The sequence below is a fragment of the Felis catus genome, chromosome C1 (genome assembly GCF_018350175.1).
Source record: "Felis catus isolate Fca126 chromosome C1, F.catus_Fca126_mat1.0, whole genome shotgun sequence".
Classification (NCBI taxonomy): domain Eukaryota; kingdom Metazoa; phylum Chordata; class Mammalia; order Carnivora; family Felidae; genus Felis; species Felis catus.
Window position 1 is genome coordinate 129,340,406 of NC_058375.1, and position 1,153,433 is coordinate 130,493,838.

At 37.5% G+C, this 1,153,433-nt stretch overlaps 3 protein-coding genes, 4 long non-coding RNA genes, 1 other non-coding gene and 3 pseudogenes across 13 annotated transcripts; 5 read left to right on the forward strand and 6 right to left on the reverse strand.

The window, feature by feature from the left end:
• The first annotated feature begins 43,524 nt into the window (after window positions 1–43,524).
• Window positions 43,525–89,747, forward strand: HNMT (histamine N-methyltransferase). Of its 2 annotated transcripts, XM_006935262.4 has the most exons (7): window positions 43,525–43,663; window positions 43,855–44,000; window positions 57,100–57,152; window positions 77,840–77,947; window positions 78,990–79,120; window positions 81,563–81,656; window positions 89,037–89,747. In XM_006935262.4, the coding sequence occupies exons 2-7, from the start codon at window positions 43,864–43,866 to the stop codon at window positions 89,390–89,392; spliced, it is 879 nt and encodes a 292-aa protein (XP_006935324.1). In that variant the 5' UTR covers window positions 43,525–43,663; window positions 43,855–43,863; the 3' UTR covers window positions 89,393–89,747. The 2 variants fall into 2 exon arrangements, with proteins under 2 accessions (XP_006935324.1, XP_003990787.1); XM_003990738.5 differs by lacking the exon at window positions 43,525–43,663 and having other exon boundaries at window positions 43,768–44,000.
• Window positions 89,748–171,860: 82,113 nt separating this feature from the next.
• Window positions 171,861–172,592, forward strand: LOC109503042 (annotated as a pseudogene).
• A 2,592-nt stretch (window positions 172,593–175,184) lies between these two features.
• Window positions 175,185–563,666, reverse strand: LOC111561846. 3 transcript variants are annotated; one of them, XR_006583156.1, is made up of 9 exons: window positions 562,570–563,666; window positions 482,769–482,860; window positions 476,504–476,617; window positions 474,320–474,435; window positions 473,222–473,299; window positions 462,320–462,495; window positions 333,366–333,555; window positions 177,681–177,923; window positions 175,185–177,527 (listed from the first exon to the last, which is right to left on the reverse strand). It is a non-coding gene; the product is annotated as an uncharacterized LOC111561846 (long non-coding RNA). The 3 variants fall into 3 exon arrangements; XR_002744788.2 differs by lacking the exon at window positions 175,185–177,527 and having other exon boundaries at window positions 177,539–177,923; XR_006583157.1 differs by lacking the exons at window positions 175,185–177,527; window positions 177,681–177,923; window positions 333,366–333,555 and adding exons at window positions 438,716–438,768; window positions 439,842–440,057.
• LOC111562027 lies at window positions 407,081–407,187 on the forward strand. Its single transcript, XR_002745088.2, has one exon. It is a non-coding gene; the product is annotated as a U6 spliceosomal RNA (small nuclear RNA).
• LOC123379132 lies at window positions 427,966–436,798 on the reverse strand (annotated as a pseudogene).
• On the forward strand, window positions 559,533–642,673 carry SPOPL (speckle type BTB/POZ protein like). Of its 3 annotated transcripts, XM_023259293.2 has the most exons (12): window positions 563,859–564,029; window positions 566,387–566,467; window positions 614,089–614,225; window positions 614,417–614,538; window positions 615,034–615,185; window positions 617,224–617,351; window positions 622,767–622,944; window positions 623,025–623,080; window positions 624,442–624,564; window positions 634,570–634,712; window positions 634,802–634,855; window positions 638,321–642,673. In XM_023259293.2, exons 3-12 carry the CDS (start codon window positions 614,148–614,150, stop codon window positions 638,463–638,465), a joined length of 1,179 nt encoding a protein of 392 aa, XP_023115061.1. In that variant the 5' UTR covers window positions 563,859–564,029; window positions 566,387–566,467; window positions 614,089–614,147; the 3' UTR covers window positions 638,466–642,673. The 3 variants fall into 3 exon arrangements, with proteins under 3 accessions (XP_023115064.1, XP_023115061.1, XP_023115062.1); XM_023259296.2 differs by lacking the exons at window positions 563,859–564,029; window positions 566,387–566,467 and adding an exon at window positions 559,533–559,807; XM_023259294.2 differs by lacking the exon at window positions 566,387–566,467.
• Window positions 642,674–706,159: 63,486 nt separating this feature from the next.
• Window positions 706,160–706,653, reverse strand: LOC101095117 (annotated as a pseudogene).
• A 30,702-nt stretch (window positions 706,654–737,355) lies between these two features.
• NXPH2 (neurexophilin 2) lies at window positions 737,356–851,070 on the reverse strand. The gene is made up of 2 exons (XM_023259297.2): window positions 850,918–851,070; window positions 737,356–739,875 (listed from the first exon to the last, which is right to left on the reverse strand). Exons 1-2 carry the CDS (start codon window positions 850,966–850,968, stop codon window positions 739,132–739,134), a joined length of 795 nt encoding a protein of 264 aa, XP_023115065.1. The 5' UTR covers window positions 850,969–851,070; the 3' UTR covers window positions 737,356–739,131.
• A 16,888-nt stretch (window positions 851,071–867,958) lies between these two features.
• Window positions 867,959–878,601, forward strand: LOC123379133. The gene is made up of 3 exons (XR_006583158.1): window positions 867,959–868,140; window positions 874,243–874,376; window positions 878,002–878,601. It is a non-coding gene; the product is annotated as an uncharacterized LOC123379133 (long non-coding RNA).
• Window positions 878,602–884,402: 5,801 nt separating this feature from the next.
• LOC123379134 lies at window positions 884,403–927,006 on the reverse strand. Its single transcript, XR_006583159.1, has 3 exons — window positions 926,617–927,006; window positions 926,188–926,319; window positions 884,403–886,250 (listed from the first exon to the last, which is right to left on the reverse strand). It is a non-coding gene; the product is annotated as an uncharacterized LOC123379134 (long non-coding RNA).
• A 22,083-nt stretch (window positions 927,007–949,089) lies between these two features.
• Window positions 949,090–954,661, reverse strand: LOC111561972. Its single transcript, XR_002745045.2, has 2 exons — window positions 954,586–954,661; window positions 949,090–949,589 (listed from the first exon to the last, which is right to left on the reverse strand). It is a non-coding gene; the product is annotated as an uncharacterized LOC111561972 (long non-coding RNA).
• Window positions 954,662–1,153,433: the final 198,772 nt, after the last annotated feature.

The window sequence follows — 1,153,433 nt, forward strand, 5'->3', positions numbered from 1 at the left end:
TAAAGCTTGTGCAAACCAGGGAGCCCTGTGACAAAAGGCACACATGTGCAAACTCCTTTCTTTTCTTCCTTCCTTGCAGTCTTGCTCATTTGTTTCCCTTCCTTTCTTATCTATCTTTTTTTCCCCTTTATTTATTCCTATTTCCTTCTACCCAAATACAACCCCTAACTCTTTCCCACATTATCAATATGTGCCAACAAAATGGCACGTACAGGTCTTAAAGAAGATACAGATGACTAAGAGGGAGCACTTGCCCTTGAAAAGCCCACAGCTGAGTCAGAGAGACAGACATGTAAATAAAGAATTAGCCTGCCTGATGAGTACCATAATTATGTATCCAATATAATTAGCATGATAAAGAAAACTGAGCAACTAATTTTCCTAGGAGGAATCAGGGCAGCTCTACAGAGAAGACCGTACTTGTGACATGTCTGGAAGGTCATTCATTCAGTGTGTGGGAGAGAGTAATTGGGGCCCATAGGCAGATGGGCCCTAGGCTCCAGCTGCATCAGACACAGGCTTCAGCCTGGAGGGCAAGTGATGTCATTTCTGCCTTCATTCTGTCTCACCTGCTTAACAGAGATGGTAGTAATCAAGTTGTAATACAGTGGCTTTTACTTGTATCTGCATACATCACTGCTAGCAGGGAGGGAAAAAAAGTGGTTCCCAAAACAATGCATTTAGTTTCTGTTAGTTTCCTTATTTTGTGAAAATAATCTCAGAATTTTTATTTTCTCTTAGAGGAAGTATAATATTTAAATATACAAAACAAAATTACTCCATTATTTTTGACATTTGTAAATATTTCTTCATAAATTGGGCCAAATACCCCATTTTATATATACTACTCTTCACTCTGGCAATCCTCAAAGGTCAATGCACAGCCAATAGAAATAAATCTTGGTGCTTCAGAGCTAAGATTTGAGTATTTGTACCATAGCATAGCATAACCTATCCAGATTAATATAATCAGGTTACTTCTAACTTGAAGGCAAGTTACTGATCATGCTGGCCAAGAAAGAACAAGCATGATAAGGCTCATACCAGGTAGATGTGTAGCTATAAACATCATTAGAATTATCTAATCAAAACCACCAGACTATTTGCTGTCGGAAATGAAGCCTCTAAGGCATATCAGGTGTATGTGTGTATGCATGTGTTTTCCTCTAAGTAACTGAAAGCAAGTTTAGATATTTCACAGGAAGCTTAGATATTATTTTCATTATTTATTCTACTGTATAAAATGTTATTTAACCATCTTGCCTTCAAGTTAGAAGTAACCTGGAAGTACCTGGAAGGAAGTATGGTATACATATTTCTTTGGGGGGCATGCCTACAGACCAGGGCCTTGTCTGGATGGGTGGAGCGTGGGGTTTCCTGGGAAGGCAAATGGCACAGTTGTACTTGTGGGGTGCACCTCCAGTGTGTAGGGGAGAGTGAGTGCAGGTCCAGATAAAGGGGTAGGGAGAGGATGGGTTGGGATGTATTGGTCATCAGGGGAAGTTCAGAGAATAGCAGAATAGGGCCTGAGATCCTGACCACGTTTTTCAGTGGTAGGATGATTTCTAGGGACCTCAAATGTTCTACTGGGGTCAACAGAGAATCCTGGGATGAGAAACACCTGGGCTGCTCAGACACTAAAGGTCCCTCAACCCAGACTTCTCTGTAAGGAGTCTGGCTCACACAACCTGTTACACAAACTCTGGTACTTGTAGATGCCTCTCCCTCCCCCTAGCCAGGTATGGTAGAAACAGCAGGGTATGCAGGGCAGGGACCCACCAAGGCCAGAAACGAGAGTGACTTGCTCACCGCAGACTGCAAGTCTATAGCCGTCTAGGTCCCTGAAGGCCCCAAGGCAGCAAGGGTTTCTAGATGGAAACCTGGGGCTGCATTCCCATCACTGCCAAGGTCCAAGGCTACAGCAACCCTCAGGGCCAGTTGGTCCTCCTACAAGCTGTGAGTTGTCTACAATTTGTCCCAGGAGACCATTGCTGCCTCTTCCTGGAGGCTTTCTACTGAACAGCAGCCTCAGGGCATTACACTCTTTTTCTGAAGGTAAAGCCATCCAGATGTCTTCATAGATTGGGCATAGGAGTGAGAGAAACAGAGGCACAAAGGATGATGCTGAGGTTTTTAGGTTGAGCAAGTAGAAGCAGGATAGGACTAGGGTGAGGTGAGTGAAGGGCTGAGGGCACTAATTTTTTTTTTTTAATTTTTTAGATGTTTATTCAGTTTTGAAAGACAAAGAGACAGAGCATGAGTGGGGGAGGAGCAGAGCGAGAGGGAGACACAGAATCAGAAGCAGGTTCCAAGCTCTGAGCCATCAGTGCGGAGCCCCATGTGGGACTCGAACTCAGAAACTGTGGGATCATGACCTGAGCCAAATTCAGGTACTTAACCGACTGAGCCACCCAGGTGCCCCTTGAGGGCACCAAATTTAAGGAGACACTCATTGTCAGGGTCATTCAAAGGCAGGGTTAGCACTTGCGTGATACTCTAAATGTCTTAAATTTTATGCCCAAGCAACTCACTTGCTTCACCCTAGCCCCCGTACTGAATAGAAACATAAACTGAGTTGGGGTAGGCTGTGCAGAAGCAGGTTTGGTGAGGCGGGGATGAATATTGGAAGTCTGGTTCTAGACATGCTGAGTTTGAGAAAGCTACTGAATATCCAAGAAGAAAAAAAGAAGTGGTCAGCTGGAACCCTGATTCTGCATCTCAGGGAAGAATTCTAGAGTAAAGTTATACATTAGGGGGATATCACAAGACTAGATAAACTCATGAAGTCAGTGAGGATGGGTGGATGGATAGATAGATAGATAGATAGATAGATAGATAGATAGATAGAAGAGGTTTAAGGGCTGAGCCAGGATTTTTTTTTTTTTTTTTTTTTTTTTTTGGTCAGAATGGAGAGGAACCAGAAAAGGACCTTGAAAAGGATCCCAGGAGAGAAGAAAAACTAGGATTGTGGAGTCCGGGAGGACAAGAGAAAATGCTTCAAGGGGCAGGAAGTAATCAGTTGTATCACGTATCAGTACATGTATCATGTATCAGTAATCAGCTGCTGTATCCATTCTAGATTAGGATTGAGATTGGAACATTGGCATCCACTGCATCAGAGGTCATTGAAGTTGACTAAAAAGGGTTTTGGTGGAGACATGGGAACAAAAGTTTAAATAGAGTGCACTGAACGGGAAGAAGGAGAGGGAGAGGGGAAGGGCATTCAGCAAACATAAACAACTCTTTCAAGGAAAGGGAGAGGGAGAAGCTGAAGAGGGAGAGAGAAGCTGCAAGGGGAATAAAGGTCCAGAATTTAGGACTCTCCCAGTTTCTCAACCTTGCATCCCAACCTCTCATCTTTGGATTTAGCAACGGGTCCTCTGAGTTCCTGATTTTTCGCCAGGCAGGGATTTGAAATAACAACTATTCTGATGGGTGAGAAAAGTTCTAGAAGAGATTTTTTTCTACCGAGACACATGTCAAAGGAAATGGCAACACGTGGCAGTTCAACTAGGATCAGCAAGTTTTCCTCTGAATTTGTTGATTTGGAAATCATTTGTCTGGCTCTGCAACTGAATCATCATTTGCTCTACCAGTTTTTCTAAACTCTCACATGCTGATGCTGGTTCAGAATAATACATTTCACTCTGTCAACTTTTGCTTACCACTGAGGATCTAAAAGTGTGTTCAGAGGTAATTTGAACAGACTCTTTCAAGATAGTGCATCTTTTAGTAGATCCACAGCACAGTAAATATAACCTGATAATCATGCCAAACATTTCTTTGCTTTGTAAAATTGAATTGGCAGCTTTGCATAATAAAGGGCTAAAATTATGAACCACATAAGATTTGCCTGAAACTTGATTGTTCAGGCTCAAAATTCTCTGCTGAATACTCTTATGCTTGCTTTTGTATTTATCCATTTTCATGTGACTGCTTACAGCATACATTTTATTTTTTATCTATTTTCCTAAAAATAAATTTTAATAAATATGCCAAAGCCACTCCAATAGAATCCATCATATCACATGTACTATATAGATACATATTTTACCATCACAATTGACATACCAACATTTATGAACTTGGTTCTTTGCAGATGCATTAGAAGTATCCCTTTATACAATGTAATATTTTGCTATCTTTTGTTCCTTTATCCCTTGCTATGCTTTACAAAGTGTTTATAAAAAAAGGTGCTGTTTTGGATGCAAAATGGGTAATCATCAGGAAAAAGTCATAAGGAAAGCAAAAGTAGAGTGAGGATCATGGGACATTTCTATCTCTGTCTAGGGTGTGGCTAAATTTAGTCCCATGGAAACTCTTGAGAAATAATCCAGCAAGAGTGAGATCATGGAGTGTTAGCTTTCCCAAAGTAGAAATTATAAACAGAATTATAAAATTGCCACTTACAAATTTAATCCTCTATCTTCTAATTGAAATTAGGGATTAAGAAAGGACCAAGAGGGACTTCTGAATTAATCTAAGCTGTTTTCATAGTGCAGATGAGAAAACTGAGCAGTGCTATTCTGCAAGTCCCCCTAATGTGGTCTAGAAAATATTGGAATCTAGGTTTCTGTTATTGTTCCAGATATCCATCTATTACAACATACCTTTATGAAGAAACTAGTATGAACAAAGGATCATTCAAACCTCATGTGGAGCATACAAGCTTGTGGAAAATACTCCACAAAATCCATAGTCTATTATCAAAGGATGAGATAGAAATTTCAATATCTAAAATATAAGATTCAATTTATTAAAAGCCATGAGGATGTTATAAAGGTTTAAGAAAAAAAGACAAAATGGAGTTTGGGCAAACAAGTGCAAGTTTCTCAAAGGAATAGCACTTAATTTGTGATGTGAAGGTGAGATTTCAATAAAGAGAGATGGGGAAGAGGACGGTGAGCCTGGCAGAGGGGTGTCATTAGCAAGGACAGGAAAGTACACAGTAATGAAGAAGAGAAAGTCATCTAACATGACTGGATTATAACTTACATTCACATTTGTCTGTCATGCTACTTCCTGCCTATCAGGTATGGCCATATTTTCAATGAGCTTTATTATCAGATGGAGTAGTCTTATCTTAAATAGTAACTCAGCAGTCCCTAAGCAGAAAATAACTTGATCACCATTCTCTGGATTTTGAGAACAAAATCAAGTTGTACATCCTTTACCAAAGTTTGTAAGGCATTTTTATAGGAAAGAGGAAAAGACAACTGATGTCCCCTAACCACTTGTGTTGGTCATTTGTTTTGTTTGCTTTCAAAGATCTCCCTACCCTTCTCCTGCTCTGCTGTGAATTGCAGAGTCTCACCTTCACAAACCAAATTCCCCAGTCTCCCTTTGCCAAATGGTCACTAGGTAGATTCAACTAATGGGGGGAAGAGCGCTGGAATCAAAGGATGGAAGGAAAGGAAAAGTCGTCTTCTTACTGAGAAGAAGTATTGTCAGTTTCTTCTATTCTGTGCTGAAGGCAGTAGCTCCATAGTAGTCACATCTCCTCTCTGGCTTCAGCTCTGGTAGTGCTCGCTCTGCCATGGTTCCAGTCTGGCAGATTCCACATTTTCTGGGCAGCTCCTTCTCCATGGTTTCAGGTCCTGCTGGGAATCTAGTAGTGCCAAAGCATTCCTTTGGGCCCCAATTTGGGCATGGCAGAGACTTCCTACTGATGCCAACCTGTGGATGCTTCACTCCTCCTTGTTTGCCTTTTCAACTCTTCTAACACAGAAAATTAAAGATGTATATTACTGGGATGTTAAAAAAAAGTGAAACTGTCTTCAGCCTCAAACAAACTCATCATGGATCCATCTCTTTCTCCTCATCTCCAGACTCTTCCGTGTTCTCTCTGCATTGTTTTCATTGTCAGGCCAGTATGTATTATATAAGTATTATATATATAAAATAATATAATATAAATGGACTACGTAGCCAGGAAGATGATTGTTGGTTGGAATAAATCTACATGCTTGAAGTTCATAATCCAAATGAAAAAGAGGCTCTCTTTTCCAGAAACCCTGTATTAAATCCCAAGGTTTATTCTGATTGATTTACTGGAGTTCAGGAGAATGTAATTCTCTGATTGGTCATGGTCATGTGTATTACACATGGTCGTGGTATTACAGGCTTAATCATAATGAGTCTCATCAATTTATTGAGGGTGAAGTAGTGGTTACTTACTCAAAACAAGAGACACTGTCCAGGGACCCTGGACAAACAACAAGCATCTAATATTGGGAGGTGCTGAAAATTTTCCACTTGCCCCTCCACATCTACTCTTCATCACTTTTTTTCTTCTCTTCAACATTTTCTGACCAGAGTTTGTGTCAAGGAACCTGACTTCTTTGACCTCTATTCCCTGTCCTCTTTTGTCTTCTGACTTTTTGCTGAATACAGCCAATGGAGCACACTGCCAGGTGATTGATGAGAAGGCAGAAGGAAAGAGCCTTAGGAACATATATTCCACCTCTCCACCATGCCAGGCAGTGACTTGGCAATGGAAGCATCGCTCACTAATGGTTCTTTGCTGTGCAGTCTTTTCTATTTACAAGTTTCCCTAGTAAGATCTGCCTTCTCCCCTGCCTTCACAGGCCTGAGGAATAATAGCTTTTACCACTGTTAGTCCCTGGGTGCCTCACTACTCCTGGTGGGTTCCTTTAACTCTGTCCACACCCTAAATGAATTCATCTTTAAAGTCTCTTCAATTGCTCTTTAAAAAAAAAAAAGCTTTATTTTCTTAGAGCAGATTTAGATTTACAGAAAAATAAAGAGGATCGCACAGAGATTTCCCATACACCCCCTGCTCCCACACATACATAGCCTTCCACATTATCAACATCCCCTCCAGAATGGTGCATTTGTTATAATTGATAGGCCTGCACTGATACATCATCATCACCCCAAATCTACAGTTTACATTAGGGTTCACTTTTGGTGTCATATAGTCCATGGGTTTGGACAAATGTATAATTTCATAGCCATCATTATGGTATTATACAGAGTTTTTTCACTGCCCTAAAATCCTATGTCCCCTCCCTATTCATCCCTCCCTCCACTCCCCACCTCTGGCAAGTGCTGTTTTCTTTTTTTTAACTATCTTCACAGTTTTGCTTTTTCCAGAATGTCATATAGTTGGAATCATACAATATATAGCCTATTTATACTGGCCTTTTTCACTTGCATTCAACTTCCCTCCATGTCTTTTCACAGCTTGATAGCTCATTTATTTTAAACACTGAATAATATTCCATTGTCTGTACCACAGTTGATTTATCCATTCACCTACTAACAGACATCTAGTCACTTTCAAGTTTTAGCAATTATGAATAAGCTACTGTAAATATCCATGTGCAGGTTTTTGGGTAGACATGCATTTTTCAACTTTTTGGGTAAATACCAAGGAATGTGGTTGCTGAATTACATGGTTTTGTAAGAAAGCACCAAACGGTCTTCCAAAGTGGCCATACCATTTTGCATTTCTGTTAGCAATGATGAGTTTGCTCCACACCCTCACCAGCATTTGGTGTTGTCAGCGTTCCAGGTTTTGGACATTCTAATAGGTAGGTAGTGGTATCTCACTGTTGTTTTAATTTGCATTTCCCTGATAACATATGATGTGGAACATCTTTTCATGTGCTTATTTATGATCTGTATATCTTCTCCAGCAAAGTATCTGTTAAGCCCATTGTTAATTCAGGCTGTTTGTTTTCTTATTGTTCATTCTTAAGCAGTTACTCTCTTTAGTGTGCTGTCCCCATCAGGACCTGGAACTTGCTGGTAAAATGATTATTTTTACTTTGTAGCTTACCAAGCCAAACCTTCAGCATTTTCAGAAACTTCCTGAAGATCATATAGCTATGTGGGTCTGGGATTGAATTTAATGCTCGGGTTTGTCTGCCTTCAAAGTTTGGATTCTGAAGTGACAATTTCTCTCCTGGAAGATACACTAACCCTATAGGCATATTCCATTGTCATTGGCCTTGTCATCTGATGACTATATACTACCAAATATGATGGACCAAGCGACAGAGATTTTGGCTCCTACAGTCAAAATGGCTTCTATGTTAAAGAGCAAAGGGGAATAAAACAGAGAATCCAGTCCCATCCAACCCTCACATTGGTGGATAAATCCAGTTTTTTTATTGATAATGCACATACTCAATTTCTCATAGTCTGTGAGAAAATGGGCCCTTCATTAGTACACCCAATGAGTAAGCTTTGCCATTATAATCTTCACCCCTCTCCTTGTATCTTTCTTAGAGTGAATACATGAGAGAGTAAATTCTTGGTCTATTTCTTTAGAAATATGTAGTTTGGCATGGAGGAAAATAGGGGGAAAATAGTGGTCTAATGGAAACTTGAATAAACTTTAGTCATCTGAGGAAGGTCAGCAACAGGGACAGGATTTATGAGAGGCACCCTCTGTGGTCTTCAGCTATAATTGTAAACAGATTTTTTAAGTGGCCTAATTACTGTTGATTCTTTACCACAAAACTTGCTTTAACACCACATTCATGGAAGTATAATTCATCAATGTAAGTACATAACAGCTTGTTGTTTAGGGCTCACAGGTACAAAAATGTAGTATCTGAAAGGCACAAAAAAACAAATGTGTAATGGTAAACAAATAAGACCTGACCCAGAGTGCTAAAGTTTATTTCCTTCTCACTTCATTTCCATGATATTTCCTTACCAATACGATGTCCAAAAATACATCATGAAACTAAGAAGCCTAAGAAGTTAAATGAAAAATAATAGCTGGAATAAAGTGCAATTAAAGGCATAGGCAGGAAAGACAAATCCTCTGATGCATCTGAGATTTGACATATTGGAATCCAATTCAACAAAGCAAGAAGGAAAATTAGACCAGCGAAGTCCTGCTGAGAGAGAAAGCTCTCTGTGCTTCAGTGTCCTTTTATGTGGAGAATCATACAAGGTCCAAGGTCCAATATGCAAGGGAAATGAGCACTGTGGTTTATGGGAAGAATCCAACACAACAAGGCATTTGCATGCACTGACTTTGAAGGGCCAAGGAAAACGGTGGCATTGTTTAATGATACGATAACAAAAATGAAAGAAATTGTACAAAACTATTAAAATCTTGTTTCTTACATATTGGCATGGCCCCAAACTGGGGATATTTCTCTCCAAATGTACAGATTCACAAAGGGTGTAATTTATTTTGAGGAAAGCTTAGAGCCGAGAAGAATAAACAAAGACTCTTTGTGGTCAGAGTCTGCTCTGAGAGGAGATCCTTGTTTCCTGTGGTTGTGGGAAGACATATTGTGGCTCTGGGAAGACACATGGGTACAACAGCAATGACCTCCTTGCATTTTCTTCTACAAAATTCCAATTGCCCCAGAACTTTCCCTATTGATGAAAATGGAAGACCTTTGTAGAGTGAAACATTCCCCATGACTTGTGTTTATTTTTCTTACTATAAAGTTGTATTCTCTTTTGTAGCCTATGAGAAGCTTAAGAGCAGAAACAGCGTCTACTCATCCTTTCTTATTTGTTAGCTCCATGCCTGGACAAATAGCAGGTATTTAATAAAGTCAGTTCTGTTGACCTAATTTTTCAATTTTGGTATTTTTTTTCTCTCTAGGAAAAAGACTTACACACACACACACACACACACACACAAACCAGTGGGTGCAAATAAATAAATAAATAAAATAATAATAATAATAATAATAATATCATTAAAGCATAGTTAACTTACACTAAAAGTAAAAAGTAAGATATGAAAAAAGCTCAAAGATCAAAATATATAGAAGCTACAGAAAAACATAGACCCACAAAGCATATTTCATGTCTTCATGTCTTAATCTTTTCTTCTCTAACATGAGGAATGAGGAAGGGTTTCTATTGGCTGATGCTTTCTGTTGGCTGCTGATGGCTACATTATCTTTTCTAATAAGAAACTCAGTAATTAGCCATAAATGTTCTTGTCCCTAACAGACCTTAAGCATTATTAATCAAATAGAAATTAAACAGTAAGGAGGTGTAGTGAGTTGAATAGTGCCCCACCCCCTGCCAAAATTCACGTGTACCCTGATGCACATCACTTGACCTTATTTGAAAATAAAAGTAAAAAGAATCTTGAGATAAAATCATCCTAGATTTGGAGTGGGCCCTAAAATCCAATGACTGATTTCCTTATAAGAAGAGAGAAGGGCACAGAGAAACAGAACAGAAGGCCGTGTGGAGACAGAGGCAGAGATTGGAGTTAGGCTGTCATGAGCTAAGAAACACAAGGAACCACCAGAAACTGGAAAAGGCAAGGGAAGATTCTCCCCTACAGCCTCCCAAGGGAGAGTGGCCCTGCCAGCTCCTTTGTGTTCTTTTTATTTTGGACTTCTGACCACAAGTGTGAGAGAAGAAAATTCTGTTGTTTTATGCCACCTAAAGTCTGCAGTACTTTGTTACAGTTGCCTGAGGAAACTGACACAGGAGTTTTATACTTGGCATTGATTTAAGTAGGAAGGCAGATTCCACAGACAGTTTGGTAAATTCTGCATATTAACACCGTATTGAAAATAAGCTCTCTAAGTGGGAAATCAGCACTCCCAACAAAAGCAAATATCACATTCCAACTGTGTTTATGGTAGTTGAGTCTATGCCTCTTATTCCAAGAGATCCCTTTAAAAACTACTGTAGATGATGGATAACGCTTTGCCTCTTTTATAGGCAGATTTTATAGACACTATATAAATGTTAATTTAATAATTAATAAAAACTATGTTGAACCAATTCCTAAAAATCTGTATTATTAGTCACCTCCTTTAGGTCCTTAATAAAATAATGATATGTATTCACAGCCCTCAGTTTTATAGGATTTCATCTTGATACCTCATTATTTTATCAAACTACAGGTTGAGGAAGACACATTCTGCAGCTTTCCTTTAGGAGACAAGTTTTGAATCTACCTTTCCAGAAAGGTATTTCAAGGTTTCTGTCTCTAGAATTACTCCTTGCTATTATCCAGGGATAAAAACCATCAGCTACATTAACTGAGGCCCTGGGACAAAAGCTTGGGTCACTACTGGAAGGTATGTAGGCTCTTAAACTTCATTTTACAGACATTGTTTATTATTAATGTAATCATTTACACAGAAGGAAAATGAAGATGAAGGAAGTTAAGTGAATTGCTTAGGGTCACACAGATAGTAAGTAAATGGCAGAATCAGGAATTGAACCCAGTGTTTCTAAAATGTCTAGTTCCAGGGCTGTGTACCATATAGCTTCCTTAAAAATGTGCTTAAACCTGTTTGCTTGATTACTCCCCTCCCTGAGTTCAGGAAGGGTGAACACCATGTTCCTCTTGAAAACAAAACAATTACTGAGTACCTATTTTTTGCCAGGCACTGTGAGAGTAAACCGTGGCTTATAATCCAGGCTCCGATAGTATACAGGCTGACTAAAATTTAATAACTCTTTAACTCATTTATATAGTCTAATGGAATAACAGGAGGTAACTTTTCTAAGTTTCTGCTCTTATGTTTGAGAAGTAGTTTGGTCCCGGGAGATGGGAGGGAGTGGAAAGGATGTGGCACAGCTTTTATAACTCTTCTCAAAGTCAGACTTAATGGGCTTACCTTTTTAGAGCAGACCCTGTAAGTGACTTATGCTTCCAAGCTCCCTCATTTTAGTCATCTTTCAGTAGGAAAACAAACCCATGATGCAATAAAATATGACTAAGTAAATAACCTAAAATTCTGCAGTGAAACCCCAAACACTGGCGGTGGGAAGCCATGATTAGCAATACATTTTTATCTGCCATTTTCTTTTACTAATCTTTAAAACTGTAGTAAAATACACATAAAATTTGCCATCTTAACCACTTCTAAGTGTACCATTCACAGGTGTTAAGTGTATTCACATTATTGTGCAATGAATCTCCAAAACCTTTTAACCTTCAAACATGAAACTTTACATCCATGGAATGCCTCCTCCTTTTCCCCCATCCCACAGCCCTTGGCAACCACCAAGGGCTTCTTTCTGTTCCTATGAATTCGACTACTTTAAGCTACCTCAAATGAGTGGAATTATGTACTTTGTCTTTTTCTGACTGGTTTATCATTTAGCATAATGTCTTCAAGTTTCGTCCGTGCTGTAGCATGTGTCATTCCATTTCTTCTAATGGCTGAGTAATATTCCATTGTATACAAATTCCACATTTTATTTATCTAGCCATTCATGGATGGACACTTGGGTTGCTTCTACCTCTTGACTTCACTGCTATGAACATGAGTATATACTCTGCCTACTATTGTTCTTTCTTTTTTTCTTTTTTTGTCTACTATTTTTCACCACAGTTTAAGCACTTCTTTTTTTTAAGGTTCTAAATTAATAGAACGTGTTGTATTTGGAATTTAAATCAGTGTTTTATTCTTAATGCAGCAACAAAAACAAACTATTTCTTCTTCATAGTTCAGAAAGTGCCATTGCATGATTTATGTCTATGTAAAAATACTTCCTGCCCAAGAAATTTCCCATCATCCTCCCCAACTGCCACCAATATCTTTTCATTTTTTCTTCAGATTTTTCAACTCTTTAGAAGTGTTGGATAAAATTTCAGAGTTTAAAAGTTCAGAGCTGCTTTGAATGGAGTTGTGAGCTGGGCAGTATCAATTTCCCAGGAAGGGAAAGAAGAGCTCATGGAGCATGCACACTTCCAAATCTGTATGGCCCAGAGATTAATGTTCTGGATTTTTCTGATATGCTTCTTGATGGTGAAAATGCTAAATGTGTCTCATAGGGTCATTACTCATTTCTAAATTAACCAGCTTCATTATGTCTTGGGAATCAAAATTTCTGATTGAGTCTACCCTCTGCTGTTGTTGAATTATGATAACTTTAGAATGACTGCTCCTCTTTGGGATGATTTAATGATCTAATTCTCACTGTGGTAGTGGAGGCTTTAGACTGGGAATACTGCATACCTATGTTGTGTCTTACTCTTGTAGACAATAAGAAGATAAAATTAATGTTCAGAAAATTTGGTCTTTCAAAAGACATGACTGTCAGCTATAGCTAATCATACAAACTGATTCTTCTTTTTTTTTTTTTCTTTATATTGAAAGGAAAATACAAAAAGTGTTTCTAGTTAGGTGCTATTGTTTTTGAGACAAAAGATCTATGCTTTAGAAACTGGAGATGATATTGCACTAAGACCAGAGTTACCTGATGGGATGAGCAAATTGTCATGAAAATAAAATGTTTCACTTTTTTTATTTTATTACAACTGTACCACAACTAAGAAATCTTGATTTTTGGAAATAATAAGTTCCTGTTGCTCATAAACACACATACACATATCTTATGCATAAACTATATATATATATATATATATGTATATATCTTATGCATAAACTATATGTATATAGTATATACATATACATATGTATACATATACATATATACATATACATATACATATAGTTTATGCATAAGATATATACATATATTCATTTTACAGATGAGCAAACTGAAGCCCAGGCAGTTTATGGGACTTACCCAAAGCCACACAGTCTATTAACATCAGTAGTGGAATAACTTAAACTCTTGTTTCTCAGGCTATTTTAACTCATACTTCCTTTTGATAAACATAAAAGTTTTGTGAAGTTGCAAGGAGTTTTTGGGAGATAAACCTTCTCCACTTCCCCATCTTTCAGCCCCTGTAAAATAACTCATATGCTTAGAAGATAGTTTATTATGTACATTTCTACACACTGATTAGGTTAAGCTTTTATTTTTCTGAGGTCAAAAAATATATATATTTTTAAATTCATATATTTTCCTCTGAGCCTCCTTCCATTACTTTCCAAACACCAGTTGGGAACCATTTATTTTTAATTAGAAATTTCTCTGACTACATTTAAAACATGATATTTATGTATTAATATTGAGATGATGGCTCCAACTTGTACAGACCACCTCTGAAGAATGTTACAAACGTGTGAACTATATAAGTATCCCAGCTGCACTTTTTGTTTCCTCATTCATATCTGTCCCTCATCCAGTCTTGTGCTGGAAGTCTCTTCGGACTAAGACAAGTTAACATTAGGCCTTTATGTCAGTGTTCAGAAGTCTGTTGTTTAATTTCACCTATTTTTGAATTTCCCCATCTTCCTCCTATTATTGATTTCTAGTTTTATACCATTATGGTTAGAAAAGACACTTGATATGATCTTGATCTGCTCAAATTTGGTTAAGACTAGTTTTGTGAACTATCATATGAATCTAATCCCGGAGAATGTTCAGTGTGGTGTGAGAAGAATGTGTATTCTGCCATTGTTGAATAGAATGTTCTGTACATGTCCATTAGGTCCATTTGGTCTACAGTGTTATTCAAGAACACTATTTCCTAATTTATTTTCTGTGTGGATGATCTATCCATTGTTGAAACTGTGATATTAAAGTCCTTTACTATTATTGTACTGCTGTCTATGTCTCCCTTCAGTTCTGCTAGCATTTGGTTTATATATTCCGGTGCTTCAATGTTGGGTGCATATTATATTAACTACTGTTATATCCTCTTAATTAATTAACCCCTTTATCAGTATACAGTGATCTTCTTTGTCTCTTGACTCCATGATTTCAAATTATGTCACAAAACTATAATAATCAAAACAGTATGACCCTGGCATAAAAATATATCAAAATATACACATAGGCCAATGGAACAGACTAGAGAGCCCAGAAATAAACCCTCCTATATATATGGTCAACTAATATTTGAAAAGGGTATCAAAAATACACAGTGAGGAAAGGAATGTCTTCAATAAATAGTATTGAGACAACTGGATATATACATGCAAATGAATGAAATGGGATTCTTATACTAAAAAAAAAAAAAAAAAAACTCAAAATTGATTAAAGACTTAAATGCAAGACCCGAGACTGTAAAACCCCTGTAATAAAACAGAGAAAAAGTTCCTTGATATTGGTCTTGGCAATGATTTTTTTTGGTTATGATACCAATAGTACAGGCAACAAAAACAAAAGTAAACATATGGGACTACATTAAACAAAAGCTTATGTGAAGCAAAGAAGACAACAAAATGAAAAAGTCAGCTTATGGAATGGTAGAAAATACATGCAAGCCATCTACTTGATAAAGTGTTAATATTTTGTTTTTCAAAGAAGGCAAATAGCCAAGTAAAAGAAAAAGTGATTAACATCACTAATTATCAGAGAAATAAAAATCAAAACCACAAAGAGATATAATCTCACACCTATTAGGATGGCTATTATCAAAAAGATAAGAGATAACAAATATTGGTAAGGGTGTGGAGGAAAAAAGAACCCTTGTGAACTACTGGTGGGAATGTAAATTCATACAGACATTATGGAAAACGGTACGGAGGGCCTCAAAAAAATAAAAATAGAACTACCATATGATCCAACAATCCCACCTCTGGGTATATACCCAAAGGAAATAAAATCAGTATCTCAAAGAGACATCTGTATTCCATGTCCACTGCAATATTACTCACAGTAGCCAAGATATAGAGAAACAAGCTGACTTTCTGTCAACTACTGAATGAGTAAAGAAAAGGTACGTGTACGCACATACACACACATATATATACACAACAGAATGTTATTCAGCCTTAAAAAGGAAGGAAATCCAGCCATTTGTGACAACCTGGATGAAACTGGAGGAGATTATGCTAAGTGAAATAAGCCAGATATGGAAAGACAAATACTGTACAATCTCATTTATATGTGGGATCTAAAAATGTCATATTCATGGAATCAGAGAATAGAATGGTAGGGGTTAGGGGGTGAAAATGGGGAGATGTTGACTTAAGGATACAAGGTTTCAGTTATAAAATGAAAGCTTTTGAGGATTTAATGTAGAGCATAGTGACCATAGTTAATAATACTGTGATGTACACTTGAAATTTGCTAAGAGAGTAGATCTTAAGTGATCTCACCAACCAAAAAAAAAAAAACAAAAAACAGAAAACAAAAAACCAATAGTAACTGTGAGGTGATAGATGTGTTAATTGTGGCGATCATTTCACAATGTGTGTATAATATTTAACCATCATGTTGTACACTGTAAACAAAACAAAACAAAAATAAATATTATGCTTTGCTTTTTTTAAAAGCTTTTCTTATTCTTTTTAATAATCTGTGGAGCTGACCCCAAGGGACGTTTTGCACTGAGGTAAAGCTTACATAAATTCCAGACTATGCATTTTGAGAAATGGGATATCAGAAACTTGATTAGCTCTGCTTGGTCTTTGCATCAGAAAAGTAAACACTCGCTGTTGTTGAGAGATAAAGCCTGAAATCTCAGTGGCTTAACACATTGGTTTCATTTTGTAAAACCAACCCACAGCAGGTGTGGAGATGAGAGTGGAATCTATGTTTGTATTTGTCAGCTTGGGCTACCATAACAAACACCACAGATTGGGTGGCATCAACAACAGAAATTTATTTGCCCAAAGTTCTGGAGGCGGGAAGCCCATGATCAAGGTGCCCACAGGTTGGTTTCTGGTGGCAGTCTCTCTCTGCTCTGTAAAAGATGGACTTCCTGCTGCCTCCTCACATGGCCTTTTCTCTGTGCATGCTCAAAAGAGAAAGAGTGCAAGTAAGCTCTGGTGTCCTTTCCTCTTCTTATAAGGACACCAAGCCTATCAAGTTCATTTAACTTTAATTATCTCCTTAAAGGCCCTATTTCCAAATATAGACACATTGGACAAAATATGTCAAAATATGTATTTTCAGAGAAGGACAATAATTGAGTCCATAACCATGGTACACACAGTCTTTCAGACATCTAGGCTAAATGAAGATTCACTGTCTTCAGCATGGACCTTCCAAGGTCTCCCTGAGTGTCAACATTCAGCAGCAACAAGGAAAGAGAAAGAGTACTGGCACAAGAGGGTAAGGGGGATACTCATCATTTCTACAGAGGTCTGACTGGTGATGCAATCATATGTCACCTAACTGCAAGAGGGATTTGGAAATGTCTAGAGTGTGGCCAGTGTAAAATAAATGGGTTTGGAGAATAGCTCTCCAATCTGTACCATAGCCCTTGATGCTCCTAGACATGGTAAAAAAAAAAAAAAAAAAAAAAAAAAAGTACCTTTTCTGAGCTCTTCCAGAATGTTCTCTAGCTCATGTTAATTTCAAATTCTTCCCCAAATTCTCCTACTTGCTTTCACCTATGGAGCTATACATAACTCCATAATTGCATGAATAATGCATTCATATACGGAAGAGAGAGTATAAGGCCACATTCAGCTTATGTTTTAGATATAAAGAATGAAGGAATAGCCAGTGTGGATCAGTTTGAGAACGTTTGTGCGGTGAATGGGAAGAGCTTCAACCACTTTAAATCTGAGAAGTCTTGAAGCCCTCACACTGCACATGCAGAGTCATGTGATTTGTGTGCAGTATCTCTGTGCGTACAAGAAAAGAGAAGAAGTCCTGTATGTATTTCATGTTTTCTATAATGGTAAGAATGGATAGCAAGAGAAGTACGATAAAACCCTAGAAAAAGAAGCAATCCAAAGCACAGACGTTTCCTTTCACTTCCTCTACTATCTTTCCAAGAAATCCCATGTAAACCTTAAGCACACTTCAAAACCATGGTTTAGACAGGTTTATCTCCCAAGCACTAAAACCCTATACCATTCCCCCATGCTACTGCACTGGGGTCCTTTTAGGGCACTATTCTCAGCATAAGATATTGAGTAGGTCAAGTGTGTAGGGAACCTCCCAGGGCCACTATGATGAGGTGAGAATCCCGGTCTCCTGGACAAGAAAGCAAGCCAGTCTTAATGTGGAAGCAGGATGGGCTGGGTGGGGCATTCATTCCTTGGTGAGAAATTCCTAAGAACACGTTTCTCCCTTTTAATTAATTCTCCTAGTAGAATTAAACTCAGTACTTTTTTGCTCTTTGTAAAGGTACAAATGAAGGTCCAATGTTTTTAAAGTAATCTGGGTTTAATAAACTAAAAATTAATTTTTTTAATTTCTTGAAAACAGTAAAATTTCATTGCCCTTCTTTTTTCTTTTTTCCACACACTCCTCCTTACTGTACTTTCAAAGTAAGCCTTTTTCATTACTCTGAAGTGCTTTTGTCTTTAGGTTGTCAGTAAAAACAAGCTGGCCTCTTTGACTCAGTTCATTGAGATATGAGTGCACTGAAACGCGTCCAATGGGCCATTGCCAAAGTTGCTGTTTTACAATTTATATCTGAGCCAGAAGAGTCCAAGGAGAATTCCACTTGTGTAGGTTGCATAAGAGCTGGCAAACAAAGCTGAACTGGATAAGAGTTTAAAGAAAATAAGACAAGCATAATATGCGATCGAGGCCACAGATACTGTAGTACAGAGAGTGAGATCGTGACAAGGTGAAAAGAGGCTGCAAATTTATTAAGTGGTTCAATCCTTCCTGAGAGCTCTCTGCCATATCTCCTTCCCACAGGTGCAGATTTTGCCTTTATTTTTATAAAGATTAGAGCAAGAAAGAAGCTGCTTTGAAAACAGGAGGAAAAGCCAGTTTCAGAGCACTGGTTTTAGTATAATCTATGGTACCGGTTATGGAATATGCATCATCTTATTCTCACGTCGTGCCATGTATATAGTAGAAGCTTAAAAATGTCTACTGCATTGAATTGTTAAGCTCTGTTCCCTTCTAAGTAAACCAATACCACATGCTGCTTGCTACCTCTTGAGTAATCAATATTTTTGTGGTTTCTTCATTTCAAAAAAGCTCAAACATTAACTCATTTGTGGGGGTACTGCCTACACTCATCTGGTTATGCCACAGTAAACTTCAGAACTTCTAGAAGGCAACTGTTCTTCCTTTATGTCTCCCCGCAGGTCCCAATAAGAGTCCCCAAAGACAAAAGTCACATGGAATCCCCACCATTTATTATAGTTATTTTCCTTCAAGTAGAAAGCATCAGATGTTTCTATATTCAGAAAAAAAAAAGAAAGAAAGAAAAGAAAATCATGAGTCATCATGAGAAGACCATGGATTTTGGATTCAGACCAATCTATATTCCATTCTACACTCACTCGTAGCTATGAAACTATGGATAAGTAGCATGATCTTTCCTAGTCTGTTTTATCATCTGAACAATAGTGATTCTTACTTAAAGGAATGTTCTAGGAATTCAGTGAGAAAACACATGTACAGTAGGGTTGCAAATGTACTCCTAGTTAAACACAGGTGAAGAAATGTAGCTTCCTGGTGTTCTGTAGTTGGTCTACTCTTTGTAAATTCACACTCCAGTTGATAGTGAAGGCAATCATGTGATCTTTGTCTGATCCAGGAACTGAAAGTTATTTCAGTCATAGAATCTGTTCTAGATGCTGCTCAGACTTTTAGATTCCCCTTTCCCTAATCTTCCCTGAGAAGTCACCGGGCATATAAGGGGGTTTACTCTGTCCTTTTGGTGGAGGGAACGGGGGGCAGGCTTAGTTCAGGCAGGGTCCCCTATGCTTTCCGTTGCTTGCTATGGACAGATTGGCCTACCTTCCCCAATACTGGCAATTGCTGGGCTGTGACTAGTTCTCTCTATTTTTTTTATACATTTTTTAAGTTTATTTATTTATTTTAAGAGATGGAGAGAGAATGAGAACATGAGTGGAGGAGGGGCAGAGAGAGAGGGAGACAGAAAATCCTAAGGAGGATCTGCACTGTTAGTGCAGAGTCTGATGCCGGGTTTGAACCCATGAATCATGAGATCATGACCTGAGCCAAAATCAAGAGTCCAATGCTCAACTGATGGAGCCACTCAGGTGCCCCTCCCTATTCTTTTTGGAATGAAACATTGGCACCCACCGCTGGAGTCCATGGCTCCAGGCATTCAAGTGCTCCCCAATTCTATTATCACTTTGTCCTGTTCACTGTGACCCTGTCTTTGCAAAGTTGCTCTACTCCTTTCTCAACACTTCCTCCCCATCTAGGGCACATGGGGACTTCTGGATTCTTGTCATACCAAATGCAGACAAAGAGGAACCAGGCCCATATCTCAGGCTCGCGCATCTGAATCTACCCTGCAGTATCCCCCAGCCCCACAGAATTTCTTCAGTGCCACACGGGGTCTGGCTTTGGCTGAAGTACAAGCCATTTTCGGGGTCTGCAGCCTCCCCAACAGTCTGTCCTGGAAAATAAGCTATTCCTTTGATATTTACATGCTGTCTCACACTCATTTCTATGTTCCTAAAAGACTTCTGCATTTGATGTATAGGATTCTTAGGTGGGAAATTAGAAGTAAGAGCCTTTTTGCTTTACTGCTATATTTTTTCTTCTCCTTCTAGGATCCCTTAAGGCAAGAAGGGGTGAGCTTTTTCCTTTTTTTTTTTTTTTTTTTACTTTTCCTTTCTGAAAAGAACTTGTCCTGTATCATTTTCTCCTCATTCCTAATTTTCTTTAAGACTCCAGTGTCATGTTCAGTCCAAATGGTGGGAGGGGGTGCAAGAAATCAGTCCACCTACAAGAGAAACTAAGTAGGAAAGGATCTCCAAAGCCTTAAAATTGTTACAGATAAAAAACACTTGGGGCAAAGCCTGGAATCTTCTTGAATTCACAATAGGTAAATAATCCATACTATATGGTCATTTCTGTGCATAATTTAAGTTATTATGCTTTGGATTGGTGAATCCTAAACACCAGACTCGATAATACCACTCTACCATCTCTGGGCATCTTTATGATGGTTGCACCACAATCCTAAGTAACTAATCCTAGTATTAACCAGCAGCTACTCTTAGGAAAGTTCTCCAGAAATTCACTTGGATTCCAAACACCTAATGCCAAAGACAAAGTGTGTGCTTCTCTCATCCTGTTTATTTGTGGATGGTTTTCAGTGATTAGGAAAAGAACCAAACTGTAAATGCAGCTTGTCAACCCCAACAATGTGGCTTTTCAACTTTTGGCTGATCAAAACATGAAAAGGTAACAATTTGACTACTTTTTGTATAAATATAAGTGCATATTTTCACAGCTTTGCTTCCAGACTTAAGCTCCTCCAGCTGATTATTAATTGCCAGGAAATGTCTGCCCAGTCTATCACAGGGTCTTAATTAAGCAAATTCATAGAAATTATAAGGGGGCGGAGGCCCATGGAATTCAGCAGGTGTAATGAATTCTAAAGAAGCAGTAGTTAGAGATTTCCCAGGGTGTGCTAATAATACACACAAGTTGGAGGACAATAGAATTAAGAATTCTTTTTTCTCCTTTCTACCAATCTCCTCCCTTTTTAAAAGATACTAACTACTCAATCTTTAACCCTCAATTCAGTGCCTCTTCTTTCCAGGGAATTTCTTAGTCTCCCTTTTCTGCACTCGATTAGGCTGCATTAAGTGACCCTTCTCCGCACTCCGACTGGTAAACAGCATTGCTATTGTTCTAACCACACTCTGCTTTATCTGTTACATGTTTGTCTCCCCACAAAAGTCTGTGGTTTTGCCTGGTCCATGCCTTATTCATCAAAATACCTCCTGAATGATATCAAATGTCCAGTCCACAGCTAACTCTCAAAACTTGTGTTGGTTAAATAGAACGTACAAAAATCACCATTTTGAGCTATCCAGAGCACTTTAGAGAGCAAGAGAGCAGAAGGAGTTATTTATTTTTACATTTTAAATATTATGCTTATGAGTGGAGCCCACAGTGAGCAAACCTTTAGTTAATTTACTACGTATTTTTGCCAAGCTGGGAGAGAAAACATTTTTGGATCATATTCCCTGTGAGCTGCTGTGTTTTCCATAATTCATTCCTCCGAGGGCTTTACCAGGGGGCGGGGGCAGGGAGGGGCCCACCGGTAAACAGCAGATGCCCAGCAGGCCCAAGGCATGTCTGACACACGGATGATGAAGGGGAAGGGAGAACGGGAGCAGCAGCTCCTGGGATGACATATTTAGGAGCCTGAGGAGGTGTATTGCTTTAAAATTACTGATCATAAGAAATAGTCCCTGCAAATTGTGTGTGGTATGTGCCCTTCTGTCCACACTAATTCAGGTGGTAAGCACAGGGAAACAGAATTCTTCTTGTTGAAGCTCATAGAAATGTCAAGAGTGAAAAGGATAGGGCCGTTAGAATTCCTTTGCAATCTGAAGTTCTCGCTTGAAGATGAGACAGGAGGAAGGAGCTAAGAGTGAACAGAGGGGCAACACGCAGGAATAATATGTGGTTCAATACTTGCTTAAAGTAAGGGGGATGAAATATTCCCTACCTTAGAAAAAGTCAAGTGATCACTTTTCTGAGGTCGTGCCCTTCCCAGAAGAGAGACTTCTGGGCAGTAGATGAGCACTTTCTCCAAGAAACTGAGGGTTTGACTTTCTTAATCCTGCAAAAGAAGAAAAGTAAAATGAAATCACTGATGTTTAAAGACAGAAAGGGGAGTCAGCAGTCACTGACTGCAGAACTGTTCATTACAATGACGTTCCTGGATTACATCCTACGGAAAGGCACTGGCCCTGTTCAAGGAGGACCCATTTGGTTAATAATTATTGAATTTCCATTCACTTTGGAATTCAAAACAGCAAAGTGTAATAGCCACACATTATGAGCAAGGTAGTTAGGGGGTACAAGAAGCAAGAGACATTCTCTGTCCCAAATGACTTTAAGGGCTTGTTGTGAAGATTGTATAAATACATATAAGTGACCAAACAACAGAATATATGCTTGGCATAGAGTGGGCAACAGGTTAATACTGGCATGGATTTCTGTTGAGTGATGAAGTTTGTGGTCTATGTACTAGATACTACTAGATTTTAAGTACATAATATTATCCCAGCTATGCTCATCCCAGACAAATAGTGAGGCCTGGGCTTGGCAATGCCCCCTCCTCAGGCCTGCACACTGAGCCCCTGTGTTTGCTCTTCTCAGGGACTGCTGCCCTTTGGTCTCCTGGGGCTTTTTTCAGGCCCGACCCCCTCACTCTGCCCTTCTCTGCTAGCCTGTGTGACTGTGAAAGTACATACTAATATACATGAGGAGAATATGGGATGATTTTTGTATTTAGATTTTGTATTTAGACAAGAGATGGATTAGCTCTAACACAGAAGATGCTGCACTTGGAGTCAGAGGTGCAAAGTGTGACCCACGTCTGTCTCTTACGAGCATGTCCCCTTGGGTAGCTCACTGACATACCCAGCCCAAATATCCTCATCTTCACAGGGATCCCAACTGTAGAGAAGGTCACAGTGTGGGCCCACCAGGAATGGAAAGTATTGAGTTCATTAAATGCCTGGAAATACACATGTTCCTGGAAGTCCTTCATGGGTGAGTATAAGAAAAAGTAAGTAAAACATAGGTTATAGCCAATTTTTTAACCTCATTTATGAGTCCTGTGAAAACTGGGAAAATTCAGACCACATATAACAGAAAAGTATGTCATTTTCCTTATAAGGTTTTATGAGAGTCGGCCACCAACCACAGTATCCAAAAGTGTCTAATTGCACTGCCCAAACATTTCTTGAAGCTGCTACTTTGCAACTGAAATTATTTAGTAAAAAAAAAGGGGGGGAGCACCTGGGTGGCTCAGTCGGTTAAGCGTCGGACTTTGGCTCAGGTCATGAACTCGTGGTTTGTGAGTTCAAGCCCCGCATCAGGCTCTGTGCTGACACCTTGGAGCCTGTTTCGGATTCTGTGTCTCCCTCTGTCTCTGCCCCTCCCCTGCTCATGCTCTATCTCTCTCTCCCTCTCAAAAATAAGTAAAATATTAAAAAAAAATAATAAAAAAATGTTGATAGTAAAACTAGAAGGCTTAGGTCAGAGGCAAGTAATTCAGGGGTTGTATTCTTGTTTTTTTTTTAATTTTTTTTAAGTTTTATTTATTTATTTTGAGAGAGAGAGAGAGAGAGAGAGAGAGAGAGAGAGAGAGAGAATGAGCAGAGGAGGGACAGACAGAGGAGAGAGAGAATCTCAAGCAGGCTCCACACTGTCAGTGCAGAGCCTGATGTGGGTCTTGAACTCACAAACTGTTAGATCATGACCTGAGCTGAAATCAAGAATCGGGCACTTAACCAACTGAGCCACCCAGGTGCCCCGGGGGGTTGTATTCTTAATACGAAGGCAAAAGTCACACATTCTGTATTTCCTCTGGGGTCACTCCAGCTGCCAGCTTTCAGTACCTTGAGCCACTGACTCCAGCTCATTGATCTCCATGTCCTCCACAACAGCTAATAAAGTGGCTTATTGCACCAGAAGTTCAATATAGATGTGCCAAATAAAAGATGAATAAAATTATAATTAGAAGTTCATGACGGCAAGGAGCCGCAACGCTAATGCAGGCGATACTGTGTTTACCGAGGAATTGTTGAGGAGCCCACCATTGGGAAATGCTATGCTCATGGGGTACACCGTTAATTAATGAACAGCCAAGTGCTGAGTTCAGGAACGAGAAGAGACAATTATAGCTCTGCTGCTGCCGAAGCAGCTCTTTCACTGACGTGTAAGCCCTGCATAAAGCCTTGGAAATTTCCATGTTAATAAAAACAACCCTGGAGAATCACAGGAGACAGGGGAATCTGCTTTTTATCCCTGACAGTGTGGTTGTCTCCTAAAATGAGGTTTTGCCAGCCTAATGCAAAATTCCGGTTGCAGGTTTCGTTTACATTTGCAGGCCACCTCTTAGTGCTCTGTAAAAGAAATCAGAGAGAGGTTGTGGATATTAAACTCCTACCAGGCCTCCTCTCATGCTGAGTATAATTAGATTTTAGTCTGAGGTCAGAGGGAAATGGGTAATTGGGGCAAATTGCTATCAAGCCAGGCACTTTCTCATATGACTTAGATTCTGAACTCAAATGAACTTGACCTGTCTTGCACAGTCCTGCCTCTGCTGGGTCTCTCCTGTCACTCCTGGCATCTTCCTCATTACTAACGGCCCTCTGCACACAGCAGGCCTCTTTGGGATCTCTCAGTCATTATTTATGTTCTTGATAGACCCTCTTACTCTCTCCCCCTTAGATCTCTGGCTAAAGATTCCCGTTTTCAGTAGTCGCAATACTTTGCAACTCTAAGAGAAACGCCCTTACTTAATAGTTCTTTGTGGATTGGCAAGAACTGGACCCCAGCAGGATAGTTTTTCTGGTTGACATCAAGGATTCAGTCAGAGCCGAGCCGGGTAATTGAAAGCATTTTTGTTTAAAAATTGTGCATGGAGAGTTCAATTGAGATAACTATGATTCATCCATGTGCTGAAAACAGTCACCTAAGTGCATTTGAAACCTGAAGGGGGAAAAGAAGATACAGTATGCAACCCTCTTTGTCTCTATACAATGTCAAAGATTCTCAGGAGGTTTGGTGTCCTTGTCGATACCCTTTTCCAGGGGCTAATGGTGAGTTTGAGGGAGGACAGCCAGAGCTAACTCAGTGACACTCTGCAGTCCTGGGACTCCAAGCCAATAAGAAGCCAGGACTGGTCCACATGCAGTATGGAGAGGTGACTGGGTGTTCTAGCAAAGCAGAGGACATATCCTGTAGGAAGAGGGAACCACTCCTGGGAACCAGGGATTAGGGACAAGGACAACAAGACCAGAGTAAATGTCCTAAACTAAAGCAACCAAGCAAGAGGACTTAATAATCAATACAATGTTGTCTTTTTTAGTTTCTATTACTGCTGTAACAAATTACTACAAATTTAGGGGCTTAAAACAATATGCATTTATTATCTCACAGTTCTGGAGGCCAGAAGTACAAAATGCATCTCGCTGGGCTAAAAATCAAAGTGTTGGCGGGTTGCCTTCCTTTCTGGAGGATCTAGGGTGGCATCCACGCTCTTGCCTTTTCCAGCTTCTAGAAGCTTCTTTGACTCGCCCTTCAATCAAATGTTTCTCATGATGTCGTTTCTTTGGTTCTGCCTCTTCTGCTTCCTTCTCCCACTGTTTTGAAATATTCTGGACATCCTGTGTTGCCTTACTTCCAGAACACTGACTAGCAGTCAGAAGCTATACCCCATGGCAACAGTGAAGTCCTCTCTAGAGAGATGGAAAAGTCCCAGAAAATCTGTCTACATGTTGTCAGTAAAGGAAGGCTCGGTGAAAAAGCCAAACTTGGTAGCAAACTCTACCTATGCACCCCAAGCGAAACCCAAAGAAACTCAGTATTAGGAGCTCAGTATCCATGGGTGTTACAAACATGCAGACATTCATATAAACTGTTTTCATTCCCTAACCCTCAGAGAACCTGGTGTCTAGATCCATCACACTCTTACTCATTTCCTCCCAGAGTTATCCTCCTGAGATGTGAGAAAGCGGCATTATGTATTCTAGCAGCTGTCAACCAATAGAATATCCAGAATACATAACTGAAACGTAAAGTGTCTGATCTGAAGGCCAAAGTATGGTGACACTCACATGCACTTAAACAGATATAATACACATTATTTTAACAGGAGTAAAATGAGGAGTTGGTGAGAACACAGGAAAACGGAATGCAGAGTGGTGACACAGAGGAAAGAAACACTGTATCTCTCAGGGAGAGTTTTAGAAGCCTTCCCAGAAGGAGGAAACTTTGAACAAGGAGTTTCTGAAAGAAACATGTAGATAGTATGGTTGAATTCCCAAGTAGAAAGAGGCATCAAGTAAGGTATCAGGAAATCGTAAAATCATCTGTTGTTCTCAGGAAATAAAAAGAAGTTATGAGCGATGGAATGTTGGCCCTGAGAAGAAATATTTCTTCACTCTCAGAATCAAGATGCACAGCAGCTATGCGCCTAGACCATGATGTTGTTTCAGCAAAATACAGTTGTTTACTTACTCCTTAAAATGTTTTAGGCTGTCCATTTTCATTGTCTTCCTCACTGTCTGCCCACCTACTGCCCACCTCACTGTCTGCCCAACTACTTTGGTTCCTGTATGTCTTCCATTACTCAGTAATTCAGTAGAGATACGAGGCTTACTGAATCAAAAGGAAACAGGAATGATGTAAACATATGTGATGGGAGCTGCAGTTTTAATCCATATCTACTGCTATCAGAAATCTTGGTGGATTTCAGCTTTGGCTGTGAGTTTTGTAAGAAATCATTAAAATGTAGATATTTATAGCTAGATGACTAGATAGATAGATAGATAGATAGATAGATAGATAGATATGTTATAACATTGAACAAGGTTACATGGCTCTTAACCCTTGCACTCCAAAAACTTAGATCTCAGGTACACCATGTCAGCGTTCCTTTTATTCTGCTTCAGCCCTGCGGAAATCAAGAATCAAGTTTCTCGCTTCAGTGGAAACAGGTCACAAGCCACCAGGTGGCAGTGGTTGTTAAAAGTGGTTACAAATCAAGAATATTCTGTACTCACTGCACCTCTTTTCATTCTGGTCATATGTGAAGAACTTTTACATGTTCTAAAGGTTCATCTAAAACACCATCCAGACATTCTTTTCTATGGGCAAGGCCATTCTCTTGTTTTCCTAAGTTTGGAATTTTAAATTATATTATACCCTTCTAATTCCTTAATAGTTATTATCCATTAATCTTTACTTCTTGAGAAAACACTTTTTATTTTATAAAGCATCTCAAATACTCCCAATGGATTCTTTTTTTTTTTTTTAGTGTTTATTATTTTTGAAAGAGAGTTGGGGAGGGGACAGAGAGAGAGAGGAAGACAGAGAATCTGAAGCAAACTCCTCGCTGAGAGTGGAAAGCCCAATGGGGGGCTCAAACTCACGAACCCTAGGTTTAAGACCTGAGATGAAGTCAGACGCTCAATCGACTGAGCCACTCGGGCACCCCCTCACAACAGCTTCTTAACTACTGAGCAGAATCCAAGCATTTCAGGCTAATAATCAGGACTCGAACAATCCATGCCAATCTACTTTTTATATGACCATGGAATCATATGGTATAGTGTTTAGAAGATGCTTAATAGAATTTGTCCTTTGATTGATATTTGTATATAATGATAAATACACAAGTTTATACAAATGAAAATATAAGAGATATTGTCCTTCAACCATTTTAATTACTGCTGGCTCTCTGCAAATAATGTACCCAAAGCAAGAAGTCATTCAAAGAATACAAGCCACTGAAGTATAAATATTATTTCAGATTTCATTATCACCTCAAAGTTTAACCACAGACCCATGCTAGAAAACTGTACATCCCCCTGTGATAAGAACTAGCCCTTTCTTCCATCAGATAAACTAGTTCAGTTCATTCATATCAGGAAACAAGCTTAACAACTGATTTAAGATTTCATGGACAGTATTGGTAATAATAATTTCATCTTGCATGCCCAGAGTGATTTATAAGTACATAAGATGATTTTATTTATTATACCACTTGAATTTATTATATCATTTGAGATATCACATGTGGTTGACAGAAAAGTATTAGTTGTTCTATCTTACAGAAAAGGGAATTTAATTTTAGTGGAAATAATGTATTTGCCTTGTCCTTGTCCTGGTGACAAGGACAAGAAGTGGCAGAAATACAACTTACACTGGGTCTCTAGACCCCTGGTTACAAATATGAACTGAATGGACTTGGAATTCTGGAGGAGAAGCAGGCAGTCACTCTGGCTCACTTTACTACTAGAATTTCCCACCCACGTCTGGAAGAACAGCTCTGTCTTGGTATCTAGGGGAAATCCAGAAAAATTAATGGAATTTGATACACTAAAGAACTTCTCTGCCACCCAAATGTAATTTCTAAACTTTTTTTTCTTTCAGAAACACTTTTTCATAAGAAAATGTTAAATTGAGCTGCTCTGGTTGAAGGGGACAAAGACCCCAGGAAACTGCAAGTCTGGCTTACTCTGTTGCTCCTGAGATACTTGCAGAACCAGAAGATTCTAAGAAATAGAGAGAGAGAGAGAAAAACAAAAACAAAAAAACACTTGCAGTATTCAGGGTCTTTCTTTACAAGCAGCACAAACTGGGTCTAGTTAATGTGGGGGAAAAAGACATTACTTTAATACTCTTGAGGACTTTGCTGGTCTCACAGGGAGGCCTGGGAAGACAGACCAGAACCATGTCTGAGACGATGCACTGGGGTTGACGTGGTGAGGTGGCTGCAGCTGCCCCAGAGACATACTACAGTAGACCTGATTTGACTGCTGCCCCAAAGTCATTCTTGGTGTCACAGCCACTGCCAGCAAAGACAAGTCTCGGTGACTCTTGCATCCTGGGGTCTCCAGTTCCCATTCAGAGTCCAGGACTGTGTCTGATTGAAGGCCCTGATGGCTTGGTCCTAGCTTCGAGGGAAGCTGGTGAACCTGGGGGTGGGGGGAGGGGAAGGGGGGCAAGTCCTGAACACAGAGGGCGTCACATGTTGGGTGGCTGAAACAAGTGACCAATGCATATTATACGTCTGGTTCACGTTTGTCATTCTCAAACCCAGCCATCCAGATTAATCACCTGGAGAGCTTCAAGGATGAATTAAGTGACAAAATACCACAGAGACCAATTGGATCTGAATCCCTAGCAGCGAGGCCCAGGCATCCATACATTTATATCAGTCTCTACTGGGGAATCTAATACACGGTGAACATTGAAAACCACTGGTTGTGCTGGTCTCTAAAGTAGTTCCAGCTCTGTTTTTAGGATTTGATTACAAGCCCAGTGCTCTTTCCACAATGTTTTGCACATTTTACTTTTAGGAAACTGAGTATCTCACACCAAAATAAAGCAGACCCCAGGAATAATCATCCTAAATCTTTTGCCTTCCAGCCTGTCCAAGTTTCACAAGAGAAAACCTTTTATCCCTGTTCTTAAGGCAGAAGGAGTGACTTTACATTGTCCCAATGCTACTCTTGGGGGGCTGCCCATGTACCCAGAATTAACTGACATGAAGTCCATTCTTCCTACTGACCAAAATGAGGAATGAAAGAGAGACAGGAAAAGTTTTTCTCTGACTTACAAAGGAAAGGAAGCACAGCTCTTCTGAAATATAGTGATGGACACTCCCTTGCAATCCAGTCCATCTATTAGTTTAACTTATTATCATGTTCCAGGAACCGTGAGAGGCATTGGGGATCCAATCATGGCTCAAACACATGCTTCCTTGCCCCCGTGGCATGTCAGCCTAATGAGGGAGAGTTTTACAAACACTTTGAAGGAAAAGATCTAAGTTCTATCAGAGAGTAATAGGCTGTAGGAGGCCAGGGAGGGGACTGGATTATGGGGGGCGAGGACCATCCCTCTGATGAAATGACTCCGGTGCTTCTTGATGAGTTACTAGGACCAGGTCAGGTCTCGAATGGAGCCACCAACACTCTTCTACGTTTTTTCTCAAGTCAAAGACAATTTCTTTTTCTCCATTTAAAGAAGAGATCAGACAACCAGATGGGCATTTGCTCAACTGGTTTGCTATTTATACTCTGAAACATATTGAGAAATACTGAATCCACTACAGAAGGCAAAACATACAACATTTGGCAAAACCAGTCTCTTGAGGAAATTTCTCAGGAAGTGCTGGGGCCCATCTTTCTTGAACTATATCTGGTTAATAGGACCAGATTTGTGCTTTCCTAGACAGCTCTCTCCAACCATTTGTGAAACAAGGCACAGAATAAATAAAGATATTTATCTCTAGTTTACCACCTCCTGCCTCATAAGAGAAAGCCTGTCTTACGTGTTCATCCTTGAATTGGTCAAATTTCTCTCCTTCAGCACATGGGAGATGAGATCTCAGGTACTATTTCCTGTGTTTCGATTTTCAGTTTGATGATGCCTACTCTGGAGGTGGTCTTTCACTTAAACAACACTGTCCCACTGGAGCTACCTATTTCTGTGGCTTTTCTACACCCAGTTGAAAGGGTAAGAGTGAGCCCATCAACCCGGAATTAGCTGCAGTGCCATCCCTAAAAGACAAGCCCAAAGTGGAGATCATTGATTCACTTCCTACCCATGTCCTTTGGGCAGGAGACCTCAAGGACCTCAAGGATTTCACTGGGTGTGACACTGCTATCAGGAGCTCTGGACAGCAGGGGCTACCTGTGGTTGGTTGTAGCCAGACACCAGTGCTTAGAACCAGGAATCCCAGCTCAAGTACAAGCTTTTTCATGTACTAGCCTTGTGACCATGGACAATTCATTTTTCTGGGCCACAGTTTTCTCATCTATAAAATGGAGGCAATGACTCCACCTACATTAGCAAGGTGTCAGAATATTAAAGGAGCCAGTTTCAGATTATCATAAGCCATGACACACTTTACAAATAGAAGGCAGGGTTATCATGATAGCCTTCTATTTATTTCTTCCCTATTCCCCACCCTTTGGTTTTGCAATTTGCCCCCGTCAGACCAACCTGTCTAGATGCCCTGTCCCTGCCAACGTTCTATAAATCTTTTCCCAGAAGCACATTTTCTCCACTATCAGATTGCTCTTGCCCAGGTCTGAATTCTTTTCATCATCATTAATTTGAGGACTTGGTCCGCAAAGGTTTTGTTTTGTTTTGAAAAGAAGAGAAATCAGGAAATCATAGCAAACCCTGGGAAAGAGGTGAAACTAAGGAGAGGTCGAAGGGAAGAGTCTTTGAAATAGTAATTAGGGAGGCAAAGAAGTACTGGGTAAATGTCAAGTCGACTGGTGCACACATGTAACATAAAACCAAACTGATGCACTTTTAAAAAATGTCAAAGTTGACCATGTTTGCTTGTTTGTTTAATTTTTAATTTACAAAGAGTAAAATCCCTCTTCCTGGCATACAGTTCCAAGGGTTTTGACACATGCACTACCATGGCACCCAGAGTACAGAGTTCATCACTCCAAAAGGAGTCTCTCTTGCTTCTCCTTTACAGTCTGCTCCTCCCCTGACCTTTAACCCCTGTCAACCACTGAGCCAGCTCTATGTTGCTACTAGAATTTTAAAACGGGAAATGAAAATCTCCCATCTGGTCGGTAAATGTAGTTTCCTTCCTATCTCAGCATCGCCCTTGGTCTGGAGTTTTGTTGTACTGTAGCTCATAGTAATAAAGTTCAAAGAAGAGCTATTGTTTTCTAAGCATCCCTATCATTGTTTTGGCAAATGCTCTCCTGTCTGGGTGCCAGAGAAAGGTCCTGGGGGTGGGGATATATTGTGTTTGCAAAAATGAACACGATCTCATAGAAAGGCCATTTTCAGCACAGAAATTGCAACCCTGGTATAAAATTAGAATTGCTTCTCAAGGAGAAACAGCCTTTATTAAAGTAAGTACAAATTCTTTCTGGAGAATCCCAGGTTTGATATAACTTTTAATTAAGTTTCTCAAAAGCTGGAGCTCATTTATTCTTCCCTCTGTCTGCCACCTAGCAGCAGTATGCAGGGCCCCGTATTCACTGAGACCTTGCTTTGAATTCTAATTCCAATTTGAGTTTTCATATATAATTTTGGCTCATTCCATGAGATTTCTAAAATCATTTGTTTGAATATCATCAATATCTCCCTCCACTTTCACTATGGAAATCTCTCTGGATTTGGCTATTAAGGAGTTTGAGCTATCTGTTCTCAATACTGGATTGCCATGAGTGTTTTAGAGCCAAATTAAACAAAATGAATTCCCTAAACAAATTAAATTCCAATATGCATTCATTTCTTATCCCAACTAGAGATAAAAAGGTGATAAAATGAACTTTAGAAAAATGATTCTAACAGCAATATTATGAAGAACAGGTGAGCTTTTTGTTGTTTATCTGAGGAGTGAAAGGGCCAAATACTGCAAATACTGTGAAGTTTTAACCAACTTTGAAATTCCAAAGAGAGCTTTCTTTGGCATCCAAAGTTAAAAGCAGACTATGTAATACACAGCAGGCATGTGTGGGAGGCAAAACTCACTCTGCCTTTTTTTTTTTTTTTTTGGTGGCATGACATTCCAGAGGCAAGAGAGCTCACATACGTATTCAGAATTCCCAAAAGCAAATTTTCAAAACTTAACAAGTCAATGCCACATACCTTCACCATCCTTGACCCAATCTGCATTTCATTTCTGCTAGAACTGGATCAATGGAAGTATTTATTTGCACTAGGCAAATAGAGAAGTTTTGTAGGCACTTTGTACATATCATGCCTCCTTCTTTAACCCTGTGTTTATTGGCTGCAAGTTTCACTTGACTGCACAAAATGGATTCACAATTGATAACTCTGAAATGTAAGGGCAATTGTGTTTATGGAAGACCATCTTCTAGCTACTGAAACTGGCTGACACCCCCTGTATAATGTCTGATTATAGAACATGCTGGGAAAGGAGCTTATTCTTCAGGTCCTATAGGTATCCATGAAAACTCTTAGAGGCCTAAATAGGAAATAATAAAACAAACATTGACACATGTGCTTTTTGTTTTTAATTAGCCATACTGATAAACAGATCTTAATTATTTCACTGCCTGAGAGCATATGGGTAATTAGAATGATTTCCTTCTGTTTTCCAAAGAGTGCATTCTGATGGTATAATCTGTGCTTAAAAATGGAAAATAGCTTTGGATTTAGAGAAGGGGTGGTACCATAGAATCAGAGAATGAGGTATACAGAGTGCCAAATTTCTGAGAAGAGGCATCCTGCTTCCAACCGGAAATACTAGCCACATCTCTGAATACCAGGTTTAAACTCAAGTATCCTTAGAATTTTAGAACTGGAAGTGAGATGATGGGATCTAGTTCTTCACATCTGAAGAAACTGAACTCCCACTGACTTAAGTACTTACCCAAAGTCACACAGGGAGCTAGGGAGTAGAACTGAAGAAGAACCAGGGCATCACACACTACTCCACTTAGTAACTTCCTCCGACTGTCTGAGACAGGGACCTCCTGACTTTGCCCGTGGCTAACTCTGCAACTTTCAGAGGCTAGAGGAGTCCCAGGTGCCCACTGATGGTTCTTCCTCATGAATTTAATGAACTTCGATGAATTCCGAAGAGATAATTTCCCAGCAAATACCTTCCTCATAAACAAAGCCAATCTTCCTGATGTCCTAAGGGAGTTAATGATCATAGTCAATCATCTCCACTCTTTAAGATTTCATTAATACCAGCCTTCTTTTGACCCTATAGCTATCATATTAACTATAATAATATCATATAATATGCAACATGCAATAATATAATAGCTATAATAATATCATAATACAGTGAAAATACCTTTATTTTCACTATTTTACTGTGATTACCTGGCATTCATTGAGCATTTAATATGTTCTAGGTGTTTTGCTTTACACTTTTATACTTTTTTAATTTAATTCTCACAACAAATCAGCATAGTAAGCACTTGTGCTGGTCACTAGCTGCTATCAGGTCCACTTTTGGTCCTTCTCCTGCTCTGTTCAGTATTACAGGGGGCTGAATCTTGCAAGTTACATCACTCATGCTTTCTTGCCAACTTAGTTTTCACTCAGCTTCAGTAAAGAGGGACACTGGCAAAGATGAGAGCATAAGAAGAGGGAAGATGCTGGGTATTTCTGTCCATTTCCTTTGGTTTCAGGCAGCATCTCCAAGAGTAGCTGTGTCTCGTCCATTGTTCTAGCTCTTACTGGGTAGCCCAGGCTCCAGAGCTTTGGTAACATATGTCCTCCCTTTATTCCTCCAGCCCTACAGGTGGTGGGAGCTTCCTGATAGGTTGCCTCAACATCTCTGTTTGCCTTTTCAGCTCTTTCAAGACCTTTTAAATTGGTTGACAGTATTAAAAATTCCCTCTGAACCACCTCACAAGAATTCTGCAATTTGGACTGAAACCTGGCTAATAGAGTATTATTGTCCTCATCCTATAAATGAAGAAACTGAAGGTTAGAGAAATCTGTCTCACTCCAGAGAGATTACTATGGATTAAATACTATGCCGGACATTTTATACACATTATTCCATTTAATCCTCACAAAAATATTATGAGGTAATATTATTATTCCTATTTCACAGATTAAAAAAATGAGGCTCAAGGAACATAAATTACCTATCCAATTTCATACTAGTTGGTGGCAGACCCAGGAGTAATCCTGAGATCAGTTTCTAGATCATAGTAAGAGAATAACCAATTAATTAAGGGATGCTGGAATAGGGTACCACTTCTTCCAGAATTTGAGTGGTCAAACTCTTTAGCAAGGTCATGCTAGAAAGTTGAAAAAGGAGGCCTTTGTCACATTGCCATAGCTCAGCTGTTTTACCAGAGGGCTCAGGGCCACCCAGCAGCTTTGTAAATAATCACAGGGCTAAAAGCATCTGTGTACTGCTGTTTAACAATCTGCCCTCCAGGAAAAATTAAAAAGTCCTGATTCATAGTGTTTGCCCATCTCCATAGTGTAAATATTCTCACCACAGCTGATTTCAAGCTATTGATATGATATCCACCAGCTCCCAGAATTCCTGAAACTCCACCATACTACTGGCTAAAGGTCTAAAAGGCACATGATTGGGGTGCCTGGGTGGCTCAGTCAGTTAACTGTCCGACTTTGGCTCAGGTCCTGAACTTGCAGTTTATGAGTTTGAGCCCTGCGTTGGGTTCCATACAGACAGCTCAGAGTCTGGAGACTGCTTTGCATTCTGTGTCTCCCTCTCTCTCTGCCCCTCCCCCACTCATGCTGTCTGTCTCTCTGTCTCTCTCTCTCAAAAATAAACAAAGATTTTCAAAAAAAGGCGCATGGTTAGTTTTTGTTGACCTGATTATATTAAATAAATACACTTTTAGATTAAGGATTTAAAAACTGTAAGTTGATGAATTTCTGTTTTTCAAAAGACATCATCAAAAAATGAACAGCATGCCACAACGTGGAAGATATTACATATGTGTATGTATAATATGTATATAATGTGTACATATGTATACATACTCACACGTATATGACAGGACTCATCTAGAATATATAAAGAAATCTTATATAAATCAATAAGAAAAGAAGCAAACAATACAGGCTTTTAAAATGGACAAAAGACTTTAACAGACTCCTCACGAAAGACTACACCTTTTTATGGCCCACAAGAATTTAAAAAAACACTCAAAGTCACTAATCAGTTGAAAATGAAAATTGAAACTACAAAGACATACTGCCATATACGCCCAGAAGGGATGAAACAAAAGTGATTGGCAGTATCAAGAATTGATGAGGATGTGGCACCTAATATCTTTATATTTTGCTAGTGATTGTGGACATTTGCAGATCTTGTTTGCAATATCTTCTAAAGCTAGATATTTGTTTATCCTATGACATAATTTCACTCATGGCAACAAAAACGAGTGCGGCAAAAGACATGTATAAGAATGTTTCCATCAGGTTTATTTATAATAGCCCCAAAGAGAAATGGCCCAAGTGTCCATTAGGAGAAAAATAGATAAAAAATAATACATTATAATAATATTCAACAATAAAAAGAATTAACTGCTGATGCCCCACCCCTCCAAAATTATGGGAATATCTCAAGAATATTATGAAGAGAAAAGAAGCCAGACACAAAATTATACATTCTGTATGCCCCTTTTATAGGAAGTTAAGAACAGGAAAAAGTAATCTATGGGGATAAAAATCAGAATGGTTGTTATCTGAAGGGGGGGGGCTGTATTATTAATTGCAGACATAAATTAGTCTTCTAGGGTGTATCACATATAAATCTTCCTCAAGCTGTACACTTGAGATTTGTGTACTTTATTATATATAAATTGTGCTTTGATTCTTTTTAAGTAATATCCGAGCCTCATAGGCATGTGCATCCTTTTAGTCTCTGGATCATGTACAAGCAAGGCTTCTCAGATGGGAGAATGTTTTAACCCATCATATACTTGAACAAATGCCTCTGTACCAAATCCCAGAGTAGTCTGTTTACCATTAACACTCTCTTTATAAAAATTTTCTTACATGAACCCTTAACCTTCACAGATCCCTAATTCAACACTAGACTTATAGTCACTGAGACAGTAACTGAGATGATCTGTATAATGGACTCAGGCAAAGGTTGTTTGATGAATTGCATTCTTTTATGTTTGTTTTGTTTTCATAATTTCCCAGTTCCTGACAATATATCAGGTTCTAAATATTTACCGTCTTCTATCTTTGGAAGGGGATCTAGACCTTTCCAGGTTACTTTAAATTTTTGGATTATTAAATAGGAACTAAGTTCTCTGTTTCTTTTTTGTCTTGTCTCATTACTTACTTCTACCCTTAAACATTTCTTAAGTTTCTAGAATATCATTGGTTACTCTTCTATATTTTTTATTTTCTGTCTACTCATCCACCCTCTTACCTCCCAAGTAATTATTCCCCAAATATTTATTCTGCATTATTTCATTTGGTTTGTCTTCTCTCTTATTGGGTATTTTGGACCTTTTTAATTTTTCTGTTCTAAGTTAATTAAAACAAAAGCATAAACTCCAGGCTAAAAAAGAGCAATTGAAACAACTATGCCATTAAAAACAAGACATAATGGCATTATTACCAGTTGTGTGAGTTTAAGAAACTTCCATTGATAAAATGTGGCCAGGGATATTTCACATAAAGTCAAGGGGCTGCTTACCCAGAGATTATCTTCAGGTTATCATTTATGATTCATTGATAGTCTTTGTATACGGTGGCTCTGCTAGCCATGAATACATCTAACTTTAGTTTCATAAGCCCAAAGTAATTTATCTTTTTTAAAGATGAAGACTAATCAGAACTTCAAGGAACCTTAAAGGTTATCTAGTCTACCTTCTTTCCCCATATTTATATATAGTAGGGGTGGTAGGGGATGGGGGAGGAAGTTTAAAGCAGTTACATCATTTACCTGATGTTATTTACCTAGTAAGAGGCTAAGCTTGTATATAGTGCTCAAGTTTCTCGCTTCTTAGCTTGTTTCTACACTTACGAGAAACTTAGCTAAATGTCCTGTTAAAAGTAGGATTCTGATATCTATCATCTGTGCCTGATGTTACCAATCAAATTGAGCTCTAATATTTTATGTACTATGATTTCAAACCTCCCTTCAAGACCACAGTTGGGTTAAACTGCTTGTTAAATTTCAAGTAAACTAGCACATCAAATAAGCCAACCAATTTGTATAAAATACCTTCCTCCTCCATGTTTGTCAAGAGAAAATGAAGTGGGACTCTTGTAACTATTTGATTAAGATAATTTAATAATATTGTCATTATCATTTACATATATGTTATGCTATGGGGCATATAGCTAAGGATAAGAATAAGGCCAATAAAAACAGTGTTCAAAAGACTACAGACCAGAGTGGAGACTGCTGAAGAATGTTACATACCATAAAATGGGTCCTTGGGATTTTGCTATCGTTTATTCCTCTTTTGTTCATTTGTTTGTTTTTTGGCATAGCACATTCAAAGCAATAAGAATAAAGGGAAATTTAAAAAAAAGCAGAATCATACCCATATATAGAGAATAAATTGATGATTGCCAGAAGGGAGCGGGGTGGAGGTTGAAAAAAGTGGGTGAAGGGGAGGGGAGATACAGGCTTCCAGTTATGGCAAGAGTAAGTCACGGGAATAAAATGCACATTGTTAAGAATATAGTCAATAATACTGTAATAGTGATATATCAGGACAGACGGCAGCTACACTTGTGGTGAACACAGCGTAATGTATAAACTTTTCAATTCACTATGTTGTACACCTAAAACTAATGAGACATTGCGTGTCAACTATACTCAAATAAAAAATAAAAAATAAATTAAAAAAAAAAGAATAGGGGTGCCTGGTAGTTCAGTCAATTGAGTGTCTGACTCTTGATTTCTCTTCAGGTCATGATCTCATGGTTCGTGAGTTTGAGTCCTGACTCAGGCTCTATGCTGACGGTGCAGAGACTGCTCGGGATTCTCTCTTTCTTTTTCTGCCCCTTCCTCACATTCTCTCTCTCTCTCTCTCTCTCTCTCTCTCTCTCTCTCTCTCTCTCAAAATAAACAAATAAATTTTGTTTGTTAAGAATAAACAAGAGAAACCCTTTCCTTTATGACCTAGCATGGACATTATTATATTAATAGGTGATAGGAAGAATACAGAATCGCTCCACTTTTTGTTGGTTCCAGAGTTTTCTAATATGGAAAATAATCTTCATGTTGATAAGGTACAGAGTGGTAAGAAGTAGTATGATATAATTTTTAAAAATAGTCCATGGAGTTAAACAACATGAATTTTAATCCAGATTCTTCTCTCATGAGATATATGATCTTGTACAATGTATTTGTTCTGAGTCTTGCTTGATGATATCAATAGTTCCATTCCCAGAGGATTAGGAGTATAATGAGATAATGTGTGAAAGGTACTTTGACACAGAAACAGCTTATAGAGGACAGAATAGAGGACAGAAACCCCAATAGGTAAGAGAACATCTCAACCCCTCCTTAATAGAGGACAGAAACCCCAATAGGTAAGAGAACATCTAAGAATTCTAATTAAGACAATCTTTCACAGCCTAGAAGAATCATATTGGAATATACCAAAATAATTTATAAGAGCAATGATGTTATTGCCAGGAAACTTTGAGAAGTCATGGCAAATGACAGATGTGTCAGACAGTTGCTCCCATTTTCAAAAAAGAGGGGGAAAGAGGGCTCTTAAAATTTAGTTAATTCCTACCAGCCAGCTAAATGTTTAATCCCCAGGGACATTCCAGATGCATTTTGGATTATGAAACAGATATTCTATTTGCAATTTTATTTTTTTAATGTTTATTCACTTTTGAGAAAGAGAGAGAGAGAGAGAGAGACTGTGTGTGTGTGTGTGTGTGTGTGTGTGTGTGTGGGTGGGTGTGTGTGTGTATGAGTGGGGGAGGGGCAGAAAGAGAGGAGGACAGAGGATCCAAGCAGGCTCTGAGCTGTCAGCACAGAGCCCAACATGGGGCTCAAACTCCGTGAGATCATGACTTGAGCAGAAGTCGGAAGCTCAACTGACTGAGCCACCCAGGCGCCCCTCTATTTGCAATTTTAAAAGGAAGTTGTGATTGCTAAAACCAGCATTCAGTTAAGTGCAAGTCATGCTGAAAGCAACAAGATTTCCCTTTTTTGAAGAGGCTGAAAGATTAATCAGAGAAATGCCAAAATGCCATAGACATGGTGTATCTGCATTTTAACAGGGCATGTGGCAAAGGTTTTATAAACCTTTCTTATGTTAATGTGAATTATGACTGTCCAGAGGAATCTGTTGAACTCGGGGCTTTTTTTGTTTTTGGGTTTTTTTTTTTTTGGAAAGCAGTAGTAACATCTGAAAAAACTCGGATTGGACAGAACATGGTTGGGAAATATTAGCCTAATCTGTACTGCTTAGGCAACTTTTGGGAGACTGTGTTTATTTCCAAACACCATTTTTTTAAAAAAAATATTTATTTATTGGGGGGGGAGGGGCAGAGACAGAGAAAGAGGATTTAAAGAAGGATCTGTGCTGACAGCCCGGTGCAGAGCTTGAACTCACGAACCCTGAGACCATGACAGAAGTCAAATGCTTAACCTCTTAACTAACTGAGCCCCCCCACAACACCAATTTTTTAAAGAAAACCTGACAAATTCGTTTGTCCAAAGGCGGAAACTAGCATAATGGATTATATAAAGCTATACTGGAAAGGAATGATTAGTAACTGTTACGGACCAAGTATTTGTGTAACCATCAAATCACATGTTGAAAGCTTAAGCCCCAATGTTATAGTATTAGGAGGTGGGGGTCTTTGAAAAGTGATTAGTTCATGAGTGTAGGGCCCTCATGAGTAGGATTAGTGCTCTTAGAAAAGAGATTCCAGGGAGCTTTCTTGTCCCTTTTAACATGTGAAAAGGCAGTGAGAAGATGACTATGCAAAGAAATGGGTCCTCCCCAGACACCCAATCTGCCAGCACCTTGATCTTGGCCTTCCCAGGCTGTAGAATTCTGAGAAACAAATGCTCCTTGTTTAAGCCACTTAGTGTATGGCATTTTTGTGATAGCAGCCCAAATGGACGAAGAATTATGGAACTACGAAACAGACACCTTTGAGAGTAGGGCTATCCTATGAGCTGATTTCAAATTTTTCAATAAGTGTTATATGGGGAAGAAACTAGAATCCTTCCATTCAGTTTAAGCAGTACCCTGTATAAGTTACAGGGAGGCAGATTTGGGCTGAACATAGTTTGTGAGAGCACTGGTTAGGGATTTGAAATATTAGAATTACATTCCCAGTCCTGCCCCTTCCTTGCTAAGCATGCTTGAGCAAAGGACCCAACCTCTCAGAATCTCAGTTTTCTCATCTGTAAGATAGGCAAGCCCACAGAGGTGCTTCAAAGTGAAAAATCCTCTACTAAGTTAGAAAAGATCCATATAATTCCTGGCACATAATAAGAACTCGATAAATGGAATCATAGTTGTATATTAACAGAGTCCCCCAATAATGTAAAGGATGAAGAGTATCTGACGGTAGAGAGTAGCTCAATAGTGAAAATGATAAAGTACAATTTTAGTCATTTAAAATAACTGAAAGCCTACTGTGGGCAGCACACATCATGGAGAGTTGTGATTCAATTCCTGTCTCTATTAGCTAGCAATCACATAGGGACTAGCAGGGGGGACGAGGCAAGTATGTTAGTAAACCCTAACATAAGGACAAATGCCATCAAAGTTGTAAGAGGCTGAAAGTTAAGAGCACAAGGGCTAATAATCCTTTTGGGGGGAATATGGAAGGCTTAATGGAAGTGGTAGCCTATGAAGAGTAGGAATATTTTCAGTGGGTGGGGTAAGAGGAGGAACTGAAGGAGGGGCCGTTATGTGCAGAGGGGTAGGAAGGAAAGCACAGGGATACATCCAGAGAAGCAGCAGAGTTGGAAGGGACACACTGGCAAGTCCAAAGGAAAATGAAACAGAAGTCTGGATGATTTGGGGCAGGGGGAGAGGGTGGTGGGCAAAGAGTGAGTCTTGGACTTAACTTGGGGTATGGTGGAGAGACAGTACACATTTTGCAGGGAGAGGAGTGACTTTATCATTACTGTGCTTTAAAAAACTGAATTTGGCAGTGGCAATAAAATTGGGGAGGATCTGTGCGACTCCTAAGGCACGAAGGCCAGGAAGAAAATAGCAGAGTAGGTCAACAACAACAGCAACCAGAATCTCAAGTAGGACAGAGGCCCTGAGAACGGGGAGGAAATCCTTAATGAAACATAAATGAAGGGCTGACTGTTGGAGAAAATTTGACAAGGGACGCAGGTGATGGTCTCAGGTGAAGAATGAGTTTTAATTAAAAGCAGGTTTTAGTAGGCACTTTTGAAGTTAAGGTCAATGACATTTCTTCACAGCTGAATACACCCTTACTAAATATTTGTTTAGTAGATGAATATGTAAATGAATGATTTGGATTGAGTGCTTAAGAAAAGAGCAGAGGTGGTAATGAAGAACCAGAAGCTTGTGAGAGTCAGTTTGAGGAAGACAGGGCTGGTTGGATAGACATGGCAGTTGAGTAGCGTATATTTGTATGTGTGTAGCCCTAGGAGCTAAGTTAGCGCCTGGTGGTCAAATCCAGCCCAGCAACTTGTTTTTGTGCAGCCCATGAGCTAAGAATAACTTACATCTTTCCATGACTGGAAAAAATCCAAAGAAGAGTAATATTTCATGACATGTGAAAATGACATGAAACTCAATTTCAGTGTTTTTGTTTGTTTGTTTTGTTTCTCATCCAGAAGGGACCAGCTTGCATTTTATGGGAGCAGTAACAATGTGCTAAGCATAAGGTACTTGTTATCCACATAATTCTCACTAAAACCCTATCAGATTTTACTTCATTGTTCCCAGTTTACTGATGAGCAAACAAACTTGTCTTTCAGCCAAGGACACATAGTTACACACTACACCCACATGAATCTGCTTTTCCGGGTTTCCCATTTTCTCCTAGGATAAAAGCACAGTTCTAAGAGTAGTGGGACCATGAGTGCTTAATAAAAAGGGTTTGTTGAATGCTTGAAGGGCAGTTTTGGAGCTGAATCAGAGCAGAGGAATGGCTTAGGCAGATACATTTCTAAGAGAGGCATATGAATTCACTCATTAATTCTTACAACTCTTCCATGAGTTGGATACTATTATTAACATCCTGTGCTGGAGAAGGAGTGGTCTTCTTCAACACCACTTCCCAAGTAAAAGCTCTGGCACATGAACACTCTAACACTGTGGGTCTCTGATAGGTGACACCACTAGGCTGCCAGAGGTTCATCCAACCCTAAGTATCTAAAATCTCATGTTCAGAAGAATTTAGGGAATGATTTTTAGGGACTTGGCTTTTACCCCTTCTCCTGCATTTTGTGCCCTAAGACTACTCTCATTCCCCTGATTCTTCCCCATACTCCAGCAGGCTTCTCACACCTTCCAATTAATAGTTTCCGGGTCCCTCCAGGATGGTTTCTGCTAAGGAGACTTCCTGAATCACAACAAACCAGCATTTGAAGAAACGCAGTGGAGGAGTGTAAAAAGTTCATCTTCTGAGAAGGGGGAAGGCAAGAAATTCCCCTGTAGAAAGCATGGAGGCGGACATCCATCTTCTGTCAAAGATTTCAGCAGGGGTGTATTTCTGAAAGTGGTTTGTAGCCTTGTAACTGGCTGTTTACCCTGTGTTTGTCGCCTTTGGCCCTTAAAGCAGCCACTGTCCCACTTGGAATTCACTCCTGGCAAAGGCTGACAAAACAGGAAGTGATTAGAATGGGATCAGTTTTTACGACTTTCTGAACTTCAGACGTTTAAAAACAAGTTATAACAGTGGATTTATTGCTTTGCTTTACCACCTCCGTTTCTTATAAAGGAACACTGCAGGGGTTAAAGTATCAGCTCAAAGTCCTGCACAAATAACTGACGTAAGAATGTGATTTACACCAGCCTTCGTTGCATGTTAAAACTCAAAGCAGGCTTTTCTGGCATGGTGGGGGGGGGGGGGGGGAGTGGTGTGAGAAGTGGGGATAGGAATTGGTGGGGGTGAGTAGAGAGAAAAGGAACTGGGAAGAGGAGGGGAAGTTAAAGCTTCCCCTCCTTCTCTGCCTTCCATCAGAAACCAAACATGGCATCTTCCATGAGGAGCCTGTTTTCTGACCACAGCAGATACGTTGAATCTTTCCGGAGGTTTCTCAGCAGTTCCACGGAACACCAGTGCATGCAGGAATTCATGGACCAGAAGCTGCCAGGCATAATAGCAAGGTAACAAAAAAAGGACGTTTTTGTCAGAGCCAAGCCTCGGGCTCTTTCTATGCGGTGATAGATGGGTCTAGCCCAGCCCTGCAGGCTGGGCGAGGGGATAAGAAGGAGCTACTGATAGCAGCTGCCGCCTGGCGCTCCTCGCCCCCCTGGCGCCCCTTCTCCTGCGGCGCTTTAGTTAGACGCTCGCTTTCAACGTTCACAGGCTCTGATTTGTGCAGTGTTTCCAGCCGCGCCGAGATAAGCGTTAACCATTTGAAGGCACACATCCATATGTTCATTTGGGAGAAGATACAGATCTTTGAGCTCAGATTTTTCAGCCCTCCTCCAGATTTTATGTGTCTCAAAAAAACCCCAAACGGAGAGTCTAGTATTCTTTTCGTTAGAATCAAATATAAATAATTACCAACTCCTGTTTGCCCCTGAGGATTGATTGCTTCTCAGTTCTCCTAATGTCCATTTAAATTCACTTCTGTACTCATTATTATAGTTATCACTCCAAAAAAAAATGTCTTTTCCTTTCAACTTAATATTAGCAATGTGGTTCTTTAAAAAAAAAAAGCATTTTTCCATTATCAGTGAAACTCACTAGCTCCTATCCTTCTTGCAGACTTCTTTTTTTGGTGATTAATGTGTTCAATTTGTGCCAGAGCTGATAAGCATTACGAGAGTAAAAGATTCCACATGCTAAAGATAATCAAATCACCTATCTGGAGGTGGATTGCTGTAACTTACTCTGCTTCAGGAAATAATGATAGAAAACTGGGAAGAAATGACTGACTGTGGATCCAATTTACAACAGCAACAGAAACTGATATTTTATCTTTTGCTGGATTTCTCTATTGTAGGCCTGACATTCTTTCACCAGGACAGTACCTCTGCCTGATCAGAGCAGGCATTGCTGGATGTGTAGGGGATTCCATTCCCCTATTTTTCTTTTTACTGTTAAATTTTTTTTTAATGTTTATTTATTTTTAAGAGAGAGAGAGACAGCCTGACAGAGTGTGAGTGGGGGAGGGGCAGAGAGCGAAGGGAACACAGAATCCGAAGCAGTGTCCAAGCTCCAAGCTGTCAGCACAGACAGTCATGGGGCTCAAACTCATGAACCTCAAGATCATGACCTAAGCTGAAATAGGATGCTTAGCCCACTGAGTCACCCAGGCGGCCCTCCCTTTCTGTTTTTTTGTGGTTCAGTTTTTACTTTTTTTTTACGTTTATTTATTTATTTTGAGAGAGGGAGAGAGTGCATGCTCAAGTAAGCAGGGGAGGGGCAGAGAGTGAGGGAGAGAACCCCATGCAGGCTTTGCACTGTCACTGCGGAGCCCAACACCTGGCTCAAACTCACAAACTGTGAGATCATGACCTGAGCCGAAACCAAGAGTCAGACTCTTAACCTACTGAGTCACCCAGGTGCCCCATGGTTCAGTTTTTAAATGTTTTTTTTTTTTAATTTTTTTTTCAACATTTATTTATTTTGGGGACAGAGAGAGACAGAGCATGAACGGGGGAGGGGCAGAGAAAGAGGGAGACACAGAATCGGAGACAGGCTCCAGGCTCTGAGCCATCAGCCCAGAGCCCGACGCGGGGCTCGAACTCACGGACTGTGAGATCGTGACCTGGCTGAAGTCGGACGCTTAACCGACTGCGCCACCCAGGCGCCCCTTAAATGTTTTTTTAATAGAGTATTATATAATTTATTACTAATTAATAAGTAATAGATAATGATGCCAAAATCAAAGCATACAGTACATTCAGATAACTTCTTCTCTAGGAACTAATAATTTACTTTTTTGGGTCTTTTTGCTCATTTATAAAATTAAAGGTAATGACTTAATTTCCGAATTCTTTTGTAGTACTAAAGGTCTGTGTTCATGTCTGTACTTTATCCAGATCCTTGGTTTTGTTCGGTCATCAGTGGCTTGAATAGGTACCATGGATGGTTATAACATAATGAATGATGACCCCTATCTTCACAGGGTATACAATCTAGTTGGAAATCTTGAATATAGAATTTCTGACAGACTGTAGAACTTTCAAAGGCATAATTAAATTTGCATTGCAGTGGTAAAAATACTGAAAATATTGCAGAGGTAAAAATTCCTAGCCCTACTCACTCCCATCTGATTCCCACTCTCCAGAAGCAACCACCTTCAACACTTTGAAATATTTCAGTTGTTTCTTATGAAATTTTCTTTCCTAATTCTAAATATCATGTTATTCTTGTCTTTCTTAATTTTACTGCATTAAAATAGCTAAATACGCACATTTCCTCCCCTATCATGTCAGTATATTTATTTTTTTAATTTAAAAAAAAATTTTAATGTTTATTTATTTCTGAGACAGAGAGAGACAGAGCATGAGTGGGGGAGGGACAGAGAGAGAGGGAGACACAGAATCCGAAGCAGGCTCCAGTCTCTGAGCTGTTAGCACAGAGCCTGACGCAGGGCTCGAACTCACAGACCGTGAGATCATGACCTGAGCCGAAGTCGGTCGCTCAACTGACTGAGCCACCTAGGCACCCCTCATGTCAGTATATTTATGTCAAAATTTTTGGTTAAATAATTTGAATGTTTATATCATTTTGCCTATGTACATATTATTCATAATTGAATGATGAGTTATACTACAATCACATTTCCTTTCAGGTATTTTTTTGTTTTTCCTAGAGATAACTATTGTTTTTATTTTAGTTTCTTTTCTTAGTTTTCCATATATCTACTGATGTGAAAATGTTGGGGTTTGGGAAGGAACAGATAAGAAAGAATTCTTGAGACGTCTTTGGTGCAAAAGGTGTTTTTAAAATTTTTAATTATTTAATTTTTCATATTTACTTATTTTGAGAGAGAGAAAGAGGGGTGGGGAGGGGCAGAGAGAGGCGAGAGAGACTCCAGAGCAGGTTCCATGCTGTCAGTGCAAAGTCCTACACAGGGCTTGATCTCACAAACCATGAGATCATGACCTGAGCCAAAATCAAGAGTCAGACACTTAACTGACAGAACCACTCAGGTGCCCCAAAGAAGGTGGTTTTATTAAAGCACAGGGACAGGACCCATGGGCAGAAAGAGCTGTACAGGGGTTATGAGGAGTGGCTGATTATATACTTTTGAATTGGAAAGGGGTTAGAGATAGCATTACGTGTCTAAAAATTTGGAAGCAATGTTTCCAGGACCTTGAGGAACTAGCTTTTGTTAGGAAAAGGTCATTTACTACTATTTAGTTAAACCTTAGTCAAGAGACCCTTCAGATGTATATCAAAGGACCATCTGCTTGGAGGATGATTGCTAACATATATCTGGAGAGAGTAGAGAGAAAGGAAGCTTCCAAAGGAATTTTTATATATTAAAGGAGACTTCTAGAATCCTGAAGTTCAGGCTAATGTGAAGCCAAGGCTGCCTTTTGCCCTTAGCAAAATATTAACATCGAGGTAGCTAAGCTCCTTGAGGAAGGTCACTCTGTCTCAAGGACATGTCAATGGGCTGTGAGTTGTAAAGGAAATTTAATTTTTTTCTTTTGTTTCATTCTCCACATCACTATCACTACTTATACCCCAAGCAGAAGTATTAATCCTCTCAATACAGTCCAGCAGATCAAGACATCTGTTAACTTTTCCCCATGGGAACGTCTATTCTGGAGCTCTGTTCATTTTTTCAGTCTGTGGTGATTTGCTCTCCGTCTGCTATACAATTATTAAGATAATTTATTTCACCTTCTAGATATTCTCTTCCCTTCTCTGCAATATTGGATTCCCTAATTCTAGATCTCATGCCATTCTTTTCTTGATTTCTTTTGGATTGGAAACAATCCCCTATCTGTAGGTGAAGCATGGGGTGGGGAGAATTCCAGTATAGCTGTAAATAATAAAGTTTTTTGTTGTTGCTATATGTAATGCATTTAGAGCCTTGACTCTAAAGTCAAGTAGTAAGTAGTAAGTGGTAAGTTTTCAATAATTATTAATCATTACAATATATGAAATGGGATAATAATAGTGTCTAACTCATAGAAGAGTTGTGAAGTTTCCGAGTGAAATCACTTAGCTGTGCCTGGAATAATAATAATTGCTAATATGTGTTGAGTGCTTGTCATGTACAGACATATTTCTAAGAGATTTACATGAATTAAATAATATAATACAACTCCTCCTTAAGCCAGCTACTATTATTACAGTCCTACATAGTAGATGGTATTATTATCCTATTTCATAGGTAATAAAGATGCAGAGAAATTAGACAATTTGCTCAAGGTAACATATTAGTAAGCTGGGATTTTGACCTTGGTGCTCTGCTTCATAGCTTCCCTGTGGTATCTACAATATAAAGCAGTTTTAAGAATTAACCAAGAGCATAGATAGAGATGGGTGTATCAGCACTATGATTATGAATGGGAAGATAATTAGAACTAAGAAAGGCAACTCATTCATATGTGCTCTTGACTCTATCCTTTCCAGTTTTCTTAAAAACCTTGCTTCAATCTCTGTTTTTGTCATACTACTCTGTGTAGGCTCTTTCACTTCAGGGGGAAGAAAAATCTAAAGTGCAAAGAAACAAGCACTACTCTTTCAGTTCCTGCTTCCTTTTCCCATTCTTACTCTTTCGTCCTATGTCAACAATCTCTAGCTTCTTCCTCTTTATTTAGTTTGCTTTTAATCTCACTGCCATCAGACTTGTGCCCTCAACCTTCTTTTAAAACTATTATCAAAGATATTCATATTGCCAAATTCATTGGAGATGATTCCTCCTTTATTTTTTGGTAGTACACTCGGCTACTGTTGACACTACCTATGGCTTTCTCAGAGTTTCTCTAATTCTATCCTCTATGAGCTTTATTGTTTTCCTCTTTGTCCCCTTTGTGGGTTCCCCATAATGCAGTGACTTTTAAAAGTTGACATTGCATATCATCCCACTGATCATCTAATTCTTTGTAATATGCTTGGGTGATAAAATCTAGTCTCCTAGTTTTGACCATTAGCTTTATGATGCTAATTCTCCAGAATACATCATCGACCCTGATCTCTCTCCCACTCAGCTTAAATCTTGCATATCCAAATGTCTGTAGATACATATTTATTAAAAACATTCTTGAGGGATTTTATCAAGAAAGGATGCTGTATTTCGTCAAAGGCTTTTTCTGCATCTATTGAGAGGATCATATGGTTTTTATCCTTTCTTTTATTAATGTGATGTATCACGTTGATTTATTTGTGGATATTGAACCAGCCCTATAGCCCAGGAATAAATCCCACTCGATTGTGGTGAATAATTCTTTTAATGTATTGTTGGATTCAGTTTGCTAGTAGCTCGTTGAGAATTTTTGCGTCCATGTTCACCACGGAAATTGGTGTGTAGTTCTCCTTTTTAGTGGGATCTTTGTTTGGTTTTGGAATCAAGGTAATGCTGGCCTCATAGAACGAGTTTGGAAATTTTCCTTCCATTTCAATTTTTTGGAACAGTTTCAAAAGAATAGGTGTTAACTCTTCTTTAAATGTTTGGTAGAATTCTCCTGGAAAGCCACTCAGCCCTGGACTCAAGAAAGTAGGGAAAGAAACACCTCATGATAATAAAGGCCATATACAAGACCCACAGCTAATATTATCCTCAATGGGGAAAAACTGAGAGCTTTCCCCCTAAGGTCAGGAACACAACAGGGATGTCCACTCTCACAATTGTTGTTCCATATAGTGATGCAAGTCCTAGCCTCAGCAATCAGACAACAAAAAGAAATAAAAGGCATTCAAATCAGCAAGGAAGAAGTTAAATTTTCACTCTTTGTAGACGATATTATACTCTACATGGAAAACCCAAAAGACTCCACCAAAAAACTTCTAGAACTGATAAATGAATCCAACAAAGTCACAGGATATAAAATCAATGTACTGAAATCTGTGGGCATTTCTATACACCAATAATGAAGCAGGAGAAAGAGAAATGAAGGAATCAATGTAATTTACAATTGCACCAAATACCACAAAAAACCTAGGAATAAACTTAAGCAAAGAGGTAAAAGATCTATACGTTAAAAACTACAGAAAGTTGGGGCGCCTGGGTGGCGCAGTCGGTTAAGCGTCCGACTTCTGCCAGGTCACGATCTCGCGGTCCGGGAGTTCGAGCCCCGCGTCGGGCTCTGGGCTGATGGCTCAGAGCCTGGAGCCTGTTTCCGATTCTGTGTCTCCCTCTCTCTCTGCCCCTCCCCTGTTCATGCTCTGTCTCTCTCTGTCCCAAAAATAAATAAACGTTGAAAAAAAAAATTAAAAAAAAAAAAACTACAGAAAGCTTATGAAAGAAATTATAGAAGACACAAAGAAATGGAAAAACAATCCATGCTCATGGATTTGAAGAACAAACATTTTTAAAATGTTGATACTGCCCAAAGCAATCTACATAACCAATGCAATCCCTATCAAAATAATACCAGCATTCTTCACAGAGCTAAAACAAACAATTTTAAAATTTGTATGGAACCAGAAAAGACCCCAAATAGACAAAGTAGTGTTAAAAAAAGAAAAAGAAAGCTGGAGGCATCAGAATTCCAGGCTTCAAGCTGTATTACAAAGCTGTAATCATGAAGACAGTATGGTACTGGCACAAAAACAGATACATAGGTCAATGGAACAGAACAGAAAACCCAGAAATGGACTCACAAACGCATGGAAAACTAATCTTTGACAAAGCAGGAGAGTATCCAATGGGAAAAAGACAGTGTCTTCAGCAAGTGGTGTTAGGAAAACTGGACAGCAACATGCAGAATGAACCAGGGTACTTCCTTACACTATACACAAAAATAAACTCAAAATGGTTGAAAAACCTAAATGTAAGACAGGAAACCATCAAAATCCTAGAGGAGAAAACAAGCAACAATCTCTTTGACCTCGGCCACAGCAACTTCTGAGTATACCTGTCTGCAGAGGGAAGGGAAACAAAAGCAAAAATGAACTATTAAGATCTCATCAAGATAAAAAAGCTTCTGCACAGCAAAGGAAACAATCAACAAAACTAAAAAGCAACTAACTGAATGGGAGAAGGTATTTGCAAATGACATGTTGGGTAAAGGGTTAGTATCAGAAAATCTATAAAGAATTTATCAAAATCAACACCCAAAAAACAAATCATCTAGTGAAGAAATGGGCAAAAGACAGGAACAGATACTTTTTGAAAGAAGACATCCAGATGGCTAACAGACACATGAAAAGATGCTCAACATGATTCATCATCAGGGAAATACAAATCAAAACCACAATGAAATGCCACCTCACACCTATCAGAATGGCTAAAATTAACAACTCAGGAAACAACAGATGTTGGCAAAGATTCAGAGAAAGGAGAACACTTTTGCAGTGCTGGTGGGAATGCAGATTGGTGCAGCCACTCTGGAAAACAGTATGGAGGTTCCTCCAAAGAGGAACTACCCTATGACCCAGCAATTGCACTACTATTTATCCAAAGGGTGCAGGTGTGCTGCTTCAAAGGGGCACATGCACCCCAATGTTTATAGAAGCACTATTAATAATAGCCAAATTATGGAAAGAGCCCAGATGTCCATCGACCAACAAATGGATAAAGAAGATGTGGTGTATATATATATACAATGGAATATTAGCAATATAAAAGAATGAAATCTTGCCATTTGTAACAACATGGATGGAACTAGAGTGTATTATGCGAAGCAAAATAAGCCAAAGGAAGATAAATATCATATGATTTCACTCATATGCGGAATTTTTTAAATTTTTTTACTCATATGCAGAATTTAAGAAACAAAAGAGATGAACATATGGGAAGGGAAGGAAATATAAGATAAAAACAGAGGGAAGCACACCACAAGAGACTCTTAAATAAAGAGAACAAACTGAAGGTTGCTGGAGGGGTGTGAGGGAGGGATGGGCTAAACGGGTGATGGACATTAAGGTGGGCACTTTTTGGGATGAGCCCTGGGTTTTATACATAAGTGATGAATCACTAAATTCTACTCCTGAAATCATTTAAATGAAATCTTGGATTTAAATAAAATTAAAATGATTTTTTAATCATTTAAAATGCAAATGGATTGGATTTAATCCAAGTGCTGCAAGTATTTTATTCTTTTTAATGCGGTTGTAAATGGGATTGCTTTCTTGAGTTTTCTTTCTGCTAGTTTGTTGTTAGTGTACAGAGAGGGTATAGATTTCTGCAGTTCATTTTGTATCCTAAAATTTTACTGAACTTATACTTTTAATAGTCTTTTAGTGGAGTCTTTAGGGTTTTCTATATATAGTGTCGTGTCCTCTGTAAATAGTGGCAGTTTAACTTTTTCCTTACCAACTTAAATGCCTTTATTTCTTTTTCTTGTCTGATTGATTGCTGTGCCTAGGACTTCAGTATTGTGTTGAATAACAGTTGTAAGAGTGGAAATCTTTGTCTTATTGCCGACATTAGAGGGGAAGCTTTCAGCTTTTCACGAGAGTATGATGTTAACTGTGGGTTTTTCCTATTTGGCCTTTATCATGTTATGGTATGTTCCCTTTAAGCCCACTTTGTTGAAAATTTTTATCATGAATAAATGTTTAATTTTGTCAAATGTCTTTTTTTTGCATCTAATGAGATGATAATATGATTTTTATCCTTCATTTTGTTAATGTGGTATATCATGTTGATTGATTAGCAGATATTGAATCATCCCCATATCCCAGAATAAATCCTACTTGATTGTGGTGAATGATCCTTTTAATGTATTGTTGAATTCAGTTTGTTAATATTTTGCTGAGAATTTATGAATCTATTTTGGATCTTGGCCATTTTGTTTTGTCTTCTTTTGTTTTTGTAGTGTCTTTGTCTGATTTTTATTTTGGTATTAGGGTAATGCTGGTTCCGTAGCATGAATTTGGAAGCATTCCTTTCTCTTCCCTTTTTTGGAATAATTTGAGAAGTATAGGTATTAGCTCTTTAAATGTTTGGCAGAATTCCCCAGTGAATCCTTCTGGTCCTGGACTTTTGTTTGTTGGAAGTTTTTTGATTACTGGTTCAGTTTTGTTGACAGTAATCTGCCTGTTCAGATTTTCTATTTCTTCCTGATTCAGTCTTAGAATCTTCTATTTCTTGGTGTATGATTTGTTGGTATATAATTTTTCATAGTAGTCTCTTATAATCTTTTGTATTTCTATGGTGTCAGTTGTAACTTCTCATTCATTTCTGATTTTATTTGAGTCCTCGCTCCTTTTTTCTTAATGAATCTGGCTAAAGTTTTATGAATTCTGTTTATCTTTTCAAAGAATCAGCTCTTGGTTTCACTGATCTGTCCTATTGTTTTTTAAGTGTTTAATTTATTTATTTCATCTCTGATCTTTATCATTTCCTTCCTTCTACTAATTTTGAATTTTGTTTATTCTTTTCCAAGTTCTTTTAGGTGTAAGATTAGATTGTTTGAGATTTTTCTTGTTTCTTAAGTAGACAAGTAGCACTATAAACTTCTTAGAATTGCATTTTCTGCATCCCAAACACTTTGCACTGTCGAGTTTCCATTTTTATTGTTTTCAGATATTTTTTTTATTTCCTCTTTGATTTCTTAGTTGATCCATAGGGTTTTTTAGTAGCATACTGCTTAGCCTCCATGGTTTTTTTCCCCATTTTTTTCTTGTAATTGATTTCTAGTTTCATATGGCTATGATAAGAAAAGATGTTTGGTACGATTTCAGTTATCTTAAGTGTATTGATACAAGTTTTGTGGCCTACGATGTGCACTTGAAAAAAAAGGGTATTCTGCTGTTTTTGAATGGAATGTTCTGTATATATCTGTTAAGTCCATCTGATCTAATGTGTCGTTCCAAGCCATTGTTTGCTGATTAATTTTCTGCCAGGATGATCTATTCATTGATGTAAAGGTGTTGTAAAGTTCCCTATTATTATTGTATTACTGTTAATTCTTTATGTCTGATAATATTTGCTTTATATATTTAGGTGTTTCTATGTTGGGTGAATAAATATATATAGTTGTTAATTGTTTTTGTAGTTCTTTTTCTCTTGCTCTATTGCCATGTGATTTGATGACTTTCCTTAGTGTAAAGCTTGGATTCCTTTTTCTTTATTTTTTGTGTATTTATTACAAATTTTTGGTTTATGGTTACTATGAGACTCATATATAACATCTTATGTATATATCAGTTCATATTAAGTTTATGGTTGCTTAAGTTCAAACATATTCTAAAAGAAAAACATTTTTACACCCCCTCCACATTTTATGTATATGATGTCATATTGTATATCTCTTTATTCTGTGTAATCCTTAACTAATTTTTGTAGATATGATTTATATATATATATTATATATATATATATAATTTATTTCACTACTTTTGTGTTTCATACTTCATTTTAGCTTTATTTGCTTTTACCAGTGATTTTTTTTTCCTTTCATAATTTTCTTACTTCTAGTTATGGCTTTTTATTTTCCTTGTAAAGAAGTCCCTTTAACATTTCTTGTGTGTCTGGTTTAGTGGTAATAGACTCCTTTAATTTCGGTTTGTCTGGGAAATTCTATATCTCTTATTCAATTTTGAATGTTAACCTTGCAGCTAGAATATTCTTGGTTGTAGGTTTTTTCCTTCTGGCCTGGAAAGTTTCTGGTGAAAAATCAGCTGATAGCCTTATGAGATTTCCCTTTTACACAACTGTTTTCTTTTCTCTTGCTGCTTTTAATATTTTCATCTTATCTTTAATTTTTTTATATTGTAATTATTATGTATCTTGAGATAGACCTCCTCCGCTACATCTTGTTTGGGGCTCTCTGTGACTCCTGGAGCTGTTTCCTCCCACAGGTTGGGGAAATTTTCAGTAATTATTTATTCAATTAAGTTTTCTGCCTCTTCTTTTCCTTCTGGAACTCCTGTAATATGAATGTTGGTACACTTGATGTGCAGAGGACCCTTAACTTCTCCTCATTTTTTAAAAAATTATTTTTTCTTTTTGCTGTTCAGCATTGGGGCTTTTCACTATCCTGATTTCCAGATTGATCTGTTCTTCTGCATCCTCTAATGTGCTGTTGATTCCCTCAAGTATATTTTTCATTTCAGTTACTGTGTTTTCAAACTCTTATTGGTTCTTTTTTACATTTTCTGTCTCTTCACTGAGGTTCTCATGGAGTTCATCCACTCTTCTTCCAAATCTAGTGAGCATCATTATAAACATTACTCACATTTCTTCATCAGGTAGTTTGTTTAGTTCTTTTTCTGATGTTTTGTCTTCTTCTTTTGTTTGGAATATATTCCTGTGTCTTCTAATTTTACCTGATTCTCTGTGTTTATTTCCACACATTAGGTAGACCAGCTATATCTCATAGTTTTGAAAGTAGTGGCCTTGTGTAGGAGGCATCCTGAGGGAGCCAGTAGTGCAATGCCCCCATTCACTAAGGGTACTCTAGGGGTATCCCCTCTGTGGGATACATATGTATTCCTGTTGTGACTAGGCTGAAACTACTATGGGCACACTGATGGGTGGAAATAGCCCATAGCCTGGCTGGCTGGGAGACCAAGCTATAGCTTCTGTGGGCTCACTGGTCAGTGGTATGAGCTCCCAACACAGCCCGCCGAGAGGCCCAGCCACAATTACTGCAGTCATACTGGCAGGTGAGGCTGCCCCCAGTATCCTTGGCACAGAAGTCACTTTGGAGGAGAACTGATATCAGCTGGGGTTGTCTTCTGGGTGTGGTGGGGTATGAGCCGCTTTGTAGGGGTATCTGATGGGGCAGGTCTGGGGGGGCATGCCGGGCAGTGCAAGCAGTAGTTGGAGAGTGTCATCATTGGCCCCTACCAATATCCAGCAAGCTAGGCTGAAGAAGGGCAAGAAAAATGATGCCTTCCAGCATTTCCACTCCTGGAGAAAGCTTCTAAAGGTCCCTGCTCCTCCAACACAAATCCTAAAATTAGTCAAGAAACTTCCTTCCTATATGGTTCAGGCACTTTTCAAATTTCAGTCTCTGTACTGGGTCTCTGATTGAGTGATATTAGGAGCAGAGTCTTGGAGAGCCTGGGTGGTTCAGTCGGTTAAGCGTCCAACTTTTACTCAGGTCATGATCTCAAAGTTTGTGAGTTTGAGCCCTGCATCAGGCTCTGTGCTGACAGCTCGGATTCTGGCGCCTGCTTTGGATTCTTTGTCTCCCTCTCTCTCTGCCCCTCCCCACTCACAGTGTCTCTCTCAAAAATAAATAAACATAAAAAAAAAAGAGCAGAGTCTCAGTTTCCTATAGCCCTCCTGGCTCTCCTGGAGTTGAGTCCTACTGATTTGCAAAGCAAGATGCTATGACAGCTTGTCTCTTTGATATAGGTTCCATGACAGGGGATGCCTCAGGTGGGGCTTGATCTCCTCACTCTTCAGGAAGGATCTCCATGCCTTTGATGTCCTTCCAGCCTGTAGTTGCCATGCTAGGGTGTTGGTTCCCTAACACATCTCTGCCCCTCCTACCCTTCTCCGAAGGGCTTCTTCTTTAAGTCTTTAGCTGTAGAAAATATGTTTTGCTAGTTCTCAGGTTGTTTTCAGGGTGAGTTGTATTATATGTCATTGTGACCTCAGTGTGTCTGTGGGAGGAGATGAGCTTGGGGTCTTCCTACTCTGCCATCTTTCCCTTCTCTTAATATTGGGCTTTATTATCTCACATTTCAACTTTAAAGCAAAGTAGTGTCTTATTCATTTTTATATCCTCAATGCTAAATATAGACACATAATAAATGTTTAATAAACATTTTTCCATTGAAAAGTTAGCAAGGAAGAAGGAAGGCAGATATACAGTATGAATCTCCTTAGCCTTTTTCCCATCTATAACGAATGGCTTATTAGATCACTAGACTCAAAGGCCCACTTTTTCTGTTCTTACTCTCCAAGCAATTTCTAAACAAATGGTGTTTCCTATTTCTGAGATGTTTATAGTAATGTTTCTAAAAGTCTTCCAATCAAGATCATTAATGAGTGGGACATATTTTCTAAAGATTTCTAAAGACACTAGCGTAATCACTGACGTGAGTGTGACCTTTCATGTTGGCCTAGTTTTTGTTCACTATAAATTTTTCTCTTCCACTAGAGTTGATAATCAGATTTTACAAGGCACATGGCAATCTTTTTCTTAAACTATATAATTTTTTTTTCAGGATTGGAGATACAAAATCAGAAATTAAGATTCTAAGCATTGGCGGAGGTGCAGGTATGAATAACACATTTTTAAAATTTGTATTTCACCCCAAACATCATGCTTTTTGATGGCATATTGTTCATTCTTTAAGAAAACTATTTTTCTTTGCTCCTGGAAGAGATTAGCTTATTAAAACTAGTAAGAGCAGGATCACTTCAACTAAGATTAAGGCCCCCATCGTTTTATAACACTTAGGACTTAAGCCTCCATTAGTATCCAGAATATGGATAAGATATGGCTTTTTCATTCTTTTTTATAAGTGGAAAACCACATAGGATGGCTTTGAGGATAACTTTTGTGCAAAATGATCTAACTGTTCACAGTAAAGGGAAATTTCATTAGACATTCCTTAAGCTTGTGCCACTTAAGTGAGGTTCATGGACCGCTTGCAGCTTTGCAAACTTACTGGACCAGGAGGAGGTAAGAATGCACTGGAATGAAAATCAGTGCACAGCTCCCTTCATTGAGAAAGTATCACTATGGGGGAAGATATGTTTAATGACATAGTTAACTTATACTGTTGTGACCCAACTCTGAGTTGCACTGGCTAAAACTATTTCCTTCCTCTGATTCAGTTTCAAAACTGCCCTGCAAACATTCAGCACACTCCCAAACCCACTTTTATAAGCACCTCATGGTCTCTCTACTCTTTGATCTGTGCTTTCATCCTAGGAGAAAATGGGAAATCCGGAAAAGCAGATTGATGTGGGTGTGGTATGAAACGTTGTGCCCTTGGCTGATACATAACTTCTGTATAATCATCAGTAAAATGGAAACAATGAATTATATCGTATAAGGTTGTAGTGAGAATTATATAGATAACATTTATATCATGGTTAGCACATTGTTACTACACCTGTAAGGTACAGGCTGGTCCTTCAAAAATAAAACAAAACATTTCACGTGCAGACTTCGCCTCATATCAAACTCCTGAGTAGCATTTGTTTTATTTTTAACTTGCTAGTCATCTGGAGATCTGATTTAATATATCAATATATAAAATAGAGTTACATATATTATTCACATATTTATATCTTTCTTTATTTTCTTTTGACTGAGCAATGGCTTAGTATTGGTTACTTCTTGGTAACAAGTCAACAGTACACTACAACTTTTTATATAGTGCCAAGTGTTAATCTCTTTAGTTTCTTAAGTACTCTAGTGACACATGAATGAGTGAAATTGTGGCCCATGTTTACACAAAGATAACCAGGAGCCCTCTAGTGGAATAGAATTACTAGTTTTATGTAATCATTTCTTCATTTTTTTCATAAAATATACTGTGTGTGATATAATGTAATGAGGGCTAACTCTTAAAATAATTTTTCTTTATTATCATCTTTCACCAAGAAAATAAAAACCAACAAGGACAAATAATGAAAGATATTATCATGAATGATATTATAGAGACTGTTTAAGCTAAAGTACCCTCTCGTTGCCTACTGATATTCTAAGTCCTAAGGATTATAAAAGGGAATTCGTTTCACCAAGACAGTCCTTTCCAGTGAGTTTTACATATTAGTTTCAGGCATCCAACAGTCACTGAAACTATCGTTTGGTAGTGTCACTTGTGCTTGGACAAGAAGTGAAGCCCCACAAGGAAAAGTAATTAAAAACAATCTCTATCATGGCCAAGTTAATTGACCTTTTAATATAAAGTTAATTGAATTTCTAATGTAAATTTATCCAGATGCTTATAAGCTATCTAGAGAAAGGAACATTTGGCCCGCACAGTGATTCCTTACATAAAGGTGCACATAGGAGCTAATATAGAGAACTTACCAAAACAAAGGTAGCAACACTTGGAGTTTTTCTGACTGAGCACTAACACTGTATTAGTAACAGGCTCTGCCTTGGATAGAATATGGGTGCCTTTTAAGGTTATTCTTCCTAAGAAGCTGATCAGAAATAGAAGAACTCCAAGGGAAATTCAAATTATAGATAACTTAGTTTTCTCTGCTCCAGTAAATAAGCTACGTGAAATTAAAATTGATTTATTTAAAATTCCTAGGTCTACATGTTCCTGGCATGAAAGAAGCAGTGTGTTGTAGGGAAAGGACCCGGTTAAGTAAGTTTGAGTGCTCACATAGAACAGGGAGATGCTCATCTGATAACCTGTCATTGCCTAACTGCAAGCACTGTGCAGAAGAACAATGGATCACTTTACAATGAGATACCTTCTGTCTTTGCCTTAGAGAAATGGTCTCCCCACATGTTCTGCAATCTATAGCATGCCTGAGAGTTTTGCATTGTCCTGTGGCTTCAATATCCTTTCAAGTCAGTCACTGAATTCCAATCCATGGCAAACAAGATCATTGGCCCTATCTAGTACTTGTGCTCAACAATGTATCTTTTTTTTTTTTTTTTAGTTTATTTATTTTGAGAGAGAAAGAGAGAGAGAGAGAGAGAGAGAGAGAGAGAGAGAGAGTAGGGGAGGGGCAGGGAGAGAGAGAGAATCCCAGACAGGATCCACAGTATCAGCGCTGTTAGTGCAGAGCCCCATGTGGGGCTCGAGCTCATGAATCATGAGATCATGGCCTGAGCTGAAGCCAGATGCTTAACTGACTAAGCCACCTAGGGGCTTAGTAACATCCCATAATGTATGTTACAAGGTTCTACTTCGTTTTTAGCTTAGGGACCTCTCTGGTTTCAGTGTTTAAGTGTTCTCTTCCTGGTTGTCCAGATACCTGCAGATCATTTTCTGTATATCTTTGGTGCAAATATTTCCTCTGCATTCATAATGGTGCTACCACTTCTTCCCATCACAACAGAAAAACAAATCAAAAGCAAACAAACTAAAAACCTCTCTAAATGAAATTGATGCTTTTATATCACTTAAGGCTCATGTTCTTTGACAGCCTATCTTTATTTTCAGAAACATGAGCAGGGGGTACATATGCACCCTTTCTGTCTTCTGCCTCTCTTCTGTAGAGGTTGGTGATTGTGTAGAGAGAGATTCCATAGTTTAAGAGAATGTAACATTTTTGAAAAAGGTGTTTGGTTATTCATTTCAGAAGCTGAGAAATTATTAGGGCTCTGAGCACTTCGAAAGAGAGGAAATTCATGGCAAACTTTTTAATGCCTTTTTTAATCTTCCACATCAATTAAATACAATTGATAAATTGCACTGCTAGCCATAGATTATGTATTTAATATTAGGAAAATGTATGAAATACGTATGTGAACCCAAAAATAAAGAGAGAAAATCTGGAGAAAAACATCATGAAAGGAAATACAGACCATGTAGCTTTTACAGAGCCCAAATGGGAAGTATAAAGTTGTGTTGTGTACATTGCATGAGTTTGTGCTTTAATGAAACACGAGGTATCTGGAATTGCTTTATTCAAGGTCTTGAAGTACTCACACTATGTTCACTTCAGCAGTTGTTTTTAGATATTGAGAACAACTGCACTGTATTCTAAATCTCGTAGAATTTTTGGTTCATCCTCAATATTGACAGTTCTTGAAATTAACCACCCAATGGAGCTTCATTATTATTTGTTTTTTAATGAATATTGTGTCTTTATGTTACATAGTACATGGAGAAAAAGAAGCCCATATTCTTTTTTGGTAAAGGAGAATGTTAGTTATTTATAGTGCATGCATTTATTCCTGGAAAAATGTTCCAAAAGGCAGTAATGGGCAATGTATTCTCCTTGCCCTGGGCTCTGCTTAAAGGAGAATCTGTGTTCAGTTCCTATGTTCAAACACCAGAAAGTGTTATAAGGATTAGACAAAATGATAACTCAAATAACCTAATTTTACCTAGCTTTCTACTTCTATTTTTATTAACCTTTGTGTACTAACTCAATTGCCATAACATGTATAATAGTATATATGTTAATAGATAATTTTCAATCAAGGTAAAACTCACATATGAAATACAGGTAGTATGAATGCTCCCATAACATTTTTTTTGGTAATAATTTTGATGACATATATTGAGAGCAGTTAAGTAGTTTTATTTTTCTGCCACATACAGACATTGGCATTCCTACAGAGGTTAAAAAAGAGAAAAGTTTGGAGACCATCAACATCTAATTTTAAAGATATTGAAACCTGAGAAGCACCAAGGCAGAACAAAATCCAAGTCTCTTGACTTTAGTCCAGTTCAGCAAATTATATTAAACAGATATAAAAGTTAATTATTGACTTGAAAAAGGAGATATTAGGTACTTAGTAATAACCAGCTATTTGAAAGTTTAATCTTTTCAGATTATGGATTTTGCCTCTGTTCATAAGTGACATGTTAAGGTGACACAGAAGTTTAATTTTTTAAGCTAGTTGGATAGAAGTGAAACAAATATAATTAGGGCAGGAACTAAACAATCCAGTGTGTCAGGTTAGAAGCCAGGAGGTGGCAAGAAGCAAAGATTAATGTTTTCCGGTGATTCAGAGTAAGCCAACAGTCTGTATTAGCAAATTGGGAATAACTGGGGAAATGCAGAGAATCAGGGATTTTTTTTTTCTTGGCCCAGAGATTAATTTTTTTAATTTGCATATTCCCATCTTCATATATTTCCTGTTGATCAAACTACAGAATATTTGCTGCTAAAGAACCAATGATTGTAAGAGAGAAAGATTTCTTGATTCAATATGAGAATTTAGTAATGATCAAACCTGTCCAGAAATGAAAGCACACATCTTGAGAGATAAGGTATTATCTGTGACTCTAGGCAGCAGCCTAGGCCAGAAAGTTACTTTTCAAACATACTGTGGAAAGGACTTAAGCACTGATTTCTTGGATGGTGGGGCCATTAAAGGTGCTTTTGGTCCAGAAAATCTATGGTTTCATGAGTAACCTTCTAGAAAAAAGGTAGGCATTTCTCCAGAGTGGAATGGCTAACACTGTGTTTGGCTATATTAAGGAGGTGGAATTTAACTGTGACTTGTAGATACCTAGACAATTTTTAATCTGTATTCTTATTGCTTATAACTTGAAATGAGTAAGTACTATTTTACTAATATGCAGCATGCTAGCAGTTAACTCGATAGAAGGATAGAGACTCTACTGATTGACTAGAGAATTTAGGACTGTCTACTTTGTGTAATCATAGTTTGGGGCCTCAGATATAAAGGCATTTTTAAAGGCATCCATAACTATATCATTCAAAAATAAACTTTTCTCCATATATAATTTAAACAAGATAATTAACCCCATTGTATTGTATTTAAAACTTTCAGTGAACATAGAAGTATTGTTAACAACAGATACATTACCAATTTGAGAGACGCAAACTAATGCTACAACATTGGAACCATTGGCGTTAAAGCCAGAGTGAACAAGAGTGTTTTGACTAATTCAATAAGGCTTGAAACAGGAAAACAGGATAATGAGCAGAGTGAAGACAAAACTACCATTATTTGCAGATTAAATGACTGTATACTCAGAAAAGCAAATAAACACAGTTGGACAGCCTTAGAATTAAGAATTCAGTAATGCCTTGATACAGGTAAAATAGATAAAAAGAAGTATGGCAGATCCACATTCTTTTTTGTTAACACATGAATGTTTTCATTCACAGTTTGGAGTATCTACAATGTACTTGGAAGTCCTTAGCATGTGCTTATCTGTAATTTCCCTGAAGAAAAAATTTGTATCTTGCCAGTCCTTTTATGACACTTTAGGACAATCTCTTAATTAGTGAATAGGCTTCCACTTGACATTTACTATTGAATAAAACTTTGTGATTTAATATACACCCTCATGCAACCCTGGTGCAGGGGGTCTGTTATCATCTTCATTTTATAGATGGTAAGCCTAAAAATATAGAGAGACTGGGATTAATGCACAGGGTCTTCTGTAGCTTTGTCTCTATTAGCGATAACAGTCTGATAGAAATGATGAAAAAATGTTGGATTAGTTAGCTAATAATTATATTTAATACAAAAATAAGCAACCTATCTGGAGAAAAGTTCAAATTTTTTACTGAGAACAGTTTGAGAAGATTTAAAGAGCCAACATGTAATACCAACGAGATGATAGGGATATGGAAGCTTTCATGTACAAAAGGTAAAAACATGAAATGAAATGAAATTTTCCTGAAAGAAATGTGACATTATGTATCAAGAAGAGCTCTGATGTTCATCTAAAACACACAGGCCTGGTCATGCTGGTGGTGAAAATATTGACATACTTAATAAATAGCCACTCCCCTGCTGTCCTAACACACCCTAGCTGCTGCTTCAGCCCCTCCTCATGGACTCCTGGACATCCCTGCACCCATTCTGTACCCCTGCCCCCTTACCCCCCCATCTCCAAGTGCTCCAGCAATTATATTGGTCTTATCCAATGAGAGGGCCTCTAAGAATGTGCCACAGGTCATCAGTCTGCATCCTTTCTCAGCATCTGGCACCTTTGTCCTTAAGGTTTTTTTTGTTTTGTATTTTTATTTTTAATACCACCAAAGATAAAGGGTCTCATTCTAACCATTAATTCTGGTCCTTGGAATTAAACTGAAAAAATTAAGATTTTTTTCACAAAAATCATGGTTTATTGTCAGGTTCTTCATAATAGTGAAAAATTTAAAACTAACTATATAGTAACTATATGTAAAAATGTATTTACATATATAAATGTTTTATATATTTCCACAAATAAATGTATGCAGTTATATAAATTTATATTGTATTTATATTATAATATCAAAGATAATAATTAAATCAATCATTCCACATACCCATTTTAGAGGATATAGTGTTGCTGCCACAAATAATTACTAATTTAAACAAATTTTTGATATATTAGTGGTTTAACCCTCAAGTAAGAAAATCAAAATAACTCATATGCATAATAATCTCACCTGGGTAGAATAAAGAAAATTGTTTGTTTAAAAGTGAAAAAAAAAAAAGGAAGAACTTACAAGGAAATAAACCAAAATGTTAACTTTTGTTTTCTCTGGTAGTGAGACATTTATTTTATTTTCTATTTTATACCTTTGTCTATTTCTCAAGTTTTCTACAGTAGTTGTTTATAGCTAGGTGCAGGAAAAAATAAACCTAGTTAAAACTATAATCTTATAGTTGATGAGACATGATGGTAAAGAGTAGACTGACTTCTGATAGCAACTTTAGCTATGTGGCTCATGTCCAAAGCACTGCTCCCACACATATGTTTTCAGGACAGTTTTCCTTTGGCCATTTTTTACCCACTGGCGATAGCATTATACCTGTATAAATATCTGAAGAACTATCTCATCTGTGTTGTAGGTTAGCAGAGATTTTCTTCAGAGTACACAGATTCTATCATGCCTACTCGAAGTGCATGTTAGCCACGATGATGAGGTAAAGATGGACAAAAAAGAAGGTGGCTGTCCACTGTCCAATCTTCCTTAAGATTCTTGATAATACTGATTATTTCTTGCTTTTTATTCCATGAGGACAGCAGGTCCTCAGTCTCTACTCATAAAGGGTATAAATCACTGATAATTTTCCTCAACATTTGTGTTCTAACAATCATTAATGTTGCAGGCTCTTATGAGAGCTTATGAAAGTTATTTGAGAGAAGAAGAATGAGAAAGCATGCATGCGTGCCAATATCAATGAAATCACACCATCTACCTGATTATCTTGGACTGTCTTTGCCAGTCCAAGTACTTTCATCTTATAAATCCTGTCTTTGGGCTTGAGGAAGGTAGGAGAGAGTTGGCACTTCATTAAGAGTAACTCAGTATAACTTTTAAACATGATAATATTCTATAGATAGAACTTGCTACTTTCTATGTATGTGCTAAAGTAGCAGTCAAATATCTATATGTTTAAAATTTAAAAATTAAAAGGCAACATTCAGTCTTTTATGTGAGCTGTCTATTAAATATCTCTACACTTCAATGTTCAACACCCTTTGGGAAATTTTCTCTACGTTTGTATTTCATGCAACATTTTGGTAGCATGGCTTTTCTTAGGCTTCCTGCAATTGCAAAGCATCCAGGCAGTTTTGTTCCTGGGCTAACAGCCAGAAGACACATGAAAGCAATGGCAATGCCCTTTTGACTCAGAATTTATGTTTATAATCCCCTTCCTGAGACCCTATGGCTATTTTAATATTCTACTCTCATATTTCCATACTGACAGAATTGTCTCAGTGGTGAATACTCAATACTTACCCAGGAAAGAGAGAAAGAGAGATTGAGAGAGAAGGGGAGAGAGATGAGGTGATCTTGTCAACAATCTTCTATCTTTCCCATTGCTGCTCAAAATCAGATTGTTCTTGCTCTGGTTGCAAACCCATAGCTGAAATTATTTTTCATCACTAAGCACAGAGTTATCTGGGCAATTTTTCTCCCTACAAACAATTTTATTTGTGCTCGATATTCTGGTAGAGAGAAAAGGAAGATAATAATCTTAATGCAACATATAATAGAATAAAATTTTTCCTACTGATAATCTAAAGAATTCACACGTATTTCGATATGAGAAATGAAGCAATAATAGACGGAAATCAAATGGCAAGAGATATCTCCACAGTTATTAATACTCCATTTTCTTGATCTGCAGATTTTCTCATTTGGGGAAGACCCAGGGTTCTCAAGCTGGGATTTGTGTTTCATTTGATGTAGGCCAAGATAGAAGAAAAAAGCAGACAATATGAATATGTGATGTGCACTCTTCCAAGTTGTCATTTTATTATGGGGCTGCCCATTTAGAAGACAAATCTTCATTCCCTCATTCCCAGCCTCCTTCAACTTTCTCTTAAGTGTCACTTTTTCCATGAAGCCTACTTGACCATGCAGTTGAAAATCACAAACTCCCCACTATGGCTTCCCCTCCTTCCTATTTGCCTTGGTTTTCGCCATGGGGCTTATCACTATCCGCAACAGTTGAATGTTTTCATCTGCATTATTCATTACTATATACCCATTGATTAGAACCTGGCAGTTAGTAGATGCTCAAAAATATTTGTTGAATTAATGTATAATAGTTTCAATTTATTGAACAATTACTATATAATTATGAACTGAAGTAAATTACCTCCATATAGTGCCTTCAACCTTTACAATGACCCAGTAGCATAAACCACATTATCCCTAATTTACAGATATGTACTTTAAAGGGCAGAGATATTAATACATTTGTATAAAGTAATTCTGGTAAATACTAAATTTGAGCCCAGTTTTGTCTGTCCATAACCTCTAACTTTTCTTTTCATTTTGTTTCCATTGTTAATCAGCTGACCTTGGGTTTAGAGCAAAAATACAACATTCCTCTGCTATCTCAATATATCATAGAAGTTTAGGGTGAGAAAAGATGTCTAGAAGATGAGATTCCCTCCTTTCCTTGTTTTTGAGCTTTTTATAAGTTCCACTGTCATAGGTGTCAAATATATATCCCTCTAAATATAGGCATGATGAATTTAAAATATGGCTCATGTGAAATCAAGATATTTGACTGTAAAATTAAGTAAAGCATTTAACATAGCCCAAAAGGAACCATGAGAAGTTATTTTATACTTATGGCTGATTTGAGGGACAGGGCGGTACAAAGGAAAGAGATTTGCAAGGAGGGGGATTTTAAGAAATGACTTTTCACTTAACTTTGTAAATCAAAATCAGCATGTTTTGTTTGACAAAAAATAACACAGGAAGGAGAGAGAGAGAAGAGGGCAGAAAATTTATGTGAAGATATAATAGTTGAAAACTTCTGTAACCTGGGGAAGGATATTCAGATCTAAAGCACAGAGAACTCCCATCAAAATCAAGAAAGGCAGATCCAATACCAAGATATATTGTAATTAAACTGGCAAAATATAGTGATAAGGAAAAAGTTTTTTTAAAAGTAGAAAGACAAAAGAAGACAATAACATGCAAGGGAAAACCTATAAAGCTAGCAGGAGATTTTGCAGCAGAAAGTTTCTTAGCCAGAAGGGAGTGGCATGATATATTCACAGTGCTGAATGGGAAAAATCTGCAGTCAAGAATACTCTATCCAGCAAGGCTATCATTCTGAATACAGGAGAGATAAAGAGTCTCCCAAACAAACAAAAGCTAAAGGAGTTCATGACCACTAAACCACATTGCAAGAAATATAAAAAGACTCTTTGAATAGAAAGAGGATACCAAAAGTAACCATATAGAGCTAGGAAACACAAAAGCAGTAATAATCAATATTTCTATAAAAGTCAGTCGATGAAGTCACAAAATGAAAGGATGTAAAATATGGCAACATATACCTCAAACATGGGGAGGAGAAAAGTAAAGAATGGGTTCAAACTTAAATGGTTATCAACTTAATATAGACTGCTATATGCAGAAAAGGCTATATACAAACCTAATGGTAACCATATGTTAAAAACCACTAATAAATATCTAAAAAATAAAGAGAAAGAAATCCAAATATATCACTAAAGAAAATCATCAAATCATGAAAGAGAGAAAGACAAAAGTTCAGAGAAACTACACAGAAACAATCACAAAGCAAATAATAAAATGACAATACATATCTATCAGTAATTATTTTGAATGTAAATGGACTAAATGCTCCAGTAAAAATACTTAGGATGACAAAATGTATAAAATTCCAAGACCCATCGATATGCTGCCTATAAGAAACTAGTTTCAGACCTAAAGACACATGCAGACTGAAAGTGAGGGGAGGAAGAAACATGGATGTCAAAAGAAAGCTAGAGTAGCAATACTTATATTGGACAAAACAGCCTTTTTAAAAATGTTTATTTATTTTTGAGAGAGACACAGAGTGCAAGTAGGGGAGGGGAAGAGAGAGAGGGAGACACAGAATCCGAGGCAGGATCTAGGTTCTGAGCTGTCAGCACAGAGCCTGACATGGGGCTCGAACGCATAAACTGCAAGATCATGACCTGAGCCAGAGTCACATGCTTAACCAACTGAGCCACCCAGCCACCCCCAAAACAGACTTTAAAACAAAGACTCTAACAAGAGATGAAGGACACTATATAATAATAAAGGGGAAAATCTAAGAAGAAGATATAACAAATTGTAAATCTTTATGCACCCAACATAGTAGAACCCACATATATAACTGTTTTATATAACAGTTAATAACAAATATAAAGGGACTAATTGATAATAATACAAGAATAGTAGGGGACTTTAACACCCCACTGACATCAATGCACAGATCATCTAAACAGAAAATCGACAAGGAAACAATGACTTTTAATGACACACTGGAACAAATGGATTTAACAGAGATATTCAGAACATTCCATCCTAGAACAGCAGAATACACATTCTTTTCAAGGGCACATGAAACATTCTCCAGAATAAATCACATAAAAGGCCAAAAAACAAGCCTCAAAAATTCAAGAAGATCGAAATCACATTCTGCATCTTTTCTGATTAACACACTATAAAACTAGAAGTGAACCGAAAGAAAAAATCTGGAAAGACCACAAATACATGGAGGTTAAATAACATGCTACCAAACAATAAATGGATCAACCAGAAAATAAAAGAAGAAATAAAAATGTACAGGGAAACAAATGAAAATGAAAACATAACAGTTCAAAACCTTTGGGATGCAGCAAAAGCAGTTCTAAGAAGGAAGTTTATGGCCATACAAGCTGACCTCAAGAAGCAAGAAAAATCTCAAATAAATAACCTAACCTTACACCTAAAGGTGCAAGAAAAAGAACAACAGACAAAACCTAAGAACAACAGAAGGAAGGAAATAATAAAGATTAGAGCAGAAATAAATTATATAGAAACTAAAACCACAACAGAATGTACCAATGAAACCAGGAGCTGGTTCTTTGAAAAACCTCAATAAAATTGATAACCCCCTAGCCAGACTTAGGAAGCAAAAAAGAGAATGACACATATATATAAAATCACAAGTAAGAGAAGAGAAATAACAACCAACACCCAGAAATACAAACAATTAGAAAAGAATATTATGAAAAACTATATGCCAACAAAATGGACAACCTAGAAGAAATGGATAAATTCCTAGAAACATATAAACTACTAAAACCTCCCCAAAAAAGAAGTAGAAAATTTGTAATAACCAGCAAAGAAATTGAATCAGTAATAAAAAAACTACCAATAAACAAAAGTCCAGGCCCAGATGGCTTCACAGACAAATTATAGCAAACATTTAAAGAAGAGCTAATACCTAGTCTTCTCAAGCTATTCCAAAACAATAAAAATAAAAAAAGCAAAGAAAACTTTCTAATTCATTCTATGAGACAAGCACTACCCTGACACCAAAACCAGATAAAGACACCACTAAAAAGGAGAACTACAGGCCAAATGTCACTGATGAACATAGATGCAAAAACCTCAACAAAATGCTGGCAAACAGAATCCAACAATACCATAAAAAAAAAAAATCAACACAATCAGGTGAAATTTATTCCCAGGATGCAAGGGTGGTTCAACATTCACAAATCAATCAGTGTGATGCATCAATCAAGAGAAATAATAAAAACCATAAAAACCATATGATCATTTCAATACTTGCAGAAAAAGCATTTGGCAAACTACAACATCCATCCATGATAAAAATCCTCAACAAAGTAGGCTTAGAGGGAACAGACCTCAACATAATAAAGGGCATATATGAAAAACCCACAGCTAATATCATGCTCAATGGGGAAAAACTGAGAGCTTTTCCCGCTAAGGTCAGGAACAAGACAAGGATGTCCACTTTCACCACTTTTATTCAACATAGTACTGGAAGTCCTAGCCACAGCCACCAGACAACAAAGAAACCTTAAAGGCATCCAAATCAATAAGGGAGAAGTCAAACTTTCACTATTTGCAGATGACATGATACTTTGTACAGCAAACCCTAAAGATTTCACCAAAAATATAGCTAGAACTGATAAATGAATTCAGTAAATTCATAGATACAAAATCAATGTACAGAAATTGCATTTCTATATGCTAATAATGAAACAGCAGAAAGAGAAATTAAGAAAACAATACCACTTACAATTGCACCCAAAATAATAAAATATCTAGGAATAAACCTAACCAAAGAGGTGAAAAACCTTTACTCCAAAAAATATAAAACACTGATGAAAGAAATTGAAGACAACACAAAGAAATAGAAAGACATTCCATGCTGATGGATTGGAGGCAACAATCTACACATTTACAAAGCAATCTACACATTTAATGCAATCCCTATCAAAATACCAAAAGCATTTTTCAAACAATTAGAAAAAAACTCTAAAATTTAGATGGAACCACAAAAGACCCCAAATAGCCAAGGCAATCTTGAGAAAGAAAAGCAAAACTGGAGGCATCACAACTCTGGACCTCAAGTTATATGACAAAGTGTAGTGATCAAAACAGTACAATACTGGCACACAGTGCCACAAAATAGACACATAAATCGATAGAACAGAACAGAGGAGGCAAGAATGTACAATAGGGAAAAGAGTGTCTTAGGTAAATGGTGCTGGGAAACCTGGACTACATGCAAAAGATGAGCCCCTTATTACACCTACATAAAATTAAACTCAAATGGATTAAAGGTCTAAATGTGACACTTGAAATCCTAAAACTCCTAGAACAAAACATTGGCAATAATCTCTTTGACATTGGTCTTAGAAATATTTTTCTGGATCTGTATCCTCAGGCAAGGGAAACAAAAGTAAAAACAAACTATTGTGACTACACCAAAACAAAATCTTTTGCATGGTGATGGAAACGAAAAACCAAAAAAGCAACCTACTGAATGGGAGAAGAGATTTCCAAATCCTATATCCGATGAGGGGCTGATATCCAAAATATATAAAGAACTTTTACAACTCAACACCAAAACAAACAAACAAACAAACAAACAAACAAACAAATTCAATTAAAAATGAGCAGAGGATCTGAATAGACATTACTCCAAAGAAGACACATAGATGACTAACAAACACATGCAAATATATTCAACATCACTAATCATCAAGTTAATGAAATTCAAGACCACAATGAGATATCACTTCACAGTAGTCAGAATAGAGCGTATCAAAAAGACCAGAGGTGGCTCAGTCGGTTAAGGTCTGACTTTGGCTCAGGTCATGGTCTCGCAATTCGTGGTTTTGAGTACTGTGTCAGGCTCTGTGCTGACAGCTCAGAGCCTGGATCCTGCTTCAGATTCTGTGTCTCCCTCTCTCTTTGTCCCTCCCCTGCTTGCACTCTGTCTGCCTCTCTCTCTAAAATAAATAAACATTAAAAAAAAAGACAAGAAATAACAAGTGTGGGCAAGGATGTGGAGAAGAAAATGCACCTGGGTGGGAATGCAAATTGGTGCAGCCACTGTGGGGAACATTATGGAAGTTCCTCAAAAAATTAAAAATAGAAGTATACATACAATCCAATAATTCCACTTCTGAGGATTTACCCAAAGAAAACAAAAGCATTAACTTGGAAAGATATATGCACCCCTATGTTCATTGCAGCATTATTTACAATAGCCAAGATATGGAAGCAACCTAAGTGTCCATCAATTGATGAATGGATACAGAAGATGTGGCGCACACACACACACACACACACACACACACACACACACACACACACACACATATTACTCAGCCATAAAGAAGAATGAAATCTAGCCATTTTGCAACAACATGGATAGACCTAGAGGGTATTATGCCAAGTGAAGCGAGTCAGTCAGCAAAAGACAAATACTACATGATTTCACTTATAAATGAAATATAAAAAACAAAACAACCATCGGGTGCCTGGGTGGCTCAGTCGGTTAAGCGTCCAACTTCAGCACAGGTCATGATCTTGCAGTTCGTGAGTTCAAGCCCTGCATTGGGCTCTGTGCTGACAGCTGAGAGCCTGGGGCCTGCTTCGGATTCTGTCTCCCTGTCTCTCTGCCCCTTCCCCGCTAGTGCTCGCTCTCTCTCTCTCTCTCTCTCTTTCCCCCATCTAAAAAATAAATAAACATTACCAAAAAGAATTTTAAAAATAACAAAACAAACAACCAAATGAAGTAGAAACAGACTCATATATACAGAGAACAAATTGGTGGTTGCCAGAGGGGAGAGGGTTGGGGGTATGGACAAAATGGGAAAAGGTGAGTGGGAGATACAGGCTTCCAATTCTGGAATGAATAAGTCACAAGAATAAAAGGTAAAAAGGGTAATAATGAAAAATAACCTATTATTCCATCACCCTGAAATAACCAATGATTGTAAATTGGTGTGTATGTTTCCAAACACTGTATATTGAAATGAAATACTCTGTAACATTTTGACATGTTTGGATTTTACCAATTTTGCTAAAATTTCACATATTAACCAACTGAGAAAATCAGTTACATCAGAATAACATGCACAGACTCCAAAGAAGGATGGTATGTTGAAATAGAGTTGTTTAATCATTATAATTTTTCCATTTGTCGCAGGAAACTGCAGATTTTCTTCCAAAACTTTAAGGGGAAACACATAATAAGGCTTTAGTTAACCCAAACAATTGTTGGCATTTATTTATCTAAAGGTTAGGATATTAAAAATAGTCTACTGGGGCACCTAGGTAGCTCAGTCGGTTGAGTGTCTGACTTTGGCTCAGGTCATGATCTCACGGTTTGTGGGTTCAAGTCCTGCATCAGGCTAATGTTGTCAGTGCAGAGCCTACTTCAGATGCTCTGTTCCCTGCTCTCTCTGCCTGTCCCCTACTTGCACTCTCTCTCTCTCTCTCTCGAAAATAAATAAACATTAAAAAAATAAGTAGCCTACTATTGTCAGAACTATAATCAAGCAATGCCTAATGAGAGATCATATGTAAAAGGAAACTGACTTTGAGATAGACATGCATGCCTTCTTCCCCTTAAATGCTGTGTTTTGGAACTCAAAGTTAAGATTCCCAGGAGGCTTTTCAATGCACAATACAAATAGGCTACTGGCTTCCACATTTCTTTTGTTTACCCCTGAATTTGCTGACAATTTCTGAATTATTTGATTGATTCGTTTCTAGTTTACTTTTGGCACATTAGTTTGGCTTGTGTGCTCTCTAAAAGCATTTATAGGGTGCTTAATGCCTGATACTGGAACACATTCATAATGTTACAGCTCCTACTCAGGAGGACTCAGTTAAGAAAGAACAAATGGTCTCCTTCTCTCTCTCTCTCTCTCTCTCTCTCTCTCTCTCTCTCTCTCTCTCTCTCTCTTTTTGCTTTTGTTTGTTTGTTTGTTTGTTTGTTTGTTTGAATCTCTTTACTGCTGGCTCATGATACCATAGGGTCTGATAATCCCTCACATGCTTTTCAGTGGTTGATGATCAAACCTGCTCAGTTGTTCAATCTAGCATTTTAGAGTCCTTGATACTTTTTAACAAACTCATTGGAATCAAGCCTTTGCTAGTGAATAAAATAAGTGAAGTAAAGCAATAATTTATATCAGGGCACACAAGGTTTTATCTTTGTTGGCAACTCTAGTCAAATGATGGGTGGTTTCTGTCTGAAGGATTTTGATGCTATCCCAGACTCTGTGGGAAAGACCACCAAGGTAATTGGTCATGTGTAGAAGAGTGCAAGACACATAGGAGTTACATGATATAAGGAAGTGAAGGGAGAGGATTCCTGGCAGAGAAGCAAACATGGGCAAAAGACTAAAGGCATGGAAGAGCATGGTGTATATGGAGGGCAGAGAGAAGGGTAAAAATGCAAGAAATTCAAAGTTCCTAGAGCTAAAAGTTTCAAAATATGAGCTGTGAGAGATGAGAATAAGGAATCAGGCAGGGTGGTCCATGCTCAGTTAAGGAGCTTGGACTTTATCCAGTTGATTAGTCCTTAGGTTTTAAGCAGGGAAATGATGGGTTTGCTTAGCATAGAGTTTTGGATAATTGTTGTAGTGATGGCTTTGAAGGAACATAAAGTTCAGCAAAGATAGGGTGGATTTTTAGGGTATTTTTTGCAGTATTCCAAGACAGATAATTTTGGCCTGAACAAGGATTGCTAATAGGAGTAAAAAAAAAAAAATAAAGAAACATTTGGCAGGAAAATTTACACATGGCTAGGGAAGGATGAAGCAAAGAGCAAAGCTTGAAAGACTCGATGGATAGTGAACAGCACTGGTGATTTGTTAAAAACATAAAGAATTGCTAAATGTTTAGGCTAGACTATAGGACATAATACTGTAGGTCATCTGTTACTCACTTTTTGTTGAAGATGTTCATATAAATCATTTTTTAAAATGCATGTCTTGGGGCGCCTGGGTGGCGCAGTCGGTTAAGCGTCCGACTTCAGCCAGGTCACGATCTCGCGGTCTGTGAGTTCAAGCCCCGCATCAGGCTCTGGGCTGATGGCTCAGAGCCTGGAGCCTGTTTCCGATTCTGTGTCTCCCTCTCTCTCTGCCCCTCCCCCGTTCATGCTCTGTCTCTCTGTCCCAAAAATAAATAAACGTTGAAAAAAAAATTTTTTTTAAATGTATGTCTCCTATTTCTGAGAGATACCAGAAAGCAAACTATGTAGGGTATGAGATCAAGGAATATTTTATATTTTGGGTGATCTCTACATCTATCTATCTATCTATCTATCTATCTATCTATCTATCTTTTGCAATAAGAAAAAAGAGTCCATTATAAATAATAAACATAGCACAGAAAGTAAGTGTCCCCATATCACCATAAGCATGATGGTATTACTTACTGTCAAACTCAGGATGCTTTTATTAATGAGAGTTGTAGTGAGTAAAGAATTAAAATTATTATGATTTTTAAAAATATTTATTGATATTTTTATTATAAAACTTCTTTATAAAATAGTTATGTATAAAATACTATAAGTATAATGAAATACTAAGAATACTATAACTATAAAATAGTTATTTAAAAAACTATTTACAAAAATAAAACTCTAACAATATTTGTTTAAAAATAATAATTAAAAAAATCTTAGAATAAGAAACAAAACCAGATGGAACACCAGCACAATAAGCATAAAATGGAACTGTCCCTGGCAAACGAGAAGTCTGGTTGCTCAACTTATGAAGTCAGAAATGGACTTTATGTGCTAATTCCTGATGTAATAGTTTCATTATCTCCTTTTGTTGTTCATTCATTTCTGCTAGGGATCCAGCAGTGAATGCACAAATGTTCATGGGCTCACATTCTAGAGGCTGTCATGTAAACCCATGCTTTCCATGTTTCAGTTGTAATTCTAGCATTGTCTCTTCCATCACTGCCCTAAAAAGAGACACTGGCTGGCTCTGACTGTAGTAGAACATTCTGCTGGTTGGGAAAGTAACAATATAGGAATATACCGTGGATATATGCTGGATACATTCTGACACTTGGGCAGATCCAAAATGTTGGGGTCCATCTTAGGAGAAGCAGCTCATCAAGGCCCAAGAGGAAATTACTGCAACCTTCTGAGTTTCAAGGGATCCTCAGAATTGATGAATCCTCAGAATTTTTTTGTTTAAAATATATGGCTAGTTTGATAGAGGCAAGAATAGAATTTTGGGCCTCTGATTCTTTGGGGCAAGGTGGAATCTGTTTCTCATTAGTCCACAGCTTTTTGCTCTAGTTATTATTATTTTTTATCATTCAAAAATAGTTACTGGAAAGAAGGGAAAAAATTTCTTAAGCCCTTTTAGTATTTGGTGTCCTCCTATTTCTTAGTATGAAGTAGAAGAACTAACACTTCAGAGTCAGAAAAGTGTGCCTTAACTTTAAGGCATATTAATATCCCCTGTGTGTCAAATTACTCAAATCACCTTATGTGGTTGGGAATAATATTGTGGAGTGATGACATTGTGTGCAGGATTAAGTGAGATGATCCAAGTAAATTGCCTAGCACAGTGTTTGACAAATAGTAGGTGGCCAGTAAGTGGGAGCTAGAAGAATTACTAAGGAAAGTATAAAAGGCTTCATGTTGGTGAGGCCAGAAAACTGTCACATAGGCTCCTTTATCCTCCATTTCAGCTTCCTTCCCGTTCCTTCCCCTCCCGACCCGCACCAGCTCCTACTACCAGTACTTGGGGCTTTCATGATACGGTTAAACTATCCTCTTTTCCTGGTCTAGCATCTTTTGTTCTTGATTTATCTTTCTCATTTCCCTCCTTCCAGATTTCCTAGTCTTATAACTTATGCTTTTGCTGCTGCCTGCTATATCTAACCTTGTAAAGGTTCTGTTAATGTCATTTATGCCAAAATGTTAAAGACTAACATCATTTTCATATGCTAGTCTTGCCAGCACATAGGTCTACTTTAGTAAAGGTCAACATCATAACCTTAGAGAACAAATGCAGAACATAAGTTGGAGGTATCAGCAATAGGGACAGAGGAGATATTTTCAAAGAGAGGAATGACACTCAAAGATAACAATAAAACTAACGAACAGCTAACATTTATTGGGTGTCTATTTTGCACTGAGTTTTTATATGCATTGCCTCACTGAACTCTCACAACTAATAAATTCTGTACTATTATCATTGCTATTTTTCTGATGAGGAAAATGCAGCTTGAAAGGGTAAAGCAAATTGATGAAAGTTATATACACCTAGTAAGTAGAGAAGACAGGTTTGGAATTCAAGTCCATCAAACATCACTATCTCTCTCATGCAATCACTTACAAGCTACATTTTCATGAAGACAGATAGCTCTGTGCTCTTCCTATCATTTGCTAGAGCCTAGTGCAGTGCTTGACACATAATAAACAGTAATTGTTGGTGCATGAATTAATGAATAGGTATCTATTCTATCATAGCCTCCTCTTTATTTACCTCACTAGAATCACCTTTTGCTTGGAGGCTCTCCCTTGTCCAATATTCCAAAACTCTGAGCTTCCAGTAGTCCATGTACACCATTCTGTTTCCTGATTTCATATCTCTAACTTGCTGTCCTATCCACCTGCAATTCTTCCTTTCCCCAGAGGTCTCTCAGTTAACTTCCACCGAGCCTGTAACACAGAGCTCAGGAGTGGTCTACTTCCATAAATCTTTCCATTTCTCTGACCTCTCCTCCTATCCTCTTCCTCACTGTCTCCTTTCCTCTTGCCACGATGGCCCAACTTGACAGGGTTCCTTCCGTGTCTGTGTCTTCCACTAGACCATGGTGTATTTGAAGGTAGATGTCTGGCATATTTCTGTATCATTTTTTTGCACCTAACATATTTTTCTTCTGACACTTCTCTAAAGTTTATTTATTTGTTTTGAGATGGGTGAGGGATAGAGAGAGGGAGAGAGAGAATCTCAAGTAGGCCCTATGGTGTCAGCACAGAGCCAGATGCGGAGCTCAAACTCATAAACCATGAGATAATACCTAAGCTAAAACCAAGAGTCAGACACTGAGCCACCCAGGTGCCCCTCTTCTGACATATTTTATATGGTTCTGGCTTAGCCAAGTGTATCAATTCTAAGGTGCTTTTTTTCATATTTTAACATCTTTGAAATTGGGATACATCTTTCAGTTGATGGAATCTTAAAATTATAATTGACAGTGTTTTTTTCTGACTTAGTAGAAAAAGAAGAGTTGATTGAGTCCTACAATCAATGGCAGCTTTGAGTTAACATAATGCAGTACTAGATAATAAATAAAGGTTATACGAATGAAGGAATGAATAGCAATCATAGCCCTCCTCAAATCATATTATTATTCCTACTTACAACCTAGCACCACAGACAGTGTGGCAGGGCCACAGTTGAGCATCGTTCTTTACTTATGCTGAACTTTCCTAGTACAAGTAAGACAGGCAATAAACTACCTCAAATTATTCCTAAGCATTTCTTTCTGGAATTACATGATTTGTTCCATATGCTTGCCTTTTAGGTGAAATTGATCTTCAAATTCTTTCCAAAGTGCAGGCTCAATATCCAGGAATTCATATCAACAATGAAGTTGTTGAGCCAAGTGGTGAGCAAATTGCCAAGTACAAAGGTACCTGTAACCCATGGTGTTGTATGTCAAATCCTATCCCAAATGGCTTATCATTCCAAATATGTCCCCTCAATCATTAACAACATAATTGCTGTGATATATTCTTTGTAAGCTTACTGGGAAAAGAACATATTTAATTTTTTTTCTTGACAGACATGACTAACACCTCAGAAATATGAACAGTGAATAATTAGACTTCCTTTTTTACCGACTTTTCATCTATTCCCTGGTTATCAGCTATTATCGTTGATGTTTTTTCTTAGAGACGGAGTCATTAATTCATTAATAAATATTTAAACAGAATCCTTGCTCTTAAAGAACTTGTGTTTAATGGATTATAACAGGAGTCAGCAAACTTCTCTGAAAAAACACACAGTCAACATCTTAGACATAGAAGGCCACATGATCTCTGTCACCACCAATCAACTCTACTAATCAACTCTGCACAAAGGCAGCCATAGATGATACTGATAAACTGAGTATTCATATGTTCCAATAAAACTTTATTTATAAACATTAAAATTTGAATTTTATATCATTTTCACATATCATGAAGTATTATTCTTCCTTTGATTTTATTCAGCCATTTTAAAGTGTAACGACATGAGATATAAAAGAGAGGCATAAAGTCAGGAAGTACAGTAGTATATATATTTTAGCTTGTAGTCCATTTAGAAATAGGTGGTGGACCAGATATAGTCCATGGACCATTGTCTGCTGACTCCTGGGTTACAGAATCATATCACTTGTTTTCCATTGATAAAATTCACCAGTTGATTCCTCATCAACACAGAGATAATGTAACCTATGTCTGATAAGTGTTCTCATTATTTCTTACTGACTCTTTCTTTCATCTCTAATTTCATTTAACACTAGAAAAAAAATCAGTATGAACTCTGGTCTTCCAGAGCTACATAAAAAAGAAAAATGTGCTTTATATCTGTTATGTATATAACATTGATTGCATTAAAATTCGAAATGGAAATGGATTCTGCATTTGCAATTAAAATTGATGGTGTGCCCCCTCTTCCCTGTATTTTAGAGCTTGTAGCCAAGACATCAAACCTTGAGAACATAAAGTTTGTTTGGCATAAGGAGACATCATCTGAATATCAAAACAGAATCACAGAGAAAAAAGAAATTCAGAAGTGGGACTTTATTCATATGATTCAGGTAAGAAATATTTATTGTTGTATATTCTCAGAAAGGAGATTTTTCAGAAATATGTATGAAGAGTGCCTAATATTATACCTTTAGGAAGAAAAATGAAAATCTGATTTCTGATTTTACAAGTGAACATTATCTGTCCAAAATGAGGATAAAAATGTTTATAATACTAAGAGATTCACTCTAACACTCAAAAAGCTAGTTTTTTATACTTGAAATACTTTATAGTTTTTTTTTCAATGTTGGTTTAATTAACTTTGTAGGATTGAAAGTTCATAGGTAGGTTTGAGGACAGTAGAGTGTAACATATCCTAGCATAGTTCTTCAGTAGTTCTAATGGTCTGGATGGGACTCTGATGTCCCAGAGTTTTTCTGAATCCTCTTGCTTTTGTCTTATGTTGGTGACCTGGCTAATGTGCATGTAACTGAAGGGGCATGTTAGATGATTTGTCATGTCAATAAAGTTTACTAATACAGTCAGCCATTCAGTAGGAATTTATTTCCATAATCCAGCACTGATAGCGTATTTCTAAGAAATACACTAGAGTATGTCTTGGAAAGGACATGACTATTCATTATATGGTATGGGGACACAATTACGAGAATCACTGATATTTCTGGATAGCATATGGGTGTATAATCTTTGGGTGTTGACTACCATTAGAAAATGTGTGTACTTTAGAAATACCAGTATTAACAGCAAGAGACTTCTTTCTTTCTATAGTCCATAAGTTCAGTCATCCCAAGGGAATAAACTTATAAGAAACCCAAGGAAGAAATGACTCTAACATTGGCATATCCAAGCAGTCCTACACCTCTGCTCTCCTAGCTGACAAAATCTTTTACCTATAAGGGAGCACGTAAATTGTCCAGCAAGCGTATAATGTTTCTCTATCAGACTTACTTTCCTATTTCCTCATATATCTATTTTATACCTCCTTCTCTCTCCTTACACTTCCTGTAACCCCTCCCTCATGATTCATTCCTAACTGATGACCTTACTTCATACTGTATAGTGAAAAGTGAAATCATTAGATGGAAAGTCATCTTTTACCCTCCAAATTTGCAAACATAGCTGCTCCTGTACCTACCATCTTTTTCTTTCATCTTATTATAAAAGTGTCTTTTTATCAAAAGCCAATCTCTCCACTTGTGCTCTGGATTCAGTTCTTTACCTGTTATAAAATGTTACAGCTTTATAGATCATTCTCCCATTTCTCTCAAAATTTGCACATGTCTTCTTTCTTAGAGCAATTCTGCTTGCTCTGCATTACTATACTATTCTATTTCTCTATCTTCTTCTCTGTCTACTCTGCATTTTATGGGTTATATTTTTGTCTCTTCATTGCTCCCTATAGTCTTAACACTCTCATGACATTCTTTCAACTTAATACTAACAGTTAACTTCAGAGATCTTAGTGTCTATTAGATCAAATTTCAAAGAATCTGTTATGGGCCACCTCCTCTTTTTTAGCCAGGTCACATCATAGACTGTTAGGCATCTTATGGATTAGATTATGTATCTGGGTATCTCTCCCCCTGTGAACAGCATGGAATGACATGAGACTAAATATGGCCCCGAAGCAGCATTGGCCACGTGCAGGTCCATTTTATCTCATTCATTCACGTGAGAGGGACACAGTTTAAGTTGTATTTGCTTTACGCAGTAAATTCTGTCATGGGAATCTACATAATGTATTGAATTCTTGTCCAAGAGAGATGGAGATGAGATATAAGAAGTAAGTGTCTGTGGGAGTAGACTCCCAGGATGCAAGCTCTGGGGAAAATTTTCCACCATCAGTGTATTCCAAGCTCTACCTGTATTGAATAAAAAGGCCTCTCCCTGTGCTTCACCAGATATATTCTAGAGTTATTTAAAAGTGGTGGGTTGACCCCTAGCACCTTGTGACCAAGCATATAACCTCATGCTTTATTCAGTCCATTTTCCTAGAGAATCTGTCAACATCAGAGCCTGCCATATTTTCTGTGATTTTAAAAAAGCATTTGTGAGCATATGGTGAAGCTAGTGCAAAGGGCTTAATTTTGAAGCAACGTTCCATGAAATGGGGTCTGTTTTTATGGTGCCAGCACTATCTTCTCCCATAAGAACTATAATTCACAAAATATAGAGTACGCATAGAATCAATGCCCCCATGTGGAGAGGAGACTAAGTATCTCCAGCTATAAATGTCTGTGTTATTGAAGCCAGAAAGAGTAAATTTAAAACAACTTGGATGTAATTGAGCAAATAGCATAGTTTTCCCTTTTCCCTAATATTTTATCACATTATTACTCTCTTTTTCCATATAACCTCTTTAATATTTAAAGTGTTTTGTTGAGTAAAAATCTACTCAATTTGAAAATCAAACTTTCTAGTGAATATCTAGCCCAAGTAACAAAGACATTGATATAGAAAAGTGTCTAATTTTTCTTTTCCTTCATTTCTAGATGCTGTATTATGTAAAAGATATCCCAGCTACCCTGAAATTCTTCCATAGTCTCTTAGCTACCAATGCTAAGATTCTCATTATTCTTGTGTCAGGTAAATTTTTTACATTCATCCTGAATTTTTAAACAGCAAAAGTGCATATGTGCTTGGATATATGTATTTGAAGGCAGCTGCTATATTTTGTCTTTATTATGAAATTCTTGACTTGGCTTCTGATCATAGTCAATTAATACAGTATTCAGAAAGTCCTTCACGATGGTTCTCAATATAGGGAGTTTAATGGAATTAAATGTCTATTTACACCTTTCTCTTGGGGAAAATTTGTCTTTATTGTCTCTATATAAATTCTTCTTTATATAACATGGAGCAAATAGCACTAATAGGAATTTTTTTAATGAGACCGAAAATAGTAAATATTTCTGTTTACCTCCTTTTTATTTCTTGAATATCTCTTTTCCTTCTATGGTGTTTATTAATACATAAATACAGGCTTAAATATTTGGGATGCTTTCATATTTGATTAATTTGCATTTCTAGAGCTATTGCCAATATTGTTCATGATAGATTTTCTCAAATAACCAAAAATTGTTCACTTATTTTGTGTTATTATTTTCCAAAGAAGGCATTTGATCATGTCATGTTGCTCCCACTATATAATAAGTACCACACAGAAAATGTAAGCAAACATGTTAATAAATGAAACACTGACACTGTCGAGTTCATTATTTCACTACTTATTTCATTCAGCATTCTTTGTGGATTGTGCACACAGTGGGAGTCAGGTTGATTCTACATATACAAGAGTCTTTATCTTCCTAAACTTATATCAGACCCCATACTCAAAACCATAACTCACAAAATTCATCTACTCTTAAATATGAGGAATGACTTTAAAGATGGCAAGCTTGCCTGTTGCTTGTAATCCTAGGCTTGAACTCATGTGGCAGTTTTGCAAATGAGAGCTCCGCCATACAATCTCTTCCCCAAAGGAACATTTTGATAAACTATTTTTATCTCTGGTTGGTTAAAAATACCCATTTATGTGGGAGAGTTCTATCTTCCCATTTAGAAGGGCTTATGTAAACCGGATACTTCCTACTAACCTCTCTCCAAATTAAGACACTTGGATAAAGCCTTTATAGTACATTTAGGAAATGTAAAAATTAGTTGTCACCATTGAGGGCAGTCTATTCTTGATAATCTGTGTCAATAATGAAGAGAAAGTGTTACAGACAGAAACAGCAATTTATCCAGAAGTCATGTATGTTTGATTTTAGGATATATTTCATATCAATAGCATATCCACTCTTATTTATATTTTGTTTACTCTTAAATATTTTCAGAAGTGAAGTATTTTAACGTCAGAAAGCAGTTTTCTATGAGTCTATTTCTACCAATAGGAAAAAAACAGACTAAGGTTTAGAAAGTGGCATGAGTAGTCTACAAGCAACTGAGAATTGACTAAGTGCCCTTACAAATACAGTATTCTGCTCACTATCTCATGAACATATTAATACAATCCATGGCTTGTTGGCATCAAGAAATATGCAAACCAAAACAGCCACAGTGAAATGTATGACGACACATGCAGCAAGAATGCTGAGGCACTTCCTAGCTATGTGAACTTGGTCTGTTAGCCTTCGTTTATTCCAGGGCTATTTCTGGATAATCATACCTACATTACATTGCATCTATGTATATATGTGGTTCATATGTACTATGTGTATGTACATTAATGGGGAAAAAATGAAAGACAGGGAGTAAAGACTCAACTATCAGTGAGCTTTTTCTTAAAAAAGTATCTTGAATCAAAAGTTACTCAGTCTGTGTAGTTTGATTTTACTAAGTTTGTATTTTACTACCTTTGTCTTTATGCAGTAAACAACTCTTCATTACTGTACCAAGCATGGGAGACAGGTATCCCAAAGAAGAAAAAATTGTTCACAGATACTGTTCCTAAACATAAGAATGTAACAAATAACAAATGTCCAACTATTAAAGGGACTCTAAAGACCCCTACCTCTATCACATACACTTTTTTTTCTTTTTTCTTTTTTTGTGGCTAGCAGCTAGGTTTGCGAATGCTCAATGGGTCATATGAGGTGACTGAGCAACTTACCCCCTCATCCCTGTATAAAAACCATTGCTCTAAACTGCCCTTCTCAGTCCAAACTATGATTCTTGAAGCCCCACTCTCCATATTTGCCTTATGAAAACATTCATTAAATTTGAATATTTCCCTAAAACTTGGAACACACGCACATCAAAATGGTTCACATTAAGTTCTGTTCTTACCTAGCTTCTTGCAGTCACTTTCTAAGTAGACTTTGCTTCATAATTACCTGGAAGTGAAAAAGCCTGTTTGCGTATTATCTTTGTTTCAGGGCAGTACTATAGCTGCCCATAGTACATCCATAGCTACACTTCAATGCAGAAAATTGATTGCTCATTATAGACAGATTCAGACAAGCCTGGAACTAGTCACTAAATTAAATTTCTAAGAATACTCATCTAGATAATATCTAGGCAGATAATGGTATGTCTGGATTATTATCTTGCTCCAAAGGGTTATCTTAAATATGCTACATAACTAAGGCTTTTTCCTGTCTATTTCAGTCAGACAACTGACCTGTTACTAAATTGACAATGTATTTCTCTGAATAGACTGAATTACTGTTTTCTGAGTACCATAGACACCCACCTTTGCAATTTATTAGATCATAAGATAATGAAATATGGTGTCAGTTTCTAGATTTAATTATACAGAGACCTAGGATGGCTATATGCACCATGTGTACCAAGGTATTATGTGCGTTCAGCCATATTCAAAACAGTACATAGCCTGTGTTCTCAGTTCCTTGTTGGCTGCACAGTATAGCTGTTGTGTAGATTTGGTTCATGCAGCTTGTATTGAGTTCTTACAGTCAGTCACTGGTAGGCTATGAAGGATGCAGATGACTATCACTTTTTTTCTGCCTTTGAATGGCTTCTAACTAATGGAGGATTGAGACATGGAAATACTTGGAGCAGTATGCTAAGTGTGTTATCAGAGACATATGGGGAGTTTCAGGAGAGCTCCTTGAGAGCAGGAGTTCTGTCTCTTTGGCACCTAGAAGACAGACACTCAATAAATATCTGAATTGAACTGAATAAATTATTTTTTTAATGTTTTTATTTTTATTTTTTGAGACAGAGAGAGACAGAGCATGAGCAGGGGAGGGGCAGAGAGAAAGGGAGACACAGAATCCGAAGCAGGCTCCAGCCCCTGAGCTGTCAGCACAGAGCCTGATGCGGGGCTCGAACTCACAGACTGTGAGATCATGACCTGAGCTGAAGTTGGACGCTTAACCGACTGAGCCACCCAGGCGCCCCCTGAATAAATTATTTAATAACAATTTATTAGAGCTGCCTTATAATATTCTAAACTACTAGTTCTGAATGTCTTTCTACAAAAGAGAGTATGTTTTAGCTAAAACCTACTACATGACGGACATGGAATCAGAGGATATATTAAGTTCTGGAGATCTAAACATATGTTTAATAAACAGGAATAAAAGACTCAACAAAAAAGCTACACATACACACATACTCGCACACATACTACAGTGTATGCTGAAACAGGCAGACAAAAGTGATGAAGGGTAGGCAAGTGAAACTCATTAGGAAAAGAAAGAGAAATTGATATCGTAATTAAATGACAGAGTTTACTGGTCACCCTGTTAGAATACATGTTGCTTGAGGGAAGAGAGGCTTTCCTCTGTGTTCCTTAAGTAGCCCAGCTCAATAAATATTCATTTAATTATAACAAGCAGAAGTTCCTGGTTATACAAAGATAAAATATTTGATTTGGGTATGAAAAGGAAGAGAAATAAGGACAAAGTGGATTTTTAAAGTGAGTATCTCACACTAAAATGATATCGGGGGCACTTGGGTGGCTCAGTCAGTTGAGCATCTGACTTCAGCTCAGGTCATGGTCTCACAGCTCAAAGGCTCCTGCGTTCGGGGCCCCCAAAGGGCTCTGTGCTGACAGCTCAGAGCCTGGAGCCTGCTTCAGATTCTGTGTCCCTTTCTTGCTCTGCCCCTCCCCCACTCACACATGCACTCTCTCTCTCTCTCTTTCTCAAGAATAAATAATCGTTCAAAAAAAATTTTTAATGATATCAGTAGCACAGTTTTCTTCAAATATAGTAGCCAGGCATTAGTTGAGAGAGTTGCTAATTAAAATGCAACTTTTCTGGTTAAGGAGTATTAGCCAGAAGGAGACAGTTTTGGGTTTTGTTTGTTTGTTGTCCTTCCCTCTCCATACCTGACTAAGGAAGGAGGCAAATCATGGTATGTTATTTTTAATACAATGGGGAAAAAAGAATCTCATTTATATCATGTTGGAGACAAAAGTAACACCATATGTTGTGCCCACCAAGAGCCATTATGATAACTCATCAGTTAGAAACTGTATAATTGCTCAGCTCAGAAATGGCACCAACTCACACAACACTGACACCAGCAAATTTTCTGCAATCAGTATTTGGATTGTTTTGGGTTTTTTTTCCTCTGGCAGGTTAAAAATAAAAAATAATGATAATAGAGCCTCTCCTCAACCACTGAAATATTTACTTTCTTGTGAAGTCTTATTGGTAGGCAAATTCTTATTTGGGCAGATGATCACTCTCTTTGGAATGAAAGAATTTTTAATACATAATTGTGACCCTAATTTTTTCCCCACTGGACTGAGGTTTCTTTTTTTTTTCCTGCTTAATTCCAGTTGTACCTTGTAGAGAATACCCTGCAATTATTGCTCCCTCTTCTGAAGTATTAGTAGAATGTCAACTATCTAGACTATTTAAATTTTACCATTTCCTGCCTTGGATAGTCTCTTTTGTTGAAGTCAGTTAGGAGACTTTAGACTAGTCCATTGATGAAGGCCAGGGGTCTTTGAGCATCCAATAATTTTATGCAGAATATGCATATATATTGTTTGTGTACTTTTCTGGAGAGTTAACCATTTCATTAGACCACAAAAGAGGTTTGGGAACCAAAATACCTTAAGCCTTTGAAATCGTCACTAATAATCCTGGAAGCTCACAGAAAATATAGGCTTTCCCTTACATTGCTTTGGCCAGGTCCAACTTAATTTCCTAACACTTCAGCGATGTTTATTTATGTTATGTTATGTTATGTTATGTTATGTTATGTTATGTTATGTTATGTTATGTGCCTGTCATGGTTCTCAGTATCTTTACTTATTCTTGCCCCAATTCTATAAATAAATTCTATTATTATCCCTATTTTGCAGATAATAAAACTGAGGCAAAGTTTCATAAAGCTACTCAGAGGAAGAGCCAGGCTTCATATTTAGGCAGTTGGGCTTTAGAGACCTTCTTAATTACTATACACTGTATCAACTGTGTATATAACATCTCATTATTACATACATGTATTAGAGGCTCCATAAATAGATGCTCATTTGTGTTAATTTATTAGTAGTATAGATTTCCAAAGAGCAAGCTTGCTTTTTTCAAGATTACAACCAGTGAAAATACATTATCAAACTAATTCCATATAATATTCATTTATTTTGTAAGTACTTATTACTCATCTGCCACGTGCTTAATGTTGTGCAGCAATTCACTTCAATTATCTCATTTAATAACTGTAGTTCCATGTGAAGTAAGTATGGTTATCCCCACTTTACAGATGAGAAAACTAAGGTTCTGAGAGACTAAATAATGAATCTCATCTTATTCATGAAGTGTCAAAAGTACATTCCAACCTGTGTTTCTCTTTCAGAGGCTGCATCTTTTATCTTCTACACTGGGCTGGGTTTTCAATTAAACATAATAGACATTGCTAAAACATCTTCTAAAGCTGGCAACAAAATTTCTAAGAATCAGCCTCATTTTTCGCAGTCCAAGGCAGCATCTTAGAAGTGGAGACATGAGAGGCTACCTCATCTTCCTTTTGCGAAAATCATGATTGTATTTATTGTGCTCTTTCTTTTTATTTCAGTTATTAACCTTAGATCCTCTCCTCTGAATGCAAGACTCACATAAACAACTGCCTTCCTCCAATCACCAATGGAATATCCAATAGAGATATCAATAGATATCTCAAATTTACATTTCCAAAACCAGACCCTGATGATACATTTTAGACTGCTCCTACTTCAATCTTCCCATTTCCAACAATGACAGTTCTCTCTTTTCAGGTGCTTGGGTCAAAATCATTGGGGTCATCACTGACTGTTTTCACTCACACCCAGTATCCAAATTGTTGGCAAATCTCACTGGATCTAGGAGCATAATAATAAAAAAAAATCGAACCACTTCTCATCGCCTCCAACTTACTATCATCTGTCACCCAGATTATTGCCATAGCCTCCTTACTGTTCTCCCAGTTTCTGCCCATATTCCCCCTATAATCTATTCTCATGTGTGTGACCAAGTGAACTTATTAAAATGTAAATCAGGTTAAGTCACTCTAATGTTGTGTTGTCCAATATGAAAGCCACATTTGGCTATTGAAATTGGTATTTAAGTGAGCTGCAATGCAATAAAACTTAAAAATCACATCCTTGATCACACTAGCTGCAGTTCAAATGCTCCTTAGCCACAGATGGTTGGTGGCTACCATACTGGACAACACAGATATAGAACATGTTCATCAATACAGAAAGTTCTATCAAACAGCACTACAATGGCTTCACATCTCGCCCACATGATTTGGCACCTTATCTACTCCCCCGACCACTCATCCAACCTGTCTCCTTCTACTCTCCCCCTTGCTCACTCAATTCCAATCTCACTGGTTCCCTGACTAGTGTTTAACATGCCAAGCATGCTCCTGTCTCACGTCCTTTGTAGTTGCTCTTCTCTCTACCTAAAGTAGAGAGATTATTCCCTCTGATATCTACATGGTTTGTTGTCATGGGGTGCCTGGGTGGCTCAGTCGGTTAAGCATCCAACTTTGGCTTAGGTCATGATCTCACAGTTCATGAGTTCAAGCCCCGCATCAGGCTCTGTGCTGACAGGTCAGAGCCTGGAACCTGCTTTGATTCTGTGTCTCCCTCTCTCTCTGCCCCTTCTTGCTCATGCTGTGTCTCTTTCTCTCTCAAAAATAAACATTTAAAAAAATAATACATGGTTAGTTGTCATGTCTCTGCCCAAATGTCACATTATTACAGAGACTTTCTGTGACCACCTATATAAAACAGCAATCCCTCCAACTCTTTGACCTTCCTTATTCCTTGCTCTAATTTGTTTTTTATTAGCACTTAGCAGCATCTGATATGTGATTTATTTACTTGTGTATTTAACTTTCTTTCTCCCTGCTGTGTACTCCTTAAATTAAGCTACCCAAAGGAAAGAATATTTCTTTATTTGACTGATTTATTCTAAACATCTACTATACTGCCTGCTAAAGTAGGTAAATGAAAATAAGAATAAATGAAAGCATGAACTTTGTTCTGTCACACAGGAACCAGTGGCTGGGACAAGCTGTGGAAAAAGTACCGATCCCGCTTACCCCAATATGACCTCTGCCAATATGTTACATCGTCTGACCTCTCTCAGATGCTGGACAAATTGGGGATTAAGTATGAATGTTATGACCTTCTGTCCACCATGGACATATCTGATTGTTTTATTGATGGCAATGAAAATGGTGACCTGCTTTGGGATTTTTTGACAGAAACCTGCAACTTTAATACAACAGCACCACCTGATCTCAAAGCAGAAATTATGAAAGATCTGCAAGAGTCTGAATTCAGTATAAAGAAAGAGGGAAAGGTTCTTTTTAATAACAGTCTGAGTTTCATAGTGGTTGAAGCATAAATATCAATTATGAAACTGTATTCAAAAAGTTGTATTTCGAATAATGTTGATCACTTATTTCTATATTAAAATTACAAACACATCTTCTAATATAAATAGACAATTTTGTCTTATATATAAAACTTAGAGAGTTCCAACAAATTCTCGGATTTCCATGAAGAATCATATATGATACTGTTGGTCTTACCCCATTCCTTCTCCAGGTCAAGAGGCCACATTCAGGCTAAATATAGGATAAGCTGGAAAAATGAGCCAACTAAGTTTCACTGGCCTATTGACCAGAAAATTCTTTCCATTTGTTGATTGTACTGGAATTTACCAAAATTTTAATAAAACATGTGCTGTGGATTCTTTATATACTAAGAAAGTATATATTTATTGATATATAAGAAAAAGTATATGTTTATTGATTTTTCCTCTTTTGTGAAGAATTGTCTGTGCACATTCCTCTAGTAGTTTCTATCTTGTTGTTATTGATTACTAAAAGTTAGCACCTTAGGATATTACAAAATTAATTCTTTTTCATGTGTTCTGTTTCCTTCCATTTTGTTTTCTCTTTTATCTTTATTGTTTACCTTTTTATCTTTGATTTTATAGTGTTTTGTTTTTTGAAAAGCTGAAGTTTTTCTTTTATTCAGTCAGCTTTCAGAGTTTTTTCCTTTCTTATTTTCTGGGTTTCTGGCACGTTTTAAAAGGCCTTCTTAAACCAAGCTTTTGGAATATTAACATATTTAATTACAAAAAATTACAATTTCACTTTTTTTTCTAAAAACAAATCTTTGTGTAGGAAGCTGGGAAGATTGCAGAATAGAAGGACCCTAAGCTCCTGTCATCCCATGGATACAACTAGGTAACATTCACATTAGCATAAATAACCCAGAAAATGACCCAAAAACTGGTAGAACAAACACCACAACTAAAGGTAGAGATGAACCCATATCAAGGAGAGTAGGAAGGGTGAATGCAGTGGAGAGCTCAAAGGTCCCTGGCTGTCTGAAGTTTGGAGGGAATCAGGAACACAGAGAAAGGTAAGAAATACACTGTCACACTGGGGAACCTGCATGGGAAAGGTGAATCCTCATAACATTTGGCTTTGAAAGAAAGAGGGGCCAAATTTCATGAGTGCTTATAAGCAGAAGGACTTAAAGCCTGGAATTTTAAAAATTAACAAGCTCTGCTCTGGGAGAGCCCAGTGAGCTATAGGAAACTGAGTTCTCACCCCTAAAAATATAGCACAACAAATAGCCCATGGAAATACAGCATTGAAGCAGCAGTTTGAAATGCACCTGGCCTATGGGAGGGAGAGTTATTTACTGATCACAGAGCATGTCCCAGAGAAACAGATTTCCCTGGGAAACTCCTCCAGAAACAAAGAAGCTGGCAGGCACTATTTCCTCCCCCATGCCTCAGCATAAACACTTGGCCACCTTCAGAAACTAGCAGAGTTCACACTCCTTCCCTAACTTGCTTACACCAAGCACCTCTCCATATGTCAGCAGATCCGCCCTTCCCAGTCACTTGCATGCACTGCATGCCCTTCCCTAGAAGACTGGCATAAACCTTGCTAACACCGAGTCTCCCAATCTGCATGTTTTATGGGGGCTTGTTCCTGGCAGTGGGTCATCTCTGCACAAACCTTGTCCACATGCGCTTTGCAGAGCAGCACTGGCCAGTCCTGTACTGGCCAGCTGCTGTACGTACCCTACGGAAGATGACCAGCACCAACTTATTAAAAGTGTATGCCCTGCCCACTACTTTAAAGAGCAGGAGATGTATCTGACTTTCCCAACACAAAGAAAAAGACAGAGAGACAAACTGAAGAGACAGAGAACATGTCCCAAGTGAAAAGAACAGAACAAAACCACAGTAAGAGACCTAAGCAAAATGGATGTAAGTAATATGCCTGATAGAGAAGTCAAAGTAATGATCATAAAGATAGTCACTGTACCATCCTATGTCCTTATAAGTGAAGGACATCGGTGAGACCTTTAACAAAGAGATAAAAAAGAACTAATCAGAGATGAAGAACACAATAAATGAAATTAAAAATACACCAGATGAAATAAATATCAGGCTAGAGGAAACAGAGGAACAAATTAATGACAATGAAGACAGTAATGGAAAAGAATCAAGCTGAGCAGATGAAAGAAAACAAACATATAAAATCAGACGACTTAGAGAAATCAATGACTCCATCAAGCATAATAACATTTGCATTACAGGGATCCTTGAAGAAGAGACAGAAAAGAAGGCAGAAAATTTATTTGAGGAACAAATAGCTGAAAACTTCCTGAATCTGGGGAAGAAATAGAAATCCAGATCCAGGAGATATGGAGATTCTCCAACAAAATCAATCCAAGGAGGTCCACACAAAGACACATAGTAATTAAAATGGGAAAAAGAAGTAATAAGGAAAATATTTTTAAAGCAGCAACAGAGGACATTTACTTACAAGGGAAACCACATAAGGCTATCAGTGGATTTTTCAGCAGAAACTTTGTAGGCCAGAAAGGAGTGGCATATATGCAAAGTGCTGAATGGGAAAATTTTACAGCCAAGAATATTCTATCGAGCAAGGCTAGCATTCAGAAAAGAAGGAGGAATAAAGAATTTCTCAGATAAAAACTAAAATATGACCACTAAAGCAGCCCTACAGGAAATGTTTTTTTTTAATTTTTTCAATGTTTTTATTTATTTTTGAGACAGAGCATGAACGGGGGAGGGGCAGAGAGAGAGGGAGACACAGAATCGGAAACAGGCTCCAGGCTCTGAGCCATCAGCCCAGAGCCTGACGCGGGGCTCGAACTCACGGACTGTGAGATCGTGACCTGGCTGAAGTCGGACGCTTAACCGACTGCGCCACCCAGGCGCCCCCCTACAGGAAATGTTAAAAGGGACTCTATGTACAAAGGAAAGACCATAAGAGTATGAAAAGTAGGAAACACAAAGCAGTAAAAAATATATTTGTAAAACCTAGTCAAAGGATTCACAAGATAAAAGGATGCAAAATGTGATACTATATAACAAAAGTACTAGGGAGAAAGGAATTAAGAATAGGTTTAAGTGACCATCAATTTAATACAGACTGCTATATACAGATGTTATGTACAAACCTAATGGTAACCACAAATCAAAAACCACTAATACATATGCAAAGAATAAAGAGAAAGAAATCCAAGTGTCTCACTAAAGAAAGCCAGAAAACTGTGACAGAGAGCAAGAGAAGGATCAGACGATAAAAAAACTACAAACACAAAACAAGTGACAAATTGGCAATAAATGCATATATATAAATAATTATTTTGAATGTAAATGTAGTGAATGCTCCAGTCGAAAGATTCAGGGTGAAAGAGTGGATAAAGAAAACAAGATCAATTTATATGTTGCCTACAGGAGACTAATTTCAGACCTAAAGACACCTATGGATTGAAAATGAGGGATGAAGAAACATTTATCATGCAAATGGATGTCAAAAGAAAATCAGGGTAGCAATACTTATATTGGACAAAATAGACTTTAAAAAGAGACTGTAACAAGAGACAAAGGACACTTTATAATAATATTAAAGGGAACAATCTAACAAAAAGATATAACCATTGTAAATATTTATGCCCCCAAGATGAAGGTACCCAAATACATAAAACAGTTAATAACAAACATAAAAGAAGCAATTAATAGTAATACAAATATAGAAAAGGACTTTATCAATCCTTAACAACACTTTAACAATCCTCCTTAATCAATGATGGACAAATCATCTAAACAGAAAAACAACAAGGAAACAGTGGCTTTGAATGATACAGTGAAATATATGTATTTAACAGATATATTCAGAATGTTCCATATGAGGAGGCCATAAAGCAAGCCTCAACACACTGAAGAAGATCAAAGTCATACTATGCAACCTTTCTGACCATGACCCCACGAAACTGGGATTCGACCACAAGAAAAAATCTGGGAAGACCACAAATACATGGAGGTTAAATAACGTGCTACTAAACAATGAATAGGTAAACCAGGAAATTGAAAAAAGAAAAAGTTCATGGAAACAAATGAAAATGAAAACATAACAGTCCAAAACCTTTGGGATGCAGCAAAAGCAGATCGAAGAGAGGAGTTTACAGCAATACAGGTCCACCTCAAGGAACAAGAAAAATCTCAAATAAAAAACCTAACCTTACATCTAAAGGAGCTAGGAAAATAACAACATATAAAACTCAAACTCAGCAGATGGAAGGGAATAACAAATATTACAGCAGAAATAAAGAATATAGTAACTAAAACAAAACAAAATGAAAAAAAAAACAAAACCAACAACAACAACAACAACACCAACAACAACAACAAACCCTAATAGAACAGATCAAAGAAGCCAGGAGCTGAATCTTTGAAAAGATCAAAAAAATTGATAAATTTCTGGCCAGACTCATCAAAAAAAGAGTTTGGGGGGGGAACCAAATAAACAAAATCACAAATGAAATGGGAGAAGTAACAACTAATACCACAGAAACACAAACAATTGTAAGAGAATATTATGAAAAATTATGTGCCAACAGATTGGACAACCTAGAAGAAAGGGATGAGTTCCTAGAAATATATAACCTACCAAAACTGAGGCAAAAAGAAATAGAAAATTTGAACAGACAGATTACCAGCAATTAAATGGAATCAGTAATCAAAAAACTCCAACAAACAAAAGTCCACCCAAGATCAGATGGCTTCACAGGCAAATTCTACCAAACATTTAAAGATGCATTAATATCAATTGTTCTCATGCTATTCCAAAAAATAGAAGAAAGAAAACTTTGAAATTCATTTTATGTAGCCAGTATCACCCTGATACCAAAATCAGATAAAGACACCACAAAAAAGAGAAGTATAAGTCAATATCTCTGATGAACATAGATGAAAAAACCCTCAACAACATACTAGCAAACAGAATCCAACAATACATTAAAAAAAACATTCAACCCAATCAAGTGAGATTTATTCCCAGGATACAAGCATGGCTCAATACTCACACAATCAATGTGATACATCACATCAATCAGAGAAACGATAAAAACCATATGATCATTTCAATAGATGCAGAATTAACAAACTGCAACATCCATCCATGATAAAAATCCTCAACAAAGTAGGCTAGAGGGAACAGACTTCAACATAATAAAGGTCATATATGAAAAACCCACAGCTAACATCGTGCTCAATGGGGAAAAACTGAGATCTTTTCCCTTAAGTTCAGGAATAAGACAAGAATGCCCGTCCATTCTCACCATTTTTATTCAACATAGTACTGGAAGTCCTAGCAACAGCAATCAGACAACAAAAAGAAAAGAATTCAACTTGGTAAGGAAGAACTTTCACTATTTTCAGATGACATGATAATTTGTAAAGAAAACCATAAAGCCTCAATAAAAAAAACTATTAACTAGAAGTGATAAATGAATTCAGTGAACTCACAGGTTACAAAATCAATGTACAGAAATCTGTTGCACTTCTATACATTAATAATGAAGCAGCAGAAAGAGAAATTAAGAAAAAATCCTATTTACAAACATACTAAAAACAATAAAATATTTGGGAATAAACCTAACCAAAGATGTGAAAGACCTGTACTCTGAAAACTATAAAACACTGATGAAAGAAACTGAAGATGACACAAAGAAATAGAAAGACATTCCATGCACATGAGCTGGAAGAACAGATACTGTTAAAATCTCTGTACCATTGAAAGAAATCTTCAGATGTAATGCAATCCCCATCCAAATATCAATAGCATTTTTCAAAGAACTAGAACAAACAATTCTAAAATTGTATGGAGCTAGAAAGGACCATAAATACCCAAAGCAATCTCAAAAAAGAAAAAAAAAATCAGAAGTATCACAATTCCAGACTTCACATTACATTACAAAACTGTAGTAATCAAAACAGTATAGTACTATCACAAAAAACAGACACATAGACAAATGTTACAGAACTGACAAACCAGAAATCAACCCATAATTATATGGTCAATTAATCTTCAACAAAGGTGGCAAGAATATGCAATGGAAGAAAGACAGCCTCTTCAACAAATGGTGTTGGGAAATGTGGACAGCAACATACAAAAGAATGAAACTTGACCACTTTATTACACCATACATAAAAATAAACTCAAACTGGATTAAGGACCTAAATGTGAGACCTGAAACCACAAAAATCCTAAAAGAGAGAACAGGTAGTAATTTATCTGACATCAGCCATAGCAACATTTTTCAAGATATGTCTCCTGAGGCAAGAAAAATAAAAGCACAAATAAACTATTGGGATTACATCAAAATAAAAAGCATCTGAACAGCAAAACTGGTTGGAAACAACCAACAAGACTAAAATATACCCTACTGAATGGGAGAAGATATTTGCAAATGACATATCTGGTAAAGGGATAGTATCCAAAATATATAAAGAATGTATACAAGTCCACACCAAGAAAACAAAAACAAAAACAAAACAAACAAAATCCAATTAAAAAATGACCAGAAGACATGAACAGATATTTCTCCAAAGAAGACTTACAGATGGCTAACAGACACATGAAAAGATGCTCAACATCAATCATCATCAGGGAAATGCAACTCAAAACTACAATGAGATATCGCTTCACACACACATTTAGAGAAAAAGGAATCTCGGTTGCACTGTTGGTGGGGATGCAAACTAGTGTAGCTACTGTGTAAGACAGTATAGAGGTTCCCCCAAAACTTAAAAATAGAACTAACCTGAAATCTAGTAATTGCACTATAGGGTATTTACCCCCAGATACAAAAACACTAATCCAAAGAGATACATGTACCCCTACTTTTATAGCATTATTTGCAATAGCTAAGATATGGAAGTAGCTCAAGTTTCATTAATTGATGAATGGGTAAAGTAGAGGTGGTGTGTGTGTGTGTGTGTGTGTGTGTGTGTGTGTATAACACACAATGGAATATTACCTAGCCATCAAAAATAATGAAATCTTGCCATTTGCAACAACATGGATGGATCCAGAGATTATCATGCTAAGTAAAATAAGTCAGTCATAGAAAGACAAATACCATACGATTTCACTCATATGTGGAATTTAAGAAACAAAACAAATGAACAAAGAAAAAAAAAGTAAGAGAGAGACAAACCAAGAAACAAACTCTTAACTATAGAAAACACACCGATGGTTGCCAGAGGGGAGGTGGATGGGGTGGGTGAAATAGGTTAAGGGGATTAAGAGTATATTTATCATGATGAGCACTGAGTAATGTATAGAATTGCTGAATCACTATATTGTACACCTGAAACTAATATTACACTGTTTGTTAACTAACTTGAATTTAAATAAAAAAAATTAATTAAAAAAAGGAATTTACATAAGTATAAAATGAGAGTGAAAATGAGAACAAGCTTTTTACCCTCAAAAAGATAGGTAGCTATAGCAGCATGATTTACTTGGGGAAAAAGAAAAAACTCTGCCGACTTAAAATGCACCTTGTATTATTTATTAAATTTCCAGAAAAACTTGAATCTATTTCAATACTCTAGAGTCTCTTACATTCCTCTAGTATCTCCTCTGAGACCAAGAGCCATCCTTTGACAGTAAGATTTCAGGGGATTTTTGGAAACTTATTTAATGTTTTAAATTTTATCTTTAATGGTAAACATCCATCATTCTTATATAAAAAGCATGTCTCTTTAAATAAGTAAATAATTCAGTAATTTATAAGAAATCAAGATATATTTAAAGTAAGAGAATAATACTAGTCTATTAGATATAGAACAAAAGTTAGGTTTTACCGAAGGGCTCATTACCCTCATTCTTCCAGCAATGAAGCCTTCAACATAGTGTGGTATTCACTCTTTCATATTACAGAGCCGCCACTTAATGCTGCATGATAGTCAGTTAAAAGAGTTAATATCCCTCCCTAATATACTGAAGTGCATAGCCTTTTTTTGCTAACAAAAGACCAACCTTTGTTGTTCATTATAAGTAAAACTGACTTGCCCTGTCCTTTTTTCTTGGACAACTTCATCAATGTTTTCTGAATTATCAGTGACAACAAATGAAACGACAGTTATCCAATCAGGTTTCTCATATGAACCCTGAACCATTAATCATACTGATATGTACTACTGACAAAGGAAGTCTGTGAAGCAGGCATAATTGATGGATATGGGCCATGACGACCTTGAACAATTTCCCCAAAAGGAGAGAAATCAAGACTCTACTGAGCAAATTATGGCCTTCTCTGAAAATCACACATGCAAAACAAAACAAGAATAGAATTAACATCCTACTTATAGACAGAGAAGAATAGCACTCCTGTAGATGGATATTTATTAAAATGCATCTCATCTCTCACCCCTATAAACAGGCCTTGCTATAAATAAATAAATAAATAAATTAATTAATTAATTAATTAATTAATTAATTTTCACTTGCTTAAATTTATTAATGTCATGGAAATATTTGAGCCTTAAAAACATAATCCTCATTACTACCTACCATATAGTGGTGCAAATTTATTTAGGTACAAGGGGTGAAATTTTTGGCTTCTGCCTAAGCTGCATGATACTACAAGGATTTAAGGGCAGTCATATATTAACTTCTCAAGTGTGTTCTTGTGGTTCAGAAAAAAGTCTGCAACATGAATTAGGAATATTGTTTTTTACAAAATTATACATTTCCCAGTGGTTAATATGGTGCCATGCATATGGATACTAAATAACAGGTATTTAGTGAGTTCTTTCTTTCTCAAGCATCCATCTTGTACCTATGTGTTTATATTCTTTTTCTTTGACCTATGTGTTTATATTGTTACTGTAAGCATAACTCAAGAACCCATTAAAAGTGTTTGTCGCTCTTAGCATAAACCTTAATTTATTTAAACTAGTTCTGACACATTTTTATTTTGTTGTTAGGGAGTATTGCCAAAATCCAGAGAAAACATTAAGTGGGGCACAGTATTACAGGGCCTTGGTAGTTGCTTATTATAGAAATTGGCAACTTTCTTAGTAAAAAAATTCTGCCAGTCTGGGGAAAAAAAAAGTAATAATTTCTGGTGTATATCCATAAAAACAGATAAAAACGTCACACGGAATACTACATCTTCAGTCAGTGAAACTGCACAGACTTAAATGTATATTTAATGTATTTGAAGTGTTTGCTTAATAAGGATAGCTTACACAGAATATTTTGTCATTTTACATGCATATTTACATGTGTTTAGCCCATCAGAATGTTATTTCTAAGAAAACAAGGACCTCTTGCTAAGCCCCACAGGGGAATTAATGCATAAAATATAGTCTTGATAGATGGAGAGGCAGAACCAGACTTCTGTGTAAATCCTGGTTCTGTTAGTTAGTCACTAAGTGATCTCAGGTAACTTACTTTCTCTCGATTCTCATACTTTTTCACCTTCAAAATGAAGATAATCATAGTTTCTACCTCAGAGGATGGTCATGAGGATTCCAGGAGTTAAGCTACATAAATATGCTCATAAAGTGGCAGACTCAGGTAATTTCAAAAATATTAGCAGTGATTATTATTAATTGCTCATAAAAATTCAATATAAAATGCACAGAAGATAAAAAAAATGAGAAAATTATGACTGAGGCTAGAGAACTAGTACCTAGAGAAGACAACCTAATTCTTGACCTTGACTAGAGCTGAGCTGGTACTTCATGAAGTCTACAGTGCCATCAGGGCTGGACCACTCTAGCCCCACTTTGGGATGTCTGCCTGTCTGATGCTGTAAGTACCTGTGCTTTGTACCTGTGTAAGTACCTGTGCTTCCATCTGAAGTGGTCCCATCTCAACCCTGTCTGGGTATACCAATGGGTGGACAGCTGACACAAAAAGGCAACTCACCAGTTGGCCAGAAATTGATTGGAGTGGTTTCTCTTAAAAAATATGAAATTGATCCTCTAACAATTCTTCTCTTAACAATTTTTGAAATTATAAATTTGAGATTTATTATGTCACTCACTCATGAAATATACATTCAACCAATATTTTTTTGTGTAAGGCATTGTTTTAAGCAAGAGGAGTACTGCAGTGAAGAAAAGAAAGTGCCCAATGCCACTAGCTTGATTTCTAGTGGGACGGCAGACAGAAAAATAGATACATGTCAGATAGGGATAGGCACTATTAAGAAAATAAAAGTCAATAAGGAGAAAAGACTGCCAGAAAGTACAATATTAGCTGGAGTGGTCAGGGAAGGTCTCCTTAAGGGGGTGAGATTTGAACAGAAGTTTAAATGAAGTGCAAGGGCCAGCCACACAAAGAGCTGGAAGAAGAGCATTTCAGAAAGAAGGACATGTGAGTACAAAGGCCCTGATGTGGGAATGATCTTGACATATTCAAAGGACTGTCAGGAGGGTAGATGGCTTTCTGTAGTAGCTGAGATGAAAGGTCTTGAGACAGAGTCAATCCAGAGTAGCCACTGTGGGTCATGTGGGCGTCACAGGCCCTCATAGGATGTTGGTTAGAAAGACAGGAATGGGGCACACACAGGAAATGAGAGATGCCAGGAAGGTAAAATCACATGCCATTTGAACAGGAAATGAGCTTTGTCTCAAGTAATGTTCCTTGCCATTTCCAATCCCTGTCCATGTCTTTCCTGAAAACAAATACCCTTTCCCTCATAGTATCTTGGTGGGTGTCTGCTTCTTGCTGCCCAGATGTCCTAGACAGAACAGCATATAACATCTCATGTGATTCTCACTTAATTGGAAAGATTGGTGAATATTATCCCATTTTGAAGATGAGAAGGCTGAGATACTAATAAGTTAATTTAGCCCACTTCTCAAAGCAAGTTTGTAGCAGGGGGTAAGCTAGACTCTATACCTTCTAACTTCACACTATGTGTCTATACTGTGGACAAATTAAGTTAATGATGCTCTTTTATCTTAGATGCAGTTTGTCATAAAAGGTAAGACTTCATGGAACTAAATTGCCTCTGCTCCCAAATGTCCATCTGAAAATTGAAGGGGATCTTATTGCAGAAAGGAAGAAGCATCAGAGATTCAGAGGGTAGTACAAAAAATAATAACCTCCTTGAATGGCAAAACAGCACTCTTTCTAAACACTATGCTTCACTAATAAATTTGTTTTAATCAAGTCCCAAACACCTGGGTTCTCCCAACCATTTGCCTTGATTTTTGCCTTCATTTCTCTACCTCTATTCCTACCAGGTCCCAGGCATCACCAATTTCATGTTTAAATTATCCGTCACCCATATCCTAGCTCCCCTATGATTCATACACCATACAATACACATCCATAGTACACAATCAACTAATGCAGGGTAGTTAAAGCTACGGGTTGTGTAATCCATTTCTCAATGTGATATACACCGTGAAGAGGCAACTGCAGTAAAGGGGTAAGGGTTGATTTAAGAGGCTCCGTGGGCTACGACAGTCACAATTTCCAAATGTGCCAAAAATTCATTAGGGCTCCATGTCAGATTGCTGTAATCTCTACAGCAATGGATTAATAAATACAGTGATGCGTTGTTCTGGAGGCTGCAATGACACATTGTGGATATTCTGTATAAGCAGTGTCTTACCATGATCATATTCTTCTCTTGAAGAATTATCTGTTTTCTGATTCATCTTAATGATACTTGAAGGACTTTGCAAACAACCTGCCTAGGGTAGAAAATGTTGAAATAAATCATAGGGGCCATCAACTACAGTCCAAGCTTGGCGAGTTCTCCAAAGATATTTGATACAGAAGATGCAGGAAAATGTCAGTACCTCTATTTATGTCCTACAGCGAACTAATTTCATGCTAATTTCATTTCTATACTGTGATTCCTCTTTCTACAAGTGTTGATAGATGGATTTCATGAGTTAATTCTCTAGTTTCCGATGCAGGCAGACTGGACATAAATCCCAGGGTTTTGTAGAAGAGACGGTTGTTCCATGCTACTTATTATCAGCACAAGCACATTGCAGCCTTGGCTTATTTATCAAGATATTGCTACCATTCTGCACGCTGTCCAAGAGGCTTAATCTACTCCACGATAGCTTTCAATGGGAGGTGCTTTACAGTCTTTGTGGTTTGTTTATTATTATTTTTATTAGGTTTTATATTTCTCTAGGTCTGATTGGGAGATTTTGGACTTCTTTCTCATTTTATAAAAAAAATCCCCAGAAAGTGAGACAAGGAAATTAGCCAGGGCTTTCTGCTTCAGAAGAAACCTCAGGAGATGGATTTGTTTGGGCAAGGTTGGCAACCCATGGGTTTCCCATCTGTGTGTCCTAGGAATGGTGGAGTAAACATTGGCTCCCAGGCTTAGCTGCTTCCCTGTGTTTTCTTTGGTCTAATTTATAGATTTCCAACTTGAAAAAGGGTTGATCATGCAGAAAGGATTTGTGCTAAATAAAGCAGACCTTAAAGAGTTTTAAGGACTCCATATTAATAATAGTTAATATTTATTGAGGGGTTACTATGTATTAGACACGGTGTTACATTATTTAATCTAATCCTTCTAACAACTTGATGAGTTAGTTACTATTTTTATCACAATTTCACAAAGGAAGCTGAGGTGTAAATTGCTTGTATCACTTCCCCCACATTCTCACAGCTGGTGGGACCAGAATTCCAAGCCACATAGATGAACCCCAGAGAGCATGTTCTTAACCACCACATCCTAGTTGTTCTTAATGTTGATCCTTGTGGATTCTCTGTTCCTGTCTCTCTTAACCCTCCAAACTTCATGATAGGAATTAACTCCTAGCTTCTAAATGTTCACTATATTTCCTGGGGACTGTTCTCACTTGGTATAAAGTGAGTATAAAGGGACTCTTGGTATAAAGTGAGTATAAAGGGACTCTGGTATAAAGACAGCACTTGTTGGACTTAGCCAACTTTGATGCTACCATGTATTACCTTCACAAGGCAAGTCCTATATAACTGTGGCCTGCCCTCTGGGGCAGGGGAGGACAATCCCAGTGAATTGATCTAGTATTCTGGTCTTGTGTAACATGTTATCAGTTCTTGAGTATCCATCACAAAAGAGACTTAGTAATGGCAAATGATAAGGCCTATGTAACTCCAGCTGAGTGGAGAATTGCAAGGTAATGTGGCAGAGACTATTTCCTAATAGCAGTCCTCCCCTTCTTCTCTGGTAACATAATGCCTAATTTTTAATGAGGTACATGGCTCCCCAGATGAAGACTGTATCTCCTACCCTCCCTGTGAGCTACATATAGTCATACGACTAAATTCTAGCCAATGGGATGTGAGAAGAAGTAACAGTTTGTGGATTATGCTGACAAAGTAAGAGGTATGTTCTCCTCTTCTGCTTCTCCTCCTTCTGGATGACTGGAATGTGGATATGATAATGAGCTATCTAGACTGTTCAGAAAGAGCAGCAATGCCATAGGGAATTGAGAGCAACAGGTAGAAGGAGCTGAATCTTGATGGAGTTACCATAACAGGGTGTACTGTTTATCCTCACACTATTACATGAGATAGGAACAATATTTGACCTTTCGTGTACAATGTTAACTTATTTGGAGTAAGTTAACACCCTAACTACCACAAATAGGTTAATCTAACCAAAGTCTTTCCCATGTTTCTCAGAATCATTTTTCTAATCTGTAAAGCAGACCAAGAAGAAAATAAGACAAAAAAAATTGAAAAATACAACACAGGGTATATTTTTGAGGAAAAAACATTTTCCCCCAAATAGGCCAAAAAATTAAGGTGAGAAGTGTACCTATTTTATCAATCACCTGGATTCTAGATGTTTAATCAGCACAATGTCAAATCTCACCTACTAGATGATTTAGTCATTCATCATGGTATTTTAGTTCTGTTTCAACAAGTTACAGAGATGTGAACATCAACAAAATCTGTAAACTATACCCATGCATTGCTTTTAAAATTTCAGTTGGCAGAAGAATCATCTGGGAGGCTTGTTGGATATGCAAATTTATTGGTCCTATCCTAGATATGAACCACATGTGAGTACCAGAAATCTATTATTTTATGAATCAACCAGGTGATTCTCTGGCTTACTAGAGCCTCAAAACCTACAAGATCTGGAAACTTGTAAGGAATATTAATAATAATGATGATGGTAATAATTATAGAAATATTAAATCATTCACTGACATATCTAGAACACTATTTCTCTAAATGCTGCAAATAAAAATAATATCTAAAATGAATTATGCACTCACTATGTGTCACACACTATGCAAATTTTTGACATTATTTAATTTTCAAAATCAAAAGGCATTCTTTACTAATTATTCTCATTTTTTAGGTGAAAACTCTGATATTTGATAGGTTTAGATAGACTTGCACACAGTCCAAGCTAAGAAGTGGCAAAGCTAGGTCTCTTCTCCAGAAGCCAAGAACTTAACTCTTGAACATGAAGGCCACTCATCATTCTTAGCACAGTCATGGGTCAGAGAGAAAAAACAGTTCAAACTTTATTCAAGTAAGGACAGTAGCGAGTGCAAATGTATTCATTACATGTGTACCTGCCATTTGCAAGATATCATAGAGGACCTAGGGAAAAATGATTTCATGGATTAAAAGAAAAGGAAGAACATTAAAAATATGTTTTCTGAATTTAAGGACCAAGCTTTTTGAAATTCATCTTTTTAAAAACATCTTAGCTTTTACACACACATGCACATCTTATAGATGTAAAACGTTTTCGGTAGGTTCCCAAGACTCTGCCTGCTCTATGTTCATAATTTTATTTTTTTAATTTTTAATGCCTACTATTTGTTTTTATTTATTGTTAACAGTCAGAAAGAGACAGAAGGCACAAGAGGGAGGAGAGGCAGAGAGAGAGAGGGAGACACAGAATTTGAAGCAGGCTCCAGGCTCCAAGCTTTCAGCACAGAGCCCACTGTGGGGCTGGAACCCACAAACCTGTGAGATCATGACCTGAGCTGAAGTCAGATGCTTAATTGACTGAGCCACCTAGGCACCCCTCTACATTCGTAATTTTAAACTCATTATCATGTAACTCAAAATCTTTTGGTGAATTGTTTCATTTTTTATTGTTTAATTTTATTGAATTATTTTTGGTCTATACTTGACTAAACTGTAGTTCACATTTTTTAATTTTGTCTGTTTCTGTCAAGGTTTATATGTATGTAGACTGTATATGTATGTGTCTGTGTGTTTATCCCACACACATGTGCAAACATAAATCATTTATATATGTAGTTCCACACTTATTATCACAACTGTCAATCTCCCTAGTGAGAGGAATCATGATGTGGATTATAAATTCATGTTAGCTTAACATGAATACTTGTGGGTTTTCTTAATTTAAAATAATACTTACATAAGAAAGACACCAGCATATATCAAATCTTAACTGGGTCCTTCATTACAGCAGGAAGTTAAACAAAGAAATTAACATACAAAATGTTACATTTAACTCAAAGACATCAATATATCTCATATTTTTGTTTTATAGCAAGAATTTTTACCCAACAGTACTACTCAGGAGAGAAAATAGTCTCCATTTTTAATAAAAATAAAAATGCTAAAATTAAATAGATTAATATCTAATTTTATACTTTCATTTATATTATGTGGCAAAATTATCTTGAATATTTGTTATGGATGAAGTGGCTTTCTACCAAATTGGGCCTTTTCATAGCAGAAAATGTTAACATAAATTGTAGCATAAATCATTGCCTTGTAGAATACCAGAAGGCGCATATAAAAACCCATATCTTTACTGCACATATTTCCCATTAACCATAATCTATTAGTAATTGAAGTTCATTACAAATTCTTGTAGACTTTATTGCTATCATGCTGCATGACATACCGAACCTGGCTTGCATAACAAGAAGTCCTTGCTGGGAAATATCCTATTAACAATGACAGTGCATTTGTCATTGTGATAATAAACCCAAGAGCTGCCTGTAGACTATAAATTATCAAGGCGCCATTTGTGCTGCCCTGGCTTGAAGGTTTGTCAGTGCTTCCATTTTAAACCCCTGATTTTCAGTGAGTTGTAACTCAACTATCAGAATCTGCAGTGAGCTGCAACTTTGCGTCCAAGGACTCAGCTCAAGACTCTGTTTTGGAACGATTTTTAAATATGATTTACATTTTCCAATCAAAAAGAATAGAGATCTGCTGGCTTGTGCACGATAGTATTGAAGGGAACTGTAAGACATAATCATTTCCCACGAAGAACAATATGTTTAAGTCTGGCCCAGACACAGATGAATATTTAAAATCAGAGTTTTTAGCAGTCCCAGTTTTGTGCCCTAAAAAGACGTTATTTAATTTTTAGGAGGGTAACAAGTAAACTGAAATGTCAGGTTTTCAGGATAACCATATATGTCAATTGACTGGTCCTTTCATGCAATATCCCCCACTACTACCCTCTTCAGATCAGTAATTTGATAAATAAAAGAATTTCCATAGAGCAGTGAGAAAACATTGAGAAGGGAGAAGAGCATTGGAGAAGGAAAAGTAATATTGAAATAAATAGCCACAACTATGTAAATGGATGTGCCTTTGGCTTGGAAACAAGCTTTACGAGTCCATGCCATTTCTCAGCCAAGGAGCTGGAAGACAGCAGGATCAGAAAGGCCTTTCTGCATTACAGGGTGACTGCACAACCTTTCTTGCCTCAAAATGGGGTTTTAGATCATTAAAGTTACCTGAAAAATCTTTCCAGTTCCCAAATTAAGCATTTCCATGGATATAATCACAGTACTCAAGGCCCTCAAGGGCTGGGGTTACTGCAGAGAGGGAGCCATTGACAGGGGCTGACTTTGTTCGGACACCTGTGCACAGGACTGGATGCTAGGTACAATGGAAAAGTTGTGGTGAATGAGAAGACAGACTAGCTCTCATAGCAGTTACAGACAGCTAAAAGAGACTGGTAAGAAAATAAACATTATATAGGATAAAGAAAGACATAAGTAAAAAATCAAAGAGTAGAAATCACTTGACGAAACATAAAACAGTTAATCCTTACTAGATGATTAAAGATTTCTTGGACAGGACACATTTGAGCAAGATCTTCAAGAGTGCCATCCTTTTTTTTTTTTTTCCATTTTCTTTCAAGGCTCCTCCCCCACCCCCACCCCCACTGTCCAGTGCAATATCCTTTTTTGTAATACATCACAACATGAGGGGGATAATAGACTCCTATTTCAGGAATGACCATTGGCTTGCAGTGGGGTAGACTAATTTATACTTGCCCAACTTCTAATAATGACAAATACAAATCACAGCCAAAACATATCAATTGCTTAGAGACAGAGGCAGCAGCAAAAGCATAGCCAGAAGGAATAAATCTGCTTTCTATTTAAGGAAAACTAATACTTAGGTCTTTCTAGCCTTCTTCCCATGGGACTCTAGGCATTAAGTTTTACTCAGTCATTAAGAGGGGAAAAAGCAGAGCAAACGGGCTTCTCTTATTAAATTTATTCTCAAATATCTTTTAAAGAAACATTGAAAAGTTCAGGTGATATCAGTGTAATCTGTTGCACAGCAAGTATACTGGGAGGGATGAGATGCAAAATCCTCAATCTACGTTCCAGACACTATGCTAAGTGATGTATGTATTTTACCTCAGTTCTGCAAATTATGAAGTATATTTTAATATTTCCATTTTACAGAAGGAGAAACTGATACTTAGGCAGTGGTACAATGGGAGATCAGATTCAGGTCTGATGGTATAGGCTGTGCCACACTCTACCCTTGACACACGACTATTGTCTTTGAGTTAATCTCAAGTAATAAACTAGAACTTTGAGTGAGCCACTTCCCACTCTCTAAAATTTAGTTCATATTACTCATTAAATATGCTTCAATATTTTTCTTTCTTTATTTTTGGCCCAAGTAATTTGATTGATGTTCTTCAGTCATATATCATTTAGCTTTACTTTTATTCTCAAGAGCTATTCCAAAATACAGTCATGTCATATTTAACTAAAGTTTTTAAAAATGTCATTTACTTACAAATATTATTGGTTCCATCAAGACTGCACAATATTCTCTTTGACTTATAATTCAAAATACTCCTGGTCTCTACGACAATGGAGCACATAGAGCTTGCACATTTTGCACACACCTAGATAAAAGCTCTACCACCTTAACTTCAAATTCCACAATGTTCTCAGAATCTTTTCTTTCTCTGTTAGCATCTTTGCCATTTGGTGATGGATATCTGTTCCTTCACTTGCTTTCTTTTCAAACTTCATCCCAGTACTCTAATAAATCACACATTTTTTTCCTAGCAAGTTTTATGTCCTTTTATAATGGTGAACATGACTTGCATAGTACACAGAGTACTGAAATATTCTGAACAAATGGAGTAGGGTCATTTTGATTCCAAATATTTGCCCAGGCAATAGTTTACCATTTGGAACCAACCTGAAAACCAATGAAAGCATGACGAGCCATCTGCTCATTCTTTCTTTCTCAGTCTCAAAAATTTAAAACAATTATTTCCATTTCCATAGCACCTTTCTTCCAAAAAGTTTGGCTATTGCTATACATATTTCACTTATCAACCCAAGCTTTTCACTAAAGTAAAAATAGATAATCCAGGAGAACATAAAAACTTACTATGTATCTTATCCAGTGATAGCCCTCAAGGCTTCTCTTCATGGGGAACCACACAGTACAAGGGTATCAAGTGTCTTACTACAGGGATAAAGCCTATGACTTCAGTAAGTAATGATTTCCTCTCCCTGCCCTGACCGAGTTCCCATGTCTTCATGAACTAAAGATGGTTTGAATTCAGAATAGTAAATACAATTATTAGAATAACAGGAATGTTAGACATAAAAGAGAATTCTTCTCATTGTTGAGCACTGGGGAAGAAACACACATGTCCAACTCTATAGCAAATATGTGGGGTAACACAAAAAAAAATCCACTTAAATTTGGAGATATGAAAATACAGGGCATCTGGGTCTTCTGTCCTAAGTCAAGCCCAGGGAGAGCAAACCTCTTGGAGAAATCTTTATGCAGTCACAGGTAGCTACTGCAAAGTAAAACTATCACTTTAGTATAGCATGGCTATGCCTGTAAGGGCAAAGAGAAAAACAAAGGTCACCACACCTCAAGGTGTATTCTCATAGACCTATGAGTGGAATGAGCAAACATTTTCAAGATCCCTATCCACCTGCCCACTACCACACAAATGGGTGTGTAAAAGCCAAAAGATGGCCACTAGTCCTCATCAGATCTCATGTTTATGACAAGGAGATGTAATCACAGAGGGCAGCTTTGGGCAAGGGGATTAGAAGCCAGTGAGAGCACAGCAGATGTCAGTGATCACACTGCATTGCTGACAGAGACTGTGCCACCATATTTGATCACCTTCTGTCATGTTACAGATTAAATGTAAGCACTGACCTTCCCCTGAATGAAGATGAATTTCTCTCTACCCTAGACTTACAGTGTTGACACTGGAGAGAAGAATGGGTAGAGAAAAAGTATGAATTTGAGCTTTTACTTGAAAGGACAAAGTGAACCATTATTTATCTGAATTTACCTAAAAGTGAATGGATTATACTCTCCACCATTAGGTGGGAATGAGGTTGAAAGCAACAAAGAGTAAGTCCAATTGATGAAAAAGTACAATAAAAATTTACTTTTGTGGATTTCAAGATATGTATCAATCATTCATGTAAGGTTCAAAATCTATGTCAGTCAGTTTCTTCCTCTTCCCACCCTTGAAATCTATATTACCAATAGCAGGGCATGACACATTGCCTGTAGCATGACAGAGGAAGGAGCATCCCATAATAGTAAGTCAGGGTTGATTTAACATTCTAACAACTCCTTCTTCCCACTTCCATTCAGTTTTTTCTTAATCTGTAGTTATCTCACCATCCTGACCCAAACTCTGGTTTTCACCCAATTTCCATACATTATCTCAAGTATAGTGCATCATAGCACATGGAAGATTATCTCTTAAACACAATCCAGTTCATATGTATTCAAGTCTGTGCACCTTGCCCCATGAGAAGAAATTAGTCCTTCCATAATTAAGCAAAACTATAGGTCAATAGTTTTAAAAAGCTAGTTTCAACAAAAGAAATCCATGTTAAGAAGTCCCAAATCTCCATCATTGTAAATATCATATAGAATCCTTCATTGTCTATACTCTCCATATACTTATCACCATGGAATCCTTTTCTGATCACATCTTCCAACTGTATGTAGCCAGTTCCTAAAACTCTTCGGGTATGACTTATAGAACTGCTGGTCCCATATAATGAAAGACATCTTATGTTGTAGTCCCTGACTCTTTCTTGAGAATGCCACTTCCCCAATAGCCCTTTAATAAAAGCTGTTGGTCCCTCTGTATTCTCAGACACTGGGCTTGCAGGAGGGAGAGGTGTCCTCTTACCTCTTCACTGCTCCTTCCTTCTCCATGAAAACACTCAGTTTTGAACCTCAAGTGATCAGGTGCTTCTACATACCAGTCCTCTTCGTTATAGTTATCAACTCATACTTTGAAGATTTTTGATCCTGGTTCATTGCCATTTTCTTTTATACCACTATTGATTCTTGCTGATTTCAATGTCTTTCCAATCTAATATGATCCTGATATCCTGGCTTCTCAGTCCCTAACCTCCCCGCTTCCTATGATCTTCTCTTTCTGTGATTATACCATAGATTTTGTTATTACCTGAATTACATCCCCCCCCATATTCTCTATTTCCAGCATCCTACTCTTTGACCACCACCTGCCATTTTCCCTTCCATGATCTTCTCTCTAACCTCCCTTTAGACCTGTCAGGACCTAAAATTCATCCATGATATTTTACTTTTTCTGACCCATCTTGGATTCACTCCCCTTCTTATCCAGCCTTAATTCTGTAACCAATAATTGTAATCCCTCCTTTGCATTTATTAATGACTTATGTGTCCTTCTGTAGCTTCATCATAGGCTAAAACACATCCCTACTTAAATCCAACTCTGTCAACTCTATGCCTGCAACTGTGTAACTGAACTGGACAAAAGAAAAACCTTAAAACCATGATAAAGGCCCTCAATTGAAATTCATGACCACTAATCTCAAGTGGGGTCTTAACACTAACTGGAAATTGAATTTCCACATCTATGTCTCTTCTACTCTTCTAGTGGACTACTTCATACTTGAAACCTCCAATACCTCTTCCCCCAGACTCCTTTCCTAGTTGATGATTTGATTCCTACTCCTCAGCTTCATACTTGACTGAGAAAATAAAAGCAACCAGAAGAGAACTTTACAAACTCCTACCACAACTACTCACCTACCTCCATCTGTGCCCATACACTCTGCCTTCTCTCCTGGTACTATGGATGCACTGTCCATGTTCTTAACTAACTTGTGCCCTAGGCACCAACTCCTCCAGTCTGATCAAAGACTACATAGCAGCAATTATCCCTTTTTTCCCTGAACCGTGATTTTTTCTTCTCTACTACATCTTCCTTGTCAACACAATAACTAACTGTTTATTCTTCTACCTAAAAAAATTTCTTCCTAACTACCTCTACTTCCTTCTCTAGCTACCATTTATTTCTGTCTTTCCCTTTACAGAAACTCTCCAGGTATTTTCTACTATATACCTCTCCTCTTATTTTCTAATCTGTCCTTCCCTGCCATGTCATTTCATTCTCCCTTGAGCCCACTCTGTGTTGTATCCACTGATACTACTCCTTTCAGCATCACCAGTGACCTCCAGATGGCTAGATCCAATGGTAAGTCCCTAGTCCTCACTGTATTCTATCCATTAGTAGCATTTGGCACATTCTATCTTCAAACATATCCTTCACTTGCCTTGCACCTCATTTGCCACTACTTCTAAGTCTCTTCCTATGGTTAGTTTTAGTGCCAACTTAATCAGGCTGAAAGATGCACAGATAAATGGTAAAAAATCATTTCTAAGAGTGTCTGTCAGGGTGTTAGCTTCCATAATTGGGGGTGCCAGCCCCTTATAATAAATCCCTTTCAATGTACCTTGTATCTGTATATAAATCCTATTGGTTGTTTTTCTCTGGAGAACCCTAATACAGCTTCTTTTTGATCTCCTCCTCATCTCCCTGACCTCATAATTTTGGAGTGATGAGGACTCGATCTTCAGCCTTTTATTTTCCTATCTATGTTTATTCTCATTTCCTTGGGGCCTTAAATTTAATTTAAGTACTCTTGATATGCTGACGACTCTGAAATTTCTCTCTGAATTCTAGATTTACAGATGCAACTGCCTGTGTGGCATCTCTTCTTTAATGTGCAATAGGCTTATCATATTTAATATATCTAAATATTAAGCTCCTAATCTCCCCAAACTCAACCCAACCTCCCCCATCTCATTTTTGCTCCGTTCGATTAATAAAAATGCTGTCCTTCCACAGGCTCTGATCAGAAACCTTGAATTCCTCCTTGAGTCTCTCCTATTACTCCCACCTCATCCAAATATGATGCTGTAAGTCCTTTCCCTCTCTCTGCCCATATACTCTTTACTCACAAGATCCATGACTATTTCTTTTACCTCCTCAGGTCTTTACTTAAATAACATTCTATGTGAGGCCCTCCTTGACCTTCCTATTTAAAATTCTAACCCTCTACTCCCAAAACTTACTATTTATTTCCCTGCATTATTTTACTCTATAAAATATATTACATTTTTTACTTATTACTTATATATTTTGTTTATGGTCTACCTCCTCTGTCCCTCACCTCTATATTATACACTCCATAAAGACAGAGTATTTTTTTTGTTCACTTACTGCTCTATCCCCAGTACCTAAAATAGCATGGAACATGGTAGTCATTCACTAATAGTAATAGAATGACTGAACAAAACAGCTATCCTTAATGCTTTACTGGACGAACACTGTCACCCTATCATCCTTTCAAGTAAGTATTTTGAATTTTGCACCCCCACCAGCTATCCTGAGTATCAGAAGTTTTCTTATGCACTGCCTTAGTGGCAGGAGTCTATTACTTCCCTGCTGAGTACAAAGGAATTTTCAGAGGAAAAGCCCAGAACTGTATTCTTGTATGAAAGAAAGCTGTGGTTTTGATGGGTTAAGGTCTGAGTGTGATTGTTGTATGGTAGTTTGGTGAGTACGAACCTCCTTTCTTCCTGCAACATAGCATTTACAAGCCAGCAACATCTTATTTTTAATCTGAATCATTTCCCACAACATATACATTCCTCATAGCATAATCTTTGTTCTGCATACCATATTCATGAATTTATGCTTGATTCTACCTCACCACAACCACCTTTTCTAAAATCAGCCTTTATCAGTCAGGGCCCAACCAGAAAAGCAGAAACCACTCCAAGTATGTAAAACAAACACAGAGAATTGGTTCCAAAGCTATACAGGGGACAGGGAACATGCTATAAAGCTATTTGGTACAGAGGAAGCAACCCAGAGATGATCAAGAACAGGAGACCCCTATAATCACAAGTTTGAAGGGACAAGAGAAGAGTGTTGTCACTGGAGCCCTGGGAAGGGGGTGACCCAGTGTGAGCTGGAGCCAAGATGGGTCATTGCAAAGTTTGCTGGAGACACAGAGGAGAAGCAGCTGATATTGGAAATCCTACCACAGGCAGAGAAATGGCAGCTTCTCCCTTCTTCCCACCAATGTCCGGTCTTCCATCAGTGCCTTCCCGTCCAAACCCAACCATAAGTGTGTGCCTGCAGAATAGGAGTTGAAAACACAGCCTATGGGGATTAGTCAACCTTCCCCCATCAAGGCCTCCCCACCCTTCGTGCTGCAGAGCAGAGCAAGGAAAAAGCAGAGAAACAAATCTGAGGCTCCATGAACCTCCAGCTCCATGAACAGCCACACAAGATGGGATTTTGCTCATTCCAAGCTATCAGAATTTGGGGAAGTTAATTTCTCCAAAAGATCTGAAGATGCATATGGGGGCCTTCAGGATACGAACTACAGCCAAGCTTGCTTATGTTTAACAGGCTGGAAAGAGGTGGGGGGTTTTTATTATAGGGGGAGCTGTCAGGGGCATAGTGCGCAGGAAGAGTGAGAAGGGAAGAGTCTCCCATGTTCTAAGGCTGTTTCAGGTCCCACAGAGGCAATCTCCTATGTCTCTAAGGGGAACATGAAATGAGAAAGAGGTCTGGTCTAGAACATGGACACCAGTTTCCCATCCCATCCCAGGGTTCATAGCTGTTTGCAAACTTTTTTCCCATGACCAGGGCTCTGATTTTCATGAATCCATAAACCCTCAAAAGGGCATAGTTCTAAAAGATTTTATTTTAAAGGCTATAATTACATTAAGTCCCAGATTAGTACACATAACAAAGGATACTCTTTACAAGAAGTTAGGTAACAGAAAGGAAGTGCATACCAAGCAGAATCACGTGATTTTCTGGAGGAAACTATTTACATTTTTAAAATTTAAATACGAACAATAGAATGTATGTCTATGCCATTGAATGCCATTGAACAATAGAATGTATGTCTATGCCTACCAGTAACAGATTATTGCACAGCTACTTTCCATTTGGTTAAGAGTCAATGTTGATGAAGCAAAGCTTTTGATGTTTGACAACAGAACACATGCCCGACCCAGGAGACGTCATGAATCAGGGGCAAGAAGATGAGCGCTGGGGGAGAGAAACCAGACCCAATTCATATCCCAGTTTTTCCTTTTACTATTTGGATATCCTTGGGGAAGCTGTCTAATCAAAGTATATTTCTTCATCAGTAATAATGATTATAATTTATATTTACTGAATGTTTCCTATTTGCCAAGTACCTAAGTACTTTATATGCATTAACTAATTTAGTCCCCAGAAACCTATTATTGGCTTCACTTTACAGAAATAGAGAGAGGCTAAATAATTGCACAAGCTCACAGAGCTAAAAAGGAGCAGAACTAAGGTGGTTTTTTTATGTTGTATACCACAAAAGGTGTCCCACCTAAGGGTTTGCCATTCTGATTATAGTCATGGTAGATTTGTGTATTGATAGGGCAATTTTCCGGAAGATGGCAGTACAGTGTTTTATCCTAACAAAATCAGTACATTATGACAGTTTTGACAGATGGAAGTAAAGCATTTTTTTTAAAAAGTGCACCTTTTTCAAGCCTGCACAAATTTGCCATATGGGCAGCCAGCAAAGGCATTGAGTAGAACCAGGATACAGATCTGGGCAGTCGGACTCCAGGGAAATGCTAGAAGTATGTTAGAAAGATGTGTGACTTCAAGTTAAATTGTGAAAACAAAATAAGGTACCATATGTAAAGCATAAACATTTGTTGTTGCCACATATTTTTCAGGGAAGAAGAAACTATCTCTGTACTAATGCAGAATTATAGTGCTCCTTTATTTCTAGATATTTTACCAGAACTCACAGAACTTAATTTTTATGGCCTGGGCACTCCATTTGTTATGGAAGAGTGGTGATTTCCTACCCTTATTTCAGATCTTGCTTGCCCCCCCCTAAAAAAGGCCTAACATTCACTTATGTTGATAATAAACTTGACAGTCTCCACAGATGTCTCTTGAAATAACGTTCCCCTCATTCCTCTTTGAAATAATTCTCCCCTCATTCCTCTTTTTCTTTCCAATAGTTCTGGAGAAACTTGGGGAAAAAGTTCAGAGCTGGGCTTTGTCCTTGTCTTACGTGTGTTGTGTTTAAGTTATTAAACTGTCCACATACTTTTTCCTCTTGACCTTTTCCAAAGCATCCAATCACATCACTTTCACCTGCACTGACCTGGCAAAATCATTACTAACACATAAGGAGCCCCTCAGGGAAGCTAGATGTCTTCTCATTAGGTGGCTGACCTTCCAGAGTAGAATCCTCAGTTCTTCTGGACAGACACCCTTCCTTTCATTTCCTTTGCAAAACTTAATTGTTCACTATAACCATGCAAATACACACTAGTTTGCTTAATTAGTTGGAGAAATAAAATGTGTTGACAAAGTGGTGATGACAGGAGGTTCACTAATTGTACTACATAAAACATCCTGGTAGGGTGGCCTGCTAATACATCCTAATGATAGTGACAATTCTTATAATAAGTAGGATGTCTTGATCACCCAATAACAGAAAATTCTCCAGGTATTTCTCTTTTTTCTGCCTCATGTGAAGTCAGAGCTATTACTGAGGCTCTCTGAAGTTCCAGGGGGAGGCGGAGTAGGTGAAGCAAGACAATGTTGGTAAGACCAATACCTGTCTGGTGAGAGCCAGGGCTCTTACCTTTTAGAACTATGCAGGCCATATTATGTTGAATAGCTCTTCTGGGGAGAGCAAGTGGGGTGATGAGTGACTTGGAAATAATTTACCAAGAACTGAAATAGAAAAAAAAAAAGTACTAGACAGTTTAAATACTACATTTTAAACAAAAGACCCATGGGGTAACAGTGGGAATTTGTAAATCCCTGATAGTGACTGGTTTCTTAGACGCTTCAAATTCTAAATAAAGGTTATAATCTACATATCAGTCCCCTAATCTTTTCTCTGTATGCTACATATTTTTTCTTTTGTGTCCCTCATGCTGAAAGTTAAGTTGGAAACAAATGTTATAGATAAAGGAACTAAACAACTAAAAAAATGTATATACATAGCAAAGATTAATTTCCTCTGCTAATACTTACTAAGCACAGATTATGGGCCAGGAATTGGGCTAAGAGCTAGGAATTCATCAAAGAACCAGATGGACAAGATCCCAGCTTTCATTGTGTATATTCTAGTGAGGGTTACAGAAAAAAAGCAGGAAAAAAATAACAGGGTATTAAATGGGGCTCTCACCATCTGGGAGTTTTAACTGAGTTCCTAAGACTAAGAACAGTAGGTGTAATATACTCCAAATTCTAAATTGAAGTGTTAGATCTTTGAGGTTGCCTATGTAAGAGGATTGGTTGGATAGAATTGGTTCCACCATATATTGCCAAAACTCACCTCCTGGCTATAAAGAGCAACAAAGAATAGAGGCCTGAAATTAACCAGTGATGGACAGGGTGTTGTTAGCAAGCAGCTCAGGGTATAAGGGAGCAGATTATTTCATCCTCAGAAAGTTTAATCCTCATAAAGCAGAAGTCTGGGAGACATAGGGTCTGGTATCTTACTAGTCATGGCTGAAAGCCTCCAGCTAACTTTGAGTAACATCTGGTAGCAGGTTTCACTGGAAAGTATTTTCTATGATCTAAATGTGTCTACCTCTTCAAATTCATATGTTAAAACCTAATCCACAATGTGATGGTATTTGGAGGTAGAGATCTTGCGAGGTGATTAGGTCATGAGGGTAGAGGCCTCATGAATGGTATTAATGCCCTTATAAAAGAGCTCCCAGAGAGCTCCCTTGCCCCTTCCATCATGTGAGATAACACTGAGTAGGTGGCCATCAATAAGGAAGAGGGCTCTAGCCAGACACCAAATCGGCCAGCACCATCATCTTGGGACTTCTCAGCTTCCAAATCTGTGAAAAAGAAATATTTGGTGCTTATAAGCCATCCAATTTATGATATTTTTGTTATAGCAGCCTGAATGGACTGAGACCATCCTGTATACCCTCATTTTGGCAATACAAAGCTGAATTGTTGTCCCTGCTCCAGATATAGCCTCTGCAAAAGGGATCCGTGTATCATGTTATCTCAAAAGGAGACTGCTCAAAGGATTGAGGCTACCCTAAAATGGTTGTTTGGGGGAGGAAGCCACAAGAATCCAGGAGTGTAATCAACCAGTATCAAAAGTATTAACTGTGTGAGAAAACTGCAGATGGGGAATCTGCAACTTGAGAAAGAATCAGTAGTTAGGCCTACAACACAGAAGGCCTGATGCCAGGTTACAATGATTCAAGTGAATTAAGTCTTTTTATATCTCTCCTAGCTCTGCCCTTGTTCCAGTTCTGAAGACTCAGGGAGCCTACACAGTTGGGTGGGAAGAGGAAGGAAATGCAAGGTAAGGGGAATAGTAAAGAAGCTGATGTCCCCCTCTTTGTCCAATGCAGTCTTCCCAGCCTGAGGCAGGCCCAATCTGGGAGAGCTAAAAAGCTTTCAACAGTATAAGTCAAAGAAACTAAAGTGTAGATGCTTCACTGGATTGGAATTTTAATATTTGACAGGAATAGAAGAAGCTATGGGATTATCCATTGTGGAGGATAATGAGTCAAGGGATCAAGGTTAATAGAAAGTTGTTTTCTGCTTATATATACCAAATCCGGCTCATTCAATAGTCAGGATTTTAGAGAACAAATAACTTTGCAGATTGTGATCAGTGCTGTCAATGAGCTAAGCAGGTCAGGAGAGGCCTCTCTCAGGAAGTGTCTTTGAATCTGAGGCCTGAGTGATGAGAAGGAGCCAACCAAACAAAGAGATCTGGAAGAGCATTCTCACTAGAGAAAACAATGAGAATGAAGGCCATGAGGCAGAAGCTTTAATAATCCAGGCATGGACCAAAGGACAGCATCAAAAACATCAGAGAGAAGAGGCTTGATAGTGTTGGCACTGGAGGCAGAAGCCTAATTCTGAAGTGCCTTTTAGATCTTGGTTTTGAGTTTGAAATTAATAATAAAGGCAATAAGAAACTATTAAAGGATTTGAAGGTGATCATGTTGGTATTCAAGGAACAACAACAAAGAAAGAAAACAACTCTGGTTTCTGTGAGGACAATGTATGCTGTTGGGTCAAGTTTGACATAGGGGCACCTGTTGGAAGCATTTTACCAGTTTAGTTACCACATGATGGGACCTTGGCCTAGGTATAAGTGGAGTTGAAGTGATGTGGAGAGATTTCAAATATAAGCTGTAGGAAGAACTTAGGCCACACATTGAGGGGGTCAACTAATCTTTAGTGGCTGTTATTGGTGCCCTGCGATTACCTACTTTATTGATAGATACAGCCATTCCCCAGCTGCCATGAGTGTTAGCCACTAATTGCTCACAGCTACCATCTTCTCCAGAGAATTTTCACAAGTTAAACAGTAGCTGTAGTACTCAGAAAATTATGTCCTCTAACCTCCCATTCGTGGGGATCCAGAAACCTGCCATGTACTTATAAAAAGCCAGCCTCCTTGCCTCAAGATGAAAACAAGTTAGTGCACAATTTGCACTCCAGAGCTTCCCTGTGGGACTGTGCTGAAGCTACTCTCACTGAGCTCTTTTACCCAGCCCTCCCTTGTTTTCCTCCCCTTTTCCTGAGGGCACTCACTGAATAAGTCACTGGACTATCACTAAATCAATACCAATATAATAAATCACCCGAGAATCCCTGTCTGAGGCTCTTCTTCTAGGGAACCAACTTGAGGGAGGATTTAATTTGGAACATGTTACTTTTGATATGAATTTGAGGCATCCCAGTAGTAATGCTAAGTGGGCAGGTTGATACATGACTCAACCTTGGAGAGATGGAGTATTTGGACATCAGTAGCATATGAATGGTATTAACAGCCAGAGCAACAGATGAAATCTCCCAACAGGTATAATTATATAAGAGAGTCTAGGATTGCGCCCTGAGATCAACAACATTTAGAGGCAGAAAATGAAGATCCTGCAAAGAGAAAACATGATATCTTGGAATCTGAAGAAACCGTAACTTTATAATAGGGTTCTAATAGGGTTCAACAATATAATATAATGGAAAGTATCAGACTCCCTAGTGACCACTGACTGTCTCCTTTGCTATACAACATGGAGAATATTCAAGAAATGTGATTTTCTGTTACAGAATCTTTTAATCATTGGTACCTGCAAACTGATGCTTTTAGAGTCTTCATAATGCTAGGTAAGGTTATTTCATGTTAACTGCACAATTAACTCATGTCATCAATGAAGCTTTTTTCATTTGAATTAAGTCCCAAGTCCCTATAAAATTAGAATTTTCCTCATTTGCTGAAGTCTTCCAATTACTTTCTAAGTTGAATTAGTAGTGCACTAAACTTTTATTTCCAGAGAAATGAGTTCAAGTAGAGGTCATCCATGCAAATGAGTTGAGTGATCTCAAACTAGCATTTTAGTGTGTCAGGAAGTTTTATCTATATTGGCATATTTTTAAAGGCAAATGAAAGATAAAAATATGGATTTTGTGTATTTATTTAAAGACAGATTTTTGAAAGTGACAGTATTTTCATCTAAATCTTCAGCACCCATTAAGTAACTTATCAGCACCCATTAAGTAACTTATTAAGTAACTTATCAGTGACAGTATTTTCATCTAAATCTTCAGCACCCATTAAGTAACTTATCAGGGAGCAAAGTTTATGGCAGGTCAGAGAATCACAAAATGAAGAGACAACAAGCCAAAGAGGTAGGTCTAGTAACAAAGATGCTCTGAGTTAAAGATGTCATGGACAGTTAATCTATAAATAATTAAATTTTATACTAAGTTATAAGGAAATGAATTCTTATAAAAAAGCTCAAAGCTCTCAATTCTCATTTAATCTTTACTGCAATACTTTGAGCTAAGTGGTGTTTTCTTCAACTTAATGATGGCCCAAATAATCAAAAAAGCTAAGCAACTTGTTTAAGGAAGCAAAGCTACTAAATGGTATATTAAGACTCCAATCTAGGTCCCTCTGATTCCAAGGCTCATACTTCTCACATACCAAGATCAATCATGATCAATACATGTTCCAAGTTTCTTCAGTGTTGCAACAGAAACGAAATCCAGAGATAACATTCAGTGGAAAAGTGAATTCTACATGCCTAGTCTTTGACTCTCTCCCCATGGGAACACCTCCCAGCAAGTCATGATTCACTGGTCCTTGTACTTCTTTTTGTCCCTATAATGTAAAGATGGACTCTTTTTTGTCTAAGCATGGTTTACTGAGACATATATTTTTCCAAGGAATTCACAAAAGGTGCTGGGGATGTGGGTAGGGAATGATACCAAGTGAAGGCATATAACTTTATTTATGTCTATTTGTATTCCTCTTTTGCAAAGGGTTGAAACAGATCTGGACAAAGGGGAATGGAATTCTGACCTCCAAAGCTTTATACCCAGAGATATAACAGATTGCCTGAAAAGCAGGGAATTATGTTTAAATATTAAATTGCAGAAAAGGAAAACAGGACTCTTTGAGAGTAGGGAGGCTGGATATTTGCATGAGCTTCCCCACCAATACTGAAATTGTTGGAATTAGTAAGTGTGGAAAAAAAGTGTCCATTGATACCAGAACCTTATTACCAATATCTGGTCTGGTAAGCACTGAAGAGCTACAATCCTTGGAAGCTTGGGTTATCTAACTGAGGACCCAGCTGTGGATAACACAGGTGATGCACTCTTCTTCTGCCTTGTTCCAATACAGGAATACTTGCTTCTTTTCACTACAGAGGGGCAATGATGAGGACCCCTAGACCTAGGGTGCAGGGAAAAACAGATGACATTCTCCAATACTAGAACACTCACAAATGCTAGATGCAGTAGTGGTTTTCCCAAGGAACTAAAGTGGAGGCCAACATTTATGAGGTTCAGTTGCTACCTGCCTGGGACTATTCCTATTAATATTAGTCTTAAGGGGCATCTGATTTCCTGTTTAACTAGCAGGTCTTCAAAATGTATAAGACTGATTCACTGTGTTAGTCAACTCACTGCCATGTCCCCATTCCTACTTGGGGATTTACAGAAATATTTGAGTCAGGATGGTTCTAGGAAGACTGTGCTCACTGCAGATAAGCGGGGGGAAAGTTCAGAGCTAGTCAGACGCGGAAATTAACATTAAAACAATCATATCTGTACTCAGAAAAAAGATTATTTTACATGGGGTTATAATCAATGTCTAGTAATAGTCCCTTCACCCAAGCTTATTACAAACTAGGACAATCTTGCCTAAATTCATTCTCTACTATTTTCCTGACCAACTTCTCATTATTATCTCAGTGAATCCACTAACTTCTGTGCTTCCATTCAAGTGATGGTTTCCTTAAAGTTTTTGCCTTATCATCCCATGCTACTAAAGGAGTTTATCTTCTAAAGCTAACTCACTATAATTTCAAAATATATCAGTGCACTGGGCTGAATGGTGGTCCCCACAAAGATAACACTTTACAGCAGGAGGAGACAAAGAGAAGAAGGCCATAGGAAGGCAAAGATTGGACTTAAGCGGACACTAGCTAAGGAACACACGGAGCCAGTAGAAATTGGAAAAGGAAAGGAAAGATTATTTTCTAGAGCCTTCAGAGAAGCCAGGAAAGCCAAGTGTTGTCAAAATCTTGATTTTAGACTTCTTGCCTCCAGAACTGTGAGACGACAAATTCTTACTGTTGAAAGCCACCAAATTCATGGTAATTTGTCACAGTGGCCACAGGAAATAAATAAAACTGGTAGCAACATTGAAACTATATAATAACTATAACACAAATGTAAAATATGGAATACAGACTCTGAGAGTCTGGTTATTGAACAAGAGGTAATGTTACTGAACATCTGCTAACATTTTGGAAGCATTTTGTGCCCAGAACTATCCACAATTTCTCTGTAATGTCAAACTTACAGAACCATATAAGGTGGGAAAGACCATCCTGATTTTACAGTTGGTGCAACTGGGGTCAAAGAGGTTAAAATTTTTTCCCAAAGACCAGTGCAAGAAAGTAAGAGAGTAAGGGTTTGTGTCCAAGTCTGTCTAACTACAAAACCTGTGCTCTAATATATCATTCAGCCTGTTCCACATGGGAATCATTGATTTTAGGCCATCTCAAAATTACAGTAAGCTGGTTGTATAGCTGCAGGTAGTCTAACACAAACACTAACCACCAGAGACTTAGTGTCATTAAAGGTACTATAATTTTCATCTTTCGGTTTTAAAATATTTCTTTGGGGAATCTTCATTCTCTTCCTAGAAAAAGGCTACAAATGAAGTATTGGTGAGTCAGAGTTACATCCTCCTTCGCTTAATGTCTTCTGCAAGATTTTTAGAAAGCTAAAAATTACTCATGAGACTGACAGGTCACTCCTAAGTAATTATCAAAAATTCGACAAAAATTATATTTGTTGAATATAAACTATGAGTATAGTAGGGTTAGAGTAAATTTGGCAAAGTCTGACATTTTGAAAAATTTGGGGGAGGATTCCAAAAGTTTCCATGCCTCTCATGGTCAGAAGAAGGTTATATCTGCATGAGAAATTATGCCCCAAAAAACCTCTTAGAATAACTTTAAGAAAAAGAAAATCATATTGTAACCATCCTCTAGAAGTTATTCTTAAATTGCTAATACACTCCTGGTTCTTTCCTTGGACAAAGTGAACAAACTGCTGAGATTGTGAACATTTGTTATTGTCATAGCAGAAGGTAAACTATTTTCATAAATATGCAAATATCTCCTACTGGGCTTCTATAATATTTCCAGCAACTCTGCTGCAGCGTATGTCTATTTCAAATCTGATGATATTAAAAAAGAGGAGAAAGTGCAGAGCGTGCAGCTTGGAAATATTTCTGCCCAGGAAAGCTAGCAATTAGAGCAGGGGATAGGCGAGCAGCCTGGGATAATGAACAGTACCAAGACAACCTGCTTAATTTGATCTTCCTCCAAGCCTGAGGTCGTTGTAAAGGAATGGGCTTTGTTTCTGTCAGGGAATATAGTGAAACAAGGGTGATGTCTTTATGATCTCACTGCTTATGTACTCAGAGGTTTGTATTCTAGAGAAGAAAAGTAATACTTAATCTAAGACAAGAGCCCCTTATCACACTCTGTTTGTCTGTTTGCTTGTTGCAGTTTTGGGGACTTTCTCTTCGCCATTCTGTGAGCTTAGGGAAGTCAGGGAACCCTGAGAACAGAGCCTCAGAATGTCCACGTTCCCTGCCATGCTGTTGAAGCAAAGGAGGCTCTCCTTAAGTGTGGATTAAGTGAATGAGTGAATGAATAAGAGGCAAAGATAGACATAATAATAAGAATAAAGGTTTTGGAATCAAACAAGGCTAGGATTAAGTCCTTGCTCCACAAGCTACTTGATCCCAGAAAGGTTCATAACATGTCTGAGCCTCAATTTTCTCATCTGAAACTCACCAAGCACTGGGCCTGGCTTATATTAGGCATTTAATTCATGGTAGCTGTTATTAAGTTCTCACGATGGTAAGCTCCATAGCTGACCTTGGGAGAGTAGGCCTAGCAAGGGATTTGTATTTTTCACAGAAAAGGTATTTTGAGCCCCCATGGTATGACAGATGCTATGCCTGGCTGTTGAGATACAGATGAAACACTAGGGTTTCTACTTTTACCACATAGTGGAGACATATATCCTTAAAATGTAAATAATAAGTATAAAATGTATTATCTATTATTATAAAAATGTTACTGTTGGTATTAAAATATGATAAATGTTTTAATAGCCATGCACAAGGATAAGTGGGAACACAGAAAAAATGTCAGAGAAGACAGGAAGACAGGGCAACAGGGGTACTTTCATGGGGGGGTAGTTAAACTTATTAGTGATACCTGAAATTACATAATAATAATAGGAATTTTTGGAAATGGACTGATTTGAAGGTCACAGAGTATTTCAGGGATAATAGCTAATCATTGCCATGACACAAAAGCAATTATCAGTGTTCCTAGAAGGGCTGTAAAAATCTCCTTGACCCCAAATCTTTTCCCAACAGACGGTTCCCTTTCTTTTGAACACTGCCCTGTCCCCTGCAAATATCCCTGGAAAGGTAGAACACTAAGTGTCTGAGGCTGCAGTGTGCATGGGTAGTTCAGAAAGAGTTTCCCGTGGAAGAGACCTGACCCTCCAGGCAAGGCTACATAAGCATACAGCAAGGCAAGCTAAGTTCCGTAACACATTCCAATTTTCCATAAATTTGTTTATAATAGGCCTACTGAATTTACAACATTTAGAGTAATACATGTTTAAGGGGAATATTCATAGCTTCCTACAGCATTTCCAGTCTCAAAAGTTTTGGGTCTGGAGCTCTTTTAAAAGAGCTGCTGCCTTTTCTCTTTTACAGCCACATGTGGATTTGCAGGAGAGCTGGGGCAGGAGCTGGGACTTCCCAAGGCACATCTCTGTTACTTTGCACTCCCTAAACCCAACTGCCCCTTCTGATTCTGTAAATATTCAAAAGTCTCTTTTTTATGTACAGATTTGTGAATAGCTCACCCTAAAACAGCTTCAGGGGTTATAGAAAACCTGAGCGTAAACATTAGTGGCAAAGTATCTTAACATGATGTGAATTGGGTAGGTGCTTATTAACATAGCATGTCACCAATCCTTATCTGAATTGTATCTCCTGGGGTCCTAAAGGGTCCCTGAAAATGTTTTCAGGTGCTGCCATATGTCTTCAGGAACGAGTAGATCTCTAGGCTCCTCATCTCCATTTCAAGCAAAATGACTTGCACTTGCCTGTATCTATATTGAACTTTTAGCCAAATTTTGTTTAAAGAAACTGTTTCTGCCACTTCAAAAATTTGAGAACCTTGATCTAGAGAAGTGGTTCTCAAATGAGCAAGTATCCAAGTTACCTGAAGGGACTTTTTAATACACAGATTGCTCTGGCAATCAAAATTGCCCAATTTCTGATTCAGTAGCTGTGGAATGGGGCTGGAGGATATGCATTTCTAACAAGTTACAGATGACACTGACACTGCTGATCTGCTAATCGCACTTAAAGAATGAATGGTCTAGAGAGACAAAACTGGCTTGGGATGAAGGGACCCTAGGTTCCAAGCTTAGATATGTTACTAACTGGTAGTAAACATTTGAGAAATCATTCTCCCTCTCTGGGCTTCAGGTTCTAAAATCGGTAGGGATGGGGGGGGGTATACTTTTTCAGATGCTAGTGATAGAAAAACTCAGATTGGTTTACTAGCATAATGGAATTTAGTGGTTTGTGAACCTGGAAAGCCCACGTATAGTGTTTGACTTTATACATTGCTGGACACAGATTCTCAAACAATGTTGTCAGGATTCTGTGCCTCTCCATGTCTGGGTCTGTCTTCATTCTCAGACAGGCTCTCCCTCATGAAGAGAACCCTCATGAAGAGAAGCAATGCCAGACATATATTCTACTAACTTAGCATCCTTAGTATCTTTCTCAATAGTTTGGGCCAAAAGTATGAGGGCTGATGCTCATTTCTTGGAATAAGCCAATTTGGGGCTCTGTTGACCAGACCAAGGACATGTGCAAATTCATGGAATTAAAGGATAGGATAGACACAGCTCAGGCCACAGGAAAGGAAAGAAGGGGAGAGCTGATTTCATGAAGTTACACCTAGATGTTACAACCAGAAGAGCCAGTAATGGTGAGACAGTCAAGATAACTAAGGGGTGAGTAAATCAGATTGATCTTTCTCAACATCTTTTTTTAACCTATAGACCAGCAACCAAGAACACTTTGTAAAACTTTCTTTGAAGGGTTTTATTCTTTGAAAGTCATTGCAAGTTTTTTTTTTCCTATTTTGTAATATAAAATTATGTTGACTAGTTTATGTGCTTTTCAAGTATCACTCCCTCTTACACGGTTTAATTCCCTAGATGGGATCAGGTTAGGTGTTGCCAGTGAGGGAGTGGAGGTTTGGGAGTTAGCCATACCTGAGTTGAATACCAGCAATACCACTGACTACCTTTTCCTTCCCATCTCTGTGGATATCAATACCTATCTCCTAGGGTGATGGTGGGCACCAAATTAGGTGATGTCTGCAAAGTACCTGCCCCACTCAAGAGACTCAAAAGATAACTATTTTTATTATTACTGCTAAACTTAATGGAGGCTTTTTCGTCAAAATGGTCTAGATACCAGCTAGAAGCTTGGGGCTATTTTAGTCTACGGTCAAACAGACACAGACAGACAATTAAAGTAATCAATTTGCCAGACTCAGGTTTGGCTTTTTTTTTTTCCCCCAACTCTCAGCAAGTCCTGACACCTTTTTAATAACGTTTCTGGAGCATTTCTGGGAGTTTATAAAATAAGGTAGAAAGTAGCCTGGATGAGATGAGCACAAAAAGTGGAAAACAAAGAGAACCTGGAATCAGTGGGAAACTTCATTTTCTTTAATTAGCATATTTAAGTGAAGTTTAGAAGCTGCTCCTTCCCTGAAACACTGCATTTTATTAAAAGCTGTTTAGAGCTCATAACCATTCTGCTGATTTTCTCAAAACACGTTCTCCTTATAGGCCGGTGCTAAACTGTGCATATGAAATGAGCTCAGCTTAATGTTGTGTTAAAAGAATTTGGTCTCCAGAGCTGTCTCTCTTCTTAATAATATGTAATCATACTCCATCTATTTAGTTTTCATTTAACTTGCCCCATGCAGGCAATGAATCCAGTTTAATTAAATGTGCCTTTAAATAGTTGAACGGCACTCATTTGCACCTAGCAAGCCTCCCTTTCATCCTATTAAGACCCCCCTCAAGATATAAAACCCAATAAAGAAACCATGTAAGACGTGTGTCTGATAATGCAAAGGAAGTCTGACATTTCCTCTGTACTTTAGTGAAACTTGCAGTAGCTTTTAGGCACATTGTCACAGCTGAATGGAGCCAGTGTGGGGCCTCTTGGGATGTGGGGTGGTTATTTGGATCAATCGTCAGACACAGAACATTTGGAAATGAGCTAGTGATTCTCTATGTTGGAATCAGCCATGCCCAAAGCGAGGCCCACTGAGACACCAGATAGCCTCCTTTGGCGACTCTCAGAGAGTTTTTGAAGAGGGCATGGCTCTTGCATTTGGCCATATTCCCCAGGGAAAATGGGTGGGTGAGGCTGCAGTTTCTCCAATTAAAAGATTTGGTAAAAGGGCAGGGCAGTTTGTTCTCAAAATTGAGAGAGTTGAGTTAGTGGTATTTTCCAGTCAAGAATACATAATATTAGAGAATTGTTAAAGGACCATTCTAAACAGAGTCCCTCAGTTAAAGAATGAAATCAGTTTGAGAGGATACCAGAAGATGGTGGCGTAGGAGGACGCTGGGCTCACCGCGCATCCTGCTGATCATTTAGATTCCACCTACACCTGCCTAACTAACCCAGAAAACCACCAGAAGACTAGCAGAACGAAGTCTCCAGAGCCAAGCACAGAGGAGAGGCCCACGGAAGAGGGTAGGAAGGGCGGCGAGGCAGTGCACGCTACACGGACTGGCGGGAGGGACCTGGGGTGGAGGGGCGGCCCACTGGCCAAGCAGAGCCCCCGAGTCTGGCTGGCAAAAGCGGAGGGGCCGTACGGAGTGTGTTCCAAGAGCAAGCGGGACTTAGCATCTGGGAGGTCATGAGTTAACAGCTCTGCTCAGAAAGCGGGAAGGCTGGAGGACAAAGGGAGGGAGAGTTGCTGAAGCCCCCGGATGACAGAGCTCAGTTTGGCGGGGAACAAAGGCGCTCACCAGCGCCATCTCCCTCGCCCATCCCCCAGCCAAAATCCCAAAGGGAACCAGTCCCTGCCAGGGAACTTGCTTGCTCCGCGCAAACACCCAACGCTGTGCTTCTGCCGAGTCAACCCTCCGGCAGTAGGTCTGACTCCCTCCCGCTGCCACAGGGCCCCTCCTGAAGTGGATCACCTAAGGAGAAGTGAGCTAAGCCTGCCCCTCCTGCCCCCGTGCAGCTTGCCTACCCAACCCAGCTAATACGCCAGATCCCCAGCACCACAAGCCTGGCAGTGTGCAAGTAGCCCAGACAGGCCACGCCAACCCACAGTGAATCCTGCCCCTAGGAGAGGGGAAGAGAAGGCACACACCAGTCTGACTGTGGCCCCAGCGGTGGGCTGGGGGCAGACATCAGGTCTGACTGCAGCTCCGCCCACCAACTCCAGTTATACACCACAACACAGGGGAAGTGCCCTGCAGGTCCGCACCACTCTAGGGACTATCCAAAATGACCAAACGGAAGAATTCCCCTCAGAAGAATCTCCAGGAAATGACAACAGCCAATGAACTGATCAAAAAGGATTTAAATAAAATAACAGAAAGTGAATTTAGAATAATAGTCATAAAATTAATCGCTGGGCTGGAAAACAGTATACAGGACAGCAGAGAATCTCTTGCTACAGAGATCAAGGGACTAAGGAACAGTCACGAGGAGCTGAAAAGCGCTTTTAACGAAATGCAAAATAAAATGTAAACGATGACGGCTCGGATTGAAGAGGCAGAGGAGAGAATAGGTGAACTAGAAGATAAAGTTATGGAAAAAGAGGAGGCTGAGAAAAAGAGAGATAAAAAAATCCAGGAGTATGAGGGGAAAATTAGAGATCTAAGTGATACACTAAAAAGAAATAATATACGCATAATTGGTATCCCAGAGGAGGAAGAGAGAGGGAAAGGTGCTGAAGGGGTACTTGAAGAAATTATAGCTGAGAACTTCCCTGAACTGGGGAAGGAAAAAGGCATTGAAATCCAAGAGGCACAGAGAACTCCCTTCAGACGTAACTTGAATCGATCTTCTGCACGACATATCATAGTCAAACTGGCAAAATACAAGGATAAAGAGAAAATTCTGAAAGCAGCAAGGGATAAACGTGCCCTAACTTATGAAGGGAGACCTATAAGACTCGTGACTGATCTCTCTTTTGAAACTTGGCAGGCCAGAAAGGATTGGCACGAGATCTTCAATGTGCTGAACAGAAAAAAATATGCAGCCAAGAATCCTTTATCCAGCAAGTCTGTCATTTAGAATAGAAGGAGAGATAAAGGTCTTCCCAAACAAACAACTACTGAAGGAATTTGTCACCACTAAACCAGCCCTACAAGAGATCCAAAGGGGGATCCTGTGAGACAAAGTAACAGAGACATCGCTACAAGCATAAAACATACAGACATCACAATGACTCTAAACCCGTATCTTTCTATAATAACACTGAATGTAAATGGATTAAATGCACCAACCAAAAGACATAGGGTATCAGAATGGATAAAAAAAACCCAAGACCCATCTATTTGCTGTCTACAAGAGACTCATTTTAGACCTGAGGACACCTTTAGATTGAGAGTGAGGGGATGGAGAACTATTTATCATGCTACTGGAAGCCAAAAGAAAGCTGGAGTAGCCATACTTATATCAGACAAACTAGACTTTAAATTAAAAGCTGTAACAAGAGATGAAGAAGGGCATTACATAATAATTACAGGGTCTATCGATCAGGAAGAGCTAACAATTATAAATGTCTATGCACGAAATACTGGAGCCCCCAAATATATAAAACAATTACAAACATAAGCAACCTTATTGATAAGAATGTGGTAATTGCAGAGGACTTTAACACTCCACTTACAGAAATGGATAGATCATCTAGACACATGGTCAATAAAGAAACAAGGGCCCTGAATGACACATTGGATCAGATGGACTTAACAGATATATTTAGAACTCTGCATCCCAAAGCAACAGAATATACTTCCTTCTCGAGTGCACATGGAACATTCTCCAAGATAGATCATATACTGGGTCACAAAACAGCCCTTCATAAGTATAAAAGAATTGAAATTATACCATGCATACTTTCAGACCACAATGCTATGAAGCTTGAAATCAACCACAGAAAAAAGTCTGGAAAACCTCCAAAAGCATGGAGGTTAAAGAACACCCTACTAAAGAATGAGTGGGTCAACCAGGCAATTAGAGAAGAAATTAAAAAATATATGGAAACAAACGAAAATGAAAATACAACAATCCAAACGCTTTGGGACGCAGCGAAGGCAGTCCTGAGAGGAAAATACATCGCAATCCAGGCCTATCTCAAGAAACAAGAAAAATCCCAAATACAAAATCTAACAGCACACCTAAAGGAAATTGAAGCAGAACAGCAAAGGCAGCCTAAACCCAGCAGAAGAAGAGAAATAATAAAGATCAGAGCAGAAATAAACAATATAGAATCTAAAAAACTGTAGAGCAGATCAACGAAACCAAGAGTTGGTTTTTTGAAAAAATAAACAAAATTGACAAACCTCTAGCCAGGCTTCTCAAAAAGAAAAGGGAGATGACCCAAATAGATAAGATCATGAATGAAAATGGAATTATTACAACCAATCCCTCAGAGATACAAACAATTATCAGGGAATACTATGAAAAATTATATGCCAACAAATTGGACAACCTGGAAGAAATGGACAAATTCCTAAACACCCACACTCTTCCAAAACTCAATCAGGAGGAAATAGAAAGCTTGAACAGACCCATAACCAGCAAAGAAATTGAATCGGTTATCAAAAATCTCCCAACAAATAAGAGTCCAGGACCAGATGGCTTCCCAGGGGAGTTCTACCAGACGTTTAAAGCAGAGATAATACCTATCCTTCTCAAGCTATTCCAAGAAATAGGGAAGGAAATAAGAAATAAGGGAAGGAAAACTTCCAGACTCATTCTATGGAGCCAGTATTACTTTGATTCCTAAACCAGACAGAGACCCAGTAAAAAAAGAGAACTACAGGCCAATATCCCTGATGAATATGGATGCAAAAATTCTTAATAAGATACTAGCAAACCGAATTCAACAGCATATAAAAAGAATTATTTACCATGATCAAGTGGGATTCATTCCTGGGATGCAGGGCTGGTTCAACATTCGCAAATCAATCAACGTGATACATCACATTAATAAAAGAAAAGATAAGAACCATATGATCCTGTCAATCGATGCAGAAAAGGCCTTTGACAAAATCCAGCACCATTTCTTAATAAAAACCCTTGAGAAAGTCGGGATAGAAGGAACATACTTAAACATCATAAAAGCCATTTATGAAAAGCCCACAGCTAACATCATCCTCAATGGGGAAAAACTGAGAGCTTTTTCCCTGAGATCAGGAACACGACAAGGATGCCCACTCTCACCGCTTTTGTTTAACATAGTGCTGGAAGTTCTAGCATCAGCAATCAGACAACAAAAGGAAATCAAAGGCATCCAAATTGGCAAAGATGAAGTCAAGCTTTCGCTTTTTGAAGATGACATGATACTATACATGGAAAATCCGATAGACTCCACCAAAAGTCTGCTAGAACTGATACAGGAATTCAGCAAAGTTGCAGGATACAAAATCAATGTACAGAAATCAGTTGCATTCTTATACACTAACAATGAAGCAACAGAAAGGCAAATAAAGAAACTGATCCCATTCATAATTGCACCAAGAAGCAAAAAATACCTAGGAATAAATCTAACCAAAGATGTAAAAGATCTGTATGCTGAAAACTATAAAAAGCTTATGAAGGAAATTGAAGAAGATATAAAGAAATGGAAAGACATTCCCTGCTCATGGATTGGAAGAATAAATATTGTCAAAATGTCAATACTACCCAAAGCTATCTACACATTCAATGCAATCCCAATCAAAATTGCACCAGCATTCTTCTCAAAACTAGAACAAGCAATTCTAAAATTCATATGGAACCACAAAAGGCCCCGAATAGCCAAAGGTATTTTGAAGAAGAAGACCAAAGCAGGAGGCATCACAATCCCAGACTTTAGCCTCTACTACAAAGCTGTCATCATCAAGACAGCATGGTATTGGCACAAAAACAGACACATAGACCAATGGAATAGAATAGAAACCCCAGAACTAGACCCACAAACGTATGGCCAACTCATCTTTGACAAAGCAGGAAAGAACATCCAATGGAAAAAAGACAGTCTCTTTAACAAATGGTGCTGGGAGAACTGGACAGCAACATGCAGAAGGTTGAAACTAGACCACTTTCTCACACCATTCACAAAAATAAACTCAAAATGGATAAAGGACCTGAATGTGAGACAGGAAACCATCAAAACCCTAGAGGAGAAAGCAGGAAAAGACCTCTCTGACCTCAGCCGTAGCAATCTCTTACTCGACACATCCCCAAAGGCAAGGGAATTAAAAGCAAAAATGAATTACTGGGACCTTATGAAGATTAAAAGCTTCTGCACAGCAAAGGAAACAACCAACAAAACTAAAAGGCAACCAACGGAATGGGAAAAGATATTCGCAAATGACATATAGGACAAAGGGCTAGTATCCAAAATCTATAAAGAGCTCACCAAACTCCACACCTGAAAAACAAGTAACCCAGTGAAGAAATGGGCAGAAAACATGAATAGACACTTCTCTAAAGAAGACATCCGGAGGGCCAACAGGCACATGAAAAGATGCTCAACGTCGCTTCTCATCAGGGAAATACAAATCAAAACCACACTCAGATATCACCCCAAGCCTGTCAGAGTGGCCAAAATGAACAAATCAGGAGACTATAGATGCTGGAGAGGATGTGGAGAAACGGGAACCCTCTTGCACTGTTGGTGGGAATGCACACTGGTGCAGCCACTCTGGAAAACAGTGTGGAGGTTCCTCAGAAAATTAAAAATAGACCTACCCTATGACCCAGCAATAGCACTGCTACGAATTTACCCAAGGGATACAAGAGTACTGATGCATAGGGGCACTTGTACCCCAATGTTTATAGCAGCACTCTCAACAATAGCCAAAATATGGAAAGAGCCTAAATGTCCATCAACTGATGAATGGATAAAGAAATTGTGGTTTATATACACAATGGAGTACTACGTGGCAATGAGAAAGAATGAAATATGGCCCTTTGTAGTAACATGGACGGAACTGGAGAGTGTGATGCTAAGTGAAATAAGCCATACAGAGAAGACAGATACCATATGTTTTCACTCTTATGTGGATCCTGAGAAACTTAACAGAAACCCATGGGGGAGGGGAAGGAAAAAAAAAAAGAGGTTAGAGTGGGAGAGAGCCAAAGCATAAGAGACTGTTAAAAACTGAGAACAAACTGAGGGTGGATGGGGGGTGGGAGGGAGGGGAGGTTGGGTGATGGGTATTGAGGAGGGCACCTTTTGGGATGAGCACTGGGTGTTGTATGGAAACCAATTTGACAATAAATTTCATATATTGAAAAAAAAAGGAATGGAATCAGTTCAACCTAATGCTTCATTATTCCTGCATTTAACACATTCAGTGATTGCCAATTGCTATCCCCTGTTACTGACCAGGGACACAACAACAAACAAAACAAAGTCCTTATTGTTTTCAAAGTTAACATTCTAGTTGAGGGACGAAGAAAATAAACCAAAACAAGGAAACAAGAACAAATAAATATATGGTGTCAGGTGGTGAGAAGACAGAAAATAAATCATGTTAAAGAGCAGTGAGATTAAAGGGGTGGGGAGTTGCAAGGCAGTGTGAACACTGTGTCAGAGAAGACCTCTTTTATTAGACACTATTTTGTAGGATCAGATTTGACACACTCTTGTGAGCTAAGTCCAGTGCTGAGGCTTTCACATAGGACATTGGAAACCCGGCTAAAAGTCATAATGATGCTCCATTGATTGACTTAATCAGGTTGATTGGGTGGGCACCCCTTTCTTTATTTGTAGTCTTCCTCAACAATGCAAAGGAATGCAAAAGAGGGAGGACCTCCCCCAATTATTCTCCCCAGCATTTATAAGTGCCATATAATATTGTTCTCAATGAGTTCTAGCACGCATAAGCCTTGCCTGCCTAGTGAGAAGATAAAATCCTTAATGGGCCGGGGGTGGCTCAGTCTTTTAGTTATTTATTTACCACCCAGCAGACATGTCTTTGTAATGCAGGGTAACACAAACTTCTAAAGTGTACTATGATTTTTTTTCATTTAAATTTTCATACTTTATGCTTTTCAAAAAAATGGCATGTGTATGATCCCAACAACCCTGTACTGTAGAGAAGCTCTACAATGTCTAGATATGTGGTCCTGGGCAAATTCATTCATTCACTCACTAAAAACTATCACTAAATCACTCTAACTTCAAGAAACTGTCAGACTAATAGCACAGAGGCCAGTGCAAGTTGTAAAGTGGCAAAAATGAGCTTCTTCTCTTTGGAAATACTTTCAGCCAGAGAGGACTGAGTAAGGCGCACTCAATGGTTATACATGTTCTGGTGACTTGTGTGTGTACAAAGTCATTTATCCTTCTCTGCAGTCTGCCGCCACTGCCAAATTCCTTCTCCTTGTTAGTCAAGAGCATCTTCTTTAGGAAAACTCACGTGGAACAGAACATAAATCGTAGGAAAATCTGTTCTCCCAAAAACAGTTGCATTTTGTACATCTCAGATCAAAGATCATAAGGCAAGAAAGATGAAATTTTGTTCATCGCTGGGAGAGGTAGACTAATGTATACATTCTACCCAGAGTTGCCCATTCCAGTAATTGCAAGAGGGCAAGCACTACCCCTCACTCTTTCCACTCTGGACAGTGGAGTGCCAACAAGACAACACCCACTAAATAGGATGGGAAACACTCATCATAAGAGCTACACATTCTCTACTTCAGTTGCCAGCTACTCATGGGCTCATACTGGAACTCTATTGAATGTGTAACATTTTGACTTAGACTGAGCAGTAGGGAAACATGAAAAAAGAAGTAAAGAGTGAACTTTTTTTCCTTGCATTCACAGACTGAAAGATCATCTCAGTTCTGAATTTGGAATGACTGATGTGGCAATCAGGGGAGAGAATAAACACCTCATAGTAGGATCTTTGGATTGTTCTTGGAGTTAAAGGGTAAACTGGAAAGAGGAGAATAGTTTTTGGATATATCTGCACGATTGGTATGGAGACCATGTACGCTTTCTTGGAATCCGGTTCTAGAAACTGAGTTCTACAGATTTTGAACTTACTATCTGTAGTGCACATAGTTGTCTAAAATTGAGTCTCAGAGAAAGAAGGAGTGATAAGGAAATAGAAACAATTAAATAAACTAAAGTGCAATTTTGACCCAAGGACCTTAAGAAGACCAATAGGTTACTCAAATATTCCTTACTCTCAATAAAGAAATGAAATGAGAGAAGGTAGGTGATTACTGGTCTTATCACCTCATGAAAACCTCATTAAGATGTATTTTAATAGACCATAAACTTAATATAAAATAGTACTATATGAAAGGTATTTTTAAGTCAAAATAAATAAAAAAAGGTCGAAGATCACTGATAAAATAATGGAGTAGATTAATAAGAATGTAACATTCAGATCACATTCTTGGACTAAGCATTTTCTTAGATATTTCTCACTTATACTAGTGATTCTGGAGCAGTAGCAATGGATTTAGTATCCTAGGGTTCAAATTCTGACTCCAACACTTCATATGTGACTTTGGACAAGTTACTTAATCTACATTTCACCATATGTAAAATGGGAATAATGAGAACAGTGATCTCAGAGAGTCACCATGTTGATTACATATATAATATGGATTAAGTGCTTGGCACATGTCTGGCACAGAGTAAGTGCTTAACAAATAGTTTAAGTAAGTTAGTATAAGTGAAAGAAAGTGAACCTTAGTCATTGAGGTGATGTGTGAGTAGGATATAAACCAGGACAGAAGGTTATAGGGCCATATATGAATACAAATGGCCAAGGTGAAGTAAGGACTCTACAATATATGACACTCTCATTCAGAATAGCAATGAAAATGTGAGATTCCTTGCTTAAAAAGCAGAAACAGTTTCATTAAAAGTACTAAAATATGATTTTTTTACCTGTCTTCCATGTATGTCTTTTGCTCAAGTATATGCTCCATTGTACCATAGCACTTCATTTATAAAACACACAAAGATTAAATTACTAACTTTTAAGACAGCAACATAAAACATTAAACCAAGAGTGGGGTTCTTCTGAGGCCCTGCCCTCACTGTTCCATAGTAATCACTAAATTGTTGGAAATGGGGATCATTAAAAAGAATTAGGGCTTTTCAAATATAATTGGAAAGTGAGTCTCAGGCATTTTTTTTTCCTGGAAAGACCATCTGGGGTATGTTTTTGGGGGGTAAGGTGTTTTTAGTTGAATATAGCTGGATTATCAACCCATCTCACTTATTGTGCTATGGAAAGCCTACTTACACATAGAAGTATCTAGAGAAAACTGCATACTAAGTTATTTAGTATATTTTGCCCAAAATACAACCTTAAAACTAGATCTAGGTTCTCAAGAAGCACCCCAGGTCTAAGCTGTGCCCCCAAAATTAGATTAATAGAATGAACTCATAGGATATGCTTGCCTAAGCCATATGGAGCCCCGATTGCTAATTTGGGAACTTTATTAAATAATGGATTAGGATTCATGGGGCGCCTGGGTGGCTCAGTCAGTTGTGCGTCCGACTTCCACTCAGTTCATGATTTCACAGTTCATGGGTTTGAGCCCCGCATCAGGCTCTGTGCTGACAGCTTGGAGCCTGGAGCTTGCTTCCGATTCTGTGTCTCCCTCGCTTTCTGTCTCTCCCCCATTCACACTCTTTCTCTCAAAAAGAAATAAACATTGAAAATTTTTATAAATAAATAAATAATTCAAAGGGAATGCTTCAGGGAATGGCTAGTGAAAGTTTCGTCAAATGAGACAATTAATACTGCACAGAGTTATCTATTGGGTCTCAGTGGGATTGCCACAGTTATGCCACTGCCCAACTCATAATCAGTAGGGCAAAGAAAAGAGGTCTACATAGACTAAATGGCCAAGAACAGATGAACAGCAACCTAATACTATAGTAATTAGGAACAAAGCCAATGCAGGCCCCACAGATGGCCAATGTTAAAGAGAGGCAAAGACAAGTGTTGGATTCTGAAAAATGGACTGATTGGAACAGGTTAGTTATCAGCATGTATTTTTATTTCTCACTTTTTAAATTTTTTAATGTTTCTTTTTTGAAAGAGAGAGAGAGAGAGAGAAAGCATAAGCAGGGGAGGGGCAGAGAGAGGGAGACACAGAATCCGAAGCAGGCTCCAGGCTCCAAGCTTTCAGCACAGAGTCCGACATGGAGCTCAAACTCATGAACCCGTGAGATCATGACTTGAGCCGAAGTCAGATGCATAACCAACTGAACCACCCAGGCGCCCCATCAGCATGTATTTTTAAACTAGGATTGGGGAAGAAAGTAATAAAAACAAGTTTAGCCCCATAACTCAATTTACTTAGAGATGTGATAAAATATTTGCAAAGTCCTCTTTCTCTTTTCATATAATAATTAACATTAGAATTTGTTGTTTTCTAACGAGGCTGTTAAGATTTGCAAAGTAATCATTTTGAAAAGTAGAGTTAGAAAGAAAGTCTGCCTAACGCTTAAAGGAAAAGCAAAGGATGCTGTCTTTGAGTAGATCCTTAGATGGTTTTTGATCAAGGCAAGGTGGTACCAGAAGAGACAGAATTCCAGTCTCACTTCTGCTGTTTACTCTGTGTGACCTTTGTTAGGTTTCACTTCCTCACTGGCCTTCAGGATATTTCTCTGTCAAATTGAATGACTAGACAATTTCCAAGTTTCTTCCAGGTCAAACATTTAGTGATTTTTCCCTCAAAAGGACCCTGTGAGACAGTGGAAGAATAAATAACCACTAGAACTTATTCCAAAGTGAGACTGTTATCTGTAAACATGTGAAATTACCTATGCTTATATTTTATATTGCTATGTATTTCCCCATTGTCGCTTTAGTCTTCCCCATGTCCTTTCCATATATATTGGCATGTGTGGCCAATTTCCATAACAATAAAAACATAATTACAGTTTTAAATATTGTAATCATCATATAAGTTTGATGACACCCTTTATTTCTTCAAATTAAAATAAAACCAGATCAACCCCCAGAGGAAGTTGAGAAGACAGCTGGCCATCCTAATCCGGTTGGATTTCCATGTCCAAAGAAAGAGAGGCTGGCTTTCTAATCAGTCTGTTGTACCTTCTGTACCCACAGTTTTTTACTACCAAAAGGTGTCACTGAAGAATTTTGCTGATGATGTCCAGCACTGCATGCTTTCATTGGGCCAGCTTCCATCAATGATCTTTCAAAGGAAGAAGAGATTAAAAGTAACTCCACTTTTTGGTGCTGAATTCAACTCAAATGTACCCTAGTTGGTTCCTGACATCAGCTCTCTTAGCCCACTGTCATCCTTCTCTGAAGGATCAGGAACGTTTTCTTTTTTTCTCTGTGAAACAGAGGATTATTCCACCTTTCTTCTGGACCATGAGGCCTTACTTGACAGCCCTTCTCAAGGGTAGTTATGTGTATTGCCTTAGGGAACCCATACACCTAAGAGATTTGCAATATAGTTTCAGAAACCCCTTATCAAAATAAATAAGTTACATGAGGACAAATTATTAAAATCCTTTATCCTCTATGCCTAATTAACAAAAATAATAATAAATGGGTAATATTTTCTGAGTATTTACTTGATAGTGTTGTTTTTTCTCATTCTTGGGAAGAAAACTTAACCAAGGTGTCTTATCTATGACATTTCAGAACCAAGGTTTGAAGGCATTTTTCATGTCAAGACCCGAATTTATACCTGGAGGCACAAATAGAATGATATATTTGAGCAAGGCCCACAGTGTCTAGTATGGTTACGGCATCCGGTGAGGGAAAGAATGTGATAAGAGATAAAGAGACAATTTAGTTCGTATTTCAGAAGGATTTGATGATCAGACAATATCTGACATTATCCTATTTGAAGAAGAGAACCACAACACTGTACTTTGGAGGAGAGAACTTTACCATGGCACACCGTTTTGAAATATCAAGACATATGGGTGCCCCAGGTAAGCTGATAACTCGATGTACTTTCAAAATAATTTTCTTTTAATATATACTCAACACTTAAAGGAGAGGCAGATCACTATGTGAGGAACATTGAATAAAGGGAACCCATAGTGGAATTGCTTGGCCTTGCATGTACCTTTTTGAGTTCTGGCTCCAAGCTTGCATGTAAAATAAAAAAAGAAAGAGAAAACATTTTCATCAATTTGAAAAAGAAAGAAAAAGCCTTATATTTATGGGCATCGATCATTATTCAATCAAGTCTTTAAAGGCTTTCATTCTTCCTCCAAGGCTCTGAATAGCATCCTGAGCATTTGTCATATTTCCTGGCTCCCTAAGACTTTTCTAATACTACCCTAAGGGAGAAGCTAGAGAACTAGCTTTGTCAGCTTCTCGCAGCTGGAATTTGGCTATGCTACCTGGGCTCCACCAACTGGATGCACCTTTGCAAAACTGTGATAGAAAGTTAATAGTGGTAAAAGCAAGGACTGCACAGAATCCACTTTTCTGCTGTTTTTGCTGTTGTGTTGCAAAGATTGACGTCAAGCATTAGGGGTCTATGGTGGTTGTAGAAAATGCAGAGCTGCCTGCTGGTGCAGAAGAGGCATCAGTACAGGCAGCAACAATGAATGCAGAAGCAATGAGGTCCTGATGCAAAATGGTGATGGTGCAAATCATTTTATCTACTCTGCAGTAGACTTAACTATAGTTTTCTCACAGACCAGAATTTCGGTGTGGTTTTGGAGCACTGCCCTGAGAGCTTAGTATCCAGCTTGCTTTCAATGATTTTGTGATCTGCTAAATATCTTTTTAATAAATTCCTTTTCTGCTTAATCATCCTGAGCTAGCTTCTGCTGCTTGGAACTACGATTCTCATCTGGTATACTATATCCTTTCCTTTCAGATAAACTCAATTTTCTCTACTTTGCTGCATATCCAGTGATGTTTTCAATCCTCAGCTGATGGTTTGGCAGCTCATATGGATGGATGCCTCAGGCAGCTGTTGCGCCAACCTGCTATTGGATCTGGGAACTGCATATTAGAATGAGAAACTCCAGGAGGGCATCCAGGGAGTGGTGAGAGAACATAGATCACTGTGTGGCAGAAAAATGGAGAAGACCACTAACATGAAGGTTTAACTCTGAAGTTGAAAAATATTACCCTCTAACTCACAGTTTGTCTTGGGCTAGCCTTGAGTACAGCTGTAGGAACATTTAAATTGTCAGCTGCTCTCAACTTCGAGTTCCCATAGCACATAGTACTCGTTTTTATTATAACACATCACATGCTGTACTACAATTATCAGTTCACTTGTCGTCTCTATCACTGAAATTAAGCCAGAACCATGATGTCACTCTGTGTGCACACTAGTACCGACTGTTGGACTTCATGGGAGACCCAGTAAAAAGCATCTCCTCATTCCCACTCCTCAAATTATGTACACATTGATATGTGAGATAAGGGAGCAACAGCAAACACTAACAAAGCATTTGCCTAAGCACTTTCCATGAACTCTTTCAATCTGTAACAATCTTATAAAAAAGTACAGGCATTCTCCCATTTTACACCTAGGGAAACAGAAATAGAAAGGTTAAGTAGTTTGACAAAGATCATCTAGCTTATAAATAGAAGTCTTTCTCGTGTCTACAACAAGGCAGAGAGAAGTAAAAAATATCAACTTTTTCAATTACAGAGGTGATAGAGATTGTGATTTAAGTGAAAAGCAACAGTAGGTTTCATAATACTGCTCCTTAATCTTGAATAGTCTGAGAAAACTGTAGGCCTCCCCAAGCAAAATCTCAGACACTAAGCTTATCTCATGGCCAAGAGCAGAGAATATACATTTCTGAAGGCACAGAGAGCCCAAAAACAGGGGAAATAAGGGACTGAGCATCCCAGTTCCTCTCCCTGTCTCATTAATCTGGTCACTTACTCCATCTGCCTTTGAGAGGAATAAGTAAGATGGGAGGGGAGAAGCCAAGAGGTTATACTAATGTTGCTTCTTTTGTAAACATGAACCAGAATAAAGGATGCTTTCCAAATAACATTCCCAAGACCTTGGTTCTCTTAACCCATTTGGCTTACCCTTAAATATATGGTCAAAATTGGTATGGATATCTCCTTGGGGGAGGAGATTGGTAGCCCATTAAGGTGGTCTTCATAAAGCTCTCCCCCATACCAATCACTGGAAGACCCTCTTGAGGTTGCTGATGACAGTATAGATGTTTCTTCACTGAAATAGGTCATTAACTAAACTAATTCCAAGGCCACTGTAGATAACTGAAATCTGTCTGCCTATTTCCCCCAATCCTGCATTCTGTTCAAGCACATTGCCTAATATAAGTAACCAGGAAGGGGCGCCTGGGTGGCTCAGTCGGTTGAGAGTCCTACTTCGGCTCAGGTCATAATCTCGCAGTCTGTGAGTTTGAGCCCCGCATCAGGCTCTGTGCTGACAGCCCTGGGCCTGGAGCCTGCTTCGGAATCTGTGTCTCCCTCTCTCTCTGCCCTCCCCTGCTCATGGCTCTGTCTCTCTCTCTGTCAAAAATAAATAAACATTAGAAAAAAATTAAAAAATGTATATAAGTAACCAGAAAACTTTAAATTAACCTAATAATAAAAATTCCAATACCTGAATATGAACCCCCTTCCAGAATCAAATTCCTTGTGAGAAAATAAAGTCCATGGATTCGATTTCCTTGAATATTCAAGTTCAAATACATCAAAATTCAAAGTAATTACATAAGTGATGGTGATAAAGGAGTGTGCTTGTTGTGATTAGTGCCAGGTGCTGTGTGGATGTGTTAAATCACTATATTTGTACACCTGAAACAGTATTACACTGTATGTTAACTAACTGTAATTAAATAAAAACTTTTAAAAATAAAATAAATACTCTTTAAACAGGAAAAAAAGTCCAAAATCAGATATTCTTGAACATGGGTATGAAAATCCCAATGAAAGTGAAGTCTTTGTTGTATTCTGTTCTAGCTGAAGATGTTTTTTCAATGCCTGAATAGAGTTTGGTTCTTTTAGATGCTATAGCCTGTGCTGCCCATCACTAGAATACAGTTCCTTTAGACCACAAGAACTGACTTAGTTCCACATCAAGTCTGTCATGTACCTCATTTAAAGAGTCCAAAGATTAGTACATAAGAGATTATTCTGGTACTGCTACAAACCTAGCAATGCACAAATGAAGGCAATTCTCAGTCTTCAAGTCCTCATCCAAGGCAAAGAAATCCAGAACTAAGGACTGCCAAAGAATACAGAAAAGATTCAATGATATTTGAAAGAAGTGATTATATGGGGGAAAATGTGGTGTCAGCTCCAAAGGATATCAGTTAGGATCAGCCTGTTAAGGAAGTCCATCACCTTGTTCATTTGAAAGGTCTTTTTTTAAACAAGGGTTAATTTATGCACCATACCTGATTTAGGGAACTCGATGTACAGAAAGTGCCATTTAATATACTGTCTTCTGGAGTTTAGACATTCGCAATGTAGCAGTACAAACATCGTGTCTTTTTCAAGGTATCACTCTTTCCCATTTAGTGTATTCAGGTCTTTTGCAAGGTATCACTCTTTCCCATTCAGTGTATTTAAACCTTCCTAATTTCCATTTCTCCTTGATCCCTGTGTCTGTGGTATCCTGGTCCTCTATTGGGTACAGCTCTTTCTAGAAGCAACTTTCAACACTCTCATGGTGTCAGGCATTCTTCCCTATGCCTCCATGTCTGCTAACAAAGCCCCTTGCTGTGGCAGTGCTTAGGCCTATGAAAGCTGCCTCCTAGAGAAAGTTTCTCCCTCTCTTTACCTGGATGTTAGTGTGACCAACACTGAGAACTGAAGCTGTCTCGACTGCTTCCAAAACTTGTGCATGGGGGCCCTGTGTGGACCCAAATCTCTAGCATGTGCTGTTCAAATACAATACAATACAGAAATATCTTAGTAGTTAACTAATGGGGAGCCAATATGAATCCAATTTGTGTGGTTTTCAGGGGGCTGGAGGTAGTGATACAGAATGTGTGAGGCAATTGGGACTGGCAGCACTATCTTTTCTACTAGAGATACCTGGGTCAGAGGAAAGTCAGTCATGAGCTAGGACTAGAAAAAACTGGGCCTCTTACCATGAGGCTGGGAGGCAGAAGTCTGACTGAATGAGTATTACAGTTTCACAAGGAGGAAACTAAAGACCCTTCCATAGGTCGGGCAAGTTATAGAGTCCCTTCCACAGGTCTGGCCTGCACTAGGCCTGACACAACCACAAAGACAGAGAAGCAGGTGCTGTTCTTTCTTTAGGTCTTGTGGATAAGGGGGAATTGACTGTCTTAATTCTTGACTCCCCCATTTTCTGTTGTTTGGATGTTTTCACGGGTCTCACTTTTACCAAAAGGTATAATCTTCATTAAAGTCCATATTTCTTCCAAAACAAAGTCAGAGCACAGATTCAAGATCTGTTTTAGCAGGAGAAAAGAAAAAAGGGAATCTTCTGTAGAGAAGCTTTCCACTGTCCTCAGGAATACAGAGTTCCCTCCATATTCCTGAACATGGAATGGAATTTGGGGGAACAAATACAGTGCAACCTAACATTTTACTATTAGAATCTTACCAGTGCTCTGTATGCAGATCTCAGACATGTTCAGATTTAGAAGTGGCAAATGTTCTTTCCACTAATGCCTAAAATGGCCTTTCAATACCAGCCAAGCTGAACTTGAGTAATTTAAGCCATGCAGCCCACATCTAAGTCCAAACTTTTGGGCAAAGGACCTTGACAGAACTGGTTACATAATTTGTGAGGTCAAGTGCAAAATGGAAATGCAGGGCTTTGTTCCAAACTTAGTAAGAATTTCAACAAGATGATATCAATGCATGAAACCTAGTATGGGCCCATCAAGTAGCAGAGCTCTGTGTGACTGCACTGGTTGTATACTCATGATCCCAGCCCTATACTATGGTGGCCCATATGCGGTTTGTAGACCTAGCACCCCTTTGCCTGACTCCAGCCAACTTTATTATTAATGAACTCAATAGAAAACTTCACATAGGTGTGAGGCAAATTGGGTTTCACAATACTGAGTCTTCATAAGACTGACAGTTCTAGTCACAAATATCAAGGGGAAACTACAGACTGGCCCCCATTAAAATAGAACCTTTGTTGTTAAGCTTAACACATGACCAAGAGCTGACCAGATAGATTCCAAAGAGAAGGAAAAGATTAAGGGACTGAGTTCTTTGAAGCTCTTTAGTGAGGTAGGTCACTGTCCCCCTGGGAAGATATAAGTGTATAGGGGTGGAAAGATACCAAGTGATTTCTTAAATGTTTATTTATTTTTGAGAGACAGAGAGAGGGGAGAGAGAGAGAGCATGAGAGGGGCCAAGAGAGAGAGGGAGACAGAATCTGAAGTAGGCTCCAGGCTCTGAGCTGTCATCACAGAGCCTGACGCGAGGCTTGAACCCACGAACCGTAAGATCATGACCTGAGCCAAAGTTGACGCCCAACTGAAAGAGCCACCCAGGCGCCCTGTGATTTCTCTTCTTACAGAAACCTGAAACTAGGGAAGGAAAAATCTCACCCTAGCTCCTAAGATCCCTAGACGGCTACCACAATGTTTGGCATGCTGTAGATATTTAATAAATATTGTTTAAAGAAGGGATGTCCCATGACTCAGAAACATGTAACTTGGCTTACAACAGAATCCCAGGAACACCTCTTTATTCTCCACCAATCCATTTTATCTCCACCAGCAGCATAGCATTAGATGACAACATGATTCCTTGCATATGTTATGAATTCCTTTCTCTCATCATTGTGTGGATTTTCCATTCTTGGCTTCCTAGACAGCAGCTTCTTCTAATCCCTGTTCTCAGTCAATGTGCAAGACAATGTGCTGGACAGGAAATGAAGAAGACTCAGTGTGAGTCTAGGCTTTGACTCTGGTTTGCCCAGGAATTCAGGACAACCAACTAACCTCTTAGCTTTAATTTTCTACTACAGAGTAAGGGAGTTGATTCACAAGCATAGCTTTCCATATTCACATTTCCCAGCAATTTGTGTGTCTAAAGCCCAGGATCTCCAAGGAAAAAAGAGGAACTTCTTACTTTAGATAAAAAATATATGTTTACAGCATTCTGTATTAGATTGAATATTTAAAATAGATCATCAGAGATCTATTTAAAATCCTACTAAAAGTATTTGCTATTAGGTAAAGGAGACAGAGGATTTACTATAATAATACATAACAAGATAATTCCTCATATTCCAAAAGATCCTAGATAAATCATCACTAGTAATATTTTCAATACATAGCATATCACACTTAACAAATGTTGAACAAAAATTAGTTCTTGGTAATTGTTACAAAATCCCACCAATCCCCATAGACAACTTTGTGTCCCAACAGCAGCCATTCATACTACTGGAGGAGAGCCAGTGCATCAAGTGGTGATGGCTCTACTATCCTACTGTCCTGAGTAGTAGAAATGTGATGGAGAGAGGACCACTCTCACAGTGCTATTAGGAGTTTTCCCATGAGGTCAAGGCTGACTCAGGGCAAAATTGTGAAACAGGTCAAGTTTTTTTCTTTGGAACTCTTCTCATGTCCCATGAACAATTCTTCTTGGCCACTTCCCTGGTGGCAGTGCTTCCTTCAAGATCAATAAGCGTAAGATAGTACTGTCACTAGTATATCATGGCACATTCCAGTATGTGATTTACAACAAGGGATGGAAAGGTAAGTGGATAAAGTTCTTTGGGCTTTATATTTTGTACGTCTGGATAATTTTGCTGCTTGTTACTCTGTAAAATCTGGATAGCAGAAAGCAGACGGCCTACCTCTTAGATTCAAATGAAAAAGGAAATGATGTAACAGGTTATTATGTCCATTAGTGGTATGACAGAAGACATTTGGGTATGACAGAAGAATATGGGCTCCCTCAAGAGGGAGAAGCATAGTCCACAAGCTTAACTGCAGACAAATCTCTTTTATGTCTCCTCCTCCTAAATCAGAGTAGATCTTAAATATGTACTCTGACATTTTAAAAATTAAAGGCAAAATAACTCACTCATACCAAGCTAAGAAATTAATGTGGGTAATATTTGATTATTAATGCCATTTTGAGTAGAAAATAAAAGAACTTTGCTAAAAGCCTTTCTGTCTAAAGTTTCTCTTGAATTTTCTTTATTTTCCTCATTGTCTTATAAAAAGAACCAATTAATTTGGAGTCTAAGAAGGAGTTGGGACTCTCCCATAATACCTGGACAACAATGCTCCAAAAACAGATACAGACTATTTCTCCCTGGGATGGTTTTATTATTGAAATTTCCACCTACAGTGGTTCCTCTTCCCTGTAACAGGCCCTATTTTTTACCACAAAATAGGCCAAAGATTTCAGTAACCTTAATACGAAGCTTGTTAGACTTAATTACATTTATCATGTTCTTTTACATCAGATTATGGAAGCAAAGCTACATCGCAGTAGCCAGACCCAAGGATTCAGGCAAATGTCTGTAACGTCTCTACAATTCATCTTTCCCTGCCACTAAGTACTCTATACTGCCCATCTGGTTAGATTGTAGTTCCTCTACTTTTTGTTCCACATCTCAATTTGGACACTAAGCTAATTTTTAGTGTGTCTTAACTTTTTTTTTTTTTTGAAGTAATTCCAGTTCTTATAAGTGTACACTCTCTTTCCTCCTCCTTTCAAAATATTTTTCAGGCATCGTTTTCTACTTCCTTCCACCTTAGGATAAGATTACTCCTCACCTACTCCAGTGTTCAAGGCAATGGGCAGCTATGTATTTAAATTAATCTCATTTAATTTATGCAATCCCATGCAAAGCAATGAGGCAGAAGTGCTAAAGTCTGGTATGTTTGGAAGGCTAGGACTTCCACTGTGTCTTTTTCACCCTGGACCCTATGCCACTGTTCCTCCTGAGGTGTCCAGCATACTCATTCAGGCTTTCTGCTTTCTCTACTCAATGACAGAGACCTAATAACATTGAGCACACTGACATGGTGGTGGCCTAATGTAGCCTTTCTATCAGGAATCTTAGCTTCAATAGAAAAAGATTTAGGAAGAACTGAGAGTTATGCTTAATTAAAAAGGCATACATCACTAGTCTTTAGAACAAAGTAGATGGAAGGTCACTGAGGAAGGCAACTTCTTATTTCCTCTACTTACCAAATTAAATCTGCTTGATTATTGATCTACCTAATGGTCACTTGGGCTCCATTTGCAAGGAAGCATTCAAAAAACTAGTAGAGCGTATAGAATAAGTAGAAGTTTTGAAGAATACATTTGCCAGCCTTCTTATTTTACTTCAAGCCTTTCCCATTTCCCAGCCTTTTAAAATAGAAACTCCAGAGTAAATTACAACACAGAATTAAACAGCCTCAAGCAGAAGCACAGGCAGCTGAAATTTGGAAAGAGTGGTAAAACAGTATAAAGTAGTGACAAAATCCAAAGATAAGAAATGGTTTGGAAGGTGTACTGTATTGTTGTGTTTTATTTAGAGATTCAAGAAAATTTCTCTTTGACAATCTCTCTTTTTTCCCCCTTCCTTTTCTTTTCTTTCCCTTGCTTCCTCCTCCTTCCTTCCTTCCTTCCTTCCTTCCTTCCTTCCTTCCTTCCTTCCTTCCTTCCTTCCTTCCTTCCTTCCTTCTTTACCCCTCCCTCCCTTCTATTCCCCATTCTCCCTCCTGCTCTCTTTCTCTTAGCAAAAGAGTAATGCAGCGCTGGGCTCAGAATTTGTTGGATCTTGAGTCCTAGTGATCTTGATCAGCTAGATGTATTGGCAACTTTAGCACTGCAAGAGTGAAAGTTCTTTGTCTCTGTTTCTTGCTGCCTGCATAGACTGTGTTCTAGAGATGGAAAGACCACTGTCAGGTTGGATGACTCACTGAAATAAATCTGATGTGCTCCATGCAAGCAGAAACTGATCTCCAAGTAACAACACCAAACTTCAGGCCAGAAGTTAGGAAGGAGAAGCACAAATGAGATAATGAGTAAATACCTATCAAGATAAAATGGACAATAGTGTAAGCTACATACATAGCTATATGGCTTCTGGGTGTTGAAAATAGGCCTAGGAAACATTCATGTAAATTTTAACAAAGGAATGATGAAGAATGTCTTAAAAGACTATTGTCTAACTCTGTTATTCTATTCCATCATTTGGGCAACTGTCCTGGTACAAGCCTCTACCATATTTCCATGGGCCTAGCTACTTTAACAGTGTCCCCAACTCCCATGAGCCTACCTTCCTGTCCATGTTGTCACCAGGATGTCTGTAAAACACAAATCCAGTTGTGACACTCTGCTGTTTAATCTCTCCAATGGCTGGTTATCACATACAGGATTAAACTCAAACTCCTTAGGAAGGACTTGGCCTACATGTATCCAATATCAAGGTTCTATCAATATACTCATCCTTCCATATGCATATTCTGTTATCTTAAACCTGTAGGTCTTTTCTTTAACTTTTAAATTTTAAACCAAAGACTTATAGAAAAGTTGAAAAAATAGTAAATTCTTTCCATATATTCCTTACTCCCTCTAACGTGTTACATAAAAACAGTCCATTTATCAAGTAATTCACATTGAGATAACATTATTAACTAAATTAGATGAACTCATTCAAATTTTGTGAGTTTTTCACTAACATTTTTTGCTATTCCAAATCATATTTAGGATCCCACCTTGCATTGAGTAATTGCTTCTTAGTCTCCTGCAGTCTGTAACAGTTCCTCAGTCTTTCCTTATCTTTCATGACCTTGTCCATTTTAAAGAGTATGGACCAGTTGTTTTGCTGAATGTCCTTCAGTTTTGGTTTGCCTGATGTGTTCTCATGTTTGGACTGAAGTTATGTGGTTTTGGTAAGAACAACACAGAAATGTTGTGTTCTTATCAGTGCATCATATCATGGGGTTCACAATGTTGATATGTCCTACTATTGGTGATATTGACCTCTATCTATCAGAAGATGGTTTCTGCAGGACTGTTTTTTTCCTGTAAAATTTCTATCATTGCCTTTGTAGTTAATATATATCTTGGCAGACATACTTTGAGACTATGTAAATCTTGTTTGTTCTAAAGCTTTTACCCACTAATTTTAGCATCCAACAGTGAATCTTGTCTACATCAATTATTACTGATGCGTGATCTCATTCTCATTTTTTTCCCCTTTGCCTTAAATATCTATCACCACTTTTTCCTCATGGTCAATTTGTACTCATCCTGCACATCTCAGTTCCAGATTGTTTCATTGTTTCTCTTCTGTGAAACCTTTCCAGACCGCCCCAGGCAGATGAAGAATTCCCTTCGCCTCACTTCCTTAGCAGCCCACACATAGCTACATAATACACATCACTATGTTTGTTGGCTGTTTTTCTTTTCCTGTGAATCACCCCACATGAACTTCTTGGGGGTAACTACACTGTCTCAGCATTTTTTCTGCCATTTTTTTCTGCAGTGTTGGGTCTATAATAGACGTTCAATATGTTTGGAGAATAAATGAATGAATGAATACATCTGTTGTATTCTTTCCAAAATTCATTTCCAGGCTGAATAATTTAGAATTTTTATTGTTACAGTTAAAGAATAGTGCTCATTTCTAAATACATAATTCTGATTTTCTGCCAAAATTTTACCCCTTTGAGAAATTTACTTCATCATGTTCCTGGCAGAATCCTTACTTAATCCTTGAAAAACAAAACTAAAATCCTGCTTGCTGCTTTTTTTTTTCCTACCTCCCCTTGTCACGCGATGGCCTATCTTTTCCTCTTCTACTGTGATTCAGTTTGTAAGTATATTTTTTCAGGGGCAGAAGAGAAGAAACTGCTCTTTTATTCTTTTTGCTAAGCTGCTAGGTGTTTCCTACTCTGATCCTGATGCATAAGCTTCCTTAATCCTTGGTGATACTTTTCCTCCTGTGTGTTTGCTTTATTCTGTAAATTCAAAGGAGGTTTTCTAAAACTGCCTTTATTTCCATGAAGAAGCAAAACAAACAATGGAAATTGACTTTTTGGCTAACAGTTCTCATTATTATTATTACATAATCAGTGATTTGAATCATTAATGTAGGAAACCAGGCATGCATGTGGATGAATAGCTTGCCTGGCTACATTCCCATAGACATGTCAACAGTAACTAACATAATTGTAGATGCTAAAAGGAACTTGTCCTCCATTATCATTATCAGCAGCAGCAGCATCTTGTCATTGAAACCTGTACCACATTGTGCAGTCTGCACAGAACCATACGTATTGTTCTTAATCAGTAACATCGCTCTTTTGAACCCTCTTATCACTTAGAACGAACCCTTATAATACCTCATTTTGGTAGTTATGTTAGACTGCATTGTAGCCATCTGGAGTTGTTATCTCATCCTTCTCAATCCACTGTCTCCCTACCCACACTAGACCAGGAATTCTTTAAAGTCTGAAACTGAGGTTCATACCCTCTTTATCATTAGTGCCTACTGCTATGCTGAGCGCATAATAGGAGCTCAGAAGTATTTATGGAATTCAACTGCTTTTCTTCCATCTAAAACAGAAAACAAAGAAACAGAGAAGTTGAGGAAGGGTGTGTAGGAATGAACAATTATAGCATCAGAACTTTTTTTTCATTGATACAATGTTATTGATGAGCACATGTTAAATAGAACAAGGTTTCTAGAAGTTCTGAGAAGTTAGAGAAAGAAATCAACAATTGACATTTTAACAAAAAACATGGACTACAGAATCAGACCTGAAAATACAAAAGATTCATTTGGATTTAATTTATGTAACACTTTTCTAATGGTGGGTGATATTCAACCAAAGAAACAGTCTAAATGTCATTCTCTTTACCTCCAGAGCAGTATTAATTTTAAGAATCTACCTCCTCTTAATTCTCATTGACAATGTCTTAGTTCTGATCCTCTTTTTTTTTTATCAAGATAATTGCACTACCTTCAAATGATTCTCCTGCTTCCAGTTTTTTCTCCCTTCAATTCTTAAGAGATGGCTCCCATTGATCATAAGACCAAGTTCTAGTTCTTTATCATGGCATATGAGATGCTTCAATTTTGGCTATCAATCTATTTTATTAGACTTTTCTCTTACCATCCTCCTTATGCAAAGCTATATTCTAGCCACATAAAACTTCACAAATCTCCAGGAAGGAGTATAACATGTTTTTTTTTTTTTAGCTTTTTACACATTTCCTAATGCTGTTTCTACAAACAAAAATTCCTATCATTTTCATCTGATCCTCCCAAGACCCAAGTGAAAAAAAAAAAAACAACTACACACACACACACGCACCCCTCAGTGATATATTCCCTAAATTTACAAAGCAGAATTAATCTCTCCATCATTTGCCATAAAAGTTGGTCTGTACCTTTTTATAGCATTTCTCATATTGTTTAGAATTCTTTGCCTGTAAAAATTATATTCCCTAAAGCTAACAGTTATTCATCTCTGCATCACCAACACCTAGAAAGAGATTTTAGTAGGCTGTGCTGATATAACAAATTCTGAAATATCTGTGGTCTATCATAATGAGAGTTTAATGTTCACTCATGACAGACCAATATGACAGGGAGAGGAGAGGAGTTTTTGTTCCACATAGTTACTCAGGGATCAAGGCTCTTTATATCTTATGATACCACCATCTTCAACGTGTGAAGTTCAAGTGTGCCACAGAAACATTAAGTAGAAGATCGCATGTGGGAGATTTTTATGGATGAGACCTAGAAGTATCATACAAAACATTAAATCAAATTCCATTGCTGTAACTTGTTCACTGACCCAAACTAATTTCAAAGGGCCTGAGAAATGTAGTTTATCTGTGCGCCCAGAAAAAAAGAAAAGAAACGTGGATGTTAGAGAGCACAGCATTCTCTGTCAACATGTGCAGTAAATAGGTGCAGAATAAGTACAATGAAAGAACTGTTTCTAATCTGAAGCCATTGTGATGGATTCAAAGGGACAAAGAAAATCATTTTTGAACAAGAAAGTCCTGGTTTCAGACTATAGCAATTCAAGCCATTTACTAACTCTGTAGTCATGGCAAATATTTAAAGCTCTCTAAGCTTTAAGTTCCTCATCCATAAGTGAAGTTAATACAGAGATTAATTGAGGTAATACATGAAAAGCATCTGGCACATTTGAAAAGCTATTTAATAATTATCTATATTTCATTCAAATCATTTTTTTTTTGCCTTAGAATCTGCATTGTGCTAGTACAAAGTGCTAAGTATCAAGACTAAGAAAATCTCTTAAAAATATTCCTTACCTTTAGGGAATTTACAGACCAGTTGTTGGGGCATAATAATAGATAAGAAAATATACCATTTAAAATACATTGTGATAGGTAGGCTTTTCACAACAGAGGCTATCAAAATATCCAGTAAACAAATAAAAAAGTACACACATCATTAGTTACCAGAAAAATGTAACTTAGAACCACAATAAGTTCCTATGACATACTCACCAGAATGAGTAAAATTAAAAAGATGAGCAATACTAAGTGTTGGCAAGTATATGGAACAACTGTAAACTTCTTACGTAGCCAGGAGAGTGTAAATTGATCCCATCACATAGAAAAAAAGTTTTACAGTACAGTACTAAATATTAAGAAACACATATCCCATGATCTACCAATCTCACTCCAGACATCTGCCCACAGGAATGTGTGTTTATGTCCATCATGCCAGACAGGAGTGTCCACAGCATTTTTACTCATAAAAACCCTACTGAAAAGAAACCAAATTTTCTGGGAAATGTTCTGGTGAAAGGAAGTGTCCTATACCTTGATATAGATACAGATTACACAGTACATGCATTTGTCAGGACTGTTAGAACTCACACCTAAGATCTGTACATTTCAAAGTATATAAATTATGCCTTAATAATAACAATTACAATAATGATAAAGTAACGAAGTATAAAGCAGATGCTTCCAAATCAGTTACAAGAGTCTCTTATACCTCAGTTTTGGTTGTTTAGAGGATGGCTCCTATCTTACGATATGCAATAGTCCCTCGTGCATCCAAAGAAATTTTATTAATAGCACATTATCTCAATAATTGTTTCAACATTGTTAAAGTCATTATTATTGAAAAGCCATCCCCAGTTTTATCTTCTAGATAATCTAGTTCTTTAACGGCCCCCTGGAACCACTATTGTGAGTTCTGCATACTACCTAGACTATATTTTAAGGCAGACCACCTAAACATACCATCCATTTTGGGTAAGAACCCAGACCACCATCTTGAATTACATATATATTAATCTTCTTCATAAAAAAGGTACTCTTTCTCACGTTAGTAGTAAAAAGAAAGAAAAAAGAAAAAGAAAAAAAAAACACCAAGTAGAAAATATTTTGTTGCAAATCTGGCTTAAAATAAGAGGTAATGAATTTCCTCAACGTCCTCTAAAGTAGTATCTTTTGAAAACTACATTCTATTCCCTAATTATACGGTAAAATATGAATATAGAAATATTTCAAAATATAATAACATAGAAAGGCAAAATTATCACCCAAACTCCTAATCCCAAAAATAACTACTTTAATCTTCTGCTAATAGGTAGACAGATAGATACACAGATATTCTTTTTAATGCTATTTAGATTAAAAAGTTAGAAGATAAAGAATAAGTATCAGCAAAAAAACATAAAATTTACTCACAATGCCATCACTCAAATGAGGTAGGCATCATAGACTTGACACCACAGAAGAATTGCTTGTTTCCTTGGCTGTCCATGTCTTAGGAACAGAAGAATATGTCTGGAGAATAGAAGAATGGAATGTGAAGGATTTTCCCATCTGGCTCCGTCTGCAATGGAGAATTTTACTTTTATTTTGGCATTATATTAGTTTCTAATTTTAGTTCCTTTTTTCTGAGTTTTCTTCTTTTACCATTTCTATATTTCTTTTTTTAAAGCAATCTTTTTCTTTTTTTAATTTTCTTTTTTTGAATGTTTATTTATTTTTGGGACAGAGAGAGACAGAGCATGAACGGGGGAGGGGCAGAGAGAGAGGGAGACACAGAATCGGAAACAGGCTCCAGGCTCTGAGCCATCAGCCCAGAGCCTGACGCAGGGCTCGAACTCACGGACCGCGAGATCGTGACCTGGCTGAAGTCGGACGCTTAACCGACTGCGCCACCCAGGCGCCCTGCCATTTCTATATTTCTTGTTCTCATATATTTGCAAGCATATTTTAGTGAGAACTGGGAGAGGCTATCAGGGAAATTGTTTAAGTCAGAAATCTAACAGCTACAGGATGAGGAATCCCAATGAATTAGATACCAAGTAATATCTACTATCAAACATCATAAGGGTGTCTGTAGCCTGGGTTATTAAGGAAGCTAGAGAGGATATCTGGAAGGTAAAGCCAATGTAAAAAGACTTCTAAAGGCAAGGAAAAATATGGAGAAAATTGCCCTATTGTATTACACAAAGCAGATTGTGCTTTTGGCCTCCTCACAGATTCCTGAATGAGGAAAGAAAATAGATTTGGCATACCCACACAGTCTTATTGGAATTAATCTTCCTTTCTACTTAGTGACATTTGTTTCAGATCATTAGCAACTAAGAAGGCAGTGTGTAAGCTGGCAGGATAATTGAAGTAGAGATTCTTGGTTTACTGTTTCCCACTAAACACCAAGGTCCAAATACTCAGGGATTCTTAAATAGAGGAAAAAGAAGTAACCTATGGTAAAAATAATGTGAACTTCATCTCAAAAATATAATTTTATTTGATACAGAAAAAATTATTTCATTTCCAAGAGAGGAGGTTGTTTTTTTGCTTGTTTTTTAATTGAGGTAAAATTGTTATATAACATTGTATTAATTTCAGGCATGTGACATAATCATTTGATATTTGTATACACTAAAAGTGACAATCACAGTATGTCTAGTTACCATCTATCACCATAAAATTGACCTCCTTAACCCTTTTTCACACCCCCATCCTGCTTCCCCTTTGATAACCACCAATCTGTTCTCTGATTCTGAGTTTTTTGTTTGTTCGTTTGTTTTTTTTAATTCCATATATAAATGAAATCATGATCTCTCTCTCTCTCTCTCTCTCTCTTTTTGCTTAGCACAATACCCTCAAATTCACATCGTTCAAATGACAAGATTTCTTTTTTATGGCTGAGTAGTGTTCCATTGTTTATATACTGCACTTCATCAATTCATCCACTGATGAACACTAGAAATTGATCCATTTCTTCAAAATTATCCAGTTTGTTGGCATATAATTGTTCATAGTAGTCTCTTATGATCCTTTATATTTCTGTGGTATTAGTTGTAACTTCTCTTTCATTTCTAGCTTTATTTATTTGAGCCTTCTCTTTTTTTCTTGGTGAGTCCAGCTAACAATTGTTAATTCTGTTTGATAAAAAGAAAGATATACAGGCATACCACTAAAGAAAGACACCAAACCAAAAAGAAATAGAGCAGGAGAAGAAAGGAACAGAGAAGAGATTAAAAAAAAAGTCAGAAAACAATTAACAAAATGCAATAGGTGCATATTAAATATAATATGAACTAAATATAAATATAAATTTACAAAAAGATTCATCTATATGATTATAAGAGATTCATTTCAGATCTAAAGACACACAGAGGTTGATTGCTGCCAAATATGCCATTTTTAATAGAATTATAAATGGTGCTTTTCTTGGAGAAGAGAATCAAATATGGAATTCTAACCCTCTCAATATTCTGAAGGATCCCTGCAACATCTTGTGAAATCTGACATAGCTCATAGAAAACAGAAAAATTTTTAGGATTTCTGATAAGAAATAAAACAATGTGGGAATAGACATCTTCACATTTAAGGAAATAAGACTACCTTGCCATAGAGAACTGGAGAGAGTTCCCTCTCTCATATAAATCTAGTCTAACCCTGGTTAAATCGACTTCTCTGCCTACTACACATCTGTTTCCTAGTAATTGAGCACTTGAACATGGATGGAGAAGAAAACACAGAACTGAACTATTAGCATTACTTCACTTTTAGGACAATTAATCTGAAATTGTCCCATTGTCAGGCTATCCTCACAATACCAGCTGACATTTCACAATGCCAAGCTCTTTTAATTCACCAAACAATCCTATGATGTAAGTACTATTATTATCCCAACTTTACAGATCAGAAAACAGAAGCACTTAGTTGTTAGGTAAGTAAGGACACAGTTATAATTGATACAGCCAAGACTGCATTCCAAACAGTCTGGCTGAAGGATCTATGCAGATAACCATTATACTATATTGCCTCTGTCATCTTACCACATTTCCTAGTGAATGTGTTTTCCACTGTTAGAGACCATTATTTACAGATGCTCTCCTAAAATCTATAAAAATTACTCCCCTTTCTTCATTCCTAATTGATGACTATGTTTTTTATTTCCCCAAGAAAATAAAGTATTCAGAAGACAATTCCCTCATCTTTCCATCACCAAATCTCCCAGGTTTTATAATCAGTATCTATATACTCAAGTTTCTGATACAGCCAGTGAAATATGCTTACTCAAATAGGGCTGCTAAAACTAGTCTGTCTAAAAGGGAACTGACTTTAATCCCCTCCTGCCTGCTTAGGAATTTGGTTCTTAAATTTCATTTACTCTACTATGGTGTCATTCCTACTGACTTACATGGTGGAAGCCCATTAAATATTTCAATTGCTTTCCTAAATTTTCTAGTCATTAGGCAGGCCATGTGATTACTTCTGACCAAGTAAATGTACAACCATCTTGCACTAAGAGAGCGAAAAACCCCATGTACACTTTTCTAGTCTTACTCATCTGCTGTAGCAGTTGAACGGTTTGCATATTTAAGATCATGCACATATAAGACAATGGAACCTCAGTCAGACTGTGACCTCAAGGAACTTTGGGTAAGAGAGCTTCCAGCCTACCTTCCCTGAAATCTATAGGATGGGTGAAACATAAGCCTTTGTTGTAGTAAACCACTGGAATTTGGGGCCTAATTTGTTACTGCAGCATAACTTAGCCTATCCTGACTAATAGAGCATACAAATACATTATAAAAAAAATATATCTTAACCCTACATTCTATTCCAGCTAGTGTCAATTTATTCTGCTTTCTTTACAGAAAAATCACTGAATGTATTATCTACATTCAGTCTCCACTTCCTTGCTTAAAAAAAAAATCTATAATCAGCCTTTTTTTCCTCTTTATAATGTCACAAACATCTTTATCTCACTAAATCCATCAGTCGGTTCAATGTCCTTATTATTCAATCATTATCAAGCTTTGAAATACTCCCTTCACTTTATTCTCAGTGAAATTTGTTTATTTCACAGATGACTTCTCTTCAGTTTTATTTGCCAGTTTCTTTTCCTCTACTCTTTCCTGAATATTGTCCTGCCCCCCAATCTTGGTCTTTGGCCCTACTCTCTCTCTACCTCCTTCAGTGACCTTACAATTTTGTGCTTTTATAAAGCATCTATATGCTGATGACACCCAACTTGTATTCCCCATCCAGACCTTTCCCTGATGCTAGACTCACCCCTAACTGAATATTAACAGTAATAGTTTAGAGGTATCTAAAACATAACATGTTCTAGTCAAAACTTTTTATTTCCACCTCAATCCCCCAAACATCTGTTTCTTCACTATTTCCCTCATTGCATTCACTTATTTGCTAAACTCAATCATGGCCTGTGCATGGGTGAAGTTTGTGCTCTGCCAAAATTCTAGATGGCTCCATTCTTCCCATTATTCTTTCTCCAATCTCAACTTTATCCACGTCTAATATATCAGAAAGCTCTTTTGGGTTTTACTCTCAAAATATATCCACGTCTCATTATTTCTGCTCACTTATTCAAACATCACACACTTCTAAGATACCATCTCCTTTGTGGCCTTTAGAAATTGACTCACAACTGGTCTCCTTGCTTCTACTCTCACCACGCTACAATTTATTCTCTACACAGTCACCAGGGAGCTCTTTAAAACTACATATCACATTATGTCACTTCCTTTACAATACTGTTCTGCTTTTCATCACATTTAGAATAACAGCCCAGCTGCTTACCAAGGATTCCCCTGGCCTATACAACATGGCCTCTGCTACCCTCTAGCCTTACCTCCTGCTTTGCTCCTTCTGACCCTCTTCACTTCAGCTACACTGACCTCCTTGAGGTTTGTAAAACACTCTAAGCTAGTTTTTGCTTCAAAACATTTACACCTGCTATTCCCATCCTACGTTATCACCTCTCTATTGAACAGTTTGTTAGAACTTCACACTACTTTTTCCTACGTATCTTCAGATCTCTGCCTAAATATCCCTTCCTCAGAAAAGCCTACCCTGACATCCACTCTAGAACAGCCTTTAAATTTCCTACACTCTCCCTCCTTTAATTTCTTGGTAACATCTACCACACTATAAAAGCATATTCTTGTACCTACTTGTGTATTTAACTCTTGTTTCTGTCTTCCCTACTGTAACTTAAGTGTGGGGTATTTACCTTGTTTGTCCCTGGATTTCCAGCACTCAGAATAGAGCCAGGCATCTAGTGGATGTTCTATGCATTGCTATTGTATTGGCAAATGAATTAATAAGTCACACATGTCTAATTTTGCATATGGTTCTTTTGGAATTTTATCATTTTTCTTTAAATTTTAATTCCCAAAGAAAGGGAAGGATTCACTGAGGCAGAAAATCTCTCTGACATAGAGAATATCAGGAATGATCCCTAGCTGAACAAAGGCCAATTCTACAAATAGCTGACAAATTGGCTGAGTTTTGGTCAATTCATTTTTTAAAGTCACTTCCTGAATGTGTAGGTTTTTGCAGGTACTGGATCAGCCATGCAGTCGATCCAATTCAGCCTCAGAAGTGGGAAATAGATTGAATGTTTTTAAACCTATATTTTTACTCTCTCAACAGGGGGAGTCTACACTTTGGACAATTTCCAACACAGAAACCATAAGTTTATGAAAATCTCTGTAGTGTTAACCTTGTTGCATCCACTTTCCCGCTGCATGATTTCCTCTTCACATTCAAGTACTTAGAAAGCACTTGCCCTTGTTACAAGAAAAACTAATGTTGGAATCTCTTCTAATCTTCATGTTTCCTGAATTCCTATTAACAGAAGGGAAAGAGACCAACAATCTCATGTGTGGTTATTCCAAACACAGCCTCATCTTCATCTTCACATTTGAGCACTAAGTTTAAGAGCGAAACTCATTACAGAATAGAGAAAAGGGGCACATTTTAGCAGTTAAGCTTCAGGACAACTTGATCCGACCTAAATGCTTTGTAATCTCTCTTTAAACAAAAGCTTTAGCTTCTGTAATCCTCCTCTTTATCTATTCCTATGATGCCTCCTGAGGTTGAAGCTGCTGCTCATGTCATTTTTATAAACAGCCTAGATCTCTGCCCACAAATTGTTTTCCAAGGGTGATGGCAGTGGTGTCAACTTAGCTCAAGTGTCATGAGTCATGTTTCCCTCCCCTTGGAGACACCTGCCCAAGCAGAGCCTGAACATCCTTTGCTTGTATTCTCACTGCACAGGCGTCCTGTTACTGAGCATCCAGGCAGCCAAGGGCCCTGGCTCATTAAAGTGTGGCTGAGAGACTACTGTGTCTGTCTGTACCTTCTGTTCTTGAAATTCCAAGAAAAGCCTTCCATTTGTCCTGTAAATATGCACTTTGCTTCACTGTGCCACACTGTACCCCAGGCTCCACCCGAAGTCTGGTGTCTTTGATAGGGTCCTTTGGTGCCTGTGAAATTCTCTTTCCTTTCCTAAAGGGAAACATCAAGGAAGCTCAGGCTCCATGACTCCAGACTGATGCCCTAAGGAAGAAACAGTCTAGCCAGGATTGAAATGGCTCATGCTGGCCCAGTCACTGTGAACAGGCATCTTTTTTTTTTTTTCCAACCATCGTTAATACATGCTGATGAATGTCGGCATATAGAGACAGTGAAAAACTACAAGTCAAATAAAAGCCAAAAAGTAAAAATAATTTTACAAACATCACTATGCAGAAACATCACAGAGAGCAACCAACTTCTGCTTTACCTATTATAACAGAGCCATGTGACCGCATGTACACACACACACACACACACACACACACACACAAAGACTCTGCAAGGAAGCAGCTGTACTTTTGTTTTCTTACAAACCAATGCTCTAGCTATTTGTGAAAGACAGACAATCTCTAGATAAATCGTCATAGGATAAAGACCTATTTTGACTTTATCTTTGACCTAGAACTCTGGGATCAGACACACTGATAAGAAAGTTGCTATCATTGGGAATCAAGAGAACTAGATTGTCAACAAGTGGCCTACCTTAATGAAAGGAGTGTGAACTTTAGCATTAAAGAGACCTGGCTTTAAATCCTTCAGATTCCATTTACTAGCTGTGCAGCTATGAGCAAGTACCTTAAGCATTCTGAGCCTCAGTTTCTTCATATGCACAAAGTTTCTTAGAAGGATGATGTATATGAAGTGGCTAGAACAAAGTAAGACCTCAGGGCTTTATAGGTAGTTTCTACTAGGGGCCAACTCTTACTCATATTGGACAAGACACACCACCTCTTTGGGCCCCAGTTTTTATCCTCAAAAAATCAATTCTAGGGCACAATAATGGAAGGAAGACTGATAATGTAAAGATTCAGGATTTTCTTGATAAAACTTGATGAGTCTCCTTCTCCCTGGTGTTTCTGGATGGTAGATGGGCAGAAGTTCTGTCTGGACATATACACAGGTGTTAATAAAATAGGATGTGATGATGGTAAGTCCTTAGGGAAGGAAGTATAAAATTTCCACTCTCATCTTGACTTTGTGCTCACTAGCTCTCTCTCTCCCTTCCACTTTCCCATTCTCTTTCTCTCCCTCTCTCAAATGCAGAATGGAGAATCTGCTGTCTCAGTCTTACATTTCATGAGATTATTAATATGAACATCCTTATAAAATGATATATAAACACTAAGTTATTATTGCTAACTATTTAAACATTATTAGAGTGTCTCCAGTTTTCCTTGGATATAAATTATGTTCAACCCTAGACTGTCCTAGAAAATAGTAATTGAAAAGAAGCTAATGTCCTTTTGATATTATACACAGAAAACCCGATAGACTCCTAGAGTCTGCTAGAACTGATACATGAATTCAGCAAAGTCGCGGGATATAAAATAAATGTACAAAAATCAGTTGCATTCTTATACACTAATAATGAAGCAACAGAAAGACAAATAAAGAAACTGATCCCATTTACAATTGCACCAAGAATCATAAAATCCCTAGGAATAAACCTTACCAAAGATGTAAAAGATCTGTATGCTGAAAACTACAGAAAGCTTCTGAAGGAAATTGAAGAAGATACAAAGAAATGGAAAAACATTCTGTGCTCATGGATTGGAAGAATAAATATTATTAAAATGTCAATACTTCCCAAAGTAATCTACACATTCAATGCACTCCCAATCAAAATTGCACCAGCCTTCTTCTAGAAGCTAGAACAAGCAATCCTAAAATTTGTATGGAACCACAAAAGACCCCGAATAGCCAAAGTAATATTGAAGAAGACCAAAGCGGGAGGCATCACAATCCCAGACTTTAGCCTCTACTACAAAGCTGTCATCATCAAGACAGGATAGTATTGGCACAAAAACAGACACATAGACCATGGAATAGAATAGAGACTCCAGAATTGGACCCACAAAAGTATGTCCCACTAATCTCTGTCAAAGCAGGAAAGACTATCCAATGGAAAAAAGACAGTCTCTTTAACAAATGGTGCTGGCAGAACTGGACAGCAACATGCAGAAGGTTGAAACTAGACCACTTTCTTACACCATTCACAAAAATAAACTCAAAATGGATAAAGGACCTGAATGTGAGGCTGGAAACCATCAAAACCCTAGAGGAGAAAGCAGGAAAAAAACCTCTCTGACCTCAGCCGCAGCAATTTCTTACTTGACACATCTCCAAAGGCAAGGGAATTAAAAGCAAAAATGGACTATTGGGACCTCAAAAGATAAAAAGTTTATGCACTACAAAGGAAACAATCAACAAAACTAAAAGGCAACCAACGGAATGGGAAAAGATATTTGCAAATGACATATAGGACAAAGGGTTAGTATCCAAAATCTATAAAGAACTCACCAAACTCCACACCTGAAAAACAAATAATCCAGTGAAGAAATGGGCAGAAAACATGAATAGACACTTCTCTAAAGAAGACCTCCAGATGGCCAACAGGCACATGAAAAGATGCTCAACGTCACTCCTCATCAGGGAAATACAAATCAAAACCACACTGAGGTATCACCTCACTCCAGTCAGAGTGGCTAAAATGAACAAATCAGGAGACTATAGATGCTGGCGAGGATGTGGAGAAATGGGAACCCTCTTGCACTTTTGATGGGAATGCAAACTGCTGCAGCCGCTCTGGAAAATAGTGTGGAGGTTCTTCAAAAAATTAAAAATAGATCTACCCTATGACCCAGCAATAGCACTGCTAGGAATTTACCCAAGGGATACAGGAGTGCTGATGCATAGGGGCACTTGCACCCCAATGTTTATAGCAGCACTTTCAACAATAGCCAAACTATGGAAAGAGCCTAAATGTTCATCAATTGATGAATGGATAAGGAAATTGTGGTTTATATACACAATGGAGTACTACGTGGCAATGAGAAAGAATGAAATATGGCCTTTTGTAGCAACGTGGATGGAACTGGAGAGTGTTATGCTAAGTGAAATAAGTCATACAGAGAAAGACAGATACCATACGTTTTCACTCTTATGTGGATCCTGAGAAACTTAACAGAAGACCATGCGGGAGGGAAGGAAAAAAAACGTTAGAGAGGGAGGGAGCCAAACCATAAGAGACTCTTAAAAACTGAGAAAAAACTGAAGGTTGATGAGGGGTGGGAGGGAGGGGAAAGTGGGTGATGGGTGTTGAGGAGGGCACCTGTTGGGATTAGCACTGGGTGTTGTATGGAAACCAATTTGACAATAAATTTCTTATTAAAAAAATAAAAATAAAAGAACAGACTGAATATTAAAAAAAAATAAAGCTTCTATGAACATTGAAGTACAAAAAAAAAAGCTAATGCCCTTAAAGTTCCTTATATAAAGAATACTGGGTGAAGGTACCATATCATCTTGTATTTGGTGAGTTTCCTAAGTCTTCTTTCCATACCCTATATTTGATTTGTATTAGACAATTTCATTTGTAATCCAGGACTGCCACTAGTCTTCCTACAAAAGAAAGTAATGCAGCTGGACTCAGTTTCATCATTTTTTAAATGTATGCATATACAAGGACTCTCTTGATCGTTTATTTAAAAGGTAGGTAACAGAATTTAAATGGGATTAATCAGCACATAGCTATACATACACATACTGTTTTGAGTTGAGTAGCTGGCATTTTTCACTTGCTTTTTTCAGGTGATCAATCTATCCTTAAATAGCTTTCAAAAGACATGAACTGGTCTGGCTCAAACACTGGAGTTTTCTTTTCTTCTTGTATTGATTATAGTAACTATAATAACAAGCCAATATCCACAGGGTAAAACAAATCTCTCTCATACTGGTGAACAACTGGTAAATTACACTGACCTATTTTTCTTTAATGATGTAAACTATGTTCAATCATTAAAAATGTTCTCAGATTGCCTGATTACCACTTGTTTTTCAGCTTGACAGGGCACTAGTGAGACAAAGTGGTAATTCCACACACCAAACCTTTTGTAAATGAATTACTGAAAGACAGAACCTCCAACCTCAGAACAAATGCTACAGATAAGATGGAGTCTTACCACTCATCTGGTCCCTACTTGGCTCATCTTTAGCATCATTTTGATTTGTACTTCTAAATAGGTAAAATAGTTTTCTGTTGCTTTGTAACAAATTATCACAAACATGGGAGCTTAAAACCACACACGTATTTTATAATCTCGCGGTTTTAGTGGGTCAGAAGTTTGAGCACCTCTTAAATGGGTCTCCTGTTTAGGGTCTCGCAAGGTTGCAACTGGTGTCTGCTGCATTGAGTTCTCATCTGAAGGCTTGAAATTATCCATATCCAAACCTACTGCCATTGTTGGCACAATTTACCTTCCTTGTCATTGCAAGGCTTAGGGCTCTGGCTTTTTACTGGTTGGATATTGGGGCTGCCCTCAGTTCTTAGAACCTGCCTCTAGTTCCTCACCATGTAGACTTTCCCCAATGGCTGCTAACTTCATGTTAGTAGGACGAGTCTCTAGAGCAGGTTTGGTACCAAAGTAGTCTTAAATAACAATGTAATCATAGGAGTGATATCCTTTACTTTTGCTGTATCCTATTAGTAAGAATCAAGTCACAAGTCCCACCCACATTCAAGGTAAGGGAATTATAAAAGAGCATGAAGACAAGGAGGCAGGAGGCATTGTGTGTGTATATGTGTGTGTGGGGGGCAGGGGGGTGGGGTGGGTATGGCTCATCTTAGAATCTGTCCAATGATAGCTACAAAAGGCAAAATATTGGGAAGGGAATAAAGGAGCATTCAGGGCCACCAGCACTCTTCAAGAAGGTAAAGTTCAAGACAGATATGGAGATGATAATGTGACCAGCCCAGGAAGACTAACATTTGGCACATTTCCAAATTCATATTTTAAAAATATTTGCTCTAGGGGAGGTGGGTTGGGGGATGGGTGAAATAGATAAAGGGGATTAAGAGTGTACTTATTGTGATGAACATGGAGTAATGCATAGAAATATTGAATCATTATATTCTACACCTGAAACTAATATAACACTGTGTTAATTACACTTTAATAAAAACTAATTAAAAATATAAAAATATTTACTCCATGTTTACATAAAGAAGAAATGAAGGGCTATGAAGGAGGGAAGAGAAAAAAGTCAAACTTGACTGAGGACAGCAGTCAAGTTTGAAAACTCACTCAGTAAAATAAATCCTTGCATTTAACTGCCATCACTTCCTTTAGAAGGTAGTCTACTTACCATCTGCTGTTATCCAGTTATGCTGTCCACAGCCTCACCATTCCAACCTAAAGTATCCTATAACATTATTCCTTTTGGCTACAAGTAATACTCATCCTAAGACCAATTTTGGCAAATTCAATTTTCTCTCTCTCCATTCCTGAGGATACAGCAAAGTCTAACAGATCAACTCCAAAGTAAAAGACTGTATTTTTATGTTTTTATGCTTACACGGAGCATTTTTAAATTTTTTTAAAATTTTAATGTTTATTTATTTTTGAGAGAGAGACAGAGCCTGAGAAGGGGAGGGGCAGAGAGAGGGAGACACAGAACCTGGAGGAGGCTCCAGACTCTGAGCTGTCAGCACAGAGCTCAGTGAGGGACTCGAACCCACAAACTGCGAGATCATGACCTAAGCTGAAGTCAGACCCTTAACCAACTGAGCCACCCAGGCACCCCTACACGTCAGCATTGTTAAACTTGGCAATGCAAAGAATTAGGATGGGTAACAGTCTTTACTGTTATTAGGTCTTGTCAAACACTAACTGGAATAACTTCTAACTTATAGGTTTATCTTTCTCACTGCCCAATTTAGGTTTCTGGAAACTTTACTCTGTTAGAATTCAGGTTTGGATAATTTATTATCCTACAGAGAAATTAGCATGGGGTGTTAACATTGTAAATGAAACTACAGGACTTCTTATAAATATTCTCCTATTCTTTGAAATAAGACAATATAGATGGAAAAACAAAGAGAATACCATTTATGATCTAGATAACCTAAATTAGAAAAAAAGGAAGGAAGGAAGGAAGGAAGGAAGGAAGGAAGGAAGGAAGGAAGGAAGGAAGGAAGGAAGGAAGGAAGGAACAAAAAAGAAATATACAGTTAATTTCCACTTACAATCACTTCCTCTCAGGATTTTCTTTGGAAATTCCCACATAGACCAGCAGAACTCCTGAGGTAAGTCTCCAAAGGAAAGGGAGCCTCCCAGTTGTCTACATGCCTGGCCTTTAGAAGCACTGAACTGTGATCCAGGTTCAGTGCTCATTCAATTATTTCAGTGCTTTCTCTCCTTTAGAAGACCCATGAAGGGGGGTGGGGGGGGGCAGAAATCTCTTGGCCAAAACTTTATCTTCTTTTTTTTCCCCCCTGAATCCTTAGTTTCCCTTATTTCCAGATACACCAAAAGAAGTACCTCAAACTCACTGGAACCAAAATATTCACTGTTCCCAAAAAGCTAATCAAGGAAACCTTCATGACTACATTAGAACTTGAAGTAAGAGTATTTGTGGTAGAATAATTCCTGTTCACATACCATAGACCTACCTTGCATCTGTGCAACAGGAGGCATTAGCTTAGGTCAGGCCATCTCTTTACAGCCCAAAGTGGGGCCATACTCAAGTATGACTATTTGTTCTCCACTAGTCTCTTGACAAGCTGTCAGTCTTACTCCTCTCCATGTATCAAAATCTGGCCAAGCTTTTAGGGTTCATCTTCAGTCCCTAAGACTTCTTTCTGTTTCAGTGGTCTCAACCTGGGCTGCATGATAGAATTTCCTAAAAGATTTAAATGCAAAAAAAAAAAAAAATCCAATGACCAGATCCCAAGTATGCTTACTTAGCTGGTCTAAAATGGAGCATGAACACTTTTTTTTTTAATGTTTATTTACTTTTGAGAGAGAGAGAGAGTGTGTGTGAGCGGGGAGGACCAGAAGGAGAGGGAGACACCGAATCCAAAGTAGGCTTCAGGCTCTGAGCTGTCAGCACAGAGCCCGATGTGGGGCTTGAACTCACAAACCATGAGATCATGAGCTGAGCTGAAGTCAGGTGCTCAACCGACAGAGCCACCCAGGTGCCTTGAGCATGAACACATTTAAAGAGGTCCTTAGGTGATTGTAATGTGCAGCAAGATTTGAGGACGACTTTCACATTTAATTCCATTCAGCTCAATTATCATGTTTCCTTTGGTAGTTTAGTTATATCTTCCATATTTCCATGTGTAAATGTCTCAGAGTTAAAAACCCTCTTGTTACTCTAATTGTGGATCCTCCTTTGCTCATCCAAGTCAAGAAGGCCTTTTTACTTTTAAAATATAAAACTGACTTTGCTGGTCTTGAGCTTGTATATAAGGAGAGAAAGTGTCACTTTGGGGCATGGGGCCGAGAACATCCTTTATTGTTTAACAGTCACTGTGTACAAAGAGTATCAGAGCCTTACTTCCTGGCAGAAGAGGAGTTAACTATGTGATGGGATTTGAGGGATTCTTGGCAGAGCATTTGATTTAAATATGTTTTACTCTTGGTGACACATTAATATAACTTCTGTTATTAGAGATTCATTTATTTGGATTAAGCTTTCACCTCTTTAGGAACTTTTCATTAGTCATAAATAATCCTAGAAGGATTCATTAAGACCTTTGTGTGAAATAGTTCGCTAGGTCACTGTTGCTTGCAACAAGAGGAGGCATACACAATTACCACTTGTAATAGACTTTGTCTCCTTCTCTAGTCTGCACTCTCCATGAAGGCAAAGCTATGCCTGTGTTAACTATTATATCCCCAGAACCTAGCTCAGTATTATGAACAAAGCAGGTTTATGGTAAATACCTTCTTGTTTTGTAAATACCTTTTTTTTAAACACTTATTTATTTTTGAGAAAGAGAGAGACAGAGTGTGAGCATGGGAGGGACGGAGAGTGGGAGACACAGATTCTGAAGGAGGCTCCAGGCTCTTAGCTGTTAGCACAGAGACCAATGTGGGGCTCAAACCCACATATGGTGAGATCATGACGTGAGCCAAAGTCGAATGGTTAACCGACTGAGCCACCCAGGCATCTTGATAGTAAATACCTTTTAAATGAATGAATGATGAATAAAAGAATGAATGAACACACTTGAACAAACTGATGGACACAAGTAGTTATGAATCCTAAAAGAACAGAAAGAGAAGAAAAAAATAGAATTCTTGGAGGCAAAACATTACCATGTCACAGTTTTCCTGGCAGTTTGAGGCTTTGCACAACCTTTTCTCATAAAGTATACTAAAGACAACTCCCTAATAGTTCCATTTTGAGGCTGTTGGCTTTTTTGCTGGGATTTTCCATCTTTCTTCTTCAATAATATTAATAAGAAGAACAATCAGAGCTACCATTTATTGAGCTTTTACTAAGAACCAGACATTATTACTAATTACTTAGGTGTTTTTACCAATCCTCTCAATAACTCTGTGAGGAGGGTATTTTCATTACCAATTTATAAATGAGAAAACCTAAGATTAGAGAGGATATGTAAGTTCTGACAATCAAATGGCAGATGTGGGATTTGAGCCATAATCTGTCTGATGCCATGTGGTTTCATTGGATCCTAATGCTCCCCTTTTCATTTGCTTCCCCCCACTCCAACATATACTCTTTCTCCTTCTTTCTCTTTCAGCAGTCACATATACATCTTGGGCATGAGGATGCAGTTTACCCTGTCTAAATGTATGGTGGCCTGGAGATGTTTGTTAGGAGGCTACAGGCAATATTCCACTAATAGAAATCAACACAAATTCTGGAATTGAACATGAAATGTACACAGTTTCTTGGCTGCCAATATGCAGAGGAAAATATGGTGAGGTTTTAATGTATTTTGTTCCTCAAGGAAACAAAGTTTTCCTGCTTATTAAGCTTGCAGATTGCCTACACTGAAAGGGGACATATATGATCTAAAAGTAAACATCCTCAGCCCCTACTTCACATCAAATGCAAAAGAATCATATGACGGTCCTTACAGAGAACTCTGATAAAAGAATCATAATACCAGAGTGTAATTTATTTTATTTTTTATTTGAGAGAGAGAGAGAGAGAGAGAGAGAGTGTGTGTGTGTATGTGTGTGTGCACGCATGTGTGCTAGCAGGGGAGAGGGGCATAGGGAGAGAGAGAGAATCCCAAGCAGGCTCCTATCTCAGCACAGAGCCTCACATGGGGCTTGATCCCACAACCCTGGAATCATGACCTGAGCTTAAATCAAGAGTTGGATGCTCAACCAACTGAGCCACATAGGCACACTATCCCCCCAAGTATAATTTAGTAACTCTAATTTAGATGGTATCATGCACATAAGAGTGGTCTCATATAGTAACACTTGCTGAGAAAAGGAAAAAGTGTAAGTAGGCCTCTGTGACCAAAGGTTGCTTGAAAGCTAATGGAAAAAGTAGAGTATGAGGGTCCAATATTTTTTAATGCTTATTTATTTATTGAGAGAGAAAGAGAGAGAATCCTAAGCAGATTCCACACTGTCAGCACAGACCCCAAGATGGGACTCGATCTCAAGAACTGAGAGATCATGACCTGAGCTGAAATCAAGAGTCAGACAGTTAACTATCTGAGCCAAACAGGCACCCTAAGAATCTAATATTTAGAAGAAAATATAGAGTACACACATTTAAATATGACAGTATCTCACTATTACTCTGTACAAATTGTATGTCTTAAAAAAGAGCTGTCTCTCATATAAAGATTATATTCTCTATTCAGCAACTGGAGGATTAGTATCCTGGAGACCTAATTCTGTATATTTATTAAAGTTTTGCAAACCATATAAGTACTTGCTGAAGTAACATGCTCTTATGGAATAAACAAATTTTAACCAACATTTTTACATAGATGGAAAGACAAGGCCCCTCCTCATGGATTGAGAATGGCAAAATCTAGTCTGGAAATTTTTCAGAAGTAATACACTCACACAAACACACACACACACACTCTCTCTCTCTCTCTCTCTCTCTCTCTCTCTCTATATATATATATATATATATATATATATATATATATATATATGCACATAGACAGATAGATAGATAGATAGATAGATGTGCATATATGAGAGCTTAAATTTAGACAACGATGTAGACAAACCCCAGGAAGAGATACATAGGGCTAAAAAAGGAACAGTCACTGAGACTATTGGATTTTCTGTGTGGACTCCTAGAGAGAGCATCAGAGAGACAAGATTACTGCATTTTTGGTGTGGAAAGTTGGCAGAAAGAGGATGTTTCAAGGAAAAAATCATCATGCAGATTGATTTCACCATGGGCCAAAGCATCTCCCACTGAGTGAGGATGAGGCAGGGACCTGTATTACTTATTCAAATGTAACATGAAAGTGTATATATCATAAAAGTTCCAGGAAGTCAGATATGAGAGAGGAAAAGAATGTAAATGGCCTTAGGAAGAGATGGGAGAAAGGAGGATTAAAGAAGATGAGCTTTAGATGGCAAAAGAAGACAAAGAGATGAATGGAAGATACAAAAACAATACAATAGATTGAAGCTAACGTTTCCTGAAAAAAGCAGAAAGGACAGTCAGGCCTCAATGGATACAAGGGGAAGAATGAGAAGGACTTCAAATGCCACTGCTAGTCTGAAGATGAAAGAGGCCACGTGAGAGGTTGCCAGTGGTCTCCAAGAACAGAGAGTGCCCAGCAAGAAAGAGAGACCTCAGTTCCACAACTTCAAGAAAGTGAATTCTATTAATGACCTGAATGGGTTTGGGAGTGGACCCTTCCCCCAACAAGAGCCCAGCTCAGCCTTGATTTTGGCTTTATGATATCCTGGGCACAGAACCAAATAAAGCCCACCCAAACTTCTGACCTATAGAACTGTGTGCTAATAAAAGAAAGTTGTTTTAAGTAGCTTAGTTAATAGTAATTTTTTATGCAGCAGGTAGCTAATCAACACAGCAGCTGTGACAGTCACTAATGTGGCTTTCCTGATAATCTGATTTTTCTGTCCTCCAGAATGACACTGAAGATTCTTCTCTACTCCAGGACCAAATCCTAAATGTCTGTGGTCAGGACGGGCCATTTGACCAATGGTTAGTTGGTTAGTTAGTTAGTTGAAGTAGCATGTGTCACTTCAGGAATATCATATTTAATTAGTTGTGCTAGTTACTGTATGGCTCCCATCTTTATGCCACAGGGTTCTTGGAAGCTTGTGATGAAGTGAAGCCTCCACTAGCCTGGATCCTTGCTTGAGCAATGAGCAGAGATCCACTGCTAACCCTAGTTACACACTTAGTGAGAACACAAAGTAAATTTTTGTTGTGATAAACTCCTGAGTTTTGGGAGCTTTGTTGTTGTTACTTTAGCATAACCTGGTTAGTTTGTTTGTTTTTTTTTTCTAATTCAAAAACTTAAAATATTTCTGGGAAGGTAGAGGACAGATTTTAAAGAGAGAAGTAAGTCTAAGTGGGTGCCACTGAATGATGAACTGATGGAGTTAGCCATGTGCAGACCTGAAGAGAGAAATATTCCAGAAAAACAGAAAACAGAAAGTACAAAAAAACCTAAGAAGTGGATAAGTAGGAGAAACATCAAGGACAGTGTGTCTAGAGTATAACAACCAAAAATCAAAAAGTAGGCAGGGGTCAAGTCACATAGGGTGACAGACCATGGTAAGGGATTTGTTGCAACTCCATCTGCATGGGGCATGTTTCAAGCAGCAGAGGACATCAGTCAAGACAGATAGGTTATGCCATAGTAACAAAAAAGAAAATTTCAGTGGCTTAAAAGCATACAGACATCCCTCATGATTTCAATGTGTGTTTAACAAGGGTTGGCTGGAGATTCTGCTCTCTATGGTGACCATCCTTGTCCTCACTCCAGGACCCAAGCTGATGAAGTCACCACTGTGTAGAACATCCCAGTCTCTGTGGCAGTGGGAAGAGAATATCTGGGGGTCTCGAAACAGCAATTAAATGCTCCAGCTTAGTAATGCAGGTGTCACTTTTGCTTACAACTTATTGGCCAGAACTAGCCACATAAACCCACCCATCCACAAGAAGGTGGGTAAACACAATCCCACCAGGTGTCCAGAGGGGCATGGGGACAATGTGGTCAGTAGGTAGTACTAATGAATATGACAGGAGAGACTTGATAGGATTTATATTTGTAAAGTATCACCTTGTCTATTATGTGGAGAATATATCATGGAAGCAAGAGCAGAAGCAAGAATATCGCTTTAGAGACTATTTTAGTTACCCATGAAAAACGTGCTAATGGTGTCTGGTGCACAAGCTGGAACCACAGGTTGAGGTGAGGCGGCTGGTGCAGAGAAGTGGGACCGTCCTGCACTGCCTCCCTGAAACTGGGCCACCGCGTAGGTTGGTCTGAGGGCTCTCAGCGGATGGCCAGTGGACTTCTACCCAGCCTGCACCACGAGCATGGAGGTGTGCATGAGCAAAGATGGGGACCCAGGGCAGCCTGGTTAAGAGGTACAGCCACATGTTCAAGTTCTTGTGGGTGGGCGACAGCAACGTGGGCCAGGGCGAGATCCAGGAGCGCGTGCAGCAAGATGCAGCCTAAGCCCCTTAAGCCTAGAGCAACCGGATCGACTACAAGACAACTACCAACCTGCCGGGCGGCCAGCGGGTCAAGCTGGAGTTCTCCAATACGTTGGGCGGAGGCAGGTTCTGCACGGTGTTCAGGTCTTACTCCAGGGGCTCGCAGAGGATCCTCCTAGTGTGTGACATCACCAACAGCTGGTCCTTGGACAGCTCGGATGGGCGTATCAAGGGGATCAAGGAGCCAGCCCGCCGGGGTCTCCTGGATCCTGGCAGGGAATGGAGCCTCCAGGTAGCAAGTCGCCAAGGAGCAGGAGCGCACCTGCAGGGAGAACGGCCCAACCTTTTTCAAGTTAGGTCAGCTGTGCAACTTCAGCTTCTTCAGGTCCTCAGCTGAGCTGTCCCACGTCGTGCTCATGCAGCATGGCGTGAAGATCTGTTCAGGCCACTGTTTCCTGCACCGCGTGTGCCTCACAGTCAAACTCCTGCTGCCAGTCACCTCAAGTCTTTACTAATTGGCAATTGCATGCATGAAACACCGGCGCTGTTACTCACTAGCGGGTGGGGTAGAAATGGCGGCTGCAAGAGCAACAGCCTCCAGAGGCCCGTCCATCTGTCTCAGAAATGCTTGAGGAACAAACGCAAGATCCAATGGTGCAGGCCGGGGCCGCCAGGTCCAGATGCACTCCGGCAGGGCTTGCCCTTGGCGAACGCTCCGCTCCTGACCCGGCACTGGGTGCAGGGAATGCTATGGCTCCTCTTTCTGGGAAGCGTGGGGAAGCAGCTAGTATGCTTGGCGGTCTCAGCCAGAAGGAGCCTTGCAGAGGGTTTCGAGACTCCTGCTGCGGGAGGTCTAGGCATAACAAGCCCAGGACTCTGTGGTGCAGCTGAGAAACGGCCGGGAGGCGGTCCCTAGTAACCCTGGAGGCTCGGCCCACCTTTCTTATTTTACATAAACGAGACGTTTTACCCTTTTTTTATACTTTAAAATCGTGGGCAGGATCCTCAGTATAGCTAAGCGGTGAGCCCACGTCACTTGTGGGAGGACCTAGAGACATAGGTCCTAGAGACGGAGAGGAAGGGGATTTGAGGCAAACACAAAGACGGGAAGGAATCTGCTGTCAAATTTTGAATCTTTCTTTGAATACACATATACTTCACATGGGGGTGTGAGGGCTGCGCAGGGGCCCTTGGGGACCCACGGGATAAGTGAACCCTTTGCAAGCTCTGGGCAGTAAGTACTACCCCAGCTACCTGCACCAGCAGGTATGAGCACCGTAAGTTTCTGTTTTCTCATTTAGTTTTGTTTTTTAAATTGGTGTCTCATTTTAAGGTAGAGCCAACACAACTCTGGGGATGGATTGAGAAAAAGAAGTTTCAAGGGTGATTTCTGAGCTTTGGCCTGAACATCTGTGTCAATGAAGCTGTTTATTGGTAGAATGTCAATGGTAAGGGCTGGACTAGAGATGGTAGGGAGAATCAAGATGCTTGCTTTTTTGGATATGTTAATTCTCAATGCCTAGGTTTACCAGACTGAAGCCCAGGGGAAGGCTGAAGAGTCATCACCTTAGAGGTGATATGTATATGTGAGAAATCACCATGAGACCATCTAAGAAGTGACCTTTAAGAGAAGATAGGAGAACAGAGGACTGATACCTTGGACAATGTGGGTAGGAAGTGTGTTTTATTATTATTATTATTTTGAATATTGGAGACTAACAATGCATTTGTGTTGTGATGGGAAATGAGTGATTCAGGAAAGATGTGGAGTACCTGAAAGAGCAAATTCCCTAAGAGGGAAAGAAGAATTAGGACACAATAAATGCAAACTCACTTTGAAAACTGTAACATGCTAATTCAGGAAAGTTCTATTAGTAGGAGTAAACTATGCCCTCCAGAAAGAAAAACTCAGTGTGATAAACTCTGAGGAAGAAAACAAAGAAATGTACTAAAAAATTCTGAGAGATGACTTCAAACAACCCTACACTTTCTACAACTTGGGGCACAACATCAACATGCTCTAATTTAGATTGTGAAATCCAGCTGATTTAGTGACCCTAAAATTACACCAAAAGAATGCAATGCCAACTTCATTGCTAATGTCCTTGTAAGATTCTCCTGCCTGGTTCAAATTAAAAACTCTCCCAAGATTTCCTTCAGTTACAAAACAAAGAAATATGCTCTAATCAACATGCATAATTATGCATATTACAGTGTGAAGATGATCAACTTGTCTCTTGGAAATTTATGGTAAACGCGATGTAATTGTGCTCTCATAGGGTTTCAACACAGCCTCTCTGGTTCCTGGGCTATTTCTCTCTGCCACATAGCCACAGTTCTATATAAAGGGGAATATACTCACCCCCATTTTTCTCCCTACCCTACTGCCCTATGATGTCAGCTTTTCCTACCTCTGGAAATGTAATTATTCAAATATCAATAATGCCCAGTGTATTAGCCTGGTAAGCCTTCCATAAGCAAATATCACACAGACTGGGTGTCTCAAACAACATAAATGTATTTCTCACAATGCTGGAGACTGGAAATTCAAGTTCCAGGTGTGGGCAGGATTGGTTTCTCCTGAGGTCTCTCTCTCCCGGCTTGTGTCTCAGCTGCCTTCTCTCTGTGTCCTCAAACGGCCTTTCCTCCGTGCAGGTGCAATCCTGGTATCTTTCTCTTTTCACAAGGGCATCAGTCCTATTTGTTTTGCAACTCCTCCTTATGAAGCTATTTAACCTTAACTACCTCTTTAAAGACACTGTCTCCAAATATAGTCACATTAGGGGTAAGAGCTTCCAAATATGAATACAATTCATTTCATTGCATTGAAACTATGTTCCTAATAAATTCAATGCCAATTCTAGCTTTACTTGAATAATGTGGTTTATTTAATACTTTTTACAACTCTCTCCTTATAAAAATTCTTTTTAGTCCCCCTCAACTTTCCATGACACTACCCTTTCTTTTTAAAATTTTTTTTATGTCTTTATTTTATTTTGAAAGAGACAGAGTGTGAACCGGGGGGAGGGGCAGAGAGAGGAGACAGAATCTGAAGCAGGCTCCAGGTTCTGAGCTGTCAGCACAGAGCCTGACGTGGGGGCTCGAACTCACAGACTGTGAGATCATGACCTGAGCTGAAGTCAACGCTTAACCAACTGAGCCACCCAGGCACCCCAACATTACCCTTTCTTGATTGTGCTTTTTCATTGGCTATTTCCACTGTTTCCATTCAATGTTGTTAATCTCTAGGCTCGATCCTGAGCCCTCTTCTTAAAATGATTTCACTAAGGGGTATTAATCATGCCATAGTACAAACACAATCTGCTTATTACTGATACACGCTTTTATAATTCTAGCCCAAACAACCTCTCGAGTCTCAGAGTCATGTGTATTCACTTTCTATTGAGCATCCTGGAATCTACTGAACATCTCCGACTAGGACACACACAAGGGCTCAAAAAATAGTTGGCTTTCAATACATATTTTTTTGAGTTCTTTCAATACACTTATTAATTCTTTCATTCAAAAATAGTCATTGATTTACCTACTAAATAGCACATACTCTTTTAGGTACTTGGAATACATCCATGAACAGATCAAGATCCTTATCCTCAAGGAGCTCCCGTCATAGCAGGTAGGCAATGGTGAACATGATAATCAAGATGATTATACACATGGAAGTTGTTAAATGCTAAGACTAAAGAAAAAGTAGGGCAAGATAAGGGGGATCAGGAATGGGTTAAGGGGGAGGACTGAAGGACTAAATTAGATGGTTAAGGGAACCTCACTGAGAAAGGGAGACTTGAACAAAGGTTTGAAGGAAATGGATGAATAGTCATCTCAAATATAGTAAGTCTGAAATCTCCATTTCCAACACATCTCTTCCCTAGAATTCTCAATGTGATTGTCATTCCTTCTTCCACTAGGGTAACCATATAAATCTGTCTGCCAAACTGGGACATACCAGAGAATAAAAGGATAGTACTACGGGCCTTAACCAGCACAGCCCAAGACAAACTTGGATGTCTTGAGTCCTTTTGATATTAACTCCAGAATTATCTCCTCTTCTCCATTTCTACTACTGCTGTCTCCATTCAGAATTTCAGGATCTGTGATTTGGATAGACACATGAGTTTAATAACGATCCCTTCTTCTCTCTGTCCTTTTCCCCTCAAATCCCTTCCCTATACCTCAGACAGAATCTTCTTAAAACACTCACATCTGACACTCTCATTTCAAATATTTTTCGAGAGAAAGAGGGGAGTGATCAGTGCGGGTAGAGAACATGTACAGAAGCCTGACAGGAGCAGGGCTATGCTGGGCCAAAACACCCTCCTCTGTGACTGTCACCTACTCACAGGTGTAGGTCAGCCCGGGCTGTGAGTTCCTGTTACAATCCTGCTCTGCTGAATGCCTTTCCCAAAAGGTAAGAACACAGGAGAATCAGCCGGTTTATCTTTGAAATCCACAATTTCTTCAACTTCAACTCTAAAACTCATTGCCTCACAAAGATTAAATGCCCATTATTTGTCCTTAAGATGTGGGAAATTAAAAATATATCAGATCTCTCTATATTTCCTATTTCAGCTCAAATGAATCCAATTAGGTTTCACTGCAAACTATAAAATACTCTAGGCCTATTTCCTCTTTAAATTGATTATAAATGTTGATGCTCTTACGTATAAGTGCAAATTAATCTAGGGAATTCCATGAAATTTTATTTCTTAATTAAGCAATTTAAACTAAATTACTTAACTAAAATGACTACTCTGGCTCCTAAGATTGTTCAAGGTCAGACAAATGTAATCAAATGTAACACAGTGATTTTTCACTTGGCATAAACCTTTTTGTCAAACTCATTTCACTGCTTTGGACTTGATAAAGACGAGAGGATGGACTTTTGACCAGGGTGATCTCTATGGAGACTGGAACCAAGATTATAGGAGGCAAGACTGGGTGACAACACTCAGGCCAACTGCAGGAGTTTCTGTAAAATGGAAACAAGGTTTCCATTAAACTGAGAAAGGAACTGAGGGCTTAGACTGCCCAGAAATTAAACTTTCTACTGATATACATCTGGCAATGCTCCAGTGAGTGCAATCCATTTGGCCAGCCAGATGGACTAGTCCTGGCAGCTTTTCTGTCTCATGCACAAAGCACTTCAGCCCGGGGAAGAGAAAAATCTCCAAACAAAAATAAAAATAGAGAAGACTCCAGCATTGTGGTTAAACAATGGAGAAGACTTGTGGTCTTACAAATGAGGTTTCCACAACATTGTCTGTGCATTTCAGACATTACAACTGTTACCTTTTTCCCTTGATTTTTAATAGCTTATTTATCATGGGTGAAGGATGAGATTACTTATCTGAGGCTCCATGCTTTTGGCAGAAAACCTTTATAATGCTCAGTTACTCTCTCCTGGAGGAAAGAAGGCAATCTCTAGCCTCTTTCTGAGAAAAGATACAAAGAATGTTGATAAAAATCCAAACTGAGAAAGATCATTTGAAAATGCAAACTTTTATATTGCTGACTATCAAAGGGAGTCGGGCTAAAAGGATGGACACACCAAAGAGATTGTTTTTTTCTCATCTGAGGAGGCTTACCCTTTTCTCACTTTCTAACACCACGAGTCCGATTCAAGTCGCCCATTAGCCTGAATGAGAATTTTCTTCTGTCAGTCAAACCGTGCATCTGAGTTGAAGTCCATTGATCATCCATCAGCTGAACTGCCATGGCTACTCAATAATCATGGCCCATTTCTGATTCCTTAAGTCGGATGCCTAGATGAGGGCATGACATCCACTGAGTAGTCCAAGCATGTTTTCTCCTTCCTCGGCCAGAGTTTGCTGAGGGAGGAATACAGAGATAAAAATCCATTCTAAGGAACCATCCCAATGTATGCCTTTTTATAGACTTTACATATGTATGCCTAATTATAGACTTCTAAAATTACTCTAAAAATATATTTTAACTCATTTATTAATAAATTATTGCACAAGGACAGGTGGGAAGGTGTGACATAAAATTTTAAAAAGTTAATGTCTTTGGGGTGCCTGGGTGGCTCAGTTAAGCATCAGACTCTTGATTACAGCTCAGATCATGATCTCATGGTTCCGTTCATGAGATCAAGCCCTGCATCAGGCTCTACACTGAAAGCATGGAGCCTGCTTGGGATTCTCTCTCTCCCTCTCTCTCTCTACTTGCTCCCACTCAAAATAAATAAATAAACTTAAAAAAAAAGTTAATGTCTTTTATTTATTGAACTTCTTCATCAAATACATTTTTTTGTCCTTAGATATATGGAGTCAACCAAAACTTAAAATATGCTCCTTCCTTCCATCTCTCTTTCCCTCTCTTCCTTCTAGATTTACTTAGCTCCCATTCTGTGTACCACAGTGGGGGATTTGTGTGAATTACCAATAAAATAAAGCATTTTGGGTGAACTCGTGGTTTTACATGTAAACTACCTGCATTTCCGTCAGCTAATATTTAAGTTTCTTCCATTATTTGCATCTTGACACAATGTCAAGTTACAGATCAAATATCACAAACACAAGCTTCCATGTGGAATGTTTTCCAATGTTTGATTGTGGTTCTTGTGGTGTTTGGGCCATATATTGTCTCGTTTGTTTGGAGAACTAGATTCCTTAACCCTCTTTTCTTCATTTACAAACACTAGGAATTCCTTTTCTTCATTTCAAGGGAGGAGTACTATTACTTTCCATCTATTCATGCCAGCTGCCTTGGCAGAATCAATCCTTTCACTCTTTATATCACTTCTGCACCCAGGCCTTTGCCACTATAGGCTGAAGCTCCTGGTAAAATTCTCAGAATCATAGCATGCTACAGTCTTTTTTTTTTTTTTTAAGTTTATTTATTGATCTGGAGACAGAGCGAGAGAGCGAGCATGTGTGTGCACATGCACACATAGGTGAGGGACACAGAGAGAGGGAGAGAGATCCCCACACTGTTCTTGAGAAGCCTGATGTGGGCTTGAACTCTCCAACAATGAGCTCATGAGCTGCGCTGAAATCAAGAGTCCAGGATTAACCGACTGAGCCACCCAGGCACCCCCTCCAGTCTTTTTGAAAGGTCATTTTCTTAAATATGCTTTCCACCATGGTGTGAGCTCTTTATATTTCTTATGTTTCTTTCTTTTACTGTCTCTGAAACAAATCTAGAGTACTAGGACTGGAATTTATCAGGCAACATGCTTAGCAGATATTTTCAGAGACACAAGGAAGCTCGCTACCATCAAGCCCTCAGCACGTTTGCCAAGTGGGCATAGTTTGGCCTTATTTTGTTATCTAGTACTTTCCTTTATAAAAAGCCTTGTGCTGTTGCTTATGCTTTTATTGGCCAAAGCAAGAGCTGATTAAAAAAAAATTAACTGAGGGGCGCCTGGGTGGCTCAGTCGGTTGAGCGTCTGACTTTGGCTCAGGTCACTATATCACAGTCCGTGAGGTCAATCCCCACGTTGGGCTCTGTGCTGACAGCTGGGAGCCTGGAGCCTGCTTCAGATTCTGTGTCTCCCTCTATCTCTGACCCTCCCCATTCATGCTGTCTCTCTCTGTCTCAAAAATAAATAAACATTATGAAAATTTTTTAAAAAATTAATTGAGATATATGGACATGTAATTCAATGTGTCTATTTTAAGTATACAGTCTAATGCCTTTTGATACGTATATATACTGTGTAACCACCAGCACCACAATCAAGATACAAAACACTTTCATCACCCCCCAAAAGCTCCCTGTATCTCTTAAGGTCAATACCCCTCCCCATTCCACCTCCTAACTCCAAGCAACCACTGATCTGCTCTCTGTCACTATAAATTAGTTTGGTTATAAAACTATAGTTCTAGGATATCATACCAATTGAATTACATAGTGTGTTCTTTGTGTCTGACTTCTTTCACTCATGTTTTCAGGATTGATCCATGTTCCTATGCGTATTGGTAATTCCTTTTGTTTTAGTGCTACTACATTCCTTTTTGTGGATCTACCACAACTTTTTATACATTCACTTTTTAATGGACATATCAGTTGTTTCCATGTTTTGGTTTTGCTTTGTTTTTTGGTTTAAGTAAATCTACTATGAACTTACCTGTATAGACTTTGGGTAGATATATCAGGGCACTTTACTAGAAGAAATATAAAATGGATATTCAAGGGCCATAAGTCCAGATGCCAAACGGAAGACACGGGTAATATAAATGAACGAAGCAGACTAAGTATTGGGTAAAAGGGGGAGGTGAGGAATGTAGCAATTGGCCACAGATCCAGTTTTTAACTCTCACCCTTATGAAATAATGTTAAGAAAGCCAAAGTGATAATATACTGCAGTATCAAAAGAAAAGTATTGTAGGTCAACTCATTCCTTGGATAAGGTAACAAACAAATCTTTTCAGATATTTTTCTTTCCCACAGGCTAAGGTGTTATCAAGCATGCATCATTAAGAAAACAAATTTAGTTTTAGACAGCCTTGGGTTTGAATTCATGATTCACACCTACTAACTGTGTGACTTTAAGCAGGTTTCTCCATGTTTCTGAACCTTTGTTTTTTATTAGTAAAGGGAGATAATAATGTTATCCATTTCATTGAGTGGAGGTAAAGCATAAACAAAATTAAAGTATTATCTGAAATTAACCTAAACACTCTTTCTCTCACTTTGGCATAAGTTACAATATTTGTGTGTCTTCCACATACTAAGCCCTCTGTGAGGCACAGTACTCTCATTATCTCATTTTATTAAATCCTCACCTCCTTCGCTAGACAAGAAAATACGGCTGAGGGAGGTTGAAAGCCATGTGATGAAAGCAAAAATGAGAACCATCAGCTCTGCCTGGAATTTGCCAGGCTTCATCAAAGGATGAGCCAACAGCATAATAATTTTCATTGACTCCAGAGGTATTGCTACACTTGCAAAAGGCTGGGACACATTTAAAGGGAACTCCACTTTTTTGCAACCATTATAGCTTCTTCCACTCATCCACAACATACAGGTCTGATGTGCTGCTCATAAAAAGCTGGAGGCCAACCTTTTTTGAAAACTTGTCTTTGGCCAACTCTAACACCATCAAAAATGTGTCTCCTCTACTAGACTGTGAGCTCCATCCCCAGGACCTCACAGAATGCCTGGCACATAGTAGGAAGAGATCATTTTATGGAGCACAACTTGGACAGTTTTCCTCACATCAAATTCAGGAACCAGAATCTTTAGATAAAGAATAAATACTCCCTTATTAATCCTATTGTGTATATTGCTGTAATCTTTACAATGTCTTTAGTAGCTTAAACAACCACTTGAGTAGCCTCAGTTGGTCTCATGACCAAAAATGTATCTCTCTTGGTATAATATTGAGTCACTTATGTTTAAAATGATGTCACTTGGGGCGCCTGGGTGGCTCAGTCGGTTCAATGTCCGACTTTGGCTCAGGTCATGATCTCACAGTTCATGAGTTCAAGCCCCGCGTCAGCTCTGTGCTGACAGCTCGGAGCCTGGAGCCTGCTTCAGATTCTGTGTCCCTCTCTCTCTGCCCCTCCCCCACTCACACTCTGTCTCTATCAAAAATGAATAAATGTTAAAAAAAAAATTAAAATGATGTCACTTGTCTTCACTGGATCCCTGTTGTTTCTTTGTCTATAAAATGAGAGTGTAGACCAGATGGTTTATAAGATCCTTTACAGCTTTAAATTCTCTGTAATTCAAATAATACTCACTGGTTTCTCTCCCAATTCCAAGAACTTTGAGGTAACCTGGCATTTTTCTCAGGACCAGAAGTGTCAGCATCATCCAGGTCATTAAGTTTGAGAACCACCATTGCTGAAAGGGAGGATCCCATCCCTTTCCCTCTAGTCTTAGTCTTTCCTCAAACATCAACACTGGTGCCCACTCTACAGCAGCTGCCAGCTAACACCTCTTACATTCTGCAGAGAGGAGAGTGCCTGGAGAGTTCTTTAAATTCCACTTCCCCTGCCCTATGACCCAACATAACATCTCTGTCAGCCTCACTAATGAATCATGAGGATAATTAAAACACATGGCATCTTTCCAAAATTGAGCATCAGTTGGTAAGCAAAGTCTATTGAATGGTTTCTGCATGGCTAAGGGGAGAAGGTGTTTGTGATATGTATGTAGGTGGAAGGATCCCATTGGGGACAAGAGGTCAAGAAACTTCTGCCTGGGCATCTTATTAATAAAGGAGCTTGAATTTAGAACTTTCATATAGTCTCTAAGTTTTATGTGAAAGATGATCACTCCACTTGAGTCCCATATCTGGACCATACTTACTGTGCTGTATTGTGAATTATGTTTAAAATAATTGCTCTACTTACCTCATAGACAACACAGTTATCTTGCATTGGGTTTTCATAAAAGTATTTCACTTGTTAATATATTAAATTCTTGGGCCATATGTTTGCATGATAGTAGACTAGAGCCTCAGTATATCAACTTGCCCTGGTCTCTCTGTGAGAAACTCTGGGAAAATAGTGTCGAGAGGAGCAGATACGAGGATACAACATTAGGTCTCAAATGGATGCAATGCAACTTATGCTAATAACTTCTCCTTAAAACTAAATTCCGTCAGGCATTTAAAGTACTCCCTAATTTCATGTCTTATCTCATTCATATCAAAAGTCAACAAACATTTATCAAGTGCTTACTATTTGCCAGACACTCTATTAATACTGAGGACACAAAGATGAAAAAGATAGCCTCAAAGAGCTCACAGCCTACCAAGGGAAGAGACTTAATAAATCCTGTAAGAGAAGGATGTCCATGATATGGAAATTCATGTTAACTGGGGAGAAGAGGAAGTGTTCTGGGAAAGACACCTCAAGTAATGACTATGAATGTGACCTACAGCCTCACAGCGCCGGGACAACTGGGGCAGAGGCTAGAGCATGGGAACTGAGAGGGCGACTGTAAAGAGCCTGAGCAGCAGGCTGGGTTTGGCTGCAGGCTAAAGGCCAGGAAGTGGGAGCTGGTGTGGGAACAGAGGCGCCACACCTCCCGCCCTGTGGGATGCTTAAATCTCTGAATCTCTCACTCTCTCCAACATAGGGTCCGTATTTGTTGAGAGTTTTATGGCTAAGAAAATTCAGGGTACTGACAGGGACTGTTGCATTCCCCCCCTCCAGGTGGGCGCGGGTCACCAGAAAGCTGGCAACCCAGCTAGTCAACAGCTGGGCCAGCAGCTGTAGGCCGCCACCAGGCTCTGCATTCTCCCCCTGGAAAGTGCAGACGGATAAAGAAAAAGAAGGAGAAAGAAGAAAGAAAGAAAAAGAAAGAAAGAAAGAAAGAGAGAGAGAGAGAAAGAAAGAAAGAAAGAAAGAAAGAAAGAAAGAAAGAAAGAAAGAAAGAAAGAAAGAAAGAAAGAAAGAAAGAGAAAGGAAGAAAGAAAGTCCTATGTGAGTGCAGACAGATCCATATATCAGCAGGGAGTTATCAAGGTTAATGAGAAAAATTATCTCATCAGAACAAACCCCGGATGGAGGCCCGCGCACCACAGCCACAGCCTCTCTAATCTGCTAGCGCTGGGCCTCCAGTACAATGTGATCCATCAAAGTCACTTCCTCTGCTTTCCTACCTTCCCGGGGGAGCGTAGCTCCCCTCCCCCACCGGGGAGGAAACCAGTGGGAGGGAGGGTCCCCACAGGTGGGCACTGGTTATATAAGGGGGATGCCACTGCCACGTGTGCCTGAAGTGGAAAAGCGAGAAAAGGACTGCGCCCCAAACCTCCTTCAGGGAGCCAAGAATCAAGGATGGCCAAGCACATGCTAGGGGAGGGAGGGAAACATGCACCCCCCGCCCCACACACAAGCATATACACCACACAATGCATGAACGTACACACGTACACGCCACATACCACACATACAACATGAACATACACCATACACATACACACTCACTCATACCCACACACACACACCATGAATGAACACACCATACACACACACAGGCATGCTGCGTGTCCTGCTGTCATTTGTTTGTAATTGTTTGTCCTTTATGAGAAATAACAACTGTTTAGCCAGACGCATTTTCATAAACGTTTGTCCTTATGGTTCCTTTGGCAGGAGCGTGGAATCGCCACCTGCTGCCAATCCTGTGGGTAGAGAATTTTTTGTTTCCTTTTGTTGCAGTTATTGTGGTGGTGGTGTTTTGCTTTTGCTTTGTTCCAGAGAAGGCAGGAGTCCGCAGAGAAGTGGACAGGAAGCCACAGTGTTTGCAGGTGGGCCGTCCACAGTGTTATGCAGTTTGCCAGACCGCAGGCCCTCTCGGTTCCGGGACTGCCCTCACTGCGTACAGCCAGGGTCCAGTGCCGGCCATTGCCGATTCCTTATGCGAACGGTAAGCTTAGCACCAGCAGGAGGCGTTACTTTTCTGTCAGACCCCCTTCTGCTGGCCACGCCTCCCCTATTCTTTATACTTTCTTCAAGCCCCAGCTTTAGAAGCCTTCAGCCCTCAATGATCTTCCTTCTGTACTAAAGTTACAGTAACTTTAGTACTCCTCTGTAAAACACAGTTTAGCCCATAATTTATGTCGACTTGTATTCTCTCTAGATTTCAAGGATGTCAGTCTCGACTTCTCCAGCCAGCTTGGAAGTGACTGCAGGGCATGATCAGTGTTTTAACGCATTCTGGCATGCTCCCTCAGCATCTGGCAAAATGCGGGTAGCTGAGTTGTGATTCTCATCTTAAGGCATGACCAATAGATTTTATATTCATTATATTCCTTTCTTTGACAGAAGCTTCGTTTGAGAAACTACCTATCTTTCTAGATGCTCTCTGTTCATGCATGCTAAGAACTTTTGAAGATGATCCAGGCTTACAAATTGTTCTACAAGAATAGAACTTTCTTTTACATAATTGTCAATATTCTTTGGTGAAGCCCTTGGGGGTAGGGGAGCAGAAGGGAAGTCTCTGAGACCATGATCGCTAGCACCTGAGCCATCCTGTTTGATGACCAATATGCCTTCCTCACATTAGGAGGGCAGAAACACAGTTTCCAGTAATCTCACTGAAATTAAACAACTCCCCACAAGCCTATACAAACTGGTTGGCCAATATGATTAAAACAGAGTACAATTTATCCATTCATCAGATATTTAGTGATTGCCTAATAGCTATGTTCTGGACTCTGGGTGAGGTACAGGAACTGTAGCACTGAACAAGACAATTCTGGGACATATTTTAGAATTGCAAATGGTGATCAACACCATGAAAGTACTGGAGAGTTGTGATGACAAGGGAGGAGCTGGATTGGGGGGCAGGGACCAGTGAGCTAGAGGGAGTGGGAGCATAGTGAAAACTAATTTAGGTAGAATAGCTAGAGAAAGTGAGGACACAGACAGTATGACATAAAGGAGGAAAGGGAGGCGGGTTTCAGAGAGGAGGGGAAGAGGTAGTTTGTCAAATGCAACAGTTGGTTTTGTTCAGTTCTACAGCCACTCATCATTTTGAGAAGCTACCTAAACAAGGAGAGTCCTAGGTCACAATTATAATAGCTAACTAGCATTCATTGTTCAACTGCAAAATGCCAAGTTACAACAATGGTCTAGGTAAGCTTATTGCAAATGAGGAAACTGAGACTCAATGAGGTAAAGAGGAGGAGTGGAGATCCAACCTGGGTCTAATGGACTCCAGAGTGTGTGCCTCTTCCCCCCTTAGCTAATTGTACGTAAGATAATGAGCATGGCTCAAAGCCACCTAATTCCAGGATCTGAACTGTTAAAAGAGTATGTCCTAATGATGGCTTGTCTTTATTTCAAATTCTAAATAAATCACAACTGTTTTAGTTGTAAAAATCAAAGATATGCCATAAAGTATCTTTAGGAGTAGGGAAGAGTCAAACAATTAAAAAAATTATCCAAAAAGATCAAGAATGGCTGTCTTGAAGCATCCTGCTATATATTATGTGTTAACATTCACTGGTCCCTGCCTGGGTAGACAGTAAACTATTATTGACTTTAATTTTTCCTTTCTTCATTCCACAGACATTTTTGAGCACCTGTTCTATGCCAGACACCATGGTAGTAGTAGGTCAGGATACAGATAAATACCATGATGCTGTTCTAGAATTTACATACAATATTTGGGGGAATAAAGAAAAGAGACCGTTATAATACACAAAGGGAACTTCTGTGATAGAGGTCACTAAAGGGGCATCTAACACAGAATGGGAGGAAGTGGTGTTAGGAGGCTCTCAGCAAATGTGCCTTGAAGGAGGTGATTTCTGAGCTAAGTCCCTGGAACATTAGGAGGAGTGAATCAGGAGAGGTCTATAGTCCAAAAAAGATAGCAGTGTACATTCAGGGAACTTTTAAGTAGCTCTTCTGGCTGGCCCTAGTGTTGGGGGATCTGAGGGTAAACACAATAGGTGAGGTTGAAATCTATCCAGAGACCAGACTCTGAAGAGCTTCTATATTTCAGTAAAAAGTTTGGGCTTTACTCTAAGGTCTATGGCATGTGTGTGAAATTATAGGCAGAAGAATGATGTTGTTTTAGAGTAATCTCTCAGACGGCTGTGTGGAGAATGAATTAGAGGGAAGTGAGACTACAGGCAGGGTGAGTAGGGTGGGTGGCTGTTTATGTGATGGGGACTGTCTGTTGTTCTGACTGTGAACAAGGCAAACGTGGAGCAAACGGGCTAGTGAGAGAGAGTTTCAATGGCAGATCTCATTTGATATTCATGACCAGGAACCTCAAATGGGCTCTTTGTGCTGTCTAGTAATCCTGCTTCATGTCCACTCATCCTTCCTCTCCCCTAAATACTATTTCATATTTCTCTTCCCTCATACCACCCACCCCACTTCCTTCTACTTAGATGCTGACCTTGCTTCCAACTTCACTGAGAAAATAGAAGCATTTAAAAAAGAGAACTTCTGGAGACTCTCAGCACTTACCTACCCTCAGTGTCTGCACACCTGGCTCCAGGGATGAACTCGCTGTACTCCCACATTACGCCAATCCCTTCCATTTCTAGATCCCATTCGCTCTCACATACTCAAAGAAGTTCTCAACCTCACTCTCCCAAGACATTTTTCTTCACCCATGGATCATTGCCTTCAGCATACAAATATGCTCATACTCTTCCTGCCTCCAAAGTCACCTCTTGCCCACTTTCTCCAACTACTGCCGTGTTTTTAGGTTCCTGGCTGTAGCAAATCTCAGAAGAGATGTCAGTATTCACTGTCCCAATTCCTCTCCTCTTAGTTTCTTTCTGTAAACATACTTCAGCTGAGCTTTAAGCCCCACCACCATACAGAAATTGGTTTGCTAAAATCTGATGGTCAATTCTCACTGCTCATCTTAAGTGATCTATCAATAATGATACAGTTGCATAACTCCATTTCATATATATACGCTTTCTTGATCTTGCTTCCAGAGCACACATTTTTCTTGGTTTTCTCTCTACCTCACTAGTCACTGTTTTTTGGTCTATTCCACCGCTTCTCACTAACCCTTTATATTAGAGTGCCCGGATCTCCTTGATCCTCTTGTCTTCTATGTACTCATATCATCTACATGCTGATGCGTCACTAATATATGTAAACTTCAGCTTATTCTTCCACATTGCAGGCTCATATATGTAACTACCTTCTCAAGACCTCCACTAGGACATCTAGTAGACATTGCAAACTTAACATGTCTGAAGTTGAGCTCCTAGTCTTACCCCACAAGGCCTAATTTCATCAGCAGCTTTCCCCATCTCAGGCAATAGTATCTCCATTTGTCTAGTAGCTCAGACTAAAACTCTTGGGGAGCACCTGGCTTCCCTCTGTCTTACACACACCATATCCAATCTAAAGGAAATCCTATAGTTCTACTGTCATCATATGGCTAGAATCCTATTACTTCCAGCCACCTCCACTGCTACCATTATCTTCTATTTCAAAAGAAGATTTGAAATATGACTCCTAACATGTCTCTCTGCTTTTGCTGTTACCATCAGAAAATCTGTATTCAGCACTAGAACTATTCTCTTACAACCTATACTATGCTTTGCTTAGGATGCCTGGGTGGCTCAGTTGGTTAAAGCATCTGACTTTGGCTCAGGTCATGATCTCGTGGTCCTGATCTCACGGTCCGTGAGTTCCAGCCCCACATAGCGCTCTGTGCTGACAGCTCAGAGCCTGGAGCCTGCCTCAGATTTTGTGTCTCCCTCTCTTTTCCCCTCCCCTGCTCATACTCTGTCTCTCTCTCTCAAAAAAAAAAAAAAAACAATAAATAAATAAACTTTAAAAAAAATTAAACCATGCTTTGCTCAAAACGTTGAGTAACAGCCAAGGTATCTCAAATACTGAAAGGTACTACTTAACTTGCCTCTCCATCACCTCTCTAGTCTCACCTACTTTCTCTCCTTTAATCACTGTGCTTCAGCCATTCTTGCCTCCTACCTAGTCAATCCTCAAATTCTCCAGATGTATTTCCTCTTAATATTTTTGTATTGGCTGTTTATTCTTCTGAGAATCTTTTTCCTCTAGATATCTCCATGTATTCCTCTAGATACACCTTCACTTCATTTAAGTCTTTGCCCAAATGAAACATTTTTTCTAAGACCTTCCTTGAGCTCCCTAATTTTAAATAGCAATCCCCTACCCACCAGCACTCTTGACCAACCCTTTATTTGTTTTATTCTGTAGCACTTACTAACTTTTATCATATAATAATGTACTTATTTATTAGACTTTATGTTTATATTGCTCTCTGCCAGCTGGAATATGGGTTCCTCAAGAGCTGATATTTGTACATTTTATTCCCTTATACATGACATGTACCTACAACAGAGCCTGTCAAATAATAGGCATTTCATGACTATTTGCTGAGTGAATGAATTATGATAAATGTTAAGAAGGAACTCAAGGATGTGGGGCTGAAATGGGATAACATCAATGGAGAGAAGAGATACAAAAGATTTAAGAAGGTCAAATTAAAAAATCTCTTTGATTGAATTCAGTGATAGAAGAAAAATGTAAACAGTGATTCCCAGATTTCAGGCTTTAGAGTATCTCTGTGGAGAATGGTGCCATTCAATGAGATAAGAAATGGGAACTTAATTTGGTACCTGGATGTGGGACACTAATGTAGAAAGGACTATTTGTCAAGATTTATTTTTATTGATATATAATGCACACAAAAATTGACCCTTTTATTGTTCAGTATTCACAAATCAATCAATGTGATACATCACGCCAATAAGAGAAAAGATAAAAACCATATGATCATTTCAATAAATGCAGAAAAAGCATTTGACAAAGTACAACATCCATTCATGATATAAAAAAATCTCAACAAAATAGTTTTAGAGGGAACATACCTCAACATAATAAAGGTTTTATATGAAAATCCCATAACTAAAATTATACTCAATGGTGAAAAACAGAACCTTGTTCCTAAGGTCAGGAACAAGACAAGTATTCCACTCTCACTACTTTTATTCAACATAGTACTGGAAATCTTAGCTACAGTAATCAGACAAGAGAAAGATATAAAAGGCATCCAGATTTGTAAGGAAGAAGTAAAACTCTCACTATTTGCAGATGATAATGATACTTTATATGGAAAACCATAAAGACTCTACCAAAAAAAATACTAGAACTGATAAATAAATTCAGTAAGGTCACAGATACAAAATCAACGTACAGAAATCTATTGCATTTCTATACACTAATAATGAAGCAGCAGAAAGAGAAAATAAGAAAACAATCTTATTTACAATTGTACCAAAAATAATAAAATACCTAGGAATAAACTCAACTAAAGAGGTAAAAGACCTGTACTCTGAAAACCATAAAACATCAATGAAAGAAATTGAAGACTACATAAAGAAATGGAAAGACATTCCATGCTAATGGGACTGGAAGAACAAACATTATTAAAAATGTCTATACTACTCAAAGCACTCTACACATTTCATGCAATCCCTATCAAAATACCAACAGCATTTTAAAAAGAACTAGAAAAAACAATCCTAAAATGTGCACGCAATCACAAAAGACCCCAAAAAGCCAAAGCAATCTCAAAAAGAAAAACAAAACTAGAGGTATTATAATTCCAGATTTCAAGTTATATTACAAAGCTGTAGTAATCAAAATAGTATGGTATTGGCACAAAAATAGATCAGTGGAACAGAATGCAAAGCCGGAAATAAACCCACAACTACTTGGCCAATTAATCTTTGACAAAAGAGGCAAGAATATTTAATGGACAAAAGATACTCTTTTCAACAAATGGTATTGAGAAAACTAGACACCTATATGCAAAAGAATGAAACTGGACCACTTTCTTACCCCATACACAAAAATAAACACAAAATGGATTAAGAACCTAAGTGTGAGAAATCATAAAAATCCTAGAAGAGAGCACAGGCAGTAATTTTTCTGATGTTGGCAATAACAACATCTTTCTAGATATGTCTCCTAAGGCAAGGGAAACAAAAGGAAAAATAAACTATTAGGATTACATTGATATAAAAAAGTTTCTGCACAGTGAATGAAACAATCAACAAAACTAAATGGCAACCTATGAATGGGAGAAGATATTTGCAAATGACATATCTAATAAAGGGGTAGTATCCAAAATATATAATTCCAACAACAAAAAAGAAAATCCAATTAAAAACTGGGTAGAAGTCATAAACAGACATTTCTCCATGAATTCAGCAAAGTTGCAGGATATAAAATCAATGCACAGAAATCAGTTGCATTCCTATTCACCAACAATGAAGCAACAGAAAGAGAAATCAAGGAATCAATCCCATTTACAATTGCACCAAAAACCATAAAATACCTAGGAATAAATCTAACCAAAGAGGTGAAAAATCTATACACTGAAAACTATAGAAAGCTTATGAAAGAAATTGAAGAAGACACAAAAAAATGGAAAAAGATTCCATGCTCCTGGATAGGAAGAACAAGTTTGTTAAAATGTCGATACTACCCAAAGCAATCTACATATTCAGTGCAATCCCTATCAAAATAACACCAGCAGTCTTCACAGAGCTAGAACAAATAATCCTAAAATTTGTATGGAATCAGAAAAGACCCCGGATAGCCAAAGAAATCTAGAAAAAGAAAACCAAAGCAGGAGGCATCACAATCCCAGACTTCAAGCTATACTACAAAGCTGTAATCATCAAGACAGTATGGTACTGGCACAAGAACAGACAGATCAATGGAACCGAATAGAGAACCCCAAAATGGACTCACAAATATATGGTCAACTAATCTTTGACAAAGCAGGAAAGAATATCCAACGGAATACAGACAGTCTCTTCGGCAAGTGGTGCTGGGAAAACTGAACAGCGACATGCAGAAGAATGAATCTGGACCACTTTCCTACACCATACACAAAAATAAACTCAACCTGGATGAAAGACCTCAATGTAAGACTGGAAGCCACCAAAATCCTCGAGGAGAAAGCAGGCAAAAAGCTCTTTGATCTTGGCCACAGCAACTTCGTACTCAACACGTCTCTGGAGGCAAGGGAAACAAAAGCAAAAATGAACTACTGGGACCTCATCAAAATAAAAAGCTTCTGCACAGCAAAGGAAACAATCAGCAAAAACTAAAAGGCAACCAACAGAATGGGAGAAGAGATTTGCAAATGACATATCAGATAAAGGGTTAGCATCCAAAATCTATAAAGAACTTATCAAACTCAACACCCAAAAAACAAATAATCGAGTGAAGACATGGGCAAAAGACATAAATAGACACTTCTCCAAAGAAGACATCCAGATGGCCAACCAACACATGAAAAAATGCTCAACATCACTCATCATCAGGGAAATACAAATCAAAACCACAGTGAGATACCCCCCTCCCACCTGTCAGAATGGCTAACATTAACAACTCAGGTAACAACAGATGTTTCCGAGGATGCGGAGAAAGAGGATCTCTTTTGCATTGTTGGTGGGAATGCAAGGTTATGCAGCCACTCTGGAAAACAGTATGGGGGTTCCTCAAAAAACTAAAAATAGAACTACCCTACAACCCAGCAATTGCACTACCAGGTATTTATCCAAGGGATATAGGTATGCTGTTTCGAAGGGACACAAGCACCCCCATGTTTATAGCAGCACTATCCACAATAGCCAAAGTATGGAAAGAGCCCAAATGTCCATTGATGGATGAATGGATAAAGAAGATGTGATATATATATATATATATATATATATATATATACAATGGAGTATTACTCGGCAATCAAAAAAGGATGAAATCTTGCCATTTGCAACTTCGTGGATGGAACTGGAGGGTATTATGCTAAGTGAAATTAGTCAGTCAGAGAAAGACAAAAAAATCATATGACTTCACTTATATGAGGACTTTAAGAGACAAAACATAGAAACATAAGGGAAGGGAAACAAAAATGACATAAAGACAGGGAGGGGGACAAAACAGAAGAGACTCCTAAATATGGAGAACAAACAGAGGGTTACTGGAGGGGTTGTAGGAGGGGGGATGGGCTAAATGGGTAAGGGGCATTAAGGAATCTACTCCTGAAATCATTGTTGCACTATATGTTAACTAATTTGGATGTAAATTAAAAAAAAAAATTAAAAAAAAAAAGAGAAGGGCTAAAATCAAAAACACAAGAAAAAATAAGCGTTGGCAAGGATATGAAGAAAAAAAGAACTGTCCTGCACTGTTGGTGGGAAAACAAACTTGTGGAGCCACTGTGGAAGATAGTGTGGAGGTGCCTCAAAAAGTGATAAATAGAGCTACCCTACATCTGGTAAACACATTGTTCAAAGAATATGAAAACCCTAATTAAAGGGATGTATGCACCCCTGTGTTTATTGTAGGATTATTTACAATAGCCAAGATATAGAAGCAGCCCAAGTGTCCTTTGATAGATGAATGGATAAAAAAGATGTGGTATAAGGGCCGCTGGGTGGCTCAGTTGGTTAAGCATCCAACTTCAGCTCAGGTCATGGTCTCATGATTTGTGAGTTCAAGCCCCACATTGGGTTCTGTGCTGATAGCTCAGAGCCTAGAGCCTACTTCAGATTCTGTGTCTCCCTCTCTCTGTGCTCCTTCCCTGCTCAAATTCTGTCTCTGTCTCTCTCTCTCTCAAAAATAAATAAACATTAAAAAAAGATGTGGTATATATTTACAATGGAATATTATTCAGCAATAAAAATGAATGAAATTTTGACATTTGCTACAACATGGATGGATCTAGAGAGTATATGCTAAGTAAAATAAGTCAGCCAGAGAAATATAAATACCATATGATTTCATTCATATGTGGAATTTAAGAAACAAAACAAATGAGCTCTCTATTAACTATAGAGAATAATCTGCTGGTTACCAGAGGTGTGGTGGGTGGAGGGATGGGTGAAATAGGTGAAAGGGATTAAGAGTACACTTATCATGATGAGAACTGAGTAATATGTAAAATTGTTGAATCAGCATATTGTACACCTGAAACTAATATAACATTGCATGTTAACTACACTAGAATTAAAATTAAAATTAATTTAACTTAATTTAAAAATTAAATTAAAAAAATAAAATATAAAAAATTTAAAAGTCAAAGAAAATTGACCCTTTAAAGTAGTGTACAGTTCAGTAGTTTTTAGCATATTTTCAGAGTGGTGTAACCATCATTACTACCTAATTCCAGAACATTTTCATTGTCCCACAAAGAAATTCCATACCTATTAATGGTCAGTCCCTTCTCCAGTCTTCTGTGAAACAACTAATACACTTTCTGTCCATATGAATTTGGCTACTATGGACATTTAATATAAATAGAATCATATATTATGTAATGTTTGTGTCTGGCTTCTTTCACTGAGCATAATGCTTTCAAGGTTCATCCATATTCCAGCGTATATCGGTACTTCATTACTCTTTATGGTTGAATAATATTCCATTGTCTGGATATACCACATTTTGTTTATCCATTCATTGGTTGATACACATTTGGGTTGCTTCCACTTTTTGACCACAATGAAAGATGCTTCTATGAATGTTTATGTACAAGTATTTATGTGAACATAAAAATGCCACCTGGGAGTCTCATTTTTGGGTCATATGGTAACTTTATGTTTAATTTTTTGAGACCATCAGTTGGTTTTCAATAAAGTGATCATATGATTTAATTTGCCAAGCAGAGTCCTAGTCTAGGCTTGTTATCACAGTGAAGTTATTAATAGTGTCCTCTTTTATTCTCAAGAGAGCCCAAATCAGGATATTAAATCATCTGACCACCCTAGTTTTAAGGTTCTGGGCCTGAAGAAAGTAGCAAGAATTATACTCAATACTTGGAAGTCATAGGAACGTTGCTACCAAAAAACATACAGTCACCAAGAGAGTATGTAAATGTGAAGAGAAGGGGTTTAATTTGAGTGTAGTTAACATACAGTATTATATTAGTTTCAGGTATACAGTATAATGATCCAATAATTCTATACATTAATTCTGTTTCATTGAACAGGTCCCAATTTTTAGTTTAGTTTTTTTTTTTTAATCATTTCACAGTCATTGTATACTACTGCTTTCTTTCTCCTTGCTGACCCTTCTTTTTCTTTGAGTTTTATGTAATACCACTCCATGGCTTCCCTGCTACCACTCTGGAAGATCCTTCTCAACCACCTGTATAGGCTTATATTCCTTTAACCCTTTAAATGTCCATATGTCACAGACCAATAAAGGTTGTTCAATGGAATAGCATTAATGACCCTGGTAAGAGCAGTTTTGCCAAAATGGTAGGTGGAGTCTCAGACAACAGCAAGTAGAGGTCTCTGGAAAGGGAGGCAGTGAAGATATTCTGTGTGGGTTTCTCTTCTAAGAAGTTTGTGAAAAGGAAAGGGATAATTGCTTACTCATAAAGTGAGGTATATATTTGGGTTTTGTTGTCAATGTTAGTTTTCTTTTTAGGTAGAAGAGATTGAAATATGTGGAAAGAAGTGGTTGAAGATGACGGAAAGAAAAAGAAGAAAACTGGGGAAGTGTGTCTGCTTGCATCTAGCTGGGCTGGCAGGTAACAGGTACAGGGCAGAGGTGGGGAAAAGAGCTCAGATGAGACAGGAACCACTTCTATGTGGGGTTTGAAGTGTGGCAAGGATGGGAGGCTTTGGGGATCATTTGGTGAGTGTCAAGACCAGTGTAGATAGGGAGAAATGAAAAAAAAATGAGGACATTTAGGAAGGCATCTGTTTTCTGTGACAAAGGCAGAGTATGAGGCAGAGTGCAGAGCAGGAGTCTTAAGGAAAATAGTCAAGGCATGGGAAAGACAAGATGCTGAGGAAGAAAGTTCAGCATTATTTACAGCATTAGGAGCCCAGAAGAAGTTGAAGATCTTGACTTCAGAGTACTTGGGCATACCTTCCAATAGCAGGATGGGAGAAACACAGAGAAAGCAACACCTGAGCTGATCCAGAATTGGATTTCTGCAAGGTGGGCGATTCAGATATTAAGGGGAAAAGGAAGTAGAAAGAGCTGGAATTGTTGAATGTGGGCCCTGATATGTGGGTTGAACAGGAAAGAATTTTTTTTTCACCTAGCCAGTTAAACTTTAGCATATAACAGAATTTAAGAGAAAGCAGACAAGCAAAACACAACAAAGGCACAACAGAGAACTTGACTTCTTACCCATCCCCAAATAAATAAATAAATAAATAGCATTTTTAGATGTTTTCTTAACACTGAACTGTGAACAGTTATAAAATGTCATAAATACCCATTTATGTTGCAATCTGCTCACAGGGAAGAGATGAGTTTAGCTGCAATAAAATTAAATAGACCAAACATTGAAATCCAACAGAATTTTTTCACCTATGTTGCATTGCTAAGGTTTCAGATTTATATTTACTCTTTCACAATAAATATTTTTTTAAAATTCATGATCAGTTCAGTTGCACTCATCATTAGCCTCACAAGACTGATAATATTGGACATTATTGTCCATTTCCCTTTTATGGTTAAACTTTTGATTTGTTAATTTTAAAGTTGGTACTTTTGATTTAGATGGTATTTCAAATTTCTGGAATTGGTCCTGAGTTCCTCATGCCATTGAACATAAGGTAGTGTGGTAAAGGAAAAACTGAGATTCTAAAAATGAGCTTCACATTGATTATACCTAACTACCCTGAAATGTTAGTTAAACTTAAAGTACTATGGCAAAGGTTAGTTCAGTTCCACTTCCTAACAATGAATGGAATAACTGAAGGAGCAAAAGGCTTTCATATCAGTCATAATATAAATCTGATTTATATCATGATCTCATTGTGCTAGTTGACCCTATGTTCTTCTCCACCCTCAGTCCGTATAAATCCTACATCTGAGAAACCGATCAGTGGTCAGTTTCAATTCTGCTTCCTCTGACTGACTGGTGGTTACAACACTGGGAGTTCCCTGGATAAAACTCAAGACTGGCCCCTTAGTGTAGAGGGCAAGGAGAGACCAAAGAAAGAGGCCAGACACTCAGATTGTTAGATGGATGTTTTAATAAGCAAAGCGAACATATATACAAGGCTTTTCTTGGGCAGCCACAAGACAAATAGATCACCATACCCCCCTCACCAGAATCCTAAGAGTTTATATCAAGACCGTAATGGGATTCAGTTACATGTGTCATCCAGATAATCTGAATAATGCATTATTCTCTCAAGGCTATGTCCTTAAAGCTCCTAATATGGGAATGGTAAGTGGACGATACATTCCAGAAAGAGGGGAGGGAGTTCATGGGTCAAAGGGCAGTGGTCATGTCTTCTCAATGACCTCCTCCAAACAGAGCCTTCCAGTAGGACCTATACTGACCCTATATTGTTTATGATCTATTCTGTGCTATTGCCTGTACATTCCTGAATAATCTGACCCTAGCATTCTTCTCCGCTATCATCTTATACAATTTTCTCTTTTGTTAATCATGCTCTAATCTCGCTGGGTACCATGGTTAATTGTATGTGACAACTTAACTGGGCCACAGGGTGCCAAGACATTTGGTCAAACATTATTCTGGGTGTGTCTGTGAGGATGTTTATGAATGAGATTAACACTTGTCTCTCCTGGGGCTCCAGCTTGTTGACTACACATCTTAGAACTTCTTAGCCTCCATAATTACTTGAGCCAATTATATATAATATACAGATATATGTCCGTGTGCATGTGTATGCATGTGCGTGTGTGTATACATGTCTGTCTCTTATTGATTCTGTTTCTTTGCAGAGCCCTAATATACTGGGTTTCTCACTGAGCTCTTTTCTGCCTCAGGGCCCTCCTGCATGGTGTTCTCTTTGCCAAGAATATCATTTCCCCAAATTTTCCCATGGCTGCCTGCTCCTCATAATTCAGGTCTCTGCTCAAGCATTATCTCCTCCTGCCAGTCTTCCCTGACCACCCTAATAAAACCCTTCCCTCATCACTCCCCAAGCTCTGCTTCTCCACCAAGGCACTCTGCTTGTTTTTCTCCTTAGCACTTAGTGAGGTCTGGCATTGTATTGCTTACTTGTGTATTTGCTTTCAGTCTACATATTCTTTTCCTCAGTGTTACATTCCAAGAGGATCAAAACCTCTTGTTCTTATTCACCAGTGTATCTGTGTGCCAGGCAAAGCCTGGCACATACTAGATCCTCAAAACTACATACTACCTTTTATTTAGTGGTATTAGGAACTCAGGAACAGTTTGAGAAAATTGACACATCTTATAATTATTTTAAGCCTTTTTACATATTACCAACCTGAGGGGGAAATGTGCAGAGCCTATAATGATAAAACCTCAGCTTTGAATCTAGTTCTTCATCAACCCAAGAAGGCAGGTAATGCTTCCCCTTCCTACCAAATAAGGATCAAATTGGCTATGCACAGGGAAGTGCCCTGACTACACAAGTGATGGTTAAATATGATCATGTGACGAGATAACTGTTATTATACCTATCCCACTTTGTATCAGATTTTATTTCCGTTTGACACTTTGTGAGCACTTCTGCATATTATTAAATATTCTTTGCACACATGACTTAGTGACTATATAATGCTTTTTGTGGATGTGTACTTATTTTAAATCTACCCCCAATTTCTGGACATTTAGAGTTATTGTATTTACATTAAACTTATCCGGTAGTATACCACAAAAATCAATATATATTGTTTCAGGATGGTCCTTCAGACATAGAAGTAATACACAAAATAATTTTTATAGCACAATGAACATTATGGCAGATTGTTTTCCATTAGGGGTTGTACCAGTTTTCACACTCACCATCTTCTAAGTGTTGAATAAGATTTTGTTTTGTCTTTTTTACCCCTAAAGGTAGAAAATCATTTTCCATTGCTTAATGCTTGGATTATTGGTGAATCTGGGCATGTTTTGTGTATTTATTGGACATTTGTATCCCCTTTCCTAAGAATTGCTTGCTATGTTATTTTGACCATTTTTCTATTGGGTTTAATGATTTTTTTTCCTTTTATCAATTTATATGTGCATGTTATAGATTGTTGGCTCCCATCATTTATCATGAATGTTTCAAATATTTTTCCAATGTGTCTTTTGTCTTTAAATTTATATATGACACAGAACTTTGTATTTTTAAGTTGTCAAATTTATTGATAGTTCTTCTGGCTGTGATTTCCTTCATGGCTATTATGCTTAGAAAGTTCTTCCTTATATTTATATCACATAGTTATTGATATTCTTTTTTTTTTCCTCCTAGTTCTGATAGGACTTCATTATTTACTTTAATTCCTAATCCACCTGGAACTTTTTGGTACATAAATTGGGGATCTTACTTGTTTCCCATCCCCATGTCTAATCAAGCATTATTTTCTCATTTATGCTATCAGTCTCCATATACTAAATGCCCCATAGCATAATATCTTTCAGTAGGGTGTTCACTTTGTTCTGGTCTTTGAATCTTTGAATCTCTGAATCTTACACCAACACCATTCTATTTCAAATTATTAAGGATGATCAGGCAAAGTGAGTTCGTCATTATTACTTTCCTTTTTAAAAACAGCATTGGCTATCTTTACTTGATTGTGCATTCACATGAAATTTAGACTCTTTAAATTATAACAACTCAAACTTAACTTATACTTTTTGTCAAGATTACATTGAACTTATAAATTAACTTGGCAGAATCTTTTATTTTTTACGATTTCAGTCTTATGTCACAAAGTCAAGACTATGTTTCTCCATTCATTTAAAAATTTGTATTAGGTTCTACAGTTAAGATTTCTAGTTTTCTTTACAAGTCTTTTAAAGGTTTCATTAAATGATAACCAAATATTATATATTTGATTTCAGTTCTTATTTAGGTAATCTTGATGTTATATGATTTCTAAGGAAGAAAATATTGCTCATGTGTGTTCTCAGTTTAGCTCATATATTGGGAGAAGATTTGAGGGAAAACAAGACATTCAGGGAGTGAGTAGAGAAAAATGTGTAAGAGAGGGGACAGAGGGTTCAGGTGAGGAGCCATTTCTACACAGAGACAAACTTTATAAACTCCCATGTGGTTTGATTTGTTCCCAACATGCATGATTTTCCACTTTTAGACAATCATTCCTTTGATTTAAAGTATGATATATCCAAGAGTCCACGGTAAAACTTCATACCATTATTATAATCCTGTATCAGATCACTAAATATTTTAGTGGATACAGGAGCAAAGGTAAGAGTCAATGGTAGTTCAACAATATCAGAGTAGATATAATACAGGTATGTGAGAGGAAAAGGTATTATCCCTGTGCTAGTCATGGCTTAGAGGTAGTGTGGGTCCAAAACCAACATGCCAGGAAAATATTTGTCAAAAGTAGAAGTTAGGGTTTTAGTCAAAGTCAGAAATATAGTAATTAGTCTCTGCATGAAAAGGTTGAGCAAAAGCTCTCACCATTAAAACATGTAAGAGCCTTGTCAACATATTAAGCAATTGCAGAAGAATCCAAGACAGAGAAAGGAGATGATGAGGTGGCGTGAAGATGAAACTTCCAGTCAGAAAAAAAGAAAGTACAATACTGGAAATAACAGTTCCAGTAAAGACAACAGTACTTGGGTCCTTAAAATCCTAGTAAACATAGTACACTTCTCTATTCACCAAATTCTGGCTTAAAAGTTTTGGCTTTTGACTGCCCAAATCACCTTTTTTCTCTTTCACCATCCTGAATATGTTGAAAACAGACCAAGTTTGCTACTACATCTACAGCCCTGGACAGTCAGTGAACAACACCAGGAATCAAAAGAGGCGAGAGTGGCCTAAAATGGAGTTAGAGAGTGTGTGCCAATCATATATCACGTAGCTTACAGGTTTGCCAATGTTGACTAAGTGTAATGAGAGATTAGAGATTCTGAAAATCTGCCTTGCCATATTATGATGTTCTATTAATAACACTTTGCATTCAAACTGTATGCTTTAGTTTAAAAAGTACTTCCCAAACCACGAAAGAGCACGATCTTCTAAATTTTCCTCAGAATCTGCTAGTCTGAGCAGTTATAATTAACTCCATTTTATAACTAATGGAAACAATTCTCTGAGAGGTGTAATGACTTAACAAAGTTAGTGAGGTGCAGAGATCTTGAACTCAGTCCCTCTGATGGTCCACATAATTCTTTCTCCACAATGTTTTCATTTCTGCTACTCCTTCTGCCCAGCCACTGTTTCTCAAACTTGGTTGCACCTTGAAATCATCTGGAAAGCTTTAATGAAAACTATGTCCTACTCCTGCAGATTTGGATTTAATTGATGTGACACATAGCCTGGAGTACAGGATCTTTGAAAGCTTTGATATGATTCTAATGGAGTAAAATGTGAGAACCACCACCACCAGACTCATGGATTAACATTCTAATGACAAATGCTTTATTCAGAAAGGTAGCTGGGGATTTAGTGATCCATTCCAGTATCAGCCAAAGTATCTCATTTCAAATCAACTGGCTGGGTTGATGGGTGTGGATGGGTGGTCTGACTTAGAGAGGTCTCTCCCTTAAATAATTATATAGTTAGTAAGAGTTAACCAGAGCTGATAAATCCCTTTTCCCCTCTCCATACTCTTCTTTGGAGTAGCTTCTCTTCATTTCTGTATGTAAGAGTTGGGGAAGGTAGTCAAGGGATGATTAGTGTCAGGCAAAGCCATATATCAAAGAAGATACCTTACCCGTGACCAACGTAGTAAGGTGGGTAAAAGTGGATTCATAGAGACTGGGTGTTCAGAGTAAGAGTCAACGAGAGTGGAAATGCTGAGACAGCATGGTAGCGATGAATCAGGAGCAGAAACAAGGCTGGGCTGGAGGTAGTGGGACATGGCTCTGCATGGGAAAAGACATTTATTTTGCTTGTGCTACCAAAACTAGTTAGGTTAGGTGAACCAGTAGGCATGGATAGCAAGGACAGAACCAGAGAAATGTGTCTAAAAGAATGATGAAATATGAACAGCTGAAGTCAGACCTGCCATTGTCAAGTGCTTATGCATGGAGCAAGGGGTCACTGTTGATACATCTGCAGGCAGGGAGCATTCTGCCCCTCACCTCTTTCAAGTGACTTCACACAAGGAAAGTCAGGTATTTGAATGAGTTCTTTCAGAAAAGTATTTCCCGTGCCCTATGCGGGAGCTCAAAATATATTTCTCCCAACATAGAAAAAAAATAGGGGCACCTGGGTGGCTCAGTCAGTTAAGCATTGACTTCTGATTTAAGCTCAGGTCATGATCTCACGATTCTTAAGTTCAAGCCCCTCATAGGGCTCTGAGCTGACTGTGTGGAGACTACTTGAGATTCTCTCTCTCTCTCCCTGTCTCTCTGCCCCTCCCCCATTTGCATGCTTTCCCCCATCTCTCTCTCTCAAAGTAAATAAATTTTTAAAAAAGAATGGCTTGAAAAAAAGAAAATAAAAAATGATAAGAGTGCTAGTGAAAGAAAATTTGAAATAGCCTTATTGGAGTAATATTCCAGAACAAGGGGATTGGGAACTGAAAGCCATCTGCCATATTCACATAATTATCTCTACGGAGAAGGCCCTATAGGTTTCAAATAAACTTCCGAATAAACTTTTGGTTCCATTGTAGCAAGTTTCTTCAGAGCAAAGTCTCTGTCTTTTTTATCATTGTACCACTGTGGCTTAGCACAGAGCACATTTATATTGAATTAGTCAAACATGAACCCATTTATGAGTTGCCAACTGCCTCTACTTAACATAGGGATAAGTAATGTCTCAAATACTTTCATGTAGCCTTTTTCCTCTTTCTTATTTTGACAGGAAGCAAATTGAACACTGTTTTATCAAATATAAATTCTAGTACCAGAAGGCAAGTCTAAAGACTTCTCATCTTCCTGGCATTCTCCTTTGTAGTTTTCAGAGGAGGTTTTCATCCACCTGCAGTCCAGGACACCCACAGGCAATAATCTGAGAATCTCCCTTCCATTTAGCATATTGGTCGCTGTACTGGTTTTGTCTAGGACAGATTGTCCTTCTGGTTTCTCTCTCTCTTTTTTCTTCACTCTGCTTTATCAAGATGCAGCCCTTTTTATCTGCTCACAAAAGTGAACTCCTAAGTGCTGGTTTGTGATCAAGAAGCAACAAAGCTGTCATCTTCCTAAATATATTTTTATATTTTGCTTGGGGTTGTCACTATAAATAAGAGAAAGTATTGCTGATGGGGTTTTTCATGTGTGTGCTCTCTTTCTCTCTCCCTTCTCATTCACTTCATCATCCCCAGGCCCCCAGAGCTGTGTCACCACCCTGAAACAAATGGGGGAAAGCAACCAATTACATTAAAATGCAATATAAATAGAGGGAACAAGCAATTTTTAACTTGGGTTTCTGAAAAACTGTCCACATTCTGGTGACTAGTCAAGGGAAGGCAACAAATAAAGAAGTTATTTGGCTGTCATTTCATTTGAACTATTATAGGATCTAAGTGGCCCAGGGGAATAGTCCCATTGAATCCTCTCTCCCTTACAAATAGCTTAGTTTTTGTCTGTGTCATTCATTTGGGAGAATACGGAGACTGATGGAAGGCATTTCTGGCAGAGTTGTAGGAAAATTGTTCTGGGAACATGACCAGTGAAGAGGGTTGTGAGAATAATGAACATGGAGACTTGAATTCCTCATGTCTTCTAGAAATGGAAAGACAAGAACATATAGAAATGCCTCTGCCAGTAATTGTCATACAGGTGCCAATCTCTCACAGCAGGCAATGTCACCAAGCATCAAGGTGACCTTAGAACCTGAGAATGTGGAAGTAAGAGGCAGTCATACATTTAGCAGGCTACTCAGAATCATGTGGAGCAGGAGTGGTAAATACCCTTGGTTGCAATCACCCTTGTCATGCCCGTGGTATATATTGCAAACGAATTACAGCCCTCTCTTCCCCACAACCCAAACTTAGCTTGGAAATGTGTTTTAATACAGACTTCCAGATACATTATCTACCAAATGGTGTCAGCCAACCAGAAGAAATCTATTTGCTGTCCATGATCTGGAGGGTCCCCAAACACCTGCCTGTTAGTTCAGGTCCAAGGACTTGTGATCTAGGCTCAACTGAAGTAAGCAAGCACCTACTGTCTGACCCTGAGCTTTCTACTCCTACTCTAGGTGTGAACGCATCCCTTACCACGATTGCTCTGTCATGGTCTCTTACTTTTTTCTTGCTCACACATCCACTTCACTTTGCTTTCTACTCTACTCTGTGACATCCTGCCTCCATGATATCCAGGCCAGATTGGTGGGGGCCTGGTCGGGGGGGGGGGTAGATTTCTGTCTGTTTTCTTGAGAACAGGAATGGAGCGGATTGAAAATGATGATGAGGGGGCACGCCCGGGTGGTTCAGTTGGTTGGGCATCCAACTTCGGCTCAGGTCATGATCTCGCGGTGGGCAGGTCTGGGCCCCGCTTCGGGCTCTGTGCTGACAGCTCAGAGCCTGGAACCTGCTTCAGATTCTGGGTCTGCCTCTCTCTCTGTCCCTCCCCCGCTTATGCTCTGTCTCTCTCCCTCTCTCAAAAATAAAAAATAAAATAAAATAATAAAATAAAACTTAAAAAAAAAGAGAAAATGATGAGGGAGATGGTACAGGTTTTCTCTCTATCTGCACCCGGGTATATAGTATGTCATTTGCTGTTCAATTCCGGGCATTGAGATACACAACAAAGTCGCGATGTCTCAACCGGAATTCCACTTAGCTGCTCTGCTGTCCCTTTCTCATTTTTAGGTTATCTGGGAAAACATGGCACTAGTGATGACCACTCTAATGACATCTGTAAATAGTTTTCCCACAAATAAACATACAGAGATGACATGTGAGCTTCACCATTTTCAGATGAAGGCTCCACACCTGCCTTCATATCATTTATAGCAATAATACTGACTTCTGTGTGTTTTTATGAGATCTTTTGGTATATTCTATCTCCTTCAATTCTAACACCCACTTTGGACTTTGATAACAGTCTCTGAAAACTGATTTCTGAGGATTATCCAATCATACTAGTCTCCAATAATGGAGATAAATTTCAGCATCTATAATCCAAAATAATTTTGAGTCATGGTAAAAACCTTCTCTAAAGTCATATTTGTTTTCATAATGAGTGTTGTGTTTTCTGAAATAGTCAAGTTTATTATCAATAAACACTTGCAGTTAGTTGGAGGGGCCAAAGGCCCCAACGGTTCACGTGAGTGCTTCAGAGGTATACTCTGAGATTCTTAATCTTCAGAGGTTTCTTTCCCCAAACTGATTTTTAAAATGAAGAAAATTGACCATAGGAGAAATAGAAGAAAGTGGTTCGGACCTTCAGATAATGCAATTGCTGCACAGGGAGTGAGTGTGGCGGCTATTTTCAGGTATTAGAAATTCTGAAATTCTTGCCTACCTCAAACCTGACACCTAAATTCCCAACATTAAATGTACCTCACTGAGTGAAGACAACTCTCCTCTCGGGGAAGAGTCACTCACTGAACAGTCATTGTTCTGTTAGGTTTTGATGTAAAGCAGGGTCAGTGGGAATAATAAGTCTTGACAAGGGAGAAGCATTAGACCCATGACTCACATCCTCTCCTCTAGCTAGAGTGGCTTTATACATACTTTAGGGACATCTTAAGGTCATGAGAACTCCATCTTTCTGCAACCAATTTTATGTAACAAGAACATTTTCGCAACTAGGTCTAACAGAGCTATGCCCTTTGTGGACGCTCAGATCCTTGCCATGTCTCCTCCCCCTCCCATCCTCCATCTTCTGCCAGATGCTAAGCTGGACCCTACACCTAGTCTCCTCTACAAACCTCTGAGGTTTCCTCAGAGGCCACCATCTCTTTTCTCCCGTATGGCCTTAAATAGGCAGCAGATCTCTTCCTAAATTTCATAGCTCAGAGTCCTCTCTGGGAGGCTGATTACATTCCCATTTCCTAGGAAAAGGATACCCTCCCAGTTTTCTCAGAGCAAGTGGTGATTGATGCAACTTGTTGACAATGACATTAAGTCTATATGGCTTTTAGTAGCCCAAGGGAAAGCATGAACAATATGAGCACTGGCTTAAACTACATGAAGCAAGACAAGAGGCTTCTGGCAGACTTAAATGATTTACAAACATACATGAAAAACACTTTGATGGGTTTAGAAGCAGTGGTGGCATGGGAGAAATGCAGGACACAGAAGAGGGTATGTTGAGGTTCTGAAATAGGCACATGGGGCTTAACGAGCTAGGTAGGGCCTTACAGTTCACTTGACCTCACAGATACTAGGCTGCTGACCCCTAGGAATATTTGGTTTACTACAACTACATGATTTCCATAGATGTAGAATCAATTTCTCTTAGAAAATATGGGACTCCTCATGAGCTCTTAAGTAGCTTTAATATCTATAACTGTCCACAAGAAAATAATTTTGACAAAGCCCCTCCAGATTTATTTTAATAAGCCAGTTGATTCAATAAATAGTCTTTGGAGACCTCTGTGAATATAAATCTCATTAATGTTTGGCTTAATAGAAGACAGATGGATCCCCATATCTGCTTCTGTATTCAATCTGTTGTAGGTTGTTTTGCCCAGAAATATATGAAGAAAATCTGGCATCAGACAGGCATGTAGTTGGAAAAGAACTCTAATTGCTTTTTCAGATAACTGTAAATACTCTTTCTTGATAGTACACCAAAAATCAACAAGTAGTAGTTTTCCAAAGGTTAGTTGCTTGTACAATTTGAAACCTTATCAACGAACTTTTCTTAGTCTGTTGCATTATAATCCATAGTCTATCTTGTACTTTGAATCGATCCTTTTACTATGTGTAAATCTTTAACATCTTCCATTGGTAATCTGGAAGACACTGATTCGCTGAATTAAGAAATTTTACAAATGTTGACATATTTCATTATACAACATCAAAAATCACATTTATTAATTACATCACCAATCTCATTATAAGATGTTTTAAATATTGGACTCTGGCAAGCTCATGGTGATGGATACAAGTTTTCAAGTGAAAGGTTGAATTTTATCATTGACAACAAATACTGGCAATTGTTTTTCTCGAAGTGACTGATAGTCATTTTCATATTGTCTCCCAAATACCCAAATCTGAATATCTATAGTTTGTCTCTCTTCTGTGCTTTCAACTAAAAATTGAATTTATTTAAGAAATTAGTAGTTCAGCTTGCAACTGAAATAATTGCACAAGTGCTTCTTGTAAAGATAACCATTGTATTTCTGCAAGCAGCAGTTCATTATGTAGACTTCCCATCTTGTCACCAGAATATTTGTGATGGTTAATTGTATGTGTCAACACAGAGGGTGTTTTTGGATGGCTCTACTTTCCCTCATCTCTTCTGAAAAATAAAGGGAATGGAGAGATTTCGAAAAACTGACAACCAAATGAATGAAATTAAAATCATTCCATATGGCATCCTTCCCCCAAACCCTAAGAGCTAGCTGGGGGGGATGCTAGCGCCTCTCTAGATCTCACCTCTGTCAGTGCCACAGCAGGTGAGGGGGTCAGCCAACAGTACCACCTCTTACCCTGCTCAATTTGCTTCAACCCAGTGGGGCCTCTTTAAATAAGAGTGAGTATGCCTGCAATTCTAAACCTCATTTCATGCATAATTGATAGTTCACAAGAAACTTTATCAGATTAATATATATATATATATATATATATATATATATATATATATATATAATGATGAGGTTGAGGTCCTTTACGGTTGTTGTAGATTCATATCAGGAAGAGAAACCCTTTAAGGAGAAGAATATGTTTTTTTCATTTGCCTAAAGACAATAAAACTCTTTCAGCAGCAATTTCCCCATATATAAAAAGTGAGAATATAGCACCTCGGTGACACAGACATCTGTTACTTAAACAGATGCCACCTTCTAAACTCACTCAAGCAACCCTCTGCTCCAACCAGAGACCCCTAAACCAAAATTCAATGTGTGGATCGAGCTTAAACGGGGGACTTTGAATAATGATTGACTTTACTTCCCAGCTTTACCATGAATTTGCTTGATTTTTGTTGTGTTTTTAATTTAGCAAAATCTCCATCATCTCTCTCAGGTAATTCCTTGCTTCTAACTTAATCTCCACAAACTGCAAAATTCAATACTTCCTTCCAAGATTCACTGCTGATTAGCGTTAGCCCTTCAAAGAACCAGATAAACCATGGCTTTTGTTTATTTGTTTGTTTCTTCTTGAAAATACATTTTAAGGACTTCAGAGGGCAGGACTTGAGCACTATCTAAAAGAGAAATGAAACTTGGGTTTCTTTTTTCCAAGTAGCACAGAGAGTCCCGGACTGATGTTTTCCAGTTAAGCAATACTTCCCCAGTCTGAGACTGATAAGTGCCTTCAGAAGTTAGGCTTACACTTGTAAATCAGCAGTTCATGAAAGGCATTACGAAAAACTATTATACTGCTATAATGGATGACAGCACAGTTGTATATGTTACACCTTGAAGTAAGCAGTAGGATTTTCAATCATTTGATAACCTTGAAACTGCTAAGGTATCAAATTGCTATCATGAATATTGTGCAGGAGCAGAAATAACTCAGGAAGCTGCCTTTGTGAATAATAATCAGAAAACTGCAGGATTTTTACCAAGAAAATGGATTTGAGGCACTGGTGTATTGACAAGCTCTCCACAGGAAACTAAGGGAGACATTACAAGTACATTTGCATTGGACGATGCATCAATCCATCATAAATTCCAACAGCATTGGGTTTGTAAGATCTGGTCAGTTAAAAAATTATTAGCAAAGAATTATGTTGTTTGTTAAAATTTCAAGTATAAAGGAGAGCCTACATGTTATTTTATAGCCAAAAACAATAGACAAGATATTTATTTAATATTTAAACTTCTCAATGTACACTCAAATCTAATTCATTTCAGCAGACAAATGACAAAAAGGAGTTTGGAAAGTGAGGATTTGCTTAATAGGCATTTAAATCAATAGCGACATGAAGACATGGTAAAAACAGACAGTAAATGTATATTACACATCTCTTTTCCTTAAAAATGCATCTGTTTATTTTTACAAAAATCCCAGCTTTGCTCGTGAGCAAAGCACCTGGTGCTGGTTGGTAGCATTTCCAGACAACAGAGTCTACTGAGAACCCTCGACAGCCACATGAAAACTCAATGTCTGGAGTGATTCATCATTGTGTCAGATTGGCCAGCACTTTGTCACAGTGACTGACAATGGGAGAAACTTGGAAATAATACAAAGATTCTCTGTTCACTGATAGTGTCTGCACTGTGATTAGAGAAGAAAGGTTTGAGGCTGTGAGGGGAATCTTAATTTTCCCTCCAAATGAATGTTGATGTTTTTACTCTTTGTAGGTCAAACCCTACCCAACAATGAGTCTTGCTCAAAAGTGGCCATTTTCATTTAAAATACTTCCTGGAGCCTAATTATTGAAATCATCACACACCCAACAGCTTATTGGGTAGGGTGAACTGTTTTTCAAAACTGTAAAACTAACTACACCTGCTTTATATGGGGTCACTGCATCCACTTGAAGAGATAAGAGTCATCCAGCAGAAGATTGTCTAAACTGACTGGCGACTATGGATGGTGGTACCAATACAATCTAAATTTACTCATGCTTAACCCTTTCATTGGAGTCTGGAATCATTTTATATTCAATTTGGCAAAATCCTAAAAGGGTAATGAATTAATTCCTGACTTCAGGTAAATTATTGCTAAATGAAGTAATGCAGAGCATGGACATTAGTTTTAGAAGTCCTAAGAAACAACTGTAGATGATTGGATGCAAATCCATCCCCACTATAAGAAAAAAATGACATAGCATCTCCCACTGATAATAGATCAATAATGTCACCCTCTTATTAAAAAGAAAAAAAGAAAGCTAAAATGTATCCTATTTGAAAAATATGATTACAAGAGGAGTAAATTATCAGAGGAGATGGGTAATAACGCTAGCATTTACTGACTTATTATGTGCCAGAAATTGTACAAATAATATCTCATTTATTCGTAGGAAACTCTGTAAGAGATGAATTATCATCACCATTTTATAGATTAGAGAATGGAAACATAGAAAAGAATAAATACCTTCTGCAATATTGTACAATTGGTAAATGGAGGAATTCAAATTTAAGTACAAGTATGCCAGATATTTTAAATTCCAAGGACAGTAACCATCCCTCCAGAGTAAACAAAAGGATTTGAGGTGGGGTGCATGAAAGATAAAATTAAGGAATAAGAAAAGAAATGCAGTCAAGTATCTATAAGAGGGATGGCCTCAAAATGTGAATCCAGCCATACCTCTCTCCCTCTTTCATTTCCTCTAAAACTTAATTCCTCTTAGGTTAAAGTCAAAACTCCTTATCATGACCAACAAAGCAATGTATGATCTGTTGCATACCTGCCTTTCAAGCCTCATCTACCACCTCATCCTTCTCTCCAGTACAGACACACTGGCTTATTGGTGGTCCTTTATATCCAGCATGCTCCCTCCTGACTTACGCTGTTTTTAGTCACTGAAATTCTCTTGCTTCCCCTCTTTACTCGGTTAAATTGTTTTCATTCTCCATAGCTTAGCTAAATGATACCATAAGGAGGTTGCATCTCACATATCATATGAACCACATACCTCTCCTTTATAGCCTTTGTCAGAATTGTAACTCATATTTGTTAGAATGATTTCCTACTTATATCCTCCTCCTCCTCTTCATGATGATGATGATCATCATCATCTCACTTGGCTGGTAGCCCCAGTGCTTAGCTCTCCCTGACACATAAACAGGGGCTCAATGAACTCTTTGAGAGTGAATGAATGGGTAGATGGATAGTTTCTACCTGTATTTCTTTCAATAGTTTGTATTTAGAGTTTCATCTGATTTATATTGCAACTCAAGGACAAAATGAGCTGGGTATCACTTTCCCATTTTCGTAAAGAAGCATTTAATGCTCAGAGAAGTTTAATACTAATCTAAATTTCCATTGGTAGTGGCAGAACCTGCTAAAATCTGACCCTTCTGAATCCCAGTTCACTGACGATTATACCAAGTCTTATGTCATCACTGGAAATGCAAAACATAGTAGATGGAAAAAAAAAAGTACAAAATTAGGTCCTCAGTGCCCATGGAGAAAACATGAGTTAGGGAATGAATATTGCTGATAGCAGGACTGCCTTTCCCCTGTGGAGCTCCCCGAGCCAGCTCAGGGTGCTGGTTAAGCTCACGAACTTTCATAAAGATCCTGGAGAATGAATCCAAAAACTTGAGTTAGGAGTCATGTCTCCCAAATTAAGGAGCTGATTGTGGACTCTGAGTAAGTGGCCAAGGTTCAAACACATAGAAGAACACAGCTCTGGCCAAGTGTGCATGGACAGAGGCTGAATCTAAGTCCTCATTGTAGTCTGGTCTAAGATCCACTTGGGAGTGGGGCACTCATGAGTTAAAAAGAAATCCATCTCAGATTTCTACATTTCAGATTTTCCACAGTGAACATATGAATTGCCCAATGCTGCTGTTCAAGCCAGCATTAGGATTCTGTCCTCACACAGCAAGGGGAAAAATCCTTAGGCAAGTCTAAAACTTCAAGAGAAGCACCATCAGAGAAATGTCCAGTATGCTTATTGCAAATGGATCCAGACCAGTCACTCTGTTTAATTTGTGCTCACCCACTGATACTGAATGTTGGTACCAATTTTCACCATCTCACCCTGTACTTTATTAATCTCCTTGTGGTTTTTCTACTCTTATAAAATCTCTATAGAAAATCTACATAAATCTTCACAGGCCCCTGGATACTTTGTTACTGGTTGCTTCTTGCCCACCTGAGCCAATTTCTTAACTCCAGAAGTCTACCAAACAGCCTTTCTATATGTCACTGGAGATTTTTTAAAGTGAGTAACACTGGTCATGAAATTAGTGTCATGTAAACCGGTATGGTAGGAACAACACAGGTGGTTCCAGTGTGCAGTCCATTTTAGGAGCTACTGTTATACATTCTTAGAATTTAGTGGAAACTATTATAGAGAGAAGGGCAGGTGTGAGAGAGAGTAGATTTAAAAGGCAGAAGGAATAAGTGGGTGGGAAAGGGATAGCTTAACAGAGGAGGTGTCAGGGAAGGGTGGGGAGGAGACTGAATCAAAGAAAGACAAGAATGTCCTGGAAGTTATGCCTCAGGGACAACATAAGAAACATGCTGAGGAGGCAGACAGAAGCGTATCCAACCTAGACCCTTGGATGTCAACCATTGCTACAAGTAGCACTTACTGGACACAGTGAACTCACACTTAGTTCATGCATACAACAAGAACATCAGCCAGCCCTAGGCTTGTAAACATCCCTAGAGACCACACAATCCACCTTTCCACCTTCTGATGACATCTCTTGAGCATCAAGAATTACTACTGTGTAGTTCTAACAATCAACTTGCTGACAAAGTCAGATCCCACATTGATTCTGATTTTCTGGGCAGTCCTGTGAGATAGGCAAGACAGTCATTATTTTTAACCTCCATTTTGTTGATAAGGGTAATAAGACTCAGAATGAGAAGTGATTTGCCCAGGCTCACATAGTTATTGAATTCAAGGCAGGACCAAGATTGGACCTTAGATCTTCTCATTCCAAATCCACAATTCCATTCACTTCGCCACTCTGTCTAAAAGGATTGCAAATTCCTTGAAACACAGAGGTCAGTTTAGGTTGTAATGACCCCTGCTTTGCAGGCTGTGGCTGGATTGATGTCCTTCAGTGCGTGGGAGGGATGTTTGTTTCCTCATCAGTATGATCAGTGGTTCTTGAGGGAAATGGTACCACTTCTGTGATGCATTTGGAAATTTATATGGAGAGGGTTTTGGTTGTCATAATGATGGCATTTAGTAGATGGGGGCCAAGGATGCTACAAAAGTCTCTGTTCATATTACATTCCCATACAGCAAAGAATTCTAGCACCACAGATGATGTTGAGTGCCCAGTGGACATCACGTTGGTGAAAAACCTGTATATAATTACCCAAGTCAAGAACTCAGCTCCATTTTAAATATAAGCTCAAAGTAATTTACATGGTTTTAACAGTTACTGAATTTTCAGGACTGTCACTCCCAAATAAATCCAGAAAAAAAATTGTATATAGTTTTATCAGAACTTTACAAAGAGTTGCTCATCATTTTTAGAAAACCATATTGCATGTGATTTTCCCTTGACTTTATTTGCTGACTTTTTAATCTGGCCCCAGAGTAGAGGTGGAAGGTGGGTGGATTTTCACTGTATAGCTGCCAGAAATTGACTACTACTTTTCTTAAACTTGATAATTTTGGATACTTGACAAATGGAGGTATAATTATAGCATATTGAACTTTGTTCTGGGAAAGGCAACTAATTTAATAACATTATGCTTCAATGATGAAGAGCCAGTATTTTGGCTGAAATGATGGGTGAGCCAGCTCTCTTCACTGGATCATCCAGAAACTTAAGTGACAAGTTTGAAGTTGAGATTGAAATGCCTGAATTGGAAAACATTCAACAAAGTGAGTTTGTTCTTTGTATCCTTTCTAGGAGAAAAGATGGAAAGTTGAGTCTGGATAACACATTCTGTCACCGATTCGTTTCAGCCTTATGTCTTAGCTTGTGTATTATTTAGAGGTAATTTAAGATTCCTATATATGGTAACATACATTGAAACTTTCATTTCATTCCACCTTCTGCATTTTTTCCCCTGTGCTTTCCAATTCCAGTCTTTGTTTTGGAATGAAACTATTAAGCTGCAATATGAAGTTAAACACACTCGACAGGGAAAGGTGTGTGAGTCAGCAGTTTGTAGCTGCCAAGAAAGGTATGAGAGGGCTTTCAAATTCATGTTATTGATGTGAACTATTTTGAAGACTGTATGGTTGGCTGTTTCAGTGAACTTTGGCAGGGATCAGCAATTTACTGATGATGAAAATAAACTAGAAAACACCATTACATTCTCCAAACAGGCAGCAAAGCTGATCGTTTGGTAATCAAGATTAAAGAAATAAAGCTACAGGTGATCATTTTGGAGTGACCCATAGAGAGGTCCCCTGAACTGAGCTCACGATCTCAAATGGTCAGATCACAGGTTCACAGTGAATGATAAATCTGCACCAAATCACATCTGGGGTGCAATTTCTTAGAGCCTGCATTCAGTTCTTTAGTGACAACTTTTGTGGAATCATCTCTAAGCATTATGTACACAGCAATTGTGGGCCATTAGGGAAAATTTAATTCAGATCAACAGCATCAAGATCCTGGGGAAAATAAAACAAAAGAAAAACAAAAACACAATTCCCAAACCCAACTCACAGCACTTCCAATTTAGTAGCGCTGGTGTGAGGCCTGAAAATTTGTATAAGAAAAGTACTCTCTGGTAGTTTGTAATGTGCCAAAAGGTATTTTACCTACTGCTTTTGACCACTTGGCTATTAAAGAGCAGAATAAATAAGAACATGCAGAGTTTCTCTGGGTTCATTTGAATAATTTATAGTAAATTCTAATTCTCCTCGCTGATTTTACATATTTGATCTGAATAGAAAATATTTAATACTGAGAACATTAGAAATACAAGAAAGCCACTTACTGTGGACAAGGACAGAAAGATACATGCAGAAGGGATATTAGTAGCCTTCTTCTAGCCCAGGGTGGAATAATGAGGTATGAAGGTCTGGGAACATTTTTTTTAGGCATAGATGTAGAAGGTGACCCAGTGTTAGTGACTACTCCTGGACTGTGGCTCAGCTTTTGTGGGGCACAATATTTCAGTCACAGGAAAGCTGGTGAAGGAGAATTTGGTTTCAGAGTATCTGTGGAGATGGATAGAAGACCTATCCTCAGATAGTTTCCAGACTCTGACAGTAGATTCCCTATTCTTTCTGCCTATCAGACCAGGAAGAACCACTAAAAAAGGGAATATTTCTTAAAAAGTAGAGGCTTATAGTTTAATGAGTTTGGGTTAAAATACTATGTTATCCCAAGGTATACATGGTTAAAAACTTAGCACTTCCTTCTGATTGTGCTCTGAAGCCTAGTACAAAATTATTTGCTGATAATACATATTGAGCCAATGCATGTTCTCACAACTCTGGCCTTGGCTTTGTGTTTCATTTATAGCAGAGGTGAGCAAATATGAATGAACCATAGGCCAAATCCAGCTCACCACTCTTCCCCCATCTTCTAAGACAGATTGAAAACAGATTGAAAAGGGAAAATCAAGTGAGAGGACCCAGGCACTTGTATTGGGGAAATTTTATGAGAATGACAAGGTATTGTCTAAACTCGGCATTGTCAGAAGATTTCAGAGCCTCACATTCATTTTTTACACCTGGAAATAAGGATACCTGCTTCACAGATAAGACGTGAGAATGAAAGGCTATATAAACTATGAAAGCACCTCACTCAATGCATATTTGGGGGTTGTTTTGGTTTATCTGCTCTTTATCCTAATTAGTATATTTCTGCTTAGGTACGACAATCATCTAGAAAAATGCATAAGTCATAAAGGCATAGTGATGAGCTAGCACAAAGTGAATGCACCTGTGTTACCACTACCCAGGTGAAGAAATAGATAACCAACGCCTCAGAAGCTCTCTTAACGCTTCCTTCAGTGACTACCCACTAGACTAGTTTGGTCTGTTTTCAGATATTACATCCATAAAATCATGCAGTATGCATTCTTTTGTGTTTTGGTTTTTCATTCCGCATTATATGTCTGATACATGTCAGTATTATTGCATGTAACATTAGCTTGTTTTTTTGTTGTTGTGTTGTCATAGCATTCCATTTTATGACTATCCTCTGATGAATCTGTTCTCCTTTAGACTGATATACAAATTGCTATCATTGTGGGAAGAGTATGAACTATGTTGCTATAAAGGGTTTTGCATATGTTTTTGAGCAGCTGTAAGTACTTATTTTTGTTGGGTCTATAACCTGGAATTAATAGCTGACTCACAGGGTGTGTGTATGTTTAGCTGGTGCTGTCATTTTTTTAAAAATATGGTTGTACTAAATTTATCTTTACACCAGCCATTTAAGGAAACTCCAGTTGCTCCATATCTCTGCTAACACTTGGTATCTTATTGTATTTTAATTTGTCTGTCTCTAATCACTCAAGAAATTAAGCACTTTTTAATCCCAATGCTGCTTTGGCAGAATTGATCTGCTGAGGTGATGGATTTAGCTTAGCCTAGAACTGCTCTTCATGGTATCCAACTAACTACTTGATGCTCTGAAAAGTTTTTCTCAGAGAGTACAGATTCCTAGTATAAAAAATGGGCAAGTATGTTACACGGATATGTTCCTCATATAATAGCACAGCTAAAAGTCAACACCTTTTCTAAATACAGTTTTTAAAAAATATTTCTTCATCTCTATACCTTGATAAGTATTTGTCAAAGGGTACAGTAATTTTATTGGTGTTAATGGATATCTCATGATTATCAACAAGTGAAGTAGAATTCTAACTGTAATATTGAGTTTCCTTTTGTATCAAAAGTTACCTAGAATGGCATGTGCAATGATAATATCTGTGTTCTTCAAACCATTAAAAACCATCCCCACTACCAATCACCCTCATCACAGCAAAAGGGAAAAAACAAATCCAGCTACATGAAGGTGACAAATATGTACAAAGGGGAATCTGTGAGGACAGATGGATTTAGATTTTTGGCTTCATGTTAATGTTTGATGTTTTCTAATCCTAACTTGCACTGATTTCAATGTCATTTTTATATTCTGATTAGGCAGGTCAAATCCATGTCTACAAAGAATTTTTGAGATATGTGATGTTACTGTAGACCATAATAAAATTATTTGAAGACACAGGCAACACATTTGGTTTTTTAAGGTTTTGTGTGTCTGAGAGAATCTTTGTTTTCATCACTTCACTACCATGCCAAAGAGTCTCCAGTGAACAAACTGGAAATTGAGAAGCAGAAACAATGCCAAGAGCATTATTTTATTGGGGATTTTTAATCTTGTTTTTTTACTGGTTTTTACAATAGAGAAAGCTCAGTGTCTATTCTTGCCAGTGTTTTTAAGAAGCATTTGTGATGGTTTAGATTACTGTTCAACAAATATTAATTCCCTTGCCACTCCCACTGTGGGAAGAGTAAATTTCCTTGCCTTATTGATATTGGACTTGGAAAGATGAGACACAGGCAGAGGCCTTAAATACGCTTGTATGCTTTGGCTTGGCTTTGGGACTCCTGACATTCATTATAAGAAGAAAATGACCAGGTGGCCACCAGTCCAAAGAGTGTGAAAATTATGTGTAGTACATCAGAACCCAGTCTGGATCCTAGAGCCCAGAGTCTGGAGTCCAACCTACTTATACTGAGCTTCAGGTGACCTAAAAACTCATGAGGGAAAGAGATAAGATCTTGAGTTTAAGCCACTTTATTTTTTTAATGCTTATTTATTTTGAGAGAGAGTTGCATAGGCAGCTGTACAAGTGGGGGAGGGGCAAAGAGAAAGGGAGAGGGAGAGAGAGAATCCCAAGCAGGCCCTGGGCTCTCAGAGCAGAGTCCAATAGGGAGCTCAACCTCAGGAGCTGAGCCATCAGATTATGACCTGAGTCAAAATCAAGAGTCAGAGGCCTAACTGACCAAGCCACTCAGGTGCCCCAAGCCACCTAGTTTTGGTGTGGTTTGTTATGCAGCATTTTTATGGCAAAAGCTGAGTGAGATAGTTTCTGAGTTTATTTATAGGTATTAACATTAAAATCCTCAAACATAAAAATTAATTTAGTAAATTAGTCAATTTATATTATATTATATTATATTATATTATATTATATTATATTGTATTATAATGTGCCAGTCACTGTCTACATACTGGAGAAAGATAGTGAAGAAAATAGACATGGGGAAACTTGACAAGGTAATTATAATAAACTGTGATCTGATATGGATAAGCACATATTACAAGATGACTTAGAAGAGGGACTGAAACTAGTCTTGACAACTCAAGGAAGCTTTATAAGAGGTGAAGTAAGAGAGGGATAATTCATATTATTATAGGCAAAGTCAATAACATACTCAAAAACTCAGAAATGAGAAGATATGGTCATTTAGTGTATGCCAAGACATGTAATATGACAGAGACTGAATGGAATACAAAGAAGGATATAAGTCTGAGGGGTAAATAGTTTGAAGAAGCTAAGCATGTAGAAAGTATGTCTCGTAAGTGTAGGGGCTCCTAAGTGTAAAGAGCAATAAAGCTCTAGATGATATCATTGGTTTCTAAGCTTTAGTTATGCATGAAACCAAGGATAGGAGTCTGCGTAACTCCTACATTTATGAGATAAAAGAGGCAATAGGATCATTAATTTAACAAATATTTGTTGAGCACTGTAAATGTGATGGTAAATGAAAGTAATACAATTACTTCCCTTAGAGAGGTTATTATCTAGTTAGAAACATAAAGAAGCAAAGAGGCAATTCTAATATATGGCATTAAGTGTTATAATTTCGAAGTATATGGGACAAAGTAGGGAGAGGATCAGAAAGATTTCACAGAGAAAGTAACACCTAAGCTGAAAACCTCAAGGAGCAATAAGAATTACTCAAGTCAAGAGTAAGAAAAATATCATTCCAGGTAGAGCGAATGGAATGTTTAAGATTCTCAAGGACAAGAGAAAAGATGAGTCCAGTTAGGGGGTGATTTCTCTTAAGAGACAAAGTGGGAAAGGTAAGTAGAGCCAGATCATAAGTCATGTTATAGGACTGGAATTTAATTTGAGAACAAGGAGAAACCATTGAAGGATTTTGAGGAAAACTGAGAGACATTCTTGGGGTAGAACTGGCAGAACTTGATGACTGATAGCATGCCTGGGTTAAAGGAGAGGGAAACATGGAGCACCCTCAGCAAACTGACTTGGGCAAATTAGTGAAGGATGATGCCATTGGGAGCACAAAATGTGGTGCAGGCTTAGATTGTTGCTGATGAGGATTTACAGGTGATGTTAAAAAAAAATTAAAATGAGGTGGACAAATAGCTATTAATGGCAAAGAGAATCAGAATAATTCTTATTCACCAATCAAGGAGAAAACTTAATTTTAAGACAGAGGTGCCAGTGGGGCAAAGAATATGGGGATATTAGGTAAGAAATAATATTCATATTTTGATATTATAAGTTTTTGAATGACTTTCAAGTAGTTTTAGTAAATTGGTGGGTGAAGAGGCCAGAGCATAGAAGGCTTAGGAGTGAGTGAGTGAAGAAATGGAAGAGAAAGTAGAAGAAATGGAATGGCAGCTTAGAGAAGTAGCTGTGTTGGGAGGTAGCAACATTAAGAGAAGGAACCCAAGCTAGTTTGTGTGCTGAGTGGAAAGAGCCAGAAGAGAGGAGGAGATTTAAGATATAAGGTGTGAGTGTGGTTGGGGGAGTAGGGCAGTTCTAGAGCATGATCCAAAGGAAATGGAAGGCTTCAGTTCAACTTCAAAGCTAGACAACTTCTCCCTGATGAGGAGCAGGGACACATCATCCTTAGGACAGAAGAACAGGGAAGGGCAAGACAATGAAAGTAAGAAATTTTAAGGTGATGGAAAGGAAGACTGGAGGAGCTATTGTTTATTGACTTTTACTCCAAAAGGTAGAAGAAAAGGTCATAGGCTAGCTGAGTTCGAGAAAAACAGAAAAGACTGTGATCATTCTTCTGCAGAAACTGCTAAGAAGGTGTTTTTTTTGTTTGTTTGTTTTTTGTTTTTTAGCTTATACATTTTGAGAGAGAGAGAGATAGCATGAGTGGGGGAGAAGCAGAAAGAGCGGAGACAGAGAACACCAAGCAGGCTTCTGTGCTGCCAGCGGACAGCTGGACGAGGGCTTGAACCATGAAACTGTGAGATCATGACCTCAGCCAAAACCAAGAGTCAGACACTTAACTGACTGTGCCACTCAGGTGCCCCAAGGAGATGGTTCTTATTTGTAAACCGTAACTCTATGGTTTATAAGTTCTAAAAGTTTTAACTACAGTTAATTTGGGTAAAAGTAGAATTTATTAAGGGATATCAGCTAGCTTCAGGATCACCAGGAGATCACTGAACCACAGCCATGGGCAACGTTCACTGCAGTATGATCTCTTGTAAAAAGCCACTGCTATCAACATGTGGTGCCTACATCTCAGTTCATTGAAATATCACAGCTTATACCTGCCAGACTCAAAAATGGATATTAGATGCCTCTGAGTAACAAAATGCTTGAAACCACTGGGAATTACAAAGTATACTAAAAGATGGAGTCAGTGATTTCTGTGTCTTCATATTGCTCCTTTCTGTAGGAGATACTCCAAAATATATTGTTTCTTTCCATTGTAATAGAACATTTAGTTAGTCACATGATGGCTGCTCAGAGTAAAAATTACATTTCCCAGCCTCTGCTGAAGCTGATTGTGGCCATGTGACAAGTTTTGGCTAACAGGGGATATTCAGAAGCATTGTGGGGCAGCTTATGACACAGCGAAGTTGAGTCACTCCTTAGGATTGGTTAAGTAGTCATCTGAAAGAAGCCTGTGTCCCAGTGGACTTCATACAGCGGAGACATCATACCAGGCAGGATAGTAGATGTTCACTCTTTCAAAACAGAAAAGTAAATTTTTATCTTGTCCAAATTCAAAAAAATTTTTTTCATGGATGTGTCTGTTTTGTGGCCCAGATCCCTTGCCCGGACCCAGGCAGCCCAAGAGAATGAGAGAAAGGGCTCAGGCAGCCAGGACTCATAATGGAGGGAATGTGCCTCAAATTGGGAAGGTATTCAAAAGATGTGAGGCAACCACTAATAAAACAGATGTTTACAACAGGAATGTGCAAAGGAGCGACAAAGGGAGGAAGGAAATTAATAACAATAATGATGATGATGATGATGATGATAATAATAATAATAAGTGGCAAGGGGGCCCAAAAGAGCATGAATTAACCAAGATCTGATATCATGACTTTTTAAAAAAAGAAACTCTTGACACCCTGGAGTTGCGAACAGAAACTAGACTTAGCTTAGTGAAAGTATTGTGGAATTGCCAGACCGTAGAATTAAAAGTGTTAGAAACCAAGAGAGGTGGAAGAGAGTGAAAGACAGGACATCTTTCCCTCCGTAGTACTTTACCCCAGGGCCCAGTAGGAGGATGGGTATGGGCAGTAGTTGTGAAGACCAAGTGGCAGTGGAAGATGGCAAAGCTTTGTAGTCAGATGCTTAACACACTTACTGTAAAAACTTAGGAAGTTACTATCTCTTTGAGCTCATTTCCTCATCAGTAAAATGGAAGTAAAGATAACACCAGCAAACAAATAAAGGACACAGAGTCTGCTCAGCTCCTCGCACAGTGCTGGGTACCTAAGCCCTCCAAATCATGGTAAAAACTTTTTAGTACAGCCCAAGCACTACATTTACTCCTGCACTGTGATCTCTTTACCCCATTTCATACGTTTTAGGCAAATGAAAATATCTAGTCCTCTCTGGAGCTGAACACCACCCACCATAATTCAAGCCATTTTCAGGAATCAAGCATTTGGACATAGGGAAGAAAAGTCATGACTCACAATTAGAGGATTGAATCCTCAGGAAAAACCAACATTAGCATCTAAACAAGAAAATGAGCTTGTTGACATTGAAAAATGTTACTATGTTTTCAATTTCATTAAAGTCTCAAATAGACAAACACATTTATTTCTATGCTATGTGTTTGATAGCAAGAATGGGCGAAAACATCAGTCTACAAGCTCTGAGACTCTAGACTGTGACAGCGCTGATGAAATATATGTTTCCTGAAGAGACATGCAATCCTCACTATCTGTGACCATTGAAATATTAAGGAAATTACTTATAAAACAGATAAAAATCCATTATGGGAGCATAGCTTAGAAACTGCAAAGGAGGATGGGAAGGAGAAATTTCCAATCTTCCTTGAAAATAAAAAAAAAAAAAAGAATTTTTTTCTCTTGTTATTATCCTGGTGAAATTAAATTTCATTGTGCTGTTCTCATCTTCATAATTACTGGGTTGCTTTGAGAATTAGATATAAAAAGCCACCTCATATAAAAGTAGCAGCTGATTTTTCTAAATATTATATTTTTTAAATGATAAAAGCGGAATAACATTTCAAATGATCATTTTAATCACTATGCTTGTTCTGTGTCAGTCCACCCACCTTTCTCAACACACTCATTTACAGGCATTGAGGCAGGATACCTATAGGTACATCCACTCGGGCCCTAAAACTGTCTGGATCTGTACAGGAATAGGATCCCCATGAACATGTACTTGAGTTTCTAGAAGAAGCCTAGAGGCTGAAAGCATAGAAATCTATGAGCCCTAAAAAGTATAGTAGGCTAAATAACTGTCCGCATAGATATCAACACCCTAATCATCTGGAACCTGTGAGTCTATTACCTTACATGGCAAGTAGCACTTTGCAGATATGATTAAGGTTACGGACCTTGAGATGGGGATAGTATCCTGGATTATGCAAGTGGGCCCAATCTAACCACATGAGTCTTTAAAAGCAGAGGATCCTTCCTGGCTACCAGAGAGAGAGAGGTGGCTCTCTCTCTCTCCTGGCTACCTGTTCACCAGAGAGAGAGATGATAGAAAAGAACCAGAGAGATGGTAACATGTGAAGGACTCAACCTGCTGTTGTTGGCTCTGAAGACCAGAAGGATCATGAGAAAAGGATACCTGTTGAACATGTTCCAGAATTTTTCTATGATCTATAGATACAATAATATAGACATGAAAATTCCTACTCTCACACTGCTTACATGCTAGAATTGGAATAAGACCAAAAAATAAATAAGAAAAATTTCAGATAGAGATAAGAGTGATGCAGATAAAAAATCTTAAAGTGACAGAGCAGTGATCCTTAGACCAAATGTCAGGGAAGACCTCTATAAGAAGATGGCTTTTAAGTTGAGAGAGAATGGTTGGTGTAATGGTCTTAAGGTGGGAGTAAGAAACAAAGGGACAGGCAAATGGAAAAGAGAGTAGTAAGAGATGAAATCAGTATGTTGGGCAGGAGTCAGACATAATGTAGGTCGTTTTAAACATGGTGAAGAGTTTGGATTTGATTCTAGGCATGATGCAAAGTCTTTGGAGGTTTCGGAGCATGGTGCAGATGCATAGGAACATGGTCTGATAGACATTTCTAGGAGCTTCTTTCAACTAATGTGTGGCAAATGGATGGGAGGAGTGGGAAGAACAGGCATTACATTAGAGGGACCACTTGGGAAACTATTACTGTAATTCAAGTGAAAGATCGTGATGATTAGACCTGGTTTGAATATGTTTTAAAGGTAGAATTTACAAAATTTGAAAATGAATTGGATGCCAGGTGTGGGTAACAGAATACAGATAAGTCGTGTAAGCTGGAAATGGGTAGTGCTCTTTACTGAGATAGGAAAGCCCAAGAGAAGCCAGTTTAAATGAAAATGTTGCAATCATCAAGAGTACCAGTATGTCCATGCTAGATTTGAGATGCCTAAAGGATATCCAAGTGATGACAGGAAGCAGACAGTGGAATATGCTTATTTGAAATTCCAGAAGGGATCAGGCCTGAGATATATATTTATGAATTATTTCCAAATAGTTTGTATGTAAAGCAATGAGACTAGATGAAGTCATCTTAGGAGAGAGTGGGTAAATGGAGATGAGAAATGACTTAAGAAGGAACCTCAGAGCACTCTTCCATTTAGATATTATGCTGAGGACAATCAGATATCAATCTGCCAGCAGCAGATTCTGAAAAGTGGTCAATAAGAAAGGAGAAAAACTAGAGAATGCAAAGAAACCCAAGAAGAAAGTTTTTCAAGAAAAAGAGTATATGGTGAACAGTGTCCAAAGCTGCTGAGGAAGCAAGTGAGAGGAAAGTCAAGTGAGAAAACGGAGTATCGACGTGGCCCTCCACAGGTCATCGATCACACTCACAAGTGTGTTCTCAGAGGAGTCAGGAACCAAAGTCATCTTGGAGTGGGCTGAAGAAAGGAGGAAAGGAAATAGAGACAACAACTACACAGAACACCATCAGGAAGCTGAGTCGAAAGGAGAGTAAAGAAATAATGTACTCACACTGAAGAGGTGATATGAGAGCCTATTTGTGTCCTGTAGGGAATAATTCAGTGATAGAGGGAGAGCATGTTGTTGTAAAGAGGACAAAACTAAAGTAGTTCCTACACCTGATATGACAAGAGGGGATGAGATGCAGGAAAAACCTGGAAGGAATGCCTCAGGTACAGATAAGGTCATTTATCCATAGTTATGGAAGACAGGCAGAAAATATGGGTACAGATGCAGATAAATTAGTAGATCTGGAGGTGGGATGATAAAGTAGCTAACATCTGATTATATTCATTTATCAGAAAAGTATTGAGCACACCATCTTCTGAGAGGGAGTTGTGGGAGGGGATGTAGAAGCTCTGAGGAGAAATAAGTTATAAAGAAGCCATTTTGGAGAGCATGAAAGCAGACATAATACAGAAATTCAGTAGGATTTCTCAGGATTAACTGCTAACCAGATCAACACTGTTGGAAAGTTTTTTTCTCAGCTGTGTGATTGCAAGACACGAAATGACAGACAACTGAGAATCACTGAGATTGACAGTTTTTAGGTGAGTACAGAAGAGGGAAAGAGTAGTGGAGAGGTAAACAGCTGTTATAACCGTGGACTTTGGAAGCTGAGCTGGTTAAGGACAGCAGAACTATAGGTGTGGTGAACAGCGAGACATTAGTTGGTGGCTTTGAAACCTCAGCCCAGGGTGTTGAAAATACTGAAGAGAGTAGTGTGGAAGGATGTTGTCAGGGAATAAGACACAGGAAGTTAGGATTTTAAAGGAGGAGCAATTCTCAGAGAAACCATGTATCAGAAGAATGTAGCATGTGAGAGAAAAAAAATCTAACCCCAATGTTAGAAAGCTGTATGGATAGCATTTACATTGTCTTCCCTAACTACATTGAAGTCTTCTGTGCCTTGAAGAATGATTCTAGAAATTAAAAAAAAATACTGAATTTGCATTATTATGTAGTTTGTAAGTAGTGTTTACATGAGATTTGGCAGGATGCTTGAACAGAGAAGGAAATAAAGGCCTATCTCCTCACCGGAACAGACTCGAGGGAGAATCAGAGGTTTAATATTTACTAACACCCCATCAATCGGTAAATCATGCCACATACTTCATATTTGCAATGTCTTTATATTTCTTTTTCATTATATTCTTAGTTGCTTAAATTTTACTTCTACCATTTCTATTGATTGCTCTTTAAATTCCAGCAATTGCATTGTTACTTTTCAAGGACCACATTATGTTCTCTGTTTGCTTTCTTCTTATACCAATCTTTCCTCCTTTCAAAACCATTTGAATTTGTAGTTTGAAATTTTTTCAAAGTTACCTTTTGATTCTCTTAATTATACCTATTGCTTCTGGAGCCAATGTCTGTCTGTCTATCTCAGGCCTTTAGTTTGTGCTGTTTGTTTTCCTCAAACATCTGCTGAGACTTGGCCATCTAAATATTAAGATTAATATAATTAACATTATTAATACAGATAATAAAATCATATTATTATTGGAGGCTGATTGTCTTTTTCCATTGATTGTAATTTCCCTTAACCCTTGGGTACTGTTTTTTGAATCCTGTGTTTGCTAGGATTCTCTCCAGAGTGCATAAGCAGGAAAATATGACAGAGAACACTCCCCTCCTTATACTAGTTTTATGTTGATAAATAACATGCTACTATGGATTTAGCAGCTTATAGCAACACAAAATCTCATATAAGATCATTCTCTTGGTTTCTGTGGATCAGGAGTCAGGCCCAGCATGGTTGGGTTCTCTGCTCTAGGTATCAGGCTGAAATCAAGGAATCGGCCAGATTGAGATTTTGTCTGGAAGCCCTACGGAAGAATCTATCTTCAAGCTTTTTCAGATTGTTAGCTGAATAAAAGCCCTTGTGGTTGTGGGACTGAAGTCCCTGTTTTCTTCCACCGTGTCAGATAGGGGCCACTCTCAGTTCCTACAGGCTGCCTGCCTTGCTTGACATATATACCCTTCCGGCAATAGAGAACCTCCCTCACATCAAGTGCTTCTCCTACTTTGAGTATCTCTGACTTCTCTCAACTCTTTTAGACTGAGATTTAAAGGTCTTGAGTAACTAACTAAAGGTCAAGCCCACCTGAATAATCTATTTTTATTAACTCGAAGTCAACTGATTAGTTACCATAATTACATCAGTAGAAGCTCTAATCATTCTTAGGCATATCTTTCAGTTTCTTTGAAGAATAGTCCTAATTCTTCCCTGTGCCCCTCCCTGCCCCTGGAATGAATTCAGTACTGGCATTGGCTTCCATGCATGGGAATAAGTCAGGACACCTGGCATAGTTCTTCACAAGACAAATGTCTATCTGTGCACTTCCAAATGCTATGTTTCCTCTTTGAGTTTGGAACCCCTCCAGGGTTTTCCCAATTCCACTGACGGCTTTCTCGGGTCTCCTTTATTCAAGAATATATGTAGTTTCTCTGTTAAAGAAATCTATTAGTAACCACATTTCAGATTCAAACTCAAGTAAAGAGTATGCACATTTTTCTAAAGGATGGATTTCTATTTATGCAATTGCTTAAACAAAGAGTAGGAAATTTCTAAGGGAGAAACCCTCTATATGAGCCGATAATCTATATTGGCTGAGAGTTAAATAATTTGGCCCTTTGTGGAGTTATGAAAAAGAACTGTTTCCATTCCTTAACGTTAAGGAAATACAATTTCCTATGGCAAAGTTGCACCCTTAGTTTCCGGAAAAACAAGGGCTCTTACAAGTAGGCTGAGAGGGTAGTCTTTTTAAGTAAAAATGAGCAGTTGAAATTCTTTCAGATAATTGTCAATAATTTAAGTTTATTATTTGTTTAATGTTTATTTATTTTTGAGAGAGACAGAGACAGAATGCGAGTGGGTTAGGGGTGGAGAGAGAGGGAGACACAGAATCCGAAGCAGGCTCCAGGCTCTGAGCTGTCAGCACAGAGCCCGACTCAGGGCTCAAACTCACGAGCTGTGAGATCATGACCTCAGCCAAAGTCAGATGCTCAAGCAACTGAGCCACCCAGGTGCCCCACAATAATTTAAGTTTAGAGAATAGCTAGAGCACATGGACCAGAAAGTAAAAGCTGAAAATCCATAGGTGAGGTGTAGGTGAGATCTTTGAGTATGGTTACTTGCACAGGGAATTGACTGGAAGCAAATAGATGAGTGCCTATCAAGTTTCTGAGAGAACTCTATTTCCAAAAACACTTCTAGGCCTGACTTGGCCAACAGTGGCCTTTGTTCAAATCTAAGACTGTCTCTATTCACATCCCACAACACATCCCTCATCTTGCACCCACAGACTCACAAAGAGAAAGCAGGCTATACATGCTGTGCATCCACTGGGAAGGGATTCAACCTGAATTTGAACATCAGAGATGATCCCCTCAGAAGGCAAACTCAGAAGTATGGAGAATAATGGACGAGAGAGATTTTCCCAGGGAACTGCCATGTCGACTAACCAAACAACTGACAGGCAGAGCAGGGCATCTTTGCTATTCCCATCCAGCAGAAGTTGATGTTTGTTAGTGACTGCTGTAATTCTTATTTTCTCTTGTCCTGATCACTTTTTTAACTCCAAGATCACTGAAATCATGAGAAGTCACATCTGGCACCTACCACAGAACGTAGAAAAGTCTAGTCTCTCACTTGGTGGTGTGTTTCAGGGATCCTGAGGAAGAAACTGCTCAGATGGAACTTGAGCATTCTGCTATCTTCCCTCTAGCAATCTTTTCTTCAATCTTAGGAGAATAGAGAAGACAAATACATTGCAACATTTTTGGAAAGCAAAGTATGACAATCAAGGTCACTGTGCTTTTCCTTTAAGCTTTGTTCACAGTTGTTCCAAGAAGAATGAATTACACATGGACATCTTCCACATATGCCCTTTCATCTCCAAGCAACATAAAGGAAGATTATGTTGTTTCTTTACAAGGGCAAAAGTCTCCTGAGATTTTACTACCAGTTATACCCAGGCTACAATCTTGCCAGAGGGTTGATATAAGAAGGCCTACAACTTTAGTAGCCCAGAGGAACCTGGAGAAACAGAGCAGAGACAACCACTGTGTCATCATCAGGGATCCAAAACCAAAGATTCCTGCCATTTCTAGAGCCCAGAATCCTCCAGGTGCATTGAAGTTTGCCATCATCATCATATCAGAGAAATGATAGCAGTGTCAGTAACATCCAACTATCATGTGGACATTCCCATAGCAAAGAGAGAGCCTATGAACCTCATGGCCAGTCTCTGGTGTCCTCTGCCATCTGCCATCCTAAAATTCCCACTTATTTGATTAAAAGACTCAAAAACAATCTAGCCCAAGGGAAAGCTACCCTATAACTTGACATATCCTACCACACCATCGCAATGTATTATAAATGAGACTTAAATACCAACAGCCATCTGAAAGAGATGATTTTTTTACTGTATCTTTGACACATTTCGCAAATATTTATAAACTATCAACTGTGCAATATAGAGTAATTTTTAAATAACTAGCAACTATTTGTTCAGCATGGATGCTCTGAAATAACAGACTATAAATAAATTAAGCCCCTCCAACATGTGTCATCAAGGAAGGAAATATGTAGGAAAAAAATTAGAATTTTCATTTTTGTTTATAAATCTGATACATTTCAATTTAAATTTCAATATAATTTTAGTGTATATTTTTAAATTAAAAAAATATTACTATAAAGATAGATGTACTATTTATATGAGTTTAATATATATGTTAAATTTTATCTTTTTTAACAGCCAGTATTACAATCAAAATACTTTGAGAGAACTTTTCTATAGACTTCTGAAGTGCGAGTTGAGAACCCCTTTCTGTATAATACTACTAGTACTAATAATGATAATAATAATTACATAAATTGTAATCACATAAAAACAATTACATAAATTGAGCACTTACTATGTACATTGCTCTGTTGGGGGAATTAATATAATTATATGCATTCCTTACATCAATCCAGTAAGTAGGTATATATTTTTTCCATCTTTTGGAGAAAATGATGCCTACACAGTTTAAATAATTTTCCAGGTAAATTTCTCCCAGTGGAAGGAGCCAGGGCTCTTTCTGCTTTATCATTAGGCAACAGATTGGAAGAGACAGGTCTAGGTAACCATGGCATGATGCTTCAAGCTGATGAACCTCCTGAGTGTCTCCTTAAAGCCAGTTTGATAATTTCAAGCCAATGTTGAGTGTAAATGCTGTAAGAAATGGAACCTAAAAATCACAGACCTGGAGATAATGGCCGAAGGAGTGGGAGAGAGAAACAAATGTGAAATAATCTTGTGAATTTTGCAGACCCTTGGGCTCTTGCCACTATTGTCCTTAAAACACCTACTATGTTTTTAGATCTTGGTTTAGACAGCATCTCTGAAAAGCTTTCCTGACCTCCCAAGCCAGAGCTGAATTACAATTCCTTCTTTTGTGCTACTCCGCCTCCCAACATTTTGTTAGCCCTGGCTCATGCAACACTGAGATATGATTGCTGTTTTACTGGCCTGTCATCTGTACTAAACTGTTAGTTTGTTGACTTCAGGGACAGGTTATTGCTCATTGCTATATCCTCAGTGTTTCTAAGCTCCTAGCATATAGCATGAGCACAATACATTCACAGAATATGATAAATAAATACATATAAATTGATTAAGAAATACCAAGTTAAAAAAATTTTGAATGTTTATTTATTTTTGAGACAGAGGGAGACAGAGCATGAGTGGGGGAGGGGCAGAGAGAGAGGGAGACACAGAATCTGAAACAGGCTCCAGGCTCTGAGCTGTCAGCACAGAGCCCGACTCGAGGCTCGAACCCACCAATTGTGAGATCATGACCTGAGCTGAAGTTGGACTCTCAACCGACTGAGCCACCCAGGTGCCCCAGAAATACCAAGTTTTTAAAATGATCAACAGGTTAAAAGAAATGACCGGGTGGCTCAGTCGGTTAAGTGTCCGACTTCAGCTCAGGTCATGATCTCACAGTTGGTGAATTCGTGCTGACAGCTCAGAGCCGGGAGCCTGCTTCAGATTCTGTGTCCCCCCTCTCTCCTTGCCCCTCCCCACTTGTGCTCTGTCTCACTCTGTCTCTCAAAAATAAATAAATGTTAAAAAAAATTTTTAAAAAGGAAGGCAGCTTTAACATAGTACAGGGAATCAGTAAAGTAGAGGCACCAAAAATGTAGGAAAGGTCCTGCTTCAGCAAATTATTCCTTTTGCAACCAGAAAAATCTAGAAAAAAGCTACTCAGTTTCAGCATATATGTAAGCTAGGGATTCATTTGGCCTTGATGATTGCCCTCATCTATAGAAAGTCCAAACAAAATAGCTTCACTAGTAAAGGGGAGCACAATACTCCAAAATATACCACTTTGGCAGGTTGATTATTCTGAATTAAAAGTACTTGAGAAGTAGCCAGTGCAAAAAGGACACTCTGACCCTGCTTTGTCCCCTCTGAAAGCAGGAGATAAATGTCCCATGTGAAGGGTATTCTCCTTGTCCCAAGAGGGTAGGAAGCATCCTTATCACCAAAGATAGGGAATTTAGGGCCCAGAAGGCTATATAAACATTGTTACTTCTTCACCAATTTATTACCCTAATCCTAAACCCCTTGGTTTTATCAGTTCTTCATAAATGTATTGTTTCTTTGTCTAAAAGGTATAAACACTTCCTGCTTTGGTCACTTCTTTGAGTCTATTTTTATAAGGCTCCTATATATACAAAATTAAATTTGTTTCTCTCCTGTTATTCTATTTTCAAGCAATTTAATTATTAGAGCAGCCAAGGAACCTAAAAGGGAAAAAGAAAAATTTTTTTTCTGTCCCACACTAGTGGTCTAAAAACACAGCTGAATGCATACCCGAGGTCTTCTGGTCTCACATAAACCATCCTGTAATTTGGGTTCACACAATATCCCCTCTCTTGTGTGTGTTTAATTCAAACATGAAGATCCCAAGACAGGCTGGGTGAAAACAATCAGTTCTTGACACCTTTGTCCTTGAAATCATAAATCATCTACGGTCCAATGGTTACTCTTGACACAAGATTTACCTTGTCCCTCCTTCTCTCAATCCCCAAAGATTAAAGGTATCTCTCCCAGTCAGAAAGTTTCCACTAGAACTTTTCAAATCTCATCCAACCTCAGAATGACCAATTGTGGTTCAGGTACTTGAGGAAAACCTGAAGAGGCAGTGTCCCATATTACTAATTAGTGTCTCATGGCAGGACTTGATGAAGAGACAGCAGAAGTGGAAGAACAGTAGTGAGTGGATAATGAAGTATTTTTGTAACCCCCCCCCCATTGCATTCATCTAGTAATTTAACATACTACAATAGTAACCTATCAAGAGTGATTTTACAAATCTGCTTTCTATTTTTTGGTGTTGCAACTCTGTACCTCTCAGGTCTTTTTAAGGATTATTTATTTATTTATTTATTTAAGTTCTAAGAAGCTGGGCAAATGGTTTTAACTGGAGAACAATGTCAGGACTCATTGTACTTAAACTGCCCATCATTAGTATGGTTCCTAATAGGATTTAAACTCCTAAATATTGGCAATTATTTGTGTTTAGACTGCTTTTTTAAGGGGGCAGTCATTTCTGTGTGGCTAAAAGACCTGGTGGTCCTCTCATGCCTAATACAGAAATCATAATAAAATAAATCTGCATGGTGATTTCTAACATAGACAGATGCCTTTGTCCATATTGGAGATGGTGAGACATGTCTTTAACCTAAGTTACAAAATACAAAGTTCCTAAGGCCTCTGTAGAAATGCACAGAGGCTCAAGCTAATCAAATCGATGGACTAAAAGCAAAAGTACTTAACCATTAAATTACAAAAGCTTAGCAAACCAAAAATGAAACTGTTTAACACTGGGCAGAGACAACAAATTTAGGATCTCTAACCTCTATGGAGAAAGAAATGGTAAGGACAGGAACTGTACATCTATCTTTGTTAGTGAGAAAATGAAATTGGGTGGAAGAGTAAGAAACAAATGAATTCTCACTTAAGTGATATTATGTGTGGTGATCTAAACAATATGATAGGCTTGTCCCCAATTGAGCTAGGGTAATGAGATGCTGTCCTAAAGACTAAATTGAAGCAGTGTGGGAATACAGCAGAGTATCTCTACTAAAAAAGTCTACTAGACAGGACTAGAAAGGAAATAAGAAGACTTGGGTTTTGCTGTTGCTAGTGACATTTCCTAGCTTGGAGCACTTAGGTCCTTGGGAAGGTTATTCACGGAATGGTACTTTATACCTTTTGCTAGCAGTTTCCAAATTTGGTTGTCCAAGGGAAGTATTAGATTTGTCTGGATTCTGGAGAACAGCATGATTTCTAGTAAAAGGGAGGATCAGGAATAACTACCACCAATAATAATGATAACTTTTAACATTTGCCAACAGCACTTTTAGTGCCAGAGACCTCACTAGGGTGCAACACATACATGCCCTCATTTAATCTGTACTATATCATAATAATGTAGGCTCTACAAGGCAGGACCACTTTATGCAGGACTAGGCCCTAAAATTAGACCTTAACTGTTTAGTAAATAACATAAAAACAACTAGAAAACCCCTAGAGGTAAATGTGGGTCGGATGGATAATTCTAAAGAATCCCTGCTTTCCTAAAGAGTTTGTTTGTTTCTGTCTTAGTATTAAGCCTCAATGACCTTAATACACATGATTTAAACTAATTACATAGTAAAATCCCAGAAGAAGAATTAAAATACTTAGTATAACCCTAGGGGAAGGATGAATTATAGAAGGAGTACACTCTAATGGAGCACGGGATAACTCCTCCTGTATTTTACATTTCAGGAAATTTAAGCTAGAGAAGATAAGTATATTTTCCAAGGTCAAGTAGGTAGTAAGTGGTAGAGCTGAGATTTAAACAAGAGCCCCCTGCCAGCACCAAAGTGCAATTCACAAGGCCGGTGGAGGTAGCATTGTGTACACATTTCAGAAAGATACAATTTCCTTTGTTAGCAGAATCTAGACTATTTATAAAACAGATAATAATTATATGTATTTCAGCTGAAACATAAACAGAGAAAAATGTACACAGCAAGGAAGGAACATTGGCAAATTCATCAATACTCCAGAAGGATAATTTTTTACGTTTATATAAAAAAAACCAACTATGCTCTGATGAGTAAGTGAAAATAGCAAATAATTCCAATGAACTGAGTTTGAAAATGCTAAAATTTTAAGGTATTTGTAAAAAAGATTATGATTCAATGACAGATCTCAATAAAGCTTGAAGAAAGAATTTTGTACAAAACACAGTGAAGTGTAACTCCTCAATTATATTTTCTACTAGACAGTCACACTCATTCCCTGCTTAACCAAAGCATTTTTCTGCTTCAAATGGAAATTAGTTTTCACCTTTGCTGAGAAGCTCAGAGTGGAGCCAGAGACTATATCAGCAAATCTTTGGGTAACTTGACCAGATGGGATCACACAAACTACCCTAGAGCTGGCACAGGCTTCTTTCCATTTTTTTTTTTTTTTAATAATATAAGTCATTTTTGGTTTACCTTTTTTTCCCCTGATGAATTACTACTCATCATGGCTGGGGACATTTCTGGTTTATTTATTTGTTTATGTATTTATTTATAATTTTAATTATTTTTGAGAGAGAGAGAGAGACAGAGCATGAACTGGGGGAGGGGCAGAGAGAGAGGGAGACACAGAATCAAAGCAGGCTTGAAGCTCTAAGCTGTCAGCACAGAGCCCAATGGGGGTTAGAACTCGTGAACCATGAGATCATGACCTGAGCCAAAGTTCGATGTTTAACTGACTGAGCCACCTTGGCGCCCCTGGACATTTCTGTTTTTACGTATTGTCTATTTAGTAAATCCTACTAGAATCTGGATTTAAATTTATTGCTTCCTTTCTATTTCAAAGAGCAAAAATCCCTGCTTCTCACAAAGACCATCCCATATGCTTGTCATGTGGACATCATCCCTTTAGTGCTTTTCAAGGATTTTGCTCCTGAAATTACTTTCTCTGTGTTCTTCTCAGTCACTTGTAATATTCTCATGAGCATACAAACAAGTTCTATCAACCAACTTTTTAAAAACCCTTCCTTGAGACCAAATATCCCTATGAGCTCTGCTCCATTTCTCAGCACCCAATTCACAGCAACGGTTGGAAAACTCGTGGTGTTTATTGTCTTCACTTTTTCATTTCCTATTAATTTTATATATGATATAAATATAATTAAATATATATAATATATAAAAATAAATATATATAATATATAATTTCATATTCATTTATATGTGTGTGTGTGTGTGTGTATATATATATATATATATCACCTGCAAGCAATTTTAAACTAATAAAAACATTACAACAAAGTACAAAGAACTCCCAAATCTCCCTTAGCTAGCTTCCCCAGTTGCTTATATTTTACTACATCTGTTCCATCTCTCTCATCTATATGTGAATACATATAAACATATATTCCATTATCACTATTAGTTTTTCTGGCCGACTTACAGGCAACTTGCAGCAATGGTGCCCCTTCCTCTTTAATTACTGCAGTGCATGTTTTCCAAAACCAGGACATTCTCCAACAAAACTGCCACACAACCATCCAAAATAGGAAATCTACACTGATTGATCACTACAGCCAAACCTGAAATCCATTTATTTTTCCAACTATCTCAGTCAGGTCTCTTTTCCCTTTAGCTCCAAGATGACATCCAGGGTCATGCTTTTTCATTTAGTTCTGATGTCACTTTAAATCTGGAACTGTTCTTTAACCTTTCCCTGCCTTCTCTGTCCTTGGTGTTTAAAGAGTACAGATCTTTCACTCTGGAGGATGTCACTCAGCCTGGGTTTCCCCAGGTGCAGACAGGGCCATGCATTCTTGCTAGGAATATCAGAGAAATGAAGTTATATCCTTCTCAGGGCATCAGGATGATCCTTCCGACAAGAGGTGATGTATATACTATATATATATATAGTATATATATAGTATATATATATATAGTATATATATAGTATATATTATATATATACTATAAATATTTATTATAATTACTATAATGATAAATTATATGTAATATGTAATATAAATAATATATAATGTATAATATAATAATTATGTCATAAATTTAAAATTATTTTAAATTATATATAAAATATATATCATATATCTATAAGTCACATATATTTCATATATGTATATAATTTCTTGATGGTTCTGCTCCTCTGCTTGAACTATGACTGTTCTGCTATTCCGTGTCAAACTTCCACCCATCAGCCTGAGCATCCTTTCATACCTTCCACGGGAATCACTCATGACTATGATGTTTATCAAATGGTGAGTTTTCTATGTCCATAATTCCTTCTAGATTTATTTGCTAGCATTCTACTCTAAAGAAGAATTTTCCCTTCTCCCTAATTTCTTTATCTCTTCACTTATTTATATGTTATGGACCTATGAATTGCTATATCTTTTAATGAGTTGTAAATCATTACTTTATAATTAATTTTGATGCTCAGGTGGTCTTAGAGTTGGCCAACAAGAGTCCCCTTTAGTCTGGCCCCATGTCCCTTTTGACATATTGCCTTCCTTCTTTCAGTGCTTCCTTCCTTTCTGGCGTGAAAAGATATTTGTGCTCTTTTAGTTCTTTCCCTGACTTAGCCCCAGAATCAGCTATTTTTCTTTTCATGGAGGATGGTAGACAGACACCGAGCCAAAAATCTTGAACTTCCTCTTGTTTTATACCTTTCTTTTGACCTGTCCATCATAAATCATGTACTAATTTTCTACTGCTATGTAACAACTTAGCAGAAACTTAGCAGTCTAAAGCAACACAATTTATTTATTTGTTGTTTTCATTTTCCATGGATCGGGGTTCCAGACACTGGCCAGCCACTTAGGATCTTACAGGGAGTAATCAAAGTGTCAGCTGGACTATCAACAATAGCCAAAGCATGGAAAGAGCCCAAATGTCCACTGATGGATGAATGGATAAAGAAAATGTGGTGTATATATATATATATATATATATATATATATATATATATATACACACACACACACACATATATATACATATATATACACATATATATACATATATATATACACATATATACATATATATACACATATATATATACATATACATACACACACACACACACACACACACACACAAACACACACAATGGAGTATTACTCGGCAATCAAAAAGGATGAAATCTTGCCATTTGCAATTATGTGGATGGAACTGGAGGGTATTATGCTAAGTGAAATTAGTCACAGAAAGACAAAAAATCATATGACTTCACTCATATGAGGACTTTAAGAGATAAAACAGATGAACATAAAGGAAGGGAAACAAAAATAATATAAAAACAGGGAGGGGGACAAAAAAGAAGAGACTCATAAATATGGAGAACAAACTGAGGGTTACACTAAGGAATCTACTCCTGAAATCATTGTTGCACTATATGCTAACTAATTTGGATGTAAATTTTAAAAAAATAAAAAATAAAATTAAGAAAAAAAAGTGTCAGCTGGGCTGTGCTCTCAGTCAAGGCATGGGGTCCTCTTCCAAGCTCATCAGGTTGTTGGTAGATTTCACATACTTGTGTATTAGAGCTAAGGTCCCCCATCAGATGGGGGCCACTCTCAGGTCCCAGTCACATGGCCCTCTTACAACATGGCAGCTCACTTCTTCAAAACAAGCATAAAAGTTTCATTTCAGTGTGCTGTAAGGAAATCTCGATCAACATAATTAATCATGGGAGTGATTCTGCCATCATATTCAAAGGTCCTGTTCACATGCGAGGCAAGGAAATTATACAGGGCGTATGTACTATGGGGTAGAATTTAGGGGCCTTTTCAGAATTCTATCTCTTACAAATCATCAGCAATTTCTAAGGGTTCTACTTCGAATATACCCAAATCTGGCTCCTTCTCTCTGTGTCCACTGCCACCAACCCAGACCATGCCACTACCATTTTTCCTCTATTCTGATAGTCTCCTGGTATCTTTTCTTCCACTTTTGCTCCCTAGACAATCATCTAAGACTAACCAGAGTAACCTTTAAAAAATGTACACAAGGGGTGCCTGGGTGGCTCAGTCGTTTAAACGTCTGATTCTTGACTTTGGCTCAGGTCATGATCTGATAGTTGGTAAGTTTGATTGAGCCTCACGTCAGGCTCTGTGCTGACAGAACAGAGCCTGCTTGGGATTCTGTCTCCCTATCTCTCCCTCTGCCCCTCCCCTGCTTGCTCTCTATTTCTCTCTCTCAAAATAAATAAAACAAACTTATTTAAAAAAAGACTGAGTTAGGCAATGTGCAAATCAGTGTCATAAGATGTACCTTAAAAAAATGTACACAAGATGATGCTTGATGCTATTTATTTCACTTAAATCTTTAGTGGTGTCCTATTGCATTCAGAGCAAAATCCACACTTCTTCCCACAGCCTACAAGCCTCTGCATTGTCTGCCCCTGCTTACCTATTGCATCATCTTCCTTTTAGTCCCTGGACATCACAACCCTTTCCCCCCTTTATTTCTCATTTAAGCCAAAGTTGTTCCCTCCCCATGACTTTGCACTTAACTCTGAAAAAATTTATTTGGCTGTTTGCATCTCAGTTCACATAATATTTCTTTAAAGAAGTCCTTCTGAGGCTGAAAACACCAACATTTAAGTACAGTCACTCTGAATTACATCAGGCTATTAGTTTTCTTCATAGTATTTATCACCATCAGAAAGTGTATTGTTTATCTCTTGTACATTATCTGCCCACTCCAAGTAGAATGCCAGCTTCATGAGGCCAGGGACCACGTCTATGCCAATCACTGGTGTATCCCCAGTACCTAATAGAGTACCATGCTTTGTACTAAGTGGGTACTTGATACACATTATGAAACACATGGAATAATCAGAAATTTGGGAAGATGTTACTTAAAAGGACTCAAGCTCTGATGTCATTTTGTAATGTGAAAAATATACATTAAATACACACACACACACGTTCTGTCTCTAAATTGTCTGATAGCGTATTTAAGAATTAATATTAAACATTCAAGTTGATAATATTAAAATCCGTCTTTTGGACCCTGGAAATAAAGTATCACAATAGAAAAAACTTTTTTCGCTACTTCCCCCATAGTGACCTGATATTTTTGCAGTAAATGTCTGGCAATATTCTTTTATAGTGTATTCATATCCTGCTCCAGAAATTTAATTTATCACTATTAGCAACAATAGTAAAAATTCTTACTCCAGAGACTATGCAGCTGGAAGACTTCTTAACAACTTTGAATTAATGCTTCTGCCACCAACAACAAACAATACAAATACTTCCAAAGCAATCCTTATCTTACTGGGAACATCTCAGTGGAGAGAAGGTACAGTGGAGCTCTTGCTTGCTGGCTCCAGAATGAGGTCACAGACTCAGGGCTCCTGCCCCACGCTGGCACAAGAGGAAGGGACATGGTTAATTAACCTTGGATATGCTCTAAGAGAGTTCTACCTGGAGCAGCTTCTGGTCCTCCAAATAATTCCAGTATCCTCCAGGGTTTTTTGAGGGTACAATCCTGAAGAACCTGACTAAAAACAGCGTGCACTGATAACATTTTCTGTGGTCAGTTTGCTAAGTTAAACTACTATATACAGCTTAAGACATTTAAGAGCCTCTGGCTAAAGGGCTAAAATGTAACAGGAATGCTTAGGAACTGTTTATATGCTTGATTTGTTTTACAATGTTTTTGGTCTTTAGTTTTGATTGGATTGTTTTACTGAAACATGAAGGGCATTTAGAAGGCAAGAAAGTGAATAGGATACATTTGCAACAATATGCCCTAAAGCAACATCTTAATGTCAGAAGTAAATTATAACAACTTACATTACTGATGACATACATTATAATTCAAAGCCGGGGAACTACATCAAGGTTGTTCTCACTGTGATATAAAAAGGGTTTTCTCTGTATCTTTTGCAACTAGATGAAGACCTTTATTCATGAAAATGGTATCAACAAAAGGTAATAGAAGAAAATACATATCTCTGGAAATGCACAAAAACATTTTTTCTGAAGCTTCCCAAAGCCTTTACATCTATTTCCCTAAGAATATTCTTTATTTCATAGTTGGCATGGAATGAGTTTCTTCCAGTGTTGTGTATGTGTCTCCCAAGATGCCAAGAGCAAGTACATCTGACTTGATCCATTTCTGATGTAAGTGTCCAATTGATAATAGCACAGCCAGTGACGACACTTTTAAAATAATGCTTATAACGAACTATTGAAACTACTGGGGTCAAGGCTGCATGGGAATAGCTGAATCTGTCCTGACTGAGTGCTTCCCTGGGCACCTATCACAAGTTTAATTGTGCTATAGACCCAGGTCTAATTCAGCTGCAAACGCATGCATGTGTGCATATATATAACAAGAAGAAAGCACAGGCAGTAACTGAGATTTGACACTATATTTTGATTAACGTGGATACCACATTGGAACTTTATACCTACCAAAAGTGTGATTTTTAGACTCTGATTCTATAATTAAAAAATACATGATCTACTCTTTTCATTGGACAATACTCCCATGATGTCTCTAGGTTTCTCCTTTACATATGTGGCTTCATCTCATAATGATATTTTATAGTAGTAATAATGAAATAAAATTTCATAAGGTATCTAACTACTTTGTTAAGACTTTAAGAGCTAATTCAGGCCTCAATTTAGATTTTAAAAGATTTGAATGTGAATATAAACATCATTCCTTCTTCAAATAAATAACAACAAGAAAAGATAACCAGGAAAAGCATGCAAGAATTTGTTGTTGTTTCTCTTTGCCTGTTAAACGACTAAAGTCTGTGCAGACAAATATATCTAATTTACTCAGACTGAATGCAATAACTCGAAAGCCTAAGTAAAGCCTATTCCTGTCTTTTAATTTGGTTGTACTATTCCAATTGTGCTGTGAATTTGCCAGCTCCCTCTGCTGGTATTCCCAGGACCTGGCTAAGAATCCTGACTGTCAGAGCTAAAAGGAACTTGGAGGAACATCAGTGGCAGCCATGGCAATGCACCCTCAGTGCACTTCACTTCAAGAGACAACCAACTAATGATATTTATATACTCAGGACATATTATGACTTTACAATAAAGGCTGTCTGAATCATGTCTGTGGGTATGTTGACATCATTGGTTCTCTGGAAACCTAGAAGAGGGATTTAACTCTTTTGCTTGTTTTTTGCTGATCTAAAGACAGCAAGAGAGGCGCCTGGGTGGCCCAGTCGGTTAAGCGTCCGACTTCGGTCATGATCTCGCGGTCCATGAGTTCGAGCCCCGCGTTGGGCTCTGTGCTGACAGCTTAGAGCCTGGAGCCTGTTTTGGATTCTGTGTCTCCCTCTCTCTCTCTCTGACCCTCCTCCCTTCATGCTCTGTCTCTCTCTATCTCAAAAATAAATAAACCTTAAAAAAATTTTTTTAAAGACAGCAAGAAAGCTCCTTAAGTAGAGGAGCTACTGTACTGGCCTACAGTGAGGAGCTAGGATAGGTGAAGTCCTTCACATTTGGGATGATATGCCTTTGAATATAAACCGTTTCAGAGCCCTGCTTGGGAATGAAGTGGCAACTTAATGATTGTTGGAAAGAAAATGTTTTGGCTGGGGCTGGTAGCCCATCTTATGAAATATTCAAGTGCTCCGAGTGCTGTGAAATGATACCACGTGGGACCGCATCACTTGATGGAAAGGCCAGGTCAGAATCAGGAGGCTGTAATTCCAGCAGTGAATTTACTAAGATCACCAGGTATTTGTAGAATACTCCTACTTTCACATATACATTTATAAGACAGAAAGGGCTCAACATACCATCTTTCCAGTGAGGAAGCTGAAGCCAAAACTTACTGGCTTAAGGTAATATAGTTCATGGAAACTAATTTCTTATTATGTGTACAGCCTTGTATGTTCTGTAGAAAATACATTGTCTCTAAACTGGAAGCATTTACATTGTAAGGCAATGTAAGGCAAGGCGGGGCACTGTAGGTTTGAAAGGAACTATGAAACCATCTGGACCAATATGTCCAAGGGGCATATCAGCTAAGGCTTGGATATGGGAGCTCAGGTTGTTGCAGTGTTGTTCTTGACATTGAGCCATAGTTGGGCCTTACATGCAGCTGCTGTTTGGGTGTCATCCCACTGCTAAGCAGCCTGGTGTGATGACTGTGGACCCAGGCCTTCCTATCAAAGAGTCTGCACGTTATTACTGGTTCTGCCCTTGGAATTTGTGCTATAGGCAAGGGCAGTCATCATCATGTAAAACTTAGGTTGTGTAAATATTAAATGAGATTGTGGAATTGATATTTATTAATTTTAAAACTCTAGGTGGATATTTGTAATTATGTATTTTAAAACATATATGTTTGGTCCTACCATCATTAAAATTGGCCACCATCCAACCAAAAGGGTGAAGATAAGATCTTAAAATCACTTCACTAAAAACTGGATCTCTCCACAGCCAATAACAGATTGGATTTTATTCAGAACACCGCTATAAAGAAAACATTTAATGACAGTAAATAAAATTTGCTTTTCCATAGTAACTGATACAAGAGGATCTTATTATACCTGCTTAGGTTAAAAAGTTTTCAGATCATCCTATATGTGATCCTTTTTCAGTTTTACTTAAGAAAGAAAAATAATGCATTACGTTTGTATCACACTGTATAAAGTATGACAGTTTTATATGTTATTTGCTCTCTACATAACTACCCTGGGAAGGCATGGCAGGCATATTGATGCCCAGGCTTTAACTAAAGAAACATATCAAGAGGCTTGTTCCAGTTTGCACAGTTACCAAGCAAGTGGCAGGGAATCTACTTAAACCAAGCACTTCTGATCCCAATTCTATGCTCATCATCTCCCAACATGATCAGTATCTCTACACACCATGTTCCTGCTGTAGCACCTGAGATTTTTATTGCTTAGAAGATCTGGGGGTGGGGGGAATTGGGTTCTTATTACATGGTTTTGAATGTACTAATAGGTCACTTGGGCTCTCTGGAACCTCACTGACTTGAATTGTAAAATGCCTGATGCCACACCAGCTTTAGTATCATTAGCCCTATCCTTCTAAACCAGTGAAGCAAAAGGATTTCTCCATGTTTCAAACTTGGTCCCTAGGTGGCTCAGTCAGTTAAGCATCTGACTCTTGCTTTTGGCTCAGGTTATGATCTAAATTCATGAGTTCGAGCCCCACGTGAGGCTCTGCCCTGACAGTACAGAGCCTGCTTGGGATTCTCTGTCTCCCTCTCTCTCTGCCCCTCCCCTGCTCACTCTGTCTCTCTCAAAATAAATAAACAAACATAAAATGCAGAAGATAGCCAAGGATTCAGTACTGTTGGAGCTTGTTGCCTACTTGCAAATCTAATTAGAAAATGATTATAACTTGAAATTAATGAGTAGTAATCTCTTTAATTGTTCTGGTTTTTGTTTATAAATGTTAAAACTCAGTACATGACTATTTGTTTCTCTGTTTAGCTAGTAAAGAGTTGGACCTTCTGCTTTCTTTCACTGCTAATATAGGCTGACATATTATAATTCATGTTCATGGCCAGTCACCTGAAAAGTTTATAATGTTTTCATTCATATTGATATTTTCAAGTTCTTCACTTCCTTTTCCAGACCTGCACTCCCTCCTACCATTCCCACTGAAAGGAAAAAAAAAATGTCAGTGAAGAGTTGTACATGAGGTTTTGTGTTCCCCCTCATACCTTTATCGTTGATTTTTATATCAGTAATAAAAAAAAAATCACATCTTTCTCTTCTGGAAATTGCTTATCTCTCTCTATGAAACAAATTTCTGTTGACAATGAATAAAAACTAAGTTTAATGATGAATCTTCTAAGCTTTAATTTCCACCTGTGTTTGTCTGTGTCCATGGTGGGGGGGTGTCGGGAAAGGTGAACTATTTTAAAGAGATACTGATAAAGAAAAGTGAAGAGGATTCATCTGACCAGATTCGAATACACTTACAGATTCAATCAACTTTCTGATAGATATCTCCATGCACACTGTTCTAATTCTTCTTTGACCTAGGTTTTTGGTGGTGTTTTTTTTTTTTTTTTTTCAGGAAGCACTATGGTCTGAATGTTTGTATCCCCCTAAATTCATACATTGAAATCCTAACCCCTGAGGTAATGATGTTAGGAGGTAGGGCCTTTACGAGGTGAATTAGGTAATGAGAGTGGAGCCTTTATGAATGGGATTGGTGCTCTTAGACAATGGACCCCAGAAAGCTCTCTGATTCCTTCCACCATGTAAGGACAGCAAAAACCAAAAAGGCACCCTCTATGAACTAGAAAGTGGCCTTTCACCAGAACTACATCTGTGCCAGTGCCTTGATCTTGGACTTCCCAGCCTCTAAAACTGCTAGAAATACATTTCTGTTGTTTATAAGTCACCTAGTTTATGGTATTATGTTATAGGGCAAACACACTAGCAGTATAGGTCCCTTCAGTTTTAGGCAAAGTACCAAAGTGTTTTGAAAAAAAGTGTGGGTAATGAAATATTGACTTATACAGTTTTGTACTAATTGGGAGAAAAAGGAAAAAAAAAAAGACAACTTGTGAACTCATTAAGAAGTATTTGTAAGACAGGCAGGGTTTTCCACCCCTGTTCTGATGACTTTGAAAGGAGCACAGACTGTTCCTATAAAGCAATAAAGTCATCAAGTCCAGGTGGCTGATCTTCTTTGTTATTTAAAATAGCCATTTAAGAGTCTTTCCACCTGAGGAAGGCTCATCTGATAGAGTTACTTAACAAGGTATTTACATTTTTAATAGGTTGCTAATAAATTCTATTATCAAAATCAGATGCAGAGGTGATGCTACAGTGGTCAAGATTAGGACCAAGTTTCAGAAGTTCTTTAAAGTTACTACAAAGTGTACTATTCTGAGTATTCACAACAAGACTCCATGACACATGCAGTTATAAAGCCGAAGTATAATTAATCATAAATTATCACTATACAAGTTTGATTATTTATAAAGAACCTTCTTATGCAAGTCTCAGTTCACAGTCGTAACAAGCCAAGAAAACTTGGGCAGTTATGAATGGGCAGTGTGACAGCAACATTACCTGCACTAGACTTAGCTGTGCTTTACTTCTGTCACTTACACACTGTGGTTTAACTACTGGTTAGACCACAGAGTTAAGTATTGTTGTTAAGTGTTATTGTTAAGTATTTGTTCATATATTTACTCTTACTTATTTAAATGGATATTCATTATGAAAACTTTTTTTTTCTAAAATCTGTACCTTTAACTCATGCTATCTGATTATGTGGACATACTGGAGACCATAGTAGCCAATTTATCATACATATTGACCAGAACCTTTCATTGCAGGAGTGTTCCACACTTATAGTAACTGGCCATTGGAAAACCCAGACACAAAAGCTTTCCAAGTTTGGAGAACTAGTTCGAGACTCATATTTATTTGCCTAATTCTCCCAAACCTCTCTTTCTTAGACTCTCTCAATTATAGCATTCTCCATCTTTGCAGTTGAGTGGCAGTCTAGGAAGGAATATAATCAGATAGTCTCAAAAGGCAAGTGAAGGATTTTCTTCCTAGACCTCCACTTTCAGGTGAGTAAATGTGAACCCTGGTCACCCATTTCCTAAATATTTACTCAGCAACAAATGCTGAACACTAATGTCAACCTCTCATAAACACATTCTTGTCTACTTTGGTGAAAGCATCATGACTATGTATAAGCATATATGTGAGTATGTGTAACTTTCAAAATGGACCTAAGATTTCATTATATTTTGTAAAAATAATGCATGTATATAGTTTAAAGAATCAAACTGTAGGGGATCCTGGGTGGCTCGGTCGGTTGAGTGTCCAACTTCGGCTCAGGCCATATTCTCATGGTCTGTGTGTTTGAGCCTTGCGTCGGGCTCTGTGCTGACAGCTCAGAGCCTGGAGCCTGCTTCAGATTCTGTGTCTCCCTCTCTGTCTCTGCCCCTCCCCTGCTCATGCTCTGTCTCTCTCTCTGTCAAAAATAAACATTAAAAAAATAAAAATAAAAATAAAAAATCAAATTGTACTATTAAACTTACATTAAAAAGAAGGAATACCTGCCTCTTCTCCAATCCTGCTTGTTACAGGCTATTTTCCACTCTGCTATTTCTAAAATATGTTTTTCATTAATATTTCTTATTTCATCAATATTAAGCATTTTAAAATGCTTGCACATTTATTAAGATATAATTGGTACATAATAAACTAGATACTTTTAGTTTACAATTTCATAACATTTGAAACACACACACACACACACACACACACACACACACACTCATGAAAAGATCACACAATAGAGATAATGAACATTCCTGTCACTCCCAAAGGTCTCTTCATGTGCCTTTGAAATTATTCTTCTTTCCATACCTCTCTCCTCCCCATCCCCAGGCAACCGTTCATCTGTTTCCTGTCACTACAGATTAGTTTATTTTTAGAGTTTTATACAAATTAAATCATGTAGTATGTACTTTTATCTGGCATTTTTCATTCAGCAGAATTATTTTGATATTCATTCATATTGAGCAGGAACAGTTCGTTCCTTTTCATGACTGAGTAGTATTCCATTGATAGGATATACCTCTATTTCCTTATCCATTCAACTATTGATGGACATCTTGCTATTAAAATAAAGCTACTATGAATATTCATTAGGCATTATCTTTTGACATCTTATTTGGTAGCTAAGATTTAGCTCTTTTGTACAATTTGTCCCTATTCATTGTTTTCTCTCCCCAACAAAGTTATGTGTTGATTTTGGAATTATATCACTATTCACTATTTACATTATTTTCAAATATAAACATAGACCATTGAACCTAATAATGGGTATCTAATTTTATCTAACTTTTTTTTAATAGTTGCCTCACTTTTTCCATTTGTTTATTCTTCTGTAGACCTACAAATAATTATCTCTCACCATCCAACAGCCTATCAATATCATTTTGCAAATGGGAAAATGTACTAGATGAGCTATCATTTCTATTTATATTGGGAACTCCTGATGGAGCCTGCCTCCTCCTGCTCTGGGAAACTTGCCCTCCTGGTCAGTGCACAGCTGCATGCCCATTGGTCTTGTTTTGGGAATTCCTTTCACTTCCCTCCTGGATCAGGATCTGATCTCCCATGCTGTCCTCTTTCACTCTTATTTCACTTATCCTCCAGTATATTCCTGAGATAAGTGCAGAAGGAGGAGACTACATGATTTTATTCTTTGCAAGTATGAAAATTATTTCTTTCACCCAGTTCAGCTGGGATAGAATTACTACTTGAAAATATTTCTGACTCTGCATTATAAAAGCATTGTCCATTGCTTTTCAGCTTCCAGTGTTGTCACTGAGATAACCAATATCCTTATATAATTTTTATTTTGGGTGACCATTTTTCTGCCTGGAATATTTTTAGCATCTTTTCCCTCTTCTTTATTTAAATTTTTTTAATGTTTATTTATTTTTGAGAGAAAGAGAGAGTGCAAGTAGGGGAGGGCAGAGAGAGAGGGAGACATAGAATTGGAAACAGACTCCAGGCTCTGAGTGGTCAGCACAAAGCCCGACTCAGGGGTTGAACTCAGGAACTGGGAGATCATGAACTGAGCTGAAGTCAGACGCTTAACTAACTGAACCACCCAGGTGCCACCCACCCCTCTTCTTTATGTTTCAAAGTTTTGCAATGATGTACCTTATTACATTAATTTCCCTGAGCACCTTTTAATCAAGAGAATTATATCCTTGGTTCTGTGAAACTGTCTGCCACTTTTTCTTTGATATGCTCCATTCCCCCCAAAAACTATGCTTTTTTTCTTCTTTTTTTTTGAAATGTATATTAATAGCATATTAGGTCAATACTGGCCCTTTAATTTTCTTATATTTTGTGTCTTATGTTTTTCAATTATTTTTTCCTTACTTTCAGGAAGAAACCTCTAACTCTATCTCTCAACATTTCTACCTTTTAAAAAATCCCCAGGGGCACCTGGACACTAACTCAGTCAGTTAAGTGACCAACTTTGGCTCAGGTCATGATCTCACTGCTCATGGGTTCAAGTCCCACGTCAGGCTCTGTGCTGACAGCTTGGAACCTGGAGCCTCCTTTGAATTCTGTGTCTCCCTCTCTCTCTGCCCCTCCTCCATTAATGCTTTGTCTTTCTCTGTCTCTCAAAAATGAATAAACATTTAAAATAAATAAAAATTTTAAAAATTTTCCAGTGTAATTTTTAAGTTCCAAAGACTTTCTATTCTTCTTTTATGTCTTCTGTGTTTATGGGATCTTATTATTATTTTAAAGTTGCATATCTTTATTGATCTGTAAGAGAATTTAAAATATACACCAAAATCTATATTTACACTCTTGTTGAGCTGCATGAAATTGCCACTGTTTGATCATTTGATCTATAAAAATAGCAGTTTTATATGGCTCATCTAATATATCTATCTATAAAGATATTTTTGTGTACACACACACACACACACACACACACACACACACACACGTACTTCTGTTCTCTGCAATTTTCTCTGAGTTTATTTTTAGTGTTTATTGACTTTGAACCTGACTTTTGATACTAGAAGTTCTTATAAATATATGGTGATCCTGACCAGAGCATCCACATTAAAGAATGAAGCACCTAGAAACTAAGTGCTTTCTCTGTGTGCTTGGAAATGACCTGAGGATGAGTGGGGTTTGATGTAAGGGCTGCAGCTCTTTCCTTGTTAAATCCCTAAATGTTAGTCTCATAGACACTGTCCAGTGAAAGGTTTTTAGTCTCTGCTTCTCTTCTTCTGAGGAGCTTAAGATCCTATTGTTACGTATTTTCTGTACATTTTTACTCAACTCCTCTGTTTTCTCTTTAACATTCTTCTTTTTAACTTTTTTTTTTACCATTTATCTATTTTTGAGAGACAGAGAGAGAGAGAGCATGAGCAGGGGAGGGGCAGAGAGAGAGAGGGACACAGAATCCGAAGCAGGCTCCAAGCTCTGAGCTGTCAACACAGAGCCCGATGCAGGGCTTGAACCCACGAACTGTGAGATCATGACCTGAACTGAAGTCGAATGCTTAACCAACTGAGCCACCCAGGCGCCCCTCAACTCCTCTGTTTTAAATTCAACTCTATGTTCTCATTTTCTATTGTGTCAAGTGTCCTGTATCCAGAGCCCACTTTGCTCAATTTATGCAGAGTCAACCTCTATTCTCCCATAAGGATGGAAGAGGTAGTCACTGAGCTACCAGGATACAACTGGGATTCTGGAGGCCCAACTGCCCCCGAAGATCAGACTTTCACTCTGAACTGGGCCATGACCATACCTCTTGTAGGTCTTTACAGAACTCAAAAGGATAGAGCTATGAGCATGGCAAAAAAATGTATTCATAGGGTAAATATTAGTCAGGGTTCTCTGGAGAAAGAGAACCAAACAGAGATAAAAATAGATGATAGATATAGATAGAAGAGATATAGGAATTGGCTTATGTGATTAAGGAGGCCAAGAAGACCTACAATGTGCCATCTTCTATCTAGAAAACCAGGAAAGCTGGTGATGTACTTCAGTCTGAGTCCAAAGGCCCAAGAACTAGGACTTCTTAATGTCCATGGATAATATGGATGTCCCAGCTCAAGCAGAACGAATAATGCATTTTTCACCTGCCTTTTTGTTCTTTTCAGGCCCTCAGTGGAATAGATGATGTTCCCCTGCATGGGTGAGTATGATCTTTTTTGCTGAAATTCAAATGCTAATCTCTTCTGGAGACACCCTCACAAACACATCCAGAGATAATGCTTTACCAAACATCTGGGAATTTCTTAGCCCAGTTAAGTTGACACACAAAAGTTAACACCACAGGGGCACCTGGCTTGTTCAGTTGGTAGAGCATGCAATTCCATCTCAGGGTCATGATTTCAAGCCCCACATTGTGTTTAGACCTTACTAAAAAAAAAAAAAAAAGAAAAGAAAGAAAAGAAAAGAAAACCACAGGGTGTTAAGCAGATCTTTGAAGAATAATGGGGTCTATTACCTTTTATAATGGTGTAAAGCGTGTTGCTTTAGAACCTTCTGATCTGGGGATTTCTTGCATATGAAGCCATTTTACTACAATTCAAATGTACCTTTTTGAGGAAAATACAAAGTCATTGACAGCTGGGAAATACTTTTGTATCCTTCTTTTGAGAGTATCTTCATAAAGCTTGCTTACTATTAGTACCAATGCAAAAGCAATCTTGAACCAAGTCTGAGTTGTCATTCTCACCAATCTTCAAAACCAGGCTGGCCCCTTTTGGCATAACTTGATCACTCTGTTTTCAGCTCTGTACTCAAGTCTGCCATTTGGAGTACCCAAGACTATTTTCTGAGAACTTTTGTGATTATCTGAGGGCCTGTGATTGACTATTTGTTTGTACCCACTCTGTAGGCATTTAAGATTGAGATTCTTCCCTTTTATTTCTGTTATTCTAAATTATGTTGGCATTTATCCTTAATTAGGTGGTTTTCCACTCCTGGTCAGTTTGCCCTTATGGATTTATAACTTTTGTTTGTTTCTTTACCTTTATTTTGGTAGGATTTGAAGTGGAAGCAGATGTAAATGCATGTGTTCTCTGTCATGCTTATCCAGTTCTTTATATCTTTTACTTTAAAAACTATGTTTTTATTATAGCATTATTCATGTACAATAAAATCCAACTTTTTTGTAAGTGTAAAATTTTATGAAATTTTTAGACCTTAGATGTTTGCAATGCCTCACTCAATAGTAACATGTGGAATCATCATAATTATTTATGTCTTTTTCTACCTTAAGCTCACATAGATAAATACGTGCATTCTTCCTGGTAAGAATGGAAGAAGAGTTATATGCCCTTAACATTTAGAAGAAAATAACTGTAGGTATTTGGCATAGATCTGGATGAAAATAAGTGGGAGAGCAATGCAGTTGGCAATATATTTAATGATAATTGGACCAATAGCAAAGCTATTGTTTACAGATAAGCAATCATGACAAAAACCAAGAATATCCTATACTGTACAATTCAATAATACTTATTGGTTCCTATCATTTTTTTTCAAAAAATAAAAAAGAAGCAGAAAAGAAATACACTACTTTTGAAGCCAGAGAAAAGGAAATGAGCAAAACTGGGATTTGACCAAATGATTCCTGCCCAAAGTGGTACAAAAGACTATATATAAACATCACAGAGGCTGAATAGTTGTAGCAGATGCTCTTCTAATGGCTGCTGATAAACCATGACAGGCACTTTGACAGTATCTGATACATTTCTCCAAGGAGCCCACTGTTCTCTTTGGAAATGTTGGATGTGAGCATAAAATATATCTCCCCAAATTTCTGAACATGTGTGTTTTAATATTATTTTTTTAATTTTAAGGAATGAATAAACGCAAATACTTTTACTAGTTTTCAGTGATAAAGTCTTTTTTTTCTTTTCTTTTTAAAAAATTTTATTTAAATCCAAGTTAGTTAACATATAGTGTAGTAATGGCTTCAGGAATAGAATCTAGGGATTCATCATTTACATATAACACCCAGTGCTCATCCCAACAAGTGCCCTCCTTAATTTCCATCACCTATTTAGCCCATCCCCCTACCCACCTCCTCCAGCAACCCTCAGTTTGTTCTCTGTATTTAAGAGTCTCTTATGGTTTGTCTCCCTCTCTGTCTTTATTGTGTTTTTCCTTCCTTTCCCCTATGTTCATCTGTTTTGTTTCTTAAATTCCACATATAAGTGAAATCATATGATACTTATCTTTCTCTCAGTGATAAAGTCTTTAGTAATGGGTCTTCTGGTTGGAACTACAACCTTAGACATGTACAGACATCAGGCACGTATATGAACACAGATTTAAGAAAATGAGGAATGGTAAATCACAGAGTGGCATAGACTCATAATGATACTCAAATGTAAAATATGTTTAAAATGTGTGGAAATAAATTTTTAAATGAGTAGATAAATTAAAGATAGATAATTAAATAAAAATAAAGTAAAACAAACCCAAGTCCTTAGTTGCTTATAGACTGTAGGCAACCAGTTTAACTTCTAGTTTAGAAAATGATGGGTGAATTCTCAGAAGCTGACATCCTAAAGAAATAGCAGATTATATCCTGAACCTAATTCCCAACTCAAAACGTACTTACATTTCCTATTTAATCTTTTTTCTCATATTTTTCCCTTCCTTAGAATGTTTTTCTTTTTCCTACTTCTCTAATATTCACTCTTTATGCCTTTGTCCCTTTCTTCTTTCTCTTATGTCTCCCTCCCTTAGGAAATATGAATGGAGTAAAGCGTTGTATATATAACTATTCTTATAAAGGTTGAATCAAACTGAATATCCCTAAGTGGCTGATTTCCCTCATTAAAAAACCATTGGTGGCATCTCCTTACCTATAGGACTGTTAACACAGAGACAGTATTGCTGACCTTCCCATTCAAGGTCTTCTTCAACTGACCTATACTTACTCTGCAGGCCTCATCTCTTAGGACAGTAGCTCTTCCAGGATCCCAAACCCATGAGGCCACAGCAGCCAGTGAGCATACAGTGCATAATACTTACTCCCTGCTACTCATCTGTGTCCCTTCACTTTGCCTAGAACATGCCATGAATATTATAAGTGTTTAATAAATATGAGTTGAATTTTAATTTTTGTTATCAATTTGAAAGAAAATGAGTTGAAATATTACTATTTCTCAGATAAACAATGTAAAAGCCAATTAAATTAAGTAACATTTGGCTTATGACTCACTTTTTTCTCCTTAATATAAAAATAAAGCTGCTAAAAATATAAAAGGCATCCTCGTCTGCATTTTCATGCCCTGTTGTTTTACTTGTTTGATTAGACATATGGCACTAGGTATTCAATTCTGGCATGTGGTTGATGGGCATGGATAAAAAGTAAGAAGTGAAATAGATTTCCACGGTCAGAAATCATTGACTAGTTGACTATAGTCCACTTTCATCGCTAAGAGATTTTGCTGCCAATGTTTTAATTATTCTGGGCTTTTCTCCATTACATGAATTTGCTATATAAATTCTTATGCTTTCATTCACATAGTGCACCCTCTCTTTCCTCAATTCTCTGGATAGAATCTTGCAAAGAGAGTAAACAGACATTTCCTTGACATTTACAAAGGGCTTTGTTTGACCAAGAAGTCCATAATTTAGAGACTAATGAAATATGAAATATGCCACATTATACTTTGAAAACGACCTTGTATCAATGTCAAATATGGACAATGAGTGTTCAGGGAATTTCATGGTTTCTATCCAAATTTTATGCCTACTTCATAGAATATTTTTTCCACACTTACATACCCTAACGTTTTTATAGGCATTAATATAAAAAGAACAATTTAGGTTGTTTTTTAAAAAATCTAAAATCTGATTTATCTATGAGACACACTTCAGAACACAAACCAATTTTGCTATAGTAATACTGTGTCAATACTTCCTGACAGAAGACAAATGTTGTTATTATTTCACCATTTCTTAACTTTGTAAAAGTTTAGAATTTTACAAAATGACTCTTCTTTACATGTCAAAATAGTAAGTTGATGAAAAGAAAAAAAAAACTACAGCAACTTTTATATCTGGTAGTGATGATGAATGAATAACTCAGGTGTGTTGGTTTATAAATGGTGTACATCCATACTGACAACTTAAAAAACAGTGAATAAAGTTTTAATGAAAAAAATGTATTTTTGTTTTAAGTTTTTATTTTGATTACAGTTAGTTAACATACAGTGTTATATTAGTTTCAGGTGTACAATATAGTATTTCAGTAGTTCTATATGTTACTCAGTGATCATCACAAATGTAGTCCTTAACCCTCTTTACCTGTTTAATCCACCCAACCACCTCCCTTCTGGTAACCATCAGTTTGTTCTCTACAGTTAAGAGTTTCTTTCTTGGTTTGGATCTCTCTCTTATTTTCTCTTTGCTCATTTGTTTTGTTCCTTAAATTCTTTAAGGAACCTGTTTACCTGTTTAATCCACCCACCCACCTCCCTTCTGGTAACCATCAGTTTGTTCTCTACAGTTAAGAGTTTCTTTCTTGGTTTGGATCTCTCTCTTATTTTCTCTTTGCTCATTTGTTTTGTTCCTTAAATTCCACCTATGAGTGAAATTATATGGTATTTGTCTTTCTCTGACTGACTTACTTTGCTTAGCTTTACACTCTCTAGCTCTATCCTTGTCATTCCAAATGGCAAGATTTCATTCATCTTTATGACTGAATAATATTCCATTACATAGTGCTTTTTTTATCATTTGGGTAAATATCCAGTAGTGCAATTGTTGGATCATTGGATACTTTTGAGGAATCGCCATACTGTTTTTCCACAGTGGCTATACCAGTTTACATCCAACCAACAGTACACAAGTGCTCCTTTTTCTCCACATCCTCACCAACAGTTGTTGTTTCTTGTGTTTCTTATTTTAGCCATTCTGAGAGGTGTGAGGTGATATCTCATTATAGTTTTGATTTGCATTTCCTTGATGATGAGTGATGTTGAGCATTTTTTCCTATGTCGGTTGGCCATCTGTATGTCTTTATTGGAGAAATGCCTGTTCATGTCTTCTGCCCATTTTTTATTGGATTATTTGTTGGAGAAGTGTATTTTTCATCAAAATCACAGATAATTTTTTTTAAAAGTTGACTCTGACTTGTTTCATTTTTATTTGATTGGATATTCTCCATGATAGAAGATTGAAATCAGGACTGTCTAAAAGTCATCAGTCTCTAGTGGTTCATTGGCTGGCATAGGAACAAATGGCTGGGGAATTAGGCAACACTGAAGAAAATTAGGAAAGAGATAAAATTATGCTTCAGGTTTTCCATCTTTTCTTTTCTAAGCTCTTCTCCAGATCTTCTTTCCTATTACTCACCGCCCAACACACACAGAGTCACTTAATATTCTCATACTATTGTAGCCCTTTTCATAAAGGAAATCTGATAAATTCTTTTAGGGTAGATGCTTAGGGATTTAATGTGCTATAATGATAAGAACAATTAGAAATTAATAAAAGAGCCCAAGAAGAAAGACAACGAAGACAATGCATAACTCGTTATCTCTAGGATTTAAGAAATAACTTAGGGAGAAACTTTCTAGAGCTTTAAACTCAAGATACAATGATAAGTCTTTCTCTGAGATGGTTTTCATAAACTTATAAAGAAAGAATAGTGTTGGATTCATATTTTTTGTTTGAACTGGAACTTGTGATCAGGACAACTGGAATAGCTTTGGGTTTTTTGGATGTTTTAGTTGGAGTCTCCCAGTAATTACTTGCTTTTTCCAAGAGGATGTTGCACCTAGAAGTTCTGTTCTACTTCTTTCTATCTACCCATTCCTAGTGTTATTCACCTCATTATTTTCCAAAGGCAGGAGCATATTCCATACAATCTTTCTTATCTCCCTATAAGCAATTTTTCAAAATAACTGACCTTCCCAATTCCTTCTGTAAAGGAAACTGATTCCCATGGATCACTGAATTCCCAGGATAATCCTTAGAATGACCAAACAATTATTTTATCATCAACTTAATTGTTGGTTCCCAAACCTTATATATCACTTTTACTTGTTAATATAATTATGAATTTAATTAGAGGGTATGCAAACTTGGAAAATGACTAAAATAAAATAGTATGCAAATATGAAAGTAAAAAGAGTTTTGTTGTGCCCATAGACAATAAATTGAATGTTTTCCATGGACTGAATAACTGCTGGTCATAAGAAAATTAGATTGGAATAGATAAGGGCAAAAATAATTTACAAAAATTAAAAGAATTTTTGAACTCTGATTGCTTTGACAAATATCTTTAGCTTCATTTTTTCATTTTAAAAATATGGAACTGGAAATTATGGAAAATACTTTATGGATATAGTTTAAGCAAGAAATAGAACTCTAATCATGGATCTTAGTCAAAGAAAAGCCATTGGTCCTATATCAAAGAATTACCATATGAATTTGCATTATATGTTAAGTGTTTTAAATTGTTTAAGGTGTATTTGCAATGTTTTATAAGCCAAATTTAATCTTTTGTTATTATTAAAGACCAGTTACTGATCCAATCACCTCTGAAAAATAGGCTTTTATGAAATGTCCATGGAGAAGATTTTTGAATGTTAAACTAATATTACATGCAGTCAGAGCACATGCTATGAAGTTGGGAGTGAGGAAGAGGCTGAGATTTAATGAAAGAGTCCACCCTTAACTGGCTCAATGATTCCTGCAATTCCTTCTACACAGCACAAATATTTTTAGAGAACACTTAATATGTAAGAACCTCTAGGAAAGAGAATATACAAAGTGGCAAGTGATTAAGATCAGATTTATAAATGAGGAAGAGACAAAGCAGACCGGTGTCCATTGTTTATATGGAAGTGGTGTCTCAATGGGAGTGTAAGAAGTAAACATTCAGAATGGGCGTTGGTTGTTTATGTTGTGGTTGAGCTGAATCCAAACCTTGATGAAGTCAAAGATAGTCAGCATTCATATTGCATTTAATTGTGCTTGGACGAACAAGCAACAAGCAACACTGGAAGAAACACGCGCCCACCAGGAACAAACACCTCCTTCTTCCCTAACAAGAGTTTTGTAGTTTTCTCTTTTCCAACTAAAATATAAACTCCATGGTCAGGAATCACACCCCTTGTGGCTCGAAAGAAAGTCTGATATATTGATGATGCTCAAAAGTTGTTTATTGAATCATGACCGGAATTCTTTCTCTATTTTATTAACCTGTCCCCCCCCCCTTCTGTTCTTGCTACCTCTTAGTTCTGACAATGGTCCTCAGACCCCTCCATGGTCAATGAGGACGACAGTCAGAACTAAAGATTCTTGCCCCTTCCTAATACCATGAATTTTTCAGTTATTTTACAATTAGCACTCTGCAGGTTATTAACATTTTTTTGATACTTCAATGGAAAGCATTAGAAAAGCAGATATGAACATTAAGTTATCTTAAGTCAGGGTTCCCAGAAGCAGATGCTTAGACAAGCATTTGTGTACAAACGCGTTGTTAGGAGATGCTCCCAGGAGAAACAGGTAAGGGAGTGGGAGACATCGAGTAGGCAGAAGGAAGAAACTAAGCAAGAGTGCAGTTCAGGTGTCATCCTTGGCCTGATCCCATGGGGAGCTATGAAAATTGAAGTCTACAGAATATTTTCCCCCTGCAGGCAAGGGATCAGACTTTTGTACCATGTCTTCTCTCCATCATTGTCTATAGACCTCCCCAGGGACTATGTAAACTCTAAGGTGTTTCCAGGAAAGTGGTTCCTAAGGGTCCAAGAGCAATCCTGTGAAGAATGTTGCAGTATGAGGTGTGAACAGGTGACACATAGAGACTGTGGTACAGACACACAAGAGGGATCCAGGGGAGCTAGACAGATCATTAATTAAAGTATTCCCCAATGTCAAAAGCTATATTGAATAAAACACTCATTTGCCACCTTCTGGCCTGATTAGTAAGCTGGATACATGAACACACAGTGTTCTTTGGGGTTCTGCCTAATGCACCCATCCCCTTTGTGGAGTTTTCAGATTTGGGTTCAGACTCCACAGATTTATTTTACTGTAGGTCACCATCATTCTAGGGAATAATATCCAGTTAATTCCACTATACTTTTCTTAGATTGATCTGGGGACATATTTTAGTGTTCCCTCAAAAAAGTTCCTGTGCTAAGATGTGAAAATTAAGATGACCTATTGTTAATGTGCACTGAAATTTGGTTTCCTTCCAATTACTGTAATCTATCTCCAGTTTCACACTGAGCACATAAATGGGAAAGAATATTATTTTTATGTCACTGGAATTGTGAATATTCTCTAGAATCTGATATGTGGTTCAAGTTAGATTTTTTTTAAATGACATGTTAAGGATGCCCATGTTGGCATGAACATACTAACATCTGTTCTACTTTTTTTTCTTTTGACATTATTGTTACTATTTATTTTTTTAAATTTTTTTTTCAACGTTTATTTATTTTTGGGACAGAGAGAGACAGAGCATGAACGGGGGAGGGGCAGAGAGAGAGGGAGACACAGAATCGGAAACAGGCTCCAGGCTCTGAGCCATCAGCCCAGAGCCTGACGCGGGGCTCGAACTCACGGACCGCGAGATCGTGACCTGGCTGAAGTCGGATGCTTAACCGACTGCGCCACCCAGGCACCCCATTGTTACTATTTATAAGAAGTAACAATTTTGAAAACTGTAATTTTGGTTTTATTTTTCACTTAGATACAAAGTATACATAATGTAATATATGTATAATATTTATATGTTACATTATAATATATGTTGAGGTGAGCATTACATCAAACAATCAATTCACAAACATGCTTTACCAAGAGATAATTGTTCTAAATGTTGTACTCTACAATGAACAAAAAAGTCACAAAGTCCACGTACCTTTACTATTCTATTGTCTTTGTACGGCTAAAAAATCAAAATTACTTACTCAATAATCCTAATTATCCTTTTCCTTAGTAAGCCAATATTATTGCCAAACATATTCAAAGAGATTACTTACAGGTGGAGTACGGGGAGGAACTTCTATAAACTGACATGTCTATAGGTGGAAAAGAAGGAGGTTTTAGAAAAATAGAAACATTAACAACTGAGCATGCCTGATGGGCATCCAGTCTTGTTTTGTACTCTAATATAAAACAGCATAACAATAAATGCTCATAACAAACTAATAAAGTATGACAGATTCACTGCACTGTTTATTAAAATTTTGATAGATGTCCTTCGAAAAGAAGTTAAACAAAAAGTGACAGAACTAATGGAAAAAATGTCAATGAAATCTTAAATTTGTGAAAGATGTGTAAGATCTCTAAACTAAAAACTGCAAATTATTGCTGAGGGAAGTGAGTGAAGTGAAAAATAAAGAATAGTGAAAATTAATTAAATGGAGAGATAAACCTTGTTCATGGATTATAAAAACTCAATATTGTTACAATACTTTGTTTCTTCAAATCAATCTATAGGTTTAATGCAATCTCAATTAAAAACTCATCAAATATTTTTGTATAAATTGACTACATGATTCTAAAATTTACATGGAATTGCAAAGACCTACAATAGCCAAAAACAATCTTTAAAAAATACAAAGTTGGTGGAATCAAACATGAAACTTTTAAGAACATAGCAGAAAACGTGGAAGAATCTTAAAGCATGTTAGGGGAGGAAAAGATTACTTACTAAACAAAAAGCACTAACTGTAAATCAACAACAAAGATAATTAATTGGACTTTATCAAAATGTAAAACTTCTATTGCCAAAATATCCCATTAAGAAAAGGTAAGTGCAAGAGAAACTGAAAAAGAATATTTATCTTACATATATCTGACAAAGATTTTGTATCCAGATACAAATCAATAATTAAAATCAAATATCCAATAAAAAAATGGGCAAAATACTTGAACAGACACCTCACAAACAGATATAGGCATGGTCAATAAGAGCATGAAATAGTTCTTTACATTCTTAGTCATCTGGAAAACAATTTTAAAAAATGAGATACCATTTCACACTCACTAGGAGGCTAATACTAATACTGACAACAGTTATTGGGAAGAACATATAGCTACTAAAATTTTCATATAATGATTATTTATTTTTGAGACAATGCAAAAAAAAAGAGTTCAAGCAGCGGAGGGGCAGACAGAGGGAGACAGCAGAATCTGAAGCGGGCTCCAGGCTCTGAGCTGTCAGTCCAGAGCCCAATGTGGGGCTCAAACTCATGAACCGTGAGATCATGACCTGAGCCAAAGTTGGACGCTTAACCGACTGAGCCACTCAGATGCCCCTCAAAATTGTTATATTAAAGACTAAAAGTTATATACAAAATATCACTGTACTTTTATAAAGTTCAAGAACAAGCAAACTAATGTATGGTGTTAGAAGTCAGAACACAAGTGATATCAGCATCATGGCAGCGTAAGAGATCTCTAATTTTTGTTCCCCCCAACAACAAAAATTCAGCATCCATCCACAGACAAAAATGCTTTTGAAGGAGCTGTGGAATCCGACATATGCCAAGGGATCTGGAGGAGTCTTGCCCTCTTGTGTGCAGGGAAATAGGCAGACAGACCTTGGTCCAGGCTGTGGACCCTACAGTGGCCTATGAACTGGCTGCAGCCTCTCTCTCTCTCTCAGCCATGCCTCGGGAGCCCCTAGAAAACACTGTCTTAGACAATCAGCCATGGTTGAGAGACCCTTTGTAGAAGTTCAGTTTTCCATAGAAGTTACAGCATACTGTTGGAGCAAAAAAATGAGTTTGGACACAGTGGAGTGGAAGGAAGTTAGCAAAGACTGGAGGAGATGACTTTTCCTTCAAATATGAAAACAGCATCACAAAACTTTAAAGAACACTCTCCACCTCACTGCGTACTAGGTTTGAGAACTGCTAGTCTCAGGTGTATGCACAGCCAGAAGCTAAGCAAGAGTTATTCAGAAGTAGTTTGAAGAATCTAATAGCTAAGTTAACATAGAAGAGATACAGGCGATTAGAAGCACAATTGTGGAAAATTATAGGTAGAAATGGCTGCCATTGCCCACAGTATAGGAAGTTGTAAGCTTCCACCAACAGAAGCCACTATTCATTCACTTATTCAATCAAACATTTAAAATATTTAATCAGTGTCTAATATGAACCAGCATTGTCCTAGGCATTAGTAGATCTAACAATAAACTCTCTAACATTATGACACCTATATTGTAGTGGGAGAGGCAGGTACTTACCAAATAATCACACCAATACATGTATTAATATGAAAGTACTAATATGAAGAGAGTAATGAAGGAAAAGTACATAGGGCTATGAGAGCTCATAACAATAATAGCAACTCCTTATGTTTATTTTTATTTTTTTAATGTTTATTTTTGAGAGAGACAGAGAGTGCAAGCGGGGGAGGGGCAGAAAGAGAGGGAGACACAGAATCCAAAGCAGGTTCCAGGCTCTGGGCTGTCAGCACAGAGCCCGATGCGGGGCCAGAACCCATGAACCATGAGATCATGACCTGAGCCAAAGTCGGACGCCTAACCGACTGAGCCACCCAGGCGCCCCTCCTTATATTTATTTTTTACAACAAGCCTACAAAGCAAATGCAGTCACGATCATTTCTATTTAATAGCTGAAGAATTTGAGACAATGTGAGGATTAGTAACTTGCCAAAGGACACAAAGCTAGCCAGTGGCATGCCAGTTTTCATGCAAGCCTTTTGTGTTCTTAAACACAGGGATACAGTGCGTATCTACCTGGTCTGGATGTTCAGGAAGATGTCCCTGGAGAAAAAACAAACCATTGAAACTGAGATCTGAGCAATGGATAGGAATTCCCTGGGAGAAGAGTGTGTGCCAATTCCCTGATGTGATTGGGAGCGTGATGGAGTTGATGGACAAGAAAGCTGTACATTAATTCTATAAAAATTAGAGAAGATCCTAAGGATTAAACAAAATAGAAAAAGAGATAATATTGACTTTAAAGTTTCATTAGTTTGTACCCTTCCTAAATTAAAACAAAAAAACATCTCCTAAATAAAGAATGAAATTACCTTCCCCATCACCAGCTGCACCTCTTTGCTATTCGGTGGGGGTGAGCATTGGACTACCTTCACTATTCTGAGGCCCTCTCAAACTTCCATCCCAGCACTGTTCACTGATTATTAAGCACTGAGATCGCAGGAGCCCTGAAACCTCTAAGCAGCAATTCTTTTTTCTAAGCAGCTGAGGAAAGTTCTTTTCCCAACAACTGTATCCCATTGTTCCACAAAGACTCCTCTCTAAGAAACATGAAGTAGTTAATTCCCCCTGCTAAACACAGTAGGAAGGTAATACTTTTCTCAAATATCAAATCAGTCCAATTTCATTTAGACTTAAATGATTTTTCTGGCCCCTCTTCATGTAGATACCTCTGCAGTCAATTAGCATTGTCACTTTTAATCTTCTGTAGTCAGATCCTGGTCATTTCCCATTAGGGTTCTATTAAATAGATTCTTACGGCCTGGCTGAACTGACTGCAGTGCAGTATCTGTAGAAAGCACGCTAGCCATCATTATGCAGCTGGCATTTACTAAAGGTTAGATATTACCGATAACCTTAATCACAAATTATGCTACTTTGCCTGAAAATTCACTTCTGGATTTTTTTTTTTTTTTTTGGCCACAAAACTCAACTGCTCCTGGAATATTCAGGCTATGCTTGGATGGAAAGGCACCTTGAATTATGCATCTCAGTTCAAACCACTTTAAACTCCATGGCCTTTGCCTCAAGATCAGAAGATGCTGATGCTGTCAGGGGCAAAAGCACCTGCATGTAACTGCAATGCCAGGTACACTACACTAAAGAGGAAGGAAGGATACACTTTCCTCAGGAAAAGAGAGCCCTGCCCTACTGTGGCTTTCCTTAGTCCATTGGGTCTTGCAAATAAAATGAGAATGGAAGTGTAGAAAATTGAAGGCAGGTAAAACTTAGAGAAAATTCATACCTTCTAAGCGAAAATATAGGGCAATGTTGGACTCCCTCACAACACAGAACAGATACAAAATAGCCTCCTCTAATAGATAAAGCAACAAGCCAGGTGTCAGAAAACATGGCTTTCATATACCCAGTTTGAACTGCTGCTATGACCTTGAGTGAGTCACATAATTTCACTGGACTCTGGAAGTCCTTGGTTAAATGTAAATATAAATTGGGTGCCTGACTAGTGGCCTCAGCTGATTAGTGTGCTATTTCACTGGCAGACTGGGGACAGAGGAGACAAACAGGACTGGCCTAGCACTCTCCAGGTGGGCTGTCCTCTGCAAAACAACATCAGACAGACTGGTCACTACTCCATCCTAGGGGAAGAGAGACAGGGAAGACAGCATGGAGGACAGCTATGTCTACCACATAATTTTGCTGGCAGCCAATCCTAGGGGAGAGAGACCCACAGACATATCCAGCAGTGCAAACTTTCTCATGAATTTCCGGTGCATTTTATCCCTCTAGCCATAGGCCCACTCAAATAAGTTCTTAAGCACTTACTAGATAGAGTCCCTGCCCTTCAAGGGCTTGTAGTTTAGTAAGAAAAAAGTCAGGCTGGCTTTGGACAGATGGTACCAGAGGATATTATGAAATCAATTCTTTACCTTTATTTCATTTTTTTAATGTTTATTTATTTTTGAGAGAGTGTGTGAACAGGGAAGGGGCAAGAAAGAGGAAGAATCTCAAGCAGGCTCCATGCTATCAGCGCAGAGCCCATGCAGGACTCTAACTCACAAAACTGTGAAATCATGACCTGAGCTGAAATTAAGAGACGCTTAGACTGAGCCACCCAGGCACCCCTACCTTTATTTCAGACCTAAGTCCTTGGTCCCTATTCTAGATCTGATTTCTCCTCAATTATTCTCTTATAAAGTTACACCAATTTCCTCATTTGCCTCAAAGAAATTCTTCATGAATAAACATTTAAAACCAAACAGTAAATAGGACTAGCTGGTATATGTCAGAGAGCTGGTATACTACTGAGTATTTCTGAAGAAGTGTAGTTCCTTTAGGGCATCACATCCAGAGGCCCACTTAAGGCCATAAATGTTCCCCAGTGGAACTCCTGCTGAATCTACTGTAGTAAGTGGCTAAGAGTCAGTCATAATTAATGTATTAGCAAATACTTGTTAGAGAGCTTGAAAACTATTTCATTAAGTATTTTTAAGCAAACTTTCTGAAGATATCTGTCCTCTAATCTTTCTCATCAAATTAAATTTTTTTCATAAATCAAGAAATATCAATTTAACAAAGCCAGGTTGTTATCACTTTAATGTACTGAATCAGGTGGTAGAGGTGAAAAAATTCAGTGTGCTTTAGAGTTGTCTGAGAAGTTTCTTAGGGGGACACCTGAGTTGGATGTTGAGGCTGAAGAAGAGTCCAATTAAATGAAGAGCAAAATAATGTCTACTAATGAAAGGACATGAGAGAAGTTTGGAGACAGGACCCATTCTGGGGACAGTGACCAGAGAGGAGTGTTGGTTAACCTGTTTTCATAAAGTCCAATGCCATAAAAAATGGCCTTTGCCCCCACCTCCCATTTAACGTGAAAATAGCTACACTGAATACCAGGGATGAAAAGTATGTGTTCTTACACTACAGAAAAATATAAATATGTGGCACTGTTATTTACCCACAACAATAGCAACACCTATGTATATTTGAAAAGTAGCGATATCCTCACAACTTTACAATATTTTATCTTTGTGTTAGTCCTTCGAGAAGCAGAGGCTAAATAAAATGGGATTAGACATGCAAGAAATTTATTAGGAAAAATACCTATGAGAGAAGAGGGAGGGAGCTGAGAGAGGCTGGGAGAACTGTCAGACTGTGATACAAGGCTGACCCTGAGAGAAAGAAGGAAGGAAGGGAGGGAAGAAGGAAGGGAGGAAGGGAGGGAGGAAGGAAGACTGGGTAGAAGTATCTCAGGCTGAAGTACAGTTCTAAGGAGAGTTTGGTGGAGCATTCAGAGAATCCTCAAGCTTCAGAGAAGTCCCCTGCCTCCCATGATAGGTCTGCCTGAATATCATCCCCTTGCGCTGAATTATTGTCTGGGAGCAGCCCGCAGGAAACATGGCCTCTGTGCAAAACCAGCATTGGGTTTCAGGGAGCAGCAGCTGAAGCCCTCAACAATTAATATCCTTGCTATTGGAAATCTGAAAGCTGCATTCTCTTGATTGCCATAATCTTAAAATTAGACCTTGGGTTATACCACAAAACATGGGTCACATGTGGCGCATCCCAAATCCTAATCATTTCGACTCAAAGGATTAATAATAATAATAATAATATCTAACACTAGTAAGCTGCTTTGTATACTCACATCACCACCACAAAGAAAATACTGCCGTCCTAATTTTCTAGACAAAGAAACCTAGTTAACATAATTAATAAGGTATGAACAGAGAGCTCAAATTCAGGTCATTTGACTCTGTATCCCACATGCTTCCCACTATTCAGACTGACTGAGGTAGGGAGTAAAACACCCAGTTCCTGAGATAATGAGCAGTGTTGTGAATAGCACATTTCTTAGGTCGCAACATACAAAATTGGGGCATTTATGAAAGGGAAAGGGGGCTATTAATAATCCTACTGGGGGGATGCCTGGGTAGTTCAGTTGGCTGAGAGCATCCAACTCTTGATTTCAGCTCAAGTCATGATCTCAGGGTCATGGGATTGAGCCCCATGTTGGGCTCCCCTCTGAGTGTGGAGCCTCCTTGGGATTCTCTCTCTCTCTCTCTCTCTCTCTCTCTCTCTCTCTCTCTCTCTCCCCCCCCCTCTGCCCCTCCCCAGCTCATGTGCTCTCTCTCTCTCTCTCTCTCTCTCTCCCTCTGCCCCTCCCCAGCTCATGTGTGCTCTCGCTCTCTCTCTCTCTCTCTCTCTCCCCCCCCCCCGCCCCTCCCCAGCTCATGTGCTCTCTCTCTCTCTCTCTCTCTCTCTCTCTCTCTGTCTCTCTCTCTTTCTCAAATAATAATAACCCCATCAGGGCAACCATGCTTTTTTCGTTGGTACTTTCCTTCATGGACACCCAGGACATTCTTCATGGATATCAATCCCAACCAGAGTTCCCACAGGGAACCCTTACCAGGAGAACCATCTCTAGGCATGAAGGAGAATTGCCTTCAGCTCCATACTCGCCCCTGCCTCTTTTCCTGGGGAAAATTCTCCTTCAGGGGAATCTTCTGGGCCAGCTTTCCACCTCCATCAAATGCCTGGAAATTCTGACCCTTGATTAGAAGGTTTGTGTTAAGTCATAACTACAGATTAAATTTCATTTATTCAGCATCTTTGCCACCAACTGTACACTTCATTTGCAGATAGCTATTTAACTAGAGTTTCTTATTTATTTAATTGATTGGCTGTCTCAGTTTTCAGAGTAATTGTTTATCCCAAGTGGCATAACAGCATGCTTTGTTTTTATGCCATTCTCAGGAACAGAGTGCTGGCTGCTTGGAATAATTCAATGTCTCATTGAAGAGAAGACATGGAAACTTAGCTCCCCAAACTCTCAACCAAAATACATGTTCTTCACAGCTTTGCAGAGTTCATCTTTTCCTGATGAATTTGCCCACAAGAAGAGTGTCTGCCCAAGTCTAGGTACATTCAAATATTTAGGGAAAACAGGGATTTCATCATTCCGTTTTCCAAACTTTTTAGCATCTTTACCTTTCCTCAAAAGTCATGACATTTTGTGCTTGCTGATAATTATTTCACAAAGGCTAGGAGTTTCTACCCTATGGCTGAAGGAGGTAAGAGTCTCTTTAACCATAGATACCTTCCAGTTTTCACATCAGCCTCCTGAATTGGTAGTTGGTTTCCTTGAACAAGTCATTCTTAGCCATCACTGTGCTAAATTTTGGCACCTACGCAATCCATGCTCTTTGTAATTATGATTGCAGCCATTTTCTCATTACTTGAGATACTGCAGGAGGCACGTGAACCATGTCTACCTCTGCCACTTCTACTTCTACCACTACAGATGAGAATCTTAGTACCTGTGGTGCTATAGCTTGCCCTACGTTATCACCACTGCACTTCCACCAGCAATGGTCTCCTTTTGGCCATATGGCCAGCAAGTGATTCCATTTTAGAATCACTTCTTGAAGAGCTTCTTCTTAGGAAAAATGGTATAGGAAATTCTGGCAGAACTTCTTCCAGTTTAATTGGTCCCAGCAAGATTTGGGTGCAGGGGACACCACTAGGGAAGTGGGAAAGTGGCACAGGGAAGAGAAGAAAGCCAAACAGTGGTGCATTATTAAGCCTTCCCATTATTAACCAGAAATGGGAAACTGGCCCTTAATCCTGTGGGAAAACTCTGGGGAAAAGAATTATCCTGCACAAGTGGCAAGGGAACTGGGACATTTTTATACCAATTTCTAAGAGTCGTTGATTGAGGGCTTTATTCACATTGTTTTTCAGGTCCTTATGGCTTGCCACACACAAGGGCAACATGGCCTTCTGTACTTCTGGATGTAGACACTGGGAACTGAAAATCATCCAGAGCAACTTGAAATGATAGCATCTACGGGATACGGATAGGGCACTGACAATATCTGCTACATTCATACATTGACGGATGAAAATGTTAAATACCTTTCATTTAAACTAAATGGTAGAACTTAACCCTGGCTCAAATTCTGTTGCTTTCTGTGAGTATTACTAGCATTACACATAAGGCCTAGATTTTCCACAAGTGATTGCTTAGATTGTTGCTTCATTTAGTCTGTGGTAAACTGTAATGTTAAGGAAGAGTAGCTTTGGGAGTCAGGCCGAACTTCAAAAATTTTTTTTTAATGTTTATTTTATTTTTGAGACAGAGAAAGACAGAGCATGAACGGGGGAGGGGCAGAGAGAGAGGGAGCCACAGAATCTGAAACAGGCTCCAGGCTCTGAGCCATCAGCCCAGAGCCTGACGCAGGGCTCGAACTCACGGACCGCGAGATCGTGACCCGAGCTGAAGTCGGACGCTTAATCGACTGCGCCACCCAGGTGCCCCATCGAACTTCAAATATAAGGTCTATGATTTATTATCTGTATGCCCTGACAAGTTTCTGAGAGCCTGACAATTCAGTATTCTTGCCTGTAAGACAGAATGGTACCTACCTCCTAATGGTTATTGTGATGAATGAAGACACAGTATATTTAAAGTGTCTGGCACAGTGCCTGGCAAACAGTAAGCCATCATTAAATAATAATCCAAGAGGATTCAGAGGTAATTTAGAATTTGCATTGCTGTGATACTTATTTTCCCAAGCTTTGGTAGAACCCTTCTCGCAATTTCTAGTTATGCCTATAAATTGACCTTGCTTGATGTCTTCTGTTTGCCCTAATAGATTCACATACTACCTTTTTTCACCCTACTCTGTCTCCCTGGAACCTGACCCACATCTCCTGCTTTAGTGGACTCTTGTGCCCTCTAATTCCCTATTGGGTTGGCCAATGGGAGGGAGAAACAGGAAATCAGAGGAGGGGAGGAAGTGAGGTCATGGTATCTATGACCCATAAACTCCTTTCTGGATCATCACAGACTGGCTATATCCCCTCTGTTAAAGGTTCCAACAGCTGGCAATTGAATCTCTTTATACAGGCTCATTCTTGATTCCAATAAATTATTGGTCCCCTTGTTCCTGCAGACTGTGAGTGATAAAGGCTCTCTGTGGTTACTATGTCCTATGGCACTGCACTTTATTGGTTTCCTAACCACAGCTTTGTAAAACTCCTTCTTCAGTTATTCCCAGTTTGAATGTGCCAATTATTTCCCACCAGGGTCTCACTGAGATATTAACAAAGGGGCAGATTTCTTCCCGTAGGCCTTATAGGTATGATGGGTATGTGTGTCATGGGAAAGCAGGGGACAGGAGCATGCACATGCATGAGAATACACATCAATATAATTAGTTCCATTAATTATAAGTCATATGATAAATATATAAATTCCAGTGTTTTTCAAGCATTTACTGCATTAGGTATACACACACACACACACACACACACACACACACACACAGAATCATGTGCTGTGGATAGAAAAATTGTATGTGGAGATGCCAAAATCAGGAGTTCTCAACCTTTTGCTGTTAAAGGGTAGTTGATCCTTCCATGAGTAATTTTCTTTCACCATGCCAATGATTCTTAGGTGAGTGGGGTATTTTGGAATTAATGGATTTTAAAGAAAGATTTTCAAAAATTTCCAGGAGATTCTGACATGACCCTTATTATTTTTTTTAAATGTTTTCTTTATTCTTGAGGGCACAAGCAGGGGAGTGGTAGAGAGAGAAGAGGACAGAGGATCCAAAGCAGCCTTCCCGCTGATAGCAGTGAGCCTGATGTGGGGCTCGAACTCACAAACTGTGCGATCATGACCTGAGCCAAAATCAGATGCTCAACCAACTGAGTTGCCCAGGTGCCCCGTGACATAGCCCTTATGTTAAACATCACTCCTCAAGAAGTGCATCTTCTCCTAACTAGACTTTCAAACATTAAAGTTTCCACCAGGTGCCCTTTTATATTCCTGAACAAAATAAAAGAAAATTAAGTATAGTAAAAATATTTGGGACTGTCAGGTCTTATATACCTGAATTTGAATCTCAAATTTGCCACCTCTTAGCACCATTTGAAATGTTTTTCAGATGTAAAATTGGAATATTGGAACATTTTTATAAGAATAAGGAGATATTACGCATACCATTTGTTTTACATATATGTATTAATATAATATGTTTGAAATGAGATTTTTTAAATGTTTACTATATCACTGAAAGGTAGCAATTAATAATGCTAGGACAGTAGAAACAGTATGTGTGCAGAAGCAGGGGTAGGCAACTTGTAGATATACCTCCCATTCTAAGAAGCCTGGAACATCGGGAAGTGTGGAAGGAGCATATGAAAATGAAAACACAAAGGAGTTTCAGCATCACCCTCCTGGATGTTGAAACTCTGCTATCAGGAACTTCTGATCCAATATCATGTTCTTCCTTCTTTAGACCAATATTCCCCTTCGATCGTTCTTTTCAGTCCCTGGTATTCTATTCCTCAACTTGTCAAGGGCAACTTGTCAGGGCCCCTTTTCCTGTATAACCTCCGTGGCCTGTCACTGAGAGCCATCAGGGAAAGCAAGGACAGACCTCAAAGCTAAAAGTGTCCACCAACTGGGAGGTCCTGTAACCCAGAACTATAGCTTAAAAAGAGAAAACAAGACCTGCTAAGATGACTTCTGTTGGGAACTTGAACTCAAAAACTTCCCATATGTCTATGTTAAATATAATCTGTAGCTTCAGTGCCTCAAAAGCGCTTTATGCATATGCTTTACGAATGTGGCAAGTATATAACCATACAAAAGAGAGGAAAACTATGTTATACAATATCAAAGATAGTGTGAAGTGGCTGCCTCAGAACAAGGTGTGAGTTAAGGTTCATCTGACCAAAAGGATGTTTCCTGGATTATTTCCCAGCCCAGAGTATAGAGGTCCAACCTTCCCCCAGGCTGTATAGGAGGCCCACCCTCTTCCACACTTCGGGCCTGCTCTGCAATTGCCTTTAACCCTTTCACTTCACTTCATTTCTCCTCTCCCTTCCCATTCCACATCATATTTCTCTCCATTTGTAGCACCACATTTGACTCTTCCTAGAGAAACAGGATTGACCTTCATGCTCCTCAGGACAACCCCCCCCCCCCCCGCCTGCCCCCAATAGCATGGAAACAAAGAGATTTTAGTGAATGCAGAAATAGGCTGCAGATGCAATACTAAGGGGCAACATTTGTTGCCCATTCTCATAGCTATATTAACATTAACCACCAAGGCCAGGAGAACTATGTCAAAATTCTCAGGCATCTTTGCTTTTAATCATGTATTTCTACTTCTTAATACTGTGGTCCAGGATCTTATTTCTTTCTCCCCATAAACCAAATTCTCTACCCTGCCTTATTTTCATAAGTCCTCTACTTCTCCTTGAAAATCCTCTTAGCCCAATATTTTTATCAGGTTGTGTTTGCAGAAGCACTGGAGTTTAATGAATAAAGGCTCAGGCTTTAGAACTGGGTAGATTTGGTTTGAATCCATGGATACAGGCATGGGGATTTATGTTCAGCTGATTGGGTAGAAGATGCAATATAACTAGTTAGAAAGATGAGGGAAAGGATATTCATCTTCCTGGGGTATTTTGGCTTACTAGATAATGCACATAAAGTGCTTAACATCTACTAAGCACATGACATATTCTAAGTTTTAAATAAGTATTATCTCATTTGTTTCTTTATTTCTTACTTGTCTTTGAAAAATTTTTCACTCTATCTGCTTAACTATTTCTGTCCTTTTTCCCTTGCTTTCTCTATATACCCACTTTACTCTTTTCCTGAGAATCCAAAGAATATGGTAGGTAGTATGTTCTTAATATTAATGGCTGCATCACCAGCTCAGCTGAGAAGAAATCCCAATACCCTGTAGTTAAATGGAGTATGCAGAATAGACTTTGTAGATGTCAGGAGCTCAGCAGCAACACCAACGGGATGGAGGGATGTGGCATGGTGAAAACAACCCAGAAATGGAAAATATGGACTGGAAGAATTCTTAGTCAAATCAGACATTAACCAGTTTTGTTGTATTAGTCTCTTTTGCCTTCTGTATTAAATAGCAGGTTGAACTACATGATACCAGTTTCCTCCCAGCTTCAACACTCTGTGACTCAACTTATTTTGTTCTTATCCTTTGTAAGGCATAAAACACCTTCGGAAAATTTAGCCTCACGTCCAAGCTAATTAGCAACTCACCTCCTAACATGTTTAAGTTCCCTGAATATTGTTCAATCTGTTGGCATATCAATTTAAAACATTAATTGATAAGGGCATTGTACTAGATACCTTAATGCAGAAAACAAGTCTCAGGCCTACTCCTAGCTACCCATAGTCTAATTGAGGCATAACGTGCCATGTGTCAGGACAAAGTTAGTAACGCCAAGTGTGATTACAAACATGTACCTGAGCGATCTAGCATTGGAGATAGAGATGGAGGCAGAAATTGCCCTGGAACTAACTCTCACTGAAAACCTACTTGCTGCCAGCCACTCTTTATACATTACTTTGTTGAACCCTCAAAACTCTACTGGATGTGAAACTAAGGTTAAATAGACATAGTATAGAGCAAATTTGGATTCAGTCCCAGACATTAGGCCACACCGCATGTCCCCTTAATAACAGACTAGTTCTTAGAGAATTAAGGTCTGAAGAATAGAGAGTATTTGCAAACAAATGGAGAATAGCTCTCTATCAAGGTGGCAGGTAGAGCTAAAGGGGATGAAGTCATGTAGAAAACAGAAGTCTCCCTGATGTCAATCTCAAGAAAGGAATTGTGCATCCTCCTTTTTTCAAATCTGACATTAAACAAGCACCAAAGAGTTTATGGAATTGGAATTGGTGATGGTCTAATACCATGGACTGTCTGATTCAGAATGTTCTGAGAGGGAGGGTGATGACAAACACATACCCTGTCCAAAGAATGTGATCAGTGAATGAAAACTGTCAGGTAGTTGGATGAACAATAGAGGTAGGGTTTTATCAGTGGCCGAACAACAAGAGTTCCTAAAGAGAGCCTGGAACAAAAGACTCCCAACCTTTACCCTGCGTCTCAAATTCTGGGTTTGTTTTTTTTTTTTTTCAGAGAGCTCTAGGAAAAAAAAAATGTTTAAATTAAGTTTGTTGCAGCTGCTCTGTCAGGAACTTACCAAGCGCTACAGCCATCAGAGCAATTAAAAAAAATTGCACAGAAGGTAATTAAAAGCCTTACTGGTTCTTGCGATTAGACTGACATTTTAAATGCCTCTGGATGTTTTATTGTGCCAATAACCTATTTCCCTCGTCTCCAGGAGAAATACAACTGACATCAGTAATTTACCCAAATACTCTACAGGTAACATGTGCCAAATACAAACCTGCACTAAATTAGGACCAGAATTCTCCTCTGTGCAATCGGTACGATACATCTTAATGGGAAAACTACTATTTGCAAATTCCTTCTATATGTTTGTGTTTTCAGTGTTCGCCATCCTGTTTGTTCTGCTCTGAGAACACAGCCTAATGATGACTGTTGGCTGGAATACTCCAGATCTATGGGCAAGGTAATCATTTCCCATTTACATGTAGTTATGCAAGGACAAAGCTCATGGCTTTGGAGGACAGGGCCTTATTTTGTCAACATTATTGTGTGATGATGATTTATTGAGGAATGTGCTTTCCTTAATAGATTACTTATGCCAAGGGAATTCTACCCCCTTCAGCCCTAACCCTTGATTCATGATTAGAACATAGGGTTGGGGCACTTGGGTGGCTCAGTTTGTTAAGTGTCCGACTTCGGCTCAGGTCATGACTTGTGGTTTGTGAGTCCAAGCCCCATGTCCAAGCCCCATGTGATGACAGCTCAGAGCCTGGAGCCTGCTTTGGGTTCTGTGTCTCCATCTCTCTCTGCCCTTTCTCCCCCACCCCCGCTCTCTCTCAAAAAAAATAAACATGAAAAAAAAGAGCATAGGTTTGTAAGGTTGGTAAGAGTCTATAAAAACTTACCATATGATTGAATTTAGGAAGCTGTTCCTGCTCAGGGACTAGGAACTTGAGGACATGTCCTAATTTATAGCTTAGTGTCTCTTAATCTTCTGTTCTTGGGTAGAAAGGCCCAGGGAGTTGTGGGTTTCCTACAGTAACTAAAATAAGCATCCAAGTCAATGTTTCCTCAGAAGTGCAAAAATAAAAGCAAACAACAACAAAAACAGAAAAGAGGTGGAATTTAAGGTGGGCTAAGTTGGTTCTTTATAATGAAATACTGTGAGAAAATAAGAGTTAAAGTCGCCCTTACAGCATCAAAATTGGGTAAAAAAGGAAAAAAAAAAGCTGCCCCAGCTTCTTCTCAGGAAGTACTAAGATTAAAGGTATGCTCTTTTCTTTTAGACTTTCTAAGAGAAATGACATTTTCATTTGCTTTCTTAATTTCCCCCCACGTGATTCATCTTTTCTAGTGTGCAGAGTGACCTACAACCACTGCAGATGTTTGTAAATGTGGTGCTTCTCAACTCTCTTGCTCTCCTGTTCTATTTGAACAACATTTTATGCTGATAAGTGGCAATACTGCCCAGCTATTCCCAACTCCTTCCAGAGCCTTTGCTCTGTCTGCAGGTGAATGGCACAGACCTCACATCATCAGTGCTTCTGACTCACAGATCACATGATAGCAAAACTGAAGATGGTTGAATACCAAGCAAGAATTTGTTAAGGAGAAATTGATTCCTTCGCAGAGTTAGCTGGATTAAATACCATTAGACTTAAATATGAAGCTCAGATTTTAGGAGCCCGTTGAGGAACTTCATACAAAGATGGCATTACGAAGGACAGAAGAAAAGATGCTCTGACCTGTTAAGATTAGAAATTAGATTGTACATAATGACCGTGTCACAATGGATAGAAAGATGCAACAAATACAAATTCCTTAAACGTTGTTAAATGGAGTTAGACACAAAGAGTGCAACACAGAGCAATGGACTTGGCAGCATTAGGGGGCTCACCACCTTGGCCTTCGAGCCTTAGTGACAATGACAATGAAAATGAATGTGAGGAGTTCGTGGGTCCAGACAGCAGCTCCCTTTGCCACATATATGAGTTTTTATGCATGTATTTTTAATAGGTTCTCACAAGTTTTCTGGAGACTCTGGCCTCTCACCTGCCTGCCAACCAGATGCAAATCACTAGTAACAGCTAAGGATATTCTTAAGGCTCTGGTGAATCGAAGATGAACTCCTTCTGGCTCACTTGTCATATGTTCATGTGTATGCAGACCCAAGCATGACGTAATTCCTACAAACATAAGGGAAGAGCTCTGAAGTATGAGCTCTCCATATAGAAGTGTTGGTCATAAAATCTACTTCTCTAGAAAACTTTCAAAAGGGGATAAATTCCAGTGGACCCAAGATGACTAACAAGAAATAAATATAAAACATTCTTTCACAAAATTTAGTGGAAAAAAATAAATAAAAGTAGGTTTAATGCATTGAAATAACCTTGGAGATAAGCATTTATTTGATCATTATCTTATGATGAGAAATAGGTTGATTTGAATGAATTTTTACTTTTCTTGTGCTTAGTTTAGCATTGTGAAAACGTAAGTCATTTAAGCTAAACACAAGAAAAACAAAATGGTTTCTCAAGAGACTGGATGGCCTCAAAATGACATAACATCTCAAAAATGTTAATTGAGCTTGTTTGATTATGCGGGTCAACATGAGGAATTGATGATACTTTCACCATGTCATCTAAAATTTAAATTAGTTCATTAAATTCTTTTTGTCAGGTGTGAAAATAGCAGTGTCATGTAATACGTTTTAAGAGAAAAAAATAAACTTTACAAATGATAATTTATGTCAAAATTTCTGAACGATTTTGGATTGTATTATGTATGTGGGATATTGAAGTCATGGTTTGGTAATGATAAACCCATTTAATTTTAAAGGTAAAACTCCCTCAATATTATATGTTCAAGTGTTTGTTTTCAGACATGTAAATTCCCTACACATGCAAACTGTTTGAATTCAGACAAAAATTAGCATTTTAAAAATAACTATTAATAAGTATTAATACCTGGTGAGCATTACATACATAAAATGTAGAAAGTGCCAGAACCAGGGAGGAATAGAATTTAGCCATGCTGAGAAGGCATGTAAGTTCATCCCCGTTTTACACTAAACCATCTGTACTACTAAAGTAGATGTGAAACTTACAAATGCATCAACCTATCCTAAGGAAACAATCAGAAATTATGAAAAAGATATATGAACAGAAATTTGGAAGACTTCCTTGTATTTTTGATGTAGTCATACTGAACTATTTGCCCCCAAAAATGGGAATGGTGAAATGTCCAACAGTTCATTATATGATTGAATGTGATGTGTTGAGTAGACATCATGTTTTTTTGAAGAATTTTTAGTAATATGAGAAATATTTTCTCAATGCTAAATAGGAAAAGCAAGACAAAAAATTTTAATTGATATGATTTTAAATTTTGAAAATCATCTACAAGTATACTAAAATGTTACCAATAGTTTATCTCTGCAAAGTGGGATTATGAATAACATTTTTAAAAAATCTTTGTACATTTTCACATACTCCAAATTCTCTACCAAAGCTATTCTTATGCCTCTAATAAAAAAATTATTGAAAAAAAAATTATTGAAATATTTTCCACTATACGCACCTTAATAGCTCTGTTCTTAATTATAAACTTCAAGCTGACCACTTCTAAAATCTCTTACTTTTATGCCTTTGGTCCATTGTGTGCCTGCTCCTGGGTCATCCTTGAATGTATACTTCTATGCTCCCCACGCCCCCCAACACAGCAGCTAAGTTATATTGGTGCTCAGTGTCTAAGGAACTTATTCCTCTACCTCCTTTGCCACCACCTTAGTTCATGTCTTACTCACTTTTTCCTGTTCACAAATCTTTCTGGAGCCCATCTTACCATTCTCAAGTGCCTCCTCCACTCAGCTTGCACACACTGATTTGCCCAAAATGCAAAACTACCTAAAAACTCCAACACTCTCTCATCACTGGGACCCTTTAGCATGAAATACAGCCCTTGGCAGCCCTATCTCTCCCTTCCTGTTCAGGCTCAGCTCCCACCCTTCATCTCCCATGGGCTTGCACTTCATAGTAGAGCCATTCTCTGCTATTTGTAATTTTCCTGTCACTGGAATTCTTTTTTTTTCTTTTTTACTTTTGTAGAATTTGTTCTATCCCTTTGTAAGCACTGTTCCCTCTGCCTAATGGTCTCTTTGTCTCCATTTCCCTCATCTTCAACTTGTCTGCTTCACCAGATTCTGGGCTTGTTATCAGCCTCTGTGCAAAACCATTCTCTGCTATCCCCAAGAGGCATAATACTTCTTTATATTGTTTTATCACTACATATATCAAAACTTCATCTGTTTATTTACAGGTCTTTGGTCTCTAACGAGATGTAAGCTTCTAGGGCTCAGTATCTACCATTACATCCTGAGTTTGTAAAGTCTTTGTTAACTCTCACATTCTGTGTAGAGCTATGATGTTATACGTATTAATATATGTGATTTTGTAGACCTTAAAAATAATTCCAGCAAATTAGACATGGACATATCCTGTGTCATTTGGTTAAAACATGAACTAATAAGTATAACAACTGTTCTTTCTACTTCCAAAGAGCTATTTTTTTTACATATTTTTCCCCGTTGAGTCAAATATTTGTTTGACTAGAGATGTTAATTTTAATTGGCTGACTTAGTTAATTCAATGAAGAGAAAAATCCAATGAACTTGTTGTTTCCAATGTATGACTCATCCATCCATGCCAGATATTTGCGCTTTCAGATTTCCACAAGCCAACTAAATCTTTGCAAGCCCCGTCTGGAATATCTCAGATCTATTACTTCTGTCTTATTTTATTTTCCTATGACTACAGCAAAAACTTCTAGTCCCAATGTTACCCACACTCAAGAAGTAGCATAAAATAAGTCCAAGATTAAAGAGCTTAATCCCTGAAATCTCAGTTCACCTTTTCTACCACTCACTAACACCACTCTTTGACCCCCTAATCTGCACCAGGACCTAGAGAACTTCCAGTCCTTCCTTGTTTTAGTTGATTTTCCTGGACTCAATTTTTTGCCTAATTTTTTTACTTATTATTTTTTAAATGTTTATTTATTTTGAGACAGAACAAGCACGTGTGTGCACACACACAAGCGATGGGGAGCAGAAAGAGAGGGAGAGAGTCTTAAGGAGGCTCCATACTCATCACAGAGCAGATGGGGGGGCTCGATCTCATGAAACGTGAGGTCATGACCTGAGCCAAAATCAAGAGCCAGACATTTAACCGGATGAGACACCAAGGCACCCGTCTTTTCTTCTCTAAATCAGATATCCCCTTGTTTATCTGGGCTCTGATCTTCATTCTATTTTGCTAGCCTACTCTGTCTACTCCTGGTTGCCTGCATAATAGAAGGATGCAAATTAGTGTACAGCAGGGGTAGGAAATTGGTTTTACCTCAGAAGTATTCACTGCTCAATTTGTAGTGGATTCCTGTAATATGCTGAGAAGGATTCTGAAACCATGTTCAGTGGGAAGGAGATCCATGACTGATCAGTAATGTCTTAAATGAGCACAGGGAGAAAGAAGATTATGAGTGCCCCACCCACCTTGGTATAATGACATTAGAAACAGCACATATTAGTCTGCATTTACAACTAAGACAAGTATGACCAAGGGCAAGTTCCTTAACTCTATGGGACATAGTTTCTTCATCAATCAAATGAGAATAAAACACTCTATAGGTTTGTTCTGAAGATGAAATTCAGTACAGTGAATAATGTGTTTTTCACAGAATACATAAGAGGTATTCAAAAAATGGAGGAAAAATAAAGATAATAAGGATGGCCAACTCTTTTCAAAATTAGATTGTGACTTTTGCTCTTTTCCCAGGATGGTCTACTCAGTCAGATTACATGAAAATTTCTATTAAAAAAATTTTTTTTTACATTTATTTATTTTTCATAGGCAGAGAGAGACAGGGCACAAGTGGGGGAGGGGCAGAAAGAGAAGGAGACACAGAATCCGAAGCAGTCTCCAGGCTCTGAGCTGTCAGCACAGGGCCCAAAGCGGGGCTCGAACTCCCAAACCGAAAGATCGTGACCTGAGTCGAAGTCGGATGCTTAACCAACTGAGCCACCCAGGTGCCCCTGAAAATTTCTATTGATTACAGTGTTGACAATGTAAAAGATGATCACTTTCCAGCTAGGTAATAGCTCTCATTGGATGTTTCTTTATGCCTGTCAGAGGCCACCACACCCTCTGAAAAATATGCCATTGCTGTGTTTGAGTCTGATGGACATTTTCCAGAATGTAAGCACCATCTTCCATTTTGAAACTTCTCATTCGCTCCTGTTTTCTCCCCAGTTATATTGCACTTGTAGGTGTGTTCCACTCTTAGCACTCGATGGAGGTGTCTGCTTCTTTTAACATTATGACTTGTCTTCATGTGGATTTCTATCCAGGAGGCTGCTTACCAACTCCACTATCTTGCACTGGTGTCCAGGGACTCTCCTCTCCACTCTCTGCTGGTCCCCAAACTGAGTTTCCCTGTACTCCATCCTAATTTGGGGGAGGTGATCAGACAATGGTAACCCAGATTTTACATTAAAAAACAAAAACAAAAAAACAGAAAACTTAATTTCCCAGCTGAGAGTGTCATCTCCCACTTAGCAAAGAGATATATCCTCTGAAGTTAAGATTGCATTGGTTCAGGTGACATAGCATTGAAGAGTCAAGGTGAGACATAGATCAGCCAGCCAGAGGTTACTTTATAACACATAGAGAGAGACAAGATATTTCTGTGAGCTTGACTCATAGCTGAGATGTTTTTCCCAGTATCTGGGGATTGTGTTAAACGAATATCACCTGGGTCTTTTTATCTTCCCTCACTTCTAAATCTATTTCTCACCCTACTCATTCAAAAATGAAAGTCCTGAGGGCCTGTCATGGTAACAGATGTTTCATTCCTTCACATTTTAAAATTAACATAGCACTTGAGTCATAGCCTCTGAGGGCTTCGGAAAGGAAACATGAGCTTGGTACACATGGAAATAATAAAACTAGACGAAAGTTAAAAAACAGCAAACAAAGTCATTTAGTGCTGTACGAACACAGTAATTACCACCCCCAGCCAACTGTGTTAGAACAGTAGCAGATAGTATTTTGTGGGAGAAAATGGTTGCTCTCCATAATGTTATATGCATACAATGAGAAGAAATAGTAATATTTTGCTAGAAAGAGCAACTAAGCTGAGTGTCAGGACACCTAGGTTCTAAGTGTGATCTACTTACATCTGAGATGTGTCTTACTTGGCCATTGCCATTTCCTAAGATGTATCACATAGAGACTAGCCTTTTTGAGATTTCCTATGAAAAATAGAAGGTGTATAGACATTGGTATCAGGGAAATGATATGTACTATAGTCCCAAACTTGGAGTATCATGATTCCTAATAGCATATTAAAGGCACTGAGAAGACCTATAATAAAGACATCTGACTGATTTGTGTTTCCAAACCATTTTAGATAATTTGATATTTTTTTTTATTTTATAAAGATTGATTTATTGATTGATTGATGGTCAGCCCTCTATTATTTATAAAGTCTATTTGTCAAAGATTTTCATCTTGTTTAATTGTAGCCTAATAGCCATACATATCACTTTTTTAAATGTTTCTTTTATTTATTTATTCTTGAGAGAGACAGACAGAGCATGAGCAAGGGAGGGACAGAGCAAGAGAGGGACACAGAATCTGAAGAAGGCTCCAGGCTCTGAGCTGCCAGCACAGATCCCGCCGTGGGGCCCAAACCCACAAGCCCTGAGATCATGACCTGAGCTGAAGTCGGACACTCAACCGACTGAGCCACTTAGGCGCCCCTTCATACCAATTTTTAGAAGCAATTTAAACTTGACTGACTTACTATTTTATTAGTATTATTTTTGTTTCACTTAAATTTATCTCTTTGCAAAGTATTCTTTGCCTCTATTCCAGGATTTCATCAACATTTGTTTATTCTGTATATGTTTTTCCCTTTTTCTTTTTTTGGCTTACATAATAAAGTCTTCACCAAGCTCATGCTTGTAATTAGCATCAACATTCTCACAGCTACCACTTATTAATCACCCACTATGTGTGAGGGAATGTGCTAAATGTTTTGTGTGTATTTTATATTAGTAAAACCATTGTGGCAAGTATATATATTATAGTTCCCACTTTTAGGTGAAATACCTCAGGCACTGAAAGGTTATGTAACTTTCCCAAAACCTGATAGGTAGCCAGTGGCAGAATCAAGATTGTACACAAGAGTCCCTCTGGCATCAAAATCTGGGGTCTGCTAACTGTACCATTGTCCATGCATGCAGCTTAAAGATCTTAATGTATCTTCATAAGGAATCAAAGAAGCCTACAGTCCCTGTAACAGAAGAGGTAATGTACCTTTTTTTTTTTAATGTTTATTTATTTTTGACAGAGAGAGAGAGACAGCATGAGCAGGGTAGGGGCAGAAAGAGGGAGACGCAGAATCTGAAGCAGGCTCCAGGCTCTGAGCTGTCCACACAGAGCCCGACGCGGGGCTCGAACTCACAGAACGCAAGATCATGACCTGAGCGAAGTCAGATGCTCAACCAACTGAGCCACCGAGGCGCCCCGAGGTAATGCACCTTTAAAACAAAGTCAGCAGCTCAGAGGGCCCCCCTTACTCCCAACACATTGAAAGCAACTGCTTTGCACATCTGTATGTGGACAACTGATTCTTTTCTAGTTTCACTGCCAAGACCTAGTCTGATATAATCAATCCATCTCTGATTTGTGTCTGAGATTAATTTCATGTTCTAGAATCTTCCTTTCCAGTCTCATTTCTGATTTGATAGTCCTTATATTTGGTCTGTCCGTTAGCATTTGCTTTTCTTTCTCCATATATGGGTCCTCCAGTTTTATCACTGATTTTTTTTCAGACTGTCTCCATGATTTTCCTTTTAAACCCTGACCCAGCTCTGTCACCTATCTCAGCCACTTCCCCTACTTAGCACACAGGGATTTTCCAGCTCTGGCAGATTATTGCTTCACTGTCTCACTGCAGGAAAACCATGGCTATTAAGGGGTCTGGGGTGGAAGACTCTTCTTTTCCTTTCAACATGCTCCCTCGCTGATAATGTCCCACAGCTTTGCTTGCCACTCGGTTACCATAATAGATACAGCTAATTTTGCAGGAAAAACATTCTCCAATAGGTTTTCTAAGTGTTTGCTTACTGAGTCATAAATCAAGATACAGAATTATCTTTCTCACTTTCTTTGAGACCTTGGACTAGTAAATTAAAATATACAGGCCCCATCTTTCCTCACCTGTCTATAAAATTAAAGGGAGGCCACATCAGTGTTCATGGGATGTTTCAAGAGTCCTCTTGATCTGTGGCATGTCTTGGGAAGACATCAGAGCTGGGGAGAGGTGAAGATTGGGGAGCAAGTCCAGGTTAAAAGGCTGCGTTGATCTGTCTTATGTTAGGTTTCTGGGTAGAATTTTATTTAGAAATAAAGGAAAGTTTCAAAAAAATAAGTCTAAGCAGACCAGACCAAGCCCTGTGTTCCCCTGCCTTTCTCCTTTCATAGAAAACCACCCCTTTCCCTTCCTGGCCTTTTAGATGTAGCTCAAATGTCACCTACTTTGAGATGCCTTCCTGGTTCCCTCAGGCTCCATTTTCTGTGTTTCCAGAGCTCTTTATTATTGTTTCTGAAATAGCACACGTCACCCAACATTCTAAGTTATATGGCACTGTCTCCCCCAGTAGGCCAACAACCATGCCCTCTTTATCTCACTACTCCTAGTGCCTGGCACTATGCTGAGGGCATACTAGGTACTCAACAAATTATTTGCATAAAGAATGAATGGTTCATCCAATAAGTAAAGTTTAGATTATTTTCCCTAAATCTAACACATTGCCTTACAGTTTCTGAAACTGAAAGTGTTACTATTTTTCAGCTTATCTCCTATCTTAGTAAATTCAGGCTGCTATAACAAATATCATAGACTGGGTGGCTTAAACAACAGATATTTATTTCTGAAGGCTGAAGACTGGGAAGTCCAGGGAACCTTCCTCTGTTCCCCACAAGGGCCCTCTTCTTGTTTTACAGACAGCCAGCTGCTTTCTTGCCATGTCCTCACATGGCCCAGAGAGAGAGAAGGAGACACAGTGAGTGAGCTCTGATCTCTCTTCCTCTACTTACAAGGACAGCAAGCCTGTCTTGAGGGACTCCCCTCCCCCATAATTTCATCCAAGGCTAATTACTTCCCAAAGGCCCCATCTCCAAATACCATCCACATTGGAGGTTGGGACTTCATCATATGAATTTGGGGAGTACACAAACATTCTTTCCAGAACATTACAAATACTTATATGAAGAGTGAACGACTCATCCAATAAATACATTTTAGATTATTTTTCCTGAATTTAACACACTTCCTTAACACTTTCTGAAACTGAAGCTCAGCTACTATTTTTTGGCTTACTCCCACAGTCTCTCAAGATGTCCCTGCAATTTATTCATGTCACTCTGGCATTTCACTATCGGGAAGAGCTAGTGTCATCAGCAAATTTGGAGATGTCACTCTGCACTCCATCTTCCAGATCAGATCTAAAAATGTTCTCTGAGACCAATCCTTAAAGGATTTCTCAGTCTATATTCCCTGTATCTAGATCTGTTTATTCTTATTCTTTGTTTCATGGGTAGAAACTCAGACCATAGGGATACATCTTTTTTTGTGACTTTTTTTTTTTTTTCAAATCTGATTTAATTTTAAGAACAACTGTTGGGCCTGGTCAAAGGCTTTTGAAGGTCAAGTAATTTGCCTTCTCTCTGCTCCAAAATGTGGAGAGCAGTGGAGGAATTTAGAACCTTCCTATTTTGTATTCACCTAGATGCTTCTGTATAGCATCAGAAACACCCAGTTATTTTGGGAAGTAATGAAGTGATGAATAATCTTAGGTCAATACAATCTTCCTGGAGGTGTTATCTGACAGTATGATCACATGCCAAACTAACTATGTTCCACTTGGATATGTGCTGAAAATGAAAACGTAAAATTGTATATAACTCTGTGGATACTTTCTAATAGCTACTTTAATCTCTCAGTTTATTGATAACTTTTACATGATAATCTTACTGTGCAATGTAAGATATCAGCTTGAATTCTAATTTATCATATTTTTCATCTATCCCTCAATACACACACATACTCAAAGCACATTATAATAATTTGATCTTTAGTCATCATTTTTGTTTTCTATCAAGAAAAAAATCTTTCATATTCATCTCTCCAGAATGTGTACCTGTAATCTGTTTATTGAAGTATCTATATACCAAATCACATTTAATTCAAGTAACCCATAGTCAGTGTAGATTGTCAAATATTAAACTATGCAATGAGTATGGCAATATCCCTCATCTGGAACTATAGAATGTAGGTTCTTACTTAATATAATTTCCTGCTTGTTATGGATTTTTTGAATTGCCATTTCCCATGGAGTAAAAACACCAGACTCTTCAAAACATAATAATAACCAAGTTATTGACTGTCTCTGAATTACCTTTGTTTTCTCATTTAGGTTTTTTCCAGGTATTTATTCTAATGTTCATTATTGTTGATTTGCGTGGGTGACATAGTCTGTTAACCTCAATTTAGATTTACTTTTTCCCCTATCTCTATAACAACTTCATTGTTTATTTAGGGAAGGATATAGAATATTGTATGTATGTCTATTTCTCTTCACATCTTTTCAAAACTGCCATCAAGGCAAGTTACAGCTAAATTTTTAATGTGCTTTTCCTGGACACAGCTTGCTAACTTCAAGGGGAAACATTCCAAATAATTTTTAGCAGTAAGTATCAATTCAAATTCTTTTTGCACTGTCAACCCAATTAATTCAATAGTTCCATATTTTGGCAGCCTGAGTCTGTATCTGCACATTTTCTACTTCCCTATTAAAATTAGCACACTATATAGATCAAATTGGAGTCTCTATTATAGAAATCTCTCTATGGAAAATTTTTAAAAGCTCATATCCCTGGTGCACTTATTCTAGACAATGTCAACATAAAATTCCTGAGCAATAGCAAAATGTAAACAATACCTTAGAGTTTTTTGATAGAATTGGCTATGTATTCATTTCAGACTACATAATAATTCACAAATATTGTCTTACTTTTATAATACAAAATAGAGATAACGCATAACCATTTTACAATGATCATCAGCCCCAAGCTTTCCCTAAATGAGCCCATGGGGGTCATCTTGATTTCTTATTGAGTATTTCATATGGAAAACATAATGCATGGGGAAATTTTAATTCATAAATTGCAAGACCTCCTATTATTTTTAAAAATTCTTTTTAATGTTTATTTTATTTATAAATATTTATAATATTTATTTATTTTTAAACATTTATTTAATGTTTGTTTATTTATTTATTTATTTATTTACTTACTTACTTGTTTTGAGAGAAACAGAGCACAAGCAAGGAAGGGACAGAGAGAACACAGCAGAATCTGAAGAATGCTGAAGCTGTCAGCACAGAGCCCGACGTGGGGCTCAAACCCACAAGCCATGAGCTCATGACCTGAGCCAAAGTCAGACGGTTAACCGACTGAGCCACTCAGGAACCCCAACAAGACCTCCTGTTTTATACATTTTGGTTTTAATTGTCATCCTTACTCTACAAACAGCAACTAGAGAAACTTGGATATGTCATTTAATGTTTCTGCTCTCAATTTCCCTGTCTACAACAGTGATCTTTGTGTACTAGGATATATGAAAACTGTCCAAGAGTCATGAGGGTGTTGGATAGGTTTAAGTGAAGCACCTCTGATCCGTTTCAAGGTAGATGAACCTGAGAAGGTGTCTGCTGTCAAGGCATCATGCAGGTTCTCTTTCCATCTCCCCTTTCACATTGCTTTTTTCCAATTTTAAAGAAAAAATACAGTTTTCACCAAGCCCAGTACTAGTATGCTGCATTGTCCTGAAAGTAGAAAATTCATGGAGGCACAAAAGTTTCAATATAAAATACTAGTATCAACAAAGCCTTCTATAGGCCACCATAGACCAGAAGAAGGTGCCCTATCTCCTATCCCTCCTTATTTTTAATATTTCATTCAGAGGCAACAATATTAGCCCATGTTGGTATTTTTTAGATCCAGTTTATGTGGGAGAAGGGGAAGGGTTTGAGGAATGATGATACTTTTAACAACCTTACCTCTTCCTTCACATAACTTTGTTAACTAATGCCTCACACCCAAAGATAGGATATCAGGAAAACAAAGCAGTTGAAGCATAGGTAAAAGGTACTCAGGAGATGGGGCACCTGGGCGGCTCAGTCGAGTAAGTGCCAGACCTTAGCTCAGGTCATGATCTCATGGTTCGTAGGTTTGAGTCCTGTGTCAGGCTCTGTCCTGACAGCTCAGAGCCTGGAGCCTGCTTTGGATTCTGTGTCTCCCTCTCTCTCTGCCCCTCCCCTGCTCTTGCTCTGCCTATCTCTCTCTCTCAAAAATAAATAAACATTAAAAAAAATTTTTTTCAAAAAAAAAAAAAAAGTACTCACAGGGTGCCTGAGTGGCTCATTGAGTTAAGCATCCTACTCTTGATTTTGGCCCAGGTCATGATCTCACCTGAGGCCCTTGAGATTGAGCCCTGTGTCAAGCTCCATGCTGACAGAATGGAGCCTGTTTGGGATTCTCTCTCTCCCTCTCTCTCTGCCTCTCCCCTGCTCACTCTCTCTCTCTCAAAATAAATAAATAAACATTAAATAAATAAAAGGTACTCAGGGCTGCAACAGCCTTGCTTTATCCAAGCAAGACTACATGGCTATTTTATCTATCTATCTATCTATCTATCTATCCATCATCTATGTATCTACCTACCTACCTAATTACCTACCAATCTACCTGTCTATCCGTCCTTAGGATTAGAATACTCAAGATTTGTAAATAGCCTAATAAAAAAAATATCAGTCTGCTATGAAATGAGAAACGGGTCTTTACATTTTTAGCATTCTTTTTTTTCAGATTTTATTTTTAAGTAATCTCTACACCCAATATAGGGCTTGAACCCACAACCCCAAGTAAGCCATGCAAACCATGTTCCCCTAGCATTCTTAATAATGAGAATGGCTTGGTGAACATTTTCTCCCATGTATCAATGTGATTTCACTTGGCATCATTTTATTTATTTTATTTTTTAATCCTTTTCTTTTTTAAAGTTTATTTATTTATTCTGAGAGAGAGAGACAGACCGACAGACAGACAAACAGACAGAAAGAAAATCCCAGGCAGGCTCTGCACTATTAGTGCAGAGCCCCACACTGGGTTTGATCCCATGAACTGTGAGATCATGACCTAAGGCAAAATCAAGAGTTGGACACCTAACTGACTGAGCCACCCAGGCAATCCTTTTTGGCACCATTTTAAAGAGAACAGATGAAAAGTATGTTTACTTATACTAGATCAATATTACATCTTTGAAAAAAAAGAGCATATATCAAAAAAATGATTGTTATTTCCAGAATACTCAGACTTTGAGGAGAAATATTTGAGTTTTCCTCAAGCAATAATTAAATATTACAAATCCATGTTTGTATTTTAATTTGGGATAACTGTCCTGCTTTCTATCACTCATCAACCATTTTTCTGCTCATGCATTTATCTCCACCTTGCATTTATTAGGCTTATATTAACTTAACGGGACAATATGGTGGATTCCATGATAAATAATGTATAAACAATTGTCATCAGTACATCACTGATAAGCTTGCACTTACTAGAGGTCTAATACCATCCATTTATTTAGACTTATAATTCCCCCAGAGTAAATTAACTACACTCTTTAAGCAGAATAGCTTCTTCTGTATGGGTGAAGGACAAATGTATTCCAAATGCAATTTGGAACATATCTTGAACTTTGAAAATTTAGCTTCATTTCATTAAGATCACTCAGATGTTGATATATCATTTTAATATTACCCAGTATACAAATTATAAATTTAGTATCATTCAACCATGAAATAAAATGACTTATCTTTTAAAATATTTTGCTATTTCTTAAGTGTCCTCCTTCCTATTAATTTTTTACACTTTTCTGAGTCAGTAAAAATGTAACTATGAAAACTGAAATTCATCACAAACCATAGGTTTTCACTGCCAATGGAAAAACAATTGTAAAATGAACAATATCCCATACTCTATATTTACTTACATAAACAAATTTGACCTGAAGTGAAATGATTCATCACCTACAAAATTAAAAACTGGAATAGAATTGATACTGAATTCTGGGGCACCTGGGTGGCTCAAGTTGGTTAGGCATCCAACTCTTGATTTTGGCTCAGGTCATGATCTCGCAGTTTGTGAGTTCAAGCCCCATGTCAGGCTTTGCACCGACAACACAGAACGTGCTTGGGATTCTCTCTCTCCCTCTCTCTCTGCACCGCCTTCTCTCTCTCTCTCTCTCTCTCACAAAAATAAATAGATAAACTTATAAAAAAAAAGAATTGATACTGAACTCTATTTAATTCTTACCAGTAAGTAATATTTACTGAAGACTACATTAATGTAAAGTGAATCCCACACATTGCACTGAGGTGCGCTTCCTGTTAAAATTGTTTACTTTTTATATTAAATAATTATTTGTAAAATTATAAGTATACTTGTTATTTTGATCAGTGGTATCCCTATTATGTTATGATAATTCAACCCAGAATTTTAATGTTGAAACCCGGAAGATCCAGGGAATTTTTTTGATGGTAATAACTTTAAATTCTTTTAATTTCAGAGAATTATAGCAGGCTAACCAATAAATAATTTTCAAGCATAAAATATATTGAGTTATAATAAGACATGTCAAGGAAGTGGATTAAAAAATAAAGTTCAAAGATAAAGGAAAATGTAACATTTCTGCTGTTACATAAGAGTGGCCTGTTTCAGTGATGATTTGGGTTTCAAGTCATTATCACACTTAGGCATTTTAAAAATAAGAGTCTTAAAGTGCAAGTTTTGTCTTTAAATTTTATTATACACAGCAGGCCCAAAATTCCATTATTTAAACTCAAGAAAGAATATTTTAAGTATTACCTTAAAAATATGCAAGGGGAATACATATTTTTCCAAATTCTTTTAGAGGATAGAAAATGTGTACACTATCAACATAGAAGATGGACATAATACCATTTGACTTGTTTTCTTCAAATGGTTCCAGCAGTGGCATACTGTTTGAAGTATAGATATTATATAAGATAAGATGATTATGAAGTTCCATAATGTTTTAATTTTTTCAGCTTTAATTGGCTGTCATCCTCTACATGATATTGAGTAATGTTAACTGCAGAGAAGTAATCAATTAGAGTGATTGTGAATGGCAATGACCAAATCTCTTTCACAGCTGAGCAGGTTTTATGCCAGATCTTACTGGAACAAAATTGCCTTCAATTCAAGAAACATTTAATTCACAACACTTTTTCTCAGGAAAACTTGGAGTTAAAATTACACCCATTCTTTTAAATCTTTCATTTCACAAACTGAGGGTCAATTTTTATTATTTATCAGTTCAGCTAGCCATATGTTCCTTTGCTTCCATTCTACTGAATTATTACTGACTGATTATAATTCTGCCATTAACATCTTTTCAAAGATTGCAAGGTCTCAGTTACTGCTATGTTATGCTCTCCTCAATTTTAATTTCAATTTAAGAATAACAGTACCATCAACATGATCACTTCTTTAAGATATGTATAACTAGAATTGGGTTTCATTCCCCTTCTTCAACAAACTGTAAAACAAAATGGTACAGCAAATCCCTGCAAACATGTGTTCTTCCTTAGTCATTCTGCAGTTCTCAATCTAGTCAATGTCAGAGTATTTAATATGACCCATTTTTCATAGAGAATAGTAGTCCCATTTACAGTACTGAGATTGATAGCACGGTATGCTATCAATCCCAAAAGCTCTGATGCGGGCCATGGACCTCTACCAAAAGATTCTTTTCTGGGCTATCAATCTCACCGCTCCCCACTGTCTCTGAGCCCTAAATCAGACTACTTGATATCTCTCCGGTTTTGTATTCCTGCATCAGCAGTCTGCCTAAGCACAGCCATCACTCACTAGCACTGTTAACTGCACTTGCTACAAATACCAAACCACTTTCCTCATCTTAAGGGCAAGTACGAAATCTCTGCTATATCACCTCACTTATGAATCCCTTGACAAGAAGAAACCATTTTTGTTTGCTAGATTTTGAATAACAGGAAATTTAATGGGATTATTTTATTATTTATTTTGGTAGTAGGCATCTTGAACATAACAGGTAGCTAAGTACTGAAGCAAATGTATTTCAAAAAGCAAAGCTAAAAGACTCATCGGTAAATATGTACTTTTTAATTTCTTTTTAAAATTATCATAATATGTTTTTTTTTCTGTCTAGAAGTATTTCAGTCTAGAACTGTTAAGTGTGTTATTCAACAAAATTTATTTAGCCAATTTTATCCTTCTTTTTACATGTGTTTACTCAAAGCCACTGAGGACTTACCTTAGGTGAAACAACATTATAGGTGGAGAGTGGTTAAACCAGTAAAGCCAGTTCTGAACCTGACTGAGATGCTTGAAAAAATATTTAATACCATCCATTTCTCTCTCTTCATAAATCAGATTTTTTTGCCTCAGTTCAGCAGAGGGTAATTTCTGTTCATATTTCCACCATGCCTCACTTTGAAGTGCTATCCTTCCATCTACATAGGAGGAGAGGTGAACTTGAGCACAAAAATGAACGCACAAGTAATAATGAAAATTATCTATATTAAATGCAAAGCAACTAGTACTACTCCTGGCATCTAGAAATTGTTCAATAAATGGTAATTTCTTATTAGAGTAAGTTTTTTTTTCAATCAATTGGCTTCAGTATTAGAAATTGACCCAATTTCCAGTCTTTGAAAAATTATATCCCCATAATATTTAGGATCTACTATTAAAGAGGCAGAAGCCATCTCTATGACTGAAGGATGGAAATAAATATTCCTGATACATTAGACAATACTTTAGCCCCCAGTAAAAGTGATTATCAAGTCTGTTCCTGCCATATTAAGACTATCTTTCAATAATCTGAGAAGCATCAGACTCCTATTTTACTGGTCCAGTTGTTCAAGGTACTTAATTATAACTAATATTGTTGTCAGGTGCTCATACATAAAGTCTACACATTACTTCTACCCAAAAGAAGTAGAAGGTAAATCAGCACAGGCTGACCCACACCACGAGGAATGACTTTTGCATTTATCCCAACGACTAATATGTGTGTATGGGATCTACTTAGATTTCACATGTCTTTATTTTATGGACAGTAATGGTACTAGAATCCCTAGTACCTTGAAACAACTTAAGGGGCCAATTTTATTTTTAAGGAAAATAGTTATTCTCCATTGTTTCCTTATCATATTCTCTTTCATCAAATGAAAGAATGATACTCTCTTTCTTTCTGAACATTTTCTCTTTTCCATTCATCTGTCCTGGATTCTATTCACTTAGAACTTTTTTCTCTATCTGAAAAGTATGGAGCTTAACTCATTCCAATATCATAGTTCTCCCTAGTTATTATATACTTGCCTGTATCAGGCTCTTTTGTGGAAAACTGATCTTTAATTCTGAGACATACATGCATGTTGTATGTGCTCAAAGGGAGATAGGACTCAATGTTTCCTCTTTAGGTGTGCCACCAACATGGTTAAACCTTAACAAGCCATAACTTCTGAGCTTCAATTTTCCATTCTGAAAAATGATTGTGTAGGTCTCATGCTATTGTCATAACTTCATACATGGTGTGTTCCCCTTGTGAAATGCTCCTTAATCTCTCTCCTGGCCTCTCCCCATCCCCACTTATTTACTGCTGATTTCTATTATTTTAAGCCTATGAGTATTATTTTAAATATTACTTCTTATAAGAAGTTTCTCTACACTCAACTAAGAAAAGATATATGCCACTTCCTGGGCCTCACAAAATAACCAAATGGCTTCATCACTGTACTTAAAACATTGTCAGTCCTTGTTTTATGTACATATATGTCTCTCCTACCCTTCACATTCCTGGAGAGACGTGTTTATGTTCATCTTTGAGGTGTTTGAACACAAACACTAAATAAATATATGTGGGATGGATGGATGGATGGATGGATAGATGGATGGAAGAATAAATGAATGAACAGAAGAGTGAAGTAGATGACTTTTCTCAAATTCCTTCTAGCTCAAGCTTTATATACTTCAAATAAGGAACAAGGAACAAAGGAACAAAGATAATGGAAGAATTGGCAGCATTTCAAATCACTACAACTAGGAAGCTATTTCTACTCCTTTAGCCTCTGCTTCCTTTAGTTCTCATGGTGGCCTTTCTCTTCAGGCTCCTGATTGCTATAAAATTAACTGGAATGTTGGTGAAATGTATGGCTTCTCTCTCATCCATGCCACCCCCACAGCCATCATATGAGCAAGGAATCTCTGTTCATGTGACCACCAGACAGGGAGTCTCTGCTCATCAGTCAAGCAGGCAGATGACAGGTAGGACAAGGCTAAGCATTAGGACTGATGGAGAGCATTGGTCCAGAAGACATGGGGAATTCTATTAGGACTCTAAATGTTTTATTATTGCTCTTATATATAGACAAGACATAGTAACTAACCCTTGCTCAAGAATGAATTTATCCCCCATTCAGGAAATTTTCTCTTTAGGCAAACTGACTGAAATGTCATTACCAAAATCTATCACACTTTGTTTTCTTATCTCTCATGTTAGTTTCACTGCCTAACTCATTTAAGTCCTACCTTTCTTTATGGCAAAGATCCAGTGTCTCTGCGCCCCATCCATCATAGACCACTCCAGTACCCAAGACACCTCATTTTTTCTGTATTTAGCATATATAGTCTTCCATTTGAAAGTTAACCCTGAGCTGTTTTGTGATGTCATGTAATTTTTCTATATTTAAGATTTTTAGCTCTTGTGTTTTAATTTTAACTTTGCATGTATTTATGCCTAACCTCTTCAATTATAGTATAACTTCTCAGAGGTAGGTATCTAATACTTATTTGAATCATCCTTGCAAGGCACTCAATAACTATTCAGTAATTGAGTGTAGACCAATTATTTCAGCCACTAAAACAGGAAAACACATCTAATTTTTTCAATAATCTAAGTTTACAAAGTGTATTATATCTGTTGCATATTTTAAAAACTTTTGAAAATCTTTCCATTTGTAAGCTAATTTTATTCTTACAACCTTTTGTTGAATTAGATAGTACAGATAAAAGTATCACTTTTCAGATGAAGAATTTACACAAGAAGAATTAAGATTCTAGCCCAAGTAGGAGGACCAAGGCTAGACTCAGGTCTTCTGGCTCCATTGCTCTTTCCAGTACAACACATCAAATTCAGCTCCTCAACATGTAGTTCCTTGCACATGTTTCTACCGCATTAAAATGGACTGCTAGCCAGGTCCATAAAAGAGTCTATAAATGTATAACCTTCTCTGTGCCAAAACACTAAAAGTCAGAAATTTCCCTCCGAAGAAATAAGTGCAGATTCTGAAAGCAAGCTCTTGGCTCTTTGGTTGGTTATAGGAAGGCTATGACACTGCTTAGTGTACTTGCTATTTGCTCAGAAGCACCAGGAAAAGAATCATATAAGCCCCAGAGAACATAGTCTCATATTTGTCTCTGGAGTATACAGAACAGATTAGAAAACACAAATTCAATATTATCTCTACCTTTGAAAGATTAAAACAAAAAACAAATCCAAACCCCAAAGATTTTTTTAATACAACAGAGGCTTCTTAGCTGCCTAATCCACATAGGTTGGATTTATTTAGTAGAAACATGTATTCATCTATCAGAATTTCTGTAATTCTCTTATTCTGATGGACATTATTATTCATGCAAAATAAATTGATTCTGCTTTAATTGTCCACTGGCTGTGACTGTAAAGTAAACTCTGTGAGCCTTACACTTCAATCTTTACCACAGGCAGAAGTGAGGATATGAGCCTCTAAAATATAGTTCATTTGGGTCATCTCTAAGAGCTCATATCCTGTCCAGTACCTCAGAGTACATTGCATTACGGTCATTAATCACATCATATCTTCTGAGCATCCAAAAGAAAAATATAATTTATCTTTATCTATATTACTTACTCAATGAAAATTGCTCAATTATTCTCCATATTGAAGAAAAATTACAGAAGGAAGTTAATTGCTTACCTACATAATACTTTATTTTTGAAGCCAAAACATTAACATATGCAACAACAATAAAAGTGTAGAAACTTAAATTACATAAAATAAAACCAGGCTTCTGTTTATGGGCTATAAAATAAACAAAGCCTGACTTTAAAAGCTGTTAATATGTATAAAGTATAGAAAGGTCCCCAAAATAAAGGATACCCTTCTTAGGAAGAAAAATGAAACAAAAAATCTTCATCACATTGATGACAGTCACATGACATTTATTATAGCAAGGCATTTTTTTAATGTAGTATGAGTTGGAATTTTGAAATTCAGCCAAAGAGCTTACAGAAAGTTGATGCTAAATTAGCAGAGTCAACAGTCTCTGTTTTCAGAAGTATTTTAATTTAGGTAGGGTTTTTGTTTACATAGATTATTAAGATCTATATTTTATATTTATATAATTTTTGGTAAGTGAATGAGTAAAAATTCAGCATGGATAGATAAAACTTACATAGTCTTTTTGAGTATTTTAGTGAATGAAGAATTATCTCCAATGTTTTTAAGTAACTCCTGCTTATTAACTTGTCTTCTGTGATTAAATATTAACTTTTAACAGAATGTAAATTTAGCAAGATCTCAGTGTATGCACTCTTATGATCAGGGCATATGTGTGCATGTAGCCTTAGTTTCCCAGTAAAGACACCCATCTCACAGTCTGTCATTATGGAGAAACACTTTTTTGTTTTTCAACTTATGGGTCAGAAAATATGCTTTTAGTTTGGTTCTCTAACAAGTAAAACTTTGTATTGGGAAAAATCAATCAATGTGGTTCCTTATTTGTGTAATGGGGGCAATAATAGCTTCCTTTCTTAACCTAGGAATTGAGAGAATCAAATAAAATTGTATAACAAACAATATAAATGTAAGAGATTATCATTTACAAAATATAAAATCCATCACCCTATTTAGGATTTCAAAATGTATTTACTAAAAACTTAAAATGAACATACCAACTAAAATATTCTTTGTCTATACAGAGATAAATGTCAGAGTCCCAAGAAATCTCTCTTTTGTCTGAGCACAGACAATGTTAGCAGCAACCATCACCACCACACCTGTTAGCTAAGTTCACTATAATGTTTGTAAATGGTTCTCTCTTTTACAGAAACCATTTTAGTCTTTACAGGTCAACTCTAAGCTTCTGGGAGAAATGACTATAACCTGGTTGCTTTCCAATAGCTGTCAGAGTGGACACATACTAGAAGCACATTCTTTCTCACTTGGGATTGTGAGTGGCTGAGAAATTCACTTGTGCAATGTATCCATATGGGTTGAAGCACACTCTGTTCTCAGCCTGTCCATATGCATGTTTGATATGCAGATCAAATAATGAGTGCTTCCTCGGCCATTGGCCACCTGATTGGCTGTGGGACAGACAAATGGATCCAATTAATATCCATAGAGATTCACAAAGGCCTGCTATTAATAAAATGTGGTGTTTCCAGGTGAGTGCCTTTGAACACGTTCTCTGTATCCCCCACTCCTCTCACAAAAATGTTTGCTAAGGTGTATTTCAAAATTCTGTAATGCAGTGACACAACAGATTAAAATGCATCACATTCTCTGGAAAACACTTCTTGATATTCCAGAAATAGATGCATTTTTTAACATCTAAAAGGTTGCCAATGATTTCATAAAATTAATCATTAATTCTAAGAGAGCAGTTTTAAAAGTTAGAGAATATGGATGAATAGAGGTGAGTTATTAAAGATATGGATAAGGATAGAGGTGGGTTACCAAGTTGATAAGTGGTCTCTGGAATTGAATCCCAATAAGGAAAGGAGCAAAACATGGATGCTAAAGGAGGAAATGAAGGATATAATAGAACAAAAAAAGTGAAAATAGAAAAGAGAAGGAAAAAGAGATCACTGAAAAAGAAGAAAAGTTGAAAGAAAAATAGCAAAATAAGCTACCATCCGAGTAACTGCTTTTTCCTGATATTATCCTGGAAAATCTTTTTCCATGATTCTGATTGGCATCTTCCAAATCTACCTTCCTCACAAAAGGTGTCCATCTTTTCCTCAAAATGAGAAAACTATCTTTATATGAGTGTACATTTCAAAATTACTTTCTTTTATTAAGTTTGATTTTTCCCTTGTGTTTTAGCAGTTATAGTGCAATGAATCACTTTCATACACATCGAAAAGCAGTTTCTGCCACTACAAACACACACATGGATTATGATTATGCTCCTTGGGGTGGCCATCTACACGGGTTTTGAATGCTGCCACCTCAAATGAAGCCCCCTTTTCTTTCTCTTCATGAGGGCGTATGAAGAGGAACATAGCTGGTATGCAATGGGACACATGTGGACACATGTAATGAATTTTATTTACGCTCTGCCAGCATATTATGGCTTCCGGTGGGACTGTGAGGACTTCTTTATGCTAATACAAATATTGGGGGTGGGGTAGGGGAATCTTGGGCTTTTTGTAAGGTACTATGCACTTCCACATAATGTAGTAGTTTATCCAATGAAAAGTATTTCATTGCTAAAGAGTAATATGGAAAAAAAACCCGTATATTTCCAGTGTCACATGGCAAGGTCATATTTTTGAGATATTAACTCAAGTAATATTTCCCTTCCCCCATATTTGGCTAATAAAAAATAATACAGCTGAATCTTCCCTGCTTGTGTTTCCAAAAAAGCCTGCCAGTTTAAGGGGTTATGCCCAGGGTCTCGGAGTTTGGTTTTAAAGTTGAAGGAGAGCTTGGGAAATGAGGAACATGCAGAGACAGAGAGAGAGATGAAGAGACTTAATCTAATGAATAGAAAATTTCAAAAGGAATATAGAAGAACAAAGATGAGTGGGTGGTTTGGCTATACCCTTGAGAGAAGGTCTGTGCATGAGGGCCATGAGGACAAGAGTGAAGGACAGCTCAATAAAGGGACAATACGAGAGGTATTGTTTCTGCTGATGGAAGCTGAGTCTCTGTAGGCAGCAGTCTTGGTTTTCATGCAGGTACACCAGCTATCCTTCACACCACAGTCTGGGGCAGAAATATAACTGACATATTGAGACACAATTGGCATTTAACTTTGTGTAAGTTTAAGCTGTACAACTTGTTGATTTGATATACTTTATTGCAAGTTAAGTACCCAAGGCTCCTAGGGTTCCATCTGTCTTTTTGTAAATTACTTCCCCCAACACCCACATACACATCTATATAAACTCTTAGACACACACCTAATGTCCTTTAAGAGCAATGAGCTTAAGGAAAGCAGAGGTAGGACTGAGAACTTTTAATTGCTTATTGAGGAAGGAAGTTCCTACACCTGAATTTGGGGATGGTGAATAAAACCATCTCCCCTACTCCAATCCAGAACAATGGTTAAACATTCATCCACAACACTACAACTTTTGGACTAAATTCTTCTAATCCAACAGATGTATTGAACATTGGTTGACTCAATTGAGTTCAGGTAAATGGAAGATAGAAGGGATGTAGAGGATCTAGTAATTAATTTAATAACCTTCAAATATATGTAATGATTTTTGCGTAGTCATTCATGCACTTAACTACTTGAGACATACACACACACACACACACACACTTAGGCACACTCCACTCATGCAGTCTGTAATTCCTTGCATTCTGTGTAAGTTCCTAGTTACACTGAAAGTTTTGCCCTCTATTCAGTACTGTAGCATCAAACAAATGCCTGGAAGAAAGGAGACATGGATCCTCATGGACAAATAATTAATTTATTCAATTAGTGTTTATTGAACCTGCAATATGCAAGACCCTGTACTGGCTTTGGGGGCTAACACAGTGATGTCTTAGATGCGATCCTTTTTTTAAAGAAACTTACAATCCAGTAAGAACATAAAGTAAAGCACACGCCTATACCTGACCAAGTGGCTAATCTGCATACATGAATGAGTAAATGAGACTTATAAACATATCCTAAATGTGACAGGATGTATTATTAAAATGTACACAAAAACTGTGACAAAAGGATTATTTAAAAAATAGCTTCCTATAACCATACATGGGGAAGAAGGGGCACTATATATGCTATCTTTAATCCTTATCAGTGGGGAAGAAGTAAACAGCTTTTAAATTCAAGTCTGTTTAGGAAAGAGTTTGGATGAGACAGAGCAAATTGCCAAAGGAGCCAAAAGGGCTGGGGAGTCGTATATGTATTAAAGGTTAAGTCTAGGGGTGCTTGGATGGCTCAGTCAGTTGAGCATCCAACTCTTGGTTTCTGCTCAGGTCATGATCTCATGAGTTTAAGCCCCATGTCAGGCACTACACTGGCAGCATGGAGCCTGTTTGGGATCCAATCTCTCCCTCTCTCTCTGCCCCTCCCCTTCTCACTCTCATTATCTATTAAAATAAAAAGTAAACTTAAAAAACAATAAAGATTAAGTCTAAAAAAATATATCTGTATTTGAAAAGTTTCTGCAACTGAAAAATCCCCTAAAGTGGGTGATTACTTCAACATGCAGGTATAGGCTGTCTTAAGGGGCCTTAAGACCAGTGGCTACAGTCTCTGTAAATGAGTATGTGGTCAGAGGGCTAACACATCCTCAAGGGTGTCCCCAGGTGTGCCCCCAACAGCACAGACAGTAGATGATGAAAGATCCACATGAACGCCAGCATCACGTAGCAGAGACAGCAGTGGTGAAGATGCCTTCACCATGAACTAAAGATGTAGCTACTTCCTGATTTTCTGGCACTATAAAATGCCCCAAATTCTCAATGATATGGTTGGTTTTCCAACTTAAGAAGCAACCAGCCAATCCATATATGCTACTGAAGAGATTCCTCCTTTGGTCTCTAGGTAGACCACATAAAGTTCCCTTCCATCACATTGAAGTGAGGAGGGGTAACCAAACTCAACAGAATTTGAACCTCCCACTAAGCAGAGAGTTGGGGCCCAGAGGAGTCTTATGTGATATAGAGAAAATTTTAAATGTGATAGGTCTTATTATTAATATTGAGCTGATAACTTAAGTTCTACCACAAACTAAAAGATAAGACATGTGTGATTAAGACCATAAATATGACTCAAAATGTTAAGATAATTTAGACTCAATAGTGAAAATAGAAAGTAAAGGAGTCTTTATGTCCTGCACAGACTAAGTATCTGATAAAGGTTAAATTAAGTCAATAATATAGGGTAATTCCTACAAAAACCAACAACTATTATTCACTATTCTACCTGAAGCCAATTTAAGTCTCTTCTCCATGTTGAAGAAAACTAACAAAAAGAAGATAGAATCTCGCAGTAAGTAGTCCCCAAGCTACAATTTAGCACCAATTTAGCAATTCCATTAGAGAGCACATCCAGCTCATTAAAAACAGCAAGCTAAACTGTCTATAAATTGTTTCACCATAATCAAATATTGGCAAAATAACTAGATAGGAAATATAGTGCCTATCTGAAATATTAACAATTAATTGTAAAATAGTCAGTTTTTCTAAAATGTCATGCATTTTACTATTACTCATGTTCCTTAAATTGAACTGAAAAAATTTCTTTTAAAATTTTTTTAACTTGCATTCTCTTTTTTTTTTCAAAGACATTTAAGAGTTAGCTATTTCCACAGACATGGATTCAATCTATACAGAAACTGAATTTTGTCAATTAAGCAGAGTCCTTCAAGCAAATTTGGATTTATGAGAGGAAAACCTGTTAGGTATCAAATAAAGCCCTGGATAGCTATTCCCTGTCTATAATCCCAAGCTAGGGAGGAGTCTCTATGTTGATAGCATAGAGACCAATGTAAGAATCATTTTTACAGCATCTCTGATTTCGCCAGGAAATGGCCCATTTCATTGATGAGCATGCATTGTATGATGTTAAAAATCTCTTTTTTAATTAAAATAAACCTAGATTTACATAATTTTTTACTCATTTGGCTTAGTTTTGCTTTTCTTTCAAACAAAATTGCTATATTCTCTATCCCAGAGCTTAATAAACATTTGAAGTCTATCCCATATTTTTTATTGATCCTCTTGCATCTAGTTCCTTAAGCCACTTTCCAACAGGACATGGTTTCTAGATCTCTTCACCCTTGAAGAGGTATGCTTATGGGTAAAACTAATTTTCTATTTTTTTATGTCATTAAAGGAAAAACTCGTTACGGAATCATTTTGGTTACATCCAAATTGAGCTATTGACTTAACTATTTGGGGAAGAGTCTCCTCTTCTGGGGTAAAACAGGGGATACCTATTTACTTGAAAGAAGAGTTTTAATGAAATAATAGTAATAGGTTCTTATATAAAATGTTAGCAAGTCTATTTCCTACAATTCAGAATTATCTACAGAAATAGACATTTTCACTCTAAACATCCAATGAATCAATTGATTTACCTAGAACTTATTTAAATTAAGTAGGAATTTACTGATTGTGAACTGGGCATCATGCTAGATGCTGTAACAATGAACAAGGACAACCTCCAATCCTTGATCTTAGAGGAAGGAGACATTGAGTACTCACACAAGGTATTCACTGTGAGAGGTGTTATGAAGAAAATCCACAAAAAGCCATGAGACAACAAAATACGTACGTACAGTTCAACCACGGGGCTTAAGGAAGGGATCTCAGTCAATTCAGGCTGCTATGACAAAATACCATGTACACTGAGTTAATTTCTCATAATTCTGGAGGCTGTCCAACATCAAGGAGCCTACAGATTTGGTTCCTCACAAAGGCCTTTGTCCTGGTTTGCAGATGGCTGCCTTTTGGCTGTTTCCTCACATAACCAAGAGAGGAAGCTCTGGCCTCTTCCTCTTCTCATAAAGACACTAATGCCTCATGACCTCACCTAAATTACCTCCCAAAGACCCCAGCTCCTACTACTGGAGCTTAGGGGTAAGGGCTTCAAAATATGAATTCTGGGGGCACACAATCATTCAATCCATAACATCAGACTTCCCCAGGGAAGTGACATTGGAATTGTAACATGAAAAACAAGTGAAAATTAACCAGGCAAAGAGATGGGAGAGAAAATTGTGGCAAGGAGGCACTGTAGGTTGAATCTCTGAAGCAGAAACTCATTTGAGTCCACTTTGGCTGGTGCACTGAGATGAGGAGTTGAGGAGAATAGTGTAAGATGAATCTGAAGAGGCTGGCCTGGGCCAAACTATGTAGGGTCTTGTGGGCCATGTTAGACATTGTCTTCTTATCCTAAGAATAATGAAAACTCTACAGAGACTTTTATCAAAGATGCCCTCGTGTTAAAAAGCTCCCTTCGGAAGCACTATGGAGAATAAACTGGAGTGGGGTGCCAGGAAGATGTGAGAGTAATCCCAGTGAGGCCTGATGGTAGGTGTGTGAGGGTGGTGTGTGCAGAGATGGAAGGAGTCTACAGATCTGAGAGACACTTAGGGGTTAAATTCAAGGGACTTGTAGATGCATGGGATTCAGGGGCCAAAGAAGATCAATGTGCTAGAGTGACCTCTTAAATTTTCTCTTGTGCAACTGATTGGACAGTGGGGCACTTGAGTGTGACTGGAACACTCAGGGAGGAAAAAAAAGTGTGAGAAGAAGAAAAGGAGCATCATACTGGACATGCAGAGTTAAAATGTCATCAGAAAGTGCTAGTAGACAGGCCTGGGTACAATAGCATTGGGTATGTGAATGGTCATTGATACAAAAACTTTCCTTTATTCCAAGAGTGTGTGCTTGGGGAATACAACCACCCACCACCTCAAAAACACATACATTATTACCAGTAAGGCTAGGAAATAGCTAAGTTCAAATGATAAGCAGAATATTTACATATGTATCTATCCAAGTGGATCTACTCACCACAGTCATACCTATTCCCCAAAGTCATCTGTTGAGTGTAAAGGTCCCTAGGTCCCTTCAGCTAACTAAGGAGTGCTAAAGAACATTTCTCTGAGCAATTAGTTTTAGGCAAACTACCCTGCAACCTTTTCCCTGGGGGCTGAAATGTAAATCTATATTTGAAAACCCACTTCCCAGTAATTCCCTAGTTTAAGAGTGGTCTCCAGTCCCTTTCTTTGTAGCCTAAATTAGGAGCTAAGAGGAAAGAGAACAACAGAACAGAAATGGGTCTCAAAGATCATCCTCACTCTGCAGATAATAAAGGTGGGTCGAAACAAAGACATATTTAGACAAGGGTAAGAGCAATAGTTCCCTCCTTGTATTCTAGAGGTTGTTTTTTTTTCCTTTTTAAATATCTCTAAAGTGAGAACAGAATACACCCATAGCATATTATTTGCATTCCAGCTTCCTGAAAAGAAAGAATTTGGGGACCAAAAGAACAATTTGGGGACCAAAGTAAAAGACATTGTGTTCCTGGCCTCTCTGCCTTCTGACAGTCCTGCCTGGCAGTACGTAATAAAATTTTATTCCAGATACTGTGTTCAGTACCCCATAAAAGTGTCAGACTAGTCGTTGGGATGGATTTTCCAAATTAGTGAGTGGGAGTAAATTGCTAATCCTTTTAAAGAACATCTATTTATTTCCAAATTATAAAGAAACCCAAAAGTTACCACCTCAATGGTGTGATTACTCTTAGAACACAACTCTCATGAAGACCTATATTGGGACAGTGAGCAGAAGGCTCAGCATGGGCTTTGTCATCATTACCATCTTAACTGGTGGTAAAGATTGAAATATTATTAATTAAAAAAACATAGCAGCTTGGTTCTGCTTATCTTAAGGGTTTTAAATCAAAATCAATGTGACTTTTAAAAGTAAACCCCAGGTAGAGTTTAAAATGTTGACTATGTATGAATTATGTATGCATTCAATGCCTAAGGCCTCAGGTGCATTGTTACTAAATCAAATACCATAAATATAAATCCATACCAAGAATTCATTTGAGGTGACCAGGGCTGCTGCCCCATGCCACACAATATTAACACAGGAGGTAAGAAAAGCACTGCTTGCATGGAGAGATGTCAGCATGTGTAGGTGTTAGAATGGTCCAGTGACAATGCTATTAATAAAAGCCAACATGATGACGATTGAGAACTCATCTAAGCTGTTTAACAATTTGGCCGTTTACTTTTGATGAATGCCAATTGCGTGCAAGTTCCTGCTCTTGGACTCACAAACGAAGAATATTGGATTCTGTCCCCATAATAAATCATAATCTACTGGGTGATTTACACGCCTAATTACAACAACACAAAACAAACAAGGAACAGTGGGAGAGGTCATAAGCTCAATTCAAAAGTCCTGTTTATTTTTCTTTCTGCGTCCCAGAGAAAAGGTTTACAATGGAGTTGCTATGAGGTTGGGTGACCTCCAAATTTATGTTTGGGAGCTAACGTAACCATTATATAACAAAGTATTGACCTGAAGTTACTTATCATAAAATTTAAGAACTAAAAGGTCATCTAGTACAAATTGGTCTTTTAAAAGTTGTGTATACCAAGACCAAAATAGTTTAATGTCATAGGATAATTTATCATATTATTAATCTTAAATATATATGTGTACATGTATATTCATGCATATTTATATACATATATAAAATATATAAATACATTATCAAATGTACAATGTATATAAATCTATATATTATATATAACTATGCATATTTATATATTTTTGCATATATATGTGAGTAGGTAAATATACAGATATTTAATCGCTAGCAAATTATTTTCAGAACCATCAGTCAATTGTATTATATTAGAACCAAGTACATTTGGATCTAAGGCATCATTTGCCAAAAGGACTGCTTGATCTATTTTTGTATCTCTTCTTTCTTGAACCTCATGAGTAAAATGAATTCTCTTAAGGAGTCTGGGAAGAATAAGCAACGAATGATAGATCTTCCATAATCCTTGAAAGGTAGCATCACCCAAGCTAAGTTATATTTATTACCAAACCATCACTTTCTCTGGCACACATATCAAAGTAATTAGCTTAAGGGATTCAGCTTTCTTTAACACAGGGAATGGGCTCATAGAGGACCCTCATCTTCTAACTCATCTGAAATAGACTCCACAGAAATAGTGACAAAGGCAAATTTAATTTGTAACTGAGGATTAGATATCCCTGGTGGAATGAGCTCTGAGACTTGCTGGAACTTAAATATGAGTCTTTCGTAGAAGAGATTTATTAAACTCAACCCCCTCTGTGGATTATCTTTGCCAAAATCAATCCCCATTCTGATATTTCCCCATGGACTACACAAATGATAAGAGAAAAAGGCTTTGGTTCTGTCACTGTAAAAACTGTAGGCTTATTTCATATTTCATTTGTATGGTAAGCTGTCCCAGGGGAGACATGAGGCTATAAGAAAAGACAGAAGATAATCAAATCAATTTTTTAGACTGGGACATGGAGACCACTTTCAGAGGTTTCCCAAACTGAGAACAAAGCACCGAGTTGTCCTCATGAAAAACCATAAAGTTGTGGGTCCAAATAAGGTTTGTATAAATAAGGCAAGAGCAGGAAGTATAAGAAGAATAAATCCATCTCAAAGAGTAAATGATAATTCCACATTAGGTTCCTTCTAATAGAATTCTTTCTTCCAAATGCCTCAAAGAATTTTCCTTCTCTCCTCTTATTTTATCATCAGTGAACTTTTCTGAGGTAAAGACAGATGAAATATTTCTTTATTTTATTGGTAGAGCAAGAAGAGCCAGCAGTAATGATAAAAGGCTGCTAAGAAATAAACTGTTATCTGATCTAGTGAGAATGGTCCATGGCCTATCAATTTGGATTCATGTTCTTGAGAACTTGTTGCTTGTCTCTCACTTCCCATCTCTCCCCACTCTCACCTCACTTCAGAAAATATCTTCTGTTTGGGAGGCAGCTGTTTGAGTGTCTTACTGTCATCCTCTCTTCACACATACCCCAAAACATCTGAACCAAATTTCACTATATGTACTGACCAATTGGCTTCGGTTAATCAAGTGACTATGCCTGTCATATTAATGCATGTAGTAGAATTTTCTGGCAAACAATACATGGCATGTGTCAAAAGTCATTTTGTTCCAAATCTACCTCACTCCTACCTGTCTAATTCCAGTGCTCTCAGAGTTGCATAAATAATGCTCTATTCATATCTATCCAAAGGACCACTTTAACTTTACAGAGTTGTGATGTTGCTTATGCTTTTTAATATTCTCACTCAGGATTCTCCCCTTTTGAAATCAACTCAAGGAAACAATTTGTTTACTATGACACTTCCTATATGGTTTCACATTGCTTTCATCAGAGAATCTAAGAGATTTGGCTAGGCCTCCCTTTGTTGATCTTCCCATAGAATTTAGCCTTAAAAAAGCCTCAAATTAGGCAAAAGAAGTATGGAGTTTCTTCACAAAACTGAGATTAGAAATACCATATGATCCAGGAGGAGCCAAGATGGCAGATCAACACCAAACCATCCTGCACACCTAGAAAACTTATTTGAGGATTAACACAACAATCTGCATAACCTGAACAATAGAACTCAGCAGGTACGTGGCATGGAGGGGTGAACGGGGGGGACAGAGAAGCTGCAGAAGACAGGGCACTGTATTTGCTTGCAAAAGAGGTCAGAGACTGGGGGAGAGTATGGGAAAAGCGCCCCCCCCCCCAAAAAGCAGCTGGAGAGAAAATAGAAAAGTGTAAATAGCCACAGGGACTGAACTAAAAAGGAAGAAAGGAAGTAAGGAAAGGGCTTAAATTCCATTAAGACTCTATAAACAGTGGGAGCGCAGAGTCTGAAACTCCACAGCTCAATACCTGGCTGTGCTCTGGTGGGAAGGGCAAATCCCCAGGAGCAGAGTGAGGTCTGGGAATCCTCAGGCCACATGGGGAGAGGCGGTTCTCCTGCTGGAAGGACATTTGGTATAGGCTGTGTGGCCACCTAGTTCCAGGAGACCCCAGAGAACAACCACATTCGGTGGTGCTGGAACAAGATTGTTAAGGGTGAAGACTGGTACCAGATGTGGGTTGTGATTTTCCATAATCCCTGAAACGCTGCTGCTACATGATTGCATGAATTTTTTCTGGGGTGGGCTGGCACCCAGCCACAGTCTCTGGGCATCAGCAGTAGCACGGTTCTGTGAACGTTCCTGGGTGCAGTCAGCACCCAGTCATTGCTTGGTGAGATGCTCACACAGAGGGTCTGAGCAGGTCAAAGACTCAGAAGTGAGATGATAAGAATCCTAGCTGGGGTGGAAAATACATTAGAATCCCTCTCTGCAGAGATAAAAGAAGTAAAAGCTACTCAGGATGAAATAAAAAATGTTTTAACTGAGCTGCAATCTCAAATAGCTGCCATGGTGGCAAGGATGGATGAGGCAGAGCAGTGAATCAGCGATAGAGGACAAACTTATGGAGAATAATGAAGCAGAAAAACAGACGGACACTAAGGCAAAAGAGCACGATTTAAAAATGATAGAAATCAGTGGCTTATTAAAAAGGAACATGAGAATCATAGAGGTCCCAGAAGACGAAGAGAGAGAAACAAGGGTGGAAGGGTTATGTGAGCAAACCATAGTGGAAAACTTTCATAACCTGGGGAAAGACACAGACATCAAAATCCAGGAAACACAGAGGACTCCCATAAGATTCAACAAAAACCAACCATCAACAAGGCATATCACAGTCAAATTCACAAAATACTCAGGCAAGGAAAGAGTCATGAAAGCAACAAGGGAAAAAAAAGTCTTTAACCTCCAAGAGAAGACAGATCAGGTTTGCAGCAGACCTAGCCACAGAAACTTGGCAGGCCAGAAAGGGGTGGCAGGATATATTCAATGTGCTGAATCAGAAAAACATGCATCAAAGAATTCTTTATCCAGCAAGACTGTCATTCAAAAAAGAAGGAGAAATTAAAAGTTTCCCAGACAAACAAAAAGTAGAAGAGTTCATGACCACTAAACCAACACTGCAAGAAATTTAACATGGAAATCTCTGAGGAGAGAAAAGATGAAAAACAAAAAAAAAACAAAAAACAAAAGCAACAAAGACTAGAAAGGCCCAGAGAACACCACCAGAAACTCCAACTCTACAAGCAATATAATGGCAATAAACTCATATCTTTCAGTACTCACTCTAAACATCAGTGGAATAAATGTTCCAATCAAAAAACACAGGGGTAACAGAATGGATAAGAAAACAAGATCTATCTACATGCTGTTTACAAAAACCCACTTTTGAAAGTAAGGGGATGGAGAACCATCTATCATGCTAAGGTCGACAAAAGAAAGCCAGAGTAGCCATACTTATATCAGACAATCTAGACTTTAAAATAAAGGCTGTAACAAGAGATGAAGAAGGGCATTATATCTTAATTAAGGGGTCTATCCACCAAGAAGACCGAACACCTGTAAACATTTATGCACCAAATGCGAGAGCACCCAAATATATACATCAATGAAAGAAACTCATTGATAATAATACCATAATAGTAGGGGACTTAAACACCCCACTTGCAACAATGGACAGATTATCTAAAGAAACTCATTGATAATAATACCATAATAGTAGGGGACTTAAACACCCCACTTGCAACATTGGACAGATTATCTAAACAGAAAATCAAAAAAGGAAACAATGGCTTTGAATGACACACTGGACAAGATGGATTTAACAAGATATATTCAGAACATTTCATCCTGAAGCAGCAGAATACACATTCTTCTCCAATGCACACGGAATGTTCTCCAGAACAGATCACATACTGGGACAAAAATCAGCCCTCAACAAATACAAAACGATGGAAATCATACTGTGCATATTTTCAGACCACAATGCTATGAAACTTGAAATCAACTGTAAGAAAAAATTTGGAAAGATAATAAATACTTGGAGACTAAAGAACATCCTACTAAAGAATGAATGGACTAACCAAGAAGTTAAAGAGGGATTATAAAGTACATGGAAGCCAATGAAAATGATAATACCACAACCCCAAACCTCTGGGATGCAACAAAGGCGGTCATAAGATGGAAGTATATAGCAATCTAGGCATTCCTAAAGAAGGAAGAAAGATCTCAGATACACAACCTAATATTACACCTTAAAGAGCTGGAAAAGAACAGCAAATAATACCCCAAACCAGGAGAAGACAGGAAATAATAAAGATTAGGGCAAAAATCAATGCTATTGAAACCAACCAACCAACCAAACAAACAAACAAACAAAAAAACCAAAACAAACAAGCAAACAAAAAACCCAATAGAACAGATCAATGAAACCAGAAGCTGGTTTTTAAAAGAATTAACACAATTGATAAACCACTAGCCAGTTTGATCAAAAAGAAAAAGGAAAGGACCCAAATAAATAAAATCAAGAATGAAACAGGAGAAATCACAACCAACATAGGAGACATAAAAACAATAATAAGAGAATATCACGAGCAATTATATGCCAATATAATTCTGGAAGAAATGGACAAATTCCGAGAAACATATAAACTATCAAAACTGAAACAGGAAGAAATAGAAAATTTGAACAGACCCATAACCAGTAAAGAAATCAAATTAGTAATCAAAAATCTCCCAAAAAACAAGAGTCCCAGGGCCAGATGGCTTTCTAGAGGAATTGTAACAAACATTTAAGGAAGAGTTAACACCTCTTCTCTCAAAGCTGTTATGAAAATTAGAAATGGAAGGAAAACGTCCAAACTCTTTCTATGAAGCCAGCATTGCCTTGATTCCAAAACCAGACAAAGACCCCACTAAAAAGGAGAACCAATTTCCCTGATGAAACTGGATGCAAAAATCCTCAACAAGATATTAGTCAACCAGATCCAACAATACATTAAAAAAATTATTCACCATGACCAAGTGGGATTTATACCTGGTTGAATATCCACAAAACAATCGTTGTGATTCGTCACATCAATAAAAGAAAGGACAAGAACCACTCTGAATACATGCAGAGAAAGCATTTGTCAAAATAAAGCATCCTTTCTTGATAAAAACTCTTAAGAAAGTAAGGATAGAAGGATCATACCTCAAGATCATAAAAGCCATATATGAAACACCCAACACTAACATCATCCTCAATAGGGAAAAACTGAGAGCTTTCCCCCTAAGGTCAGGAACAAGACAGGGATGTCCACTCTCACCACTGTTATTCAACATAGCATTGGAAGTATTAGCCTCTGCAATCAGACAACACAAAGAAATAAAAGGCATCCAAATCAGCCAGGAGGAGGTCAAGCTTTCACTCTTCACAGGTGACATGATACTCTGTATGGAAAACCCAAAAGATTCCACCAAAAAAACTGCTAGAACTGATCCATGAATTCAGCAAAGTTGCAGGATATAAAATTAGTGCACAGAAATTGTTGCATTCCTATATACCAATAATAAAGCAACAGAAAAAGAAATAGAGGAATTGATCCCATTTACAATTGCACCAAAACCCATAAAATACCTAGAAATAAATCTAACCAAAGAGGTGAAAAATCTATACACTGAAAACTATAGAAAGCTTATGAAAGAAATTGAAGAAGACCCAAAAAAATGGAAAAAGATTCCATGCTCTTGGATAGGAAGAACAAGTTTGTTAAAATGTTAATACCACATATTCAATGCAATCCCTATCAAAGTAACACCAGCATTCTTCACAGAGATAGAACAAATAATCCTAAAATTGTATGGAATCAGAAAAGACCCTGAATAGACAAAGCAATCTTGAAAAAGAAAACCAAAGCAGGAGTCATCACAATCCCAGACTTCAAACTGTATTACAAAGCTGTAATCATCAAGACAGTATGGTACTGGCACAAGAACAGACACTCAGATCAATGGAACAGAATAGAGAACCCAGAAATGGACACACAAATTTATGGCCAACTGATCTCTGAAAAAGCAGGAAAGACTATCCAGTGGAATAAAGACAGTCACTTCAGCAAGTGGCGCTGGGAAAACTGGACAGTGACATGCAGAAAAATGAACCTGGACCACTTTCCTACACCATACACAAAAATAAACTCAACATGGATGAAAGACCTAAATGTAAGACAGGAAGCCATCAAAACCCTCAAGGAGAAATCAGGCAAAAACCTCTTCAATCTTGGCCGCAGCAACTTCTTACTCAACACATCTCTGGAGGCAAGGGAAACAAAAGCAAAAATGAACTACTGGGTCCTCATCAAAATAAAAACTTCTGCACAGCAAAGGAAACAATCAGCAAAAACTAAAAGGCAACTGACAGAATGGGAGATGTTTGCAAATGACATATCAGATAAAGGGTTAGTATCCAAATCTATAAATAACTTATCAAACTCAACACCCAAAAAACAAATAATCCAGTGAAGACATGGGCAAAAGACATGAATAGACACTTCTCCAAAGAAGACATCCAGATGGCCACCCAACACATGAAAAAATGCTCAACATCACTCATCATCAGGGAAATACAAATCAAAACCACAATGAGATACCCCCTCCCACCTGTCAGAATGGCTTACATTAACAACTCAGGCAACAACAGATGAGGATGCGGAGAAAGAGGATCTCTTTTGCACTGCTGGTGGGAATACAAGGTGGTGCAGCTACTCTGGAAAACAGTATGGAGGTTCCTCAAAAAATTAAAAATAGAACTACCCTACAACCCAGCAATTGCACTACCAGGTATTTATCCAAGGGACACAGGTATGCTGTTTCAAAGGAGCACATGCACCCCCATGTTTATAGTAGCACTATTGACAATAGCCAAAGTATAGAAAGAGCCATACTTTGATGGATGAATGGATAAAGAAGATGTCGTATATATATATATATACAGATATAGATAGATAGATAGATAGATAGATAGATAGAGATAGAGATATATATATAGATACACACATATATACATATATATATATATATATATATATATACACACATATATACATATATATACCCCCACACACACAATGGAGTATTACTTGGCAATCAAAAAGGATGAAATCTTGTCATTTGCAACTATGTGGATGGAACTAGAGGGTATTATGCTAAGAGAAATTAGTCACTCAGTGAAAGACAAATATCATAAGACTCCACTAATATGAGGACTTCAAGATACAAAACAGGTGAATATAAGGGAAGGGAAGCAAAAATAATATAAAAACAGGGAGGGGGATAAAACATAAGAGACTCACTCTAAAATATGGAGAATGAACAGAGGGTCACTGGAGGGGTTGTGGGAGGGGGGATGGGCTAAATGGGTAAGGGGCATTAAGGAATCTATTCCTGATATCATTGTTGCACTATATGCTAACTAATTTGGATGTAAATTTTAAAAAATAATAATAAATTAAATAAAAAAAGAAAGAAAGAAAAATACCATATGATCCAGTAATTCTACTTCTGGGTATTTACCCAAAGAAAACAAAAACACTAAATCAAAAAAATATACATATATGCACCTCTATATTTATCGCAGCATTATTTCCAATAGCCAAGTTAGGAAAACAACCTAACTGCCCATAAATAGATGGATAGATAAAGAAGATGTGGTATACATATTCATTGGAATATTACTCAGTCATAAAAAAAAAAGAATGAAATCTTGCCATTTGCAACAACATGGATTGACCTAGAGGTTATTGTGCTAAGTGAAATAAGACAGATAAAGACAGATGCTGCATGATTTCACTTATATGTGGAACCTAAAAGAAATCTAAAAAAACAAACAACATGAAAAAATCAATTAATAAATAAAACAGAAACAGACTCGTAAATAAATGTAGTACAAACTAGTGACTGTCAGAGGGGAAGGAAGTGGGAAAATAGGTGAAATAGCGAAGGGGATTTAGAGTCACAAACTTCCAGTAACAAAGTAAATAAGTCACAGTGATGAAAAGTACAGCTTTGGGAATACAGTCAATAGTATTACAATAATTTTGTATGGTGACAGACGGTAACTACACTTATTGCAGTGAGCGTTTTGGATTTTTTTTCTGTTTTTTTTTGTTTTTGTTTTGTTTAAATTTTAGTTAGCATACAGTGCAATATTGGTTTCAGGAGTTGAATTCAGTGATTCATCACTTACATACAACATCCAGTGCTCAACAAGTGCCCTCCTTAATATCCATCACCCATCCAGCCCATCTCCTACCCACTTTCCTCCATCAACTCTCAGATTGCTCTCTATCATTATAGTGTCTTGTGGTTTATTTTTCTCTCTCCTCTTCCTCCCCTTCCCATATGCTCATATGTTTTGTTTCTTATGAGTGAATATGGTATCTGTCTTTCTTTGATTGACTTAGTTTGCTTAGCATAATACCCTCTGGGTCCATCCATGGACCTTCATTATTGGTGTATAGAAATGCAACAGTTTTCTGCGTGTTGATTTTATATCCTGTGATTGCTGAATTCATGTATTTGTTCTAGAAATTTTTGGGTGAAGTCTTTCAGGTTTTCTACATAGAGTAGTATTTGTTGTCTGCAAATAGTAAAAGTTGACATATTCCTTACCTATTTAGATGCCTTTCATTTATTTTTGTTGTCTGATTGCTGAGGCTAAGACTTCTAGTACTATGTTAAATAGTAATGGTAACAGTGAACATCCTTGTCTTGTTCCTGACTGTAGGGGGAGGGCTCTCAGTTTTTCCCCATTGAGGATATTAGCTGTGGGTCTTTTGTATATGACCTTAATGATGTTGAGTGTTGCTCCATCTATCCCTACTTTGTTGAGGGTTTTTATCAAGAACAGATGCTGTATTTTGTCAAAAGCTTTTTCTGTATCTATTGACAGGATCATATGGTTCTTATCCTTTTTTAAAAATTATTGTGCTGTATCACATTGATTTGTGAATATTGAACAAGACCTGTAGCCCAGGAATAAATCCCACTTGATTATGGTGAATAATTTTTTTAATGTACTGTTTGTTGGATTTGATTTGCTAGTATACTGTTGAGAATTTTTGCATGCATGCTCATCAAGGATATTGGCCTGTAATTCTCTTTTTTAGTGAGGTCTTTTTCTGGTTTTGGAATCAAAGTAATGCTGGCTTCATAGAATGAGTTTGGAAGTTTTCTTTCCATTTCTGTTTTTTTTTTTTTTTTTTAACAATTTGAAAAGAATTGTATTAACTTTTTTTTTTAAATGTCTGGTAGAATTCCCCTGGGAAGCAATATGGCCCAGGACTCTTTTGTTGGGAGATTTTTCATTACCAATGAAATTTCTTTGCTGGTTATGGGTCTGTTTAAATTTTACATTTCTTCCTGTTTCAGTTTTGGTAGTTTGCGAGTTTCTCGGAATTTGTCCATTTCTTCCAGATTGCCCAGTTTGTTTGCATATAATTTTTCATTGTATTCTCTCATAATTGTTCGTATTTTTGTGGTGTTGGTTGTGATCTCTTTCATTCATGATTTATGTGTTTGGGTTCTTTCTCTTTTCTTTTTGATAAGTCTAGCTAGGAGTTTATCAATTTTGTTAATTCAAAGAACCAGTTTTAGTTTTGTTGATCTGTTCTACTTGGCTTTTTGTTTCTATATCATTTATTTCTGCTTTCATCTTTATTATTTCCCTTCTTCTTCTGGCTTTAGGCTTTATTTGATGCTCCTTTTCTAGCTCTTTTCAGTGTAAGGTTAGGCTGTGTATTCAGGACTTTTTTGCTTCATGAAATAGGACTGGATTGCAATATACTTCCTTCTTAGGACTACTTTTGCTGCATTTCAAAGGTTTTGGACTGTCATGTTTTCATTTTCATTTGCTTCATGTATTTTTTAATTTCTTCTTTAATTTCCTGGTTAACTAATTCACTCTTCAGTAGAATGTTACTAAACCTCCATGTATTTGAGGGCTTTCCAATTTTTTTCTTCTGGTTGATTTCAAATTTCATAATACTTATGATCTGAAAATATGCATGGTATGATCTCGATATTTTTGTACTGTTGAGAGCTGATTTGTGACCCAATAGTGTTCTATTCTGGAGAATGTTTCATAAGTACTCAAAAAGAATGTGTATTCTGCTGCTTTAGAATGAAATGTTCTGGATATATTGGTTAAGTCCATTTGGTCCAGTCTGCCATTCAAAGTCATGTTTCCTTGTTGATTTTCTACTTAGATGATTACATTCATTGAGGTAAGTGGGGTATTAAAGTCCCCTACTATTATTGTATTATTATCAATGATGGTTTTTAAATTTTTTTTTAATGTTTATCATGTATTTTTGAGTGACAGAGCACCAGCGGGGGAGGGGCACAGAGAGAGGGAGTTACAGAATCTGAAACAGGCTTCAGGATCTGAGCTGTCAGCACAGAACCCAATGCTGGGCTTGAACTCATGGACTGAGAGATCATGACCTGAAATGAAGTTAAACGCTTAACCAACTGAGCCACCCAGGTGCCCCTCAACAAGTTTCTTTAAGTTTGTGATTAATTAATTTATATATTTGGGACTCTCCAAGTTGGGGACATAAATATTTGTAATGGTTAGATCTTGATGGATATCTTAATTATGATATAATGCCCTTTGTTATCTGTTGTACAATCTAGTTTAAAATCGAGTTTGTCTGATATAAGTATGACTACCCTGGCTTTCTTTTGATTTCCATTAGTATGATAGATGGTTCTCCATCCCCTCACTTTCAGTCTGCAGGTGTCTTTAGGTCTAAAATGAGTCTTGGCAACATATAGATGGATCTTGTTTTTTGTTTTGTTTTGTTTTTTTTTAATCTATACTGATACCTATGTTTTTTGATTGGAATATTTAGTCTACTTACATTCAGAGTGATTATTGAATGATATAAATTAGTGCCATTGTGTTACCTATAGAGTTGGTGCTTCTTATGAAACTGGTCCTTTCTAGTCTTTGTTCCTTTTGGTCTTTTTTTACCTCCACTCAAAGAGTCCCCCTTGAAATTTCTTGAAGGGCTGGTTTCGTGGTCATGAACTCCTTTAGTTTTGTTTTTTTTCTGGGAAACTATTGTGAACGACAGCCTTGGTGGATAAAGAATTTTAGCTGCATATTATTCCCATTCAGCATACTGAATACATTCTGCAACTCCCTTCTGGTCTGCCAAGTTTCTGTGGACAGATCTGCTACAAACCTGATGTCTTCCCTCACAGGTTAAGGAAACTTTTTTTCCCTTGCTATTTCATGACCCTTTCCTTTTCTGTGTATTTTGTGAATTTGACTATGATATGCCTTGGTGATGGTTGGCTTTTGTTGAATTTAATTGGGAGTTCTCAGTGCTTCTTGGAGTTTTATGACTGTGTCCTTCCCCAGATTAGGCAAGTTTTCAGCTATAATTTCTTTGAATAAACCTGCCTGCTTTTCTCTCTCTTCATCTTCTGTGATTCTTAGATACAAGTGTTATTATATCTTAGTAAGTCTCTGACTTTCAAAAGACTTTGTAATCAATGACCTTCATTTCCCTCTTCTTTTCAGCTTCATTATTTTTCATAAATTTATCTTCTGTGTTGTTAATTTGCTCCTCTACCTCTCCCATCCTCTCTGTCATGGCATCCATTTGGGTTTGAATCTCGGTTATAGCATTTTTAATTTGGCCTGACTAGATTTTAATTCTTTATTCTCTGCAGAACGGTATTCTCTGTATCTTCTATGCTTTTTTCAGGCACAGTTAGTATCCTTATCATCATTCTTTTTAATTCTGGTTCAGACATCTTACATATATCTGTACTGATTAAATCCGTGGCCATGAATTCTACTTCTTGATCTTTCTTTTGGGGTGAATCTCTCCATCTCATCATTTTGTCCAGAGAAGAAGAAACAAATAAACAACAAAAAGCAAGCAAAAAAAAAAAAAAAACCCAAAAACAAAACACAAAAAACTAGATGTTCAGTGTGTTTCAGTCTGCTCATTAAAAGAATCTGGATCCAAAAATTGAAATTAAAATTAAATTAAATCAAATTTAAAAATGTATAAAATATGTATGGAAATAAGAAATAATAAAAAAATCTTTAAATGAGTTGAAAAAAATAAGAAAATAAATAGAAAAATAGTAATAAAAAATAATAAAAGTAAACAGGAATCTAGATCCTATTTCCCCTAGAGCTAAAGCTTTGTAGTGCTCTATGATCAGTAGACTTAGTGCAAACCAGTTATTTGTGTTGGTTTTCTGGGGCAGGAGCTTGTGCTGAGTCTCAAGCTGACTTGTTTCATTAAAATACGCCTCCAGGGCACAGAGGGGGTGGGGCTTGGTATAAGTAGCTCCAGCCTCCACTAGGTGGCGCTGTTTTGCTCCACCAAGGCTTTCAGCGCTAACGGGTGGATTGAATATGGCAGCAAGCCCCTGTCTAGGGCCTGGAGCTGAAAGATTGCACGCCCTACTCTTCAGGGAACCCTCACAGAAGAGTTATCAATCACCCCTCCTTTGTCCCTGGTTTCCGTCAGAACCCTGCATTCACCCCGCCTATGTCTGAGCTTTTTTAGCTCAGGTGTGTGACCGAGTTTCAAAACTCCAAATTTTAGGGACTCCTGTGGCTTGGACCTACTCTGTTCCTCTGGGGGAGGGTCCCACCGTGCTTTTGCTGGCCCATGCAAGGAAAGCAGTCACACGATTGCACAGCAGTTCAGATTTTATGTCAAAACAGACCTCAGTCTGAGTCCCCACTCCTATCCCTGGAAACAGTGCATTGCATTGGCACCATGTGCCCTTCTTGCAACCCAGGGGATCATCAGACCATGTTGTCACTCCTGAGATTCTGCCCTGCTTCTCCACCTGAGCACCTTTAAGCCGGGCACATCCCCCACTGTAGCAGACTTCTAAAAGTTCAGATTTTGTGTTCCTCTGTTTATAATACTTTGCAGTAGCCTCTGTAAGCAGGCTCCTTCCCCACTGTCACACCCACAGCTATCTGTCTCCCCCAAGTCAACTCTCCACACCTCCTACCTTCCGGAAGGTGGTAGCTTTTCTATTTGTAGACTTGCAGTTTTTATTCTCTCATACCTCCAACTAATTTCTTGGGTGTTCAGAATGATTTGATAACTATCTAGCTGCATTCAACAGATAAGACATGCCTAGTTTCCACCTACTCCTCTGCCATCTTAACTCCCTCCCATGGTGAACATTTTGTAATGTTTCTACTGGTCAAATCACTATATTGTACACTTGAAATTAATATAATATTACATGTCAACTACTCAATTAAAAATTTACAAATAAATAAATAGATAGATGATAGATAGATAGATAGATAGATAGATAGATAGATAGATAGATAGATATTGTGGAGAAAAATTTAACTGAAACCAAGGCAGATAGATCCAGGCCCCTGGCTTCTAAACTTTAGTGTGTTAATAATCTATTGCATCTCTACCTGACAATATCAGATATTAGAGGCAAGTAACTTAGTTCAGAAATACCTCAAAATGATTCATTATAAATGTATAATTCACCCTAAATAAAATTCTATGCAATTTATTCCACAGATATTCCAAGCATGACTGTATACATGAAAGTGCAAATACTATATAGTAGAAAGGATCCTCTCTTTGAAGTTCCAAAGTACTCTTCTTCAAGATAGTTTCTAGTCCTAGATTCAGCCTGTGTCTACCTTATCCATTGTCCTCTCTGCTCACCTGACCCTTCCACTCACATTATGGAAACCAGCAATGACCATAAGTCTCTGCATGTTGAACTTTCTTGCCCCATCAGCTCTAACACTTACTCATTCTGAAACTTTTTGTTCTATGATCTTGTCTGGCTGCCTTTGTCATTGCATTTCCATATTTCTACATCTTATATCTGCTGATTCTCTTCCTCACTTTGCCAACTTTAATCGTCCTTTTCCTCTGGTCTATGCACCCACCATCACTTCTCAACTCTACACATTTGTAGACCTGAACAATCTCTTTGTTTGAGAAAAAGACTTCATTAGCCTTACTCTTGCAAAATTACCAAACACCTGTCCACTCCATGTTCCTTGACACAGAATATATCCTTGCACTAGGCTAAAGTAGGTAGCCTGTGTTCTAATAATAGCATGTGCACCTGCTTCTATAATTTCTCTCTGAAAATGGTGTTTGTCTTTCACCAGACTACAAAACCTCTGAGTAGAAGACCCATGTCTTCATCAGATTCTTCATGCTTAGCACAATGCCTGGCATATTGTTGGTGAGCAATGAAAGGCTGTCTGAACTGAAATAAAATTTACCTCATTGTTCTGAAAGGTAGGTGAGGGAGAGGATGGATTGAGGGAGAGGAGAACCCAGGAATAAAGCACAAGAATAAACCAACTATTTCCAAATGCAGGATTGGGAGCTCAAGAGGAATAGGGATGGAGGAAGTTCATTACCAGATATAAAGGGATGGTTAGAAACTGATGAAAGAGCATTAGTGCAGACCACACTAAATGTTTAGTGATGCAGCTCAACTAAAGGATTAAGGAAACCATAAAACTATTCAATGACATTTTGATACTGACAACAATGTGTAATTAATCAACCATTATTTCCTAAGTACCTGGTGTGGCCATATCATTATGCTATCCACAAAAAATTATAGATGTGTTCAGAAAAAAAATTGTCCTCTAGGATATTAAAATGGAATCTGTAGGAAATGAAATCAGTATAGAAGAAACCACCAGAAAATCATAAAAACCAATATCCAACTAACTACTAAACTATATAGTGTGGATTAACTGCTTCATTCATTTATTCATTCAGTAATATCAAGAGGAATCTATGTGTATTTTTTGTGTGTCAGGTACTCACTTAGAGACTTAGTGAACTCAGAGTGATGGTGCAAAGCATTTCTATTTTGTTAGTGTTAATAGCTATTGAGTCTATTAAAGGGGAATTATAACACCTATGACTGACAGGAAAGAGCCAAACACAAGGTCCAGATGGATTTTGTTGGATACACACTACAGAATACATCTCAGTTACCATGGGCGTCTCAAAAGTCAGGAATTACAGAATATTGGGACTTTCTCATTACATCAAGGTGTTCCTAAACAATTTTATTGATCATGAGTTTTTATAATCCGTCACAAACTGACAATTCAGCCTTATACCAATATCTTAAATCAGTCAATTGTTTTAGAAACCCCTGTATTCAAACTGCTGTATACAGGATGTTTGCTATCAGGATAATTTGAAATCTAGGGCATCAATCTCAATTCCAGAGAATTACCCACTTTATTTCTGAACTGATTTTCACTGATGTTTCATTTGGGAAAACTACATATGAATTGTTGTGTTGTGATGAATCCAAATGTATGATCTAATCCAGCTCCAGGGCTGTGTTAAGTCACTGCTCAGCAGGACACTGCAACTGTGTGGAATGCCAATATGATGAAACACTGGTTACAGAAAATAAATTTTAAAGGCTCTACATTTCTAAATCAGAAGGAGCCACTTTTACTGCTCTGAATGTTCCTCCAGATGACAATCTATGGGATTCCAGAAATGAAATGACAAACAACTCCACTTTGGAATTCTATGTATTGAATTATGATTTACAGAATGGTCCATCTCTTTTAAGAGAAGTAAATCTAGCCTTGTAGCTTACTGCCACATACTTTCCCCCCATAGTCATGTAATTGTTGTTTGGAGGAAATCAAGGAGAAAAGGAATGAAGTAAACAGGGTCAGCCATTTACCTTCTCAGTGGCCCTTTCACCAAAAGTAGGTAAGTCGTTTTGGAATCTATTCTCCCCCCACCCAACACACCCTGTCCCCATCCAGGAATAGATTTGATTGGACTCCTTCCAATTCTCTTCTCTTAACACCTGTCCAAGAGGCCAGAAACAAAAAATTTCCTGAGTCCCATGAGCAGAGAGAGCATTGTAAAGTCAACAGTGTCTCCAGGTGAAGCTCAACTCTTCATTAAAGTTTGTTTGATAGAAGAATTATAATAACATAATTATGAAGACCTCATAATTCCTGCCATAGCAGTTTCTAAAATGTCTCAACTTAGAACGTGAAACAAAGGGCAAAGCATAGTCAATGTAAATAAAATAAAATGACTCACTAAAAGAATTTGAGCCTTACAGACAGCACTAAGATGCCATGCAAAGCTTATTTCTGTATCACACAGGTCCAAGCCCTCTATCAGGGCTATAGCAGCAAAAGGGACTTACCTTCCAAATTTACGTGTAGATAGAACACAAATTTCCTTTTTTTCCTATTATTTTTGTTGTTTCTTAATTTAGGTATAACTTATATGCAATAAATACACAGATCTAAAGTATACAGATCATAAGTTTCAATTTCTACATTTTGACAATTTTTATGGCTATACAACTACCACACAACGCAAGATATAAAACATTACAAGTTTTATCATGCTCTTCTGATTTAATCCTCCCCCCAGGCAATCATACATATATATGTATGTATGCATATATCTATAAATATATATATTTAGTGTAAATATATAGAAATTAAATATAAATAGATATATATTAAATATATATTCTGGATATATGTCCCTTGCCAGATAGTTATTCTAATTATTTTTTCCCTGTTTGTATCTTACCTATTTATTTTTTAAAATGGCATCTTTCAAAAATAATGTGTAATTTTGATAATGTCCAAATTTGGGGGCTTCAGTTTTTCTTTTCTGTTTCATGTTTCTTATGTCCTATTTAAGATATCTTTACCTACCATTGGTCATGAACACTTGTTTTTGTGTTCTCCTCTAGAAGTTTTATAGTGTCTATATTTACCTCTATGATTCACTCTAACTTAATTTTGTATATCATGTGAGATAAAAGTTGAGGTTCATTTTTTTTCCATGTAACAACCAAGTTGTTCAAGAACCATTTCTTGAAAAGACTCTCCTTTGCTCATTGAATTATCTTGGCACGTTTGTAAAAAAATAATCAATTGGTAATTTATATGTAGGTATATTTTGGATTCTTTATTTAGTTCTATTATTAGTTGGCCCTTACCACAATACTACACTATCTTGATTATCTTCAGTTTATCATAAGTCTTGAAATCAGCTCGTATAAGATTTCCCATTTTGTTGTTTTTCAAGAATGTTTTGTCTATTCTAGGTCCTTTGTACTTCTATACAAATTTCATAATCGGTTTGTGCATTTCTATACACAGCCTATTGAGTTTTCACTAGGACCACATTGAATGTATAGATCAATTTGGAGAGAATGGACATTTAAAAAGAAATTTTGAGTTTCCAATCCACAATGGACATATCTCTCCATTTATTTAAATCTTTTACATTTTCCTTGGCAATATTTTGTAGTTTTCAATGTAAAGTTTTTGCATATCACTGATTAGATTTATTTCTTGGCATTTGATATACTTTGATGCTAATAAAAATCTTAAATATCATTGCTAATACTTAACTGCTAGTTTACATTCTGTGTATTCTGTATATCATGTGATCTTGCTAAATACATTTACTAGTTTTGGTATGTTTTTGTGAATTCCTTAAGATTTACTATGTAAACAATTATGCCATCTATAAATGAACATAATTTAATTTTTCATTTTCATTTTTTAATTTTTATGCCATTTATTTTTGTCTTGCTTTATTCAACTACTTTGGACTTTCAGCAAAATAACACTAACATCCCATAAATTTAATTTTTAATTTTTATAACTAAAGCCAGAATGATTTCGACAACTAAAGCTCAAACTTCTTGAGTAATTCATAAGGCTACTAGCAATATACAATAGTGCCTGTTTCCTTAAATACTCACTAGAACTGGATGTTCTAGATGATGTTACAATTACTTAAAACTTTTATCAGTCTGATAGATAAGGAATGATACCTATCATGTTTTACACTGGTATGAATATGCAAGGATAAAATAAAGATTTAAAAAAAATGATTATATTAATGTATCATAAATACAGAAAATTTAATAGCTTTCTCTTTGTTATCAGTACACAGAGATGGAAAATGGAATTACTAGCCTTCTAATTGTTTAGAAATGCATTTATTGAAAAGACAGAGCCAATATAAAGAAACTTATTAAATATAAACAAATATAAAATAAGATAATATTATTAAGTGGGATATAATCCCACATGAATCTTAATGTTTAATGTTTTCTTTTGTCTTATTTGGGGCACTAGATGAAATTATTTTAAAGTGTAGATGATGGAATGAAGTTCTGAGAATAATAAAAACAATAAAAAAGAAGGATACCAAAGAGGAGCTTGCTTTCCAGGTATTAAAAGTTACTATGAAGCCACAATAAAGCACTGAGATAGGCATATAGGTTAGAAAAACAAAAAATATAAGCCAGCATTATGTGGAATAATCAAAGTTGGCAATTGTAGTTCAATGGAATTTTTTTTTAATGTGCTGGCATAGATGGTTACTAGTCTAGAAGAAAATAGCTACTTCACCTTTCGTTTTACAAAAAAATATATTTGATACAACTGGTAATATAAATACTAAAATAGCATAAGAATGTACAGGAGGATTTTATATGACTTTCTGTAGGAAACCTCCTTAGACAAGATGGGAATTTCAGAAACATAAAGGAAATAAATATACTCTCCACAATATATTTAAATTTAATAAATATTTGGTACCAAAGGGTAAATAATACAAATTTCATTCTAACTGCAAATATATTTATATATAACAGATACCATTAAAAATAAGAATAGGAAGAATATTAACAACACATTATGATTGAAAATGAGTTATTGCAGCAAACATAAAAAAAATGTCCTATACATGGAGGAAACATTCAATAGAGAAATGCGCAAAAGGTTTAAATGGGCAATTCACTGATATAGAATTAAAGGGTGTATGTGTATATGTATGTGGGATTCTTTTATTTATGTCACTATTCCCCTTACAAAAGTGAAGCCTAATTACAAAAAACATAGGCAATTAAGAAAAGCACTTTGAAAGGACAATCCCAAATTCCACCATCAGAAATAACATATATTAAACCTAGTTCAACAAAATTCCAGATACTATTTTTTTGCATCTCCAGATAGAAGAAATAAAATACTGTTATATAAAAATGGCAATATATAAGTATTTAAGTCAAAATACTGAATTCTTCTTTGCTTGAATCTAATTGAGGAAAAACACAGCGAAATAAAATGGAAAACATTGCTAGGCTTTAGAAACCACTCCTTCATCAAAGAAAATATTTCCTTCAAGGTCATAAGGTTGGAAATATTTATTTTGAAAAACTGTAAAGGGCTGCCATCAGGTTTTTTTTTTCAAAACAATACATTTCCATTATAAAGAATATTTTTACTCACCACTATAAAAAAATGAAGAAAATAGCAATCTCACGTTTTTACATCTCCTCCCTCTCTCAAACTTAATTATTTTTATTTATATTGCCCAAACTCAAATTACTTAAATTCTATTCTATAACTCATAATTGTCTAGATTTGTTCTATTTTTTAAATCAGTACCCACCTTCAATTCTTTAATCATGGCTCTTTTATTTCTGAGCTCTGTTTTCATCTTTGCTAGATTTCAAGTGCTGTTTTCAAGAAGAGTTCAGGGGGGCGCCTGGGTGGCTCAGTCAGTTAAGGGTCCGACTTTGGCTCAGGACATGATCTCGGGGTCTGTGAGTTCGAGCCCCGCGTTGGGCTCTGTGCTGACAGCTCAGAGCCTGGAACCTGTTTCAGATTCTGTGTCTCTATCTGCCCCTCCCCTATTCACGCTCTGTCTCTCTCTGTCTCAAAAATAAATAAACATTAAAAAAAATAATAAAAAAAAGAGTTCAGGGGTGTTACATTTCTTTGTATTCTTCCATTTAAAATATGTTTGTCTATTTTTTAAATACACATGGATATTTCATTTTTCTTTAGAACTTTGACATATTGCTTTGAATTTTTGAGATATTGTTCTATTATTTTCTGGCATTGAATGCTGCTGAGCACACGGCTCATGTTAGCCTGAACTCCCATTGTTTCAAGGCTTTTTGTAGCTGAATGAGTGCATTTTTTCTTTATTGTTGATGTTAAATAACATTATCAGAACATAATTCAACATTGAGTGTCTTTTCATATTTTCCTGAAACTTAGTGCCTTCTCTCAATTTGCTGAATCAGTTCTTTCTTCATTTAATGAAAAATTTCTGTTTAAAATTTTGGAGGCTATTTCTTTTTCCTGTTCCATTTGTGAAATTCTCTTTTTCAGGGACACTGCTGTTAGCTCATCTTTCTCTTGTTCATGGCTTTTCTCTACTGGCTTTAAAATATCTCCCTTCTCTTCTGTCCTCCCCTTCTTCTCCCTGCATTAAATCTGTTCCTAATCCTTCCTCTGTGTCATTATTTTCAGTTTTATCTCCATTTTTTTCCTTGCTTTTCCTCTTTTATTTATTATTTCTATATCAGTGTTTGTTTTTTTCCAATTCTAATCCCCCTTAATAATCTCATTTTGTTTGTTTTAAATGGATCCATATCCATAGTAACATGTGAAGAATTTCCTTCTATTCCTTTGGATATTTTCTTTCAGGCTAGGTGTTTGTTCCTTGCATGCTGTTTTCCTCCTTTTTTTTTGTCATATTTCCCCTCAAGTATTTTGCATGTTTGATATGTCTTCCCACTGTCTTTACAATTGGGATGTTTTTCCAGAGTAGTTAACTTTGAGAACATAGTGTTTTGGGAGACTGTTACGGTGTCAAGCCCAACTGAGATGACATGAACTCCCACTCTTAACATCCTGGGCCAGCATGCACATGAGAAACGGTTTGGCTCTTGATCCCCGTTCTCTGATTCTTCTCCTGCCATTCCATTCCCTTGGACTTTTGCATTTGATATTTCCTCTGCCTGGAACACTCTTTCCCACTTATTGCATCTTGCGGATATCACTTTGTTTATGACTACTCAAATGTCCCCATCTCTGAGAAGGTTTCCAAAGTACCCTCTCTCCCCATGCAACCATCAACCTGTTTTATTTTCTTCTTAACAGCACACATATGAGCAACATTGACATCATGCCATATTTTATCTTGTATTGTTTTGCTCAAGCTGATAGAATGCACCCATTAAAGCACAAGGATGAATTCTCTTGTATTCACAATCCTAAACATGGCTCATACAGGCTCTCAGTAAATTTTTGACATATTGAGAAATGAAGTGTTAGGCAGCTAGACATGTGTTAGAAAGCTAGACATGAGCGACAGGAGGATGGACCTTAGATGTCCTGATAGAGAGTCCCAACTGAGGACCACCCAGGGACCACCCCATTCCATCCATCTAGCAGTTGGTTTGCGGTTACAACATCCCAGCAGAGCAAGAGTTAAGCTTGTTGTGATTGTTGCACTTGCACAGAAAGCAGCAGAAGCAGCGGCTTGTCCTTATTTGACCTATGTCTCTAGAATACAAATAATGTTGTGGTTTCCTACCCCATGCAGGCGTTGTGAATACATCTTGGAAAAGGACATGCATAGTTGGCTAGTTATTATACAACCCAGGCCTGTCACTCAAATGTTGAGACCCTAGGACCCACCCAAAAGAAAAAAAAATTATATGAACTCACACCCCAGAGTTTCCAGGGGCCATTAGATGTCTCTCTTGAGTGGCCTGCTCCTCCCTGGAGTGTAGTTTAACAAAACTCCTCTTCTTTACTTTGTTAGGCTTCCCTATAATTCTTTACTGTGGCAGCGGAAAGTACTAAGGCGTCTTTCCTTTTCCATCTCACTCTTGGTAACATGAGTATCTGCTGCTGCTATTGGGGATAATTAAGAATAGACATTTATAAATTATACTCAGTAGAAATTGCCTCCTTTTCTTTCTATATATTCAATTAAACAGATTGCTATTTTGTTATTTTTACTTGTCTTTTGTTTTCTGAAGTTTTTCTATAAAGAATATAATGAAAGACTGAATGATCTGATGTGGAACTTAGAAACCAACTGTGGAATTGAATCAAATGGATAGTAAAATTAATAGTTGTTAACTTTTTAGCACTTACTATGATTCATACTCTATATTATTTCTTTATATGAATTAATTTTAATTTCTTATAATAATACTATCGGTAATTTTTACCCTATTTGTCAAATAAAACCTCATGTAGACTTACCAAATATGAGCTTATACAGCTAGTAAGTGCTGGAAAAGTGATCAAATTGAGGAATTCCTTACTCCACACCTGTAATTCTTCTAAAACACCAAGTTTAACAACTATAAAAATAGGTGTCTCTTAGTAAAGGAAGGAGACAGAATTCTGTGAGTTACTTCCCTTTGGAAGAATGGAGTGAACTGTTCACAGATGCCTATGGAGATGCAATAGACACTGTACTCTCTCTGGTCCTGACTGGTTTCTACTTGGAGCAAGTTATTCAGCCTCTATGGACATTACCTTTAAAATAGGTGTTATGCAGGTCTGATATTCCATAAACGCTTGTTAAATGAACATATCAATGAATGAATAAATTAAATAGTATTCACTGGGTGGGCACTAAGCTTCCTCCTAATGTCAAGATTAACTCAATACTGATGTCCACAATACTAATACTACATGTAAATGATCCCTAAATATTTACCTTCTGTTTCTACATGAAACTAACATAGTTTTTAAACTCATTTTTAAACTGTTTCAGTCTAATTATGCTAACCTGCTTCCAGTGTACCCAACAAATAAACCTAATCTGGTAAAGCTCAAGTCACAAGAAATTAGTAAATTAGATACTATCTGAAAAAATTAAGTTTGAGGAAATATCCAATTTCTGGCCCTAATGGAAATAGCTGTAATCAATTGAGATGTGATGATTTCAAATAATCTACTGTCTTTCTTTACATGGAGTCTAGTTATCTAAATAGAGGCAGATGACACAAATATGCTTACGAGAAATAAATTACTAGCAGTAGACTTGTCTCAATACATTGAAGCCAATATCAGTCATACCTGATTTGGGTCATATCAATAGGATTAATAAATAAAGTTTCATGATAAAATCAGTGAACAGAGACTTTTTTCCATAAAATAAATTAAAAAGTCTACTGACAATACCCAGTCAAGTTGTCACATTAGCTTATAACCATTTGTTATGTTATTCTTCACTACAAGAATGAGTGATGCCCTATCATACACAATGATTTACCAAATGTAGCAGTCCTTCCACAGCCTCTCATTTTCCCCCATGATCCTTTCCATTTTTTTAGTTTTAATTTTAGTTTTAGTTTTAGTTTTAGTTTTATGTATGTATGTATGTATGTATGTATGTATGTACGTATGTATGTATTTGAGAGAGAGATTGAGAGAGAGAGGGAACAAGCAGGAGAGGGGCAGAGAGAGGGAGACAGATCTGAAGCAGGCTCTGTGCTCACAGCAGAGAGCCCAATGCAGGGCTCGAACTCACAACCTGTGAGATCATGCTCTGAGCCAAAGTCCGATGCTTAACTGACTGAACCTCCCAAGCAACCCACCATTCTTTTTAAACAAGACTTACAATGCTCTTTGTGACAAGTTGTAATTGAAAGTACTCAAGCTGTAAAAAGCCCAAATGGATATTGGTTTAAATCCCAGTTCATCTTTGCCAATTGTGTGCTCTCAGGAAAATTCTGTAACATAGAATAGAATCTGAACATACTTCCATGTTTTTAAGGCATACTAACAGGAACACTACAACATACTAGTAAGAGATACTAATACCTATTTCACAGTATTGTTTTGAAGATTCAAGAGATTATATATAAAGAGCCTAACAGCATCTACCACATAATAGGTCTGAAAAAAAATAAAGCTTTCCTTTTTTTTCTTTCTTCCCCTCATCAATGTAACATTAAATGAGAATATTCATATTTACTTCTGTTTTCTAAATATTGTGATGTGATTTGGCTTGGCTTGGTTAAAACTATACTTACATTCTGAAAAGGGCCTGATACCTTCAAATATAATTGTAGCCTTTCAGAGAAAATTTGAAATAATGAAAACCTTGGAGAAAGGCATCAAGGCTGACAACTGATTCAGAAATTTTTATTAATTTTTAAGTTTTTAAAGCAATAGCTCATTTTTAGTGCATCCTTTAAAACTACCCCCATATAATACATTTATTCGTTGGTATCTGAAAACATTCTTCCTTTAGTTTCTGGGGCCATAAAAAAAAAATAGAATTTTTGAAAACACAAAAGAAAAAGATAGTCAAAGGCTCATTTCCTCCCTGTTCCACGAAAGAAAATTATTGAGTCCTTACTCAATGCCATGCACTGATCAGGGATGTGGGGATATATCAGTGACCTCATGGAGTTTACATTCTAGTTGGAAAAGACAAACATAACACATCAATATTAGAATATAATACCATATAAGGTACCATGTCATATGAAAAAAAAAGCAAGATAAGGAAGAATGGAAGTGTTGGGGCAAGGGGAAGCTGTAATTTTAAATAATGTGCTCAAGGTTGGTGTCAATGAAGCAAAGACTTGAAAGACATAAGGAAATGCCTTGGAGATTTCTGGGAGCAGTCGCCAACTTACCCAGTAGGCACAGAAGCCACACTGCCTAGGACACACCATACTTTGGGGGGCCTACAAAAATATTTTACTTTGTAAAGAAATTATTTGAGAGAGAGCTTGAACGTGTACACGTGTGAGAGGGGAAGGAGCAGAGGGAGAGAGAGAGAATCTCCACACTGAGCACGAAGCCAACTCATGGTCCATCCCAGGACCCTGAGATCATGACCTGAGCTGAAATCAACCATTGGTTGCTAGACTGACTGAGCTACCAGGCGCCCCTACGTGTTTGTTTGTTTGTTTGTTTGGATCAGAAGTAAAAAAATGAATCGTTAATATTGAGGAAAATGTTTAAATTTTTAACACAGACTGGAGTGTAGTTATCTTTATATCAAAACAAATCATAAAATATACTTTTAATATATATTAAGCATATTTTAATTTTACATTTGTGTGTAATACGTACATATGATATATACGAGTATTTGGGTTTTGATGGAGTAAGGTACCCATAGGGCAAAGTGCCTAAGGCCCAGGAAGGTCCTAATGCAACTCTTTTTGGGAATGGAGCTTCTAATCAACGACTCGTTAGCATCAGAAGGGAATACATTAATGAAATATAATAGGCTATATCAACTAAGAAACAGTTCTGGGAAGAATCTGTAGGGCTTTTAGAGGCTTACAAAACCAAAAATGTTTTGTCATTTAAACCCTGCTATTGCATTTTAAATCCTCAGACACCTAATTAGAACACAAAAGATGAGCTATAGGAGTTAAAAGTAGAAACAGCTTTTTTTTAATAGTCTGCCCATTTATTATTTCTTATAAATATTCCCAGTATCTCTGATGACACTCACACTGATGAAAAGCCCTCAATGTACTTCATAGAGTTAGTACAGCCTGGTTTACAAAAATAAAAACTCAACCTTAAAAGAGAATTGGTGGTAATTTATTTTCATCAGGCAAATCATGGAGTTAAATTTAACTTTTTCAGAATACCTCCAAGAACCAAGTAAAAGTGTATCTTAGGGCCATGGAGAAAAAGAAGGTAAAAAGCAGGAGGCGAAATTAGAACACTTGGATGGCAAAAGTAATTTGATGAAAGATAAAGAATCAGGTTAACACACAAAATATCAGCAATTGAATTCCAGAATTGATGGGCGTTTTTAGAAGTTAGAAATCTGTTATTTTTATGTAGATTTGGGGGAAACTTAAAAATTCCATTCAAATTCAACCATTTTTATTTTCATTCTCACATAAAAGAGTCCCGATATTCCTTAGACTATCACCTAGTAGCTGCATTCAAATGTTAGAATTCAAACTTTGAATAAAACTTTCTTTAGCAGTTCTTAATAAATGTACTGAGTCGATCTGTGGGTGGGGCCGGAGGTGGTGGAGTGGTGGAGTGTGTGTGTGAAAAAGAGAGATGACTGACTGATTCAGGGTAGAGGAACGAAGCAGGCAGTGGGTGAGTCCTGGTAAGTACAATCATAAAGAACAGAAATGAGCAGGCTTCCTTCCACATAATTTCTGATATGGAGTTTTGTTGTTTTTTTTTTTAACTGCTCTTTTATCTTTTTATTAATCTGTCATCCACTAACCTCTCCCTGGATTCCCAGACTTTACTCTATAGGTATATAGGTAAACAGCAACGTTGTAATCCTTATCACTTAAATAAATCAGAGAGGGGAAAAAGTAGATATGGGATAAGTGAAGGCATAGGAAAAAAAATTCAGGAGTTGAGATAAAAAATACATATTCTACAGAACTGTTTTGGGGATTCAAGAGATTATATATCTACATGTATATAATTGTATATAACTGAAGATGAATTAAGTTAGTGATTACTTGATACATTTTTCTTCATTCTTATTTAAATATCAGAAAAACTTTCAATTAAAAGAATAAGCTAAATGTGCTGATTTACTGGTAGTTGACCATAGCTAAATGGAACATGAAGAAGCTATTTAGAAATTATTTCTTTCTGGTATCCCCTCCTCTATTCTCCCATGTACATTGTCCAAACCTCTTTTAGACTTTAACCATAACAACTATGATATCACTTCCATTGTGAATATGAATATTTCCATTTTCCCTTTTAATTGTATGTATTTAAAGTCGCCATCTTATTTACCTTTGTAGGCTGCTTGCTTCTGAAAGAGACCCAGTAAAGTACAGGTGCATAGTAAATATTTGGTTAATTGAATTAAATATTAAGAAAGCAATTTATACTCTTACTATGCTATCCTTCAGAGCATAAGAAATTCATTCCATGGTTATAAGGTGCAGCATGCATAATTTTATTAAGTGATGACTTAGAGATACAAAGTATTTAATACCTTTCTCAAACAACTTATGATTTATCAATTCTTAGGAGATGTTCTATTTATTAATATATTTGTCACACTCAGAAGATCAGGAGAGAAAGTGAAAGTGAAGAGGCTTGAAGGAGAAAAGAGAAAAGGATTAAAATCATGGCTATTATTGGCATATGGATTCGCACCTCTTCAGTGAACTCAAAGGACACTCCATTCTCCTGGAGAGTTATTTGTAACTCTGGATGGTCAGATAATTGCCTGTTAAATAGTGAATGAAAATTGTCAGGGGGTGACTGAAAATGCAAGCCATTTACATTCCTCGGGAGAATTTGCAAAGTAGTTCTACAGCTCAAAGTAGTTTAAAGGAAAGTGGGTTGAAGGGTCATTGAAGAGAGATGCAGCTGATAAAGGTTGATTGGAATTTCTTGTCGTATTAGCCAGTTAATGGTGTATTTAAATTATCCTGTAGGCTCTTTCATTATACCTTAATGTTCGGAGTTTAACTCTTTTTTAGTTTGAAAGTCCTAAACGAATTTTTCAAATTCAAAGATGAATAATTCAAACGCAGGAGGGAGAATACTACTTAGACCTAGAGCAAGGTGAAAAGAAGCCTGATGTATTGGCCACCAACTGAGGAAGTCAGCAAGGTGAGTCCCATTTTACAGAAAGCTGCTAAAACAGTCATCACTGGGTGAGAGCATAGGATTTGGGCAGAGAGGGGCACTCATCTGTATTTGGGAGGAATTTTAGAAGGAATATACATTATCTTATAACAAAAATTGTTCAAATATCTTGTTGATGTTTGTTGTTACTTAGTAATTTTGGGCTCAAGAGTTGTAACCCATAAAATGTATGGGATACATCTTCCAAAAAATAAATCCAGAGATTGCCCTATAAATTATAGAATACAATTTAGATAAGTATTTTTCTTCAACATTCCACAGATCTTCCAACATGTATCTTCCATCCATTATTAATATAAAGTTATTTAATATTAGAGAACATGTTACCGATTCATTTAAAATCATGTTTTAGAGCAACTTTAAATAACCTCTGCTACTTTCCTCACCAATCCTTAACTATTTCTTAGCTATAGCAACCTATTTATAATATATATTTAAAAAAATGCATCCTGGTAGATTGAATCCTACACCGGGATCAGTACTCTCCTTGAAATGAGCCACAATAGATAATACCTCTGAGGAATTAAGTCTGCGACTACCAACTTTTCAAGATGCTGATTATATGCTTCCTCACAGGTTTTACCTTCTTCCACTGTGTTCTTTCCTTCCTTCAGGTCACTTGGAAGAGATAGAAAGCATTTGTTCACTTGGAAACCTAATGTGTAGTCCCTTGACCAGCAGCATCAGCACCACCCAGGAGCTTGCTAGAGGTTTCAATCACTGGCCCAACCCCAGTTCTGTTGGATCAGGAACCTGGGGGTGGGCCCAGCAATCTGTGTTAAGAAGCTTTTCAGGGAATTTTGATGCACACTCAAGTCAGAACTATTGACTTGGTTAGTTTTTTTCCATAAAGAAAATGGTACTTCTCTACTCAGCTTCTTATTGTTTTTCTTCCTCTTTTATCAATTATTTAAAACCCATGACCAACACATAAAACTACTCCCCCTCAAATAATCTCTTCTTTTAGCTTCAGCCCCTAACTGCCTCTGTTGTAGAATCTTGAGAATCATTTCCTTGAATAGCCCATATCCCTAATGAGGAACAGAACATTTTGCAAAATATAGAAATAAAAGATTTCAAAAGACATTTAAGTAGGTTTCATTATCATATGCATAGGTAACAATACATATCTCATTTTCTATACTGGGAAGAAAATTAAACTTGAGAAGCTTCACAAAAATAAAAGAAGATACTAAAAGAGAAAAAACACCGCATCTTATTTGAAAAGGTTATAGAAAACAAACTACTCTAGATTTAAAAAAATTAAAATGGTTGGACTGATCTCTCTCTAAATCCAGAAATATTAAATAAAATAAATTTAAATCTAAATGTCAAAAACATGATCAAAGAAGTTTTTTGTATATATATTTTTAAGTTTATTTACTTAGAGAGTACACATGAGCAGGGTAGGGGCAGACAGAGGGAGAGAGAGAGTCTCAAGCAGGCTTTGTGCTGTCAGCACAGAGCCCAACGTGGGCTGGATCTCATGAACCATGAGATCATGACCCGAGCTGAAATCAAGAGTGGGACACTTAACCAACTAAGCCACCCAGATGCCCCTATATTCTTTTAGAAATAGGTTTTTACTACTACTGATTAAAGAGTCAATTTGTAATGGTTACAAATTTTTAAGGAGTGGCTGGAGGGAGTCACTATTTTTAATTTTCAGGTAACACAGCCAGGAAACACCCCTGGAAATATCACTTGGGAGGAAGAAATGTTTCTTCTTTAAGAGCACAGCAGAAAGTTAGCACCTGCTAAGTGGGAAAAATTAATCACTAAACTTTTTTTTTTTTCTTTTTCTCTCCATGTAGAAAGAGTCTAAGTAGATTTCTACTTCTTTCTTCAGCTTCTTGCTTGGAAAGGAAAATAGAGACTCTAAAGAAACTGTAAACTTTTGGGAATGGTTTCAGCAGTGAATTCCGAAAGGGCAGCCAGACAAAAGATTCCTAGCAGAGTTCTTGGGCTTTAGTGTAGATAACAATCTAACATCCGACACTGTGAAAATTCTGATTCCATGTCCCACCTCCCATTAGAGTTCCCACTGATACCAATTCAACAGACCTGGGGCATGGCCCTGTAATTTACATTTTTAACAAGTACACAGAGATGATTCTGATAACATGGTAAAAGTCCACACTTTTAGGAAATTGGCCGTGATCAAGCTATTTTCATAGCTTGCAGGACAAAGAAGCTACAGTGTAATTAGCAGATGGTGGGTTTGAAATATTTAAGCCACTATTTCCAAAAAAGTAGTTCCCTTAGAACATTAGTTCTGGTATGTTCAGGGATTAGTGTCCTAAAAACACAGGATTCTGTTGTTATATATGTTAAGAAAATGCTGCACTCCAAATCTATTCAGAAGTTTGCTTCTCAAAGCACATTAGCACATTAGGGGCACCCGAAAATTTCCTCAATTTAAAAGCAGGGTTTACAAGAAACTGACTCTTAACTATAGAGAACAAACTGATGGTTACCAGAGGGAAAAGGGTTGGGGGCACAAGTGAAAAAAATGATGGAGATTAAGGAGTTCACTTAGCCTGATAAGCACTGAGTAATGTATAGAATTGTTCAATCACCATATTGTACACCTGAAACTAGTATAACACTGTATGTTAACTATACTGGAATTATAATAAAAAACTTAATTTAAAAAGGTGAAAAAGTTAATAAAAACAAGGTTTGGATTTTATTTAATAAACAAACTTCTTTGGAAAGGAATTTTTTTCTCTTATAAATGTAATAATAATTTTGCCAGAAAAGCTTTTCAAATAACACTTGTTTGGAACAAATGGGTCAAAATGTAAAATTCTATTCTGTTCTGGTGCAAATACACAAAATATTTTAAAATGTCAAAAGTGTCCAAGTTAAAGACACTAACTAGAGTAGTAAGGATAGATTTTAATCAGTAATATATTTTTGCATTAGGGAAAAGGTACAGAGGTGATTGGGTGTTTTAAAGGGAGGAGGATGTGTGTGACCAGGGACTCAGTAGAGTCAGGAAAGGAAAAGCGACAAAAAGTAGGAAGGGATGGGTCCATGTGAAACCCATCTGGGTTTGCTAACTGGTGCTCATTAACATTAAGTTCCTAGCCTCCCAGAAAGCCCAAGACACATGGGGCCCTATCTTCAGGTGTTGACTGAAACAGACAGTAAATTCTTTTACCAGCCTTGAGTTTTCTCAGGGGGTCATTATCAGCAGGAGCAAGGGTCATCCTAAGAATGCAGTCCTGAGCTATTAGAAAGTATGTTAGTGTTTGTTCAAGTCTTTATAGGCCAAGGTTGAGGCTTAGTGCAAAAGAGGGCTCAAAGGGAGAGTTCCGGTTAGAGCTCGATTGCTTGATCTAAGAAGGAACATTTGTCAGAAGTAAGTGAGGGAAATATGAGTTTTGGTTTCCAACTCAAATCAGGAAGTTGATTTAATCTCCCCATCAAAAAGGTAGTAGAATAAATTGTCCCTACCCCATTATCTTGGAGCACTACAAAATATGAAACAGAGAGCACTCTGAGGAACAAAGCTGTAGGATCAACGAAATGGTAACAGAAGCTATAGATTAAGAACAATAATAGTAATAACTAGTATTTAGAGCTAATAGAACCCCTAGTGTGTAATCAAAATACCTTTCTTCTTGTCTCTCACCTTCCCTTAACAATTTATGCAGTTGGCTAAGATTTATCCCCTGCAACTGAACTCTGGAAAGCCTTGTGCCTTTTCTGGCCACTCTTTAATAGTAAAAGCATTGCACACAGTCTTAGTAATCTAAAAAGCCCAGATCAATATATTAAAGATACAATTATATAGCATATACTTATATTACTATATATTATATGATATGCAATGTTATATATTACAAAATATAAAGTGAAAAATTATAATAAATACTTCAGTCTTCATTCAAAAGCAGGACTTCTCCATAAGTCTGCCACTTCCCCATCTAGGCCCCATTGTCAATGGGAAAGACTGTGTAGAAGCTTCTTCCTTTCTTAGTTACCTTATTTCTCAGCTATTGCTGCAGACACTTCCAGGTTTGAAGCACAAGAAGGGAGGAAGGGAGAGGAGGGGAAACATACCTTACAAACATACCATATGTTACCTTCACACTTGTTGATCCACGTAATGCTTAAACATACCTCTTTATCTTGTGGGTGCTTTTCTCGATTTCTTAGAGGCACTTATGCATCCCTTTCTGACTGGGGCTTTCAGGTATTTGGCAATATATTCTCTCCCTCTGGTCTTGCCCCTCTCTGGCCCAGGTTGCAGGTGACCTGCCCTTCTAAGGCTCACTCTATTAGAGTCCCAGTGACTTCCCAAGTGATCCTCCTGGATAAAAATCAAAACCATTGTGATCTTAGTTTCTCTACCATTTGGTCCACATCAGGTTCACAGAAATACTCTTAGATCCTTTACTTTGATAAGTTCTGGGAGTGGATACAAATTTCAAAACAATTACTTTTTTGCTGTCAAAGCAGCTTGCTGGTTTCTCTTGCCCTCTAGATTTCCTGGGCAGATGTCAACCAGTCTGTTGAGTCTGCCATTTTCCTAACTGGTTCTCCATTTGATCCTGCGGAAGCTCCTCATTATGGACCTGAAATAAGTAGGCAGCACTCCTTGCCTTTGGGTGGGTAGGTGGCAGAACATAAAGCCTGGTGTGTGCTCTCCCAAGTCCTATTACCTGATAAAATGAAGGATGCCCAGTTACGTTTGAATTTCGGGTAAACGACAAATACATTTTTAGTATAGGTATGTCCTACGCAAGTGCTGTATTGGGGACATATATTGAGTATTTGTTGTTTTTCCGCTATTCAAATGTAACAGGGTATCCTGTATATTCATTTGCTACTTCTGATCAACCTATACCGGAGAAACTTCTCAGATCATTCCCTTCCATATCCACTCTCTCTTTTTTTTTTTTTTTTTTGTATTCTCTAAAAGTTTCACAAACTCTTTAGATTTCTCAACTCAATTTGGTTGAGCACCTTACATCAGAATTTCTTATCAATTGTATCCTGGTGTAACACTTAAAACATAATGTAACAACTGTTCACATTATTAGCCACAGACATTTTGCAGAGCATTGGAGACAGCAAATCTTCATAGGACAACTCTGGTATTTTAAAGTGAACTTTGAGCATTCACAGAAAGACCATTTGGAATAGTCATAAGGACTCTTACACAAAGAATTAGTGTCCAAATAACAACAGACTAGTGTAAGGATGGAATGGCACACAAAGGGTAAGTCAGTGGACATTAAAATGGAAAAAAAAGGATGAAGATTATAGACAGCATAGGAGCAGAGAATTGGTTCTGTTAGCTAAAAGTTCCTACCATTCCCTTAAGGATAAAGAAATTAAAATTAGTATAAGAACACTGGGCATTTACAATTTTTTCACATTAAGGTAAATTAATTTTATGTCCATTATTAATTGTTAGTCATTTCTAATGAATTATTTTTGTTGTTTTCATAAAGACCCAAGTTAAACAACTCCTGTAGGTAATATTATAGATCTGTATCAGGACCTGGACCGAGCAGGTCTACAAACTGTAGTATTACATGGATTCATTTTAGTCGGTGAGTTTTTGAAGTTGTTTAAAGACCTCTGATAACCAAATTAAGGTAATAGCTTAGGAAAAACCCTCAGAATGAATTTGGCTTTAAGAAAGAATTCTAGCTTTGTTATAAAACAAGTTGCTTTGGGGGATTATGAAAAGATAGTGACCTATACACATAGGCCATTTAATATCTTTGCCAGTTCTTTGGGGATAGTTTTCTAGAAGTGTGATGGATGGGTCAAAGGGTAAAAGGATGTGAAATTTTACTAGATATTGCTAAATTTGACTCAGTGGATATGGAAATATATGTGTGCTTATTTCCTCACTTAATAGCACATTATATGATGAAACTTTTAAATGTTTGTCTAAATTTTTGTATATTTATGCTTATTTATTTTATATTTTCCTATTTTAAATGGAATCTTCTCTTCCTTTATATCTTCTAACATTTGTTTACATATTTGAAGTGACTAATTTTTGACTGTTAGTTTTATATATTGTGATTTTTATTTTTTTCCTTTTAAAATTTTTAACATTTAATTATTTGAGACAGAGAGAGACGCAGCACAAGCAGGAGAGGAGTGGAGAGAGAGGGAGACACAGAATCCGACGCAGGCTCCAGGCTCTGAGCCATCAGCACAGAACCCCATGCGGGGCTCGAACCCACCAACTGTGAAATCATGACCCGAACTAAAGTCAGCCCCTGAACCAAGTGAGCCACCCAAGTCTCCCTATATATTGTGATTTTTAAAAATTCATTTATTATTTGCAGTGGTTTTACTTGGACTCTTAGGACTTTTCCTGATATTCTATTGTAATAGAGATTTTTGACTCTGATTACAATACTAATTTCTAAATATTTTTGACTAATTAACTAGCTAATATCTTTAGTTCATTATTACATAGTAGTGCAGATGATGAGTAAATTTAGCTTGTTTATTTGGTGAGAATGTCTTTAATATCTCCCTATTAGGAAGAAGTTGACTTCTGAAAGATGGTACATATTAAGAAATGATCCACCAGTTAGTATTTTATTATATATATTTTTGTCAAAGATGGGTGTCACATTCTGTCAAATGATAACTGTCAAAATTTTATGATATATTACTAATATCGAACTACCTTTGCATGCCCAAAAACTCCACTTAATCATAATATATTTTATTTTTTAATATACTTTTTTATTGAAAAATGCCCAAATTATTAGGCACAATTCAAGGAATTTTTGCAATGTAAACATAACTCATGTAACAATATATAGATCAACAAACAAAACATTACAAAACTCTGGAAACTTTCTGATCACTATTAATTCTCAACAGACTAACCACTATCTTTTCTTTAAACACCATGGATTTGTTTATTAGGCCCTCATTCCTTGGAGGCTCTCACAACTCAACCCATTAATGCTATAGCAATGTTGCTTTTATCTAAGCAGCAGTATCAAAAGTAGTAGGGACTAGCCACCTGCAGCTACTAAATATAAATTAAAATTAAAAAACAAGTAAACTCAGAAGAATAAAAGTAAAGCAAAAGCAGAAATAAATGTAAAGTAAAAACAATAACATTACTAAAGAAGAGGGGTTTTTTTTTGAAAATTAGTGAATTTACATAAATCATTGGCTAACTGATTCAAACCACACAAGAAAAGAGAAAACCCATACAAATACCTCACAATAGCAATGATACTGGGGAAATATCCAAAAATACAGAGAAAAATAAAGGAGTCATATGTCAGTACTTCGTTTTCTCTCTCTCTCTCTTTTTTTTTTTTTTTGCAAATAAATTTGACTATGTGGTTGAAATAGAGGAGTTCTCTAATAGAATTTAAACGATAAAAAATTACCTTATGTGAAAATAAAAGTCTAAAACTTTAAAAATTTTGCTCAAGCTTATTTAAAATATTAATTAAAAACATAGGACAGACATCACAACTTTATTCAATAAAAGCCTTAGGAAGAAAAGGAAATTGCTAACTCACTTGCTTCTTAGAATATAAAGTCTAGGATAGTCTTTATTTTTTATAATAAGTATAATAAAACCAGCTATGATAAAGACACAATCAAAAGCAATGCAATCAAAAGCAATGATAAATTAAAAGTGAGAATATATATGAAAAAGAAGAGAGAATATTTTATCTATTTAAGTTATATTTCTATATATTCTGTATCTTGGCATCACAAGATTGAGTACATGTCTACATTAGCTTTTAGAAGAGCAAGGTTTTGATATTCTAGTTTTTAACTATAAACAATTTATTGCCAAAGCTTTTGTATACTATCCTTAACCTGGGGATTATAATTATTGTAAGGTTTGATTTTCCTTCTTGTTATAATAAATTGTATTAGTTTGAATATGATGATTGTACAACATTTAATTATATTACTTGTAGTGGGTTAAATGGTGCCCCCTGAAAGATACGTCCATGTCCTAACACCCCAAATGCATATATGTGACCTCAGTTGGCAGAAGGGGCTTTATAGATATAATTAAATGATGGATTCTGAGATGAGGTCATCCTAGATTAAATGCATTGACCCTAAATTCACTGACAATTATCTTCATAAGAAGCTAGAAGAGAAAGGGAAAGATTCTTCCCTAGAGCCTTTGGAGGGATCACAAGCTCTGCTGAATTTTGGACTTCTGAACTCCAGAACTGTAAAAGAATAAATTCGTACTATTTTAAGACACTTATCTTGTAGTGATGTGTTATGGCGGCCCTATGAAACTAATGCATCATCCCTGTTGCAATGTTCACACTAATACTGTGATGATTACCTTGTTATCTATCAATTCATTTTATTTATAACTCTCCACTACAGGTGTGGCATAAATTTTCTTTCTTAAGGGAAAGCATTAAAATATTTTGTCTTCAATTTGTTAGTGTGGGTCTGTTTGGGAAAAATAAATTAGTCATTCCAGCAGATTCTTTTTATACTCAAATACAAGCTATCTTTAATAAGTAAAATAAATTTAAAAATATAAACAGAACAGCAACCATGGAAGAAATTTGCCCACTCTCTTGCCCTTGCCCACTCCTTATGCTTCTTGTCATGATGTTGGGTTCAGAAATTTCACATTTCAAAGTTTTAGACCTTTAAGTAATAATTCCACCACTGAATTAATTATATGATAGTAAAATTTGGTAGAGATAGAAAAAACTCATTCAATTATTATAGCAAAAATAATCTACCAATATAGTAACAATAGTAGAAACAATGATGATATATTAATATACACTTTTATAAATGCTAACGAAAAATTTTAGAGAATATAAAAGTAGAATTTTTTTAAGTGTAACCTTTTTGTTTTTGTTTTTTTTTTTTAAGTTTATTTATTTTGAGAGAGAGAGAGCACATTAGACTAGGGGCGGGGGGGGGGGGGAGAGAGAGAATCTCAAGAGCGCAGAGCCCACAGTGCATCTCAAACTCACAAACTCTGAGCTCATGACCTGAGCTGAAACCAAGAGTCAGATGCTCAACTGACTGAGCCACCCAGCCACCCCTAAAAGTAGGATATTACTAGAATGGATCTCACTGAAATTATGTTTTAATAACAGACCGTTTAGTACAAGCAAATATAGGAAATCACCAATACTAAATCAAAGGAGAAAATAAAATACTGAGTACCTCAACTGAAGCCAGAACTGTGTTTACCAAATTTTAACATCTTACCATAATTTTTAAACTTTCAAAGTAGAAATAAATGGTAATAGCAGCATCATGTCTTATGATAACATATTGGAGTAATTTGCACTAAAGTCACTACTTTACAATATTCAAAAGTCACTATCTTACAATATTCTTTACAATATTCTTTACAATATTCCAATGTTGATTAGATAATACAAATAAATGAGAAGTGTGAACTCTTGAAAGGATGAGTGAAAAATAAAAATTATTTTAAGATTATATTTCATTACATATAGCATCAAGATAATCACTAGTTTACAAAAATGTCAACAATTTTCCTACATATAAAATATATACAATAAAGAAAAGATCTTATTATTAATAGCAACAAAATGGTTGAAATGCATTGACAAAAGATTGGCATTTAATATACAGAAATTATATATTAAAGAAATACTTAAAATTATGATGAGTAATATCAATATGTTTTAATAAATAGAAAAAGATTTCCATGTATGGCAATATGATGGATCAGATAGCCTGAATGATTACCCTCTTTAAAAAAAGAATTTCCAAAAATTTGTTTTTAAATAAATAACCAAGCTGGTTTAAAAAACCCCAGAAGGACTTTGAAAAAGACTGAAAATATATACATGCATCTTCATAGCAACTTTATATTAGCCAAAATGTGCAAAGAACCCAAATGTCTGTCAACTGGTAAATGGATCAACAATTTGTTGTATATACATATAATGGAATATCACTCAACAATAAAAAGGAACAAATTATTGATATAAGCAAAACCATGAACTAAATAAATGTTGAAGTTTCCAAGCAATTATTTCTAGATAGCAGATGGAAAGGCTTAAAAGCAAATTCTAAGTTCACTTGGAAAGGTAATAAAATAGTATTTTGGCATAAAATATACAAATAAGCAATTTGCCAAACAACATACATGCCATCTAATTTCTGATTACAAAGATCAACAGCAAATACACCAAATATAAATAGGAAGAAAGATGGATAGATGGAGAAGTAGATAGATAAACAGATATGTTTAAAAACAGACAAAAGTCTGGAATGATAAATATCAAACATTTAACAAGAAAGGTCTACTTGGTTATGGTATTGTGTAGGATTGATGAAGAAAGATATATAGAGAGATCATTCATTGCTTAATTTATAAGAAAGAAGAAAAGTTTCCTGGCCTTAGAGCATTATGGGGGGAAAGAAAGCTGAGTGTATGTAGATAAGGTAGATAATAGACCAATTTTATCTCTATTCAGACATATTTTCTTGCTTCCTCTCAGCATCAACATGCAGAACAAAAATTTTAGACACTTGGTTTCATTTGGTGGGAAATGTGAGTTTAACGTCTGTCAGACTAGCAATAGGGCTGGTCTTAATACTAAAGTCAAGAAATAGGGGCACCTGGGTGGCTCAGTCAGTTGAGCATCCCACTTCTGCTCAGGTCATGATCTCATGGTCTGTGCTGTGCTGACAGCTCAGACCCTGGAGCCTGCTTTGAGTTCTGCATCTCCTTCTCTCTCTGCTCCTCCCCTGCTCCTGCTCTCTCTTTCCCCCTCTTTCTCTCTCAAAGAAAATAAATTAACATAAAAAAAATTATTTAAGTCAAGAAACAGACTGCTTGGTCCATGAACAATATGATCAACATGGCAGAGACTCAGAAGAATCTGCATCCAACAAGAGCTAATGACTGCCCAGTCATCAGAAGAAATGAGGACATCATCAGAGATGACCATCAGAATACCCTCAATTGGGGCTGGGCCGATCAATCATACCCCAGGGGATTCTAGATATGAAACACTCAACCAGTTCTAAGGTACAGAAATCACTACACATCAGCACCAAGTGAATTTATTTCAGGAATACTAGGTTAGCTTAATATTTTAAAAAATGCTGGGGTGCCTGGGTGGCTCAGTCGGTTGGCGTCTGACTTCCGCTCGGGTCATGATCTTGTGGTTTATGGGTTCAAGCCCCATGTAGGGCTCTGTGCTGATAGCTCAGAGCCTGAAGTCTGCTTCAGGTTCTGTGTCTCCTTCTCTCTCTGGCCCTCCCTGCTATCGCTCTGTCTCTCTCTCTCAAAAATAAACATTAATTTAAAAAAATTGTCACATCACCACATTAACAGAAAAAAAGGGAGAATATAGATGCAGAAAATGAATTTGATAAACACACAAACATAAAAACTCTAAGAAATAGGAATATAAGAGAATTTCCTCAATCTGAAAAAGAATATCTACCAAAAACTTACCACTAACACCAAAGACGAGGGTGAATGACTAAAGACTTTTTCTATAATATCAGAAAGGAATAAGACAAGATATCTACTTTTGCCACTTCTATTCAACATTGTATTGGAAACTCTAGTTAGGACAATATGGCAAGAAAAATAGAAGGCCATCTAGACTGGGAAGGAAGAGGTAAAACTTTTTATTTGCATATGACATTATCATATAAATTCTAATGAATCTACAAAAATACTACTAGAAATAATAAATGAATTATGTAAGGTCATAGGCACAAGGTACATACAGAAAAATTAAATTCATATACACTATATACCACAAAGAACAATTAGAAACACAAACTCCCATTATGAGATTTTGAGCAAATACCTAACTTTTCTGAGTGCAAGTTTCCTGACCTATGAAGCTCAAGATCAGGAACACAACAGGGATGCCCACTGTCACCGCTGTTGTTTAACATAGGGTTGGAAGTTCTAGCATCAGCAATCAGACAACAAAAGGAAATCAAAGGCATCCAAATTGGCAAAGATGAAGTCAAGCTTTCACTTTTTGCAGATGACATGATATTATACACGGAAAACCCGATAGACTCCTAGAGTCTGCTAGAACTGATACATGAATTCAGCAAAGTCGCAGGATACAAAATTAATGTACAGAAATCAGTTGCATTCTTTTTTTTGTTACTTTTCAATATATGAAATTTATTGTCAAATTGGTTTCCATACAACACCCAGTGCTCATCCCAAAAGGTGCCCTCCTCAATACCCATCACCCACCCTCCTCTCCCTCCCACCCCCCATCAACCCTCAGTTTGTTCTCAGTTTTTAAGAGCCTCTTATGCTTTGGCTCTCTCCCACTCTAACCTCTTTTTTTTTTTTTTTTCCTTTCCCTCCTCCATGGGTTTCTGTTAAGTTTCTCAGGATCCACATAAGAGTGAAAACATATGGTATCTGTCTTTCTCTGTATGCCTTATTTCACTTAGCATCACATTCTCCAGTTCTATCCACGTTGCTACAAAGGGCCATATTTCGTTCTTTCTCATTGCCATGTAGTACTCCATTGTGTATATAAACCACAACTTCTTTTTTTTTTTTAATTTTTTTTCAACGTTTATTTATTTTTGGGACAGAGAGAGACAGAGCATGAACGGGGGAGGGGCAGAGAGAGAGGGAGACACAGAATCAGAAACAGGCTCAGGCTCTGAGCGATCAGCCCAGAGCCTGACGCGGGGCTCGAACTACCGGACCTCGAGATCGTGACCTGGCTGAAGTCGGACACTTAACCGACTGCGCCACCCGGCGCCCCGAAACCACAATTTCTTTATCCATTCATCAGTTGATGGACATTTAGGCTCTTTCCATAACTTGGCTATTGTTGAGAGTGCTGCTATAAACATTGGGGTACAAGTGCCCCTATGCATCAGTACTCCTGTATCCCTTGGATAAATTCATAGCAGTGCTATTGCTGGGTCATAGGGTAGGTCTATTTTTAATTTTCTGAGGAACCTCCACACTGCTTGCCAGAGTGGCTGCACCAATTTGCATTCCCACCAACAGTGCAAGAGGGTTCCCGTTTCTCCACATCCTCTCCAGCATCTATAGTCTCCTGATTTGTTCATTTTGGCCACTCTGACAGGCGTGAGGTGATATCTGAGTGTGGTTTTGATTTGTATTTCCTGATAAGGAGCGACGTTGAGCATCTTTTCATGTGCCTGTTGGCTATCCAGATGTCTTCTTTAGAGAAGTGTCTATTCATGTTTTCTGCCCATTTCTTCACTGGGTTATTTGTTTTTCAGGTGTGGAGTTTGGTGAGCTCTTTATAGATTTTGGATACTAGCCCTTTGTCCGATATGTCATTTGCAACTATCTTTTCCCATTCCGTTGGTTGCCTTTTAGTTTTGTTGGTTGTTTCCTTTGCTGTGCAGAAGCTTTTTATCTTCATAAGGTCCCAGTAATTCACTTTTGCTTTTAATTCCCTTGCCTTTGGGGATGTATCGAGTAAGAGATTGCTACGGCTGAAGTCAGAGAGGTCTTTTCCTGCTTTTTCCTCTAGGGTTTTGATGGTTTCCTGTCTCACATTCAGGTCCTTTATCCATTTTGAGTTTACTTTTGTGAATGGTGTGAGAAAGTGGTCTAGTTTCAACCTTCTGCATGTGGCTGTCCAGTTCTCCCAGCACCATTTGTTAAAGAGACTGTCTTTTTTCCATTGGATATTTTTTCCTGCTTTGTCAAAGATTAGTTGGCCATACTACTGTTGGTCTAGTTCTGGGGTTTCTATTCTATTCCATTGGTCTATGTGTCTGTTTTTGTACCAATAGCATGCTGTCTTGATGATGACAGCTTTGTAGTAGAGGCTAAAGTCTGGGATTGTGATGCCTCCTGCTTTGGTCTTCTTCTTCAAAATTACCTTGGTTATTCGGGATCTTTGGTGGTTCCATACAAATTTTAGAATTGCTTGTTCTAGTTTCGAGAAGAATGCTGGTGCAATTTTGATTGGGATTGCATTGAATGTGTAGATAGCTTTGGGTAGTATTGACATTTTGACAATATTTATTCTTCCAATCCATGAGCAGGGGATGTCTTTCCATTTCTTTGTATCTTCTTCAATTACCTTCATAAGCTTTCTATAGTTTTCAGCTTACAGATCTTTTACATCTTTGGTTAGATTTATTCCTAGGTATTTTATGCTTCTTGGTGCAATTGTGAATGGGATCAGTTTCTTTATTTGTCTTTCTGTTGCTTCATTATTAGTGTATAAGAATGCAACTGATTTCTGTACATTGATTTTGTATCCTGCAACTTTGCTGAATTCATGTATCAGTTCTAGCAGACTTTTGGTGGAGTCTATCGGGTTTTCCATGTATAATATCATGTCATCTGCAAAAAGCGAAAGCTTGACTTCATCTTTGCCAATTTGGATGCCTTTGATTTCCTTTTGTTGTCTGATTGCTGATGCTAGAACTTCCAACACTATGTTAAACAACAGCGGTGAGAGTGGGCATCCCTGTCGTGTTCCTGATCTCAGGGAAAAAGCTCTCAGTTTTTCCCTGTTGAAGATGATGTTAGCTGTAGACTTTTCATAAATGGTTTTTATGATGTTTAAGTATGTTCCTTCTATCCCGACTTTCTCAAGGGTTTTTATTAAGAAAGGGTGCTGGATTTTGTCAAAGGCCTTTTCTGCATCGATTGACAGGATCATATGGTTCTTATTTTTCTTTTATTAATGTGATGTATCACGTTGATTGATTTGCAAATGTTGAACCAGCCCTGCATCCCAGGAATGAATCCCACTTGATCATGGTGAATAATTCTTTTTATATGCCATTGAATTCGATTTGCTAGTATCTTATTGAGAATTTTTGCATCCATATTCATCAGGGATATTGGCCTGTAGTTCTCTTTTTTTACTGGGTCTCTGTCTGGTTTAGGAATCAAAGTAATACTGGCTTCATAGAATGAGTCTGGAAGTTTTCCTTCCCTTTCTATTTCTTGCAATAGCTTGAGAAGGATAGGTATTAACTCTGCTTTAAACGTCTGGTAGAACTCCCCTGGGAAGCCATCTGGTCCTGGACTCTTATTTGTTGGGAGATTTTTGATAACCGATTCAATTTCTTCGCTGGTTATGGGTCTGTTCAAGCTTTCTATTTCCTCCTGATTGAGTTTTGGAAGAGTGTGGGTGTTTAGAAATTTTTCCATTTCTTGTAGGTTGTCCAATTTGTTGGCATATAATTTTTCATAGTATTCCCTGATAATTGTTTGTATCTCTGAGGGATTGGTTGTAATAATTCCATTTTCATTCATGATTTTATCTATTTGGGTCATCTCCCTTTTCTTTTTGAGAAGCCTGGCTAGAGGTTTGTCAATTTTGTTTATTGTTTCAAAAAACCAACTCTTGGTTTCATTGATCTGCTCTACATTTTTTTAGATTCTATATGGTTTATTTCTGCTCTGATCTTTATTATTTCTCTTCTTCTGCTGGGTTTAGGCTGCCTTTGCTGTTCTGCTTCAATTTCCTTTAGGTGTGCTGTTAGATTTTGTATTTGGGATTTTTCTTGTTTCTTGAGATAGGCCTGGATTGCGATGTATTTTCCTCTCAGGACTGCCTTTGCTGCATCCCAAAGCATTTGGATTGTTGTATTTTCATTTTCATTTGTTTCCATATATTTTTTAATTTCTTCTCTAATTGCCTGGTTGACCCACTCATTCTTTAGTAGGGTGTTCTTTAATCTCCATGCGCTTGGAGGTTTTCCAGACTTTTTCCTGTGGTTGATTTCAAGCTTCATAGCATTGTGGTCTGAAAGTATGCATGGTATAATTTCAATTCTTGTATACTTATGAAGGGCTGTTTTGTGACCCAGTATATGATCTATCTTGGAGAATGTTCCATGTGCACTTGAGAAGAAAGTATATTCTGTTGCTTTGGGATGCAGAGTTCTGAATATATCTGTCAAGTCCATCTGATCCAATGTATCATACAGGGCCCTTGTTTCTTTATTGACCGTGTGTCTAGATGACCTATCCATTTCTGTAAGTGGAGTGTTAAAGTCCCCTGCAATTACCACATTCTTATCAATAAGGTTGCTTATGTTTATGAGTAATTGTTTTATATATTTGGGGGCTCCTGTATTTGGCACATTCGACATTTATAATTGTTAGCTCTTCCTGGTGGATAGACCCTGTAATTATTATATAATGCCCTTCTTCATCTCTTGTTAATAGTGTTTAATTTAAAGCCTAGTTTGTCTGATATAAGTATGGCTACTCCAGCTTTCTTTTGGCTTCCAGTCGCATGATAAATAGTTCTCCATCCCCTCACTCTCAATCTAAAGGTATCCTCAGATCTAAAATCAGTCTCTTGTAGACAGCAAATAGATGGGTCTTGTTTTTTTTATCCATTATGATACCCTATGTCTTTTGGTTGGCGCATTTAATCCATTTACATTCAGTGTTATAGAAAGATACGGGTTTAGAGTCATTGTGATGTCTGTATGATTTATGCTTGTAGTGATGTCTCTGGTACTTTGTCTCACAGGATCCCCCTTAGGATCTCTTGTAGGGCTGGTTTAGTGGTGACAAATTCCTTCAGTTTTTGTTTGTTTGGGAAGACCTTTATCTCTCCTTCTATTCTAAATGACAGACTTGCTGGATAAAGGATTCTCGGCCGCATATTTTTTCTGTTCAGCACATTGAAGACCTCGTGCCAATCCTTTCTGGCCTGCCAAGTTTCAAGAGAGAGATCAGTCACGAGTCTTATAGGTCTCCCTTTATATGTTAGGGCACGTTTATCCCTTGCTGTTTTCAGAATTTTCTCTTTGTCCTTGTATTTTGCCAGTTTCACTATGATATGTCGTGTAGAAGATCGATTCAAGTTACGTCTGAAGGGAGTTCTCTGTGCCTCTTGGATTTCAATGCCTTTTTCCTTCCCCAGTTCAGGGAAGTTCTCAGCTATTATTTCTTCAAGTACCCCTTCAGCACCTTTCCCTCTCTCTTCCTCCTCTGGGATACCAATTATGCGTATATTATTTCTTTTTAGTGTATCACTTAGTTCTCTAATTTTCCCCTCATACTCCTGGATTTTTTTATCTCTCTTTTTCTCAGCTTCCTCTTTTTCCATAACTTTATCTTCTAGTTCACCTATTCTCTCCTCTGCCTCTTCAAGCCGAGCTGTGGTGGTTTCCATTTTGTTATGCATTTTGTTTAAAGCGTTTTTCAGCTCCTCGTGACTGTTCCTTAGTCCCTTGATCTCTGTAGCAAGAGATTCTCTGCTGTCCTGTATACTGTTTTCAAGCCCAGCGATTAATTTTATGACTATTATTCTAAATTCACTTTCTGTTATATTATTTAAATCCTTTTTGATCAGCTCATTAGCTGTTGTTATTTCCTGGAGATTCTTCTGAGGGGAATTCTTCCGCTTGGTCATTTTGGATAGTCCCTGGCGTGGTGAGGACCTGCAGGGCACTTCCCCTGTGCCGTGGTGTATAACTGGAGTTGGTGGGCGGGCCGCAGTCAGACCTGATGTCTGCCCCCAGCCCACCGCTGGGGCCACAGTCAGACTGGTGTGTGCCTTCTCTTCCCCTCTCCTAGGGGCGGGATTCACTGTGGGGTGGTGTGGCCCGTCTGGGCTACTTGCACACTGCCAGGCTTGTGATGCTGGGGATCTGGTGTATTAGCTGGGGTGGGTAGGCAAGGTGCACAGGAGCAGGAGGGGCAGGCTTAGATCGCTTCTCCTTAGGTGATCCACTTCAGGAGGGGCCCTGTGGCAGCGGGAGGGAGTCAGATCCGCTGCCGGAGGTTTGGCTCCGCAGAAGCACAGAGTTGGGTGTTTGCGCAGAGTAAGCGAGTTCCCTGGCAGGAACTGGTTCTCTTTGGGATTTTGGCTGGGGGATGGGCGAGGGAGATGGTGCTGGCGAGCACCTTTGTTCCTCGCCAAGCTGAGCTCTGTCTTCCGGGGCTCAACAACTCTCCCTCCCATTGTCCTCCAGCCTTCCCGCTTTCTGAGCAGAGCTGTTAACTTATGACCTCCCAGATGCTAAGTCCCACTTGCTGTCGGAACACACTCCGTCCGGCCCCTCCACTTTTGCAAGCCAGGCTCGGGGGCTCTGCTTGGCCGGCAGGCCGCCCCTCTTCCCCAGCTCCCTCCCGCCAGTCCGTGGAGTGCGCACCGCCTCTCTGCCCTTCCTACCCTCTTCCGTGGGCCTCTGGTCTGCGCTTGGCTCTGGAGACTCCGTTCTGCTAATCCTCTGGTGGTCTTCTGGGTTATTTAGGCAGGTGTAGGTGGAATCTAAGTGATCAGCAGGACGCACGGTGAGCCCAGCGTCCTCCTACGCGACCATCTTCCCTCCCTCCCTCAGTTGCATTCTTATACACTAATAATGAAGCAGCAGAAAGGCAAATAAAGAAAATGATCCCATTCACAATTGCACCAAGAATCATAAAATACCCAGGAATAAACCTAACCAAAGATGTAAAAGATCTGTATGCTGAAAACCATAGAAAGCTTATGAAGGAAATTGAAGAAGATACAAAGATATGAAAAACATTCCGTGCTAGGGGCGCCTGGGTGGCTCAGTGGGTTTAGCATCCAACTTCAGCTCAGGTCATGAGCTCACACTCCGTGAGTTCGAGCCCCACGTCAAGCTCTGTGCTGACCGCTCAGAGCCTGGAGCCTGTTTCAGATTCTGTGTCTCCCTCTCTCTCTGACCCTCCCCCACTCATGCTCTCTCTCTCGTGCTCTCTCTTTGTCAAAAATAAATAAACATTAAAAAAAAAACATTCCGTGCTCATGGATTGGAAGAATAAATATTGTTAAAATGTCAATACTACCCCAAACAATCTACACATTCAATGCCATCCCAAACAAAATTGCACCAGCATTCTCCTCGAAGCTAGAACAAGAAATTCTAAAATTTGTATGGAACCACAAAGACCCCGAATAGCCAAAGTAATATTGAAGAAGAAGACCAAAGTGGGAGGCATCACAATCCCAGACTTTAGCCTCTACTACAAAGCTGTCATCATCAAGACAGCATGCTATTGGCACAAAAACAGACACATAGATCAATGGAATAGAATAGAGACTCCAGAATTGGACCCACAAAAGTATGGCCAACTAATCTTTGACAAAGCAGGAAAGAATATCCAATGGAAAAAAGACAGTCTCTTTAACAAATGGTGCTGGCAGAACTGGACAGCAACATGCAGAAGAATGACACTAGAGCACTTTCTTACACCATTCACAAAAGTAAAATCAAAATGGATGAAGGACCTGAATGTGAGACAGGAAACCATCAAAACTGTAGACAAAAAAGCAGGAAAAAACCTCTCTGACTTCAGCTGTAGCAATTTCTTACTTGACACATCCCCAAAGGCAAAGGAATTAAAATAAAAAATGAACTATTGGAACCTCATGAAGATAAAAAGCATCTGCACTGCAAAGAAAACAACGAACAAAACTAAAAGGCAACCAACGGAATGGTTAAAGATATTTGCAAATGACATATAGGACAAAGGGTTAGTATCCAAAATCTATAAAGAACTCACCAAACTCCACACTGGAAAAACAAATAATCCAGTGAAGAAATGGGCAGAAAACATGAATAGACACTTCTCTAAAGAAGACCTCCAGATGGCCAACAGGCACATGAAAAGATGCTCAACGTCACTCCCCATCAGGGAAATACAAATCAAAACCACACTGAGATACCACCTCACACCAGTCAGAGTGGCTAAAAGGAACAAATCAAGAGACTATAGATGCTGGAGAGGATGTGGAGAAACAGGAAACCTCTTGCACTGTTGGTGGGAATGCAAACTGGTGCAGCCGCTCTGGAAAACAGTGTGGAGATTCCTCAAAAAATTAAAAATAGATCTACCCTATGACCCAGCAATAGCACTGCTAGGAATTTACCCAAGGAATACAGGAGTACTGATGCATAGGGGCACTTGTACCCCAATGTTTATAACAGCACTTTCAACAATAGCCAAATTATGGAAAGAGCCTAAATGTCCATCAACTAATAAATGGATAAAGAAGTTGTGGTTTATATAGACAATGGAATACTACATGTCAATGAGAAAGAACAAAATATGGCCCTTTGTAGCAACGTGGATGGAAATGGAGAGTGTGATGCTAAGTGAAATAAGTCATACAGAGAAAGACAGATACCATATGTTTTCACTCTTATGTGGATCCTAAGAAACTTAACAGAAGACCATGGGGGGAGGGGAAGGAAAAAAAAAAGTTACAGAGGGAGGGAGCCAAACCATAAGAGACTCTTAAAAACAGAATAAACTGAGGGTTGATGGGGGGTGGGAGGGAGGGGAGGATGGGTGATGGGCATTGAGGGCACCTGTTGGGATGAGCACTGGGTGTTGTATGGAAACCAGTTTGACAATAAATTTCATATTAAAAAATAAAAATAAAAAATAAACTATCTGGGGGAAAACACACACATGCACACACACGTATGCATACACATACACACCAGTTAACTAAAACCAAGAATATAAGTACTAGGCAACTGAGATATTATTTCCACTAGGTCAATGTATACTGAACTCACAACCAGACAGGGCTAAAGAATCAGATGTCAGATGACCTCTTAATGAATCAATAAACATGTGAGTGCTAGAGCTCACATGTAGGAGTTTACATGGGCTTATTTTAGAGCAAGTACAGGAAAGGGGTAGGGGCAGCATGTAACATTAAATTTTAACAAATCTAATGGCCTGTAGATTTCTAAATGTATCCACCCATTCAAAAGCACTCACTAGGATAAAAAGATACTAAAACCGAAATGTTAAACAAGATGAAGGTTATAATCATAAAACAATTTAACTTTTTTCCTCCCATTGTTGATTTAAACCCATTCTGTATATAAAGAGAATATATGTATATATTTATATATCTATGTCTGTATACAGAGAGGTTGAGAGAGAAGGAGGAAGGCAGAGGGAAGAAGGAAGGAAGGAGGGAGATTTATTTTAAGGAACTGATTCATGTGACTGTGCGGACTGGTGAGTCCAAAATCCATAGGAAAAGCCAGCAGGCTGGAATTCAGATAAGATTCTTGACTCTGAAATCCTCAGGACAGGCTAGGCAGGCTCCAAATTCAGACACAGTTTCTATTCTGCAGCTTTGAGGCCAAATTCTTTCTTTAGGAAACCTGTCTTTGGTCTTAAGGCCTTTTAATGATTGAATGAGGCACACCCACATGTGGAGGGAAATTTGCTGATTTAAATGTTAATCACATCTAAAAAGTACCTTCACAGCAACATCTAGGTGTTTGGTCAAACAACTGGGCACTATAGTCCAGCCAAGTGACAGGTAAAATTAGCAAGTGGATAATTCTTCCCCAGTTCCTTGGATGATTATAAGAGTAGTAGTTATGATTCTTCTGCTATATCCTAGAAAATAAATAACTCTCGGGTCATTTTCAAGATTTCAAATTGTCTAAACATCCAAGTCCATACAAAGTTAAGGCTTCATCTCTCAATCAGCTCAGGCTGGACTTGGGCTGGCTGGCTGTAATACAAAGGGAAAGTGCCTACTTCTCCTTCAGGTCCTAGCCTAGCACATTGATACTGCCATGAGCTGGTAATAGCACTCCCTGGGCTTCAAGGATCTTCCTCTCAAGGGATGCTTTTGTACATTCTTTATAGATACCTCCCACTCTTACCCTGGGTTCTCTCAACTGTCTTCCCTTGACCAGCATCTCCTTTCTCAGTTCCTGGGAACAAGCTGGTCCACTATCTTTATTGTGGAAACCACGTTCTTCCAGGCAGTCCTTTTGAACAGGGTCATCCATGGTTCTGGTTCTTTCTCTCACATTTTCCCACATCTGGTTCTTGGAAAATATGCAGGCATCAATACTCTCATAAACTCTGTGCAATCCTTTGCAAGATGCAGTACACTAACTGTACTCTCTTTAGATCGGCTAGTTAGGCATAGCCTCTATCTACCAGATTTCAGAGACCTAAGTGAGATACCAGCTTACTATACCTTCTAAGCTCCCCAGGAACGTATATTGAGCTCCTGGAGTTGACTCATGAGGTTCCCCTCTCTTGTATTTAATTTAGGAACAATTTCCCTATCACTCTCTAATGAAGGTGTGTTGGGTCTCACAAGATACCAGCAGTGCTCTCCAAAAAGTATACTCTTTCCTCGGATCTTTTGGTACTCTAGACCCTTCATGTGGCTAAGCATTTAAGAGATGAAAATATAGTTTTCAACCATCTTTTTCCAAGTTCTATACAGAGAATTCTCACTTTTGAATGTAAAAGTGTTCTGAAATCTTAGAGATTCTGAAATCTTAGAGATTCAGCTAAAACTAATAATAAAGCAGTTTGGTTTTAATATCTGGTTACATTAACAAAATGGAATGATATTTTGTTAAATCAGAGGTTTCCAAATAGTCAAGTTAAAATGATTGTTTTCCTTTCCATTAGCATAAAAACATTTTTGGTGTCAAAGTAAACAGAATATCATTTGAAACGCTGAAACAAAACTAAATTCAAACTTTGTTAGGTATATTGCATCTGTAAACAATTTCTGTACTTATCCTTTATACTTACTTTCAAAATATTGGTGCATTTTTTTATGCTTAAATACTCTTTCCATGCAGCAATGGACTCAAGTAGATCATGAGTAAATGTGGATTTGTAAGCACACACATGATATATTCTGTTTACTACCAAACCAGTGGCTTGAGACAACTCTATTCTTTACTCAGGAGCTCTTACACATAGGAGCCCTAGTTTATTCATTTACACTCACTGGTTTTTTTTCTATAAAGACCTCATTCTTTGGGAAGCACTGACATCATTCCATCCATTATTATGGTACATAGCTCTATTTATTTAGGTCTTCTTTAAAGTCGTTCAACATATTTCTATATACAGATCTTGCATAACTTACATTTGACTTATTCCTATGAATATGATGTTTCTGAAGATATTATAAAAGGAGACATTTTAAAATTATATATTCTGGTTGTGGTTATATAAAAATAAATTTTTTTCTATACTTTTAATAGAGCAGCTTTGTTGCAAAATAACATATTAATGTTAATAATTCTAAAAACTTTGATTTTCTATATATACTGCATTCCATGAATTCTGGTTTTTTTCTTTCTATTCAATAATTTAGTTCCATTTTATGACTTAATATTCTGGGTAAGACATTCAGTAAGAAACAGCATAGAATTGGTTATAGTGGAAATTCTTTTCTCATGAACACTATCAAATAGAAAGTTAACAATGTTTATTATAAAGAATAATATTGCTTTATTTATTTTGAAACACCTCTGTCCCCCTTTTTTAGATATTCCTATCAAATTAAAGGAGTTTCTTTTTATTCCTACTTTGCAAAGAGCTTTAATCATGAATGCATGTTGAGTTCTGTCAAACATTATTCTGCATTTATTAGGATAGTCAATTAATGTAATAAATTATTTTGATTTATTTTCAAATGCTGAGCCATTTTTGCATTCCTGGAATAAAAGCCACTTTTTATGAAATGTTTTTAGATTTAGTCTGCTAAAATTGTTTTAAGTAAATATCTATCTATCTATATGATTGTCTTGTAATTATCCTTTCTTACACTGTCTTTATGTGTTTTGAAGATATGCTAGCTTTATAAAATGAGATGTGGAATATCCCATGATTTTATTTCCTTTGGAAGAGTTAGTTATAATTAGAATTAATTCATCTGAGTAAGTGGGGAAGATAGCAGCAGGGTAGGAGGACCCTAAGTTCACTTCCTTCTAAGAATACAACTTGGAAACTATCAAATCATCCTAAATAACCCAAAATTGATCCAAAGACTGACAGAACAAATTCCATAGCTAAAGGAAGAGAAGAGGCCACATCAAAGAAGGTAAGAAGTATGCAGATGTGGTTTGGGAGAAAAACAGCTCCTGACCACTGTGGTGGGGAAGAAGCGCAATTGCAGAGAAAGGCAACATACAGACTGACACACAGAGGAGCACATAAGGAAAATGAATCCCCATAGTAATTGTCTTAGGAAGTGAGGGGGATGAATTTTGTGACTTCTGGCAACCAGCAGAATTTAAAGCCTGTAGTTTTGAAGGTCAGATGGCTTGGCTGGGATACAGCCAAGAAGGTATTGTGATGCTCTTGGACAGAAATCAGGTAAACAACCTTTGGACATACAGTGTGGAAACAGTGATATGAAGAGTGCCTGGGACACACAGTGGGGAGGTTATTTGTTCATCTCAAAGTGCTTGCCAGAGAGGCAGCATTCATAGAGAGACCTCTCCAGGAACAAACGAACTAGCAGGTGCCATTTCCCTCCCCTTCCCTTCAGCATAAGTACAGTGCCATCCGTGGGAACCAGTGCAGCACCTATATTCACTATCTAACTTGCTTCTACCAAGCCCTGCCCCACATGCCACCTTGATCTGGTGGAACCACCCTGACCGGTCTCACTTGCATCAGTCCCAGTGCAGTAGGCCCTGTCCCTCAGAAGCCTGGCAAACCCATGCTCACACTGTGCCTTTTGACTTGGGAGTTTTGTAGAACTTTAGTTCTGGTGGCAGTGGCAACCAGTCTCATTTCATAAGCCAACAAAAGCACACCCAGTCAAAACACTCCATGTTCAGTCCAGAGACCACTTACCACAACAGGTAAAGAGCATATCTGGCAGATGACTGGCCTGAAGGATAAATCAGTCAGCACAGAACAATAAAGCACAAGCAACAAATATTGGAAACACTCCTGGAATTGCCAGGCCCTAGAGAAAAGGGGATACCACATGGCAGGGCACTACAGGACCTCTTCATAAATCCATTACCCTCAAGAACACGAGATGTAGCTGACTTCCCTAATACAGAGAAATAGGCACAGAGACATAGACAAAAGGAAAAGACAAAGAAATTTATCCCAAATTAAAGAACAGGACAAAGCCACAGCCAGAGATCTAAGTGAAACAGTTATAAGTAACAACCCAGTACAGAATTTAAAGTAATAATCCTAAGGATATTCACTGGACTTGAGAAAAAAAAGGAAGAGACGACTGAGACCTTTAACACAGAGATAAGGCATAACATGGGAGGGATAAAGGGCTCAGTAAACAAAATGAGAAACAAACTTGATGGAATGAACAGAGGATTGGAAGAAGCAGAGGAATTAATTAATGACCCAGAAGACAGAGTAAAAAAAGTAATCAAGCTGAACAAAAGAGAGAAAAAAGAATTATGGAAAATGAGAATAGACTTAGGGAACTCAGTGACTCCATCAAACATAATAACATTCATATTATAGGAGTCTCAGAAGAAGAGAAAGAAAAGAGGGCAGATTTATTTGAAGAAACAAAAACTGAAAACTTCCCTATTCTGGGGATGAAAACAGATATCCAGGAGGAACAGAGAACACTCAAATAAATCAACAAAAGGAGACCCACACCAAGACATATTATAACTGAGTTCGCAAAATATAGTGATAAAGAAAAATTTTAAAGCAGCAAAACAAGAGAAGACAGTAACATATAAAGGAATCTCAAAATGCTAGCAGGGGGATTTTTCTGCAGAAACTTTATCAGCCAGAAGAGAGTGGCATGATACACTTAAAGTGCTGATGGGAAAAATCTACAGCCAAGAATATTCTACCCAGCATAGTTAACATTCAGAACAGGAGAGATAAAGAGTTTCCCAGACAACAAAAACTAAAGGAGTTTATGACCACTAAACCAGCCCTGCAAAAAATATTAAAGGGGATTCTCTGAGTGGAAAGGAAAAACAAAAAGTGACAATATGAGGGTAGGAAAAACAAAATCAGTAAAAATGAATATTTCTGTAAAACATCAGTCAAAGAACTCATAAAATAAAAGGATGTAAAATATAACAACATATACCTAAAATGTGGGGAAGAAAGGAGCAAAGAATGGGCTCAAATGTAAATGACCACTAATTTAATAGAGACTGCTATATGTAAAAGAAATTATGTACAAACCTAACGGTAACCACATATCAAAACCACTAATAAATATGCAAAGAATAAAGAAAAAGAAATCCGGGGCGCCTGGGTGGCTCAGTCGGTTAAGCGTCCGACTTCAGCTCAGGTCACGATCTCACGGTCCGTGAGTCCGTGAGTTCGAGCCCCGCATCGGACTCTGTGCTGACAGCTCAGAGCCTGGAGTTTGTTTCAGATTCTGTGTCTCCCTCTCTCTCTGCCCCTCCCCCATTCATGCTCTGTCTCTCTCTGTCTCAAAAATAAATAAACGTTAAAAAAATTTTTTTTAAATAAAAAAAAAGAAAAAGAAATCCAAATATATAACTAAAGAAAATCAACACACTGTGAAAGAGAGAAAGACAAGAAAGGATCAGAGAAAATCTTCATAAACAACCACAAAACAAATAATAAAATGATGATACATATCTCTCAATACTTGCTTCAAATATAAATTGACTAAATACAGGAATCAAAAGTCATAGGGTGACAGCATGGATTAAAAAAAACAAATAAACAAGACCCATTGATATGTTGCCTAGGGGGTACAGAAAATGTATCATGCAAATGGATGTCAAAAGAAAGCCAGAGTAACAATACCTATATCAAACAAAATTATACTTTAAAACAAAGACTGTAACAAGACACAAAGAAGGACACTATATAATAAGAAATGGGACAATCCAACAAGATATAATAATTGCAACTATTTATGCACCCAACATGTGAGCACCAATACATAAAACAGTTAATAACAAACATAAAGGAACCAATTGATAGTAATACAATAATAGTAGGGGACTCCCACTTACAGCAATGGACAGATCATGTAAACAGAAAATCAACAAGAAAACAATGGCTTTGAATGATACACTGGGCCAGTTGGACTTAATAGATATATTCAGAACATTCCATTCTAAAACAGAAAAATACACATTCTTCAAGTACACATGGGACAGTCTTGAGAACAGATCAGATAGTAGACCACAAAACAAGTCTCAACAAATTCAAGAAGATCAAAGCCATAACATGCATCTTTTCTGACTACAATGCCATAAAATTAGAACTCAAACACAAGAAAAAGTGTGGAAAGACCACAAATACATGGATGTTAAATAACATGCTACTAAACAATGAATGAGTCACCCGGAAATCAAAGAAGAAATAAAACAGTACATGGAAACAAATGAAAATGAAAACACCATGGTCCAAAACCTTTTGGGTGCAGCAAAAGTTGTCCTAAGAAGAAAGGTTACAGTAATCCAAGCCTACATCAAGAAGCAAGAAAAATCTCATATAAATAATTTAACCTTACACCTAAAGGACCTAAAAGAGAACACCACGCATAACCTAAAGCCAACAGAAGGAAAAAATAATAAAGGTAAAGGCAGAAATAAATGACACAGAAATTAAAAAAAACAATAGGACATATCAATGAAACCAGGAGGTAGGTTTTTGAAAAAAGCTAATAAAATTGATAAACCTGTAGCCAGACTTACCAAGAAGAAAAGAGAAAGGACTCAAATAAATAAAATCACAAACGAGAGAGGAGAAATAACCAACACCACAGAAATACAAAAAATATAAGAGAATATTATGAAAAACTATATGCAACAAATCAGACAACTGAGAAGAAATGAATAAATACCTAGAAACATATACCATCAACTACCAAACATATAAATACCTAGAAACATATAACATAGGCTGCCAAAACTGGAACAGGAAGAAATATACAACTTAAACCGACCAATAACCAGCAAAGAAATTGAATCAGTAATAAAAACAAAACAAGCAAACAAACAAAAACAACTCCCAAAACCCAGAAGATCAAGATCAGATGATTTCGCAAGTGAATTCTACTAACCATTTAAATAAGAGTTAATACTTACTCCTCTCAAACTATTCCAAAAAATAGAAAAGTATGGAAAACTTCCAAATTCATTCTGAGGCCAGGATTATCCTGATACCAAAACCAGATAAAGACTCCACTAAAAAAGAGAACTACAGGCCAATATGCCTGATGAACATGGATGCAAAAATCCTCCACAAAATACTAGCAAGCTGAATCCAACAATACATATAAAACAACCATTCACCATGATCAAGGTGTACTTATTCCTGGCTTTTAAGGGTGGTTCAATATTCACAAATCAATCAACAGTTTACATCACATCATTAAGAGAAAGGATAAGAACCATATGACCATTTCAGTAGATGCAGAAAAAGCATTTGGCGAAGGAGAACATCTATTCATGTCAAAAACCCTCAACAAAATAGGTTTAGAGCGGACATACCTCAACATAATAAAGGCCATCTATGAAAAACCTGTGGCTAACATCATCCTTAATGGGGAAAAACTGAGAGCGTTTCCCTAAGGTCAGGAACAAGGCAAGGATGTTCTTTCTCACCACTTTCATTCAACATAGTGTTGGAAGTCCTAACCATAGCAATCTGACAACAAAAGGAACTAAAATTATCCAAATCAGTAAGAAAGAAGCAAAACTCTATTTGCAGATAACATGGTACTATATATAAGAAACACAAAAGACCACCAGAAAATTGCTAGAACTGATAAATGAGTTCAGTAAAGTCATAAGATACAAAATCAATGTACAGAAATGTGCTGCATTTCTATACATCAATAATGAAGCAGCAGAAAGAGAAATTAAGAAAACAATCTCATTTATAATTGCACCAAAAACTATGAGACGCCTAGGGATAAACATAACCAAATAGGTGAAAGACTATAAAACACTGATGAATAAAATTGAAGATGACACAAAGAAATCCATGCTCATGGATTGGAGGAACAAGTACTGTTAAAATGTCTGTACTACTGAAAGCAATCTACACGTTTAATGCAGTCCCTATCAAAATGCCCACAGAATTTTTCACAGAACTAGAACAAATAATCCTAAAATTTGTGTGGAACCACAAGGGATCCCCAGTAGCCAAAGCAACGTTGAAAATGAAAGCAAAGCTGGAGGCGTCACAATTCCAGACTTCAAGTTATATTATAAAGCTGTATTAATCAAAACAATATGGTACAAAATAGACCCATAGATCAACAGAACAGAATAGAAAACCCAGAAAGAGGGTGCCTAGGTGGCTCAGTTGGTTAAGCTTTTGACTCTTGATCTTGGCTCAGGTCATGATCTCATAGTTTGTGGGATTGAGCCCTGCAACAGGCTCTGCGCTGACAGCACAGGGCCTGCTTGGGAGACTCTCTCTCCCTCTCTTTCTGCCCCTCCCCTGCTCACATTCTCTTTCTCTCTCTCTCTCAAAATAAATAAATTAATTAAAAAGAAAAGAAAACTTTGAAATAAATGCACAGCTATATGGTCAATTAATCATTGACAAAGCAAGAAAGAATATCCAGTGGGGAAAATGTTGTTTCTTCCCCAGATGGTGTTGGGAAAACTGGACAGCAACATGAAAAAGAACCTGGACCACTTTTTTACACCATACAAAAATATAAATTCAAAATGGGTTGAAGACCTAAATGTGAGACCTGAAACTATAAAAATCCTAGGAGAGAACACGGGCAGTAACTTCTTTGACATTGGTTATTGCAACTTTTTTCCAGATATGTCTCCTGAGGCAAGGGACACAAAAACAAAAATACACTATTGGGACTACATCAAAATAAAAATCTTCTGTACAGCAAATGAGACAATCAACAAAATCTAAAGGCAAACTATGGAATGGGAAGATATATTTGCAAATGACATATCTGGTAAAGGGTTAGTACACAAAATATATAAAGAACTTCTAAAACTCAACACCTAAATAAATAAATAAATAACCCATTTAAAAAAAATGGACAGAAGACATGAACAGATATTTCCCCAAAGAAGAAATACAGATGGCCAACAGATACATGAAAAGATACTCATCATCACTGATCATCAGGAAAATGCAAATCAAAACTACAATGAGATATTAACCTTACACCTGTCAGAATGGCTAAAATGAACAGCACAAGAAACAATAGGTGCTGGCAAGGATATGGAGAAAAAGAAACACTTGTGTACTGTAGGTGAGAATGCAAACTGGTGCAGCCACTGTGGAAAGTAGTATAGAGGTTCTTCAAAAAGTTAAAAATAGAACTACCCTAGTCTCCAGCAATCACACTGCTGGGTGCTTACCCAAAGAATATAAAAACACTAATACAAAGAGATACATTCACTTCTATGTTTAGAGCAGCAATTATAACAGTCAAATTATGGAAGCAGCCTAAGTATCCATTGAATGATGAATAGATAAAGAAGATGGGTATGTGTGTACATATATCTATATGTGTATATATATATATATATATATATATATATATATATATACACACACACACACACACACACACACACACCTGGTGGGCACCAGTATGTATACATACACCAGTATATGTATACACATATACATACACATATAATACATACACATACACATATACACATATCTAATATATATATATATATATATGAATATTATTCCTCCATAAGAAAGAATGAAAGCTTGTCATTTGCAACAACATGGATGGAGCTAGAGAGTACAATTCTAAGTGAAATAAGTCAGTCAGAGAAAGACAAATACCACATGATTTCACTCATATATGGAAGTTAAGAAACAAAACAAATGAGCAAAGGGAAAAATAAAAAGAGAGAGAGAAAAAAAATAAACAGATTCTTAACTATAGAGAATAAACTGATGGTTACCAGAGGGGAGGTGTGTGTGGGGGAGTGGGGGGATGGATTAAATAGATGATAGGGATTAAGGAGTGCACTTGTGGTGAGCACCAGGTGATGTATGGAGTTGTTGAATCACTATATTGTATACCTGAAACTAATATTGCACTACATGTTAACTAACTGGAATTAAAACAAAAACTTAAAAAAAAAGAATTAATTCACCTATGAGTATTTGTAGAGGTCTCTTGAAATCATCTGCACCAGATTTCTTTGTGCAATAAATTTTCCTACTATTCAATTTCTTCAAAGGTACAGATCTACTTGTGTTTTCCAATTATCTATGAGTACACCCTATATTCTCTATGTGAGTTTACATTATCTACTATCATAAAATTTTTGTAACTGAATATTAATTTTTAACATACATTTAACATAACATAACATTTAAAAGTTGATGTTCTTTTTCTGTGATATCAGGGAAGATTCTTCCTTACTATCCTTTTCTGTCTCTCTTCCTTCTCACCCCCTTGATCACTCTCATCATGCATTTATCATTTATGTTAGCTTTTCAAAAAACTCTACTTGCATCTTTGCTAACTATAATATATGCTTACTTTTTTCCTCATTCACATTTGCTATTATTCTTCTAATTTATTTGAGTCTCTTTTGTTGTTCTATTTCTAGTTTCTCTAGAAGTGTGCTTAGCTCATTAATTTTCATTCTTTATTCATTTTTCAAACTTTCGCTTAAAGGTTAAGTTTCCTTCTAAATATTGACTTAGCTGTATCCAGCAAGTCTTAACCATTCGTATTTTCATTATTCAGTTAATATAATTCCTATTTTTCAGTATGAGTTTTTTTAAATACTTGGGCTGTTAAAAAGCGAATTCTTAATTTCCAAAGATATTTTTCCTAGTTATTTTTCAATTTATCAACTTCTGCCTTGATTATATTATAATCAGAGAACATACTCTATATAAGTCCTTTTGAAATTTGTTGAGATTTGTTTTATTGCTCACTATATGCTCAAATATGATGGTGGGTATTTGAAAACAAATCTTATTATGTGCCTGTTCTATTAGTGACTGAAAGTCATAATAAAATATTTCACTCTTATTTTGGATCTACTTAATTCTTCATGTAATTCTATAAATTCATATGCATGTTGATACTAAGTGCAGAAATAAAATCTGTGTATATTCTTGAAGAATTAAATTTTTTGTCATTCTGAAATAACATTCTTTATCCATAGTAATGATTTTGCCTTAAAGTAATGATTTTGCCTTATTATTTATGATATTAGTATAGATCTGCTAGGCATCCTTTGTGCTAGTATTTGCATGGTATATATATTTCCATTATTTTATTTTCTTTTATTTTTTTAAGTTTATTTATTTATTTTGAGATAGAAGAGGGAGAGAGAGACAGAGATACCACAAGTGGGGGGGGGGCAGACAGAGTATGGAGCCTGACGTGGGGCTTGAACCCAGGAACCGTGAGATCATGACCTAAGCTGAAGTCGGACACTTAACCAACCGAGGTACCTAGGTACCCCGATCCTCTACTTTTATTGTCTTGCATCATTATGTTTTAGTTCTGCCTCTTGTAAATAGCATTTAGATTTGTTTTTGACATTCTAATGACCTGTGTATTTAAAACGTTATTCCTTCTCCTTGAATTATATTCCTTTGAATTGTTTTAGTATTTGTCTAAGAATCTGTTAGTTAATTTTCATTCATGAAAGCTACTTTATCTAGGTTTAGAATTAAATTTTAGATTGACCATGGTTTCTTCTTTTACTCAAAGATACCACCCTACAGGGTTTTTGTTTTTGATTCGTTTTGTTGGTTTCCATTGTTCTTTTTGAGAACTCAATTGTCAGTCTGTCACTCCTTGAAAATACTATTTTCTCTCTCCATTTCATACCTGGCTTCTTAAAAAAATTTTTTTTAACATTTATTTATTTTTGAGAGACAGAGCATGAGCCGGGGAGGAACAGAGAGAGAGGGAGACACAGAATCTGAAGCAGGCTCCAGGCTCTGAGCTGTCAGCACACAGCCTGACCCAGGCCTTGAATCCACAAACCATGAGATCATGACCTGAGTGAAAGTTGGATGCTTAAACAACTGAGCCACCCAGATGCTAATCTGCCTGTAAAGCATCCATTGTATTTAACTCCAGATAATTTCAATTTCATTTATAAATATTTTATTTACTTATTCTTCAAATCTACTATTCCATTCTACTATTTCAAATCACTTTTCATAGTTTACTGGCTCCAAAGTATCTTCATGATCATCTTTTGTTCCTTTTACCAGCATAAGCATAGTTGCTTTTTAGTCAATATGACAATTACAATACCTAGAATTTTTCTGGGACTTATCATGATTCTGAATTTTTTTTTCTGAAAACATTCTTCTGGTATATATATATTTGTTTTTGTGCCCAATTATCTTTGGTTAAAGGCTGGATATGTCATTTGGAGGGAAAAAAAATGTGGAAATAATCTGTGACCTCGGATAAAGACATCTTGCTCTAGAAAGATGTTACCTTTGCCTCTGCCAGGCCCTTGGGGGACTTTACACTAATCACAGACTTACTTGAGACAATGTCAAGGCATAAGGTTTCCTGGGCTATGAAGAAGACTGTTGCAATTCCAGAAAAACCCTGGTCTACTTCAGGTTGACTTTTCTTTGAGCCTATAGTTCTTTGATATCACAGCTTATTCTGAATAGTGTTTCCTCTAAGATGCCCCAACTACTACCAGACCTGGGCTTTAATTTTTTTCCCATTTGTCCCCCCAGACCATCACACGAAACTTAGGAGAAACATAAAAGCAAGCCAAAAGCAGTTTTGGTGTTTTTTTATGTCTCTCTGTATATATAAAAATATTTTATTCAGGGTTTTAAGTTAGTTTTCAAGGGAGGAAGTTTTCAAATAATCTAGCTTAATATTGTTTCCTGAAACTAAGTTTTAAGTTACCCAATTCTCTGATACAACATACAACCTTTGAACAAATCTACCTATTTGTTGTATTAACAACTGATAAGAATAATTAAATATTTTAACTTAAAATATCTTTAACCTTTTTCTACAGAATGTATGGTGAAAGAAAAAAGAAGGGGAATAGTTTGTGACCAAATAAATTTTGCAAATGCTGTAATAAACATTTTTGGGGGACAGGATTTCTCTGAACTTTGTCTAATATGCATTCCCATATAAAGGAGAGATATGTATTTTGCTGTGCCTTTAGAAGTGACTTTACCATAAAATTTATTTTGTACTGTAGCATCTCCAAGGACTGCTGTTACACAGCATGCATTTAGAAAAAGTTCTTAAAAATTAAGAACTACAGATTTTGGAAGATATGGCCATTTATGTTTATGATAATTTATTCTTTTTTTAAATTTTATATGCACTCTGTGCTGACAGCTCAGAGCCTGGAGCCTGTTTCAGATTCTGTGTCTCCCTCTCTCTGACCCTCCCCCGTTCATGCTCTGTCTCTCTCTGTCTCAAAAATAAGTAAACGTTAAAAAAAATTTTTTTTTAAATTTATATACAGAAAGCATGAACAGGGGAGAGGGGTAGAGGAGGAGAGAAAGAGAGAGAAAGAGAGAGAGAGAGAGAGAGAGAGAGAGAGAGAGAGAGAGAGAGAGAGAATCTTGAGCAGCCTCTATGGTCAGTGCAGAGCCCAATGTGGGGCTCAATACACAACCCTGGAATCATGACCTGAGCTAAAACCAAAAGTTGGATAGTCAACTGACTGAGCCACCCAGATGCCCCTATGATAATTTATTCTTACTATTTTTTATGCATCTAATATTCCCAATTTTTAGCTGCTAAATAGCACTTTATCCTTTTATAAAACCATTTGGCATCTTTCTATAAATTGTAACATACTACCTGTTAAAAGATCAAAAGGCCAACAATAACTCTATTTTTGGCTCTAACCTGATTTTTCTATTTTCAGGTTGACACTAAAAGCAACCTAAAAAAATCTTGAGTAGATATGATTTCAAGATACATATTGGCATACAAGATCTCTTAATGATTTTCTAATGTGTCCCTATGAATTCTATCAGGATACCTATTTTCATACTCATTTCCCTCAGAAATGTAGTAAGGTACAACTATTAGACTAAGACAAGATAACTGTAAGGTAATTCTAAGTTTAGAAAAGATACATGTGAAAGAATAAAAAACCAACTTAAGTTTTGTAAATTGAATTCTAAACTTTATGACTCATTTGGATTGAAAATGTGGCCCCACTTAACTCTGTAGCTATCAGAATTAGCCCGAAGACATATCACTAGCGCTACTTGACACTTGGTTAAATATTCACTATAAATTCCTTCTTTCATAGAAAAAGTTTTCGTTTTAATTAGTTCGCACTGTTGTAGTGTTCCTTACAGAATGCATGTCATTGTGGTTGGGATTATGGATTGATTTCTCAAGTTAATAATGAGAATTACTAACAAAAGACCACCCAGGCTCACATAATCTTTCTTAGACTCCTAATTTAAAACATCAAATAAGTTTAACTTCTCAACTCCTTTGTAATTATTCTTAAGTTGCATTATATTAAAAGAAAAAACTATAAGTTATTCTTATTTCTCTTACCTAATCCTGGATTACATTTCAAAATTATGATAATCAACAGGCTATAGAAAATTGTATGATATTTATGGCAACGTGGTAACAAACTTAATTAAGTAATATCAAAGATGAATTGAAATCTCTATGTTCTTTCTCTTGATTCAGACAATTTTCCTCATGATATGAAAACTCAGATGGAATTACATGGCTTGATTACTTTTTAAAGTGATTATTGGGTTCTCCAGATACTTATTAGTTCCTCAGGATCAGTTACCCACATTTATAAAGTGCTATATCTAATTGGCAAATCTATTTCACTTACACTTTTTAAATTGCCCCATTGTTGGTCAAATCATGTTTGACAGTACCAGACTTCATTATACAAAGTAATTTAGTTATAAATATGATTTCAGGTTTCCCTAAAGCTTTTTCTCTGATTATACATGACAACCTGGAGAAACTATAGCCATTGTAAAGACTAGAGTTTCTATAATCATTTTCCATATTATCAAATCAGTGTGTATTCTTCATAAATGTGGATTCTAGCAACAGGTTAAAACTTAATTTGCTGCATCATGGTTTACAATATAGGCAAACTCAAATAAGTAGCAACACAATAATATCAACAGTTCAATAGATGAAAACTCATAAAATCCAGATTATTTGGTTATAGGATATAAGAGAACAGACATCAATGATCATCTAGTACAATATCAAACTAAGAAATCTCCTCTGCCATGTACCTGTGATGTATAAAGTGGGTTTCTATAAATTAGTTAATATGTATTAAAACACAGAGTAAATAATGATCAAAATACTTAGAATAGCTATTGGCATAAAGGAAATAATATTTTTTAGATAATTATTTCATATATTAAACCAAATCCATCTCCCCATACCTCCCACTCTTCAGTTCTAGCTCTGAATCTAAAATTTACTATATAAAACATTCTACATTTCCACTCTTGGTCTTCCAGGCTTTCTTTTCTTCAGGCAGAAAGTTACCAAACCTCTAATATCCATACTTTCTTCAGGTCAGTTGAGGCCTAGGCAAAATACACGTTTGTTGACTTTTTTTGCTGATTCACTTCACAATGATTTTTTTTTAATTTTTAAAACAGAGATATAATTGACACATAACATTGTATCAGTTTTAAGTATATAACATAATGATTCAACATTTGTGTATACTGCAAAATGATCACCACAATAAGTCTAGTTAACATCCATCACCAAACAGTTGTAACTTTTTTTCTTGGAATGAGTATTTTTAAGATGTACCCTCTTAGTAACTTTCAAACATACGGTGCAATAGTATTAACTATAACCACCATGCTGTACATTACAGTCCCATTTTATAAATAGAAGTTTGTACATTTTAACCCCCTTCACCCATTTTGGTGTCCCTTATCCCCCCTCTTCTGGTAACCACCAAAACAACAGTCTGCATCTATGAGCTCAGGTGTTTTTGTTTGTTTGTTAGACTCCATATACAAGTGAGATTATACAGCATTTGATCTTCTCTGCCTAATTTCACAGCATAATGCCCTCAAGATCTATCCATGTTGTTGCAAATGGCAAGGCTTCATTTTTTATGGTTCTCTAGCCCTTACATTCACATGTAGTTTTTCCAAGGTTAGAGGAAAAACTGAGTTCTCAGAGGGCAAGAATCAAGCTTTCTCATCAGAGAACCTCCACAAAAGCAGTTATTTAATAATGATAGCTAAATAAATGTGTGTTCCAAAGAGTCAAAAAGCAGTAAGTTATTAGTATATCAGCTCTTTATTGCTTCAAAAGCTATTCTGAGAAAATCTGCTTTAAAACATTAGTGTGAATATATATTAAGAAAATATTTTAATTATAAAACATTAATATTGAGCCAAAACACTAATATTTTAGGCTGTACGAAACTGCTAATATTGAATAATTCCTATAGTGCTTTGATAATAACAAGAACATTATTGCTATCATGGTACATTTTACTTTTAATCTCCTTCTCTTGTGGCACCTGGTGAGTCTTCAAGATGTTCAGCTGCAAAATTGAAAGCAGATGGCCCTGGAGGAGAAGCCTCTGTTGGTTCTGCTGTGTCAAGGCACCTCAAATGGAAGCCCAAACAGCCAACCAACCTGTTGATGTCATGCCAATTTCATTACCATAAAGTAGTGGTTCAGGAAAAAACTTTCAGAGGAAGTGCCCCCAGGACTCTAGAGTCCAGAGTAGCAGAGATTCCTAATTCAATGCTAATTTTTGAGTTTCTTTGGCAAGCATTAATCTTAATGGGCAGGATGACATTTTCCAGTATTCCATATGCATTTTCACTACAATTGAGATAGGGCTTAGTCATCAGTTTTTATTCAAAAGATATTTGTTCATGCCACTACATACTAGGCATGATGATAGAATGGAGAATATACAGGTACAATACTTCCTCCCATTGAGCTTGTGAAATAATAAAGTGGGTATTTCTCAGAAGATGGAGGGTCCTGGACCAATATCTAAGAGTATGTCCAAGGAATGTGTTAGAAATGCCATTTCTTGGCTCCCACCTCAGACCTACTGAACCAGGAACTATGGGAGATACAGCCACAACAATATGGTCTTTAAAAAAAGTCCAGGTGATCTGATGCAGATACCACTAAAACAGAGAAACCAGATACTGAATAGAAATTACAATGTTGGAGCTATAGCAAGCAAGAAAGGAAACCTATGGGAACTTAGAGAAACTACAGTTCACTTGCAGACAACATATAGATAGTTACCAAATTAATTTTTTTTAACATCTATTCCTTTTTTTGAGAGACAGAGTGAGCAAGGCAAGTACAGAGAAAGAGGGAGACATAGAATCCGAAGCAGGGGGGCGCCTGGGTGGCTCAGTCGGTTAAACGTCCGACTTCAGCTCAGGTCACGATCTCACGGTCCGTCAGTTCGAGCCCCGCGTCGGGCTCTGGGCTGATGATGGCCCAGAGCCTGGAGCCTGCTTCCGATTCTGTGTCTCCCTCTCTCTCTGACCCTCCCCAGTTCATGCTCTGCCTCTCTCTGTCTCAAAAATAAATAAACGTTAAAAAAAAATTTAAAAAAAGAATCCGAAGCAGGTGTCAGGCTCTCAGCTGTCAGCACAGAGCCCAACGTGGGGCTCAAACTCACAAATCGTGAAATCATGACCTGAGCCGAAGTCTGACACTTAACTGACTGAGCCACCCAGGTGCCCTGGTGGTTACCAAATTTAAAGGAATGATATTAGTGGTAGTTATGAGTAGAACTGATATCCTCCATATCAACAAATTTCCTTATCATGGTGTACCTTTTACTCTGTAAGTAAAACCTGTGACTATTATAATCCTTCAATGATATATAGCATTTCTTTCCACTCCATTTTCAAAGCACAGCTCCAGAATCACAGGACGGTGTGATGCTATTTTTAAAAGGAAGGGATGGGGTGTTGACTCTGTCTCATGACCTGGTGAGAAGCTGTCATGACTATACTCTTCCTGATTGAGGATGTAGAAAATGTGCAGAGGACTCCACTGTGCCCTTGTGACCCGGAGGAGCCTTGCTATACATTCTGTTTCATTCTGAAGCATGGGTCTTGGGCTCTTTATGTACTACAGCATGGGATTTAACAACATGTGATTTTAAAAAGATCACCTGATACAATTGACAGGCGCACTTGCCCTTACATCTAAAATACTAGCTCTTAACTCTGGCTCTACAAATAAAGAATTTAAAAATAAATAATTAAAAAATAATAAAAAAATAAAATGCTAGTTCTTCATTATGGCTCTACAAATAAAGATCACTCAGGAGCTTTAAAAAATTTCCTAAACCAGGGATTCAACCCCAGAGATTACTAGTCTGAGGACAACCCCAGGCATCACTATTTAAACAAAAAAAATCTTCAGGTGAATCTCATGTAAAGGCAGGTTTAAAAAGCACTCAGCTTTGCAACTCAAATTATGGTCCATGAACTAAATGTGCTATGTCACCAGAAAGCTTCTTAGAACTGCAGAATCTCAGGCCCCAACCCAAACCTACTGAACCAGAATTAGCATTTTAACAAGACCCTCAGCTGATTGCTATGTGCATTGGGGCATGAAGCACTGGTCTGAAGGGTTTGTGATTGATTCCTCTCTTGTGAGGTTCATGTTACCCCTAATGTGTAATCACAGTGCACATATTATTCAGGACAGCCTGAGTGTGGTTTGGTACCTATAGCTTGTCCTGAAACATGCACTTTATGTGATTATGTGGATTGTTAATGCCCGAGAAGAGTTCTCTGAGCATATAAAAGCATTCATATCAGAAGCTGTTTGTTTGGTTTAGGGGGCATACAATGTGATGTGATCCCATGGCCATTTGGGGATGATTATAGTAGTAAATTGGAAGATCTCTTTACAAACCTCACATGCAACTCCTAATTCAGGGAATACTATAGCCAATAGTCCACTCTATTGTATAAGCATACAAGTTACTGTCTAAGGCTAAGTTATTGATTTCACTTACTTTTACACTCTATAATGGCTGTGCAAATAGTCTTATGCCCATTTTTGCATAAGGATACCTAGGTCTAGAAGGGTTAGTTAAATTTTAGCCTAAAGTCACACAACTAATAAATGGCTAAACAATAATTCAGACTAAGCCAGTGAGACATCAGAAATCAACATCTTTTCATTATTCTGATTTGATTGCTTTAATTCTGAAAGCTTTAGTAAAGTGTCACTTTTCTCCTTTATACATCCTCTAGAATGTATACATCATTTATGTCTCTTAGTATGAATAAATGACAACTGATTGTAATTTTCAAAACTGTCCATCATCTGCTGAAATGCCAAATATTTTGTACTTAGTCCCAACATGTCCTTATCTAATCAAAGTGCTTATTTTTGGAACAGTCACTTTTGAGCGTTAATAAACTATATAGGAAAATCCGTTGGGACTTGGCATATTTTGGAATCAGATGAAAAGCACCTGTATGCCATTTCTGGTTCTTTCCTGAGCTCTACCAAATTAATTCAATTACAGCCCTTGTCAGGCTGCAGAACATTGAACTGTATGTGCTTGCATCTTTTTATAAATTAAAAGTGTAACTTTAGAGTTTGCACATTACTCTGGACTTGATGTATACATGAAGAAAGTGGCAAAATTAGAGCCATAAAGCCTGTCTTTAAAAAGGATTTAGTCACTGTAGTTCTCTTTGGTGGAAAATGACCTTGGCTGCATCTTTCATGCACCCTTGCATTTGGCTTAGGATGCATAATTCATACAGCAATCAATTAGCTGACTGTAGAGCCTGCAACAAGAGGGAATATTTCATATAAATCATTGCTGGCTAAATTGCTGGAACAATTAATAAAATAGGAAATTTGTGGCCATCAATTTGTAGGCAATACAGGTTCATCAAAAGCAAATCAGTTTTCTCCACCTCTTGGAAAGAAATGCACCCAAACACCAAATATCATTTAACCACTATTTCTTAAGAAGGTCTTGATCAAGATAATATTATTTGTTGTTTTTATGAATGTGAACAAGTGCCTAACATAAGTGGCTCATTTACTTGGCTTAGGGCACTCAATCAACAATGCCATTCTATGAATTAAAATACAGCAATCAAATAAGTATTTCTGCTTGTAAAGCATCTATAATCTAGCATGGGGGGCCTCAAAATGAGATCTCAAGTAGGTCATATGAGTCCACGAGGTGGCCTGTAGACTCCTTCAAAATGCAAATCATCTCAGCATGCATTAGTTGAGTTTCAGATGTTACTTTCATGAATTATTTCCATGTGTGTCACATGTAATCTAATTCAATTTGCCTGTGTCTCCTAGAAGTAAAGCAAGCTTAGTTTTGGAATGTGTGCTAGATAAAGCTACCACGTTTCATTTTCTAAAAGATACGTTGTTCAAAAACAATTTGAAACTACGTTAAGGACACAGTAACCCTTTACAAATGACTGATTGCTCAGACAAGAGTCACCTATATGTTACTTTTATTAAATAAGAGAAGACATGAAAAGTGATAGTCTTCATATATATGTCAATGGCTGTAACTTGGCTGCACATTAGAATCACCTTTAAATGTGATTTTTAAATGCAAAATTTTAAACTCTTAAAATGCGACCATCCCTGAGCCCCATCTCCTGGAGATACCAATTCAATTAGTCTAGTCTAAGGCTTAGCAACAGTACTTTTTTTAAACTCCTGAATGAAGTTGAATGTGCAAATTTGGGAACACATTTATCAATAGTGTTGTGAAGGGTAGAGTGCATCAACTTGAGGGTGCATACTAATCACTTGGGGTTGGGACTGAGCCTCTACATGTCTAACAAGCTCACAAGCTATGATGATTTTACTGGTTCATGTACCACTACTGAGTGGAAAGGGTATAGATCAATGGTTCTTACACTTGGCTGCCCATTGGGATCAACTAAGGATTTTTTATAATACTGCTGCCTGGGACTCACACCAAAGATATGAAATTAATTTCTGTGAAATGCAGCCCATGCATTTGTTTCTTTGCTTTTTTTTAAAGAGCTTTCCAAATGATTCCAGTGTATGCAAAGTTTGAGAATTACTAGTACAGAGCAGTGATTCTCAAATTTGTTCAAACATTAGACTTTGCAGGGGAGTTTTAAAAATATACTAATACTCCAGCCCAGACCAGGCTAATCAAATGAGAATTTCTGAGGCATGGGACTAGGCACAAGGATATTTTAAAAATATCTCCTATGATTTTTATGAGCAGCCCAGTTTAAGAACTGCTGGTATAGATGAGGCTGGGACATACGTGAGAAAGAGCCCAAGCTTTAAAGAAAAGACAAAGCAAAGTTCTAGCTCTTCCTATGCCATGTTCTAGCATATTCACAATAGTAGTGGAAGGATAAAATATGTAAAAATAAAACAAAAAACTTTTGGAGAGGGTCTTATACAACCAAACAAATCATGACATGAAATTATAAAAGAAAAACTCATAATAATTCTGGGTTATAAATTTTCATGTTTGACCAAATAATCTATAATTTCAAAGCCAATGCAGGACGACTCTAATAGAAACACACAATTATGCAACCATTGGAAATGGGTAGATATCAAAATACACCATAAAACCATAATAACTAAAAACAGTGTTATTGGGCAGAAGAACAGAAAATTAGACTACAAAATCAAAAAATGGATCTATGTAATATATTTAAAATTTCTAACAATACAAATGCCATAAATCAGTTGGAAAATGCTTAGCTATTTAATGAATAGTTGATATGAAAATAATAAAATTAGAATTCTAACTCATTTTATAGTCCAGAAGGAGTAAAGACTTAAGAAAAAATAGAATTGTTTTAACCTTGGTATAAGGAAGGTCTTCTCAAAAAAATGTCAGAAATATATTTTAAAAGTGACAGATTTTGGGTACACACACACATATGCTTTTATTCACTGAAAAATGACAGAAACAAGAATTTTAAAGACCAGTTATGTTCCAAATAAAGACAGGAGATTCATCATACACATACATAATTATATCATCACCTGAAACCTTCACAGAGTACCAGAAAGATATATATTTTTTTAATTTGTTTATTTTCATAAGGATGGGGAGGATGAGAGAGAAGGGGGGATAGGCAATGTACTTCTCTTATCTTAAAAGAAGATGTATGTATGTATGTATGTATGTATGTATGTATGTATGTATGTATATATACATATATGTATACACGCAGACACACACGCACACACACACACACACACACACACACACACACACACACACACATATATAGGAACAAACAATCAAGTAGAGGAAATCCTTTGATAGGAAAGATAAAGACTAAAATGAAAGAACTAACAAAACAACTTTGAAGCAACAGACCATGCAAAAAGAAAGAAACTTTCTAAACACAAACTATCATCAATATCCCCAGAGATAGGCAAAGGCACAGGAAACAAAAGCAAAAATATGTAAGTGGAACTATATCAAACTCAAAAGCTTCTGTGTAGCAAAGGAAACAATCTAATGGAGTCAAAAGGTGATATGTTGAATGGGAAGAAATATTTGCAAACCCTAAATCTGATAAGGGGTTATTAGGCACTCCTACAGCTCAATCACAAAAGACAAATAACCCAATTAAGAAATGGGAAAAGAACCTGAGTAGACATTTCTCTAAGAAGATCTACATATAACAAAACAATGAGAATATGAAAAGATCCTCAGTATCACTAATCATCAGGGAAATGCAAATAAAAACTACAATGAGGTATCAGCTTATCCCTGTTAGGATGGCAGTTATAAGAAAAATTTTTTAATAGCACATGTTGGCAAGGATGTGGAGAAATTAGAACCCTTGTGCACTGAGGTGCTGGGTGGCTCAGTTGGTTGAGTTTGTGACTCTGGGTATCAGCTCAGATCATAATCTGTTTCGTATATTTGATCCCCACATTGGGCTCTGTGCTGACAGTGGAGCCTGCTTGAGATTTGCTGTCCCCTCTCTCTCTGCCCCTCTCCTGCTCATGCTGTCTCTGTCTCTGTCTCTCTCAAAATAAATAAATAAACTTAAAAAAAAAAAAGAACCTTTATGCACTACCAGTGGGACTGTAAAATGTTGCAACCATTATGGAAAATGGTATAGACTTTCTCCTCCAAAAAGTTAAAAACAGAATGACTACATGATCCAGAAATTCCACTTTGGAGTATATATCCAAAAGAACTAAACACAGGATCTTGTTGAGATATTTGTGTAATTGAGACACAAACCATGAAAAAGATGAATAAGAATAATCCCCAGGGTCTTTCTTATTAATGAAGTTGGTAAAAAATGAAATCCAGAGCAAATTGATCATTTCCCAGACTGCTTTTTTACAAAATTTGAATATTCTAAGATACATAGATAGATAATAATATCAGAAAGGAATTAAGATGAACAGATAGATAAAGCATAAAGCACCCCTAGTTTGCCATCTGTATGAAATAAGTACTAATGTCTTCAATATCTCTACCAACCCTCACTTGGCTTTACGCTCCCTCCCTCAAGAGCAATGTTTCTTGACAACTGTTGGGGGTAAAAGAAGTGAGGTGGTTAAAAATTAAACAGTCAGTACTCCTGCTGTCCCACTCCACAAAAATCTGAATTCAGTACATTCCAATACAGAATTCCAAAATACCTTATTTAAAAATTTTTTCTTTTAATTTTTTTTAATTTGCATCCAAATTAGCATATAGTGCAACAATGATTTCAGGAATAGATTCCTTAATGACCCTTACCCATTTAGCCCATTCCCCCTCCCACAACCCCTCCAGTAACCCTCTGTTTGTTCCCCATATTTAAGAGTCTCTTATGTTTTGTCCCCCTCACTATTTTTATGTTATTTTTGCTTCCCTTCCCTTATGTTCATCTGTTCTGTGTCCAAAAAATTTTTTTTAATGTTTATTTATTTTTGAGAGAGAGAGAGACACAGTGCAAGTGGGGGAGGGGCAGACAGAGAGAGAGAGAGAGAGAGAGAGAGAGAGAGAGAGAGAGAGAGAAAGAGAGAGAGACAAACACAGAATCTGAAGCAGGCTCCAGGTCCTGGGTTGTCAGCACAGAGCCTGATGTGGGGCTTGAACTCATGAACTGTAAGACCATGGCCTGAGCTGAAGTCAGATGCTTAACTGACTGAGCCACCCAGGTGCCCCAAAATACCTCATTTCTAATAACCCACTTTCCCTTAACAGAAATATGTATCCAATGGGTACTTTGCCCTAACTAAAGAAACCTTCACTGATGCTGATAGTTTTGAATTGCTCCTCTTTTGGTGCCCCAGAGAATCTAACATCTGATGCATGGGGTTCCACAGTAAGAATGAGAATGAATGAAAAGTCCATTCTTTTGTTTGTTTGTAAAGCAAAAGAGTGATTGCAAACTTGAAAACAGAGGGAAGCAGCAGCAGGATGCTTCACCTGCAAGAAGGGTCTTGAGGCAGATCATTTGCAGGAAAAATCCATATGGACATTGTGGATCTGGAAATTTGCTCTTTAAAAAATTTTTTTTAATGTTTATGTTATTTTTGAGACAGAGAGACAGAGAGAGAGAGAGAGAGAGAGAGAGAGAGAGAGAGAGAGAGAGAGAGCAAGCAGGAGAACAACAAAGAGAGAAGGAAACACTGGATTCGAAACAGGCTCCAGGCTCTGAGCTGTTAGCACAGAGCCCGATGCGGGGCTCAAACCCACAATCCACAAGTTCATGACCTGAGCCAAAGTCAGACACTCAGCTGACTGAGCCACCCAGACACCCCTGGAAATTCACCTTTAAAATTATCAGTATGCACAGCACACCTTTATGCACATCCACGGTATGTGCATTTCTGTTTAAGGTCCCACTGATGTGAGAAAAGTTCCTAATTAAAAAAAGAAGAAAAAAGCTTTCTGGACCTGGAAGTGGACTCCAAACCCCATGGAACCAGGGGAGAGCAGGGGATGCAACTGAGTAGATCATTTTAAGGCCCACTCAGTGCTCACACACTCTACTGAGAATGTAAGGCCTTTGTTCTAAGATCAGTGGGAATCTCTTGAAGTAAATAAAGGTAGGACAAGGTTGATTTATATTTTGAAACATGCAAAATGAATTTGCTTGAAAAGTGTAGGTGCAAGGAAAATAATTAAAAGACGTTTTCATCATTCCAGGGGAGAGGCCAGGTAAGAGAAGTAGAAGTGGTAGCAGAGAGAAGTGGATAGATTTAAGGAATACTTAGAAGATCAAATTGATAGAAACTGGTGATTTATTGGATGTGGGGAAAAATGGAGATGAAGATGTCCAGAAGTGACTTCTAGGTTTCTAGTTTGCAGGTCTAGAAAACTATCATTACTTTCTCAATATTTTTCTGAAATGCATATATATGATGCAATAGGAAATAAAAATTAAACCCTTTGAAAGATGGAACATGAATCTTCAAAAGTAGCCATTGGGTTTTTAACTTATTTTAGATTCTCTGGAATTTAAAATCATGTTTACAATGTGATCATAGATAAAATAGTAAAAAAAAAGGTTTTTTAAAGAACAAGACTGACAATGTGATAATCTGCAAAATACAGAGAACAAACTGGTGGTTGCTGGTGGGGTGTTAGGTGTGGGGAAGTGTTAAAATGGGTGATGGGCATTAAGGAGGGCCATCCTTGTTAGGCTTGTTAGGATGAGCACTGGGTGTTTTATGTAAGTGATGAATCACTAAATTCTACTCCTGAAACCAATACTACGTTATATGTTAACTAACTTGGATTTTAAATAAAAAATAAAACAAGGGGCGTGTGGGTGGCTCAGTCAGTTAAGCCTCTAGCTCTTGATTTCAGCTCAGGTCATGATCTCACAGTGGGCTCTGCGCTGACAGTGTGGAGCCTGCTTGGAATTCTTTCCCTCTCTCTGTCTCTGTCTCTGTCTCTGTCTCTCTCTCTCTTTCTCTGGCCTTCCCCAGCTTATGTGCATGCTCTCTTTCTGTCTCTCACTCTCTAAATAAATAAGTATAAGCATTTAACAAACCAAAACAAAAGTACATAAAAACAAGATGCTGCACTCTGAGTCTCTTGCCTTGGAAATATTATTGTCCATTTCTCTAAAGTCGCCAATGTCAATACCCTTCCACTGCAATTCTGAGAGCAAAACCATTTTTCCAGAGAAAAGCAAAGTTCCCATCTTAAAAGCTCAGCTCCAAACACCCAGAGAAAGTAACTGAATTCAACATCAGTGTTATTTTTTTGACTCATGCATCTTCCACTATACGAAAACTTAAAATAATACTGTATCGTCAAGTTCTCCAGTTTCTCACATAGTTCATCTGGTCAAAGAGAATCAAATACCACATTGCTGAAACATTATAAATTCTCTTGTGGTTATTTTACAAATAAATATCTTTTTCTCTCCTGTTATATAGCACATAAAATTTTCATATAGTTGAAATGAACTGTGCAGAGAAAAAGGTAAATGCCAGCAGGCATCTAAATATTGTAGCATCTGTTATATTTTACACTCTGTAATCACAAATCTTATAAAGCTTCATTGCATTTGAGGCTGGATTCTTCACAAATTATTGAAGATTGATAGCTGTAGTAATTGTTACTATACTTTTATTTTTATTATATTGAATTATACAAACTTTCTTGTACCTTTTTTCTTTGTTGTGATGTCTTTTGTTTTTCTAGACAACAATTTCCAATCTCTGCTTTCTATTTTCTTGTAAGAGTCTAAAGTTTATATGATGGAAATTAACACTATTCAATTAAGTATCCAAAATTTGTAGGCTGTGTGTGTACACGTATTTATGTGCGTGAATGCATGTGCGTATGTGTATGGCATTGCTAATTATTAAAAAGTATTTTCTAAAGTATTTTCTAAATTTTTCATTTAGAAAAAATAGCTTGGTACAGAAATATTAAAGTGTATTACTCTGAGAGAATTTTAAGCCCAAAATGGAAAGCACCAACCACTCCCTGATTTACTTTTGCTATTTGCCATGAAACATAAACAGAACTAATTTAAAATATTTGAAGGCTTCAAACATCTGATAATATGCGTATTTCCATTCTCTGTCACTTGCCTTCTTAAGGCCTGCAGTCAGTACCTGAAACAAACCTCAGGTACCACACAAATGCTTATGCCATCTTTTCCAGATTGATTTCATTTTTCCTTTCTTTTAAGTTTTAGACGCTAAGTGAATACCATCTTTTTCACTCTTCTTATTAACTTGTTGAGATGTTACAGCCAAATACGTTTACCTTGTCTCATTTACCTACTTTCTGGGTTCACAGTTGTTAAGCACCTACTATGCAGTGGTACTATGTTAAGTACTGTTATGGTAATAAACCCTTATAAAACACCATCTTCACAAAAGAGCTGTGTCCGGTAGTAAATTCTTTTAATTTTTTTAAATTTAATTTTTTATTTTTTGAGAGAGGGAGTGCAAGACAGGGAGGGGCAGAGGGAGAGAGTCTTAAGGAGGCTCCATGCTGACAAAGGGCTCCATCTCACAACTGTGAGATCATGACCTGAGCCAAAATCAAGAGTCGAATGCTTAACTGACTGAGCCACCCAGGTCCCCCTGGTAGTAAATTCTTTTGTAATTGACAAAATAACCATATCTGGTAAGTAAAATAATCTACATTTTATAAAGAAGGAAGTAAAGGCTCAAAGAGACTCAGGAACTTTGCCCCACCCTATTTAATCAGATCTCCAACATTAGTCTACCTCAGAGCTACTATGTATGGTCACCCATGTTGTATATTGCACAGCTCCAGGGAATGTCATTCACAGAACCTATTTTATGAATGGCACCACTTGTAGCTACCCAGTGCTGCAGCCCTATATCTATCTCAGAAGTGTAGTGTCTTTTTATTGCAGTCTATTGGTATCTCACTAACTCATTAAGTAACAAGAGCATCAAGAGTAGACAGGAGTTAAGGAAAACAAATAATGAAAGTTGAGTTTTGGATTACACTTTTTGAAAGTACCACTAATGTTCCTACATAATTATTTTAAATAATTTAAACCTTAAAGCAGCTCTGTCATATTTCCATTCTTACATAAAAAGTAATTTATGATCATTTGTAAATAACCTAAGTACTAGCTAAATTATTATTATGGGCTGCCTTCAGAAACTACACTGTGTAATTTTTTATTATCACTGCATGAACTAACTAGGGAGCCTGAAATGATCTTTTGACACTCAGAATTAATCATATGTTGATATGCAAGTCAACACTCATTTGAGGGGGAAGTATGTTTCTTTAGCATTTTAATCTACTTACAAACTTCTCTATTTATTCAGAATTGTACATCTCTAATTGATTACACAAATAGTGCCCTTTCCAAATAAAAGACATATTAAAATAGTGAACATCTGTAGAGATATGGTTAAATGAGCAAAGACAATTCAAAGGCATTTGCTGTCCTAATTCCTAGCAAGTTGACAGACAATGCCCCAAAACTCTCTATCAGATCCAGAATGAACTAATAAGCTAATCAGAGCATGACAAGTCTTTGCCGAGTGACTTCATAAGAGAACTGTAAGTACTTTTAAGCAACACCCATGGGTATTTCTTGATAAACATATAAACTTATTCTGAGAAATATTGTTAAATATTGGCAAATCCATAGAGTATATTATTTTCACTAGTGATTAGGGCTCTGGGCTATGGTGAAGTGAAGAGATACATGAATTATCCTTTAGAACTGCAAACTCCCAGACAACAAAGTCCTCACTAATGGTCTGCTCAGCACTCCTTTAAGCTGTATCTCTGAGGTTCCCACTTACCTACTCAGTGATGGCAAGTCTACAGGCTTATGATCATGCATGATTTGGTCATAGTTCTGTTAGGCTGTTGAGAGTTCTCTTCTCCACAGACAAATCAAGAAACAGACTCTTAAACCCAGAGAACAAACTGATGGTTACCAAACCATCAGGTTTGGTAAGGAGGAGGAGAGTGGGGGGATGGGTTAAATGGGTGATGGGGATTAAGGATTGCACTTGTCATGATGAGCAACAGGTGAAATATGGAACTGTCAAATCATTATACTGCACACCTGAAACTAATATAACACTATGTTTAATTCCAGTATAGGAATTAAAATAAAAAAAAAAATTTTAAAGGATAAAGAGTTATGTTCTCAGGAAAATCCTTTCCTCTAGTTCATAACTTTGCATAATGCCAAATTTCTGAGGTAAATCTAGAAAACTCAGTAGGAATACTACAATTTGTTAACTAAAGTCATTATCTCATGCCTAAGTGAGCACATAAACCATAAGGCTGTCAGAATTAATGACAATTGGTAAATGGAAAATTATTCTCATAAATAAATATCAATAATTAAAAATATAAAAAGTGTTTTACAAACTGTAACACTTACTACTGTATAAACATTTGATAAGTTACTTTTATCTCATTTACTATGAGAACAATTTATTTCTTTTATGGGCATTATTAGTTATATCAACATAATGTCCCATTATGAGAAAAACAGATTTCTATATAAAACTAATAGTAGTTGATACAGTGTATCCCTATAGAGGTAAAATCAGAATCACAGTAGAACAACACAGAATAAATTGTGCCCGTGTTCTCTAAATTAATGAAAAGAGAAAATCTTCAAAAAAATGAGAAAACTCTATCAAAATCTTCCTCTTTCCCCTTCCTCCCTCCTCCTTCTCTTCTTTCTCTTTCTCTTTTTTTTTTTTTTTAAAGCTTATTTATTTTGAGAGAGAGAGAGAGCTGGGGAGGGGCAGAGAGAAAGAGGGAGAGAGAGAATCCCAAGCAGGCTCCCCACTGTCAGCACAGAGCCTGATGCAGAGCTTGATCTCACAAACCATGAGATGATGACCTGAGCCAAAATCAAAGGTCAGGTGCTTAACCCACTAAGTCACCCAGGCACCCCTCTCTTTCTTGGTTTTACACCCAAGTTATAAACCAAGAAGAAATAAAAGTGTGTCTACTCCTCTGCAATCATATAGAACTTGATTTCATGTCTTTATTATATTTTTTAGTATTCAATACTCAGAATGGTAAAAGGCATTAAGGCTTTTTTGCTACTAGTAAGTTAGGAAATATTAGTTTTCAAATTTTTCCTTGATGCTTATTCTTCCTTATTTGAGAGAACAAAAAAAGTAAATTATACTATATGAGCATATTAAAACAAACAAACTAACTTCTCCCCAAACCTGGAAATTTTCTTTATAAGCTAAAGTCTTCAGATGTATATTCAAGCTGCCACAGTCATAGCTATGCCCACTTCCAACCAAGGTTATTTTGTTCAACATGTCTTTTTAAATTCTCTGAAATGATTCTAATTTTATTATTTCTCAGTGTTCTATCTTTGAATTGTCACAGAGTATTTTCATTTAAACTTTTTTGAGTGCTAATATTTAGAGAGTAAGTTCATTTCAAGCCTATGGATATCAGTTTTCATGCTGAAAATCATCCAAAGCATGTCCAAGTTAATTCATTTTCTTATTCCCCACACAAGGTGGGCCAAAGGCATGCTGCCTATCTCTATGAGGAAACCTGGCTAATGGCCAATTTACAGAGTCTCTGCTGCAAACAGCTCATACTGCTTTTGTGCTCTGCCTTTTTCCAAAAGATAGAATTTTTTAAAAATAACCCATCCTGGAGACAAGACACATTTTACAGGAGACAGATATACTTCAGTAATGATAAAAATCATGTCAAAAACCTGCAACTTTGTTCCATCGGGTAAAACAACCTTATATTCTTCTCCATAGTCCAGAGGTCACTTGCTATAAGCTCAGTATTTTTAACGGATGTGATAAATCTTCTCCTCACTATTTACTCTTCTCTTGCCCTTATCTGAAAAAACACCTAAGGAAAGTTTTGTTTTCTTAACCTATACACTATACATAAATGAACATGTACATATAGTTTGTGGGGAGAACCAATTTGCTGTACATGGAACATAGACATTCAAATCTATCATGTCCAAAACTAACCTGTTAAAATAACTTACCACATTCCCATCACCATATCAACCTCCTACTCCTAAGAACTTTTTTTCTGGCATTAGTAGTACCATTATATCAACCAGACAGTGAGCCCCATGGGGAGCATATTTATTGTATTCACCACTGTAATCCCAGCACTTAACACAGTGTCCATCGTGTAACACATACACAATCTCAATAAAATATTAAAAGGCAGGCCAATTCTCTCAGTCATTGAGTCTTAAAACCTGGAAATATGTGACTTATATTTCAATGGCCAGACTATTGGCCTTGGCGTCAAAAGGCTTGATTTCTATTTTACAGTCTGTCCCTATGTAGATGTGTAACCTTGGGCAAATCATTTACTCTCAATGGGCCTACAAATTGGGGGTGGGGGGGTGGGAGGGGAGGAAGAGAGCAGGCCACTAGATAGCTTATTAGAAGAAATAATCCCTCAAAATGTTGACTCTGAGATTTATTCATACTAAACCCCCTGTATCAGGACAATAAGTTTATCTAGTTTATCTTCACACTCTTTTTTGTATCTTTTTTGTATCCTTCCTTCCCTGTTCCCACTGACACTCCCCTTAAAGCAGGCATTCACCACCTCGTGGTCAAACCATGAAGGTTTCTACCTTCAGTTTCTTGGTCCTCTACTTGCTCCATAGTGTGGTGGAACAATCTTCCTTAAACCTTATTCACAATGGTTTTCCAACTTCAGCATGCACAAGAACCTATAATGCTTGTTACAGAAACCCATTCTCCCTAGAGACTCTCATGCATTAGAGGTAGTCTGCAGGTAGTCTGCAAACCACATATTGAGAAATTTCTTCACTGATTTCCAAACTCTTTTGATTTTACAACCAGAGTAGTAAAATATGCTTATGTGGACATAAGCATAATCTTCAAAAATATAAATATTTATAACTTAAATATATGTGATCTATATATATATGTGTGTGTGTGTGTGTGTGTGTGTGTGTGTGTGTGTGTATTTCATTTTATTATTTTATATTGAGTCCTAACTGATCATCTTGTGTTCTCTTTGGTGCATTAGCATCACAGCATTCAGGGCCCATGATCCATAATCTAAAAAGTCACTTAAAAACTTAACTGCAGGGGTGCCTGGGTGGCTCAGTCGGTTGAGCGTGAGACTTCAGCTCAGGTCATGATCTTGCCCTCTGTGAGTTCGGGCCCCGCGTGGGGCTCTGTGCTGACAGCTCAGAGCCTGGAGCCTGTTTCAGATTCTGTGTCTCCCTCTCTCTCTGCCCCTCCCCTGCTCACGCTCTGTCTCTCTGTCTCTGAAAGATGAATAAACCTTAAAATTATTTTTTTAAACTTAACTGCAAATCGCAACAGAATGTCCCTAAATTGACTATGTATCTGGAGTGCTTGCCACTGCTGCTTCTCTGTGCTACCATAATATACTGCTCATACTTTTATCAATGTATGCTAAGGTAATGTTTATAAATAGTAATCTTTTAAAAAGTAGGTTTATATTTCTGTATTTTCTCTGTCCCTTTTTTCCTTATTCAATCAGATGTTTGAGTCTGTGCCCACAGCCTCAGTAGAAGGATGTAGTGGGGGAAAAACAAAAAATGGTCTTATGGACCAAGGAAAGACAGGTCGACCGGTCCTTTCTTTTAGAAGCCCCTGGAGTGGGGTATTCTGGCGCACAACAAATTTTCTTTATCAGTGTGGGAACAACAGGGTTTAGTCCCAACCCTACCAGTGCTGGGGCCCAAGACATTTGGAAATATGTAAAAATTATAACTAAAGTTATCAAACATGTAAACAAAACATTTTATTCTCACTTTGAAAATTTATCTTTACAATGACAACTGTGTGTAAAGTTACAGTTTTCAGTGATTGGATATTTACAAAATATCAAAGATAACTGAATAACTATACTTTGTGTATATCTGGTTGTTCTATTCATATGCCAATGATATTTGGATTAATAATAAATATGGACACACATAAGTTATAAACTATTATCTAATTTCTTCATAAACTATATTTTTCTTGCCTTTAGATTATTATAATCACTAATTAAGTTATTTTAATAAGGATTTTCACAAAACTTCTGTTCTGTTGACAGTAATTAAAAAATGGAATGTAATTGTATTCGGTCTATAAAATTTGAATATATTTTCATAAAAAATGTAAATTTAAGTAACTGTAAAAAAATGAAAAAAATAAATTATTTTCATTTAAAAATGGGCAAAAGCACTGAACAGATGCCTCACCAAAGAAGATATACAGATGGCAAATAAGCATATGGAAGAGATGTTCAACAATGTCTTTGGGGAATTGCAAATTAAAACAACAATAAGAAACCATTATACATCTATCAGAATGGCCAAAATCCAAAACACTGGCAACATAAAATGCTGGTGAGGATGTAGAGCAACAGGAACCCTCATTCATTACTAGTGGAAATACAAAATGATATGGTCACTTTGAAGTCAGCTTGGTAGTTTTTTACAAACTAAGCATAGTCTTATGACACAATACAGCAATTATACTTCTTGGTATTTACATAAGTGAAAACTTACATTCACACAAAAACCTGCACACAAATATTTATAGGAAATTTATTCATAATTGCCAAACCTTAAAAACAACCAAGATGTCCTTCAATAGGTGAATGGATAAACTGTGGTACATCCAGACAATGGAATACAGCTCTAAAAACAAATGAGTTATCAATCCATGAAAAGATATAGAGGTATCTTAAGTGCATACTACAAAGGGAAAGAAGCCATTCTAAAAAGTCTACACACTGTATGATTCCAAGTTTAAGACATTCTAGAAAAGAGAAAACTATGGAGGAGAGTAAAAAGATCAGTGGTTGCCAGTGGTTAAGGAGGAGGGAGAGAAGGATAGGTGGAACATAGAGGATTTTTACGGAAGTGAAACTTCTCTGTGATATTATTATTATTTTATATTTTTGAAAGAGAGAAATTGAGAACGTGAGCAGGGAAAAGGAAGAGGAAGGGAGAGAGAGAGAGAGAGAGAGAGAGAGAGAATCTTAAGCATACTCCATATTCATCATGGAGTCCAATGCAGGGCTCAGTCCCATAACTGTGAGATCATGACCTGAGCTGAAATCAAGAATCAGGCATTTAACTGACTGAGCCACCCAGACACCCTCTGTGTGATACTATGATGGTGATACATGTCATTATACATTTGTCAAAACTCATAAACTGCTGAACACCAAGAGTGAAACCTAATGTAAACTATGTACTTTGGGTGATGATGATGCGTTAATATAAGTCCTTTGATGGTAACAAATGTACCACTCTGGTGCAGGATGTCAATAAATTGACAAAACTGCACCTATATGGGGGCAGGGTGCTAAATGGGAACTCTATTTTTTGTGAACTTAAATCTGTTCTAAAAAAATAAAGTCTATTAAATAATAAAAAATATTTTCAAAAGTTATTTCTTTCTAAAATATTCAAAATTATCTATAAGATAAAAAATACAAATTATAACAAACTGCTATGATCTCAATGTTTGTGTCCTTCCCCTCCATTCATATGTTGAAATACTTACCCCCAAAGGTGATGGTATTAGTATATGGTAGGGCCTCTGGGGAATGAGGAGATCGTGAGGATAGGGCCCTCATGAATGGATTTAGTGCTCTTTTAAAAAAGATTCCGTAGGGGCGCCTGGGTGGCGCAGTCGGTTAAGCGTCCGACTTCAGCCAGGTCACGATCTCGCGGTCCGTGAGTTCGAGCCCCGCGTCGGGCTCTGGGCTGATGGCTCAGAGCCTGGAGCCTGTTTCCGATTCTGTGTCTCCCTCTCTCTCTGCCCCTCCCCCGTTCATGCTCTGTCTCTCTCTGTCCCAAAAATAAATAAACGTTGAAAAAAAAAATTTTAAAAAAAAAAATAAATAAATAAAAATAAAAATAAAAAAGATTCCGTAGAGCTCCCTAGCCCCTTCTGCCAAGTGAGAATACAACCAGAAGTCTGCAATTTGGAAGAGAGCCCTCACCTGACCACACTGGCCCTCTGTCTCAGACTTCCAGCCTCCACAACTTTGAGCAATAAATTTCAGTTGTTTATAAGCCACCCAGTCTGTGGTATTTTGTTACAACATCCCAAACAGACTAAGACACAAACAAAGAGTAAATGTTTAAATAAAAATGATCTCTTAGTACTATTTAGCCTAATTTTGAAAATTTGATTAAAATGCGTTAAATATTTTTATAAAATTCAACCATGTACAAGTCTAGTCAACTTCCACCTACTTGCTAATGTAAAAAGTTGAGATGCATCACACTTTTACAGATCTACATACTCAACAAATTCAAGAGCAATATAAACTGTTTAATATTGCAGAATGTCCCTCAGCCACCATGAAATATCAAATTCTGTAAATATAAAATAATTTCCTGAGACTCTCCAGAACCATGGGTTAGACAGAGAAGTGAGACAACAGTTACTCAAAACTACTAGGAAGTGGTACTTACTACCTCATTAGACAATAATTAATTTCAATCTATCTGTCTGACAGAAAGAATCAAAAGTTGTTTTTTTTTTCTCTTACCCACGCCCTTTCACAGCTCAAATCCTCCAGGCACACCTGAGCAGTGCCTCTGACTTAAGCAGTGGCACAATGTATAACCATTACTGTCATTTGGACACAGTTATGTTTACTTTCCAGGACACAGGGAAAGAAATGTGGAGAAGCATCTCCTGATGCCTTGAGGACATTAGTCAAAAGAGTGGATGCTTAGAGGCCACTGTTGGCCAGCACAATCCTCCAGGTCCCAAATAAGAGATGCAACCACAAGGTATGTCCTTGTGATATGGGGCCCACTAAATTGTAGGGTCCAGAAGAAGGCCTCCAAATATTTTTCCCTACAAAAAAGAAAGATTACTCTAGGCTGGAGTAGAAAGAAAGGAGAAAGGGGACATTCCAGCTGGCCCTGGAAGCACTAACGACATAGAAGTGGTATGGGTGCCCCCAAGCCAGTGCTTCTTAATTGAATGACATGTTAGAGTCACCTGGGGAACTTAAAAACAAAACAAAACAAAACAAAACAAAACAAAACAAAACAAAACAAAAAACAAAAAAAACCCAAAACCCTTATCCCAGAATGTTATCCGAAAACTAACTGAATTAGTATCTGTAGGAGTGGAAGTCAGGCACTGATATTTTTCAGTCAGCATAGAAAACCTCTAGAATAGACAAACATTGGCAACCTCAGCAAAGATTCCTGTGGCCTATAGCTCAAAAGCAGTGGAGGTTGGCCAAATATCAAGGAATATACTAACATAGTCCATGGAAGTAGCCTGTATGCCTTTGGACCCAGTTTCAAGGCCACAGAACAGGACATAATGAAAGATGTGTGAGAATCCCTGAAAACTGAGGTTAGAATATCCAGTTGTCCTGGTGAGATGGGAGTGCAGTGAAAATGAAGTTACAGAAAGAAAAGGAATTTACATTTTCTTTGCACGGTTGGAAGAACTTGTGGATCACATTTGTAGATTGTTCTGTAACCACTTACTACATTACATTGATAAAGTATTCATTCATTTACTGTCTTACCCACAAATGTGGTTGTCCTTTGAGGACAGAGACTACAAAGTCACTATGACATTGGATTGTTCTTCAGTTCCTAAAACTGCACTAGTAGTTGTTCAAAAAGAATGTCCATCACAGCAATTAGATTTTTTTAATCAAAGAAAATTTAAAAGTTACTGAAGCTTCAACTAAAACTACATAAGTTTCAGGGGCGCCTGTGTGGCTCAGTCATTTAAGTGTCTGACTCTTGGTTTTGGCTCAGGTCACGGTCTTACAGTTTTGTCTGTTCAAGCCCTGCATCAGGCTCTGAGCTGACAGCACAGAGTCTGCTTGGGATTCTCTCTCTCCTTCTCTGTCTCTGCCCCTCCCCTACTCCCACTGTCTCTGTCTCTCTAAAAATAAATAAATAAACTTAAAAAAATAAAACTACATAATATCTTTTAGAAGATATTCCCTTCATGGAGATTAGTTACTTGAATAATTGAGAACTCTGACTGATCATGTGAAAAATACTAAAGACAAGTTATTCAAAAGACATTGAGCTCTCCTTGGGTCTCTATAGCCACTGTCATTAGCTCTACCCATGAGAACCCTTGTACAGGCCCCACCTCTGTAGTAAAAGACTGACACCTGATTCCCTTTGGAATAAACTCTTCATCTGACCACTTGATGTCAACTGGAGAATTTGATGAAATCCATTTCATAAGCACTCAATTATTATAAATTATTGTGCATGTCCTTAAGAGAAACCCATGAAACTCATGATTCTGAAACAAACTAAGAAGAATGAAACACCTTCTGGACTCGAAACAGGATCAATTTGTATGTTGTTAGCCATTCACCAAATTCAGTTAGGTAAATTATAATCAAATACCCAATGTCTACCTCTGACAAAGTCTTCTGCTATAAGTCTTTTTTTTTCCTGATAAACTGATAAATCCAAATCCTGTGATATAATTCAGCAAGCATGAAAGGAGGAGGACAACTGAAGGATTGAAAGTAGGAGGCTAACCTGAATGGAGGTTGATTCACCAGTAAGGGTGTGTGTTTTGAGAAGGGCAGATAAACTGGCAATGTTCATGGGATACAGTGGACCCAGGATAAACCCTAGTCAACACTGACATGAGGAAAGTAAGTGCTGGGGGTTACAGTCTGGTGGGTTAGCTATGTTACAGTTCATAGTATTCATACAATGGATGAAATATAAAAGCCAGGGATCAAACCCTGAGAAAAAAAGGGTTATCACATTCAAACATATTTTCAAGCCTAAGGGAACAGATTGAGAACTTGGTCATAAAATGGATTGGTAAGCCTGAACCCCACTCATATGAATTGGCTAAAAAGTATGAGACAATGTGGTCTGAATGTCAGGGCTCCTCCTATATACACAGATACTGGGTCTACAAGAATCAGATGAATACTGGTCCCCAACCTTTGGTTGTGAGGAATCTCACTTTCTTTCTAAAGGTATGGCATTGTCTTTTTTTTCTGATCGTTTCTCATCAACACTAATACTTTTGTACATCTCTCTGCTCAATCTTCACCACTTCTGAGTCTCTAGTGGCTATCAGGTATTTCCCTGTACATGGAAGCTGAGAAAAAATAGGAGAATCTGAGATCAATATTTCTTGCTAAGGAAGGCATTTATGTCCTTCTTTTTTTCATTCTCTTTAAGTAGTGACTAAAATATAAAGGCAAAATATTTGTGAGGATGGGGTTGGTGATACTAGTTTTAATCATGCTTGCTTTATTTCTAGATAGCAAAAACCAAATTACATTTTGAGTTCATATTACCAACTAACTCCTGAGGTTTCAGTAAGCCAGAGAACCTCATTCCCAGAAATATCCCGCATAGAGCATATGTCTAGCTGCTGGCCAGTGGAAGCCCTGACAATACAAGCAGCAGCATTTCAGGGTGGAGAGGATATGAAGCCCTCACGTACAGTCCATCTGTAAACAGTTCTTTAACCAGTGGTCAATTTATTTTCCACTTCCTCTTTGTTACACTGGTCCCCACTACTCAAATGACCACCACTGGAACACATAGAGGAAGAACAGAAATAAAACATCCAGAACATAGTCGAGAAATGGAAGTCAGCTGTGTGATGGGAGAAGAGGGGATGAGAGGTTCTATAGGAGAAAAAGCCCACAAACATTTTTTATATCCCAAAAAAGAATATGAAACTCCTGTGAGACTACCTATTAGGGCTCAAGGGTATCACCAAACACACATAAAGCAGCAGAAGTGCCACAAGATACCCAGCATGGGAAATTCCCTCTTGCCAGCAAAAAACCTAAATTGACAACAACATATAAGGGAGAGAGAATATTTATTTTTAAGGATGACAGCAGACCTAGCATTGCAATATATCTATTGCAATCACTAAAGAAGACACAAGACTCCCAGATTTTTGGTTCCATGAATCCAAAGAGCTAAATATTATTGAGTGCCTAACATTTTTAACATGATATGTTGAGCATCATGGATAAAGAAGAACCAGGGAATCAGCCTTGCAGAAGTTTACTAGCTAAAGAAGAATTAGAAAAATCATACTTTAACGATAAGCAATATACAAACATACACAGCACTGTGTGGTGATCTACAAAAGTGCTGGATTGACCATTAGGGCTACTTTTGGTCATTAAGCTCACCCTCTCTCCTTCCCACAGGAAACCTAGAGTACTAATTTATTGTGGTGTCTTTGATTAATTTTTTAAATGTAGCATCTATAAGATTAATCATACTTTTCAATTCATCATACTTTCATCATCAAAATGTGAAGGTCATCTTCTTGTTTTATTGAATTTCATCCTTATTTTATTACATTTTCTCTTTTATCACTCTTCTCACCTTTCCACACTTCATCCAAGCGAGTGGTTATTTAGACATATTGTATCCTTGCAAATCAAGAGTGTTTTACATATGCTTTTATTTGCACAGACAATATTGTTATGTATCATGTTTCTTGCTATTTTTATTCACCACTATTTTTGAGATCATTCCAAGCTGTGTAATGTAAATCTAGCTCATTGACGATGACTACGTTCCTACCTATGCATATACCTCATTTTACTTGGCCATTCCCTCAGGTGGCCCACAATTGCCTGCTAGTACAAGCAGTACTGCTGTGAAAATCCTCCATCACGCCCTGTGATTTTCATGAGCTGGGCCATACACTCCAGACATACTTAACCTCACTAAGTACTGGTCACCTTCTCTCCAGCATTGCTGGAGCATTTTACATTCCTGCTAGCTGCTCCTTACCTGCCTTGTGACTTCTGCTAATTTGGTGATTTTAAAGTAGTAATTTATTGTTGCTTTAATATTCATTTCTGTCAACTAGCAGTGGGTTTAAGAATCAATTTACATAACCACTTATGTGAATTGTCCTTTCAAAAACTATACTCATTTTTATAGACGTTACTTCTTTTTGCTAAATAAAATGTGTTTTAAAAAAGATTTTAAATATTAAACAGTCCTCATTGTTATAATTTCCATATGAGAAATGTTCTTGCGTCTTACTTAACATAAAACTTTTATTTTGATTGTCATCAAAGTCCCTAGTTTCTGTTTGGTTTTGTTATTTTGTTTCTCCATGGTTGCTGTTCTTGTTTTTATCCCTGCACTTCTATGGATTTTTTTTTTAAATAGATATCTTTCCCTACCTCAAGAAACAAGATGACATTCTACTGCATTCTCTTCTTCCAATTCTTCTTTTTCCTCTTCTTTTTAATAACCAGACTTGTCAAATATCTATTTTGCCAAATAAGGGCAATTAAAAATTCAACTTCACTGACTGTCACCATGGCATATAATAAATGGATATTTTAACACCAAATTACAAGGAGATAATTTTACAATAATGAATAGTCACTTGCAATTGAATAAATGCAGCACCTTGAAAAACCTTCCACCCGTCTCCTTTTTTTTCTGTTCAAGGCACACTTGAATAAATGCAGCACCTTGAAAAACCTTCCACCCATCTCCTTTTTTTTTCTGTTCAAGGCACACTAGTTCACGGATCAATAGTTGGGACCCACTGAATTACACAGAGGTGTAAGTGAGGAGAGAACCAGCCTGAAAAGAAATAGAAATCTAACAGCTTTGGTTCAGCACATCTCTGGCGCCCTGTTGTAGCTTCAGGGTTGGTTCAGAGTAAGCCTCAGGCAGCCACTGATATGCTTTCTGACATTAAAATTACATTTGTCTTTGAGAGTGTTTCATATAAATGGAATCATACTCTATATACTCTATGGTGATCTGGCTTCTTCTGCACAGGGTATTGTTAGAAGTCATCCAAGTTGTTGTGTGTATCCATAGTTTGTCATTTTCATTTCTGAGTAATATACCACTGAATGAATGTGCCATGGTGATTATCAGTTTACCTCTTGATGGACATTTGGCTTTCTTCCACAAATAAAGCTGCATGAGCATTGTGAAAAAGTCTTTGTGTGGACTTTGGTTTTCCTTTCTCTTGAGTAAATACCTAGAAAGTAGATTTTCTGTGTTACATGGTAAGCGTATGTTTGACCTTTTAAGAATCTGCCAGTTTCCAAAGTAGTAGTATCATTTCACATTCTAAACAGTAATGCATCAATGTTCCAGCTGCTAGACATTTTTGACAGCACTTGATATTGTGAGTATTTTTAACTTTAGCCACTCTAGTAGGTATGCAATATACTTCACTGTGGTTTTAACTTGCATTTTCCTAAGGATCAATCATGTGGGGATTCATCACATCAATAAAAGAAAGGACAAGAGCTATATGATCCTCTCAATAGATGCAGAGAAAGCATTTGACAAAATACAGCATCCTTTCTTGATAAAAACCCTCAAGAAAGTAGGGATAGAAGGATCACACCTCAAGATCATAAAAGCTATATATGAAATACCCAACACTAACATCATCCTCAATGGGGAAAAACTGAGAGCTTTCCCCCTAAGGTCAGGAACAAGACAGCGATGTCCACTCTCGCCACTGCCATTCAACATAGTATTGGAAGTCTTAACCTCTGCAATCAGACAACACAAAGAAATAAAAGCATCCAAATCAGCCAGGAGGAGGTCAAGCTTTCACTCTTCACAGATGACATGATACTCTATATGGAAAACCCAAAAGATTCCACCAAAAAACTGCTAGAACTGATCCATGAATTCAGCAAAGTTGCAGGATATAATATCCATGCACAGAAATCGGTTGCATTCCTATACACCAACAATGAAGCGACAGAAAGAGAAATCAAGGAATCGATCCCATTTACAGTTGCACCAGAAACCATAAAATACCTAGGAATAAATCTAACCAAAAGGTGAAAAATCTATACACTGAAAACTATAGAAAGCTTATGAAAGAAATTGAAGAAGACACAAAAAAAGTGGAAAAAGATTCCATGCTCCTGGATAGGAAGAACAAATACTGTTAAAATGTCGATACTACCCAAAGCAATCTACATATTCAGTGCAATCCCTATCAAAATAACACCAGTATTCTTCACAGAGCTAGAACCAATCATCCTAAAATGTGTATGGAACCAGAAAAGACCCCGAATAGCCAAAGCAATCTTGAAAAAGAAAATCAAAGCAGAAAGTATTGCAATCCCAGACTTCAAGCTATACTACAAAGCTGTAATCATCAACACAGTATGGTACTGGCACAAAAACAGACACTCAGATGAATGGAACTGAATAGAACCCAGAAACGGACACACAAATGTATGGCCAAATAATCTTTGACAAAGCAGGAAAGAATATCCAATGGAATAAAGACAGTCTCTTCAGCAGGTGGTGCTGGGAAAACTGGACAGTGACATGCAGAGAATGAACCTGAACCACTTTCTTACACCATACACAAAAATAAACTCAACATGGATGAAAGACCTCAGTGTAAGACAGGAAGCCACCAAAATCCTCGAGATGAAAGCAGGCAAAAACCTCTTTGATCCTGGCCGCAGCAAATTCTTACTCAACACGTCTCTGGAGGCAAGGGAAACAAAAGCAAAAATGAACTGCTGGGACCTCATCAAAATAAAAAGCTTCTGCACAGCAAAGGAAACCATCAGCAAAACTAAAACGCAACCGACAGAATGGGAGAACATATTTGCAAACAACATATCAGATAAAGGGTTAGTATCCAAAATCTATAAAGAACTTATCAAACTCAACATCCAAAAAACAAATAATCCAGTGAAGACATGGGCAAAAGACATAAATAGACACTTCTCCAAGGAAGACATCCAGATGGCCAACCGACACATGAAAAAATGCTCAACATCACTCATCATCAGGAAAATACAAATCAATACCACCTTACACCTGTCAGAATGGCTAACATTAACAACTCAGGCAACAACCGATGTTGGTGAGGATGAGGATAAAGAGGATCTCTTTTGCATTACTGGTGGGAATGCAAGCTGGTGCAGCCACTCTGGAAAACAGGATGGAGGTTCCTCAAAAAATTAAAAATAGAACTACTCTATGACCCAGCAATTGCACTACCAGGTATTTATCCAAGGGATACAGGTATGCTGTTTCGAAGGGACACAAGCACCCCCATGTTTATAGCAGCACTATCCACAATAGCCAAAGTATGGAAAGAGCCCAAATGTCCATCTATGGATGAATGGAAAAAGAAGATGTGGTATATATACACACAATGGAGCATTACTCGGCAATCAAAAAGAATGAAATCTTGCCATTTGGAACTACGTGGATGGAACTGGAGGGTATCATGAGAACTGAAATTAGTCAGTCAGAGAAAGACAAAAAAATCATATGACTTCACTCATATGAGGACTAAGAGACAAAACAGATGAACATAAGGGAAGGGAAACAAAAATAATATAAAAACAGGGAATGGGGACAAAACAGAAGAGACTCATAAATATGGAGAACAAACTGAGGGTTGCTGGAGGGGTTGTGGGAGGGAGGATGGGCTAAATGGGTAAGGGGCATTAAGGCATCTACTCCTGAAATCATTGTTTCACTATATGCTAACTAATTTGGATGTAAATTTTTAAAAATAAAAAATAAAATTAAAAAGAAATCATGTGGAACATGTTTTCATATGTATATTGACTGTGTGTCTTTTGAAAGTATTTTTTCAGATCTTTTAACAATGTTTTATTTTTTTTTTTTATTTAAATCCAAGTTAGTTAACATATGGTGTAATAATAGTTTCAGGAGTAGATTCATACATATAACATCCAGTGCTCATCCCAACAAGAACAATGTTTTAAACTAAGTCACCTATTATTGAATTTTTAGAGTTCTTTACATTATGGTTGTAAGACTTTCTGGTTATAATATTTTCCTCAGTCTATGGCCTGCCTTTTCAATTTCTTAACTGTGCCTTTGGAAGAACAGGCCATTTTAATTTTGATGAATTCTAATTTATCATTTTTTTAAACTACAGTTTTTGTTTTCTAGCTAAGAAATCTTTGCCTAAAGTAAGGTCTTAAATGTTTTTCTCCTATTTTCTAGAAGTTTTAGAGCTTTAAATTTTAGATTTAGATATATGATCCATCGTGAGTTAATTCTTGCTTGTGGCAGGAAGTAAAAATCAAAATTCCCTTTTTTCTATATCATATCTAGATTTTTCTAACACAACTTTTTAAAAAGACTTTTCTTCCAATTGAATAAGCATGGTACTTTTGTTGAAAGTTAACTGGCCGTATATTTCATTTATTTCTGGACTTTCAATTATATTTTATTGATCTATGTGTTTATCCATACACCAATACCAAATTATTTTGATTACTGTAGCTTTATAATAAATTTTGAAAGCAAATGGTATGAGTCCTCCTGGTTTGCTCTTTTATTTTTTTCTCAAAAGTGTTACATATAAAAGTGTCTTTGAATTTAAAATAAATTTTATAAACTGCTTATTAATTTTAATAAGAAATACTATAGGGATTATGATCCATATAACACTGGATGGTGGAAATCTTTGGTGGGGCAGGGGGCAGAATTAAGATAGCATATTTCTTCATATATTTAGATACTTTTAAATTTCTTTCAGCAGGATTTGAAGGTTTTAAGGATATAAATCTTCACATATTTTGTTAAATATATCTCCAAGGTATTTCTTTTTGTTAATTTTTTTTTACGTTTATTTATTTTTGAGAGAGAGGGAGACAGAGTATGAGCGTGGGAGGGGCAGAGACAGAGAGGGAGACACAGAATCTGAAGCAGGCTCCAGGCTCTGAGCTGTCAGCACAGAGCCCATTGCAGGGCTCAAACTCGGGAACTGTGAGATCATGACGTGACCTGAAGTCAGATGCTTAACCAACTGAGCCACCAAGGTGACCTATCTCCAAGGTATTTCTTATTTTTGGATGCCATTGCAAGTGGTATTTATTTTAATTTCCATTTATATCATTCATTGCTAGCAGTTAGAAATACAATTGATTTTTTAAATTTTGGGGGGGGGTGCTTTTTCATCCACTTTGTGGATCATTTATCTTAGTATTTCTTTTCTAATATAAGGCTTTAATATTATGAATTTCTTTCTGATCCTTGTTTATCTGCATATCATACATTTTGATATGTTTTTGTTTTGTTTTTATTCATTTAAAAGTAGTTTCTGTTTTTCCTTTTGATTTATTTTTGACTCGTGTTAGTTACAAGGACACAACTTACTTTCCAAAATTTGTGGATTTTCTAAATACCTTTCTAGTATACATTTTTTTTAATTCCATTTTGGCTAGTTAACTGAATTACATTCAATCCATGAATAGTTTCACACATTATGTAGAATTTTTAATGTTTATTTATTTGAGAGAGAGAAATACAGAGAGACAGAGAGACAGAGTGTGAGCCGGGGAGGGGCAGAGAGAGGGAGACACAGAATCTGAAGCAGACTCCAGGCTCTGAGCTGTCAGCACAGAGCCCCATGCGGGCTCAAACTCACAAGCCACAAGATCATGACCTGAGCTAAAGTCCAACGCTCAACCGACGGAGCCACCCAGACGCCCCTGGAAATTTTTTTTTTATATTCTTTACTAAATTCATTTTTTCCCTCTGTACAAGTCTGTGTCTTCTTTGTTAACTTAATCCTAGATATATATGATTCTTGTTATTCTTGGAAATATTTTATTATCCATTATTTTCAATTGTTGGTTAGTGATTTTGGTTTTGTACAGTAATCTTGGGTCTAAAAACTTGCCAAACTATCTTAATAGCTATAATGATTTGTATGTGACTTTTATTCTGTAATATGCCAAGGAATTATAGACGGAATATTAGTATCATATGGTACAGATACAATTGCAGAGCGGGAGGAGCTCTTACATGTAGGAAAATAGTAAAACACACATTTCTATGAACTCTCACTATTCTATAATTTAGGCAGTGCCAAGATGGACTACATGTGCCAGGCTGAAGTTACAAAAGAAATGGACCCTGCTCCTGTAAAACACTATGTATTTCTAGGACAGGTCACAAGGAACAGTTATATCACTGTAAGTAAAGGAAAGTTTGGATAGAGGTAGTTGTGTTTTTAGAAAAAGAAAATCTCTGAAACTCAAGCTGAATTAGCCTGTTCCTTCATTGAGCTAATTCAGATCTGCTTGGCCATCAAATATGCTTCTAAAAAACGAGAGAAAATTAGTATCCAGAGACATCCAGATCCATACCTCTTCAGTCTGATATGCAGATAATCTGGAAATAACAATAGACAATTTGGATTCTTTTTTTTCCTATTTTTTCATACTTTGTGTTTATTTTTTTCAGTTACAAAAGTATTATAGGGAACATGGTGGTGCTATTTTATATACTTGTATTATTCATAAACTTAAAGGAAATACATGTAAACACTCTACACTGTATACTTGTTCTACCTTTTTTGGTAGATTAACTTTATTATTAAGGAAGTTCCTTCCTATTCCTACCTTACTAATATGTTTTCTGGTGTATTCATTGAAATAATTATGGGATTCTTTTTCCAAAGGGCCATAAATGTGGTGAATTATTGCATATTGTGTCAAAACATCCGTTAGTCTCCAGTAAGGACTCTACTAGACCATGATATAATTTAAATAAATACACACAGACCAAAGAAGTAAATAAATAAAGTCAATTTTTTTTAGTTAAACACTTTCAAGGATTTTTATATCTTTGCTTCTATTTAAAGCCAGCTTATAATTTTTATGTTTTATCTTTTTTCTAATTTAAAAATCAGACTATTGAAGTCATAATAAGTATTATCTCATAGATTTTTTAAATATTTATTTATTTATTTTTGAGAGAGAGAGAGAGAGAGAGAGAGAGAGAGAGAGAGAGAGAGAGAGCACATATGTGAACAGGGGAGGAACAGAGAGAGAGGAAGACAGGTTCCCCAAGCAGGTTCCATGCTGTCACCTCAGTGGGGCTCAAACTTACATACCATGAGATCATGACCTGAGCCAAAATCAAGAGTTGGGCACTTAACCAACTAAGCGACCCAAGTGCCCCTGTCTGATAGCTTTTTAAAAACAAGTAGATCTATGTAAAAATAATCTGTCACAGAAATTATTTGACAAAAAATAGACTCAAAAATATGGGACAGTGAAAAAAAACAGTTGGCTTAATACCAACTCTTATCCTGACAAGAAGAGAAAACCTAGCTCTTATACATGTTCAATTTAAATAATAATAATAACAACAAAACAATAATAATAAAAGACTTCTACACCCTTCTTGGAAAACCAAGAAGGTTTTCCTATGTGATAAAGCATATCACAAAGACAGGATTGCATAGGTGCAAAGAAGAGAGCCTAGGCCTCCAAAACTAACCCCATATTATACTGACATGATAATAGAAAGACCTAGAAGTCTTGGCCTAATATGTTCCCAAGGTTTTGGGTACATCCCAAAGTAGGTTCTTAGAAACTTGGTAGAGTAAAAAGAGGAAATGATGAAAACAGCATTCTTTAAAATTTTGTATAAAAAATGTAAATGCTAATCTATGTATTTTAGAACACGTTAGGTAGCATATTGTATGATTGCTGGTCCTTCCACTGACACTAATCAGAGTCAGCTGCATAGTGCTGGAGTTGCATAGTGTTACCTTAGCTGTTTGATTAACTGGCTTCACTGTACAAAAAAAAAAAAAAAAAAAAAAAAAAAAAAAAAAAAAAAACATAGTCTGAGAAGAAGTGTGATGGAAGAAGTCCAGATAACCTGAAGTTTAGGCTGTTCTCTCTACTTTTGTTATTACCCAGGGGGGCTGAGCCCACCCAGAGTCAGAGAGGAAGTCAAAACTCAAGCCAGTTTCATATCATGAGTTGTCCAACTTTCTTTATTTGTGTTTTAAATCGACTTATTTATGGTAGGGAATTTCTGTGCCTTGAAAATTCTGTAGTAATCATTTTTAAACTGCTGATCCGTTGCCTTTTGAGGGAGAAGAAGGGGAATGAAGAAGTGGGAACCTTTTTTTAAATTTTCTTTGGGAGCCATTAGAATATTCAAGTGTTATAATTCTTTTCATGCAAAATCTGTGTTTATAGGTATTTATTTATTTCATCAAGATTTTCAAATCTTTTGAGGTAGTTATTATAGCCTCATGATTTTTATTCTTTGTTATGCAGGCAGTAATTCCATTTTTATACATTTTATAGTACTTTTATCTTCTGTCCTCTTCTCTTGATCAGGATTACCAGAAATTCATGTCTTACTATACTCAAAGAATTGATTTTTTGTTTTATTTAGCATTTCTATGGGAATTTTGTTGTTCTCCACTTTTTAAATGTATGACCTTGTAATTATTCTTTCTGTCCTTATATGTTTGACTTTATGCTCATGAAGTTTTTGTAGCTTCCTAATTTAAATGTTAATCTCATTTGTTTTCTCTTCTGCATATTTTGTGATATATTTAAATCTATACATTTCTTTTTAAATTGTAGATTCATGTTGTAAATATTGCTCTATAATCAAATAGTATGTATGCTAGCTCTAAGAATTCCATAGTGTCTCTTATCATTTCTTCCCAAAAGTCATTTGTTAAAATGTTTTTTAGTATTCAGGCATACAGGATCATTTGAGCTTTCCTTTGTTATTTATTTCTAATTTTATTGCATTTTGATCTGAGTCTACTTGGTATTGATAAATTAGGCTATATTGAGATTTTCCTCTGTGGCTCGCAAATGGTCCATTTTTGTATCTGGTCTTTCTGTATCTTCTACTTGAGTCTATAAACTACTACATATCTATTTGCTTAAGCACAATTGCCTTGTTGCATATTTTTGGTCTGCTTGATTCACCAGTTTCTGAGACTTGTCTATTAAAATCTCTAATTACAGCTGTTAAATTATCTACTTATCTTCACAGAGTGACTAGTTATTATTTTGAATATATAGTATTAGTTGTAGAAATGTTCATAATTATTATGCCTATTATTCCTATTATCAGTGCCCTCAATGTCTTTATTTATTTATTTATTTATTTATTTATTTATTTTTGCCTTATATTCTGTTTATCTGATATTAAAACCATTAATCTCACTCTTTGGGGGAGGAGGTTGCATTCACCTACTATATAGTAAACCATTTTTTTACATTTTCCCCTCCCTATGTCCCTATGTATTAAACATCTTTTTTAGACAAATGCTGTTTTTAATCACATTGAGATAATTTTTTTTAATCTGAGTTAATCTTAGGCTAATAAACATTTATTATAAATACTACTATGGAAAGACTTGTTTCTGCATTTTATTTTGTATTTATACTTATCCTTCTTTCTTTTTGTCCCATTTTAACTCCTGCTCCCTTTTTCCTTCCCCTTCTCACCATTCACTTCCTCAGGTTAGTATCTCCCAAAGTTTTATTCGTGGATTTTTTCTGTGTTTATTTTTGTTGTAGCCATTGCTTATTTAGATAATAAACCTTCCCAAATTATATGTTACAGTTTTCTGGGTTCATTTATTTTCTGGCTGGATTACCATCTCAATTTGAAATGTTCTAGGTCAAAGTATCAAAAAGCCAATTTATAATGACTTAATTAAGTTTACTTTCCTCACATAAGAAGAAAGATTGAAGTAAGCAGTTGTTGCCAATAGCTCACCAATATCACTATCAGCATCTCTGCATTTTTTCCCTCCCTCTTAGTTGCAAGGTGGCTCCCATACTTCTTAGCATCACTTCCATGTTCAAAGCAAAAAGAAGAGGGAAAGGATAGTGTTGGTGACTGCTATAGCAGAATATTTGTGTCTACTCACCCCAAATTCATGCGTTGAAACTTAATGCCCAAGGTGAGGGCATTTGGAGGTAGGGCCTTAAGGAGGTCATGAGGGTGCAGCTTTCATGAATGGGATTAGTGCTCTTATAAAAGAAACCCCTCCTTTAGTGCCTTTTACCATCTGAGACCATCTCTCTCTTTCTCTCTCTCTCTCTTTTTTAAAGTTTATTTATTTTTAAAAGAAAGTGGGGTGGGGAAGGGGGGCAAGCACTTTTCTTAGGTCAGCCCTAGCAAACTAATACAAAGACCCAACCACTTCTTTTTCCTGTTAAGGTATAATACATTTCAATTTACCTAAAGATATTTTTTTTCAGGATCCCCAGAGTTGCAGTTGAAGAACAGAACCAGAAATTTGTACTCAGTGAACATATTATCTTCCCCCTGGTATATCAGTTAGCTGCCAGCTACTGAAACCTTACCCCTAGTTACTTAGTTTCCTTGTGTAACATGGGGAGTTCAGGTTTCCCCACATTACTAACAACCCAAATGTTTTCTATTCATTCTGTACTGTAATTCTTAGCATGAGGCTTCTGTCATCATGCCTACAGAATGTCTGTTCTACCTCTCAGCAGTGTTAGAATTTCATGTAGTAAGAGGTTGGAAGTTCAACACACACACAAAAAAATATGCAAGGTGAATTCATCCCTGTGGGAAATAACTGCTTTCTTAGACTTTCCAACTAGTACATTTTCACTTGCAGCACATTGGCCAAAAATGTGTCACATGGCCACTCCTAGCTAGAAGTGAATCTAGGGAGTTATGTATTATTAACTTGAATATTTACTTCCAGTAAAACAGAAAGGGAGAATAGATTGAAGAAGCAACTAGCATTATCTACCACAGATGGAAAATTTGACAAAACTTCATTTTGGTGAGGAACCTTTTCTAGACAAGAGAGTTAATTTGCATAAGCAATGCAGATATGCATACCAATGATCTAGGGACTCCTTATATAACAAGCCCTCACCTGCCCCCTTAATGGAGTGTGCAGGGAAGGGCAAGGGCATTAGAATGTGACTGCCCTGCCTCCAATCCTGGCTTCCTTCAACTGGTGATATTGGTCTCTATTCTCACTCTCATTTTTTTAATCTATAGAAATGGTGATTAAGTAGCCTCTTGATACTGTAAGATTGAAAGGTAATATTTGTATTGGCATCTGCTACATAGAAGGAAGCTAATACTACTTTTCATTCTTCCATCCAATCAAAATCCTACCCAAATTAAATATTAACTATTCACTGAAGCCTTCCCCTATCATTCCAGTCTCCACTAGCTTCTTCTGATTGAGAAATCTTGGGCTATTTCAGAATCCATTTCTATTCAATCAAAATATATTACAACTTGAAAAGATCTTAGAAACCTGTTAGGCTTCACTTATTTTAGGAACATGCATGGTCACTCACCAAGTCAAAAGCATTGTAGAAATGGAACCCACATATTAACTCAGTCTACCACAATATACATAATTCAATACTGAATTACATTCTCTCTCTTCTAAGACTGCTATTACTTCTCATTTGTGTTGCCTTCACAACCAGGATATAATAGAAATTCACTAGGTCATTTATTCATTCATTTGTTCACCCCCTAACTTACCCATCAATTAGTTGTTTATCATGTACCTAAATCAGGCACCATTGTGGATTCTGGGTATACAAAGATGAAAAAGAAATGGAGCAGCTATCAAGTTTTATGAATATCCAATTATAGCACTAATTACATACTGAGCATGCCATTAATCAATAAATACTTATTTGACCGACTGACCTTTGGAACAATTCTATCTGGCAATAACTAAATAAGCAATGATTTATAATTTAGATTTCAAAGTGGAAAACCAGCCAGTCCTTTCCTCCAATGTCTAGTGCTTTTGTCCTGGATCATGCTACTTTTCCTCTCCCTTCAGGATAGATTTTCTCCCAGGAGATATATTCAAGATCTAAGCAAATAACCATTTAAGTAATCAAGCAAATACTTTTCAACTTGTTTGCAAGATCCTTGGTGGATAAGAAAAACAGAAAAGTACTTTAAAAGGCACGAATGGGGGCGCCTCGGTGGCGCAGTCGGTTAAGCATCCGACTTCAGCCAGGTCACGATCTCGCGGTCCCTGAGTTCGAGCCCTGCGTCAGGCTCTGGGCTGATGGTTCGGAGCCTGGAGCCTGTTTCTGATTCTGTGTCTCCCTCTCTCTCTGCCCCTACCCCGTTCATGCTCTGTCTCTCTCTGTCCCAAAAATAAATAAAAAAAAATGTTGAAAAAAAATTTTTTAAATAAATAAATAAAAGGCACGAATGAGCTTCCATAGTGTTTCATATCTCATATTGAAAAAGAAATGTGCTAAAATGATCAATATTACTCACTAACAATTATTATAACCAAAAATGCACTTAGGCAAACTGATTTTAATTGTGTTTGTTTTAGAGAAATTAATTTTGGTTAAATTGACCTGATAGAGGCAGTAGGGAGCTTCTTCATTGTAAAAATTCTCACTGAATACCTGATATTTGGAAAAGTGAGGTAGCAAGGAAATCTGGTACTTATGTCCAGCATAAATGAAGAATGCCTGGTAAGGAACCTGTGTACTTTCTAAGGGCAAGGTAATCTAATCCTACTACCCCTTTTCTCATACAATGGGCAACAGAACAATCTGCTGAATCCTGAATACTCTAAAGCCAACCGTTTTTTTTTTTTTTAATCTGAAAGGAAGAAAATAGAGACAGTAGTATTGCAGAAAGATCCTAGGATTGAAAATATATGCATTGATGTATATCTCTTGTGAGGTACAGCCCAGAAGCTGATTTCTGGTTCTACCACCTAAGACTTAATGTCTTCACCTGTAAAATGTGGTGTATGGCTCATCATAGAGGCTCAGTAACTGAGCTACTACTGCTATCATCATCATCATCATCATCATCATCATCATCATCAGATCACCATTATCATTCACCACCCACCAACAACAAAGAAAATGGGAGAGTATAAAGTAGAGCCATTAGAACAGTAGCCACATGATTAAAACTTATCTTGCACAGGTGAAGAGGTGGGAATCATAGTAAGAACGTGTCCTCTTACCTTAAAAGAACTTGATGTAGACAGCTGGTTAATGTTCACCTGGATGATACCCTCCAATCAAATTTTGTCCTTTGCGTCATTTAAGGCAGGTGTCAGCTATCCCAGTGCCTGAGACAACTTCAATGGCCTTGATATTTCTCTTTCCCTTTCTGTCTTCTTCTTCCCACTCTTCTCTCCTCACTTCTTACTACCTTTGTTTTTCCTTAGGTTTCTTTCTGTAGCATTAACCCAGAGTGCAAATATCAACTGACACACAGCCATGACAGTAAAACTAGATCCCCTTCTCTGGACTAATAATCATAATGATGATGATGATGGTACAAAAGGAATTTACATTTTTGAGCACTTAATACATGCTATTCACTTTTAAGCATGTTTCAAACATTATTGCACTTATTCCTCACACCCACCCTATGAGGTGGCTGCTGATAGTTTCTCTTTTTACAGATGGAAAGAATGGGACTCCAAGAAGTCAAGCTGGTTGATCAAGATTTTAAAAAGTGATCGATTATCAAAATCAATATTCTCTAGGTAAAGTGTTCATACGCTGGAAGGAATTTTGTGCTTCTTTTCCTGTATCACACAGCATAGGAGTTTTTGGAATGTGTTGGCAAGAGCCTCTGACATTAAAGCATCCCACAGTGGAAAACCACAACCCAGGCGTTTCACTACTTTATGAGGAGAATTTTACTTTAATACAACAGCAACTTACAGTTGCTCACAGGGAAGACTGGAACAAAGATAGATTGTAATGTTTATTTTGTGTTCACATTATTTACCAAGAGGAACCATGCTCAGTTGTCCCAAAATAAGATGGTGATGACAAGTTCTTACACTCAGAATTTAATGAATAAATCCATAGTCTGTGCAAATCCCAGTGTCTTGAAAGTGAGGGAAATAAAACCACTGAGGGCCTCATTGACTTCAGAATTATAGGAAGTCGCTGACTATATTACAGGCTATTTATCCAAATAAATTCTCGATCATTCCACAATATGTCAATTCTAAGTGCCTGCACACACGCTTCAGTTGCTCCTTGGGGGCCATTTTTCTATATAAAACGTGTTCCTGGAAAATACAGTACGTGACAAGAGAGCTTTGCCAAGTGGAACACAGTGAGGTTTGTGGGTGGGCAGTTATTCTTCAGGCATTCAGAAAATTCTGAACATAGAACTTAAAAATGATATTCATATAATACATGCATGGCTGACAGTGGAGGCCTGGTAGGGTAGAACTCCACTGTAGCCCTGAGGAAACAGGGAATGAGATATGAATATCTTCATTTAAATATTATTAGAAGCACCTCAGACAAAATGGGTTAAATAGTGATTATTGCTTTGCTAGGAAATGATATTAACTGAACAGCTGTGTTTTTATTATAAAAAATATTTTTCTTACTACAAAGTTTATATGGGTTTATTGTATGAAAGAAATATAAACAAAAAGAAAAAAATGAACTGCAATGCCACTAATCAGTGTTATTTTGCTATATATATTTCCAGGTTTTTTCCTATTCATTTATTCAATGTTATTTAAATATTGCCTATAAGCTAAGTATGGCTAGAATATATTTATATATTTTAACAAAAAATGGGGTCATAGGATATATACTTTTGAACCATACTTTTTTTTCAGTCAATAATGTATTATGAACATCTTTCCATGCAAATAAATTATATAAATGTGATTTTAATGGCCATGTATCATTATATTGGTCATGCAATAATTTATTTAGCCAATACTATTTTTTTTGCCGTTTAGCTATTTTCCAATGTACCCCATTAAAAATATCCTGATGAATATCTTTATAATACTATTTGTCCACACTGCATTGGGTAGATAATCAAATATGAGTTTTATGCATCAAGAGAATAAGTCTAAAACACATCAGGCAAGGTTTTAAGGTTTCAGACAGGTTCCATATTTCCATACAAATATATTTGTCCAAACTACATAATTCTTAGGAGAAATATGGAAGTCTCACTCTTTTTCTCACTCTTTGTCCTCACTCTTGACAATTTTGGGTAACTTAATAAAGTATTTTCGACAAATTTTATGAAAATACAGTATCTCATTTGGTTGTATTTTGCCTTTTTTTGGTTACTAATTGGATTATTAGCTTTTATAAGTATATTGCTTACTAGTATTTGTTATTTTCCTGTCTTCTAATGAAATTTTTTCTATTTCCTTTTTTTTAATGTTTATTTATTAGAGATAGAGAGATACAGCGTGAGCTAGGGGAGGGGCAGAGTGAGGGGGAGACACAGAATCCAAAGGAGGCTTCAGTCTCTGAGCTCTCAGCACAGAGGCTGATGCAGGGCTCTATCCCATGAACTGTGAGATCATGACCTGAGCCAAAATCAGATGCTTAACGAACTGAGCTACACAGGCACCCCTTTTTTCTGTTTTCTAAGTGAATTGTTAGCAGACACTATTTAGGAAATCTTTAGATGTTTCCATCAGAATATTTAAGATAAAGAGTTGAATGTCCTTTCAGAAATGTCCTTTCAGAAACTAATATTTGATTGGAGAAGAAAAATCATTGCAGAGTTTAAGAAACAAATATGCAAACAAAGCAAAGATTCCTCATACTCAAGTTAGAATTGTGAAAGTTTAGAGCATTAATAAGTTGACACAGGGCTGAAGTGCATAAAGTGATGAGACAGTTCAAGAACATGGCTTCCCAAAGTTGGGAGAGGGAGAGCGTAAATTTCCTGATACAGTAGAACATAGTGAGACTGGTAGCCAAGCAACACAGCTCCTTAATGTGCCAGGCTTGTTAGCACTAAGCAAGCCCACTATGAGGCTGTCCACAATTCCATTTTCTTATTTGTAATGCAAGGGTAAACAAGATGATATCTTTCCTCTCTAAAATTCTAAGTAGTTGTATTTAGAAAACTTGGCAAAGATGTAGCATTGAACTTGGAGAAATTAGACTGATAGTAAATAGCGAGTCCATGGCCCCTACACTCAAGTGTCTTTGGCCTAGAATAGTATTTCCTAATGTGTGTGTTCCATAGGACGTTCTTTCCACAAAGTGTTAAGGAATGTTATGAAAAACAAAAGTCTGGAGGTCACTTATGTCTGGGAAATTATGGGTATTCTTTAAGATGCTTATGTGCATGTAGAGTCTTTAAGAGGGAGATAGAGTTTACAGCATTTGTCAAGCTTATATGACCATAGAATCTTTTTTTTTTTGAAGCATCTTTCATCCCTGATTAAGCAACAGTTAGCCCTGCTCATGTAGGCATGTCCCTTCTTGGGCCAAGATAAGTTGATAGTGAGATCATCTAACTATCTTTGATGGCAAACCTCCATGCTGGGTTGGGTAGGGAGCATTATTTTTTGCTGAGATGTTGAGAAGATCCCATAGCTGGGCTTCTTTCTCCTCTCTCACAATTCTCTCTCTTTAGAATTACATTGAATCTAAAACAACATCTTTCAAGTGACAAGATAGAAGTTATCACATCATATTTTTTTATGGTTGAACCTAGAGACTAGAAAACAATTTAAATAAAAAAATTCATTCTAATGCATTTATTGAGTACCAATATTTTGTTAGTTATTTTGCCCTACTTTGGAATAAGATATGAACAGCTTGACTTCAGTTTGTGAGTGGGAGGAGGGTAGCAAAGAATATATGAGAAGTTTAGCACAAAATGATAAGAGCTATAATTGAAGTATAGAAATGCCATGGATACCCAAAACAAGAACCATCTAGCTTAGATCTGAGATCCTTAAGAAGGCCTCACAGAGAAGGCAGTATGGATGAGTATGAGATTACCAAGTAGACATCGTGGGAAAAGCATTTCATATAGAAAGATAATGTGCTCAACTACATAGAAATGAGAAGGACCATGGAAGATAGCAAAGAGTTGGCTGTTAGATGAAAACATTTTTTTTCTAAGATGAGACTATGTAGAAAAGCAGGTGCAGATTATGAAGGATCATATATAGAATAAAGGGGCTTTATGAAAAAATTTTTAATGTTTATTAATTTTTGAGAAAGAGACAGAAAGTGAGTGATGGAGGGGCAGAGAGTGAGGGAGACACAGAATTCAAAGCAGGCTCCAGGCTCTGAGCTGTCAGCACAGACCCAGATGTGGGGCTTGAACTCACGAACTATGAGATCATGAACTAAGCCAAAGTCGGACACCTAACTGACTGAGCCACCCAGGAGCCCTTGAGCTTTCTTCTTTAGGTTATGTAAGAACTACTGATGAGTTTTAAGTTAATGAGTCATGGAACAGATACGAAAAGCTTTATTTAAAAAATTATAACTTCGGCAGTGAAATGGATCTGGTTGGAAGTTTGGATGAAAGGCTCCTAAACCAGAGGCTGTTTATTACAAAATTACTTAGGAAATGTTTAGGACCTGTGCTCACTTCGGCAGCACATATACTAAAATTGGAACAATACAGAGAAGATTAGCATGGACCCTGCGCAAGGATGATGCACAAATTTGTGAAGCATTCCATATTTGTTTAAAGGAGTTTGTGACCACTAAACCGGCCCTGCACGAAATTTTAAGAGGCATTCTCTGAGGGGAGAAAATATGAAAAACAACAACAACAAAATAAATAGATAAATAAATAAATAAATACCAAAAGCAACAAAGACTAGAAAGGACCAGAGAACACCATCAGAAACTCCAACTCTACAAGAAACATAATGGCAATAAACTCATATCTTTCAGTACTCACTCTGAGCGTCAATGGACTAAATGCTCCAATCAAAAGACATAGGGTAACAGGATGGATAAGAAAACAAGATCCATCTATATGCTGTTTACAAGAGACCCACGTTAGACCTAAACACACCTTCAGATTGAAAATAAGGGGATGGAGAACCATCTATCATGCCAATGGTCAACAAAAGAAAGCCAGAGTAGCCATACTTATATCAGACAATATAGACTTTAAAATAAGGACTGTATCAAGAGATGAAGAAGGACATTATATCATAATCAAGGGGTCTATCCACCAAGAAGACCTAACAATTGTAAACATTTATGCGCCAAATGTGAGAGTACCCAAATATATACATCAATTAATCACAAACATAAAGAAACTCATTGATAATAATACCATAATAGTAGGGGACTTAAACACCCCACTTACAACAATGGACAGATCATCTAATCAAGAAATTAACAAGGAAACAATGGCTTTGAATGACACGCTGGACCAGATGGACTTAACAGATATATTCAGAACAGTTAATCTTAAATCATCAGAATATACATTCTTTTCCAGTAAACATGGAACGTTCTCCAGAACAGACCATATACTGGGACACAAATCAGCCCTCAACAAGTACAAAAAGATCGAAATCATACCGTGCATATTTTCAGACCACAATACTATGAAACTCGAAATCAACCACAAGAAAAAATTTGGAAAGATAACAAATACTTGGAGACTAAAAAGCATCCTACTAAAGAATGAATGGACTAACCAAGCAGTTAAAGAGGAAATTAAAAAGTTCATGGAGGCCAATGAAATGATAACACCACAACCCCAAACCTCTGGGATGCAGGAAAGACAGTCATAAGAGGAAAGTATATTGCAATCCAGGCCTTCCTAAGAAGGAAGAAAGATCTCAGATATACAACCTAACCTTATGCCTTAAAGAGCTGGAAAAAGAACAGCAAATAAAACCCCCAAACCAGCAGAAGACAGGAAATAATAAAGATTAGAGCAGAAATTAAGGCTCTCAAAACCAAAAAACCAGTAGAACAGATCAATGAAACCAGAAGCTGGTTCTTTGAAAGCATTAACAAAATTGATAAACCACTAGCCAGTTTGATCAAAAAGAAAAAGGAAAGGACCCAAAGAAATAAAACCAAGAATGAAACAGGAGAGATCACAACCAATATAGCAGAAATAAAAACAACAATAAGAGAATATCATGAGCAATTATATGCCAATAAAATGGGCAATCTGGAAGAAATGGAAAAATTCCTAGAAACATATAAACTATCAAAACTGAAACAGGAAGAAATAGAAAATTTGAACAGACCCATAACCAGTAAAGAAATCGAATTAGTAATCAAAAATCTCCCAAAAAACGAGTCCAGGGCCAGATGGCTTTCCAGAGGAATTCTACCAAACATTTAAGGAAGAGTTAGCACCTCTTCCCTCGAAGCTGTTCCAAAAAATAGAAATGGAAGGTAAACTTCCAAACCCTTTATATGAAGCCAGCATTACCTTGATTCCAAAACCAGACAGAGACCCCACTAAAGAGGAGAGCTATAGACCAATTTCCCTGATGAACATGGATGAAAAAAATCATCAACAAGATATTAGTCAACCAGATCCAACAATACATTAAAAAAACTATTCACAACCACCAAGTGGGATTTATACTTGGGATGCAGGGCTGGTTGAATATCCACAGAACAATCATTGTGATTCATCACATCACTAAAAGGAAGAACAAGAACCACTCTCAATAGATGCAGAGAAAGCATTTGACAAAATACAGCATCCTTTCTTGATAAAAACCCTCAAGAAAGTAGGGATAGAAGGATCACACCTCAAGATCATAAAAGTCATATATGAACAGCCCAACACTAACAGCATCCTCAATGGGGAAAAACTGAGAGCTTTCCCCCTAAGGTCAGGAACAAGACAGCGATGTCCACTCTCGCCACTGCCATTCAACATAGTATTGGAAGTCTTAACCTCTGCAATCAGACAACACAAAGAAATAAAAGGCATCCAAATCAGCCAGGAGGAGGTCAAGCTTTCACTCTTCACAGATGACATGATACTCTATATGGAAAACCCAAAAGATTCCACCAAAAAAACTGCTAGAACTGATCCATGAATTCAGCAAAGTTGCAGGATATAATATCCATGCACAGAAATCGGTTGCATTCCTATACACCAACAATGAAGCGACAGAAAGAGAAATCAAGGAATCGATCCCATTTACAGTTGCACCAGAAACCATAAAATACCTAGGAATAAATCTAACCAAAGAGGTGAAAAATCTATACACTGAAAACTATAGAAAGCTTATGAAAGAAATTGAAGAAGACACAAAAAAAGTGGAAAAAGATTCCATGCTCCTGGATAGGAAGAACAAATACTGTTAAAATGTCGATACTACCCAAAGCAATCTACATATTCAGTGCAATCCCTATCAAAATAACACCAGTATTCTTCACAGAGCTAGAACCAATCATCCTAAAATGTGTATGGAACCAGAAAAGACCCCGAATAGCCAAAGCAATCTTGAAAAAGAAAATCAAAGCAGAAAGTATTGCAATCCCAGACTTCAAGCTATACTACAAAGCTGTAATCATCAACACAGTATGGTACTGGCACAAAAACAGACACTCAGATGAATGGAACTGAATAGAACCCAGAAACGGACACACAAATGTATGGCCAAATAATCTTTGACAAAGCAGGAAAGAATATCCAATGGAATAAAGACAGTCTCTTCAGCAGGTGGTGCTGGGAAAACTGGACAGTGACATGCAGAGAATGAACCTGAACCACTTTCTTACACCATACACAAAAATAAACTCAACATGGATGAAAGACCTCAGTGTAAGACAGGAAGCCACCAAAATCCTCGAGATGAAAGCAGGCAAAAACCTCTTTGATCCTGGCCGCAGCAAATTCTTACTCAACACGTCTCTGGAGGCAAGGGAAACAAAAGCAAAAATGAACTGCTGGGACCTCATCAAAATAAAAAGCTTCTGCACAGCAAAGGAAACCATCAGCAAAAACTAAAACGCAACTGACAGAATGGGAGAACATATTTGCAAACAACATATCAGATAAAGGGTTAGTATCCAAAATCTATAAAGAACTTATCAAACTCAACACCCAAAAAACAAATAATCCAGTGAAGACATCAATTCCAGCAAAAGACATAAATAGACACTTCTCCAAGGAAGACATCCAGATGGCCAACTGACACATGAAAAAATGCTCAACATCACTCATCATCAGGGAAATACAAATCAAAACCACAATGAGATACCACCTCACACCTGTCAGAATGGCTAACATTAACAACTCAGGCAACAACCGATGTTGGTGAGGATGAGGATAAAGAGGATCTCTTTTGCATTACTGGTGGGAATGCAAGCTGGTGCAGCCACTCTGGAAAACAGGATGGAGGTTCCTCAAAAAATTAAAAATAGAACTACTCTATGACCCAGCAATTGCACTACCAGGTATTTATCCAAGGGATACAGGTATGCTGTTTCGAAGGGACACAAGCACCCCCATGTTTATAGCAGCACTATCCACAATAGCCAAGGTATGGAAAGAGCCCAAATGTCCATCTATGGATGAATGGAAAAAGAAGATGTGGTATATATACACACAATGGAGCATTACTCGGCAATCAAAAACAATGAAATCTTGCCATTTGCAACTATGTGGATGGAACTGGAGGGTATCATGAGAACTGAAATTAGTCAGAGAAAGACAAAAAACATATGACTTCACTCATATGAGGACTTTAAGAGACATAAGGGAAGGGAAACAAAAATAATATAAAAACAGGGAATGGGGACAAAACAGAAGAGACTCATAAATATGGAGAACAAATTGACGGTTGTTGGAGGGGTTGTGGGGGGGATGGACTAAATGGCTAAAGGGCATTAAGTAATCCACTCTTGAAATCATTGTTGCACTACATGCTAACTAATTTGGATGTAAATTTAAAGGAAAAATAAATAATAAAAAATAAAAAATAAATGTTTAGGACCTGAGCCAGGCAGTTGCATTAATTGCAACAGATCATGCTCAAAACTAAAACTTCCCTTTAAATTGAATGATGTTTCCCAGTAGGATAGTAAAATAAAGGAGCAAAATGTTAATAGAGATATTTATTCCTTAAAATTTCCATTAATCAAAATTGACAAAGTGTAACACCTCATTCCATGTTAGTTATATGCTCAACCAATTTTATTTAACAATAGCTGAGATTATCAGGAGATCATTATTAGTAGTATTTTTTTTTAATTTTTTTTCAACGTTTATTTATTTTTGGGACAGAGAGAGACAGAGCATGAACGGGGGAGGGGCAGAGAGAGAGGGAGACACAGAATTGGAAACAGGCTCCAGGCTCTGAGCCATCAGCCCAGAGCCCGACGCTGGGCTCGAACTCACGGACCGCGAGATCATGACCTGGCTGAAGTCGGACGCTTAACCGACTGCGCCACCCAGGCGCCCCAGTTAGTAGTATTTTTAACAGCCATATTTTGGGGGCATTTTCACAGAGCATAAGGTGCTAATTTGCATGCTATAAAACCATTGACTACTGTGAAGTTCTTCCAGTCAAGAAGTCTCTGGCAACTGAGTTAGGAAGAAAGATTAATATGATAGGAGGAATTTGAGCATTACTCTAACCCAGGGACCAGAACTCACAGAAATTGTGACAGAACCACAACCTGACCTTGTGTATTACTAGAAGGCATGGTTCCTAAGAGGTTTTGGTGGGTAAAAACTTTTTCCCTATAGACATTGGGGCAGATTCACAATCTTTTTGGTCCAGGGGATCAAAATGTCTGAGCTATGACTAGTTGCCTTGGGTCTGTTTCCAAAAAAGGCTGACTAGATTCATTGCTGGTGCTGGCTTAGAGTTGGCTCATACCTTTGGCATTGAATTCTTCACCTTCACATCTGCTTTCCTGACCAAGTTTTCTGCTTAGAATATGCCTATGGAGAGATTACTTAGATCCTAGCTTCTCAATAAAGTCATTTAAAAAAAAAAGAGCCCAAAATAATCTCAGTAATAATAAGCAGTTAATGTAATTTAACTCATTGAGGTATCACTACCATCTGTGAAGTAGGAACTATTATTCTTCTCATTTTACAGTTGAGAAAATGAGGTGCAATGAAGGTAGTTAAATTACTCAAGGTAACAGGGGTGCCTGGATGGCTCAGTTGGTTAAGCGTCTGACTTTGGCTCAGGTCATGATCTCGCAGTCCATGAGTTTGAGCCCTGCATCAGGCTCTGTGCTGACAGCTTGGAGCCTGGAGCCTACTTAGGATTCTGTGTCTCCCTCTCTCTCTCTCTCTGCCCCTCCCCAGCTTGCTCTTGGTCTCTCTCTCAAAAAAAAAAAAATAAATAAACAATAAATTACTCAAGGTAACACATCTAATAAATAGAAAATCTGGGTTTGAACCCAGAAGTCTGGCTCCAAGTCTTAAACACAATGAGTTTTACACCCAGCACTAAGCAGCAGGCCCATTGCTGTTGTACCATGGAGAGAGATGTTGGTCCATCTCAAATGGTCACCATAATAATCAGTTCAAAATACCAGTTTAATTGATAATTTCAAAGCAGGAATCTGCCAAGATGAATTGTAAAATACTATTTCAGAAGTGGTCATTTTCAACATCTCAGAATGTTCACAGCCCACATGGTCTCAGGTGCCCAATAAGTTTTATAAAGAGACACCTCCTGAACATTCAGATGACCTTCTCAGTGGCACTGACCTTCAAGAAAGGGAGTAATGCTTCTTTGTAAGGACATCTGGAATTCAGATATATACTAGATTTTATTCTAAATACAATTATATGTCCAAATACATTATTACCTACTGAATTATCTAATACAATAATGTTCTAAGACATCAGATTATTGTATTGATTTAAGCATAAGACAACAGTTATTCATGGAGAGTTTATCAGATGAAAATTTTTTACATTTATATTTCTTTCTCAAGAGTGTTGCAGCAATAAAGCTACAAAATCAGAACTTGGAAAACAGTTATGAATGGGATAAGTATTTGGGGAAAGATCTTTATGGTCAAGGGAAGAAGGAAGAAAGGCTTAAACATATAAATATGCGCTCCTTGGGACTTTTTGATGAGACGGTGATCTGTCACACATAATTCCTAAGATACACACACATTTGGGCACACAGTCCTGCCAGTACAACAACCAATCTGCCTCAATCCATGAGGGCAACTGAGCTGTTCTACTCCAGCTTATCATGGTTAATCTAAAAATAATCTAAAAGATAACCCTAAACATAAAACTTTGCGTTACATGTGGATTCAGTGATTTTTGAATTGAATGTTTACTTCAGGATTTGAATAAGAATTAGACTCTGTAAAAAATAAAAGTACTGTGGTTTTAAGAATGATGATATATAAGATATAAAAAAAAACAAAAAGATTCTTTTGATGAACCATTTCTAGCATACATACACCTTATGTTGAAGGAATTATTTGCTCAGAAAGTGGTAATTTCCATTTTAAATGCATCTGAGATTTCAACTATTTTTAGTGGCACAAAATTTTTACAACCTTTGACTCAGTACCTCCTACTAAATGCATCCTTTCAAAAGCATGAAATGTTGAAGGTCTGTCTATATTATTCAAACCGGCAATTAGAACCAGATGTTACTGCACTTTATATTTAGACACTACATTTCAATATCTAAAAAAGAAAGAATGCTCATGAAGGACAGAGAGAATAATTTATAAACGCAATTAAAGCATATTGTTTAGATTCCTTCTCACTAATTTACCTGATTGCAAAGCAAAATTAAATGAATTCATATTTAAATGCAAAATTACGCCATTGAGTAATGAAATTTTTTAAACTGTGCATATAAGGGAAAGAAAATACCAGGTATACTATTGTTGAGTCAGATACATTTCTTTATCAGTTTTATACCTGTACTATAGACTCTTTCATCTTCTTTATAAGGCAGTCAAATTCTAGATAGTGTAGGTCTAATTTATAGTAACTTTAAAGAAAATGTATGGACTGATTACAAAAGAGCAACTTGAAACTAACTGTATGCTCTATATAGTAGCAAAGCTTTTAATAGAAATCTATAAATATTACAGATGTCATACACTTTTCCTGAAGTTTTGTATGTTCTATATTTGGAGAAATAATAGAATGGAGATCATATGTTCCTTTCAACACTACTTGAAAAAGCATGTCATACATATAGAGTATGAACATAGGGCTAGTTTACAAAATAGAACTCACTCTTAAAGTTTGGTTGACCCAAATTATTGGTGCTTAGAAAAAAAAGACAATAGCTAAGCACCTCTTTCCTCAATATTGAATAATTCCGTTTTTGAGTAATTTGTTTTAATTCAGTAAATTATGGCATTTTCTTGGCTGTGGACTTCCTTCTTAATTATGGTCTTTATATGGTTAATAATAAATGGATTGGTCTTTTCTGAGTGTATCCCAATGGCTGGTGCCACAGGGATAGTCTGTACACATGCCAGGAACAGAGGAGCCTTCAATGGGTTAACAGCCTTATGCCGTGACAGATGCACAGGACTGAGAACTGAGAGCAGTGACCATGTGAGCAGTTGCTGAACTTGTATGTGGTTAATGTCCATTGATGCTTGGGATTTTGTACCAAGAACAATACTATATCCAGGTAATCACCTGAACACAAAGCTAATAATCCTTTTTGGTCTCTAATTGGTTTGCTCATAATTCAAATGGTTAATGAATGCTGCAATATTCTTTAATGTCACTTTTCAGGTTGTTATAGTATGTGAACTTAAAGGTAAACAGAAATTCATTCCAAATATTAATTAAGCACCCACTTTGTACCAGGTGCTATTGTATGTACCAGAGCATCTGCGTTAATTAGGATTAGTTTCTTCTGTGATCTCAAAAGTATAAAAATAATTATAGCTCAAATAATAATAGCTATCATTTATAGCTTTCCATGTGCCAGACACTGCTATCTATGTATTTTATAAACACTGTCCCATTTAATCCTTACAGCAAATTCATGAGTTAAATGTTATAACTGACCTATTTTATAACAGGATATGGAAGCATCATTCATTAATTTGCTCAATGTCACATAGCTAGTAAGAAATAGACTCAAGATTCAAACAAGTCTGGTTTCTGATTTCTGAGTCTATGTTCTTTACCATGGTGCTAAATGTCCCTCAACTAAACAGTGCATTCTGTTCCATGTATAATTACAGGTTAGCAGGCCAGGACAAGCTGATATGTGAATACACAATAACCTAGGCCAAAGTTTCCTTTATCTTGTTGTTCTGCCATCTTCTATATAGAGTTTCTACATCACATTCCAAAATGGCTCCTCTAGCACCAACCACTCCAGTCAGCCAGAAGATGGAAAGAAAGAAAGAAAGAAAAAATGTGATAAAACTCCTCTTTAAAAAAAAAATTTTTTTAACGTTTATTTATTTTTGAGACAGAGAGAGAGCATGAACGGGGGAGGGTCAGAGAGAGAGGGAGACACAGAATCTGAAACAAACTCCAGGCTCTGAGCTGTCAGCACAGAGTCCGACGTGGGGCTGGAACTCACAAACCGCGAGATCATGACCTGAGCTGAAGTCAGACGCTTAACCGACTGAGCCACCCAGGCGCCCCTAAAACTCCTCTTTTAAGGACTCCTTCCAGAATGTTCACAAGCAACTCTGCATATGCTGCATTGGCTGGAACTTAGCCAGTGATTATAACGGAATCTGGGATATATAGTCTCTATTCTAGGTGTCCCATGTCCACCTGTTACAGAGTCTAAATATTGAGGGAAAGGGCACAGCAACATTTTATCAAAATATTTTTAAACTCCTGAAACAATTGTTCCTTTCAGAATATTCTTGCTTTTGCCCCTAGTGTTTCTTTCTTTATAAATCAGATTCTCTTTGAATCCAGATGCCTTTGGGTTATGGCTAGTCCTTGATTCTGTAGGCTCTCCCTCATGTGATATCTAACAAGCAAACAGAACCTGTCCTTAAGTAATACTGGCAAACTGGAAACTAGCAACCATACTCAAGATACAGATAACCAGTGCTTCCCTCCATCCTTCTGGTAAAAAAACTGATTAAATAATTTTAAAAAAATTTTAATGTTTATTTTTTTTTGAGAGCGAGAGAGACACAGAGTGTGAGCGGGAGAGCGTCAGAGAGAGAGGGAGACACAGAATCTGAAGTGGGCTCCAGGCTCTAAGCTATCAGCACAGAGCCCAAAGCAGGGCTTGAACTGAAGATTCAAGTGAGATCAGACCTGAGCCAAAATCGGACGCTCAACCGACTGAGCCACCCAGGCACTCCTTAAATAATTTTTTTATTAGAAAAAAGTACCTCTTCCCAATTAGTAAAATGGTTTGTTTGTTGACTATAATTACATATGTACACATTTTTATTTGGGGGATATAACAAACCAAAATAATAATTGAGCCACTGACTAAAAATCCAGGAGGAATATACCAATCAGATTCATGGTAAAAAACATTCATGGTACCATATAACACATAAAAATGTTCTCAGTTTATAATGTTATGGAGACTTAGGACCCTTCCCCCTCCAAAAATGTAACATATCTTTATCAGTGGTCTGGGGTGCCACTTCATTTCAGAACACACCAGGGAAACATAATTCCTCTTTTTTTTTTCTATTTTCTGGAAATCTCTAATCAACTTTTCCTTGAAGTTGAATGGTTATGAGCAGGAATTATTGATCTCACAAAACAGGATGCCAATGTCCCATAATTCCAAGTCTGAGACTAGAAATAGTTTAAACAGCAGGAAACAACGTTCCCTCTTCTTTCTAAGAATATTGAAAAAAGGAGTTACACTCAAAGGATTCTGGAAATATGTGCCTTAACTTGAAAAACAACAAATACTGACTTGAAGACAATACTAACCTTGAAGACAACTAACAAAAACTAACTCACAAAACTAACTAATACTATTCTAGGCATATGTACAGAATGGACCAGTTTGGTTTTGGTAATCCTCACTTTGATGTTCTGAACCCATCCATGTGCCCACAATCTTCCACTCCCTTATTCTCTCAAAAATTCTCTTATGCATCTTCACTCTTGAGAGAGGAAAGCACCAGAAGCCACAAATACTTTATGTCTTAGTTTCATGTATTCACAAAGGTAAGACTCTGGTAAAAGCAGTTTTCAAAGGGAAGAATCTAAATGAATGGCTGTCCCAAAGAGAGATTTTAGAGTTTGAAAACATATTATGAAGGTATTTTGAGTGACTGTATACTCCTAGTATCATCTTCAAATTCATTCATCTTCAAATTACAGGAGCCAGATATTCCCAAACTTGGCTTCCATGAGAATCACTTGGAAGCTTTCTGAACAGTGATTCTCTGGCTCCACTTAAGACTTGCCAAATCAAAATCTTTAGCAGTAAAACCCAGGAATCTGTATTTTTAAGAATTTTCCAGTCTTTTATAACCTGTAATCCATATGGCTGATTTTGCTATAAAGCCAGATTTGGAGAACACTGACATAAGCTAGCAATATCCTTTGGAAAAAAGGCTGCCCTTGCTCATAGAATGAATAGAGTTGATAGAAGATTTGCATGTTCTTTGAATTTACAAAACACAGCATTCATTTTTGTCATATGGAACTCCATGTGTTGTCTGTTATTAATTATCCAAAGAACAAGAACACTAAAATGAATAGAATTCTTTTGTTCAATACTGTATAATGATAATTGAGGTTCATAATAATAATCTCAAAGTACTGCAAAATACTCCAGTACCTTTGGCATTATCAAAGAAAATTAAACTCATTTGATATTATTTTATGTAGGTCTTATTCTAGGTTTTGAATGTCGGTATTTTATATGTACCATAGTGACTTTATTAATCAGAATAATAACAGCACTCAATTCTGCTGACTACATGGGAGTTTGCTGGTTTGGCTAATGCCAAGTAGTTGATATATGGCCTAAAAATATTGACTTATATGAGAAGCACAAAGCACAACAGGAAATGTGTAGACTTGGAAATCCACAAACGTAGAAACAAATCCAGATTCCCAACTCATCAGCTATATAAACTTGAGCAATCTATGTAACCTCTCTGAGTATAACTCCCATCTGCAAACATGACTATATACTCTTTTCAGGGTGAAATTTCAAAGAGATAACATTTTCAAAATGCTTGATACATAATCAACATTCAATACATGGTAAATATTACTATTTGGGAGAGACACAAATGAGAAAACCAGAAGCTGCAGGGTACACTAGAGACCTAAACTTGGGGTTATCACTTTTTAAAAATGCTAAGTCCTGGCCCCAACATCAGAATGTGAAGCAGGAGATCTGGGATGAAGCCCAAGAAACTGAATGTTCAACAAGCGTTTCAGTTGTTTTGAGGGACACTGTCTGCACACCTCATTGTGAGCCTTGTAGCACTTCAGGATTGTGATCCTGGTGGCTGGAAGGCTGCATTCTTGAAGTTTCTACAATCCTCCCCTAAACATTTCCCATTTTGAAGAAAGTATTTCTTCCCCACCCTCAGCAATTAAGCACTACTTCATTTCCTATGGTCAGATTACCATGGGAAGCTAGTTTGAAGAGGAACAGTTTGTCCCTTCCATTTTAAGCCAATAAGAAATAATACCTGCAGATCCATTTTATTTTGAAACACAATTTCCCTTATGAGCATCATAAATAGTTCTGAGGGACCGAATAATGAAACCATTTCCTAATATCCTCAATATCCCCTTTTCTTCCAATAAAGTTTGTAATTCCTACTTGAAAAGACGTGTTAGCATATGAATCCGCACGCACTGCTGACTCCAGATTGAGAAGGGAAGATGACATCAAAAAATTAAGGAACCATAAAAGTTGCAAATCTAGTTACAAGGTTTGAAACACAGTGGTAAATATCATCTCTAAAGTCTCAAGTCACATTTTCTACCAACCAAGCCTATGGATGAAGAGAAAATCTCCCCATGTTGCAAAACTAGACAGCAAGGCCCACTAGTATAAAAGGACCAGGGAGGGGCGCCTGGGTGGCGCAGTCGGTTAAGCGTCCGACTTCAGCCAGGTCACGATCTCGCGGTCCATGAGTTCGAGCCCCGCGTCGGGCTCTGGGCTGATGGCTCAGAGCCTGGAGCCTGTTTCCGATTCTGTGTCTCCCTCTCTCTCTGCCCCTCCCCCGTTCATGCTCTGTCTCTCTCTGTCCCAAAAATAAATAAACGTTGAAAAAAAAAAAAATTTAAAAAAGGACCAGGGAAATGTTCAGTTCTTCATGGAAGAAGCACCTTGATAAGAATGCCTTCAGTTCTGCAAGCCTTTCCTTTAGCACCTATACACAAGGATATGAAGGGTAATGTGGAGATAATTATGAAATTTCTAAATGGTTATGAATAGTTTTCTACAATAAATATCTAGAACTCTTAATTTGCCCCCTAACCTCCCAAACCCACCTTTCAACTGCTCAGTCCAAAAGCTTCAGTCATCTTCGACTCCTATATTTTTCTTACGTCCTATATCTAATATATCAGCAAATCCTGTAGGCTCTGGCTTAGAAACAAAATCAAAATCCGATCACTGTATACCTGCTCAACTGCTGCCGCCCTATCTAAGTTGCTATCTGGGCTCCTCGACAGGATCTTCACCTCCCTACAGTTTATCCTCTAAACAGCACACAAAAGGGAAAGGTTTTCCCTCCTTACTCTGTACTCAGCTTTCAGACACCCCTATGCCCGTGCCTCAGAAAGTATTTCTCTCCACACTCTTGTCCTTCCCCCCACCCCCATGTTGGACAGGGTTTACTTATTAGTGGGGGCAGGGGCTGGGAGGTTCTCTGTTGTCTTGGTCCAGCCTCATTCTCAGGTAGGTCCTGTGTGCTTGAGTCTTGGCAGTGGAGCTTAGTTGATCAACCATCTTCTTTCCCATGGCAGCTAAGCTGCACCCTGTGTCTCAGGCGAGACTTCTGCAGGTCACTGTTTTCTGCTCTCCTCCAGCAGCAGGAGTCCTCAAATGGCACTGAGTCAGGGAAGTTTTCTGCCCCTCCCCAGAGACAGGCTTTTCTTTTACCTTCCTCCAAGCAGCAGTGGGCCTTCCCTGTGCCTTGGGACAACAGGGTTTGCTGCCTTTCTCCCAGTGGCCTAAGACTTTGTTCTATAGGAGACAAAGTTCTCATCCAGGATAAAACCTTTTCCTTGGACACTTTTCCAGATCTCTTATGTTTCGATCTTTCTCTACAGTGCCCCGTAGAAAGTCATGGAGAAAATCCTACAAATGAGTGCCAATAGCCCTGTCTGCAGCAGCTAGGGTCTATTTAGCAATTTCTTAAAAAATTTTAGCTTAATGCTTCTTACTATTGCAGCCCTAATTCTGCCCATACTTTGCCACTAGTAAGTCAGTGCTCACCTTCCAGCTTCTTGGAGGCACCTGTCTTTTCTTAGATTTCAGACTAATTGGCTGCCCTGTGAACTTACCAACTCTGATGGTGTCAAGCAAAAGTTAAGATCTTATAGTCTAGATTTTCTTTTTAGGCTGGGAGATATTCTTGTTGCCTCATAACTAGATTTTTGTAATAGTCCTACTAATTAGTTTCCCTGTCATCTTTCTCTCCCCCATCTTAGTTTATTTCTTTCCAATACTTGTTTCATTATGTCTCCTCCAAAACATTCAAACCCATCCACTTTCAGGCATAATTCTTCAATGTCTCACTTCACAAACATTTACTGAATTCCTTGTTATTATGTATCACATTGGGTGCTCTAGAATCAGAAATGAATCAAATACTGACCCTTCTGTCATAAAGCTACAACTGAATGCACCTTTTACTCATTTACTTTCACCTTTGTCCATTCTGTGCCATTCTTCAGTGGCCTGCCATATCCTATCCATGTCTCTATAATCTGTCCTTCATATAAACCCTAGTCTGAGCATCACAACCTCCATAATGCCTTTAGCCATTGCAAATTCATACTTTTTTTCCCCTCCCTTGTGTTTTAAGGTGCTTCATTTGCATCTTTTTGTATCTCTAATTAAATTATACGTCTTATGAAAGAATGGACCACACCTTTATAAAACTTTGTATCATACCGTAATAGTATCTAACATTTTATGGGTTCAATATATACTTATTAAATGAGGTTATTTACCATAGGCATTAGAAACATGGCCTGGTATCAGACAGACTTGAGTTCAAATTCTGACTTTGTCATTGTATGATGTGTGGCAAGCTTTTTCACCACAGCATGATTTTTTCTCAGTGAATAATGAGGAATATAGGGTTGTTGTAAGGATAAATGAGGTGTTATATATAAAGTGCCTGACATGTAATTTGGATACAATGAATAGGAAACACTAGCGTATCAGTCCTAAATTATAGCACAGCAATCACTCATATGCAGGCTGGTTTTACCCTTTTGTAAAGGGCAGCTCACCAAAGGAGTCTGAAATTAAAACTATAATCATTTCATTAGTAGTTGATATAAAAAGTATTGCTGATCTTTTGTCTTTCCAGTCACAATATGCACACAAGTAGTAATACCAATGCAGGATAGTAAAACATAAGAGTCTCAACCTTTATGCCCAAGTGAAATGATCACTGTGAAACTGAGTTCAAAATATTTAAATAATGCTCAAAAACTTAAAAACTCAGGTTTGGAAAGAATGAAAAGTAAGTATTTTGATCAGAAGCTTGAAGCAGAAATTCTAAGTCTATTTAGATGAGGAGAAAAGGAGAACTTAATTGTAAAAATATGTAGGGTTTTATTTTCCTTTCTTTTTTAAACAATTTTTTTAAATCTTTGTTTATTTTTCAGAAAGAGAGAGAGCGTGAGCAGCGGGGAGGGGCAGAGAGAGAGGGAGACACAGAATCCAAAGCAGGCTCCAGGCTCTGATCTGTCAACACAGAGCCCAGTGCAGGGCTTGACCTCACGGACTGCAAGATCATGACCTGAGCTGAAGTCAGACACTTAATTGCTTAACCGACTGAACCACCCAGGCGCCCCTATTTTCCTTTTGAATGTAGATTTTAGGGGCGCCTGGGTGGCTCAGTCAGTTGAGCTTCCGACTTCAGCTCAGGCCATGATCTCACAGTTGGTGAGTTTGAGTCCCGCATCAGGCTCTGTGCTGACAGCTCAGAGCCTGGAGCCTGCTTCAGATTCTGTGTCTCCCTCTCTCTATGTCCCTCTCCTCTTCATGCTCTGTCTCTCTCTGTCTCAAAAATAAACATAAAAATTTTTAAAAATATATAGATCTTAAGGAGTAGCAGATGATATAATAGTAAGATCACCAGTAAACCTAGCAAAGGTCAACACTGGTATTCATTGGAAGAGACAACATTGATGGCTTTCATCTCTCTCTTCAAGAATAGTCTAAACTAGGAGAGGAAAAATAAATAAATAAATAAATAAGCCCAGAGGGGTTCACTGGTAAATTCTAGTGAACATTTAAATCAGAAATTACACCAATTCTCTGCAATCTCTTCCAAAAGACAAAAAGAGAGAAAATACTTCCTAACTCATTCCATAAGGTCAATGCTATCCTAATACCAAAACCTGAAAAGACATTACAAGAAAGGAAACTATAGACCAATACCTCTCATAAACACAGATGCAAAAGTCCTCAACAAGGTATTAACAGATTGAATCCAATATATATAAAAGTGGAATCAAGTGGAATTTATTCCAGGTATGCAAAGCTGGTTCAACATTTAAAAATCAATTATTATAATTCATCACAACTAAAGGCTAAAGAAGAAAAAAAATCACATGATCATATCAGTAGATGCAAAGAAAACCATCTGATAAAATCTAATACTATTCATAATAAACTCAGCAAACTAGGAATAAAGGGGAATTTCTTCAACTTGATAAAGAAAATCTACAAAAAACTAACATCTAACATCATATTTAGTCATGAGAAATTAAATGCTTTCCCACTGAGGTCAGAAACAAGGCAAGGATGTCCCCATATCTCTCTTAGTCAACATTGTACTGGAAGTCCCAGCTAATGCAATAAGAAAAGGAAATAAAAAGTATATAGACTGGTAAGGAACAAATAAAATTGTCTTTGTTGGCAGATGCCCTGATTGTCTATGTAGAAAATCCCAAAGAACAACAAAAAATAAACCTCCAGAAACTAACAAGCAATTATAGCAAGTTTGCAGAACATAAGGTTAATATACAAAAGTTAATTGCTTTCCTATATACTGGCAAGGAACAACTGGAATTTGTAATTAAAATTATAATACAATTTACCTTAGTATCAGAAAGAGCAAGAGAGAGAGAAAAATACTTAGGTATAAATCTAACTAGATAGATAGATAGATAGATAGATAGATAGATAGATAGATACCTACATGAGGAAAGCTACAAAACTCTGATGAAATAAATTAACTAAATATATGGAGAGGTATTCCATGTTTATAGAAAGGAAGTTTAATACTATTAATATTGTCCAATATTTTTAAGACTCCAATTCTTCCCAAGTAGATATATAGATTCAGGGTAACTTTAGTAAAAATTCCAGTCAGTTTTTTTTTGTTGTTGTTGTTGATATCAACAAATTGATTCTAACGTTTATATTGAGACACCAAAGACCAGAATAGCCAACACAATATTGAAGGAAAAGAACAAAGTTGAAGTACTGATATACCCAACTTCAAGACTTACTTTAAATCTAACAAAGACAGTGAGGTACTGGCAAAAGAATAGACAAATAGATCAATGGAACACAATAGACAGCCCAGAAATAAACGCACATAGATACAGTCAAATGACCTTTGACAAAGGAGCAAAAGGCAATTCAATGGAGAAAGGATAGTCTTTTCAACAACTATTGGTGTAACAATTGGACATCCACATGCAAAAAGAAAGAAAGAAAGAAAGAAAGAAAGAAAGAAAGAAAGAAAGAAAGAAAGAAAGAAAGAAAGAAAGAAAGAAAGAAGAGAGAGAAAGAAAGAAAGAAAAAAAGAAAGAAAGAAAGAAAGAAAGAAAGAAAGAAAGAAAGAAAGAAAGAAAGAAGAATGTAGACATAGACCTTACACCCTTCATGCTTCACAAAAATTAACTCAAAACAGATCACAACCTTAAATATAAAACATAGAACTATAAATTCTCAACAGATAACATAAAAGAAAATCTAGATGATTTTAGGTTCAGCGAGACTTTTTAGACGCAACACAAAAAGCTTAATCCATGAAAGAAAAAATTGTTAAGTTGGATTTCATTAAAATAAAAAACTTCTGTTTTGCAAAAGACACAGTGAAGAAGATGAGAAAACAAGCCATAGTCTGGGAAAAAAATATCTGCAGAAGACATGTTTAATAAAGAACTATTATTCAAAATATACAGTAAAGTCTTAAAACTCGAAAATAAGAAAATGAACCCAATTTAAAAATGGGCAAAAAATCTGAATTAGACACCTCAATAAAGATGAAATACAGGTGATAAATAGACATGAAAAAAATGCTCAACACCATACATCATTAAAGAATTTCAAATTAAAATAACAATAGCTAAAATTCAAAACACAGATAATACCAAATGCTATCAAAGATATGGAGTAACCAGTGTCTCTCAGGAGGTGAATGAAACAATAGACTGGTACATTCAGATAATGAAAAATTCTTTGGCAGTAAGAAGAAATGAGCTATGAAGCCATGATAAAGAATCCAATGTGGAAATGCTACATACTGTATGGTTCTAACTATATGACATTCTAGAAAAGGCAAAACTATGGAGCGAGTAAAAAAGGTGAATGGTTGTCAGAGGTTGGGGGGAGGGAGAGATGAGTAGGTGGAGCACAGGAGATTTTTAAGGAAGTGAAACTACTCTGTGTGATACCATAGTCATGGATACATGTCATTATACATTTGTCAAAACCCATAGAATACACAACCCCAAGAATGAATCCTAATGTAAACTATGGGGATTTTTTTGATAATGATGTACCAGTGTTGTTTCATGGATTGCAACAAATGTATCACATTAATGGGGGTATTGATGATGGGGAAGATGCCACAGTGATGGAAGAGATGTGGAAACTCTCTCTACTTCCTCAGGTTTTTGTGAACCTAAAACCATTCTAAAAAATAAAGCTTGTTAATTTTTAAAAATTAACGCAATCAATCAAAGAGAAAATGAAAGAACCAAAGAGTCCACATCAGGAAATTTGTGGTTCCTTTTATAAAATCAAATTGAAAGTTAAAGAGAAAAAACTAGGAAGAAACCCAGCAGTCAGGAGCTTGAGAAGTACCAAGCAGGTCAGATACAGTGATTTCAGAGAAGGCTAAACAATTAGCACAGGTCATACATGTGGAAAGCTCCATAGCATTGCTGCCCACTATAAGAATGACAGGGAAGATTTCCGACCTCTAGGAAAAAAAAAAACAGAGTGGTTTTTAAGTAGCAATTTAAAATAAATATATGGAAATTAAAAGGTATTTATCTGGGCCAACTAGTAGCATTTACTTAAAAATCCTTTTCTAAATATGTGAATATAGGTAATTAGCGGTCAATACGTATCTAGTTTTTAATTGTCATAATTATGTGACTTTAATAAAAATACTGTAATTTGCTTTCTCATGAGCATTGAAAGCTTAACCCCCTGTTTATCTCTTGAACATTTGCTAACCTAAGAAGGGTCGTTCAAAAGAATCTTATCAAAATTGCAGGTAGGCACTTTGTTTGAAATGCTCTAATTTCTTGGAGCTAGACCTAGCATATTTTTAAATTAAGTATTGTTTATTTTGTCATTTATTCAGCAAAAAAGCATTGAGCACCTAGTTTTGCAGGCTCTGTGACTCACAAACTATTCTTCTGCCTGTCTTGCTAGCATCTGACTCGCTCTAGCTTGCCATCAATAGCAGCTCAATTACATATATATAAGTTTATAGATAGATGATAGATAGATAGATAGATAGATAGATAGATAGATAGATAGATAGATATCTCATGAGATTAGGGGTGGCTGGCTGAAAAAGTTTAAACTAGCTATCTGAACAGTAACAAACAAATCTAATGTTGGGGTGCTTTCGTGGCTCAGTTGGTTAAATGTCCACCTCTTGTCTGCTCAGGTCATGATCTCATGGTTTGTGAGTTTCAGCCCCACGTTGAGCCCCATGCTGAAGTGCAGAGCCTGCTTGGGATTCTCTCTTTCTCTTCCTCTACCACCCCCGTCTCTCAAAAGAAATAAACTTAAAAAAAAACAATAAAACAAATATCAAATCTAATATCGAATCCATCTCCTGCCTCACATGAAGAATAAGATAACAGGTTCTAATGCTGGCAGTATAAGGGTCTCAGTTAAAGTGTCACATAGTACATGTGTATGTGTGTGAACATGTATGTGGACCTGTAAATTTTCATGTATTTTCTATAACATGAGACACACAGGCTGGTCCCCAAGAATCAGTGTCACAGGAGGTTTACACCATGAAACCCGCCTCATCCTGGCAGGATAAGTATGGGTGGTAAAAGCTTCAGAGTGAATTAGGAATCTCAGGCCCAAAGGGCTGACTTAGAGCTCTAATGGGCATGGAAATGTCTTGGAGGAGAGGGAGGGTTTATCAGGGAGAGAAAGGAGTGTGGAAACAGTGCATACAGAAAAGAAAATTAGAGCACAGTGCCAGGCCTCATCCAGATTTCAGGATCACACAATCCAGTGAAATCTCTCAGGGTAATCAAATAGGAAGCAACAAAATACAAGGACCAACACTGGCAGTATGGTGTTGCATGTTGAGGGGATGACACCACCTAGGAATGAGAGCAGATTTGGAAAAAATAATGGCAGAAGCCTCACACTGAGTGAAGTGTTTGTTGGGAACTATTTGTGGGACCATCCAGGGGGAGGTCAGAAATTGGTGGAAAGTCTTTAAAGAACCAAGAGGTCTGCTATTTAACATTAACTATGACTTAGAAGAGATGCTAGGGAAGCTTCTCTGAAAGGAAGCCTTCAGAATTCTCTTTGCAGGTCAAAGTTTATATTTACACAAGAGAATAAGTAATCCCAGTATAGGAAAAGCCACCTGTTTCCACTAAAAGGGATCTCTTGTTTTTGGTTATCTATGCTTTATCTGAAGTCTGAGAGAGTCATATCCAAAAGCCCAACTATATAAAAGATAGTAATTGGACAATTAGCACAATTTGAACAAGGTCCATAGATTAGATAATAATATTATGTCAAAGTTAATTTTCCACTTTTGATAATTGCACAGGGAATGCCCTTGTTCTTAAGAAATATGCACTGAAGTATTTTGGGATAAAGAAACATATCTGCATCTTTTACATAGCTCAGAAATATTTACATGTATGGAAATTGATATACAGGCACACATACATAAATATGAAGATGAGAGAAAAAGAATGATAAATGTGGCAAGACATTAATGATCAAGGCAATGCATAAAGGTTATACAGCAGCTTTCTGTATAATTCTTCAAATTTCTCTGTGTTTGATGTTATTTCAAAACAAAGTTGTTTTAAAAAGGCTTTGGCAACAGCAACAAAAAAGCGAACACAAATTAGAACTAATCATAAATATAGATTAAGGCTGCTTTTTTTTTTTTTTTGGATTATGGCTTCTTAAATATTGGGACCCTAGCCATGTTGGAAGTTTGACATGCTCACACCACAATACACTCTACCTCCCCATTCAGCATCTTTAATTTTATGGCAATTATACTTAGGGGTTAAAACACTTTCCAGAAATCTCTGTGAAGAAACTAAAATGTCTTAGTTAGAAGGGTAGTGCCTTAATCTCTACACATTATCCCAGTGGAAAAAAAGCAGGATCTTAAAGATCCTTTCTCTCTGGTTTCTGTTGTACTTACCCAGCCAATAGCCTTACCCCTCTACTTCATGATGGTAGGCTTTAGTGTCATTAGTCATGTAAAATCATATTAAACTTCCCATGGGAGAACAAGTAACATTTAATGTGAACGTAATTTATTTTGATTGATATATCATGTTTTTAGAATAAGGCTCCAAAATGTTGTGTTTTTTTACAATCACCAGACAATAATACTAATGGCCTGGTCTATTATTCATGGTCATTTTTTAATGCTAAGTCCACTAATGATTTGATATTGAACTCCCACTTAAGTGATAATCATTATGCTGACTTTTTTGGAGTCATTTGCTATGTGTTTTACATTTTAATATATTCAAGTTATAAAGCATTTATCCCATGATAAACTTTCTTAGTAAAAAAAGATTACACATATTTTATAGGTATTTGTCAAGGGGCCAATTTCTGTGGATCATTTCTGCTCTAATACTCTAGCTTGATCCCAGAAAATAAATGCTCTACCTATTTGGTAATTTCTACTCACTGCCACAGGAAAGACTGACATTTCATTGGTGGAATTGAAATAACAATTGACCATACTCAACTTGGGCCCTTTCTCCCATTTCTGGATTAACTGGATGAGTTCATTCTTCTGTATTGCTTTTCCAGAGGGGTGACCACACATGGGTCAGGACCAAGACCTACTTTCTGGAAGCAGTTCTGAAGAGCTATCTCATTCTGTATGAGAACTCAGAGTATAAAGCATTAGCCCTCAGTGAGTGTGTCTGCTTTGGAAAGACCATTCCAGCCTTTCCAATGAGAAAAATGATATTCCATACTTTTTTATTTTTTGTTCATTTACATAAATTTGCTCAGAACTCAAGAGACTAAGAGAAGAGTGCTATTTATTGGCTCCTAAAATCTCACCAATCTCATTGCCTAGTTTTCTACTTTCAGCTTTGGGGACTTACTTTTTGTGAATGTGTATTACACTGAGGTTTAAACCTGTAAACATTTTTCTAGTAGGGATGGATAATTAACAAGGCATCTATTTAAACTTCAAAACAAAGTGGTTATTCACTTCAGTGCCTGATAAGTTATGTGTTCGCTATAAGTCAGTAGTGACCATTAAGAAATGGTCTTTTACTGGTCCTTTTAATTTCCTAAGGCTTTGTCTGATCTTCATAAATCACATGACCAACTCTGTGAACACCTTCAAAGAGAAACATCTCTCTGATGAAGTAAAAAACATAAAAACTGGAAAAGGACAGGATAGAGCCTGGCTCTACAAACTTAACAGAAAGTGGAGCGATCTGGGATTGGTACAGACTTCATCACTAATGTGGGCAGAGCTTGGGAAACTGACCCAGCAACCATGACTGGCTGCCTCCAGGAGGTTGGTTGCTATTAGGAAAGTCAGTTCTGGGGTGCCCAGTCAGATTATGTCTGGTAACATCATTAGACTTCTAAATCAAACTACAATCTTTAGTCTTTTAGTTAGGAGAGCCACTAAATACACTGCCTTGTTCGCGGAAGTTGGTTTCTTCCATCTTGTGATTGGATGAACATTAACTAATGGGGAAGTTTTAGTTACTTACTTTTTTAGTTTTTCTTTATTTTATGCACAAGTTAAAGGTTATAATGGTATATCATTAGGTTTGAGGAAGGAAAATAAAAATTACTCTAAGTATTTAAAACAGAGGACACTTAATACTGGCAATTGGTTCCCCAGGTGATGAAAGAGCTGAAAGAGAAATGGGATGGTAAAGCAACCTGCTAGCAGCAGCAGCAGCAGCAGGAGGAGGAGGCCTAGAGGCAGCAGGTTATTGAAGTCCAACAGCCAAGGTTACCTGGAGGAATTTGAAACCATGCAATTGCTTCTCCTCCCCCATCATGCTCTGCATCCAGTAATACTAAGTAAACATGAATGGATTTCAGAGCAAATAAGCTGAGGCCCAGCACAAACAATATTTGTAAATTAGTCGATATCTTATCTCAAACTGTCAAATGCTTTCTAGCCAGAAAAATGGAATGCACAAGTAATATTTACTCACTACTACCATTCTTTTCCTCATGTCTCTCACCCAAACTGTAAGAAATAAAAACAAAAAAATGAATACTATTATTTTTTAAAGCTCTCAAGGTAATTGAGATTATGTTCATACCACCTCTCTTCTTTCCATCCTCCTTACCTAGCAACAAGGCTCTACTTCATGTCAAAATTCAAAATTTGAGCAATGGTATGCTTAAATGTTGACATTCTTAATGATTTTTCCCTTCTTTCCTAGTTTAAAATTGGAAGGAGAAAAAAACTAACAAATCCAAAGAAATGGTATTCTATGATAAGGAGTCCAAGACTACTGAATCAATAATATTTTTTAATAATACCAGAGCTTCATACCAGAGAGTGTATTAAAAATAAAATACAATTTTCATTCTAATTTTTTATTCTTCAAAATAAAAATTTTAAGAAAACACTATGGCTTTATGTAGCACTTCAAAACTAAACTCTTTTAAGATATAGATTGGTATGTTTTACAAGGGGGGAGAAAGGCACTCCCTGACCTCTCAAGTGCATAACTGGACACCTTGGCACCATCTATAATGATTGGGCCCCAATCCTACTTATAATAGTAAAAAGTAGAGGCAGCAGAACCCAGGTCTGAGCTAGGGGACAATTAGTTCCATCCATTAGTGGAAATTTTACGAGTTCAGTAAATGAGGAGTGTCTGGTTGAGTTCTTAGGAGGAAAGGGGGAATATGGTATAGTAAAGCCATAATATACTACTTATTCAGAACCTTTTCAGGAATCTTAAGGTCATCCAGTCCCAAAGAAATACAACCTTGCAAAAACTTCCCTGGCCATTTACAACCCGCCTGGCTAAGCTTTCCCTTGGGGCCTGAAGGACTGACCCTTCTGCTGACTCAGGCAGACAGGTTATCCTGAAGCCTTTTCTAAATCCGCATATCCAGCCTCATCTGTCTTGCACAGAATATGAGGCTAAGATAGTATCCACAGATGTACCCAGGCTACTGTAGTCAGATTGAACCCCTCTTCTAAGGGGGTGGTATTTGGTCAGGTAATTAAGGAGTGAATAGTAGGGTTCCTCAGATGACCATGAGAGTCACCTCCATGAGAATTCAGAAACCTGAAGTCTAGTGTGAGGAGACATGGTTACAGACAGAAGAGAGATTCAGATTAGTGGCTCTGACATATCTTTTCAACAACACCTTCCCATCAACTTAGAAAGTGTTCCCACGGAGTGTGGACTTCACTTATTCCCTGGGGATATCCAAGATCTCAGAATGCACTGAAGAGCACATAGTGAGCAGCTAAAAGTCCTCAAAGATCTTTATCTCTTTCTTGTATCGATGCTATCCATCTGTTTATTCATTTATTCCTTTGGCATTTTCTGTCCTTCCTCTCCACACTCACCTTCATTATCAGAGTAGGTTTGAACAACAAATGAACAAAATTAAGAGGTATTTTAAAGTTCTTTCCCTATAAGATATTGTATTTTGAAGAGTTGTTCTTTTTTTATTTATTTATTTTTTAACATTTATTCATTTTTGAGAGACAGAGTGCAAGTGGGGGAGGGGCAGAGGGAGAGGGAGACACAGAATCCGAAACAGGCTCCAGTGTCCGAGCTATCAGCACAGAGGCCAACTCAGGGCCCGAACTCACGAACTGTCAGATCATGACCTGAGCCAAAGTCGGAGGCTTAACCAACTGAGCCACCCAGGCGTCTCTGAAGAGCTGTTCTTTATAGGGTGTTTGGTGCTTTTTAATAATGATGAAATCACCTTGCCATTTGTAGTCATTTATAACCCAATCAGTTCTCTTAATTTACTTTTTTCATAATTTATAAAATAAAATTCTTTGTTTTTATTAAGCTATAATTTATAATCCCACATATTTAAAATTGATTAATTTTACTTTATAAGAACAGATATATTTTATTAAAATAATTTAAATGTGTTTGAGAAAATAGAAAGCAAAATAAGGATAAGGCATAAAACAGTGCTGGAGGTGAAGCTAATGACAAAACCACACACACACACACACACACACACACACACACACGCAAGTATACCCTGAGCTCAAAACAACTGTATTGCAATAGGTGGCCTAAGAGTTTATCTCTAAGCTAACAGAGAACATAAAAATGCAACCATAGTAGCTGATTCATCAAACAATTTATAAGGTCCATTAGATAAAAGCAGCTAGTCCTGACATGAAAGCTGAAATAAAATCCCCTCGTACAATGTAATAAAATACTTATCAATAACAAACATACCAAAAACACAACTGCAATATTTTAGGGCCATTTCTTGTAGTACTCTTAAGTATAAGCCAGTATCATCATGATAAAGCCTAATTCTACCAAAGAGGTGAAGCTGGTTCAGTTATAAGGGTTAGCTCTATGCTGGCATAATTAATAAAGGAATAGGCTTAAGACTGTGGAAATAAGAATGGATGTTCAAAGTATAATAAATCTTCTTTAAAGGTTAATTCTCTCATTTAGGCTTTGACAGCTACAAGGGGCAATGAGTTTGCTCTCTAGCCCCTGGACTTCTGCTCTTTTGTGTTGTTAAAAACCAACCCGTATACCTTAAAAGTAGCGGTAGGGTTTTATAAGACAGCACTCTCATAAAAATCACACCTTACAAGGACATAAAACTAACTGGAAGATATCCCATATCTGCTCAGGGATTAATCAAAGACAGGTCAAAGTCTTCCTTATGCATTTATTTGGATCAGCTTCAATATTCACATCAAAGTATCGTCAAGATCCCAAAGTTTTATTGCATTTAATTTTGCTCCATTAACTTTGGCCTGGAAAAATGTAAACATAATTATTAACAAGTTCATATATTCATTCATTCAGTTAATATCTATGAGCCCCAGCTCTTCTAGGTACTGGAGAAATAGTAGGAAACAAAACAGACAAAAATCCAATCCTAAAGGATCTCACTTTTTAATGAATACCTGCATTGGTCACAAACAAATTTTAATAAAACATTCTTTGATTATCTGATTTTGAAAAGGCCTATTTCTAAGCACTGTCTCCAAAATAAGCTGTTTTAAAAGCTAAACTCCATCTCATTGTCTAACACACAAATCTTCTTAAATACAATGTCTTTTTTTGCAATCATTTTGGAGACCAATGTTTTTCTCGCCATCTTTTTGTTATCTAAAGAATTTTTTTTTTTAAGGTAAGCTTCACGCTCATTGTAGAGCCCAATGCAGGGCTTGAACACATGACCCTGAGATCAAGACCTGAGCTGAGATCAAGAGCCAGATGCTTAACTGATTGAGCCACACAGGCACCCCTCTGAGAAAATCTTATAGTTTATTTTTATTAAGGAATTTCCAATATGAGTCCTTATTGCAAATACATAAAATCATTACTTTTGCAGCATTACATGAATGGTGGCATTGTGTATATTCTTGGGAGGCACATTCTAATATTTTATTGAATATTGAAAACAATTTTTATCAGTTATTCAAGAAATCCCACCTCAAAAATTGGTTTCTAGTAACAAGTACTTATCAAATCTGACAGTTTTGTAAAAGCTATTTCATGTTCTATCTTCGTGATTAGTCTTTATAAATTAATGCTAACTTTCTATGTTTTGTATGTCTGGTGTATTTATTAAATGCTTATAAATCAACCAAATACTAGCTTCTGTTTAGTGAGGAATTGACATTAATCAAAGATATTACCAAAGACGTGAGAAATGAATTATAGTTTCATTAAACTCAGATTTTGGAAAAGATCTCTAATTCATAAAATAATACTGGATTATAATATGCAGTAATTTACAGAGAGTATATATGCCCAGACTTTTACACTAAATTGCACTAGTGCTTCAAAGAGAGTTATAATGCTCCATTTTGTCTATTATTTTGTCAGAGCTATATCATAATAAATTATATAACATAACCACCTTGGAAATTATATATTTTATATGAAATATTTCACCTAATAAGGAGTTAATATTAGAAATATGCTGCATTAATGAAATATTGTTCAGGAAAAAGAGTTTTTAAGTCATGAAAATGGACAAAAATAAGAAGGCTTACCGAAGAAATACAAAACAGTCTCAGCACAAAATGCTGTAAATTTGATTATTTTTTATTTCTTACAGCTATTTGTCATAGTAAATATTTAGGTACATTAATTTCAAAGACTGCATATAGTTTAAAATATGGCAGAAATTAGGAGCTACCAAATGAATGTAAAAACTTTCAAGAGGGTTTTATTTTAGGCAAAGTGGTAATTAGATGATTTTATAAGTAGGAAAACTGACTCTTTTAAGGCAGATTTTTTTCCAAAGGCAAAAACGCAGAGCAGGCAAAAAGGAAGCAAAGACTCAAGAGCAATTAACAAATTTGAACCCATATTACATATTTTAAAACAGCAACAAAAAAGATCTTTAGCAAGTGAAGATTAGAAGGAAAATAGCAATAGCTAACATGTATTGGTGTATTGAGCCCTTAGTCTCTGTTCTAGTCACTTTACACGTACCCATTTCGTTGTTTTTTTTTAACTGGTTATTTTTTGTAAACTTTATTTCCATCTTGTTTGCTTTTGTGAAAAAGCAGCTTAAGACCACTCACTGGTCCTATCCATGTGGCCTAAGTAGTGGGAGCTGAAGAGCAGTCTTTAGTCGGGAACCGCACCTTTAGTCGGAGACCACTCTGCAACTTATGGGTTGAGTAGCAGTAAATTTAGGAGCTGGAGCAGTCCTTTCACACTGAAATTCCTCGTTGGTCACAGCCTTTTCAGCAGTGGCCTGTTCTTCCTTTTCAATCTCTTCAGGATCTCTGTAGAAATAGAGATCACACATGATGGGAAATGGTGCCACACATGCACAGAACTTCCTGGGCCAGCATCCACCTCATCAGGCCCACAGAGTGAAGTCCCTTATTGTTGAAAGGGATGGCAATGTCCATATAGTGCAGAGGAAAGAATGTGTTACACAGAATAATGGCAAGTAGGTTAACATAAGATGCCTCTGTGAATGCCTGGTGGTCAGCCCTGGGATCGGTAACCACCAGAAGTCTTGGTTTTCAGAAGGTTGCCTGGATTTGGTTAGTGAAGCTTTCAGGAGTGAAGCCCCCAGAAACAGCAATGACTGCAGTAGCAGCAGCAAATTTCAGCACAGCTCACTGGCCAGTATTCCTGGATGTTATGACACTGACAACAGCTGGGTTTTCAGTGGCAACAATAGTACGAGCTACCAGCAGAAGCTTCTCCCAGGTTTATGATGTAGATACCATCACTTTGTATCTACATCACTTTGTAGATGTACTGTGCCACCTAAGTGGGTTCCTGCTGCAAGGAATTTGAGGACATACTCCTCCTTCATTTGCAGGACATCAAGGACTCTGGACACTGTGAAAGTTTCCCTTTAAGTTGACAGGAATGCAAAACGACGCCATATGGACCCCTCCCTGAGGAGTTTGGGGGAAAATGCTCACTTAATCTTCACAACAACCCTTCGAATCAGCACTATTGTTACCTCTATTTTGCAGACAAGGAAACGGAGCCACAAAGACTCAAAAAAACTTGCTCAAGGTCATCATCTAGGAAGTTATGCTCAGGTATTCTGGCTCCAGGACCCTATGATATCCTTAATATTATAACAAATATCTTTAAAAATCATATTTAAAATGAGAAAGTAGAGGCATATTCTGTAAATTAATTAGAAGACAATAATGTCTACTATATCATGTATCATTTGGAAATGTAGAAATGAAAGAAGGAAAGATGGGAAAAAAAGGAAGAAAGGTAAGAAAAATATATGTATGTAAGTGATGAATCACTAAATTCTACACCTGAAGCTAACATTACACTGTATGTTAACTAACTGGAACTTAAATAAAAATTTGGAGAAAGAAAAATAATAAAAAAGTAAAATGATAAGACTGAATAAAAATAAAATAGAGAAAAAATTATGCAAGCTGTCTCCCTAGAAAAATCTCCGGTATGCAGATAATCTAAATAACTGAAAATCATTTTTAGTCACTTCTGTTTATACTAGGGTACATATATGTGTATGAAGGCACATACACCTATCTTATAGATGTAATGTATTATGTGTACATATATGTATATACTGTATATTAATACATTATATATACACATATGTGTGTCATATATAACACATTGAATGACATGTGTATATACATTATACTTATGTATATATTAACCATATATTAACACTTATATAATAAATCTTCAATAAGTATCTGTTGAATGAATGAATCAATATACACATATATGCTTTTTGGAAGCTATGCATGCACTATTCAAAAACCTTCAATAAGGAAGGGTGGATTTGGGCTCTTAATTTCACTTTATACTTCTTCATATTGTTTCCATTTTCTGCTAGTATTCATGTATTCCTCCTTATTTTTCTATGTCTACTATAATTACTTAGAAAATGGGATTATAGGACATTTTTTGCTTTATATTAAAATACTAATAAATATTAAGAAACACAATATTATTTGTTGACTACTTTTTTTTAGTTTTTTTTCACATTTATTTATTTTTGATATAGAGAGACAGAGCACAGGCTGGGTTGGGGCAGAGACAGAAGGTGACACAGAATCCGAAGCAGGCTCCAGGCTCCGAGCTGCCAGCACAGAGCCCGCCACAGGGCTCGAACTCACAAACTGTGAGATCACGACCTGAGCCAAAGTCAGATGCTCAACCAACTAAGCCACCCAGGTGCCCATGTTGACTACTTTTTCATTAATGTTAGGAATCTAAGGGAGACCACACACACCTTAAAATTTATATGAATCAACCCAGAGCAATACAATAGATGTTACCCAAAGAACAAGATTTTTGTGTTTTTGTTTTGGGGGGCTGTGATTTTGGTATTGGTTTTGTTTGATTAGAAGGCTCATCCCATAAATGTCCAGTTCCCCAGATTAAATAGATGGAAAATCAGAGGTGAGAGTGTCACCATAGTCAGATAATAAACACAACCACCTATACTTCTTACTTTTAAACTTAAGTGTCATCTTCCACTAAAATGCTTTCATTTATTCTGTGGATCTGTCTCGACAATCATGCAGCCATAATTTAAATACGTGTCAAAGCTAAAATCCTCTTAGAAATAATCTTTCTTCCTACTCTTCTTTTTTTGCCTTCCAGTAATTAGTGTACCTGTGGGCAGGTGGTATAAAGGCTATGAAGTATTTTAACAGATTTTTTTGGTTTCATGATTAACTGATAGAAAACTGAAGTGTTACCCCCTCTTACATGTAATCAAGTAAAGATTATAGTTTTGATTAGCCATTGAATAAGTCCAGAAACATAATCAGATACTTGCCTATTTTGTCAACCTCTGATTTAGAGTCTTTATTGCAATTGAATGGCCCTAATCGACTAACAAATAAGATATCTGATTTAAGTAGACAAGTAATAAAATGGTTTTGCTATGAAAAGTTTCCTTCTCGCTTATGCAAAGAGATGAGTTAAAGTCTTCCTAATGGTCCATTAAAGACTATAAGTATTTGATATGTAAGGTAAGATCACTTTCAGTGTTCTGATGTAAGTTAGAATCTTTATTTTATCATCTCTTCTCAAATCAATCAAAAATATTTCTTGGGCCCTTGCAATATAAAGCACCCAGAGGAGGAAGAATCATAATCTTTACCTAAAAATGTTCATCTCATTAGAAAAATAATACAACTAGGTAAGAAGAAGTAGAAAATTAAATATTCTATTGCAGTATAAAATTGTGCCATACAGACAGTAAATCTTCATTTTCTTTCTATTTTTGTCACTCCTAAGATCTTTCTATTCTTTTAATAGCCCCTCTACCTTTCAATATTGGGTATCTTTAGGGCTAATTTTTCTACCCCCTTCTCTACGCACTGCTTCAATGATCTCATCCTTTCCTATGGCTATGAAACCATACAAATTTTGGTGCTTCCTGAATGTAATGCCCAGTACAGACCTTAAACGTGATAGCCTCTTCCCTAGCTTATACATCTGCTCAAATATCTCAGATGTTTCTAAAATTTAGCCTCTCCAAAATTGATCTCTTGATCATCCTTCTTTAACACCAAATCTGCTTCCTCTCTCGATTTCTCAATCTCTATACTGTTAAAGCCAAAAAAATCTGAGAATTGTCCTTGATACCTTACCACTTTTCCTTGACTCCTATATTTAGTCCACTATAAAATCTGGCTAACTTGACTTTCAAAATATTACTTAAATTACTTACATTTCTCTTTTCATTCTGATTGCTTACCTGGCCTCCCAGCATTTGCCCTTTTTTGCCCTCCTCCCTCCTCCATTCATTCTCCAGATGGCAGCCCAAATGACCAATTGAAAGTGAAAATTGCAGGGCACCTGGCTGGATTGGTTGGTTGAGCTCTGACTTTGGCTCAGGTCATAATCTTGCAGTCCATGAGTTCAAGCCCCATAGTGGGCTCTGTGCTGACAGCTCAAAGCCTGGAGCCTGCTTCGGATTCTGTGTCTCCCTCTCTCTCTACCCTTCCCCTGCTCATGCTCTGTCTCTCTGTGTCTCTGAAAAATAAATAAACATTAAAAAATTTTTTGATTTAAAGTGAAAATCCCATTATGTCACTTTTTCTTAAAAGCCTTCAAGAACTTCCCATTGTATTTAAGATAAAGTATAAGCACGATTTAAATCATATACCTTGCACCCTTTATGTCTCAAATAAAATTATTTTTTTCACAATACATTATAATTTGTTAATACATTTATTATGGGTAGTTTTCATCTTTGTTTTGGTTTTATCAGTTTGCCTGTTTACCCACCCCTACCAGGCTCAAGACTGCATGAAGCAGAAACCATGCCTCCTTATACACATGATCTCATTTAATCTTCAAAATAACTCTATTTTATTTATTATCCCTATTTTACAGATGAGGAAAATGGCTCAGAGAAGATGAGTGGCTTTCCTGAGGATACACATCTGATATAATGAAAAACTTGATTTAAACCAAGAAAGCTGAGGGCTATATAATTATATATGATGTTGTATCATCTCCCACAGGAGATGTCCAAAAGCACAGCTATACTAGGGAACTTCCTCTTGTAAATTACTAATACGTTATAATCAACATGAAAGGAAGTCTCAAAAATGTCAATGTCAAACACTTTGTTAACTGAATAATTGGAAAGGAGGTAGGGTAAGAAACTGTTTGCTCCACTTTGTGGGGTGGGGGGGAGTGTGGTGCACACAGCATTTTTATATATAAAAACGTCAAGTGTTAAGAGCTTTTTTTTTTAACATTTATTTATTTTTGAGACAGAGAGAGACAGAACATGAACGGGGGAGGGTCAGAGAGAGAGGGAGACACAGAATCCGAAACAGGCTCCAGGCTCTAAGCTGTCAGCACAGAGCCCGACGCAGGGCTCGAACTCATGGACCGCGAGATCATGACCTGAGCCGAAGTCAGACGCTCAACTGAATGAGCCACCCAGGCACCCCGGTTAAGAGCTTTCAAGAAAGATGACCCAAATCCCAATTCCTCTATTTCAATTTCCTAATATGCAGTTTTAAGATTTAAGAATTAAATGAGGCAATAGGTATGATGTATTTAGCATAGTCTTATATTCAAATAATACTTACTAGTATATTAATCAGTCTCTTTTTTAGCACAGCTACACAATCACATGGTGAGAGAAGAGAAGAGACACTGGAGAACGTGCTGCCAGTTTTAAGTCTGAGGGTGCTCATTGTCATGTACCAGTGAATATGGAGTAATTCCAGTCAATCAAAATGGAATCCCCCAAGGTTCATGAATTGGAACGAGCTCCAAATCCCTGTACTTGATGATGATGCCGTCTAGAACGTATGGAGAATGTTACAGATGAATTCAGTTCATGGTTCTTTCAAGCCCTGACCCTATCCTTCCTACTTTATTCTGTATACTTAAATCTCTTTTAGTATCCTTCAAGGATTCCCTAGTGCCTTGCTCTCACCCCCGCTCCTCAGGACTGTAGTTCTGATCCCCACATCCCTAGTTCCCCTTCCTGGGGCTTGTTCTCCCAGGGCTGCCAGCCTGGACTGAGATAAATCATCTCAGGGAATACTGAATTTCCTATTGTTATAGTCTGCAGTCCTGTGGTCCCTCCCCTGGTAGTAGTGATCATGCTAGCAGCCACCAGTTGTCCACAATCATGTTTTTGGATACCTTGTTCTGCTAATACTCTATGCCTCCTCCTTCTCTATCTGCAAAATAAGGGTAAGTTCTGTTGTTCACCATTCTACTATGTGTGGAAGTAGTAATGGAATCATGTTCAACCCCTTTGTTCCATAATGTAATGTAACTAATGTCTCTGCTATTAACCCCTATTAAAAGGTTAAAATTCTAAAGACCCAAGACGCACACATTGGATACTTATACAAGAAAATGCTGGGGGGTGGGAGAATTTCTAACATCACTCCAGAATAAACCTAATATATTCAAAAGTAGTTAATTAATAATAACATAGTTTTGTAAAGCACAAGAAAACTGTCATTTCTTTAGAACTGGTATTAAAGTTGAACTAATTATGAATTATAATCATTAAAAATACTTTGGGGAATAGTTTCAAAATGCTCATATATATTACTGGCTTTGGGTAAAAACAAGGAAGGGAATCAAACTCAGGAGCCCTCCTAATTTTTCTGTCAGTGATATTCTCTAATTTTTTTCTTTTTTTTTAATTTCTTTTTATTTTTTTCATCTTTTTTTATCTCTAATTTCTGATGACACTGCTCCCATTCCCAAATGCCATCACTTTCCTCATGACACATAATCACCATGCAAAAGAGATGTTTCTCCAGTCCATTGTCTGTATCCATCACAATTCATTACCTCTGTCACAGATCTTTCCTTCCCTGGCCACACCACTTCTTGCTGACTGCTTTTTCCTAGCCCCTTGCTAACTTCTGTTAAATCTTTTTTCAGTGACTAGTGTCATATGGCATTACGAATGGGGTCAGGGCTTAAACTCTACTTACCCATTGAATTCTAGCATACCTTTCCCAATAAACCCAGGTGCATTCATTTCATCTTTCGATGCTGCCAGATTAGCAGCCTGCCTTCTTTGTAATTATTTGTGAAAACAAATGAAAACATAACAAATAAGACTTATTAGAAAAAAGGGTAATGAATCTGAGTCCAAGACCTTTCTCTGCTGACATGCAAAGGTATTAAAATAAGTCAATGAACTGGCAAGGGTCTGGCCCAAGGCAGATTCTAACGAAGAGCAATAAGACCTCTGAGAGGGAAGACAGCATACAAGATAGAAGTAGTTTGGAAGCATGAGTACGTCTCTTTATCAAAGCTATGGGTGAGTTGAGACTTCTGGTTCTCCCCACATATAACATTGAAAATTCAATTACTATTAGCACAATTAATTTTGGTAATACGAATGTACTTTATGGGCCACAGGGTGAGTGGCTCTGAATTGAAAGAGATTTTACCACTCATGAAGCTACTGTTGCCTGGACAAATCAGCTAATGTTCATGGCAGGAAGGAATGCAGAGCCGTCGGTGGTAGATTTCTAGATCCACTAATGGTGGCATGGAGGTCTCAGAAAGAGTGGTCAATATGGTGGCTGTCCTCAAGGAGGGCATCAGTTTCTGCTCCCCCAGCAGGAAGCAGCATGGGAGAATGGTAGGAAATGGTTCATGAACACTATACTCTCCTGGAGAGCTTCAGAGATATTTAAGGAGAGAAACACCTGGAGATACTATTAAGTTTTATAGTAAAGTAGATAGACAACCAAATAGCCAGCCCAGGGGTCAAAAATCATGCCACGGATTAATCTGTTTGGCCACCACAATATTGGTAAACAACTGAATTTGAAGGATTTGGCAGGTATCCTCAACTGCCTCAAGCCCCAACTCTCCCTTTTGTCTTATTCCTGCTTTTCACATATTCACAGGTAAATTCCTGCCCCACCCTTCCTTGGAAGAAGAGACTAAGCCTTAGCAATTGCACTTCCCATCACATCCCACCACAACTGATGCATGATGGGCACTCAATAAGTGTTAATGGGAAAGGAAAGCAACACTTCCTTGCTGTTTTGGCTCTAACTAGGGCCTGTGCTCAAAAGAGTTAGATAGTTAGATACTATTTAACTATCTAAACTATTTAAAGTGTTCGCATTTTCACAAGAGATTTCAGCACTGGAAACCCCTCAATGCTTCCTCCAAAACAAGTCTTTAAGGACACAGCTCTTCTAAGGCACACAATACTGGAGACTGAAGTAGTTCCAGTGCTTTCCCTGTGTTCTGCATTGGACCTTAGGAATACCAGAACAGGGTGTGGGAGGACAGGAAGCAGGATTTAATTCTGTCCAGTTTTATCAAGAAGAATGATCGCTACTGCTCTCCCAGCAAGCAACGGCAATCCTAGTCAAATCACACATCATCTTCCTCTCATTCTTTATACAGTCACAGTGAAGCTGAAAAGTCTCTCAAAACACAAAATTGCTTTGCTAGCCTTTTTAACATTAACATAGAAGACAAGCTCCCTTCCAGCATACATTTGAAAGTGGGGAATTTTACTTAACCCAAATAAACTTGGTGCATCTCATTATAAAATATAAATAAATAAAAGGGAGAGAGAGAAAGAAAGAAAATGTACCACCTAGGAATATGAATACATTTTTACAATTGCTTGGAGATTCAGAGTGTGAATTTTTTAATACTTAATATCCTAAGTTGTTTTCTTCATTTCCACAGAAATAACTCTTCAAGTTCAGAGTTTATTTTTTAAACTACTTTTTTTTCTGAATCAGTGAGAAAAAAATTACCATATCTTTCAGCTATATAAAATAGTTTTACAGTTTAGCACTTGAAGAACAACCCCCATCAATCACTAGTAGTAACTGAGGCACTTTATGTACCAAACAACTTAAGTTTAAATTGAAACATCACTGATTGGCAACAAAACAATTTTTGCCTTTCTAATTTCTAGCATGACTTCTTATCAATAGATGTTAAGTCTAAGGTAAAGTCAATCTTGTGGTTCTATTTAAAATATTTCTAGGACCTAGGGGGTGAATGCTGGGAAAATCCTGTCCAATTATTAAAAAGCATGTTATAAGTATATATGTTTTCTTGCAAATACTTACTGCCTGAGGAAAACTCCTTAAGGACATTATTATCTTTCTAACACCATTACAAGAAGAAATATTTAGCAGTCTGATTAAATACAGGTTGAATCTGCTAAGTAATAAAAGCACATTTTGGAAGCAAACAAAGTTTATTCCTTGCAAGTTGGCAGTGTATTAACATACAAACTAATTATATTCTCTACCCTCCCAACCCCCCCAAAAAAAGAAAAGTCAGTGTTCTTCTGTATTTGCATACTATTTTCTACTAAAACATTTCAGTTCTGTCCAGTAGCTAGGGAGTTATTTTTGTGGGAAAACATTCTGGGACAGCATTCTAGAACTTTGTTGTTAACAGATACGTATCTGTAGCATCATAAAAGATTAATTCTAAATGAAGAAATTTAAATTTCAATATAATACATTTTGTATATATTTTATATGCATCAACATATACATATATTTATAATATGTGTATACATGTTTATTAACACACATTTCAAATCTCCCCATATAATGAAAGGAATCATATTTTTAGGCCCTTTTCTCAAGTCATTGAACAATTTCTATTTCTCTTACTGATAGAACAGCCAATTTCATAGAGAAAGAAGAGGGCTAAATAGCAGATTTGCTATTTATTCACTCATTCAACAAATATTTTTTAGCATCTTCTCTGTGTTAAGGCATTGCGTTAGATGCTGACATATTGTAGTGTATGAAATTTATAATCTAAGGAATCATTTGATATTCTAGGAAGCTAAATGAGAACACAGGAAGGTCATTCATTCCCTCCAATTCCCGCTAGATATGAAGGGAAAGATTCTTAAACACGTGAAATAAGTCCCACTTCCTTTCTCTCTGTGACGTATTCAATATAACAAACTTACTAGTTCCTTTCCAAAATAGTGAGCCAGGGATATAGAATAAAATGAAACCATGATCAAAGTGTGGAGTTCATTGGAGGTGCCTGAGTGATTCAGTCAGTTAAGCGTCCGACTTCACCTCAGGTCATGATCTCACAGTTCATAAGTTCGAGCCCCACATAGGGCTCTGTGCTGACAGCTCAGAGCCTGGAGACTGCTTTGGATTCTGTGTGCCCCTCTCTCTCTGCCCCTCCCCCACTTGCACTTTGTCTCTGTCTCTCTCTCAAAAATAAATAAACGTTACAAAAAAATTTTTTTAAGTGTGGAGTTCCTTGCAGGTATATTTTCATCAAATTTTGTAATAAATAATAGAAGTGGTGTTTGTATGGAACCACAAAAAACCTGGAATAGCCAAAGTAATATTGAAGAAGAAAACCAAAGTGGGAGGCATCACAATCCCAGACTTTAGCCTCTACTGCAAAGCTGTAATCATCAGGACAGCATGCTATTGGCACAAAAACAGACACACAGACCAATGGAATAGAATAGAGACTCCAGAATTGGACCCACAAATGTATGGCCAACTAATCTTTGACAAAGCAGGAAAGAATATCCACTGGAAACAAGACAGTCTCTTTAACAAATGGTTCTGGGAGAACTGGACAGCAACATGCAGAAGAATGAAACTAGACCACTTTCTTACACCATTCACAAAAATAAACTCAAAATGGATGAAGGACCTGAATGTGAGACAGGAAACCATCAAAACCCTACAAGAGAAAGCAGGAAAAAAACCTCTCTGACCTCAGCCGTAGCAATTTCTTACTTGACACATCTCCAAAGGCAAGGGAATTAAAAGCAAAAATGAACTATTGGGACCTCACGAAGATAAAAAGCTTCTGCACTGCGAAGGAAACAATCAACAAAACTAAAAGGCAACCGACAGAATGGGAAAAGATATTTGTAAATGACATATAGGACAAAGGGTTAGTATCCAAAATCTATAAAGAACTCACCAAATTCCACACCCGAAAAACAAATAACCCAGTGAAGAAATGGGCAGAAAACATGAATAGACACTTCTCTAAAGAAGACATCCAGATGGCCAACAGGCACATGAAAAGATGTTCAATGTCACTCCTCATCAGGGAAATACAAATCAAAACCACATTGAGCTATCACCTCACGCCAGTCAGAGTGCCTAAAAGGAACAAATCAGGAGACTATAGATGCTGGAGAGGATGTGGAGAAACGGGAACCCTCTTGCACTGTTGGTGGGAATGCAAACTGGTGCAGCCGTTCTGGAAAACAGTGTGGAGGTTCCTCAGAAAATTAAAAATAGGTCTATCCTATGACCCAGAAATAGCACTGCTAGGAATTTACCCAAGGGATACAGGAGTGCTGATGCATAGGGGCACTTGTACCCCAATGTTTATAACAGCACTTTCAACAATAGCCAAATTATGGAAAGAGCCTAAATGTCCATCAACTAATGAATGGATAAAGAAGATGTGGTTTATATATACAATGGAATACTACTTGGCAAGGAGAAAGAATGAAATATGGCCATTTGTAGCAACGTGGATGGAACTGGAGAGTGTTATGCTAAGTGAAATAAGTCAGGCAGAGAAAGACAGATAGCATGTGTTTTCACTTATATGTAGATCCTGAGAAACTTAACAGAAGACCAGGGTGGAGGGGAAGGGGAAAAAAAAGTTACAGAGAGAGAAGGAGGCAAACCAAAGAGACTCTTAAATACCGAGAATAAACTGAGGGTTGATGGGGATGGGGGAGAGGGGAGAGTGGGTGATGGGCATGAGGAGGGCACCTGTTGGGATGAGCACTGGGTGTTGTATGGAAACTAACTTGACAATAAATTATATCAAATAAAATATATCAAATATAATCAAATTATATCAAATAAATTATGGAAAAAAATGGAATCCTAAATATTTTATGCTAGTGAGTCCTCATTATTAGAATATTAATAATTTATTAGATTTTTAATTAATCATAAAATCACTTTACACAATTAGGTCTAATTAATGCAGAGGGATTTCAGAGGAAAAATGTTCCAAAATACATCTCCTTTTTTTTATTAAGGAAATAGCACAATTCGAGGTTGTTACACAGCACTTAAGCACAACTCAATTATTGGACAAGGAGGGAGATTTGCATAATAGCATTTTCATGGCTTAGGCAGGTCACTTGGGGATTAGGAAGTGATGTACGTCTCAGGGTAAGCAAGCTTTAAGATGAGAAATCTTGTGATTCCTAGAATGACCTCCAGTTAGTTTGGGAGAAGCTTCATAGGTAATTCCAATGTTCCTTCCCTGTTCCACATCCTCAAGTTGGGAACTGCTCCAATAGACTCTAAGTTCCTTAAGAATAGGATGATGCCTCACTCATCTCTACATGCTAGTGTCCATAACAATATCTGACATAAAGTATTACAGACTCAGTGTTTGTGTTCCCACAAAATTCATATGTTGAAGCCCTAACCCCAGTACAGCTGTATTCGGAGAAAGGAAATAATTAAAGTTAGATGAAATCACAAAGGTAGGGCCTTGACCCAACGGGATTAGTGCCTTTATAAGAAGAAACACCAGAGACCTCGCGTGTGCTCTCTCTCTCTCTCCACTTACCAAAGAAAGACTATACGAGTACATAGTAAGGAGGTGACCATTTGCAAACCAAGAAGAGAGAAATCAGCCAACACCTTAATCTTGGAATTCCCAGCCTCCACAACTATGACAAGATAAGTTTCTTTAAGCCACTTAGTCTAAGGTATTTTGTTATGGCAGCCTAGGCAGATGAATACAAAAAGAACCACTATGATTAGTTGTCAAATAAACAAATCCCTCAAAATATTCCAGGATTTCTTTTTCAAACATTTTTTTGAACACCTGCTGTGTCAGGTACTATGGCAGTCAAAGTGTTATGAAATGAAAGAGAATTGAAGTTATGCTTCTACATCTATAAAATGGGGAAAATATTACATTCTTAGGGTTCTGAGGAATAAATTATATAAAAAGACCTTAGCTCAGTGCTTACACAGAGGAATCACCCCATCATTTGTTATCATTATGTCTCAGGGTGACATGCCACAAATGAAAACTATAGACTTTTTTCTCTTTTTGTTGACAAAGATACCAGGAAAGTTGCTCACCCCACCTGCCATTTTCATGGGTATATTCTTTGTGTTGCCTTGGGGAATAGTGTTGGGACTTGGGTGAGGCAAGAAGAGATCTATACCCAAAATTTAAGGCTCATGTAAGCACAACCCTATAATCTACATGACACAGACATGACACAGACAATGAGTACTTCCTTAAATTTTGTACTCTAGTTGCCTCCTTACCTCTCAGCCTTTTTGGGGAATCTCCTTTATGAGGATGAATCATCTTATAACTGCTAGAAGTAACCTTCTAAGGGAGTGTGGGAAGTTATTGCCATTTTGTGGAGAAAACAGGTATAACGAGACCATTTGGATTGTGAACATTTAGGGTGAAACTGCTTACACTGGGTCGAAAAGTTTTTCCCCAACATTCATGTTCATCCAGGAACCTCTGAATGTGGCCTTATTTGGAAACAAGATCTTTGTAGATGTAATCAAGTTAAGATGAGGCCACAATGAATTAAGACAGGCCCTAAACCCAATATGATGGGATTTAGGAAATTAGGACACAGAGACACAGAAACAGAGGGGAGAAAGATATTCAAAGATAGAAGCAGAGATTAGAGTGGTATATCTAGAAGCCAAGGAATGCCAAGGATTGCTGTCAACTTTCAGAAAACTACTGGAAGCAAGAAAGGATTCTTCCCTAGAGTCTTAGAAGGGAGAGTGGCCCTGCTGCCACATTGAATTCAGACTTCTAGCCTCCACAATGGTGAAAGGATAAATTTCTCTTATTTTAAGCCATCCAGTGTGTGCTCATTTGTTACAATGGCTCTGGGAAACTAATACACTGCTCATTCACTAGATGTAAATCCCTGGGGAGAGAAGGAAGAGAGTAGTCTGGATCTGTGAGGTATAGGACAGATCAGTCCTGACCCAGTGTCAGTGGGAATTCATTCCTCAGGGAGGGAGCTATCCATGTGAATGGAAAAACTGAGCACTAGGATCTAACCCTGGGAGCCAAGAGTGGGGCAGCTGTGACTGAGTTTAGCACTGGCGCTGGTGTGTCACCCTTCTTCAAAAACACATGGAAGTCCCTGGAGGGGTCTCATTGTCATTGTCAGGGGAGTGGAAGAGCAGGTTCTGACATCTCTGTAGGACCAGTGCTCATGAGGAACAATAAGTACCACCAACAGCCAATAGAAACAGCAGCTGTTTCTCCATGTGAGTAGAGCTGCTGGAATGGCCATCCTCTCTTCCTTGCACTAACTACACTCTCAGAGGTTCTGGACAGTTTCAAGGTGGGGAGACCTAACATAAACTTGAAACATGAGAAGGAGGAACCATGGAACTTATACAGAAAGGTGACACCCCTACTGAAGGACAAATTGGAGTTAGCCAATAGAAGCATGAATGACGGAGCGTTTCAGGTAGAGTGGCCAGCAAAATTGAGGGCCTTGTTTTGTTGTTGTTGTTGTTGTTGTTGTTGTTGTTGTTGTTGTTTTTTGGTCATTTGGTTTTAGGTTGGTGGTAATTTTACAATTTTGGTTTAATAAGTTTGTATTTATATGTATAGGTTTATTCTATAGGCTGATATTAATTATGAATAAAGATTTAGAAACCTTAATTCAGATGAACTGATTTCAGTTTAATACCCCCCCACCCCCCCACACACAATGAGGGCCTTGAATTGATAGAAGGATGGCACATTGAACATCTGAAAAGAATTGACAAAGACTAAATGTAGAGTTTGAAGGCATGAGATGGAGAAGTAAATGTCTCTTTGTAGCAAGCCAGGGAAGTGGTGGAGTTGGTGGGAGTGGAAGGAAAACATCAGATCATAAAACCAGGACCACAATGGAGGTAACTGGAAATCCAAAAACATTTCCAAGCATAAGTGGTTGTTGGTTTTGCTGTACTGTTATACCACACTACAATTGCATTGGGAGTTGAACGGATTTTAGTAGGCTAGCCTAGGAATTATGTCACTATTTTTAATAATGTTCCTATGGACTGGGATTAAGGAGGGCACTTGTGATGAGCACTGAGTGTTTTATGTAAGTTATGAATAACTGGACTCTACACCTGAACCTAATGTTACACTGTATGTTAACGGACTATTTAAATAAAAACTTGGGAAAAAAATGTTTCTATGGACTGTTATACTCCTAAATTCCAAACAGCCAATTTACAAGGAGGTCCAATACATTTCTAAAAGGCAGACTAGACACTCCTCATCAGGGAAATACAAATCAAAACCACACTGAGATATCATCTCATGCCAGTCAGAGTGGCTAAAATGAACAAATCAGGAGACTATAGATGCTGGAGAGGATGTGGAGAAACAGGAAACCTCTTGCACTGTTGGTGGGAATGCAAACTGGTGCAGCTGCTCTGGAAAACAGTACGGAGATTCCTCAAAAAATTAAAAATAGATCTATCCTATGACTCAGCAATAGTACTGCTAGGAATTTACCCAAGGGATACAGGAGTGCTGATGCATAGGGGCACTTGTACCCCAATGTTTATAACAGCACTTTCAACAATAGCCAAATTATGGAAAGAGCCTAAATGTCCATCAACTAATGAATGGATAAAGCAGATGTGGTTTATATATACAATGGAATACTACTTGGCAAGGAGAAAGAATGAAATATGGCCATTTGTAGCAACGTGGATGGAACTGGAGAGTATTATGCTAAGTGAAATAAGTCAGGCAGAGAAAGATAGACAGCATGTGTTTTCACTCATATGTAGATCCTGAGAAACTTAACAGAAGACCAGGGGGGAAGGGAAGAGGAAAAAAAAGTTACAGAGAGAGAAGGAGGCAAAACATAAGAGACTCTTAAATACTGAGAACAAACTGAGGGCTGATGGGGGGTGAGGGAGAGGGGAAAGTGGGTGATGGGCATAAGGAGGGTACCTGTTGGGATGAGCACTGAGTGTTGTATGGAAACCAATTTGACAATAAATTATATATTGAAAACAAATAAATAAACAAACAAACAAACAAATAAATAAAAGGCAGACTAGCTATAGCAGTGACTTGCCACACCCTGAAATAGCCTTGAAACTTGGCAAGGAACACAGTTCAGCATAAATAATCCTCTGCAACCATTATATTCTGAATTGCTGATAAGTCAACTCATCACATTTCTTTAATGTGCACATGCATCTTTTTATTGAGATAGCCAGTATGTCGCAATAAATCTCGATAAAATTGATCTAGAGACCAGAACCAAAGTAGAATTAGAAACACTCCTGTACCCAATTCCTTCCACTGATCTGTTAAGAGAACCAGGAGGGAATTAGGCGGACAGCCTGTTCTAAACCCCTGATCACAACCTGGTGATCCCCAGAAAAACTCCAGAGACAACCGTATTTTCACAGGAAAACCAGTCCCTCTTGGTTTTAGCATGAGAAAAGCTGAAGCCTGTGGTCCTAGACTTAACATAAAATGCAATGGAGATTGAATAAGGGTGACAGCGGCCTTCCTTGAATTCTCTTCCTGTCCCTGAATTAAATTCTCTTAGAGGTGAGACTCTCATCACCATGCAGCTGGGGGAAAGGACATGACTGATTGAGTTCATATTATAATACCGGGTACCTCTCCTGCCTCAGGGAAGGAAACATAAAATAAAGATGCCTGTACCATGAAATACTCAAAAATGTTCTTCAGAATTCAAGGACTTAAATTATTCATTGACTGGGGCATTTCTTTTTTTGAAGGAGAATACAAGGGGGGGGGGGGAAATACCCTAATCTTTCTGTCACAAAATAAAATATCTGACTTCATGTTCAAATTCACCCTCAGAACACAGCATAATCATCCCATATTATAACCAATTTTATAAAAAGTGAAAGTGTATGCAAAATAAGATAAACAAAAGGGAAAGAAAGCAACTGGGTACAAGAAAATAGCTCACAGCAAATGACATTTAGAATGAAAGATATTTTGTTCTATACTTAAATAGACCAAGAGCAGGAATGCACTGGAGACATTTGATAATCAATATAACATTACCCCGAGGGCGCCATATACAACTATAATCTTAAAAACAAAATTCAAGGAAATGGAACATTTAAATTAGAAGGACTTTTAACAACAACAAAAAAAAATGGCAAGAAGGGGGAAAAAAAGTCTTAATGTCCTTTTATATCAGGGAATTCTTAACTCAAGGCTTATTTTTCACAGCCAGTTTTTGCCAAGCAACATGAGGAGAGAAAAAATATCTTTGGTCTTTCCTGTCACTGTAGCCTTCATAATCACCACAATTCAACATGACACCATGACTTGTAAGAAATTCTCCCCGGCATCCATTTAAGTGGACACTAATTGGAAAGTTCAGTGAACAGAAAAAGGCTGTGAACAATATATATTTCAACATGCTGTACCCAATCCTGACCTTAAATGACAAGGAGGGGAAAAAAATGGTTCAACACAGCCTCCACATTCAGCTCTGTATTGTGAAACTATGATGTGAATTAGCTCCAGGAAAAAAGCCCTGGGCTGCGGGTGAGATGGCAATCAAACCTGGAAGCTCCATGAGCACCAATCTGCTCCAAACACACAGTCCTCTAAGGGAGCATCTGGGTGCCCAGGACCAAAGTCAGGGACTCCCCAGGTAAGCAGGCAATGTAAGATATTCTTGAAAATATAAGCTCTGAAGCCACACCATTGTCGTTTTCTAGCTGCATCACCTTGGGCAAAGAGCTCCACCTTTCAAATTTGTCATCTGTAAAATGAGGAGAGTACTAACTATATCATGAGGTGTTGTGAGGAATAACTTAGATGATGTAAATATAGTACAGCACCTACCACATAGTAAGTGCTGCCTTAATAATAGCCGGCACGCATGCACTAAGGGCTTGCAACATGTCATTGAAAAACCTTTTTCTCTCAAAATAACCATATGAGCTAGATATTATGATTATCCCCATTTGACAGAAGAAAACACTGAGGCATGGAAAGGATAAGTAACTTGCTTAGGGTCATACAGCCACTTAGTGGCAAACTGCCACTTAAACCTCAACATTGTGGTTCTAGTCTCCACATACTATTTCTCATTTGGTTTTACTGAATGAATGATTTTTTATTCTTGAAGATTTGATAATCTAATAGGGGAGTGATAGGCAGAAGCATTGTAACCATAAAACATGACAGTATATAATCAGTAGCTACTGAACCCTACAAGCAAGAAATGGAGACAGAGGGTTGTAAAAGGCACTATCAGAGTTTCCTTAGCGCCAAAGAAATACCTGACAGCTCACAGAAGATCCCAAGCAACTTGGGGTTCAGAGAAGCTGCCCTCACCTTGACTTTTGCTAGTCTCAATGTTCTGCTAATTCTCCTTCTTGGCTAGAGTGGGAGAACTCACTTTTATTTTACAATCTAGGTCCCAAGTGTCCCAACTGGACAGGGTTCTCTGTCTAGATCTATACTTAGCTTCTAAACTTATCCTTGGGAGTTGTAGTTCCATGACTCTAAGAGACATCAAAAGGCTATGATTCAGAAAGGTTAAGCCCTGGTGATTTGGGGACAAAGGGTAAGAAACTAAATACATCATATATGCACAGAATTTTTAATTTACAGTACCTCGTCCATGCAAAAATCCTTCACAAATGAGAGAACTCAGGTCCCAAGATATAAAGTCATAGTATGTATCAGAACCAGGATCTACACCCAGGCCTTTCTTGCTGCTTAGCATCTTCTTTCTCATGTTCCTTTACAGCTATATAATGTGCAAATCCACCCTCAAAATTATGCCTTAACCTGAAGTTGATTTTGGGAATTCTAAGAATTTTAGAAGACTGTTGATAATGAATTGTTTGGTTGTCTGAGCTATTAGTACCCTGGTTTCTAGATCTTCTGACCCAGCAAAGATGACTCAGGAAAATTATGAAATCTATTGTTTTCATTGCCCAGCATTTTTTGTGAGCACTTTCTTCTATTAATGGATTCCATGTCATAGACATTAGATTCAGGATATGAACCAGTTCTGATCAAATATAGGACCCATTTCCATCAACACACTGATTAACTCAAAGATAGGCACATAACTCAAGGGAAACTAAGCAGAACCCTTTACTGGATTTGCTGCACCGGTACTGGGGGAGAAAAGTTCCCTATCAAGTAACATTTCTAAAATGAGAAGATCTGAATCTGGGGTCTTCAGTGTATCTTCCAGGTCTTCAGTATCCGCATTCCATGCCATGAGTCAAATCCTATTTTTAGAATGCAGGCAAGACAGAACAAGAGGAAGTGAGGACACAGTTGGGCTTTAAAATAAGTCACACTCCAGGACCTTTGCTCTTACCCACAAATTCCTTTCCACAGTAGGTTGCCTAGGAAAGGATGTTTGGCAACAATATTACAAACAGAATAGCCAAAGAAAGCATTTTTTAACCAAACTTAGCAGTCAACAAACTTAGGATGTTGGTTGAAGGAGAAGCATAACCTGAGGGAGGGAAGGCTGTTGAGGCTCCCTACACTTGCCTTGTATATGAACCCCATCTTAGCACATGATGGAACAATCTTCCCTTCCCCCAAAAACCTGACAATGCTTCATAAGTCATGTTAACTTTAATCATGGGTTTCTGAGGAGAAGGGACAAAGGGTTAGATGGCACCTTAGACAACAGAAGTTTCCAAAATCCACTTTAAACAATAAAGTTTTTGTCTTTCCCCCAAAAAAAGAAAAAAAAATTCTCTCCAGAACATACATATCTCCTCTCCATTTTCCCACTCTCCAACCCCAACCATGAGCTCTAGTTCCCTATCTCATATGCCTCTTAGTATCCATCCCCCCTCACCAAAACAAAAACTTGGCTGAGAAGTATCAATGGGAAAATAATAATAATAACAATAATAATAAAGCCAAGACTAACCAAGAGAATGAGGAGAGCTTTCAATCGCCCTTCCAAAAGCAAGTGATGAGATGTAGTATTTTTAAGCACGTGCATGTGCCAAATTTTGTTCTTGTCCATGAGCAGGACAGCCTAGAGCTTATACTCTAGAAAGAGGACACAAACATTAAATACGTAAACAAAATTATGAATCAAATCACTGCAGGTGGAGGTAAGTTCTAGGAGGGAAAAGTTTGGTACTATGTTAACAATGACCAGAATTGGTGACAGAGAGCTACTTTATATTTTGTGTTAGGCAAAGTCTTCTTCAAAGAGGGGACTGATCTGTATCCTAACAGGAAGGTTAATAGCCATGCAAAGATGTGCATTCTATCAGGAGAAATTAGGCAAATTTATAAGCCATGAATCAGTCCTAAGAGGGTCAGGGAGGCTGAGGTGAAGTAAGTGAATAGAAGAAAGAGATGAGGATGGACAGGTATGTGGGCAGGACCTCCTGGTTCAGAGTAAAAAATCTGGATTTCAGTCTCCATGGAGTGGGAAGTCGCTGTCGAAATTGAGCAGGAGTCACTGACATTTTATAAAGGGTATAGGGACTACTATTGGGAGAATGACTATAGGGAATCATGGAGGGATGGTGAATGGAAGCTCCCCACACCCTGAGCCCTAGGATGTTTGGCCTTGGCTTTCATCTTGCTCTGCAGCATTTGGCTGGTTTATTAGATTAGGCACCTGGGTACCATGGGGCTTATTTTAGAGTGATCAGTCTCTATTGGAAAGTGGATGCATTTGTGAGACTGAGGCAACCAAACCTGCTGTGAGGAGTTGAGAAAGAGGTGAAAGATGAATCTCAGGCTTGGATATGGGTTAGTATTGAGGGACAATTAGTTGGTGTGCAGAGAGGGAAATTAAAGGTGAGCAAGCTAGAGTTTAAACCAAGGTTTTAAAAACCCTGTTTTAGCCTAAGGGATTTTGCCTTTATTTATTCAACAGTGAAGAAGCCAGACGAAATATTTATTTGTTCACTTTACTTTCAATAAACCCTTTATTGAAGGATGATTAACATGAATGGCTGGGTTCATGGGAATGCCCCTCACTCAGAAGGGCCCATGCTTAGTTTATTGCCCTGCTATTGAAAATCTTAATGATTTGATCTTTGAATTTGTGTTTTGTAAGGTAAGTCTGCTGGTACAAGGGATCATGTGTGTAAACAAAGGAACTTGACAAAATGTCTTTACTGTTTCTTTTTTTTCTTAATTTTTTTAATGTTTATTCATTTTTAATACAGACAGAGTGCAAGCCAGGGAGGGACAGAGAGAGAGAGAAAACAGAGTCTGAAGCAGTCTGAGCTGTCAGCACAGAGCCTGACACTGGGCTTGAAAACATGAACCATGAGATCATGACCTGAGCCGAAGTCAGACGCTTAACTGACTGAGCAACCCAGGCGCCCCTGCCTTTACTGTTTCTTACTGCCCTATTTACATATAATGTTGGGGATGCCCCAAGAGCATGGAATTCTGCTGGACCCACCATCCAGAGAAGTTTAGGGAGATGCAAAGTAAGTACAAAGAAAGAGTATTATGGAAGCCACTGGTTTCCAAAATGTTGGTAGAATGTGTATTTATTAACAAGCATAATAAAATGTATTTATTATTCTATTATTGATGGACATTGAGGTAGCTTTCCAATTTGAGACTGTTATGAATAGTGCTGCTATGAATATGCTTTAATGCACTTATTTACTCATTTCTCTTGGGTATTTACCCACAAGTGGAATTGCTGGGTCAACCAAAGCCCATACTCAGCTTTAGTTGATAACTACCAAACAGTCTTTCAAAGCAATTATATAAAGTCTGCATGTCTGTCAAGAATTATAGAAGTTATGCCTGTTCCATATCTCTCCCAGTACTGGTACTGTTTGAGTTTTGCCATCCTGGTTGGTGTGTAGTGATATTTCATGGAGGTTTTAGTTTGCAGTTCCTTAGGCTCTAATAAAATGTAGCATTTCTTCACGTGTATATTGGCCATTTATAAATGCTCTTTTATTACCTGTTAAAGTTTTTTGCCCATTTTTCTACTAGGTTACTTTTATTATTATTATTATTTTGTAGGATTTTGCCAAATATGCTATACTACTCATTGTCAGATAGATGTATTGCAAACATCTTCCACTCTGTGGTGTGCATTTTTACTTCTTTATGTTTCTTAATTTTAACACAATCTGGTTTATTAGTAATTTTCTTTTTAGTTAATTTTTCATATGTGTCCTTTTGGTTCTTTTATCTTCCACATTCAGCTCTATGACCCATTTAAAACTGATTTTTTACAATGTGGGAGAGGGGTCAACATTTCCTTTTTTTCCCACATGGATATTCAATTGATCCAGCACCACTTATTGAAAAGGCTATCCTTTCCAACTACACTGCAGCATTGTCTTTCTCATTAATCAAGGGACTACATAGTGTGAGTCAATTTCTGGACTATTATGTCTGTACTTAGAGTTCTTTAGTCATACCAGACCTACTGCTTTGCAATTTTTTCATCTATTCCAAGTCTATTTGTCTATCTTTTTTAAAAAAAATAATGTTTATTTATTTTTGAAAGAGAGAGACACAGAGTGTGAGCAGGGGAAGGGCAGAGAGAGAGGGGGAGACAGAATCTGAAGAAGGCTCCAGGCTCCAAACTATCAGCACACAGCTGATGTGTGGCTTGAACCTATGAGCCACGAGATCATGACCTGAGCTGAAGTCAGATGCCCAACTGACTGAGACACCCAGGTGCCCCACCAAGTCTATTTGTCTATCTTTGCTGAATAAGTACCACATTGTCTGCATTGCATTTGATATCTTGTAGTATAAATCATTTACAACACATATTGATATCTAGTATTATACATACTCAACTTTGTTTTCATCTCTCAGAGTGTCTGGCCTATTCCTGTCTCTCATCTAAGACTTTTGATGAGCAGGTGAAATGAATCTTGTGCTATGTTAGGAATATTGTGATTTCATAGCTCTCTCTTGACTTGGAGGATAGGTAAGTAAGGACCAGAGAAAAGAAGTAAGACCAATTTAGGTGAATGATGAAAAGGGTCTACTACTTGATATTAGAAATAAAAATAAAAAGAAGATTTAAGGATATAACAAAAGAAGAATCAGGAGGACTCATGCCTGATTGGATTTGGAAGAAAATGCAAGATTTACATCAAGGTGAGAGGCTGAGGTAACTGAAAGATTGGTGAGAACGTTATTGAAATAGGTAAGAGAAGATCAAGAGCTGTTTTGAGGAATGAGGGGAAGATAAGTTCAACAGACAACAAGAGGAATCTCAAGTATTTAAAGAATGACATCTGCAAGTGTCCAACAGGCAGGTGGGAATGGCAGATTGGAGGTTAAAGAGATCAAGACTGGAGATAGAGAACTGAAATGATATGTATATTGATGTGCCATAGAGTAAATATGCTTTCAAAGGGAGAATGCATAAAAAGAAGATACGGGAAGGAGGGATAGTAAAAGACCAAGATAGAAAAAGAGACGAGAAGTAGGAAGAGACAACAGAGAAAGAATAGAGGAAAGAGAGAAAGAGGAAAAAGGTAAAGAGGACAAAGAAAAAGTTTTCACATTTCAGTTAACAGAGGCTAGCCATATTTTTATTCTTATGTCAAGTCTGTGCATTGCTAAAGCACCCCACTAGAAAATTATCTTGGTGGGACCTTCCTGTGGCAGACTTTGAGACTACACCTCCGTTCCTAATGCCTACTGCTGTCTCCTTTCCACCAAAAGACCTGTGGACTGATGGAGGAATATTTTGAGGTCCCTGGACTTTCTCTAAATATGTGTACATTTGAAGTGACAGCAAGTGGGTGGGTACTGATTCCTTACATTGTTAGGGGTCCTTCTGAAAAGGAATTAATGCATAAACTAATCAACTCAGGGATCAGGGAAAAGTGTATTGCACATTGCAATAAAATTGTTGAAATAATTTCTTGCTTCCTAATTGCATTCAAGAAATCTTATTACATTGCTTATCTTTTATAATACTTAGTCAAATTTTAGAATGTTGATGATTCACAAATAAAGAATATTAAATTTTCCTGATGGCCTGTAGACAAGGCTAATTTACACCCTGGAAGCCAGATGAAGTGTTAACCATATTCAAGTTGCACTTCAGTGGTTTGAAAGGTAATTGTTTTACAATCCCAGAGCTTAAAAGGAACTTCCAAAAATAGAGTAGACCATCAAATAGAATGAGACAATAAAACACTTGTTTTCTTAAAATTCTCTTCCATTGTGTAATTTATCTAGCACTAGTCAAACTACTTCACAATGTGGTAGGGTCCCCTCCCTAAGGAAAGAAAGAAAAAAAAAAAAACACCTCAAGGCAACCTTGCTATTTGCTTACTTGACAACATCACTCCTGACCTTGTAACATGAGACCACTTAATCAGACTGTTTGTGAGTTACCATATATGGGAGACAAAGAGTAAAAAATATATAAAAAACTATGCTACATGGCGTTCAGGGCTCAGTTCTTCAGGTTCGAACCCAACTGAGTGGTGCTTGCAGGAATAAAGTTGCTTCCTGGAAAGAAAAGCCTCGGTGTCACGACTCTGTGCAAGAATCCCGCTACAATACTAGATAATAATAAATGAAAGACAACATTTTGGAGAAAGTTCTACCATTACTGATTAGAGTTTTGTCCCAACTTTTTTTTTCTTAAACAAAATTAATAGAAAGTATAAAATGAAGAAAAAAAAAGTTTTTTTTCCATTTTGATAGACCCTCAGTACCAATGTCAAGAACTGAACCACATTTAGCAGTTATATCCATTCCTTGTTTATCTACCTGACCTTTAAGGGAAAAGAAGCCAAATGTGAAAAATGGAAGATTGTTCTTAAGTAGTTTATACTGAAAAGACATTCCTTAATTGGACATTGAGGGACAAATTTAAGTCAACAAAGTCCCAGGACAGCATTTTTCTTCCCTCCACACTTTTTCTTTTTTTAGTTTATTTATTTATTTTGAGAGATGGGAGGGACAGAGAGATGGAGAGAGAATCCCAAGCAGGCTCCACGCTGATGGAGCCTGATAGGGGCTCGATCTCATGAACCGTGAGATCATGACCTGAGCCAAAATCAAGAGTCAGATCCTTAACTGACTGAGCCACCCAGGCGCTCCCTTTCCTCCCCACTTTTTAAAAGGATAACTTTGTTAAGACTAATAAGTAAACACACCAAGTTAACTTGCAATGACACACACACACACACACACACACACACACACAAGTCCACTTGTCCAGAGGCACTCTATCATGACTGGTTAACTTTATTGCTAGAACAACTGTCTCGTGACACAATTATTATGATACTCAATAGCCAAATATTTCTAGATAGTTTTCAGGGACAGAAAAGACACTGAAGTGCAGCAATCAAAATTGTAATGCAAAAACAAGACAAACTAATTTGGCCAAATGAATAAGCCCAGAATTGTTTGTGCACTGAACTTTCCATAATTCCTCTGGCCGTAAGAGAGATTTTCAATCCTAAGGTCTCAAATATCTTGTGTTATCATCTTTGTACTCTTGAAATAACAAAAGTGATAAAAATCAAATACACACAAGCTTTGCTTGTCCTTCACAAACATGAACTTAAAAAATGTAGTGAGCGAAAGAGGAGTGGTGTGTGACATGCCTTTACTTTAGTTATCTTGATAAATAAAAATCAAATATATTCAAGTAGATATTTCAGACTTCAAAAGTTAATTTGTTAAAGAAAAAAAGAATTAACTTTTAATAGACACTCTTGAACACAATCTGAAAGACATTTTGGGAAAGTATCTCAAAATGTTGACTTTCTAACCAGGAAATGGATTCTGAAAAAAAATCACATCCCAATTAGCGTCACTCATGACTTTATAAATTCTTCCTTTTATGTTTTGAGGAATGCAACAGCTCAAGTTAGATGAAAATTAAAATTCAGAGGTTGAATTCATCTGTGTACTTGAACATTGTGTAAATTCACTGAGCCGAGGCCCACATTTGTTTACTTGAGAACTTTTCAATAAAATCCTTAAATGTACTTGCAGCTCCAAATAGCTGCTAAAATCACAATTTCTAAAGCCATGAATTTTTTTTGTGTGTGTGTGTGTGAAGTGGTACACTGAAATTAACACTACACTTTCGAATAAAACACCAAGGTGGTACATAGAAATGTCTGCAATTTTGTTGGCTAAGGAAATACGGCTGAAGCTGTATCTATCATGTTGCCAGGCAGCAATTTCTTAGGGTAGTACCATATAACTTCCAGTCCACGACAGGAAAAGTCATCCCATGTTGGCCACACTGTGAAAAGTTCTCACTTCACTCATCCCTCCCACTTGTGAAATACCTGATATTGCCAATTAAACTTTCCCCAGCTCTCCCTGAGATCACAAAACCACATTTTATTTTCAAATGAAACGTATCCCACTTGAATTGTTTCCAATCCCCATTAATCTATTAGAGAGCAGATACGAAAATGAAAGGCCTCTGTAATTTGATGATGATAATAATGGCCAACATGTATTATACACTTACTATGTGTCAAGCACACCAATAACACTTCACCTATGTTATTTCATTTAATTCTCACACAGCTAATGAGGTATTCTATATTTCACATTTCAAGGAAGCCATGAGCACATTATATGATTTTTTAAATATACAAATAAAAAGGGGGGGGAAATGCTGCCAAACTGTGATATAATATTTTCTTGCCACTTCAGATTTTTATTTTATACTTGTTGAAAGTGCTCTTCTGTCACACCAGCCTCTCGCTGCCTTGCAATTTTTTTCTCCATATACCAAGGGATTTGGGATTTCTCCTGCTTTTTGGTTGCATGACTTGGTGTGTGATAAGCAATCCTTTTGCTGCACCTCAGTAACAAAAGGAACACAGTTTCAGCTACCTGAGGGTATTTCCCTTTCTTGGATATCATAAAGCCCCCTTCTTTTTTCTTTGCAAGAAAACCTGGCATAACAGTCATTCTTCCAGTGATGAATTGTTGCTTCACAAATAACAAATTTAAGCCCCACTGCTTTGTTTCTGCATATACAATAACTTTTTATCTGAAAGCCAAATGCACTGTGTAATTTTTCTCAAGACAGTTTAAATAGCAAATTACCTCAGCATGTGCATTAACACCAATGCCTATAACTCAGGTAAACTCATGGCAACGTGAACAGCAATGGCCAAGTATGTGTGTGTGTGTGTGTGTGTGTGCGTGTGTGTGTGCATGTATGTGTGTGTGTGCACACATGCTCAGGCAATGCCAGCTGTATCTTAGCTGCTATGTGGGCAATGGTAATCATAAAATACTGTTCCTTGTATAAATAATCTCAATTTCTGAGATGTGAAAATGTAAAATATTGTATTTCATGCAATCTATAAAATATAGTGTGTTCAAAACATTATATAATTAGTAAGAAGCCAAGTTAGAATTGTAACATAGGAAACCTGACTCTGGACCACATTCTCTTAATTGTTACATTACACCAGTTTTAAGAAAATTAAGAAAACAAATCCATGTCCTTATCTTAATTTTGCCATAATGACCTACAGTTGGAACTCAATATAACTTTCACCTTACGTTTGTAGATTTAATTTCAAACCTTTGCAGCTGCTTCTTGTGTTTTTATTAAATAGTGACACCAGTCATCGTACTCTGTATAAAGAGGTGATGGTTTCTGACTGGAGGGTTTATGATCTAAATTAGACAGGACAAAACCAGGAAAATGAGATGGCAAAAGGTTGTGAGAAGCTGGTGTTTGTTTCAATTTACTTCATTTTCATGGTGCAAATGTTCTTAATGCGTCCTGAATTCACACTTCCCAGCTCTTTTTCTCCCAATAATTTGCAAGGCATGTCAAACAAGTGGTAATGTTCCTTTGTTTCAAGTGATGAATCTGAGTATACCCATATTCACACAGCTAGTAAGAGGATGAGACAGTTCTAGCACTCAAATTATACCTATATTCGGAACATATCCATGTTCAAAAAAAAATTTTAATCTTGTTGCTACATTTAACAAATGGATGAATACAATGACCTTATCTGATCATACAAAAACTCTCCTGGAAAAGGAGAGCTTGACCATGCCCCAGATTTCAAACATTTACCTTGAATTTAGTGAAAATGAAACACGGTAGAATAGCATATGCTCTGGATCCAGCCTGTCTTGGTCCATATCCTGGCTTTGCCACCAACTAGCTTTGAAGCTTTGTCAAGTTTCTTAAACTCTCTGTGCTTCAGTTTCCTTATCCATAAGGTAAGGATCATAATAGTAATAAAAATTCTGGATGAAATGAAAGGGTAAAATTCTATCAATAAGGTTGTATATAGACTAGAAATCATGGTCTTTAAAATAGAAACTTAGAAATGATGAGCAAAGAAATTTGGGGGGAAGAGGAAGCACTCTTTATTGTTATATTAAACTTGGATTGACTACCAGTTCACCTTCAGTTTTTATGCATGCTATTATTCATCTGTACATATCTGATCTTTCTAGTGGCCCTCAAAGGGTTATCAATTCCCAGCCCAAGTCTTCTGCTCACTGAATAATACTCCTGTTTAAATTTCCAGAAACATATCCACATATCATTTCCACAGTCCCAGTACTATTTGCTTATGCGCCTCAGCAAGAACATCTGATAAACACACGCTTTCTTCCCGAAGCCATGCTGACTCTTGGTATTGTGAGCACACTCAGGAGACTTACTAAGCAAATGAATGCCCGTTGAATTCCTATTTTCACCTACTCCCCATTTAGTAACAGAGATAGTTACCAGTTCTTTTCAGGATTGTTAAAAAGCATGTCCACATGAAGATAGTATATGGAAAAGTAATTCCTCATTCATGACAGTATTAGAGTGTTCCAAAGGGGTAATGGTGAAGAAAAATAGTACAGCTGTGTTGAAGTATCTTAATTCAGCCACTCTATTTTCCCAACAGAAAAATCTTGGCTTAATATATGTCTCATATGTATATAACTACTGTTACTGCACAACACACTCTTCACATTAATGTTGGCTGGAGGGTGGTGAATAATCTCAAACATCAAAAAATAATGCTTTTGTTTGGGGACTATGATAACTCTATCTTGTCTTTCATACTTCCCTTCTTTGGGTTTTCAATCCCAAACATTCCCCATACTCCCCGTGCATACTTGCAAAGGTGAGCACATGATCCAGGCTCCTGCAATCAGAGGACCCCATCCCCTAGGCCACGGTGACTTAGGAATAGGCATGTGACCCAGCTCAGGCCAATCAGAGTCCTTCTTGGGAATTTTCTACTTAAACTAACAAGAAAGATTCTGTTTTCTCTCTGTTACAGTGTTGGAAGGATAAAAGCTATAGCTATTTGTGCCACATTTCCCAGCCTTAAGGAGGAAACCTATCTAGTATCAAAAAGAATAAGGTGCAAAGAGAAGCAAAATCAGAGATAAAAGTTTGTCACATCTCCAAAGGGTACATTCACCCCTTACATTACCTTGTGCCTTTTATACAACTCCTCTAGAATACCATGTGAACAGTTCCTCTGAAACTGTGCCACAAAGTAGTCTTAGTAATGAGAAAAAAAAATGCAGGTAACTTTGAATACTTAGTTCCAGTCTCCAAGGACCAGGTTCCTACGGCATGTCTTTCAGTCCTATGAAATACCCAACATCCTGTCCAGTTTTATCAGTCTACTAATTACTTTCTTAGCTCGTTTGAATTCCCATCACTTGCAACTGAAAGAGTCCTAAATAATACAAACTTCCTATGACTGTGAAAAATTCTTTCACACAGATAATTTCATTTAGGCACAGAGAATGTGCTATTTTATGGATGACAGAACAAAAAGAGGTTAAGGATTTGCCTGCCGCTATAGTCGAGCAGATTCTTTTTTATGTAAGAGAAAATAAAAGGGGGGAACCAGATGAGAATTATATCTAGGTCTCTTCCATGTGGGTTCTGCAAGTTTCCCTCCAGGTTATATTATGCCACATTTATTTGTCTCCAAATTCAGGCTTGCATTTGGGAGGAAGCATTCCTGGATCCTCACCCACTCACTGCTGATTCCAACTAAGTGCTCTTCATTCCTCCTTCCCACATTCTCAGTCAAGTGCCTGAACGAAAGCTGACTGTTGAACCCCAACTGTATTTACCAATACCTTTTAATAGTTAATATTTATTTAACAAGTACTATTCTTTATATATCACATTTATTAAGCGCACCAACCACTGTTCTAATTGCTGTACTTGTATTAACTCACTCAGTCCTCAGTAAGCAAGTAAGATAGGAAATACAATTGTCCTTATTTTATGCATGAGGAAACAGAGGCACCAAAAGATGAGAAATTATATAGCTTGTCTAGGTCACAATGCCAATAAGTGGAGGAGTGTGAATTCAAATGGAGGAATGGCACTCCAGTGTCTGTCTCTGCCTTTGCCTAGATGCACATCACATGGTGCTCAGGTGCTCTATATCGCCTGTGCACCTGTGCCTGACATTGTTAATTCCCACGCTCATATCCTGGGTCTATATTTACTGTTTTGTGACCTCTATAGAGGTCAGGAATAGCCTGTATTCCTATGGGACCTGATTGCTCCTCCTCTTTTACCTTTCTTGGCTCCTTCTTCATCTATATAACCTATGTGACTAAAGGCAAACTAATGCTCATTGAATCTGCTCAGATGATATTTGTAGCACTTGATCCCACAAACTGACAATAAAAGGATGGACCTAATGTGAGTGAACCCCGTGTTGAACTAACATTGCTGGCAGGGAGTATCTGGGGGGCCCACAAGTAAAAAAAAAAACATTTTCCTTCCTCCTTTTTCCCCTCCTGTTGGCCTTTATAATATGAAATACCAACTGAGATAAATTACTCATCCTGAGTAATTTATAGTAATTTATAGTATATTTATAGTAATATATAGTAATATATAGTAATATAGTAATATATAGTAATATATAGTAAATTTATAGTAATTTATAGTGAATAATTCCTGAGAATTATTCACTATATTTACTAAAAGAGTTTGCACTACATTTGCAAAGAGTTCAAGTATCGAAGACAAATTTGGGTAAACTTAAAAATATAATTTATAGGAAAGATATCAAGTGCTGACCGAATAAAGGGAAAACTGGAAAAGTAGGCTTTGAGGCTGCTAAAGGCTACAAACTTCCAGTTATAAGATGAGTAAGTTCTGAGGGTTTAGTGTATAATATGGTGACTATAGTTAATGATATTATATTGTATACTTGAAATTTGTTAAGAGACTAAATCTTCAATATTCTCACCAAAAAAAAAAAAAAAGCTTTATGAGGTGATGCCTATGTTGATTAACTCAATAATGGGAATCATTTCACAATATATACATCTCAAATAAACATATTGTATACTTTAAATATATTATAATTTTACTTGTCATAAAAAGGAAGAAAAACAACTAAGCTTTGAGAAAGAACAGGCAGAAACACAAATCAAAGCAGCTCAACAACGCAACTGGAACCTGGGTCCAAGTGCTGGAGTAAATGAGCTTCAAGCAACTTTTTTTTTGATTCAGCTCAAGATTCTAGGCAAGATTAATCAGCTTGAGTTCTGTACCTGGTTTTCAGTTAGGGCATGCAAGACACATGCCTGACATTTATACTCAAAATTCCCATAAATGAAAATAAGAAATTCCTTCAAAAGTCACAGAAGATTAAGAATTGTTGATGGTTGTTAGGCAGCCAAACAATAACACAGCAGTGTCTATTCTACAGCAGTGACTTCAGTGCCACAGCCTTGACCATGAGTACTGAGTAAGTTATTCCCAATTCTAGTATCTACATTCAGTGATGGAAGATTGGAAGGTTGCTTTTATTCAAAACTTTATAGAGATGACAAAAAATTTTACTGAGGTCAAATAACTCCATACATGGTAATGTTACCTAGAAACATGTTAAAATACAATGAACTAGAAAGGATACATAGTTTCTGAAACCTGTTTATCTCACATAGAATTTATGATAAACCTGGAACAAGGAGGTGAAGGGAGTGGTTTCTGCCAGAACAGACTCTCCTCTCTGGGTTCCATGATTTTCAATGCTGCGACACCTACTTCTGTTTTCGGGGCCCCACATCTTTGCTCCTGAACTTATTTAAAGTCAAAGTTTGCCTTCCATCAAATATTCTGTTACACTTATGGCAGCACTCTGCCTCTCAGACCTGAACTTTCTAATCTGTGGCTATGTCTTCTCTGATGACTACGTCTCTTCAGAGCATCAGTCATCTCTGGGCTGCAACTATGCAATACAGTACACCTTTTAAAAAGGAAATCACTTCTTTGTCATAACAACTGAACACTGATTCTCCTTTGTAAGGAAACATGGATACCATGATAATTTCTGAAAAAGACCACTCAAAATCATTGATCTTTGTTCACTCCAGTCCTTGCACTGAAACCTCAGTGTTAGGTCAAAAACCTTATTTTAAAATATTTTTGGGATGTTTACACTTCCTGGATGTTATTCTACTAATAAAATCAATAAAGTCAATCAAAATCCCAACTCCTTACTTGGTAGTAAACATGACCTCCCCTGATGAGCCGAACAGCATTTGCTTCTTATATCTAAAGGTTAAGTCAAATTTAAAAACTCAAGTTTTTTATTTTGAGCAAATGTTCTTCACAATTAGCAATAATGGCATTACACAAATCCATTCAACAGGCAAACTCATTCAGATACTTGGGGTCTTATTTTACTGTTAACTCAAAATGACAGATCCATCAGGATCAATAACAACATCCTATATAAACTCTATTAAAGTTTTTTTTTTCAGGGCAGACAGGATAGGCTTAGGCTATGCCACGGATTCCCAGATCTTACTGGCTCTCCTCGGCAAAAGTTTATGTCTCACTTTCACAGTGATGGTTGCAGATCCTAGCTGATCTCCAGGGCAACTGCCTTCCTTTGAGCTCCAGGAATTAAAGCTTTCTGGAGTCTTTGTGCTACACATGTTTGCACATTCCCAACTCTAGACCCTCCTGTCTCTCTCTCTCTCTCTCTCTCTCTCTCTCTCTCTCTCTCTCTCTCTGGAATCTATCATTAGCCCTTAGAAATACAGCGGCCTCCCCTCATTAGCTCTCCCTTCCTCTCACATACTCCTCCCTCAGATACTCACATGTGTCATTTCCTCCTCCACATTCCGGAACCTCCTAACTCAGATGCTCATCAACTGCTTAGTTACCTTGACTACTGCCACCTTCTTCTCTGCCAATTCTCCTTTGTCACCTATCCAATCTATTTAAAATTCCTCTGCCAAGATATTCTATTCATATAGCTAAGACCAAGACAGTTACGTCTTCCCACCTATCTCTAACTTCCCTTTCCTCCCTGACTTCTAACTTCTGGCTACTTTTATTTTAATCTATCCAGCAACAAAAATTTACTAACTTGCTTGCAGGATTCTATAAACTATACTAGGAACTCTATTCAAGAAAAAATATGATGCGTTTTCTATCACTAAGCATATCGGGATGTATTGGGATGATAATATAAATGAAAAATAAAACTTAAATATATTTTTAGTCACTACTCTTTGGTAGTTCATGGCCATCAGATGGAGTTCAGTAAAGGGAGATAGAGGCTTAGACTTGAAAATTTTCAAAGCATTTAACTGAGTGGTTTTCAAACATGACCATTCATTAGAATCATCTAGAGATGTTAAAAAATATATATATTTCAAATTACTGACTCATCATCTCTACAGATGGAGGCACTGGAATCTTTAATTACATATGCAAAATATATAATGTATACAATATGGTTACTGTATGTATGTGCATATATGCATGTGTCTGTATGTATGTATAATGTATGTGTGTGTTTATAAACATATCTTCATACATTATAAGTAAAAATAAACACCTTCTCAACTGATTTTCATGATTATTCATGTTTATGTTCCAAGTCTATTCCATTCTTATATTTTGTTAAATCAGAGCCAAAAATAAATTGCAGAAAAGTTTAAGTGCCTTAGCCAAATCACATAACTAATTACTGACAAAACTAGAAGCTCAAACTAGAAGCTAAAAGCAGGTTTCTTGACTCACTACCCACCCGCCCCTCCTCCAATGCTATTTACTCCAAGAAGTTGGTTGGAAGATTTAGAACTTCAGCTGAACCTTGAATTGTGGATAGGTTTAATAAATGTGGGATATTTCAAGGGAAGTTTCTTCCCCACCTCTGATCCTATGCAACTAATTTAAATTCAATGCATATTTTGCATAATTATTGACAGGCTAACATATATAAGGCATGGACACAACTGAAGACAGAAAAATGAATGAGCACACTACCATTCCTCAGGGAGAATTTACCTTTGAGAAGATACTGCCTTCCAAAGTCCTTTTTAGCCTGGGGACTCCCTGGGGAGCTTTGTCAATAAGCAAATCCCTTTTGTCTACCTGAGACTACTGAATCACTATTTCTAGAGTGGGACATAGAAATACGTATTATTAACATGTTTCTCAGTTGATTCTTAAGCACAGTAAATCCTGAGAAACATGGTGGTGGCAAATGAAGACCAAAAAATGGCACAGATGACAAGTAAGATAAAGGTTTTCAGCTCAGAGATTTAGAGTATTCTCCAATCTTGGAGTAAGGACAAAGCTATACAAACCGCAAATTAATAACTTTTCTTTAACACATTAAGAAACTGAGGTTGCAGGGCCAAGTAACCTGAAGTCTGGGGAGAAACAGTGTTTTCAGGGAGAAACAAGGCCAAGTATTTACTGACTTGAGGCAGACAATACTAGATACAATCTTAGCTGAAAAGAAGATGTAGCTAAAACATTTAAACAAATTGCTAGAGGATGAGAATGAACTAGCATGAGAGTGCCAACTCCTAAGGATCTCAGCTATAGAGGACTTCACACTCTTGCAGGCTTGGACTCCATGAATCCCACCAGACACAGGGAAGGTCAGGGAGAATCCTGAGAAGGCTTTTCTTGGGGTGCTGGTAGAGGAGGAAACACTAGCTGCTGCCAAAACCCTGGCTCAACCCATCACCTCTATGTCTCCTACAAAACAAAAGCCTTAATATGCAGGGGGAAGAACAAACGTGAAACCAATTACCTTAGGGCACTATTGGAAGCCCATTGCATTTGGGGGACAAAACAGAAGAAAGCAAGCTCTACCCCTCTGAGTGGGGCCAGAACTCCTACCAATTGTGAAATGGATAGACTTTGAGGGCATTATGCTAACTGAAATAAGATAGAGAAAAACAAATACCATATGATTTCACTTATATGCAGAATCTAAAAAAACTGAACTCACAGGAACAGAGAACAGACTGGTGGTTGCCTGAGATGGGGCGGGGCAGGGGGCAGCAGAGAGGTGGAGGAAATGGGTGAAGGTGTTTTAAAGAAAAAAAAAAAAAGTAAGTCCTGATCAAAACCCTGAACAAGAGCCTTCCAACCAACTGAGCCTAGTCAGCCAACAGAACTGAGAGAAATAAATAAAGTGGCTACTTTAAGCCCCAAAATAGAAAAAAGAATTGGTAGGGTCAAAGGCTATATCTCATCTTGAGAAACATTGAAATAGCCTATATCTAAAACTGGGTTAGTTGTAGGATTTTTATTCCTAAATCAAATTTCTCATAACCTTACATGCTTCATTTGTATTTGATCAATTTGGAGTTCTTGTCCCTCCTTGGTAAGATTAAGTCTGGTTGTTGAAAGATCTGGGTGCCTATTTATTTAGGATCTCTAAAAAGTATCATAATATGCATTCACTTTATGTCTGTAATAACCAAAAGTTTGCTTTATCAACAAAGTTTAATGAAGTCAAAATTAACTCACTGGGTTACTCTCTTCTAGTGCAGAACTGAGGTCTGTATATTAGGTAAACTAACTAATCTAAAACATGTACATTTTATATTATCCCAGATGTTCTATCAAAGTTACTACTAATTTTATTGGATCATTTTTTTCTCCATATAGATGAAATTTTCTGAATGGCATTACCCTGTACTTCCTTCAACTAAGATTTGTCTAATGACCTCAAAGAAATTCTTGTTAGGCTTTTGCTGTATATTTAGTTTTATTTCCCCTGGTCAACCTTCTTGATCTTCTAAACATAGATATTTAATAGTTTCCACTGAGTGGGAAAATAACTTCTAAAAAGGATTATTGCCCAATATACTAAAGGAGGATGTTCATTTTCTAACAATTTATTTTTAAGCAGATAATCCTTACTTTTAAAGTATAAAAACCTTATAATATATTCACTATTTGTGAAACTTTTAATTAGTTTATTTATTTAGAGGGGAGGGACAGCGGGGGCAGAGAAAGACAATCCCAACCAAGGTACACAGTGGGGCTGGATCTCATGACCGTGAGATCATGACCTGAGCAGAAATCAAGAATCAGATGCTTAACCCACTAAGCCACCCAGGTGCCTCATATTTGTGGAACTTTAAACCTCTCCTAAGTCTAATTAAATGAGTAATGTATGTGGAAGCACTATATAAAAAAGTTAATTTTATATTATTAATACACATGCTATTATAGCACCATACAAAAATGTTAATTTTATATTATTAATACACATACTATTATAATTCATTCTTTCAACAAACATTTTATTTAAAATTCTTATTTAACAATTAGACATTTTCAAGTAATTTTCCCAACGTTTTCTTCTCGGTCTGCCTCCCAGATTGAGTCTGGTTCATTTCTATAGCCTCATAATTTAGCTTATCACCTGAAACATAGCAAGCACTCAATAAATATTTATTAAATGATTCCAGACATTCTCAGCTTCCTCCTTCCCTCTACTTCCAATGAAAACTAATATATTCTAAATTATGTTGTGGTAAAGTTACTGGGTAGCTCCCAGTTTCACTCCATAATGACCTGTAGTCTTGAAAAGAAAATTTCCCCTTTGAATAAGTTTAAACTTGTCTGCATTATTAAAATAATTAATGGACATTCACACGTTAAATTTTACATCTTCATTCAAGCACCATCGTTTGAAATTTAATCATTAAAGGGCCACCATATGTTTAAAAGTCATCACGATTGTTTAGATAGGGAGAGACTGGTGCTCCCTCTGCTGGTTCTAGAGATAAAAAGGGAACTGGAAAACCCACTCCAGTCAGTCATCCTGGCAACAAGGGCTTCCTACAACCTGAACTGAACTAACACACCACATTGATACCCATGCTTGTCAGATGAAAGATGTTATGGGAAGAGATGTCTGAAACTTAAGGTTAAAAAGCTGTTGGTTAAAAACAAGAAAAAGAAACCTAGGAGAATAAAACAAAAAAATGTAAAATAAAAGTTGACAGATTCTCTTAAAATGATGTGTATAAAACAATAAAGACAGTTTCTTTCTTATTGTGAAGTTTTTAACTTGCATACCCAAAAGTAGCAATGTGGATTAACAAGCATTATCTCAGTTGATTCTTACAACAAATGCTGTAAATTAATGGGTCAGGGAACATCATCACTATTGTCCCTTCCGTCTCAAATGGAGGTATCACTACAAAGATACATAGCTCTTCTCCAGGCCCTGAAAACAAACCCATGACCACCTCTATGTTTTAGGTACTAATAATAACTAAATTCTAATGAACACTTATTATAGCCAGGCACTGAAACAAGCAGTTTACAAGCAATGCCTCATTTACTTCCCATAACAATTCTGTGAAGGAGGCACTATTATTATTCCCATCTTACAGATGAGGAAATTGAAACACAATCACTTTTCAGAGCCAAATTTTTATCCAAGAGTATGCCCCAAATCCAAAATAGGTCATGTGGAAAACACATCAAAGCCCACTCAAACACATGTGATATATTATTTGGAAATCATAGTACTCTTCGCAGAGTACCATGAAATATTGATATATTTAGTTCTATTGTATAAACTAGAAACACATTTTCTAGAAGAAAATATTACTAGAAAATATATATAGATACCAATCAAGTTTTTTTTTAGAGTTTATTTATTTATTTTGAAACAGGGAGGGGCAGAGAGAAAGGGAGAGAGTCAGAACCCCAACCAGGCTCTGCTTTGTCAGCACACAGCCTGACGTGGGACTCGAACTCACAAACCATGAGATCATGACCTGAGCCAAGATCATGACCTGAGCTGAAATCAAGAGTTGGATGCTTAACCAACTGAGCCACCCAGGCACCCCATCCAACTAAGTTTTATCTATCTATCTATCTATCTATCTATCTATCTATCTATCCACCCATCCACACACACATTTATATTTATATAATTATTCTTATTTATATATTTATGTATAAATTATATATGACATATATCAAAATTATAGATATTATATATAATTTTAGAACTGGAAGTTTGTACCTCCCTTTGCCTATTTCAATTATACCCCACCCCCACCCTAACCAAATTATATTTACATTGCATATGTTTATTTTTTTTTATTTTTTTCAATATATGAAGTTTATTGTCAAATTGGTTTGCATACAACACCCAGTGCTCATCCCAAAAGGTGCCCTCCTCATACCCATCACCCACCCTCCCCTCCCTCCCACCCCCCATCAACCTTCAGTTTGTTCTCAGTTTTTAAGAGTCTCTTATGCTTTGGCTCTCTCCCACTCTAACCTCTTTTTTTTTTTCCTTCCCCTCCCCCATGGGTTTCTGTTAAGTTTCTCAGGATCCACATAAGAGTGAAACCATATGGTATCTGTCTTTCTCTGTATGGCTTATTTCACTTAGCATCACACTCTCCAGTTCCATCCATGTTGCTACAAAGGGCCATATTTCATCCTTTCTCTTTGCCACGTAGTACTCCATTGTGTATATAAACCACAATTTCTTTATCCATTCATCAGTTGATGGACATTTAGGCTCTTTCCATAATTTGGCTATTGTTGAGAGTGCATACTGCATATGTTTAAATATAAAAATATATTTCAGATTTGGAGAGGGACCTTATATCTCAGAATGCCTTCAACTCTAATAAGTACAGACACCCTATGCCTTACAGAATTATCACTTATTTCACTCACTGAATTTTGCAAAAGTTGAAAATTCTTCAGGATATATTTCAGCTATTTTCAAATCAGTCCTGGAAGACTTTCCACATCCTTTTATAAGATAAAAATTGGCATAAATTAAAATTTATTGAAACACCCCTAGCTTCTCCCCCATGATTAAGTACATGATTAAGCTTTGTATTTAGGCTTCACATATCTTCCTTTTAGGTGTTTAAACATGTTTTGCTGAAATCCTTCCTTTTCAAATTACTTTACATAACATGAGCCACTATCGTAAAAATTTGCACAGTAACAGAAATAATATGAGATTGAAATCAAAGACCTTTTACTGATCCTATTTTTTGGTTACATCATCCCCTCTGCTTTGCAGTGTTTCTCAACAAAACTACTTTGAGTTTCTACAGGGAATGCAAATTTTTTAAGCATCTCTAAAATGATATGTGTTTCTATACTCCCAAACCACACAAAAATTTTCAGGAAAATGTTTTATCAAGTTAAAACCATATAAGATGAACCCAAATTACCTTATAAAGTGATGAAAAAGCCTGATTGGCTGTCCAATTTGCCATTTTCATGCTCATTGTTTACCCAGCTGCATGCACCACTGAGCAAACAATCAGCAACAGTTACCAAGGTTTTACAATAATAACAAATTATGAGGTAGAATCTTAGAATTCAGAAAATTCAACCCATAAATTTAACTATTTTCTGAGTATTTGGGAAAAAAGCAACTCAGTCAAATTTTGTAGCCAAACCCCAGTGTCTGCGGGAGGCTAGTTTGAGAACACATCTCTTTGGATTCAGATTTTGATCCTCCCACTCATCTAACTTTCCCTCCATTAATGCCCCAATAGAAAGGCAATACAAGAAATTAAACTATGCTGAATTGGTTTTAGTTTACGTTTATATTTGAATAAAATTAAATTGAATCAAGTACCCATGGACTGGCTCACAGGTGGCAGAGAATGGGAGAAAAAGCACTGACCACCCTACAATTGAGTTTAAAAAAACATCAACCAAACCTTTAAAGAATTGGTAAAGGTTGAGTGTGGGTAGTATGACAGTATGAAACCCCTGGCAGCCCCGGACATAAGAGGGATTGGTACTTACTCCCAGGCTCTTTTCCGTGGACCCCAGCAGGTGCTCATGAGAAAGATGATAGCACAGTAGACAACCCGAGAGAGTCCCTTGTGTGGTACGGGCCAGCTGGAAGACAGCGACTGCTGCTGTGGGGAAAGCATGAACCCCAGACACCTTGCCCAGACCATCCTCTCATAAGTAGCAAAACCTTAAACCTCTGTGAGAGGGGCAGAGAAAACTCTGTCACTACCAGGCACAGGTAAAGACCCAGTGCTGATGGGAAAATGTAGAAGAAAAACTCCTTTGGCCCTGGAGGGGGGTCAGGAAACAGTATGGAGTCAGCCCCATGATATTATGTTAATGTGTTACAGGTGTGCTATCACTGCTGGAAGGACCAGGAAACACTATCCTGCAGTAGGACATCAGAGAGCCTATCCACTCCTCTTCCACCACCAATCCCCACCACTAACACACAATTATCAGAACAGCCAGCAACTTCACTCTTAGGTGTTTGCCCAAGAGAAATAAAAACTTATGTCCTCACAAAACCTGTACACGAATGTTTATAGAAGCCTCACTCATAATTGCTAAAAACTACCTAAATGGAAACAAACTAAACATCCATCAGCTGGCGAATGGATAATAAACTATGTCATAGCCAACTAGTGGAACACTACTCAACAATAAAAAGGAATAAAACTACTATTACATGTAACAACATGGAAGAATCTCAAATGCATTGAGTGAAAGAAGGAAGACACAAAGGCTACCTACTATATGCTTCTATTCCTATGACATTCTAGAAAGGCAAAACTATCCTGACAAAAAGAGTTCAATGGTTGCCTGGAGGTGGGAGGGGGACAATGACTACAAAAGAAACAAAGAACTTTGTGGGGAGCTACTCATCTTTATCCTAATTGTGGTAGTGGTTGCATGACTGTATACATGTGTCAAGTTTATAAACAGGGTGAATTTTATTATAAGTAAATTATTTCTCAATAAATCTGACTAAAAAAATCAAGAGATGTATATTTGAGACTCATTTCTGTCAGTCTAAGTGATTTCAAAAAAGATTCAGTTCACTTAAACCAGCTTTCAGGAAATATCTACTATATGCTGTGCCATGTTATATCTAAAAGGTGAATTAGTTGTGGCCCACTAAGAATACACAGAGTAAAGATACTTATTAATATATCTTCAGCAATTTATGGATTAAACCTGAAATCCTAATGCAAAAAACAAAATATCTAGAACTATGTGTTAAAGAATTACGTCATTTTAGAGCCTGTGGGATACAATTCAAGAGGTTTTTAGAAGGAAATTTATAACCTAAAAGGCATTTACTGAAAAACATATATATATATATATGTTTAATATACCTGTATATATATATGTTTAATATACCTATATATATATGTTTAATATACCTATATATATATGTTTAATATACCTATATATATATGTTTAATATACCTATATATATATATGTTTAATATATGTATATGAATAAGTTTAACTCAAGAAGCAAAAAGAAAACAAAAACCCTCAAACGAAAGATGTAAGAGCAAAACAAATGACACTATGCATTCAAATAAGCTTAATAGATGAATAGATCACTTTGCTTGCTGCAGAAATATTTCTGTTTTTGGTATATAATATTTATTGTTACTCACTGAGAATTTACATAGTACGCAGTCTTTCCTAAACTAATTTGGCCACTAAACCATGTGTATGTGTGTATGATTATACCTGCCTTAAATCTAATGACCCATAAGATAAATTTTAGTAAACACTGGTCTATTGGCTTAATTAAATTACTTAACTTTTCTGAGCTCCAATTTACCTCTCTAGAAGAAAAATGAAATATAATTCCTCTCTTTATTTATATCCTTAAAATCTAGTTGGTTATACAGAGGGGAAAGGTAAAACCAATATAAGAGATTCACAAATAAAATCACATGAAGTAACAAAGAGGAAGTATTTGAAATAAGCACAAAAATAGCTGTGTTACATGAAAAGTTTCTATAAACAAAAAGAAAATGATATTCCATTAGAAAAGTGGAAAAGGGAAACTTATTTGGGAATTCATAGGAAATATGCATAAATTACTTTTATTTTTTTTTAAGGGGGAAAAGCAGTGAAAATTGTAATGCTGAGAAAATAGTGCTGTAAATGATGACCTTCCTCTTCTTTTTTGTCTAAATAGTTATTTACCTTAAATAGATGTATAACATAGAACACTCTTCTCTTCCATGCACATCCCTTCCAGGTGTTTTGGCAATGCTAGTGGGCTCCAATTCACTCAAACCTTAAACATTTATCAGGGTCCTGAGAACAAATACACTCTCAAATTGGCTGAATTTGGTTTGTTTCCCTCACCATAATCTTTCCAACTTATAAATCAAACTCAATATTATTACTCCTTAATGATTATAACCAAGCTACCACCACTGTTTTTTTTTTAATTTCAACTTTTTCCCCCCAACACTCTTGTTAGCAATATACCAGGTTAAATGAGCAGTGCCATTTGAGCTAAACTAGTTCCACTTATTTGAAACATTGACTTAAGAAACAATTTTTAACGCTGCGCTATTTGAAACAATGAATAGGTGCTGCTGCTTCTTAGGATAAAAAAATTGGAAACGAGGTGATAAAGTCATATTTATTTTCATGTGATCCCAACATATGCTAAAAAGGAAAAAAAATAGAAAATCTACTCATTCTCTAATGGAAATGGCTTCATAAAACTAAAAAGATTTGGTAATACTGAGCAACAGTCCATGAGAAACTGGTTATCGTCAATAGTCAGTGCCTAGTTTGCTAGTTAATGAGGTGAGAAGAAACCAAGAGTGGTTAATATTCCTAGAAACTGATCATAATCAAATCATTACAATGTTAATTATGGAATTAAGGGGATTGTAACCATTAAAATAAAAATAAATATAAAATCACTGCCTTTGTTCTAAATGTGTTATGGCAAAGCTTATTCTCTAAAGCTAGATGGGGCTCCCAAAAGATGACACTTCTGCAGAAATTGCTTTAAAAAAAATCAGGTTGTGCAATTTTGATGATAGCACCTAAAAAATATTTATCCATGTTTTGCCATGTAAGTCAAGGAAAGAAAACTCTCAGCCAATTGATTAAGATATTTAAATTCCTAAAGATCATATATAGTCATAGGGAAAGTCATTACTAAGATAACCTCTTTTTACATTATATTGGAAACTTTATTAGATTTATAACTTGGTTCTCAATCCTTGTATTTTCAATAGGTAAATCAACAGTCTTAAGTCTATAACGTTGATACAGATATTGTTGTTTATTTATATGACACTAACAGATTTTATCTAATTACACTATTAATAACCTAACCTCACAACTATTGCCTATTTTCATTGGATTTGTCAATTTTTAGAGCACTTTTCTTTTGACAGAGTATGTGACTAAGAATTTAACCTAATGAAGATTATACATCTCCTATCAAGCCTTAAAAACCTAAAAGTCTCCACAAACTTTTTAATTCAAATTTACTTTTTCCTGAATATAAGATAATCTATTTTGATTGCAAAATCTGAGAAGACCACAAAAGTATAGAGATAAAGAAGAAAAGGACCAGTATATTACAAATCAAAGGCAACTACTATTAACTGGTATTCTTTTTTGTATCTATCTTCTTTAAATACTTAAAATCACAGAAGAAATATACCAATTTATTTTACACTATTTTCATTTAAAATGATTGAAAATAAGCACTTTCTATATCATTTCTAGCTGCACTGTATTGTATGGAATCGGTTAACCATAGCTTGTTTTACTATTACATTATTAATGGATTTTTTTAAGTATTTCTAAATTTTCACTATTATATCATGAAAGGTATCTTTGTGTAGGATAAAATAGTAACAAAGAATACAAGCAGAATTTGAAGCAGACAGATGTAAGTTCAAATCCTGGCCCAGCTACTTAGGAGTTTTGGTGAGAAGTGAATTATTCAAGTAAAGCCAGTCACATGGTAAGCAATCAATGAATTAAAGCTATTATAATGAAGCTTTTCTTAAATTTAAGAATTTTTTTGTTTATCATTCATGCCCTGAGATTGGATTTTTTGGTTAAACGATGTAAACATTTTTAAGAATTTTCATACATATTGTCAAATTATTCTCCAAAGTGGCAAACCAATTTAAGCTCTTATCAGTATTATGTAAGAAGTGACCCGAGCAAAATTGAGTGTTCTCATATTTTTTAATTCAGTAGGTGAAAATGTTATCTCATTTCACTTTTATCTTTTTGAGCATTTAGTAACATTATACTTTTTAAAGCATGCATTAATCATTTCTACCTACTAAATAAATTATCTGTTCATGTCTTGTACTCATTAACATATTGGAGTTGTATCAATTTATATAACTAACTGCCTTAAACATTAGGGATATTAATATTATGTCATATGTGTAGTTAAATTTGTTCATAATACTGATACTAAGAAATTTTGTATTTTCTACAGTCAAATCTATTATTCCTTTCCTTTATGAATTCTTCCTCCCTTATTCAGAAATTGGAAAATAATCACCTTTTATTTCTGGTAGGTCAAATTAACTTTGATATTCTAAAATTGCCTTTTTAATCTTTTTTTTTAACGTTTATTTATTTTTGAGACAGAGAGAGGGAGAGCATGAACAGGGGAGGGTCAGAGAGAGAGAGACACAGAATCCGAAACAGGCTCCAGGCTCTGAGCTGTAGCACAGAGCTTGACGCAGGGCTCGAACTCATGGACCGCGAGATCATGACCTGAGCCGAAGTCGGACGTCCAACCGACTGAGCCACCCAGGCGCCTCTGCCTTTTTAATCTTGATAAAACAGACTTTGGTTTATGCTGTTAAATGAGAATCCAAATTTAATTTTTCTTCAAGTAGCTAAACACTTGCCCAAATAAGATTTATTAAGCAATCTTTCTCTTACTCATTGATCTACAATGTCTCCATTATGATGTGTAAAACTTTTACACAGAATAAAGTTTAATTTTACAAGGCACCAAAATTAATCAAAGATATTATCCATTGTACCTGATCTGCTTTTGGAAGAGGAGCTGCTATTAAAGATCCCTGAGGCAACCCTCACCCATAATTATCTCCCACACCCACTGGCCTTAGGAGATTGCCAAGACCAGAGAGGATGCTGCACAAAGGAGAATAAAGAGTAACTGAAAACAAGTCAACATTTTAATTTATGGTCATTCCTTTCCTCTCACTGTGCCCACAATAAGCCTGCATCATTAATGGAATGAAATAAAATGCAGGCAACATTTATCAATCACATATAGTGTTCCAGGTCCTTGTATCCCCTCCGCCTCCCCAGAAGTAGACATTCTTTTCCTAATTTTGCAGTTATAGAAACACATTCCGCAATTTTAACTAAGCTTCCCAATACCACACAATTAATAAGTAACCAAAATAGGATTTGAAACTAGACCACTCTGAATTAAAAATCATATTTATTTAAAAAAAAGAAAAAGCCCTTAGTTGGAATCAATCTCTCTCTCTGTGTGTGTCTCTCTCCCTCTCCCTCACCCAGATCATTTCTTTTCCTGAAATATTATCTCAATATCAGCGATAATTTGAAGCTTTTATACTCTTCAAGGTTAATTTTGCATGTGAAGTTGAAAGGAGGGGGAGGATGGAACTCATGGCTGGGATGTAGGAACCCTGCTACAAAGGGTGTGGACTGTTGCACAGAAGGTTAGAATAGGATGTGACCACATTTCAGCAGATTGCCAGGGTCAATGAGGACAACATTAGGACCAGATAATAACTAGCTATAACTTAAAGGGTCAAGTACTATGTGAAACAGAATACTAACAGTGGACTTTCCCTCATTACTAATGCCATCAATAACCATGGCTCAGGGCCCTCAGAACCTCAACCTGGGAAGAGGAAGAAAAAGAAAGTAAAACAATCCTGACACAATTTCCAACACGAAGTGACAAATAGTAAATAAATTTGATCAAATGTTTAGATTTCATTTTCTGTGTCATGAAGAATGGGGGTTGTTTCAAAAACTTAAATGAGCTGTAGAAAATAATTGTAAAATTTACAACAGACACCATGGAATTGAGCCCCAGTCACACTAGGTTAAAAGAGGAGATTACTGAGGACTTAGAGGCACAGCCAGCCTGCAGGTCTACTGGAAGTGAGAATAAGAAGGTGGAAAAGCAAGCTTCCCTCTGTCCCACCAGGACCCCATTCCTCCTTCTTGTCTTCTCCTAGCTGATACTTGCTGCTCTGCCTCTCAGCCTCATCCTAGATCAAAGAAAGAATTTCTCTGCTGCTCCCCATAAGTGCTCAGTGTCAGTCAAGGAGTCTCCAGCTCATAATACCAGTGGCTCCTGCCATTCCAAATCCCATTTCCTCATTCCTTGCTTGACATTTCTGACTTAATGCACTCCTACTGATTTCTTACTCATCTCAGACTTTCTTTCTCTCTGCCAGCACTTTTTTGTCTATCTTATACTCCAATGTAAATGTCATCTGCATTGTCATTTGGTGGTGTGTGTGTGTGTGTGTGTGTGTGTGTGTGCATGCGTATGTGTATGAATACACATGTGTATGGTATATATAACACTAGATTTATGGATTATATGAGGTGGATACAATTCTCAGTCCAAATCTCATATTTTGTAAGAAGTTATAACATATGTCTTTTTCTATAATTCAGTTCACTTTCTATTTCGAGTCCCCATTCTGCTACAGTGGTAGAAACTCAGTATTAACCGGTTCATGCCCACATTGTTCCCTTCCCCTAGGATTGTGCCAACGTTTTGGGACATGTGTAGTGCCAAGAACTATGGCCATGGAAAATCTTCTATTTGCTACTCCAGATTCATTCTCACCTCACCTCCACCCCAGCAATTTGTCCTGGAGCCTGAATTAAAGGGAGCACGTCGACAGAGTTCCCTTCTTTCTGCTCCAGACAGAATCAGTCTTCTCTATATGATTCTTTTTCTTCTGGTTTCTAATGTCATGCTCTCCCTTCAGCCTTTCAGGCCTGGCAGAGCTAACAGTGCTAGCCCCAGGTTCCTGCACTCTACACTGTACTCACACATTTGTAATGATTCCTTTGGTAAATAATCCCTCCCCCAGCTAGTCCTCTGTGAGGATGCCAGTGGTTTCTTGCTGAGATACAGTTCCAGATGTCCATTTTCCATATAGAGATTCTGAGACATCTTTCATTCTGTCTGGCTCCTAGTTGTCAGATCATAAGGTTTCCACAGCAACTTTCCTCATGTTTGTTGTCCACTTCAACCTGCAGGTCTTGTAACTCTCCCTACTATGTTTCTGTGCCACACCAGAGACTAGGAATGCCTGTGGGTTTGTCAAGATCCCCTCTGCTTAGACTTTGTGTGCACTCACTCTGTCTGTGCATCTAGAATGGCAAAAGGCAGAGAGATCCCTCTCTCTCTGCTCTGTCCACCTTATGCAACCCATACCAGGGGATATGTTTAACAGGTGGGAGATGGGAGAGAAAAGCGTGTATGAAATACCAAGAAAGAAAAACATATAGAAGTGTATTAATATTTAAACATCACGACCCTGTAATAAATCTATAAAACTGAACATTTAACCATTCAGCTTGTGGGTTCTAAAAATAAGGATTTAAAGATTCGTATTGCTAAATGTCAGGCTCTTCATTTATATAGCAAATTAAAATTTGAAAAGCACTTCACATATAAAAGTCATTGGATCTTCAAGACAAACCCTAAGAGGATTATAAAATATGCTCCATGTTATAGGCTGAACTGTGTTCCCCACAAAATTCATACACTGAAGTCCCAATTGCCAGTATCTCACAAAGTAACCTTATTTGTAGATAAGGTCTTTAAAATAATAATTCAGTTAATATGAGGCCTTTAGAGTAGTTTCTAATCTAATATGACTGATGCCCTTTAAAAAAAAGAGAAAATTTAGACACAGACATGTTGCACATGCAGAGGAAAAGCCATGTGGAGACAGAGCGAAAAGACAGACCTAGGAAACTTATACACCATATTTATAGATCAAGAAGCTAAAATTTAGAGAATTTTTAAAGCCTACCAAAAACCCGCAGATTGTTTTACAGTAAATTACTTACAATAAATTTTTACACTAGAAATCTTAATAATACCTAAATCCAGGCTGCCTCACACCCTGTATCACCTCTCTCAGGAGTTGTCTGCAACGTGCTCTGCAACTGTATGATATTACTGTCATGTGAGAATATTCATGAGAATATGTGTGTACATTTCTTCAAAGTCAAGCAACGCATCTGTGGGCTTCAGCCACCAGGTAGTAGCTGCCTCCAGGCCATTTTCAGACTCCTGTTTCCCTCCTCCCTCCACTCCATCTGCTGCCTTTCCAATCCTTTCATGCTCCCTGTCAACTTCCTGAATTACAGGTCCATTCAAAGGCTAAACAAAAGAGAGAATGAGGTGAGGGAGGAAACCTACCTGGCGCAGCAAGTGAACTGCATTGAAACACTGTGAGGTACATGAAGGAGAGGACACTACTGCAGGTGTTCAATTCCCAAAAAGTGGCCAAGCTGAAGAACAGAAAACAGAGAAAGCAACAGGATTTTAATTTTGTTCTGAATCTAAGCACAGGAGATTGAGACTGTGTAGTACACGAGGGTTAAAGGATAAGAGGGGAAATGAGAAAGCTTGGGTTATGGGCTCAGGTGTATGGACTCCTTATCAAGAAGTTTGAACACATTAGTTTAACTCCTGGGTTTCTGTTTCCTTACCACCAAAATGACTATGTTGTAGTCAAGGTTTCTAGTAGCTCTAACATTTGGTGAGGTTTTTATCTGATACTGTGGTTTTGTGCCTTTTCACGGATGTATAGAATTACACCATATGGTTCCACTGCCATTTGAACCTCAGTGTCAAGTTTTGATGCTCATGGAGCATGAGCTTTTGCAAATAAACAATAATCCCAGTGTAACACTGTTATTTGGAAATCAATTATTTCAATTTCAAAAAAGTAGGGAAAACTCTGACTTACTGGCTTATTTAGCTGTAACCATAGCAAATGTTCTATTCATTTATTCATTCATTTAACCAAAATTGAAGGAACGTCTACTATGGGCTAAGTTCTTATTATGCCTAGCCTTTGGAGTTCATAGTCCCTCTAGTGAGAAACAGAGATAGTATGGTATGGAAAATGCTGTGGGCTGTGTTAGAATACAGGTAAGCCCTCTAAAAGGTCAAAAAGGACATCTAGCTCAAGTCTTACAAGAACAAGAAAATGAATTCTATAAAGACAAAAGTAGTAATTTGTTAACATATCCCAGATAGGGCTGGCCATAGTTAAGAAAATTGGTATTTTGAAGATTAAATTATGATAGACTCTCATACACTGCTTATCAGTGAGACAAAACACAGAAAAGTAAATTCCTTTGCTATTCATTACTGTTTTAAAGGTTTCCAAGAGATGCAAATCCTATATGTCAATCCCCCATACTTATCAATCCTTGCTTTGGGAATCAAACGTGCCTGAAATCTTAGGTATGGAAAGGACCTCACTAATCAGCTGGTTCAACCCACTTATTCAGAGATAAACTTATTGCTCCCAAGTCTCATAGTAGCAGAGGCAAATCTAGACCCCAAGTATCTGGAATCCCATTTCAATGTTTTGTTTTGTTTTGTTTTGTTTTGTTTTGTTTTGTTTTGTTTTCCCTACTGAACCTCCCTGTACTTCTCATCAGCCTATGTGCATAAATTTAAGAATGAAGTCAAGTGGTCTCTGTTATTCAATTGATCAACAAATCAATAATTTAAGAGACATGTCAGACCTATAAATGTCTTAGAATCAACCATGATTATATGCCAGTTATTCTGGCATATATTTATTTGTTTATTCCACAAACTGAGTTATACCTTCTGTTGGAATCACCTTGGCTCCAAATATCATAAATGGAGACAGTGAATGGACTTTGCAATAACTTCCCCAGAGTCAAGTGAGGAAGTGGATAGTGGCTACTGCCACTGAACATTGATTTATGGTTTATTTGGCAAACATTTCATTTCATGAGCACCTAATACATGCCGGGCACCATCCTAAACAGTATCAGTGAAAAATACAATAATTGTAATAAGACAGCATCCAGGCCATATGATGCTTTTCAACTGAACAAAACAGACAATAAACAAAGAAACAAATACACATAATTATAATACCAAACAATAAGTATATGACAAAGTTTCAAAATGCAAGAAGTAAAAAAAGTTTTCTTTAAATTCTGAGGGAACAGAAAGTGCAGTAAGAAGAAACTGTAATGACTCACTTCCAGAAAGGAAAGATACTTGGATATATTGAAGCCTTTCACATTCACCTTCCTCTGTGGTGGAGTCATTCTTAGAAACGTAGTGGGAAGAAGTAGGAGGCATTCTCAATTTTTTTCTGGAGTGTCAAGAACCACCCTCCTAATTCTTATCAGACTGGTTTTTAGACATCAAACCTTAGCACTTTCTTCTCCAAACACGAGGTATTCCATGTGTTTTTATAATAGTGGGCAGTGGTTCTTTTAACATTCCTAGAAGAGTTCACAGTCCCCTTTGAATATCTGATTTAAAACAGAGGACTTCCCCTCACCCAAAATACCCACTGGTATCTACATAGAAAATGTTGCATTAAATTTTAGGTGGGCCATGAAAGACCAATGAAACTCCTAGAAACCACTCCAAAAAAATAATACTTTTCTGTATTATGAGGAGTGGGTTCTAACTGGCTTAGACACAGTAGACTGTTATCCAAGAGTTCTTCAGCTTAAAAATTGCACAGAGATTTCTTGGCCAAAGGGCTTTAGGTTGCCAGGCTGTACTGCTCAGGGAGCAAAACTTACAAAAGTCAATAGTATTGCTGGTTATTAAAGACTAATAGGATTTAAATTCTCTCCATTTAAAAAAGAATGTTAGGAATGCCTGGGTGGCTCAGTTGGTTGAGCATCCAACTCTTGATTTCCGCTCAGGTCATGATCCCGGGGTCCTGGGATCTAGCCCTGCATCAGGGTCCACACTGAGCATGATGCCTGCTTGGGATTCATTCTCTCTCTCTCCCTCTGTCCCTCTTCCCTGCTCACTCTCTCTTAAAAAATCAAATTAAATTAAATTTAATTTAATAACAATTTTAAATATATATGTGAAATTAGTCATTCCTGAAATGCCCAGAATAGATATAACAATGAAATTAATAAAACAGTGATTTTCAATCCTACCCACATATTAGAATCACTTGAGGAGTTTTTAAAAAGACTGATACTCAGGGCCATATCAGACCAACTAAATCAAAATCTCTCAAACTGGGGTCCAGGAACTAGGAGTGGTTAAAATCTCTCCAGATAATTCCACTGAAGAGCTTGGTTCCAACCCACTGTTTCGGGAGAGCTCACTGACTTTCATGTCTTGTGAACCTGGCTTTACTGAATTAAGAAGAGAAGTGGTTAAAACTAAATACAGTTGATTAGAGTTGTTTATGCAGTTTATCTGAACTCAAAGCTCAATAATTCTAATAGTTCTGAATAGTCCTAACATTTCACAGAATATATGAGGGATATAAAAACCTATCAATAACTAGATAATTGGTTTCCTTGTAAGAATCAAACAAAAATACCTGTGAACAAACATTCTTCCTACTCCTTCCTGGCATTCCAGGAACTAGCATAGACTCTGGCACATATAAAGGCTTAATTAATGTTTGCGGATTTACCCACATCATTTTGGTCCATCCCTTCTCTATCAAACACTCTAAGAAAGAGAACATCATGATCACTCAGTAAGTTATCTAATGGGGCATTTAACTGCACCCTTGAGAAGCAATATTAGTGAATTCATTCTTTCACTAAAATATTGACTATCTACTATGTGCCAGTTACCATAATTGGTGCTAGGGATGATAATGATAATAATTTAATCCTTTCAAAATAATTTCCAACATCTTCTTTTGAACAATTATTGGACTTTAGTTCCAAGAAGACCAAGAGACTCTCAAGACCACAGAATTAGTATGTGGCAGAAGGTAAAGTGTTTCTCCATTCTTCTAACTCCCAATGCAATGCTATTTTGCAGGAAACAAAGTACATCACTTTTATTATATGTGTAAATTTAGAGTAATAAGACTAACTCTAAGAGTATATGATTGTGTAAAAAAGAAGTCACACCATGTGTCAATCTGCATAGAGGAACTTACCAGTTCTATAAGTTTTGTGTAAGTAAGCATGGGATTAGAAATAGACTTTCTTTCATGTCCGCGTTGAAATGGATGTATATTTAGAGCAAATAATATCAAGTGCTTTGTAGGGTAAAGAAAATTGTCAGGGCACCTGAGTGGTTCAGTCAGTTAAGCGTCCAGCTCTTAAGTTCCACTCAGGTCATGATCTCACGGTTGGTGAGATGGAGCCCCATGTTGGGCTCTACACTGACAGCGCGGAGCCTGCTTGGGATCCTCTCTCCCTCTCTCTCTGCCCATCCCCTGCTTGCACACAAACTCTCTCTTCCTTTCTATCAAAATTAATAAACTTAAAAAAATAAAAAAGAAAATTGTCTCTGAGATTCTAGGAGAGTAAGTGAGGTAAGTAAAGCAAAGAATAATTTGAGAATAGCACACAGGTTTTAAGGAAAATACAAAGAATATGAAGATGTTATTTTCAAAACAAGTCTCTAATTTCACACCAAAATATTAGTTGTTCAGCGATTACAGTTATTCACATAGATTACTATGGGAATTCCTAAAATTTAGAGAGGGAAAACCCCTAGTCATTACAGACACTGGTCCTCTTGCTGACCTCATCTACCACTCTTCCTTTCAGTCTCTATTCTCGGGTAGCTCTCACCTCCCAACATTCCTCAGGAAAGCCAAGGTCGAACCCCTCAGGGCATTTCTATAAAGGATTGCCTTTCCAACTCTTCAAAAGGGGCATACTTTTCCTCTTTCAATTTCTGCTTAGTTTTCCCTCCCAAAGAAGTCTTTTCTGACCATCCTATCTTGTGCCCCAACATTTCCTATACCCCTATACTTCCCTTTGATTTTCTTCTGAGCATTTACCACTCCCAGAGATTGTTTTACTGCCTTGTTTACATGGAAGTCTCTTTTACTAGTGTCTATGCTCTATGAAGGCAGAATTCTGGCTCTCTTTTTCATTGCTATATTCTTGTTACTAGAGCAATGCCTGCCTCATTGCATTCAATATTATTTCAATATTTATTAGTAAGGAAGAAAGGAACAAAAATTGGTAGAGTCAATGGCCAACATATAATACTAAAGTTCAGACAAATATATCATGTCTTTCCCATCTGATCAGTACAAAATTAAGATGAATAAAATCCAGTGTTGTCAAGGAGGTTAAAATATGTACCCTATAACATGAACTCTAGATTGGTACAACTTTTGGAGGGGAGTATTTAGCAGTATCTAACAACTTTTAAATTTTGGGCTATATATTTCTCTTTCTATCTATTGTCTTATTAATATAGGCAAAATAAATCAATAATAAATTATACATGGATGTTTACAGCAGATTATATATAATAGGTGAAAATTTTGCAAAGTTCTTAAATGTCCATCAATGGTTAAATAAATTGTGACACAAAGAAATGAATAACAAGTAGTTGTTAAAAAAGAATGAGGAGAATCTAAGTGGACTAGCACAGGATAATATCTGTGATACAATGTTAATAATTATGAATGAGGTATAGAACTATTTGTCTCTCAATGCATAGAAATAGACTTGTAAGGATACAAAACTGTCAACTACTTCTACTTTTAAATAGAGGGACTATGGCAAGGAGATGGTAATGAGAAGAAATTTTTCACATTTTACATACTATCAATTTATATTTTATTATTTTTTAAATTTATTATAATTTGTTTCTAAGGAAAACATACTTGGCTTATCCTTGGGTTTCTTGAGAAACCTAGCCTACCCTGTTGTCAGATGATTTTGCAAAATAATTGCTAGATTAGAAACTTCATGGGAACAGAGAGCATGTGTGTCTAGGGTTCTATATGCCTATTTGAAAATCTGACACATAGAATGCACTCAATATAATATGTTGAATGAATGAAAAAAAATGTCAGGGAATAATTTGGCTAATGTAATTTGTAAATTAGTCAACAGTATACAATTTTATTTAAAAATATTTTTTTAATGTATGTTTATTTTTGAGACAGAGAGAGACAGAGCATGAGCGGGGAAGGGGCAGACAGAGAGGGAGACACAGAAACCAAAGCAGGTTCCAGGCTCTAAGCTGTCAGCACACAGCCTGACACGGGGCTTGAACTCACGAACTGTGAGATCATGACCTGAGTCGAAGTCGGGCGCTCAACCGACTGAGCCACCAAGGCACCCCGGTATACATTTTTAAAATAAGGATATTCCTCACATTTGAAGTGATCACAAAATTTTTAAAAATTTTTAAAATTTAGAATTCTTTAAGTTTTTTTTTAATTCTCTAAATTTAAAAGCACACTGGATAGGGTATCATGGAAAGGCTTTGCCTTCAAGCATTTTGGTAGAATTCTAAGAATTGAGACTATGGTGTTGCTGTTGTTTTTTAATTTTTTACTGTATTGTCAGAAATTTGTGTTGCTCCTCATTTTTTTATTGTGGTAAAAAGTACATAATATAAAACTTACCAACTTAACCATTTTTAAGTGTACAGTTCAGTGGCATGAAGTACATTCATCCTCATTATTGTGCCATCATCACTATCCTGTCTCCAAACTCTTTTCATTTTGTACTCTGTACCCATTAAATAATAACTCTCCATTCCAACTTCCATTCTACTCTGTATCTCTATGAATTGACTACTCTAGATACCTCCTTATATAAGCAAAATCACACAGTACTTGTCCTTTTATGTCTGGCTTATTTCACGTAACATAATGGCCTCAAGATTCATCCATGTTGTTGCATGTTAGAATTTCCTTCCCTTTTAAGGCTGTATAATATCTCATCATATTAATACATCACACTTTGTTGATCTATTCATCTGTCAATGGACATTTGGGTTGCTTCTACCTTCTGGCTATTGCGAATAATGCTCCTATGGACATGGGTATATACAAATATCTCTTTGAATCCCTGCTTTCAAATATATATATATATATAATATATATATGTCCTGAATATATATATTATATATATATTATATATATTCTGAATGTATATATTCTGAATGTATATATATATAAGTATATATATATAATATATATATTCTGAATATGTATATAATATATACATATAATATATGTATATAATATGTATATATATGTATACATATATATAATATATGTATATAATATATAATATATACATATATGTATATATGTATATAATTATATACATATTCAGAATATATATAATATATATATAAGTATATATATAATATATGTATTCTGAATATGTATATAATATATATTCAGAAGCGGAATAGCCAGATCATATGGCAATTCTATTTTTTAATTTTTTGAGAAACTGCCATACTGTTTTCCATAGCAGGTGCACAATTTTACACTCCCACCAACAGTGCACAAGGATTCAAATTTCTGCACATCCTCCCTAACACTGGTTATTTTCTCGGTTTTTGATAGTAACCATCCTAATGGGTGTGAGGTGTTAGGTTGCTGCTTGCTTTCTGAAATAACAAAATCTGGGAAAACCTCAACCTGAATGACCAACAAAAAGGGATGATAATATTTTTATTCTAAGACATTTATTTTTTAATTCTATCATCTCTGAAATAGGATGCATATTACTACTGGTGTCATCTTATGGTTATATTTAATAGCACCATCTAACATCTCAATGGTATTTAAAACAATGGTGTTTTAAAATTAATACTGCTTTAGATTCAATGAAATATGGAACATCCAACATTTTAAACCACAAAGGATTAGACAAAGTATCTGAATTACATAGCAATAAGGATCAGTTGTAACAACCAACTTAAATGTACCCAAGAGAAAAAGTAACCAAGCAACAAGAAAAGGAATAATTATCATGTATTTTAAAATATATTTAAAGGAATAAGGATGCTGGTTGATTCCAGATCCTACTAGATCCTGAGCTGTATAACCTTTGGCAAGTTATTACCTGCTCTGTGGTGCAACTGCCAAATGGGAATAACAATATTCCTATGATATTATACTTATATCTTATTTGTTAGAACTTAGCAAATGGCAATAGGGATTAGAGGATAATTTATATTTTTCCCCCCTAAGGTAAAAATCAGACCTTCTACCATTAGAGAAGAAAGGAAAAAATAATAGGAAATAGTTTTCAGTCTTTATCAAAGGCATTAAAATTATTCCAATGAGGAGTGCCTGGGTGGCTCAGTCGGTTGGGCATCGGACTTTGGCTCAGGTCATGATCTCACAGTCCATGAGCTTGAGCCCCGTGTTGGGCTCTGTGCTGACAGCTCAGAGCCTGGAGCCTGTTTCGGACTCTGAGTCTCCCTCTCTCTCTGCCCCTCCACTGCTCATGCTCTGTCTCTCTCTGTCTCAAAAGTAAATAAAAAAAATTAAAAGAAATTTAAAAAATAAAATATAAAATAATTCCAATGAATATCCAGTAATAGTTCACTATTCTTCTGAATTAACACCTTTTCTTTAGATTTTTTTCATTCATTAAACCTTTATATTATAGATATTTCTGAGGTACAATAATGACTGAGAACAAAATGGAAATAAAAAAGGAAAAAAAAAAGGAAAAAAATTTTTTTCTGAAAAAGATTCAAATTGCTAAAGATACATTTGCAATTGCTAAAGATACATTTGCCTCTCCCCAAATGCTCAAAAATATGATTATATAAAGTGGTATATATGATAAAATTTCATTTAACTCAATTTTCCTTTGTTGTGAACCAAAATGATTTTGACCAATATGACACATTAGTGTGTAATCCTGCATGACACCATATGCTCAGACAGTGCATGTGATTTGCTGGAATACTGTTATGCAAATTTTTAAGTGAGGTGTATATGTTTAGGTCCATGGTATCTGTCATTGATAAGAGTTGATTTTGGAAAACTCTACCAAGTCATATGCCAGGAACCAAAAGGGAATGGAAGGTGGGGAGGAAATAGCCTTTAATGCATCTCTCCTGCGTTGGTTGTGGTGAGGAACCACATAGACTGAACACGTCTCTCACGGAATGTAGCACAGAAGAAAGTCTTCAGCATGACATGGTCATCATTCTGCAACTAATTCAGTGCACTTAAGACTGCGGTGAGCCACTTACATCCTCAGGGCTTTTTCCTCTTTTTAAAGATTACATAGAAGCAGGAAAAAACAGGAACTAACCCCAATTAACATTTTAAAATTCTGAAAGGTCTTCTATACCTTTAAGATTGGAGTGCCTAAGAAAAGTTGCAAAGTGAAGTAACACACTAATTCAAAAATGGTATGAATTTAAAGTACCAAAGTTTAAAATGAAATATACCAAACTCCAGAACACACAGTAAAATGCTAATGCCAAAATCAAAATGAATAACCAAGTTGCCCTGCAGTGTAATTTCAAAGGAGAAGCACTTCTAGAATAACAGAGTAAGGACCTTCAAAAATCAGTTCCCACATTAAAAAATTGTCAGAATACTGATAATAATTGTCAAAATCAATTTTTCAGAACTCTGAATATTAAGCAAAGGCTTTCAATGATTCAGGTTAGCATTTATTCAAGAAAAACAGCTGAATCTTGATAAGAACATCAACATTTGTGGGTAATTTAGCTTGCCTTATTCCTATTCCCCTTTCACCAGCTTTATGGTAGCCTTGACAACCAGCTGCCTCAAAACAATGGTAACTGAGAAAAACAGATGCCATGATTTAAAAGGGGCAAAAGACCTGAACAGACACCTCAGGAAAGAAGATAGGTAAATGGAAAATAAGCACTCGAATACATGATATATATCATATGTAATCAAGAACCACAAATTAAAACAATGAGATACCAATACCCACCTATTAGAATGGCCAAAATCCAAAACCCTGACAATACCAAATGCTGGTAAAGCAGCAGAAAGTCTCTAATTCATTGTCAAAGTGAATGCAAAATGGTACAGCCACTTTGGAAGACAATTTGACAGTTTTGTACAAAACTAAACATACTCTTACCATACAATTCAGCAATCATACTCCTTGGTATTGACCCAAAGGAATTGAAAACACATTCACACAGAAAACTGCACATGAATGTTTATAGCAGCTTTATTATTAATTGCTAAAATTTGGAAGCAACCAAAATGTCCTTTAGTAGATGAATGAACAAACTGTGGTACATCCAGACATTGGAATATTTTTCAGCACTAAAATGCAATGAGCAATCAAACCATGAAAATACATGGAGAATACTTCAATGCATATTACTATATGAAAGAAGTCAATCTGAAAAGAATGCATAGTATATGCACCCAACAAGATGACATTCCCTAAAAGACAAAATGATGGAGAAAGTGAAAAGATCTGGTTGCTAGGAGTTAGGGGAAAGGAGGTATGAATAAGTGAAGCATGGAGGATTTTTAGGGCAGTGAAACAAGTCTGTATGATACTGTAATTGGTGGATACATGTCATTACACATTCGTCCAAACCCACAGAATATACAAGAGTGAACCCTAATGTAAACTGTGGACTTTGGGTAACAATGATGTGTCAATACACTTTCATTGATTACATCGAAAGTACCTGTCTGGTGTAGGATGTTGATAGTGGTGGAGGTTGTGTAGCAGAGGGGATACGTGAAAACTCCCTGTACTTTCTGTTCATCTTTTTTGTGAATCTGAAAGTACTTTAAAAAAATAAAATCAATTTTTTAAAAGAAAGAAATTAAGTACTGATACTTGCTACAACATGTATGAACCTTGAAAACAAGAAAAGAGGAAAAATCCAATCACAAAAGACCATGTATTGTATGATTCCATTTACTTGAAATGTCCAAAAATGGCAACTCTATTGAGGCATAAGACAGATTAGTGGTTGTCATGGCCTGGAGGTTAAGGGGTAACAGACAGTTAGTGCTAATGGCTATAGATTTTGGAGGCAGAGAGGGTGATGAAAATGTTCTAAAATCTGATAGTGTTGATGATTGCACAACTCCATGAATATGCTAAAAAGCAATTAATTGTAGGGATTAAATGGGTGAATTTTATAGGATGTGAATTATATCTCAATAAGGCTGTTATTTTAAAAGACCAGCTCTAAAAATACTTTGAGCAAGGAGAGTTTTATCATAGTAAGCATATATCCTTAACCATAAGTCAGTGAGTAATCATGACATTTAAATAACTTTGAATCCACTGGCTCCACCATTTACTTTCTTTGTGCCTGCAGACAATCACTTAAGCATATTAAGTTAAGTGTTTCTTCATCAGTAAAATGGAGATAATCTCCAAAGCATAGCTGCAACAACTTAATATGATATCACAAAAAAAGCACCTGGCATGAGTTTCCTCACTGTTGAAGAATAAAATTACAAATGAATAAGAGGGTAAGGCTAAAACAAATCCTGTGATACTGGATCAGAGTCAAAGATATCAGTATCAACTCATTTTTATTTTTAAATGTTTGAAGATAGACACAGGAGTAATTATAGATGTCTGTGTATACACGGTTTAATATACATACAGAGATTTCCTAGCTCTGTGAGCAGAGGACCTAGAAGCAGTAACACTCCAGTAGCTGTCAGCACACCTAAGGTCTACATCTGAGTTTCTAAATACCATTCCCCAATAGAAGGAACTATGATTTCCTGCGGAAAATGAAAGATTCTAGAACTGCAACAAGAAAAATGCTGACAAATCTGACCATCTAATAAAGATGTAAAAGAAAGTGCCTTAAGGGAAAAAAAAAAAAAAAGAAAGAAAATGGGTACATGGAAAAAGGAATAAAATCCTATTTGGAAGAGTTTGAAATAGCCAAAGCTGGAACAATTTGAACAGCTCAATAAATAAAGTTAGTATTGGATTATGATCCAAAATATAAATATCCATGTGCCCACTCCGATCCACACAAATGACTGAAACCATTAATAAACTGGGAAGAAGAAATAAACATTTTTTATGAAATCATTCCAAAGGATAAATACAAAAAGATTAAGGGAAAAGAACATCACCATTAGACACAGAAACAACTGCTACAAGCAAGACCCATAGCTTAATGCTCAAATAGATGAACCTTTATGGAGTGAGAAAGTATTTCCTTCCCGTCAAAGTATTGCCCCTGAAATATTCATTCCTTACTGTGGTGGTTTTAACATTTGCTTTCAAATGTATAGTAACTCTTCAGTGAAGAAACCTAGCAGACACCACGTTAACCAAGTGATGAAGGTTTACATCCCTAGTCATAAGTCATGTTGCTCTCTTCTTCCCCGGATAACATGACCATGATATGAAGAAAGAACATATCACCTCTGTGGTATCCTCTCCACCCATAACCCCAGTCTAATCATGAGAAAACATCAGATAGACCCAAACTGATGGACATTCTACAAATACTTTACCAGTACTCTTCAAAACAGTCAAGATAACAAAGAACAAGGGAAGACTGAGAAACTGTCATTGATTGGAGAAGACCATGGCAACATGATGACTAAATGCAATGGGTAGTATCCTGGATCAAAGCCTAGAATGGAAAAAGGTCATTAGTGGAAACACTGGTATAATCACTGGTAAAGTCTACAATTTAGACAAGAGTGTACAATGTTAACTCTTAATTTCATTAAATGCGCCACAGTTATATAAGATATTAGTATTAGGGGAAGCTCGATGAACTATATTCAGGAATTCTGTGTTCTATCTATACAACTCTTCTATACATCTATAATCATTTTAAAATAAAAAGTTAAAAAACAAAATAAAACAAGGACCTGGCTTGTTTAAGATGCTCAATTATTACCTCAATAATATATCCTCAAGTTAGATATCACCACAGTCTTCTAAAGTGACACCTCCTGAATTGATTAACTTTCCCCTTTTCTAAAAACCCCCTCCCCAGCCTCAAATATCCTTTTGGCTATAATGGGAAGGCTCTAAGTAATCACAGCAAATATGATGTTTTCTACCACGTATCTCTTATCCTCTCTTCTGTCATAATTGACTGAACTAAGAATGGACCCAAACAAAGCTGATGAGCCCCTTCCTCCAGGAATTTGAGATTCCAGGTACATCTGTCTGATCTCTTGAATGGAGAAAATCTACTTAAGAGCCCTTAGAAGTTATTTTCTAATATCTGGCCTGGGAAGCAGGGAAGCCATTTGTTACAGCTGAATGTTCATGTTTCCCGAATATTCATACATTGAAATTCTAACCCCCAATGTGATCATACTAAGTGATGAGCCTCTGGGAGGTGATTAGGCCATGATGGTGGAGCTCTCATGAAGGGGATTAATCATCATATAAAAGGAGCCCAGATAACTCTCTTGCTCTCTTTCTGCCATGTGAGAATACAATGAGAAGTTAGCAGTCTGAAACCATAAAAGGGTTCTCATCAAAACCTGACCATGGTGGTGCACTGACCTTGGAATTCCAGCCTTTAGAATTGTGAAAAATAAATTTCTCTTGTTTATAAGCCACCAGGTCTGTATTTGTTGTAGCAGCCCAAACGGCCAGACTAAGACACCATTCTACAGCAAGACAGCAGAATGAACCAGATATGCTTGAGAAGCAGAACTGATAAATAGGAACTGAGAGGATTACCTGGGTCACTATGGAGTGGCACACTTAGCCCCCACTGGTTCCCAAAGCCTACCTGCTCATGTCCCCCTTAGATTCCATGAAATACCCAGTCACCCTATTTCTCTTTGGGCTTAAACTGGCTAGATTTGGATTCTGTTAATACAACTGGAAAAGTGCAATTCAATACAACTATTTCATATGAAATGGCAGGCATTTAGATTTATGTTTTCTGTTGTTTCCTTTATAATAGTCAAGGTCAGTAATTTTTTAGTCACAGTTCATGTAAACTATCTGATTAAATTACCCCTGTCCTCACACATTTACCACATCTTTTCAATTCTGGCCATTTGTTTATTCTGTGCTTGCTCAAGGAAATGCCTTCAATCTATCTCATCATGTCCAGATTCCACCCATACAGCCAGGTTTGGTTTAAATGCCCTTTTTTCCATGTAACCTTCCCTGCTACCCACCTAAAAGAAGATAAAATGTGTTTTATACGCCATGTTTCCTTATCTTACAATTTTTATTTCATTCCATATTTGTGTAATTATTTATTTATTCTCATAATCTTCCTTCTCAGATATGAAGCTACTCAAGATCAGCTTCCCTGTTCTTGCACAAGCACCATTTCAGGGAGTATTTATACATAAAGAAATATATAAATTAATAAAAACTATTTAAGAAAGATAGAAATACAAGACATTATTGACATTTATCTGTATTATTTTACTGTACTAAGTAAGAAACTTATTTCTAAGAAGTCTGCTTAGGATTCTCGCTCTCCCTCTCTTTCTGCCCCTTTCAAACTCGCTCTCTCTCTTTCTCAAAATAAATAAATAAACTTAAAAAAAAAAGAAAGGGAAAAGGTAAGCCATAGAGTGAGAGAAAAAACTGTAATAAACATAAAAGACTCAAACCCATTGGGGAACCTGGGTGGGTCACTTGGTTAAGTGCCAACTCTTGATTTCAGCTCAGGTCATGATCTCAGGGGCATAGGATTTGTGCTGAGTATGGAGCCTGCTTAAGATTCTCTCTCTATCCCTCTGCCTCTCCCCCACAGCAATTAAAAAAATAATAATAATTTTTAAATTTTTTTTTCTCAACGTTTAATAATAATAATTTTTAAAAAGACTCAAACCCAGTCATTGAAAAAAAAAACTTTTGCAAATCAAGTTGTGTTTTTTTTTTAAATACAGATAAATGTCTTAACAGAAAATTGGGCAGAAGACTTGACCAAGTACTTCAGAGAAAGGGATATGCAGGGCCAATAAATAAATGTATGATAATGTGTACATCATTAATCATCAAAGAAATGATATATACTAAAAGCACAAAAAGTCACCACTACATATCCACCAAAATGGCTAAAATTAAAAAGATGGAGAAAGCAGTTGAGGAAGTAAACAAGAATGCACTGCTACTAGGAGTACGTGATAGCAGTAAACTGATACAACCACTTTAGAAAATAATTTGATGGTACCAACTAAAGTCGTACACAGGCATGCAAGCTCTTTGACCTAGCAGCAATTCATGACTATGCCTGCATTCGTGTGTTCATCAAAGGACATGTACAAGACTATTCATAATCCCACTACTCATAAGAGCTAAAACCTGGAAACAAATATCTATCAACAGAAAATGGATAAAGTTATTGTGGCACATTCATACAAAGGTATATTATATAGCAATAAACAAATCATTGCTAAATCCAAAACATGGGTGAAGTGGATGAACACAATGTTGAGGGGATTTGGGTTTTGTTTTGTTTTGTTTTTAGAGCAGGCACAAAATTTTTTCTCATTGTGGGATTCAACTTATATAAAGTCCAATATCAGGCCAAATTAATCAATGGTGTTAGAAATCAGACTGCAGTTATCTTTTCAGGGAATAGTGACTAGGAGGGGAAAAGGGGAAGTTTCTGGGTTGCTGGTGTATTCTATTATTTTTTAATCTAGAGTTTATATATGTGTGTTCACCTTGTGAAAATCCATCAAATTGAAAACTTATCATTTGTGTGCACATTTCTGTAAGACTTCTGTATTTCTATAAAAGATTTTTAAAATAAAAGCTTTTCATACATTATTTGTAACAATAATATCCATTGCCTTAGGCATCATGCCAATAGGCTGTGTATGAATAAATTACACATCCTTTTAGAAGCACAAAAAAACTATTAAAATCAATATTTTTATATTATACCTTTGAGAATTAAGAGGTAAAATTATACAGTGATTTATTCAGAGGTACAAGTAGAAACAATAATAAATGTTTATTGATTTTAAAATTATGGAGGCTTGAAAATTTAAATCAGAGCTTCAGTATGCAAAAGCAATTGATTTCTTCAATGACTTTGGTATTTGTGATTAGCTGGGAATTTGATTAAGCACAAGCATATGTCATCATCCTACAATGCGAAAGCATTCCCCCCCCCACCCCACTTTTTTTCCTTTGGTGTATGTTCTGGGAATATCCTTAACATTATAAATGTACCTAGAAATGTAGGTGATGCTTAAAATCCAGCTAAGTGGGTTACGGCTCCATTGAAACTATTAGAAAGAATCAGAATTAACTATTAAGAATATTTCTAGGCCAAGAGAGAAAATGTGCATTGTCTGTACTCTCGGGTATTCTTATGCAAACGAGATGTTTTGGTTTTTTGGGTTTTGTTATTGTTGTTGTTGTTTACATAGAATGAACTAAAAAAAAAAAATCCATAGGACTTCAAGGCCTAGAACAAAACATTTTGTTAGGTCTTGTGTTCTAGAAGTTTTACTCAGTAATCAAATTTAAATTTAAATAGACATTGGTCACAATCTTGAAGGGTAACAGAAGCCACAACAGGGCAAAGAGTGGCATGCAGTGGGACACCTCCTAGGAGTGGCTGCTAGGTATGGAAAGGAAAGAGGATGCCTTAGACTTGCTGTCTTAGTCCACTAGGACTGCTATAACAAAGTACCATGGACTGGGTGGTTTATAAACAACAGTCATTTATTTCTTCTAGTTCTCAAGGCTGAGAAGTCCAAGATCAAGGCAATAGCAAATCCAATGTCTAGTGAGAACCTGCTCCCTGGTTCACAGATAGCCCTCCCACAGGGCAGAAAGAGTGGGGGGCTTCTTTTGAGGGCTCCACCTTAGTGATCTAATCACCTCCCAAGAGCCCCACTTCAAACATCATCATGTCAGGGATTAGGTTTCCACATATGAATTTGGGGGAACATAAACATTCATTCTATAAGCACTTGCCATACTTTTTTTGAAACTCAAAGATGTAAGTGATGGTTCTGGCGAATTCCTTCGGACATGCTAAAAACCTTCAAAGCCACAACTAAAAGGCCCACCATTAAATGCCTTCAAAATGGGCATTAATGTTGTGAATAATCTTACTATTTTCCTCGCCTCCCCACAAACAGTCCAGGGCCTCCTCTGGCCCTGCACTTTAGAGGGCCCCATGTAGTCATAGCACACACATGCTCACACACACATACACACACACACACACATAAATTCAGAGAATACACGTGAAGACTACAAATAGAAGTGTTACTACTGAAATGGAATTTTATCTGACTGTAGACCAGCCTTTAACCTTTGCAAAGTCCAGGGCAAGATTTAAAAAAAAAAAGAAAATGGAGGCCCGTATAACATATGTCCAGATATGTAAATATTATAGATCAACCTAAAAACCATTACATAAAATGTTTTCTCTTCCTATTCTTATAAATATAACCTTCATAGCATATATTTTGGGCTTATGTGCCTGTAGCTGGGCTGGGGAGCTCTGTCTCCTGTGTCTTAGTCTGGGAGCCATGCTAGAGGAACAGTACTGTGCAGGGTATGCTCTTTCATGATACAGAAGCACAGAGAACCTGCCCAACCTAGCAAGCGCATTTCAATGCTCTGCTTTCACCATATTTGCTAACTTCCCATAAGTTAAAGAAAGTTACATAGCCAAATACAAAGTCAAGGAGACAAGAAGCACATACTATCTAAAACAAAGGTGTGGCAAAAAAATAAATAGATTATCTTACTGGAACAAAGGAATCTTTGGGATTATAATTAAGTCTACCTCACTCAATCACATTGCTTTGACCTTGGAGTTTGGCACAGGTTTTTTTAAATTAATTAATTGTTTTAATTTACATCCAAGTTAGTTAGCATATAGTGAAATAATGATTTCAGGAGTAGAATCCAGTGATTCATCCCCTACATATAACACCCAGTGCTCATCCCAACAAGTGTCCTCCTTAATGCCCCTTGCCCATTTAGCCCATGCCCCCACCCAAAACCCCTCCAGCAATCCTCAGTTTGTTCTCTATATTTAAGAGTCTCCTTTGGTTGTCTCCCTCCCTGTTTTTATATTATTTTTGCTTCCATTCCCTATGTTCATCTGTTTTGTATCTTAAATTCCACATATGAGTGGTCATATGGTATTTGTCTTTCTCTGACTAATTTTGCTTAGTATAATAATACACTCTAGTTCCATCCATGTTGTTGCAAATGGCAAGATTTTATTCGTTTTGAATGCCGAGTTAATATCCCACTGTGTGTGTGTGTGTGTGTGTGTGTGTGTGTGTGTGTGTGTTTATCTTCCACATCTTCTTTATCCATTCATCACTCAATGGACAACATTTGGGCTCTTTCTATTCTTTGGCTATTGTTGATAGCGCTGCTATAAACATTGGGGTGCATGGCACAGGCTTATTTTCATGGCTTGCCCTGGCTATTTTAAAATTTCCTTTTTGAGAAAAGGAGTAATTTTACAAAAACTTTATAATTAAAAGCCCATCACAAATTAATGTGTCACCTTTTGCAAAAATGATAAATAAGTACAAAAAAATTGTTTTACTAGATTTAAAAAAATGAATACCGTTCAGCTACTGAGTCTGTCATAAAATAATGTTACCTACTGAAATCCGTCTACTGTCTGACTAAACACTAAAGGGCTTTCTTTTAAGCAAATCCACAAATAATAGTACAATAGCCAAGAATTTGTACAGTTGTAATTTAAGCTTGGAGGATAAAAAATGATTATAAATATTCAGGCAATTACATATTTTGAATTATTTTTTGTTTTCTTTCCCAAATATTACTAGAAAATTTATGAAAAACTAGATGTCATGCCATATTCAGCAGACAAATATCTTTCAGGAAAAAAAAATTAATGATAACATTTTAGATTAATCACAAGGCAGGAATTTTTTAGAATGGAATTCCTTGAATGAATGATGTTTTTCAAAAGATATATATCTTTTTCAATTTAACCCATGTTTAATTCTGAGGATTTTTTTAAATGTTTTATTTATTTTTTGAGAGAGAGAGAGAGACAGTGTGAATGGGACAGGGGTAGAGAGACAGGGAGACAGAGAGAGATTGAACCCTAGCAGGCTCCACACTATCAGCACAGAGCCCAATGTGGGCCTTGAACTTATGAACCACGAGATCATGAACTGAGCCAAAATCAGGAGTCAGATGCTTAAATGACTAAGTCATCCAGGCACCCCCGGAGCAGGATTTTTTTTTAATTGGCAAAAGGTAGTATCTGGCATCATGACGTTTAGAATCCAATTGGTCAGTTAAAATATAGTTGAAAAACAGGCATAAAACTAACTGATACCAAATTCTTTTTGAGAAGCGGTGAAATAAAATAGATTTTATTATTAGTTCAAATATCTTCTTCTACATTGGGGAGGACTAAAAAGAATGACCATCTTAGACATAAAATGACTCTTAATTTTTAACTTTTAATGGGCAGGTTCTATCAACTGAGGCTAAGTCAGGAAACCAGAGTGAGTGTAAGTATTACAAGAAATGATGTAATATGGGAATTACAGTTTATCTAAATGTAGATGGAGCTAGGAAAGTGGAGGTCTTGGAAGTAGGAGTTGAAAGATCAGAGAAATAGTTATTAATGACTTTCATCTGAAGCCCTGGCACAGAGACAAGTTGGATCTTGCAGGAAAATACAAGGACTGTGAATCTCACTGCCAGAGAGGCCTGACCTGGCAAAGGAAGAGTTTGTGGAGAGTTCTATGTAAGCTTCTGTGGGCCTATAGCCAAGGTTTTGTGGGTTGGGGCAGCTGTTGGTCAGCATGGCCAGCAACCAAGAAGATGAGCTGAAGCAGAAAGAGAGAACAGGCAGCCCACCAGGTACCTCTGCTACACATCATGTCTGACCATCATAGCTTTCACAGAGTTATGTCCTCGGCTCTCATCTTCTTTCCAAATGTAATAAAAATTCATCTCACTGGCCAACTCTGTCCCACAACTGTACAGAGAAGAGGATTCTGAGAAATGTAGTTCCCAACCTTAGACAGGAGTTTAGGTGCTAAGTCAACAATACACAACCCAGCACAGGCTGAGGGACTCTCACAAGGAGAGTATTTTCAGATGTCACCAAGAACAATAATGGAAAAGATATGAACCCCCAGAGGTAGAGTTAATAGAAAATACAGCAAACTGGAAATCTATTCAAAGGAACAAAAGCTAGCATGTAAACTTGGAACAGTCCCCATTCCAGAGCAGGGAGATCTTGTTCAATAGGATTTCAGAATTTCTATACTCCAGTAACTGCTCTGTGCCTCCCCTTGTTCTCCTTTCCAAATAGAAGAGGTTACTCTCGTTGTCCTGTCCCTATTCTTCCACCCAGTTAGTGTTCAATTTGTCTCATGTATTTCTTTTAATAGTGTTCACATAGGGGCGCCTGGGTGGCGCAGTCGGTTAAGCGTCCGACTTCAGCCAGGTCGCGATCTCGCAGTCCGTGGGTTCGAGCCCCGCGTCGGGCTCTGGGCTGATGGCTCAGAGCCTGGAGCCTGTTTCTGATTCTGTGTCTCCCTCTCTCTCTGCCCCTCCCCCGCTCATGCTCTGTCTCTCTCTGTCCCAAAAATAAATAAAAAACGTTGAATAGTGTTCACATATCAGCAAACTATAGCCTGAGGTCTGAATCCAGTTGTTGCTCATGTTTCTAAGTAAAGTTTTATTGGAACACAGCCACATCTAACCCATTTGTTTGCATATTGTCTATGGCTATTTTTGCATTACAAAGGCACAGTTGAATAGTTGTGACAGACTGTATGACTCACAAAGCCTAAAATATTTACTAATCTGGATCTTAAGAGAAGTTTTGCCAACTCATGAATAAGATCTATACATTATAATAAGTGGCTAGGTCTCTCAAGTCTATTAATTCCAGTTATAAGGCTTCATAGTAGTATATAATGGCCCTTCCCATTTCTCTTTACCACTTCATAGAATAGTATCTCATTGAGTGGATGTAATATAGCATTCAACCAGTCCCCTAATAACAGCTATTTGGGGTTTTTCCAGTTTTTTACTATAATGAATTGCCTTGTGCAAATGTCTTCTTGTTTCCCACCTTATTCCCCTGTGGTTTATTAAAACTAGGTTCCTAAAATTAAAGATTTTCTGCCAACTAATGGACATTGCCAACTTGTCCTCCACTTGAAATCGTACAGTTCTGGGTTTCTACCAGCCATGTTTGTGACTGCCTCATCCACCCAGGAGATGATGTTGTCAAAATTTTATATTTTGGCCAATCTCATAAATGGGAAATGGAATTTCAAGATAGCTTTAAATCACATTTCTTTTACTGTCAATGATTTGAGCATCTTTGCAAATAAGGGTTATTTATATTTCTTTTTCTATTATCTGTCCACTTAAATCTCTTGTCCATTTCTCTATAGGACTTATAGAATGTTTTTCTTCTCTACATTTATAAGCTCTTTATATACTGAATATTATTAACCTTTGCCTCTAATATAAATTGCAGATATTTTTCCCATTTTCCCATTTGTTCTTTGCTCATGGTATGTATTCTTTGTTGTTTTTTTTTTTTTTCATGCATGGAAAAGTTTGTTGTTGTTGTTGTTGTTGTTGTTTTTGCTGTCAAATTATCAATATTTTCTCTTAATGCTTTTATATCTTGAGTTATAGTTTGGAAAGTTTCTCTTATTCATAAGCTACAGACCATGTTTTGCTTTAGTACTTCAGCACTTTAACTCTCTGATACATTTAGAATTTATTCTGGTGTGTAGGATGGAAACTGGGACTGATTTTCTCTTTTCTTCTATTATTATCCATTTATGCCAATACCAGTTATTTAAATGAGTTCACCTTTTCCCTACTGATGTGAGATTATTTTAAACTACATTTCCATATGTATTTGGCTCTATTTTTTCCTTCTACTCATGCTATAATGCTATATACTATTTTAATTATAGAGGTTTTGTAGTATGATTTAATGTATCTTAGGATTAGATTCCTCTTATTGCTGTTTTCCTTTTTTTAAGATTTTCATGTCTATTTTCACTTTTTTCTCTCCAGATCAACTTTATAGACAACTTTTCTAGTATCAGGAAAGAAAAATAATAATGGCACTTTTATTGAGATTGTATTACATGTATTAACTTAAAAACAACTGACATCTTTTTTTTTCTTAATGTTTACTTTTGAGAGAGAGAGAGACAAAGTGCAAGCAAGGAAGGGGTAGAGAGAGACAGAGACACAGAATCTGAAGCAGGATCCAGGCTCCAAGCTGTCAGCACAGAAACTGATGTGGGGCTCGAACTCACAAACCATGAGATCATGACGAGAGCTGAAGTCAGACACTTAACTGACGGAGCCACCCAGGCTGCCCATGACATCTTTTTAAAAATATTTTTTAATGTTTATTTATTTTTGAGAGACAGAGACAGAGCGCAAGCAGGGGAGGGGCAGAGAGTGAGGGAGACCCAGAATCTGAAGCAGGCTCCAGGCTCTCAACTGTCAGTAGACACCTCAATGTAGGCATCAAACCACGAAAGTTGAAATCATGACCTGAGCCTAAGTCGGTTGCTTTATCAACTAAGCTACCCAGGTGCCCCCCAAAAATAACTGACATCTTTAGGATGTTAAGCTGTCCTGTCGAAAAATGTATATCTTTTCAATTTGTTCAACTGTACTTCTAAATCTTTCAGCAGTGATTTATCATTTTCCTTACAGAGGTTTTGGCAATTTCTTATTGAGCTTATGCCTAGATGTATCTGTGTGTCTGTGTTTAATCATGCATTGGTTCTTGTATTGTGTTATAACTTCAAATAGTTTTTGTTTATATATACACATTTAAATTTATGTATGAAGTTTATTCAACTTTTGCCTGTCAATCTGAACTAAATTACACTATTGCTTGTAGTAGTTTTTACATAGGTTCTTCAGGTTTTTAGTCATATAATTACACCATCTGAAAATAGAGATACTTTAATGCTTTAACTTATAGCTAAAAGTCAACTTTAATTATTATTAAATTAATCAGATTACCAAGGGATAAAGAAATCTGTTTTTTTACTTTTCAAAAAACTCTAAGAATCTGAATTGATGAAAAATTGGCTTTATTTTTCTTTTTTTGTTCTTACTAATTCAATAAGTCAAATGTTAATTGAGTTGCAATTTACCCAAAAATTTTAGAGTGAAATCTTTAAAGATACTTTAAAGCTCTCACGTATATTTTTAAAAGACGTGACCTTGAGTTTACAGGTATTATTTATTGCTTAATTAGATAAGTAATACAAAAAAAGAACAGGATAAGCCCTAGGAAAATGGTTACTTTGAATTCTTCTTCTGTAGTTGGTAATCCTTTCTTAGGTCTCTGTGTTCTTCAAGGACCTTGGTTATCTAACTGAACCATTATACTCTAAGAACACCAAAAAAGGGGCCACCTAATTCAGATATCACCCTTATTCCTGTCCTTTCTGGTTCCCATCTGACATAGCAGAAGCTGAACTGGTATTAAAATATGAATTTTACCCAACCACTATAACCACAACCTATTTCATCTACCATGTAAATATAGTTTTGGAAAGGAAACAAAAAAACAAAAAAACAACAACCCAAACAAACAAAAAACGTAGTGAGAATAAAGCACTGATGATTAAATAAACTCAGAATGACCTTTAAAACCTTCAACAAAAATTATATTTTCTTTAGTGAGCAATCTTTTAACCAGCCATAAGGCATCCCAGAGTTGTAGGTTTGGAACACCATCTAGATCCCTTCAACTCTCTCCCATCCTTTCCCCATTCAGGCTCGAATTTTCTAAGTAACAGTGAATCACTGACAACAAAAATACTTGGGGTACCTGGGTGGCTCAGTTGGTTGAGCGTCCGACTTCGGCTCAGGTCATGATCTCACAGTTTGTGAGTTCAAGCCCCGTGCCAGGCTCTGTGCTGACAGCTCAGAGCCTGGAGCCTGCTTCTGATTCTGTGTCTCCCTCTCTCTCTGCCCCTCCCCCACTCACACTCTGTCTCTCTCTCCTTTGAAAATAAATAAACATTAAAAAAAATTTTTTTAAATACCTGACAGATTTATTATTATATTTATATATAAATTTATATTTAATCTATTTTATACATTTGCATATAATATAAAACATATTGATATAATCTATATATTATTCATACAATTTACATACAAATTATAATTTATGTAACATATAAGCTATAGATATATTACATAAATTATATATTACATAAATATATTAAATTATATAAATGTAGTGACTCAATCTTAAAATCTGGTCTATGTATCTTATATTATTTATATTAAAATAAAACTCATATAATATTTAATATACATAATTGAAAAAATTATATTTAGCTTATTACATAAAATGTATTCATACATATGACATATCTCTTTTTTTGTGAATTCTGCCTGTCTCTTTAGTACCATTTGAAAATTTGAAAAGGAAAGCCTTTCAATTCCAGTGGGATCAAGCTAGAATGTATGCAAAAATTAGTACAAAATCATCTCCATGATTGTTGATATGAAATAGATGTTAAGTATCTATCTATTGAATTAACATACTATTGATAAGTTTATGTCAATACTAGCACATTTGTCAATGAAGGATACTATATTTTGTTAAGTATCCAGAGATTTACTGAGAAGATTTTATGACTAGAATCAAACTCTATAATAAACTTTGTACATTCATTTTCTTTGATATGCACAACTAGTTACAAGTAAAGATTTTCTTCAAGTAGAGAAAAATGTTGCTACAGTTAATGTCAGATAAATTATTGTCTATGTACTCTTCTAGGATTTTTATGGTTTCAGGTCTCATATGTTGGTCTTTAATCTATTTTGAGTTCATTTTTGTGTACAGTGTGAGAAAGTGGTCCAGTTTTCCCCACACCATTTGTTGAAGGGACTTTGTCTTGTTGCATATTCTTGTCTCCTTTATCAAAGATTAATTGACCACACAATCATGGGTTATTTCTGCGCTCTCCATTTTGTTCCATTGAACTATGTGTCTATTTTTATGTCAGTACCATAGTGTTTTAATTACTACAGATCTGTAGTAGATCTTGAAATCTGGGATTGTGATACCTATAGTTTTGGTCTTTTTTTTCAAGATTGCTTTGGCAATTTGGGTCTTTTGTGATTCCATAGAAATTTTAAGATTAATTTTTCTACTTCTGTGAAAAGTACTTTGAAATTTTAATAGGGATTGCATTAAATCTGTAGATTGCTTGGGGTAATACTGAGATTTTAACAAGATTTGTTCTTCCAATCCATGAGCATCAAATATCTTTCCATTTCTTAGAGACATCTTCAATTTCTTTCATCAAATTTTACAGTTTTCAGAGTACAGGTCTTTCACTTCTTTTGTTAAGTTTATTCCTAGGTATCTTATTATTTTTAGTGCAATTGTAAATGGGATTGTTTTCATTTATCTTTCTGCTGCTTCACTATTGGTGTATAAAAATGCAACACATTTCTATACATTGATTTTGTGTCCTGTGACTTTACTGAATTCATTTATCAGTTCTGGCAGTTTTTTGGTGGAGTCTTTTGGGTTTTCATACATAATATCATGTCATCTGCAAATAGTGAAAGTTTTACTCCTTCCTTACCAATTTGGATACGTTTTATTCATATTTCTTGTCTGATTGCTGTGGCTAGGACTTCCAAGACTATGTTGAATAAAAATGGTGATGGGGTGCCTGGGTGGCTCCGTTGGTTAAGTAAGCAACTCTTGATTTTGGCTCAAGTCATGATCTCACTTTGTGAGTTTGAGCCCCACATCACGTTCCATACTGACAGTGTGGAGTTTTCTTGGGATTCTCTCTCTCTCCCTCTCTCTGTGTACCTCCCCCACTTGCATGCTATCTCTCTCAAAATAAATAAACTTTTTTAAAAAAATGGTGAGAGTGGACATCCTCATCTTGTTCCTGACCAAAGGGAAAAGCTCTCAGCTTTTTACCATTGAGTATGATATTAGTTGTGGGGTTTTCATATATGGCCATTATTATGTTGAGGTATGTTTCCTCTAACCCTACTTTACTGAGTGTTTTTATCATGAATGGATGCAGAACTTTGTCAATGCTTTTCCTAAATCTATTGAAATGGTTTTTATCCTTTCTCTTGTTAATGCAATGTATCATGTTGATTGAGTTGCAAATACTGGACAACCTTCCGTCCTGGCAATAAATCCCATTTGATTGTGGTGAATGATTTTTTTTTAATGTATTGTTGAATTCAGTTTGCTAATATTTGTTGAGGATTTCTGCATCTATGTTCATCAGAGATATTGGCCTATAATTCTCTTTTTTTGTGGTGTCTTTATCTGGGTTTGATAATAGGGTAATGCTGGCCTTGTGGAATGTATTTGGAATGTATTCTATTTTTTTGGAATAGTTTGAGAAGAATAGGTATTAACTGTTCTTTAAATGTTTGGTAAAATTGGCCTGTGAAGCCATCTGGTCCTGGACTTTTATTTGTTACTGATTCAGTTTCATTGCTGATAATTGGTCTATTCAAATTTCCTATTTCTTCCTGATTCATTTTTGTGAAGTTATATGTTTCTAGGAATTTATTAATTTCTTCTAGGTTGTCAAATTTGTTGGCATATAATTTTTCATAATATTTTTTTATAATTTTTTGTATTTCTGCAGTGCCAGTTATTTTTTATCTTTCATTTCTGATTTTATTTTAGTCCTCTCTTTTGTTTGTTTCTTTTTTTTTTTAAATGAGTCTGGCTAAAGGTTTCTCAATTTTGTTGATCTATTCAAAGAACCAGCTCCGGCTCTCATTGATCTGTTCTATTGTTTTTGTTTTTTTGTTTTGTTTTGTTTTTTTAGTTGCTATTTATTTCTGCTCTAGTCTTTATTATTTCCTTCCTTTTACTGATTTGGGGTTTTGTCTGTTCTTCTTTTTCTAGCTCCTTTAGGTGTAAGGTTGAGCTGTTTATTTGAGATTTTTCTTGCTTCTTGAGGTAGGTCTCTATTGCCGTAAACTTCCCTCTTAAAACAGCTTTTGCTGTGTCTCAAAGGTTTTGGACTATTATGTTTTCATTTCATTTATTTCCATGTGTTTTTTTTATTCCTCTTTAAATTTTTGTTGACCCATTCATTATTTATTAGCATATTATTTAACCTCTATGTATTTGTGTTCTTTCCAAATTTTTTCTTGTGGTTGATTTCTAGTTTCATAGCATTGTGTTTGGAAAAGATGCATCATATGACTTCAATCTTTTTGAATTTGTTGACTTGTTTTGTGGTCTAATATGTGACCTATTCTGGAGAATGTCCCATGGTCAATTAAAAAGACTGTGTACACTGCTTTAAGATGAAATGTTCTCAATATTCCTATGAGATCCATCTGGTCCAATGTGTCATTCAAAGCCACTGTTTCCTTGTTTTCTGTTTGGATAATCTATCCATTGATGTAAGTGATGAGCTAAAGTCCCCTACTATTATTGAATTATTATCAATTACTTCCTTTATGTTTGTCATTAGGTACTTTCTATATTTAGGTGCTCTCATGTTAGGAACATAAATTCACAATTGTTACATCTTCTTGTTGTATTGTGCCCTTTATGATTATATAGTTTCCTTCTCTGTCTCTTGTTACAATCTCTGTTTTCCAGTCTATTTTGCCAGATAAAAGTATTGTTATCCTGGCTTTTTCTTTCACTCCCATTTGCATGATAAGTGTTTTTCCATCCCTTCACTTTCAGTCTGTGTCTTTAAGTCTGAAATGAGTCTCTTGTAGGCAGCATATATATGGGTCTTGCTTTTTATCCCTTCTGTCACCCTTGACTGGAGCATTTAATCCATTTACATTCAAACTAATTATTGATAGGCATATATTTGTTGTCATTTTGTTACGTCTTTTGTGGTTGTTTTTGTAGGTCTTCTCTGTTCCTTTCTTCTCTTGCTTTCTTCTCTCGTGGTTTGTTGGCTCTCTAGAGATATACTTGGATTCCTTTCTCTATTTTTTGCCTATCTACTACTGGTTTTTGATTTGTGGTTACCATTAGGTTTATACATAATATACGCATATAGCAGTCTATATTAAATTAATGGTCTCTTGAGTTTGAACCCATCCTTTATTCTTCTCCCTGCTCCACATGTTTTGGGTATATGGTGTCATACTTTATGTCCCTTTGTTTTGTGAAAACCTTGACTAATTCTTATAAATATGCTTAATTTTACTGCTTTTGTTGCTCCTACATTTCTTACTCCTACTTATGGTCTTTCCTTTCCACTCATAAAGTCCCCTTTAACACTTATTTCAGGACTGGTTTGTGGCCTCATGGCCACATTAAATTCCTTTAATTTTTGTTTGTCTGAGAAACAGACAAAAACCAGACAGTTTAGTTGCAGTTTTTTTTTTTTTCTTTTAGCACTTTGAATATGCCACTCCCTTCTGGCCTATAAAGTTTCTGCTGAAGAATCCACTGATAGCCTTATGAGGTTTCCCTCATATGTAACTGTCATCTTTTCTCTTTATGCTTTAAAATTATCTCTTCATCACTACTCTTTGTCATTTTAATTACTAGGTGCCTTGCTGTGAATCTATTTGGGTTGAATTTGCTGGGGGCTCTCTGTACTTCCTGGAACTGGATATCTGTTTCCTTCTCCAGACTAGTAAAGTTTTAAACTATTATTTCTTCAGATAAATTTTTTGCCCCCTTTTCTTTCTCTTCTTCTTTTGGGATACCTATAATGCAAATGGTATCAGACTTGATGGAGTCACTGAATTCTCTAAGTCTATTCTCATTTTCCATACTTTTTTCTCCCACCTGTTCAGCTTGATTACTTTCAATTACTCTATCTTTCAAGTCGCTATATCATTCTGCTTCCTCTAACCTGCTATTTATTCCATGTACTGTATTTTTCAATCAATTTATTGTGTTCATCATCTCTGGTTGGTTCTTTTTAAATCTCTTTGTTAAGGGTCTCACTGATGTCTTCCACTCTTTTCCCAAGTCCAATGAGTATCTTTATTATTGTTATTTTAAATCTCTATCAGGCATATTACTTATTATATTTTGCTTAGGTATCTTGCTGTGGTTTGTCTTGTTCTTAGATTTGGGACATATCCTTCTGACTGATCATTTTGCCTAATTCTCTGTATCTGTTTCTGTATGTTAGGAAAGTCTCTCACTATGTCTCCTGCTCTTGAAAGTAATGCTCTTATGAAGAAGAGGTCTTGTAGTGCCCTACAGTGCAATGTTTCCTGTTCACCAGAACCTGGTGCTGCAGGGGTATCTCTTATATGTGTTCCATGCACCCTACTATTGTGGATGAGCTAAATTTGAGTTAGGCTCCACATTTGGATTGAGGTCAAATGTCATAGTTTTAATAATTCTTAATCTTAAATCAATTCTGAATTATAGGTTGAAGGAGACCGACCACATGTTGGAAGCACTTTCAGTCACAAGGAAATATTTCTTAGGTTTCCTCTCTGACCACTCCTTAACTTTTAATAAATATGTGCAGTTTAGCACTGGCAGGGCATAATATGCAAATATAAGGTGGCTAATAAGCTCAGCTCTTTGAATTCAGAGATCCTCACTATACTTTCCTTGTACCATCCACAAAGCCTAATAAAGATCAAGAAAAATGTGCTGTTCAATACTCATGGACAATTGATCTATTTAGATCAGTGAGTCTTATAAAATAATAAATACACTAAAATTATGGCTGGGGACTCTGAATTTAACCTAGAAACAGAGATTCAGGGGTTTTTGAATAAAGTTTCCTGAAGCCAGGAATCATATAATCCTCATGATATCATCTTTCTCATCTTTTTGTTTAGAATATACTGAAAATCAGGAGAGACCTTCCCCAATGTTATATATCCAGGAAGGAAGTCTTGTTTCAGGCATTTTCTCCTGACCCTGAATAAGCACAGATCTCTAGTTCTGTTCTTCCACCTTCTCAGATGCCTGTAATTTTTGCAAGTTAACTCCATAATCCTGGTCACTGATAAGTTTTAAGAAGTAACCCCTTCAGAGACACTTGGATTATCAATGTCCTGTTAATAATCCAAATAGAGGATTTGAATGGTGGACTTTAAGCACTAAATAGTGTCTATAGTGTGGGGTATTTACATACACAGGTAAGAAAGTCAGCTTAATGTTCTGTCTCCAAACCCTATAAGAGCTCGCTGAGGTAGATACAATTGTCCTCATTTTAAAGATGAGAACACTGAGAATTACTGTGGCATTTCTCAGGGCATGGCCCTAAACTGGTAGTGTTAGCATCACCTGGGCTAATTCTTAGGTCTAATCTAGACCTATTAAATCAGAGACTCTGGGGAGAAGATCAGAACTCTCGAGTTGTAACAAGCATGCTAAAGTTTGAGAACCATTGCATTAGAAAATTTAAACGGTCTGGTTTGCCCAACGTCACTTACAAATGGGAAAGACAGAGCTGGGAATTGAATCCAGACACCCATGGCAATCTCTCACTATTGTACCCTACTTCTTCATGTTGGGGAGTCAGCCTCAAAAGGCCAGCCCTACGGGGTGCCTGAGTGGCTCAGTTGATTAAGTGTCCAACTTTGGCTCAGGTCATGATCTCACTATTCATGGGTTCTAGCCTCACATCAGACTCTGTGCTGTCAGCACAGAGCCTGGAGCCTACTTCAGCTTCTGTGTCTCATTCTCTCTCTGCCTGACCCCCCCCCCCCAAAAAAATAAATAAACATTAAAATTTGTTTATGTTTATTTTTGAGAGAGAGAGAGAGAGAGCATGAGCAGAGGAAGGGCAGAAAGAGAGGGAGTCACAGAATCCAAAGCAGGCTCCAGGCTCCAAGCTATCAGCACAGAGCCTGACACAGGGCTTGAACCCACGAACTGTGAGATCATGACCTAAGCTGAAGTTGGACGCTTAACTGACTGAGCCCCTCAGGCACCCCTGCAAAAAATTTTTAAATAAAAGGCCAGCCCTATACTACAGTTGAAATTCAGGAAGGGAAAAGATGAATGCAGCTCCCAGAAAAGCCTCACAATTCCAGAATTTTAAAGATTCTTAAGAATAAGTTTACATGTAAACCAAAAGAAGTAAATAAGACCAAAGAAGTAGATATATAATTTTCCTAATTAAAAGAAAACACATAATGGTTTTTGCTCTGAAAGCAGAGATCAGGAGGGACTTACTAAGTAGAGCTCTATATTCATTTTATTCAGTGCTTTCTTCAGAATGTCTCTTTATTGGGTCTTAAAAAATAACTTTTTTAAAAAATCTGATCTGATATCGACAAGGAGTAGACGCTTAATAGGTACAGTAGCTCATAGAGTTCATGGTTTGAATACATGTAATTTGTTTCCTAATTAGCCATTTTTTCTTCCTTGACTTGAGCAAACCTATAAGATATTCTAAGAAGAGTACAAAAATTAAAGAAAACTCTGAACTGACTTTGTTGGAAGAAGGATAGAATGACCCAGGTTTTGGCATCAGAATAACATGGACTTCACACAACTTCCAAGAACTTACCAGTCAAACAATTAATTTAGGTTCCTTATTCCTCAGCTCACCATCTAAAACAGAATTAACGGGGCACCTGGGTGGCTCAGTCGGTTGGGCACCAGACTTCAGCTCAGGTCATGATCTCGCGGTCCATCAGTTCGAGCCCCGCGTCGGGCTCTGTGCTGACAGCTCGGAGCCTGGAGCCTGTTTCAGGTTCTGTGTCTCCCTCTCTCTCTGACCTTCCCCCATTCATGCTCTGTCTCTCTCTGTCTCAAAAATGAATAAACGTTAAAAAACAGTTTTTAATAAAAAAAATAAAACAGAATTAAGAACCATACATACTTCATTCTGTGGTTGCAAGGAGTTTATAAGATAACTCAATGAAGCACTTAACACAGTTCCTGCACATAATAAAAGCTCAATAAATGCTTAGCATTATTAGCATTATTACTATTATTATCCATGTGAGATACTACAACTGAGTTCCTGTTCTGTCATTTGTTTATTTATATTTGTTTATTCAGAATGCTGTTTCCCTCACAATGTTTTATAGAACAGTTTTAATATTCAATAGTGATTTTTTCTGCATTTTGTCTTCCCCACTACACAAACCCATATACTCATATATCCACTCATCCTTATGACTTAGGTTTTTATCCTGACAGTCCAGTGTACAAGCCTCTTTGCCAAAGCTGATTATAGGAATGAAGATTACTATGGAAGACTCTTTCTCTGAAAGTATCCTTGCCACCAATCACTGGAATTCTGACATTTTTAGTCATTCATTCTGTGGTGTTAAGGTCAACTCTTCCCTCTCCACCCTATCCCTTTCAAACAAAAATGCTACTGAAAATGGGAACTTACAAAACCATTGGCATTAATAAATGATCAAACTGAATGAGAGAAGTGTGGATCTTGGGTGTGTTGGATTCTCCTGGGATAGGGAGTGAATGGATTAAAAGTTCTCCAAAGGATGACTCTAGGCATCAAAAGCAAACCTGCGAATTAGACATTACTCTGCAAAAGCTGGAGGCCTTTGTCTTTGAAACTAATACAAAGTTTCAGAAGTATCTTTCTATGTACACAGTTTCATTTGAGAAGGCTAGCTCCATGATCCACATAGGATTAAGGTAAAAATATTAAGTACAAATATTGCCAAACATACACATAGAAGTGTCATACCGGTAATCCATAACTAGCTTACATAAACAAAATAAATTAAGTAGAAAGGTAGATTTATAGATAATTTCACATATACATACTTCCCTGAGATTTTTAATATATGTACTTCCCTGAGATGTTTAACCAAACACAAAAAGCTATGAAAATTAAACTTAAGAAACCCAGTTCCAACATTTCCATTTACATATATTAACTCAACAACTTTGGTCTAACTATCATCATAATGGTACACTATTTAGGTAAAAAGTCAATGCCAACAACAAGATGAACAAGGGTGACGGTCAATCTCATTAGAGTCTCTTGACAGTAAAGAGTCTGGGTCCTCATTAAATTAACTGACTTGAGATCCCATAGTTGCAAAATTAGCATCTCCACCCTCCCAAAGCCATCACTATGTAGCATGGCCAATTACACTCAACAAGCATCAGCATGTTTGGGCTTTAAATGCTAGAGTCAGTTGCTGGGGATATGTTGGGCATGATTCCAATGCCTTTCTTAGTATGAAAATAAACATATATTCAAATGAGGGTAAACAATGACCTAATGGGAAATGTTCAGTCAAGCATCTGAGAGCCAGTTCAGACTGGCACCTTTATCCCTTGTAGTTTCATCTGCCCCTCCCAGCCAGTGGAATAACTAGGCACCAGTACAGGGTTGGGGTGGGGAGGGGAGTGGTGGTCCTTGAAGTAGTCCAGGTGTTTTGCCTAAACACTGATTATGACAACATATCCAAGAGTGGCAGGCATCCCATCTGCAAAAGCCTGATAGCTCTATCAGCCCCTGCTCATTCAAGCAACTCTGGAGGCCCCCTTTTCATCCTCAGCTTGAGGCTGATCTCAGTGGGCTGAAGGAGTATGAGAAACAGAGATAAGTGCTAGCTACAATTATAGAGATATGTTTGTGCTCCTGTAATTAGGGTTGTGTCAGCGCTTCCATTAACCTTTGCATTGCCAGCATTTTCCCAGTTGGCATTCCGAGTGAGTAACAGCATTTAAATTAGGAAGGATCCTAAGCTGCTGAGTTACAGGCCCATGGAAAGGGTGAAAATGGACAGCAGTAGATAGGGACAGCCTCTCCTGAGCTGCTAAACAAGTAGAGCAGGGAATGGGAAGGTTTACGAGTGGCTCCCATACCACTGTTCTTGTGTTCTCTGATGTTCAAATGATTTCTGGTGTTGAGGTGTACTTCTAACTGTGTCATATGACAGAATCTGGGTACTGAAAGGATCTGAAGAATTTACTGGGGACTTCCTTGACCTGAATTAGGTTCCTTGAACAAATATTTCTTTTTAAACAGTGTAGAATGATTTTCAAACCATTTTGAAACAAAATATACAGAATTCTTTTTATTATCAATGGAGTTTAATAACTTTTTATCTATACCCATTATCTCATCTGACTCTCACAATCCTCTAAGATGCATGGAATATGTGTTGCTAGGTTCCTTTGACAGAGGTTGAAAATTAAAAGCAGACAAGTTAAGCAGTTTTCTCAAAATCACACAGGTTAATTCCAAAACCAATCCCAACCTAAGCATACTAATTAATATCCAAAACAGATCACACTAATTTTATCACTAAGGACTAACAAGCTAAAGTACTTTTTCTTCCCTGTACCATAAGCCAGCCTTAGTTGCTTAATCAAAAAATAAAATGAACAAAGCCCCAAGTTTGAGAAAGCTAATCATAATCACCATTAAAAAATACTTATTAGACATTTTATATCTAAAACAATTTTTTTTCTTTACTAACCTCCTCCAGCACCTAAAAACTTTTTCACTAAAATTCTTGATCATTCCTAGTTATTCATGCTTCAACTATTAAAACTGAAAACAAAACAACAGTCTCCTAAAAACCAGATTCCATTTTCCCCACTGTATCTGCTTTGCTTCAAATATCCATGCATAAAACTAAAATAAATGATACTGCCACTGTCCTTATACCTACATCATTAGATTTTCTTCCCTTAAAAGCTAAGTCTTAGGGATTTTGAAATGGCACTAATTTCAATTCAGTTGTTCTTTTGTTCATTAATAGTTTAAAAATTAACTGTGTTAAATTTCATTCACCTAAATCTGGTTTGGAAATGCTGTTTTCCCATCTAAATTTGAGGCCAATTTCAAGTCCATCTGGCCCCATCAACCAACTGATGTTTACAACAGTGTCAAATCAGCTAGAATTGTGCACGTCTAAATTGACTATCAAGAAATTCAAGGCTAAATTTCAAATGCCGTTGGGCTAAATTAGGGATTCCCAAATTTACTGATGATAAAAAATAACCTGGGGCCATTGTTAAAAATATAGATTTCTAGATTTTTCTGGGATCCCCAGTTGTAAGAAGTGTCCCTAGATTATTACCTTGCTCAACTAATTTTGGGAAACAGTGTTCATTTTAAGTGAAAATCAAATATAATGCAGGAATCCTGGTTGCCTTTTTTTAAAGATCTTAAAGGTTCATCTTAATTCAAGAAATTAAAATTAATTTATGTCAGTAGAACTTGAAAAAATAAAAATAGTATGAAATACGGCTATTTCCCACTACATAAAATCTTTTACAAAATTTTGGTTATAATTTTGTCTATAGGCATCAATCCTTTTTAAAATCAGTGATTCACAAGGAGCTAAGCCAGGTATAGCACTGTGCTTGGCACAGAGTGTTTAAACATTTTTTTCACTAAAGAATGAATGGAGAAACTGACTCAAGTCCCTACCTCTCCATAAAGTTCTCACCCACCTTTCTACCAATGGTTAATATCCTTTTCTCATATGCCTGTTATAAATATAGCTTACTCCACCCCCACAAAGCACTTGATCCAATTATATTCTATTGGTCCTGTAAGGCAGCACAATGTAGTAAAAAGAAATATGGCTTTAGATTCAGACACATATGGACAAATTTCTCAAATTCTAATCTACAAAATGAGGATTGCAAAGTATTTTAGGATTGTTAAGGGGATTAAATGAGCAATGTCTGCCAAGACATTGTCTGCCTAAACTATAAACTACTTGAAAACATGAATCTTTGTCTTCTCAGCACTAAAAACAATGCCAAGGTCACTGTAAGAGCTTTGTTTATTGCATTCTCCTTCCATCCTTCCTCCTTAAATAATCTACTAATCCCTCAAAATCAGAAACCAGGTCTTACATTGCCCCATCCTTGCCCTATCCTTCATCAGTTACACTGAGCACATAATATATGCTCAAAGAATTGTTGATTTAGAAATAACAAAAAGGGGCACCTGAGTGGCTCAGTCAGTTAAACGTCCCACTTTGGCTCAGATCACGATCTCCTGGTTCATGGGTTAGAGCCCTGCATCAGGCCCTGTGCTGACAGCTCAGAGCCTTCAGATTCTGTGTCTCCCTCTCTCTCTCTCTCTGCCCCTTCCCCACTCACACACACACACTCTCTCTCTCTCTCTCTCTCTCTCTCTCTCTGCCTCTCCCCCGCTCACACTCTGCCTCTCTCTCAAAAATAAATAAACATTACAAAAAATTTTTTAAAATGTATTAGAAATAGCAAAAAGAAATGGCACAGAAAAATAAGAGATGAGGAAGAGGGAAAGATGTAACACTGAAGGAAAAAAGATAAAATACAAAGAAAAAGAACTGCATATATTAGGAAGAATTGTCTTATTCTCAATAGTTCTCCCAGGTGTCATGGAACTAACCCTCAGTGCAGATCAAAATTAGCATCCTAAGATTGCAAAGCAGAAGCTGTTTCTCACAGAAATAATTGTTTGCAATATTTTTATACTTCTAATAACTTAGGTTTCAGAACCAAGAGTAAATGTTTGATTTTACCTACACTGCACATTATTCTCTCTGTAATATAGTTTTTATTTGCTCAGGCATCTGTGCTTATTTGTAAAAGCTCAAAGTTTCTTGCAAATATAATTCGTGTAATTTTTTTCATGTTTATCTTTGAGAGAGAGAGAGAGACAGACAGACAGACAGACAGAATGTGAGTGGGGGAGGGGCAGAGAGAGAGACACACACAGAATCTGAAGCAGGCTCCAGGCTCTGAGCTGTCAGCACAGAGCTGACATGAGGCTAGAATTCACAGCCGCAAGATCATGACCTGAAGTCAGACATTTAACCGACTGAGCCACCCAGGCACCCCTAATTTATGTAATTTTTAACCTTTAAAGTCAAATGGAAAGAAAAAGTGAGAATTATATACTATGAGTATACCAGAAATCTTCACATTCTTTGCTCCAAAGGAGGGGGAAAATGAAAACAAGTAGGAAAAATTTCTTTGGTGGTTTTCATTAATTAGTATCAGTGTTTTAGAAGTCATTTACAGTGGCCTCATTTTACAGATGAGACCCAAAACTGACACCCAAAGAGGTTAAGTGACTCATATAAGAACAAATAAGTCAAAATTCCAAGCAGGAAAAATAATTTACACTTCTAGAAATGTTATAGAATTCTTACATTTTAGATTCATAAGTGATCTTAGAAACTCATAAGACTAACATATCACTCCCAAATAGAAATACCCAAGAGGATATTCCTGATGGTGCTGCCTGAAGAGTACCTGTGAGAGCTAATCACTCCCTTACAGTTAGGCTTCCTATTCAATTTATGACATTTCATTTTTGTATCAAACTATAATATACCTCCCTCTACCTTTTATTCCTAGTTCTGATTTTTAAAGGGGTGGATTAATTCTGCCCCTTCTCCTCATGGTATTTCACTGCTGTTCAAGCATTTATTATATTCCAGATTTCCAAATTTTTTTTTTTCAACGTTTATTTATTTTTGGGACAGAGAGAGACAGAGCATGAACGGGGGAGGGGCAGAGAGAGAGGGAGACACAGAATCGGAAACAGGCTCCAGGCTCTGAGCCATCAGCCCAGAGCCTGACGCGGGGCTCGAACTCACGGACCGCGAGATTGTGACCTGGCTGAAGTCGGACGCTTAACCGACTGCACCACCCAGGCGCCCCCAGATTTCCAAATATTTTATAATCTTGGTCTCCTCCAGATATTCTCTAGTCAGTATTTATATGGATGAGAATGATAATAAAGATGAAAATAATAATGAGAACAACCTACACTTACTGAGTGATTTCTATGTGTCAGACATTGTGAAAAATCATTAGCATTTATTATCTCTGTTTTGTTCTGCTACATGACCACATCACCTAGAAGACTGCCTGGCACAGGTCACACATTCAACAAGTATCGGTAGATTGAAGGCATCCTTATCAAAACTTCCAACTTATATGTTGCATGCAAAGACTCTCAAAATTACAAGTCCTCCCCACAACTCTCTCCCCAACATCTTATCTAGATGTTCAGTAGAAAACAGAAATACAATCCCTGATCTCCTGTCACTCCTAGGCCACTCCACCCATGGCTTTCCCTACCACATTTGATGGAAACTCCATCACTGCTCAGTGAAAAATCATTGGAATCAACACTGACTCTTCTTTTTCAGTGTGTCAGAAAATCCTAATGGCAAAATACTCTATTTTTTTTTTTTTTACTTAAAAAAAAGTCCCTGATTATTTTACTCCTCCATTCAAAACCTAGGAATGATTCTCCATTTCACTTAGAGGGAAAGCCAAGTCTTACAATGACCTATCGTGTCTTGCCTTAATCTGCCACTCTGTTACCTTTTTAACCTCATCTTCATTAACTCACCAAACCTAAAAACTCTATGACAGCTTGCTATCCCTATTACGGATCAGGAGACTAAGACTCAATGAAGTTGAATAATTAATCTAAGATTAAAAGGCCAGTGAATGGCATGCAAGATGTAAACTCAAGTAATTGTTTACATTATCATTCATACGTTATCATTATCATCATCCCATCTGCTTAATCAAGAAGCAACTTGATTTTCACTGCAGAACCTTGAGGAGGCTCAGAAACTGGTGGTACTGGTACTCCTAAAAATAGAAGATGAGGGGCGCCTGGGTGGCTCAGTCGGTTGGGCGTCAGACTTCGGCTCAGGTCATGATCTCACTGTCCGTGAGTTCGAGCCCCGCATCAGGCTCTGGGCTGACAGCTCAGAGCCTGGAGCCTGTTTCGGATTCTGTGTCCCCCTCTCTCTCTGACCCTCCCCTGCTCATGCTCTGTCTCTCTCTGTCTCAAAAATAAATAAATGTTAAAAAAAAATAAAAATAAAACAAATAAAAAAAAAATAGAAGATGAATAGGGGGGTTGAGAACAGGAAGATTCACTGAAAGTCTCATTAAAATTCCACTCTCCATCTTGTATAGCCAAGCAATGGGTCCTCCCAACCTTGGAAGAAGAATGGAGGTTACATGATGGTGACGGTGAGCCAGAGCATACTGGATTGGAGGACACTGGGCATTAGAGAGGGCACATGGAGCCGTACCATTCCCCAGTATAAAATAAGGAAGTATTTTTCCTTATATTTCTCATCACTATTCCTATGAACATTTCAAAAACAAATTTTAGAGTATTAGCATGGAGGAGTATAGACCTGGCTAAACAGCTTAGTCAAAAAATTAATGAAAATGACAACTCTGCATTCAAAGACAAACTATTTAATGACTAATTTTTTTAATTGGTTCTAGACTGAGACCTTGTATAACAAGTTTCAGCCTGGAGAAAATTTTCTATGCTGCAGTTATGAACCTCTCATAATAGAAGATTTAATGGAATTTCAAATAGGCCATTAATTGTAACATGCCAATATAATAACAAGAAGATTAAAATATGTCTAAACTAAACAAGTTCAATACAGCTTAAATACTTTGCTTGAAATTAAACTTTCCCAAGTATATATTTTGATATCAAACCTTGAATAGTTAAATACTAAAACTGATAGCAAAAGTTTTTGGTGGCAAATCTCCATAAAATATGCCTGAAGAGCTAACTTTGAATATAACAACTTTGCAACCATATGAATTAGAAACTAGATTAAGTATTAAATAATTGGGGATAAGTTAGTTGTAGTATATGTATATTTATAATTTTTATGCTTTTCAAAAAAATTGAGGGAAAATGTAATTTTTTTCAGAGTAAATTATGAGATGTTTGTGACTTCTAATTTATTTCCCACAAAATAAGTTTACAAAGTAGGAAACGATTGGATCCTAACAGACTACTGTTATTGAGTATATTGAGTATAAACCTCTGAAAAATAGACATATATAGACGGAAGCTCATTCTATGTTAAAAAGGAAAAATTATGAGTTGTAATAGTTACTGTGTTTTCTTTTCTTTAAGGGTGGTGCAGTGGTGTTGGAAAGAATTATATATATTCCAGCTGCATTTTGAGGTTGGTATCAAAAAGACTTGTTGGTGAGTTGGATGTGGGAGGTGAGGAGAAGGAGAAATTAAAGATTATGAATAACTTCCTGGTTTGAACAAATGATAAAAGATGATGCTCTTTACTGAAAGCAGATAAGGGTAGGGTGAACAGGTTTGTGGGGTGTGGAATTATGAGTTCTGTTTGGGACTTCCTAAGTTTGAGAAGCTTGTGAGTCATCCAACTGGTGAAAGCAAGTAGGATGTTGAATATTCCAGTCTGGAGTCATTGCTACTAAATCAGCAACAGTGAACACAATGTTGGTCATTGTTGACATTACTTATGCACAGAGTAAGTGGCCATCCTTAATAGTGGTGTGATATAGCAGGAAAGTCAAGCAGAAAGTGAGGAAATCGGGTTCTTGTTTCCTCCCTTCAATTTTTTAGATGTGGGATTCATTCTACTTTCTAGAACTCAAAATGGTGCAATTGTTTATAATATATACTCCAAATTCAGGATACTGGGGTCAAATTCCAACTATACCTCTTACTAATTGCATAAGTTCCTAAAAGGTACTTCAGTTCTCTATGCCTTGAATACCTTATCTATAAAAAGGGAGTATCATTATAACTATTTCACAACGTTGTTTTGAGAATTAATGTTTGTTTACACACACATCAATTAATACCTGGAATATAAATGCTATTTATGTGTTTGCTATTATTATGATTATAAGAAGGATTAGTCTACAATAATATTTTTCAAACTTTATCTAGGGATAAGATCTTTGTTGAAAATAATATTATGCAGAAACCCAATATGTAAAAGAAATAAAGACAGAATATCTATGTCTGGAAGGCAGGACCTGGATCATCCCCACATCTCCCAGCTTAGTCCTGTTCCTTCCCTTTCCCACCAGAATATCAACTGAGAAAGATCTGTGGAACTTCTGAAAACCACCAGACTAGATAATCTCTCAAAAGTGAGAGAAAAATAAAGATCTTTTCAGACATACAAACAACCAAGACTCCACCATCCATAAATCTCACTAAAAGAACTCTATACTTTGACAATAAGAGAAGTGAAGCTGAAAGTGCAGTCCACCTTAGTGGAGTGATGCCTCTTCTCCACTCTTAGCTTTAGTATCATATGGAAGATCCTCCAGCACATCACAATCCTGGCCTTACTCAGCCCACTTCATCAGCAGCTTACTCAATCCTCCTCTGAGGAAGAGTGAGTTAACATGGCTGGAAAACTTGAAAGGAGATACTGTGCTGAAAGGAGCCAGTTTCTTATTCTTCTATTCTGCTTGGACCTAGGCTGCCCTCAGTGAAGTACTTTATAGGGCACATAGGGACCAAGTGTAGGGAGTCCTGCACTCATTCAGCACTTCCTACAACTTGGTTACCTACTAGGTACCTACTAGGACAATAGTTCTGGGGATCTGGTATTAGGAAGCCCACTTGTCCACCAATTCTTCCTATATCAGCTCTGGTAAAAAAAAAATGCCATAGTTTGGTCTCCACATACCTTACATGTTTGTCTTATTTCTCAATTGGCTTCAAACTTGGATGAGGAATAAGTGTGTTATTTAGAAGACCTACTTGGCCTCCAATAGCGTGGGACAAAACAAAACAAAAAACAATGAACTCAGAACTGGATCAAATATACTGGCAAATTCTTGAGGTAAGAAAGGTCCAAATCACACACACACAAATTTTTTTATCTAGTCCTAAGTAAGTTGGATTTTATCCTACAAGCAGGCAAAAGCCATTAGCACATTTTCAATCAAAGGTGACATGACCCAATTAGTATTTTGATTATTTTCTTAGATATGGTCATCATAGAAGGAAGAAGCAATGAAAAATGGGATCAGTTTAGAAACAGAAGATGGCATTTTCTGAAGGCCAAATACACCTGCTTTATAACTTTGTCTAGGGCTGTCATATTTTTCTAACCTATTGTCTAATTTTGAACAGCTGGTCAACTGGCTCAGTAATATTTTATTAAGCCAAGCAATTAGGTAAGCAAATCTTGAACTGAGTTTGGAATCTTTATCACTGAGTATCAAAATATGCTTTACAACCTTCCATTAAAAAAAGTTAAGATATGCTGCTTCTCTTCTGACCAAAGTTTACATTTTCATGGTTTATCTATGGACAAAATTTTTTTTTAACGTTTATTTATTTTTTGAGACAGAGAGAGACAGAGCATGAACAGGGGAGGGGCAGAGAGAGAGGGAGACACAGAATCTGAAACGGGCTCCAGGCTCTGAGCTGTCAGCACAGAGCCTGACGCGGGGCTCGAACTCACGGACCGCGAGATCGTGACCTGGCTGAAGTTGGACGCTTAACCGACTGCGCCACCCAGGCGCCCTATGGACAAAATTTTAAAAGACAAAATATTGATGGTTACAAAGTGATGGCTTCAAAGTTAAATTTGTGCTATAAAATAGACCATTTGCCATTCACAAAATTAGCACAATATTAAATTTTTATATAAAACAAATGCATACTATGTTGCTTCATGTTTTGTTTTGTTTTGTTTTGTTTTGTTTTGTTTTGTTTTGTTTTGTTTTGTTTTGTTTCCATCTCTGGAGACAATTTTCTAGCAATATCAGAGTAGGTCACATGCCTAATGATACCTCTAAGCCAACACTTGGTCCCTTACCTTTCTGAGTCTTCTATTCTTGTGCCATTCCTCTGAGCAAGATACTTCCATCTCATCAAAGGCAACTGATTTTGACCCTGAGATAAAGTTACTGGCTTTTGCCACAAACATGTAATAAGTTCGCTGGATATTCAGTGCTGCATGAGGCATTGATGTACTGGGATGAGCAAGCAAGACATGATGCACTTCATGTTTCTAAAAAAACTTTCAGTCTCCTGGGGGCATCAAAAACACAAATAGAAACAGCAGTGATAATAACATCCCAATCTCACTTACTAATGGTTCTTCCTTCCATCAGAAAATCCCAGAATCGTCTTCTACCTGATGAGGAACTTTGTGGGGAAAATACAACAAACAGAAAAGACACTTAGCTAGCAAACCAGACGATCAACTAGGGTGATAAATGTCATCAGATTGCCTTACCTACAAGTGGGGTCACTTGGGGACTTGAGTTCTTTAGCTCTTTTGTTGTTATTGTTTGTTTTGTTGTATTTTTCTCAACATAGCTGCTATGTAGCTCCCTTTCTTTGTTGACTACATTCATCTCCCCAACAGGGTCTTCTTTTCCAAAGTGCAGGCCTAGCTATTTCTGTAATCCAGCTATTTCTCTTACCCACCAATCCATAGGAGACATAATATATTTAATAAAGGAACTTTTTCAGTAACAGAAATCCTAACCAAAGTAGTTGAAACAAAGACTTTTCTAGCTTTCTGAGAACGTTAAACAATGAACTTCAGGTACTTAAACTTTGTCCTCAAGGGTTTGACTTTCTTACTCTTTGTTTTCTCTGGGAAGATTCTCCCCCCCACAAAGTGGCAAACATAGCCAGGAAGAGCTCTTGGATTACATCATCCTTATTAAGTAATAATCCTATCTCCTCCTCCCACAAGTCATGCCCCATTGTCTCTTTCCTCAAAGCTACAGCAAAAATTTGGGGATTGTTCACCAGAAAGATGCTAGGAAGAAAAAAATGTATAGCCACTTCACACAGAACTCCTCTAATATTGTCTAAGATTTTTTTTTTTTAACTAAAGAACACAACATGATTAAATTACAGTGAAAAGGAACTATGTAGCTTAATAATTTTTGTGAACTTCTCTCTGGAGTTCATGGAAATGTAAAATGGAATTAAGTCTGCTATTTCTTAGCTCCTTTCACTGATTCATTTCTCATTGTACTCATTTAGAAACATCTCTACCCAATTCCTTTATTTAAGTTTTGCTTTCCAGAATGATGCTCATGGGCTTTCCCAACATCTTTGTTGGCATTCTTTCTTTCTGATTCATAGATACAATATCAGAATGGAATTATGTAGCTGCTAGTTATAGATGATAGATTCCAAGAGAACCAAGTAAAATTTATTTCCTTCTCATAGAAAAATTCTACGCTATTTAGATCTAATGTCTTCTAACTTCATATAGGAAAGTAAACTTACTTAACTCCTTGATGGTTGACTTGTTCTTTACTCCAACATTCTTTAACAATGGTTGCCAAACACAGAGCTATAAAGCTGTCTCCATGGACCAGAATATAGCAAGTGCCAAGCTTTGAGAGAGGGCAGATTTCCATCACACTAACCAAGATGAAGATTGCACATGTTCCCCTCAGCTGAGCTTGTCCATTGGCCCAGCCATTCCCCCATGCTACAGAAAAGTGAAAATAATGTAAAATATTCAGTCTACCACTTGTAGGTGTGAAGAAAATAAATCTTCCTCATGTGGTTGGGAGAAGGTATCAACACTGTAGTATTATAACAATAGAACATTACCTGAGTATGCTCAAGATGGAAATGACAGCATGGCCAAAGTAAATATTTAATGCAAAGTAAAAGAATCCAACTTGCAAGAAATTATAGCTTAAAATGAGGAAAAAAAATCTTAGGATTGTCTCAAGCTATAGACAAACTTAAAAAGGATATAAATTCAACTTTTAAAAAAATTACTTAAAAAAGGAATTGATAACACAACAGTATGAGATACAATGGTAATTTGCCAATCTGAGAAAAAATAATTGAGGATGGATAACATTGCTCTCCGGCTGTAACAGTTTTTGGCTCTTCTCTCTTCCTTTAAATAAAATTGAGCTGATAAATGATAAACTAGGAAAATGAAGTGGATTCATTCTTTGGAGGATATTCCCTAGGATACTGCCTGTTTCTTTTGAAAATTAGACCTTCCTTAAAATTTGGAAAGACTTCATGAAGACACCGGTGGGTACTTGGCAAATGTGTATGTGTATGTAGATAGACACACATACACCACCAGTGGAAAGGACTAAATATTTGAGACTTGTTGAAGAGTTAAAATCTTTGATAAATTGACAAGTATGTGCTAGTTATTCTCATTGGCAACCTCCCACCCACCATTGCTACTACCACCATTCTCTCCTCCCCCTCTATCCTGCTTCTAGTCCAGGGGAAGTTGACCCCTGAACCTTATCACCTTTGTTCCCATGCCCTTTGGCTTCCATATGGACAGGAGATCAGAGGGTAGGGAGCGGGAGAAGCTTAGGTAGTTCTTCTCCTCTCTCCACATTTACACACACAACTCTGGCCATAGATGTGACCTTCACAATTCTAGCTTACATTGGAGGGACCCCTCTTCCATATGTCCACTATTAGTGGACTCCACAAACACTATTTTCTCCTCTTGTCCCTGCAGGCCTAGAGGTGGTAATTGCTTCAAGTGCTTATAAGTCTCTGGGATCTTACTCTTTCTTTGTTTCTGTTTGTTTTGTTTTCTTTTGTTTTTAAATTTTATCTTAGCCTTGCCTCCACACTAACTAATTTTGTCTCTAATATCTCTAAATTGTAAGCATCTAGGGTGAATTCTGTTTTCTGCCAGGATCTTGAGTTGTAACAACAAAACTGATCTTGGTGAAACTGAGAAAAATAAACACATTTGAAAAAGCAAAAAAATTAAAAAGGTTCTACTGCATATGGAATTGCTCTCAAAGAAAAGGTTAGAAATAATAATGATGCAAAAAAAAGGAAGAAAGAAAAATCTAAGAGATTAAAGAAAAGCTAATATGATAGATAGGTAAAATGATATGATATGATAGATATGATAGATAGGTAAAAAGGGTCTAACAAATATATTAGATCATAAAGAATTTAAAAAATAAAGCAGAAAGAACATATTTGAAAATATGAAACAGAAAAATTTCCCTGAAATGAAGAAAATAAATGGTGCATACTGGAGAAGCACACTGTTTTCAAAGTAAACTTGATGCAGAAAATCCCTAGTTACGCTATTCCCTATATGCTAGCTATAATAGTATCAAGAATAAAGAAAAAATATCCAAGCATAAAACAGAAAAAGTCAGTCACTATCATGAGAGAAGAAATCACACTGGCCTCTGACTCTTTGACAGCAGAGCTTGGGTCTATAGAGTTCTAAGGGAAAGAAAATCATCATTATAGTACATAATATTTCTATATGGTAAAAAAAAAAAAGATAATGTAAGATAATGTTTAAGTAAATCTGGAAAGTGGATAGAGGGAGATGAGAGAAAATATGTGACTGCTAATATCCTCATTATATAATAGCAGGAAATCACTCCATTCTATTAAAATTGAGACCTTAAAAAAATGATTCCAATTTCTTAAAGTTTGTTTTTTTCCAAAATTTCTTTCATAACCTTAGATGAGACTTTTAGGAGTTATCTTTTATATAGAAGGAAGAAATAAGTATTTGAAGTTAACACTTCCATCAGGATTTGGGAGAAGGGGGACAGGTATTATTTGTTTTCATTTTTTCTTTTTTGGTCAAATAAAAGTTTGCCTTTCTTTTTACATTAGAAAGAGATATATAATATAATCATATTTAAAAGTAGTTTTTCAGGGTGCCTGAGTGGTTCAGTCAGTTGAGTGCATGACTCTTGATTTAGGCTCAGGTCATGATCCCAGGGTCGTGGTATGGAGCCCTGCATGAGGGCCTCTTTAAGATTTTCTCTCTCTTTTCCTCTCCCCTTCTCCACCCCGCCTCAATTTCTCAAAAAAAAATGTTTTTTTAAGTATTTTTTCTTCCTGTGTATCTTTCTATTTTTAAAACAAATGTGACTGGATGAAGTTCATTTAATATTTCTTTCTATGTGGTGCTACTTAACTGATATTTAAATCTTTGTGCTTTTCTGCAGTATTTGAATATTTATAATAAATAAACTTAATATTTATAAGAAAAGATAGAATAATTTATTTTATTAAAAATAAGCCTGAAAACAAGCCAAAATGTTAACATTAGTAAATCTGGTGTGGAGAGAAATGAATCATTTTGATGTTCTTTTGCTTTTAATAAAAGTTTCCTATTTAATGTCTTTGCAAAACAACATACTAGATTTCAGTTGAGGAGATATAGAAAGGTTCAATAATTTGAGACAGAATATTGTAGGATAAAGAGTACTCCAGCTTTAGACTGATCCTAAATTAAAAATCAATTACCCACTGTTGCATGATAAAGTCAATGAAAAGTTAGGTGGTATAAAGTGACCATTATTTTGTATACTTATGACTCTGTAGGTCAGGGATTTAGGCAATGCACAGTGAGATTGACTTGTTTCTGGTGGCTTAAACACCTGAAGGATGGCTGGAATGACTCAACTGAGGCTACATGCCTGGAATTTGGTTCTAACTCTCAACTGGGCACCTCATTTCTCCTCCACATGGCCTCTCTAGGGTAGTCTCCGGGTTCCAAGAAGCACTGCAAGGAAGACAAACGCCCAAAGTGCAAGTGCTTATTGAGCCTCTGCTATGTCATGCTTGCTAATATCCCATTGGCCAAAGAAAATCACATGGTCAGGCTCATACTCAATGTGGAAAGACATACAGGCATACCTTGGAGATATTGTAGGTTTGGTTCCGGAAGACAGCAATAAAGCAAGTCAAATAATTTTTTTATGGTTTTCCACCACTGCATATTCAAATTACATTTCCACTTTACTGTAGGCTATTCAGTGTGCCATAGCATTATGTCTAAAAAATGTACAGACCTTAATTAAAAAATACTTTATTGCTAAAAAAATGCTAACCATCATTGAGCTTTCAGTGAACTGTAATCACTGATCACAGGTTACCATAACAAATATAATAATAAAGAAGTGTGAAGCATTCTGAGTTACCAAAATGTGACACAGAGACATAAAGTGAAAAAATGCTGTTGGAAAAATGGTGCCAATAGACTTGCTGGAAGCAGTTTCCACAAAACTTCAATTTGTAAACACATTATCTGTAAAGTGCAATAAAACAAAGTGCAATAAAATTAGCATGCCTGTCCCCAAAGAATTTGAATCTCAACTCGATCATTTTTTATCTTGGTAAGTAATTTAATTTCTTAAATTACTGAAATTTCTTAAATTCATGAAAGTTCAAAACTCTCAGTTTCCTCTATAAAATGAATACCTAGTTCACATCATTTGGGGGGTTAAATAAGACAGTGAAAATAGAGCTAACAGAGGTGCTAAGAAATAGGTAAGTAGTTTGTAGATAGTAATTCCCACTTATTACACACTTGTAAAAATGTACTTCTTGCTAAAAAGTAAATTGGTTGCTCATCTCATAAAATTGCCCTTTGAAGAAGTGTTGCATTTTTGTACAGTTGTGATTAGCACTGCTTTAAATATGCTTCTCAGTTTTTCATTTTAGGTCCCCCATGCAAATTATGTAATTCCTTCCATGTGGTGATTGCATTATTTTCTATTTCTTTTGTTTGTCATATGATCTTTTACTTTTTCGGGTTTCTAATTTGAAAGTACATCACCCATATATATAAATGTTTATGACAATAAGGTTAGTTAGCACATCCTCCACCCCATATAATTACTGTTTTGTTGTTGTTGTTGTTGTTGTTGTTGTTGTTTGTTGTTATGGTGAGAACACTTAAAATCTGTTCTCCTAGAAAATTTCAAATATACAATGAAGTATTGATAATTATAGTCACAATAGATACCCAGAATTTATTCATCTTATAACTGAAAGTTTGTGCCTTTTAACCAAAATATCTCCCAATTTCCCTCACCCCTAAATGACTGGAAATCACCATTCTACTCTTTCTGTGAATTCAATGTTTTTATTTTATTTTTTCTGTGAGTTCAATGTTTTTAGATTCCATATATAAGTGAATTCACATGGTATTTCTTTCTCTGTCTGACTTACTTCACTTAGCATAATGAGGGGAAATCTCAATTAAACTACATACAACTTTGTGTGAGGTTGATAAAGAAATTATCATCTTCACTCCACTGATGGGGAAATTATGGCCATGAAAGGTGAAATGAATATCAAAGGTCATCCAATGACACAGGCAAGACTAAGTCCAAAATCTTAGCCTCCTAAGCCTTAGATCTCTAGACCATAATATCTTTTTTGAGATTCTCTTAAGTCTGTTAAGGAATGTATGCTGACATTCCACAAATGTTGTTATGGTTATGCTTCCACAGTATTTTTAATATTCCCTTGAAGGAAATTGATGGTAGTTAATAGAACTTAACCAGCTATAAGTTCTTTCTCTAGGTATCAAGCACAAACCTGTTAGGAAATTTGTAAGTGTTTAGCATTATTTACTGATTTTAAAAGAGCTTTTGTCTTCTCATTTGGCCTTATTGTAAATTAAAGACTACAAACTCAACAATGAACATGACAGAATGCTCAAGGAAGTCTCCTCAGAATGCACCAGTTTTCTGCTTTGAGTCTAGTAATTTTCCCTAATTAAGAAAGATGAAGGCCTCATTAAGATGCTGGTGTAATCCTGGTATTTGTATATGTGTCTTAAAAACCAACACACATGTGCACAAGCATGTACACATATACACAAACATCCACAGAAAGAAGTAAAAATATTTCATATCTACATACTGATATAAAGTGTTAAATTCTGTATTGTCCTTTAGAAAAATAACACACACTGAGGAGGAGTGCAGGTTCTGAGTGCATCAGTCAGGGATCTTCAGTTGCAACAACCAAGTCCAGCTTTGGGAAACTTAAAAAAATAAATAAATAAAGGACTTATTAGAAGGATGTGGGGTAGTGACTCAGAACCAAAGCCACTGCAGAAGTGTGCTCAGCAAAGAGATCCAGTGACACTGGTACCAAGAACCAGGTATCAGGAACCAGTCAGAGTATATCCAAGTCTCCTCTGTAAGAATGAATGGGCTCTATTTTTTTCTTTCTTTCTATCACTCCTTTCAAGACTCAAATCTTAGCTGACACTTAAGAGTACAAACAGTGGGCAGGTGTGCCTGGGTGGCTTAGTCAGTTGAGCATCTGACTTCAGCTCAGGTCATGATCTCGCCGTTCGTGAGTTCAAGCCCAGGGTTGGACTCTGTGCTGACAGCTCCGAGCCTGGAGCCTGCTTCGGATTCTGTGTCTCCCTCTCTCTCTGTTCCTCCCCCTGCTTCCACTCTGTCTCTCTCTCTCTCTCTCTCTCTCTCAAAAATAAATAAAGATTAAAAAAAGAGTGCAAACAGTGGGCAAGAAGACATTCCTAACAGGAAACCATAGTGCTATAACCAAAGAAGAGAAGAATGCTGGACTGCTAAAAATCAAATCAAATCAAATCAAATACCAAAATGTCTTATTTAGATTTACTAAATTTTATAAGGGAAAGATTTGCCTCAGGTAAACCAAATAAATGAAGCTGATTTAAGATTGTCCCATTTAATCATTTCAGAGACTTATTCTAGTAAGTCTTCAGTACCTCGAGTTAGATGTAGTTTTATATTATTCTCTTAGTATGCTATTTACAGTTACCTGTTTTATTGTTATTAAACCTGTCACTTAAAAACATAAGCAGCACAATATAGTTCATTCTAAACTACATTTTCTTTCATCACATAATTACATTAGAAAACACTAAGCCTTCTGCTACAATGAGATAATACAATTCCTAGGTGTTCAAAGACACATGGCAAACAATGCCTAAAAGGGGAATGTTATCTTACAGTAAAATATGCCTACCTCTGAGGGCTTTGTTTTACCACTGCTAATGTGCTTTTGGAATTCTGACAGAGATGTACCTATAGGAATGCCATTGACTGACAAATCATTACATACAGAACACTCAAAGAAAAAAAGACACTAAGAATTCAAAACAAGACAATGAGTGCATTTTGAAATGAATTTTGAAAGGTGTATTACATGCAAATTAAAACCTTTTTTGTAAACTGCAATAACTGTTTTCCTTGATTATAATGAGGCATTTGGTAGAATTAAGTATTTGATATCTATAAATCATTTAAAAGATGGAATAAAGAGCTGGGTTATTGGTGTGTGACGTGTTGCTCCTGAATTTACTCACAGAATGAGTTATAGAGAAGTGATTCTGTGAGTTATCCTGCAAACAGAACACAGCTTTCCATAAGGGTAGATAAGGACTCTCTGGGAACTCATGGAGCTTTAGAATTTTAGAGACCTTAGCACTTACAAATCATCCAACACAGACTCTTCATATAACAGTTTCTCTTGTTGTCTTGTGGTTTACATGCAGTGTTCAAAGTTGGTAGCAATCCAAGTTTTATATGCTGGTTTCACTTTTGTATTGACCACAGTAGTAAGGAAACTTACAGCAGAATATCTGGAAAGGGTTTCAAATTGCTCTATCCCACCAGAAAGTTCCTGGGTTGAAGGTAAGAGAGAAAAATCATGATAACCAGGGTGCCTGGGTGGCTCAGTCAGTTAAATGTCTGACTCTTGATTTTGGCTCAGGTTATGATTTCATGGTTCATGAGTTTGAGCCCTGCGTCGGGCTCTGCACTGACAGTGCAGAACCTGCTTGGGATTCTCCCTCTCTCCCTCTCTTTCTGCCCCCATGAGGTCATGACCTGAGCCGAAATCAACAGAGACACTTAACAGACTAAGCCACCCAGGCTCCCCTCCTTGCTTTGTTTTCAAAAATAATTTATGGTGGTTTTAGAAGTCAGCTAGCAAAACCTTACTACCAAAGAGAAAATCTGTGCTATTTCAAATTAACGTTTTGTTTTTTTTTGTTCCTCAGACACATTTATTCACAAGCAGCTTTCCCATAAAGTTAGTTATTAGGAAAACCTCCATTATATGGACTCACATCCTCTTTTCTATGACATACACTTAGTTTGATTTAATACAATCCACTTTAAGGACTTCTTTCAAGATCATAATCCCTCCATAAACTTCCCACAAACACTACAAACACCTATCCCTCCCACTTGTCTGAGCCACCATCTTCTCTTGCCTGGATTATTGCAATTGCCTGCTAACAATTGGCTTTCCTGGTTCTACCCTCCACTCACTCTAATCTATTCTCAACACAAAACACAGGATATCCATTTAAATTATTTTTTACATTTATTTATTTATTTTTGAGAGACAGAGACAGGGAACAAGTTGGGGGGGGGGGCAGAGAGAGAGACAGAGAGACACAGAATCCGAAGCAGGCTCCAGGCTCTGAGCTGTCAGCACAGAGCCCAATGTGGGGCTCGAACTCACAAACCGTGAGATCATGACCTGAGCTGAAGTGGGACACTTAACCAACAGAGCCACCCAGGTGCCCCCTTTTTAAAAAAAATTTTTTTTACATTTATTTATTTTTGAGAGCCCAAGGTATCCATTTAAAACCAAGCCCCAATATATCATTCCCTCATTCTCCAATATTTCCTCATCTCACTCACTCAGAGTAAAAACCAAAGTCCTTGGCCTACAATGCCCTATGTACATCTAGTTCCCCATGACCTCTAAGACCTTGTATCCCACTACTGTGCTCTATGCTCACTCATTCTGCCTTAGCCACCTAGCCCTGGCCTCCCAAAGATGTTATCACTCCTGTCTAGTAGCTTTGCACAGGCTTTCCCCAGATACTCTCATTCTTACTCCTTCACCCCCCCTCATGTTATTGCTGAAAAATGTCACCCTGTCAATGAAAACTTACTGACTACTCTATTTAAAATTTATCCAGGGCTCCCAGAACTCATTACCCTCTTTTCCTGCTACTATGCTCTGAATGTCCCTCCCGCACCTTACCCAACTGCATATGTTAAAATCTTAATGCCCGATATGATGGTATTAGAAGGTAGAGCCTTTGGAAGGTGCTTAGATCATGAGGGTGTAAACTTTATGAATGGGATTAGTATAGTGCTTTTATTAAAAAAAAAAAAAAAAAAAGGTCCTACAGAGCTCCCTAGCCCCTTCTAGCATGTGAGGACACAGTGAGAAGGTGCCAACTATGAGCCAGGAAGAGCGCCTTTACCAGAATGTGACCATGCTGGTGTTTTGATCTTGGACTTTCACCCTCTAGAACTGTGAGAAGTAAGTTTCTGTTATTTTCAAGCTACCCAGTCTGTGGTATTTTGTTATAGCAGCCCAAATAGACTACATATATACGTATATGTATATGTATACACGTGTGTGTGTGTGTGTGTGTGTGTGTGTATACAAACTCCACTGAAGCAATGATTTTTGTGTTTCTTTCTTTTTCCCCCACTACTGTATTTCCAGTACCCAGAGAGTTCCTGGAACAAAATAGGTTTTTCAAATAAATGTTTTTTAATAAATCAGTTAATAAATTAAGAAGTCTAATTAACTCCATGGCCTTGATAACTTAAGTTCACATCCTCTATCCTCATTTGTAAAATGTGATTCATGATCCTTAAGATACATTCCATGCTCTAAAATGAAAGTCACAATCATAGATCCACAGATATGGCAGGAAACCCAATGAAGATATGAGACAGAGTTTCACTATTGAACATTGTAAAACCAAGCTAGAGTGGCCGTGAGAAGGGCACACAGTGGTCCTGTGATTAAGACAGAGTTTCAAACTAACCAGGTGCCAAGGTGGATCTAAGGTTGCACTATCCTGTCTTAAAGAGTCATAAAGAAAATTTGTCTGATGGTTTTATCCTTGCCTCCATTCAGCATGATTTTGTAAATGCTAGCCACAAGACAGAGTTTCAAGAGATGAAATATCTAATTAAAATGCGATTTCTGGTGGGAATAGCTCTCAGGGAATAATGATGTGATGACTAGACAATATTGTAAAAAGTCTAAGAGTAGGACTCAGCGAAACTAGATCCTAAATCTAGTCTGTCACTGTCTGTGTGACTTCAGTGAAGCCACTTAACCTTTATGCCTCAGTTTCCTCATTTGTCAAAGAGGGATTTGCCATCTCTCACAGGGAATTCTGGAAATTGCAGAAGGTAACAGACACAGAAGTACTTTTATAGTTTATAAATGCCCTGCACTTACATGTGTTAAGGAACTGTTTCATCTTTTTAAAGCACTAACAACATGGTAAGTGATGAAAATGACAGAGTTAAATGTGATCTTTGCTCATAAAACTATGAGATATAGTCTTATAGGCTCAAAATCTACCTAACAGGATATGACATGCTCACTGGGAGAGATTCCAGGGAAGAGGCTGTTGACAAAATCAAAAAGTCAGGCATATGCAATTAAAATGTTGAATCCAATCATCATCATGAGTTCAGGGGAGGTATTTATGTATCATCATGAGGATCCATAGAAATTCTGGGTGGGTACTAAGAGAAGATTTTCTTGAGGAAGGCAAAGTTACTAAAGACAAAGTCACTTCCAATTCAAGAATTGAATAGTTTACCAGTTGTACAAATCATCTGTTTAACAGGCCCTAAAATTTGCTGCATTCAGAAATTGAGTTTGGTTGCCATGAGACTATAGTAGATGTTCTGAGTGCCATACTTGGTAGCAGCACAGCTGTAATCAGGACAGATTGCGCTCAGGACACTTTTCTCTGGCTCCATCGATACTGACAAAATCCATGTTTGCTTTTTCCAGGGCCCAGCTCAGAAATCAGTGCTGATCAAACACAGCACACATTCCCTTTGGCACTAAATTTGACTCGGCAGAGTCTGTATGGGGATCCTGGCAAGAAAAAGACTCATTTTTCCAAGCCATGGCCAGTGCTTGGAAGCAAATCTAATCCTAGTATGGTGTTCCAAGAAGAAAAGTGAGAAATTTTCAGAGATGGCCAGAAGGGAAAATATAAGAATAACCGTAACAAGATCCTTGTTGGGGGCGGGGGGGGGAGCCATATTGGATTAAACTATATGCCCTATAGCAGCTATATAATGCCTAAGTATGTGCTATTAAGAAAAAAAAAACAACTAACTACTGATGTTAATTAATGAAAGGATGAAAGCCTAGTCAGGATAGACTAAAGTCTCTATGATTGTATTCATTTGTTTGCAGAATCGAAACATTCAGCCTTTAGAATCACCAGGGACTAGCCCATCACTGTATGGAGATACAACTGTTATTTCTGAATGCCATCCATGTGGCACAGCCACCAAGAGGAAGTAATACCGGGAAAAAGCAAATGTATGCTCTATGCTATGCCCAGTCTGATTTGGCCAAGGTCACTCGGAAAGGACCTACAAATGAAGCATTAGTGCCATTGTCATTGAAACACATACTTTTGAAAAACAAATGCATTATAAATATACCAATTGAAAAACAAAGTGAATTTAAGCATATGTGAAAAAAAGCAATTCTTTTCTTAATTTTTAATTTTTTCCAGCCTTATTGAGATATAATTGAGAAATAACATTGTGTAAATTTAAGATTTACAATATGATGATTTGATACATATATATTTTGTGAAATGTTTACCACAATAAGGTTAAACAAATCCTTCATATTACACAGTTACCAGTCTGTGTGTGTGTGTGTGTGTGTGTGTGTGTGTGTGTGTGTACACATGCGTGTGATGAGAACATTTAAGGTGTATTCTTTTAGGAAATTTCAAGTATACAATACAGAATTGTTAACTGTAGTCACCATGTTGTACATGAAATTGCCAGAATTTGTTCATCTTATAATTAATGCCCTCTTCTACTTTTCTTACCAACCCTTTCAACCTTTAAAGTCCTCAAAACCTTCCTGTTTCATATCCTTGATTCCGGTACCTTCAGGAACGTTAGCTGCTCTTTAACAATTGTACACAGAACGTTTCTCATATAATACAGTTAGCTAATACAATATCCAGGCCCTATAAATATTCTGGTTACTGGAAAACTATGCTTCTGACATACCGTACAAGGTTCCCAACAGATTTCTTTTTTTACTTTTCTTAATTTTTTTAATGTTTATTTATTTTTGAGAGAGAGAGAAACAGGGTGAGCGGGGGAGGGGCAGAGAGAGAGGGAGAGACAGAATCGGAAGCAGGCTCCAGGTTCTGAGCTGTCAGCACAGAGCCCCACGAAGGCTCAAACCCACAGACCACAAGATCATGACTTGAGCTGAAGTCAGCTGCTTAACCGACTGAGCCATCCAGGCACCCCCACCAACACATTTCTAACAACAGTACACAGTTATCTATTTACTACTATATGACATTACAGTATATTCTAATCATAAATATACCTGTCCTGGATGTAGTGTAATCTTCTCTTGGTGACTTATAAAGCACTTTAGGATCCTGGTGCGTCGCAGTTATTTTTGTGCTCACAGCAAACAAAACATCTGTGCCAAAGTGCTGGTGAGCAGAGCATTTGTTTAATAGATCTCTGGTAAGTACAACTACATCTTTGCTCCAAAACTATTTGGTATGTAGATAGCTCTTGGTGACCTTAGGCATTTTCTGTCTATAAACTTACCAAGATTGGCTCTACTTATCTTCTCAGATCAAACAGAATCAGGTGTGCTCAGTATTGTTTTAAAGATTTGTTTGTGATTATAATTCATTTGTGCTCCAAGATTTTTCCATAAAAGTGCCCTTTTTATGTCTTTATTTCAGATTTTCTCCCAGCTCAAAGATTTTATTTTCCATGAAATTTTCCTGAAATTTTCCAACTTCTTCCCTTGGATGTTTATTTTAAGGCTATGTACAATGAGTCTTCCAAAAGCTTCCTGGCTACATTTTTATATAGCAAATAAACAATATATTATTAAGCAAACAACCAAAATGTTCTTGGAAATAATATAGACTTAAGGTTTTCCTAGCATGTTCTGCAGAGCTCTGGGATTCTATACATGTGCTTTGCTGGCCACCATGATATGAAGAGAAAGATAAACTCACTTCTTTCTATGCATCCCATACTCCTCAACTTGAGCAGTACCTTCCTTATGTGTTTTTTTTTTTTTAAGTTTATTTGTTTGAATGGAGGGAGGGGCAGAGAGAGAGAGGGAAAGAGAGAATACCAAGCAGGCTCCACGCTTTTAGCATGGAGGCTGGCACAGACTTGATCTCATTAACCGTGAGATTATGACCTGAGCAGAAAGCAAGAATCTGATGCTTAACCAACTGAGCCACCCAGTGCCACCTGAAAGGAAAACTTTAAAGAGAAGATTTTCTCTCCTAAGACAGAGAACCCAAACAGGCTCTGCATTGACAATGCAGAGCCCCATGTGGGACTCAAACTCACAAACCATGAGATCGTGACCCTAGCCAAAGTCATCAGAAGCTTAACCAACTAAGCCACCTAGGCGCCCCCTTCCTTAGCTGTTTTATAAATTAGGATTCCACATCATAAAAATAGTTTGACAATAAGTAATGTTGCCTCCACTACTAATTGTGAATATTTCATTTGGTTGATCTAGTTGTGTCCTGACAAAGCTACTATTGAGTAGTAACAGGAATGCTAACAAGTACTTTCTTTAGTGTAGAAATCTTTTTAAATATTTACCAAGGGTATGATGTTGAATATAGCCAATGTACTACTGCTGCTTACTGTCCAAAGTAACATTATACACAATACTTAACTGAGTTCCCATCCTACAATTGCAAAAGCTAAGCAAGAATGTGTTGCATTTTGAAGATTTGGATTAGAAATTATTTGAGAAGCATGTTCGATGCAGTTTGACCCTTCTCCACATTAATTACCCAGCATTGTAGCTAGACTCACGGGATTTTGAACATAGTAATGAATTGTTGCAAACCTTCCAAAAAAAATACAGAATCATATGTCTCTGGGATTTGGTTGGAGGCTGAAGGTATAGATAAGGATGTGGGAAGGGAATGCTAGTACTTCTAAAGCCAACTGTGTAAGGTTATGAATTGGAATTTGTTGCTAATATGGATGAAGCTGGAATGCATTTTTCCCAGGTTGATTTGGGTAGAATTTATCACAGTAGTAGGAAATTGGATGCTAAATTTTACAATTTGCTTTCTAATGATTAAAGAACAGAATGTCCAGATTCTTAGAATTTTCATACTAGAAGTTCAAATTTATATATGGTTTATATTATTTGGATGGCTACAATAAGAAACTCTCAACACTTAGGTAAGATCAGAAAAAAAACCTCAAAATATGAAAGTGAAAGTAATGAGAACTAAAACACAGTAGACAAAAGTAGCCAGCTATAGAATATATATTCTATCTACATAGACTATATAGATCCATATTCAAAAGATTTTGTTTTCTTGAGAAGATCTAAATCCAAACAAAGAATCAAATGTAAATAAGAAAAGCAGTAACTTAATTATATCCATTTATTATCTGCAGAAAGGACAGGGATGTGCTTATGGAAGCACCGTCATTCAAACTGAGGCTAAAAAGTGGGGGGACCAAAAATTAATATTCATAAAATTTACCTAACACTATCTAATAGATTACTATAATTAAGTCACCAGAGGTCAACTCTCATAGAATAAGGATGGCTCACCAAGCGTTTCTTATAGTCTTTAGACAACTTTCAGGAACTCAAGAAAGCATGAGAAAATAGACATATATAATCAGTTGACTTTAATTAAAAGAAATTATTCTAGATACACTAATGGGCCTCATTTAATCAGTTGAAAGGCTTTTAGAACAGAACTGAGGTTTTTCTGGAAGAAGAAATGAATTCCACCTGTCAGTTGCAGCCTCACTTCTGAGTCCTCCAGCCTGCCTTTCCTGACAGCCTACCCTACAGATTTCAGACTTGCCTAATCAGCTCCCACAATTGTGTAAGTCAGTTCCTTGAAATAAATCCCTTATTGTATATTTCCTACTGGTTCTGTTTTTTCCTGGTTGAACCCTGAGTAATATATGCTCATACAACCTTTATCAGGCAACTAAAAGAGAATATACTTCATCAACAAAGAAGAGAAAAACCAGGATCAAGCAAACAGAGAATTTAACTTAGAGAGATAAAGAGAATCCCAGGATAATGATGACTAAAAATCCCCGGAATAATAGTTATGGACCATGTTGAATAGGATGTCTTATAACCATTAGGGAAACAGGAACGAATACCCATAAGGTGCAAAATACTAATATGTCTCAGATTAGCAGTGATTAATAGCCTGAGAGGAAGACAAAATCCAGGTTTTAAAACAAAATGAGAAGATTTCTTAGTGACCAAGACAAAAATAAGTTGTCTGGCTGTTTATTGGTGGAACCACAGAATTTTGTGGTTCATTGTGACCACAGGAAGCAGGGACACCAATGAGACTCTTCCAGTGCTCTAGATGTGTCATAATTATGCTTTTGCCTGAGATTATTATTGCTTTTGTGTTCTGTGTTCTGAAGAAGAATTCAGTCTCTATTACAAAGGACAAGAATAAAATGAATGCTTCTCTGAATTGATATATTAGAGAAAATGAAAATTTCTGAATAGGGTTGAAGAAATGATCTGGGAAAGATGCCAAGAAGGGAAAGATTTCTAGGAAGCTAAGGAGAATTAAAAAGTGTGGGTGGAAAAATGCTTTTAGTAGATGGGAAGAAACTCTGTACTACTCAACTTGTGCTTTGGGGAATAAAACTCCAGTGCTAGAGTAACAACTCTGATATCTCTCAGCTTCCAGAGTCTGTAAGATAAAACACATTATTTAAATATCAGCATCATGTTTTTTGTTCAACTGGGTCAAAGACAAAATTTTAAACAACTTTACATATAGAATGGATTGTTAAGAGAAGGAATGCCTTCTGAAGTTATGGGGAATCCAAAAACTATCAAGTGATGGAATTATGAGAAGTTATTTCTATTAGCCTCAGGTAGATATATGAAGTGTCACTGAGGCACATCATAGATCCAGAAAAAGATGGACAGTTTCTAAACAGTAACTATAATTTTCTAAGGTCAATTGAACAATGGTTTCAAGGGCTTCAAAGGGCTTCAGGACTGCCTTCTTCCACATAGTATTCGAGGACTCCAGGAAAAGTCAGAGATACAGTGCCCTTAATCTTTACTGAGTTCATCTTAAAGTACTGGAAATAAATGCATTTATATGCTCATGTAGAGACAAATGCCAGAATATCATAAATTGGGCAGACTGAGGCATGAGGCATACTTAGCAACATGTATAACCAAGGAAAGAGAAGCTGAGGCTGAGGAACAGGACATGAGAATACCAAGCAATCTTGAGACACTACTTCTCAGGGGGTAGCCAGGAAATCAAATGTTCCAAAGCCAAAGGACATGGCAGCCCCAAGGCTGAGTAAGTAAGGGTTCTCATCAGTAAGGCAAAGAGCAACATCAGGAATCCATCTGACATTGATTATAATTCTCTTCACATGAAGCCTCTTGCCTGGAGCCAGGGTCCACAGAAAAGAAGCTTGATGCAAACCAAATAAGGAATTGGAGCAAGAACCAAGTGAACTCCAGCTCAGGGAGTATCTCAAGTCCAACAGGGAAAGCAGAGCAAATGCATAATCTAGACTGAGATGGTGGTAACAAAGAGGAAAAAATCTGCAACAAAATGTTTATAAACTCCAATCCAAGAGCTTCCAAAGGCCACACCAATTATAAGCCAGGAAGAATAGTTGTAGGCTCTATCAATATAACAAAACTCCTCTAACCTCCTGACCTGGTCAGACTCTGCTGTGGAACTGGGGTCAGCCTGGTCCAGCATGAGACAGATACTACTATCTCGAGCTTGGAAAAACTGGGGACAACAAAAGTAGGGAAAATGAGATCATTAAAGAAAACAGGTACGTATCTGTAGCTACATAAAAAGGAATGACACTTGAGTCTCATTTCAAAGCTGTTATATATGCTGAGAGTCCATGGAACCCTTGTCAGTGACAAATCAGTTTTTAATGAATAGGGTTATGGGAGTTCTATGTTATATATTTCTAAGAACTACGCTCCTGAGTAGGCCAATGAAAAGAAACTTCTACACATTTACTCAGGCAGATACTTGTTCAGAATGATAACAGAAATTGTTATATTTTGATCTCAGTAATAGTTTATGAAGCTGACTGGAGAGTCATGGAAAGAATGATCAAAGCAAGAACAAAAATAATCTATACTTTCTTTTTCCCCATAGAGCCTGAAAAATCTTTTTTACCCACCTTTCATTATCCTTTGAAATAACTTGTGGGAAAATAAAAGCAGATGTCTGGAAAAGTCATCAAGAAAATCCACAAATCAAAAAGAGATTTCAAACATATGTTTTTAATGAACAGGCTGAAGGTTTTGTTTTTTCCCCCTGTTCCATCCCAACTGATCCCAGAGTGTTGGTGGCGAGGTGTTCTATCAATCAATACCTTCCTATATCTAAATGTGCTGTCATTCTACTTCCTTTGGGAAGAGATTAGAGTACCAAAAAAGCTTTCCTTTGCAGTCTAGTTCCACTGCTTTCCTTTTAGTCCACAGGAAACTTGGAATAAATCCTTACCCATCCTTCTGTGACACGTGCAAGGGAAAAATATGAACTCACTCCTTATAAGAGCTGTCTGATTCACAGAACTTTCATTCATTGGCTTTTCTTCTTTCTTTCCCAGAATCACAGTATTTACCAACAAAATTTAGGATCTTTTGTTAACTTGGGTACTTTTTTTCTTAAGGATTGGTAATTTTTTCTAGCTAGCTAGGCATTTTGGATAGACAGACATATTATACCTGGATAAATAGATCTTCACCAAAAAATGTCAAATATTTTTACAACTTTCAGTTCTTATTATGACCCTAATTCTAAGTCAGCCAATGGTTTTAGTCTTAGGAGAGGCCTGAAAAAATCATTTTGCCCTATCCTGCATATGCCTGTGTCTTCATTTTATGGAGTGAAGTACAGTGTTATGCTGAGGTCTCTACAGTTCAGGGGGCATGAGAATTCAATACATCTGCCTCTTATGGAAGGCCTTGATCTGCCACCACACCATGCTATTTCTCTTTTGGGATCGTGGCTGATTTAAGCCATATTATTATAAACCAGGCCATAGACATAAACTTAGTAATTGAGTTCTGTGAAGTTTCCAAGCTAGATAATGTTGATTAAAGAATGTCTTCACAATAACAACTCTATAATTAACAAATGAAGCACTTGTAGAATACTGTAGGCAATAAAACACATTTTTTTCTTTTTAATAAAATAGTAATAATAGGAAGCATTATTGGCAATTTAGATTCTCATCCCAATGCATAGAATTATAGAATTCCTATATATCATAGTGAGTATTTCTGGTCTGAGATAAAATTCTAGGATGAAGAATTGTAAACCAGAGAAACAATCATAGAAAGATATGGTAGCACATGCTGGTGCAAGTGGTGAGAAATTTACTGTGGTCCCTATGTCTCTTGGTAAATGAGTCTAAAATTAGTGGATATAGGATATAGGACTGGACATTTCCAAATGGGAATGAAGAGCTTTTAAATATGCTACCCTTGCTCCAGAGAATGCCATCACTCTCCACTGAGCACAGCTTAGTCAAAACTCTGGTTTTCCAAGGGAGCAGATTACTGTACAGCATGCACCAAGAAGAGGGAAATGGTATTTCCACAGATAGTCTCAAGCCAGACTTTGAGAAATCCTCATATTCAGTGGAAAATGGGGATATGGAAAATATACTTTACTATTAAAAATACATCTTGCTATTAAATGTTACTCAAGTAATCAAGACAGATATTTCAACGACATGTTTTTAGCATATTTGATGAAACTGGAGATTTGACTCTTCGTATTAACAGTACAGACGAATGCCTCTATCTGGTAAATTAATACTCCTATCTCCAAGTACAGATGACCACGTATATTCTTTTCATGTTTTAGAAGAAAGCAGGAAAAGTTTTATATTTTTTTGCAAAATATTCAGTCTTTATATTTCTTGCAAAAATGCAGACATTTAAAAGATAAGATATACAAACTGATTTTTTTAAACACTATGGTTTTGATATTTCAAAACAAATTAGTATAAACTCTACATGGTTGGTATAATTAAGGAATTATTTTTATTTTTTAAAAAGTAATAGTTTTTAAATTTTATAATTATAAGTGAGAATATTTCTGGGCAGCATGTCCAGAGTTACTTATTTATGTAAGTATTATTTTATACATTGTTTTGTGCCTAAAAGAATGTAGGGTAGATGGAAGAGATATAAACCAAGAGAATCTACTTTTAGATGATTAGGTTGACTCAAGGTTACATTGTAGACAGTTGTATTTGTCAGTATAGGCTACATCATACTTTGGTTAAAAAACAAAACAAAAGACAACGAAAACACAACCCTAAATCTTAGTAGCTTAATAAAAATAAAAATATTTTATTTCTTGTTTGCTATAAATCTGTTGTGAGTCAAGGTAGCTCTTCAAGCAACTATGCTGAATTCGTAAGGAGACTCAAGAAATTTAAGCTGCTTTTATCATCTTCTAATGGTTTTACAGAGCATATGATTTTTCTTTTTTTTAAAATTTTTTTAAACGTTTATATTTATTTTTGAGACAGAGACAGAGCATGAACGGGGGAGGAACAGAGAGAGGGAGACACAGAATCCGAAGCAGGCTCCAGGCTTTGAGCTGTCACCACAGAGCCCAACTCAGGGCTGGAACTCACAGGCCATGAGAGCACGACCTGAGCTGAAGTCGGACGCTCAACCAACTGAGCTACCCAGGCGCCCCCAGAGCATATGATTTTTCAAGTTATTAAAATTACTCGAATGAGAGCATTTTTAAAATATGTGTATGATGCTACCAACTGTAATTTTTATTCTAAACTACAAGCATCTATTAATGTAATGTTAGGGTAGGGTTTTTTTTCATCTATTTCCACGATATTTACACTTGTTACATTGCCTTTTTTTACATTGATGTATAATTGGGGTGCTTGGATATCTCAGTCTATTGATCATCTGACTCTTGATTTCGGTTCAGGTCATGATCCCAGAGTCATGAAAGTGAGCTCTACATCTCTCTGTCTCTCTGTCACCCCCCACTCATGCCGTCTCTCTTTCTCTCTAAAAAAAATTACCTATAATTGACATATACCTATTAGTTTCAGGTGTACATAGCAATTCAGTATTTTTATGCATTATGAAATGATCTCCATAAGGCTAGATACCATCTGTCATACAAAGTTGTTACAATATTATTGACTATATTCCCTATGGTATACATTACACCCCATGACTTATTTATTTTTAAGTGGAGTTTGTATATTTTAGTCCCCTTCACCTATTTTACCTGCTCCCCTACATTGCTTTTGATATTTGAAAGGCTTGTTTCTATGATTAACTTTGTAATTTTAAGGTCATAACCCCCAGCCCAAAAAACTAAATCTGTTTACATTATTGTGTCTCCTTCCCCCCACCTTTAAAATAGTTCAGTCAAGTGACCTGTATGAACATTTAAAACTAGCATTGATTTTGGTCATTTCAGCTTAATTGTATTTCCCATACAATATGTGTTCAAAATAAAGTAATTTAGAAAATACCCTAAATTATGAACAACTTACAAGAATCTGAATGTAAGACAATATCCTTTTATCCTGAGGCATATTTTTGGGTAAAGTATTAAGAGTCTATTATATTCTAGACATTGTGCCCAGTACAAAAACAAAGATAATACAAAGAGGCAGAGAGAGACCTGAAAACTGGGGGTGTGGGTATGGGTGTGTGTGTTATTTTGACTCTGATGGGGAGGGTAGACCCTTCCCAGGGGGTGATGTGCATGCTGATGGCCAAATGGGGAAGAAAGAATCATGTGCAGTTTGGAGGAAGAACATTCCAGCCACAAGAAATATTAAACACAAAGCATAAAAGCCATAAAGCATGAACAAGTTCAACTTGTTCCAGGGTCTGAAAGAAGGTCATTCTCTGCACAGAGAGCTGAAGATTAGTTCAAAGGAGCAGTAAAGGTGTGAATCATGCAGGGTCATGATGGCCATGGCATAGGGTTTAGACTTAAGTGTGCTGAGAAAAAGTCATTGGGGTATTTTTAGTAGGGATGTAGTATGATCTGATTCATATTTTACAAAGGCCACTCTGTCTTGTACATGGATAACAGTATCCAGGAGGAGGAGTAGAAGTAGAAATTTGGTAGGAGGCTAGGGTTCTAGCCCAGGTGGGAGCTGATAGAGGCTTGGACCAACAGTATAGACAAAGTAATGAACAGAATTCCATAAGGATTCACAATAAAGACACATAATAAACTAGAATAATACTTGCACCTCATATCACAAAGGGCTGCAGATCAGTAAGAAAAAGACTGATAGACTAAATAAATAAATAAATAAATAAATAAATAAATAAATAAATAAATAAATACTAACGTGCAGTTTGCAGAAAGGAAATAAAAACAGCTTCTAAATATGTTAAGCTCCCCAAACTCACTCCTAGTAAGATCAACGAAAACTAAAATTACACTGAAATACTTGTTTAACCAGAAGACTTGCAAAAAGCAAAGAGTTTAACAGAACATAGGATTGGGGAGGGCCCAAACACATAGACATTCACACATTTCTGATATACGCTGGGTGATGGACAATTTGGAGATGTCTATCAAAATCACAAATGTACTTGTCCTAAGACTCTGCAATTCTGCTTATGTAATTTATCCTACAGATAAACCTTTATTCTACATCCTTGTATCAGAGGCTTGTCAGTGCTTTGCCCATATTCTTGAGATCTGCAGCCCTTAATCAAGGACTCTCAGATGTTGATGTGTATTTACTTCAGCTCTCTCACCCTTGACACTGAATAATTGTAAGAAGTGTGTTTTGTTCCTACCTCAGTTTTCCTCATTTTTAACTTCCCATATGGTTAAGTTGCAGTACTGACTGATACCTGGTTTAATAGTGTACTAGTGGTTGACTTCTTTTCTCTGGATAACTTCCCTCTTCCTTTACTGGTTTTCTCAGCACCTTGAAATAAACTACTCACAATCAATGTTGCTTCCTGGAGGAACCCAACTAAGAATCTTCAAGCTCTTTCCTGAATGTACTTTCCACCTTTATATTCCTAATAGGGGATGCTATTGGCATTTGGACAGACAGTTTCACAGGTCTGTCCCTACTTTTAGGACTTTTAACATCCCTCTTCCCTGAACAATAAACTTTTATAGCCCTCCAGTTGCTAGTCATTGTGACAACCCAAAACTTATTCTTTGCATATTCATGTTTCCATATGTCCCATCTCTTCCCTGGTAACAAAGCTTCTGCTATAGCCCTCACAAGTAGTGCCAATTACTTCTTTCAGGTGCCTCAAACCGCTGTGCCTGATGGTAGGCTAAGTGTCCTCCTAACAGCTCTTTATTGCTTCTAGATCATTTTTCCCACCATCTTCCCCCAAAACTCCAGCTTTGAATCTCATCTTCCCACCATAATACCAGTATCTCTCATCCTAGGATTACCCCCTTGAAGACTCCTCCTTATTCCTTGAAGATTTTAGCACCTAGTTCATTGTCATTCTATCTAACACTTCTATCATAATTCTTGGTGATTATATTACCATGGCCTCTCAGTTCCTTGACCTCTCTTCCCTTTTCCAGTGATCTTATCTGTATTTCAAAAGAGAACCTTGAGAAATTCCCACCACAGTATCTACTTCTGCATCTGTGCCATGTTGCTTTCCTTTTTGTTACCAAGAATGAACTGTCACTGCCCATAACACACCTAGACCCCAATATGTTGTCTAGTATTTTAATCCCATACATTCTTGCCTATTCAAGAACATCACTCCAGCAATTTGTATTTCTCCTTCTGCATCATCAATTTTCCCCTTTCCACTAAGCCATTACTTGCAAGATTCAAATATACTGCAATTAAACCAATCTTAAAGGGATAATAAACTCATTTGGTCTTTGTCCTACTTCACTGGTCATTTTATTACAGCTTTCCTCATTGGCTTTGCCTTATCCCTCTGACTTCTAATGATTGGAGGGCCTCAGGGCTCAGTCCATAGCCTTTTCTATATCCACGCTGCCTTTATTGGTGACTTTATCTAGTTTCATGGCTTTAAATACCACATATATAGTGACAACTCCAGAATTTATTTCTCTAGCTGGGCTCTCTCGTCAGAATTCATAACTTTTATCTCCTACTTGATCCTACTTGATATCTGATAAATGATTTTAACTGAAAATGCTCAAACTTCATATCTCATACCCAAACATGCTCCTTCAATTGTCTCCCCCTACTCAGGAAATGGCATTCCCCTCCTTTCAGTTGCTCACCATACACCTGGTATAATTATTTGATTTTTCTCTTTATATCATGCTCACATCTACTTTAGTAAGAAATTTATTTGGATCTACATTAAAAATATATATAGAATTCAACTACCACTTATACCTCCATTGTCAACATGCTAGTCCAAACAATCATACTTTTAAAACTTTTTTTAAGTTTTTATTTAAATTTTAACATAGAATATAGTATCTGTTTCAGTTGTATAGTATAGTAATTCAACACTTCAATTTATCATACTGGTACTCACCACAAGTGCATTCCTTAATCCTCATCATATATTTAATCCATACCCCCACCCACCTCCCTTCTGGTAACATCAGTTTGTTCACTGCACTTGATTCTGCTTTCTCATATGCATCTCTCTCTCTCTTTTCTCTCCTTTTGCTCATTTGTTTTGTTTCTTAAATTCCACATTTGAGTGAAATTAAATGGTATTTGTCTTTTCTGACTGATTTATTTCCCTTAGCATAATACTCTCTAGCTGCATCCAGCCATTGCAAATGGCAAGATTTCATACTTTCTTATTGCTGAGTAATATTCCATTGTAAGTATGTGCGGAGATGTGTGCGTGCGTGTGTGTGTGTGTGTATCCATTCATCTATCAATTGATATTATTTCTTCCTTAAAAATCTGATAGAATTCACCTGTAAAGCCATGTGGGCCTGCAATTTTCTTTACAGAAAGTTTTTTTCGAGGGGGGGCGGAAAGCTCTCCAATTTCTTTAACAGATATCATTTCTTTCCAGCTTCCTGAGTGTGTTTTTTAACGAATATATCTATTTCATCCAAATTGTCAAATGGCTTTGTTATAAAATTTTTCAAAATGATTATCCTTTCACTATCTGTAGATTCTGTAGTGATGTCCTCTCTTATTCCTGATGCTGATATTATACATCTTTTCTCTTTTTTCCCTGATCAGTCCAACTATAGGTATATCTGTCTTAATGATCTCAAAGAATCCTCTTTTGGTTTAATTGATTTTTCTCTATTTTTTACATTTTATTTCTGTTTTGATATGTATTATTTTATGCCTACTGTTTACTTTGGATTTAATTTCCCTTACTTTGTTAGTTTCTCATGGTGAAAGGTCATTGACTCAAGACCTTCCCTTTTTAAATTTTTTTTAAAATACAGGTTTGATGGTATAAATTTCCAAGGGAAATATCCCACAGATTCTTTTGTGTTTCTATTTTCACTCAATTCAAAATAATTTCTAATTTCTCTTTTGACTTCTTTGATTAATGGATGATTTAAAATTCCTTTATTTAATTTTGAAGTATTTAGGAATTTTCCAAGGATCTTATGTTATTGATTTTCAGTTTAATTCCACTGTGGTCAGACAACAAACTCTGTGTGATTGGAATGAGATTTGTTTTATAGCACAGAGTATGATCTATCTTGGTAATTGATTCATGTGCACTTGAGAAGAATGTGTATCCTACTCTTGTTGAGTACAGTGTTATATAAAGGTCAATCAGATCAAGTTTGTCATGAGTATTTAAGTCTCCAAGTTCATTTGTCTATTTCTCCTTGCAGGTCTATCAATTTTTACTTCATGTATTTTGAAGCAGTTAATAAGTGCATAAATCTTTAGGATTACATTATTTTGATGAATTGACTACTTAATCCTTAAGAAATGACCATCATAATCATTACAAAATGAAAATTTTACAATAGACATAAAAATAATTTCTTAAGGATTATGAAGGATTATGCCTGGTAATAATCTTGTTCTGAAAATTCTTGTCTAATAGCCATCTCAGTGTTCTTGTGACTAATGTTAGCATATTTTTTTCTAAACTTCTAACATATTTCTGTCTTTATGTATGAAGTGCATTTCCTTTTTTTTTTTTTTTAATGTTCATTTTTCAGAGAGAAAGAGCCTGAGCAGGGGAGGGGCAGAGACAGGGGGACAGAGAATCTGAAATGGACTCTGCACTGACAGCAGTGACCCTGATGCCAGGCTTGAACTCACAAACTGTGAGATCATGACCTGGGCTGAAGTCAGATGCCCAACTGACTGAGCCACACAGGTACCCCTGATGTGCATTTCTTGTAGGCAGCATACAGTTGTATCTTGCTTTTAAATCCAATCTGATAATTTTACTGTTTTAATGGCAATATTTACAATATTTACATGTAATGTGATAATTAATATGGTTTGGTTTGTTTTCTATTTATCTTTGTTAAATATGTTCTTTGCTCCCCCTTTCCTTTTTTCTACCATCTTTTGGATTTTTTTTTTTTTTAATTTGCTCTCTGCTTTATTGGGCTCTTCACTATGCTTTACTTTAGTTATTTTATTGATTGCTTTACCTTATTACAGCCTATGTTCAAGTGATAGTATAACACTTAAGTTCCTCAAAAATAATTTTATAATTAGCACACATTAATTTCTCTCCTCCTGACCTTTATGCTAATGTTGTCATGCATTTTACTTATACATGTTATAAACCCCACAGTACAGTGTTATTTTTTGTTTGTTTAAATAGTAAATTATCTTTTAAAGGATTTGAATAAGATAAACAATTGATGTATTTACCTATGTAGTCACCAATTCCGGAGTTATTTATTCCCTTGTGCATATCTATATTTCCACCTGGTATTATTTTCCTTCTGCTTTAAAAACTTCTTATAACATTTCTTATACTATGTGTCCACTGGTGATGAATTCTTCCAGCTCTTATGTGTCTGAAAATATCTTTACATCACTGTTGTTGAAAAATATTTTAGCAGGACATAAAATTCTAAGCTGACAAGTTTTTTCATTACTTCATTACTTTAAAAGATAATACTCCACTGTGTTTTCACTTGGATTACTTCCAATTAAAACAAACAAACAAACAAACCTCTTTTCATTCTCTGTTGTTTTGTACATGTCTTTTATCTTTGGATACTTTTAGGTTTTTCCTTTTTTTTCACCATTTTTAAACAATTTGGTGATGATAAACATTGATGTAATTTTCTTCATGTTTTTTGCAACTGGGTTTCATCGAGCTTCTTGAATTTGTGGGTTTATAATGATTAAATTTGGAAAGGCTCTTGACATATTTTTTCAAAAAAATTTTTTTCTGTCTGTACCCATCTTTCTCCTGTGGGGGACTCTAATTACCCACACCACATATTAGGTCACTTAAAGTTGTCCCATAACTCACCAATACTCTTTAATTGGGGAGGGAGGGTCCTTTTTCTCTGTTTCATTCTGGATAGTTTTTATTGCTATGCCTTCAAATTCACTAATCTCATCTTCTGCCATATGTAATTTGCTGTTAATCCCATTGAGTGTATTTTCCATCCTAAACACTGTAGCTTTAATCTCTAGAAATTTGATTTTTTTTTAAATTTCTACTTAGCCCTTTAAATATATAGAATATAATCACAAACATTGTTTTGATGTTCATTGCTATTAATTATACCATCTGTGTCAATTCGGGGACAATTTTGACTAATTGGTTATTCTCACTGTGGGTTGTTTTCCTATGTCTTGGCATGCCTGGTAGTCTTTGACTAAATGCATACTTTGTGATTTTATTTTCTTGGGTGCTGGATACTTTAGAATTTTCATAAATCTTCTTGAGCTTTATTCAGGAATGATGCTAAGTTATTGAAAACAGATATCCTTTCAGGCTTTGCTTTTATGGTTTGTTTGACAGATTGAGAGCAGTTTTCAATCTAGAGCTAATTATTCTCCACTAATGAAGCAAGACATTTTTGAGTAAGCTACCCAGTGCCTTATGAACTATGAGTGTTTCTACTTGGGCTGAAGGGAACAGGCACTATTTCTGGCCCTATATGTGCTCCAGGCATAGGTTCTCTTTATTCCATCTAGAGGATACTTTCCTGAGCCTCAGGTAGTTTCCTCACAGCATGTGCTGATCAGGATTTTGCTGAATATTTGACACCAGTACCCCTACACCTGACACACATTTGCTTTCTGTGCAGTTCTCTGCTCTTTGTCTTTCATCCTATTAACTCTCACTACCCTGATCTCCCTGGACTTTCATGTCTGTGTCTTCAATTCATGGTCCTAACTGGGCTTCACCTCAGTTTCCCTTCCATATGTCAGGGCCTGAACACTATATCAAGTCAGTATGCTGGGGCAACACTGGATCTCACCTCTTTTGTTTCTTGTCTTTCCAGAATCATTGTCCTTTAACACCTGATACACAGTGTCTTTAAAACCATTGTTTAATGTATTTTGTCTGTTTTATTTTTGTTTGTTTTGGTTGTTATAGGTGGAAAGGTGAATCTAGACTCTGTAACTCCATCTGTGAGCTTTTCTTAAGAAGCAAAGGTAGTAGCAGGAAGGACTCTGAAATAGCCTATCATCAATGTCTTTATTTCTTTATATATAATGAGAATGGGTGGGAAATTTGGCTCAGATTATATATATATATATATATATATATATATATATATATATATATGTGTGTGTGTGTGTGTATATGTATAAATATTATATATATATATATATATTTGTGTGTTTACATAGTTTTTTGTTTCTAAGATCATAAAAAAAACAAACAAAACATAACACCGATGAAGCAAACACTGGTACCACAAACACATTCCTTCTCCAGAAACAAGAGAATTCCACTGGGAAATGCTCATTTATGGTGTGGTATCCTAGCCCAAGCTTTATCCTGACACTTTACACATCCAATTTCTCCACAGGGGTCTGATAGATGGGAAGTTTAAAGACCCAATATGTTATTAGCTGGGGAAATGGCAGTGAATGTGGAGGTAGGCCTGAACTAGTCATTTAAATTCAGTAGTAGGACAACAAACAAGGGGACCCTAACTTTCTGGCCCAACTTAATTGCAGTGTCTTCATCCTAAACCCCTACTACTTACCTCAATCATTAAGACTATTTTTATTGAAATACTATATGAAAAAAAAAAACCCTTAAAAGAACAATATATAATATTAATAATTATAGCAGTATTATTCGTGCTGACAAATCCTTCAAAGAGTCCATAGTTCCCCAAAGAAAGATTAACCAGGAGAATGTAAATCATAGATGAGGAAATGAATCTAATTGTCTTGAGGCAGTAAGTATCCTTTTTACCAGTCTTGGAGACGCTATGTGTCCACAAAGCTTAGCAATATACTCATGTCAAGGACAGCACATCTCTTCTGTCTTCTCAGCAAAAGTAGCCCTATTACTACAACCTGCTGCTCCTGTTCTACAATCTGCTTTGATCAATATTTTCTTAAGCTAGGAAGAAAGCTAACTGACACAGTTGGAAATGAGAAACTGGTCTTAGAAACCTGCTGACAGAGACTCTTAAAAACTGAGAACAAACTGAGGGTTGATGGGGGGGTGGGAGGGCGGGGAGGGTGGGTGATGGGTGTTGAAGAGGACATCTTTTGGGATGAGCACTGCGTGTTATATGGAAACCAATTTGACAATAAATCTCATATATTAAAAAAAAATAAACCTGCTGACAATATAAGCTAAAAAAGACATGTTTGGAAAACTGGAATCAATATTTTCAAAATAATAATTTCTAGATTTTAAATAGCTATGGTTTGGTCTCCAATAGTAAGTCAATGGCAGCTAAGAGTATCATATTATGAATTATAATAATATGAAGGATTCTACTGATTATGGCCTTGTCATGATGCTCATAAAATTCTAACTCTTGCTGCTACTAAAGGTAGTCTACACAAGTACAGACCCAGAAATCTGAGTCATATTATGACTGAAATATATGTTCCTACTAGTATTCAATGATGCCTGAAAGGATATCAAAAGATACCAACATACAATAGTCAGATATAAAGTATTATTGTGTTTTTTTAATACCTAATATAAATAACAAAAGGAATTAATTGTATGAAGAAAGCCCATCTTGGTTAGGTAGCCCAACCTCAATACTAAGCAGGAAGATTAATCTCTCGAACATAAATACTTAGTGAGACACATCACTGCTGTGACAATAACTGACTTTCACTGCAAGGTTTATTGATCTCTTAAGACAGATTATCCTTTGTGGCTACATTTTAAAATTTTTTCTTTAATGTTTTATTTATTTTTAAGAGAGAGAGAGAGAGAGAGAGACACAGAATGTGAGCAGGGAAGGAGAAGAGAGAGAGGGAGACACAGAATCTGAAACAGGCTCCAGGCTCTAAGCTGTCAACACAGAGCCTGATGTCGAACTTGAACTTGTGAACTCCAAGATCCTGACCTGAGCTGGAGTTGGACGCTTAACAGATTCAGCCACCCAGGTGCCCCTCATGGCTACATTTTTAAAAAGTCCTTCCCCATAATCTTCTCGAGAAAGCCAAACTCCTTTATTAATTTTTTTAACAACTTAAATTTAAAACAAGGTGACATTTTTCCAAGTAGGTTTGGTTACATCAGTGGTTCTCAATTTGGAGTGCTTTTGCTCAACCTTGTCTCCCAGGGGACACTTGGCAATGTTTACAGATGTTCTGGCTGTCAAAACTGAAGGCAAGGGTGCTAACTGGCATCTAGAAGATAGACGGAAGGATTCCACTAAACAGTTTACCTTGTACAGAATGGCCCCCTAGAATAAAGAATTATCTAGTCTCAAATGTCAACAGAACTAAGATTAAGAAGTGATGTGTTAGATGTGATGCCGCTAAACTCTGTATAAATTCCAATTGGGAAATACCTTTGCTGCTGACTTTTAAAATTACATTTGTTTTAAGAAAAAATAACTAGTCTTATTTACTGTTTTTAAATAACCTCTTGCAGTTGCTTAGCATTTTATCCTTTACAAAATCCTTTCATATGTTTTAATCTCATTTGCTCTTAGATCTGATGAAGTTATATTTTTCCTGTTTTACGACCAAGGGCCCTATTGTACAAGAGGCTTAGGAACTCGAGCAAGGTCACGCAGATTCAGACTCTGGATGAAAAATCTAGTGCCCTTTTTTGGTATCCTACAGCTGTGGCATTCTTGTTAAGAACATTATATAAAAAGGAATTTAAACATTAAAAAACCAAATCATTGTGCATCCATGGTGATATGACTCCAGAAGATAGATGTCATATGCTCTAAGGATGGAAAGTGGCAGAGAAAAGGGAATAGGTTGGGTATTATGGGAAGTGGGAAGCAACTATGGGAGATAAGGAGAAAGAACAAAGACATTACTCAAGACATGTGGATAAATACAGACAGATCCATAAGTTTAAAATGACTACTACTTCTCTCTGAAAATCATTCTTTGTCCAACAAACGGGAAAAGATTCTTATGAAAACATAAAATGGATAAATGTGCTGAGTCCAACCAGAAAAAAAGAAACCACATTCATTACTTCAAACAGAGAATTTGATACAAGGAATCTTATTGTATAGGTGATGGAAAAACTGAGAATCCAGGGATTAGCAACCAAAGGAAGCCATAGCACTTTTAAACAGACAAGAGAGAGGAAAAGGTATTGCCAGGGCCCAAGGCTAATTCCATGGTAGACTTATCCAGCAGGAGATGGGACGTCGGAGGATACTTAGCTGTTGCAGGGAACAATACCTATGGCAGAAAGAGAAGGGAAGAAATACACTGGTTTCTTCCTTCCTCCCACCCTCGAGGTTCCTGATAGTAGGTTCCTGGCTTAACCCAGCAGGTAGTCAGCTGACACAGGGGCTTGGAAAACAACCTGGAACTGACTAAGATTTGGAGCAGAGAAAAGCAAGGGAAGGATCTGAAGGAAACAAGCTCAGAACCATCACATTGGCCTGTGGGCATTTTGCCAATGCGAGGATACCACAAATTAGATCAAGACATCAAGTAAACATTCCAGTACTAAATCACCTTTTCCTTCAAGGTAAGAAAAACATCTTAGATTTACCCTGGACCAAACAAATAAGTACACTAAAATTCAAACTCAGAAAAGGAATTTGACAGATGAAGCACAAAAACATTTTGTGTAAATATCTAGACCTAAGTAATTACAACTGAGAGAAATAAAAAATAGAAACAAACAAACAAAAAAGAAACAAACAACCCAGCTCTAATAGGTGTTCAGAAAGGACACTTGGATTTTGTCACATCTCTTTTGCACACAGTAGGCTCTATATTCAAAGTAGAAGCAATTTCTTGCTGAGCTCTTGATAACATGAAAATGAAAACATTTGTCACCTTTTCCTCTCAAATTCGTAGACTACAGCAGAACACAATTTTTAAAAGGCCAGCCTAATTTTCTTTCTGGGAAAAAACAAAACTGAGAAAGTAGACTAAAGAGGCAATAATGTATTGTTGTAGACTCTCCTTAACTGGTTCACTATGTGCACTGAATATGCATAATTTGATTTTAAGAAGTATACTGAAATTGTAGAATCACTACCAAAAAACAAGGTATCATAGAAAGTAAAAGCCAAACTTCTCGTGGCTATTTCAGTAATGCTTAATATTTAGAAGGACATAATCTAGGATAATTACTGGGGACATTTGGTTTCTTATATATACTCCCCATCTGAAATAGTGGGTGATCACAAAAACCTCCAGAAAAGTATAACAGTAATGCTGTTTGTAACTGAGGCATAAAAGGCCTCCAGGGAAGGAGATACCTAAAGTAGATAAATGTGAACAAGGCACTTAAATATAAAAATGTAACGTATGATTTCTGGTAGCTATCCTGCCTCAGATACAAGTGGGCCTCACTGGTCAGTCCCAGCACACAGGGTAAGACTGTAGCATCTAAAATGCAGTACTGGACCTGTCACTTTGAATGGAGGAGCCACCAGAGAGCTGGATGCAGCTGCAGACTTATGAGAGTCCGATGTGCAACATCATCATAGCTACAGGGTCAAGCAAACAAATGCCTAATCCAAAGCTGTGGTCTCCTGGGGGCCGGGGGCTTTAAGATAGTAATGGTGGGCCCACAGTGGTAGAAGGAGCACTATGAAAGCAAATCCAGGGTCTTGTGATGCTGTGAAATCCCAGCAGGCCGGCTGGCATTTGTAATAAAAGGAGTGTCTGTGTAAACAGAGTGAATAAAATGTGAATGACTGAGACAGGGGATCAAACAGAGAAGCCCAGCTATTAAAAACTGGAAAAGAAAAAGATTTAAGTGATGACAGGAAGTAGAGGGGAGGGCTTGAACCTGAATCAAGTGTGGAAGTGCTTATGTCCTTCCCTTCCAGAGCCATTTTTTAAATCCTTTTAAGGTTCGGGTTCTCACTAAATAAAGGCACAGCCCCCAGAGCCTGTAAGCTTTTCCAGGTTTTATAAGATTGAGTGCAGGAAAAGAAAATGTCTTGGATCTAAAATATGCAGAAAAATGCTAAATGCCATTAATAAATATTTCAAGAGGAAAATTATATGAATCTCTTTCATTTTGCATAACCAGACATTGTATTTTTCATGTGGGGTATGGTTATATTTTCGTGTTTGACAGGATGTGGGATAAGGCCTCTAAAAGAATTTCCAGGGATTATGTAGCCCTTGAGTTGGTCCATCTTTAGCCTGGCATAGTTCAGGCAGGGAAGGTCAAGAATGTGTTAGAAATTCAGTAAGGATGGGCAGGCAAGGAGAGGAAGGCAGAAACCCAAATCACGAAGCCCAAAAATGTGGGGGTGGGGAGAAGAGGGAAGCTTGGGGAAGGGTGTCTGAGACAGATGCGGAGGTTGGGTTTGACCGGGTGCTGGGAGGTGCAGCAGTGTCCCCGAAGATGGCACAGTCTTGTTTCTAATTTTGGAAATGGCCAAACCAGGGTTTCCAAACTGGCAGGCAGGCTGGTAGCAGAGGGCTCTGACTAGCAGAAAGAACCATCTGGAGGTAGGTGGCCACTTGATGTTATGGAGGGGTATGAATGCAGAATTGGTAACAGCTAGACAGCAGGTCTTAGTTTCTAAAGGGGGTAGGTGGCAGAAGGGAAGAGAGGACTGAGCCGAGAACTCAGTCCTTCTAAAGCAGCGAAGCAGTGAAAATCAGTGAGTCAAGGAACACTGGGTGCACAGAGGTTCCAAGGCTCCCAGGTTCACCTAGCGTGATTGGCTACTGGGCAATCCTAGGAACATTCCTGGAGCTCATGCAATGGGACCTCTGGGACCACTAGATCAGGGGTCTGGGAGCAGGGCCCCTTGAGAGGAGTGGTGGCTTTGAGTGAAACAGGAGGTCATTGGAGATTATTCTGGAGGCAGGGCCCTTTAATGTGTCCAGAGAAAATGGCCATGGAGCTGTTGTTTAAGTCACGGTCAGAGGGGAGTAAACTGAAGTGATCCCAATTTTCAAGGACAAAGCTAGACAGGGAACCATCCAATGGGATTTGCAGGGGCAGATGTTTAACTAAACTCCCCCAGCCATAAATTGCCCTGATAGGCAGAAGGGTGTGTCTCTCTGGGAGGGGACCAAAGACCCTGACCTGGAGACATTGTGATGACTGAGCAGAGATAAAAGAGGAGGAGACTGAGTAGCTGTACTTCTAGAGCCATTTGAGGCTGCTGCAGAGGCTGGTGACCTCTAGCTGGAGAGCACAGTGGAGAGCTCTAGGCTTCCCTTGGGACTATTTCCAAGGTCCAGAATCAACCACAACTTCTCAAGTTACCTGAGAGCAGAGCAGGGGCAGGGCCAGGACACCAGCAGAGGAGAAAGAGCTTAGCTAGCCAAGCTGAAGAAGACAGAGGTCACTAGGGACTACTAGATCATGGCAGCAGCAGCCGCCTGGATCCTGGCACAGTAAATGATTTCCAGCAGCTGTAAGTAACCTTGAAGAGAGCAAGTTCTCAGGGAATGCCTGGAGGGATGCTATAGAAGCTTTGGATAATCCTGTCACAGAGATCATTTTTGTTGTTTTTCTCCTTATTAATAGTTGTAAATAGAGAACTTGTATATAGGGTAACCAAGGTTTTTCCAAGACCATTTATTGCCTAGGTAGAGGTACAGTATTGCTCTTTCTCATTCATTGGGTATTAGTGATCCAGAATCTAGGGATAACTAATGTTTTAAGAGCCTCAGAATGTTTCAAAACTGATTAAAATTAATATTTAATTGAGTGGCTATAAAATGTAACAATGCCAACCAGTGAACTGCAACTCAACGCTTATTCTTCAAATGGTGATAGAAGAAAATCAGCAAAAATCATCTCTTATAGGAGACCTCATAGATTAGCCAAAGGACCAAAGCATTAAATACATGAATGCATATTTAATTTGAAATATGAGAGTATCCTGAAATATTTGACATAATGTGGCTGGGGACATGAAAAAAAAGGTGCCAAGGAAGGACTTAAACAAAAATGATCCTGTTCTCATAATTCTGGATGGGTCCTATCTCAGTTTTCTGGGAATGATTTTTCAATAAGTATATCAAACTTACTGATCTTTTCCTGCTATAGGCACAGTACACAAGGGCTTTAAGTATTAATTTAGAATTCTAAAGTTTTTGGATCCTCAAAAAAAATTTTTTTAATGTTTACTTATTTGTGAGAGAGAGAGAGGGACAGAGCGAGCATGGGGAGGGGCAGAGAGAGAGAGAGACAGAGAGAGAAAGAAACTAAAGCAGGCTCCAGCTCTGAGCTGTCAGCACAGAGCCAGACGCTGGGCTCGAACTCGTGAGCTGTGAGATCACGATCTGAGCTGAAGTCGGACACTTAACCAACTGAGCCACTAAGGTACCCCAAGTTTTCAGATCTTTAATAGATGAGTATCATACAATGCAAAAGCACTACAAAACTAGGAATTCACAAGCAAGGTAAAAAAACAAAGAAATGGAGACATGGTGAGAGAAAATGAAATTACATGTAAAATAACTCACAAGTTATTAAACAAGAGCTTTAGTGTTTTCTTTCAAATAAAGAAGCTAAAGTTTATAACAGTAATAAATAATGAACAACCAAGTTCTTTTCTTTCAAAATAAATTCCAAAAGCTACATGTTATGTTAAATGTTTGATCACAAGTGTTAGTTTATGAAAGTAAGGCATGAGTTTGGTTCCCTTGAAGAAAATTCAAGATAGGAGGGGATAATAGTTAGAAAAATATGGGGAAGCCAGCTCACTCGGAGAGAAGAGTTTGGTGGACCACTTTAGGAAGGGTGAGGGTAATAGCAAAATGTCCAGGGAAGCACAGAGAGTACCTCACTTAGGATTCATGAATTATATTGTGTTTGCTAAAAAGCATGTTACTACTGTCTGGACTCTAAACCCAATATAGTAATGAATTTGCAAACTGTTTGCCACTGCATGCTTTAGTTTTTAACAGCTAGAATTGGAAAATGATAGTACAAAACAGGTGGTAGTATGGAAGGCAGTGGTCAGTCCATTGTATGGTTACCCAGTCATGAAATGGGAGCATCTCTGAATTTACAAAAGAGGAATAAAATGCTGCAGTCACTAAACTATCAAAGTGGGATGCTTGGTTGGCTCTTCAGATGAGCCCCATAGAGTTGGGTCAAGAAGATCCACAGGCAAGTTCTGATCTGTGCTCATGAAGCTCAGAAAATGATTCTCCTGATCTTTACTAACTGCCAACCTATTAATTACAATAAGTAGAACTTCTAAGTTGTCCACTGAGGAACCTGGATGGTTTTCTATAGAAAACTGACAATGAACAGAAAAATGAGTACCAAAAGTTTCCTGTTGTCTAAGGAATTGGATGACCCTAATGGTTAATGCCTCAAGCAATGCAAACCCGATAAATGACCGGTGGAAGCATACTATGCTCTATACTAGTGATAAAACTGTTACTTACCTGTATAAAAACCACTTATGGCGGCAATAAACTATAGCCTAGAATAGTGTAGTTTTTCAATAGGTATCCAATAACTTCGAAATCAAGAAAGGTAGTTCTTTAGGGAACTGGTACTATAGAACAAGCTTTAATCCAAGCTTATTGACCGTAGAGCCATCTTTTACTTTGCCAAACCATCACAGTTTTATTATTAGCATTAGTTACAAGCCATATTTATTCTTTATCAGAGGCTGAAGTCGCCAAGAAAAAAGAATGGTATGTCATAACACTACACAGAGATCAAGCCTAGGGAAAGGACTCTATGAGAATACTGTGAGGAGCTATTTGACATCCTTATGGTAAAATCACCCCTAACTAGAACCCAGTCAAGTGTCAAGGGTAAGCCAAGTACCCACTCGTTTCTTAATTCCCAACTGAAAATCTACCTCAAGGATTTACTATAATTTGATTGATTGAGTATATTACATGTATTAGTGCCTAACAACGAGTGATCAGTGGAAGAGAGGGTGTGACAGAATCTTAAGGGGTTGAAAGAGCTATAAGGCCTGGGCAAAAATTATACATAATTTTCACTGTCACATATCATAAAGTTAACAGAGACCTACAAGAGTACAGCAACTAGTTTTAACTTTTTTCTTTATGTTTGGACGAGAACTTTTTCACTAATATTTCCTCTCCCCGCCAGTCCCTAGCATAATAACGGTCACTTCCACTTCTGCTTTTTAACTTTTGGCTAAGTCAATTTTGAATTTTATGGTTATGCTGATCTTACCTTTTTTTCTGAAAATCTTTGATGCTGGTTGTATCCCACACGTTTTGGGTGTTAAATACGTTGAATAAGGTAAAGTAGTATGAATTTGAAGTGAGGGAAATCTGCTTTCCCAGTATTCAAACTCCACTCACCCTTGAATGAGTTACTTATTACTTCTGATCCTCAGTTGCTTTATCTGTAAGGTGGGAATAATCTCCACCATGGAACTGCAATGAAGTTGAGAGGATTTAAAAAGATCGTACAGGTCTTTGATTACAGTGCTCAAAATAATGTTTTTCTTCCACCTCTCTTTTTTTGGGGGAAAGGAGGTAAACAGTTCACGGATGCGCAGTTAAAGTGAAAGGAATGGGGGCGGGGGTCCTTCAATGATATTCATGCCTGCTTTGGTCCCTCAAACCTCTTTAAAGGAGAATATTCTTGGCAGCTACAAGTTTTCTCTCACGAATGCTGAATGACGTTCTGTTTTCACCTTTCTTTAAACTCCATAAGGCAGTCTCCTCATCTCTTCAGACATTTGCTTAGATACAGCATAATTTACCCACGTCAGTCATGGGATGCCACCTGTTCAGTGCTTTGCAAGCAACCTCGGCTGCCTCTCGGCGGACCCCCTCCCTTCCTAGGCCTGAGACTTCCTTTTGAGGCTCATCTTCTCTAACCGAAAACCGTTCCACTGTGGCACTTCATTTGCCTACCCGGAGTTGTCTGTATTTCTAGCTGGAGACGTACACTGCTGTTTTTGTTCTATCCCTTCACATAGTTACGGGCTCGCAACAAAGGTTCAGTAAAAGTTGCATATTGGCTTTCTAGTCTGCTACAACCTCAAGGAAATCGTACGGAGAAACAGTTGGCCTCCTTTCGCACCCTACGTCTCTCGACTTAAGAGGCGTTATCAGTGGACTTTTTAGGTAAGGAAAGTTTAAGGCTGGGTCGAAGGAGATCCCCGCCAGGCGAGGTAACTCATCCTCTCCACCGCGGCCGGTGGGCGGACGCGCCCTGCTGAGAGCCCAGCGCCTGGCGCAGGGAGCGGCGGTGGCTTCCAAAACCCGGCGACGGATCCCGGCCGGCCCGGAAGTGCCCGGCGCGGGAGGGAGGGAGGAAGAGCCTTGCGAGCCCACGCCGCCGCCGCGCGCACGCGCCCTCGCACGCTGGGGCTGGGGCTGGAGTCGCAACTCGGAAGCCGGAGCCCGGACGGGCCCGGGGCCGGGAAGGGGGGGGGCTGCGCGGGGGCGGGAGCAGCGGAGGCGGCCGCCCCTGGCGGCGGGTTTGTTTATCCCGGGGAAGAAGTTTAGGAGCGGGAGATAGGGAAGCAGGGCGGGCCGGGGAGGAGGGATGCGGCTCGGTGGAGGCGGCCGCCACAGGGACTCGCCGCCATCACCTTCGCTGCCGCCGCCGCCGCAGCCGCCGCCTCAGCGGGAGAGGAGCCGCTGCCGGGACTGCCCGCCGCCGCCCCGCACGTCAGGGTAGGTGCCCCTCCCCCTCCGAGGTCCCCGCCGCACCTCGGTCGCCTGCTCCTCCAACCCCTCACCCCTCCCACTCGCCTGCGCTGGAGCGAGGCGGCTTTCTTCTCACTCACTGCGCCCCCATCCCTTTTGGCCCGGGACCCCTGCTCCGGCGGCGTGCCTTCCCTTTCTCAGGGCTGCCTTCCGCCCCAGCCCCACCCTCCGCCCTCCGGGCCCGTCCTCCCCCTCGCTAGTCTCTGCTTCCCCTGGCGATCCCCCGCCCCCCCATCGATTTCCCAGCCTCCGCCTACCAGGATCCCCTAGACTTTCCTCCACAAGCCTCGCCCCTTTCCTTCGCCAGTCGGCCTCCTCTATACCTGTATACCTCCACTCCCGCCCTTTTATTTTCCCCACCGGGAGTACAGCCCAGAGAGGGAAGCCCCAACCCCACCCCCACCCCCCAGCGTCCTCACCCACACCTCTCATCCGAAACATATGTATGTGTGAAGTTATTCCCATTAAGCCCATTGTAGGGTAAATTCTCCGCTCTCCAGCCAGACCATTCAGTGTTTACTGCGGTGTTCATGCAACCTACCTCTTCCTCCAAGCACACATTGCCGTGTCACAGATTCTCTTTCAGGTTCACCAGGTTACATTAAGCTAACTCTGTGATTCAGGGTCCAAGTCTTCACTTTCCCCTTTTATTCCCTTGTGCTATCCTTTCTGTTAACTCTTCTTCCTCTTGAGCCTATGTGTGCTGAATAAAGGGAAGGGAATGATCGAGTTTTCTCCTTTAGAGCAGTAGAGTCGGTACACATAAGATTCACCTTTTGCTTGGCCTAACTTTTGGCTTCTTTCTCTGTGAATTGTGTCATTCAGCCATACTTTTTAGGGTTTTGGTTCTTTGTCTATATTTGAATAATCTTGGGCCTAGATATCCTTTATAGTACTTGTCTTCCCGATTTTTCCTTGCAGCTTCAGAATCCACTGTTTCTTAGAAAATTTAAGTAATAAAAGGTTTATACTTTGGGAAATTACATCTCCGCTGCCATAATGGGAAAGGTGGAATATTTCAAATGATCATCCTGTTTATTCTTGAGAGAAATGGTGCCTAATGGTTCAAAGCTCAGATGTAGCCATACTGCCAGGATCTAAACCCCAGCCTTGCCATTTACCAGCTCTGGCCTTGGGCAAGTTACTTAATCTCTTTATGCCTCAGTATTCTTACAACTATAAAATGGGGATAGTGATATACTTGATAAGATGGTAGTGATAATTGCATAACTTAATGCAGGTAAAATACAACAGTACCTGGCACGGTAAATATTCTTTACCATCTCTTAGCTTAACTTGGTTTGGCTAATGGTAGGTTATTTGGGGGAAGGAAGGTGGGAATAGAGAGCTGCTTTTTGCTCTTTTTTATCTAACACCTTTTTTGATGTAGATATGATTCATATTCTTTTACTGTATAAATTAATTCCTTCTGGTGTGAAAAGTGCAGTTTTAGCTCCCTATTTTCAGGTAAGTTACCAGGCTACAAGCAGGTCAGTCCCAGCTTCAGGTATCTTTGTTTTGAGAATAAATGAAATTGAAATACATAGCAGGTTTATCATAGTGGAAAATGAGGATTTTACTGATAAGAATTTTAGTATGCTACAAATTAAATACTGAAAACTGTTCACACCCATCTGTCCTTTATATTGAATTGCTATTCATGAGGTTGGCTTCATTCAAAAGACGAGTGGCTTTTCTCTCTTAAGATGTTATGTTTGTTAACATGACCATGCCTTGATGTTCCCCAGATTTTACTCACTCTTTAAAACCCTGACAATTTCTGTCATATCTGCTTACTTCCTGGGCATTATTATTTTCTTGATACTTTTTTTTGTAACAACACAGTTAAAATCCAAATAGGTACTGTTTAGTATTGTTATAAATAGTGATATATGCAACTATCAAAATAAAGATGTTTGCCCACATATAGCTTAAAATTATTTTTTGTGTCACCAATGAAATGTACTCCAAACTTTTGAGTGACAGCGCCTTTGCTTATGCTGTTCTCTGGCCTACAATAACCTCTACTCTTTTCCCCACATATCCAGAGTCTACCTATCTTCCACATCGTTTTTGTCAACACTGGTTTCTCTGTCTCTTGGCTTTCCTCCTGTCTACATTCTGCATTTTTGACTTTGAATAATACAAGCCCTGGTTCAAGAAAAATGACTCCTCTAGAGAAAGACTTTGGAAGTTTATAGGAATTTTGAAGGTGTGGAATAAAATTGACACTCAGCATCTACTCTGTGCTAAGCACTCTTCCTTTGGTTTTGTATATATTCATTCATTCTAAAAATATTTAATAAGCACTTACTTCATGCCAGGCATTGAGGATACATAAGAGCAGCCCTTCTGAGCCAAGAGTTCCAACGAATATCAAGCCCTAATGCCCTAAGGCATCCAAGGTATGTAATGAATTGACTCCTCTCCTGTGTACCTGAGATGGGACTAGCTGTCTACCTTGAGAGCGAGCTGAGGAAATAATCACTTAACTCAGTTTCTGTAGGGCTTAATTCTTAGAGAACCCTGGCTGAGAAGAGCTCCGTCAGCAAATAATAATATGAACTCTGCTTTTTTGTAATTTATTTTAGAATGGCACTGACAGACAATAAGCCAGTAAACAGATAAAATTATTTTATAAGAGAGCACTGGTAATATTACAGATAATGATAATCACACTTATAAAACCCTGTGCCAGGCACTGTTTTGAATAACTTAATGTCTTGTTTAAACCTCCTAACAATCCCTTGAAGAAGGCTTTATTATATCTCCACTTCACAAATAAGGAACCTGAGAAAGTGAGAAATTACTTAACTTCCACAAAATCATACAGCTTTCTGAGCAATGAAGCCAGACGGTATTGTTGTGGTCTATTACCTTGTGTTGTCTCTCAGATCTTCCAGTTCCTTGTTGGTTACTTTACACAAAGTTCTTTACCTTTCTGGGTTTTGACAGTGAGGTTTTCCTGTGACAGTGAGGTTTTCCTGTCTTTTTAGGTTGTTTAGGGAAGTAAAGGAGTTGTAACTTTCATAAAGCGCATGGTATACAGACTTATCCCAAGTCTTGTGTATGATTAGATATTGAAGATACTTGCATTTTATTCACTTACGATAAGGTTATTGAACAACTGATCTGTGCCAGGCACCATGCTAGGCTCTGGTGAGGTAATCGAAGGAGTCTACCTGTATTCATGGACGCAAAAGCTATTGGCATAAAGAAACTAAACAGATAATTACAAAAATAATGATCACAATTATGATAACTGCCACACAAGAAAGTTATTGTAAGCAATGAAAACCCACTAATGTATCAGGGAATGCTTCTCTGAAGAAATGACTATTAGGCTAAACCTGAAGGAGTAACTGGAGTTACCCAAGTAATGTTGGCAATTTCAGCTTTTTAGAACTGAAAAGTCCTGTAGGGGCTGGACCTTAGTATGTGAAGCTGGGTGATGTAAAACATACCACAATGGTTAATCATTGCTAAGCATTTTGTACTTAAATCCCAAGTGCAGTGGGAAGCCACTTGGTAATGTTAAAAGGCTGAATAAGTTACTTACGTTTTTACTATAAAATATCACTTGGCGGCTCTGCGGAGGACAGATTGGAGAAGGGCAAGCATAAATGCAGGGAGACCAGTTAGGCCAGTGCTTCTCAAACTCATCTGTGGAGAACAACCTGTTTTGGATTGATTTGGTTTCTAATCTGTACTGGTACTTTAGTGGCACAGAATATGAATGACACAGAAATGAATGTTGTGGCAGTGTCAAATTGGTATAAATATTTCTAAATACTTCTCTCAGTTTCTGTCTTTATCTTGTCTCAGACCAGTAACAACGGTTCATGGACCAGTGTTGGTCTATGAACCACACCGTTGCCAGGATGGCAGTGATAGAAAGTAGCTGGATTGGGGGGAAGTAAAATTGATAGGATTTGGTGGTGAATTAGACTAAGGGATCTGGAGGGAGGAGAAGGCAGATTTCCAGGGTTGGTGGTTCTTGTGCCTAACATAGGGAATACTGGGGAGATGAGCAGTTTCTTGTTTATTTGTTTCTGGGAAGCAGAGAGAGTATTGATGATAGTTCAGTTGGGAATTGTTAATATATGGCTTACAATTAATATCTTAGTGTGGGCAGTGGGGGATGAGATTCCCTAGGGAGAGAGGTAATAAAGGAATATAGTAGTCCCCTATGAATCTCCAACATGAAACATCAGGGAGAAAATAATGGAACAAAGGAGACTGAGAAGATGTAACCAGAGTTGGGAAAAAAATTTACCCCAAGGCAGGAGACTATTTGAGAAAGAAAGGAGTGGGTAATCAACTATGTCAACTGTATTGAATCAAGCTGAGAAATCAATTAAGTTGGTAACTAAAAAGTACACTTTTGATTGAACAACATGAAGAAAATTTTATATTTCTCAGTAGTTGTCCATCCATAAACTAGTTGGTGATGAATTTGTTTTAATCTGCCAAAGCAACAGTCCTAAATTTAGGATAAAATTATATTTATAGCATGAGCCATCTTTCTTCCTCACTTCAGACCCGTGTTTCCATTTATCACCATCTAGATGTTCTATAAGTATCTCACATTCTTTTCTACAGCTCATTTATTCAGAGCATATTCCAACAGAATATGCTTTTTAAGTACTATTAGGCATTGAATACTAAACTTTTAGAAATGCAATTACACTTCAGAAACTAGGGGAAATGGACAGTTAAGTATTGTTATAGTGTGATCAGTGCTGTCGTTGCAGCTTATTCAGGTTACCTTGGAAGCACAGAGAAGTAGCATCAGAGAAGGCTTTCTTAGGAGAATGACACTTGAGCAGAGTGTTTCTGAAAGACAAGTAGAGAGGTGGAAAGGGCAATGCAGTGATGAGGGGTTCAAAGAAATGATAGGTATTTTGGAAGCATGCAAAGTCAAGGAATTGTGGCTCTAGCATGTGCATCATAGGCTAGAGAGCTTGACTGTGCCATTCAGAAGTTCTTTTCTTGAACTTGTATACCTCTTTCTGTTTGCCATTTTGATTAATATTATTACCACCCATATAGGCACCAAACATGGGGATATCTGCTGATTATCTTCAAAAATTAAAGATGATCTTTGTTGTAGCATTTATTGTCCAAGGTGATGTTTTATTTTTTCTGGTTAGCTTTATATTTTATATGTTATAGAATCATTAAGTAATTGATAGCATAACTTAAATATCTGTTATGCTTTAGTGATTTTTTTTTTTACGGGAGAAATTTTATATGTATAACTTTTTCTCAAATGTAGAGAATTGAAAATGAAGGCCTTGGTAAGAATTGCTAAGAGTTTGCTACCAAACCTCAGGTATATGGTCAATGATGGTGCTTTTGGACTCAGAAACACTACCCTGAGGCCATAAATACTATTTTAGGTAGTTGTCTAAATGTCTCTGGATTTACCCTCTTGCGCCAGAGGAGGACACAGTTTAATTGCAGGGATTACTTTCTGAAAAATACTGCAATAGGCCAAACCTAATTGACAAGATCAGTCTCTTAGAAAATAGTGTATTAAAAGGGAAAATGATGTTAAATGGATTTTAAAAATACAGTAAATATTCTAGAGTTCATCTGCTTATGTTTATTTATTTATCGTGAGAAAGGGAGAGAGAGAGTGCATGAGCAGGGTGAGGGGGCAGAGAGAAGGAAGAGAAAGAACCCAAAGCAGGTTCTGTGCTGTCAATGCAGAGTCCAACGAGGGACTCAAACTCAGGAACCATGAGATCATGACCTGAGCCAAAATCAGGAGTAGGTTGCTTAATCAACCAAACCTGACAGGCACCCCTAGAATTCACCTATTTTAAAATAAGAGGGGAATGGGCTTTATCGAAACTTTCTTCTGAATTCAGTGAGTTTTTTTTTTTTTAATTTTTTTTTTCAACGTTTATTTATTTTTTTGGGACAGAGAGAGACAGAGCATGAATGGGGGAGGGGCAGAGAGAGAGGGAGACACAGAATCGGAAACAGGCTCCAGGTTCTGAGCCATCAGCCCAGAGCCTGACGCAGGGCTCCAACTCACGGACCGCGAGATCGTGACCTGGCTGAAGTCGGACGCTTAACCGACTGCGCCACCCAGGCGCCCCTCAGTGAGTTATTGTAGAAATGTTGCCTTTTTTTTTTTTTTAAGTTTATTTATTTTGAGAGAGACAGCTTGAACGAGGAAGGGTCAGAGAGAGAGAGTCCCCAAGCAGGTTCCATGCTGTCAGCATAGAGCCCGATATGGGGCTTGAACTCATGAGCTGAGATCATGACCTGAGCTGAAATCAGCAGACTCTTAACCAACTGAGCCACCCAAAATGTTGCTATTCTAATCTGCTGAGCAGTCTTGCTTAAATTTTGTATTATGAAAATTGTAACTTTTTAAAAAAAATTTTTAAAGAAAATTGTAACTCTAAGTTTATTTTTTTTTGTTCTTACTGGCTTTAGTATCTTTTGCTCTTGCCTTCTCCCTGGTTTTTAGTTCTTTAAATCTTACTGAATTCTTGTAAAACAACTGTATATTTTTTATATATTACGATGGTTCTTACAGGTGTACTTTTTCAGGGCTTTTATTTATGTACATGTGTAGAGCTCCTCTTTCTTGCTTTCTTCAGACTTGCCTACATGTTCTAAAGGAGGACAGAATAATTATTAGTATTATGTTCTGAATTATTTTCTATAACTACTGTATGTGAAACAAAACTTTACATAGGTAAAAGATAGATTAAAAAAAATGTCTACAAATATAAAATTGCATTACCTTAGACCATAGTTGGGGTAGGTTGTTTATATACCTAGAACTAACATATAATGGGAGTAATTTATCTGTACAATATGAATATGCTTAGAAAATCTTCCTTTGAGGTTGTCATATTTGTTTTCATTCTTTGTTCGATACAGGAATAAAAATAATCAGGAATGACGATTTAAAAAGAGATGTTTACACTCCTATTAAGTAATGTAAGATCTCAAAGGTTGTAGTATGACTGAAAAGTAGTATGATGCTTTTAAAATACTAGAGATTTGTTAGCAAAGAAGGAATCATTGTTTCCTCTCTGGGTATATTTTTTGAAGCAAATTTAACAGTTTTCTATTGTGTAGATGCGTTTGTGCTTCTCTTACTCCCCCTCCCAAGGGAATTAAGTGATTTTTTTTTTTTTCTTTTTCTTTTCCTTTTTTTTTTTTTTTCAAGGTAAAGAGTGCAATTGACTCAAGGCACTTTTTTCACTTGTAATTTGGTTATAATTTTTGGTGTTTTAGTGGGAAATTCCCCTGAAAGGTAAATAGTTTTTATCATGTAAGTAAAAAACAAAAACAAATCCACAAAACCATTATTGAATATAAATTCATTCTGAAATTGTGAAGGCATGTATCAACACAGGAAGCTTCCAAATAAGTTAATTTATTTTAATTTAATTAAAATTTTGGTAGCAATTAGGATCAGTTTATTTTTTTTTAATTTTTTTTAATGTTTCATTTATTTTTGAGATAGAGAGAGACAGAGCATGAGCAGGGGAGGGTCAGAGAGAGAGGGAGACACAGAATCCAAAGCAGGGTCCAGGCTCTGAGCTGTCAGCACAGAGCCTGACGCGGGGCTCGAACCCACGAACTGTGAGATCATGACCTGAGCTGAAGTCGGACGCTTAACCGACTGAGCCACCCAGGCGCCCCCAATTAGGATCAGTTTAAACCTTTTTTAACTAAAATGGCAGTTGAGCTTCAAGTTTAGTATTCCCAGTTTTGTTAGATCTCAAGTGGAGTGTGGGCATACACTAACTGGATTGGTCATTTCTCATTGCATTCAAAATGTATTATTTAAAACTTGATTTTTTTTTTTTTTTTATGTGAGCATTTTATCAATGGCATTTGAGAACTGGCCTGAATCAAATGGTGTTTGGGAATATCTTGGTTTATGCTTTATTCTTGATGATTTTTATTTTCTCAGGTGTCTTTATTTTCACCATTATTTTTTGTCTGCTCTTCCCTATTGCAAGTCCTTTATCAAAAGTTTCATCATCAAATTGTCTAATGAAGCCAGTATTTTTTCCTAGCAAAGTATAACCAAGTTTATTTGAACACGGATATGAGAAACTGACAACTTACTTACTATGGTGTAAAGATATTTTTACATGGAATTTTTTCATAGATCATTTTGGTTTACAGGGAAGAACTGCCCCCCCTTTTTTTTAATTTTATTTATTTAATTAGAGAGAGAGCGGGAGAGGGGCAGAGATATAGGGAGAGAGAATCCCAAGCAGGCTCTGCACTGTCAGCACAGAGCCCGATGTGGGTTCCAACTCATGAACTGTGAAATTATGACCTTAGCCTAAACCAAGAGTTGGATGCTTAACCAACTGAGCCACTCAGGTTCCCCAGAACTGCCCTTTTTAAAACTTTTTTTTTTTAATGTTTATTTTTGAGACAAAGAGAGAGAGAGAGAGAGAGAGAGAGAGAGAGAGAGAGAGAGAGAGAGAGAGAACCAGCAGGGGAGGGGCAGAGAGAGAGAGAGAGAGAGAGAGGGAAACACAGAATCCAAAGCAGGCTCCAGGCTGTGAGCTGTCAGCACAGACCCTGACAGCAGGGCTCGCACTCATGGATGGTGAGATCATGATTGAGCCAAAGTCAGACTCTTAACCAACTGAGCCACCCAGGCGCCCCCAGAACTTCCCTTTTTTACCGAACTTTTATCAGACATTATGTCAAGTACATTAGGTATTTTATGCTAGGTACGGGTAATACTATAAGGCTTTGAATTGTACTCACCATCAATTACCAGATGCAATATTATTTTGTACCCCAGAGAGAGAGAGAACACTATCAATTATAATTGTAAAATGCCATCAACTTTAGAAATGTTGAAATACGGGGGGAAAAATGGGCATCTTAGATTTAATGAAATGTGGCATTAATACTGCCTCATCTTATGATTAGCACCCAAGATCCTCAAAATACTAACCTCCCAAAATGAGATGAAAATTTATCCTGCTTTACCTCAAAACTTTCTGAATTCTAAAATTCTGCTACACTCTAGAATTCTAAAATTCTGCTTTACTTCAGAGCTCTCTAAGCAGCATAGCACAGTGGTTAAGAGCATGAATCCAGACTGCTATTTAACAACTTTGTGAATTTAAGTAGTTACTTACCATCTCTGCCTCAATGTTCCTGTCTATAAAATGGAAATGAAACAGTACTTATCATTTGAAAGAGTTGTAAGTAAGTAGTAAATGAGTTACATTTACGTTTAGAATAGTGCTTTTTACATAATTACATGTGTAAATGTTGGTTAATTAGGAACAATGCTATTTTTGATGTAGGATAAGTAGATGATTTGCTTAAAAGATAGGGAAAAGGGGCCTTATCAAATGGGTCTTTGGTATTTTGGGCACACAATGAAGATAAAGTATTGTTGATTTGTCTTTTAAAACTAATGTAAGATAGCAGTCTTGACAACTTTGATATCTAAATTACATTTCTATTTTCATAAAAATAATACTGTATAGAGTTTCAGCTGAAATCTCCTTTCAGCTGTGTTGTGACATAGTTACTCAGAATACTGACATGCTATGATGGATGTCTTGAAAATAACCTGTGATATACTTATGATTCCTGTCAACCTCATAAGGAATTCATTCAGAAATATTTTTAAAGGGTTTCAAACTAAAGAACCATGTTTTAATTTTAGTTAAAACATCCTACTTCCGCATTGTGAAGTATATGGAGTAAAAATAATACCGAGGTAGTTTTTGTTTACTTTGATGGTTTCATATGTTGATGATTTGTTGGTTCATTGAGATATAAAATCTTATTGTATACTTTAATAATAAAAGTAAGTTAAGGGACCCCTGGGTGGCTCAGCTGGTTAAACATTTGACTTTGGCTCAGTTCATGATCTCAAGGTTCATGAGTTTGAGCCTTGCACCAGGTTCTCCGCTGTCAGTACAGAGCCTCTCTCCCTCTCTGCCCCACTCCTGCTCGTTTTCTCTCTGTCTCTCTGTCTCTCTCTCTCTCTCTCTTTCAAAAATAAACAAACATTTAAAAAAATAGGTTAAGACCTTCCTTTGAACTTCTTGATTTTTCTCATTCTCACTTTCGCTTTGTTTTTATTTTTTGTTTTGAGCGCACATCATTCATTTATTCCACAAAGAGTTATTGACCAACTGTTGAATGTCAGGTTCTGTGTTTACAGTGATGCATTGGAAATAGCCCTTGACCTGTAAGCTTCATTACTTCGAATTTATTAAAACTGTCTAGCCATTGAGTGTTTAGGCACTGTGCTGCAAACTGTATATGCACTCTTTATTTTAATCCTCATGACTACCCTGCTAGGGTAGGTCATTACTTTTCAAATGTTTCTTCTAAATGTTTGGCAGAAGAGTGAACTCTTGGCTGATGGAAGAGAGGTGAAGATCTGAGTGGTCCAGGTAATGGTGGAGTGGGGGAGAGCTTTGGTGTTAACATTTTGTCCAACTTTTAGTGTTTTCTTCTAAAAAGGATTTGACTCTTGCATTCTGTTACCTTAATACAGCATTCTTTGTTTTAATATAAAAATGTTTTTAAGTGAGCAAGAAGGAAGATTTTAAAAAGTGTTCTGTCCCAGTTTTAGACTGGAGGTAACATGGCCCTGAGTACAGGATTTTATTGCAGACATCCAGGCGTCAGGCTGCTTATTTATTTATTAAATATTCGTTGTTGTTTTTTTAATTTTAGGTAAATTTTTACTGAAGTTTAATATCCATTTGAAGACATGCATACAGCATCATACAGCATGTACACCTTTATGCCTTGCTTCTTATCCAAAATATTTCTTTCTCTATGATTCATTCATGTAGTGCATAGCATAGCTTACTCATTCTCATTGTTCTGTAGTATTCTGTCCCATTGTATGACTGTATACACCATAAGTTATCCTTTCTACTGTTAGTGAACATATAGGTTGTTTCCAGTTTTGAGCTACAGTGAATAGTGCTCCTATAAAATATTCTTGTGTGTGTCTTTTGCTGCTGCATATGTATTTCTGTGGGTTATGTTCCTTGTAGTGAAACTGTTTACATTGTGGTGTGTGCTTGTGTTCAGGTTTAGTATGTATTATCCAGTGTTTTCCAAAGTGGTTGTGTCAATTTATATTCTCATCAGTAGTGAATGAGAGTTCCATTTGTCCCACATACTCTGTAACATTTGCTTGATATTGTTTCATTTATTTAGCCATTCTGGTGGTTGTAAAGTGGTATTGCATTGTGGATAAGCTAGTTTTTCAAAATAAGCATGATTTCTTTCTCCACTCGTACCACATACCCCTCCCACATGCACACCCAGGAAAAGTGGAATAGAGACATGTTTATTTTTACAAAACCCATCAGATGATTCTGGCTGCCTTGTCAGTTGATAAGATGCTGAATATAAAACAAATTTAAGTATAATTTAAGGAAAATGAGTCTGTCATGAAAATGATAGCTTCACTATATAGTTCACTGACTTTCTGACAGATGGCGCATTTCTCCCTAACTATTGCTAAACATGGGAATGGTTTTAAGATTTTGCAAGCTGGTGAAAAGTTTTGTAGGCTAGTTTATTGAATGAGCCTGCAACATTGGCTCAAAGCTCTCATTACATAATGCTGGAATGCTCTTGCTCTTACTTGACTGTCTACCCAGATTGTAGGTTGTGTAAGTTCATTTGTGTGTGTGTGTGAGGTTTTGCTACCCCTTAAATAAGGGAAACATTGTCTACACAGCAGAGCTTACTCAGCTTTCAGATCTTGAAAATTGAGAAAATTTTAACCATATGCCCACAGCATGCTGTATGCTGTTTTATATTTAATTTCTTATTATGTATGGAATTTTTTCTTGTGTCAAGAGAAGGCAATGTTACTAATATATTTTTCATTATTGAATAAAATAGTGAAAACCAAGGATTCAAAAACTTATTTCCTCTTGTGTATCCTTTTCAGTATTACGATTGTGGTTATTCCTCACTGAGTATAGATCATTTTAGAATGATATGTAGGGAAGTGCCATTCCTGCACCTTTTGTTCTTAATTAGTTGTTGTTGATTTCTTCTATTAAGACACACATAGACTCAAGTAACTGCCGATAAGGTACTTTTCCCTTTTTAACATTTTCATATGCCTTTTTTTATATGCCTTTTTATAGCTTTTATTATATATATATATATTTATATATATATATATATTTTGTTTTTTTTTTTTTTTTAAATTAAGTAGGCTCCATACCCAATGTGGGTCTTGAATTCATGACCCTGAGATCAAGTCTCAGGCTGAACTGATTAAGCTAGCCAGGTACTCCTATAGCTTATATTTTATATCTGACTTCATTTCTTACTGCTGCAAAATACTGTTCCTGGGTAGAGCAGCCATTTGGTAAATACTTGTGCTCTACATGTTCTTAAGTAGTTACTGATTATTGCTAGTCATAAGAACCTTGGAATTATTAGCTCATCAGAAGAGCTGAGATGGCATTCATGTCCTTAGAGTGTTCCCATGAGGTACAAGAGTGATTTAGTTTATTTTGCAAAGCATTTCCTTGTGAGAGAGGTAGGGCTGGTAAGTGGATGGCAATAATCTGCTTTTATTAAGTCCAGTTCAACCATGTGCTACATCATTTCAGAAAAGACGGGCTTAAAACCCAGGATTTCCTAACACGTTGTTCTTCATAGATCATTTTGCTGTATTTCTTTCTCTTTTCTTTTTGACTTCTTTTTATTTCTTTTTTTTTCTCGTAAACTAAACAGCTTTGTGAAATGTTTTTCTTCAAAAAAATGTTTTTCTTTAAATTTTTAATGTTTGTTTATTTTTGAGACAGAGAGACTGAGCTTGAGCAGGGGAGGGACAGAGAGTGAGAGGGAGACAATCCAAAGCAGGCTCCAGCCTCCTAGCTGCAGAGCTTACTCGGGGCACAAACCTATGAACCTTGAGATCATGACCTGAGCCAAAGTCGGTTGCTTAACCAACTGAGCCACCCAGGCCCCACAAAAATGTTTTTCTTTAAATTTTTTAAAAATTTTATTTATTTTGACAATTTGTTTTGAGAGAGAAAGAACTAGTGGGGGAGGGGCAGAGACAGCGGGGGGGCGGGGGGGGGTGAGAATCCCAAGCAGACCCTGCACTGTCAGTGCAGAGCCCCATGCAGGGCTCAGACTCACAAACCATGAGATCATAACCTGAGCCAAAGTTAGACCCTTAACTGACTGAGCCACCCAGGTGCCCCAAGAATGTTTTTCTTTAAGGAAAATGAAGTCATTTTAATGGTGATGGGCATGCAGGGTGTAATGATGTAGACATAAAGATTTCTATTACCCTTTATCCTAAGGCATGCTATTTTGCCAAATTTTCACCTAGATTTTAATAACTAAAAGGTTCCAAAAGTGTATTTTCTCTTATCTTACGGAAACTTTACTCCAGCTGCTGCCATGCTCTAGTCTAGTAATATGTGAGATACATGTGCAGTAATGAGTTCTGCCTTTAACAGGTAACAAAATATGAAAGGAGTTTAATGAGTATGCCTCTTTTTTTCTAACCCTTCTCAGATAAAGTGTAACTAACACCTTCCTTTAATGACAGTATCAAGATGGGGATTTCCACGATTAGAAGTGGGCTGGAACCTGGGTGGCTCAGTCGGTTGAGTGTCTGACTTTGGCTCAGGTCATGATCTCACGGCTTGTGGGTTCATGCCTCATGTTGGGCTCTGTGCGGACAGCTCAGAGTCTGAAGTCTGCTTCAGATTCTGTGTCTCCCTCTCTTCCTGCCCCTCTCCCGCTCACACTCAGTATGTCTCTCTCTCTCTCTCTCTCTCAAAATAAACACAATAAATTTTTTTTTTTTTTTTAAGTGGGCTGGGACACAAATAACTGGGGCAACAAACTCCATTTGGTCTTAGGTGATGATAAGAGATAGTTATGATACCACTGCCCTTATTGACCACTTTAGGTACCAGCCTGTTCCATGGTTGGTGCTATAGCTTGCAAGAGTAAAGTCAAAAGGAATGCAATATATAGTGGGAAATTATAGGTTATATGAGCTGGAATAGTGGCTGAGTAGTCTTGCCATGGAATGTGTAGAGCAGCAATGTTTAATAAAGCTTTGTGCAATGGTGGCAATGTTCCATAATCTCCACTTTCCATTATGATAGCCACTAGCCACTTTTGTCTATTTAGCACTTAAAATGAGTCTAGTACAACTTGAGGAGGTGAATTTCTAATTCAGCTTAATTTAATTTAATTATATCATTAATTGGTAAGACTTCTTTCACAACAAACCCTTTTGACAACAGAGAGTTAAAAATAGAAATATGTATTTAATGAAAGCATCCAGTTAAGAAACTACTCTTCTGCCTATAAAGATTTTTTACACCATTGCTCAGAAACCCAAATAAAGGAACAGTGGGTAGTTAGATTGACATGGAGTGGAGGGTTTACAGAATTGTTGTAGTAAAAGAACAAAGGAGTGAAATGTTAAGCATGTTTGCTGGAGAGTGTTTGAAGTGGGAGCATTGAGGGTTTGAGTTTGATAAAGAAGGAAGTGAAGTCAAAATGTCTTAAGAATGGGAAGGTCTCAATGAAGTGTTGTTAATAAGAAGTATTGGGGGATTAAATTGGTGACAGATGGGAATTAGTTCTGTTATAAAAATGATATCCTGAAGTTTATTTTCATAGTTGCTCAAGCTATTTTATATTTTAGGTAAGTTCCAAGTCAGAATCTTTGAAAAAGATTGCTAAAATTTCAAGTGGCTAAGATCCTAAGGAACTCTGCTGCTGGTAGATTGGAAGTCCAGAGGAGTGCAGCTATCTAAGGTGATGGCAGGAACTGCAGAGGAGACATGGAGACAGGTGTTGAAGTCCTCCATAAAGGAACCTAACTGCAAGAGGTGCAAGAAGATGATAGAAGGGAGAAGAGAGTAAGAGAATGTAGCATTGGACTCATGCAGTTGTCCTGCAGTTTTGGCAAAAGGTTATAAAAGTGGTCTGGAAGCAACAGCATGAAATCAGAAGAACTTTACTCTCAACTCCCTTTTTCTAGATTCTTCGCAGGTGTAAGAAAGGACCTTATTTTAGCAGTTCTATTTTATGTGCTTTAGTTAAGTATTTTCCTCTCTGACCTTATGTTTGTTGCTCCAGCGCCCGACCTGTTTACATACTTCATAAATGTTTGTTCAATAAATGCTAGGCAAGTGTGAAATTGTTCCAGTGCCCTGGAATCCTAGAACAAAGAGTGTTGCTTAGACACTTTAAAGAAATGATTTGAAAACTAGTAAAAAGGAACAGTTACTTTAACACAATCATATTTTCAAAGAATGGAGTTAATTACCCCATTTTAATTAGACATGTTTGTATTTGAAGTGGTAATATGGGAAATGAATTATATAACTTTACATAAATCAGTGGATGGTAGTTTCTTAATGGGTTATTAAGGGTAGTTAATATATTTGGGGGACTGTTCTTTTAGAGGTTGATAGGACATTGCACAATTGATGTGTATCTTTCAGATCTTTAAGCAATTATTGCAGTTCTAATCTCTAGCAATGGGTTACTGTGTCATTTCCTGGCATTGGAGCATTAATCTCTTGGAGGAAGGAATTGTAGCAGATTGATTAACTTTGGGCAAGTTGGGTAAAGAAGTCTTCAGTTATTTAAGGTAAACATTTTTGATCCTCTCTAAATGAGCAGGAGGAAAAATATGAAAGCAAAAGATTCCATTATGATTTTGCAAAAAATGAAAACAAAACCCAATGGGGGGTAAAAACTTCAATCAAATGAGGTCGGGGTGAAAGTAGGAAAAGGGAAGAAGAGATATTATAGCTTTTATTTTGGATAAACATTTTAAGACTTAGATAAATTTGAAAAATGTCTGGTCTAGGGTTAATTTTAGTGGATCCAGAATTGGCAACTACTGTGCAGAAACTACTGTAAGTACTTTATAGCCCTTATCTCCTTTCATAGTCACTAAAATCTTTCTGAGTAAAGAAATTATTCCCTTTCTGAAGATGAGAAAGCTAAGGGCCAGAAAATGAAAGTAACTTATTCAAGGGTTATAAGTCCTAGTTTGTTTGTTTTTTAATTTGTATTGTTTTTCAACGTTTATTTATTTTGGGGACAGAGAGAGACAGAGCATGAATGGGGGAGGGGCAGAGAGAGAGGGAGACACAGAACCGGAAACAGGCTCCAGGCTCCGAGCCATCAGCCCAGAGCCCGACGCGGGGCTCGAACTCACGGACCGCGAGATCGTGACCTGGCTGAAGTCAGACGCTTAACCGACTGCGCCACCCAGGCGCCCCTAATTTGTATTGTTTTTTACGTAGGTCTTCGAGCTATATTTCAATGAGTTTTGACAGATGTATTCACCTATATAACAACAGCCCCATCAAGATACTGATCATTTTCATTCCTCCAGAAAGTTCCCTTAAATGCTTGCTTTAGAGACTGTAGTGAATTCAGAGGTAATGCTTTGGTATTAAAGCATTATCTTGTTTTCTGAATCATGCTTGTGTTGCTTAAAAATACACATACACACATTTGGGTAACAACGTTTAGTTTCAACTTTTTGAAATTTGTACCAAAAAAGACGTGGTCAGGTTTTTGTTTTTTTTTTCATTGTTCTCTTAAGCACATTTGAAGTTATAGAAGATTTTTCCTGGGGGACTTATGAAGTCTAGTTCAAATTATGAGGCTGGGCTGTCTGTAATCCTTCTTTGTTTCCACAGGGCTTAAGTGTAGGTTCCCCAGTGGGTCAGTGAATAAGAGAGTGAATAAACAACAAATGAATGATTTTAAAAAAAAAAACAAAAAACTGAGATGTTTTGCAGTTTGGCTGTATTGAATAGTCTCCTGACTGCTAGTCTCACCCCTTTTTAAAAAGTTCACTACAGTTTATATATTACTACAATTTAAAATGATTACCTTATGAGGTTTATTAACCATGGTTAAAAACTGTTATGATAACTAAACCTGATTTTTAAAAACCCCAGTACTGTCTTTACAAGATTTCTGGAAATAACCTCCTTCTAAAAAGTGAAATATTTATTTGCAGATAGGTTTATATTTTTCTTATGCCCTGTATATAATTTTTTACATAAGTGATAAGAAAATAATTGAACTAGCGGGACATATAATTTTAGTTGTTTGCAAATGATGATTTAAAAAAAAAAAAATTTTTTTTTGGTGCCAAAACCCAGGAATTAACCATGTAAAAAAATTTTTTAATGTTTATTTATTTTTGAGAGAGTGAGAGAGAGAACGCTAGCATGAGTGGGGGAGGGGACACAGGATCCAGGCAGGCTCTGTTCTAAACAGCAGAGAGCCTGATGTGGGACTCAAACCCACAAACCGTGAGATCATGACCTGAGCTGAAGTTGGACACTTAACCAATGGAGCCACCCAGGTGCCCTGCGAATGATGATTTTCAAAGGTGGCTTCCAAAGATCCAGCATGTTCTTAATATGTTATGCTATAGGAAAAGCAGTCAGGTGCTCTATGATCTATAGTAGATTTTTTTTTTTAAAGAAGTTCATTGTGAGGAAATTATGTGGTGATATCAAGTAAGTCTTAGTCTACAGAGTATATGTCTTACTAAACATTAACTTGTACAACTAGATGGGACTTAATGATTCTTGCCTCAAACTCTTTGTATAGCTAAAGTTCAGTGATGTGCAAAATGGCTTGGGCCTGAAACCATTTTGAAATGGCTAGGAATAAAATCCACATCTCTCAACCCATGGGCCCCAGAGCCTTTTTTTTTTTTTCCTTCCATTTTTACCATTGTTAAGGAAGATGACATATTATGCCTGTATCTAGAAATATTGTTAAATGACTTTTTACTTTTAGTTCTTTCTTTGAAAATACGATAAAGTAACAGAAATGCAGTGATTTTTGTGGAGCTACAATGTGTGTACACAGGGTTGCCTTTTAGTTTGTTCTTGTTTTTTTGTTTAAGGGAGAACTTTGTTATTGAATGACAAGGCAACAGTAAGCAGAGGCTTTAAATCTCTGTGCAGAAGCCTTCACCTCTGTGTGTTAATGGCCTTTATGAATTATCAAATAGAAAAAGAGTCAGTATTAAGTGTCTCTAAGTCTTTTGCCCATCCTTATAAAGTTTTCATGTGTGTGTGCCGTTGAAATTACCTGCTTACTTTTTGTGTTAGAGGATGTTGTGAATTTCAAAATAGATTCCATAACACTGGAGTAAGACTCTGGAACAAAGAAATTGAAAGCTAGCTCAATCCTCAGGATAATACCATGGTAAAATGGAAGATTCAATCAGAGTTAGAGGCCACATAGATAGCTAGGGCAGTGAGGATGGGGTTTTTGTATTCGTCGTATTAATAGCTTTCTGGTAACCCTCAGACTAGAACAGTGGTTCTCAAGGTGAGATCCCTAGATCAGCAGCACCAGCACCTCCTAAGATCTTTGTTAAAAATGCACATTCTAGGATCAGGTCGTGATCTCGCAGTTTCAGGTTTGGCATATTCTAGGATCAGGTTGTGATCTCGCGGTTTTGGGTTTGAGCCCCACATCTGGCTCTGTGCTGACAGCTCAGAGCCTGGAGCCTGCTTTAGATTCTCTGTTTCCCTCTCTCTCTGCCCCTCCCCTGCCTGTGTGTGCTTGCTCTCTCCCTCTCTCCCTCCCTCTCTCTCACTCTCTCTCTCTCTCTCAAAAATAAATAAACATTAAAAAGTTAAAAAAAAAAAAAAAAGAAATGTACATTCTAGGGCCCAAATCAGACCCACTAAATCATTAATTCTGGGGTTGAGGCCTAGCTTTCTGGCTAACACTTCCATGTGTGATTCTAATACACACTTATATTTGAGAATCACTGCTTTAGAGAAATATAACCTGTAAGTCTGCCATTTGTAATCACTCAGAGACTAGGACTATTAAATTGGACCATATAAAATTACCAATATTCTCCTGCTTTTGACTTATAAAAACTTCAAACTTGTCAAGCTTTGAAGGAAGGGCATCCTTTATTTGGGACAGAGAGTTCAAACTGTAAAAGTTATTTTACTTAGGCCTCTCAGTAGTCAAAGTAGGAAAGAATTAAGAGCCCAGGTAAGTAGACTAAAAGGTAAACAAAGGTATTGGCTCAACCTCCATGCATTTGTTTTTCTTTTTTAGAACTAAGGCCCTGTATAATTTCAGCAGTAGCAGCAGCAGCCATGGCTCCTGGGTGCCCATGTTCTCCTACTCCCTTCAGCTCTTTTGGTTTTCCCTCGTAGCCAGGAAGAAGGAGTGATCTTCCTATCCCTAGCCAGTTTTTCCCTTAAGGGTTTAAAATATTGGTGTTGGGGCACCTGGGTGGCTCAGTCGGTTGGGCATCTGACTCTTGGTTTCGGCTCAGGTCATGATCTCACAGTTAGTGAGGTTGAGCCCCACATTGGGCTGTGTGCCGACAGCATGGAGCCAGCTTGGGATTTCTCTCTCCCTCTCTCTCCCTCTCTCTCTCAAAAAAATAAACACAAATTTTTAAATATTGCTGTTGCTGTATTTTTTATCACCCCTTGTTCTTGCCCCCTAAGATTCTTCTCAGTAGCACCTGTGTCCAGATACACTGTCACTGAGTCAGATTGTTCTACTGAGAGTCAAAACAATTTCTGATTGGAAGAAGAGACTTTGTCTCGTGGTATGCACATTTTAGTGAACTTCAGATTTTCAGGTGATCAGAACTACAAGATGACTTCTATTTTCATGTATAGGTCTGAATTAGCTATTCTATTAATTCCCTCAGACCATATAATTAGTCCCCTCCCTCTTTTAAACACACACTGAGGTTTTGCAGTATAGAAATAGACAAAAACACAAAAACCTTCACAGGTGTCATAGAGTAAGTAATAAAATGCAGTAAATGAAGGGGGTGATAGAGGTGGTTAGAAGTATCTAATGTGAGCTGACTATGACAATGAGTAATCAATTTCAGTTTAAAAAAAATTTTTTTTAACGTTTTATTTATTTTTGAGACAGAGACAGAGCATGAACGGGGGAGGGGCAGAGAGAGAGGGAGACACAGAATCGGAAGCAGGCTCCAGGCTCTGAGCCATCAGCCCAGAGCCCAACGCGGGGCTCGAACCCACGGACCGCGAGATCGTGACCTGAGCTGAAGTCGGCCGCTTAACCGACTGAGCCACCCAGGTGCCCCTCAATTTCAGTTTTTTAAATGGGCATACTACGCCATATACTGTTATAATACTTCTAATACGATACTTTTTTTAGTCATAATTGTGTTGAGATTCATGTCCCATGAGAGTGAAAAAGGTAAGAAGTCACCTTCCCACCCCCAGTTCCACTTTTCGCTGTAAATGGTGCCTCCTTTTATTTCTGTTAGTGGTTTTTATTAACAATGTTATTTTTTGTTTATTAGTTCTGGACAGTATTACCTCTGTGAATAATAGTCCTGTTCCTCTCCTCACTCCGTCCATCTCCTAATTATTCATTGTTAATTTTATATCATCAAGGTATTTATGTTTTGTACCTATAAATTCTTTTTTGTTTTATTTACACATCAATTCTAAAAACTTTAAACCTTGAAATATTTATAATGTGATTATATGCCACTGTAAAACAAAGTAGAATGGTCTCACAGAGAATGAAATATAATTCTATGTACATTAAAACTTTACCAATTGAAAAATTTCCAAATGTCATTTTCTAGTAGATTCTCTTTTAGTTTTCTTCAGTTTACTTCTCTTCCTCTGAGACCTGTTTGGTTTTATTGATTTTTCAGTTCCATGTTTTTTTTTCTCCTTGGATTTCTTTTTCATTTGGTTTAGAGCTGTCGTCTTCAAAATGAGACATCCATACACATTAAAGGGGATGCACAAAGTAATTTTAGGGGGTGTCAGAATATACTGTAAATTATTTGTTAATTTTTATCTGATTAAATTTCATACAAAAAAGTTTAGATTTCATTGGGTTCAGAATGTCTTATTGAGTAATTCTCAATAAAGACTGACAGACTTTTCAAATATTTGCTGTGTGAAAATATCCTTTATTTGGTTCACATTCTTGAATAAATTTGAGTATGGAATTCTAAGTTAAATTTTTTTCCTTATAAATCTTAAAAGCATTTATTCTGTGTCTTAATGGCATCCAGATTTCAATGTGACTTGTTGCTTTGTAGATAACATGGTGAAACTCTGAACAGTGTTACCAGGATGTGTCTAGGTATAGACAGTGTTTCATGAAACATTCTTGGTACTTGGTAAGATGAACTTGTGTCTTCCTTCGGGTCATGGTAATCGTCTTCTCTTTTTCCTACTCCCCTTTATATGTCCCTATTTTTCCTGTTTATATCTCCTCCAGGAGCACCTGTGAGGTGAATATTGGATCTCTTCAACCTGATCTCCAGGTCTCTAGTTTCTCTTATTTCCTACATTCTTTGTGTTTTTTTGTCTCCTCAAAAGTAGTCTTTATCCTTCGACTTATGCATCACTTATGACTTTGTTGTTCTCATTCAGAGACAGGATGAATGGGGGAGGGGCAGAGAGGGAGGGAAACACAGAATCCAAAGCAGGCTCCAGGCCCCGAGCTGTCAGCATAGAGCCTGACATGGGGCTCGAACTCGTGAGCTGCAAGATCACTACTTGAGCCAAAGTTAGACGCTTAACTGACTGAACCACCCAGGTGCCCCTAGGGGAAATTTTTTTGAGTAACCATGCTGCTCCCTGTATTCTCCCATTTCAAAAAGTTATTTTGCTTTGTTTTTCAGTTTTGGATCTTTCCCCAAATGTCTGTTGGTTTCCATTAATATTTTGGGATGAAGAACTAAGTTACTAGTTCTTAACTAGTAAGAACTAAGTTACTAGTGTCTGGCTGGCATGGTTTTCCCTGAAGTTGCATAGGTCTTTTTCCCACCAGCCTTCTTCCCTGAATGGAAAGGCTGTGGATGCATTCGGTGTAAGTGGGCAAAGCGTTTCAACATTACCTACTTATCTGTAGGTTGTATGGGTAGGTTGGGGACCCCCTGCCCCCCACATCAAAGTAAGGAGGGCTTTATTTTGTGTGGTCGAGTATTTAATTTCTGTTAGGTATCATCTCTTCTTCCTGTTCCATTCCTAATGTCTCTTAGGATATTCAGAGTTAGTCCAGTTTGTGTCCAATTTGTTTCTTAAGCACTTGATACTCTTATAAAGAGTACCCAGACAGGTGGCCAACTTCCTTTAGAGAGCAGTTCTTCGACTTTGGCATGATGGTAAAAGCCACAGTTGCCAGCCTTGGGAAAGGGGAGGGTCCCAGCTGTCTCAGCCCAAATACTGTTTTTAAAATAATTAACCTTCTGATTGCCCCTTGGCCTTTTCCTGCCCTTTGTATTTGATGAAAGGTCAGTTCTTCTTTGGGCCCCTTTCAAAGAACTGTGAATACCTCTAGTGTCTGGGACTGTGATTTTCTCCCTTAATTTCTCCACTAATCTCTTCCCACCTAATTTATTTTTTTTTTGCTAATTTATTCTCATTCATGTGCTTTGAATTTCTCAAAATGTCTGATCTACTGATACCACCCTTATTTTCGAGCCCTGTTGAGGCTTTATTCTTTTGTAAGTACTTGTCTCATTGATAAATTAGAAAATAAAAGAGACATAAATGTGCTCACTTCTCTGCATAGAACCATATTCTGTTTTCAAAGTTTCATCTTGGGTGGATATATATGATCCAGATGCAATATATGGGTGCAATATATGATCCAGGTATTTAGAAATTAGAAAATTGATAGAAGGCTACATACCTTTCACATGAGTTTCGAAGACGGAATATCCCTTTTGTTCTAGGTTTTTTAAACCAGTTTTTTTGTTTGTTTGTTTTCCTTCTGTTACTAACACACAAGAAAGGATATCTTTAGGAATTTAGTATAAGCTTAGGCTCACATCAAGGCTGGTATTGCCATATTTTAGCATTAAAATCTTGGGCAGGTTTCATAGCCTTTTTGCACCCTAGTTTACTCATCTGTAACATTGGCAGAGGCAGTTACTGGCTTATTGAGTTATTTTGGGGGTCAAATTAGATAAATAGTTTGACATGTGGAAAGTCTTTACAAAATATGTGTTCTTGCCACTATTAAATTGCTTCTGTTAGGAAAAAGTTATACATTTTTTTTTTTTATTTTTTTGTTTGTTTTGAGAGAGAGAGAGAGTGTATACAAGTGGGGGAGGAGCAGAGAGAGGGAGAAAGAGAATCCCAAGCAGGCTTCATCCACGCTGTCTGTGCAGAGCCCAATGCAGGGCTCGAACTCACTAACCGTGATACTGTGACCCAAGCCAAAATCTAGAGTCAGACAATTAACTGACTGAGCCGCCCAGGCACCCTAAAAGTTACACATTTTAAATAGCACTTTCCTTATAGAACAGGTAAGTTTCCAAAATGTTGACAATGAAGTGGATTATTAGAAAACATTTTTACATGATTCTCTTTGTAATACTGAAGATTTGTTTGCAGAGAAAAATCCCTTTGTTAATTGAAAACTTTTGGTGAAGTTTGTTAGTGGTATTCTAGTATCCGTATGAAGCATACTTGCAGGGGTTTGGCTGCTAGAGAGTCTTGTTCCTTCTTAGGAAATACTTACTGGAATAGTAGAGTTGTGCATTATTGTGCTCATGGGAAGCCAATAAATAACACTCATCTGATTGTCTCATTTTTCTCTGTGCCCACATCTGTAAAACTATAATAAACATGATGTGTATTTTTTTGGCCTTTTTGAATATGTTTGCAATTCTACCTCTGCCCACCCCCCCACCCCCTTCCTGTAGCTCAAACTCTTAAATTGTTTAAGAATCCAACTTGTGGGGCACCTGGGTGGCTCAGTCAGTTAAGTGTCCGACTCTTGGTTTCAGCTCAGGTCATGATCTCATGGTTTGTGAGTTCGAGCCCCACATCGGGCTCTGTGCTCACAGCATAAGCCTGCCTGGAATTCTCTCTCTCCCCCTCTCTCTGCCCCTCCTCTGCACTCTGTCTCTCAAAATAAATAAAACTTAAAAAAAAATTTTTTTTAACCCAACTTCTTATTCTGTCACTGACATAAACCCCCTTGATCATTGAATTAAGTCTGTTTTCAAAACTACAAACCTTGATAGCATTCATAATTTCTCAAAATCTTGCTACTTACAGTTTTGCTATTCCAACTTCTTATATCTTAGTTTTACTTGCTTTAAAACTTGGTCTGAATGAAATCATACAGCATTTCTGGCTTTTTTTGTCTTAACATTATGTCTGTGAGATTCATCCATGCTGCAGTCTCATTTGCACTATGTGAACGTGCAATAGATTTGCACTATGTGAACGTACCACATTTTATCCATTCTATTGTTGACGGACATTTGGGTCTTTTAAAAAGTTTTTGTCTGTCACAAGAGCTTTATTGCTTTATTTTTGTATTTATATCTAGAGTCCACCTGTGAACATTCTTGTACAATCTTTTGATGAACATTAGAATATATACACAGGAGTGGAATTGATGGGTTATAAACTATTCATTTGTTTAGCTTTAATACTGTAAACATTTTTCCAAAGTGGTTATGCTAATTTATACTTTCACTGTCAGTATAATTTTTAAAACTCAGTTCTCCTTATCTACCAACATTTATTGTATTGTCTTTTAAAATTTTAGCCATTCTGTTGCTTGAATAGCAGTATTACATTGTTGTTTTAATGTATTTGATAACTAATGAAGTTGAACACCTTTTCATGTTTATTGACCTTCTGAATATTCTCTTCCTTCCCCTGCTTTACTTGTTGTGCTGTATTTAAGTATTTGACCAATCTTTCTGTTCATTTGCCTGCATTTTTTTTCTGATTCATAGGAATTCCCTATGATTCTGGATATAAGTCCTGTATTAGACTTAATTTTTCCCCTCAAAAGCTTTATTGTTTTACTTTCATATTTATATCTGAAGTATATGTGGAATTGGTCATTGTATATGATGTAGGAGTCAGGATTTTATTTTTCTGTATAACTATCCATTTGACACAGCACCATTTATTAAAAGACCTTTCTTTATTGAAGTTCATTATTACCTTTGTCATAAATGAACTAGCTAAATGCAGGTGCATTAGTTTCTGGACTCTTTATTTTCTTCCATTGGTAAGTTTCTCTGTTTTTGCCCAAGTACTGCTCTTTGTCTTAATTTCAGTGGCTATATTTTAAGTCTTGATATTTTTTTTTTGTTATCCATATCATTTTACTGAAAATATTTTATGTTCTCTTTTTGTGTTATGGCTTGTAATACATGCCTTACATCTTTAAAATGATTCATATATACACTTATTAAATAATTACACATACATTAGTGGCCAGAACCCAAATGTTGTTTTACTGATACTGGACTGTGATTCCTAAAATTTGGACATCATTGTGCCTTTTTTTTTATTTTATTTTTTTTTAAATTACATCCAAATTAATTACCATATAGTGCAACAATGATTTCAGGAGTAGATTCCTTAATGCCCTTTACCCATTTAACCCATCCCCCCTCCCATAACCCCTCCAGTAACCGTCTGTTTGTTAAGAGTCTCTTATGTTTTGTCCCCCTCCCTGTTTTTATATTATTTTTGCTTCCCTTCCCTTATGTTCATCTGTTGAGTGTGTTAAAGTCCTCATATGAGTGAAGTCATAAGATATTTGTCTTTCTCTAACTTCGCTTAGCATTATACCCTCTAGTTCCATCCACATAGTTGCAAATGGCAAGATTTCATTCTTTTTGATTGCCGAGTAATACTCCATTGTATATATATACCACATCTTCTTTATCCAGTCATCCATTGATGGGCACTTGGGCTCTTTCCATACTTTGGCTATTATTGATAGTGCTGCTCTAAACATTGGGATGCATGTGTCCCTTCGAAACAGCATACCTGTATCCCTTGGATAAATACCTAGTAGTGCAATTGCTGGGTCATAGGGTAGTTCTATTTTTAATTTTTTGAGGAACCTCAATACTGTTTTCCAGATTGGCTGCACCAGTTTTGCATTCCCACCAGCAATGCAAAAGAGATTGTTTCTCTGCATCCTCGCCAACATCTGTTGTTGCCAGAATTGTTAATGTTAGCCATTCTGACATATGTAAGGTGGTATCTCATTGTGGTTTTGATTTGTAGTTGCCTGATGATGAGTGATGTTGAGCATTTCTTCATATGTCAGTTGGCCATCTGGATGTTTTCTTTGGAGAAGTGTCTATTCATGTTTTTGCTCATTTCTTCACTGGATTGTTTTTTGAGGTGTTGAGTTTGCTAAGTTCTTTATAGGTTTTGGATACTAACCCTTTATCTGATATGTCGTTTGCAAATCTCTTCTCCCATTCCATTGGTTGCCTTTTAGTTTTGCTGATGGTTTCCTTCGCTGTGCAGAAGCTTTTTATTTTGTTGAGCTCCCAATAGTTCATTTTTGCTTTTGTTTCCTTTGCCTCCAGAGACATGTTGAGTAAGAAGTTGCTGCAGCCAAGATCTAAGTCTTGATATTTTATACTTAGGTTTTATAGTTAGGTCTTGGTGTTCTATATTTAATCTACTTATAGTCATTCAGCTTGGTTGTTCTTTCAAAATTGTTTTGGGTGTTCTTGACTCTTTTTCATTTCCATATAAATTTTTAGAATTCACCTGCCAGTTTCCACAAAGAGCACTGTTAGTATTTTGATTTTGATTACATTGATTTTATTTGTCAATCTGGGGAGAATTCTTCACAAGATTGAATTTTCCATTTCATGAACCTAAGCTTATTCCTCCATTAATTTAGCTTATCTTTACCCTTTCATACCATTTTGTACTTTCACTGTAGGGATTGTGAGCATCCTTAATTAGGTTTATTTCTAGGAGAAGTGGATTTTTTAATTATACTATGAATGTCATCTTTTAACATTTTATTTTCTGATTGTTGCTAACATATAGAAATAATATAGATTTTTATATGTTGACCTTGTGTGCAACAACTTGGGCAAATTGCTTGTTAATTCCATTACTTTGTACACAATCATGTTATCATTGAATGATGATCATTTTCTTTTCTTTTTCTTGCCTGAAGGTACTGGCTAGAGCTTCTAGTACAGTGTTGAATGAAAGCACTGAAAGTGGTCCCTTATATCATCTCAGTGGGAACTCTTACTGTAGGCATGTAGGTGTGCATTTTAAGACACTTGTAAAATTAAGAAAGTTTTTTATTCCTAGTGTAAAGAGTTTTTGTCCTGAATGGGTATTGAATTTTATCAAACACATTTTCTGCATTTATCAAGGTGGTTTTTCCTCTTTGTTACAGGGTGATTACATTAATAGATTCTAATGTTAATCTCCTTTGTATTACTCAAATAAAACTCCATTGGTCATGAAATAGTATACTTTTTATGCAGTGCTAGGTTTGATTTATTGCTGGTTTGCTTAGGATTCTTACATGTGTGTTCCTGAGAAATTTTCTTTATCTTCCTTTCTTTTAATGTGCTTGACAGGTTTTGCTATAAAAGTTAACACTGGTTTCATCAAACAAACTGTGAAGTTTGTTTTTGTCTCCTATTCTGTGGTAGAGCTTATGCAGTGAAGCCATCTGTGTAAGTTTTCCTTGTGATAGTGTTTTTAACAATGAATTTAATTTTAATCAAGATAGGACTATTTATGATTTTCTCATATTGTGTGTCAGTTTTGTAAGTTATGTTTTTCAAGTAATTGTCTTATTTCATTTGAATTATCAATTAAATTGCTGTAACATTGGGGTGCATCTGATTCTTGATTTCAGCTCAGGTCATGATTTCCCAGTTTGTGAGTTTGAGCCCCACATCAGGCTCTGTGCTGTCAGCTTGGGATTTTTTCTCTACCTCTCTCTGCTCCTCTCCAGTCTTTCAAAATAAATAAATTAATTAAAACCATAAAAAATTAAATTGTTGTAACATTTTCATGATAGCCTCATCATTTAGGGCATCATTTTGGTGTTATAAATTTGTGTCCTCTCTCTTTGCCCTGATTAGTTTGACTAAAGCTATTAATTTTACTATTTTTTCAAGAGCCAGCTGTTGGCTTTGTATTTTCTCGTGTGTGTGTGTGTGTGTGTGTGTGTGTGTGTGTGTGTGTCCGTCCCAGTCATTGGTTTCTGCTCATACCTTATTATTTTTTCTGCTTTCTTTGGGTTTGACTTTTTTTCTAGCTTCTGTAAGATGGAAACTTAAGCCACTGATTTTCAGCTTTCCTTTTCTGGTATATTCATGAAAGGCTATAAATTTCCTAAGCATCCATGTTAGCTATAAATTACAAGTATGGAAATTTCTTATCTTTAATATTAAGTTCAAAATATTTTCTAATTCCCATTATGATTTCTGTTTTCACGAATAGATTTGGAAAGCTATTTACTTTCTGGAGACTTAGGTATTTTCTAGTTATCTTCTCCCAATTGATATTAATTTAATTTTACTATGATTAAGATTCATACTGTGAATGATTTCAGCAGCCTGAAATTTATTTGCGAGGCTTTCTTTATCCTGCAATAATAACATGGTTAGGGTTGGTGAATGTTTTCTCTGCAGTTGAGAAGAATTTTCATTCTTTTGCTGTTGGGTGCCATGTTCTCTTTTTGTACATGTATGTAAATATGTCGTTAAGGTCGTTCTTTCCCTTGTTGAGAGAATTAACATCTATGATTTTTGGAAGCAATCCTATTATATACAGACACACTTAGCATTATGTTTCTGTGATTGACCTTTTTTGTATTTTTATTACTTTCCTTTTTATCTCTCCTAATGCTTCTTGCTTTAAAGTCTATTTTGTCTGATCCTAGTATAGTTGTACCTGCTTTGTTTTGGATGGGATTTATAAGGTATACATTTTCCCATTCTTTCAGTTTAAACCTTTCAGTACCCTTGTGTTTATGTCTCTGCAAAAAGCAAATAATGGCATCTTTTTCTTTCTTTCACACAGCTTCCCATAATGTTAACACTATATTATCCCCATATTAAACAGCAATTAAATGTAAATGCTTTGTTATTATATTGAATAAAATAGCAATGTTATTAAAAAATAAGAAATTAATATTGGTATAATATACTCTTAACTAACTGAAGACTTGAATCATATTTGTACCAGTATTTCTACCACTTTCTTTTTGCCATTCTAAGATGTGGCGTTGCACTTAGTTAAGTCTTTGAGTATTTATTTAATCCAGTCTGATAATTGGTATAGGTAACCTATTTATACATAAACGTAATTATTTATATCATTATCTACCATCTTACTATTTCTTTTCTGTATTCTTCCCACTTTTTGTTGTTTACCTTATGTTTAGTTGAGCTGACTTGCTTTTCTTTTAGTGGTTACCCTAATGATTACCCATTGACTTACTACAACTAATACCAGTACTTATGCTTACCATTTCCCCAAGAATTCTAGAGCCTTAGAACACTTTTTATTCCATTTATCCTCATGTCTTTTACATTATTGTTGTCATACATTTTAATTGTACATATATTTAATTCCTAAAAGACATTATAATTACTGTTTTGCTGACCAGTTTTGAAAAATTTTCAGTTATCTTTTCAAATGTTGTAGATTCACTCAAATATACGTTAGACTTTCCCTGTGTCTCACATTTGTTTTAGGTCCTTTTTGTATTTTCCATAAATTTTTTTCTTGTGCTTCAGTGCAAGTACCTTTTATTGCTCTTTTAAAAGTTTTCTAGTCCTATCTTTTGCTGTTTTGTCTGCTGTCAAACTAACATATTAAGTTGTTTTCCAGTCCTAGAATTTCTGCTTGACTGTTTCTTAGGGAATTGAGATAAAGCTGTTATTTTCATCTACTTTCTCCCATCTTTCAGCCTAGCTTTCCAGGCCTTCCAAATGAGAATTTAATGTTCTTACTCAGGTCCCTTTCTCTGGCTGATCCTGAACTCTAATCCTTATCTCTTCAGCCGTATAAAATATCTGAAAACTTTGCTGTGCTTTTTGGAAGCTTTTTTTCTTGGCTTCCTGTTCCATGCAAGGTCACCATTTGGCAGAAATTTTAAAGCTCACTCTTCATCAGGGTCTTAGCCCCTCCAGTATCCTATTTTTATCTCCTGCCCACAAGGAGAACAGAATCTTTGCAGATACTTCCTTCCCTTGGCAGCAGCCCCTGGCCTGGGCAAAGCCTGGATTCTCACTGTGCATTGTGGCTAGATTGAGCAAGTACTCTCAGGAAAAAAAAAAAAAAAAAATGTAGCTAGGATCTGTCAGTTTGCCTTTACTTTTTTTTATTTTATTTTTTTTTAATATTTTGGCCATAGGCATCAATAGCCTTTCTTTTTTTTTTTTTTTAATTTTTTTTTTCAACGTTTATTTATTTTTGGGACAGAGAGAGACAGAGCATGAACAGGGGAGGGGCAGAGAGAGAGGGAGACACAGAATCGGAAACAGGCTCCAGGCTCTGAGCCATCAGCCCAGAGCCCGACGCGGGGCTCGAACTCATGGGCCGCGAGATCGTGACCTGGCTGAAGTCGGCGGCTTAACCGACTGCGCCACCCAGGCGCCCCTGTCAGTTTGTCTTTAGATTATTCCCTCTTCTCTGGAATCTTGGGATCCCCTGTCCTGAGTGCTTGAGCAGTTCTAGATGTCTTTAAATAGATATTTTATTTTTATTTCAAGTTTTCTATTTAACAGCAGAACTTAAGTTACTTGCCAGGTATTCCATTATCCTCAGAAGCAGAAGACCTGTGATAGTCTTTAAGTACCTTTTATATATGTTAATTATTTGTTTTGGTTATTACTTCCTTTACCACCACTGCCCTTACCCCCACTTACTCTCAGATGTCACTTGTGAAGTTTTCATTATTATATGTCTATTCTGGTATTCAGTTTGTACTAAGTGTAAGCCTACACCCCCATCCCCTCACCCCCACACACACTTTATTTTATTCTTACAAACCATAGGGAAATGAGGTACTCTGATCCTTTAATAGAGAAAGGACCAATGTCTGTAAAGTCATGTAAGAATACATGACAAAACACTGATTTACACTGGTCTCAGTGTAGAATGCTTGCTATAAGATCTGTACTGTAGTTTATATAGTCTTCCTATTATTTATTCACTTCCTTTGGAATCGAGCTCAGGGTCTATCTTCTGGATATTCTTCCTGCCCTGCTTCATTATTACTTTATAGGTTACTCTGTCATATTACCATATTGGAAGTAGGCTAGCATGTATCTTTCTCTCCTACTATATTATTATCTTCTCCAGAGTAGAGACTATATGTTATTTATCTTTGTAGTTCAAAGCCCATTAGAGTGCATGATATATCTAAGTGTATAATAAATGCTTATTTCATTCCCATGAAGTCATCATATGCTTAATTCAAAGAGATTTAAGAAATTTATGAAACATGTATTGTTAGTTTATCATTTTTATAAATATTTATTACTGTAATTATTCTTCCTGATAGTTTTAGCAAAATTGTTGAACACGGTATATTGTTATATATTAGCTCATCTCCTTTCATTTTGTAATCATAATCATCATATATATAAAATTGCTTTGGGGGCACCTGGGTGGCTCAGTCATTTTAGGCATCCAGCTCTTGATTTGGGCCCAGGTCATGGTCTCAGGACCCTGAGATTGAGCTGAGCGTGGGGCCTGCTTAAGATTCTCTTCCTCTTTCTCTGCTCCTTGCCCCTCTAAAAATTTTTTAAAAAATAATAAAATAGCTTTGGCCATTTCAGACAGTATTTTCAGTTATAACTTCATGAAGCAGCTCAGATAACTTTTAGCATAGATAGGTAGTATTTGACAGTTGAATGATTTACATTTTGTTGAAGAATTAATTAAAATGCTAGATGATTAATATCACAAAGTGGCATCTCATTAACATGGTAGTCACATTTTATAACTGAATAGAATTTTGATAATATTCTTCAGTGATTTTTTTAAAAAAGAACAACTCTACTTTGCTGTTTATTTATTTCATTGGTGGAAACTTGATAGCTAACACACTAGGAATACTGCCTAATTGAAGACAATTCTTAAAAAAAATAAAAACCTTACTTTTTCTTTTAAGAATCATTAAAAACAATCTGTTTAGTATTTTATTATCTAATAATGGCTAGTTTAGACTCAGCAGTTATAGAAGAAATTTTATAATTATTTATTTTTAATCAAAAAGAAATGTATATGTGGATATGGACATGTGTTGCATATTTTTTTTAATGAGGTAAAATTCAGATAATATAAAACTCAGTGTTTTAAGTTTTGAAGTATATAGTTCATTGGTGTTTAGTACATTCATGATGGTTTGCAACTATCACCACTGACTGGTTCCAGAACTTTTATTACTTCAGAAGGAAAGTAATACCCACTGAGTACTGAACTCCCCAGTCCTCCCTCCTTCCAGCCCTGGCAACCACTACTCTGCTTTCTGTCTGTATATATTTGCCTATTTTGGATATTTTACATAAATGAAATCGTACAGTGTGTGTGGCCTATTGTGTCTGGTTTTTTGCACTTAGCATGGTATTTGTGGCTCATTCATGTTGTAGTATATATCAGTACTTCCTCACTTTTTATGAACACGAAATGAATAATTTTGTGTTCAGTACCATATTGTCTTGATGACTACAGCTTTGTAATAGAGCTTAAAGTCCCGAATGGTGATGGCTCCAGCATTGCTTTTCCATTTCAAGATTGCTTTGGCTATTTGGGGTCTTTTGTGGTTCCATACAAACTTTATGATTGTTCTAGCTCTGCAAAAAATGCTGTTGATATTTTGATAAAGAGTGCATTAAATGTGTAGATTGCTTGGGAGTATAGACATTAGCAATACTTGTTCTTCCAATCCTTGAGCATGGAATGTTTTTCCATTCTTTGTGTCATCTTCGGTTTCTTTCATAAATGTTTTGTAGTTTTCAGAGTACAGATCTTTCACCTCTTTGGTTAGGTTTATTCCTACATACCTTATGGTTTTCAGTTCCTTGAGTTCTCTTTCTGCTGCTTCATTATTGATTTATAGAAATGCAATGGTTTTCTGTATGTTGATTTTATATCCTACTTTGTTCTAGCAGTTCTTTGGTTCAAGGTAATGCTGACCACATAGAATGAGTTTGGAAGTTTTCCTTCCATTTTTATTTTTTGGAACAGTTTGAGAAGGATAGGTATTAATTCTTCTTTAAATGTCTGGTAGAATTCCCCTGGGAAGACATCTGGCCCTGGCGTTTTGTTTGTTGTGACAGTTTTTTATTCGTTTTCTGTGCTGTTTATTTATCTGTTCAGATTTCTGTTTCTTTCTGTTTCAGTTTGGGTAGTTTGTGAGTTTCTAGGAATTTGGCCATTTCTTCCAAATTGCAGTTTGTTGGCATCCAATTTTTCATAATATTCTTTTATAATTGTGTTTCTGTGTGTTGGTTGTGATCTCTCCACTTTCATTTTTATTTATTTTTTCCATATTTATTAGGGTCCTTTCTCTTTTCTTTTTGATAGGTCTGGCTCGGGGTTTATCAATTTTGTTCTTTCAAAGAACCACCAGCTCTTAGTTTTGTTGATCTGTTTTACTGGTCTTTTTTATTGTTGTTTCTATATCATTTATTTCTGCTCTGATCTTTATTATATCCCTTCTTCTGCTGGCTTTAGGCTTTATTTGATGTTCCTTTTCTACCTGCTTTAGGTATAAGGTTAGGTTGTATATTTGAGACTTTCTTGCTTCTTGAGGTAGGCCTATATTGCTATGTGCTTCCTTTTTTTGACCACTTTGGTCACATCCCAAAGGTTTTGGACTGTCACGTTTTTATTTTCATTTGTTTCCATGTATTTCTTTATTTCTTCTTTAACTTCCTGATTAATACATTCATTCTTTAGTAGGGTGTTGTTTAATCTCCATGTATTGGTGGTCTTTCCAATTTTTTTCTTGTGGTTGACTTCAAGTTTCATAGTGTTTTGATCTCAAAATATGTGTGGTATGATTTCAATCTTTTTGTACTTGTTGAAGCCTGATTTCTGATCCAGTCTGTGATCAGTTCTAGAGAATGTTCCATGTGTATACTTGGAAAGAATGTGTATTCTCCTTTAGGATGACAGTTCTGAATATGTCTGTTGAGTCCATTTGGTCCAATGTCTGTCAAGCCATTGTTTACCTGTTGATTTTTTGCTTAGATGATCTGTCTATTGTTGTAAGTGGGGTGTTAGAGGCTCCTACTATTATTATTGTCAATGAGCTTTTTTATGTTTGTTATTAACTGATTTATATATTTAAATACTTACAAGTTGGGGTGTAAATATTTACAATTGCTAGATCTTCTTTGTTGGATAGACCTGTTTATTTTGATATAGTACCCTTCTTTTGTTACATTCTTTGGTTTAAAATGTGGTTTGAAAGAAGTATGGCTACTCTGGCTTTCTTTTGACATCCATTTGCATGATAGATGTTTCTCCATCCTGTCTCTTCCAACCTGCAGGTGTCTTTAGGTTTAAAATGCTCTTGTAGGTGCCATATAGATGGGTTCGTTTTTTTAGCCATTTTGATACCCTTTGTCTTTTGATTGGAGCATTTAGTCCATTGATATTTAGTGAATTTAGTTCCATTGAATTTAGTGCCATTGTATTACCTGTAAAATCAGTGGTTCTGGAGATTTTCTCTGTTCCTTGCTATCTTTTTTTGCTTCCCCCCTCCCTCCCGGAAAAAAAATCCCCTTTAATATTTCTTGCAAGGCTAATTTAGTAGTTATGAGCTCCTTTAGTTTTTGTTTTTTGGGGAAACTCTTTATCTCTCCTACTTGGTGAAAAAGTATTCTTAGCTGTATATGTTTCCCATTCAGCACGTTGAATATATTATGCCACTCCCTTCTGGCCCTGCTATGTTTCTGTGGAGAGATCTGCTGCTAACCTTATTTGTCTTCCCTTGTAGATGGGGATTTCTTTTCCCTTGCTGCTTTCAGGATTCTTTCCTTATCTCTGTATCTTGCAGATTTTACTACCATATGTCTTGGTTTTGGTCTGCTTTTGTTGCTTTTAATGGGAATTCTCAGTGCCTCTTGGATTTGGTGTCTCTTTCCTTCCCCAGATTAAGGGAAGTTTTCAGCTCTAGGTAGCTCAAATAAGCCTTCTGCCTGCCCCTTTTTCTCTCTATTCTCCTGGGACTCCTATGATTTGAATGTTAGTACACTTTATGGAGTCGCTGAGTTCCCTAAGTCTATATTTGTGATCCAGTATTTTTCTTTCCCTCTTCTTTCCAGCTTCATTATTTTCCATAATTTTATCTTCTGTATCACTTATTCGTTCTGCTGCTTCCTCCATCTTTGTGGTCATTACATCCAGTCAGTTTTACATCTCAGAATGTTTTTATTTCAGTCTGACTAGTTTTTAGGTCTTTTATCTCTGTGGTAAGTGACTCCATGGTGTTTTCTATGCTTTTCTCAAGCTCAGCTAGTATCCTTAACAATTGTTTTATATTCTGGTTCAGGCATATTACTTATATCTGTTTTGATTAGATTTCTGGCCACGATCTGTTTTTCTTTCTTTTGGGATGAGTTCCTCTGTCTTGGCATTCATCCTAGGCCTCTGTCTTCTGTGTGTTAGAAAAGGCTGTTACGTTTCCTGCTTCTGAGAGTAATGGCTATATTAAGTCATATGCTGTTCAGGGCCTGGCACTTTAGGAAGTGTTTCTGGTATATGCTGTGTACACTCTGCTGCTGTGTTTTGACTGCTCTTTCCCTCAGGTCAGTCTTCTACAGAGTTTCTCCTTGCCTGCAGTGGGAAGTATTTGGACCTTGTCTAGTATTTGGTGAGTTTTAACTTGGTGTGTTATGGTCTGCTTGTTAAAATAGGCTAGATCCTATTTTCCCTAGAGCTGAAGCTTTGCAGCACAGTATGGTCAGTAGACTTGGTGCATTGGAGGTTTGTGCTGGTCTTCTGGGGGGAGGGGCCTGTTGCTGCTTTGACCCTCAGGTACACTTGCCCTAGTTCAGAAACACCTGCAGAGCGCAGTGGGGCGGGGCTTGGTGTATGACACCAAAACATCCGCTGTGGCACTGTGCTGCTCACTGAAGTCCATCCCTGCTGATGGCAGGGGATAAAAATGGTGTTAGCCAGATCTCTCATCCCCAGAGAGGGGATTTCATGCCTGCCACTGTTCAGGAAGCCCTCAGAGATGAACAAACAATCTCTCCTTTCCTTGCTTGTCCTAGGCATCCCTCAGATCCCTCTCTTCACACTGTGTCTGAGCCCTCTGCGTACCTGCAGTGCAGTCCTCCTGTGTTTTATCCCAGGGACGTTGGCTGGGTTTCAAAACTCCAAACCTTACAGACTGGTGTTGATCATCTAGGGGAGGATGTTGCCACACTGTGGCTGGTGCTGGGTTGTCCCAGAAGGGTTGTCCCAGAAGGGCAGTCACATGAACGTGCAGGGGCTTCGAGCTTACAGTAAAAGCTCAGCAAAAAGCTGGTGTCCAGGTTAGCTGCGATCAGCAGGTGCCTCTGTACCTATCTAATGAATGGGGTAGCTCAATGGTGCCTGCTGGCTTTTGTCCCCGGAGAGGCAGTGCCACCTCTCCTAAACGCACTCCAAGAAAGGGAACTGTCTCACCTAGTATGACCCAGGGAATTCTCAGACCATGCTATCTGCTCCTGGGCCTCTGCCCTCCTCCACAGGAGCACCTCTACAAACACCACATTCTACCCATTGATGGCATAACTTCTAAAACTTCAGACTTTAAGCTCCACTGCTTGTATTGTGATAATTAGCTCCTCTTGTTTTCCCTGTCCGTGGTTTTGGGGAAGTTTTTCTTGTACAGTGCCCTGCTCCCTGCTCTCTCTCTCTCTCTCTCTCTCTCTCTCTCTTTTTCTCTCCTTTCTTCCTGATCAGTGCTCACTTTCCTCGCAGCACTGGTAATTCTTTCCCACCCCCAAAAATCATGTCTCCTCCCCCGCTACCTTCCACAATTTGGCTTCTTTTCTCCCTCTAGTTGTGCAGTTTTTTTTCCTCTTAGCACTTAGATCAATTTTCTGAGTGTTCAGAATGACTTGATACTTATCTAGCTGTGTTCAGGAGACAAAGCAAGCATAGGGTTCTCTTGCTACTCTGCCATCTTAACTCCTATACTTAATTTCCTTTAATAAGTAAAACTTATGCTATAAGTTTTACACTAAAAATTTTGAAAAGCATGTATGTAATGTGGAAGAAACTTTTATGTATTTACTAATGTGTGTTGATTATCTTGGACTATTTAGTACTTATTTTAGTTTTGCTCTCTCTTCCTGTAAGCATTTCTGCAATAACAAGATTAGGATGTCCTGAATGTCCCGGATGTAGTTGATAGTCTACTGTGGGGTTTTTTTGTTTGTTTTTTTCTGGTTTTTTTTGGTTTTTTTTTGGTTTTTTGTTTGTTTGTTTGTTTGAGAACTAAAAATAGAATACTGGAAAGAGCACTGAAAAGGATATTGGGAGATCTTTTTCTATCTTCTACTATTCATCTAACAGTATAAACTTAGTTTATTTCTCTAGTCCATTTTTCTTGCCTTGCTCCTCCATTTTTCTTGGTCTTACTCCTGGAGAGCTGGACCAGATAGGTATGAGCTGTTTCAGCTCTCTAAACTCAGAAGGGGTAGCTGATTCCATGGAAAGAGTATAGACTGGCTCCAGGTTTCAACCATTTTCTGATTATCTGCAATCTTTAAAGTAATCTTTCTAACCTATCTGGTCATTTTCGCAAGGTACATGATGTCTTGTAAGGACTCACAAATACAGCCTGCTCACCAGCATTCTCATACCCCCATTCCATGACTGCATCATTTATAGGAGTAGTTGGGGGAAAAAAGCAAAAATCTTTGTAGCCTTTTATTTAGTTGGCTTTCTTTAAATGTTTATTTTGAGAGAGAGTGCATATGTGTGCGTGAGTGGGGGAGGGGCAGAGAGAGTAGGGGAGAGACAGAATCCCAACCAGGCTTCATGCTGTCAGCACAGAGCCTGTCACAGAGCTCAGTCTCACTAACTGCAAGATCATGACCTGAGCTGAAATCAGAGAGTTGGTCGCTTAACCAACTGATCCACCCAGGTACCTCTAGTTGGCGTTTATATATGAATTATGCTGTGAGTACACTTGAAGAGAGTAATAACTCTTGAAGAGGCATTAAAGAACTTTCTTTTACTCTTCTGTTTTTTTAAATGTATTTATGTTGCTTTTTAAAAAAATTTTTTTTTGTTTTTTTTATTTTTGAGAGAAAGAGAGACCAAATGCATGCAGAGGAGAGGCAGAGAGAGAGGGAGACACAGAATCTGAAGCAGGCTCCAGGCTCTGAGCTGTCAGCACAGAGCCACACGCCAGGCATGATGAACTCATGAGCCATTGAGATCATGACCTGAGCCAAAGTTGGATGCTCAACCAACCGAGCCACCCAGGCACCCCTATTTATGTATTTTATTAATATTAAATTAGTTGGTCTTCTTATGAAAAGTTAGACATTAACTTTAATGTCTAATGTAAACATTAAAGGTTACATTAAAATTTCCTTTGACCTACCATCTTCTTGGAACATTTCTCAATCTCTACTACTTGGAAAGTGATACATATACTCACACACATGTTTTCTGTGGGTTTGTATGGTATGCAAACAATTGTATTTTCTATTTTTAAAAATATGACTTAAATTTTTTTAATATAAAAATCTCACCACCCAGACATAGACTCTATTAATATTTAGGTGTATACCTTATCAGTGTTGACATTACACTGATAAAGTACAATTAAGCGCATCTATGTGCCAATCTGTTTTTCTTCGTGCATGTGTATTAACTCTGTATGCTACTTATATTTATAAAAGTGAGATCCTTTTAGGCATATTTTCATAGGTATATAAAATTATATATTATTAAATGTATTATTAAAAATTTTGTGTACATACACATCCTACAGATCTTGAATACTTTTCCTGTCATTAAGAAAATTTATACTCTTAATAGTTTCATACTTCTCCATGTAGATCATAGAAACATACTGTGTTAATACTTAATTCTCTTTCTCCACAGTTGTAATATTGTGATAAAATTTCTAGGCTGAATCTGATAAAGAATTTCTTTTGATATTAATGGTAAAATTGTTTCACAAACAGGCATATCAGTAATGTCTGCATCTCTGCAGTTTTGCTGGTTGTAGAGATTAATGATTTAAATAATCTTTGACCATACTATAAGTAAAAAATAATATGTGTTCTTTTTGTATTTTATTGATTACAAATGAGGTTAAATTTTTTCTTAGCCACCAGAAATGGTATAAATTGTTTTCATGGCCATCAAGTAATGCTATAGGTATTTTCAAACTTACAGAATTAGTGGCTTATTAGCATTATTTCCTTCTCTTCTTTTCCAGGATTTTCACCATAAGAAATGAGAAGGGAGATTATTAAAACAACTTTATAATTTATATTCCCACTAGAAACGTATGAGAGTGCCTGTCCTTATATTGTCACAATTTTTTGGATTATTTTTGCCAGTCTGATAGGTTACAAAATGACTTCTTAATTTTCTTTTAATTTGTATTTCTTCAGTCATGAGTAAATTTCTTTTTCTGTGAATTATTAGTATTCTTGACTTTTTCTAATTTTCAGGAATTTCTTATGTCATAGGGAAATTAACCCCTCATGTGCTATCATGGAGTGCAAATACTTTCCTTGGTTTATGTTTTTGAAATTGTTCGTAAAGGTTTATCAGCTCTCTTCAGAACCAATTGGCAAAAGCTATTAACTAGGACAGGGCCCTTTCCCGTATTTCTAATAGGTAAGTCTGATAATTTTTTCAGTACATTTTAGTACATTTACTATGAATTTGTTTAAGAGAAACATCCAGCTCCACTTTCTGCTTCTATTTCCACTCCTAGCCCAGTAGGCAAAAGTGATAGTTTTATCAGTCTGGGGCCAGCCAGGAAAACAGCAGCTTGGCTGCCAGATCAGGTGATTTGATTTTGGGCAGGGAGCAGGGAATCTGTGGTTTTGTCAGTGAAAACTAGCAAACTCAGTGTGAAGCAAGGGGGCAATCTGCAAGGTTTGCTTAACCAGGCAAAGAGAAGAAGAAGAAGAAGAAAAAGCCAAGCAGGGACATCAGCATCCAGATGGTATGGTGGCAATAGACACTGCAGTTGAGTCCAGGCAAGTTACTAAAAACAACAACAACAACCCACAGTAACTCAATTCAGAATCCAGAGTTGCTACAGTGTATTAATCAAAATGTCCAGCTTTCAGCCAAAAATTATGAGACAGGAAGCAGGAAACTGTAACACATATTCAGGAAAAAAAAGCAGAAGTCAACTAGAACTACATATTGTACAAATGTATTTAGGTATCTAGGTAAGGTCTAACTGTAGAAAACAGATTGCCTAAATTTGGGGGTAGGAAGGATCTCTTGGGATGATGGGTGAATTCTAAAACTGTTTTATATTGATGAGTGCACAACTGTATAAATTCACTAAAAATCATTCATCTGTAATGGGTGAATTTTGTGATATGTAAATTATACCTTAATAAATGCTCTTAAGTATGTAAGGAGAACTAATATCTTTATTTATTTATTTATTTATTTATTTATTTATTTATTGATATATGAAATTTATTGTCAGATTGGTTTCCATACAACACCCAGTGCTCATCCCAAAAGGTGCCCTCCTCAATACCCATCACCCACCCTCCCCTCCCTCCCACCCCCCATCAACCCTCAGTTTGCTCTCAGTTTTTAACAGTCTCTTATGCTTTGGCTCTCTCCCACTCTAACCTCTTTTTTTTTTTTTTTTCCCTTCCCTTCCCCCATGGGTTTCTGTTAAGTTTTTTAGGATCCACATAAGAGTGAAACCATATGGTATCTGTCTTTCTCTGTATGGCTTATTTCACTTAGCATCACACTCTCCAGTTCCATCCACGTTGCTACAAAAGGCCGTATTTCATTCTTTATCATTGCCACGTAGTATTCCATTGTGTATATAAACCACAATTTCTTTATCCATTCATCAGTTGATGGACATTTAGGCTCTTTCCATTATTTGGCTATTGTTGAGAGTGCTGCTATAAACATTGGGGTACAAATGCCCCTATGCATCAGCACTCCTGTATCCCTTGGATAAATTCCTAGCAGTGCTATTGCTGGGTATAGGGTAGGTCTATTTTTAATTTTCTGAGGAACCTCCACACTGCTTTCCAGAGCGGCTGCACCAGTGTGCATTCCCACCAACAGTGCAAGAGGGTTCCCGTTTCTCCACATCCTCTCCAACATCTATAGTCTCCTGATTTGTTCATTTTGGCCACTCTGACTGGCGTGAGGTGATATCTGAGTGTGGTTTTGATTGGTATTTCCCTGATAAGGAGCGATGCTGAACATCTTTTCATGTGCCTGTTGGCCATCCGGGTGTCTTCTTTAGAGAAGTGTCTTTTCATGTTTTCTGCCCATTTCTTCACTGGGTTATTTGTTTTTCAGGTGTGGAGTTTGGTGAGCTCTTTATAGATTTTGGATACTAGCCCTTTGTCCGATATGTCATTTGCAAATATCTTTTCCCATTCCGTTGGTTGCCTTTTAGTTTTGTTGGTTGTTTCCTTTGCTGTGCAGAAGCTTTTTATCTTCATAAGGTCCCAGTAATTCACTTTTGCTTTTAATTCCCTTGCCTTTGGGGATGTGTTGAGTAAGAGATTGCTATGGCTGAGGTCAGAGAGGTCTTTTCCTGCTTTCTCCTCTAAGGTTTTGATGGTTTCCTGTCTCACATTCAGGTCCTTTATCCATTTTGAGTTTATTTTTGTAAATGGTGTGAGAAAGTGGTCTAGTTTCAACCTTCTGCATGTTGCTGTCCAGTTCTCCCAGCACCATTTGTTAAAGAGACTGTCTTTTTTCCATTGGATGTGCTTTCCTGCTTTGTCAAAGATGAGTTGGCCATACGTTTGTGGGTCTAGTCTGGGGTTTCTATTCTATTCCATTGGTCTACGTGTCTGTTTTTGTGGCAATACCATGCTGTCTTGATGATGACAGCTTTGTAGTAGAGGCTAAAGTCTGGGATTGTGATGCCTCCTGCTTTGGTCGTCTTCTTCAAAATTCCTTTGGCTATTCGGGGCCTTTTGTGGTTCCATATGAATTTTAGGATTGTTTGTTCTAGTTTCGAGAAGAATGCTGGTGCAATTTTGATTGGGATTGCATTGAATGTGTAGATAGCTTTGGGTAGTATTGACATTTTGACAATATTTATTCTTCCAATCCATGAGCAGGGAATGTCTTTCCATTTCTTTATATCTTCTTCAATTACCTTCATAAGCTTTCTATAGTTTTCAGCATACAGATCTTTTACATCTTTGGTTAGATTTATTCCTAGGTATTTTATGCTTCTTGGTGCAATTATGAATGGGATCAGTTTCTTCATTTGTCTTTCTGTCGCTTCATTGGTAGTGTATAAGAATGCAACTGATTTCTGTACATTGATTTTGTATCCTGCAACTTTGCTGAATTCCTGTATCAGTTCTAGCAGACTTTTGGTGGAGTCTATCAGATTTTCCATGTATAATATCATGTCATCTGCAAAGAGCGAAAGCTTGACTTCATCTTTGCCAATTTGGATGCCTTTGATTTCCTTTTGTTGTCTGATTGCTGATGCTAGAACTTCCGACACTATGTTAAACAGCAGCGGTGAGAGTGGGCATCCCTGTCGTGTTCCTGATCTTCAATTAGGTACTGAGGAAATCAGTTAAGTCGGCTCTGAAGGGTAGATATTTGAGTTGACAACTAAAAGATAAAAAACAGCTGAGACACATCAAGGAAAGGTGTCTATCAGAGAGTACAAAGAACAGCCAACGCCAAGGCCCTAGTTCAGGAAAGAATTTGATCAAATTTCAGGAAAAGGAACAAGTCCAATGATGTTTAAGTATGTTCCTTCTATCCCGACTTTCTCAAGGTTTTTTATTAAGAAAGGGTGCTGGATTTTGTCAAAGGCCTTTTCTGCATCGATTGACAGGATCATATGGTTCTTCTCTTTTTTTTTTGTTAACGTGATGTATCACGTTGATTGATTTGCGAATGTTGAACCAGCTCTGCATCCCAGGAATGAATCCCACTTGATCATGGTGAATAATTCTTTTTATATGCCATTGAATTCGATTTGCTAGTATCTTATTGAGAATTTTTGCATCCATATTCATCAGGGATATTGGCCTGTAGTTCTCTTTTTTTACTGGGTCTCTGTCTTGTTTAGGAATCAAAGTAATACTGGCTTCATAGAATGAGTCTGGAAGTTTTCCTTCCCTTTCTATTTCTTGGAATAGCTTGAGAAGGATAGGTATTATCTCTGCTTTAAACGTCTGGTAGAACTCCCCTTGGAAGCCATCTGGTCCTGGACTCTTATTTGTTGGGAGATTTTTGATAACCGATTCAATTTCTTCGCTGGTTATGGGTCTGTTCAAGCTTTCTATTTCCTCCTGATTGAGTTTTGGAAGAGTGTGGGTGTTCAGGAATTTGTCCATTTCTTCTAGGTTGTCCAATTTGTTGGCATATAATTTTTCATAGTATTCCCTGATAATTGTTTGTATCTCTGAGGCATTGGTTGTAATAATTCCATTTTCATTCATGATTTTATCTATTTGGGTCATCTCCCTTTTCTTTTTGAGAAGCCTGGCTAGAGGTTTGTCAATTTTGTTTATTTTTTCAAAAAACCAACTCTTGGTTTCGTTGATCTGCTCTACAGTTTTTTAGATTCTATATTGTTTATTTCTGCTCTGATCTTTATTATTTCTCTTCTGCTGGGTTTAGGCTGCCTTTGCTGTTCTGCTTCTATTTCCTTTAGGTTTGCTGTTAGATTTTGTATTTGGGATTTTTCTTGTTTCTTGAGATAGGCCTGGATTGCAATGTATTTTCCTCTCAGGACTGCCTTCGCTGCGTCCCAAAGCGTTTGGATTTTTGTATTTTCATTTTCGTTTGTTTCCATGTATTTTTTAATTTCTTCTCTAATTGCCTGGTTGACCCACTCATTCGTTAGTAGGGTGTTCTTTAACCTCCATGCTTTTGGAGGTTTTCCAGACTTTTTCCTGTGGTTGATTTCAAGCTTCATAGCATTGTGGTCTGAAAGTATGCATGGTATAATTTCAATTCTTGTAAACTTATGAAGGGCTGTTTTGTGACCCAGTATATGATCCATCTTGGAGAATGTTCCATGTGCACTCGAGAAGAAAGTATATTCTGTTGCTTTGGGATGTAGAGTTCTGAATATATCTGTCAAGTCCATCTGATCCAATGTCTCATTCAGGGCCCTTCTTTCTTTATTGACCGTGTGTCTAGATGATCTGTCCATTTCTGTAAGTGGGGTGTTAAAGTCCCCTGCAATCACCACATTCTTATCAATAAGGTTACTTATGTTTGTGAGTAATTGTTTTATATATTTGGGGGCTCCGGTATTCGGCGCATAGACATTTATAATTGTTAGCTCTTCCTGATGGATAGAGCCTGTAATTATTATATAATGCCCTTCTTCAACTCTTGTTACAGCCTTTAATTTAAAGTCTAGTTTTTCTGATATAAGTATGGCTACTCCAGCTTTCTTTTGGCTTCCAGTAGCATGATAAATAGTTCTCCATCCCCTCTCAATCTAAAGGTGTCCACAGGTCTAAAATGAGTCTCTTGTAGACAGCAAATAGATGGGTCTTGTTTTTTTATCCATTCTGATACCCTAAGTCTTTTGGTTGGCGCATTTAATCCATTTACATTCAGTGTTATTATAGAAAGCTACGGGTTTAGAGTCATTGTGATGTCTGTATGATTTATGCTTGTAGTGATGTCTCTGGGACTTTGTCTCACAGGATCCCCCTTAGGATCTCTTGTAGGGCTGGTTTAGTGGTGACAAATTCCTTCAGTTTTTGTTTGGGAAGACTTTTATCTCTCCTTCTATTCTAAATGACAGACTTGCTGGATAAAGGATTCTCGGCTGCATATTTTTCCTGTTTAGCACACTGAAAATATGGTGCCAATTCTTTCTGGCCTGCCAAGTTTCAAAAGAGAGATCAGTCATGAGTCTTATAGGTCTCCCTTTATATGTGAGGGCACGTTTATCCCTTGCTGCTTTCAGAATTTTCTCTTTATCCTTGTATTTTGCCAGTTTGACTATGATATGTCGTGGCGAAGGTCGATTCAAGTTACCTCTGTGCCTCTTGGATTTCAATGCCTTTTTCCTTCCCCAGTTCAGGGAAGTTCTCAACTATAATTTCTTCAAGTACCCCTTCAGCACCTTTCCCTCTCTCTTCCTCCTCTGGGATACCAATTATGCGTATATTATTTCTTTTTAGTGTATCACTTAGATCTTTAATTTTCCCCTCATACTCCTGGATTTTTTTATCTCTCTTTTTCTCAGCTTCCTCTTTTTCCATAACTTTATCTTCTAGTTCACCTATTCTCTCCTCTGCCTCTTCAATCCAAGCTGTCGTAGTTTCCATTTTGTTTTGCATTTCGTTTAAAGCGCTTTTCAGCTCCTCGTGACTGTTCCTTAGTCCCTTGATCTCTGTAGCAAGAGATTCTCTGCTGTCCTCTATACTGTTTTCAAGCCCAGTGATTAATTTTATGACTATTATTCTAAATTCACTTTCTGTTATATTATTTAAATCCTTTTTGATCAGTTCATTAGCTGTTGTTATTTCCTGGAGATTCTTCTGAGGAGAATTCTTCCGCTTGGTTATTTTGGATAGTCCCTGGAGTGATGAGGACCTGCAGGGCACTTCCCATGTGCTGTGGTGTATAACTGGAGTTGGTGGGCGGGGCCGCAGTCAGTCCTGATGTCTGCCCCCAGGCCACCGCTGGGGCCACAGTCAGACTGGTGTGTGCCTTCTCTTCCCCTCTCCTAGGGGCGGGATTCGCTGTGGGGTGGCTTGGCCTGTCTGGGCTACTTGCACACTGCCAGGCTTGTGGTGCTGGGGATCTGGCGTATTAGCTGGGGTGGGTAGGCAAGTTGCACGGGGGCAGGAGGGGCAGGCTTAGCTCGCTTCTCCTTAGGTGATCCACTTCAGGAGGGGCCCTGTGGCAGCAGGAGGGAGTCAGAGCCGCTGCTGGAGGTTTGGCTCTGCAGAAGCACAGAGTTGGGTGTTTGCGCGAAGCGAGCAAGTTCTCTGGCAGGAACTGGTTCCCTTTGGGATTTTGGCTGGGGGATGGGTGGGGGAAATGGCGCTGGCGAGCGCCTTTGTTCCCCACCAAACTGAGCTCTGTGGTCAAGGGGCTCAGCAGCTCTCCCTCCCTTTGTCCTCCAGCCTTCCCACTTTCTGAGCAGAGCTGTTAACTTATGACCTCCCAGACGCTAAGTCGCGCTTGTTGTGGGAACACAGTCCGTCAGGCCCCTCCGCTTTTGCAAGCCAGACTCGGGGGCTCTGCTTGGCCGGCGAGCCGCCCCTCCGCCCCGGCTCCCTCCCGCCAGTCCGTGGAGCGCGCACCGCCTGGCCACCCTTCCTACCCTCTTCCGTGGGCCTCTCGTCTGCGTTTGGCTCCGGCGACTCCGTTCTGCTAATCCTCTGGCGGTTTTCTGGGTTATGTAGGCAGGTGTAGGTGGAATCTAAGTGATCAGCAGGACGTGCGGTGAGCCCAGCGTCCTCCTAAGCCGCCATCTTCTTCAATCTCTCAGGACTAATATCTTTAAGATGATAATGTTCTGTTAGTGATTTTGTTATGATTGCCTGTTTGCTGTTCTGTTTTCAAATAAAAATAACCATTTGTGGTTTATAAAAGCAATTGAAGGTAACAAGTTGGAGGTACCTAAGGGGAGTATCTGATTTTTATCAGAAATGAGTAATTCTTGTTGAAGTCACAATGGGCAATGCTCTTAAATTATATATTCCCTTCTCTTTGAGGCATTCTTCTGCCATCATTCATCACTATTCTATTTTTGCTTGTTTAGTTAAGGAACATCCACTTGGTTTTCACCCCTCCCTTTAATACTGATAACTTTTAAGTACTCCTGGTACAGTATTCCTAGTGTTATTATTCTCCCTTTCTTGCCTGCCTACCTTGCTGATTCTCCCATTGTGCTGTCCTGCAGGTGCATCACATGATAAGAACTTCTTGTATGTGAAGAACTTACATAAATATAAATACATTTGGATGAGTGTGTTAGTATAAATGCCATAATTTAAAAAGGAAATTACAGGGGTACCTGGGTGGCTCAGTCGGTTAAGCATATGACTTCGGCTCAGGTCATGCCTACTTCGGTTCAGGGGGCATGATCTCACTGTACTTGAGTTTAAGTTCTGAGTCGGGCTCTGTGCTGGCAATTCAGAGCCTGAAGCCTGCTTCGGACTCTCTCTCTCTCTCTCTCTCTCTCTCCTCCTCTCCTTCTCTCCCCCACCCCCTCTGCCTCCTCCTCCCCCACTCATGGTGTGTGTCACAAAAATAAACATTCAAAAAAAATTTTTAAAGAGAAATTACATAAACAGTCTAATCATAAAGGATTAGTTTTAAAACTGTTCCATTTGGGGGCGCCTGGGTGGCGCAGTCGGTTAAGCGTCCGACTTCAGCCAGGTCACGATCTCGCGGTCCGGGAGTTCGAGCCCCGCGTCGGGCTCTGGGCTGATGATAGCTCAGAGCCTGGAGCCTGTTTCCGATGCTGTGTCTCCCTCTCTCTCTGCCCCTCCCCCGTTCATGCTCTGTCTCTCTCTGTCCCAAAAATAAATAAACGTTGAAAAAAAAATTTAAAAAAATAAATAAATAAAACTGTTCTATTTGAAGTTTTTTCACTCTAATTCTGATCTTACTGTCTAAATTATACTGAAAAATCCATCAGTGACATCAACCACATTGGACTCCTTCCTTTTCCTGAAATTTGATCAAATTCTTTCCTGAACTAGGGCGTTGGTGTTGGCTGTTCTTTGTACTCTCTGATAGACACCTTTCCTTGATGTGTCTCAGCTGTTTTTTATCTTTTAGTTGTCAACTCAAATATCTACCCTTCAGAGCCGACTTAACTGATTTTCTCAGTACCTAATTGAAGAATTTTCAGCTGTTGCATAACAATTACTTTTCCTGTTTCTTTATTTCCTTTTAGTTTCATTTACTATAATTTATTGTCTTATTTATTTACTAGTTTATGTTTTTGCCCCAACATGTTTCCTGTGCTTGAAGAACATATTATAAATAGTAGTTACCAGTGGATGAATGAATTATAATTAATTTGTCAGGTTTTCTTCCTTTTAAACTAAACTTTGAGTCATTTAAGTTGGTAGTTTTTTCCCCCACAAACCTGACTTTTCATTTGAATCAGCTGTTTCTTAATCTGAGGGTCAGATGAATGTCACCCTTTCATATATAGATTTCCAATTATTTCATAATTTTACTTAATATTTTATTCACTTATTTTGTTACTGTCTTCTAAAAGCTTTTTTTGCATGTCTCTGTAGTTTTAAAACATTATAGATTTGTTGTACATGTTCAGAGGTTTAAAAATCAGAACTTAGCATCATAGTGGAGGTTTTTTGTCTCTTTTTACTTTTGATTCATCTGTCTTTGGCAGAAAAATAACTTGAGTGAATTCATTCCTTCACCAAATAGCTATGGAGGTGGTTTACATATTTCACACATCTGGAAATGAATTTTTGCTGCTTTAAACGTGAATAAAAACATGATAGAATGTAGAGTCCTTGTGCTACAGCTCTTTTTCACTTAGAACTCTTTAGTAATTATCCTGTTACTTTCAGACATTTAACAATGTGGAGAAAAATAGGGCCATCTTGATTTTTGTTCCTTTAAAGGAACGCATGTATACTTATAACATTTTTTTCTCACTTTGAATTTCACAGCAGTATATCTCAGTGGTAGTTTTGTATTTTCATTGTTTATTTCTGGTGCAAATTTATAACATACTTCTTCATTTGTACGTCTTCATTTTTTCATACCTTTTGTAGGTCTTTTTGTTTCTGTGCATCTTTCCCATAGTTTTCTTCAGTCTTTGTTTTCTTGTTTCATACTATTGTTACATTGGTTGTAGACACAAAACAAATATTTCCTTTTGAATTCTGGATGATGTTCCTATGTTTGAGTGTAAGCTTCAAACATCCTCACCCACACCCCTGCAAACTATACTACCTATGTATGTAGCTCTTGGGTTTCTCCTCTTTCTTTTATAGACCTTCCAAGTTGCAAAGTATCACTCTCCAGTTACTAATGTCCTGGCCAAGTTATGCTGAATTAATTATATGCTCAAGTGAATGTAGTATGAGAACAGCTAACAAGAAAGAAATTTTCTGATAAAGTACACATTATGTAGTAGGGGGCACTCTGATAGGAACAAAATATTAACAGAGACACCTGTTAGTCTGAGATATAGGTGGACTTCTGTGGAAATCTGTGTAATTCTTCTTAATACAGCATTGCTTCTGAGTTCTCATTCTTTGTTCTAGTTGGCCAAAACTTTGACAGATGAGTGACTAATATTTGTAGTTTTCAGGACTGTTCTAACTTTGCAACCCTTTAGATTTTTGTGAATATATCAATGAAAAGATGAAGAAAGGTGAATCAGATATTAAAGTTGACCCTTGAAAAACATGGGTTGAAACTGTCCACTTACTGGACAGGTCCACTTATTTGCAGATTCTTCTTCGATAAATATAGTACAGTAAATGTATTTTCTCTTATGATTTTCTTAATAACATTTTCTCTGGCTTAATTTATTAGAAGAATACAGCATATAACACATATACAAAATATGTGTTAATCAACATGTTATTGGTAAGTGTTCTGGTAAACATTAGGCCATGAGTAAGTTTTGGGGAGTCATATAGGTGGATTTTAGACTGCTTGGAGGTCTAACCCCTGCCTCATTCAAGGCTAAATTGTAATTGTTGCCGGTAAGCTTCCATGTTATTTTGTGATTTTATGTGTATATGTAGGTTATTTATTGATTTGTGGTATTTTGATAAATATACCTTTATAAAATAATGTCTTATCTATAAGCATTCTGTTTGTTTAGATTTTAAGTGTTATATGTCCCAAAGGGTTATGATTTTTTTTAATTATTGAAATAATGAAATCCTTGCATGTTCCCTCATAATCAAATTTGAGAAAGTAATTGTTTTATGATTGTTGAAGTACTATCATGATCCAAACTTTTTCATCAGCAATGAAACTTCTTTTCTTTGTAGTAAAGTACTCATCTGTGTGGGATATTGCATAAATCTTGGAAGACTGCAATAAAGTGGCAATGTCCCGGGAACCTACCCCACCTCTCCCTGGAGATATGTCTTCTGGTCCTATAGCAGAAAGCTGGTGTTATACACAGGTACATGCTGTTAAAAATGCCTTACTTTATGTTATGTCACTTAAAAATGTTATAGCATTTTGAGAATATTGTAAAGCACTTTGTCATAGTTATTCCAAATATTAAGAAAAGTGAGTCATGGGATGTTTAACATGTGATAAGCTAAAAGCATATAAGTCATCATTGTAAAAGTAGTTTTCTGAATCTCTTAGGTTAAAGTAGTAAAATTTTCCTACATGTGGACCATTAATAACTTCAGCTTTTGTCGAGAGGAAATGGGTGAAGTGTTAAAAAGTTCAACATTCTCATCTAGCCCCAGTGACAAAATGAAATGGTAAGATTTTTGTTTTGAATTTTGTTTTGATATTATTTTCATCTACTTTATAGTTTGGTTGTTACTGTTTTTTGTTTTTGTTTTTTTTTTTTAATGTTTGTTTTTGAGAGAGAAAGAGACAGAGTGTAAGCAGGGGAGGAGCAGAGAGAGAGAGAGGGAGACACAGAATCAGAAGCAGGCTCCAGGCTCTGAGCTGTCAGCCCAGAGCCCGACGTGCATCTCAAACCCACGAACTGTGAGATCATGACCTGAGCTGAAGTCAGATGCTTAACCGACTGGTCCACCCAGGCGCCTCTGTTATTGTTTCTTCATGGACATTAGTCTAATTTTATACTAGATTTGTAAGTTCCTATAAGTATAGAGAATTACAAAGAACTGGGGATATTGATGGGAGTGTTGTTTGTGATATTATCTGACAACGAATTTCAGTATTGCCTCTCTCTTTTGAGTTTTACGTTTTATATTCCTCCATATGAGCCTATTGTTTTGTTTTAGGTGCCTGAGGGTAAACCCAAAGGGATTAGATGATGAAAGTAAAGACTACTTGTCCTTATATTTGCTTTTAGTCAGCTGCCCAAAAAGTGAAGTTCGAGCAAAATTCAAATTTTCCCTTCTAAACGCTAAAAGGGAAGAAACAAAAGCAATGGGTAAGTGATTTGGGATAAAGAAGTCTCTGAGTAACTACATGTTAACTTACATACTTTTCCCTGGAAAGGATATTTTTTCCCCACTGAAATCTGCTTAACCTAAAACATGTAATGTGGCCATTTAATTTTAAATGCCAGTGTAGTTATGGTTGTTTTACTAAATCTTAGACTTCATAAGACATGTACAGTTTGTTAAAAATAATATTAAAATTTTACTTTTTCTTGTCCTAAAACGATATTTACTTGTCACTTAGAAAAATTGTTGCTTTTAGGGCAAGGTGCCTGGTTCAATTTCTGGCAAATATAATCGGTGCTCAGGAAATATTTCTCCCTTGCTGTTTTTACCAGATAATAAAATCTGAGGAACAGTGTGAAAGGAGATTGAATGTTCTGATATTTTGTCACTAGAATTTTTTTAAGCGGTGGACTAAACACTGACCGAAAGGAAATCAGTTTTTCTTAGTGTCCAGATCTATTTAATTCATCTCAAGCTTCACATATATAGCCAACTGAAACCATGTGGTCTGGAGCTTCATAAAGAAGAGCATTGTAGGAAATACACAATGTGCATAGTAGGAAAATATATCATGAACTGCCACATTAAATTTTAAGTGATTTCTAGAAATGAATCACAGAATCAAGTAATGTCATTACAAAAAAAAAAACTTTTAAAATACACTTTTAAAAATTATCTTTTGCCGAATTAAGAACATAGTTTCACATATATTTTCATGGTGTCTGACATTTACAGTAGTGGAGTGTCTTAGTTTAGGTTGCTGTAACAAAGTGCTATAGATTGGCTGGCTTATGAAGGCTGAGTGTACAAGATCAAAGTACCAGCATGGCCAGGTTCTGGTGAAGGCCCTCTTCTGGATTGTAGACTACTGATTTCTCTCGCCGCATCTTCACATGGCGGATTTAGCTAGGGAGCTTTGTGGAGTGTCTTTTATAAAGCACTAATCACATTCATAAGGGCTCCACCTTTATGAACTCCTCTAATTCCAGTCTCCTTTTTTTTTTTTTTTAATTGTTTTAAATGTTTATTTTTGAGGAAGAGAGAGAGAGCGTGAGCAGGGGAGGGGTAGCGAGAGAGGGAGACACAGAATCTGAAGCAGGCTCCAGCTCACAGACAGTGAGATCATGACCTGAGCTGAAGTCGAATGCTCAACAAACTGAGCCACCCAGGCACCCCTCACTGACCTCTTAATACCATCACATTGGGGGATAGGATTTCAGTGTAAGAATTTTGAGGAGATACAAACAAACATTCAGCCCGTAACATGGAGTCTTTCAATTAAATTTATTTTTGGTTTTTCACCTCCAATTAATTCTTTGTATAACAGATTGTGAATACATTCTGTAGAGGATCTTGTTTATTTTTTAATATACAGTTCTCCAGTATGTTAGACATTTGAAAAATTTACCTCCGACATTATTAAGGCATTTACAGATTATACTAAAACCATCTTTTAGACTTTTATGAAAGTTGTTTTTAGGGATGAAGAGATTATGTCCAAAGATCTAGGGTGATAAGAGACTTTATTTAGCTTCTTTTTACCAGTTAATGGATTTTTCTCTGGTGGGATAGATGCCCCAGGAAAGTTAAAGGATGCCGTTGTGATTAGAGCATCCATTTTTAAAGGGAGAAACAAGAAATGAGAGCTATGTTTTCTTATCAGGTTCTGAGGAGGAGGAGTATGACTATGCCAATGTATTTTGATCCTTTTTCATCATTAAAGAGCCTGTATTGTTAGAGAGATCTCTTCCTTCTCCAAGAGATTTGATCTGCTTTTCTTCTGCTTAGAGATCGAGGAATCTGAAAGTGAGCTCACTGATAATGGCCAAAATCTGAGTAGTGCTGTGAACCAATCTGGTCCTACCTGATGTAAATCTTGTGACATTTTATGAACACACATATCTATAATTTTTATAATGAATGTATTGGCCAAGTTTTATTTTTGTACATTCATTTAACTGTGTTGTCATTAACATTCTTAGATGATTCTTTTGTTTAAACTTCTGTTCTGTTTTCCACCAGAAAGCCAAAGAGCATATCGATTTGTACAAGGCAAAGACTGGGGTTTTAAAAAATTCATTCGAAGGGATTTTTTGCTTGATGAAGCTAATGGTCTTTTACCAGATGACAAGCTTACATTATTTTGTGAGGTGGGTACGTTTTTTATTTCAAGGAACTCCAAAGTTATATTTAATGATAAAGCAAAAATATAAGCTAGAACAATATTGGCATACTTTTTTTATTGCGAATACTTTTAAAATTCAGTAATCAGTATAATTGATAAGGTTTCATTTGTAGATGTTTTACCAGTAAGACTAGATTGTCTTCAATATAGTAAGTAGCCCATTCTGAAAAGAATCTGTCATGTCTACAGCTATAAATTATATATGGTAGTTATACTACCACATAGTAAGTACTTCTTCCTTCTAGAAAGACTATGGATGTGTATATCTTTATATGAAAATTTCTAAGTATCTTCTTCATTCTGAAATAGGTAATCACTATTCTTTGTCATATTCAGGTTGACCATATTAAACATGATCAGTAGCTTATCAGTTTGAATACAGACTGAAATATGTACATCCATACATAATGAAAGTGCCTGAAAAGATTGAGAAGCTTGATATTTATACAGTTGGGTTCATTTAATTAAATAGATGTTGGCATTATAAGCAATAGCATCCCAAATTTTTAAGATATACCCATGTCTGTTGACAAACTTGTGAGATTTATTTATTTTCATAAAGTGTCATATTTTAACAGTTATGAACATAGCCCTGCCAATAATTTACAGTAATGATTTGTTTTAATTTGAGGCTGGAATTTGCTCTTGTCTGTACAAATTGTTGAGATTATTCTTTGGAGTGACTTCAAGGATTATATTATCTACCAATACAGTTTATAGAGAATATACATCAGTAACATAGTTTATCAAAATGTTTAAGGTAGTTGATAATTTTCATAGGAAAACTTAATTGAAAGGTTATGATCAAGTAAACTCAATGTTAGATATATGTTAATAAGTTATTTTAGATCAATGAATGTATTAGAAGCATGATAAGTTACTTAACTGCTATTGAGTTAGCTTTAATTTCTTTGTAGAAAATGTATAAAATTTCATGGCAGCATTATGAACTAATTTTATGTTATTATGCTGTGTCAGAAAAATAATTGAAATGTGGCTCTAGAGACTACGTAATGCAAATATAGTGCATCTTATTTTCACTTAGACAAGTTAAACGAACTGTAGGATAAATTTGTTATGAATATAATTATTTGGTTGGTAAAGCACATACCACAAGTGTCTTCAGCAGAATTTATCATTAAATAATTTGAAAAACAAATACTATAAAGCATTTGTTTCCAATAGACATATATTCAGAGTAGTATCTTAAACAAATACAGATTATATTATTTAAAAATTTTAGCGTCCTTAATATAGACTCTTCAGAATTTTAGGAGTTATCTTAAATTCCAACATGTTAATTTTTTAAATTGTACAATCTTTTAATTTAAAGGACCTTAAAAAAAGCTATGCAATACAATTTCAAAAATTTACTGCATTTAAATCTTATGTAAATAAACTCTTTAAGAAAATATTCCTTTTTTTTAGAATTGAAATTATGTTTATAGGTATTTTAAGTATATTATATTGGAACCTAGTCAACAAGAAATTCAGAATGAAGGCTGAAATTAAGATCTTTTTTCAATACATAACTTTTGAAGTATATTTTTTATCCACATGCTAGTAACTTCAAAAAACATAACCTTCCATGCCTTACATTTTAAGTTGGCATTGATCGTATTCAGTTTTGGAGACTGTAATAGATATTTTTTTACTGATGTGGAGACTTATACCCTGGGCACTGTATGTAGCATCGGTGGGCAAAAAGTACTTTGCACGAACATTCCTCATGTGCTCCACCGTTTCTTCCATACCTCTCATTGATGCCCTTCCTTCTACAGCACCTCCAGCACTGCTTGCAGAAGAGGAGGAAGCATTGCACTGCCCTACCTAAAGAACTGCCTCCTCCCCCTCCCCTGCAAGTGGTGCTGTAGACAGGTAAGGCAGTTTGGTGCTACCCTTTTTCTGCAAGAAATAACCTCATCTTGCAAGTTCCATATTGTGAATCAAGTAGCCAGAGTAGATATTTCTAGTAGTGTAAACAGCTCTGCCCATACTCTTCCAAAGTGATGGAGAAGACAGGAATTGAGGAATAAGTATGAGAAATAGAAAACTTTAGATTAGTTCATTTTTTTAAAGTCCAACAGATTTTAAATAATCTCGTATAGACCCATACCATCTCTTGATTGCAGAAAATTATACATGTACAGTTAGAATGTGCGTATAAATTGAGTTTTTCATAAAGTTAATTCATTTAGAAGGACACACCTTTTTTCTCATCCTGTTTTTGTTGCCAAGATATCATTTGTGTTTTAAAATACTTGTGATAATGGATGGAAGTTAGGTTTCATTCTTTAAAAAAGCCCTTTTAAGGCAAAATGAAAAGTTGACAACCCTATTTCTGTCACCCAGATTTTTAAAAAGGATGCCTATCTATGACAGTCAAAAAGTCTAAGACCCACTATTTTAGTAGATGATATGAAATTGGACTATTGAAAAGTTTCTCACTGTGAAGCCAGTGTGAGGAATGGTTAGGTAGTTGATTAGAGTGGCAAAATTTATACACTGTGAACTATTGTAAATTCCTAGTTTTAAAACTAGTTTGGAGAATTGAGATTTTTTCAAACTAGAAATAATAGTCACCTCTATTCCACACTATTGGAGACCCAGATTTTCAGGGCAGTCATGTTTGATTAGAGTTTGCACATGTTTATCTTTAGTCTGAACTATATTCTCACAGTTTAGCTGAAACCAGATTTTAAAAAGAGCTTTCAAATGAGTGTTTCCTTTGCAGTATTTGTCAATTTTGAATATTATACCTTCGCATTTTTATTTTGAAAGAACAGCACTTAACTGTAGGAAAGAATCTCAGACTTTTTTCTGAATTTTTTACTCTAGGTTCCATGCAGTAAGAATGTTCATTACCTGTTTTTGAATATGTGCTAGAAAAAAAGCTAAAATTTTACCAATTTCTTAATTATAGGCATCAAGAAAATAATCATTAGAATTTGTTCTGTATCAGTTTTTAATTAGGTCATTAAATTTGCCATATAAATAGTCCCTTGAATACCCCTTACAGTATGAAATGTTAATTCTTAGTTTAAATTTGTGGTACACATAATAATGCTATGTAGATGTGTATGTCAATTATATAACTTCTGAATTATGATTACATATGCAAAATAAAAATAAAACATCAGTGTCTATGCCTGATAAAAATGGCTGTAATTATTGATCATTTTATTTCTTCTGTCACTTTATTTTTGTAAGATTTTTTACATTAAATATATTCTTTTGAGTTAGGATAATAGGCAATAAATAGAATTTAAGAAATCCTTTCCTAAATTAAATATGTTGTAACATTTTTATAAATCCACTGCATATTTTATGCACATAATTGAACTGATCCACTTCCTTCTGTCTTACAAATTTTTAAGAGTAGTGCTTGATAGGAACAAAGAAATACTGTCTATGTGATAAAAAACTGATCTCTAACTAAACCTTCAATATCAACACCAACATTTTTAAAGTATCATTAAGTTATAGTGGATGGTGTAAAAGAGCAATCAGGTAAGGATTAGTGAAGCTTTTTTTCTTATGTGTAGTCATTTTAGAAACAGTTTCAATAATTAAAAACTTAATAGAATAGAGAACCTTTATTACTGGATTTTATTTATTTGTTTACACAATATCTTGGTTCCTATATTTAGAAAATCATCTGACAAGATTGTTGTAATAGATCCTTTTTGAGCCATAACTGCATCAAAGTAGTACTACTGATTTTAAAATGTATCCAAAGAAATATTTGTGTAGTGCCAAGAATTAAAAAAAAAAAAAAAAAGGAATCTGATAATTACATGTCTAGCCTTCCTTTGGTATTGAATGAAATGTGATTGATTGACGCATTAGTTACCTTCTTTGATCTCCCTTTGAAATCTTTTTATAAAATAAGTTGATTGGATTAGATGATTTCTATATGTATGATTCCAAATGGTTAATAATGCCAGTTGGAAAAAAACAAAGTGGTTAATAAAAATATCCTCAGAAAAATAAAGTTTTTCTTTAGAAGTATCCATTCATTCCCATTTGATACATCAGGGTGAAGGAGCACTTCTGAGATTTAATATTCTCTAAATAGTTTATTGGACTATTATTATGCTGTGTTATTAGCATGTTAGTAGTTTGGTCTAGTTTATCCATTTCCAATTTACATTTTCTATGTAGTTTACTTTATTGGTATGTGTCCTTACTTATGCCTATCATTATTTAATAAAAGCCTTATGAAATGTTTTTCAATTAATATAGTTTGCTGCATAACAAATGACAACAAAACTTAGAAGCTTAAAACAGTAGATAACTAACATATAATAGTAATGGTTCATTTACTCTGAAATATTTGCATTACTAGTTGAGTAGTATTTTCTTGTTTATTAAATGTAACATTAAATTTCTAATATTAGTAGCATACTTTTTTAAAGTTTTATTTATTTAAGTAATCTCAACACCCAACATGGGGCTCGAACTCACAACCCTGAGATCAAGAGTCATATGCTCCTCTGACTGAGCCAGCCAGGCTCCCAGTACCATACGTTTTCTTAAAAGTGATGCACAAGACTTCACCAGTAGTGTTTTAGGATTTTATTCAGTGTATAGTCTTTTCTAATGAGAGAAAATTTAATCTATGTTATATTGAAATCTTTATAAAACCAGTGTTTTCATCATACTAATTTTATTATTTCATAGATAAATAGAAAGTCTGCAAATAGAACTAAATTGTATTTGGACTGTTGATTATTATTATAAAATATTTACATGAATTTTAATAAGTGCGATTGCTTTTGTGGGAATTCTTGTACTTTACAATTTAAATTAATATTACTAAATATTTAAATCAATTTTACTGGAGTCGAAACATGTAGGAACTACGCTTAAAATACTTCCCAAATTGAATATCATAGACTATAGTTTTATAACCTTTTTTAGTACTATAAAAAGTCCTTGTGAGTGTGATGCCATGTATATTACATATGTAATAGACTTTAAATGTTGATAGGACTGTGGTGTAAGTGAGAAAATAAAAATTAAAGAAATTTCTTGCTTCACCTCACAAAAATGTCTCCTGCTTGTTTCAATTTGATATCATTTTATGACTTTTATTTTGCTGAGGAGTTTTTTTAATTACTTTAATAACCAAGCATTCTAACCAATCGGTAAGCCATTTATTTACATAAAATGTTACTTGAAAATGATCAAATTTGTTTCTATTTTTTTTCTATGTTCTTTAAATTATATCCTTAAATTTAATTCCCAAGAATTAGTGTTTTTAATCAGTATTTTGAATTATCCCAATAATTCTAATGATAAGAAATTTAAGTATAGACTTACTAATTACTGATACTAGTTTATAAAAGTGTTTTTCTTGCTGTCCATTTTTTATTAGGTGAGTGTGGTCCAAGATTCAGTAAATATATCAGGACATACTAATACAAATACTTTGAAGGTGCCTGAATGTCGACTAGCAGAAGATTTAGGTAATCTCTGGGAAAACACAAGATTTACAGATTGCAGTTTTTTTGTGAGAGGACAAGAATTTAAGGCTCATAAATCTGTACTTGCAGGTACTTACAACTTTTGGGTAATATTGTACATTTCTTCCATAAATCTGTACATTAAATAATGATGCTTAATGTTGTTACAGCTCGATCCCCAGTTTTTAATGCAATGTTTGAACATGAAATGGAGGAAAGCAAAAAGGTAAACATCATTTAAAGGCTAATATTTAATTTGTACAAATGTAGAATAGTGGAATGTATATTTTGAAAGTGTGCATCGTCTTATTGTTACACTAAAATTTCAGAAATAGAAGTAGAAAGGGAAAAAGTATGTTCTGTAGTAGAACAATAGATATAGCCTAATGTGGGTGAATATTCCAAATAATAACTATTTTGATGTCCATCTAGTGGCAAAATAAATGAGTAGTTTTTATCCAAAAGAGTGGTTCTGGTCCATAGCTATTTGAGATCTCTCTACTTAAGGTGTTTATTCCTCTTTTCTAAATTATACATTGATTTTGGAATTTTTTTTTCTAGAATAAAAATAATGCCACTAAAATAAGAATGATTTAAAAAAAAAAAGACAAATCACAGTAGTGTTATTATATATTTAATCAGTATGTTACCTCTTTGGTTTTCCCAAATGTCACCTGTCATCTTGAAATGTAGTCAGATTAAAGATCAGAGATTGATTCTTTGCTGGTTGCATTACATGTGAGCCTTCATGCTCTAACGGGACCACTCCAAAGTTTATTTATGTGGCTCAACTTCATTCTTTCTGTAGAACTAAAGGCTGAAATACATAGCTGCTTTCTTTCCTTTGATTGTTGGTCAACCAGGTACTATGATTAGCCTTCTGACCACTTTCACATAAGGAGACGTGAATAATTTCAAATGTTATTGTCAGCAAAGTGTCAGAAAAATTTGATATTGTTTAGTGTTAGATATTTAGCTTCATTGATCCCATGAGAGAAACCAAATACAAAGATGTAGGAGTAAAAAAGGAATTACTACTCTTTGGACTGGAGTATGTTTCAAGCAAAGAGGTAATGCCAGTGTGTAGATAGTATGACATGCCATTTTTGCCAAAGGGAGAGTTCCGAGGTAGTGGGCTCTGGAAGTATCTCAAATACCTGACCCTACTTTTGCTGAAACCCACTGGTTACAGAGTCTTAGGCATTGTACTACGACCTCAGAATTCAACAAAGAAAAAGTTAATAGGTATCTTCTTCTAAGATACAAGTTAGAAATTGAACATACGTATTTTGTTTGGTCTAAAGACCTTAATTTGGTTTTCTTTTTGTTGGTTTGTTGTTTTACCCTTTTTAATTGAGATATTAAGGTTTTATATACCCACATGGTAGTGCTTGACTTGGTATACTTCTCCTATTAACCTGCTTGCTTCACTTTGCCTGCTTAGGTTACTGAAGATTTACTTACCTCCATTTTAAAATAGAGTATTTGAGTGCAAATTTAGTTAAATTATTGTTAAAGTTTCTCTTAGGTTCATTTGTGTGTGTGTGTGTTGTTTGAGTATAACTTTTGTGTTGTTTTCAATATCAGAATCGAGTGGAAATAAATGATGTAGACCCTGAGGTTTTTAAAGAAATGATGAGATTCATTTACACAGGGAAAGCACCAAACCTTGATAAAATGGCTGACAACTTGTTGGCAGCTGCAGACAAAGTAAGTAGGTCTAAAGCGCTGAAAACTGTACTCAAGCTTGATGTATCTAGAAAGTTATCGTCAAATGAAAATCCTAAGTAACTTGAAATGCTGAGGAATCAATTTATACTGTTTGTAGATGGCTCTTGAGTGTATTATGAAATAACATGCAATGAGATGATATGGAAATGAGATTTTTTTTAATCAGTAAGGCATATAAATATCTTGAGCCAGTTAGAATATATGAATAAAATAAAATAATGAAATAAAAAAGGAAAAAAGTATTGGATTTTTTCCTAACTTAATTGCCTGTATTCAGAGATATATATTTTTTAACATGATAGCATAGAAAGAGAAAAAATAATGCTAATTTTATAATATTCTTTTGTAATGGTTATTTCTTAAAGTTTCAGAAGCAAGGCAAAAATACCAGAAAATCTCAAAGCCAGTAGTTTTCAATCCTGAAACACATTGGGAGGTTTTCTTGAACGTTTTGATGTTTATGCTTCTGTCCATATAAATAAGTTTATGAGTATGCCTGTCAATGCACATATGTACATGTCTTTAGGTACACATACACATATACCACATAGAGGGTAGGGAAGAGAATACGATATTGTACTTGTTTTGCAAAATATTACCATTGGAACCATTACCAAGCCAAGAGTATATGGAATCTATTCTTTCTCTTTCCCCCACTCCCAAGTTGTTTAAATTCCAGTTAGTTAACATACAGTGTAATACTAGTTTCGGGTGTACAATATAGTGATTCAACCATTCCACACACAAGTGTTCATCACAAGTGCACTCCTTAATCCCCATCACCTGTTTAAACCATTTCCCCACCCACTTCTCTTCTAGTAACCATCAGTTTGTTCTCTGTAGTTTAGACCCTGTGTTCTTGGTTTACCTCTCTCTCACTTTTTTCCCCCCTGTACTCATTTGTTTCTTAAATTCCACATATGATTGAAATCATATGGTATTTGTCTGAAATCATATGGTATTTGTCTTCCTGTGACTGATTTATTTCTGTTAGTATAATACTCTCTAGTGTCATCCATGTTGTTGCAAATGGCAAGATTTCATTCCTTTTTATAGCCCAGTAATATTCCATTGTATATCTATACCACAACTTCTTTATCCATTTATCAGTTGATGGACACTTGGGCTGTTTTCATAATTTGGCTATTGTAGATAATGCTGCTATAAACATGGGGGTGCATATTTTCCTTTGAATTAGTATTTTAGTATTCTTTGGGTAAATATCTAGTAGGGCAATTGCTGAACCATAGGATAGTTCTATTTTTAATTTTTTCAAGAACCTTCATACTGTTTTCCAGAATGGCTGCACCAGTTTGCATTCCCACCAACAGTGCAAGAGGTTCTCCTTTCTGAACATCCTCACCAACACCTATTGTTTCCTATGTTTTTGATTTTAAGCCATTCTGACAGCTGTGAGGTGATATCTCATTGTAGTTTTGATTTGTATTTCCCTGGTGATGAGTGATGTTGAACATCTTTTCATGTGTCTGTTGGCCATCTGATGTCTTTGGAAAAATGTCTACTCATGTCTTATGCCCATGTTTTAATTGGGTTATTCTTTTTGGGGGGTATTTTGTAGGTTCTTTATATATTTGAAATATTAACCCCTTACTGGATATATCATTTGTAGATATCTTCTCCCATTCCATGGGTTGCCTTTAGTTTTGTTGATTGTTTCATTTATTGTTCAGAAGCTTTTTGTTCTGATGAAGTCCCAAAAGTTTATCTTTGCTTTTGTTTCCCTAGCCCATGCAAGAAAGAAGTTGCTGCAGCCAGTGTCAAAGAGGTTACTCCCTGTGTTCTCCTCTAGGATTTTTATTGTTTCAGGTCTCACATTGAGGTCTTTAATCCATTTTGAATTTATTTTTGTGCATGGGGTAAGAAAGTGGTCCAGTTTCATTCTTTTGCATGCTGCTGTACAGTTGCTCAGCATCATTTGTTGAAGAGACTATCTTTTTTCTATTGGATATTCTTTACTGCTGTGTTGAAGATTAATTGACCATATAGTTTTGTGCTCATTTCTGGGTTTTCTACTCTGTTTCATTAATCTGTGTGTCTCTTTTTATGCCACTACCATACTGTTTTGATTATTATAGCTTCGTAATATAATTTGAAATCTGGAATTGGGATATGTCCAGCTTTTTCTTTCTTTTTTTTGTGAAGAGAGAATGAGCATGTGAGCGTGTGAGCAGGCGATATGCAGGAGGTGGGGAGAGAGAAAGAGAGAGAGAATGAATCCCAAGCAGGCTACATGCTCTGCACAGAGCCTGATGCGGGGTTAATCCCATGACTGTGAGAACATAACCTGAGTTAAAATGAAGAGTCGGACACTTAACCAACTGAGCCACTCAGGTGCCCCTAGTTTTGCTTTTCTATTTCAAGGTGGCTTTGGCTATTTGTGGTCTCTTGTGGTTCCATATAAATTTTAGGATTCTTCTATTGCTGGGAAAAGTACTGTTGGTGTTTTGATAGGGATTGCATTAAATGTGTAGATTGTTTTGAGTAGTATTGACATTTTAGCAATATTTATGCTTCTAATCCATGAGCATGGAATGTCTTCTCATTTCTTTGTGTCATCAGTGTTTTATGGTTTGCAGAGTACTTTCACTTCTGGTTAGGTTTATTCCTGAGTATCTTTTCATTTCTGGTAGAGTTGTAAGTGGCATTGATTCCTTGATTTCTTTTTCTGCTGCTTCATTATTGGTGTATAGAAATGCAACACATGACTATACACTGATTTTATATCCTGCAACTTTACTGAATTCATGTATCAGTTCTAGTGGTTTCTTTGTGGAGCCTTCAGATTTCTATATAGAGTATCATGTCATCTGCATATAGTGAAAGTTTTACTTTTTCCTTGCTGATTTGGATGCCTTTTGTTTCTTTTTGTTGTCTGATTGCTGTGGCCAGAACTTGCAGTACTATGTTGAATAAAAGCGGTGAGAGTGGACATCCTTGTCTTGTTCCTGACCTTAAGGGAAAGGCTCTCAGTTTTTCCACATTGAGGATGATTCTAGCTGTGGGTTTTCATATATGGCCTTTATTATGTTCAGGTATGTTCCCTCTAAACCTACCTTGTTGAGGGTTTTTATCATCAGTGGGTGTTGTACTTTGTCAAATGCTTTTTCTGTATCTATTGAAATGATTGTATGGTTCTTATCCTTTCTTTTAATAATGTGGTGTATCACCTTGATTGATTTGTGAATATTGAACCACTCTTGAAACCCAGAAATAAATCTTACTTTATTGTGGTAAATGATTTTTTTAATGTATTGTTGGATTCTGTTTGTTAGTATTTTATTGAGATTTTTTGCATCCATGTTCATCAGGCATATTGGCCTTCAGTTCTCTTTTTTAATGAAAAATTTATCTGGTTTTGATATCAGGGTAATTCATTCATCAGAATGAATTTGGAAGTTTCCCTTTTCTATTTTTTGGAATAGTTTGAGAAGAATAGGCACTAACTCTTCTTTAAATGATTGGTAAAATTCATATGTGAAGCCATCTGGTCCTGGACTTCTGTTTATTGGGAGTTTTTTTATTACTGATTTAATTTCTTTGCTGGTAATCAGTCTGTTCAGGTTTTCTGTTTCTTCCTGTTTCAGCTTTGGCAGTTTATGTGTTTCTAGGAATTTATCCATTTCTTCCAGGTTGTCCAATTTGTTGACATATGGTTTTTGATAATATTCTTTTATACTTGTGTTTCTGTGGTGTTATTATTTCTCTTCTCTCATTTATGATTTTATTTTGAAGTCCTTTCTCTTTTCTTCTTGGTAAGTCTGGCTAGAGGTTTATAGATTCTGTTAATGTTTCCAAAGAACCAGCCCCTGGTTTCATTGACCTGTTCTATTGTTTTTTGTTTGTTTTGTTTTGTTTTAGTTTCTGTATTATTTATTTCTGCTGTAATCTTTATTATTTCCCTCCTTCTGCTGGATTTAGGCTTCATTTGTTGTTCTGTTAATGACTCCTTTAGGTGTAATGTTAGGTTGTATATTTCAGATTTTGCTTGCCTGTTAAGGTAAGCCTGTATTGCTATATATGTCCCTCTTAGGACCACTTTTTCTGCATCCCAAATGTTTTAGACCCTGGTGTTTTCATTTTCATTTGTTTCCATGAACTTTTTGTAGTTCTTCTTTGATTTCCTGTTTGACTCATTCATTGTTTAGTAGCATGTTTAACCTCCATGTTATTTGTGGTCTTTCCAAATTTTTTCTTGTGGTTCACTTCTAGTTTCATACCATTGTGATCAGAAAAGATGGATGGTATGATTCCAGTCTTTTTGTATTTGTTAGGACCTAATTTGTGGCCTAATCTGTAATCTATTCTGGAGAATTTCCCAAGTGCATTTGAAAAGAATGTGTATTTTGCTGTTTTGGGATGGAATGTTCTGAATATATTTGTTAAGTCCATCAGGTCCAGTGTGTCATTCAAAGCCATTGTCTCCTTGTTGATTTTCTGTTTAGATGATCTGTCCATTGGTGTGTGGAGTATTAAAGTTCCCCACTATTATTGTATTCTTATCAATTAGTTCTTGTATGTTTGCTATTGACATTTATGTATTTGGGTGCTTTCATGTTTGGTGCATAAATATTTACAATTGTTATATCTTCTTGTTGGATTGTCCCCTTTATTATGATATAATACCCTTCTTTGTCTCTTGTTACAGTCTTTGTTTTAAAGTGTAGTTTGTCCAATATAAGTATTGCTACTCCAGCTTTTTTTTGACATCTGTTTGCATGGTAATGTTTTTCCATACCCTCACTTACTTTTTTTTTTTTAAGTTTATTTATTTATTTTTGAGAGAGAGAGAGAGAGAGGGAAGAGCAGAGAGAGGGAGAAAGAGAATCCCAAGCAGGCTGCATGCTCTGTATGGAACCTGACGTGAGGCTCAATCCCATGACCAGGAGATCATGACCTGATCTGAAATCAAGAGACGGATGCTTAGCTGATTGAACCATTCAAGTCCCCCACCATCCCCTCATTTTCAATCTGCAGATGTCTTTAGTTCTAAAATGAGTCTGTTGTAGGCAGCATATAGATAGGTCTTATTTTTTATCTATTCTGACCTCCTATGTCTTTTGATTGGAGCTTTTAGTCCATTTACATTCAGAGTAATTACTGATGGATGTATATTTACAGCCATATTATTACTTGTTTTGCTATTGTTTCTGGAGATTTTCTATGATCCTTTCTTGTCTTTGTCACTTTTGGCCTCTCCTTTGCACTCAAAGTATATCCTTTAATATTTCTTGCAAGAGCTGGTTTAGTAGTCACAAACTCCTTTAGTTTTTGCTTGTCCGTGAAACTCTTTCTCTTTCCTTCTATTCTGAATTGTATCCTGCTGGATGGAGTATTCTTGGGTGCAGATTTTTCCCACTCAGCACTTTGAATATGTCGTGCCACTGTCTTCTGGCCTGCCATGTTTCTGTTGAGAAATCTCTAACTACCATTATGGGTCTTACCTTGTAAGTAAAGATGTCTTCTGTCTTGCTGTTTCTAAGATTTTTTCTTTATCACTATACTGTGCAACTTAATTACAGTATGTCTTGGTGTGGGCCTGCTTTTGCTGATTTTGATGGGAGCTCTCTGCCTTCTAGATCTGTATGTCTCTTTCCTTCCCCCAGATTAGGGAAATTTTCGGCTATTACTTCCTCAAATTTTCTGACACCTTTTACTCTGTCATCTTCTAGGATTCCTATGATACAAATATTACATTTCATGGAGTCACTGAGTTCTCTAACTCGATTCTCAGGTTGCATAATTCTTTTTCTTTTGTTCAGTTTTCATTATTTTCTATTTTGTCTTCTAGGTCACTAATTCATTTCTCTGCTTCTTCCAGTTTGCTGTTCATTGTATCAAGCCTGTTTCTAATCTCATTTATTGTATTCTTCATCTCTGATTGATTCTTTTTTAACTCTTTTATCTCTGTGGTTAGAGTCTCACTAACTTTTTCCATTCTTTTCTCAAGCCCAGTGGGTATCTTATGTTCATTACTTTAATTCTCCATCAGGCATGTTACTTATATCTGTTTCACTTAGACCCCTGGCTGTGACTTCATCTTGTTCTTGAATAATTTCCTTGTCTTCTCATTTTGTTTATGTCTGCCTGCTTCTGTGTGTTAGAAAGGCCATTTATGTCTCCTGTTTCTGAAAGTAATGGCCTAAGTCATGTTCCCAGGGCCTGATGCTTCAGAGAGTTCTTCAGATGTGTGCTGTGTGAGCTCTCCTATTGTGTTTTGTTTGCTCTATCCTTCAGGCTGATTGTCTACAGATGCTCTCCTTGCCTGCTCTAGGCAGTGTTTGGTACCTGGCCTCATTGTGGAAAGTTTCACCTAGATGTGCTCTGATCTGCTTGTGAACTGAGACCTGATACAACTTTATCCAGAACTGAGGCCCTGCAGAACTCATGGTTAGATATAGTATGGGCAGGACGTTGTTCAGGTCTCTCTGTGCTGGGACTGAGGGAAGCTTGACTGAGAAGGGCAGTTCTGCCTGAACGCAGGGGAGTGGAGCTTGTTGTAAGCAAGTTCAGCAGCCAGTGCCATCCTGTGCTGTTTCCTGCATGTGGCTCTGTGTTTATGCTGAGGGGTTGGGGAAGTAACTGGTGCTGGCCAGCTCCTTTGTTCTGGGAGAAGTGTCTCCATGAATGCTGCCTCTCAAGGATGTCCTCCCAGAGGAGCAAATAATCTCCCCCTGTTTGTCCCAGATTTTCTTCAGATTGCTGTTTCATTCTGTCTGTTCCTGGCTTGTTTGTCTGCTTTCCTTCCAGGACCAGAGCAAGCCCACTTACTGACCTTTAAATCTCTAGGCTTTAATCTCCACGTGTTGCAAGAACTCATGAAATTCAGCTTCTCTTATTTTGCAAACCAATATTTTTGGGGAAACATTCTCCTTTATATCCCCCTGTATGCTCCTTTCTCTCTGGCCCTTCTCCATGACCGTGGCTCCTCCCCTCCACAGCACCCATGATACATTTCTCCCCTAAACCACGTCTCCACACTACCTACCTTCTTCAACATCGCCTCTTCTCTCCCTTTAGTTGTTAGTTTTGTCCATCTTCTGGTTTATTTCTGGTGTATTTTGGATGATTTGGTAGTTATCTAGTTGTGTTCATGGAACAAGAGGAGCCTAGGGTCTACTTACTCTGCCACTTTCTTCTTGAGCTGGAATCTATTATTTGTCTCTTTCTTTTTTTAATATTTATTTATTTATTTAGAGAGAGTGTGACTGGGGGAGAAGGAGAGAGAAAATCCTAAGCAGGTTCCATGTGTTAGTGCAGAGCCCAATGTGGGGCTTGATCATGAACTGTGAGATCATGACCTGAGCCGAAATCAATAGTTAGACGCTTAACCCAGCTGAGCCACCCAGGCAGCTCTGGAATCTATTATTTCTTACAACTGCACATGAATCTATAACTGTCTTAATAAAAATTTAAATTAAAAAAATGACATTTGTAGTAGTATCAAAAATATTAAACATATAGGCATAAATCTGAGAAGATCTTCAAGACTATACCAATAATTACAATATATTGATAAGTGAAATTCAGGTACTACTTAAATAAATGGAAAGGGAAATTTTGTTCATGGATTAGAACTCTCAATATTGTTAAAATTTCAGTTCTTAAAATTCATTAGTAGAACCAACATGTCTCTTGTAGGTTTTGTGTGGGGTTTTTTGACAAATGAATTTTAAATTTATGTGCAAGTGGGAGGACCTAGAGAAATCTGATAACTTTGAGAAAAGAAGGTCAAAATAGAGGACTAACACTGCGTGATGACAAGACTTATTATAAAGCTTCAGAATTTAAGACCATGTTGTATTGGTGACAAGATAGACAACTCATTTGAACAGAATGGAGAGTATAGAAATAGGCTCTCACATATCTGGAGATCTAATTTTTTTTTTTTAACATTTTATTTATTTTTGAGACAGAGAGAGAGCATGAATGGGGGAGGGACAGAGAGAGAGGGAGACACAGGCTCCAGGCTCTGAGCCATCAGCCCAGAGCCCGACACGGGGCTCGAACTCACGGACCACGAGATCGTGACCTGAGCCGAAGTCGGATGCCCAACCGACTGAGCCACCCAGGCGCCCCTGGATATCTAATTTTTGATGAAAGTGCAAAGACGATTCAGTGAAGAAGGAATAGTCTTTTCAGCAAGTGGTGCTGGAACAGTTGGATACCTATATTCCTGAAAAAAATGAACTTTTTATGTGAACTTCACGCCAAGTACAAGAAGTCATGCAAAATTGATTTTAAACCTAAAATCTAAAACTTCTAAGAGAAAACATAGGAGAAAGTCTTTGTAATCTTGTGTTAGGCAAAGAATTCTTAGCTATAAAACCAAAAAACAATACATAAAAGAAAAATAGACAAATTAGACTTAAATAAAATTTTAAAACTTCCTCAGAAAACACAAACTAAAAAAGACTAGCTGCAAACTAGGAGAAAATTCTTTGCAAAGCATATATCTGATGAGCACCTTATATTAGAATATATCTGCTAACAGACTTTTGTATATAAACTATATAAAGAACTCTCAAAACTCAACTATAAGAAAACAATGTTATTTCTAAAAATAGAGAAAATATTTGAACAAACACTTCCTGAACTAATGTCAGTTAACGACGTCAAAAGATGCTCATCACCATTAGTTACTAGGGGAATGTAAATTAAAACCATGAGATATTTCTACAAATGTATTGTAATAGATAAAATTACAAAGACCATACTAAGTATAGTCAAGGATGTGGAAGAATAAGGACTCTCATACACTGCTGATGGAAATATAAAATGGTAACAACCATTTTGGAAGATTGGCAGCTTCTTAAAAAGTTTTACACTTGGGGCTCCTGGGTAACTCAGTCAGTTAAGCATCCGACTTCGGCTCAGGTCATGATCTCATGGTTCATGAGTTCAAGCCCCTCATCAGACTATCTGCTGTCAGCACAGAGCCTGCTTCTGATCCTCTGTCCTTCCCTTCCCCCTCAAATATTAAAAAAGAAAAAATGTTTTACACTTGCCATCTGATTCAGTGAGTCTACTTTATCTAAGAGAAAAGAAAACATATTCCCATACAGTAACTTATATGAATGTTTATAGTCACTTTATTTATAATAGCTAAAAACTGGAAACACCAATTGTTTATCAAGAGAGGATTGCAGAAACAAATTGTGGTATGTCTGTACACAATGGAATATTATTCAGCAATAAAAAGCATTGAACTGCTGATAAAATGGTAGTGACATGTATGAATCTCAAAATAATTATGCTGAGAAGCCAGTCACAAATTATATGATTCCATTTATAGAAGATACCAGAAAATTTAAACTACAGCAGTAGAAAGCATATCAGAGGTGTGGCCTGAGGTGGGGTGAATAGGAAGGATTATAAAGGGGTAGGAGGAAACTTTTGGGGATGATGATTATGTTCAGTGTCATGATTTAATGATGGTCATATGACTGTATAAACTTTATTTGCAGTTTATTGTATATCAATTATAAATTTTCAGTAAAGCTGCTAAAGTCGTAATAACTAAAGAAGTGGTTATCAAAATGATTTGTTGGCCTTTTATAATTCATTCTTCAAGATTGAGCAGTGGCAACAGACAGTGTACTGGCTGGTACGCTCTGGTGTTTAAAATAGAGAAGAGAAATTCACTCATTAAGAGTTTGAGCAAGAAGGGTTTTTGTTTTTTTGGTTTTTTTGTTTTGTTTTGTTTTTAAAGAATAAAACCCTGTTTTTAAAATTGACAGTACATATTTTGCACAAATTGAAATTTCCTAAAGAAAATTGGTCTTTCTCTTGAATTCATTGATTTGTATCTTCTTAATATTAAGTTAAAATAACTTCAGGACTTTTTTTTACCCTCAGTTCAAAGTATAATGTGCTTTAAATTTATTTTCTAAGTTATAAATACCAAGTATTTAAAACTTGGTAGTTTGAGTAAATGTTTAATTGCTGTGTTTTCCTTTTGGATAGTATGCACTGGAACGGCTGAAGGTCATGTGTGAAGAAGCTTTGTGTAGTAACCTCTCGGTAGAAAATGTTGCTGATACCCTTGTCCTTGCAGATTTGCACAGTGCAGAACAGTTGAAAGCACAAGCCATAGACTTTATTAATAGGTAAGCTATGCCTGTATTTCAGTGGGCATGACACCTTCAACATTTTTTCACTGGACTTTTTTTTAAGTGTGTTTAAATCTTTAATGCAGGTGCAGTGTACTTCGACAACTTGGGTGTAAAGATGGGAAAAACTGGAACAGCAAGTAAGATGACATCAGTTTCTGACTTAAAGTTGATCTGCATACATGAAATTAAGTGTTTGCATAGCCTTTTGCTCATCTACAATAAGTATGAATCCAGATATTAGTTGTATGAAGCAAACTGCCAGTTATTTTAAAACATAATAATATGATTTGGTGGATTCTTGAGGCTATGCTCCCTTGTAGATCAGCTTCTAATGTGAACTGGGATAGACAGTTTAATTTTTTAAGCACATATGCTCACATTATAACTGAGCCCATGTATTTCAGTGGCTACTAGATTTTTTCCCTGTCCCTTCAGAAAACATTTCTAAAGATGTTGGGAAATACTTATTTTTTCCTATGAGGAATGTACCCCATTTGCCTAGACAGTCTTTATATTTGACTGCTCACCCACTGCTTCTTAGGTTAGCCAAGTACCTTGCATCATATAGTATTTTAGGCTAGCTGCTTCATATTCCCTACTGGTAGCAGTTTGTTCTTTCCTTTCCCTGTTGAAACTGTGTGGTAGTTGTTACATTTTTCTAAGACAACCTTCTGAATATGAACTATTAGAACTTATTATTTCCTTTTTTGTTTTCTTCTCCTATTTTTAGAGTGATTTTCTACTTTTTGTAATTTTTCAAAATCAGAAAAGGTGAAGAGTTGATAGTTTGAAGAATTTTCACCTGCTTTTGATTAGTTTTTACCAATAAACCCTTAAATTCCATTTTCACACTTTATCAAAAGTAGATTTAAGTGAAAAAAGACAGTGTTAGAGACAATAAAATGAATGTTGACCTGATTACTTCCCATTCTTTTAAACTGTATTATGTTGTTAACTCTGAATTCCTATCAGTTTGTGAATTCTGTTTTCACAAAGTAAAAATTAGTAACTACGTTTAAGTCACTGGTGGTATATTGGTTAGTATTTGATGATACGTTATTGTCATGGTATATGATCACAGAAAAATCTATTTAAATTTAAAATATATTAGCATTCAATGATAATTTTTTTATCCCCTTATTTTATATCCCCTGGAGTAGCTGTTGTGTGTACAGACTTTCAATAGATCTTTTTGAATTAAATAAATGAAAATGCCAGGTATATTAAGAGGTATTTATGTGACTCCAAACAGTTAGTTAAAATGATAAACATAATTACATACAGGTAATATGATGTCAGGCAAATTTTTAAAAAGTTGTTTTATTCAGCTACTGTTTAGTTCCACAAACATTTACCTAGCATCTGTGTCTCAAGTACTGTGCTAGGGTGCTGCATATAAAAATAGGGAAAAATCCTTTTCTTGAGAAATTTGTCTAATGAAAGAAATACATGTATATATTATTTCATAATGTGGTAAGTAACATGATAAAGGAAGACATGTGCAGGGCACTTGACAAAGGCTGGATGGTTTAGGAATGGCTTCCTGCAGATGACATCTGAGTCTTTAAACACAAATAGGAGTTAGTGAAACTAAGAAGGAAATAACAAGCATTATAAACAGAAGGGATCACTTGATCCAAAGTATAGAAGCATGAAGCAGTAGGTGATCCATTCATTTGACATACGTTTATATTTATTATCAAGTAAATACCTCAGGCAGTGTGCTTAGTACAAAAAAATATAGTGATGAACATGACAAATGTTTCCCCTACCTTTATGGAGTGTTTAGTTTAGCAAGAAACAAATAGGAATTAAACAAGTAATTGAAATAAAGCGTAACAATAGATAATGTATATCCCAAGCACACAGCAAAAGAACCTTACCTAAACTAGGAGTGAAAGAAAGCCTTTTTGAGGAATTATTGTATAAATAAACACCTGGAGTATTAATAGGAGTTACCATGGTAAAGAAGAGGGAAGAAGCATGAAAGTTTATCCCAAAAAAAGGGAATCAGGTGTGCAAAGTTTTGGTGATAAAGAAAGAACAATATAGAGTCAGAGAGAGGTTATGAGAAGAAGCTGGAGAAAGCAGACAAAGGTCAGATCCTGGAAGGCCATGTAAATAACATTGGGACTTTTAGACATTCAAAGAGAAATGGGTATCCAATAAAAGGTTTTAACCTAGTATAGGGCATGATCAGAGTTTCATTGTTAGCAATCTCTCTGCATACAAGATAGAGAATAATATTGTGGGGAGCTTGAGGTGGTGGTTGTGGTGACAGTTGAGCAAGGTTAAATATAGGAGACACTTTGGAAAGTTGCTGGAGTAGTGCAGGCAAGAGATGAGCAAGAGATGAGAGTTGAAATTAGAGTTGATTGGTGACAGTTGGGGCTAGAGAGAAATGAAAGGATAAAACATTTTGAAAGGACAGTCTATAATATTTGGATATTATTTGGATGGTGGATGGATATAAGGGAGAAAAGAGACTAGGATAACTAGATTAGGTATTTACTCTGCATGCTCAGTAGACCATGTTGTACATTCAGTATACAATGAGCAGTTACCTGAGCATGTAAGGAGAGATACAAAGGTAGAGAGAGGAAGTAGGAAAAATTATTTCTTTTTCTAAAGAACTTGGATACAGGCATTAGGGAACAATAGGGTGTAACATAGTCATATTTGTGTTACTAAGGCAGTAGAGAGAGGAAGTAGGAAAAATTATTTCTTTTTCTAAAGAACTTGGATACAGGCATTAGGGAACAATAGGGTGTAACATAGTCATATTTGTGTTACTAAGGCAGTTCATGGAAGCCAGTTTGAGAGGAGCAAGATAGGAAACTAGAAGACAACTTAGGAGACTGTTGTGATAATCCAAATGTGAGATGATGTGAACCTTGACTGGGAATTCAAAATATCTTTGGAAATTAAAATAGGGCTTTGATGATTGATTGGAAAGGATGGAGTCTAAGATGATTCCCAGGTTTTTGATGTTACCTCTGGGTGATGGTGGAAGCATTAGCTGATTAGAAATGAGGGAAGAAGAATTTGCAGCTTGGATAGAGACGTGTTGAGTTCTTTCCTGGCGATCCTGAATTTTTAGGGCTTGAGGCTGTCCAAATAAAGAGAAGTGGTTGGGACTGTACCTTGTGGGGAGGGCTAGATTTAGCAAATCAGTAGTTTACCATCATTGAGTATGATAGTTAAAATTGTAAAGAGTGGATACAATAGGATGAATGATGAAGTTAAGAGAGAAGAGTGAGGGCAAAAGTTGGAACTCTAGAGAAAACCTATGTGTAACAGCCAGGGAAAAGAGCTCTTAAAAAGCTGGTACAGAAATGGTAACAATGGGAGTTGGGACTATGGAGAAAAGTGTCACATACTTCCAGAGTATAGAACTTCCAGAAGAATTTAAGTTTCAATTGCAACAGAAAATACCAGTAACATAAAGATGGTATTTTAATGAATTCACATGGCTTGACGATATAGAGAGGCAAAAGTGCTTGAAACGTTTTGAAATGTGTGATTTTTTTCTAAAACTAACAATGCAACAATGCATTTTGAAAAGTACTCTTTAATAAACATCACTTAATTTTATTTTTCAGCCAAGCAGCAGACATAATGGAAACATCAGGGTGGAAGTCCATGATTCAGTCTCACCCTCATTTAGTAGCAGAAGCCTTCCGAGCACTAGCATCTGCACAATGTCCACAGTTTGGCATTCCACGCAAACGGCTAAAACAGTCCTGAAATCTTCCATGAACTGTAGAAAAATGGAATTGACTTTTACTCCTCCAGGTCCAGAAGGATTCTAATAACAAACCATAAGCAAGAGTTGTTTCTGTTGTCTTGTCCACGAACAGAAGCTGAAAAAGCATATCGCTTGCATTTCAGGTGGATAATTTATGGTTTATTCTTCAGCTTTAAATTAGACTGATTATACTCTAATTCACTTCAAGGCCTTAAATTATCTTCAGTGACTTCTCTTGTTCATATAATACTTTAATTTTTTTATTGTGCCTTGTCATTTTGACTAAGGCTATGCAGGATTGCACTAGCTCCATAATGCAGTAATATTGATAACTGAAGATAGTAAGTTTCAAAAGGATCTTCCATTAGTTTGAGAAAAGCAAAATGAATTTTATAGGGTTTGTCCTATGCTATCTCAAAGTTTAAAACTAGGTTCTTCTTAAAAGCACTCGTATTGGAAATTACTGGTAATGTCTCCAGTCTAAGTCCTATACATATAGGAGAACCTGCTTACCTTCACAGTAAGTTACGGCAATACACTGCTTCAATTCTAATTTATTTTTCATTTCAGGGGGCAAATATGCAATGAGTTGGCCCAAATTTTTAGTAAAATTTGGATGTTTTTCTGTGTGTTGACTGTCCAGCAGACTAAGAGAAGCATAACAAACCTTTGCTTGTGTTTCTTTGTGGGTTTGTTCAAGTTTACAATGACTGAGAACTGATTGAGGTTAAGATTTCAATAAAAAGAAAGCATGTTTTGTGCTGAATTAATTTTTTTAAATTTGTAGTGACCTACATTTATATGAAGAATTCTGTCCGTGTTGAAAGAAAGGATGACCAAATGTAAATTTAATGAGTGGGCCAATTAAGAAAGATATATATGCACTTTTCATGTGTAACTTTTGTATGCTAAATGGTACATATATTTTTTGTTTGTTTTTGAGGGTATTAATAAGGTATAATTAATTGTGTCTTAACTTTTGCAAGAATTTTTTAAGACTGAGGGAGGCAACTGGGATGTTTGTGATAATAGATAAGAAAGGTATTCTTGATTATAGTTAAATTGGTTTGAATTTCAGATATTTATTATTGAATTTACTCTGTCTTATCCCACTTTGGAGAAGGCAATTGAACAATAAAATTCTGGACACTCTACTCTCCTTCTAAAAATAGTGAACTGATATTTGCAGACTAAAGGAGAGAACCCTTAGAAATATGTTAGGCCGCACTCTGAACCTTTTCCCCCCTAGCTTTCTCCTTTCTGTTTCAGTTACTGTACTAACATTGTGGATGATACTGAAATTCTGCATAATGTGAACAGGATAAACTATTTATAAACTGCTTTTCATGGGCCAGTTCTTTATTATAAATGAATTTAGCTTTAAACACATACACATGTTCAGTGTTTGATAGCTCTGTTCACAGTGAAGGTCTGTCCTGGTGCATTGTCCCGGAGAAGTAGGAGCAGTGGCAAGTCACTGCATCTGATTTCATGGAATAGTGACAATATGCTTCTTAGGCAAGATTTATACTTGACCACAAGGGGAAAAGTGTGTCACTGGAAAAAAATGCATATACCTATATATTCACATACATACTTTATTCTCCAGATTAAAATTTGTATAATTTGTTTATTTAGTTTTTGAATTTAGAACAAAAGGAAAAAAAAGGAGCCTGAGGTTTTAAAATAGATTTTATTTTTGTTATCTCTTTGTTACATATTCACTGAAGCAGTCAGAATATATCAAGAGTGATTCATATTTACATTGAACAATCACTATCAGATAAGCATTTGTTAACCACAGCAAACTAGTTTGAAAAGATCATATTTTCAGATATCTTTATTTCTTTCTGTGTAGTTTAATTGGAATCTTGTTAAATTTGAAATTGGAAGAATCCCTTGAGATAGAAGGATTCTTACATGTGATTGAACTTCATCCTTTGTAAGAATACTATAGGAAACAGAAACTCACTTCCTTAACCAAGTTGAGTCAATTAAATTTACAATGTACAATTTAAAAAGTACATACGCACATACATATACACGTTAAGATTTTTAATATTTTGCCAGGGTCTTACAACAAAACAAAATTCCTCAGGCTATAGAATTTTGTTGTCATGTGTCAAAAATATATATATATATTGGTGTATCCATTTATATCAAATGCACGTAGGCACATTGTGAATTAATTCACTGCTTGCATCTACGTTTCTAACCATAGTAACTTCAGTAATAACACCCATATAATGAACATTTCGGCTTGCTTTTACCTACTTAATTTAGTGTTTATTGCAAATCCTAAGGGTTTTATTATAAAGGGTTTTTTTCGTTTTTTGTTTGTAGTTTGGTAGTACATTTTGTACCAAAAACGTCAAACACTGTGCTGTGAGAATATCCATGTCTCTAGAAATGTCCACGTTTCAGATAATATAATGCCTACCATTATACTAACAGAATCCTATCATAGTTGATTTATTTTTTTATTTATTATGGGTTGGGGTTTTTTGTTTTTTTGGTTTTTTTTTTGGTTTTTGGTTTTTGTTTGTTTTTTGTTGGGTTTTTTTTGGTATTATGGGTTCTTGAGGCAATGAAAAAAAAACTTAATGTATTCTGACAAAAGTGCTCTAATAGCCTTTTTATTTCCTCGTTTTGAAACTACACACTACTGTGTTCAGTAGGCACAGACTGTCCTGAGCAGCTTTGCCTTTTATCAGCCTGCTCTTGTTTTCCTTTTGTCACCTAAACAGAACTTTTCCTTAAAAAAGAAGTGACTGGTTTTAAATGTTATATGTTATCACAGTAACCATTAGAAAACTGTTCTTCAGCTTGAGATACAGAAACACTATATTTGTGCCTTTTTTGTTTTTAAATTTTAACGTATATTGGTATTTAGAGCACAAATATGAAGGTGCCATGATGTTATGGCTTGCCATTGTTACCTCCTTGAATACTCATGTGTCATTGTCTTGAAATAGTAATTGGAGAACCATGCATGTATTGTGTCATTTGGGCGTGTGTGTGCGTGTGTTTGTGTGTGTGTACATATACTTGTATTTGCTTAGACTTGTGTGTGGTATGTTCAGAAGAGTGAATTTCTAAAAATAGGACTCAGTTAAATGTTGAAAATTCAGGTTAGTTGAAATATTTCATTAAATGTGCTTTATTTGGGGGGACAGTTGATGGACAAGAAATTATAATTTTCAAAAATGTGACCTTTACTGCATGATGAAATATGAAAACAGTGCCTTTTTAGGACATCAGTTTTAAAGTTCAGTTTTAAAATATTCGCAAAGAACTCTTAAAAAGTAACCATGAGCATTATTAGCTTATTTTTAAACTAGACCTAAGTTAGAATTTAAATTGCCAAAAATGTTATACTAATTTATTTATCCATTTAAATTTTGTGCATAAACTTAAAACCCAAGTAAAATTTTTATTAAAATATGGGTCATATATGCTACCCAATGTTACTAAATTAGAACACTAGAGACTTCAGTAAGTTGTTTTGTTAAAATCCACCTCAACAAAGCTTTCCTCATAACCATGTATATATGAAAAGGTGAATTATTCTGACTTGGACCTTCATGCTCTTTGATGGATAATATTCAGTGTATTCTTGCAAAATAATGTGGGTGGGTGAGTGTCTTCAGATTATAAAGACAGCACTTTCAGCATATAGAAGAGTATTGTGCAAACCTCTTTTATACAGATTATGAGCTCTACTTTATTTAAGTGTTCATGGAATGATGTCAATTTTAGGTCCAGGTGAACAAATATTGAGTGCCTAACATATGCAAGACTTCCTCTTCACTAGGAATGAAATCACCACACCGTGTCTTCTGTTTGCAGTATGTGGACTTTTATGTTTGAAAAGGAATTCTTATATTTAAATATTTTTCTGTTAGAGTTTATTGTTGTATACTGTAACCCAGCTAATTTCACATCCAGTTTTTTAGAATGAAGATATAACTTAAGTGAGTCCCATTTTTGAAAATAAAATTATGCTAAAATTATTTAAAAATTAATTCTGGGGGAAATTGATTTTCAAGATTCAAATGTGTAAAAGACTTATATTGAACTTTTCAGCCTCATTTTTAATCAGCTGATGTTAATGATAAGATACATACTTTTTGTATCTTGTTGCTGAAAATATTTTTTGCATTTCAGCACATTGAGTTAAAATAAAGTTGTTACTACTTATTCAGAATTAATTGGTTTATTTTGTGTTTATTTCAATATATGAACTTTTCTTTTTCAGATTGCTATGATGCTTTGCAAAAGGGCCATGTGTTTGATATGGTAACTTTAAATTATGCATACTAATTGTCTTTCCTCCATAGGAAAGCTAGTATTTTTTGGAACCTACTAAAGACTTACTCCTTAACTGTGAGATACTATACCTATATCTGCTTTGACGTATGTATTGCCATCAATATTGAAAGACTTTATGTCATATAACTTTAATGTAGTAAGTAAAGATCCCCTTTCCCTGGTCCTTCTATCCCTTCTTACTTTTAACTGACAACTTAATTATTTGTTTCCATCAAAAAGACCAGAATTGGGGCAATGCATTCCTGGCCTAACTTAGTAACACAATTAGTGCTTAAAAATTATGGCCGAAGTGACAGTACGAATGCACAGTGAAAAATCTCTCATACACATACATATTCATGTACACACACACTGAATTTTCCTTAGAAGAATAAAGGAAGGATTGAAACACTTAAGAATATTGTCTACGCAATTAAAGTAAAATAGGACAAATGGTGGTCATATTCTAAACTTTAAGTGGATTGTGTATAACCATTCCCCTTCTACTTGCAGTAGCCAGCACCCTGAAAAAACGGATTTTTTTAGAACATTGGGATATAGTATTCCTCAGTTCTACCACTCAAGAATCATTTCTTTCCAAGAGAATGCCAAGAGTGGCATTGGTTTTCGATCACTACTTTTTTTTAATTTTATTTTTTATTTTTTAAAATTTACATCCAAATTAGCATATAGTGCAACAATTTCAGGAGTAGATTCCTTAGTGCCCCTTACCCATTTAGCCCATCCCCCTTCCCACACCCCTTGAGTAACCCTCAGTTCTCCATATTTATGAGTCTCTTCTGTTTTGTCCCCCTCCCTGTTTTTATATTATTTTTGTTTCCCTTCCCTTATGTTCATCTGTTTTGTCTCTTAAAAGTCTTCATGTGAGTGAAGTCATATGATTTTTGTCTTTCTCTAATTTCACTTAGCATAATACCCTCCATTCCATCCATGTAGTTGCAAATGGCAAGATTTCATTTTTTTTTTGATTGCTGAGTAATACTCCATTGTGTGTGTGTGTGTGTGTGTGTGTGTGTATGTCACATCTTTATCCATTCATCCATCAATGGACACTTGGGCTCTTTCCATACTTGGGCTGTTGTTGATAGTGCTGCTCTCAACATGGGGGTGCATGTGTCCCTTCAAAACAACACACCTGTATCCTATGGATAAATGCCTAGTAGTGCAATTGCTGGGTTGTAGGGTAGTTCTATTTTTAATTTTTTGAGGAACCTCCATACTGTTTCACAGAGTGGCTACACCAGCTTGCATTGCCATCTATGATGCAAAAAAGATCCTCTTTCTCTGCATCCTCGCCAACATCTGTTGTTGCCTAAATTGTTAAGGTTAGCCATTCTGACAGGTGTTAGGTGGTACCTCACTGTGGTTTTGATATGTATTTCCTGGATGATGAGTGATGTTGAGCATTTTTTCATGTGTCGGCCATCTGGATGTCTTCTTTGGAGAAGTGTCTATTCATGTCTTTTGCCCATTTCTTCACTGGATTATTTGACTTTTGGTGTTGAGTTTGATAAGCTCTTTATAGATTTTGGATACTAACCCTTTATCTGATATGTCAGTTGCAAATATCTTCTCCCATCCCATTGGTTGCCTTTTAGTTTTGCTGATTGTTTCCGTCACTGTGCAGAAGCTTTTTATTTTGATGAGGTCTCAGTAGTTCATTTTTGTTTTTGTTTCCCTTGCCTCCGGAGATGTGTTGAATAAGAAGTTGCTGCAGCCAAGATCAAAGAGGTTTTTGCCTACTTTCGTCTCAAGGATTTTGATGGCTTCCTGTCTTACATTTAGGTCTTTCATCCATGTTAAGTTTATTTTTGTGTATGGTGTCAGAAAGTGGTCCAGGTTCATTCTGCATGTTGTTGTCCAGTTTTCCCAGCACCGCTTATCAAAGATTAGTTGGCCATATGTTTGTGGGTTCATTTCTGGGTTCTCTATTCTGTTCCATTGATCTGAGTGACTGTTCTTGTGCCAGTACCATACTGTCTTGATGATATCAACTTTGTAGTATAGCTTGAAGTCTGGGATTGTGATGCCTCCTGCTTCGGTTTTCTTTTTCAAGATCACTTTGGCTATTCAAGGTCTTTTCTGGTTCCATATAAATTTTAGGATTATTTGTTCTAGCTCTGTGAAGAATGTTGGTGTTACTTTGATAAGGATTGCATTGAATATGTAGATTGCTTTGGGTGGTATTGACATTTTAACAATATTCTTCCTATCCAGGAGCATGGAATCTTTTTCCACTTTTTTGTATCTTCTTCAGTTTCTTTCATAAGCTTTCTATAGTTTTCAGCGTATAGATTTTTCACCTCTTCGGTTAGATTTATTCCTAGGTATTTTATGGGTTTTGGTACAACTGTAAATGGGATCAATTCCTTGATTTCTCTTTCTGTTGCTTCATTGTTGGTGTATAGGAATGCAACCGATTTCTGTGCATTGATTTTATATCCTGCACCTTTGCTGAATTCATGGATCAGTTCTAGCAGTTTTTTGGTGGAATCTTTTGGGTTTTCCATATAGAGTTTCATGTCATCTGCTAAGAGTGAAAGTTTGACCTCCTCCTGGCCAGTTTGGATGCCTTTTATTTCTTTGTGTTGTCTGATTGCAGAGGCTAAGACTTCCAATAGTATGTTGAATAACAGTGGCAAGAGTGGACATCCCTGTCTTGTTCCTGACCTTAGGGGGAAAGCTCTCAGTTTTTCCCCATTGAGGATGATATTAGCGTTGGGCTGTTCATATATGACTTTTATGATCTCGAGGTATGCTCCTTCTCTCCCTACTTTCTTGAGGGTTTTTATCAAGAAAGGATGCTATGTTTTGTCAAATGCTTTCTCTGCATCTATTGAGAGGATCATATGGTTCTTGTTCTTTTATTGATGTGATGAATCACGTTAATTGTTTTGCAGATATTGAACCAGTCCTGCATCCCAGGTATAAATCCCACTGGGTCGTGGTAAATAATTTTTTTAATGTATTGTTGGATCCGGTTGGCTAATATCTTGAGGACTTTTGCATCCATGTTCATCAGGGAAATTGGTCTGTAGTTCTACTTTTTAGTGTGGTCTCTGTCTGGTTTTGGAATGAAGGTAATACTGGCTTCATAGGAAGAGTTTGGAAGTTTTTCTTCCATTTCTATTTTTTGGAACAGTTTCAAGAGAATAGGTGTTAACTCTTCCTTGTTAACAAGGTTTGGTAGAATTCCCCTGGAAAGCCATCTGGCCCTGGACTCTTGTTGTTGGGGAGATTTTTGATTGCTAATTCGATTTCCTTACTGGTTATGGGTCTGTTCAAATTTTCTATTTCTTCCTGTTTCAGTTTTGGTAGTATATGTTTCTAGGAATTTGTCCATTTCTTCCAGTTTACCCATTTTATTGGCATATAATTGCTCATGATATTCTCTTATTATTTTTATATCTGCTGTGTTGGTTGTGATCTCTCCTGTTTCATTCTTGATTTTATTTGGGTCCTTTCCTTTTCCTTTCTGATCAAACTGGCTAGTGGTTTATCAATTTTGTTAATTCTTTCAAAGAACCAGCTTCTGGTTTCATTGATCTGTTCTACTGGTTTTTTTTTTTTTTTTTTTTTTTCTGGTTTTGATAGCATTAATTTCTGCTCTAATCTTTATTATTTCCTGTCTTCTGCTGGTTTGGGGTTTTATTTGCTCTTCTTTTTCCAGCTCTTTAAGGTGTAATGTTAGGTTGTGTATCTGAAATCTTTCTTCCTTCTTTAGGAAGGCCTGGCTTGCTATATACTTTCCTCTTATGATTGCCTTTGCTGTGTCCCAGAGGTTTTGGGTTGTGGTGTTATCATTTTCATTGGCTTCCATGAACTTTTTAATTTCCTCTTTAACTGCTTGGTTAGCCCATTCATTCTTTAGTAGGGTGTTCTTCAGTCTCCCAAGTATTTGTTACCTTTCCAAATTTTTTCTTGTGGTTGGTTTCGACTTTCATAGCGTTGTGGTCTGAAAATATGCATGGTATGATCTTGATCTTTTTGTACTTGCTGAGGGCTGATTTGTGGCCCAGTATATGGTCTATTCTGGAGAACGTTCCATGTGCACTGGAGAAGATTGTATATTCTGCTGCTTCAGTACGAAATGTTCTGAATATATCTATTAAGTCCCATCTGGTCCAGTGTGTCATCCAAAGACATTGTTTTCTTGTTGATTTTTTGATTAGATGATCTATCCATTGCTGTGAGTAGGATGTTGAAGTCTCCTACTATTATGGTATTACTATCATGAGTTTCTTTATGTTTGTGATTAATTGATGTATATATGTGGGTGCTCTCACATTTGGCGCATAAATGTTTACAATTGTTAGGTCTTCTTGGTGGATAGACCCCTTGATTATGATATAATGCCCTTCTTCATTTCTTGATACAGTCTTTATTTTAAAGTCTAGATTGTCTGATACAAATATGGCTACTCTGGCTTTCTTTTGTTGACCATTAGCATGATAGATGGTTCTCCATCCCCTTACTTTCAATCTGAAGGTGTCTTTAGGTCTAACGTGGATCTCTTGTAAACAGGATATAGTTGGATCTTATTTTCTTACCCATTCTGTTACCCTATGTCTTTTGATTGGAGCATTGAGTCCATTGATGCTTAGAGTGAGTACTGAAAGATATTAATTTATTGCCATTATGATGCTTGTAGAGTTGGAGTTTCTGGTGGTGTTCTCTGGTCTTTTCTAACCTTTGTTGCTTTTGGTATTTATTTATTTATATATATTTGTTTTCATCTTTTCTCCCCTCAAAGTGACCCCCTTAAAATGTCTTGCAGGCTGGTTTAGTGGTCACAAACTCCTTAATTTTTGTTTGTCTGGGAAACTTTTTATCTCTCCTTCATAAAGTTTTGTTATTTTATTATTATTTTTTTATTTTTGAGACAGCATGAGCAGGGGAGGGGCAGAGAGAGGGGGAGACACAGAATCTGAAGCAGGCTCCAGGCTCTGAGCTGTCAGCACAGAGCCTGACGCGGGGCTCGAACGCACAGAGTGTGAGATCATGACCTGAGCTGAAGTCAGACGTTTAACTGACTGAGCCACCCAGGTGCCCCTGTCTCTCCTATTTTCAATGACAGCCTTGCTGGATAAAGAATTCTTGGCTGCATATTTTTCTGATTCAGCACACGAATATATCCTGCCACTCCTTTCTGGCTGCCAAGTTTCTGTGGATAGGTCTGCTGATCTGTCTGATCTGTCTGATCCGCCTGATCTGTCTTCCCCTGTAGGTTAGGGACTTTTTCTCCCTTGCTGCTTTCATGATTCTTTCCTTGGCTGAGTAATTTGTGAATTTAACTATGATATGCCTTGTTGATGGTCGGTTTTTGTTGAATCTAATGTGGGTCCTCTGTGCTTCCTGGATTTTGATGTCTGTGTCTGTCCCCAGGTTAGGAAGGTTTTCTGCTATGATTTGCTCATAAAGCCCTTCTACCCCTATTTTTCTCTCTTCCTCTTCTGGGACCCCTATGATTCTGATGTTGTTCCTTTTTAATGAGTCACTGATTTCTCTAATTCTTAAATCGTGCTCTTTTGCCTTAATCTCCCTCTTTTTTTCTGCTTCATTATTCTCTATACATTTGTCCTCTATATCACTGATTCTCTGTTCTGCCTCAGCCATTCTTGCAGCTGTGGCATCCGTTAGAGATTGCAGCTCAGTTACAGCATTTTTTATTTCATCCTGACTAGCTTTTACTTCTTTTATCTCTGCAGAAAGGGATCCTAATCTGTTTTTGACTCTAGCTAGTATTCTTATTATCATGATTCTAAATTCTTGTTCAGACATCTTGCTTGTATGTGTGTTGGTTAAATCCCTGGCTGTCGTTTCTTCGTGCTCTTTCTTTTGGGGTGAATTCCTTCGTTTTGTCATTTTGAAGGGAGAAAAGGAATTAATGAGGTAGAAAAATTGAAATTAAAAAAACTAAAATTAAAAAATATTAAAATTAAAAATTAAAAACACACCCACACACAAAAGTCGAATAGGTGATGCTAGATCCTAGGTGTGTTTTGGTCTGGGTATTGAAAGTGGCTTGACAGATTAGAGAAAAAGAGGGGGGGGGATAAAAAAAATCGTTTGAGAATTTGAAAAAATGAATACACTGAAGTAGACTGAAATGAGGTTATGTGGGTAAAATAGAATTTGAAAAAATATACACAAAAGTAAAGAATTTAGTAGAAAAAATTAAAGAAAAATATTTGTAATAAAAATGAATTTTTCTTTTTCTGTATTTTAAGAAAAAAGAAAAACGAAAAGGAAAAAAGATTAAAAAAAGAAAAAAATCATTTGAAAATTTGAAAAAGTGAATACACTGTAGTAGCCTAAAATAAAATGATGGAAGTAAAATAGAATTTGAAAAAATTTACATAAAAGCAAAAAATATAGTAAAAAAATTAAATGAAAATACTTGAAATAGGAATTGAAACTAAAAATGAAGTTTTTTCTCTTTCTGCATTCAAGAAAAAGAAAAATGAAAAGAAAAAAAGGAAATTGTTTGAAAATTTGAAAAAGTGAATACACTGTAGTAGACTAAAATAAAATGATGGAAGTAAAATAGAATTTGAAAAAATTTACACAAGTAAAAAATAGAGTAATAAAAATTAAAAATATTTTTAATAAAAATCGAAAATAAAAATGAATTTTTTCTTTCTGTATTCAATAAAAAGTGTAAAAGAAAAAAAAAAGAAAGAAAATTGAATAGATGAATCTGCTAACAGATTGAACTAGGACTAAAATTGCTTCGTTTTTCCCCTAGAAGTAAGTCTATGTAGTGCTTTATTGTCCATAAACTAAGCAGGCGGTGAGACTTGTGTTCTTAAAATGCGAAGTTGGCCCAGTTGGGCGGGCTCAGTGTAACAGCTCCGCTGTCCAGTAGATGGCGCTGCTAGCCTACTCGGGTGGATTGTTGCCGTGGTCGTTAGGTGCGTATGCACATGCGCGGGAGCGGTGAAATGACTCCACCCAGCTACTCAGTCTGTTCTGGATCAGCAGTCGCGCACCTGACCTCTGTCTTCAGCTCTCGTCCACTCCCCATTTTTTCACTCTCCGTGACCAGGCCCCAGGCAGTACCTGTCTCTCAAGTTTTGTCTCACGCGGCTGTTTTCCCTGGCCCCTTACTTCCGAAGGACTGTGGCTTTGACCTGTTCTGCCCCTCTGCAGGAGGGTCTCACCGAGCAATGGCCGAATGAGCAATGGCCAAATGTCAGCTGCATCCAGGAATGCTTGCTGGACCCTGCTGTTGCCAGTTCCCCGGGACTGCGGGCAGGTGCCAGCCCGCCCCAGATAAAGTTCACAAGACAGTGTAGCAGCAGCATTGCAGGGATTATGGAAAATCACAACACACATCTGGCACCAGGCTTCACCCTTGATGACCTTCCCCCAGCACCAGCGTATATGGCCACTTCCCAGGGTCTGCTGGGACCAGATGGCTTCAACAGTCTCTACCAAATGTCCTTCCAGCAGTGGAGCCGCTTTTCCCTGTGTGGCCCGAGAACCTCCCGGCCCCCACTCTGTTCCTGAGGATTCGCCCTTCCCACCAGAGCACCACCAGGTATGGAGCTGCGGAGTTGCAGCCTTTGCGCTCCCCTTGTTTACTGTCTTACTGGAATTTAAACCCTCTCCTTTCTCCTTTCTCCTTTTTTAGTTTAGTCCCTGTGGCTATTTACAGTTTTCCACTTTCTCTCCAGATGCTTTTGGGGAGGGGTGCTTTTCCCATATTCTCCCCCTCTCCCCAGTCTCCGTCCTCTCTCCGCCCACAAAAGCGGTTCCCTACCTTCTGCGGTTTCTTGCTCCCCAAGTTCAGCTCTCCGCACCGCGTACCTGCTGAATTCTGTGGTTCACGTTGTGCAGAGTGTTGTGTTAATCCTCCAGTCAGTTTTCTAGGTGTGTAGGATGGTTTAGTGTTGGTCTGGCTGTATTTCGTGGATGTGAGACACAAAAATCTTCCATGCTGTTCCGCCATCTTGGTTCCTCCCCACCTAGATCACTATTTTTATTTATTTTTTTTTTTAATTTTTTTTTTAACGTTTATTTATTTTTGGGACAGAGAGAGACAGAGCATGAACGGGGGAGGGTCAGAGAGAGGGAGACACAGAATCTGAAACAGGCTTCAGGCTCTGAGCTGTCAGCACAGAGCCCGACGCGGGGCTCGAACTCACGGACCGCGAGATCATGACCTGAGCCGAAGTCGGCTATCTAACCGACTGAGCCACCCAGGCGCCCCAGATCACTATTTTTAAATAGAAGGCACATTGGCAAAAATCTTTCATATGTTGTTGCTACTTGTTGGGGTACCAGAGAGGTTTGTATGCATCTGCAGTGAATATTGGCAAAAAAGTTTGTCCTTCCTGATAAGAATGGTTCCTTTTCATCTCTTCTTCTCTTTCCTTCCATCCTTAATTTTTTTTAAAGGACTCAGGTATAGCCAAACAATTGTAGGATTGTTTCCTTATTTAGGAATAACAGTACAGCACACTCCCCCCCCACCCCCCCAGAAAAATAGTGACCTGGCAATTGTGATATTTACTTGGCTCTAAAATAGATTTATTGTCATAGGTTATTAGATGTATGCTTAATTTTAGCTAAAAAGATAATGCAGTTTACGAAAATGGAATGGGCAGAAATGAGGAAAAATGAAAATGACGTGCAGTTGAAAAAAATTAGTAAAATTAGATGCATTCAACTTGATAAATACCAGAAATGTAAGCAGAAATTTGAATAAGTAGAAGACAAGGCACTTAAATGCTCCCAGATCACAAAGACAAGAATTCTGTCAACAACAAATGGAGTGCCAGGCACTGTACTGAATTTGATAACGTAAACAAAGTATAAATGGTCCATATCCTCCTAAGTCTATATTCTTGAGGAAAGCATAATTATATAACACAGTATGTGAATTGTGATAGGAGTACAAGAGGGGCACCTAATATGAGGCAGGGATGGAGATCCCAGAAAGCTTCTGAGGAAGTGATGTCTAAATTGAAATTGAGTGGAGGTTAGGCAGCTTCGTGGGAGTGTCCTCCAACTGGGACTTGTGTGAAGTCCCAGAGGTTGACCAAGGTTCATATAGAACGTGTATGGGAATGAAGATGAACATGGCTGTGTGCTAATGTGTAAGTGAAGGGAAAAGAAGAGTAAACCAGAAGGTGAAGTTAATGATTTTTTTTATTTTTTAAAATTTACATCCAAATTAGCATATAGTGCAACAATGATCTCAGGAGTAGATTCCTGAGTGTTGAGGGGTTTTAAGTGAGGTTATGTCATGATCAACACCATCAATCTTCAGATGAATTGCATGGGGCTAAAGGAGAAGGTAAGGAGACCCTGAAGAGGTGAGGAATGCTAGTGCTCTGTGCTAGGCTAGGAGCGCGGAGATGGAGCAAAAGGGAGAGATTTATGATGAAATACTGCAAGGGGTTGGAAATAAATTGCGTATGTTAAAAGGAAGAGACAGGTGACTCCTGGTAATCACAAGAGTAGCAGAAGCTTTCAGAGAAAAACCAATTATTTCAATTTGGAGCCTGTTGAGCCTAAGGTTCCTATGGGACATTCTGGTTGGGTATGTGAATCTTAAACGGGAGAGTGATCTGGGTTATAAAGTCAGGAATCCTCAATACAGAAGACAATAGGTGTGTGCAGGCTAGTAATGAGAAGACAGCACAGGGCAGAAACAAGGATAGAGAAAGAGCAGCTTACAAAAGAGGATGAATAGTCACAGAGATAAACAAAGAGTGGTCCATCCCAGAAGTTGGAAAAAAGAATGTTTCAAGACAGCATCATGCTGAGCAAATAGGAAGCTAAAATATGAATTCCATATGTATTTGCAAGCGGACATGATCAGAGTCAGAAATGGGGAAAGAAGTAGGATTGGAGTGAGAAAATGGATGTTCCAAGTATAGAACATGGGACGTTATGGGATGGAGTTTAGAATCAGTTTCTTATTTTGTTCTCTTTTATGGTAAAAGAAGTATCAGTATATTACAATGATGATAAGGAGTTAGAAAGTAGAAAACAGATGGGATTACTGAGGTTCTAATCAGAAGAGAAGAGAAATGGAAATCAGATGCCTGACAGGAAGATTGCCCCTAACATGTGCAAGGGTCACATGTATGGATACAGAGTCAGATTTAGATTTTGGTTTGATCTGAAAGTTGATATACTTATTTTATGTATTTTATTCCTTGTGAAGTCAGGAATTCACAGTAAAAGGGGCAGGTGATAGGTTTAGAGCAGGGGTCAGCAAACTTTCTTTTTAAAGGACTTGGGTAATAAATACTTTACCTATTCAGCTATGCCATAGTGTGAAAGCCCTTGCTTTAGACAATATGTAAACAAATGAATGTGGTTGTGTTCCATTAGAACTATTTACAAAAGTAGGCACTGGGCTGGATTTGACTTCTGTGCTATAGTTTACTGAATTCAAAGGTTTGAGGAAACCAGAGAAGTTTTGGAATAACTGATAAGGTTAAAAAATATGGATGGCCCAATTGCGATTGGAGACCATGACTTTACAGAGGATGAGGAGAACAAATATTTGCTGCACAATTGATATTACCAAGGAAATAATTGGAAGACAAACAGTGACTAAAGATATTAATCCTTTTTCTTTAAAAAAGATGAATTTTGGAGTTCCTGGCTGGCTTAGCGAGTAGAGCATGCAACTCGACTTCTGGGTTTTAAATTCAAGCCCTACACTGAGTGTAGAGATTACTTAAAAATAAAATCTTAAAAAAAAAAAAAAAACATTTTGGAAGTGAGAAAATATATAGGTTCCAGGCAGAATTCATGAACAATTATCCAAACCTAGGCACACTGGGTGACTTGTAAATTGGAAAGATGGGTAGTATGAGCCTCCAAGAAGTAAATATTTTAAAGTCCTATTTCTCTGTCAATAGTTTACATGATAAAATTTTTTACTCAGTAACTCTTAGCTTTATAGTGATTCATTTCTGAAGTTAACATTTAAATTATATAGAAGTAGTATATTAACATAGTACCCAAAGCATAGGCAATGCTGAATATTGATAAAAATTAATTCAAGCTTAGGAAGTTGAGGCTTAAAAGGACTGGCAGTGAGTATTAAACTATTATAAGGAAGTCTAACTTATTGTAACATTTGCACATCTAAAAGTTGACCACAACCCCCTCACCCCAACCTGTTGCACTCCCGATCCCACCTGCCCCCCCCCCCCCACCCTTCCTGTCCTTCAGGGTGATAGCTCTTAGCCTTCCTGCAGAGGGATCATCTTGCTTTGCTGATGAACCCTGGCTGGTTTAGAAGTATAAACTATATAAAGTGTAAAAATATAAATGTTATAAATACATATGTAAAAGTGGTCATCTATTATAAATAAAAAGGAAACCAGACAGGAAGAAAATGGAGAACTGGGATTGGGAAATAAAAGTCTAAAATTCTTCCTCTTGCATAAATGGGAAGTAAAAATGTTTTCTTACTGATTTTTAAATTTTGAGTTCTAAACATTCAAGGATTTTTTTTAATAAAGAAGCTTTATATCCACTGGTAGAATTTAAAATAGACACTCTCTCTCTCTCTCTCTCTCTCTCTCTCTCTCTCTCTCTCTCTCTATATATATATATATATATATATATATATATGTATATATGTATACATATATGTATGTATATATATGTATACATATATGTATGTATATGTATCCATCCTCCAAAACACAAACAAAACATTGTGTGTGTGGCAAAGTCAATTAGGACACCAAACAAATTAGAAGGCAAAGATAACATTACAAAGATGTAGTAGAACTAGTACGACAAATGGAATAGGTTGAACACATCTACTGTAAGAAAAACTTATTCAGCAATGATCTCATTCATCAGATTGTGCTAGCTGGGAATGTAATGAGAGAGAAATGCTCTTTTCTGATTGAGTTTGATGAAATCAATCATAAAATATAAACCTTCGGGCATCTGGGTGGCTCAGTCTGTTAAGCGTCCAACTCTTGATCTCGGCTCAGGCATGATCTCATGGTTCTTGGGATTGAACCCCGCATCAGGCTCTGTGCTTGGGATTCTCTCTCCCTCTCTGCTCCTCCCCCACTCACTCTGTCTCTCAAAGTAAATAAAAAAAAATTTTTTAAGTAGTTTAAAATAAAAAATAAGCATTGTGCAATGGGAAATAAAGGTGTTGTGTAGCACATCTCACAGTCCACAATTGTTAGCCCAGCATAGAGGAGGAAGAGCATTTTTATAAAGGAACAAGTGTGAAGGCTCAGGGGTAAGAGGGGATGATGATTTTACTGAAATTCAGTAGAGCTGAAGGGTAGTGCTTCTTGTTTATGTGTAGTGTCTCTGTTTGTGTGTCTTTTCTTGGCGATAGAAATCCAAGTGAGAGAATTCTAATAAGACTAACTCAAATTGACTAGATCAAGTTAAAAATGGAAATATTACCTCCACAAAAGGTTTGGAATTAGGTTGACTTTATATGGAAATGATTTCAAACTTCCTAGGAACTGATCATTCCCATGATATGTGAATTAAAGTAACTACTGAAAACTATTTTCTTTTTAGCTACTATAAACCAGGTAACCTTAGGAAATTGCAAAAAGTAAATGAAATCATATGTGTAAGATTAATGCAGCATCCTAGAGGTAGCAGTAGCCTAGTAAATGTTCTCACCAAACTGTAATTGTGGATTTCTTCATTTCTCCTTTGAGTCCTGTCAACGTTTACTTCTTGTATTTGAAGCTCTTTTTATCAGACATACACATACTTAGGATGTTTATGTTTTTCTAATGACTTGATCTTTTAATCATAATAAAATAGTCCTCTTTATCTCTCAGAATGCTGTCTTGAAGTCTACTTTAGTCATATTAACATAGCTACATCAGCTTTTTAAAGCTTACATTAGCATGGTACATATATTGCCACTCTTTCAATTTCAACCTATTTGTGTTTTATATCTAAAGTGAGTCTCTTGTAGACAACATATAGTTGTGTCTTACTTTTTTATCTAGTCCAATAAGTTCTGCCTTTTATAAATATGTTACACGAATTATCTAATTACTGATATGTTTGAACTTTGCCTTGTTTTCTGTTCCTCTGTTGCTTCTTTCCTGCTCCTTTTGTGTTTTTAAAAATGTTTTTAATATTCTATTTTATTTCTTCTGTTTGCTTTTTAATCTATCCTTTTTTTGCATTTTTGTTAGTTGCTCAGGCGTTAATTACAATATGTGTCCTTATTACAGTCTACTTGCAATTAATATTTCATCACTTCATGTAAACTATAAAACACATACTACTGTCTCATTTATCACCGCCTTCTCCTTTGCACCACTTTTGTCATATGCTTTACTTCTGTATATACTATAAACCCTACAATATCATGTTACAGTTATTCTAAAAGTCAGTAGTGCTTTTAAAGAAATTAAGAAAAGAAAAATGAAAAAACATTTTCTACTATTTCAATGCTCTTTACTATTCTGTGGAATAACCCATAGATCTCTCTTTCCCATCTATTAGTTGCATTTATTCAGAGAGCTCTGGAGAGAGTTTTGAATAAGTTAATGATTGATTATCTGAAAAGTAAGCAAATGTACAAAAAAAAATATTTGTGGGTGGGGCGCCTGGGTGGCGCAGTCGGTTGGGCGTCCAACTTCAGCCAGGTCACGATCTCGCGGTCCATGAGTTCGAGCCCCGCATCAGGCTCTGGGCTGATGGCTCAGAGCCTGGAGCCTGTTTCCGATTCTGTGTCTCCCTCTCTCTCTGCCCCTCCCCCGTTCATGCTCTGTCTCTCTCTGTCCCAAAAATAAATAAAAACGTTGAAAAAAAAATAAAAAAAAAATATTTGTTAACGCCTGAGAACCAAAACAGTTCTATATAGGGAATGAACCTGAGCATACTGTGTGGCTCACCTGAGAATGATATTTTTATACCAACACGATGATGTAAACAGTGAACATTGCCATAACCATGAATTGTGATTTTATGCTGTTAATATTTCTTAGTGGGAAATTAAAAATGTCTGAAACTAAAAAGTTAAAAATTAAGTAAAAAAATAATTAATAGCCATAATAGCAAGTTTGGAGTTTGGAAAGGGGAAGATAGTTCCAAATGGAAGATTTCACAGTTGTCGGAGTTTGACTCTGGGAAGTGGGAGTGGCAGTAAAGTAGGGGACTGCTCTTTCTCCTAACAGGCTTAATTTTACTATTTGCCTTTTTATATTATGTACATGTACTAATCTGATAACTAAAACAATTGTAAAGCTAGTGGGAATATCCCGGTGGAGAGGAAAAACATGAGTATAGAAGAAACAGGCTAATGGACAAGGTAAGATTTTCAACTACACACATTGGGATGATAATCAACAAAGTAAGTGGCCTAAATAGAAGAAAAGGTAGATAGTTGTTCTGCTCAATTGAACAAGAGGGGAAAGGATGATAGGATCAGAGTAGATGATGGTAGGTTTCTGTGTTTGGTGATAGGAAACTGAAGGACATCCTGGTTCTATCTTCTCTATGAAGAAGTCAGCATGAGAATAAAATGGAAGCAAAGTGTCACTGCTTTTTCCTGAGGCCCAGTAGTGATGACGATGAGAGGACTTTTTTTTTAATCACTTAAAAAATTTCCATTAGTTTCCTTTGGGTTATATTTGTTGTTGTGTTCATCCTTATATCCTGATACTTTACTGTTTAGTTTATTCTGTATGTGTTTCCTTTCGTAATTTCTCTTTTTCTTCCACTTAGTCTCAGGTTTACTCCCCTAATAAGACTTCTGTAGTCTTGTGAAGATGTGTTCTTTCTCTATTCTCTGAATAACCAAAATAAGCTTTGTTTATGAATATCTGAGGAAAATTATAAGTGTTAAATCTGAAGAAAAATTATAAATGTCTATGTTATCCCCATAATTTCTGAATTCCTTCTGTGCTTTGGATAATATATTGTCAAAATGTTAAAGAAGCTTGAAATCAAATGGGGATGCAAAGCAAAGTCTCCTGTGCATAACTTTCTGTATCAAAGAGCCTGGTAGATGTGCTTTGAGCCTAGAGGAAGGATTTGGTATGCCTGATAGTGACTGGAGAAAGATGCATAGACATTGAAGGATACTAAGCCTGATGATTAGAACTTGGGTCCACTAACCATCAGTGCTTCCTCTTCTCAGACCTCGTAGATTTTATTGAGCAACTGGGAGTTGGTGTCACTGAAGTTGAATGCCCCATTGCTTATCAGCTGTGTGTTGGGCAAATTACGTAAACTCTGAGTTTATTGCCTCATTCCTTAAAATGTTGATAACTTTATTACCTTACAGGAATGTTGTGAGGATTGAATGGCACAGTGGATGTGAATGCACCTATCACACCTGACATACATTACAAGCATATACTTGGCTACAGGAGGAAGTAGCTATTATCGCTCACTGTCACCATCAATTAATCAATCAGCAGTTAAACCAAACACCAGCTTATCTAAATTTAAGGAAACTTGCTCTTTAGAGAGTCAAGTTTTCATCCTTTCAATGAGGAAATTAGCAATCAGTTTTAAGATTCTGATGTAGGAAGCATGAAAACAAAATGGAGAAAGATGAGGCTAATGTGGAAGGTTAGGGAAAGGGAGAGAGGAGATAGAGTAAGAGACAGAAGAGTAGGAGAGCAATTATAGAACAAAGATGCTGAAGTCTTAACTTGGGTTTATGGTCATGAGCATAGATGTAGGGGCAGACCCAATATTTCCAAACTGTGCTCACATGACCAGTGTGTAAATGCAGGTTCATTATGAACTAATAAAGCTTCAGCTTCAAAGTTCCCTCACTTGCACAAGTGAGCTCCTTCCAGGGCTCTGGGAGAAATTCTGGTAATGTGATTGCATATTCATGTGTTTTCATAAAATCTGCAAAAGATTGGACTGCAATTGGTTAAGACAGTTGCCTTTCACTTCAGCTTTCTCTGTCATTTTTCCCATCATATTGGCCAGGGGAGGGGGGTGGAAATGGGGATGGAGTGGCCACAGGCATTTTGAGGCTCCTACCAAGGAAAGATGAGTTGGGAATACATTTAGCTTATTTTGTGGGCTGAGTATTTGTGGGTCACAAATGCTCATGTTCAGTTAAGTTATTGTTAGCTGTTCTGTTAGGAATGGTTTCCAGGAATAATCCTACTGCCCACTATGCAATATCCCTAAAAACCTGTAAAAAAAAAAAAAAAAAAAAAAAGGCACAGGGCCATGTGTTGTCTCATGGTATAAACATGTCCTACTGCACCTGGCATTGAAGTAGTGTGTAATGGAGGAGAAACAATGTTTAAAAAGTATGGAGCCAAATGGCTTGTGCAAGAGTCTAGCCTTCAGATATGTCCATTTTCAAGAGGCGAATTTAGTTCTCATTAATACCTCGAAAAAAGTTGTGTTAAGAATATACTCAATAATGCACCATATATAATTATCAGTGCATGATCATTTTTTTCTTGATGGAATTGTGTGAAATTTATCAGAATGTCTGTATGTAAGGCACAAAACCTGTGGTAGTATTGAAGATGCGGTACAACTGGGTGTGAAGTCTCGTTTTATGCATCCCAATATACCGCATCTCATTACCAATGAAGTTGTGAAGCTGACATTTTTTTAAAAAGTATCAGTACTGTAACAAATTTCATCAGCCATGTTTCAGGCTGAATTATGTTTCTGTTACCTCATTAGAAAGACTGTATTACAAAATTGTCAATATGAAGAAGTATGCAAAGGTTATGCACACTGTAAAGAAAAAGAAGTATAGTGTATGTCAGGCAATTAGTAAAAATATTGTGCTTAGATTGATTTGGTGATGTTTATATCAGCTTTGAAAAGTTTTTAATTTATTGTAATTTCTTTTCTCACTCAAAATAAATATTCGCGTTTCTAAAAAAAAAAAATTGTAGTAATAATTTAGTTCTTTTTTTCTCTTAACCCCCCAACCAAATTGTATGAACCTCAAACCTTATAAAAGTTGACCCTGCCTGGACAGTGAGATAATGCAGGATAGAATAGTTTTTCTAGAAAGGAATATTAGTTCACTCCTAACGCTGCTGAGAGCTTCCAGTTAATCACTAAACTGGAATGAATCATACCACAGACGGGGCTACTTTCAGAAATTGACTTCTTTTCTTTTAGTACCTAGCTACGGTCTCTTAATTCTCCAAAATGGATCAGCCGCATCCTAGAGCAGATGCTGGCTAAAGCCTTGGGGCATCCTTGCACTTAATGACTTTCTCTTTCAAATTAGCATGAGACCTCTCAAGCCTTGTTTCCTCCCAGCAAAATGGGGCAGCCAGGACACAGGATCTAGAGATACCAAAAGAAAAGTTTATGATGTTCTTTCTGTTATTGCTCTAAGTAAAGAGTTTATCTTAATTTCTTTCCTTTTTTTTTTTTTTAAATGAAGGATAAACCCTAGGAAATCTCTTTATGTCTTACAAATTGGGCTTGAATTGTTTCTGAGATAAAACCAGGTGCTCTTTGTTACAGTGATTACAAATGAAATATTAAGATTGTGGATATTAAATTTGACTTTCATCTTTATCGAGGATGAAATCATCAGTCTTTTTAATAAGAAGATCTATGCCCTGATTTCTCAACTCTCAAAACAAGCATCTTGAACCAACTTCCTGAGCTAGAAGCCATGGGAATGAAAAGACAGCAGAGCAGACATGAAGCTGCTGCATTTTGCTAATCTGTAAATTAAATGATCCTCACATGGTCTATCTTCCTTCTGCCTGGATCAGACATCTGCTTGTTTGCGGTTTCCAATCAGGCAGTGTTTCATTCCTCCCCTTCCCCTCCAAAACATTTCTTTATTTTCACATTTATAGAAGGGGCTTTACATAATGCTATATTTATTCCTTTTGTACCTCCTAATGGAATGAAATCTCTCTCTGTATCTCATCTACATTTAAGTTTAGCAACTTCCCTGTTTTCTTGGTCAATGTTTATATCTCTTAGGATTTTGAGTTTGTTTTGTGAAAAAGATGCTGAGAACCTCTTTCCAAAGTTGTCTCAGTTATTAAGTGACCTTCTACTTAGAGTCTTCAGACATAGAGTTTTTGCTGATACTCTCCTACTCCTTTTCCCTCCATTTCTCTATTCTTTCTTCCTCTCCCTGGTCCCTTCCCCTTGATTTCATTATCATTCAGGGAAGACTGGGGAGAGCAAGAAGTTACTTGCTGGTTCTCATACTCTCTACTGGGAGCTGAAGGGGACTCGGTGCACCTTGACAAGATGACTACTGATGGCGTCACTCAAGAGAACAGTTTCTGCCTAGAAACCATTTGGATCTCAGCCTGGATTGCAACCATTGGTGAAATCAGAACATCACATAAGGAACAGACACTTTGTGAGCCACCAGTAGAAGTAAATGATTGTGAACTTAGAGAAATGTTTCTTAGAGTTGTGAAATTAAGTTTTATCTCTCTGCTTCTGGGAGAGCTACCACTCCAATCCTCTGTAAGATATTTTGAGAAAATATTTACTTGGTATAAAAAACTTTAAAAATTTTGGATTAGAATAGATGTCTCACCAGCCACCTGAACTCAAGGTCCAACCTCCATTTTTTATTTATATTTAATCCACATTTCTCACTTAGTCCACAGTGTTCTCCTTAATAATATATCTCTTACATCTTTCTGTCATTATTCCAACTGCAAGTGAAACATCTCTAAAGATCCAAGTGGCAACAAAAATTTTGTGTATATCTTTTTTAAAATTTTTTAAAAGTTTATTTATCTAGAGAGAGAGAGAGAGAGAGACAGAGAAACCACGTGCATGAGCAGAGGAGAGGCAGAGAGAGAGACAGAGAGAGAGAATCCCAAGCAGGCTCTGGGCTGTCAGCACAGAGCCCAATAGGGAGCTCAAACACACAAACTGTGAGATCATGACCTGAGCCAAAACCAAGTGTCAAACGCTTAACCGAGCCACCCAAGTGCCCCAATTTTGTGGATATCTTAACTCTGATTACAGTATACTCACTGACCTTCATCAGTACCTCGTATGTGACCATCGAAACTCAAGGCTTAATTTATTTGGGCATATATCACTACTATTTACATCTTCTATTTCCTCTAGATAGCGAAGATCACTAGCTGTTTAAACTACAATTGTTTTTGTACTACATCTTTTATAAATTTAATACTGTAGTCAAAAATATTTTAAAGCATGCACAAAAATTAAGAAAAAAAGAGCAAGAGAAAACATGACAATCACTAAATGTCAATATATTTTTGAGACACTAGTTAGCCAAGGCAAAAAGAGAAATCTGATGAATTAACATTATCCCATAAAAGGAAATGTACCAGTTCCTCAGATGATGTCTTTTAAATGTCAACTTCTAATGTAATTGATCAGATTACATCATTCCAATAATATCAGCATCTCCCATGTTCTTCAAGACTCTCAGCTATATGCAATATCTGTAAAATGGCATAGTAATAGTAGCTATTAGAATTCTCCATTTTTGTAGGTCAAAATAGTTAAATATGGCCAATTTCATATGGCATAAAATCATATCTCATTAGTTTAAGTTTAGTAATATAGGGAAAAATTGTTCCCATCTTTATCTCCATCCAAACCCATTGCTCCTTTTAATGGTAATTGTGTCTTCATTCAGAATATCTTTACTTCAGTATAAGCCAAAAAATACATACTCTTTATTTTTCCTTTTTTTAATAAAAAAAATGTAGACCATACTCACTGTTATATGCTTTGCTTTTTAAAAAGAAACTTAACACCACAATTTATGTATCAGTAGCTTCTTGTCCTCCGCACCTCTCCTTTTTTAAAAAACAAGTACAGTATATAAATATTCCATTGTAAGAATCTGATTTATTTTATCAGCCCCAACTGATGGATTTTCTGGTTGGTGGTATTTTTAAGATTACTATTGACATCGTCAGGTAAATCATCTGCTATTATAAACAATGTAGTAGTAAATAGCAGTGACATTACAATCCTATGTGTGCAGATGTAGGATTAAGATACATTCTCAGAAATGGGGTTGCTGGGTCCAATGGTGAACATTTTTGCACTTTGGATATTTACCATTGCCATGCAATGAATAAAAAAGCCATATCCTTGAAGTTTTGTCAGCATAATATGTCATTAAATGGTTAGAATTTCTGCTATATGACAGAAGTAAAATAGTATTTTTGTATGGTTTTAAATAGTATTTCTATTACTATGAATAAAGCTTAGTGTATTTTTCATTTTAAAATTTATTGTTTAGAATCTAATAGTTTTAGTCCCTTTTCAATGCTCCTCTTTTTCAAAATTTTCCATGTTATTTTTTCTTGTTTATTTTCCCATATGTTTTAGAATAAATTTTCCAGTTTTTAAAAGTGTCCTATTGATACTTTTGAGATTGGAGTACATTTTTAAGTTAATTTAGGGAGAACCAACATCTTGTATCCCCTAGAAACTATACCTTTTCTTTGTTGCAATTAGAAACTATTTTTTTCCTCCTATTACATTTTGTAACTTGTTTCTGTTATGTATGAAATCTATTGATTTGTGAATACTAATTTTCTACTCTAATACCTTATTGAATTCTCTTGTTCCTTCTAGTAATTTTCAAGTTAATTTTATTTCCCAAGTATATTACCATATCATTTGCAAATAGTGACGGTTTCATGTCCTTCCCATTTTATACAAGCAATATATGAATATATTAGTCATTGAATAAAAAAATCAAGCAATGCAGAAATATTGTGAATCACAAACAAGAATCCTTTTTAACTTCCCCAACCAACCATTGTCCTCAAATGTAACCCACTGTTCATCTGAAGTTTTTTCTGTATATTTCCATAGGTACATATGTGAAATTATGCAGTTTTGTTTTTCTATATTCATATTTAGAATGTACTTTATATACTATCATTTTACATCATAGTCTTTAAGAATAATTCTCTCAAACAATCACAGATGTGGAAGTTTGCAGGTACAGAACAAAGACTTGCTTTCCTGAATCGTTTTAAAGGAAGTAGTGTAAATTTCCTACATACAAGGATGTTATCCAAGAGAATCATCAAAATCAGGTAATCAACATCAATACATTAAAATCATCTAACCTGAGACTCCATTTGCATTTCACCAATTGTCTCAGTAATGTTATTTATAGCAAAAGAATCCAGCTTAGTCTCACTTGTTACAGTTAGTTGTAATGTCTTTAGTCTCCTTCAGTTTTTCCTTGACTTTCATGATCTTGACTCCTATGAAGATTACTGGCCAATATTTTGTACAATGTCCTTCAATTTGGGTTGGTTTGATTTTTTTTCTCCTAATTAAATTCAGGTTACACCCAGGAACACAGTGGCAGGAATATCACAGAAGTAAATCTGTGTTCTTCTCATTGTGTCTTATCTGGTGGTACATGACTCTCATTTGCCCCATTACTGATTATATTCACTTTGATCATTTAATTAAGGTTCTGTCTGCAAGATTTTGCCATGGTGATGTTACTGGTATACTTTTGTAATTAGCATTTTTTGAGGAGTTATTTTGAAACCAAGTAAGTATCCCACTCTTCATGAAAATTTTTACTAATTTGTTTATGTAGTTATTTATATCCATATGAACATGCATGATTTCCTATTTTTTTTCAATGGGTTATAACCCATTACTATCATCATTTCTTTTGATGGTCTATTTGTCCCTGATCTGGCCAGTGAGGGCTTCATCAGGGTGACTTTTGTGTTTTTTGTCATGTCTCCTGATAGTCTTTAAGCACTCCCTTGCTTCCTGATACAGTAAGATGTTTCAGACTTATATTTCTGCCTCAGCCCTAGAATCAGCCATTTCTTCAAGCAATCCCAGTTCTTTTCAGTGGAGAATGGTATTCAGAAGCCAGGATCTAGACACTTGGTATGCTTACTGCTGCTAGAGCATCTCTGTTCCCACATCTTTTTCATGGACAAAGCTAGAGAATATATGTTTATGTATGTGTGTGTGTGTGTGTGTGTGTGTGTGTGTGTGTGTACATATATATATGCATTCATATATTTGCATCTTTTTTCTGCACTTACTCTATTTCCATCTGTATATTGAAAACCACAGTTTCATATTGATAATTCAAAATTTTAGTGAAGAGACCCCTTTTTGCTAGTGATAAAATTGTCTCACATTACCCTTAATAGGTTTAGTTATTTCATCACGTTTCCTGAGTGCAATCAATCTCCTATCTCCACCACCACCCCACCTCCCAAGTTCACATGGGCATCATTTTCACCCTGTAGGGTGATATCACACTGTAGTGCACTGAAGCTTCTTTTTCTGGGGTCACCTATTTTGTTGTACCCATGTAATGTAATGACTTTAGAAATGAAATTGTTCAGGAAGGAGTAGGGAATAGGAAGTATAGATAGATTTTTAAATTTTTTTAATTGTAAAATAACCCAAACATCAATTTTGAAATCAAAACCAGTCTTTAATTGGTTTTATGTTTTACTTAATGCATGTATTAAAAATCTTTCAGTGTGAATATACATACATCCACTGCATTCTTTTCAAATTGCCTTGAGCAATCCTATATTATGGTTATACTGTGGCTTGTCAATAGAAGGATGATAATAAGATCTACCTTTGATTTCTTGAATTTTTCAATTTATGAACAATGGATATCTTGTACATATTGCCTCTTTGTGTATATTTCCATGTGGAAAATGCAAAGTGGAACTTCTGGACTGAAAATATTATTGGTACTTTATTTGAGTGAGTGTTTTGGATAAATTTTCTTTTGAACTACTTTTATTTTCTTACTGATTTGAAAGAAATTCTGTGTATTAAGAATATTAAGACTGTTTCATAGGTTGCAGCTCTTTCTATTTTTTGGTGTGCCATCTGTTTTTTCATTATTTTATGGTGTCTTTAAGCCATATGCAGTTCAAAAGAAAAATATATATATATTAAAGAGGATATATATATATATATATACATTGTACAGTATAATATATATATTAAAGAGAATTAATCTATCCATATTTTTCTATAGCTTTCATTGATTTTTTTAATTTTCTTTAGAAATTTCTTATAGTGTTTTTTCAGATGGCTTTTCTTCTCCTCCAATATTTTTAACTGGTGTACAACTTACATTAAAAAATGCATGGATCTTAAGTGTACAGTTTAATGAGCTTTTCTTATTTTCAACCTACTGCAATAATTTTTAACATTTCCATTACCCCAGAGTGTTTCAGCCCATCCTCTTGCCCCTTTCAGCCCATCCTCTTGCTCCAGAGACAACACCACTGTCTGATTTCTATTGCCATACACTAGTTTTGCCTGTTCTTGGACTTCATATTAATGAACTCATACAGTGTGTACTGTTTTATGTCTGCTTCACTCAACATAATGCTTTGCAGATTTATTAATTTGTATGTATCAGTAGTTTTTTTTTTAATTTCTAAGTGTAGTCTATTATATGTTGATATAACAATTTGTTTATTAAATCTCCTGTTGATGCACGTTTGAATTGTTTCCATCTGAGAACTATTATGAATGGCACTGCTATGAACATTGCTGTACAAGTTTTTGCTTCGTAAGTTTGGAATATTTTCATTTCTCTTGGACCAATTCCTATGAATGGAATTACTGGAATATAGGATATGTGTATGTTTAACTTTACAAGACACTAACAGTTTTCCAAAGTGATTGTACTTTTTTATGTTCCCACAGGAAAGTATGAGAGTTACAGTTTCTCCACATTCTTGCCCACATTTCTAATTATTGCCATTCCATTGTGTGTGAAATAGTATCTTTGGTGATTTAATTGTTAAATGGATGGCATTGAACACTAAATGTTGTTGGTCATATATCTTCTTTTGTGAAGTATTCAAGAGTTTTGCTCACTTTAAGATTTTTTAATTTATTTTTTATTTTATTTTTAATACAATATAATTAATGTATTTTTTATTTATCACTAATTGTGTTATTGATTTTTAGTTTTTTGTGTATTCTAGATACAAATCCTTTTCCAAATATATGTATTCTTTCATCCTAGTTTATGGTGTCTTTCTTCATTTTCTTTTTTTTTTTTAATATTTTTTCAATGTTTATTTTTGAGAGACAGAGAATGAACGGGGGAGGGGCAGAGAGAGAAGGACACACAGAATCTGTAGCAGGGTCCAGGCTCTCAGCTGTCAGCACAGACCCTGACACAGGGCTCGAACTCAGGAACCATAAGATCATGGCCTGAGCTGAAGTCGGACACATAACTGACTGAGCCACCCAGGCTCCCCATGACATCTTATTTTAAATATTTTTTTAACGTTTATTTATTTTTGAGAGACAGCGAGAGACAGAGAGCAAACAGGGGAGGGGCAAAGAGTGAGGGAGACAATGAATCCAAAGCAAGCTCCAGGCTCTGAGCTGTCAACAGAGAGCCCAATGCAGATATCAAACCCAAGAACCGTGTGATCGTGACCTGAGCCAAAGTAGGACACTTAATAGACTGAGCCATCCAGGAGCCCCTCTTTCTTCATTTTCTTAATGGGGACTCTTGATGCACAAGAAATTATACATGTAGATGAAATACCATTTTGTATTTTTTAAAATTGTTAGTGCTTTTGTGTCCTGTCTCCTCCCACCCCCCCCCCCAAATTTGCCTGTCTCAAGTTTGCTGAAACATTTTTTTTCTGTTTTCCTCTAAAACATTTGGAATTTGGCTTGTACAATTTTATGATTCATTTTGAATTGATTTTTGTGAATGGCATGAGATAAATGTCAAGGATCTTTTTTTTTTTTTTTAATTTCAATGGAATATCCTGTTGTTGTTCAAGTGTTATTGTGTTGAAAAGACTTTCCATTACCCCACTGAATTCACTTGGTACTTTTTTGTTGTTAAAGTGAAATTCTCATAACATAAAATTAACCATTTTAAAGTGTATAATTCAGTTGCATTTAGTACATTCACAATGTTGTGAACCATCACTGCCATCTCATCCCAAAACCTTTTAATCACTCCCCAAAGGAGACCTGTACCCATTTAGCAGTTGCCCCCCCCCATTCCCTAAATACTTTTTTTTTTTAATAAATCATCAACAAATTGACCAATATGTCCAGGACTTGATTCTGTTCTGTTGAAGTATGTACCTATCTGTATGCCAATACCCCCATTTTTTTTAATATTATTATTGTTAGCTTTATAGAAAGACTTGCAATCACGTTGTGAAACTTTTCCAGCTTTATTCTGAGATTGTCTTGACTATTCTAAGTCCTTTATTTTACTATGAATTTTAGAATTAGTTGTCATTTTCCATTGAAATAAAGCCTGGTAATATTTTGGGTCAAATTTCATTGAATCTATAAATAAATTTGAGGAGAACTGACATCGTAACAATACTGAGCCTTCAAATTCCATGAATATGGTATATTTATTCACTTTTTAAGGCTTTTAAATTTTTTCTCAGCAGTGTTTTCTATTTTCTCATATTTATTCCTAGTTGATTTTTTTTTTGATGCTAAGAAAAATGATACTTAATTTAGAATTTTTTTGTTGGTTGTATTTAGAAATGCGAATGATTTTTGTAATTTCACCTTAAATCCTGTGACCTTGCAAAATATACTTACAAATTCAAATAAGTTTCTGTAACTCCCTTAGGGTTTTCTATCTGTATAATCATATCATCTGCAAATCACAATTTTTCTTCTTCCTTTTCCATCTTAATACAATTATTACACTTCTCTTGCTCTAATGCTCTGGCAGAGACCTCCAATACAATGTAGAATAGCAATGGTGGGAGTTGCATCCTTGCCTTAGTCCTGATCTGAGAGGGATAGCATTCAATATTCATCATTAAATTTGATATTAGTAGACTTCTCATAAATACTATTTATCAGATTGAGGAAGCTCATGTCTCTTTCTGGTTTTCAGGGTTATTATTATTATTATTATTATTATTATTATTATTTATCGGTGATTTACTTTGCTAAATACATTTTCGGTGCAGCTTTTTAGGTAATAGTTCAAATTTTCTTTTTATTTTTTTCACATAGTAAATTACATGAATTTTTTTTAAGTCTTTATTTACTTATTTGAGAGAGACAGAGACAGAGCAAGTGGGGAAGGGGCAGAGAGATAGGGAAAGAGAATCCCAAGCAGGCTCTGCACTGCCAGAGCACAGCCTGACATGGGGCTCCAACACACAAAGCCATAAGATCATGACTTGTGTGGAAACTGAGTTGGTCCCTTAACCGACTGAGCCACCCAGACACCCCTATAATATCCTTCTAAAATTCTCTTTATGGCAGAAAGACAGACATTCAGATCAATGGAACAGAATAAATAACCCAGAAATGGATCCACAAATGCATGGCCAACTAATCTCTGACAAAGCAGGAAAGAATATCCACTGGAATGAAGGCAGTCTCCAGCAAATGGGGCTGGGAAAACTTGACAGCGACATGCAGAAAAATGAACCTGGACCACTTTCTGACACCATACAAAAAAATAAACTCAACATGGATGAAAGACCTAAATGTAAGACAGGAGGCCACAAAAACCCTTGAGGAGGAAGCAGGCAAAAATCTCTTTGACCTTGGCCACAGCAACTTCTTACTCAACACGTCTCTGGAGGCAAGGGAAACAAAAGCAAAAATGAACTACTGGGACCTCATCAAAATAAAAAGCTTCTGCACAGTGAAGGAAACAATCAGCAAAACTAAAAAAGGCAACAGATGGAATGGGAGAAGATATTTGCAAACAACATATCAGATGAAAGGTTAGTATTCAAAATCTATAAAGAACTTATCAAACTCAACACCCAAAAGAAAAATAATCCAGTGAAGAAACGAGCAAAAGACATGAATAGACATTTATCCGAAGAAGACATCCAGATAGCTAACAGACACATGAAAAAATGCTCAACATCACTCATCAACAGGGAAATACAAATCAAAACCACAATGAGATACTACCTCACACCCGTCAGAATGGCTAACATTAACAACTCAGGCAATAACAGATATTGGCGAGGAAGCGGAGAAAGAGGATCTCTTTTGCATTGTTGGTGGGAATGTAAACTGGTGCAGCCACTCTGGAAAACAGTATGGAGTGTTCTCAAAAAGTTAAAAAGAGAACTACCCTACAACCCAGCAATTGCACTACAAGTTATTTATCCAAGGGATGCAGATATGCTGTTTCAAAAGGGCACATGCACCCCAATGTTTAGAGCAGCACTATCAACAATAGCCAAAGTATGGAAAGAGCCCAAAAGTCTATCGACTGATGAATGGATACAGAAGATGTGGTATATATATATACAATGGAGTATTACTCGGCAATCAAAAAGAATGAAATCTTGCCATTTGCAACTATGTGGATGGAACTGGAGGGTATGCTAAGCGAAATTAGTCAGAGAAAGACAAATATCATATGATTTCACTCATATGAGGACTTTTAGACACACAACAGGTGAACATAAGGGAAGGGAAGCAAAAATACTATAAAAACAGGGAGGGGACAAAACATAAGAGAATCTTAAATATGGAGAACAAACAGAGGGTTACTGGAGGGGTTGTGGGAGGGGGTATGAGCTAAATGGGTAATGGGCATTAAGGAATCTCCTCCTGAAATCATTGTTGCACTATATGCTAACTAACTTGGATGTAAATAAATAAATAAATAAATAAATAAATAAATAAATAAATAAATAAATAATAAAATCTCTTTAGTGTTTGTAAGCTCTTACTAACACCTCCTCTTTAGAATTGGTTATTTGTATTTTATCTCATTTCATCTCAATCCAGTTTTGCACAGTGTTTATCAATTTTATTAATCTTTTCTAAGAATGAGCTTCTGGTTTTATTGATTTTTTTTGTTTATTTTCTATTTCATTGATTTTGATTTATCCATATGATTTTCTTTACTCATTTTAGTTTTGATTTTCTCTACTTTTAATAACTTCTTAAGGTGGAAGCTTACATCATTTATTTTATGTTTATCTCATTTTCAGATATAACCATTTAGCACTATAAATTTATCTCCAAGCACTGTTTTAGTTACTCCATAAGATTTGATTATGTTCTTATCATTTAACTTGAAATATTTTCTAATTTCCTTTATTGTTTGAATCATGGATTATTTAGAAATTGGCTGTTTAATTATTAAGTACTTAGGAATTTTCTAGACATTTTATTGTTACTGATTTCCAACTTAATTCCATTGTCACTGATGAACATGCTCTGTGTAATTTCATTTGAAATTTATCCAGACTTGTTTTATGGCATGTACATATTCTATGTTGGTGAATAGCCTATACTTACTTTGCAGTTGTTGAATGCAGTGTTCAACACTCGGTGTAGCGTTGAATAAAACAAATGTGAAGCTGTTCTTGTGAAATGAAAATTTTCCACAGACAATTTAATAGTAGACTTTTATTCAGCTATTTGTGAATCAGACGGCATCTTATCTTAGCAAATAGAAAGGAGCTCTGAAGAGCTGCACCGGAGACAGCTTTTTATAGACCAAAGTGAAGAGGAAAAATGAAGTTACATTGGGCATCTGCTGATTGGCTAAAATTACTTTCCTCATATGGAGCAAAGGGTAGTCTAAGAGCAGGCCAGGTAACTTGTGCTAAGCAGACAAGCCATGATTGGTCAACTTGAGCCTCCTGGTTCTGGGTGAGCTGAGTAACTTATTTGGTTTGCTGACATGGAGCTTAGCATGAGCAACTCAATCTTGGGCCTACTTTAGATACCTTCAGAGTCTGTTCCTTACATACATAATTCACATAAATTTTACTTGTGTGTGTGTGAAGAGGCAGAGACCTAGTTTTTTTTTTTTCAAATGCATAACCAATTGTTTCAATGCCCATCATAGTTGATTTGAAATGCCACCTTGTACCTGTCAGTAAGCATTCTTGACTACTATATTATTTTTTGAGATGAGGTACGCAATTACCTAATATGAGGATATTTATTTATATATATAGCCTGTATATAATATTTATATTTATATATATATTATTTATATTGTACTTTATATATATATTCTTTCTTTTTAAGTTTATTTACTTTGAAAGAGAGAAAGTGCCAGGGGTGGGAGGGTGGCAGGGAGAGAGTGAGAGAGAGAGAATCAATCCCAAGCAGTCTCCGTGTTGCCACCACAGAGCCTGACGCGGGGTTTGAACTCACAAAACCGTGAGATTATGACCAGAGCTGAAGCCCAGAGTCAGACATTTAATCAACTTAGCTACCCACGTGCCCCTACTTTATATATATTCTAAATATAAAAGGACTGCGTATGTTTAGGGTGATGTTTAAAATCCTTCCACAGCAACCTGGCTATGCAATAAATCACTAAGAAATAGCTGTCAAGGACTGTGTACTTTTGGAAAAATCATGACTTGTACTAAATAAATACTCAGTGTATATCAAATAAATTGAATTGTCTTGACTTACTGATATTTTTTTCTTAACTCCTGAAAATAATACTATTTGGGGGTGCTACCATCTTCCTGTACTTTAACTGTTAAGTTGTGACATGTTCTCTTGGAAAACTTTGTCTCATGAAAGAAATGTTATGAGTCATGGTGTTAGTTGGTCAGGGAAGGATGTGAGGCATATGATAGTGGTTGACAAGTGTTTACTCTGGCTGCTGCTGCTGCTTCGGCTTCTTCTTCTTTTTACTTTTCCTGCACCATCTTGGCTACAATTAATTTTTCCCTCTTAGAATGCTTAGAGCCTCTCTCTTAGGATGTTGAGCACATACCGATTTGCACTATTATTCAGAGACATGACCTACTTGGTCTCTGAAAATGTTACTCCTGAATATACTCACACACATACACAATGGAGTTCTTTATCCATCCATCTGTTGACAGACACTTGGGTTCTTTCCATATCTTAGGTATTGTGAATAATGGTGTAACGTACATGGGAATACAAATATCTCTTTGAGATACTGATTTTGTTTCCTTTGGATATGTACCCAGATGTGGGATTACTGGATAATATGGTAGTTATATTTTTAATTTTTTGAGGAACCTCCATACTATTTTCCATAATGGCTGTAATAATTTATATTCCCACAAAAAGTATACAAGGGGTCTCTTTTCTCCACACCTTCAGAGCCTAAAAACATTGAACTTGTAGGACCAGAGAATAGAATGGTGATTCAATTGGGGGGGGGGGGAACATGCTAATAAGACTATGTTGGTCAAAGGGTACAAATTTTCAGTTAAAAGATAAGTTCTGAGGCTCTAATGTAAAAACGGTGGTTATAGTTAATAATCCTGTATTAAATAAATACTTGCAATTTGTTAAGAGAAGAGATCTTAAGTGTTCTCAACACACTTTCTCACACACACACACAAATAGGAACTATGTGAAGTGATGAATGTATTAATTAAGTTGATTGTGGTAATCATTTCACAATGTATATGTATATTAAAATTATCATGTTGTACACCTGAAAAAAGTCACATTATACAACCTAAATACATACAATTTTTATTTGTCAATCATACCTCAATAAATCTGAAAGAAAAAAAAATTTAAAAGCCACAGTAGTAATGCAGATTTTATCATTACCATCCCTAAGCCTGAAAAAACCAAAATTCAAATTTAGTTTGCAGTTAATTGAGGGTTTTGTTTTTGTGGAAGACAATGTTATAGGCAGTATGCCATAGTAAAGATTTGTGCAAAGAGCGGTATTTATGGAAAAATTATTTTTTATTTATTTAACCACTGATAGCTGGATGCCTTAAACAAATTTATATAAACTCTGGGCATCATTTGAATATAGACGGAAATGGTTTAACTACAGAGTTCCAAATATACTCCCTTAAATAAAATCATCTCTCATTGCAGAAAAAATCAGGTATGATGTTGGTGTGAATATGAATTAGTAATGTTGGAAGGCACTTGACAATTTTTATCAAAATGTTAAAAATAAGTATACCTTGCAAACTAGCAATTCAAATCCTATTAATCAGCTCTTCAAAATCAACATACATGCCAGTTTGTATGTGTAAGGTTATTCAATGAAGCTTTTTTTCTGTAATAGCAAAAAAATATAAATGGTGTAGATTCCAGTTGATAGAGGGACAGTTAAAATGCTAGTCATTAAAAATAATATTGTAGATCCAGTGATACAGATGTAAAAATATTTCAGAACATATTGCTGTGTTTAAAAAAGGCCAGTCACAAGCAATACATAATTCTTGACTTAAATGATGTGAAAGGAAACCATATATATGTGTCTATGTATGCTAAGCTATATCCTGTGGCTACCTGGGAAGGAGAAAAAGATCCTAGTGGAAGGTAAAAAATGACCTTAGATTTTTGCTATATACAGTTTTGTGTTTCTTGAATCTTTTAACATGAGAATGTTGTCTTTTGTGTAATTATTTTCATTTTCAGAATCAAAACATAGAGAAAAAATAGAGAAATGATTGGTATTGTCTTGCCCTCTTAAATTAAAGGCCATGCACTTTAGTGGATAAGGACATGAGCTTTATAGTCAAACTAATCTAATGATCTGAATCTGATTCTAATACTTACCAGCTCTGACTTCGTATAAGTTGTAACTTCTCTGGATCTTTGCTTTTTTATCTGTAAAATGAGAATAGCAATATCTAAATAAGATAATATGTATACAACATAGACTACAGTGTTTGTTTCATAGTAATTATTTAATCAATACTAGATGCTTTTTTCCCCATTCTCTTCCTTTTTATTACTATTAGTATTCTTATTATCATTAAAATTGATGTATTCAATTTTTGATGATTTCAATTAATGTACATTAATGGAGTATTTAAAGTCACTTTACAGTATGTTTATGTGTACATATGCTGTTTACATGTCCTACTTTATAAATGTGATTATAATGGCCACTTTTGCCTATCAGGTTCCTATGTTACTGAACCAGTGAACCAGAATTCTAAGCTGAGCACAGTCCCAGGGCATTGATGATTGTAATATTGTCCTTACATCTGCAGGAGGAGCGTCTGGCTCTGAGCTTTATATGTTATAGGGTTCACATAGCAGTTTCTTCAGACACTAAATTTCTAATATATCTTTGAAAGAATAGTTGATTGTGAAAATTTGGGGGTTGAGTCATTGCCAGCTTTGAAGACAGACACCAATTTGGAGTTTGAGGAAGACTTGCAGATAAAAGAAAAGGTGAATAAATTAGTTTATCCAATCTTCTCTCTATGGTAGCATAAATTCCCTAGATTTTGCCTACCAAAGTGTCTTTTCCTAGTAGTGCCCAATGCTCATTTTCTTGTATCTCTTTGTGTTCCAATTTGTGGTTCAGAAGGGATCCATGAATTAACACTGAATCCACCTCAGGGTTCAGATAAACGTTTTGTTATATAAAATAATCCATATATTTTATACACAGGCACATGCATATACATATGTATTTAAACTACAGAATATATATATATATATATATATATATATATATATATATATATTCTTTTTTTTAATTTTATTTTTTTATTTACATCCAAATTAGTTAGCATATAGTGCAACAATGATTTCAGGAGTATATTCCTTAATTCCCTTTACCCATTTAGCCTACCCCACCTCCCACAACCCCTCCAGTAACCCTCTGTTTGTTCTCCATATTTAAGAGTCTCTTATGTTTTGTCCTCCTCCCTGTTTTTATATTATTCTTGCTTCCCTTCTCTTATATTCATCTGCTAAGTGTCTTAAAGTCCTCATATGAATGAAGTCATATGATATTTGTCTTTCTCTGACTAATTTCGCTTAGCATAATACCCTCCAGTTCCATCCATGTAGTTGCAAATGGCAAGATTTCATTCTTTTTGATTGCCGAGTAATACTCCATTGTATATATATACCACATCTTCTTTATCCATTCATCCATCGATGGGCATTTGGGCTCTTTCCATACTTTGGCTATTGTTGATAGTGCTGCTATCAACATGGGGGTACATGTGTCCCTTTGAAACAGCATACCTGTATCCCTTGGATAAATGCCTAGTAGTGCAATTGCTGGGTCATAGGATAGTTCTATTTTTAATTTTTTGAGGACCCTCCATACTGTTTTCCAGAGTGGCTACACCAGTTTTGCATTCCCACCAGCAATGCAAAAGAGATCCTCTTTCTCCGCATCCTCACTAATATCTGTTGTTGCCTGAGTTGTTAATGTTAGCCTTCTGATGGGTGTGAGGTGGTATCTCATTGTGGTTTTGATTTGTATTTCCCTGATGAGTGATGAGCATTTTTTCATGTCAGTTGGCCATCTGGATGTCTTCTTTGGAGAAGCGTCTATTCATGTCTTTTGCCCATTTCTTCACTGGATTTTTTTGTTTTTATTTCTGCTGTGTTCATTGTGATCTTTCCTCTTTCATTCTTGATTTTATTTATTTGGGTCCTTTCCTTTTTCTTTTTGATCAAACTGGCTAGTGGTTTATCAATTGCATTAATTCTTTCAAAGAACCAGCTTCTGTTTTCATTGATCCGTTCACTGGTATTTTTTGTTTTTTTGTTTTTTTGGGGTTTTTTTGGTTTCAATAGCATTAATTTCTGCTCTAATCTTTATTATTTCCTGTCTTCTGCTGGTTTTGAGTTTTATTTGCTCTTCTTTTTCCAGCTCCTTAAGGTGTAAGGTTAGGTTGTATACCTGAGATCTTTCTTCCTTCTTTAGGAAGGCCTGGATTGCTATGTACTTTCCTCTTATGACTGTCTTTACTGCGTGCCAGAGGTTTTGGGTTGTGGTGTTATCATTTTCACTGATTTCCATATACTTTTTAATTTCCTCTTTAACTGCTTGGTTAGCCCATTCATTCTTTAGCAGGATGTTCTTTAGTCTCCAATTATTTGTTACCTTTCCAAATTTTTTCTTGTGGTTGATTTCGAGTTTCATAGAGTTGTGGTCTGAAAATATGCATGGTATGATCTCAATCTTTTTGTACTTGTTGAGGGCTGATTTGTGTCCCAGTATGTGGTGTATTCTGGAGAACGTTCCATGTGCACTCAAGAAGAATGTATATTCTGCTGCTTTAGGATGAAATGTTCTGAATATATCTGTTAAGTCCATCTGGTACAGTGTGTCATTCAAAGCCATTGTTTCCTTGTTGATTTTTTGATTAGATGATCTGTCCATTGCTGTAAGTTGGGTGTTGAAGTCCCCTACTATTATGATGTTATTACCAATGAGCTTCTTTATGTTTGTGATTAATTGATGTGTATATTTGGGTGCTCTCACATTTGGCACACAAATGTTTACAATTGTTAGGTCTTCTTGGTGGATAGACCCCTTGATTATGATATAATGCCCTTCTTCATTTCTTGATATAGTCTTTATTTTGAAGTCTAGATTGTCTGATATAAATATGGCTACTCTGGCTTTCTTTTGTTGACCATTAGCATGATAGATGGTTCTCCATCCCCTTACTTTCAATCTGAAGGTGTCTTTAGGTCTAACGTGGATCTCTTGTAAACAGGATATAGTTGGATCTTATTTTCTTACCCATTCTGCTACCCTATGTCTTTTGATTGAAGCATTGAGTCCATTGATGCTTAGAGTGAGTACTGAAAGATATGAATCTATTGCCATTATGTTTCTTGTAGAGTTGGAGTTTCTGGTGATGTTCTCTGGTCCTTTCTAGTCTTTGTTGCTTTTAGTCTTTATTTGTTTTTGTTTTACATTTTTTCTCCCCTCAGAGTGTCCCCATTAAAATGTCTTGCAGGGCTGGTTTAGTGGTCACAAACTCCTTTAATTTTTGTTTGTCTGGGAAACTTTTTATCTCTCCTTGTATTTTGAATGACTGCCTTGCTGGATAAAGAATTCTTGGCTGCATAATTTTTTGATTAAGTACATTGAATATATGCTGCCACTCCTTTCTGGCCTGCCAAGTTTCTGTGGATAGGTCTGCTGCAAACCTGATCTGTCTTCCCTTGTAGGTTAAAGACTTTTTTTTTCCCTTGCTGCTTTCATGATTCTTTCCTTGTCTGAGTAATTTGTGAATTTGACTATGATGCCTTGTTGATGGTCAGTTTTTGTTGAATCTAATGGGGATCCTCTGTGCTTCCTGGATTTTGATGTCTGTGTCTTTCCCCAGGTTAGGAAGGTTTTCTGCTATGATTTGCTCACATAACCCTTCTACCCCTATTTCTCTTCCTTTTCTGGGACACTTATGATTCTGATGTTGTTGTTTTTTAATGAGTCACTGATTTATCTAATTCTTAAATCATGCTCTTTGGCCTTAATCTCCTTTTTTTCTGCTTCATTATTCTCCATAATGTTGTCCTCTATATTACTGATTCTCTGTTCTGCCTCATCCATCCTTGCTGCCATGGCATCCACTCGACATTGCAGCTCAGTTATAGCATTTCTTATTTCATCCTGATTACCTTTTACTTCTTTTATCTCTGCAGAGAGGGATTCTAATCTATTTTCGACTCCAGCTAGTTTTGTTATTCTCACGACTCTAAATTATGGTTCAGACATCTTGCTTGTATCTGTGTTGGTTAAGTCCCTGGCTGTCATTTCTTTCTGCTCTTTCTTTTGGGTTGAATTCCTTCGTTTTGTCATTTTTGAAGGGAGAAAAGGAATTAATGAGGTAAAAAAAATTTAAAAAATATTAAAACTAATAAATATTAAAATCAAAAAATTAAAAACAAACACACACCCCAAAAAAATCAAATAAATGATGCTAGATCCTAAGTGTGTTTTGGTCTGGGTGTTGAAAGGGTCTTGATAGGTTAGAGAAAAAAGGGGAAAGAAAGAAAAAAAAAGGAAATCGCTTGAGAATTTGAAAAAATGAATATACTGAGGTGGAATAAAATGAAATGATGGAAGCAAGATAGAATTTGAAAAAATTTACCCAAAAATAAAAATATAGTAGAAAAAAATTAAAGAAAAATATTTTTAATAAAAATTGAAAATAAAAATGATTTTTTCTCTCTCTGTATTTAAGAAAAAGGAAAGAAATGAAAAAGAGAAAAAAGACAACAGAAAAAAAGAAAGAAAATTGAATAGATGGACCAGCAAACAGACTGAAATACAATTGAAATTACTTCGTTTTCCCCTAGAAGTCTAACTATGAAACGCTTTATAGTCCATAAACTAAGCAGGCAGAGAGACTTGTGTTCCTGAAGAGTGAGATTGGCCCAGTTGGGTGGGGCTTAGTGTAATGGCTCTGTTCTCCACTAGATGGCGCTGCTTAGCTTACCAGGGTGGATTATTGTGGCGCTCGTAGGTGTGTGTGTGCGCGTGCGTGCGCGCGGGCACACACACACACACACACACACACACACACACACGCATGCGTGGAAGCGGTGAAAATGGCATCATCCAGATACCCAGTCTCTAGTGTGGGAACTGTGTTCTCCCCGATCAGCAATTGCACACCTGTCCTTTGTGTTCAGCTTCCATCAACTCCCTGCTTTTACACTTTCTGTGACCAAACCCCAGGCAGAACCTCCCTCCTGAATTTTATCTCAGGTGTGGCTGTGTTTCCCGACCCTTTATTTCTAAGGAACTATGGTTTTGACCCATTCTGCCCCTCTGGGGGAGGGTTTCACAGGGCAATGGCTGGGTGCTGGCCATACCCAGTAACGTTCTCTGGACTGTGTTGCTGCCGACGCCCAGAGACTGCAGCCGGTGGCCAGCCCACCCCATAAAAAGTTAACACGATTGTGTAGCACCAGCGTTTCAGGGATTAGGGCAAATCACAACACACATCTGGCACCAGCCTTCACCCCCAGCAACCTTGTTCCAGCACCAGCGAATGTGGCTGTTCTCCAGGTCCACTGGTGCCTTTGCCTGTGGGGGGAGTCACATCGCCTCTACCAGGTGTCCTCCTAGCAGGGGAACAGCCTCTCTCTGGGTGGCCTGAAGAACCCCGGACTCCACTCTTGCTCCTGGGGATTCTCCCTTCTCACCAGAGCACCACCAGGTATCGAGCTGTGGAGTTTCAGACTCTGCACCCCCTGTTTATAGAGTCTTAATGGAATTAAAACCCTCTCCTTTCTCCTTTCTCCCTTTTTAGTTCAGTCCCTGCGGCTGTTTCCACTTTTCCACTTTCTCTCTAGCTGCTTTTGGTGGGGGGGTGGCGCTTTTCCCATATTCTCCCCTGGTCCCTGTCCTCTCTCCACAAGCAGAAACAGCTCCCTGCCCTCCACAGCTTCTCTCTCCCCCAGTTCACCCCTCCATGCCACGTACCTGCTGAGTTCTATGGTTCAGTTGTGTAGACTGTTGTGTTAATCCTCAGATCAGTTTTCTAGGTGTGTAGGATGGTTTATGTTGGTCTGGCTGTATTTCATGGATGCAAGACACAAAAAAAACTTCCATGTTGTTCCACCATCTTGGCCTAAAATACCTAGAATATATTTTTATAATCAAAAGAAAAGAAACCACATGTGAGTTACACAGCAAAAGTTACATGTCAATAAAATACAAAAAAAATAATCAGAAGTTAGAAACAAAAATGTCTTTAAGGAGAAACAAATAATATATGCAAATAAATAATCCTGAAACTAATGTTTAAGAAGAATGTTCTCTGGGGGCTCCTGGCTGGCTCAGTTGATAGAGCATGTGACTCTTTATCTTGGGGTTCTGAGTTCAAGCTCTATGTTGGGTGTAGAGATTACTTAAAAATAAAATCTTAAAAAAAAAGAGAGAGAGAGAGAATTGTTCTCTGGCTATTACAGATTAAGACAGGGTCTTGCTTAAAGAGATATCTGACTTAATCTTACAAAACACTATTTTTAGTTTTCTTTGTAAACATCCCAAAATTGAAATATTTGAAATAACTAAAGAAATGTGAAATGGTTCTAGATATTGCTTTAAATAATGGCTAACCCTGTGATATATAAGTGACAAAAATTTTATTAATGAAATTAAAAATATAGCATTTTTAATGTTAATGATAAATTTTATATGTAGATGAATTATGTTTCAACATGATCTATAAAATTCATGGTTTATGTCCAAATCTGGGCATTGTTTTAAGCAATTTGTTGAAAATATCAGTTGCTCTTGCCTCAGCAGAGCAGTTTCTCAAAATTAAAATTCATAGAAGCTACCTAAGAACAATAATCACTCAAGGAATTTGGTCTAATTGGGCAATCCTGTCAATAAAACACAAATTATGTGAAAACCTTGATAACAACAACATAATTAGTATATTTTCTGAAATTAAGGCAAGAAAAATAAATTCTATGGGATAAATATATGATAATTTATGGATTATGTATGTCTTTATTTTATTACTCATCCTAACATCACCAATCCTTCAACAGAACACCCAGGTGGATCATCTTTGACATTTTGCCAACTTTCTGTTAAATCAAAGCTATAGCTTCTCAATTTCTTTTAAAATTTTGTAGTATGATGGTATATTTTTCAAAATAGGAGAAAAACACATTTTATTTAATAATTTGTTGCATGAAATATAACTGAAATAATTAGACATATATGATGTGGGTCTCTGTTTATATTCTTATCCTGAGCCCTACAGATGTTGGGGCGAGCTGGTACATTGGAATTCTATTAGTGACCTCTCTGCATATGCAAGAAACGAGTAGCTCTAAGTGCCAGAGGTCTTAGCATGGGAGATCATATCTGCTGGGAGTTAAGAGTGAGGGAAGGTAGCTCCGACTACTGCCTTACTTGTTTTCCTGCAGGATCATCATGGTGTTTCAAGTCTGACTCATGATATTCTTTCCACCAGAAATACCCTCTCCTTTACATTCCCTTAGATGCTTCCTAATCGTTCTTCATGTGTCAATGTTGTGGGTTGAATTGTCCCTCCAAAAAAGATATGTTGAGGTCCCAATACCTGGTACATACTAGTGTGTCTTTATTTGGCAATAAGATCTTTGTAGATGTTATCCATGTAAGACGAGGAGGTCATACTGAATTAGGGTACATCCTAAATCCAATGACAGGTGTCCTTGTAAGAAGACTGTAAGAGACTCAGTGAGGAAGGCCATGCAATGGCAGAGGCAGAGAGAAGCCAAGGAATACCAGCAACCACCAGAAGCTGGAAAAGGCAAGAAAGGATTCTTCCCAACAGGCTTCAGAGGTAAGCATGGCTCTGATGACACCTTGATTTCAGACTTCAAATTGATTTCAAATTCCTGTTGTTTTTTAAAAAATTTTTTTTTCAACGTTTATTTATTTTTGGGACAGAGAGAGACAGAGCATGAACGGGCGAGGGGCAGAGAGAGAGGGAGACACAGAATCGGAAACAGGCTCCAGGCTCCGAGCCATCAGCCCAGAGCCTGACGCGGGGCTCGAACTCATGGACCGTGAGATTGTGACCTGGCTGAAGTCGGACGCTTAACCGACTGCGCCACCCAGGCGCCCCAAATTCCTGTTGTTTTAAGTCACTGTGTTTGCTCTTGCTTTGCTACAGCTGCCCTATAAAACTGATACAAGTGTCATGGTGTTTTCTAGCCTGTAGGCTGGACTCAGGAGATTCTTCCTACCAGAAATACCCTGTCCTCTTCGTTCATTTGGACACTTCCTATCATCCTTCGTGTACCACTCACTACTTCCAACTTTGTTGGACTTTATTGACAACCCAAGGCAGGTTTGGCTTTATGCCAAAGTAGAATGTGGCCAACATGAGGATGCTGCTGCTTCCTCTAACCTTGTGTCATATTACTGTTTCCTCTGCAATTGGGAAGAACCATGTACAATCTCATGGTAGCAGCCAGTCCTCCTGATATGTTCTCGGTATCAAACTGTCTGACAAATCAAACTGGCACGGCCTTGGTTGATTCTTTCCAACTCCACCTTTTGGAAAGAGGCAACCTTGGCCAGCAGCTGCTCATGCTGTTGGAAGGACAGCTACCTCAGCACTCACTCATCTGGGCAAGAGAACAGGCTTTTGCTCTGCAGATGATTCCACCAGATGCAATGGCTCAGCTTGTCTCTGAACCCCAGTGTCTGAAGTCTTCAGTGCCACCTACCTGGCATTTAAGTCGGGAGCAGCGTTTTCCAAAGGACCCGGGCGTCAGCAGCTGCTTGTGTGGGTAACACTAGGTTTAATCATCCACTTATGCTCTCAGATTAAGAGTTGATTAGGCCAATTGTATCCAGATAATTTTTCCCTATGAACAATGGCAGCTGCAGAGCACATTTTCAAGAAATCTAGTCCAAAATAAGAAAAAAAGAGACTGTTTTTTTTCTTAGAAATAAAATAGATTGGACTCAGCTCCTGAATTTTATTTTATCTCTCCCTGGGTTTTAACAGCAAGCTTAATGTAGCTGTATTAGAAAAGAAGTATTTCAATCTGGAGGGAAGGAGTTTGCCCTCTTAACAAATCAGCATTCTTTTCTCTGCAAAACATGGAGCTTGAATATGCAAATGATCCTCTAGTAGGAATTATCATTAGTCATTCTTTCACAAAGAAATAATTGAAGAACATTGTAGTATGTGACAGACAGCATTGAGATTCATCAAGTTTCAATTCTTGAGATCTGTCAGCTTGTCAAAAAGCAGATGTGTGATTTTGTGGCCCTGCTGGTGAAATATTGGACTCTTTTCTCTTAGTGCACAATAGTCACCTCCTATAATTTGCTTTTAAATAAACAAGATCTGGCATGGTACGTCTTCTATCTAATGGGCAATATTACAAACAAGATTAAAAGAAATGGCTATAAAGCTGTTGTCTTTGCAAATTGAATTTGGCAAGATACTACTGCAGGCAACTAATAAGCTTACTAGATATATTATCTGAACTGATCACCAAACTGATCAGGAAGGGCATAGTTTTCTTCACAGGCCTTGGTAAATGCACGGAAGAGTTTGTTATTTAAACACTAACAGTTGCTAAAAATCTAGGGTGGATTCCAGCAAGAGAACCTGTAGTTCAATTTTAGATGTAGAGGAAAGGAAAAAGAGATCATTATTTGGCATAACTTTTATAGTTAACTTGGATCTTTAAAATAAAGTTGAGAAATCTGTAAATTTGAAAAGTGTTACTATTGATAAGAGTTACTCTTTACTGAGGGGCTAAAATACAGAAGCTATTGTATTTAGTGCTTTCCATTTAATCTTCATAGTGATAAAAGGAATTAAGCAGAACTGTTATTTTCATTTTCTAATGAGTAACATGAAGGTTTTAAGCATTAACTTACCCAAGATCAATAGCTAGATAAGGGCAAGGTCAGAATTCAATCTATGCCCATCTGTCTCTAGATCCTACGCTTTTTAGTCACTGGGTTAAGTATCTCTGAGCCAGAGAAGAACATTCTATTGTTGAGAAATTCTATTTATGAAGCCAACTGAGTCATCTGATTGCTTTGGGCCTATAACCTAGATCTAGGGGAAGCACAGCCCGAGGGAGAGGCACAGTGTGCATTTGGTTCTTAGGACAGATATAACTTCCTTTTTCTAGTTTTTGCTCTCTCTGAGCAAACAGACTTTTTGTACCTATGGAAGCACTTCAGCTTCTCAAATGGGAGGTTTTAGGAGTGTGGTATTGTGATTTATAATAAGAAATATATATTTGGTCTTTGTCCCCATTCCTGGCACAGAGTTCCTAAAACCCTTGGAAGTTTCTAAATAATAAGAACAATAAAGGTGTCTTAATATTCATCACAAACTCCTTTCAACCACACCTGAGTTTATGTGAATCAGGTGACTTTTGCAAAGCACATAAGAATGGAAGCTGGCTGTGGAGGAGCCAACCATGTGACTGGAGGGTTAGAACTTTCAATTCCAGCCGGCTGACCTCTGGGGAGAAGAGAGAGGCGTGAGATTGAATCATCTGCTACTGGCTAATGATTTAATCAATTGTGTCTACATAATGAAGCCTCATACAAATCCAAAAGGATGGGGTTTGGAGAGGTCCCAGGTTGGTGAACATGTGGAGGTTTAGGGAGAGTGGCACACTTGCAGAGAGCATGGCCCCTCACATACCTTACCCTATACATCTATGGCTTCCATCTGGATGTACCTGAATTATATCCTTTTGTAATAAGTCAGGAATCTAGTAAATAGAATGTTTCTGAGTTCTGTGAGCCACTCTAGAAAATTAATCAAACCCAAAGATGGGGTCCAGTCTGTAGTCAGTCAGTCAGAAGTACATGGACAACCCAGGTTTGGATTCATGATTAGCATCTGAAGTGTGGGGGTGGGGGGTAGGGAAAAGCCTTGTAGGACTAATCCCTTAACCTGTGGGATCTTATGCTATCTCCAGGTAGATGGTGTCAGAATTGAGTTATAGGAACCCAGCTGATGTCAGAGAATTACTTGATGTGGGGGAAGAAATCTATGCTTTGGAATTGGTACCAGATTGTAGGTGTATTGGTTAATGTGACTTTAACTCAAAGCTTTCTGTGGTGGGTAATTGTAAATGACTGCCCCCCCCCCCAAATTTCCAACTTTTTTCTTTCTACTTGCTGACCTCCAAACACTCTATTTTTTAGTCTTCCTTGAGCTAGGTGAGGCCATATGGCCTACCTTTAGCCCATGAGAAATAAATGCAAGTCTGTTGGGTGTACATTCTGGGAAAGTTTATGCTCTCCAGATAAAGGGGAAAGAAGAGACTACTGATCTTTGAACCAAGCCTAGACTTGTTCTATCAGAAAAATACACTCAATTCCTAAAGTTACTGTGAGTTGAGTTTTTTCTTTTGCTCAGTTATACTCATGACAGCTACAGCTCCCAATGTTTACCATATTAAAATTTTTTATTTAGTTTAATTAAGTCAATAGTCACTTTTGGCAAATAACATATTATCTCCATTTTGAAGATAAGGACAACACTACCTATGGTGACAAAGCTCCTCGTGCAAGAGCTGGGGCTGCAAGCCAGTCTCTCCAATACCTGCCTGGTGCCCTTTAAACACTCAGTGAAGAAGCTGTGAATATCATAGATCTTTGCATCAGAAGTATTGCATCAGAAGTATTGAAAAACTTCAGCACCATTTCAGGTTGATTTAAAATGGATAAGAGGAAAATTTTTATTAGTAACAGTCCTCAGAAAGATGAAAGGCATCAATTATTGAATAGAGAGACATAGATTACAAATGTAATGAAGAATTTCTTCAGAAAGAAACAGGGGAATGGAAGAAAATGAATACAAACTTCCATTATGGTAGTGAAGAAGTTGAGGATTTACACAGAACAGGACAAGAGACTTATCTAAGAATTTTATTGTGTTTCCTTTATTCAAATCTAAAGAGAGTTTTGATTAATGAACAGAGCATGGGTAGAGAAAGAAAAGAAACAAGAGAGAGAGAAAAGAAATGAGAAAGAGAGAAAGAGAGAAAAGAAAACAAGAGAAAGAGAAAAGAAATGAGAAAGAGAGAAAGAAAGAGATGAGAGTATGATCTATTCTAAGCTGGAGCAACCATGTAAACTCCTCATCTGAACAAACCAGTGCAGTGGCTTGCATAACACAAATATGCGTCTTCTCTTCCCCTTGTCCAGAAATCTATACCAAGCGTTCAGAAAGGATCCTGCTTCAATCTTCCCACTGGCATTTGGAGAAAGTTGAATGGTATTCTACATTAATGGTTGTAGGCAGTCACCTTGATGACGTAGATGGAGGCTTCCCTTGGAGGAAAAGTCAACTCCACATAGCCTGATACTCTGATTGACTCTGGCCCAAAGCATTGAAGGTCCTATATGAAAAGCAAATTGTTTGAGAGGCATAAGCCCTTGCCACTCAGTGATATACCAAGTCAGAATGCATCATAGCTGTACTAGTCAAAAGATGAATAGAGAATGAAGAGTTTGGATGTAAATACAGGGACCACAGCTTTGGAGCCTCAGTACCTGATTATCAGGCCTGATTGGAGTGCCATAAAAGGAGGGGCTGAAGATAGTAAGATGAGATGGACTACTTGAGCCAGAGAAAGAAGGATGGTTAGAGAAATTTTGTCCATCTACTTAATCTAAGTGGATGTGTCCAAATATTTTATAATGGATGTGATCCCTGGGAGGTCTCATCTATACCATGATTATAATTATCATTTACAGGTTAATGACTCGAATTTAAGTCTCTTGTCTGGTACTTCCCTTTGGAAATACTCCTTGGTTTTTGATGCATAACAGTTTCAAGTAACTTAGCAAGGCAGTGCTCAGCTGGGCCAAGCTGGACCCAGGCTTTAAGTTGTGTTTAGGTCGACTCCACATGTCTTCATTCTGGGACTTAGGCTTGGGGGCCAATGGCTACCTAAAACATACTCTTCTCACAGAAGATCAAAAAAGCACAAAAGGACAAGCCAAACGTGAAAGCATATTTAAAGTCTCTGTTTACATCTCATTCACTACTATTCTACTGATCAAAGAAAGTTACATGGCCTAAACAAAGATCAATGGGGAAAAATGCTCCTCCCACTGGTGAGAGTCACTGTAAAATTACATGGCAAAGGGTGTGGGTGTAAAATTCTATTACAGGATATTGAAGAATTAGGAACAAAAATCCAACCCGCCACAGAGCTCTATCCCCATCTATCCAGCTGCCTACCAGAAATAAATGCATTTGGGTACCACTAAAGCACTTTAAATTCAATGTGAACAAAATTGAACCTATGATCTATCTCCTCCTTACCCCATACATGCACACACAACTCATTGCTTCTCATGTTTCCTGTGTTGGTGAGTGGCACCACTATCCATCCACCCACCTGTGTAAGCTGAACTGCAGAAGTGATCCTTGACATCCCTCTTTCCATCACCACCCCCCAACAAATCAATCACCAAATCCTATCGATTTATCTCCTAAATATCTCTTGAGTCTATCCACTTGTCTCCGTTTCTAATACTATCCTTTACTGGAGCTACTGTCATCTTTTGCTTGAGCTATAGCGGTACATCCTAACTGGTCTCTTCATATCCATTCTCACCTATTTCTACTACTGCTTTGCTTTATAGAGAGAGTAAGCATTTAAAAATGCATATCATCTTATTCTTTTGCTTAAAACCTTTCACTTTCTTCCCATTGTCTTCATGATAGCTATTGAAGGCCTTAACATGGCCCATGGAGCCTACATGATCCCAACTGTTCCTGACTCTGCTGCCCTGTTCTCTGACCCTTTCCCTCCTCACCCCCCTACTTAGGTACCACCATCCTTACTTCCACTTCTTCACAGCTCTCAGCTCCTCTGACTTGGAGCTTTTGTCCACACTGTTCCCTTGTCTAGGGACCCTCTTGACCACATAATTTGCCTATTTAACTTTGATTTAGCCTTTATATCTCAGCACAAATGTCACTTCCTCAGAAAAGCTTCCTCTGATCATTCATATTACAACAGGGTCCTCATTATATACTTTCTAGGCACAACATATTTGTCTTTTCGGCTCTCATCACAGTTTTTTTATTATGTGATTGCCCAGGAAGGAAACACATGTTAGAGGAAGATTAATTAAAGGAACTCATTATAAAGATGCTGTACTTGTGGGAAGCAACTGTTGGTGAAAACCATTGCCATCCCTGGGGCTGGAGGGATTATGGGGAGAAAGAATATTATCAGAACCCAGAAGTTGGGGATGCCTGATGAGTGCTGGAATCTGAGGGGAGAAGCCGCATAGTGGAAGTTAGAGCCACAGACTGGACTGTCCAAGGGAGACATAGTGAGAGAGGAGAAATATCCTGTGGCTTTCCCCCTCCTATAACCCTCCAATCTTGACAGTGTCTTCTGTTGGCTGAACTTCTCAGGAAACCAGAAGGCAAAGGAAATGCAGCAGATGAGGGGAAGAGCAAAAAATAGTTCTGATAGCAAACAAACATAGGCCTATGACTAGCAAGTTACATATATATTTTTAGGAGATTCTCTGTATACTACTTGTCTCCTATCTAGACTGAGCTCCTTGAGCAAGCAAGGTGATCATTTTATTTACCATTGATTCCTCAGTGCTTTTTATTCCTCAATTAAAGATTAACACTGGTCCTTAATATTTGTTGAATGAATGAATTAATGAATGAATGAATGACATCTAAGAGTGCCTAAGAATGGGGAAGAAATGATCTGCCATACTTTGATAGGCATTAGCTTGAGAATGGTCATAGTTTCCTCCATCTCTTCCATTACTCCAATCTACTTCCTTTTCCAGAAGTTTACAATTAAGTCTTACCATCCTAATTTGCTGGGAGAATTGACAAAAGAGAAGAAACTTTGATGCCAACTGTCCACATTCACACACACACACACACACACACACACACACACACACACGCCCATGTACACAGTTTCTTTCTCTTCCCTCAGCCACAGGAATAGGCCCCTGAGGAGGGTCTTTTGTAATTTGCAGAGCCTATTCCTATCACAGCAGAATCTGTGAAAACTGGGCAGATGCCAGGCTCCTGTTTTCCAAGGAACATATTAAATAATAATGTCCAGTCTCTCTGAATTTGAGCAAAATGTAAAATAAGATAAAAATCAAAGTGCTGACATTCACATTATCTCACAAAATGATTGAAATAGGTTATTTGCAAACATGTTTTTGGCCTATTTCCAGAACTTGTCATCTAAGTATTTTAAACTGTTTTGAGGTAACATTGATATTTTGGGTAAGCTGTCTTGGAAATGACAACTTCTAGGAGAGGTTGTTGTAACCATAGCCACAGATAACAGGTGGTAGTGGCAGAATTTGAAGGAAAATGAAATACATCTCCAGGAGTCCTTTCTAACTAATTCTACCTGTTGTGTAAAATTGTATCAAAATCTCCCTATGTTGGCACTGGCAGAAGTGTCAGGCCACAGAGACCAGGCTCCCTGGGCCCATGAGTGCCCCTTTCATTCTGTGTTCTTTCCTTGATACCCTTCCTGACTGGTATGGGAGAGAGAGAAGTGTTTTGCAAACATTCCAGTTGCTGTCCACTTTTCCCAGCATCCTCACAGGTAGGCAGGGTTACATGATTGGTTCTGGCTAATGGGCTGTGGCTGGGAATGATGTGTGTCATTTCCAGGCCAAGGCATAGACAAGCTGCCACATTGCCTGATTTGCACTCATGTTGAGATGCCCATCTTGGGTCACTGAATCACACATGGAGGAAAGTTGCTTTAAAGAGTTATATGGACCCACAGGAGGCTTTTTGTGAGCAAGAAAGAAACCTCTGTTATAGTAAACTACTGAGATTTTGAGATACTTTCTTAGCGCAACATGAACTTGCCTATTCTGACCAATAATGTGTGGATATAATAAAAGCAGAAAGCCTACTAAAACCCTACTTTGTATATATTGCTTGGCCTTTTCTTATGTCTTTTCTCTTTCCTTTGAGAGTGTGAGGAGTACATTGGGTAAAAAAATCACTGTCTAAAAATTGAGCTAATTTGGAACTTGGTTGTGACACTTTATTCCAATTATATTAATCTAGGTCTAATAATAAAAGAAACAACTCCTGGTGAAAGTGGACAGGCCAAATTCTTCTTTCAAAGCCACTGAACTTTCATTACAGGACACCCAGGGAATGTTCCCAGGGAACATTCCTGGGCAGAACCTCCAGGCATCATGTTACCTGGGGAGGGCGTGTGGGAAGAAGGCTTCTTGTACCTCAAATGGTCATCTATTCTTCCTCAAGAACACATATTTGTTGGACTAAGACCTTGTCTCTCACTGGCATTCAGTGGCTAATGAGCACTTCAAGAGACACTGAAGATAGGAGACTCCTATGATGCCTAAAGGCATTCACAGTGCAGTTCTCTTATAGTTGTAGTGACATAACAGTAGCCAGTCATGAACAAATTAGGCCAGAGTTAGATTCTCAGAGCCTACAAGACTGTTTCATCACCCTGTTTTATTTCTCTTATATACTTATCATTAGTAAAACATTTTTTTATTAGTTTATCTGCTTATTAACTGCTTCCTCCATTAGAACGTAGTATACCACAGGAGCTAAGGAGTCGTCTGTGTTCATCACTGTGTCTCCAGGGCCTAAAAGAATGCCTGGCACAGAGTAGATGCTTGATAGTATATTTGTTAAATGAATGAATAAGAGAGAAGTGCACTGCCCATGAACATGGATGCAGCATTTGGAAACTCAAGACTGGATGGGAATTGAGTTCTGCCTGGAGCAGCATGAGAGCGAGAGGAATCTGGAGTTGCGACTGACTAGGAAGGTGGAAGAATTGTTCTCAAAGAAAACATGTGAAAGTAGAAAAGGAAAGCCTACCCTCATGGTTTGCCTTAGAGCCAGTGCTAGAAATCTGAGACTGGTTAAGTGGCTAAGAAATCCCTGGAATCTCCTGGTTGGCACTCTCTAGCAGGTCACCTTTCCTAACCAAGGGCATGTAAGGCTTGTGGATGCAGAGCATAACACAGGGAAAACTCAGTTTTTTTCCTCCCTCCCACCATCCCTCCCTCCTCTCTCTCTCTTTCTTTCTTTCTTTCTTTCTTTCTTTCTTTCTTTCTTTCTTTCTTTCTTTCTTTCTTTCTTTCTTTTTTTATTTTAGAGAGAAAGAGGGAGAGAGAAGGAGAGAGCATGTGAGTGGGGGAGGGGGCGGGGGGGGGGAGAGAGAGAGAGAGAGAGAGAGAGAGAGAGAGAGAGAGAGAGAGACTCAAGCAAGATCCATGCTCAGCATGAAGCCTGACATCATGATCTGAATCGAATTCAAGAGTTGGATGCTCAACCGACTGAGCCACCTAGCAGCCTTGGGAAAACTCAGTTTTCTTTTTTTTTAAATTTTTTTTTAACGTTTATTTATTTTTGGGACAGAGAGAGACAGAGCATGAACGGGGGAGGGGCAGAGAGAGAGGGAGACACAGAATCGGAAACAGGCTCCAGGCTCCGAGCCATCAGCCCAGAGCCTGACGCGGGGCTCGAACTCACGGACCGCGAGATCGTGACCTGACTGAAGTCGGACGCTCAACCGACTGCGCCACTCAGGCGCCCCCAACTCAGTTTTCAAATGTGGTCCCCCAAAAGCATTTCCGTGAAGCTTTGCAATATTTATAAATACTCCAGAAGCTGTAGGGTTTTGGGTGTTCTTTCCCTAGGACATGTAAGAATTAATAGGTGTGCCATTTTGGTGGCAACCGTTGACTATATTCTTATGAAAAGTGAAAGAGAAAGTAAATACAAATGAATTACATTTTGCAGAATAAAATAATCCCTAAAGTAAATATTAAGTCTGTCCTGAGCTGCCACTACTTAGGCACCATTTAAGACCCTTGCAGCCTGATCCTCCACTGGGGCTTTGGATGCTTGCTTGGCCAGGGGCTGCTGCAGCACAGCCTGACTTCACAGTCAGGTGCAGGCTGACAGTGCTCAGCCCTGACTGCAGTCAGAGATGCTTGGACTACTGAGGCAGGCACAACCTTCAGGTGTGGGGGAGTTCATGCAAACCTGGGAGGCAAGCTTTTGGCCAATGAGAAATGCAAGTGGAGAAGCGATACACTCTTCTCCCTTTCTCCCCGAGACAGTGGGCCTTCCAGAGTCTCAGTCATTTACAAGTCTTCATAAATAAGTGTCCTTTGAGATCCAGCATGTGGCAGTCAGCTTGGTGACACTTACCTGCTTCACTCCCTTCTCCCTATTCCTGCCACTTGGGGATTATATTCTCTGATAAATATTAGCATACATGTTTTGCCTCAGGCTCTGTCTTCTGGGAATGCAGGATTAAAACACTGTGTAAATATTTTCTCCCAGGAATTATCATAAACATCAAAAGGAAAATATGACATGAAATTTAAATATTTATTGGCTGTACATATTTTTTTTCCACATTTATACCAATTAACATAAAGAAAGGCCAAATGCTTTTAGGATCCTATGGAAATTCATTTAAAATAAAGTCCAGATTCCTGCTAGCGCAAGTGTTCCCAGGAACTGTAGTAAGTAGACCATATGAAGAAAGAATTACTATTTTTCATTAGCAAGCTCTTTATAATTTCAAGAACTTTTCAGATTACTGTTTTTATACCTTTTTACTAATACTACTTTTACATAAGGGGAAATGAACAATAGGAGACTGAATTGACACATTCAAAGACAAATAATAAGAAGGCACCCAAATAGGGTACAAATGAGCTAAGTTTTCTCATCTTCAACCAAGGTTTCTCCCCTTTTGCTTTCCTGTTTGCTTTTTGGGGCTGAAGTCTGTTAAGCACACAGAGAGATGCACATAAGAACCTGGAGGCAAAAAGCAAGCCCATTGGTTCACATGGGTAGAAAAATTCAAGTAATTTTTCACTTAGCAATTTTAACGTAAATAAACCTCAGATTTCAAATACAGTCCTGCTACCTGGAAGATAACTTAAGTGTTCCATTTGAGCTGTTTCTGTTCAGGATGCTTTGTTCTATGACACGACATTAATAGCTTGGCTTGAAATGTATGGGTGTAACAAAAGAGTCCAGGTACTTTGTGCCAAGTTATTGTATGCAAAATCGAGGAACCAACAGAAAGAAAGACACTGATTTAGAACATAAAGAGAATGAAGAACTAGAAACGACATCTACAGTCCTTTCAAGATCAGGAGTTGTGGGTCTGTAATTTTATTTTGCCATTTGAAGTGTTGTTCAAAAGGTAGCATTTTCAGACATATTCCTTATGGGGTGTTTGGTTGGCATTCACAGTAAGAGGAAGAGAGTGATTTAGGGGTCACTGGTTAGAATAGGCAGGCTGTGCCAGAGGGTACCCCCTGGGGAATTTAGTATCAAGCCCAGAGTCCTTTTGGCTTCCCTGGATAGAAAGGACAAGTTGGGGGGCGCCTGGGTGGCGCAGTCGGTTAAGCGTCCGACTTCAGCCAGGTCACGATCTCGCGGTCCGTGAGTTCCAGCCCCGCGTCAGGCTCTGGGCTGATGGCTCGGAGCCTGGAGCCTGTTTCCGATTCTGTGTCTCCCTCTCTCTCTGCCCCTCCCCTGTTCATGCTCTGTCTCTCTCTGTCCCCCCCCCAAAAAAAAAAAAAAGTTGAAAAAAAAATTAAAAAAAAAAAAAAAGAAAGGACAAGTTGGAGACATAGGAGAGGTTTGTTGACTGCTTTCCTGGTGGGAAATTAGAAGAGTCCCAGGAGGGATCTTTGGGCAAGATGAGGGATAGAGGTTCTCCCCAGCAAAGAAGGCAGGGTTTCCACTAGCTCACACTAAGTGCATCTTTGCATGAATTAGAAAAAAGCACAATCCTTCCTAGGGGGCTCTGTTGCTGTTATCCTCATGTGATGGCTACTCTGCTGGCCACAGCTCTCCTCTGATGGAGACCACTGCTAAGATCCCAGTGGCCTTAGGAGAACCCACAGTGCTCTTACAGCCCTCCCAGCATGAGTGAGACACACAGCATGATGGGACTTGGCTGTAAACTGAAGGAGAACAGAAGCACAACACAGACTGGAACTTAACAACTCCATCCAGAAGAACTAATCTTAGCTTCCAGAGATTTGGTCTAACTGAAATGTCCTTTGAGTGGGTCCTCATCACTTGGGTCCTGACCTGCAGCCCTAGGGAAGAGACCACTCAACATACCCCCTCCGCAGAATGTACCCAAATCCCCACTTCCCTGGGAATTTTGGCCTCACCATCCTCTTCCCCTATTTCAAAGTACTTGTAATCCGACAGAGAGAGAGAGAGAGAGAGAGAGAGAGAGAGAGAGAGAGAGAGGACTTCCCTCCCCTTGTTCATGCCCTGAGGCTAGCCTTTTGGAAGGATACTTGACAGTCAGATGATTTAGTCCTCTTAGAGAAGGCAAATCACTCCCTTCCTCTCAGGATGAGATCTGGCCCACACTTCTTTTCCCAGTCTGGTTCATTGAGCCGTGTAGCACACCTGTGGAGACCAGGAATCCCATGCCAGTAGCACCAGTTTTCTCCAGCACCAAGAACAGAGAACAGGTCCGTGTTAGTCTCTTGAAACAGCCTGGTCTTGGTGCTTATTTCTTATAAATAGGTGTGTGTTTTTTTTTTAATTTTTAATGTTTATTTATTTTTGAGAGAGAAAGAGAGAGAGAGAGAAAGCAGAGAAGGGGAAAAGAGAGGGAGACACAGAATCTGAAGCATGTTCCAAGCTCTGAGCTGTCAGCACAGAACCCCACGTGGGGCTCAAACTCATGAACTGCTAGATCATGACCTGAACCAAAGTCAGTCACTCAACCGCTTAACCAACTGAGCCACCCAGGTGCCTTCTTTTGTTTTTATTTTTAAACATGAGGCCAGATCCACTGAATCAGATGTTATATTATCTTTCTTTCTTTTTTTTTTTTAGCTTATTTTGAGAGAGAGAGAGAGAGAGAGTGTGTGTGTGTGTGTGTGTGTGCACGCACGTGTGTGAAATTGGGGGAGGGGCAGAGAGAGAGGGAGGGAGAAAATCTGAGCAGGCTTCTCACTTTCCGTGCAGAGCCCTACTCAGGGCACAAACCATGACATCATGACCTGAGCCAAAATCAAGAGCCTGATGCTTAACCAACCGAGCCACCCAGGCACCCCATAAATAATTGTTTAGTTGAGAATTCACACATGTGAGAAAGCCACATATTCAAGCACAGGACAATCTACCATTTTAGTGTGAAGAATTTGACAACTCAGGGATACACTTTGCTAAAACTTCCAGCTTACATTGCTATGCAGTTTACTTAGTATTTCAGTTTTAAATATTTACATATTTATTTGCTACATGCAAGGTTTCCCTGAGGGCAGTATTTGGGTACTTACCTTACATTTGCAGGACTGAAAAGGGTTCTTTCCAGAACAAAAAAGTGGGCCACAAAGATAAATTATGGTTTATGGAGCAGAACACAGAAACTGCAAAGAACTGCATTATGACACGTTTCCAACTTTAAAACACTGTGCCCTCAGTTCCTTCTGAAATAACTCACATTTATCCAAACAGGACATTGGGGAAAGGCTTCATCGGGGTGGTTCAGAGGAATTGCTCCCTTTCCTTCCTGTCAGACCCTAAGTCTCACTCAATATTTGGTGATTATTTTTGGCATCCACTCTGGTCCATATTTCACACTTTTATGGATTCGAATATTTACTTCTGATATTCCAGATGTAGAGAATTTTCTAATTCTGACATGAAGTATAGAATATATGTGAACTCTTCATACCTTCCTCATTTTGATTCCTCTCAGCTGCAGCAAAGATCCATGTAAGTATGAAACATAGGAGGTTTATTTTTCTCTAACACATACTCTGCAGTGTCTGATCTAGCGCCTGACCCTGAGAGACTTTTGGAAGAAGGTAACTTCCAAATTGAGCCACACCTGAAAAATCTCCCACATGCTCCAGAAAAAAAAAATCCATTGAGTTACTCTGATTTGTAGCAGTTTGAAATTAGCTATTTAACCATATAAATTAATCTGCACCTAGGATACAATCTCTCTTATTTCATAACATCAATGAAAACCTTACACGACCATGTCCCTGTGTTTCTATTCCTCACTTCCTTTTTGGATTCCGAACTAGTTTTTCTAAAATTTATTTAGATGCCTCATAGATGTCTCAAAACCTAATGGTCTGAAAACCATGTTTACCGTCTTCTCTCACAAATCAGCTCCTTCTGACTTACTTGCATTTAGGAAGAGTTAAACCACTCACTCATCTGCCAAGTGTCCTCACTCATCTGAGACTCCTCTCACTCACTACTCATATCTACTACTTGCTATCTGCTCAGGACACCCTTAACTCTTCCCCATCGCCCTGGTCTCCACCACACTTCCTTCTCACTACTGCAGATGAGTGATGACATACCATGGAGGGTAAGCACATGGAGTTTGGGCTCACACTGCCTGGGTTCAGATCTGGTCGGCCACATTCTGTCTGGACTTGGGCAAATTATTTTACTTCAGGAAGCCTCAGTTTACTAATCTATAAATGAGGGATAATAATAGTATAAGGATTAAATGAGATAATGAAAAAGTTTGTAACACTTATGACACATCATAAGTATTAGCCTAAAAACTCCATAAAGCCAAAGACCTTGCCTGTCGTGTCACCCACTCCATTCTGGTGCCACCACAACAGAATGTATGCTGGCCAATGAGTGCTCAGTACAATCTCCTCTCTGCAAGTCTTCTAGAGTATGGCAAATTGTATTATTGTTAAAAAATGTTTCTGCCAATCACTCTGTTTGGGAGGAGGAACGAGGGTATCAGGGTTGGCTGTGTGAATTGTTTCAGCTAACCAAATGGGAATGGGAATGTCCTGTAACATATCCAGGCAGAGGCTGTAAGAGCCTGCATGCACTTTTCTTTCTTTCTTTTTAGTTACCATTGTCTGTGTGTGTGTGTGTGTGCACATGCGTGTGCATGCGCCTGTGTGTGTGTGTATGGTGAGAACACTTAAGATTTACTCTCTTAGCAACTTTGAAATGTATAATACAGTATTGTTAACTACAGTCAGATCCCCAGAACTTATTCATCTTATAACTGAAAATCTGTACCCTTTAACCAACATGTCTCCTTTTTCTCCTCCTCCTAGCTCCTGCCAACCATTGTTCTACTCTCTGTTGCTACAAGTTCCACTTGTTTAGATTCCACATCTGAGGGAGAGCATACAGTGTTTGTCTTTCTCTGTTTGGCTTATTTCACTTGGCATCATGTCCTTCAGGTTTACCCATGATGCAAACCACATGTGGTTTTCTTTAAAAAATTTTTTTAAATGTTTTTATTTATTTTTGAGACAGAGAGAGACAGAGCATGAGCGGGGGAGGGGTAGAGAGTGAAGGAGACACAGAATCCAAAGCAGGCTCCAGGCTCTGAGCTATCAGCACAGAGCTTGACGCAGGGCTTGAACTCACGGAGTGTGAGATCATGACCTGAGCTGAAGGCAGATGCTTAACCGACTGAGCCACCCAGGCGCCCCCCACATGTGGTTTTCTAACTTCTCTCTCCCTTTGCCAAAAGACCTGCAATCTTCCAGGTAGAAAGAAGGTGCACTATTAGTAGGTCCTAGAGTAAAGTTAAGTGGAACTGAATTGGTGTCTAATTGTATCAGACATGAAGGAAGAATAAGCGAGAAATAAGCATTCCCTTGTTCTAAGCCCCTAACATTCTGGGGTTGTTTGTCACTCTTCTTTATCCAGGTTGATATTCAGAACACGCACAAAAATATGTTGGTCTCAGCTACAGAATAAAAGCATAATGGGATGTGAGGGCGATCTGGCTGCAACATCTGTCACCCCCTTGATTGCCAGGGTTGATTCGGCTGATCTGGCTGGCTATAGGCAGATTTCCCCTTCCTCCCTCACCACTCCATGTGTGTCCCTCCTGAAGCTGCATGCTCGGTCGAAGAGGACGACCTTCCCTGATAGAGGAAAACTGTTCTTCGGTCAAGGGTATACAAGTAGCTGTGCTCCCCTGCTAGAAACTCTAAACGAGCTCTCAAGGTCCATTTGTAGGAGAACGTAGGGTAGTCAAGCTTCCAAGACTCCAGACATGTCCAGATGAGGTGCTGCATGTGGCTGTCTGCCTTTCTTTAAAAAAAAAAAAAAAAAAAAAGAATAAAAGCATAATGTCCTTAGCATGACATACAAGTACCTTCACCAAATTGATCCAAAGATCAGCTCCTCAATCTACTTCTCCTGCAGTCTGTCTGGAGACACTCTGTATAATCCACACAGAATTTTTTAACATCTGAACATCACCTTGAACACCTGTTTCCACCTCTCTGAGATCCTAACTGTCCTTGGCACCTGACTTAAAGAGACAAAGCAAGATCTTCTGAGTCCAGTGAGTTTAAGGTAGGATTTACAGCTGATTATTAAATGGTTTGCAGAATCACTGGAAGGACTAAGGGAACTAACCAGTGGAACTTCCAAGAAAGAAGTGCTGACAAGGGAGAACCTGCTGACAAGGAGACACTGCTTCCACCATAATTACAAAACTACCTTTCCTGCATGGAGGCAGCCCCTCCCGCCGTCCACTGCTAAACCATGCCTCCTCTGTCACAACTACACCCAATTGCATACTCAAGTCTCTCATAAACGTATGTGTTTGGCAAAGTCCAAATCATACCCACAATCATCAGATGCAAGGTCATCTGAGAAATGTCTTTTTGTAAAAGTTTATTTATTTATTTTGAGAGAGAAAGAGCAGGGAAGGGGCACAAAGGAGGAAGAGAGAGAATCCCAAGTAAGCTCTGCACTGTCCATGCAGAGCCTGACAGCATGAGATTCGAACTCAGGAACCTCCAGAGCATGACCTGAGCTGAAATCCAGAGTCAGATCCTTAATGGATTGAGCCACCCAAGTACCCTGAGAAATGTTGTTTTTAACTTCTAGGCCTGCAATCCAGGAAGGCATCCTAGAAAGACTGGAATAAATGCTGATAACATCATTTCATACTCTCCAATACATAGTTTATTAATTTCTATAGTGCTTCACCTTTGTTATGGACTGAATGTTTGTGCCCCTCCCCATGCATGTATTGAAGCCCTAACCACTAATGTGATGGTATTTGGAGGTGGGCCTTTGAGAGGTGCTTAGTTTTAGATGAGGGCATGAGGGTGGGGCTCTATGATGGGATTAGTATCCTTGTAAGAAGAGGAAGAGATCAAAGTACAAGCTGTCTCTCTCCCCTTGCTCCTTCCACCTCCCCATCTCCCCCTTCCCCCTTTCCTTTCCCCCTCCCCCTTTCCCTCCCTCTCTCCCTCCTCTAAGGATACAATGAGAAGGTGGCCATCTGCAAGTCAGGAAGAGAAATCTTACCAAGAGCTGAATTGGCTGACACCTTGATCTTGGACTTAACAAACCTCCAGAACTGTGAGAAGTAAATGTCTAATGTTTAAGCCCCCTCCCCCTCTAAGGTATTTTGTTATAGTAGCTCAGGCTAAAATGACCCTCATTAAAGAACCTTCATGCCTCTTGTTTCCTGAAGACTCCTTGAGATCTAGAGAACATGGATCATCATCCCCACCTCTGGGATGAAAAATTTGAGACTCAGGCAAGTTACATGGTAAAGCCAAGACCAAAACTCAAGTTTGTTAGATGCTAGTCCAGTGCCCCTCCCAATATGCCCAGGAATCTCAGTTTTTCTAAGTCCTAAGCCCTGAGAACTTGAAAGTCTAGGGTGACAACTGCAGTTGCTGCTGTTTCACTGCATAAGGCGCATTATCAGCAGTGCAGAAGGGCTCCCTGAGGAAGAGCCCGCCCTCCAACAGGGTGGGAGAGTCAGCTGCCCAGGAAATAATTAATCCTCAGTCCTCTGATTCCTATTAGGATAGTGTCTCTCTCATTTGTTATCTTTAAATGAAGTGAAGTGGGCGCTATCAGAAAAGTGGTGCTTCCTCCTTGGCTTGTTGGGAAGTTGGGGGGAAGCAAAAATATTTTCCACATTTTGATTTTGACTGGAAATTTTCACTGTAAGAGATAAGTCTTTGTGGGCCACTCATAAGCCTAGAAAATCCTATTTGCTGTTATACAAATCTAACCAGAAAAGAGAAGTATTGATTTTCTTAGGAAATAATGAAAAGCCATTAATGCATTTATGCCTACGTGCCTTTAGCGTTTCAGTATGAGGACGTTTTTATAATGTTTTCAGTGGCACTTCTAGAAAATGATTCATTCCCAGGCCAAAGAAGAAACAAATTTTAAAATTCAAGAGTCTGAAATATTCATTTTGTAGACCCTAAATCTAGAAATTATTGAACCCTAGAATCTTTGAGCCAGATTAAATCTCAGAAATGATCAGTCTAGTGGAATTTAACCAAATTTAAAACAAGAAAACTCTTTGTTAAAATAAGATTTTATGGAGAACTCCCAACCAGATAGGACAAAAACTGGTCTGAACGAAGTGGGACTAATGGCCAAGACTGACGCATGTGGCCACTTCTCACAGTACTCCAACCCACCCCATATCTCTAAGGAAACCCAGGCTTCAAAAAACCCAGTTCCAAGGGCAAAAAGATTGTCCAGCTCAAGGCCAGATAGATGGTACCAGCACTGGAACTTGAACCCACCCCTTCTGATTTTTGTTCTTTCCTTGAGAAATCCTTGGGACAACATTTTCTTTGGTGACTTTTGCAGATCTCCCTTTGCCCTGTTTCCAGGCACTCACACCCACTTCTCACTGAAGCTTGAGGGTCATCTCTTTTTGCTAGCAGATCTGCTGGGATTCCTCTGTTTGTATGGCTCTTGCCTTCCAAGCCCAGCCACTGTGCAAGGCACTAGGGATGCACTGGTGACAAGACATTGTCCCTGACTTTAAGGGGTGGGGGTCCAGTGGGTTGTTAAAAGGGGAAACCCAGAGATAAAGGGAATGAAAAGATAAAGACGTGGCATTTAAAACAAATTCTTATTAATCTCGGACAACTCTTGAGACATGCTTTTTGTGCTTGGCTCACCCTCTTCTTCTAGTGTCTGTATATTTAAAGGCATAGAGCCAGAACAAACCGTCCTTTCTCTGTTCTACCACTTTCTGTCTTCTCCACCCAAGCACAGCTCCAAATTCTTCAAGGCAATGGCAGTGACATTTATTTGCATACAAATTAAGTTAACTGATAGAATTTTCTCAAACTAAAGTTTATCTCCCAAAGTATTTCTTAACCTTTGGTGTCTACTACTGCTTGTCTGTCACTGAGCGCTAACAGATGGCAAAATTAATGAACATATAGCAAAGGAAGATGCATGCAAAACATAGAAGCAATTGATCCTGCTCAGGTTAGCAGCTTGTTTCTTTGCGACCCATGGGATCATGACTTTATACTACATCCATCCATACAGTATAGGCTGTCCTATGTTTGGCAAAGATAATTGTTAAAAATTCATATCATAACAAGAATATGAATTTTACCTTTATGTATGCTTAAGGTATCTCTGCATCATTGCCCAGAACCTGGAAATAGTGGTAGTGTTTGACAAGATAATAGGTGTTGGAATAAGAGGTAGGAGAGAGACTTTTCATTGCATATGCTTGTTTATATGTGGAAAGGTTTACCATGTGTGTCTTTTGGTTTTCAAAGAAGTTAAAATTGAAATACATGTGCTTTAAACATTCTGATGGTGGGGTCTCATCTCACAGATTCTGAGCATGACCTGGGAAGTGGGGTTTTTGAAAACTCCCTGGGTAATTAGAACATGCAGCCAAGATTAAGAACCACTGCTCTAAGCTATTAGCAGAAACTCTTTATTATATACTGATACTTGTAAATTATTTAAGGCAGGCATTCCTAGATTTTTTGAGCAAGGAAGGGCTCCTTTGATGTTAAATATTTTTACCATCTCTCACACCACAGTTGACATATTTTTGATATGTGTTTATTGCAGATTTGTTATTAACAGATCAAATGTCCAAAGTTACTAAGAATTAATTTCAATTAAATTGATATACATTTGAAAAATAGTAGTAGGTATATAAATATAGGTGGGAAGCAATGCAAATCCTCTTTGCAGGTAATTCTATGTTCTTATATCTTCTTATCTAAGACTTGTGTTTCTACAGGTATAAAGCCACCTTGCAAAATCCCTGGTTCCTTAGAAGTCCACAGTCCATAAAGTAGGAATCATTGGATTTAAGTATCTCTTTTCCTACACAAGACTGTAGGGAGACATTTTGACCTTTTGGGCAGTAAACAGCAAATAGCAGGTGTTTCTGTAGTATTGACTTTGAGATCTGCTTGGTTTTTTTCTTATTGCTTTGTTTTAATTTCTACCCAAGTCCCAATGTTCTCTAGAATACAAACTGTGCCCTGCAATCCTATTTACAACCTTTGCTTAAATATGCACCAGGCTTTTTTCTCTTGGTAAGTTTTCTTGGCCATTTGTTTTGCTTAGAATGATAGTAGATAGAGCACAAACCCTCCTATCCTCCTCTACCGTGATGATGCCCCTGCTAAACCTAGCTTTTCATGAAAATCCCTCTTTGAACCCTCTGTTAACATTGTGAGGTGACTAGTCCTTTACCTATTTGAACCCATTTATCCTGGTTCCTATCCTGTATTAGATGTCAACAGAAAGGCACTGTGAAGATTTTTAAGGGCTGCTTTTGGGAGCCCAGGAACCTTTGGACCCCCTCCCTAAAGTGACTGTATGAATGTGAGAGCTTCATCAGAAGTGCATTAAAAGTAGAAAAATAGACAATCCTGAATGCTCCATGCTATGTTACCCCAAATTTTGCGGTCATGAATTACATTTACTCTTTTACACTTCCAAACAACCATCAAGTTTCATTCAACCAAAATTAACATATGCTAATCTAAGAACTACTTTATATATTGGATTTTCTTAGATATATTACCACACCATGCTTCTTGGCATGATTTTTACTAAGCCTTACACATTTTTTTGTCAGTTCTAAAAACTATGGATTGTTTTCTCCTCCCTTGTGCATATCTGACTCTACCTTAAAGTTAAAAATCATTAAAGAAACAGAAAAGCATTTCACCTCTTTTTTTTTTAACGTTTGTTTATTTTTGAGACAGAGAGAGACAGAGCATGAATGGGGGAGGGTCAGAGAGAGGGAGGCACAGAATCTGAAACAGGCTCCAGGCTCTGAGCTGTCAGCACAGAGCCCGACGCGGGGCTCAAACTCACGGACTGCGAGATCATGACCTGAGCCGAAGTCGGCCGTTTAACTGACTGAGCCACCCAGGAGCCCTGCATTTCACCTCTTGAATGTGCAATATATACACAGTTCAAGTTCTACCCATTTTGCAAGTGAGCAAGATTCCAGCCATCAATCAACCTACAGTAAATTTTATTTAATTATATTTTAAAGGCATATGAGGTAATAGTAGGAGCTGAAAAAAAGCTTAAATAACCACATCACAGTTAACTAATAGTGCTAAAGATTTCACCAGAATTTGTTTCTAAGTCCTCACGAAGAATGACTTGTTCTTTTGTAGATTTTCCTCTTTGGCTGTTCCTCAGCCATTTCTGTGAAATTGTTTTATAATGAAATGTTTCCCCCTTTCTTTCTTTATATTCTTTTTTATATAATCATGAAAGTAATACATGTTTATTAATGGAAGAAAAAATGTGTTTTTATTTATTTATTTATATTTATTTATTTGTTTATTTATTTATTTATTTTAATGTTTATTTATTTTTGAGAGAGAAAGAAAGAGAGGCAGAGAGCAAACAGGAGAGGGGCAGAGAGAGATGGTGACACAGAATCTGAAGCAGGCTCCAGGCTCTGAGCTGTCAGCACAGAGCCCAACACGGGGCTTGAAACCATGAACCATGAGATCATGACCTGAGCGGAAGTCAGATGCTTAACCAACTGAGCCACCCAGGAGTCCGCCAAAAAAATCTGTTTTTAAAAAAAGACTTAAAACCTCCATTGTAATGTACTATTCAGAGATAAGCATTAACATTTGGTTGCATTTCCTTTTCTTCTCTCTAAGTGTGTATGTGTGTGTGTGTGTGTGTGTGTGTGTGTGTTTACACATATATACACACAAATGTATGAACAAAATAGGAACATACAATATGCATATACATTTTGGTGTTCTGCTTTTTCTCTTAAAATCTGTTATTAGCATTTGTTTCTCCACCCCCATGTCTTCTGTTCTCAGGTTCATTCCCCCAGTTCCCGATCTCATTTCCTACCAGCCTCCCCACTCTTGTTTTCTTAGTCCTCACCTTGCTACCCTCCTTAATCTTTTCTCAGTGCTGCAGCCAAAGGCATTTCTCTCCTGTGGTACTAATCATTTCACTCCCCTATTTTATTTTATTATTTTTTTAAATGGTTATTTATTTATTGAGAGAGAGAGGGAGAGAAGGAGAAAGCATGAGCTGGGGAGGGGCAGAGAGAGAGGGAGAGAGAGAACCCCAAGTAGTCTCTGTACTGTCAGCACAGAGCCCAATATGGGTCTCCATCTCACAAACATGAGATCGAGACCTGAACCAAAACTAAGAGTTAGACACTTAACTGACTGAGCCACCCAGGTGCTCCTCCCCTATTTTAAAGCCTTTAACATGTTGCCTCTTTGCTCACAGGGTAAACCCGAGTTCCCTTTAGTTTCCTGCATGACCTTCAGCTCCTCTCTCAGGCCTATCTTTCAGTCACAGCCTGTTGCTTTCTCCTTCAATATATTCTGTCCAGTTGCAGCGTTTCTCAACGTATGACCCACAAGCCACGTGTTTTAGTCTTATAGAGTGACATTTGAACAATGAGGAGTCTAGGGTCACACTCTAGGTGACCTGAATCAGAAATTCTAGATGTCACTCTATTTTTAATAAGTTCTTCAAGTAATTTTTGAATACCCTCCAACATGGAAACTTCTTTTCTAAGACTCCCTAATAGAAAAATTAAAATCAATTGTTTAAAGGCATTTCTCATCCATTCTGCACCTCGTTTGGTCCTCATTGCATTGCTCGGAAGTCAGTTTTATTATCATTCTACTCATTCCACAGATGAGGAAACATACAGATGAATCAAAGACATTAAGAGATTTGTCCAATCCACACAACCAGTAAGGTTTGGGGATAACATTTCAAGTCTGCTCTTTCCAAATCCAAATTCTAGCAGCTTTCCATTATATATTACCAGCTTCCCACTTTGGCCTGTAAAGAGAGAGTCTTTGTTCTATGTGCCTTTAGTCAATGCACTCACCCTTCAAGACTGTGGTACACATTGCAGGTGTTCTCACCATAGTCCTGAACACCATCTTTCCAGTATATGTGGTTGGTCAGACTTCTACTGCAAACACCTAAGATTCTCTGTTTAACATCTTTCTCTTGATCTGAGCAAGAGGCAGACTTAAATGTCAGGGAGTCAGCGCCCCCAGGAGCCAATGGCATATGGGAGCTACAGCTAAATACTCTAGCCTTATCACCTGGGGCGGGGTGAGGCAAATTTGAGATGTGTTCTACAGAGAGCCCCAGAGATGTTCAAGTGACACACTGCTTCACAAAGCTTCCTTTTATCCCCTCCCTTCCCTCTCCCATCTCACGTTCTCATTCTCCCTTGTTATTTTCTGGGGATCCCCTGACAAGTAAACTACTTGAACTCACATCTTGTCTCAGGGTCTGCTTCAGGAACCCAACTTAAGACAAAGCCCCTGATTAAACATGGATTTTGTATTTCAAGTGACAGAAACACAAATCACACAATGAAAACAACAGAAACTAATGCACACAAAGTTGAGAAGTCCAGGTACAGACCTGGCTTCTGATGCAGTCAGCTGCACACGTGCAAAGGATGTTAGCCTTTCTGTGGCTCTCTCTCTGGTTCTTCACCTCTCTCCTTGCCCTGACATCTCTCTGTTTTGTTTTTCTTCATGTGGTTTTATTCTCAGGAAGTATTCCATGTTGAAACATGTTGGAACCTGAAGCAAAAGGAAAAGTGTGTCCCCCCCATTTATCCATATTTTTATACATTTTAATGTCTTTTTTTCCTAGAATCAGATTTTTAGTTTTGTCTTTTATTATCCTTATTTAGTTTTTACTTTATAATCACAAACTTAACTCTGCAATCCAGCTAGATTTGGAGGGGACTTAGGAAAATATGGAACCCATAGAACTGCAGAAAGAGCACAGAGATTATAAGATAGTTCAAGTAGATGGGGGTGAAGGGGTGCTCTCCTGAGCTACAGAAGGAATAATCTGCTAGTTAAGTTAAACACAAGTCAAATTTATTAGAACTGTGCATCGTAAGCAATGGCGATCTTCTTGCTGGTCTTGCAATTCCTGGACATAAATTGCTCCATGGCTTCCATAATATTCATGCTCTCTTTAACCTTGCAAAAGACCACATGATTGTTATCCAACCACTCAGTCTCAGAAGTGCAGAGGAAAAACTGGAAACCATTTATGTTAGGTCCAGCATTTGCCATGAACAAGATGCCAGGACCCGTGTGCTTCAAGATGAAATTTTCATCATCCAGTTTCTCCCTGTAAATGGACTTACCGCTAGTGCCATTATGGCATGTGAAGTCACTACCCTGGCACATAAATCTTGAATAATCCTGTGAAAGTAGGAAACTTTATAACCAAATCCTTTCTTCCCAGTGCTCAGAGCACAAAAGTTCTCTGCACTCTTTGGATCTTTGTCTGCAAACAGCTTGAAGGAGATGTGGCCCAAGGGCTTGTAATTCCTGGTGATGTCAAAGAACACGGTGGAGTTGACCATGTCTGGGTGGCATGGGTGGCTCTGAGATGGTGGCATCTGCAAGCTCCAGAAGTAGATTTTGAAAATATTATTGATGAGCCTGCTTCAATTAAAGTTAGATTATAATAAATTATTTTAGTGTAAATAAAATATTTATACTTAAAACAATATTTAAAATTTTATTACACATATTTTTAAATTTTTCAATACTTTTTCAACTACTTTAATATTCTGGGAAAAAACTAGCTGTTAAAAAAATAGATAAAAACATGGATATAGGGGACACATTTTTCCTTTTATCTCAAGCTCCAATAGAACTCAATATGACATTGTCTTCATTTAAGTTTTTTTTTTTTTTTAATTTACATCTAAATTAGTTAGCATATAGTGCAACAATGATTTCAGGAGTAGATTCCTTAGTGTCCCTTACCTATTTAGCCCATCCCTCCTCCCACAAGCCCTCCAGTAACCCTCAGTTTGTTCTCCATATGTATGAGTCTCTTCTGTTTTGTCCCCCTCCCTGTTTTTATATTACTTTTGTTTCCCTTCCCTTATGTTCATCTGTTTTGTCTCTTCAAGTCCTCATATGAGTGAAGTCATATGATATTTGTCTTTCTCTGACTGACTAATTTCGCTTAGCATAATACCCTCCAGTTCCATCCACGTAGTTGCAAATGGCAAGATTTCATTCTTTTTGATTGCCGAGTAATACTCCATTGTATATATATATACCACATCTTCTGTATCCATTCATCCATCGATGGACATTTGGGCTCTTTCCATACTTTGGCTATTGTGGATAGTGCTGCTATAAACATGGGGGTGCATGTGTCCCTTCGAAACAACACACCTGTATCCCTTGGATAAATGCCTAGTAGTGCAACTGCTAGGTCATAAGGTAGTTCTATTTTTAGTTTTTTGAGGAACCTCCATACTGTTTTCCAGAGTAGCTCCACCAGCTTGCATTCCCATCCATTTAAATTTTTGATATTTTGTTTGTCATAAGCTATTTTATTTTATTTACTTATTCAAAAATATTTATTTATTTTTTGGAGAGTGTAAGCAAGGGAGGGGCAGAGAGAGAAGGACAGAGGATCGGAAGTGGGCTTTGTGCTGACAGACTGACAGCAGTGAGCCTGATGTGGGGCTCAAACTCATGAACCATGAGATCATGACCTGAGCTGAAGTCTGACACTCAACCGACTGAGCCACCCAGGTGCCCCTGCCATAGATTATTTTAATTAATTTTTATTTTTAAAGCCTATTTTTTTTTCAACTTTTATTTATTTTTGGGACAGAGAGAGACAGAGCGTGAATGGGGGAGGAGCAGAGAGAGAGGGAGACACAGAATCGGAAACAGGCTCCAGGCTCTGAGCCATCAGCCCAGAGCCCGACGCGGGGCTCGAACTCACGGACCGCGAGATCGTGACCTGGCTGAAGTCGGACGCTTAACCGACTGCGCCACCCAGGCGCCCCTAATTTTTATTTTTAAAATATAAACTTAAATATTGTTTATCTCTATTTCTGAGTCTTTTTGGTATGTCCTCAAATTTTGCAAACTGGTATAGCCACTGTGGAAAACAGTATGGAGATTGCTCAAAAAGTTAAAAACAGGACTGTTCTACCATCCAGAGAATCACACTACTGTTTATTTACCCCCAAAATACAAAAATGCTAATTCAAAGGGATACATGCACCTCTATGTTTATAGCTGCATTATTTAAAATAGCCAAATTATGGAAGGAGCCTAAGTGTCCATTGATAGATGAATGGGTAAAGAAGATATATAAAAAAGAAGGAAATCTTGCTATTTGCAACAACATGGATAGAGTTAAGAGAGTATTATGCTAAGTGAAATAAGTCAGAGAAAGACAAATACCATATGATTTCACTCATATATAGAATTTAGGAAACAAAACAAATGAGCAAAGAAAAAAAAAGAGAGTGACAAACCAAGAAATAGACTCTTTTTAAAAAAAAAATTTAATGTTTATTTATTTTTGAGAGAGAGATACACACACACACACACACACACAGAATGCAAGCAAGGGAGGAGCAGAAAGAGAGAGAGGGAGACACAGAAGCCAAAGCTGGCTTTAGGCTTTGAGCCGTCAGCACAGAGCCTGACACGGGCCTTAAACCCACAAACTGTGAGATCATGACCTGAGCTGAAGTCTGAGACTTACCTGACTGATCCACCCAGGCACCCCAAGAAATGGGCTCTTAAGTTTAGAGAACCAGCTGGTGGTTACCAGAGGGGAGGTACATGGGGGATGCGTGAAATAAGTAAAGGAGATTATGAGTACACTAATCATGATGAGCACTGAGTAATGTATAGAATTGTTGAATCATATATTGTATACCTGAAACTAATAAAACACTGTATGTTAACTATACTGGAATTAAGATTAAAAGTTTTATAAAAATAAAATAAAATAAAATAAAATAAAATAAAATAAAATAAAATAAAATAAAATAAAAAGTAGGTGTTCCCTGCTTATGACTGCTTCAACAGAATCAGCCACATCCCTCCGATGGCATGATATGTCCAATGGTTGATCCTACTGCTATTTTGGCCACATCGCTAGCAGCCCAGTCCTCTGCTGACTCAGACTGTTGTACCCTACTTGTAAGACTCTGACTCTCAGCCTCCTCCATACTCTTCAGGCACCCACAACTTGAGAGCATTAAGTAACTGGGGAGCTGGTATCTCTCCTAATCAGGATGATAGCTGAAGCTGTTCTCACTGAGCTGGTTATTCCAGCAAAAAGATTTCAGCCCAGGACTCCCTCCTCTTGAGATGTAGAACTCTCTACACGAGGGCCAGAACTGCTCAAATTGGTTGTGTGCTCTCAAGACCTCACTTTCCATCTTCTTGCTGCCTTTTGAACTCAGTATTTAGCCCAAGGCTCCTCAGAACACTCCGCACCAGTTCCATTAACAGGGATAACAACTAACACTGCATTAAGTTGATCTCCCCAGTGGAAGTAAGCAGTTCTTATCCATGGGGTCATTTCCAACATATCCAGGGCCGCCAAGCACCCCTGGCCATTGTTCTGGGCACAGGGAAAAGACAGTCAGTAACTGAGGTCTCTCCATGACAACTCCTGCGAACCATCTTCTTTTGCAAAGTCAATTGCCTTTTCTAATATCTATCATCTTTTGAGAACTCTGTTTAGTGTTCTTGGACAGATGGTGAGTGAGAATATTTTTTAAAGTTAGTTGTATTTTTACATACTAGTAGCCAACAATCAAATTAAAGAAAATACTTCCATTTATGGGGTGCCTGGGTGACTCAGTCAGCAGTCCTACTTTGGCTCAGGTCATGATCTTTCCGTTGGTGAGTTGAGCCCCATGTTGAGCTCTGTCTGTGCTGACAGCTCAGAGCCTGGAGCCTGCTTTGGATTCTGGGTCTCCCTCTCTCTCTGCCCCTCCTCTGCTCGTGCTCTCTCTCTCTCAAAAAATAAATAAACGTTAAAGAAAATTTTTAAAAATGTATGAACTTTCATGCATGCCTCACACTATATACAAAACTTACCTTAGGGGCGCCTGGGTGGCGCAGTCGGTTAAGCGTCCGACTTCAGCCAGGTCATGATCTCGCGGTCCGTGAGTTCGAGCCCCGCGTCAGGCTCTGGGCTGATGGCTCAGAGCCTGGAGCCTGTTTCAGATTCTGTGTCTCCCTCTCTCTCTGCCCCTCCCCCATTCATGCTCTGTCTCTCTCTGTCCCAAAAACAAATAAACGTTGAAAAAAAAATTGAAAAAAAAAATTAAAAAAAAAAAAAACTTACCTTAAAACGGATCATAGGCCAAAATGTACAACCTAAAACTATAAAATTTATAGAAGAAAACATAAGATACTCTTTGTGCTTTTGAGTTAAAGTTTTCTTAGATATCCCACTAAAAGCATGATCCATAAAGTGAAAAATAAGTTGGACTTCATAAAAATTATAAATGTCTACGGGGCGCCTGGGTGGCGCAGTCGGTTAAGCGTCCGACTTCAGCCAGGTCACGATCTCGCGGTCCGTGAGTTCGAGCCCCGCGTCGGGCTCTGGGCTGATGGCTCAGAGCCTGGAGCCTGTTTCCAATTCTGTGTCTCCTTCTCTCTCTGCCCCTCCCCCGTTCATGCTCTGTCTCTCTCTGTCCCCAAAATAAAAAAAACGTTGAAAAAATTTTTTTTTTTCTAAAAATTATAAATGTCTAGTCTTTGGAAGATACATTAAGAGAATGAAAAGCCACACCTCTGTGGGAGAAAATATTCACATTTTAAAAGCATATAACTGATAAAGGACTTGTGTATATATATATATATATATATATATATATATATATATATACACACACACATATATATATGAATTATTATATATAATATGTTATATGTAAATATAATAACATGGATAAATATCAACGTAATTATTCAAGGGGCACCTGGACGGCTCAGTTAGTTTAGCGTCCAACTTCAGCCAGGTCATGATCTGATGTTTCATGAGTTTGAGCCCCGCATCGGGTTCTATGCTGACAGAGGCTGGAGCCTGCTTCAGATTCTGTGTCTCCCTCTCTCTCTGCCCCTCCCCCACTCATGCTCTGTCTGTCTCTCTCTCTCTCAAAAAATGAGTAAACATTAAAAAAAAATTGTTTAAAGTAGCCAGATTTAAAAAAGTTATATGCTTTTGATTCCAATCATACACATTTCTAGAAATGAATACTAATCTATGTTATTGAAAGCAGAGCCACAGTCATCTGGGGTTGGGAGATGGGGCAGAGGGGAGGGAATGCAGGGAAGGAGGGAGGGATTAAAATGGCAGGAGGAAATTTTGGGGCTGATAGGTATGTTCATGTCAAAAGTTATCATAAAGTGCACCTCAAACATGTGCAGTTTATTTTATGTCAGTTTAACCTCAACAAAATTGTTTCACACACAGCATCCATCTTTGGATATTATAAAGCAGATGTCTCTCTGCTTTTCAAAGGCTTTGATACGTCATACATACTATTAGCTTCTCAATTTGTCCAGTTAGTTGATTCCCCTTCTGTTTATAGTAGAATTGAACATAAAGTAAGTGTGTTATTCTTGAACGTGTGGCCCAAGAAGTCTCAGAGGGGTGACTAACTCAAAATTAGGGATCACTGTTGTTTCTTACTTAAATCCTAAGAAAAGCCAGTCTCCTCCCTATATCCAAATGCTATTGCTGCCTTTTTTTCTCAGAAGTAGCCTCTCATAATTGGAGTAATTTTACTTTTTCCTTATATTGTTTTAAAATCTCTTCATTTCCTGGGGTGCCTGGGTGACTCAGTCAGTTAAGCATCCGACTTGTTTGCATCCCATTTAGGCTCAAGTCCCACATCAGGCTCTGTGCTGACAGTTCAGGAGCCTGCTTCAGATCCTCTGCCTTCCTCTCTCTCTGCCCTGTCCCCACTCACGTGCTGTTACTCTCTCTCTCAAAAATAAATATTTAGAAAATAACAAAAAAATAAAATCTGTTTATTTTCTTAGTTCTTCCTGAGAGAAGTCTAAAGCAGTGCCCCTCAAGTATGGTCCACAAATATTCACTGATCCACAACAGATACATACAAAAGTTGAGAATAAGAGTATAGAAAGCATTATAGCAATTTTGAGGAGTAATTGTACATCTATTAAACCTAATAATTAAAAATCGGGGCTTTATTTTATATGTCTTTTTATTATTTTTCTATTCTTTTTTGAAGTTATAAATTATTTTTGTATAGAGTATATGACTTTCCGTTTGCAAAATAATTGAACTGAATATTGGCATAGAAAAATATTTATAATTACAAAATAAAAAGAGTAACATTTTAAAAAACATACTGACCTCTGAATTCTGTATAGGAAAACATTTTTAAGAACACCATAAGGAGTAGTTTCAGTATAGGGGTGCCCGTGCTCCAGCACAGAGCCTGGAGCCTGCTATGGATTCTGTATCCCTGTCTCTCTGCCCCTCCCCCATTCATGCTCTGTCTCTTTCTCTCTCATAAATAAACGTTAAAAAAAAAGTGTAGTTTCAATATAATATCAAAAGTCTAGAGTCTGGCAAAGGACTACAGGGTTTAATTTCTGCCTCTCACACTTGCTAACTGACTTGGGGAAATTACCTATTCTGTGCCTTTTTAACTATTAAATAGTAACAATATAGTCATCATCATCATGAAACCTGCCATATAGAATCTAGAAATCTATGAAAATTGCTTTGAAGAAGTCCTGGCTCACAGCAGGTATTCAATAAAGGTGTTATCTGTTAATAATTTTTTTGAGCAATTAGTCACGTCGAGAGGTCAATAAAGTACCCAAATCCCTTACATTAAAATGTTTTAATTATTTATAAGTATTAATTAGAAAATGACCTTTTCAGAGGTGAGGGCTATATCAAATCAATCTTTGCAACCCTATTCTCAGTGCTGGTGCCTGGTGAGGAATTGGCACTAAGTAAAGATGCCTAGAGCGCTCCTCTCCAGGGGGTAGGCATGCCTGGCTCCTCTTGCCATCCAATCTCAACTTTCAGTCTTTGCCTCAGAGCCTCCCTTCAGAGGACCCCCTCCCCTCCTCCTGCCTCCCTCCCCTCCCCTGCTGTGAACACAACCCATCCTGCCCTATCACTCTCTGGCATGTTACCTGCTTTCCTTCCTCCCATCTCTTACCACTGTCCCCACTTCTCTTTTTCTCTATTGGTTTTCTTATTTGCTATTTTTCTTCTTCCCACTAGAATATAAGGTTCATGGACTCAGGAAATTTGTTTTGTGTTTTTATTTGCTATTTCATCACATCAGTGCCCTGAACAGTGTTTGGGAACATAATATTTTTCTGTTCATTTTTTTAAAATTGTATTTTAGGGACATATCAATTCACAACCACTAGAAAATAAGAAAAAACAAAATGTAAGACACAAAACTGGCCCTTTTACCACAGATAGTTTGAGGGACACTGATTTAATGGGGCTTATTTACCATTTCACACATACATAAACTGAGCCACAGGAACTTTCAGGGACTTACCCAAAGGTTAATAAGTGGTTATGTTGTAGGACCAGCATAAAACCCAGATCCCTGGATCCTGGCCTCTCCCTTCCTGCTGTGGACTCCCTTGTCTTTAGCAGGACAATACATTGAGCTTCTTAGATGGTTCAAGTGGGTGGGTTATTAAACTCTGGATTGGAGGTGACCAACAGAGTGCTCTTACTCTGAATGTTTCTCCTATTACTGCAACAGATGATACCCCAGAAAGTTGACCTGAAACAGTGGGGTTCTATCCCTGACTGGCGAGCAAGGCCAGGAGTTTCATTAATACTGGATTTGCCTTGCTAAGTAAACATGCATATTTGGTTTTAATATATTAGGCTTCGCGATTCAGAACTAGATTAAACTGTCAATCATCCCCCCATATTTCATATTGTTTCCTCTGGGCAGGGGCATGTGTGATGTTACACATGTCTCGCCAATAAAACAGCCCTCTGGATTGAAATCTGTTCAGGACTTATAGCAAGATGTCAAATTAATTGTACCGAAATAATGAGTTAGCACCAAATGCTAATTAAATATTGATGAAAGTCATACTTTCAATTATCTTCATTATGGCCCCATGTTTTATGTAGGCATTAAGTGCTTGCAGTACAGCTACGTCTGGTAATTAGCTCTGCACTATTAAAAAAAAAAAAAAGCCCGAGTTATTGCCCTACATGTTAAAAGCACTTAGAAACCACTTGGAAAATGGAAACTCTGAAAAGAGGTAGTTCTTTTTTTCTGAGAATGTTTGAACTTCTATGAATTCCATACTTCCTGTTTGTAGTAATGGATACTCCTTTTTTTTTTTTTTTCCCCTGACTGGGCAGATTAGAAATCAGAAGGCCCCTCAAAGTCCCTATTGAGCTCTGCTGGGTCATGGCTTTTTCCACTCTGGTTAACTTCTGGCAGCCTTTTCTTTTAAACACTTACCCTGCCTTTGACTTTTTCCCTGCCTGTAGGCACAATGGTTGCCTCCGGCAAATATGACCATTGCTACAATTTGTTGTGTTGTGATTCAGGTGGTTGTCAGAGAGCGCAGTTATCGTGCTGCCAGCGTTCCAATCACCTGGATTACTATTTATCTTGTATACACCCCAGCCCCACACAGGTGACCCAACAAAGGAGAAGGTGGCCAAGAATGTGGGTGATACAGTTTGACAACTGATAGATAATAACATTTTCCATCCTGGCTGTATAGTAGAATAGATGTAGGGTCTTTTAAAACATAGTGCCTTACCTGATCTTACGTAGGGCCACAGCCCATATGTGCATGTGTGAACATATGAGTGTAAGGACAGTTTAATGGGTCCTTAAACAGTATATGTATACTCTGCCATCCTTTCTGGTGGGAAGGCTTTCTCCACTTCTGTGCTTGAAAATTTCTCTCTCCATTCATTGTCAGTGATGCACTTTTTTTTTGAAATGTGAACTTACTTTGTGCTGGTTGGTCATTTGTTTGTTTTCAGATCCTTTCCTTTCAATATAAAACATGTTCATGGGGATAATCAGGTGCCACCTTGTCATGAAGCCATGGAAGCAGCATGGACTTGGAGTCTGGAAGCCTTGGGCTTCCATTCACATGTGGTGAATCCTGACTCCACCATTTGTTATTTACTGGCACTTTACAGAAGTTATTTAACTTCTCTGACCCTCAGTTTCCTCATCTGCGAAAGGGAGGTAGTCAAATCCACTTCCAAGGTTGATATGAACACCAAATGAAATACTCTACAAGCATGTTAGGCAGGTGGTTGATTGCCCACAAGAAGGCTGCTATCTGAACCACTTGTAACATGTAAAGGCTCTGCAAGAGATTCATAGCAAATGCTCCATAAATGTCATTTAAAAAAATTAATTGGATTCTACAGCTGTTTTATATTCACTCACTGAGTCAAGGTAGAAATAGAAAAAAAAAAAAGCTGGTTCTATTGAAGACTTTTTCATCTGTCATAGGCTAAACCATTCTGTCCTGCAGAACACAGCTTTTGTCACTCACCAGCTCATAGTCCTCCAGTGGTTTCTGAGTGAATGCCAAAGTGCTCACCTTGTATGAACGAACCCTGGCCACTTGTTTAGCATCAACTCCTACCAGGCCCCCCTTGCTTACTGGCTTCCAGTCACACAGGTCTTTGTGCTGCTCCTAGAACAAGCCAAGCAAAGGCCCATCAGAGTCTTTATGATTTTGTGTCCCTTCTGCCTCGATCCCTCTTCTGCATCCTTGCATTTAAGCTGGCTTCCTCATTTCACTTGGGTCTGTGCTTAACTGTCACCTTCTCAGAGAGACGCCTTGGCCACTCTACATAAAGCAGCACCCATCTCTCTTCTTTAACCTGCTCTATTCATCTTCCTAGAGTTTAGCTAGAATAGTTACTGTCTGCTTATTTTATCATCTGTCTATCCTTCTAGAAAGTATATCCCAACACTACAGGGACCTCATGAGTTCACTCATGTATCTAGGTGACTGCTTGACAGGTACGGAATGAATTAATGACCAAAGGCTGGTGGTAAGAAGGGAAAGGGAAGTAACATTGCTGAGCACTTGCTCTGTTGGGCCACGGTCCAGGCTATACAATCACTCTTTAGGATAGCAAGGTCCTCACCGTCGCACACATCAGCTCAAGACTCACAGGCAATAAGTTGTTGCCAGTGCAAAGTCACAATGTCCAAAATCACAGTTATGATATTTCCCCTCATCCTGCTCTGGGCCCAATGGATCTTATCTCAGTGAAGGTAGAAGCATCTTCTCAGTTGCTCAAATTAGAAAGCCAAGAGTTGGGGTGCCTGAGTGGCTCAGTCACTTAAGCGTCTGACTCTTGATTTTGGCTCAGGTCATGATCTCACACTCCTGGGATTGAGCCCCACATCAGTCTCAACATGGATTTCAGAACCTGCTTGGGATTCTCTGTCTCTCCCCTCTCTGTGCCCCTCCCCTGCTTGCATTCTCTCTCTCTCAAAGTAAATAACCAGACTTGGAAAAAAAAAAGAAAGAAAGTCAAGAGTCTTCCTGGAGGCACTCTCCTCCCTCACTGCTCATGTCCAATCCATCAGGAGCCTAGTGACTTTATCTCCTAAATATCTCTCAAGTCCATCTGCTTCTCTCCATCTTTATTAGCACTCTAGTCCAAGGAGTCATTAGTTTTTACTTGGATCTTGTAGTACTTACTACCTGGTTGACCCTCTTTTTTCCACACTTGCTCTCTAATAACCCATCTTCTACAGAGACCTGAGAAATCATTACAAAATGCAAAACTGATTATGCCCTGCTGTCCTTCCCTTGCTAAAGTATTTCATTAATTTCCCATTGTCCTTAGCACCATACTGAGGTCCTAAATTTGGCCCACCGTGTACCATTTTGTCCTTGCCTCCCTTCTATTGGTTTCCACCTTGCTCACTGTGTACTGGCTACTCTGATCTTGGGCATGTTTCTAAACAATCCAAGCATCTCCCATGCTCAACCTGCATACTCTCATTGCCTTCCTGCCTTTTGGCCAAGTTTTGGTTAACTCTCAACCTTTTTGTTTCAGCTCAATTATATGTCAGAAATATTTCCTTCCTATCCTACAGTCTAGGGACTGATATCAACCATCACAGAACAAGTGACTTCTTCAACAGGGAGTTTACTACAGTTGTAACCAAGAGATTATGAACTTATGCCTATCTTTCCCACTAGATTATAAACTCCCAGAGATAGCATTCTATAACATTTATCTTGTGGATGTTTTTCCGTCACTTAGTCTGGGGTTGTGCATAGAAAGCACTCCATAAATGTTGAATTAATGAATGTGGCCTCACTTTGAATGTTGGACCTGATGGGGTTAGAGCTTGGCTTTGGACCCAAGGCTGTCCAAATCTTAACTACACTAATGCTCTTTCTGAAGGTGCTGCTCAGGCCCAAAGCGAACCCGGGTACCAGAGAGAAGTGGAGGATTGGAAGTTCTGAGATCCTGGGAGTTCTTCCTGGAAGCAAGAGCTGGGAAGCATCTACCATGGGGGCTGGTCTCAGCCCAGATGCTCAAAGGCCACTGTGTTCTTCCTCCCCATCAGGCTCCAAGACTGGTTTCGAGTTTACCTTTGTTTTTCCACTTCTCTCAACTTAAAAAAAAAAAGCCATGACAGAATATCACCTTTCAGGAGGCACACTGCCTCATTTGGAGCTGTTAAGATAAGGGAAGCAAAAGCTTAATTGATGGAGAGTGACGAGGTGGGTGCTACTGTGTATCTGAAAATGAGGTGTGTGAGTGGAAATTGGATTTGTGGTGATAGTAACAGCTGAAAGAGGGCCACACTGCTAAAGAGCAACTAAAATTCACACACTCATTCATTCACTCACTCATTCACTCATTCATTCATTCAGGTGGTGATACAGCTCCTTTTATGTGAGAAACCCTGATTTAGCATGAAATATACAACAATGAAAAAAATGGCTGGCACTAACCTCTTGTATCTTATATTTTAGTGGGAGAGAGAAAATAAACAAATAAAAATTAAACATGTAACAATATTAAGTGATGAGAAGCACTTTGAAGAAAGAAGAAGCACTTTGAAGAGATAATAGGCAAATGTGGCTAGGTTAGTTTTTTTTGTTTTTTACTTTTTGTTTTTAATATATGAAATGTATTGTCATATTGGTTTCCATACAACACCCAGTGCTCATCCCAAAAGATGCTCTCTTCAATACCCATCACCTACCCTCCCCTCCCTCCCTCCCACCCCCCATCAACCCTCAGTTTGTTCTCCGTTTTTAAGAGTCTCTTATGCTTTGGCTCTCTCCCACTCTAACCTCTTTTTTTTTTTTCCTTCCCCTCCCCCATGGGTTTCTGTTAAGTTTCTCAGGATCCACATAAGAGTGAAACCATATGGTATCTGTCTTTCTCTGTATGGCTTATTTCACTTAGCATCACACTCTCCAGTTCCATCCACGTTGCTACAAAGGGCCATATTTCATTCTTTCTCATTGCTACGTAGTACTCCATTGTGACATAAACCACAATTTCTTTATCCATTCATCAGTTGATGGACATTTAGGCTCTTTCCACAATTTGGCTATTGTTGAGAGTGCTGCTATAAATATTGGGGTACAAGTGCCCCTATGCATCAGTACTCCTGTATCCCTTGGGTGAATTCCTGGCAGTGCTACTGCTGGGTCATAGGGTAGGTCTATTTTTAATTTTTTGAGGAACCTCCACACTGTTTTCCAGAGTGGCTGCACCAGTGTGCATTCCCACCAACAGTGCAAGAGGGTTCCCGTTTCTCCACATCCTCTCCACATCTATAGTCTCCTGATTTGTTCGTTTTGGCCACTCTGACTGGCATGAGGTGATATCTGAGTGTGGTTTTGATTTGTATTACCCTGATGAGGAGTGACGTTGAGCATCTTTTCATGTGCCTGTTGGCCATCTGGATGTCTTCTTTAGAGAAGTGCCTATTCATGTTTTCTGCCCATTTCTTCATTGGATTATTTATTTTTCGGGTGTGGAGTTTGGTGAGCTCTTCATAGATTTTGGATACTAGCGCTTTGTCCTATATGTCATTTGCAAATATCTTTTCCCATTCCGTTGGTTGCCTTTTAGTTTTGTTGATTGTTTCCTTTGCTGTGCAGAAGCTTTTTATCTTCATGAGGTCCCAATAGTTCATTTTTGCTTTTAATTCCCTTGCCTTTGGGGATGTGTCAAGTAAGAAATTGCTGCGGCTGAGGTCAGAGAGGTCTTTTCCTGCTTTCTCCTCTAGGGTTTTGATGGTTTCCTGTCTCACATTCAGGTCCTTTATCCATTTTGAGTTTATTTTAGTGAATGGTGTAAGAAAGTGGTCTCGTTTCATTCTTCTGCAAGTTGCTGTCTAGTTCTCCCAGCACCATTTGTTAAAGAGACTGTCTTTTTTCCATTGAATATTCTTTCCTGCTTTGTCAAAGATTAGTTGGCCATACTTTTGTAGTCTAGTTCTGGGGTTTCTATTCTATTACATTGGTCTATGTGTCTGTTTTTGGTGGCTAGGTTAGTTTAGATGAGTAGTCAGAGAAGGCCTCTTTGAGGTGACATTTGAGGAAAGATTTAATGAAATAGGCCACATGAATATAGAAAGATTTCAAACAGAAATAAGTGACATACAAAGAAATTTGGTTCATGCTTTAGTTATGAGAGGCTATTTTTTTTTAAGTTTATTTATTTGTTTTGAGAGAGTGAGGGAGGGACAGAGAGAGAAGGAGAGAGAGAATCCCAAGCAGGCTCTGCACTGTCAGTGCACTGTCAGTGCAGAGTCCAATGTGGGACTCGAACTCATGAACCATAAGACCATCACCTGAGCTGAAATCAAGAGTTTGACGCTTAACCCACTGAGCTACCCATGTGCCCTGGGAGACTAAATGTTTAACAAATGTTGGAGGAGGTCATTGGGAAGATATGACCACTGGATGACCTGTGAACTGAACCCCAACAGTCAGAGGCGCTTCTCACTTCCTTCTCTGTCCTTGCAATGTGCATTCTGCTTCCTGGAAGCTGGTCCTGGAAGCTGCACCAAGGACACGCTCTTGAGACAATGATGTGCTGCTGAGACCATCTAGATAGTATACGTGACTGATCCCAGTTAAGGCTGCTATGTAAATTTCTAAGACTTGACAAGTGGGTGCAGAGATCTACTTGTCATGTGGCCACCCAAAACAAACCTCATAAGTAAGTTCCCTTGCACATTAAACCTTCCACTTATCAATCAGGAGTGGTTGCCTCTCTCTGCCCTATTCATGGGCTGATTTTAGATTACACCAGGGAAGTTCCTAAAGACATTAGAAACCAGTGCCAATATCACCCATGCCCACCATGGAAACTCAAGTGGTTTAACACAGAGGATGCTTATTTCTTGCTCATAGCAGAGGCTAGTGTGGGTTTAGTGGATGTGCATCCCTGTGTAGTTTCAGGCTCTCAGGACCCTTCCCCTGGTGGCTCTACCACTCTCTAGCATCCTGAGTCCTCTCTATCCCATTGGAAGATGAAGCAAACAGATCATGTGGGAGGTTTTTACTGGCCAGGTCTGAAAATGGCATGTGCCTGTCATTTTTTTTTTTTTTTTATATCACCAGCAAGAACCCATCACATGTCACTCCTATCGGTACAAGAGGCTGGGAAATGCAACCCAGCAGTGTTTGAGAAGAAGAGGGTCCAGGTTTGGGAAGCACCTAGCCCATTTCTTTCCAGCATACATAAAGAACACAGAGGAGGCAGAGTGACTGTTGCTGAGGGAAGATGATATTTGAGAGGTGGGCTTGTGCTAGGGGAAGGTAATAAGGCCTTTAGGTCACAGAAGGGACTTTGTACTATTTTCCTGAGTATATTGGCATACTGTTGGAAGATTTTAAACAAGGAAGTGATATGCTTGGATTTCGATTTTAAAAAAGATCTTGAAAGCTCTTCAGAGACTATAAAGTAGGGGGCAAAAAAGGCGAGGATAATAATTCATGGGAGAGGTGATGATAGCTGGGGCTAAGTCATGGCTGTGGTGAAGAGCTGAACAGTGGTCTCATTGAACATAGTTTGGAAAGAAAAGCAAATAGGAGTTACTGTTAAATTGAATGTGGAGCCTGAAAGAAAGAAAAGAATCAGTGAAGCTTACTAAATTTTTTTTCTGAGAAACTGGGTAGATAGTTTTGCCCTTTACTGAGATGGAAGAGACTGGAAAAGGAGGAGGGGGCAGAAATGGAGACTTCTCTTCCAGATATTATATTTGTAATGCCTATTGAACAGCCAAGTGAAGGTATTAAGTAGCAATTGCAGATGGAAAGCTCATGGTGGCAGGAATGGAGTGATTGGAGCTGGAGATATCAGGTTTATCAGGCTGGGGTTATCAGGATATTAGTATATGAAACCAAGAGATTTCAGGAGATCACTAATTTCAATAAAGAAGAGACAAATTTTGAGGCCTTGCTCAGGAGCATTTCAAGATCTAAAGCTCAAATCATAGACTCGTGGACTCAGAAATAACAAGGCTCTACGAAGTTATCAGGTCAAACCTCTTATTTTTTTCAGTGAAGAGACTAAGCTCAAATGATACCATTTCATAACTAAGATCACATCATTTGTGTTGGCAGAATTTGGCTACAATCCAGATGTTAGGGCTACTTACCCACTGCGTCTTTGTCTATCTCATAATCAAAACAATAATTCCTGTGGTGAAGGATAAGAGAGAGGAATTAGAGGCACCTGGATGGCTCTGTTGGTTGAGCAACCGACTCTTGATTTTGGCTCAGGTCATGATCCCAGGATCGTGGGATTGAGCCATGCATGGGACTCCATGCTGAGCATGGACCCTGCTTAAGATTCTCTCTCTCTTTCCCTTCCTTCCTTCCATCCTTCCTTCCTTCCTTCCTTCCTTCCTTCCTTCCTTCCTTCCTTCCTTCCTTCCTTCCTTCCTTCATTTTCTTGCTTTCTTGCTTTCTTTCTTCCTCTCTCTCTTTCTCTCTTTCTCTCTTTCTCCCCCTGCCCTGGCTTGCATGTGCTCTCTCTCTAAAAAACATAGTAAACAAATAAAAATAAAAGAGGGGCAATCGGTGAGATGAAAGAGAAAGGAGGGAAACAAACTGTGTTGGAGAATATGTTTACCCCCCTTCCCATCTCCCTCTTAATCTTTCTAATCACTGCAGAACACATTCTATATAAAGGATAAGGTATTAGGTCACTTTCATATTATTTCAACTCTGAAGAGACTGGGAGAATATTGAACAGTAGCCAATCCTGAAACATATTTCAGATGAAAGGGCAGAAAGAGATGTTGGAAGAAAAAAAGGAAAAACTGCATCCATTGTCTTTATATCCAAAAGCATAAGTTAATAAGTTTTGCCTTTTTTTTTTCCTGAGACCTCTGGATTTGGGCTGTGGTTAGGGATTTGGGCAGAGGAAAGGTAAGGAGGCCAGACACATGATGGAAGTAATGGAGGCCCAGAGGAGAAGCATAGTCTCAAGGGGGAAGATCCCATTAACCCAAACTGGCAAGAAGTCAAATATGGGGACTGAAAAATAATTATAGATGGTGTGAACATAGATGATACTGAGAAGAAAATATCCAGAATGATAAAGTACACATAGTGAACAGAAAGAAACAGATAAACATAGGTGAAGGTAAGGAAAAATAAGATAAAAAGAGAGATGCAAACCATAAGAGACTCTTAAATACAGAGAACAAACTGAGGGTTGTTAGAGGGGTGTTGGATGGGAGAATGGGCTAAAGAGGTGATGGGCATTAAGGAGGGCACTCGTTGGGAGGAGCACTGGGTGTTATATGTAAGTGATGAATCATGGGGTTCAACTCCTGAAACGAATACTACACTGTATTTTAACTAACTTGAATTTAAATAAAATTAAAATAAATGAATAAATAAATACATAAATACATAAATAAATACATAAATAAAGGTTGAATCATGTAATGTCAAATGGTAGTTTCCTGACTCCATCATCCCTTCTAGATTTACTAATCGGCAACATATTGTAAGATGGAACTTTCCCTTCTCTTACATTTATTTATTCATTTCTATCAGCATGTACTCATGACTTCCTATTTTACTCAAAGGGTTGCAATATTTTACGATTATTCTTTATTTTCATATTCAAATTGTCCTGGGCTATACCAAGGGGAGCCCCTTTAAATTGATTTGTGTGGTCTTTTGAGGTCTCCATCATTCTGGAGTATTTTATTGTTTTCTGGCACAAAACATTTTAGTCGTATTATGTGATTTTCTTACCTTAGTCCTAGAGAGGCCTATTTCTTTTTCTTTTCTTTTCTTGTCTTTCTTTTTTCTTTTCTTTCTTTTCTTTCTTTCTTTCTTTCTTTCTTTCTTTCTTTCTTTCTTTCTTTCTTTCTTTCTTTCTTTCTTTCTTCTTTCTTTCTTCCCCTTGTGATCATAACCTAAGCTGAAAAAAAATTCAGACATTCAAACAACTGAGTCACCCAGGCACTCCAAGAGCCATTAGTTCAAGAATCCCTGGTTCCTTTCAATGGAGAATGATATTAAGAAGCCAAGATCTAACCTTCAGAGTGTTCCTGCTGCTAGATCCTCTCATAGGGCAGCATTAGGAAACCTATACATATACACCTTCATCTCTTTATCTCTTTGTGTGTCTATCTGTGTATCTGTCATCTATCACAAGCCAGTTTAGTCCAGCACAATAACATGTATTAGCATTCCCCTTTCCTTAATTGTAGTCCCTTATCTGGTAATAAAATACCCAGGTTGCATTATTCTCAATGTATTTATTTATATACTTCATCTCCTGATTACGCCAGCTGAAAATTTGACCCTGGGAACATTGGTCCCTCCTATCATACCTCAAGCCTCACTGAGAACTAGCTAAAAGTTTGGACCCAAAGAAAGGGAAAAAGTAAGCCCCCTGTGTATTCCAGGGTAGGAGACATTGAAGGGGGTTCTCAGATATGTAGTCTGCTATAGTTGGCAGAAAGCATTTGCCCTACTCATCCTCTGTTTCCTCCTCTATTGTCCACTTTCATCACCTGAAGAGCCACTTGCCAAGACCTCACTGTTACAACTGCCATAGGGTGAATAAGAACTTAGTTGTCAGGAACCAGTGTTACTCAGTGAGCACCCTGCAGCCGTGCAGCACAGTGCCTATCCTCACTTCTCTGCCTCTACCACTCAGCCCCAAGGCCTCTCAGCTTGAACTCAGCAGTGCAGGGTTCCCTCAGCTTCTGGCTCTTACCAATGCCCTGATGACTTTTCAATACTTTCATTAGATAACAGATACACTAACAAAAACAGCCTTGTCTGTTCTTGCCTTTACATTTTGTCATAGAGACTCAATCAAGTGTAGCTTATTGGCAGAATGGGAAGTGATGTCCCTCTGCTCCTGCTTTTCTAACTTCCCCCTCAGGCTTACCCATCCACTTCCTACTCTTATAACATTCAGATTCTCCTGTCTTCTCTTAATAACAAAATATGCACCAAGTATATTGATGGATGTGAACAGATCCTGGAAGAAAGAGGTTGGAGTGACATCTGGTCTAGAGCTCGGCCAATCCCCAGCCAGATCCCCATCTCCTTGAGTTTATGATGTCTTATACTCTTAATACTTAAAGGATAGGCTAATAACAGCTCCTAAAGAATGGGCTGGGCAGCTTCTTATAACTGGCTAAGCCCCCATGGAACTCTCAAGAGAAATACTCTTCTCCAGAGCTGTGCCAGCCATATGTGCCTCACACTAGAACCAGGCTGAATGGAACAACAAAGTGTGAGGATTGATGGATCATCCTCAGATTATAGTATGATGGTGGTCAGCCTCCATATCTTTTTCATTTAAAACATAGCTCTGTGTATGCTCTGCATTTCAGATAGTGCTAAACAGCACTTACAGAGTTGAATATTAATAGTACTACTATTAAGAAATAGTTCTTTTCCTCAAATAACTCACTGCATAGTTTAAGAGACAAACAAATGAACAAATGATTGCAATGCATTATATTTGGTGAGGTGCCAGGAGTATGATAGAAATGTAGAACAAATAGCTGGCAGAGATGAGTGAGGAAATGCTTTCAAGACCAGGTCATGAACATTAGGAGAAAAGTAGAGTTAGCCAGACTGAGTATACAATAGAAGTGAACTCATTGAGGTGACAGAGAACTTGACACCTGGGGAGTGTGTGTTAATTAGAATATCAAGAAACAGCACTGTCATACAATAATGGTCTGTTGTACAGCACAAATTGGCACAATATTCCTGGAGGACAATTCATATTTCAACAGTTTTGGCCTGTGACTGATCAATTCTACCATTATGAATTTATAGTAGGGAAATAATCAGAGCACAAAAATATTTATCTCATTATTATTTTAATAGCTATTTATAATAGATAAAGTACATATATGTTGGAGTATTTCTCTGTTTCTTTCCACCCCAGGCTAAGACTCCAGCATCCCTTTCCGGCTCTAGCTCTTATTTAACATATCTTCTTCTATAATAGTTTCAACTCACTGGGTTTTTGTAACACTTTCCTTTCCTTCCTCTTCAGGCCTAGAAAGAGTAGGGATGTCCCACTGATGCCTTCCCTGCATGCCTCAATATCCCTTTGTTGTTCCTCTACCCTTGCAACATGTCTGGAAATAGTCCTTTTATTAAATTTTCTTCAAAATACCTCTTCAAGTGTCTTCTGTTTCCTCCTGGAATACTGACTGATAGATACATCACCTAAGCTTTTAAAGAACCATTTTGAAAGGAGGGCTTTTGATAATTCTACAATTACAGATCCGAATGGATGGACCCAAAACGTAGTCTCTCCTATTCTCAATTGACTATAACACACATAAGTGAGCATACCAGGGGTCAGGAGCTTTGCTAAGTGACAGGGAAGAACAATGAACAAGAATAATGAAGAAGAGATCCATGGCCCAAACAAGCTGACAGTCTAGTCAGAAGGACAATGCTTTATACATTATTTGTACATTATTTATTATTGCATCCACATTGTACCCTGGTCAGATATCATATAACTAAGTTTGCATCACAAGACAATATCTATTAACAAGCACATAGTCTCTAGGCACAGCTCTTTCGCCATAGACTATGTTATACTCATTACCACCTCATAAGAAAATCAAGTAAAAATAATATTTGATAATTATAGTTTAATGCACCTGTCCTTGGCCTAAGGTGCAAATATTCAGCATGGGACCTTCTATGTTGATACTCAAATAGGACCTATGCATGTGTTAATTGGGAAAATTTGGGGATGAAAGAGTTAAAAATTTTCATTTGGGTAACACCAGGATGTGTTTTGAAATGTTTTCTCCTTTACTTGTTTCTTATACACTCTTAACATTTGTGAGTTAATTGCATTTTGCCTGTTTTCTCCCCACCTCTCACTACAGTGAACAGAAAGATGACTGTTCTTTTATATTCAGCTGATCGGATTTTATTACACTGAGTTGTAAAGGACTTGAAGAAACAACCCCTTCTTGATTTTTGCCAGAAAGAGAGGCTATGGTTTATTTCTTAACTAAAGTTGTTATTTTTGGTAAGTGTCCTTTATGAATAAAAATGTTTTAGTGTGATATACTGAAATATAATAGGGTTAAACTGGAACCTTGGGGCCAAAATACATGAACTTTTGGGGCCAAAGCAAATGGAACTATGCATGTTTAGCATGGGGGATATAGAAAAGACTTGGGGGTTTATGTTGACAGTAAACTTGACATGAATTAATATGCATGATTACTAAGAATATTGGTGTAATCTTAAGTGACATTAATGAAGAAGAAAATTTAAGATTAGGGAGGTAGTTCTCTTGCTGGACTCATTACTGGTCCATCCCACCTTGACTGCTATAGGATAACTTTTAAAGGAGAAGCACAGATATATTGTACTGCATTTGGGGAGAGGCATGGAAATGTGTTAAAGGGCCTAAAAGCATGTAACATGGGGAACATGTGAAGGACAAGCAGAAAAGACAAAAAAAAAAATAGAGGGCAAAGAAGAGAGAGGACTTTGAGCACCATAAATGTCATCATGTCAAAGAGTCTGTGGATGTGTAGCATGGAAAGCAGGCACTATGACCACTGAATGAAGGCTAAAGGTAGGCAGAGAGGGGAAAAAAAAAGTAATTCTCTATTGCAAAATAACTTTACTTCTTTTGGCATACATTTTGGAAATAGTTTGTTTTGTAGACAACATCAGACAATAGTGTTGCTGAATGGTGGGGAATTGGTGCTTTTTTGAGACTGTTTGGGGAAGGTTAGCTTTCTGGTTTTTTTCTGCCTTTGAATGATTTTCAGATTCAGACTATTGTAACCTTGCTTGTGGAATAAAATGTTGAGGATCCCAAAGCTCATGATTTTCTGTGCTGGAAAGAATTAAAAATAACCTCTGTTAACTGCTGTTCACCTGCCCTTGTTGAACTTGTTTCAACAGGATCTTCTTTCACATCATCATTTTATACTATTGCGCAAAATTCTATTGCATAGATGTGCCTCGTTTTTCTTAATCAGTCTTCTTTTTTTGAAAATTTCAGTTGTTTTAGTATTTCATATTAATAATGGTGCTCCAGTGAACATCCTTGTTGCTCAATCTTTGCTCTTATCTATGAGTTGCTCTTAAGCAGTCCAATAGCAGGGTCAAAGAATAAAGGGTCAACACCATAAAGGCTTTGGAAGATATTTCCAAATTCCTTTCAAGAAAGGTGGACCATGCACAGTTTTCTTTCCTGTATACATTTTAGCTTGAATATAAAAAAATTAATTTCTATTTTGTTAATTTGTATTAATTTGATTAATTATGAGAAAGAAAACTGTTTTCAGATATTTATTAGCCATTTTTCTCCCTAATCTTCCTCCTGCCCTCCCTCTTGAACTAACTTTGTTTCTCCCTCTCCCACCCATGCCTCCCTTCCATCCTTCCTTCCTTTCTATAATGTCTTCATCCCTGTTGGCAAGATTAAATCATAATGCTTCCATAACAGCCCAAGTTATCTCACCCCCAGATTTATATGACATGAGAAAAACAAAACCTCTATTTCCTTAAGCCATTCTAAGTTAGGATTTCTATTCGGTGCAGGTGATAATGTTCTCTGCCTGTATTTAATTGTGAAGACCATAATTTGGTTATTGATCTGGAAGAGGTCTTTAGACGTAAAGGGTATGAACACCTATTCAATAAGTGTTGTCAATCAATGATGTTTTAATAGAGATGTAATGGAATAGATGATAACTATACTTGTGATGATCATAGCATAGTGTATGAACTTATCAAATCACTAAGTTGTACACCTGAATTTAAAGTACCATTATGTGTCAACTATACTCAGATTAGAAAAAAAAAGCATTTTCAAATATTTTCCAGTTTCTAATTTATTTTTATCTTTTTTGTGTGGTCTGTTTATTAAAAAATTCAGTTATCAAATTTATCAATTTTCATTTTATGGTTTCTGCCTTGTTGTCATATTTGGGAAGACTTTTAGTACATGATCATGTATTTATATTTTGCTTTAAAAAACTAGGATGGCATATCCATTATCTTCCCCTCCCACATTCATGGCAGACATTGCTAACTGATGGTGCCACTCATTCTTTATTAGCCATTTTATTAGCTACTAGCCCTATCTGGGCCTCTTCTACCAACAATAAAGTTTCATGTAGCATAAAACTCATTTGCTATCCTTGATTTATAGTAGTTTGTATTTTTAAAAAATCCATTCCTATGTGCCACCTTAAGTCATTTCTCAGACAAGATGGAGCATCAGTAGATAAAGAGATAGACTGGTCTACTGGTTTATTAACAATATTGGTCAAGCACCACTAAAAGCAGATAATTGCTATTAACATTTCATAGACCAGAAAAGAAATTGAGAAGAAACATTTCTTTTAATTGTGTAGCTTCCAGTCTAACAAGAAAGTACAACTCAAATGATGATATCTGTCAAATGACAAAATCACTTATATATCTAAATCACTCATATATCAAAATCACTCATTATTTAGACACATCTTCTTTCTTGCCTCTACTATATAGGCTAGTGTTTGAATATTCCAAGTGTTTGTGAAGGAGTCAGAACACCTGGGGTATTCAGACCCATGAGAACTTCATGGGAGGATGGAAGGGGAGGTGAGCATCTCTGTAACAATGGTTCAGCAATAAGAAGTAGTGATTCATGAATTAGAAACAATAAGTACAAACCTTTAGAGAGCAAAAAGTTCTTCGGCAGGATTTGAGAAACCAAAAGTAAAGGAAGCATGGTCAGGGGACCCTAGAATGAATTATCAGGAGCATGACATTTGTGAGTCATGGAGATTTTTCTTTGACTTTTGGTTTGGCCCATTCCCTTCATTCTCTCTCCTATTTAACAGGCAATACACTGATGCCCATTATGATTTTCCTTGTTGCTTTCCTTAGAAAGGCAAACAAAGGGGCAATGCAGTTGTAGATACACATAAAATTCAAAGACAATAATTTTTTAAAATATGCATTCCATAGTTATTTTTAAGGCTTAATTTATATTATTGGTTCCTGAAAGGAAATGCCCAGATAACCTCTAAAAGCTTCTCTCTAGCTAGGATCTGCCACTGTGCTGCTCACTGAAGATGAGTGGCTGACTGCTCTGATGTTATCGATGGTGATACCACAGCATAAAGTAGGAAGAAATAAATGGGACTGGGCTTCATTGGTTTAACCTCTAGAAGAATCATGGAGCTAAGAAGAGAGGTTGTGGGAGGGGATCAATAGTTGACAAATGAAAAGAGTCTCGGTCAGTTGGAAAGGACATTTATTTTCCCATGACGTAGCAGAATAAATCACTTGTAGAATCCCACATCTCAGGATTGTCTTTTGCAAAATAACACTCTCTGTTTTTCTTTACCTAAAATCTTTGGGTACTACAGTACAAAGTTTTTTTCTACATTGTATAATCATGAAAATAGAAATACATCACCTAAATTGATGCTGGAAGGAAAGCAAATCTATCATCACTGTCATTGTTCTGAACAAGTACTTACGTAACATATAAAGTACGTGGAACATGCTATTATGGAATCTGCTTAATACAATGTGATTTCTGTTCCCATGAAGTTGTTTCCCCCCACAAAATGTAGCACATAGCCTACTGATAACATGCAAATGTTCTTTTTTTATTGAGAGATTTATCTCAATTTGTGACGTTTCTTTCACTAATTCTTTGTGTAAGCCAAATTTATCTTTCACATTAAGAGGCCTCTTGGTTGCATGTAATATAAATCTATTTGAGCTATTTCGTGGTTTATTTTACACTTGCTGTTCTTTCTCTCCATCCATTCACTGTCCTTTTGTGTAGTGGCTAGTGTGCGCCATGGTGCTGCTCTGTGCTCTAGATTGTAGAGCCCTGGAGACTTATTCTCTTGAACCATCTTGTTGCTTGATATCTGGTTGGGTGTGACATTGGGAGGTGCTGTTAGGTATGAATGAGGCAAGACGAGAGAGATCTGGATGTTCACTTCTTCCCTCTGCTCTCCTTTGAGCAGTGGCTGCATTCTTTTGACCACAGCTCCCGCCAGGCTAGGCAGCCCTTTCTTCAGTACTCCAGCTCCACTGGCTGTCAACATACTCTTTCTTCCCTTATTTCTTTAGCCTAATGATGGTAATGGCTTCTAGCTGATGTTTTCATGATAGAGGGGAGAAACTCAAGGGAGAGCCCAATCCAAACCCCACAATTACATGTTAAGCTTCTGTGTGGATAGGACAAAGGTCAAGTCTACTCACATCCAAGTGGCCAAAGCATGTAACATGACCAAGCCTCAAGTCAAACAAGTGGGGACATAAGCTTCTCCCACAGGGTTTTTAGACTAGGTGACCTGTTTTCTGCGGGCACTCTGACTAATACACTTATCTCTAGGGGAAAAAAAGGACATTTATTACAATGATATATTGAGTAGTCTTACTGAGCCCAAAGGCAGGGATTGCAGTCTGCCCTGGAAATAAGCCAGAATGAGAGACTTAAGTACACTCAGGACTTGCTTTCTTTTCTCTGTTCCTTTCTGTTTGCCTCCCTCTTCTTCCATAGGATAGTTTCATTTGCTTCTTTACCTGTATTTTGGAAAACATGGCCAACAGTCTTTAGGTGTAACATTCCATAATGAACTATCTCTTAGTCCTAACTCTAAATTCCTAGGAAAGCTTCTGACTGGCCCACTGTGCAAGACATGCTCATGCCTAGTGCCGTTGAAACAATCCAATGAGCAAGGTTGTACTGTACAAAACAGCTGCTGGGATCCAGCATGATTTATGACATGTTAAATAAAATTGTTAGGAAAAGAAGGGGCTGGCAAGACCACCCACTAGGTGCCCAGTACATCTGGGCATCATTTTAGTTATAAGTTTTCCTTTTGCAATGATTATTTTGTTCAATAGCATTTATTAATTAACTACAATTAGTTTACTTTTGTTTACTTCAATATCTATTCTCTACTTAAAAGAAATCTGGGCTTCATATTATGAATATTATGAAGACGATTATGTCTTATTTTTAAAATCTTTGATTTTCTTTACGCAAGACACTATGTCTACATTTTCAATTTTTCTCAAATACAGAAAGAAAGAATACACCTTAAGTAGACATCTCTCTGAAGACGCTGGAGAAGTCCAAGTCCAAGTCTACCTGCATATACAGCTGTGATCCTGGTAATAAGGATATTCTCACTGACATACCAGGTAAGTGTAGACATGGATTTTGAATAAAAATAATAAAGTCTAACTATTTACACTGGTTTTGGTATATTTATAATGTATAAGAAGTATTGGTAGCAAAAAAATAACAAAAAGATATTGTGCTTTAAGGTTCTTGTCATCCATTACTGCTCACAATCTATGTGACATTTACTTTTACCTCAGCACTACTATGAGCCAGGCATATAACTCCGTTTTGCAGATGAAAAAATTCAAGCTCAAAGAGGTTGAGTGACTGGCTCAAGTTCACACAGCTATGTGTGAATCTGCTAGTGACAAAGTCAAGTCCTAAATCCAGGTTACACTAACTGTAAACTCTGCTTATTTATAAAGTATCTAGGATGGTATTGGACCCATAATAGCATTGATAAACATTAACTCTTTCTCTGTAAAGACTCTTTCATTTATATAATGCTATAATTTACAAGGTCCTTTCAGAAAGTGAGGGCGGTGGGATTGCAATAATGACAGGCTCCATTTACCACATTAGATGTCACAGGGGCTCTGAGAGTGAGTTGGCTTCATAGAATCTACTATGAGTGGAATCCTTTTCACTAAAATTTGTAATATATGCTTTGACACAGCAAGTTCTGCAAAACTGTTTTATGTTTCAGGGACTAGAATCATTCTTCACTCTATTTGTCATGGAGTAGACGACAAGAAAGAGAGAAGGCAGAGGACATCCCATTACTCACTTAGTCCTAGGATATCCCATTTTTTAGTTCATATTGAGCCATACACTATTTCCCACATGGTTTGTTCAGGAAATGCTCTTGGTCTCTTTGTCTTTCAGTCAAGAGTTTTATACATAAGATATAATGATCTATTTATTAATTACCATGCTGTACATAATTACAACTCTATAAAAGCTGTGCACACACACACACACATACATATATATGGGCAAAGATGAGGAGGAAAATATAAGAATAAATAGATTTAATTTATTAGTGATGGGATGATGGGTAGTATTTTTAATTTTTAAACATTTGAGTATTTGAAAGTGATTTATTGAATTAAAAAAGGAAACAACAACAAATAAATGTACCATAATGCTTCAGAAAGCCAGAATACACATCAAAGGGAGCATCTTGTAAAACTGAAGAGAACATTTTTTAATCATTTAAAACATTCCAAAACATACTAATGTATCTCTGTCACGATACACTAGAAGTTGATACTATGATTTTCCTCTAGAGATGGAAAAGGCTGGCTATAGAAAATGCCTGGGAAACAGGCCTTGTATCATCTACTGTACTGGTAAATTTGGAATTATGAATCCATGTAAGTGGATTACTAACAAAAAAATAAAAATGAAAACATATACATTTCTCCCTGTCTCAGTAGGTGAAGTAGAATTAGCATGATTCTGAAATTGCTGTTTCATTATTTTTTAAGAATTTCCCATCAGTATTTTACATGGGTCATTCAGAAAACCAATTTTTTAAGTAAATAACTTCCTATGTTATCTTTGAGTGCAACTTATCATCCACTTAAAACGCAATGGCTTTATCTGGGCATTGTGAGACATTTAAATTAAGTACAAAATGTAATCTCTGGCTTTGGTGAGCTTACTTTTCTTTCTAGGACCTATGAAGAAGTATAAATAATAAGGCAAGCTAAAAGTGTGTGTACAGAATTATTACTGCAATGCTTAGCATAGACTTGACACAATTTAAACAGATGGAGATCAGAGTGGGGCTTGAGTTCACAGAGAAGTTTTATGCAACGTTTGTATTTGTTAGGTAGGGCTGAGGTGCAGTAACAAATCCATCCTAATAATTCAGCGACTGTGAGAGGGATATGTTGGTTTATTTCTTATGTAGCAGTCCAGGGTGGGCTTTTGGTTAGCTGCGTGGCTCTACTCCATGGTGGGAAAGGCACTCAGACTGGCAGTTGCTTTGCCTTCTTCACTGTATAGTATCTCAGGACCCACAGGGCATCTCTCTGAGACACCCAAAGGGAAGAGAGCACAGAGAAGCCTGAGAGCACTTTTATTTGAGTCTACTCCTGGAATGAAGACATCCCTTCCTTCCACATTTCATTAACTGAGAGGCAGGGGCATGCAGTTGGCTAGCCACATATTTGACCTCTTGCAATGGGAGAAGGAGGAAGGTCCATTCTGGTGGGCAGTTGACAATCTCTGTCACAAATTTGGGGAACATTAATGATTGGGAAGGATGAAAAACAGAATGAATGGCTTTACCCGGGCAGGAAGAACAAGCCTCCGTTTCTTTATCTAATAAACAAAACTTATTCCAGATGATTTCTAAACTTGTTTCCACCTTTGCACTTCTGTGGTTCTGGGAGCTAGCATTCAATGGGTATTGTGTTCAGGTGGAGTAATGTGTTCACGTTCGAAATGGTGCACAGTAACTCTTATGTGGGTAGAGTGGGTCTTGAATAATCCCTGTATTGCACCGGAAATTTTTTTAAAAAAATCAAGTGACAGATATTGATCAAGCAACTACTCCATACCAGACACTTTGAGCCGGGTGCTCTGGAAGACACAAAGAAGTTAATTCATTCTTTTTGAGAATAGATTACATACTATTTATGGAGGAGCTGAGCTGGATGAAGAAAAAGGAAGATTAAAAATGAAGCAGACTAAGTTATGTGCCCAGGATTCTAGACCTCACAGTTTGGGGCAGGAGATGAAGGCATAAATATGAAATGACCCTGGAATATCTTCTATAAGATTTTTGTGAAGAAAAATATCTCTAATATTTTCCTATAAATGTTTCCTTATAATTTGTCCCTTATAATTGAACATATTACATTTCCATTCATTGAAAGTTATGATTAATTAAGCTGAGGTTAACTAGTTTTACTGCAAGTAAAAATGCATGACTCCATCCTCTATTTTATAAACCAATTAATTTAAGATTCTTTATAAGGTAAAATCGGACCGTTAGGCAATTAAACTATTTCATACAATTTACCTAGTTCTGTGAAAATATATTTTCAGGTGTTAAAATCACTGGAAAATTCTGCCAAATGTGGTGGTTTTACTGATGTTAATTCTTATCCAGTCATACCTCTAATATATCCCACGACTCTTATCCTTGGGTATGATTGCTCTATCCTGACTTTATTTTTCTATAGTTTTAGTTTTAAAAATTTTATGTTCATGGGGGAAATTATAACTATGAAGGTTTTGGAGGGAGTGCATTTCTAGCCATGTTCATGTTTAGTTTGGCTTCTGAATCATGTCTTGTTATACACTCACTACAATTATTTTTGTTTTGTCCTGAATATCTGTTTCAATTTACCTTTCTTATGTGACACAAGACCTGAGATTAGGATTCAGTCAGGTTTGTCACTTAATACTGGGCATGTTCTTTACTCTGATGGGGTCTTGGTCTACTTGTTTCTCAAATGAGGGAGTTGAACTAGAAGATAGGTAGGGTGCACTCTCTTTGGAATACTACTCTTCTGTATCTTCATATCTGGCTTACTTTTCTTTATTTGGTTATCAATCTACTACTTTAATTTTCATTGTTAAAAGAGTCTGCTCCTTTAACTTTTTTTTTAGGAAAGTATTGTCAGAAGCTTATCTGAATGAGCATAACCTAGGATGCTTATTAAGATGTAGAATCCTATAGTCAATGACATTGTAATAGCACTGTATGGTGACAGATGGTAGCTACACAGGTAGTGAGCATGGCATAATGTATAGAGAATTTGAATCACATGTTGTACGTCTGAAACCCAAGTAACATTGTGTGTCAATTATTAAATTTTTTAAAAATTTAAAGGTTAAAAAAAGATGTAGGTTCCCTATAAAAAATGTATAATCCCTATAGCACATTCACTAAATCAGTTCAGACTCTCTAGGGAAATACTTCTCGGTGATTGATGTGTATACAAGTCATACGGGGATCTTATTAAAAAGGAAAACTTCCAGTTCAGTGTGTCTGGGGGTAGTACCTGAGATTCTGCATTTCTTTTTCTTTCTTTCTTTTTTTTTCTTTTAACACTTATTTATTTTTTGAGAGACAGAGAGTGTGAGTCGGGGAGAGGTAGGGAGAGAGAGGGAGACACAGAATCTGAAGCAGGCTCCAGGCTCTGAGCTGTTAGCACAGAGCCTATTGCTGGGCTCAAACTCACGAATCATGAGATCGTGACCTGAGCTGAAGTCAGATGCTTGACCGATTGAGCCACCCAGGCGCCCCCAGAGATTCTGCGTTTCTAACAACTGCTAATCTGCCCACCACACTGAAGAGCAAGGCTCTTGAAGCTGTAATGGCAGTTCCAACCTCCCAGAACCATGTTTTGAATGAAGGCAGAATAAGGATCATGCCTAAATGTAGCATGTAGCATCTGAGTCATGTAAATAAGAAAGGTGTTGCAAGAATAAAGATTAAAGAATATAATGTAATATGTATCAGGTGCTCTTTTGGGTGGCCATATCAGAGAACCACACTCATTGTTGCTGTTATTCTAATCATAAGAATGTATTGAAATTCCAAGAACCAAGCAGTAAGAAGAAAATTGTTTCCTTTTTACTGATTGCTGCTTTCCCGCATGCTGTCCATTGGCTCTTTCTCTCATTTCCCTTCCATAGATTTTACAGAGTCTATGGCTGGTATGATCACATTGTTCTTAGTCATGGAAATACAGTCTCTTTCCTGATTCAGTGTGATGAGTAAAATGATTGTTTCTGCTGAAGGGTGAAAAGGTCTTCAAACTAGTTTGCTTTCTAGTAAGCAGTAAGCCTAGAGAGACCCTGGAAAGATGCCTGACATCTCTCTGAAGATTAAATTTCTGCTAAGTGTGTTTTTTTTTAACTGACAAATTTATTGAAACACAATTGCCATATAACATTATTGTAGTTTCAGGTGTACAATTCTTGGTTTAATTTTTATTTTTAAAGGGTCTATTCTTTAACTTTTGATGAATTTATAATTGAGTGTAAAGTTAGCTTACATGAATGTTCTTTTCCTCAACTGCAATATTCAAAGGTAAAAATGGTTCTGTAGAAATGTATGCATTTGCATGTTTAAATGGGATCTGATTTATATGGTGCCAAGTACCATTACTGACAATTATGTAGTCTTTGAAATAAAATTATGACTTAAAAATGTATGTGACATATGTTCTACTCCAATTAAAAAATATGCCTAAGGAAATTATCTTTCTTTCTTTTTTTTTTAATTCCACAAACCCTGCTAAAATCCAAGAATTTTGTAAACCAATTTATATTTTTCCCTTTGCATGGATATGTTCATATCACTCAACATTTGAACACCAGAGTTTTTAATCATATTTCATGCTGCAATAATAATAATTATTATTCCAATCATAAGGGAAGCTTACACTTACAGAGCTCTTACCAGGTACCAGACTATATGCCAAGTGCTTATGTGAATTATCCTTTTACTTTACATTAAAGTCCTCATAGCCAAGGTGCTTTATTTAATATATGCATAAGGAAAATCTTAATGCTCACTTGGTGTTACACACACACACACACACACACACACACACACACACACCCTGAGAAAAGAAAGAAGAGTCTTAAAAAAAACCTGAAGTCATGTGACAGATTTAGCAAATTCTTTTTATTTACATAGAAATGTGTACACATACTTTCTCTGTACACAGAAAATTCTAAGTATATATACATATATGGTTCCCACATATTTTACAATAAATAGTATTTTAATCTTGTTTCTAGATGAAAATAAAAAGATGCCTTAAAATATTTCACACCAACCACAAAATTGCAAAAGCACCTGATGAGCTCAGAGCAAAAATTTCAAGCCTGTACTACCACACACTAAGCCTAGTACAATTTTTCAAAAGACAAAATCAAACACTGTACAGATATCACCAGTAAAAGGAAAGGAATGAAAAGCAAAATAGAGGACAAGAGCTGTTGGCTTTTTAAACAATGCAGTAAGAGCATTTTTGTTGGTTAGACTGGTCTTCCTTCAGTTTAATGTTTTACTTCAACTGATATTTTACAAATAAGGAGTGGGGGCTGGGTAAAGTTAATACCTACTGTAAAAAGAGTAGCTGTTCCATGAGTCTTACAAGTTCTAGAAACATTACTGGCCAGCCAGACCCTCTTCCTGGACTAATGCAAAGATCATCCAGTTCTACGATGCAGGATGACTGTCCACCCGCCTCAGAGAAGATGGCAAGGACACCAACGGTGAAGCCACAATAATGTTGAAGTGATTTCAAAAGCCTGGTGCATCAGGTATCTTCGTTGTTAGCACTTAATAATAATCAGTAATGTTTAAATATACTCTTCATTTCTACATAGAATTTAATCCCTCATTCAAATAATTAACTAAATGCAAAGAGAACTGAATCTGGGAGGCTAAAAATAATGAATCCATAATCCTGGAATTTTGTTAGTCCACTTCCAATTGTTTTCCTTATTCTAACCTCTAGGGAACAACCACTTTCACTTTCAGAGTTGTTCTCTATGTGTATAAAAATCACACTATCAAATGAATAGAATGAAGCTATAGGTTATAGGGTGGATACAGATTTAATGGTATTTTTGGCAATCTCACAGCATTGAATTTGGCAAATGAATCTAAAAACATCATGACCTTCATTATTGTGGGACTCACTTAAAATATAACCAGATTAGCTTTCCCAACCCACTAATATTACTACTCAGGTGAGTAGCCTCAGGATGGTGACCAGCAAAGGGCTAAATGTTTAAGTCACATCCCACTCAAGCTCAGATAATAATGTATTCTGCTCCATTGTGGCACTGTAACTTCACACATGAGGTCTGAAACAAATTTTACCCCTTCATCTCTCATATCAATAACAGCATAGATGTGGGAGGAAAGACAGCAATAAAAACAAGAGTTTGATGTCAGAAATGTGATTCCTCTATCAAATACAATCTTTTCAGTTACTTTACGGAATCTGCTATTTTAAGGTAACCTTCCAAAACATATTTCAAAGGCAGGCTCATTTCAAGAGCAATGTTTATCACATGCATAATTCGGTTCTTTCTCATTACATGTTGCTACCATTGATGTTTCTTTTAGAGAAACAACACTATTTCTAGGACTTAGCCATCCTTCCTGAAAGCGATGGCTTCATACACAGTTTGACTTTTTAGATTAAGGTACTTAAGACCGAAACAAACACATTTTTACATTTAAAGATCTTTCTTTCTTTTTGTTTGTTTGTTTGTTTTTTAAATTTGAAATCTAATAGGGAACTAAGGTTCACTGCCAGAAACAAAAGGGATCCTTTATCATGAAGAGCTGGGCTTGGTTCTTGGTCATTCTAATTAAATATATAGTCATCCCTCATTTACATCACTGTGGAAAAATTCAGCCAGAAGATAAGTATGGAGTCTCGCTATGGTAATTGTAGTCAGGGCAGACTTTCTGCACAAGTTTATAATCAACACTGTAAAAGGCAATGTAAATGCAAATGACCTTGAAGGGTTTGGAGCACAACCAAGACACATGGCTCTGAGTCTGCTCCTGGTAGCAGATCTTCGAGGGGTCAAAGTTGCACAGGGCAGTCTTCTTCGCCCGATCTGTTTTTTCATATTCAATGCGACAATTGAAAGATTTGGACTCCTTGGTCTCTAAGGTAGACTGCGGGGAAACCTCAAATTCCACCACTTTGGAGGGGGGTACCAAACTCACTGAAACATTGCCCAGGCCTGTGGAATTATGTCGGAAATAAACACTGAAGGTTCCATTTCCGTGGTCAACAATTTTCCCTGTGATGAGGAGGTTGAGTTTGACAGTTTTAATGTTGGAATGGAAATCACCCCATCCGAACATCTTCTTAAATTTTCCCGTTTTTACTATCGGCCTCCGTTTAGTTCTTGCCAATGGCTCCTGAACCTCGGTGACGTTGGCCAGCCAATCCCAAAAGTTTTCCATGCTGTCCGCATACGCCAAGTGTCCAGGCTTTGGGACTGGAGACTGTTTAACAAACAGGCGCAGAGGATTGATGATCCTTGAGTGCACCACGTTTCCAACCAATGTCCCCGGAGCATCTTTGTCTTCCCAATCCAGCCCCTCTGTGGCATGCACCACCTTCTTACTTTCACAAAATAACTGTTTGAAAAGAAGAAAGAGAAATAAACTTTAGGTTATGCTTCGAGCGTACACACTAAAGCTAAAGCACAGGGGAAATGCTTGCAGTATTATTTCGATTCTTGATAAATAGCATTTCACACACACAGCTGGGCTCAACAGTGCAATGAGACGGGCATTTCATTCAAACACTGTAAAATTGTGAGTACCAAAATTAAAATGTAATTAGGAAGAGAGTATTTTATTTTAATGGATTGATGTGGTTTTAGTCTCAGCTTCCTAATCTTTACAATACTATCTTTCCAGATTGGAGGAAGGAATGTATTTTGGTATCTCATTCAATAAAAACATTCAATTTGTATGACAAAAACAAAAAAATCATTCAATTTGTGAGGTCTTCTACTTCAGGTAGAAGACAACTCCAGAATGCTGAAGGTTTCTACTAAGAAGCTAGCAACCATCCAAATATAAAATATTAATAAGTCTCTTAAATATATTTAGAAATATTAAGGGTATTATATTCAAAGGCTTATGTCATATCATTTCATAACTTTTGATAATTCCATCTCAAACTCTCTAACAAAAAAGGAGCATGAATAGTAATAGAACGGTCCACAAAAGTTTTAGTTGAAAGAATATAATTTCAAATTTTGTGGTCTTTACACAAATTGCAAATGTATATTTTTAATTAGTAACAGACTATGTATTATTCAACAAATGTTATTACAACTGAATTATATACCCCGAAAGAATTGCTTAAAAGGATGCAAATGTTTTATGGATTCCACAGAACGTGGTTCAGATCCCACCCACTGAAACATAGCACTTAATCTGCATCTGATTTTTCTTTTTATTCTTTTTGTAGTGTAAGAGTCCCCATAATTTCTAAAAATCATTTAGTTAAGTCAATATTGATTTGGAGGGACAGAATCATAATATATGAAACTGTTGCCTGGATTGAATATTTATGGATGACTTATGAAGTCCGGAAAATAGAGGCTTCTGGTGGAAACACAGATAGCCTCTTATCTCTAATGGCACAAACCACTCTGGTAATGATTCTCCAGAAAACTGTCAGCATGATGAAAAGGATGAGAAAGAAGTGAAGCTGTATTTATGAACTGTTTCCCCAACCCTTTCAAACTTGGCAAAGCACCTGGTAAAAATAGTCGCAGATCATTACAAAAAATTATTACTTTCAATCCAATTTTGGGGGGAAAAAAAGAGACATAGCTTGGATTATAAATATTTCACTTGACTGTATGGTAGAGTTTAATAACCTGAGGTTATCTTTGATATATTCACAAAAGTTTAGAAATTCTAATGGAGCTTTGTGCAAAGTGTTTTCACCTACACCTTGTCCCCAGGATCACTTTGGAGTCGGAAACCAAGGACTTCAATGCATGTGTGCTTTTTTCCCCTTTTTTGTACTTTGGGCGGTGAGGCAGAGTTCATAATCTATATATTTGCTTCTGATTAGTTTCCTGAATGTTTTCCTTCCTCATGTCTACTATCTTTAAAAATTCTTTTCCCTTAAATTACTGAGGTTTGGTAGGAGGGCAAATTGATACAATGCACATTCTTACTATATTCAGAACCTAAATGCATACCGCCTTCTTAGGAGCTTGTGAATCCTGAGTTGATACTTCTTTCCTTTGCTGGCATTGAAAGATTAGTATATTCACCAGGAAAAAAAGAATCCTTAGTCTGGATTTCTGGTTCAAAATATTCTGCGTATTTCTGATACTGTAACTAGCTTTCTGATTTTGAATACTCATAATTATGATGTGCACAAATCTCATTCAAAACCATTGGTAACAAACCACGAAGTTCAGTACTGGCTTCAGTTATAACTTGAGTTTCCTGAGAACTGACTGCTGCAGGCTGGTCCAACTGACGTGTCCAGCCTCTCCCCAGCAAGGACAAGGACACGTGGGCAGATAAGAAACCCCTTGCTGATCGAGGCCCAATTTCCCTTCTCTGTGATTATGATTCTTGTTGTCCAGATTCTATTATTTATTTTTCATCCATTTCCAGTATTTCATGAGATGTGCCTTGTTTGGTCAATGCTGACAGACATACCTACCACTTACTAGAATCTTGTAAACAAGAACTTTACTTCCTGATCTCTACTCCCCTATGTGGTACAACTTCCAAACTTCTTTTCTCACTCCTGCCTTCCTTCCTCTCTTTTCATAGGATAAATCCCTTCTGACATTTTCCCCTTCTAAATTGTTAAACAATCTTGGTTCTTACCTTTATGTACCATGCTGCCGATCAATACTATGTTAGTGGAACTAAGACCCATTCTCTATTCAAAAACATTTGTCTTGCTCAGAAGTAGGAGAACATTTTTTGTTACCAACACCAACATGATCTTTTTTATTTTCCCCTAAAAATGTTTGTTTTACATTATACATTTTCCTGAATTTTTTCTACCTGGGTCATTTGTTCTCATTTAGTGCTTGGCCTGGCTTTCTCCTTACTTTTCCATTATTGAAAACCTATAAACATTGAACCCATCATTCAATGACAAGTAAATTTGCAAGTTAACTGGTATTGGCTTATTCACTGCAGAAGCCGTTATGAGACAGATGTTAAGAACTCCTCTTTCTCTAGGACTTCTGCTGTGATGGTTCTGAGATTACTCAATGATAACAAAAACAATAATAATAATAAATGATCATTTACTGAGTTTAAAAAAAAATGAAGATTTTCTTTGTAGTAATTTATGTTGTAACAACTTGACCCAAACATATGTTGACAAACCCTGAGCAATAAGTATGTAAAAAAAAAAATCCTAGTTTATCAAGCAGATAACTTAGATGTGATTACTTGCTTTTAGAAAAGCTCTTCAACTCTTCAGAAAAGATTTCCCATATGAATTTAAAATGTAATTTAATTTCTAAAAAATATATTTTAACACAATACTCTTCAGGTTCAAACTTATTCAAGAAGCTCTTGATTTGAAGGTTGGCTTATATAAAAAATAATAAAATTTAACGAATAGCACAGATCTATAATTGGTCTCTGTTCTCATAAAAATACTCAGACAGTTCCTTAGATAAAAAGTAGATGTACATATGTTTTAATTTTTTTGCTTTGCCTTAGACCATCACATGTCTAGCTTGCTTTGACAGCAATATTAAAGAAGTTGAGAAAAGCTGTGTGTAAGCTTATCTGTTTATTACTTATTATCATAAATACTGATTTCCAAACATAAACCCCAATCTCAAAACGTTATTAGATAATGATATATTGGCAGAAGAGTGTCATTAAAAGGATAAATATATTGCTAATTGTCCTAAAGAGAAGACGACTGTACCTCCTCTTCCAATTCACTCTCCCTTTGGTATAGCTCGTTTGGCTTCACCCCTGGCATGTTTTCTTCAAATGAATACATCACTGTTGAGAGGGCACCCTCCCCTAAACCCGGTCTACAAGGAGTATTGTATGATCTAAGTCCCCAAAGCTCATGCTTAACCTCAGAGACCTAATCAGGGATGACTAAGGGTTGGAGGAAATATAATCTTGCCCCACACTCATCCATACACTGCCAGTATAGAATCAGCATGGTGGAAAAAGCACAGGGATTTGGTGCCTGATGACCTCACACCCCTCACTTAAGTGTTTGATGTGAACCCGTTTTCTCACCTATATCTCCCTTGTTGATCGATTGTAAGGACAAAATGAAAGAATGGATGGAAATTACTGAGCCCAGTCTCTGGCAAGAGTCATTCAATGACTGATGGCTCTTGCATGGTCCAATGGATAGTACCATGTTTCCTATTCAAGAACTGTCTTCAAAGGGTTGTATGAACTCTCGGGCCTCCAGGAAACTGATTAATGGTTAATCAAGCAACTTGTTCAGTGCCATATGACAAATTAATGACTGAGTAGAAAATACCCTTCTCAGCCCCAGAACATCAATCAATCGTTTCCTCCTATTTCCAGTCTTGCTGGCATCTGAGTTATAGCCAGATCACAGGCACAGGTAAGCTCTCTTTGCCAACAAAATGTGTTTGTGGATCTTTGATTCCAACCTACCGAATGAGTCAGGAAAGGGACCTGAAAGTACAAAGTGTCTGGCAGGCGCCCTCGTTCCTGAACAGACAATTTCCATGATACAACATGCTGGGAGAGACTGCAGGTGGTTCTGAACCTGTTGGCAAACCACTCTGTCCAAGACAATGTTGTTAGATGTTATCTACAAAACACATGGCTATATTCCCCCTGGTTACTTTTGTACTTTCTGGGACTCTGTCGGTATCACTGCTGTCTTTTGTCCCATCATATTGCAATAATAATGCAAAAACATTTAACTGCAAGCACCAAATGGAGTTTAAAAAAGGGAGAAAAAAGAGGAATTGCTGTGCTTTATCTGTTTGAACATTCCCTGATTTCCACACATTTATCAAAGTTTAAGTAATTTATGTCTTGGCAGAGTGTATCAATTTCACAAAGCACACACATTAGCGAGATACAATGATATCATATTAGCTTTTTCTGCATCTTACAGAGGAGCTCAAAAAGATTAATAAAAGCTCAAACCTTCATCAATTAAATGAAGCAGGTGGAAGGAAGGGAATAGAGGAAGAAGACTGCATTTCATTTCAATTCTTTGTTTTTAGGGGGAAAGAAGCTGACAGGTTCAAATCATTCATCATAACAAGCTGGAGTTGAATTTCGCTGATAATTAAATGCATTTTTTTCCCCAAGAGGCAAAGAAGTTGCAATGAATTTTATAGTAGCAGATGTGAGAACTGTCACGAATTATGGAAATAATTTATAAACCAAAAAGCATCTTCATCTGCAAATACTATATCAGAAGATCCTTTTAAAAACTACATTTGTCATGTATTTTTCAATAAGCACTTTATTTTAGAATAATTTTAGTTTACAGAGAAAAGCTGTGTAATACAGAGTTACCATATGCCCTGCACCCCATTTCCTATATTGTTAATTTCTTACACTGCAACACACTTGTCACAACTAATGAACCAATAATGACACATTATTATGAACTAAAGTCCATAGTTTGCTCAGATTTCCTTCATTTTTCCTTAATGTCCTTTATCTACTTGAGGATCCCATCTAGAATGCCACAGTACATTTGGTCATCATGAATCCTTAGGCTTGTCTTGTCTATGTCTTTCCTTGTTTATGATGACATTTTGTATGTTTTGAAGAGTATTGGTTAGGCATTTTGTAGAATGTCCTTCAATTTGAGTTTGTCTGATTTTTTCTCATATTTACACTGGAGTTACAGATTTGGGGAGGAAGAACACAGAGGTAAGGTACCATTTTCATCACTTCATCTCAAGGGTCCATGTTAGCAACACATTTTATGACTATTGATGTTACTCTTAATATTTGGCTTAGGGAGAGAAGATCCTCTTTTTAAAGTTTTCCTTTCAGGGGGCACTTGGGTGGCTCAGTCGGTTAAGCTTCTGACTCTTGATTTCAACTCAGGTCATGATCTCACCGTTTGTGAGATTGAGCCCCGTGTTGGGCTTTGTGCTGATAGCACAGAGTCTGCGTGGTATTCTCTCTTTCCCTCTCTCTCTGCCCCTGTCCCACTCATGCTTGAGCTCTTCCTCTCTCAAGATAAATAAATAAACATTAAAAAAAATAAATTTTTCCTTTCAGAATTTTCACAAGGCTTATTCATTTTTGTTATCATAAGCTTAGTTTAAAATTGTTTTAATGTTTATTTATTTTTGAGAGGAGAGAGAGAGACAGAGTGTAAGCAAGGGAGGAGCAGAGAGAGACGCAGAATCTAAAGCAGGCAACAGGCTCTGAGCTGTTGGCTCAGAGCCCGACACGGGGCTCGAACTCATGAATCGTGAGATCATGACCTAGCCAAAGTCAGATGCTTAACCAACTGAGCCACCCAAGTGTCCCTACCATAAGCTTAGTTTAATTTACCCTTAATTCAGTGGCACTTGGTTAGGATTAAATTTTTTTTAAGTGAAGCATTCTCAAGCATTTTAATTTATAACTAGTGCATCCCTGAATTATCTAAAATAACCTCAGAGTTGCTTGGGAAATAATACACTACTTATAAAGCATTTCAGCAACATTATGTGCTATAAATATGTCTGTCCTCATTATTTATTATTTTATTTTTATTTAATATTAATTTCTTAAAAACTGGGTCCATTTCGATACCTGGTAGCTCAATAGGAAGAGCTTGTTCTATCAATATCTTATGTAGAATTAGACACCGACTACATCAGATTCAAATGTCTGTTTTCTCAGTTTTGGAGCCTGTGCACTGTACTTGATTCTCCATATCCAGTGAGTCAGTATCAACTTTTCTTTGTACGTGTTTGGCAACGGGAATGGAGCTAATGAAAGAAAACCTCACAAAAGGGTGTTCTATATTCATAGTATTCTGGTGCTACACTACCATGAATGCTACTTGGTGTCCTGTGGGATTTGGGACAGTGAGACCTTTGCCATAATTATGGGATAATTCTTTTCTATATGTCCATACTGTGAGAGCTTTGTTTCTTCCCTGTAGCTGTATGCTCTAGGGCTGGGAGTAGAGAAGAGGGAGAAGATTTCTTTACACACAGAAAGGAAGTGAAAGACCTTTAAAGCTTTGAGCTTCTGGGGTTCAAATTCCATTCAATGTATGCCATGCCATTATCGGTCCAGATAGTTCTATCCTATAGCGCTTCTAACAGATGCTGTTTTTATTTGAAGAAATGCCAGGGGAGGAGATATCCCCACCAGCCTTGCTGTCCTAGTCCAGTGTTTAACAATTATAGCTGACACTTTTATTTAATACCCATTCACTCTTCACTTACATGGCACCAGGGGAGTAGGAGAGGCTTGGATTTCTTAAGGAATTGAAGATTAGCCCTTGAAGCTCACAGTTTCTATATACAGTTCTCCTGACTTAGCAAGACCAGACTGGATGACATTAACACACCTTGTTTAAGAAAGTAGGGAGCCTAAGACAGCTTGGAAATATTTCCACAAAAATTATTTTATTATTATTTTTTTAATGTTTATTTATTTTGGAGATAGTGAGAGAGACCGAGTGGGAATGCGAAGGGGCAGAGAGAGAGGGAGACACAGAATCTGAAGCAGGCTCCAGGCTCCGAGCTCTCAGCACAGAGACCAACACCGGGTTCCAGCTTATGAACCGTGAGATTATGACCTGAGCTGAAGTCAGACGCTTAACCGACTGAGCCACCCAGGCGCCCCCCACAAAAAATTATTTTACTGTTGTAAGAGTAAATTTATTGCTTCACTGACTTTAGCCTATACCTGCAATTAGATGAATGCAACTCTGCTCCCACATTGCACTTGTCAATGATTGGACTGGGAAAAGAAATGGAGAGTCCCAAGCAAGTCTGTGCATTGTAGAAAGAATCTGTTGGCACATCCTTCAGTGGCTGAATTTGCCCAAACAGAAAAATGATTCTGAGTGAAGGAATGAATGAAAGAGGCAGGCACAAGGAACTCAATCACAATACGTTAAAAACTGCAGCGGGAAACAGCGAGAGATGGAAATAGCAGTGCTTTGATTTGCTGGAAGGAGTTGGCGTCAGAAACACTGGGATAGTAATCTGGCACTGTCACTTATGGTCCCATCATCCTGGGGAAGCCATGACCATTTTCTCCAGGGAAAAATGGTGGGGAGAAAAAAAAGGGTGGAGTTACATTTGAGGGAGAAAAAGGAGGTTGTGAGGTAGAAAGTGAATCAGAGTGAGGTGGCTCTGTGGGCAGGACACTCGTAATGAGGAGAATTCTGTAGTCCAGAGGATTGAGGTGACCCGGAACTGTGGCCAGATGTACACGTTCATCTTTAATCACTGATTCAACACATTTTATTGAATGCCTTCCAGGTACATCATTTAGGCACTAGGTATTGGGAGCACATTGCTCAAGGAACAGAGTTCCTGCCTTCATGGGAATTGCAGAAGAGCAGGGAAAAGAAGCATTAATCATACATAAATATCTCACTTATAATTGTCACGAGGTCCTGGAAATTTATATCTCTATATGTACACATATCAGTATAACAGGGAGTAGAGAGAGCTAGTCCTTAACAGGGGAAGCAACAGTACAGGGAGTGAATAGAAGTGAGTAATTAATACCTTTATTCTGATGAGAGAAATGAAATCCAAGATTTACTAGTTGATGGTTGACAATGAATGAATCAGTGTCAAGAAAACGAATCGATCTTGGTATTTATATTCCTTTTTTCCTGTTCCAAATTGTATATCGATTTGTTTATAATTACTAATGAGAGTGTGATAACATTATAAGACAATAGTTCTATTTCTTCCAGTGAAAGGTTAATTTTTTTCTTTTCCTTTTATTCCCCAGCTTTATTGAGGTGTAACTGACAAACAAAATTGTAATATATTTAAGGTGTACCACGTGATGATTTGAGACACGTTTACAGTGTGAAAGGATCCCCAGCATCCAGTTAATTAACACATCCATCACCTCACAGTCACCTTATGGGAGGGAGAGGGGGATGAGAACCCTTAAGAAAGGGTTCTTAGCAAATTTCAATTATACAACACAGTATTATCAATTACAGTCACCATGCTGTACATTAGAGCCAAAGAACTTATTCATCTTATAAGTGAAAATACATGGCCACTTCTATTAACCGTAAGTAGGCTCCAGTGTTCAGTCAGTGCTGAATTCCTGATTAGGAGGGCTAGTGCTGGCAGGTGGCACCCTCGCAGGCCTTGTCTTTCACCCTTAAACCTCCTAAGAGCTGCTGAAGGTTTATAATACAGCTGACCCTGGAACAACATGGGTTTGAACTCTGTCCATTTATATGCACGTAGTTTTCAATAAATACTGGACATTACTGTAAATGAATTTTTCTTCCTTATGATTTTCTTAATAATATTTTCTTTTCTCTAGCTTACTTTATTGTGAGAATGCAGTATATAATACATATAATGTACAAAATATGTGTTAATCAACTGTTTATGTTATGGGTAAGTCTTCCAGTCAATAGGTTATTAGTAGTTGAGTTTTGGGGCACCTGGGTGGCTCAGTCGGTTAGGCGTCCGACTCTAGATTTCAGCTCAGGTCATGATCTCATGGTTTGTGAGTTCCAGCCCCACATCTTGCTCTGTGGTGACGGTGCAGAGCCTGCTTGGGATTGTCTCTTTCCCTCTCTCTCTGCCTCTCCCCTGCTTGTTCTCTGTATCTCTCTCAAAATAAATAAAAATAAAAACTTAAAAAAAAACAAGTAGTTGAGTTTTAGGGGAGTCAAAAGCTATACGTGGATTTTTGACTGCATGAGGGTCAGCACCACTAGCTCCTTGTGTTGTTCAAGGGTAGACTATGTATATTATTGGGTTCTGGGACAGTCAGACCTTTGCCATAATTGTGTTATAACCCTTTTCTATAATTGTATGTAATTAATACCACATATATTAATGTTGATTTATAATGAGCTAAGTATGCTCTGGATAAATAACAATATTCTGAAATAATGTAGGTTTGTCTTTATGTTTCTAAGTGTGTGAAAATACACTAATACACAACAAATTTGGCTGGCATCTATGATTTTCATGAGAAATAATGAGTGCTCTAAATAAAAGGTGAAACAAAACAACCTAATTGTTTTTCCATAATCATAGCATTGAAGAGACGTCTATGCCTCAAGAGGATGTTTTCAGTTTTCTGTCTTTATGATTGAATATAAAATACTTACAGCACATACTATTTTTCCATGAATCACTTGCCAAAATATACATAAAACACCCGCTTACATTGAATAAATCACCTACCATTAACAAGGAAGGCCATATCCCTGTTTTACACTGCACTAAAAATATGTAGTCCTCTGTCCATTAAAGAAAAAAAATTCTGACTTTCCAGAACCAGGCAGAATGAACTCAATGCTCCAAATTAGTGGATTGGTACCAAGCTGGGAGTGTTGTCTTTTTCTTAATAACAGGAGTGGCATACACTCTAAGAGATAAATTGATACAGATCTGTACAAATATTTTTTAAAGGCAGCTGGCTTGCCCCCTTTGGATATCCTGTAAGCATTCATTAATGTTCTTTCAGAGTGACAATCACTGCTAAGTGCCAGTTTGGAAGAGTAACTGGTTTGCTTAATAGATCTGTTTATATTGTTGTTCATGATGGAATCCATGTAGCTAGCCATTAATTATTTAACTGGGGCTATTAGTTTAAGCCAAGAACCCCAAAAGTGACCACTGTTATACAATTTAGAGGTGGCTTGCAGGTCCCATTATAGCTGAAGAATTATAGAGCCAATGAAGAAGGTGGTCGAAAGCCTCATTTTTACTGCCTACATATAGCTTATATAATTGGATTGCTTTAACAATTCTGTCCTGTATCCTGTAGTTAAAACTAAAATGACAACTTCCTCAGCAGAAAAAAAAAAAGAAAGAAAAAAGAAAGAAAGAAAAAAAAAATCCCTGTCATGATCAAACTCAGCATCCCATTAAATTTTTTGCTTGTAAACGAATCTTGGAAAGCATTTTCTCTGAGTAGAAATTTATAGAGTATCATCATTGCTGACAAAACAGGTATTACGTATCTGGTAGGGAACATACAATGTTGTATTGATGATTAGTAGTACAGCTTGCCCTAAAGTCATATTTCTGGGGCTCCATTACTGAACTGCCACAGCAGATTAAAAGAAGAATGACATAAAGGGGATGAAGGATGGTAGAATCAAACATACATCAATATATTAATTGTGCCTATTAATATCTTGTGGCATAATGTGGCATTGTTTCAAAATTCATTTTGCAAGTTGAAAAACAAACGATTGCTTAGGAGAAGAAAGGTTAACAGTGGACATCCTTCCTTTCTGCTGAGAGTAGCAAATTCATTTTACCTCCCAGATATCTTTTAATAGCTACCCTTTACATTTTTCTAAATTGATACAGGAACTAACAGGAAACATAAATGTGAAGACAGAAATCTTAGCAGTAAGAGCCAAAAAGCTAGATTGCAATGCTTGGCAGTACTTTTATTGCTAAGGTTAAATATGGCAATTCCTATTTTATCTTGATGACAGTAATCTGGAAAATCAATGACACAACCTCTGCAAAAAATTGCACACACACACACACACACACACACTGATACACAGAAATATCATGTGTATGAACACATGTGTGCATGCACATACCATAACTTCTGCAAATGTTTAGGGGAAATGGTGTGAAAGGTAACTTAGACTTCATTTTGTATTAGCAAGCTGAATAAAAGGGGTTCTTAAACAAATAATGAACATGCTAGAACCAAATACTGAACATGCCTTGTGCTAGGGGGCTGCTAAGTGTTATGATGTGACCACACTTCCAGAATGAAACAGGGGCAGATGGCAGTCTCATTTAATGCAAGGTTTGCAAAGTCAAACAAGGTATTCTTTCGATAATCCAATAGAAAAAAAATAGTCTTTTAGCAGTTAAGAGATAAACGACTCAGGGGTACCTGGGTGGCTCAATCGGTTGAGCATCTGACTCTTGGTTTCGGCTCAGGTCACAATCTCATGGTTCATGAGTCTGAGCCCTGCATTAGGCTCTGCACTGACAGTGCGGAGCCTGCTTGGGATTTTCTGTCTCCCTCTCTCTTTGCCTCTCCCTCCCTCCCTCTCTCTCAAAAATAAATAAACAAACATTAAAAAACAAAAAAGACAGAAATGCCTCAGAATGGTGAGTGATTGGGGATTTTTACATGATCCTACAAAAATGTGTTGCTTTATTATGACATGATATAAATGTTTTATAAAATCAGTGATAGTTTCCATATGACAAAATATCTATTTAATAAAAAACACAAATGCATATTACTTGTGTATATGAAACTGATTACTGTGTTAAATTCTTTTTGCAATAACCATTCCTAACGTTTACACTGAGAACTACTGTCTACATAAATAACCTCATTTGTTCTTACGCCTACTTTGTGAGGTGTGTAGGGCAGGATATAGCCTTAAAAAGCTTAAGAGGGATTGTCCATGGTCCACATATTGAAAGGCAGCAATAAATCTAGGAATCAGGTCTTTTTTTATCAAGTCACTGTTTTTTCCACATTAACACTCTAATGGGCCTGGGGTGCCTGGGTGGCTCAGATTTAGTGTCTGACTTCAGCTCATTGACTTCAGGTCATGATATCACGGTCCATGAGTTTGAGCCCCACGTTGGGCTCTGTGCTGACAGCTGGGAGCCTGGAGCCTGCTTCAGATTCTGTCTCCCGCTCTCTTTCCCTTCCCCCACTCATGCTCTGTCTCTCTCTCTCTCTCAAAAAATAAACATTAAAATAAAAATTTTTAAAAATACTCTAAGGGGCCTGACACCAAAAAATAACTTGGACAATATAATATAAATAATATGATAAAAATATAACATATTTACCTTACAAAGAAAAAAATTCTTTTCATTACAAAATGAATTTTATTCTAGAAAATGAAACTAAGAAAACTGAAGAAAATTAAAGTCAGATAACTGTGAATATTTTATTTTATCGTAAAGTTTACTTATTTATCTTGAGAGAGAGAATGCGAGAGGTGAGGGCAGGGAAGGGGCAGAAAGAGAGGGAGAGAGAGAATTTCAAGCAGGCTCTGCCTGTCAGCATGATGTGGGGCTCAATCTCCCCAGCTGTGAGATAATGATTTGGCCTGAAATCAAGAGTCAGATGCTTAATGGATTGAGCCACCCAGGTGTCCCACAGATGACTGTGAATATTTTAATATGCATTTATATTTTTACCTTATGTAATATAAATAATCATCTTTTGTATATTACCTTTAATTACTTTTAAGGAAAATAATATTGTATTCAGTTGAATACTAGTTCAAATGCTGTAGAAGAGAAAAATCTCACTATTACAAACAGTAAAATCTAAATCCAAAGCAGGGTCAATTTTTTGTAGACCTCTTCCCTAAATCTTGGATACTTTGCTTTTCCATCATTTGTCATCAAAGTGCAAATCAGAGTCATTTGGATCTTTTTGAGCAGGAGCAAAGTCACTGTCCTTTGGACTGGCTGGTGTGGTATCTCCACCCTTTTGAAGCCCAAGGAGGTTTTGTCAGCTCCGGTCTTTGCATCCATGGCTCTGCCCTCAGAGGCATTCTTTTTTCATCCTGACCTTTTCCTGTAACTTTCAGTGCAGGTTGACAACCTTTCTGGTGGTATAAATTTCTTAAAACCTTGTGACGGTCTCCTGTGTCATTCACTGGGGTTCTAAGCCATTAACAAGAGTGCCCTCCACACATCTTTTCTGGATAACTGTTTGTCTATTCCTGGTTTCTGTTGAGATAGTTGATTGGATCCATGAGTCATAGACCTAGTGTCTTTAGCAAAAGTTGTCTAGCCACACCTTTGGTGTTTTCTCCAGAGCAGATCAGTTTGACTCTAAGTAAAGGAGATTATTCTTGATGTTGTGGGTGGACCTTATACAATCAGTTGAAACATCTTAAAACAATTACAAGAACCTATCCCTGGAAATATAGCTTTTGGGTTTCCATTTATCTATCCATCTATCCATCCATTTATTTATCATCTATTTATCCTACTGATTCTGTATCCCTGGAGAACTCCAATACACTGCCTTTTAATTTTAATAATTATGTTCATGTGTGAACATTTTATTTTCATGATTCATTTATGTCTCTTACTGTCTTATATTCTCCTCAGAATATAGGGGATACTTGATTGCAACCTCATCACTGGGTCAGATTTAGGGTCAATTGTCTCCATGTTCTTCCAAGAGTAAACTGTGAAAGTTCAGATAGACTTTCACCTGTCATATTGTTTATTATTATCATTATTATTTATTTTTTACTTGACTCTTCCTCTTGCAAACTCCTTGAAGACAGCTACTAGGTCTTGTTCGCCTTTATATCTCTAGCACTTATCACTGTGCTTGATTCACAATAAGTGCCTAATAAAAACGGACTACATAAATCTGAATGACAGTGTGTAACATCCTGGACCTTTCACAAGTTTTTATTTCCCTAGGCTTTACTCTTAGGCCACTTTGGAAAATGTTCTAAATCCTAAATAAAATGTAGTCGATAAAATAGTCAACTAGAAAAAACAGTGGCGATGGAGAAAAAGGAGTTACACGTTGGGAGAATGGAACTGAATAAGAAGTAACGATCATCTGATAGAGGAATAATAAAAACTAAACGGAAAAAATTTCAAAATAACATTTAAAAAGGTTGGCAGTAATTACTGGAATACTTAACTTACAGAGTATTATAAAAGGGACTGACTGTTATTACTCTCAAGGGGGTAGTTGTTCTGGGACTTTGTCCTCTACGTAGAAGCTGAGATTCATTCGCAGATGTCCATTGTTAGCCCGGAATTTATCTGCAGTTTAAGATCTATGGATCTAGATCTGTAACAGATAGGTTCACTTTAATTGAGCCATGGAAAGTACACAACAATAGCCTCCCATTTTGCAAAACATGATATGATTCTTCCATGATGGTGTACGTAGCAGTTGAAAATGAGGGTAGAAGTTTTTTAATGGGAGGCGGGGGCAGAGGAACTCTTTGTTACAAGTCAAATGATTACAATGCTGCCTCATATAATCTCTACTGGGCTGATGTTGTGTTCGCACTACCCCATGGGCTTTTGTGCCTTGCTGACAACTGGCACAGTGAGGTAGACACCAAGGGAGTGTTGTCTTTCAGTCATCTGATACCGGCTAAGACTGGTCATGGCTTCTTTCTCCAGGTCTGCAATCATTTGCAAATAAGGTCAAATCAAAGTCTCTTCTGTCTCTCTGGCAAACTCTTGAGTAGCCTTCCACCATTCTCCCCCCACCCTTCTCCCATCAAATGGTTCAGAAGTCCTGGGAAAAGTCAAACAGAACTGTCCTGGCATTAGATGCTTGTTCAAGCTTACAGGCGGTAGCCCTGGCTCTTTCTTGCAAACATTTCCTGTCAAACCACACCTATCAGGCATCTGGCCCAGTATGTTTTCTAAAATCTGTGTTCTAATTGTGAGCCTTTAAATAACTCCCTGTTACCTAGGATGGTGTTTTCACAATTACAAAGCAATGTAATCTTTTTTTTTTTTTGCCTTAAAGTAGGCTTTTGTAGAATTTTAGTATATACAAGAGACACCAATGCCATTTATTAATGCACAATTATATGTGAGTTCAAATGTTTAACAATTATTATTATAAGCTTCATGAATGAGAGCAATAAGGATCTTAAAACAAACACAAAACTTGAAATCAGAGGTAGTAGATGATTGTTGCAGTCATATCAGCCTCAAAATAGTTTGTGGCAACATCTCTACCATAGAATGTCTTTGATAATCTAGAGGATTTGGTCACTCTCCACCTATTGGTGGGCCAGCCATTATACTCTTACAATAGCACCAGAATTGGTCGGTATCCCTTCACAAGGCCAAATTATTTAGAGATCCGGACATTTTAGTATTCTTTGTTATATTCCCAAAGCCCAGCACAATGTTTAAAATAAAGTACACAAGTTGAGTAAACATACATTGCTAAAAAAGTGTAACCCTTCCCCTAAAGTGCTGATATAATTTCAATATTAACTGAATGACTTGGTTAAATTTTCCCAGTAGGTTTTATGCATTATAAAATCATTTCTGGCCTGTACCCAAACGACCATATAATATTTTTAAATTATTGGGGATCAAATTCAAAAAGTTAAACTGTCTGTGGTTTTTGTAGGGAACCTGGGGAGAAAAGCCATAATTGAGAAAGGAACAAAATGGGATGCTGCAAACAATTTCTGATGAGATCCTCGCCACCTGCCTTGGAGACTCCAGCATAATCCCAGCTCCTGGGATCCAGAAGACAAGGGTTGTTGGGCTTGGTTCAGGAGTACGGTCATATTCAGGAAGGAGTCTGAAAAAGGGATGTTGTGGCTTACCCTATTTAATGAGGGGAAGGGAAAAGACTACTGTGAAGAGTGTCCTTCAGTGTCCAGGGAAGAATTAGTGCAGCATCCACTGAATTGCTAAGGAGAGAGAGAGCACACTCGTCTAGTAGTGTCCATGTCAAAGTAAAGGACTAGGGAAGAGGCTACTTAGATAAGTTACAGTGTTGTGGAGAGACCTGATTATTTTAGACTAAAAGTGCTCTGGACCTAAAGCACGTAGGTAAATGCTCCATTTCTCACTATACTGCACTTGGTTTTTGTAGACATATTTAACAATCTATTAAGTAAACCAGAATACTGTATTAAGTAAGTCAGAATACTCAATAACCAGTGGATGCCTTTCCAATGTGTTATTGGGCAAGGGAGGAAAAACCAGTGATTCACTAGGTCCTAATGTACAAATAAGTATAAAGAACTAATTAATCTGTTAATTAAACTTGCTTCACGTTGGTGCTTATTGAGCAACTCTGATGTAAAGATCACTCGGGGAACATTTCCTCATCATGAACTTGCAGTGAAATGAATGGGTAGCCTGAAGTCGTGGCAGAGGAAGGAAGTGGTCAGAAAGCAAATATCCACAGACTGAGAAACTTGAACTGTAAACTTATCTTCAACAGTGCTCATCCCCTATGTGAGGACACGGTCATCTGCGCTTAGTTCCTTTCTGATTCCCTCTTGCAAACATATTCTCCTCCCTTTGCCACCTTATCTTTCCCACCTAGTGCATCTCCCTCCACCGGTAATTGAACCCAGAACCTTGAATTATGCTTGAGCCGTTCCCTGTTTTCACCCTCCCACATCTAATCCATTACGAATTTCTGTATTCTGTTCCCAAATCTATTTTAAATCTGTCTCCCTCTCTTCACCTTCGCTGTCTCCTCCACCTCCTTTGGTGGTCTCTCTCTTGGACACATTCAGAATCTCCTGTGTGCAATCTTTCACTCATCCTCCACACAGTGACCTTTATACAACCCGGCCACATCCCTCTGTTGCTCAAACTCGTCAGCGTATTCCACTGCATTAAGAATAAAATTCAGACCCCTCAAATGGTGAGCAAGGACCTCTGGCTATGGTTCCTTCTGCCTTTCCAAAGTGTGCTCCACTTTCTCTTGGGCAGAAGCTTTCTGTGACCTTCTGTCTATTCCTTTTGAAACCAACAGGGAACTTTGCTCATAGTTTTTATCTTAAGGCACATTAATGTTCTGCCTCATTTGCTTTCTCTCACTAGATTGCAAATTGACTTTGGGTCTCCATAACGTCCATTCCACACATGTTTTGGGAAGCACTTCTGCATTGCAGGCCCTGGGCTTGGCAATGAGGTACAGCAGTGAGTAAGACAAACCTCCCACTTTATGGAGCATAGTGCCTAGTGTGGAAGACGGACAGAAACTTTGTAAACACATGTATTTACACCACAAAAGCAAATCGTTGGAGTGCAGAGAGGAAAACCAACAAAAGATGCACCAGAGAATAGGGCAGGTCACTTTAGAGTGGGTGGTACTTAAGCTCACAAGGACAGAATTACAGGGACAGTTCAGAAGTAGTGTTCTGAGCAGAGGGGCAGTTCACGAAAGGCCTCATGACCAGATAAAGCTGGGTGGACTCCAAGAGTTCTATGAAGGTGTTCAGTGGCAGGAGAAAGGACACAAGGCCATTCTGGAGGAGCAGGCAAGGGTCAGATCACTTGGGCACTGCATCTTACTTATAAGAAATGTTTAATAAATATTTGTTGAGTTTTCAAGAGAGGAGTATATGCCAACTGCAAAGTTACACAGGTTAATACATTGAGCTCTTTAGGGAAAAAAATCTAGAACTAAGGTCTCCACATTCCTTGTTGAGAGCCCTTTCTAGTATCACTATAGACAGTTAAATATAAATGAAGACACAGAAGTAGTGTGGAGATGTCAGCATCTAAAGATGACAATTCCAGTTTCTATCATGCACAGATTGAACATGATTGACATGCATTAATCGACAGTCTTTTATCAGAATGGGTGATGGCTACTGATAGTTTTCCTGAGTTTATCTTAATTCTAGGAACAAATATTGGTCCCTGCCTGGATGCTCCTCCTTCCCTGAACTTCTTTTGGCTGATTACACCCCATGTATTTTGTACATCAAGGAAGCTTTTCCTCACTATTGGGACTGAGTTATAACTCTCTAATATATGCACTCTTAAAACTTGAGCAGGCAGGTAACAAGTCAAATTACTCTGCTGGAGACGTTGTGTGTAGAAGCTCTGAAATTACATGGATAGGGAAAGGAGCCCAATTGAGTCCAAATGTCCAGCCATCCCTTCCCAGGCCCGATGCATGAGAGAGATGTCATCCTGAACCTTTCAGACCTCTTCAAGTGCCATGGAGTATCTCTGAGCAATCCCAGTAAGTGCTACTCAGAGCAAGAGAACCCATCAACTAAAACCTGTCCAAATTTTGGATCCACAACATCATGAGATATAATAAAATGGCTGCTTCCTCAAGATTTCAAATTGTGAAGGTAGTTTTTGATGCAGTCAATAGCTGAAACATGGAGGGCACGTGTAAGTCTGTGAGATGATAGAGGTGGAACCACAATGTGCAAGTGCTAAAGAGATAATTGGAACTTTGTCCTGTAGATAAGATTATCTGCATCTGGAGTGACCTGCAGAATTAGCCCGGATGATTCAGCCCTGAGTCATTCTGATGTATGGATCCTACACAAAGCCCCAGGGCCTTCCTAAACTCTGCCTCCAGGATTTCACAGTCCTCACTAAGGCAGCTCCTGAAAAGTCCATAACCAATCCCTGGGCAACACTGAACATAACCACCTGAGTCCAGACTGTTGGTATGACTTCCATAAGACATGTTTGTACCACCAAGGAATCAATGCCAGCTCCTCACCAGACAATGCAGAGCTTTGGTCAATTTATATATTTCAATGATACTCAAGATAGGTGTAAGAGTAACCACCTCTGTTAGTTTTGCTTAAGAATTTCTATCTGTCGGGGCGCCTGGGTGGCACAGTCGGTTAAGCGTCCGACTTCAGCCAGGTCACGATCTCGCGGTCCGTGAGTTCGAGCCCCACGTCGGGCTCTGGGCTGATGGCTCAGAGCCTGGAGCCCCTTTCTGATTCTGTGTCTCCCTCTCTCTCTGCCCCTCCCCCGTTCATGCTCTGTCTCTCTCTGTCCCAAAAATAAATAAACGTTGAAAAAAAAAATTAAAAAAAAAAAAAAGAATTTCTATCTGTCTTGGGTCTTATTCAGGCACGTTTTTGCCCTGAAGAAGATGCTTAAATGTTAATTCTGAGTGGATACCTTAATAGAAGAAAATGATTGAGTAGGTACTATTAAACCAGGCCAACAGAAAGCAGGTGAAATTCAGGAGCGCTGGTTTTTACTCTTTTAATATACTCACAACAGACATCATTTTTATGCAGAGCTTATTTGATCTTTAATATATCACACTTCTCATCTTGATATGACCTAATTCTAAAAAGTAGGTGCTTCAGAATACTTGGAGATTTGCAATATTAATGAAGGAGTCACATCAATAACAGAGGAGAGCAGAGGAGAAAACAATTAGAAGAGACCTGGTTTCTTAAGCCAGCTGTCAGAACCTTAAGAAAGCCTTTTTTAAGTAAATTAAACTTTCTCCCCCTTCTTACACAGTGCATTTAAGTTGTATTTCCATTTTACACATATTCTCTTTTTAAAAGAAGTTTCAAGCAAAGACTTAATGATTAATAACACTGAAGAACCTGCTTGTCTCTCTTTCATCCTATCCCCTCTTCATTGTCTTTGCTTGATTTACTTTCATGGTTTGCCCCATGCTTCAGGCCACTGTGGTCAGGGAAAAAGTAGCTAAGAAAATAGGAATCATCCACTTCCTCCCCAACTATGCATCTGTAGGACCGAACTCATGGCTACAAAAGCATGGGAGTTTCTCTATTACTGGCTCTTGGTCAGGTTAAAAATGTAAAGTAAGGTATGTGCCTGTGAGTATGCTGATCAGGTATGCTACAGATCAGTTCAGATGCTCCAATACCATGCAGATAGACAGAATTTGAGATTACTCTCTGAGGAGGTCACTGATGAGGGTCAGGAGCAGGATGTTTAAAACTCACAAGTCCTATCACCTACATTTATTTTCTGTACCTCTGAAGTATTTTCTGTGAACTGGTGATAAGTAGTTTCTATGTATTTTGCAAATTCTTAATTGTGGCAAATTCTTTCTTTCTTTCTTTCTTTCTTTCTTTCTTTCTTTCTTTCTTTCTTCAAAAGTGTGACTATCTCTAAACAGTGAGCTATGAGGTTTTGGTACATCTGAAGAGCTGTCTACCAGAAGCCAGTTGAGATTTATAGCAGTTTGCCTTAGCTCCGAGTATGGAGACAAGAGGTAGGTAGACCACGGTTTGGTAAAAGGAAGGGATTTCTAACCACGAGGACTGCTCATCTATAGAAGAATCTGCTCCTATGACAGTGTTATGGGTTGGATTGTGTCCCCTCCACAAAGGTAAGACTTTAGTCCTAACCTCTGGTACCTGTGAATGGGATTGTATTGGAAATAGGGTCTTAGCATATTTAATCAAGTTAAGATGAAGTCATTAGGGTGGGCCCTAATCCAACATGACTGGGGTCTTTATAAGAAGAGAAGAAAAAACACACAGGTAAAACACCCTGTGAAGACATAGACAAAAAGACACAATCTCTTAAGATGGAGGCAGAAGTGGACTTACACTGCCACCAGCTGAGGAACACCTGAAGCTACCAAAACCTGAAGCAGGCAAGGAAGCATCCTCCCATCGAGGCTTGCGAGGGAGGTTGCCCTTGCCAACACCTTGATTTCGGACTTGCAGCCTGCCCACTGCTAAAGAAGAAATTTCTGTTGTTTTAACTGATCCAGTTTGTAGTACTTTGTCACGGCAGTCCTAGAAAACTAACACAGTGAACTTCTCTGTCCTCATCACTCCAGATGTTAAAGCAGAATATCTGAGGTGGTGAGGGAAATTCATAAAGTAAGTAAGCATTGACTTAGACAGCTTTTATATTTTTTTCCAGTCTCAAATTACCTTCATTTTTAATATACTTTTCTATGGTCCGTAAATGATACTGGAGGCTTTCAGATCATGGACCTACTATTGTCATTATTATTTAAAATTGCCGTAGAAGTTCTGGGGTGGCTGAGTGGCTCAGTCAGTTAAGCATCCAACAAAACCAGGTTTTGGTTCAGGTCATGATCTCACGGTTCCTGAGATCAAACACCACATCGGGATCTGTACTGACAGGGCACAGCTTGCTTAGGATTCTCTCTCTTCCTCCCCATCCTCTCTCTGCCCCTCCCCACTCCTCTCTTTCTCGCTCTCTCTCTAAATAAATAAAACTTAGAAAAAATAACAAAAGAATAAAATTGTTGCAGGAGTTCTGACCAATTCAGTAAGGCATAAGGAAGATAATTGGAAAAGCTACTGGCCATGAAATGACTATATTATCACTACCTGAAAAGTGAAAAAAGTAAGTTGCATAAACAAGGAATCCAAGGAAATAAAATAAAAAGGATTCAAAATTGATACTAGTCCAGCAAAATGACCAGATAAAAGATCAATAAGCAAAAATAAATAGTTTTCTATATTTTAATATTAAAAGTGTTAGATGTAAGTTGAAAACATGCTGTTCATGGTGGAAACATAAAGTTTAACATATGTAGAAATGGCTTTAACAAGAAATATCTAGAACTTCTGTGAGTAAATTTATAGAACTCTACCAAGAGAAATGAAGGAAGTCTGCACTAAATGGAGACATAACATGTGCTTGACTGGGAAGAATGGATTGTGTGAAGATATCACTTCTGTCCAAATAAATGTATGTACATTTTATGTAATTTGATCTAAAAATTCAAACAGGGTTTTTTGGAGAATGTGAAAAAATGATTTTTTAAGTCATTTATTTATTTATTTATTTATAAATGTTTATTTATTTTTGACAGACAGAGACAGAATGCACATGGGGAAGGGGCAGAGAGAAAGGGAAACACAGAATCTGAAGCAGGCTCCAGGCTCTGAGCTATCAGCAGAGCCTGATGTGGGGCTTGAACTCACAGACCACGAGATCATGACCTGAGCCAAAGGTGGACACTTAACCAACTGAGCCACCTCGGCACCCCTTGAAAAAATGATTTTAAAGTCTATTTAGAAATAAATTTTAAACCCCTCTTGATAGAAAAACTTGATTAATGAAGTTAAACACAAACATGAACTGGTAAGCTATTTTGAACAAACGTGGTAGAAAAGAGATTCACATCTTATCATATAAAGAGATTTAGATATCATTAAGAAAAGAGGTAAAAACCACAATGGAAACACAAAGGATAAAAACATAAATTTCACAAGATAAACAAATAGCTAATGAATATTGGGGAAAAAAAGACAAGTATCCACTTAAAATAATAACATAATATTTCCAAAAGTTAAATTGGCAAGAAGTTTTTAAAGTGACACAATAAATGCTGAAGGTTGGGAACATGTCTGGAAAAATAAATAGGATACACTCTTTCTAGAGAGACACTTAAGCACATTAACTGATAGCCCTAAAAACTGTGATACCCTAAGCCCAATTCTTCATGTTTAAGAATTTACCTTAAGGCAAAATGATGCCCAAAGCAATGGAACAGAATAAAATCCCTGAAGTAAACCCACATATATATGAGCAATTGATTTTCAATAAAAGTGCCAAAGTAATTAGATGGAGAAAGAGCCATCTTTTCAATAAATGGTGCTGAACTACCTAGATATCCACATGGATAAAAAGATTCTCTTACACCAAACTCAATAAATGAGATAAATCCAATGATTATTGGAACTAATGGATCTTAGACCTAAACATAAAAGTTAAAATTATAAGACTTCTAAAAAAAAAAAAAGAACGAACGAAAGAAAGAAAGAAAGAAAGAAAGAAAAAGGAAAAGAAAAAAAATGTTCAACAACTTGGCATAAAGCAAAGTTTTCTTAGATAAGATATAAAAAACAAAAAGTATAAAAGGAAAAAAAACGTTTTTTAATTGTATGTCACTAAAATTCACATGGTCTGCTCTTTGAAAGATGCTGTTAAGAAAGTGAAAGACAAGCCACAGACTGGGAAAACATAATCACAATATATAATTATCTTACAAAGGGTTTGTATCCAGAATATGGTAAAGAACCCACTCAATAAGACAAACAACCCAGTTTTTAAAAATGGGAAATGGTTGAGCAAAAGAAGGTATATTTCACTAGAGAGATACAAATGGCCAATACGCTTATTACAAAATGCTCCACCTCATTAGCCATTAGGGAAATTAAAATGAAATCTGCAAGAGATAGCACTACATACCCAAATGGTGAAAATGAAAAAAAACGTACACTACCAGACCCTAACATTGGTATCAGATGCAGATTAACTAAAACTCTTGTACATTGCTGTTGGGAAAGTAAAATGTAAAATGCAACTTTGGAAAGCAATCTGACACTCTCATATAAAGTTAAAGACATATCTACACTAAGACCCAGTGATTTTACTCCCAGGTATTTATCCAAGAGAAATGAATATATAGCAATACATTACATATATTGTGCATTCGGTTTCAGACCACAACAATAAAGCAAATATTGCAATAAAGCAAGCCAAAAATTTTAAAAATTTTCTAGTGCATATGAAAGTTATGTTTTTTCTAAAATCATGTTTATACTCTAATCTATTAAGTGTACAAAAGCATTATGTCTAAAAAATGTATATACCTTAATCTAAAAATACTTTATTGGTAAAAAAATGCTAACCATCATCTGAGCTTTCAGCGAGTTTGTAACCTTTTGCTGGTAAGGATCCAGCCTCTATGTTGATGGCTGCTGACTGCTCAGGGTGGTGGTTGCTGAAGGCTGGCGTGGCTGCGGTCATCTCTTAAAGTAACACAACAGTGAAGTTTGCCTTATAGATTGATTTTTCTTTTCATGAACGATTTGTCTGTAGCATGCAAGCTGTTTGATAGCATTTTACCTATAGTAGAACTTCTTTCAAAATTGGAATCAATCCTTTCAAATCCTGCCAGCTGCTCTAGCAACTAAGTTTATGTCATATTCCATACACTTTTTTTGTCATTTCAGCAATCTTCACAGCATCTTCAGGAGTAGTTTCCATCTCAAGAAACCACTTTCTTTGCTCACCCACAGGAAGCAACTCCTTACCTATAAAAGTTTTATCATGAGATTGCAGCAATTCAAATACAATAATGAAAAAGTTTGAAATACTGCACATATTACCAAAATGTGACACAGAGACATGAAGTCAGCAAATGCTGTTGGAAAAAATGGTGCCGACACTCTTGCTCAACACAGGGTTTCCACAAACCTTCATTTGGTAAAACAAAAGCAATTATCAGTAAAGTGCAATATGGTGACATAGAATGAAATGTGGTCCTGCCTGTACATATCCAGAGAAAGCCTTTTACAAAAATATTTGTAGCATCTTTATTCATAATAGCCCTTAAGTGAAAACAATCCAAATGTCCAGATCATGTACCATCAAATATGAATAAGTGAATAATGGATAATCAAATGGAAAATAATGGATAATCAAATTGAAAAGAAAAACAATAAAACCATTAGATAAAAAAGTAATTCTCCAAAGAGAAATATAAATGGATAATTTCATACAGTGAAATACCACTTAGCATAAAAAACAAACTAGTTACTCAGAAAATAGAAGAGTCTATATATAATTCATGATCCATTGATAAGAAATTCTAGAACAGACAAAACTAATCTATAGGCAGATCAGAGACTGTCTTTGACCACGGGCTAGTGGTAGTGCTGACTTCAAAGGGATTTCAGAGAAGTTTCCAAACTGATGGAAAAGTTCTATAGCTTGATTGTGGTGGTAATTACACATGTGTATGTATTTGTTGAAACTTTTGGAACTGTCTTCTTAAAATAGTTAAATCTATTATGTGTAAGTCTATCTCTTAAAAGATTAAAAATGTACAAGAAATGATGCACACAATTTCTATACAAGCATATTAATTATAGCATTATTCATAATAGCAATATATATAGTATATACATTTAATGGAAGCAATAAAATATAATTTGTATGAGGATCCATCAAAATAGTAAATAAAGAACATTTAATAACATGAGAAATGAAATACTGCTAACTGGGAAAAAGTGATACATTTTTGGGAAAAATAGTTTACATACATGTGAAAAATTATTGGTAGGACCAAAGAAGACATACAGTGGCCAAAAGACATAAGAAAAGACACTCAACATCACTAATCATCAAGGAAATGCAAATCAAAACCACAATGACGTATCACCTCACACATGTCAGAAATGCTAGTATCAAAAAGTCAAGAAATAACAAATGCTAGCATGGATATAGAGAAAAGGGAACCTCTGTGCACTGTTGGTGGAAATATAAATTGGTGTAACCATGGTGGAGAACAGTATGGATGTTCCTCAAAAAATTAAAAATAGAAATACCACATGATCCAGTAATTCCACTGCTGGGTATTTACTCAAAGAAAACAAAAACAGTAATTTGAAAAGACATGTTTAAATGGAATACTACGTGGCAATGAGAAAAAATGAAATATGGCCTTTTGTAGCAACGTGGATGGAACTGGAGAGTGTGATGCTAAGTGAAATAAGCCATACAGAGAAAGAGAGATACCATATGGTTTCACTCTTATGTGGATCCTGAGAAACTTAACAGGAACCCATGGGGGAGGGGAAGAAAAAAAAAAAAGAGGTTAGAGTGGGAGAGAGCCAAAGCATAAGAGACTGTTAAAAACTGAGAACAAACTGAGGGTTGATGGGGGGTGGGAGGGAGGAGAGGGTGGGGGATGGGTATTGAGGAGGGCACCTTTTGGGATGAGCACTGGGTGTGGTATGGAAACCAATTTGTCAATAAATTTCATAAAAAAAAAAAGAAAAGACATGTTTATTGTAGCATTATTTACAATAGTCAAGATAGGAAAACAACCTCAGTGCCCACTGATAACACGAATGGATAAGGAAGATGTGGTGTATTTGCACAATGGAATATTCCGCAGCCATAAGAAAGAATGAAATCTTGCCATTCATGAGAACATGGATGGACCTAGAGGGTATCACGCTAAGTGATATAAGCCAGAGAAAGACAAATACCATATGATTTCACTTATGTGTAGAATCTAAAAAATAAAACAAAGGAACAAATAAAAGAGAGGATAGATTCATAAAAACAGAAAACAAGCTGAAGGGGGTGGGGGAATGGGTGAAATAGGTGAAGGGGATTAAGAGGCACAAACTTCTGGTTATAAAATAAGTCACGAAGATAAAAGGTACAGCATAGGGAATAAAATCAATAAGATTGTAGTAACTTTGTATAGTGATAGATGGTCACTTATGGTGAGTGCTGAATAATGTATGGAATGGTTAATTCACTATATTGTATGCCTCAAACTAATATAACATTGTATGTTAGCTATACTTCAATAAAAAAATAAAGCGGCACAAGTGGAAAAAAAAATATTTGCAGGACACATACCAAAACACTACTGAGTTGTCTCAGGATAGTGAATTCTTGGTGTTTCTTAGTTTCTTCTTCATACTTATCACTATGATTCATTTTATACATTAAATCTGTATTACTTTTCTAATTTGAAAAAATTAAAAATGCAGGTATTGAAGAAAAACAAAATAAAATTTATAAATTGATAAAGTAATTCTCTTTAGAGTAAATATATATTATCCATTCAATAACACGTTCAACCTGATTTCTAACCAAACTAGCACAAATTAAAAAAACAGATGCTTCTGTGATTAACGCATTAGCAAATATAAAATGCATGAAAAGAAATATGTTTTCAGAATGAGATTATCTACTGCTGGAAAGAATATTTTCCATACTTTGTTAGGGCAATATAAATTAGTAGAGCATTTCTTTACTATATGAATAAAAAGCCTTAAAATTCCTCATTCCTTTTAATGTAATAATTGCACTTCTGAAGTAGTAGGAATAGGAAATTTTTTCAAAATACTTGTGATGTATGCACAGTGATGTTCACTACAGTGTTATTTATATAATGATAAACTGCACACAACCAAAATCTCTAAAAATTTAAGAAAATTGTTAAGGGATTTTGATACACTTATTTATTTATTCATTTATTTATTTTTAAGATGTTTATTCATTTTTGAAACAGCGCAAATGGAAGAGGAGCCAAAAAGGGAACAGAGAATCTGAAGTGGGCTCTGTGCTGTCAGCAGTGAGCCCGATGTAGGGCTTGAACTCATGAACTGCGAGATCAGTACCTGAGCCGAAGTTGGATGTTCAACCGACTGTGCCACCCAGGTGCCCAGATACACTTATTTAAAAAGCTTATTAACTGACATTTAAAAATGATGCAGGTTTTAATAACTTGGGGGAATACTTACTTCTATAATGTTAGGTTAAAATAGCTACAAAATTGTATATAAGGTATTATTTCAACTACATTGTATATTAAAAATAAATGGAAAGGGGCACCTGGGTGGCTCAGTCGGTTCAGCTTCAGACTTCGGCTCAGGTCATGATCTCATGGCTCGTGGGTTCCAGCCCCACATTGGGCTCTGTGCGGACAGCTCAGAGCCTATGATTCAGGTTCTGTGTCTCCCTCTCTCTGTGTACCTCCCCCGTTCCCACTCTGTCTCTTGCTCTCTCTCTCAAAAAATAAACAAACATTTTTAAAAGATAAAAATAAATAAATGGGTACAAGTTAGAATAAATATCCTAAAATACTTATAGGTTACAACTAGGCAGAAAGGTCATTGATAATTTTCTCCCTATTTTTAATGCATTTGTATATTTTGAAAACAGTCAACAGTATAAATATATAGTATAGTATAAATATAATAATTATTCCCAAATAAGATTTTGGAGTTAAAATATGCCCAGATCAAGGTTAATACATTCAGGCAATTTGCTATCTCAGGTAGAATCCTTTAGACTTCTAGTGTCTGGTGAAATTGAAAAGGGTAATAAGTTTTGGGAATCAAACTACTTCAGTGCCTGGACGGTAAACAATATGGCACTCAACAAATTTAGATTTGTACATATGACACTTAGCATAATACCTAGGACATGATGGCTAAATAAGTGCGAGTTACAATGAACAGAAATGAAAAACATATTGAAGATGTACATGAATGTGTATGCACATAAATACACGATATAAAGCAATCTCCCAAATTAATCAACAGTGTGTAAAAAGTTTCAACAATATATGCAGAGAAAATTGGAATGAATGCAACCTCATTCTGGAGTTGTCAATGAAGTGCAAATTTAATCCTATGTGAGCAGGAGTAAGTGTCTACTGAAATGTAAGTGTTGCCCCATGGCCCTGGGAGAAAAGAACGCTGGGGGGGAGGTGCATTTCCTTATCCAATCAGCTCGCTTGCCCACTGGGGAGCTGTTGAAAATAGAAGTCAAGAAACAATACAAACTGGGTTACCAGTTGATACCTTGTGAACAGTTCATTAACAAGAATTATTCTTGGGGACGTCTGCGTGGCTCAGTCGGTTAAGCATCCGACTTTGGCTCAGATCATGATCTCACTGTTCAAGCCCCACATCAGGCTCTGCACTGACAGCTCAGAGACTGGTGCCTGCTTCAGATTCTGGGTCTCCCTCTCTCTCTGCCCCTCTCCTACTCATGCTCTGTCTTTCTCTCTCTCAAAACTAAATAAACATTAAAACAATTAAAAAGGGGTACCTGAGGACTCAGTCAGTTAAGTGTCTGACTTTGGCTTAGGTCATGATCTCACAGTTTGAGTTCGAGCCCCATGTCAGGCTCTGTGCTGACAGCTGGGAGCCTGGAGCTTGCTTCAGATTCCATGTCCCTCTCTCTCTGCCCCTCCCTTGCTGGCACTCTATCTCTCTCTCTCAAAAATAAATAAACATTAAAAAAAAATTAAAAAAAAAAAAAAGAACAGCAAGCATAGGTAACTTGTTCGAAAAAATTAAAAAAAAAATCATTCTTAATGGAGCAGGGGAAGAGAGGGCAAGATATTCCCCTCTTTGCTTTGTGCTTTATCCAATCCAGAAACTACTTCCTGTTACAGCAGCATCCAGTCACTGGGATGAGAGCTGGCCTGAAAACACGGCAGTGAGAACGGATGATCAAGGTTCAAGATCTAAGCAGGTTAAAGGAGCTAGCCTAAGGTGGGGTGAGAGTGAGGGCAGATCTTGCTGTGCCCAGCTTCTGGGAGGACAGATGACAGATGATGGATGCCAGCATGAGGGGGTTTTCTTCTGCAGGGATTAGAGTCAGGGCTTTGGGTGAGCAAGTATCCTACCTGATCCCAGCCAATCTCCTGCTGGGTGCAAAGCACTGGCTGTGGAAATACGTTTGTGCTTATTTTCTTGTTAATAGCAACCTTTAATCCAAGATTCTACAGGAGGCCAAATGTATTAAAATAGAAATTGAGGCTTGTGTGGTAGGTCTTGTCAATGCAATAATGCCACATTGTTCCACACATGTGCTGGACATGTCCTTGTGCTGGCTGGTGCAGTTTGAGGACATTGCTGAATTCCATTTTCCCTATTTCCCAGTAAGCCATGTAGGCAAATGGTAATAGCCTCATTTTGCAGATGAGAGATCAGGGCACAGAGAGTTTAAGCAACTAATCCAAGTTCTCTAGCAAGTGAACCTGGAAAATAAACAGAATCCTGCTCCTTTTATTGCCCCTACAGAGATGCATCTAATAGTCCATTTTCATCCAACGTTCAAAACATTTTTAACACGATCCATGGCTTTTCTTTTAATTGAATAGGTGGTATAACATCCAAGCCCTTGGTAAAATACATGTTTAACGCTATAAACATTTAGCACTATAAATATTTAAACCTTAACAACGGAACGATCTTTTCACCTCCCTACATCTGGTTTCTAATATTTCTATTTTGCGGAAACAGTTTATAATATTGCTAACAATTACTGCTGGGTATCAGGCTACATAAATATTTAATGACGCCATTAATTTCTGAAAGAGAACCTTGACATTAGGCCTAAATGCAGAAGGAATTTATTTCCCTATATTTTGCACTGATATTTAATTTGTAGTTCTTGGATTGAAGCCTCAGATCTATGATTGGTTAGAATCTGACATTGCTCTTTAGGTATTTCTGTTCACCTTTAAATATGGGCTTTTCCCTGCCTTGTGTAGCACATAAAAACTGGAACGTTCAACACTCTATCAGACCAGCACCTGCTGGCCATCCGTCTGTTGGACTTCTTAGTTAATGTCCTCCCTCCTGCTCATTTCTTGAAAGCCTAAGAGATTTCACTTTACATTTGCTAAGACTGGTTCATTAAAATACTAATTTTAAACTGTAATTATCTGTTGGTTCATATCGGCGATTGAACCGCAGTGGTGCTATCTTCTAACTGCAGGAGAATTTCACATCTGTTCTCATCCCCTGGAGCCTTGAGCAAGAGTTACCTTGGCACTCAAAAAAGTAGGCAGTTTGAAAGAGATGTAGAGAACTGTGTTTTAAGAAAAGCAACAAAGGCAGGCAGGAAGAATTGTAAATATGGTAAATAGACTCAATTGTAAAACTATTCATGATCCTACCTTCTGTGTGTGTGTGTGGGTGGGTGGGGGGAGGAAGCAATCAAATAGGAAGCACAGCAGGTAATAGTCCTGTGGTCAAGTTGGGAGGATTTTAACTGCATGAGCTGATCTAACTCCTGGAGCATTTGCAATCTGCTGGCCCAAGTGGGTGGGAAGTGAGGTGGTGTGGGTTATTCCTTGTTTTAGGATAAAGGTCAGTGCTATCTTTGTCCTGGAATGGCATCCACCAGCCTGGGGAATGCCCACTGGTTGGCAGAACTGAGTGCAATTCTCAGACTTAAGGTATAAAGAAGTGAGGAAGGGGGGAAAAAAGGCAAACTAAAAAACAAACAAACAAACAAAAAACCAGCAAAAGGGAATAGGTTTTTAAAAAAAGGGGATAGGAATAAAAAGATGGATAGGATAGAGGATGTCAGTAAGGGGAAGGAAAAAAACACATCCTGGGGAAATGCCACAGTATTTCCTAAGCATCAACTACTCACAACTCACTAGTCAGGCCGATAAGAATGAGCATTTACTGAATGTAATTGTGTGCTCGATTAGGGTCTCTGAGTTAGATGAGGATTACCTGCACTGTACAGATGAGGAAACTAAGGCTTAGAGAGATGAGAATCTGGATTTGAGACCCTGGTTGTCCAATGTCATACTCTATGTGTTTTCCATTACATGATGCTTCTCCATATTTCAGAGAGAAAAAGATGAGTAAGACATGAATCCTTCCTTAAAGACCTCATGGCTTATAGTACACGTCTTAAAGCAGTGTCCTCTGTGTCCTCCAGGAATACTGAGAGAATTCTCGCAACACAGAAGTTACTTTATGATTTTTTTAGGGGCGATCTCTTTATCTTTTAATATATTCCAGACTCAGGTCCTGCCTTGAGTAATATTATAAATTTGGCCTTGGCATCATATCATCTTGGGGCTCCTACTCACAGCATCCACTCCCAGGAGAATTAGAGATGATTCAAAAGTTTTCATGAGCTTCCTTCCTACTCCACCTGCACCCACCCCAAATAGCCTGAATAAATTAACTTGGGGAACAAAAATTCATGATGGAAGTGCAGGAACAATGGGGCCAGAGGGAAAGTGTACTTCTTTGACAGAATATTCAAAGCTTCAAGTACAGTATAAAATGCTGCTGCCTTAGTTCACCTATGAGAAGTTGCCAGGTGCCAAGAACAAGAAACATGAAAGATCTTTGCACAGACAAATAAGAACCTTAACAATGGCCAACCAAAAGTAGGATAGAGAAGCCTAGGAGGGCAAAAACCTGTCCTCTGTTGTGAGTATAGAATGTAAAAGGAAATGAGGGCTAAGTGAAGGGATGGTCTATTGATAAATTAATTTGAAAATCTTTCAAGAAAAATTGTGCCTTAGCTCTTATTTATATCTGTTGGAAAGAATGTGCCATGTTCTCTCCCCTGTGTTAAATAACAAGTGTTTAACCTAGGAACTAAAAGTCCATTTTTCTTTTATATCTCCAGGACCCCGGGACAAGGTTGTTAATAATTTAGCTAATTGAGTAAAACCTAATGCTTCAAATCTTGAAGCAGCGAAATAAAAATTTGAGATTTCCTGTAGATATGGGATGCATAATGTTTAAGGCTTCAGAGATCATTAGTAAAAGAAAATATTACAGCCATACACACCCTCTGAGAGTCTAACTAATGAACGTCTCCCAGCTGCTGTTGAAAAATCAGCAGCAGCATCGGTACCAATTTCAAGACAAAGAACAGCTGACAGATGTTTGAAGGGATAAATCAGGCTGTACAAGGATTAAAATAATAAGTCCCCAGTGCCTTTTAAAGGCAGAGGTGCCACAGCAAACTATTCCCAGCCACTTGAGTACAACTGAAAGACAGATCCTGGGGGTCATTACCTAGCAGCCCAGTAGGTGTGTGAGAGGTATATTACTAAAACCTAGCCCAGGGGGGCGCCTGGGTGGCTCAGTCGGTTGGGCATCTGACTTTGGCTCAGGTCATGATCTCACGGTCCAGGAACTGGAGCCCCGTGTCGGGCTCTGTGCTGACAGCTCGGAGCCTGGAGGCGGCTTCAGATTCTGTGTCTCCCTCTCTCTCTGCCCCTCCCCTGCTCAAGCTCTGTCTCTGTCTCTCTCAAAAATAAACATTTAAAAAAAAACAAAACAAAACTAGCACAGGTTCTAACCACACTAAGTTTTAAGTAAGAACAGCTTTTACTGTTACTTCTGTTTTAAGGGAGTCTCAAAGATTCTACTTCAGGTACCATGTTTGGGACATGATATGAGTAAATGTGACTAAGTGACCAATATAACAAAACACAAATGACAGTGATTCTTTTTTTTTTTTTTTTAATGCTTACTGATCTATTTTTGAGAAAGAGAGAGTGCGAGCAGGGGAGGGGCAGAGTGAGAGGGAGAGAGAATCCTAAGTAGGTTCCATACTGACAGCAGAGCCTGATGTGAGGCTTGATCCCACAAACCAAGAGGTCACGATCTGAGCTGAAATTAAGAGTTGAGCGCTTAACCAACTGAGCCACCCAGGCACCCCAACACTGATTCTTCATACACATTGTAATGGGTGCTTAGCATGGTGACTAAGCTATTGTAAGAAGGGTGGCAAACAGTCTCCAAATTGAGAAACATGTACTTACTGGGGATCTACTGTGTGCCGATTCCTATTTGTCATTTACCAAGGTGGGTTAGGGGGACTTTTGAAAAAATACAAATAGGCTTCATTCCAAACTTATGGAACCCTTGGGAGCTACAAGCTTCTCCTACAACAACACATTGCAACGCTTCATTGCAACGCTTACTAAATTGTGTGGTAATGGTGTGAATGGGTGCTAACTAGCTACATTCCCCTTGCTCATATCCAATGAGCTTACCGAGAGTGAGACCAGATCTGAGTCGCCTGGTGTCCCTGAGAGCCTTAGCCAATGCCTGTGATACAAAATATTTAATAAAGGTCTAGCATTTTCTTATGTGTCATGATCTGATGATTAACTTTATGGTCAACTTGACAAAGCCATAAGGAGCTTAGATTTATGGTGAAACATTCTGGGCATTTCTGTGATAGAGTTTTTGGATAAGACTAGCATGTAAGGCAGTAGACTTGAGTAAAGCAGATTTCTCTCTCCAATATTAGTGGGCCTCATTCAATCAGTTGAAGGCTTAAATAAAACAAAAAGCTGACCCTCCCCTGAGTATAGAGAGTTCTTTCCTCTTGATACCCTTCAAACTGGAACATTGGCCTTTTTCCTGCCTTCTAACTTGGCTGGAATGTTGGCTCTTCCTGGGTCTCTAGGGTGCTGGCCTTTGGACTGGAACTACACCATTGGCTCTCCTGGGTCTCCAGCTTGCCAACTCACCCTGCAGACCGTGGCACTTGCCAGCATCCATAACCATGTAAGCCAATTCCTTATAATAAATGGCCCTGATTAAAAATGTCTTCAGGATACTGGAGTGTGAAATACAAGTAGATAATGTAAGAAGTTACATGGAAAGCAATGACTGACAGACAACTCAGGCTTTCTAAACCTGTGGTTCCTTACTCTCACTTTGGGTTAGAATCAGTGCTTCTTAAAGTATGATTCACAAACTGTTACCAGTCCAAAATAAATAATTCATTTTTTTAAGTTTATTTATTTTAAAGTTTATATATTGAGAGAGAGAGAGAGAGAGAGAGAGAGAGAGAGAGAGAGAGAGAGAGCATGAGTAGAGGAGGGGTGGAAGGGGTGGGGGAGAAAGAGAATCCCAAGCAGGCTCTGCCCTGTCAGCACAGAGCCTGATGTGAGGCTCGATTCTATGAACAATGAGACCATGACCTGAGCCGAAATCACAAGTCAGACACTTACCTGACTGAGCAACCCAGGCGCCCCCAAGATAAATACTTTTCTGTTTAGAAATTTCTATAGCAATTTGACATTGTAACAACATTCAGTCATATGGTTTTTCATTTTATAAAGGTATCAGAACTTAAAACAAGCAACAACAAAACAACCACTGGTTATTTACAAAGATGGCTTGAGAAACACTGACCTAGAAAGCTTGTGCCACTTCAGACCAATCAAATCAGAATGAAGGAGACGTGGAGCTTGAGCATCTCTTGGGTATTATGCTCCACAGGGGATTCTCATGCGGCAATACTAAATAGATCTAACAACTGGTTCAGCACAGTTCCTAAGTGACCAGAATGGAAGCTGGTCAGTGGCCTCTGATCAGAACAGATGCAGGCTGTAAACAAGCACTACAAGTGCCAGTACCAGCTGAAGATCAGCCTTTCCTATTAGAGGGTCCAAGTGGGATGCATCTCTTCGTGAAGAAGGCTGAGTCAATACAGACAGGTGCAGCCCCGTGTAATGGGAAGATATTTTCCCAGTCCCTACAGATGTATTTAAAGGGATTCTAAATTGGAAACTGATAGGCTCACAGTGGCCGTGAAGTAGGGTAAAACCCCTTTATGGAATGGAGCAAAGACATACTGGGACTCAAATTACATCCCTCAAGATGTGACAACTGTCTAGAGTTAAAGACTACCATAATGTGGCTATTGTATCTTGTCTCCTAATAACAGAATAAAGGATGTCTATACTTTTACATTACTATACTCTGACATCTGTAACTCTATCAAGTGGATTTTCTTCGACAGAGTAGGATCCATCGTATTTTTCAAAGTACGCATTATTAAGCATTATCAACCTTATATATTTCTTTTCAGATTTGTAAGTCATTTTAAATTCATATAACAAATTCAGTTAACATATCTTTGTGTAGTGGAGATGTAAAATAATCCTATTCCAGGAAATGTTATTGTTAATAATATTAATAAGATCTGTGTTTCTTTGTTTCTTTTTGCTTTGATTTCAGATATGGAGTCTTGTACTGATCAAGAATATATATACACATAGACACATATATATCTGTGTATCTATATATGTATACATATATGTATGTATATTCTTAGTTGTATTTCAGGTATCTTGACACAATAATCATTCTTTCGAAACAAGTTTGTGTTTTTTTTTAAATTAATATGAAACAATGACATTTAGGACTGTCCTTCTTTTGGCAACATAAAAGCCCAAGGAATGTCTTCCACCTAATCCTTTTTAGCAGACTGTCCTGAGTTACTGATTTCCTGGCATTGCCATTACGATTTGAGAAGTCACCATTACCTAATCGAATTCCCCACATTATCCTGAATTTGTTCTATACCATCACTGCCCAGTTGGTCATCCTGCCTGGACATTGAACATGTCCAGTGACGGGTATTTTCAAGAGGCCCTAAGTCATATTTAAATTTTCTACTAAAATTCATACTGGTATGAGTTGAAATTTATCTGCCTATACCGTTATTCACTGATCTGTGTTCTCTCTCTTTCTCTCTCTTTCTTTCTCCCTCTCTCCCACTTTCTTTCTCTCTCTCTCTGGAGTCCTAGGGAAAAAGCTTGGTGAGTCTTCCATGGAGTGATAAACACTCCAGCAGCTGAGGACATTTTTGAATCAGCCCCTTTTTAGACTAAATGCCTCCACTTGATCAATCGTGAGCCTCCTTTCAATTCCCATAACCCTCCTGGTGCCTTCCCTCTGATTACGACCCTGTTACACAGTACACTGACCGCTCACCATTTAGTGGGCTCTTCTCTGGTACCCACCTCTTAATGTATGTGACACAGCTTTTGTCTCCACCCTGTTTACGCCCATTATATTGGGCATTTTAATTATGTAATTTAATAAAATATTACATAAGCGGATGAAATATGAGTGAGAAAAGAAAGCTATTTATATAAAAAGTAAGTTCAATGCCTGGAGAAACTTTTTGCAGATGAGTCTCTTAAAATATTGCTGTTGAAATAAGTGAAAGCAAGACAACTGTAAAAGGAAAAAAATGCAAAAATTGTAGAACAATTTGGATTAGAAGATGTCTTTAGGTACATCCTCCATTTTCAAAAAGCAGCAGCTAGAAATCTTAGATAATTTGTTAAAGGATGGGGTTTATTTAAATGCGAAAATGAAAACTCCAGTCAGGGGACCCCTATTCAAAGGAATAATATTGCAAATATTGTTATAACCAATGAGAACACCCACCTAGCCATGCGAATGGGGGTCCGTCACCAATCACAGGCCTGGCCATACAAGTGTGTACTGGCTGGAGGTAAGACCTACTCTCAAAGGAAAAGGCTTGACCCTACATCAAAAAAATGCATGAAAGAATGAACATTCATAGTTTAAGTTAAAAAGTTTAGTGTACACTTGATATTTTTATGAATCACTCCTAAAGAGCTTCTACTACACAATGAGCCGGAGATGGGATCTGAAAAATGGTTGTCTGATCCCAAAGAGCATTTGCTTGACATCTGTGTATATTGCCTGCAAATGCTTTATGCTATCGCTGTTCTCTTACTAAATACCATAGTCTATTAATACAGTCTAGGATTGCATAAGCATTCTGGAAAGCTCATGCACATTTGAAAAGTGTTCACCATATTGATGACTCACAACTTCAGTTTATTTTAGTTAAAACTTTTCCATACTTGCTAACCATATATCCTTCATCCTTTTGGTGGTGGTCCTTTTTGCATCCAAGTACCAGACTTCACAATGATCCCTTTTTAACTTTCTTCTTTGTGGATTTGGCCCATCATTCTAGCCTGCTGAGATCCTTCTGAATCCTGTCAGCCAACACGTCCCCCCTCTCTCTCTGAGCCTCACGTCATCAGGTAATTTAATATGTAAGACTTGCACCTGCCCTTTTAAAATCTGACCTTGTCAGAAGGCTCCCTGGGCAGTCGAGCTGATTACTACAGATATGGTCTCCATTTCCTCCTCATTGGAATAATTTGTAATTGCAGTCACAACTCTGGCTGTCCCAAGGTGCCAGGGCTATCTTCTGGCAGAGCCTCATGCGTGGCACTGTGCGTGTCTCATCCACAAGTGCATTTAGTCTAAACACAGGGCATTTAATAAATGTGTTTAAATCAGAGAATTTAACTCTTTTTCTGGCATAGGATGACAAGGAAGCCCTGTTTGTTGTTGTCGTTTTTTTAAATTTTATTTAAAGCCAAGTTAGTTAACATATAGTGTAATAATGGTTTCAGGAGTAGAGTTTAGTGATTCGTCACTTACGTATAACACCCAGTGCCCATCCTTACACGTGCTGTCCTTAATGCCCAACGCCATTTAGCCCATCTCCCCACCCAACACCCTGCAGGAACCCTCAGTTTGTTCTCTGTATTTAAGAGTCTTTTATGGTTTGCCTTCCTCTGTTTTTATCTTATTGTTTTTTAAAGTCTATTTGTTTATTTTGAAAGAGAAAGAGATCGCATGAGTGAGGGAGGGGTAGAGAGGGAGAATCCCAAGCATGCTCTGCACTGTCAGCACAGAGCCAGAGCCAGAACCGGGCACAAACTCACTAAACGATGAGATCATGAACTGAGCTGAAATCAAGTTGGATGCTTAACCGACTGGGCCACCCAGATGCCCCTATCGTATTTTTCCTTCAAGCAAGGCCTATTTGGAAAAACAAAAGTAGCTGCTACCTTGCCCAGCTGTCATACACACAAACCACTTTGCAATGATCACCAAAGCCATGAATCTAAACTTGGCAGAAAGATGAGCATAGACTAATTAAGATGTTTTACCAAGTATCTGAACATACAATTGAGCCAGTGCTACTTCTTACATCATGATTTGAATATTGCAGAAGACTGTATTGATTTCCTAAAAATAACTTCATTAATGGAGGCAGATGTAATGTGATTTAATATGCAAATTAATGCTGTACTCACTGAAAAATACTAAATCACCCCATTTAACAATTTAACTGAAATTAACTAATAAACCTCAAGACAATTTTTTTTCCTTCACAATCTTATTGAAAACTCTTGAAAGACAATAAATGTCTTTTACTTCTGAATATTCTACACAGCAGTCTAGAAATAGGCCCAAACTAATGTGAGCTATAACACTCATTACTCTTTGAATGTTGTTCTAAATTAAGGAGACAAGTTGTGGGAAAATTAACTATTGTGAACTGGAAAACCTCCAATTAAGTGGTTGGATTCCAACCTCTCCTTGACTCAAAGGCTGGAGGACATTTATCAAGGCGCAGGGAAACCAAGACTGAAAACAAGGGCTGGTTTAGATAGCAAACCCTCCTGATTCACTCTCTCCGTGTTGACAAAATACACTCTCTGCCCACAAAGCTAGGCTGTGTCCACGCACGCACAAACCAATGTGAAACAAAAACGAGTATTTAAATTTAGACCAATTATGACAGCAAAAGCTGTGTTCTCTGGCATTCTACCAAACAAAAGCTGCAGAAACCAGCACTTTCAATATTCCCCTGGTCCCCATGTGTATTCTAGCAGTCACTGACAGTGGAGTTAACTGGTGTTTAGACCCCACAGAGCTGACTCTGGGAGGCACTGGGGGAAGCTGAGATGGAGCTGGCAGTTCTGGCTGTGCGTTACGGTGGTACAAAGAGCACCCGTCATCCTCTCAGGGCAACAGGGGCAGCTGTGGGGCTCGGCATTCCTGAGGAGGACTCTCAGGACCTGGGAGGCTCAAACTGCATTTTCTCTCTCACTCTTAGCCCTACAAACAGCCTTTGCAACTTCTCTTTAAAAAAAAAAGTTTTTAGATTGTGATAAAATATGTATAAGATAAAATCCACCATTTTAATGTTTTTTAAGTGTATAATTTAGTTGCATTAAGTACATCCATGTTGTTGTGCATGCAACCATCACCATTATTTCCAAAACTTCTTCATCACCCAAAGAAAAATGCTGTAATCATTAAGCAGTAACTCTATTCATCCCAAGGCCCTGGTAACCTACTTTCCAGCTCAATGAATTTACTTCTTCTAGATATTTTTTTTTATAAGTGACTCATACAGTGTTTGTCCTCTTGTGCCTGGCTTATTGTACTCAGCATAATGCTTTCAAGATTCATCCGTTAGGTAGCATATATTAGAACTTTATTCCTTTAATCGCCAAATAACATTCAGTTGTACCTATGTACCATGTGTTGTTGATCCGTTCATCTGTTGGTGGACATTTGGGTTGTTTCCACCTTTAGCTACGGTGAATAAATTTTTCAGTGAACACTGGTGTACAAGTACTTGTTTGAGCTCCTGTTCTCAATTCTTTTCAGTTTGTTTGTTCATGTATTTGAGAAAGAGAGAGAGTGCAAGTGGAGGAGAGGGATAAAGGGAGAGAGAGATAGAATCTTATGCAGGCTCCACACTCAGCACAGAGCCCAATGCAGCGCTCAATCCCACGGCTGTGAGATCATGACCTGGGCCAAAATTAAGAGTCAGATGTTCCACCGACTGAGCCACCAGGCGCCCCCAATTTTCTTATTTTCAATACCTAGAAATGGGATGCTGCATCACCTGGTAATTCTATGTTTAGCTGTCTGAGGAACCACCAAACTGTTTTCCACAGCAAATGCGCCATTTCACATTTTCACTAGCCATGTACAAGAGTTCGTTTACTGGAGGGTAACTTTGAAGGTACCTGGCATCCTTCCTCCACCTCAGGCTCTGTAAGATAAATTCTACTATAAGGTATTACAGTTTATCAGCCCTGGAGCTACAGCTCCCCCTGGAGTTCCCCTCACTGGGACTTCCTTTTCTCTGTCTCAGGCCCTTCACCATCCCACATTCACTCACTCTCTGTCTGAAGTGTCTCATCCACCTCAGACTTGAGTGTAGCTAAACAACTCAGGCTAGACACTTAACCAACCTGACACCCCCACCCCTCCTCAGGCTTTGCCTGAGCTCCGCTGGGCCACTCAGCACTTCCTGTTGATATTCTCCATGCCCCTCAGTTCATGCATCTTGCTTCCCTCTTCCTAGGGCCAGCTACTCACTTAATAAAATGAGGTTGACATGCTCCTTTCCACTCTGAAAATGCACAGTGCTGTCTTATGACTGGCATAATTCTATGTGAAAATCTTAGCCTAACTAATTAGTGAGCACTTCAACAGGAATTTCCTCTATGTTTTTTCTAGCACTTACACTTTCAGTCATCCATCTGCCTCCATCCTACTTGAGGCCAGAGTTACCTCATGACAACAGCTTCCAAACTTGTCCATACTTGTCCTTTTGCCTCTAAACTGCATCTCAGTCAGATACACATTATCTGAGCTCACGGAACTGGTGTGTGTGTGTGTGTGTGTGCACTGCAGGATATCATTGCTTCAGTTAATGCAGTCGGATCTATCTTGTCTATTGCAATCATACTGTATCTCTTACAGCACAAATTCTTGTACTCAAATTCTTCAATTGTTCCTTAGTTCCTACTCAGTAGGATTCAAACACCTGGTTCTAGCAGTTCAGGCCTCCCACAGTGGCTGGCCCAATCCATCTTTCCCACACCAGCTCCCACTATTTCCTAGCAGTTCCCATCTGCACAGGCTGTGCACCTCCCTCTGCATCTGGCTCATGACCTGGTCTTTAGTTTCCCATTCACCAAAGCCCTTTGCTTAACGAACGTCTACATTTGTTCAGGGGTAGAGGTTCCATGATAATTCCAGCTGCAAGAGAAATGTATATCCTTTGCTGGTCTCATGTAGTTTGTAGCATTTGCTTTATGTTTTAGCTCAATCTGAAAAGCATCCAGTGAGCTTGGGGTGTTATTACAAGAGGAAAGATGGCTGCCTGCCAGATGGTCTCAATTAGTTCACCTTGGGACGTTCACCAATGCCAGGGTCTAATCTTCAGTATGGTAGATGGAGCACCTGACTTTGAACAGTGCATGCTGGGAAGAATTGTTTCTTAGGAATGGACACACATTACCTGAGCTCATGGAACTAGTGTGGGTGTATGTGCATTGCAGAATGCTATTATATTAGTTAATTTACAATGACAGCTATAACCTACATGGATAAAAGCAGGTATGTCACATGAGTAGAAGGGTGTCTCCCTGATGGATAGACTTAAACTAGAAGCTTGTTTCTTTGTTTATTTATTGCCAGTGTGAATGAGGGATGGCAGAGAGAGACAGGGAGAGAGAGAATCCCAAGCAGGCTCTGCTCTGACAGTATGGAGCCCCACGCAGGGCTTGATCCCATGATCCACGAGATCATGACCTAAGCTGAAACCCAGAGTCAGACGCTCAACCGACTGGGCTACAGGTGCCCCTAGAAGCCAATTTATAATCATAATATTAAATGAGTATAGAATCAATACCAAAATGGGGATTCATTCTTCTGTCCCAGGGGCTGAATTGCTCATCTCCTTAGGCCAGTGAAAAATGGACTTTGGAATTCTCTCCTCTCTGGGCTGACTACTTTCTCATGATTCAGTTTTATTCTCAGCAGCTTAATGCAGTTTGCCACAATATTATCCTACCTGTCCCCCTCCAACCTTCCACTCTCTGTCCTTGCGATATTCAGACACCTGTGAATCTAGTTTTACTTTTCCCCAAATCTGCAGCGGCATATTGTCTTTGGTTTATCCTCAAATCAAGTTCAACCTTTTGAATGTGTCTGAGTGTATCTTCCTAGCTTAACTCTGAGAAAGCAAAGCTTATTTCCCCTCCTGTCCATGTTCTTAGGTATTATTTTACTGTTCTGCCATGCACTGATCACTCTGTGCCACTGAGCAGAAAATCCATTGCACTATAAGTACTTGGGCTCAGTCCTTATTTCCACGTGTGAATGGAAAACTCTTTGAAAACTAGGCCAATGTCTTGTGTATCTGTCTACACTCTACATGGCCTAGCACATAGCAGGTATTCAGCCAGTACTATTGCATAAAGGAACAAGCAGAGACCATCATAGCAAACACTCTGTGATAAATTCCCTGTAATTCTTCTTTTTCTCAGCTATGCCTACCATTACTAATTGTTTTGAGACAGTTTTTATTTATTTATTTATTTATTTATTTTTTCAACATATGAAATTTATTGTCAAATTGGTTTTTTTTATAAAATTTTTTTTTCAACGTTTATTTATTTTTGGGACAGAGAGAGACAGAGCATGAACGGGGGAGGGGCAGAGAGAGAGGGAGACACAGAATCGGAAACAGGCTCCAGGCTCTGAGCCATCAGCCCAGAGCCCGACGCGGGGCTCGAACTCACGGACCGCGAGATCGTGACCTGGCTGAAGTCGGACGCTTAACCGACTGCGCCACCCAGGCGCCCCTCAAATTGGTTTCCATACAACACCCAGTGCTCATCCCAAAAGGTGCCCTCCTCAATACCCATCACCCACCCTCCCCTCCCTCCCACCCCCCATCAACCCTCAGTTTGTTCTCAGTTTTTAACAGTCTCTTATGCTTTGGCTCTCTCCCACTCTAACCTCTTTTTTTTTTTTTTTCTTCTTCCCCTCCCCCATGGGTTTCTGTTAAGTTTGAGACAGTTTTAAATATTGGTGGCTAACAAAAATGCTCTGAATATAAATAAATAAATAAATAAATAATCCAATGCTTTCAAGCCTTATATAGTCAACTGTAAAGTAACCATCCCTCCTAATTCCAAAGGGGTTTCCTGCTGAGAGGAACCTGGGTTGGGTGGCCACTGAGGATTTGCCCCCACCCTGCTCCTTCTGCAGCTGACCTTGATTGCTGCCCTTCTGATTGGGGTCTGACCTACCTCATTCAAGTAGCAAGCCTCAGAAGTCACAGGAGAGCATGTTGAAGAGGATGCCGACTCAGTCTGAAGAGAAACCATTTTCTACTAGGAGTAACAGATTAATTTTTTTTTTCCCTCTGCCATCTTTAGAAGCCTCCAAATGACAGGAGACTAAATACAAACTGAGCAAACTTTGGTCATAGCTTTGCTGCACAGTGCTGGGTTATCGGGTATGCTCAGTATCCACTTCCTGATTTCAGTGAGGGAAACGGAATGAATAGGAAATGAGAACACAAGGAATATAAAACGCTTTCTAAAACCTGGCTTTAACTGCACTTAAAGTCAATTGTGGAAGCCTTTTTCAAAAATTGCAAAATTAGTGCAGGCAGAATTTCCATTTGCCCAGGATCCCAAGAGAAATGCTATCACAACGTTTGTTCTGTGATGAGGCTGTGGGCCCAGACAATAGGCCTGAGACAGGACACTGGGCACAGGGGATCCTTCCCAGCCTTTGTTTCGCACAGACTCACAATGTACCCGCCAGGGGAATCCAATGTGTTTCTTATCAAACCTTTCTGTTTTCAGTGTGAATTACCAAACAATCCTCCAGATACTCATTTTTATCTCCTCACAAGATAAATTTTAGTTCCTACTGGCACATTCCTAGTCAGTGCACCACTCTCAAATTATGTAAAAACAAAACAAAACAAAAAAACCTGCAGTTGGTAGAACAAAATAGGCCAGAAAAATCAGTGAGAAGAGCTTCTTTCTTTTTTCTTGTTGTTATAAAAGTATAGAAGCTTAAATGTATGTCCTAATGCAATAGGTCACTCATTTGGACTATAATTATTGGTTATTTCTGGCCTCCAAATTCACTGGAATAAATTAAATTCTTTTCTACCCCTGCTTCTCTCTTTTGCTGTATGTGTATGTATATGGTGGGATGAAGGCATACTAAATAGAAGAGCAAATACAATCTCACCATGAAATCACCACTAGTGGGATAGTTTTCCATTATTGGATCCTTATTTTATTTTATTTTATATTATTATTTTATATTTTATTTTTATTATATAGAGAGAGTGTGTGAGTGTGGGAGAGGAGCAGAGGGAGAGAGAAAGAGAATCCCAAGCATGCTCCACACTTAACACAGAGCTTGAAGTGGGGCTTGATTTCACAATCCTGGGATTATGACCTGAGCCAAAATCAGGAGTCGGGCGCTCAACCAACTGAGCCACCCAGGTGCCTGTACTGGCTCCCTATCTTAAAAGATTCATTCATTTATTTATTTTTTCACTCATTCAACAAATAAAAAATATTAAGTGCCTGTCATGTATCTCACTCCATGCTGGATATACCCTCATTGAGTTGAAGTTCGTGTCCTGAATTCCTTTGAATTCCTAGAAATGGAGCGACACTTCTCACATTAATAGAAGACTTCCCTATTCCTAGCACCTCAGGAAAAAAACTTGAAGTCTTTTTGAAGATGATATGCAAGGAGAATGCTGGACTCTACTAATCACAGAGGCAGGAAACAGGCTGTGTTCACTTCCTCACAAACTGGAAAAGATTTCCTGCTAATTAACTGATAAAAAATAAGAGGTGAGGTACTGAAGAACTATGTCCGCCTCTGAGATAATGGTATTGAGTCATTTGAATGACTTTATTTCTACCATGTGCAAAAGTCCAGCAGCTGAAAGAAATTAGACCACGTACTAAAACAACCTAACCTTGTGCCATGTATTATAACATCTAAAGGCATACACATATACAATATCGATAGATACATAGATACTGATACATTTTTTTGATTGTTGATGTCCATCAGTATGACCTCTATGATTCTTTTAACCAGAAAAACACAGAAAATCAGAGGAAGCATTACATATGTGCGGTAAAGTTACTTGCAAAATTAGTTAATAGACTTATTAACACATTTTTCTCACACCTTTTAATGAAAATTCATAAAACATTGTGGCCAAACAAATTAATTTAGGAATTAATTAGAGATGTTAGAAAAGAAATGTTGGACTGATACAAAAGACATCAGACAGAAAGTTATTTTCACTATATTAATATGATAACCAGCCAATTACAGTTTATCCTAATTCACTAAACATTCTTCCATGCTGTGCTCATTTACTTTTGATAAAATCAGGCTTGGCTCCCCAGAACACTGCTAAAAATATTTCATAATGATAACTGCCTCTAGCAATATGGTGGGCAATATGGTTGGGAGGGACTCTCCTTCTGTAGAAAAGAGTCTAGTTAGGGTGCACAAAAACCCCAAACCATAAGCTACTTGGGAGTGGGAGTGGCAGGTAGAGGCAGGGTCTCCCTGGGGTCTTATGTGATAAATTAGACCTTGAGCCTTGGGACCAACACCATAGACAAGCTGAGCCTGAGAATCCTGTCTTGAACTGTCACTCTCAGAGGGATGAAATGGTCCCAGGTTGGCGCAGACCCTTAGTTCACAGAAGAAGCAGAGATAGATACTTTTCTCAGGAAAGCATCTCCACAGGATCCCCACACAGGAAGAACAAACAAAAAGCTTAAAATCAAAGTGCACCAAGCTCCAGGAGTGAGAGTCAGAGCACATGACAAGGAACAGAGCTGACACTTGAGGACTGCAGAGATTGGAACTATCAGATATAGAACGTAGAATGTGTGAACAATTTAAAGAAATCATATAGGAATAGAAAAAAACAAGCAAGAAAGAAGGAATTGCCTGGTAGACTTGTAAAGGGATCAAACAGAAACTTTAAAAAGGGGAAATACTTTGGGGAAGGAAAAGGCGAAGTGCCATTTAGGTAGAGCTAAAGAGAGAATTAATGAACAGAAAGAGATACCTGAGGAAAATATCAGCACAGAGAGGAAAAAGATGGAAATACAAAAGAAAAGTTTAAAAATATGAAGTGAATGAAAAGTTCTTAGCATATGTCTTATTAGAATCTCAGAAAGAGGAATCAGAAGGAATGGAAGAGAAGAAACATTTGAAGGGAAAATGAGAATTTTCCAGACTGGATGAAAGACTAATTTACAGAAAATGATCCAAAGCATATGAGTAAAACAATTCCATGAGTAGATACATCGGAGTGGAAATTCCCAAACATCAATGACAAAGAGGTGAAATTTGAAGCAAAATGTATGTTACTTGTCAGTGATGGAGATAAGGATGTTCCATCAACTCTAGGTACACTCATCCAAACATGCTGAAAAGAATATTTCATTGTGGGTCCACTACAGTGGCTTTGTTTTTCACTACAGTCTCTGTATATTTATTAAAATTGACTATAAGCTAATAGCTCTCTTGGCACAAAAACAATCATTTATTAAACAGATTTAGAATTTGATTTTTCACTCTAAACTCGATTTTAAATGAGCAGAGACTATTTTATACTACACTATACTATACTACACTATATGTACACTAGAATAGGTACAACTATTCTAGTCAGTTGTTTAGACAAGGGTTTCTCAATCCTGGATGCCACTTAGAATTACTTGGGGAGTTTTGGGGCACCTGGGTGGCTCAGCTGGTTAAGCATCTGACTCTTGATTTTGGCTCAGATCATAATTTCAGTGTTCATGACTTTGAGCCTTGCATCAGGCTCTGTGCTGACAGTGTGCAGCCTGTTTAGGATTCTCTCTGCCCCTCCCTTGCTGACTCTCTCTCCTTCTCTCTCTCTCTGTCTCTCAAAATAAATAAACTTAAAAAAAATAATTACTTGGGGAGGGAGTTTTTATGAGGTATGTAATATTGCACAATCTTTTTGTGCATATCTGGATGAATTAAAACACACTCCTGGGGCAGGCTGGCTTACCAAATGCTTTCTGAACTGGAGGGTAGAATTCACCTGTGACTGTATCCAGGCATTCTGAGAGTCAGGCTTCCCAGGAGGACATGCTGGCTTGGAGCAGACAAGAGGCTTGGAATCCCACAACAGTCCAGGGCCCTATTCTTATGGTTAGAAGGCTCTCCTGTTTTTACTGATGGCCAGAACTGCTTCGTTCGTGTTTCCTCATGCTCTCTGAAGTAGATAGACATGCAGGGTTACCTAAATCTCCATTTCTGTTCTCTCTCAAGTCCAGTACATGTACTAAGGCTCTTCCCCAATCTCCTCAGCCACCTGTTCTTTAGAGAATAGGTCTTCAGTCTATGGCCATATCATCCTGAACGTACCTGGTCTCATCTGATCTTGGAAGCTAAGCAGGGTTGAGTGTGGTTAATAAGTGGATGGATGAATAGGTCTTCAGTACTAATAGCAAAACTTCCCATACCAGCTCTGTAGTAGCCTCTGTATATTGGGGTGAAGTGAGAGCTAGGAAGACAGTTGAACTGGCAGTTTTAAATTTAGTTCTTAAAAATCTTGCTGTTTGCCTGATGATCAACTTTTGCCTTTGTCCTAATTGACTTTATACTTGGAGTTTCCTTGCAAGCTATCTTGAGAACTAATTTTGTCTCTGGTGTTTCTGGCTATAGTTTTTCCTATCCTGCTTTCTTTCTCCAACATTTCTTTGAACTTTTAGGTCCACTGCTAATTCCATTTTTATTTTGCTTTGTGCTATCTACATATCATTGTTGCATTGTCTTCATATGCATATATCTTTTCTATCATTTCTGTGAGGCTATGGGGAATGGATGTGGGTATTTAGTCCTTTTCCAGGCACTGATTCATCTTGGATGACCCCTGATGATCCAATCAGTTCACCAAATTACCTGACATAGCTTTGGTCCCTGCTTATAGAACACAGTGAGAGAAATGTTATACAGCAGAAGAAATACTAAACTGAATGTCATGAGGTGATGGTTCTGTTCCCCATACTGGCATAAATTTGCTATGCACCTATTATTAAGTCACCTCACCTTTCTGGGGCTGTTTCCTCATTTTTTTTAAGTTCATTTATTTATTTGGGGGGGGGGCAAGAACAGGAGAGGGGCAGAGAGAGGGAGAAAGAGAGAGAATCCCAAGCAGGTTCTGCACTGCCAGAGCCAGATGCAGGGTTCGATCTCACAAACCGTGAGATCATGACCTGAGCCAAAATCAAGAGTCGGATATGCAACCAACTGAGCCATGCAGGCGCCCATGTTTCCTCATGTTTCAAACTGAAGGGCAATTTGTCAAAATTCATCAAAAGTAAAAATACATTTAACTTTTTTACCCATTCTGTCTTTAGAGGATTTATTTTGCAGGTGTAACTGCACAGGTACAAAATGACAGATGGATAAGATTGTTTATTGCAGCATTAGAGGAAAGAATTCCTTGCTCTAATATTTGAAACAACTCAAGTGTTTGAAACCAATAGGGAAATAATGAAATAGCTATGGGACATCCACACAATGGAATGCTACAAAGCTCTAAAAAAGGAGGGAGCTTTCCATACACTGGTGAAAAAAACCCTGCAGGACATGTTATTAGATGAGAGAAGACAAAGTTAAAAAGCATGTACTTAGTCACACACCAGCCCTATTACGTGGCAGAGATCCCTGTACATCTTGACACCAAATGAGAATCACCTGAAGAACTTTTACAATACTGACAGCATGGCACCTCAGGTCAACCTATGTGATTCACAAATATGAGCAGAGAACAGAAGATCAGCAGAAATGTGAGGAAACAAAATGATCCCAAATGTCCCTAAAAATTCTAAATATTATCTTTAGAAAAATTAGAGAGGCTACTGCACCTATGGAACAAGAAAGAATTTTAGAAATTAAAATGTGATGGCTGAAATTTAAACATCAACGGACCACTGCATTTTAAGAGAGTTAGAAACCATGTTTTTGATTTGGAAGCTCAAGCAAAGAAATTTTCAGCAACCTAAAACAACAAACAGAAAAGAAGGAAGGAAGAAAAGGGAAAGTTTGAAAATATGAGGAATGGGTCTGAGAGGCTCAATAGTTGATTAAAAGGAGTTCCAAGAGAAGACAGAAAAGGGGGGGGGATAATAAAAGAAATAATGAAATAAAAATATTACAGACTGAAGAAGCATAAGATCCTTCATATTGAAAGCTTCACTGAGGTGAGGTAGATGGAAAAAAGATCCATGCTTAAACATGCTTTATTAAAATCTCTGGAAAGAAAATTTTAAAAACTTCCAGAGAGAGAAAAGAACGATGTCGTCCATAAAGAAAGGAGAATTAGATTGATAGTAGAATTTTCTATCAGCAACACTGGACGCTAGAACTTGAAAGAACAAAGACTGTCCAAAAACTCATGGAATAATGACTATGCATTTAGAATTTCCGTACTTAAACTATTCTTTATGTAACATTCTCAGTCATGCAAATTGTCACAAAGTTTATCACCCTCACAAGCTTTCCAAAAGCTTTACTCAATAAGGCTCCCCAGCAGATCAAACAAAAAAAGAAATAATTAAAAAAGAGTATGCCATGAGCTACAGGAGTAGCAGCTGACATGACTTAAGAGGAAAAAAACTCAAAAGATTAAGAGAAACCATTAGACCTTCAGGTTTGGGCCATCATCCTATGAGTGGCTAGAGTTTAGTGTCTTAACTAATCCCAGCACTATAACACAGAACCATTTTTGTTTATGGGGAAGAATGTTGGAAATAGAGTCATAGAGAACTTGACTTTTCATTTCTGTCCCTTCTGTGTGATTAGATTTCTAACAATATATTATTGATAGGGATAAAGGATTACTTAAATAAATTTAAGTTAGAATCATATAATGGGACACTGTGTGTAGCCTTTGGAAAGACTGACATTTGTCAAGATAATATCTTTTTGGAAGGTTGTCCACAATGATACATTTAATGCAAAAAAAAAAAAAATTTGCAGAATAATGTCATCCCATTAAGGTAAAAAAAAAATGTATCTCTGCATGGGTATATGTAAATGCACATAAAAATATCAGGGAAGAAAAACTATAAACTGAGGGTATTGGAAAGATGAAGGAATCTCTCAATATTTACTTTCATAATCTCTGACATGTAATATATAATTTGCAACATGCAAATATTACTTTTAAAACAAATTCTAATTATTGTACATTACAAAGGCAATATGTGTTGTAACAAGTCGAAAAATCCAAATTTATAAATGTATAGTGTGATTTTTCCTTACTTTCTTCGGTTAAAACTGAACGTTTAAGTATATCATTAAAATTCAAACTTTTTTTAAATTTTGATAACCAAATAATGCCAATTATTTATTAAATAAACTCTCCAGTTCCTCTGGAATGGAAATACTCTTATTATCATACAGTAACTTCCCACATTTACTTACATACATTTCTCGATCTGATTCAATTCTACTGCTCTATTTGCTTTTTCTTGTGTAAATATCATTTTTTTTATTACATTAGCTTTAAAGTAAATTCCAGTATCTGGTACTACCTGAATGCATCATTATTCTTTCTCCCTCTCACATTCTTGAGAATTCTTGCATTTATTTTTTTCCATATGAACTTTCAAATCATTGAGTCCAGTACAAAATATAAATCTATTGAATTCTTGGGGGGATCACATGAAAATATATTATCACTGTAATAAAAAATTCTAAATAAAAAAAAGCAGTACGTTTAAATCAACGAAGGTCATCTCCACCCTAGAAAGGACAACGTAAAACAGGTCTGCTGTTGACTGTATGAAGAACACCAGCAGTAAGTATTAGAGAACCTTATCTTTATACATAAAACAAACTCCTCCGTAACAGAAAAAAAGTATGCCTGTAAACTTCCTCATAGGCAGACCAGAACAAGCATTAGTGTTTATGGATGGCTGTGTTCATAGACCTGCGGTCACCATAAACTGAACAAACTCCTGCAAAATGTGGGCATTTGTTAGCTTTGAATGAGGGTGGGGCGGGGGGATGAGGGAAAAGGCCACACAGTCAAGATGAGGGCTGACTGCCCCAAGGCTGTTAGTGTTCAGATGTAATTCCCAGTCATGGTCCTTTTCACAGATAATTAATTCTATTTATGTAACCACAAAACTGATGACCCCGGTCGGTAGCTGAGGCACTGTAGCTACAAAAGGAAGGAGAAAAGTTCTGCCAGGAAGAGGCTTGCAGTCTTAGCACGAGATAGAATCACAGGAGCAGACGCATGGCACCCAGCAGTGCAGAAAGATGACAGGCATGGGGCTGTGACAAGAACATGTGGCTCAGATCCCTGCTCTCCTATTGTCTAGTCATGGGATCTTGGACTCTCTGAGCTTCACTTCCTTACCTGTAAAATATGGGCTGACAATCCTTGTGATGAGGGCTGTTGTGAGCATGGAACAATATATACCTCACGACGAACACCACTTGACACACAGAGGGCTCTCAATAGATGCCAGTGTTAACAACAATCAGAAATGTACAACTGACAGAAATCAGGCAGAGAAGGTAGTGTTTCTGGAGTAGATAAAAGTATTAAAACGTGACACTGAATGATGTATGTGGGGTCTTCTAGATATTTCTGTGTTGTGAAATTAAAAGCTGCTAGAGGGGCAAGCCTGAGCAGAGGGCTGCGAGGGACATGGGATTTCAGTAAGAAATCCTGCTAGTATGTATGCTAAGTTAAGGAATCATGATTGTATGTTAGTGCAATTTTTTTTTTCCTTTCTCAAAATGGAATAGTACGATTCATGTCTTTAAAAAACCCTCCTGGCAACAGTACAGAGATGTGCTGGAGGAATTTGGAGGTGGGGCTTTTCAGCAACACTGCAGGCAGGAGGATCATTTGATTTCAAAAGAAGCATTTAGACCTGTTATTTTTTTTTATGTATGTATGTATGTATGTATGTATTTATATTTGCAATGGGAGAGATACGGCATGTGCAGAAAAAAGCTAGTAAAAAAGAGCATGCTGGGTAGCTAGAGAGTGGACACGAGTTCTGGAACTAATGAATCCTGCATTATGTTCAGTCTTGTTCTCTTACCCCTCTTTTCTCTCCTGCAAACCTAAGACTGACAAAGGCTTAAACCTCCCCAGGCTGAGTAGTCTTGTCAGCAAATGGATAACACTGTGAGTTTGCAGGATTTAGATGCATCAGGTAGATACAAAAGGGTAGTGCGCCCTGAGCATCCCATCTTTATTGAATGAACAGACCTGTAATAGCAATGGATGAAGCTGCTTCAAAGTCAGCTGCGTGATTATAGCAGAGAGAGCATAGGCTGCAGAGATTGCCAGCCTAGCTGCTCTATGTACATCATGGGTAAGTTCATTTCTCTCCGAAACTTAATCTAATTTGCTGGTCTCTTGTTCATAAAATTTACACACTAATGGACACACATGGACACCAATAAATAGGTATCTACCAAAGATGATGAGTGTAGTGAAGAAGAACAAAGCAGCATGAGGAGATGGAGAGTAACTGAGAGCTGCTTTTTGTGTAAAATGGTCAACAAAGGCATCTTCTGATAAGGTCCCACCTGAGCACACACTTGTCGGAAATGAAGAAGTGAGTTTTGAAGATATTTGGAAAAAAGAATTCTGGGTCTAGGAAACAGCAAGTGCAAAGGTCCTGGTGTGGAAGAAAGCTGGGCATGGGGGCAGGAATCTTGAGGAGGTGTGTGAGATGGGAATAGAAAGCCGTGGAGAGCAAGCAGGTGGTGCAGGGGAGACCACGTGGGATATGTGGGCTGCATGGAGGCTCAGCCAGTCAGCGCGGGTAGACAGGCATCCAGCCAGCATCCCTCTGGGTGGGCAGAGAGAGGGGAAGTCGTCCTGAGCAGAGCAGAGGCGCCATCTGACTTGCGTGGGCATCACGAGGCTGCCTTGCTGAGTACCAACTGCAGGTGCATTAGGAGGAGAGAGAATCCCACTGCAAAGAGAACTGAGATCGGTCAGTCAAACAATGAAAATGAGACTAGGAGTTGAAGGGGTGATTGGGTGGTTATATTCTGGATGTTTTAGAAGGTGGTACTACCAGGATTTGCTGATGGATGGCCAAGGTGTGACCATTGATTGGCTCAAGAAATTTTGGCTGGTCTTGTAAGAATAAAACAAAGTTAAAAAAAATGCCTAAAATTTAATAGTTGCTCAAAAACTCAAGTTCACTTCCACCTTCCTTTGAAGTTCTTTAGCCTCTCCAGGTGTTCGTATGCAGAACATACATAGTCAAGAGTGGCACAAGGGGTAAGGTGGGGCAGGGGGTGGGCAGGAGGACGAAAGAATAGTATGAAGCCGCGTATCAATTAGATCTGAGTTTCAGTTTTTCACCAGAAGTTCCCTCCTCATCAGTAGATGCCTCAATCATAAATGACACAGAGAAAGAACAGTAAAATAAAGGGAAAAATATAGTGCTACAGGGCGCTTCTTCAGCTATTACCAACTGCCTCCTATGTCCTTGACTGCATGTTTTCTGGGTAAAAAAAAAAAAAAAAATGAAGAGGTTAAGCACCACATTATTTAATATCTATCACCAGGGCAAGCAGAGACAAGAAATGCTTGAGACAAGATATTTTCTTTTTTTTTTTCTAATTTTTTTTTCAACGTTTATTTATTTTTGGGACAGAGAGAGACAGAGCATGAACGGGGGAGGGGCAGAGAGAGAGGGAGACACAGAATTGGAAACAGGCTCCAGGCTCTGAGCCATCAGCCCAGAGCCCGACGCGGGGCTCGAACCCAAGGACCGCGAGATCGTGACCTGGCTGAAGTCGGACGCCTAACCGACTGCGCCACCCAGGCGCCCCGAGACAAGATATTTTCTTTCTCAGAACAACTCTGAGGAAATTCATTATAGGCCTTCATGTTAAAGCACAGCCAAGTGAAGCAAACAGTGTTTCTCAAGGCTCAAAGCCTTAATCCAAGTAGCTTTAATGAAGCCTTGAAAAGCAACAATTGACAGTGGTAGAGGATTTCATTCCAGAAAGAATCAATGAAAAAAGGAAGCTCATTGAACATTATAAATACTGGAAAATGGATGGAAAAGCCATGGTTAAGTACTTAGCAGAATACCTGGCATTCGAAGTGAAACAAAACAGTTTGGCTCAAACCTGTCCCTAAAATCTAGTTTTCAGTGATTAAACCAAAAGGCCTCTCTTCTCCAAGTGATTTTTTCATGTTCAGCCAAGTGTTAGGGGTCCAGCCTTGGTATTTCTTAGTATCCTAGCTTTTCTTAGCTGTATCTCGTTGGAAAAGGCTGAACCTGGCCCTTTTCTAAGGCATCTGAAAGGCCTTAGATTTTACACTAAAAAAAGGAAACCTACATTTACTGGGCATCTGTCTCCTATCAGGTCCTTGGCATTCAGTTCCGTTCTCACACTGCCACTCTAGGCTAACTCTCATCATCCCATTTTTCAGAGGTTGTACTTGAGACTGGCCCTAAGCCTCGCAGCTGGTATACCATGAAGCTGCGGTACAACTGAGTGGAGATGCCTCCCAAAGCCTCTCCTCTCTGGCCTCAGATGCCCTTCTCCATCACTGGCTAGTGTTTACGCTCCCTGAGCCCCTGGATTCTTTCACCATTACTCTTAAACCATCAGGTAGATAAGACGTTTTATCAACTTTAGGGGCGCCACATCACACTTAGCCTGTTTTCTGTCATGTCTTCAGAGTTTGCAGTATGTGACATGGCTACACCATGGCACAAATTCATGTTGGACCTTACTTCCCCCAAACACTGCTGTCTGATGGGATGAGCGCAGGCGCATGGACTTAATAACGTTGTATATGGCACCATGTAAGGCCCAATGGGGCAGAGCTCAGCAGATCATTGTTCGCTGTTGGATACCTGTCTCTTCCTTCCTAATTGTTTTCCTCACAAACTATTTATTGCTATTTCCACCTTTAAGAAAAGATAACCTTGCCGGAGAATGTGGGAGACACTCAGAGGAGCTCATAATAGGAGTAGCTCATAATCGGACTGTTAATACTAAAGGGATTTGGTGAAATGATGAAACTGCGCTACCGATAATTGTTTGTGTGTGTATGTGTTTCCTGTCCAAATTAGTCTGTTAGCGGCTCAAGAAGATGAATATTGTAATTGATTAATTAAACCAACAGCAGTGGGGTGCTTACTATGCAGCAGGCATTGTGCTACATGCTCTCTTTGGAGCTAGGCACTCATAACACAATAGGATTACACATAGCTGAAAGTCAATCTGTGAATGGAAGAAGCTCTACTTAAGGACAGCCGTTGCTGTGCCTGCTACTGCTACTATTACTGAGCCCTCCCTTCTGGCATTCCACATTGTGATGGTTCACTACTTTTTGTGCTAACAAGTGGGAGCCAGGAAACATGAGCTAAGACATAGTGTGGTTAGAATACAATTTGTATTTGCTTTGAAAATGGAGTCTGAAAGATAAACATGGATTATGTCTACTCCAGAACAAAAGAGTGGAGAGGACAGTTAATTATTGAATATTTTATCCTACTATTTTAAACCTCTGCAAGTCTTTAAACTGCGGGTATTTGAGGTTATGTACGACACATATTTACCAAGTGGCTGCTTTTAGAGTTTTTCATCTGATGCTGTGTTAAATCGACTCTGAGTCCCCAAATAGATAAGACTAACTCATGTATCTACCCATCTGAACTCAGATTTTACCAGAGTTTACTAGTGTCTCAATTTGGGATAGATATGAGGTCCATGGGAGAGCATGGAGAAAGGAGATGAATCCAAAAAGCTATGATTTCTTATCCGAGGGTCTGATTATTCAGTAAATGTATGTTGATTTGAAGGCAAATAATTAAGAATAGATGTTAAATTGTGACCGTTTGTTTTAGGTGAAGTTCATGAAAGCAAGTTTTTTTTTCATAGTTTTAATTCAAGATTGTGGTGAAAGGATATTCTAGGCTTCTGTTATATGGTATCTGGCATTGTAGATACACTGCTTTCTGTTGAATTTATCCCGCATTTGTTCCACCAAGCTATGTATATAGTTGTTCTTTGTATTTAAAAATAGTCTTCTGACAATGAGTTGTATTTTCCAGCTTCAATGATCAGTGGCTTTCTCTGACAGTCTCTGTGTTTTTTTTTTTTATTTTCCTGCATTAAAAACCCCATTTGCTGTGTGTAAAGAATTTTCAAAAGCACAAGTAAGAAGTATTGTCATTGTTCCAGTATGCCTGCTTCTAGTATTTACTGCCATTCACATTATCTACATTTATATTCTTTCATGCATGTATGAGTTTGTCTCATCTGTGCCACAATTTCCTGACTACATCTTGATATTGTAACTATTTGCATATTGACTTTTTCTCTTCAGCACCATTCATAACATGTCCCAAGGTATAGGCAACTGAGAGTTTAATTAACATAATGTTGATGTATTTCCCCCTAGATTATTAACCTAGATACAGAAATGGTGTTACTGAAATGGACTATTATTATTACTGCTATTCCTTCCTTAGGATTTCTGGAGATTAAAAATATTCAATCCATACTAAAGTAAGCTGTTTTATTTGTTATCAATTTGAAACAATAAAAAAGAAACACAAACACACACAAAATATCTCCAACACAGTACCAAAGACTAAATTTATTGGTTGAGTACATGAAATGTGTTTTCATGTTATTTGATCCAAATAAATTTCTGTGGATTTTATTACTTCTAATTTTTGTGTACCTGCCAAGATCTGGAAGACAGAGACAGATGTTCCTATATAAGGCAAAGTAAGTGAAAATGTAACATAGACTTCTAGAGTCAGACTGACTAGGTTCCTAACCTGGTTCCTGTATTTCCTAGGTACATGACCTCATGTAAGTTTCTTAATATCTCTGTGACAGACTGTACTGTTTTCCTCAAAAAACTTATATGTTGACGCCCTAAACCTCAATGTGACACTATTTGGAGACAGGGTTTTCATAGAGGCAAGGCAAGATTAAATGAGGTCATAAGACTAGAACTCCACTCTGATAACACTGGTGTCCTTAGAAGAAGAGGAAGAGGGGAGCCTAGGCAGCTCAGTCAGTTAAGAGTCTGACTCTTGATTTCAGCTCAGGTCATGACCTCACGAGGTTGTGAGATCAAGCCCTACAGCGGGCTCTGTGTTGACAGTGCAGAGCCTGCTTGGGATTCTCTCTCTCCCCCTCTCTTTCTGTCCTCCCCTTGCACTCTTCCTCTCTCTCTAAAAATGAATAATCTTTAAAAGAAGAAGAAGAAGAAGAAGAAGAAGAAGAAGAAGAAGAGGGGAAAGGGGAGGGGGAGGAGGAAGAGAAGGAGGAGGAGGAGGAGGAGGAGGAGGAGAAACAAGACACTTCAGAGATCTCTCTAGGTGCACCCTCCAAGGGAAGGCCATGTGAGGACAGAGAGAGAAGATGCATATCTGCAAGGCAGGAAGGGTGGTCTCACCAGACACCACCCTACCTTGATCTAGGACATCAAGCCTCCAGAACTGTGAGAAATGAATTTCTGTTGTTTAAACCACCCCGTCGGTGGTATTTTGTTTTAACAGCCCTAGCAGACAAACACAATGTCTAAAACAGTTTTTAATCCACTAGATACAAAAATAGCACATACCCGACAAGAAGTATTTGGATAAAAAAGAAAGTCATTTCAATTACTTAGCACAGTACCTGACATATAGAAAGAGCTCAATAAATATTAGCTATTATTTTTTTAAAACTTTATTTACTTTGACAGAGAGAGAGAGAGAAAGCTGGGAGGGGCAGACAGAGAGAGAGAGAGAGAGAGAGAGAGAGAGAGAGAGAGAAAGAATCCCAAGTAGGCTCTGTACTGCCAGCTGGGAGCCTGACGCTGGCTTCAAATTCACGAACCATAAGATCATGACCTGAGCTGAAATCTAGGGTGGAACACTTAACCGACTGAGCCACCTAGGCGCCCTGAGGTAATTTCTTTCTACTCACATTAAAAGAAAGGAGTGTGAATAAACTTAGGGGGGCCTTTTCATTTCTGGGTTATTGTTTTAGGGGGACATTTGCCGAATTCGATTTGAGGAAGTTCAAAAGATGCTTTATATATATGAAATAAAGCTTTGATTTGCATGTACCTTCCTGCCAGGTCTATCTCTCTTTTCTCATCCCAGTAAATAGCATCATTACGTTCTCAAGCTGGAAATCTGGTAGTGATCCTTCATACCTTCAGTTCCCTGCATACTCACATTCAATTCTTCATCAAGTCTTGCCAATTTTACCTTCAAACACTATTTTGTACCCATCTGTCCCTGTTTATCTTCATGGCCAATACCTTTCTCCAAGTCAACAGCTTTGTTCACCTGAACCCTTCAGTTAGTGTAATGATCAGTCACTCCTTGGGGTGCCTGGGTGGCTCAGTCGTCACTCTGTGGGGCACCTGGGTAGCTCAGTTGGTTAAGCATCCGACTTTATCTCAGGTCATGATCTCATGGTTCGTGGGATTCAGCCCCATGTTGGGCCTGCTTGGAGCCTGCTCTCCCTCTCTCTGCCCATCCCCCACTTGCTCTTGCTCTCTCTCTCTCTCTCTCTCTCTCTCTCTCAAAATAAGTAAAGTTAAAAAAATAATCAGTCACTCTGTTTCCAGTTGTCCTCTTCTTCACAGCTGTATTAGCGCTATTCAAAGCTATAAATCAAAACCTCTTTCTCTGGATTAACTTTTTAAAATCCTGCTGCACTTTGGGGCACCTAGGTGGCTCAGTCAATTAAGCATCCAACTTCGGCTCAGGTCATGATCTCTCAGTCTGTGAGTTCGAGCTCTGTGTGGGACTCTGAGCTGACAGCCCGGAGCCTGGAGCCTGCTTCAGATTCTGTGTCTCCTTCTCTCTCTGCCCCTCTCCTGCTTGTGCTCTGTCTCTCTCCCTCTCAAATAAAATAAATAAAAATTAAAAAAAATAAAATCCTGCTGCACTTAGAGCACAATCTGAACTCTTTGTTGGGACAACAAAGTCTTCAAATAATTGATCCCTGCCAACCTCCTCACATTTAACTTCTTACCATGTGACGCCTTGCCCACCGTGTCCGAGCCATACTGGCTTTTAGGTCCTCCAACTGCCAAGCTCCTTCCAACATGCTGCAATTTTAAAACACTGCCCTGTATCTTTCAACACTCCTGTCATGAAGAAGAGAAGTCCATGTGTCCCCTGTTTGAATCTGGGTGGCTTTGTGACTGCTCTGATCAAGAGAGTATATAAGAAGTGACACTATGTGATGTATTAGTATGCTAAGACTGTTGTAACAAATACCACAGAGTGTGTGGCTTAACCAACAGAAATTTATTTCCTTGCAGTTCTGGAGGCAGGAAGCCCAAGATCAAGGTGCCGGCAGAGTTGGTTTCTTCCGAAGCATCTCTTCTTGGCTTGGAAGCAGACATCACTTCACTCTGTCCTCACCTGGTTGTCCCTTGGTCTGCATTGTCGAGTCCTAATTTCCTCTTGTAAGGATACCAGAGTGAAAGGGCCCACTCTTATGGTCTCATTTTACCTTAATTACCTCTTTGAAAGTTTTACCTTCAAATATAGTCTCATCCAAGGTACTGGAGCACAGGACTTCAGAATATGGATTTGGAGGGACATAAGTCAGCCCATAACACTTCTGAGGCCAGGTTCTAAAAGGCATTTTTTAGATGCTGTTCACTCTGAGGCCCTAAGCCACTATGTAAGAAATATGACTACCCTGGGGCACCATGCTGCGGGGAAGTCCAAGCCACTGGACAGACCACATGTAGATTCTCGGGTTCACAGCCTCAGCTCAGCCTGACCTTTGAGCTGTGCTAGCACAAGAGCCAGTCATGGGAGCAAAATCCTAATAACTCCAGCTGATTTCAGCCCTTAGCCATCCAAGGCACCCAATACTTTGTGAAGCAGACACAAGCCATCCTGCAGGCTGCAGCTTATCCAAACTCCTCACCCACAGGACCCCTGAGCACAGTAAATTGGTTGTTTTATGCCACTAAGTTTGGGGTGGTTTGTTATACAGCAATAGATAAGGGTAACACCATCACAGGGCTTCACATATGCTCTTTTCTCTCCCTGAATGCTCTTCCCTCTGCTCTCCACCATCATCCTTAAGCATCACCTCCTGAAAGAGGTCTCTTCTGATGGCCAGCGTAAAGTGTCCCCTTTCATATGTCTTGAGTTCCTTATCCTCCTCCTTCAGAGCATATAAACACTTAAACAGCATTTAATCACTTATTTTTATTATTCAGTTTCTGCCTCTTCCACGATACTCCTTGGTTTTTAAGAGTAGGAATCACTTTTCATTTGTTCGCCCAGATCAGATATGCTTTATGGGCTCATAATCAGAAGCTGTGGAATACTTATTATATAGATAGATGACTATCGGTTCATTGTTGCTCTGTTCTTGTTGGAAAAAGTCATTGAAAGTAAATGATGGGATTTAGGAAGAGGCGTGGTTAAACTTAAGCAGGGTGCTTTGAGTACCTGTTCCTGCTAACTCTAACCTAGGAACTGATAGTGCAATGACCACCAAGGAAACCCAAATGCTAAATAAGTCCTCCAGTGGACAGCACTGTGTCAACTCACAAATAGTCTGCTTTTTAGCATAGTCTCCCCAGGGTGTTGGCAACTTAACATGGGAGTCAAAGTGATGAAACTACTGGCTAAAAATGCCCAAGAGAGTGTGCCCTTGGTGGATGAGGCTGTTTCTATGTTCTTCCATAAACACCAGGCGGAGCCATTAAGAGTCTGTGGACACTAAAGATGAAATATTTAAGCAAATCTATAGATAGGTCTGCTAGAAACCATGGAGGTCAACCCAGGGAGAGTGCTGGAGTCTTAGGGCCCAAGGTCAGCATTCTGGTCTACAGTGAGCAACACCATTAAGCCATCACACGGAGGAGGTGGTATCATGGCCTTGACAGGTCCAGTGTCACAATTCCTAAACCCCCTTCCTCTTGTAATAGTACCTTTTTCTTTGTTGTTCTTGCTCCCAAAGTGTTGCATTTGTTTCCAGTTATGGTTCTCAGTTCTCATGATTTATATATTGCCTCAACCTATGATCTGTGTGTATGCACCTCTGCCAAAATCTGAAAATGATGTCTGCGTAGGCTGTTCTGAGTAGGCAGGTGAGGATGCATGTGTGGATAAAAGGAAACAGAAATAAAAATGTGACTAACATGGCAAAGAAGGTTAAGGAACTGGCTGATTGTTCTCAGACATCTTGGTTTACATCCAAAGTATGTCAAATTAAAAGTAAGAAACCATGGACTGTATTGCTTTCCAAGTTTGCTGATCTCATACATGCTGTGTCAGAAAGGGGAACTTTGTGATTAGGGATATAATCATCTCAGGCAACCAAACATGTTTTTAGAATTCTGGAGAGAAATTTGGTCCGTGGAAAGTCCTAGAGAAGAGGAGGAGATTGGGAAGCTACTTAGGTGACCTGTCATATACATGGCCCGGGAGGAGAGTAGGATGTGCAGTTGGACTTTTTAAAAAAAATGTTTATTTATTTATTGTGAGAGAGACTGAGAGAGTGTAAGAAAGTGAGTAAGGGAGGGGCAGAAAGAGAGGGAGAGAGAGAATCCAAAGCAGGCTCCACGCTGTCAGCACAGACCCCGACGCGGGACTCAAATTCAGGAACCATGAGATCATGACCCAAGCAGAAATCAAGAGTCAGATGCTCAACTGACTGAGCCACCCAGGTGTCCCATAATTGAACTTTTCAAAAGGCACCTTCATAGGTAAGAAAAAAAGAGTTGAAACCCTAACTCTTAAAGTGTCAAGGTGGGGACTCCTTTTAGGAGAAGGTCTCATCTAAAAAAATCAAACAGGGGCGCCTGGGTGGCGCAGTCGGTTAAGCGTCGGACTTCAGCCAGGTCACGATCTCGCGGTCCATGAGTTCGAGCCCCGCGTCAGGCTCTGGGCTGATGGCGCAGAGCCTGGAGCCTGTTTCCAATTCTGTGTCTCCCTCTCTCTCTGCCCCTCCTCCGTTCATGCTCTGTCTCTCTCTGTCCCAAAAATAAATAAACGTTGAAAAAAAAATAAAAATAAAAAAATCAAACAAACAAACAAACAAACAAACTTGTGTCAGTGTCAGGCCTGAGGCTGTGGACTTCCTTTTAAATGGAGAGAGAACCTTGGGGCGCCTGGGTGGCTCAGTCGGTTAAGCATCCGATTTCGGCTCAGGTCATGATCTCACAGTCTGTGAGTTCGAGCCCCGTGTCAGGCTCTGTGCTGACAGCTCAGAGCCTGGACCCTGCTTCAGATTCTGTGTCTCCCTCTCCCTCTGACCCTCCCCCGTTCATACTCTGTCTCTGTCTCAAAAATAAATAAACATTTAAAAAATAAAATAAAATAAATGGAGAGAGAACCTCAGGTACACTGGCCCAGCCTTCTGAGTCCTGCACCTTAAAGCTTCACTCTAAAGACTCTGCCCTCCTCCTGCCTTGTCACCTTGGCTTTATGAGCTTGTGCTGTCATCTCATTGACCTATCTTTCTGAACCTAGGGTCTTTCAAATGTTCCTTCTCCTGGCATTCAGGTTTAGTTTGTGTCCTTAATCATTTATTTGAAGTCTTAATAACTGTCTCTTTATAATTCTGAATAATATGGCTCTTGCTAGCTCCATTGCTTATTGTTTTTATTCCACTTTTAGAGGTTTGTTGACTGCTATTGAATATATACCTCATGGCGTATTTTATAGAAAGCCCAAACCTCCAGATTAAATGGAAAAAACCTGAGGCAAATCACAAATATTTGGTATTGTGCAAAATAAACTTTCAAGCAATTGATTACATTTCCACCTTTTCAAAATGCAGCTTCTGTGACTTCTTGCTCTTAAATCATCTCTTGTCGTGTTTAACACACACGAATCCTTCAAATACCTTGCATAGCTCTTTTCTTTTCTTTTTTTTAAGAAGTTGAGAAAAGTGAATTTATTGAAGTAACCTGTATTGTATGTTCTAAAAATTCTTTCATTCACTATATCAACATGACCTATAATTAAGTGATTTGAGGGAGAAATTCCCTTAAAGATGATTTTCATATTGACTGAAAAATTTCTATGAGATTGTTTTGTATGAGTGGTCCTGTGATAAGCGTATCTAAAGAAATCAAGATACACAGAAGGCCATTTTATTAATGGCGGATAACTTAGAAGGAAAGAAGAGAAAGTTATAAAAATTTTAGAGAGAATATCTGACTTAAAACAGGGACTGAATAAACATCTAGATATTTCACATCTATATAAATCAAGAGGGAAACCATCTATCAAATATGCAGGTCACTCCAAGATAGGAAAAATTATTAACATGTCAGATTACAGAACCAAGAATCAAAAAGATCCTGAAAGGCAAAAAGGAAAGAATATGAAATTAATGGAGGGAAATGTGAAGTCTTGCACTTATATTTGGAAAAAGTTTCAGTGGAAATTGTCATTTCATGTGAAAAAATATCTGTATGTTTAGTTGTCCTCTAGCTACACTTAAGCAACAGAAAACTCTCCCAACTTTTAGCTACATTATAGAAGCAGATCATACGGGACCATCAAAGGAGGTTACTGTGCCCTTGGACTCAGATCATGTCTTGATATTCATACTTGGTTCTAAAAGGGATATTGAGTAATGAGTTGTTTCCAGAAGATGGTGACCAGGATCTGGAAGTTTCCTGAATATGAAATCAGGGGTAGTGGAAGGATTTGTAGTTAGACATCAAGAAGCAAGCAGATATCAGAGACAATCAGAGTGCTATTTGTAAATATTAGAAAAAGGTGTCAAATAAAAAAAAGGGCATTTGGGTAGTTTTAAAGGGTAGGTCTAGAATAATGCATGGAAATTATTGAGAAGCAGAACTCAGCTTGGGGATATTTGACTTAAGAAAAGCTTAACTACTTATTATGTTCTGAGCATGGGGAATACAAGGATGAATAGAACTCAATCTCTGTTCTCAACTTTATATTTTAATTTTTTTAATGTTTATTTATTATTGAGCGAGCGAGCGAGAGAGAGACACAGAATCCGAAGAAGGTCCAGGCTTTGAGCTGTCAGCACAGAGCCTGACGCAAGCTTCCAACTCACAAACCATGAGATCATGACCTGAGCCAAAGTCAGAAGCTTAACTGACTGAGCCACACAGGTGCCTCTCAACTTTATATTTTAGAAGGGGAGCAAACTTCTAAATATGCAATTTCAACCTATGGGTTGTTATCCCCTTCCCACCTCCGCCCAATAAGCAATACTCTGGCACCAGCTGGGTGTCTTAGAATTTAACTTAAGTCTGACACTATTGTGGAATTATGTAAAACCTCTGGACATGAGAGACTCCATTTTGAAAAAAAGCCCCATTTTCCGTTCTAAAACAAATGGTAAATGAACTCATTGTGAAATGGGCAAAAAGACCTTCAGACTGGGCCAGAAACAGCAAGTATTTTAGAAGCAATTGTTGGTAAGGTCAACAGGACAATGGGCATTCTGATCTTAAGGCTGTGGGTTGTGGACATTTCAAAGACCTAATAGCTAACTAATGAACACCAAGAGTAGTTTCATTTGGTAACACCAATAGAATAGTTGATCGATGTGTAACCAAAAGACTAACTCTGCCTGTCTCAATTGACAATTTTTCCCTTTTATCCAAGTCATTAATTGCTCCCCTTCTTCTTTCCCTGCTTTTACCTTGGACACTTTTCCCATTACTGCTGGAATCTGTGTTCCCTGAATTACAATCCTCAACCCCTACATAAAGCCTTTGTTCTTTTTAAGTTTTTCCTCCTTTATAGGTTAACACTATCTATCCAGACATAGCATCACATCCCACAGGTTAAGGTCTCAGTCCAGCAAGACTGCCCCCCTCCCCAATTTGGGATGCCAGTTGCAAGTTCAGGTCACGACCTGTGCTTCTGACCAACTATCTACATTTTGGAGGTTCCAGTGACTTTTCTTGGATTTGATTCATTTGCTAGCATGGCTCACAGAACTCAGAGAAACGTTTTACTTACTAGATCACTGGTTTATTATAAAAGGACCTAACTCAGGAATGACCAGAATAAAGAGATGCAAAGGACAAGGTGAGGTGAAATGGTGCAGAGCTTTCATGCCCTCTCCAAGTGTGCTACTCTCTCCAAATCCCCATGTGTTCACCAACCTGGAAGCTCTCTGAATGTCTTCCTTTTGAGTTTTTATGAAGGTTTCATTACACAGGCATGATTCATTAAGCAATCAGGTTGACTGCTTCAACCTCTATCTCCTTTCAACTCCCCAGAGGTCAGGGGAATGGGACTGAAATGGCCAACCCTTTAATCACAGGCAACCAGCCCCACTCCTTAGGTGCTATAGAGATCACCTCATTATCATAGATCCAGTTGTGGTGCAAAGGGGCTTGTTATGAACAACAAGACAACCCATTACACCTGTATGGCTCTGGAGTGGTTTTTAGGAATAGAGGACAGGATTGCTCTTATTGTTGAGGAAATTCCAAGGGTTTGGGAAGCTGCAAGTTAAGAACCAAAAATGAAGACCAAATATGTATGAGAAACATACTTGGGTCACCCAAATAACCAAATACATACTCCATATAACTCATAATATCATGGGGAGGCAATGAGTTAAGCAAAGTAACTATTCAATGTGATGGGTGGCAGAGAGGAAAAAATGTCCAAGCTAGGGAAAGTTTATGTCCCAGCTAGGGAAAGTTAAAGGGATATGTTTGAGCTAAACCTTGAAAAGTGAATGTGTGCTTGTAGAAGGATGGACTATGGGATTGAGGGAATGAATGCCAGTTAGAAAGGTGACAGCAAAAAGCCAGAGGGACATGTCAGGAGTGGAGGAAGATTTAGAAATGGCAGAATGAATAGGACCTAGTGCTGATGGGGGTGGGTAAGGGAGGTGAAGAAGAAATGCACCCAGGATAATTCTACAGATTTGTATTTGGGTGCTTGGATAGCTGGTGTACCATTACCAGAGAGAAGCAATATGGCGAGCAGGAGATGTTCAGGGACAAGAAGAGAAAAGAGGGAATTAATTGTTTTGTGAATTGAGTTTGTGACATCCCAGAGGCATCTTGATAAAAATGTAGAATCAAGAGATAGAAATCAGAAAAATGATCAATGTCACAGGTGTAGATCTAGAAGTCCTCAGTTTCTTAAGTGGTAATTAGTCTTGATAGTGGGTGGTATTATGCAGGGTATGGTAGATATTTTACCAAGTGAGAAGGCCAAGAACAAAATCTTGAGGAAGTCAGTAGTTTGAGGTTGGGTGGGAAAGGGGTTTGTGGCAGGCAAGAAGCTGTGCTTAAATATAAATATGGTGCTATTCTGGAAAATCCATGATAATGGATGCCTGAACTTGGAAATGTTGGGTTTTATAACCCAAAAGATCATAAATCTCCTATGATTCTGTAAATACAAAAAGAGCTGATGGTTGAGACTGATTTTTGTAGGAGGTTTTAGAGTTGGAATCCCATTATGGTGTCCTTATTTTCTTTCTTTCTTTCCATGTCACCAATCCCCACACATTTTAATATCTATTTCAGAGTCCATCTGTCTCTGGAATGTCTCAGCCTTTCAGGGCTATTCTCTCTCAAGTCAAGAGCAATGTGTTGGAATTAGTCAGATACCCCCTCCAGACCTTCAAATTGTGGGTATCCTAATCAGTATGTGTAAAATACACGACTTTCAGGCAACTAATAAGAGTGCTTCTTTGAATCATTATGTATTCTGTCATTCTTTGAAAGACATTGCCAGCCTAATTTGTGGTTAATAATCCAGTGATCAACACGAAGGAGTTGTTCTATTGTCTGGTTAAACTGAAGATCTTCATTCTCATATGTAGACACAGTCCAGTGAGGTAGAAAGCAGAGTTTGGATTAGGTTTTGGGCTCCAAATTCCATTTTATCACTTGTTATGACTTATTTTTTTTTATCTGTCAAATGGTGATTCTATGGAGGTTATGGGGCTGTTCTTGCAATTAAATAAGATGATGGAGAAAAAAACACCTGGAATAGTGCATGACACTTAGTGGACTCACTCCCAAATGGTAATTGCTATTTCTATTTTTATTTTGGAAAACATATTTTCATCTTCCCTCATTGTGTGCAAAAATCTCTATCTAATCTTCAGAGATATACCTATTACCTCAGTCTACAAGGATAAAAGACTTTAAGGGGGAAAAAAAAACCACTGTGGTTATTCAAAGGATTTTCATGGCACTGATAAATGGGTCTTTTGTCCAATATAGATTTCCTCGATCACTTCAATGCTCATTATAGCAGCACCTCTGTTCTATTCTCTCTTTTACAGTTTTGTTCCTACAACAAAAGAAATCAAAGCACCCAAGTTCAATGCAGTGCAGAGAAACCTTAATCTAACTTCACTGAAACAAAGAGAACCGAAGGGACTGCCTGAATTTTTCTCCTTGCTCTGCCCGGTGAGTGCTGCTTGCAGGAAATATGTTATCACACAGGCCACATGTACTGCAGCATCAAAGGGGGCAGAATCAGGTGAACTGGGGATTTTGTCTCTCATCAGCTTCTTTGGGAAGCTATAACATCTATAACATACCTATGACACCTTCCTCAGAGACTTATCTGCCTGCAAGTCACAAACTCACCACTACACAGTACAATGGAAGTCAACAAACCCTCAAAGACATCTAGGCTTTGAAAATTAATGAACTCTTGGGAAACAGTGTCTACTATTTTAAGAAGAAAAACTTCTTAAAACAATAGGTTAAAGTTCATACTGAATATGGGATGGTGAATAAGTTAGCAATTATTGCTTCCATGGGCAATGTTTGATTGCCTGAGGAAGAGAAACTACAAAGCACTGTATAAGCATACCTCATGTTATTGCATTTCACTTTATTGCATTTTGTTTTTTTAAAAATTGCAAGTTTGTGGCAACCTTGCATCAAGCAAGTCTATTGATGTCATTTTTCCAACAGCATTTGCTCATGCCATGTCTTTGTGTCACATTTTGGTGGTTCTTGCATTATTTCACTATTGCATTACTATTCATTATTATTTCATGCTATAATATTATTCATTATTATTTTATGCAATAATTTCATCATTATTATATTTGTTACGGTGATCTGTGATCAGTGATTTGGGATGTTACTACAGTCATTGTGTTGGGGCACCACAAACTATGCCATATAAAACAGCAAACTTAATTGATAAATGCTGTGTGTGTTCTGACTGCTCCACCAACCAGCCATTCCCCCATCTCTCTCTTTCCCCTCAGGCCTCCCTATACCCTGAAACACAATAATATTGGAATTAGGGCAATCAATAGCTATACAATGACCTGTAAATATTCAAGTGAAAGGAAGAGTCGAATGTCTTGTCTCTCACTTTCAATCAAAAGATAGAAATGATTAAGCTCGGTGAGGAAGGCATGTTGAAAGCCATATAGGCCGAAAGTGAGTCCTCTAATGCCAAACAGTTAGCCAACTTGCAAATGCAAAAAAGAAGTTCTTGAAGGGAATTAAAAGTGCTACTCCAGGGAACACACGAATGATAAGAAAGCACAACAGCCTTGTTGCTGAAATGGAGAAGGTTTCAATAGTCTGGATAGAAGATCAAACCAACCATAACATTCCCTTAACCAAAGCCTAATCCAGGGCAAGGGCCTAACTCTCTTCATTTCTATGAAGGCTGAGAGAGGTGAGGAAGCTTCAGGAGAAAAGTTTGAAGCTTTCAGAATTTGGTTCATCAAATGTACAGAAAGAAGCCATCTTGATAATATAAAAGTAGAAGATGAAGCAGGAAGGGCTGATGTAGAAGCTGCAGCACCTCATCCAGGAGATCTAGCTAAGATAATTAGTGGAGGTGGCTACACTTAAGATTTTCAATTTAATCAAAACAGCTTTCTAGCAGAAGAAGATGTCATCTACGACTTTCATAGCTCTAGAGAAGTCAATGCCTGGCTTCAAAGCTTCAGAGGACAGGCTGACTCTGTTGGTAGGAGCTAATGCAGCTGGTGACTTTAAGTTAAAGGCAGTGTTCACTTACCATTCTGAAAATCCAAGAGCCCTTATAAATTATGCCAAATCTACTCTGCCTATGCTCTATAAATGGAACAACAAAGCCTGGATGACAGCATATTTGTTTACGACATGGTTTACTGAACATTTTAAGCCCACTGTGAGACTTACTGCTCAGGAAAAAGATTTCTTTCAAAATATTACTGCTCATTGACAATGCACCTGGTCACCCAAGAGCTCTGAGGGAGATGTGCAATGAGATTGAGGTTGTTTTCATGCCTGCTAACACAACCTCCATCCTGCAGCCCTTGGATCAAGTCTTGACTTTCAAGTCTTATTATTTAAAAACAACAACAACAACAACAACAACATAGTTTGCAAAGCATAGATAGTGATTCTGCTGATGGATCTGGGCAAAGTTAATTGAAAACCTTCTGAGAAGGAGTCACCATTCTAGATGCCATTAAGAGCACTCGCGGTTCATGGGAAGAGGTCAAAATATCAGCATTCACCGGGATTTGGAAGAAGGTGATTCCAACCCTCCTGGATGACTTGGAGGGGTTCAAGACTTCACTGTAGGAAGTAACTACAGATGTGGTTGAAATAGCAAGAGAACTAGAATTAGAAGTGGAGTCTGAAGATGTGCTGCAATCTCATGATAACACTTTCACGGATGAGGAGTTTCTTCTTATGGATAAGAAAGAAAGTGGTTACTTGAGACGAAATCTATTCCTGGTAAAGATGCTGGGAAGATTGTTGAAATGACAACAAAGGATTTAGAACGTTACGTAAACTTAGTTGATAAACCGCCAGCAGGGTTTGAGAGGATTGACTCCAACTTTAAAAGAAGTTCTACTGTGGGTAAATGCTACCAAACAGTGTCACATGTTACAGAGAAATTGTTCATGAAAGGAAGAGTCCATCAATGTGGCAAACTTGTCTGGGGTCTTCTTTTAAGAAATGGCCATGGCCACCTCTGCCTTCAGTAACCACCACCCTGTTTAGTGAGTAGCCATCAACATCTTGCTAAAAGTTCAGATGATGGTTAACATTTTTTACCAATAATGTATTTTTTAGTTAAGGTATGTACATTTTTAAGACATAATGTTATTACACACTCAAGAGACTATAGTATAGTGTAAACATAACTTTTTTAAAAAGATTTTATCTTTAAGTAATCTCTACACTCAACATGAGGCTTGAACTCACAACCCTGAGATCGAGAGTCGTGTGCTTACTGACTGAGCCAGCCAGGCGCCCCTAAACATAACTTTTGTATGCACTCGGAAACTAAAAAAAAAATAAAATGAAATCATTTGACTGGCTTTATAATACTCCCTTTACTGCAGTAGTCTGGACCCGAACCCACAGGATCTCTGAGATGCGTCTGTATCAGTGATAAAAACAAAATATCAACAAAAATGAGAACAAGCACAACCACAATCATAATAATGTGCTTTCATTTATGCAACAAGGAATCATCAAATTCCACCTTAGATTCCAGATTTGATTGCTGTACCAGGAGGCACAGGGGACAGGAGTGTCACAGCCCCTAGGTAAACAAACACCAAAATATCTGCCACCAAAATTTTACACTCACATACACACACTTTCAGAAGAGGGAGAAATAAGCATTGACTCCAGTGATCAGAAAAGGCTTCATATGGTAAACAGTAATGAAATGTGGTGAGGAACTATTTTGGAAATAGAATATGGAATGAGCTGAGGTCTGTAGGGCACGAAGGAGGAGGAAGGGAGAGGCTGAGGGAAGAAACGGCAAGAAGTCCCAAGTGCCTGTCACCCACAGTGGGGTCACATTAGGCAAGGCCAGAGGAATATGGTGGGAGAAGGTTGCAGAGGGACATGAGCACCAGGCTGAAGAACTGGGATTTTTCCTCTGCAGTTTAGCTGATGAAAAGCCATCTGCTCTCAAGTAGGGAAATGACATATGATCAAAGATGCAGTGCGAGATTAACCTAGCAGTAGTGAATCTTCCTCAGGGATGAGGCAGGAACTGTACATATGCATAAAGAAACAAAAAGATATAATATACATATTATGTATTATATATTATATATTATACAGTGGCACTGCACAGAATAGATTAGAATGTGAAGGGGGAGAAATCATGAGCAGAGAGAACAGACAGGAAGCAGGCGGGAAGATGTAATCCTTGACCCTAGAATTATCTGGATACGTACACTTGGAGTTGCTTTTGTAACAACTGTGGCAATTTCCCCCTAATCCATTCATATCTGCTCACTAAAATCCTCTTGTGCAAAATGGTACAAATTTGCACACTGGGTTCTCAATCCACAGAAAAGAACCATGCAAACTGGTCATATGGGGCTCAAGTTCATGCTTAGTTCTTCACCTTAGGGCCCTAGTGGCACGAATGACCTTACCAGCTGGAGATCATGACTATGATCTGTAGTAGGAAAGGGAGGGACAAGTTAGGAGTAGATTTTAGTAACTAGGTCCTGGTTAACTCAGGAAAAGAGGGTATGTAGACGTCTGAGAAAATCTCTGTTGCAGTTAAGAGCACGAGGTACAATATTATTTTTCAACTCTCTGGCTAGAGGTATTCTGGTACTTGTTTTTTTTCTGTTTCTCTCTCTCTCTTTTAATGTTTATTTATTTTTGAGAGAGAGAGAGAACAAAGTGGGGGAAGGGCAGAGACAGAGGGAGACACAGAATCTGAAGCAGGCTCCAGGCTCTGAGCTGTCAGCAGAGTCCGATGTGGGGCTCAAACCGCAAACCGCAAGCTCACGGCCTGAGCTGAAGTGGGATGCTTAACAAGTCAGATGCTTAACTGACTGAGCCTCCCAGGCACCCTTTCTGTTTTTCTCTAATCTACATGCCACATAGGTATCCAATTGTTCTTGAACTTTGCTTGTTTGCTTGCACACCTTTTCAGAGGATTATCAAAGTGCAATGAGGGGTTCTAGTCATCTTGAAATGAATCAGCTAATTAAATTAATTTTATCTCGGGTATATTGCTTTAGTCCAATTAAGTTACTAAGCCAATCACATCAGAATAAATCAACCATACTGTTACATAATTCTTTTTAATAAACAGAGTTATAATTATATGAAGGCAATTCTGAGGATACCATATGCTACAAAGCAGGGAACCTAATTTATTTCCTTGATTTGGAGAGACAAACTCACTCATGTGTAATAACTTTTATCATCCAAAATTTTAATTCTTATTGCATTATAAAGTTTAAAGTCTCTTGCTTGCTTTATAGATCACAGTAAGAATTCGTTCACAATGGGGCCTGAGGGGGAAAGGGAGGCTATGCAACGGATCTGAAATGATGAGCGCGAAACCCTGGGGCAAATTGGCTAAAGCAGAGTTAGAAACAAGTGCCGTTGCCTCCTATACTTTTGAGCAGCCAATAAAAGTCGAGATGTGAGTGGGGGTTGGGGTGGGGAAAAATATGTCTTGAAACAGATCCTTAGAGAGAAGAGCCATGTTGGGACAATTCCCTTGTGTCCCACTTCTCCCTTCCCTTTTTCCTGGCAAGTAATAGGCGTTGTATCAACTCCTGTTGAAAATGACTTCTTTTGAAACATAACAACACAGAAATCCACTTAACAGATCTGAGAACGGGAGTGAAAACACCTTTGTTTGACAACTTGGCCTGATTCTCCATGAGTGCTGGTGACGGTTCCACTTTGTTGTGGATGGGAACTAGTGGAGGGGGGATCAGTCCACGGTAGCATGATGTTCAGAGAGCATTACCATCTCCAGCCAAGATAGCATTGGCAGAGCTACGGGCACCATTGGCCCAAGAGATGGATGCCCTGCACAGCCGTGCACACACTCATTCACGCGGCCACTCAGACAGGGACTAGCACTGGGGAGCTCGGAAACAATGGAGAAATGTTAGGTCAGAGACCCTGAGAGCTACCTTTGCTAACCTTCTCTCTGAAGTGATTTCTGAGAATGCTAGAAAAATAGGGAATCATCCCCCACTTTTTTGGTTTATATTTCTCCCTATTGAAGTTCTGAAATTGTATGATCCAAATCCCAGTTACTTCTGGAAGAGATAAACAAGTAACCTAATTTCTCAATTAGGAGTGGCACCTCTTGTCATTGAACTAATTTCCGTATCTGCAGAAGTTGCACCACTCATAAATTACGTGGAGTCCTGAAATGAAATAACCTAGACACCAATACCCTAATTTACCAGAAAAAAAAATCTAGGTTAAAGCAACAAAAGTAGCAAAAATTGATGTGAAAGCAAGGTATTTAGTGTATTATGTACTTTCTGTAGTGGTTACATATAATTCCATTCTGGATTGCAACTAGAGATGTTTGGATATCAACTGCATTTACTTCTGTTTCCTTCCAGCCCTTATAGAATTACCTGGATGCAGAATAGAGAGAAGTAGAGGATCCCCAAAGCAGACAAAGCCCTGTATTGCACTCAATTTGAGCATTAATGGGAAGAATGTTACCATGGTAAAATACACTATTGCTAATTCATGGCTACACGTTCCATGGAAGCTGGCATATTGCTCTCTATTTACGAGCCTGAAAAGTCAATCCCATGCCATCATTAGCCCATAATTCCAGCCAACTGTCAGCATTCCAAAGGAAAGAGAGCAACACAAAATTTGGCTGGAATTGAACCAGTTCATTACTAAGGTATTAATCCCAAGAATAATGAGTCTTGGGCTGAGAATTCAGATTGTTTTATTTATCCTCAACAACTTCAGAGCTGGGCGTCTGACAGCCTTGCAGATGTGAGATGTCTTTGAGCTAACACTTGAATCTATCTTTGGGTGTTCCTCTGGGATAAGGGGCTGGAGCCCTGAGGGCAGTGTGGATTTTTTTTCTGGAACCTACATAGGTTAAAATAGTGAGGAATCCTAGGGTAAGGTGGGTACTAATAGAGCATATTGATAATGAAGAGACGAATTTGGATCTTATAGGAAAATATCAATGTATTTTTGACAGGAATTTTCTTGCTAATATTTTTGGTGAATACTCATTTCAAAAAAACCCCTCTGGTATGGTATTGTAATAGCAATGTATAGTGACAGATGGTAGCTACACGTGTGGTGAACTGAACATAGCACAACTTACAGAGTTTTTAAACCACTATCTGCCTGAAACTAATGTAACATTGTGTCAACTATACTTCAGTTAAACAAACAAAAAATAAACTCTGGTACTATTATGGGGGTCATATAAAATGAGATTAAAGGTTTGTTTCCAAGATTCTCAAAACACCAGTAAGTGTCCATGGACAACAGTGGATGCCATAATGTATGAATGTGACAGGAGTGTGTGTAAGACACAGCAGGACACAATGAGCAATGCAGACCCCTCAATTGGCTGAAATTGTAACCAATCCCAGAAAGAAGGCACCCCAACCTTTGCTGGGCCCAGAACAAGTCACCTTTATTGGATGAACCCAAATAAGAGGAAATAGAGACCTCATTTAAATCCTGACTCAAGTTTTGTGGTGTTGACAGTGTTCTTGAAGTTCAGGTTCCAAAGGTATCCACGGAGGCATACAGACTAGCCTGGAACACAATGGTCTGCATCACAATAGACATATGATAGTGATTCAAAGTAACAAATATTGCCTGCTCTTGGATATGGCAAACACAAACAGCAACAATATTTTTATCATGCATTTTCGGTTCTAAATCAATACATATTGGTATTAAGCCTATGAGATCATTTCTTCTTTGCAAGACTATTAATTATGGTAAATATTTCATTTCAAAGAACTGGCTAAAACAAAGCATTCTCAAATATATTTCAAGAGACTTACCATAGTGTCAAAGTAGTTCTTTTGGTTGCTTGTGACTAAGGTGGTTAGTCTCTACCCAGTGCAGGGAGAAATGGATTTACATATGCCATGAGGTATCTCTTTGAGGTCATGGTCATCTGGATAGACTCCACTTCTAGTTGGAAAAAGACAAACTAGTGTCCCTGAACTGGTGAATGGATAAACAAGTTGTGGTATATGTGGTATAATGTGGTATAATGGAATATTATTCAGTCAAACAAAGGAATGAAGTACTGATACCTGCTATAATATGGATGAACCTTGAAAACATTATGCTAAGTGAAGAAAGCCAGTCATAAATGCCCAGGTACTATGTGACTCCATTTGTATGAAATGAATCAGCACTCCATAAAGAAGTAAATTGAGTTGTCTAGGGCTGGAGGGAGTGGGGCATAGAGAATGACTGCTAATGGGTATAGAATATCTTTTGGGGGGTAATGAAAATGTTCTAAAATTAGATAGTGGTGGTTGTACAACTCTGTGTATTTACTACAAACCATTGAACTGTACATTTTTCAAAGGGTAGATTTCATGGTCTGAGATTATATCTTAATGAGACTGTTATAGAAATGACTGAAGTTATCCTGTTATTTTAATCTATTCTTTTTTTTTTTACCATGTCTTTAAATATCCAACTCTCTTTACAAACATTACTAGTAGGGGAGTGACTTGGCCATAATAAAAACTATGTTTTCAGTGGTCATAATGTTAAGAATTTGCTGTGACCATGAGAATATACTCTTCTAAGAATTTTGTCTCCGTATATAAAATAGATGACAGCATTTTCCCCCTAATTAGTATAGACAAATAATCTGTGAATGGATTGGCTTAATAATGGATGTCTTTTCTGTCAAAAAAAAGGAAAAGTGAAAAGAAGAAAAGGACAAAAGAAAGATTCTCCCCAAGGTAGGGAAGACAGTAATTTATTGTTGTCTTTGGCACTGGTCCTACTATTTACATTACTCCTTGGAGGACTGTATAAACAGGTTGCTCTACCAGTGTCCACCATCACCTCTTTGACTAAGCTTTGCTTTGGTTAGGTCAATGTTTTGGGATTGGGTAGGTGTCGATCTGATCCTCCATGTAGTTCCTGACACCCTCAATCTGCTATTCCTTGCCATCGTCTTCCCTAGAGCTCCATCCTTCAAGTGTCCAGACCTCCTCCTCCTTCTAAGTCTCTTTTCCTTCATAGACCAGCCCAAATATGCTTCCCTGTTACTTTCTCTTGGGCATAACTCTGATCCTTGAGGTCTGGCTTCTTGCACTGTGTGAGGGGGAGAGTTCTCCCTGGCTCTAGCCCCACCATGGGAGGATCTGCGAGCCAGGCTCATTCTTCCCAGGTTGGGTGGGGGATCTCTGAGTACAGACTGCTGCTTCCAGAGACTTCCTCCCATCTCCACATCCTCATATAGTGGACACCTGTTCCATGAGAGTTTAGGACTCTCAGCTATGCAACCTTTAGGGTGCAAATGCAGGACTGTGTACCGAGATATCACTATTCCACGTGTGGCTGGCAAAGCTATGGATGCAGTTTCAGCTGTTACAATGCCTCTCCTTTCTCCAGTTTTAGCTAATTGTCTTCCTCCACCTTAGACTTGTTTTTACCTCCTACACCTCTAACTCTTATTCTTCTCACCCTGAGGCCTTCTTTGCTCCTCTCATTGTCTCAGGCTGATGTTAACAGTCCCCCTCTGACATGATTTTTGAGGTTAGGTGATTGGGTTTGGAATCGGATGCTATGGATTCCTTTGTGGCTTTGACATTTACCAGGGCAAGTTACTACATGAATTCATTCATCCAGTGTTACCTGTGTGCTGCTAGATGCCTGGAACTGTGGTGGTGCTAGTGACACTGCCGTGTGTCAGCAAGGAAGAGGAATGACAATTAGTTCGCTTAACCTCACCAGCCTGTTTCCTCCTCTGTGACACAGAAACAAAAGGTGGTATCAATCTCAGAGGACTATGGTGAGCACTGCCAGAAAGCTCTTACTCAGCATAGTGGTTGAGAGTGAGCTCTCATTGAAAGTTAGCTCAGTGTCATCATTTATATCCTTTACAGGTCAGCGTGGTGTGACGCAACCTTTTGCCCAGGGGGGCCGCTCCCAGAGCTGCCTCCCTGTCATGGTCCAATCGCTGGATCAGAATGACAAAGTAAACCACAAAAAAGTGTGCAAGTATTACAGTGCCGCCTAAATACATTTATTACTAAAGTGGATAGAGATGAGCTAGACATGGAAAATGCCTGATTTGAGAGTACACACACATGCATGCACACACACAATAGTATACTGTGGAAAATGTATTTATTAGGAGAGGAAAAAGACATTGTCATATCTAAATAGTGGAAATGAAATTTCTACTTAATGACTACTGGATTTGCTTTTAGAAAACAAAGATGGCATGTTACTGCAACTCTATGGATAAAGGGAGTCAATATACAAAACAGAGCGCTTGGAGAATGGCAGTTAAAATATTTTTTTGATGTTTAATTTATTTATTTTGAGAAAGAGCACATGCATCCAATGTGCAAGCTGGGGAGGGGCAGAGAGAGAGACAGAGAGACAGAGAGGGGGAGAGAGAGAATCCCAAGCAGGCTCCATGCTGTCAGCATAGAGCCCGACACAGGGCTCAATCTCACAAACCATGAGATCATGACCTAAGCTAACATCAACAGTCTGACACTTAACTGTCTGAGCCACCCAGGAGCCCCAAGAATGGAAGTTTTTTAAAAAAGAAAAGTGTGCATTGTGGTCAGCAAGCTTAAGGACTCCTTTGTGATTGTATAATAAAATGGAATAAAAGAAACAAAGTTTTCCATTCTTGTTTCTACTCCTTCTCTTACCAAAAGGCTGAAATATATGACTTAGTTCCTTCAGTCCTGAATTTTCAGATTTGATTTAGTAAAGTTTTTATTGATGATAATACCTTATATGTTCCTTTATGTTTATCAAATTACTTTCAAATACTTTGTCTTATGTTATCAATGTGTTTGAATTTTATAATGATGGATCCTGAACATATATTCAAAGAACAAACTATTAAGAAAAGAGAAAATTTTAAATGAATTCAAGAATCAGAGGTTTCCCTACACTTTACTTCCACCTGCCTTTTTATCCCAAGCTGAATTCTTAGTTTAAAAAGTAAAACAGCAAAGGGGGGTCTGGGTGGCTCAGTCAGTTAAGCATCTGACTCTTGATTTTGGCTCAGGTCATGATTTCCCAGCTTGTGGATTTGAGCCCCATGTCGGGCTCTCGCTGATAGTGCAAAGTCTGCTTGGGATTCTTTCTCTCTTTCCCTTTCTGCCCCTACCTCCCTCAAAATAAATAAACTTAAAAAATAAAAAAAGGAAAACAGCAAAAGCATTCAAAGTTTTGAAGACAGTTGCTTGAACTACAGAGGAAAAAAAGTGATAATTTTAAATCACAAATAGTTAAGAGTACAGTTTATAATGTCAGGATGCAATAATAAATTTTATTGACATGAGGTATTTCTTTTATGAAAACACCACACTTACGTTTTGTTCCTCATAAGGATGAATTTAAATGAGCAAACATTCCTCTACCAACTTAATTTAAGACCAGTGCAAGCGTTTCCCGGTATCTTAAATCAAATCAATAGCAGGGACTATGTTGCTTCTGTAAAGGACTTGTTTTGTGTTTCATTTCAAAAGATGCTGACATGTGAGGTAGAAGCCAGGAACCTAGGGAACAGCTGTCCATTCCCTTTGAATCTCAGGAAAGATAGGGGAATAGTAGGCATTTCATTGATTAGGAGGCATTTCAGCTGAAACATTTTTTTACTCTTGGTCTCAAACAGAAAACACAGGAGATACACACATTATGACATTCAGCATGATGTGAGGCTCCTACAGGATGAAAATAATAATGCAACCTTTTGTTGCATCCAGAATGCAGGTCTTATTTTATTCTTCTCCATGGTGAAGACTAAAGTGATACTTCTTTTTATAGTTCACCATTTACTATGTTCAAAAGAAACATTTTGTGAATGTGAAAGTCATCCATGTATTCTGCTTTTAGTATCTCTCATGCAGTAAAAATTAAGAAAACAAAAACAAAATCTTGGAATGTGTGCAAATGATTTAATTCTAAACATTAATATAAGTCCAAATTCAGTCAATGACATAAGCACATGAAGAATTAAATAATTCTATTTGGACATTAAAATAAAAGAAGCTCATGAAATAAGAAAAAAAATCTATCTAGAATATATTTTAGATAACACAAACATCATGGATGCAGCCCAGCAATCAGAGCTTTAACTGGGTAGCAGCAGAGTGGGGCCTCATTCATTTGTCCATCTGTCCACCAAACATTTGCAAGCGCTGCTACAAGAACAGAGACTATCGGTATTGGTGACACACAGGTGAATAAGAACCAGTTCTTACCCTGAAGGCCTTACAGACAAGTGAATGAATAGATATTGTCCAAAAAATCTATTGGACAATAGCGTGACTTCAAAAATTAAATTAAAAGGAAAAAGAGATGTATGTGTAGCCTCAGCAACTTGAAGACAACCAAAAATAAAAATCTAAATATTACAAGCTACAGTAAAAGCAGAAGTGTTGAATCTCTCATTCCAAGTGACAAATAATAGTGGTGGTTTCTATTGCCACAGAATATTTTGTGGCTTCTCACATAGTGTGGCAGAGGATAGATCTTTTGGCTGAAAGACCTGGCCAGCCTGACTGAGAACATTTTGTGGCTGAATGTGCCCCTTGAACATGAGAAAACATTTTTAGGTTGTTTTAAAAGCATACAGAAGAAGGGCGCCTGGGTGGCTCAGTCCGTTAAACATCTAATTCTTGATTTCCGCTCAGGTCATGATCTCTGGGTTGTGAGATCAAGCCCCATGTGGCATGGAGCCTGCTTAGGATTCTCTCTCTCTCTCTCTCTCTCTCTCTCTCCCTCTCTCTCTCCCTCTGCCCCTCCTCCCCCCACTCGCATTCTCTCTCTCTCTCAAAAAAAAAAAAAAAAGGAAGAAACTAACCAAGAGTTAGTTATATACACTGAGTTAAATTAAACAGAGCTCATTTTATTCAATATTTTGTAACAAATGCTTTGTTACTTTAAAAAGTGTAAAATAAAAGCCCATGGGAGGCACTTGGCTTAGCTCTTAGAATGCAATAAGTTTGGGAAGATATGTACTTGGTGAATGATGTGTGACATAATCTTAAAGTAATGACATAAAGCTTTTAGTTCCAGGAAATATGCTTCAAAATCCATGATCCTAAGCTTCTTGCTAGATAAGGCAAGAAGACCTATTAAATACTTCTTTCTGCTAACACCTAAACCCTTCTATTGGCCTTTCACAGATTATTTTCTTCATTTTACCCTTTAGTTTAGCAATAATTCCCTGAACGTAAATTAAAAATATAACTAAAATGGCCATAAGTTTGGTCCTCACAATTGTAGGCCCATTAATTTACCAAACTCTTTCAATACTGTACTTCAGTATTATTCTAGCTTTAAAAAATTTTATTTTTAATTAGTAGCAAATTTATGTCTCTCAATCCAATATTTATTTTAGGAGAAGCAAGCCTGTTCTCATTATAATCTTTCTCATCTTATAGGAAAAATATTCCAAGCAAAATGTAAGTACATCTTTCAAAGTCACAGTCTCCTGTTTTATTAACTACTCTTTCAAAAGCTGCATTGTAGTAACATCACCACCATCAAGGGAGGCAAAAAGGCTTCCTGCTGAACCAGATAATGCTAAAAATTGCAATGTCAGAATAAGCCTAAGCCTCCTTTGTTTAAAACTTATATTTTACTAAAATAATAATAATAAAGTAAAAAATGAAAAATTTTAAAAAATATTTAAAAAAGGGGCGCCTGGGTGGGTGGCTCAGTCAGTTAAGCTGCCGACTTTGGCTCAGGTCATGATTTTGCAGTCTGTGAGTTCGAGTCCCAAATCAAGCTCTGTGCTGACAGCTCGGAGCCTGGAGCCTGCTTCGGATTCTGTGTCTCCCTCTCTCTCTGCCCCTCCCCCACTCATGCTCTGTCTCTCTCTTGCTCTCAAAAATAAATAAACATAAAAAACTCTATATTTTACTATTTCAACATTGTTGTCACTCATCCTATTAATGCCTAAAATGGGCAAAAATGGCAGCCATTGCATTTTCTATTCCCTCTCCCTGGGAATAGATTCTATTTCCTCAGGTATTCCCATGTCTGGCTTCTTTCTTTCACTCTGGTGACACCTCTAATGTTAGGTCAGAGAGGCCTTTTATTACTACCCTCTATAAAACTTTGGCCCCTGCTCAGTCCCCCTTGCATCCCTACTGCCACTCTTCCATCCCACCTCTGTCTCATTACCCTGGGTATTTTTCCTGCATAGCACCTGTTATTGTCTGACCATCTCTTGATGGTTTATTGACCTGCTCCCTTCTGTCTCTCTCACTAGAACATACACTCATGATAGCAGGTGTCTGTTGCCAAATGAACCAGGATATTTGGGGATATAGAAGGTACTTGGAAAGAAATATTTGTGCAAGAAATCAACGAGTAGTAAAGATCACATATTAGAGAACATACCATGCTCTCTTTGAGACCCAGCTACTCACAGACACCCAGATGAGAAAGATAGTAGTTAGAGAAGACAATTTGAGGAACAAACTATGTATATACCACTCTTACTGTCTCAGATATTCTCCAAGTGAATTAGAATTTGGAATCTACTACAATATACTTGGACTACATTACAATATCACCTCAAATAACTATGTGCATTGAATTGCCTTTTATTATTATGGCTTCAATTTTTTAGTCAGTTTTTATGAGAAACAACCATATAAATTTTATTTCCATATTGGCTGTGAAACCATTGCGAACAATTCTTTATTTTACCCCCTTGACATGCCCTAAATATAAATTCTTTCAGAATCTGGAACAAGGGAAAGTTTTGCTTCTCTGAGAAACTGGTATATTCCCTCTTCAAAGGGGACATATAATTTAATCACATTTCCTTGTTTTTCTTGGCCACCAAATAAAATTGTGGCAGCTTTCATGATGAATTTTAACAACTCTATTAACTTTTATGGTTAAAGTATTTGTTTATCCCCTCATAACTCTGTTTAGATTTTTATTAAATTAATTTTACTATATTCTTCTTTCCAGGGTAACTTCAATTCTTATTTGAAAGGTTGTGAGGAATACTGAATTTAAATTGTAATACTAAATACTAAATTTAATAGTCAACACTAAATATACTAAATTGAGTAACAGACATCATTGAGATTGTAGGGAGATGACTTTAGGAATATTTGAGATGCCTAAATTACTTTGAGTTTGGTCTCAAAGATACATTAATGGAATGGAGGCCTGGAGGGATTAAAAAATAAATTTTGAGAAGAGAGCAATAAAGAATGATTTAATTCTAGCTAACAACACGGCTTTAAGAGCTCCCTGTATCTGACAATGTGAAGAGGAAATGTAAGGAGAAAAAACCCACATATGATTTATTTTGAACCCAAATCTTATTTGTTAGGAATAAAATTCTGGCAAGCCCCCCATTTTCTGTCAGCATCAGACTCTTTATTCATAGATCTGAAGAAAATCACTATCCCCGTGGGGTTGTGGTAGGGACTGAATGAAATAACAAAAGTAACGTTTCTAGTGGAATTTCCCCTTCCTGAATTAATGGCAGAGATTTCAGAAGAAGCCCTCACATCTGATGAGATTAGCTCTCGCCCTCGGCCAGTTTAAAAGAGATATGTACATTAAATATGACACACACCTTAAACATTTTTTAAATAAACTATATATTTTGTATTTAATTTGCAGAAAACTGTGAAGTTACTATAGCGCTCCCATTTACCCGTACCTGATTTACACTATTATTCACATCTTACATCAGTATGGTATACTTGTTGTAATTAATAAACCAATGTTGGTACATTACTATTAACTAAAGCCCATACTTCGTACAGATTTCCTTAGTTTTCCCTTAGTGTTCTTCTTCTGTTCCAGGATCCCATCTAGGACACATAGTACTTTTAGTCATCATGTCTTAAGCTCCTCTGGCTGTGAGTTCTCAGACTTTCTTTTGGATCACCTTAGTTTTGAGGAGTACTTGGCAGGTATTTTGTAGGATGGCCCTCCATTCAGATTTGTCAGATTTTTAAAAATGTTTATTTATTTATTTTGAGAGAGAGAGAGAGAGAGCAAATGCAAGTGGGGGATGGGCAGAGAAAGAGGGAGTGAGAGAGAATCCCAAATGGGCTCCGAGCCCAATGCAGGGCTTGACCTCACAAACTGTGAGATCATGGCTTGAGTTGAAATCAAGATTGGACGCTAAACTGACTGAGCCACCCAGGCACCTCAGAAAAAAATTAGAAAAAAAAATTATTGGCTTATTTATTTCTTGAGAGAGAGAGAGAGAGCAGAGGAGGGTCAGAGAAAGAGGGAGACAGAATCCCAAGCAGGCTCCATGATCAGTGCACAGAGCCCAACGTGGGGCTCGACCTCACAAACCGTGAGATCACGACCTGACCTGAAATCAAGAGTTGGACGCTAAACTGACTGAGCCACCCAGGTGCCCCTCGCATGTTTTTCTCGTGATGAGACTGTTTTTTGGGAGGAAGACTAACAGCTAAAGTGCCATGTTCATCTCATTGTATCAAGGAAATCTACTATCCTTGATAGGATAACTTTATCTGGCCAAGGTAGTGTTTGTCAGCTTTCACCACAAATGAGTTTTTCCCCTTTCCATACAGAACTGCTTGGAAGGAAATCACTATGCAGCCCAAGCTTAAGAAGTGGAGTTACACTTTACCCCTCCTTGAAGGTGGAGTATTTACACACAACATTTGGAACCCTCCTGCCTGGGAGATTTGTTTATTCAGTAATTTGTGTCAGTAAGGACTCATTTATTTTAAGCCTTGGGTTATAATCCAATATTATTTTACTTCGCTGCTCACATTGTTTTGACCACTGGAAGCTTTCAGTTGGCTCTTATGTCCTTTTGACATACACCATTGTTGAGGATTTTTTTTTCTCTTTTTGAACCCTTTCTTACCCTCTGGCACTACGAGATGCTCCAGACATGAACTGTATATTTCCTGCCTTAGTTCTAGAATCAGTCTAAGAAGCCCTGGTTCCTTTTACTGGGGAAAAAAAAGGTATTAGAAACTAAGATGTGGTTGCTATGTGTGCTCATTGCTACTGGGGTGATGTTGTTGCTAAGCTCTCTATCAGCTGGCAGAGCAAGGGGATACATGTGTATATACTAACCTGTGTATGTACACACATCTTTCTAAGTGCAACCATCTATATTTATACTAAGCATGAGTTTATACTGATGACTCCAAGTCTAATCCATTATCACGTGGATCATTCTAGCCTCCCGCCTTTCCTGATAAGCAGATTCCAGCTCCAAAGTAAGAAATCTAGCTCCCACATGCACCACACACTTCCTTAATTGATTGATTCCAGTGTACATGCATAGCGATGTAAGGACTGCTGACTTGGACCTTCAGGGGAAACAATTTAATCAACTAGAGTACAGTGCCTACATACAGTTTCTTGCCTTTAGCTTTACAGACCCCACTCACTTGTGAAGTTACTTAGGTCAGCAACTCTCCCAGACCCCCATCCTCTTTAGTGAGGTTGTTTCATGCATTGGTAATGCAATTAGATTATTTTGTCATATTCTGCATTCCATCCCAGAATCTCTTGACCTCCTAAATGTTTTTTTTTTTTTGCATACATGAAGATTCATGCTTTGTGCTGCAAAATTGTATGCACTATAACAATGCCTGGTGTCATATATCCACCATTACAATATCATGCAGAATAACTTCACTGTCCTAAAATGTCTCTTATGCTTTGCCATTCGTATCCTCCCCTGCCCCCGAGCCCTTGCCAATCACTAAGCTGTTTATGGTCTCTATAGTTTCCTCTTTCCAGACTGTAATATAATTGCAATCATAAAGTGTGTGGACATTTAGCCTGGCTCCTTTCACTTAGCAATATGCATTTAAGATTCATTCATATATCTTCCTAGCTTGCAACTCACACTTTTTATTACTGGATAATATTTTATTGTACAGATGTACCATTATCTGCTTCTCTGCTCACTTATTGAAGGACATCTTGTGTGCTTCCAGTTTTTGGTGATTATGAATAAAGATGTTATAAACATTTGCACGCAGGGGTTTGTGCATAGATAGAAGTTTTCAATTCTGTTGGGTAAATATGTAGAAGCTCAGTTGTGAATCCTATGATAAAACTATGTTTAGCTTTGTAAGAAACTGCCAACTGTTTTCCAAAGTGTCAGTACCATTCTGAATTCTCATCAGCAAATGAATGAGATTCCTGTTTTCCACATCCTTGCCAGCAATTGGTATTGGAAGTTATTTGGATTGTAGGTATTTCAACAGATGTGTAGTGGTATCTCATAGTTGTTTTAATATGTGATTTCCTACAACAAATGATATTGATCATCTTTTCATATGGCTATTTGCCATCGTATGTCTTCTTTTTTTATTATTATTTTTTTCCTAATGTTTATTTATTTTTGAGAGAGAGAGTGTGAGTAGGGAAGGGGCAGAGAGAGAGGGAGACACAGAATCGCAGGCTCCAGGCTCTGAGCTGTTAACACAGAGCCCAATGTGGGGCTTAAACTCACGAACTTGAGATCATGACCTGAGCCAAAGTCAGAAGCTTAATGGACTGAGCCATCCCAGGCACCCCTGCCGTTTGTATGTCTTCTATGATGAGATTCAGATCTTTTGCCCATTTTTAAATTGTTTTTATTGTTGAGTTTTGAGAATTCTTTGTATAATCTGTATACAATTCCCTTATCAGATATTCACTCCACAAATATTTTCTTTCAGTCTGTGGTTTTCTTTTCATTCTTTCATTAGTGCTTTCACCAAGAAGTTTTTATTTTTTAATAAGGACAAAATTACCATCTTTTCCCCTTTCCTGGATTGTGCTTTTGGCTTTCTATTTAAAAATTTCATCAACAGACCCAAGGTCACCTCGATTGTCTCCTATGTTTTCTTCTAGAAGTTTTATAGTTTTGCATTTTATAGTTAAGTTTATGATTTTGAGTTAGTTTTTGTGAAAGATGTAAACTCTGTGTCTAGTTATATATCTTGCATATGTATATCCAATTGTTCCAGCACCATCTGTTATAAAAACTGTCCTTTCTCTGTTGAATTGCCCTGGCTCCTTTGTTAAAGATCAGTTGACTATATTTAGGTGTATCTATTACTGGGTCTTCTATGCTGTTCTAGGAATCCATGTGTCTATTCTTTTACATTTCCATACTGTCTTGATTACCATGGCCTAATAGTACTTCCTAAAACTGGGTAGTGTCAGTCTTCCAACTTTGTTCTTCTGCTTCAGTACTATATTGGTTTTCTGGGTCTTTGTCTTTCCACATAAATTTTAAGACCAGTTTTTCAATGTCTACAAAATGGCTTGCTGGGGTTTTTCAATGGTATTAGATTACTCTGTAGATCAAATTAGTAAGAAATGGCATTTTAACAATATTGAGAATTCCAATCCATGAATACAGCACATGTCTCCATTTATTTAGTTCTGCTTTGTTTCCTTTCATCAGTGTTTTGTAGTTTTTCATAGAGAGATCCTGACATATTTTGTTAGATTTTTACTTAAGTACTTCATTAATTTTGATGTTGTTGTAATGGTATTATTTTTTAAATTTCAAAATTCAATTGATTTTTGCTGGTATGTAAGACAGAAATTGACTTTTGTGTATTAACCTTGTATCCTGAGGCTTTGCTAGACTCACCTCTTAGTTCCAGGCCTTTTTGCCATTATTAACTTTTGGGGGGATTTTCTAGTTACATAATCATGTCACCTGTTTTATTCATTCTTTTCTAATATGAACACTGTTTATTTATTTTCCTTGTCTTAATGCACTAGCAAGGATTCTAATATAAACATATTTTATTTATATATTTATTTATTTTTATTTTTTAAATGTTTATTCATTTTTGAGAGAGAGACAGAGTGCAAGCGGGGGAGGGGCAGAGAGAGAGGGAGACACAGAATCCGAAGCAGGCTCCAGGCTCTGAGCTGTGAGTACAGAGCCCGACATGGGACTCGAACCCATGAACCATGAGATCATGACCTGAGCCGAAGTCGATTGCTTAACCAACTGAGCCACCCAGGCACCCCTAAACATATTTTATTTTGATCAAAATATATAAATATGCCAATATTTTATTGTAAGATCAAGAACGTTTCTTTGAGAATGGCCTTATGATGGAAGTTCTATCTATTTCTTATAAAAACCACACTTTCTCTAAGATTTTCAGTACCAATTCCTTTAAGTACCTTCAAAATGAACACACTTCCAAAGTAATCTATATGCAGAAACTGCCTAGAATTTTAGAAGACAATTTGCCTTTTTCTTTAGTTGCCTTGCTCATATTTATTAGAAAAATAATAACTAGCCTTTATTTACTCTTTCAAAGACACTTAAATAAATTTTAATAAATGAAATTGCCTTCTCTTCAGAAACAATTTTTAACAATTCATGATAATAATTAAATTACAGAATCAATAACACTTAAAGGGACATGAATAAACTGGGTGCAAAAGAAAACAGACTTGACAATGGAAGCTCTATTGTACTAAGGAAGTGCTCAGAAAGGTTTCTAAGGGATTCAAACTCTCAGTGTTCCATAGGATTAGTCAGTGTGTTTGACAGAGAGAGATAAAGCCACTAACTCAGCTGGCAAACTAGTTAAGTGGGTTACAAGGTAATTTATTGTATTATTAAACTATAGCCTTAATTTTGTATCAATGAACACTGAACAATGTGTGTGCTTACACACATATATGGCTGGATGGATACATATATATGTATGTGTATCTATCTATCTATCTATCTATCTATCTATCTATCCATCCATCCATCTATCCTCCTATCTATCTATCCATCCATTCATCCATCCATCCATCTAATCTCCCATTGATTCTGCTTGCCTGGTTGAACCTTGACTAATACACATACCAATGAGCTTTTTCCCAGAGTCATGTTTCTGAGTGATGAGTGATGGTCCAAGAAAGACCACTGTTATGATGTAGCTTTCAACAAGCTATGTGATGAGAAAGGGGATGAATCAGGGATGATGCTCGCACTCAAGTTTTTAAGGAAATTTCTATCTCTTATATTTCACAGACTAGATCTCAAAAAGAGAGGCCACAACCCTTTTACAACGGAAGACTCCAGGAAAATGAAAAATCATACTTGAATAAGACTGAATTTCTTTTGAAAAAACTGGTCACTGATTTGAATAATATCACCTGGGTTCTCTCTATAATATTATTAAATATTATTGCCAAGGAGCTATTCAGGTACCTAGGAGGCCTCTGCTTGAAATCTGCTTTGACCTGAAGGACTGCAACCCTCTATCCTTATGAAATTACTGTAGAATCACAGAATTTTAGGTCTAGGTATAACTTTAAAGTTCACATAACATTTTCATGGAAAAACACTGAGGTTGAGTGACATTGTGACTTGCTCAGAATCACTCAGCTAGTCAACAAGAAGAATCTAATTTTCAGGTTCAAATTCCTGCCCTCAATCCAGAGTTCCTTACACAATACGGTTTCTGTGCTCAACTCATGCCTTCTCTACATGATTGAGCTCTGTGAACTCCTACATAAGCCTTCTGGCACAAACATGTCCTGCCACACTATGAAATGTCCTAAGTTTTGTTAAGTCACATGCTTGCCTTTCCAAATTCCAGCTCTCAAAATTGAAAGACTTATAATTAGAGATACAGCCTTGTGGATCCGTTTCTCTGACTGGTTTACCATGTCTGGAGCACTCTTAAGTCCTCAGATTTTGTTTACACCAATTGTACCTCACCAAGAATGCCAGCAAAAAGTTCATGAAAAGTGGTTCTGACACATTCCATTCTCAGTCTCCCATTCTGAGTGGATGAGAGTTGGTCTAGTTCTTATATCATAATACATTCATGTCATGAAAGTGTTTCCTCTGCTTACTTTATAAGATACAGAACTCACCATCTCAGATCCTGAGACATTTTGTCGCCCCTACCTCGTTACAAAGCAATCTGAGGCCATGTATGCTGTAGGAGGAACAGACTATCATTCGAAACCCCTTGTAATTCTTTCTGAATCCCATCAGTCTGGTGTATGGTTTGTGAGGGCATTTTTCTTTCTTCCTTTCTTTTTAATTAAGTTGTCCCATTCATAATGGTTCACAACTATATTTTTTAATTTAAATTATTTATTTTATTTTATTTTATCTTATTTTAGAGAGAGAGAATGTGTGGGGAAGAAGGGCAGAGAGAGAGAGAGAGAGAGAGAAAGAATCTTAAGAATCTGACGCAGAGGTTGATCCATGACTCTGAGATCATGATCTGAGCCATAATTAAGAGGTGAACACACAACAGACTGAGCCACCCAAGCGCCTGGGTTCACAACAATCTTTGATAATGGGTGTTTTTACTAAGGTGGAACCTTTCACGAAATGTTTGAGTGTCCTGTATCAGTTAGGACACTACGTGGCTTACGTAGGCAGGTACAGAAGAAACAAGAAGTCCTGAAACAGGCAGGCAAGGGCTGGCACAGATGCTCCACAAAGCCATGAGACTCAGTCTTTGTCATCCTTCCTTTCTTCCATCCCTGAGATGTAGCCCTCTGCCCATGCTTGCTGCCTCATGTTCACAGGATGGCTGCTGTACCCCCTAGCTACAATTCTATAATCCAAGTGGAAAAGGGGCAAAATGCCAAAGGGCAAAAGGCATTCCAACCCAATTTATCCTTATTTTATTTTACTCATTTATTTATTTTTTTTTCCTGAAAGTAGCACTCAGAAAATTTTGACTTTTATGCCATTGGCCATAGCAATGTCTTCTAAGAATTGTGAGAATTTTACAATCCTACTGTGCTAGAATTTTACACGGAACAAAGAGGTTGTAGATGGTGATTGTGACAGCCAGCCCAGTAGTGTCTGCCATAGACTTTTATGCCACTCTTCCTCAGAATTAACAATCATTTTGAAAAAGGCTTCAAAATCATAACCCATTTTAAACTTTTTCCCCCCAAATCAAGAAGTTAAAACTCACCTGCAATTGGTTCATTCTCAAAGGCAACTGAAAAAATTAAGAAACCCAACCCTGTATGGGATAAATACCATATATCTAATAGACACAACAGTAGAATAAGTGGGCTACCAGCTCCCCAACTACTAGTGAATGGTAATAAACCCATCTGCAAGCCACTCTCCTTCTTGTCCTGTTGCAGATATTGAGTATGTGGACAGACTCAGAATAGCTTAAGTTTTAAGACGATTCAACCTGACCCTCCGAAACAGAAAGAACCATATGTGTTAACAACACACTTTCCAATGCTGAAATCCTGTGACGTTTATATATGGAGAGTATGGGCAATCACATGTCAACCACTTCACAAAGGGTCCCTGCTTTACAGGACAAATTCTGCCAGGATTTTTAAGTAATACTCTGCCATTAAAGTCTCTAGAGACAGTAGAACCAGTTCCCTTTAGGCTAGTGTTCCTCCAACTGACTATAAAACCTGCTTTAGAAACCCTTTAGATGCTGCCTAAAATTCAGGCTTCTGGGCACCCCCTTACTCACCTATCTCCTTGAGCAGCAGCCAAGAACCTGCAGTTTTAGCCATCTTCCCAGGTGGTTGCAAACTAAAAGTTGAGAAGCATTCTCTCAAATTAATATGCCAGACTCATGGACTGAGTAGACAACGCTGGAAGAGTTCTCAGTCAGACCAGACGTGGACCTTCTTTCTGAAGCCAAATGCAGAAAGAAGAATAACTTCACGTGTTTGCAGGACCCAGGCTGAGGACAAAGGCCTGAGCTCCACTTGCTAAGCAAATATCCAGGGCAAGGGTGGCTGCCTGACTAAACCAGGCTGTAGCACGTACAAGCCTCTAACTGATTAATACTGCTGCCAAGTAAACGTCTGTCCTAAGGAGATTTTCAAGTGCTAGAGCTTGCTTTACCTGAAGCTCAGAGAGCCACAATGGTCCAAAGTTTTTGTCCTTATGTCTGACCTATAGCAGCCATCTGCCCACCCTCCCCTCCATTTGAACCTGTTCAGGTCATTCCTGTCTTCCCTACTTATGCTCTGCCTAACCTCAGTTATTTCACCAGACTCTAAAATATTCTCTGGCCACACATGGCTAACCCCAAACCAAACATTTTTTTCTGATCTGTAGTACCTGATCTCACCACTCACCTATGGCTGTCAATTATTCTAGCAATGGGGCAACCTTGACACCTAGTTTCTTGGCCAGGTCCCCAACAGTCGGGGCCACAGCACACTCCCAGTTACATTTATGCATTCGGAGCTCTTCAATGTTATGTGGCTGTATTTCCTCATAGTTTTGTAATTTCTGTGATTTACTAATACATCTGCTGTGCCTCCTGTTGGCTCTCAGCGAGAAGCCGAAGTGTGTTCTGTGGCACAGAAATGAGAGCTATTCTGAGACAGCATGCTGGAAATCTGAAGGGGGTTTCCTGTGCCATTTGAAGCTGAGGAAGGAGGATCCTGGCTTGGGCTTTAGTACCCAAGTACATCTTCCTCCACCCCCAAAGTTCACTAAAATAAAGTTGGAAAAGTGGTTTTCTGGTCGCTTGCAGATACAAGAACATTTAACTTTCAAAGATTCTGATTGAAGTACATATCTAAGGCAAAGTGCGCTTCATCATGTGCATTCAAATGTGTGGATTATCTGAAGATAAAAAAGGTTAGCAGATTCAGCTAAAGAGAAACCTAGCAGCTCTGAGAATTAGAAAATTAAAAGGCAGGCATCTGAAGCTAACCATTTAAGATGCTTGCAGGATTCAAGAGAGTGTCAGGGGAGTAGTGCTAACCACACAAAACGTCATCACATTTCAGAGTACAGGGTTACAAAGGTGGAGATCCTAGATTAGGCTTGTTGAAATCCAGAGTAGCATAAGGATTAAACACGACTGAAATTTAGAGAGTTTCTTTCCTGAATTAGAGATATACGCAGTTCTGGTATACGCAGAACTGGGAAGTAGCCAGGACCACTTGGGTCCCCAGAGAAAGAGCTTAGCAGAAGTTTCTGTTAGAAAGCACATTAAGCAGATTCAAAGCTGAGTGTATGTGAGGTGAAAGAAGGGAACATATGTAAAGAGAAAAAGCATGACTTTTGCTTCTTTTATAGCACAACGTGTAACCTATCCCTGACATATCTGGAGATGAGAGCCTTGAACGACACTGTCTTATGTCATCAACAAGGTCAATCGAGATCATGGGTGTCCACAAGCTATGCTATGTATGACATCGCCAAAGAAACCAGATTTCACACCAATTCTGGCATCTCTCCCATGATTCACACTTTACCCAGAAGCCTCTAGCACACCAGAATGCTTAATAAAAACTTTAAGTCTCTCATTAATCACATTCAAAGATGACAGCTTTTGCACTACTGGCACTCATAAAATACCATTCTCCTACTGCAGGTGTATCATTTAATAACAACTGGGATACACTTTGATTTGGTTCTACATCTCCCCAATATAAACCCAAAGCCAAATATTATAAAAGGAATTTTTTAATGATTTGGTCATGTGCCTTCACAGTGTCAATTTTGGTCTGTTAACTTAAATGTTGTACAACACATAAAAAGAGCTTATTATACTATAATATTTGTGTTGTTAGAACCCAGAAGAAAAGCTGTTCCTGAGTGAAAGTGTAAGAACCTTCCCTATGAATAAACAGAGGATGCTTTTATCACATGGAGCTTGTGAGCTGTGTCCTGCTTAAACCATAACTATCTACAAATAATACTCTTCAACTGAAAAGAGATCTGCTTCTTTATCTGCTGGAAATATGCTTGTTTAGTATAATGAGAAGAGGCTCCATATCCTACAGAACCAAGCTTGGCTCCTCAGGTCGGACCATGCCTACTTCCATTCACATTACATCTACTTATATTTAAAGTGGTAAAGTTGGGGCACATGTCATTTTATAAGAAGGTTACAGTGCTTACTGATAGGTAAAGGGATGACTGTTAAAACCGTGTGTGGTCTTTGAAATTTCAGAGTTAAAAACCAGATCAGAAATCTTGATCATAAATTTAAAATTGTTGAACGTCTAAATCCTTATTTTCATTAAATTTTTCTATCAAATGATTTAACTCTAAACTTTAGAAATAAAATTTTCCCTGTTATCTATTTCTCTAAGTATATAAATTTTAATATATTAAAAAGGGCAACAGCACAGCATATTTTATTAAAAACACAGGAGTCAATAATAATGATAAGAAGAGATTATAAAGCTTTATAAGGGGCATGTTTGTGAACCAACATCAAATTTTATTTGTGCCTATCTGTATTTACTTCTAAAAGGGTAAACACTGGAATCAATCAGTTCCTTGGCTATTGAGAATATACTTTCTTTGTTCTAATAGAAGATAACAGACTTAGTCTTAAAATAATCACACAGAGCAAATAAATCTATCTTTTTATGGTGCTGTAACTTAGGTGTAAAAGTTTTGTCCCAGAGGATCCTTGCGATGATACCATTAAGAAAAGTTAAGGGCCTTTTCTCATATAAACCCAGAGTTCCAAAACAAAGGGGGTTCGGGTGCACTCTGAAGGAGTTCAGGGATGCTAATATATAGCCCTTAGATTTAATCTGTCACTCAAATTTCTTCCTTGTAATCTGTTACAGGTAGTTTTCCATTGGCTTTGAAGCATGGCTCATCAAGGAGGTTATTGAGTGATTTCTCTCAAAAGTTCATTCATTCAGTCATTTGAGCATTTATTGGATGCCTACTGGGTGGTTGGCTGTGGTGTTAGAAACTGACATCTACGTTCTCAGTGTTTATAGATTTCATTTAAGTGGACTATACAAAGAGATGCTTCCGTCTCCAGTGGAGGTGTGAGCAGTATGCAGGAGCCCAGAGAGAAGCACTTAACATGCCTTTGGAGGAAAGGTCTGCAGAAGCTGGGAAAACCCCTGATGTGTGACCTGAGGCCGTCTCCTTCCTGTGATGGTGGCCAGGATAACTGCAGCTCCTTCTCTAGGGGCTGGCTTATATTCCACCCATCAGAGGCCAAGGCTCCAACAGCATCATAAATTCATAAAGCCAAAGAACATCTAAGAGACCATCTGGCTTAGGGGTTCCCAAATCTGGCTGGGCCCCAGCAACACCTGGTGCCTTGGCCCCAACCCACAGACACTGATATAACATGCCTGAAGGCTCTGAACACACTCTCTCATTGTGGCTGTTGCAGTCGGCATACGTAGACCAGCATTTGGGAATCACTGAATCCAACCACCTCAATTTTCAGAAGGAAACTTTTAGAGGAAATTCATACCTGCAGAAATGAAAAGACTCCATCAAGTTTCAGGAACAGCAATGGAGAAACATCTGGCCAAGAAACTTTTAGCACAAATACTTTCAAAAAGTATTTTCAAGGCACATGATATAAGCTATATATCATAGGACCATATGTAAAAGAATACAAGGTCAAGAACTATATAGTGGGAGAGAAAACCTCCAAGAAAATTGGTTTTAGTAAAGGTACTCATTGCAATGAGCTATAAATTTCCTCTGCTTTTCCTGGTAGAAAAAGTAAATAGAAAACACTGAGTTGAAACTCTTATTCTTTAAGTCATGATAGTTGATTTAGGGAAAAATACTTTTGTTCCTAGGAATATATTCTAAGGAAAAGCTTGGCATAGTACTATGCCTACAAGACACTTAAACTGGCATATGAAGCCATGAATGAAAATATGAATATATGTGTTGCAAAAAAAAAAAACACCTGTTTTTCTAAGGCTATATCCTACATTAACCTTTGATGAAAGGTAGGAGGATATCAGTAAATAATGGCTTGTGCAGGCATTTGTAGAGAATGACATTAGCACAATATAAACAGGTCTATAACTTTCAAGGTAGAGAAAAAACATCCTCCTGCCAATGAAAAGATACCACTTTTGATTTGGTGGTGAAAGTTCAGTAGGAGAGTGTTCTCTGTGCAGGGCATGTGTGTATGTATAAGGGCAGTAGGAAGGATGTACTGGCCTGCCCACGGTGCCCTCAACACACTCACTCCAGAGGCTACAGGAGCCTATGCACAGGTTCATCTACCATAGATATAAAGGCAAAGAGCTGTAGTCCACTGTGGTTCTCAGACTTTGTCCCAATAAGTAGTCATTATTTATAGAAATTAGCTATAATTTCATGAAAACATACTATGTTTCAAATTTTAACACCAGCAAGGATTCTGTGTACTTATTTATTGCCATGTTTATCTCTGGAGGAGAAGAAGCAATTCTTACAGTGTATATACCTTCACAGGTACATTTTTTAAAAATGAGAATTGCCTTAAAGAAGAAATGTAATTAAAAATGCATTCCAATTGGGACGCCTGGGTGGCTCAGTCAGTTTAGTGTCTGACTCTTGGTTTGGGCTCAGGTAATGATCTCACAAGGTGAGATCGAGCCCCACATGGGGCTCTGTACTGACAGCACAGAACCTGCTTGGGATTCTCTCTTTCCCTTTCTGTCTGCCCCTCTCCTGCTCACTCTCTCTCTCTCAAAAATAAAAATAAATAAACTTGAAAGAATGCATTCCAATGTAGAAGTGATTTATACCATTCACAAAAAGAGTAACTCGGAGTTTATATTTTAGTGTGAATTTAATAATTTTAAGCTACTTTTTAAAATGTCAAAAACACTAAATGGAATTTCCTACTCAAAAGTGCTACTCTCCAGTTTTGATATGCATAATATAATCTGGGTTTGTGATAAACTCATTGAAGAATGTAACCCTACTATATGTTAATTGTAACAAATACACACAACAAATGTGATTCAGTTCACATTTTTATTAACCAATTATTATTTATGATTGTCATTTTCAGTTTTAGTTGCTGTCTTCTATCTTTTACAAGGTAATTTTTTTTCTTATTACTGCATTTTAAAATATGGAAATTCAAAGGCTTTACTAAAATTCTCTGAGCCAGCCCTAACAACTGGTAAGAGCTGCACCTGAGGCAAAATGAAATGTGTGAATTTCTACTAAAGAGGGAAATCTTATCCAGGAGAGCAATATCAGGGGAATCACTCATCCATTTCCCTTAAAAAGGGAAATTTGTTTAACAGAGATGTGTACCCTGGGCAGAGTGCCTAACAGAATTGGCATTCAAAAATATTGTTTGAATTGAATTGAACTGAAGGAAACTTGCCTGAGATATGGGGAAAACAGTGTTAAGAAAGAAACTAGGTCTATGCAAAATGCTAACCCCTTTCCAACAATGCATTTAACTGGAAGAGGCCAAAGAGGTCATTTGGTTCAGCTTTTCACAGCCAGGAATCGCCTACAGCAGTGGTCTTCATCAGGGGGTGTTTGCTCCTCAGTGCACAATTGTCAATGTCTGGGGACATTTTTGGTTGTCACAATTGGGAGAGTGTACTACTGGCATCTAGTGAGCTGGTAGAGTCCAGGGATGCTGCTGAGCACCCCACAATGCACAGGGCAGCCTCCTTTTCCCTGCCCCTAACCTCCCATGCAAGTAATTACTTGGCACAAGATGTCAACAATAGTGCTGAGTTTGGGAAACCCTGCCATATAGCATGACTAAATAGGTTGCCTCTGCTTACCTTTTTTTTTTTTTTCCAAATCACTTTATTGAGGCATGACTGACATACAAAATACTATATATGTATAATGTATACACTTGGAGATAAGTATACACTCATGAAACAATCACCACCATCTCTGCCATTCACATATCCATCACATCCTAGTGAATGCACACTCAGGACCTTACAAGCATGCCTTTATAACTGCCGGGCAGCTCCCTCCACTAAAAAAGAACACCCTTATTTTGAAATTCACAGTGATAGTACATGCCAAAAGCACTTCACAAAAACCAAGTGCACATATCCAAAATCACATTTGAAGGTCAAAATGCAGTTTCCAGTTGTTAATATTAAATTTATTATTATAACCTGTTGATATGACAAAGAATAAAAGCACATTGTAAATAAATTTATATGCAGAATTTTTGTTGGTTGTATTACTTTTAAGTCTTCTATTTGGTAGCTTTTAAGACTTTAACCCTATTTCTTAATTTATTAACATTAGACAGCTTCTCTTCTTACTATGAAAGGCAAGGAAACTGGCATGCTCTTCTACCTTTACCTGTGTATTCCTTTTACCTCCAAATTTTTATCATATTCTATTACTTTAGTTCATTAATACTTATTATGCTTAGATTCCATTCTTAGACTATATTGAAATCACTCATGCTTTGTGTATAAATCCATTCCAAACACAGTAAACAAACAGCATTTATAAAACTGAAAAGAGTGAAATGGCTTCCCTGTAGAGTCACAGTGTGACCAGACACAGAGAAGGAAACAGAACCGACACCTTTGACACCTTCCCAAGGTCAGAAGCTAACCGTTCCTTTCTTTGCTTTCTTTACTTCTTCTGAGTCATACTCAGACACCACTGTGTCCCACATCATTCCCCTGTTCTATATTTCTTCCTGCTTGGCTGAGCTAGGTCTTTGAAGATTATTCCATATGGTGTGAGTGGTAACTCCCCAGAGATCCTTGCATGCCCCAAACGTCATTTTTCATTTTTTTCTGATTTTCTCTTCTTTTTTCTTTTTCTTTCCCTTTCATATTTAATATAATTTGGCTGTTGGCTCAATATCCCTTCCCCCTCAGAACTTTTAAGGCATTATTCCATTGTTTCTAACATCTAGTGTGGTTAAAGAGACGTATGTGTGTTTGTCAGTAATCTCTTGTCTCTCTGAAAGCTCTTAGGGTTTTCTATTATTTCCTTTGAGTTCAGAAATTTCACCTGATTCTCTTGTTTTTAAATCAGTCCCTTCAACGCTATTTTTTTTGACTAGGTCACCTCCCTTCACAGTCTCTGTTTCTGGGGCTCCTCACTGGATTTTCTGGAATTGGTTCTCTGTGTCTCTTTACTGTTAACTCCTATTTCCCATTTTGGTCTTTTGGTTCTGTCATGACAGACTTCCTTGACTTCACGTCACACAGTTCACCAGCACGAACTTTTGCCCTTTCTTTTCAACCCTCTCCCCAACTTTTAAATTTTATCAGTTATATATTTCATTTCTAAGAATTTTTCTCATTGCTCTGTTGATCTTTCTTCATAGCAGCATGTTCTTGTTTTCAGGATGCAATACACTTTTGAGTTTCTGAGAATACTAATTAGGAGTCTTTAAAGTTGAAATCTGTCCCCTATATTATCTGTTTCCTCCAGGGTAGCTCCTCATCTTCCTCTTCCTCATCCTCCTTCTTGCTAATGATTGCTCTCAAATGTCTGGTAATCTTTGGTTATCTAGGTCTATGAGTGAAAAATCATGCTAATTAATATGAAGAACTGGAATGGGTCTTCCTTGTAGGTGTCTGGGTCTCTCTTTCTAATAGAGTTCTTCCTTCAGTGGGAGTTCCGATTACAAGATCTCTAGTGACAATATATAGGTTGATTCCCTAAGATGTGTAGAACTGTTGATCAAAGTATCCCACCCTTTTCAAGCCAGGGCAAATGACCCAAGCCAAGAGCATGACATATTAAACGAAACAAAACAAGAACTGCAGAAAAAAAAAAAAAAAAGCTTGGCATTTATTCATCATCTTGCCCCATTGATACCTTCCAGATACCTAGACCCTTGATTCTGCTCTAGACATGCCTGGTTCTGCAACCTTTCACATGAGCCACCTGTTTTCATGAGTTTCTTCTCTGCCTAAGTTTGTCATTGTTAGTTTCTGTTGCTTGAACACCAAGAACTGACGGTGTTGCAGATGGAAAGGAAAACTGATCTTTGTTAAGCTAACGCTAGGTACTGGGCATTTTACATTTTTGTACATAATGACCATAACCCTATGAAATAGCTGTAATTGACATTAGTTTATGAAGAAACTGAAATTGAGTAGATTTATTGGCTTGTCCAAGATGCCAAAAAAAGAACTGGAATCCAAGTCAATCTGACATCTAAATGTATGCTTTTTTCCCCTCATCTGAAGTATTCATGGAGTATTAAAGATACAGACCTGGCTGCGGTATCAGTGTGTGATGAATATTTGATGAGAAATCTAAGGCCGCAAAAGCAGGTAGAAACATTTAGACTAGGTGTGTTAAGAAAAAGGGAATCACAATCTCATTCTTAAAAGTCAAGTGACATAGTAAATCAAAGGAAGATTTAAGAAAGATGATTCTATGACATGTGGTGTGAATTTAGAAGGCTTGCATTGGAATAAAGTAGACTGGCTAGGAGGCTGCTGTAGTGATGAAATGGCAGCAGGTGGAGAGGAAGAGACAGTTTACAGAAGGATTTGGAAGGAAATTTCATAGGATTTTGTGACTGAATGGATATTGTAGGGGATGAAGAAAATGAGCCAAAAATGACTAAAAGATTTCCAGTTGCAGGGGAAAGCTGAGTGAATGTATTTACCTTGCCTCCCTCCCAAATTTCCAATGAAATGAACTAGGAATGCAAAAATAAGGCTGAATGCATTGCGGTGCTAGAAAGAAGCAAAGATGCCAAGAGTCCACAAGATTTGAGAACTTCTAGAGGAAGGAAAGAAGAGTGAATCAGAATGATGCAAAAGCCGGATATGCTGAGCAGTCTGCAACCAACAAAGACAAAGGAGAACAGCACCTGAGCACTAAGCTAGGGTTTACCCCCTAGGAATACACTCTTCTCACCACCACGCTCAGCCCAGGAGGAGCTAGGAGTGCATGCAGGCACCAGGCCAGCTCCCAGGTGGCCGCAAAGTCCTCTAATGAGCAAAAAGAGGGACGCGGCCTGGAGGCTCACCCCTTAATGTGAGGCTTCATTCACCTTGGACTGTATAGAATTAACCATGGAATCTGCCACAGAAAGCTTCCAGTTACAGCAGTAGACCTAGAGAGGGAATGAAGGCAGTTCCCTACTCCTGTTACAAAACATACAAACTTGAGGGGGAAATATGGCACTCACAAAAGTGTGGAGTAAATTTTTAAAAATTAAGTTAAGAACATATATAATGTTATGCTAAATAAATCTGAAGATATGCAAAAATGCATAATTTTCTTTTAAAATTAATAAAAGCAATTCCATAAGGGCTGAAGAAAAAATCTGAAAGGAAAAGGAGCCATAATGACAATGAAATGTTTATAAAAGGTTTCTCCTGGGGCACCTGGGTGGCTCAGTTGGTTAAGTGTCGGACCTCAACTCTGGTCAAGATTTCACGCCTCATGAATTTGAGGCCCCGTGTAGGGCTCTGTGCTGACAGCTCAGAGCCTGGAGCCTGCTTCCAATTCTGTGTGTGTGGGTCTCTCTCTCTGCCCCTTCTCCCCGCCAAAAAAAAAAAAAAAAAAAAAAATTAAAACATTAAAAAAAAAAATCTCTCCTGAGGCACCTGGGTGGCTCAGTGGACTGAGCATCGGACTTTGATTTAGGCTCAGGTCATGGTCCCAGGGTCATGGGATCAAACCGCATGTCAGGATCCATGCTAAGCATGAAGCCTGCTTAAGATTCTCTCTCTCCCTCTCCCTCTGCCATTCTCCCCCACTCACACTTGCGCTTTCTCTCTCTAAAAAGAAAATAAAAGATCTCTCCTAAAACAAAAAGGCTCAAATGGATTAAATAACCCCTAACAAACTTCTAAGAGAAAGCAATTCTCAACTATTTTAATATCTCCCAGAACTGAGAAAAATAAATAGAAGTCTTAATTATGATCCTTGAATAATCCTAATGCAAAACCTGCTGTGTTACACTTTTGCTATATTTTATTTATGAATAGTGTTCCTAAACAAAATACTAACAATATAAAAACACATGTATCAGTGTATTAATATACAGATAATTTGAGGCATCTGGATGGCTCAGTAGGTTAAGCGTCTGACTTCAGCTCAGATCATGATCTCACTGTTCATGAGTTTGAGCCCGGCTGACAAGTAGTGCTGACAGCTCAGAGCCTAGAGCCTGCTTAGGATTCTGTGTCTCCCTCTCTCTCTGCCCCTCCCCTGCTAGCACTCTATCTCTCTCTTTCTCAAAAATAAATAAACCTTTAAAAATTTTTTTAAAAAATACAGTAAAATACAGACAATTTAACTTGGTTTAAGCAGTTTATTAGGATAACTATTCATAAATAAGAAACATAAAGAGGTAGGCATTTTTTTAAAAAAATGATCATTTTGAAGGATGCTGAAAACATATCTCAAATCGACCTCTATGATCAACAAATTTATTTTAATTTGGAATATAACTTGATTGATTATCAGAAGCTAAAAGGAAACATCATATTTAGTAAAGTTTACATTACAGTTGGAAATATGAAAAAAAATACCTACCTTTCCAGTGTTAGTCAACAATATTCTGAAGCTTCTACTCCATACGCTAGGAGAATAAATTTTAATTCAAGAGGCATCAGTGTTTAATAGAAAGAGCCAAATATAAGATTATTTATAGATAATATAATTGTCTATACATAAAATCCAGGAGAATCAAATTAAGAATTACTAAAAATAAAAATTACTTCAGAAATTACATTTCTCAGTTCTACTCATATAAACACAAATATATGAAAATAAATATATTTCCTTATATTCCAGCAAAATATAATTTTTAAATGTCAGGCATAAAAACAGTGTCCACAACAGCCCTACAATGTATAAAATGTCCAAGAATAGTAAAATAAACAACTGCGCAAAAGCAAAATAAAAAAAATATTGAAGTTTAAAGCTGTAGAAAAAAATGGAAAAATTAAGAAAATTTATAAGAGTAAGAATACAAATGGTTAAATATGAAAACACACATTACCTTCCTAATAAACAATGAGGTGTTTTCCTCTAATAGATTAGCAAAGTTAAAAAAAAAAAGAGGGAAAACACTGTTCAGATAGGGACATAGATATGCAAATACACTGTGTGTGGTACTGTATTTTGGTATAGTCTTTTAGGGGGTAATTTATATTTACCAAAAACCATATTGTACATTCCCAGCATTGAACCAGTATTTTCAGTTCTAGGAATTCATTTTATATATTCACAAATATACTAAAAAAATTAAAAACAATCAAAATATTAATAAGGGACTAATCAAATACATTATGGTATGTCAATGCTGTGAAATACTATGAATGCTCAAAAATACAAGTTGTTCTATATTGCATAAAAATGGCCACAATATATTATTGTATTAAAAATACGTTACAGAATATTGTATTGTTTTAATTATGATAAAAGCATATATACCCACAATTTCTGGAAAAATATACATTAAATTATTAGTAGTGATTATCTCTAACTGCAAGAAGGCAGAAAGCAGACAAGGCTGAGAATGGCTACTTTAAATTTTCTGAATATTAAAAAAAAGATTTAAACAGAAATCTGAGGTTGGGTTCTCCAGAAGCAAATCCTGAGACAAGTGTTTGAATGCAAGTGATTTATCATGAAGCAGTTGCAGCGAAGTCCGGTAAGGGAGAGAGGCCGCAGGTCAGAGGATGGAAGGAAGCCATGGAACTATGTGATCTCAAGCAAAATGCACTTGAGGTAGATTCAGCCTGCTGCCTCAAAGGGAACTCCAGAACATTCTGCTACATCTCAGAGCAAGGGAACGTGGCTTTTCACACCCTGGCACCTGTGAGTCACTTATCTGTTAAGAGCTGGCTGAAGAGGGTGGGAAGGGAACAGGACAATGCGACTCTGAGTGCTCTCTGGCAAGGTGCATCAACACCAACACCTGGGGTGCTCTTCTGAAGGAGAGTCACAGTTGCCCAGTGTTAGAATAGAAACCAAAAGGTGGAGGCTGGGGGTGGGGAACAAAGGTTAGAGGGGTGGTCCATAGAAATGTCTTTTCAACATTTCAAAGAGATCTGGGTGGACAGCCAACAAAATCTACTATGATATATTATTACCTTTATAATAAGATACATATTTTCATAAAATGTAAGAAAGGGAAGAGAGAGCAGGAGGAAGTATGCTACTGGTAAAGCAAAATTAAATATGAATGCTTGCAAGTTCTGCACCAGTGTGAGCACCTACTAGGTAGCCCCGCCCCATCCCCCAGGCTCCTTCTCATATTCCTGCCTGCCCGTTAGACAACCAGGATTAGGGGCGCCTGGGTGGCGCAGTCGGTTAAGCGTCCGACTTCAGCCAGGTCACGATCTCACGGTCCATGAGTTCGAGCCCCACGTCAGGCTCTGGGCTGATGGCTCAGAGCCTGGAGCCTGTTTCCGATTCTGTGTCTCCCTCTCTCTCTCTGCCCCTCCCCCGTTCATGCTCTGTCTCTCTCTGTCCCAAAAATAAATAAACGTTGAAAAAAAAAATTAAAAAAAAAAAAAAATAGACAACCAGGATTAAATGGCCTTTAATAGAAATTAAGACTTTTTACTCTCTTCCTTTTCATCTTTTCAATCTGAAGTGGTACAGGTTGAGATCTTGAGAAATTAGAGGAACTCTCAAATCCTCTGTTGATCTTTTTTTTCTTTTCTTTTTTTTTTTGTTTATTATTATTTTTTTCAACGTTTATTTATTTTTGGGACAGAGAGAGACAGAGCATGAACGGGGGAGGGGCACAGAGAGAGGGAGACACAGAATCGGAAACAGGCTCCAGGCTCTGAGCCATCAGCCCAGAGCCTGACACGGGGCTCGAACTCACGGACCGCGAGATTGTGACCTGGCTGAAGTCGGCCTCTTAACCGACTGCGCCACCCAGGCGCCCCCTCTGTTGATCTTAACTGGAACCATATTTACTTAGCCAACAACTTAACCCTAAAGCTGTATAAAAGCCAAAGTACTTGGCAAACTCTATGAGGCTAAGTCCTAAATAGAACTCCTGATTAAGGGACATGATCCAAGAATCTGTTTGTTGTGTTTACCTTCTTTGACTTTATGAGAAACTGTTTAAAACATTCCTAAAATGAATGAATTGAGGTTTCTACCACAGCATGGACACTGAACAGAATGAGACATTTCCTAGAAGTGTCCCTCAAGCCTATCATTCAGGACATCAAAGACAGATCTCACAGCCTTCTGCTACAAATGGATGCTGCCTGACCTAAGAGCTGGACTAGGTACATGATTCAAGTTTTATCTTTTTCTGGTCTACAGTCCATCTCTGAAACCTTCAAAGGTTTTGTTTCTTCATCTGTAAAGTGGATGCAGTAACTATTATTTTGGTTACCTTTCCAAGCTGATGTGAAGATAAAATGAGATCACATGTGTGAAAGACTGTAGTAAACCGTGTAGTGCTTTATTCCAAGTCACTTGTCTGAATACAAGGATACCAGACATTTAAAAGGGGGAAGAGGTGACCTCAAGATCTATACCCATGAATACTGTAAGGAACTTGTTCAGGAAAGATGTGTGTGGCTTTGAATATGTTAAGCTGAGAGAGCAGTAAAACATCCAAGTTACAATGAACGGTAAGCTCTGGAGATGTGGCCTTGGATCCTGAACAACAGGGTAGAGACTGAGGTTCAAATTTGGGAGTCATCAACATAGGAGCAACACGTGAATTCACGACTATGGAAAACACACCTTTGAAAACTTCACCTCCTTTTTTATTTCCATAGCAATATTCTTATACTGACCCCAACTGTCTTCTATCGTGGATTATCAAAATGCAAAACTTTGTTAATAAAAATTATCGTTATCATTACTACAAAATGTTAAACAGTTCTTTTGAGTCTCAATTCTCTTACTGTAGACATTATCCGTTCAAAATGTTGTGCAGATTGTCAGGCTCAATAGAGCACTTTCACTGGTTAAGCCTGCACACACAAAAGAGGGCTAGAATTCTGGAATGGAAATCACATGGACTTCATATAACCATATAAATTAAACATGTGGTCTTTCCTTGCAAATCATCTAGACTATTTCTTAAATTAATTACTGTTTTGAATGAATATATATACATGCTAGGTAACTTAAGGTAAAATTGATGAGAGAGATTTTAAAAGTGTCAGTATTATATTACAATGCTTGAAAATCACAATCTCGCATATTCTTGCATGAAGAGATTTAAATGAGTGTTTTTTTGACCCTAGAATCACCTTATTTGGTCCAAATAGCAATATCACAAAGTCAGGGTTCGTTTTTAGACATTTACATTGTTTCAAGTGTAGCTGGACTGATCCCCAGGACTAGTCAGCCTGTTTCAGATGGCTTGTTGCCTAAAGTTATGACCACTGACATTTTCTCCATCTTTGATAGGGTCTCACATACCAGCTCTTTATTGGTTTTCTTTTAAAAGTGTTGTACTATTTACATCTGAACTCCTGAAATCTTAGTAATTAAAAGTATTTCTGCGTCAAATAGGCTGGATTCTATTGAGGCACACAAAAGTCATATGATCTTTTTTCTGGTTGAAGTACAGTATTAAACTGTAATGTTGTTTATCTTAATAATTAGAATTTAACTGAGAGTCAATTTACTATTTATTTAAATTAAAGTAATCACTGGATGTTAGTAGTTTACAATTTAAAAATAGTATAGAGGGGAAAGAGCCTGAATGCACAATTTTAATTTAAATTTTATTGATTTGGTTGATTATATGGGTTAAATAAATGTTCATCAATTCCCTTTGCCTACTTTCAACTAATTTTCCCTTCCCATAACAGGGATAACATTAGTCAATCTTGCAGCGTTTTAAATCTACTCCTAAATATACATATCCTTTGTGATGTGGTTAACAGCATAAACTCAAAGTAAAATTTATATTTAAAACAATATGTTTGTAAGACATACTTTAAATTGTACAGTAACTAAAGATGTAATTCCTAAAAAGAAAAATCCAGAAACACTGTTACTATGTATTAAAAAAAGGAGAGTGATGCCAGAAATCATTTTTCATCCACTTTATCATTAATGACTTCATTTACAGATGAAGGGTTTGAAGTTGTTAAATGAGTTGCCCAAGATACATACACACACATGTATGTGCACACATTCACACACTCACACTCTCAGGCCAGTCCTATTTTGTTGGCTGCTATGTCCTCAACATCTGCTATTGTCTCGGTGTGTAATCCGGGTTCAAACAGTCAGTCAGTCAATATTTGTTGAGGGTACAATTTATTTAGAAATGGAACACCAAATGCATTGTTCAAAATGGAAACGTTTAAGACATCCTTCTAGATCTTATAGTTTTATTGGGAGAATAGAACGTGATAAACCATATAAAAGAAACTTGAAAAGGGTGAGTATATGCAAATCTCAGAGAACGTTATTATTGTAGTTTAAGAGTACAAAACTTCCCTTGTCTCTTACCATATGACCATTGCCTAAGAAAGACAAAATTCACAAGAATGCAATTTTAAAGACACTATTTTAATTTCTTGAATGACTGGCTAGGAAAAAGGAAAATATGTTCTATGGCTTTCGGGTTTAAATAACGAAACTTTAATTTTTAATGGTCGTTCCATAAAGAAACAGAATTCCTTATTATATATTGATCTTAGAGCACAATGAACCAAACATTTGTTTTAAGGTTTTTTTTCTAGATTTTCATACATTAAAAATAACATAAAATAGAAGTTTTCAATCAATTCTATCTTAGGATTCTTTCTATAGTATGAAACTCCATGCTGTAAATTGCTGTAGATCCTTTTTTATTGAACAGGGTTTTGAAATAAAGAATGCCATCAACATAAAGAGATGTCATCAACACCATTGGTCATATCAAAAATAGCAAAACATTTAAGTAGATTGTTAGCAAATAAAGACTCATAAAAATAATCATTAGGGCATCTGAATTTGACACCATTAAAAACACTCTTGATGAAGTCATGTTACAAAATCCTACAATGATGCAATAAACAGGTTAACTGGGAAAGGATTATTTAAAATACGTTAAACACTATAACCTCTGGGCCAAAATAATATAGAAATTAGTTTGTTGCATACTATAAGAGTACTGAAAGAGTAGCCTCACATGGGTGAGTGCCCAAAATCATTTGGTCCAATTTTTTAAAGCAGCTTTAAAATAATTGACTCCCAAATCCAGATATTAAATGCCAACTTCTTACCGGCAATAATGCTTATGGCTAAGATAGAAATGAGATTCTTTACAGAAACGCTGACACAGCCCTAACTGTAGGCACTTGAGTGTGCAGCTATAATTCTTTTTTCAAATCTTACCCAGCAATGCTTCAGGTAAAGGAGTCCGCAGAATATGTAAACAGTAAGAGACGTCAGAGAGCTTTTACGAAATCACAACCCTTGACACATTGATATTCACTGTTGATCGCTACCGCTAAATGTCTAAATCATTCAAAGTGTATTGATTAGATCCTTCATAGGTAAAAGGTGGGCAACGTATTATAAAATCAACATTTCTTAATTCATTCGATTTGCAAGAGCTACACATTTTAAGCTGACAATGTAAAACCTCTAAAAGGTTTTTCAGAAAGCCTTCTGCCTTATTTAGCATTTTGACCATTAATCAAAAACAATGAGAAAAGAATATTAAAAAACAAAGCAAAACAGAACAAAGATTAAGAAAGCTTTTCTTTTCCATTTGGAAATCTATTAAGCTATAAAATAAGTTCCCAAGAGGAGTCAGTTTCCTGTGTGAAAGGCATTTAAAACTGAACCAGATAACATAAATCTCAGAACAGACCAAGGGGACACAACTTACACTGGAAGAGTGGCTAGAATGGAGGGCTTCGCTGTGTGATCCTGAGTCTCATCTTTAAAAATGTCTAAGATAATGATGCTTTTAATGAGGAATTAATTTTAATGCCCAGCCAACTCTTAGTCGTAACCATGACATGGCAGTAGTTCTACTGTGCATTGCCATCTAGCCAACAGACAACTATTGATCCTACACTAGAAAATACTGTTTTGATGTTTATTGATCAGAACTCTAAGAGGGAAATTGTGATTTCTGAATGGAAGACAGTCATGAGTTACCACTTTTTGTAAATATAGAGCTGAGAATAAATATGTAGTATAAATATTGTACTAAACAAATACTAAAATTATTAACTTGTTAAAGGATAAAGAAAATACCCTTAGTAAGTTTATGTGGGATGATATTCTACGAGGATGAACTTAAAATTGTAATACCTGCATCACAAGTATTCTGATTTTATAGAATTCTAAAAATTCGCTACCTTACATCACTTCTAATTTATATTTTACTTTATAAAATTACTATATCACAGAAAACAAGTTGAAATGTGTAACAAACTTATTTAAAAAATGATCACTGAATTTTATCTTAAACTCAAGCTAGTAATCCATTTAAATTCAAATTTAATCTTTTTACAATCTGCTTTTTACTTAAAGGCAAAAATCACACTTATTATGAGTTACACATTATCATGTAAATCTGTAAGAAGTTGTCATCTGGCAAAGTCTTTGTATCATGTCAGGAAATAACACTCATTGTATTATAATATTAATTTCAAATGCTAATTTTCTCATCATTAGATGGCAGAAAAGAAATAATGCGCTGTTAATACTGTAATAAAGAATGTGTTGCTGAATAAGGATTTCAGAGAAAATAATACATTCAGGATTGATATTTAAATTTTGCAAATGCCTAGTAATCCTGTTAATTAGGGAAAGTAACCTATCTGTTAAAACACCGGACACACGCAGGCAAGGAAAACTGGGCAGGGACAAGTAACATACACACATACTTCATAGGTTGCCTGCAATATTTATCAATTCAGTTTATTGTTTTCTTAAAAATTTTAAGTATTAAAAAAACAAGTAAAAACATTCTAGCTATTGTACCAGTATCAGGTGGTTAGTGACTTATTTAGACCCAACTCCCTGTGACTGCTTTTGATGAAAAAGGCAATTTTCTTAAAATTAAATTTCAACATCCCCAAATGAATGCACTACTCACTTAAAATATTTAGCATTTTTTAAAAAGTATATTCTTCAGGTTGCCAGTATGGATGAAAAAGTAAAAGCTCATTCCAGCAATAACCCAACCTTGCCCCGCCCCTCCCCCCCCACCTCCCCAATGGCACCTCTACTGACTACATATGTTTCTAGTTCCTAGAAAATTAAAAGACTAGTTTTCAAATCTAGAAAACATGTTATCCACTTGCTGTTAGGACTTAGCAAATCAGTTCAATATCAGCTGGAAAAGGTAGACTAAAGCTGTGAGCCACCCAAAGGGTGGAATTAGATCTGCCCTTTTTTATACCTGCTGGGGTGGGGTACATGATGGGATTGGGGAATGTTTTCATTTAGATCCACCCTCCTAAGCCACTCTGTTTTCCTTTACACGGTAACCTCCTTGTGTTATAAGGCTGGAAACAGCTCTAAGAATGTGGAGAATGTAAACAGCCTTTTATTGTCCAAAAGGATGGCAGTGTAAGAAATGTGGGCTTATCACAGGGCTGCAGCTCCCACCTCACTTACCATGATAAAGTGCTCCAGGAAAAAAAAAAAAAAAAAACATTACAACCCAAGCACAATCCAAAAACGGATTAGAATTTGACATAAGCTTCCTTAAAAATGAATCAATCAATCCATGCTGTAATATTAGAATCTAGCTCTTAAGAAGGGTATATAATCCCTTCAAGATGTATTTCCTATTCCCTATTGACTATGGTGGTGTGGAAAAAAAAGAATCTAACATTTCCAGTATAGCAGCTGATGGGAGAACTTTTTCCCAACAGATGCCCAAATGTATTTCCTCATCTTTAAGAGTCTAACACAGTGGAACACATACACAGTTCATGGTCACTGAATGCAAAATTAAATTAACGAACTAAGAGATTCATGAAGATATCCTGAAGACCTTACCTAAGTACCTGATTTCCTCAAGCTTTTAGTTTCACTTACACACACCATACAAATGCTGCTGACCAGATCACCTTTTATTGGAATCCAGCTTAAACATTTGAAAAAGCAAGTGACACTAAAGTCTGATGTGGCATATATGTTGCATGCACAATGCCTTAGATTTAAAATGTCTTGTAACATGCAGTATTGTATATAGGCAGCATGTGATGGTTCACTGAAGGACATCTGGGAACACCACTGCATTTTCCTCTTGATGCCACTGAAGAATTTCTCACTTAATGCTGTGCAAGTGGAGCTAATCTCTGTTGTAAGGAGAATGGCCAGGCTCTTTCTTATCCTCTCCCCTTCACTAAGACCTTTTAGAATCCCTTCCATTCTCCAAACTTGCAAAGTATCTCTGCATCTACAGTATCATACATCTGATAGAGAAACTTTCGTAAGTTACTTGTTCTTACCCTCCAGAAGGAAATAATAGAAACAGAGAAGAGAAGAGAAGAGAAGAGAAGAGAAGAGAAGAGAAGAGAAGAGAAGAGAAAAGACATCGTCATTCTCTAAGTGCTTGGTTTCCTTAACCTTTTTTTAACAGCCCGGAGCTAACTGGGTAAAATCTTAAGTATGAGGACCAAAAAGCGTGGGATCTGGAGAAAGCTCTCTTTAACAGCACCGTATCAAGGTAAGTGCCAAGAGAGCAGGAGAAAACCATCACACAGGCGAAAGCAGTCCCTTTCTGTAATTTTACTTTAAAAGTGGTCCTCTTGACGCTTTTACTGGTGGCTCCCTGACATAGAATTAACTAGCAATACATACAGTATGTAGGTATATTTCGGAAGGAGGCGAGCACGGCGCCACGCGGGAAAAGCGAGGAGAGAAGATAGTTACACCGCGAGCAGTCGCCCAAAGCCTCGCTGGCAAACCCTGAACCACCTTCTAATACCCTTCATATTCCTTAGAGCCCCTTCAGGCGCCAGACCAGGCAGCAGAGGTCTTTGGTAACATACTGCTTGGAGATTCCCGAGAGGGGGCTCCAGCGTGGACTTTGGCGTGAAAGTTAGATCCTGCATCCCCACCGGCAGAAATCCCCATCCCAGTCCCCAGCGCTGGACGGAAAACGAAGAGAAATCCAGTCTGCGTTCCCACCCACCCCCTCACCCCCCAATCGGTCCTTTGCTTAAGTTTTCCCCTAGCCTGGAGCCTCTGACCCTAAAAACAAGGAGGCACGATGTCAGGGTTTGAAAGAAGTGTCTGCAGACATCTGGGCAAAATACCATGTGAAATATAAAGACCACCAAGCCCCTCAAACTCTGGGCTGGAGGCAAATCTTTCAGACCATTCTCATCGTATCCCGGTACCCTCATCCCCTCTCGCACCTTCTTCCCGGCCACTTTCCGCCTACTTTACCCCAGCTCTCAAGTCCCAACCCTTGCTAAGCCCCTCATCCGCCTCCAGGCCCCCTCTATTCCATTCTGCGATCCTTCCCCTCTAACCCCTAAAGCAACCCCAAACTCCTTCCACTCCGCGCACTCCTAGCCCCAAGGTCCCATGAAGCCCCAGGCTCGGCTTCCGAGTCGGCCACCCGCGCGGTTTTCCCGCCGAAACGCGTCCCCAGCGCGTGGGGCGCGCAGCCCGCCGGACACTCACCAGCTGCAGCAAGCCGGGGACCACGACGAGGGGCAGCGGCCGCAGGCGCATGGTGCCGGCTGGCGCGGCGTCTCACGAGCTGCGCGCCCTTGCCTGCCTCTCGCGCATCTCCACTTCGAGGGGCAGGACTGAAGACGCCAGGGACACTGTGCGGCGCTTTCCTCCCGGAATCCAAGCGCAGCGCCGCGCCGCGCGGGCCGGGTGGGCGGGCGGGCAAGGTGAAGGGGGAGGGCGGGCTGGCGGGAGGTGCTTCTGGGGCCCCCCGCGCGCCACTCCTTGGAGGGGGCCTGGAAAGGAGCGTGTGGGGCCGCTCGAGACCCGCACGCTACGCGGGGCTCCAGGGGTGCCCGGGACTCCGGCGTTCCGGGGTGAGAGCGGGGGACGCCTGCGGGCCGGAGGCGGCGGCTCGGGCGCTTTGGTACCGGTTCCCGCTCGAGGCTGCTCTAGGGATCGGGCCCCACGGTGCAGCTGCACAGCAGAGCTGAGCGCGCCCCGGAGCCGGGGGAGGCCCGGAGCCCTCTCTGCCCCCGTCCCCGCCCAGCAGAGGGCCTGTCCGGTGCCCACTGACCCGCTCTCGTTTTACTGGGGAAGTAGGGCGGGGGGAGTCTCCCTGTATGGCTGCGAGAAAGAGGGCTCCGGGAGAACACCCAAGGAGTTTGGAGCGTAGGCAACAGCAGCGTCCTGGGCGGGGCGTGGGGGGCTGCGAACAAGAAAGGCTGAAGCGGGGAGGTGGGGCTGGAGCCCCGGACGCCTTGGGAGAGCGCCCCACTCTGCGGCAGCGCCTAGCTCCTGAGCCCTGAGCGAGGGGTGCGAAGTGTGGCTGGCGTGGCTGGAAGGATTTCTGGAAGTGGGAAGTAGGGGGAACCGAGAGGGACCTGGAGAAGGGGTAGCGGCAGAGCCAGGAGAAATCGAGCTAGGTGTGCGGTCGGGGCATGCTCGGGTTTGAAGGTGGTGTAGACAGCTGGGTGGCCCAGAGACCAACGGAGCTGCGCCGCGCAAACCTGCCGGGACGAGGGAGAAGAACGGAGAAAACCCCACTGCAGCCTCCCACTCGGGAAATCTTGGAGAGGGGTATCTTTGAGGCCGGGTGAGGCTGCACACCTGCAGCTAGTGAACCTCACCCCCATGTTAACAACCCGCCATTGGAGAGATCCTGAACCTTTAACCATCTCTGTGCTGGACATTCGAGGGGAAAAGTCAAAGGGCAATGGGCCTCAGGCTCTTCCAATGTTTATGGTGGATGGGAATGTAGCCATCATTCATCAACCCTTTTATTGAACAGGTGGGAAATTTAAGGTCCAGAGAAGTACAGTCACTTTTCCAGGGATGAGTCTCTGGGCAGCTGCTTCGACAAGAATGAGCAAAACAAGGTTATTTCCTACACCCAGAAGCACAAAGCTCTTACTTACGGAAGAAAAACATACTGATGCAAGGGAGAAGAATTGCGATTGATTTCCAGCCTTCAAAAAATAAAACAACAAAAAGTGAAGTTTGGGATGGAATCTTAGGGGAAATTCCTAGGGGAATTTTAAGAAAACCCTTCTCTTCTTACTGCCCACCTCCCACCCCAAAACAGGAAAAGAAGGGGAGTTTTGTAAGTCTTTAAATTGTCCAGGACCACGTTTGAAGCAGAGCAGCCTCCGTGGTAGGTCCCAAGGATAATAGAATTGACTTGGGTAGGGCAAGGTCCCACCCTTTCACTGGGGATGCCAAGACTGTACAGATGGGGAGGGAGTTTATTCCAGTGTTCTGAGATCCCAGTGCGACTTTGAGAGCACGTTGTTCCTGAGGCTGTAGGTGGGGTATCTCTCAAATGCAACTCTATTCTGTGTATAGAGGTAGGGAGGCAAGAAAGGTCATGTATCCTTCTTAACCCCTTGCCAAGACTGACTGGGAGTCCCAGGGCCCTATGGCAAAGGATGCAGCAGCCCCTTCCCGCTTTTGCTTGTCCTCAGACTCTTACTATTCTTTGCAACAGACTTTTAGACACAATCGCTATTTGCATATGTAAATCTATAACTCACTTCCTAGAGCCACCCCTCAGGTCCATAGAATTCTCTCTTTACCGAGGCTTAGAGCCCACTTCTAGAAAGTTATTCTATCCTCGAAGCATAAGTAAGATCATTTTGAAAATTAGAAGATCTCCTTGTTCTACTTTAGGTCCCTGAATAAGGATTTTATTCACAGACAGTCTTTGGGAAACAAGACGGACTCAATGGGGAAGGGTTTGGCAGACATAGAGGAACCCCTGTTAGGAGGTGTGCTGCTAGAAGAGGAAGGGGAGGGCAAAGGACTTTGCAAGATTTCGACTCATTTAGAGTCTGAGCCTCAGCTGACTCATCTATAAAACCAGAGGGTGAGATCCCTTTCTGACTTAGTAGTTTCCAATTCTGTTACTACTAACTCTCTAAATGATGAGTGTATGACTTAACACACTATTGAAATAAATAATTAAGGGATTTAATTACTGGGATACTTCACTCTTTAAAGTTGTTCATATTTCTGACACCATTTCTGCACTTTTGAGAAACATACAGAAAATTTTATTTTATTTATCTATTTAAAATTTTTTTTTAATGTTTATTTTTTTTGAGACAGAGACAGAGCATGAGCAGGGAAGGGGCAGAGAGAGAGGGAGACACAGGATGTGAAGCAGGCTCCAGGCTCTGAGCTGTCAGCACAGAGCCCGATGCGGGGCTTGAACTCACAGACTGTGAGATCATGACCTGAGCCGAAGTCGGACGCTTAACCGACTGAGCCACCCAGGCGCCCCACATACAGAAAATTTTAAAGGAAGCTATACTTGGACATGTGTCCTAGTAGTACAAAGTTTCTCACAAAGGAACATACTGAAGGGTGTTGAATTCCAAGCTAAAAACTAAGGGACATGAGAGAACTTTTCTGTCCCATTGATAAGGCCGTGTAAGAGAAGCAACAAGGGCCTCACTGATTAAGGTCTGGTATTACTGTGTTCATTTATAATGTGACTGCCAATAATGTATTGTATTCTCTAAATTTGGCTGCACGTACATGGGAAAGTGGGACAAAGGAAGGAAGGAGAGAAAGAGGGAGGGAGGGAGGAAGGAGGAAAGATAGGCAGAAAGTAGCATTTAATACGTTGCTTTGTCCTTCAGCATATATAGTCTAATTAGGAAACATTCAATAAACAAAACACAGCAGACATTACAGGAAAGTGTAAGCTTAAGTGCTGCCTCGTACAGCTGGAGGGAAGAAAGATCATTGTAGGCCAGTATGGATGTTTTGTAGCAGACATGAAATGGGAACTGGCTCAGTTTCCAGGAATGGCCAAGATGAGTCTATCGGGGAGAAAAGGGGAAGAGCCATTTCATGTGGCAGGAAGAGCATGAGCAAAGGCAGTATGGGGGACTGCATGTGACATAATTGAAGGATGGACAGTAAGTGCAGCAGACTGGCTGGGGGACATGTGTTGAGGAAAAGCAAGAGGAAAGGTGGGCTATGCACCAGAATGTAGAGATCCAAGAATGCCAAGCTAAATAGTTTAGCTTGATCTGTAGGAAATAAGGAATCTTACAACTTTTTGGAGGAGGAAAGTCATACACCAAGTGGCATAAAGATATATACATGCAGGGTGGTCTTGAGGAGGAGGTCCCATGATGTGATGGTCCTGGTAGCTGAAAAGACAAGAATGGAGAGACGTGGGTACATGAGCTTATTATAATGGAACAGTGAACTGAACTTGGGGTTGGAATATTTTTAAACTTTCCTGGCATATTGGAGGATTTTTCCCCCCTTTAAACATCACCACTTTCTTTCTTATAGGCAGTTTAACAGCTAGAGAATCAGATCATTGCCTTTTCATTTTGCAAGGGTGATTTTCACAGTGTGAGGGGAGTGAAAATAGTCTTCTCATACAGACAAGTGGCAGAAAGTAGAGCCTAACAAATTTTACTGCCATATGACTCCATTGTTGTCTTTTAAAAAGGCAGCTTACAGGGCTGTCAATGCTTTGAGAGCAAATTTGTCAACTTGTTGCTCATCTGGACAATTAGCTTGCTTCTTGTGCTTCTCCTCTGTACTTACTTTCTCAGTCTCTACTGTTCATTAGCATCATCACCAGCATGTGGGTAAGAACATGTTACACAGGATAGCATTTCAGAGTTGCGGTAGATATTAGACATTAACCAACTTTCTCACTTTTATGTTTAAGGAAATGGGAGCTCAAAAGGTTATGTGACTTGCTTCAGGTCATCTGGAGAGGTGGGGGCAAATCCGAAACTTGATTCAAGGCCTCCGGCTTCATAGTTCAGTGCTCTTTTCAATTCATCACTCTTCCTCAGGTATTTTTCAACTGGCCGGCAGTTATAAAAGTTTTGATGTAGTGAATGAATGAACCGTTAGCTAATAAGGGTTGTGGGAATGATCTATGGATGCTAAAAGCCCCAGAATCTATCTTATTATTAGGAAAAGAAGCTTGACTGGACTGAGCCTGAAGCATTGATCTGGTAATAATTTTAGAAGAGTGAGACATGAAGAGAATTACGTGGCATGGGGCTACTCTGCAGCCTTTAGGGAAGTGGGATTCAGGACTCAGGAATATGGCACTACTTACCCCAAGGATAGAGGGAATTCTCAGGAAGCCTTTGGAACTCTTAGACCTCTGTAATAAGCTGGTGGGCTTTTAGTAGCAGTTCTGAACAACTAAAATCCTTTTAAGTTGCCATTCTTGTTGAGTAATTGAGTATTCTTGAGTTACTATTTAATAAAATATGATGCCATATTACAGTGACTTTAAACCTTGACTGCACATGGAATCACTGGGGACATTAACGTCTCTAAAAGTGGACTTGAGCACTGATATTTTTCACCAAGGAGATTTCACTATACAGTCATGGTTGAGAACTACTGCTCTACCAGTAACTTATTTTTTTCCCTTCCTTCCTTCCTTCCTTCCTTCCTTCCTTCCTTCCTTCCTTCCTTCCCCTACAGAATTGTTGCCTCCCATTTAGAATGCACTGAGGTTTTAACAGAATATCATTTGAACCTATTTTTATTCTTAGTTATATAGGGCTTCTCAGGAGAAAGCTAGAAATTTTCTTTGTAGATATTTGGGCATGACTGGAGGATTTATAAAGTTTTATCACATGAACTTATCAGTGGCTCCTGGTTCAAACACAAATCAAAGGATTCCTCTGTAGGGAATTGTTTTTTCTCCAACGTTGATTGTCACAACAGTATCTCTTCACCATCTCTTCCTTGGATGTTAAAAGGTGTTACCAGGAATGTACTGGTTGATACCACTGTCAGCAATCAAGAGGAGAGTCTAGAGGGGAGGGAGGTCGCCCGGGGTTCCCAGTGGGTCCTGTGATTAGAGGGTTACTGGGTGAAGAGAACATCACTCAAGACTGACAAGGCAGGAGAGAGTTCCTCCCTGAGTGCTAATATTACATCTCTACCAAATTGGATTGATTTTTATAAACCTGTCATTATCTTTCCATGTATGTTTCCATGCACTGTCCATATATGTGTGATTATTTAACTGAATAAACACCTTTTCTACTTGTACATCAAATATGATGGGTGTCATAACTAGGAAATTATTTAACCTGCTTTGAATGTTGCTTCATTGATGGAGTGAAGGCAGGAGAACAGATCATAGAAGGTTAGAATTGTAGCATCTTGCTTAGCCCATTAGTTTATAGATGAAGAAACTGAGGCACAGAGAGGGAAAGTGATGTTCCCAAGGTCACACAGCCATACCATGGCAGGAGAAGACCAGACTCCAGTTGCTTTTTTGACTTTGACTATGCTAGGCTTACTCGGGTGGGGTGGAGCTGCGGAGTTCCTACAGCTGATCCGTAATGGTTAAGAAAGGGACAGCAAAGGAAAACCACATTTACATAGCACGATCTTAAGTAATTAAGTGGAAAATTTCCAATTTGAATGGAATGCTTAGGGTTCCTAGAAGAGGGAAGACAGAAATCCTGGATGAAAAAAGGTTAGAGAGGACCCCCTACTTCCCTCACATATTAACAGGGCACTCTTGGTTGCTGCTGTCCAAACACAGCTCAAATCAAACAATGACAAGAGAAGCATTGTAATGATTCCCATTAATAGCAAATTCAAAGTCTGAAGGTAGTTTCAGGCATTTTGATGCTAGATTAAGAAATTTTTGAGCAGAATATTGGGTTGGCCATCCTGGGTGTGTAAGTGCATTAAAGTAGGCTGGGGGCAGCAGCTGCAGAAAGCTTGAGGTTGGAGCCCCAGGGAGCAAGGAATAAAACCTCCCAGGAGCTGACTTTTGTAAATAGCCTGACACCTTCCAACCACCACTGATTTTCTGCAGAAGGAAGTTGAAGTTGTTTCTTTAGTTTTCTCACAGATTCTTTTTCAGATGTCTTTTTTCCTTGACGTGGTCTTTTCTTGCCTCCAGTTTTCTTTGCTAGATATTCGAATGACTCTCATCTCCTAACTTCTCACACTCTGCTTTTCTGTATCTGCCTGGACAACACCTCCATGCCCAGCATCTTGTTTGTCAGCACAGACCCATACTTGCTGCATCAGACGAACTGGGAATGTAACCTGTGGAAGATGGTGCAAAATCACAGGAGTAGCCCGCAGCTATTCCCACCTCTAAAGGTACACACCATGAAAGCCATCACTTACCAAAGCATAGCAGCAGCTACATATACCAGTGGTTTTAACCACACCAAGGCACTGTCTACCAGCTTCAAGCAATTAGGGTCCTTTTTTTTTTTTTTTTTTTTTTTTTTTACAGCCAGGTTCTTATTTGTTTAAACATTGTATTTGGAAATACCTATAGCTTTTGAACTGTGCTCTTTAGCAGGATGGATAAATCCTACAGGGTTGCATTTTGAGCCTTTTTGTAAAATACAACTGCCATATTTCACTTCGTAGTCCCTCTGGACCCCAGCATTTCTATTCAAGTGTTGCTCTCATGTTTAATTCAAGCTGTGTCAAATGGATGGTACTTTCCTTGCCTTCAAACAGAAACTGTTAGAAAACAAGTGGGGTAATTTTCCTATCCTAATAAAGTACAGGTTTACATTAAAAGGCTATTGAGATTTGGTATGAAAATCCCAATTTCTAAGCATTTGGAAGCATCTATTTTGCCCCTCTGCTGATCTAAAATGAACTTGTCTGTTTCCTTAGCAGAGTAATCATCACACCAAGATGCCTTCTCTTCATTTATTGAAATATCTTGAGTGCTATCTACTGGCCAAATGTGGCATTGCCTCATAAAGCATGAGCTAGCCAACTGTCATAACTCTTTTAAGTATAACTTTGTCTAGGGACTGAATACATACCATATGTTGTAGCACATGCTGACACATACTGAGGACCTGCATTCTTGAAGGATATCGCTGCTAAGGATCACTCATTGTCTTCTAGATCAGAGAATCCCTCAATTAGGAGTCATATGGTTGTAATATAAGTGAAATGTAACGGGTGGGCCCCCGCCTGCTCATTGCTCCTTGAAATGGTTGACTATCCATAGCTTAAATCTGATTCTCACTTTGCTGAATAATGTGAATGGATAAAAATAAGCCATTAATTTAAAACGAGCTATACAGAATCAGTCAATATTCCCATGTCTTCATGTGTATAAAAGGGAAGAACAGAGAAGTTAATAAAAAAACCCTTTCCAGTTAATTTGCACTATTACTAGGTAAAAAGCACATGCCAATGCTAATAGTTCTGATCAGAACACTTGAAAGGTAGCTAATATTTTGTATGAGTTAAAATTCATCCAATTTATGCTAATCAAACCATATTTTCTGTCCGTGGTCTTTCCTTTTTTAAGAATCTTAGAAATGATCTAGAGAAGTACATTATGCTTTAATTAGGATTGCAGAAAAGAGCATATCATGTGAGTGAAAAACGGTGAACAAGTGACAGTCAATGCCATATAACTTGGGAGACACAGTCTTACTTATTGTAGCAAAATGAATGATTGTCCCATTTAGGATAAATAGCTATAAAGGAAGAACCAAGGACAGGATATCACTATTGATTATCAAGAAATAATAAAGAGAAAGGCCTAATGGTTTGACATTAATTTAGGCAGAGATCCAGATTATAAAGCTGTGTTAGCAGGAAGTTCATGCAGACATATAGATTTAGCAATATACAGGGCAATAGAATGTCCCATTTTATTTTTTAAGTCATTAAAATATAATTTGTGCTCCCTTTAACTCAATTATTTTCAGTTGTTTATTCAGTAATTTGGAATTATTTATGTCAGTTCATATCTATGTATAACTTCAGATTATAATTTAGAAACTGAATATTCTGGATTCTGGGACTGTATGATATATGTAACATATTCAGTTATCTGTATGTTATTAAATAATGATAGATATAAGCATTTTGATTGATAGCAAAAAAGAGAGAACATAAGTTAAAAATACCTAAGTATAGGCGCTCCTGGGTGGCTCGGTCGGTTAAGCGTCCAATTCTTGGTTTCAGCTCAGGTCATGATCTCATGGTTTGTGGGTTTGAGCCTTGCATCGGGCTCTGCATTGTCAGCGTGGAGACTGCTTGGTATTCTCTCTCTTTATCTCTCTCTCTCTCTGCCCTTCCCTTACTCTCTCTCTCTCTCAAAATAAATAAACTTTAAAAAAATGCATAAGTATAATTAAAAACCCTTCTAAACTGTTTAGCAATTGAGTCTTTAAAAAATTATATTTATAGGCATAAGCAGGAATCTCACTAACACTTATTTTTAATCATTCCTAAATTGGACTTTCTATTTTTTTTTAACCCCAGGTGCTGTACATATATTATCACATATAATTATTACAACAACCCTGTAAGGTGGGTATTATCTGAAATTTGCAATGACAAAGCTGAGGAATAGAGGAATTAAGTATTTCTTCCCAAGATCGCTCAACTGTTATATGACAGGACCCAAGATTTAGACCCAGACACTCTGGAACTATATCTCTTAACCATTGTACAATATTGTCTCACAGAGTATTGCTGTTTACATCTTGTCAGTAAAGTTCCAGATCTACTCAAACTCTTCATTTTTCTCATTTGTAACCAATAGAAATGGGGAAAAGTAGCATATAGTGTGATATTACTGAAGAAGTTGTGTGTATGTGTGTGTACATTATGTGAAAATAACTGCCATCATGTCTGACTTTGAGTGAAAATCCCCCCAAAACTTGTTAAATCTGAATCACGCAAATGCCGTTTTCAACCACAAAGGAGATGTCTTCCTTTTTTCTTTTGAAACGCCCAGAGTCTAAGAGACCCCCAAAAACGAACCACCAGAGTCCAGAGTCAAAGCTAAGCAGCAAGGGTCATTTATTGCAGGTTCGAACCTGGACCTCTGCGCCCCCATTGCCGGTGACGCCAAGAGGCCCTGAGAGAGGTTTTTACACCCCTTTTATAGACAGGTACAAACAAGTCATGGGGAAATCAGGAATTTTCCACAGTTACAGAGCTGCGATTGGTTGGTGTTTAAAGTTGGACACTTAACAGTATTCGATTGGTTCCTGCCTTTAGGTCAGACCACAACCGGGGGTACGGGTATCACAATGATTGATCAGGAATACACGGATGTGCCAAGCAACAATGATTGATCAGGAGTACACGGATGTGCCAAGTAACAATGGTTGATCAAGAATATACGGATGTGCCAGGCAATAATGATTGATCAGGAATACATGGGAGCGCCAAGCAATTGTACAGAAGCGGAACAAGCTGGTTAAGCTTGGTTAGGTTTCAGTTTCCCATAACTTAAGCTTTTAAGTTTCAATTTTCTCAGGCCTCTCATTCCCCCCTTTCTCAAGTACCTGAGGACCCAATCTTGGGTCCTACAGTGTTACCTAATCAAGCTCGCTTTCCATGTCTAGGAGCTGATACTGTGGTCTAAGGACCATAACCTGAATGGTGTTTAGTCTGTCCCTGATAAAGTTTATTATTTTGTTCGGTGTGCGAGATCCTCTTGGAGCTATTTAATTTTGGTCTGAACTATTCCTGATTTATTAGCATAAAGCAACATTTTTCTTGTAGGGCTAAGCAGATGCCGCCTTGTTCTACGGTTAGCAGATCTAACCCTCTTCTATTTTGTAACACCACTTCTGCTAGGGAATCTAGCTGATCTTGCAGATCCTGGATTGTCCCTGACAAGGCCTCAACATCGTTAATTAGTTGCCGAGAGAGTCGCAGATAGGAGTGTATGGAGACTCCTAATCCTGCTGTCCCGATAGTTAATGTACCTGTAATTCCTAGGCTTGTCAGGAGGGGGATAACAACCACAGCTCGTTTGGATCTGCCAGTTGCAAAGTTTGAACTAGGGATGGGCATGGGGTTTCCAGCAGACGGCGGCTCCAACTGAGCCACGACAGCCGGCTTGAAGTTGTATATTATTATCACTAGCTTTTGCTGCCCTGTTACTCTGTAGGATAGCTGTAAAGTAGGTAGTGGAGTTGTCTGGCCCTATACATTGCTGATAGGAGTCATAACAAGAGCTATGCATCGACTCCTGGAAAGTAGAGCAAGGGCATTCTGCTGTGGGGGGCAGGGGCTTAGGTTTGTCAACACATAACCACTGCTGTTTTTGGGGTCCTGTGATGTCATAGGTCTGGGTTAAGTGAGCAATTGTGGTCCCACAGTCTTGGGTTTGAGTGTATCTTCGCTGATAGTGACCACCCCTTCCTATAGAGCCTGCTATTAGTCTTTTACCATGTGGCAGGGTAAGGGTTCTAACTACGCCACCTCTGCAATCACAGGGCCTTCCATACAGAACTTCATACAACTTCTGTTTGTCAACGGGGGCATTTAGTCCCCCCTCCAGGAGGTTGAGGTTGAGGGCTAGTAGGACAAGGGTTACTATCCTGAACATGTCTAGGGGAGGCACGGCGCAAGGTTAGTTTGAGGGGGTTTTTCTTACTCCGGTCTACAGTCCAAGTAGTATTTTTATCAGTGTGTCCCACGAGGTCAGACAACGGGTCGACAGGCTTCACGTGGGTGTGGTGAATCCAGGTGGGGAGGCTATCTACCTTGATGGCAGTGGGAGTCGTCAGGATGATTTGGTAAGGTCCTTTTCACCTGGGTTCAAGGTTCTCCTGCCGGTGTCGCTTGATGAGGACCCAGTCTCCTGGACGATACTGATGAGGAGTAGGTGGGGGCCCCGTCTCATACAGTTCTTTTAGTTTAGGCCACACGGCCTCATGAACCTGCTGCAGAGCCCTGAGAGAAGACAAGAGGCTGTTATCTTGGTCTAATTGAATGAGGTTTGGCTTAAGATTAGGTGTGGGTCTGCCAAACATGATTTCATAGGGTGTAAGGCCCAACTTGTATGGGGAGTTGCGAACCCTGTACAGAGCGTAGGGGAGTAACTCTACCCAATTAGCGCCAGTCTCCATAGTCAATTTAATAAGGGTCTCTTTTAATGTTTTATTTATTTTTTTTACTTGTCCTGAGCTTTGGGGCCAGTAGGCACAATGTAATTTCTAATCTGCCCCAAGTACGGAAGCCAATCCCTGACTTACCTTAGAGACAAATGCAGGTCCATTGTCTGACCCTATCATGACTGGAACACCATACCTGGGCAGGATTTTTTCTAGGATCTTTTTGGCTACTATCTGCGCCGTTTTCTTCTTGGTTGGAAAGCCTTCAGTCCATCCTGAAAAAGTGTCTACGAACACTAGTAAGTATTTATAGCCGTATTTTCCGGGCTTTACCTCGGTGAAGTCCACTTCCCAGTGGGCTCCTGGTATGGTTCCTCTTTTTCGGTGGCCTTGGGCTGTGGCGTGTGGGTGCGCATTCTGGAGTATTTTTGTCAGGATTGCGTGGCCCAATTTTTTGGGAAGGATAAGGCGGTCTCTGGAGTCCCTCCACCATCCGTCTGTAACTTGGGTCATGGGGAACTGGCGCATCCAGATAAGATCATCTTCTGAGTATTCAGGCTATGGGGGTAAATCTCGGGGCCCTGGGTCTGGTAGCTGCACAGGTATTACTTGGATGGGTTTTTGTGCTACCTGGCGTGCAGTTTGGTCAGTTAGGTTATTTCCTCGAGAGATTGGATCAGTTAATTTTTTTGGTGACCCGGGCAATGTACTATAGCCAGTTTTTTTAGGGGCCCAAATAGCGGCCAATAGGGCCAGAATTTTATCTTTATTTTTGATGTCTTTGCCTTTAGCAGTGAGTAGTCCCCTCTCACGGTATATTGCCCCATGTATATGGGCCGTGGCAAAGGTATACCGGCTGTCTGTATATACAGTCACTTTGCGGTCCCGCCCCATTCTTAATGCTTGGGTCAATGCAATTAGTTCTGCCCTTTGGGCAGAAGTCCCTGTGGGCAGAGCCTCTGTCCATATTACTTCAGTCTCAGATGTCACTGCTGCCCCCCATACCTCTGTCCTTGATGGACGAAGCTGCTTCCGTCAGTAAACCAGGTGACCTCAGCATCAGGTAACGGCCGGTCCTGTAGGTCTTTCCTTGTTCCATGGATCTGCACTAGGATGTCGGCACCATCATGGAGCGGGGAGTCCAGGTCAGGGTCGGGTAGCAGCGAGGCCGGGTTTAAAGTTCGGGGAGGGGTGTATGTGATCTGCAAAGGATTTAACAGGAGTCTCTGATAGTGGACATCCGAGCATTGCTCATCCACCTATCGGGGGGCTGCTTGAGTACTCCTTCAATGGCGTGGGGTGTGGTGACATGTAACTCTTGACCCAGGGACAGCTTATCGGCATCTTTAACCATTAGGGCTGTAGCCGCTATTATCTGGAGACAAGGGGGCCATCCTGCGGCTACAGGGTCCAGTTTCTTTGAGAGATAGGCCACTGGTCTGGGCCATGGACCTAAATGCTAGGTTAGTCACTTTGCGGTCCTGCCCCATTCTTAATGCTTGGGTTAATGCAATTAGTTCTGCCCTTTGGGCAGAAGTCCCTGGGGGCAGAGCCTCTGCCCATATCACTTTAGTCTCAGATGTCACTGCTGCCCCTGCATACCTCTGCCCTTGATGGACGAAGCTGCTTCCGTCAGTAAACCAGGTGACCTCAGCATCAGGTAATGGCTGGTCCTGTAGGTCTTCCCTTGTTCCATGGATCTGTGCTAGGATGTCGGCACCGTCATGGAGCGGGGAGTCCATGTCAGGGTCGGGTAGCAGCGAGGCCGGGTTTAGAGTTCGGGGAGGGGTGTATGTGGTCCGCAAGGGATTTAACAGGAGTCCCTGATAGTGGACCATCCGAGCATTGTTCATCCACCTATCAGGGGGCTGCTTGAGTACTCCTCTGATGGCGTGGGGTGTGGTGACATGTAACTCTTGACCCAGGGACAGCTTATCGGCGTCTTTAACCATTAGGGCTGTAGCCGCTATTATCCGGAGTCAAGGGGGCCATCCTGTGGCTACAGGGTCCAGTGTTTTTTTTTTCTTCGAGAGATAGGCCACTGGTCTGGGCCACGGACCTAGATGCTGGGTTAGCACTGCCTTGGCTATGCCTTTATGTTCATCCACATATAAGTGGAAGGGCTTAGAGATATTGGGCAGTCCTAGAGCTGGGGCTGATAGGAGAGCTCTCTTTATCTGTTGGAATGCCTGCTCATCTTCCGCAGACCATTCAAATGATGGTTGGTTTTTAGAGACTGCGTGTAAAGGGGTTTGGCCATGGCTCTGACCCCGAGCGCAGTTGCTTCTTTTTGGAACAGTCACGAATCGAATGTCCTTTTTCTTTACAGTAGGCGCATTGGTCTTTGTCTAGGGGGCGCCTAGGGGGGCGAGTTTTCTGCTTATCCTCTGGAGCGTCCCGATTATTATATACCCGCTGAGCAATGCGGAGTAAATCCTGGATCTGTTTTCCTTCTAAATCCTCTAATTTTTGGAGTTTCTTTTTGATGTCAGGGGCAGCCTGGTTTACAAAAGACAGATTTTCAGGGGCCTCAGGGTCCATGGGAGTGTACTGCCTAAAGGCTTCCATTAATCTTTCTAAAAAGTTGGCAGGGCTCTCTGTCTTACCTTGTATTACCGAGTACACCTTGGCCAAATTGGTGGGCTTGCGTGCTGCAGCCCGGAGACCCGCCATTAGAGTCTGGCGATAAATGAGCAGTCGTCCCCTACCTTCTGCCGCTTTGTAGTCCCAATTAGGCCGAGTCAGAGGAAATGCAGCAATGATGAGGTCAGGGTTAACAGTGGTCGACCATCTTCCCCGGGGACCAGCTTCCGCGCTTCAAGTTGAATTCTCTCCCTTTCTTCCGTGGTGAACAGGATTCGCAAAAGCTGTTGGCAGTCATCCCAGGTAGGCTGGTGGGTGAACATTATGCTCTCTAGGAGGGCTATAAGATCTCTAGGGTTATCAGAAAACCAAGCATTTTGGGTTTTTCAATTATATAGGTCACTGGTGGAGAAGGGCCAATACTGGAGTCGGGGATTGCCTGTTTCATTGGGGGGTCCTATTTCCCGCAGGGGTAGGGCTACAGTGGAGTCGGGGAGGAGAGAGCTTGGCTCACACTGGGTGCGCCGGCAAGTTTGGCCGGCTGGCCCTTCACGGTTGGTTTTTCATTTTCAATAGGGCTTGGCACGGCTGCTGCCTGTAGCCTCCCTGGTTCTGGCACAGCTGACGCTTTCCGCGACCCCCCCCCCCCCCGGTTCCCCTTGAGGGGCAACCAGCAGGGCAACAGGTGGGGCGGCCGCTGCGGGCAGGGCCTGGGGTGCAAGGGGAGGGGGAAGATAGGGTGGAGGGTTTTCAACAAGATCTTGCCAGACGGGGATGTAGGGAACCTGGTCTGGGTGGCCCTGACCTTGGCAGCTATAGGCAGACAAAAAGTGCCCTCAGTAGGCCAGCCCACCCCGAAAGTGGGCCACTCAGACCGGCAGAAACTGATGAGTCTCGACCGGCGGATGTCCAGGCTTAGGTTATGGCCTCTCTCCCTTCTTCCAGCCCGGACATCCTTGAAATTAGCTAGAAGAAGGGAGAGAGGTGTACTCTGGTTCTGTCCCATAGCCTGTATAGGAAAAAATAAATGGGCCAAGTTAGTTTCTGTTCCAGAAGTGAGTCGGATATACCTGCAGGGGAGAAGAGACAAATTAAATCGCAAGCGCGGGGGCAAACAGAAAGTGCCTTGGAGAAGAGACCAGATACAGAACGGGTGTCCGTAACCCGAACAAAGAGTTCTGATGGGCCAAAGTAGTGCCCCAGACTTGAGCCAGAGGACGTCTCCTACTGGTCCCGACTGACTTCCCTATAGCGCGTCCGCCAGGGCTAGGTCAGTCACTGATACAGATCCCGCGCGGGAGAGCCAGAAACGGACAGACAACAGATACAGACACAGACACAGACAGAGCCGGCTCACTTACCGATCGGTCTCAGAAATGACCCGTTGACTTGGGGTCTGGTGGGTTTGGGGGGGGCTTTCCCGGCCAACGCACCAAATGAAACGCCCAGAGTCTAAGAGACCCCCAAAAACGAACCACCAGAGTCCAGAGTCAAAGCTAAGCAGCAAGGGTCATTTATTGCAGGTTCGAACCTGGACCTCTGCGCCCCCGTTGCCGGTGATGCCAAGAGGCCCTGAGAGAGGTTTTTACACCCCTTTTATAGACAGGTACAAACAAGTCATGGGAAAATCAGGAATTTTCCACAGTTACAGAGCTGCGATTGGTTGGTGTTTAAAGTTGGACACTTAACAGTATTCGATTGGTTCCTGCCTTTAGGTCAGACCACAACCGGGGGTACGGGTATCACAATGATTGATCAGGAATACACGGATGTGCCAAGCAACAATGATTGATCAGGAGTACACGGATGTGCCAAGCAACAATGATTGATCAGGAGTACACGGATGTGCCAAGTAACAATGGTTGATCAAGAATATACGGATGTGCCAAGCCACAATGATTGATCAGGAGTACACGGATGTGCCAAGTAACAATGGTTGATCAAGAATACACGGATGTGCCAAGCAACAATGATTGATCAGGAGTACACGGATGTGCCAAGTAACAATGGTTGATCAAGAATATACGGATGTGCCAGGCAATAATGATTGATCAGGAATACATGGGAGCGCCAAGCAATTGTACAGAAGCAGAACAAGCTGGTTAAGCTTGGTTAGGTTTCAGTTTCCCATAACTTAAGCTTTTAAGTTTCAATTTTCTCAGGCCTCTCACTTTTCACTAATAACCCCTGTGTTAGGTTTCTTTATGTGATTCCATCAAGCTAGGAACCACATTTCCTAGGATCCTTTCCCCTACAAAGTTGTGTGTTACAGCTGGCCAAAGAGATCTATATCTGCATGAGATCCAGAACGTCTGAAGCCCGGAGGCAGCCATTCCTCTCTCAAGCTCTTCAGCTTCTAATAGAGAGACACACAGACTAGACCAAGAGTTCTAGCCTGCCCTCACTCTCCTCCATTTGTATCCAGATCTTCTTTCCAGCGTCTGTGCCTACTGGGCAGTCACGGCCCTAAGCCCCTCTCTGGAAGCTTGGTGTGGATCCACAGAGTGGTGGTCACACGGACATCTTTCCCTAGATCACTCCATGGATTCCCCTTCATGAAACTGCTTGGCTTCTCAAAATATACTCAATGAACCTTTTTTTTTTTTCATGATTTTATTTTTTGGGGTGCCTGGGTGGCTCAGTCGGTTTATCTGACTTTGGCTCAGGTCATGATCTCACAGTTCCTGTGTTCGAGCCCCAGCTCTGTGCTGCCAGCTCAGAGCCTGGAGCCTGCTTCAGATTCTGTGTCTCTCTCTCTCTCTTTGCCCTTCGCTCTCTCTCTCTCTGTCTCTCTCTGTCAAAAATAAATAAACATTTAAAAAATTAAACATTTTATTTTTAAATAATGTCTACACCCTCAAACTTACAACCCTGACATCAAGAGTCACGTGCTCTACCAACTGAACCAGCCAGGCACCCCATCCTGACTGAACCTTGACTGGCATCGTCTCTTAGTTTTATACTCCTTTTTAAATTTACCCAACTGAAAATTGGCCACAATGGTCACAATGGGGCCAAAAGATGGAGACCCTCAGTTTCCCTAACGTTGACTGCCTGATCATTTACTGTTAAAAAGTCTTTCTCAGGGAGCACTATGCCCCTCTTTAAGTAGTTAATGGAATAAATATTACTACTAAGTATTTCCTGGCTTTTCCTTCCTCTGCCTGCTAAGAGGGTTCTGCTTGGGCCTGTTGATTGCTTCCCCTTTTTTTCCTCCCTGAAGAAAGTCCTTCCTGGCCAGATTCCGTGGACCTCAGTGGCAATTCAAGAGTAAATGGTGAGTGAAGCAGAACCAAAAGAGACGAGGTAGTGAAGGTTTGAGGAGTTTTTCAGGAGCAGTTAAGAAGAGAGAGCTGGAAAAAGTTTTAGTATATAAATGCAGTGGAAAGGGAAAAAGGGGATTTAAAAAAATATTACATGGACAATGCAGCTTTTTCATGGTATTCAAGATATTAAGTTAATATTAAGCAAATAAATTATTAAGTAAAAAATAAGTTACTAAATAAATAACAAGTTATCTTGAAATTAATTTCATCACACAGACTGGATCCTTTAAATTACGACCCCTTTGTGGGACTGGACTATGTGAACTGTGGCTTTGTAATGGTTACAAGTATATAATAGGCTTCATGAATATCACATGGTCTTTAAATTGGCAGTCAAAACAATTGACCCCAATCTTTGAAATTTCTTAAGATCTCAGTACCTTTTCTGAGTCCAAAATTAATCTTTTAAGTATTATCCAAAGTGCAAAAATGTATTTCAACATCCATAAATGTTTCTCAAAGTATATTTTACTAAACCACCTCCAAGGAAAGTTAGTAGATATGAACAAAAAATCCTGAGTTCAACTAAGTTTAGGGCAGTCTAGATAAAATAAAGTTAAATTGATTTATTCAAGGACTATTTAAAGGCCTTAATTTTTTTTTCTTGGAACTTTTTGAGTGCCTCTTTTGTGACTAGTGTAACCAAAAATATATTTTGAGAGACACAAAGAGAAGCACATAATAGCCACGTGGCATAATAGCCACATCTTCCTGCACACAGGTGAGATTTAGTGAGTCACGGGAAAAGTCAAATGTGTCTGGATTTTTGTCTCTGCATTGATCATGGGGAAGGAAAAATGAGAGCAAAGGTTGTAAGTTAGACTTATGTATGTGACCTGGTAAGAAACCAGAAAATTAAAATCAGTGTGGAATAGAAGTGGGTGTTTTTTAGTTTTTGTTTTGCATACAGTAAAACTCCCTCTTTGTAATGTATGGTTTTACGGATTTTGGCAAATGTATGCAGTTTCAATTTCCTCACAAATTTCTTAAACTATCCCTTTGTACTCAGCCCATGATTCCAAACCCTGTCAGCCACTAATTTATTTTCCATCCCAATAGTTTTCCCTTTTTCTGGAAATCAAAAAAATATGTAGCCTTTGGGATCTGGCCTCTTTCACTTAGCAAAATGCTTTCATGTCTCATCCATATTGTTGCACGAATAAATAGATAATTTCTGTGTTGCATTGTACAGATATTTTGGAGTTTGTTTCTCCTGCGAAAAACATCTAGGTTCTTTCTTGTTTTTGGCAATTAGGAAAAAAGCTGTGTGAACATTTGTTTTTTCAATTTAGCTGGGTATAAATACATAGTAGTGGGATTACTGGATCATATATCAAAGGTCTGTTTAAGTTTAAAAGGAACTAACAAACCGCTTTCCAGTGTCTGTACCATTTTGAATTCCCACAAGCAGTGTATGATAGTTACAATTCTTCCACATCTTCATCCACATTTGATATTGTCATAGTTTAAAATTTTCATAGGTATATAGCAAATTCTCATTGTGTTTTTAATTTGTTATTCCCTAAAAACTAAGGATAATGAGGATGATTTCCATATAGCTTCTTTGGTAAAGTGTCTCTTCCAATATTTTGCCCATTTTATATCTGGTGTTTTTGTTTTTAATTATTGAACTTGGGTAGTGTTTATATATTCTCAATATAAAACTTTTACCAGATATATGATTTACAAATATTTGTTTCCTATTCTGTGGACTGTCTTTTTATCTTTTTAATAGGGTCTTTCACAGAGCCAAAGTATACAATTTTGAAAGCCCAACTAATCAATATTTTCTTTTATGTGTTGTTCTTTTAGAGTTGTATCTAAAAACTCTCTGACATACCCCATGTAATGCAGATCTCTCCTAGAAGTTTTAGGTCTATGATCATTTTAAGTTTTTTGTTTGTTTGTTTTATTTTTTTATTTTTTAAATTTTTTTTTCAACGTTTATTTATTTATGGGACAGAGAGAGACAGAGCATGAACGGGGGAGGGGCAGAGAGAGAGGGAGACACAGAATCGGAAACAGGCTCCAGGCTCTGAGCCATCAGCCCAGAGCCTGACGCGGGGCTCGAACTCACGGACCGCGAGATCGTGACCTGGCTGAAGTCGGACGCTTAACCGACTGTGCCACCCAGGCGCCCCAAATTTTCCTAAATTTTCAAGAACAAGATTTTTTTCAAACCTGGAAATTGGAAACTGCTAGCAATCTGATGTCTCCTTTTGGTTGTTTTGTGAGCTGGACAATACTTTCATCTTTGTCTTTACCTAGTGAATGGCTATATATTCTCTCTTTGAGGGGACATGAGAATCATCAATGTCCTTAAAATACTGTTAGGTACCCAGAGGAAAGCTCGAATGAAGATAAAGAACACTTTTGTCAGTAGAGAATATCTTTAAGCCTATTGATCATCATTCCTTGACAACAAACAAACAAAACCCAAACTTTAAAGTTTTCTTCCTATTAGAAAGAGAAAATGAAATAGCATAGCCTGAGACTGAAAGTCCTCTATCCTTCAGCAACAACTTATTTTTCTCAGCCTTTTATTTTATAACTTTTCAACCTAGATTATCATCCCCAGCCAAAGCAAACTGCTACTGATCTGACATACAGCGCTATCCTCATGCCCATTAATTTATTGCTTTGCCTCGTCCAAAAATGAGCCCCCCCTCTTTTATTTCAAATACATTTTCAAAGTTTCACTTAAGTGGACCTTTCCCTGGTTTATCCAACTGGTAGTCATATCTTGGTTTCTGAGTTCCTTCCATAGATGTTTGTGAGCACCACTCATGAAATGTTTCTGAAACGTTGTGGTGTATGTTAGTGTCATTTTTATCTGAGAATGTCTTAACAGAAGCGCCACCTGGCAAACTCCCTGAAGAGAGAGACTGCATTTATGCTCCTTTATATCTCTACAGAAGGTGAAAGTATGCAGTGTACTTGACTGATATCCCTACATATTAATTAACTGGAATGAACTGTCAATGTTTGATACATAATTATAAAATGTTAAGATTTCTAATATGACTCCAAATTTAAATATTTGGTCTGGGAAGCGTTTGGAGTTGGACAGGGCTGCTTATGTAGTTCATCTTCCTGGTTCTCAATAGTCTGTTTTATTTTCTCCTCATTCCTCTTCATCTACCCCCACTCCCTTGGCACCTGGGTGAGCTCACATGGTACTGGGGAGTCTCCTCTTTTTTGGACCAAATTTTCTGAGGCTTTGCTTATTTCATTCTTCTGATCAAACATTTCCTCTCAGCTGTACCATGTCCACAAAGGTATCATCTTTTATAAGTGATGTGTGGAGAAAAGAAAGAGAAAAGGGATTTTTATCTGATGATATACTAACAGAATTCAGGTTAGGAATTTTAGTGAGAAGGGCATGGTCTTTGAAGTCAGATAGTCTTATATTCAAATCGAAACTCTACTAGTTACTGTCTTTGTGACCTTGGGTGAATTGTGAAGTTTAACTAAAAGCATAGGTAGTATTTCCAGAACATGACGAACACACTCCACATTTGTTTCCTTGTTCCTGTTTTTGTATACTCCTCTGAGAATACAGTAATGGCTGTTATTTATTTAACATTGTTTATATGTCAGAAACAGTGTTAAGTGATTTATGCACATTTTATTATAACCCTTGAAACAATCTAACTTTCTGGAATTACTATACCATTTTTCTTAAGAACAAGCAAAGACTTCATTTAAAGAATATTTTGTAAGGTCATAAGATAGGAAAGTAGTAAAGTTGGCATTTGAATCTCAATTTGATTACTTCTAAGACCTGGGATTTTAGTTACTATAGAGTATCTTACTGGTTATATGCACTGTGCCTCATTAGAAATTTCATGTGTGAAGTCAAGAATGGGGAACATTCAACATCAAGCAAACTTGTAGAGGACATATTTTAAGTTGCACGGATTTTCCTCTCTTCTTCAGACCATATCACAAGAAGCATTTACCTGTAATATCTTGTTACAGTCTGTTAAATATATTTTAGTTGGGCAAGATATATTTGTATGTTCATAGAATTCTGCTGAACCTTTTCTACCCTGATTCCTTATAGTCAATTAATCAAGAAGCACTGTGAAGTCTTTCACAATAACACCGTCACTGATGTTATTTCCACTGACACTTTAAATATGGTACAGCTTGATTCACAAGAAGTCCGCCTCTCTTCTAGTTATGGTGGGGTTGGAGGCTGTAGGAAAGGACGTGGCTATTCTTAATCAGAGCTACTGCCTGCATGTCTATAGCTGTCCTTTTTAGGGTTCTGTTCCTTTGGGTGACCAGTGTGGCTGTGCTTCCCATTTATTTTATTTAGTTATTTGAGAGAGAGAGAGAGAGCGCGCGCACACAAGGGGGCTAGGGGGCAGAGGGAGAGAGAATCTTAAGCAGGCTTTACACTCAGCGTGGAGCCCAAACAATCCTCACCCAGCCCAAATCCTATTAGGTAAGGAATTTTCATATGTGATGTCTTTATAATTACTAGGGTTACCATTTTCAGTTCTAGAAATTTGTTTCCCACTTGGCCACATTTCTTTCTTTAAATTATTTTCTTTTCTGTTTTTTTTTTTTTTTTTTTTTTTTTTTTTTTTTTTTTTGGCGGGGGGGAAGGAGGGAAACTGTTCTAATGCTGCCCTTTCATTTCTGGTCAATATCTCATTTTTCAAATAATTACGCCTTTTGTAGTTCTAGCACTTTACCATATTTATATGCTATTTTAGGGATAGCTATCCTTTTTTTTTTTACATAAGGCACAGTTTTTAATTTTAAAATTTATTAATATTTTCCTAATTTTAAAATTGATGTATATTTATTGTGAAACATGAAGTTCAGTAAGGTTAAATAATTTGCCCAAAGTCATCCATTTAACAAGTGTTAACAAATCCAAACTTCTTACTATTTCCATGCTATTAACTAGACTGCTATACTATTTTATTAACCTAAGCTGTCTTTTGCAACAAAAGAACCATGTAAATGATAATTATATATATCTTATTATTAAAATCCATCTACATTATTTTCTTTTGGTCTTACTAATATTCAAGTTCCAAGTTTATTATAGTATCCACCAGCATTTTCTCAGAAGTAGTTAACTTATCTATGAGTTAATTCACCATTCAATAGATATTACAGAAGCACCTACTGTGTTCCAGACTAGACTGTTAGATGTTGGGCAATCACTGGTGCACAAATGGGAATTGTAGGGTGAGATTTTTTTTTTTCTTGCTTCCCCCCCCCCCCCGACCCTGTTTTATTTGTATGGTTTAGGATAAGAATTTCTTGATTTCTCATTTTGGATTTTTCATATTGGTTTAACTTTATTTTTTCTTCTCAGGACAGAGATTCTTAAATGCTAAGAGCTATGTAAGGTCTTTTAGTTCCTTCAGCTGTGACATTGAGAGACAATAGTTTTGCAGTCTCCTCAGTCTTGCAAGCTCACGATGGGCATTCTCCCAGCAGGCAGCATCACCAGATAGGTCTGGCTTAGGAAATCCAACAGATCTCTTAAATCAACAAGTTTTTGGCTGATTCCAAGTTGTAACAGGACTTGTTCCAAAACATCCTCTGTAGTCACCAGTGAAAAATCAATGAGCAACTCACTAGGATATGTAAAGAGGGAAAAGACATACATTGAAAGGAAAATGAACAACTCAAAAAAAATCAAAATCTATTATAAAAGAAAACCAACACTTGCAATGCTATCAGCTATTTTTATTCTCAAACTTATGCACCATCTTGATAGTTAAATGATGCTTTCCTTCAACAACTAAAATAACAAGACACTTCTGAGTTCAGTAAATTTTATCCTGAGGACATAAGGAAGTAGGCTTACTTTGTGTTGTTGCCTCTAGAGTTTTGCCACCGTAGGACGGGGGATTCGCCAGTGGCTCTTTCTTCCATTACTTGTGAAGGAGTGACACAGAAATGGCTAACTGACTTTTTTTTTTTTTTCTGCTGAACAACTGTGTCAGTGTTATATTTCACTCACACATCGACATTTGGGGAACTTGGCATGAAGTAGTAATTTCTAACTTATTGTGCCTTAGAATCATCGGTGGTGGCTTTGGAAACTTCAGGTGCCTGGGCTCCACTCTGGATACTCTGAAAAGCTTCACATGTGAGTGATTCTGCTGGGCCTTCAGGATTGGGAAGCCCTGGGCAGCAGCATGAGACTGGAAAGGTATTTCATGCTTGAATGAAGGTGCAAAAGTTAAAATGGTGTTGTGTATGGAGGTGATATTAAATAAACCAGTATGACAAGAAAAGGGTTATGTTAAAATATTTATGATGATACTTGGGTAAATTTCAGAGAGCCTTGAGTACTGGACTTGTTTTTCTAGTTAAGTGCAGGAGGTATCAGAAATTACTCTTTGTGACTTTTTTTTTTTTTTAATTTGGGGGTGGGGAGTGTGAGCAGGGGGAGAGGGGGAGAGAGAGAGAGAGAGAGAGAGAGAATCTTAAGCAGTCTCCATACTCAGTGCAGAGCCCTACATGGGGCTTGATTCTACGACCCTGGGGTCATGGCCTGAGCTGAAATCAGCCAGGAACCTAACTGACTGAGCCACCCAGGAACCCCTACAAATTACCTTTCAAACTGCTTTAATTAACAACCTCCTCAAACTTTGGAAATCATTAAAAATATATAAGAAATTCCTACCCTCCCTCCCCCCAAGGGTTCCCCTGACCTCTTTTCCTTTGTAAAACAATTGCTGAAGGTCTGTAAGCAGAGATGTAGACAAGCAGCCTGTTTTGCATGGCCTGAGGCCACAAAATCTTCCTGCCCAGCTGGGGAGCCCCAGTCAGAACAGATCGCCTTTAAATGCACAATCAAAGCCAGGTCAAATGTTCCAGAACAGACTGAGAAACGTGAAGCCAAATATGATGAATTGTGGTGAGTAGTTGGCTGTAAGAGAATTAGGCTCCGTGTGCTTCACCACACATCGTTCAGGGAGTGGTTTGCTTGTTGATTGTTGGGAGAATTTTAAAAGCAGAACTCTGTCCCCTCCTACAAATGTGGCCAATAACGTTTCCATGTATGCGGAGTTATTCCCCAGCTGCAACCAGGGGCTGGTCAGCATAAGCATCTGGTATTGTCTGGATTGGTCACGATTAGGTGCAAACAAATTTCTGTGATATTAGCTGGAAATAACTCAATTATCATCTTACCCCCTCTAATTCAATTTTTCAATTTCCTTTTTATTTATCTGCTGTGATTTGATGTTCTGCATTTTCTCCTACATACCACGTGCTTCCAAAATCTTTTCATTCTATATCATTCCTTTTTCATTTTTATATTTAAGTCATAACTTTATTCTTGTGTGTAAGTACCCAGAGTGGCTGTTTATGTGAATGGCAGAATGTGATTCTTATGTAGCTCATTCTGACTTTCTACTACACGTAGACTTTGGTTGGGTGGTTGTATAAAACTAAATATAAGGAGCATAGTATGTTTAAATTACAAGATACTTTAGCCACATTTCAGACTGTGTCTTGCAGAAGGATATTTTGTTTTATTGAAAAAATTATTTTACTCTAAGAATAAGTTGATTTGGGAGAGATGAATTCATAAACCTGGCGTCTACCTTTCTTAACAGCTGGAAGACTCTGGCAGGGCTACATTTGGATCATTAGAAGTATTTAAATATACAATGATGCCAGATCCTAGCTGTGCTTCTCTGCCCCTGTGCTAATAAACTGATATTTTGGACAGCTGCTCTTTTGATAGTAGGATTGAAAAATTATACAACATTTTAAATGCAGAGAGAGAGGAAATAATTTAAACTAAAAAAAAGAGAAAACTTTGAGAACACAGAAACACAGGTCAAAGACTAGGAAAGAAAGGGAATAAATCTCAAAATAATATTTAGTATATTTAGTTATTTTTAACACGAGTATTATACTGTTCATAGTTTTTTTTATATTTGTGATTGTTCTCAGCAGTGATTTTTAAAATTTTTTCCACATATACTTCTGTATTTTTTTTTTTACTTTCTCTACAATACGGTTATATTCTATAATCAGAAAAATGCAATATTAGGTAAGTCATTAGATCTGTAAAACTACTAGGTATTTACCCAAAGGATTTAAAAATACTGGTTTGAAGAGGCACATGCACCCCAATAAGAGCATTATCAACAATAGCTAATGTCTATTGACTGATGAATGGATAAAGAAGATGTGAGATATATATGTGTGTATATATATATGTGTATATATACACATATGTATATGTGTATATATACACACATGTGTATATATACACATATGTATATATATATACATATATATCTCACATATATGATATATATAATAGAATATATATAATATGCTATATATATAATGGAATAGTACTCACCCATCAAAAAGAATGAAATCTTGGGGCACCTGGGTGGCTCAGTGGGTCAAGTGCCTGACTCTTGATTTTGGCTCAGGTCATGATCTCATGGTTGTGGGACTGAGCCCCGCATTGGGCTCTGCGCTGGGCATGGAGCCTGCTTGGTCTCTCTCCCTCTCTCTGCCCCTTTCCCTCTCTCTAAATAAATAAATAAATAAATAAATAAATATTTTTTAAAAAATGAAATCTTGCCATTTGCAAAGACACAGATGGAGCTAGAGAGTATCATTCTAAGCTAAGTAAGTCAGTCAGAGAAAAACAAGCAGCATATGATTTCACTCATATGTGGAATTTAAGAAACAAAATAGAGGAACATAGAGGAAGGGAAAAAAAAAGAGAGGGAGAAAAATCATAAGAAGCTCTTTTTTTAAAAATGTTTATTTATTTTTGAGAGAGAGACAGAGAGAGAGACAGAGAGAGAGACAGACAGAGAGAGACAGAGAGAGACAGAGAGAGAGAGTGGTGGACAGAGAGAGGGAGACACAGAACCTAAAGCAGGCTCTAGGCTCTGAGCTGTCAGCACAGAGCCCAATGTGGGGCTCAAACCCCCGAACCATAAGATCATGACCTGAGTAGAAGTCGGATGCTTAACTGACTGAACCACCCAGGCGCCCCAAGACACTCTTAATGATAGAGAAGAAACTGAGGGTTGCTAGAGAGGAGGTTCACGGGGGATGGGCTACATGGGTGATGGGTATTAAGGAGGGCACTGTGATGAGCACTGGGTGTTATATGTAAGTGAGGAATCACTCAATTCTGAAATCAATGTTATGTTAACTAGAATTTAAATAAAAACTTGAAACAATAAAAGAAAAACTAACCGCCCCTCACCCCCAAAATAAAAAAAAAACCCAAAGAGTTAAAAAAAAAATCTGTAAATCTTCTGATAGGTTTGGTAAGCTACATTAGCACAGCACCATTCTTTAACCATGATGTTGGTGGCAGGAGTGAGGAGTCTCACTGGGCTAAGACTAATCATGGTTAGATGACCTCGGGCAAGTAATTTAAACTTCCTGAACAAGAGATTCAACATCTCCAGTCACCTAGAACTCCCCTGTCCAATATAGTAGACACTAGTCATATGTGGCCAACGAACACTTGAAATGTGTTAAGTCTGAAGCGAGATGTGTTGTAAATGTAAAATACATGCTGGGTTTCAAAGACTTGGTACAAAAAGAAGGAAAAACTTTTATTGATAATTGTTTTTATATTGTTTACAAGTTGAAATGATAATATTTGACATATTGGATTAAACAATACATTAAAATTAATTTCATGTTCTTTTCAACTTTTTAAATATGACTACTAGAAAATTTAAATTTATATTTGTATGTTGCATTATATTTCCACTGGGCAACATGGATTTAGAAGATGTAGGCATTTAACCTAATGGTCTCTAAAATCCTTCTAGGTCAACCGTTCTGTGAATTGAGAAGAATGTGTGAACAATGTGTCAACATATAAGACAGGATCACAATGGAACGTATCATCTTGGGTTTCAAGCAAAAGCAATCCATGAGTTAAATTTGGGGGAATAGAAGTAACATAACTTTTTATAGGTGCTTGAAACTATTTGAAGAAAGTGTTTGGAAAAAAGCAAAATGATGGAAAAAAATATGAGGAAAAAAATAGTGATACCTCATATCTAATGCAGTGGACGGTCTCTTACCTGACTTCTCTTTAACCAATTAAGTTGTTTAACTGACAAGCGTCTCTTTTTCTATAAAACATATTATATTGGCTGAGGCGCACAAGTGCACTACTTATTTATCTCATGACTAATCAGGTTCCTAAAAGTTATGCACCCATCAGCTGAGTCATATACTTACCAGGGGTCACAAGTGTTGGTTCCCAAGCCTGTTTATGCCTGCTGGACTTGTTATTGTAATTCTATAACTTGTTATTATAATTATATAACTAAGTAACTGATGAAATGTAAGTGTGAAAAAAACTTGCTTCTATGAAAAATCAGTTTAATGCTTGGAATCAATAAAGCCAAGTTGTCAAAACATAGTGTCACATTGTGTCTACAAATTTCTTGGGGAACTGTAAGAATCTACAAAGATTCTGTACTCCCTTTGCTTCACAGTGTTATTAAGATCTATGAAAAGCCTGGAAATTATAGATGATGCATTTTGAGGTAGTTTATGGAAGAAAGGAGGAGGAATTCTAACCACCGTCTATAAAAAGATAATTCACTTTTGTGCATATTGAGACACATGCTTAATGCATGTATGTGGCACGTTATATCATTGCCCCCTATGCCCATTTCTAAAATGTGACTAAGTATTGTTCCTGACTATTGAATAAGATGTCTTCTAACTTCCACTGCTTTCCTTCCCCTTGACTCTATTTTTATAAATGATTACTCCCCACTCCAAATCCTCTTACTCTCCCAGGCCTAAGTCTGTGGCATTTTCCACAATCCTGTCCTGAGACAAACTAAACTTCTAATTCTGGAGGCTGGAATCCATTCTATGCAGGATCCAGCCTCAGGCTAACCCTGCAGCCTTATCCCCTCTTAGGATCTCTGTGTTCCAGAGAAACTGAGATCCTTGTCATTGGTGCAGAAGTCCTGCAATTTTCCATCTTTTCTCATCTTATGCTTCTCATGCTGGAATATTCTTATACCTTCTTTAATAATCAGTATTCTACCACTTATTCACTGTGTAATTTTAAAAATATTACTTACTGTATCTGGTAGGATTGTTATGGGAAAGAATGAGGTAAAGCATATAATTCACCCAGTACAGCACCTGATAGATAATGGTATATACCAGTGTTACCTCCTTTTCTGTTGGATAAGGCTTTCCCCTTAGAAGGAATTAGCCTCTTAAGTCCCTTAGCTTTTTCTCAGTACTTCTCTCATGGCCCTTAGATTGTATGTTAATTTTATTTGTTGACCTATATGAGAATCTGGAAATCTACATAAAAGCTGGGAGGCAAGCCATTTTTTTCTACTTCATTTGTGCTGTCTGGAATGAAGATAGCAGGTGAAATGCACCAGCCATTTTGGGCCAGGAAATGATCTTGAGATCTATTTTGGTTAAAACACAACTATTTGGGTGGCTTAGTTGGTTAAATGCCTGACTCTTGGCTTTGGCTCAAGTGGCAATCTTCCAGTTCGTGGGTTTGAGCCCCACTTCAGGCTCTGTACTGATAGCATGGAGCCTGCTTCAGATTCTCTCTCTCCCTCTCTCTCTCTCTGCCCCTCCCCTGCTTGTGTTCTCTCTCTCTCTCAAAATAAATAAACTTAAAAAAACAACTATTTTGGTTTTGTTCATAAGCAAACAAATTTTTACTTAATTCATAGATCCATTAGACTCTTACAGGAAAATTCTTAGTCTAACTCACCTTTGTATATATAACACTAGTGTTTCTCTAATTATCTATGCTGAAGCATCAGGCTGCCCCCCAAGCCATTGGGTGGGCACTTTCATAAAATAAACTGAAAATTAATTACTAGAATAATGAAATAAATAAAACATAGAAATGCAAATCCCAATTCTTTATTATTAGATTTAACAGGCAAAATTATAGTTTAATCAATGGAATTAAGAAAAAGCAGGATATCTGGGTGGCTCAGTTGGTTGAGTGTCTGACTCTTGATTTTGGCTTAGGTCATGATATCAGGGTCATGGGACTGAACCCCAGGTTGGGCTTTGCACTGAGCTTGGTGTGTGCTAAAGGTCTCTCTCTCCCTCTGCCACTCTCCCCCACTCGTGCTTTCTCTCTCTCTCTCTAAAATGATTTAAAAAAAATTAAAAAAAAGAAAAAGAAACACATGAAAAAAGAATGAAAAATTTAGAATAATACTCATTATTCTTTCCAGTTGTGCATATAAGATGATTAATATAGAGGATCACTATTATACACCTATTTGGGGTCATTCTGCAATATAATTGAACAAAAGCTTGTGACTGAAACACTAACTTCATACATTAAACTCCTGCTTGTTCATTTTCAATATATCCCATATGTATCAATACTTAAAGTTTTTAATATGATGAATAATCCTGCTTGTTCATTTATTTAATCTAGATTGGCTTGATAACATTGCTATTTTCAGGGGATGACATAGAGATGATTACTGAAGGGAATGGAAGAAGGGATTTTAAAGCACATATTTCACTTCATTCTCTATGTATCAGGGCAGCTTTGCTATTGCCTGCTTCTTGGTGTAGTTAGAAACAAGAGCTCAGAAATCCATCCCTCTGGGTTCATATCTTGGTACATTGTTTACCAGATATCATACATTAGGCTATTTAAATGATCTGAGTACCATTTTCCTCATGAATAAAGTGGGGTTTATAATTTGCATAGGGTTCTTGTGATTATTAAATTAACACATATTAAAGGGTTTTGTAAATGCTCCCCAATGGTTTCTGCCATTTATCAGAGACTAAAAGCAAGAGATTGAGTTTGATGGCGTCAGAGATAAGGGCAGGCAGGAATGAGAAGCTGTCCATTAATGAAGCATTTCCAGCATGTTGTAGGCATGTGGAGAAGATGGTGAGAAAGCCTTCTTTCTTCTATCCTTCCCCTCACGTGCTGATCATGGGAGGACCCTGAGGTCAACTGTCCCTCAGTAAAGGGCAGTGGGATACTGGGGGTGTCTGCAGACCCTAGCCCAAAGTGGTGAGTGCTCTCCTCAGTGTCCTTGGCCTGGACCACCTCCAGATGCCTTTCTAGCTCTAATTTGCTAGAGTCACCAAGAAGCCTTCTAGCTGTATTTCGGTTTGCCTGGGACATCTTAACATATGATTTGCTCTTGGTTGAAGTTTAACCACTATGATTTATTTTATCAGGACTTTACATCTTCTGTTTCGATCACTGAGTTCTCTGTCAACTTGTGATGACAGACTAAAACTCTGCAGCCCTGACAAGTGCTAGTCAGTTTTTCATTTTCTCTTCCAACCGAGGTGAACTCTACACACCTGTCGGGTGTCTGCTTCCTCCGTGTGTCCTGGGCTCCTCATTAGAGCATTCCACCGACCCGGCCTGAGCCTGAACTCCTCACCATGACCTTTTCTACCACTCCATTAAAGGTGTGCATGATGTTTCCTCAGGCTCTGATCTCCTAATAATAGTAAAGAAATATTCCAGATTTGTTGTGTCTGACTTATAAGAATCCCATTTCTTCCTGAGGATGACTTAATTTTGGAAACCTCTGGCAGGTTTATGGGGTTGATTTGAGGAGGGTGGTATAAGTGCTACAAATCCATGTCCTTAGATAATCCAGGATAGGCCATGGATTACCCAGGGCTGACACTCACAGAATTGTGGCAAAGTCTCTAGTGGAGTCTCCTCCATGTGCAGGTGTCAAATGGTGGCTGGATGAGATATCTTCCACTTAGGAAGCACCTGTAGCTCTTCAAGCCTGAATCGCCCAGCCTTGGCCAGTGTTCCAGGCCTAGCTGCTTTGGTGTTGCCCTTGGCCTTTGTCACTTGTTCCATCTAATACATGACTGTACTCTGATTACCTGGAGAAGTATTTATGGATCACAGCAACAAGCCTCTAATAAACTCAGTCCCCAAACCTGGCCACTTCCATGAAAACACCTGTCAGCTGAGTTCATCTATTTCCTTCAGATTTCCACTTAGTAAGGATACTTTTCATTTATATGGTGTTTTTCAATTTACAAATATATGACATATTTTGAATCAAATGGGGTTAAAGTCCAACTTTTTATTTTAGAAAAGAGGAAGCCCAGGCTTCAGAGGCTGTATGATACAGCCAAGTCCACAGAGATGTTAATGGCAAGGCCAGGGCAAAATTTATGCTTCTTAATGATAATAGCAAATATGCATTAAACAGAGAGAACAGAATAAATATATTCTAGTCTTAGAAGCTAAACCTGTCTTACAGTGGGGGTCACTGAGGCATAGAGAGCTTGAGTAATCTGTCCATAGTTGAATGGTTAATGGTATGGATGTGGGTTCAAGGCCTCATTGGTGGCCACAGAGCCCATGGCTGTGTGCCAGATTCTGCTGCCTCTGTCTGTCTCCTGATACCCGGTACTGTGCTCCTAGCCTCCTCTAGTCCCCATCAAAGCTCTATAAAGGAAGCAGAGAAAGACCTATTATTACCACTTGGCAAGTGAAAAAAATTGAGGGTCAGAAAAGATGGCCATCAGGGAAAGATCTTTAGGTTATCCCCAGTCTCCCTGCAGTGAGACCCCCAGCTTTTGATTATTTCCAGGAAGAGGGATGAAATTCAGCCCTCAAGTACGGTTAGGGGATGAGTCTCTGTATCTTCTGCTGGCTGGTCAGGCAACTTTTTGATGGCTGGGAGCCCTGTGTCATACCAGCAGTTACTATCTTTAATCAGTCCTGGTAACAAAGTAATCACCAGGAAGCACTTAGGCTTCTAGTTTCTTTCCCCTAACTGACCAATAAAGAATATTCAAATGCACAAATGTTCTTTTTACTGCCTTCCAAATGATTCCAGTGAACCAGCCAGTGTTGTAAGAAGTACATTTCTTTTCGTTTTATTTGCTATTTGCAATGTTATAGTTTTCACTCTGAAGGCCCATTGGCTGGTGCTCAGGAAATTTGGAGATGTTATATTTGTCAGTTGGGTTGGACTTGGCTTACACACTGAACTCAGATTCTGTATCTGGGACTCACTACTGTTAAGCAGGGTTGATTCTGCTCAGCAGAACTGAACGCACGTATCAGCTGGAACAATAGCTCTATGCTGCCATCTACTGGAACTCTAGAGAATATGCTTCCCCTACGTATTTATTAGAAAATGTTGTAAAACGGAATTAACAGAGAGCTAGAAAAACAGAAAGAAAAAGAAACATAACAGATGTTTGTATGCTGGAAAAGTAAGCCCAAAAGGATTATTTCGAAGCCAAAATGACCGTAAATAAATGTAATGAAGTTATACTATACTTTCATTTTCTTTTCAACATTTGCTATACTCGCTGTTAGAAGTTTTGGCCTGAAATCAAATACCTGCTGTAGTACTGAATCAGACTGAAGCTGAGCATTATCTCCTGCAGATGTGCAATTTTCTTCTTGGCTAAAACCAATTTAGAAATAAGAAAGGCAATAGGGAAAAATTCTCCCAAGGCACAGCAGACAAAGATCACAGTAAAAGGAAATTCCCGAGATAAAATGGTGTTTGTAATCCTTAAGAAAGGCTCAGAAAACATTGTACTTGCTATAAAACATGATTTTACCGAAGTCATCATCTCCTGAACCTATAGACACTTCAGAACAGGGGACTTAACTTTTCCAAGTCCAAGCCAGCAACTTTATCAAGCTCTTTGGAAGCCCCTTGTTTTGAGATTTAAATCTCAGATAACTGAAAACTAAGATAAGCAGAATTTTAATTTTTTTAATATTTTTAAAGTACAATCAAATCACAGAAAGTTTAGAAATGAGAAAATAGAGGTATGTACCAGATCCATGAACCAGAAGTCTCAATATTGTAAAGATAGTTATTCTGTCCCCCAATTCAGTACGATTCCAATCAAAATGCTAATAAGGAGATTCTAAAATTCAGATGGAAAAATCAAGTGCCAAAAATAACCAAAATTGTCTTTAAAAAGCAACAAAGTTAGGGCACAACCTTTCTACATAGCAAAACTGGTTATACAACTATAGTATAATATATATTGGTCGTAAGATAAGCAAATGGAAATAAAGGGAGGAGGCAGATTAAAGAGCTCAGGAACGCCTACTGAAACTTGATAAATGACAGAAAAGATATTTCAGATCAATAAGGAATAATGTTTTCAATAAATGATGCTGTGGCGATCGGTTTACTGGCCAAAATAATAAATAAAAGAATCTGCATAATTCACACCAAACAACAAATTTTATTTAAAGGCGGACAGAATACCTTTGCAACCTTAAAGTAACTAATGGTAATCAAAGCCTAAAACAATCACAATTTTAAGAAGACTGTTCATTTTGGCCATGTTAATACTAAAATCTCTGCACAAGGTAAAAGACCATAAACAGAATGATAACACCAGAATCAGAGAGGTTTTCAGTGTATAGGCAAAGGGCTCATCTCTAGAACAGGAGAAATTCCCTAATCAACAAGAAAGAAATGAAGTACAAAGTAATGGATGAAGGCTAGGAATAGGTACACCCAGAAGGGAAAATCCATATAGCCAATAAATATTTGAATAGATACTCAGCCTCAGAAGCAATAAAAAATGCAAATTAAAACAATTATAATATTTGCAAATATACTTTACTAATAAAGTGTGCTATTCGGATGCAATATTTGACTATGGAAAAAGATATTCTGTTATTCTGTATGTTGTAGTTTTTTGCAGCTTATATTAAAAATAGTTTAAAATAACAAAAATTTGCTTTAAACATAATCGTAAGTGCTCTTTGTTCTGCTTGGTTTTGGGTTAAACATCAGCTCCTCAAGTAAGCTTTCACTGACTGCCGGCAAAGGAAAGGCCCCTTGGTTTAATTTGTCAGTTGCTCACTGCTTTTATAGCATTAAACACAGCTGGCTCTGATTAAATATTTATTTGTGAAATATTTTGTCAATTCTTCCCCTTCCACTCAGGCAGATTTGATCTCCATGCCTGGCAGAGAATAGAAATTGAATAATTATTTGATTAATGGACAAATGCCCTTTTGGTATACGTCCTAGGGTATCACTCAGCTCCAATCCCTCCTAAGTTCCTCATCCATATCTACTGACAATTCAAGCTTCTGTGCCAAATCCCCAGCCACTAGTTCAGTCATGTTGAGTGTACTTCTAAAATACATACTAATATGGGAACTTGACTCCTCCAAGTTCATAGAATTCCAGTGATAAGAGTTGAAGTATCAAGGGCTTTCAGATAACCGAAAGTCTAATAAACCAAAGCACCCCATCTCTGAAATACTTGCTTTTCAAGGCTGTTAAGCAGATACTCTCTCCCATGTTCAATAAAACAATATCTCAGCCTCAGTGTGAGGTTGCTGTCAGCTTCCAGCAAGAACTGCTTGTATTTCCACTTGTCTGTGATGCCGTTCTCCTCTGGGTCCATCATCTGTCATGATGAATCTTTACCATTTGAGGAAGAGATGTCATTTGAAGCAGCGTTCAGAGACCTTCTGAAAATCCACAGTGCACCAAGAAGACACAATTTCAAGTGGTAAAGCAAGTGCAATTAGCTATCCTTATCAGAGTCAGGGTGAGAAGCTGCCAAAAGCTCTATCCTTCTTCTGGAAGGCTTGTGTCTCTCAGGACAGCAGGGCTCTCCACTGGGGTCACACCCAGGTCTCTGATTTAGGATTGCTCATCAGGCTGAGTCTGTGTCACTTCCCATTCAGCTTCTGAGTGCTCTGCCATTGCAGAACTACAAAAATATTGATTGTTGCACAGCAATGTTTACTTCTGCTTCTGAACAGCATGATGTGGATCTTTGAAACCTTGTGCACAGTGAGGTCCAGAAACTCTGCAACTTTGTTCCAAACCCATTCTGTATTTGTCTGGTTTTCCATTTGATTTTTAGTTCCTTATTGAAGTGAGACGGTTGCATTGTTTTCTGTCTCTGGCATGAAAAATAAAATGGAGTTGCTTTCTAAACACATACTGCTACTGGAATGGCCATCACTTTTTGACCCTTGCAGTTGTCTACAGGTAACACAGTTGATCCTGTTGTTGTGGTGCTCTTCTCCCTGTTTTCAGAGCTTAAAAGACACCAGATAGCTTGATTACTTTAAAGTCAAGAGTAGGTTAGGCTATGATTTTACGATTGTACTGAAGGTATTGCCTAAGAGAGTAAGAAAAATAAAAATTATATAGGCAGTGTAGAATAGTGTTTCAAAGTGTTTTTGTTTGTCCACTCATTTTGGCTGTGTCTTGTTTTTTTTTTTTTTTTTTTTTTGTTTTGTTTCTTGTTTTTTGTTTTTTTTCCGGAAGGAAATAATCCCATTCACTAACTGTTAACAGGAAGATTGTCTAATAAGTCTCAGTTCACCGGAGAATTGCTTGTCCAGTGCAGTTTAGATGATTGTGGTCTGGTCTCGTAATGTTGCCATCTTTTCCAACAGCTTAGAAAACTAGCAGTTCCTTCATCAAGACCTCTACTTTCACCTTTTTATCCTGAGGTAACTTCAGTCCTGTGATGGTTAATTTTTTTAATTTAAATTTAAAGTTTTTATTTAAATTCCAGCTAGTTAACATACAGTGTAACATTAATTCCAGGTGTACAATATAGTGATTCAACATTTCCATACAACAGCCAGTGCTCATCGCAGCAAGTGCCCTCTTTAATCCCCATCACCTCCCCTCTGGTAACCATCCTCCATCCCCCATCCCTCCACCTACTTCCTCTCTGGTAACCATCAGTGTGTTCTCTATAGTTAAGAATCTGTTTCTTGGTTCCCGCCCCCCTCTATCACTCTTGCTCTCTTTTTTTCTCTTTTTTTTCCTTTAATTCCACATATGAGTGAAATCATATGGTATTTGTCTTTTTCTGGCTGACTTATTTCACTTAGCATAATACTCTCTAGCTCCTTCCGTATCATTGCAAATGGCAAAATTTCATTCCTTTTTATGGCTGAGTAATATTTCATTATATATGTTTTATATATATATTCATTATACACACCCACATATATACACATATATACATACATATGTTTGTGTATACACACACACACACACACACACACACACATCTTTGCTATCCATTCATCAGTCAATGAACTGGGCACCTGATAATTCCATAATTTGGCTATTGTAGATAATGCTGCTATAAACATCATGGTACATGTATCCTTTTGAATTGGTATTTTTGTATCTTTAGGTAAATACTGAATAGTGCCATTGCTGCATTGTAGGGTAGCTGTATTTTTAACTTTTTGAGGAAGCTCCATACTGTTTTTCAGAGTGGCTGCACAAGTTTACTTTGTCAATCACTGACAGTGCAAGAGGATTACTTTCTCCACATCCTCACCAGCACCTATTGTTTCTTGAGCTGTTAATTTTAGCCATTTGGACAGGTGTGAGGTAATGTATCACTGTGGCTTTGATTTGCATTTCTCTGATGATAAGTACTGTTTATCATCTTTTCATGTGTCTGTTGGCCACTGTGATGGTTAATTATATGTGTTAAGTTGACTGGGAGATGGGGTGCCCAGATATTTGGTTAAACATTATTCCAGGCATGTTAAAGATCTGGGTAAGACTGACATTTTACTTGGTATAATGAGTAAAGCAGGTTTCCATCCCCAGTGTGGGTGAGCCTCATCCAATCTTTTGGAGGCCTGAATAGCACAAAAGGCAGAGTAAGCAAAAATTCACTCTCTCTGACTACTTTTGAGCTGAGACATTGGTCTTCTCCTATGCAAAGACTGGAAGTACACATCAGCTCTTCTGTATTGCCAGCCTGCAGACAGCAGATCTTGGAACTTATCTGTGTCCATAGTCACATGGGCCAATTCCTTATAATAAATCTCTTTCTCTCTCTTTCTGTACATACAGACATGTGTGTGTGTGTCTATGTGTCTGTGTGTGTGTGTTTCTCTGGGGCCCTGACTAATGCAAGTCCTTAGTCAAGTAGTCACTGGCCAGTGGAGAACCAAAGACAGCTATCAAAAGAGAACCAGATAATTTACCCCTAAATAGACAACTTTTGAAGCCCTGTTCTTGGAAACTCTCATACTGGAAAGTTCTGTTATTATCTAAGTGTGATCTTCCCAAGACTAGCAAATTTCTGGCAAAGAACACAGGAGATCTTCTTAGATCAAAGGCAATTAGATGGGAGGCACTTAGGCTTAGAAAGAACAAGTCCCTTGACATGAAATAAAAGCATGTCCCCATTAGGTAAAGGAAAGACTCATATTAAATAATGATTAATGCACAATGAGCTATAATCATGTGCCAGTAGCAGATCACTGTTAACACCAGTGCAAATTCAATCGTGGTGGACTATGTAAGTGCAGAGTATGGAATGTGTCAGTGTGTTTATAACAACATCTCAGGGAGAGGATACTCTGAATCTTTACTCCTACATTAAATAGACAGAAATAGGATGGTGTGGAATAGGTCTTTTCGCATTAATATAATGTTAGCTGAGCATATGCTATCTGCAACCGAACATATATATTTTTTAGCATCTCTTGCAGCTAGTTGTGCTATGTGACTAAGTGCTGGCCAATGGAACAGAAACAGAAGTGTGGGAAAAGTCTGGGCCAAACACTGAAATGCCCACCTAACTCTTGTACATTTTCCCTCTTCTCACCAGCAGAAAAGCAAGTGTGGTGGTAGGAGCTGGAGCAGCCACCCTGTACCATTACACAAAAGGGGTATGTGGAGAAAGGCATATGTGCTTGTACATGGAAAGTCTATGTATAGCAACAGAAGAGAAAGGAACTAAATTCCTGATGATCGTGGGGCTGCCCTAGCAGCTATGGAACACCCACCTGGACTTTTATATGATGGAGAAATAAAATAACTTTGAAGAATCAGGATTTTGAGTCTCTGTGCTCTCTGTTATGGTGTGTATCCAAACTAATACAAGTGCCTCAGGGTATTTTATCAGAGTATCTTATCTTACTAGAAATAGATACCAGGGCCTAGGAAGGTAGAATTGTATTAAGGTTAATGGTGCAGGTTCAGCTCCATTGTTTGCGTGGTATGTCAACTTGAGCAAGGGACTGAAGCGCTGTGCCTCAATTTACTTCATCTGTGAAATGGAGATAACAAAAGTGCCTAGGTCACAGGGTTTATATTGGATTAAATGAAAAAAAATGAGAAAACGCTTCCACACAATGTAACCATCTAATTGCTATTTACTGTTATAACTATTTTTCATCTCCTTTTGAGATGGCTATCAAACATGACTTGATATATAATTTGTTCTCTTAAGTATAGTGGCACACCCTATAAATAACCAGTTTCCATTTTAAATGAAAATATTAATATTCTAATATTCAGATCTATCACTTGTTAGTTTAGATGATATGAAACAATTAAGCTTCATAATATGCTGCAAAGATGAGGATCAGACCACAAATTAGGTGATTTTCTGAAGGTGAACCAACAATATTGTGATTGACGATGATACGAAAAAGATGAAGATAGTAATAAAAGTAACAATAATAAATAAAGTTGACTGAGGATTTTTACATGCTAGACTGTGTACTGTCTTTTTAAATGTGTTGTCTCCTACAATCTGCAGTATAATTGCATAACATGGACATTATTATACTAATTTTAAGGATGAGAGAAACTGAGGTCAAGTTAGTTATGTTCCCTGCTCCATAACACATAACCATTAGTGATTAGATGAGGAATTAAAATTCAGTTATTATTATATTTTTTTAATTCCAAACCCTATTTATTTTCCATTATTTTACCATGAACTCCTTGAACTCTTGCCTAAGGAAGCATTCAGTTTGCATCTATGGTTTCCTTTAATACATTAGGGTAAATATACCAGTTTCCCCCTTTCATGTTCATTAGAGATCTAGAGATTGACTCTAGGCTCATTATTTTATCTTATTTATTAAATATACTCAGTTTTTTTTACAAGAATGAAAGCACTTTAACTTGGGATTCCAGTAAGAAGAAGGAAGACTTATCTTTCTTTAAATGCAGCAGGTTACAGGTTGATTGTTTCTTAGGATATTGTAGCACATATTTAATGAGGCTGTGGTGTCCTAATCACTATAGGAACATAAGGAAAGTGGCAAGCTACTTCTAAATTCTGGGCCTTAGTTTCCCCACCTGAAAAAGTAAATTTGTTTGCGCCAGATCATCACCAGTTATTCTAATTATAGGTATTATTTAAATAGGACCTCTCTCTTCCTCTCTCTCAACTTTCCACCTACCTCCCTTCCTTCTTTCGCTAAATTAGTCATATTAAAATGCTTTACTTAGCTTTAATCACCATGAATGGGCCATCTGCTTCTATATTTCATCAAAAAGTAGAATTTGATCATGGCTGCTATAAAAGAATATTTGCATTATTTATATTATAAGCAAATGAATCTGACATTTATACCACTGTGGCCTAAATTCTCCTAAATCTTGTCTTATATATGAAATGTGTATGATGTGTAGAGTCTTAGAAAGCTCTTAAGAAGGTTTTCCCAGTTGAACAAATCTCTTTGATCTTCTCAAGACTTGAAAGCTGCAAGTGTGGAATACATGAATATTTCTGAAATTCTCAAAATTACAGGTAATTCAAATTTAGTCTCGGTATTTTAATATGATCAATGAGTGATGTGTATATCAACTGGATGTCATTTGGCTGTTAATGCAATACACTGCATCTACTAAATTAATCTTGTGAGTATTTCGTTATCATACAGGATTAGAAAAAGACTCTCCTTGTAGAGTCAACTTTAGAAAACACGATAAATGCAAATCTATGTTTAGACAATTCAGTGGCATTTGAAAAAGGATTTGTTCTTTTTAATGTAATCATTTTAAGATATCTACATGATTTCACATGGTTAAGTGTAATTTTATTTGGTCTATTTGATACCCCTCACTTAAAGAATAAGAATTTACCAAGAACCGGTCTTGAGCAGAATCTTTTGTAAGATTCTATCTATATTTATAAATTGGACTGTGAAACACGTGGAGAAGGGAAGAGACTGACAAAAAGAATTTGTCAACTCTGTCCTCCAAGTACTTATAAGGGGTGGAGAGAAAAACTATATGGTAATCAAAATGGCAGAGAAACATTACAAAGAAACATATAAATATGCACAAAATAAGCATCAGTATTTTATAGATGTAAGTGAATTCACACTTATGCGATCTGAATTTTCAAAAGATAGAGGAAGAAAGGAGAGGAAGCGTGAGCAAGTAAGGAGGAAAGAAGTGAAGGAGGAAGGCAGCAAGTGGAAGGAGAGAGCGACCATTTACACAAAGTCACTCATACAAAGTCATACTGTAGTCTTGAGTTGATGGTCCTCCCCAGGGAAACAGTCCAGAATGAGGTCCTCACCTAAATGTTACTGGAAGACCGAACTCGGGCAGTGGAAAGTGATATCATTTGACACATTTTCTTTTTTCTTCCTCCCTCTTCTCCCATTTCTTCATCTTTAGAGCACATTTTATATTTATGCTGAAATTTATAAATCCATTAATTTCAAAAATCCTTTGAGCTTGTAAAACCAAAGACCAGAAGCATTCTGGATGTGCTGAAAAATATTTGGAATCAAGGTCAGTAAATTATCTAATGGATCCTTAAAAATGTGTTAAAGAAATGAATATATTGATTCAGTTTGGGGGTTAATTCTTTGCAGAATCTGTGTGATGGCAGTTACAGAATTGGGAATGTACTTTTGCAGATGGTTGCTTTTGTTCTTCAGGTTAGTGAAAAAATAAGGGCAAGAATGTTGCCTGGTGTGTGTGTGTGTGTGTGTGTGTGTGTGTGTGCGTGTGTGTGTACATGCATGAGAGATCAGTAATGTGAACAGGTCCACAACATTGGTCAAAGAGGAGAGGACAGGGCAATCCTGAATCTGTAGCCCAAATAGGAGTTGATAGGTTCACTTTTGAAAGCCTGGTCACATTCCCATTATATATATTTTCTTCTTATTTGCAGTTACTGTTGTAGATCTTTCTTGGTTTCCAATTTTTCTTTTTTGTGACCTTTAGCCACTACAGGAACAGCATTTTCACATGGTAGCAAGTTAGCACTAGGGAGTGAAAGCTGGTTGGAAGAGAACTTGAACAGTAATTTTCTAGATTAAATATACTTCTGAAAAAAGCAAGAGTGAACTAGTATTTTTAAGTTATTTTTTTTCTTATTTGCTACTTCTTCCATTTAATCAAGCAGAAAGTTTTATCTCCCAGACAGTGGGAATCCCAACAGTGTTTGTTAGATCCTGTCCTAGCAAATATCTCCACTGATCTTCCTAGCATCTGTGTCTTCATATAAAATCTGAGCCCCAGGGGCTGGGAATCAGAAGAAATAGCAGCCAATTTTGCTCAGGTTTTTTTTTTCCCCCTTTTTTTTAAACCTCAACTAAGTTTCTGCTGCACAGCAGACGGTCATTTTGAGCTCCTGTGCATGCAGAGTTGAAAACATGAGAAAGTGCTAAGGCTCACAGTTGGTATATAAGTCATGGATAAGGGTGGGCAGGGTGATTGGAGATTTCAGTTTTCTTCCTCGTGTTACCTGCACTTTTGAGGGGCCCAAGAACCATGACTGATCCCATGTTAGTACAATAGCCCACCTTGTCATTCTATACCTTTATTCCCAGTGTTTATGAAATCAGTCTATCTTTGAAAGCACTCAGGCAATTGATTTTTTTAATTATATGTTTATTTACTGCTTAGTTCTGCCTTTCCCTGGTTGTTTCTAAAACTGAATAAAAATAAATATAGTTAAATTTCATAAATGTTTAAATAATGCTTATGGTGGTTAACTCTAAGCATCCAAAAGTTTAAATGACTTTCATGACAGACTGATTTTCCCCCCTACTTTATGAAGATGTTTAGTTTCCTGCATACATGCCTGATTAACTCTAACAGTGAGGTACCAGTGTATTTGTATGTATAGGGGTTATGGACAGGCTGCCAGAGGAAGGGAAAATGGCAGTGGGAAAAGAAGGGAGAAACATATTTTGGGGGCTACTTTTGATACTTATGTTTCAGTAAAGTTTATGATTATTGACTACTGAAATATAATTTACATATAATCCAATGCACTCATTTTAAGAGTATAGTTTAATGCGTTTGGACAAAAGTATATACCCATGTAATAACCAGCACAATCAAAATACGGAATGTTTTGATCACTATCAAAAGAGTCCTTTTCTCCTTCTCAGTCAACTCCTTTAACATCTCAGCTCCAAAGCAACCATGAACTTGCCCCTGTCATTACCGATTAGATTTGTCTTCTCTAGAGTTTGAAGTAAATGTAACTGCATATACTCTTTTGAGCCTGGTTTCTTTCACTCTACATGGCAATTATGAGATTTATTCATGTTGCATGTATTTGTAGTTTGTTCTTTCTTATGGCTGAGCAGTATGCCATTGTATGTAGATATGTTGCAATCTGTTTATCCAACTCTTGATAAACATTTGGGTCATATCCACTTTGTAGATATTATGAGTAAAGCTTCTATAAACATTTGCGTGCAAGACTCTGTGGATATATAGCTTCATTTCTCCTTGGTGGATACCTAGATGTAGAATAACTGGATCATATGGGTGTTGTATGTGCAAGGGTTAAAGAAACTGCCAGGCTGTTCTTCATAGTAGTTGGACCATTTCATACTCCTACCAGCAAGGCTTAAGAGTTCCGGTTGCCTCATATCTTTGCCAACATTAGGTACAGTCAGTTTTTTTTTTTTTTTTAATTTTAGCTACACATACAGGTATAAAGTGGGAGCTTTTCATAGTTAAATTTTGCATTTTTCTGATGAGTGATAAGGATGGGCAGTTTGACATGTCCTTCATGGCTACTAAAATTCCTTATTTTGGGGTGCCGGGGTGGCTCAGTCAGTTAAGCATCTCAGTTTTGGCTCAGGTCATGATCCTGCAGTTTTGTGAGTTCAAGACCCGCATCGGACTCTGCACTGGCAACGCGGAGCCTGCTTGGGATTCTCTCTCTCTCTTCCCCTCTTTCCCTGCCCCTCTCCTACTCACGCTGTCTCTGTCTCTCTCAAAATAAATAAATAAGCTTAAGAAAATAAAAAAAAAAATTCCTTACTTTGGGAAGTGTCAGTTGGAATTTTTTGTGCTTTTAATTAAGTTGTCTGCTAATAGAGATGGAATACATTTTAGATACAAGTTCTTTGTCATAAATATATATATTATGGAAATTTTCTCATAGTCTATGGTTCTCCTTACTTTTCTTAATGGTGTCTTTTGAATAGCAAATGTTTCTAATCTTTATCAAATGCAATATGTAATTTTTCTAGTATGCTTTGTGAGTTTTTTGTGCCTAAGAAATCCTTACCTACCTCAACATCACAATATTTCCAACTAGAAGTTTTACATGTACTGTTACATATAGATCTATAATCTATTTGAATTAATTTGTATGTAGAGTGAGGTAAAGATTGAGGTTAATTTTTTCAACTTCTTCTAATATCATTTATGGAAAAGACACCCCTTTTTTATTGGTAGTTTGTGAAATATCAATGTGTGTACTTATATCTACATTCTCAATTCGCTTCTGTATGTCTATTTTTACATCAATACAACACTCTCTTGATTACTCTAGCCCTAATGTAGGACTTGAAATTAAGAGCGTAAATCCTTCAACTTTGTACTTCTTTTAAAAAATCGTTTTAGCTATTCTAGGTCCTTTGCATTTTTTTAAGTTTATTGATTTATTTTGAGAGAGAGAGACAAAGGGGGAGAGAGAGAGAGAGGGAATGAGAGGGGGAGGGGCAGAGAGAGGGAGAGAGAGAATCCCAAGCAGGCTCCATGTTATCAGTGCAGAGCCTGATGCAGGGCTCCATCTCACAAATTGTGAAATCATGACCAATGAAGAATTGGATGCTTAACTGACTGAGCCACCCAGGTGCCCCAGTCCTTTGCATTTTCAATTAAATTTTGAATTTGGCTTGCCAATCTGTGCAAACCATCTGATAAAATTTTTATTGGAATTGCTTTGATATTTTAACAATATAGTCTCAGCCACAAAAAAGGTGTATCTCTCCATTTATTTAGGTCATTAAGTTTTTTTAACAATGGTTTGTAGTTTCCGTAGTTCTTACTTATTTGTTCAATTTATCCTTAAGTATTTCATGTTTTTGGATATCACTATAAATTGAATTTTTAATTTAATTTTACTTTTCAAGGGTCTTATATATTGTAATATATACAAATGTAATTAATCTTTATTTTTCAACTTTTTTCTTGCAACCTTGTTAAACTCACTTATTAGTTCTAGTAGCTTTTGTAGATTTCTTAGGATGCTCTTCATACACTATCATTTGTCTGACAGTAAAGATACTTTAACTTCTTTTTCAATATGAACTTTTCAGAAAGTATCATAAAATACCAAGAAAAACTAGAATGAAACCGATACAGGGTGTTTAAGAAGGACTGGGCATCTTCCAGTGCACCTTTCCATGGTTCATCCTTTCTTAACTGCAAGGTTACTTCTTCACGAAGATCGCCATCTTAACATTCGCCAGGAAAGACCTGCCTCCAAGACATCTTTCTCCTTCATAGTCAGGAAGCAGAGATTACCTCTCTGGAATTTCTTCCTTCAGCAAGTTGAGGACATAAAGAATGACCTTTTCCTATGGTGAGATGTTCATAGCAGATTCTCATAACTAAACTTGACCTTGGCAGGCGCAGAGTCTTTGTTAACCCCAATAGTTATAGTTTTCAAATAAGAATTCATATGCACCACAGATAGCAAGGCGTTAGTTCACTTTCAACGTGCCATCGGAAACTCTCTGGTGGAATCTTTTTCCAAAATCCTTTCTCCTGCATACAGGGAAATTAAAACTTACTTATTAATTGCTGGTAGGCATGATACATGATCTGGATAAGAAGAGCAAGTTATCAGGCAATTTTTTTTTCTTTTATAAAGAATTAAGATAGGGAACAGAAGAATGTCCTGGAAATCCAACAAAGCAGACAAAACAAATGCATACTGTTACTTCCCACTGGAGCTTTGTTCTCCCAGCAGGGAAGCCTTTTGAGAACCCTGATAACTCAATTCTTTCTGGTATGGTAAAAATCAAGCCCACTTTACATCACTTTTGTTTTTTGTTACTCGCATTAGCACATGGGTATGTAACGATACATTTACAAATGGGCACAATCAGTTTAAATTTTGGAAACATAGAAATATTTAGTTCCAACTAAACTATTAATATATTTTATTTTATTTTTATTATTATTTAAATTTATTTTGAGAAAGAGAGAGAGCAAATGGGGGAGGGTCAGAGAGAGAGGGAGACAGAATCCCAAGCAGAGATTGGGAGTGCAGAGCCTGAGGTGAGGCTTAAACTAGTGAACCATGAGATCATAACCTGAGCTGAACTCACCTGGCTTAACCAATTGAGCCACATAGGCACCCCTAAAATATTAATATATTTATGAATCATCTCAATAAGAAAAGTTTTCTATAGTTGTAAAAAGCTCAATAAAGAAGCTGTGAAGCAATGACTCAGACCAGCTTTGATAAATCAATTTGTCGAGTATTCCCAGCCAAAGCTGGCTCCTAATTGGTCAGAAATTTATTTATGTGACATATTTGAAGGTGAAGCCAGCAGCACTCAGGGTTTGAATGACCCCTAATGTTTCTCCACATTGAAGCAAGGCCCAAAGCCATCTGCAGATGGACCAGGCAGTAAGCACAAAACAGTTTACAGAGGGGATTTTTTTTTTAAGGAATGCTAGGCAAGTCTATCTTTTCATGACACAGACACTTCATGCAGGGCTCCCACCTGTTTAGTTTATTATCGGTTCAAACCTTTTGCTCAAGGACCATTGATTTGCATGAACTTCCTGTGCATAATAATGGTTCCAATAATGAATAGTATTTATTAAACATTTCCTAAGTCTTAAGCACTTAGAATGAGTTGTTTTGTTTAATCCTTACAGAAATCTTCTGAAGTTTGTCCTTTATCATTCGTTCTTCTCAAAACAGGAAACTGATGCTTGGAGACGATAAATAACATACCTACAGACACCCAGCAAGTGGTGGACTCAGGGTTTGGACCCAGTTGTCCAACACCAGAGCTTGTGCTCCTAACTGTTATACCACATTGTGTGTGCTGAACAAATATGTCCTGCAGTTCCCAATCCATCCAGAACCAGGATGGTCGTTATTTCCAAAATGGTGGAGTAAATTAGTAGAATTATAATGTTTATATGTGTAAGTATTATGTATATGTGTGTGTGTGTGTGTGTGTGTGTGTATATATACATATATATATATATATATATATATATACATATATATATATATATATCTCCATTGAACTAGATATGAAATAATCTTTTCAGGGTAGACCCTTGGCTCTGTCACTTCCTGTGGCCTTTGAGACAATGCCTTCGTATGGACTAGCATCTGTGTCATGACTTTCTTTTATTCTTTCCATGTTGAGAAGGTTCATTCCTGTACAGATTTGGGGTTTGGGTAGAACCCTCTATAAACTTGGGTATAGGCAAGATAAGTGAAAACAGACTGTATTCTTCTCTTTAATATATGAAACATTTAAAATTAGGGATTTTTGAAGTTTGGGCATGTGCTGCAAGGTCTCTGTGTGAGGCTTCATAAAGGATGAGCTAGCACCTGTACATTATTTTCACCACTTCCTGTTCCTTACAGAAGGTGGGGCACCAACCATCCCAGTGGGGTAAAATTTCTGAAAATAGTGCTGTTGTTTTTTTTAAAGACTATAAGTCACATGGACAGAGTAGTCAAAGAGTAGTATATTTAAAAAACTGCTCTCTCTAGTGATCAAATTTAGCAGTGTTTCTGGATGATGATGCTTACAAAAATTTTTGTGAAAATCTCTTGGAGTCAACCTTTTTTTTTTTTTTTTTGAAAGAAAGAGAGAGAAAGAGTGAGTTTCCTGGGGAGGGGTGGAGAGAGAGAAAGGGAGAGAGAGAGAATCCCAAGCAGGCTCTGTGCCATCAGTGCAGAGCCCCATGCGGGACTCGAACTCACAAAAGAAATGTGAGATCATGACCTGAGCCAAAATCAAGAGCTGGGCACTTAACCAACTGAGCCACCCAGGTGCCCCTCTTGGAGTCAATCTTGATAAGAGACTGAATTCCCTTGAAATGGACACTACATGTCCAATGAACTCATCAGTATTGTGCCGCACAATAGGGTCTTTTAAAGACAATACAGGACTTATGGAGTTATAGCTGGAAGGAAATGGAGAAATGGGACATAAAAATTACTTAAAAATAATACATGTGGCCATTCTTTGGGGTGCAGGGTAAAGCCAGTTTTCTTATGTTTGCCTATAAGCCATCTCCCCATCCTCTGTAAACATCCCTTCTGTATTAGTTGGGTTTTTCCAGATAAGCTGAATAAATAGGATGTGCATATATAAAGAGATGTAGTATAAGGAATTAGCTCATTCCTAATATTCAATTATGGAAGCCTACAAACCCAAAACTGCAGGTTGGGTTGGCAGAATAGAGACCCAGGAAAGCCAATATTCCAGTTTGAGTATGAAGGCAGTCTGCTGTAGAACCAAGAAGAGCCAATGATGCAGATGAAATCTGAAGGCCAACTGCTGGAGAATTCTCTTGTTCAAGGAAGTTGATGTTTTGTTCTGTTCAAGCTTTCAACTGGTAGGATGAGGCCCACCCACATTATGGTAGGTGATTGGCTTTCCTCAAAGTCCTCTGATTTAAATGTTATTGTCATCCCAAAATGGCCTCACCGGAACACCCAGAATAATGTTTGACCAAACATCTAGGCACCTGTGGCCTGGCCACGTTGACACATAAAGTTATCCATCACACCTAAGGCAGAAGAGTGCAGTTGTCATTTGGTAATACCTAGAACACCAGACACACATGCAACAGCCACAAACTATGAGTTCATGCATTTTTCCACAAGGAAAGTCTCCTTTTGGAAACTACCTGCTGTCCAGCAGCACTACCTGCTGTCTTCTATCTGGGGTCAGGTGGTGTCCATCCTGCCTCCCCTGCCCTGTGTAGGATGATAAATCATGGCTGCTCTGCTCTGGGCACTTCCTGTGATGCCCTTTAAGACACTAATCCTCTCTTTCACTTTGTTGTTCTATATTTCTCTGAGCCCTAAAGCAGGGGCTTACCTTCAAACTCGTCTGATCAAGGCAGGGATATAGAATGGTGAGACAGACTGCCATTAGTGCAGAGAGATTTACAGACGACTTACCATATAGCTCCCCAGGACCTGAATTCCTCATCATGGGGAGATAAGCTGAAGGAGGTTTAGATCTAGTTTCCTGGAACCCTGCCCTTATCATTACTTCCTGTGCTGCCCTTACTCAGCCAGCATTATAAAGTCAGTTGGCTAGAAGATGGTTACACATTATAGGTTCAGATGAAAATACAAAGGGCTTTTCTTTTAAATTCTTGATTCCAATTCTATACATTCTTGTCTGTTGCTCTATCCTGCTTCCTAGTGTCTCCAGTTTGCAGTCAATGGTTTTCTCCAGTCCCATACTGTGTACCCGAACAAGTCATGTGGTTCCCAGTCCCCAAACATACCCCTTCTCTGACTTCATTAACATATCTGTCCTCTGTGTCATCCTCTCACCGTCCTGCCCCCCTCTAGGTCACTGGTGAACTGATTCAAAATGAGGTGTTAATACTATATATCAGCTCTGCCGCCTGTCTTAGAGAATTCATATAAGGGCTGTCTTCAACTTGGCTTTGCCGGTTTGCATCTCTACTTTTTTAATGTTAAGAAGTGTATTAGTTCTGTTTTTGGATAAAATCTATACCAATTTTCCTTTCATTTAATGTAATTTAGTACACATCTTTTGAGTACTGAAAGTATATCAGCCATCACCATTCTGAGGGCTCTTTGGGGTCTGAGGCTGAGGACACAAAACCATACCATCAAGAAGCTCTCCGCTGAAGAGGAAAGGCAGACATCATGTATATATAAATCTACAACCCCAGGGAAGGGTTCTGTGACACATTAGAGTTACAAATTGCTCTGAGAGCCCTGAGGAAGGAGGAATGAATTCCAGCTGGGATGAAAGCTCCAGTTTTACATGTTGAGTTTACTAGTTGCTTCACATATGAAAAAAATATCTGCCAGATGAAGTTATGCCTGTTGTGGAGTGGCTCCCTTTTTACACACTTCATATGCAACTGTACCGCTGTTTAGAAGACAGTCTTCAGTCCTCAGTGATGGAAAATGCCCCCCCCCCCCCAGCATCCTGGGTAATTTGGACTAGGTTATTCAAGTCAAACCTTCTGCTTAAGCAACACAAACAAAATAGTGAGCTAACTCAACTACCACCAACAAAAAACAAAATCCATTTATTTAAAGACACTGACAAGCTAAAAAAAATAGTGGCTACCTGCCAGAGAAGTTTTGGGAAGACAGCCTGAATCAGATATGTAAGCACGATATCCAAGCACAAATGCCACTGCTTTTGGGGGAATATGTCCATGCTGTACCCCTAGTTTATTTGCAGCCTTCTGAGGCAGGGCAGAGAAAAGCCAAGGCCTGAGGATTGGAGTGGGTACTACCAGGATAAGTACAGGAACTAAACTTATTATTAAGACTGTCAGGTAGAATACAGGACATCTAGTCAAATTTTAATTTCAGCTGAACAACGAAAAATTTCTCAGTATAATTATGTTCCAGGTAATATTTGAGGGGATACCCATGCCTAAAAAATGATTCTTTGTTAATCTGAAATTCACATTTTACTGTGTAATACTTTAGTTATAAATGCTAAATCTGGACCATGTATCCATTACCTGACCTCATACCTCGAACTTCAAAGAAAGCTATCCTGCTTTGAGTAGAACAGAAGAAAAAAAAAAGAAAATAACTTCTAGGATTTTATGGTCATAGGTTACATTGCTGGAATTGGTGAAGGAACTCCTATCCTTGAACTCGGATTAAAAAGGCCACCTGTGATAGTGGTCCCAGGCACTTGGCAAAAGCAGTCACAATATATTGTTGGCAGAGGGCAAAGTAAATCCTGGTTCCAAGGAATGCTCACAAATAATTGCCCAAAAGCAGTAATCATCAAACTATCAAAGACAACTAGGAGCACAAGGAAACAAGGCAACGTGAAAAATAATCAGTAGAAACAAGAGTGATGTCACCAAGATGGTAAAAAAAAGAAGACCCCAGACTTCATTCCCACTCCCAGCAAAAATCAACAATGTGTGAGCTCTGCGATTGCTCAGGAGTCTACTTAAGAAACTTCAGCAAGACAGTGGAACAAAAATCCCGACAATAACCACCCAAAAAAGGAAGGAGTTGTGGCTCTATCGTGCTTGCATCATCCCATCCTCCAGGCCAGTACTGCTTGGTGCCAAGAAAGAACTCTCAAGGCAGAAGGAGTTCACGACCAGAAAAGAGAGCAGGGTGAGTGACCAGCATCCCCAGCCTTTCAGGGCACCTCGTTAAGGACCTGCTTCCATTCACCCCACCCAGGAAACAGCAAAAGTGACACATAGAGATAGCTAGGAACAAGGAAGAACAAGATCTACCAATATCAGCCACACAGCAACAGTGACTATAGTTCCCAGTGACCTGCTCTGGAAAGGACCCCAACAGCTTCTGTCCACTGATGAAACTGATGGCCAACATAACTACCATGAACTTCCTGCAGATTTCATTAATTTTCACCCTACAGGTATTTTCGTTCACAGATGCCAGCCACTTGACTCCCTGCCCACCTCCCTCCCCTCAGCTGGAGCCTGGGATCTGCACAGGCAGTCAGCCAGTGCTCTGCAGCTGAGTGAGTGCAAGATGCCAGTGTAGACACCGTGGGGCACCCCCACCACTGTGAGTGCAACTGGGGCTAGGTTCACCAGCTGTGCACCTGTATGCTGCTGCTGGTCTGACTCACTTCGTTGGCCTTGACTGCTGTGTGTATGCCTGTGGTGAGATCCCGAATCCATAGAAGTACACGCTGACAGCCAAGGCCCCACAACTGCTGTGGGCCCAGATATGGCTTTATCTCCAGTCACTGGCCTGACAACTAGTCCCTCCAGTTGTGCACTTGCTCATGCTGGCCTGATTCCCTTCACCTCTTCCACTGCTGAGCATTCATCTGTGAGGAGACCCTGCAGCCACAGGGGTATATTCCTACAGCCAAAGCCTCTGCAGCTGCCAACATACCTGCATTTGGCCCTGGCCCCTCCTGCTGGCCCTGCCCCCCACCATTATGTGTGTGTCTGTGACTGGCCCCGGCCACTACACAAGCATCTGTAATTAGCCCCCACAGCTGGTGTGTGTATATACACCACCAGCTCCAACCCACATCACTATCTGCCTTAGCCCCTAATGACTGGATCTGGAGATGCTGCTGAGGAACCCAATAGTTCTGGCAGGCACTGTGCACCCCCTCTCCACAACTGTGCCACCAAGGACCATGCAGTTGTTTTTGCTGTGCACCCCAGCAGTCTGAGCTGATGAGACACCATGCCCCCCACCCAGAACCTGACCACCACACACCCTTGTACTCAGTGCCCCACATCACTAGACCTCGGGTCACAGCATCTCCCGGCATCCCCCCACCTACAACTGAAGGCCTTTTCTTACTGAAGTCAGTCCTGAAATCAGGAAGAGGTGATTGCTTCTTCAGATATGCAGACACCTATGCAAGGCTACAGGGATCATAAAGAATCAGGGAACATGACACCACCAAAAGAATACAGGAAACTTCCATCAACTAACTCCAGAGAAATGGAAATCAAGGAAGTTCCCAACAAAGAATTCACAACGATTAAAGATGCTCAGAGAGCTGCAAGGGAACATGACATATAATTTACTGATTTAATAAATCCACAGTGACATATCACCTCACACCTGTTAGAAAGACTATTATCAAAAATAGAAGGAATAACAAATGCTAGTGGGGATGTGGAGAAAAGGGAGTCTTGGTATAGCGATGGTAGGAATGTGTACCCAATATGAAAAACATTGTGGAGTTTCTTCAAAAAATTAAAAATAGAACTACCATGTAATGCAGTAATCTCACTTCTAATGTGGCTATCCAAAGGAAATGAAATCACTGTATTGAAGAGATATTTGCACTCCCATGTGCATTGCAACATTATTTACAATAGCTGACACATGAAAACAACTTAATGCCCACTGATGGATAAATGAATAAAGAAATGTAATACACATGCACACACACACAAACACGCACACACACACACACACACACATCCCTAAGGGAATATTATTCAGCCATAAAAAGAAGGACATCTTGCTATTTGCAATAACATGGGTGGACTTTGAGGGGATTATGCTAAGTGAAATAAGTCAGACAAAGACAAATACTGTATGATCTCACTTATATGTGGAATTTCTATAGAAACAGTAGAATGGTGGTTGCCTGGGACTGAAAGGTGGGAGAAATGGGAAGATGTTGGTCAAAAGATACAAACTTTCAGTTATAATATCAGTAAGTTCCTGGGATCTAACTTACACTATTGTGACTGTAGTTAGCAATATTGTAGTATACACTTAAAAACTGTTATAAGAAGTTAAATGTTCTCACCATAAAAACAGCAAGAACAAAATGGTAATTATGTGGAGTGAAAGATGTGCTAACCTTATTGTGACAAACATTTCACAATATAAACATGTATCAAAGCATCACGGTGCAGTACACCTTAAATTTACACAATATTATATGTCAATTATTTTTCAATAAAACTGGGGCAGAAAAAGAACCAGCAGAAATAACAGACTTTAGAAAAAGTTTGATGCATAATTCAAATGCTGGAATTATCATATGCAGATTTTGAACTCAGCTCATCATAGTTAAAAATCAATGAGCTTTACTGGGCGCTGGGGTAGCTCAGTCCATTAAGCGTCCAACTTCTGCTCAGGTCATGATCTTGCAGTACGTGAGTTTGAGTCCTGCGTTGGGCTCTGTGCTGACAGCTCAGAGCCTGGAGCCTGCTTCAGATTCTGTGTCTCCCTGTCTATCTGCCCCTCTCCCACTTGCTTTCTGTCTCTCTCTCTCAAAAAAAATTAGCAAACAAAAAAAAATTGATGAGCTTTAACATACTTTCAAAATGACTTAGCAAATTTGAAAAAAGAACCAAACAGAACTTTTATAAATGAAAAACATAGCAACCAAAATTAAAAGCTGTTGGACAGTAGATTGAACTTAGAAAAAAAAGATAATTTAAAAAATGAGATCAGGTCATAAGTTATCAAACCCCACATGTATACTCATTTATTTATCAATGTAACCCTCAAAAAATGGGACAAATTGGAAACAGTCATTCCTGCTCCCCCAAAACATGAACTTATACCCAATCTTAATAAAATTGGTTCACAGTTGAGTAATTACTACAATAGAGAGAAGCAGCTCAAGACTTTTATAAGGTTGGAGGGAAAATTATCATTATTTTGGAGTCGTTGATCCTTGACCCAGAAAAAGCAGGAGAGTATACTGAAACCCATTATAAATAATATGGGACCTTCAGTAAAGTGATTGGTTATAAGTGAACTCTCCTAAAATCATGATCTTCCTGATATATCCAAAATAAGCAGTTAGAAAAAAGTTATATGTGTATTAATGTAATTAATATGGTATCTGTGAGAACTCTATGTGAGAACTATCTAAGCACTATACATTTTATGTTTTTGAATGGAAATAAGAAATAATGTTAATATTAATTTTCTACAAATAAATCTATATCCTTATATAATCTTAATCAAAATTCTAATTTTAATTCAGGAAAAGATATATATATATATATATACACATATATATATAAAATACATATATAAATATAAATTACACCAGTATACATGTGTATATGTGTGTATATGGATATATACATATTATGGAGCTCTGTTGCAGGAATATATGGAAATTAGTGTATGATAAAAGAGGCCTTTCAAATTAGTGGCAAAAGATAAAATTTGTCATTAAGTGGATTTGGTATAACTAACAAACTATTTGAAAAGAAATGTTGGGTTGGTGGCAGCATTGGGCTACAATCATTCTCAATTACTTGCTGACCTGTCTAGGAGTCACTTAGGTGATATTTATCAAATTATTAAATGTAAATGCACTTTGCTCCAGAAACCCTACCTCTAGGACTCTGAATTCTCTAGGAACACCCGAAGGCATATGCAAAGATCCATATGCACACATATTCATAACCAGATTACTTACAATATGAAAAACTAAAAACCAATCTATAATCAAATGATTGTTTAAATAAGTTTGGATAACCTTTCAAAGTCTCACTCTTTCAATGTCCATTGCATGTTTAATATAAAAAGCAGGTTACTAAACATCAATATTAAATAATACTTTAAAAAATTTTAGTACTCTGCATGAATATCCATGTGTGTAAAAATGTCTGGAGGATATATCTAAAGTGCTATTAATATTTAGGTAGTGATATTTTATGTACTTTTTTCTTCTTTTATACTATATTATATGCTTTGATTCCCCCCTTACCTCTCCCACAGTGAGCATGTCTTGCTATATTCTGTAGAAAAAATTTGTAAGTTAAATAACAAAGCAGAAAATTAGAATCACATGTTTAGGAGGTAGGCTGTAGTTGTCTGGAAAACTCAAATACCACAATTCTTGTTCACTGACAATGGTTAAATTAATAGAGCATTGCTATGTCTTGTGCATATGGAACTAGTTTCTGAAATGAAAAGTAATGTGCTTATAAGGAATGTTTATGAGTAAATATCAGGTTAATATCTCCCAAAATATTGTTTGCCTTTTAGGAAAATCACTTCAATTAAGGACCTCCAAGAATCTTTGGTACGTTCTTCTCCTCAAGTATATGTAATGTTCTTGTTCATATCAAGGTTTATTGTGTTTGTGTCTTTGTAGCCTACTGAAATACCATCTCTAATAAATGAATAAATAATACAATCTAATAAATTACCTCACTGTATTCTATGTTAAGGCATTTGCCTTGAAGCTAAAAAGTATTGTCCAGGGAAGTGGAAGGAAGATTCCATCCAGAACAAAGTAGCCTCCTTAGTCTTTGAGGTTCACAGTAGAGTTTTTAAGAGTTTTAAAGTCTACAGCTAGATAATAGTCTAAAATCAATGCTTTTTATTTTTAATAGCCAACTTTCATTGGCAGCTCGGTTTATATACTCCAAACCAGAGGGAATGCAACTTAGATATTTTCTAAACATCATAGCGTAGGCAGAACAACATTAGGCATACATTTTTTTTTCTTATTGCTTAAAGAAGATTAAAGACATTTCTGGGACTGAGGAGGAAAGGAAAACTAATTGGACCCCAATGTCCTGGCTCCTTTCTTTCTTTTTCTAAGTTACAAGACACTAATGAAATTTCTCCCTTTTCCTTGAATAGGTTATAGGTTCCTGATTTTCTCAACGTTTGGGGGATTGGTCTGAAACTACAGTGTCAAGATCCCCAGATATTTTGCCTCTGGCTGTGAACAACCTCATCAATTTACCCAGTGTGCTTTATAAATATGGTTATTGTCAATGAGGAACATGGCTCAAGAAAGACTGGGAAACATCTTCCTATAGAAAAATAAATGTGAGGGGCACCTGGGTGGCTCAGTCGGCTGGGCGTCCGACTTCGGCTCAGGTCATGATCTCGCGGTCCGTGAGTTCGAGCCCCGTGTTGGGCTCTGGGCTGACATCTCAGAGCCTGGAGCCTGTTTCAGATTCTATGTCTCCCTCTCTCTCTGACCCTTCCCTGCTCATGCTCTGTCTCTCTCTGTCTCAAAAATAAATAAACGTTAAAAAAAATTAAAAAAAAATCATCTATAAAGAAAAATAAATGTGAGCCAGGATAACTATATGGTTTATGTTTTTAAAAGGTTAACTGATCTATCAGTCCAGTGCCACACTGACTAAAACCTGAATCATATGAGGAACTTAAAAGATTACAGCTCCTGTTTCCATACAGGGATGAGAGGAGTGAGGTAGGCATTGAAAACTTTTGCACTGAAAACTTCTCAGGGCTCTAGATGCTCTATCAATCTCAATACTCTTGACTCCAGCTACCTAGACATGAATTTCCACCTGATCCCACCCAAGGATGAGATCATTCCCATTTTTTTTTTATTCTAAAGGAGCCATAGGGATATTCAGAAGGGCATTTTCCAGAGCACTCAAGTGAGCATTTTACTGGAAAGAGTCATTCAATTGAGGCCCTCTGCTTTGTTATAGTCTTGTTCAGGAGGGGGTTGAAAGCTATATTCTTTAAAACAAAACAAAGCAAAACCCTGGCTTGGGTGTTTCAGCCAGGAGAGCTGTCGACTCACCGGTGGCAACGCAGATATTCACAGCTGCATGTGGAGTATCATAGGATGCATAATTGCTCCTCTGCTGCCACTACATATGTTCATTCCCCTGCAAATGTGTGATTCTCAAGACCATAAAAAGCCCTTCTATAATTTGGTTTACTGCCACTCTGTGAGTGAATTCATTTATGGCATGGGAAAGTAGGCATCCGTGGATTTCTAATAGCAAAATTAAACAGTTCTTTACTTTTACAGACTTAGCAGGATACAGGGATCAGTATTGGAGGTATGGCTTACTGGTTTCTGTGGATAGATGCTCTTCCTTGAAATAATGAAAATGTGATTTAAAATCCATCAAACACAAAATTTAACTTTTCGTCTATTTTGTCTTACTACTATATTGTGGGTTTGACTCAAACTGTTCCCCTATGTGTCTTCTCTGACTTCTTTAGTCTACGGTGACTTCTCCTTATTCCAGATTTGGCAGAACCCTGTGCAGGTTGTCACTGCATGCCTCTAGGGGAGCTAATGACATCATATATTTTGTATAGGATGCTTGTACATTTAAGTAATACATATTAGATAAAAGTGAGATGCTCCATATAAGAGGCACAGTTTTCAAATAATTTGCACTAAGCCAGGATATGGGCTAGTAGTGGTGCCCCCTTATTCTAGCCTTTTATGTTACAGTGTGGTAACAGGATACTTCAATACATTGTTTATTTAAATCAGTACATTTGCATGTTTCTCTTTCCAATGAAAGTATGAGTTTCTCTTATTAGAGGCTTACATTTCACATCTGTTCTTACTTCCAGCACAAATAAAAGGTGAGGATGTAGTATATGTTCAATAAAAGATTGTTAAACTGAGTTATGGGCACAGAGAATATTAAAATGGTAGAAAATGTCATTCCCAGGCATCTGGTTGAGGACCTTCTAGTTGAGATTAAGCAAAGTGACAAATTTTTAGGATAGCATTTTTTATTTAGTATACTTTGATTTATACTTACAAAATATTGTAGATTTAATTTTTGGACTTTGATATTTTTCCCTGAGAATTTAGTAGTAAGAATTACATTTTTCACATTTTGGCCATTCAATAAGTGATATACATCAGTAAGGGATTGCATTTAGCTCTAGATAGCTGGAACCTCATTGCAGTGGCTTAATAAAATAGGGATCCATTTTTCTCATGTCATAAGGACTGGGGGTAAGTTGTTCATGGCTGGTCAGCTGTTTAAGGAATGAGGGACTCTTCCTATTCCTGCTCTGTCATCTTTAGCCTGTAGGTATTGTCCCCATGGTTCTAATATGGCAGTTGTAGCACCAGGTATCAGGCTGTAATCCATATAGAACAATGAGAAAATAAAGAACAGAATGAGTTGGTTCTTTTTGAAAGAATATTCTGGGAATCCCCTTTCAAAATCTTTCACTTAAGTGTTTTTGGCCAGGGCTATGTCATATGTCAGAGTCTTGTGAGACTCTGGAAAGGTGAGGACCTTTAATTAAGCATGTAGAAATTCTGTTGGAAGGAAGAAAGGGAAAATGTATTTTCTGCTACACTCAATACTGCAGTTTTTAAGAATATTATCAGGGTGTCGTTTGAGCTTATCTTTCCAAGCACATTTAAATGTTGGTTGGGCTAGACACCTGTCCACACGGAATTGAAATGACTAGGAGAGGGGACAAGAGAAAAGAGTGAGCCAAGTCATGGACTGAGTTTGGGGATACTATATTAGGGGTCCCTCGGCAGGCCAGTTCTGAAAACTCTCAGGAAATATTGTGTGTCTATCTGTAATATGCTTTTAGCTGCTTACTTCATTAATGGGAAGATCCAAGTCTGATGTCAATTTCCCATGTCCTGCTTCAGCCAAGGAAGTCATAGGATTTGAAGCTGATGCAAAATAACCAATGGAAGTCAAAACAGAGTAAGACTGGTTCCACTGCTTATAAGACATGTAAAATATCCTTCTACTAAATAGAAATTTCAATCATTTTGTTTTTACATAGAAAAATATTATTTGTCTTGTTATTTCATTTTATTGTTAACTTTTTGTGATAGAAAATTTCAAGCACAAAAGCAGAGAGATAGCATAATAAACCCCATGTGCCCATCACTCACTATCAACATTTGTTAACACATGGCCAGTCTTTTTTCATGTACAGAAATAGCCATTCTTTTTGCAAGATTTTTTTGAAGCATAGTTATGAAATCTTACAATTGTTCATAAATACTTTAGCATGTACCCCTAACATTTCAGAATCTTTACCTGGGCTGTATTTAGATTTCCCCATTGTATAAATTTTGTCCAGGTTTTTTTTTTTTTTTTTAATTTTTTTTTTTAACGTTTATTTATTTTTGAGACAGAGAGAGACAGAGCATGAACGGGGGAGGGGCAGAGAGAGAGGGAGACACAGAATCCGAAGCGGGCTCCAGGCTCTGAGCTGTCAGCACAGAGCCCGACGCCGGGCTCGAACTCAAGGACCGTGAGATCATGACCTGAGCCGAAGTCGGCGCTTAACCGACTGAGCCACCCAGGCGCCCCTGTCCAGGTTTTTAAATGAAGATCGAAATAAGAAATGTACATTGTAATTCATTGGTGTTTCTTAAATCTCTTTTAATCTACAGAGTCCCCTCACTCTGTTTTTCCTTGTGGTTTATTTGCTGATAAATCCAGGCTCAATAGCATTTCCCATATTCTGCACTTTGCTGTCTCCATCTCCATGGTTTCATTGCACATGTTTCTCTGTGGCTGGTTTATCCTACAAGCTCACTGTTAGAACTAAAGTCATGATCAGATTTAGGTTCAAATTTAATGATTTTTTATTTTTAAGATATTGAAATAATTCATTAAGAATAAATTTAACTAGGGGCGCCTGGGTGGCGCAGTCGGTTAAGCGCCCGACTTCAGCCAGGTCACGATCTCGCAGTCCGTGAGTTCGAGCCCGGCGTCGGGCTCTGTGCTGAAAGCTCAGAGCCTGGAGCCTGTTTCCGATTCTGTGTCTCCCTCTCTCTCTGCCCCTCCCCCGTTCATGCTCTGTCTCTCTGTCCCAAAAATAAATAAAAAACGTTGAAAAAAAAATTAAAAAAAAAAAGAATAAATTTAACTATTATTTTCCCTGTAAACTGTTCCTGGAAGATCACACCTTCTTAACTTAAAGTTAAAGAAAAATACTTAGGGGCACCTGAATGGCTCAGTCGGTTGAGCATCCGACTTCTGCTCCGGTCATGATCTCACAGTTCGTGAGTTCAAGCCCCACATCTGGCTCTGTGCTGATAGTTCAGAGCCTGGAGCCTGCTTCAGAGTCTGTGTCTCCCTCTCTCTCCGCTGCTCCCTCCCCCTTTCTCTCTCTTTCTCTCAAAAAAAAAAAAATTAAAAAAATTAAAAAGAAATAAAAAAAGAAAAGTACTCAGAAGCAAAGGATAACCATTTCAAATCTCAAGCAGTTTGACATTTGAAGTCCACACAGTTTAACTTTGCTGCTGGGTTTAATTTTCTTCTGTGTCATACTCAACAGATACTTTCTAAATAAAACAAACATTATTATGATCAAATGTTGTTTTTCCCATTCTTCAGTTTAGGGTTTTATGGCTTACCATGGCTGCTAATGTCAGGTACTCTGATTTTGCCTGAATGATTATATTACTTATTTATATATTTTTTCTGTTAACTAAGTTAGCCTACATTTAGGTATAATTAATTCAGATTGAATTGGAAGTTTACTCTCAGCAATGTAAAAAATCCCTATATTAGACATGCTGACATGTCATTAAATTTCATTTAAACCAATTACACAAATGTGACTCTTTACTAACAATAAATAAGGGCTCATCTCACTTGCTTTAATCAGAACCACTTATAAATATCAAATTGGGTCACTCTCTTGAAACTTCCTTCTTGACTAGTCAGAACTTTTCTGTGCTGACCTATTCCCCACCGCCCCACCCCACCCCCACACACATATAGTGAAAAAGGCAATGTGGTCATAATTTAAGATTGAATTGCCATAAATGATGAATTTACAAATTCTCAATTCATGTAACTTACATACATTTAGTTGTCTTAAAATGACATGTATTTGTAATTTTTATTCTAATTATAATTTAAGCCACTTTATGACAATTGTCCGCAAACCTTTTTTATTTTTTAAACCATAGAATTTACTTTGTTTTATTTTAGGTAAATATTTTGTAAGAGCTCTCTCTAAAAACTAAATACAGGAGAGCATTTCTGCTTGAAATGGAGGCTTGGAGCCCACTGGGAAGCACCTCTGTCCCTCTGAACTCCCCTGAGCATCTTGCATATTTCCTAAAGCTCATTGGAGCACCATTTGGAAATAATGCCTTAAACTGTTCCAGGCTCTGTATTTCTCCCTGATTTACAGAAGGCCTCTGGATTGAATTTGAGAATGAATGAATAATGCAGTTGAGGTGATGGGGTCTGCCAATGAGACAATAAAGTGTTTAGAGCTTTTTGTCTCATGTTCATCTCTGACCTGCTCTTCCTAAATATTTCTTTCATAGAGATAAGGCAACCTTATAGTGATACCTGGTTTCTAACCTCAGCTCCAGAGTTAATCACGAAATGTATATTTGACCTTGGAAATCTTCTGAAATATTTTATGTAAATTTTAAAATTAGTTGTGATTCAGAAATTCTTGTTTAATGAAATGTTTTGAATGCTGTTTAATGAATCTATCTTGTAATACTCTAGAGAAAATCCCTATAACCTGATTGTCACTGTGCGTTATGAATTCAAATACCCATCAGTAGTCTTTTGGTCAGTAGACCCAAATTAAACTAAGCAATCTTTCTAATTAAGACAGAAAGGCAGAGCACTTCATGTAATCAATGAAACTGAATTGAAAAAAGAGAATTAAATTTTGAGTTCATCATCTAAAATTGAACTGGGAAACTTGGATTTCCCACAATTTGAATTCAACATATTTTAGATTCAATGTATTTCCAGAGCTGCTCACCTCTTTCCTCATTTTATGCTTCTCATTTGTCTCTCAAACAAAAAGATTTATTAAAAAAAAAAAAGATTTATAAAAAAAAAAGATTTATTAAAAAAAAAGATTTATATAAAAAAAAAACCAAAACGTTTGATAATTGGTATAGCATGAGCACTGATCAGTCAGAACAGACACTAGTTATAAGGTTAGATCAGTTTTGGAGGCCAGAAGATGCTGAGGTGGCCCAGGCAGCAGAACAGTGGTTGATTAACCCTAGACAGAGTATTTCAATGTTTTAACAAGTGGTGTAGTGGATGTGACTGTTAGCTTCTTTGGGTATTGTCTCAGTTGAAAAGAGCCATCCCTTAGTAGGACTGCACACAGTGACTGATGGAGTATAAATGTCTGGCCTTGTAGCTCCTACTTGGGATTTCTCTGACTGGGAGTTCTAGTACCAGAGACCCAACGGGATTGGCTAAAGTTGACATTTTTCTTGAATTGCAGCTTTATTTCTCCTTCTGTCTAATGCCTCTTTCTTCTCCTTTCTCCCTTCAGTGAGATCTCAAGGGCCTTCCCTAGTGAGTGAACTACCTGTTAAAACAGCATCTCAGATGGTCCAGTTCAAGATGGCAGTGTAGGACCCTGAACTCACTTCTACAGAGCACACCAAGTTACACCTATTAATAGAACAATTCCTCCTGAAGAAATGAGGGTTGACTGAACAGCTACTGAACAACCATAGAGAGAACGGGAAGAGAAGAGCAAAAAAGATAGATGGAGACATGGTAACAAAGGGAACTTCCTCTCCGTAGGCTGCCAAGGGCAGTGAGGAGGGATAGTAGTGAGGGACCGGAAACAGATTCCTGTCCTTCAGCACATAAAAATTAGTGTTGCAATTTAAAAGAGCAGTTAGCATATAAAAGAGAGAACACTAGAACTCTGCCAAGTGGCAGGGGAGCTGAGGGAAATCTCTTCAGGTCTGAGGGACTGGAGATCAACAGGGTTTATGTTCCCACCCCACCTTACAAGCCTAGACTAGAGCAGGGTCTGGACGCCATAACTGGTGGATCCGGTTGTTTCAGTGAGCTGGGGAGCCCAGGCTCCACAAATCCATACTAGCCCTAGTCACATGCAGATACAGAAAGACGCCATGGTTTAAAAAGGCCAGGGAACTGTAGGAGCGCTCTCCTTTCACCTCAAAAACCCAGATTGGAACAGGGTCTGGCTGCCATAAGAGGCAGGTTCAGACCCCATGATTCATGGATCCTGAGTCCAGGTGAGTCAGATAGTCACAGATAGCTGGTGACCTCAGCAAGCCCAGGAACTACAAGCTCATACCAGACCCAGTAGCATTGGGACACAAAAAAAATGTGGCAGTTTAAAAGGGCTGAGGAACTGTGGTAAGGCTCTCCCCACTTCCACCTTAAAAGCCCAGACCAGAGCAGGGTCTGGAAGCCATAAGGGGTAGCTTGGGACACCATAATTGGTGAGTCCCAACAGTGCATCCAGACACCATAACTAGTGGGTTTGGCAGTCACAGGGAACTTGCAATCTCAACAAACCCAGAGTCCTCAAGCCCACAGCAGCCCCAATTACACTGGCATATGGAAAAAAGCCATGGTTTCAAACAACTGTGGGAACATTCTTTCCCCCTCCACCCTAAAGGTCCAGACTGGAGCAAGATCTGGCTCACAATGCGCTTGTGACCTCAGGGAGCAGAGGGTCCACAAGACCACACCAGCTCTTTGTAGTGCTGGGTCACAGAAAACAAGCCATAGTTGTGTGTGTGTGTGTGTGTGTGTGTGTGTGTGTGTGTGTGTTTAACTTTAAAATTTTGTCTTGTCTTATTTTTATTTTTTCTTTTGGTTTTGTTCTTTCGTGTTCTTTTTTCTTTTCTTCTTTTTTTCTCTGTTCTTCCTTTCTTTTTAAAAATTTTATTATTTTTTCTTTATTTTTTCTATAAAAAGCTCTGGTTTAAAAAAGTAACTAGCATGTATAGCTACAGCTCCAGCCAGACAGCTAAAGTCACCAAGCACACAGTCTGCATAGGGGATACCATATGCAAGACCACTCCTTCAACTTTAGGAGAAGTAGCTGTTTCACTTAATCCACAAAAACAAAACAGAAAGTCAGGCAAAATGAGGAAACAGAGGAATATGCAAAAAAAAAAAAAAAAAAAAAAAAAAAGAACATGAGAAAACCTCAGAAAAAGAAATAAATGAAACAGAGATAAACAAGCAATATGCCTGATAAAGAATTTAAAGTAATGATTGTGGGGTGCCTGGGTGGCTCAGCTGGTTAAGCATCTAACTTCAGCTCAGTTCATGATCTCATAGTTCATGAATCAGAGCCCCACGTCGGGCTCTGTGCTGACAGCTTGGAGCCTGCTTCGGATTCTGTGTCTCGCTCTCTCTCTGTCCCTCCCCTGCTCACGCTCTGTCTCTCTCTGTCTCAAAAATAAATAAAGCATTAAAAAAAATTAAAAAAAAAAGAAACAAAAATCATCTATATACTGCCTCCAAAAGGCTGACTTCAGACCTAAAGATGCATACAGACTAAAAGTGAAGGGATGGAAAAATATTTACCAAACAAATGAAGTGAAAAAAAGCTAGAGTACCAATATTTATATCAGACAAAATAGACTTTCAAACAAAGACTGTAATAAGAGACAAAAAGGGTATTACAGAATGAGAAAGGGATAGGTCCAACAAGAGCATATAGTAATTTAAATACCTATGTATCTAACACTGGAGCACCTAAATACATACAGTAAATATTACTGGACATAAATAAAGAAACTGAGGGAATACAATAATAGTAGGGAACTCTAACACTGCACTTATATCAATGGATAAATGAATAATGAGGGGTGCCTCAGTGGTTTAGTCAGTTAAGCATCAGACTCTTGATTTTGGCTCAGGTAATGATCTCATGATTTGTGAGTTGAAGCCCTGTGTCAGACTCTGTGTTGACAGCAGGCAATCTGCTTGGGATTGTTTTTATCCTCCTCTCTATACCCCTCCCCCACTCTCTCTCCTCAAAATAAAATAAATAAACATTAAGAAAGAAAGAAAGAAAATCAATAAAGAAACAATGTCTTTGAATGACACATTGGGCCAGATAGACATAACAGATCTGTATAGAACATTCCATTCAAAAACAACAAGATATACATTCTTTTTTAAAAAAAATTTTTTTTCAACGTTTATTTATTTTTGGGACAGAGAGAGACAGAGCATGAATGGGGGAGGGCAGAGAGAGAGGGAGACACAGAATCGGAAACAGGCTCCAGGCTCTGAGCCATCAGCCCAGAGCCTGACGCGGGCTCGAACTCACGAACCGTGAGATTGTGACCTAGCTGAAGTCGGACGCTTAACCGACTGCGCCACCCAGGCGCCCCTATACATTCTTTTCAAGTGCACATGGGACATTCTCCAGAATAGATCACATATTAGGCCATAAAACAAGCCTCAATAAATTTAAGATGATTTAAATCATACAATGCATCTTTCCCTATAACAACGGTATGAAGCTAGAAATATATCACAAGAAAAAAAACCCCAGAAAAACACAAATAAATGGAGACTAAATAACATGCTATTAACAGCCAGTGGGTCAATAAAGCAATCAAAGAATAACAAAAAATACATGGAGACAAATGAAAATGAAAACACAAAAGTCCACAATGTCTAGGATATAGTGAAAGTTAGTTCTGAGAGAGAAGTATATAGCAATACAGCCTATTTCAAGAAAAAAGAGAAAACTCAAATAAATAATCTAACCTTATGCCTAAATGAACTAGAAAAAGAAGAATAAACAAAGCCCAAGGTGAATAGAAGAAACAAAATAATAAAAGTCAGAACAGAAATAAATAATATGGAGACTAAAAAAATTAAAAATCATTGAAATGAAGAACTGGTTCTTTGAAAAGATAAATGAAATCGACAAACCTTTTGTCAAACTTGTCAATTAAAAAAGAGAAAAGACACAAATAATTAAAATCAGAAACAAGAAAGGAGAATTAGCAACTGACACCATAGAAATACAAAGGATTGTAAGACAATACTATGAAAAATTATATGTCAAAACACCGGACAACTTAGAAGAAATGAGTAAATTTCTAGAAGCATAAAATCTTCCAAAACTGAACCAGGAAGAAACAGAAAATCTAAACCGACTGTTTACAAATAACAAAATGGAATTGGTAATAAAAACACTGCCAAAAAATTAAAATCAAGGACCAGATGGATTCACAAGTGAATTCTACCAGACATTTAAAGAAGAGATAATATCTATTCTCCTAAACAATTCCAAACAATAGAATAAGGAAAACTTCCAAATACATTCCATGAGGCCAGGATTACCCTGATACTGAAACCATATAAAGACACCACACAAAAAAAGAATATTATAGGCCAATATCTCTGTTGAAAACTGATGTAAAAATCCTTAACAAAATATTAATAATTACATTAATATAATAATATTAAATGTATTATAAATAATATAATGTAGCAAACTGCATACAACAATGCATTAAAAAGATCATTCACCACAACCAGGTGGGATTTATTCCCAAGTGCAAGGCTGGTTCAATATTCATGAGTCAATCAATCTCATATACCACATCAATAAAACAAAGGATAAAAACATCACATTATCTCAATAGATGCAGAAAAAGCATCTGATAGACTTATCATCCATTCACGATAAAAACTCTCAAGAAAATGGGGTTAAAGGTAACATACCTTAATATAATAAAGGCCATATATGAACAGCTAACATCATATTCAAAAGTGAACAACTGGCAGCTTTTCCTCTAAGGTCAAGATGACCTTAAGGATGCCTACTCTTGCCACTTTTATTCAACATAATACTAGATGCCCTAGCCATAGCAACTGGGCAAAAAAAAGAAGAGGCATCCATATCGGTAAAGAAAAAGTTGAACTGTCACTCTTTGCAGGTAACATGATACTATATATATAGAACATCCTAAAGACTCCACTATTCCATTCATTAGAAGTAATGAATTGAGTAAAGTGGCAGGATATAAAATTATTACCAAGAAATCAGTAGCATTTCTATACACTAACAAAAAATTTGTAGAAAGAGAAGTTTAAAAAATAGCACCATTTAAAATTTCACCAAAAAGAATAAAATAACTAAGAATAAACTTAACCAAAGAGGTGAAAGATCTGTACTCTGAAAAATATAAAACACACTGATGAAAGAAATGATGATGAAGGAGGAAAGAATATACAATGGGGAAAAGATAGTCTTTTCAATAAATAGTAGTGGGAAAACTGGACAGCTACATGTAAAAGAATGAAAGTGGACCAGTTTCTCACACCGTACACAAAAATAAACTCAAAATGAATTAAAGACATAACCATAAGACCTGAAACCACAAAAATCATGGAAGAAAGCACAGGCAATAATTTCTGTGACATCAGACATAGCAACATTTTTCTGGATATGTCTTCTAAAATGAGTGAAATAAAATAAAAAATCAACTATTGGGACTACATCAAAATAAAAAGGTTTTGTACAGAAAAGGCAACCATCAACAAAACTAAGAGACAAACCACTGAATGGGAGAAAATATTTGCAAATGATATATCCAACAAAGTGTTAATATCCAAAATATATGAAGAACTTATACAACTCAATACCAAAAAACAAACAATCCAATTAAAAAATGGGCAGAGGACCTGAATAGACATTTCTCCAAACAAGACAGATGGCTAACAGACACATGAAAAGATGCTCAACATCATTAATCATCAGAGAAATGCAAATCAAAACTGCAATGAGATATATCACCTCTCACCTGTTAGAATGTCTAAAATCAAGACAAGAAACAAGCGTTGGTGAGGATGTGGAGAAAAAGGAACCGTCATGCACTGTTGGTGGGAATGCAAACTGGTGCAACCACTGTAGAAAACAGTATGGAGGTTACTCAAAAAATTAAAAATAGAAATACCATATGATCCAATAATTTCACAATTGGGTACTTACCAGGAAAAACGAAAACACTAATTCAAAAAGATATATGCACCCTTATGTTCATTGCAGCATTATTTACAATAGCCAAGACATTGAAGCAACCTAAGTGTCCATCAACAGGCAAATGGATAAGGAAAATCATACACGCACACACACACAGAGACACACACACACAAGAAAATTACATAGCCATCAAAAAGGATGAGATTGTACCATTTGCGACAACATGTATGGACCTAGAGGATATTATGCCAAGTGAGGTAAGTCAGACAAAAAACGTATGATTGCACTCATAAGTGGAATCTAAAAAAAAAATGAATAAAGAAACAAAAAACCAGAATCAGAACTATAAATACAGAAAACAAACTGATAGTTGCCAGAGGGGAAGGGAGTGGGGGGCTGGGCAAAATGAGTGAAGGGGAGTGGGAGATACAGGCCTCCAGTTATGGAATGAGGGATTCACAAGACTACAAAGCGAAACACAGGGAATACAAAGATATTGTATTAGCGATGTTAACAATGTAACGGCACAGATGGCAGCTAGACTTGTGTGAGCATAATATAATGTATGAACTTGTCAAATCACTAAGATGTACACCTGAAACCAATGTAACATTGTGTATCAATGATACTGAAAAAAAAAAAGAAGAAAGAAAGAAAAAGAACACCATCTCAGAATCTGCTTCTAAGGTACTTGACCTGAGACAACTGGTGTGGTAAACCACGTCTAGATACTATTTGGGCTATTATCTTGTGCATATTTTTTAAAGTAATGGCTAATGTGAAAAATAGGTGCTCAATGAATATTTATTGAGAAATCAGAGAATTCAGTTCTGTTGGAATGAATCATCTTTGCAACAAAGTGGCTCATCATTTAATTGCCTGGGGACAATTAAATGGTCTCTGTGCTTATCTCCCTGTTTGTGCTCATAGCAGAAGGCCATTTAAGAGAAGAGACCCAGTGGCATGGTTAAATGTGGTTATTTACGGCCATAGATGGAGGTACAATTAGGGGTAATCAAATCCCTTATTCATAAGAATCCTCCCAACTGATCCTTGGGAGAACCAGCACTTCTGCCGTCTTTGTCTACTCACATTAAGTTCTGTACATGCTGTGATTTTGGGTAAATGTATATATTCTGGGAGACATCTTCATTGGCACGATCAACCGTTTTCTTTTTCCTACTGTGAAAAAATGGAGTACAACTTGGCTAAGTTTTAAGGAAAAAAGTTTATAAGTAGGGATCTTTGAAGAGTCAAGCCTGTATGGGCTGTCACAAAGGAAGACTGCAGGAATCAGGCAATAATAGAGCACCACTGACTTGTGGGAGTCATGGGAAGGAGTGCGAGACGGAGAAGAGAGCTAGAAACAGAAATCACTAGTTATAAATGTGCTGAGGGCTAGCCTAAGGTGTGAATATAGAGAATCGAAAGAAGAAAGAATATGGAACGCAAGCCTGGAAGGATAGATGTCATGAGGGCCAACTTCATGGGCATGTGAGCCATGCTGTCATACAGGCCCCTGACTCAAAAGAGTCTCATGCTAAGAAGGGCTCCATGATCAGAAGGGTCAAATGCTTCCTTTAGTGCTCTTCTCACCTTGAAATTCTTAATACTTTTTTAAAACAAGAGACTCCACATTTTATTTTATACTGGGCCCTACAAAATACATGGGTCTTGAGTGTAACATCAGCTCTGCCCTGTGGGAGTGAGTGGGACTCTGTCCCTATGGACAATGGCCACCAGTCACCCCCAATACACTCAAACATTGATAGGTACAGCACTTAAATGCCTGCTTCAAGACCTGGAATATATCCTACCAAGAGACTATGTGTTATAGTTTAGCACATAATTTTTCATCAGAAAATTGAGAAGGCAAATTGCAAAAAACCTAGCTTTACTTCATTTTAAGGTGCTAAAGAAAACAGGGAAAACTTTCGTCCTTGTTGTGAAAACATGGGACTGAATCTCTGCTTCTTTAAGCAGAAAATATCACCTTCTTTCGGGACATGGCCAATGCTTTGCTTGTCACAACTAAAGGCACAATGTATTATGCTTACACTATTTCTACCCTCATTTCTCAGAGGGGTGAAAGCACCCCACTGCCATATTTTGGTTGCACTAGGTTATGGGGACACTCCTGTCTCTCTGGATGACCTCTGCCTGCCTTGGTGGCTTGGGCAGAGCTTGCAGCCACAGTGAGGGTTTATTATATATTCCTCATGTCTGTCTAACACACCAGGTTTACAAAATGTTTTCATGCTATCTAATAAATGCTTTTTGAATTGAATTGGGACATGTTCATAAACATTTTAGAGTCTGAACTTTCAGTGGAAATTCATCTAAGTTCTGCTCAAATTACAGCCAAGGTCTATAAAGCAGCAAAATTTTCAGACTCCAGAATCATTTATGATTTGCTATCAGCCTATGAAATAGTGTTTTGATGATTTAAAGCCCATCTGTCTCCTTTTCCTCGGGGCCTTTTAACTTTTAACAAATGCCTGGAGTTTCTGTTCAATGGCTTTACGCTTCAGTATTGAAAGGCCACTTTTTACTTTAGGTCCAGGATAGAGGGAAAGACTCTGCTTCCCATTGGGTCAAGTGCCCCGACATCTTCATCTGGACTTTTTTCCCCCCCCAGTTGGAATGATTAGAGAAAAGGATCTCTTTTCATTTGCCATGGTGCTGTCTTCTTGGAGGCTGCCTGATGACATGAAAATCAAAGTGAGACACATTCTTTCAAGAACATGAATGACATTTGTCACTACAGAAATTTAGGTTCCTAACCACTGATTTGAGTTGATTTTTGTTGTTGTTGTTCCAAATAAACTCAAAATGTTTAAAATGTCCCAGTTTATTTTTTAATAGTTCTCGTGTCAGAAGAGGAAACCCAAACAGAGCCCCATTGGCCGGCAGGAGCCACGGCAACCAGGCAAAGGTGCCTGCTGAGCCCCTGGGGTTTTCTGCTTTCATGCCAGGATGGGTAAGACCCTGCCTCTACAGCGTTTGCATTCTGGGCTTTCAGACTTCACCAGAACATTTCTTTTTTTCAGACTGGGTCTGGAAACTTGCTGTGTTGGACGGGATCTGACTTGGAAATGGGCTGGGTCCACTGGGTCTGGTCCACTGTGAAGCCTCAGGTGAACAGCATTATGTTTTAAGGCTGCACATGCAGCTTAGCATCACCAAAGATAAACTTGAATTACAGTGGTCACAGAGTAGAGCAAATTTTTTTAAAGTTTATTTTGAGAGAGAGAAAGAGAGAGAGAGAGCGCATGAGCAGGGGAAGGTCAGAGAGAGAGGGAGAGAGAGAGAGAATCCCAAATCCCAAGCAGGCTCTGTGCTGTCAGCGTGGAGCCCAATGAGGGGCTAGAACTCACGAACCGTGAGATCATGACCTGAGTGAAAACCAAGAGTCAGGCACTTAACCAAATGAGTTCACCCCAGGTGCCCACACAGAGCAGCTTTAACCTAGATCAGCTGTTTATAGGTGTTCTGAAGAAAAAGGGGTCTCAGCCAAGCACTCACCATTGAGGGAAGAGGGTAAGTTTTGTCCTCCTCTATAGTTTCTGGGTGACCAGGATGGGATCCCTCATTCGAGAGCCTGCAGACAGGGTTCTGAAAAAACTGGCAGAAGCTATAAAGGGTAAGAATCTTACCAAAGTCAGCTCTTCCATATCCTAATCTGTGGTCCTGGTGGAGAGGAAGGTAGAATTTCACACTACCTCTTTCTTTCCAAATTCAGATTGGCAGGTAAAAAAAATCCTTCTCAGTCTTTTGGCTAAGATCAAGTGTCATTAAGAAATTTGGAGGGGCACTTGGCTGGCTCAGTTGGTTGAGCATCCCACTCTTGATTTCAGCTCAGGTCATGATCCCAGGGTGGTGGGATTGAGCCCCACATTGGGCTCTGCCTTGACCGTACAGAGCCTGCTTGAGAGTCTCTCTCCCTCTGCCCTTCCTCTCTGCTTTCATTCTCTTTTTCTCCCTCTCTCTCTCTCTCTCTCTCTCAATAAATAAATAAGAAGAAAAAAAGGTCAGAAAAAGAAAATGATTTACTCATAGTTCAATCATCTAGCTATTCAAACATTGTTGATCTTTTTTTGTTTCTGTCTTTTTTTCTGTTGGCATAGCTTTTCATTCATATTGCATACTGCAATTATGCTGTCCATATATGATTTTGTACTCTGTTTTCTTTTTCTTTTTAAAATGAAAGCAAAAATATTTCCATATTATAAATTATTTATAAACATATTTTTCTATGATGACGTAAGTTCCTTTAGGTTGGTGTATCAAAGTTATTATCCATATTTCCATTGTTGGGCACTTAAATTAGTCTAAACTTTTGTTACTATAAATAATGATGCAACAATAACTTTTTTATATGAAAACTTTTTCGTTCTTCTCCATACTTATCAAGTAACTTGCTAAGGATAGATTTCCCAAAATGGGAGTTACTGTGACAAAGAAAATTGGCACTTTAATTTATATTCTTTCCACTCATCATTACGTTGCCATGTTGCTGATATATTCCCAACTATAAAATATGAAACTATATCTTTCATATCATGCTTTCACTTCTGAATGTGCTTTTTAACTTTTGCTCATTTGGTGGGTGATAAAATCAATAAGCAAACAAAAAAAATTCCAAAAATCCCATCAAAAATTGCATTATTTTAAAATTTGTAATAAATGCAATTTTTTTACTGTACTGTACAATTCTGTCTTTTGGTTATGAAAATTTACATCTATCTCTCTGAAGTAAAGAGAATGTGAAAGGATGCATTGAAGAATGGGCTAAAAGTGAACAATCAATAGTCGTTTGCATCTTTTAGGTGGGTACAAAGTAATTTCATCCTTGCTGTTTACAGAAAATATTCCAGAACATGGTAGTTGTAGCAGCTTATCTACAAAATGGCAGCCGTCAACTCCTTCCATCCCTGTCTGTGTCAACCATTCTCCCATCAATGGGTGAAATCTATTCGTCAATCATCTTAAATATGGCTGGTCTGGGACTGCTTTGAACAATATAGCAAAAGTGATGCCAATCAAGTCCCAACCTGGCCTCTTAGAGAAGTGGTAGCTCCTCCTGGCTCTCTCGGATCACACACTGTGGTAGAAGCCAGATGCCATGTGAAAAGCGTGAGTACCCTGACTACCCTGCACACTGTAGAGAAGCCCCTACCTGGTGGGTAGGGGAGGCTACACGGAGAGTTGTGGACCTGTTGCCAGCTCTTCCAGGACAGGTATGAGGTATGTAAGTGAAGGAGCTTTGAGGAACTGTAGCCACCACGACCATCTGCATATGCTTGGATGACAGATGCCAAGTGAGAATCATTCTGTAGATACCCATAAATCCTCATACCCATAAGAGATAAGAGAAAAATTATTGTCATTTTAAGCCCCTAGGTTTGGGGACCATTTGCATTCATAGCTAAGCAGAACAGAAATCAAGGCAAAATAATAAAGTATTTAAAGTGTCTTCACTCCTAGTAATTTCATGTAGTCTCTCCTTCTGCTTTAGAATTTGACCATGAAAAATCCCCACTGCTCCTCCTTCAACCTGTCAAACTTGCTCTTAGCACTTTGATTGGAACAGAGGATTTATATGCCTATAGCTTAAAAAGGTTCCTGTCCTGGTGATATTTATATTTTAAAAGAGATCAAAACCTTAACAAAGTGTTTAATTCTAATAATATGATGATAGGCATACATCAGTAGAGGAGTGGGTGATAGGATTGAGGGCACATTATAATCCATTCCTTTAAAGAAATGCTCTACTCCCATTATGTGTAATTTTGGTGGAACTGTCAATCTTAGTATACCATAGGACTGTATATAATATAGGCTTGGTCAATCACTGAAACTTGTCTCCCAGGAAAGAGTGACTGGTCCAGGTGGTAGGCATATTGCTCATACACATCAATCAGAATTCTTTACTTAAATTCATACATGAGCACATGAAAAAAAAAACCTTTTTTCCCTATTAGAGTTGCTAAATTAAGGTCAGGAAACTCTGAATTATATAACTGCCATCAATCTTAACTTCATGGAAGAAATATTTCCCTTTTAGGAAAGAAAACAATCAATTGGAATTGGCATTGCTATATATAGATAAAGAATCATAATGATATATAATCTATACACCTGGATCCAGCCATACCTGAAGGATAACTCCTTGACTTCCAAACTTCAAAAGTTAATATATCTTTTCCTCTAAGTTATTTTTAGCAGTTTCTGTCATTTGCAACAAATAAAGCTCACGGTTATACACTGATGCATCTAATTACATCAAAGAGACTAACTTTTTAAAAACAAAGTTGATAAAACACACATGATGGATGATATTTCATACTACTCATGTTTTGGTAGTAACATTAATTAGATATGTTTCAGCTTAAGCCAATTTTCTGCCATAACTACTGTAATGTAGTGTGTAATGTACATATGTATATGGTATATAATGTGTGTAATTACAGTACACACATTTTCTACCACCTAAGGAAATAAAATATAATAAAAACATGTGCAAAAACTTGCATCTGTAATAATTTACAAAAAAGAAAATCATTCACAAATTAATGTATTTTATTAACAAATTCTTTAGGACACACAGATTAATTGATCTTTTTACACCAGTGTGTTGTGACCTAGAGGGTGAGGTACTCTGCCCATACGGAGGGCAGCCAAGGGCCTGGAGCTAGTAAGCAATTTCAGCCCTGGAGTCAGGTCAGGCAGGTTTGTGGGAATTTTCCAACTTCAAATTGATATGGCATTGATCTAACGCTGTAGGGACAAGCTGCTCTAATGCTCGGAATTAATCCAGTTTGCCCTCGGAAGCTCTCCATTCTTCTGTGTCTATGGGTGTGTGTGCATGTGTGTGTGCATGTGTGCATCGTTAATTGAATTTTTAAACTTAGTTTTAATTTTTATCCAAGTTATACATGAACATGGTTTATTCTACAGAAATTCTGGCAATCTCCCAAAACATCTCCCATATGTCCCATTCTTTAAACACTTAAAAAACTTTTTATCTATGTCTCAAAATAATAAATGATCAACTTCTGAATTTTTCTGTGGTAGGCATTACCTATTGACTTCCCACTACTAAAGAAGAGGCTTTAGCACATTTTCTCACACATCTTACACAGCCACACACAAATGCTCACAAACACGTGTGAACGTTGCACACATATACATGCACCTGTCTTCTATTATCTTTAATAAACTCCCATTATCATTACAATTCCACTAATATGCAGGATTTACATTATTATGATTATGTAAATACAATCACTAGCTGAGCTCTGTAGTTGATTAGGATGACTTTTCTCAACTTGATCAACTTTGATTTGTATGGAGTAACAGTCTTCTTCTGTTATTTTTTATTTGTTTAGTTGTTTTTAAGTTTGTTCATTCATTCATTCATTCATTCACTTTGAGAGAGACAGAGACAGTGCACATGGAGAGGCGCAGACAGCAGGAGAGAGAATCCCAAGCAGGCTCCACACTACCAGCGCAGACTTGGAGGTGGGGCTGGAACCCACCAGCCCTGAGGTCATGACCTGACCCGAAACCAACAGAGTCAGACGCCTAACAGACTGAGCCACCCAGGCGCCCCTGTTTATTTATTTATTTTTATTCATGTAGACTAATTTACTCCCCAATCCTCTCTCAGATGTATAATAGCGTTCAGTATATTCAGACACCGTCATTTTTATCATTTTCATTTTCTGAAGAGCTGCTTCCTGAGCCTTTTAACCTGCTCCAGTCTGGTCTGTTTCCACTCCTACCTTGTATAGCGCCGTGGTCCTGGGATCTCGCTCCACCAGCCTTCTGCCGCGGGTCTCCTCTCTCCTTATCGGATTCCCTGCTGTTCTGGTATCCTGCGTTCCTGTTTCCTGGATTTTTCCAGCAGTCGTGTCCTGAAGAAAAATGCCCGCCAGGTAAATTTTGAGACTTTGCATATCCCCGAACATCTCTTTATATCATCCTTCCATTTACTGCTAGCTTTGCTGAATGTAGAATCCTAAGTTAGATATTATTTTCTCTCAGAATTTCAAGGACGCTGCTCCTCCAGCGTATTTTAGTTTCTGTTTGTTCACAAGCTCCTTCCTCTGCAGTGTTCTCCGAGTGTACATGGAGGACAGGAAGAGAACCAAGAAAGAGGCAGGCCGCTCCAGATCGGTGGCGGCAGTTTTAATAAGCAAAAGGGAACTTACTTGGGAGGCTTGTCTTGGGGGTTTTAGCTAGAGAGGGGTAGATCTCTGCACCCGCCTGCCAAATCTTAGAAGACTATATAGAGGCCTTCACTGGGTTCAGTCACAAGTACCGCGCAGAGTCTCAGGACCACAGCACTATCTGCAGGCTGTGTCCTTGGGGCAGCCTCTGGGAATGGGGAAGGCAAGCCGAACTCACTCCGCAAGCACGCCTCATGAATGGGGTGGGGGTGGCGAGGAGACTTCCATTACCAGCGTTCAGCTCCCAGGTCAATTTGCAGTCACGTCATTCAGATGACCTCTTGCAACAATGTTGCTCAATTCTTTGTGTAGGGTATGTATGTTTATTCCTGGAAGCTTTGAGGATCTTTTCTTCGCCCGCTGGTTGTGAAATGTTATAATGATGAGACAGCACTGTCTGTGCCTGTTTTCCTTTCTTGTGCTGCCTGCATTTGTGTATCCTTTATGACGGTCCCTTCCTTTGTATAAGCACAAGCCCTTCAGTTCTTCAGAATTAACTTCATTCTTTTTTGGATACAATTTATTCTCTCCGTTTTCAATCTTTTCCCTTTATGAAACTCCTGGGATTCAGATATTACGTCTTGAGGGCCACTAATGGGTTTCCTTCATTTTTATCTTCCTCCCTCTCTTCTTTCCTTCTTCCTTCCCTCCCTCCCTTCCTTCCTTCTTCCCTCCCTCCCTTCCTTCCTTCTTCCGTCCCTCCTTTCTTCCCTCCCTTCTTTCCTTTCCTTTCCTTCCTTCCTTCTTCCCTCCCTCCCTCCCTCCCACAGTTCCTCAAATTTATCTACCAAATATTCTTCAGAGTTTTAAATTTCTTCATCTTATATTTTATTTTTTAATGTTTATTACTTTATTTTTTGGGAGAGACAGAACGCAGGGGACAGGCAAGAGAGAGGGAGAGAGAGAATCCAAAGCATCACTGTGCCATCAGTGCAGAGCCCAAGGCAAGACTTGATCTCATGCATGGTGAAATCATTACCTGAGCCAAAATCAAGAGTAGGAGGTTTAACCAACTGATCCTCCCAGGCGTCTCCTATCTTATGATTTCTAAAAACTCCAATGTATTCTCTGAATATTTGTTTTTATGGTATCCTTTTTCTTATCTCTGAGGACAATAAAAAGAATTATATGTATGTGAATCTTCTGTTTTCATATTTCTATTTTCTCCAAGTTTTCCTCTCGCTCTTTGGTTTAGGCTTTGTCTTTATTATTTGAGTTCTCCTGAAATGCTAGGCTACTGTCTCATTATACTTAAGAGAGAATCATAAAAAGCTCCAAGTTTTGTGTCCATATGTGGGGCATTTGACTGTAGTCTTTGCTGTAGATTGATTGAACCAGCATCTTTCATTGGAGATTCTTCAAATCAGAGTATCTAGATTTTTTTTTTCTTTTTGGCCACATTTCTCAAAGACAAATCTTCAAGAGGCTATGTGGAAAGCCAATGCTGACTGATGCTTCCCAAAAGAGTGTTTCAAATTTCGTTTTGAAAACATTAATTAAATCTCTGCCTTCAACACAGCATCCTTGATCTTTATTTATTTCACCCACTATAGATAACAAACTTCTAGTGTTCTGCTGGAATCACAAAGACCAATCTCTTAAGATATATGTATTTTGTTAAGGTGAAGGTAGTAGAAGTAATGCCTTGTTGTGATCTGAATACTTAAAACAGAATGATTTACAACAGTTGCAGCCAGGATAAATTTACTCTTGGCCAAGTCTGGAATTAGAAATGCTTTAAGGCACAATTTTAGCTGTCCTTTAGGATAGGTGGGAAGAAAGGCAAGCAAAGAAGGTGGGTGTCACACTGGGAGAAAGACCTGGAAACAGCTAAAATGTTTATGTTTTGAGTAGACTGTTCTTACACACTGTTTTAGAGAAAAACAGCTAAAAACTTGACTTGCTGATGTGAAGTCTGGAAAGGTAGTTGTTTTCAAGTGCCAGGTTAAAAGTGCCACTGAGTGTTTTTCAGTAAGAAATCTCATGAAAAAAATACATACTTTAGGAAGATTCCTCTGGTGGAATAAAAGGAACTGCAGAGAGATGTAGGTAAACCAAGATGCAGGCTATTTCCTCACCCACAGTTAAAGTGACAAGCGTCTCAAGTAGGTGACAGTGATGGTAAGGTGAAGCTGTGAATGAGAGAGTTATAACAGAGGGAGAATTGACAAAATTTGGTGAATGATTTCTCATGGCAAAACACAGCCTCCTCTGCCTCCTTGCAGAGGGAGGCATCATTCTAGAGATGCCACCCTTGAGTTATATGTGCTGTAAACTGGGTAAATCCCAGTTAGAGGTTAGTTTGTCCTCCATTGGTCTGGGGCAGATTACCACAAATTAAATTTCATGCTAACCTACTCTAAGCCAGGGACACATCATTAAGCTTCAGGGTTATCTAGTTGATTACATGAAAAAATCTATTTACACTGTTCCCTTGACAACAGTTGTGAAAATATTTTAATCACACTATAAGATCATTTTGCAATATTTCACCAAAGCAATTATGCACCCTCTGGAATGCAATACTGAAAGAGGCACATGGGATGAAGCCATTACGTCTGGGTTAGCAAATGCTCCAGTTTCTAGGAATGGCCTTGACGGTGCTGCTAAAAACCAGGTCTTTAAGCCAGGTTTGCACAAGCTAAGTTAGGTGGAGAACTGAATTACTTTGGTAGCAAATTAATAGTGTCGTCCTATTCTTGCCTCCTGTGTCTATCTCCAATACAATTTACAACCTCTGATATAATTTACACTCCTCTGAAGGGCCAGAAATACTGAAGCCAATATGAGTTCAAATTATGATACAAGAAAGAAGAATCAAAACCAGTGTGTGTGAATGTGTGTGTGTGTGTGTGTGTGTGTGTGTGTGTGTGTGTTTACCAGGAGATAACTAAGAATACAATAGGCAAGCAATAGCTTTGACATTTAATCAGAGATTTAAAAGTTTACCAAGTATTTGTGCTAATGTCCAGAATTCAGTGTTAACACTTTGTGGCAACCTATCTGAAAGAATGCAATGGGGGGAAATGTGTGATGCTTTTGTAAAACTATACCCTGTGAAGACAATGGCAAATGATTACCAAATTGAGAAGCAAGAAATCAAAGCCAGTTCATTCAAAAGGAAAAGAGCAGGGTGCCTGGGTGGCTCAGTCATTTAAGATCATGACTTTGGCTGAGGTCATCTTCTCTTGGTCTGTGCATTTGAGCCCTGCATAGGGCTGTGCTGACAGCTCAGAGCCTGGGACCTGCTTCAGATTCTGTGTCTCCCTCTCTCTCTGCCCCTCACCTGCTCATTCTCTCTCTCTCTCTCTCTCTCTCTCTCTCAAAAATAAATAAAAACATTTAAAAACAAGGAAAAGAGAAAATACATGTTATCTGGTGAAGAAGATACCTTGATAAGATGAAGCTTTTGTATCTCTGTGCCCTTCCTGTGGCATGTCATAGATAGGGGTGACCCTCCCAGGCAGTTAGGCAAGCACATGTGAACAAATACTAAACAAGTGAACAAATATGGTAACATCAGAATTCATTTAGCCTCTAAATAATTGTAAGTGGTGAGTAGAGGCAGTAAATCCAGATGCATTAGTCTCCAGGGCTTAACACAAAATTCCATAGCCTAGGTGGCCTATGCAATAGAAATGTATTTTCTTACAGTTCCGGAGACTGGAATTGCAAGATTAAGGTGTTGTCAGCTTTGGTTTTCTCAGGTTTGGTTTTCTCCTTGGTTTATAGATAGATGTCTTTGTGTTATGTTTCCACAGGACCTTTTTCTCTGTGTGTTTATCCCTGGTGTGTCTTCCTTTTCTTCCTTGAAGGATACCAGTCAGATTGGATTAGGGCCTCATCCTTATGACCTAATTAATCTTAATTGCCTCCTAAAAGTCCCTATCTCCAAATACAGTCACATTCTGAGATACTGAGAGTTAGTGCTTCAACATATTTTGGAGGGACACAGTTCAGTCCATAACCAGAAATCCTCATTCTGTTCCCCACACCAGCTTCTTCCCTGAGCTTCACTATCTTAGTAAATGGAAATTCCATCCTTCCAGGTGCTCAGGCCAAAAATCCTAATGTCAACTCTGACTTTATTCTCACGTCTCACATCCAATAAGCAAATCCTGTTAAATTTACCCTCAAATTACACACAGAATATGATCCCTTCTTATCACCTCCAGTGCTCCAATCTGATGCATCTCATTGGACGACAGCCTCCTGGTACAGTAGCCTCCTAAGTGGTCTTTTAGCTTCTTCTCTTGCTGCCCTCAGTCAAGCCTCCATGTGCCTTATATAAAAAGCAGCCATCGACAATATTTTATCTCTCTATAGATCTCATCCCAGCACTCATCAGCACTTGAAATGTGTGTGTATGTGTACATAACTACATGCATATTTTGCAGTTCATCTTTCCCCATGAAAGTGTAAACTCACGACAGTGGAGACATTGTTTTTCTGTTCCCTGATATATTCCCAATTCCTTGAACAGTGTCTGACACACTAAAAAAATCATGCATAATAAATATCACTTGAATGAATAAATGGACCTATGTTTATATCTTCATGCTCTGTTAGCTACTCTTTGCCTTACCTCTCCCCCTTCTATCTCAGTTGGTACCTCCCAGAAGAAGAGGACCATTAGGAAGCACATCAAGTACCTACTGTGTGCCAGAGGCTATGAAAAATAAATACAAGATTCTGGTCTAGTGAGGGAGAAAGACATAAAGAAATGAAAGTAAAGGCATATGAATGCATAAATGTCAAAGAAGTGGAAGAAAGATTAAATACTTGGTCTTCAGGCAAAGGCTATTATTCTGGGTCAGGAAGATTTCTCAAAAATAGAGTCTATCCTGAAGAAGGAAGTCAGATAGGTGAAGGATATAAAAGTAATAAAAAATGCCATGCTTTTATGTCCTTTCTTAGGCTACTAGAACAATGGTTGCTAGTCTCTGGTATTTAGAAAGAATTCCCAGGTTAAAAACTGATTTCCCAAGTTGCAAGAGACAAACAGCACCAAATCTGTATTGTTTATAAAAAATCTTTGGAAAAATACAGTTCAGCTGTCAATGTCACATTGTTCTCTGTGAAGAGCATTAGATTTTATACTCCTTTTGATTGATTTCAAAGTAAATCTCAGGAAAGGAATCTTCTCTCACAGTCTATTTTAAGAAAAAAAATTTTATGTAAGTGGAAATAAACTTTCATTGTTGTTAATTCAAACTTTTTTTTAAGTTTACAGAATACATTTTCGTATATCTAATACAGAGAAATCAGTGAACCTTGTGTTTTGTCAGAAGAGAAAAAGTAAACACAACTAGTTCCAATATGCAGGTATCCGTTTATTTAAAAGCTACAAATTTAAAAATACTTGAATTGGTACAACTGTTCAGAATTCAAAGTTTGAAATCAACCACAATTGATTAAAAGGGCATATCTGCATATATCCATAAATACACATGATGGTTTTCTTTATAAAATTTGAAGATAGTGAAAGTATTTATTTATGCAGTAAAAGCCAGTAAAACTTTTTTTTAGAAGTTAAAGGGATTAAATTACACTACAGGTATAATTTGCAGACACTTTAACTTTTTCAGCTTGGGATTTCACCCAACTATCACCATGTCTGGCATAAAGTAAATTCTCAATAAATATTACTGCAATTGAAATAGAGTGGCAGGAGACATGCTTCTTCAAGTCACATATGAAAGAGGCATTTTAATATTTGTCAAACAGGTAGTTACACGGTACACACTATTGAGAAGGTAGTATTATTGTTTCTGATTTTTAAGTAAGGAAATAGAAGCATAATGAAAGAGATAGTACAATTTACATAGACCATCAATAAATCAACAACAATGATATCAAATTTGAGGGGCCTTTTGTTTTTTTACGGAATAGCTAGGAACATTTATCCCCACTAATCCTGTGGGATAACAAACTTAACCCCATTTTCCAGAGCAGAAGATGGGATCGAAGACAGTAGTCATAGCTAGGGAACAAACTGGTAATGAATAGAATGAGGTGGGGCTGTGTGAAGTAGCCTTATTCTTCTGCTATGGATTTTACTCTTTTATTAGAACAAATGACATCTTACGACAAATAACATTTCTCCCATCATTCCATCCTCTCTTTTCTACTTCCTAGCAATGAGTGCTCCACATTTTTGAGGAAGTGGGCCACAGCTAAGAGAGACATATTTACTTTCTTATTGTTAGGCATAAACTAAGCAAAAGTAATATTGTTGCCCTCCTACTTTCCTCAAGTTAAGAGTCATTTAAAAGTATATGTCAGAGATTTTTGACAAGGGTGCCAAGACCATTCAATGAAGAAAGGAGAGTCTTTTCAACGAATGGTGTTAGGAAAAGCGGATATCTACATACAAAAGAGTGAAATTGGACTCCTATCTTACACCATATACAAAAATTACCTAAAAATATGTCAAAGGCCTAAATGTAGGAATTAAATTATAAAACTCTTAGAAGGAAACATAGGGGGAAGCTTCATGATTTTGGATTTGGCAATGATTTCTTGGATATAACATCAAAGCATAAGCAAAAAGAGAGAAAAATAGAGAAACTGAACTTAATCAAAATTAAAAACTTTTGTGCATTATCGGACACTATCAACAGAATGAAAAGGCATGGGAGAAAATACTTGTAAATCATATATCTGATAAGGGCTTAATATTCAGAATATTCAAAGAATTCCTACAACTCAATAACAACAACAACAACAACAACAACAACAAAACCCCCCAGATCACCCTATTTTAAAATGGGCAAAGTACTTGAATAGACACTTATCCAAAGAAGATATACAGATGGCCCAAAAGCACACGATAAGATGCAGAATATCTAAGGAAATGCAAATCAAAACCACAGTGAGATAACACTTCACACCTATTAGGATGGCTATTTAAACACACACACACACACACACACACACACACACACACAAATAGACACACACACACAGAGAAAAATAACACGTTGTTGACAAGATGTGGAGAAATTAGAACTTTTGTGCATTGCTGGTGGCAATGTACTGTGGAAACAACTATTGTGGAAAACAGTAAGTTGGAAAAAAAACAGTAAGTGTGGAAAAAAAAAAGTAAGTGTAGGATTACTATATGATCCAGAAATTCCACTTAAGTGAATTAGAAAGCTTTGAAGAAGAGAAGGTAGAGACTTGAATACTTGAATACTTATTTACATCAATGTTTGCAACAGCTTTATTCACAATAGCCAAAAGGTATAAACAACCCAAGAGTCTATTAACTAATGAATGGATAACCAAATGTGGCTATATTGCAATCACGTATAATGAAAAGTCCTTCAGTCATAAAAAAGGATGAAATTCTAACACATGGGGCAACATGGATGAACCTTGAAGACATTATGTCAAATGAGATAACCCAGGCACAAAAGGATGACTATTGCATGATTCCATTTATACGAGATACCTGGAGTAGTCAAAGTCATAAAGGTAGAAAATGGAATGGTGGTTGTTAGGGCTGTGGGAGAGGGAAGAATGGAGAGTTTAGAGTTTCAGATTGGGAAGACAAAAAAGTTCTGGAGATGGAGGTGATGATGGTTGCACAGCAATATCAATGTACTTAAACCAATGAACTGAATGCTTAAAAATAGTTAAAAATGGTAAATTTTACATTATGCATATTTTACTACAATAAAAAGTATATGCCATTAGATAGAGGGCCTGCTTCTATGCTTAGAACTTTATATTACCAAGACCAAAAGATAAATCTTTAAATGCAGAAAAATTTACTTTTATAGTCAAACACAAGAATCTCTCTACCAAATGGAGATAGAAAATATTCTACAGATCATGTTCAGTGTCATCTAGCTATTAGTTTCAAGCCTATTTCCACTATTCAGTGGACAGCGTGAGGAATTAAAATAGCCTTTCCTCTTATGGAAAGCAACTGAGTGAGTGCGCACTGGGGAGAGATGCTTAGTTGACTCCTGTCTTAACGGGTTCATTCTTACTTATCTTCTCTTTATTCTTTCCAAATCTCAGCTCCAAGAGTCAAAATGCAGTATGTCCGCTCTCTTCTCTCCCCTCAGATGGAGACTTTGGCCAATATAGGAGTCATTAAACCCCCAGGGCATCCTTTGTGATGAAGACAGCCCAGGAAGGATCCTTGAGGGGTAAAATCAATAGTAGCAAGTGGGCTTCAACCAATCCTGTGGCTGTAACTTTTTTTATTCAGGCAGAATGGAGTAAAAGACAATGCTCCTTCCATAGTCATTTTCTACAGGAAAAAGAATGTTTCTTTTGGTTTTATAAACATGGCATAAAGTAAAGTAATCTCTTCAGCTGTCTCACTTGCAATCTGTTTTCCACATCTTCCCTCCACATTCTTTCTAAACTGCATACTGGATGATGTAATCTTTTCCCTTTTGATAGATGGGATCTGAATTCCTTAGCATAGTCTATAAAACCTTCCTGACTGAGACTTTTCTTGCCCAGGATAATCTCTCACGGTTGGCACCACAATTGTCCCTGTGCTTCAGCGATGTTAAATGCAAACAGTTCTTTAACGGTGCCTTACTTACAGGAATTCCCTCTTCGCCTTTGTAAATGCTATTTCCTTTGTGTAGAATCCCTGACACTCTAACACTAAGTGGCACCTCCTCTGTAAAGCCCTCCTGCCCACACCAAAAAGAATCAAATGCATCCTCCTCGGTTGTTAATCAACCTCTTGTATATCTTTATTATAACACTGATAACATTGCTGTCATTTGATACACCTCTGTTTCATGGTGGAAAAGAGAGATTTTTCTACTTGTCTTACCAGATGCATAGACTGGCACATTTCAACAATGTGTTCTTTTGGATGAATAAACAAATACAAGAATAAATTTTCTGTAGCTTTGTTCTTGAATGGTATCAAAACCAGCACTGGAGTTTATGGGCATCTCATAACCAAACAATAAGAATGAAAATAAAAGATGCTGATCAAAAATTTAATAATTGTAGCAAAATTTGTAAAGTGATGGCATTAGTCACCTTACCAAAAGATATCTATGGAGTGTCTGCTATTTACTGGTTTGACCAGTCACCCCTTTGTTACCAGATCCTCTTCATACATCTATAGTACATGGACAACTGAAAGAATATAGACTCTGATTTAAGAATGTACAAGGATTCTTTTTTTGCATTTTTTTAATGTTTATTTTCGAGAGAGACAGAGAGACAGAGCATGAACAGGGTAGGGGGATGGGTAGAGAGAGAGGGAGACACAGAATCTGAAGCAGGCTCCAGGCTCTGAGATGTCAGCACAAAGCCCGACGTGGACCTCAAACCCACAAACCGTGAGATCATGACCTGAGCCAAAGTCAGACACTTAACCGACTGAGCCACCCAGGTGCCCTGAGAACGTATGTGTAGTAGAAATTCAGGTGATCATCTTACTAAAATAATTTTCTGGTTTCTGAAATACAAGCTTTAAACAAAAGTGATTTCCCTTCCCAGTTATGTGGCTTCAGTATCAAATTGGCTACTTGTATTCCCAAGGTGAGTACTCATTTATACTAACCTACTCAGTAGGCTCAAATTGACTCTCACTAGACTGAAACAAATTTCATTACCTTCTCAGACTCCCTGGAATCATTTCAGTAATTCTGGGAATATTAGCAACAGGCACTGCCTAGTTTTGTTTTGGTCGGGTCTGGATTTCTTTCAGGGCAAAGACTTTTAGATAATTTGCAGATTTATACAATGTTAGTGCTGGAAAGAGTATTGTGGTTATCGCTAATCAGTTATCTCATTTTAAAGACGGGGACTCTGAGTCCAAGGTGAGTCAAGCAACTTGCTGAGGGTCCTAAAGCCAGCTGGTGGCAGGCATGCTTGAGAGTTCTGGTGCTCTATCTAGCAGGCCAGTGCTCTGTTCACCACCCTGTGCTGCCTCCAACGAATGAATTACTGCTTCATGTATTCGATCCAGGGCAGTGCAAGTATATGCCACCATGTGCACATTGAAGGTTTTCAAATTACATTTATAAAATTGAAGTTAGTTTAAGCACAGTCTTTGAATTTATTCACCATTTAGGAAATAGATGTATGTGATACTCTCAACCCACTGAACCATAATCTTTCTACAAAATACTAATGAAATACACAGTGTGATCCAGCTTCTCATTTCTCTTCTTCCCCTGAGCACCCTCCATCTGTCTGCAGCACTCCATCTGAAGACAGTGGAATGCACATCACCCCTTCTAGATAACCTTCATTAGAGAATGTGCAAGACAAAGATTCTTTTGCCATGGGACAATCAACCAAAGGATTTAAGAAAAAGAGTCCATTTCAAAGAAGAACTGAAACCAAATGAAAAAATAATGCATGGCAGTTTAAAAATTCTCCAGAGGCGCCTGAGTGGCTCAGTCGGTTGAGCTTCCGACTTCGGCTCAGGTCATGATCTCATGGTTCATGAGTTTGAGCCCTGAGTCAGGTTCTGGACTGACAGCTCAGAGCCTGGAGCCCACTTCGGATTCTGTGTCTCCCTCTGTCTGTCCCTCCGCTGCTTGCACTCTGTCTCTCACATTGTCTCAAAAATAAATAAACATTAAAAAAAATTAAAAAAATAAAAACATAAAAAATAAATAAAAATTCTCCAAATTTCTGTAAGAAAATAAATCCAAAAGTATGTATAATTTTAGTTGATGCATAAAATATAAAGCCCACAGTGTGTCAGGACAAAGAAGACTGTAGCTGAGTTTCCGAAAAATGCTTATAGACCAAGTCTCGCTGGATTCTGGAGCAGTTTGAATTTAATGAAATGGGAAGGTGAAACAGTGGTAGATAGAGAGAATGGGGTGGCAAAGTGTTCCCTGCTAGAATTCAGAGCTAGTATTGTGTTCTGGGTGCTGAGCAATCAAGCCATCCAGAAGGCTGTGCCACTGGTAGCAGAAAAAGCAGTAAGCCTTGAGTCAGGAGACTTGTGGTTGAGGAGAGCACTTTTTCTTTGGCTGCGAATACTCATCCTGTGGCAGGATCAAACAACCTTATAACTTTTGCATTCTGGGCTTGTGGAGATGTTATCTCTTCTGAGTTCATACTACAAAGAAACATGATAAAAGAAAATGTGCTGGGAGTGTGGCTGTGGTTCATTCCAGGTCTTGGACTGTTCTCTCCATTTAGGTCTTGGCTTGATAGATAGGGATGACTGAGAATCACAGAGGAGTAGTATGGAATAGTCTTCTATATCTCTGTAATAAAGGTGATTTATTGTAGTGCTTCCTCAAATATGCTATTAAATTTAGCCAACTAGCCTGCTCGAGGCTGATGAGGTTTTTTGGGGTGACTGTGGGATTCGTGGGGTCTGGAGCCAATGACCAAGAAAGAATTCTTGAAGATGTCTTTGGTGCAAAAAAGGTGATTTTATTGAAGCATGGGGACAGGACCGGTGGGGAGGAAGAGCTGTCCCTGGGGATCATGAGGAGAGACTGGTTTTATACTATGGAGTTGGGGGGAGGTAAAGTCCAAGGAAAGTTTCCAGTGAGCTTTTCATATACTAAAGACTTACAGGATGTTGGAGGCCTGGCTATTGTCAAACTAAAGTTGTTTTTCCCTCTAGAAAAGCATTAACATTAAGACAGTAAGGAGTTCCAGGAGAAACATTTTAGTCTGTCAGCCTCAAGTATTTGTCAGTGGACTGCAGGTCTTGAGGAAATTTAGTTCTATCTGCCATTTCCTTCTGCCTTTGTTTCCCACATCACTATGGAGGGGTGATGGAAACTTAGGTCCTGCAGGACTATCATCTCTATCAGTTAACCCTTTGCTTTTCCCCTTTCCTTTGTTCTTGGGCAGCCGGAGGAATATCGCACATATCCCACCTGGTTGGGGGGGGGGGCGGTGTTTGTGGCCTGTCAGCTTGCCTTATGCTCCCTCATCAGGGCCTAGTAAGTCAAGCTGCCTTGATTGAGATACTGGTACACAATTTAGGAACTATGGACACGGACAAGACTTTTTGCATCTTTAGAGGCAACTAATTCATAATTTTAAAGACTTCGTCTTTCACAGATGACTAATGGTCACCTACCGGTAACCAAACCAGAATGTTAATAAGGGTTACCAACATCTCCTCTTAATTTAAAACTACTGCCTCGCTAGTATGTTTACTGAGACCCAGAATTCAGGACTCTACTCAAAGCCTTGTTGGAAAGCTTCTGGGCACAGACACATGTGTCATTGGGATGATCTCTTACATATTAGTAGGGTAGCATCAATAATGCCTTAGTGATGGCTTTCAGTGGCTATTTTTGCTTTGTAGTTATAAATTGCCATTATATCATCACCATTTAATTCTTGCATAGCTAATCATTCAGCGTAATCCTTCTACATTTTTCCAAATGAAGTTTTAAGATATATATGCTCTACTCTTCCACCCATATGAAACTTCTCAAAGCAGACATATTCACAGTGCTCCTATACTTTGCTTCTATTATGACAGCTCATTGGCAATGGTCTGGCTGAGAAGTATCTTGAAACTACTATCAAGATATGCTTTATAAAGTTAATTAGTTAGTATTAAGTTCATAGAAAATTACTATTCATATAATATCAGTGTATATACATACTACTGCACTTGTTTTAAACCAGGGATATGCACTTTTTTTTTTCCTGTAAAAAGCTTGATAGCAAAGGTTGAAGGCTCTGCAGACTGTAAGGAGATTATCACCACTACTCAACTTTGATGTGGCACAAAAGCCACCACAGACAATATGTAGACAAATAGGCATGGCTGTGGTAAAATGAAAAAAAAAAAAACCCACAAAACTATTTACAAAAGCAGTTGGTGAGCCAGGGGGGGTCTACAGATCACAGGTTTGTGACCCTTGTTTTAAAAAGTAAATGATACATAATTTGTATGAGCTCCTTTCAAATTCTTTTTCATGCTGTTCTTTCACTACTGGCATGTGCAACTGAGTTCAGTACTGGATCAGTTGAGTTCTGCCCAATTTAAATCTGACTGTGTTCAAAAATATTTGAGAACTGCTTGGATTCAAAAGGCAAGTTAGAGCTCTTAGTAGCCTGAAAAGAGCCAAGTTCATTCTTTAACCTCAGTGTTGGGGGCTGGCATTTATAAAACCAAAAAATCATCTCTTTATGCATTTTTAGGGGGAGCCATGAATAGAAGAAATGAGCAGGCAGCAGACTTGGCTAAATAATACTCAAAGCTTAAATATCTGCTTATCAGAATACAGCAGAACACTCAAAAGATAATGATAGATTTTCTTAAAGAAACTTCTTATTAAATAAAAATGAAACTACATCAATTCTGTGGGCAAGAGATTAGATTTAAAACTAATGTGCATCTTTAAGAATAAGACAGAAATATTTATTTTGTTAATAAAATATGATTCTTAATGGAGAACATTTGTAGTTTGTAACCCATACTTAAGCCTTAAGTATATAAAATTGTAGGTTTCCTACTATACATACGAAAATATAAATCATATGATATTACTAGTCACTTAGTGCTGCTTTAAATAGAAATAAGTGCAAGCTGCTGTATACTATATAATATTAGGCTCTATATCAAATAATGCATAGTATCTGATTTCTGTCAGCATAAAATTATTTTAACCTTGAGCAACATTTATTTGCATTTGATATAATAAATTAAGAAAGGACTTTAAAAAAGTTATTATGACAGGTTAAAAGTAAAAGAACATCAAGACTCATATTTCTGGCTGTTAATATGTCTATGACATATTAATTAGCACATTCCGAGGTTCCTTATCATCTTCAGCAATCAGGTAGAAATGCAATTAAGGGTAAAGAGTAGCTTTTGTGATTCTTCACAATTATTGTCTTCAAAACAGTAATACAGTTTTGCTAGTTAGCAAATTACCTTTATAAGCTTTACACATTATGTACATCCCACTGAAGATTTCCAGACTGCCAATCATTGTAGAGAATACCAGCCTAGTACATGGATCAATAACAGGTTGGACCTTCCGCAGCTCCAGAGACCAGAGACAAATGACCTGACCTAGGAGCAACCCTAACAGACGCATGCTTCAGCCAATGAAAGAGATAACATACACAATATACCCACCAAATTCTAACCGGTGTGATGACTTCTTACAGAACGACTTTTTTAAATTTTGTATGCAATAAATATATACCAAAAGCCCACCCTTTGCTTACATCAGCTATTGCAGATGTAATTTTTTTTAAATGAAAATTAGTGAATTGACTATGACTCTAAGAAAAAAATTTGTTTACATGTCAACAATCTGCTTGAAGATTTTTATCTTCGATTCTTTGTTTCTTTGCACCTCACTTTATCTTGTATTTAAATGTTTAACAGGCTCAAGGGCATAGAAATAATCTAAAAACAAAGAGAATGCTTAGAAAAGTGTTTATGCACTTCTTGTAAACAATTAGGAAATAAAGTGCTAAATAATAGGAAGTCAGAATTTAATAATTTAGCCATTCCTCTTCACTCTTTCCTGATCAAGTGCAGAAAGTAGTGGCCTCTTAACTCTCATGTTATAACTACCACTGATTTTCTTCTGCCCTGAGTTTCCAGAGCAGTGGCCTGTGGCAGTTACACTTAGCCCTGTTTTGTCATCGCTCAAGACTGTCCAGTTTTGTTTCAAGCACGTTAGCTTTATTTCTGCACTTTAAAGGTGTGCTTTTTAAATGTTTATTTATTTTTGAGAGATGAGGTGGAGGGGCAGAAAGATAGGGGACAGAGGATCCGAAGCAGGCTCTGTGCTGACAGCAGAGACCTTTACACGGAGCTCAAATTCATGAACCACAAGATCATGACCTGAGCCGAAGTCGGACTCAACCAACTGAGCCACCCAGGCGCCCCAGAAGGTGAGCTCTTTAAAGGTAACGATTATGTCTAAGACATTTTTAGCATCGCTCAGAGCACTGAGCATTGTGTCAGTCCCACAGCAAACATTAAGAGCCTATTTGTAGATTGACAATAATCTGAACACAGTCAGCATTCCGGGTCCAGGATTGCTTCTGTGCTGCTAGACAAAGATAGATCATCAAGTTAGCAAAGTATCAAACAGAAATCAGGTTGAGTGACACAACTGGGTTGAACCTAAAATTTTAGATTTGAAAATGTTAACATCCTCTACTCCTACTCATCAGGATTCTCCAGGATACATTTAGAGCACCTCTTTCGACCCCTCCCCCCCCCCCCATTTCTTATTCAGAATCAAGTCTAGTCTTAATGGTTAAGGAAAGAACACCCTTTCTCAAACTTTCACTGATAAAATCTCTCTCTCTCTCTCTCTCTCTCTCTCTCTCTCTCTCTCTGTCTCTGTAAAAATGGCTAAACAGAATTGAAGAATTTTGGCCTATGAAGTATCATAAGCAATTTGGGTTAAAAGAAAGAGGGCTTTATTTTCCATGTTAGCTTCTCATTTGCTTATCTCCTTGTTGTTATGCACATCTGATAATTTGGCAGGTCTGATATCCCTTACTCTGCTGATACTGTCCCGCTTGTTACTTGGGAAATGTTACTTCCACATTCTCAAGAATAATTTTTCCTTCCTTTTCAAGAGTCGGACTCGTCATCCCAGCCTGGTCAACCAGGGTCACAGTGATTGATTAGCTCAAGGGTAGGGCTCTGCCCAGTGAGAGTCTGGTCTGAGGCTTCTCGGAGCTTTCCAGAAAGAGATGATTCCTTTCTGATTGTGTTGCTAAGCTGTAGACTATATGTGTTGATTGACTTGTCACCATCTTTGTCAACACATGGAAAGAGGTTTTCTGAAAGCTAAGGTAATACCAAAGAAAGAACTGAGAGATAGCAAGAAACAGATTTTATATGACTTCAGTGGAATGCTTTTTCATTATAAGTAATAAAGTCCCTTTTTCCACCAAGGCCTGTTAGATTTGGGTTATTTGCCACCGAGAGTTCTGTGTAATTCATTGGTATCAAAAGAAAATCTTAGTATTCTCATAAAAATAGCCTAGTGTGGTTGTATGTATTTTTTTCCATCATGTTGAAGGTAACAGATTCACCCTGCTGAGCTACAGGGGCTAGGGCAGACCTTCTGCTTGGAAGTTCATGTCACATCATATGGCATAGTTTTAGCAAGGCTGTGTGTGAGGGTTAGTATTTCTAGCACTAAGATAACTGCCGCAAATGTGTGTAACAATTATTTGATGCTCAGTTTTATTATCAAGATACCATGAATACATTTCTTACATTATAAAAGAGTATGAAATCAGTATGTCGTTTTCTCACTAAAAATGAGATATTTTTACATGAACATAATTTGTGAGTGTAGCCATCTTGCCAAAATCTGCTCACCCTTCAATAGAATGCCTGTGAAAATTCCTATCACTTTGAATGGCTACATGCACTTTAAAAGAATTAGCATTTCTTACTTTCTCAGTGCTGCAAGAGAATATGAAAAATGTAAATTAGAAGCAGAGCGTGTGTTCCAAACAGGAGTGATTATAGACTGGGTGTCATTATACTTTTGGCTTTCTGTGTTTTCAATGGACCACGTATTTTGCATCAAAGCAGTGATGTTAAAATAGAGGACACTAAGAGTGACAGAGAATATTATAGAAGGAGACTTGTGGAATGGTGAACATGTAGTAGGGAACTTAGGGAAGGACATTATGAAGAGTAACCAAATGTAAGGAACTAAAATTTATGCAATGAGAGAGAGAGAGAGAGAGAGAGAGAGAGAAACATAACTAGGTGATAACAGTATAGCAGTATTGTCGGGTAGAAATACAGTATGAGACACATACACCATTTAAGATTTTCTAGTAGTCAGGTTAAGAAGAGTAAAAATAGGTGCTTCTGGGTGGCTCAGTCAGTTAAGCATTCGACTCTCTATTTCGGCTCAGGTCATGATCCCAGGGTCATGGGATCAAGCCTTGTGTCTGTCAGCATGGAGCCTGCTTGGGAGTTTTCTCGCCTTCTCTCTCTGTCCCTCCCCCACTTGCTCTCTCTCTCTCAAACAAAATACATAAGTAAAAAAAAAAAATGAAAACAAAAAAAACCCCCAAAACAGCAAAAATAAATAACTGAAATTAATTTTAATAATATATTATACTAAACCTAATATATCCAAAATGTTACTCTTTCAACATGAAGTCAATATAAAAATTATGGAGCTATTTCACATTCTTCATTTTAATATTTGGTTGTCAATGTCTGGCGTGTATTTTTAGGTTTCAACAAATAACTACTCATGTGTTAAGCATGCAATATTCTTGTGACTCTAGTAGCTAACAGGAGAAGACAAAATTCACCCCGGCTGATGTCTGAACTTTAAATTTCCAGCTGAGAACAAAGAGCAAGATGGCACATCTTTATAGCTGTTATCTCTTCAACTCTAATCTTCTTTCCTCTAGTTTTACTGAGAAATAATTGGCATATATCACTGTATAATCTAAGGCATACATTCTGATGATTTGATTTATATACATTATGAAATGATGACCATAACAGGTTCAGCTGACATCCATCTTCTCATAAAGATACAATTAAAAGAAATAAAAGGGGTGCCTGGGTGGCTCAGCCTTTAAGCACTGACTCTTGATTTCGGCTCAGGTCACGATCTCAACACGGTTTGTGAGATCGAGCCCTGCCTCGGGATCTATGTGCTGACAGCATGGTGTCTGCATGGGATTCTCTCTCTCCCTCTCAAATGCCCCTGACCCACTCACACTCTCTGTCTCTCTCTCAAAATAAATAAATAAACATTTTAAAAAGAGGAAAAGATGGGAAAAAAGGGGAAAATGTTTTTCTTTATGATAAGAATGCTCCAGATTTACTCTCTTAACTTTTCTATGTATCATGCAGTGTCACCTTTTCAAACCCTAATCGTTTTTTTTTTTAGAGGCTTATTCATTGATTTATTTAGAGAGAGAGAGGGAGCAGGGGAAGGGCAGAGAGAAAGGGAGAGAGAGAATCCCAAGCAGACTCCACACTGTCAGTGCAGAGCCCAACATGGGGCTTGATTCCATGAACCCATGAGACCATGACCTGAGCCAAAATCGAGTCAGATGCTTAATCGACTAAGCCACCCAGGTGCCCCCCAATCCTAATTTTAATTGAGCTCTAGCCCAGTTTTTTTAAATGTTTATTTGTTTTTGAGAGAGAGACAGAAAGACAGAGTGAGAGTGGGGGAAGGGCAGAGAGAGAGGGGGACATAGAATCTGAAGCAGGCTTTGAACTCACAGACCATGGTTTGAACTCACAAACCGTGAGATGTGGGGTTTGAAATCACAGGCTGTGAGATTATGACCTGAGCTGAAGTCGGATCCTCAACCCACTGAGCCACCCAGGCGCCCCAGCTCTATCCCAGTTCTAACCTCTGTCCAGCCTCAAAAAGGAAAAGTAGTCACTGCCTTTTGGTGATTTATTATGCATCAATTAAGGCCATTATCAGGAAACAGCTGGCACTCAAATTGAGTAAATTAAACTGAATTTAATAAAAGGTTATTTACAAAGTTGTGTTAGTGGAGAGAAACCACATGGGATAGTGTGGTACCGCAGGAATTTAAAATTAGTAAGCTTTTGCCACTCTAAGCCTAAAGGTACAGGGAATGGAGTAGTTTCCAGAATGTGGAGCAGGAAAGTCCTGTGAAGAGGGCCATAGGATGTGGAGCTCTGTGCTTGGGTCAGAGGAGACTGCCTGTCTGAGGTTACTGTGCAGGAGGAAACAGAAAGGAAACCTCAGATCTCCTTCTCCCTTTTCCCTCTAATCTCCTGATGGTTATTCCTATTAGCCAAATGGAGTGCCAGCAGGCAAGGCAGCCCACCTAGTCAGTTCCTAAAGCACAGACAAGGTGGGGAAAGGTGCTCTGAGGGTCAAATTAAACACATCCAGTACAATTATGAACTTGTTAAGAGAAAATAAAGCAAAACAAGAGATAGAATATAAAATTAATGTAGGGGTGTCCGGGTGGCTCAGTTGGTTGAGCATCTGACTCTTGATCTCGGGGATCAAGCCCTACATCAGGCTCTGCACTGACAGCAGGGAGTCTGCTCAGGATCCTGTCTCTTCCTGTGTCCCTCTGCCCTTCCCTCACTCTCTATCTCAAAATAAATAAGCTTTAAAAAAATACACAATTAATGTGGCCCTGAGAAGAGTAAAAAACACGAAGTTTGTGTTTTCTTAATCTGTCTGGCATTTTGGTAGTTTACATTTTGTTCCCTGTCTTAAATTGTGTGTCAACGTCAAATGTTTAAAAACTGAGACCCATAGGTGGCTTTTAGGGAGCTCAGGAACCCTATGAAATAATGGGGAATATTTTGTGTATTTTTTTTTCCCTCTCTGGGCAGAATCTATACCTTCCAATAAATTCTTGGTTATGGTTACTTAAGAAACCCCTGTGACAGAGGGCAGAATATAAAGCTGTCCAAATTGTTGAACATTACCCAGGGGTAGGATGGCCAGCAATTTTCTTAGGTTGAGTTCCCCAAAGTAGACCCTGATTGATTAAGGCAGCCAAGTCCAGAAGAATGCTGTGGGCAAATAGGGGGAGCAGGAAAGGGAAGGTACAGTACTGAGATGGGTGGCTCCAGCTCCACCTACAGGGGACTCTGGAATGTAGTTCCAGTTGTCATTATCACTACCTAAGGGCTTCCCTGGGAAATATGAATTCCTGAGCAGTTTCTGCTCTCTGTAAGAAAGCACAAAGCAGTGTCAGTGGCTTGAGACAGTACGCTGAAGAGCCAGAAGTGCTGGCAGTAGGAAGAAAAAAGGTCACCAAAACTGGTAAGGGGCACATGGAATAAGTAAAGGAATCCAACAGTGACCATTAAATTTAGTGCCAGTGATGGTAGGTAAGTAGAGGTGAGTGGCAGGCAAATAGTTTACTAAGATAGGCAGAACCCAGCTTCTCACAACAGAGACAGAAAAACGTGCAGATTTTGGATGGAGTGGGAAGTGGACTGTTGGGCCAGGGGACCACCAGGTACCAGCAGCCACTAGACCACAGGGCCCTGTCCTTTGGCCTCATGGTGAGGTCCTGAAGCCTTTTCTGATGCAGCCTCTTGTATTGGGAACATTTCATGGTTCTCTAGGTTATCAAAGTGCGAGGCACGCAGTGAGTTAGAATCCCCTAACCGTAGCACAAAGCCTGGTTCCAGCCTAAATCCATTAATTCCAATACCAATCCTAATCAACACAAAATGTCAGGCCTATCCTAAACTCTTACCCCTCCTGTCCTTAGTCTCTTCCATTCTCTTAAAATAATGACCATAATAATAATAATAATAACAATGGTGATGATGATAGAGATGTATTGAGCACTTATTCTGTTCAGGCTGTAAGCTAAGGATTTTATGTGTATTGCCTATTTAAAGTCAATAAATAGCATTGCCTATTTAAAGGTCAGATGACCCTGTAATTCAGATAGACTTATTATCCTCATTTTATAGCAGAGAAAACTGAAGCTGAGAGTTGATGTAACATTTCTTAGGTCTCAGCACTGATAGTGTGAATCCAGCCTCATTGATCCCAGGGCTCATATACTCTGCACTCTAGTTTTTTCTCATAAGATTGTGTTTCTATCTTGCATGATTCTTATTCCATATGATTGCATGTGTGAAGATACTCTCTTGCCTTAATCTGTCAAGTTTTCTATTTCTTTTTCTGGTCGTAGAACAGCTCTTCTCCTTTAGGGACTCCTCCCCACCATGTGGCGCAGTCTCTCCCCTTCCCATTTGTGGAAGAGGGTCAGGGAATGGAACTAAGCTAGTCAATGACAACCCTTTCCCGGGACATTTGTTGGAATCTTTTGTAAAGAAGCCTTTCCTCCTCCAAAGGCTGAGGGTACTAAGACTGGGGTAATCAGGAGCTGTGGATGGGTCATTACTGACATTTTGGGAAGAGATCAAGTATGAGAATAAAGGCAAAATAGGAGAATGGATCCAGAACATTATTGTTTAAGCACCTGTATTCATCCATCTGTGGCAGAAACCAGGCACATCTAGTTTTCTTGTCAGTAAATTCTGTCCCCCTCCCAGCACACACAATTTTTTTTTTTTTTTGGCTTAAGGTACTTTTCTGATTTGAAATTAAAATAACATTATCATATTCAAATTTTACTTCCTTGTCTTTTCACTGCCACTAAACTGTGAATTTCTTGAGGACAGAGACCGTGTCTTATTTATTTTATTCCAAGTGCTTAGTGTGGACTCTAGCATGCAAATTTGCTCATGTTGTTTGCAGTGAACTTAATGGTTTGGGATCAATACAAAATCCCAAGATTTTGTGGGCAAAACTGCCAGGGAAACCAGTGATAACTCATATTAGGCATTATAGCCTCAACAGGCAGATGTCTTTGACAGGCGTACTCGAATGTCTTCTGAGCATCTGGGGCATGCTAAATGTACAACACTTTGAACACATGGATTTGGGGTTTGGCTTCCTGATAGGTGAGGCTTTCTTCATGAAGTCTCTGAGTGGTTTGATGAACACTTCACTTTCCATATAATGTGAACAAGCAATGCCAATGCCTCCCTCAGGTGGCCAGGGGACTACAGCTGAGCTTAGGTGGATAGAGTTGCCGTTCTCTCTGGTGACTTGGATTTGTGGGACTGGCTGGGTTTTTCTGGAAGAATGATCAATGGCAGCCATATGGTAGAGGCTATTATCCCACTTTGCCACTTCAGTGGGACCTAAAGATTGGTAGGTTCAACATTCCCGGTTTTTATGTGGACATCTATTGTCAGCATCTTTCTTCCTCAGCAAACCCAGTCTTCCAGCAGTTACAGCTGAGCCACATGGTGCCTCTTCCATCTGCATCTGGGGGCTCTTTCCCTCCAAATTTTCACTCAGTCATGTAAGTCAAAGGCACTTAGTTCCTCTTGAGTGCCATTCCCATGTCATATAGAAATAAGCATACTGCTCAAACTCCAGGCAGCATATGGCAAAATGAGAGTCTGGTCCAGGCTTAGGGAAGGGAGGACTAAGCCAGAGTGGGAGGTAAAAATAGTCTGACTGAGAGTTTTTTCTGGCCTTCCTATTCAAATTACTATCATTCTAAGCTCTAGAATTATATTCTTGGTAATCTAACTGGGTTATAGCTGTGGAGCATGGTTCATTTGTACGTGTCTGTGTATTTGTAGCTAGCTCTGTGCTCAGTAGACTAAATGACCACTTATGTTAAAATGTAAAGACAGAGTAAATGTATCCCAATTCTATGGAAATTCTTCTGGATTAATGCCACTATTTCCATACAGACTATCTAATTGCCACTCAATATATTAACTAAGAAAGTGATCATTCCAATCACTTCCTTAGATCTGGTACAACCAGATAACCTGGAGTTATTGATAGGTTGATAGGTTGAACATATCGTGTTCACCCTTGAGATCCTACCTTAAGAGGAACTTGCAGAGGGAGGTAAATCCAGAAACAGAAGTAATCCAGACTATTTCAGATGAAGTCTGGTAGAACAAATACAACAACACAAAATAACAAGGCAACAATAGGAAGTTTTGGAAAAATGTGTTTTTAGGTATCTGAAGGGCAAATGTAGAGGAGGAAGACTATTTGTTCTCATCAATGCCATAGGGCAGAACTAGTGACTGGGTAGGAGTATCACGAAGGCAGATTTCAGGTAGACATAGGAAAAAGTCAGTCTGCTATTAAATTGGTTTGCTTTTGGTTGCGGCAGATTTTTCTGTCACTGGAGAAGATCGTCCAGAAGCTGGATGACAATTTGGTAGAAGTGTGTTATGGCAGTGACAGCTCAAGGCTTAACCAGTATCCTTTCTCTTCTTTCTTACTAACAGGATCTGGGATTATTGTTTGCGATGAAAAATTACATTTCCCCGCTTCCCTTGCAGATAACTGTGATCGATAAGGAGCAATCATTGGATGGAACTTTTGACAAAGTCTTTTTGTCCTTCCTGTCTCTCTTCTGGCTTCCCGCCTGAAATGCAGATGTGTTGGCGGTAGCTCCAGCTGTATTTAGAATGATGGTATGACCTTGAGGATGAAGGAGACACATTTACTATGGTAGCACAAAAAGATAGAAACAGGCTCAGTTCCTAGGGCCTTATCAGCCTGGACTATCTACCTCCTTTTGTTTATAACCCGAAAAAAAAACAAAATAAAACTTCCATCTTTTTATATCCTTTTCCATTTCCAGTCTCTTTCATGAATAACCAAATACAATGCCTACCAGAAACATGTATAGTTAACCACCCAACCTTGTGGTCTTTTTCAATTTTAAGCATCTATGGATATAAGCATTCATTACCTCACTTTCACCTATAATCTTTATAAACTATTAGATATTACATATAGTAATTAAAATTTTGAAAGGTATAATGCTAGAATAATATTGAAATATAAATATTGGGGCACCTGGGTGGCTCAGTCAATTAAGCGGCCGACTTCGGCTCAGGTCATGATCTCGCAGTCCGTGAGTTCTAGCCCCGCGTCGGGCTCTGTACTGACAGCTCAGAGCCTGGAGCCTGTTTCAGATTCTGTGTCTCCCTCTCTCTGACCCTCCCCTGTTCACACTCTGTCTCTCCCTGTCTCAAAAATAAATAAATGTTAAAAGAAAATAATATTGAGATATTACACTGATGTAGTTTTTTTCTATATTGTCCCCAGTACCTAGATGACATTGATTCAGAGGCAATTATTTATTTATTTGCTTCAGGGAAGCCTAGAACAAAGGCGTTATTGTTCAACTCTAGTTTCAAATTGGCATTTTATATATTCCAATGAGACAGTGTCTTCAGAGCAAGGCTTTATTGAGAGGGAAGGGGTTTTTCTAAATTCCAAAAGCATCCTTCTTCTAACAAGAACCAAGGCTGGCTGACTCAGATAATAGGGCTTTTATAGAAGTCATAGAATGTAAGAGGGGAAGGAGAAGTGTATAATGAAACGGAAGTGTTCTTTTCTCCACTAATAAAAGGAAGGTCATAAGCTTCTTGTGCTTGTAGAAGGATCTGCAGAGATGGGAGGGAAACGAGTGAATGTAGAATTGAGTGCTCCAGCTCCCTTCTTATGCCAATTCCCTTAAAATAAGGATAAGGCGGAAGACCAGGTAAGTAAGGCACACCCTGAGAACAACAGAGCTCCTGTTCCCCAGAGAAGACCTCTTTACTGGCAAGCTGCTGAGACCAACATAGCACAAGAAGAGAGAGTAAAACTGACAGCAGGAAGGTTTCTAGAGAGGGTTGTGGGCCATATGCCCAGGTGCCTAAGGGCTCTGTGTGCTTATCCAAATATCCCTTATGCTCTAGAGTGGGTAGATATGTTGATGCTAAGAGGCCCAGTGTACTATCAATACTTGTAATTTGCACCAGCAAGGTGCCAGTGTGGGCACATGACCTGCTCCTTGCATTCTGCTTCCACTTTGATGGGAAAGAGTTACCTTGGCAGTCAAGAAACAACTGTGACCTTTGAACTGAGTATTTTCCCAGAGTTTATTTTTAAACTGGAAGGAATCATGATACCTCTAATGATCAAATCTAAGTGTGTCTTAGTGTCTCAGTCAGGGTCGATCAAGCCTTATGAAATGGTGGGAGTGGCCTCTGCAAGGCTATTCCCTTCATGCCAGGTGCTGGGCCTGACGTGACTATGCATCAGCTGGGCAGCAATGGAGAAGGACGTCGAACATGAAGTTAGGAAGAGCAATGACAAACTCCTATCTGCAAGGACCAAGCTAGAACCCATGAGGACAAAGTGGAACCCACGTCTGAACATCACCATCTCTAATCTTCATCACATGGATGACTGCAGGGCAAGCCAGTGCCTTTACCATGAAAGTGCACACGTATCCAGCCCAGGTCTTGAAGTCAGAGAGGGTAAGTGGTGGAAGAGGGAGGAGCTGAAGCCTGGCTTGTCCCCCTTCTTCCCCAACAAGGTGAGCTGAAGATCAGGGATGGCACTAGAAGCTATTGCCACAGTAGCCAACCTCCCAACTGTAAAAATGGCTACCCCTTCAACCCTACCTTCCAACTCTCATGAATGTTTTTCTGTGAGCAACCACAACCCAGAACCACATAGGCAAGAATCTCCTGGCAAACACAGGGCCTCCTCAACTAAAAAGAACCCAGTATGGAGCCACCACAATTTGTAATGATCAATCCAGAGTAAGTTAGTTTTAGAAAAAACAAAGTTACCTATTAAGCAAATCTGAATTGAAATGTATATATATCAACTCCTTTCCACAAAATGTGTTTATTAGATTATTTATCAGAGAGTAAAGCTCCTAGGGAATGGTGTACAGGTCAGGAAATGTTTGTACGTGAAACCTTGACACCATGCTAGCCACTATCTGATAAGAGGGCAAGTAGGGAGACAATGACAGCAGTATCTGTTAAAGTTACTGTAGAACTTGATGCTGCTCACAATTCCTTTCCCTGCCCCTGGGAGGAGGAAGGGGGGAGGATACATGACTTTTCATTTTTAATTCAAAACAAAAATTTTTTTTAGAACACGCATAGATTTTTGATGAGGTTTCTCATTTATAGAACTGCAAAGATCCACTTTCTTGGTTCATGGGAGTATACTTATTATCTTTTTCTTTTTTTAATAATTCCCATAAAGACTATTCATACTGACAGACACATCTAGTTTACTGTTATATCAACCTTTTGTTTCCTTAAATAGATTGGGCAAACTTTGGAATTGCATATCTTTTTAAGAATAGGAAAAACTCGGGGTGCCTGGGTGGCTCAGTTGGTTTCTCGCGGTTTGTGAGTTTGAGCCCCGCATCAGGCTCTCTGCTGGCAGCTCAGAGCCTGGAGCCTGCTTTGAATTTTATGTCTCTGTGTCTTTCTCTGCTTCACCCCCGCTCACACTCTGTTTCTCTCTCCTTCAAAAATAAATAAACATTTAAAAAAAAATACGAAAAACTCCAATAGTGAATAAGACAAGTTTCCAGTTTGTCTCTAGCCCTCTGTGATTAAAATGCTATTTCTTGGGGCGCCTGGGTGGCGCAGTCGGTTAAGTGTCCGACTTCAGCCAGGTCACGATCTCGCGGTCCGTGAGTTCGAGCCCCGCGTCAGGCTCTGGGCTGATGGCTCGGAGCCTGGAACCTGTTTCCGATTCTGTGTCTCCCTCTCTCTCTGCCCCTCCCCCGTTCACGCTCTGTCTCTCTCTGTCCCCAAAATAAATAAACGTTCAAAAACAGAAAATTTAAAATGCTATTTCTTGCTTTTGTGGATGTAACATTGCAGTTTATAACAATAAATCTGACTGAGCCCCCAACCTTTGGGATCTGATGCTATCTCCAGGTAGACAGTGTTAGAATTGAGTTGAATTTTAGGACACTCTGCTGGTGTCTGACTATTGCTTGGTGGTGTGAAAAAAAATTACCCACACATTGGCATTTGTGACTAGAATCATAGTGGATCCTTGGCAAGACTCTTCCTAAATATTCCTCAGGCTCTATCATGCCAGATAAACACAAAGAACCCCAGCAGACTTGGTTATTCCTTCATTCATATAATATTCTGCAGAATTTGACTTCTGGTAGAATGAAACTTTTATAATGTTTGTGCCTGCATGGAAGGCATAAGTAAAGTCATAGAGGATGAAGTGTATGTGCCTGGGATATTCATGGTTTTATATATATATATATATATATATATATATATATATATATATGTGTGTGTGTGTGTGTGTGTGTGTGTGTGTGTGTGTGTTGAATGAGGGTGAGAATACAGCAGGTATGGGCTGGTCTTTCAACAAAGACTGGCATTAGCTGTGTCATATCCTTCCAGTTGGAGGTATTTCTGCCCAGAGTGGGCAGAGGCTTTGGTGTCCAGGCTGGGCGCCCAGCCCTCTCTCAACATGACATGAACTCCCGATGATCTGCCCTCCCCTCCATCTGTCAGGATGGTCCAGGTTCACTCCCCAGCCACTTAGTCCTTTTGCTTTCCACATAGGTGCTAAGCATCAGTGAATTTATAAGAAACAGCTCACAGAACCCCACTCATTGCATCCTTTTTTATTCTTTACAGTAAGTGCTGTGCAGGAGTTCTTTGACTATTTTTATTTTTCCTTTGCTGTCATGGGTTCAGACTCTGGTTCATTAACTCAGACAACTTTGTCTGGGTTTCCTCCTCACCCCTCCTCAGTTTCTTTCTTTCTTTCTTTCTTTTTTTTTTCTGCTTGGCAAATTGCTACTTGCTCACTGAAAATTATTTCTCCAAGTTGTACCTTTCCAACTCTGGTCTCCAAGCTCCTAAAAAGGCTAATGAGCACTGGTGCTTGGATTGTAACACTAGACATTTGCCACAGAGCTAATGCAAAATACATGGCATGTGTCCAATGTCAGAAAGCAAAGGGTTGCAGTGTGAGGGAAAAAAAGGGAATGCTTTCTTTATTCTGTGTGACATGGTTATCTGGAGATTTGCTTTTAAAGACACAGTTAAGCCATAGGAAAAACCAGCTGTCATCAGGATGAACTCGGAGCAGAACTGAACCACAAACATGTGCTAGTGTCTTGGAAATTATCCAGAGATTCATCTGTGATCAAGGAGAAATGTTAAACTTAAGTTTATATACATTAGACATAGCTTAATTGTTTGGCAGAGAGAGAATCTGTACTGCTACCCAATTTGTAGGTTTTAATTTGTCTTCTTTGGAAGCAAACATTTCATATCCCAGGGAGGAAGATGGTGATGGGCATGTGAGCTGCCCCATGCCTTTTATTTGGTAACATTTTAGAATGGACCCATTCCAGAAGATTTCAGTATGCCCTCAATCCCCTTACCCTTTTCCACCCTGCTCTCTGATTCTACCAGGGTGCTCTGTACAGCGCACATCAATGGACCCCTGTCACTTGTCTGACTTTCAACTTGGTTTCACCAGTGGAGAAGCCCCAAGAAGGGATTGGAAAGCAGAAAGAGAAGGCATAGTATTTCTTTCTCTAGTTCCTTGCCTCAAAATTGCCCTGAACTGACTGTGTCCTTGACCTCTCACTGTGGCTCACTTTGCAATTCTTTCTCCCTCTTACCTCCAGAAACTGTTCTCCCCTAGTTCCTACGGATCCAGGGGGTGATAAGGACTCAGCTGCTACTAAGGCACTGGTTATTGCATCATTCCTTGTTCCCTTGTGACACCTTCATTATGTCAACACTCCCTTTGTAAATAACATCCTCTGCAGTTATCCTATTTTGAGTGTGCCATCTGTTTCCTGTTGGGACCCTGACACATATATTACTCAAAAAGATAAATCCTACAAATAGAAGTTTCATTCACTAGAAATTTTGGTTAGTGTAATCTTAGACAGTGTAAAATCTATATATAATAAATCATTGCATTGAAAGGCAGGATAGCATAGTGGTTAACGACACAGACTTGAAAGCTAGCCTGCCCAGTTGTGACTTGCGTCGCGTTGTGGGGAGGCTTCAATTAGGTAATGTATGTGAGTGTCTGGCCTTTAGTGAGTACTAATAGTACAAGTTACTACTATTACTACACCTACTATTTTTTTTTATATTTTAAGGTACAATTTGGTAAGTTTTAAAAAATGTTTTTATTTATTTTTGAGAAAGAGAGAGTATGAGCAGAGCAGGGGCAGAGAGAGAAGGAGGCAGAGGATCCGAAACAGGCTCTGTGCTGACAGCAGAGAGCCCAATGCAGGGTTCGAACTCACAAACCGTGAGATCATTATCTGAGCCGAAGTCAGATGCCCAACTGACTGAGCAACCCAGGTGCCCCGGCACGTCCTGTTTTTAAAAGATGAAATGTTCCACAAGGTTAGGAGGACCTGACTGGGAGTCGGTGCACGTAAATGTATCAAGAAAAAAACATCACACAGTTAATAGTAGGACAGGTTGGTTCAGAGTTAACTATGTGCCAGCATTGTGTTAGTAAGTATCCTAGGTATTCAGCAATATTCTGTGCAAACTTTTGTCCTCAAAAAGCTTAGCTGAATTTGATAAAGTGGACAATAACATACAAAATAAAAAGACACGAAAGGTGTTTAGGATTTGATGAGGGGAGAAGAAGCAGAATCAGAAAGAATTCTATCCCTCTATCATCTATGTATTTATCTCTCTCTCTCTCCATCTCTCTATCTCTAGATTTATTATAGGGCTTTGACCTTGAAAAACCATAGGGACTGGCTAAACAGCCATGGGAATCTATTTCTTCTGTGTCAGGATCCTCAAGTCTGAGGGCAAGCAGTCAGGAAGGGCAGATGGCTCTGAAGTGCAGGAATCAAGAACAGACTAGAAGCAGCAGAGATGAGGGGAAACCACAGTGACAGACAGGAACTGCATTGGTCTTTCACTACCTCCAGTTTACAGAAATAATAATGTTTTTAAGTAAATATAATGTACAGTATATAGACATGTGAGTATCAAAGCATGGTAAGGGTAGTATAGGGTTATTATTTTCAAAACAGGAGCTTGTTACTTAATACTTAAAAAAATACGTAAAGAGAATTAAAGAAAAAAGAATTGGATCAGTTGCTAAAATTATAAGCAGGGGTTTGTGCAGGTGTATGAGAACAGTGTAAACTCTTCTGCCATCATCCTCTTTTCCACATATCATTGCTCAGGGACTGGATGGAGTGTCCCCAAGGGGTGGCTTTATTACCTCTCTCCTACCCACGCCCTGTGAGGCTGGTTGCCTGCCAAGCAGGGGAATACAGGGCCAGCCCTGAAAGAGGATCAACTCAATGCATTTTCCCCTCACTCCATTATTAAGAGAGAGATTGAATCTTGGCATTCTTCTGGATAAAGAGCATTGCCTCCACTGTGCCTCCACTCTCTTAATCCTACTGGGATTGATAAACGGATCTGGTCTTCACAAAGCAGGGCTGAATCACCATCCTGTTTAGCCACTGATCTGCTGTATAAATCTGAGCATTTCACTTAATCTCAAGATGTGCAATCTGTATTCAACCTATTTGATTGAGTTATAATCCAGAAACCCAGTCCAGGTTGCTCCACTCCTAAATATGGACACTCTCCTCAGGCCCAAACCTGCTCCCTTGGTCTGCATTTCATTACAGCTGACTTACTGCTTGGCCCGTTTGCCTCACATCCAGTCTGCCTTAAAAGGGCCTCTTTTCTCAAGTGTTACCTAGACACTGTACACTGAGGTCTCCGTTTTGTTCCTTTCCCAGGCGACCAACAGATAAATCCTCATCACTGGAAGATTTTGTTGAGAAACATTTATGATTGCAGCCAATACTTAGTGAATTCTTCCCATGTGCTTGGCTTCTCTAACTTTTGCTTTTCACAGTAATCCTATGAGGATAGATACTGTTACTCTCTCCATTTTACTTACAAGAAAATAGAGTTTTATGGTAATATTGCAAAGTTTAGGCTGAAGTGCTTAGCCTTTATTTCCCAATTTCCTGAGTAAGAGGTTACTATGGAAGCACCACTAGGATTCTGACTTCATTTTTTATTGTGAAGGGTGGGGATTATTAACAGTGAGCCTACCCTTTTTGGCCCTATGTTAACAAAGACCATGTGCTTTTTTTCACGATGGCATCTTCTTCCCACCTGAAGAATAATAATAAATCCATAAAAATGGCGTGCCTCTTTTTCTTAAATGAACAACTGTATCTCCAAGAATCTCCAGTCTCAGCCTTGGGTCCTCAGAGAGCCCTGGTCTATCTGTGCAACACTAAACATGGTTCTTCTGGCCATACCTGATTTCAAAATGGCTGGATCAAAACTAGTCATAGTATAAGCTCTAATGTAGTATCTGCTACTACTGTTAAGAGTAATATTGCATTACCAGAATCCTACACTTAACAGACGTATAGGCAAAAGTGCAAATATGATAGGCTGCTTATTTAACCCTCATCGTACGTGCGTCAAGAGCACAGACATAACAAATCTGAGAGAAGCGGAAGGTAGATTGAGGAAAAAAACTGAATACTGACATGCAGTCTGAGCCTGGTTGCAAGATAGCTCTCTAGTAGCATTCTGGCAAGTGCAAGAAAAGATCTTTGAATATTAGAATATGAAAATATCAGTGAGAGAAGCCAGGGCAAATACCAGCAAAAGAAAATAAAAGGCTGTACAATGGGAAAGATTAAACTATTGGAAATATGAGGTAAAAAGGCTGACAGATCGACTCAAACTATTGTGGTCATTTTGGAGGGGGAAAAAACATGTGAAAAGGAACTGTGAAATGGAAACAAAATAAGCAAGTCAGAAACACTGAGATGCCTTTATATAGCTTGACCTGCTAAGTGTCCACAGCACATCATTAAAGGCAAAAACAAGGCACAGAATATGCATTATTCTAGGTGACAGTTTACTGTTGGTTGACTTGTTGAATACTCACAACACCCCATCAAGTAGGTATGATCATTTCGCACGTTTCACAAATAAGGGAAATGAGACCACACCTCGAGTAAGATCACTAAATAGGAAACAATGGGACTAGGATGCTTATTAAGGCAGCCTGGCCCAGGAATTCATGCTTTTCATGATGCTTGCTTCATTTTTAAGCAAATGTAGTTACAGATACATCGACTACTTCTGAAATGTCATATATGAAAACAGTAATAGTTTTTGCCTCTAGATAGAGAAGGACTAGGTAGGAGGGATACTTACTCTTCTCTATATAGTCTTCTGTACCGTTGATTTATTTTTATAATTTTCATCCTATGCACGCTTTCAGTAACAATGTGAATATAATGAAAAACAAAGAATAAAAAGGAAAAAAGCTAGAAAGGAAAAACCTGCCTTATGTATGCTGATTTTCTTTTTTATACCTTCCCTTTGCCCGTACCTCTGCATTTCATCAGCTCAGTAGACCACAGAGCCTTCCACAAATAGCTTTGAGCCCCAAGGCCAGTCTGACTATTGGTTAATGCAAATAAGCATAGCAAATGTTTCTGCTCTGCCTCAGTAACCACAATCTCATTTGGAGCAGAGTTATGTGTTATGGCATTGCTAGGCAGACCCCTTCAAGCAAGGCAGGGTCTGCACGGAGTTATAGGATGTTCAAATTGGCTTCTCTTTAAATAGAGGTGGGTTTGGGTTTGTTGATCAAATCAGTTAGAGTGGTTTTCCCCAGTTCACTCTTAGAAGGGAAATTGCCTTTCCAAGGCACTGGAGAATAACAAGGACCCTAGACAAAAGGACCAAAGAGTTTAGATACGCACATCTGGAAATCAACCCGGGATCTCTTTGTGCAAACAATATCTAGTTATCATTCTCTCTCCTTCTCTCTCTCCCCTTCTCTCTATTTTCCTCTCTAATTTTCAATCACTTTATTAAAGTATAATTTGCTCACATAAAATGCACATAGTGTAAAAGCACAGTTGGGTGACTTTTGACAAATGAATATGCCCATGTTACTAGCACCTTAATTCAAGATACAATATTTCCATCTTCCCCAAAACTCCCTGATCCCGTCCTTTGTAGGCCATTCCAATACTCTCAATCCTTATTGTGAGCGTATCTGATTACTATTTTCATAGCTTAGTGTTGCCTGCTCTACATCTTTATAAGAATTAAGTCATATAGTATGTTCTTTTATGTCAATCTTTATTTACTATATGTAATATTTTGGAGATACATCTTTGCTGTTATGTGTATCAATGTTATCCCTTTTTATTTGTTATTAGTTTTGTTTGGTCATTCACCAGTTGATGCTGGGTTATGTGGCAAACGTATGTTTCATTTTCTAAAAAAATGGCTAACAATTGTTAAAATAATTAATAAGGAGGGGTGCCTGGGTGGCTCAGTCGGTTAAGCGTCCAACTTCAGCTCGGGTCATGATCTCATGGTTCGTGGTTTCGAGCCCTGCCGACGGGCTCTGTGCTGACAGCTCAGAGCCCTGGAGCCTGGTTTGGATTCTGTGTCTCCCCCTCTCTCTCTGTCCCTCCCCCATTAGCACTCTGTCTCTCTCGTCTCAAAAATAAATAAAACATTAAGAGAAATTAGTAAGATGATTAGACTGAGGTGGCTCTAATGCTGTGGTGACTAATCAAAATATAAACCTGTAAATGCCTCAAGTGTACAAAATTGAAACCCAGGGACAAGCAATCACAAATAGCTGACTAGGCTTTGAGCTATAGCCAATTAGTAATTGTCTTACTTTGCTTCCGCCTTTTCTCTGTAAAATCTCTCTAGGAGCTCCTTTTGTAGAGCACTCCTCACCACTTCTGCTTTGGCACTGACAAATTTGAATTGATCTTTGCTTAAACAGCTAAAATTTTTGATATGCCTCAGTTTATCTTTTAATTCTGTTTTCACCAGGAACATACCACCTCTGCCCTAGCATGTGGTATTGTCAGTCATTTTATTTTTAGCCATTTTAGTATGATGGGAGCTTTTTCTCACTGCTGTTTGAATTTCCCTATCTCTAATGACTAAGGATTTTGAGCATCTTTCAATATGCGTATTGGCCATTAGAATATTTTTTTGTGCAGTATCTGTTCAAATCTTTTGCTCATTTTTTAAATGAGCTCTTCGTTTTCATTATTGAATTCTAGGAGTTTTTCAAAAAATATTTTGGATACAAGTTCCTTGCCATACATATGTATTGAGAATGTTTTATCCCAATCTGTGTTTTGCCTTTTGAAGAGCAAAAGTTTTACATTTTGATAAAGTTTATTTTATCAATATGGTTAGCTTTTGCCTAAGCATCTTTGCAATTTCTTGACAAAGATTACTTTCTGTGTTTTCTTCTGGATACTTGACATGTTTTAGTCCCCACTTTTGGTCTCTGATCATTTAAAATTAATTTTGTTATAGTATGAGGTAGGGGTGGGGCTTTTCTTATTTTTTTCCATATGCAGACCCAGTTGTTTTAGCACCATTTGTTGGAAAGACATTTTTGTCTCAGTATCTTGGAAGTTTTGTTGAAATCAATTAGCCATATGCATGTGGCTCCAGTTCTAGAGTCAGTTCTAGCTCGTTGATCTGTTTTTCTATCATTTGACTCTATCACATGTTTTAATTACTATAGCTTTAGAGTAAGTCCTGAAATCAGTTCAGGAACACCAGTCCCCATGGCCACCCCATGCAGTTTGTGTGTATCCACTGGCTTTAGCAGTGCAGCCAGTGAGTGTAGGAGTGGGACATACTCACTGGCCTCAGAAAGACAGTGGGGAAATGTCTTGACTGTGAGAATGAGTGCACTCAGGCTCCAGCAATGCTGTGAGAGAGTGCCCCGTTTGCACACATGCAGGCCCCAGGTTGAGGGCAAGAGAAGTTCATGGCACTCACCTGTGCCGGCCAAGGAGCCGGGATCACTGCAACACCCATGCGTTATGGCCTCAGCAAGGCAGTGGGACAGCGCCACAACCCCTTGCTTCTGCTTGTCCCAATGAGGCACCAGGAGGGTGCTACATCAAGTGTGCCCAACTGTGCCAGAGGGGTAGATTGGGAGTATAGACATGACATCTGCTAGTGCCTGCATCTTTGGAGAGAGCCCCAACTGTCCTATGGCCCTCTAGCAGATGCCTCCAGACCAGAAAATGAATTTCCTTCACATACAGTCAAGGCATTTTTCAAACTGGTGCTTTTGCACTGGGTCAAGTGAGATTGCATGTGAGCCCCTTAAAAGGAGAATCTCCGTTTCCTATAGCACTTTATTTCCCTTGGTTTTCTAAGCTAGGCACTTCTGGGAGCTCATCTCTTATGTCCTCTACCAGGGACCAGGGTGCCTGATGTGGGGAACCAACCCCTTACTCCTCTGGGAGAAGAACTGGGCTGGTGAGATCCCTCCCTGTTATGTACCATTGGGCTGGGGGTGAGGTTTTTTGCCAAGACCACATCTCTGCCTCTCCTACACCTCTCGATGTGGTTCTTTTGTTCTTAACTGTGGAGAACCTGTTCACCTAGTTTTCAGGTCTTTTTCAGAGGGAAATGATCCGTATGCAATTGTAGTTTTGGTGTGTCCTTGGGAGGGGGTGAGTTCAGGATCTTCCTGGACTGCCATCTTGGATCCCTTCCCCATATGATTTTTCTCTTTATTTTGGTTTATGTCATTTGAGTATGATTTCTTGGGTGTGGTTATCATTGTATTTATTATATTTGGTGTTACTAGCCTTTCTGGATCTCTGACTTGATGTTTAAAACCTATGTTGGAAAGTTTTCAGCCATTACCTTGCCTAATATTTTATCTGTGTCATTTTCCCCCTTCTTTCTTTCTTTGTAGGATGCCAAGAGTATATGTTTGACTGCTCAATACTGTTACATTCCAATCATTATTTTAAATTTTTTTTCTATTTGTGGTTTAGTTTGAGTGATTTCTAAATGCTGTCTTCAAGTGTATTGATTCTTTGTTGTGTCCAATATGTTTCTGAAATACATCCTGTGAATATTTTATTTGAAATACTTACATCTTAGTTTCAGGATTTCTATTTTGGTTTTCTTTTATAGTTTTTAAATCTTTCCTGAAGTTTCACTTGTCTTTGGTCATTATATTTATAATATCCTGTAGGTTCTTCTACAAATTTATCAGTAATATTTTTATGTTCTTATTTTATAATTCCAGCATTTTGGCTGGAAATTTGAGTTTGCCTATTTTATTAACTGATTTTTCTCTTGATTTTTGATCAGGATCACATTTTCCTACTTCTTTACATATACTGTAATTTTTTATTGGAATGTGGACATTAGGTACAAAGAAAAGGCTGAAATGGATTGTGATATTGGGAGGCCGGAAGTCCCTTAGGCTTTTGAAACTGTAAGATAATGAGAGCACAAGAGCAAGAGATCTCCCACATTCTAACTACAAATAGAATGCCCATGCAGTTTAAAAACTCAAAGTATTGAGGCTTATTTGTAATGGTCCCCAAAGTTTCTATTTAGAGAAAGAATTTCTCCATGCACCGTTACCTATGGCAGTATCTGGTGAAGAAGCAGTGTCCTCTTGAGGAAGGAAAGAGTTTACATGAAAAGGCTTAGTGAGTAGACATCTACTAGGGCTCCTAGGAAAAGGAGAGAAAAGGCACTAGAATGGTCTTCGAGGGGTCTTCTAGGCAAACTCCAGGGTGTGAAACCCAGAGGGATGGGATAGCAAACTGATTAAATCAGAATTGTTGAAATTATGTGTAGGATAACTGGAGATATTGCAATAAGATCGGAGTACAAAAGAGTTGATTTTGTGGTTTATAGTGTATTAAGAGTGTAAGCCAAGGGCATGGTCTCCACTTCTGTGGAGCAATTATTGAAGCATAATAAAAAATGTAAGTTACTAAGTATTTGGGGGAACCACAAAAGAAGAAATAGTTGATGTCATGTAGCATATTAAGTATTTTACTATAGCTATTTAACTTGCATTTTGGGTTGGAAAATGTTGGTATACATTTATTGTATTCTCTGGCTGATGTGACCTAGAAGAATAAGACTTATAGACTCGTGAGGGAAGGGACTTGATTTTTTTCTGACCACACAGACCTGATAACTCTTTGTAAGGATTTGCTTCTTGTTTTTGACTATATAACTCTTAGAGCAAATAATGCGAACTGCCTAGAGGCATCTCTTATTTAATGGAGGAAAAGATTTAATTGTGATTCCCTGGAGGGAAGTTCAGGAAAGGAATTGGCTATTTCAGTACTGAATAGCATTACTTATGGAGAGCCAAAGTAAGGTATTCAAAGTTGGTCACAAAATCAATGCATGAAATTAAATATCTGGAAGTGAGGAAGTAAATGGAAGCTAAACAATTCGGGGATATGAGAAGCGGGCCATGAGCACCTAGGAGATCTTGAGCAAAGAAGTTCCATCATTTATGTATGTTTACACTGGCCTTCAACTTTAAAGTATTTAATTGTAACTCCTGTGACAGGTTACTTATTCTTGGGCCACAGAATGTGTCCATCTCTATTTTCTGGGGAAGTGGTAAAATTGACACCTGCCGGTGAGTTACATCTTCTACCTTGTGTCTCACAGGAAAGGCATCCTCTTTGTCTGCTGTTGGGGTGTTTAAGACAGAGATGGGAGAGCAGCAGAAAGTGATTGCACTTTGATTCCATGTGTTAACTTTTCCATTATTCTCTCTGAGGTGAGAGCACCAAGATTGCAAATAAATTTGAGCAGACTTCTGATTAAGTTCTGTCATGATACATCCAGTTTGTAAATATGTAGAAGCAATGGCAAACCATGTGCTCTGAGTAGTGTACCTTATGTAGTATACCTTATGTAGGTACCCTTGTGCCCCATGTAGTATCTTATCCCATGTGCACAGGCTCCATTGCTCTGTTTTACAGGTGTTCCCCAGAGCCATTTCACAGGCTAGAGGAGTGGGCTTCTTATAATCACTTTGCACCAACCATTTTCTAGTCTCTGATCTTCAGGCCATGGTTTACATAAAGAAGTTCCCTTTTATTTACTTGACATTAAATGGCACCATGTTTCTTTTCAATGCCTGGCTTTCTTCTCCTGATATGAGGCATGAGTCTGAGAAGGAAGGTCAGTCATTCCGTATATGTCACATATATCCTTAAGGCCTCTTTTTTTGGTACCACTTTATTCTTCAATGTATTTCTCTTGGATCCACCTTATCAATTGAATTGCATTTGCTTTTATTTTAAGCCACTCCTAGAGTTCCTATGTGTGTTATATAACCTGGCACAAAAGACATGCTCTGTGAGCTGCTTTTCTATTACTAGTGAGGACAACATTGTGCTTATCCTTTTATACTTACTTGCCTAGTGACCAAGACATGTATTTACGGGAAATTTACCCAAGACTGAGAGAATAATTTTTGGTTCTGGTATAACAGTTTTTGGTCCTTTGCAAATACATTAATGAACCATCTTTAATAGGAATTTATTCAACCTGTTTGTCTAGTATCTTTTTCATTGTGCTCAGATCTCTTAGACCAACCTGCCCAGGATTCCCTTTATAGATGAATATAGCTTATATTGAAAGTAACAATGAGGGGTTCCTGGGTGGCTCAGTCGGTTAAGCATCTGACTCTTGGTTTCAACTCAAGTTATGATCTCACAGTTTCGTGAGTTTGAGCCCAACACAGAGCCTGCTTGGGATACTTTCTCTTCCTCTTTTTCTGTCCCTCTCTGCTCATTCTGTCTCTCTGTTTTTCAAAATAAATAACTAAATACACTTAAAAAAGTAATAATGAAGTAATCTATATGAAAATAATATGAATATATACTATGAATATATTCATAATAATATGTATTATATAATTATTTAATGAAAATAATCTAAAAGGTTTGATTATTCTGGTTACCTGAGTAAGTGAATACTTAACTCACTCTGAACTAGAAAACACAAAATTTATATAGAGATTTTACCTGGGTTGTGCTCAGAATGGGAGACAATAACAAGAAGGGTTCAAGTTTATGAATGAAGATAAATACATAGGAGATGGAAGTCAACCACAAGCCAGAGGTGGAGCTGAAAGAATATTGTAGATTTTGCTATTGCTTGTTGCAATGTTACAGAAAGGACACAAAGAAAAAAGCAGTATGATAACTTGCTGAGAAGACAGACTACTTTATAATTATCCCAGAAAGATAGTCATATACCATTTTCTTTAGATTCTTTATACCAGAAAAATTACCACTTCAGCTAGAATTTTTCAAAGGTCTACGAATCCTTACACTGCCCAACCAAAATCTATTGTAGAAGTTTAACATAATGTATTTAAGAGGCTAAATCAAGGCTACAAAGCCACACTGCCCAAGTTCAAATCCTGGCTCTGTCACTTATTAGCTGATGACCCAGGTTTGTGATTTCTGTTTAATTTCCTCATATATACAATGGGATTTTAAAGAGTTGTGATAAAAGGTAAATTAACAGGTAAATGTAAATTACTTATAACTGCCCATGACATGTATTGGGAAATTTGCCAGTGTTTATTTTCATTCCACATTTCTTTCCAGGTAAAAGAACTCAATATTTTCTTCCCAATTTCAATATTATAGCACCTCAAAGTAAACACTGTCTCCTATTAAAAGGTCAAACCTTGATGAGTCTAGGAGAATGGCTTCGTAATTCTTAGAGAGTGTGTGCCTTCCCTTGGTAGCAATTTTGTTAAACTGAGCATATGTCTGTTTGACAGACAAGAGCAGAGACAATCTCCTCTGGAGCATAACACTAAGGTTTTGTTAGCAGTCAAACAAAAAGCTTTTGCATCAAATAGAATAGGAAGAAAGGGAGAAATTTAGAATTTGAAGATAAAAAGGGAAGGTGAAACATTTGTGGAGGAGCAGAGAATAGTTTCCCAAATATATCACCAATTTCCATTGTGGCCTTGTTTCGTAGCGTATGTTCAGACACAGAGAAAACCTGTACTTTGGCATTTGTTTTATTTGTCCAAAGTCTTATTCTCCACGATAAGAATAGAGCATATTTGTGCAGCATTCCTGTGTTGTGAATCCGTGCTGGTCAGTGGGTCATAATTTCCTCTGTTCCATTTGTTCCGTGATCCCCTTGTGTCATAGGAAGGCAATGTCTGAAATGTATCACCTTGGTGCACTCCATCACCCTGCAGCAAAACTTTTCACCCACAAGCTAGATGCTTAATTCATATGTTCTTTCCAATCGGTTTAAACTTTCAAAAAAATCAAATATTGTTTTGCACGACACAGGTGATCCTCATGAACTTATTACATCTCTCAGAGGCTATTTCTCTTGGCAGCTGCTTCACACTGAATAAAGATGAGGCTTCTTCACTCCATCAATTGAGATGAACATGAGTGCAGCTGTGTCCTACTGGGGCTAGACGAAGTAAAAATGAGATTAATTTTTCAGTGAGTTAGATCTATCTATAGAGAGCACAGGGACAATTCAAGGCAGACGACTTTGTTTTGGAAGGTTTTACACCTCTAGATTATTAACAAATTTGCTTCAATCCTGAACATTAGTTCTGACTAAGCTTTACAGTTTAGACATTTTTGCTTTTCACTAGAACTGGTGGTCTGTGTTGTCCAGCCCAGGGAATTCAGTTGAGCTTTACTTAGTGCCAATGACATGTGGTCTGAGGCCTTGCTGCCCCTGAGTGCACATCAGAATCACCTGGAGGATAAGAAGGATATAAATAAACTCAGAAAACATTGTCAATACATTTATTCTTTCATAATAATGTATTTCACTGAATGCATGTTTATAAAGTGACTCACTTATTTTTTTAATTTCTTTTAATGTTTTTTTTTTTTATTTTTCAGAGAGAGGGAGAGAGAGAGAGAGTGAGGGAGAGTGTCAGAGTATGTGCAGGGTAGGATTAGAGAGAGATGGAGACACAGAATCCAAAACAGGCTCCGGGCTCTGAGCTGTCAGCATAGAGCCCAATGTGGGGTTCGAACTCACAAGCCATCATGAAATTATGACCCTAGCAGAAGTTGGATGCTTAACCAACTGAGCCACCCAAGGGCCTCAAAGTGATACAGTTATTTATTGAGAGCCTGACTTGTGTCAGATACTGGAAATTGAAAGAAAAGAAAGAACATATAGAAATGGCCTGGAGAGTCATTCCATAGAGAGGTACCTGGGTGGCTCAGTAGGTTAAGCCTCTGACTTCAGCTCAAGTCATGATCTCACAGTTTGTGGGTTTGAGCCCCAGGTCCCACTCCACATCCTGCTCTGTGCTGACAGCTCAGAGTCTGGAGCCTGCTTCAGATTCTGTGTCTCCCCCTCTCTCTGCCCTCCTCTGCTTGTGCCTGGCTCTCAAAAATGAATAAACATTAATTTTTTTTCCATTGGATATTCTTTCCTGCTTTGTCAAAGAAGATACCATATGTTTTCACTCTTATGTGGATCCTGAGAAACCTAACAGAAGACCATGGGGGAGGGGAAGAAAAAAAAAGTTAGAGAGGGAGGGAGCCAAACCATAAGAGACTCTTAAAAACTGAGAATAAACTGAGGGTTGATGGGGAGTGGGAGGGAGGGGAAAGTGGATGATGGGCACTGAGGAGGGCACCTGTTGGGATGAGCACTGGGTGTTGTATAGAAACCAATTTGACAATAAATTTCATATTAAAAACATAAAAAATTTTGAAAAAAAGAAAGGAAAAAAAATTTTTAACGAGTCATTCCGTAGAAGTTGAGGTAAAGGAGAAATCACTTCTTGCTGGTGAAAATGGGTACAGCAGCCCACTCCTGGCCTTGAAGGAGGAGTAAAGTTTTTTGTTTTTTTTTTTTTTTTTTTTTTTTAGTTTATTTTTGAGAGAGAGACAGAGCACAAGCTGGGGATGGGCAGAGAGAGAGGGAGACACAGAATGTGAAGCAGGCTCCAGGCTATTAGCTGTCAGCACAGAGACCTACCCTGGGCTCGAACTCATGAGCCATGAGATTATGACTTGAGATGAAGTCCAATGCTCATCCAACCGAGCCACCCAGGCGCCCCCTGGAGGAGTAAAGTTTAGATAGGCACAATTCTTGAAAGAAGGAAAGAATGACATGAGCCAACTACACAATTGTGAAGTCCTTGTCACTGTTGACCTAAAAGGTCAGAACAGGGGGATTCTTAAGGGAATAGGAACAGAGAAAACTACAAAGTTATGCAGAGGACCAGTCATACATAGCAGGTTTTGTTGAAAGTTGAACCAAAGTTTGGGAAATTATAGAAAAAGTGATCCAAGTAAACTTTCTAAGCAGGGGAGAAGTATTTTTCAATGCAATGTACTAGGAAGATTGAGCTAGCAATGGAATTCCTGATAGAATTTTTGAAAATGAAAATAAGTACAAATAATGAGAATTTGAACCAGCACAGTAGCAAGTGGAAATAGAAGAAATTTGTAGGATAAGTGAGACTACATGCTCACTCTGGTCTGTTGATCAAAAACATTTTTATCAAGGCCATTGTGTGATTCTGAACTGCATCTAGAATTGGAAGCAATGTCTTTGGTGATATCCTCAGTACCTTTAGTCATGAGGACTACATTTTTCACTGGGAGGTGGACTTGTCTATCAATGCGGAGAATAACAAAATTCAGTTATTAAAGTCGGTGCTCCCCAACTTGCCCTGTTGTTAAAATCTCCTAGAGAACTTGTTAAACAGATTTGTGGACCCCACCAAGGTTACACAGTCAGAAACTGCAGGGAGGGGGCGGGTGGGGGGGGACCCAGACGGTGTATTTAACCAGTCCCTATGATTAGGCAAGTTTGAGGAACTCATCATCAAGGTAGATGTTATTCAAAACATCAAAGTAATTGATGGAATATAGAGGCCTGGGTTGAGATGACCTCTATAGCAATTTCTGAAGTAGAATGATTCTGCGAGCTTTGTCAGGTGTGGAGAAACTCAAGTCACAGTCCACATCCTATCACCTCCTTTATCACTGTATTCTGATCCACTGTCATCTTCTTTCAGGGTTACCACAATAGCATCCTATTAGCAGGTCTCCCTGCTTCCATTATGTTGGGGATATAATTTGTTTACCATACAGGAGATGGAAATCTTTTCAAAGAAAAGATCACATCATGCCACTCCCCACTCCCCTGATCCACACCCCCACAATGTTTTCTAATAATGCACTTAGAAAAAAATCCAAACTTCCTACCATGGCCTCCAAAGTCCCACTTGGGTTGCCCTGTCCATCAGTCTCATTTCAGCTCCTGCCACTCTCCCTTTGCTCACTCTGGCTTGTTCCTGTTCCCTGGACATCCCAAGCTTGTCACTGTCTTTGAGCTGGACCCTCATTGTTCTTGCCTCATGTGACCACCTTTCTCCAGATATTCACTGACCCAGCTCTGTTGTGTTACTCAGAAAGGACTTCCCCAAACCCCCATGTAGAAGAGCTACTATCTACCACAGTCCCCTGTTCATATTCTGCCTAACGCTTAACCTGATTCATTTTGCCTCAAAAGTCCTATCACAATCTTCTCTCGTGTCACATATTTGTCTATATGTTTTTTCTCTGCCTTGTTTTCTAGAATGTGTGTGCCTTATAAGACAATGGATTCTGTTTTGTTCATTGTATTCCCCAGGGCTGAGCATGGAGTCTAACACACTGAAGTGATGCTCAGTGAACATTTCTTGGATGGGTGGATTGATGAATTAATAATGCTTTTGGAATGTGATAGGAGCTATGTAGTGTGTACGTCTTTTGATTCAAGGTCTCTTTCCGTGTTATTGTCTCTATAATTCAGACTTTAATTGTCTGGATATATACATTTGTAATCTTTTCTCCAGTTTCATACTTAGACACCCAGTGATCTGGCTTCTTTCTAACACTGCTTGGTTATATAATGCCTTATTATATACACACACACATTTGGAGAAGTTGCTATTAACACAGTTAGGCTAGGAAAAAATCCCCATCTGTGTTGATCTCTTTATACTCTTTGTTTTTCATATTTCACTTTCTCCTGAGTGTTTAAACGTCCTACTCACATGTCTTCCCTAGCTCTATCCAGGGCCTTTATCTAAGATCACATTATTCTTATTTCTCTGACCTTTCTCCTCCTCTTTCTCTATGAGAAGCGGTCACCTTCTGAACTGATAGTCACAGACAAGTTCTTAGAAATGGTGGATGCTAGCAGGGGAAGTGGAGATAGGTCCAGATATGGAATATTGCTAGCATTTAGGGGTTGGGATTCTATTAGCCTTGGATAAGTCTGGGTAGCCAAAAACTTCTATCAAATACACTGTGTAATGAAACCAAATTTACATGCTCTAATTTGTTTTAAAGACAGGAAATTTAGAGCCACATGTTATCAAACCATTGATTTAGACTTCATTGTGTCTATATCCCTGGGTATTAAGTCACTCACAATTATCTGCTCAGCTCTTTCATGGTCTGTTTTTTGAGACTTCCAAATTTGTAACTTGATTTCACAGAGAAAACTAACCAACAGGCAGTCCTAGGCGGGGTGTGTAAGACAGACTTAGAATCTCTTATAATCACCATTATCTCTGATACACTGTACCTGGGAAAATTCAAGCCTATATAAGTTGTTGTTATTGCTGTGGCTGTTTTAAATAATCTGCCAGCTATGTTTCCTTTCTCATATTTGATTTCTGTATTCACCTTAAAAATAAATTCTCCTGAAATCATAGGCTGTGAACTCAAGATAAGATAATAAGAATCATTACCTGGGCTGCATATCAATGCTACAACTGTGTGTGAATAGGACACTTGTAAATACACGCACAAATATATGAGCTGCGTTTACACCTCACACAACAAACACACACGAGCACTTACACTCTCCCCTTTATCTTTCGAGAGCAAGACAGTTCAGCATTGCCTCAGTCTAAGTGAGTACTTCATTAAAAGAAATTATTTTTCTTCCAGAGACATTGTTCCACTGAAAGGAAGAATGTTGAAAGGAGCCTAAGGCTGGGCTTCTGTAGTTCCGTGCCCAGTGGCCCTGCCTGCCTCATGCTGACCTGCCTTCTAGGACATGCTGAGGGAGTTTCCTGACTCGGAACCCCAGCCCCTGTGGCTTCCGGTTTATTTTCTAGGCAGGCAAGAACTGTTGCCTGTCTGATAGGCTTTCTCTTGTCGAGGACCTGCCTGGAGGCAGATCTGTCTAGTTATCTGCCTGCCTTTTGAAGCTACACTGCACACAGATGCTCTCGCTTGCATCTCAACTCCTACTTGCCCGGAAGGGTCTCTGCTGATAAGTCCTGACCAGGGGGCCTGAAGAGTTATTTACCTGGATGTGAATCTCTCCACAGGCACCCAGAGAGTTGATTTGCACACCATGCTTTTCATCACTTAAGGTGATTTTTTTTCTGGTTCAGATGTCTGGAGCTAAACAGAGAAAAGTATTTTTGTAGTTGAAGAAACATCCCTTTCACAATTTGACTGGGGTAAGGCTCTTATGACAGGTAATTGGCATGAAAACTGATTGCACATGGTAATAATGACATGAAAAAAGGAAAGCGACTGTACACTTTAAAGTGGCCGTAAAATAGGGTAATGAAAGAAAATTTGGGGGGTGGAGGAGGGTGGGAAAAATTTGTGCAGCTTTTAAAAAATAAGTAAATCCAAATTAATTTTGGAGACTTCACCTTCCTCTGTTATTTGCAATCACAATCTAACTCCGTTCAGACTGAAATGTGCCATCAATGTCCAACAGCAGGGGGCCCAGGCAGTGCTTGGCTGTTGCATTAAGCAGGATAAAATAAGCAGGTTGAACAGAAGGAATGCCTTAAAAACACTGAAGTGCCATCCTAAATAAGTCCCCCAGCTGTGGACTGCTTAGAAACAGTAGGATCATCCAGACAAGACTGGCTTTCAGCCAGGAGGTCAAGGGATAATGCATTCAGCCTCATGTGCACCCCTGAGTAAAGGTCATGGGCTGTAACGCTGGCTCCCCTACATAGCAAGGGTCTGTGTTAGTGGAGCTGGGAGACCATTGGGCTCTGCCTGCCTCATCATCAACAAGGTGCAAACTTAGACATTTTAGCATTACCCCCAAATGAAGTTATATGTACTATCTCAGAGACTCATCAACAGAGATTCAACAACATAAAAAAATATGTTGTAAACTATGAAACATACGTCCTTACTAGGCCACGGTGCATCTAGGGCATGATGAATTAATATTTGTAATCAATTTGGCAAAGTACATTGTGAATTTGATGGTGATACATACATGAATGTATTTGATGCCCATAGTTTCTGTGAATACACATGCTTATAGACATATACTTAAATCAGAGTGATACTTTAAAAGCTCGAAGTTGACTATTCACTTAAGCCTCATGAGGGGCTTCCCCCAGCTCCTAGGAGAACATCCAACGTCTAGAAACTGTCCTGTATCTTGAAGCTTATTTCATGTCAGATTTCTGCTTCTTTCTTTTCATTCCAGCAACATTGTTTATCTTTTCGTTTTTGGCCATGCTCCCTTTCCCCCTGGGGCTTTGTTCATGCTCTTCCCTCTCTGGAACATTCTTCTTCCCATCCCTGTCACTGGATAGCTACTATTACCTTTGAGGTCTCAGCTTAAAGGCTGGTATGAACACTTCTAGACCAGCTCACATCCTCTATCAGGACCACCATCACATGTTATTGGAATTACTTATTCAATTATGTCTCTCCCCTGTAAAACCGTCAGTTCTATGAGGGCAGTTATTCTGTCTTGTGCAAAATTATTTTACCACCTTGCACCTTGTTCAGTAAATATTTGCTTCATGAAAACCCCCATGATCAAAGGTATTTTCCACCTCTGGAAAAGGCAGTGATGTGGCTTCTACTTGTTTAAATGTACTTAGTGGTTACCTTTAAGTAAGAGTATTACTGCTACAAAGAAAGACACCATTCAGCTTTGAAGATTAGAGTTTACAAAGGAGGGGAAGTTTTCATTTAGTCCATTATAGATTTTGGACATGTTTAAACACTTGATTGAGAACACCATCGAAACCAGAGGTCACTGACCTCAAGGCCCACAAGGACCAGGCATCAATGTGAAGAATAGGGCTGAGTGGGGACTGGGGCAGAGTGGAGTTCCACTGTAGGTAATTGCTTCCATGTGGAAACGTGAGCTAAGCATTGGTAGGTTTTCTGATTTTCCAAGAGAAGAAGAAAATCCAAAAGGTTTGTGGTAAAATCATAATTAAAAAAATCTTAGTAAAAAAAAAATCTTAGTAAATAATTTCAAAAATTTAAAATACCTTGCGTACCAGATAAAACATTTCTGCTGGGATTAAAGATAGTTTGCAAGCTATGAATTTGAAATTTAATCATCAGGTCAAAATCAGTATTGGGATGATCAATTTGCTCATGCATGGATCTTTAACCCAATGAGCAACTGATGCATAAATAATAAATCTAACAATTTCAGAATGATAAAGGACATTAGAATCATCTTATAAACACCCTTTTGTACATTACAGAAGAAAAAATCTCAGATCCACAAAAATTAAATTATTGGGGCTTGAACTCAGATGCACAAAATTAAATAACATAGACTTGAAGCCAGGTGTTTTGATGCTTGCCTCTTGTCATAACTCCAGGTAACATTGTATGTGTGTGTGTGTGTGTGTGTGTGTGTGCATGCATGCATATTCTGCTCTAAGTAAGTGGAGTGAAATATGGAGGACTTTGCTAGTGCTTCTGAAATTTTACTGTGTATGTGAATCAGTTGGGGATCTCATAAAAATGCAAATTCTGATTCAGCAGGTCTGGAATAGGGCCCAAGTTTCTGCATTTCTAACAGCTCCCAGGTGATGCCAATCCCAGGACCAAGCTTTGTGTAGTACCAACTGACTCTTCAACAATTGCTCTAGATGTTTGGACTGCCCTAACTTCCCAGGACAAAATGTGCTCTTTGCTTTTTTCTTTGCCTGTTAACCCTCTGTTAACATTTCTTTTCTTCCACTCTGAATCCTTAACAATCAAAAATATTAAATTATGTGCGAAATCCACTTAACAGGGGAAGTAGGTAAGTAAATGACTAAAAACAAGGGGCACTGAGGAAATTAAATCTCCAACTAAGGAATCAAAATCTTCATCAAGAAAAATGCATCCATTTTCTCATGTCTTGTTTTGTAAATAATATTAGTTCTGGTTAGTTGCTGGGGAACTATTGAGTCATTTTCTAACTAATAGCAACACAAAATGACATTCTAAAAAATACACGGGAAAAGATACTTCAGAATACAATAACAAACATTCCACAAGATGGCAGTAAGTCCCTATACTTGACATTTTACTTACCCTTTTAAAGAGCACACATACATTTCATCAGTGAAAATTTAAAAGAATTATACTATTTTTTGTTTGTTTTCTGTTTGTTTTTTTGTAACGACAGAACTAAACTTTAGAGAAGTTACATTTATTTCCTCAGCCAAAGGAGTAATGGCTATTTTTTTCACACTTTCTTCTTCATATTGATGTGACATACTAATGTTATCCTTTTATCTGGTATTTATTCTTTTGGGTTGTCACTGAAGACTTTCTACGTGGAATATATTTTCAATGAATACTGAAAATTCTTTGAAACAATATATAGATGATTGTATTAAAAAGTTCAAACACATTTTCCAACTCTTAACTGGCCATTTATTTTCATTCGAGAAATCTCTTGAAGATTCAACCTACTGATTGAGACAGAAAGAACCATAAAAGTGAATTCTTCATTGTGTGACCAACTGAAGATTATTGGCAATTACATTTTAATACACACTGCATTATAATACTACAAACGTTAAAGAAATCACATTTCTAAGACTTATTTATAAGGTCTTTATTCACTCTAAATCAGTCTCAGGAGATCAAAGCATGGATTACGGAAAAGAAAACATGATAGTTTTTTTTCCTAAAGCTTTTTTTGTTGTTGTTGTGTGAATAGGCAAAAGTGAATAGTGTATTGAGGTACAGATATTCATATAAGTGTGCATAGATACCATCTTAATATTGTGGCAATGTTAGTAAAATTGGGCATTAGCCTGTTATCATCACCAAACTTGTGTGTGTTTTAGGACAATTCATTCAATGGCTTGGGGCTCAGTTTCTTCTGGCATAATACAAGGTATATAGATAAGTCTATTTCATTTTCAACTTCTTAACATTCCATGCTTCTCAGGAGAAAATGTAATTAAGTAAGATGATCATAAACTTTGAAAACACCCACGGTGACTAGCAGTTACGTGGGTCTTCAGAGTATTCTGCATCTTATCCTATTTTTTTTTTTTATATATTTCAGGCTTTTCATAGAACTCTTGAGTTCGAAGCAGAGTGCTGGATCAACACTGAGGGGATGCATGGCTGTGGTCTTTATTCCTGAAATAACTTTATTATTAAGATCTCCTTTCTTCCTCCATAATTTTCCTTTCATTAGGCCCTTAAAATAAGAAACGGAAGAGTGGACAAATAGAAAAATGGTTTACACTTGGCAGATAGTGCAGGTCTATTAAAGGAAACTTGAGACATAAAAATAGCCTACTTGTGGGAGTGTAATTGAGGATTTGCCCCCCCCCCCCCACCTCCAGCCAATACTGGCTTCCCGCCTTATTCTCCTGCTTGTTGCCCCCCTGACCTTTCCCTGTTCTCTCCTCTCTTTCTGCTCTCCTTTCTTCCTCATCTTCCTGGTATCCATGACTAATTCCCTGGCTCAACCCATTCCAAACACAACCCCTCTCAGACCCTTGGCCACAGGCAGGTCCTATCACACAGAGCTTCTGGTTGTGTGTTACCCCTTCCGGCCAGGGTGTTGCTTTACTGCACCTTCATCACTTCATTACTTAGCTCAGCTGAGGATGGAAATATCTTATTGTTTTGTCCCCAATTAAGTGGAGATTTCTTTCTCTCTTCCAAATGAGTTTTTGTTAGACACTGGCTTAAAGCACCATTGCTTTAGATGAATCCAGTTAAACTCATTACCTTTATAGGTATTTGCCAGTTGGTAAGTAAGTAGCATAAATGCTGAATGGTTGGGCTTTAGCAGAATGGCTGCTGACCCAGCTCCAATGCTAAAATTGTCTTCACATACCTTTCATACATACACTAAAATGTATGGGCCTGGGTTGTCAAAACATATTAGGGATATCTTATGGGAAAAACAAACTCAGTTTTCTCTCAAGATCTCAATGTTTAGACTGTCGGGGACTTCCAAATCTGTGCCCAATGATCTATGACATGATTCCAACCTGATTTAGAATCCAAACCCTCATTTAGAATTGGCTTAAAACCTATGTCTAAAAAAAGGTAACTAGACAAATTAAGGTCGATAATAAATGATTGGCTTTTATTTTCCAATTTAATCCTCAAACAACCTTGCACACCTTGTCTCTCTTCCTTATGATATTACCTTAGAGTTCTCATCCAATGTAAAATCATATTCAAATTTAGTGAATTGGGCTGATCCTTGGAGAAATTTAAAATGGGAAAAGACTGTCTTCAACATTCCTCTACTCTCCCATCAGAATTTCCATGTCTGGTCTTCGTACCCAGCTTTCTGGTCTTCAGGTGCTACCAAGGTGGCCTGGTTTCCCTAAGATCCTACTAATAATTCAAACAAGATGATGGACTCCTAGTTATTTTTTTTTCTAGCTGGATAGTGATTTTTCTCTCCTCTAACCTCTTCTAGGTTTAAGTGGTGGGGTCTGGGAGCTGGGTCCAGAGAATGAGGTAAGGTGGAGGAATGCTGACCATGAGCAAGTGGTGTCTTCACCACACGTTGGGGATAAATCCTGTCAATTTAAGTACTTTTCAGATAATCTTATAGCAATGAGTTAGAAACATTTTTAGGCAGTATGATTTAGTACTCAGAATGACAAGGATATTTGGACATCAAACTTTCAGCCTTGTTAGGTTACTAATTTTAAGGATCATATTTGGAACTCTTCAGCAAACATACCAATTACCTACTTCTCAAATAATATAATTTATGGATACTTGCTTATGGGATACCTAGACAGATGTATTCCCTGCCTTTTAGAAGGTGACAAAGGTTGGAGGCCCTGACTTTATCAATGGTACAAACAGATTGCAGCCCCAGAACACAATGGTGTTCAAAATGGCAAGAGGAAATTCAGGATTGGATGGAGGTTGGGAAGAATCGAGATACTGTATTTACATTCAGACAGATCTGTAAGATACAGTTATAAAGAAACAGTGGTGAGCATGAGAAACCAACTTGATTATTGTTGATTTTATTGTTAATTACAAAATAATATCCTATGTTATAAAATCTTTCCCTTATTCCTCTTTTCAAAAATAATTTTATTCATTGAACGGAGTGTATATTGTGAGCTTAGTATTTATGAGGCACAATACCTTGATTAGACTAAGGATGAATCCAAACATCTGAAGTTTTTAACTGATGAAAAAATGAAGAAAAGTTGAAATTGTGTTTTGTTTTTTCCTCCCAAAATGTAAAAGATCTTATGTAATACAAGGTGCTCTTAGTCCAGTTTCTTTATTTTACAGGTTCAGGATCTAGGGGTTAAATTATTTGCCCACAGACAGCTAATCATTCAGACTTAATTGTTTTTGCAACTAAAGCCTGCATATCTCTATTTCCTTTCTAGTGTACTTTTCACTATTTCAGACTGTTTTCATTGATCGTTAAAACAACCCTGCCATCAGATTTTAAACCTCGGGCTTTAGGCTCCAATTTAGGCTCTAACTCTGAGATTCCAGCCTGTGCCTCTTTCCCCAAAAGTAGCCAGTTTATACACCCCTAGCCTTCAATCATGGCATACATGCAAGTATGGACATAACTAAACAAAGATATAAATGGACAATATCCACTATTTCCTTTCCTGAGAAAATCAGGAGAATTATAATGTGTAGACCTGATTTTGCAGTGAGGAAGCTTGTGCTCAGAATTCAGTTTTGCCCCAGGTGACCTTGGCCAAGTCATGCCAACTTTCTCCCTTAGGCTAGCAACTTAGTTCATTGGCTCTTTATTGATTTCATCTACTATCTTCATGTTAGAAAGCCACAGTCTAATAGATACTCAGGAAATGAACACTGAACCTTTTCATAGCTCAAAGTTTTCTGAGGGCATTTGAAGAGCAGGCCTATTTTCTGCCAATTATTCTGTTTTAATAAGCTCTACCATCACTTTGGCACAGACACTCAACTTAAAAAAGTAGCCTTACTATTTAGCTGACCCCAAATAAATGGCCGATTATGATTCTTCCTGAGATCCATAGACTTTCTTATGGATGGCAACTGTACCTTTATCCATATGCTTGTTATTGATCATAGCAGAAGGTATTTAACTTCTATAACAGTTTTAGAATGACTGCATTTGGTGTTTCTCAACAAATTTGTCTCTTGATGTAAAATGTCATTGTCAAAATTCAAATTTATAATAAAATTCTGCACAAATCACTCTAAATTACATTCCTCAGAATAATTTGAGAAAGAAAGCATTATTCAGTAGCAATGCAAAGCACTAATTGCAATATTTCAAAGGGAACCTTTCTTTTTTTCAAAACCTGTAAGTCTATTAATCCTAGAATTATGATTCATTCCAAGGATATTTTAGCACAAGCTCAAAAATATAATATAATGTTCTGTAATATAATTAGAAACCCAATAAAATATTTTGCTCTAAATTACTTAATAAATGTACTATGTGAGTAATAATATTCTTAAAATGAATTCCAGGATAGTTCTTCAGGGTCTTCTTTCAGAATAATTGCATATTATTCTAAATATTATATCGGAGATCACAAGACTGCCTCCTATTTTCTTGAATTAGACAGTACACAAGCTACTGATCATTCATCACGAAACTGCTAGATGTCGACATGGAAAATGATACAGGACAAACTAAAAGCTTCTAGAAATTCGGCTGAGTGAAATCCTCAGATTGTGCCTTTTAGCCTTTGTTTTATTACAACTAATAGAGAAGCAGCAGTGTCTGATTTTTTCCCCTCCCATCATTAACAAGTTGCTAGTCTAATTCCTCATTAAATAGATAAACATGTGTCTAAGTTCAAATGTCAAAGTCCCATCAATAACTGATTCTCTGCTCAATAACTAGAAATCCTTTAATGTTTGAAAGGGGCCTTTATGTTTACGATGATTTTATTTTGTCTATTCATCCTCTGAGCTCAATATGGGAAAGATGTAAGCTTTCTTATCTGAGAATCCTCAAAGATGGGGAAAAAAACCCTGTGTCATTATGACGAGAGGCAGTGGGTGTCTTCTTATATGAATGTAGGCACATTCATTTCCTTTCACTTCATAGCTCTAGAGAATTATCTGGTTTGTTTCTTGAGGCATCACTACTTATGTAAAAAAGGGGATGCAATTTGAGGAATTTAGCATAAATACTAGTCAGCCTTTTTCTGGTGACATTTTAGTGCCCGTCTTTTAGACATTCCTTTTAATGCTGTCAATATTTACAATGGAACATCACAAGCATAATTTTACCACTGAAAATCAATTTCATGTAAATGCCATTCTGTTCTAGTGCTGGTGATGAAAGACCCTTCTTCAAAGTCTCCCTCCTTGCCTATTACACTGTTTTGCTCTGCAGTTTATTATCTGTACCTCCAGCCACACAAACACTTGGCAGAGAGAGAAGAATGATCTGGTGTGTCAATTAGTTTCAGAAAACCTCTTTAAGATTGCTTATAAAGGTTGGAAATGATCATATTTAAGAGAATCCTAATGTAGACTGGGCTTTTCACTGCTTATCATGTGTGGTCATGCAGAACGCACTGTTGTTCAAGCTCATCTGATCTTACTATCTTTAGTTAAATACTTCATTTAATTCTACATCCATACATGTTCTATTCTAGCTGGCCACTGTCCGTACTCTGTGACATGTAATGCTGATCCCATTTTCTCCTTTTTTCTCTGGTCTTTCTTTTCCTCTCAGTAAATTTCCCTTCCTGATAACCAGCTTCCCTGAACATTACCTGTCTTCAAATGTCCAGCTCTGGTTTATTCTCTCCTGTGAAACCCTCCCAGATAAATTTTAGAGTGATTTATGTTCATTTTGAAGGCCTTCAAAAATGTGAGAAGTCAGAGCTCTTGCTATCTGTAAGATAGGATCTAATTATGTACTAATGATTTTACTCTAGAATGCTGGCTATAAATATCAACTCGCAATTTTAAAATATAGGAAAAGTACAACTTTCTTCATTTCTTATAATTAGTGAATTTACCTTTTGACTCTCTCATTGGGGTGGTCAACCTACAACCCCAGTGAAAAGTTATACTGTCCTTTTCCCCACAGTAGTGTCTAAACTCTATAGAACCTGAGCCTAGAGACTTGGGAAATACTTTGGTGAATGTTGGGCCATTAGATCTTCAATGTTACGCGTCAAAACTCAAGTACAGTAAGCCTGTATTGTCCCATCAAGTCTTTGGCCATTCAATGATAGAGGAGAAGAAATAATCTTCTTTCTACCCTTCTGAGTTTGTGGCTGAGACTCCTATGATAAAAATGACTAACAAAAGAAAAACAAAAACAAAAGAAGTTTATTGACATGTATACCTCATGTACACAAGAGAGATACCCAGGGAAAATGGTTAAGTTTCTGAAGTAGCTCAGAATTCAAAGTTTAAATACCATTTTGATAGGGAAAGGTGATGGAGGATAAAGGTCTCTTAGGGGACAGTACATGAATTTTAGGAAAGATGAATGGGCTTTTAGAAGAATAGGTGTGAAGTATTATAGTTTGTGACACAAAGTTTGTCTGGGTGTGGTGTTGACTTCTAGTCTCTTCTCCCATGGTAAGAGTCAATTTTACCTGGTTGTTGAAACTCCTGGGGAAGGTATTTGTGACAATTGAACTTCTTTTGGAAGATCTGTCTTTAGGTAATAAGGAGAGTTCAGAGAAAGCCTCTCCCTGCATTTGCTATTTTCCAAGCACCTATGGTTAAACCAATCAATATATGACAGCCACATGTTTTGGGTTGGAAAGTCCTGAGCTCCAACAGTCATATTATGGGGTGGCATTTTCTGCTAGTCTTCACCTCTAATTAGGGTGCTTTGGAGATGCACTTGTACTCTACCAATATGGCTCTCACAGGTCTATTGCTCTCTCTGCTGCCCTGATGTCATCATTGGTCCTGTGGCCACACCATTCTGTGTTCCTGCACCATGAAAGGGGAAGAAATCCCAGTGAGGCTGCAGAAGGCAGTGTCTGCCAGTGTGCGACATGTGGTCATTCCTCTCCCATGTCTTCACCTGGGAAGGAGTCCTAATGTCTCTCTGTGTCTTTACCTGAGATGTGAGGTACAGGCCTCTTGCTTTCTGTTCCCACAAGCCTTCCTAGAATGTTGCTATTTTTCATCCAGGGTATGTGATCCTCATCTTTGGGATGCATCAATATGTCTGCCTTTGTCAGTTCCTTTCCTCCCCATCCTAGTCCTAGGGATTCTAGTGTAACCTGGGTGGATGAGGACTGGGAACAGTACAGGCTTACTGTTATTTGTGTTTTGCAAAATCTTTCATCTACTTATGAATCTTTTACTTTCTCTTAAGTACTAACCTTTCGAAAAATCAAAATACTAGGAAAAAATATATTTTTCCTCTACTTGATGGTGTCACATTTCATATGTAAAGTGAAAATCAGAAGCATTTTTGCCTAGCTAAATATTTAAATATGGAGGGGATGGTTGGGGAAAGAGGAGAGATGGTAGAAAATATGTAGAAAAACACTCACAAGTATATAAGAACCTTTATAGTTTAGCATGCCAAAAATATTCTGACACATTCCTATTTACTCCTCATGATACCCAATGAGTTCCTTAAAGAAGGGCCGATTTTATATTTTTGTATCTCTTGTAATGCTCAGGACCATGATACACAAGTAGTAGGGATTTGTCAAATTCTTGCTAAAGGACTGACTGTTGTTTACACATTGGTGGTTCAGTAAATGCAGCTTATGGCTAAATTACTAGAAAAATGCACATTTTGTAATGGGACTTACTTATCTTCTATTATGTTTCTTAACATAACAAAAAGTTATGCAGAACTAAACATCAAACTGAGTGTGTTGAACTTACTTGCTATTTGGGAAAATTTATAAGCTTCGGAAATATGTATTCTGCTTGCCACATGCAGTGAAATTGAGCTTTAAGAAACTTTACATGCAGGAACCATTTTTTTTTTAACCAAGAAAACTGAAGAATCTTGGAGGAAATGAAAGATAAAAATTTGAGTAGTCTTTGGTTGTAATAAAGCAGCAAAATGTGCTTAGGACTTATGTACAAACCTTGCATAAATGGATTCCCAACATATTGAATACAGATGTTAACAAACACTTTTCCCCTAGATTTGGGAAAGTTTTCCTTCACAGTTATAAAAGAAATTTGCTGCCTATAATCACCATGGAGATTCTGCTCCTCAAATTGTGAAATCATATATATTCACACCTTAGATAATTAGGCAATATGAAAATAGATTTTTTTTATGCCTTCAGCAATTTTGAATTTTACTTTCTTGGGCAATCATGATGTAGTGATTAGGCAGACTTTAATGAGAGGAATGCCTCTGACATTAGCTAAAATCACCCGTAATGTTGGTGCCTGTTTAATTACTTGACAATGAGCAGCATGATGGCCTCTGCAAGTAGGTATTTAATAACGATGTTGGATTTTAATACACTAACATGCTTTTCATAGGGTTCTTTGATTATGCTGGCTGCTTATTTTAGTTGTGTCAACCCAGTACTAAGCAAGAACTCATTTGCATGTTTGATCCCCGCATTGACCACTTAGGTAAGCTTTGTTCCATAGCCAGAGGGCATGCTATTTAATACTAGCAATCAGTTCTCTTAGTCCTGCTATTGGTGAGAAAGAGCTACAGGCAAATTCACCTTCCTACTATGGAAACAATCCTAGATCCAAGTGTAGGGGTGCTGGGCTATTAGGACCTTCAGACAGGAAGGATAACCTATATTTATAATAAATGATGATAAGTCACTGGTGCATGCAACAGCTCAATGTTCTCAATACAGGACATTCATGAATCCATCCCATTTGCATCAAACCATGAATTTCCAAAAGTGGATTCTGAGAGGCTTAATGCTGCAGATATGATCCTTAATAAGAGGTCTTCATATGTGTGCTATTCCCTTGTGACATACCTCATTATGTTTTGCATTTTGTTGTTTTGTTCACTATGCCTTCTGCAAATGTAGCATGCTCTGCATGTGTTCTTAAGTACCCACAGTTTGCAAGTGTAATGATACTACCTAATATATATCCAAAATATCAAAGAAAAAATATAAAAGTATTTTCATAAGTAGCTATATATTTAAGAAAATAAACATGAATATTAATTCCATTTATTTCTCAGCCCTGTGCTAAGAGTTCAGAGAAGTTTAGGTAGCATAGTATCTTCACATGTCTTCAAGAACTCTGGGAAGAGTTTATGAAGAAGATATCTGCAAGAAGGTTACTTGGTTACTGCTTCTGTGGTAACAATATCTACATTTTGGTCTTGACCTTTATATTAAATAAGACGGTGCATGTGAAGGGTAGAGTGCATGTGAAGGGTAGAGTGCCTGGGCACCTAGGTGTCTCAGTCGGTTAGGCATCCGACAAGCTCCCGTCATGATCTCACAGCTTGTGAGTTTCAGTCCCACATCGGGCTCTGTGCTGACAGCTCAGAGCCTGGAGTCTGCTTCAGATTCTGCGTCCCCCCGCCCCTCCCTGCTCACACTCTGTCTCCAAAATAAACATTAAAAAAATTTTTTTTGAAGGGCAGATCTCGTGTTCTACACCTGACAAGTGTCCCTCAAATGCTAATGGGTCGCCTTTTGTTCCCTTTTCTTGCCAATCTTTGGGATGCCTGTCCTTTCCCACTCAAACACTTGACAGCCTTTCCTGCCTTTGTCATCCCTGCTTTGGAGACCCTGTTTACTTCTTTCCTTAGAAATCATTGCCCTCTTCTCTGATTTCCATCAAAGGTGATGGATTTTATAGTCTAAGAGGAAGGAGGTCTCACCCTTTAGTTCTGTATAATAACACCTTCATGCTCTCCCAGAATTACTTGACCTCTAGGCATTTGCTGCTCTCTGGGCCACTAAAAGGTGGTCTAGCTCTTTCATGATTTATCCAGTTAGAGAGTATAAACCAAGAGTGATTCTTAAATTGTTTGCATTGCTCTTTGCTATTCTGGTTACTCTCCTTTCCTCTTTTTGATTTTCTTGGAATGAGGAATAGGCCCACTGTTTCTCCCTTGACTTAGGGCAGTGGTTCTCATACTGCTTGGTTTCAGAAAGTCTTTTCACTCTTAAAAATTACTGAGGGCTACAGAGAGCTCTAGAGAGGTTTTGTTTGTTGGTGTTCTTTTTTTTTTTAAACGTGGGTTATAACAATCGACACCACATTAGAAATTAAAGCTAAAAAGAATTCTAAAACATTTCCTTATTATTCTATTTAAAAATAGTAATAAGCCTATTGCATGTTAGTATAATATCATATTTTTAATGAAAAATTAAGTATATTTTCTTAAACAATAGTGAGAAACATGGCATATTTTGCATTTTTTGAATATGTTTAATGACTGACTTAATAGAAGACGACTGGATTCTCAAATCTACTTCTGCATTTATTACAATATGTCAGTTGGGTAAACTGTATGAAGAAAAGTTGATCTCATACAGATATATATTTGGAAAGGAGGAATATTTAATATATTTTCAGATCATTGTAAATATTCTTTGATGTGACACTGAAACTTTTCAAGTGGTAATTTCTTATAGGCTAGTTGAAACCTAGAACCTGAAATGCTAAGAATAAACCTTTTAATCTTCTGTTCTGTCATGACCCACTAGTCTATCTTTCACTTTGACTGGATCATGTATTCATGCATTATTTGGTAGCATCATGCATTGATCATTTCTTCTAGGCATTGACACATTTCATGATATGATCTATAAAAACATTGTTAATAATACCACTGCTCTCAGCAGAAAAGCCTTTAAGTATTGGGAAGCAGTCAAGCTCACACTGTGGCTATAAGTTTTCCAAAGTTCTCATGTTCACTTGAAAATTGTCTCATTAAAAACACATACTGTCATTTGTTTTCCCCTGGTTTGAAATTTGACTTCAGTAATCTACGTTGCCAAATGCCCAGATGAGAACTATAGTTACCTGTCAATTGTTTTTCAAGTAGAAATGATTTTACATGAAATAATGAGCTACAACAGCTCACGACTCAATCACACCGGTGCTTTTACTCGAGAAAATCTTTGTACTTTGGTAAGCAGCATCAGTACTTTATGTGTGCTTCTTATTTCATGACACAAAATATCACAAAGAGATGTATTCAAGGGTCAGGATTGGATGAAATTAATTGTTACTGTTTGATAATGGATGTTATTCAGTGAAGCTAGCATTTGTTCTTTTTAATTGATTTTTTGATTTCTGCAACTGTTTGGTGGTGAAAATACCATGGCTACTACTACAAAGTGGCCACCACCAACTTTACTCTTACTAGGGCTATGGCAATTGTACCCATGAGTGCATAACCAACGCAATGAAAATGCAAATAACTTCTTAGTATTATTATGACAATAGTTTTATTTTATTTTTTATTTTTTTGATGTTTATTTATTTTTGATAGACAGACACAGAGTGTGATCGGGGTAGGGGCAGACAGAGAGATGGAGATACAGAATCTGAAGCAGGCTCCAGGCTCTGAGCTATCGGCACAGAGTCCGATGTAGGACTTGAACCACGAACTGCGAGATCATGACCTGAGCCAAAGTCAGACGTTTAACTGACTGAGCCACCCAGGTGCCCCGACAATAGTTTTAATCCTACGAGCACTCCTCCCCACAGAAGTCTCAGGAACCCCTACGAGTCCACGGACCAGACTTTGACTCTTTGGTTTAGAATAGTTTTCCCAAATTCTTTCATTAAAAGCAATAGCATCTTTCTGTGAGTGCTTGTATCCTAATGTAAAAACTCTATGAGATATCGGACTACTCGACACTAAGTGCTCTTGGGATTTGGAGAAATGGAAGACAATCATAGTCTAAGTCTCATTAAGAAAAGTGGGCTTCCATGAACTGGACTTTCAAATAATTTCAAGGTTTGGATTGTGTCAAGTGTTGTGGCATACTTATTAGTCTAAGTATTCTACACCATGCTGTTTTCTATTTATTATTCAAGCTAATTGGAAAATGCAGTACTAGTAGTAGCTTCAGGTAGCATCCTTATGATCATGTCTTTCTGGGTAGAACTTATGCTCCTAGGTGCAGTGGATGTCATGGAAACCACTGTTGAGAAAGGTAGGAAAAAAAAGTGTTCTGGTTCGCCTGCTTAATCCTGCAGAAGGGGTCCCCAGTAGGGTCCAGACCTTTCTCATTTTCTCTAAGTATTTATTCCAGAATCAGTCTCATTATTTACTATTCTTTCTTATGTTGAAGATCTATTTATCTGGAAGGTATTCATCTTTATGTTTTACACTTTTGTAGGCATAGTTCAAAATATCCCCTTTCTACAGAATTGTTGCCTCATCTCCTACAGATGATGGCACACGATGACAGGAGCTTGGCTCAGTGAGAAACTGCTCTGACAGGGACAGAGAGCTCATCTCAGCAGTCACACTGCCCCTGCAGCTCCCCCTGCTCTCTCGGATGCCAGCGTAGGCTTCTGCTTTCTGATCTATAGATAAGAAGTCCCACACAGGGAGCACAAACCTACATTAACTGTTGTGTTAGTTACAGAAAGCCGAATCAGAGACATATCTAAACATTTATTGACATCCCCTTTAAAAATCCAGGAACCAAAAATATTACCCATAGGTCCCTCTCTATGTTCCAGGAAGAAGGAACTCATTTTTCTCCCTATCTAGTCTCAATGATGGATGATGTAGGAAAACACCTGCTTGGAGTACTGCTTTATTATTGACTTTTGTGGGCAAGTAGTCTTCATTCCTGGAGTCCAAATGGGCTTTGAAGTTCTTGTCTCCATAATAAATCCATCAATCCAAACAAAATCAAAGAAATCAACCCCAATTTTTGGGAGCATCTAATGTGTATGAGATGGTGATCTAAGTCTGGTTTAAAGCCTATATTTGAAGCCATGCACAAGTTCCTATACTCCTTTCCTGCTCTAGGAAGTCGTAGTTTTATGAATTAGTCATAATTTAAAGGCTATAACTTTTTCATAGAAGGTAAGCTCTAAGAGATGATATCTATTTAGTTCATTAATATAGAACAGCTTAGAAACTGATTAGAGTGGCTGATAGTCAACAGAATCCATTTGATAGACTTGTTTTATCCAGCCTTATTCCAACTCGATTGTATTCTCAGAGCAAGTAGACCTTGCAGCTGTAGGTGTGACTGCTCCAGACCCTAGAGACTTGGGGCAGGCTTGCAGAGCAGTGTGGACAGAATACAGACACACAGCCTCACCTCCTTGTTGAAGTTTTAACATTCCAAAGAATCCAATCCTCATACCTTCCTTAGTGGATATTAGAAACATGAGTTCCTGGATAACCAAGAAGAAAACACCCTCAGTTTTGCAGACCTGCACTGTATACAGAGGCCAGAGTCACGACTTTTCAATTCCGGTCTAAAGGCAAAGCAGGAAACAGTTTTAGCAGAGAACAGTGACACAACTCTGTGACCTGGCGGCTGGCCACTTCCCTAATGAAGATGCTGATTTTGCTCTCATCCCTTTCAGAGCTAAGAAGTCTTATTATTTTATACATACTCATATCAGGCTGCATTTCAGTTGCTTGAGGGAAGTTGGGCATGACTTCTTTTTCTTGGAATCTCGCAGTATCACCTTGGAAATGATTCTGTATGTTAGGAATACATGTAGATTTGATATTCCTGGGTCATATTGTCTGTTCTCATGCCAAATGCATGATTTCTTACAATTAACCTAGATAGTTTATTAAATATTCAGATTATCAGGACTTATTTCAAGGGACTCTGGTTGAGGAAGTTTAGAAGGACAGCCCAAGAATCTGGATTAAAAAAATTTTTAATGTTTATTTATTTTTGAGAGCACGTGCGAGAGAGAGAGAGAGAGCACGAGTGGGGCAGAGAGAAAGGGAGACAGAATCCGAATGAAGCAGACTCCAGGCTCTGTCTGAGCTGTCAGCACAGAGCCCAACACGGAGCTCAGACCCAGGAACTGTGAGATCATGACCTGAGCCGAAGTCAGTCTGAGCCCTCCAGGTGACCCAGAATCTGGATTTTAATCAAGCAGCTGGGGTGAGACTGATATAAGTGGCCCATGGATGGCAATTAGAGAAATGCTGCCAAGTAAATAAAACTATGCTCTACGTAAACAGTTGGGGAATAAAACACATTTCTGCCTGTTCAGAGCTTTGGGCAAGGAATTCTTCAAATCTGGTCTGCAGAAAGCCAATGAGACATTAAGAATGGTCATGAGAACTTGATCACCAGCAAGGTGCACTCCCTCTCAGATACTGCTTCTGACTATGGATCTGTGGGTCAGGTTTCATGCTTCTTATGTCCTGGACTCTGATGTGCCTTTTGCCATTTGGGGGAGATTTATGACATTGATGGCAAAACTCAAGCTATTTCACTTGTTTCTTCTAGCCTCGGTGCCCATAGCAGTACCTTCTCATAGTAACATTCATTGAATGAGTAAAGATAGCAAAAAGAGTGACAGTGATTTCAGTTTAGTGTATTATTCCTTTGATCAAAATCTTGGCAAGTTCCTGGCAATGTCAAAAATCACTTGGCCTGCCACGCAGTTAGAGGAGAAACATTTGGAATTATCATCATTGAACTGGAATTTGAGGTGAAAACTCAGAGAAATTGCTCCAATGAAAAATCCTGCAACAGAGCTCCATCCAGATATATTAAAAGACATCAAAGAGAAAGTGTTTTCTCTTGTGATTTTCCTTTCACTGTTAACTGAACACTTGTAAAATTGATGATGATGTATCTTACTAGTCACCTAGAATGCTCTATACCACTGGAGAAAACAAAATTACTTTAATATTTTCGAAGGTTTCTTTACTTTGTAAGATGTATCTGGGGAGCTTATTAAGTTCATTAGAAAACTTGAAGAAATTTAAAAGTACTTCTAAAGACCTTTTGTTTCCTTTCTCAAACGACTTCTGCATTTTTAGATAGGAGCATGAATAGATAAAAGAAGAGCTTAGCTAAAACAAATAAAAGTTGATATGTGTTTCTGAGGAATATGTGAAGGGGAAATGAGACTATTTATTTCCCTATAGCTGGGCCCACCCCTCCCTGGTGTTCATAATCAATCCTGACTTGGAGTGGGAGGTTCTTAAGGAAAAAAGCAGTCATCTATATTGAGATGTAACCTCTTTCCTTCTATTGCTAGAATATCCTTATTATTAATGTTATATCAATGAGAATAGCTTTGGATATTAGAAACATGAGTTCCTGGACATATTATTGTGAATGATAGCAGTTGATAGCTTTTATTGTGTCATATGATGGACAAGGCACACAGGCATTTGCTCACTCAATTCTCACATCACCCTTACGAAGTTAGCACGTTATTAACAATATCCCACATTATTATGATCAAGACTATTAAGAAAGAATACCTCCCCAGAACACTCACATAGTTAAGAATGCAGCATGGTCTAAGGAGGGCATACTTTTCGGCTATGTGCCTGGGCTTGGAGAGGTTGGTGGAGGCAGATTTAGGTCCCTGGGGTCCCAGTAATGAGTTCTAGAAACTTTTTCCCATTAAGTTTGGGTAGAAGTGGGATGAGGGGAGGTAAGACAACATAGAAAATTTTTGTTTCCTCTTTTCCTATTGTTATATGAGGCTATATCTTTATTCAATCAAAGAAAAAGTTATGCGGAATCCCTGTCCTTTTTCAGCCTTCTGTCACAAGCCCCCGGACTGCCCATGGTCGGCAGTCTGATTTCCATTTTCTACCTTTCCTGATTACTTCTAGTATTAAGAAATGAGGCACTTCCTGGCTGAAAACCAAAATATCTCATTTGGGTGATAAAACTAAACCACGGACTTGGTTATGTGGCTGGATCTCTGGAATCAAATTCTTCTTTGAGGTTTCTGGCAGGCTTCAAACTGTGTTCCAATTCTAGAACTTGTATCCTGAGGTGGAAATGCCAAGGAATGTGTGTTCATCTGACAAGGTCCTACAATTGTTCCTGGCAGCAGAGGAGGAAATAGATATCAGCAGGGAGATGAGATAAGTATCACTTACCCTTCAGGTGCCCCTTATACTTGACCTGGAGGAGATGTTTCTCTCAGCTGAAGTTTAAATGAATACACAGGCATTTTGAAGGGCTTTCTTCCTTGAGGTTGCTTCCGGAGAATCAAAATCTTGTTAGAATTATTCTGGGCACTGATTCAAAGTGTGAAAGGCTAAAATATTGCCAACATGGTAATTTACACAATATAATAGCACGGGAAAATAAATTATCCACAACTTACAGCAATGCCCTGTGAGCAGAAAGCCTCTTGGAACACACAAAAATTATATCTACAATATATCAGCAACATAAAGCCTGGGATTATAAGAATCAGATTCAGGTTCTTGAAAAATTAGTGGAAATTCCATTTTGCCATCACTTTAGAAATTGAAAAGTAATAATAAATGGGCACAGCCAGTGTCGGGGCATGATGGATTGAATTACATATTCCATCTTGTTTGTTACTTAGCACCCTGTGTCCTCAGAGGGCTTTGCCCTTGTGCTTCTAGTCAAGTATGAAAACTTGGTAGTGTTCCCATGTTGTTTGCAAGGAAACTGAAGCACTGGAAAGTGGGTTTCTTTCAAGGTCACCTCATTGATCTGAGATGAAGCTGTAATGGAGTTGAGAGCTTTCAAACCTCTGTGTCCAGGGAATGACAAGGGCTGTGGTTTAGGCCAATTTTCAGAGCAAAGAATCAAAGAATAAAGGTAATTAAGGTAATAAAGGTGTGTGCTGGGGAGTCAGATCTTTAATGAACTCTTAATTGAAATCACTGGCCTTATTATGAAACTTTTGTTTTCTGGGTTTTGAATAAAATTCCCCTTTGCTGTGTAGCTTCTTGGCCATCACTGCTGGGAACATGATATTCCCTTGCTGTGGTCTCTACTATGTGACAATGTTAATTCCTAAGAAGATTTTTACCTCAGAACATAGTTTAGAATGATTAAGCGATAAGATCCCCACTAATAATATGGGAAAAGAGCAATTGCTTTACATTTTTATGTAGGATCCAGAAAAGTAGGAAAAAGTTAATAGCAGAACAAAAGAAGCAAAGAAGAAAGAGCAAATTGTGTATTTTTCGAGAACAGAGAGAACAGATGTAGGGAAATATTTTGACGCAAGTTTTCACAGCTAAAGTAAGAGATGGAATTCATCTTGGATTCTCTTCATGTTGCCCGTGTCCAGCTATTGCATCCAGTATTCACACCTATTCCTTTCTGTAACTTCTGCCTTTGTGCTCAGTGAAAAGTAATACACACCATCTGTGTTTCAGGTATCAGAGAAGGCTTGGCCAGAGAACTGAATATCTTTCTCTTTCTCCTTCCATTTGCTAAACCAGCTTCCTAACCCCCTCTCTGTTGGTTGTCTCTCCCCATTCCAGTTCTACTGTGTTCCAGAACATCCGGATTCATCATTTTAACCAAAATTCTGACAATGTTACTGCCTGGCTGAAAACCTTTTTGATCACCCTTCCCCACTCCCCTTCCCCCAATTCAAAGCCAATTGATTACAATCCAAATTTCCACATCCCTCCACCTTCTGGTACCAACTTGTCTATGTTAAGCCCGCTCCTAGCTTGTTTTTACAGTTTCTGCTTGAAATTCAAACTAAAGTAAAAAAAAAAAAAATGGTTGCTTTTGGAGCATATCCCAAATTCCTATATCCACTTTATTATTCATTCTCTTTTTTCCATAGAGAACAACATTCATTTCTTTCCTCATCCATTTCTGCATCTGTCGATCTCCTATTTATTTGTTCTTCAGGGCACACTTTGATGGTAACTCTTGACTATTTCTATTCCTATATTTATTAAAGATTGTCTTGTGTTATTGTTATTTGACACATCTTCCCTGCTGAATCATAAAGTCATAAGACTAAGGGTTGATTGTGTTTTAGTTGCTTTTGTGTTTTACTTCCTGCTCCTCTTTCTAGTACATGACATGATGCTGAAACGACTGAATGAATTAATAGTAAATCATGAATGAATAAAGAATGAATAACACGATTTCTAGAAAAATCAAGAAATGTAGGATAAGATCACTATATTTTAAAAAGATAAATTTTAGAAGAGATGCAAAGCCTATATTTTTACAATATGAAAAGCTATTTTTGTGTACATGAAGTGTCACAAGAGTTCTATACAACAAACGTACTACAGAGTGCATCAGAAAATCACTCTAACCTGAGATCAGTAGTAGCTTCTTAGAGAAGTTGGGACTTGAGCTGCATCAGATGTATGCATAGGAGTAAGGTGGCTTTAGAGGAAACTATGTTTATTCTACCAGAATGTTATAAGCTACTTTTTTGTAACTAATTATGTATATGCATGCTTCTGCAACTAGACTTGGAATTTGAAGAAAGAAACCATTTTTTTTCCCCATCGATATGCCCATCTCCTATAATACCTACCATGTGCCTGGAGCCTCAAACATGCCCAAGTAGAAGTTTGTTAAATGAGAATGTTGAGCAATCCATTGATTAGGGTGAGAAAAGGAATAGAGATTGGAATTCACATGTGATATTTAGAAAACACTGGCTTCTCAAGATGCTTATTAAGGGGGAATAGTCTGCTAAAACTGGAAAAAGGGAAGCTATATTTTAAAAAGTGCTTAGTGTTTCTCTAAGAGTTAACTCTTTAAAAAATTTTTTTTTATGGTTTATTTATTTGAGAGAGAGAGAGAGAGAGAGAGAGAGAGAGAGAGAGAGAAAGCGAGCGCATGAGCAGGGGAGGAACAGAGAGAGTGGGGAAACAGAATCTGAAGCAGTCTCCAGGCTCTGAGCTGTCAGAACAGAGCCTGACACAGGGCTCAAATTCACAAACCAGGGAGACCATGACCTGAGCCAGAAGCTCAACCCACCCAGCCACCCAGACACCTCTAAGAGTTAACTCTTTAATGGCAACTGTAGAAGGGTTTTAGAATGTGAAGTGACCTTCCCAAGTATGTGTTGGAGAAATATTTCTGTAGCAGCTATGTATGTGAGAATGTAGATTAGGGCATACATTTATTTGGCTACACTGAAAGCCATTGCCCTACTACTTTTATTCCAGGATTGTTCAGAAATTCCTTGTTTACAAGGAAGCCAGACTCAACCCCAGGTTTAGGAGTAAGCATATAACCTAGTTGTACCCAAGATGTTTGCTGAAATCTTGCTAGGGGACTCCTGAGAAAGTATTTCCCTCCTACCCCTACTTACTGCTACATCCATCTTGGGATCATGGCTAGGTGGAGAAGTTCGTTGTAGAGATGTTGACTCAGCTCCTCAAAACCCTTAAGGTAGTAAGTCACACTTATAATTGCCCACCATTATGAGAGGAAAAAGGAAAAATACATTTTTATTTATTGTTAGTCCAGCTCTCTGCTTCTCATGACAAAACATTTCCTTTCTCTGAAAATCTCTCTCTGTCACACACACACACACACACACACACACACACACATACACACACAAATATGGATTTAACAGTAGCAGAGAGTATATATACACTGAAGGAGGGGAGAATAAGAATCATTGAATCACTGAAAAGTGCCTTAGCAATAATATATATAGTTTAAAACCTAATTTCACAGATAAGAACACTGACGCGAAACAAGGAGAAGTAACTTGCCCATAATAACAGCAACAGATTTTTAACCAGAACGCATTTGCTCATTCTTAGACCAGGGTTTTTATCTGTTTTTTCCTGCGTAGCTAACCACGTAGCTCACCACGTGCTCTTAAGGATTTATAAGGACGTAAGAAATTTACCTGGAAAATTCCTGCACCATTGTTTGCCTATGAGAGTTTTAACTTTCGAAGCAGACAGAATAAGGTTCAACTCTTGGGCTTGAGTTTGAGGGTATTTTGTGATTATTTTCTCTGCATATTGATTTCCTGATCTGTAAAATAAAAAGGTAGGACATAGTTCATAGATTTCTTATAAAAAAATACAAGCGAATATATGCGAAATGCTGAGCATAGCAGCTGGCACAAACTAATACTCAATAAAGGTTAACTCTCACAAACATTCTTACTGGGACCTAAGAACATTGGCTCCAGCCACCAACCACCGAGGTGTCGTTTATTCAATTCTATTCTAGTCATCAGAGGCATTATGGATAAAATATGTCAGTAACTGAAAGAACAACATGGCATCATTTTCCAAATATATGATGTATTGACTTTGTTATTGGAAGTGTTGTGGGGAGATAAAGTCTTCAAAAACTCAGATGATGGATGGAAAGCAATAAGAAAAATGAATAAAAGGGCATTTGAGAGAGTAGTAGTTTTTCAAAAGCAATTAGATCAGAATCATAATTTTAGATGCAGTGTGATGAGGGCCTGGATGAAAGTTGTTAGGGGATGAAATGGAAACAGCAGGTTCTAGAGGCATAATGATGAAACCAGATGACTGCACCTGACAACACACTTTATACATTGTGAAGGGTGGTTGAAGTGAGAACAAAGACAATGCCAGGTTACAGCGAATCATTAACTTCTCTTGTTTCCATCAGTGATCCTGGGTTTTTCATGTGTGAGAGATACTATGTATCTTGTATGCACCTAGAGGGTATGATTCCAATAACGGTTGTAAGTGAACATAGGGTGAGTTTTATCGTCCAATTAAAATGTGCCTCCATGGCTCAGTCAGTTAAGCATCTGACTCTTGATTTCAGCTCAGGTCGTGATCTCACAATTCGTGAGTTGGAGCCCCGCATTGGGCTCTGTGCTGTTTGGGATTCTCTCTCTCCTCTCTCTGCACCTCCCCTGCTCATGCTGTCTCTGTCTCTCTCTCAAAATCAATAAATAAAAATTTTTTAAAAAATGTGAAGCAAGGATGGTGTTTCACAACATTTAAAACCCAAGTGAATCAGGCTAATTTTGGAGGACCAGTTTTGGAAAACTCTCTGTAGTTGGTCAAATGTTCCCAAAGATCTTTATGATGAAGGTTAAGCTACCTGAGTGAAGTGTGAACAGTACCATCAAGATTTTAAATGCTAAGGCAATAAACCAGCCTTCTTAAGGGCCTGAGGAGGACCTGCGTGTTTGCCCGGTGTCCTTTTCAGTTGCTCGCGATTTCTCTGTCATAGACAGTTTATGGTGTTGGTGTTTTTCAAACCTGGGGGGCTTTGAATGGACAACTCAGACTGAATTTACTGTATAATTTTCCCTCCAAAGCCACTGGTGAGCAGAATCTGACCATAAACTAATGTGGCGAGGATGTACCTTTGTGATGTGGGACACAATCCACTCAAAACCCACTGAGACCTCAAGCTTATGAACACAGATGATTCCTCTGCATTGCTAGGTCCTTTCATTAGATTCAAAAGATAACCTGGAAGGTCTTAGCGAATAACAACATAGGATATAGAATCCGATTCTCAGCCTAGAATTCAATCAAATTCTGTATTACTTTGCCAGGGCTGGCATAACAAAGTACCACCGGTGTGGAGGCTTAAACAATAGAATTTTGTATTCTCACAGTTCCAGAGGCTGAAAGTCCAACATGAAGGCGTCAGCAAGGTTGGTTCCTTCTGGAGGCTCTGAGGGAGAATCTTTGTTTCTTCTGATCTTCTGGTGGTGATTATCGATCCTTGGCCTTCAGCTGCATTACTGCTCCAGACTCTGTGTCTGTCATCACATGGCATTCTTCTGTGTGTCTCTGTGTACCTGTGTCTTCTTCTGATCTTCTTGTAAGAACAATACTCATTGGATGTAGGTCCCACCCTAATCCAGGATGACCTCCTCTTAACTTTATTACATCTTTAAAAATCCTATTTCCAAATAAATCTCCATCGCAGGAGCTAGGGTTAGAACGTCAGTGTCACTTCTTACACCCACAACAAGCAGTTCTCTTTTTGTCCCTTTTCTCTCATGCTTGAAGGTTACTGGAAGTGGTTGTTGGACTCAAAATTTTACTTTTCTCTCAAGCTTTTCCATTCTGTGTGGTAGAATTGACAGGACATGGTAACTAATTTGAAAAAGGTGGAGATAAGAAATGAAGAGTCACATGACTTCAAGTTACGGTAACCGCCTCAAAAGCCCACCAATCCTTGGTGATAGGCTTGAAGATGTGATTACATGCAGGGCACATAACTGAGGTACTCTACCTGGTGAGCCTCCATTCAAGGAAGGCGTTATTCTAGGACTATGTGGTCCTGTTGTCCTTTTTCCAATTACTATATTCTACAAGTACCCTACCGACCTCTTCATACTCACTTCCTATGTTTTTCATTCTGTGAGATATCTTGTCATATAAACTATACATCTTCTTGTTCTTCTTTGGTAGGAAAGAAAGAAAGAAGAAAGAGAAAGAAAGAAAGAAAGAAAGAAAGAAAGAAAGAAAGAAAGAAAGAAAGAAAGAAAGAAAGAAAGAAAGAAAGAAAGAAAAAGAAAGAGAGAAAGAGAAACATTTTAGCTTCCTGCTGGGATTTCCCAATTTCTCTTGCAGTTAAATTAGCCATTTGACTTTTTTTTTTTTTTTTTTCCTGGTCAAGGGTATAAATATGAAAGTGTTGTGTTGGCTTCCAGGAAGTATCCTTAAAAGGAGAGAGTACATTCTTTATCATCCCTCCCATCTGCCCATTGCTGGAAATCAGTTGTGAGGATTGGGGCTCAGTTGGCTATTTTAGATCACAAGTAAGGGGATGAAGCCACAGTATAGAAAGAAACTGAGTTCCTGATGGCTTTGTGAACCTGCCCTTCTAATTCTATACCAATGATCTTTGTGTAAGCTATTGTTACATTAGAACTTTCGTTATTTGAAGTTGCATCAAATCCCGATACGTCCTCACTCTATGTTCCAGTCATACCGTGTACTCCTTTGTTTTTGAAACCATCAAGTATAATTTGAACTCAGGAATTTGTACTTGCTATAACCATCACCTGAAGTATTTCCCCTCCATTTCAGAGTGGCCGTGTGGCTCCCTGTAGTACTTTTCCCAGCCTTCGCTCTTATATTACCTCTTGAAAGAGGACTTGGCTTATGTTACTGACCATCGTGACTCCAATTTCTCTCCATCCTTTGCTTCTTTTTTGCTTTGGAACATCCCTGTAGCACTCTCTGAAGATACCTCATCTGTTTATTTGCTTATTCTCAGCTTCTCCCACAGAACATAATCTCCTGCACCTTGTGTTCATCGTTGTATCCTTAGGGCCTAGAACTAATTGTGACAGTAAGCACTCAGTAAAATATGCATGGAATAAATGAAGGAAGTCTTCAGGATCCCCTCTTAGCATGAGAAGGTTTTCATGATTTCAGCTTTTCTTTTGTCTTTGTTTCTTTCATTTCTGTGACCAGTGATTATAAAGACAAAGATGTTGGAATAGAAGTTGAGATTTTGATGTTGCTCTCTTCTTTCCTAAACCCTCTTTGTATGAGCCATAGATTCACAAAATTGTTCCACCATTTTGACAGGAACAACATATACGTAATTTAGCCTAATAAATAACACATTTACTCAACTGAATAGCCTGGCTTTACAGCAGAATTAGCTACATACACTTTAAAATAATTATCTCTTAGATATTATTTTAAAATATTTGAAAATTTTTGTTCATCAGTACTCAGATCCTGAGAGTGTTGAATTAGGCTCCTGTTTAGTAAATCTGAAATTTTTACCCTAAAGCTACGCATGATGGAGTAAAACAGGCATGGACTTTGGGTCAAACCTTTGAGTTCAGTTACTGATGTGGTGTCACCAGTTATGTGTCCCTGGGCAAATGCTGAACCTCCATGAGCTCCTTTTTGTATTTGTCCAGTGAGAAAGAAGATAACTCCCTTCCTGGGAGTTGTCATTAGAATTAGAAGAGATTGTGCATAGGAAAGATCTGTTAGAATCCAGTAACTGGGGGCGCCTGGGTGGCGCAGTCGGTTAAGCGTCTGACTTCAGCCAGGTCACGATCTCACGGTCCGTGAGTTCGAGCCCCGCGTCGGGCTCTGGGCTGATGGCTCGGAGCCTGGAGCCTGTTTCCAATTCTGTGTCTCCCTCTCTCTCTGCCCTTCCCCCGTTCATGCTCTGTCTCTCTCTGTCCCAAAAATAAATAAACGTTGAAAAAAAAAATTAAAAAAAAAAAATCTAAAAAAAAAAAAAAAAAAAAGAATCCAGTAACTGTCAGTCCCTTTCCTTCTGTTTAGGGAAAATTGTTTAACAAAGACAAATAAAAAAGATTTCTTTTTTTTTAATTTTTTGAGTTTATTTAGTTATTTAGAGAGAGAGAAAGTGTGTGAGCATGGGAGGGGCAGAGAGAGAGAGAGAGAGAGAGAGAGAGAGAGAATCCCAAGCAGGCTCCACGCTGTCAGTGTAGAGCCTGACATGGGACTTGAAGTCACAAACCGTGGGATCATGACCTGAGCTGAAACTAAGAGTCGGATGGTTAACCAAGGTGCTCCCCAAAAGATTTCTTTTTAAGCATCTTTATTATGAAATATAAAACACACATGGAGAAGCACATAAGACAAAACCATGCAGTTTAATGAATTATATATTGACCAACAAGCTAATGTATTGAATACCAGGTCCAGAATTAAACATCACTGACATCCCCCAACCTTCCCTGGCAGATCTCATTCACAGTCACTTCTCTCTCAAAACAGTCAGCACGACTTTTGTTGCAGGATTTTTTACCTCAATACCTGGAGTTTGTTGCCTCATCGCTTCGAAGCACGAAGAGGTGGATACAAAATAAAATGAGTAGCAGACAAAAGTTTATTAGAGCATAAGATTAGAAAGTAAGAATAGTATGAAAGCTCTCTTTACAGAGAGGGGACACTCAAAAGTGAATGCCCATGACTATAGGCAAGGATCCTTGTTTTATAAGGTTCTGGTCATTCCCCACTTCCCTTCCCTCTTGCTCCTTCTCAGGTCCCACCCTTATTGGCCTGGCAACTCTAAGTGCTGGGTTGTCCATTTCTGACTGGCTCCATTCTGTTGTGTGAGGAGTCAGAGTGTTCATACTGTCCCTCAAATAAGGTAAGTTGTATAGTTCAGCTAGGTACTTTGATTGTCAAATTCCTGAGGTGAACCCGAGGGGGAGTAGGTGAGGTCTGTTACATTCTTAGGAGGGACCTTACACCTGAGGCGGTTTGCTATAGTCAGACCCTCATTGTTCCAAAATATGTGTCTTTTTCCACTCAGGGACTTCAGGTCCTAATCCTTTCTCTCTCTGCCTATTTTATCCTGTTTTTCCCTATCATACTTTGACTTCCATGGTAATCTTAAACCTTTCCTCTTCTTAGAGTTTAAAGCCTAAGAATGGAAGCCTCCAACACTATAGTTTACTTTTGTATATTTTTGAATATTGTAAAATGGAATCAGATCATATGTATTCTTTAGTGTTTGATTTCTTATACTCAAAATTATATATTTGAAAGTTTATCCACATTATTGCATATGTCTGCACTTACTCCCTTTAGTTGCAATTTAGCATCCTAAATGATGAATATAATTCCAAGTTATAGGGTCTATTCTTTTTTTTTTTTTTTTGTATTTTTTTTAATGTTTATTTTTGAAAGAGAGAGACAGAGCACAAGCGGAGGAGGGGCAGAGAGCAAGGCAGAGACTCAGAATCTGAAACAGGCTCCAGGCTCAGCTGTCAGCACAGAGCCTGACACGAGGCTTGAAGTTGGGCACTTATCCGACTGAGCTAACCAGGTGCCCCTAAGGGGTCTATTCTTGATGGCCGTTTTACCCTAATGCAGTGATGTTATGAATAATATAACTGTCCTTATTCTTAAGTTTGTCTCTTGGAACACATGTGCATTCCTCCCCCTGACCCCCCACCTTTTAGAGTATATCCTTAGGATTGGATATGCATATCATAAAATTTACTCTATCAAAAAAAATTCAACTGAGTATGTTTAAAGATCTAATTGGCTTTTTTCAAGGATTCATGAATTGGGCACATCCCATCTGGCAAATAGAAGAGAGCTCTGAGGAGCTATTACAAAATAATAGGATTTTATAGGCAGAAACAGGGCAAGACAAGGAGATTATTAGCAAAAGCAAAAAAGGATTGCTTTACCCAGGTCACCTTACCTTTGAGAGAACAGCAAGAGATCTCACCATTACTTCACTGGTGCTGATCAGGAAAGTTTAGACAGATTGATTTAAAATTCCATTCCTGGGAGAGGTTGACACTTACAATCAGGTTCAGTATTCAGTCTTGGTGGGCCTAGCAAAAGTGACTCCATTTTGGACCTGTTGTTTCTTTCTTAACACTAGATAACCCTAAAATGTTTCCAACGTGTATTTTTTTTTTTTTAACCCTTGGTACTCCCACTGGCAATGCAGGAGAATTCCTCTTGTCCCACGTCCTCACCATGACTTCCTTTTTCCAGTAAAGTTTGTGAATAGCAAATTGGCTTTCTTCGTCTTGAAAACAAAATAAAACAAAAAAGTAGAGACTAGGGAAATACTATCACTTAAGGAAAACAAAAACAGTGTCATTTCACTGAAATGAATTTAAGAAATGACACATAAAGGTGTTAGTATTATAGACAAATAATCACCCCTGTCCTTTTCCTTCTCCCTAAGGTTTGAGAACCCAGTGTATCTGATCACCTTCAGTACCCCAGGGTGGTAATTATTTCATGTAACAGCAACGAGGCACCCAGAGTCTTGTTATCAAATTCCTCTTAGCACTATAGCTAAACACATTAAATGAGGACTTTGTCAACTGTGAGGTCTGCGGGGATTAATCTGTCCTTTCTCAGTACATAACTGACAGTCAGAATGTTTTTGGAATCTATTTTACATGTTTTGTTTTTTTTTCTCGAGGGTCCTGAAAGAATTTGTTATTATAGGAAGACCAAAAATATAGAATAGACTATTTCATTAGCTGACAAATGAAATTGAAATCCATAAACATGTCTCCAAAAGGATGGATGGAGAAGATTTAAAAAAGGGAGATAATAAGAATTTCTGTTATGTTTACATTCATAGAATTTAGATGCTTCCCCAAACAAATGCAAAGACCTTTATCAATGTTTTTCTCTCAACAATTCTGGTTGAGAGATGAGTTAAAGGCAGAGTTTAATATGTACCCAATATTTCTGTTAATGTCTCTCTTACAATTACAATATGTAATCTTATATTGACTTTGTGCTTTCCAATTAACAAGCTGTTTTTCCTGCTTCCTTCTAATTTTTCTCTTCTGAGAAAATTTTCACTTACATAGATTATGTTTTTTCCTTAGTTTATTATATATAACTTTATGATTATGAAAATATTAAGAATAGCTACCATTTACTGACTCTTCAAAGTACTCACTGATAATTTTGCAAAATAGTTGATATAGATTGTCTTATTAATTTCTCACATCATCCCTATAAGATAGACATAATTATTTCCATGGTGCAAATCAAGAGACAGAGCTCAGGGAGGTTAAAGTAAGGTGGTCTAGATCACACAGCTGGATGTACAGTTATGCTTGCCTGATTCCTAAGACAGTACTTATTCCACTACACTCTACTGGCCTCCTGAAATGCTTGCTGTCTCAGTGATCCTCACAGGGAGCAACACTGATGTTTAGGGTATGATCCTTGCTAATTTGGAGATATTCCAGGTCTTGCAAAGTGTTTAGCCTCACGACTCCTACCAGACTTCTGACTTGCAGGGCGTGGCAGTGGGGAGGGACCTGTTACCCACCATGGTTCATGTGGATCAGCAAGACCAAGGACCTATTATGTGTGGGCCCATCTGTTTCCCCCACAGGCCTGTGAACACTTCAGAGGCAGTGACCATGTGTTATGCATTTTGTGCCTTTTAAATATCTTATATACACAAAAGACATTTAATGAACGTTTCTTGAATGGTTACTGAGTAGTAATTAAAAACAACATCAAGGCAAGAGGCTTTCTTAGAATTATATAAGTTGTGCTAAGCTCAGATTCTACCCAGTTACATTTAGAGAAAGAAAATGCCATGGGGAAAATTAAGATTTACCTACATGAGGTGTTATTTTGGCATAAAAGAGTGAAGTTAACCAGGGCTGCAATTCTGGTCACAGTATTAGGATCTTAGTTCTCAACCTCTCTCCCTTTCTCTCTTGTTTTGTTTTTATTTTTAGCTGTCACTTCTTGAGCACTTATAATATGCTGGGTATTTCTGGAACTGTGAATTGTGGCAGATGCATTATCTTAGTTAACAGTTCAATAAGGTTATTGTACACATTTTATAGATGAGAATAAAAAGATTCGAGAGGCTAATAAACTTATTCATATTCCTAAACTAGTAAGTGGCCAGGATTTAAATCCAGGTCTGTGGAACATTAGAACCCACATTCTTAGGAACTGAATTGTAGTTCCAGGATTGTTTCAGAGTCCTAGAAGAACTGAAACATCTCAAAGGGGTACCCATGTATAACTTGGATATGTTTTGCTACTGCCCTTACTTCAGTGGATGACACTCTCCTCCCCAACCCCCAAGCTAGTTTTGTTAAATTCTGTTTAGTTCCTCCTAAGACAGGTGATGGTAGACTTTACTTTCCAAATCACCAGCCCCACTCCAGGTTCAGAGCCCCAGCTGTAATCTGGAGACAGACATCATAAATTCAGGGAATCATCTACATGGAGCAGGCTGGTTGTGGACCAAACAGAATCTCAGGGCACACACAGCTTGGTAGCCTGTCTGCCTGATGAGCAGTGATGATTTTAAAGGAAGATTCTCCCTAAAGCCAACAAGTAAAGCTCCCATAGCTGCTGGGTGCAGGTGGTACACTCTGCCCACAGTGAGAGTTCAGGCAGCTGGTAAGCACTGTTACCTCCCATGTACCTTTTGGAGGCATGGGACCCCGGTGGTCTACAGGGTCTGCTTCTGCTCCTCTAGGACTCTGCTCAGGTCTTCTCCTCTCATTGCTGGACCTACTAACTAATTTCTCACTTGCCCATGTCCCATCCCACAGTCCCCATTATCTCAAACAAGAGGGATATTTATTCACTCCTGGCGGCAGAGAACATTTCTTCAATCTTCAATCTTTTGCTTTTGTACTGTGTACCTTTCGATGCCCTTGACTGTCTGTTTTCCTTCATCATTTCTGCTGTCATCACTTCCTTGCTGCAAAGACTGCCCAAGATACTGAGTGAAGGAAAGAACACAGGGATAGAAGGAAATAACCTGGAAACAAACATGAGATTACCACTACAACAGTATTGTGTTGACACACACCTAGATTTGACTCCTTCATCTGGAATATATTAAGTTATCTGCTGACTTATGGCAGAGGGGGGCTCTGCCTCTGCCAGTTTTTTGGAAGAAACAGGTAGAAAGCGTAGTCATGTGAGATCTAGTAGTCTTTAACTTGAGTATTATCTAGGAGGACCTCCAGTTAGAGCTGTCAGATTTAGCAAATAAAATACATCATGCCCAGTTAATTGAAATATCAGATGAATGATAAATTTTTGTATAACTATATCCCATGTAATATATGAGACATACTCATGTTGCTTATTGTTGCGTATCTAAAAATCATATTAAATATGGCATCCCATATTTTATCTGGAAAATCTATCCTGAGTTCATCTGGTTAAAAATGAGTTTATTGTTCTAGCTTATTATAGGTATAGCCAGTTATTGTTGGAAATAACTCACATTACTTGCAGGTAAAACACGTTTTACCTATTTTATTTATCTGGCTGCCTTTAAGTAGGATTTCTCATCATTTGGTTGGCATTAGTCTGATCATATTCCAAGCTGGTTCTGGGCCTTGAGTCTGCTTGCTTTCTGATCTAATATAATTATCAATTAGACACCATTTCTGAATTAATTGAACTTGCCATCTGAGCCCCCAAATTATTCCCAACCTAAGCAAGTGCTCACCTGGCTGTCTCTGCTACCTGCATCTCACTGGCTCCAGACCTATCTGAATGCCTCTTTGTCAATATAACTCAACTCAAGGTAGTCATAGATGGAGTGTTTGGAGATTACGAAGTGAGAGCATCAATTATATATTTACATAATAATATTGGGTAACAAATAATCACAAAATCCCAGTGGCATGCAACAAGAAAAATATCATTTAGCTCCTGAGTCTGTGGGGTTCATCTGATCTAGTCTGCTGTTTGGGATCTGATATGTGCTTGCTCCTGTCTATGGCCTGCTGCACCCCTGCAAGGCAGAGACGTTAACGTTGGCTGGACTTGTTAACATGGCAGCAGGCTGTGGGATGAACTAAGATGGTTTCCCTTGGGAAAACTGAAATGGCCCTTACCTTTCCTCTCGTAGGCTGGCCTGAGCATGTTATGAGAGCAGCAGAGGGCAAGGTAGCGCAGATATGCCAGAAGATTTCTAGCTCAGGCCTGAGTCACCTGGAGGAATGCCCCATTGGCTGAAAGAAGTCATGGTGCCAGTCCAAACACAAAGGAGTGGGGTAAAAAGACTGTTGTTTTAGTTAGTAAGAGGATCTGCAAAGTCATATTGCAAACGGTGTGGAGTCTGAGGTAAAAAATTCTGTCATCAGTGTGATCAGATTACCATAGATAGCATAAATTTCCAAACTCAAGTAATTTAGAAAAATTTAGAGAAATTTAGAAAAATTTAGAAAATTTAGAAAATTTAGAAAAAAATATGTATGCATATATATGTATATATGTGTGTGTATATATTATAGATAGATATATATACGTATGAATGATATCTATCTATCTATCTATCTATCTATCTATCTAATCACCCAAGCATTGAGCATGACTCTGAGGCAGGTGACAGGGACAGGGACAGAATATGGGGTGGAATAAGGCCAGGGTGGCCCAAATGAGATTGGGGGTGAGAGGTGGCTATGGCAGGGATGAGCCTGGAGAGTTAGGGTGGGGCCAGAAAGTACGGGTCTTGCTGGTCTTTAAAAAAAAAAATCACTAAGTGAATCCTTCTTGTTTTATAGCTTTTTTACAAAATTCATGGTGGTTTTGTCATTTATCATTGGGTATTACTTTCTGCAACTGTACAATGAGAGACTGCATTAAATGAAAACTTATTAGCTTTGGGGACTAATCTAGCTAACAAATGTGGATTTATTGGGGCCAGAATAGTCTTAATTAATCTTTTAAATGCTTTATGAGAATGCTTTTCTTCAAGTTTCCACAGGCCTGTTATTCTAGTCTTTTAACTTGCTGCTTCACACATTTATATTCTCTACCTCGCTCTAAAGGCATTTGAGGTGGAAATTCCTCAGTAAGGGTAATTTTAGTTCTCTCTTAGTTCTATGTTTATCATTATCAGGGGAGCATAGATATAAATCTGGGGTGGTGCGGATTTGAGAGATAAAACGATTAGGTGGAAAAAAGTTTTACATAATCCCTCTGAAAATATTCGTGGATCAAAACAGTCTCGGGTCGGCAATGAAACAACCAAAACAAGTTGCTTAATTAAAAGACCCAACATTTTGGGGACCAAGATGATGAAGGATATCTATTTATTTGTCCCAGGAGAAAAGACACTGATAAATGAGCATGTAAATGAATAAGCTGTGTAGAAACTATAACTGAAAACACCAGAGGCCTAGGATCAGGGAACATTCATTACCTGGGAAACTTTGTTTTATTTAAATTGAACTCTAAATTTCTTAGAAGTTCTCTACCATAATTACTTTGAAGTAAATGCTACAATGTCTTTGGAAGAGAAACCGTATGCAAAGATGAAGCAAAGGATCCTTGCCATCTCAAATTATACTTTCCATAAGTGAGAACATATGTTTTAGATGTAACAGATTTCAGAGAATTATCTTAGGCATGGCATGCTAGAGGCACATAGATTGAAATTCATAAAGGATGCAAACTTGCATGTCTATATGTTGTCTGCTAGACAAGGACGTTTCTTGCCAACCTTTGGCTCCACAAACAGAATCTCCTACAATGGAGTACGCGCATCTGTTGTATGAAACAATGGAAAAACCAGGAAAATGTTTCAATCCAGAAGATTTCAGCTTACAGTGAAGTCAGAATAATATTATTTAACGTGCAGGTTAGAAAACTTATTTATTTTTGCTTGTTTTTTAAAGATGTTAGCACTACTGACTTTCTACTGGCCAGTTGGGGAGCAGCTGAGACAGATACGAGGTGAAGGGAGAATGTTGTGAGCACCACATATTTAGAATCAGGAAGAAGTACTGAGAAGGCTGATCCTTTCTTCACACATTGCAGACATTGAGAAATGAATTTTAAAATTTTGAGTTCAGCTAATAATTTCAAATTGGAACTAGAGCAAGTAAGTGGGTTCTATAAAGGATCTGTCAAAGATAGGGCCTTTCAAAGATAGGACCAGGACACCAGGTGGGGGCAGGTAGGACAAATTTATCAACCAACGTACTAAATATTAGGGTTATATTTTATGGATGAAATGGCTCACATCCAGAAAACCCACTCTTTTTTTTTTTAGTTCACTTTCATCCATTTATTCATTCATTTTAACATTACCAAAGTAATGATTACCTTAATATCTGTGTGATTCGCATATAACAGACAAACAATAAATATTTTTTAGCGAAAGAGCAAAAAGAGTAAAAAACAGTAAAAAATATTGATTGTAGAAAAAACAGAGAAGCAAAAGAGGAAAGCAAAACGCAACTCATCATCATTAATATTTTGGTTTTGAGTGATACTAATACATAGTATTTGCTAATCTTTTTTTTCCATGAATCTATTTTCATAACACTAAACGTGCTTGCAAAAACTTTTATCCACTGAATAGTACTTTCATATTGTTTATAGAAAGCAATTTATAGGTTACCTATAAAAACTCTAGGCTATTAATCTATATTTTAGTCTCCATATTTTATTTACATGTTTCCAAAATTCTAATTGGTATTCTGATTATGCAGAGAATATATGCTCATTGAAAAAAATTTCAGATGTACATAAATATTCAGTATTTTCTCAGTTATAAGCTAATAATTAAAATTAACACCAATTTCAATTTAAAACCATTTTCCCGGTTTTCCTGATACTTTGTTATGTGTGTCTGTCAGTCGTAAAATACAGTCTGCTTTTAGAATGAGTGCAAAAATACATCTCAGAATAGAGGATTCAAAGCGTGTGTGGAGGATATCAAATACACTGAATTTTGCTAGTCACCACCAGAGACTTATGAGGGAGGTGTGGTGCTATTGTTATGATTCATATTTTAAAGAGAAGGAAATTCATACTTAAAGGTATTAAAAAACTTGTTCAAGATTACACAAAAGGTAGTAGAGGTAAAATGTAAATGCAGACCAATCTGAACTGAGAAACCATTTTATTTAATTGTGGTTTTATATTGTATGTTATGTTATATATTATATAGTATATTAAATGTAATATTATATATACCATGCTATAAAATAAAAATATATTATACATAGGATACTATACATAATATATGTAACAAACACAGCATATGTTATATATAGCACATGTTACATATAAAATAAGTATGTATTATTTTGTAATATATAATAAAGTATTTAAAATAAAAATACATAATTTTTACATATATGACAAAATAATATATATGTAATATAATAAAATATATTTAACACGAAATTTGCCATTTTAATAATTTTTAAGTGTACAATTCAGTGATGTTAGTAACATTCACAACTTTGTGCAAGCACCAGCACTATGTATGTCTGAAATCTTTTCATAACCTCGAAGAGAAACTCTATAACCATTAAGCAATAACTTCCCATATCTGTTTCCCCCAGCCCTTGATAATACTAATGTATTTTCTATATCTATGATTTTGCTTATTGTAGGTAGTTTATATAAGTGGAATCATCTAATATTTATTCTCTTGTGTCTGGCTTATTTCACTTAGCATAATGTTTTACATATTCATCCACATTGTAGCATTTAACAGACCCTCATTCTTTTTATTGCTGAATAATATCCCATTCCATATAATATTCCATGTGTGTCTGTGTGTGTGTGTGTGTATATATATATATATATATATATATATATACATATATATGTATATATATTATGTTTTATTTATCTATTCATCTCTTGACAGATGCTTGGAATGTTTTCACATTTTGGCTATTGTAAATTATGCCGGTATGAACATCAGTATAATATTTGTTGTTTGTGTACCTGCTTTTAATTCTTTTGGGTATATATACAGGAGTAGAATTGCTGGGTTATACGGTAATTATATGTTTAGTTTCTTGAGGAAACACTTTAATATTTCCTCAGTAGCTACATCATTTTATTTTTCTACCAGAAATGCAAGGGACTCCAATTTATCTACATCTTTGCCAACACTTGCTATTTTTTATTTTTTTGGATTGTAGCCATCTTAGTAGATGGGAAATGGTATCATTGTGTTTTGATTTATGTTTTCCTAATGACTAATGATATTGAGCATTGTTTTGCGTGCTTAGTGGCCATTTGTATATCCTCTTTGGAGAAATGTCTATTTGGAGAAATGTCCTTTGCCCATTATTTATCTAGATATTTCTATTTTATTTAATTGTAGGGGTTCTTTATATATTTTGGCTAATAAATTCGTATTATTTATATAATTTGCAAATACTTTCTCCCATTCTGTAGCTTATATTTTTACTATCTTGGTAATATCCTTTGATGCAAAACAAAAGTTTTACATTTTATTTAAATTTAATTTATCTATTTTTTTCTCTTCTGTTGTTTATGCTTTTGGTGTCATATCTAAGAATCCATTGCCAAATCTAATGTTATAAAGATTAGTCTTATATTTTCTTCTGGTTTATGGTTTTCACGTTTTTCTTTTATAGACCATTGGTCAGTTTTGAGTTGATTTTTACGTATGGTGTGAGGTAGAACTTTATTCTTTTGCATGTGGAAATCCAGCACCATTTGTGGAAAGATACTATTCTTTCCCACTGAATAGACAAGACACCCCTGTTGAAAAATTAGGTAGTTATAGATATATGGGGGTATTTATGGCCTCTCAATTTAATTCCATTGGTGTATATGTTTATTCTTATGCTAGTACCATACTGTTTTGATTACTGTAGATTCATAGAAAGTTTTGAAATGGGAAGTGTGAGTCCTTCAACTTTATTTTCAAGATTGTTGTAGCTATTCAAGACTCCTTGAAATAACATGTGAATTTGACTTTTCCATTTCTGCAAAAGGGCTATTGGGATTTTGGTAGAAATTGCATTGAATATATAGGTTACTTTGGGTGGTATTGACATCTTAAGAATATTGAGTCATTCAATCCATGAACATTGAGTATCTTTCCATTTATTCAGTCCTTCTTCAATTACTTTCAGCAATATTTTGTAGTTTTCAGTGTACAAGTCTCATCCTTTGGTTAAATTATTCCTGGTATTATAGTATTTTAGATGACATTGTATATGTAATTGCTCTCTTAATTTCCTTTTGAATTGCTTATTACAATTTCTGTGTACAGAAGCTTAGCTGATATTTGTGTGTTGATCTTGTACCATACAACTTTGTTAAATTCATTTATTAGTTTTAGTATTTTCTTGTATTCTTCTGTATTTCCTTTTTTGTTTATTTATCTATTTATTTATTTAGAGAGAGAGCAAAAACACGAGTGAGGGAGGGGCAGAGAGAGAGAATCCCAAATAGGCTCCACACTCCTTGCTGAACCTGACAAGAGGCTCCATCTCATGAGCGTGAGATCATGATGTGAGCTGAGATCAAAAGTTGGACCCTTAACCAACTGAGCCACCCAGGCACCCCTCTTCTGTATTTTCTAATGTAGAATTTAATCATCGGTGAATAGAGATAAGTTACTTCTTTTCTAATTTGGATGCTTTTGTGTTTTCAGTGAATTTATTACTATTACTTTTCAAGAAAATAAAATTCAACTCTAATCTTATCACTCAGAGGAGATAATTGCTGACAATTTGATGGAGATCTTTCTAGATGCTCTTTCTCTCCATTCATCCATCCTAATATTTATATTCTTATCCATCTTTCTCTTGAATTATATATATATGTAGTATATGAATATCATATATTTTATTAATGTATAGTTATATAACATATTTTTCTTAGAAAAGCATCCATTTTATTTCTAATTGCAATGACTTATTTAAATCTGACAGAATTTTATTTTATGAAAACCTTCAATAAACTAGCTCTTCGATTTAAATTTTTTCTAATGCATTAATATTTATTACTTTATTATTTTATTCTTCCTACTTACCTTTAATTATTTTTCTAGATTTGTGATTGAAATTTTAATATTTACTTATCCTTTGTTTAAAGGTAATTTAAGATTTTTACTCGTCTGATTACAGTTTTAGTGACTTTCCATGTAGTTTTCTCATGGCAGGTACATTTTCTTAACCTGTAATTGCAGTTGTACATTCTACTTTGGCTCATGAATTATTCAGGATGTTTAATTACTCTTCATGAACTTTTTATTTATAAATAGAGATGGAGGAGCTGGGCTATAGTTTATGGTAATTAGTATATTTGTTTCAACTCTCTGTAATTTAGTTAAATGCTATGTTTGAAGATGTTTCTTGTTCAGTCAGCCACTCAAAGGTCTTTCTGGTGTACCCCTGATCTATATCTACTGAGGGGGCATTACTTTCCTATCCCCAACTGATGACTGAAATTTACAGTTTTCATCATGTTCTAAGGTTTTTTCCATTTTGACCTCCACTTAAAATACAGGTCTTGACTATTTTCCTCAGTGGACTCTGCTACAACCAATCAGCTTCCCTGTTCTGCCTCATAATATTTATAAGAGTTGAAGCCTTATCAGAAATATAGCTAATATAATTGCTAGAGTTGGGGGAGAGGGGAAGAGACCACACACTGCTAGCTAGTCTCACATAGTATCAATCAAGAGGTGTAGAGGTGACTATAATTTTTCTTGTTAGCACGGCGTAGGGTCTTAGAATTTGGGGAATATAAGGTAATGGAAGAAAACAGCAATGCTCCTTTTGCCAGACATTCTCCATCTTGTGAAGGAAACCAGGGTATGCCATGGCCTGAAGATTGTGTTGACCCTTCATATTTCTGTCATATAAGGCACTGTGACTGTTATGTGAGTCTTTTGTGGAGTTGTCTGATAGTCCTATATTTAGATTTAGAAAATTTCCCTCCTCTCAAATGTTTTTTTTTGAAGGTATTAGTAAGCACTTTTGAGAGACTGTAAAAAAAGAACAATTGCCCAGATGATATTTTTGAACTTGGAGATGTTCCATGAGGCATCTTACATGTACATCTTGGACCCTGAGAGTAAATACAGTGTTCATGTGGTAGATATACTCAGAAAAATCCAAATCACATAGGATACCTGAAGCAGGTTAGCAATGCTCTTGACACAGTGCCAATGACAGCTTTCATCAAAATAATTTATATCACTTAAGAAAAAAATGGTTAGAAAAGAATACAACTAATATATGACTAAACGTACAATATTAAAATGCATAACAGGGGGGCCTGGGTGGCTCAGTCAGTTGAGTGGCTGACTTCAGCTCAGGTCATGATCTCACAGCTCAAAGGCTCGTGAGTTCGAGCCCTGCATCGGGCTCTGTGCTGACAGCTTAGAGCCTGGAGCCTGCTTCTGATTCGGTGTCTCCGTCTCTCTCTGTCCCTCCCTGCTCACGTTCTGTCTGTCTGTCTGTCTTTCTCTCTCAAAAGTAAATAAACATTAAAAATTTTTTTTAATTAAAAAATTTTTTTAATTAAAAAAATTTTTTTTAATTAAAAAATTTAAATTATGTCAGGGATAAGAAACATATATATGTTTTAACCAGGTTAAATATTAGAAGTCCTTTTTCTATAAAATAGGGAAAGTAGCCATTGGTTTGTTCTATGGGAATTTATGCATGAATTCGAGATTTTTATTAGAGCCTTTTAAAAAGTTAACACATACATTATTAGTCTTCAGATATGAACTATTTTCAGAAAGTTGCCCTATTGATAAATTTTCAAGAAAAGATCTGTGGCAGGCTGTATTTTTTTTTAAAAATGGGAGAACCTATCTGGGTGCCTGGGTGATTCAGTTGGTTAAGCGTCTGACTTCAGCTTAGGTCATGATCTCGCGGTCGGTGCCCTACATAGGGCTCTGAGCTGCCAGCTCAGAGTCTGGAGCCTGCTTTGGATTCTGTGTCTCCCTTTCTCTTTATTCCCCTCCCCCACTCACACTCTCTGTCTTTATCTCTGTCTCTCCCTCTCAAAAACAAATATTAAAAAAAATGGGAACAACTATTGTATCACATCCCCCAAACACCTAAACACCTTTTACAATATAATCTTGATACGCTTCCTATAAGAAGATTGGGATATATGATTTTTTTCCACTTAAATTAGGGCAGACTTGTAATAATAGCAATAATGAAGTTATGTGATATCTAAAGCCAGGTTATGAAAGACAGTATAGTTCCCACCTGGTTCTCTTGAGTTGCTTACTTTAGAAACTCAGCCACCATGCTGTAAGGAAGCCAGTCAGCCATATGGAGGGGACACATGTATGTGTTCTAGCCAACAGCTCCAGCTGTATCAGCCAGTGTCAACCACCAGACATGCTGTGGAAGAGTCTTTGAGCTGCCCCAGATGATGCCATGGGAAGCAGGGGCAAGCTGTGTCCCCTGAGCTCTGCCCATATTATTTTGGGATGCAGATCAACATAAATGATTATTGCTGGATTTTGGAGAGAGGGGTTGCTCTACAACTATTGCTGCATAAAGGGAATAAGATCTGTTCTATAATAAATGGTATAACCTTGGCATGTCATTTTGGATATTTCTCATTTGTACGTCAAGTCTAGAAAATGTAGTCTAAAAATACCTAAAATATCTTATCCAGCCTTCTTAAATATTGAGAGACTATTGTGTTAATCAGTTGGTATGAACCAAAATGTATACTGAGGAACTTAAGTACAAACTTTAGATCTTAGGTAGCAATGAAACATCATAAAATCACTTCAGAGAGAGTATTAAAGAGCAAAATGGTGAGGTCTCTTATTCTGCCGATGTTATACTACATCAACTTGTTGAATTGCATAAAACAACTACAAAAACATCTCTCTTATGGATAAAATATTGAAATCATTCCCCTGAGTTTGGAAATGAAGCAACAATGCCACAATTACTTCTATCCAAGCTTATATTAGCTTAAATTCCACTTGTGGAAATTTTCCTTTCAAGAACTGATAGAAAATGGATGAATGGATGCGAATCTGGGGTTATAGTCCTCAGCAATGCATTCAGGGATGACTTTTATTTGTTTTTTGATGATTCATTCTAAAATAACATTTGTTTTCACCGGAGATAGTGAAGAATTAAAAAAAAAAGGAAAGTAAACTGACTTCCTTATATTCAGCATTGTGATAAGTTCTGACTGTAATGACATTCACTGGATGGTATGGCTGAATTGTGTCTCACTAAAACTATGTTGAAGTCCTAACCCCCAGTACTTCATAATGTGAGTTTATTTGAAAAAAAGGTTATTGTGGATGTAATTAATTAAGACAATGTCATAATGGAATAGGACAGACCTCTAATTCAATGTGACCGATGTCCTTATAAAAAGAATGCCCTGGGGTGCCTGGGTAGCTCAGTCGGTTAAGGGTCTGACTTCAGCTCAGGTCCTGGTCTCACAGTTCATGAGTTTGAGCCCCATGTCGGGCTCTGTGCTGACAAGCTCCGAGCCTGGAGTCTGCTTCAAATTCTTTGTCTCCCTCTCTTTCTGTCCCTCCCCCACTCATACTCTAGTTCTCTCTTTTTCAAAAATGAATAAAGATTTAAAAAAATGCCCTATGAATAAAAAGGCATGTATGCAGGAAGAAGACCATATGAAGATTGGAGTTAAGTGCTATAAGTCAAGGACCTACCCAAAGTCAGGAGAGAAACCTGGAACAGATCCTTTTCTAGAGCCATCAGATGGAGCATGGCCCTTCTGACATCTTGGTCTCCAACTTCTAGCCTCTGGGACTGCGAGACAAGATATTTATCCCATTTAAGCCACTGAGTTTGTGGTACTTTATTATGGCAACCTTAGCATAGAAACACAGTAGACCTGTGGGATTCTGTCAGTATTACACTGACATGAAATGTATGGCCTATATATTACTTATATGAGAGAATGATCCTTCTGAGCATTCAGCAATAAGGCATGTATTTTGATTTGTTTTCTGGGAAATAGGAATTGGTGTGCACTATGGTATCTGTGCATTTATTCATTCAATGATTATTTGTTTGCCAAGTGTAGGTCTACAAGATTAAAATGACGATCTAAATAAATGTGGCAACTGCCTTCAAGGAGCTTTCTGTCTAGTGGAGGGTATAGATATTAAAGATGTTAAAACACACATATACACATATACATGCAAATTTATCCTTATTCCTATTATTATAACTGGGATAAATATGGTAAAGTAAGAGCTCAGAATACTTTGACAGAGGTAATAGGAAAATCTAACCTGGCTTTGGATGACACACTTTGGATGACACACTTTCCCAAATAGGTGATATTTGACCTGAGATCTGAATGATCTTAAATGAGTTTACCATGAAGCTGAAGATCATTCCAGGCAAAAGAAACTGCATGTGTGAAGGTGTTAAGGAATTAAGAATTAGGAATAAACATGGCATGAGGAAGATTCCGGAGCTGATAAAGAGGTATAGATGGCATTCAGGGCTTTCTGGGCTATGTTAAGTACACTGGTTGTTGTCCTTAGAATATCTGTAAGCTGCTGAAGGTTTTAAGCAGAGCAAAGTCATTATTACATTTATGTTATATAACTCTAAGGTTTTATCTGTATCATTTGTGTGCATTTTAATGTCTAAATAATATTTTAAATGATTTTCCAGTTACTGATTACTTCACCTCTAAAATCTTTAAATAACAACAGTTCCCTAGAAAGATTCATCATGTTTATCACATGGCTTCTCCCACCCTTTGTTTAATATCAGGCCTTATTTGTGCTCCATTCTTGAGGAATGCAGATCCACATTCCAGTCCAGGCCAGTTTCCCCCCTTTTCCCTTGTCTGGACCATCACCTGGATGAACAGGGTGTTACATGAGAGTTTCCTGAGGAGCAAAGAGCCATATACACAAAGTAAAAACATAAAAATAATATAAGAAACCTATTTTATCCTTTTTTAACTGGCTTCAATCATTTTTTCTATAAGGTTATATAATCTATCACCCTTTTGGTTAAGGCTTGGTCTGTGCAAGTTCCTGTTACTATATTAAAATGTTGATACGCTACATAGAAAGTGCTGTTTATTATCATAGACCATGCTATTTATTGATTCTTTACAAAACAGAATATGAGACAGACAACTTTTCATGGGTATCAGGTTCAAGGATTCACATATTGTAAAGACATCTAGCTTAGATCAGCAAAATCTTAATGTATATCATATTCTATCAGCATTCTTCAAGGATAATAAAGGTCAAAAATAGAAGAGTTAAAGAAGAATTAAATTGGACCCAAACTTACTAAAAAAATAAGTTTTATGACTGGAGTTATAAAAATGCTTGCCTTGACAGTTCATAAAAGTTAGGAATCATTGGATAGGCTGGGAATTGGGTCTCATTCATCTAGAATGTAGCAGCGTGTCCTTTGGAGAACCTGGAGATTCAGTTTCACCATCCGGAGAATGCAGCACCAGAAAGGGGTAGAGGTAACTGATCAGATGTTCTCACTACCCAATTCTAAGCATGGCTCTGCTTCAATGTGCTTGCTAACAGTCAGCCAACTTGTGCTTTGGGAAGATGAATTACTTTGTTATACTTAAGTAAAAAAAAAAAAAGCTGGGGAGAAAACATTGTTAAAAACAAACAAGAAATCATCCAACAAAAATCCAGCGTTATAATACATGCCAGAGCCAAAAAGAAATGCTTAGGGGATTATCCCCCACAGTGCTGTTTCTCTCCAATAAAGCAGGTAATTGAGAGCTAACCATATTGATTTTGGATTCAGCTCTAGTCAGCCACACTAATTAATGCACTTGATTTGATATTTCATACTTGGACTTAGGGGCTTATCAACACATTATGCAGATTTATGGAAAATTGGACACAAATGAATACTTGGAACAAATAGTGCTGATGATTTTTAAAACAGGTCTGTAATATTTTACCACTATTTTGGATTGCTGCTTTTTTTTTTTCTTGAATATCAGAGCTTTCTTAGGTATGCTTTGGCTTTGCCTTCTCTGGGTTATTTGAAGAGCTCTCCTTCATTTTCTTTTATTTTGGGGGATTGGATCAATTTTGTCCTCTTTTTGCCAGACTTCTCTCCAACATTAGACTCCCCCCTTTAGCCTAATTCTCTTTTATTTTTATGACTTGGGATTGTTTGAGATTTTGAGGATGGAAGACATCCATTTGGGAAAAAAAAGTAGGTTAATGATCAAGAAACAAAAAGTAAATAAAACTTCTTTCCATTGACATATGGCAAGTCTGCACTTGACATTGGCTTTTAAAAAAAGAGATAAATGTGAAGTATTTCAAGTTTCGTTATTTTAACAAGGTCTCTTTGACAATTTTAAATGGTAGTGAGCTTTAAAAATGTCTACAAAATATTATAAGTTGACGGTGTGGGGACAAAAGGGAAAGGAGCTAAATTGGGAGTGAAGTTGCTGAATTCCGTTTGTAGGTCAAACATGCGTTCTTGCTTAGAGGGACAGGAGTAATTGTCAGGCCAGTTGAGGGTGAAGGAGGCTTGAGACACTGGCTGGCTTTGACATAAAATTATACTGCCTCTCTTTAACCTGTCTGTCACATGTATCAGTCTTTCCTTTTCCTTTTCCTCCTGGGCATGCTGAGCTTCAGTTGGCCTGATCACTCTTCTGGCTCTCATCAGTCTGATAACCCCAATTTCAAGATGAGTGATAGGTCTTCTATTAAAGACAAATGGACATCCAGATTGGCACTCAATGGGGGCACCTTGCTCAGGCTTTTGAAATTCATTCTTGCCTTGATTATTCCCTTTAGTAAGCCAAGAGGGCAAGGTTGGAAAGAAGCTACAAAATAGGAAATCTTTTTCTGTTTTCTCTACCTCATTTGTCAGTCAATGGCACTGTGCTTTTAGTTTCCAATTCTACTTTCATTTATTTCCATTATCCATTTTTTCTATGCCATTTTTCTTCATCTGTTTTTTCTCTCACCCTCACTTTCTACTAAGTCTAGATCTATTTATACTCAAGGGTATACGAGAGAGGCAATTGCAAAAAGGTGGGGGCAGGGAGGGATTGATCTAACAGAAGTTCACAAGTTTTCTTGATGGATTTCCTTTTCCTACAAGAACCCAGCCAACTCTGGTAGCGGCAGGCTTAGGTAGAAGAACTCAGTCACTGCCAAACCAGAGATTCAAGGGAGAAGCTGGGGGTAAACACCTTGACCTCTCTCTCATCACACCTTCCAGTGCCTTCTACGACCTTCCGTTGGTTGAATTCAACCAGAAGCCAGAAGACACAAGAGCCTGGCTTATATTGTCTCCTGAGGTCAGACTTTCCTGCTACAGAGCAGGATGAAGAAAGGTAGAAAATAAATAAAGAGGAAAACACAGAAAATAGGCAGCATGGAGAGAAAGAAGAGGACAAGACAATTATAAGGATTTGTATTGTAGCTGGACACAGATAGCCAGATAGCCTCATGCAGGCACATCTATCATTGTTTCCTTTCTTTGGGATCCCTCTAATATAATGGTTTATTAGCTTTATGGCTATAAATGAATTTTTTAATTAAGCCTGAGTTTGTGCCTAATTAACATTATTCTCTCTCTCTATTTTTTTTTTTACACGTTTTCCTTTCTTTTTTCCATTTGTTTCCTTTATACATTATTCAGGCTCAATGCATGTCCAGTGTCTTCCAATGCTGAGTTTTATTTTGGCCTGTGTCCTGTAGTATTTATTTCCTTTACTGTTCATTTGACACATTACTATATTTTTTTTGGGACTTTAGAAAATTATGTATATATCCTTTTTGTCTGGATACAGATGATTTCTTTGTGTCTCCTGTGCTCTTAAAAATTAATGCTTGTAGGGACGTCTGGCTGGCTCAGTCAGTAGAACACGCGACCCTAGGTCTTGGGGTTGGTAAGTTCAAGCCCCACCTTGGTGTAGAGATTGCTTAAAATTAAAATCTCTAAAAATATTAATGCTTTTAATAAATTCAGCTTAGTGTTTTTTATTATATATATTTTTAACATGGGAACTATAAGCCAGGAAACACCAACAGCAGCCACATACTCAAAAATAATACTTGGGAAATTTCCTAGAAATTAAAACAATGTTGCCTGTTTTATATACTCTTGCTTTCAGGTTATTTAGCACCAGAACTTTTGAATTCCTATTGGTGCTGCCAGGCAGAATCTTGATCCTGCTCTTTCATAGCTATGTGAACCAGGCAACTGATTCTCAGTTACTTCAATTAAAATTTGAATAATGATATCAGCTTCATGAAACTTTTTATTTCAATAATTGAATGTGATATACTAAAAAAAAGCATACTCATCAATGCTTGCTGTCACACAGACTCAAAAAAATTTTTAAATAGTCTAAATGAAAGCATTGTTCTACCTTGCTCTTTGTATGAATCATAAGCAAAATGAAATTCAAATTGTCTTCCAGAAACCATAAAGGATAAGGTAGTTCTTTACTATAAGTTTTCTTAAATAAACTAGTCTAAAGTTATATTTTTCAATATTCATTTTTATAGTGTATCATGCTGAAAGTCTCAGATTTTTGCCATAAAGATAATTCTGAACATTCTCTCTCTCTCTTTCTATCCCTTTTGTCCACCTGTTCCTTGATTTTCTCATCAACATGCTAGTTTCCCTGCCCACTTCTTCCCTCACATCTCCCTCCCCTTTCTTGGGCCACATAACTCTTTCTCCTGCCTGGAAGTTAGATTTTCCACATGAATTTCACTGCTATGAAAGAGGTCAGAGGTATAATTCAGTTAAGGGAAATGTTAGTGAAATCATTATTTCCAGTATCAAAGACAGCACCTGAGTCCACAGAGCTCCCTTGCTGTCTGTTCAGCCTAGAAATCTTAGTCATGCATTTCTTAAAGTGCATTTAGTGCAAGAGAAGTATCACAAAATATGTTCTTTGAAAACAAAAACCAGGCTTTCAAAGTCAAATTTGTTTGAAAATTTCCTATCTTAGAGATTCAATATGTATATTAGCGTAGTGAAGACTCTGAGAAGTGCACAGTAAAAAAATAACAAGCTTATCTTTAAAAACTTTTTGGATCCATTATTTCCCAAACTGAATTAGCCATAGAATAAGTTTGGTCCTTAGTTATATCTCACAAGACATTTTGGGAACTCTGATCTAGGTCATATTGTGTTAAACTGTAGAGGAAATATTTTCTTAGCAGCTGACATAACCAGTTTTTTTTCTCTTTGGAAATGGAGTTTTAGTCAAAATTTCTGTATAATTTAGGATGGATACAGAAGGGCATTGGCGTAGAAGGACCTAATGACTGGAAAAAATAAGGGTCAATTAAAAAAGCAATTAAGGGGGCACCTGGGTGGCTCAGTCGGTTAAGCGTCCGACTTCGGCTCAGGTCATGATCTCACGGTTCGCGAGTTCAAGCCCCGCGTCGGGCTCTGTGCAGACAGCTCAGAGCTTGGAGCCTGCTTCACATTCTGTGTCTCCCTCTCTCTCTGCCCCTTCCCTGCTCATGCTCTGTCTCTCTCTGTCTCAAAAATAAACATTAAAAAAAATTAAAAAAAAAAGCAATTAAGACTCTGATTTACAATGAAACTAGGATTTGGGAGGGACAGAAATATTGAATGATTAATTTGTTATGTGGCATACATTGTAATATTCTCCTTTTTCTCCTCCCAGATTTTTTTCTTTTGAATCTGTAACACGAATTAATGCTTTGTGAAATGTACTTGATTGGGGGAAATGGGACAATATGCTACGTCATGTTCCATGGCAAATGCATGATGAGAACAGAAGCTGCACATAGAAGAACACACACTTCAACTTCTGTGGAACAAGAAAAGGATCTTTTAATACAATTCAAAATAATGTGTAAAATGGGAGCGTTCTTGTTTGCCAAAAGAAAAAAAGGAAGCAAGTATTCAGATATGGGGGATGTGCAATGTTGACACAAGGGAAGGATTTCGAAGGCAGTATTCAATATGGTGCTAAACTTACTGCATGGTGTCTAAAACATTCCTCACTTGTATTTGCGTAACTGGTAGAGTGATTGTTCTGTGGCTTGTGATTAAAAACCAGTTGCACCAAAACATCTGTTTTAAGGACTTTTGTTCCTCTAGCACTTGATTTCAGACCCTCAAATAAGTGTCTGTCTAGGTGAAGAAAACCTGTATTCATTCAGTGGTGTGATGGTGAAAGTTTAACAACAGATTGTGTGTGGAAACGAATAAATGAAAAGTTCTCATTTTTAGTATTTTCCATTTTTATGGTATAAATACTCCCTTCTACCGTGGTCAATTTCAGACTAGCATTGTTGGGAAGAAGTGAATGGTAGCATGATGATATATAGGATGTATACCAGGTAGATACAATAGATGTAAATAACCTCAAGAGTATAAATAATAGTAAAATTCTTAGGAAGTCTGAGTTTTGAGTATTTATTAACTTTGTTCTTTAAAAATTATAGAAATATGAGCTTATGTAATTTGCTTTTATTTACTTTTAATAACAGATGTGTTTAAGAGCAGGCTTACAACATTCCTGAAAATTTAAGTGTTGGCTTCTATGTGTAGGTATGAGCTGCCAGCCACATACCACTGCCTACATCCATAAAATATGATTTGAGGATGACTGACAGGTTTATTTACTTCAGATTATCTTCCAAGTTACTTCTTTAGCCAAAATTCATAATGTTTCTTGCTCTTGGCCTTAAAGCTTTGGATGTCCATGATAATATGTAAATGGGTTGTCCTGGTGAAATAACTGATAGTTATTGAACCTATTTCCAAGTGAATGGAATATACAGATTATTGATAGGGTGGTGAAAAATGATAGAATGTTTGTGACACATGTGCTACTGCTTATGGAGGGCACACACTGATAGAGAACCAGCATCAGAGTCATGCTCAAAACTCTGAATTCTAAAATGTTTTACTATAAACATGGGAGGCCATTTTTATTTCTGAACTTCAACTTGAACCAATCATGCTTCTTCACATAAAAATAAAAAATAAATAATAATAATAAAATAAATAAAAATAATAAAATAAATAATGCAAAATAAATTAAAATAAAAAAATAAAAATAAAACCCTTCTTCACATACTTTCAATAAAGCAAATCAACATTAATTCTGGAGAGTCCCTTTGGTTTACCAATCATGTGACAGAACAAATTTATGTCTACAGATTTAACATAGAAATAAATGGCCCTAATAGTAATCATTGTTTTTGGAGAGGCAGAACAGGAGTGATCTGTAAGGATTCCCAGATTCTAAGTTCCTACATGTTTTTGTTTTGTTTTTTTTTTTTTTTTCATTTGGCCCTCTTTATTTCTTCAAATTTTTTGAGGTCAGAGCCAAAGTTAATGCAGACCAAAAGTTATATCATTACAGAGTCTCCCTAAATATTCCAAAGCATATTAAAAAGGGAGCTTATAAGGTCTGATTTTTGCCACAGGATCTTTAAATGTGAAAGCCAGACAGTATCAACTAATTCTTCCAAGTGCAAGTACAAGTAATGAGAGCGTGGTTTGTGTCGGCATCACCTAGTTATCCATCTCTCTCCCCGTTGATTATAAGCTCTGTGAGAGCAGAAATTGTCTCGTTTAAAATGTTTTTCCCCAGTGCAGTGACACCAAAGTTTCTGTGCAGAACTAGAAGTTGTTCCATTAACATTTGTTGGATGAATGAATATGTCTGTGTTACCTTTACCATAGTGTAATTGAGTTAACTTGGTCTAGATTAGGTCTCTCCATTTGGCACCTGTGTCACTAACATTTCTGTGTCTAAGTTAACTCACCCATAAAATAAGATAATAATCTTATTACCTCCTATGGTTGTGTTGATGTAAGTGAGGTAGTTAACACAAAGTCCTCAACTCAGTATAGTGTGTGACTTATGAAAAAGTCTTAACTGATGCTAGCTATTATTGCTCCACCTATTGATGAAGAGACATTGATAATATACCTTGAATCCTATGGATGATATCATGATAAATGCAGTCTTATCCAAAGATATTTTATTCTGCTAATACAAACCTCTATTAGTCAGTAGGCCCCAAGACTTTGACATTAACAAAGATGATAGGAAAAATCATGAAGGTTTCTAAAATTTTACCACCATGAACTTGGAGAATGACTGAGCCTGTTATGTTAAAAGTTATTTTTCATATCCTCTGAAAGCTTAGAATATAGTATAATAATATGGATGTTCTATAAATGTGAAATGAAAACATTTTATATTAACTGTCAATGGGAAATAAACTCACAGGTTAGTACCTGTGAAATGCTAAGCTTGGCTTGTTAACTCAGATGTGGTACTATTAAAATAGGGGCAAAATTGGATTTTTTTCATGATCATTTCACCAGTTCTTATTTAAATATGCTTTTAAAATTCAGACCATCACCACCTTAGTGTTTGACATAACACATTTGGTTGACTTTTATCTGCAGCAATAATGATGGTTGAAAATATCACTACCGTTATGCAACAAATTGTAGGTTCTTGTGATGTGCCCTTAAGCAGCCTGTCTGCTAAGTAGAATAGCAAATTACTGGACTTAGATAATCTTTCAGCAGCTTGGTATTTGTATGTTTTTAATTTTCGAAGCAATTATAGAGCCTTCTGCTTGAAAAGCCTGTTGTGTAGCGGGCAAATAGAAAAGATTGTCATTACTTCTCTTTAAGTCTTGAGATACATTTGTTTTGCTAGGCGACGAGATCTTTGCTGTGTAATTGAGATCCAAATTTAGAACCCAAACTCTATCAAAAATTTTCATGCCATCTTTAGGTCTTTCTTTGATTTAAAAGAATTTTGTCTTTCAAAATGTTGAAGTTAATATTATGTTGTTGAAATTATAAGCGGCACTGGATGAGAAAATGAAGAAGGGGTAGTGGAGAGAGTGGAAGCCACAATTAATTCATCAGGGTGGAGAGAGCCACGTCTGTGGCTTGTCATGAAGGAGGTTGGTGTGAATTTCTGCATGTGTCAGCACAATCTGTTGGTCACATTCCCCAAGGTTTCATGTATACACTTTCTGAGCTCTTGCAGTACATGTCTTTTAACTAGTTTTGAAAACAGCAGGGATATGAATTTGGTATATGACAGCAACTGGCAACTATCATTGCAAGTTGATATTTTTCTATCTATAGGCCCCACTTATTTTTACAGCTTTAAATGATAGGAAATCTTATCTTGTAATTTTCATTCAACTTTAGGCACAGTGTGCCTTGCTTTCCTCCAGTCTGCTGTATCTTTGCCAGTGTTCCCTGCAGATAGGGCATCAGGATGTCATTTTAGCACTGCCTTCATGAAAAGGCAATAAATATGAAACAGTCTCTGAAATATAAGCAGAGTCTTGTATAATTGATTATGGCTGTAATTGGTGGCACCCTTGATATAATGTTCAATATTCCTTGGAAAAATATTAGCCAGCACTCTGTGTGAATGACAGGAGAAATACAGACACTACTATTGAATGGGCCAAAACTTGTCTCAGTGGCAAAATCTGTTTGGTATGTTCAGTCTAATGTGCATGAGGACATCAACCCATCAATATTGTCAATTCAAGTCAACTTTAGGTCACAGGAAAGTGCTCTTCCTCTCTAATGGTGGGAGGCCTCATTCTCTACCTTTTGATTAGGAAGAGCTCATCAGTATCTAGTTTTTCTTTGTCATATCTAGGTGTAGTCAAAGGGTTTGAGCTTTTAGAATATATCACAGTTCAAATGTGCTTGGATACTTCCCTTTTCCCATCTGGGATTTGCTTATACGTTTAATTTATGCTTATTTTACAATACAGCTGTGAAAATTTATGAGATATGACATGAAGAGGAACCTAGCAGAGGTGCCTGGGTGGCTCAGCTGGTTAAGCACCCAACTTTGGCTCAGGTCATGATCTCCCGGCTCATGAGTTTAAGCCCCGCACTGGGCGCTGTGCTGACCGCTCAGAGCCTGGAACCTGCTTTGGATCCTGTGTCTCCATCTCTCTCTACCCCTCCCCCACATGCATTCTGTCTTTCTCTCTCTCTCTCAAAAATAAATAAGCATTAAAAAAACGGAAAGAAAAACCGGAACTTAGCTAAGTGGCACACGGCACACACTCACTAAGCGCTCATTGTTCATGGTCAAGGTAAAGCCTAAGACATCGAGGTATGATGTTTCTGTTCTATACATGTTGGAAACACCTACTGAAAGCTTGAACCACCCAGTTACCTATTCTAGATTTCATCACCTGACTCAGTCAGTTTCCTTTCCAACTATAAGTTCCAGATAAATAATCTTGCTTTCTTTTCTGTTAATATGACTGATTATTTTTCCCCTAATCTGGAGTCTTTGCTAACAGAAGTTGTATTTCCTAAGAATGCCTTTTGTTCCTATTTGCTTAAATATAAATTAAACATGTTTTCAAAGATTCAGTTAAATTTTAACCTGGTCCACGGGCATTCTTTAGTAACTGGAAAACATGGAAAATATGTAATTTTCAACAAATATGTGCTGGATAAATTGATGAATGAGTGAATGAAGATCTAGAAGGGATTCTCAACCCTTCCAAAATTTATGGTATTTGTTCATACCCATGTGGTCACAAATGTAAAATGCTATTTTACCTTCTTTAAAGGAGTAAGAGACTTATGGATAGAAAATGTGTCATCATAATACTTGTATCTGTGTAAAGAAAATAAATTAGCTGTTTGTAGGAAATGACCAGTTTACTCATGTCAAACGGTAGATTAATTAGCATAAATATAGACATAGATTTATCTTAACTATGTATTTTGCATGGCTTGGGAAAAAATATTTAACCTTCTGGGCTTCAGCTTCCTTTTGTAGTAAATGAGGTCCCTGAATAAGGTAATCTTTAAGAAAATTTTCAGCTTTGAAAATATGGTTCTATAAACAGAAAAAAAATGCATCCAAGTAAGACCATATGAGAGTGGCAATGTACCTCTAAATATCCATATAATGGAGTTTTTGCTAAAGTGTCAAATACAGGCCACTGAGCAAATTAATGTGGAAAGTGGGAATCAGAGTTTAGTGACTTGCCAAAGGCAGAAATATTTACTAGAGAAAATGATTCTACCAGAAAATACAGAGCTAGTAAAATGAGTGAAATAAGTTATATCAGTTAAATCTTTCCGTATTGCCAATAAGAGGAAGAATTCAATGTGGCTTCAATAAAAAAAGAAATTCATCAGCTCACATAACTGAAAGTTCGTAAGTTGGTCTGGTTTAAGGCAAGACTTGATCTTACGACTTTGAGGATTCCAGAAATGATCTGGTTTTTCTTTATCTCTTTCCTGGCTCGTGAATGACCGTGGCAGCTAATGATACTCTGATGTTAACACAATGAATTTTGAATTATAAATTTCATATTTCATACCAAAAGATCCAGAGATAAATGGTAGCATTATGGAAGTGAATTATTCCAGAATTCCCTGATAAATGTCTCTTCTCATTTTATTTGCTTTATTTTAGTTATGCGTTGCTCTATGAGTCAACCATTGTGATCAGGAAAGCAAGGGACCTGATAAATCCAATCAAAGCCTATCCCTAGGGTCTGGGGTGTGGGATCAAGCCACAATAACTAAGAATTAGGGAAGGATGATTGTCTAAAAAATTTCGGAAAACTTTTCTTTCTTCTTTTTTTTTTTTTTTAATTTTAATGTTTATTTGTTTTTGAGAGAGAGAGAGACAGACAGACAGACAGACAGATAGACAGACAGAATACAAGCAGGGGAGGGGCAGCGGGAGAGGGAGAAACAGAATCCAAAGCAGGTTCCAGGCTCTGAGCTATCAGCACAGAGCCCCACATGGGACTCAAACCCATGAACTGTGAGATCATGACCTGAGCTGCAGTCAGATGCTTAACTGACTGAGTCACCCAGGCTCCCCAAAACTTTTCAATAAAGACAGAGAAATAGATACAGGAGAACTGAGCACACATAAGCACTAAGAAAGTCTTCTTTTTTTTTTTTTCATTAAGTTCTTTCATCAAACATTTGCCGAGTATGTACTATGTGTTTGCCACATAGTACACGAGCAACTAGGAACATAGGCCACAGAGAAGGCAGTCAGCAAAACCTATGATGAGATGTACTGTGTCAGTGTGCTAAGTGCTCTATCAGGAGAAAAACAGGCATCTCGTGTCTTAGGCACATGACTTAGACCAGGAGTCATGTGGGCTAATTATCTTGTACTTAAATCTTAAAGAGATTGAATAACCTGCTCAAGATCATGCAAATCACATGAGGGCAATAATGTATTCATACCACCCAGCCTTTGCTATTCATCTATCCTAAGCACAGATAATTTTATTGCAAGGAGACCAGGTAGCTCATCTATTCAAAGAAAGAGGTGGACAGCCAGGAGTCTATATGGAGAGCACATAGGCCAGTTTGGGGAATGTCAGTAGCAGAGATTCACGAAAACACTTCTTATAACTGCTGTCAGAATGATTGTGGGCAGCTCTTCTACTAGAAGTTGCCAAGAGAGCACTGAGGAAAGTAAATGAGCCTCAGAGCGTACTTCTACGAGGCAGTGAGCTTTGAATTGAGTCTGGGGAGAGATACACAGATGGAGAAGGGGTAAGAGCAAAAGGGAGGAATGAATAAGAATGAGCACTTATGCCTAAAGTTATGAAGGATCAAGCTATGGCCGGAGCCCTCAAGTAGCTTCGTATGGTTAGACTTTAGGGTGTATGTAGGAAACTGATGTGTATTTACTTGGCAAAGTAAGCAGGTGTCTGATTATGAAGAGCCTTTTATGTAATGACAAGGAGTATGGACTTCATCCTTCAAATAAAGTGATGCATTGAAAGATTTTAGTGTAGGCAGTGGCATGTTTCAATGTACATGATTGGCTTTATGAATATAATTAATTGGAGAAGGGACAGAAACAATAGATAGGTAGAAAATAAATTGGTATCAATGGGTAAACGAGTAAATGTGAGGAAAGTAGAAAATCCATAATAATGCCGATATTTGATTCCTGTGTAATGATACTGTCCCATCTTATCCCCTCCACCCAAAAAAATGGAGTAAGGAAGGGAAAAGAGGATCTGATTTTAATGGAAATTTTGGATATGCTTTAAATGGCTTTAAGTGAAGATATAGTTAGAAGTTGAGATCTGATTTAGAGAAAAGTGTACAGAGTAAATAGTGAAAATATAGGTGTGACTCCGGAAAATATGTAAAGTGAGAGAACAGAAGGCTAAAGATGGAACATTAGGGAATATCAACATTTCAGGGTTGGTATAAAGAAGAAAATATAGCAAGACAAAGGGGGAGGGAAATCAGAATAGTGTTATCTCTATCAGGATTACAAAAAAAAAAGTGTCAAATGGCACCAAGACTGAAAAGAAGTCAGAAAACTATTGATTTTGATAAATACGTAGGTCATTAGCATGTTAGGGGAGAAGCTTTGTAGCTTGGTAAGAGCAGAAGCCAGATAGGTAGGTTGAGGACAGGAGGTGAGGAAGTAGAAACATTGAGTATTGACTGGTTCTTCTTAAAGTTTTTTCATGCAAGCAAGGAGAAAGGGTAATGAAGATGTTCTTAAATGGCCAGAATTCGAAAATAATTATATACTGTGTTTAAAAAATATCAGGATGAAAATGGTGTGATAGAAGGAAAAAGATGAAAAGCATGAAAAGATGAAAAGGAATCCAAGAGATGGAGAAAAGGTGAAAACAGTGGCTGCATTAGGCTTGGACAGAGGGAGGAACATATTGATTTTGGTACATGGGCCAGTGACATTTGGCTCTGTCATGATTATAGACTTGAATGTCTAAGGAACAAATTTCTGAACATTGAGACAGAATTGTGAAAACTCATAATAGAGGCATTTATGGGTTATAATACCCATCATGGAAGATATTAATGTAAAATTAGCCAGAGTGGAACATTTTATAACTTCATTTAGAAGGTCTTGTTTCCGAAGTGAGGTATTGGTGTAGAGGGAATTTTCACTCCTAATGTCTCTAAAATTTTTAAAAACAGCCTGGCCTGATCCTCTCCAGATGTTGTTTTCTTGCTTATCTAATTAAATCCAGATGCATGGTCCAGCTTGGAAAAAAAATCATTATAATTATTTAGCTGTAAATTGTGAGAAAATGATTTACCCCTGTGTCTGAAATTCACCAAAAGAAATAAAATTTGAGTATTTGTTTTGTCTTGGGCTGCACCTGTGTTTTAGAAAGTGTGAAGCTGTATAAGAAAAACAAGAAATGGAAAAAAAAAAGCCTTTATGGTGTCATTGAATTAGAAGTGTGTGTTTTAAGAAAATAGTTCATCTGCAATGTGGTTTGACAATGCTGGTTTTGTTTAAGAGCACTCTCCTTTCCTCCATTGTTTCCTCCTTCAAGCTGATATGCAGCAGTAAGTTCGAATGTCTTGTTTTGTCCTTGGGATGAAAGGAGATGTAACAGAGAATTAAATGAACCTATGAGAGTCCTTGTCTCTTATTTAAGTCTGAATAATTTAATTTCAGTATGGCTGCCTTCTAATGACACTGATTTTTAATTATCCTCTTTCTTACTAAAATTTCCTTTTGTTACATCTACTTTAAGATTTATGTGTTTTTAAAAAAATTGGCATTGTCTATATTTGCAGAGACATACAAAGTGGTTCTTTTTAGGTTATACCTCTTGGCTAGGTTAGCGCCAGATTTCACAGCTTTTTCCGAGGACTTTTTCTCCTAAGGTTTTAGTGTAAGTTTTCCATCAGAATGCTCCAGCTACCAAGCCACATTCTTCCTGGTTTTCATGCTATCACAGCAAGCTATATTTGCATAACACTTGACAGCGTATAAATATTTTCAGTATTCCTCAAACAAGGCTTTACTATTGAAAGGTAATGATCCCAATTTTGTGGAGTTTATTGGAAACTGTACTGGAATGAAAGACAAGAGGTCTTGATTATAATCTAAAGTGTTTAGCTTTGAGTCTTTGTTTTAACAGAAAAATAAAGTATTGTGTTGAAATTGATCAGCACTTAAATTTGTTTTAAGTTGTATAGCTATTGTATAATAATCAAAAGTTATGTGTGACCACTAGATATAAATCACTGGAATTGTCTCAGACAATCTGGATGAGAATGCTGATTGTAGAATTGATCTTTTTAGCTTCCTCACCACTTTCCATGAGTCTCTGAGACTCCTGCATACTCCTAGATGCTCTGTTACATCCCTTATTTCTCTAGTTCTAATTAATCAAAGTTAATAAAACAAAGCCCTAGAAAGAGCAAAGGTGTGATTTGTGGGTCAGAACCAGCCTATAGGTGTGTTTTGATACTGATGATATTTTTAAAGTGTTGAATTGGTTGCTAAACTTAACAAATCAGATATTTCACATAATTGCTGGATTTTTATCTGCCCTGGAAATATCATGGCAACAATCTGACTCTGGACCATGGCAGTGATCAGGGGCTATGCAAACTGTTCTTTTTAGATGTGTCATAGAGCTGTGAGTGGGCCTTGAACTTAGTGTATTTTTACTGCCCTCTTGGTCCCTGTAGTCTTTTTGGCTTTAAGTCCCTGGCTTAGAGTTAGGCAACTTGCAAGAGGACATCAGCCTCTGCCAAGAGTAGACCCAGGGCTTCTGTTTTCTAGGTGTTTCCTAACATGACTAGGCAGTATTGTCCATAATTTGACAACAGAAACTATGTTCCATTTGATCTTATTGCGTGATCACTGAAAAGATTTTTCATGTCTTAATTTTAAAAAATTAAAATATTTATTTGGAAAATAAGATAGAATAGCTTCCTATGTCCTTCCACACTGGAGCTTTATAGCAGGACCTCTAAAACACCAGACTGGCTGCCAATGTATCTTTACTTTGTCATTTTCTGTGAATTAACTAATAAATATGGAGGTCACTGGGTTTCACGGGTCTCGATTCTCTGTCGACTTTTGGATGTACATTGCAGAGCAATGGTGTATTTTATGATTGGCAGCGTAAGTTTTCATATGGCCAACTTCATACTTTTTAATAGGAAGTCACCTAATGATATAGCTGTGGGGTGGGGATGTGTGTGTATGTGTGTATGTCTCTATCTTCCTGGAAATCCTACATTGTGTATAATAGGACAGCGACTTTTAATCTGCTTCAACATGCAAACTTATTTTATTCTCTCCTGCTTGTGAAAAGTACTTCATCTGGGAATATTTGAAGAAATATCCTCTTATTATTTTATTCTTGAGGAAAGAAAGCCCCCCCCCCTTTTTTTGGTGGGTGTGGAGGACTGCTAGTGATTCAGGCTTTTGGTTTAATCATCCATCAGGATTTGTTGTGAAAGGAAAAGAGAATATGGCTTAAAAAGAAACCTTATGTAATAGGATAGTGACCACTGAAAAAGGGTGGGAAATCAAGGAAGATTCTGGTGTGTGTGTATGTGTGTAGTGTGTGCATGTGTTAGTGTGTATAAGTTAGCCTTCTGATGACCAACCATCCCAGTTTGCCTGGGTTTCCTAGCATGTGGGATATTCTGTGTTAAAACCAGAAAAATCCCAGGTAAACTGGCACAAGTTGATTTCCCTAACTAGCTTACAACCATTTATCTTCCTTATACACAGCCAGATTTACCCTTGTGGGAATTCCTTTTCACATTGGCATGGTCTAGTAGAAGTGAACATAGGCTCTTAACACATTCTCCACTAGAATATTAAATGTCCCATTTATGTAATTGAAGAGAGAAACAAAGACTCCTCATAGCTACAATTTCATGTTTTCTCCCTGGTGGTTTTTTGACCAGACTGTTATTCCTAGGAGACTTGTAATTCCTGATTCCCAGGCAATTCCCAAATTAACTTGGATTCCTTCTGATCCTGAAATTCATTTCTTTTGACTGTACTCCAAAGACCTTAGCCAGTATAAAAGATTGCCATATTTGGAACCCAAATCACAATTTATTCCAGAGTATTTGTCAAAGAGAAGGGAGGCTGTCCACGAGTATCTAGAAATGTGAACCTAATGATGGAGCTATATTAGGTGCCTAACAGGCTGCTGTACAGCAGAGTGCTCACCCCTGACTCATCAGAGTTCACAAGAACAACAATAGTTCTTGCTCATCACTTCCACCCAGGGCAGGTGTTAATCAATCTACTAATTCTACCAATTCAGTTCTTTAACACTAAGGTGGTAGAGAAGACATTGTTCAATCCATGCTAGCACCTCACCATTAATGCCCAGGAAGGTATGCCTGAATTTTTCTGTCATTAGACTTTCCTCTGTCACTATTTAATTAATTGGAGTAGACTCTTCACTTGATGTACCAACATACCTGTCAACACTAAAAAACAGTAGAGGCTAAACACTTGGTAGGCTGGTAAAGAGACTTTTCTTGCTTTTTTATCTGGGGTGGAATAACTGTGCTGAGAGCTTCAGAGCTGGGATGTGATTGCTAAAGACACTTCTCTATTGTTCTTTTATAATACCAGTATTCGCACTCTCAATTCTGTTCTAGATTATTCATTTTAAACTTTCTAATATCTATTATATCATCTTAGAATTCAAAGATAATCTTAGAATCATCTTAGAATTCATTTTCAAGCTTTATGAACTTATCCTCCAGCAGGGGGACCATTATGCAATAAATCAATTTTGTGGCTACTTGATAGAAATGTAGATAGTACATACTTAAAAAATCATTAAGATAATTTTTAGATGCCCCTACTTCCTGGGGGACAAGATATCCTTTCTGTGTCTCTCTTGGAAACAGTCTGCTTCTAGCATCTAATGTTATTACCTTTGATTTGCTTTTTCTCTCGCTTAGTCTTGTTCATCTTATCAAGTATCAACAATTATTCAGAAGATGTGACTCTTCTCAAATTTGGTGTCTCAAAGCATTGCATCATTGGGGCATGTTAAAGCAGTGCAAATAGTGGTTGGGAGCCCTGATTCTATAGCTAGACACCTGGGTTTGCATTCAAGATTGTCATTTGGCAAGCGATATAAAGTTCAGCTCTTCAACTGGAAAATAATGATAATGATAGTATCTGCATGCGGGACCATATGGATTAAATGAGGTAATATATGTAATCACTTGAAATGGTACCTGGTGATGTATGTAAATCACTTGAAACTGCGTTTGAATGTGACAGAGAATTCTTTGAGACTCATGAAACCCAGTGAGCTCTACAGTCATTAGTAGATTGACATGAGAAAATGATAAACTGAAGATATACAACATTACTTGTGTCTTGGAGGTCCTGCTAGAAAGCTTCAGTGTGGAGAGACACAGGAAGTGACTTCATCTTATCTTTTATATTTTATCTTATATTTTATCTTACCCAGTAAATCTTATACACTTTACCTATTCCTACTGTTATACAAATACAAGTGATTTGGGCTTATCTTTCTGGACTGGTTCCATGACTTTTCTCATGCTTTATTACTGACTCTAACTTCCTTTGTTGTGGGCATGTGTTGTGTGTATGTGTTTATGTTTTCTCTATTTAAAACAAAAATTATTATTTAAATTTCTTTTCTTCTTTAAAAGATTTTTTAAAAGAATAATCACTAGTAGATATATAGCTTCCTTCAATGGGAAAGATTCCTAGTTGCAAAAAGATTACATAAACTTATGTAAGTGTTCAAGACTAAAGAATTGTGATATGTCATATCAACAAGTAGATGTGTAACTGCCTACTCTAAGCAAGAGCAAATAATGCTTTCACATTTACATAGGAAGTGTCCTTTCCTGAGACACAAGCAATCATTACATAGATTGAAATACTTCTGTGAAGAATGAAGCATGTCCTTTTAGCTGGAGGAAAAAGGACAACTAATGACTGTAGAGGTCACTGGGTTTCATGGGTCTCAAAGAATTCTCTGTCACATTCAAATGCACAATTTCAAGTGATGTACATATGTCACCAGGCACCATTTCAAGTGATTACATATATTATCTCATTTAATCCATATGGTCCTGCATGTAGGTACTATTGTTATCACTATTTTCCAGTTAAAAGGACATGATATAGGACAGAATAAATAAGTGTGCTTTTCCTCGTACATGTGATCTATAGCTAGCGAGGTAAGGTGGAAGATAAAACAAATAATGTCTTTTGGAATTTTCACCATTATTATCATGTAGAAAACTTTTATTAAGTGCTTAATTACATGTAGTGCTACACTATGTGCACTGAAAATAAAGTCTTAAACAACTTTTTAAGTACTTGTCATTTGGGATATTTTGACTGGTCTATAAGATACCATAGATGAAGATATTTAAAAGCTCATTGTTAGAGGGGCACCTGCGTGGCTCAGTCAGTTAAGTGTCTGACTTCGGCTCAGGTTATGATCTCGTGGTCTGTGGGTTTGAGCCCCATGTTGGGCTCTGTGCTGATGGTGCAGAGCCTGGAGCCTGCTTCGGATTCTCTCCCTCCCTCTTTCTCTGTCCCTCCCCGACTCATGCATTGTCTCTGTCTCTCAATAATAAATAAACATTAAAAAAATTTTAAAGCTCATTGTTAGATACAATCCATGTAAGTGTTCAATATTTCATTCACTAACTTATTAAGTATGTTATTGTACTGTGCAACAGGCACTGTTCTCTGCTCTAAAAGTTCGGCTGTGGAATAGACTATTGGTTACCAACTCAGTATAGATTATTTCCTTTTTTTTTTTTTAACAGCAGAAAACTGAACTTGTTTAGGGTAATGTGTTTGGATAAAAACAAAACAAACAAAATCTTAGGATTTATAGCAACTAGAGATGGCTGCATGGTAATAGTTTTGGCCAACAGAGTGGAAGTGAATGTCTTTAGGATGGATCGTCTAGGGAAATTATCAGTTTTTTTGCTTACAGGCTTATATTTAGGTGGCCATGACTTTGTTCTTTGTCTTTTCTCTACTTTCCTGCCTAGAACTGATATGCAGTGCCTGAACTATTAGCAACCATATTATGTCATCAGGATAAAAGGCAAAGAGAGTTTAGTAGACAGATGGAAGGAGCTTGGATCCTCCATCACTTCCTTGGGTAACTGGACTATTTCTGGTTACTTTCTTCCAGGTTATCTGTTGTCTGAGAAAAATAAGCTTCTCTTTGCTTAAGTCTCTCTTGTCAGTTTCTCTTATATGCAGCCAAATACAATCCTTGCTGATACAGTGAATGAAACACACAAAGCAATTGATCAGCAATAGGCAGAATGGTGGAAGGAGTGATTTATTTGCCATCCTTAGGAGGGGATACTAATGTCTATATAAGTGAGGCCTGATTATGATTTTGAAAAGGAAAAATGTATGAAACTCATATACTATATTTGGAATTTGAAAACACATAGGAAATAGGGATTTGTCATAGGCTCAGTGGTCTCTGTGTGTGGGTGTCTGTGAATTATGTCTGGTTGATTCTAAGGCTTTTTAAAAAATGTATTAACTGCTTTCTCTAACTAATAGGGGCTAAAAAAAGGGAGATGGGAGGGGATATAATATTGTTCCTACTCCTGAAGAACTTATTATCTAATTGAACAAATAAAACAAAAGTTCAAGTTAAAAATACTTAATATGTTTTATAGCACATAGAATATAAAACCTGGAGCCCATAAATTCTGCTAAGGAGGAAAATAAAAGTTAGTTTATAGGGATACAGTAAAATAATGAACAAAATAGTTCTTGAATAAATGAATTTGGTGGATGGGCGGACAGAAAGAAATGAAAGAATATTTTTGAAGTTGAGAATGATTTATACACTAGCCATGATAAGACCAAAAGCAAGTCATTTATATACAACATGAATATCAACTCTACTGGAGCAGAGTTCCCAGAAATTAAGGTTGCTGAGATTCAGAGGGCATGACAAAGGAAATATATTTGGGTGGGGCATAGACATACCTGAAGGATTCCAAAAGTCATATAAACAGGCTTGAATTCTATAGATAGATAATGAAGATATAATTTCTCTCCCTCTTTTATTTCATTTCAAAAGAAAAGTTGCTTCTCTGGAAGTTGTCTGTTTATGCCCTTCTGGTTTGGTCAAAGTGAGGCACAAGTTAAGGAAGAATGAAATAATATGTATCTAAGGTTTACAACTTAATTGGAAGTTGGAACAGTTTAGTGGAAAATTTTGCATCATATTTATCTCTCCACCCACCCCCGTATGCAAAAACAAACACAACAAAATGATTTTTTTCTCTTTCCCTTACCCCTTTCTTTCTATTTCACTCTTCCGGCTTCCTTTTTTATTTTTAAGCAAAAGGTTTCTTGTACATCAAATGGCTCTTTGAAAACAACATGCACTGAAGTGAAAGCAGGTCAGCCCTAAAGGAAAAGGCGCACTTATTAGAGAACACACAACTGTGAATAAAGAGAGGGAAGCCTTTCCTTCTATGAAGAAAAAGTTTCCTAAAAGGGCAAGGGATGCTTTTGAACCCAGTGACAAGATTGTCTTTTAAATCTCCAAAAGGTCATATAATAATTGAGATTCAGTGTTTTTTTTTTTTTTTTTTTTAAACAGCAACTTCTACTAAGTGAACCAGTAAAAGTTAAGCACTTAAATTAACCGAGCTGAGCGTAGACCTAAACATCCCTAAGGCAGTAAATGACTTTTGCTTTGACTCTCCAAACTTTCATATCCCTGGTGACTAGGAATACGTGCCCCAAAGTCATTGCAATACAAAATACATGAAATATTAGAAGAGATTTTAAACTTCGGTTTCAACATCTCTAGAGTTGTTACTTCACAACAACTTTGGGATTTTTCTCCACCAGATTCCCCAAAGCCTCAAAATTCTAGACTGTCTCACATTGCTGACTTTAACTGTCCTCTCTGGGAACAAATTCTTGCCACTAGCATATACTTTTCTGCTTTGAAGACTTTAGTGATCCCTTTTATTTTCTTTACCTTGACTGAGATTTTTACCTGGTAAAATACAAACTTCTTTCAGTACCTGATTCCAATACTTCTGTTCTATCTTATGTTATGTGTCTCCATTTGGAGCCACATCTTTGTGCATTGTGCTTTGGTAGGCCTCTGTCTTGTACCCACTCCTGTGGTTGGCATCAGATGGATGCTTTCTGAGTCTCAAGGATAAGAGGTGGGGTGGGGGGATTATGTGAGGGATGACATTCTCAGAAATGGGGATGTGTTCTACATGGACAAAATTGCAGATTTCTACCTCCAGAGGCAAATACACTTTATAGTTGCCTCTGGCTTTTCCCCTCTGGTGACAGTGCATGGTTTTTGTTTTACCTAAATGGTATGTCCTGAGATTAGAGTTGGGGCATTGCCATGTGCCTACAAACTGGAATTTGTGAAGATTCTTCACAACCTTCCAAGTCAGGTAATCCAATCATGAATTTTTCATGTGTCCTCTTTCTACAGTTTGTAAAGGTCAGTAGGACGTACACAAATCATACTGCATCTGTCCACACTCACAAAACATAGACAATAGTGATTCCTTGGAATTAGCTGTCATCATATAATGTTGTTCTCATAAATAAACAATTCGTTGACTTCCCATTTGTAAGCAGAGAATTCAATTCGAAGAATTATTCCATTAAGAAGGAATGTTTCTTTTTTCAGGGGTAAACTCAAATTGGGGTTTGATAAAAGATTTTAGAGATAGGAACCAGAACAATACAACTATAGAAAATGGTTTAATTTTTCCTGGATATGTAACAATCAAACATTTTTCTCCTGTCATAATATGCCTCCTATAGATAAAGAACTTTGATTTAAGAGAGCTACCCTGGAAAATGGAAATGATGTTAGAGAGAAAATGATTGAAAGTAGAGAAGGGTCATGGAATTAGTAGGAGATAAGGCAAGTTGAAGTATATCTGTAAAAATTAAACTACAAAATATAAAAGGTTCTGTTTAATGAAGAAATGTGCACTTTTTATTGTGGTGAAATTCACATAACAGAAAATTTACCATTTAAACTATTTTAGAGTATACAATTCAGTGGCATTTACTGCACTCCACTGTCTAGTTCCCAAGGAAACCTTGTATCCATTAAATAGTCTCTCCTGATATGCCCCCTCCCTAGACCATTTTTTTTTCTCTATGGATTTCTCTATTCTAGATATTTCATATGAATGGAATCATGCAATATGTAACCTTCTGTGTGTGACTTCATTCACTTGGCACTGCTTCCAAGATTCATTTATATTGTAGCATGTATCAGTAGTTCATTCATTTTTATGTTGGAATAACATTGCATTGAATAGATATAATGCATTTTGTTTATCCATTCAGTTATTGATGGACATTTAGGTTATTTCCAGCTTTTGACTATTATGAATAGCGTTGCTGTAAGCCTTTATGTACACATTTTTGTTTGATAACCCATTTTCACTTCTTTGGGGGTAAATATCCAAGAAGAGAATTGCTGAGTAATATGGTAATACATGCTCAATGTATTTAGGAACTGCAAAACAATTTTGAAAGTTAGGTTGAAAGTTACGTTATTGATTGGAGAACTTTTTTTTTTTTGTTTGCTTGTTTTAGAGGTAAGCATTGTAGCTATAAATTTTCCTTTGAGCACTGCCTTTACTATATCCCAGGAGCTTTGGTATGTTGTGTTTTCATTTTCATTTACCTCTATGTATTTCCTATTTCCCTTGTGATTTCTTCTTTGACCCATTTGTTGTTTAAGAGTATATTGTTTGTGAGTGCCTGGGTGGCTCACTCGGTTGAGCATCCAGCTCCTGGCTTTGGCTCAGGTTGTGATCTCAGGTCATGAGATCGAGCCCTGCATTGGGCTCTGTGCAGACAGTGCAGAGCCTGTTTGGGATTCTCTCTCTTCCTTTCTTTTTGCCTCTCCCCTGCTTTCTCTCTCTCTCTCTCTCTCTCTCTCTCTCTCTCTCTCAAAATAAATCAACATTAAAAAAAATAAAAGTATATTATTTAATTTCCATATATTTGTGAATTTTCCAGTTTTCTTTTTATCATTGATATTTAGCTTCATTCCATTGCGATTGAAGAAGATAGTTTGTATGATTTCACATTTTAAAATTTATTATGATTATTTTATCAATAAACATATGGTCTGTCCTGGGGAATGTTCCATGTGTACTTGAGATGAATGTGTATTCGCTTGTATATGTATCTGTGAGGTCTAATTGGTTAATTATGTTGTTCAAGTCCTCGATTTCTTTATTGGTGCTCTGTGTCATTATACTATCCATTACTGATAATGGTGTATTGAAATACCCAACTATTATTACAGAACTGTTTATTTCTCTCTTCAGTTCTGTCAATTTTATCTTCACATACTTTGGGTCTGTGTTGTCAGGTGCATGTATAATTATTATATCTTCTTTATGCATTGACCCTTTTATCAATATATTCATGCTTATAATTGTTATGCCATCTTGGTGAACTTAATTTAAATATCAATGTCTTTGTCCCTTGTATAAGTTTTAACTTAATTTAATTATATTAATTAAATTATGCATTTAAGTAATCTCCACACCCAACATGGGACTTGAACTCATCCCTGAGACCAAGAGTCACACACTCCACCAACTGAACCAGCCAGATGCTCCCTTTGTAACAGTTTTTGACATAACAACTATTTTGTCTGATATTAGTGTAGCCATCTCAGTTCTCTTTTGGGTACTATTTGCAATGAATATCTTTTATTTTATTTATTAATTTTTGCACGGAATATCTTTTTACATCTTTTCACCATTTTTGCCTTTATATTTCAAGCAAGTATCTTGTAGGAAGCACATAGTTGGATCATGTTTTGTTTTGTTTTTTAATCCATTCGGCCAATCTATATTTTTGATAGGATAGTTTAATCCATTTACATTTAAAGTATTATTGATAAGGAAACACTTCTGTCCTTTTTCTGTTTTCTCTGTTTTATAGCTTTTTTGTTCTTCATTTCCTCCATTACTGCCTTCTTTTTTGCTTAGGTGTTTGTTTTTGTGTGTGTATGTATGTATGTGTGTGTTGTTTTGTTTTGTTTTGTGAGCCAATAGGGACTGTATTTAACATCTTAAATTTATAAGAGTTTAATTTGAATGATGAAAACTTTATTTCAATAGTATACAAAAGCTCTGTTTCCTCTTTAAATTATTATTGTCACAAACTACATCATTATACATTGTTTGCCCACTAATATAGACTTGTAATTATTTTTAGGCATATTCCTTAAAATTATGTGGGAAATAAAATTGGAGTTACCAACCAAAAATACAATAGTATGGTTTTTATATTTACTCAAGTATTTACCTTTACCAGAGATCTTTATTTCTTCATATAACTTCTAGTTACTGTCTCTCCTTTGTTTCTGACCTTTCATTATGTATATGTTGGTACACTCAGTAGTGTCCCAGAGTTTTTCTCAGGCTCTGATCATTTTTTATTTTTAATTTTCTCTCATTCTTCCAACTGGATATTTTAAATTAATCTGTTTTTAGTTCATTGGTTCTTTCTTCTGCCTGCTCCAATCTGGTATTGAACTTCTCTAGCAATTTTTTTTTTTTTTGTATCAGTTCTTATACTTCTTAGCTCCAGAATTTCTTTTTGGTCCCTTTTTATACTTTCTACATCTTTACTAATATTTTCAATTTGATGAGACATTAGTCTCCTTGTTTCCTTTAGTTCTATGTTCATGATTTTCTCTAGTTCTTTGAACATAGTTAAGAAGTTGATTTATCGTCTTCGTCTAGTAAGTCAGCTGTGTGGGCTCCCTTCAAAAGTTTCTGTTAATTAATTTGTATGCATGTGCATGTACATGAATGGGCCATACTTTCTTGTTTCATTGCATGCTTTTTTTTTGAGAATTGGTGATTTTGAATATTTTAATGTGGTAACTCTAGAACTCAACTCCCCTCTTCTGCAAGAGTTTGTTGTTACTACTTGTTATGGGTTGTAGTTAGTTTAGTGACTTTTCTAAACTATTTGCAAAGACTGAATTCTTTATCATGTGTAGCCGCTCAATTTTCTTTTCTGTTAGCATAGTAGTTAGCTAGTTACTTGGAGATTTCTTTAAATGCTTGCAGTCAAAACAACAGCAGCAACAACAACAACTACAACACTAATTCTTCTGGTCTCTGTAGATTGGCTCTCCATTAGGGCATTCCTTCAACACTTATGCAGGCTATTTATCTGCTCTGCCTTAGCTTTCACTTCCTGCTTACATGATGCCTAAACATCAGTCAGAGATAAAAACTTAGCGCCTTCTCAGGTCTCTTGTGAACATGTGTCTGTCCTGGATGTGGATATGGCTTTCTGGATTTCCTAGTGTATGCAATAGTTTTTTAAAGGTCTCATTCCCTTAATCCTCTTTCCTAACCTTTTCTTTCCTATCATTTTTTGTTTGTTTACTGTTTTCTCTGACTTTTATCCCTTGCTCCCTGGATCTGTGAAGTTAGTATATTGGTTTTTCCATGCTTTCAATAAACCCCACCCAGGAGTACCCTTTATCCTTGAGTAAGCTCTGAGGTGACCAAGACAAAGGCATATTCCTGAGCTGAGACCTTAGGGAGCCATCAGACAGGTCAAAATATACAACAATAATTCTTTGAGAGCAAGTTCTATATTGTTCCCTCTGGCATCAACAAGCTGTATGAGAAATGTGACTTGCCACCTGATTCCCACCAACCAGGTAAGAAGTGAAGGATGGTAGGTAGGTAAATTTAAGTGCTTTCTTACATAATTTCAGCAGTTTCTTTCTTTATTAAGCACTCTCTGGGTTCCTTTAAGTTTTTTATTAGGTTTGAGGATCCTAAAATATTTGATCTTGATGGTTTTTATGAGTTTACTCTTGCTTTGGTGGAAAGGCACAGTTTAAAGTTTCCTACTCTGTAATTTTCAGTGACGTCATCCCTGGAAAAAAATGACTTTTATATGTATAACAAGAAAGGAGAGAAAAAAGATAGAAGCATTAAGAAGAAAAAGAACAAAGGACATTTTAGTAGACGTAAGAATGATTTTTGAAATTGTCAGTCTTCTGGAGTGAGGGAATATACCATGTCAGACAAGAGGTCTCTGTGGCTGGTATTGAGAACTAGGCACACTAATGCTGAGGACTTGTATGTGAAAATCAGAAATAGGATGGCCAACTGTGGAGATTAACAGAAATTATTAAGGGTACACATGTCTACACTCAGCATGTAATTTAAACTCTGAGTTGTAAAGGTGATTTGTTCTTTCTATTTTTTATTATCTTGACACAATCAAATTAAGGTAAATCCAATTCTACCACAATATTTTCTTTTCCCCCAAACCCTCTTAAAAACAAAACAAACGTATATCTTATGCTTTCTGTTCTGTTTCATTTCCTCCAATGTGAGATTCTGCTTTTAAATTAGATTAGAGCCTATATGAGCAAACAAACTGAAACTTTACTTGACCTTTGGTTATATTCATTTTTCTGCGTGAGGTTATCTAAACTTTTTTTCCCCCCAGTTCTGTCTGACTCTGGTTTTTTACATATTCATCTTACAACATCAGGTTGCTGGTACCTGAAAGTAAATGATTTCAAATAGTCTCTAAAGTGATTACATTTTTTGAGAAAATTCATGGTAGTAAAGATCAAGTTAATATTTCTCTGAATTATGTGGTATTTGAGCTTAAGTAAGCAGACAATAGAAATGGAGTTGTACTGAGACTAAGCTGCCCTGAAGATAGTCTAGCTCTGTCCCTATCCAACAGCATGACCTGGGGACCTTAGCCTTCTTGGATATAATCACTGATTGACCTACTTGGTATCTCTATTGGCTTGAGGAATTAAAATAGCACAACACTTGCAAAGAATTTCTAAAAAGATCACTGTAGCTGAAATAAGGTTTTGGGCTAAGGCTAATAAGGAGGGCTTAGGAGTGTACAGTGATGGGAAATGGCTGCAGAGAGATGAAGGGCTCAGCGGTTAGGGGTCTGGAAGCCATCTCGTGGAGTTCCAATTAATTATAGGGCAAGTGATGGTTCTTATAGGGTTTTTTCTTCCCACTAAAAATGTTTACTAATCATTTTTTAATATTATTAAATATTAGAATCAAATATCCCTCATTTATACTTTGTTCAAATCAGGATCTAAGGAAAGTCTATACATTGCAATTGGTTGATAAGTCTCTCTCCCTCTCTTTCATAACAGCTTTATTGAGATATAAGTGACATACTTACAGTTCATGTATTTAAAGTATACAATGCAATGGTTTTTACTATAGTCACACAGTTGTACAACCATCACCACAATCAAATTTTAGAACATTTTCATCACCCCAAAAAGAAACCTTATACTTGTTAATGATCATTCTTCATTTCTTCTCAACACACTCCTAGTCTTAGGCAAATACTCATCTGTTTTCTGTCTTTATGGATTTGTCTGCTGTGGATATTTCATATAAGTTAAATAAAATCATATAATGTGTGGTCTTTCGGCATCTTTCACTTAGTGTGAATTTTCAGGGCTCATCCATATTGTAACATATATTGGTACTTCACTTATTTTTATTGCTGAATAATATTGCATTGATGGACATTTGGGTTGTCTCTACTTGTTTGAAGTTTTTTATTTTAATTCCAGTATAATTAGCATACATTGTTATATTAGTTTCAGGTGTATAATATAGTGATTTAACAATTCTGTACATTACTCAGTGCTCATCATGATAAGTGTAGTCTTAATCCCCTTCACCTATTTTTCCCATCCCCCAACCCCATCCCCTCTGGTAATCATCAGTTTGTTCTTTATAGTTAAGAGTCTGTTTCTTGATTTCTCTGTCTCTCTCTCTCTCTCTCTCTTGCTTTGTTTTGTTTCTTAAATTCCATATAAGAGTGAAATCATATGGTGCTTATCTTTCTCTGACTGGCTTATTTTTCTTAGTACAATACTCTCTAGATCCACCCATGTTGCTACAAATAGCAAGATTTTATTATTTTTAATGGCTGAATAATATTCCATTGTGTATCTATCTATCTATCTATCTATCTATCTATCTATCTATACCATATCTTCTTTATCTATTCATTTATTGATGGACACTTGGGCTGCTTCCATATCTTGGCTATTTAATGTTAAATAACGCTGAAATAAAATAAGGGTACATCTGTCCCTTTAAATTAAAGTTTTTGTATTTTTTGGGTAAATACTTAGTAATGCAATTACTGGACTGTAGAGTCATTTTATTTTTAATTTAATGTTTGTTTGTTTTTGAGAGAGAGAGACAGAGCATGAGCAAGGGAGGGGCAGAGAGAGGGAGACAAAGAACTGGAAGTGGGCTCCAGGCTCCATGCTGTCAGCGCACAGCCCAACGTGGGACTCAAATTCACAAACTGTGAGATCATGATCTGAGCTGAAGTTGGAAGCTCAACCGACTGAGCTACCCAAGTGCCCCTCTACTTTTAATTTTTTGATGAATCTCCATACTGTTTTCCAGAGTGGCTGAACCAATTTGCATTCCCACAAACAGGGGAAGAGTGTACCTTTTTCTGTATATTCTCACCAATACTTGTTTCTTGTGTTTTTGATTTTAGCCATTCTGACAGGTGGGAGGTGACAGGTCTTTGTAGCTTTGATTTGCATTTCCCTGATGATGAGTGATATTCAGCATCTTTTCATATGTCTGTTGGCCATCTGGATGTCTTCTTTGGAAAATTGTCCATATATATCGTCTGCCCATTTTTAATTGGATTATTTATATTTTGGATGTTGAGTTGTGTAACTTCTTCATATATTTTGGATGCTAACCCTTTATCAGATGTCTCATTTGAAAATATTTTCTCCCATTCAGTAGGTTTTCTTTTAGTTTTGTTTACTGCTTCCTTTGCTGTGCAGAAGCTTCTTATTTTGATGTAATGTCAATAGTTTATTTTTACCTTTATTTCCATTTCCTCAAAAGACATAAATAAAATAATGTTACTATGGACAATGTCAGAGAAATTACTGCCTGTGCTCTCTTCTAGGACTTTAATGGTTTTAAAACGGTCTCACATTTAGGTCTTTAATCCATTTTGAGTTTATTTTTGTGTATGGTGTAAGAAAGTGGTGCAGTTTCATTATTTTGCATGTAGCTGTACAGTTTTCCCAACACCATTTGTTACGAGACTGTTTTTTCACATATTCTTGGCTCTTTTGTCAAAGATTAATTGACCATATAATCATGGGTTTGTTTCTGGACTTTCTATCCTGTTCCATTGATCTATGTGTCCATTTTTGTGCCAGTGCTATACTGTTTTGATTACTACAGTTTTTAATATAACTTGAAATCTGGAATTGTGATATCTCCAGATTTATCTTTTTCAAGATTGCTTTGGCTATGCAGGGCATTTTGTGGTTCCATACAAATTTCAGGATTATTTGTTCTGGTTCTGTGAAAAATGCTGTGGGTATTTTGATAGGAATTGCATTAAATCTGAAGATTGCTCTGGGTAGTATGGATATTCTAACAATATTTGTTCTTCCAATCCATGAACATGGAATATCTTTCCATTTGTTTGTGTTGTCTTCAGTTGTCTAACATTTTTATTTTTTCTAAGAGTGGTTATGTTCAAATCAGCTCATTTGCAACATTTACTAAATAATGCTTGGCTACAATAATTTCCTAACTTTTTGGAGGAAAATGAATGCAAGTGTAAACTCTCATTAAGTAATCAGTTTTTATGACTGCCTGATAAATAGCAGTCATAAAAGATGATCATGTTTAAATTTTCACCATTGACTTGCTTTTCTCATTATTAAGTTACCTCTTCCTGGTGTGATTCTGAGTTACATAGCTATTTCAACTAGAAGCTGTTGTGGTGTGACCTGGGTTGGTTTTGCTTTTGAAGTTTCTTTTGACTCAGGGTTAGTGATAGCATAGATTACTCACAGCCTCTTGCTTTGGATATAGAAAGGTAGGAGAGTTCAAACATTTTTTTTTTAACCTACACAAAAGGAAATGTTACTGAGGTAAAGAGAAACATTTCATGAATACTTGTGTCGGCATAGGAGCATGTTATATTAGAGGGGATGACACTTAAGAGCTTTTTTTGTTGTTGTAAGATGAAGCTACATTGAGTATTTTATTTTAAAATACCATAAAGACAGATAAAGAGAAGATATTCCTCTTAATTCCAATAGTTTTCCTCTTCCTGTGGTGCATCCCAGGAGTCAGGTTTAGAGCTGAGCCTCCTGCTACATTGCCTAGTTATTAATGATTCTATTTCCTCAGTGGCCCAGATAGAGTTATAATCATTTTCTTCCTGTAGATCTTCACTTCAGCGAGAAGATGAGTAAAAATGGATATATCTGTCCTCAAACTGGTAACAGTGTCTCACCTTCATCCTATGCCCCAATTTATCTCTGTCAAATAGAAGTATTTTTGTTTTCATCTAAAGAGTAAAGGAAGGAAAAGAAATATTCTCTTTGTGGATTATGTTAGTCCAGAGTAAAGCCAATCACCCTGCCTTATTAGATTGTTAGGAGCTGAGAGAAATATCTACACAATCACGGAGTGATGAAATACTTCCCAAGAACAGAAGCAAGGGCACCAGGGGTATTGTAATAAATAATTTTCTCTTTTCTATTCAGAATTTGAGAACAAATACTTTCCTAACATTTTGAAAACACACCTGGGCTTCTAGGTCTCTAGTGCTTTTGAAGTACAAATACTATAATAGCCATTGGGATCCACGTTCTATCAAACCTATGATCTAAAAGTGGGATGTTATAAAATCATAACTCATGGACCTAACTGATATTTAATCCACATCAAAGTGCCAAGGGCACCCTGATCATTTTAAATTGATTTAAGTCTTATCAAAAATATAAAGCTGGGTTAAATCAAGGGCTGACTTTGAAAGAATGCTTTGAGGTTTAACAGTGGAGATTTACCTATTGGGACAAAATAGAGATACTAAATTTTGTTTTGTTTTGTTTTGGGCCAATTGTGCCAATTATCATCATAATTACAGTAATAACGTCTGTAAGAATTGTGGTATAAGTTGGATCTTTTTGAGTGTTCTTGAGTACTTACAAAGATAAAATAAAATAAGTATAATAAAATAAATAAAAACAGATCCTTTATCTTTTCTCACTTGACCTGGGAATCAAGGGATGAAAATTACAGTGTTTTTTGTATCATTATGTATCCAGTAATCCCCCTGCAGAATATTTGCTTCCTGACCCAACAACGTTGAACTCTGCTAGCTTGGAAATCTTAGTCCCTAAGTTGGTCTTGCTTCAAGGGGGGACATAATGTTAGTTCTATTGAATTGGAAGATGAGACTGCTATCTGGCCAATTTGGGCTCTTTATGCCACAGAACCAATAGGAAGAAAAAAAGATTATTCTATTTGATGGAATGTTTTATCCCAGTTACCAAAGAGAAATTGGGTTGTTGTCACACAATGGGGATAAGCAAGACTAAATCTGAAATCCAGAGGATCTTCTAAGGATCTTTTAAGGTGTTTCTCAGTACTTCCATGCCCCAAAGATTAGTGAGAAACTACAGTAACCATCCCCACCCCGCACCCCCCCCCCCCCAAATGGCCGCATGATTGAAAAATCAGCCCTTTCAGGAAAAAAGGATTTGTATGACTCCACAAGGTAAACAACTTTGACCAACTGAGGTTCTGGCTGGAAGAAGGGGAAATATAAAACTAGTAGTGAAAGAAAGAAGTAATATATATGGATTATATCCTTGTGAGCAATTACAGACATGGGGAATATACTAGATTTGTACATATATTTTTGATTGTTATATATATGTGTTTATTGGTATATGTTAATATTGTTCTCTCATTTCTTTTTAATTTTAATTTTATGTACAAGTTGTTGGAACTTAACCTTAAAATATAGTCTTAAACACCAGAATATTTCCTGGAACTGTGATAGAATTTGGGAAGTATTTAAAGACTGTAATAGATATAATGACTGTTGAAACTGTGCATCTCCTCATTTTGGGGAGCAAGTGAGAGCCTCTTCACTTGTAAAACGAATAGCTTTATCTTGTTAGAAAGTATAGAGTTGTCTGTTATTGCAGAGAAGTACAAATATGTGTAGAAGTGTGAATATGGAAGCTCAGTAGACAAATTGTGAAGTGTGCCAGTTACCAATTTATTGTCTTTCAGTTCCTAATTCACTTCCGTATTTACTCTGTGATAATGAGGATGGGTCCTGTAAATACTTTTCATTTGTTAGTTACCATGAGAGGGCATGTCAGTAGGTGGACACTGGGGCAGAAAGTGTGCTTCTGATATGCTTCTCTTGGCAGGCTCCGGAAGTGGGCATGATTTTCTACCAGCATGCTCTTGAACTGTGGGTTGATCCAGCACATCAGAGGTGGTTTCTCAAAGACCTGGGTCCTCCTGCACACTGTGACCATTAGTGTCTAGCAAGTTGTTTCCTCTTGGACACCTTTGACCAATTTTTCCATGTGGGAGACTTTCCCTGACATTTCAGCTTCTGAGAACATGTTAGCTAGTGAATGTTACAATCTGTATCGTAAGCCCTGATGGTGTTGGTGGGGGTATGTGTGTGCCCCATCCTTAGATATTCTCTTTATTTATGCTGTTCTTATGTTTTTTAGAGTTTTCCTTATTTATTATTATTGAAATCCTTTGAGGGAACATTCTCTTTTTAAAGTTATTAATGTCTACATTAAACCTCCTCTGATTATATTACTGTTTTGTTTTTGTTTTGTTTGTTTGCCTGTTTGTTTTGTCTCCTGATTGGATCCTGACCCATACAGTTGACTAAATAAGTGGCTTCCTGCTTGATTTGAAATATAGCATTCTAGGGGCACCTGGGTGGCCCAGTCGGTTAAGCGGCTGACTTAGGCTCAGGTCATGATCTCACAGTTCATGGGTTTGAGCCCTCTGCTGGGCTCTGTGCTGACATCTCATAGCCTGGAGACAGCTTTAGATTCTGTCTCTCCCTCTTTCCGTGCCCCTCCCCTGCTAGCACCTTGTCTCCCTCTTTCAAAAATGAATAAACATTAATTTTTTTTAAATATAGCATACCAGAAGGACCCTTGACCTTGAAATATTTTCCATTATCTGTTATGGAATCCATTATTCCATTATCTGAATGCTTAGAATTTCATATCTGCAGACCCATTTAATTTAGTAGATTTTTATAAATATCTAGGTGTGGTTTCCATATTATGGCTGGGAAGTAAAATAGAGTTAGTGTTTATTCTGTGAGGCTTACAGGGCAGACTTTTATAAACAGTGTCTTTTAAATTATATATTTCCAGAGAGTAAATAGATTTAGCCAACACATAAGCACTAATATAGGCTGAGTTTATGTGACTTTTTTTTTCCCTTTACTGGGTTGTTAACTAATTAATAGAATCAAGATATAGGAGTTTGAAACATTTTTTTAAATGTTTTTATTTATTTTTCAGACAGAGAGAGACAGCATGAGCAGGGGAGGGGCAGAGAGAGACACACACAACAGAATCGGAAGCAGGCTCCAGGCTGCCAGCACAGAGTCTGACACAGGGCTCAAACTCACAGACTGTGAGATTATGACCTGAGCTGAAGTCGGACGCCTAACCAACTGGGCCACCCAGGTGCCCCAAGACATAAGAGTTTTAAAAGCTTGTTATACGTTAGGTGCAATGGAAAAGTAGAGGGGAGAAGGTCAATGAGCATTCAAAAAGTTCTAATTCCAAAAAATGATTACAAACTCACTGGTAGGAAACTTGGAAAACATAAAAATGTATAAAGTAAACGTTTTAATATTTATTCAGTTTCTTCCACATGCCAGGAATTAGACTAGATTCTTTTCCATATTTTACATTAGACTACATTCTTTTACATTTTAAATATTCACATATTTACATATTTGAACTACATATTACAAATTGCATATATATGTACTCTTTTAAACAGACTATGAGATTGAGATTCAGAAATATTAAGTAACTTTCTCAAAGTATCAGAACTGGGATTCAAAGCCCATAAATCTGTCTCCAAAGTTCATGCTTTCTCACTCTAGAATACACAGAATACATTCTCACATCAGTCCATCAGTCTTAGTCCTAGCTCAGTGATAAATATTATAAATATTGTGATTGACTTCTCTCTAATCTTTTATTATACATATGTAATAGATATCTGCATTTGTAATAAATATTTCAGTTATACTATGTATTCAATATTTCAGCCTTTTTATTTTCTGAAGGTTATGTCATATTTCCCTACATCTTTAATAATGGCTTTGCAAAATTATTTTACTAGTCTACTAGTAGTTGAAATTCTGTTTTCACTGTTACAAGTAATATTTCATATTTTTTGTGAATCCTTTGATGACCTTAAGATTATTTCTCTACAATAAGTTCCTAAAGGTGAAATGATAAAATCACACATTTGTATGTGTGATTTTGTAATGATCTTGACACACATTGCCAAATTTTTATCAGAAAGATTGTAACAAAATACCAACAATCAATGAGGGTATACTGAGTATTTTCATTTTAATATATTGGCTAATCTCACTGGGAAAATATAAAGTAGATAAAATTATTTCAATAAAAAAGCAGTTAATACTTTTTAAAAAACTAAGTATCAGACTGAATTTGGGGGATAAGTGAATTTTATTGTATTTTGTGTAAATATTTTAAAATGTTCTTTGTTTTATAATAGATATAAAAGACCATTTAAAATTAGCATATTATAACTGTGATTGCCATCTTTGTTGAAAAATGTTTAGGCCTGATGTTTGCTTTGAATTTTATTTATGGCATTAATGCTGTTTTCCATTTTTGTACACTCAAATCCGTTAACTGTTTGTTTATTGATCTAACTGTGGTTAACTTTAAAAAATGTCTGCAGATCAGGACGCCTGGGTGGTTCAGTCAATTAAGCTTCTGACTTCAGCTCAGGTCATGATCTCATGGCTTATAGGTTCAAGCCCCGCATCAGGCTCTGTGCTGACAGCTTAGAGCCTGGAGCCTGCTTTGGATTCTGTGTCTCCCTCTCCCATTGCCCCTCCCCTGCTTGCACTCTGTCTCTCTGTCCCTCTCTCTCTCAAAAATAAACATTAAAAAAAATGTCTGCAGATCTAGAGTTCATAGTATCATTGCCTATATTTTTCCTTATTCCTATTATTAAACTATTTACATTTAGCTTTTGATCCACTATAATACATTTTGTTGTATAGCTTTAGGTAAGCATCTACATGTTTTTGTTTTTGTTTTCTCTTTAAAACAAGCTTTAAATAAATAGCTCTAATTCATAAGAGGATATTTTAAAGCACTGCAATAGCTGGTTATGTGAGACCTGGGTGGGTGGGGTCCACCTTTGAGAAACTTAGATTAAAAAAAGGTCAGCATAGTACAGCAGGTTACATTGGAGGTGAGGAGAGTGATGAATAATACCCTGCTGCCATTTAATGACAATGCACGATGCATCAAACAGTTGGTTAATTGTTATTCACATGTTGTTTATTCTCACAAAATCCCATTAGTTGTATTTTATTATCTTTGTTTTAAAGATGTCCGGGGATGTCAGTAAATTAGTAGGTTAATACATTTGTCCAAGGTCAGTAAACTAGAGAATGTCAGAACTGGCATACATGAAGCACATATTTATAATTTGAACATTTTATTGTATTTTACTTTGAGTACTACATGATTAAACTTTTCATTTGAAAAATTTACACAATATAGAACTGTAAAAAAGTGAAATATCTACAGACCCCTCTATTTTCACTTTTTACATAAATAGGACATTATTATTCATTCAACAAATATTCATAGACTGCCTACCATGTTCCAAACACTCTTTTAGGGTATCTCTGATTTCATGGATGGAACATTCTGGTGTTGTTATAAACTTGTATTTTTATCTTGTTTATAAGTTAGTAAAACTTGTTTTGGAGACTTTGTCCTGTCTGTTTCTGTTCTTATCTCTATATCTATGTCTCTGAATCTGATTCTGCTTTTTATGTCTCTTTCGAGCTTCATCTTTGTGCACACTGTATTCTGTTTAATGGCTCCATAATATTTAGTAAATACACATACTATAATTTATATAATTACTGATGAAAGTTTAGATTGATTCCAGGGTGCAGCTTTTAAATAACCCTGTGTAAATATTTTTTACACATATGTGAAAGGTTTTTAAGATAAACTCTTAGGACTGAAAGTATGGAGTCAAATGGTTTGCATTTAAAATGTACAGAAAAGTGCCAAATTGCCTTCTAAAAATATTTTACCAGTTGACATTCCAATCAACATTGTGGGAGAGTTCTCATTTCCTCTCCTCCTTACAAAAATGGATTTATCAGTCTTTTAAAATTTGCCAATCTAAAGTATGAAACATGATGTCAATGCATTAATTTACATTTCCCTGATTCCTTCATATACAACTTTATTTTTTCAAGCATAAGACATTTATTGGATGAACTGCAGTCAAGATGATGTACTCCAGAACCGAATATATATATTTTTCTCTGCTGCCAACCCTTCAAAACTACTCCTTGGAATCATTCTTTTCTGCTCCTGGATGAAATCTGGAATAGGTTTCATAGATTTTCTTGGTTATTCCTTCAGAACATTCTCATCTCAGTAGTTTCAGAAATTCTGTGTCCTACAAGATCAACACCAATGCTTATTCATTTTAAAACTCTTCCCTTCTCCCAGCTGGAAATATTCAGTGGTGAAGAGGGCATATTTTGTTAACTCACCTTTTCATTCTTCTGTCTTCCCCATTCTCAATCTATTTTTCTAGCCCTTTGAAGGTGGAGCTTAGTGTGACCAAGTATTAGGAAAGAAGGACACAGTCCTATCATCTTGGTACATTTATAATCTCTGGTTAGTGTTCTCTTGGCAACTGGTATAAAATCATCCTTGCTTTGGGGCGCCTGGGTGGTTCTGTCAGTTAAGCCTCTGACTCTTGATTTCAGCTCAGGTCATGATCCCAGGGTTGTGGGATCAAGCCCCTCACTGCCCCGTATAGAGCTCTATGCTGAGTGTGGAGCCTGCTTAAGATTCTCTCTCTTCCTCTGCCCCTCTCCCCTGCTCATGCCTCTCTCTCTCTAAAATAAAAATAAAAATTAAAATTAAAATTTAAATTTAAAAAATTAAAATTAAAATTAAATTACATTAAATTAAATTAAAATAAAATAATCAATACTTTATTTTCCTCTGTAGGAAGCTCTTTTCATATCCTTGGTATTTCCCTGTGAGAGAAACTTGCTCTAGTTTCGTGAATCCCAGTGACACCTCTTCTCCATGCTCTGGTCTCCAGTGGTCTACTTCCCTTTTGCATCTTCAGGTCATTTTCGAGAAGAAGGATCCTCCTTTTAAAGTAACATTTTATTGGGGCACCTGGGTGGCTCAGTCAGTTACGCATCTGACTTCGACTCAGGTCATTGACCTCATAGTCCATGAGTTCGAGCCCCACGTTAGGCTCTATGCTGACAGCTCAGAGCCTGGAGCCTGCTTTGGATTCTGTGTCTCCCTCTCTCTCTGTCCCTCCCCCACTCATACTCTGTCTTTCAAAAATGAATAAATGTTAAAAAAATTTAAAAAAATCTAAAGTAACATTTTATCAAAATACATCAGCCATACAGGAAAGAATATACTTACATGCACAACTTTAGGATTTTTTCCCTAAGTGAATATATCCATGTATTCAGTGCTCAGACCAAGAAATAAAAGCTTGCCAGATGAATGAGAAGACCTCTTTGTGCCCTTTCCCACTGATGGCCAGTGGGAAAGTAATCAAAGTAATCACTGCCTTGGCTTGTGAATTGCTTTACCTGTTTATATCTAATAATGCTTCCGATCTTAGAGTCTACATTATCTCATTTAGTATGGGATCAGCAGCTCTCCTTGCATTAGTGTTTGCATCACCCACCTTTCTCTACCCTTGAACTTTCAACCTCTGTGCCCCTTTCCAAAATAGCACATGGTCATATTTTTAATAGTCTTGCCATTTCTTTCAATTGCTCAGAATATTATTTTGTAATTTTACTGTTCATATATTGAGTTTAAATTCGTCATTATTTCTTTAAAATTATCCCACCTCTTTTATGTCTCTCTTTTTTTCTGTTTTCTCTTTTCAGTCACTCAAGAATATTTGTTATTCCATTTCCTTCTTCTGTTATGCTGTTAGTTTCATATTCTTCTACTACTATGTTTTAATTGGTCACTTTTGAGATTATAACAGCCATAAGCTTCTTCAAGTGCTTCACGAATTACTACCTTTTACACATTCTGAGTAATGCAGAACTCTTAATTCTCAAAAAACTTTAATTCCTGTCAAGCCCCCCCCCCCCCGAGTTTGTGTTTTTGGCTTCATGTATTTTATTTCAATTTCAAATCCCTCAGTCTATTATTATTTTAAAATTTATATTCACGTTCAGTTACACATATAGTCAGTATTTTTATTACATAGTTACATCATTCTTTCCTGAATTTCTACACTCTGCCAAGCATCCTATTCCTTCTGCCTGAAGAAATCCCTCTTTCATCTTCTTTACTGTGATTGGCAAGATAATTTATTCATATCTTATTATCATCTGGGAATGTTTTTATTTGGTATTTGGCTCCCAACTAGCTTTTAGCAAAATAATTTTATTATTTTCTACCTTCTGTCATTCCTTTTAAGAAGTAAACTTTGAGTTGCAAAATTGCACCCTTTAAGGCAAATGTTTTTCTTCTATTTTTCCTTGGTTTTGTGTAGTTTTACTATGTTATGCTTAGTATAGTTGTTTGTTTGTTTGTTTGTTTGTTTATTTGCTTGTATCCTCTTTGGAGTAAATGATACTTCTTTAATCTGTAGCTTCATATGTTTCATCAGTTCTGCAAATTCTTAGCTATTATATTTTCCAATATTAATTCTGTGCCATTCTGTCTCAAATTTTTCTGAGACTCAAATGATACCTATGTAAGATTGTTTCATCTTGTCTTATGTGACTTTGAGATCTTTAACCCTTTTCTATGTTCCAGGTTTTCTCCTCTTTGTACTTCAGTCTGGATATCTTCCATTGGTCTATCCTTGGAACATGAATCCTCTTTATAGCTGCAAACTAATCCCATCAATTGCATTCTTAATTTCAGTCAAGTATTTTTCACTTCTAAGGTTAACTTTAATTCTTTTTTACAGTTTGCATTTCCTTTGAGAAATTCTCTAAATTACTATTTCTTTCCTTCAACACTGCAATTGTTCTTGAAGTCCCTATCTGCTGAGATATCTGAATCACCTGGAGATCTCTATTTTCTGGTTTTGTCTCAGACTGTCTTTTTTTTCAAGTTTACTAATTTATTTTGAGAGAGAGAGAGAGAGAGAGCGTGCACACTCAAGTGGGAGAGAGGCAGAGAGAGGGAGAGAGAGAATCCCAGGCAGGCTCTGTACTATTAGTGCAGAACCTGAATCAGGGCTTGAACTCGTGAACCATGAAATCATGATCTGAGCCAAAGTTGGATGCTTAACCAACTGAGCCACCCAGGTGTCCCCTGTCTTTTGATATACTTGCTGTTTTTTGCTTGAATATCAAGCATTACAAATTAACTGTAAAAGGTCTAAATTATGCTTTATTCCATCATAGAATATTTTCTTTATTTTCTGTTAAGCAGTTGGACCACAGTCAGATGTCATTAATACAAGCAGTGTTCAATATTATATTTGAAGTTAATTTTCAATGTCTGTGAACATTTTTCTATTTCAAGGTTGCTTTTATTCTTAGAGGGTCATCCTTAAGTCATCTTAACTAACAACCTGAGATTTTCACAAGGGTCTCTCTATCTTGGTGAATCCTTATTCAGTTTTATTCTCTTCCATCAGATAAGACTGCCCATAAATCTGCTTTCTTTCTTAGCCTCTTAGGAGTTGCTTTTTCAGCTTCTCTCCCTCTTCCTGAGTTGTCTAAGAATCTGTGAGGCCCCAAGGAGAAAGAGGATCAGTTGTCGGATTCATCCTCTGCATGTCACTTCACTACTGGATCATGGACATAAAGTCCTGACTTACTCATATCCCTGAATTCTTTTTTTTTTTTTTTTTGTTTCTCCTGCTCCATCACATTCTTAAAAGCTCCGCAAAATTTTCCTACCCTACACCAGCTCTTCTCTCTTTGTCTCTCTCTCTCTCTTCTTAGTCTTTTTACCTTCACTGTTATTACAGTGAAAATTATGGGATGTATGGTTAGCCTCAGGGAGTTTCCTTTCTATATGGAACCTCACTCAGCCTCTCACATTTATGTGCCTTTATATTTCTCTGATGCCCTTAATCAGGTGATTTTTGTATTTTATTTAGCTTTTTTAGTTATTTTTGATGAGTCCAGTGGTCTAATTCAGGCTAAACTATCCTAAGTGAAAGTTTATAGGTTTCTTTTTGTGATAATCCCAGTCTAATTCTCCTTCCTGTGATCTATTTCTCCTGAATTCTGGAAGAACGTCCCCCCCCCCATTTTAGGTAAAGAAGAGGCACCCTTTCTTTTTTTTTTTTATTAAAAAAAATTTTTTTTCAACGTTTATTTATTTTTGGGACAAAGAGAGACAGAGCATGAACGGGGGAGGGGCAGAGAGAGAGGGAGACACAGAATCGGAAACAGGCTCCAGGCTCTGAGCCATCAGCCCAGAGCCTGACACGGGGCTCGAACTCACAGACCGCGAGATCGTGACCTGGCTGAAGTCAGACGCTTAACCGACTGCGCCACCCAGGCGCCCCGAGGCACCCTTTGTTAACCCACTGAAAAGCTGCTCAGGCTGCACTAACCACTCTCTCCAGAGAAATTTCCCCCCAGTCCTCTTCAAATCCACCTCTCAATAGACTGGAGAAAGGCACATGGCTACCATGGAGGAAAGCATTTTTGCCTGATGCCTTTGCACATCTCTTCATAGCAATCTGTTTAGAATGGAAGCTACCTAATGCCTACTATTTCATCACAGTTTAATGAGTTTCTCTGGAAACTTTGAGACAGAAAAGTTATATTTGCCATTCTGTTGCGTATTTGTTGGCTGTTAAAAATTTTTCTCTTTAAAAAAATGTTTTTTTTTTTTTTTACATTTATTCATTTTTGAGAGACAGAGACAGCGCACAAGCAGGGGAGGGGCAGAGAGAGAGGGAGACACAGAATCTGAAGCACAGGCTCCAGACTCTGAGCTGTCAGCACAGAGCCCGGCGCGGGGCTCAAACCCACAAACCGCGAGATCATGACCTGAGCCTGTCTGACGCCCAACTGACTGAGCCACCCAGTGGTGGCTAAATTTAGGTGTCCCTAAATTTTTCTCTTTGAATTACCTACTTGTATCCTCTATCCATTTTCCTCTGCCAACTTTTTTCTATTTTATTAAATGTTTATTTATTTTTGAGAGAGAGAGCACGTGTGAGCAGGGAAGGAGCAGAGAGAGAAAGAGGAGAGAATCCATACTCTCAGCACAGAGTCTAACATGGGGTTCAAACTCATGAACCTTGAGATCATGACCAAACCAAAATCAAGAGTTGGACACTTAACTGACTGAGCCATGCAAGGGTGCCCCTAGCTTTTTTCTATTTTTAAAATTACTCTTGGTATGCTTTTTATGTAGTGTTAACTATTTTTCAAATATGTTTTTTCAATTTGCCACTTCATGATACCCTTTGTGACAACAAATGTGAAGTAGAGGTCTAATCATTTTATTTTTCAAAATGCATGCCATTTGCACAAAACCACATAGCAAATAGTGTATCCTTTATAGTCATATACTCTCTCCTTTATCTTAAACTGCATTCAATTCCTTTCTTAGATTTTCCTAGCAAAAGTTAATAGCACCCAAAATAGTAAGATCCTTGTCTTTTTTCAACATTGATACTTCTTATTCTCTTTCATTTATTTAGCACACTAAAGGTAGGGGAAATAATGAATAGTAATAGTACTTAACATATTCTACACTTGTTTTGTTTTTAATAATAATGTTTTTATACTTTTCCTTTTTTAATTGTTATGTTTCTAATATGCCAATGTTAGGGTTGATATTTACCATAGTTTTTGTAGATGTTTATTAAATAACTTCAAGGATGTTCCCATTTATTTCCATCTTGGTGTGGTTATTTTGTTAGGATTAGTTATTTTGCATCTACGAAGTTAATGATTTTTTCCTCTTACTATCATAATGCAATGAGTTAATTTGTTCATTTTTTTAATGTTAAATACGCCTTGACATTCTTAGGAATTTCATTGCTAGGATTTCCAATATTTTGTTTAAGTTTTTATATTCTTTAGAATTAAACAGTATACATCTGTGCTATTGTTGTTTGCTTTTGGAATCATGGAATCAGAGATTGTGCAGGAATGCTTTCCATCTTTGTATTCCTTATTCTCTGAAGTAGTTTGTATGACAAAAGAATCATCTTTCTGTTAGATACAATCAATAAAAGGGATTCAGCCTGATGCCTATTTTAGGGATAGATTTTTATCCAGATCTCCATTTACTTCTAGGTGTATTGTACTTATTCATATTTTCTTTCTTTTCTTCAGGCAATTTTGGCTATTTTAATTTTTCTGGAAAATCACACATTTGATTAGGTTTTGGAAATATGTGAGCACCTGCAGCAGACCCCTGGGGCCAGCAATCGAAAGCACTGGGGAGAGTCCACAGGGTTTCCTGGTCATTTGCTTGTCTTTCTACCTCATCTTCCCTACTGCTTATTTTGGTCACAGGGAATTTTATTTCCCGGTTATTACTTCTTCACATTAGTTATAAATGATTATTTGAATATAAATGTTTTCAAGGATTAATTTTTTCACTAACAGTGCTTACATTTTACATTTTTATCTATCTTGAATCCATAATTTACATTTTGTGTATATCCTTACGCAGTTTCTTCATACATAGTCCTTACATCTTCTTAAGTAGTCTTATTTTTTCCTCCTATTTGTACCTTAACTTGGGTATATAATTGGAACTTGAGGTTTTTTGGTTTGGGGCAGATTTTATTTTGTTTCTGTTAGCAATTGAAGGTGCTGCTCCCTTGTGATCTAGCACCCAGTGTTGGTAATAAAAAAGTTTGATACCAATTTGATTTTCTTTATTTAATCTCTGAAAACTTTGTGGGCTTTCTTCTTACCTTTTAGGCCTTGAGATTTTACCATAGTATTTCTTTTTCTCTGGGGAATGAAGACTCTGTTTGTTAAGCTTGATCCTTCTATATCAAGGTAATTCTTTTGGAATACTTGTTATCTATCTATCTATTTTGATTGCCAGATTCCAGTGGGTCTAGCTGTTCTGTTTCCAGCAATGTGTCTCTGCCAATTGTCAATGGCAGGCCAGCAGCTCATGAAAGTGTGTGGGGACTTCCCATCCTTTTTATGGGCAGTGGTTACCATAGATATGACCTGGCTTCTCTATCCCCACTCTCACTGGTCCAGCCTAAGGGCAAAGGCTGGTGCTGCCTGCTGCATAGCACACGTGCAAAGGGGCAAATGCCACCCGGCCTGATGCAGTTCCCAAATTAATCACCATGATGGATACCTTAGTAACTCTTTCTTCTTGTATTCATTTTCTATACTCTGAGAACAGAAGCCCCTGAGACTCTCCTACTTTCATAAAATACTTTTAGACATTTTAATCATGGTTTTCTAGTGTGTTTGTTTCCTCATGGATTATATCTTTCAACAATTCTTCAACAGATTTCTGTTCTGTTGATGGCTCTCTGTTGTTTTGTCCTCCTCTTATTGATTTTCTTCTTTTGTTAATAATCCAGTGTGTTACTTCATGGTATTTGTAAGTATGGGGCTGGCTTTGAAATCGGTATTTAAAAGGTGAAAGTTAAGTACCAGAATATGGCAGAAGGGAGTGGCAGAAAAAAAAGGTATGGAAAAATGTGATTATATTTCTTCTCTCTGTCAGAAGTTTAAGGGCAGGCTAGGCCTGTCCACTATTAATTTTGCCTTTCCATTATCTTAACTTTTTTTTTTTTTAGCAAAGATCCTTATTTGATCTCTCCACATTGCAACAAAACATTTAATATAAGCACAGTCTGTGGAAGCAAAATATCTTGATTATAAGATTACTACTGAAAACAATATTTTTTGAGGTGCTTTCATTTACTCTGACACATCAATGTGATGATATCTTCTCTAAAAAATTACTGAATTCAAGTACTGTAAGTCTACTAAGGCATTCTTTGTATCAATAAGCTGCAAACAGTACAAAAGGAATCTGCCCAAGAGTGCTTGCTCCCCAAAGAACTAGACATTTCTTTTTGTTTTTAAGTCTTATATTTTTTTCAAGCCTAGTTTTAGAAAAGCAGCTGCCTCTTGGGCTTTTTATTTTTGTTTGCTTGCTGCTTGATAAACATGTTTCGAAAATCAAACAGTATTACTTCTAATAGAATTTTAATCTCTTTCCAACTGATTGTCAAAAATAATGATAGTGACCTATAGCATTAGGCAAGATTGGCCTAGAGGCCAGGAAGAATTTGTTTTAAGTAAATTGTTCCTGATCTCTGAAAGTGACTGAATCTCATCTAGACATCTTCAAATATTGCACAATTGTTGTCTGATTATTTTTTAAGGAGGATTGGTATTTTAGCTGTGTTCCATTTAAGCAACAAGAAACCTATTTTACAGTCTTTTATTTTTTATTATTTTTAACTTTTTAAAATGTTTATATATTATTTTTGAGAGAGAGAGAGAGAGAGAGAGAGAGAAAGAGAGAGAATAGCAGGGGAGGAGCAGAGAGAGAAGGAGACACAGAATCTGAAGCAGGCTGCAGGCTCTGAGCTGTCAGCACAGAGCCCAACATGGGGCTCGAACCCACCAACTGAGTGACCTGAGCTGAAGTAGGATGCTTAACCAACTGAACCACCCAGGAGCCCCTACACTGTCTTAAGCTGGTGTGGAGGTAGGCTGGTTTCCAGATTCTCTTGGTTATGCATACTCTGTGCTATGTCTTTATCCTAAGGTTCATAGATTGCTGTAGCACTTCCAGATATCTTGTCCAGACGAAGTTACATCTTTCTGTGCCATTTTCCTAGAAAACACCTCCTCCGCCCCAAGAAGACTAGCCCAAATGCCTCATTAGCCAGCAGTGGGTCACATGCTCATTTGTAAACCAGTCAGTAGCAAGGGGAATAGAATTATGATTAGCTTAAGCAACATAGAATCCCTAAGATAAGATCATGTTCCCCTGAGTTGTATGTCTTTGTTGAGACGGGTGGCTCTGCGAATTTAATTAGGCAAGATGAAGGGGGGAAAAAGGATATTGGGTCAGCAACCTAATATAATTGTGTCCACTATATCTTAGTAGTAGGGAAACAAAATGGATTTAAATTTTTTAATTTTTTAAGAAATGTTTTTTTTTTTTTTTAATTTTTTTCAACGTTTTTATTTATTTTTGGGACAGAGAGAGACAGAGCATGAACGGGGGAGGGGCAGAGAGAGAGGGAGACACAGAATCGGAAACAGGCTCCAGGCTCCGAGCCATCAGCCCAGAGCCTGACGCGGGGCTCGAACTCACGGACTGCGAGATCGTGACCTGGCTGAAGTCGGACGCTCAACCGACTGCACCACCCAGGCGCCCCAAGAAATGTTTTTTAATTAAAAAAACAAAGTGGTTATATTAGGGAAAGCATAATTTGCGTAATCTAATAAAATCTAACAGGAAGTTAAGAGTGAAGAATAGAATTAGACACATTTTTGGCCAAAGATGAATTTTAAATAACATGGCTTATAAAATTAAATGATGATGATAAAGTATTGGTGAGCAAGGTACAGCATGAATGTAATAGACATTATTATATAATTTAGTTTTTCATGTTTTGACCCTCTATTTACATAAAACATATGTAATATAATTTCCATATTCATAAGTTGAAACTCTTTCACTGTTTATTTCCTTTCATCACTCACTTTGTGAACATTTGAGTAATATGATTACAGTTGATATCAAATGTATCCCTTTAGAGAAAATAGTTCATGAACTATATTAAAATGAAAGTATATTTTTGATGTGAAAAACAAAACATAAATGGAGAGAAATAATTTTTCTTCTAATTTTCAGAGAATCAACAATTTCAGAGGATACTTAAAGAGTAAAGATAATTTTATCAAATTTTATAAAAATTTTGAAAAATCTTGAATGTCTCCTCAAAAATCCATTGTATCTTTGTAATTCTATGATTCTTGCTTCTTTTACTAAACAAAGGATGCTAATTATTTTGGAAATCATAAAGTTTAGAAAAAAGAACATGATCCCAGCTAAGTCTGGTAGGTAGCTCTCTAGCCCAAATATAAAAATGTACATACTATGCTCTTCAATTGAGTGTCTTCCAAATTTTACCAGGTACTCAGTTTTACTCTGAGATATAGAGAAGGTGCGACCCCCTGGGAAAATGGTAGTGGGTATTCAGTTCTATTCCGAATACACTTTTTGAAGGTTGATCTTTTTTCACATAGTTTTAAACTTCATGTTTTGATTAATATCAATTTTAATGGAATCCATTGAAGCCTGGAGTATGCCCTGATCATGAGGAGAGAGTGGGGATATGCTTTCAGTGCTTCTGTAAGCAGAGCATAGGGCTAGACATTGGCAAAAATGTCAAGATAATGACATTTGTCTTTAATGATAAACACCTAAATTACATTGTAGGTTCTATACCAAATCATCTTGAAAAGCATATTAGTATTTTCACTACTGTGGTTAGTAGTAGTGTGAAGTTATGATTCTAGTGTTGGTAATTTATAAGACTAGGAAAATACTACACTGAAGATTTGTTTAAAAATATGGGCCTTTTAGGGGCGCCTGGGTGGGTTTAGTCAGTTGAATGTCTGACTCTTGATTTTGGCTCAAGTCGTGATCCTAGGGTCATGGGATCAAGCCTCACATCAGGCTCTGTGCTGAGCTTGGAGCCTGCTTAGGATTCTCTCTTTCTCTCTCTGCCCCTCTCCCCTGCTTGTACTCTCTCTCTCTTTCTTTCTAAAATAAAAGAAAAAGAAAAATTAAAAAATACTGGCCTTTTAGGACCTAACATATCGCACCTTAGAGTGACTCTACGGCATATGAAAGTGCATAAATTGCCAGAACACTCCCAAAGTATACTGTTGTATGTAAATCCACAAAAATGATATCTCAAACTGATGTTTATGTTTTCATAATTGTTTGAGATGAAATTAGTTGCTCTGAACCCCACCCAATGTGAGGCATGACAGCTCCTTTCAGATTTATTTTCAAGACATGCCCATGATGGTAAAGAAACTGTGCCTGGCATAGTCCCTAGTAAGTACCTGCTGCATATTTTTTTAAGTGAGACAAAAATCTCCACTTAAGTCATCTTTAACACAAAATGAGAGAAAAAAGGCCACTAGGAGCTGAAGACAAATTAGACACATCATGAGGATGCTGCCTTTAGCAGTGAAAACATCTGTAGTGTGTATAGAATTTAAAATAAATGGAGTCAGAGTTCAGGGCTGCTAGAAATTCATGAGGATAGGTACATGTATGAAAGGATTGAACAAAATTAAAATTAAGTGGAAATATAAAATCAGAGTATTGATAAAAGTTATGATATTCTAAAAATCGTATTGACTGTATTTATTTCTTTATTTTTTTTTTTTTAATTTTTTTTTTCAACGTTTATTTATTTTTGGGACAGAGAGAGACAGAGCATGAATGGGGGAGGGGCAGAGAGAGAGGGAGACACAGAATCGGAAACAGGCTCCAGGCTCAGAGCCATCAGCCCAGAGCCTGACGCGGGGCTCGAACTCACAGACCGCGAGATCGCGACCTGGCTGAAGTCGGACGCTTAACCGACTGCGCCACCCAGGCGCCCCTCTTTATTTTTAAGTTTATTTATTTATTTTGAGAGTGAGACAGTGTGAATGGGGGATGGGTGGAGAGAAGGGGGAGAGAGAGTCCAAGCAGGCTCCACTGCCCACTGTGGGGTTTGAACCCACAAAGCCATGAGATCATGACCGGAGCCGAAAGCCAAGTCCTATGCTTAACTGACTGAGCCATCCAGGTGCCCCTGGTTGTACTTGTTTCTAAATTCTAAGTTGTGTTTACAAAATTTAGTGTAAGAAATAACTGACTGGAGAAGTAGGTGAAAATGCTTTTTTGGGCGGGGATTGTGATTCATTCTCATCTGTTCTTATCCAATGGGTCAGAGTTTGGCAGAAAAATCTACATTTTTAACAAGCACCTTTGGTGATTCTGAAGCAGATGGTTATGCAGATTTATTTTGATACTGAGAGACAAGAGTCTATGTATAGGATTTAGAGATAAAGAATTGGATTTTTCATGTATTAGAACTTGTTAAATTTTTGTACTCTTAAGAAAAGATGTATAGGAAAGAAAAGTTGGCAGAACATAAAATACCACTTCTAAGAGAGAATTTTGAGATAAGATTTCATCTATGTTATGGACTGAATGTTTGTGTCTCTCCCTCCAAAATTCATATGTTGAAGTGTTTTTGTTCTAGTATCTCAGTGGACACATGATACAAATGATAACATGGGAGTGGCTGAGGGTTATTTCAGACCTTCTAGAACAATAATGGTGATTCTTTAGTGAAGTTAAAGACTTTGGCACATATGCTTTCTGGGTAGACAAGGGCCACAGCCAGGCCTAGGCTACTTCATCCATCTCAGAGTTAACACAAGTGCTTCATGTGATTAGAAGTTAGATCACAATAAAGCTGATATGAGCAAAGTTTTCATCAGTCTCAACGGTTCCAGGACAAAATAGTTGGATCTCTAGTCATTGCTGAATTGAGCACTGTGGAACCAAAATGGGGGTAAAATTATCAGGTATTTCTGAAAATCAGGCTAATGAGCCCTTAAATTATTTATATAGCTCATCCTATATACTAAGAAATTTGGGGGGTTAAAAAAGATGCTAATTATGTTACATTCAGCAAAATACATTACTTATGTGGAAAACAAACGTTAAGTTTTGTCTTTGGCTTCTATTCACGTTTTAAACTGTATTTTAAATGCCTATTGTGTGCAAAGTATGGCGCTCTAGGAAATACAGAAACGCAATTTCAGACTATCTCCTGGGGTAGATAGATGCAACAAGTACCATGAACTATGATGCAAATTAGAGTTGTTTGTGTACTCTAATTGCAGGAGTAAAACCAGCAAGTTAAGAGACCAGAGAAGCACTCTGCAATTGAAGTGACTCTCCTAAGTGTGCAGGTGATAAATAATGTTGGATAAGGTAATCTGCTATATTCTTGAAATCTTTATACTTTAAGCACCTCGTTACTCATTTCAGCATTGTTACAGAACAAGGATTTGTGTATACATAAATTTTCTAGACAACTGTTGCTTACCTCCTCAAGTACCAATTCCATTTTCAAGTATGATTTTTTAAAATTTATTATAAAAGTAATAGAGAGTAGTATAAAAAAGTGAAAACAGAATCATTAAAATCTTACTACTGGGACTTCTAGCTTTAGCTCTGACTTAAAGAGCTTGAAAGTTGTTGCGCTTAATCTTACAAGGAAAAGGTGGACAAACAAAAAATCAAGACCCGTGTGAGAACTGAGGTCACAGGACAGCCTGTCCACCGCCCCCCTCCCCCTGAAAACTGGAGAGATAGATGCATCCAGAGAGCTAGAGAGATAGAGAGAAAAAGAGACAGAGACAGAGAGAAAGAGAGAAATCAAGAGCTACTTACCTGGATTAGAAAGTACCAGAGCCATAACCTGGTTAGAACATTTAAATGATAACTTTGGTGAATTCCTAGACCCAAGTGTGGACTAATGTGAGAGTGACTCTTAGGAGCTGATGTCTTAAGAAGGGCTGCATACTTTTGTGAGTTTTCCTTCCATGACTTGGTTCTTCCTGTGATAATCTGATAAAAAGCCCCTCATGGCTCTGGAAAGGGAAAGAAAAGAATAACCAGAGTCTTCTTTATAACAAAATTCCACTCTCCAGGTTAAAAGACTTCGCCCAAGTTCAGTTCTGGCATGTTATGCCAGCTGGAGAAAGGGAATCTCTCCTTATTCCAGCCCCCTTTGGTTTTCCTGTCTCACCAAAGGGGGAAATTAGTCAATAAGGGACAGTACTTCATGGGAATAGATTGTTGATCCTGCAGCCAAGGAAAGGAGTAGGGATAGAGCTATACCAGTAAACACTTAGGATGATTCCATCACGGATCCACAGGCTTGTTAAAAGACTGGCATTTAATTGGAAGATTATAGAAAGCACCATGCCAACAGGGCTCCAGAGTAACAGTGGATTACAGTTTAAAGAGCTTCAAGGTACAGACTCTATTTAAAGAGCAGTTCTTAGGTAATCCCGCAGCAATATGGGAGACAAAAATGAGGACACTACAGGAACTTAAAGTCTCTTATACCTATAGCTGAAAAAAAGCTAGTTTCACATAGTCTAACTTCTAGAAAGATTAACATAATTCTTCACACTAAAGGACTATTTAAGTCAGCTCCCATTACCTGAGTCAATGTATCCAGTTTCTAACAAGAAATTGTAAGACATGTTAAAAACCAAGAAAAAGCCCACTCTGAGGAGACAAAGATTTCATACAGAGAGGAAGGGCATCAGTGTAGGGGTAAATAAAGGTAAAATAAATGTTTTCATATTTCTCATTCTTAATTTAAAATATAGTGACTTTTTTCAACAAATAATAGTTACAATGTTTTGCATGACTATAGTAAATATATATGGATAAATGAAATAAATAGCAATGCCACAAGGGACAAGAGAAAGGAAGTAAGATTCCTCTGTTATAAGGTCCCTGCACTATATATGTTGTGGTATAGTTTATTTAAAATTTCACTTAAGTTAGTTAAAAATGGATATTGTAAACTCTTGAGTAAACTCTAAAATAATAAAGAAGTATAATGGATTTGCTAAGAGAGGAGATAAAACCAAATAATGTAAAATGCTGTGTTAAAGTTAGAGAATGTAGAAGAAAAAGTGGAAGAGATAAAGAGATAAAGAATAAATGCAATAAATAGAAAACAGTTACAGACATCGTAATATTAATCCAACTGTATCAATAATGATTTAAAGTATGAATGGTACCAATACACCAATTAAAAGATACATTGTCATAGCCAATACAAATAAGACCCAACTAGGTGTTGTCAAAGTAACCCACTTTAAATATAAAGACTCAGATTAAAAGTAAACAGATGAAGAAAGACATATCATGACGATAATAATCAAGAAAGCTGGTATAACTACATTAACTCTAGCCAAAGTAGACTTCAGAAGAAGGGAGATTATCAAGGATAAAAAAAGGACATTGTATAATGATAAAGGGATCAAATCTCTTCGAATGTAACAGTCTTCGGGGTTATGCGTTCAGCAATAGTGTCAAAATACATGTGGCAAAACCTGATACATACAATTGAAAAAATGGTCAAATTCACTGTAGATAGAGACCTCAGCACCCCTGTGTCAATAGTTGGTAGATCAAGCAGGAAGAAGTTCTGGATATAGATGACTTGAATAGTACTGTCAATCAACTTGATCTGATTGACATTTTTATAGAATACTCCACCCAGAATATATATTTTTCTCAAGCTTACATGGAACATTCACCAAAATAGACCACATTCTGGTTCATGAAATACACCTAACACACTTAGCACCAGAAATCATGCAAAGTGTTCATTGTGCTAAGTGAAAGAAACCAGACACAAAAAGCCACATGCTACTCATCTTTTACAGAATTTAATTTAGAACTGCATGAGATTAGAATCACATAAAATTTATGTATATTAAATTAAAGAGAATTATGATATTGACATTAATGAAACTTTCTGTGCATAGCTGTGATGACCCCAAACTGAATTATATGTATTATCCTTGTACATTTATTTCTAGATACTTTATAGGATTAAAAAAAACGTTCTTTTTGGTATATGAATAAAACTTTTATTCACATTTGCTACATGATCTTTTTCTTTAAGTTTTTATTTGTTTTGAGATAAACTATAAATAAGTTTTTATTTGTTTATTTTGAGAGAGAAAGAGAGGGCGGGGTAAAAAGAGAGAGAGAGAGAAAGAGAGAGAGAGGGAATCTTAAGCTCTGCCAGGGCAGAGCCTGACGCAGGGCTCGAACTTACAACCATGAGATCATGACATGAGCTGATCAAGAGTCAGATGCTTAACCAACTGAGCCACCCAGGCACCTCTCCTTTGTAAATGATCTTTTATTAAATTTATATTTAATATATTTTTTAGCTGAGTGACTTGAGTTTTTAATGTATGCCATCTGAAAATTGTGAATATTTTGGCCTTTATTTTCCAAAAATGTTGAATAGCTTATCTTTTTCCTCTCCCTGTATAAGGAGACTAAAGCTCTAGGAACCAACTGTTTTTATTTAGGGATGTGATATATTCCTTTCAGTATTGCCCCTCTGTTTTCATAGTGTTATGCTTTAAAAAATAGCCCTGTCATAATTATGAGAAACCATGGCACCTATGTGTATTTTTATTTTTCTTCTGATCACTTTGGCTTGAGTTTTGTTCATTCTATTAGACACTAAAGAGGCAGCTTTTGATATGTTTTATTCTCCATTGTCTCATTATTTTATAATTCATTACTTTCAGATCTGAGCATTTGTATTTCCTTTTCATTCCTTGCTTTGGGTTTACATCATGGTAATTTTTTTATCTTCTGTGTGGGACATTTAACTCGTTTTTAGTTTTTCTTCCTTTCTGGTGAATGAATTTAAGGTTCCAAAATTCCATGTGAGGAGTACTTTAGCTTTAATAAGCAAGTGTTGATGACATTTTCAAGGTCATTCAGGTCTCGATAATTTCTAAAACATGTTTAATTCAATTTTGGGGTTCATTAGATATTTTCTAAATGTGTATTTTTATGTTATCTTGTCTATTGGTTTCTAAATTAATTACCTTGTGATCTGAAACATGGAATGTTTGTTAATTTTTTGAAAAGTGTCATAATTTGGTTTTTTTGCCTTAAAATATAGCTAATGTACATAAAATGTTCATGTGTACTTGACAAAAAATGTATATTCTCTAATTGTTAGCTGTAGGGTTCTATATATGCCCATTAGATCATGTAAAATATTTTCATTTGTTTTCTGCTTGACACATCAGTAACTGATATAGGTGCTTGAAATAACTCATGTATTAGTTGGGGTCCAACAGAGACTAGATTTTCATTCTGAATCCATTATATCCTTTTGTGTGCTTTGATTTGTTTTCTCTAGTTTCTTGTTTATTCGGGTAACAGCATGCGTTATGTCAGTTATACAGCCCTACTTCATATATTTCTTTTTAATTTTTTTTTAACATTTATTCATTTTTGAGAGTGAGAGAGACAGAGCATGAGCTGGGGAAGGGCAGAGAGAGAGGGAGACACAGAATCCGAAGCAGGCTCCAGGCTCTGAGCTGTCCCCACAGAGCCCAACGCAGGGCTGGAACTCACGGACCACAAGATCATGACATGAGCTGAAGTCGGATGCTCAACCAACTGAGCCACCCAGGCACCCCCATATATATCTTATAGAATCCTCCAAGATTTATCTTTCTTCTTGCTGTGATACCGTCACTAAGAATATTTTTAAAAAATTTCTCATATGGTAAGTCTTTGAAATTTTGCATACCTGAAAAGTTATTTTCCTTCAAGATTTGCAAAGATAATTCCATTATTCTTGTATACCAAGAATAATTGCTTTAAGCATGTTGATGTCAGTCTGGTTCATATTCCTTTTTGGTGTTATGCTTTTCCTTTCAATATACCTTAAGACTCTTAGAATTTATTCTATCTTTGATTCTCTTAAATTTTATAATTATCTGGGGCTCCTAGGTGGCTCAGTGGATTAAATATCTGACTTCAGCTCAGGTCATGATCTCACAGTTCATGAGTTTGAGCCCCACATATGGTTCTGTGCTGACAGTTCAGAGCCTGGAGCCTGCTTCTGATTCTGTGTTTCCCTCTCTCTGCTTCTCTCTCTCTCTCTCTCAAAAATAGACATTAAAAAATTTTAAATCTTATAATTATCTATCATTTATCTGTCTATGCATTTATATGTTATCTATGCATTTATATATTGTCTTCTTCACCCTTTTTGTTATTTAATAAACACTTTAAATCTTAAGGTCTTTGAAATTTGTAATTCTGGGAAAACTTGGTCATTATTCATTTAAATATTTCTTCATTTATTTTTTTCTCATTCCCTTTTGGACTGCTGATGTATAGCTTCTGACATATATTTCTAGCTTTCCTAGCTCTTGATTTTTTTTTATACTTTTTTTTCCTTTTATCTTCTCTTGATGGATTTTGAGATAGATCTTTGAGTAAATTGTCCATTCACTATTTTGTTCACTGTTTTTCTATTTAGCTGTATTCAATTTGTTACATAAACTCCTGTATTGAATGGTTTATTTTAACGAGTCTGTTTTCTTCTCAGAATTGTCACCCCCATGTAGTGTTTTGCATTTGATACATACAATAAGAATCTCATCACAGTGGCTTAATCAAAGGACATGTAATTTTGTTACATGTAATAAGTCCAGAGACAGATTGTTCAGGATTTCTGTGGTAGATTTATGATGCCAGCAGTGACTCGGGCTCCTTCTATTTTTTCTGCTCAGCTCTTACTATCATATGACTTTTACCTTCACGTTTAATCTCACTTAGTATCAGTTCCTCACTGCATCATTATCCCAGGTAGGAAGGAGAGGGGATGGCAGAGGGCAAAACATACCTTTTTAAAGAGCTTTTGTAGATATCCCATCTGATAATTTCTTTGTCTCATTAGTCACTACTGTTTCACCTATAGCTTCAAGGAATGCTGGAAAATATAGTTTGTGGGCTGAGCATAGAGCCACTCTGGAAAATAAATGGACCCAGGTTGTTAAGAAGGGAAAATGGGTATTAAATAGTCAAATGGTAGTGTCTTTACCAATGTTTGCAAAAATGTGGTTCTGGGACTTAGTAAGTTTTCTGATCTGAATATTCATTTTTTAGCTCAAAAATAATCTTTTATTATGTTTTTGTATTTTCCTCTGCCTTCCTGCTATTAAATTTTTTAAAGAATTTTTTAAGAATTATTATCTCATGCTATGATTATTCTTTTGTCATAGGAATGTAATCTTGTCTTATGAATATAATATTTTATAAAAGATACATAAGGAATGTAATCTTGCCTTATGGATAATTCATTGTTTTAAATTATTTTATGATTAAAACAATTTAATGTTTTATTTATTCTTGAGAGAGAGAGAGACAGAGCATGAGTGGGGGAGGGTGAGAGTGAGAAAGGGACACAGAATCCGAAGCAGGCTCCAGGCTCTGAGCTGTCAGCACAGATCCTGATGAGGGCTCGTACTCACAAACTGTAAGAAACGACCTGAGCCGAAGTCGGACGCTTAACCGACTGAGCCACCCAAGTGCCCCAATTTTATGACTGTTGAATTAACTGTTTTCATCAGCATTTATTTTTCTGCTATTAGGTTAGTGTTAGGCCTGTAAAGAAAATTTCTAAGGGTTTTCAGGTAGTAGCAAGGAGAACCACATGGCAGCACAAAAGTTTATGTTGTGCCATTAGAGGAAGTTAGGAGATGGTGGTGATACAATGTGAGGACACAAAAAGACTCATCATGAAAGTGGCCTTTAAAATCATCTTTGGGGAGGGGCAAGTGGGTGGCTCATTCAGTTGTGTCTGTCTCCAGCTCAGGTCACAATCTTTCGGCTTGTGAGTTTGAGCCTTACATTGGGCTCTGCGCTGACAGCTCAGAGCCTGGATCCTGCTTCAGATTCTGTCTCTGTCTCTGTCTGTCTCTGTCTCTGCCTTTCCACTGCTCATGCTTTCTCTCTCTCTCTCTCTCTCTCTCTCAAATAAAAACAAAAATAAAATTAAAAAAAGTTAAAATCATTGTTGGGGTGCCTGGGTGGCTCACTTGGTTAAGCATCTGACTCTTGATTTTGGCTCAGGTCATGATCTCGTGGTTTGTGGGATGGAACCCCATGAAGAGGGGTCCATGCTGAAGCCTGCTTGGGATTCTCTCTCCACCCCCACTTCTCTCTCTCAAAAAAGAAAAAAAAAAGCAAATCATCCTTGAAGATGGGTTAACAACCTTTCCTGGTTTACCTGGCACTCTCTGTTTTGCACCAAAATTTCCACATTCTGGGAACACCTTCAGTCCCAGGTATATCTGAGAGATTGGTCACCCTACGGGGGATGCATTTTTGTGAATCAATACACTTAGGAAAGAAAGCTCAGGGCTTACTGTGCATGAAGAGTAAAGGCCATGCTAGAAGTGTAGTTTGTAGTAAGAAAATGGGAGATGTTAGGTGTTGGGATCTTAGTTTGGAATTTATTTTATAGGTTCAAAATATAAGCATAGTAAATATTAACATTTGCTATTATATTACTAATGTTCACTGTTTCTTTAAGAGCACCATCAAAATATACAATGGTATGAAGTCCTTTATGGGATAAACTGATCCTTTGAAGGTTCCTAGGAAAGAGTGATTTTTGGACTGTGGTTTTATCTTGGGATGCTCATGTGTCTTAAGAAAAACAAACAAACAAACAAACAAACAAATCTCTGTTCAGTTTGGCCTGCCATAGCGAAAATACCATAGGCTGGATGGCTTAAACAACAGACATGTATTTTTCGCAGCCCTGGAGGCTGGTACGTCTACATCAAGGAACTGGTAGATCTGGTGTCTGGTGAGGACCCTCTTCCTAGTTTGGAGACAGACATCTTCTCATTGTGTCTTCACATGGCACGGAGAGGGAGAGGAAGAGGGAGAGGGAGGCACGGGGGAAGAGAGAGAAAGGAAACAATTGCTCTGAAGTAAAAGGCTCCAATCTCATTCATGAAGGCCCCACCTTTATGATGACCTCATGTAAACCTCACAAAGGCCTCACCTCCTAATACTGTCACCTTGAGCATTACAGTTTGAACGTGAGAATTTGTGGGGCATGTAAGTATTCAGTCGACAAGGGGTTCTTACTAACCTAGTGTGGAAATGATGCTGACTGGAAAGCTAATTATTAATTGAGAGAGGGTTATCAAAGTACTTGATTCTCGAAGCTATAATTCATAAGATGGAGTGAATCCCCTCAGGAAAGCAAATAACAAATCTGAAAATTGCTTGGTTAATACACACTTATTTCTCAATAAAGCTAAAAAAAAAACCTCACTGCATTTGTTGGAGATACAATCACATATCCTTGGGAGAAGATTAAAAATACGTTTTTTACTTGTTTGGACCTAATAGTTTACTTTTCTCCACTATATGGATGCCACTGGTCATACCACACAAATTTTCTAAAATCAAATTTCTCCTCTAGTTATTAAGCAACTCACAGTATCCATTTATTAAACTTGTTTGTTGACCCTCAACCTCTGATTTCCATATTTCCACCACACCGCGACAACTGCATGACACTTCTACAATATTCAATAGCTCGACATTCAATAAGAGCCTGTCTTGTGTTTGCCTCTGAGAATGCATCCGGATTGTTAATTTCATATGGATTTCTGTCACATGTTCTGAAGATGTTCTTCTTCTCACCTTGCTGGTTGTCTTCTGTGTTGCCTTCTTAGGTGTCTACCATGTCTATTTCACTTTAAAGGCAAGACTATTTTCCACAAGTACCCTAAAAATCATCGTTTTCAAGCATAAGCTAGATTGAAAAGTGTGATGGTCATTCAATCCAGGTGACCAAAAATTGACTTACTTCAGCCCCCTCTTGAGTTGAAACAATAAATAACTTGATAGAATTAAACTATGATATGACTGAATAGACATTAAGAATAGCAAATAGCCCCACTAGATTTGTGGGTAAAGACAACTGAAAATGTAATAAAGTTAGTATTGTCTTAAATTTTCAATATCTTTACTGTCCATAATACCGCAAACTGTGATGTATGCATTCTAAGTTGTCCCAGTAGAACTTTTAGCTATAAAATAAGGTAACATGTTTTGGTTGAAAAGGGAACTAAAGTAAATGAAACTGTAGAGAAGAGAAATCTGGAGGATTTGAGCCTAAGTCTCTCTTTCTTTTCAAGTACTGACATGAGATTGCCTATGAGAAAAGTGCTTTCCAATAAAAAATGAAGGTCAAAAATTAAACACGGTTGGGTTTGACTATGTGCAAAGAAAATGGATTTCATATATTTGTTTTAAAATGTTTTTCTACTCCAGTTTTGCTATTAAATGACTCTAAGTAAGGTAGCTTACAGTTTTCTTTCCAACATGTGGGTTGGAAATAGGGGTTTATAATTCTGTAATATTTCTGTTTCTAAATACATAGTATATATCTGTTTGCTGAATATAACTTGTGCTTCCTATTTGTTGGGATAAGGTGGGATAAGGGAAAATAAGGTCAAGATATGTCAAGATTAGGAGTAGAGTCAGTGCTGTGATGAAATTATAGTTACAACTACTAACATGCTTGAGATCATGATTTGGAATGAGTGGTGTTTTGTGCATAAAGAAAATATACAGTTACCATGAGCTAAAGGGATAAATTTAAGGACAAACCCCGTGTTTCATACTTAAGGTCTTAAGTCCAAATAGGAAGAGTGAGTGAAAAGAAAGCCACTGTATATAGATCAGGATTATTCTTTCATTTAACTAATAATTATTGAGAATATACTCATTGTTAGACACTGTGGTGACTTTGGGGATACAGCAGTTTTCATTTATAGATGACAAATTTTCATCCTGATATTTCTTTATTAGGAACCATGACACTTTTCTATTTCTTTCCCAATATTCTCCTACCACTTTGTTTTTTATGATTTTTTCTCCCTAATTCTCACTCTGTTGAAATATGACTTTTCTTTTGAGCTTCTTTTCTCTGTTACTTTCTCTTTCCTTTTTATGTTCTCTCCTTTGGTATTATACCCACCTCCATTTAAATAACCAGCCCCCATCACTCTCACATCCATATTCTAGTTTCTATCATCAACACCCAGATCAGGGTTTCCAAATCCATGCTACATTAACCAAAGACATTGTTTCAAGCAATACAAAATTTAGAGTCACAGCCTTCATCCAAGTTTTGCAGCTTTCTAGCTTTGTTTCTTATTTTATTTCTTGGGAGGATTTCCTCATTTGTAAAATGGAGTTTGTTACTTCCCTTGAGTGACTTTTTTTCAAGAACACATATATAAGAATGTAAACTGATTACTACTTTTTAGATGTAAAGCCAATGCTTTCTACACATGAAGAAAAGCTCTATGAAGGTTTTATCTGTGTCAACAAGAGATGAACCCACATTCCTTTGAAACACGAATATGTTCTGTCCTGTATTTTAATAATTTTATACTTGTTTAACTCCACCCTCAACCCACCCCTTGACTACAAGTTTTGGAATCAGAGACCTATTAGTGTATTTCTTTAGTGATCCAAACAATGTTTAACAAATCAGAGGCACGCACAAGTGGTTGTCGAATTAAATTGGCGATCAGCTTTTATACTTGAAAAAGAAAAACCCCAGATTCTATTACGCTCATCATTTGTTACTAAAATGAGATACATTAAGGTTTTTCAGAGAAATCTACGTTTTCATTGATGGATGTAAATTAAATCTGTGTTTGGCTGGAAGGTCTGCGGGCAGGCTGTACCTGCTTTGGCTGTCAGTGCTCGAATTTGTCATGCCAGAGTAGGTGTTGCTCCGCATTGTCAAGCATTAGAGTAAGCAAACTACACTTTCTATCAATCATACATGGCATGCATTGTGTGTGCCTGCTGCCTCTTGAAGCTCTATTAAAAGAATATAACACTGGACGGGAACTGTCAAAGATTTAATCTATCTGTGCCCGCCTCTTTCTGCATCTGAGTTGAATCATAGACTGATGAGAGATATTGGCATGCTGACAACACACAAGAGGAGGAAAACCTGTAGACATCATTCATGCATTGTACTTTATTTCTGTTTGGAAAGATTTGAGTTCCACGTTTTGAATTTCCACATTCTAGCTGTACACCACATATGCAAATTTGTGTCAGCAAAAGGAGTATGTAGATAGATACTGTAAGATTCAGGATGCCAGTGGCAATGAGGAATTATTTTTCTAAAAAGCTTGATTTTATTTAATGACACCTGGTGTGCTTCCTTGTTCTGTTGTGAAATAACTTAATTCTCTTTTTGGTCGAAAAGAATGATGACAGAGGCATACACATACAATCTCTACCAGCTCTTTAATGGGAAGGCCATTAAGTCAAATCATAATTATTTATGACTTAAGAATAATTAAGTGTGAAAGTTTAAAAAGTAAAACTGGAAAATGGAAACAAAGTACATCCAAATTTAGAAAATACGCCCCTTGGTTTGTCTGAAGAGATGATCTCTTTCCTGTCATGTCTCTCTAGCTTCTTCACGAGTATCTTCACGAGTAAATAAGAAACTTTAGCCAACCGAGAGAACAAAATGTCGAACTATCAGTTTTCAAAATATTCAGCTCTTCTCCAAGTAACCATTTCTATTATTGTTACATTGTAAAAATTGGCAATCTGTCATCAGTGGTTTTGTAAAGTCATTCTGTAACTTAAAGACACTGCTCTCTTCAGAGTTAACACAATATAAAGAGAAATAGAACACTACAAGATGATATATCATACAGTCCATCCCATTCACATGTGCTAGGTAAGATTTTGGTAAATGTTGGATCATCAATTCATGGTTAAATATTCTGATAACTCTGAAAGTGACAATATTCTACACTGTGAATTTAAGACAGATCAGAGTGCTTTAGCTTTTTAAAATGTCAGTAGTAGCATGTGCACTGTGTTTTAAAAACATGAGTTATTTACAAATATATGTTTTCATATAGAATTAAATTGTACTTTCTTGTGAATGTGACTTAAAGAAACCTGAATTATGATCATTTGAACACTATGATTTGGAAAATTTTATAGATGTCATTAATTATATTCACCACAAAAAAACCTTAGTATTTCTTCTGTATGGTGTCTTATTTTTAGTTATGTCTTTGAAATAATAATTTCTTTTTACAGAAACCATTAGTCCTGAGAATCAAGGAAGATTCAGATTGCTTAAATACTTAGGATACTTAGATGGATAATTTTACATTAACTTGAATGGATCAAGGGATGCCCAGCTAGCTGGTTAAACATAATTTTGGGGTGCATTTCTGAGGGCATTTCCAGGAGATTAATATTTCAGTTGGTAGGCTGATCAGAGTGTATTGCTCTCTCCAGTGTGCATGGGCATGATTCAATCTGCTGAGAGTCTGAATTGAACAAAAGGTTGGAGGAAGGGAAGACTCACCTTCTTACTGCCTAATTGTTGAACTGGGATGTTAATCTCCTTTTGATTCTCTTTATCTGGAAAGCTCTGACTAGTGTAAACATATTAACGTGACTGAATACTGCATCACTACCAAAAATCATAATACATTATTTAAAAACTTATTTTTGTAGATAAAGACTCAGAAAATACTAATTAGCATCTTCTGTCTTTCCCTTAGGGAGGGATTTTTCTTACTTGCGTTATAGATTTTGATTGTGCACCTACATTCATCAGGGCCTGGTCCCCTCTGTGGGAATGTTGTGTGCTCCACCTTAGAGAACCCTCCCAGCCAAGTTTAACTCTTGCTTCTCCCCTGGGACCCAGTGTTTTATATTTCAGGGCATATGAATCTAATTTCTTAATTTCTCAACGTCAGAATCTTTCTCCATGTTGGTAGGAAATATTGAACTCCAGGCCATTGTGTAGATTTCAGATCGAAATTCCTTGCCAGTTTCCTGAGCAAAGCAGGCAAGGTATCAGAGTCCATATATCAAGATGAGGCCTGACTTTCCAGAGACTTTCACTTCTGACATGAAGGGATTTCCTTTCTTTTTTGTTCTAGAACTTGAATTAATATTTATGTTTTTATCACTGTTTTATTTTTTTTTCTAAGATCCATACTCATCTAGAAAAAGAAAGGAAGGACGTTCTCAATCTATCTCTAATAGAGTGAATTGGAAGCATCAAAGTGAATTTTGAGTATACAATGTACACTCTAAACATGTACATTCTAAAACTCTAAACATTTCCTCCAATGATGGGTACATAATTCTTTATATGTTTTAAGGTTATAAAGGAACAAGTAACTTTATTTTATTCACATAGCTTACTTTTATAATTATGCAAAACCTGAAAGTTAGACATTGTGAACTAAACTTCACAACTAAGCGGGGCGCCTGGGTGGCTCAGTCGGTTGAATGTCCGACTTTGGTCCAGGTCATGATCTCACTGCTTGTGAGTTCAAGCCCCGCGTCAGGCTCTGTGCTGACAGCCTGGAGCCTGGAGCCTGCTTGGGATTCTGGGTCTTCCTCTCTGTCTGCCCCTCTCCAGCTCATGCTCGCACTCTGTCTCTGTCAAAAATAAATAAACTTAAAAAAAATTTAACTTCACAAATAAGAAAAATGAGGTTCCAAATAGCTAAAAACCAGCCCACAGCCACTTAGCTAATATAGACTGGCAAGAGAACTTTGAAATCTGAAACTGTTTGATTCCAAACATTCTGAGCTTTCCACCAGGTCTGTAGCTGCCAATAAAATCAGTCCAAATACTGGACTGCCTATGATAAGGCCACTGGTCATAATGAGTCTTTTCTATATCAGATACAATATAAGGGACTCCAAAGACATTGCTCACTTATGACAATACACACGTCAGAATAAATTCTGCAAAGTTGCCTTCAGACAGGTGGTTAAGAGAACTAACTCTTGAACCGTATGTCTGTGGTTCGAAACCTAGCACTGTGTGACCAGGAATAAGTTATTTAGCCTCTCTGAGCTTAGTGTGCTTATCCACAAGATGAAGATCAAATAGTGTTCCCTTGATTAGTTTTGGTGACATTAATTAGCAAATACATATAGAGCATTTAGAATAGTACCAGATACGGATACTCAGTAAGGAGCTTAATACATGTTAACTATTATTATTCAAATGGTCCATATGGAAATATCTTGCATCAGTTAGTCTATAATTGACAAAATATTTAGTATGCATCAAATATGGCAACAAAATTCTTAAAGTTGTGAAATGCAATGTGTTTACCTTTTTCTAAGTGGATCTGTTAATTAAAGTCCTTTCTCATTAGCAGCTGTGCTATTTTTTATAGCAAAACATTTTTATACCTTCAATTTGTGAGAAGCTAAGAAGCATATGACAATTTTAATGAGGTTCCTGTCTACTTACATGAAATAAAAAATCTTCCACAATTTTTCTAAAATTAAAGTTCCCATTAGAATTTTAATGCCTATGTTTTATTCTCTTTCCAAACTATTACTGACATCAGCACTGAACCTTTTACTGTGAAGTTTAATTTATATGTTGCAATGCCGTGAACACATAAATTTACCTAATAACAACACTGTATGGAATGTCCTCTGAAATTAAAAATCATAGAAGTTAGTAGTAATTTATGTATTTCTTTGAAGGGTATTTAAATCCTCACTGATGTTAAGTTCTTAATAAGTAATCTCTGATAATGTTTCAGTGACCTGTCTCCTTCACATTTCTTTTTAATTTAACTAAAGACTTTTCTTCATGGGGATGGTATTAATCCTAATAAGATGAAAATAGTATTTCTGTTTTTTTCTTTTTTCTTTTTTTTTCACAGCCTGTGGTATCTGAAAATTTATTGAAGGCTTTCCCATCAAGTGGAAATAGACTCAGTAGTTTCAAGTTCACCTGCAGATATAGGTCTATTCAAAGTGCTATGGTACTTATTGTAAAGTGAGAGAAGAAATCAATAGCTAAGAGTGAGGGGTCAGTGGAAAAGTTAAAAATCTCAAACATTTGGAGAAGATTTAAAATAGTACCATGGGGGATTGACTACAGGGTCAACAAGTTATAGATAAAAGGATATATTAAAATTTAAGACAGACTCTCAATATCATTTAAGTTTTTCGGGAGGACTTAGCAACCTAAGGTCGACTCAAGAATGTCTCTGTGTTTCTAAGATTGTTGACCATGGGAACCAGCCTGAGCAGGGAGGAAATGCATTAAAAAGACAACAGATAGTTAGAAACATAGGAAAAGTTTTCAGCCTACACTTCTCCAGGAAATAAGGGGGAAGAGAATGTATCTGTTTGAGTAAAAAATGGTGGAAGTGATGTCCAAGAAGTTATAGATTAGCAAGAGAAGTTTAGCACTAAAAACTTGTAGACATCCAAAATTTTCAGAAGAAAGAAATGATCCCAAATTGCTTGATTGTCAGCAAGTGATGATTATCAGCAAGTGAGATAGTGGAAAGATGAAATATTATCTTCATTGCTTGGCTTCTAGATTCATTCTCCATCAATTTAATTAGACACTGAAGATTTATCAAGTCCAGAAGTGGACCCAGATTTTGTGGGCCTAAAGTACATACAATTTTGGAGCCCTTGAGAACACATTTGAAATGTACAATTATAAGTGTACAGTTAGGTAAGAGCCTTGGAAGGGGCTCACACAACTCAGAGGACCTGAAGTTAATCTGGTCAGTAAAGCGGTTCAGTAAATTCAACTCTTGTTGAGTGCCTGCATTCCAGGTACTGTGCCAGACACAGTAGATACCATGGAGAGATGCCAGCACAGTGAGATTGAGTATCTTATGCAAAACCTGGGCTGAAGCACACATACTCGTGGACTTTCATCAATCAAATATCCACCATGTTATTCTAAGTAAGAATATTCAGTGGTTTTGTTTTCAATGATACCACTGAGGATCTGTAGATCTATGAGCTCCACACGGACATCTGCAGCATATCACTAGCTGTTACATTTTTCATAATGAAAGGATAGTGATATTGTAGGGTTCAGGTAATAGTCGATTGCAGCCAATCAACTGCAATATAGCAGCTGAAATCTCTTGATGGTCCAACGATTTCATTGTAAGCAATATTTTCCTTCTACCATCCTTTCCATAACAATTAACTTAAGTTTTTCCTTCCAATTTTCAATTCCTGTCCACTCCAACAATGAAATGAATCAGAAATAATGAGGGGAAAGGAAAGACAAATAAATTGTCTTTATAAGCCACAAACAGTATGGCTTTAAATAAACAAACAAAATGTTTGTGAGGCATTATCACAAAGGTAACCTCTTTACCTTTGCTGTTGAAAGAGAACATTGTCTTAGATGTAATCTTACTTCGTACAGAAATCTCTCTATATCATGTAATATTTTATTAATATAATGACAACAATACCATGATAATAGTAGAATAATATTTTGCAGTTACAGAACACTTCTCTTCAAAATAAGTGCGTTAACAATAGCTCTGATTTCATTGCTTATTAAAACAGTTAAAATAATAGGTTTCTGATTTGCATAAGCTGCAGATTAATGGTGTTTACTGAGCGGTGGAACTTGTACTTATATTCAGAATGCCAATGACAGGAGATATGAAAGTCGGAGGCATCTTGTCCTCCTGTAAACCAGTCACATGTTTATTTTTGGCAAAATGATAAAAGCACATTAGCATAGCAACTCAGTCAAGCTTAATGCAGAAATAACTAATTGAAAATCCTGGAGGTTCATGTAAGAATGAAATGAGTACTTTGTTTATTTAATTAAAGCAAAAGTAACTTTTTAATGACCCATTTAAAACCAAAGACACTTGAAAAACTGAGCAGGAAGTTGATAGCCTTATTGAAAATTATAAGATTGCTTTGAATATGTAAATCAATGTTGCAAAAAGTGATAATGCCATTATAAGCTCCCACAGGAGAAAAAAATGGTATTTTTTATTTCACTCTTCCTCCCTCCCTCCCTCCCTCCCTCCCTCCCTCCCTCCCTCCTTCCTATCCTCCTGTCATTCTTCCTCCCTCCCTTCTTTCCATTATATATCTGTCTATCTATCATCTATCTATCTATCTATATCTATCTATCTATATCTATCTATCTATCTATCTATCTATCTATCTATCTATCATCTTCTATCTATCATCTGCCTATATATCTAGCCATTCTCTTTGTCTATAATAAAAGATGGTATTCTTCCTTTAATGTGGACATCCCAGAGAAGGGGCTGCTCCCTGTCACTGGATACACCACAAGGGGAAGATGAATATAGTGTATTCCAGCCATAACAGCCTGCACTTCTTTCCAAGGCTGCTTTTTCCCCCTAGACCAATCTCCTGCTCCTTCAGACATAATGAATGAGCTTAGGGACTTGCAAGAGATTCAGTATCATTTGTATTTTATCCTAAAGGAAGAACTGAACCCTTTGACAGAGATCAGTATGCACAGAAATGAATACTTCCTGTAATGAAGTGTTGAAGGTGACTTATGTCAGTAATTGATACCAACATAGTTTTTTAAGGCTGGAAAGATTGCTCCCTAGGTATTTATTTGTTCTATCTTGGATTTTGTGATGGTGAGCCAGGTCCTGTAGTTTTTGAAAGAAGATTTAAATGAAGAGCTCCTTCAAAGACTTACCAGTTTAATGTTTTATTCAAGTTAGGTTTTTTTTTCTCTTATGAATAAAGAATGATTAAATATATGGTAATATATATGTGGGGTTTAATTTTGTGATCTGCATTCTAGCCTTGAAAGTGTATGTACAATTACTCATTCTTATACAAAAATATGCCATTAGTTTTGAAAAATTCAGGCAGAAATTCCAAATCTTAGCAGATTATAGAAAAAAAGTCACAGAATGTGGTCTTTGTATCCTCACCTTCACATTAATTCCATCTCTTTTGTGAACATTCTACCTTTGCCCTTGGCAAATATAATTTACTCCTCTGGATATTTGTTTGTATCCCATGAAATTCAATGGCTCAACTCATGTTTAGATTGTCTGTACTGGTCCAGACTGCTTTATTTTCTACCACACCATTTATAAAGCATTCTGTACCTTGTTATCACTATCAACAGGGGCAGACCATCTTTAGGCAATGAAGAGAATGCTTTCCATATGTTATGTTATTTTCATTCACCAAACACAGACTGACAGTAAGGATTTTTAGGTGTCCATATATGGGTTCACCCACATTCTGTTTTGGTTTGTTTGTTTGATTGTATACATGTTTAATGTAAAAACACAAAAACAAAACAAAAACAACAATGAAAACAAAGGACCAGTGCAGGCCAGTACAGAAAATTTTCAAGAAGTCAAAGTTCTCTGAAATCTCATCAACTAAACATACCAGCATGAACATATTGTTTAGCACTCTTTCATACATTTCTCTCTGTGCACACACACACTTTTATATTAATGGGATTACGTTTATACCATGATTTTCTTGTGGGCCCTTCTGCTCTGGCTGCTGTTTGCCATACTTCCACCCGCCCCCCCCCAGCCCCCGCTGGCTTCGATGTATTCACTACCACTCACACCTGAGATTGCCTGATGTGTATCCTTTCTCACTTGTTTCTAGGCTGACTCAATCAGACATATAATCATACTTGTGTATACATATACTTTTCCCATTTTGTTTTCATTTTCTATATTTAGTTTTGTTTATAAAAACTGGATCACATTCTATACATTTGTCTGCAACTTGCTTTTCTCACTTAACAGCAAATACAGGCACATCTCATTTCATCACACTTCACTTTATTGTGCTTCGCAGATACTGTGTTTGCACAAATTGAAGGTCTGTGGCAGCCCTGCATTGAGCACGTCTATCAGCACTATTTTTCCAACAGCGTTTGCTCACTTTGTGTCTTTGTGTCACATTTTGGTAATTCTTGCAATATTTCAAAAATTTCCATTATTATTATATTTGAATTGCTGCAATCTCATGATAAAACTTCAATGGATGAGGCGTTGCTTCTTATAGATGAGCAGGGAAAGTAGTTTCTTGAGATGGAATCTACTCCTCCTGAAGATGCTCCTGGTGAAGATTATTGAGATGACAGCAAAGGATTTAGAATATGACATAAACTTAGTTGACAAAGCAACAGTATGGTGTGAGAGGACTGACTCCAATTTTGAAAGAGTTCTACTGTGGGTAAATCTATCAAACAGCTACAGAGAAATTGTTTGTGAAATGAAGAATTAATGGATGTGGCAAAATTCAGTGCTGTTTTCCTTTAGGAAATTGCCACAGCCACCCAGCCTTCAGCAACCACCACCCTGATCAGTCAGCAGCCATCAACATCCAGGCAAGACTCTTCACCAGCAAAGGTTTACAAATCACTGAAAGCTCAGATGATGGTTAACATTTTTTAGTAAAAAAAGGATTTTTAAATTAAGATGTGTACATTTTTTTAAAAGACATAATGCTAGTGCACACTCAACAGATGACAGTACACTGCAAAAATAACTTTTATGTGCCTTGGAAAACCAAAAGTTCACTTGTTGCACTATTCACTTTATTGAAGCGGTATGGAACTGAATCCTCACTATTTCCAAGGTATATCTGTATAGGAAACTATTCTGTGTCATCTGAGAGAGAGCTAATTCATTCATTTTTTACATTTATCTTTTATTTTCAATGAATGTATACTTTATTCATTTTCCTATTAATGAGCACTGTTTGCTTCTATTTTTTATCTTTAAAAACAATACTATAATAAACATTCTATAAAAACATCTTTATTTATCTACTCTTTTGTATAATGGAATAGGTAATCCAAGGATGAAACTACCATGGTAAAGAGTAGTTGCACTTTTGGAGCACCTGGGTGGCTCAGTTGGTTAAGCATCCAACTCTTGATGTCAGCTCAGGTCTGGATCTCAGGGTTGTAAGTTTGAGCCCTGTGCTCAGTGCAAAGTCTACTTAAAAAAAAAAAGTATTTCTCACAAATGGAGAAGATTCAAGAAAATATACCCCACGGAATATAAAAGCAAAAAGAGCTCAGGAAGGAAGGACAGCATCTTCAAATGCTGCAAAGAGAAGAACATTGACTCTTAACCAAACAACTCTCTGACATACATCATTTTTTAAAAGTAATGTCCACTACTCCTAGAGTCAGATAAATTAATTATGAGATAAAGGATAAAACTGGAAAAAAGAGATAAAGGGTAAAACTGGAAAAAATAAATTAATGTAAAGATATGAATAAGGTTGTTTGTAAACAGAAAAACTTGGTTTCTAGTTATGATGTTTTCATTGACTACATAACCTTATAGAAATCATGTAGCCCCTCCAGGGTCTCGGTTTATCAGCTGTAAAGTGAGTTAATTACATTAGAATAATCATTTGACTATCAAAAAAAAAAGTAGTTGCACTTTCAGTTCTAATATTAATTTCCCTAACAATGTTAGATATCCTCTCCTCTAAATTAATTGCTTATTCAAATATTTACCTTTTCTTTCTTTGATTAATTTTTTTGTTTTTGTAAAATTTTAGGTTCTTATATGTATAAGAGATCTTTGAATGTTGTACATTTTAGTCCTTTTCCTTATTTCTTTTACTATATTTTTCTCCAATTAATTGGTCTGGTTAGAACTCAAGAGAGAGGACGTGCATGGTTGATTCTGCCTGCAAGGTAGAACTGAGAGCTAAGGCAGAAGTAAGAATCAAATCTCCTTGATTGCCATAAACATCAAGGCCATCAAAGAACAATGAAACTGCTCTCACTGTTCCTTCTGATAAACTGGGTTTTCTTTTTTCCCACTTGTCCATTTCCCTGTTGTTGGTTACCTGTCTAATACTTGCTTTGGTTCCCTCATAGCACCTGGTTGAGGAAACCAAATATAGGAATTCCTTCTCTGAAACATCAATATATGAAATAAGAACTGTGAGTCTTCCTCTTAATAAGGAAAATACTTTAAAAGAAAATGCTGAAAGAGATCACTTGGACTAAAGAATATTTTTATTTATTTAGGCACCATGCTAATGATAGCTTCTGTTGGCCCTCAGATAAGTTAAGAGTACAGAACTTTTAGGAGTCAGAAAACTAAAGAAAGACTTACTTTACAAATAATTACAGGTAAGATAAGCAAACTTCTCACGGAGAAACAGACTAGTCTGTGAGAAAGACAGACAGACAGACACACACACACACACTAAAATATGTTAAGAGATTTTTTAAACAAATATATTAAGAGCTTTGACTGATACATAGAGTGTTGATTATGTGGAAGAGAATGTCAGGCCTGAAGAGTGGAGAGTTTTGCAGGGTCTAGTATGTATACTCTATGGGGTGTGGACCAGTACAATTTTATGACTACTGCATATACAGTGCATTGCTCAATTTCTGGTTCATAACTATTCATATATATTTAGTGGCTGAATGAATAAAAGAGAGATAAGAAATGTTTATTTTGTTTTGAAAGTCTACGAATAGAGAAGTATTACACTTAGATTTGCATTTTAAAAATATTTAACTTGTACCAGTAGACAGGTTGGAGTAAGAGGAGCTAAATGGGGGGTGCCTGGGTGGCTCAATTGGTTATACATTCTGTCGGACTCTTGATTTCGGCTCAGGTTGTGATCTCACAGTTCATGAGAATGAGCCCCACTCCGGGTGCGCTGACAGCGTGGAGTCTGCTTCAGATTCTCTATCTCGCTCTGCCCCTCTTCCCCTCCCTCTCCAAATAAATAAATTAAACTTAAAAAAAAAAAAAAAGAAGAGCTAAATGGGAGGTAGAGAGACCAATTAAGGGGCTGTTTCAGTAACTCAGGAGCCAAATGATGTGAAGGTCTGAAGCAAGGACTTGAATATAGATGAGAGGAAGAATTTAAGAGACAGTTTAGTTAGTAGAATCCATAAATTGCTGACAAATATTTGGTGGAAATAGAGGAAATACAGGGTTAAAAGAAAGTCCCAAATTTCTGGGTTGGGCATTCAGTGGGTGAGGTTTCCATTGAACAAAACAGGGGGAAAAAGGTGGAAGATGTTGGTTTTAAGTTTGAATGCCATCCCGGGGCAGTACACACCAAGAACTCAGGAAATAGGTCCTGGGTGGAGCCTTGGCTTTGGAAATCCTCATCACATGTGGTATCGTATTTGAAAATTTTGCCTATAATGGGCAGCAAAATGAAGAGAAAAAGTATGGAAGACAAGTGTCAGGGTAACGGCATCTAAGGAGTGCAGAAGAGATTTGAAAGGAATTTGAGGAGTGAATAGAGAATTTGAAGAGAGAAGAGAGATTGTTCTTCATGTTGACAAATGAGTGACTGATAGTGTCAAATTCAACAAATTAAAAGGTGTTCAATGTATTGAACAATTTCGGTACCATGGTGGGGGCCAAAGGATAGTTTTAGGTGGTACGAAGGACTAGATGCAAAAGAAGGTAGACTAGGTGGAGATAAACCACTTTCAAAGCATGGCTGAGGGAAAGATTGGTAGGAGTCCAATGCTTAGCACAAATAGGTGCTCAATGAATGTTTGTTGAAGAAACAAATGAGTACCTAAGCTCTGAGCAGATCAAGGCAACATTGTTATTAAGTGATGAAAGAGACATAATCATGTTTATTAGTTGAAAGAAACGGAGCCAAAGAAGAATGAAAAAAGAAAACGAAGTAAAATAATGTTCTGGAGAGTGGAAAAAGGATGTTCCAGCACAGAGACAAAACAATTCACTTTGCATAGAAAAAAAGGAGTAAAGATGTGAACAGACATTCAAATGTTAATGTATTTGTAAATAGGGGCTGGAGGTTGAGAGTGTTTATAGGATAGTTTCTAGTCTCTCTGTAAATTAGGGAACGTCATGTGAAGGGAAAGAATGGCAGGTATGTGACTGAAAGTAGTGAGGTCAAGGGTTAGAATGACATTTGGGATAATGGTTAATGGAACTGGTCATGGACAACTTGGACTGGCAAACAATACATGAACCCAGATGACTTAAATATCAGAATATCTTTGGAGGGCAAATTGCTCAGTTTCTGTGCATTCCTCCAGCTATGCACAGCAGTACAAGAATAGGTACAGAAGCAGGGTGAGTGGATTGATGGTTATTTAAGGATTTTAGGTCTGGATCAATGGAAGGACAAAGGTATAAAGGAATGGCAGGTGCTGGCAAGACAGGTTTACTACAAGATCCTTACTTGAGAAAGAAGAAAATAAAACCAGAAGTTTGTTGAAAGATTTAGTGGTAATGAAACAGAGAAATTGATTGCACAGTTTCCTAAGGAATATATACATCCTAATTATGTTATTACAATATTAAAAATTTGAAATTAAGGTTTCTAAGATGGAGTTATTTCCAGTGCTTGACAAGGTCCAAGGGATCACTGAAATAGAGTGGAGATATAATATATAAATATACACATATATAGAAATTAACTATGATTCAGTATTCAAAGTTTTACTTCCTTAAGATAGAAGCATCAGATGCATAAACACTTTCATTTTTATAAAGTATACATGATATGGGGCACCTGGGTGGCTCAGTCGGTTAAACATCCAACTCTTGATTTTGGCTCAGGTCATGATCTCACAGTTTGTGGGATCGAGCCCTGTGTCGAGCTCTGTGCTGGCAGTGTGTAGCCTGCTTGGGATTCTCTCTCTCCCTCTCTCTCTGACCCCCCCCCCCCCATAATAAATCAACTTAAAAAAAAAAGATATACATTATATATTATTATAGATATATGTTATGGTACATATATAAAATTTGGATTTATAAAATTTGGATTTAAAAATGGCTATGCTTATCTAGCTAGAGTCTTTAGCAGGCTGAATGCAATGCCAACACGTGTTGGTAATTTTTGCTTATTATGTGATTCATGTAAGTTGAATTTTAGAAAAATTCAAACATGCCCCTAACGGCTGCAGTGAGGAGAATCCTGAAGGCATTGTTACCATCAAGGAGGTTTGGGCTTGATATGGGCACCATTTTTAACTGGCTTTCACAACAGATTGCTGCTATCAGTGGGCTGACAATTTCCTTCCTCTTACTCCACTTTTTAGCACGGCTCTGTGTTGAAAATCTGACCAGCAATTTTTACCTACAAATCTGCAATCTCCTGAAATAATATTTGTTCAAATAGCATCATTCCATTCTAGATAAAAATACTCCAGCTTCCTCACAAGAAATAGTGTTATTGCAAGCTTGAACCATTGAAAAAGTAATATTGCCTCCAAGGGGGTACGCCATCTTAATAAGACATATCTTCAAGACAAGGAAAAATGTACTTTCCAAATCCTACATGCGTTATAAACCACCACTTACGAAACCTTTGTTCTAAAGTGTTGCCAATTTTACCTGAGGCAGGCATTTTACTGCATTTAAAAGGTCTCCAAGGATGTTAGGGAATCTTAGGTGAACCTGCAGGCCTGGTGGATATAATGAAAACTAAAGTTTTTGTTTTGTGAAGTTCTCTCAAGGCTTGTCTCCTGGGTATTGAAATGTAACTTCCATTTTGCTAGTCTAACTTCACCATGTAGTGCAGGCGGAAATTTTAGGAAGAGAAATAGCTGGTGAATGTAATAAACTAAAAAAATAGGGCTCTTTTCTCCCTTACCCACTGTTCTACCGAAGGAACTGATGGTAGAAATATTGTTCATCTAATTAAAGGTAGATGCCAACAGTCCATAAAAATGAAAGACCAATGTTATTTTTAGAATATTTTGCTTTTGTAACGTAATTGCTAGTTAGCTCTAGAAAAAAATTACCAAGCCGTATTATCAATTTACCCCAAATTACTGTCAATGTCAATTTTCTCCCTTTTAAAATTCTCTCATTTCTTGCTCAGTGAGTCCAGTGTTTTACACAAATGGATCGAGTAAACCAATTTACACTAGGTTGTTAATGCCTTACTCTGTTGCTCACTTCAGAGATACTTTCTGCTTATCTTCCTTGGTATATGTGATGCCTTTTATCATTTATATGTCAAGAAAATATATTTTTTTAACAGGGACCACATTCCCACCATTCTTTCAGGTCCTAGAAATATAGGACCTTAAAGATTCCTGCTGTTGAGCTGCACTCCAGTGGCGGGTAGACAACAGCACTCAGAGGATTCATAATACACATACATGTGGCCAAGTCGTAGGTGCTGTGGAGAAATTAAAACAGGGTATAGGGCTGGAGGGTGGCTAATGGGCTTTAAACATCTTGCCTCCAAAACCAAATTCAGAAGATAATCCAGGTTTATTATTTAAAAACTGAAATACTTTGGGGTGCCTGAGTGACTCAGTCAGTTAAGCACCCAACTTCCGCTCAGGTAATGATCTCATGGTTGGTGGGTTCGAGCCCCATGTCAGGCTCTGTGTTGACAGCTCAGAGCCTGGAGCCTGCTGGGATTCTGTGTCTCCCTCTTTGCCTCTCGCCCGCTTACACTCTGTCTCTCTGTCTCTCTCTCAAAAATAAACATTAAAAAAATTTAAAAAAACCCTGAAATACCAACTTAAAGCATATTAATAAAATCATTTTTGTCCATTTACTATCAATTAAAGTTGACCTAAAAGGAATAATAACAAAAATATTTCCCACTCGAGAGAATGTGGCAATGGCATGACAACAGAGAAATGCTAATGTTAAGTTTGGTCCCCATTTGGTACCAAAATTTTATGTGAAACTGATAAAACATCCTTAATGATAAAAAGAGTGATGAGGAAAAAATGGTAATAACATCTAGATCTCCTCTGTCCAAGATAGTCGTCACTGACAGGCATGCACACAGAGCACTTGAAGTGTGGCTAGTCCAAACTGACTTGTGCTATGAGAGTAAATCATGCGCTTGAATTTCAAAGATTTACATGAAAAAAATTGTAAAATATCTCATTAATTATTTTTTATATTGGTTACATGTTGGAAATATTGGATTAAATGTATTATTAAAATTAGTTTCATCTGCTTCTTTTTACCTTTACACATGTGGCTACTCGAGAATTGCACATTGTTTATGTGGCTCACATTGTATTTCTAACGGGTGGTGCTGTGCAAAGCTCTTGAGGCCTTAAATCAGGAGTCGGCAAACTTTCTGTAGGGAGCCAGCCAGCAAACACCTTAGACTTTGTGGACCAAGAGAAAAGAATGGCAGATATTTTGCATGTAGTTTTGTAACCATTTCAAGTACAACCATGTAAAATTGCAAACATCGTGTTTAGATTGCAGGTCACTGCAAATAGACGGTGGGCTGAGTTTGGCCTACAGCCCACTTTGCCTTAGATTGTTGTGGAAAGATGAAGCAGTGCAGAGCTCTGGGGTCAATATTAGCCAAAAAGGCCTTGGGCCCAACTCGTTTTCTGTTTTTTTTTTCCTTTGTAAAATGAGGGTGTTTATCTACCCCTTCAAGGGCGTTTATCTACTCTTCAAGGGGTTTATCTACCCCTTCAAGGATGTTAGGGAATTTAGTAAGATTTGATGGAACTGGTTTGGAAACACTTGAGAAAGTGTCAGTTTCTAATTTCTTACAAACTGTGAGGTTCTTGGTAAAGACGAGGATGTTTGGAAAGCTCGTGTTTTGGGGAAATATAGCACACACATGAACACACACACATGCCCACTCACACGAGTTCTTTAACAAAAATGGTGTAAAAATGGGTCATATAATTAACAGCCTGAATTGTTAGAAAAACAGGTAAATCTGTACTTTAGGATATGGGTGTCCTGACCCTCTGATGAAAACGTGCGGTCCCTTAAATCTGACTGAGCCCAAAATGTCAGAGTTTGCTTAAAGCACCAAGTAGCTCTCTGATGGTGACATTTTAAACACCTGGTATGGGGACCATCTTTGAACAACGGTCCTACTTGAAGGATCTCACAACAGACCATGCAGAGAATAGCTTTAATAGCGAGTGCTTTTGAGCCTTGCTTCTATGTCTTTTTAGGAAAGAGAGGATTGTCGGATCTCCACATGACACTAGTATTCATGGGTTGAGGGACAAAAAAAACCAAACTGAATGGAACATAACCCCCAACCCCACTAAATAGTTTACTTTTTTCTTTTATTAATCATAGTGGCATGCAAATGAATTTGGCAAATATTTGTAATAATGTGTATGAGACGTGACATATTCAGGATACAGATTGTCATGTTTTTTAAAGTTTATTTATTTTGAGAGACAGAAGGAAAGAGAGAGGGAAAGAGTGTGCATGCAGTGGGGGAGGGGAGAGGAGAGGGAGAGAGAGAATCCCAAGCAGCTCCACTCTGTCAGCACAGAGCCCCATGGGTGGCTCAGTCCCACGAACCGTGAGATGGTGACCTGAGCCAAAATTCACAGTTGGACGCTTAACCGACTGAGGCACGCAGGCGTGCCTCAGGATATGAATATCATTCATCATGTATGATGAATACATGGACCTTAGACTCTGCAGGGGCTCTCTGAACGCTTAGGGCTCAGCAAGCACATATGAACCATCTTGGAGAGTAATACCCATCCCATGAGATGAATTTGTGAGAAATTTAACTTTAATTTCATTTCCACAGTAATGTTGGCTCACACTAATGCAACCTTGCTTGCTGCCACCACGTACCCTCCATCAGTGTCCCTAAATTCCATAATCCTGCTTCAGTTTCTGAGAACTTCATGTTTATATGTGTGTTATATCACAGTCTCACCGTATGCTTTGGCCTTTTGCTAGCTAGTGTAATTAAGCAATGATACTAAATGTCTCTATCGCTAGTCTCATAGGCCAATGCAGAAAACAAAATGATTCACTAGTGGCCACTCTTTCAGATGCTCATGGCTCAAATGCAATTAAATATGGGCACTGAGTCTAAATAGGTGTCCCTTGGAGAATTTTCAAGAACTCCTTTTTACCACCATTGCATGTGATACACCATAATTGCCATGCAAAGTCGTTCTACAGAATTTCAAGGTTTCTATGCAACTTAGTCAAAAGATTAAAAACTCTGAGGGAGAGACGAGCCCACGTTATAAGCTTCCTTGTTAACTGATTGAAATGTGCATCTGTCAGCATTTATTTAATGCCCAGAAGAGAGCACAACTTCAGACGCTTCTCTGTAACTCAAAGTGACTCAATTATACTGAAGGTCATTTGTTCAAATTAAAAAGTACCCACCCTTCTCTTTATCAAACTTACTTATTATCAAAGGTTCGACCCTATTATTTATTTGTCTGGCTTTACACTTAAGTGAAAGCTGTGTGATATTATCCTACAGAGAAGATAAAGGCAAGATGGCTTGCATTCAAATTCAAGTTCTGGAGTTCCCATACATGCTGTATGATCCCAGATGCGTTATTTAATTTCTCTGATTTCAGTTTCATCTGGAAGATGGAGATAATAATAGTATCTACATCATAGAGTTATTATGAGGTTTAAATCAGTTAAAATTTATGAAATGCCTGGCATGGAGAAAGCCCATGGAAACAGTTGTTAATTATAATAAATGGGTAAAGAGGACAGACCAGAGTCATTTAAGACTTATTGTCATGATTGTGTATCTTTTTATTTAGAAAACCTCATAAGAATTCCAATTTGATGTGGCCTTTCATATGGCTAACTAATAAGAACTCCTATAATTTAAATAGAAAGTTATCATTATAAAGATCCCTTTGAAGATTGTTAAAATTTTAAATTAAAAGATGTCTAAGAAATTTTAAAATCCAACTTCGCTACTATACTAATGAGAAACTGAAGCCTGAGAAGTACGGCGATTTATCTAAGAACACAAAACTACTTAGTCACAGAACTCGGACTACAACCAAAATATTCTGATCCTTGATTCGGTATTTCGTTCAGTGTACATTCTGATACAACTAAATTTTAACAAACAAATATGCCTTCAAAACTCTTCAAAGAGTCTTTCCACATACTTTAAAAATGTGAAAGTTTAAAGAAAAAGAGTGAAAAGGCATATTGTCACTATCAAACCAGGAATTCACATTCTTCCAGTTAATAGTTGCCAAATATGATCCAGGACGCCAGTTGTGCTAAGTTTCAGATAAATAGTAATTAAAAAAAAATATGTCCCATGTAATATTTGGCCACGACATACTTATCCGAAAAAAATTGTTCTTTGTTTATCTGAAGTTAAAACACAGCCAGTGATCCTGTATTTTAATTTGCTAAATATAGCAATGCTACCTAGTCCCCAAAGATAATTTAATCAATAAGTGAATTTGCAATTTCCATACAGACCAGTAGGAGAAGAAGATGTAATCCGTGTTTGTGACTTTTTGTGAAGAAGGGATAAAAGTATCATATTTGTAAAGGGCAGATATCATTACCATCTCATCCTAGACTTAGATATATTTGTGATATTAACAATAACAATGGCTAACACTGAATGCTCTCCATGTTCCAGACACTTTATAATAATTGTATGGATACTGTCATTTAATGCTCACACAACCTAGGTTGGTAAGCATTATTATTATCCTCATCATATAGGAGGTAGATAAATTAGTTTGGGTTTCTATACACAGAGGCTTATTTTTTGCTCAAGCTGTGTCTATTAGGGATAAATGGTGGCCCCACATCATAGAACCAGAAAGAGGAAGAAGCCTCCACCCAGGACATTCGGAGTCTCACGGCACAGAGAAAATAGATTGTGATGGACCTATGCCATGGTTCAGAATGCTAGTGCCTTTAAGTGGCACATGCCACTTTGACTCAAATGACATTGGCTATAGCGAAACACACATCCAAGCTTGAGACAACGAAGCAAGAGAGTGTAATTCTTTGTCAGGGTAGAGTGGCAAATATTTTGAGCAACAATGCCATGTACCCTATGAGGAAACTGAGGCACTGAACAGTTCAGGGATTCACCCACTGCCACATGGTTAGATTTTGACCTGGACATTCTGAGTCCACAGCCTGTGTTTTTAACCCTCTACTTACTATACTGTCTTCTTGTTATGCGGGGACAACTGCCTGGGCAGTCACCTATGTCTGTTAGCATGCATACTGAACATATTGATCATGATTCGAGCAGACCCTGGGAATTGTGTCATGCCAGGGGCTGTTGGCAAGCTCCCTGTGATGCCAGCTTCAGAAATATCAGTAGGTCACATTGGGGACCTTGCTCTCTGCACTATGTATAATACTGTAATTGAAATAGAATGTCATTTTAGTTGTGCTATATAGGGTTTTAAAAAATGTATAAATAGTGTCCTGCACTTTAAATAAGATCCATTAGCAAAGCCCAGACACTGTTAGCCAGTGAAATGACTTTCGGGTTCCAGATGTTTGTACACTTTTTTCCCGTGATTCCCATGATTGCCACTGAGTGGTTACACCTCCTTTACCAAGCTGAATAATACATCACACTTAAACTGACATCTCACCAGAGACAGAGTGCTTCTGGAAGGCCTTGGAGAGCCTGAGCTGTTGAAAATGAATGGATATTAAAGTGAAATATTAGGCCACATAGTAGAGCGCGGCTTGTTGCATAAGAATGTTAAAATGATGTTATTGGCAAGTTAGAGAACACAATAAGGAGAAAATGATTATAACGGCTAGGAAAAATGACGTCTTATGAAAAATTCATTTATTACCTTAAATGGCTTGTTCATAATTGTAACCATTTTCCCATTGTGGTAAGAAAACATAAATCTTTTTTTTCTTCTTTCATGTTCAGGTAGGTGATTTTTTTCTTTTCTCTTTTTTAACATCCTCTCAAAACTGAGATCTATTTGCATTTTTCTAATTGATGAGAGAAATAAATTTTACTCAAATCAGCATCAAGCGAAACAAAAATTTGCATATGGTATTTCTGAGAGAAATTTCTGAGAACTATTGCCTGGTCCTGTAATTTTACAAGTACATTTTATGGCACATAATTTTACCATAAACAGCCGCTTTCCATTCAAGCATTTAAGTCATTCCGAGCAAGGCTTTTTTGAAGTAGCATTAGGAAAAACCCCTATTGGTCCAGGCTTTGAAACTTTTCCATCTGGAAATGCATATAAACCTTAAAGGCTGGCATTGGTCTCTACATATTCTTCTCCAAGTAGGGCAGGGTATTTTTATTTGTGAGTATGTTACGGGATAACTTCGCTCCTATTTTTAAAAATAAACCTAACACAAAGAACAATAAGCCTAACGATAACCCAAAAAGTCCAAGCGTATGTATTTTAATACACCCTCTTCTCCTTTGCTGAACGAATATACTCATTTTTAAAACCTCGTTTCCAGCATGTTTTAGATTTACTGGCTTAAGGTGCCATATCAGAGCCAGCAAACATGCAGCTGGCAGTGGTTAGAAATACAAGGATGAGGAATGGAACAGAGTCCTTGTTCCCAACCTTAGCTCATGTTGAAATCACCTGTAGAGATTCACAAACTCCTGTGGCCTGGATGGCATTCCTAGCATTTCTGATTTAACTGGTTTGGAGTGCAACCTGGGCACCAGGAGTTTAAGCTCTCCCAGGTGATTCTACTGTACAGCGAAGGCTGTGAATCTCAGGAGTCAGAATTGAGGGAGAGAAACACATGTTCAATAGTGGGACAGAGAGGGATCCCGTGCAGACACAAATGGCCTTATTTTTTGCTAGTAGACTTGCCAGTAATCTGTTCCTCCTCCTTCTTCCCTGCCTGTTGGTATCTTCCTCCTCTTTTCCTCTTTCCTCATCCTATTTGGAGTCCTCACTATGTCACAAAGTACCCTAATAGATTCATGTATTGAGTCCCCAACACAAACACGGGCTTGAGATAATATTACCTCTGTTTTGCAGAGGAGGAAATGGATGGTCAGCCAGATTTAGCAATGGGTACAGTGCTGCAAATTCATGATGGTTTTGTGCTTGTGTCTCTGTTATTTTATTTTATTTTATTTTTTATTTTTTAGAGAGAGAGTGTGAGCAGGGGAGAGGGGTAGGAAAGAGAGAGAGAGAGAGCATGAAAGAGCAGGGGAGAGGGACAGAGGGAGAGAGAGAGAATCTTTTAAAACAATTTTTTTTCTTAGAGAGAGAGAGAAAGAGAGTGAGAATGAGCAGGGAAGAGGGGCAGAGGGAGAGAGAGAGAGAGAGAGAGAGAGAGAGAGAGAGAGAGAGAGAATCCCCAGCAGGCTCCTTGCTCAGTGCAGAGCCTGACATGGGACTCCATCCTATGTCTCAAGCTTTCCAAATTCTACTCTGACCTCTGTCACTGGGGCTTGGTGCAGGTCTAGTAAATAGTGATAATGTGGGGGGGGGGGCAATAAAGATGTTTGAATGATAAGACACTATCCTGACAGTCTATGTGGACATACAAAATTGAGATAGTTAAAATGAAAGTGGAAAGGACAGTACCAGTTTCTGTAATGATTCCTCTGTAGCCAGACAATGGCAGCTGCAAAGGAATCATCTCCTTCTTATGAGCAAACTTGCCTTTTGCAATCATTCTCCTGGCTTTAAATCTCAAGCTCTTATGCATGTGTTTGTCAGTATTTTGTACACATTCACATTATTGTTCAATAACATTCTTGGTCTAATGCGCTTCTATATATTGTATATGATAAAACTATTTCTAGCATGTACATGGGTCATAAACAGCTAGTAAATGATGAGGGAGGAAAAAATGTTATGGAGTGGGGACAATCTGGAAATATTTTGTGATACAAATAGAGTGGAATGCTCGTGTGATTATCTGGGTGCCTATCTATCTATCTATCTATTTTGCTTATGGGGGAAAATATGAGACCAGAAGTCATCTCCTTCCAAATTTATTTTGTACCTCCTCAGGAAATTTTAACATCTCAATGTTATGACTTTATGCAAACATAGCATGAGAAGTAATTTATTTTGGCTTTGTGTCCCCCCAAATGATGATAGTGACACTGACCATGTTCATCCACATTGTGACCATGTTCGCTGCCAAAGAGGAAGTCACAAAATGATTCTCTGCCACTGAGTGAAATTCCAGTAATGTCTTTAACCAATAAATGCTATTTAAGATACAATATAAGGTCATATGATGTATCTTCTAGCAATTGTTCCCCAATTTACTCACTATCATTAAAAGTCACCTCAGAAATTAATTTAGCCCCATGGGGCTTCTATTGTTCTAAATATTTTGAAAATATCTCTATTGAATATATTTGTCAAAATTCCTGCATCATGATGTTTTTACTTCTAAAATAACTATGTACTTGAAGATGTTGGGATTTTGTTTGGCCTGAAAACATTCAGTGGTAAGACAAAAATGTCATGCTAAATTTGAAAAATCTTCAAAAGTCCTGTTTAGAGGAGTCATCTGTTTGAATAGTCTTTTTTTTTTTCTAAATAATTAAGGACCGATTTGCACTCATTGAGGAAGCCCCGATTAGCTTGGGATAAAAGGCCTACTCAGTAAGAGAGAATCAGCAGCTATGTGTGTTGGAATTTATGAATCATTGTATGTTCTTAAACCCTCTTATCTATAATAAAAGAGAACAGCAGAGGCCCAAGACCCTCTCTGTCATTGAAATGCTCAGTCCTCAATACGGTGTAGAACAAGCATTTGCTGCATTCATGGGAATTCCGAAGAACATTCCCCCAGGAGTTTTTGAGTCAGACTCTTTTCATTGCAGAAGGTCACAATAGATCTGGGAGAGATGAAAGGGAATTCCTCCTCGTTTTTATTTTCTGAATGACAAGTCAGAGAAGGTGCTTCATTTGGTACTGTCTCTAATACCAAAATAAGAATTGCTTGAAGTCTTTCTTTCTTGCATTCCAACTTACACATTTAGGCCCAGTCGATATATTGTCATGTAACTTTCTTAGGCCATCCTGTTAGTCCTTAACTTCACATGCCTTCAGGAGGGGAACAGATATAAAGTAAAGAGCAATTTACACATGATCAGTGATGCAGAATCATGTCCAAGAGGAAGAGTCACTATGATTATAACAAACTGCCAAAAACTCTAAAGATCCAGTCTTAGAGAATGTGAGATCAGGTTGGGAAATACCCAGGTGACTAGATATCTAGATGTGATTAAAATATAATAGGACTGGATTTGGTGGCAAATCCAAAAGGAGAATTGGTAAAGTATTTTGAACAATAAAAGTTACATTGAAGTAAGAATATCCTTTACAAGTTTACTTTTTGAAGGGCTGCTGTCTGGTGTATATGTAAGCTCTGCAATGTTTCATAAAAAGATGCATTACTTCATAGTCAATTTTTTCCTAACTCGCCAGGTGATTGATTTAGTCATTCAAAAACTATGATGACTCTTCTCAATCTACACAGTCATGTCTCTGGCAATATGCAGTGATTCAGTTTGATCAGAACATTTATAGACTTAACTAGGGTGACTTAAGCTAGAATAAGTAATGATAGTAGTTATGACAGTGCCAGAGTGTGCTGTTTCCAATACTCTCGATTTCATGTTATAAAAACCACACAGAATAACCCAATGGGGAGTCTGGGGAGTAACATGTGACCCCTAAGGGCCCTTTGACTTGGTTTTACCCATGACCATCACTAATATCTCAGGTTTCTCCCTGGGAATAATATTAACTCAGTTTTATATCATTGGAGGTTGAAGTTAAAAACATTACATTTAAGGAAGAATGTCAGCAAGGTGGCTGAATTAGACACCTCTTGCTCATATGCCCCCATTAGCCACAATAATTTGGCATTCACATACAGACAAAAGTGCCTGTATTCAGAAAGGAGACTGAATCCAAGAATGAGGAGACCAGTTTTGAGGAGATCTGCATTCCAGGCTTGCTAACTTGCCAACTACTGTCCCAGCTATGAACCTGAAAACAACTCCACAGCCCTGAGGACTCTACTATAGTCCCATTTTGCTTTGGTCTATCATCAGCACCATATGTTGAGTAGTAGGCATACAGACCCCCATCCTGATAGTAGATGCTGAAGTGGCCCATGAACTGGCTTTAATCCCCCTTGGCCACAGTCCTGAAGCTCCTGGAGAAAACAGAATTAGACAATCACCATGGATGAGAGAGCCTTTGTGAAAATCCAGGAATCTGGTGGAATTTCCAGAACACTGTTGGAGCAAAAAAAAAAAAAAAAAAAAAAAAAAATCCAAGATTAGATGCTTTAACAAAGTTAGTAAAAACTAGAGGAGGTGACTACTATGTCAAACATGAAGACGGCAATGCAAGACTTCAAGGAACATGAAAAACCAATATATATACATACATATATACATATGTATATATGTATGTGTATATATGACACCACCAAAGGAATACAATAATTTTGCTATTACCAAGCCCCAAATCATGGAGACCTACAATTTACCTGATAAAGAATTCAAAGTAACTGTTTTAAGGTGGCTCAGTGAGCTACAAGAAAACACAGAAATATAATTCAATGAAATCAGGAAAACAATATATGAACAATATGAGAAGTTTAACTAAGAGGTAGAAATCATCAGAAAACATCAAATAGATTCTGAATCTGAAGAATATAATGAAGGAAATGAAAAATATAGTAGAGAGTATGGACAGCAGAATGGATTAACAAAAGAAAGAAGCTGTGAAATACTAGGTGGGATCTTTGAAATTATCGGTTAGAGGAGAAAAAAGATAAAATACTTGTTCTAAAAAAAGCCTACACGAACAATGGGATATCAATAAGAAAAACAATCTGTGAGTTACTGGAGTCCAGGAAGAAGATGGGGAGAAATGGGCAGAAAGTTTAGTTAAAGAAATAATGTTTGGGGCGCCTGAGTGGCTCAGTCTGTTGGGTGTCTGACTTTGGCTCAGGTCATGATCTCGCGGTCCATGAGTTTGAGCCCCGCGTCGGGCTCTGTGCTGACAACTCAGAGCCTGGAGCCTGTTTCAGATTCTGTGTCTCCCTCTCTCTCTGACCCTCCCCGTTCATGCTCTGTCTCTCCCTGTCTCAAAAATAAATAAACGTTAAAAAAAAAAAAAAGAAATAATGTTTGAGAAAGTCCCAAATCTGGGGAGAGATTTGCAAAGCCAAATTCACAAAGGTAATGGTTCCCTTAAAAATTTCAAGCAGTTGTTCTCCAAAACACATTATAATAAAACTGCTTAAAAACCAAGAGAAAGACAAATTTTTAACACAGTAAGAGAAAGAAGATTTCTGTCACAGAAGGGACCTACCCCAAGGCTATTTCAGTGGATTTCTTAGCAGAAACCTTGCAGGTAAAGGGAGAATAGGATAATATATTCAAAGTGCTACAAGGAAAAAACTGCCAACCAAGAATACTTTACCTGGCAAAGGTACCCTTCAAAAGTGAGGGAGTTCATCACTACCAGACCTGCCTTACAAGAAACACTGAAAAGAATTTTTCAAGCTGCAAGAAAAGGATGCTAGTTAGGTAACATGAAAACATATGAAAATATACAGAACACTGGTAAAAGTATATAGTCAAATTCAGAATACTCTAAAACTGTAATATGGTAGTATGTTAACCACATAACTCTAGTATAAAGGTTAAAAGACAAAAATGTTAAAAATAATTATAGTAATAAGAATTTTTAAATAAATACATAATATAAAAATAGGTAAATTATGATACTAAAAACATAAAAGTGGGGTTTAAAGTATAGTTTTAATTTGTGATCAAGTTAAGCTGTTATCAGTATAAAATAGACTGATATCTATTGGATGTGTTATGTAAGCCTTGGAGTAATCATAAAGCAAAAACAAATAGTATTTCACGAAACATAAAGAAAAGAGAATCAAAGCCTATCACCACACACAAGAAATTGTCAGTTCATAAAGGAACAGCAATAAAGGAACAAAGGAACTATAAAACATTGAGAAAACAATTAATGGCATTGGTAAGTCCTTACCAGTCAATAATTACTTTACATGTAAATGCATTTAATTAAACAATCAAATGTATATACATAATGGAATATTATTCATCCATGAGAAATAAAGAAACCCTGCCATTTGCAATAATATAGATGGAACTTGAGAGCATATGCTAAGAAGGAAACCAGGCAGAGACAGACAAATATTGTATGTTATCACTTATTTGTGGAATCCAAAAAAGTTGAACTCCTAGAGACTGAGTACAATGATGGTTTCCAGGAGCTGGTGGTGGAGGAAATGAGATGTTGGTCAAAGGGTACATACTTCCAGTTATAAGAGGAATATATTCTGGGGACATAATGTCCACCATGGTGTCTATAGTTAACAATACTTAGTTAAGTATTGTATACTTAAGAATTGCTAACAATTATATATTAAATGTTCTCATTATAAAAAAAGAGGTAATTATGTGAAGTAATGGAGGTGTTAACTCATCCTATGTGGTAATCATTTCATAATATATACGTGTATCAAATCATCACATGTACATCGTAAACTTCACACACAGAAAATAATAAAGGGAGTCTCTTGTAGAAAGTAAGAAAACGTTACATTGATATTATAGATTTATAATTTCCTTTCAAAATGGAAAATGGTGTTATTAATAATTATACCACATGGGCAAAACTATGGTAGTTACTTTGGTAAGAGTCTTTATGAAAAAATACATTAAAAAACGCAAGCTGAGCATTGATATTCAGTAGGGTTTCCATGAGTCAAAATGAAAATTGTTGTAGTGGTCAAGGCACTCTAAAGTTTAGTGAAATATTGGAGTCAGAAAATAGTGGAAAAAGTTAAAGTCCTTCTGGTTAAGAATTATGCCACCTGGGGCACCTTGGGGGTTCAGTTGATTAAGCGTCCAACTTCAGCTCAGATCATGATCTCACAGTTCATGGGTTCGAGCCCCACATCAGGCTCTGTGCTGACAGCTCAGAGCCTGGAGCCTGCTTCGGATTCTGTGTCTCCCTCTCTCTCTGCCCCTCCTCTGCTTTCACTCTGTCTCTCTGCCTCTGTCTCTGTCTCTGTCTCTGTCTCTCTCAAAAATAAAAATAAAAATAAAAAAATAAAAAAGGGAGCTATAAACTTTCCAGGGTTTACAAATACTATAAAATTCTTAAATCATACAGATTCTTCTCGCCTCTGTCAATTGGCTTTGGCAGTTGTAAAATTGATTTTTGGGGGGACTTGAATCTACTCTAGCATCCCAGCTAATTGGAAAACTATGCTTGTGATATAGCGTGTCTTTAAAGTGGTCAAGATATCCGATGGTCTCTAAAGCAAATTAGAAGCTAACAAGTCTAGTTTGGGCATGTTTGACAGCAGCACTTAAAATGCAAGGGGAAGGTGGACACGGTTCTGCCACCCTGACAATGGCAGCCTATTAAATAGATCTATTTCCATTTTGAAGGGAAACCTGAAGCATGCGCCTGTCAGCAAATAGTCTCTCATTAAAGCGGAGCCTCTTGCCTCTGGTACCTCTGTTAAGTCTCCTCTATATTCCCCATCTAGGGTTTATATATGTAATCTTTTGATCTGAAAGCACTTTTATGATTTGTAGGGCACTCAGGGCATAATAACCATTCTTTGTCCTCCCCACAAAAACAAAAACTTCCTGACATCTCTTTGCCTCTAGTTATCTCCCCAACACACCCTGGTGTCTAACAAACTAGGATGTTTGTCTAACCGTGGAGATGAAGCTTTCACACTGACTCCGTCTCACTGCTTGAGATGGATAAATTTAAGCAATCAGACATGGCAGCGGAGTCTGAGCTTTGTTACTTGTATCAGAGACACCAAGGGCCATTATCTTTCATTTGCTTACTCAGCATCGGGACGAGACATGATAGGCAGTTGGCAGATTAGGATTCTCTTCCCCCTCAAGCAAGTGTCCTGGGGTTTTCACTGGGAAGGATGATTCCGGTAATTTAACCAAGAAATTTTGACAAGGTCACAGGAACCTCCCATGGCTGTTTTGTGGGAAAATATGAATAATACATTTTAGGTCATGTTTATTTGGCTATCAGACAATTTCCCTAAGTTGACCCGAATAAGGGAGTTCATCCTGTTTGCCTGCATTTGTCACTAGAGGTCTGGATAAATATTTCACAATATTCATTTTACTTTGGTGACATGGTAGTTATCAAAATTATCAACTTCTCTTCAGTTTTTTGTTAACTTCATATGAAACATGCTAGACATTTCTTTGTCCTGTGAAATGCATATATTTTGTTAGCAAGAACTAATATATTTATTCTTTATCTCACATCTTATGCTAGAGATGCAGGGGACACCTGGAAAGTATAAATTGTCCAACTGGTTATTTGACAAACCCATGACACTGTTGATTTTATTAAATGATCAAGAGTGTTGCATTGTTACCACACTTATCCACTCAGTTAAGTATTTTGGAACGTGTCTGCACATTTATGGCTATCTGATGTTGATATGTTCTTTAGTATCAGTACCTTTCCACTCTACAACTAGCTGAAAAAAATTTGAATATTTTTCAATAGTATTATTCAAAGATCAATTGTCATTTAAGGAAAATCTAAATGATTAATAGTTTTAATTTCTAATTTACATGCATTTTATTATAATGCAGACACAACTTCTTTTGGGTAGCCTATCGGTTCAAGGAAACATTTCAGTTCATTAGAATTTTTCATTGTTTTACTCCAAGCTGATGTGAGAAATACCTGCCACTAGCCATGCAGATAGAAATTCTGATGTGACAAGAATCACTTAAGAAAAAAAAAAGACAACTGATTTCATCTGTTGTAGAATGCATGCACTCACTCCTTTGCCGCTCAGCCACTTGATTTGGTATGGTGCGTCTGTGTGTTCCAATGAAGAAATAAACATGGGTTTTCTGCTTAGTACAAATTCTTGCTTTATTGCCATTTATATTTCATGAGTCAGTGCCAATTACAGTATTTTTTTTTATAGTTTGTAGCATGTGTTAACTTTGGAGGAACATGGTGTCTGTGTACTTTACAGATAAGGAAACTGATACTTCATTCTTTCATTTGTTTGGTCAAGGTCTTCTAGCTGGTGAAGCTGAGAAGTGGACTAAAGCCCTTTCCACTAGACTCTGATGATAGCATTCTCTGTTTACTTAGAAGCATTACTATCCCTTCTAGGCTCTACATTTTATAGTTGTTGGCTGTTGACGTTTAAAATGGCTTTGGAATTTTTTTGAGACATGAATGAAGCAGTCATCTGACCCTCACTGAGAGTGAAGACACGTGACTTTCCTGATCTAGGCAGTTCTTGTGCCCACACCCCACATCAGGCCCCTGTGCAGTTCCAGTTACTGTTGAGAGGCAGAGATGGAATTGTTTGAATAATCTTTTATTCAACTACGAGCAGCTTATTTCAGATATTGTCTCCCTGGAAAAATCTCCAGGTGTTGGTTGCTTTTACTCACCTGCTTTGCCTTTTGTATGAACAGTTTAGTAACTGGAAAATATATACAAGATGAAATTTCTGCAAAGAGGGAATGGAGAGTCTTGAGAGTCTTGAGGAGAAATATATTCCCCTCCCTCCCTCTCAGGTACTATTGATCTTTTTTAAACCAAGGCATTGAGACTTGAGTTGGGTCTCCAAACTGAAGGTGAGAGCTTTGTCTCTGAAAGGTCAGACTTCTGCCCCCGGGCTGGCCATCAATCTGGACTGTGCTGTCAGGCCTTTAACCTTTCCATCTTTGAAGCAGCAAAGCATGGAATAGAGCAAAGACATAACTGTGTGGACATCATGTGAAAGGCCCTCTCATTTTCTGGAATGTTGTGGAATCTTAAGTTGTAGGGGAACATTGTAAGGTTTTTAAAGCCATTCTCCTGTATTAGGTGCTTAGACATTTATAATTGTTAGCTCTTCCTGATGGATAGACCCTGTAGTTATTATATAATGCCCTTCTTCATCTCTTGTTACAGCCTTTAATTTAAAGTCTAGTTTGTCTGATATAAGTATGGCTACTCCAGCTTTCTGTTGACTTCCAGTAGCATGATAGATAGTTCTCCATCCCCTCACTTTCAATCTGAAGGTGTTCTCAGGTCTAAAATGAGTCTCTTGTAGACAGAAAATAGATGGGTCTTATTTTTTTATTCATTCTGATACCCTATGTCTTTTGGTTGGAGCATTTAGTCCATTTACATTCAGTGTTATTATAGAAAGATATGGGTTTAGAGTCATTGTGATGTCTGTAGGTTTCATGTATGTAGCGATGTCTCTGGTACTTTGTCTCACAGGATCCCCCTTAGGATCTCTTATAGGGCTGGTTTAGTGGTGATGAATTCCTTCAGTTTTTGTTTGTTTGGGAAGACCTGTATCTCTCCTTCTATTCTAAATGACAGACTTGCTGGATAAAGGATTCTTGGCTGCATATTTTTTCTGTTCATCACATTGAAGATTTCCTGCCATTCCTTTCTGGCCTGCCTAGTTTCAGTAGATAGATCCGTCACTAGTCTTATCGGTCCCCCTTTATATATTAGAGTGTGTTTATCCCTAGCTGCTTTCAGAATTTTCTCTTTATCCTTGTGTTTTGCCAGTTTTACTATGATATGTCATGCAGAAGATCGATTCAAGTTATGTCTGAAGGGAGTTCTCTGTGCCTCTTGGATTTCAATGCCTTTTTCCTTCCCCAGATCAGGGAAGTTCTCAGCTATGATTTGTTCAAGTACACCTTCAGCCCCTTTCTCTCTCTCTTCCTCCTCTGGAATCCCTATTATACGGATATTATTACGTTTCATCGCATCACTTAGTTCTCTAATTTTCCCCTCATACTCTTGGATTTTTTTATCTCTCTTTTTCTCAGCTTCCTCTTTTTCCATAATTTTATCTTCTAATTCACCTATTCTCTCCTCTTCCTCTTCAATCCAAGCTGTGGTCACCTCCATTTTTATTTTGCATCTCATTTATAGCATTTTTTAGCTCCTCCTGACTGTTTCTTAGTCCTTTGATCTCTGTAGCAATAGATTCTCTGTTGTCCTCTATACTTTTTTCAAGCCCAGCGATTAATTTTATGACTATTATTTTAAATTGTGGTTTATATACAGAATGGAATACTACGTGGCAATGAGGAAGAATGAAATATGGCCGTGGATGGAACTGGAGAGTGTTATGCTAAGTGAAATAAGTCATACAGAGAAAGACAGATACCATATGTTTTCACTCTTATGTGGATCCTGAGAAACTTAACAGAAGTGCATGGTGGAGGGGAAGAATAAAAAAAAAAAAGAGATTAGAGAGGGAGGGAGCCAAAGCTCCAGACTCTTAAAAACCGAGAACAAACTGAGGGTTGATGGGGGGTGGGAGCGAGGGGAGGGTGGGTGATGGGTATTGAGGAGGCACCTTTTGGGATGAGCATTGGATATTGTATGGAAACCAATTTGACAATACATTTCATATTAAAAAAATAGTTATTTAAACTTAAAAAAAAGCCATTCTCCATCATAGTTTTAATACAGACCTTCCTAATGAACTGAGAATATATCTTATGTTCAGTTCAGCCCTGAGTGACTTCAGGTGGTGGGGGTGGGTAAGTCTGAGCTCTTCTTCAGAACTAGTTGATGCTTGGATTTTCTGGGATGTACATTTTTATGAATTTGAATGGTAGTAAATGTCATTTATTAAGCTTGTGCTGGGCTGATTATTTTATAAACACAATAAACACGTTTAAATTGTACAAATTTATGAGGTAGATGTGTTTACAGATAACAACGTTAAGGCACAGAAAAAGCTAACCATAGTGTTTATTGCTTACCATGTTTAATAAGTTGTGGAGCTGGGTTTCCAGCCCAGGTTTGTCTCATTGGAAAGACCATGCTCTTATTTGATCCATACCATGCTGTTTGAATAAACTTAGCTCCTAGAAAACTATTGTTTTTTTTCTCCCATAATTCTCTTACCATATTCTTTTTGACTGAAGCAACATATAACTCTCTTTGCTGCTCAGAGTTTCAAAGACCATACTTTATATCTTTTTAGTCATTTTTGAAGTCTAAGTGGACATTTATATGCAATGCCTCATTTTTGCATTATGTTCTAGAGCTTATGTTAATTTAATACCTTCAATTTAAATGCAGAATCCCAGTGAAACCCAGAAACTGTGTACACTAATATTTCTAATTTTACATTCTAAATTAAATCCTTTATCCGTACTGAGATTTCTTGTACTAGAATGTGGGATGTGTAGTCTTAGAGTCATCCTCATAACCACCCTACAATACCAGTGCTACTATCTGAAGAGAGAGGGAAATTTGCCTTGAATGTATCTTAAAATATTGTTTTTATTTTTTTAAATTAAAAATGCATTCAAGTATAATTAACATACAGTGTTATATTAGTTTCAGGTATATAATACAGGGATTCATCAATTCTATGCATTACTCAGTGCTCACTAACATAAGTATTGTCTTAATCCCCTTTATCTGTTCCACCCATCTGCTGACCATCTCCCCTCTGACAACCCCTAATTCTCTGGATTTAAGAGTATTTTTTTTTGCTTATGTCTTTTTGTTTGTGTGTTTTCTTAAATTCTATGCATCCTTATGCTTATTGCAGCATTATTTACAATAACCAGGATAAGGAAGGCACCTAAGTGTCCATTGATAGATGAATGGACAAAGAAGATGTGATACCTATTACTCAGCCACAAAAGGAATGAAATCTTGCCATTTGCAACTACATATTGCTTCCTTTGAAATACAGCTTGGATGATTCTTAGGCAGCTAGAGCACAAAGCCAGTGCTATATGGATCTAGACCAGGGGTTGGCAAGAGAGGGCTTATGGGTCAAATCCTGCCCACCATCTATTTTTGTGCAACTCAGGAGTTAAGGATGATTTAAGATTTTTTAAATCACTGAAAAAAAATCAAAAGAAGAAGTATATGTCATGGTATGTGAAAATTATATAAAATTCAAACTTCAGTGTCTATAAATAAAGTTATATAGGCACATATCCCTGACCACTCATTTATATATTGTCTGTGGTTGGTGTTGTGCCACGGCGGCAGAGCTGAGTAGTTCCCACAGAGGTGTTATAGCTCACAACTCTAAAATATTTACTATCTGACCCTTTATAGAAAGTTTGCCTATCTGTCCTCTAAAAGACATGCTTCTGGTGCTTCTTCCATTGTCCATTTATCTTAAAAGAAATGTGCAATCAATCAATGCTTCCTTGCTTCACTGGATAGTCTGTGTTCAAGATCTCACTCAGTTATATGAGAAATCAATGTGATTCAGTTCTACAGTTTCTGATAAATCTAGCTTGTGTCATAAAAATAAACAAAGTTTAAACGTAACTTCCATTCTTGTTTGTCTTGTGCATTTCAATAAATAAGGATGAATGGAAAATATTTCTACAAGACTCAGTAGTATGTCACAGAGATAATAGGAATTTATTAACCCAAAGTATTTTCTTTTCCAGTAACCCACTAATTATTCCTACTTGTCATCCAGTTCTGCACCCATTGAAATACATTTGTTTTTACGATTCCAGGAAAAGGATAAGATATAGACTGGAACAAGAAATTCAAGATTTGGCTTTGTGTTACAAAATAGTCCTCCCACATTTAAGCATCTATGAAGACTGAAACTTTAGGTTTGCAAAAATGAGGTTTCGCTGAGAGGAAAGGTTTTATAAAACAATCTCGTATCTGAGACTTAATAAGGTAAAAACAGAGTCAATCCTCAATTTGTAGACTTTTTGCTATTAGATATTAAAGGAGATAGATATATTATAATCATGAGTCTTGCTAGAAAAGGAAGGAGAACTAGGAACCTCTCTAAGGGGTAGATAGACAGGAAGAGTCATTAATGGCAGGAATGCACAGCATATGGCAATATCTTTGTTATATTCCCTATTTCATCTCCTAGGCTTTAACCAACGATTAGGTGACAGAAGAATACAGGTAAATTTAAGGGCCTGAAAGAGCAGGACACTTCCTCCTCAGTTTTCCAGCAAAAGGCAGAATACTTGGGGTCTCATGACACCATGTTCAACATGGCAGAATCCACACATTCCAGCACACTCTGCACCCAGGGGCAGACAACCAGTGGCCGGGCCTGAGAAAACCTTTCTGCCCCATTATTCAGCACCAGCAGGGACCAATAAGTAGGTCAAGACCTTGAGACCCATATAATAAAGCTAAACAGAGTGACTATTTTAATAGGAGATAGAGTCTCATATCATAGTTGACACTATATCCAGGATACCATAAAAATCGCTTAGCATAATAAGAGTGAAGAAAACAAGAACTCAAATAAGAGAATCAACTGACAGCAGCACTGAGATGAATCAGATGTTAGAATTATCTGACAAGAATTATGAAGCAGCTATTATAAAATTGCTTCTCGGGGGCTCCTGGATGGCTCAGTTGGTTAAACATCTGACCCTTGATTTTGTCTCAGGTCACGATCTCACAGTCCTGAGCCCGAGTCCCCATGTTGGGCACTGTGCTGGGTGTGGAGCCTGCTTAAGATTCTCTGTCTCTCTCTCCTTCTGCCCCTCTCTTGCTAACAAGTGCATGCACTCTCCCTCTCTCTCTTTCAAAAAATAAAATAAAACAAAACAAAATATTAAAATAACATAAAAATGATTCAACAATCAATTGCATCTTTGAATGATGAATAATTAACATCTTGGAAAAGTAATGAAAGTTATAAAAATATCACCAGATAAAAATGATAGAACTGAAAATTGGAATAATGAAACTAAAAAATTTACTGGATGAGCTCTGTAGAAGACATTTTTTTCTTTTTTAAATCTAGGAACTTAATGGGAAAAAATAGTAAAATTGAAAAATGAAAACTTAAGTAAACATTTTGCAATGTAATATTGCAAGATACATGCCTAGCACGATGACCAGGGGTTGCCTTGTGGCTGTAAAGAAGGTGGTCCAAGCTCAGTTTTATTTATTTATTTATTTATTTATTTATTTATTTATGTATTCATTTATATTTGAGAGCGAGTGAGCAAGCACTAGAAGGAGGGGCAGAAAGAGCAGAAGATGTAGGACCCAAAGTGGGCTCTGCACTGACAGCAGAATGCTAGATATGGGGCTCAAACGCATGAGCCCTGAGATCATGACCTGAGCTCAAGTGAGATGCTCAACTGACTGAGCCCCGCAGGTGCCCCTGAAGCTCCCTTCTGCTTGCCACGGTTGAGTGATCTTGTCATAGACACACTCTACCATGCCAGTTTCTGGCATGTGAGATGGCCAGAAAGTGAGATGGCCAGTGAGATGGCCATTTACTCTTTGATGGACTTCACCTGCTCAAGCAGGTCATAGGTCCTCAGAAAGTGATGTAAGTGGGCATCGCTCTTATTGGTGGCCACCCGGTAAGGATACAGCAGAATGAGTGAATGTGAGGACAAAACAGTACAGGTGAGCTAATATGAACACCAGAGAGAATATGGGAGATTAATAAAAAACCACCAGGGGCACTTGGGTGGCTCAGTCAGTTAAGCATTCAACTCTTAATTTTGGCTCCAGTCATGCATGATCTCACAGTTGTGAGACCGAGCCCTGCATTAGTCTCCATGCTGAGCAAGGTGCCTGCTTGGGATTCTCTCACTCCCTCTGCCCTTCCCCAGTTCACACAGGTGCTCTCTCTCTCTCTCTCTCTCAAAATAAATAAACAACAACAACAACAACAAAGTTGAAGAGATACTCAAAGATTTGTGGGACAGAAACAAAATATCCAACAGTTATATCATCAGAGTCTCAGAAGGAGAGGAGAAAGAGAATGGGATTAAAAGAGCATTTAAATAAATATGGCTAACAACTCCCCAAATATGGCAAAGCACACAAACTCACATGTCCAGGAAACTGAGTGAATCTTAAACAGGATAAGCCCAAAGGAAGTCACCTCAAGACACATCATCAATAAACTTTTGAAAATTAAAGATAAGGAAAAAATCTTGGAAGCAACCAGAATCAAATAGTACATTACTTATAAACACTAATTCAAATGACAGTGTATTTTTCATTTGAAACAATGAAGGCCAGAAGGAAATGGTACAATATTTTTTCAAGTACTGAAAGAAACGTCAAAACAAATTCTACAACTTATGTAACTGTCCTTTAGAAATGAAAGAAAATAAAGATGTTTTCTAATTATGTAACATTAAAAGAAGTTGTCTCTAGCAGATTTACCCCAAAGACTGACTAATGGAAATTTTAAAAATAGAAATGAAATAATAAAAGAAGTAGTTTGGAGTGCCCAAGAAGAAGAAACCTGTATGAAGATCAAAATTATGAAAATACAGAATAGAGGGGTGCCTAGGTGGCTCTACTGGTTAAGCATCCAACTCTTGGTTTTGGTTCAGGTCCTGATCTCATGTTTTCATGACCTGGAGCTGCCCATATCAGGCTCTGTGCTGACAGAGTGGAACCTGCTTGGGATTCTCTATCTCCTCTCTCTCTGCCCCTCCCTCCCTCACGCTGTCTCTGTCTCTCTCAAAATAAATAATAAAAAAAATTATAGAATAGACTACCTTTTTTCTGATGAGTTTAATAAATAGTACTTGATTATTGAAGTAAATATGACATCAGCCAACACCTAGAGCAACAATGTATAAAAATGGAGAAGGAAAAAGGAGCAAACAGCAAGTATGATTTCCATACTTCACTCAAAGTGGTAAAATGTTGATACTGGCAGACAGTTTTAAGTCAGAAAAGTATATTGTAATACCCCGAACTGCCACTACAAAAACCATACAGAACACTAAGAATAAATCAAGATGGGATGCTAAAAATAATTCTAATAATCCTCTGGAAGGCAAGAAAAGAGAGACAGCAACATGAACCAGAGCGGGGGTTGGGGGAGGGACAGAAAACAAAAAAATAACATAAAATATGTTAAGTGTTAACATAGAAGTAAAGTATTTAAGTGGAAATAGTGTAAATATACAATCAAAAGACTAAGATTAGCAAAGTAGACCCAAATGACCAACTCTATGCCATCTACGTGAAACTCATTACAAATATAAAGATACAAGTAGATAGAAAGCCCAAGAATGGAAAAAAGGTATACCATGCACACATTAATTTAAAAAAAAGCATGAGTGGTATATTAATATCTGATAAAGTAAACTTTAAAGCAATATATATATATATATATATACACACACACACATTTGGAATAACACTACATAATTATCCACCAAGACATAATAATTCTAAATTTGTCAACACTATACAAAATATACACGCAACAATTTTTTTCCCCAAAATATGTGAAACAATACCTGATAGAGCTAAAGAGAGGAGGAAAATACATCATATAGTTGAGGACTAAAGCACGAATAAAAATGAAAATACAGTATGTCAAAATGGAACACAACTAGGGCAGTACCAAGAAGGAAATTTATAGCACTGAATACTTAGAAACAAGGAAAAATTTCAAATTGATAACCTACGTTCCAACCTCAAGAAAAAGAACAGCAAAAGAAACCCAAGCAAAAAGAAGAAAGGAAATAATAAAGATAACAGCAGAAATCAAGGAAATTAAAATGGGAAAACAAAGAATAAAACAAAAGGTGGTCTTAACAGAATAAATTTGAGAGAATGAAAAAAATATACAATGAGAGAAGACACAGATTACTAATATCAGAAAGGAAATAAGAGATATCATTATAGATCCTGCTGCCATTGAAAACGTAATAATGGCCTACCATGAACAACTTTATGCTCATATATTTGACAATTGAAGAAATGGATCTATTCTTTTAAAATTAACCAAGGTGAAATATATAATCTGAATAGTTATGGCCATAAAATAAATTGAATTCATATTTGAAAGCTCCCCCCCCAAAATTTCCAGGTCAGACTATTTCACTGGAGATTTCTACCAAACATTTAAAGAAAAAAAATAACACCAATTTACTCACTGTTTTCTGGAAAATAGAAGGGGGAAGATCTCTCAACTCTGCATGAGGACAGTGTTACCTTGACATCACAACCAAACGAAAACAGCACAAAAATAAATAAATAGAACTATGGACAAATATCTCTCATGAAATGAAATGCAAAAACGTTCTCAGTAAAACATAATTAAACTGAATCACACATTATATAAAAATAATTATATCCCTTAGCCAAATGAGATTTATTATAGGTATGAGAGACTGAATAAAACTTAACAAAACATGTGCAGAATAGGTTTGCCAAAAATATAAGGTACTGATAAAAGAAATCAAAGAAGACCTAAAAAAATGGAAATAATGGATTGGACCACTGACCATAGCAAGGATATCAATATGTCAGTCTCACCAAGTTCAATGCAGTTCCTATCAAAATCCCAGATTTTTTTTTTTTTTTTTGGCATAGACAAACTTACTCTACAATGTACGTTGGAAAGGTACAGACCCTAGGATAGTTAAAACAATAATCTTGACAAAGAATAAGGTGGGACAATCACTGCACTGATATTAATACTTCGTCTATAGCTATAGTAATCAAAATAGTATGGCATTGACGGGAGGATAGACTCATAGATCACTGCAGCAGAACAGAGATCCTAGAACTTGATCACTAAAATATGTCTGATTTGATACACATGCAAAAACTAGTATGTGTAGGTAGAAAGGATCAGCTTTTCAACAAATGATGCTGGAAATCTGCAGGCCAGAAACCCAAAACCTCACACGTGATACAAAATTAACTCAACATGGACTGTGGCCTTAAATGCAAAAATATAAGCCTGCAGAAATTTAGAAAAATTTTCTTAGTAAAAAATTAGAAATTAGGAGAAAATCTTCAGACTCAAGACTTGGTAAAAACTTCTTAGACATATCACCGAAACAGCTATGATCCATAAAAGGAAAAATCAGTAAAGTTGACCTCAACAAAATTAAAAAAACCCTGCTGTGTGGAAGCCCCTGTGAAGAAAATGAATGGCAAGCATGGGAGAACCACCTGTCTGACAAAGGGTTAGTATCTCGAATATATAAACTTTTGAAACTAAACAGTAAAGAACAAACAATCCAGCTATAAATGGACAAAACACATGGACAGAAATTTCACTGAAGAAGCTATATAGCTGGCAAATAAGCATTTGAAAAGATGTCTGTCATCCTTAGTCATTAGGCAAATGTAAACTAAAACCACAGGGAGCTATGTCTACAGATCTAGCAAATGGCTAAAATATAAAAGAGTTATAAGTCCAAATGCTGGCAGAGAACAGAAAAATGGGATTACTCACACATTGCTGGTGGAAATGTAAAAACAGTACAGTCACTTTGAAAACACAGTTTCTTAGAAAAAAATAACCACAGAAGTACTATAAGACCCAGAAATCGTATCCTTGGCATTAATCCCAGGAAAATGAAAAGTTACGTTTACACAAAAACTTTATGTGAATGTTGTTTGCAATTTCATTTGCAATAATCAAAAGCTGCAATCAGCCCAGCTATCTTTCAACTGGTGAATGGTTTAACAAACTATGTTGCACACTTACAATGGAATACTACTTAGCAGTAAAAAGAAACAAACTACTGATACATGGAACAATTTGAATCACTCTCCAGGGAATATTGTTGACGTTAAGACCAAAACAACCCCAAACCCCCAAATATTACATAATATATGATTCCATTTTTATAACATTTCTGAAGTAATAAATTTTAGATACAGAGGACAAGTTAGTGGTTACCCAGGATTAGAGAAAGGGATGTGGGGACAGGAGGAAAATGGGTGCAGTATAAAAGGACAACACAAGAGTCCTTATGATTCTGGAACCATTCAGCGCGTTGATGGGTGGCAGACATATGAACCCATGCAGATGTTAGAATTGTGTAGAACATGATATACATACATATGGATACAAGTAAAACTGGGTAAATTTGGATAATATTGGTGGATTGTATCCTTATCAGTATTCTGGTTATGATATTAAACTATAGTTTTGCAAAATGTTACCCCCTGGAGAAAACTAGGACAAGTGTACAGATAATCTCTCTGAATTATTTTTTACAAGTGTATGTGAATAGTCAATCATTTCTCAAAAATGTCAATTAACAATATTCTGAGACATTAACAGTCATTCTTGATAACCTATCTCCACAAAGAAGTTAAAAAAACAAAAGCCTGTACAGTGTAGGGACCTCCCAAGACTATAGACTATGTTAGTCCCCTCTCTCAGCAGTAGCAAGTGTCAGTACAATAACCCAAAGTACAGCCCGGGGCAGTCTTTACCTCAGCAGCTACCAGTGTAGGGTGTTCAGTGAACAGGCTCAGACCAGTCGGGAAAGACACCTCAGTGACACCAGGAAGGACCAGATGTGTGCTCCTTCCCTGGAGCTTGGGCAATGCTGCTCTCCCCACCATTTCCAAATCTCCGATCTTTGCCAGAATGAAGCACCAGCAGAGAGGGAAAGGGAAGAGCCTCTGCAAGACTGTTTTCTAGACGTGCCTAAACAGTCACATGGACACTCTCAACATAATTGGGTTAGACTGGGTAGACAGGAATGGAAGAAAGCACTTTTAGATGGGTATCAACAAGAGCAAAGTTGAATTCAGTTTTAAAAAGCCGAGAGGTAGGAGCACCTTGGTGGCTCAGTCGGTTAAGCATCCGACTCTTGGCTTAGGCTCTGGTCATGATCTCATGGTTTGTGGGTTTGAGCCCCACATCAGGCTCTGGGCTGGCAGCATGGAGCCTCCTTGGAATTAATCTCTTTCCCTCTGTCGCTGACCCTCCCCCACTCCCCCTGTGTCCGCCTCTGCCAAAATAAATAAACTTAAAAAAATAAAAAGTAGAGATTATATATGTGTTACATATTTTATATTTGCCTATATGACTCATAGTTTGTAAGTTTCAACCTTAGAAAAATAAATTCACTCTACTGAATATATTTGAATACGGAGCTGCAGGGGGGTGAGGAACAAGGTGAACCTCAAAGAAGTCAGTTTCCCCTATGCATCTGCTTCAGAGCATCCTTGCCAGTCTGCTCCATCCCTTTAGAAGGACCATGACCTTGAAGACAAGGAGGCAAGTGGTTACAGTCCAGGAGAATTCCTGCCCACAAATTACTTAAGCTCAACTGAGGTAATGCAGCCCGTTAGCCATAAATTAGACTGACAATCTGTGTATTGCAAGTAACTGGTGCGGAACTACCAGAAGCAGAACCAAGGCTGGATAAGCAAAGTTGGATTTTGAGCTGTCTTGGGATATCTAACCTAAATGCAAGGGGCATTTTCTGGATTTGTATAACATAATTCTTTGGCTGCTGTTTTTTTCTTCCCTGTCTCAAAGGATTTGGAAGCCTTTATTAACTTCTGTTAAATAATGTAACAAGAGCTTGACTCTTTTTCAGTACTTTTAATATAAGCTTGAATTTTTAGCTATTAAAAATACTGTCTGGTCCAATTGTTCTTAATCTCTCCCCTTTTGTCATTTTCCTCTTTGACCTCATATATTTAGCTGTTTAGTTCTGCATATGTAATCTTTGGAGCCATTTATTACCGAGTATGCGATTCAAGTAGCAAATAACAATCACCCAATTTCCATTAGGCTTTTAAAAGCCATTGGGCCTAGTTCTTGAAGCTCCATTGTCACTTGTTTGTTTGTTTGTTTGTTTGTTTTAATTCCTTGCATCCTGGAAATCACAGTCGAAGGGGAGAAGAATGTGTCATTCCAAAATGTGCCACCTTAGCATGTAGATTGTTTTGAGCTGAAGGCATTAAGACACAACAGACTCAGAAAACTTTTAACTTTCCTTTAACTACATAAAAGAATTTAGATATGAAATCTGTATGAGGAAAAATAGCTATTACCAGAGAGAACTTTCTAGATCAAAAAGGTTTACCTACATGGTTGGGCAAACATTTGTTTACCAAACATTTGCTCTTCTCATCTTCCAGGGAATTGTCTTGCTCTCCTTTGAAGTCCTAGACCCCTTACCCCTTTTCCTGGTAGCTAAGTCTCAATTGCCTAACTTTGAGTGTGCTCCCATATAATATGTAATTAGGGGCTCCCATATAATATGTAATTACATTTGTTTTTAGGGGCTCCCATATAATATGTAATTACATTTGTTTTTCTCCTGTTAATTTGTCTTATGTCAATTTTATTATCAGGCAAGTCCCATGAACCTAGAAAGGAAGAAGGGAAAATTCTTCCACCTCAATACAATCTTACAACCACTGTGGCACTGGTAGCACTCGGGTGGCTCAGTCAGTTAAGCATCAAACTCGTAATTTTAGGTCAGGTCCTGATCTCAAGGTTGGTGGGTTCAGCCCCACGTTGGGCTCCATGCTAGCAGTGCAGAACCTGCTTGGTATTCTCTCTTCTCTCTTTCTGACCTTTTCTCTCTCTCTCTCTCTCTCTCTCTCTCTCTCTCTCTCTCTCTCTCCTTTCAAAATAAATAAACAAACTTTAAAAGAATTAGAGCAGAATGGGAGGGCTAAAAGGGGTGAATCAAACTTTAAATACTTCCTCTAGACACTGCTAGGTGTCTGAGAGGGATAGGCTATTGATACATGATTTCATGTATCTAGATCAAAAGTAAGGGGTAAAGTCAAATTGTCAGCAAGGATCAAGACATTTTGTATGTATGTTAAAACGTTTGTATTATTTAGTTTTTCACTTGGGCAACATAGACTTTGGTGTTAATAAATCAGGAGAAAATATATTTAGTTGATGATGAATGTGTCTGAACTATTCTTGAGATAACTCAAAGATTTAAATTCAGAATTACTAAATGAGACAAGCTAACAAATGAAAGTTCTTCCTCTTGTCCACCAGGGAAGAAAACAACCTGTCATTTTTTTCTTCAGTGATTGTGGGACCCTAGCCTGGGTAACTTTTCCATATGAGTCACAAATGTGACAGAACCATGCTCACAGGAAGCTGAATTTCAACCATATTGTTGAATTGAAACTCAGTGGCTATTTGCTTTGTAGCAAATTCAGAATCTATTATGGGACCCATAGCTCAAAATACCACTTGTTAGTTTCCCAATATCTGTCAGGTTTCACTGTACAATGTCTTGCTTTCATTACCTAATAACTATTCTGCTTTCACAATTGTTTTAACTTTGGTACTTGTCGTTCTCTTTCTCTTCCCTCAATTGCTTCTTACTTTTCTTTTTTGCACCTATCAGTGGTTTTCAAGTCATTACAGCCTTTATGTGCTTCATCTTTTAAAATTGCATGAACGTAATGGTATTTCTGTTTAGACTTTGTACCGTTCTGTTTAGAATGGTATTTCTGTTTTATCCCTATTCTGTAAGAAGTTCCCCATCCCCAAAATTAACACTGTGTTTATAAACATAGATCTTAATCCATGTTAAATTTTGGCATGTGGATATTTTTAAATATGTTCTTACCTATACATAATTGTGACAAATTTAGAAACACTTTTAGATAATTTGCTCATTAAAAATACCATGTATACTCTCTCTCTGGCCCTCTCCTGCTCGCAAACACACTCTCGCTCCCTCTCTCAAAATAAATAAATGAACATTTGAAAAAAAAATGCATACCATTTATAAAGTCTCAGCTTCTTTGTTTTGTAATTTACTAGGAGGAGGAAACTCTAAATAATTCTGCTTTGTATTGTACTTTAAATATATTGAATGAGGATGTATTTTGTCTTTTATAAATAATATTTTAACCATTATAGAGACATACCTTAAAATTTAAGATTTCTTTTTCATTGACCCACTAATGTTCTCTAGGAAGTGAATAATTATTTGCTGTTACTATTTTTAAACTACCTCCCCAGTGCTTTGGTGGCTCAAGTCAGTTGAGTGTCAGACTTGATTTTGGCTCAGGTCTTGATCCCAGAGACCTGGGATGGAGTCCTGAGTCCAGCTCCACACTGAGCATGGAGGCTGCCTAAGATTCTTTCTCTCCCTCCCTCTGCTGCTCTCCCCTGCTCTCTTCCTCTAAAATAATAATAATAATAATAATAATAATAATAAATAAACACACTACCTCCCAACCTTCTTTCTCATCTACAACTTTCCATTATGAAACCTGCTAATTTTTATACTTCAATATTTCTTATCTTTTCATGTATTATTTTACTCCTTTTCATATATATATATATTTTTTTCCAAAACTACAGATAAATTCCCTAGATTTTTATGGCAGTAGGGAATAAAGTTATATTTCCTAAATATTGTTTTAATTATTTTTTAATGTTTATTTATTTATTTTTGAGAGATAGAGAGAGTGTGAGGTAGGGTCAGATAGGGGGAGAGAGAGGACGCAGAGCCTGACCCAGGACTTGAACCCACAAACCATAAGATCATGACCTGAGCTAAAACCAAGAGTTTGCCGCTTAATTGACTGAGCCACCCAGGTGCCCTATTTTCTTAAACATTTAATAAGAATAATAATGAATAATAAAGAATGCAGGTTCTTTCTAGATCATCTTTTTCTCATAGAATTATTCTTTACTATGTTCAACAATTTTACTTTTCCTTTTGATATACAGCAATGTAAATCACCTGTCGTTTGTGGAAAGTGTTCCCCATAGAACTGTTTTGATGTTGTAGTATGTTTATAATCATACACTATGGCTGTTTCTTCTCTAGTATTAGTTTGTGACAGCTCAGAGAAAGTCTTTGCCATAGATCTTGGACGATTTAAGTCTCCAACCATTTTTAATCCAAAATGCTTTTTAACAATTTGTAGGCAGTTTCAAAGCTTCAAATCTTTTTTTCTATCATGTCAACATCCACAACATGTACAATAATAGCTAGTTCCTCTCTGCCTTTGACTGGAAAATTAGCTACCTCTTCTTTGATCTTCTTAAACCTACAAATAAATACCTCTCCTTTTCTTAATAAAAATATTTCTATGTAACTAAAATGTTGCAGTATTAATAGTCAGATATTTCTTTTAAGGAAGCATGTGATTCAATACATCAGATTATCTTGTTTATTTTTCTCATGGGGTGAAAGGTAGGACAGACAACTTTCAATCATTCAGTGAATAACAAACCTGGACGAATCTTATTTTTTACTTTTGGATAACCATAATTAGAACATTGAATCACATCTCTATGGATATCATATTTTAAAAATTTTACATTTTCACTTAGTATTACACCCAATATTTAAATTAGAGAACAAAATTGCTGCCCAAATCCTGACAAATATGTAGATAAGTAATACAATAGTGTCCACATGAGCCTGGATACTTAATAATGTTATTCCTGTCTCCATGAAATAGAGAATAAAGGCATGTATGTAACAGAAAAAGCTAATTGCTTACCTGTATCAATTTTCCTCTTCTTAGTTATCCTGATTTTATTCAGAACAGCAGTATGTTCACCTGAAAGACATTTTCCATCTCCTTGAAGCTATGCAAATCTGTGTTCCTAACTCAGTGAAATAAAACAAAAGTAAATCTAAAGGGTAAGACTTCGAGGAAAGCATCAGAAAAGAACTGACTAAGCTTCTTTGTGCTTCTTGGAATTCATACATGATGGCTGGAGTTTTAGCAGCTATTTTGAAGAATGAAGTGAACTTGGGGATCAATAGATCGGTAATAGCCATACAGTCACAGTATCACTCTGTGCTGTCTGCTCCCAGACTTCTCTTATGTGAGAGATAAACATTTGAATAATGTTTAAGACTGATTCTAACTGATAGAAAATCAAAAGAAAGGGAAAGTGTGATTAAGTGCTTGGACTTTCTGCTTTAATTTGAGTTAATTTCTATAGCATGATTTTATAGTTTGTTGCTTTTTATTTCAATTTGCAAAAACAACTTGTCATATTCACATATCAACACAAAAATATCAATGCTTCTAGAATTATCAACTCAATTTTCTTACCCCCAGAATATATATTTGATTCCTCTACAGTTTTTTCAAAGCTATGATAATAATAGCTAACATTTGTGTAGCACCCTACAAAGCAGACAAAGAGATGATAGCTAAGAGCTAATGATAATAGTTTAAAGCTAACCTTTCTAAATGCTACATTCTATCAGCTGTTATTTAGTAGGAGTGTTTTAGCTGGAGTCAAACAGATATGGGTTCAATTCTTGTCTGTACTATTTACCATATGCATGACCTTGAACAAGTTACTTAACTTCCCTCAGCAACAATTTTAAAATGAGATCAATAACATTAAATTCTCTAGATTATTGTAATATTAAATAAAATCATGCTTGTAAAGCATTTAAAACAATACCAATGCAATATTCTTAATGAGAATATATATTAACATATACCTGAAACTAATGTAACATTGTGGGTCAATCATACTGAAGGAAAAACAAAACTAAGGATAAAAGTAATACTAGTTTCTCAATATGTTATTTGTCACACTAGCAATCAAGGCTGAGCAAATGCTGACTGGCTCATACTTATGCTCTATACCATGGGAATTGGTAGCTCTTTCTGCAATGGTATGTGTTTTTTAGTCTGCTTACCAAGTGAAATAGTTTGGTATGTTGTATTATAAATGTTGAATAAAATTGGAGGGAATATGGAAATAATTTCATTATTTATTGAAAGAATGCTATATACATACATACATATATGTATATATATATATAACGATTACAATAAATAATGATTACTGTGATTGTTGGTATCACCTGCTTGTCATTGTGCGCATATTTCTACTTCTTTGATTATGTTTCCTTTTTCAATCTCTGCTTGAAATGTCTTAATTGTTCCAGTAGACAGTAATCTCAAATGTGACGTGGAATACAGTCTTTTCTTATATTGATTAATTTGATATTAATATTTAACTCATATTATTACTTAAGCATTCATTTATGTATGTTTTCTGTCTTCCATCTCTATTTTAAGCTCCTTGAGAACCACCACTGATTATCATGCTTCTTTATAGTTCTTTTAGTGATTGATCAATGCTATCCACAGGATGGATCCCCAAAATGTGTTTGTGCATAAATAAATGGACTAAGTGTACTTACTTGTGGCATAATTTTTTAGCTTAAATCCTGAATATTAGCTTTTTTTGGTCATTGCTTTAACAAACTATACCCTAAGACTGAAGTTAAAATTCTCACCTTTACCCTCAAGAATTTCTATCATAGTGTGTTTTCAACTGTTTCATTGGTGGTAACCTACAAACATGTCTGACTTTCTCATTTTGACTTTTGTCTCACAGTTCTCCAGTGGGTTATGGCATTAGAGGTCCTCTACTACAGTGCCGCTGAAAATGTGCTCTGTAAATCAATGTTGATTCACAAATTCTATGTTACTTACTGCTCCATGATGAAATGATTACAGAAACTGAGCTAAAAGATAAAAGCTTTTATAACAATTTGGTATTTCCTGGATTTCCAAATATATGAAATTTATCCCTGTGTCATTGAGCTGGGTATAATTTAGTTTTGGTATTTTGTGATGAGTTACATTGGTACAAACTATGAAGAAGTCACGGACACTGGGACAATATATAAGTCTGTAATGGTTTGGGAATGAAACACATACACACACATATACACATACACACACACACATGCACACGTGTGCACACACAAAAAATTCTTCACTACAAATAGTTTGGATTGCACTATATTAACAGACCCTGAAACATACAGAAACTCACAAGGCGTTAAGTTCAGCACTTGCTGGAATTAAACCTGTGCAGGTGTCTATGGCTTTACACAGCTTTTCTTTGGCCAGACTCTTATAACATAGCCTAGTATTCTTTACCAACTCTTTTTCTGAATAAATTGCATTGAACTGTGGGTTACCAGTTATTTGCGTTTCAAAGTCTGGATTTTCAGGGCTTTTGGTTCACCATTATTGACTTTCATTGACATCATGGTATAGAGAGTAATGGGAATCCTTGTGTTATGGATTCTAAGTTGAAGAAAGACACAATGGCCACTATACCTTTAATCTTTCAGGACCTGCCTGGTGGTCCTTGCCACCCTCAGCCCTAATGTTCTTTTCTTCTCCTTCTGAATACCAAGGAGATCATGGAAGATAATTTCAAATTAGCAGTAACCAGTTATGGTTCTGTGTCATTGGCTGCTTACCTTCCTTCCCCTTGTACTTCCAACTATATGGCCACTGGCATTTAGCAGACCTCATTGTGAATTAGAGTCCTTTCATTACTTAATATAAATATGCTTTTAGGCCCCTTTCTTTTTCTGATACAACTAAGTCAATTCATATTAAATCCAAATAGAGATAATTGTTCAAGAATGTGAGCCAGGATATATTGAGAACTTGTCATGAGCCTAATATTGTGCCAGCCACCATTTAGGATATTAAAAAGGTTGTCTTTTGATAGCTTAATTTTAGATTTATGTTCTGGTTAAGGGCCTAAACAGGAATATGTACTGAGTATCCACTTACAAGATACCATGCTAAATGTTGTAAAAATATAGCAAAAGCATGTGGATCTTTGATGGAATATATTCTAAGGCACATGTAGGACATGGAATAAGACAAAATAGTATCTATACTGCCAAATCCATATCTGGATCCTAATGGTTTTAATTTTTTGCATGTTAAAAGTTCATTTTAACTGATATAATTCTTTTAATGCATAGTGATTGCCATATTATTATAATTAACATGGATTGAGTGCCTCCTGTCTGCCAGGCAATGTTCTAAATGCTTCTACCTGCATTCGTTTGTTTAATCCTCAGGGTCACGCTGTGAAATGGTGCTCTCATTATTTTCACTTTATAATATGCTTACTCTTATATTTAATATAAGTAAAGGTACTTCATATCTTATCAAATGGGAAATGAGACACAGGAAGCTCAAGTGATTTAACCAAGATTTTATAACTATAAAAAGTAGTGAAAATAGACATGTAAGGGATTTTTTTTACATGATGTTGATTTAGCAGAGAATACACAATCCATTAGCAAATTGCAGTCTCCCAACCCAACGGGGTGCATCAGTGTTTGGAAATTTTTACTAACAACAAGACAATCAGGGAAGGCCTACACAACTTTCAAATTAATTAATTATCTTATTAATTGAATAATTGTTTGGGTGCCTACTATGTGGTAGGAATTGTTCAAAATATCAGCATTTACAGAGATAAAAGTGATGGACAAAGGTCTCATCTTTATGTCCTATGGGTTCTCGAAGAGAGTCTAGGTAACATCCACCTGCACTAATATTTTCCTAAATGGAAGACATCACTACCACTGTAGAATATTCTAATAAAAACACTTTAAGGTCAAATAATTTTACTTTCACCTCATAAGAGATGGAAGGCTTTTCTCTCTTTTAAACATCTTTGGTCACATGTTCTCTCTTTTAACCTCTTCAACACTCTTCCTCTTGTGTGATTGTTTAGTTATAAAACCCAGCCATTTAGTGTAAAACTCAATTATGTTACAATGTCATAAATTCCAGGGGACATTTGAAAGACAGAGCAAATTACAGATCCTGAATTTAGTCACACACTCATCTTATTTTACATGTCAATCTGTTTTCATCTCTTTCAATCCGTTTCCCACTCAGGCTGATTCCCCTGGAAAAAGCCAGAGGTTTTCCATGTTAGGAGGCAAGTGACACCTCAGCTGATGCTTGAACCTGAGGGTATGAGGCCACGGGTGTCATTCTGTAAGGTATCAAAAGACTGGGGTTCTGCTACTTTTAAACAAACAAGATTGACTAGGGAAACACTTAATTTAACCAAATCTCAGTTTCTTTATCTATAAGATGAGGAGAAAAATAATAATTAGTGAGCCATCTTGAAGATGAAATGAGACTCATGGAATACTTGGACAAGTAAAAGCAGTATAGCAATATAAGGTAATGTAATAGGGTGAAAAAAAAGGGGTTTTGACGTCAGGCAGGTAGAGTTTAGTGGTTTAGACTAGAGGGTCCTGACTCAGACTGCCTGGGTTCAAATCCTGGTTAACCACTTGCCAGTGGTATAGTTTTGGGCTATTTGGGTGATTTCTCTGACTCTTCCTTTTCTTATCTCTAAAGTGCTAATAATAGTTGCACCTGCCTACAAGTGTTTTTTATTATTTTTATTTTAATTGTTTTAATGTTTATTTATTTTTGAGAGAGTGCAAGCAGGGGAAGGACAGAAGCAGAGGGCAGAGAGGCAGAGGATCCGAAGCAGGCTCTGTGCTGACAGCAGCGAGTCTGAGTCCGATGTGAGATTCTAACTCATGAACCCATGAGATCATGACCTGAGCCAAAGTTGGACGCTCAACTGACTGAGCCACCCATGCACCCCATTTTTAAAAATTTTTAAGTGATAAGAGTAAATGCCCATAGTAGAATATCCTAATGAGATTGTATTTTATTATGTATTTAGTATATAGCAGATAGTATTCTGTGTATTTCATAAGTACCATCTTATTTTGTCTTGAGTGTAGTTAATACAATAGGTACCATTATTATGTGCATTTTATGGATGAGAAAACTTAAACACAGAGAGTTATGTAAGTTGCCCATATTTATTAATGATACTAAATATTGGAACAAAAATTTAGACCCTCACATTGTGAGTTCAGAGCTCATGCTCTTTTTTTTTTTTTAAGATTTTTTTAAGTGTATTTACTTATTTTGAGAGAGAAAGAAAGCGCACGTAATTGGGAAGCGGCAGAAAGAGAGGGAGAGAGTATCTCAAGCAGGCTCCGCACTGAGGATGTGTGTGCTGGTGGGGGGCTCTATCTCACAACTGGTGAGATCATTAAAAGAGACACTTAACCAACTGAGCCGCCCAGGTGCCCCCAGAGCTCATGCTTTCTATTCTGCTTTACTGCCTATAATGATGAGGGAAAGCGAGAGTAAGAAGGAGGGAAATCCATTACCTTAAATCCCAGTTGACTACCTGCATGTCCTTAGGCAACTTTAAATACCCTTAAGTCTCACACAAGGATGAATAAATTTGTTGTGGGCATTGAATGTGAAAACAAATGGAAAAGAATAGCGTATAGCTTGCATATACATATAAAGAACTATGAAATATAAATAAGCACCTCCCAGATTATAAGATGCAAAGTAAAAGCTTCTTGAACTTTAAATATAATTTTCAGAGTTTTATGTAGTTTTTCTTTTTTCTGAAAAAGAGAAGTAAACATAAGACATACATATTATGTGGTATTTGGAAAGTATACCCTGAAAACAAAAATCACCAGTGTTCCACCCAGAAGTAGTCACTGGAATTGCCAGAATAATGTACAGTTAAAGAATTTAAAATGTTTTCCTTTTTATTCAATTAGTTAATTAATTAATTTTTGCTTTTATTATTATTTTTTAAGTAGGTTCCATGCGCAGCGTGGAGCCCAAAGTAGAGCTTGAACTCACTGCCCTGAGATCAAGACCTGAGCTGAGATCAAGAGTGGGACGCTCATCTGATTGAGCCACCCAGATGCCCTAGGTGTTTTTCTTTTTAAATAACTATTTTTTCTTTCAACCCTTAAGTGCAAAGGGGAAGACTTTATTGTGCAACACACCCCACTCATCTTCTTCGCATACATCTATCAGCTCAGAGAGCTCCCTGCCTGCTCCTCTTTGGTTTGGCTTGCTCTGGTTTAATGGCTGTTCAGCTTCTTAAAGGCTCCCAAAGCCTCCTGCCTCCTTACTCACACCCCCGTGTAATGTTCTTCCCTGTGCAGTTGGACCCACTGACTCACTTCTGATTAATAAATGAAGGGATGCCAAAATGAAAGGATATACTTAAGATGTCTTGGTGTCATGACAGCAGAAACTTTTCCAAAATCGGGCCAGCGCAGAGAAAGCAGGACACACAGTAGGAGAAACAATAGCAAAAATATTGTTTGAAAATGATGATGCTCCCTGAAGCCAGTCCTATTCTTTGGTTTAAGGCTTGTTCTTTGGGAAAGTTTTCTATCATCTGCAACCAAGAGTCCTAAGTGATATTATTAGTGCCCATTTTTAAACCCATAAGCCAAACATTTCACCCCAAAATGTCATCATTAATAAATGAGCAAATATCCATTAAGTGACTATAATGTGCACACCATATGTTTAAATCTCCAGTTGGATACACTATTTGCTTTAAGAAAATAGGACTCAACCAAATGAAACGCAACCAATTCAATGTTTATTTGCCACTCAAGATGAAGAAAGTTCCTTAAAACATTTTATATGGTACATTTTTTCAGGATAGCCCCTCTCAAAGCAAGTTAAATAGATGTAATTTAGCAATTTGTTTTATCTTATGGGCACTTAAAATATTATTGGGTTAAGATCTGAGCCCTTCTTTGGATGTTCAGAGAAAAATTATGAAAGGACATTGGCACCATTTTATCCATTTTGAAGTCATAGTCACCCTATCTGCATTCTGAAATATCATAAGAGATTTTGAAAAGGCTTTTACTGAGGAAACGAGGCATTTATCAAACAGATTTGAATTTGCTTTAGGTTGTGTTTAATACAACTAAAGTCCTTAGCTCCTGGCTATGTTAATATAATTTAAAGGTGACCATAAAATTTTGTTCTCTGGAGCTAACCCTTTGAAAGCAAGTTGCTTTTTAAAGTAATATGAATAATACATGAAATGTAGATGGAGATTTTTCTGGACTAACTCTATTGCATCATTATCAAGACATGGCAAATAACTGCTAAAGAAAGAGTTCAAAAATAAAACAGGGTAGTATCTATTATGCATTCATATTATTGCTGCACATCAGTTTTTCTACTAACTTTTGAAGTACATGACTACTGAAAAAATCACTGAAATTATTGATTGTAAAATACATACCATGCTTTAAAAAACTGAAAAAAATCCTTAGCTGTTCAGTCTGATTTAACAATAAGATGCTCATCAGTTATATGTGGAATTCTCATATAAAATTTATTATGTCTAAAAATTAAAATAATTAATATAAAATGTTTAACAAATAAACTATTTTGAACACAATTAAATCTTTCTCTGATATCTCAGTGGACATTTTGGATACCCTATTGTCTTCATTCTATCCACATTGATTGTAATTCACATAATTCAGATAAAATTTATTCTAGATTTTCAAATGTTTTGGTAGCAATGACTTACTATGATTGACTTACTTTACATTGATAACACTGAAACAGACTCATGAGGTTTAAACACTTTGATCTTCAAAAATATGTGTAATCTTCAGAACAACAGTTTTATATAAGTAGACATCCTGAGGATTCTCAGAAATACTTGGTGAAAAGATTAGACTTTGCCTAGTTGGGCTGAATAATGACGCTGACAATGCTTGGTGACTGTAAACAGGTAATTCTCTGACATGTAAAGATACTAGGGACACTTGGGTTTCCTGGGTTACATTTCAGGCATAACATGAACAGTTTAGTTAGGCATTATTGCAAACAAGAAAACTCTCCTAGTATCCGTGAATCACAGAAGACACAAGCCTATCCACCTATGTATCCATTGGCTATATTAGATCTGTAGGGTTCTAAACCCTATGTAGGGTTAAACCGTATATGTACATAATAGATTTAATGCATAACACATGCCTACACGTATCCTTTGATTAATGGGCTCATAAAACTCCAAGTCACAATTTTTTACTTAAAATTATTTTTTAAATGTTGAAAGTCTTAAGTTGTTCTCAATGGTTACCCTATAATTTTACTTTCCAGAGATGACATTTCCAAGAGATAATAGCATTGGGTTCAAATGGGCCCAGAGGGTCTTACTGGGAAATTCTACTAAACTTTCAATTTCCAGATAATCCCAAATGATACTTCTCTTCTTCCAGAGAATAGGGGAAAAAAGAGAAAATCTTTCTAAAGCAACACTAACAGCAGCACCAATGAAGTCAGAATTTTACTTAATGGGGAAACACAAGAGGCATTCTCATGGAGTCAGGGATAAGATAAGAATGTTTAATATTTTCACTACTGTTTAATATTATATTAGACCAGAAATTCTCAACTTATGATATTGACATTTTGGTTGGATGATTCCTTGTTGTGAGGGCTTTCTTGGGCATTGTAGGATGTTTGATAGCAGTCTTGGCCTCTACCCGTGAGATGCCAGTAGCACCAGCACCCTACAATCAAAACATCTCCAGACAGGGGCACCTGAGTGGCTCAGTCAGTTAAGTGTCAAACTTTGGCTCAGGTCATGATTTCATGGTTTGTGAGTTCGAGTCCCACATCAGGCTCACTGCTGTCAGTGCTGAGCCTGCTTCGTATTCTCTGCCCCTTCTGTCTCTGCCCCTCCCCCTCCTTGTGTTTTCTCTCTCTCTCTTTCTCTCTCTCAGATAAAGAAACATTTAATAATAAAAAAAAGTCACCAGACATTTGCAAATATTCCTTGGGAAATGAAATCACGCCCAGTTAATAAGCACTATATTATTAGAATTAACCAATGAAACTGGACAAGATAAAACTATGACAACGTAAGAATTGAAAAAGAAGATAGTTTAGAAAACTACTTTTTATAGATGGCATGGTTATATATATGGAAATTGTGTGATAAAAACACAATAAAAAATCAATAATTTAGTAGGATATTAATATGCAAACCTTTTGGTCATATACAAATAATAATCATTTAGAAAATATAACAGGAAAACCATTTATAATAGCAACAAAACATATAAAATATATTGGAATAAATATGCAAAATATGTATGAGAAAAATCTTAAAATGCTTCCAAAAAGCACACAAATGGTTTTCAACAAATGTAAAGATATACTTTTTTTTCTTGAACAGTTCCACTCAATATTATAAAGATGCCAATTCTCCCAAGTTAATATATAAATAAATCAGTAAAATGTCAGTCACTTTTAATGGAAATGAGTAATTGATTCTAAAATTCATATGGGGATTAAACATCATATGGGGATTAAACATCATAAGGGGATTAAAACTGGGCCTGGGTGGCTTGTTGGTTAAGCACCCAATTCTTGATTTGGGCTCAGGTCATGATCCCACGTGGCATTGAGCCCCGCATTAGGCTGTGCGCTAACAGCATGAAGACTGCTTGGAATTCTCTTTCTCCCCCTCTCACTGCCCCTCTCCCACTTGCGCACTCTCTTTTTCTCTTTTAATAAGTAAACATTAAACAAAAATCAAGAAGAGCTAGGAAAGTCTTAAGAAAGAAGAGTAATGATGGGGTTGGAGACAAATACCTCCACCAGAAAGAGTAAAGCCCTCTATCAAGTGATTGTAAGTAAAGTAGTGTGTTTGGGGCACATGAACCAATGGTATAGAATAAAAAGCCTAGAAATAAGCTCTAGTACATATGGAAATTGATACATGACAAAGTTTGTAGCTAAAATAAATAAGAAAATGATAGAATTTGCATTTGATGGTGTTAAGACAACATGATAACCATTTAAAAAAATAAAAATCTAGATCTTTTCCTTACACCAAACATCAGAATAAACTCTAAATGAATCAGAAATAAAAATGTACAAGTGCTGGAATAAAATATGAAAAAAAAACTCCCCTTATAATCTGGATGTGGGGAAATTAAAGACCTTATATTTTGTTGAGGAAATGGGCATTCTCATACATTGCAAATAGGAGTACAGACTGTTGCGGCGCCTTGTGGAAGGAATTTTAAAATATCTAACCAAATTAGTTATGTATTTACTTTTACAATCGATATCCCATTTTAAGGGATTTTCCTGATAATATAATCAAGTACAAAATAATATATCCATAAGGATAGTTATTATAGCATGGTTTTTTAATGTTTTTTTTAATGTTTATTTTCGAGAGAGAAGACAGAAAGCAGGAGAGGGGCAGAGAGAGAGGGAGACACAGCCTCCAAAGCAGGCTCCAGGCTCTGAGCTGTCAGCACATACCCCGACTGGGGGCTCAAACTCACAAACCACCAGATCATGACCTGAGTGGAAGTCGGATGCTTAACTGACTGAGCTACCCAGGCACCCCTGTAGCATGATTTGTCTTAGCAAATATTGAAACAACCTAAATGACCATCTAGAGGAGGCTGGTTGATTAAATGATGGCACATCCACCCAGTAAATTGCAATCAGCTGCAAGAAAAGAAAAAGATGGGGGGTGGGGGGCGTCTGGGTGGCTTAGTCAGTTAAGCATCTGAGTTCCGCTCAGGTCATAATCTCCCGGGTCTGTGCTGACAGCTCAGAGCTCGGAGACTGTTTCGGATTCTGTCTCCTTCTCTCTCTGCCCCTCCCCTGCTCACGCTCTCTCTCTGTCTCTCAAAAATAAATAAGTGTAAAAAAAAAAAAAAAAGAAAAAGAAAAAAAAAGAAAATGATGGGGAAGATCTGTATAAACCAGTCCAATATAAATTCCAAAAGAAATTGTTAAATGAAATATAGGATGTTGTGAGAGTATACCTTGTCTGAAACATGTAATTATTTATCAATATGTTAAAAATGTTTTGAAAAAGAAACACAACAAAGATAAGTTGGAACAAGATGAAAAGAGTCTAATAAAGACAGTAGTTGGGGATGTAGTTTCGAGAAGAGAGGGACAGGAGTGACATCTCAGTACACACTGTTACAAGTCGACTTTAAATGTAAATGTGTCACATATTAAAAGAACAACATTAAATGAGAAAAGATAAACTGAATAGAAATAAATGCAGCTAACTTTTTACAAATTGCTAACTTTAAAGTTCAGAAGAAAAATGCAAAATAGCCCAACTACTAATTCAAGTAAATTGCTTATCCTGAAGTCTGATCAAAATCCTTTAAGAATGTCAATAAAATAGTGAACTCAACTTAGTAAGTTTATTGTTGTCAATGAAACTAGTAATTTTCAAACCATATTCTGTTTGGAGAATAAAGAAAATGAATTTATGTATTTGTGATTTAGGAAACTAAGGTTTTCATTGTAGAAAATATGATGGAAAAGAAAAATTAGAAACAAAGTCTAAATCATTAGATTTGAATTAGAGATTTCAGCATGAACTCAGGATTTTATTTTTGCTTTCATTTTTTCCTTATCAATATGTAATTCTTTTAGTGGGAAATGTGCAGATCTTCCTTATTTCCTTGTGCATCTTACTGCTCAGTTTTCCCTCAACATAGGCAACCATCATCCTGATTTCAATAACCATAATTTAAGGTTGTCTGTTCTAGATCTTCAGATGAATTGAATCACGCATATGTGTTCTTTTATGTCTGGCTTATTTTCAGTTTGATGCCACTGAGAGATACCTATATTATCTGTATCAGAAGTTAATTCATTTTTACTCTGTAGAGTTTCATTATATTAATATGAAGATTCATCCATTCTCTTTTGGCAGGCACTAGGCTTTGCTTCCTCTGGCCAGAAAAATTCTGCTCTCTGGGTTTCACATCCCTGTTGTGATTTGCAAAGCGCCCTTGGGCAGAAAGCACACTTCAGGCTTTTCCCTTGTCATACAGAATCACAAATGAATGCTTTTTGTTGTGCAAAGCTTAAAAGCAGTTATGTCATATACATTGTCCAGTTTTATAGTTGTTTAAGGTAGAAGTGAAGTCTAATACCCGCTACTTGGTTGGAGATGCAAATCAATCAGAACTCTGTCTATAGAAACAACCTACAAGTAATGATATTCCAGCTGCAATGGGCAAGTTTGGTCCCTATATCATGGTTTCTAAGTGCTTTTCCCAGAAAAACAAACCAGAGCTTCATGGAGAGATCATTGATTCCAGGTGTGTACCTTGAAGGTAGGTGATTCTGGAAAACCTTTTTTGTGCCAAAAGCAAAGAAGTGCTTAGAGAGTGTTGAGGCATTTAAAAGGACACAAGATCCTGCTTGAAAGGGTCCGCTTATAAAAAATGTAGACTCAAAGGATATTCTTTCACAAACAAGTATATTTGAATATTATATAATATTATGGAATTAATTATGAATTTAGCGGATGATAAAAAATATTTTGTGTTTTTTTCTATTCTGATATAATGATCATTATGGTTGTCATATATAATATTAATTGATATTTACTATATTTCAGGTACTTTTTGAGTATTTTACTTACATTAACTAATTTAACCATGAAAACAACTCTTTGAGATAGGTATAATTAATTTTCAAATACAGAGACATCCATATTACTTTTCAACTTTTTCTCTTCTGGTTTAAAGCAAAAATTTTCCATGGTATCACAAGTGTTTCAAAATCAATTATAAATAATTTGTTACCCATAATCAAATTGAATTAAAGAACTATTATTCCTCAACTTACAATGTAGTTACATTCCAAGAAACCTATCATAATTAAAAAAAATACCATGTCAAAAATGCATTGAATATACCTAACCTACTAAACATCATAGCTTAGTCTAGCCTCCCTTAACCATTCTCAGAACACACATTAGCCTACAGTTGGGCAAAATAGCCGAATACAAAGCCTACTTTGTGATAAAGTATTGAATATCTGATGTAATTTATTGCCTACTGTACTTAACGTGAAGAGCAGAATGGTTGTAGTCTATCACTTGCTTGCCTGGTGATCACATGGCTGACTGAGAGCTGTGGCTCGCTGCCACTGCCCAGCATCACAACAATGTACTGGATTGCATACTACTAGTCCCAGAAAAATTCAAAATTCAAAATTTGAAGTATAGTTTCCATTGAATGCATATTGCCTTCACACCATCGTTAAAGCTGAAAAATCATTACACTGAACCATTGCAAGCTGGGGACTGTGCATATATATATATATATATATATATATATATACACACACACATTTTTATTTATATATGTTTATATATTTATGTATATTTATATACATATATACTTATATATATGTGTATATTTTTATTTATATATATAATTCATATACATTATGTTGTAAAAAGCACCATGAAATGGTTGGCTTAAGGGACAGAAATGTATTGTCTCATAGCCCTGGAGGCTAGAGATCTTAGAACAAGATGCCAGCAGGGTTGATTCTTTAGAGGGCTGTGAGAAAGAATCTGTTGTACGGCTCTCCCCTGGCTTCTGGTGGTTTGTTGGAATCTTGCCACTCCTGGGCATGTAGACATGTCACCCTGATCTCTGCCTTCATGTTCACATGAAATTTTCCCTGTGTGCATGTCCAAATTTCTCTTTTGTAATAAAAGGACACCAGTCATACTGGATTAGGGGTCCACCCTACTCTGGTATGACCTCATCTTAACTAATTACATCTTCAATAACCATTTCCAAATTAGGTCATATTCTGAAGAACCAGGGGTTAGGACTTTGACATAGAAACTTTGGGGGGAACAGTTCAAACCACAACAATAACAAATGTATGTAGTCCTAAAATTTTTATTTCATTTTATTTGTAAGTTTTATAACCATACTGCATACATTTTGGGGACTTGACTCTTTACTCAATATTATGTTACTGAGATTTATATTTGTTAACATTTATATTTACTCTTTTTTTAATTTTATTCATTTAAGATAATTTTTTAAACATTCATTTTTGAGAGAGAGAGAGAGAGAGAGAGAGAGAGAGAGCAGGCCAGGGGCAGAGGGAGAGGGAGACACGGAATCTCAAGCAGGTTCCAGACTCTGAAATGTCAGCACAGAGCTCCACACGGGCTCAAACCCACGAACTGGGAGATCATGACGCTTAAGCAACTGAGCCAGCAGGTGCCCCCATATTTACTTTGTTTTATAAATATACTATGATTAATTTATGCATTCTACTATAAATGGATATGTAGACTAGTTTAATTTTTATATTTCTACTAACCTCTCACGTAGTGTGGCCACAGATTGAGGAACAAAATAAGTAGAAAACAATGCAGACGGCAGGAACCAATGAAATGATTATGGAGAGAGTATTAGTTGAAGCTGGTCTGTGAAGGGTGTAGAAGAATTGAACTAATCAAAGGGAATTGGAAAGCATTATGGAAAGTAATTAACACTGTGACTAAGGCAGTGCCCAGCATTCTGATAGCAGCAGCAGATTTAAAGATGAAAGTAAGTCCACTGGAAGATGTTGCTAACTGTCTTAATTTCTTTCTGTGTCAGCCATGATGTGGAGTGATTTTTCTAGTTTGATCTCCTCCCCAGTCTTCCATCCTGAAAAACAAACAGCAAGAATTTTATTTCATTCACAAGCACTAAAGTCTATCAGAAAGATAGGTCCTAAATACACATGCACAAGTAACATGGATTCATATTAGTGAATGAATAAATGCACTCCAGAAGATTAGGAAATATGGAGAATTTTAGTTTTTAAAAAGAATATTGAAGTTTAATATGATTCCTCACTAGATCTTAAGTTCCTCAAAGGAGTAGTTATGAGTATTTTCAGTACCCAGACAGTGAGTATGGTTTTGCTAAATGGATTACTAAATGAATGATGAATGAATGAATGAATGAATGAATGGCAATCTGGTTTATTTAATCATGTATGCATTTCAGCAGATGGTTGAATTTAAGGGGTGCATTCCCAACCCTCATTATTCTTTTCAAACCTTGCAAGGCTCACCCTGATTTCCTCACACCTGTCCACCTTCTTGTGAAATATACTGTCTCCAGGCCCAGCCATGTTCCAAAATGAGACACCACCATGTAGAGTCACAGCAAATGAAATCAATTGATTCATCATATTCTTAATGAGTGTTGGCAAACACCAAGACTGGCAGACAGATGGGATTCCACAGAGAAGGTACAGATGGACCAGTCAGCCCAGAAGGGAAGTTCTTGTTTGTTTGGAAAAGCAAATGTTTCGTTTTAATACAACTTTCATGGTTAGTACTGTGGTAGTTATTTTCAAACCATGAAAGTAGCTACAGAAGTATGAGACTTATTACAAAGCCACCTTACCTTGTATCATTTATTCTTGATTGGACTTCTAGAAGAGAGTTTAAAAAAACAAACAACAAAGTAGCACCTTGCAAAGTTATGTCTATCTCAGTAGTAGTATTATGCCTTAATTTAGAATTAAATAAAGATTCCTGGCATGATGAGCATGGAACAGTTTTGCTATGTCATAGAGAGTTTTTCTGAGAAGATGTCCTCAAGACAACAAATAATATTTAAGATCTAGAGAGAGATTGGAAATTATTCCAGGATTAGGAAACACAATCTTTGATCACTTGATTATTTTCAGGAATATACAGTGTACAGTTAAAGGAGGTGATTGTAAAGAAATAATCTTCACGTGTGAACATAAACCCCCAGAGAGGCTAAATCAATTGCCTAAAGATGCCCTGATCCAAATGATGCATTTTATTTTAAATTTGTGGGTCTTATGAGCTGGAATGGAGTGTGCTATCACAGGTGCTACTGTTTTGCATTGTCTTTAGTACTGTCCTGGGAAGCAGCAGAATCCAACTCTATGTTTTGTAGTTAGCACTTGTTAGTACTCAATAAATATTTAATAGTACGATGTGCCACACATACTAATGTGTCGAATACTTTAATTTTCTGTATTCCTGTGCGACTTAGTCAACATTGCATATTCAAGAAAACTTTTTGAAGCTTAAACTTGGGTGAACATAGAAAAGTTCAAAAACTAACTTGAAACTGTCAATCAAATGGCCCCCTCTCTCTTCAGGTAGATGAGTTCTTTAAATGAGGTGATTAGTTCAATGGAATACATTTACTCATGTGAGGATATGCCACTGAAACTCCCTCATTTGGGAGAACAGACTATTGAGAAAAGACCTTCATTTAGAACTTACTCAGAGTGGAGGTAGGGTGATTCAATTGCCATTGTAAGACTTCAGAGTGTAGTTATATTTTTAGGACTATCTGTTTGTTTTAAGGCAAAGCTGCTTACTCCATTAAGTCTAGCTATAAAATGATTTCTCATATATATTATTTATGAGATAATCTACTTTTCTAGCCAATCAAGTCCTGACCTGTATGAACTCTATGAAACGCTCACTTCAAGCGTTATTTCTATTACCTGAAGCCTTTCCATTAGGGGGCCAGCACTGAAACTCTACAAGTCAGGGGAAGGGCAAATAAAGATGGGATAGGTAGGGTGATTCTGACCATCTTGCAGCACAGCCCCAAAGCCAACGGAAAAGAAGTAAAGAGAAGATGATGGTCAGAGTGAGGCACTGTAAATGCTTCTAACTGGCCAGTGACTATGCACATGACCTATTCTGACCTTACTTGCTCTAGATTGTTCCTTTGTTCCTTTATTCCAGCTTCCAATCCTCTTTGATGTTTATGTTATGTTATATTTTATTTTATTTTATTTTTTTAACTTAGAGAGAGAGAGAGAGAGAGAGAGAAAGAGAGAACGTGCAAACAGGGGAAAGGGGCGGAGGGAGAAAGAGAGAGAATCTTAAACAGGTTGAATACTCAACAGAGAGCTCAACTCGGGGGCTCAATCCCATGACCCTGGGATTATGACCTGAGCTGCAATTAAGAGTTGGATGCTTAGGGTGCCTGGGTAGCTCAGTTGAACATCTGACTTTGGCTCAGGTCATGATCTCAAGGTTCCTGCATTCGAGCCCTCTGTTGGGCTCTGTGCTGACAGCTCAGAACCTGGAGCCTGCTTCAGATTCTGTGTCTCCCTCTCTCTCTGCCCCTCCCCACTCATGCTTTGTCTCTGTCTCTAAAAAATGAATAAATATTAAAGAAAAAAAAAGTTGGACACTCAACTGACTGAACCACCCATGGGCCCCAGCCCTCTTTGATTTTTAAAAGATTTATTTTTTATTTTATTTTTTTTAATGTATTTTTTAAAACCCTGCCTGTTGTAGCTGATTATACCCCAGTGTTTCTCAAACTTTAAGTACTTACAAATCACTATAGATCTTGTGAAAAGGCACATTCTGATTCAGGAGTTCTGGGCTAGAGTCTGTGATTCTGAAATTCTAACAAATTTTTAGGTGTTGCTGATGCTGCTGGTTTAGGACCACACTTTCTTAGGCAAGAGTCTGGCACACTGGTTATTAATCCTGTGTATGCATCAGAATCATATATGTGGCTTTAAAAAATCACAGATATGATTTGATAAGTGTTGGGGGACTTATTTATGTTTGTAAAACTCTCCCTGTGATTCTAATTACTAGCTAGGTAAGAGAAATCCCATTGAGAGATGTTTTACCATTTCAACATAATTGTCTATCATTTTTTATTAAAATATAATATCATGGACATACATGTGAAATCTGGGCCAGGTAACAGAGTAATCTCTCATTTGCCAATAATAATAAATGTTTACTGTTTTGCTCCCTTGGTTATTCAGCAGTTCATACCTTCATTCAAACTGGTTTATTACCTTATCTAGATAATTATGAGTGGGGGCAGGTAATTTACTTCTGATGGAGGGGACAGCAGAAAGGGTCCTAAGAAATGTATTCAGATCAGTTACAATAAACACAGCAAGGGTGGTGGTGATGTGGGCAGATGAAAGAAAATCCAAAAACTAAGCCAAGGAACACTGTTATTTTTCTAAATTTATCCAGAGCCATAACCAAAGTTAGAATAAATTATTCAAAACCTAAAAAGGAAAAAAAAATGTAAATGTCTGTGCTTAGGATCCTTTGTGTTCAGGCACACAGACATACATATAAAGCTCATTTGAGCTTTGCACCAATGACTGGCCACCTTAGATTTCCAAGTGCAAGAAAGAACCGACAGAAGCAAAATAGAAAAACACATATCCTTTGAATAATCTGCATAGATCTGCCTCTTCACCACCACCATTTCTTAATTCCAAGACAGCATCTCTCCATTCACTTGTGTTAGTTTGGATTCAAGTTATAACATATGTGGCTAGTGCCAGTGGGACATAACAGCAGGCACCTGTTATAGGTGACTTTTAACTGATTAGGTCTCATCTGTCTCTCAGAGCCCTACTCCTGAACTTCCAAGGTCACCCTCCCTGTTATCCAGCATGAATACAGGAATAGCCCATCGAGACCTGGAAATTTGTCTCTCTAGGAAATTGCTGAACAATATTGAACTATGTAGACATCCATTTCTGAAATTATAGAAATTGGTTTATTATTTTGAGGTGACATTTCTGGACCCTCCAAATGTATAATAAATGTACAATGGGAATTCATCTATAATGGAATCAAAATGAATTCAGATTCAAAAAGTTATTACATGATATTTTTTCAAAGCGACTCAAATCGAATTAAACTGTAGGTATATTTTCTTTCCCTAAAATTACATTTTCTTACAACCATAAAGAATATTAAGTATTAATTTATAGTAAGTTTCACATTCTCCCTTATTCAAGCTGGTTTATTTCTTAAGTTTTGGCAAAAAAAAAGAGCTACTTAGAATGCACTACTAACTGTGATTTTTCAGGGAATATTTCTAATGAAGAGAGAAGGGCAATGATATTGGCAATTAGTTTTAAATAAAATCATTTAACCTGTTATTCTGGGAAAGAAGTGACAGACTTTCCTAGGTTCAGAACAAAAAAGAGAAAAAGCAAAACCATGAGATTCAGTTAAGTGAGGAAAAGACAGATTATTTGTAATATTTACTTTCAGCTGCTATATTTTGGCAGCCTAGGATTTACATTGTTAAATTACCAGGGATTCTGTTATTGGAAGAAATTATAGAATGAGAATTAAAAAAAAAATTGCCATTGTAAAGAACATGATTTATTATCTGCTTTATTTGAAAATTTGATTATCCAGAAAAAATTGGATTTATAAACAAATTTGTTATTACTAACACTCTGTGTGTCCTATTTATTTATTTATTTATTTATTTTCTAATTGATCATTTTTAGAAATGGTAAGCCAATTTCCCTTTTTCATCTTGAATTCTCATAACGTAGAAATCTGTGTTTCAAACTATGAGGGAAAAGTTTTGAAATCATTGGTTCCTTCTAAAAAATTACATTATGTAATAGTTTATACAAAAGCGTGGCAATGCCTTAAGAAGTAGATCATATGGAGATAATTTTTTATAACAAAACAATGAGACACATAAACTCTGGTTTCTTGGATGGGAAGCTGCTTTACTGTGGTTGGATCATGAGGTTCTAAATTTGACTTTATTTAACATGATTAGTTAATGAATAAACTAACTGAGAAATTTACTAAATATTGATCACAATTTTAAATAGTGTCACTATTTTCAAAGATTTGAAATATAATAAAACAAATTTAATTTAATTTCAAAACCTATTCAAATTCTTTTTAAATTATTTTAATCTTTTTTTATATCATTTAAGATTACTGTGGTGCCAGAAATGGGACATATAATGACTTCCTTGCAATCATTAATTATGTGACCATAGTTTTAAACTATAAGGACTTGACTGAATAGATTTATTTAATATATAACTTGTTCATACAGTGCTCATCATATGATATTTTCCCCAAATGGACATTACTTATCTATTACTGTAGGATATATACAGGTGAAGAAATAGTTGGGTATTTCTCTAATCTTTGGATAGAAGAAAAATATTAAGTTGTATATGCTTTGTACTATAATAAGATATAAACTCCAGATGACTTAAAGTGACACAATAAATAAAAAAGTTATTAATAGAAGAACATAATAGGAAATATTTTTATTAGGTTAGGTTAGGGGAGGTATTGTAAGCAAGGTATAAAATATCTGAAGAAAGAAGACTGAGATACTGAACTCTGCAGTTATTTCTAATTTTGGGGTAAATATATTTTAAATGAGAATGCATCTGCAGTATTCATGAACAGAATTAATTGTTATTATACAATGTACTTCTTTAAAAAGAAAATAATAAGAAAAGGAAAGAAAGAAAGAAAGAAGGAAAGAAAGAAAGAAAGAAAAGAAGGAAAGAATCCAAGAGAATAACGGTAAAGTCTAAACAGATAATTCACAGAAGAGATGCAAAATTCTGAGGTGCATATTAATTCCAATTACATAACTAGTGTTTATGGAAGGCAGATTAAAACAAAAATAGGCTACCAATTTTCATTTTTTAGGATGAGAAATTCTAGTGAGACTGATCTTTTACATAGTTGGTGGGAATGTGAATAGATACTAGAATTTTGAAGGTCAATTTGATCGTATACAGCAAAGTAGAACAAAAAAGTACCTTTCAGAATATTCATGTAGCTAAAAGCAATGGCAGCTGCTGAGATAAGGTTCTCAAAACGTTCACTTCAAAAACCATGGAGAAAAACAAGGAGCAAAAATAAAGCCACACAAAACCATGCCTACAGCAAAACATGAAAATAGAGAACACTAACTTCAATTTAAGTATCAGTAAAGCAATAGAAAACACCAAATCACTAAACTGATCTCTTAAGTACCTTCCTACCCCATGACTTCATGGCAAGAAAAGACAGGCCACGAAAAACTGATGAAAGACGAAGAAGAGTTGCTAGCCTAACATTGATCTAAAACCATTTCCAAAAGGTATAAGGATACCGTAAGTCTGAAAATATAAAAAGAATGCCCTGGCAGATTAGAGCATCGTCTGTAAAAAGAGACTTAAAACAACGTATTGATTCGAAGGAGAATTTTTGAAATGAATAGCTTCCGTGGGAGAAAAATGGGCAAAAATTGACAGGAATTCTTTTGCTACTGGACAACACTTTCACAAGATAGGGAGCATGGCAAGGATACCAGTTTTTTTTCTTTATTGTTCAACATGGTGTTATCATTATCAGTCAATACAGTTAAATAAGAGAAGTCAATTAAAGCATAACAATGGGTAAAGAGTTAAAGTATCTCTATTTTCAGATGATATGAATGTACACCCAGAAAGCTCCAAATAATTAATGATGAAACTAGCTTAAACAATAAAAAAATTCAGTGAAGTACCAGGATATAAAACTACAATATAAAAGTCAATAGTCTTCATACACACACACACAAAAACCATTTGAAGAACATAATGGTAAAGAAAAACATCGTTTACAATAGCAATAAAAATATTAAACATTCAGGATTCTTGAACATTAAGAATTATGTACAGGGGGACCTGGGTGGCTCAGTCAGTTGAACATCTGACTCTTGATTTAGGCCGAGGTTATGATCCCAGGGTCATGGCATGGAGTCACACACCAGGCTCCATGCTGAGTGTGGAACGTGCTTGGGATTCTCTCTATCCCTCTCTTTCTTTGCCCCCATCCCACTCCCCGCCCCACTGTGCACACATGTGCTCTCTCTCTGTCAAAATAAATTAACATCTTAAAAAAATATATACATTCTAGAAGAAAACCAGATTACCTGCAGTTAAAAATTTTTAAAAATCCTCAAGTCACCTGGGTGGCTCAGTTGGTTAGGCATCCACCTTTGGTTCAGGTTCTTATAGTTCATGAGTTCGAGCCCTGCTTGGGATTTTCTCTCTCTCCCTCTTTCTCTCTGCCTCTCCCCCATTGCGGTCACTCTCTCTCTCTAAAAATAAATAAATAAACTTAAAAAAATAAAAAATTAAGACTACTTGAGATCAGTCTGAATTCATGATAAATCATGTATGTATAGCAATGGAAGTTGAATTTGAAAAATGTTGCCTAGTAGCTTAATTTTTTCCTTTTTTTGGCTAAAAGTTTAAAAATAAAATAAAACAGGAATATATATGTATATATGATGAAAATAATTTGCTGCTAGCACTGGGTGTTGTATGTAAGTGATGAAGCACCAAATTCTACACCCAAAACTAATATTACGGTATATGTTAGCTAACTGGAATTTAAATTAAGACTTGAAGTGAAAAAAGAAAAGAAAAATTTGCTGTTGACTTACCTTAAAGTTGGTGACATTCTTCAATATTTTCACTGTGCATGATTTTACATAGAAGTATTATACTTAAACAGCCTACTTCTTTTTTACAAAGGAACAACGGCAAAAATATTAACTAATATCTAAATGCACACATTTTAGTATAAATAAAATCAGATTGAACAGATGACTGACTCCACAGGTACAAAGTACTAAGTTACCTGTGCAAAGATGTACATAGAGTTCCTACTCTCAAAGAATTTGCAATATAAATATAAGCGCCAATGCATCCCCAAAATGACCAGCCTGTATTCATAGTATTTTGTTGTTTAAAATAAATTATTGTTATTTCCTGAGTCTGTGAAATACTTAAGAATATATTTTTGTGATATCACTCATCTTTCTAATGCTATAATGGGTCCTTGTAATTTAAAGAATTTTTTTTCAGTTTTATTCAGTTATGATTAGTACATAAAAAACTGCACATAACGTATACAATTTGGTGATTTGGGGCATATGTATACAATAAATAGTGTTACTATAGTGACAATCCAGGTAATAGATATATCTATCACCTCCAGAAGATTCCTTATGTCCTCTCCCCCTTTTGGGTGTGTATGTGTTAAGATCACTTAAAAGAAGATCTAACATCTTAACAAACTTTAAAGTGCATAATACCTTATTGTCCACTATAGGTACTATGTTGTACAACAGATCTTTAGAACTTACCTTGTATAACTGTAACTTTATACTCATGGAAAAACAGTTTCCCATATCCCTCTCTCTATCCCCCCTGGTAACCATCATTGTATTATCTGCTCTATAGCTCCAACTATTTCAGTTGCCTCATATAAGAGGAATCATGCAGTATTTGTCCTTCTAATACTGGCTTATTTCACTTAGCATAATGTCTTCCAGGTCCATTCGTGTGTAGAAAGTAGTAGGATTTCCTTCGTTTTAAGGCTGAATGATATTCTATTTATCTGTATGCCATTTTTTTTAATCCATTCATCTGTTGATGAACATTTGTGGTGTTTCCATACATTGGCCCATTGTGAGTGGCCAATGCTGCAATGAACACAAGAATGAAAATATCTATTTGAGATCATGCTTTCAATTATTTTGGATACATATCCAAAAGTGGAACTGCTGGATCATATGGTAGTTCTTTTAATTTTAATTTTTTTAATGTTTATTTTTGAGAGAGAGAGATAGAGTGCCGTCAGGGGAGGGGCAGAGAGAGAGGGAGACACAGAATCCGAAGCAGGCTCCAGGCTCTGAGCTGTCAGCACAGAGCCCGACGCGGGGCTCACGAACTGTGAGATCATGACATTAACCAAAGTGGGATGCCTAACGAACTGAGCCACCCAGGTGCCCGGATCATATGGTAGTTCTCTTTTTAATTTTTAAAGGAAACTCCATACTCTTTTCCATAGTCGTAGCACCATTTTACTTTTCTACCAATAGGTATTCAAGAGTTCCAATTTCTTCAAAACCTTGCACTATTTGTCACCTTTTCTTTAGCCACTGGACATTTGTGAGGTGGTATCTTGTTCTGATTTGCATTTCTCTCATAATTAGAAATATTGAACAGATTTTCATATACATGTTGGCTATCCATATATCTTCTTTGGAGAAATGTCTGTTCAAGTCCTTTGCCCATTTTTAATGGAGTTATTTGTTTTTCTTGCTATTGAATTTCAGGAATTTTTATATATTTTGGAAATTAAGCCCTCGTCATATATATGGTTTACAAACATGTTCTCCTATTCATAGGTTGCCTTTGATGTGCAGCTTTTTAATCTATTTCTGCTTTAATTTCCTGTGCTTTTTGTCCCACATCCAAGAAATCATTTAAAGAAACTCTCCCCCCATGTTTTCTTCTAGGAGTCTTACAGTTTCAGATTTTACGTTCAAATCTTTAATCCATTTTGAGTAAATTTTTGTGTATGACAAAGTACAAGTGTCCCATTTTATTCTTTTGGATGTAGATATCCAGTTTTCCCAACACCATGTTATTGAAGAGATAATCTTTCCCTATTGTACATTCTTGGCACCCTTGTTGAAGATCAGTTGACTGTATATGTGTAGGTTTATTTTGGGGCTCTTTATTCTGTTCCATGGGTCTATCTGTTTAATTTTATGCCAGTACCATACTGTTTTGATTTCTTAGCTTTGTAATATATTTTGAAATCAGTAAGTGTGGTGCCTCCAGCTTTTCTATTCTTGCTGAAAATTGCATTGCCTATGTAGAGTCTTTTCTGGTTCCGTGTGAAATTTGGGATTTCAAAAATATTTCTGTTAAAAAATGCCTTTGGGATTTTGATAGGGATTGCATTAAATTCATAGATTGATTTGAGTAGTATGGATATTTTAACAATATTAATTCTCCCTATCTATGAACACAGAATATCTTTCCACTTATTTGTGTCTGCCTTCCTGTGGAGATGTGATTCAGGATAAAGCCAGAAGTCTAGATGAATCTACAGTTTTTAATTGAGAGTTCAAGCATAAAATCATGCCTCAAAATAGCCATGGTTTTATTTTGTATACTTCAAAAGGGTATTGCTATTCTCTCCTCTCACACCATTTTTTTTAACCTTTATTTCTCATCACTAAATTGACATCTGTAACTCAGTAATTTCACTTATTGTCCATCTGTCTCCTTTGACCTGGGTTGGGTCTAGGTTTATTTGATATGCCTAACTTCTATGGTAGAAACTCTGTTCTTGTAGTTTCTTTTTTTACATTATATAGCGAAAGCTACTGTCATATGGGTAGTGATTATATATATTTTTTTCCTTTGAAGGGATATTCTGTTTTTTCCAAGAGTGTTTTTTTTTAAATTATCTCAATAGAATGGCAACAAATCTCTCTTGTTTATGAAGGCAAACTAGGCTCTGAAATACATTGAAGTAATGCTATAGTTATTTCCTTAATTCAGCTCACTTGTTATAATAGATCTTTATGCAAGCAGAAAATTACCATGACCCTTGAGCTTCTTCTATATCTCCACTATTTTTTACCACCAATAAAGTGAGCTCAGTGTTATAAGGATATTTAATTGCCAAGGCAAAGTGAAGATAGATGGAAATTGAAATTCAAAGGCCAAGTATCTTTTAGATGTAGGCTATATTACAGATTTAGTTATCACAAGGGATAAACTAAGAGATACTACAAAAATTCTCTTAATTGTCCTGAGCTCTTTGATATGGATCATAAAATATTTTCAAAGCCCTTCAAGAAGATGTTTATTCTCAGGAGGTGAATAGGTCATTCAGTTGATAAATTTCAGTTTATCCTCCTATATAAAAATAAAACTTCAAAAACAGAAATTAATTTTTATCTTTCTTTAAAAATTAGTCACTATATTCTTTCCATTTGGCTCTTTGCTACAGCCTGACACACACACAGACACACACACACACACACACACACACACACAAATGCAGATATGCGCAATGCATTTCTCTTTACAGGTTTTTAAATATAATTTTTGTTGTAACTATAATTGTCTTTCTTCACAACTCACAACAGGTCTCTTTCCAACCAGTAATTTTTCTCTCTGTTGATCTTGAACTTTCATTGCTTTTCCCAGCACCACTGTGCTATGTGATCCTTTCTCTAGGTTCCTTGAAATAAAAATATTTACATGTTTTTCTTTTCTAATTTTTTGCACTTTTTTCTTTTTAAATACTTTTTATTTCAAAATAATTATAGATCCAGAGATATTAGCCAAGAATATTTAAGAGGTCCCATTTACTGTTGGTCCAGATCCCCTAATAGTTACATTTTATATAATTAAATATTTATTTATTTATATATTAAAACCAGGAAGTTGACACTGGTAAAATATATGTGTATAGCACTATGTCCTTTTATTACATGTGTAGAGTCATGTAACTACCACTCCAATCACGCTATATAATTATTCTATCACCACAAAGATAATGCTCAGGCTATCCCTTTATTTTTATTTTTTAAGTATTTATTTATTTACTTTGAGAGAAAAAGAGAGAAAGAGAGTGAGAGAGCATGCACACAAGCAGGGGAGGGGCAGAGAGAGAGCAGAAGGAGAATTTCCAGCAGGCTCTGCACTGTCAGGGCAGTGAATAGAAAATAGAATAGAAAATTCTATTTTGACTTATCTATAGTATTTTGGGGTATACCTGTTAGTATATATTTTTAGTAGTTGCCCTAAGTGTTACATTATAAGAGCCTATTTATTTAACTATGTTTCTGTTCTTTCCATTGTTCTTTATTCCTTCCTGATATTCTAAGATTTCTTTTTTATCATTTCTTTTTGGTTTCAAAACTTAACTTACCATTCTTTTAGATTAGTCTGTTGCTTACAAATTTTCTAGTTTCCTTCATTTGAGAAGGCCTTTATTCTCTTTCATTCCTGAAGGTGGGAATTTGCCAAGATATAGAATTGGGGTTGATAATTCTTCTCTTTTAGCACTTGAAAAATTTTGTTCTGTTCCTTTTTGGCCTCCACTGTCACGATGAGATTCCACTGCCAATTGAATTGGTTTTTTTCCCTACAGATAAGATGTCAAATTTTTCCAATTACTTTCAAGATTTTTTCTTTGTCTTTAGTTTTCAGAAGCTTGATAATGATGTGCCTTGGAACACCTTTCTTTGGGTTTATCCTGTTTTTCTTTCAGCTTCATGAATCAGTAGGTTTGTGTCTTTTAACAAATTTGGAATATTTCTGGCCATTAATTTTACAGACACTTTCTCTGTTCTATCTTCTTTCTCTTTCTGGGATGCTGATGACAAAAAAAAAAAAAAGCCAGATCTTTTGTTATAAACCCACATGCCCCTAAAATTCTGTTCAATTTTTTATGTCTATTTTGTCTATTTTTTCTTTGTAAGCCACAAAGGGTTATCTCTGTTGTTCTAATTCAAATGCAGTGATTTTTTCTTCTATGTTCTCCATTTTGCTGTTGAGCCCATCCAATGGATGTTTGATCTTGGATTTTGTCCTTTTCATTTATAAAATTTCCATTTGGTTTTCTTTATATTTTCAATTTCTCACTTAGGCTTTCTACTTTTAAAATATATTTTAAACATGTTTATAATTTTTAATTGAAATATCCTTGTGATGGCTGCTTTAAATTCCTTGCTAGAAAACTCTAACTTTAGTGCCATCTTAGCATTGACTTTGTTGATTGCCTTTTCTCATTCAAGACAACATGGGTAATTGTTGAAAATCCTGTATTTACACTTTACAGTTCGCATCGGTATGTGTTATTGATGGACTGGCTATTGAAGTAAAAACCAGCTGCAAGAACTCAACCCATAACATTTATTACACCATGATCTAACCAATGCTAAAAGCATTAGCCAGTACATCTGTAGTAAGAAAGTAAAGACAAGAAAGTAGCAAAGCTAATGCAGAGTATCTTCAACCAATAAGATTCAAAAATAGTTTCTTCAGTAACAATATACACATATCTCATTCAACATTCAAAAATATATGGAAGTTGGTATTTCTTTTTTAACAGCCAAAGATACTGAGATTTAAGAATATTAAAGACTTCCCTGTTCAGTAAGCAGTAGTGCTGATATTTCGATCTAAGATATGGTTTGATGCCAAAACACACAACTTTCCCCCAAAGTCTCTGTGTGCATTCCACAGTAGAAATTACATTGTAGACATTTGATATGCAGAAAATAAAGTGAAAATTTATTATAATAGCCTTACTGCCAACAACCTTTTAGTTATCTAGATATATGCCTTATAAGTATGTATAGAGAAACCGATATTGAAATATCAGATAATGATGTCAGCAACCATGAGGTCTATTCCTGATTCTGCCACTCTCTCACTTTCTCACTGTGTGTCACTGGGCAAGTCCTATAGCTTTTCTAAGGCTCATTTGTCATATAGTGTCTATATTTGTCATATAGACACCACTATATAGTTTGGTGAGAGTTTTCACATAAGGACATGGAAATATATCATTGTGAATATCATTTACTTGAATTTATAATGTGACCTTTTCTTCCACCTCCTCCTTCTTTTCTTTTTCCTCTCCTCCTCCTTGTGGTCGTCGTCCTCCTCCTCCCCCCCTTCCTCCTCCCCTTCTCCTTCTCCTTCCCCTTCTCCTTCCCCTTCTTCTTCTTCTTCTCTTTCTTCTTCTTCTTCCTCTTCTTCTCCCTCTTCCTCTCCTCCTCCTCCTCCCCCTCCTCCTCCTTCTTTATTATTTTTATTATATGGTAGCAAAATATTTTTTCTAATATTTCAGGAGCTAATGTTACCTTATGTTTTAGTGAGTCATTGCACTTGACATTTGACATTTATGTTTTTAAGTCAACAACTCTGATTATGAATTAGCCAGTTTCTCATTCTAATTAACAGTTGTGCTCTGATTTGATTTGTCTCTGGAAAGTCGTGAACAACTGATTCATAAGACACTAATCCAAGAAGAACATGCATGTCAGGTTATTATTTTAATTAGATCTCATGAGCTGAACTTCCTGAATAGCTTATTGTCAAAACATTTCTTCTCTTCCCAGGAGTGATTAAGAGACAGGCAGATGACTCCTACACCAGATTTGATGAAGCAGAAAAACTTTTAAAACATATTTTTGAAGTGCTCTTTGCCAAAGCCTTGGACAGAACTTAACTATAGAACCTGTCCTTAAGTAAAATGTTTAAGATGAATAGAAAATAACAGTGAACATGCCCAGAAAATATCAACATACCTGGTTATAGAAATATGTATACTTAGCAAAATCGAAAAAGTTGAAGCAAGTGTCTAATTATGGACTAAGTAATCTGGAAGTAACAGTTTCAGACACTAGAAAAAGTATAAATTACTCTTAGGTTACTTAAAGAATTCAAACCAGAAAAAAAGGAAAACCTGGAATTTTAACGATTTAGAAAATGAAAAACGTGGACATTGAGGTACTTAATCTATACATATTATCATAATCCAAGAGGATTTTATTTTATTTTATTATTTTAAAAAAAATTTTTTTAACGTTTATTTATTTTTGAGACAGAGAGAGACAGAGCATGAACAGGGGAGGGGCAGAGAGAGAGGGAGACACAGAATCTGAAACAGGCTCCAGGCTCTGAGCTGTCAGCACAGAGCCCGACGCGGGGCTCGAACTCAAGGACCTTGAGATCATGACCTGAGCCGAAGTCGGACGCTTAACCGACCGAGCCACCCAGGTGCCCCAGATTTTATTTTATTTTAAAAAATTTAATGTTTATTCATTTTTAGAGAGAGACAGAGTGTAAGTGGGGGAGGGGCAGAGAGAGAGGGAGACACAGAATCTGAAGCAGGCTCCAGGCTCTGAGCTGTCAGCACAGAGCCCAAAGCAGGGCTCGAACTCACAGACTGTAAGATCGAGATCATGACCTGAGCTGAAGTCAGACGCTTAACTGACTGAGCCACCCAGGTCCTCCTCTAAAAGAATTTTATAAGTAGGGACATGCATGGTAAATGTATGTAGTTTTTATAATATGAATAACAGTATATGTCAAAGAACAGTTCATATTTCAGCACTAACTTTCTTTATTCACAAATTCAGACTTAACATCAGAGAGACATTTTTTAATTAGTTTCTTGCTTATGACTAAAAGGGGTCTTCTTTACTGATCTCAGAAATGCATAGATTTAAGCAATTTTGTAACTATTCTGACCCATGTTACAGGTCATTCCTTATTAGTACATAATATTTTGCAATACTGTTTTCCATTTCTTTGCAACCTTTTTATTTAAAAATCAATGTGCATTATAAGAGAAGTATAAAAACAGATACATAAATAGAACCAGATAAGTCTTGCTTGCTAGGGTTTAAGATGGCAATTGGCCTGCCTTGACTAGAATTCTACTTCCATTTGATTTCACAGATATCACTTTCTCATTCTATCGTTTTGAGTTCTCTTTTATCATTCAACAGTTTATAGTTACCTTTGTGACTGGGATATAGATAAGTAGTCTGAGCTGAAATCTTTGAGTTTCATTTCATGATTTTACTTTCTATATGTATTTAATTCATTCAACTGGCACCAAAATATGAGCAGAACTCAGATTTGTCTCAGCTCAAGAGCCTAGGAAAGGAAAATCAAGATTGCCTTATGACACCACTAAGAACAGGCATTTCCACTTTGGGAGTGAAAGACAGGTATAGTTTTCCTGCCTCTCCTCCAATTAGTCTGCTGTTTACCATGCTGATGGAAAAGAGCAGCTGGTGGGATAGAGGAGGAGAAAGGACTGCACGGTTGTAACATGGAGGTAATACTAGTCTGAATATGCTATTAATGCATATAAAACACTCTACTCATGGAGATGACACAATATTTCTGTTCAACAATCTAATGCAGCCAGACTTTGCTCAAGTGTGTTCTTTCCTTAGCTGTTCCCATCACTTCCTGTCACGATGCTGGCTGGTGTGAGAAAAAATGATCATTCTCTAAGATTCTGAAATCAGCAGTCATATCTGTTTTCTCTTAAGTAGTAACTCAGTGACTTTAAGAAAGTCACAGCTGCTGATAAGAAAAGGGGTATGTGTGAGGGAGTGGGGGGTAGAGTAATATTTCTATTTACTAACTTTCTTCAAGAACAACTGATTATTTGTCTAGAAGATATGTTATTTATTCAAAAACATTTAACAAAGGTACTTAGTTTTTACAGAATTGTTTAAGCTCTTAGAGTTTATATATATAAAATGTATAAACTTGGAATGAATATATATATATATATATATATATATATATATATATATATACACACACACACATATATATATATAGCAGTTAATATAACCTGTAGGAGAAAATAAACAGATAGTGTTGTAAAATGTAGGCTACAGAAAGGAAGGTGTCAGGAGAGCTTAGAGGAGGGAACCTAGTGGGGGTGGACAGGGAACGTTTCTCAGCGAAGCTGATTCCTGTGTTAATTTCAAAGGCTGAGCAGGAGTGACCCAGGAGAAAAGAAGAGAAGATGGGGGCATTGAAGGCAGAGAATACACCATACACAGGGTATGGAGTTGAAAAGACAATGGGATGTGTTCCATGAAACTGAATCAGTGGATATTTCTGGTACAGTAAATGCAGGATGTGACGTGGTGGAAGATTGAATTCAAGCAGTACTCTCCAGTGTCTTCAGATCACTGGGGATCTTGTTAAAATTCAGGTAGTGCTTCTTTAAGTTTGGGATGGGGCCTGAGATTCTGCATGTTTAACAAGCTCCCTTGCATTTGCTGGCAATGTTGTTGGCACATGGACTGAGCTTTGAGGGGCAAGGATGAGAATTAGAGATGGCTTTGCCTTGTAAAAGTTGTCATTGTAAAGGTGTGGGGGGTTCATACTGGGAAGGGACGTGATCGGATTTCATTTTAGATAAATTACTCCGATGAAAGTATAGATGGTAGGACTGGAGGCAAGAAGAAAAACCTATTTATCTATCAGTTTGTTGTTTTAAGTGTCTTGTGACTATCAGCACATTTGATCTTAACTTTATTATCTTAATTTTACAGATAAGAAAACTGTGTCACAGAGAAGAAAAATAATTTGCTTCAAGCCATACAGAATTGGTAGAGACAGGATTTAAACCCAGCAGTTTGGTTCTGGGGTCGATGCTTTTATCCTCTCTGTTATGCTCTGTTAGAGCATCTGGGAAGTGAGTGAGTTAGGTCAGTGATGGTCATGAGACATAAGGCTTTGTCACTCCAGCTGTGGTCCCTGGACCCATAGCCCCAGCATCTCCCACAGAATCCCCCCCACATCCCAGCCCTACTGAATCAGAATCTGCATTTTGACAAGACCCCTAGATTTGTATGCAACTCAAATTTGGAAGCAAATTCAACTTATTTAAGCAAAATCACTGAATAAGCATTGTGTAATCTAATCAGAAGGCATATTATTTCATGTCATTTTTCTTTTAGGGACATTAGGAACTTTGCTTCTGTTAATATGTTACAGTTGCAAAATATTGATATTCTAATTCTTCTCCATCTGTTAGCTGCAATACTTCATAAACAAATCCTTTCTTCATTTACTATTAGATTACCATGAAATATCAGTCATAATCGATTATTTCCCTTTATTATTTTCAAAATCATAAGTTGGTTTCTCTAGCATCTTCCAAAGGTGATCAGTACAATGCTTAGTATTATTATAAATACAGGGATTTTTAAATATTTGATGTATTCCAATCCCTTCACCCTTATTATCTTTGTCAAGGTTCAAATTGTCCCATACTTCACAAAAGGGAGCATCTTCAAAATGGTTTCTGACTCCTTGTGACAGACAAACTCTCTTGTGTTTGATAGGGTTTCCAAGTTGCAATCTAAGATATATGACACAAACATAGCAAAATCCATTGTGCCCATTGCAATATTATACAAATAGATGAAATCACATGGAAGGAATTCACAAGTTAGTTGAAATGAATGGCAAAGTAAAATTAACTTACTTTAAATATTGAGGAAGGAGCCATGGGACTTAATAAAATATCTACAAAGAACACAATTAAAACACCAGGTGTTTTTTTTATCTTACAAATAACACAAATAAACTGTATGTGCTTTATAGCCATGGATTTGGTTTTCTGCCGATGTCATACTCACAAGTGACACTATAGTCCTTTGTCACCTGCGCATGTTTAGTACAAAGAAGAAAAGGGAGTAAGTATTTGAGTATCAGACATTTTCCAACCGTTAGGATCTGAAGTTCTGTGATGCAGCAGGTATCTGTTTCTGTTTAAATGCTGCCAATTCTACTGAATTGCACGTTTCTTTCTTTCCCACCCTAGCATCAACTCTCAATTCCTAGAAATTGATGCTCAGGATATGATTGCAGTTGATTTTGAGAAGTTGCCAAAGGACAGCCAGATCGAGAGACAAGGGGAAACTGAGAGACAGTCAAAGCACAACCAAGTAATCAGATCAGGGAAGAGAAGAATATAAATCATTTGAGAGGCTGTCTGGAAGACCAAGCATTGAATTTTGTCTTAGGTAAATTAACCTTAGCTACTGTGAGCCTCAGTTTCCTCATTTGCAAAATGCGGAATAATAAGTCTTGGTGCTGCTGACAGGATATACTAAGATAGTGCTTGTAAAATCTTAACTATAGAATCTGGCAATTGTAAGCACTCAACAAATAATTATTGTTAATATTGCAGGAGGATATTGAAGTTGAATATGTCATACCATACACAATATATGATAATTCCACATCCCCGTATACCTATACACGTGGGTGTGTTTGTGCATGTGTGTGTATGTATGCAATGTGTACATACCCATGTAAGTTTGAGTATGTATGTGCATGGATATATGCACACACACACACACACACACACACACACTTTCTTCCCCCAATGCGGCCCCAAACCACTAAAACTATAGAAGTTAGTTGTTGTCGCTATGCACTGATTTACTAACAAGTGTGCTTATTAAACTAGGATTCTTTAAAATGATCCTCATATATTTCTTCTAAAGAACGTTTATTTTCCTGAAATGTAAAAGGAAAAAAAAAATCCTCTCCTAAAACATTTGGTGATAATAGAACCTGGAAGTCACACAGTGGAATGCTAG

Bases quoted from the DNA above. Each gene is read 5' to 3' on its own strand.
- HNMT (XM_006935262.4), top strand. From the start codon at position 43,864: ATGGCATCTTCCATGAGGAGCCTGTTTTCTGACCACAGCAGATACGTT. The intron at 44,001-57,099 runs GTAACAAAAAAA...TTTTTTTTTCAG, and splicing joins CTGCCAGGCATAATAGCAAG to GATTGGAGATACAAAATCAG. The intron at 57,153-77,839 runs GTATGAATAACA...CTTGCCTTTTAG, and splicing joins AAGCATTGGCGGAGGTGCAG to GTGAAATTGATCTTCAAATT.
- SPOPL (XM_023259296.2), top strand. From the start codon at position 614,148: ATGTCCCGGGAACCTACCCCACCTCTCCCTGGAGATATGTCTTCTGGT. The intron at 617,352-622,766 runs GTGGGTACGTTT...ATTTTTTATTAG, and splicing joins AGCTTACATTATTTTGTGAG to GTGAGTGTGGTCCAAGATTC. The intron at 634,856-638,320 runs GTAAGATGACAT...TTTATTTTTCAG, and splicing joins GGGAAAAACTGGAACAGCAA to CCAAGCAGCAGACATAATGG.
- NXPH2 (XM_023259297.2), bottom strand. From the start codon at position 850,968: ATGCGCCTGCGGCCGCTGCCCCTCGTCGTGGTCCCCGGCTTGCTGCAG. The intron at 739,876-850,917 runs GTGAGTGTCCGG...CTTTTCAAACAG, and splicing joins TCCCCGGCTTGCTGCAGCTG to TTATTTTGTGAAAGTAAGAA.